General features: G+C 36.9%; 24 protein-coding genes, 4 long non-coding RNA genes, 3 other non-coding genes and 7 pseudogenes across 54 annotated transcripts; 18 read left to right on the top strand and 20 right to left on the bottom strand.

Moving 5' to 3' along the window:
- The first annotated feature begins 3,328 nt into the window (after nucleotides 1-3,328).
- On the top strand, nucleotides 3,329-10,436 carry LOC118271474 (carboxypeptidase B-like). Its single transcript, XM_035587570.2, has 5 exons — nucleotides 3,329-3,477; nucleotides 3,817-4,026; nucleotides 4,981-5,086; nucleotides 9,093-9,404; nucleotides 9,820-10,436. Exons 1-5 carry the CDS (start codon nucleotides 3,413-3,415, stop codon nucleotides 10,423-10,425), a joined length of 1,299 nt encoding a protein of 432 aa, XP_035443463.2. The 5' UTR covers nucleotides 3,329-3,412; the 3' UTR covers nucleotides 10,426-10,436.
- A 1,193-nt stretch (nucleotides 10,437-11,629) lies between these two features.
- LOC118271473 (carboxypeptidase B-like) lies at nucleotides 11,630-14,710 on the bottom strand. Its single transcript, XM_035587569.2, has 5 exons — nucleotides 14,544-14,710; nucleotides 13,749-13,958; nucleotides 13,030-13,135; nucleotides 12,538-12,849; nucleotides 11,630-12,412 (listed from the first exon to the last, which is right to left on the bottom strand). Exons 1-5 carry the CDS (start codon nucleotides 14,606-14,608, stop codon nucleotides 11,804-11,806), a joined length of 1,302 nt encoding a protein of 433 aa, XP_035443462.1. The 5' UTR covers nucleotides 14,609-14,710; the 3' UTR covers nucleotides 11,630-11,803.
- A 4,939-nt stretch (nucleotides 14,711-19,649) lies between these two features.
- Nucleotides 19,650-23,198, top strand: LOC118271477 (carboxypeptidase B-like). Its single transcript, XM_035587574.2, has 6 exons — nucleotides 19,650-19,818; nucleotides 20,231-20,440; nucleotides 20,594-20,687; nucleotides 20,997-21,119; nucleotides 21,311-21,496; nucleotides 22,525-23,198. Exons 1-6 carry the CDS (start codon nucleotides 19,751-19,753, stop codon nucleotides 23,125-23,127), a joined length of 1,284 nt encoding a protein of 427 aa, XP_035443467.2. The 5' UTR covers nucleotides 19,650-19,750; the 3' UTR covers nucleotides 23,128-23,198.
- A 3,587-nt stretch (nucleotides 23,199-26,785) lies between these two features.
- LOC118271482 (carboxypeptidase B-like) lies at nucleotides 26,786-30,707 on the top strand (annotated as a pseudogene).
- A 3,492-nt stretch (nucleotides 30,708-34,199) lies between these two features.
- Nucleotides 34,200-38,153, top strand: LOC118271478 (carboxypeptidase B-like). The gene is made up of 6 exons (XM_035587575.2): nucleotides 34,200-34,339; nucleotides 34,757-34,966; nucleotides 35,391-35,484; nucleotides 35,583-35,705; nucleotides 35,863-36,048; nucleotides 37,480-38,153. The coding sequence occupies exons 1-6, from the start codon at nucleotides 34,272-34,274 to the stop codon at nucleotides 38,080-38,082; spliced, it is 1,284 nt and encodes a 427-aa protein (XP_035443468.2). The 5' UTR covers nucleotides 34,200-34,271; the 3' UTR covers nucleotides 38,083-38,153.
- A 4,933-nt stretch (nucleotides 38,154-43,086) lies between these two features.
- On the bottom strand, nucleotides 43,087-51,417 carry LOC118271425 (carboxypeptidase B-like). Its single transcript, XM_035587517.2, has 5 exons — nucleotides 51,254-51,417; nucleotides 45,873-46,085; nucleotides 45,352-45,445; nucleotides 44,147-44,464; nucleotides 43,087-43,704 (listed from the first exon to the last, which is right to left on the bottom strand). Exons 1-5 carry the CDS (start codon nucleotides 51,325-51,327, stop codon nucleotides 43,087-43,089), a joined length of 1,317 nt encoding a protein of 438 aa, XP_035443410.2. The 5' UTR covers nucleotides 51,328-51,417.
- A 1,954-nt stretch (nucleotides 51,418-53,371) lies between these two features.
- On the bottom strand, nucleotides 53,372-61,883 carry LOC118271475 (carboxypeptidase B). Of its 8 annotated transcripts, none has more exons than XM_050695878.1 (8): nucleotides 61,724-61,883; nucleotides 61,179-61,388; nucleotides 60,625-60,727; nucleotides 60,087-60,209; nucleotides 57,968-58,156; nucleotides 56,668-56,935; nucleotides 55,003-55,272; nucleotides 53,372-53,532 (listed from the first exon to the last, which is right to left on the bottom strand). In XM_050695878.1, the coding sequence occupies exons 1-8, from the start codon at nucleotides 61,789-61,791 to the stop codon at nucleotides 53,468-53,470; spliced, it is 1,296 nt and encodes a 431-aa protein (XP_050551835.1). In that variant the 5' UTR covers nucleotides 61,792-61,883; the 3' UTR covers nucleotides 53,372-53,467. The 8 variants fall into 8 exon arrangements, with proteins under 8 accessions (XP_050551835.1, XP_050551836.1, XP_050551834.1 ...); XM_050695879.1 differs by having other exon boundaries at nucleotides 55,003-55,097; nucleotides 56,493-56,935; XM_050695877.1 differs by lacking the exon at nucleotides 56,668-56,935 and having other exon boundaries at nucleotides 55,003-55,540.
- A 20,326-nt stretch (nucleotides 61,884-82,209) lies between these two features.
- LOC118271424 (uncharacterized) lies at nucleotides 82,210-84,018 on the bottom strand (annotated as a pseudogene).
- Nucleotides 84,019-87,110: 3,092 nt separating this feature from the next.
- Nucleotides 87,111-88,966, bottom strand: LOC126911046 (uncharacterized). Of its 2 annotated transcripts, none has more exons than XR_007705601.1 (3): nucleotides 88,383-88,966; nucleotides 87,473-88,264; nucleotides 87,111-87,214 (listed from the first exon to the last, which is right to left on the bottom strand). It is a non-coding gene; the product is annotated as an uncharacterized LOC126911046 (long non-coding RNA). The 2 variants fall into 2 exon arrangements; XR_007705602.1 differs by lacking the exon at nucleotides 87,111-87,214 and having other exon boundaries at nucleotides 87,407-88,028; nucleotides 88,147-88,264; nucleotides 88,383-88,965.
- Nucleotides 88,967-92,083: 3,117 nt separating this feature from the next.
- LOC118271525 (U12 minor spliceosomal RNA) lies at nucleotides 92,084-92,231 on the bottom strand. Its single transcript, XR_004783312.2, has one exon. It is a non-coding gene; the product is annotated as a U12 minor spliceosomal RNA (small nuclear RNA).
- A 16,216-nt stretch (nucleotides 92,232-108,447) lies between these two features.
- Nucleotides 108,448-545,284, bottom strand: LOC126911047 (uncharacterized). 2 transcript variants are annotated; one of them, XR_007705604.1, is made up of 3 exons: nucleotides 545,166-545,284; nucleotides 369,738-369,892; nucleotides 108,448-108,472 (listed from the first exon to the last, which is right to left on the bottom strand). It is a non-coding gene; the product is annotated as an uncharacterized LOC126911047 (long non-coding RNA). The 2 variants fall into 2 exon arrangements; XR_007705603.1 differs by lacking the exon at nucleotides 108,448-108,472 and adding an exon at nucleotides 124,627-125,518.
- On the top strand, nucleotides 109,541-132,247 carry LOC118271479 (venom acid phosphatase Acph-1). Of its 3 annotated transcripts, none has more exons than XM_035587576.2 (8): nucleotides 109,541-109,704; nucleotides 122,536-122,649; nucleotides 124,506-124,616; nucleotides 126,479-126,736; nucleotides 128,693-128,875; nucleotides 129,489-129,609; nucleotides 129,843-130,057; nucleotides 130,596-132,247. In XM_035587576.2, exons 2-8 carry the CDS (start codon nucleotides 122,539-122,541, stop codon nucleotides 130,761-130,763), a joined length of 1,167 nt encoding a protein of 388 aa, XP_035443469.1. In that variant the 5' UTR covers nucleotides 109,541-109,704; nucleotides 122,536-122,538; the 3' UTR covers nucleotides 130,764-132,247. The 3 variants fall into 3 exon arrangements, with proteins under 3 accessions (XP_035443469.1, XP_050551839.1, XP_035443470.1); XM_035587577.2 differs by lacking the exon at nucleotides 109,541-109,704 and adding an exon at nucleotides 115,217-115,374; XM_050695882.1 differs by lacking the exon at nucleotides 124,506-124,616.
- LOC118271470 (uncharacterized) lies at nucleotides 144,297-429,743 on the top strand. The gene is made up of 5 exons (XM_035587561.2): nucleotides 144,297-144,975; nucleotides 311,463-311,500; nucleotides 337,353-337,398; nucleotides 423,614-425,056; nucleotides 425,604-429,743. Exons 4-5 carry the CDS (start codon nucleotides 423,622-423,624, stop codon nucleotides 426,671-426,673), a joined length of 2,505 nt encoding a protein of 834 aa, XP_035443454.1. The 5' UTR covers nucleotides 144,297-144,975; nucleotides 311,463-311,500; nucleotides 337,353-337,398; nucleotides 423,614-423,621; the 3' UTR covers nucleotides 426,674-429,743.
- On the top strand, nucleotides 441,903-509,181 carry LOC126911048 (uncharacterized). The gene is made up of 2 exons (XR_007705605.1): nucleotides 441,903-442,043; nucleotides 502,744-509,181. It is a non-coding gene; the product is annotated as an uncharacterized LOC126911048 (long non-coding RNA).
- LOC118271527 (U12 minor spliceosomal RNA) lies at nucleotides 453,818-453,965 on the top strand. The gene has a single exon (XR_004783313.2). It is a non-coding gene; the product is annotated as a U12 minor spliceosomal RNA (small nuclear RNA).
- On the bottom strand, nucleotides 454,932-455,079 carry LOC118271524 (U12 minor spliceosomal RNA). Its single transcript, XR_004783311.1, has one exon. It is a non-coding gene; the product is annotated as a U12 minor spliceosomal RNA (small nuclear RNA).
- LOC126911045 (transcription factor Adf-1-like) lies at nucleotides 473,998-476,184 on the bottom strand. The gene is made up of 2 exons (XM_050695885.1): nucleotides 475,742-476,184; nucleotides 473,998-475,037 (listed from the first exon to the last, which is right to left on the bottom strand). The coding sequence occupies exons 1-2, from the start codon at nucleotides 476,085-476,087 to the stop codon at nucleotides 474,469-474,471; spliced, it is 915 nt and encodes a 304-aa protein (XP_050551842.1). The 5' UTR covers nucleotides 476,088-476,184; the 3' UTR covers nucleotides 473,998-474,468.
- Nucleotides 479,307-509,181, top strand: LOC118270967 (calpain-D). 2 transcript variants are annotated; one of them, XM_035586817.2, is made up of 21 exons: nucleotides 479,307-479,669; nucleotides 482,111-482,242; nucleotides 482,494-482,552; nucleotides 482,634-483,900; nucleotides 484,979-485,128; nucleotides 486,804-486,940; nucleotides 487,464-487,590; nucleotides 488,331-488,452; nucleotides 489,066-489,171; nucleotides 490,779-490,918; nucleotides 491,899-492,011; nucleotides 492,620-492,800; nucleotides 493,708-493,907; nucleotides 495,041-495,137; nucleotides 495,894-496,075; nucleotides 496,324-496,586; nucleotides 497,060-497,224; nucleotides 497,693-497,804; nucleotides 498,263-498,535; nucleotides 499,729-499,871; nucleotides 500,748-509,181. In XM_035586817.2, the coding sequence occupies exons 1-21, from the start codon at nucleotides 479,431-479,433 to the stop codon at nucleotides 500,944-500,946; spliced, it is 4,407 nt and encodes a 1,468-aa protein (XP_035442710.2). In that variant the 5' UTR covers nucleotides 479,307-479,430; the 3' UTR covers nucleotides 500,947-509,181. The 2 variants fall into 2 exon arrangements, with proteins under 2 accessions (XP_035442710.2, XP_035442711.2); XM_035586818.2 differs by lacking the exon at nucleotides 479,307-479,669 and adding an exon at nucleotides 479,692-479,898.
- Nucleotides 512,773-518,878, top strand: LOC118271147 (prostatic acid phosphatase-like). Its single transcript, XM_035587093.2, has 7 exons — nucleotides 512,773-513,198; nucleotides 513,771-513,881; nucleotides 514,536-514,772; nucleotides 515,072-515,257; nucleotides 516,036-516,156; nucleotides 516,697-516,908; nucleotides 517,752-518,878. Exons 1-7 carry the CDS (start codon nucleotides 513,091-513,093, stop codon nucleotides 517,935-517,937), a joined length of 1,161 nt encoding a protein of 386 aa, XP_035442986.2. The 5' UTR covers nucleotides 512,773-513,090; the 3' UTR covers nucleotides 517,938-518,878.
- LOC118271357 (prostatic acid phosphatase) lies at nucleotides 520,030-535,210 on the bottom strand. 4 transcript variants are annotated; one of them, XM_050695884.1, is made up of 7 exons: nucleotides 535,012-535,192; nucleotides 534,507-534,617; nucleotides 533,733-533,969; nucleotides 522,316-522,498; nucleotides 521,810-521,930; nucleotides 521,148-521,359; nucleotides 520,030-520,412 (listed from the first exon to the last, which is right to left on the bottom strand). In XM_050695884.1, exons 1-7 carry the CDS (start codon nucleotides 535,111-535,113, stop codon nucleotides 520,227-520,229), a joined length of 1,152 nt encoding a protein of 383 aa, XP_050551841.1. In that variant the 5' UTR covers nucleotides 535,114-535,192; the 3' UTR covers nucleotides 520,030-520,226. The 4 variants fall into 4 exon arrangements, with proteins under 4 accessions (XP_050551841.1, XP_050551840.1, XP_035443324.2 ...); XM_050695883.1 differs by lacking the exons at nucleotides 533,733-533,969; nucleotides 534,507-534,617 and adding exons at nucleotides 523,514-523,750; nucleotides 524,453-524,563 and having other exon boundaries at nucleotides 535,012-535,189; XM_035587431.2 differs by lacking the exons at nucleotides 533,733-533,969; nucleotides 534,507-534,617; nucleotides 535,012-535,192 and adding exons at nucleotides 523,514-523,750; nucleotides 524,453-524,563; nucleotides 525,431-525,634.
- Nucleotides 545,285-558,541: 13,257 nt separating the features above from the next.
- LOC118271360 (histone acetyltransferase KAT6B) lies at nucleotides 558,542-597,700 on the top strand. 2 transcript variants are annotated; one of them, XM_035587435.2, is made up of 7 exons: nucleotides 558,542-560,237; nucleotides 579,888-579,955; nucleotides 580,879-580,965; nucleotides 584,709-584,867; nucleotides 585,887-586,051; nucleotides 594,438-594,539; nucleotides 594,980-597,700. In XM_035587435.2, the coding sequence occupies exons 1-7, from the start codon at nucleotides 558,638-558,640 to the stop codon at nucleotides 595,163-595,165; spliced, it is 2,367 nt and encodes a 788-aa protein (XP_035443328.2). In that variant the 5' UTR covers nucleotides 558,542-558,637; the 3' UTR covers nucleotides 595,166-597,700. The 2 variants fall into 2 exon arrangements, with proteins under 2 accessions (XP_035443328.2, XP_035443330.2); XM_035587437.2 differs by lacking the exon at nucleotides 580,879-580,965.
- A 23,497-nt stretch (nucleotides 597,701-621,197) lies between these two features.
- LOC118271371 (allatostatin-A) lies at nucleotides 621,198-694,806 on the top strand. Its single transcript, XM_035587450.2, has 4 exons — nucleotides 621,198-621,300; nucleotides 692,552-692,800; nucleotides 693,176-693,306; nucleotides 693,887-694,806. Exons 2-4 carry the CDS (start codon nucleotides 692,553-692,555, stop codon nucleotides 694,192-694,194), a joined length of 687 nt encoding a protein of 228 aa, XP_035443343.1. The 5' UTR covers nucleotides 621,198-621,300; nucleotide 692,552; the 3' UTR covers nucleotides 694,195-694,806.
- Nucleotides 694,807-720,806: 26,000 nt separating this feature from the next.
- On the bottom strand, nucleotides 720,807-786,386 carry LOC118271040 (dynein axonemal heavy chain 1). Of its 6 annotated transcripts, none has more exons than XM_050696083.1 (86): nucleotides 786,098-786,380; nucleotides 785,548-785,825; nucleotides 782,418-782,528; nucleotides 781,674-781,796; nucleotides 780,980-781,125; nucleotides 780,558-780,699; nucleotides 779,779-779,864; nucleotides 779,199-779,303; nucleotides 778,769-778,913; nucleotides 777,962-778,088; nucleotides 777,378-777,499; nucleotides 776,752-776,841; nucleotides 776,146-776,225; nucleotides 775,497-775,584; nucleotides 774,416-774,634; nucleotides 773,973-774,090; nucleotides 773,212-773,353; nucleotides 772,230-772,371; nucleotides 771,623-771,850; nucleotides 771,059-771,157; nucleotides 770,465-770,608; nucleotides 767,160-767,340; nucleotides 766,663-766,823; nucleotides 766,202-766,301; nucleotides 765,782-765,973; nucleotides 765,167-765,344; nucleotides 763,786-763,918; nucleotides 763,310-763,537; nucleotides 762,719-762,857; nucleotides 761,891-762,069; nucleotides 761,179-761,342; nucleotides 760,438-760,614; nucleotides 759,292-759,415; nucleotides 758,624-758,721; nucleotides 757,964-758,036; nucleotides 757,293-757,410; nucleotides 756,728-756,906; nucleotides 756,167-756,329; nucleotides 755,599-755,709; nucleotides 754,919-755,010; nucleotides 754,356-754,510; nucleotides 753,734-753,851; nucleotides 752,940-753,143; nucleotides 752,318-752,531; nucleotides 751,647-751,809; nucleotides 750,805-750,923; nucleotides 749,526-749,731; nucleotides 749,020-749,182; nucleotides 748,407-748,567; nucleotides 747,713-747,937; nucleotides 746,933-747,027; nucleotides 746,125-746,263; nucleotides 745,334-745,496; nucleotides 744,979-745,148; nucleotides 744,283-744,504; nucleotides 743,976-744,140; nucleotides 742,775-742,952; nucleotides 742,250-742,380; nucleotides 741,718-741,823; nucleotides 741,013-741,167; nucleotides 740,578-740,766; nucleotides 739,915-740,044; nucleotides 739,422-739,569; nucleotides 738,224-738,327; nucleotides 737,644-737,720; nucleotides 736,217-736,284; nucleotides 735,267-735,396; nucleotides 734,683-734,826; nucleotides 734,050-734,216; nucleotides 733,273-733,498; nucleotides 732,517-732,712; nucleotides 731,641-731,834; nucleotides 730,899-731,053; nucleotides 730,417-730,516; nucleotides 729,845-729,977; nucleotides 729,084-729,217; nucleotides 728,427-728,568; nucleotides 727,923-728,047; nucleotides 727,465-727,629; nucleotides 726,773-726,925; nucleotides 725,450-725,585; nucleotides 723,886-724,021; nucleotides 723,173-723,268; nucleotides 722,450-722,580; nucleotides 721,467-721,648; nucleotides 720,808-721,194 (listed from the first exon to the last, which is right to left on the bottom strand). In XM_050696083.1, exons 3-86 carry the CDS (start codon nucleotides 782,502-782,504, stop codon nucleotides 721,027-721,029), a joined length of 12,204 nt encoding a protein of 4,067 aa, XP_050552040.1. In that variant the 5' UTR covers nucleotides 782,505-782,528; nucleotides 785,548-785,825; nucleotides 786,098-786,380; the 3' UTR covers nucleotides 720,808-721,026. The 6 variants fall into 6 exon arrangements, 4 of the variants coding, with proteins under 4 accessions (XP_050552039.1, XP_050552040.1, XP_050552037.1 ...); XM_050696080.1 differs by having other exon boundaries at nucleotides 783,638-785,825; XM_050696081.1 differs by lacking the exon at nucleotides 786,098-786,380 and adding an exon at nucleotides 785,902-785,953 and having other exon boundaries at nucleotides 783,638-785,825.
- A 2,796-nt stretch (nucleotides 786,387-789,182) lies between these two features.
- Nucleotides 789,183-790,710, bottom strand: LOC126910999 (101 kDa malaria antigen-like). The gene is made up of 2 exons (XM_050695709.1): nucleotides 789,760-790,710; nucleotides 789,183-789,269 (listed from the first exon to the last, which is right to left on the bottom strand). Exons 1-2 carry the CDS (start codon nucleotides 790,708-790,710, stop codon nucleotides 789,183-789,185), a joined length of 1,038 nt encoding a protein of 345 aa, XP_050551666.1.
- A 2,504-nt stretch (nucleotides 790,711-793,214) lies between these two features.
- On the bottom strand, nucleotides 793,215-793,963 carry LOC126911079 (uncharacterized; annotated as a pseudogene).
- A 10,921-nt stretch (nucleotides 793,964-804,884) lies between these two features.
- On the bottom strand, nucleotides 804,885-808,486 carry LOC126911025 (uncharacterized). The gene is made up of 2 exons (XM_050695796.1): nucleotides 807,896-808,486; nucleotides 804,885-807,144 (listed from the first exon to the last, which is right to left on the bottom strand). The coding sequence occupies exons 1-2, from the start codon at nucleotides 808,130-808,132 to the stop codon at nucleotides 805,006-805,008; spliced, it is 2,376 nt and encodes a 791-aa protein (XP_050551753.1). The 5' UTR covers nucleotides 808,133-808,486; the 3' UTR covers nucleotides 804,885-805,005.
- A 4,654-nt stretch (nucleotides 808,487-813,140) lies between these two features.
- On the top strand, nucleotides 813,141-814,685 carry LOC126911000 (piggyBac transposable element-derived protein 4-like). Its single transcript, XM_050695710.1, has one exon. The coding sequence runs from the start codon at nucleotides 813,141-813,143 to the stop codon at nucleotides 814,683-814,685; it is 1,545 nt and encodes a 514-aa protein (XP_050551667.1).
- A 23,282-nt stretch (nucleotides 814,686-837,967) lies between these two features.
- On the bottom strand, nucleotides 837,968-839,334 carry LOC126911049 (uncharacterized). Its single transcript, XM_050695886.1, has one exon. The coding sequence runs from the start codon at nucleotides 839,332-839,334 to the stop codon at nucleotides 837,976-837,978; it is 1,359 nt and encodes a 452-aa protein (XP_050551843.1). The 3' UTR covers nucleotides 837,968-837,975.
- A 14,206-nt stretch (nucleotides 839,335-853,540) lies between these two features.
- On the bottom strand, nucleotides 853,541-867,277 carry LOC118281139 (uncharacterized). Its single transcript, XM_050695888.1, has 6 exons — nucleotides 867,141-867,277; nucleotides 866,547-866,706; nucleotides 855,037-855,089; nucleotides 854,654-854,746; nucleotides 854,473-854,562; nucleotides 853,541-853,927 (listed from the first exon to the last, which is right to left on the bottom strand). Exons 1-6 carry the CDS (start codon nucleotides 867,187-867,189, stop codon nucleotides 853,866-853,868), a joined length of 507 nt encoding a protein of 168 aa, XP_050551845.1. The 5' UTR covers nucleotides 867,190-867,277; the 3' UTR covers nucleotides 853,541-853,865.
- A 20,120-nt stretch (nucleotides 867,278-887,397) lies between these two features.
- LOC126911050 (uncharacterized) lies at nucleotides 887,398-893,809 on the top strand. The gene is made up of 2 exons (XM_050695890.1): nucleotides 887,398-889,731; nucleotides 889,825-893,809. Exons 1-2 carry the CDS (start codon nucleotides 887,528-887,530, stop codon nucleotides 890,027-890,029), a joined length of 2,409 nt encoding a protein of 802 aa, XP_050551847.1. The 5' UTR covers nucleotides 887,398-887,527; the 3' UTR covers nucleotides 890,030-893,809.
- A 145-nt stretch (nucleotides 893,810-893,954) lies between these two features.
- LOC118271054 (E3 SUMO-protein ligase ZBED1) lies at nucleotides 893,955-900,330 on the bottom strand. Of its 2 annotated transcripts, XM_050695894.1 has the most exons (4): nucleotides 899,047-900,330; nucleotides 895,129-898,574; nucleotides 894,931-895,051; nucleotides 893,955-894,845 (listed from the first exon to the last, which is right to left on the bottom strand). In XM_050695894.1, the coding sequence occupies exons 2-4, from the start codon at nucleotides 896,410-896,412 to the stop codon at nucleotides 894,514-894,516; spliced, it is 1,737 nt and encodes a 578-aa protein (XP_050551851.1). In that variant the 5' UTR covers nucleotides 896,413-898,574; nucleotides 899,047-900,330; the 3' UTR covers nucleotides 893,955-894,513. The 2 variants fall into 2 exon arrangements, with proteins under 2 accessions (XP_050551851.1, XP_035442823.2); XM_035586930.2 differs by having other exon boundaries at nucleotides 895,129-900,329.
- A 16,256-nt stretch (nucleotides 900,331-916,586) lies between these two features.
- Nucleotides 916,587-918,074, top strand: LOC118274663 (uncharacterized). The gene is made up of 3 exons (XR_007705606.1): nucleotides 916,587-917,174; nucleotides 917,255-917,857; nucleotides 917,931-918,074. It is a non-coding gene; the product is annotated as an uncharacterized LOC118274663 (long non-coding RNA).
- A 10,124-nt stretch (nucleotides 918,075-928,198) lies between these two features.
- On the top strand, nucleotides 928,199-931,069 carry LOC118270982 (uncharacterized; annotated as a pseudogene).
- A 164-nt stretch (nucleotides 931,070-931,233) lies between these two features.
- Nucleotides 931,234-936,669, bottom strand: LOC118271266 (uncharacterized; annotated as a pseudogene).
- Nucleotides 936,670-942,702: 6,033 nt separating this feature from the next.
- LOC126911051 (sialidase-like) lies at nucleotides 942,703-945,813 on the bottom strand. The gene is made up of 2 exons (XM_050695895.1): nucleotides 945,490-945,813; nucleotides 942,703-945,279 (listed from the first exon to the last, which is right to left on the bottom strand). The coding sequence occupies exon 2, from the start codon at nucleotides 944,654-944,656 to the stop codon at nucleotides 942,959-942,961; it is 1,698 nt and encodes a 565-aa protein (XP_050551852.1). The 5' UTR covers nucleotides 944,657-945,279; nucleotides 945,490-945,813; the 3' UTR covers nucleotides 942,703-942,958.
- A 10,942-nt stretch (nucleotides 945,814-956,755) lies between these two features.
- Nucleotides 956,756-959,635, top strand: LOC126911001 (piggyBac transposable element-derived protein 3-like; annotated as a pseudogene).
- An 11,257-nt stretch (nucleotides 959,636-970,892) lies between these two features.
- On the bottom strand, nucleotides 970,893-973,215 carry LOC126911002 (putative nuclease HARBI1; annotated as a pseudogene).
- Nucleotides 972,621-978,685, top strand: LOC118264449 (zinc finger BED domain-containing protein 4). 2 transcript variants are annotated; one of them, XM_050695893.1, is made up of 3 exons: nucleotides 972,621-976,027; nucleotides 976,111-976,374; nucleotides 976,977-978,685. In XM_050695893.1, exons 2-3 carry the CDS (start codon nucleotides 976,155-976,157, stop codon nucleotides 978,683-978,685), a joined length of 1,929 nt encoding a protein of 642 aa, XP_050551850.1. In that variant the 5' UTR covers nucleotides 972,621-976,027; nucleotides 976,111-976,154. The 2 variants fall into 2 exon arrangements, with proteins under 2 accessions (XP_050551850.1, XP_050551848.1); XM_050695891.1 differs by having other exon boundaries at nucleotides 972,621-976,374.
- Nucleotides 978,686-994,371: the final 15,686 nt, after the last annotated feature.

Raw genomic sequence — 994,371 nt, forward strand, 5'->3', positions numbered from 1 at the left:
GGTTTGGCATAAAGCGCTTCTTTCGAAGCTTTCTTCCTATGGTCTTCCCGAGAAATTGTGCGAATGGGTCTACTGCTTCCTTGCAGACAGAAGCATTAAGGTCGTTGTCGACGGGGAATGCTCCGACTCTCTGTCTGTAAACGCAGGTGCCCTCAAGGCTGCGTGCTATCACCTACCTTGTTCCTCCTCCATATCAATGATATGTTGCAAATCAGCAGCATTCATTGTTATGCGGATGACAGTACAGGTGATGCCTATTATACCGGCCGCGCTAACATTTCTCGGGAAAACGTCATCGAGAACCGAAACAGACTTGTGTCTGAAATCGAGACTTCTTTGCGGAGAATCTCAGATTGGGGTGAACTTAATTTGTTCCAGTTTAACCCTACTAAGACACAGGTCGGCGTGTTTAGCCCGGTATTAGAATTGGGATACTTGGCATCAACATTTCGAGCGACGTCCATATCCGTGGCCATCTAGAGGATAAGGCTAAATTATCCTCGAAAAAGCTTGGTGCGCTCAACAGATCAAGGCAGTATTTCACTCCAGCCCATCGCCTGCTTCTATATAAGGCGCAGGTTCGGCCCCATATGGAATACTAGTCTCATCTGTGGGCGGGGGCACCCCAGTACCAGGTTCATCCTCTGGACCGCGTTCAGCGGCGTGCGAATCGGATTGTTGTGTGGCAGGAAATTTAAAACCGACTTGACACTTTGGCAATGCGTAGAGATGTAGCTTCGTTGTACATTATATCGCCTATGTTTGCCTGATTCATGACTGTTCTCGCCGAAAAGTTCTCTATTATGAATGTATGTAATGTGTAGTATACATTAAATTAAAATACCTAAATAAGGGGGCGGCAAAATTGTCTTCCGCCCCGGGCGGCCGACACTCACGCTACGCCACTGACCAGAGGTACTCCGTGCTATATGCCCTGCTCAGGATGCAGGTTAGTCAAACCGGCACCGCACCTATAACTCCTCTGGTGTCGCACCTGCACTTGTAACTCCTGGGTGTCCATGGGCGGCGATCGCTTATCATCAGGTGACCCGTCTGCTCATTTGCCCACTATTCCATAAAAAACAAAAAAGAAAACGGGTGTACGTGGTGAATTGTAGCTATGACTGTCTTTTAATCTATTCCTCCATAGAAAAACAACTTTAAAAAATTTAATAACAACTAACAAAAACAACAACAACTAACGATATTATTGAAAATTTATTTGCAATTCATTGTAACGTAATTTCGCACAACCATAGCGAAGGATTATTGCCACGTGCTTGACACTTAATGATTTTATTACACGTTCATTATTTGATAACAACTTTTTAATCTAATTAAGCCTCATTTGTAATGGATTAAAATATTTTTTCTATAATTAATAAGCAACGTAATAGAGAGCACGTACTGCACGCCTGAGGGCACTTATTTTGATAAAACATTTGTCCATATGTGAGTCAGTATAAGCAGCCATTTTAAAAAACTGAGAACCTATGGTACAGAATTTTTAGAATAGATGCCAAGTGCAGCTTTGGACGTCCATTCAGTAGGTGGACAACCGACCAGTGTCTTACCACACCAATCGATCGATAGTCGATCGATGCCATCGATCGACATCGGTCGACGATGATCGATTGGTGTAGTAGCTTTAATAAAATTGATCGACACATACCGTCGTCTAACCAATCGATCGATTACCGGTCGATGGCATCGGTCGATCGATTGATTGATGTGGTAGATACTATCAATCGAAGTCGACTAATTCATTCTGCCATCGATCGATGGCATCGATCGATGCTCGATCGATTGGTGTGGTAACACCCTAACTGAGGTTATAGCTGGATACAGGTCGCTTCCAACCAGTCGATCTGAAAGTCATTGGAAGAAGCCGTTTTTGGTAGGACCACTTGTAGTTCAGAAAACTAAGGCTGTTAAATACTTAGCCGGGCAAATCTCTATGGTGGTTCTAACCTACAGGCTCAAAAAGGCAAAAATCGGAGGGCCTTCGCTTCGTTCACCAGTGGATGACTTGTAGCCGATATGATGATGATAAAAAGGTGCAGTTCAAAGTCAAATCATTTATCGATAGGTATAATTAATGAGAGTTAATTACCAAAATGTTTGTATGCGCATTACTACTGAACGACTGGTTAATTATTATTAATCGATTTTTGCTGTAACAAAGCGTCTGATTGAATCTTAGGTAAATTGTTGTAGATTTTGATGACCGAGCAAAAGGTAGGGACATCAGAGGAAAGAATGGATAAAAGCAGCTGAACATGAGCGTTGTATAAATGATATTTATTTCTGTAAATATGTTATAAAATAACACTTTTACACGTCAATATTTCAAATAGCTAGATGAGGCCGGCATTTCCTATCTGACTACTCTGAGAAGAAATGCCGAAACAAACTCAGAGGTCATACATAGTCTCTTTTAAAGTCCAGACAATGAAATAGAGGATAATGTGAGAAAGATATATTACCTAGGCTGGGCCACAGCATTTAGATTTTTACCCTCCTTCTGATGACAAATAGATCTGATATTTGGTGCACACACTTAATCTTAATTTCATACAATATTACAATATTTTTCCACTGCTACCACCGTTCTAGATATCAAACGGCTTGATTGGTTGAATAGAGCTCATTAAAACGGTTTAATACATAAAAAAACAATGCTTTTTATGTAAGTGGTTTATTATTATCTTTTTATTTGTATTTTTATGACACTATATAAACTGTATTTCTACGATTTACAAGTCAATTGGCCTTTTGTGACGAGTGACGAATACGCCTTGGGTGAGACTAGTGTCAGACTAATACTGACTAAAAACCACGCCATTTCTACTCTTGCCTTCAGCCAGAGACCCGGTAACTCGTTAGATTGTCTGCGCACGCCAGATCAGGAATCAGGACCCATCAGTGGTGGTATGGCTCTTTAAGACGTGACGACGCGCGTTTCGCACGAGTCTGGTTCTGGTCGGGCGGTGAGCTACCCTTGCTCGCTCTCTTACAAAGAACTTCAATAAATAATGCTTTCAAGAAAAAGTGAAATGTATACAATATTAGTAGAATGTTTGAGTTATTATCATTTTCAAACTAAGATAGACTGAGTATGAACACCTATGTCATTAATTCTGTTTATACTTAAGTTTGTGCATAAAGTAATAAGCAAACTACATATTATTTCAAATTTAGTCTTATCGAACCATAACCTCGACAACACGGAACCCCAAAACCAGTGAAAACAAATCTCTAATCACCAATAGCGTATAATAAAAATTTAAAATACTAATTCTAGTTTATCTTAAGCCGTTCCGAATTCCGATAGGATCGTAGATAAGTAGGTGTTATCTTTAGAAAATTCTTATAAAACTAAGATATTTCTGAAATATGCCATTCATTCAAGATGAAACTGATTGTGTTGCTCGCTCTATTCGCTTTGGCTACAGCCAAACATGAGATGTACACAGGGTTAGTACTATCATTTTTTATGTAATTCATTCAATCATTTGTAAATTTAAATATTGATTGATCAATCATATTTCAATTTCGTTTTCAATTACATCAATCGTTGTGAATAAAATATTGTTTCTAATTATTTTACAAGTTATATTCGTTTTTTTTTTCTATCATGAATGACTATATTAAAGCCATCAGAAGACTCATCTGTTAGATTAGACACATAACATAACTAGTGTTTATATTTCATGAGTAACTCTGTATACCCCTCTTTGATATAATAAAATGGGTGACCGTATATTATACCACATTTTATGGTATAAATATTAAAATATTTATCTTATTTTACAGATGGAAATCGTACTTCGTCAAGTTGGTGGATGAGATCCAATCAAAACTCTTTGCATCTTTAGCTGACAAATACGAGTTGGATATCCTAAGTCATCCAATCATTGGTCGAGAAGGCCTACTCCTGGTGAAGCCAGAATATAATGATAACTTCATCCAAGACTTGATATCTATAGGAATTACTTTTAGAATACATTCAGAGGATGTAAAAAGGTAATATTTTTAGTTTTAATTTTGAAAACTGACTGCCTGGTTGGTCGAGTGGTCGCAAGTTTGACTGCCGGACAAGGGGTCTCGGGTTCGGTTCCCGGGTCGGACAAAGTATTGCTGGGTTTTTTTGGTTTTTCGGAATTGTGTCCAGTATATGGCAATAGGCTCACCCCCTATTACATGGGACTTATAACACAAATGGTGAAAAGTGGATGTACATTGTACAGTGGCATAATGTGCAGGTGCGTGACGTTACGGATACGGATTCAATTTTGAAAAATGATTTTACGTAGAGCCTAAAATCTCAGGACCAAAGTAATTTTTTAAGTAATTAAAATTATTAAAATCATATAGGTACTATTTTATTTTATCTTTAACTGTATAATGTAGTGGCTGTTAATATTGCTAATAATATATTAAGCTGTAAAATTATGCATGTTTTTTGTTACAAATAAATATTTTTTTTTTTTTTGGTAGTAACTAAATACAATGAATGTATAACGACAGTCTATAAGTCTGATACCAACCTAGCCTTTCAAAGGAACCCCTAAGTGACAGACATTCATTACACAATTAAATAAAAAATATTAGGTTCTACTTATTGAGGTTGTCTCGACTTTAAACAATTGTTGTAAGGCTATGCTACGTCGCTGTGGATGCCTTTGACTTCCACTAATCATATTCATTGGTACACGTAGTTTAGCACTGGTGGAAACAAACTCAGCTAAGCTATGTTTTTTATATGAAAAGATGTGTGCAATGGATGGCACATTCACATCGTTTTACAGCTTAGTTATTACATCTTCGTAAATAGCACATCTCTGGTGGAAAAGCACCATCATTCTTGAGTTAATAAACAATTTTGAATTAACCAATGCAGTCCAAACGTCATTAGGCGATATTTTATTACTTAAATTTAGTGCCATTTAAAATAATGAAATGTTCAATTACTTTCAGTGAACTGGACTATGACGATCTGATGATTGAGCAGCAGCACACAGATTTGAAGGCCAGGAATGTGGGACGTCAGCTTCCTTATGACAACTACCAAGAAATCGAAGCTGTAAGTATAGTCTTCGGCGCGTAATTTGGCAATTTTTGTAATTTAAATAATAAGAAAGTTCCGCCAATCGCACAGGGATTGATCCTCACAAGCATCGTGCGCAGACGCGGCGACGTTGCGCTGACTATTGAATGTCCGCGTCCGCGTATTTTTAGTTAATAAAGTAATTATTTGAAAAAAATTATAACAAAATCTTGCCAAGTTATCTGCCAACCTTTATAATATTTTCTTAAAAACATAATGACATACATAATAAAATTATCAATAATTAACCTACTTACAAAAAATCTGTTTCAACCTCGAAATCGGTTAGTAATAAAGTCGGTTAATATAATAAGATCTTCTTCTAAGTATATATATAAAAACATTTTTGTGTAAACTGCATCAAAATTGATTAAGCCAATCCCAAGATAATCGCGGACAAACATACATACATCCATCGTAACTAAGAACCGCCTTCTTTTGTTTTGAAGTTTTAAAACATAGTAAGTAATATTATTTAAAAAAATAAGTTTTTTCAAATCAAATATTGCAGCAATCTTTAAACCAATCTTTAAGCCAAGCAAAGAAGTTACAAAAAACCTCTTATGTAGATAGTTCAGGATTGGGTTCTTGCGGACGGCCTAGCGGGACTACCCGGGACCCGGGACTCGCCGTAGCTGCGGACAACGTAAAAGGTTGCCGAAGCTTCGACTCAAAGCAGGAGATGAAACGGGGTGGTTTTTTGTTAGTAAGAGTCTGACACTCCCTCCCGCCTCACCCAAGGCGGGAGAATTCATTGGATGATTTCCCACATTCAAAAAAAAACAGGGTCCCCGGAATTCTATCTAGAAACAGGAATAGGAACGGGGATGGTTTTTGTCCAGTAAGAGTCTGACACTCTCTCTAGGTAAGAGAAGTCGTTGGATAATTTGCCCCCTCAAAAAAGCATCGGGCTGATAATAATGATTTCGAGCTAGCTTCACTAACAGACAGAATTACGAACGATTCAATTTGACGTTTCAAAAATGTCTAATTTAGGATTAAGTGAAATCAATGCTTTGACTTTCGAAAATTCACAATGATAGCTCAAAGTCTACTTCATACGATGAACGCCATTGAGCCTTTAGGGAGCAGATAGTAAAGTTCCCTAAGAAAAGGAAGGATCCTCCGACCAGGCGAGGTGATCATGCCTGGCGGGCTTTCTGCCCGACTGTTGTTCGTTGGGATTTTCTATCCATGTTAATTCGCATGTAAACTTCATAATTATGTGCGATGCAGGATATTTGTGACGTCATCCGTTGATTTGCTCGTCGATAGTCTATGTGCGACTTCTCATCTGTCACTTGTCAGATGTCGCCACAAGCCTATCACAATATCGTGCTGTATTAAGATGAAATCTCCAAATCTCCACGTACTTTGATAAGATTAGACTTCAATGCTTATATTTATCAAAACCTAGCTTCTACCCGCGACTTTGCTCGCATGGAATTAAATTATTACTGCCATATGTCTTGTGGGGAAATCGGGATTAGTAATTAAATAAATTAGTTGCATATAATGTAGCTAGAAAAAAATAACCTTTTTATAAAATCTACACATAATATAAGAATGCACTGTCGACGCAGTGTTGTTTCTAAAAATTATTTTTTTAAAAAGAGTAACGATGGAGTTTCTTGCTCGTTCTTCTCCATTCGAAGCAACACTTAGGAACGAGCGCCTAGCTTCACTGACGGACAGACTGACGGACAATTCCATTTGACGTTTCAAAAGTGCCTAATTTAGGATTAATTGAAATAAATGCTTTGACTTTGACTTTGTGTTTGACTAACCGGTTGCTGTGCAACATGTCGCGAGTTCGATTCCCGCGCCGGCCAATAAGTAATAATGACATGTTCTGAATAGCTGTGCTGATTGTACATTGCCGGGGTTTTTGAGTTTTTGGGTTTTAGAACTAATGACAAACAAACATACAGATAGACACAAATGTTCTCTATATACTAGTTTAAACTGCGTATGGCAACGGTATCAGTAGTAACTGATATATTTAGAGATTACAACTGGCGTTTTTTTTTCTTAACCTTGTAGGAAACGAATGTCCTAACATTTTGACATTTTAATCTTACCATGTCTATTAGAAAATAAACAAGGTCAGTAAATCATAAGAAGCCTTTATTGCATTAAGGTAGCATACAAACACATATAGTAAGTAAGAATCAACCGTTACATTTTGACTTTACAATACCAAAATACCAACAAATCAGTTCCGTTAACTTTAATTTTAGATTACAATAAAATACAGTAAAATATTTAGAAAAATAATCCAAACGTCAGTAAATAATGTTTTACAACATTATTTCTGACTACCTGTATACCAGTGTTGCTTGGGCGACAGCGCGTGGTCAAGTGAACGTCCTCAGTGGTGTGTCAAAATGGCCGCCATGGCGCTCCCCACCTAACATCTGATGACTTTTCTTTTTAAGTGCGTCATACCCGGAAGCATCAAAATAAGTGCGACAACATGCCGTTCTCTAAAAACAATGCAAGAAACAGTCTCACACTTCATTGTTGGTGAAAAATAATTTGATTTTTATCAAATTGCAAATGAAGATCACATCATAAATGAACGACTAACAGCAAAACACAATAACACCTCTGGTGTTTCTTTTTAAGGGGGAAAATCATCCAGTGACTTCTCCCACTTTGGGCGAGGCGAAAGGGAGTGTCAGACTCTTACTGACTAAAAACCACCCCGTTCCTACTCCTGCTTTTCGAGCCTGAGACTCGGCAACTCGCTAGGTAGTCCGCAGCTCTGGATCAGGCATCAGCCCTACTGGGCCCCGTCTACGTATAGTCAGTACGGTGTGAACGAGATGTTATGGAAAACTGATAAATTACTGACTCGTTGGTCGAGTGGTTGCACTTGCGACTGCCGAACAAGGGGTCTCGGTTCGATTCCCGGGTCGGGCAAAGCATTACTGGGCTTTTTTCGGTTTCGAAAATTTCTCGGTAGTAGCACGTAGTCTGGAAACGTGCTCGGTATATGGCAATAGGCTCACCCCCTATTACATCGGACTTATAACACAAATGGTGAAAAGTGGGTGTACATTGCATAGCGGCATTACGTGCCGTAATGTGCAATCTGCCTACCCCTTCGGGGATAAATGGCGTGACGTTGTGTGTGTGTTGATAAATTACGTAACGCGCGCACAGTCAGCAGCGGACAATATCTACGTTTCGTATGAACGATGCATGCCCTATTTCTTCTGTACCCTAAGGACGGAACCGCGACTATTATAAAACCGTAGCGTGAGAAACGATAAATGACAAAGATGCAATAATAAACAGCTAGTTGCACAGTTGCTAATCTGTGTCAAGGGTGGTCCACGTCATGTCTGATAATCTATCTATACTAACATTATAAAGCTGAAGAGTTTCTTTGTTTGTTTAAACGCGCTAATCTCCGGAACTACTGGTCCGATTTCGATTATTCTTTTTGTGTTGGATAGTGCATTTATCGAGGAAGGCTATACGCTATAAATCATCACGCTATGACCAATAGGAGTCAAGTAGAGCGGGTGAAACCGCGCGGAAGTAGCTATTTATAATCCTGGCAATTAATAACACTTCCAGTAGTCACTAAGTGCGTAATGAAAGAGAAAAAAATAACAACTAATTTTGACCTCTTTTGTGATTTAAGGCCACGTTGTCCACGACACGTTGTTTGACGAATGCATGAAAACCTATACATAACAATGCATGCATGTTATTGACAAATTCACGCATCTACAATTGACAAGTGTGGGAGAGAGAATGCCTAATATAAATACGCATTCGTGATAATCATGACGCGTCAAATATAGGTCAATAATTATTGGCCTATATAATTATATATTTTTTTTATTATTATTGTTATTTTGGCCTATTATAATAGGCCTAAAAAATTTTGGTAGTTACAATCAAGTCCGTGATCTTTATACATTTAACTTGAAATAACAGTTACATAAATTTTCTTGTCCATTTTCAGATCGACGATTACCTGGACAGCATTGGCAGACAATATCCTGACGTGGCTACTGTTGTGAACGCTGCTGAGTCCTTCGAAGGCCGTCCCATCAAGTACGTGAAGATCTCCAATACAAACTTCGAAGATGAGAGCAAACCCGTCATCTTCATTGATGGAGGCATTCACGCCAGGGAATGGATCGCTCCCCCTACAGTTACCTGGGCTATACATAAACTGGTTGAGGATCTGACCGAAAGCGACCTGTTGGATAACTTCGACTGGATCCTCCTGCCTGTGGTCAACCCTGATGGATACAAATTCACTTTCAACGGTGTAAGTATATTTTATTATTTTTCGTCACTATTTTCATCAGAAAATTTACTCGTACAATCCAATCTATCTCTATCTCTCAATATAAAAATAAGTCGGATTTTCCTTCCTGACGCTGTAACTCCAGAAAGGACGAACCGATTTTCACGGTTTTGCATCGTTGCAAAGGTCTCAGGCTCCGTGAGGTTTATAGCAAAGAAAATTCAGAAACATTCAAGAGAAAAGCAGGAAAACAGGGAAAATCATTGGAGGCGAAAAGGAGTTCGCTGGGTTTGTTAGTATTTTATAAAAGCTGAGATCTGTAGATAATAATAAAACAATACAATATATGTAGCAAGTGTGTTTAGAGGGCTAACGAGCGCGAGCGCTTAATGAACGTCAACAAACTTATTAAAAAAACCCATTTGTCTAATTTCAGAACCGATTCTGGCGTAAAACTCGTTCCACTGATCAGAATCCTCTCAGTACCGTTTGCCCAGGGGTTGACGTCAACCGAAACTTCGACTTTTACTGGAACAGTGTCGGTACCAGCAACTCTCCATGCTCCGACATTTATGCTGGATCCAGAGCCTTCTCTGAGGTTGAAACCAGGGTAGTAAGGGATATTTTACACGAGCACCTGCACCGAATCGCCCTTTACATCACCATGCACAGTTTTGGCAGCATGATCTTGTATCCTTGGGGACATGATGGTTCCTTATCCTCCAACGCTCTTGGGCTTCACACCGTCGGCGTGGCGATAGCAACTACCATCGACCAACTCTCCTTACCTAATTTCGCGAAGTACGTAGTTGGTAACTCTGCGCTGGTCCTCAATTACCTTGCGTCAGGAGGAGCTGAAGATTACGCTCATTCGATTGGAGTGCCCTTGGCTTACACCATGGAATTGCCTGGATTTACCAACACCATGCAGGGGTTCAATCTGGACCCTAGATACATTCAGCAGGTATGCAACGAGACATGGGAAGGTATTGTAGTCGGAGCTAGAAGAGCTGGTGATCTGTTCAAAAATAAAAGACTGTAAATTATTTATTACTCTTGTGGTTTTATTTTAGTTCGACAAACTGTATCAATAATTAATCTTTCAAACTTTTACTTTTGTGGTAACAAGTCAGACATTTTATTTCAATCCGTTTAGAATCAGAGATACATTAGGTACGCGTTATAAATATTTATATAACACAGTGCCATCTTTTGTCATTTTCATGAATTACAACTAATTTAGTTTATATCGATTGAAATATGCAGTTTGCTGCGTATCTCGCTAGATGGCGTTATATCAAAAAATTAAGTGTGACGTTCTTATAAATATATTATACTAGCTACTTCCGCGCGGTTTCACCCGCTCTGGTCGGTTCCTATTAATCGTAGCGTGATGTTTTATAGCCTATAACTTCCTCGATAAATGTGCTGTACAACACAAAAATAATTATTCAAATCGGACCAGTAGTTCCGGAGATTAGCGCTTTCAAACAAACAAACAAACAAACAAACTCTTTAGCTTTATAATATTAGTATAGATTGTATAGTAAGTCATTTAGTTGTATTGTGATAGTAATTTAGTTCTACAACTAGCATAAAATAGCATTACTAGCCAATTTTCGTCACTTCTGTTTTTCAAGGCCTAATAGTGTAGATTTTTTATTTTACATTATTAGAGAAATACAACAATTTATTGTATTGTACATTTTGGTAAATTAGTAGTTTATCGGTAAATTAGTCACACTAGTCACGATCTTTTAATTATCTTACGGAAAATACTTTCGGCAATATATTGATCAAAAATGTTGTGTGTCGTCACTTTTATGTAGGTACGTTTTATACTTAAAAATGACGTATCTAGCTCGCACGCCTAAACTTTAATTCGTTTTATCTAATTGTTGTTTTCTAATATATCAAAATAAAAAAGTGCCATATCTAAAGAATATGTTTTCATTGTCTAACTCCGTTAGTTTTAAGAATTTTTATACCCGTAATGAATCCGTCAAAGTTAAATTATACATATTTTATTTATTTTCACTCATGATCGTCTCACTGTAGGGTACAGGCCTCCCTACCTTCCTTCCACTCCTCCCTGTATAGAGCTTCCTGCGGCTCATCCTTATTACAGGTATCAAGTTCGTCCCGCCATCTCCTTCTGGGCCTGCCGCGACGTCTGTTGACGTTGCGTGGGGTCCACTCAGTTGTGAATAGTATTTTAAATAGGTAAGTAAAAAATACAACTATCATATAAATAAAAATGTATATTCATTTATTTTACATCAGATTTGCACAGTGTACAGGATTGAAAAAGATGACAGTGTTAACATTTTGCATTATTAGATCTGAATAAAAACTATGCAAACTTCTCTGAATAATAAAATGAACCTGTAGCATTAGTATACTTAAACTGGAACTATATTTCAAACTTGAGCCTTTTTGTTGGCAACAAACAACTCTCCAGCTCTTCTCACACCTACAGTAATACCAGCCCAGGTCTCTTGGACGACCTGTTCAATGTAGCGAGGGTCCAAGTGGAAGCCTTCGAAGCCCCAACCAAAACCAGGCAGCTCATAAGTATAGGACAGAGGCACACCAATGTAATGAGCATAATCTTCTGAAGAGCCAGAAATGCCATACCCAAGAACAAGATTAGAGTTTCCAACCACGTATCTTGGGAAGTGAGAAAGAGCTTTGTCATGGATAGCATTCGCCATGCTGATGCCAACAGTGTGGAGTCCAAGAGCGTTATTGGACAAGGAACCATCATGACCCCAAGGGTACAGGATCATGCTACCGTAACTGTGAATGGTGAGGTACATAGCAGTGCGAGCCAAATGTTCGTGAAGAATATCTCTGACTACTCTAGTTTCCGGTTCTGAGAAGGCTTCAGTGCCAGGGAAGGTTTCAGTGCAAGGACTCAAGGATGCACCAACGGTGTTCCAGTGGAAATCGTAATTGCGGTTACCATCAGTTCCAACACAGAATGGAAGTCTAGGGTGCGGGGAACGAGTCTTACGCCACATTCGGTCCTAAAATCAGAAAATTATATATTTAATGACTTGCAATGGTTTTATTGTAGAGTTGCTTTGATAATATTATCATTAACTGAGATAAAACTAAAGACAATGCAAGCGATAGATTTGGTTATACTTACGTCGGTGAAAGTGTACACATAGCCATCAGGGTTGACCACAGGCAGGAGGATCCAGTCGAAGTTATCCAAAAGGTCACTCTCTGTAAGATCTTCTACCAGTTTGTGAATGGCGTAGGTGACGGTAGGAGGAGAGATCCATTCCCTGGCGTGAATGCCTCCATCAATGAAGATGACGGGTTTGCTCTCATCTTCGAAGTTTGTATTGGAGATCTTCACGTACTTGATGGGACGGCCTTCGAAGGACTTGCCACCAGTCACGACAGTAGCAACGTCAGGGTACTCAGCACCAATGTAGTCTAGGTAGGCGTCAATCTACAAAATAGGAATTTACTTAAAGTAACACAAATTTTCTCTATTAAAACTATTGAGACAGTGGGTTAAATTTCGCCACTAAAATAATTCTCATGTATTTTTCTACTAACTGGTTTAAAAATAAATATTATTCTGCATAAAAGTTATACTCTGCAGTTACGAATGTTTCGGAAAACCTACCACTTCGAGTTCTTGGTAATTGTCGTAAGGAAACTGACGACCTCCATTCCTGGCTGCTGAGGAGCTTTTTTGCATCTCAATAAGATAGTCGTCCAAGTCGAGTTGCCTGAAATAATAAATATTGTCCACGATTAATAGGTAATAGTATCTACAACAAAATACGTTTCTTTAACATACTTACCCTGAGTCCCCAACAACCCTTAAATTCCTAACCCTCAAAAAGCTGGCAACGCACTTGTAACGCCTCTGGTGTTTCAAGTGTCCATGGACTGCGGCGATTGCTTACCATCAGGTGATCCGTCTGCTTGTTTATACCATAAAAAATACTTTTACAGTAAAGTAAATTGGTATAATAAATTTTGGCACGTTTATAAGTAATGTTTCTATTTGGAACATAAGGCACTTTACTATGTATGCTATCCAAACCATAAAATGCTCAGTATTGCTTAACTTGGGTGTTGCTTAAGTATTCGGGTGGGTTCATATCTGACGGAACATGCGACGCATAATATTGGTCGCGTAACGCCAGAACAGACAAATGTATAGAAAAACAATTGACCGTTCACACTCAACAGATGATACGTTAGTGCGATCGATGATACGCTCGACGCGACGTATTAAACGTCAGAATTCAGATATGAATCCACCCTAACACCTTATAATAAAAAATCAAATACATATAACTAAAGCAGTAAAACGAAATATTACACGGATCTTACTTTTTCACATCATCAGCATGAATTTTGTAAGAGATGCCAGCAGCTTCGATTTCCTTGATGAAACCAGCTTGGTGTTGAGGCTTCACCAGGACTACACCTTCGCGGTTCACGAGTGGGTGAGACAAGAAGTCCAGTTCATATTTCTCAATCAAAGGTCTCAGGACCTCAGACTGTTCTGTGGTGGTGACTCCTACATAGTAGGATTTCCATCTGAAATGAAATCGTTTATTAGTTTAAGTATTATAATTATGTTTACGAAGAAAATTAAAAAAAATGATGCATAAGCTTGCCTATCACATATAATATAAGTCATATCGGTTTTTAACTGTCCCACAAAAGGATCTAGGAAATGTTGGTCGCCATAATATTGTTTCAACGCAGATCGGCTATCACAGATTTCAGGCTATTGAGGAAATTTTCGAAACTCATGAAATGGAAACGGTAATCAATGAAGATGGTGTTAAAAATGCAGTAGGAACTATCAAAGTGTGTCGCGGAATACTACTCATATAAATGAGCCTCTAGCATGGCTTGAAACTAGTCGAGATCCTCATCAAACAGTTGTGTTAGTAAGCAGATAACATAATAAATGATCAAAATGAATTTATTTTGATCACACAAGAACAAAAAAGTAAATGGTGTAATTACAGAAATGACTTGTAGCACCTATAATGGTAAAAACAACAATCTTATTGGTCAAAGTACAACTAGACTTCAAACCATAAAAAATATAGGTGAAGATGAATGAAATGATAGGAATGCCAATATATGAATGAATAGAAAAGAGACACTAACCCAATATACTTTTCATGCTTGGCATAAGCCAAGGCTAGTAGGGTCACCACTATGAGGAATTTCATTTTGACAATGCCCGTGTTCCAATTACTATCGAAATAAATATAATTGTGTAAAATGATAAAAAGCCTTATCCAACAGATAGATTAAGACATTAAGCACTGATAACAAAATAAGGGGTTGAGTAATACTTAATATGATTAATCGGTATTTTTGTTTGCGTCCAATGATTCACATTAATTCATTCATGGAAGAAGGTAACTTATATATGACTGTCTGTTTGATTGTAACCCTTTTTTTAAATTATAAAAAATATAATTGTATTATTCATCATCTTCATCATTATCATATCAGCTACAAGACGTCTACTGCTGAATATAGGTCTCCCCCAATGACTTTCAGAGAGGCCGGTTGGAACCGACCTACATCCAGCGGCTCCCTGCGACCGTAATTAGATCGTCTGTCTACCTTGTCGATGGACGTCCTACGCTGCGCTTGCCAGTACGGGACCTCCACTCGACCACCATTCTGCCCCAGCAGCCAACGGTACTCCGCGTTGTATATTATCATTGTAAAAGTAAAATACCTGCTCAAGCAAGACAAATGGCAAAATATGTAAAAAAGTGAATGTATAAGATTATGACACAGGATAGGATTGTGACAGTCCCTTTGGCTTCCTCAAATGTAAGGCTACATTAGAACGTTCCTCATTGATTTCAAAATCAAGAGAGATTTATAAGTAAACATTTTTTAATCATTGATAAGATTTTTATTTCGACAATAGGGATAACGGACGGTATATGAAAATCAAAAATCTACTTAGACCGTCAGATAGGTAATGAAAAAATAATTGACACGTATTTATTTATTTTTCATATAAGATAACAATAAACAAGATAACACTTAAATAAAACGAATCAAAATTTAGGAGTGCGAGCAAATACGTCATTTCTGCGTATAAAATGTACCTAGAAGACTAAGTGACTTTACGCGATATTTTAAATCCATCTTCAAAAGTAAGTTTCCGTAAGAAAATAAAAAAAATTAAGGGGCATTGCCAAGCAAACAAACCCGTGGACAACAACTGGTACTATAGGTAAAGTTAATTACTGTACCTAAGTCTAATGAATAACGATTATACTATCAAGAATTAGCAGTATCGCCGCCTTAGTCATAATCAATGATTATATTAATTTCTGTTAATCCTTTTAATTTGTTCATTTTGATATTTTCAGTTAGCCGTTAGTCGTAGGCACGCGACTGTTATTTACTTTTTGATCGTCATTGACTTAAGAATCGTTTCCTGGCTTTCTTTACTTGCCTTATTAAAAATAGTCTGATTACGGATCTCACAAAGCATTGTAGTTCCTTTGGTTTTACGACTCTTCATTCTTGTTCAAATAAAACAAAAGTCAAGCTCCATGATACGCACACTGCGAGGACCGCCCGGAGGATACGGTCGCGGTGTGCCCTGCGTGGGCTGAGCACCGCCGTGTCCTCAGGGATGTGGTCGGCGACTATGACCTCTAGCGTCCGGCATTGGTACAAGCTATGGTGCGGAGCGAGGGGGACTGGGTGGGACGCCGTCTCCTCCTTCTGCGAAGCAGTCATGCTAGCTAAGGAGGAGGCGGAGCGCGTGAGAGAATAAACCTCCGCACGCCCCAGCCGTCGCGAGAGACACTTCGGGCGTCGGGGATCGCGGGACGATCTCCGGCCACCGTAAGTGCGGGCCTGCGGATGGCGAGCAAGGGTAGCTCACCGCCCGAACAGAACCAGACCTCCGCGCGCGCCTCAAAGAGCCATCAGACCACCACAGATGGGCCCCAGTAGGACTGATGCCTGATCCGGAGCTGCGGACTACCGCGGGTTTACCGGGGCTCCGGTTCAAAAAGCAGGAGTAGGAACGGGGTGGTTTTTAGTCAGTAAGAGTCTGACACTCCCTCTCGCCTCGCACAAGGCGGGAAAAGTCATTAGTTTTTTTTCCCCTGAAAAAAAAACATAGCATAGCTCCCATGGTTAGCAGCTCAGGTTTACTAGAGAACGCTGCTTTTTGGTTTCCGTCAACTAAGGTAATCTCAATGTCGGCTATGAAACAAATTCATGATTTTGAAATAAAATGCTTTCTGTTTTTTAAAATAAATGTAATATTGATATGATAACAATTTACAAAAAAAAAAAAACTCAGACCAGACAGATATGTCCTAATTAAATAAGCGACTTGGTATTACATGGATCTCGCAAAAAATTTACAGTAGAAAAACTGAGGTTCGAGACTTGGTCTTTTTACAGTTTTTATGATGGTTACACATTTGACTGCACAGTTGGTGCGGTGACTGAGCAACTGGCAGCCGCGCAACGGGTAGCGGGTTCGATTCCCGCACGGAGCAACTCTTTCTGTGATCCACAAATTGTTGTTTCGGGTCTGGGTGTCATGTGCATGTGAAATTGTATGTTTGTAAACGCACCCACGACACAGGAGAAAATCATAGAGTGGGGCAACATTTTAAAAAAAAACCCGAACAATTAAAACGATAATGACTAAATAACGTTGACACGTGACAATTAATCATCCATTACAAACGAGTTTGTTATCGGATTACAAACATTATAACAAATCGGAAAATCTCATTATCATTACTAGATACTTGATAAATAATCCACTGAGATAGCGGCAGATGTCGCTTCTGACGTTTATGGTCGACTACCGTTCTCACTTTTACTTGTCCTAAAATATGGATCATTCGTGCTAGTGAAATATTATTTGGAAATAAAAATAGAATTATAAAAAAGGACATAGACAAACAGTAAAGGGAAACATCGTGTAGAAACCCGGGCTTACAGTTTCTAATTATAAGTTTGAAATTGTCAACCCGCATTGAGCAAACATGGTGATTAATGCTCAAACCTTCTCCGTACGAGAAGAGTCCTTTGGTCATACCCTGCTGAAAATTGACTCGGGTGTGGCGACACCTGACAAGGGACAGATGTCAAGTCCGACATAGACCATCGACGACCAAATCAACGGATGACGTCATAAATATCCTGCATCGCACATGTGAAGTTTACTTGTGAATAAACATGGATAGAAAATCCATACAAACAACAGTTGGCAGAAAGCACGCCAGGCAAGATCACCTGATCGTGCGGTCCATGGCCCTCTACGGAGCCCCTGTGTGGGCGCCGAACCTGATGCGGCGGCCAGCCCGGGCGCTGCTCACGTCCCAGAGGGTCATGGCCATTCGAGTGATCCGCGGATATCGCACGATCTCCGGAGAGGCGGCTAACCTCCTTGCCGGACTCCCGCCGTGGGATTTGGAGGCGAAGGTGCTCGCGCGCGTCTTTAGTTTGCGCGCCGACGCGCGTCGCCGGGGCGAAACTCCACTGCCGCGCCAGATTAGTGCGTGGCGGGACGAGCTCCGGCGCGATCTCATGGCGGAATGGCAACAGCGACTGTCGCAACCGAGGGCTGGGCTCGCTGTCATTGCAGCGGTAAGTCCCCTCTTTGAGGAGTGGCTAGAGAGGCGCCACGGCGTCCTCACCTACCGCCTGACGCAGGTGCTTATCGGACATGGAAGCTTCGGTAGGTTCCTGTTTCTGATTGGGCGGGAGGAAACGCCCGGGTGTCATCACTGCGAAGACCGCCCGGAGGACACGGTGGAACATACGCTTGCGGTCTGCCCTGCGTGGGCTGAGCACCGCCGTGTCCTCAGGGATGTGGTCGGCGACGGCACCCTCTCGCGTCCGGCACTGATACAAGCCATGGTGCGGAGCGAGGGGGACTGGGATGCCGTCTCCTCCTTCTGCGAAGCAGTCATGCTAGCTAAGGAGGAGGCGGGGCGCGTGAGAGAACGAACCTCTTCACGCCCCAGCCGTCGCGAGAGACACTCCGGGCGTCGGGGATCGCGCGACGATCTCCGGCCACCGTAAGTGCGGGTCTGCGGATGACGAGCAAGGGTAGCTCGCCGCCCGACCAGAACCAGACCCGTGCGTGCGGCGCGTCGCGTTCTGCGCGCGCCTCAAAGAGCCATCAGACCACCACAGATGGGGCCCAGTAGGGCTGATGCCTAATCCGGAGCTGCGGACAACCTAGCGGGTTTACCGGGGCTCCGGCTCGACGGGCAGGAGTAGGAACGGGGTGGTTTTTAGTCAGTAAGAGTCTGACACTCCCTCTCGCCTCGCCCAAGGCGGGAGAAGTCATTGGATGATTTTCCACCCTAAAAAAAAAAAAAAAAAAAAAGGCATGATCACCTCGCCTGGTCGGAGGATCCTCCTTTTCTTAGGGAACTTTACTCTCTGTTCCATAAACGGGCAATGTATTTTACACCCAAGCAGTTCATCTAAAAAAACTCAAAGAAGTAAAAGACTCTCTTTACGTTTATTTTACCATTTTTTATATTAAACGTTGCCTCTCTTTGAGTTGGGAAAATCATCCAATGACTCTCCAGCCTTGGGTGAGGTGACAGAGTGTCAGACTCTTACTGACTTAATACCACCCTATTTTTTTATGGAGCATTAAGCTAGCAGACGTATCACCTGATGGTAAGCAATCGCCGCCGCCCAATGGACACTTGAAACACCAGAGGCGTTACAAGTGCGTTGCCGGCCTTTTGCCCCCAAAAGGCAAGATAATTTAAATGAAGTTGGGGAATCGGGGATTGAGAAGATTGGGAAGGTAGGAATTGGGCATCCGGTAACCTCACTCACACAACGAAACACAACGCAGGCGTTGTTTCACATCGATTTTCGGTAAGGCCGTGGCATCACTCCAGTCAAGCCGGCCCATTCGTGCCTAAGCATGGCTCTCCCACACTTAAAATTGCTTCCATTGCTTCTCCCATTTTGGGCCAGAGCAACCTAACACTAGTAGTTTCTCCAGTTCCAAGTTCACATACACATGACACCCAGACCAGAAACAACAATTTATGGATCACACAAAGAGTTGGCGCCAGTCGCATAGTCTATTGTATCCTAATCATTATCTTTTAATAACATGATACATCCACTGATACAAAACATTTCCCAATTACTAGATTGTGTTTCAAAATACATCATTAAAGGCCACTCTTATCTTAAAAATTGTTGATTACAAACTAATGCTTAAGTATCTCTTATCCGTTAAATTATCGGATCTTGTAGACAATAAAATGAAGTGATCTGTGTTTTCCAAAAGTAATTGTTGATTGTTTGGCAAAGAGGCCAGAGTCAAAATGAAGTACTTACTAGTGGTGGTCTGTTTGTTTTACGGCGTCTTAGCCAAACATGAACTCTATGAGGGGTATGTATACTTAACATAATATTTTACTGATCTTTTTTTACTATGTTGGTCGAGTACTAGTAATGAATTCTTGTTCAAAATTTTCTTTAACGTAGTTTAAAAATGTGGCAATTTTGAAAACGGCCTCGATTTCTTCTTATCTTTCATCCTTTCTTTTAAAAACGTTGCCCTGCACTGTAAGTTTCTCCTGTAACGTGGATGCGTTTACAAATCTTACAAGTTCACATGTACATGACACCCAGAGCGGGTATCGAACTCGCTACACGTTGCGCGGCAGCTGGTTGCCAAGCCACCGCGCCAACCGTGCAGTCTGTAAGATTCTACAACATTCACTGCTGCTTACCCCCATAAAAGAACAAACATAATAACTTTTATACTCTATAAATGATTAAACACGTTTTCTTTTTCACAGGCATGCTGTTTACGAGATCGATGTCCAATCTGTAGAACAAACGAAACTGGTCCATGACTTTGAAAATGATTTACATCTGGATATCTGGTCTCACGCTGTGCCTGGTCATCCAGGAAAGGTCCTCGTCCCTAAAGACAAGAGAGACATTTTCGAAAACTTCCTAGTGGAAAACCGTGTGCAATTCAAAATCGAAACAGAAAATGTTAAAGAGTAAGTGCAAACTACAACTATAATTTTTGAAAAAGGTGATCCTAGACAAAATGCAGACATGTCATTCCAAAACATAGATCCCCATAGAAATAACAAAGATAAAAATCCGTGCGATGCTCCGAAACATATTGTAATTACTGCTGAATCTTTTAGGCAATTGGACAAAGAAGATGAACTACTAGCAGCTGCTGCAGCGAGAAGCAATAGTTCACGCATTGGCTTTGAAAGAATCCACACTTACGAAGAGGTAAGTCAAATTGAAAATAACAAATATAATATTTAACGTTTCTTATCATTTAACTCAAAAAATCGCGGTTTACTCACAAATATTAATGGAGAAAAGGTCTAATAGTTTCGAGTCATAGAGGGACTATTCATCATGAGCAGGATCCGCAGACACCACGTCAGTAGGCTGCGCACGCTGCTCATGATAAAAACTCTCTCTGTGACTCGAAACTAGTATAGCTTTTAGTATCGCAATAGTTATTAAAAATATTTTCCTACCATTTACCTCATCATAAAGAGTTATGTTTCTAAAACTAACCAATTTTCGCAGGTTGATGCCTATTTAGACGAATTGGCAAGAGATTACCCAAATGTTGTCTCCGTGGTCCTCGGAGGAAGAAGTGTTGAAGGTAGACCCATCAGGTATCTCAAGATTTCCACCACTAACTTCCAGGTACGCATACATTATCTTACAGAAAAAAATATCTAGCTTTAATAAGTTTAAGTACATTGCGATCGTTTGTTCCGTCTGTATTAAAGTAATTGATTTAAATCTATACATTTCTTGAAAGTCAAAATGGAGGAGTTAGTAGCTCCCTCTATTAAAGAATGACCGAGATTTTACAAGCTCTTTCTCCATTTTAGGACACCAGTAAACCAGTTGTGATGATGCAGTCACTTCTCCACAGTCGAGAATGGGTGACCCTGCCAGCAACTCTTTACGCCATCAGAAAACTGGTTGTAGATGTCACAGAATCCGATCTTGTCCAGAACATTGACTGGATTATTCTGCCTGTTGCCAATCCTGATGGATACGTCTTTACACTCACCGTAAGTAGTCCAAGTAATACATAATAAGTCATTATAATCCTTTTAAAATCTCCAAAATTACGTGACATTGGGTTTATATATTTTGGAAATACCCACTAGTTTTACTTGAGTGAGTAGCCTGAAAAGCGTAATCCGGAACATTATAATTAAGGAAGTACCATTCGGAAATATACTCGTATTTAATAAGTCCTTTATCAGTATCTACATTTACTATACGAGTAAATTCTTTGTCATCATAATCAACAAAGTAAGCTGCAGCAAGCAAGTCATTAACATCCGTTGACGAAGTTCCTAATGAATTAGTATTAAAATTATCAACTGTTTTTTTTTGCCTTAGCATTTCTTTTCAAAATGGGTTAAATGGTGGTTGGTAATGGTAGAACGAGTTTGCTTTACGTTTAACAAGATCGAAATGAGAGCGCGTCTGGCACTCTTATTGGATGATTCATGATGGCTCTCTCTCGTTTCGTTTACTAAGGGAAATTCAGATTGAGACCGTGATCAAAAATTATCCTGCTAGAACAAAAAAATGATAATAATACACTTTAAAAATTCTCAGTAAAACTTTGTCTATCGGCATTTCGAATGGATTTTCTATCGTTTATTAAACCATTAATTATAAACATAATCCTCTTAAAATCTTTAAAGATACGTGACATATTGGAAATACCCACGTATTTTCCTTAATCACCTACTGGTCATTAAGCACCTACTTACATTTGTTCCAAGATAATATTTGATATTCAACTAAGTCATTATTTTCAAACCTAATTACTTCTTGTTTTTATTATTCTTCGTAATACTACCTATTGTTGTAATCACTAGATAATGTCTTTTGACCAATCATTGTAATTTCTACTGATTTAGATGTTACATTATCCTACGTAATAATATTATTGATACAAAAGAGGGTGGTGAACTTTTAAGGATTATCACTCTCCTTCCAATTTTCGCTTCATTGTGAACAGTTAAAAACTGAGTATAAGTCGTTAGATCCTCAATAAAACATTGTTTTCTCTCTTCCACAGGATCGCTACTGGAGGAAGAACCGTGCTACTCGCTACATGATTGCCAACCGTTGTCCTGGCGTGGACCTCAACAGGAACTTCGGCCATGGTTGGGGCACAGCGTCCAGTGCCAATCCATGCCAGGATACCTTCCATGGAGGATCAGCTTTCTCTGAACCAGAATCTGCCGCCATTCGGGACATTATTCTTGAACACAGCAGTCGTATGGCCATGTATCTCGACATTCACAGCTTCGGAAGTATGATTCTTTATGGCTACGGGGATGGTGTGCTACCACCCCATGCCTTGCACCTGAATTTTGTCGGCGTCCAAATGGCCCAAGCCATCGACAGAGTCAAGTGGCCTTCCAACAAGAATTACATTGTGGGAAACATTCTCCACGTTCTCTATGCCGCTTCTGGTGGTGCTAGCGACTACGCAATGAGTGTCGCCGCTCCTTACTCTTACACCTATGAGTTACCAGCATACAGGAACAGTGTATGGATGGATGGTTTCTTGGTAGAACCAGCTTTTATCGAACAGGCTGGGTTTGAGACATGGGAAGGTATCAAGGTGGGCGCGAGGGCTGCGGCTGCTGCGTTCAGGAATGGCAAGGCTGTGTAAAAATATAGTTTTATAACCGACGACTGATATTATGATATTTATTTATAGATAAAATAAAATATAAAAAATTATTTGGTGTTTCACTTTATTACCAGTTTTTTCCACCCACTTTTACCCAGTTTTACTTTCAATAAAGAACATAATTACTTGCTTGGAAGAATGCGTCACAATGTTTTAATTCTATCGACATCGCGCTTCTTCCCGTCACTACCCGCGACCGTTCCAACGAATGGTAATGTGGTTTGATCCCGGCGTTCAAACTTTTCAATGAATTTAGAACAGTGCTGCATCGTGCAACAGAAGATTTAAATATTAAAAATAAAAAAATCTACTACTTCGATTGGTTGATGTATCAATTATACATATAATAATTGTAATGGGTAGATAAGTTGAAATGAATTCTGAGAATGTTTAATTAAAAAACGAGTGTTTAAGTAATAATAGTCAAGTGAGTAGCCAAGCCAAAGTTACCGAAATCCTTCTGTCATATTATATGACTAAGACCAAAATTTGATCAAAATTTGGATTTTCAAATTTTGGTCATATCAATCCACACTTTGCAAGAGTATGGAACGTGTACTTAACAAGAGGCTCCTGGCATACCTTGAAGGTAACGACCTCCTCAGCGACCAGCAGTATGGGTTTCGCCGCAATCGATCCACTGGGGACCTTCTTGTGTATGCCAATCACATTTGGAGCGAGGCGGTCGAGAAGCACGGTGAGGCATTAGCGGTCTCACTCGATATATCGAAGGCCTTTGACAGGGTTTGGCACGACAGCCTTATCGGCAAGCTTCCTGCATATGGATTTCCCGCTGATCTGTGCAGATGGATTGCAGATTTCCTGAGGGATCGGTCAATCCGACTAGTCATCGATAGCTCCTCGTCTGATCAATTTGGCAGAACGCCGGAGTCCCTCAGGGGTCAGTACTTTCAGCAACGCTCTTTTTGCTGCACACCAACGACCTGCTTAAGGCCGGTATCTTTGGGTATGCAGATGACAGCACAGTTGTTGAAAGGCATGTGTCCGATTCGCGGACTAGCGGAACACAGATCTGGTCTCTAAGAGCATCCATGGTCGAACGATTGAACTCGTCCTTGAAGGCGGTCTCCGATTGGGGTGACGCCAACTTGGTCAAGTTCAACGCTACCAAATCCCAGGCGTGTCTATTTCTACTGGCTCCTACTTTCCGAAATGTGTCCGTTCCAATATCGGGATCATCTTGACCTTCTGGGCGTAACATTATCGCCTATACTTATCTTTGGCCTTTATTTAGAGTCGAAGGCGCATCTGGCTGGTAGGAAGTTGGATATCCCATGGAGGGTGAGACGGTACTTCACACCGAAACAACTGCTGAGCCTGTACCAAGCTAGCGCAGGTTCGGTCATGTATGGAGTACTGTTCTCACCTTTGGGACGGCTCGGCTGAATACCAGTTGGATGCGCTCGAACACATCGAAAGGCGTGTCAAGAAACTCATCAATGATGATGCGCTTGTGGAAACCCGGCTTCAAAGCCTCGAACACAGGCGCAAAGTTGCAAGCCTTTCCGTTTTTTACCGGATACATTTCGGAGAGTGTGCGGGGGAATTGCACAACTTGATTCCCCCTAGTCCTTTCCATCATCGAACCACACGACAATCGGCGAAGCGCCACCGCTTCATGGTAGATAAAGAGACCCACTCGCACGAAGCGCTTCGCTTCAAGCTTCCTTGTGTGAACTGCTAGGGAGTGTAATTTTTTGCCAGAGTCTGCGTTTTCTGATGGGTATAACCCTATCACTTACCATCAGGCGAGATAACGGCCAAACGTCGACCTATCAAATGTAAAAAATAATAATCACAAAACAAGCTTCTTATCGGATTACAAACATTATAACAAATCGGAAAATCTCATTATCATTACTAGATACTTGATAATTAATCCACTGAGATAGCGGCAGATGTCGCTTCTGACGTTTATGGTCGACTACCGTTCTCACTTTTACTTGTCCTAAAATATGGATCATTCCTGTTGGTGAAATATGTTTTTGAAGAAAACATTGTGAGGAAACCTGGGCTTACAGTTTCTAACCCAACCAACATAGAGCCAACCCGCATAGAGCAAGCGTGGTGATTAATGCTCAAAGCTTCTCTGTGTGAGAAGAAGCCTGTGGTCAGCTGTGGCCATTTAAAGACTGTTGATGATGATGGTGATGATGACGTAGATAAAAATATAAAAAGAATCAAAAATATTTATATGTTAATAAATGAAAGTAAGAAACGATAAACCCGAAGCTTCCTAGGGATCCGGAGCTGCGGACTACCAAGCGCGTTTACCGGGGCTCCGGCTCGAAAAGCAGGAGAAGGAACGGGGTGGTTTTTAGTCAGTAAGAGTCTGACATTCCCTCTCGCCTCGCCCAAGGCGGGAGAAATCATTGGATGATTTTTCCCAAAAAAAGGGCCATAAACAACTGCAAGACATACATACAAACCACGTGCCTGTATCCTGCGGGGGTAGGCAGAGACAATGGAACGAAATAATCAGAAAATAATAATGCAAAAAATACGGTTGTACAGGAATTTCCACAGAAGATAATGTGGCGACACATGACTAGTGACAGATGACAGAAGTCGCACACTATGACGAGCAAATCAACGAATAACGTCATAAAAATCTTATATTTTATCATACATGTGAAGTTTACATGAATACTAGCGGACCCGACAGACGTTGTCCTGTCTACACGTCTTTAATTTGAAAATTTGTCGGAACCAATATTCCAAAATCAACAACTACTAATAAATTAAAAATTAATTAAAAAAATATTGTCCAGCGGACAAAATTGTGAATCTAAACCATTCTCAGATCCCCTTGAACACATACAAAAAATTTCATCAAAATCGGTCCAGTCGTTTAAGAAAAGTTCAGTGACATACACACTTATAGGAGAATTATATATATAAAGAACAGAAGAATTATATATATAAAGATAAGCATGAATAAAAAACAAAAGTATGGGCAGAAAACCTGCCAGGCATAATCACCTCACCTAGTCGGAGGATTCTCCTTTTCTTAGTGAACCTTACTCACTGTTCCTAAAATAGGAAAACTAGCTCGTTGACGATATATCACTACTAAATGTTTAACGTCTTTTCCAAATTCTTTTTCTTTTTCGCCAGCTTTTCGCCACTAACTCGTTTGTTGGCTTACCAACATGACTTATCATAGTATTAATAATATGACCTACGAAGATGACTTTGAGCAACCAATTCACCCCGGTCCTTCTCCTACTTTGAGCCGGAGCCCCTAACATTAGGATTTTCTCCTGTCTCGTGGATGCGTTTACAATACAAGCTCACATACACCCAGACCCGAAACAACCATTTGTGCTTCACACAGAGAGTTGCTTCGATCGAGCTGACTACAAGTTACGCGGCAGCCCACCCACGGCGCTAACCATGTAGTCTATTGTATCCTGATCATTATCTTTTATAATGACATGATACATTCACTGATACTAAATATGTATTTCCCAGTTCCTAGATTATATTTTAAATAAATCATTAAATGCCACTCTTATCACAATAACAAAAATTGATGATTAGGAACTAACGCGTAAGTATCTCTTATCCCCTAGATTATCGGATCTTCTTGGCCATAAAATGAAGTGATCTGTGTTTTCCAAAAGTAATTGTTGATTGTTTGGCAAAGAGGCCAGAGTCAAAATGAAGTACTTACTAGTGGTGGTCTGTTTGTTTTACGGTGTCTTAGCCAAACATGAACTCTATGAGGGGTATGTATACTTAACATAATATTTTACTATGTTGGTCGAGTCTAGTAATGACTTCTTGATGTTCAAAATTTTTTTTTATGTTGTAAAAAAATATTTTAATAATAACTATCGTGAGACATGCTAAAAGAATCACGTTTTACTCACGAACGTCGATGGAGAAAAGCTCTACTAGTTTCGAGTCACAGAAGGACTCTTCATCATGAGCAGCGTGCTCAGACGCGATGACGTCTGCATTCTCCATTAATGTACTTGGGGAAACCGTGATTCTTTTAGTTAATTTAGTTAAAAATTATGGCAATTTTGACAATGGTTTTATTCTATAAGATTCACTGCTAACCCCATAAAAGAACAGACGTAATAATTTTGAACTCTATTCATAATTAAACACGTTTTCTTTTTCACAGGCATGCTGTTTACGAGATCGATGTCCAATCTGTAGAACAAACGAAACTGGTCCATGACTTTGAAAATGATTTACATCTGGACATCTGGTCTCATGCTGTGCCTGGTCATCCAGGAAAGGTCCTCGTCCCTAAAGACAAGAAAGACATTTTCGAAAACTTCCTTGTGCAAAACCGTGTGCAAATTCAAAATCGAAACAGAGAATGTTAAAGAGTAAGTGCAAACTACATTTTTTTTTAAATATTCTCCTACACATGTAACAGAAAAATATAGATCCCCATAGCAATAACAAAGATAAAAACCCGTTCGATAATCCAAAATTTATTTTATGGCCTTTAAACGAGCTGCCGGATCACCTGATGGTAAGCAATTGCCACCGCCCATGGACACCCGAAACATCAGAAGCGTGAAAGTGCGTTGCCCGCCTTTAGGGGGTTAGAAATTTAAGGATTGTTGGGGAATCGGGAATTTCGAAGGAGGGTAATTGGGCCATCAGTAACTTCACTCACGCAACGAAACACAACGCAATCGTTGTTTCACGTCGGTTTACTGTGAAGCCATTTACTGAACACGAATGGAACGGCCCATTCGTGCCGAAGTTTAGATCTCCCACACTTAAAACATATTGTAATTACTGCTTAATCTTTTAGGCAATTGGACAAAGAAGATGAACTTCTAGCAGCTGCTGCAGCGAGAAGCAACAGTTCTCGCATTGGCTTTGAAAGAATCCACACTTACGAAGAGGTAAGTCTAAGTGAAGATAACAAATATAATGTTAATTTTTTCTTTCCATTTACCTCATCATAAAGAGTTAATTTACTAAAACCAGCTATTTTTCTCAGGTTGACGCCTATTTAGACGAATTGGCAAGAGATTACCCAAATGTTGTCTCCGTGGGCCTCGGAGGAAGAAGTTTTGAAGGTAGACCCATCAGGTATCTCAAGATTTCCACCACAAACTTCCAGGTACATTATCTTTTAAGGAAAATTATCTAATTTCAATAGTTTAGGTACATTGCTCAAATTTGTCCCATGTGTCAAAATAAAGGAAGCGCTATCAGTTAATAAAAAAGAAACAGTTAAAATAATGAGGAAGATTTTACAAGCTATTTTTCCATTTTAGGATACCAATAAACCAGTTGTGATGTTGCAATCTCTGCTACACAGCCGAGAATGGGTGACCCTGCCTGCAACTCTTTACGCTATCCAGAAGTTGGTTGTAGATGTCACAGAATCCGACCTTGTCCAGAACATTGACTGGATCATTCTGCCTGTGGCCAATCCTGATGGATACGTCTACACTCAAATTGTAAGTAACCTTAAAGAAATAAGAAGTTCTACAGGTGAAATTTATGTCTAGATTTAGAAAAAACTTATCAATAATATGTTAGATTTTGGACACTTTAAATATTGTGACTTCAAAATCCGTCTGATCTGAGTTCTAACAGATAGCCGGATGGCTATAGGATTATTGGACAATGTGTAATAAGAAATAGGTAGAAATTATCTGATTCTCATCACCAACGGCCTTAGCCAGGACACACCCATACCGAGCAGTTATCTATCATCACCAAATTACATAATTATTACTGAAACAGAAAAATCCGGAACATTGTAATTAAGGAAGTACAGTAACTCGTATTTAATAAGTCCTTTATCAGTATCTACACTTAATATACGAGTAAATTCATTGTCATTATAATCAACAACGTAAGCTGAAGCAAGCAAGTCGTTATCATTGGTTAACGAAATTCTTAATGAATTTGTATTAAAAATATCAACAGTTTTTTGTCTGAGCATCACTGTTTAGGTTCTAAAATGATGGGTACAGTTTTGAACATATACGAAACAAGAATGCGTTCAGCGAACCAACCAATCAGAGCGTCAGGCGCACTCTTGTTTCGATCTCGTCAAACGTAAGAAACTCGTACTAAGGGTACTATATATAGATAGGTTATTTAACAAAGTTTTTGCAAATTCAGACCGAGACAGTGATCAAAAACTATCTTGCTAGATCAAAAAATTAAGGAATGTTGAACACAGGACCTATGATAAGGCATTCACTTTCATAATTCTCTGTCGATTTTTATCTATCGAAATTTTATCTATCGAAATCAGCATTAAAATGGGTTTTCTATCGTTTATTAAATCCTAGGTCATTAACCATAATCTTCTTAAAATCTTTAAAGATACGAGACATATTGGAAATACCCGCGGGTTTTCCTTAATCACATAAAGGTCATTAAGCAACTACTTACGTTTGTTTCAAGATAATAATATATTTGATATTCAACTAAGACATAATCCTCACAATTAATTACTTCTTCTTTTATTATTCTCCATCATCAATGATTTTAATTTCTACTGATTTAGATATTTCATTATCCTACACAATAATATTATTGATACTAAAGAGTGTAGTGAACTTTTGAGAATTACTCGCCTTCCAATTTTCGCTTCATTATGAACAGCTAATAAAATAAATTTATCAAAAAACCGACCGTGAAAAATCTAAAAAGTAACAAAATAAAGTTCGGTTCAGCAACATAAAAAGTAATTAACAATCGGGATTTTGACCTTGGTGGTTGGATGGACGGATTGGATGAATTGCTTGGTAGGATAGTTTAGAAGAAACGAGGTAATCAAGAACATTACACTCATACCTTCAGTCTGGTAAAAAATTGGAGGAATTTCGTTAGGCCCTCAATATAACATTTTTCCCTCTCTTCCACAGGATCGCTACTGGCGGAAGAACCGTTCTACTACCAACATGATTGGAGGCCATTGTCCTGGCGTGGACCTCAACAGGAACTTCGACTATGTCTGGGGCACAGCGTCCAGTCCCTATATTTGTGAGGAAGACTTCCATGGAGGATCAGCTTTCTCTGAACCAGAATCTGCTGTCATTCGGGACATTATTCTTGAACACAGCAGTCGTATGGCCATGTATCTCGACATTCACAGCTTCGGAAGTATGATTCTTTATGGCTACGGGGATGGTGTGCTACCACCCCATGCCTTGCACCTGAATTTTGTCGGCGTCCAAATGGCCCAAGCCATCGACAGAGTCAAGTGGCCTTCCAACAAGAATTACATTGTTGGAAACATTCTCCACGTTCTCTATGCCGCTTCTGGTGGTGCCAGCGACTACGCAATGAGTGTCGCCGCTCCTTACTCTTACACCTATGAGTTACCAGCATACAGGAACAGTGTATGGATGGATGGTTTCTTGGTAGAACCAGCTTTTATCGAACAGGCTGGGTTTGAGACATGGGAAGGTATCAAGGTGGGCGCGAGGGCTGCGGCTGCTGCGTTCAGGAATGGCAAGGCTGTGTAAAAATAATTTTATAACCGACGACTGATATTATGATATTTATTTATAGATAAAATAAAATATAAAAAATTATTTGGTGTTTCACTTTATTACCAGTTTTTTCCACCCACTTTTACCCAGTTTTACTTTCAATAAAGAACATAATTACTTGCTTGGAAGAATGCGTCACAATGTTTTAATTCTATCGACATCGCGCTTCTTCCCGTCACTACCCGCGACCGTTCCAACGAATGGTAATGTGGTTTGATCCCGGCGTTCAAACTTTTCAATGAATTTAGAACAGTGCTGCATCGTGCAACAGAAGATTTAAATATTAAAAATAAAAAAATCTACTACTTCGATTGGTTGATGTATCAATTATACATATAATAATTGTAATGGGTTAGTTGAAATAATTCTGAGAATGTTTAATTAAAAAACGAGTGTTTAAGTAATAATAGTCAAGTGAGTAGCCAAGCCAAAGTTACCGAAATCCTTCTGTCATATTATATGACTAAGACCAAAATTTGATCAAAATTTGGATTTTCAAATTTTGGTCATATCAATCCACACTTTGCAAGAGTATGGAACGTGTACTTAACAAGAGGCTCCTGGCATACCTTGAAGGTAACGACCTCCTCAGCGATCGGCAGTATGGGTTTCGCCGCAATCGATCCACTGGGGACCTTCTTGCGTATGCCAATCACATTTGGAGCGAGGCGGTCGAGAAGCACGGTGAGGCATTAGCGGTCTCACTCGATATATCGAAGGCCTTTGACAGGGTTTGGCACGACAGCCTTATCGGCAAGCTTCCTGCATATGGACTTCCCGCTGATCTGTGCAGATGGATTGCAGACTTCCTGAGGGATCGGTCAATTCGAGTAGTCATCGATGGCTGCTCGTCTGACCAATTTGGTATCAACGCCGGAGTCCCTCAGGGGTCAGTACTTTCAGCAACGCTCTTTTTGCTGCACACCAACGACCTGCTTAAGGCCGGTATCTTTGGGTATGCAGATGACAGCACAGTTGTTGAAAGGCATGTGTCCGATTCGCGGACTAGCGGAACACAGATCTGGTCTCTTAGAGAATCCATGGTCGAACGATTGAACTCGTCCTTGAAGGCGGTCTCCGATTGGGGTGACGCCAACTTGGTCAAGTTCAACGCTACCAAATCCCAGGCGTGTCTATTTCTACTGGCTCCTACTTTCCGAAATGTGTCCGTTCCAATATCGGGATCATCTTGACCTTCTGGGCGTAACATTATCGCCTATACTTATCTTTGGCCTTTATTTAGAGTCGAAGGCGCATCTGGCTGGTAGGAAGTTGGATATCCCATGGAGGGTGAGACGGTACTTCACACCGAAACAACTGCTGAGCCTGTACCAAGCTAGCGCAGGTTCGGTCATGTATGGAGTACTGTTCTCACCTTTGGGACGGCTCGGCTGAATACCAGTTGGATGCGCTCGAACACATCGAAAGGCGTGTCAAGAAACTCATCAATGATGATGCGCTTGTGGAAACCCGGCTTCAAAGCCTCGAACACAGGCACAAAGTTGCAAGCCTTTCCGTTTTTTACCAGATACATTCCAGAGAGTATGCGGGGGAATTGCACAACTTGATTCCCCCTAGTCCTTTCCATCATCGAACCACACGACAATAGGCGAAGCGCCACCACCTCATGGTAGATGAAGAGACCCACTCGCACGAAGCGCTTCGCTTCAAGCTTCCTTGTGTGAACTGCTAGGGAGTGTAATTTTTTGCCAGAGTCTGCGTTTTCTGATGGGTATAACCCTATCACTTACCATCAGGCGAGATAACGGCCAAACGTCGACCTATCAAATGTAAAAAATAATAATCACAAAACAAGCTTCTTATCGGATTACAAACATTATAACAAATCGGAAAATCTCATTATCATTACTAGATACTTGATAATTAATCCACTGAGATAGCGGCAGATGTCGCTTCTGACGTTTATGGTCGACTACCGTTCTCACTTTTACTTGTCCTAAAATATGGATCATTCCTGTTGGTGAAATATGTTTTTGGAAATAAAGACAGAATTATAACAGAAGAAAATAGAAACAGGAAACGAACTGAAGAAAACATTGTGAGGAAACCTGGGCTTACAGTTTCTAACCCAACCAACATAGAGCCAACCCGCATAGAGGAAGCGTGGTGATTAATGCTCAAACCTTCTCTGTGTGAGAAGAAGCCTGTGGTCAGCTGTGGCCATTTAAAGACTGTTGATGATGATGGTGATGATGACGTAGATAAAAATATAAAAAGAATCAAAAATATTTATATGTTAATAAATGAAAGTAAGAAACGATAAACCCGAAGCTTCCTAGAATCCGGAGCTGCGGACTACCTAGCGCGTTTACCGGGGCTCCGGCTCGAAAAGCAGGAGAAGGAACGGGGTGGTTTTTAGTCAGTAAGAGTCTGACACTCCCTCTCGCCTCGCCCAAGGCGGGAGAAATCATTGGATGATTTTTCCCCTTAAAAAAAAGGACCATAAACAACTGCAAGACATACATACAAACCACGTGCCTGTATCCTGCGGGGGTAGGCAGAGACAATGGAACGAAATAATCAGAAAATAATAATGCAAAAAATACGGTTGTACAGGAATTTCCACAGAAGATAATGTGGCGACACATGACAAGTGACAGATGACAGAAGTCGCACACAGACTATGACGAGCAAATCAACGAATAACGTCATAAAAATCTTATATTTTATCATACATGTGAAGTTTACATGAATACTAGCGGACCCGACAGACGTTGTCCTGTCTACACGTCTTTAATTTGAAAATTTGTCGGAACCAATGTAAAATATTCCAGTCGTTTAAGAAAAGTTCAGTGACATACACACTTATAGGAGAATTATATATATAAAGAACAGAAGAATTATATATATAAAGATAAGCATGAATAAAAAACAAAAGTATGGGCAGAAAACCTGCCAGGCATAATCACCTCACCTAGTCGGAGGATTCTCCTTTTCTTAGTGAACCTTACTCACTGTTCCTAAAATAGGAAAACTAGCTCGTTGACGATATATCACTACTAAATGTTTAACGTCTTTTCCAAATACTTTTTCTTTTTCGCCACTAACTCGTTTGTTGGCTTACCAACATGACTTATCATAATATTCATAATATGACCTACGAAGATGACTTTGAGCAACCAATTCACTCCGCTCCTTCTCCTACTTTGAGCCGGAGCCCCCTAACATTAGGATTTTCTCCTGTCTTGTGGATGCGTTTACAAACATACAAGCTCACATACACCCAGACCCGAAACAACCATTTGTGCTTCACACAGAGAGTTGCTTCGATCGAGCTGACTACAAGTTACGCGGCAGCCCACCCACGGCGCTAACCATGTAGTCTATTGTATCCTGATCATTATCTTTTATAATGACATGATACATTCACTGATACTAAATAATATGTATTTCCCAGTTCCTAGATTATATTTTAAATAAATCATTAAATGCCACTCTTATCACAATAACAAAAATTGATGATTAGGAACTAACGCGTAAGTATCTCTTATCCCCTAGATTATCGGATCTTCTTGGCCATAAAATGAGGGGTCTGTGTTTTCCAAAAGTAATTGTTGATTGTTTGGCAAAGAGGCCAGAGTCAAAATGAAGTACTTACTAGTGGTGGTCTGTTTGTTTTACGGTGTCTTAGCCAAACATGAACTCTATGAGGGGTATGTATACTTAACATAATATTTTACTGATCTTTTTTTACTATGTTGTTCGAGTCTAGTAAAGACTTCTTGGTGTTCAAAATTTTCTTTTATGTTGTAAAAAAATATTTTAATAATAACTATCGTGAGACATGCTAAAAGAATCACGTTTTACTCACGAACGTCGATGGAGAAAAGCTCTACTAGTTTCGAGTCACAGAAGGACTCTTCATCATGAGCAGCGTGCTCAGACGCGATGACGTCTGCATTCTCCATTAATGTACTTGGGGAAACCGTGATTCTTTTAGTTAATTTAGTTAAAAATTATGGCAATTTTGACAATGGTTTTATTCTATAAGATTCACTGCCACCCCATAAAAGAACAGACGTAATAATTTTGAACTCTATTCATAATTAAACACGTTTTGTTTTTCACAGGCATGCTGTTTACGAGATCGATGTCCAATCTGTAGAACAAACGAAACTGGTCCATGACTTTGAAAATGATTTACATCTGGATATCTGGTCTCACGCTGTGCCTGGTCATCCAGGAAAGGTCCTCGTCCCTAAAGCCAAGAGAGACATTTTCGAAAACTTCCTAGTGCAAAACAGTGTACAATACAAAGTCGAAACAGAGAATGTTAAAGAGTAAGTGCAAACTACATTTTTTTTTAAATATTCTCCTACACATGTAACAGAAAAATATAGATCCCCATAGCAATAACAAAGATAAAAACCCGTTCGATAATCCAAAATTTATTTTATGGCCTTTAAACGAGCTGCCGGATCACCTGATGGTAAGCAATCGCCGCCGCCCATGGATACCCGAAACACCAGAAGCGTGATAAGTGCGTTGCCAGCCTTTTGGGGTTAGAAATTAAGGATTGTTAGGGAATCGGAGGGTAATTGGGCCATCAGTAACTTCACTCACGCAACGAAACACAACGCAATCGTTGTTTCACGTCGGTTTACTGTGAAGCCATTTACTGAACACGAATGGAACGGCCCATTCGTGCCGAAGTTTAGATCTCCCACACTTAAAACATATTGTAATTACTGCTTAATCTTTTAGGCAATTGGACAAAGAAGATGAACTTCTAGCAGCTGCTGCAGCGAGAAGCAACAGTTCTCGCATTGGCTTTGAAAGAATCCACACTTACGAAGAGGTAAGTCTAAGTGAAGATAACAAATATAATGTTAATTTTTTCTTTCCATTTACCTCATCATAAAGAGTTAATTTACTAAAACCAGCTATTTTTCTCAGGTTGACGCCTATTTAGACGAATTGGCAAGAGATTACCCAAATGTTGTCTCCGTGGGCCTCGGAGGAAGAAGTTTTGAAGGTAGACCCATCAGGTATCTCAAGATTTCCACCACAAACTTCCAGGTACATTATCTTTTAAGGAAAATTATCTAATTTCAATAGTTTAGGTACATTGCTCAAATTTGTCCCATGTGTCAAAATAAAGGAAGCGCTATCAGTTAATAAAAAAGAAACAGTTAAAATAATGAGGAAGATTTTACAAGCTATTTTTCCATTTTAGGATACCAATAAACCAGTTGTGATGTTGCAATCTCTGCTACACAGCCGAGAATGGGTGACCCTGCCTGCAACTCTTTACGCTATCCAGAAGTTGGTTGTAGATGTCACAGAATCCGACCTTGTCCAGAACATTGACTGGATCATTCTGCCTGTGGCCAATCCTGATGGATACGTCTACACTCAAATTGTAAGTAACCTTAAAGAAATAAGAAGTTCTACAGGTGAAATTTATGTCTAGATTTAGAAAAAACTTATCAATAATATGTTAGATTTTGGACACTTTAAATATTGTGACTTCAAAATCCGTCTGATCTGAGTTCTAACAGATAGCCGGATGGCTATAGGATTATTGGACAATGTGTAATAAGAAATAGGTAGAAATTATCTGATTCTCATCACCAACGGCCTTAGCCAGGACACACCCATACCGAGCAGTTATCTATCATCACCAAATTACATAATTATTACTGAAACAGAAAAATCCGGAACATTGTAATTAAGGAAGTACAGTAACTCGTATTTAATAAGTCCTTTATCAGTATCTACACTTAATATACGAGTAAATTCATTGTCATTATAATCAACAACGTAAGCTGCAGCAAGCAAGTCGTTATCATTGGTTAACGAAATTCTTAATGAATTTGTATTAAAAATATCAACAGTTTTTTGTCTGAGCATCACTGTTTAGGTTCTAAAATGATGGGTACAGTTTTGAACATATACGAAACAAGAATGCGTTCAGCGCTCTGATTGGCCGACGCGAATGAACCAACCAATCAGAGCGTCAGACGCACTCTTGTTTCGATCTCATCAAACGTAAAGCAAACTCGTACTAAGGGTACTATATATAGATAGGTTATTTAACAAAGTTTTTGCAAATTCAGACCGAGACAGTGATCAAAAACTATCTTGCTAGATCAAAAAATTAAGGAATGTTGAACACAGGACCTATGATAAGGCATTCACTTTCATAATTCTCTGTAAAATTTTGTCTATCGAAAACGGCATTAAAATGGGTTCTCTATCGTTTATTAAATCCTAGGTTATTAACCATAATCTTCTTAAAATCTTTAAAGATACGAGACATATTGGAAATACCCGCGGGTTTTCCTTAATCACATAAAGGTCATTAAGCAACTACTTACGTTTGTTTCAAGATAATAATATATTTGATATTCAACTAAGACATAATCCTCACAATTAATTACTTCTTCTTTTATTATTCTCCATCATCAATGATTTTAATTTCTACTGATTTAGATATTTCATTATCCTACACAATAATATTATTGATACTAAAGAGTGTAGTGAACTTTTGAAAATTACTCGCCTTCCAATTTTCGCTTCATTATGAACAGCTAATAAAAGAAATTTATCATAAAACCGACTGTGAAAAATCTAAAAAGTAACAAAATAAAGTTCGGTTCAGCAACATAGAAAGTAATTAACAATCGGGATTTTGACCTTGGTGGTTGGATGGACGGATTGGATGAATTGCTTAGTAGGACAGTTGAGAAACGAGGTAATCAAGAACATTACACTCATACCTTCAGTCTGGTAAAAAATTGGAGGAATTTCGTTAGGCCCTCAATATAACATTTTTCCCTCTCTTCCACAGGATCGCTACTGGCGGAAGAACCGTTCTACTACCAACATGATTGGAGGCCATTGTCCTGGCGTGGACCTCAACAGGAACTTCGACTATGTCTGGGGCACAGCGTCCAGTCCCTATATTTGTGAGGAAGACTTCCATGGAGGATCAGCTTTCTCTGAACCAGAATCTGCCGCCATTCGGGACATTATTCTTGAACACAGCAGTCGTATGGCCATGTATCTCGACATTCACAGCTTCGGAAGTATGATTCTTTATGGCTACGGGGATGGTGTGCTACCACCTCATGCCTTGCACCTGAATTTAGTCGCTGTCCAAATGGCACAAGCCATCGACAGAGTCAAGTGGCCCTCCAACAAGAATTACATTGTTGGAAACATACGTCACGTACTTTATGCCGCTTCTGGTTGTGCTAGCGACTACGCAATGAGTGTCGCCGCTCCTTACTCTTATACCTACGAGTTACCAGCATACAGGAACAGTATTTGGTTCGATGGTTTCCTGGTAGATCCAGAATTTATCGAACAGGCTGGGTTTGAGACATGGGAAGGTATCAAGGTGGGCGCTAGGGCTGCGGCTGCTGCGTTCAGGAATGGCAAGGCTGTGTAAAAATATAGTTTTATAACCGACGACTGATATTATGATATTTATTTATAGCTGAAATAAAATATTAAAATTTATTTGGTGTTTCACTTGATTACCAGTTTTTTCCACCCACTTTTACCCAGTTTTACTCTCAATAAAGAACATAATTACTTGCTTGGAAGAATGCGTCACAATGTTTTAATTCTATCGACATCGCGCTTCTTCCCGTCACTACCCGCGACCGTTTCAACGAATGGTAATGTGGTTTGATCCCGGCGTTCAAACTTTTCAATGAATTTAGAACAGTGCTGCATCGTGCAACAGAAGATTTCAATATATTTACATTTTCTAATTGTACTCGATTCTACTACTCCGAATGGTTAATGTATCAATTACAATAATATAATAATTGTAATGGATGGATAAGTCAAAATGAAATTTTGAGAATGTTTCATTAAAAAAAGAGTGATTAAGTATTACTTAATCATTCAATCTTAAAAGCCAAGCCAAAGTTACTAAAATCATAGGATTTTTGTATAAGGATACCTCTGTAATCTACTGAGCAAAGTTTCTGAAATGAAACTTTTGATAAGTATAACCAAAATTTGCTAAAGGAGATTTGTTCTAAAAATATTACTGTACCATACGTCTTAGCAATATTATAATAATAATATAATCCTCCTGAATTTACTTACTCTACAATTTACTCTAATAGAGTGAACCTAAGTGCAATTGTCACATTTGAAAAGTCACTATTTGTCGGTGTTGGAAAATTTTTAGTAGTAGCAGGTCGTGTCCGGTGCATAGCAATAAGTGTAATTCTATTCCGTTATCAGTGCAATCGGGCATATCAGTCGCAGTATCTATGCGCTCGTCTCCATCAACTGATACAAGAGATTACCAAATTACACGATAATTTTACAAAATAATTAATTTTGCATTCTTATCATAATAACATAAGTTAATGATTATCTTATCCACACTAATATCGGATCATGTTTTGCATAAAATGCATTGATTCCTGTTTTGCTAAAGTATTTGTGGATTCGGTGGCGAAGGAGTCACATTTATAATGAAGTATTTACTGCTGGTCTGTTTGTTTTACGGTGTCTTAGCCAAATCAATATCAAACTAGGCATAAGGATAGATTAAGTCAACCATTTTTTAGATTGTCAAAAATAAGTAAGCCATTTATGGGATTCTGTGTTAAATGTTATAATAAAGTTCCCATGGAAATACAGAATCTGAATGAATCAAAATTTAAACTTTGTATTAAAAAAACGTTATGTAGACAAGCATACTACAAAGTAAATGATTACATAGAAGATAAAAATGCTTGGAGGCAAGCTGGTCCGGCTCCACAGGATAACGAAAAAATTTTGTAATATAACCATGTTATTTCGATGTGTTCTGTGCTTTATACAATTATTGTAAATGTGAGAGCCCTGTAATTAACTAAAATCAAATTAGACTAGTAGAATGCATTTATGTCAGCTTGGAGTTGTCATGCTCACTCAAAGGTCTCATTGGCGGTGACACGGGCATTGGATCGCTCGATTCCCTGCAACATGGTTGAGTTGGGCGGTGCTGGTGTACGTGTCATGTTCGTGAACGGGCGCTGTCAACTGGGACTGGTCAGCTCCGGACTGCATTAATTTTTATTGTCCTCTAGGTTATTTTCTTTTTCTGTCGCTTTGACTGTATATTAGTTTTACATTGTTTTCACATAATTGAAGCAATCGAAACAATGTAACCAAGAATTGTATTGTGAATCTGATTGAAAAAGAGTAACCTATGGAGTTTCTTGCTCGTTCTTCTCCATAGGAATCTACACTTTGGAACGAGCAAATAGCTTCACTAGAGGACTGACCGACAGACAGACGTAATTAATATTATTATATTTGCTTTGACGTTCAAAAGTGCCTTCCTGGTCTATTTGAAATAAATGATTTTGACTTTTGACTTTTGAAAACATGAACTCTATGAGGGGTATGTACACTTAACATAATATTCCGCTTGATAGAATTTATGGCTCAAATTTTCAATATGAAGATTTTTTCTGAATATAATTTAAATTGTGGCGTCATTAACAATAACCTTTGATTGTTATTGCGAAAAACTGCTTACAAAATAAGTTTCTTCCTCAGAAATTTTCTGGCTACCTCAGGAAAGAACATACGTGTAAATAAATAAATGCATTCTCTTTTTCACAGGCATGCTGTTTACGAGATCGATGTCCAATCTGTAGAACAAACGAAACTGGTCCATGACTTTGAAAATGATTTACATCTGGACATCTGGTCTCATGCTGTGCCTGGTCATCCAGGAAAGGTCCTCGTCCCTAAAGACAAGAAAGACATTTTCGAAAACTTCCTAGTGGAAAACCGTGTGCAATACAAAGTCGAAACTGAGAATATTAAAGAAGTGCAAATTACAACAATAATTTGAGAATATTATAAATTAAAACAGTAATATCATTCCAAATCCATGTCAAATCTATTAGGCAATTGGACAAAGAAGATGAACTTCTAGCAGCTGCTGCAGCGAGAAGCAATAGTTCACGCATTGGCTTTGAAAGAATCCACACTTACGAAGAGGTAAGTGAAAATGATATATACTTCTCTTCAATAGTTTAAATTTTAATGGTGTAGGCCGGTAAACGAGCTGACGGGTCACATGATAGTAAGTAATCGCCGTCGCCCATGGGCACCCGAAACACCAGAACCGTTAAATGTGCGCAAGCGTTGTTTCACGTCGGTTTTCTGTGAGGCCGTGGTATGGCCCATTCATGCCGTAGCATGGCTATCTGCCACAATAGATGTATAGAAAGCTAGTCATGTAATAATGACTGATACCGGCAAATTGGGGGAAAAGACATATAGCACCGACTCCAAATCACTTGAGATAAGTTCAGAAACCACCCCTTTAAATATGACACGGATAAAATTCTAGTAATGATCTATACTTGCAATGCGAGACATGGGAAGGTATCAAGGTAGGCGTTAGGGCCGCGGCTGCTGCGTTCAGGTATGGGAAGGCTGTGTAAGAACATAATTTGAGGACTGATTATATTAAATCTTTATTTTTAGATATGTTAAATAAAATATTAAACTTATTGCGTTTTCCTTTTATTTTTGTTACCATTTTCGCGATTCGCGTCCGCGCACGCGGTTTCTGCTACAAACGATGCTTTACAGAGGACGCGGGGTACCTAGGCTTGGGCCATGGTCCTCACAGATCAGCCATTTATTCATAAAATATTAAACAAATTATATCCTTAAAAATAAAAGTAAAACAGAAATGTACAATATGAAATATAATATCTATTTTGCACCAGTTATGTTATGGCCTATTGCCATTTGTAGGGCCCGATTCCAGATCCCGTGACATTACTGAACATTTTCCAGAAACCAAAAAAAAATACCTAAATTATCTATTTAGGATTTGTCAATTCCAAACTTCGTAATATAGATAATAATATGGCGTCTGTGAATTTTAATGTGAAGATCCTGAAGTCATTAATAGAGCAATTTCTTCGAATGAAACTATTGATATTATGATTTTTTTATATAACGTCACGCCTTTAATCACGTAATGCCAATGTACACCCACATTTCACAATTTATGTTGTAAGTCCCATGTAATAGGGGGTGAGCCTATTGCCATATACCGGGCACATTTCCAGACTCCGTGCTACCACTGAGAAATTGCCGAAAAACCGAAAAAAGCCCAGTAATGCTTCGCCCGACCCGGGAATCGTACCCGAGACCCCTTATCCGGGAGTCGCACTTGCAAACAGTCGGCCAACGAGGCAGTCTATAATTTATGTCATGTTATTTATACGCTAATCGAACGAAAATCCTAATCTCATAAACCTACTTCAATCTGTCAATTTTATCCATTGGATTTTCGATTTTATCTTAATACAATAAAGTTGAAAGTGTAATTAATAACTTTCAAAAAAAAGGGTAGCTGTACTATATATACCAACGAGCTTAGCCATAGCCATCATTGTTTTTTTTTTCATTCAGTCATGTTATGAATCCTTTGTAATAGCCGTACATCGGATACTTTTCCTAACACTGATGTTCGTAATCGAGTCCTGTTTCATCGACCATTCAGGTAGTAATTACAGTCCTGAGCTGCGGACTACCTAGCGGGTCTACCGGGGCTCCGGTTTAAAAGCTGGAGTAGGCACGGGGTGGTATAGTCAGTAAGAGTCTGACACTCCCTCTCGCCTCACTCAAGGCGTAGTCAGTGAATGATTCTCTCCCCCCCCCCCCCAATAAAAGGCATTCATTGTAGTCGTGATTATCGTTCAAATACCTTCGTTATTTTATCAGTAAAAATATTAAGTTAATCTTCAGCAAGGGACCTTAGATATCAAGGACTGTATTAAGATGAAAAATGAACGGATTTTTAATTTCAAGTATTCGTAGACTTCGGGACGCGTCGAGAATTTAATAAGTCTAGGAGGAACGGAATTGATTTTTTCAGTAATCCGTTCAAATATACGGTTATACGTTGCTTCAGATTTTATTTTCTTTTACACACATTAACTTGTTTAATTTTCAAGTCTGAAGGAATATGTAAACTGGTTATATAATGTATGACCCAATAGCTATGTATAAGTATGATGAGCACATTACTTTTCGTCCGATTTAATTCTGGGCTACATTCTGAACGTTTTTGTAGAACCGAAATATTTAATAGAGTAGGTGACAAAATATAATCTTTATAATAAACATCGTGGGATATTCTAAATTAATTAAAAATATCTGTTTACTCACGTAAATATTTGGAGAAAAAGCTCTACTAGTTTTGAGTCGCAGAGGGACTCTTTGTCATGAGCAGCGTGCGCAAATACGACGACGTCGCTCAGCTTACTAGCTTTTTCTCCAAATATTTACAAGAATGAACCGTGATTGTTAGTAGTTTTTTTTTAAAGCATAATCTACTCTGTGGACAAGGCCAACTCTACTCTACTCTACTCTTGATTCAATCCTTCCATAATATCTTAACTGGCCTTCAAATTAATAGGACTAGATTAAAAAAGGAGCACACGGGTAAAACAAACAAGGAATAATTTGCAGTATTTATTCTGATCATTTCTTCGGCAGCAACTTTGGTAGCTTTCCAAACATCATTTACTATAGCACTTACATCTTCCTCAGGTATAATCACTCCATTGCCACGTTGTACTATGTCAAAATTATAAGTATATAAAACTGCTTTACTTCTTATATAATCAGTGCTGGTACCAGAAATTCTATCAAATACATTTGATCCTATATCTAATTTGTAGTCCTCATTGATGGCTCTTACCATATCTAGACCTAAAAGATAATGCTGTCTAAACATTCCACTTGCAGCTCTTTCGTAGTACCAAGGAACTGAAATATAACCTCCATTGTTTTGTAAGGACATATACAGCTTGACTCTAGGTGCATTATTGTTAATAATGTCTCGAATCATTCTGCTTTCGATTTCTGAGAATGGTTCCACTCCAGCGTATAAATGGCTGCACGGACTAGAGCTGGTGTCAAAATTCTGCCAGTCAAAGTCAAAATTGCGATTGATATTGACACCGGGGCAAACGTGTCCCATGTTACTGTTAGTGCTCCGAGATTTTTGCCAGAGCCGAATCTGAAAAAGTAATTATATAATTTTATCACCATTATCTCTCAAAATAGTTCGTTGTCACAAGCTTAATTAATAAGATACGTGGTATCATCTCCTCGTCGATCGAATGACTGCAAGCGTGACTGTGCCGCTGCACAACTCGCATTAAATGTGAGCTAGAGATCTGTCAAAAATGACTGATGACAGTTCGTCGGTGCGGTGGCTGAGCAACCGGCTGCCGCGCAACGTGTACCGGGTTCGATTCCCGCACAGGGCGTATCTTTGTGTGATCCACTATTTGTTGTTTCGGGTCTGGGTGTCAAGTGTATATGAACTTGTATGTTTGTAAATTCACCCACGACACAAGAGAAAATCATAGTGTGGAACAACGTTTTATAAAAAAAAAGAAAAACTATATTGAAAGTCATATTACATACTTAAAAAAAAACAAGGTAAAAATACTCACATTGGTATGAGTATACTCATATCCGTCTGGGTTCAAAACAGGAATTACGATCCACTCAAGATACTCCAATAATCTTTGTTCCTTCAAAAGATTTTCCACAATATTCAATGCAGCTGGAATCGTAACCCAATCTCGTGGATTTGTGGCAGCTTCGATTACAATTATGGGCTTTTCTGGAGTATTATTTTCTTTGGTACCACGACTTATCCTCAAATAGACCAGAGGTCTGTTCTGGGCTGTGACTCCATATTCTACCAGTTCCACCTTGGTTAAAGAGTCAGCTGATTGCTCGTGTAGTTTGCGAAGATAGGCCAGGATCTGAAAAGTTTAGTTTAGAATATATTTAAAGTGTGGGAGAGCCATGCTTCGGCACGAATGGGCCGGCTCGACCGGAGCGATACCACGGCCTCACAGAAAACCGACGTGAAACAACGCTTGTTTCGTTGTGTGAGTGAGGTTACCGGAGGTCCAATTCCCCTTAAATTCCAAACTCCCAAAAAGCCGGCAACGCACTTGTAACGCCTCTGGTGTTTCAAGTGTCCATGGGCGGCGGCGATTGCTTACCATCAGATAATACGTCTGCTCGATTACCGGCGTGTTTCATAAAAAAAAATATATATATACATAACATCTTCGAAAGGCTGTCATAACTTATTATGAATGAGCATTGTAACAAGTTTTTGTACTGCAAGGACATACATTCGCTTATAAACCGTATATTATAATAAGGACAGTAAGAATGCTTTCCCACCAGAAATGTGTTATGCTACGTTGCTGTGGATGCGTTTGGCTTCCACCAATCATATTCAATGGTACACATAGCACTGGCGCACTGGTGGAAACAGACTCAGCTGAGCTATGTTTTTTATGTGGAAAGATGCGTGCTATGGATGCGTGCTATAGATGTGTACTATGGATGGCTTCCCTACTATTGATACATCACATACTCGAGCTGGGCATCTTCCTCACACTTTCCTTTGGTAGAAAACCCCCTAAGGCACTTGTTTCATTTATTTATTATCATTAATTGTTACTATGTTATCTTCTCTGATATTGCGGGTGTCCATAAGCAAAATAGATTGCTTATCATCAGGTGATGCATCCATCTGTGCATAATTTGCCTACCTATCCCACAAAAAGAATCATTTTGAAGCTCAGAACAACCGCAAAATTAATATTTTCTTTATTTTTGTTTTGTTACTCACATCATCGTATCTGTGGTATCTATTGACATCAAAATAATGCTCGTCATCCACACTCCTTGGTAACCTCGCCCTGTTCTCCCCTTTAGTTAAGTACCTGTAAGTACATGATGTAACATCAGCATTATCAACAAACATATCAGTTACGCTGCTCCTAAATAAGAGTCCCGATGTGACTTAAAACCAGTAGAGCTTTCCTAAACTAGTTTACAAGATTATGCCTTCTTTGTTGTGATTGTGCCACCACTCTTATAACCCTTTTGACTGCACAGATGGTGCGGTGGCTGGGCAACTGGCTGCCGCGAAACGAGTAGCAGGTTCGATTCCCGCACGGAGTGTCATGTGCATTTTGCTTGGGTCTGGATGTCATGTGCATGTGAACTTGTATGTAAATGCACCCACGACACAGGAAAAAATCTTAATCCTAATATGGGGCATAACTATAATCGACTAATCAGAGTGACGCATGATACATTAATAAATATTATTGTTTTAACAAAAAAATATACTTGTATCTCACTCACTCATAAACATCTTCAATATACACATCCCTGTTTACCCCCAGCTCTTGCAGTTTTTCTTCGAACCAGACATAATGAGAAGGTGGCACCATAACCTTGCCCACGACGCCATAATTGTAATTAGGGGCTGTCCAAAAGTCTATTAGATCACTCTTCAAAATCTTTAAATTTTTCTGCTGTTCTAATGTTTCCAATTGTATGTTATACACTTTGTAGCTGAAAACAAAAGAACACGTATTAATCTTATATATAAAATTCTCGTGTCACAAAGTTAGTCTCCAAACTCCTCCGAAACGGCTCGACCGATTCCTCTGAAATTTGGTAAGCATATTGAGTAGGTCTGAGAATCGGCTAACATCTATTTTTCACACCCCTAAATAATAAGGGTGGTCCACCCCTCAAATTTTTTTTTTCATTTTTTCGACAAAATTTTTTTTATTTATTTTTTTATGATACGATATTCAAAAATACATACAACCCTAAGTTTTTGCCCTTCTATCACCAACCCCTATTTTTTATTAATCATTTTAGTAATTTAATTAATTTTTAAAATTTTCCGCGCTTTTACTCTGGATACTCATTGGCCAGACTATATCGGTGTAACTACCCAGTGAACAACGCGGAGTGGGGATGAGACCGAAGCCGGTCTCCTGTTTCTCTCACTCCCTCCACAGTTGTCGGCCATCATTAATGTTTATGTGTGTTTATGCATCAAACTTAGTAGTGACGTTTACTGTCAGTGTATCTCTCATTATTAATTATAAATAATACTAATAATAACTCTCTTAAATTAATTATACAATTAATTAATTAATAGTAAATTAATAATATAAGATACGATAATAATATCTGTTATTATTAATTATAACCTAAAAATATTCAACACGTGTCAGGGGTCCCTACCAACAACGACTTTTGTGTTGTTGTAAGTATATTTATTTTTATACTCAAATGTTGTTAATAACAATATAATTACGATGTTTTTCATTCTTAATCCTTTGTCTCGCTAAAACTCGAGAACGGCTGGACCGATTTGGCAAATTTTGGTCTTGAATTATTTGTAGAAGTCCAGGGAAGGTTTAAAAGGTGAGAAAATATCAAATAATTGACGGAAAAACCCTAAAAAACTGCCCTTTCCTTTATCCCATACAAACGTTTTCTAACTAATACGTAGAGTCAATTTGAGCTATATTGCTATTGGATAAAGTTCATTGTTGGATAAATACTATTGGATACTAAAAAACAAATGCTATTGAATAAGTATGCGTTGGAGACTTGGAGCACAGAATCCCTACTAATATTATAAATGCGAAAGTAACTCTGTCTGTCTGTAATTACGCTTTCAGGCCTAAACCAGTGAACCGATTTTGATGGAATTTAGTACTGAGATACTTGATACTTGATCCTTGATACTTTTTATTGCAAAAAAATAGCGGAGAATGGGTAAAAATAAGGGATAAACGGTCATATGGAAATTCGTCATTTTAAAAGCTGTAACAGTAAAGCTTTGTATTTAGATACTTAATGAAGAACGAAAGAACATGGTCTACTTTTTATTGCAAAAAAATAGGGGAGAGTGGGTAAAAATAGGGGATGAATGGTCATATGGAAATTCGTCATTTTTAAAGCTGTAACAGTGAAATTTTGTATTTAGACACTTAATGAGGAGCGAAAGAACAATGGCTACTTTTAAAAAAAAGGGTAGAAGGCGTAGTATGTTTGATAGAGGAGATTAATGTTTGCTTGAAAATTCGTCATTTTCGTTAATACGTTGCCTGTGGCTTCACTCGCGTTCGATTCTTATTTAAATACACATATACTTATTTAAATCGCCAATATCCCTACTACAAAATGTTATGAATGCGAAAGTAATCCTGTTTGTGTTGAGGTTACGCTTGCACGAATGTTTTTTTTTTTGGAATATAACAACGAATCAATGTATTTTTTTATTGATAGGCAATATATAGGAAATTAAAGGATAATAATATAGATAACCTTGGCTACTTTTCATCATGATTATAAAATGATGAATCGGCGGTCGTGGTTTCTTTGGAATACATATCTTTAAAAACGCGAAAGCGGTACGAAGTTCGCTGGGTCAGCTAGTCTTATATATAAAATTCTCGTGTCACAAAGTTAGTCTCCAAACTCCTCCGAAACGGCTCGACCGATTCCTCTGAAATTTGGTAAGCATATTGAGTAGGTCTGAGAATCGGCTAACATCTATTTTTCACACCCCTAAATAATAAGGGTGGTCCACCCCTCAAATTTTTTTTTCATTTTTTCGACAACATTTTTTTTATTTATTTTTTTATGATACGATATTCAAAAATACATACAACCCTAAGTTTTTGCCCTTCTATCACCAACCCCTATTTTTTATTAATCATTTTAGTAATTTAATTAATTTTTAAAATTTTCCGCGCTTTTACTCTGGATACTCATTGGCCAGACTATATCGGTGTAACTACCCAGTGAACAACGCGGAGTGGGGATGAGACCGAAGCCGGTCTCCTGTTTCTCTCACTCCCTCCACAGTTGTCGGCCATCATTAATGTTTATGTGTGTTTATGCATCAAACTTAGTAGTGACGTTTACTGTCAGTGTATCTCTCATTATTAATTATAAATAATACTAATAATAACTCTCTTAAATTAATTATACAATTAATTAATTAATAGTAAATTAATAATATAAGATAAGATAATAATATCTGTTATTATTAATTATAACCTAAAAATATTCAACACGTGTCAGGGGTCCCTACCAACAACGACTTTTGTGTTGTTGTAAGTATATTTATTTTTATACTCAAATTGTTGTTAATAACAATATAATTACGATGTTTTTCATTCTTAATCCTTTGTCTCGCTAAAACTCGAGAACGGCTGGACCGATTTGGCAAATTTTGGTCTTGAATTATTTGTAGAAGTCCAGGGAAGGTTTAAAAGGTGAGAAAATATCAAATAATTGACGGAAAAACCCTAAAAACTGCCCTTTCCTTTATCCCATACAAACGTTTTCTAACTAATACGTAGAGTCAATTTGAGCTATATTGCTATTGGATAAAGTTCATTGTTGGATAAATACTATTGGATACTAAAAAACAAATGCTATTGAATAAGTATGCGTTGGAGACTTGGAGCACAGAATCCCTACTAATATTATAAATGCGAAAGTAACTCTGTCTGTCTGTAATTACGCTTTCAGGCCTAAACCAGTGAATCGATTTTGATGGAATTTAGTACTGAGATACTTGATACTTGATCCTTGATACTTTTTATTGCAAAAAAATAGCGGAGAATGGGTAAAAATAAGGGATAAACGGTCATATGGAAATTCGTCATTTTAAAAGCTGTAACAGTAAAGCTTTGTATTTAGATACTTAATGAAGAACGAAAGAACATGGTCTACTTTTTATTGCAAAAAAATAGGGGAGAGTGGGTAAAAATAGGGGATGAATGGTCATATGGAAATTCGTCATTTTTAAAGCTGTAACAGTGAAATTTTGTATTTAGACACTTAATGAGGAGCGAAAGAACAATGGCTACTTTTAAAAAAAAGGGTAGAAGGCGTAGTATGTTTGATAGAGGAGATTAATGTTTGCTTGAAAATTCGTCATTTTCGTTAATACGTTGCCTGTGGCTTCACTCGCGTTCGATTCTTATTTAAATACACATATACTTATTTAAATCGCCAATATCCCTACTACCATACTAATGTTATGAATGCGAAAGTAACCCTGTTTGTGTTGAGGTTACGCTTGCACGAATGTTTTTTTTTTGGAATATAACAACGAAACAATGTATTTTTTTATTGATAGGCAATATATAGGAAATTAAAGGATAATAATATAGATAACCTTGGCTACTTTTCATCATGATTATAAAATGATGAATCGGCGGTCGTGGTTTCTTTGGAATACATATCTTTAAAAACGCGAAAGCGGTACGAAGTTCGCTGGGTCAGCTAGTAATATAATAGAATTATGGAATGTCTCCTTTTTACCTTTTCTATTGTATGAGTCATACGCGGAGTAATAGTGAAGAGGTTTAAGGATTCCACTTCTCAACAAATTAAATGTACTATGTAGTCAGCGCGCCCTAAGTACGTTGTCAGCTAGCAGTAGCAACAAATCAAAACATAGCTTAGTCGGAACCATGTTATGCGTAATTTGACCTCTAGTCTATACATATAATAAATCTGTAGAAGAGTCAATTCTGTACATTGAAAATATTGAAAAAATAAATAGCAGGGGGTGTTACTGGATCGATACCAAACCCAAATATGTGATTAAAAAAATTTTTGTCTATCTGTCTGTCTGTATGTTCAGGCATCACGTTTTATTCTACAGAACGCGAGCTCAACAGCAGTAGCTCAATAGAGGGATCTCCTTAATTATTATGGGCCTCGCCGTATTTGGGTCCAATCAATAGATATTTATAAGATGTCATTGTCAGAGTTACTACTCTGACAATGCCGCCCGCCCGTTGCCATTTGAGCTTGCACATTTTAGGAATTGATTATTTTACGAATTCGGTAGCATAAAACGATTTCGAATGGCGAATTATGGAGCGAGGTATCTCTCTAGAAGACAGAAGTCAGTGACCACGTCTCAATATGTGTAATATGTATCGACACTGAAGGGCCTACATTCTTTTTAATATAGCCTGCAGTTAGGTGGAGCGACGATAATTATCCACTAAATGACTGACAGTAGTATAAAGCTTTTTGTATAGGATTGAGAGCAAACGAGCAAATTGATCACCTGATCACCCATAGACGTTCGCATCATCAAAGGAATCACAACTGCTTTGCTAGCCTTTAAAAAACAATAATTTCTTTTCTCTAAAGACTTAAAGTTCGTACCTGTTCTGTACATACGTATGTCACCACCTCTATTCTTTCCGCGGGTGTCGTGAGAGTCGACTAAAGGACTATATAATTACATAGTACTACAACACTTACACTACAACTAACACACGCTCACTAACTGAACAAATCTCATCCCTTTAAAATCCGATCACCAACACGCTTGTTAAATGTGGGTATAATGGAAATATCCTCTTATGTCCAGCAGTGAACCCTCATTGGGCAAACAAAATGATATATCTCAGTTACTGAGGTTTAATATTCACTTTCTGTCTCAGTTATAGAGGTAACTATGATGATAAATTGAAAGAACGAATCCCAGGTAAAGAGGATTGTTTTTCCCACTAATCACCACTAATAGAGGTAATTCAATGCCATTGTGTTGGGACTTTAGTATGAGTTCCAGTTGTGGAGGTTTCTCACTTATCCAGGTCCCACTTAACCAAGTTTCACTGTATATTCACTCCATATTTCCGTTATAAGAGGCAGAAAGTTTCAATAACTTAACTCACCCTCTATAGTCTTCATTTATTGCAGTAACAAAAAAACAAAACATGCAAGAAAAATAAACGAGATGTAATAACATTTTAATTAATTATGCGCAAATATGTAATTTAACGAATGAATAGGAAAGATTAATTAATTTTAATTAGTATTTGAATCGGCATATTTTATCTTATCTGAATAATCCTGTACAAAGAATATTATCTCGACGAAATAGGCACCTTTGGTCAAGATTATGGAAATTAGAATGTTGATCATGCAAGCTCTTGATAAGTAGATGATATCAATATCTTACCGCCGTACTCAGAGTCATTTTATGGTTACTTAACCCTGTCCTTAGCAATTGTGTTTAATACAAAATGTTTACTAAGGAATAGTTTAAGTAATCATTAAATGTTTCTGAGTGTGGCAGTTAATGTCCTTACAGAAAAGTGACGTAGAATAATGTGTTTCGTTGTGTAAATGAGGTAGCACAAGCCCATATCGAACCCCTCCTCCTTCCCCACTCTTTCTTGCCTTATTCCAATCCCAAATCTCAGTAAAAAGTATAAGTCGGTAAACGAGCAGACGGATCACCTGATGGTAAGCGCTCACCGCCACCCATGGACACCCGAAACACGGGGGGCGTTACAAGTGCGTTGCCGGCTTTTTGGTTAAGAATTTAAGGGTTGTTGGAAAATCGGGGAAATGGGTCGTCAGTAACGTGACTCACACAACGAAACACAAAGCAAGCGTTGTTTCACGTCGGTTTCCTGTGAGGCCGTGGTATCACTCCGATCAAGTCGGCCCATTCGTGCCGAAGCATGGCTCTCCCACACTTATTCGGCCGAGTGGTTGCAAGTGCTACTGCCAAGCAAGGGGTCTTAGGTTCAATTGCTGGGTGGGACAAAGTATTGCTGGGCTTTTTTCGGATTTTCGAACATTTTTCAGTACTATCACGGAGCTTGGAAACGTGCCCGATATAATAATATGACAATAGGCTCAACCCCTATTACATGAGAGTTTTTTTTTTTTTTTTTTTTTTTTTTACATTTAATGGGTCGACGTTTGGCCGCTATCTCACCTGATGGTAAGTGATGATGCGGCCTACGGTGGAGCATGTCTGCCCATAAGCAACCTATTCACTCGGGCCTTGAAGACACCCAAGTTATACCCATCAGGAAACACAGACTCCGGCAAGGAGTTCCACTCCCTAGCAGTTCGCACAAGGAAGCTTGAAACACAAATGGTGAAAAGTAGGTGTACATTGTATAGCGGCATTGTATGCCGTAATGAGAACCGCTGCTTATCCTTTCAGGTAAGCAGATATTGTGTATGTGTACGTGCATAATATGGAATACTTATAAAAAATAAAATTAGTCTTACCTCATATCGGAAGTTATAGGGTGTTAAAAGGTTTTATGTTTATACTTAGTAGTTCAGCTCTTGGCCACTAACCCGGCAGGTTGCCGCTGAGCTAGCGGCTCGTTGTCGTTCAGCTAAATTGATGAGTCTGTACCGCGCCTGTACTTACAATCTATCACAGCTAATGCATTTCTGTAATGTACACGGCTTTTGTTCTCCTTTGTTTTACTAATATCCAATGAGTGCTATCTTGCAAAATAAAACAGAATTGATTTTTTATAACTGGCGAAACACGCGAACTTTGTTTCGCCTTGGAAAATTTTCTTTGCATCTTTGATTTTTTTCTAACAATAACAAATCTAACAAACAAAGAGCCTGCCGGCTTCTATTTCTTCCTGAGAAATACAACTACAACCTGGGTCTTTTCAAGGTCAGAGTGAATAAGTATGTATTTTCTAAGTCTGTGTGCTCCATCTTCGGCCACATCTTCGCTTCGCCGTTCTGGCAGTAAGCGGGTTGGTGGTCAAACACAGACTTATCAACGCTAAAAAAGGTATAGCTGTTCTTCATATGTAATATATTCAAAGATTCATTTAAATATTATAGACATGTATGTACTTTTATTAAAAGGTAATACTTATTTTTTACCAATTGAAGTTCGTTCAATGAGGGGGATATTATTGCCATACATCGTGGGCGATTCCAGAAAGATCTGTCACTCCACATAGTGTGCAGTGTGAGATTCGCACCTCATCCATAGCAAAGTAATAAAAGGCAATAAATAATCTTATCAGTCAGTATTTATAATAAAATAACAAATGAATACAAAGCTGATAAAATGAACAACACATGAATGATAACTGATGAACAAAAACTTATTAAGATAAAGATTGCTTGCTCTTTGTGAAATTGTCACGGATAAATCTAGCGCCCGTCTTGATACCTTCCCAGGTTTCAAAACCAGCTTGTTCGATAAACGCAGGGTCCACGAAGAAACCGAATCCTCCAATACCAAATCTATGTCCAGGCAGTTCATAAGCATAGGAGTATGGTACACCAATAGATTGGGCATAGTCACTAGCAGTACCTGAATCATCGTAGAGAACCAAGGCAGAGTTACCAACAATATAGTTGGGATTCCAGCTCATTTTAACAGCGTCAATGGACTCTGCCATCCTCACTCCTAGTAAATGGATCATGAGGCCATTTGGAGGTAGAACACCATTTCCATATGCATATAAGATCATGCTTCCAAAACTGTGGATGTCCAAGAACAGTCCGATTCTGTCGATGTATTGGTCGAAAATGGATTTGATTGCAGAAGCTTCTGGTTCAGAGAAGGGCCCTCTTCCGTGGTAGTTGTCGAGGCAAGGGATGCTGCTGGAAGCGGTGGACCAGTTGATGTCGAAGTTCCTGTTCAGATCCACGCCCATGCAGCCCACACCAAGGTTGGTGTTGCGGTTCTTGCGCCATAGACGGGACTGTGAGCAAAAATGTTTTAAATTATTATCAAACCTTTTAGTTCTGGAGGATTAAGGAGGGAATAAACTTTTTGAACGAAACGAACACTATTTTCTAAATATTTGTCACTAAATTGTCACTAGGTGTTGTGATATTCACAACACCTAGTGACAATTTACTCCTGAACTATGGACTTCCTACGAAGGGTTAGCCATAACATCCACCCTGGGCTCGTGGATTAGTAGCCACAGTTTAAAGATTCTACCCTTTCAGACAGTTTTGCTCTAGGAAATATTTAATGTGCATATTTTTGGGGAATCAAACTGAATGAGCTTTTAATCGTGAAAATCATGGAAAGACTCCTCCCACCCTGGGTGAGACCAGAGGGAGTATCAGACTCTTACTGACAAAAACTACCTCGTTTCAACTTCTGCTTCAAGCAAGAGCCCCGGTAATTTCTTGGACTTTCGCGCAGAACCGGGCATCGGTTCTAGTGAGCTAAGTCCATGGTGGGTCGCTTTTAGAAGCGTGCGCAAATTGTGCCGCACAATTTGTTTAGGATACATTTTAGGCTGTCTTAGTGCATACTTTTAGCTTTTTGTAAAATTGATTACATATATCACACTTGCATGATGCATATTATTGTATTACCCGGACTCTAGTCATAAGTATTGAAAATAACTTGATTAGTATCCCATTGCTTATGAATTTACTTTCTTAACTTCTTGACTATTCAATAAAACATCGTGTCTTACTTAGATTTGCACTGAGGCAAATCACAGGCTAATAAATCTTAATGAAATAAAAGACAATCAATCATCTTATCATTTAGCATTTTTAATAAAGGAATATAATCAAAAACAAATATTGACAATACTTCTGATGAAGTTATTCGTTTAAAGATTGCTCTTTTTGATGTTGTCACGGATGAATCTGGCGCCTGTCTTGATACCTTCCCAAGTTTCAAAACCAGCTTGTTCGATAAACGCAGGGTCCACGAAGAAACCGAATCCTCCGATACCAAATCTATGTCCAGGGAGTTCATAGGTGTAGGAGTATGGTACACCAACAGACTGGGCATAATCACCAGCACTGCCTGAAGCGTCATATAGTACCAGGGCCACGTTACCGACAACGTAGTTGGGATTCCAGCTCATTTTAACAGCATCGATGGATTCTGCCATCCTCACTCCTAGTAAATGGATCATGAGGCCATTTGGAGGTAGAATTCCGTTTCCATATCCATATAAGATCATGCTTCCAAAACTGTGGATGTCCAAGAATAATCCGATTCTGTCGACGTATTGGTCGAAGACAGATTTGATGATAGAAGTTTCTGGTTCAGAGAAGGGACCTCTCCCATGGTAGGTGTCGAGGCAAGGAACATTGCTGGATGCTTCTGACCAGTTGATGTCGAAGTTCCTGTTCAGGTCCACGCCCATGCAGCCCACACCAAGGTTGGTGTTGCGGTTCTTGCGCCATAGACGGAACTGCGAGCAAAAATATTTGAAGTTAACATCATGAAATTTTCATCCTCCAAGGAGGCGGTTATAATCGTAACGAATGTCACATCCACTCTTTTCCAATCGTACTATCACATCACATTATCAACAGCCTGTGAAGGTTTAGTTTTTAACTCTGAACCTCTTCTATATACGAAGGGTTTTTTTGAGCGAAGGACAATCATCTATTCTTTTATGCAGCACCAGATGAAGCGAAACTAAGTCTCCGACATTTACTGACTAAAAACTACCCCTTTCGATTTTCTTCTTCGAGACAGAGCCACGCCAACTCCTTGCATTGTTCCAGAGTTCCAGTCGGTCATTGGCCCTAGTGGGCCCCATCTGTTGAGGTCTGACGGCTCTGTTAGGAGTTCGACACGCGACTCACCACCTACGAAGAGTTTTCCTTAATATCCACACCCAGCAAGTGGTGGACAGTTTAAATTTTAGCTTTACCAAAGAATTTTGCTCATGGACATTTTAACTGTGCATATGTTAGTGCATCAAACTGAATCAGATTGTTCGGTGGTGTATCAAAATTTTATGAATATTTCGGTCTTTTAAACTGCATAATTTTGACACTTTCATGGTGCATTTAATCCAAGCTCTAGCCATATGTGTAGAAAATTAGGTACTTGTGTAGTAACTCATTTTAAAATGTGCCTTACAAATGAAATTTACATTAAATAAAACACAATTTTCTCATCAATCAGCATTTTTAATAAAAGGAAAGCAATTAAAGCATATTATTTACAATACATGATTTGTATGGAACAAATATTAATTAATTTAATGATTGCTCTTTTTGATGTTGTCACGGATGAATCTAGCGCCCGTCTTGATACCTTCCCAAGTTTCAAAACCAGCTTGTTCGATAAACGCAGGGTCCACGAAAAAACCGAATCCTCCGATACCAAATCTATGTCCAGGCAGTTCATAGGTGTAGGAGTATGGGACACCAACAGACTGGGCATAATCACTAGCAGTACCAGAAGCGTCATACAGAACCATAGCAGTGTTACCAACAATATAGTTGGGATTCCAGCTCATTTTAACAGCGTCAATAGACTCTGCCATCCTCACTCCTAGTAAATGGATCATGAGGCCATTTGGAGGGAGAACTCCGTTTCCATATCCATATAAAATCATGCTTCCAAAACTGTGGATGTCCAAAAACAATCCGATTCTGTCGATGTATTGGTCAAAAACGGATTTGATGGCAGAAGCTTCTGGTTCAGAGAAGGGACCTCTTCCGTGGTAATTGTCAAGGCAAGGAACATTGCTGGACGCTTCTGACCAGTTGATGTCGAAGTTCCTGTTCAGGTCCACGCCCATGCAGCCCACACCAAGGTTGGTGTTGCGATTCTTACGCCAAAGACGGAACTGCGAGCAAAAACATGTGAAAGAAACATCACACTTTTTAATCCTCCGAAGAGACGGTGTTAAAAGTAGTGAATGAAATACTAACACCTACTCCTGATAAAAAAAATGTGATTTTCCTGTTGCAATATCCTCATGCGAGGCAGGGTTTGAAAATAAAATGTCAAAGTAAAATGTTATAGTTTTATCAGAGAACACGACGAACGGTTATTTAATTTATGGGACAAGCCCTCTACTACCTTCCAAAATTTACTTATGCAACTACAACCATGAAAACACTACAGAAACCCGGTGACCCAAAGACATAAATAACTGTCTTGGATCCCGCAACGAAATAAATCAAAGGTTATTACTAGATGAGAAGAAAACTCCCATAGGAAGACATATAATAAACATTTACTGTACTGTCGCAAAACCATCACATCACATCACATTAAAAACATAACGAGAACTGTCATTACTCCAATATTCCAAAAATAATCCATCCAATATTGAAATTATGTTCCTATTTAGCCAACCAACATTTTGGCAGTATGGCCGTCGCGGTTTTTTAATTGGCCCATAATTTAATACTTGGACGCGTGAGAATCATGCATCACTTTATTTTGCAAATATAATTTGCGACCAATATTCCGAAATTATTACAGCAACAAAACTGAAATCGAAAAATTTTACATTAAGTATTGGTTTTTTTTTAATTAAACAAGCAACCTGTTCTGGCTTCGTTCGGATGCTACTTCTTGACTTTCCTGGTGAATTTTTCACTTTTATCTAATACTAGCTGTCCCGGCAAACTTCGTACAGCCTCAAACATGTCCTTCTCACCTTTAGACTTTTCCTGAACTTCCACAAATAATTCAAGATAGTTTTAGTGAGAGTAACGAACAGCAATTGATTTTTATTAGAAATAAGCCTTGTCCTGACTCCTTATCCAAAAATTGCAACACACTTTTGGCAACTCTAGTGCTGTGGGTCCATGGGCAGCGCCGATTGACACGACAGCTTGCTTATCCGAGAATTTAAAGTGCCCCTTACCTCTCCGTGACTGTGAACATATCCATCAGGATTGGCGATGGGAAGGATGATCCAGTCGATATCCTGGATGAGATCCTGCTCGGTGACGTCAATCACCAGCTTGTGGATGGCGTACAGAGTGGCTGGCAGGGTGATCCATTCGCGAGCGTGAAGGAGGGACTCCATAAACACTATTGGTTTCGTTGAGGTCTGCAAAAAACAAAAAAGCCATTGACGTAATGAAAGAAATCAGTGACTTTATTGTCATGAAATGAGCTGAAGAGTTGGTTTTCTTGGATGTACCAACTGAACTCTTAATTGGTCCATTTAGGGAGGAAGGCGATAAAACTTAAATTTTGTTGTTTTCAAGGTTATTTTCTTTTTCTATCGCTTTGACTGAATATTAGTTTTACATTGTTTCAATTGCTTCAACTATTTGAGAACAATGTAAACCAAGAATTGTATTGTGAATCAGATTGGAAAAGAGTAACCTATGGAGTTTCTTCAGTTTCCTCTCCACAGGAATCTACACTTTGTTAATTGTTATTAATATTATTATATTTGCCTTGACGTTCAAAAGTGCCATCCTGGTCTATTTGAAATAAATCATTTTGACTTTGACTTGACATCATACTATAACCAGTCGGTGTAGTAAAAGCACGAAAATAGTTATTTACTGGTTGTAAAAAATTTAAAACACACGACAGTCTCCTGTTCAAGGCGCATGATCTTTTCATACTCTTTCAAATGTCCTTCAACATATTTAAAAAATATTCCGCAAAAACAAGTACTAAATAACAATATAATCTTAATATAAACCTAATCAACTCTTTAAAGATTATTTAGAGCTCAACTCATTATTATAATTATTTATCTATTTCAAACGTATTATGACGATTTTAATTAATCTTTCGCTATCTCACACGTATTTTTAATAAGAATTTGCACGTGTTTAGATTTTCTTTGTTTGTGTGTTGAAATTAGCATGTGATATTGACAATGACATTCGATAAATTACAGATATCCCGAAGATTCACTAGCATTTAAGCCATTGGTCTAAAAGAGCCATCACTAGAGATGTGCTATGCTGTAGATGCGTTTGGCTTCCACCAATCATATTCATTACATTCATTACACATAGCTTAACACTGGTGGAATCGGACACAGCTATGCTATGTTTTTTTCTATGGAAATATGCGTGGTATGGATGCGTGCTATGGATGTGTGCTATGAATGGCTTTCCTACTATCGATACATCGCATACTCGAGCTTCGCATCTTCCTCGCACTGCTACTTTGCGGCGGTACATCTTCATAGCATATCTTACTCGCACAGCTACATAGCTTAGTATCAGTGGAAACAGTCATATAGATTCATGGCTTAGCTTTACATCTTCGTAGCATAGCTACATAGCACGTCTCTGACATCTCTCTCACATCTCTGGTAGGTAAAGGTCCGTATTTCACCCTTCAAACTGTTATCACAGAAATTTATCTTTCCAACATTTCAATAATCTTTATTATGATCTACTATGGTCGCTATAGCAACCAATAAAAAACTTCACTACATAGTAGAAGAAAAGAAATAAATTCACTTTCACTGTCCCTATGTCCCTTTGTATGCTTAAAAATTACCTAACTGATTTTGATACGGTTTTTTAATAGATAGAGTGATTCAAGAGGAAGGTTATATGTTTAATATATCACCATTACATCCATGCAAAGTTGGGGCTGGTCGCTAGTAAAACTATATTTACAGGGTGTAGGGAAATTATACAGGGTGTACCTGGAAGTATAGATCAAATCGAATAGGGGTATAGAGGAAGTTATTCCTAACGTTTTTATCTCGGAATGGTGGTCAAAAGTTGTGACTAATTATCGTTTTGTAGTGATTTCCTAAAGAATCGATCACAACCAAACAACTAGTAGGGGCATCAATATACTTTTTATTTAAATACAAAAACCTTAAACTAAAAACCAAAAAATAACTATCAATGTACTGCCTGTGTCCGGTACATAGAAATAAAAAATACCTCTTCTAAGGCCAGGTTTCCACTGCGTAAAGGAAACCCTAACCATTATCCTAAAATCGATTTGAAATTATGATTACCTATTTGAGATGAGTGATAATAGCAACTTACTTCGAAATCTCCACTGGAAACCTTGATGTACTTGATGTCTCTGCCTTCAAAACTCTTGCCAGCATTCACCAGGGTCACAGTCTCTGGGTAGGCTGCAGCCAGCATCTCCAGAAAGGTGTCCACCTGGAATTGGAAAGGATTTGGTAAATAGTGAATGAAGTGTAGTTCTTGAACCAATAGAAGTAGATAACCAACAACTTTCAGTATAGGGTAGATGTAAATTTTTTTTTATTTTAATGTCCGTCTTGTAGATTATTTTAAAACATTAGACACGTATTTTTTACTTTCTTACGGAAACAAATACTTTCGATGGTATATTGATTTGAAATATCGCGTGACGTCACTTCTAGGTACGTTTTATAGGTAGAAATTGCGTAGCTAGCTCCCTCTTATACTTTGATTCGTTTTATCTAAGTATTGTCTTTTTTACGAGAAAATAAAAAATACATATCTAATTATTTTTTCATTATTATCTAACTGACTCATTATATTTTTAATTTTCACATCCGTCATCATCCCTATAAAATAGTTCACAAACCTGGTGATAAGTGTAAATCTGATCAAATGGTAAGGAATCCAATCTTGAGCCATTGTTCTTTCTTGCAGCTTCCGAAAGCAGCTGGTCTTCTAAGTCCAAGATACTAAAATAAATACAAACATTTATAACACAAAGATACTATAAAAGTACATTAAATATAACACCAGCTTTCTATCATTTATGTTAAGTCCCGTGTATAATGAAAAGTCTTTTGCCAATAAGCATACATAATACATCTATATATGTATACATGTATATCTTGAGATCTCATACTGGCACTTGTGTTACCAATCACATCACAAATAAACAGGCTTACGGCATAAGTGACAACCACTGACCAAAGACCTCTTGTCACACGCAGAGAGTTTAATTTAATTTCTATTTATAAGTTTAAAATCGCCAAACTGCATTGAGCAAGCGTGGTGACTGGTGATTAATGCTCAAACCTCCGTAAAAGAATATGCCTTTGACCAGCAGTGGCCACTTATAGGCTGATGATGTATATAATAATGAATCCCAGCAGATAAAGATGACGATGATGTATAAGCACTTACTCCTTGATATTGTCGGATTCAATTTGAAACTCTACGCCTGCAGCTTTGAGTTCATTTTGGAACAGCGATTTCTTGTCTTTTGGTACGAGGACCTGGCCATCATGCCCGGGTATGGCATGAGACCAGACATCCAGGTCTAGAGCCTTGCTGAGGTAGTTGACTAGTTCTACCTGGTCTGTGGTCTTCACAGATACTTTGTAGAGACCGTAGCTGAAAAAAGAAAAAGAAAAATTCTTGTTTATAACAGTAATACTACTTTTTTCTCTCAATGGATAGCCCCAGGTACTAATATCAAATATACCTACCCATATTTCACCAGTTATCTATATATTCTATACTTAATATATGTATAATTACCCTTCCCAATCTTCCCGATCCCCGATCCCCCAGCAACCCTTCAATTCCTAACCCCCAAAAGGCACTTCTAGTAACGTTTCTAGTGTTTCAAGTGTCCAAGGGCGGCAGCGATTGCTTACCATCAGGTGATCCGTCAGCTCGTTTACCGGCTTATACCATAAAAAAAAGTATATTAAAATTAACCTTACCCATCATAAACCTCGTGTTTGGCTAAAGCCAACCCGATGATAAGGAATAAACAGCCAACTCTCAACATATTGTCACCACAAACTGAACGAAATATTATAAAAAACAAATCAATACCGTTTACCCAATAATCGGTATCAATAATTTAATCAATTCGATAAATCATTACGAAAGTCGATAAGAATACGTTAATTCATTAAAATCCGAGATATGTTATTTAATTCGATGATAGTACTGTTATCTTCTAAACTATTAAATTATCTACACACCATGATTTCACATTTTTTTCGAAACAGTATACCGCCTGTTTTATTATCACCTGCCAATTTTTTTTTCTGAGAGTTACCTAGGTATCATTCAAACATAATAATGGCTCCTCTGGTGTTGCGGGTGTCCATGGGCGGCGCTAATCGCATACCATCAGGTGACTCGTTTGCTCATTTGTCATCTATTACATAAAATAAAAAAGGTAATTTAAAAAACTAAAAAACCCGACTGCGTTTCTTTATAACATGAAAATGAAAAAAACCCTAAAACAAGAATACAAGAAAAATTTAAGCAGTCGGGACCCATTCTAGAAAGCCGTATGTGCCCTCACTAAGTCTTCATAATATTTAGAATGGGTCCCGACTGCTTAAATTTTTCTTGTATTCTTGTTTTAGGATTTTTTTCATTTTCATGTTATAAAGAAACGCAGTCGGGTTTTTTTAAATTACCTTTTTTTTTTTTATTTTCATTTAGTTTTATTATTTTTATATTTTGATATATCCAGTGTCACTCTCACAGTAAATACGAATCAAACGACCCCTATCAAGCTGAAATCCATCGAGTCGTTCAGGCAGGCTAGAGAGTGAGCAATATTCGAATTTGGCGCCAAAAATCCGCCATTTTTTTTCTTTTGATATATCTAGTGTCACTCTCACAGTAAATACGAATCAAACCACACCTCTCAAGCCAAAATCCATTGAGTCGTTTAGCCTAGAGAGTGAGCAATATTCGAATTTGGCGCCAAAAATCCGCCATTTTGTTTTTTTAAACATTTTGATATATCCAGTGTCACTCTCACAGTAAATACGAATCTAACGACACCTCTCAAGTCAAAATCCATCAAGCCGTTTAGGCTGCAGAGCGTGCCAAACAATTATACATACATACATACTCTCGAAAAACATAACCCTCCTTCTGGCGCAGTCGGGTAAAAAAGATTCCATTTCTAAATAAAAAAAACTAAAAAAAACCGACATCACTAGAGAAAATCGGTTAAGAAAACATTAAAAGAATTAATTTCGGAGGTCGGTGTTAAATAATAAGAAACAAACCATAATGAGAAAAATCGATGTTCGAAATAAAAATTACCTTTTAATGATTAAATACTTATAATGATGAAATAAAACCTTTTAATGATTTTTTACCTTCTTTCTTCAGTAAAGTCGATTATTCTATTTTATAAAACGTTATTTTATTTTAAAAATGTTAATGTGTGAATGATACCTAGCTCTCAAAAAAATATTGAAAAGTGTTAAAAAAAGCAGGCTGTATTATCTACACAGCATGGTATCAGGATTTTTCTTCAGAAGCAGTAGATATGTGTATTTGTAATACCATCAATTTTTGGCAGTTGCGTTGTGAGTTTCATTTAAGAAAGCATGATCTTTAAAAATCTCAGTGAGACATTCACCCATACCTACAATCAAACAGCTGAACTTTCAAAGTCAAAGCCAAATCATTTATTCCAATTAAACCATAAATACTGAGGTACTTTTGAAAAATAAGCAAAGAAAGAAATAAACAATATAAGTGCTCCACCGTAGGCCGCATCATCACTTACCATCAGGTGAGATAGCGGCCAAACGTCGACCCATTAAATGTAAAAAAAAAAAAAGTTTTTAAACTGACATGGTCACTAACACTATTATTAGAACTTGAGACGGGATATTTACCATGTTTATTTTAATCATATACACAACAACAAATAAACATGGTAAATATCCCGTCTCAAGTTCTAATAAAAATAAACAATAGTTTGTCAGTCTGTCCGTCAGTGAAGCTAAGTGCTAAGCTTTAGCCAGTTCTTCAGGCCGCTAGTTAAACAGCCAAATAAGCCAGTTTGCTATGATAGTCATAAAATGAAAAACGTTCCGTGGCAGCAAGTATATGACATAATATAAAAGTTATAAAATAACTTGGTTTTACATAGTGTTTGTAAGAACGACAAAGTTATATTTGCGTCTTTTGAAAATGTATTATTTCTTAAAAACTAATAATGATATCTCGTTCAACTTTCGGACGGACATGACAAATCTATAAGGGTTCTTTTTTATGCCATTTGGCTACGGAACTCTAAAAACCCGAAATCTTTATACCTATTAAAATGTTTATCGGGAACGTGCGCAAATTTATAAATTATTAATTTTAATCTTAAAAGATAAACATCGAAAAGTTATTTATTACAGAAGAGAACTTGTTATTAGCTTATTAGGTTTTTCTTATATTATTTAGAAATTCCAATGACGGTCGTGAATAAAGTATATCGTAAGACATACTAAATTAACTGACTGCACGGTTGGCGTGGTGGCTAGGCAAAAAGGCTGACGCGCAACGTGTAGCGGGTTCGATTCCCGCACGGAGCAACTCTTTGTGTGATCCACAAATTGCTGTTTCGGGTTTGGGTGTCATGTGCATGTCAAATTGTACGTCTGTAAACGCACCCACGACACTGGAGGAAACCCTAGTGTGGGGCAACGTTTAAAAAAAAGAAGGTTTACTCACGAACATTAATGAAAAACTATATTAAAATAAACTACTAGATCTTTTCTTTATTAATTTAGGTGAGTAAACCGTGATTTTTAGATAATAATAATATTTTTAGTAAAGACAGTAGTGGCAATAGTCAGAGCCGCTGGATGCCGGTAGCTTCAAACCACCCGTTGTCATTGGGGAAAACTTATTCACCCAAGGATGCCCCTAACTGTTCCAAACTACCAGACCGACTGAACGGGAGAAGTCACTGGATGATTTTCCTTCTCAAAAAAGAGGTATTGGCCCTCCGGTAAACACACTCAAATGACGAGAAACTGCAAGCGTCATTTTATGCCTATGTTATGTGATACCGTGACTTCACCGTGTTCACATCTTTGAAATGTGGTCGATGGGGCTAAACATAACACTTGCATTATTTAAATACATAAAGTCACGCCTTTTATCACCGATGAGGTAGGCAGAGATGCAAATTACGTCACCGTACATGTAAAGTACACCAACTTTTCTTTCTTTCACCATTGGTGTTATAAGTCCGACGTAATAGTGGGTGAGCCATATACCCGGCACAATTTTAGACCCGTGATACTACTGAGAAATTTTCGAAAAGCTGAAATAAAGCCCAGCAATACTGGCAGTCGCATTTGCGACCACTCGACCAACTAGGCAGTCTATTTAAATATATATTTTTCAAATAATGCTTACTCATACTGCAGTACAATTTATTTGCAGGATCATTATTACGAATGAAACTAATATTTGCCTTCAAGCCGTTATAATACACATAATGGATAAAAACCACTTATTATCGTGTAGCCATACAAACTTATTCAGTTTTAAAATTGCATTTTAATAAAACATAACATGCTTTATGTGAAGTCAAATTGAAGTCATTTATTTAAATGAATAATAATAAGGCACTTTTAAAAAAGTATTAAAATTTATTGTAAGTAGCTTTTTGCTTTGACTTACTAGCTTATACCTAAGGGCGCTTTTCCATCAGTGATGTGCTATGCTGCTGTGGATGCATTTGGCTTCCACCAAACATATAAACATATTCATTGGTACACATAGCTTAGCTTAGCATAGGGTAGTTCGCCGAGCGACCAGAATTATACCCACACAGATGCCCTGATCCGGAGCTGTGGATTACCTAGCAGGTTTACCAGGGATACGGCTCGAAAAACAAAAGTAACATCAGGGTGGTTTTTAGGCAGTACAAGTCTAAAACTCCCTCTTGCCTCGCCCAAGGTGGAAAAAGTCATTGGATGATTTTCCCCCCTCAAAAAAGTACGCTCTCTAGTTTAAACCCGTCTGCCTCTGCCTAAGATGTGTACAAAACACTAAACTAGTGTATAGTAACAAAATTACCTCACATTAGCGAAATGATGCGTGTAACCGATTTTGTAGAGTTGGAAGCCTCGTACGAAGTACGGGTTAATGGTTCACTAATGTCCTTACACCAGGGGCCTTAGTCTGATATTACAATTGTGTCAGAATGGTCGGTCACTGGGCAGTGCAAGAGGGACGGAGCTATGTAGGTTGTATAGCTCCGTCCCTAGGATCCCAGGTCATAGTCGAATAATAACTAGATATTTAGGGCCATTTGGAGTTCAAGACCCTTAGGGTGCCTTATGACTTATCTTACTTTCGTACTAATATTATAAATGCGAAAGTTTGTGTGTTAATGTGTATGTTTGTTACTCAATCACGTCAAAACCGCTGAAGGGATCGGGAGGAAATTTGGAACAGGGATAGATTACAGTCTGGAATAACACATTTTTTTTGTGGGTGGAAAATCATCCAATGACTTCTCCCACCTTGGGCGAGGCGAGAGGGAGTGTCAGACTCTTACTGACTAAAAACCACCCCGTTCCTTCTCCTGCTTTTCGAGCCGGAGCCCCGGTAAACCCGCTAGGTAGTCCGCAACTCCGGTGGAATAACACATAACGTTAGGTTTAAGGATTTATCAGCGTTCTTGCTTAATACTGGTCGGTATTGATTTCAAACTTATAATTAGAAATTATTTAGGTTTCCTCATTATGTTTTCCTTCACCGTTTATCAGTGGTGTCTAAATAATCTTAGAAAGTACATATAACTCGGAAGAAGTCACATTGGACGTTGACGTTGGTAGGTTTCAAACACGCACCCTCGAGCATGAGAAGCGGGTGTCTCAAACCTCCGGACCACCATGAGGACAATAATAAATCATATATGTGGTACCTTAATGATGATAATTAAAATATTAACTGCCCAATCTCTGTCAAAGGTTACTTTAATTAGGTCTTACGACACCTACAGGACAACTACAGGGTATATACATGTCCGGAGCTGCGGACTACCTAGCTGGTTTACCGGGGCTCCGGCTCGAAAAGCAGGAGTAGGAACGGGGTGGTTTTTAGTCAGTAAGAGTCTGACACTCCCTCTCGCTTTGCCCAAGGCGGGAGAAGTCATTGGATGATTTTCCCCCCTCAAAAAAAAAGGGTATATAAATGTGTGTGTTCCATTCTGCTGTCACCACACGGCAAATTTAAGGCGTAATGTTATGGAAAGGTGAACAGGTCAACCCATTACGCCAAGTTGCGAAGTTTGAAAGAAAACAATACGTTGTCGGTATTCTGAGAGAGCGACTCTCACACCGTAGCTGTAAATTAGTTGCTAATTTATTATTTACTAATTTCTGTCAACGGTCTTCGCCCGACAACTACGTTCCAGTTGGGATAAAAAGTAGCCTATCGAAACCCAGGAGTAGGAACTTATACCATCTCTGTATACCATTAAGTTTCAAAAAAAATCAAAATCCCTCACAGTAATTTCACCGTGATTGACGGTCAACAAAATCTAAACAATCCAAACAAGACAAACCTTACATTTAAATTAGTGTAAATTATTTACCATATATTATGTTCTTATTTTCCTGAGAAAAGTCATTTTGAGTATTTAATTGTAATTATTTTTTCATACAAGCACTTTTGAAGCGTCAAAATGGAATATGTGTATAAGAGTTTTTAGACTTGCGAAGAATGAAAATGGAATATTGATAAGTAAGTAAGTAATACCAGTAAACAATAATGTCATTCAAATACTACCGTACCGTACTAGTTGGATGAATTATTAATAAAGATTTGACATAATTTGTTAACTGCCAGTGCCAAACTTACATACATCCATTTTCTATTAACCCATTCGACTAGTGTTTAAATGTCATTGATTTGTAATAGATTCGAACTCCTTGCTAAACACAGTCAATACTCAACAACTTAACAGCTAGGCAACTTGTACTTCTAATAAACTTGCAAAGCGCCTGCAAGAAATAACAAAGCAAGCGATACCACAGACGCGTTCATTGCACTATAAATTAACAAAGGCGCGATCAGTGGCGCGCAGTACCTCTCGTTCGACTAATATCAACGGCTTAAACGACACAATCGCGTGCATGCTCCTCGATATAGGTTCCTTGCGAATATGAAGCTTAGACTTCCATATACTTTATATAGAATCTGCTTAAGCATATAACATATTGGCAAACCTTTGCAATGCAGGTTTCAGATAGCTTTTCTTACAATACCATACTACTATATGGCAGTACAGTTTTAATTTATAATAGATAATAAAAATATTTAGGTGTGGGAGAATGGGCCGGTTCCACCGGAGTGATACCACGGCCTCAAAGAAAACTGACGTGGAACAACGCTTGCGTTGCGTTTCGTTGTGATTCCTCCGATTCTCCAAAAACCCTTTAAATTCCTAACCCCCAAAAGGCCGGCAACGCACTTGTAACGCCTCTGGTGTTTCAAGTGTCCATGGGCGGCGGCGATTGCTTACCATCAGGTGATCCGTCGGCTCGTTTACCGGTTCATTCCATTAAAAAAATATTACTTAAGGGGGTGATCGTTATCATCATCGTCAACGTGTCCTAAATATCCTTGATGCTCGATCTAAACATTAGTTTATGAACAAGCAAGAAAATTACCGCCGTGAAAAATACAAAATATTTCTATAAAATCACAAAGGAGGTGAACATCGGTGTAAGGCCATTAAGGCGCGAAGTTCAAAGACATATTCATATTAAAATTTATGACTCAACTTTAAATAGTTACGGGCAGGGATGCAATATAAGTTACATTGTTCCACTTACCAAGTTGTTCGTTAATGGTTGCCTGTATTACGCTGTAAATATTACGTGCAAGAAATATGGCGTCGAAGGCGGCCATTTTTTTTTTGTTTGCCGCCAAAACTTTGACGTTTGTGTTCGAAAGACGTTTAGTTTGAACGCGGATAAGATTACTCTTTATTATCTTAAGAGTTATAGTAGTTGTTTTCACAAACCACCAAACCAGTAAACCATTTCTTAACTAAAAATTATTTACTGCCGCACTCAGAGACTATTCCTTAGTAACTATTTTATCCGAAAACAATTGCTAACGATTTGTTTAAGTAGCCATTAAATGACTCTGAGTACGGCGGTTAGTATAACGTAGTAGTATCTAAACTAACCCCTTACCTACTTGTACTGTTAGGTGACACTTATAGCACAGCTGCCTGACTGCCTCGTTGGCCGAGTGGTTGCAAGTGCGACTGCCGGGCAAGGGGTCTCGGGTTCGATTCCCGGGTCGGGCGAAGTATTACTGGGCTTTTTTCGGTTTTTCGAAAATTTCTCAATGGTAGCACGGAGTCTGGAAATGTGCCCGGTATATGGCAATAGGCTCACCACCTATTACATGGGACTTACAACATAAATTGTGAAAAGTGGGTGTACACAGTGGCATTACGTGCCACTCGTACCGCCACTAACATTTTTTTCTCCCTTTTAAACCTTCCCTGGACTTCCACAAATAAGTCAAGTGCTAAATCGGCCTACCTGTCCTCGAGTTTAAGCGAGACTAACGCACAGCAATTATTTTTTATATATTACACGAACCTCCTTCTATTGAAGTCTATCTGAATCATTGTTGTGGTTTTAAATTGTATGAACTAAGAATGTTTCTTGTTAGTACCGAAAATTAAGCACCTAATTAACTAGCTCTACCACCTCAAACGAATCATAGAATTCTAGCTGCTAAAACTTTCTTCAAGAGATAAGTCTGTACTCGCTATGGCTATCACTAGAGTAAGCTATTAGGTATATGCTGAATTTTATGATTGAATGAATTTTAACAATTTTCTCACTTACGTGCCAGGTAAAATGCCAGAGCGGTGGATATCAGTAGGTCGCGTGTCCACCGGCCTTACGTTCGACGAGCGAGAGACCCTATGTACGAAACTGGAACCCAAGTGGACGTCTTCTAGACAGACACCAGCACCATCTAACTTGGATTTCAGTAAAAATAAACCTGACTTCTGGATCTTACCTGATCTTACCTGCACCTCTGCCTACCCCTTCGGGGATTAAAGGCGTGACGATATGTATGTATGTATGTATGTTATAGCACAGCTTATAGTGTGTCTGCGGACAGACCCACATACCCGCATACCCACATACCACCACAGATGGGTCCCGGTGCTTGATGGCGACCCGGAGCTACGGACAACCTAGCGGGTTACCCGGGTTCGGGCTCTAAGATAAAGAGCAGGAACGGAGTGGTTTTTAGTCAGTAAGAGTCTGACACGTCCGCTCGCCTCAATATAGGGGGCGGGAGCAGTAATTGGACAATATTCCCCCCTAAAAAAAGGTGTCACTTATAGGTTCTCACCCATCTTAGCTTAGGAGTTCCCTAAAATCTAAGAGAGACTGGTAAACTGGACAATTTTAAGATTAAAAAAACTTAGGTTGATATTTTTATTGTTTACCTTTAGAGAAAACATTTACTGTACCCCCAAATTCTCCAAGGTTTCTGAAATAAGCAAAATAAAATCCAATTTCATTTATTTCAAGTTAAACCTACCTTTATTTCAAGACTAGAGTGGAGAAGGTAAACTCGTAAACATTTCAGAACACAAATGGAATCTCGCCATACATATTTTAAAAAGTCCGAAAACTACTCGCTGTGTGACTATGAATAGTATTACAGTTTAGAATTCAGCTCTTAAAGAAATTCTTGTATCTTCACTAATGTTGCGGGCCAATACGTAAGCGACAGCGATTTTGGAACCAAAATACAGTATCTTACTCCCGAATTCTGAAATGCTACTCAATTTTAGTTGTACTTAAACATCGTGCTATCTCTGTCATTTTGTAAAGAATTGATACGGACTGAACTAGTTTTGAGAGCGTCTTAAAATTGAGTAGCTTTTGAGTATTCGGACATTAGTGAAGCAAGGGCGATATTAAAATAAATGTATTATAATTTCCAAGTAAAATGACAAATTTGGTGTCTTATACATATAATTAAATGTTATGTTTGTCCGTCAATTACGTTGAAAAATTTGGTATACAGACTGACTTGAGAAACGATAAATAAAATACTTTTTATCCCACGAAAACGCGGGTGAAACCGCTGGCAGAAGCTAGTTTAATATAATTGACACCACCACCCCAACTCACGACTGTCGTGAGAGTGGACTGAGGACAGACAGACACGTTGGAATGGTCGCCAGTAACGGTCTATAACAAATTGTCGGTTCGGCTTTGGATGTCATGTGTATGTGAAACTGGTTATTTGTAAACGCACCCACGACACGGTACAAAAGCCTAGTGTAGGATAAAACAGCAAAAAAAAACAATTGACCACATTCCGTCTTTTCTAAAAGTCTAATAAGATATATAACATAACTCACAATACTTCACCAAAGCAAAACCAATCTTACAACAACCTCACAGAGCACAAATCGCATCATTCAAATCCATACTATAAGGCAAGAAATGGTAAATGAAACGCCTACATACCTATCTTTCAGAAATACCTTAAAAGCCTCAATTTGTCTCGGAAAGCCTTCACGCGAAATGTCGTAAGAGTCGTCAAAAGCGAATGTATGACATAAATCGCTTTAAACTTATGACTTGTTACCCTTATAACTCAAGTCAGCGACAGGAAGTGAGTGTAGGAAAAATGGCTGCGTTTCCGGGCCCATAATGGCGGCATGCTCGCTACTCCGGCCGGCTGGGAATTGGTAATACCCTTGTTTTACCTACGCTCCACGCTATACTCGGATTGGGAATCGAAATAGGAAACTTTGAAACCTTTTTATTGGTATTGTTTTTAACCAACTTCAAAAAAAGGAGGTTCTCAGTTTGAACGGTATGTATGTATGTATAGATGACTGATTGCACGTATGTATGTATAGGTGTCTGGGCAACTGATGCCCGCGCAATGTGTAGCGGGTTCGATTCCCGCACGGAGCAACTCTTTATGAGATGAAAAAATATATCTTTGTTGAACCCGTTTCCACCAGTACTAAGCTATGTGTACCAATGAATATGATTGGAAGCCAAATGCATCCAAAGCAACGTAGCATAGCACATCTCTGTGGGAAATGCACACTTCTTCGTGTTTTAACAGCGACTCAATTTGCGTACCTTACGACACAAACATCAAAGAGTTGGGGAGAATGGAAGCGGCACTCCTCACTCATTGTGGTGAGTGCGTCATTGCGTCACGCCTTTGACACAGCCGGTCAAGATATGCAACCCGCAATGACAAACAAGTCATTATTACATTGCCACTGTGTTTTCTAGGTTTTAGTTCTTTTGTACTTCTCGTTGACTGCCTCGTTGGCCGCGTGGTTGCAAGTGCGACTGCCGGGCAAAAAGTCTCGGGTTCGATTCCCAGGTCGGGCGAAGTAATACTGGAGATTTTCGGTTTTTCGAAAAAAATCTCGGAATATGGTAATAGGCTCACCACCTATTACATGGAACTTACAACTTAAATTATGAAACGTGGGTGTAAATAATGTACACCTCTGCTTACCCCTTCAGGGATTAAAAGCGTAACAATATAAAAAAAAGTTCTTTTGTATATTGCTGCTATACTACTACAAATGTTACGATATCCTGGATCGACGTTTGGATGGGGAAGGTTTATAAATAAAATATAATAACTATCGTGAGACATACTAAATTAACTACAAATAACGGTTTAATCGCGTAAATACACTGAGAAAAGCCCTAGTAGTTTTGAGTCACATAATCGGAATCTTTCTCATGAGCAGCGTACGCAAACGGCAAAAAAAAAGTATTGTTCACGGTATCGTCACGCCTTTTATCCCCGAAGGGTTAAGGCAGAGGTTCACATTACGACAAGTAAGTAATGCCACTGCACAATGTACACCCACTTTTCACCATTTGTGTTATAAGTCCCATGTAATAGGAGGTGAGCCTTGCCGCTTGCCATATACTGGGCACAATTCCAGACTCCATGCTACTATCCAGAGCTGCGCTAGGTTGTCGGGTTTACCGGGGCTCCGGCTCGAAAAACAGGAGAAGGGACGGGGTGGTTTTTAGTCAGTAAGAGTCTGACACTCCCTCTCGCCTCGCCCAAGGCGGGAGAAGTCATTGGATGATTTTCCCCCCTCAAAAAAAAAAGACTCCATGCTACTGAACACCAGCCACCGAAAAATGCCCAGTAATTTATTTATTTAACAATAAGCACACCAACAACACAGTCACCTACATATTCAATTAACATAACCAACAAAATAATGGCATTTCAGTAACCATGCAAATAACAGGTATTTTTTTTTTTTTTGAGGGGGAAAATCATCCATTGACTTCTCCCGCCTTGGGCGAGGCGAGAGGGAGTGTCAGACTCTTACTGACTAAAAACCACCCCGTTCCTTCTCCTGCTTTTCGATCCGGAGCCCCGGTAAACCCGCTAGGTAGTCCGCAGCTCCGGACCAGAAATAACAGGTATGCATAACATTTAACACATGGAAGTCAGAGACTAAATACGTAAAAAACTTAGTCCGACCCCTTGTCTTGTCTACTTCTCTTGTCTACTCGTCCAATAAGACAGTCAAGTTATTATTCACTTTTATTCAAATGTAATAAAAGCCATATTCATAATAATATAATTACAGTTAAGTACACAACTAATTACCGTCGGTTTCTGAGATCATGTGTGAAACACTTGACAAACCCGTGCATGTAGCCTACGGCCTGTGTTTAGACTTCTCGCGCAGCAATCTATTGCAAGGTAAACGATGGATTAACAAGGATATGCCTTATACAACATACTTTTTTTTATGACCTGATGGTAAGCAATCGCCGCCGCCCATGGACACTTGAAACACCAGAAGCGTTACAAGTGCGTTGCCGGCCTTTTGGGGGTTAGGAATTTAAGGGTTGTTGGGGAATCAGGGATTGTGAAGATTGGGAAGGGGAGTATTGGGCCTACTACTTGACTAGCTTACCTATTCCAGTAATTTCTTACACACGGAAAGATAATTCCCGTAATTTCTGGCTCTGTGAGAATTTAAGCAAATCCATTCTTAGGGTGTCTCTATACTCCACAGTTTTGACTGACTGACTGACATCAGAAGTCGAAACTATCCAATAGTTTCAGACAGTGGAACGTGCGTTCCATTACTGACTCTGATAAACAAACACTCCATATAAAAAATACTCCATATAGAAATTTTGCCAAAAACGATATTCATAGTGATTTTAGAAAATCATTTTATCTGCTACCATCAACTTATTTAAGGTATTCACGCGTCAGTCACATCCTAATTTATTTATTTTTTTAAAGACGGAAAATCATTGAATACCTTCTCCCGCCTTGGGTGAGGCGAGAGGGAGTGTCAGACTCTTACTGACTAAAAACCACCCCGTTCCTTCTCCTACTTTTCAAGCCGTTGTCCCGGTAACCTGTTACATTATGCTTACTTAAGCCCTACAATATAATGTGTGGATCTTAGAATAAAAGCCCCTAAAATAAAAGATAAAAAAATACCCAAACACAATACAACAGTTTAAGGATCACAAAAATAACTGTTCTATGCGAGAATCCGCATTTTGCATAGAAAATATAATCTACAATATACTCGTAATAGGCTAGTTTCCTACTAGTCAAATTCAATACATTTTTCGAAACGTCAAAAACGATATTTTCTATGAACTTTGTATGAAATACTCATTATGACGTCATCAGATTTTTACGTCAAATAGCACAGACTTATTTCTAGAAATTTTGCTAGAAAAATTCGAAAATTAAGTAGTTCATCAAATTTGTGAATGAGAGTGTGATTATTTCTTAATATTTTATTGTATTGAAAAGTTGTAATCATTTATTTTTGACCGAGGATACTACAAAATTATTTAAACACAAACTAATCGTATCCATTCTATTACCATCGACGCCAGCATCGCATGTAATTTATCAAAGTCAGGGCACAACGTCGTAGCGTTAATTACCCCGTGTCGGATCACTCATCGGCATCGATGTGTCGATGTGTCGATGTGTCGATACGGCCGCCATCTTTAAAACAGGCTACAAGATAAATGAAATGAAATGAATGTATTAAAAAGACATTTTATTTCCCGAAAGGCTTAGGTGTGTTGTTACCTGTTAAAAAATCAAACCTCCTTTTAAAAAAAAGCTTTGCTTGACTAGGAAGTGTGAGATTCTTACTTTATATCAACGACCTATAAGTGTCCACTGTTAACCAAAGGCCTCTTCACGCACAGAGAATGTTTGAGCGTTAATCACCACGCTTGCTCAATGTGAGTTGGCCATTTCAGACTTTTAAATTAGAAATTGTAAGCCTAGTTTTCCTTACGATGTTTTCATTCAACGTTTGTCAGTGGTGTCTAAATAATCTTAAAAAGTACATGTATCTCAGAATAAGCCGGAATTAAAATCGAACCACTCATCCAATCACACAAAGACTTAATATACTTACATTAGATTCTTTTTAAATTGTTAATTTAGACTAAAAAAAAAAAAAAAAATTCCGCATCTTTGGTTTTTGTTACTGGTACAATTTATTTTCTTACCTGGAGAGGGGCGCTGATAACTGCGACACAGTTTAATACTATTGCGGTTATCATCGTTTCAGCTTGTTTGTATTTGTATGTTTTTCTTGTTCCAAATAAAGAATTTTTTAATTTTTTTTTTTTTTTAATTATTTTAGTTAACAAACAATCAATGTTTCTTTATGATGTTATAATAATTAATGGGAAAATTAGAAGAAATATCTTTATAAAAAAGAGACACGGAAAGTAGACATACAGACACTAAGCATTAACTAGTTATACTACATCAATCTGTCAAATATCTTTAATGAACCTTCAACTATAATGACAGAAGAATAAAGTTGAGAATAAATTGCACAAATAAGGGCAACTTGAAGTGCTGCTGTCTGAACAAGCCTTAGTAATCTTAGAACACAGTACATTAACTCTTTGAAAGAAAAATCACAATATTTACTCTTCGAATCGCGTTTTCCATTAAGTATTATTATCACCCTTTTATAAATATGATACCCAATGTACTGTAAATTAATACAGTTTTGTTTTTTTTATAGTATGAGCCGGTAAACGAGCTTACAGATAACCTGATAGTAAGCAATCACAGACGCTAATAAACACTTGAAACACCAGAGGCGTTACAAGTGCGTTGTCGGCCTTTTGGGGGTTAGGAATGTAAGTGTTGTTGGGGAATCGGGGATCGAGAAGATTGGAAAGGTAATTGGGCCTCCGGCAACCTCACTCACACAGCAAAACATAACGCAAGCGTTGTTTCACGTCGGTTTTCTGTGAGGACGTGTGTCGTGTGAGTCAGCCCGAACCAGTGGGGTAGATTCGTGCCGAAGCATGGCTCTCCCACACTTTGAAACATCTAATAAATTTTACATTTTTCTTAAAGTTAATAGAGCAAGGTGTCTGAGTATCGATTTCCTGATCCAGTCTCATTGTACTTGCTTCATGGTTGTGAGTGATTTTTTGTTTTATAATTATAAAATCCCACCATGGGTAAGACGCGAGTGAGGGTCAGACTCTTACTGACTAACTCCCGTTCCTACTCCTACTTTACGAGTACTACTTTTTAGAGGGGAAAATCATCCAATCCTGCTTTTAAAAAAAAAACAATAAACCGGCTAGGTAGTGCGCAGCTCCGGATCAGGCATCAACCCTGGTTATAAGTGATACAGCAGCGATAAGCACAGAAAAATGCCAATGCGTGCAGTCTGATATAGGTAATAGGGATGATGACTGGGTCAAAAATAAATTATTACAACTTTTCAATACAATAAAATATTCAAAAATAATCACACTCTCATTCATACATTTGATGAACTACTTAATTTTCGATTTTTTCTAGCTAATTTTCTAGAAATAAGTTCGCTATTTGACGTAAAAATCTGATGACGTCATAATAGAGTATTTCATACACAGTTCACAGAAAATATATATAATATTGACGTTTCGAAAAAAGTATTGAATTTGACTAGTAGGAAACTATAGCCTATTGCCATATGATCATTTCACATTGATCACGGCCTAAGTCCTAGTTGAAACCTTTCCTCTACTCTCCAATTAAAATATTCTTATCTTATTTAGCTAAAATGTATTGTGTATTTGTTCCGCGATGGAAATAAACCACAAAAGCTTGGTTTGCTGTTCCCTCAGATTAGGGAGGTCGCTTGCAATTGGCAGCTCTCATTAATTTGATGGATCGAAGGCGGCGTCTTGTTTACGCGCCAAATTTACTTTGTCTTTTAAAGATGGCGTCGCGAGCGGTTTTGGTCTCAGTGAACTTACAAATTTGTTTTTCTGGGTTTATTGTTTTTTTAAAGAGAGTGATTGATATCGTGAGATTGGTGGATGAGCGGTTATAAGCGTTAGTAATGGTGTTGTGAATTTGAATCCTGGATTGGAAAGTTCTTTTTAAGTTTTTTTTTTTTATGGTATAAAAACCGATAAACGAGCGAATGTTATTGGAGGAGGAGGATTGTAAGCATCCGTCGCAGCCTATCGATACCCGACCGAGTTTGTTTGTTTGAACGCACTAATCGCAGGAACTATTGGTCCAATTTGAATCATTATTTTGTGTTGGATAGTCCATTTAGTGAGAAAAGTTTTAGGCTACAAAACTTGAAAAATGCACGGAAGTAACTAGTGGTTACATAAAATCAACCTCTTTCTTTTTTTTTCATTGAATCCGTTGAAAGTGATGTTCAGATTTTAATAAACACTGATCTTCGATGACGAAGCATTTTTGTAGTTTGTACAAAATGAAACTCGACAAATTGTTTTGTCCAAGTTTATTTCGGGTAAATGATGATGGAACTGCTATTCATTTATCTTGTCTCGTTGGAGTGCTATTATATAATAAAGAGGAACAATTGTTCGATTACCGAACTAAGTAATGTATTGTTAACAGTTTTTGTTTTTGAAAATTGTCGGCAGAAATCTGTAGTAATTTTTTGATTTGATTTTTTGTGGGTGGAAAATCATCCAATGACTTCTCTCGCCAGGGCGAGGCGAGAAGGAGTGTCAGACTCTTACTGACTAAAAACCACCCCGTTCCTACAGGAGTAGAGATTAGTTAGAGTTTACCGGGGCTGTGGAGCCGGAGCCCCGGTAAATCCGCTAGGTAGACCGCAGAAAGACTTTTAGAAAAGATTGTGTGATATTTTTTAGGTACAAAACTTTTTCTTGTTTAATCTTTGTATATATAACTTTAAAAGAGTTTGCAGCATGCCGAGCATGACCGATTGTCTGTTGTCATTTATGACTGATTATGGTAGTAATGGGGGCCCGGAGACGCCCGCTTCTCATGCATAAGAGTGCGAAATTGAAACAGCAAAGTACCAATAAAAAATGAAGGAAAACATCAGGAGGAAACCAGGACTTACAATTTCTAATTACAAGTTTGAAACCGCCAACCCGTATTGAGCAAACGTGGTGATTAATGCTCAAACCTTTGGTCAGCAGTGGCCACTTATAAGTGATGATTATGATGTTGTCTGTTTCCAAAAGTCGATTTCTGCATAGATACTGTAACTGCAAACGTCGAAACAATAATAATTAATTATTCAGTTAAACAGTGAAACGAAGCTAGCTACATCAATAAATCGTTGTCACTTCAGTCTGTCATGTAAATGAACAGCTTGCACTCAAAATGGCGACGGTCATCAGAATTATACGCTGTGCAGGGGACACGTTTGCGGGTGAACAACGACTGCGTTTCTACGGCTCAAGCCACAATGTGCGGGCGGTTGGGTATTTATATAGAGCTGGTGTTAATTTATTCTTATTAAGACAAAAAGAGTCAGTTACAAGAATATATTTTACACTTAACATATTATAAAACTAAAGGGCGCCGAAGCTAACCAGATTAACGCGTTTTAATGACTACATGTATACATGCATAGAAAGTCAAAGTCAAAGTCGAAGTCAAAGTATTTATTTGTGAAACATAGGGTACATTGGAGGTTGTGGGTAGGCTGCTATACATGAAGAGATCCTGCTATGTTTTGCTTTGGAAAGCGTACAAAATTTTATAATCTATACTTATAATAAATCTGTAGAGAGGTCAATTCTGTACATGAAATATATTTCCAAAATAACTATCAGCGGGTGATTAGTGATCGATACTGACGCCAAAAATGCAATCAGAAAAATTTTTGTCTGTCTGTCTGTCTGTCTGTCTGTCTGTCTGTATGTTCTTTATAGACATAAAAACCACTCGACAGATTTCAACGAAACTTGGTACAATTGTTCTTCATACTCCTGGGCAGGTTATAGTATACTTTTCATCACGCTACGATCAATAGGAGCAGAGCAGTGAAGGGAAATGTTGGGAAAACCGGAGAACTTACTCCATTTTTTAAGCGTCGGTCGCGTGTGCAGGCTTTATGGTTAAAGATACACAGAAATAATGTACCACGGAATGTTCTCCTTAAAATTGTTTACAAAATATTCCACGACAGCAAATGTCTATCTCTTATGGTTGACTCACAATAACACGTATAACTCCCGATAGCTTAGCAGTTCGGAGCTTTCTGATTATATTTGTCTACCTATTCTTACGTTTATAACACTCATTCATTCCTAATTAAAAAATGTTTACATTATTACCTATTTAATTTAATAAAAAAAGAATCATAGAAATCGGTACAGAAACACCAAAGATATACATGAATTACACTTAGTTTATATTAAGTAGTTAAAGGCGTAAGTACTTATATTAATTATAGGTATAGGTATTATTAATTATAGTAGTTATAGGTATGTAGTTTTATCTATACATATAATAAATCTGAAGAAGGGTCAATTCTGTACGTTGAAAATATTGAAAAAATTAATAGCAACTGGAGGAGGAGGCGGGGCGCGTAAGAGAACAAACCTCCTCACGCCCCAGCCGTCGCGAGAGACACTCCGGGCGTCGGGGATCGCGCGACGATCTCCGGCCACCGTAAGTGCGGGCCTGCGGACGGTGAGCAAGGGTAGCTCGCCGCCCGACCAGAACCAGACCCGTGCGTGCGGCGCGTTGCGTTCCGCGCGCGCCTCAAAGAGCCATCAGACCATCACAGATGGGGCCCGGTACGGCTGATGCCTGATCCGGAGCTGCGGACTACCTAGCGGGTTTACCGGGGCTCCGGCTCGAAAAGCAGAAGTAGGAACGGGGTAAAAAATGGAGAAATAAAACATCCACGCGAAGACCGATATCCACGCGAAGACCGACATCCACGCGGACGGAGTCGCGGGCGGAAGCTAGTATGTAATAAAAAAATATGGAAAATGTGTATGTAACCGTATATACCCTTTATACGAAGCTATGTAAACAGCGCCGTATACTCATACTACTAGAGACGTTACCCGTGCGTTTTGGCTGAAGAGGTTGGGCAGTTGGTCCTTTAATGGAGGTTACTTGGTACACCGGTTTTCTATGAGGCCGTGATATGACTTCAGTCGAGATGGATCATTTTATCAAGAGGAGGCCAGCAAGTATAACAGCTCACACATAGGACCCACTAGTTTTAAGTCAAATTTCCGTGGTGCTTGGCGACTGGGCTTTTCCCAGTTGTGGAGTCTCTTTGTGCCTTAAGGCTTAAGTGATTCTGTCTCCTGCATTAAATTCACCGAGGGAAGTGGAAACTATAGTTTTCTTTTCTTCTCCTCTAATAATATCTTCTGATTTATTTCGCTGCGGGATCCAAGACAGTCATTCATGTCCCTGGGACGCGCCGGACTTCAATGTTCCGGTGTTTTCATGGTTGTATCTACTGTAGATCCTGGCTTACAGGAGTTGCAGCGGTACGGGAGGTTGTGGCGGGCTTGTCCCAATAAAAAAAGAGGAGGCCAGAGGAAGCCAGATAATCCTTAAGGGTGAAAGAAAAAACAAAAGAGATCTATGTACATAATTTTGAACAGTCGACAGCTGGAGTATGGACCTCTACTAAAGAGGGGTTTACCATAATCTCTACGCTTGGCAGGCGTGTTGGATATCGCAATCTAAAATCATCAGACTTATCAGAGAAATCTGCTGAATAAGAGACTATGACCTCTGAGATGGTTTTGGCATTTCTTCTCAGAGTAGTCGGATAGGAAATGCCGACCTCATCTAGTTATTTCAAAGATTGACGTGTAAATGTATTACGTATATTATAACCAACTTGCAAAAACAAAATTATCTGGATCGGGCGAAGTATTACTGGGCTTTTTTCGTTTCGAAAATTTCTCAGTGATATCACGGAGTCTGGAAATATGCCCGGTATATGGCAATAGGCTCACCACCTATTACATGGGACAACATAAATTGTGAAATGTGGGTGTACGTTGGCAATATATGACATAATGTGCACCTCTGCCTACCCCTTAGGGGATTAAAGGCGTGACGTAATAATTAAAAAAAAACATTTAACTGGCTACTAACGTATGCGGGAGAAGAAAGGGTGATGCCAAATGTGTTCTACTCTGGCTTCAAGAGTAAAGAGTACCATCAGCTCCATATAAACCCACGTTACCAGCACAGAAACACATGAAACACGGGGTTCGCAATTACCTTCCGATACTGATTTGTTATCCCGCACCGGTGATTGAGCACATTCAGCTTATCTTCCCGCTATAGCTCTTGTGGGGTAGGCAGGGTTTCAGGTTAGGTAGAACATATACGACACAAAAACAAACGGGTTACCATGAGAAATGGTGTTAAATAAAAAAAGTATACGTTTGAAAGTGTGATATTTATTTATATTTTAGTACATAATATACATGTTTAGTTATGATTAAAATACTAATACAATAAAATATATGAAAAATCGTTTCATTTCTGCATAAAGTAAAAAGATAACATTTTAACTGACAGACAGACTGACGGACAATTCAATTTAACGTTTCAAAAGTGCCTAATTTAGGATTAATTGAAATAAAATGCTTTGACTTTAAACTCTTTGCAATTGTTCGACAGATTTTAGATATACGTACTTAACTACCTATTAATTCAATAATACATAGTATTTTGTAAAAAAGACAATACATATTTAATTTGTTTCATAAAAATAATATTATATAAATATAATTTAGTATGTCTCAAAGATAGTTATTATAAAAATATACAGACCTCTAGCCTGGAATAACACATTAACTACTTTTTACACCGAAAACGCAAGCAAAGCAAGTCAGTTATAAACTTAATGCCCGAATACTCAAACGCTACTCAATTTTAAGACGTTCTCAAAACTAGTTCTGTCCCTATCAATTCTTTATAAAATGACAGAGATAGCACAATATTTAAGTACAACTTAAAATTGAGTAGCATTTTGTATTTGGGCGATAGTCGACATAACTTTAAGTGGACATTTGTTAATTTTGAATTAGTTCAAAAGTGTTCCTTGTCGGTGTCATCATAGTTTTAGTCGTTGAAGACTCACTGGACTGGTTTTCTCATAAATACATGTTTTATGGAACTGTGCTATCGCCTTCTTGTCTGGATAAAAAACTTCAGTATCACTACAAACAAAAGGCTTAAGGCACCCTCTGGGTTGGCTTTCACCGAAAATTGTGCATATTTTCTTAAGATACCAACTGTCATCGACTCCAAAAACGGTGCTCCTTGGTCTTATTTCCACTATGGGTGTGGTGTCCACGCCTAGTTGGGAGAATTTTGCTGCTGCGAAGCTGGCCATCGATCCACCTGATGCTACACACTGTTTGAACTTTTTCGGGTCTATTCCAGTGTCACATAGACAGTATTCGCTAGGTTTTCCTGTGGATCATTTATTTTCTTGAAATAGATAATTATATTACATAAGTATAAAAAAGAACAGTTATACACGGTGTAACAAAAAGGGGGTATACATATCAAGTGCACGGTTTCTAGACAACATAACAAACGATACAGGAAGGGTTTTTAAACTCATGTTTTCATGGAACGAAGTTATGAATTTTTCCAATACATAAAATTCCAGAAACCGAACATCAAAATTAGGTAGATACAGGTACTAGGCGATCAGATTTACAGAAGAAATGTTTCGTAATTAGCGAGTGACCCCTGTAGTGTTGTGATACGTTTGTATGATGATTTAAAATCAAGAACCATGCGACACCAAGTATTTGGTGCCAATTTTTTTAAACGTATTTTAAGCTGAAACTTTGTGTAGAGATTCTATTCAAGCTGTATTCTTCAGTGCTTCTTGATGTATATGAGTATTTTTACCGACTTCACAAAAAGGAGGAGGTACTATGTTCGGCTGTTTGTATGTTTTTTTTTTTGTATGTTTGTTCATCGAATACTCCGTCAATTGTCGACGGATTTTCAAAATTCTTTTTTTGTTCGAAAGTAGATAGTTCTGAGGTGGTCCCAAGTTAGGATCTGATGATGGGATCTTAGAAAAATTGAGGGAACTCCTCAAATATTATAGGGAACTATATAGTGATCTAGAATTGAAGCATTTACAGTCAAAAAGTAACCTTTGAAGAGGTGGAACTGATGAAGAAGACCAGAAATGGCCAATGGAACTTCATACTCACATAGAAATCACAATAAAGTTAATTAAGTGACTGTGACAATACAAATAAATAAAGTAGTTATTGAGATAGAAAATTTTAAATTCGGAAGTCGGTGTAACAAACAAATAATACCGAGAAACACCGACTTCCGAAATTAAAGTAAGTAAGTTAAAGTGAGTAAAAATCTAATGTTTTACGTGTGGGAGGGCTATGCTTCGGCCGGCTCGACCGGAGTGATACCACGGCCTCACAGAAAACCGACATGAAACAACGTTTGCGTTGTGTGAGTGAAGTTACCGGAGGCCCAATTACCCGACGTCACCGGCCTTTTGCAAGAGGCGTTTGGGCCACCCAATCCCAAAAAACGGTAAAGATAAGTACCTAATATAATTATATACAATTGAATTAAATTAATAATTATGATATATACCTTCAGCCTCACACTTCAAATACTGCGCCTGAAGGAAAGTATTGGCCTTCAATTCTTTCAGAACACACATTTGAGGCACGCTGTATCTTCCACTGCCGACCATATAATAATCAACATATATCTCGCCCCCTATATTATCTATAATCCATGGAAATGTATGTCTGAAAAACCTCTGGTCTTTATACTATACATCCCCATATATAGAAATGGCATAAGAAGAGTTAGAAAATTTTAATACAGTTGCTAATATGAAGATGTAGTTTATAAACGACATTTTGTTTGTTTTTTTTTAAATCCTTTGACATTGGAATGGTTCAGGTTTTTATGTATTCGGTAAAGTAATTACCTATGTGTTTGTTGGTATTTAAGAATGCTTTTTGCAATATTCTAAGTATTTTGTAGATATTTACTTATGTTGCTGAAAGAATATATGATTCGAATTTTATACAAATGCTAGTAAAAATACTAAACATATAATACAACTATAGAAGTATTCATTGTGTACATTTTATATATTTAAAAAAATAAATAGACTGAAACCGAACCCAAAAATGAGATTAAAATAAATTGTCTGTCTGTCTGAATGTTCCCGTATCACGCAAAAACTACAGTTCCGATTACGATGAAACTTGGTATAATTATACTTTTAATATCTTGAATAAAAATAGGTAAAAAAACTTTTTAAGTTAAACGGTTTTATGTGAAACATACATTGCAATGTTTAAGATAAATGTACTAAAAACCAAAAAATAATAAAATAGATACAGTCGTGGGAATTATAAATATATGCATAGACTAGACTAAAATAAAACCGTGGGGCACGTCAATTGTCTACAATCGTTGATTAAAATGTTTGTTTTGTAATGTTACACTATAATTAGGCAGTTGTTCAACCGACAACGATGGACGTGTGATAAGTAGGGCTAGAATTTGGAAACAAGTTGGCAAGCTCGATTATAAGCGAGTTTTAGGGCTTCATAGTGTTGAGCGAGTAGTACTTTTATCGTATGTTTTGTCGATTAAAGACAAACTACGAGCAGTGAAACGATTCCTCGCCAGCCAGCAGTGTGAATGTCCAACAATAAACTAGTTGAAACATCTCTTTTATTTACATGGAGTGTATAACTATTGGAATATCCATGAGCAAGAAAATAGTAAGTAAGTAATTTCCTCACCGTCTGCCAACTGCCTAACGACGAATTAAAAGATTCTTCTATCGCACATTAAGTCGATAATTTGTAGACAATTGACGTGCCCCACGGTTTTATTTTAGTCTAGTCTATGCATATATTTATAATTCCCACGACTGTATCTATTTTATTATTTTTTGGTTTTTAGTACATTTATCTTAAACATTGCAATGTATGTTTCACATAAAACCGTTTAACTTAAAAAGTTTTTTTACCTATTTTTATTTTCTAGTTTTTAGTTTTTATTTCGCATTCTGTTTAATTCATTTAGTGCTTCATTATTGCAAGGTTTCTTGCCCGTTAGTTTATTGCAGTCCAACTCCTCTATACATAGTCCCTGCAAAGATCTTACTCTACTAAGAGCCACGTAGGCTTGACCTTCTTCAAACAGTTTCGCACCTAAGTGTATTACTGCGTGATCCACAGTGCTGCCCTGCATTTTATGTATTGTAGAAGCCCGTGATAGTATTAAAGGCAACATTCTTCTCAAGATGCGCCTGAGTCTTGAGGGGAAAACGACATATCATTTTTATCCACCCTAATGCCATACAGTTCTCGGCACGTTTTAACCTTTCACCTTAACTAGGGTGGTGTACCGCTAACGACGTATCATTTTTAGCCACCCTAACGCCACACAGTCCTCAACACGATACAAAATCTTGACTTGGGTGGTGGATTCAGGCTGGATTAATCAGATAAGTAGGTACCTAAATTACAGATTCAATTTCTAAATTTAAATCTTATTATTATACGCCATTTCGTGGCTTTTTTGAGGGGGAAAATCATCCAATGACTTCTTCCGCCTTGGGTAAGGCGAGAGGGAGTGTCAGACTCTTACTGACTAAAAACCACCCCGTTCCTTCTCCTGCTTTTCGACCCGGAGCCCCGGTAAACCCGCTAGGTAGTCCGCAGCTCCGGATCAGGCATCAGCCCTACTGGGCCCCATCTGTGGTGGTCTGATGGCTCTTTGAGGCGCGCGCGGAACGCGACGCGCCGCACGCACGGGTCTGGTTCTGTTCGGGCGGCGAGCTACCCTTGCTCGTCGTCCGCAGACCCGCACTTACGGCGGCCGGAGATCGTCACGCGATCCCCGACGCCCAGAGTGTCTCTCGCGACGGCTGGGGCGTGAGGAGGTTTGTTCTCTCACGCGCCCCGCCTCCTCCTTAGCTAGCATGACTGCTTCGCAGAAGGAGGAGACGGCATCCCAGTCCCTCTCGCTCCGCACCATGGCCTGAACCAGTGCCGGGCGCGAGAGGTCGCCGTCGCCGACCACATCCCTGAGGACTTGGCGGTGCTCAGCCCACGCAGGGCACACCGCCACCGTATGTTCTACCGTGTCCTCCGGGCGGTCCTCACAGTGATGACACCCGGGCGTTTCCTCCCGCCCAATAAGGAACAGGAACCTACCGAAACTCCCATGTCCGGTAAGCACCTGCGTCAGGCGGTAGGTGAGGACGCCGTGGCGCCTCTCTAGCCACTCCTCAAAGAGGGGACTTACCGCTGCAATGACAGCGAGCCCAACCTTCGGTTGCGACAGTCGTTGCTGCCAATCCGCCATGAGATCGCGCCGGAGCTCGTCCCGCAACGCACTGATTTGGCGTGGCAGTGGAGTTTCGCCCCTGCGACACGCGTCGGCGCGCAAACTGAAGACGCGCGCCAGCCAGGTTCACCGCCTCTCCGGAGATCGTGCGACATCCTCGGATCACCCGGATGGCCATGACCCTCTGAGAAGTGAGCAGCGCCCGAGCTGGTCGCCGCATCAGGTTCGGCGCCCACACAGGGGCGCCGTAGAGGGCCATGGACCGCACGATCCCCGCGTACAACCTCCGGCAGGAGGCATTTGGCCCCCCGAGATTTGGCAGGAGCCGCTTAAGCGCAGCCCCCGTCCGTTCCAACTTAGGAGCCAAACGTCGGAAGTGTTCCACGAAGTTCCATCGACTGTCGAGGACGAGTCCTAGATACTTCATCGTAGTCTCGACGCCGATGGAAACCCCTCCCGCCGTTATTTGGGACCCACCCGGAGGTGGCGCGTTCCCGCGGCCATGAAAGCACATACGCCATTTAGTGGCTGCGCCCATCTTAAATATCGAGGTTGTATAGTGCACTGTATTCTTCTTGTCAAGCCCTTTTATTTGATACCCATATTGTTGGGATTGATAAAAAAAAATTATCAGACATTTGGTAGCGGCGGCCATCTTAGATTTCAATTTTGCATAGTAAATTGTATTCTACTTGTTGAGACCTTTCATTTGATACCCATATTGATGGGATTGATAAAACCTACGTTATCCGCCATTTTGTAGCGGCCGCCATCTTAGATTTAATTGTATTTTTGTTATAGTATATTGTATTCTAGCGGCGGCTTGTTGAGCTTGTTGAGACCTTTCATTTGATACCCATATTGATGGGATTGATAAAACCTACGTTATCCGCCATTTTGTAGCGGCCGCCATCTTAGATTTAAATTTTTTATAGTATATTGTATTCTGCTTGTTGATCCCTTTCATTTGATACCCATATTGATGGGATTAATAAAACCTAAATTATCCGCCATTTTGTAGCGGCGGCCATCTTAGATTTCAATTTTGCATAGTAAATTGTATTCTACTTGTTGAGACCTTTCATTTGATACCCATATTGATGGGATTGATAAAACCTACGTTATCCGCCATTTTGTAGCGGCCGCCATCTTAGATTTAATTTTTTTATAGTATATTGTATTCTGCTTGTTGAGCCCTTTCATTTGATACCCATATTGATGGGATTAATAAAACCTAAATTATCCGCCATTTTGTAGCGGCGGCCATCTTGAATTTATAATGATAATGAATAAATATAATTGTATTGTCACCAAAATCCAAAGTGTACACAAAATTTCAGATTAATCGGTTGACAGGAAGAGGGTGAAATTTGAATTACTAAATTTGACCCAAGAAAGAATAAAACAAACGGGTTGAGCTAAATAAAACCGTTTAAAAAAAATATCAGCCATTTGGTAGCGGCGGCCATCTTAGATTTCAATTTTGCATAGTAAATTGTATTCTACTTGTTGAGACCTTTCATTTGATACCCATATTGATGGGATTGATAAAACCTACGTTATCCGCCATTTTGTAGCGGCCGCCATCTTAGATTTAATTTTTTTATAGTATATTGTATTCTGCTTGTTGATCCCTTTCATTTGATACCCATATTGATGGGATTAATAAAACCTAAATTATCCGCCATTTTGTAGCGGCGGCCATCTTAGATTTCAATTTTGCATAGTAAATTGTATTCTACTTGTTGAGACCTTTCATTTGATACCCATATTGATGGGATTGATAAAACCTACGTTATCCGCCATTTTGTAGCGGCCGCCATCATAGATTTAAATTTTTTATAGTATATTGTATTCTGCTTGGTGATCCCTTTCATTTGATACCCATATTGATGGGATTAATAAAACCTAAATTATCCGCCATTTTGTAGCGGCGGCCATCTTAGATTTCAATTTTGCATAGTAAATTGTATTCTACTTGTTGAGACCTTTCATTTGATACCCATATTGATGGGATTGATAAAACCTACGTTATCCGCCATTTTGTAGCGGCCGCCATCTTAGATTTAATTTTTTTATAGTATATTGTATTCTGCTTGTTGAGCCCTTTCATTTGATACCCATATTGATGGGATTAATAAAACCTAAATTATCCGCCATTTTGTAGCGGCGGCCATCTTGAATTTATAATGATAATGAATAAATATAATTGTATTGTCACCAAAATCCAAAGTGTACACAAAATTTCAGATTAATCGGTTGACAGGAAGAGGGTGAAATTTGAATTACTAAATTTGACCCAAGAAAGAATAAAACAAACGGGGTGAGCTAAATAAAACCGTTTAATAAAAAAGTGTTGGATTTGACTGAGTAGTTGTAAACTGCATATTGTAATAAATAGCAGAATCAACGGATTAAAAAACATTTGGGACTTATCGTTTTTGTTTCAAACTCGGTTATTTTTAGAATCGAATAAAAAAATGCAAAATTAGTGTGGCGCATTCAACGATTAACTACGTTCGGTAACGTAGTGATGTACTTAAAATAATAGATATCGATAATGTCGATAAAATATAGGAAAGATTAAAAAATAGCATGCATGATTGGTCAATTTAGTCAAAATGTATTTGGTTCGATACCTTATTCAGCCTAAGTTTAGTTTATAAATATAATTTATTTTGTTACATGGGACTTATAACACAAATGATGAAAAGTACATTGTATAGCGGTATTACGTGTTGTAACGTGCACCTCTGCCTGCCCCTTCGGGGATATAATGCGTGACGCTGTTAAAAATATCATTATTGCGCGATGCGATTATATTTTAAAACTACATACATACATATCGTCACGCCTTTAATCCCTGAAGGGGTAGGCAGAGGTGCAAATTATGGCACGTAATGCCACTGTGTACACCCACTTTTCACAATTTATATTGTAAGTCCCATGTAATAGGGGGTAAGCCTATTGCCATATACCGGGCACATTTCCAGACTCCGTGCTACCACTGAGAAATTTTCGAAAAACCGAAAATAGCCCAGTAATACTTCGCCCGACCCGGGAATCGAACCCGAGACCCCTTGCCCGGCAGTCGCACTTGCAACCACTCGGTCAACGAGGCAGTCTTTTATATTAGCAGCAGTATTTTAAAACTGAGCTAGATAAAGCCAGCATTCCTCATCTGACTACACTAAAACAAACTCAGAGGCCTCAGTCTCTTCAAAGTTCACGAACACCTAGCTTCACTGACGGACAAACTGACAGACTATTATTTATTTCTTTATTTGTTGAAGTTTAAAAATTATCTATTTATAGTTTAATTAGAATAAATAATTTGACTTTGACTTCACAAGGGGGTTTGTAAACAAATACGAAATGGTATCGATAAAAAACAGCTGTGGACATCACTATTTTTGCGTGAAAGAGCGTTTGGCATTTGACCCAATCCCAATGAGAACAATAATTTACATGCACCCCCTCCCCCTTCCAAGGGGTGGTGTGCACTGTGCATCCCACCACTTTTCACCCACTTTTTACCAGTTTACCTTTCACATTTTTTACAGCTGAAATTACTTCATTACCTAATTTAAAATACTAATACGCACTGTCTCGGTAGTCGGCTTTGTTCGGTTCTCGGTTTGGATATTTTTATATTTAATATTGTTAGTATATAGGTATAGGTGCAATTATTGTAATAGGTTTAAGTGTGGGAGAGCCATGCTTCGACACGAATGTGCCGGCTCGACCGGAGTGATACCTCGGCCTTACCGAAAACCGACGTGAAAAAACGACGTGAGGTTAAGTACTGGAGGCCCAATTCCCCCTTTCCCAATCATCATAATCCACCAACAATCCTTAAATTCCTAAACCCCAAAAGGCCGGCAAAGCACTTGTAACGCCTCTGGTATTTCGGCTGTCCATAAACGGCGGCGATTGCTTACCGGTGGTCAGATGATCCATCTACTCGTTTACCTACTTATAAAAAAAATGAGCAATCAAAAATCTTCCCTTAATAAGTAATACCTATAACTACTGCAATATGGCTTTCGGTAATTAATTAGGTAGATTTAATTATTATTCAATAATTAACAAGATACATAATTAATTATTGCATAATTATATTGAGCCTTAACAAGTACACACTAACGACATCTGTTGCCTATTTACAACATTAATGTTATTTAATAACTACATGACAAGTTCTACAAGCGTAGCGCTCATAAATCAAGTCCTTTACAAAATTACAGTTACCTACTACTACTAACGCCATCTAGTCGATAAGTACAGTACTATAGTTGTTAACTAGTATCAAGAGATGGCGTTCGCTGTAACAGTAATTTGTACCATTATTAGGATTTTATTTGCAGCAGGTGGGGGGTTTTCGGAAAGCCGTGAAACACTATAATCTGAAATTATCGAGTTTGTGTAGTAAAGTTGTGCATTACAGGTCAGTCACGCACGAAAGTTTGGCTATAATTTTTGCTGTGCTGCGTTTACTATCATATTGTACTTGACTACCATAATAACGTTTCACGGGTGTTACATACTCATTAAATATCTTTTCACAATTTTGATTATTTAATATCTACGTAATAAATTCAATAACTGCTTATATTTATGCATACTGTGACAGTTTTTTATCTCTTAATATTACTACTATACCAACTAGATAAGTAAGTAAACTTATCAGAAAAAAAAAATCCATCAATATTGTAACACTTCTAATATTTTGATTTATTTTACGTAATCAATCATCTCATCTACTGTACGTTTACATTTTATATGTGTTTATTTGCATTTGCAAAATGTGTTTATTTATAATATACGAACTATCCTTACCAAATTTCCTTTATGTCAATCCAGTAACTCAGTCAAGCGCACTCTCCTGATACAACGCGCCACCGTCCTTGTACAAGCCCATAATTTCCCTTCACGTCTATCTCTTTCATTTAATTCAACTCGAAATTACAAATAGCTTCTTAGGGCGTTCCCAAACGATTACATTTGAAACTTAAGGCTATTTCAAACAATTTATGACGGGCCTGACTTTCGAAACTCGATTTAGGGAAGTTCTCAAAATAATCGGACAGATTTGTCGGCAGTTTTAATGTGGGGTCAACGGATTGGGGTTTGGTGGTAGTGGTCGCGTATTGTTCTCTTTACCGACTTCAAAAAAGGAGGGGGTACTTAGTTCGGGCATTTGTTTTTACTCAATCAACGGCCTATGACAGTCCGGCCTCATCTAGTTATTTAAGAGATTGACGTGTAAAAGAATTACATTGTAACCTATTAGCAAAAAAAAAATATCATTTATCATTACTTGACTATCTCTCCTATACACGTTAAAGAGGTTTGCAGTAAAAAAATAATAGCAACAAAACACACATTGCAATTATTGCTATAATAACTTTGAACGGCGCTCGAATGTAAACTATTTATAGAAACAAAACTTAACTTATCACGCTTAATACGTCATAATTATATAAGTCTTACCACTATCAAGTTGACCTTATTTTTAACCACAGTCTAGATTTAATAATATAGGTATTCCAGATTTTATAGAAAATTGTTAACTGTTAATGAACACATGGTATTTTTCATGTATAATACGGCGAGATCGCTTCACCGAGACCGCGCACAAAGTAGGTGAGCAGTCCGCGGGACGACCTGTGCCTTTCAAAAATAGTTTCGCCCTAACAGGACATTGCCAAGAGTCACCAAGGCCCAATAATTTCCTTACTCAATAGATTGAGGCACGACGACTGAGCGCGCTCGCTCGGTATTTATACTCCGGGCGGAACGAAACCATAGCGCGATTCAGGAAAACTACGGAATTGATCAACGCCATCTATCGAGCTATGGGACAACATTTTGTGTGTCTGTAGAACAGTTGTTGTACACCTTAATTTTATGTTTGTAGGCTTTTGCAAAACGCCAATTACAATTGTAAATAAATAAATAAATGTAATCCATTTGGTACTGTGACTGAATTTTGTGAAGTGCTCGAAGATTTGTTTATTTGTTAACAATTCATTGTATTGTTAAGTTTAGTTTAGTTATTACTGTAATTAATAATTTAATTAAAGAATAAATTTATTTAATATAAATACTAATTGTAATTTCTAATATAATATAGGTATAAGTAGATAATTGTTTACCAAATACCAAAATTTGAATTTAATACCATGATGTTATTTTATTTATAAAGAATTAATATTTCTACACCGACAACGGTAATGTGAAACTATTAATATTATATTAAGATCTTGATTTATACCATAGTCAAAGTCAAAGTCAAAGTCAAAGTCAAAATCATTTATTTCAAATAGACCAGGAAGGCACTTTTGAACGTCAAAGCAAATATAATAATATTAATAACGTCTGTCTGTCGGTCAGTCCTCTAGTGAAGCTATTTGCTCGTTCCAAAGTGTAGATTCCTATGGAGAAGAACGAGCAAGAAACTCCATAGGTTACTCTTTTTCAATCAGATTTACAATACAATTTTTGGTTACATTGTTTCGATTACTTCAGCTATGTGAGAACAATGTAAAACTAATATACAGTCAAAGCGACAGAAAAAGAAAATAACCTAGAGGACAATAAAAATTAATGCAGTCCGGAGCTGACCAGTCCCAGTTGACAGCGCCCGTTCACGAACATGACACGTACACCAGCACCGCCCAACTCAACCATGTTGCAGGGAATCGAGCGATCCAATGCCCGTGCCACCGCCAATGAGACTTTTGAGTGAGCATGACAACTCCAAGCTGACATAAATGCATTCTACTAGTCTAATTTGATTTCAGTTAATTACAGGGCTCTCACATTTACAATAATTGTATAAAGTACAGAACACATCGAAATAACATGGTTATATTACTACATTTTTTCGTTATCCTGTGGAGCCGGACCAGCTTGCCTCCAAGCATTTTTATCTTCTATATAATCATTTACTTTATAGTATGCTTGTCTACATAACGTTTTTTTAATACATAGTTTAAATTTTGATTCATTCAGATTCTGTATTTCCATTGGAACTTTATTATAACATTTAACACAGAATCCCATAAATGACTTACTTATTTTTGACAATCTAAAAAATGGTTGACTTAATCTATCCTTATGTCTAGTTTGATAGTTGTGTCTGTCAGATACTTTCGCAAACAAATGTAGGTTTTTTCTAACATACATAATATTTTCACAAATAAATTGACATGGAACGGTCATAATATTGATCTCCTTAAACTTATCTCTAAGAGATTCCCGACGACCTAGGTTGTAAATAGCTCTGACGGCGCGCTTTTGTAGGATAAAGATAGACTCAACATCAGCAGCTTGTCCCCACAGCAAAATGCCATACGACATGATGCTATGGAAGTAACTGAAATACACTAGTCTTGCCGTGCCTATGTCGGTTAGCTGTCTGATCTTCCAGACAGCGTAAGCTGCAGAGCTCAATCGTCCCGCTAGCGATGTAATGTGGGGACCCCATTGCAATTTGTCATCTACAGTGATTCCTAGGAAAGTAGTCTCTTTTACAAATTCTAATTTCTGACTATTTAATAATACATCGCATTGGTTAGTCTTAACATTTGGCAAAACAAATCTAATACATTTTGTCTTTTTGTCATTTAATACTAAGTTATTTGATGTAAACCAATTTTGAACCACCATATACTCAGAAATAAATGACTTTTCTATTCTGTTCTATTCTATTCAATTCAACAAAGAGTAACGATGTTCACAATGTATTCTAACACGCATGACACATTAAAGAATCTACTCCTGAATGATAACTTGCCGTCGGGCAGTGGTGGGCGGTGAGTTGTGACTGGGGTATCATGTATGTTGTATGTTCTAGTCATACTATGTGTGACAGAGACATGCAGTAGACTACTATGTAGTATAAGTTTAAGTCCATACTTTGACACGCCTTTGTTAATTTACCAAAGAATTTATTTTGTTTAAGTTTGTTATAAATAGGCATGTTTCCTACTAGTCAAATTCAATACTTTTTTCGAAACGTCAAAAACGATATTTTCTATGAACTTTGTAAACTATGAAATACTCTATTATGACGTCATAAGTTTTTGACGTCAAATAGCGGACTTATTTCGAAAATTAAGTACGGTAGTTCGTCAAATTTATGAATGAGAGTGTGATTATTTTTGAATATTTTATTGTATTGAAAAGTTGTAATAATTTATTTTTGACCCAGTCATCATCCCTATTGTAGTTAAGTGTGTTAAGTTTGTGTGCAAAATAAAATAAAACGAGCGATTCTCGCCATCAAATTGAAAAGTTTGGCAAGCTAAACTGTAATATAAAAACTGTTTTAAAAGTGGTGTTGAATAAAAAAATGCCATTAAACACAAAATAACATGAGACATTGATAACATTGAAGTGCCTCACAGAACAACGCTTGCGTTGTGTTTCGTTGTGTGAGTGAGGTTACCGGAGGCCCAATTCCCCCCTTCCCAATCTTCCCAATCCCCGATTCCCCAACAACCCTTAAATTCCTAACCCCCAAAAGGCAACGCACTTGTAACGCCTCTGGTGTTTCAAGTGTCCATGGGCGGCGGCGATTGCTTACCATCAGGTGATACGTCTGCAAGTTTGCCGGCGTGTTCCAAAAAAAATAGACATAAAAGTAAGTCCACCATCGCTGACACCTCGCCCACTGCCCCACTTGTAGTCGTTCATACAATTTCGTTGTAAGACAAACGTTTTACAGAATGGTGGCTGCCCCTGAACTTTAATTGTTTTCACTGTAATTAAAGCATTAAGTATCTTTGTGAAACTCTGACTGAAACTTTGAAAAATTTTCGTCGGTCATTAAAATTATTATTATGATTAGATTTCTTTCTTTTAACTGTTTGTTTATATACTTTGTTCTGATATACATTTAATTTTATTCTGTCTCCTCCTTCTACGGATGTCGTACGACTACACATTTAACAAACAACAAACACACAAATGGTGAAAAGTGGGTGTACATTGTACATCGGCAATACCTACGTGCCGAAAAAGGTGTGACGTTGCACAATATTTTTTAGGGTTTTAGATGTCTTTTTTTTCCAATAACAAGTTAGTATGATAGCCTAGCGAGACATACATACGTTTCGATAGGCAATCGTATGTTGCTATCTATTTCTCTGAGATATATTTTCCTTCAATACTGCCGGTATTACGTTAGCTCCATTCCTTGAAGATGTTTAGGGATGAACATTTAAATTTTCAATTTATCGATGTCTAGTATAATGTAAGACCATCATTTCAATGTTAATACATATGTCTAATAAGGGCTGTACACATTTCCTCTTTGTAAAATTAATAACTGCTAGAATGGAAGTACAATAATTTTATCATACAAAATGTATATACAACGCCATCTATCGAGTTCCTGGTTAAACTTTAAGCGGTACTGTACTAAAAGTACCGTACATGAAGAAAGGTGGACGTTTTCATTTCACAGTTTTTATGTATGAATTTAAAAACTTTGATATTTTAAAGTTAATCTTAGTAAAAAATAATTAATAAAATAAATTAACGAGGATTTACAGCCTCGCTGCATAAATTAGCAGTAAAGTTATGTAAGTAAACAGAGTATCTAACCTAATCTATTTAACATGTCTCACGCTTGTCATGATAAAAAAACACAAAAAATATAATTACTATCCATAAAAATCTTTAAACCAAAAAAAGTATAAGTAATTTTTATGCAAATCCCGTTACATAAGAGAAACTAGAACCACATTGTTGACATTTCATATTTACAAGTCTATTTATAAAACAAAATCGATAAGAAGATATAAAATGTCATAATTTATTGTTTTCTGCTGTGTGACAGACGAAATTAATAAAAACACGTTTAGGTAACCTTGTCTAGTCCTCTACAAATCCTACTAATATTATAAATATGCGAAAGTTTGTATGCATGTTTGTTACACTATTACGCAAAAACGGTTTAAGGGATCGGGATGAAATTTTGAACGGGGGTAAGTTATGGTCTAAAATAACACATAGGCTACTTATTATCCCACGACTCTACCTACCTACCTCTTCGGCTATCAAAACGTGTGACAGTACGTATAACTAAATTCGTTTCTTTACTTTAACATTAGTTTAAATAATCGTATAAAAGTGTGGGAGAGCCATGCTTCGGCACGAATGGGCCGGCTCGACCGGAGTGATACCACGGCCTCACAGAAAACCGACGTGAAACAACGCCTGCGTAGTGTTTCGTTATGTGAATGAGGTTACCGGAGGCCCAATCCCCCTCTTCCCAAACTTCCCAATCCGGAATTCCCGAACCCTTAAATTCCTAACCCTCAAAAAGTCGGCAACACACTTGTAACGCCTCTGGTGTTTCAAGTGTCCATGGGCGGCGGCGATTGCTTCCCATCAGGTCGATCCATAAAAAAAAAATATATCGATAGTCAACAACACAACGTTCCCATCCCTAGACTCCTTTGTAAGGCAATCTCCCTATTTACGGGCGTGCAGCGGTGCAGGCTCTATTAAATCGACGCTAGAGCGGTGTCACCTGAATTAATATCGATTATAGAACAGCACTATCGTTTTATCGTACCAAGAGACTCGTTAGTTTGTTTAATATAGTTTATGAAGATATTTTCATAAGCTTTAGGTTATTTTGATTTTCATACAAAGGTATATTGTATCGTTATTATATGGATCTTGCTATTAAGATTATAATGTGAGCATGTTTATTCCCAAAAGGATTGATTCCACTTTGAATTTGCACATAAAAAACATCACTATAATCCCGATCACGGTGGCCAGTCTGTTTAAATAGATTAGCCTACTACGCAAGAGATAATAAAGTGTGAGTCTATGGGACGGCAAACAAACACTTTACGTGCTTTCTGAGCCACGGGAGTGAAATACTGCCGAACTTTTTGCCTCCTGTCGGTCTAATAATGGTAATTTTATTCCGAAAATGCCATTATCACTTTTTGGCCACGTGCGACACATTGCACGGCAGCCGGTGACCCAGCCACTGCGCCAACTGTGCAGTCAGAAATTTCACTACTTATGTCATGAGTCCCATTTCCTCCCAAGGGGGGGAGAGTGATACACCTGGCAAAATCTTTCATAATTATTTTCGAAAAACCGCTTAAGTATATATGCTAATACCATTTTTTGACTTAACAGAGACGCCTCATTCTAAAAAGAAAACAGTTTAAAAAAAAAACATACAAGAAAACCAAGCTAGCAGTGGATATTAGAAAGATATCTTTTTAATTTTTACTTTTTCCGAAACGCAGGCAATTTCAGCTTTAATAGCAAGCTCGGTTAATTTTCAATATGGAAAACAATGGGTAGCAATGTAGACTAACAATAAGGAACAAGTAACTATCTTCTTTTGTTTTCCAAGATATTAAAATGCTCTTTTCTTGTAAATCTGGAGCATGTATTATCTAGAATTAGGTAGATCGGGGCACTGGGATTGTTAGTATTTTCAAAGATTGATATTATGGTGGTTTATGACGCTCGCTTCTCATGCATGAGTGTTCGAAACCTATATATACAATGTGATAGGGGTGAGACTTCTAACTCGTTAAGGCTGAGTACTACATCTAATTTTATCGACAAAAGTCGGGGGTCGAAGGGGTCGAATCCCCTCCCCCTAAAAGTTATGGCTATTTTAATATATTTTTTACTTTTTTGATATCAAAGGTTGTATCCGTCGTTGAAACAAAAAAAAAAAACGACAAACGGTAGCTAATAACCTTGGCTAACTAATTCATTACTTTTTTCATATGTTTGATTGACATTATGGTATTCGGGGTATATCACTAAATCTATTGAAGTCGTACCTTCGGGATAGGCAACTTAAAGTACAAGTAAATAAAATAAACTCACCGGGTGCTAGCATGTCTATGGGCGTACCGCAGGGTTCAATACTAGGCCCATTCCTATTTTTGGCATATATAAACGACTTGCCCCATTTATTTCAGAATGAACCTCAGATGGTATTATTTGCTGATGACACATCATTAGTTTTTAAAATAAATAGACGAAAAAATAATTATGACGACGTAAATAATGCTCTAATGAAGGTTCAAAATTGGTTTACATCAAATAACCTAGTATTAAATGATAAAAAGACAAAATGTATTAGATTTGTTTTGCCAAATGTTAAGACTAACCAATGCGATGTATTATTAAATAGTCAGAAATTAGAATTTGTAAAAGAGACTACTTTCCTAGGAATCACTGTAGATGACAAATTGCAATGGGGTCCTCACATTACATCGCTAGCGGGACGATTGAGCTCTGCAGCTTATGCTGTCTGGAAGATCAGACAGCTAACTGACATAGACACGGCAAGACTAGTATATTTCAGTTACTTCCATAGCATCATGTCGTATGGTATTTTGCTGTGGGGACAGGCTGCTGATGTTGAGTCTATCTTTATCCTACAAAAGCGAGCCGTCAGAGCTATTTACAACCTAGGTCGTCGCGAATCTCTCAGAGAAAAGTTTAAGGAGATCAATATTATGACCGTTCCATGTCAATTTATTTATGAAAATCTTATGTATGTTAGAAAAAACCTACATTTGTTTGCGAAAGTATCTGACAGACACAACTATCAAACTAGGCATAAGGATAGATTAAGTCAACCATTTTTTAGATTGTCAAAAATAAGTAAGTCATTTATGGGATTCTGTGTTAAATGTTATAATAAAGTTCCAATGGAAATACAGAATCTGAATGAATCAAAATTTAAACTTTGTATTAAAAAAACGTTATGTAGACAAGCATACTACAAAGTAAATGATTACATAGAAGATAAAAATGCTTGGAAGCAAGCTGGTCCGGCTCCACAGGATAACGAAAAATTTCTGTAATATAACCATGTTATTTCGATGTGTTCTCTACTTTATACAATCATTGTAAATGTGAGAGCCCTGTAATCAACTAAAATCAAATTAGACTAGTAGAATGCATTTATGTCAGCTTGGAGTTGTCATGCTCACTCAAAAGTCTCATTGGCGGTGGCACGGGCATTGGATCGCTCGATTCCCTGCAACATGGTTGAGTTGGGCGGTGCTGGTGTACGTGTCATGTTCGTGAACGGGCGCTGTCAACTGGGACTGGTCAGCTCCGGACTGCATTAATTTTTATTGTCCTCTAGGTTATTTTCTTTTTCTATCGCTTCGACTGTATATTAGTTTTACATTGTTCTCACATAGTTGAAGTAATCGAAACAATGTAACCAAGAATTGTATTGTAAATCTGATTGAAAAAGAGTAACCTATGGAGTTTCTTGCTCGTTCTTCTCCATAGGAATCTACACTTTGGAACGAGCAAATAGCTTCACTAGAGGACTGACCGACAGACAGACGTTATTAATATTATTATATTTGCTTTGACGTTCAAAAGTGCCTTCCTGGTCTATTTGAAATAAATGATTTTGACTTTGACTTTGACTTTGACTTTGACTTTGACTTTGATAATGTTTTGGTGAGAAAAAAAATCATTTGTGAATTATTTTTACCGAATAAATCACTATTTTTCAATATTTTAAACCGTCCATAATATTTTTTTATGTAGTACTTAGCCTTAACTGGTTAGAAGTCCCGCCCCTATCACATTGTATAACGGTAAAGTACCAATGTGAGTTTATCGAGTTGTATGTAGTTCCTAAGATTATTTGGATACCACTGACTAACCCTTTAAAGGTTACAAGGATCTAGATGAGATAGAAAGATTTGGTTTTCGGATTTGTGTGTGACATAAGATGCCTAAAATAAAAATTGTGATTAAATTTTTTAACACTTTTTTTTTATTGGTGGTAAGAATATTCCCTCTACCTGTTTGAGAGTAATGAAATTGTAGTATGATTTTTCAGCAAACTAAAAAAACAACATAAATCTCACATAATAACTTTATTTCAATCACACAATTGAATACCAATAAGAAAATAGAAACAAAAATAAAAGAAAATTAAACTTGTTTGTGAAAATTCGAAAAGCATGGTGTTATACATAAGGGTACTCCACATTCGCTACACTTGATCTTAGATCGCTTATCTTTTGCCTTAGTGCTGCAATATCGGCATCTTTGATACGACGGTATATCATTTGGCATGTGATCACCAACGTTGGAAAAGCGGATTTCCGGTGCAACGATGTGAATTGCCTTTTGATAATTTTCAGATACAGCAACTTTTTTTTTACGACGTAGTTGACGCCTTCAGCACGACGTTTTCGGGAAGAAAAACAACCAATAAGTCCTCTGGCTAGAGCGATACGATACTCTAGGTTGGACAATTTGGTTGCATTCGCATTCTTTCCCTGGACTAAAAAAGAATTTGTGATGCAGGCATTAAAAATAAAATAAAATATGCGAAGCCACCACCGTTTGCTCCTTCGCCCCACTGAGTATGTCCCTTTGATGTGATCAAAGTGATCTACTCCACCCATTCTTTTTGTATACTCTTTCACTACTGCAGGACACCTTACATCTGTCTTGGAACCGTCTCTTCCTTTCCTGGGTAGAGATGTTTCATTGTCCTTGGGATGGAAAGCATTGGTCATAAATAAAACTTCTTTTGTATCTTGCCAGATTACAAAAGCCACGTTCTCCTTCACTCTCCATTTGTACTGCCCTTTTGTTAGTTCTAGTTTTCTTTTACTTTTCACAAGTTTCGGTAAGTCTGCTCTTTGCCTGCGTACAGTACCGCTCGCAGAAATACCATTTACATGTAGATAATTCATGATATCATAACTGCAAAAAAAAATATCAAACGTAACATGCACTGCCGCCATTCCTTTCAATTTTTCTGTTAACTTCTTGACCACTTTTCCTCCTAAATTGTCTTCTACTCTGTCACCATCTCTTCCGGTGTATATATCAAATTCGTACAGATAACCAGTTATACTATCACAGCGGCACCACACCTTGAAACCCCTTTTTATTGGCTTCATAGGCATGTATTGCTTCAATGTAGACCTTCCTTTGAAAAGAATCATTGATTCATCTATTGACTGGGAGGAAGAGTTGTGCGCATTTTCTTGAAAAGAGGTGTTTATAAGCGTCAATAACGGGCGAATTTTGAATAGCTTATCATACTCGGGGCTAATTCTGGCAGGTTGTTTAGAATTATCATTTAGATGCAAACAACGTAAAATTTGCTTGAATCTTCGGAATGTCATGGTGGAAGCTATTTCGTCAACTCTAAATTCGGGATCCGATGACCAATACAATTCGAAAGTAGGTAAAATATTGTATCCCATAATAATCAATATACCTAGGAAAGCCTTCAATTCCTTTATGTCTAGTATGGTCCAGCCTATTACGTTGTTTTGACATGCATATCTGTTAGTCTCTGTGATAATTAATTCAAAAACTTCTTGAGTAAAAAATTTTTCAAAATATCGGATAGGCCTGGCATTAGATGGTAACACGCGTGTCGGAGTCATTGGAACACTATCAAAGGACTCAAGCTGTGGCCTAATATCAGTCCACGAGGTTTTTTTCCACGCTTCTTCATCTCTGTCAGAATCGCTTGCTTCTGACTCTGCTTCTGATACTGGTGGCGTATTATCTTCGGATGAATCGCTGTCTTTATCTCCAACCCCACTTCCTAGCCTCGTTCTAGCTCCACGTCCCATTCTAGTTCCAGCTTCTCGTCCTGTTCCAAATCTACGTCCCGTTCCGGATCCACGTTCCATCCTAGCTCCTCGTCCTCTACCTTTTACAGGCAACTTACGTGAAATAGGAGGCTCAGCAGGCAGTAGTACAGCTGGTTGCGGCACATGTAACGGCACTGCAGACGTAGACGCAACAGCTTCTATCACAGTAGGTGGAGGTATTACAAGTAAAGGCTCACCGCATGGGACCTCCGCATCAGATGATGTTGATAGTTGAGGCGATAACGATGCTCGAATTGTTGCAGTAGATCGAAGGTCTGGTTCTTCTAAATCCCCTAAAATTCGCTGTAACTTAGTGACATTGTACGGAACGTCATCCTCTTCTGATTCTTCGCCGTCTTCAGACTCTTCCGGTTCTGACAAACCGAACATACCGTTCAACTCCTTCTCGATATCGTCATCTCTAAGTATTTTCATTTTCACTCAATCTGCAAATAAAAAAACAAAAGCCATGCAAAAACCACACCAAGCCCCGAGAAAAAGCCGCAAGCAATAAAAACAGGTACCGTAAACATAATAAAGGAATATTTTCTCTAACCTTACGTATTAGTAGAAAGCGGATACTTCACGGTTAGAGGGAATATTCTTCCCACCAAAAAAATCGACATATATGAAAATTCGTGGCAGATACATAAAAAATACGTCTTATATCTATGAAAAAACATTTAAAAGCACAACGTCTTGAAGAACTTACCTTTTTTCACCACTCTATTGCAAAGATATGTACCGATTTCTCTCGAAGTACAAAAAACCGCTAGTTTTCAAATTCACCTCAAGAACTTTGAAAAAAATTGAATCTGTCAATGTCAAATAAAATCAGAAGCAAATGTCATAATGTTACGTTAATGTTGTCGGGTCGAAAAATAAAATTGCAAATAGAAATTTTGTTCCTTTTTTATTGGTTTTTATTGGTGGGAAAAATATTCCCTCTAACTGCAAAAGGGCTAACGGTAAAGGAAAACTTCGTGAGAAATCCTCGAAAGCAGGAGTAGGAACGGGATGATTTGAGTGTTATACTCATACTGACTAATCGAAACCTACCAACGGTAAAGTATCAATGTAACTTTTTCGAGTTGTATATAGTTCCTAAGATTATTTGGACATCACTGATAAACGGTGAAGGAAAACTTCGTGAGAAATCCTCGAAAGCAGGGGAAAAGTTCGAAAAGCAGGAGTAGGAACGGGGTGGTTTTTAGTCAGTAAGAGTCTGACACTCCCTCATGTTTCGCCCTAAGCGAGAGAAGTCTTTGGATGGTTTTCCCCCTTAAAATAGCCCAATCGTGCCAAAATACGTATGAATTAGACGACTAGTTGGATACGACCCTATTATTATGATATTATCAAATTATATTTCACATATTTTATAAGAACAAATATTTGGTACAGTTACACGATAAACTTGCAATCGTTGTGTAGTCAGTTCGGTTCTCCGGCAGAATCTTTAAACATTTTGCTTCGCTTATTTGTTGAACCTGTTCGCGAAGTTCCATTTTGTAAGGAAGCAAGCACGGTAATAAGCGGAGCGGGTACATATCATTTGACAGTTAAAATGAATAAGTAATTTAAAATCTCTGGATCGACCTACTGTCAAAACTCCATCTCAATCTGAAGATTGGTTGCAACATGAAATTACAAGTTTTGTAGTATTACCCAGTCCTAAGCAATTGTTTTCGATACAAAATCGTTACTATGGAATAGTTTAAATAATCATTAAATGTCTCTGAGTGCGGCAATTAATCAAGTTTATCAGAATTATCATGAGTAGAAATACGTCTAATGCTAATCATAAGCTACAAGAAGATATTTATCGTAATTTCGTAGTCTTTAGTACTTAGTAGTCAGCTAAGTTAGTCAGTTTCACAGTTAAGTCACCCGAATTTTAATAAGTGCCGCCACCTGTCCTTCGATTTGGTACAGATTCAGAGTTAGGACATATTTAAAACCGTTTTTTTTTTGAGTGGGGAAAATCATTCAATGACTTCTTCCACTTTGGGTGAGGCGAGAGAGAGAGAGTGTCAGACTCTTAATAACTAAAAAACTACACCTTTCCTACTCCTGCTTTGAGCCGGAGCCCCGGCATCCCGCTTAGCAGTCCACACCTCTTTCAGCTTTTTTTTTACATTTAATGGGTCAACGTTTGGCCGCTATCTCACCTGATGGTAAGTGATGATGCGGCCTACAGTGGAGCACGTCTGCCCATAAGCAACCTATTCACTCGGGCCTTGAAGACACCCAAGTTATACCCATCAGGAAACACAGACTCCGGCAAGGAGTTCCACTCCCTAGCAGTTCGCACAAGGAAGCTTGAAGCGAAGCGCTTCGTGCGAGTGGGTACCTATGTTCACATATTGGTTATTTAAAAAAAAAAACGCTACCGCTTATTGCTAAACCCGTAACCTGACCCGTTTGTTTTCCAATTTGTTGTAATACTGTAAGCGAGTTACAGAAAGTTTTAAGTAAATATTTAGAGGAACAGCTTCCCGCCGTGTATATTCGTACAATCTTGTTTTGAGAATCTTGTAAATTTTATTTAGATAGGTACCAGAATTATTTATAATAAATATTTTTGCTATTGACTGCACTATTTTTGTACCTACATTGAATGACGAGAGTTATTGATATCAAATATTCCCTGTGCAAGTTGATACCGCGACACGTTGCATCAATGCAATAGTGCAATCTGACCTAAGTTTGAATCGAACCAAAGATCCATTACCTATCTGATTGTCACTATTTATCACATCATCGTCATCATCAGCCTATTCTCGTCCACTTGATATTTTTTATTTTATTTAAAAAACGTTGCCCCACACTAGAATTTTCTCCTGTGTCGTGGGTGCGTTTACAAACATACAAGTTCACATACACATGACACCCAGACCCGAAACAACAATTTGTGGATCACACAAAGAGTTGCTCTGAGCGGGAATCGAGCTACCCGTTGCGCGGCAGCCAGTTGCCCAGCCACCGCACCAACCGTGAAGTCATTTTTGTCACACTTATACTAAATTGGAAAGAGAAACGGTCAACAAAAATAAGAAGAAAAACCCTCAAGATAGACACAATACCAGCAACTCACTCTACAGCTTATAGCAGTATCCTACACCACATTGCCTTTCAACGTACCCCGGCTTATGAAAAACCTCTCGATGTGACACGGTGTGAGCACAGCAGTGGCTCACTAGCAAATGTGCTCGATGGCTTCCCTCAACGCGGAGTGATGATGTTTAGATACGGTATTTTTATGAAATAGGACGCAAACGAGCTGTTCGATGCCCGGTTGTGATCTGGGAGCCTACTCCGGTTCTCGAATCCGAAGGTTCCTTTTATTTTCGGCCGTAGGTTTTATTGATTTACTAATGAAATTACTTAAAATAACGTTTTAGTTTTAATTTCATATCAAAATCTATTTATAAATACATCTTCATTTCATTCGTTCATTTTTGTTCACGAAGGTCGCAATAAATAGAAATTGTAGTATGCAATCTGCGAAGTTTCGAACGAAACTTCGTTTTTAGTTGAATTAGAGTAGACCCCTGGTTAGTTCGCAATCGTTATGGGCAACTACTATATTTGCATGTCGTTGTACACGGCAAACCTATCTCAAACGTTTTCAACATGTGTTATGTGTGTTTAAAAATGTGTTTGAGCAAATAAATATGATTTGATTTGATCAGGAAGTGATCAGCGCCACCCATGTACTACACGAGAGGTGTACCAAAGCGTGATGATGCTAAATGTAATGATGATATTTTTTATCACACAGTAAAATGTGTCAATGCCGTCTGGTGCCATCAGGAAGAGACTTTAGTCTACTTGCAATGGCGGTGTCGGCAGTCACATAAGGGACCGAGACCGGGCAGCAACGCTCTCTAATAAAGCTGATTCTTGTGAACTGCGATCTCCAAACCAAATCTATTAGTATTAAAACAAACCTTCAAAAGACGCTTGGCTTTTTGGGAAAAAGACCAGGAAGTGTGGGGTTTTTAGCTCACTAAAACCTCCGCGGTAACCAGCAATTGTAACTGCAAGATGTATTGGGTCCTCTTAGTAGACCTCAAACCCTGGAACTCCCCAAGCCACCTGCTAAGCTCAATATGGCAAATCCCTGTAGTGTAAAGGAAATGGTCTCTCATCAGCTGTTGAAGAAAGCTGTCAAAAACCTTTCAAACCTTTCAAAACCTTGTCAAAAACCTTCTAACATGTTCGACGAAATATTCTAACATGGCTTATCCAACAATTTCGCACATCCACGTCTCGCTCATACTAGTACGCAGTGAAATTATTCGTCTGTGAATATCGAGATAGTGAGCCGAATAGTACTCGCATCGATGTATCGATACCGAATATCCAACCAATCGATGCTTAGCTTTCGATACACATCGATTTTAATTAACTATGTGCCAGAGTTTTTGTACAGAAAGCGTTTTTTTTTGTGATTTTGTTTTATTTAGCTGCTGTGTCATGTTTGAATACGTTAATCGAGTTAGGTCTGTATTTACTAGGTGGTAGAATCGATTCTCGCCTCAAGTAGACAGAGTAGAGCTCCAAGTAGACAGAGTAGAGTATTATATAACTTCTCGGGTGGGTCCCTAGCAACTTTTTTAATAATAAACAGGCATAAGGTACTTGATACTAGAAGTGTTTTTTTTATGGAATAGGAGGCAAACGAGCAAACGAGTCACCTGATAGGTAAGTGATCAGCGCTTACTATTCTATGATTATGATTCTACTATCAGCGTGATACTAGAATCGTAGTTTCCAGCCATTAGAGTTATACCATAATCCCCACATTTAACAGACTGGGAGATTGGGGATTGTAATTAGGTCACTTAAAATTTGAAGCATGCTGGTCGCAATTTTAAGACGAGACTAGGAACCCCTTAAAAATTCTTGTTTAATTTTTTTCTGATAAGTTTTTCCAATGAGTGATTTCAATAAATATTTGAGAACAATGCATTGCATTGCCCCTGCATTGTTCTTACGTCCCTGACATTGCAACACACAACACAGATGGTAGAACTTACTTAGTTAATAAAAATTAAAAAAATCTGTATTTGGAACAAGAAAAACATACAAATACAAACAAGTTGAAACGATGATAACCGCAATAGTATTAAACTGTGTCGCAGTTATCAGCGCCCCTCTCCAGGTAAGAAAATAAATTGTAATATACTGAGGTACCCTTTGCTCTAACATGGTCCTCACATATACATACTGTCTGTCTGAAAGAGTGCATCTATCCTTTTTTTTGGGACACGCCGGTAAAAGAACAGACGTATCACCTGATGGTAAGCAAGCCGCCGCCCATGGACACTTGAAACACCAGAAACGTTGCGCGCTTTTAGGGGTTAGGAATTTAAGGATTGTTGGGGAATTGGGCCTCCCGTAACCTCACTCACACAACGAAACACAATGCAAGCGCTGTTTCACGTCGGTTTTCGGTGAGGCCGTGGTATCACCCCGGTTAAGCCGGCACATTCGTGCTGAAGCATGGCTCACCCACACTTAGCATGATTCTATACAAAAAATAAGAATCATTGTATTATATTGAATGTATTATATTATAATGAAAGTGAGTTTGAGGGTTAGAAGAAAAAATAAATAATCTTAACGGCATGTACATTACTAGAGTAATTGTTGGTTCGATCTCTTCTGCTATCCTCATATGGTGTACGGGGCAGCGTGCAGCGGGTTCGATTCCCGCACGGAGCAACTCTTTGTGTGATCCACAAATTGTTGTTTCGAGTCTGGGTATCATGTGTATGTGAACTTGTATGTTTGTAAACGCACCCACAACACAGGAGAAAATCCTAGTGTCGTTGGAGCAACGTTTAAAAAAAGAAATATTTTCCCAACCCAGGAATAAAACTCTTCAACCACTCGATCTATATAACCAGTTGTCGTAATATAATGAAAAGTATATCTGAAAACAGAGAAAATAAATCTGTAATTTATGTTATTTGTATAGGACAGTGCTTTGCTCGGGTCTGTGTTCCTAAGGTCCCGAATAAACAGTAAAAACAAATGTTCCATCGCGACCCTAACTTCAATAGAATGTGAGACCAATGATAAAACGTAAGAAATTTTTGTTTTTGGTCTCCAGCCTCTGGCTAAATAAAGGGTCTCAGATTCTAGACAAAACAAGAGATAAACATTTTAAAATAAAATGTAGTGTCGCAGACTGATCATTGAGGGGAAATATCGAGAAGGAACTTTCTTTTTCGGGAAATGTCATCCAATGACTTAAAATCACGTAACTAGCCCAGTTTTTTTTTATGAAACATACCGCCGGTAATCGAGCAGACGTATTACCTGATGGTAAGCAATCGCCGCCGCCCATGGACACTTGAAACACCAGAGGCTTTACAAGTGCGTTACCTTTTTGGGAGTTAGGGATTTAAGGGTTGTTGTTCGGGAATAGGAATGGGGAAGATTGGGAAGGGGGGAATTGGGCCTCCGGTAACCTCACTCACACAACGAAACACAACGCAAGCGATGTTTCACGTCGGTTTTCTGTGAGGCCGTGGTATCACTCCGGTCGAGCCGGCCCATTCGTGCCGAAGCATGGCTCTCCCACACTTAAGTTGTTGTGAAAACACCAGTAATTATTATTTGAAATAATCTCCACATTTGGCTGACGATCTGGAGATTCATATTATATTGATATTCCTTCCTAGACATAATACCAGAGTCATAATAATCAACACAATGTGTATACGTGTAATTCTTTACCTCTTTTTTTTGAGCCTTGGGCGACGAGTGTCAAACTTTTACTGACTAAAAACCACCCTGTTCCTACTCCTGCTTGTCAAGCCGGAGCCGCGGTAAACTCACTAGGTACTCAGCAGTTCTGGTAGGTAGTCCGCAGCTCCGGTAGGTAGTCCGCAGCTCCGGTAGGTAGGCATCCGATTATCAGATAGATGACCTGATGACCTGATACAAAAGGAATTACAAATCGATGCGATGTATCGATAGTAGGGAAGCCATGAAGCCCTCCATAACACACATATATAGCACGCATCCATAGCACTCATCTTTCCATATAAAAAAAAACAAAGCTGAGCTGAATCCGTATCCACGAGTGCTAAGCTATGAATATGATTGGTGGATAGACAGCAACGTAGCATAGCACATCTCCGGTGGAAAAGCACCCTCAATGGATTTTCGAAAATATAATTTCTTCTCCATATGGGATGTAGTTGTAGTCCAAAGTATTTATACACTTTTTTTTTTATACCTATTATAGTAGCTGCCTTTTTTATAATTTTTTTGAAGCCTTTTATTATAGAAAAAAAATAGGTACATGTTAGGTAATGTAACGTAATGGCTTAATTAACAAAATCGTAAACTGAAAATACTCATGTAATAATGGCAGTTAAACCGCGCAATCTTATCATTGGATTGTCTCAAGTAACGCTATTATACTTAAACATGCGCGTGCGCAGCCTTCAGTGTTGAAACGTTCCGCGCCACGATAGGACAGCGTCGAGTTTGTGTATTTTGTTTTTTTTTTTCGTAAATAATTTACCGGACACATTTTAACTGTAAGTTTACTTTTTTTTATTTTGTTTTTTTTTTTAATATAGTTGGTTTTTTTCTTATTTTGTGATGGGTTGTTTGTTAATTTACGTTTATTGGTTGATAAATAATAATTTAATCGTTTTGAAAACTTAATTGTAAAAATGTTGAACTAATTACTTAAAAGCAATCCATTTTCAAGTGCCAACGTCCTTACGGACACAATTACGTACAATAAAACGGGGTGAATATTATAATTCGAGGGGTGAATAAAAACATAAGAGGAGTGAATAAATATTGGGAAATTGTTCTTACATCTTCCTTTATCATCAATAGATACAGGAAAGAGGTGATATTTCCTGTATCTATTCGCCCCTTGAATTCTATTCACCCCGTTTTATGGTATTGAAATTTTGTTATAATCATCAAATATTTTATAGACGATTCTATAGTAGTTTATAACTCACTTCAAAATATGATTTGCTATTCGTACATGCATTAATAAATAATATGCATATTGCATATACGTACGCAATATTAGTTATTGTTTATTCACACGCAAAGCCAAATTTTATTAGAATACGATTTTATGAAAAACTAAGTTATCGTCTGCGGCTTCATCCTTGTAAAATTTGGAAGATTTTAGATCTCGATACATACATACATATATATCCTCACGCCCGTCTCCAATAGGGGTAGGCAGAGACAATGGAACGCCAATTGCTACGATTCTTACATACCTCTTTCGCTTCATCAACAGTCATCGGTCTTTTCATGCATGCTCGTCTTTTAAGGATACCTTTAATTAGGCTTTTCTTTAATATAACGCCAATCTGTCAAGCGCTATATGTCAGTCTATAGCTAGATCTAGATTTAGATATTGTAAAAAATAATGTGATAAAAATATCTTTAAAATCATATTTTATAATACTCGTAAGTCCAGTAGTTACGGCAATTTAAAAGGACAAAAGAACAAATATTTCCTTTTAGTACATCGTTTTTTAAATCATGTTCATTTAAAATCTTAAAACATAGATATCCTAGGTAGAAATAAGACTAATAAAAATAAACACAAATACCTAGGTATGTAAATTACTGCTATTATATATTCGTGGACTATAATTTTCCGTTAATTATACATGCTAACATAGATAAAATAACCTTGACTGAATGCAATATAAAATCATAGATAATAATAGGTTTAGAACATTATCATCACGCCTTTAATGCCTGAAGGGGTAAGAAGAGTTGCACGTAGTGTTTGCATATACCTACTATAAGTATGTTACTAAGTGTAAACGCCAAAGTTAATGTTATTTTTTTATTATTGGTCCTTTTTATGATGTCGGGGGTATACCTGGGGATAAAAGAATAAAAAAAAAACGAGAACTAGACTAAAAATTTAACAAACGTCGTCGTTGTCGTCAGCATGTCAAACTATCCTATTCTATATAAAAATCTTCAAAACATTTTCGACTTTATTACAAAAACATAAAGTTCGAAATGTATTTACGTACTAGTGTAGTTTGATCTGCTAACATTTACAAGAATAATGCATAATTTGAACGGTTGAAGTTTTGTGTTCAATTCAAGAACTGAATTCTAAATCGAATGCTTAAGTGTTACGCTTGAAACAACCAGTTCAATAAATTAGTCACAAATATTTAAAATCCAAATATGTATAACATTTCAATAGCATGAATATTCATACACATTATATTTAAAAAAAAAATACTTAAAAAGTTCAGTGACCTAACTGTGCGGTATACCCAAGTGACATGCCAATCGTGAGGATTACAGTAAAATAAATAAATAATTAAATTGGTATCTCCAACCCGCTTTCCAAGCGTGGAGATTATCCGGTGCTGCGGACTACTTACCGGGGCTCCGGCTCAAAAAGCAAGAGTAGGAACGGGGTGGTTTTTAGTCAGCAAGAGTCTGACACTCCCTCTAGCCTCGCCTTAGAATAAAAGTATTGAAATATTTATCATCATATATAAAAATCAATTGCTGTTCGTTAGTCTCGCTAAAACTCAAGAACGGCTGGACCGATTTGGCTGAAATTGTGATCTTGAATTATTAAAAGAAGGTTTAATAGGTGAGCAAAAAGGTTTAAGGCGTTACGAGGTTTGCTGGGTCATCTATCTAGTATATAATAAAAACAACATTCATTAGATAATTACAACAGAGTCATAAATTCCTGCTAATGATAACTATAACTGCTATATTTTATTGATAGTTAATGATACGTAATTAACATAATTAACGATATAACTTAACTGGTTTAACTGGTTTATTAACTAACACGTGTTAACTTCAAAGTACATAAGATATATGTAGGTACCTTATGTTATATTACGAGTATGTACGTTAATTCTTCTGAGTCATAAATAGCCTATACGTGGCTATTGCTGACCAAAGGACTCTTTCTCAAATGGAGAAGGCTTGAGCATTAATTACCACCTTTGCTCAATGCAGGTTGGCGATTTCAAACTTGTAATTACAAATTATAAGTCTCGAGTTTATTCGAGCCGGCCAATCAGAACGTATTGTTTTATTAGATACTCCCTGAAAAGTAATTTATGATTTATCTAATGATGATAGAGTTTTATAGCTGAATGCAGGTCACTTCTAACTGGCCTATCTGGAAGGCATTGCAACCTATGTCCAGCATTGGACGTCTTGTGATAGTATTTTAAAAATTGTTTCAATAATATCAGAGGGCATACAAGTTTATTTTACGTTTAACGAGAGTGCGTCTGACGTTCTGATTGGTTGATTCATTCGCACCGACCAATCAGAGCGCCGAACGCGCTCCCGTTACATTTTCGAACAACGTAAAGCAAACTTCTACTAAGGGTACAGAACTACACAAAACATTTTTTTCCCTCTTGATGACGTCAGTAACAAATTGCAATACGTAATGCTAATTTTCAGACATCAAATGTGCCAAACCCATTCTGGGTCATGAGGAGAAAGTAGTTTAAGCAACATTGGGAACTCCATATCATGTTTACATTAAATAGTTATCTAGGTTTTCCTTCCTTTGGGTTTTGCAATTACTAAATTCTGAGTAACACTGGCTTTTGATATTCATTCCTGTATATGTATAGGGTAATAAGTTTTCCGTCTGGTATTTCAGCATCACCAGTGTGGTTAAAGGGAAATGTTTAACCTATCTATAACATTGCATGCACTCTCCAAAATGTGCTTTTCCACCAGAGATGTGTTATGCTACGTTGCTGTGGATGCGTTTGGCTTCCACCAATATTAATTGGTAGACATAGTTTAGCACTGGTAGAAACGGATTCAGCTAAGCTATATTGCTATATGGAAAGATGCGTGCTATGGATGGTTTCCATACTATCGATACATCGCATACTCGAGCTGCACATCTTATTCGCACAACTACATATCTTGTATCAGTAGAAGCGGTCACATAGTTTCTCAGCCTAGCTATTTCATCTTCGTCACATCTTTACATATATAATTCTTCTGTAAGTGTGTATGTCACTGAACTTCTCTTAAACGAGTGGACCGATTTTGATGAAATTTTTTGTGTGTGTTCAAGGGGATCTGAGAATGGTTTAGATTCACAATTTTGTCCGCTGGACAATGTTTTTAAATTAATTTTTAATTTATTAGTCGTTGTTGATTTTGGAGTGTTTTACATTGGATCCGACAAATTTTCAAATTAAAGACGTGTAGACAGGACAACGTCTGTCGGGTTCGCTAGTAGCTATATAATACCTGTTCATCATTGTTATTTTTCCAACGAAAAAAATAAGTACGTGCTTGTGTTTGAACATTTTGTACGAAAGATGAGCATTCAGGTTTCCGAATCTGCGACCGAATCCGAATCGGTACGTTTGTGGATCACCCACTTTTTACCAATCCCAGCATTACTACTCCTACCCTATACAATAGTCGTATGACACTCTTTATTACGGGTCATGACTTGATACAAAAAAGTGATATAGTTACATTACTATTTATAGAATAAAGAACACCTCTGCTTACCCATTAGTAGGTAAAAAGGTCGCATCTGTTATCAGTCACCCGCATACAAGGCTTAAAGTTATGAGAGATTTTTTCAAAAATAGCTTGGCGTATATTTTAAACTTGCATTCATAATACATAGTCAACATTACCTAGGCTATTAGTTAAGTACCGTGAGATTACGTCAGAGTAATATATATCACTACATCACTCCTCTCGCGGGTATCCTAAGAACCAACCAAGGAACTACACATTTGACAGAGACTGAGCAGTAGCACAGTATATGATTAAACAATATCGATACTGAACTTGGCTGAAAAACTTTAAATTTTTTAGGAGATTTGTATAGAAACCAGGGGCCTTAGTCTGCTATTACAATTGTGCTCATGCATGAGGGTGCGGGTACGAAACCTACAAACGGCAAGTACCGATGTGACTTTTTCTGAGTTATCTAATATATAAAATTCTCGTGTCACAGTTTTCGTTGCCATACTCCTCCGAAACGGCTTGACCGATTTTGATGAATTTTTTTGTGCTCATCCGGTATCTATGAGAATCGGCCAACATCTATTTTATCCCCCTAAATGTTAGGGGTAGTACAACCCTAAATTGTTTAATTTTCCGCGGACGAAGTCGCGGGCAGAAGCTAGTATTATATACTTTTTACCTCTCCAACCTTAGAGTTTAATTTGTCAAACATTTCACAAAACATACGTAATTGCTTGTAATCTCAGTTGATTGCACTTTTTATCGATCTTTTTGCGAACACTTCGGTTCTTTCCAATGCAAAAAGGTCATTGCTTAACCGCTCTTTAAGATATACTAAATATCTTTAATCAAATCTTAACTTTATACTAAGCGTCTAAGATCGAAAATCGATTAATGCGTGGGGTAGTTTGATGTGCTGGTTGTGAGTTAATTTCTACGAGTAGATATTTACAAATAATCTTTGCTTGATTCCCAGGGTAGGTAAAGAATTACACTTATACATATTGTGTTGATTACCATGGTATTATGTCTAGTGAATAGGAATCCGGAGCTGTGGTCTACCTAGCGGGTTTACCGGGGCTCCAGCTCGAAGGAGAGGAGTAGGAACGGGGTGGTTTTTAGTCAGTAATAGTCTGACACTCCTGCCTCCCGCCTCCCGCCTCGCCCAAGGCTGGACAAGTCATTGGATGATTTAAAAAACGTGTGTAAGAATATCAAAATAATAATATGTATCTCCAGATTGTCAACCAAGAGTGGAGATTATTAAAAAATATATATTAATGGTATTTTAACAACAACAGTGTTATGTGTGTAAATAAGGTAAATAAACTAACAGTATTACAATACCTAATACCAGTAAATACGATAACCTCGTAAAATAAAAGAAGACGGTAAAATAAATTGGCAAACTTAAAATTTTATGACGAAATCGTCATCATAGATCGTAAAATTCAAGTCCATCACGATTTATCGGTATTCATTATTACTTTTTCATTAAAAATACCGGTTTTTTGTGAACAAAATTAATGAAATTATTTAAAAAGATTTTAAAACTGTGGTCAAATCTTTTGAACACACTTTGAGTATGGTTGTTTGTAAGGCTTTCTACCAGTGACATACTTAGTGATACTTAATCCTTTTAATGACTGTCGTGGTGGCCCGGAGGTTTAAGACACCCGCTTGTGCGGAGTGCGGGCTCGAAACCTACGGTAGGTACCAATTTTTTTTTTTTTTGAGGTGGGTATATCATCCATTTACCTCTCCCGCCTTGGGCGAGGCGAGAGGGAGTGCCAGACTCTTACTGACTAAACATCACCCCGTTTCTACTCCTGCTTTTCGAGCCGGAGCATCGTAAGGAAACCTTCAAAAGGCGCCTAGATTTTTGGGGAAAAAAATAGGGAGTGTAGGATTCTTACCGCACTACAACCTCCCCGGTGGCCACCCTCTGCACCTAAAGGAGGCACCGGGCCCTCTCAGTAGACCAACCACGGATGGTATGGTGCAACGCCTCTCGCCCAAGGTGGGAGAAGTAATGGATGATTTATCCCCTCTCAAAAAAAACTGTGGGTCTTAATCTTTTGTAGACTGTACCTCACCTAATTGAGGGTTGTATTACAAGCGATAGGCATAATATAATATGTCGTATCGAATTCGATACGTGACATAGTAACATATAAACACATAGGGATAAGAATGTACGAAAATATATTTATAACACTACTGATAAAATTACGGGTTATGTAAATAAGGCCTTTATTTCTCTATCTTAAAGACTGAATTCTGAAGAAATTTAGTGAAAATAGAATTCATAGCATAACGCAATTTTTATTTTCGTTTAATTATAACTTGAATTTATTTAAATATGCCATTTCTATCTAGTAATCTCCTTCATTATTCTAATTTACTGGCATTAACTAAAAACACGGTTTACTCACGTACATTAATGGAGAAAAGCTCTACTAGTCACAGAGGGACTCTTCATCATGAGCAGCGTGCTCAGACGCGGCGATGTCGCGCAGCTTACTCCCTCTACTACTTTCCCTCTATGGCTCGAAACTAGTAGAGCCTTTCTCTATTGATATACATGAGCAAATCATGATTTTCTGACATGCCAATAATTGTCATTTTAATTAGAAAAATCCAAAATAGCATTGATTTACAGATAGTTAAGGTCACAAAAGGCCAATTGTCGTGTATTCAGTAGAATTTTACCATCTGTCTTAGTTTTTTTTACTCTTGCATATGCTATGATTATAATAATAATACTGTACTCTTAAAAAACCGTCAGCAATAAATCTCTTATGATACCTTGGCTTGTACAGTAACTGAGACGCGTGGCAATGAGAAAGTTACCATGTTCCGTACAAAAGAACATCCTTTGAACTTAAAGATTAGTGCACATTGACACAGTAAAGTAAGAGATATTACTCAATTTCAACTGTAAAATAATTTGATGAACAAGAATTTACTTAATATCTTATCATTGCCTTTTTTTATGAAACCAGCATTTTTTTTATAATTGAGCAGACGTATTACCTGATGGTAAGCAATCGCCGCCGCCCATGGACACTTGAAACACCAGAGGCGTTACAAGTGCGTTGCCGGCTTTTTGGGAGTTAGGAATTTAAGGGTTGTTGTTCGGGAATCGGGGATGGGGGAATTGGGCCTCCGGTAACCTCACTCACACAACGAAACACAACGCAAGCGTTGTTTCACGTCGGTTTTCTGTGAGGCCGTGGTATCACTCCGGTCGAGCCGGCCCATTCGTGCCGAAGCATGGCTCTCCCACACTTAATTTATACCCTTAGTATGAGTTTGTTTAACGAGATCGAAACGAGAGTGCGTTAGGCGCTCTGATTGGTTGGTTCATTCGTGCCGGCCAATCAAAGCATCGAACATGCGCTCGTTTCGATTTCGTTAAACGTAAAGCGAACTCGTACTAAGGGCATTGATCCAGGATCTTATAGTCATAATTATGATCATAAATAAATTATGAAAACAATTAAATTTAAATTAATACATGTGTAGAGATTATATATGTTTATAATAAATTGTCTTATAACTCCGTAATTTGGTTGAAAATTTCGCAATATTGTCAAACATGTTAGAATTACCTACATCCAAAACATTTCGAATGCGATAACTGGTTACAATAATAAAAACTACCAATGTGCACAGGTCGTAAGCACAAGATTTGCAATATAAGTAAGAAGACGAAACGATGAATGTCAGAGTGTACATACAAGTATTTTAATCGAATATTCGTTTCAAGGTCCTTTGGATAATTTATTACCTACATTGTTGCTTAGGTCACGCAAAGTAATATTCAGTTTTCCTGTCGAATATTCTCAGAAAAAACATTAAGTTAAGTTGACCTGATTTCAGCAGTATAATGCAACCTTTGTCAGGTCATCTGTCTTATGTTAAGTGCATGTGGTCACCAACCAAAGTCCGTGATAGTACTTATTTTTTCTCTCTGCAACCAGAACTGATTTATTTATTAATAAAAAACATATATAATTTAACAGCTCAAGCTTATACAATAATAAATTAGTTAAATTGGTATTAAACTTTTCAACATTATGTAGCTACCTATTTAGAAAAGAAACTATATTTTTTATTACTTAAAACTAACTATTCAGATGGGCCGGTCATATTTGTCGAAGAACCGATGTCTGTTTGGGAAGATGTGTTCTAGAGTGGCCACCACGTTTAGGCAAGCGTAATGTAGGGCGCCCTCCAGCTAGGTGGAGAGACGATATCCACAAATTGGCTGGTAGTGGTTGGATGCGTAGAGCTGAAGATCAAGCTCAGTGGCGTGCCATTGGAGAGGCCTATGTCTGACGAGAATAGCCTAATGATGAACCGGTACTAGTAAATAGGTCACTTTCCAGTTTCCCAGAACTAGATTAGTATCTTTAAGCCTTGGCATATGAAATAAGTCATTACACAAAGTAAAGAAAGACAACCAATGAGTCCCGTTTCCACCAATGCTAAGCTATTATGTGTTTTAATGAATATAATCGGTGGAAGCCAAGTGCATCCACAGCAACGTAGCATAGGACATCTCTGATTGAAAATCACAACATTGGTCTTGACCAATTTTTGCTGAACTTATCTTTCAAGAAAGGGTCACACACTATCATTCAAGAGTCATACATTTCGACGGCACGTGCTAAGTTATCAATAAAATTATTTTTGTTTGAACGATAAAGTGCGCGTTCAAAACAATCTAAAGTTCAATTTAATGAGATGCTTCCTAGACTGCGCATGAGTGGATCGCATGATTGATCTTGAAACGTCAATGTTTATGTGTGTGTGTGTGTGTGGCTATGGTTGAGGTAATATGCGTATGTGTGTGTGGTTATGGTTGAGGTAAAAGAAGGTTTTTCCTTAATACATATGTTCGAATGTAAAGGCTGCATAGTAATTTGGTACTAGCTGATGTCTACCGCTGTCGTTCGCGTGGTTTACGAACTTTGGCAGTTATAAAAGTAGCCTAAGTTATTTCTTAGTATACCTGCCAATAAAATTGCCGTCAAAATTGATCCCAGTATTTCAAAGATTAGCCAGAACAAACAGAGAAGCAGACAAAATTTGCAAAATATCCTATCACCCAAATCAGCTCATACCCTGTCTGTATACCAAATTTCATCAAAATCCGTTCAATAGTTTCAGCGTGAGTGACGGACAAACATGCAAACCAACAGACTTTTACATTTATAATATTAGTGTGATTATAAAAACGATAGTTTTTTGCAGGACATAAGTCCCAACTTAAGTTGCTTAAATATAAGCTTTGACTTACATTAACATAAGTCGAATGTCAATGACCTTGTATATTGATTTTTTTTCTATTAGTAAAGATATACTATTCATTTGGTTAGTAAAACTGTGTAGATTATTATGTTTATTTTTTCTTCTACGTATTACGAACGTAGGGAAAAACATAGAAGATAAATGTTCATAATGTTTAAAAGAAACGTAACCAGTCACCTTGGTGGCAATGACTTTTTAATGAAACAAACATGTTCAAAATATTTATGTTTTTACATTTTAGATTTATATGACAATCGTGCAAATATTAAACAAACATAATATCACTTTGTTTATTCCAAAGTGGGTAAGCAGATGTGTCCGTGACTGTACTTATTACATACTTTTCACGTCTGGTATATTTCTAATTAGAAATATTGTACCAAAACCCATACCAGACTCCGAGCTAACATTGGAAAAAAATGGATTAACTGAATAATAACTCAGGAGGTACCTTTTCAACCCATTAATTAAACGTAATTTTTTTAAAAGAGGAAATACATTCATTGCTTTCTCCCGCCTTGAGTGAGGTGTGAGAGTGTGTCATACTCTTGCTAACTAAAAACCACCCTGTTCCTTCTCCTGGTTCGAACCTGAGCCCCGGCAAACCACTAGGTCGTCCACAGCTACGGCCATTAATTGAACCTAAGAGCTATACAATCACTAGCAAAATGCCCGAGTGTTGGGTATGACTTCTAAGCCAGATGTATGACAATAGGCTTACCCCCAATTTCAGAGAACTCACAACATAGTCCCCAATCACCAACATCGCTTACCATCAGGTGTTCCGTTTGCTCGTTTGCCGGCTTATAAATAGGGCTTCTTCATCTTCAAAATTTTCTACTTCTTCGGTAATAGAAAGATCAAAAACAATCTTATCCTATGTCTTATTGGGGAGCTTAGGACGATCTCCGGCCACCGTAAGTGCGGGTTTGCGGACGATCAGCAAGGGTAGCTTGCCGTTCAACCAGAACCACACTTCAGACCCCCCATCAGACTACCACAAATGGGGCCTAGTAGGGTTGATCAGGAACTGTGGACTACCTAACAGGTTTACCGGGGCTCCGGCTCGAAAAGCAGGGCTAGAAACGGGTTGGTTATTAGTCAGTAAGGCCAGCCGTACACGGACGGCTTCAAGCAGTTCTAACCGACTGCTTGAAGCCGCAACTGCGCGACGAACTATAGCCATTCATTCGCAGCCGTACACACGACTGCTCGAGCAGTCGCGAACGTTTCAAGCCGTCGCGGCTTCAAGCAGTCGGTTATAACTGCTTGAAGCCGTCCGTGTACGGCTGGCCTAAGAGTCTGACACTCCCTCTCGCCTCACCCAATGCGGGAGAAGTGATTGGATGATTATCCCCCCTCAAAATAGAAGCCTATGTCCTAGTCTACAAGTTCCGAACTATGATGACTACTTATATCATTTCCCTTCACTTGTGTCACCGATAACTCTGACATTCAGACTTCGATAAACTCTAAAAAGGTCTCGCTATTAATAATAATGTCCTATTAGTAAATAATTATTGTAATATCGTGTTTAGGTGATAAATAATAATAGCTGCCCTTAGATTACGGGGAAACTAGTTTTACAGCGTAAAATATAACGCATGTTTCTTATCATAGAATAAGGTGCGAGTGTTAATTGTGAATTCTACCATTTTAAACTTTGTTTTTGTTTTAAATGAATTGTATTATACCATTTCAAGGTTTATTTTTAAAAATGTCTATAGTCAGCTCCGAACTATGATCCGCTAGCAGTAGTAACTGCTGTTAGTAAGTATCTGACACTTCCTTACGACTTACTCAGGGCTGGAGGAATTATTTGATCGTTTACTCGCCACAATAACTAATGCCTTATTCTTATTGGAATTACTTTAAAGTAGTTTTGTCTTCTATGAATCATTAACAATATCATTAGGACTTAAAACGGGATATTTACCATGTTTATTAATTTCTATGAGTTTTTGATATTTCTAAACTGTTGCAAGCGCCATAATCACGGATGGACTGAGAGAATGGTAGATATCCCGTTTCAAGTTCTAATGATATTCTATGAATCAGCACAGCAATACTGTCACGGACTGTTGACGAGGTCAAATCCAGCCGAAGGGCGCTCTACACTACTGAATTACCGCACTCAAAGACATATAATGATTACTTAAACTATTCCTTAGTAACGATTTCATATCGAAAACAATTTCTTAGGACTGGGTGGAGTAGACATTAAATAAAGAGTAATTTTACGTCAGTTAGACTACTTAAAGACCCAATTGTAATTAAATAAAATATTCGCTAAAACAACCATAATACAGACACATCTCTGCCAATCATTCGGAAGAAAAAACAGTATGATAATGTTATGTAAACAAATAAAAAAAATTGTGATGTAAAACCCACTAATCGTTTGTCGGTTACATCGGCACGTGTACCCATCTGTAGGCCACGTGGTCACTCGAAACTGTTAGATAAAGATATCTTACAATTAAATAAAAATAAAGTTAATTTAAAGAAATAGGTATTCGTACTAACTTGACTTAGATTTGGTCACTGGTAATCAAAGTTGATAAGCTGGATTCAAATCGTGTTTTGACGAAACGTTTCGCTTATTTCCGCGAAAGATAATAACTGTGAAGTAATAAGACGACAAAACACTTCACAAACTAATTTTTGAGGTCAGCACTGTTCACCTCAAAGGCTCTTAAGTAGTCGTAATATACCACAGATGGGGCCCAGCAGGGCTGATGCCTGATCCGGAGCTGCGGACTACCTAGCGGGTTTACCAGGGCTCCGGCTCGAAAAGCAGGAGAAGGAACGGGGTGGTTTTTAGTCAGTAAGAGTTTGACACTCCCTCTGGCCTCACCCAGGGCGGGAGAAGTCACTGTATGATGTTCCCTCCACAAAAAAAAGTAGTCGTAATATCTATACTTAAAAATATCAATTGCTGTTCGTTAGTCTCGCTAAAACTCGAGTTCGGCTGGACCGATTTGGCTAATTTTGGTCTTGAATTATTAACAGAAGGTTTAAAAGGTGAGAACAAAATGTTAGAGGTGTTACGAATTTTGCCGGGTCAGCTAGTTAATCATAATAATATTCTGTTATTTACAAGAGTGGTAGAGATTTTGATTAGATGCCCCTTGATTTACACAACCTACTGTTTTTTAACTGATGAGGAACTCGACTAGTTTCAAGCTATGCTAGAGGCTCATATTCATTAGCAGTCGTATGTAGCTTACTAGCTTCATTGACTATGAGTTCTCTTTAATTTATTTTGTCTTCTCCGACATCTTTAATTTATTTTGTCTGGACTTTAAAAGAGACTATGACCTCTGAGTTTGTTTCGGCATTTCTTCTCAGAGTAGTCGGATAGGAAATGCCGGCCTCATCTAGTTATTTAAGAGATTGACGTGTAATTAAAAGTGTTATTTTATAACCTATTTGCAAAATAAATATCATTTATCATTTATCTCGATGGCAATAACAAAATCCCCATACATTAGAGTTCCTAAAACTAAAGGTCTTCTAAAAACTAAACCATGTCTCTATGTTTGTTCCAGAAAATGCTCCGGTACCTGATTCTGTCGTACTTGGTTGCGCTGTCCAGCGTTTCATGCGGAAACTCTCTCACAAACGAAGTCATTGACGACCAGGAACTAGTGTTCGCTTTGGTTGTAAGTAACATCTGTTATCAGTGTAGTCCCATCATCAGGAACATCACCATCTTCATCAGTAAACAAATGTATACTGTTATACTAAGGCCTTAAGCCTTTTGAGTGTGGGAGAGCCATGCTTCGGCACGAATGGGCCGGCTCGACCGTAGTGATACCACGGCCTCACAGAAAACCGACGTGAAATAACGCTTGTGTTGTGTTTAGTTGTGTGAATGAGGTTACCGGAGACCCAATTGCCCCTTCCCAATCTTCCCAATCCCCGATTCCCCAACAACCCTTAAATGCCTAACCTCTTAAAGGCCAGCAACGCACTTGTAATGCCTGTGGTGTTTTCACGCCACAACAATTCTACTTCAAACCAGTTTAATATCACTTCTTTGGGACAAACATACAACCGATAATGTAGATACGACAAATCAAAAACTTTAAACAATAACCTTATTAATGAAAGACGTCAGTATTACAATTAAATTTTAATCTTTTTAACAAGAGATTAATACTTAGAAGTACAATAACAAGTATAATGAAACACTATGACCCTTTGAGATAAAATATCAAAGATTAACTGCATAGAAGGAAAATCTAACAATACATATATAATTGTTTCAATCCACATGTTTTCATTGTATTGAGAATATCTTTCCTTTTGTTTATAATCATATTCACTTGATGATATACGAAGTTATCAAAAGGTTTTTTTATCGAGACAGTTGGCAAATATTGAGTGGAGAAAACTGAGTTTAGATCACCAGTTCATACATTTAAAACAGTGTTTTCATGTGGCACGACTTCTCTGCTATTGTAGATGGTTATGATCCCTTACCGTCAGTGAATTATCCTTTAACTTATTTTATTCTCCTATGTTCTAAGTTTTTATTTTAATTTTATTTTTTGAGGGAGGGGGATTTCATCCAATTCCTTCACCCGCCATGGGTGAGGCGAGAGGTAGCGTCAGGCTCTTATACTGACTAGAAACCACCCCGTATCTACTCTTGGTTTTCGAGTCGGAGCCTCTGTAAACCAGCTAAGTCCGAGATTCTCCTATGTTGGTGACACTTTTATTTACAACCATCGAACGTAACCCGGAACATTGTAATGGGACATTGAGATGTGCTTTTGTTTATCCAATTGAGTATTTTCCTTATTTTATCTCCAAGACTTGAAGGAAACTCAAGAAGGAAATCTGTTTATGAGGAAAACCTCGACAAGACGCTTAACCTGCTACTTATCTGTCTCTAATTTTTGACGAGTATTGTCCAACACTCACAGACTATATTTGAATGAATATTTGCATAAGACGTAAAGAATTAATGAGTTAACATAAAAATGGAGTGCTCTGCAAATATAGACCTTATTTACTTAAAGTTTCTTATCTGTGACAAGACAATGTACATACATTTTTTTATGATAATTGTGACAGTACTAGTGTGTACTCTTTAGTCATAAAACACCAGCCGATAATATACTATACTATGCTGATAGTTGTCCAAAGCACCCGTTAAACATATAGATATATATATATTGGTAAAGCCCCCTCTTGCATATGTCTCCCATAGTCCAGCAGTGGACTCCTACAGGCTATGAATGATGACCAATGACCGTACTGATGATGGTTGGATTACTCTAATGATCGATGTCCATCTCAACTTGCAAAGTCGCTTGCCGAGCACGGGGTCTCGGGTTCGAATCCCGGGTCCGACAAGTATTAGGCGCTTTCGGTTTTTCTAAAATAACGCAGTTGCCGCAGTGCCGTAATGTGCACCTCTGCCTACCAGTTCAGACATAAAAGGCGAGAAGCTCCTAGATACTTCAACAGTTATTTTAATCAAAAGAATCACCAATTATTTTATTTTCAGGTAAACAGACATGGCGAGCGGTCACCTGACGCTGACGAACTGTCTCTCTCCGACCAGCAAGAGCTGATCCTCAATCTCACATACATTGAAGGACCAGAGGGCTTAACTAATGTAAGTCATTACTTCTACTCATCCCACAAGACCCTTTTTTTTTGAGGGGGGAAAATCATCCAATGACTTCTCCCGCCTTGGGCGAGGCGGGAGGGAGTGTCAGACACATACTGACTAAAAACCACCCCGTTCCTGCTGTTTAAGCCGGAGCCCCGGTAAACCCGCTTGGTAGTCCGCAGCTCCGAATCTCTTAAGACCTTAATGGATGCATAGAGCTGTTAATTTATAGCAATACTTCGTTTTAGCCAGTTATGTTATACTAGCTACTTCCGCGCGGTTTCACCCGCTCTGCTTGGCTCCTATTGGTCGTAGCGTGATGTTTTATAGCCTATAGCCTTCCTAGATAAATGCACTATTCAACATAAAAATAATTATTCAAATCGGACCAGTAGTTCTGGAGATTAGCGCGTTCAAACAAACAAACAAACAAAATCTTCAGCTTTATAATATTAGTATAGATGTATAGTCACAAGTATGACTGCCAAGTGTGGGAGAGCCATGCCTCTTCACGAATGGGTCAGCTACCACGGCCTCACAGAAAACTGACGTGAAACAACGCTTACATTGTGTTAGAAAGGTTACCGGAGGCCCAATTACCGCCCAATAAAAGTAAGGACCTTTTGGTTTGATATTTGTGAAAATGTGCTAGATATAAGGCTATAGACTCACCTCTCAAAACAAGAAACGCATAACATAACTAGGGACCATTGACGTCACATTCTAATCGTGTGTATTTTAATCAGCAAAAATTAAATTGGACGCGCAAATCAAAGATGTGATAAAAACCCATGATATGCGTTGTTAAGATACATAATGTTCATACGTATAAAATAATTTAAGAATATGTTTTACCTAAACAGTTTTTTTTATGATACATGCCGGTAATCGAGCAGACGTATTACCTGATGGTAAGCAATCGCCGCCGCCCATGGACCCTTGAAACACCAAAGGCTTTACAAGTGCGTTACCGGCTTTTTGGGAGTTAGGGATTTAAGGGTTGTTGTTTTTAATTTTTGGGTTGGAGATGGGGAAGATTGGGAAGGGGGGAATTGGGCCTCCGGTAACCTCACTCACACAACGAAACACAACGCAAGCGTTGTTTCACGTCGGTTTTCTGTGAGGCCGTGGTATCACTCCGGTCGAGCCGGCCCATTCGTGCCGAAGCATGGCTCTCCCACACAATAGTTTGACGTAACTATTGTAGAAAATCACGCTTTTAGCTCATGTAACAGTGATGTTACAGTTCTTATGCAATTAGTAAATAATGATAGGGAAGATGACGATAATGACAGCCTCGTTGGTCGAGTGACTACAAGTATCACTGGTAAGCATAGTAGTGGAGGGTAAACTTTTCTTGGTTTAGCAAAATAAATGTTATTTATTTTGCTAATAGGTTACAATGTAACTCTTTTACACGTCAATTTCTTAAATAAATAGATGAGGCCGGCATTTCTTATCGGAGAAGAAATGCCGAAACAAACTCAGAGGTCATAGTCTCTTTTAAAGTCCAGACATAATCAATTAAAGATGATGGAGAACCGTGCAATTTGATTCTGTAGTGGTAATAATAGGTTTTTAAAGCGCAGCAATATAATAGGTTTTTGAAGCGCAGCAATTCATAGCAATATTGGCCAAGACCTGTAGCACTTAAACTTAAGAAAAATGAATTAAACAGATGCCAATTTGAGACACAACTAATCCAGAATCCAGGTTATCTTTTTCAAATGACTGTTTACATTTTTTTTTTTTTGCCCAAGCACGTCACTGCCTCCTATACCGCTGTAACTCCTGTAAGCCAGGATCTTCAGTAGATACAAATATTACATAAATAATGACCAAACTCTTCCCTAATCTTTTTCCAGGTGGGAAAACGTAGAGCCTATCAGATAGGGAAGTTCTACCGCCAAAGGTATGGCTCTCAAGGCCACAAGCTGATCTCAAACATCTACCGTCATGATGACATAGCCATCAGAAGTACTGAGAAGGAACGGACGAAGATGACTATCCAAGTGGCCATGGCCGCTGCCTACCCTCCGGAACCTGAGCAGCAATGGGATGAAGGTCTCGGGAAGGTGTGGCAGCCCGTGCCATATTCTGCTGTGCCAATAGCTGAAGACTATGTAAGTATTGCCATGTCAATCTCCATCTTCCCAAAAGGTCAGGAACGCTCTTAGACCAACGGAGTCGCCGTTGTTCAAGCATCCATGGGCGGCGCCGATTACTTACCATCAGGTGTTTCTGTCTCAAAAACCTTAGTATTAATACTGTCAATGTCGTAATGTGGAGGTTTTTTTTATTTCTATATAATATTTTAGTTCTCCACAGACTCTTGGTCCTTGTCCTTGTCATGCATTTTTTCTACAATAAATCTAATTGGTCCGGAGGTTTAAAACGCCCGCCTCTAATGCTCGAAGTACCAAATTACCTATGTGACTTTTTCTTCTAAAAATATTTAGACTCCACCAGTAAAGTTTCATGCAATATGTTAAAGTGAAATCCAGTTATGACATCCTCTTTGTAACTTGAAAACTTCACATTGACACGTAATTAAACAATTGAATAATAATAAAGTTTATTATATTGGCAATTATTATGTAATTATGAACTTGAACTGCTTTATAATAACAACTGCGATAGACATAAGTTTATCTTTGTTGTTATATAAAACTAATGACGTTATATACTTTTAGTAGTACCTATAACTAATATTTCTTGTGGTCATTCTTTTTTTTATTAGATTTACGCATTTTATTCCACATTTAGGTATTACTGCCGCAATCAGAGACATTTAATTACTACTTAAACTGTTCCTTAGTAACGATTTTGTTTCGAAAACAATTGCTGAGAACTTGCTGAGCCATTAAATTACTCTGAGTGTGACAGAAAGTAGGTAGAGGAGAAGATTTTTAAATTAAATATTGACACTGATAGAGGGCGTACCGATATTGAAGGGAATTTTATTGGTAGGAGATTTACCAAGGAGTACCTTAGGCAATTTTTATTTGTCACAAATTCCGTAATCCACGGGAACTAGCTAGTAAAGTCTGAGAGAGCCATGCTTCGGCACGAATGGGCCGGCTCGACCGGAGTGATACAACGGCCTCACAGAAGACCGACGTGAAACTACGCTTGCGTTATGTTTCGTTGTGTGAGTTAGTTATTACCGGAGCCCCAATTACCTCCTGCCCAATCCCCGATTCCCCAACGACCATTAAGTTCCTAACCTCCAAAAGGCCGGCAACGCACTTATTAGGCCTCTAGTGTTTCAAGTGTCCTTGGGCGGCGGCAATAGCTAACTATCAGGTGATCCGTCTGCTCGTTTACCGGCTTATTCCATAAAAAGGAACAAAGTAAAAACTAACGAATACCTGGTTCTAGGAACAATGTTAAATTAAATTCCGCATTAACTTTGTGAGCTAACTGCGACCTCTGTGGTTCCTATAAATCTTTGTTAAACTAATTGGATTTAAGGTTTTCTATTGTAGTACTAAAAGAAAAGAAAACTTCTAACGGGTATAAATAGATTGGATACCTACGTTTTGTAAAAGAAATGGTTTTCTTGAAATTGTTCTATAGTTTAGAACAATTTCAAGAAAACTGACTTTGACTGCCTCGTTGGTCGAGTGGTCGCAAGTGCGACTGCCGAACAAGGGGTCTCGGGTTCGATTCCCGAGACGGGCAAAGTATTACTGGGCTTTTTCGGATTTTCGAAAATTTCTCGGTAGTAGCACGGAGTCTGGAATTGTGTCCTGTATATGGCAATAGGCTCACCCCTATTACATGGGACTTTAACACAAAAATGGTGAAAAGTGGGTGTACATTGTATAGCGGCATTACGTGCCGTAATGTGCACCTCTGCCTACCCCTTCGGGGATAAAAGGCGTGAAGTTGTGTGTGTGTGTGTTCTATAGTTTACTAGCGACCCGCTGCAGCTTCGCATGGGTGCAAGGGTGATATATTATGCATGTATTATACATAAAAACCTTCCTCTTCCAAGCTTGCGTCTTCAACCACCGGGCCAACACATCTTGGCAAATATGACGATGAAAATAATGACTGATTTATTTTTCTTCCAGCTCCGCTACTACTCAAACTGCAAGCGCTTCAAGACTCTGATGGCGGAGGCCCAAGCTAACTCCATGTCTGACGAGTTCCTCCCCTTCCTGGACCTCATCCCTCTCATCAAGAACAAGACTGGAGAGGACTTCACCGGCAGACCTATTTGGTTTGAGACCCTTTATGACCTGTTTAGGAGTACTGTAAGTATTTTTTTTATTTATACATTTTAAATTATAACTAACTGATTAAAACTGCCTCGTTGCCAGTTATAGCACGGAGCCTGTATTGTCCCCAGTATATGGCATAGGCTCAGGCCCTATTACATAGAACTTATAAGACAAATGTTGAAAGTGGATAGCGTAATGTGCACCTCTGCCTACTCCTTCGGGGATAAAAGGCGTACGTTGCTTGATTTAAATTAATAGAAGAAACTTGGTCATAGATATTTGTACACCATATAGAAAAAAATACTGAATTTACATTAACATAAGGACCGACTTATAACTATAAATGATGCCTACTAAGGTGCTATTATTTCATACTATTACTACCTTTTCGAGTTATCCGCATGGCGCCACTGGCGTTTTAGGTCATGCCAATCTCAGTTGTATTGGTGGGCAGACTACTTCAAACCAAATGTCAAGTTCAGTTTTAGAAACGCAATACTTAGATACAGAATTACACATACGAGTATATCCGTACGAATATGAAATGCGTATTTACCCAGCTGCATAAACAATGAACCGTGTTGCTAACAATATAAGTGCCAAATTCTATTATTTTGCGAAAATTGATACGAGGGTCTTCTTTCAGATTGGGCTGGGTCTTCACCTCCCTGAGTGGGCAAAGCCTATCCTGGGCAGGTTGGGTGAAGCTGGCAGACTTGCCTACAGGCTGTACTTCAGGACAGATGAGATGAAGAAGATTGGCGGTGGTAAGTTGTTCAGTTACTTCTCTTATTTTTCTATATAAAAAAAAGCGTTGCCCCACACTAGGATTTTCTCCTGTGTCGTGGTTGCGTTTACAAACATACAATTTCACATACACATGACACCCAGACCCGAAACAACATTGCTCCGTGCGGGGATCGAACCCGTTACACATTACACGGTAGTCAGTTGCCCACCATATACCATATTTAATTACCAATCTCTTTTCCTTCCCCAGGTGTCTTACTAGACAAATTCGTGACAGCAGGCAACGACTTCATAGCAGGAAAGCAGGTGTCCCAGAGGTTACGGCTCTTCTCTGCCCATGACTTCAATATCGGAGCCTTGATGGAAGTCGCCAAGGTGGAGAATGACCACAGCATCCCTGAGTACGGAGCTGTGTTCGCCCTGGAGCTCTACAGGTCTAGGAGTACAGGAGCTTACAGTGTTCTGGTGAGATATCTTTTTTTTAATTTTATACTTTACTAGCCTTTGCCCACGACTCGCTCGCGTATTATTATTGATGGATTCTATCAAAATCCTTTCTTAAAGGGTGCTGCATGCCAAATTTCAGCCCGATCCGTCCAGTCGGAGGGTTGTGTGTTGATAGATCACTATATCAGTCAGTCAATCAATTAGTCAGTCAATGGGCTGGCTCGACCGGAGTGATACCACGGTCTCAGAGAAAATTAACCGACGTCAAACAACGCTTGCGTTGTGTTTCGTTATGTGAGTGAGGTTACCGAAGGCCCAATTACCCCCCTTCCCAATCTTCCTAATACCTGATCCTTCAACCACCCTAAAATTATTAACCCCCAAAAGGCCGGTAACGCACTTGTAACGCCTCTATTGTTTCGGGTGCCCAGGACGGCGATTGCTTTCCATCAGGTAATCCGTCAGCTCGTTTACCGACATACAACATAAAAAATATCCTTAAGTATCCAATCGCTAAATTACCGATCATAACCAGATTTTCCTTCTTTCTTTCCAGCCGATGTACCTTCCAAAGGCAGGCGAGAGCTCTGCCCAGTACCTCAGGATCAAAGGCTGTGGCAATTCTAGTCATTGCAACTTCAACACTTTCAGGGAACTCACCAAGGAGTTCCTACTGCCTGAAAAGGAGTTTTACACAAAATGTGACATCAAAACTGAATTATAAATAGTTCTAAGTTCGAAGTATTAAAATTTATTTATACGTAAAATTAAATATACTTACCGTATGGGGAAACCTCTTATGACTTATGTGTGTGAATCGAGTAAGAGACCCCGCAGATTTACAATTTCAAGTTGGCCGACTAAATCGCAGAGTATACGAATAGGTATAGTGGCATATGCTATCCCGCACATCTTGTCCAACTAAATCGTCCAACTAATTAATTGGACACCGATCGTATCACAATCAATTAGTTAATTAATTAATTATTAATTAAGCGATTAGAGCGTTTTTTTCCGCATTTTCACGCACACGCACCACGCTAGCAATACTGTCACTGACTAAATCGAATAAGTCAGCGGCTGGTAACCAATAAAATAAAGTCGGTTGATTTAATCATAAAAGTACACAATTTAGTCGTTCGATAGTTGGCCAACTTACAATTGTATGTCTGCGGGGTCTCTTACAAGTGACAGTGGTAGCTGTGTCAGCAAAAAACTAACTAGAAAGTACACCGAATTGTCTGCTCTTAAACATCCACCCGCATATACTCCAGTTCATCCATGATCATGGCGCTTGCAACAGTGCCGAAATATCGGAAACTCATAGACAGAAATAAACATGGTAAATATCCCGTCTTAAGTTCTTATGTTATCTTATGACTTAATTTAAACTTCATATTTGTTATCATCTTGGCTGACGATATACGAAAAATTTGCGAAATAGGCCCAGTAGGTAAGCCAATAAGTGCATTTTTCTCTTTGAACTAATTTGAACACTCTTTACAAATACGGCATTGCAACAGCCGCGCCACATGTCCGTAACATTTCTAGACAACCTACAACATTACAGCTCTTCTGTGATCAAGAAACATGGAGCTGTTCATACAGAATTTAAAACTTGATAACTTTAATTACCTATTTACCTATATTGTTTGAAAATTTCAATTAATTAATTTTCAGTTTTCATTGAAATATTTAGTTGTATTATGCTTCTGTAGACTAGTAATACTTGTAGTTTCATTTAAGTCATATGAGTGATCTCCATACTGTATTAAAAAAGAAAGAAAATTACCGAAATAAAATAAAATTGTTTTACATATTAGGTATAACGAGTCAGTCTTTTCGGTAGAGTTGTAAGTCGCATCAAGTTTTTGATTCGTTTGGTTGAGCAAAGTATTATTGCTTAATACAATTCTGTCTGCCCTGTCCTATTTATTTCAATGAAGCGTCATGTTTCATTTTTGTAAGACATCTTAAGATTAAGGCACTCTACCGACATTACTTCAAACTTCTAAGTAACTTCACAAGCTACAAGTAAATCGTTTTGTTACCAAGAGATGGCGCTGTTTTCAAATGTTTAACTTGAGACAAAATATTAGTTTTTGCAAAAGCGCCACTGTAGCATAGCGTGAAGTTAAAACCAATTGTCTGTGATATTAATGAATGTACTCGAAATATTTGTACAAATAAACAGTTTTAGTATAAGTCTTTTGTACTGTTTTATTTATTAACCCGAATAAATTCGAATTGTTTTGATCCTAAGTTGTTGACTTATTCCGGGGCTCCGGCTCACAGCAGGAAAAGGAACACAAAGATAGGATACAAAAAGGAGAAGGGACAGGGTGGTTTTTAGTCAGCAAGAGTCTGACACTCCCCCTCGCTTCACCCAAGGCGGGAGAATTCATTGGATGATATCCCCACTCAAAAATAAAAAAGAAAAGTTATTGACATGTGATTTTTTCAACTGAACTACTTACAAAAATCGTAATAATACTGATGAGATGAAACTTCACATAGGTATTGCTTAATTCTAAATTACTTTAGTCGCTTAATGGCCTACCTGCACTTAGTAGTTTGAGTGTGAGTGATGCGTGGGTTGCGGGCCAAAACTTCTTAGCATTAACTTAAAAACACGGCTTAGGTACTAAATCTAAATAATACTTAAATTGTATAAAATAAAATAGAAGTGAGTTTCACAATTCACATTAATAAGGTAAATTACTATGACTAATGTTGATTTTAATGTCCGTCTGGTATATTATTTGAAAAAGTTACGCCCGAATACTGAAATGCTACTCAATTTTAAGTTATACTTAAATATCGTGCTATCTCTGTCATTTTATAAAGAATTGATAGGGACAGAACTAGTTTTGAGAGCGTCTTAATATTGAGTAGCGTTTGAGTATTCGGACATTAGACACGTATTTTTTATTTTCTTACAGAAACAAGTATGTACTTTCGACTATAATTTGAAATATCGCGTGACTTAACTTTTATGTACGTTTTATAGTCAAAAGTGACGTAAACTTTGATTCGTTTTATCCAACTACTGTTTTCTTATACCTACGACAAAATAACAAAATACATGTCCAATATTTTTTCATTACCTAACTGACGGACTAAATATATTTTTAATTTTCATACCCCGTCATCATCCCCTTATTGTCTTATAGTTTAGGCTAAGCTCCTATCACATGAAACAAATAGTATTTCAGCACAAATAGCTCAAAGAATAATAAAACAAAAGACTCTTAGGATGCTTTTCCTCCACAGATGTGCTATGCTACATTGCTGTGGATGTGATTGGCATTCACCAATCATATAACATATTCATTGGTACACATAGCTTACCTAGCACAGGTAGAAACGGACTCAGCAAAGCTATGTTTTTTATACGGAAAGATGCGTACTATGGATGTGTGCTATGGTTGGCTTCCCTACTATCGATACATCGCATACTCGAGCTGTGCATGTTCTTGCCACAGCGACATTGCGGCGGCGCATGTTCATAGCAGATCTTCTCACACAGCTGAGTAGCTTATATCGGTATTGGTGAAAACGGTAACATAGTGTGGCGACACATTGACAAGTGACAAGTGACAGATAACAGAAGTCGCACATAGACTATCGACGAGCAAATCAATGGATGACGTCAAATATCCTGCATCGCACATATGAAGTTTGCATGCGAATTAACACGGATAGAAAATCCCAACGAACAACAGTTGGGCAGAAAGCCCGCCAGGCTGATCACCTCGCCTGGTCGGAGGATCCTCCTTTGCTTAGGGAACTTTACTCTCTGTTCCCTAAAATAGTTTCACAGCTTAGGTAATAGCTAAGCTGTAGCAGTGCGACAATTGCCGCGTCGTGTGTCGCGTAATGCTGCTCATGAATATGAGCCTCTAGCATGGCTTGAAACTAGTCGAGTTCCTCGTCAAAACATTACGTGAGCAAGCCGATAACATAATAATTAATAGCTAAGCTGTGAAACTATGTTACCGTTATCTTCGTAGCATGGCTACAAATCACATATCTGGTGGAAAACCAGCTTATTCAGTTCAGAATCCAGTTTCAGTTAGAAACAGAACTGAAAAATATTTTCGCACTACAACTTAATCCTCGCGAGTAAGCAGCTTAAAAGCACCTTCTCAGCTTCACAAAGCTTTGAGAAATTTTAATTTTCAGGCATTAAAACGCTCTGTGCTAAAGCCTGAAAGCTTTTGTTTACAGATTCACCTCGCTTGTCTCTGAAACTGTAATATTAATACCTGAGTTCGTAGGTACTGTTTTAATCACAACTATATGAAGCTATTAGCTTCTGCTTCATCCGCGTTGCCGTGGGATAAAAAGTATCCTATCACCCACGTCAGCTCGAATCTGTATGCCAAATTTTATCAAAATCCGTTCAGTAATTTCAGCGTAATTGACGGACAAACTTTCAAACAACTTAATTTGACTTGAGTGTGGCTGAAAATTTAACTATAACTACATACACCTCTTTTTGAGGGGTGACAATCATGCAATGACTTCTCCTACCTTGGGTGAAGCGAGAGGGAGTGTCAGACTTCTCCTGACTAAAAACCACCCCGTTAAAAACCCCCCTTCTCCTGCTGTTCGTGCCGGAACCCCGGTAACCTGTTACATTGTGCGCAAATCCGGATCGGGCATCGGCCCTACTGAGCCCTATCTGTGGTGGTCTGATGACCTTTTGAACATTGAGGCGCGCGCCGTACGCAGACCCGCACTTACGTTGGTCGGAATTTTGTATCAATCTAAACTAACACAGTAAACCGGAATCTAATGTAGGTACCAATTAATTAATTATTCAAAATTGTTATAAATACCTTTGCATGTGTAGGGAAACGAGGAAAAGAGTTATTATCAAAACGTTACGTGGGATGAGACAGATTTTTGAAATAAAACACATTTGAGCTTTAAATTGCGTTCATATCTATTAAATAACAAAGCGGTGACGAGGGTAGCCACATCATATTTTGTTACAAACCCTCGGATGGAATGCTTTGGAATTAGGAGTCTGGCCATCTCACGTCTCATTGTGACTGACTTATGTCCGTGTTGTTTGTGGAAACTGTGTACGACTGCCGACTAAGCGATGTTAGGTTTGAAACCATTTCCATAGTATTATTACTAGATATTGTATTATTAGATTAGATTAGATTTCAGCCATGATCGTCCCACCGCAGGGCAAAAAATATTAAAATTATTTAATTTCCTAATAAAAAAAATCACAAACAAAATTTGTCTTGTCGGCGCGTTGGCTGGACAACTGGCTGCCGCGTAACGTGTAGCGGGTAAGATTTCCACACGGAGCAACTCTTTGTGTGATCCACAAATTGTTGTTTCTGGTCTGGATATGATATCCAGATCCAGACAAATTTTGTATGTTTGTAAACGCACCCACGACACAGGAGAAAATCCTAGTGTGGAAGCAACTGTTTATTTAAAAAAAATGTATTTGGTGGTTAAAAATAATACCACTCACTAATAGATTCAATTTTCAATTTAGCTAATTCTTTTAACTATCTAATTAAAACACCGACCAAATTGAGAACCTCCTCCTTTTTAGGAAGTCGGTTAAACCAGGATATTATAAATATTATAATACGCCTTCCGTTTAACGAGAAAGACAGAATCGGTTAAGCTCAAAGAATCTTGTGATTGATCCTTAGGGCTTTTTAAGGTAGAGGTCATATTAGATTAAATTTGTTTTGAGATGCGTATCGAGTTGCGGACTACCAAGCGGGTTTACCAGGGTTCCGGCTCGAACAGCAGGAGTAGGAATAGAGTGGTTTTAGTCAGTAAGAGTCTGACACTAACTCTCGCCTCGCCCAAGGTTGGAGAAGTCATAGGATGATTTTTCCCAACTTAAAAAAAGCCTGTTTTCCATTTTCCCAGGCTCACAGTTAACCAGTAATAAACTTGTCATTTTAAGAACCTTACATCTTATGTCATACGGTATATTCCATAACATCAATGCTCAGTGCCGGCGTAAGGGCCACTGATACCCCGGGCAAAAATATTGTGGCGCCCACTTGAGGGAAGCAATATCAAGTGTAAGTTATTACGGATCCCATCGGCGGCGGCATCGGCGCCCCCCAGAATTTGTCGCCCTGGGCAAGCGGCCCATCAGCCCCCCCCCCCCCCCCTAACGCCGGCACTGTCAATGCGCATCAACTGTAAGCGTGCGGTTCCCGAGTTGACAATGCGCATACAGCATTTTTGCAAGCCGAACCGTTTATGTGTGCGATGACCCTTAGATTGATAAGTTATTGAACGCAACGAACGTAACTGCTATTAACAATCAATTGATTGAAATTACATTGAGTCTTTCGGTTTTCTATTATCTGTATTCCTCCTCAGGGATGTGTGCGACCTCTCGCGCCCGGCATTGGTACAAGCCATGGTGCGGAGCGAGGGGGAATGGGATGCCGTCTCCTCCTTCTGCGAAGCAGTCATGCTAGCTAAGGAGGAGGCGGGGCGCGTGAGAGAACAAACCTCCTCACGCCCCAGCCGTCGCGAGAGACACTCCGGGCGTCGGGGATCGCGAGACGATCTCCGGCCACCGTAAGTGCGGGCCTGCGGACGGCGAGCAAGGGTAGCTCGCCGCCCGAACAGAACCAGACCCGTGCGTGCGGCGCCGCGCGCCTCAAAGAGCCATCAGACCACCACAGATGAGGCCCAGTAGGGCTGATGCCTGATCCGGAGCTGCGGACTACCTAGCGGGTTTACCGGGGCTCCGGTTCGAATAGCAGGAGTAGGAACGGGGTGGTTTTTAGTCAGTAAGAGTCTGACACTCCCTCTCGCCTCGCCCAAGGCGAGAAAAGTCATTGGATGATTTTCCCAACTCAAAAAAAAAAAAATCTGTATTCCAGGTACGAGTAATAGTAAAGTGGACTTATTACTTGCAGTAGTATACTCATTCAATACAATATCATAGTACCTACAAAGTAGTTTGGTTTCATAAGAAATTACATCTACATTTCTCCAGTTACCAAATGCACTTTATAAATCGCTTCCGCTCCGCCTAACCTAATAAAACCCCACCTTTACACCGTCCCAGGGGCCGAATTCGCCCCTAATTTACGTTAATGTTACGGGAAATGTAAATTTTTCGCATAATTTATGCTTTTGTCTTAGTTAACGTTTAGAAAAATAACGTCATAATTAAGTAGATAGATACCTTAATTGCCTTGGTACATGTTCGCTCTTTGTATTCTTATTTCCTTTTTGTTGGCATATCTCTTAGTAATACCACAGGTAATACCTAATTTCTTATTTCGTTTCGAAGTTGGTTTTACAAGAAAAGTCTTGAGAATAAGTCTCACACACACATGAACAGCTTTTAGTTGGCCATTGCTGACCAAAAGCCTCTTCTGGTGCAGAAACGGTTTGAGCATTTTTTATCACGTTTGCTTAATGCGGATTGATTGCGTCTTGAGAATTGAGGAGAGAATAAGACTGTCTTTTTGATAAAGGATGAATTAAACCCTGTGCCCTATTAAGGCAAGAACTTATCTTGGTTATTTCCTTCAAATATTTCACGAATGTGTATTCCTTTTTAAAACTTATTGTAGGTAAGTTTACCAAAACATTACCAAGGTCAAGTTACATAAAATATCAATATTTGTTGGAATTTAGAATCAAAACAAAGGTGTATTTAAGGTCTTAAATCATATTGTTTCGTTATAACTCATCACCCAAGCAACCGAAGTATCTCGAAAGGAGTCAAGCGCCTAATATAATAAGCCTCTCAATTTTATGTCGATGACCGTAATATTGCTATTCAGATTCGCTCAGGCGTTAACGTTTATTATGTATTGTTGAGAGTATAATCTAAATTGATTTGGTTTCCATAACAATAAGGTTGTATAAGCAGGTATTTGTATATTGTTTATTTGTCTAACTTCTTGTTTAAGGGGTTAATCACGCAACGTACGCTTAAATAATCTAAGTTTAGATTTAGAACTATAGATATAGTCTTTCATTGGTACGTACTACGTAACTACTTCTTGAGGTCAATCAGGTCAATGGTTATTAACAGAAATGATAATAATAATATAATCGTATGTAAGAGTAAGCCGTTTGACAAACGTGGGGATGGGGGATGGGGGTCTAATCACACCTAGCGGTTTTACCGGGGCTCCGGCTCGAAAAGCAGGAGTAGGAATGGAATGGTTTTTAGTCTGACACTCCCTCTCACCTAACATAAGGTGGGAGAAGTTATTGGATGATTTCCCCCCCCCCCCTCAAAAAACAAATCACCAGTATTATCTCAAACGAAGACATCCATCAAAGGAGACTGGAAAGCATTTATAAATTACTTTAGGTACACATTTGATCTTATAATAGTCATTAAAATTACAAGCAGGTTCTAATTAAGCAAAAATATAGGTAAGTAAAAAACTTTATTCACCGAACGAATTCTACTTTAAATCTTTCGGAGCCGACCGATATACATAAATCACTTTTCTCGTTCTCAAAATGGCGGAAACGGGCTAGTCCGTACGAGACGCGAATTCAAACTCTTGTTTTACATTTCGTCGCTGTTTTTAGAGTTCTGCGGAAATGTAAGTAATCCTTAGAGATTGGAAAGCTTTTTAAATAAGTTGGTGAAGTGTCTCAGAGGCGTTAGTATGTGGGTACCTTATAGTAGTTTTTAAACTGTAGTTTCTGCTTACCCCCATAGAATAAAAGAAAATACTTCTATGGCGTCAGTTTTAAAAAAATATATTAAAAATAAAACAATAAAAATATCATTTTAGATTAAAAAATTAAGCCAAAAATCATCATCAAAACATTTAACTAAACTGTTTTCAAAGAACTAGCAACAAAACAAAAATACGGAACTCTTTGCTAAGATCAACAATGCAGGCGCTGCGCGTGTATTTCGTGGCGATCTCATCAATTTCTAGGATGACTCGAGAATGAAAGGGAAATATATAATAAATCAGTTTTATTGTCCGTAAGTTCGGAGTCATGAGTCGGAATACATTACGACATGTTCTTAGGACTGACCGAATTCCACTGATTTGTAGGCAAATTGCTGTAGGATGTTATTTGGGGAATTGTAGCTTTCGATATTATTTTAGTTACAATTTCTTGCAATCAAATAAACGAAACAAAAAATCAACAATTACTTCGTTAAAACTATGATACTGATAAGTGTTTGATGTTCTTAAGACTAGTGATGTGCAAGCTTGGCGCGTAATTAACCGTAAATGCGAATAAAATCGTTTGACATTATTTTATGCAAAATTTTTAGATATCAGTTTAATGCAGAGATAGTTGGTATCTACTGTGAAAGGATAAGAAAAAAATCCAATATCTCCAGTAACGTGGATGTAGGCATCAATTTAAAAAAAGAAAATTTTAAAAACCTAACAAACTATAGCTTGCTGTAGAATATATTATGTTCAGCTAAAGCTCCAAAGATGGTAGTCACTCACAAGATTAAAAAAAAAGAAAAGAAAAACAAACCGACTTTTAACATTTCACTTTTGTTTTCGGCCATATTGAATTTTCCAGGTAGTGAGCCTATGTTAATAAGATACGTGACTTTCATCGTCTGTACCTAATATGTGAAGCACTTTTGTTAGAATTTGTAAAAAATGAAATTTTGTTTGTGCCCAGTATTAATATTACTTTGTTAGTATCATATTTCAAAACGGTAATAAAATTGTACCTAACAGTGAAACAGTGAATTTATTTTTACTAATGGCTACAAAAGAGTACTTTTATAGGTCTATATTTAATAATATCTAGCTGAGGCCGGCATTAATTCCTGAGAAGAAATGCCTAAACAAACTCAGTTCTTGTATCTTGTCTATATGTTACGGTAAGAATGAATAATTGAAAATTATTAATAATTATCTACTATTATTAATAATTACCGAAACTCGAGGTAAAAGTGATAAATTAATCACATTTGTCGCTTATTATTAATAATTTTACCCTAGTAGTGATAAATGTAATAAGTGGCCAAGATGTTATTTTTATTTCAATTTAAAAGGCAATATATTGTACTTGCACAGCAAATATTTGTTGAATTCTATGATAATACTTTTAAATTTTTAATTTGATGCATTTATTTAATTTGATGATTAATTTGTGCTACAGAAGATTTACAGGCAAACCAAATATGATTATTGATGATTGCTTTTAGGACTCGTGTTGATTTTGTTAATGAAACAATTATTGTTTAATTTTATTTTTGTTACAATTTTATGTACCACGATAGACTTTTTTGCATAAGTTTGATGGTAGATTATATTTTTAAAAGAATTTTATTGTTAATTTTGTGACAAATGTGCCCTTTTTGGTGAGGCGAGAGGGAGTGTCAGACTCTTACTGACTAAAAACCACCCCGTTCCTACTCCTGCTTTTCGAGCCGGAGCCCCGGTAAACCAGCTCCGGATCAGGCATCAGCCTTACTGGGCCCCATCTGTGGTGGTCTGATGGCTCTTTGAGGCGCGCGCAGAACTCGACGCGCCGCACGCACGGGTCTGGTTCTGGTCGGGCGGCGAGCTAACTACTCACCGTCCGCAGACCCGCACTTACGCGCAGAATATATGAATTAGTTGTCCTTTCGGTTTAAAGCAAGTACAAGTAACCTTGTTTGTGTGATCTCTAATTAATATAATCGTAAGACGGTGTTTAAAATTATAAATAAACACATGCTGGTCAAAAAACATAGGGTTTATATTATTTTATTACTTTCACCAATATGTGTCGTGAATTATTAATAATCACTACTAAAAGTAATAAATTTCGATCGATTATTCACATTTACTAAAACGTGTGGTTATTATTAATAATCTTGTAAAATTATTAATAATTTTCAATTAATCAGATTTACCGTAACATATACATTTAACAGCGGTGATGGTGGAAGACAAGCTTTTATCACCTCACCACCCGTAGTCTTCCCATGGGTGTTATAAGAGCTAACTAACGAACTACACATTTGACAAAAACTAGTGAACTGTTTTCTCAGATGAACCATAATCAAGCAGAGTACACATTGCATTGCTTGATGTATCAGAAGTGGTGAAGAAGCCTTTTAAACCTCCGGGCCTCCACAACATCCTTTGACTGCCGACAGAAAACTGCTTTCCATTATCGTAGGTCACCAGTGACTTACGTGGCAATTGATGTATTAAGCCTAACCTAAGTAATATATTCAGGATCTCCCCCCAGGTAACATATCACGGACGAAAATCTAGATCCGAATAATATCGTGTAGTGAGAAATTCGGCTAATTAGTTATAGGCAATCTTACCGAGCCAGCTATTTGCGTTCGTAAGCTCAAAATCAAACAGGGTTGACTAATTAGGGGTTGGGAATGTGTGACATTTGATATGAAGGAGCCCTTACTATAACTAGGTAGTGGTTCTCCTCGTAAATGCCATTTGATATAGGTTCTTAAGGGGTATAGGTATAATGCCTACGTACGGAATTAGCATTCATAGTTTATTTTAAGTTTAATGTTTCTTAACATTGCAGAACGTTGTATAACCATATTTCTTTTGTATAACCACAATAAATTCTGATAAGCATTGCTATAAAACTTGTTATTTCAAAAGTAACACACAATGAATTTAAATTTCTGCTAGCATCTAATGTGGTAGCGAAGCCATAAACGTTTCAAAATTCATGACATACCGCAAAACGAAAAAAAAACAATTTAAATAAAAAAAATATTATCAATTGGCATCCTCGACACGAATACTTGGTACAATGAAATATCTCGTAGATAGTTCAAAAGTTAAGGAATCTGAAATGAGTCAACATAACTTGGCTAAGTTAGAAAAAATGCGGACGTTCCATTGTATATTACTAACTGTCATTTGTATGACTAGAAACTTCTAGTTCATTATATACCAAAGTTTGTCTCAAGACCTAAAAAAAGGAATAAGTTATAAACTGTAGGGATTTAAAATTAGTATAAAGAATGGCATAAGACAATAGGCGAGGCGTCACCGTTTCATGGTAGATATCCCACCCACTCGCACGAAGCGCTTCGCTTCAAGCTTCCGTGTGCGAACTGCTAGGGAGTGGAACTCCTTGCCGGAGTCTGTGTTTCCTGATGGGTATAACCTGGGTGTCTTCAAAGCCCTAGTCGTCATCTCCATCAAATATATATTATATAGGACTTCACCTATGTGAGAATTCTGGTGTACGTATTAGGTAATTCTAATCATAATCACATACCTAATAAAATACAATTACCTCATAAATCACTTAACGGACACAATATACATCTGAAGTAGCCCATAGCATTAATGGGACGAATTAATTACTGGTAATTGCAATTACCAGTGTCGTGGGTCTAAGTGTTTGATTGCTAGCATATCAAAGTCGGAACTACAAATGTATTGCATTTCAGAGCTGCATTAATTATACGAGTCAGCATTCCTTGAATGCCATTGTACATTCTATAGACATTGTAGTGAATAGCATATGATGAATAAGTTCCGGGGTTCATATACGTACTTATATGCTAAGGTATTGTTATTGTGTGTATGTTTTAGTTCTTAGGTAATACTTCTTTTGGTTGAGTTATGTTATTCTGCCCTTCTTCTATCTATTTATTCCTTTTTTGAGTTCGAGTTATATTTGCAAAAGGTGGGAGTAAATGTTGGAAGACGAGATCAGGCATGTCGCGGGAATAATTTGGGATAGAGTGGGAGGCCACTCTATTTCTACTCTTATTTCTATGGAGAAAGGCGAGAATGGAGAAGATTGGAAGAGATCATTGCCAACCGGCAAAATGACACACAGAAGTAGAGGGAAGACGCACTGATAGCCTAAGATATATTCTGTCATGTCCGAATAAAAAGGCTATAAATAAATAAAATATATATTTTCAACCTTAGCAATAAAGGCGATTCCTATATTATTTAAGTCGCTTACTTGATAATAGAAACACTACCTCTACGTTTTATTCCTAAGCAAATCTTTTACAAAAATCAAAGCTATAATTGCTCAATTTCGTCACACTAGCCTGTAGCCCGTGGTTAGGTCAATGTTCACGGTTTTAAATAATAACAGAACAGTTAAAGTTCAGTGAAACTCTGCAATAGTGCAATTTGATTCGCATTTTTTTAATAGGCACACAGCGGTATTCTGTGCTTTCATTGTTAGGCAAGTTTAAGAGCCTGTCTTTGATGTCTAGACATGTTTAATAGTTTTAACCTGAGTTTAGGTAAGCCTTAAATAATAAATGACAGATTTGAACAGAAGAGATGGAATGGATAATCTGGTTTACGCAAGATTTCAGAGGTTTATCTCGGAAATGTGACTTATATAGCAGTGAATATTTATATTGAAATATTTCTGTTAAAAATAAAGCTTTTTGTTCCATTCGTTAGTAAATATCTCGGTATTAAAATAAAATAAGTTGGCTAAAAAAACAGCATGAACACGTAGTGTGTTCGTTTAGAATCATATTTTTTTGACTAGGTACTAAAGCTTTAGTACGTAAATATCTAGCTAAACATTGTAATAAATGCAACAAGAATGAAATCTATGTAAAAAAATCGTTCGCAATTTGCGTTCCATAGTTTCTACCCATCGCCATGGGAGACAGGCGTGATGGGTGAGGTTATGTATGTATATTGTAAGAAATATGTGTCAAAATCATATTCCAATAATAATAGATGACACAATATAATATCTAATCTATCGAGTTATTTTTAGATTAGCCAACAGTTACTTAGCATGTCACTAAACTTTGATAAATAAGTACATGTATATAGACACGTACTCATATAAAAGTAAACGTAAATACTGCCTATTTGCTTCCTTTAACTGCCTTTAAGTAACTTGATGTTTATTTATATTGATAATGATAATTTGCTAGTTAATGATTTATGTTATCGCTAGGTAGTTTATGGCTTATTGTATCAAAAACTGCTGTTTTACCACATACTTTCCTAGGTATATTTAATGTTAAAAGTCTAACGTTTACAGAGCACATGGCGTTTTTATTACCTACTACTTAAACTTAAGTATACTATATTGAATCATCTGTTTTTAGAAACACTTTAATTTAAATAAAATAAGTATGAAATAAATGTATCAGCTGCCGTTCGACTCCATTATTGTACAAAAGATCACTGTACATTTTTTACAAAACTTAAATTCTCGGCAAAAAACCGGTTACGCAGGTAAGTGTCCCCTCCCTAGCAGACCGAATGAAGTGAATAACACTTTCTGTGCGCCCTGTGCAAGGCGAATCACGCGAACTTCAAACCTATCGCCAAGCGCAGCGGCCTGCGGGCCCGAAGTAGTTTTGTTCGTGACTCTATACAAAAACAAACCGTTTATTGACGTACAAAACTGAGTTTTAACACGCACTCTCTCAGTAATTTAACAACAAAACCCAAAACAAATGTACTCACTGTGAATTGTAACGTTACAACAACTCGCCAAGCAAAGTTTTTCGACTTTTGTTTATAGTAATCGCGGCGGCAACCTGGCCGAGTTGGAAAGAGCAACAGTTTGTCAGTCGTTTACATGCGCGTCGCCTCCTTCGATTTTGTTAGGTTATACTTCTATGCCAGTCGTGCAGTTAAAGACAGCGTGTTACGTCGCGTCGCTGCCGCGCGCGTTGTTATCGTCGAAAACTTTTTATCTTGTGTTAAAAATCGTCGATAAATAATGCAAAATCGATCCGAATAACGAATTTTAATCGAAAAAAGTGGTGTTTGAAGTGTTTGAGTGATTTATTGTGGTAGTTTTAGAGTTATAAAGAGTGCATTCTTCGGTGATTCATCTCGTGACAAGAAATTGTGTACCTACTGTGTCGTGTTGTGGATGTATTGGTAAAATTATGTGTGGCCACTACGAGTCAACTTAGTTTTTGTTCTTTGAAAAGATATGAAAAGGAATTACATTTGCGGACGATAAAAAAAGGCAAGTCTCTTTTGTAATTTAGACGCGGTTATGAATACCTAAACAGAATAAGTAATCTTTTGTTCTACATTTTATTGTTTGCCGCTAGAAATACCTAAATATGGACTAGTTATTTATTTAGTTGTTTAGACATTACGTTTCTTATAGATAAGAGCGATAAACCGGCTTTGTTTATTAAAATGTTTGTCAGGATGGTACCAAAAGTATTTAACTTAGCTACATAATAAATACGTTAAAAATAATTAGAATTACTTGCGTACTTAATAAAAATTCCAATAATCATTGTACCTATACAGTGTAAAAAATAGCTACCTACCTGGTATAACAAAAAAAAAAACAACGAAGGTAATTAATAATTGATCCATAAAAGTTGTTATTAAAATATTTAATATGAATCAGAAACTATCTTTACTTTTCATTTCATGTGATAATATAATTTTGTTCTACTTCACCTACTTTTAACATCAAATAATAATTCTAACATCAATATTAATTTCAATAATAAATGAATCCAAACGATTTCGACCAACACATGGCGGTTTGAATTTAAAAAATACAATTTTATTTCTTTCGAACCGGTTTTTTGAACAATCTGTAGACAGGCAGGCACAATAACCTTGTTGCCTTTGCTTGATTCATACGATTTACAAATGGCGCCGTTTGACCGGCAGCTGATGAGCGTGATGACTAAACCAAAGATATATTAGTTATTTTCGTTACAAATAGTCATTATTTTATGTATTTAATAAATGTTATTTTCGTTACAAATAGTCATTATTTTATGTATTTAATAAATGTCTTAAGTACTATTTTAACCAGACTAACTAGTTAGTCCAGTAAAATTATGTAGGTAAATTAAACAAATATCCAATTAATAATATCAGTTTGCTAAATTAAAAAAGAAATTTATTTTATAGTTATTGTGTTTTGTTTTTTTCTCCCGTTTTGAATTATCGTGCACGCACTACCCATTCCCAGTTCATTTTAAAATACCTAATCCTTTTTGAAATATCGAAAACTCATCGACATAAATAAACATGGTAAATAAATATCCCGTCTTAAGTCTGGAAGAAATCATCGTATGTGATAATACCGTCCATTGTACTCAAATTACTATTACAATGTAATTTTATGTATGTATTTGTGCAATAAAGTATAAAATAAATAAAAACCTTACATAGTGGGTTATTATGAGTTAGATAACTCATAATTTCTAACATAACTAGGTAGTTATTTCAAAACGTTATTCAGAGGGTACGTTACGACTAGGTAAAATGCTAGGGGTTACCTACCTAAACCTACGAAAGATATCGAAAAGAACCGAGGTATCTTATCTACCTAGGTTGAATATTATTGACTACTTTTATTTTATACTAGCTAGTTACTTCCGCGCGGTTTCACCCGCTCTACTCGGTTTCTATTAATCGTAGCGTGATGTTTTAGCCTATAACCTTCCTCAATAAATGCGCTATCGAACACAAAAAGAATTATTCAAATCGGACCAGTAGTCCCGGAGATTAGCGCGCTCAAACAAACAAACAAACTCTTCAGCTTTATAATATTAGTATATATAGTTATTTTATATTTCTTTAACAGGGTGAAGAGGTGATTATCCTCTGCTGATATTTACCTGTTCTAAGTGGAACATTGACATCGTTTGGCTTCCACTTAGTGCCTTACCTACTACACGGGTTTTGTGTCATTTTTATCACCCTTTTTATAACCTAGTCCTACCCCTATGGCCTAGTAACTAGAATAATAGTATAGCCTATTTAACTAATCTTAGCCTAGAATAAAGCTATGTTAGCTGACCAAAGTAGACCTTAAATACTCGTAGCGTAGATACTAGATATAATAGGTAGCAAAATGAAATTGATCTAAAAATTCAATTAGACAAAATAAGTGTCCACTTTTTGAAAGTGTGCTAAAATATTTTTTTAACTACCTATTAAGTAGGTACCTATTTGATTGTTCAAAGATTTTTACACTGTACAGTCAAGATTTTTTTTATTACCTATGATAGGTATTAAGGTAAAATGCCCTCTTACTTACAAGGCAATTAGGTCATTGAACTAAGTATCAATTTTCGCTACGTGCGTGAATTCCTACAGTTCTATAGTTTTTGTTTCCGAGAATAAGTAGGTGCCTTTTATATTTGTGTACTATAATACCTAAGTAGTGTATTTATACATACATACATACATACAAACTTCACAATACACAGGTATAGAGGCTTGAATATGAGGTTTTTAGTCTTTTTAGTTAGATAGGACATCAACCGCCGTATTCAGTCATTCAATGGTTACTCAACCTAGTCCTTAGCAGTTGTTTTCGGAACAAAATCATTAACATTAAAGATAAGTACCTAACTAATCATGAATTTTCTCTGAGTACGGTAGTAAAAAACTTAAGAAATTGTTAAATACAAAAACACTTACTTGATATTAATTGCAATAACTATGTATCTAATAGCTTCTGCCCGCGACTTCGCCCGCGGAAAAAAACTTGTTTTAAAATAAGATTACACTCGGCGCTATTGTAGCTTCCTATCTTACGGAACCCTATTTTTTTCCAAAATAAAATATAGTCTATGTTACTCGTGGATAATGTAGCTTTCGAATGGTAAAAGAATTTTTAAAATCGGTCCAGTAGTTTTTGAGCCTATTCATTACAACCAAACAAACAAAGCTTTCCTCTTTATAATATTAGTGTAGAAGTGTAGATTGAGTTCTGTTCGTTATTCATTATAACTAGTTAGAAATCCTCGTAAATAAATAATTAATGGGTAGGCTAGCTTCCCTCATCTCCCAATTTAACTCTTTTAAGCACTATTGGTACTATTCACTCACAATAAATAACCCTAACGAAAGGCCGGCAACGCACCTGTGACTCATCTGGTGTTGCGGGTGTCCATGGGCGGCGCTGATCGCTTACTATCAGGTGACTCGTTTGCTCGTTTGCCACCTATTCCATAAAAAAACCCTATATGCACACAAAATATCTAGTTACACATCAAACTGTTTTATTAAACCCATTCTACACACAATTGTGGTCTACTTAGACTCAAGTATAAATTCTAAGCAATGCTTCCTTCTAATAATCTAACGTCTAGCTGAATACCTAGGTTTACAGCATTACCTCGGTACTTGCGTTGCTTGGCAGCCCGCAGTACCGCATATCTAGATTCTAGGTCTTAGCTTAGAGTTTATGAACTATGTGGCACAGTGGGAAGCGTTCTCTAGTACTTACGTGGTTGTTGTGTTTGAAATATTCTGTTTCTAACTACAAAGAGGTTTAATATATAAGTACATAAGGTTTAATATATATAAGGTTTAACAAAAGGGGGTATACATATCAAGTGCACGGTTTCTAGATAACATAACAAACGATAGGGGAAGGGATTTTTAAACTCATGTTTTCATGGTCAATATGAATTTTTCCAATAGATAAACTTCGAGAAACCGAACATCAAAATTAGGTAGATACTGGTACTAGGCGATCAGATTAACAGAAGAAATGTTTCGTAATTTTAGCGAATGACCCCTGTAGTGTTGTGACACGTTTGTATGATTTATAAAATCAAGAACCATGCGACACCAAGTATTTGGTGGTAATTTTTTTTAAAACGTATTTTGAGCTGAAGCTTTGTGTAGAGATTCTATTCAACCTGTATTCTTCAGTGCTTCTTGATGTATATGGGTATTTTGTTACACATTGTATAAGTACATAGTAAAAAAAACATACCGGCTGAATTGAGAACCTCCTCCTTTTTGGGAAGTCGGTTAAAAAGCCATTTAGTTAACTAGTAAAATAATATATACGTGATGCAAAGTCTAGTCCTAATTAAAATAAATCCCCACCATTATTTGGTTTAAAATCGCTTACAAATCCGATCACTTCAGCAAGTGTTGTTTGGTGATCAATAGTCATGCCTTTTCCGTGTGCTATGGTTTATGTATGGTGTTAAACGGGTTACAATTCAGAATGTCAAAGGCAGTCTTGTGTAATTATATTATTTACTTTAGAAACTTCATATAGTTCATTAATAAGTTACCTAAACTCTTCTAGTTAATTGAATAAAGAAGGTCAGGTCAGGTAATAAATAATACCTAGGCGATAGTCCTTTCGATATTGCGGTAAGTATTTCAAATTACTCCATATACCTAGGTATCTAGTGCGTATTACTTACCTTACATGCCTTAAATTTACCTTACCTAACTTCCTTTGTCCCTTGGCGATAGGCAGAAACCGCGGACTCCTAATAGATGGCGGCCTAATACATTAGACAAAGATATTGTACCTACGTACATTGTAATAGCATTAGATATTCTAATATGGTAACAAAGTGAGGTCACTTCTACAAGATCGTAATGATTCAGAGCTCCAGGCTCCAGAGATACAACATTCTAAGGGGGGAAATCATCCAATGACTTCTCTTGGGTGAGGCGAGAGGGAATGTCAGTCTCTTATTGACTAAAAACCACCCCGTTCCTACTCCTGCTTTTCGAGCCGGAGCCTCGGTAAACCCGCTAGGTAGTCCTCAGCTCTGTATCAGGCATCAGCCCTACGGGTCCCATCTGTAGTCATCTGTATATCGAATCGTCTGAAAAACACGCATTCTTAAAACCATGGAATAGAAAATAAGGTAAAACCCATTTAAAATAAACGAAGTTAGTTAACTAGTGGCTAGATAACTGAGCACAAAAATTAATTTGCAAGAACGTGGGTAAAATGGTTAGTAGTTACCTAAAATCAATATTTTTATCAATATTTTTATCTAGTCTGATAGTTATTTAATTTCATTGAAATTTTGTTTGTTAATTAGAACTGTTAGTGATAATAATACCTAACTATTATACACGGTGTAACAAAAAGGGGGTATACATATCAAGTGTACGGTTTCTAGACAACATAACAAACGATACGGTAATGGTTTTTTAAAGTCTTCATGGAACGAGTTTTCATGGAACGAAGTTATGAATTTTTCCAATACATAAAATTCTACAAACCGAACATCAAAATGAGGTAGATACAGGTAACTACTAGGCGATCAGATTTACACAAGAAATGTTTCGTAATTAGCGAGTGACCCCTGTAGTGTTGTGACACGTTTGTATGATGATTTAAAATCAAGAACCATGCGACACCAAGTATTTGGTACCAATTTTATTTTAAGCTAAACGTATTTTCAGCTGAAACTTTTTGTAGAGATTCTATTCAACCTGTTTCCTTCAGTGCTTCTTGATGTATATGGGTATTTTGTTACACGCTATACTTATATAATGTAACTAGTTATTTAAGCTAAATTAATGCGGCTACTGACTAATTTATTGTGTTGCTGCTATGATGAGAGGCAATAAATATCACCGTGCATAATCGGGTCATTTACCCACTGATGCTCGTGTAAAAACTATCGCCATTTTTTTGGCTTCATTACATTACTCTTGTTATAATAGGTAGCTGCTTAAAAAAGGGGTAGTTACTTATTAGACGCTTAGATTTTGCTAGTGGCGTTGAAAATGCCATTGTAATAACAGGGGACCGGCTATTGCCTAAACTGCCATACTTTATTCTATTCTATTATTATATTACAGAATAGAATAAAGTATTATTCCAGACTATGCCATTCCGGAGCTGCGGAATACCTAGTGGGTTTACCGGGGCTCCAGCTAGAAAAGCAGGAGTAGGAACGGGATGGTTTATAGTCAGCAAGAGTCTGACACTCCCTCTCGCCTCGCCCAAGGCGAGAGAAGTCATTGGAAAATTTTCCCACCTCAAAAAAAATATGCCATTACTGAAAAATTCAAGTAGTTAAGATAACTATCTCAATGTCATCATTAGGCTTTCCTTCTTTCTTGTCAAATGTAAAATAAGCTAACTTGGTATTTATAACTTTTTAAGGAGCAGGCTGAACGATATACGTATCTATCTGCTAGTAGATAATTCCTATCAGGGACATGTTTAAGTTTAAGACACGCTTTCTATGAAACACACGTTAAAATTACCACAGATCGTAAGTAGAACTATCTTCCCAGCCTCAACATCTCTCGTGCTCAAATCGCCACCTTTATAATGAAGTAGCTTCTGCCAGCGGCTTCACGTAGAATAAAAAGGATCCTATGTATTATTCCAAACCATAATCTACCCTTGTTCCAAATTTCATCTCACAAACTTTCGCATTTAAAATAACTATTAGTAATTTTCTAACCTACCAATAAAGATAATTAATCATACGCACAGTGTTTTTTTTTATTTATCACGAGTATAATATAGGTATTATATTCATTTCATTTAGGTAGGCCTAAATATGAGAAGAGACCCGTACAGATATAGTTAGGTCTATACAATGGCCTATATACAGGGTGTAAGCGGAACGCTCCCAAACGTCGCAAATAGGTGATGGTAAAAAACGTGTATTATTTAAAAAAAATAAAGAATTCAATGTTTATTTTAAGTAATAATAGTTGTAATCTAATGCTGAATTTTAATATAGCATGAATAATACAAACACAAAAACGATTAAAATTATAAAAACATAAACAAATTGTGGCGTTTTTCGGGAGCGTTCCGCTTACACCTGTATACTACATGGCTATCCCTGTGTCGATGTTGTACTCGTAACTACATAACATAAAGCCATAGCACGTACAATCTAGTCAGAGTGAGTGCTCTTGAAACTGTCGATTAAGCCACCTATCTTAAAGAAAATTAGATTTTTTCCGCACAATGCGATCCAGACAACTGTGTACAATCGGCAGGAAAGTTAGAAGTCCAAGTTTGTTACGAGAATAAAATGTTTTAAGTTTTTAAATAACTAGGTAGCATTAACTAACAATTAAATATCTATGGATTCCATACTATGAAGTATTGAATGTGAGTATACAGTAGGAATGATGTTATACAGGAGGTTTAAGACACCCGCTTCTCTTGCATGAGAGTGCGAGTTCGAAACCTACCAACGGCAAGAACCAATGTGACTTTTTCCGAGTTATATATACTTTCTGAGATTATTTAGACACCACTGACAAACGGTGAAGGAAAACATTTTGTGGAAACCTGGACTAGTTATAAGTTTAAAATTGCTAACCCGTATTGAGTAAGCGTGGCGATTAATGGTCAAACCTCCTCCGCGTGAGAAGAGGCCTTTGGTAAGTAATGGCCACTTATAGGCTGTTGATGTGTCAATGTGATACAGTAGGTAACATAGTAAATCAATCGTAAACAAAGTTGTATGACACAACACTTTCACATTTAATTGTGTATTCAGTAAAAAACCAGCAACACTTTGCCAAATTGAATCGATCCTGAATTAAAACCTTGTTGACAGTCGGATCGGGGGCAATCGCGTCAAGTAAGTATCTCATGTCAACATAATAATTATAAATTTCAATTAAAACACAGTGCTTCTGTTTTCCAAACATCACAGCAACAATAGACGTATGTTTTAATAACATTACCAAACTCCTTATTCCATTAGTTTGTAATTAAATCGTCCATTAAAATAACTTGCGCAGACACTTTGTGAAAATTCTCAATTTTCATGCAAAGTTAAAACTCGCATTTGTTTCAATTAGAATAGTCTGACTAGTTAGTCCCAAATACCTACTTTAGACTTGTCATGGCGGGCGAACGGTCAGTCTGTCTGTTAGTTATTTGTTTTACAAAGTGGAATAATTAATGTGATAGTAGTTAGTTAAAGCAAGGGCGATTGTCACTGCCGAGCATGGGATCTTAGGTTTGAGAAGGTACGAATAAAGAATTGAATCTTCCTAAATGAAGTAAAGGCGTCTATAATTTATATAATACAATAGCGATAGCGATAGCGACATAGTTATTATAACTAAGACATACATATTTTTATATCTTTGATACCTCTGGTGCGGGTGTCCATACGCGGCACTGATCGTTTACCAGGTGGTCCATCTGCTCGTTTGCCTCCATTTCCATTAAAAAAAAAATGAAGTGTGTATCCCTTAGCTGAACATTAAGCTTGAAGGTTATGGTTAAGTGACTTTTATTCAGCAGGAAACATAGGTATTTCTTCTGTTAACGATGAAGTAGGTAAACTACATACCTATCTACCTCCTTTAAGATATTGAGTGGACCTTCTGTCATTTTTATTTGTCATGTAAGGATGCTACCATTCTCTTTTCATTTTCCCTAGTTAGAAAACATTTGCTATACCCATACACCTCTTTATTTACTTGGTATGTACAATGGTGGTCACATACGCCTGACCACCACTAAGTTAATGTTTGCTTGCACCTGATGAGATCTGCTTTATAGCCCCGCCCCATGACCTGGAACTGACAAATGATAGTTGTGATGGAGGACGGTGCTGCCACCGGCGCAGGTAGCTGAACTACTTCAAACACACCATTGACTAAGGGACCACGGGTCACTAAGCTGCGACGTTATCACTTTTCTATTTGATGAGACATTTTGCTGGGTTCAAGCAATAAAATATTTAAATGGTCATGCGGATCTGTCCTCTACTGTACCTACCTGCGTAATCATGTCTTCATTTCGGAATTTTCGTATTGAATTTGATTGTAAAGACCGGAAAATATTTTAAGAAAAACGTAAGTATGACTAATTAGGGAAATTATTACAAGGTTTTTGAAATATTATGAATAGGTTATATTTAATCACGATATTTTAAGCAATAAATGGAGTTCTTTGAAGATATACAGGTAGTAACTAATGTTGGTGACTCAAAAATTATATAAAAAAAATATTAAAATAAAGTAAAGATAGGTAGTTACGTTTACTCGTTGATTACTTCGATGTATCTAATTACTAAAACGGTAATGCTTACGTTTTTTTTCCCTAAAAATTCACTTCTATCTCTCATGAGAAATAACTCATTTCTCATTAATAAGTATGAAGTACGTAATACTGAATCATATTCCGAAAATTGTAGATTAGCAAGTTAAATACCTAGTTCATGTAAGTTTAATATACGAGAGATGACGTACTTCCACCCACTTCTAAACTTTAATTCGTTTTTTCTAAGTATTGTGTTCTTATATGACAAAAAAAAAAATAGGTGTCTAATATTTTTCATTACCTAACTAACGGACTAAACAGATTTTAATTTTCATACCCCGTCATCATCCCTATTATGAAATTTACGCCAACATAAAACATCAATTTCTAGACACATTTTACACAATAATAACATCAACAGCAAAAAACCAAAAAAAAAAAAAATACACTATTCAGCCACACAATGATTTCGCACAATTTCAGCTGATCTCAGAACCGCAAAAAGGCGTGAAAACGGGGAAGGAAGGAAAAACAAACCGTATACTTAGGGTAATGGGAGATCTTTCTTCATGCCTCACTTAGTTACCCTACACCGTATTACATGGACCCACTATACATGTGTACCAAATAACTAGATCACTATACACGTATAAGTACCAAATACTACTAACTTTTTTTTTTTTTTGAGGGGGGAAAATCATTCAGTGACTTCTCCCGCCTTGGGCGAGGCGAGAGGGAGTGTCAGACTCTTACTGACTAAAAACCACCCCGTTCCTTCTCCTGCTTTTCGAGCCGGAGCCCCGGTAAACCCGCTATGTAGTCCACAGCTCCGAAAAATACTACTAACTAGATACATGCAATACCGATAGTATTTTTACACACCCTTTATTTCTCAGCACTGCATTGGCATACTCACTCTACAACTACACTTTGGAACGAGCACCTAGCTTCACTGACAGACAGACTGACGTACAATTCAATTTAACGTTTCAAAAGTGCCTAATTTAGGATCAATTGAAATAATTGCTTTGACTTTGAATTTGACACTCATTTACCTACTAGCTTCTTTCTGCCAGTGGACACTCCCGCGTTCCTGTAGAATAAATGTATGGATCAATTTGGCTAATTTTGGTCTTGAATTATTTGTGGAAGTCCAGGGAAGGTTTCAAAAAAGAGAACATAATGTTCGAGGCGGTACCTAGTTAGTTTGCCTAGTTTTAAATAAATACCTGTATGTAAATAAATAAAGTTTGTATTTCTTATGATTTATGTAAATAAATAATTCAAAATGTTAAACTAAATAAATAATTAGATAAGTAAGTTCTTTGAAACTATGTTTGAGTTTAAATTCAATTTATGTGTAAGTATTTATTTATTAATTCATCTTCGTTGTTATTAAGATTGAAATAAAATCAACTATTATTACATTCCTAAATTAAACTAAGAAAGGTTTATAATAGACAAAATAACTATGTTGTAAAAGGCATCCGTTATCAGTTTCCAGTATAAAATCCCTAAAGCCTTCTCCTAAGTCTAAAAAATTCTATGCTTAAAACTGCATCAAAATCGGTTCAGCCAAAAGCGAGGTAATCGCGCACAAACGGAAACATGGGTGTCTTCAAAGCCCGAGTGAATAGGTTGCTTATGGGCAGACGTGCTCCACCGTAGGTCGCATCATTACTTACCATCAGGTGAGATGGGCGTTAGCAACACCTCTGTATACCCATTTATAGGAAATCAAACCATAATATTTTACTAGTTACGCAATACTAATAATGGAATTTAACATTGCATCACAAAAAGCCTTCATTTTTTTATACATTAGTTACTAACTAATAAAAAAGACCGTCTGTCGTTTGTAATAAAGTTGATATTTCAACCGCAAACTGCCAGTAAGTGTAAAAAAGATTTTGTTTATCAGTGTTTTGTGTTATCAACAAAATCAATAGCCATTTAGATGCCATTAGTCAGTTTCTCTCACTAGTCATTAGTTTAAATACTTAACTATGTAGTTATAAAAATAGTACCTAATTAATAGATGGATGTGAACATCAATAATTTTAATGTTTCATATTAATTTAGGGCTTTGTTAAGAGGGGGGAAAATTATCCAATTGTTTTTCCCAAGCTGGGCGAGGCGAGAGGAAGTGTCAGACTCTTACTGACTAAAAATCACCTCGTTCCTACTCCTGCTTTTCGAGCCGGAGCTATCCTTGCTCGCCGTCCGCAGACCCGCACTTACGGTGGCCGGAGATCGTCCCGCGATTTCCGACGATTAATTTAAGGCTAGTTATTTCACTTTGTTTCTGTTAGTCACTCCTTATTATTAGTATTATTTTACTTATTCACCTATTTGGCGAGATAACTCGACTAGTTTCAAGCCACCGTAAGGGCTCATATTCGTGAGCAGCATTCCGCGACGTTCGCCGCGTCCTGTATATGTAATAGGGCTGACGGTTATAGGTATATTTTTTTTACAATAGTTATTAGAAAACTCGATCCGCGAATGAGAATTCGAGACGTGTCGCTCAACAGTTACGCTTGCAATAACTATCTCCACTTACTTACTGATTCCTTTGAATAACTAATAACCGTGTAATAAGTTCCAAAGAGATCAAAGAAGCAATAACTCGATTAACACGACTTAGTATTACAACCATAAATCGATACTCGTACTCTTACACATCAAGCTAAACAAAACCAGTATAAACTGACCGTCGAATGTGAGAAAAGATTATAGAAAGCGATACCATTATACACTGGTTAAATACAGTATAGCTCAATGTGAGACGCGTCACCCATTCTAGTTTACAACTGTGTTAAAAACTATTTAGTCAACCATAGTTGAGCGACTACATTACTTGTCGTACTAAAATAACTCCCCTAACTAGACTGACTAATAAGGCGTGTACAATGTCCAACTGATTATTTAGTACGATCCGTCAACGATGACTATTTAAGGAACAGCCCTAGACCTTGTTAAGCGCATGTAAAGTTAACCGAAACTGTGAATTTTCTTCAGGCCATTCTGAACTTTAATTTTCGGAAGTTAAGGTTGAAAATCTATTGCTTCTGGGTATAGCTTGATGTGCCTACCTTAGTTTAGTTAAAGGTATATTTTTTCGCTGACTTGAAGGGTGCTTTTTTGTTAATTAGTTAAGGTGTGTGTTTCTTTTGTCTTGTTAGTGTAAGAATAGATTTTAGGTAGGTGACGGTTTTCTAAATATAAACGTAAATATATTTACCTACTATAGTAGGTTAGTTAGTTAGTTATCTAGTTAGGTTTTTAAATACATACCTACTTATTGAGTAATGATTTTTATTTATAAAAACTGCTGAACAAATCTGAAACAGTTTTTTATGCGACCAAATTTCAGCTAAAAAGGCGTCGAACAAAAAATAAGAATCTTGCAAGTCAGTCTATAAACCTCGACGTAATCGGTGTACATAGGAAAAAATATATATCGACCGAATTGAGAACCTCTTTTTAGGAAGTCGGTTAAATAGGTCGTTTTAGTGACGATATAATGAAAAGAAATGAATTTATTTATTTTGTAAATAGGCTACAAAAAACACTTTTACTCGTCAAAAATTATTATAGGTACATATTAAAATCTAGATGAGATGCCGAAGACTACTCGGAGAAGAAATACCGAAACAAACTCAGAGTGATTTCAAATAGTTACTAATTATAGACTATAGTAATTTAAAAATTAAAAGACGAACTGTCTGACGAAGCAAAGCTAGGCTGGGAAACAAACCGGCGACTAACTAAACTAAACTAAACTAACTAATTCATTAATATGGGCTTATCAACCAGCACCAAAGATAGTTAAATCAATCACTTCACCGCAATTTTAATTAACCGTATCAAAAACAAAAATAAAACATTTTAATCCAATATTTTTCCTCTCAAACTCGTAGTTATTCGCAGTATAATCACGCCACTTAATTTTATGGTTACCGCCTGTTTCCTGTTAAACTAGTACCAAATAATCAAGAATGACTTTATGACTCAAAGTGTGATTGAATTGTTTAATAGTATGAATGATAAGTAGGTCTTATACCTTAGTTTAGGCGTCTGTGAATGAAATAGAATATAAGTGAATCATTGGTTTGAGCGGTTGTTTGGGCGTAAGCCCAGTTTTTGATCAAGATATTCGGTTCGACTTAGGATATGACGTCAATTGGTCTAGCTTTAGTTTGGTGCCTTTTTTATGTCGGGGGGAAAACTTCAAAAGGCGTTTAGCTTTTTGGGGATAAAAGACTAATAAGATAAGGAGTGTGGGATTTTTAACTCACTAACGAAGATAGGGAGTGTGGGATTTTTAACTCACTAACGAAGATAGGGAGTGTGGGATTTTTACCTCACTAAAACCATCCCGGTTGCCACCTTCAGGACCTGTAAGGGGCACCGGGTCCTCTAATAGACCTGCTCCGGAGCCCCCACGGTGCCTGCCTGTTACGGCACATCCCTAAGGTGATTTTGGGAAAAATTTTAGGAAACTGTTATTAACCCGTCGTGTGCCCGAAATGTGGATCCACGCGAGACAATGCGTTTTCTATGGTGTCTTATACATGTATAACGGCATACAAGAAGTTAATCTAAATTAATAACACCTACAACATACCAATAGCCAAGATGCCTAAGCATCTACGCTTATTACGCGGGGGTATTTAATTTCAAAATTCTAAGTGTGAGTCAGTCAGTAAGTTAGTCCTTAGTCATACCTGATCAGCTGCTGCCAAATTACCTTAAACTCCGGCATTTTTTTCAGTACCTGTTTAAAATTAAGTGCAGAAACATACCTAGGTAGATATTGTTGAAAAAAGGCTGGAAAAAACAACACAATCCAGATGCTCACAGTTTTACCAAGCATAGAAAGGATATTTAGACTGTCGAGTTAAAAAAACTAGTAAACAAAACGGCTAACTGTTTACAAATACAATTCACACATGGTCTACCGCCCGGGTCCTGAACTACCTGTATTGTATAGTCGACTAGTCAATACAAAATATTTGCTGTGTGGTAGTCGTAGTCGAAATGAAAATGTTTTAGAATCTGGTGGATACCTAAATAGTTAAAAGAATAAATGTAAATGTAAATAGAGACCGGGCAGCAGCGCTTTCTGAGAAACCTGAACCTTTTTATAGTATGATCTCAAACCCGTTTACCAATCGTGGAAATTATTGGTAACTCTCCCATGCAGATAAGTTTATTAGTCCGTAATCCATCTGTGGGCGGTCCCATACTGACATGAGTACTAACACTATCATTAGAACTTGAGACGGGAAACTTGGTAAATATTAAAATATCCCGTCTCAAGTTCTAAGGATAGTGTCCAATACTGTCAAAGAAGAATACTTGCGGTACCTAATTTACCAATTTTATAAACAATTATGTATTGTATGCTACCTACTGCTGTCACACAATTGCATCAAATAACAATCTAAACAACAGCTCACTACAGTTTCTATTATTCAATCTCGTGTGACATGGCGCATGCCCCTTTGTAACACAAATTAATTATGAAACTTTAATTAATTTAGCCGACATTTTAAAATCTATTTAATAGACTTTAAATGTGACCTAACCTTGTCATTTCTTATGCTAATTTAGAGGGCATTAGCCTTTGTATTAGATGTTAAATGAGGTCGTATTTTTTATTGGTTCTCACTTTTTTTTATTGAAAATTAACCAGTTGAAGGACATGGTTAGTAGTGTTGAGTGAGTAGAATTGTATTTTTATTGATTTTTTTAACTTAGATAGTTATAAAACTTTTTCAACTAAGTTAACTACCTGAAATAGTTATTTGACTTTATTAACTACTTACGTACAAAGACAGAGTGGCTCGTTGGTCGAGTGGTCGCAAGTGCGACTGCCGGACTAGACGTCTCGGGTTCGATTCTCGGGTCAGGCAAAGTATAACTGCTTATTTCGTTTTTTTTTATTCACGGAGCCTGGAATTGTGCCCAGTGTATGGAAATAGGCTCACCCCTTACTACGTGGGACTTGTAACACAAATGGTGAAAAGTCGGTGTACATTGTATAGCGATTATGTGCCGTAATGAGCACCTCTGTCTACCCCTTCGGAGATAAAAGGCGTGACGTTGCCGCAGAATCTTGTACATTTTTAGTTAACTACTTAAAAGAAGCCTAGGATTAGTTAGTTGCGTTGGTTGTGATAAACAAACTAACTAAACCAGGACTCAAATCATGCCATAAATCTTTACTTTTGATGTTCTAGGCTTAGTCTTTAAGTGCCCCTTAATGGGTCTTGTTGTACACATTTCAACCTTTTGGTAGGTTTTCTTCTCTCCCTTTAAAGTATACGTGGTCCATAGCTGAACAAAGAGTTGTTTCTTTAGACCTTTCTATAGAGACAGTTTGTCAATCTGTGTGGGATTAAATGAGGGTGCGCCATACACGCCATAATCCTTGTAGTTTGCAAATCCCGATCGATGGACATTGATATTGTGAAATTTCGTACTAATGAATTGCAACACTAGCGCTCGTTGCATCCGTATTACGTAGATAAAGAATGAATTAATAATTGGGCCTCCGGTAACCCCACTCTCACAACGCAAATTGTTTCACGTCGGTTTTCTGTGAAGGTGTTGTATCACTCCAGTCGAGCCGGCCCATTCATGCCAAAGCATAGCTCCCACATTTACTCGTAAATTAGTTCTTAATGAAATAGGACATGTTGCCAATTGGCTGTTCATAAATAAAGGAATGTTCTGGAGCGCCCCACATCTTGGTACAGCCTCCTCGGAGTTATTGTCGTGCCAAATTGGCACTGAATCTAATTCGCTTGCAGTTCAGTTATGGGTGTATTTTGCTTAAATATCATATTTAGACTTGCTTGTAGACAGTTCTATAGTCTTAGAGAATTCGATTACTCTGTTAAATTACTAAATTTTGCAATATTATATATCGTTATTAGGCTTAACTATATCATCCTTTCCATCATGTCAAAAAACAAGATGTCCTCTGCTAAACATAGGCTTCCTCCAATGACTAACAGGTCGGTAAATGGGAACTTTCAATAATCCTACTTAACTCGACTTTTAAAATCTGATTAAAAAATGTTTGACTCTTAGGTTGCTTTTCTACCAGATATGGTTATACTATGTTGCTGTAAATGTGTTTGGCTTCCACCAATCATATTCATTGGTACACATAACTTAGCACTGATGAAAACGGAATCAATTAAGCTATGTTTTTTATATAAAAAGATGCGTGCTATGGATGACTTCTCTAAAATCGATGTTACTCGAGCTGCGAATCTTCCTCGCACAGCCTACCTACTTTGAAACAAAATTCTTACACCATAATAAGGTTTAATAAGCTCACGGTAAAATTCCCGGTTAACCCGGAATACAGGCTCAATAACCAGTTAAGTAAATAAGTTACTGCAATATAAACCAGTAGCAAATTCCCCTCAGGCACCCCCGTGAGGTTCCATGGGGGTAACACACGTACAAAGTGTGTGTATGATGGAAAATCAACATTCAGAACGCGCCTTTCGATTTCAAACTTAATTAATATGTATTAAGGTTTGCTTTTGATGGGTTCCCGTTAAAAATACAAATCATGTTGCTTGTGATTGTGTGTGATGTTTATTTTTTTGGTCGCGTTTCACGAAACTTGTTCCATGATCGATTTTTGTGTAATGTAGTTATGAAAATTGATTTTCATATATTTAGATAGACCTAGTTAACTCGGTATGTTCGTCATCTTTGCAAGATAAGATCGAATCAACATAATAATATTGATTGATGACTACCCAGTCATAGTAGTAGAGGAGCACATTACGGCACATACCTAATGCCACAGTACAATGTACACACCCACATTTCACCATTTGTTTTATAAGTCTCATGTAATAGGGGGTGAACCTATTGCCATAAACCTGGCACAATTCCAAGGTTCGTGCTGCTAGTTACTGAACATTTTTCGAAAAGCCGAAAAAAGCCCAGCAATACTTTTCCCGACAAGGGAATCGAACCCGAGACCCCATGCCCGAGAACAAGCTACCTAACTACAAAAAACTTTTAAAACCTTTTTAAACTAAATCCAAGTTATATTAAACCAAAATTCAGCTCGAAAATACCAAAACAGCCAACACAAAGTGCTTTGTGGCCATATTTCCTACTAAATATTTATTATATTCTTAGGATTTTAGAGCATAAAATGGCTTTTAGTTTTCGTCTAGATTTGCAGGTATACTAGTGTTTATTTCCTTACTAGTTAATACGTATGTGGAAAGCTTTGCAAATGGAGTTTTATCTTTATTACGTAATGCCTAGTTAGATATAAACAGTAGTTTAAATACAACTAGATCTGGTGGGTTAGTAAATAAATGAGTAATTTTGGGGTTTCTTGTTTAACTATCCGTCTTCATAGGAATCTACACTCCTCTTGTGTTCAGGTGTCCATGTGCGGCGCTGATCGCTTACCATCAGCTAATCCGTCTGCTCGTTTGCCTCCAAAAGCCCTGGACCCTGATTCTGATCGGTCAGTAGAAGCCAAAGGTTCCCCACCTTTTCCTGGCTAATAACCGTTTTTATATCATTCTTTTGAGGTTAGGGACCACTACTGTCTACCACTACTTAGATTATCTCATCTCATCTATCTCATCTATATATATAAAAATCAATTGCTATTCGTTAGTCTCGCTAAAACTCGAAAATGGCTAGGCGGATTTGGCTAATTATGGTCTTGAATTATTTGTGGAAGTCAAGGGAAGGTTTAAAAGGTGAGAGAAAAATGTTTGAAGCGAAACGAAGTTTGCCGGGTCAGCTAGTTGACTTATAAAATCTAATTAACTATTAGAATCAGTGACTTCTCTCAGTGGTCTGATTTGATATTTAATTTGAGCTTTTAGCCGTAGTATTTATTGGACGGAGGTGTAGTCTTGTATACATATTTTATTAATTTTGCGGACCATTTTTTGTCTTCAGCGTCAAAGTCAATTAGATCATAAAGACACTTGAAGTTTTTAAACACCTTTAGGATAGGCAGAAACCACAAAGCACCAACTAAAGAATTGCATACGTCTTTACCTTCCATCACATTCTTACATCTGGTCATGCAAGCACGCCTATTAAAGACACTCCACACCAGACTTAAATGCAAAAATACTCCATAATAACCATATTTAAACCTCATGAACACACAAACTAAATTAGCTTCAGCTTCTAATCAATACACGTTATTAGGAGTTTAATATTCCGTAATTGCACATAGTTAGATGGAGCCGCTAGCTAACTATGATAGGTAATTAATTGGACGAGCTCATCTCATCGTCATTTCATTTAGTAAACATTCGATATTGAAGTATATTAACATGTGTTTCGCAGTAGGCTTATGATAGTGAATAAAGGCTTTATAAGTATGTTTACAAAGGATCATTATAGTTAATCATCATATCAGCCAAAAGACGTATAACTCTCAATCTTCCTAATCTTCTATTTCTCATAAACCCTTGAAATCCTAACCCCCAAAAGACCCGCAACGCACTGGTAACGCCTCTGGTGTTTCGTTCTCAGTGTCCATGGGCGGCGGCGATTGCTTATCATCAGGTAATCCGTCTGCTCATTTACCGGCTTGTTTCACCCCCTATTACATGGGACTTATAACACAAATGGTGAAAAGTGGGTGTAAGATTGTATAGCGGCATTACGTGCCGTAATGTGCAACTCTGTCTACCCCTTCGGGGATAATAGGCGTGACGTTACGTTACGTTATTATTATTTTTATATGTGTGTATTTAGTTATGACGCATTGTGACCGGTGCTGAATAAATATTGTTTTTTCTTTCTTTCATGTTTTAATTATTGTTCCCAAGGTTAGTCGGTTGTATGCACTATCACAGTTGAACAATGACTGCAATAAACAGGTATTGCAGTCATTGTACAGGTAACTGCTGATAAGGATTAGTAAATATCATATTTTGCTGCGATTTCTTAGTATCTGATTAATGTTTTATTGTTTGTTGTGACACATAGTAGTTACTATACATAAATGCATAATAAATCTAAGAACTCCAAGGTGAAAAGGTAGTTATTATAAAAAAAAATAGGGTTTTTAATAAACCAAGTTACAAACATACAATTTCACACAAACATGACACCTAGACCCAGAACAGCAATAGTTATGTGGATCACACAAAGAGCAGACGAGATACAAAGAGTTGCTCTGTACGGAAATCGAACCCGCATCAACAGTGCAGTCAAAATGTAATGGTTTAACTATATCAATCACGTATGTATTGTTTTTAAAGATTATATTACTTAAGTTGTATTGGTTCATCTTTCTACAGTAATATAGGACCTTAAAACACACAGACAAAATCTTCGTATATAAACAGAAGCGACATAATTACCCTTAATTCATACTCCGTACCCTCAAATCTCCGAAATATCAATCCCATTCTCTCATTTCGCTAACAATTTACATTTTTATTAACATTACTTCCTCCTTCACCTGAATCATTCGCTGACGTGTTTATCATAATGAATAATTATGATAATATACTTTGAGGAAACTTCTTTATTTGTTTAAAATTCTCTAAATTTACATTTTTAAATACTACACAAACTTAGGAAACTTATTATTATCCTTTATAGCAGGTGTGGCCAACAGGTCGATCGCAATCGACCGGTCGATCCCGAGAGCATTTTTGACCGATCGCGGACCAGAAATTAAGAATAAACTTCAAAATTTTTAGTAGTAAAGTATGTGTACACAAAAATATTTTGTAAAAGGTCGATCGCGAGGAACTTTTAGAAAAAAAGTCGATCGCAAGTACATAAGTTGGCTGCCCCTGCTTTATAGGATATCTGCATCAAAAATCTGTTAATTTTGAGTCATGAAAATTCTATTTAGTACTATCGCTATCTACGTACTTATATGAAAACCGGGGTTAACTATGTTATGGTAAAAATAACTATTCGATTTTAAAAAACCGCATTAAAATTCGGGTAGCAGTTTGCGAGTTCTTCGCGGACAGACAGACGCGAGTGAGGTTTCAAATAAGTATCAAATAGTACCTAAGTAACTAGTTATTTCAAGATTCAATACGGTTTAACTCCACACTAGTTACCTAGTTGTACAAAAAAAAATATTTGAACATTATTAACTTGTTACATAAAATTTTTGCACCGCTCTGCCTACCTCTTCGGAGAAAATAAGGCGTAATATTGTAGTTAGACTAAGTAAACATTACAAGTAGCTTAAGTACCTACCTATTATTGAAATAGCATGTTGAAATAAGGGCTCCGGTTCTGTTTGCAATGAACAGCGTCCATGATGTTTAAGTAATCCGATATTTTTGCTTGTAATTGTAAACTTGTGTTAAACTAGTTTGTGCACGCGGATTTGGCTTGTCCCTAGTTAGGAATTAATTTATTGTTTTGCTCCAATGTGCTATGGATCGCCAGCGTTTTGTAAATTCTTCTTTGCTTGTAAACAAGTTCTAAAAGAAATGCATTTATTTTTTTTATTGCACTTCGACATATAATATCATTTTCAGATCGGTTCATTAGAATCACTTCTTACTCATAATTTTTTATGGTATATGCCAATAACGATCACCTAATGGTTAGCATGAAAAAGTGCGGTGGCCTTTTGGGTGTTAGCAATTTAAGGGTTGTTAAGAATAGAATCGGGGATTGGGAAGGGGGTAATTGGTGGTAAATTTCATCACCATCATACCGGTTACAAGATTCATTCGTCCATTGCCGAACATAAGCCTCTCCAAAACTCCCAATGACTTTTACCTTCATATGATGTCTTTAGTTATTTTTAACAATTTGAATCTGATACGCCATGGCTTTCCATCAAATTCAAAGCTGGTATCTTACCTCAAAAGTGTAACACTTAACATTACTGTGTACATTAGGTGCGAAAACGTAACAGACAAACAGACAGACTGACAGATGTGTGTGAATAAGTTCCGATAACTAAGGATTGTGAAACTATGCCTTCGTTAGCACACTGCTACTGTTTCTGCTTACTCACAAATGGGTTATGTAATGACTTGTGTACTATGTGATGGAAACTTCATTATCGTTTGTTTTTTTTTTTAAACACGTGGGTTTATTTTGTGTTTGGTAATCGATAGTTTTTTTTAATGTAAGTTTGGAAGACTGATTGGAAATTCGTGCTGATTTTTGTTATTTTAAAACTGTTAATTTTTTATAAGCAATCGGATTAGAGCATTGATTGTATTTAAACTAATAAGATAATATTCTAAGGTTAAGGTTTTTCGAAGAATGCCGTCAAATATATGTAAAGGTCGTCGTACTGAAAAACTACTTATAGTTATTTATTATTTATACAAGTCTACAAATGTTTGAATACTTATGACAACGTGCAATTCAGGGATATCCACCGTTTATTAACTACTATACGAGTATACGTCTATCATAAAAAAAAAACATCACTCAAATAAGTCGTTTACAAAAAAAAACACGTCACGAACAAACGGCTTGATTAGCCCTGGAAAAAAAATGTCAAGTGTTGACATGACATGACGCCAGTAGGTCTATCGTATTTCACAGTCTTAAAAACTTCAAGGGCTCTTCCCATGACGTGCTCAAGTACCACCAGCACCATCCCCCTTAGGTACCCCTTTCTGGCCAAAAAAACTTGACTTAATTTCGAATTCAGCTGGTGAAATTTACATCTTAAGGACCCAAGTTTTTGAATTGACTTCTCGCTAAAGTAACCCTGAAAGATTGCGTCTCAGCTCATGAATCTTGAATTCTAACTTTCTTTTATTCGGTGCCGTTGAAAAAGATTGGAATTAAATCAAATGAAGTGTAAGTAATATTTGCAAAAAGCCGAAAATTTCGTGCCTATTTTTTAGTTAAGTGAAACGAGATTTTTTTTTCTGACTTTATGAGTAAAAATATCGATTAAAATTGGGTTGAATGATGAGGTGGTATGTGAATTAAAAATCTATTTAGTCTGACGGACGGACGGATCGTCAGTTGGGTAGTGAAAAAATACTAGACACGTATTTTTTTATTTTGTTATAACTAGTTATAATAAACAATACTTGGATAAATCGAATCAAAGTTTAGGAATAAGAGCAAATACGTTATTTCTATCACGTCACGCGATATTTCAAATCGATATATCTTCGAAAGTATTGTTGCCGCAAGAATTCAGAAACGGACATTAGACAAAAAAAATTGTCTCCTACCCGATTTAAAGTAGCATTTAGTAGTTATGTATGTCGTCGAAAGAATTAAATCGCTTTATTTTTATGCTGAAATCTATTTATTACTGTTTTTAACCCATTCTAGGCTGACGAATAATTATTCTCACATAACTACGTGTAAAACTTTTACAAATAAAACAACATTATTTTTTACCATTAGGTGTGTACAGTTGATATATTAGGTCACTTACTAGATTTTCGAGACATTTTATAAAAAGTTCTCTAGTCTACAGTTAATGTGATATATTTTAGTTTCAATGGATCATAGTTAGTTATATTGTTATTTAAAGCTATTAAGAGTAAATTATGTTGTTAGGTGAGCTAAATAAACCTAAATGAGCTAAATGACCAGACATGCATACACACGTAATTTTGTTAAATAGACTAATATATTCTAAACAACTATTTTAGATTTTCTACTAACTATGACTGTTTTTTATTCAGAACTAGTTAGCTTTTGTTTGCAGCTTTGTCTGCGTCTCTATCAGATAAAAATCGATCTTAATGTAAAGATTTTGGATTCAAATTGGTAATTCATTTCGGATTAATCATGAAGATCCACTACACCAATGCGAGCAAATGTCAAGAGTTTCGCACTAAAAGCATAACCGACAGACAGACTGATAGGGTTCTGTGATACAGAGAAAGCGGCTTTGCCTGAGGCTTGGGAGACGAAGGTTTCGGCAAGACCTGGTCGAACCGATATGGAGAGAAATATATGCCTAGGCCATTTGGGGTGCCCTAAGTTTATAAACCTATTTCTATTACATCTGTGTACAGTAGAAGATAAGGCTGTGACAACAGTTATGTGAAAACAGTTATTAAATTTAGGTCACACATGATCTAGGTACGTTATAAAATATTAATTTCTATTGTATTGATTTATCTACATTACTTACTCGTCTAAAATTCAAGGTTATAATATTGTTTGCAGCTATTTATTTTGATTGTCACAAAGCGAGTATTTTACGACTGAAGTTGTCAAAAAGGGTAACGCCATTGACAACACCATTTCCCGCTCAATTTTGACAGTTCAATTAATAATGTTGCCAATACGCAAAAAGTTTTATAATACTGCTACTTTATAATCGATGTAACACATGATTATGATATAAGTGGATACAGAAAATATTTGATATCATTTTCTTTAATCAATTTCTTTATTAAAAAAAGTGTGTGTTTTATAAACACACACTTTTTTTAATAAATGCTTTCCTTCTGTTGTCGCCCCTTCGAAAATTTATTTTTATGGGCAATGTACAACAATAATAGTCTTACTCTTAGTCCTTTTTTGACTAGGTACCATTTATTTATGAGATTGGGATAGACTTGAAATAGAGAAAAAATATGTTAAAAAGATAAAATAAAAATGTAAACTCGTAGTTGACAGCTAGTTATACAAAGATTTTATGTCCCGTTGTATAATTCATCTGATTATACTGAGTTTCTCAAGTAGTATTAAGCGTAAAGGGATCATATAGCCGGAGATGCAAACTACGTAGCAGGTTACCGGGACTCCGGCTCGAAAAGCAGGTGTAGGACCGAGGTGGTATTTCTTCAGTAAGATTCTGACACTCTCTTTAAGTCTCGCGGTAGAAGTAATTGGCCGATATTTCCTCCTCAAAAAAAAAAACAAGTGTGACATACATTTACAATTTTTTTCGAATATAAAGACAGAGCCTATGTACTTTATTAATCACTTAGGTAACAAAATATGTCTACTTACAACCCTAAAATGGTAACGTAAGTACAGTCAATAACAAAAGCAGCTGAACCAAACTCGTAGCTTTGCAGTGTGACACTTGAAGTCTTGAACCAGGTAATAATATTAAAGTGGTGCATCCAGATTCTAGACTATTACTAGGCAGGCTTTGACAACACAACACGACACCTGGTGTGAAGTTTGAGAAGTTCCTGAGATCCTTACTTTGTCAGGCATTTTGGTTGCATAGTCGTATTAAACTGGATTACCTAGGTTTTGGTTTCGTTTTTATTTATTTTACTGTTTATTTGGGCATTTATTTCTGACAGGAATGCCGAGTAACCTTCAAAATACGTTATAAACAATTGACACGTATTTTTTTTTATTTTCTTACGGAAACAAATACTTTCTTCGCTACATTGATTTGAAATGAAGTGACGATCTAGCTTCGTTTATAAGTAGAAATGACGTAGCTACCTCCCACTTTGATGCACTGTTTTCTTATGGTTAGGACAAAAAAAAATACCGTGTCTAATATTTTTTCCATTAACTACTTAGGTAGTTACGGACGTACTGAATAGTTTTTAATTTTTAAACCCCGTCATCATCCATTATAGATAAACAGAAGTAACTATTTCTATAACATAAAAGTAAATATTAATTAATTGATTATATAAATGTATATTATTGGTACGGGAAGATAATTTGTCATTATGCTCATTGTTTAACGTTTACTATTGTTTTGTTTGAAGGAACTCACGATCCGGACACACGACCATTCGTGATTATTAATTTAATATTTATTTATAATTCGTATAATACATGCATAACCTTACGCCCGTCTCCCATGGGGGTAGGCAGAGACAATGGAATGCCCATTGCTAAGAATCTTACATACCTCTTTCGCTTCATCAACAGTCATCAGTCTTTTCATGCATGCTGGTCATTTACTATTCGTATTTACTAATAATATATTTTATTAATCTTTGAACCTAGTTTAAGATTCGCATGATGATACCAAAAATCGTATTTAATTTCGTAATACGGTCAAGAACAAGAAAGAAAAAAATATTTTAAATTCTAAATAACACATTATTTCTATTTTATTAATTAAAATTGTATTCGGGTTACAAACTTAAAATTCACATCGTATGTCATTAATGAACATTAAAATAAATTATATAAAATATTATACTCTGTAATAAATTTTTGGATTACCAAAAAATAAATATTATAAAACATACCTAATTAATAAACAAATGTTATAAACTCAGTTATACCAAATTAGCAAAGAACAAAGTATAAAATTAAAATGAATGACATAAAATTATGAATGTTGCCAACTGAATAAATTTAACTTGAAGTTTTAGTTTTCTGAACAAACAGTTTAATAGTAGGCCTCAAAACGGGTCTGGCTTGAAAACACGTTGTTTTATTATTAATGGGAAAAGCAAAGTTTTTGGTAAATATAGTTAAATAATAAACTGTCATGGCGTCCGAGCGAATATATTGTCTTTATGTAATAACCTTCGGAGTTGGACAGTGTGGCTGTTTATTTTCATTTCCTCGTAAATATTATTAATGGTTTATAGAAAGGATATTTTGTTAGGTTTAAATACAAAATAGTATGACCAGCATGTATATAAATAGCGATGACTGTTGATGAAGCGAAAGAGTCATGTAAGATGCCTTGGCGTTCCATAGTCTTTGCATACCATGGGAGACAGGCTGAGGGTATTTTTTTTTTTTGTAACGTTTATGTTTAAAGCTCTTAGAGCATAAAGGCTTGACGAGGTAACGATACTAGTTTCATGCTAAGCTGAGGGCCCATAGGGCGACTGCAATGCATATAGTTAGCTGTGGCAATTTTTGTGACTGCAAACACTAGTTTGCTTGTGCCTCTAGCGTTAAAGTCCCTCATTGCTAAATGTTCCAATACCAATACCAATTACTCCAGGAGACTACTAACTTTGAAATACTGACGTGGATTGCGTTTTCCTTTTTAATTTTTAAGATAATAGGTAATACAGTACTTCCAAATGGGTAAATATAGTCATTATTTTAAGGAATTTATAACCAAAAACTCCAAATCCAGGCACCAATCCGAGAATAAACATTGGAGATTAAAATAAACTGCTCAAATATTCTCAGGGTCTAATTAGTAAAGGACCTTTGCCAAGGGACTGGTCAAATAAGGTGAAAACACTAAAAAATGGACGTATTTTTGTAATGGGATGTTTATTTTTTGCTTTGTGTTAATGCTTTAGAAATACAAATGAAACATATTATCAGCACGTGAGTTGTACCCTTAATAAAATATACATTGTGACTTATTTTCGGCTGTAGGTAGAGCTGTATTATCCCTAAGGTTAAACCAGCCATGTTTTTTTCAAAACATTGCCCCACACTAGGATTTTCTCCTGTGTCGTGGGTGCGTTTACAAACATACAAGTTCACATACACATGACACCCAGACCCGAAACAACAATTTTTAGATCACACCAAATCAAATCACTTTAATGAATAATAACGTGGTCTACGCATAAAATAGGTATACGGATCATTATAAAATGAATTTAAGAACAATTTTATTAGAAGAAATGTAAATACACATTCATCTAACCCCCCTGTGAAAACACGTTACTTTATTCAATACCAAACCTAATTGTTTTAAAAGCATGGGTAATTTAAAAACCAATTTCTCTCATTCTGTTCGTACAGAGGAACAAAATATATGTGTTACTAGGCCATGCAGAAGGGTGTGTAACAATATATCAGGCTGTGTCAACATTTTACGATCTTATGAGGTAATAAAAACATACGGATGAACGTAAAAAAAGAAATACTCCTGTTACGAAGAATAAGAACAAAGTTTTGATATAAACATACATGCATTCATACATGTTTGTTTTATGTAAAAGGCTGATGATCAGTCGAGTCTGGTTCTGACTTAGAGCCGACTGTCGATTTCTAACTGCCGTACTGAGTACACTCAGAGATATTTAATGATTACTAGTAACTACTAAACTTTAGTAAGTAACGATTTTGTTTTGATAGCAATTGCTAAGGATTGGGTTAAGTGACGATTAATTGATTCTGAGTAAGTGGTATTTAATGATTCTGGTGGGCGGTATGTGATAGTCGGGAAACAAATCAAATTAAGCGTTTTTTTTTTATTTGTAGAACATAGGTAACTATAAAAAGGTGTAAATAGTTGTACAAATCCGTATTTACTAATAAAACTTTTCAAATAAAACTAACAAAACCTTTTTTACCCGATTGTAGGAAAGGTATGGTTTTAAAATCTAATATAACATCTAGAAAATATGTAACTAATTCGATTCGATACATGTAAAATACAGCAGCATTCAGATGACATTCAGTCTTATTTAGAAGAAAATACCGAGAGAAAGATCTAGAACACACGTTCAACATTCACATGAAAACATCAAAATAATTTCACTAACACCTGTCTAACCAAAAGTATGACGTCACAACTTTGTCAATCAGAAACCTTCCACTGTAACCCTACCCGTCTCACTCAAACAGGGAACGTGTGAGAGAGAAAGACAAGGAAATTACAACTGTCATACAAGTTTTCATATTTAACTTGTGAATGTTCTAAATGGTATAAGTATAACGTTATTTAGTCTAACTGTATACACACATGAAGCTATGCAAAACCAGTATAAGGTGACCCTCGAATATGCTGAAAGATCATACAAAACGAGACCATGATAAACTGGTTATCTATACCTTGTGTACCTTAACAACTTTTGCTAAAGTATTCCTGTTAAGAGTATTTTAATTATATGGCACCTTATTTGCTCTTAGTTATTTCTTTAATTTGTGTGCTGAAAGTCGATGTGAAGTGCGTCTTATACCGCGGAGAAAAATATCTTCATAGTTACTGCTATTTAATGAGTATCTCTCACATGCACACTTTTTTTTAAAACGTTGCCCCCCATTTGTATTTTCTCCTGTGTCGTTTACAAACATACAATTTCACATGCACATGACACCCAGACCCGAAACAACAATCTGTGGATCACACAAAGTGTTGTTCCGTGCGGGAATCGAATCCGCGACACGTTGCACGGCAGCCACTTGCCCAGCCACCGCGCCAACCGTGCAGTCAAACACTTGTTAGGTGAACCAGCATATTTGTCACACCGGCAAGTCCGAGCCACCGACTAGACTATTCTTAAGATAACTAACTCAATTCCACAATAAATCAATAGTGTTATTCACTCACAATTTTTATTTGCGATTCGCAATCTTATCGCAGTTGTTCAGTCGTGTATAAAAATGATAAGTTATTTCAGTTGTTCTGAGAAACGAAATATCTAACTCTTTGGAAAGTATCAGTAATCAATATCAAGAAGCCATTTTGGAGTCCCGTGAAAGACTCTATTAAGGTAAGCGTCCGCAGACCCGCATCGTACGCATCGCACGCATTCCGTATGACGTCATCGGTACGCATCGCATGTAGACATTGCCGATGATGCGGCCCGTACGATGCGGATCAGTGGACGCAGTTGTATGAGTTTCTATACAAGACAAACTAAAATCCGTTGCGTGCGATGCGTACGATGCGGGCTTGTGGGCGCTTACCTTAAATCGCATAGAACTTGTAACTTAGGTAGTAAATAAACTAGTGTAAAGTGGATGATACTTTCAGTAAGTATGTCAACCTCTGCCTACTTGAACTGGAATGATAACAAAAGACGTAACTAAGTACAAATAGCTAAAACAATACATTTTTGACACTATTACAAGATCTTAAAGTTGAAAATTCAACAAAAATATTCCTTTCGGATTAGGAGGCAAACGAGCAGACATATCACCTGATGGTAAGCGATCAGCACCACCAATGGACTCTCGCGACACCAAAATTAAATCTTGATGTTTTGCCTCCATAACCCATATTATAAAGCTGAAGAGTTTGTTTGATTGTTTGTTTGAACGCGCTAATCTCCGGAACTACTGGTCCGATTTGAATAATTCTCGAAGAAGGCTATAGGCTATAAAACTCCACGCTATGACCAATAGGAGCCGAGCAGAGCGGGTGAAACCGCGCGGAAGTAGCTAGTAGTAGTAGTAGTTATTATAAAGCTGAAGAGTTTGTTGTTTGTTTGTTTGTTTGAACACGCTAATCTCCGGAAGTACTGGTCCGATTTGAATAATTCTTTTTGTGTTGAATAGTGCATTTATCGAGGAAGGCTATAGGCTATAAAACATCACGCTATGACCAATAGGAGCCAAGCAGAGCGGGTGAAACCGCGCGGAAGTAGCTAGTTCACAATAAACTTTACTGTGCCATTTTCGAAGTATGTTACAAAATTTCTTTATCAATATTGATAAAAAAGACAAGCCCACATTGATGCCCCACTTCTCTATAAGCCACAAGATATAACTCAGTAACAGATAATCGTAACACACCCAAAATTTTCATTACATATTAAACCTTGACCCGTATAAAACAGAGCTCATTATTAAACATTCAAGTACATTATTGGTGCGTTAAGGTCCCTTTTAATTGGCAGTTTAGTCCCTTAAAACTGCTTGGTATCATCGACAATTGCCTTTAAATGTACCTTGTTAATTATTGTCGAGGATATTATACTAACACTATTATTTCCCCTCGACTTCATCTTTATTATTATAATTCTTCTGTAAGTGTGTATGTCACTGAACTTCTCTTAAACGACTGGACCGATTTTGATGAAATTTTTTGTGTTTTGAATAATAATTTTCATCAAAATGGACCAGAATGTTTTAGCTTATTAAAAAAAAGTTTAAAATTTTCAAATTAAAGACGTGTACTGTACACATATAAAAATGTGAGATTTTTTCCTGTTCTTGAAGAAATTTATTTAACCTCTTGTCTTTCGGTATAATTATGAGACACATTAGAAAACACATAGTGTCTCGCGTAGATCTGCGTTCCGACATACAATTGATTAATATAAATCAGTACTGTTCCAAAAAGTACTTTAGTTTAAAAAGAAGTCGCTACGCTATCAAAAGAAGACTTGTCTACACGGCCTTAGTCGTGTCGTGCCGTGCTTTTCCATCAGAGATGTGCTTCGAAGAAGTAATAGCTAAGCTGTGAAACTAACTAACTATATGAAAGTTTCCACTGATACTAAGTTTTGTATCTGTGCGAGTAAAAGTGAGTATGTGATGTACAGATAGTAGGGAAGCCATCCATAGCACGCATCTTTCCATTTAAAAACTATACCTTAGCTGACTCCGTTTATCCGGAGCTGCGGACTACCTAGCGGGTTTACCGGGGCTCCGGCTCGAAAAGCAGGAGAATGAACGGGGTGGTTTTTAGTCAGTAAGAGTCTGACACTCCCTCTCGCCTCGCCCAAGGCGAGAAAAGTCATTGGGTGATTTTCCCCCCTCAAAAAAAAAGCTGACTCCGTTTCCACCAGTGCGAAATTATTTGTACCATTGAATATGATTGGTGGATGCACTGGATGCCAAACGCTTCCACAGCAATGTCACGTAGCACATCTCTGATAGAAAAGCATCCTAAAACTGATTTAACAACGAATAAAGACGAATAAATAAACCCTTACGCTTTCATAAAATTCACATGAGAAAAAAAATCTCACTACAATACCTCATTTGGACTTAAAAAGTTCAATTCACTGCACAGACAAGACTATTGTCACTTTATCTCAATTCATAAAGTTCAATATGAGAAATGCTTATGCGATTCGTTGCTTCGTCTAATGCATAATGCATTATTCAAGTATGGGTGTGACAATGCACGATGAACTATGAATCTCAAAGATTTTGGCTGTGCACCAATAAGATGGCTTATATCTATAATAATGGTTACAGTTGAAATGTACAGTTTTAACTGAATTTTATCAGAACAGAACTGCACAGTTAAATCGTAAGGTGAGTAGCGTGCATACGTAAGAATTGCTTTATATCGAGAATGTTGAACATGGAATCTTAAAATAATACCCAGTACATAGGAAGGTACTGGGTTTTACATGCTAACTATGACATGAGATTTTGTCGTTACATTAGACTCAACAAATCTAGCGAAAAGTGGGTGTTATGTACCTATAATGTGTGCAGTTCTTTCACCTCTGCCACGTTTTAGTATAAAAAAACTTGATAATGTAAATTATTTAGACCAATTATCCGCAGACACGGAACCAAACAAGTTTTATATAATAATACAAAAGAAAATCTTCGTAGTTATATACAATCAACTACATTTACCAAACCAGTCAACAGATAACTCATTATGAACCAAAAGGATCATGTTTTAATAATTAATTGATAGCGAAAACATCGAGGAAGAAAAAAGCAAGCACCTACCTAAATTGTATTGAAAACTGATAAGAAATCACTTCTACGTAGGTTGAAAACATCTTCATAAGACTCTCATAATTACCAAATTGCCCACAAAAATGAATACATAATAAATACGAAAAAAAACCTTTTGGAAAGAACAAAGTTAATGAAAACACCAAATGATTTAGGAATATCCAAATAGGCAATCGGGTGTAAATTTTGAGGGTATTTGGGAACGTTTTAGGCCGGCTCATGTTGGCTCCAACACTCGCCCCAACGTTGGCACCAATGCCATTTTCTAGATTCATACCTTGGACGAACGGAGCGCGCCTTAAAGAGCCATCAGACCACGCCAGCCAACCAGCCAGCTACATTTTAGTCAGTAAGAGTCTGACACTCTGTTGCCTCGCCCAAAGCGGGAGAAGTCATTGGATGATTTTCCTCAAAAAAACACCTTGGACGAATAGCGTTGGGGCCAATATTGGGGCCAACGTGTGGAGCCGACTTTAGGAATCACGGATTTACGCTCCAAAACTTTCATAATTAATATTCATTTCATACACGTGCCTTTTATGTGTATAGTGTCGTTAAGTGAATAGCCAGACAAACGTTTTTAATACTAAATTGATTTATCGGTTCTTTTGCAGAAATATCGTATTTAAACTTACTTAAAGCGTCGAAAAAATAATGCTCATCGGAGTCGCGATTTTGCGAGGTAGGGTTGCCGAAAAGACTGGCAGCATTGCCATGTTGAATGGCAATGCTTAACCTTTGACCAAGGTAGTATCTACCTAACTGCACATATATTACTATTCTTATAGTGTTTGTATTAAGAAAAAATAATAAAATAAAACATCAATTATTAATTTTGTTAGGTTATGTTTGTATGCGCTTAACTACAAAACGACTGCACCAAAATTCATAAAACGTTTTTATTATTTTCAAGACAAGCTTTACACCAACGAAACATTAACCAAATTTCACATCGAAAGTCGAGATAAGACATTGTTACTTGGTAGTCAGTTACAGATATCAATCATTTCATAGAACCTGCATTAGATAACGGACCGTATAGATGCTCAGACATCTTAGTACTACGTCAAAGGACTGATTATGCTGCCATAAAGGCGGTTGTTGTTAGTCTACGAACCGTACACCATTATGGTACATACCAAACTATACAACCAGTATAAATTGACCCTCAAACATGTGGAACGATCATACAAAGCGAGACCATTATAAACTGGGGTTATAGGTTGATGTGTAACCCTGTATAGTTATAGGTATCCTGCCCCATCCATCAACTCGTTGGCTCACGTTCTGAGACCATTGACCATTCGATTATTTAACCAAAACCTGTTCTTTTGAATTTGATACAGGTTTGCACACGTGTATTGCGATGTATGTGAAGTATACTGATTGATAGACGCATAGACGAAAATACTGGTCGTAATAAGATGAAACTTTGCATAAAGAAAAGAATAAAAAAAGTAGATTTTTGGGAGCGCTATCGCGAATAAAAGTTAGAGTGTGAAAATTACTCTTATTAATTAACTGCTAAGGAGTGTAATTCTTTGCTGGAGTCTGTTTCCTGATGGGTATAACCTGGGTGTCTTTAAAGCCTGAGTGAATAGGTTGCTCATGGGCAGTGCTCCATCGTAGGCCGCATCATCACTTGCGAGGCGAGATAGGGGCCAAACGTCGACCGATCAAGAATATATAAAACAAGCGCGAGTCGGACTCGCCCATGAAGGGTTCCGTAGCAGCAAGTAGATGACATAATATAAAAGTTGTAAAATAACTTGGTTTTACATAGTTTTTGTATGAACGACAAAGTTATATTTGCGGTTTTTGAAAATGTTTTATTTCTTAAAAACTAATAATGGTATCTGGTTCAAACCAATTTTCGTTGTTAGTTTCTATTGAAATCTACAGCATATATTTTTTTTAGTTTTCTCACTCTCTTATTTTAAAAGTTAGAGGGGGGGGGACACTAATTTTTCCACTTTGGAAGCGTCTAACTTTCAAACGATTGATTTTGACGAAAAATGGTTTTAGGAGACACCCATCACGGATATGTTAGCTGAAAAAAAATTTTTTTTGAATCAGTTCCATGTATGGAGTGCCCCCTTTAATTTTTAAATTTATTAATTTTTATTCAAAATTCGAATAGCGGTTATCGAAATACATCAACCTACAGAGTTTCAACTATGTAGGCCCAACAGTTTCGGAAATAAATGGCTGTATACGGACGGACGGACGGACAGACAGACATGACGAATCTATAAGGGTTCCGTTTTTTGCCATTTGGCTACGGAACCCTAAAAAAATACAAGTTGTTTTCTCATTCTTATACAAAACCGGCGTGAAATATCTTCAGTAAACCTCATTAATCAAACGAGATTATGCAAAGCATGTTTTGATACCGACGGTTTACGAGGTAAAAATAAATTTCAAGACTGTATCGAGGATTATACCCTGATAATTATAGACAGACAGACATGTTAGATGAATCAAGAAAATTTCCTTGACATCCCAAAGGTCAGGGCTTCAAAGGAATTTGTGCCTAGAGGGCTTAGGAATAGGTTACATTGTTCGTAAGCTGCGGTTTTAACGGTAAAGCTAAAGGATTAAATAGTAAATGAAAGCATTGTTTGTTCGACTAATCTCTCAATTGAATTTTATTTGAATATCGAATACGCGGTGCTGATTCGCAAACCGTTCTGTAGCCAAAATGGACTTCTCTCATTTCAAGGTGAGAGGGAGTGTCAAAATAAATTCTAGGGCCATCAGCCCTACTGGGTCCCATCTGTGGTGGTCTGATCGCAACTGGACCTAAGTCACTTTTTTATGGGTGGAAAATAATCCAATGACTTCTCTCATTGTCAAGGCGAGAGGGAGTGTCAGACTCTTACTGACTAAAAACCACCCCGTTCCTACTCCTGCTTTCCGAGTCCCGGTAACCCGCTAGGTAGTCCGCAGCACCGGATTAAGCATCAGCCCTACTGAGCCCCAAGAGGGGGCTCTCGTTAAAATAACAATTTGTTCTTAATAGTTTAGAGAAGAGTTAATAAAGTTTCCTAAGAAAAGGAGGCTCCTCCTACGGAGAGGTGATCGTGGCTGGTGTTCGTTGGAATTATCTATCCGTGTTTATTCGCATCTAAACATCATATGGATTTATATCGTCACCCGTTGATTTGTTCCTCGATCGTCTATGTGCGACTACTGTCACCTGCCATTTGTCATGGGTCATCACAATAGGGTGTGCTCTGTGATGAGCATTTTCTCACTTTCAAGAACGCCAAGCATTGATAGCTAATATGCTAAATGCCCTAAGCACTTTCAAAGAGGAATTCAATCTAAGCCCCCCTCGCTTATGATAACCAGTGGATAGTTTTCTATGATGAATTAAATTAAAAACTGATATTTTTGAGCTCTAAAATACAATAGTGACTTCACTAAAATCTTCAATCACTTCAAAAATAACTTGAAGCTTAAAGCGAAGTGCATTAAGTTGTACCTTTCATTTTGACGTGCGCCCGCGCTCCGCGCTCAATAGAGAAAGTTATTACTTCGAGGTTATTGGGCCATTGTCCGTCTTATTTATTTGTTTGTTGTTATTTTTGATGAGCAATTGTTTGTTTTATTCAGGTAAAAGATTAAAAGGAGTTCTGCCCTTTAAATCAAATCAAATCACTTTAATGTATCCATAGTGTACATAGTGGTCTACAATTTTAATACAGTAATATGTCCCAACTAACTAACTCCTTGTTTCATTTTCTCTAGTAAAATGTTGGTATATTTATCTTGGAACATTTGTAAAAATCTTTATAATATCTTTATAGTTAGTTATTTCTGAATATATTTTTCAGGAGTCTATCTAGCCAGACAGACAGATTACTGAAAAAGAGACTTTGAACCACGAAAAGGATATTAAGATTTTCTATAACATTATAGAATACTGCTACTAGAATACAGGAGATAGATTATTGACACAAGCACCATATAAAATGTTTAACAATTCAATGTCTAGTTAGTAATCACATATAGATTTGATGATTATTGAGATTAGTGTTTGGATAACTAATAGCCATTTACAAATAACAAAGTATTTCATCTATACTTAGGTACTAATATTATAAAGCTGAAAAGTTTGTTTGTTTTAACACGCTAATCTCCGGAACTACTGGTCCGATTTGAATAATTCTTTTTGTGTTGTATAGTGCATTTATCGAGGAAGGCTATAGGCTATAAAACATCACGCTATGATCAATAGGAGCTAAGCAGAGCGGGTGAAACCGCGCGGAAGTAGCTAGTATAAGATAAGATTCTAAAACATCAATGATTATAATATAGGTATTTATAGAAATGACATCGTTTTAAACTTGTATAGGCACACTACTGTGTATCAATGGACTGTTACATTGTCATGCTTCCATTTGTCATATCTTAAGATAGGATCATTATTTTGGTGATAATATAATGATAAGTGTATAAAGGTACAATACACAGTACAAATTCAGATATAACTGCTTTAATTCTATTTTATGACTAGATACTTAATTTTTTTGCGATTCACACATTGTTGTATATGAGAAATTTCCGTTAATACAAGTAAGGTAGCTAGTAAGGTTGTAAGTACTCATAAGCAAGATAAAATCCTGGTATGAGGTAACGTCATGGTTTTTGTCGATATATAGTTCCATAATCAGTTCCCTTAGTACGTGTTTTTTACTTCAAACTTCTTGAAACGAGAGTGCGTTCGGCGCTCTGATTGGCCGGCTCGAATGAACCAACCAATCAGAGCGCCGAACGCGCTCTCGTTTCGATTACGTTAAACGTAAAGCAAACTCGTACTAATGGTTCACTAATCTGTTGTAACACGGTATGACAGAACATTGTAAATATAATTTGTAAAAGTGCTTATCCTGAAAGTCACTGACTGTCTACCCCTTCGAAAAAATTCCGGCAGACATTTCATGAACAAAATGATTAATTTAACTAAAACTAGGTACTCAACACTTCTTATCCGCTTAAGTACTTAAAAGATTATAGTTTCAAAGAGTGAAACAACAGTTTCTTCAAAATACTTAAGTTAAGCACTAGGATTTACTTGAGAACTGAATTAAAACCTGGATGTTTGCACTCGTGTTTAACTTACTCAGACTTAATTAATTGTGCTTCGTCGAGAGATTTTATGTATTTTTGTTTGAAGTTTGATCGGAGTGGGGGGAGAGGATTATTCTAAGTGTGTAAAGAACTTTAAGTATATTTGTGTTTTCGTACTCAGGCTCATTAAATGGTTAGGAGTACTTAAACCAGTCCTTAGCAATTGTATTCCGAATAAAAGTATTTTACCACAATAAAAGTATTATGCTACGTTGCTGTGTTACTCATGTTCATTGTTACACCTAGTGCTATGGGTGGAAACGGAATTAGCTAAGCTGTGTTTTCTATATGGAAAGATGCATAATATGGATGGCTTTCCTATTATTGATACATGGTATACTCGAGCTGCGCATCTTTCTAACACAGCTACATAGCTGAGTATTAGTGGAAACGGTCAGTTTCACAGCTTAGCTATTTTACATCTTAGAAAGATAGCTACATACCACATCTCTGGTAAAAAACCTCTAGTCTAAACTAGTATGTTTTTCTGTTTGAAGCTATTAGGCCTTTAATACAGCATCGCTGTTCACAAACTGTATTCCCTATTTTTTTTATTTAACAAAGTGATTGTTCAATTACTGATTTTGTTTTCCTTGTTTTGTTTCAGGTAAGAATCGATCTCCAATAAAAAAAATAACAAATATCTACCTACTATAGAAAAAATACCCTGGTAAGGTAACTCAATGAATACTCATTGCAAACAATATATAAAAAAAAAATCAATTCCACAAACCCTTTATCAAAGTCAGAAAAGGACAAAGCATATTCTCTGTCTACCTATCTGTGTGATAAGAGATAATGTGATAAGTGATAAGCCTGTGTTCTGAGGGAGTGGCGTTATCGGTTGCAAAATGGACTGGCTGGTCGCATTGCCGCAATGTTGGTAGATCTGACTCACGATTCAGTACCGTCTGCATGAATCAAATTGTTTATGTGAAATAATAATAAGTTGGAAGAGCCATAGCCAAGAAATTGTCAGTCAAATCTTATAAGGAGGTGCACCCGTCGCTATTTATTGGACTAATTCTAGGCTCAGTTCAAAATCGAATTCGAAATGGACAAGCACATAATATTAATTGTGGGATTTAAGTGTGGGAGAGCCATGCTCCGGCACGAATGGGCCGGCTCGACCGGAGTGATACCACGGCCTTACAGAAACCAACGTGAAACAACGCTTGCGTTGTGTTTCGTTATGTGATCATTCAAATGTTACCGGAGACCCAAATTCCTGACCTCTTGTAACGCCTCTGGTGTTTGATGGGGGGCGGCGATTTCTTAAGATCAGGGGATCTGTCTACTTGTTTACCGGCTTACACCATAATAAAATTATCAATAGGTTTTTAGTTTATGATCTAATCGTAAATTGGTCTTTTTATTTATTTTATTGCCATTCTGCCTGCTCACTTTTGATCTAATTCCGATGCATCAAAATTGACATTGTGGAATAAGAAAATTCAAGATATCTATACATTGTCAATACACTCTATAATCGATTATTTATTATTGATTGATATTATTCATAAAATACAAAAACTATGAATACAAAATACATAATTTTAATAATTTAATAATAGCGAATGAGTTTCGTTGCTATCTGTACTCATGAGGTATGGTCTGAACTACCGGTCATTGACCCCGTCTAACTTATATACAATGTACACACATACATACAAACGTAGGTAAATGTATAGATTAGATTTTCAAAGGGATTATCATTATTACATATACATAACTTTACGCCTGTCTCCCATGGGGGTAGGCAGAGACAATGGACCGCCAATTGCTACGAATCTTACATACCTCTTTCGCTTCATGAACAGTCATCAGTCTTTTCATGCATGCTCGTTGGATTTTTCACGCATACACATATATTCTAAGTTAATGTATATTAAGGAAGATGTCTGCTTTGAATAATGTTAAAACCATCATAGCAGTTGTTCTCTCAAGGGGTAGACAGATGTGCTTGTATTGTATTTCATCTACCCTCTTTTTATGGTTATGTTACCTATACAAATATGACCCATAATATTAGGGCGAGCCCATTGCCACATGCTGGACATGAACTCAAATTTCGTACTTCTTAACAATTTTTTTTATGGTATAAGCCGGTAAACGTTAATCATCTGATGGTAAGCAATAGCCATCAGACCATCAAGGATGCGTAAAGCTGATGCCGACCCGGAGCTGCCTCGCGGATTACCAGGGCTCCGTCTCGAAAAACAGGAGTAGGAACGGGGTGGTTTTTAATCAGTAAGAGTGACATTCCACAAGGCAGGAGAAGTCATAGGATGATTGCCCCCGCTCCCCCCAAATAAAAGTATATTATTTGTTTGTCACATCAAAGCTGCGAAACAGACATCAGACAGATCAGTCCAATTTGAATACGACAGTCTTTTGTAGTAAGTACCTATAGTAATAGCTTTGTTACCCGGATACTATTATTGTTAAAGCGAAAATAAATGGCGGATGCACAAAAAAATGGCGCCTCGCTTCTTTTTGTATTTTGTTTGTTAGTAATTGCGAGTTTTGTTAACGTTGTACTTAATGTGTTAGTATATTATTGTTATTGTTGCATGTTGAGTGCGAGGTGTGGGGATCGGATTCGGATAAAATATATTTTTTATGGTATAGGGGCCAATGAGCAGACGGATGGCCCTGTGTCACCCTTGGACAACTTCAACAGTATAGGATAAAAATGTAAAAGGCTAATATTTTTATGGTATAGGGGCAAATGAGCAGACGGATCTTGTGCTAAGTCAGTGTCATCCTTGGACATCTGCAACAGTATTGCCAACCTTTTAAAAAGGAGTTAATGTAACACTTTTATACGTCAATCGTTAAAATAACGAGATGAGGCCAGCATTTGCTATCTTACTGCTCTAAGAAGAAATGCCGAAACAAAGACTTGACAAATCAAATAAACAATAATGTGAGAGAACCGTGCAGGTTGATTCTGTAGTGGTCTTTAGAGGAAAGAACCACAAGAGTTTGAGCGGATTGTCCAGATGGCAGCTCGCTTGTGTGAGTTTACAATCAGCTACAAACTATTTAGAAACCAGTGTACAATGTCCTTTTACATGAAAATGTAAAACAATCTCTAAATTTCATGATAACAAACTGGTGAAAAGATCAGACCCGTCTTAAAGGACAGTGCTTTTTGTGACCTTTGAATATATTTTTACACGTGGCTACTTTATCAAAACACTGTATTTCCTATAAAACACTGGTTTCAGCTTAAACTTCAATACAATTACGTTGAATAAGGTACTAACTTAAACTCAAAAAGACAAAGTCAATCAAAAATTTCAATTACTTTTTTTTATTTTCTTCATAACTTTAAATATTTGTAGTCTCCTGTCTGTGCCAAATAAACGTATTTTCTTTTCTTTCTTTCTTTCTGGCACATTTGAAAATCTAAATATTAAAAATGTCAGTCTGTCGGTCAATCGTCTAGTAAAGTTATTTGCTCGTATCAAAGTGCTTACTAGTCTTAACTACTTAAATACATAAACGACCTGACAAATGAACTTAATTTGAACTGAAATTTTAACCTTATGCTCGATATAGGAACGATAATCTTATCTTATGTTAACTTAACTACGCAAAATCTTATACCAGGGATCTAATAAGGGACCGTAATTCCAAAAAAAAGTGCCTTAAAATTAATCATTTTGATGCTATTTCGTTATAAAACAGTAATTTGAAATGTTTAACCAGATTAATCTAGTAATTGAATTGCCACCACAAAAAGTTTATTTGACCACAATTAAACCAATTTTACTGAGAGAACCTTTCGCAAACCAATTTAGGGTTAGCACAACATATTTAGCAATTCCAAAAATCTTTATCATTAGCCGAATTTAGTTACACTTTAATTGTACGCTTACACGTCCTTATTTCGCTTAATCACCACTAGACAATCACCAAAAATATCCATAACTGTTTATTGGTGATAACAGTTACTGCTATGGCCGTTTCTAGAAATCGGTGAACCATTACAGACCCTTCGCTGCCCTTTATCGGATTAGGGACCTCAAGGAAAAACGTAAAGGGCCTATTAGAACAATTTCCCAGTACGTGTGAGTATCCGTAACTTGCCCAATTATGTGTTATATGTTTCATCTATTACTGCTCAAGTTGTAAACTGAGTGGTTGTTTGACGAGAGTTGTGTTGGTCTGGAAATTAGAACTTTAGGATTTAGGTTATTAGGTCAGAATTTGAATGATTTTTGTAACTGAAAATTGATATTAGAATGATTTGTATGTAACTATACTTTAATTATTGTTACGTTTATATACTTCTGACGAATCTCCCCCATGAAGTACTTAAACCATTCCTTAATAACGATTTTATTCCGAAAACAATTGCCTCAGACTGGGTTAAGTAACCATTAAATGACTGAGTACGGCGATAAGAAGATTAAAAACGTTCATAAGTAAAATTCACAAAGGAAAGCAGATCTCCAAATATAGGTACTTCTTATTAAGCGTAATCTATTCTGATGGTTTAAAATAATAATAAAATACAGAGGCAAAGTGCTAACGATAAAAATCCTCATAAATTGCTTTCGCAATTTTCATGGTTTACTTAAGATTAAGGCGTGAGCCTGAGTGGTTACTTATTACCTTCTATTTTGTGGTTCAAGCAAAATATCTTACAGTTCTCTCTATAGGACTTTTACTTGGTATTTTCTAAAGTTGATAAATCCGATTGGTTTATCCGGACTTGGTTTGGCAATACTAGTTACGGCCAAAATTATCTGTGTCAATTTATTCTTTTTCGCCAGAGATGTGTTATGCCAAGTTGCTGCGGATGCGTTTAGATTCCACTAATCTTATTCATTGGTACACATAGTTTAGCAATGGTGGAAACGGACTCAGCTAAATTATGTTTTTTATATGGAAAGATGCGTGCTATGGATGCGTTCATAGCACGCATCGATTGCGATACATCGCATACTTGAGCATCAATACATCTCCCTCGCACAGCTACAAAGCTTAGTATTAGGTACTGGAAACGGTCATATAGTTTCAAAGCTTAGCTATTACATCTTCGCCACATTGCTACAGAACACATCTCTGGTGGAAAACCACATGGCACCTTAAAACTCCTTCTAATAATGAGGTGTTATAAATTCCATTGTAAGCTTCCAAGGCACAACTTCCTTCTGTTCATATGGTTACCATCAAAATCTCGCACGGGTTTACAGAATCGTGTATCGTTCAACTTTGCCAAGTTAACTTTAACCATTGAACATTATAACTAATACGTTGTACTGTTAAACTTTAAAATTAAACATGGTATAAGAAAATATACAGCCGTGCACATCAATGTATACTGTTTGTAATATTTCTTCATTGGAAATTCTACTTTAATACTGGATGTTAAGGTTGAAATTGCCTTGAAGATGTTTTGTAATTTTGGTATATTTTCACGTGCTTCTTGTTTACTGTTATGTATACTTTCAAGGTTGAATGTTGTTAAAAGTCATGGGTATTTGCTATTTCAGGCTTTATTCGTTGGTAAATTCTAGCTTTTGTACTAATTTAAAGATAAAGGAAAACATTTTGGATGTCATGTTTGATGAAATAGTTATTTTCATTCTGTTGTGACTTATGTATCACTGCACGGTTGTCGCGATGGCTGAGCAAATCTTTAGTGATCCACAAATTGTTTTTCGCGTCTGGGTGTCTTTTGTGTAATTGTATGTTTGTAAACACATCTACGACGCAGGATAAAACCCTAGTGTGGGAGAAAAAAGAAATGAGGTATATTTCTGAAAGACTTATGTGACACTATACTAGTTTTGCATTAAAGCATCATATAAATTATTTACCTACAGATTTAACTTATTTTTTTTCACTAACACAGAATCAACTGGCGTAAAGTGGAAGATTACCACTAGATATGTGTATGTAGAAATTATTAGTGATAGCTATTTTGAAAACTTGTTATCCAAATCATGAACCAAACCCGCTACACGTTTAGTCCCGCTACGCCATTTTACGCCAAGACGATAAAAACGCTACAATAATTAAATTCCAGTTTATTTTACTCTTGCATAACTAAAGTGCATTAAGGCTGAAAATTAAGTGGATAAACACAGGGGCTACAGTTCAACTTAAAGTGGTATTTCATAAAATATGAAACAGGAAAATAGACTGTATTGTTTCAAGAAGAGTAATTTGATGGAAAGGTACGGTAGTAGTTTAAGCAGAATATTATTGTGGAGAACTTTTCTTTTCAGTTCTTGAAGTTTTTCCTCGACTGTTATGATTGTACTTATTTTTATTGCTAAATTGAATGTTTTATTCTTATAGCGTACGAAATAAATGAAATGTAACAAGCCAAATTAATCAAAATAAAGTTACTTTTTTCTCCTTTTGAAATGGCAATCGAGTCTTGTCAAATTTGTTGATTATACTGCTCGTGTCGGATGATTAAAAATAGTATCCTTTATTGAGATCTACTTGAAATACTTGAGGTGTTCTAGCTACTAATAGCGCCTTGGCCCTTATTCTTGCGGTATAAATAGTAGCTTATGTGTTAATTCAGATCATACTCTACCCCAGTTCCAAATTTCATCCCGATCCCTACAGTCGTTTTGACATGTTTGAGTTACAAAAAACATACACACAAACTCACAAACATTCGCATTCATAATATTAGTAAGAAATTTAAACTGAAATAAATCTTAACTATGTGTTATTATTACTGACAAATCTTAAACTTCACAGCCATTTGCGACCTTACAACGACACAGAACACATATTTTTAAATGAATGACACAGACTTAGCAAAAATTTATATGTCTACGCCAAAAATAGCCCCTTAAAGTATGTGATATTAAAAAAATACCCATATAAATATCCCTCAACAAGAATTAAGATATAAAAAATTCAAAAAAGGTTTTTTTCAAAACCCGACTGGGTTCAAAAGATTAGCGTGTCCTTTTCACTCGTTCTTTTGCTAAAGTATATAAGTATTAGTATTCATTAGGACTAAGCTGAAATGTGACAAAGGATTTAACTATTGTGACGCTTATTAGGTTTAGGGCTTGAGGCAGTCCTTTCATGTAAAACTAGATTTCGTCTACGTAGAATACTGAGTTACTGACCTCTGACAAATTTTGGCATTTTGATTCTTTTCTAAAATATTATATTTTTTCTAAAATACAAGTGGCCTACGTTACTCTTCAATAGATCAGCTACCTGCCAATAAAAGTCCTGTCAAAATCGGTTCAGCTATTACAGAGATGAGCTGAAACAGACAAACAGACAAATAGACAAATATTTTTAAATAACTATGTGGTTTGTGTAAACGTGGGTGTACATTCTATAGCCGCATTATGTGTCGTAATGAGCACCTCTGCCTACCCCTTCGAGGATAAACGGCTTGACGTTGCTTTGTTGCTGTGTGTGAATGTACCTATCGTATGTATATTCCTATGCATGTAGTAAAAAGCGGTTATTTCAATATTATGATCTACAACTACTGTTTTTACCAGAAAGTAGTTTCTACAAGTTTCGCGATAGCCTAGTCAAATGGCAGGATAATACTTGGCTAGTCATAGCTGAGGACATTCCTATGCTAATACGATGGTGATGCTTACTTCGCTGTCCAGTTTCCACATTAAGGAAGTTTGAGTGTTAATAGGTAGTAATAAAAAGTAAGGAGGTGAATATGATCGTCGTTTTGTTTAGCGAGAGATATTTAAGACAGAGGTGCATTAACATACTAGATGTCTATTATTAGAGGAGAAGAAAAATAAACTACAATAACTATAATACTTTCTTTCGATCAGTTGTCTTACTGTCTCATACTTCATTCATTGGCCTTTACGTGAAACAACACTTGCGTTGTGTGAGTGAGGTTACCAGAGGCCCAATTATCCCCCTTCCCAATCCCCGATTCTCCAACAACCCTGAAATTCCTAACCCCCAAAAGACCGGCAACGCACTTGCAACGCCTCTTGTGTTTCGGGTGTCCATGGGCGGCGGCGATTGCTTACCATCAGGTGATTCATCTGCTCGTTTACCGGCTTATAGTTACCATAAAAATGTGGCTTTTTGACATTTAAAGAAAAAATATTTCTTTTAAACAATCGTTGTAACAGTATGTAACCATTCATACCCAGTCTCGCCATTTATCAAACCAAAATACCATTTACAATGTAGTTAAAATATATCTAAGTCACAAATTTCCCCCAACATATTCCGCTTAAAACCGCTTTCAAGTACACCACATATAAATTACACAAAATGTCTCGTAACAAGATCTTAAACTCTAGGTAACCTAGGTTAAATAGTTTAAAATTACCAACACGCGGTGAGCAAACTTCAAATACTTTTGCCATCAAAAGAGCATTTGCGGTGCAGTGACTGAAATTCAGGATAGAATGTAAGGCACACAATTTTCTGACGTCCCAACTTGCAAGAGGTTTCTTAAACCTTTTCCGTGGACGGATTTAAAATGTATTCAACTAGTATGTTTGCAGTTTGGAAGGAAAAGTGATATTTGGGATAAAAGTATACCTACTACTACTACTACCTAATACCCTGGACCAAATGTCCAAAAGGCTGACAGTGGAAAGTCATAGTCAAAGCATTTATCTATATATTAATACATGATGCAAAAACTTTGGAATCCTTTGTACGAAAATTCCACGGACGTAGGAGCTTAAAATTTGGTACACTTATAATTTATGTGTAGGAGAAGTGCAAACAAAAAAAAATATATATATTTTTCAAAAATAATGCTTATAAAGTACATTAAATCAATAAATAAAACATTACACTCACTACCATGCATAGTATCGTATTTGACAAAACGTCAAAATTGACAGACATTGCGATGATATTCTCACGTCTCATATGAAAAGAGGTTTCTCATTGAAGGAGGTTTGGTTATTCATGATGCGCCGGAATATATTAATTTGAATTTTACAAAACTAATAGCAATTCGTTAAATAAAAATTATCCTTGAACGTATGTTAAGTGGTATTGTAAATTAAATCGTATATGGTCGAATTTCGACCACTAGGCGACCACTATTTTTAATTAAACCTTAATTAGGCACTTTTGAAACGTCAAATTGTCCGTCAGAGAAGCTTCGTTCGTTCCAAAGCGAAGTTTCGAATCTAGAAGCACGAGCAAGAAACTCCATCGTTCCAAAACAATACCAATCTCTCTGGACTTGTAAATACTAACTACTAGTCTTATGAAGGGCGTCACCGATTGCTTATCATCAGGTGACATGTAATTTTTTTTGCCGCCTAATTCCATAAAAACATACACACGTCCTCACAAACTTTCGCATTTATAAATACCAGTAAGATGCAAGTTACTTCCATGGACTTAAGTTCACTAATAGCAAACTCAAGAAATATGTAATGGATCAAAAGAGCACCACAAGTACTTTGCATGCAAATGTTAGTACGATTTTTACTCTAAAGCACACACAGCGAATGGTACCGAAGAAAACTCCATGTAATAACTATTAGGAACCTCCCTGAAGTTAGCATTTCCTCTAATTGGCTCGACTTTAAAGTCAATTAAAATAAACTTGATGTTTTTGTACAATTCCCTGATCACGGAATTAAACAGCTCTTGTTTCTAAGTAAACGGAGTAATTACTTGCCGTTTTAAGTTAAAAGGTCAGTAGGTTTGGGAGTTTACTTTATGTTGCCGAAGCTGATCTAAGTGATAAAGGTATTATAATTCAAGTTGGACAAATTTGCTTAACGGCTTGTTCAGAACAGCGGTTGCTGTCTAAATAGTCGTTGCGGAAATATCTGTTGATCCTTGTTGATCTTTTGAGGGAATAATGTTTAATTCCAAATAGATTGTCAAGTCAGCGGACTTAGTACGAGTTCGTTTTACGTTTAACGAGATCGAACCGAGTCTGTGTTCGGCGCTTTGATTGGCGGGAGCGAAAAAACCAACTCGTACTAAGGTTACTGATTGGCCGGCGCGAAATTTAAGTCGTTGGACGTAAAGCAAACTCGTTCTAAGGGTACATGTATTATTTTTAGGTCTTTAAGTCAAAGTAACAAACGAATGAATTAATCTGATACCACTACCTCACAGAAAACCGACGCGAAACAACGGTGTGTTTGCTATGGGAGGTTTTCGGAGGCCCAGTGCCCATTAAAATGTCGGTAGTGCTCTTCCATATCGTATCTCCCTATCGTTACAGGTGTCAGATGATCCGTCTGCTCTCATTTGCTTTCCTGCCCCATAACAAGGAAAGAGAACACGGCGTATTTTGGTGTCATCAGCAACTGTCCTCAGCGGTTGATGTACTTAATTTTCCTTTTAAACTAACATGGTCACTAACACTAACATTAGAACTTAAGACGGGATATTTACCATGTTGATGGCGCTTGCAACAGTGGCGAAATATCGGAAACTCATAGACATAAATAAACATGGCAAATATCCCGTCTTAAGTTCTGTTGTTAGTCTTTGTTTTCCTGTTTCCTAATTACAATGACTAAGAAATAACTAAAAACATTGCCATACTAAGAAAGAACTACAAAGATAGAGAAAAAAATGTGGTAAATAAACTCAATCAGTAATCAGCGTTATCAATTTGTGTGGCGAAACAAGGAATGTATAGCTATCTCGCTTTATTGTATGCGGGATGATAATGACAGAATGTGATTTAAGAGGTACGCATTGCGCTGCCCGCTTTCTATGAGGCTTACTTGTAATTAGGCGGAACTAGGGCCTTTTGGCACGGAGTATGGAGATAAGGAGTGTAAGTTATTTATTGTGTGCGAAAAAAGTCTTTGTGGAAATGTGCTAAACACGGCATCAGTGCCGAACGGAAGACAAAATCGACCCATATTTGATGGACTAATCCCGTAAAAAATAAAAACTACTATTGAATTTTAAACCTCTTCTTTGTATGAAGTCGGTTATTCATTTTATGCCAGGGTTTCTCGTCAAGTACGTAGATATATTTTTAAATAGCGTATTTAGTTGTAATAAAAGTTAATAAAAAAGTTAACAATACACTTGGGAACAAAGAAACGAAGCCTTACGAAAAGACGTTTTTTTTTAAATGGCAATTTACTGTAGTAAAAGTAATTAAAGTAAGGCAGTAGCTAAGAACAGTTGACTATTTTAGTTTCAACGCCATCTATGTAATTTGTGCACACACTTATTCAGTTTAGTTCCCATATTCATTGACACTCTGCAATGTCCATACTCCTTGATAAATCTCAGCCGCAAATAGGACAACAAAAAATATAGAACAATAATCAGTAGCACTGCGGCGAAGTTCTTTCAAACCCAGGTGTTTATTAGAGAGGCCGCAGATTTGATTCCCAGCGGGTGTCATTGTAATTTGTAATCTTATTAGTACAAAGCTCTTGTGAATAACGGGGTAGATTGTTAAATAGATACTGTATTTCTTTTTGTTTGTTTGTTTGTATTTAAGATTCAAAGTCTTCACCTTGAATCCGTACCTTTAGTACGAAAGGAGAGCGCGTTCGGCGTTCTGATTGGTTGGTTTATTCGAGCCGGCCAATCAAAACACCGAACGCGCTCTCGTTTCGATTACTTTAAACGAAAAGCAAACTGATACTAAGAGTACTGATTTGAAAGGTTTCTTGTATTGTTTCTCTTGTATTTGTGGCGTATTTTGACTGAATTTCAAATTATCAACTAGGGCCAACTTAAACTTTTCAGCGTTGAGCCCGAACTCGTTATGGATAAAACATTTTCCATTCAACGGGCATTCAGAATTCGTTAAAGAAAAATAAGTCTATTATATATGTTATAAGCCGGTAAACGAGCAGATGAATCACCTGGTGGTAAGCAATCGCCGCCGCCCATGGTCACCTGAAACACCAGAGGCTTTACAAGTGTGTTGCTCGCATTATGGGGGTTAGGAATTTGGAATCCGGTAACCTCTCTCACACAACAAAACACAACGCAAGCGTTTCTTCACGGCGGTTTTCTGAGAGGCCGTGGTATCACTCCGGTCTAACAGTTTTCGCTTCGTGTCGAAGCATGGCAATCCTCTGATACTGTATCTCACTCAACAACCGAACCAGACATCATTTTGCGTTATTGTGTTATATGAAACCAAACCACCCAGTACTGCTCTCAAAATAATCAAGTATTCAAACATTAAAACTATTTTATAACCAATTCACAGAATTTCACCTATAAAATTACAATCTGTATGAAAAAAAGTGTTATATCGTGACAACTAAGAAACATGGCGACGGTTATTACCTACAAACTGGCGACATATTGAATAAGTAAGTACTAAACATAAATATAAGCTGGGGAGCCTGTCCCTTGGCGATCGTCACACTCTTTCGAACATATCGCTTTGTACTTTGGATGAAAACGTTTCATATAACATAAGTAAGTGACTGAATTTTTTGTTGTAGTTTAGAAATATGTACGTTTTACTATTTTATGTATAACTAGCGACCTGCCCTAGCTTCGTATGTGTGCAATGGTGACATATTATGCATGTAAACCTAATATAAACATTCCTATTGAATCACTCTATCTATTAAAAAAACCGCATCAAAATCGGTTACGTGGTTTTAAAGATCTAAGCATACAAAGGGACATAGTTACAGAGAAAGCGACATTGTTATACACTATGTAGTGAAGCAAGAAATTATCAGTTGGATTACCTGATAAATAATAAGTATCGATCCTAACAATGCAATGTAGTTACGATGGAACTGGCGTGATATATTGTTAAAAGTTCCTAAATAATAAAGATTCAATAAAACTATGCAATGTTTTATCATCGTCATCAACAGCGTGTGATCGTCCGCTGGTGGATTATGAGCTTCATATTCGTAAGAGTAGTTTCCCTAGAAGACGGACGACAGTTTAAAGCCATTATTTGCTAAATATGTAGTCCATTAGTCGACCATCACGACACACGCGGAAAGAGTAGAAGAAGCTGACTGAACGTGTATTCAACACTGTTGTAACCACACAGCAAATGGAAATTGATCAAAGTCAAAGTCAAGATCATTTATTTCAATTAGACTTGGAAGTCTAGTCAAAACAAAATATTCGTCGGTCAATCCTCTAGTGAAGCTATTTGCTCGTTCCAAAGTGTAACGTTCCAAGAAACTCCATAGGTTACTCTTTTCCAATCAGGTTCACAATACAATTCTTAGTTACATTGTTCCGTCGGTTCAATTATGTGAGAACAATGACTTTAACTTGAGGAACCGTGCCATCCAATAAAATGTACAAATTACTTCGAAACCTTTCCTCTCGTCCTTACTAAACCATCAGATAAAATGACTGCAATAAAACTACGCAGGTCTCAATTGAATGTTATGGAGATAGGTCAGTGACCACAGTTAGGCAGTACTACAGCACGATTGTACTATGAATAACAATGCGGCTGATTGTTGGAGGAACCAACCGTAACTGAACGATGTGTCGTTTATTGGGAGACGCTATTGGTTCAAATTTCAGAAGGTCTGTTTCGAATCTTTCGTATTTAGCATAATCGCTGATATGTTGTAAGTTTGTTATTCGTTGAACTGGTCAATTTTCTCATTTCATGACATGATACATAATGAACTAAGAATTTCCCATCCCATACATACCCTATTTTTTTTAAGGCGGAAAATCATCCAATAACTTCTCTCGCCTTGGGCGAGGCGAGAGTGAGTGTCAGACTCTTACTGATTAAAAACCACCCCGTTCCTACTCCTGCTTTTCGAGCCGGAGCCCCCGTAACCCGCTAGGTAGTCCGCAGCTATATCATACCTACAACTATGTAGTTTGATATTAGAGAGTGTTATCACTCTTTAAAAGCTCATCATCAGTTCTTTTAGTGGCCCTCTGGTATTGATGAGCGGCACTGATCACTTACCAGATGAACTACTTGCTCCATTAATTTGTTTTTACCCGACTGCGCCAGAAGGAGGGTTAAAACCCAATCTAGAAAACAAGCCGTATGTGCCCTCACTAAGTCTTAATATCAATAGATTGGGTCCCGACTGCTTCAATTTTACGATGACTTTCTTGTTTTAGGGATTTTTCATTTTCATATTATGAAGAAACGCAGTCGGGTTTTTTAGTTTTTTAAATTACCTTATTTTATTTATCACACCTTACCGTTACATTGAATCCTCAATTGCAATAAATCTTCTATCATTTACCTGTCTTCTGCCCCTCCACTTAGGCATCCACTTAATTCTAAACTACATCTGATAGTTAGTATTATGTAAGCATAAAGTATAAACATCATTGTCTTACCGGCAAGTCAGTAAGTGGTTGTGGTTAATGGTGCATTAAACTAAACTGTAGCAATAACTGACGCTCTATGATTTAGTTATAAAGTCTTTAGTTATGTGAATTGTGGTATTTAGGATTGTTTTGTTTTGTCTAGCGCCACTGTCTGGTAGATTGCGGTTCTGGGTTAGGCAAACTGAGTCTTCTGGAGCTCGTATTCGTTTATATCTTTATATATATCATTCTTCTGTACGTGTGTATGTCACTGAACTTCTCTTAAACTACTGGACCGATTTTGATGAAATTTTTTTTATGTGTTGAAGGGGATCTGAGAATGGTTTAGATTCACAATTTTGTCCGCTGGAAAATGTTTTTTTAATTTATTAGTAGTTGTTGATTTTGGAATGTTTTACGTTGTGTTCGACAAATTTTCAAATTAAAGATGTGTAGACAGGACAACGTCTGTCGGGTCCGCTAGTCTAAAATGTGTTAGCTTTTGAAAATTGTATTCATTTATTCATGCGTTCTGCACCAGTCGAACATGATAATATCAATGGCAGCTAAAAGAATCACCATTAGTTAGTTTTCGTTCAATGCTGGACAAGAGTCCAACGGTGCTTTTCCACCAGTGATGTGCTATGTGACAGTTTCCACTCAGCTCAGCTCCAGCTTGAATGCGATAAGATGCGAAGCTCGAGTGTGCTATGTATCGATAGTAGGGAAGCCTTCCATAGCACGCATTCATGGCACGCAAATGTAGCACGCATCTTTCCATTAAAAAAAAACATAGCTTTTCTGAGTCCGTTTCCACCAGTGCTAAGCTAATTGGACCAATGAATATGATTGGTGGAAGCGAAACGCATCCATAGCAACGTAGCATAGCACATCTCTGGTGGCAAAACATACTAATATGTCAGTAGTCACTGAGCGTAATCAAACCATGGCCAGCCACATCTATACTAATATTATAAAGCTGAAGAGTTTGTTTGTTTGTTTGTTTGTTTGAACGCGCTAATCTCAGGAACTACTGGTCTGATTTGAATAATTCTTTTTGTGTTGGATAGCGCATTTATCGAGGATGGTTATAGGCTATAAATCATAACGCCACGATCAATAGGAACCGAGCAGTGCGGGTGAAACCGCGCGGAAGTAGCTAGTTATAGATATCGTTACTCCACCTTCCTTGGTTCACAAAAAGCCTACAAAAGCAGCCTCAATGTTTTTCGAAGTAAGTGTATAACCTCTCACGTTCCACGGGCAGTAACGCCTTCTGTGATAAAAGGCGTGATACGATACCATCATTACACTAACAATTCCCGACTACAACAGAAATAGCCAAGCCCATATTACACAACACAAAACCCCACTATATTCTCACTAGCTCATAACATAACGCTACATTATTTCCCGAAAAAACGTTAAACAACCGCATCCAAGTGTCGCACCGTGGTGTCGCATATTTTTATGAACATAAACAGACAAAAGATATTAAACCTGCCAACTGAGTTATTGGCCCAATATCTGTGCAACAATGGTCGCCAACAATGACCCATGACCACAATAGGTAATAAATAGATGGGCCAGAAAAATGCTGAGTCCCCAAATTGTAGGGTTTTGTATCCTTTTATTGTGGCCCCAAACAATTATGTTATGTTTTGGAAGATGCAGCCAATTTCTCTGGTGTTTCTTCTTTTAATATTGCTGGTAAAATTGTTTTTTTTTCTTTATTAATTTTCATTTTTTTTATGGTGTCTTGGTATCTATTTATTGTTTCCTTGATATGCCATTGAATATAATAAATGGGTCAATTGAAGTAATGGTTTTGTGAATTTCCATAGATGATTCGGGACCCCTTCCTTTGAAATTACGCAACATTAAATAAGAGAGATGATGATTAACTGGCATAATAAGTTCAATCAATTATTATAGTCAGAGTATCTAGAATGCTATTCCAAGCTCTAACTATTTAGGAGCTGCGGACTACCTAGCGGGTTTACCAGGGCTCCGGCTTGAATAGACAGCAGTATGAACGGGTGGTTTTTAGTCAGTAAGAGTTAGACAATCCCACTCGCCTCGCCCAAGGCGGGAGAAGGCATAAGATGATTTTCCCCCTCAAAAAAAGCCTTAAATATCCGTATCCGTATCTGATCTAAACAAACAAACAAACAAAGAAAATATAATAAGACTAAATATAACGTTTTCTTTGTCCAATCCTAGTGATAAATCTTCACGTCAAACGCGTCTAGTCTCAATATATCAAGTGGAGATGAATCCTCATAGAATTGCTCATAGTTTCTTCAGCATTATGCATGCATGAGGCAGCGAGGCTGTTTGCTTAGTCTCGTGTGCTTGGGAATGCACTATCGATGCACTGCTAGCAAGCAGTGTTGATTTTGAGTTCTTCTCTTTGCCTAGAGAAGATAGATTCATCAATTCTGACATAGTTACTAGTCTTTTGAATTTGAAAACTTTTGTGGTTTGCTAATGTTAAAGTTTTATTTGCGGTTTTCTTGATCGAATTGGCAAGAGGAAGATATCTTGTGTTCGTTTTCAGTATGAAGTTGTTATTTATACTTTACTACCGACCCGCCCCAAATTTGCATAGGTGCAAAGGTGATATACTTATAAAACTTCCTCTTGAATCACTTTTTCTATTAAAATAAAAACCGCATCATAATCCGGTGCGTAGTTTTAAAGATTAAGCGTACAAGGGGACATAGGGACAGAGGAAGCGACTTTGTTTCATACTCTGTAGTGATTTAGTAACAAAATAATAATTGTACGAGAATACTGTCGCCACCTCTTATAGTATGAAAACTTGTCTGTATTGTCTCTGGTATAAAAGTAAAAGTTCTGTTGTTCTCGTGAATTACAAACTGCGTTTTAATAGAAGTATAATAAAATTGGACATTAAATTATTATTTCTCTAATAGGACACGATTTGGAATTATGTCCATTGTATGGTAATAAGGAATGCCTTAACTATTTTACGATAACTGGTAAAAATTTAAAACATAGGCTTCGCATTTGGGGAATAAAAAGGTTTTCGAGCAGCCAGCTAATCTTAAAATCACGAAAAATATATTGCTTTTATCTTCAGATTTTTTCCAATGTTTTATTATTTAAACCACTATGTTACTCCGAAACAGATTAAATAATCAGGAAAATAGGTTCGACCATTCCTGAATTATAAATACTGTATCTAAACAACCTTTGTTTTTTAGATCTAGGCTTTTACTTGTAAATAATACTGATGATTTTTTTTCTTTTTTTCAGGTAAACAAACACTCATTATTTATGCTGTAATAACGTACTAAGGTATGACGTAATTGGTAAGTTTATTTTTTTATACATTAACATGGCTATTAGTGTGGACTTAAAATATTTGGGATATTTTGTTAGGTACCTACTAAAATTGACCTCGTTGATCTAATGGAAATTACGATTGTTGAAACGAGCGGTCTTGGATCACATGCCTAAGTCGATTGAGGAACTATTGATATTTGTACTTACTTTAAATCTTCAACAATTCTCAGTAACTACCAACATTAACATTATTAACTCCTTCTCATTCTTTTACAAAGATATAATACCTTATATCATACATCAACAGACTATAAGTGGTCACTGCTGACCAAAGGCCTTTTCTCACACAGAAAAGGTTTGAGCATTAATCAACACGCTAGCTCAATGCGGGTTGGCGATATCAAATTTAAGCCCAGGTTTCCTCGCGATGGTTTCCTTCACCGTTTCAGTCAGTGGTGTCTAAATAATCTTAGAAAGTACATATAACTAGGAAAAAGTCGTATTGGTACTTGCCGTTGGTAGGTTTCGAACACCGTACGTACTCAGTCATTTAATGGTTACTTAACCCAGTCCTTCGCAATAGCTTTCAATACAAAATCGTAACTAAGGAATAGTTTAAGTAATCATTAAATGTCTCTGACTGCGGCAGTTAAATCTTCGAGCCACCACGACGATCATAATAAGTTACCGAAACATAATAACAAAACTAAACATCTTAATACATTTTCTAATATGTGTAGGTGCTAGATTTATCTCGAATACTTTGGGGCAAGGAATATGATAATCTAAAACATTTTGCAAAGTGAGTTACTTGTACATTAGACTTTCATATCGTGCACAAAATATCAGATTTTATCAACGACACGAATTTTGCTTTTGTAAATCGTTGTTCTTAGACTTGGGTAGCGGTTTATTTCAGAACTTAGATTAAAGTATTTTTCTATGCTTGTTTTTAACCAAAAGAGAGTAAATAGAGATGATTAATTGCAAGGTTTAATTTTTCACCGGTTGGTAGATTAGTTTATTTTTGTTTTGAAGAATTTTTAATGATACTATCTTCTGCCGACGACTTCGCCTTCGGTGAATAAATAGGTAATTCTAGTTTTTCCCATTCTCATGGGAATTTAGAGAAATCCGCTCTTAGTTATCCTCCTACACTCCATGCCAAGTTTCAGCTTCTTAGATTCAGAAGTTTTGGCTGCGCGTTGTCAGTTAGTTAGTCATTCACTCAGGACGGACTAACGGAAGAGTTCTATATACAACGTGTAACAAAATACCCATATACATCAAGAAGCCCTGATGAATACAGGTTGAATAGAATCTCTAGACAAAGTTAATTAGTTAGTACCAAATACTTGGTATCGCATAGTTCTTGATTTCAAATCATACAAACGTGTCACAACACTACAGGGATCACTCGCTAATATTACGAAATATTTCTTCTGTCAATCTGATCGCCTAGTACCTGTCTACCTAATTTTGATTCGCGGGGCGGCACGATCGGAAAAATTCATAACTTGGTACCACGAAAACATGACTTTAAAAAACCCTTCTCGTATCGTTTGTAATGTTGTCTAGAAACCGTGCACTTGATGTGTATGCCGTTTTTGTTACACGTTGTATACAGATTATTGAACAAATTTCTCAAATAGCAATATAAAGTTCTGGTAATTCTGACAATACTATAACCAGCTATGAATAAATTAAATTAATATGCTTACACATATTCATTACAAAATTACTGACCTTTGTTTTCGCTTGGAATGTCCAAACTGAATGATAATAGGCTCGTTCCTAATACATATGCTCCTCATTTATAGAATACAATGTTCTTGCCCACAGCTTTGCCTGCATGAATTAGTCTATGTACTTTTCCATTCCCCTAACTATACCGTTTGACGTTAAAAACAGCAGAAATGAAAACACAACCAACAAAATCAACTTCTACCGCAGTTTATTACTGTTCAGCATATTAAAATATGCTATCAAACTAAATTCACAAAATACGTGTAACAAACTTATATTTCAAATGCGAAATAAGCTAAAACAAGTTAAAGCTGCTTCATTCGGGATTTCAGCAGTGAAAATACTTTCAGGGAATACTATTAACACGAAACTACTGTTTCAAAAATGTAAATTACACTGAATGACACGCAAACAAACGAACAAGTTGTTTTAAAGCTACACTGATTCAATCTAAACTTTGGGTGCACTAAAATGGATGTATGTTTGTATGTATGTACGCATGTCTGCCAAACGGCTGCACCAAACTCGATATTAATTGATTTTGTCGTGTTTGTTATTTTCAAGACGTACCTATGTATGTACTATAGGTGTGACAAAAGATACTGAGGTTCTTTCCAGTCAATAAGAGTCCGATTGTAGTCTTCCATAGAAGCGTACGTCCCTTGAAACAAAGGAAAATACTTTTGATGAGAATACATATTTTACCCTGCGACTAAAAAAAAAATCTATTTTTTAATATTTTTTAAAAAATTTATAGAATTTATAATAATTATTTTCTCAGATCGCGTTCTCAAAAAGCGGTTCTCCTGTTATAATTTCCTAGAAACAGCGCAGGTTCAATCTATAAAAGATTTTATTTTCATAGAAAATAAAAATTCATGGAATTATTCACACAATAGCAGCTCCGAATGCTTTTGTATAGAATATTGAATAGAATATTCTAGGACCTTATTATTAAATAAAAAAAAAAACATTGACTGCCTCGTTAAACGAGTGGTTGCAAGTGCGACTGCCGGGCAAGGGGTCTCGGGTTCGATTACCGAGTCGGGCGAAGTATTACTGGGCTTTTTTCGGTTTTTCGAAAAATTTCGCAGTGGTAGCACGGAGTCTGGAAATGTGCCGGGTATATGGCAATAGGCTCACCACCTATTACGTGGGACTTACAACATAAATCGTGAAAAGTGGGTGTACATTACACAGTAGTACAGTGGCATTACGTGCCATAATGTGCACCTCTGCCTACCCCTTCGGGGATTAAAGGCGTGACGATATGTATGTATGTATGTAAAAAAAAACATCGTAAAAAAATTACTTGACTGTCAAGCCACCTTTATCCAAGTACCAAGTGGATATAATCTCGTTACAAAAAAAATAAAAAAAATATAGCTTATAAGCTAAGCTTCTGCCCAATGTAATCTGAAAAAACGTGTTTCCACGATGTCCCTTTTACGTTTTTTTAGCGGTACGTAAGAAAATTAGGAAAACGTTTTCACGGAATTAAAGAGGTATTTGTCAGTCCTTTTGTTCGCTTTTGTTTTTTGAATGAAACAATAGCGTAGATGTGCAATTATTAGACTCGGCACATGAATTCACTTGTACCCTTTTTAAACAGTGCGTGTTTTTGTAGATCTCATATATTTTCGACGTGAAAAAAAAGCTCTGAAAAGACTTGTTCTAAATAAAACGATTTGTTATATATATAACCCATTAGAAAATCTATGTCAACGACATCTTCACTACCGAACGACCCTTTCGTTTGAAAGCCCCTAAAATAATAAGACGAAAAGAAAATGAAGTATGAAACAAAATCAACTGACAAAGCGAACTATAAAGCGGCACTCGAGTTTTTTTCCAACTACCCTCAATCTACGATAAAACACGTTTTCTTCTCCGTGACTCGCGGCGATGCTCTAAAAGATTGTTAAGGAGGAACCCTATCATGTTGATGGGAGTCTCCGGGAAAAATATCGCGAAAAGATTCCTTACTAAGATAGAAAATTAATTAAGATTTGTCTTCGGTTAAGTAAAATGTAAAATTGAAAATGCTGGGGACTATAATTATGATTCACCGTTATTCGGAACGTTTCTAATTCTGAGACAAAGGGAAGGGACACCTGAAATTAAGTTCTGCGCCGTTTTTAAGACAAACAACTTGGAAGTCATTAGCGAAAAATGTAATAGGAATAGCAATCAAGATTCTGAACTGGTAAACGGTCTGGGAACTCTTGATGAGTATTTAAGAGGATTTTTAAACGAAATTGTCTTTGCCGAATGACCTTTCAGCGCCTCCAATATTTTATGGTGCGAAAATCGAGATGGAAGAGAATGCCTATACTATAAATCTCCTTATCAAGAAATACAGCAGTGTTGTGACTTGTTAAACAGCGCAGTTAATATGATCCCTAATCCTAAAAGCCAAAACCATTACATGTAAAGACTATTAAACCCACGTGTCTCGTTTATAGGTCACAAGGAAATAAGTTGTAAGTAGGTTGCCGAAGTGGCATTTATGTTCCTAATTTTATGTGCCGAAGAAAGGCACGTCACATTACCGGTCAAGGCTAATAGCCCTGCGAAGTCTAACTTACTTGGTTCCTTGAACTTTGCTGGATTTCGGGTAAGTAGTAAAAGGTGATGTATAGAGGTTGGGAGTCGTATATCTAACTTAGATTTGCTTTCGTTACTGAAGAGCTATTTGTTGTCTGATCTCCTCGAATGGACTCTCCTGTCTTCCACATAGATTTAGTGAAGTTTGGTTGTAAAAGTTATTTAGGATGATACGTTTACTGCCGAAGGGATATAAGCGTATTCAGTATGCGATAAGAAAATCAGATAAAATTGAGGAGGTATTGCTGTCTGTTTAGTCTCTACGTTCCAAATGACCTGTGATTTGATCCTAAATACTTTTACAAAGTCACACTTGTAACCTCAATTAAAATTTTCTCAACGTGGACTTTTGAAATCGATTTTTACTTACCGAAACTACACCGATAACTTCCAAGATATTATTACCTCAACTAATAATGTAATTACTGGGATGGCAATATTTGCCAAGTCTCTAATTAGATTGGTATCGATTTAGCAGCTGTTACGATATCAAAGTACACTTTAGGAGTTCACTGCCTCCATTTTGTGATCTTAAACACCACATTATAGTCGACACGATGGCACCCTCAGTCCGTTGAAAATATAAATATGAAGTGGAAATTACCAAGTTCGCAAAATGTTTCTGTCTGCGATCTTTGATAGTTACTTACTTCAATATTTTTGTATTTTTAGAGGATTCTCTCTTGTCGTGTATTTATTGAAGGTCGTGTCTCGCATAAAATTGTCCTCGCTCACTTCGCTCGCTTCCATTCCGCCATGCTGTGTCCTCCATTTTGTTCCTTGCTTTCATAAAATTATTTTTTACTTGACAAAGCATATAATAGAGCCTTCTGTTCCAACATTTATTCATGCTATCATAACCAGTCGATAGCTACCTGGATCTATGTCATATTTTATGGTAAGGGCAACATTATTGCTTCAGCAAAGATATTAACTTCAGCTGCCACCCCTTATCAAATTAAGCCATCAAATATTAACGGATGTAAATTACAATGCCCTATACATGGCGATCTGTTTAGCCTTAGTTAACCCACAACATCCACCCTTTCCCTGCTCATAAATCGAGCAGATCATTCACAATTCACACGTCCAAAATTTAAACCTGCACACGAACACGTCTTTCGAAGTTTCTCGGTCAAATTGGGGATCCTGAAACCTCCTAGTTCGGCTATCAAATGTAACTGTGACTTTACGGCTTACGGTCCAGATCATCGGAATGGCGGCCATGTTTATTTTATTCCTGTGGCCTTAAAACAGGTGCGAAATTGTTCTCGTTTTCTGGAGATCTTGTCAGTGGATCCTAGTTTGAATAGCCAGCTTTAGGTTAGTGTAATTGAGTTTGGTCTTCCGAACTACTAGAGATTTTACGGGGGAACTCAATTAAACATTTTACGTGACTTGGTTTTATTTCCTTTTTTCTTATTTGTTCAAACAAGCGCGTGTAATATGCAGAGTAGGGTGTTATTACTAATTCAGTTCGTGGAACCTTCGAAAAAATACCTGCTCTCACACTCGCTCGGAATCTTAGTAGAAAATGCGATATGATTTTTTAGCTACAAAATTCATTCTACAAGCCGGGGGCTTAGAAATATGTCCGGGCAATAAACTCACCCTCGGTTTAACTGGACTTAATACGTCTTCGGCGAAATGGGTAAAATCTTGTGGGAATACTGGCGTGATGATAAAATAATATTATATGAGAGTATAAGGTTTACAATTATTATTGTTGTGACCTATAAACACAAGCTGGAGTGTACGCACGATACAAGAGAAAATAAAAATAAAATTCCCACACACTAGGTAGGGAGGACATTTTATCTTGAAAAATAATATTAGCCATTGTCCTGTGGGCTTATAAGGATACATTGTGATACATGTATTTTTGTTATAACTGTGAGACTTTAAGAAATAAAACTTCACGTCTATTATCCTTCGGAAGTAAGCACAGATGAACCTTTAATACTTACATATAGTTTATCAGCCTTGTTGGCCGAGTGGTTGCAAGTGCGACTGCCGGACAAAGGGTCTCGGGTCGGGCGAAGTACCAATTGCTGATAGTATTTTAGATTTTTTGAAAATTTCCCAGTAGTAGCACGGAATCTGGAAGTATGCCCGGTATATGGCAATACGCTACCTTCTACATGGCATTTACAACATAAATTGTGAAAAGTGGGTCTACGTTATAGTGGCATTATGTGCAATAATGTACACCTCTGCCTACCCCTTCGGGGATAGCTTATCATAATTTTTGGTTCCATTTGGGACCTAAATCTGAATTTTTAATACAAATTTTGACTGTACCCCGAGTCCCCCGAAAATCGGAGACAAGCTCGGTAGCCATTCATTCATTTCCCAATGCCATAATCAACGAGCCGATCAATTAATTTACCTCATCAATAAAACGTGTTCCGGCCAGGTGGTCCGATCGAACTTTACTGGCTTATATAACAGCAGGTGTAAAAGCAAGCAAAGGTTCGTCATGACGTAACACGTCAGTGGCACCTGTTTTATCCGTATTTGTTAGGGCTAGCCTTAAATAGTTATTTTGTTTGGGAAACACAAGCTCCCCTATTTATTTTACTGTTTAATTTGATTTGCCGGCATACAGGCAGACGTATCACCTCATAAGCAGCTAGCGAGATACCCCAGCTTCGTAACGGTGCAATGGTAATATATTATGGATGTATTATACATAACCTACCTCTTGAATCACTCTATCTATTAAAAAACCCGCCTCAAAATCCTTTGCGTAGTTTTAAAGATTTAAGCAAACAAAGGGAAATAGGGACAGAGAAAGCGACGTTATTTTATACTTACTATGTAGTGATTTGCGCTGTCCATAGACACCCGAAACACCAGAGGAGTTACAAGTACGTTACCGTCCTTGTGTTAGGTTTATCTCTATCATATAGTATTGTACACCCATCATGTTTAAGTCCCGTTTAGCCATCCCAAAACTGACTATTCACAATTTTACTTGTCAATAAAACGTTCTATATAGGTACGACAAAAGCACTAGTTGAGTCTGTGAATAGAAACATCAAAGGAAACATGGACTTGACATGTACACAATATGTCGAATATCATTGTCAATTATGTTTCTATTCTATACAAAAAATATCTATGCTTCTATATAATAAATATTTATTACGTTCTTCGGCGTCAAAACGTCAACTGTTGATTCCATACATTGATGTTAACTATTTACTTCTAACTGTCTGTTTCTTATTGTAACATAAGATATACTAAATTAATAAAATTGTTATGTTATCAGCTTACTCACGTAACTGCTTGATGAGGAACTTGACTAGTCTTAAGCCATGCTAGAAGCTCATATTCATGAGCAGCATTCCGCGCTGTTACATATATGAACATGAGCCTCTAGGATGGCTTAAATTAGTCGAGTTCCTCATCAAACAGTTACGTGAGTAAGCCGGTAACATAATAATTAATTTTATGTTTCTTTAAATGACCATCAGATTTACCGTCACCAGCTCATCTGACTCTGATCCGGAGCTGCGGACTACCTAGCGGGTTTACCGGAGCTCCGGGTCGAAAAGCAGGAGAAGGAACGGGGTGGTTTTTAGTCAGTAAGAGTCTGACACTCCCTCTCGCCTTGCCCAAGGCGGGAGAAGACATTGGATGATTATCACCCTCAAAAAAAAAAAAAGCTCATCTGACTACAGGTGTACAGTTTATCATGACACCAGGTGTAAAACCGATAAGTTCTTGATGATGTAACATGTCAACACTACCTGTTCTTACATTATTTTTTTAGGGCTTGGATCTCTAACCAAATATTTAGTTTAAGAAACACCGGCTTCTGGTTCCCCATTTCTCCATGGTTTTTGGATCTGTTTATACTCACTCAGGGTGTTAGTTTGATTGTTTGTTTGTTTGTTGGTTTCGTCCTGTTATGGTTTTGCGTATTTTGTATGTGAGAAATGTGGAGCTGCTCTGTTGTTGCATAAATACTTACTGCTAACTTTGATTCACTTCGTTCTGGAGTCGGTCTAAGGTTTGTGAATTAATGGTATACTTATTTATTATTAGAACATCTTTTAAGCGTTATACGAGTACAAGATGGTAATATCAGTTAAAATTATACTAAATTTATCCGGAGCTGCGGACTACCTAGCGGGTTCACCGGGACTCCGGCTCGAAAAGCAGGAGTAGGAATGGAGTGGTTTTTAGTCAGTAAGAGTCTGTCACCCACTCTTGCCACGCCCAAGGGAGAAGTCATTGGATGATTTTCCCCCTAAAAAATGATACTAAATTTACATAGGTAGTTAGCAACAAAACTAACTACAAAATAAATATCACAATTCCATTTTCATGACCCTCGAGACAACAAACAAACATTTCAACATAATCTACATCTGAAAAAAAAACCTCTTCGGATATTAAAATGAAAAAAAAAATACACATTTTTAATTCTGATAATCAAAATGGCCGCCACACGTATCAATGCAAGTTCACTGAAGTGAATGATGTGAAACGTAGTCAACTTACATCAACGCACATGCTTACGTGATTGGAAGGATGAAATTTCACATATGAGTTGCGAATGATTGGGTACTGTCTACTGTATTATGCCGGTTCGATTACCTTTGCTTCTTTTGTTACTGGTAAAAGTTGGAAAGTGAATTTTTTTGTAAGTACCTATGCAGTTGTTTGACCTTTTCTTGCCCTTGGTGGATGATGGGCATGACTCCGCGATGTGCCATAGGGATGATGACAGGGTATGAAAATTAAAAATCTAATTAGTCCGTCAGTTAGGTAATAAAAAAATATTAGACACGTATTTTTTTATTTTGTCATATAAGATAACAATACTTAGATAAAACGAATCAAAGTTTAGGAGTGGGAGCTAACTACGTCACTATAGAGTATAAAACGTACTCTAAAGTGACGTCACGCGATATTTAAAATGGATATATCTTCGAAAGTATTTGTTTCCGTAAGAAAATAAAAAATACGTGTCTAATATTTTTAAATAATCTACAAGACGGACATTAAAATAAAAATTAGTCATCTACCCTATTGTAATAAGTTCGGGACCCACCTATAACTCAAAATCTATTTTATCTACCCGTAAGTTTATTTAAAAAAAAATACTTCCTCATTGAGTGCACACAAGTGCGTGCTAAGTGCCAAGTGTTGGTCCGATTCCCGGGTCAGGCAAAGTATTACTAGGCTTTTTTCGGTTTTCCCTTTTTTAAGGGGGGATAATCATTCAACGACTTCTTCCGGCTTGGGTGTGTGCGAGAGATTCTTAATGATTAAAAACCACCCCATTCCTACACCTACTTTAAGCCGGAGCCCCGGTAAACCCGCTAGGTAGTTCGCAGCAAGCATAAACCCTGTGACAAGATTGTGTGGTCAGACTTATCTAATATAGCATGAGGGGAAGTTTGCTCCATCCCCGACTTGTAAGCACTTTGTGATATACCTAATACAGTTTAGCAGTATGAAACATGTTATTATAGAAGCAACAACGGCACTTCGTTTAATAAATAATCGGAGTCAAACGACGCTAGCTTAAAAGATCAGAAACACTTTGTTTTAAATGTCGTCCCACACTAGGATTTTCTACTGTATCAAGTGTGTTTATAAAAATCCATGTTCACATACACATGACACCCGAACAATAATTTGTAGTAAAAAAAAAATATTGTTTAATATGGTGCTTGCCCAGCCCCCGCGTTCAGTAAGAGTCTGCCACTTCCTTTTACCCCTCTAAGAAAAAAGCCACCGCGTCAACCGTGTTGTCAAGACGTTCAGACTTAGAATTTTAAAATCTTCTTACAGACAGTTTCAATAACCTATCTAGGATAGGATTTCAATAACTTACTAGAGATAGTATTTTGACATAAGCTCCATACAAAATGTGTCAAAATTCTATCTCTAGTAGGCAAATCTACAGATAGATAGGTTATTGAAACTGGCCGTTAGAAACCAAGACCCTAAGAATTTAACGGAAAATTTCCAGCTCAGAACTGTTATATTCTGTAGGTATTTTAGAAATCGGCTTATAGAACTCTTGAACTTGAACTTTAAATGAACATGAATTTGGAAATCCGTTTTACGTAAATCTTCCAAAATTTCCAGTAAAACAATTAATTAGTAACAAGTTTGTACTTTATGATAAGTAAATTATTTACTGTGTAATTTGCATTAGTTAATGTTACTTCAGTCTAACTAATCTTAACCAAAAATGTAGTAAAATAGAGGAGAACGGTAGAAATCTATTAAAATTAACAAATACTTTAATGTAAGATTTCTGCAGTTCACTAAGAGCGAACAGTTATCAAATAATACCATTTACAGCAAAGTTTTAGTCTTAAATATTAATGTAAATACGAATTATATAGACAGATGTACAGAAGAACAACTTTGTCATGTCAAAAACAATCAGGAATACTGGTGATTAAGTTTTAAAGGTCGTTGTGAAAAGTGTGGGAGAGCCATGCTTCGGCACGAATGAGCCGGCTGAAACGGAGTGATACCACGGACTCACAGAAAACCGACAATATGTACCTGTTTGGACTTAAAAGTTATTTTCGATTTATTAATCGAAACATTATTAGCTATTGTTAATATTAACTATTGTTAATAATGTTTCGGAAAGCCATTTTTAGGGTTCCGTAGCCAAATGGCAAAAACGAAACCCTTATAGATTCGTCATGTCTGTCTGTCCGTCTGTCCGTCCGTCCGTCCGTCCGTCCGTATGTCACAGCCATTTATTTCCGAAACTATTGGGCCTACATAGTTGAAACTTTGTAGGATGATGTATTTTAACCGCTATTTGAATTTTGAATAAAAAATAATAAATTTAAAAATTTTACATGCTATTGATTCAAAAAAATTTTTTTTCAGCTAACATATCCATGGGTGTCTATGGATAGGTCTTTAAAAAAAACATTAAGGTTCCTAATACAATCTTGTTTTAAAGACCTTTTTCCCTCTGTGACTTCAAACTAGTAGAGCTTTTCTCAATTAATGTACGTGAGTAAACCTTGATTTTTTAGTTAAACCTTCTGTAGTTCAACTGTCAGCGATAAATATTTAAACGGTGCCAACATCTTAAATATTAGTGTTCTCATTATGTAGCTCTTAGCAGAGCCTCTTTGTTATCATAAAGCTGATTGTAATAAGTGCCTGCCTAAATACCCTCTGTTTAAAGTATTCCAAACTAGTTTCTAGGTTAATTGCCACCGTTTCTGCTAATTAGACTAACGATTATGTTAATGGCTCGTGTTAATCTGGCATTATTTGTGTTGTTGTCCATTTAATGGGCGAAATTTAATCGATAATCGATCGCTACTTAAATCGATTTTTGGCATTAGTTGTGTGTGGAGTTACTGTTCTAACTACTAATCCCTTGAAAACTGGGCACGCCACGTGTAACGAAACCTTGAATATGTTTCGCAGAAAAGCTTAAATATTATGTGATATTATGTGATAGTATTTATCTATTCAAGTTATAGTATCCATAGAAAACCTTTTAGTATTGGTTTTTTTCATATGTTATATTGATTCGTTTGACTGATTTCATCAACATTATTTTAGTGCTATAAATGTTAAATCGATACTGATGTAGATATGTTGGATTGAGTTCAGTATATTCATTTTGAACTTCAGTTCTTTTTTATACTTGATTGGTCGATCGAGTACGGATGGCGTACTACGATTTTGTTTTACCATTAACGTGATCCAACCAATCAGTACCCTTAGTACGAGTTTGTTTTACGTTGAACGAAAACGAAACGATAGCGCGTTTGGTACTTTGATTGGGTGGGCCGATTGACCCAACCAGTAAGAGCGCCGAACGTGCTATCATATCGATTTCGTTAAGCGTAAAACAGACTCGTACTAAGCTCTCAGAGCGCCGAACCACAGCATGTTAAGTACGCCGAACGTGGTAACGTGTGGTAACGCTTTGATCTGGCTTACCATAAAGCCAAATTGTAGGCTTCTTGCACAGTGCATTACATCTTCGATTCCTACCGAATAACATTTATTTATAATAATCAACTAATTAAGTACCTAGTCCGGATCGAAATGTGATGTGTTTGAGATTTGTCTTAATAACGGCATTCACGACACATTCATAAATTCCAGTGTAGATAAAATGAAGGAAAAAAAAAGGAATCTTGAAGCTTGAACTAAAGTTTTTATATTATGTATGTAATCCCGGCCACGGGAACGTAAAATCTCAATGAAAAGCAATAACTTTTTTAAGGGAGAAGTGGCAGTCTAGAATTTAATTTCGCATTTAAAAAGTGCTAAAAGAGAACTAACTAGGAGTTTTACATCTGATAGTTAAAAAAACGTTATGATGTTGTAAAATCAAGTGATTGTTGGATCTAAAAGTGAGTGGGTTGATATTTCTTTGTTTTTACTTACCATTCTTTTTATATTATTAGTCAAATAGTTCCAATTATAGTACATTACGGCACGTAATATATGCCACTATACAATGTACACTCACTTTTAACAATATGTGTTATCAGTTCCATGTATGGGTGAGTAATTATTCTTTTAGTAAAATAAATGTCAAAATCATCTCTTAAACATATTTTATAACTTTTCACAAATAAACTAATTAGCTGTACCTATAATTAATTAATTATTCTATCTTTATTCTATCGTTTATACTTAATTAATTAATTAGCTGTATATTAGTATAGATTATTAAGTATAAATTAGGTACCCAGCCCACCATTTTTCTTTCAAAGTGTAATGATTGTTTCGTCGTAAATACAAACAAACACATCACAGAAAGCTCATTAAAGATTGATGTTAAACGCCTTCGCACCCTCAAACCCACGATCAGGAACCAAGCAAACAAAAGAATTTAATAATTCCTCTTTATTAGATAGAGAAATAAAACAGCTCATAATTTTTTATCATCGATTTATTTATAGTATCGTATAAACGGTCGTATTTCATCCCACTCACTCCTCCATAATATTTTATCTTTAGTATGAACAACTTAATTGCTTCACACGGCTAACTTTCTTGGCCTTGCTTCAAAAGCCAACTTATTCAAGGAACTTCGTCAATTCCATACGTATCACCCAATTTTCTCGAAAGATTCTATCTCGGCACACCATTGTTCGTAAAACAAAGACCCTTAAAATATGGTGTCTAATATTTTATGGAACCAAAGTTTTCCCTTAAGAACTAAGTAATTAAGTGTGAGTTATAAATTAATTTCCAATAACGTGAGTCTGGTACTCGTATATTCTTTTGTTTGAGTTTCTGGGCGATTTTGATTGGAATCTGAGTGTGTGTGTTTATCATTGTTACTTGATGTATGCATCGATATGAGTTTCCCCAATAAAGTTTGGTAAAGTGAAATATTTTAAGATAGTTCGCCATCTTATAACTATGTGACGAAATTCTTTATTGGTTACTAAATTATATGTTCAGAGTGTTATATCGATAGGGATGATGACGGGGTATGAAAATTAAGAATCTATCTAGTCCATTAGTTAGGTAATGAAAAAATATTAGATTATTTGGTCATATAAGATAACAATACTTAGATAAAACGAATCAAAGTTTAGAAGTGAGACCAAACACGTCATTTCTATCTATAAAATGTACCTAGAAGTGACGCGACGCGATATTTTAAATATATCATATAAAAATTACGTGTCTAAAAAATTAATTAAAAATTCGTCCTTCCTCTACTATTTCCACTACTTTTCTTCGTTATAAGACTCCAATCAATAATCCAAAAAGTTCACTCACCCAGCCCATACGTAAAATTTTTCCACAAAATTAGTTTCAAACGCGTCTAGCGTCTCATCTATTAGCAACGTGATGAAATATACATTATAACTTGAAGCCAGGGCTTGTAATGATGAAAGTTCTGTTATTTGTGGAATAACTTGTGCAACACCTGGCCGGACACTAACAGTTGGGCTAAAATTGCGAATTTTGGATGAACGAAATGAAAATGGCTGCCGAAAACGGCAAGGTAGCGTTGGAAGCTGTTTGCTCTAACCGTGTCATAATGTCAGGTGCAATATTTCCTCCCGAGTTCACAACTATGTTGTATTCTGTGCTCTGCAACTGCAGTTGTTGCACTATACTGTACGCGTTTAAATTTCAAAGTTGCTTGACGTTGACTGAATGGTTTTAATTTTAAAAGGGACAGAGTATACAGTTAATGCAGTGTCTCTTGTAGAAGTGTGAAGAAAGATAACTTATTGTTTTTATTATCAGCCTATGGGTTAAGAGCCTTTACATGGAGCATTTGGTATAAACTTCACGTTTAGTAGGCTTGTTGGAGATGGCGGTTTTAAAAGGTTTAGGTTTATTTAAAAAGACTGCTGTCCGATCTCAGCCAAATATATGTACTGTGAAGACAGATGTGCCTGATAATTTTAATATTGTTGCTTGAACCCAGCAAAAACATTAAGCGGTAAACGTTAACTTTGCGGTGGTCAGGCGTTTGTGATCACCGTTGTACCTAGTCCTCGACACTCGCGCGAATAGTAGGGGCGGTATTTGTAGTATGCTGTCACCATACAAAATTTCAAGTAAAAATGACTAAAGGGGGACTTCTAGTTCTTATTGACAGTGGAATACATAGATAAGAAATGATGTCAAATTATTATGGCAACACATAAAACCTCACCTATTTGTCGTGTGACCTGTTATTAGGCTATTGTAAAAGTTGTCACTTTATAAAGGTTTATTAAGCTAAATACTAGGTATCATTTTAACATGAACATACCGTTTATGAAATTATAGTAATAATACCGTCTAGCATTGTATAATGACAAGCTGAAGAAACAAATAGCTCTAAAAACCACAAATAACACAATAATATGAATACAAAATTACAAGAACTCAAAGTCAAACCTTGAAACCCTTTGATTGATCAACAGTAATCTTCTTAACAAATATCCTTGAAAACTTCCAACTAAACCGGTAGACTGGCAATTATTTTATTTACACAAAACTCCGTAAACAACAAAAGCTGCTTAGTATAAGAAAAGGATTTATTTAACTGACTCCTTGAGCAAGTTTCAAGTGATCTCCAGAAACGGCTTATTCTCAGCATTTACTGGAAATGCCAGAAATTCCACTTGGAACTCCCAAAAGTGCCCTAAAAGTAATCTGGATTATAGCTCTTTTACAATTTTAAAGCCTCCTAGGTCTTATTTGTGGTCGTTAAGTCTAGCTCGAGGGTTATTTTGTTGTTTTTGTGATTAGCTTTCATAAAATCTTGTCTACTCCGAATGCCTGACGCCGTTTTGGAGAAGGCAATTCGGCTTCTCAACATTTTCAAGGACACCACATGGAAATGAACGGGTGTTTTTTATTTATAAGTTAGCCTAACATTCGTTCTACAGTTCCTCTAAAAATGCTTTGAAGGAATTTTATTATATCGGGTGACTATGGTAATTAGTGAAGGATATTTAAACACGTGATTGTACTCATGATAACAAACAACTTTCCCAAATAAACGTTTTTTGTATACTCCTCAGTTTTTTTTGATAATCACAATAACAAAACAACAAATATTTGCGTGCACGAGTGCATTTGCATGATCAGCTGTTAGTAGCGTTACTTCTATGTACCTATAATACGGCATTATTACTACCTGTATATTTATAAGATTTTAAACTTCGCGTTTTTTTTTTTACTTACACAGTAGACCTAAATATATTTTGAGTATTTCTAGACTCTTAATTTACTACTTAAATGAATGATTCGCTTAATATTTCGATCAGTTATACGAGTAATCGTAGTCTATAAGTATTTTAAGTTCATCACTCTTTTACAAAATTGGACAAAGCATGGCTCAACAGCGGAAGAAAGAATGTAATGGAGATCGTTAACATCCTTATTGAATTCCGCAAATTGAGGATCAATTAAAGGGAGCCAGGGGCTGGTGGACTCAATGACCTTTGTCTACCAATCCTCCATTAAATGGGTAACTTAATACTGGACCCTCATGATCAGTCCTTCAACGTTTATGGGTTTTAATACGGTCCAACAAAACCCATGGTTTCAGCACATACTTGGCGGGAATTTGGGGTTTTTTGACGGTAAAAATTTATATTTATTTATGCAACACTTTAGTTCTGTGTTCAAAACAAAGGCGAGCTTATATGTAATAAGTACTGCCAAAAATATTGCTCTTAAAGGCTCAGGGAAATTTTCTAGGCTATTTCATTCATTATTAGATTACCTAAAAATAAAACGTATTCTAGACAGAAATCTCGATCTTTCTTCGATATCTTTTTAGCAAATAGCTTTAATGAACTCATAATTTTACTTATGAACAGAAACCTAATTACCTACTAAAAAGTATTTCTATATCCAATCCTCATCTTCCCTACGTAACTAATAATATAGTTTCAAGGTAAGATGTTTGATCAGCATATATCATTGTGCTAATGCAATGTAGGGGGCGCCACGTGAGATAATTGTGGTTTATGAGGCCGCGCTCCGTTAATGGCGGGATGACAGCGCTCCATGTTAATTACATCGATTCATATCTTGTATATCAAGCCTTCAATATTACTGCCTAGGTCTATCTTAGTCATGTACTGAAGGTCGTAATTGAATTAGCTTAGGTATTTGATTATAAGAATTAGTTAAGTTTGATGTAATATCAGAGCAATTGTATTTTTTATAGTGTTGGAAGAACACTTTGATTTTTTGATAGTTTTCGCTCCCATTTTTATGGTATAAGCCAGTAAATGTGCAGACGAATCACCTGGTGTGAGGCGTTACAAGTGCGTTGCCAGCCTTTTGGGGTTTAGAAATTTGAGGGTTATTGGGAAGATTGGGGAAGTGGGGTAATTGGGCCTCCGGTAACTTCACTAACACAACGCAAGTGTTGTTTCACTTCTGTGAGGCCGTGGTATCACACCGCCGAGCCGGCCCATTCGTGGCGAAGCATGGCTCTCACACACCTTTTATTACATAAGTTTAAATATGAAGAGGATATATAGAATATGTGGAGGGAGAACATACCGTCAGAAACTTTGAAAAATCAGTGCATCATACGTGTTACTACTGATTTATTTTTAAATTTCTAACTTTTTTGTCCATCCTTAAAAAACGCACACTATTGCGACCACTCTATCATCGAGGACACTATCATAGTAATTCATTAATTTTATGGACATTTAATAACCATTATGCAGAATGGACCATTTTCTAACCACGAGAGAATTCTTGAATAGTTTCAAAAGACGAAGTATTTTATGTCTTGTCCTACATTGTTTTATAGATATATTTCTCCACCAATATAACATATACGCATTTTCCACGTGTAGTACATATATGTCCCATGTAATGGACAAGGATACTAGCGAGAATTCCCTGATGGAAACGTCCAATAATACTTTGACCTGAAAAATTGTGTCCAATACGTTGGTCAGCAATCACTCCCCATAACATGAACTAGGGGAGTTCTGGCGAGGAAATACCTTAAGAAAAACCGATTTTTTTAAGCAATAATCTTCCTAATTGAAAACCTCATATCATGGTATGTAACGTTTACAAATCTTAAACGGCTGATACGATTTTAATCAATTTTTGTACAGATTTTTTTAAGGAGGGAAAATCCAATGACTTCTCCCGTCCTGGGCGAGGCGAGAGGGAGTATCAGACTCTTACTGACTAAAAACCACCCCGTCCCTACTCCCGTTTTTCGAGCTGGAGCCCCGGTAAACCTGCTAGGTAGTCCGCATCTCCGGATCAGGCATTTGCCCTACTGGGCCCCATTTGTGGTCTGATGAGTCTGATGACTCTTTAAAGAGATACAACTTAACAAATGACAATAGATAAATATAACCGTATTAAAAATCTTGATATTTTTATTTGATTTATTTCTTAGGATAAGGTTTCTGTAAACGTTTACAATTGTCCCCATCTTTACCCACAGGATACCATACTGGTTAATTCTAGTCACATATTCCACATAACTTTGATAAAAAACGTCGTCTAAGTATAGTTTGGAAACATTTCTGCACCTTTTTCTATGCAATTGACGTCGGAATGGAAAGAAAATGATCAATTCATAAATATGTATGGAGACAACATCCCGTGGGAAGATAGCAATTTCACATTCATATATCATCCATCTATTCAATGCGGATGAAAAGATGAATATTATTATGATTATCTGTGTGACATTATTTTTATTGGTCGTCACGCCTTCTATCTCCGAAGGGGTAGGCAGAGGTGCACATTATAGCACTGTACTATGTAACTTTTCACAATTTATACTGTAAGTTCCATATTTCCCATTTCCAGACTCAGTGTTACTAATGAGAATTTTTCGAAAAACCGAAAAGAACTCCAACAATACTTTGGCTGACTCTCTTTGATTCGGGATAAATTATAAGTAAATTATAAGTAGGGTTTTAGTTCCGGTAGACTATGTTAATCTTCGATAGTAAAGTGTTTAAATACAGTCACCATAGCGATTGTGTATGTGTGTAAAGTGATACAATGATACATATGATGATGACACGTATAAAATATCCCGTAATGTTGCTGTTACATAAATATTTGACTAGCTTTTCCATACCTTTCGGAGATTAAAATGAGTGAACTTATGTTTTTTATACTCTATTAATTTAATTTTCAAACAACAAATAACCGTTACTTTCATTATTTTTTACAAGTAGCCTTTCCTCCAGTACTTATTAATTCGGCCTTTCATCAAAAGCGTTCACATTGTTTCCAAATAATTTGCTACCACGAGAAATGTCTGGATTTTAAGTGACCTTGGAAATTTTGGCATTCTTTCTGGGACCACGTTTTGATGTGAAAAAAGGGGCCAAGGTCCTTTGAACATGATTTTGTAAAATTTATACATATGGACTTATAGGAAGTAGCAATATTACTATGTTAGTCATACTGATATTTACGGTGAAAAATTGGTGTTAAATTTAAATAATAACTACTAGCATTTACTAGAGGCTTTACCCGTGTTTACGTGGGATAAAAAATAGCCTATATGTTATTTTAGAATTTTAGACCATAAACTGTCCCTTTAACCGTTGTAACATTACTGAGTAACAAACAAACAGAAAAACTTACAAACTTTCTCATTTATAATATTAGTAAGAAGAAGGTGGTTCAGATATATTAAATATCTGAACCACCGTATTACCTATTGATATAGTTAATAGTCTCTGGGTTATTTATTGAAAGGTATGATGTTACAAAATGTGAGTTTCACGAAAAGGGGGATATACATATTTGCTTATTATGTTTTAAAATGGACTCTATATGACAAACCTAGGAAGACTTAAGCATTGTTCTGAAAAAAGTGTAACCATTTCATATAATATGTTCCTTTGTCATCGATGAGTAAAATGCTTATCTCACCTAACAACCCGTTTAAACATGAACTCTATTAAAAAATAAACAAGATTAAATTTCAAAAGAACAACCCAATAATCGAGAGCAGTGCCCATCCAGTCGTATAACTAAAACTGCCAAGTTCAAAACGTTCCGTGGTTATTTTTCACTATGCAGAACAACTGCTTTGAACTGACTTGCAGACAGTGGTTCCACCGGTTTCCTGACTACTTAACCGAAAGGACTTAAGAACATTTTCGTCAATCGAAATCAAACTTTAAAACCCCCTGTAATAGGGTTGAAATTCCTATTTTTGATCTCACATTGTTGTTCATAGTTAAGATTGAATGTTGTTCACGGGATTTTAGTGTTTAGTTAGCCTGGTTTAGAGTTGGTTTTACAATGAAATGTTTAGAGCAAGATGCTGATAGGTAGCCTAAGGCGGTTAGCCTGGTACTATTCTGAGCAAAAACTACGTTCTATGGATAAACCGCTTGCAAATTGAGCTTTTGATTTTCTAAGTTTATTATTATATTATGTTGATTGTTACCTAATATTCGTAATATAATTCAGATAGTATTATTATAGAGATAAAACTTCATGTTTCAATTTGTTTTTTGCAAGACTCTGGCAAACATTTTGAGTGTAAACACATGAAAGGAGTCACTGTAGGTCTATTATTTTTGTATAAGAAAGCTTTATGAGCAAATTCGGTGTCTGGTTCGACTTCTAGGCTCGGGTTCGATTTCCAGGTCGGACAAAGCAATACTGGGATTTTTTAGATTTTTCGAAAATTGTCAGTAGTAGCACGGAGTCTGGAAATGTGCCCAGTATATGGCAATAGGCTGACCACCTATTACACAGCATAAATTGTGAAAATGGGCGTAGGTATATCGTACGGTGCCATAATGTGCACCTCTGCACACCCCTTCGGGGATTGTTTAATTTTTAAAAAAGAAGTATAATTATGTGCGCCTTTGCCTATCACTTCAAGGATAAGTAATTTAAACAGACCCAAAACGTAATCCCTCATAGGCCTCCTTCAAAATCAGATAGATACTTGAACATTAAACCTTGCCCCATACAGTTTACAATAACCATCTGTTGAATCCAACCGTCCAATAATCCCAATTAATCTAGAATCTAGATAATAGTTCGTTACAAGGTAATTATCAATTGACCTGAATTAAGCACTAACTACCATCTTGCATAATATCGACGTCGTTACCTATTGTCTGTTAGCATTCATTAATGAATGAGTGAAGATAATAATATAACCGTTATATCTATACTAATATTATAAAGCTGAAGAGTTTGTTTGTTTGATTGTTTGTTTGAACGCGCTGATCTCCGGAACTACTGGTCCGATTTGAATAATTATTTTTGTGTTGAATAGTGCATTTATCGAGGAAGGCTATATGCTATAAAACATCACGGTATGACCAATAGCAGCCAAGCAGAGCGGGTGAAACCGCGCGGAAGTAGCTAGTAATTCATATTCTGACTACATAATAAAACGTCGGCTTATTGCAAGAAATCTTCAAAGCCCGAGGGAATAGGTTGCTTATGGGCAGACGTGCTCCATTGTAGGCTGCATCATCACTTACCATCAGGCGAGATAGCGGCCAAACGTCGGCCCATCAAATGTAAAAAAAAACATTGACTGCAAAAAAACACTTAATACGTTTTAATGTATAGTGAACTTATTTTGACACATTCTGCAAAATGTAAAAACAAATTTCATCAAGTAGTTATATTTAGAACTAGCAAACCCGGGGAACTCTGTTTCGCCACCAATGATTTTCCCTGTTTTCCTGCTTTTCTCTTAAAGCAGAACTTAAGCTCATAGGCTGGGCAACTGGCTGCCGTGCAACGTGTCGCGGGTTCGATTCCCGCACGGAATAACTCTTTGTGTGATCCACAGATTGTTGTTCCGGGTCTGGGCGTACTGTGTATGTGAACTTGTATGTTTGTAAACGCACCCACGACACAGGAGAAAATCCTAATGTGGGGCAACATTATTAAAAAAAAAAAGACTTATCCTGCCTATGAAAACCACCCGGTTTCTACTGCTGCTGCTCTTCAGGTCTTCCACGACTCTATATTCTTCTCTGCATCACCCAAAAATCTAACTGATAGATTATTGCTGCGATGTTATTATATGTCCACCTATTGTACTATTGCATATTCAATGATAATATAATTAGTGAACAATGACTACTTCACTAAAAATGTACGCTTCTGCTTATACCTCCGAGGGATAACTATCGTTTAAGGTACGCGGCTTGAATTATCTATGCAAGTTAGGTACCGTTCTACATAGTTAGCCTAGTTTTTATCTAATTACCTTAAGAGTACTTATTGATGAATCTAGGTTAATGATCCGATGATGTCATTGAAGCCATCGTTACTTACTTTTGAATGGTTAGGGGAGTCGGTTCATTGGGATCGTAAATTAACAATACGCTTGTTATTCTATTTAGGGGAGACAGATGTGTACATGTAATACTCACTTCCCACCTACTAACTGCCCCACTCAGGGACATTGAATGATTACTTAAACTATTCTTTAGTAACGATTTTGTTCCGAAAACAATTGTTAAAGACGGGGTTAAGTAACAACTAAATGACGCTGAGTACGGCGGTAGGATCTGTTAAAAATGTCTATCCTGTACTTAGAATTCAACTTAATATCTCATACTCAACAGTCATAATTGCTATCAGCGAAATAGATTAGTTTTTGAATGTCTAATAAGTACTACTCGAAGCTTCAAAGAGCCAAGTCACCAGAGATGGGACCCAGAAGAGCTGATGCCCGATCCGGAGCTGCGGACAACGTAACAGGTTACCGGGGCTCCAGCTTGAAGCAGGATAAGGAACGATGTGGTTTTTAATCAGTAAGAGTCTGACACTCCCAAGACGGGAAAAGGAATTGGATGATTTTCCCCCCTCGAAAAAAGGTACTCTATTCGAATACCTCTTCAAGATACTTTGTCGAGTTGCTTGTCAATAGAAAAATGGTTAATATTCTACCACTTTTATCTTGAAATAACAAGCATGATACTGTACACACTCCCTTTGTTCTCTCGATCCCAAGTTTTAGCTTGTTATACTTATTTACGGAGTAAACCTTAAAACCAATGTGGGCTAATGATCTTTTGACGTACATCCAATACAAAGGTCTCAGGCCCAGATAACGGGATTTATAAATAGGATCCATTGTTTTCCTTTCGGACGCTTCCCCATCATTATTTATGGGATAATCAGATCGGAAAACAAGCGAAAAATACCGACTTTGGAAAATAATAATGGCGGATTTTTGCGTACAGATACAAATTTAACAAGATGACCTTTTCGGGTTCTGTTGTTTAATGTTGTTTTCTTGTTACCGGGGCCTTTGAGACTGTTTGTTTTAATGGTAACACACACTGGGATGGTTTCCTGTATCGTCGCTACCTTTTTTCGTCATCTTACTGTCGTGTAAGTTCCTTTACAAACTCATTCTCATATATATTGTGTTTGACCCGGAACAAAAATGTTTTTTCAAAATAATTCCTATTGACTAATATATCGGTTTTTGATCAAACTAGGCAAGTAACGGATTATCGTTACGTAGAGGACTAAGGGGGAGGGCTTTGTTCAACAGTGGAAGTTTACCGGCTGACGACGATGTTTATGATCAAACTAGTAGTAGGTACAACGTAGTTATGTTTCGACTCCCAATTACAATAACCACCGATCTTTATGTGATCCACAAATGATTCTTCCGGGTTTTATGTGCCTGTATATTAATGGAAATAAGGTTGAAAATCTATCAGAAAAACAATATGTAGCCACTACTATGTCGCCAAGAAGACATAGCCTATGTTGGTTAACACATCGAGCTATACAAAACCAGTTTATCATGGTCTTGCTTTCTATGATCGTTCCGCACAATCGACGGTCAGCTTATACTGGTTGTGTGTAGTTTGATAATGTAACCGGTACCCTTAGTATGAGTTTGATTTACGTTTAAAGTAATCGAAACGAGAGCGCGTTCGGTTCTCTGATTGGTTGGTTTAATCGAGCCGGCCAATCAGAGCGCCGAACGCGCTCTCATTTCGATTAACTTAAGCGTAAAGCAATCTCATACTAAGGGTACGGGTGTACAGACTGTAAAGTTCTAGATAGCGAGTCGGTTTACGTTTGAACACTAATCTACATCTACATGCCCTCTGCCCTTAACTTGACTTCACTCCGAGGAATGCGATAACTGACTTTACGCTCTACTTTAATTAAATAAACATATAACTGTAGTACTTATTAATACTTACTTGTTCCATCTAAAGGTATAATTATAATATGTTCCAGGAATTTTCCATTACGCCATCATTTATTTAATATTGCTTTATGTTTAAGAGTAACTCGTAAAATCTTCAATCAAATATTCATTTATTTAGACTTTTGAAGTACATATAACGAGGAATGGAAGGAGGGTAGGGAGGTCTTTGCCCTTTTTTGGGACGACCACGGCAAAAAAAGTACACATAATGAAATATGGCACATAAAGGTAGATACATAGTTCATGTATATAATGTTCTTTAAGTGAAGACTTCCCAGTCTTCACTTAATTGACAGATTGATGTACATATTATCCTGACTGCGAAACCATTGTCATAAGAGTTTCTTCAAAGTAATAAATGACTGATGAGGATACCCAGAAATCGATTCATTCGTATTTCCATTGACTCACAATCATACTGACGACGAGATGAGATTTTCTTCGTCGACTTTCCTGTCTGATGTCCTCTGGGAATAATAAATCTCTCTAGATTGATCGTCTGATGCATTGGACATGTTGACCCAGCGACAAATTATGAGAGCACTACGAATACAACACAGAAAATAATAACAACAGCAAAAGAAAAGCTGAAATCAAATAAACAACAGCTTTAACACCAGAAATAAAACACAACGATATTAAAAAAACTGTTTCAGTATTATTCTCCTCCATTTACACTATGAAATCTGAGATCGCTTTAATTAAACTAGCATTTTATTCTGTTAGAATATTATGGCAACACAAATAATATTGTTATGTTGGCTAATTGATTTTAAGTTTTTTTGTTAGGGTTGACAACACTGTCTCTCTGATACATTCCTGTCATGTGCGAATACCATTCTGAATAAAACAAAGTTATAAAACAGTTAAAACGGTTTCATTCATTATTAGTTTTGTACAGGTTATGGGCCCAGAAAGCGCATACCTGTTTAAAAGTAAAGTCAGTGAGTAAAAGTAAAATCGAGCGTAGTTATTTCACATCGGCGAAAAGTGAGGTTAGGTCTGAACGCGCCATTAAAATTTTCGTCGAGAAGGATATTATTACTTGCTCTAGCAAGGAAGGACAGCACGATGGATATCACAAATAATGTAATGAAACTGGAAGGAGCTCGAAATTGGAATATATGGAAGTTTCAAATGACCGTACTTATGAGGGGTCAAGGATGGTTGGACATTGTAGAGGGACGGACTGTGAAACCGGAGGACGCCACAGAACGAACTATTTGGGAGTCGAAGGATGCGAAAGCTCAAACACTTCTAGTGACAAGAATGTCCGAAGATGTTATGATACATCTTGTCACATGTACAACTTCTTCTGAAATGTGGAAGAAGCTCCTTAGTGTCTACGAACAAAAGTCAGAGACCAGCATACATATCATCCAGCAGCGATTTTTCCAGTATAAGTACGAAAAAGGAGTGGAAATGTCTGTATTTTTGTCTAAGATACAAGAAATACAAAACCAGCTAAAACAGTTGGGTGAAGAAATTTCTGATAAGTTCGCTATAACTAAAGTGTTAATGAGTTTACCGGACGAGTATAAACACTTTGTGTCGGCCTGGGAGTCAGCACCAGAAGACAAACAGACATTTGATAATTTAGTGACCAGGCTGCTCATCGAAGAGGAGAGATTGAAAGAAAAGACAGAAGAAAAAGATAGTACACCGTCATCGTCGGCGTTTGTAGCTAGAAGGAACATTAAGTGTTTTAAGTGCGGCAAATCCGGACATTATCAAACAGAGTGCAGAAGTAATAAAGACAGTGAGAAAAAGGTGAACGATAATAAGTGTTTTTACTGTGGCAAAATCGGACATTACAAAGCACAGTGCCGGTTCAGAATGTCAAAGGACAATAAGAAAATAAGTAATGCGTTTATTGTATCGGACTCAGTGCATAAACAATACGTAGAATCACAGTGGCTAGTTGACTCGGGAGCCAGTGAGCATATGTGCCGCAATCGTTCGTTGTTTTCATCATTTCAAAGTGTATCGCAAAAATCCGTCATAGTTGGCAACGGTGCGACCATTAGTGTGTTAGGATGTGGACAGATGGCGGTGCAAGTCAATAACGGAAGTGATTGGATAAACACAACTATAGACAATGTGTTGTATGTTCCGGAACTAAAAACAAATCTTTTCTCTGTGAACCGCGCTGCTGATCGGGGATATGTCATAATGACAGATGACAGCACATGCAAGTTTCTCAAAAATGGTGTTGTTTGTGCAATTGGAAAAAGACTTGAGAACTCATATTATTTAGACTTTCGTTACAAATGTGATGTTGCAAGTGTTGCAAGGGTAGCTACCAATGATTTGAACGAGTGGCATGAAAAGTTGGCACATCAAAACTTTGATTATGTGAAGAAAGTGTTGAAACAAAATAACATTGAAATAAAACAATCTTCAGTTCCTCAATGTGAAAGTTGCTTAAAAGGAAAGATTCACCGGCTACCATTTAAGAAAAGTGACAGTGTAACCACCAGGACGTGTGAAGTAATACATGGGGACACATGTGGACCCATGGAAGTAGAATCAATTGGTGGTTCGAGATATTATGTTGTTTTGAAGGACGACTATTCTAACTTCAGGACTGTCTATTTTGTCAAAGCAAAACATGAAATTAAACACTGTCTGGAGGATTTTTTGAACAAAGCAGAGAATACAACCGGGAATAAGGTGAAGACTTTTAGGACCGACAACGGATTGGAATTTATAAATAAAGAAGTGATGGAAATGTGTTCAAAGAGAGGGATAATACATGAAACTACTGTTACTTATACACCGGAACAAAACGGGAAGGCTGAACGTGAAAACAGAACTCTTGTCGAGGCAGCAAGAACAATGTTACATGCTAAGAATTTGCCTAAGAAACTGTGGGCTGAAGCAGTCAACACAGCTGCTTTTGTGTTAAACAGGACAGGAAAAGGCAAAGATGGAAAATCTCCATATGAAATATGGACGAACAAAAAGTATGATATTCATCAACTGAAGGCTTTTGGTTCCCCCGTGTTTGTACACATACCAAAGGAAAGGCGGAGAAAGTGGGACTCAAAAGGGGAGAAAGGATTAATGATTGGCTATGGTGAACATGTGAAGGGCTACAGAGTATATTTTCCAGAGAGAAACTGTATAGATACAAAAAGAGATGTGGTATTCTTAAACCAAGATGTATGTAAAGAGAATGAATCAACAGTTATGTTGGGCTTGAATGACCTACTTATTCAAGATGAACATCAGGAAACAAAGAAGGTGAGTGAGATCACCGAAGACAAAGAAACTCAAAGTAATAGTGATACTCTTACTACGCTTGAAGACGTGTCTACTGGAGAGAGTGAGTCATATAGTGAATATGAACCCTGCGATGATGAATTATCTGAGGTGGAGGAAACAACAGTTCAGAATGAAAGAAGGAAGAGAGTGAGGAAACAGACATCGTTCTATCAGTGCCACAATGTTGTAAGTAAAATGAGTGAACCAACTACATACAAAGAAGCTATGGGAAGGAAGGACGCAAGTAAGTGGAAAGAGGCAATTAAGAAAGAATTACAAACACTAAATGATAATAATACTTGGACATTCTGTGAAGCACCTGTAAGTGAAAATATTATTAGTACCAAATGGGTTTTTAAGCTCAAGGGAAATAGTAAAGACCAGTACAAAGCTAGACTAGTGGCTAGGGGTTTTGAGCAGGCTAGTGACTTTGATTTAGGAGAAATATATGCGCCTGTTGCAAAGTTATCTACTTTTCGAGTCTTTGTTGCAATAGCTACTCATTTAAATTTACCAATTTATCAAATGGACGTTACTGGGGCATTCTTATATGGGGATATAGATAGAGAGGTTTATATTAAATTGCCAGAAGGGGCTTATTCTGGAGAGAAAAATATTGTAAAACTAAATAAGGCATTGTATGGTCTGAAAAATTCACCTAAGTGTTGGAACAATAAATTCAACTCTGTGATTAGTAGAGAAGGCTTCATTAAGTCTAATAATGATTCATGTTTATTCAAAAAGTGCAATGGTATAGATAAAATGTATGTACTACTGTATGTTGACGATATTTTGTTTTTTGGTACTAATAAGAGACATATAGAAGAATTTAAGAATGTGTTGAATAACGAATTTGAAATGAAAGACATGGGTTTAATATCAAATTTTCTAGGCATAAATGTAAAGCAAAATTTAGAAACAGGTACTACTGAATTGGATCAAATAAGCTATTTAGAAAGTGTGTTAAGAAAATTTAATATGGAAAACTGTAAGGATATGTCGACTCCTATGGAGATAAATTTTAACACTAAAATACTTACAAATGAAACTGTTCATAAAGATAAAAATATTGAGAAGTTGTGCAGGCAGATAATAGGTAGCTTGATGTATGCAGCATCAGGCACAAGACCCGATCTTTGTTATCCAATTTCTTTGCTGAGTAGATATCAATCAATCGCAAGTAATGAGTTACTTAGTGCATTAAAGAGAGTGTTGAGATATACCAAACATACATTAAATTACAAACTAGTTTTTAAGTGTAAAGATATTAATTTACAAGGTTATTGTGATGCCGATTGGGCAGGTGATGTATTGGACAGAAAGTCCACTTCAGGTTATATGTTCAAACTATCAGATTGCTTGATTCTGTGGTGCTCTAAAAAGCAAGCCTCAGTTAGTCTGTCTTCCACAGAATCTGAATATGTATCATTGAGTATGGCCGCTAGTGATGTATCTTGGCTTATAAATTTGTTAACTGATTTTAGTTATGAAAATGTTTGCCCTGTTAATATATTTTGTGATAACCAGTCAGCAATAATAAATGCTAATTCTGATACTATAAAAAGACTGAAACATATAGACATTCGCTACCATTTTGTTAAAGATCTAGTGAAAGATAATAAGATATGTATTAAGTATATTAAGACTAATGAACAACCTGCTGATATGTTAACTAAGATTTTAAGTAAGGAATTAATTGTAAAACATTTGAGCAAATGTGGTGTAACTTTGAGTATAAATTAATGCTAATCTGTTATTTAGATAAAGTCTTTTATTATATATATATATTTGTGTTGAGAAGGGGTGTTAGAATATTATGGCAACACAAATAATATTGTTATGTTGGCTAATTGATTTTAAGTTTTTTTGTTAGGGTTGACAACACTGTCTCTCTGATACATTCCTGTCATGTGCGAATACCATTCTGAATAAAACAAAGTTATAAAACAGTTAAAACGGTTTCATTCATTATTAGTTTTGTACATATTCTTTATTCTTTGCATATTTATAACGAAGCCGCACTCCAAGCAATAACTGCAGACAATTTTTTAGCAAGCTTTTAAAACTTCGTAACCTTTGGAAGACTTGGGAACAAGGATTAATGGAGGAACACTGAATATTGCAGGAGCTACCTCCCGTTCCCACGTCGTAACTCCAGCCCAGAATATTTGAGATATCACCGAATTAATCTAGACATGCCAAATTACGGTCAGACAGACATAAAAGGAAAGCCTGGACGTCAAATTACAACCGCAAAAGGAACGTTGAATTTATATTAGCTGCAAGACGCAAGAGATAATTTGTCAGATATGAAACCATATGAACAACACAAAGCCTCAATATGTTCTTAAATTGCCCAAAATGTCCGAGAATTTTTCATGTCCATCCCTCTGTTAAATGAAATTGCTCGCTCAGTAGTTGAAACAAAGTCTAAAATGGGACATAAAGCGTTTTCTTTTCATGAAACAAATATTTAAGGAATTTCATTGTGCAAGCGGTAGAATGGCTGGTAATAAAAAGTTGTACTTCCACGGACGAATTACATGTGGAGTGAAAATTTTCTCATATTTCATTTTCCTATATTATGCACTGCTCTAATGTGGGCTGTTAAAGTTTTTAATAAGCGGACTGCGTGAAACTAGATAGTGGTAGTTTGAGCTCGGGGCTTTTAGCACATTGCTCACTAACCATGGCTTTAGTAAGAAACTTTCGAACCTGAATCCCTGGAGGAGTACTCAACTACTCAGTATAACAATAGGACAAATACCAAGCACTCTCTATAGATATTCTCCCCTAACATGGTTAAGGAAATTCTTTTGCTCCATCCTACTTTTAAGAAAAATGTTCATGAATTTCGCGATGCTAAGATGTTTACAACTTGCTGCCTTGCCAACTTCCGGCTGTATTTCGTATGTGCCCTACTTTTAGAGCCCCCGCGATATAGTCCTTGGGCTCATATACCTAGATAGAGTTTTACTTTATGTCGATTGCTGTTCTAAAAGACTGGCTTTCGTAATGGACCCTTTTTTTGAGGGAGAAAAATCATCTAATGACTTCTTCTACTTTGAGTGTCAGACTCTTACTGACTAAAAACCACCCCGTTCCTACTCCTAGTTTTCGAACCGAAGCCCCGGTAAATGGACAGCCTTTACAGATTTCGTTCTCACCAAGGATCCATTACTAAAACTAACAACCTGACAAAAATCTTGTTTTTGTAAGTTACGTAAGGTATATTTTTCCATCGAATAAGAATAAGCCAGAATCTAAAAATACCTTTGAAGAAATTCATACGAAACAACGACCTATAAATCTCTTATATCTATAACACGAACTCAGCACTCAGCAGATAATATTTCACTCACCCACCCACCAGGAAAACACCAACAACTATATTTTAAACCATCGATCAAAACCTATCAAGCAAGCAAGCAAGCACACGATCAATTTTCTACAATTTTTGAGCTCTAGTACAACGCAGGAACAAAAACCGTTTGACAAATCGCGATACCCTTTTTAAATGTTAACAGAGGATTGTCACAGATTTTCCCCTCAATCTATTTTAGTCACGTTCGTGTTCCAAAGTGTGCTGCTAGTCATCTATCATATTATTTGACGGATATAACCTAACCTCGAATTCTCCCAAAGCCGATGTTCCCTAGAAATTTATACCGTGTATAACAATGAGGCCTTAGGAATCTTTTATAGGATTTCCCTTCCATTTTAGCAAGATGTGTAGTTGTATTTTGTGGTGGAAGGCCGGTTTATGGGTCTTAGAAGTTTAAGCTTGGGCTTAGGGTTCTCTTTAAATGATTATTGTTGTAGTTAGGCTTGTTCTATAGTGTTTAGTTTTCTGTTAATGTATTTGCGTTTAAAGTGGGATGTTTGTGAACTATATTTTTTAATGAATAACGAGATTTAGCTTTTGATATCCTAATTACATGGGGTGTTTGGACTTCGATGTTAGATTAAAATTAAACTACCAAAAAAGAAAATTTGAGCGACTTCTCTTATCACATTAAGAAAACAATTTTTTATCGCTTTACTCCAATACATTTAATAACTGGTCACAGTTAAGATGACAAATACGACATGTTTAGATTTGTTTGGGCGACTCATAAATATGAAAGGACCGTTTTCATGGGACGATACGTCTCACATAGCGCATCGGTCGCCCCTCAAAACTACGGCTGAGTAATTTGTATTACCCTCATGCTCCCTCCCAATATCTTGTGTCAATCTTGAATTCGTGATATTTAGGTCAAATCTCTGAGATTGAGATGTGATCTGCATTTATATTTTTTTATTGTATTTATTTTTAGAGTTTAGAAACGTTTTGTCATGATTGCTTATAGTAATAGTTGTTTCATTAGTGGCCCGTGATAGTTCACTGGTGGAGTTAGCGTTTCTGCACACGATGCCGTCACCGCGCTGCCACCTCGCTGTCGCCGCGCCGTCGCCGCGCCGCCCCTCCGTCACCGCTGGAAGAAGCTAACAAAATATTAATAAAATTATATTTTTAATCTTAATAATCCAAAATATACCGTTTCTATAGCTATTTAATGTTGAAAATGCAAGGTGCTTGAACTAGGATTTCTCGTGTTTCAGGCTAGAGTAGGTAAAATTAACCAAATCTGTAATAAAGAATATTATTATGTATGGTTGAGTAAAATTTAAAGTAGGTAGGTAGACTTTTTTATGGAATAAGCCGGTAAACGAGCAGACGGATCACCTGATGGTAAGCAATCGCTACCGCCGATGGACACTTAAAACACTAGAGGCGTTACAAGTACGTTGCCGGCCTTTTAGGGGTTAGAAATTTAAGGGTTCTTGGGGAATCCGGGATAGGAGTTGGAGTTGGAGTGGAGTAATTGGGCCTTCGGTAACCTCACTCACACAACGCAAACGTTGTTTCACGCCGGTTTTCTGTGAGGCCGTGGTATCACTCCGGTCGAGTCGGTCCGGGCGAGATATAGAGAATTTAGGAATATAGGTATTGGTCGTGAATATTGGTCACGGTGGCCCGGAGGCTTAAGATCTTTAGATACTAGGAGAGATAGAACAGAATATTTAATTCTTAAAACTGAGAAGTAAAACCAATAGAACTATGTTCATTAATATAAATCTACATACAATAATTAAATCACGGTGAACTAAGCTATATTTAAAGTAATTACCATGTGTTTCAGAATTATGTAGTATAAATACAAAATCTTGGTAAATAATAATAAAACATTAAACACACGTGTAAGCATTAACTTAAGCCTTAATAAAGAATATTATTACGATATACGATCTTATGTTTCCGAAAACTCATATAAAGCTTAAAATAAGTCAGTGCTACGATATTGTACATTTTCATAAATATTTTATTATATGTACATAGATTACCAGTGGACATGCAGGATAGCATCTGCAAGCTTTGAGATTAAAACTTATATATATAATTTAAAACACACACAAATATGTTATAACTACTTTTATTACTAACTTATATCAGATTTATTCGCTTCCGTGTTAGAAAGCAGCTTATGCTTGTGGTATTTCGAATTAAAATCTATGTGTGCCTTTCATTCAAATCTGTTCAGCTGTTCTGAAGTGATTGACTAACATACATTAAATTAAAGGTATATCATGGATAGCGCTGTATGCAACACTCAAAGACATTTCACCACTACTATTGTCTTTACTAGATATTTACAATTACCAAACCTTAGAAAAATTCTGCTCATTCATATGAGCCCCTAACGTGGCTTGAAACTAGTCGAATTACCTCGTCAAGCATTAACGTGAGTTACCCGTTTGTTTCACAACATGTATACTTATTACGAAGTCATAGATATTAATAAATAAAACGAGTGTATATATCACATCAAACAAACAAACAAACAAACAAACATAACATACAAAAACATCTGAAGCAAATGATTTCAATTCCACATGTTCGCGACCGAATCCACTTTGTCAGTGTAGGTCAACGTGGAAATGCACTTTTCATATAATATCATGTAAGTTTTCCATCTATGTCTGTCCAATCCCATTTGGTGCCACCTTAGCGATATCGACGTCGACTTGCCGGTATCCGATGTCACATTTTATGTACATTCGAGTATATAAAAGGTTTCTATGTATGTATACAGGGTGTAAGCGGAACGCTCCCGAAAAACGCCACAAATTGTTTATGTTTTTATAATTTTAATCGTTTTTGTGTTTGTATTATTCATGCTATATTAAAATTCAGCATTAGATTACAACTATTATTACTTAAAATAAACATTGAATTCTTTATTTTTTTTTTAAATAATACACGTTTTTTACCATCACCTGTTTGCGACGTTTGGGAGCGTTCCGCTTACACCCTGTATGTGTGGAAGTAGTTCCGAGGCTTGGCTTATGTTTGTTGAGTGAGCATAAGTGCAACTACTTATTGGGTGAAACGGTTTTGGTTTGGTTTTCAGGTATTGGGTTGTTAGTTTCTGACCATGGGGGTAGGTAACAAATTTTAGTATTTACGTCTGTCTGGTAGTATATTTTAAAACATTAGACATGTATGTTTTATTTTCTTACGGAAACAAATACCTACTTTCAACGAAATATCCTTCGGACTATGTAGCGGGTCACCTGGGCTCCGGCTTGAAAGCAGGTAATACGAACGGGGTGGTTTTTAGTCAGTAAGAGTCTGACACTAACTTTACTCATCCAAGGTGGGAGAAGTACCTAACTGGATGATGATCCCCCCCCCCCCAAAAAAAACGCCGTCTTAATAATTTATCTGTAGGTAAAAGACTACGCAGACACAACGTCTAGTATACGAGTATCTAACAATTAAATTTTAACACGTTTTTCGTCTGCTTCATAAAGATGAACGATGAGCTTAACTGAATTATTTCTACACTAGTACACAAAACATTTTCATCTCTTTTAGCCAGTGAAGCATAAAGTTGAAAGCACTTCTCAAACGTTAAGCGTCGACTTCAAACTGCACGTTAGACGTCAACCACGTCACCTGGAGTTGATAAGACGTCAGCTGCAACTGAAAGCTGCAATCGATTTTGAGATTAAACTTAACCTTACTTTGAACTTCACAACGTCCAATTTGCCTTGCATTAATATTAAACGAGTAATTTTCTTCTCGAACTTTTTAATATGAGTCGTATTGACGCGTAAGTTTGAGGATAGGAGAATATTTTCGATCTTCCTTTTATTATTACAAAGTTTTTCGTCTCAATTATTACAATGTTTTTAACTTGAAATGTTTTATTAAAGCCCTCTCGAGAGTTTGAAGTTAATTTAAAATTTACATATCGTAATATATCGGTTAAACCCCTCTCGAGCACGTCTCTAGACTCGGTATTACTTTTGCGAATTTTCATATTGAAAAAGTCCAATATTTGGTCCGACCTGAAGATCGAAACTCAGTCTCGCATTCAGTAATAACGTGGTACATTGAAAATTGAAGCTAGCCGTTAAATTAGAAATAAGGCTTTTGCTATTTCTATTAAATATTTAAGACTGATCATAATACTGAAGAATCTTAAATGTAAAATGTAGGTAGGTAATTTTAATATTCACCACTTCGCTTTTACCGTCATAATATTATATTATGAAAGTAATCAAAGAAATAACGAAGAAGAAAATTCTACTAAAATAATAACAAGTAATAATCAGTATTCAAAACCGCTACCGAACACAAATTCCATATTCAAATTTAAATTCAAACGTATTCTGGAATATATTCCAAGTCCAACATACGTTGCACGTTGCACCCAACGTCTGGACTGGAAACCAGACCGTTTGTGTTTACCCAGGCGATATTAATTGCTGCTTATTCCTATGCGCATACATTCAGTGCCGGATTTACCACCTAGCAAGGGTAGCATTCAGTATCCGTCCCGGGCATATGGGGCCCCCGTGTAACTTTATTTATTCATCTTTGCTTGAAAGTATTTTCTTGAGTGAAACTTGTAGGCCTTTTTATGAGGATAGAAAATAATTGCCGGCCCGTAAGAATCATTTGATTATAATCAAATTGTCAGACTCTTATTGACTAGTTTTTTTTTTGTATAGGTATGTCGTATATGTAGGCGAAGTCTTTTTGCCTTTATGGACTGCACGCCACTCTAAATACCACCCCCTTCCAATACTAATGCCCGCCTTATGCAAGGGCCGTGATACAATATCGCTAGCTTCATTGTAAAAAAACAAACGGGGTGAGCTAAATAAAACCGTTTAAAAACTAGAAGGACATAGAATTAAACAAAGTTAGGAATTAGTTTCCCCACAGTCCTGTTCAGTTTAGTCCATATTTCTAGGGACACAATCATGGCCCCGCGTTTGGCTAGTCCGGCACTGTACAACACATTGTGTGGTTCACACTTGAAGTGGTCGCATTATGATGCACAACACACTCCAGTATTTGTTTGTCTAATCTGTGATAACGACGCTTAGTTGATGAAGTTTCATGTTGTATCATAACATCAAAGCATGTTGGTAGACTAGTACAAAGTCTGGAGTTGCTTATGATATGGATCAATAGCATAAATGGCTAAAAGTGTATAATTGTGTGTAAAAAATGTGCTTACTACTTATCCTATCTTAATTTATATTCTGTATATTAATTTTCAGTCCAATTCAACGACAATTTGTACGTTTGGTGTTAACCTATTTCCTACAGGAAATTATTTTGCTTAAAATAACGTCAAAATGGATTTTTGTGTTAAAAATATTTGATAACATTTATTCAGATATAGATAATATTTATTCGTATATAGTCCAGTCAAATAAGGTTAAATTAGGTAAGAATCTCGGAATGCGAGATACCCAGCTGTAATTTTGTATATACTTGTATATTGACCCCCTAAACCTTGTCTCAAAACCTACCCACTTTGGAAGCGTCTATCTTTCAAACGATTGATTTTGACGAAAAATGGTTTTAGGAACCATGATGTATTTTTTTATGCCCTATCCATAGACAACCATCACGGAGAGATTGACGAAAAAAATTTTTTTTGAAGAAATGCAGTGACCACGCTCTCTCCGCCCTTTGTCTCTCGAAAACGGTTCTCCGTATAAAAAAAAATTTAGACAAAAGTTGTAGAGAATTTTGTTATCTCCAATATTGCTATTGAATACAACTACCAAAAACCCATAGGAAATGAGATATTTCGAAGAAACCGCAAAAAAAACGATTTTGGGCCCTTTGACCCTGAATTTTAAGGGTTGCTTACACCCTACCATATGTAGGTTTTGAGACAAGTTTTAGGGGGTCAATATACAAGTATATACAAAATTACAGCTGGGTATCTCGAATTCCGAGGTGAATTCCTAAATTGACTGGACTAATAATAACTATTGTGTGTCAAACCAAATTACATTGATAAACTGTGTGTGACTCAAAACTAGTAGAGCTTTTCTTCATTAATGTACGTGTGTACAACGTAATTTTTATTCTGTTTATACAATAACAAACACATTATGTAAACCATTATTAAACAAAATAACGATCGCTCTATAAGCAGTATTATGGAACGTTATAAAGAGTTATTAAATAATATCACTAGTTCTGTGTTTATACACGTAAATGATATGAACTATAAAATTAATAGCTGTTGGAAACACATCATAATAAAACAACATGGCGTATAAAATCTTTAATATTTCACTCATAAAATGTTTTATTTCGAAAGCATCCATCTATGCATAAACAACAACGTTGGGTATTCCTTAGTGCGGGTCTGCGGACGGCGAGCTAGGGTAGCTCGCCGCCCGAACAGAACCTGACCCGTGAGTACGGCGGGTCTCGTTCCGCGCGCGCCTCTAGGAGCCATCAGACCACCATATATGGGGCCCAGTAGGGCTGATGCCTGATCCGGAGTTGCGGACTACCTAACGGGTTTACCGAGGCTTCGGCTCGACAAGCAGGAGTAAGAACAGGATGGTTTATTTATTCAGTAAGAGGATGACACTCTCTCTTACTCCTTCGCCCTGGTCGGGAGAAGTCGTTGGATGATTTTCCCCCCTTAAAAAAAATGTATGGCTTAAGAGAGGGGTCGCAGTGACCTGGAAGTTTAAGATCAGCAGGTATTTAGTGAAATAGAACAGAATATTTAATTCTAAAAACTGAGAAGTAAAACCAATATGATTTCCATACACATATTCTCTGAGACAAAATAATGGTCCTTTAGGAAACAATACGACGTACGCCAGGGACATGAAGTATGCAACGTTATAGCATTCCTAACTATATTTTCTTAGAAAACGTCTCGAAACTGCTGCTTTGAAGAATTTCCTTTGGTGTACTTTGGTGTATAACTTTATACTTTTACTATTGTTGAAGGTACCAATTATTACAGTATTTGTATGTTATTCCTCTACAAGTCGTTGTTCAAGTTGGAAATGCTAATGAGTCTGATCTTCGGTTCAAGAAAAGCAATTAGTAATTTCAATTGACAAAATGTTACAAGTTACGAATCATGACATATGTTTGGCAATATGGCTGTACCCTTAAATTCTTAGAATTCTGTATTTTATAAAGTGTTGTTCCTTGTCAGATATTACGAAGCAGCCACTACGTTAAGTATGAAGTTTATTTTTTATGGTATAAGCCGATAAACGAGCCGGCGGATATCCTGTTGGTAAGCAATCGCCGCCGCCCATGGACACCCAAAACACCAGAAGCGTTAAAACCGGCCTTTTGGGAGTTAGGAATTTAAGGGTTCTTGGGGAATCGGGGATTGGAAAGGGGGTAATTAGACGAATAACCATATGTATGTACCCACTAAAAAAGTAGCAATAAAAATGGTGGTCACCGCACCGCACCATCTATTCTGGGGATGAGAGCTGCCCGAAAATGATGACGTAATCAAACAGCGGCTTAGGCGAATACGACAAATGATTTATTGAAGAGATGACATGTTTATATATTATAATATGTTAAATACTCAGCCACGAAAGTCACCACCTCGAAGGTCCTAGAATTCCTAATCCTAATCAGCAATTCTCGGTAGTCCAGTTGATTTATTCAAAGAGGTCTGTGTCCTAAGAGGTTTCATTTGAAGTCTAAGTGGGTACCTTGTTCTAGGTATATATGCAGTTAGACATGTGTTACTTGTAGACATGTTTGGGGAAGGTATAGATAGGTTCTTGGAGTGGGATGCTGATGGATTGGCTTGAAGTGTGGGCTAATATAGAATTGCAGTCGGTTGCTGATCAGTTGGGACCTTTAAGGTTAGGTGATTGAAATGTGGGAGAGCCATGCTTTGGCACGAATGGGTCAACTTGATCGGAGTAATACTCACAAAATACCGACGTGAAATATCACGTTGTGTGAGTGAAGTTACCGGAGGCCCATCCGCAACATACGTGTAACGCCTCTAGTGTTTCGGGTGTCCATGGGCGTTGGCGATTGCTTTCCATCAGGTCATCCGTCTGCTCATTTACCGGATACCGGACCATAAAAAGGTGGTTATGGACAAATCCAACCTAAAAACCAACGACCGTTAGATTAAAAAGAAAAAATTAAACAATACAGTGGAATTAAAGAAGTTATTATAGAAAATACAGTAAATCGACTCAGATTTATTATTTGTTTATTTTTACCTCTATGTTTGGTCCCATTAGTAAACAAGCTGGTACCGATACCGATACACAGCAGAATAGAAATTGTACAAATACATTCCAAACTTCAATATTGCCAATTTGACAAGCAAAGTTCTGGAATTTTCCAGAAAATAGAAATAAAGACACTGAAGCAAGCTCCATTATTTTGCTTGAATGTAGGAGATATTTTACTTTTTACACCAGATGCGACTGAATAAGGAAACCACTGGAACAGTGAGGCAGTAATTAAAATTCAAAATGTCGAAGGTTTACTAAAAATTTTTTTTTACTAATTTGATTATTATTTTGTAGGTACATTGATTTGGACGTAACCTTTAACCGACTTCAAATAAAGGAGGTGCTCAGTTTGACCTGTATGTATAAAATTAAGCTTTAAAAGAATACCTCATTGGTCGAATGGTCATTGCGATTTTCAAGTCTTGGGATTGTTTTCACAAGAAAGAAACAATAGCATTTATTTATAGGCATTTACAACAGAGATAAAATATATATTTTTACGTTGAATATTTTCACCATATTTTGGTTTGCCCCTGTGTCATCGGTGCGTTTACAAACATTCAAGTTCACATATAACTGACATCCAGACCAGAAACAACAATTTGTGGATCACACAAAGAGTTGAAATCACTACACGTTGCACGGCAGCCAGTTGCCCAGCCACTGCGCCAACCGTGCTGTAAAGTATTCAATTCTTGAGTACTTTTATTTGGCAATGAGGACATTGGTTTATAAGATGAATTTATAAACATTGATGTAGCTTTCTTCGTAATGCTCTTTCCTCGACCGATTATCATATTAACTCCTTAGCTACTGAGTAAAATAAATCTTCGTTGGATTTTCCACATTTTCATTAAGAATGTTTAATTTTTCTTTCAGAGAGTTATGTCTAATTTTCCTCTTCCATAAATTAAAGGTACCCTTTTTCATAATAAATAATGACTAACCTTCATTATATGTATAAAGTTACAAGAGGAAAAAAATAACATAATTATTTATTTTTGCTCATCCAAATTATTCTAGACTAGTTGTGGATTTCATAAATTCAGAGGTTTGTTGATTTTCGAGATATAATACAGTTGAGAGAGTACATCGACTTTCGTTAATTGGGACTCTCAACCCTCTTTACCTTTGGCTCTCACTATCGTTAAACTAAGACGAGCAATATAAAGTAATAAAGAAAAAAAAAGAAAGATCTAAATCATTTATTTGATACAACACCAGGCACAAACAACGCGAAATAAAATAAGAAAAACAAGAACAGTAAAAGAAAGCGGGGCATATACAAAAAAAAAGTAAACAAATCTACTACAAACAAATCTACCATGACTATTAATTACAACAACGAAGTTATTATAAAGATCAAAACAATGACAATTTTAATTATACAAATCTGATGTATCCACAAAATACAGTAAGAAGATAACTGAAAACCTCTTACTCATCGTAAAAAGTCTCTTTTATAATAAAAAGCCAAGCAACTAAAAGACCTGTCAAACATAAACCTAAAAACAAACTAAAAAACCTTGTAAATAGTTAGGTCTGCCTCAGGGCTCGCAGATGGGGATCTCACAAAAGCGTCTGACAACGGCAGGATGCGCAAAGCGATCTGCCGTTTCTCCTAACGCAATTGGCGTGGTGCCAGAAGATGATTGCGATTGTCCGATTTAAATCTGATTGCGAACTTGAGATAATCTTTAGCGAGTGGTGTTTTGAAGGCACGTTTATATGTATTTACTAGCTACTTCCGCGCGGTTTCACCCGCTCTGCTTGGCTCCGATTGGCCATAGCGTGATATTTTATAGCCTACAGCCTTCCTCGATAAATGCACTATCCAACACAAAAATAATTATTTAAATCGGACCAGTAGTTCCGAAGATTAGCGCGTTCAAACAAACAAACTCTTCAGCTTTATAATATTGTAGTATAGATGATCTTGATGTAAAATTGATTTGGACTGTCTGGTGGTAAGCATTTGTTATCTAGATGAATACGATACCTAAGTTACAGAAAGTATTATTCATTTTATCATTAGAACTTGAGATGGAATTTTTACCATGTTTATTAATTTCAAGACGTGATCAAGACGTCATCCTTCCCAAAAAGCAACGCACTTGTAAAGCTTCTGGTGTTTCAAGTGTCCATTGGCGGCGGCGATTGCTTACCATCAGGTAATACGTCTGCTCGATTACCGGCATGTCCCATAAAAAAAAAAAAAAATTCATTTTATCATTAGAACTTGAAACGGGATTTTTACCATGTTTATTAATTTCAAGACGTGATCATGGCCCTTGCAACAGTGCCGAAATATCGGAATCTCATAGGTATTGTTAGTGACCATGTCAATTTTTGGAGTATAACCAGAACTGGTAACTATATGTCGTTATTAAAAAGGTAGGCTTACTATAGAATCTGTACTTGCATTTTCGGTGTATCACAAGTCGAAATATAAAATGACGTCTGCCATTAAAATTTTGCATCTAAACAAACCACTCCACTAAAAGAACCATACCCACCCTATTTTTAACCTCCAATAAAAATCATCGACGAGCAAACCCCTTTCTAACTTCACAACAACAATCGCGTTCTCAACAAACACTAGCAATTAGCGACCCATTTCCTACTTGAAACCAGTACAAGTATCATGAAGGAGGGGATCCAATCAATTATGCACGATGACACATGATCAAGGACCCACTGCCTCCCCTAACGATGAGGCTTCAGCTTCCAACCCTAGCCTACAAAAAATATCGCTGATCATGTAAACAGCCCCTTGTAAACTTTCCTGTTTTGCTTTTCCTAAAAGAATTTGTTGCAACGTTTAAGTTTGGACGGCCTTTAAAAAAAGTTCGCTTGAGTACCCTGTTTTTAGGAGTCCGTAATTATAGAAGAGGTGATCAAAATATTTATCTGAGAGTTTTTTAACCTTTTTATTTGTTCCTTCAAGAATTTCTTCGGCATAGAACAAATCTGCTCATGGTTTGGGACTGATTGCAGACAAGAAAAAAAAAAACTGTTTCTGCGTTCGTTTAATTACATCTGTTCATCTTATTGACTTCCTTTCATGTCTATCTGTAAAAAAATGCTATTTTAATTTGAAATATTCAAGTACGATGTGTTTGCAAGAATTTATTTGTATGTGGATTTCTATTAGAATTATCATTCTGGTATCACATCTACCATCTATTGTAAGATACCTACATACATTAACAAAATATTAAATATACAAATATTTGTATATTTATTTGTAGCATGCCGCTAACAAGTCTAGTCTGATCGTCATTAACATCGTCCCCTCACTGTCGTCATCTTGTCGTGTTGTCATTGTCATCGAGAGTCTGGAAAAGTGTTAATGGTGATTTCAATTCCAACAGCTCTTAGTCATAACACAGAGTCGAGAACGGTGTTCGCTGTATGACAATTGTTTTGGTATCTATTACGTGGTACTTGTTACACAAGTGATGAAGAATAGGTGCTCACATCCATCTGTAAGATATTTTAAGAACTATCAAGTTACTAGTAAAATGACACAATAGCTATTTGACAGTTGGCGCAACTGGCTGCCGCGCAACGTGTAGCGGGTTCGATTGACGGAGCAACTCTTTGTATACCATATATCGTTGTTCCGGGTCTGGGTGTGATGTGTACGTTTGTAAACGCACCCACAACATGGTGGTGGCAACGTTTTTATTTTTAAATGAAATCCATCGTGTTACTAGTAATAGGACACAATAGCTCTGATAAGTATCCCACTGTCAGTTAATTAATAAAGAATGTAAAAGATATAATTTTTAATTTGTAAAAACATATATTATTAACATAGAGATTCAGCGACCCCACAGTCAAACTATTAAAACGGTTTTGTGGGGCTTAGTATATTGTAATGTAATTATATGGAAATTGAATAAATAAATAAATAATAATATATTTTTTTCTAATACGGAACTTGTCTACAATTCCTCATTCCACTTCACAGTGTTTACATATGCTGTAACTTTTAATTTTGTTTACAAAGACGATGGTCGAGGCTAAATGGAAGCGCTTTTCAAAAGTCAACAGTATTCAGAAGACAAATAGTTTAATTAGGAAACGAAGTTCGTAATATATTTTCTGTCACGAATTATAAAAAGGGCCTAAGGCTTCGTCTTAATGAACTTTTACTTAATTAAAGTTAAAATTCATTGATGAATTATATGCAAAACAGTGTTTAATATTTATGAAATTTATGAAAAAAAAAAAACGGAATTTAATCAAAATGAAAGCCTTAGGGAAAGTCCACTCCACTGTCCATGGAGGTTAATCTAGAAAGTTACTGAAGCTTTTCAACTTCAAATATCTTTCAGAATCGATACAAAGTTGAAAACTTAGTACTTTACCCGACCTAAGAATTGAACCCCGAAACTAATTACTTTGTCCACAATAGCAGTTTGCGCTTACAATAACTATTGTTACTTCAAAAACAAACTTTCACTTCAGACGCAAAAAGAACAAGCATTGCTTTCTTGAACCTAATTTTAAACATAGCATTTCTATTTTTAGCTCTAACTTAGATTTATTACGTACGGTGTACGGTACGGCGCCTAAAATGTGTTGTAAAAGTGTACATATTATTTAGACACGCATGATTCATAACGCTGTTTTGACATGGTATATTTTAAGAAGCCGTAGACGCTCTTGAAGTCTTTTTATAGGCAAATACAGTTGTATGGCGAGACCCAAGGTCGGATAAAAGATTAGTGATGTTTCAATATCGAGATTCTATAATAAAATTGTCTATTGTTGTGTCTGATTTTCATTCACAATGGTACTTCTGCAAATCCGATTCGATCGAAGAGAGATTTGGTCCAAAACTAATTTATTTTACATGCTTTTTGTGGTACTAGGAAAATAGTTTAAAGATTAACAGGAAATTGGTCATCATCAGCGTCATATCAGCCGTGAGACGTCTATTGGTAAACATAGGCCTTTTTTATGAATTACGCCGGTAAACGAGCATACGTATTACCTGATGGTAAGCAATCGCCGCCGCCTATGGAAACTTGAAACACCAGAGTCGTTACAAGTGCGTTGCCGGCCTTTTGGGGGTTAGGAATTTAAGGGTTGTTGTTCGGGAATCGGGGCTTGGGAAGATTGGGAAGGGGGGAATTGGGCATCCGGTAACCTCACTCAACGAAACACAACGCAAGCGTTGTTTCACGTCCATTCGTGCCGAAGCATGGCCCACACTTAAGAGCTCCTCCAATGACTTCTAGAGTGAATAGGCTCTTAAGAAACTAGTGCGCCTCACCATCAACGATTACATCACTACTTACCATCAGGTGGGATTGTAGTCAAGCATTAGATTTTGTCGAATAAAAAAAAAAAAAAACTTGGCGCGGTGGCTGAACAATTGGCTACCGTGAAGTGTTGGATTCCCGCACGGAGGAAATTTTCGTGTTTTTTTTGTTTCGAGTCTAGGTGTCTAGCTAGTGTAATTGCATTGCATGTGAAATTGTTGTCTAATGTTAGTAAACGCACCCATAGATACAAGGAGAAAATCCTAGTATGGAGCAACGTTTAAAAAAAAACACTTCCACATCAGATGCTTGGAAGCGTTCTACAGCTCAAACACAATTGCAATTTTGATATCATCATCATCCTGCTTACTCCAATCTTCGAACAAGAGATGTCATAGTCCACAATCGGTGCTTCCAACGGATAAACCAACAGCTTCACCCATAACCCGACGGTTATATGACGAAGATATTTTAACAGAAACCATTTAAAATTCAGTTAACGGCCGGGGAACGTGACCGTACATACAAAAACTTTGTGATATTATTACTTGAGACTCGGCATAACTATAGCATAGTTCACGGTTTGAACCAGTTTTTTGAAGTATAAAATTAAAGTTGAGGGTGTAAATTTAATTAAGAATGCATTATTTTATTCTATTCTTACTCATGCGGTGCAATCTTCTTAATGTTATAGGAAGAGACTTTTGCTATACACTAGCGAAAGTCTAGAAGACGTTTTTAAAGGTGGAAAATCGTCCAATGACTTCTCTCGCCTTGGGCGAGGCGAGAGGGAGTGTCAGACTCTTACTGACTAAAAACCACCCCGTTCCTACTCCTGCTTTTCGAGCTTGAGCCCCGGTAAACCCGCTAGGTAGTCCGCAGCTCTGGATCAAGCATCAGACCATTACTCATGCGGTATGCAGTCTCATGCAAAAGGAAAATACTTTGTCTATACACTGGCGAAACTCTAGGAGGCTAATATTTAACTTATTACAACATCAACAGCCTGTGACGGGCCACTTGCACTGAAGGACTATAGGGCCTCCTCTACATGCGAGGGTTTGCCATTCTCTCTGCGCTTGGCAGGTGGGTTGGGAATTGTATTTTAAACTATGATATATGGTAGTTCTCGTAGATAGGTTAAAAGTGTGTTCCCTTAGTCGGCTGTTGTGACAATGACACCCACGGAAGAGTAGATGAAATGACACTCGTATCTATCCAACATATAGCTAAATATTGTCGAAATATAAAACACAATTTTGTACTAAGATGCATTTATCTTGTACAAATTAGTGATAAGTAGATCGTAAGCTAGTAATAAGTAACCAAACTTTGTTTTTCCTGCACTGGGCGATATGGTCGCCAAGCGACAAAGCCCTTTAAATAAATAAAAAAAAAGGTGCATTTAAGTAACTACAACAGTTTGAACCATAACAGCACATTACTGCATCAATCAACGATCACAAACCCTTACTAAATAAAATCAATCGTTTATAACTCTAAACTGACTATCTACATTTAACTTTAGATTCCTTAACACCACACACCTCAAATTCCAAAACACCATATAAACCACAGTACTCTCAATAAAAACAAACCTTAACACAATAGACTGAAGGGTTATAATTGAACTAACTAGAAGAGCACCAGGTGCATTGACCATCTGTCGTGAAATTGATAGGCCTGGCCAAGTATTTGGTGGCACGGTACTCAGCAGCAAGTTAACATACACCATTCTGGCAAATATCTTTATCCAATTCTCAACTTTAGTGTTTTGGTATAAAGTCGAAAATCCTATGGAATGATTGACAGGTTGGTGTAGGTTGAAATGCTGGCGACGGCACGAGAGCTCGTCAAACATTGGCTGGGGTAACGAGGGGTATCATAGGGTAACATTGAAGCCTGACTACTAGCGTTGGATAAAATCAATTGAGTTGGTTTAACAAACAATTGTGTCTTCTCATTGCCAAGAATAAAAAATTGCTGCATCATATTCGTAAGCATATTTAACCGACTTCCAAAAGAAGGAGGTTCTCATTTTCTGACAAGAGACCAAGCAATGTGTTATTTACCTTATGAAATAAATCGTTACAAAGCGACTGAAGGTCAGTGATCAGTTAAATAATCGATCTTAATTTAAAATCTCTGGATTAATTTGATTATCTAAACCTCCGATTGTGGAATGAACTCCCTGCTGATGTTTTCACAGTAGGCTACAATATGGGGTACTTCAAATAGGAAGTAAATTTCTTATGACTTTGTCTCCCAACAAAAATCTGTTGAAGGCAAATTCTCCTCTAGCGCCAGTAATTTTTGCTTCCCATGGTGTTTAATGCGTTAAGGCTTGACAAAGCGCATGTAATGCCCTAAACGTTGCACGCGTTCATAGGCCACGATAACCACTTACCATCAGGTGGGCCGTGAGTATATAAGCCACCGTCACCGCCATCGAAGATTGTGAATTGGATATCGTAATAATTTCACCCATAAATATCGGTAGAAAGCACGAAAGCATGTAAACACAAAATACATCAGCCAAAACCCTCAAGCCATAACATCACCGAACCTTTACAAATAAACAAACAACCAAGAACATGATTAAACAAATCAAAACATGTTTTACCAACTATCAGCACAGTAATTATCTCCCATAACCTCATTCCTTAACAAACGTTGAGTGAGGAATAGGATGGTTCCTTAGTCACACAAATCCGTTTCCACCCGACCCGGATACCGATTGTTTAAACTACCGGATCCGATTTACCGAAATCTTGAGCTGCTTTTGTTTCGCATCATGATTTATGATTCATCTCGTTTGTTTACAATATGAGTTTGTAAATTATTATTTTTGCTCGCGGCTTCACTTGTCCCTTAACGATTATTAATTAAGTTTCATTTTTTGTTGTAAAAAAATATGTGTTCAAACACAGAATTCATCAAAATCAGTTGAACTGTATAAGGGGTGAACACAACAAACCATTTATTCAGATTTATAAACTACTAGCTACTTGCACGCGGATTCACTCGCTCTTCAGTTTTTATTGGTCATAACGTAATGTGTTATAGCCTAATAGCCTTTCTTGATAAATGCCCTAATCAACACAAAAAATATTATTCAAATCGGACCAGTAGTTCTGGAGATTAGCGCGTTCGAACAAACAAACTCTTTAGATTAATATAGATACAGATAGAAATAGATTTATGAAATAGTAAAGTAATACCCTACTTAAAAGTATAATATTGTGGAAAAAGCAACTTAAATATATATTTTAATGGATACATTTATAAACATACCAACATTTTTTTATATTAGTGAGTTTAAATTAAAAGTGTCTGGCAGTATTTAGGTCAGTTTTGTTTGTAATAAAAATAATATTAATCTTCCTCTTCCTTTTGCCATTTTAAGTAGGTTAGGGGCCAGCACTCAAATTCTGGGGATTATGGGGCCAGGTTTAGATAGTGAATATTTTATGAAAGGGGTACATAGAAACACAGGATTAAGTGGTTTTAGAAAAATACACTTAATTATTAGGTATGACCAGTTTACCTCCTTGCCTTGAATAAAAATGTTGAACTGTTAGGATATTTTTCCACCAGAGATGTGCTATGCTACGTTACTTTAGATTCGTTTGGCTTCAGATTTCTTTATAAGCAAGTTGAAAAAGAAAACATCCCTAAGAAACCTGGACTAACAATTTCCAATTATAAGTTTGAAATCGCTAACCTGGCTTGTGCAAGCGTGGTGATTAATGCTCAAGTCTTCTCTGTGCGAGAAGACGCCTTTGGTCAGCAGTAGCCACTTTATAGGCTGTTGATGATGATGTAGGCTTGATATTATTATAATACAACTAGCATCTGCCAGCGGCTTCGCCTTTGTTTTCGTGGCATAAAAGAATCTTATAGCCCAAGTCAGCTCATACCCTGTCTGTATACCAAATTTCATCAAAATCCGTTCAGTAGTTTCAGCGTGATTGACGGACAAATATCGAAACAAAGAAACTTTCACATTTATAATATTAGTATAGATATAAAAGCGTGACAATAATGTATTGGAAACATATCCTCATTATCTCAAAAGTAATTACTCTGAAACTGTAATTAAAAGCGATTTTCATTCATTTCGTATTGAAATTTCAATCTATATAGTAGTATGCCTTTGAATTTAGCTATTGATTTGATACTCTACACACTGTTAGGTAATATTTTAGTGGAATACATAAATATCATTTATACTTATATTTTCTGAAGGGGTAGGTAGAGAAGCAGAGGTTTATTAGATGTACTTAAACGTAACGTAAACTTTGTTCTAGTTAGTTATGTAAAGAGTGTCACGTATGAGGGGATGATTTTATTCCAAACTGATTATAATTTTGTCATTTCCTATATAGTTAATTTTGAATAATAATACTTTGCACAATCGAAGAATCAAACTCAAAAACGTCATGCACCATATCCTAAGTTACGTTGAATAATTTTTCATCATCATCATCATTATATCAGCCACAAGACATCACTTGATAAAGACTATTTTTAGAAACTTCAAAAACATATTTTCAAAACCAAGTTTATACACAATACACAACGTCATGCCTTTTATCCCCGAAAGGGTAGGCAGAGGTGCACATACACATTACGGCACGTAATGCCGCTATACAATGTACACCCACTTTTCACCATATGTGTTAAAAGTCCCATATAATAGGGGATGAGCCTATTGTCATATCCTGGACACAATTCCAGATTCCGTGCTACTACCGAGAAATTTTCGAAAACCCGAAAAAAGCCCAATAATACTTTGCCCGACCCGGGAATCGAACCCGAGACCCCTTGTTCGGCAGTCGCACTTGCGACCACTCTACCAACGAGGCAGTCTTTTTTTTCTTTTTTTCCGGTTTTATACTTCTAAAGATAAACAAATAAATAAATTATGAAGCTTTATGACTATAGAAAATTAGCGCAATTCACCGTCCCCGACCATTACTTCTCTTTATTTAATTTAGTGCTTTCATTACTAAAGATTCTCTCGAGAAGAGTCTCTTGATTTCCCTAAAGGGGTGAAACTTAGTAGTAAATAGTTTAAACTGACATTACGAGTCTTATTGTTAGAAATTAAAGGGGTAGACAGATGTATCTTATGACAACTTTAAATAGAAACTTAGAACACATAAAAATACGCATTTATAGGATATCAATTTAATTATTATGTTATCGGCTTACTCACGTGACTGTTTAATGAGGAACTCGACTAGTTTCAACCCATACTAGAGGCTTAAATTCATGAGCAGCATTCTGCAGCAATTTAGTATGTCCCACGGAAGCTATAATAAAATGAAATCCATTTGTCTCGTTCGTAGTAATTTTTATTTTTTTAGCTTTGATAAGACTGCGTTTGACCACCAACCCGCTTACTTCCAATTTCCAAAACAGATCAGTGTTTCTCTACATTCTTGTTTAAAACTACTGTTTTGGCTCTCTATGATCAGTAATTTTGACTATACTTTGTTTGTCAGTCACTAACCAACTATAATGATACATTTCCATGAACTAGATGTTAATGAAATGTAATATTGTTTGTTTCAGGTAACAACACAATTAAATTATACTGCGCAGTAACGGAAGGAGTTTTTGCCAGATGATGTCTCGCTTGTGTCCTTAAAACTAATTACGAGGTAATGATTTGTTTGTCGGTGCCTTTAACTAATGATGTGTGTTGTAACTATTGTCTCCCTAGCTTTATTTAAAATCATAAATCAAGCATAAATTGCCTTGTACGTATTTCTATTTTATCGAACGCTCCAGTATCTCGCGTCTCGCGGTAGCCGTGGTTTAAGACGTCTGTTTCTCATGTACCAATGTAGGCAGACACCACTGAAAATGAAATCTGGACTTATTATATTAAATTTTAAGACAGTTTAAAATCGCCAACCCGCAGTGACCAAGCCTGGTGATTCATGCTCAAACATCCGTGCGAGAAGAGCCATTTGGTCAGCAGTGGCCACATAAAGACTGTTGATGTATGCGATGTATAATACACGATGTATATACGTAACTAAGCTTTAACATACAACCTTCGTTTTCAATAACAACGTTATGCAACGGGAACACACCACTTACCTAGTTAAACGTTGTTAGAGGAAAACTTGAGCCGTAACTAATGAGCAGTCTTGCTTATTTCTTACTTGAAAACAACTTAAGACTATCCTTATGTCGGCATTACGCCAGGAAACTGTCTTATCTTACTTTTAAAGATTTTATGCTTCGTGTTCCATATTTGTTAATAATGTAACTAGGGAATGCAGTTTAGATCTCACGGGATCTCGAACGTTTATATTGAGATTAATCTCTTTAAAAAAAATAGACGAGATGTCGCGAGGTTAATGAGATTGCTTTACTAAAGGATTTTTGTTGATATTAGAAAATAAGGCTAGTTAATTCTTTTAATACTCGTAGTAACTTTAATTTTATTAAAACTTTCGTAAGACATACTAAATTAATTATTATGTTATCGGCTTACTCACGAGGCTCTAGCATGGCTTGAAACTAATCGAGTTCCTCGTCAAACATTTACGTGAGTAAATCGATAACATAATAATTGATCATAGTAACTCGTACAAATCATGTCACTGGATTTTTATTCCTTGTCATCATATACCATACCAAAATATATACGACATTGATAGAGTTTTTTAAAGCAAATATACATTACACCTACATAAGGCTATCAACTACCACCCACTCACTAAGTATATTGTGAAACATCCAATGAATGTATGTCTTGTCATTTATTTCATTTCTAAGAATTCGTTTTATTTCAATGGTTCGAGTAGATTATATAAAATATGTCCTTTGGCTTGAAATATGAAAGAGAAAGAAAGAAAGAAAAAAAAAGAAAATTTCTTCTTCTTCAGCACCGAAATTCACGAAATATATACACAAATTAAATAAATACAGTAGAAACATGAACACAACAAACATATCTATACTAATATAATATTATAAAGCTGAAGAGTTTGTTTGTTTGTTTGAACGCGATAATCTCCGGAACTACTGGTCCGATTTGAATAATTATTTTTGTGTTGGATAGCGCATTTATCGAAGAGGGTTATAGGCTATAAAACATCACGCTACGATTAATAGGAACCGAGTAGAGCGGGTGAAACCGCGCGGAGGTAGCTAGTCACATATAAAATATATATTACACTTATCCCTTCGGAAAATAAAAGGTTTAATACTTTCCTGTGCATAGTATTTAGGGTTATTCTAAAGAGGTCAATATTTATTAATGTTTTTCTAGGACACCTATTTATTTATACAATGAACCACATTTCTACATAAAAGACTTAAAGGACATTTTAGTCCCCACAGATCGTTTAGAGGACAAACGTCTAGCATATAATAATACAATTTACCTAACATAAAAGGAGACAACAGAACATGGGTCATTACTACCCCCTTATAACGTGTGATGTCAACCCTTATGATGCTCCTTGAAACATAGTTTCTCTTTCTGTGAGGTATATAGTGCCGTCAGAATGTAGCCTAAAATACTTTGTAACGCCTGAAGGGTTATTGGGGCGAATAAAAAGGTTATTTTTATGTCTTTGGTCTAGTTTTTTTGGATGAACGGTATCTTGAACTTTGTTTGTACGTCTGTGATGTTAAATAATTGAGCTTGCTCTTGACAGAAAATTGTATTGTTCAGTTTCTGTGTAACTATAACGCCCTTTTTACCCATTAAAAAGGGCGTAGCACACCACAACCTCTCTAAACGCCTGCAACTCCTGTAAGCAAGGATCTACAGTAGATACAACCATGGAAACACTGGGACACTGAAGTCCAGCGCGTCTCAGGGACATGAATGACTGTCTTGGATCTTGTAACGAAATAAATCAGAGGATATTATTAGAAGAGAAGAATAAGAACCTGCCTCGATGGCCGAGTGGTTGCAAGTACGACTACCGGGCACCGACTACCGGCGGTCTCGGGTTCGATTCCCGGGTCGGGCGAAGTATTACTAGGTTTTCTTCTAGTAGGAAAATTTCTCAATAGTAGATTTCACATTTCTAGACTCCGTGGTCTGGAAATGTGTCCGGTATATGGCAATAGGCTCACCACCTAATACATGCGACTTACAACATTAATTGTGAAATGTTGGTGTACATTGGCATTATGTGCCATAATGTGCACCTCGGCCTACCCCTTCAGGGATTAAAGGCGTGACGTTATATAATAATAAAAAAAGAATAAGAACCAAACAGTCATTATAATGACTATTTTAGGTGATTGTATGATATCGGCAGCAATTATAGATCTAGCGTGTTCTCTAAAGCTTGGAAGTATTACACATCTTTTTTTCAACTCCGGGAACAATGTATTCTGTTTTCTTATTTTGTACCTCGTATGTATGTATTTATATTATATTAAGTTAAACTTGTATTGTACTTAGCCCCTGTTTGTTTGTTTACCGTTATGATTGATATTTGTGTTGTAATATTACTTTCTTTACTTGATCAATATTTGCTACGTACAATAACATACTAGGCTACGCTTTCTACAATAATACAAGTATGTAGATTATAAACCCAATCGGTAGAGGAAAATCCCGATCAACCAACGCATATTCCAGAACCTTCGATACAAACTAAAGCAATCGCACTAAACCCACAAAAAAAGTTAACTACATTATATAATATTATAATAAAAGTAATACATTATACAAATCACAAACATGGACCGTAGGAAAACTCAATTAAATGAGAACATACCGCCACAATAACAACTCTCTACAAAGGAACAAATTTTGTAAAATCTCCATTCTGAATAGATCAAAGAGGGAACGAATCAATCGGTATTGAAATCCCGCTATCAATAAAATACACATAATAATGTGCCGTGGACCCTCCCGCGTAGGGATTCTATCGCACAAAAGAACTATAAAGGGCCTTCTGTATGTGTCTGGAGGGAACTTGAGGGTTTCGTTTATAAGCGGCAGCGATTACTGGGGATGCTATATTGTTCTAAAAATAATTTTATTATAACTTTCGTGAGACATACTAAATTAATTACATACGACGCGGCGATTGTCGCGGAATGCTGCTCATGAATATGAGCGTCTAGCATGGCTTGAAACTAGTCGAGTTCCTCGTCAAAACAATACGTGAGTAAGCCGATAACATAATAATTGTTCTAAAAATATTGGGAATTGTTATTTGGATAGTAAAGATGTGAAATATGATTACGGAGAAAGGAGCCATTTTCTTCTCTCGCCTTGGGCGAGGTGCCTTTTATCCACGAAGGGGTAGGCTTAAGCACATTACAGCATGTACACCCACTTTTCACCATTTGTGTGATAAGTCATTACTATTGTAATATACTGGACACAATTGTAGCTCTCCGTACTACTAAGAAATTTTTCGTAAAACCTAAAAAACCCCCAGTAATACTTTGCCTGACTCGGGAATCGAACCCGAGACCCTCTATCCGGCAGTCGCACATGCGACCACTCAACTAACGAGGCAGTCTACTTTCAATTTATGGTATGCTTATAAGTTGAAATAACCACATAAAGTCAAATCCGGTAAAAACTCAGCACTAACCCAGTTGGAAGGAAGCCAAAGAGAAATATGGTGGAATGGAGCAACAGCTTTGTTCTACACGTAATATTTATTAAATTTAATCTAAGGGGATAAAACGGGAACATTTATTCTGAACAATTTCTGCATTACCTCTCCGTTAGTACTAACTAAATAAATTACTTAGTAGATAATGCGTTTTAAGCTTAAAATAACTTGTATGCTTAGCTTAACACCATTCGCTGTTGGAGGCTCGTTTTAATCCTGTTTGGTAATATAATAGAAGATTCCAGGCTTTAATTATTTTCATAACAGTCTTAACGACAGTATAAGTGATCGTTTTAATTGAATAGATGTGGGTACTTACTCATATTTACCGCAGATATTATGTCCATGAAAAGTTAAGCATTAGGTGTCTTACTGCCGTACTCAGAGACATTTAATGATAACTTAAACTATTCTTTAGTAACGATTTCATTCCGAAAACAATTGCTAAAGACTGGGTTAAGTAACCATTAAATGACTCTGAATACGGCGGTTAGTAATTTAGTTATTATGATTATCTTTAAACCATTCATCGAGAACCATCGACGATTCTTCTGGAGTAAAAATCTTCCATTAATAGTTTCTAGATTTACAATGAGTGACGCTTCCACGGCTACTAATCAACAAATTCAATGCCTCATATCACACTAACATATGGGAAAGTTTGTTTTTTTATGTTTGTCCGTCAATATCTCTGAAACTACTGAACGGATTTTGATAAAATTTGGTATACAGATAGGGTATGAGCTGACTTGAGTGATAGGATTATCCCAAGGAAACGCGAATGAAGCCGCTGATAGAAGTTTGTAATATAAAAAAATAACCAAAAATCGCTCTCTCTCGTCTTTCATCTATGTCCCTAATCTATTGGGAACCATTTACTCGACGCCGAGCGAATGCAATGATTATTACGTGCGATGGGACTGATGAAAGACTTGCTCCGAACATAAGAATGCTAATGTTTTCAAGGAAAGTGCGTATAGTACCGATATTGCCACCTAATATTTTGATGGGATCCGAATCCTTGGGATCTTCCCTATTTTTCCGAGCAATGGAGGTGAGTAAACGTTTTATGGTGCTAATATCGAAGGAATAAAGGATATTTGTTCCGCTACTCTGAATTGTGTACATTGTGTAAGGGTTGGGACACAAAATGGAGATATGAGATTGGTCTCTAATTATGTTTTTTTTTTTTTTATGAAACAAGCCGGTAAAGGGTTGGGACACAAAATGGAGATATGAGATTGGTCTCTAATTATGTTTTTATTTTTGGTAAGCTCTCCCACACTTACTTACTTACTTAATGTTTTTATGGTAAACTATTCATAACATAGAATAACAAAACTATTGATGAATGTATCAATGTATGTATACAGATACGATTCAAACAGATTCAGGTATATTTTCAATGTTTTGAATTAAAATTCATTTCATAACTGCGGAATTTACTATTTCAAACTATGAAGTATGAAATGAAAAAGAAAACAAATCCGATTTGTAATTTGCCTTTACAAACTATACAGCTTTTGTAATTATAAAAGTTCAATCCGAAATAGTTCCTATTGATATATAAGCGTAAATGTAAACGTTGATATAAAGAGGTATGCTAAAATCGAACTATTTGGTGTTCCATTGTCTTCCCATACCAATGGGATACAGGCGTGATGATACGTGTCTACTAAAATGCTACCCAATTTAAAGTTGTACTTAAATATCGTGCTATCTCTGTCGGTTTATAAAGAATTGGTAGTGACAGAACTAGTCTTGGGAGCATCTTAAAATTGAGTGGCGTTTGAGTATTTGGATATCGTTTATTTATTTATTTATTCTTATAGCACTCCAACGACTCATTCACAATTTTTTTTTAAACACTGTAACAGATCTTAGTCACTTACAAGTGTGCACAGCACTTACATGTTCAAGTTTATAAGTAAAATTATGATAGCTACAAAAAAGGTGTAAGGCAAAGACAAAAAAAAATAGTAGATTATCTATACACACTAAACCAGATGTTCATATTGATAAAAACTATTTAACATCATAGATTACTGATTAACCTCTATTAATGAATCAAAAGGACCGCCATCTCAGAAACGGAACATTCTCGAATGCTTATTCACTTTCCTTTGTTGCCAGCACATCAAGTTACCCTATACTGTCAAAAGTTTTTTAGTAATTTCAACTATAATACCTGTAGATAAAGTTGAAAATTGAATAAACAGAGATATTTATTTTACGTTGCTATTTGTATATTCTTTACTTACAAAGGGTTTGTATTCAATTGCACATGTACCCCAGGGATATATTACACAGTAAAGAAGAAATACAAAACGGATTACACAGTTTATTAAAAAGGGGGTCTTCTAGACTCTTCTATGGGGTTGAAATAACCGGGCTGTGTTCTGAATGTACAACTGAACACACTATTATGCAGAACGAGGTTTTCCACTTAACGGTAGTTGAAGAAAACCATTTTACTGCTATCATCATTTCGTTTTCTTTAATCGAAGTACGGTAAGTGGATTTCTTTTACAACTTCCTTAGTAAAAAATGTGGAAAGCTTCTATTATTATGATAGCTTCGATAGTCGAGTTTAATACTACATTCAGATAGAATATAATTATTATGAGCTGTTTCGTTTTCAGAATTTTCTGTAGTAGCACTGTGTCTAGTAAAACCCTCATCCTCTTCCTAAATGGGGCTTTTTTTGAGGAGGGAATGTCATCCAATGACTTCGACTGCGAGAGGCAGTGTCACACTCTTACTGACAAAATCCGACACCATTCCTACACCTGCTTTTGAGCCGTATCCCCGTTAAACCCACTAGGTAGTATGATAATCTTGGCTACTTCTTTAGTCTAGTTCAATTCCAAATTCAAGAAAATTAATTAATCAGAATTGACTATAATATCACAGATTCTGACAATATATCCATCCATATTATAAGTAAGTAGTAAACCGCCGTATAATCTTCTAAACATTTTATCGTTCAATTGTGCAAAGTACGGTGTTAAGTCTTTCTTGCAATGCATCTTAAAGACAGCGTGACAATTAAGAGGAGACTTAGAATTGAGTTACCCTAATTTGTAAGGGGTTAACGTTTTACTCCAATTTGTTACGCCTTTCAAAGAACATTTGTAGTTCCTTGTTCCAACCGAAAGGATCAAGCATTTATACGATTTCTGTTTTTGGTTTCATCAAGTCTTTGAATGCCATCAGTTGGTTTATGTTTACATAGAAATGGCTCTTGTTCATAGTAACCAATAGTTCCCCAAATTCCTTTTAGTACCACTTTCTAAATTCTTCCACCTTTTAACACATTTAGATCAAACATCACACATTTTGCGGTGATACCTTTCATCTAAAAACGACATTCACAGTCTATTCTGGAAAACCTTTTCAAATAAGCTCGTCCCAAACCTTTTTAAACTCAAACAAGGATGCTTTAACTGATTAACGTCACTTTAGGGTCAAGATAGGACCCTAATTACTGACCATGGACATCTGGGATGATTAAAAATTAAAAAACAAAAACTTTTCACGTCCAAAACTCGGTTTTAATTAGAAAAGTTGAACGTACGACGGAGTATTTTGGGTGTTACGTTTAAAAAAGAAGGTTCTTTTTTGTAAACCACCACGGAATTAACTGTCAAGCCATTTTGCGAGACAGTCGGACCGTTTTTGTTTCACGGTATTAACTAATAAAGGTGTCAATCGTACTTGGTGCTGGACATATTTATTGGTTTTTGTAAACAGTCGGCTCAAGGGAAGGTGTGAATGGGATAATGTAACAGTGTGAACATTCTAACTGATATTGCAAACGTCACTGGCCCGGTTTTTACGGATTTTGGTAAAGAAAGTCTTCTAGAAGCTATTCATCACAATAAGTATTTTTATGACATTTATCGTTCTCTCTCTTATGAAAATGGCTTCATATCAGCTCCCTATCAGGTAATAACTACAATCACTTACGTGATAAGGAGAACAGACCCCAAACTCTTGCATCTGCATATAATGGATCGTTTTCCAACAAATAAAAAATATTTTACCTCTCATAACTCTATTTCATTCCCCTACACTTTATCGACATTCGAGAATATCTCCAACACAGGGGATGGCACCCCAACTTTGCTTAGGACTTGACTTATTGTGCGAGACCCCTAAGTTCCCCACTTGGGGTACAAAACGTAGGGTAGATTCAAATTTATCGTCGATGCGTATGTATTTATGTGGCACTTAAGGTTTGCTTTTGTGGAGGAAAAAGTTGTAACGATGACATAGTGATGACGAATGCCGGTATGAAAGAGGAAATATTGCAACTGTGTTGGATTTCAAGGTATGTGGAAGTACAGTGAGACATGAAGTTTGCGTTCTTTGAAATGGTCAAGTAGCTTTGCAAAATTGAAGATGATGATTTAATTTAAATACTTGAAGTGAATGGAAGTACTTAAATGATAATTTGAATTGACTGCTCCATTGCGGTTGGTGCCATTCAGAAATTGTTATTCTTCTTCTAGTAAACTCTTGATTGGTTTGTGTAATTGGTGTTTGTCATGACACCAGATGAGTGTATACCAGTCACTCACAACAGAGAAATAAAAAAGATAACCAATCAACTTTGCCACACTCAAAAATCTCTAATGACATTTACACTGACGAGGCACAATAATTTAGATAAAATGAAGTGTAAAAATATGTTCCCATAAATTCCTTATCGAGACAACCCTTACACCAGAAATGTGTTATGTGTATATACGGCGACACATTAAGCTATACAAAACCAGTATAAACTGACCGTCGAAGGTGCAGAAAGATCATATAAAGCGAGACCATGACAAACTGGTTTGTGTATCTAGATTTGAAGCCGTACAATTTTGATGTATGTGTGCTTATCGCGTATGTAGGAATGTTCATGGCGGCCCTTATGGCCTGGGGCTGAAAGGGGGAGTGTTCCTAGGAGGATATGGTGAAATTATGCACTGAATTTGCATTGCAAGGTACAGCCATACGGCACACACAAAGTAATTAACGAGAACTTTTTAATTTTGTGTTGTATACTTGTATAGGCATCATAATTTTAGGGAGATTCGTGATTCGTAGTGAGTGTGTGTGTAGCCATACCATGTCTGTATCGTTCCGATTTTTTCATACCGCAACTTCAGCCTGACGGTGCGGTTGCGGTACGGTCTAATCTACTTATACCTAATACTGTTTCCTCCTCAATTCCTGACCTTGATAGAACCACCATAACAAGCCCGTCATGGAACATTATTATTAAAATCTTCACAGCTTTCAACCCGTCTGAATTACAAAATAAGATTACGTGCGGATCCCACCTAATCCCTTACACAAGCAACTTTTGCCTACAACCCTACTTTGGCAACTTTCAGAAAATAGGTGTCTTAGGAAATGCCTGTTCATCAAAATATATTTTCTGAGCCTCTCTTCAAACTAAAAGTAATTTTGACTTGATGACTTTTGTTTGGTGGAAAGCCTTGAAACAGAATGAATCGTGTCTTCGACTAATCCTTAAGATGTTTTCTCTCTCCCCTTTTCGATGATTACACCCAAAACTGTGGCTTAATTTTGAAAAGACTTGTTCCCAAAATTTCTCCCAAAAAGTACTGTTAAGATGTCGGTATTTACAACTTAAAATACAGTGTTTTGATTAAGTTTCTTTACTGTTAATCTATTATAACAACATCGTAAGTCGAGTTCGCTGAGTTGGAAATAATCTTTTGTAAACTTTAGAGATTCTGCTCCGGGTATCGGAGATTTGCAAAATGATTATTGGGCTGTAAATTATCAGAGTTCAGTTTTAATTGGACCACATATTTATTGGAATAAAATACAACTTGAACATTTTGTACTTGTTAAAACGAATGAAGATGAAATCAGTCGAATGAAATTTTAATGACATCGATTATGAACAGAAAATTGTCCAGCAAACCGAATATGGACCTAATAACACAATACAATACAAACAATATTAATATTAAAGACACACATCACGACATATGAAACAATTACACACGACAACGTAGTAAAATCACGAATAGAAACACAATATGAATATGAAAAATTGTATTAATATACTTGTTACACTGGACACGTTTTACCTGGGACGACCATCCAATCAAGACCTTTAGCTATTCTTCTGACAGCTTTAAAATAACTGGACAAGGTTCTTAGTCCCATTGTCGAGGGATCATTTATGAATGGACGATGTTTAAAGTCACGAAGTATAAGTATCAGATCATATCTGGGAGGATTTATTGACGTAAAGTACCGTTGTGCTGTGAGATGAAGCTAGACTATGCTTTGAACTTTGTTGCAGCGTTTTAGCCAGACGAAAATTACTGGCAAAGATTTAAAGGCATTTTGCTCTATATTCCAAAGTGACTAGGAAACAGCTTTTGGCTTAGCTCTTGTGTGTGCAAGCGTGAATTTGTTTGACGATATACTACTACTACTATAACTACGTGCTACTATAACTGCACAACTTGATTCCTCCTAGTCCTTTCCATCATCGAACCACAAGACAATCGGCGAGGCGTCACCGTTTCATGGTGGATATCCCACCCACTCGCACGAAACGCTTCGCTTCAAGCTTCCTTGTGCGAACTGTTAGGGAGTGGAACTCCTTGCCGGAGTCTGTGTTTCCTGATGGGTACAACCTGGGTGTCTTCAAAGCCCGAGTGAATAGGTTGCTTATGGGCAGACGTGCTCCACCGTAGGCCGCATCATCACTTACCATCAGGCGAGATAGCGGCCAAACGTCGGCCCATTTAATATATATATAAAAAAAAAACGATATAACAATTTTGGGATCTCGTGGATTTAGAAATGGGACATACTCGTATATATGTAAACTCACTCTCTTGTCTCATGAGAGTTGTTCCATAGTGTTACTACGTTCTTTATTTATGTCGTTTCTTCTTTGTTCATAGATTTTACACGTGTCTGTTTTGTATGTTCGTACTTGACCCTTTTCTTGGAGGTCTCAAGTGAGACAATAAGCGAAATTGTATAGATATGTGTTACGGTATCATACTTCAAAAATATTGTTTCGTTGGTCAATGATTGTTGAAATAAGGGTTTTGGGTTCAACGACTGTGTCATTACGATTTATACTTCGCCTTGTAAAGATTCTATAAACTTTTACATAATCTTCAATTTATCAACTTTCATAAATAACTTTTCACATACAAGGAAGGATTACTGAAAACAGCAATTTCACAAACAAATTGGTTTCGTTACCAAATGTGACATGTCAAAAATTACTTACCAAACCATCCACATGAGTGTCCGCCCATGTCGGATAGGTTAAAACCTTTTCCTAATTAATTCCAACGCGGGTCATTTTATAACGACCTCCCACCATAAGTTTGGACCGCCAAGATCATAAAAACCCGTTAATTGTGTTCCCTGGGAAATCTGTGGGAGAATTATAGATGTGAATTTTAGATGATTTTGTTATGTATGCTTTGGGTTATGTATGTGCTGGTTATGGGGTATTTGGTTTAACGATGATGATGATAAAATATCTAATAATGAAACAACGACGAATAGTGACAATGAGACAAAAAAAAAGCTTAAGTTCGATTTATTTTCCGGAGCTGCGGACTACCTAGCGGGTTACCTGGGCTCCCTTGAAGAGCAGGAAAAGGAACGGTGTGGTTTTTAGTTAGTAAATAAGAGTCTGATACTCCCTCTTGCTTCACTCAAGGCGGGAAAGCCATTGACATGATGATATTCACCCCGCAAAAAAAAAAATCTGTCTATCTGTATTCAAAACAAAAAATCGAAACTTCATTACGACTATCGATAGCATAAATATCGTTCGAAAACATCCTCCCTCAGTCCCGAAAATAATTTTAAGACTATAATGCAAATGTAAAAACTGGAACGCAGAATGTAAATGGAATATTGTCCGCCCACTTTCCAACTGTGCCATATTTCCCTCGGTTTAATAAAACTGTGGGTCCGTCCCCCGATAATAATTGGTTAGACTATAAATTGCTACCTTCATAAGTATTTGCGGTGTTGGAAACTCCATTGTTACTTTCGGTTATTATTTTTTCTTCTTCATTATTAAGTGTATCGATAATGAGAATTTCGCCGGACATAATGGCAAGGGAATTAATATTATTGTCTGGGTAATCTTTGAGCCTTTTGTTAAGTGTAATTTTATTTTAGCCTGCTGTCTTGAAATTGAATGGATTTTTTATTTTTCCAATAGCGCTCTTTCGAAATTTTCTTTAAAGCTAGAAGTATTGAAGAATTGATTAAGTTTTTCTCTTTTCCAGTCTAGGAGATTAAGTTTTTAAGTGCCTTTTTATGAATAATATATTAAGTGTTTGGCCATGTGATGCCATTTTTATGATATCTGCAGTAAATACTGCAGTATAGCCAAAACGTATAAAAAGGGGTGCAGTTTTTTAGAACAAAGGTTTTTATGATATAAAGAGGAATCTATAATAAGAAAATGGCACAAAACGTTCCTTTTGGGTCTCCAAAGGGGTAGAAAAAAGTCCTTATCTACGATGTAACACCCACTTTTCACCAGTTATATTATTATTCCCATGCCAGGTTTCCCACCAGATCCTAAGGTCGGACTACTGAATGGGTTACCGGGGTTCCGGCTCAAAGTAGGATTAGTTTAGTAGTAGTTAGTAAGAGTCTGTCAGCCTTTTTCGCCTCACCTAAGGCGGGAGAAGAAATGGTTTCCCATCAGGGCATGGGCATCGAACTTAACACCATGCTCCGTTATGGTTAACTGAGACTTTAGAGAAGTACGTATAATAATACGTCAATTTTAATTAAATACTGTAACAATTCTAGTAAATTTGAAGATTCTGGAAACTGGCTTTTGAAGTCGGAGTTGTTTCAAGTGTAATGAACTTTGGGTATTCATTTAATCTGTATTACTGTTTCAAACAACTTCCCTATAATCTTAGTATTTCTCGTATTAAGTTGTTTTCAAGTAATTTTGAGTAATGATGCCTCTTAGGTCCAGCAGTTACAAAGACTCGCTTCACCTTCTACTTATTATCATTGGTGAAAAGTGGGTGTTGCATTGTGTATCTTTGGCTAACATCACATCACAGTTTATATTTATGGATGATCCTCGTGGATTATATAATATATTGTACTAGTTTCTGCCAGCGGCTTCGTTCGCGTTCAAATAAGATAGAAAGGATTTTTTCATCCAAGTCTGCTCAAACCTGCTGTACCTATACCAAATATCTTCAAAATCCGTTCAGTAGTTTTAGCGTGATTGCCGGGCAAACATCTAAACAAATAAACTTTCACATCTATAATATTAGTGTGATTACTAATATAAATAGGTTTTCTTTCTTCTTTCTCTCATAACTTCGGTCTTCCTACCACAAACCTGTGAATAAAGCACACGAACAAAGTCCAAATCCTCTTTTTTTCAAAAACACATTTGTGTGTTAATCTTCTGTTTTAGAAACATCAGAGGGACTTCGTTAGACCGGCCTCTAGTCCCCAATACCGGGAGGAAATTAGGCTCAATTAGGAACAGCCCCAACAGCTGCTCCAAATACAGTTGTTAGCTTAGGATTGAGAGAAACACCTTTTATTCTTCATTGAGAGTAATTGGGGAGATTTTTCCGGGTATTTTTGGAGGAAGACTAAAGCTTCCTCATTGGGTGTGTCGCAAGGGTAATTGTTAAAGCAAACGGTAATTCACGATTAATGATTCCAGTTATTACTAAAAGTCGACCGCAAATTATACTTCACTCGCTTTTTGCCAGCAGCTACGCCCGCGTTCTTGCAGGATAAAAGGAATCTTATCACTCAAGTCCGCTCATACCCTGTCTTTATACCAAATTTCATCAAAACATACAAACAAACAGCTAATCACGTCCTTGAGACTTCAGTGTTTCGGTGTCTTCATGGTTATATCCATCAGCAGATCTTAGCTTACAGGAGTTGCACTAATTGTGGGAGATTATGGCGGGATTGTGGTTATGACCTGGGCAATAGAGTCCTCCCCCTTTCTCATGCACAGTAATCAAACTGTCACACCAAACATTTCTTTATTACATTTCAAGTAACACCATAAACATTAACAATTGTACCTTCACTAACAAAAACACTCGTCTTTTTGTCCCAAACACACATGTAGTGTATACGACTAGGAAATAAACGAGCTTTGTTTTAGTCGATAATTAAAAAGTAATTAAGTAAATAGAAGCACAGTGATCTAGTGGTGTGAAATTAATAGTCTATTAGATGGGCTTTTTGTGTAATTGAGTTCTTGTGGTCAGTAGTGATGTGCTTTGGTGTATCGATACTTTGTTTCCTGTATCGATTTGGTGTCGATAGTTTTTTAGCAGAGATTTCAATCTTTGGGCTGTGGGAGGAAAACTGAAGTTTGTACCTAAAGTGGTTATACATGGAGTATAGTAGAGAACATTTTATTAATAAAAAAGTTTTGTAGTCTCTCAAAGGTTTTCCTATTTCCAAGGAGCCCTAGTAACTATCATATTTAGTAGTTACTAGGGCTTTTCCTTTTTGTTGGGGTTTCATTCTTGTTTCATATACAGATAGGTATATAGAATTTTCCAGTGCTAGACTGCATCTAGAATTGCACGTATCTAACAATAAGTTCCCATTACAAACGACTCCTAACTAGTGAAAACTAGGCGTTATATTTAATTACTTTGTAGTGAATTTACTGAAAAGTGTAATACATGTGATGTTTTTATCATCAATAGCCCTTTTTGTTTTATAAATTCTAACCCATAAATCAAGGTAAAATATATATAAAATAAAATTAGTTTTAATAGATTTTCAACACTATTTTCTATAACTATAAAGTTCAAAATCCATTACACAGTTTTTAGGGTAACTTGATGTGCCTGAATTCAAGTTGGCGCTTAGTCATAGCAAGTTAATTTATTTATTGGGTTTACAGCCATTACAGACTGGTCTAGCGAGCTACGGCTTGTAGGAGTGGTTAATGTGAATGGGAGAATAAATTGCCTCGTTGTTTAGTATTAAATCATAGTACCTATTGGCCAAGGTTTGTTTGTACAAAATGTATTGATTTGTATCACCAATATTCTAGAGATAGCTATGTGTTGTAGAAAACTTACAGCATATACATCAACAGCCCGGAGGCCGTGACAGTCCACTTACTCACAGTAAAAATGTCAAAATCTATTTTTATTAACGTGCCTTAACATTATTTTCAATATAGCTATGCTAGTTGCAAACATATTAATATCAATGCCAGTACAAAAAAAAAAACTATTTAATTGTATTTAGCAATAAGCTCCCATTACATTGGACTCCTAAATTGCGTTACTAGGCGTTACACTTCATTACCTTCTTCCCAATCATTGCAATCCCCGTTACCCCAGCAACCCTTAAATTTCTAACCCCCAACTATTTAATCCCTATTTAATTCCCAAAAAAATATCGATATTAACAAATGATAATCCGGCCACATCACTACACGCTTTAGTTGAACACACAAAGGTACGTTTCCACGGAACCTAAGGGTAATCCGTAGCCACAAGCAAATCACAAAAGACAGGATGACCTCTAGTCAAATAATTTCTGGCTTCATCCATCCAGGTGAACCATTTGAAGTTAGTACAATGGCCAGAGGAATAGTCATTTAGTTTCTTTGTAGATTTTCATACAATGATATTGGGTACTTATTTTATTTGATGTGTTTCTTTGTAGGTATGTTGGCTATTGTATTTTGCGTTTTGAGTCGTTTGTAGTAAAAGATGATTTGTGTAAGTTAAGTTTAGTGTTATATCTTTGATTGTTTATCTGAAGCTGTGGAGTGTTTGTTGGAGTCTTAGGTCTTAGGTTCGATTGTTTTGTGGACGTGTTTGTAGCGCGTAATGTCGGTTTTGAATCATTAGTGCATAATTTTTGTTTTGAGAGGAGTTTGTCATGCAATGACCTTTCCCGGTTTGGGCGAGGCTAGAGGGAGTGTCAGACTCTTAGTGACTAAAACCACCCTGTTTATACTCCTGCTTATTGAATCGGAGTCTCGGTAACCCGTTAGGTAGGTAGTCCGCAGCTCCGGATTAGCGCATAACTTAAAACCAGATTTGATGAAGGCGATTCGATACACAGATGTGTAGTCGAACTTATCAAAGATGACAACCATTGATCAACATGACTGACCCCTGAAGGGGTAGGCAGAGGTGCACATTACGGCACTTAATGCTAATATACACTAACTAAAAGAAACAAAACCAATAATCCTATTCTGAAACCATCTCTATCCCCCCATCGCCGGCTTGTCGTAAAGACACCCACTCAAATTCGCCTTCCATCTGTATTACGTATTTACGTCGCTCCAGTACTTATAAAGTAAATTGAATGTTTATACCCGTCTCGTAACTCAAATGCCTCGTTACAACACAATTTTTTTTTTTCACATCAATATCTTCAGACTACTGTAGGATAAATATTTCTTTTTGAAATTACTTTTATAGCTACTTAACTACGAATTAGGTAGAGAAATTAAAATACCATATTCCATGTATCATATTAATATTCATTATAAATGTGAAAAGTTATTTCGTTTGGATGTTTGTTCGTCAATCATGCTGAAACTTATAAGTGGCCGCCGCTGTCCAAAGGCCTCTTCTCACTTAGAGAAGGTTAGAGCATTGGTCAGCACGGTTGCTCCCTGCGGGTTGACGATATCAAACTTATAATTTAGAAATTATAAGCCCAGATTTCCTCACGATATTTTCAGTCATCGTTTGTCAGTGGTGTCTAAATAGTCTTAGAAAGTGCATATAACTTGGAAAAAGTCATATTGCTTTCCGTTAGTAGGTTAGATGAGAAGCATTATTCACTTAACTTAGCCTTACTATATAAACAAAACATGATAAAGCACTGAAACAATTACCTATCTTAAAAAGTACATTACATTGGTACTTGCCGTTGTAGGTTTCAAACCCGCACTCTCATACATGAGAAGCAGATGCCTTGAACGTCTTAGATAGACACACATACAGTATAAACACGAAATAAACACCAGTCTCCATTATTGAACGCAACACATTGAAATATGTGCTAACTAGCTATGAATTGTGTCAGTTTTCCGGGATGTGCAGCACCGCTCCAATTAGTGCCAATCATACACCTCCACATACCATCATTTTGTATGGAAATACCAGCACAACTGCTGATACTCTGACGTACCTTAATAGGTGTTACAATTTTTATGTGTCACGTCTGACACGCTTTGCGAGAGTCGCTGATTGGCGATATTTCTGATACACTTATATTTTTGACTGACTGCCTCGTTGGTCGAGTGGGCGCAAGTGTGACTGTTAGACAAGGGTCTCGGGTTCGATTCCAGGGTCGGGCAAAGTAGTACTGGGCTTTTTTCGGTAGTAACATAAAGTCTGGAATTGTGCCCAGTATATAGCAATAGGCTCACCCCCTAATACATGGGACTTATAACACAAATGGTGAAAAGTGGGTGTACATAGTATAGCGGTATTACATACCGTAATGTGCACCTCTGCCTTCCCCTTCAGTGATAAAAGGTGTGACGTTACAAAAACTTACTGTTTTCTGTGTCTAAATCTTTACACAATAATAATAGCGAGCATTACTAGATGTACTACATCTAAAACCAATTTTTCTTTGGAAAGAACAAGAATAAGAACAAAAACTCCTGTGTTCAGCGTTGGACGCCTTTTGTCTGATCTGTGCCTGTATGAGTTTGCTTTACGTTTAATGTAATCGAAACCCAATCGTAATCGGGTAATCGGCTCGAATAAACCAACCACTTTTTATCTAACGGGAATGTGGTTAGTTAACAATAAATAACAGGAAAGTTAACAATAAATACTTATTAACTAGTCTCCACCAACGTTAGGTAACACTCAATTGAGTAGACAAGAAAACTATTAGTTACTACAATGGAAAAACCCATATACGAGTAAATACTAGGTACTATTGCTCATTCTCTCGCTTACTCATTACTCAAACCATTCATAATTCCACTGTCCATATCAGTCTACAGCTTAAACAAACACGAGTTTGTTTATTTAAACGCGTTAATCTCTGAAAGTGCTTGTCCTATTTGAGTAATTCTCTTTGCATCTGATAGTCCCATACTTAAGACTGTTTATAACCTAAGTTTACCTTAAGATTAGACTACTTGGTTGCAATCGTTGAAAGAGCTGACGCATAATAAGACATCTATTTATTTCGTGTTTGTGTTATTTGAGTGCACAAATCTCTAGAAATACTGGTCCGATTTTGATTTATCATTAGATCTTAAATCGGGATATTAACCATGTTTATTCGTTTTTATGAGTTTCGATATTTCGGCACTGTTGCAAGCGCCATGATCACGGATGAACTGGAGTATATGCGGGTGGATGTTTATGAGCAGACAAATCGGTGTACCCTCATTCTATTTCGTTTTTTTCCCGATTTAAGTTATAATGATATTACTAATGACTATGTCAGTTTAAAAAACTTATACCGATATATTAATTGTTATTTTACAAGAACATTATATTATATCTTACTTTGACTTGGTGACCAAACTCTCGGGCGATTCTGAAGGGATTTGCGAGTAACTGTAAGTTATACAACGATGCTGTCTCAGTACTTAACTGACCATACACAGCTGTTCGAAGCGAGTTCAAAGTTAACCGACTTATGTTGAGAAGTAAGGGACGTGAGTAGACTTAGTGATCTTGGTTTAAAACTAACTGACATAATACAAGTTTCAGTTAAGTTTAAAGATTTAGGAATTGCTGTTGTTGTGCAGTTTACTGGCTTGTACGTATGGCCTTTGTTTCATATTTGATACCGTACCGATAAAGTTTTTGATTTAGAAAATCCTTGTAACACATTAAATATGGTAGATGACTAATTTTTACTTTATTGTCTATCTTCTAGATTATTTTAAAACATTAGACACGTTTTTTTTTTTATTTTCTTATGGAAACAAATGCTTTCGAGGATATATCGATTTGAAATGTCGCGGGATGTCACTTCTAGGTAATTTTATTAAAGTATTACAGAAATGACGTATTTGCTCCCACTCCTAAACTTTGATTCGTTTTATCTAAATATTGTTATCTTAAATGACAAAATAAATAATATACGTGTCTAATATTTTTTCATTACCTAACTGACGGACTAAATAGATTTTTCATTTTCATACCCCACCATCATCCTTATTGGGTCTAATTTAACGCTATAAACATCACCCACTGTTACAAAAGAAACTGATTAAAACTCCCATTTACCTCTTGACGAAAAAATAAAAAGCCATGACGTTATTTTTAGCACAAAATAAAACAATAACGTATAATATAGGTAAATGGAAAATTTATGGAAATGACAGCAATTTTTAGAAACGCCATAATCCCCATTGGTATTCACGAGTTGACGACAAAAAATGGAACGTAGGTACCGTAACAGAAAGATTATGCTGTCAAGGGATGCATAGCGGGTTCATTGCTAAGTTGTCACCCCATAGCGCTACTTACATAGCTCCTTGCCTTTGCATAATTTAACTTGCTAAGATACGGTTGTTATCGTGTAGACTTGCGTTTATTTTGTCGGTTATGCGACAGATTTGTAGAGCCATGCTTCGGCACGAATGGGCCGGCTCGACCGGAGTGATACCACGGCCTCACAGAAAACCGACGTGAAACAACGCTTGCGTTGTGTTTCGTTGTGTGAGTGAGGTTACCGGAGGTCCAATTCCCCCCTTCCCAATCTTCCCCATCCCCATTCCCGAATAACAACCCTTAAATTCCTAACTCCCAAAAAGCCGGTAACGCACTTGTAAAGCCTCTGGTGTTTCAAGTTTCCATGGGCGACGGCGATTGCTTAACATCAGGTAATACGTCTGGTAGATTACCGGCATGTCTCACAAAAAAAAAAGATTATGGGATATGATAAATATACAGAAGTAAGTATTTGTATGTCATTGTGTACTGTGTGGACGACATCGTTTAATTGACCAATGCACTTGACTGCATGTTTGGCGCGATGGCTGCCGCACAACGTGTAGCGGGTTCAAATACCGCACGGAGCAACTCCTTGTGTGATCCACAAATTGTTGTTTCGGGTCTAGGTGTGATGTGTATGTGAACTTGTATGTTTGTAAACGCACCCAAGATACAGGAGAAAATCCTAGTGGGAATTTGTGAATTATAAATTGGTTGCGAATTAGAATTGTGCTGAGTATGTGTACTTTTTGTTTAGAAGAAAACAAAAGAGGTTTTTAGGTCGATATCGTATTTGTGCCTCTACTTACGGCTTTGGGGAAAAACGGGTGCACTATAAGTGCTAAAGCAGACATTTGATTACCTCTTTTTTTAATAAAAAATAAATTATTTCATGATTGCCATGTGACTACGTTACATTATACAAAGTAACAACAGAACTCCATTTAAGCATAAATATTAAATTGATCAACGCAAAATAAATACATAATATGAATTAATTTATTGATTCAATTCTCATTCTGAGAAAATAATGCGAGCACTTTACCTTTAAAGTACATTCTGACAATTTTATTATCTGAAATTTTGACTTTATCGCGAAATAATGTTTGAAATTCAGCCTGATATTGATATTTCAGCTAATTGCACTCGTAAAACTGTAAGTCATGTGTGAAATATTAATTGTATTTTCATAGTATTTTATAGTATATAGTATTAACAGAAAAGTATTTGTATAGGTGTGTCTTACCTTTAATATTTTACACTAGTTTAGCTAGGAATAAAGGTTGTTGCAATCGATCATTGGGAAGGGGGTAATTGGGCCTTCAGTAACCTCACTCGCACAAAGAAACAAAACGCAAACGTTGTGTCACGTCGGTATTTTTTGAGGCCGTGGTATCACTCCATCATTTATACCAATACCCCTAGCTTTACAGTCATTATTTTAACCATTACCAATAGGCTATATTTATTTATTTACACTTCTGTATACATACCTATAATATATGATGGCATTCTTTAACAGTCTTGTTTGATTGATACCAATACGAAGCTTCAAACTCATTACCAATAAGGCTATATTTACGTAGGTCGTTACCACATAAGTATTAGGTATCTATACACCATATTATCCATTACTCAGCAGCCCAACAAACAATACTCTCTACCCATATTACGCACAGAATAACAAAATAATATTGTAATATTTTACCACAGTTATTAATGTGGTTAAACTCGTTGACCGCACAACTTGTTATGAAATTGGTGTTATAAAGTGTAACGGACCTTGTGACATATAATGTAATAAATACGTGATAGTGTGGCTTTAATATAATACATAGTACATTGTAATATAATGCTAACATCAGTATATAATGGATATATTATCGAAATATGTTAATTGATACTCGTTGTGTTGTGTGGTTTCTGAATTACGCAGCGTTTTTGCGCTTTGTATTAATTGTTTGTTATGTACTAAATATTTTATGTACAGTGTAAATACAATACAATATAAAGTTACAAATCAAAGGTATTTGTATCGTAAAACTCGTACTCCAATATTATTTATTAATCTAAATTTTTAGATCTCTGTGTCTGTTTTTAATATTGACATAACCGTGTTTTGCTACATGCATATGAATATACATACGATTTGTCAGTCTGTCTGTTCTGGCTAATATCTGAAATGGCTGGACCGGTTTTTAGGAGTTACTTTTGGCTACCTTTATTCGTCACTAATTCTGTAATCCACGTGAGTGAAGCCGTAGACATTAGCTAGTTATTTAATAATATTTATATGGGCGTTGTTAAACCAGAAAATCTATACTATACTAATATTATAAAGCTGAAGAGTTTGTTTGTTTGAACGCGCTAATTTCCGGAACTACTGGTCCGATTTGAGTTCATTTATCGAGGAAGGCTATAGGCTATAAAACATCACGCTATGACCAATAAGAGCCGAGCAGAGCGGGTGAAACCGCGCGGAAGTAGCTAGTTGACTATAAAACATTTACTTCATAAGCCGAAGAAATATTCATAGACCAATAACTAGAACTCTCAGGCTCATGCTTGCACTTAAATATAGAAAGTCGCACTAAAAATACACGCTTCAAAATAGTCGCAAGTCTGCCCTGACAGTGAACTCATCAACGCTTACTCGCTGCAAGCTGCAAGTCACCCCCTTAAGGAATTCCAATTCAACACGTACCTACCCTAACTGTAAGAGCTTCTTATCATTCTGATTACTATTTATTACGCTGTCAACTGGGTGAACGAGGTAATTTCTGGAATGGATTATTGTGTCATTTATTTTTTTAAAGGAGAGTAGGATTTTTAAAGTTTGTTCGATTGGCACGCCTCGCAGTTGTCCGGTGTCCGCATTACGTGTGACTATCTCTAGTTAAGTCAATCAATATCTCTTTTAATACTTTAAAACCTGTCTGTAAATATCTGGAGACTCGATTTACTCGAATACAATATTCGATGATTTTGTATTAGGTACTAACTGTCGTTAAACTAAAAATAATCTAAATACATCGTCGACATTAATCGTCGATATGTCATTATCATCATCATTCTCATCATATTCCCACAGACGTCCACTGCTGAACAAAAAAAAACTAGTACCGTTTCATCATTGTCATAGTTCTAATTAGTCTTTTAGGCTCATTGTAAGTAAACAGATATTCTTCACGAGTAAACAAATAATCGTTAACCTTACTTACATTGTTATAATAAAACAAGATTTGTCTCCAAAAACAACTATTACACGCTCACATCGACACACAATTCCATCTACACAAGAATTCATTTACAAAACCGCTCCCTTTCCTACAATATATATATATATATATATATATCATTGAAATGAGGCTTCCACCCTTGTATTCATAGCTCAAAAGGTTATCTTTCATATTCAAGGATTCTTTCGAAGAAACAATTTGACCTTCTTCATAGACCCCATATTTATCATGGCTCTCATGCAGGTATTCTCAGTGTTACAATCTTGGCTTCGTAACAACCCATGGTACGGAAACCACTTATCATCCACCCACGAGCCGAGCCGTCCTTACCCATAAACCATATCATAGCCTACCATAAATTCTCTAGAAAAATGCTCCAATGTTACCGTTTTTGGATTATCTATTTTGCTGTCGAAATTCGCGAGTGTAGAAAGTGGAAAGTTTTAAGGTGTTGTCTTAAAATAGTAAATGGAGCTTTTAGTTCTACTTTTATATCATAAATTCGAAGATATTCTTCTTATTACAACTTATTAACGTATCATATTACTACAGTAACCATACAATAATGATTATTTATTTTAGGTATTTATTTAGTACACTAATGTCAACTTTATAGTTTTTACACACATTTCAATAGGGACGAAACTTCTCTGAATGCGAATCTATCGCTTGTCATCAGGTGATCCGTCATCTCTTTTGCCCTTTACCCCATAAAAATATACCAAAATCCAATGGAAAAGAAATCAAAATCAATCAATCCTTCTTTTTTTTTTTTTTTTTTTTTTTTTTTTTTTTCTGAGGGGGAAAATCATCTAATGACTTCTCTCGCCTTGGGGGAGAGGGAGTGTCAGACTCTTACTGACTAAAAACCACCCCGTTCCTTCTCCTGCTTTTCGAACCGGAGCCCCGGTAAACCCGCTAGGTAGTCCGCAGCTCCGGGTCAGGCATCAGCCCTATTGGGCCCCATCTGTGGTGGTCTGATGGCTCTTTGAGGCGCGCGCGGAACGCGACGCGCCGCACGCACGGGTATCAATCAATCCCTGGATACACAACCACAACTAACAAATGAATCTCCAGAAAGGTGTAATGTCCATAATAACAAACATAAATAAATAGGGATGTAGTCGCACTATAAATATTATCGATATTCGATTCATCGTCGTTCGAGTTCTCCCTGTGGAGCTATACAGTTCAGGCTATCGACTTTTATTGGACACATTTCGAAACCCAGCCTCGTGTGTGTACTAGTTTTAGGGTTCTGTTGCTCAAAATTTTGGTACATTTGTTGGAATTGTTGTCTAACCATCTGTTTAATCGTCAAAAATGTAAATATCATACTAGAAAAGTCATTATAAATTGGTTAATTGTGTTTTATACAGTACAGTACATATACTACTAGCTACTTCCGCGCGGTTTCACCCGCTCTGCTCGGTTCCTATTGATCGTAGTGAGATGTTTTATAGCCTATAACCTTCCTCGATAAATGCGCTATCCAACACAAAAATAATTATTCAAATCGGACCAGTAGTTCCTGAGATTAGCGCGTTCAAACAAACAAACAAACAAACAAACTCTTCAGCTTTATAATATTATAATAGAGTATAGATTAAGGACATTACTACATGCTAAAACAACTTTTACCATGATTTTTATAAATTACAGTGTTGAATTTATAACTATACATATAAAAATTAACAACAGATGTATGATAGTAGATTTGACGAAAGAAATGTACGAGGTGGATATGAATGGGGTCGTCGGTAGAGGGTGCCCTACAGTCTAGACGTACATATAGAGATATGTTAAAAAAGGGCCTAACTAATAATTATTAACTATTAATAAAAATAGTATATTTAACCGGCGTAAGTACATAATTATGTCAGATTCGTAGTAATTGGCGTTCCATTGTCTCTGCCTACCCCCATGGGTGACAGGCGTGGCGTTATGTGTGTATGTATGTAAAAATATTAAGTTTTTTTATACTTACTACACTACGGGACCCTCAATAGGCGACGCTGACTAGCTCACTTAGTCGCGTCAGATTCGTTTTGTCCAGATAGATTTTTGTACATAGATCAAGCCAATCACACTTCTTGCCTAATGCCTTTTGGACTGGATTTTTCAAAGGTCTATTAGTCCTGTCGCGCAGAAAATAGTTCAGCATTCTAACTGAATCTGTTCACAGCTGGCTGAACAGGGTACAGCTCTATTTTCAACAGAATTTTATACGTGGACAAAATATTTGGAAAATTGCTGAGTTCGGAGTTGAGCTTGCCATATGACAATGCAGGCGTAGCTTAGGTATATACCTATATAGGTACGAGATTATTACTGGACTTTTAAAATCGTGCTTTATAATAATTATCTTGTATGCCCATTGATGAAAGACATAATATTTTTTAATAAGAAGGTAATTATATGAAATGCCATATACATATGTAGATCCTAAAATGGTGGTTATGTACCAAACTAAGATTTCTGTACTCCCCGTCAAGCATGTGGGTTCCCTTTTAGCATATTTTTTCCTTAGTAAAAACGTTTTCTGGCTAAAGATGATGACATAAAACCCTATTGCACCCGTTACAGTAATAAATAAATGTTTAACTCGCTTCCACAATAACTACAACAACATCCATTATAAAATATGTAACACTTAACACCAATATACAATCCAACATCCATGTTGGTTTGTAGGCATGTGACTAACGGCCCAGACGGACGATTAATTCGAAGAACATATCCGACTTGAGTTACTGTTATACTCGCTTCTGTGTCCCAACACTAGTCGGACGAGCACAGAGGAGTGAACAAATGGAATGCTTAAACTTCGCTGTAGTGTCGGAATGAAGCAGTTTTAGAGGTGTCGTGTGTGCGTGTTTGCATGTGTGTAGCTATGTTTGTTGTGTCCGGAATTGTATGGAGTGTTGTTTAATTTTAGCAACTGTTTCGGTTTCCACTTTTCACTAAATACTCGATATGTTCAATGCAAAGAACTTAGTATTGCAATAGATTCAGTATATGTAATACTTAGATTATTAAGAAAAGACTGACTGTTGATGAAGCGAAAGAGGTATGTAAGATTCGTAGCAATTGGCGAAACATTGTCTCTGCTTACCCCCATGGGAGACAGGCGTGAAGTTATGTATGTATTATTAAGTAAAACTGTTCTTTTGATCGGCCATTTGTGTTATGGAAAACTAGTTATAGTTCGTGAAATCTATCAATTTTGTTTATACCACGACGGTGGCAAGAAAGTACAAGGACCACCTGATGGTAAGTGATTACCGTGGCAAATGAACGCTTACGCACACAACACAAATGATTAAATAACATGAAATAATCAAGATAAAACCGAAAACCTTAATACGCTTTCTTAACACATTGAACGCCGTGGCGGTCACCTGTGACCGACGTTAACGGAGGATTTGCCTTCAACAGTTTTCTATTAGCAGTCAAAGCCTCACAATTTTCGTCTTTCTTTTCCTATCTTTAACAAACAATTTTATCCGTCTTTTCATGCCCTGGTAAATATAATAAAGCTAGTCTTTCATTTGATATCTAATCCCAAACACGTGTTAAAGTGCTCTTGTTATATATTTAGCTCAAGTTACTGAGATGTGGCAGGAATGAGGTCTAGACGGCGCTCGGTGCTCGGTGGCTTGAAATATTTTTGTTTGTCCTCCAGTTTCTTAATCACTAGCGTTTTAATTAATGAATATAGCGTCCCAGCAGGTATTTTTAGTAGGTTTTTGAAGTACTTTGTGACGTCGTAACGTGTTATGTTATCTGCATATTTGTTAGAAAATTACATCTTTTATTAAATTAAATCTTTTTTTTATCGGATAGGCAAACTGAGACTTAACCACCAATATAAGACACAATAGAAAACACGAGCCTGGCGCATACGAAGAGTTCGAGGGAATACTTTTGTTCAGCAGTGGACGTCTCCCTACTGCTGCTGATGATGAAGTTGGCAAACGGGTAGTCTGATCATATCAGAAGAGAGAGATCTGATCAGAAGTCAGTAGAAGTCGTAGAAGTCAATTATCCAAATAAATATAATTATATTTAGTGCCATCAATTGACACCCGCAACTTCTCATAGGTGCTGCCTACAAGTGCGTTGCCGACTTGAGAATCGGCCTCCTCACACAGCGAAACATAATTGCAAGCATTTTTTACGCCATAACAATCTTCCATGGCTTTGTCTCCAAATGGAGATCCTTGAAAAAGAGACTCTTAATAGCTAATGGGCTCCTTTTCTCTATATGTGACCTTCAGTTGAAGATTTCTATAGAAAGGACTTGTGAATAGAGGTTTCTGCGTCATTGGTTTTGAAAACGGATGGGGAAAAGTTAAGTACGTGAAGGGTTATAATGGTGTAGTAGGAAGGTGGCACTATTTTTTTATTTATTTTTTTTGAGGGGGAAAGTCATCCAATGACTTCTCTCGCCTTAGGTGAGGCGAGAGGGAGTGTCAGACTCTTGCTGACTAAAAACCATCCCGTTCCTACTCCTGCTTTTCGAACCGGAGCTCCGGTAAACCCGCTAGGTAGTCTGTCTAGAATGGTGTAGTAGCTAAGATGATATTATAATGGTGTAGTAGCTAAGATGGCATGTCCACTATGCAAGTATACGTCAAATGAAATGATTGAAAATGAATAATAGGCTAACATTTTAAGCCAAATGACATGAGATCAGCATTTCTTGCTGACAATTTTTTTAATGTACCTAGGTATTTCTTTACGATTCGGTCAATGGTTACTTTTTCTATGGAAAATAGACATTTTGTTAATCTTTTGATTTAGGTGTTACACTTACGTCATTATATTATGACGATACCAGACTATGTTACGTATTACGCATTTTCATCTCAAATCATTCTATTTCATATACCAAATTTCATGTTAATCTCGACTAAAACATATTAAACGAAATTCCCAGTGGAGCCTTTATTTCTAATTGCCCAAGATTTCAGGCAAAATTTTACTAGAAAACAGACTATTTGGAAACCAACTTCGTAAGCTCAAAGTCAGTTAGGACTAATTAATAACGTTTCACGAATAAATAACAATTGTTCACTGAAAGTGGGTACTAAATATCTAAATATTAAATCTCTTGAAATTTCCATAATCATTATTATGTTCTTTTTTTTATGAGAGTAATCGAGCAGACGTATTACCTGATGGTAAGCAATCGCCGCCGCCCATGGACACTTGAAACACCAGAGGCTTTACAAGTGCGTTACCGGCTTTTTGGGAGTTAGGAATTTAAGGGTTGTTGTTCGGGAATGGGGATGGGGAAGATTGGGAAGGGGGGAATTGGGCCTCCGGTAACCTCACTCACACAACGAAACACAACGAACGCAAGCGTTGTTTCTCGCCGGTTTTCAGTGCGGCCGTGGTATAACTCCGGTCGAGCCGACCCATTCGTGCCGAAGCATGGCTCTCCCACACTTAAACCTGTTTGAGCGGAAATTTTCGCCATTATTTGGTAGTTCCTTAGCTTTATAATTTCTTTATTATATACCTATTTATGTATCGAAGATTTTCTGATTTTAAACGTGAACATGGAGTTATAAACTCGCTTATTCTCGTGATGTTTGCCGAAAGCCGAAAGTTTTGTAACAAAACTTAATGATTCTGCATAAGTTTGGAAAGCCAAATAGAGGTAGTGTAGTATTTCAATACCGTATTTTATTATTAACCACATCCGCAGGAGAAATTCAAGGTAGGGGAAAGGTTTTTATCTCGCAAAACAAAATATGGAAAGCCAAACGAACAAAACTTAACAAATCGTTAGGAATAAGTTTACCATCTACTACCAAGTAACTTAAAACCTACAGAAGAGGTGTGAACTGCTTATTCTTAGACCAAATAAGTTATTTGGTCTGGTTATTTGAAATAACCAGCAATTTCTTTCTTAAACATAGCTTTTTACAACTAATATAAAGTCACACTCAGATCCACTTTACCTTCCACCTATTTCTTCCATCACATTCTCGTAAATTTGCCCCCAAAATCTAACAATACACATAAATATTCCCAAATTTAATTATGCATCACAAGTCCTTACATTTCAAAGGCTATTTGTTTCAGGAATTTGTCGTTTTCGCTTACAAGGGTGTTAAACACTATGGGAAATGGTGATTGAGGAGTATGGCTCAATTTGAGGCTTGAGTTATGGGGGTGTAACTCCATAATGTCTATGTTTGTTTGTGGCATTTGTAAGGGAAGTTGTTGCATTTTGTGTATTATGTATACTTGTATGTATTATTGTATATTGTATACAGTCTGTTTGACATTGTTATCAGGTTAAAAATTCTAACATCACTTTTATTTTTTTGTCCGCATCGTCATGCCTTTTATCCCCGACGGGGTAGGCAGATGTGTACATTACTGCTGTAACGCCCACTGTACAATGTAGACCCAGTTTTTATAGTTTGTGTTATAAAAAGTTTCATGTAAAAGGGGGTGAACCTATTGTCATATACTGGACACAATTCTAGACTCCGTGCTAACTGAGACTCTTTAACTTATGTACTATGAGGTACCCAGAAACTACAGAGTATTAACTATTAAACCTAACTTAGTTATTTACATAGAAATAATTGTTTACTTACAGATATGTTAACAGTTGCAATTAGTTTCACTGTACCAGTACCTATCTAATATTATGCGAAGGTTGTTTATCGTCATCATCAGCCCCCCCCAACCTATTGTTGGTGTCTATAGGGACCTCCCATTTATGTGGGACGTTTGCTAATGATCTGATGAGTACAAATAGTGATGGAGATCAATTCATATCTACCACACTGTTTTGATACTGGTGAATTGGTAATCTATGACATCAAATTAAAAATTTAATTTAGCAAGTCTTGAAGTAGACGTAAATTATTCAATTTGTTATACGTTATTCTGAATGTAACATTTTCATGAAAGAAATAAAATAGCTAAAAGTGTTTGTATTATAGTCTCTGTAATATACGAACCGAAATATCATATAAGAATATAGTCGAATCAATTATCTACTGCTGCCTACAGATAATGTTTAGTGTTAAGTACATAACAGCTAAGCTTAAGATTTGTTTCCTTTCCCTGGGCTTTTATGGGTAAAATAAAAAAAAATGGTGTACCAGTTATACAATAACGCCTTATTAAACAAAAACCCTGCCTTAATGAAAAAAAAGAAAACACCACAATTCACCAAACCAAACTTCCCATTCTTATGCGCATGCACTTATAGATCTAAAAATAAGTACGGCAGCTGAATCACCGCTATACAAACTAAACTATACCACTCTAATATACAGTATGTACATTATACGCGCCTGTTAATGAGCTACATCCTGTGCATAGTGAATCATGATCACAAATAGATATTAAAACATGACCACTACAAACAGATGGGAGATGAAATTTTTGTTTACGATTTTTATTTTTTGATATGAGCAGTTGTTTAAAGATTTTTATTGTTTAGGTTGAGAGTTGTGTGCAGTTTACTTAAGACAAGAGAATACTTACCAGACGGATGAAGATTGAATACTGAATTTAATGTTATGAATGGAAAAAATCCTAGCGGCAACCATGCGATTGTGTGTCGTAAGAGCCAAGCCTAAGGGACTGGTCATTTATAGGTAATCAACGATACCGAGCTGCAGTACTTTAACACCTGAAACCTTTCATTTTTCCATTGTTTCATCAGGTGTAGTTTATTATACAAACCTTGTGGAATTTGGTTTAGGCGTTTTTGCCATACCTATATTATTGGAAGCAAGTATAATAAACATCTCACACATAGGACACATTTAGTTTTAATTCAAGTTTCCGTAGTGCTTGACGACTGGGCTTTTCCCAGTTGTGCAGTCTCTTCTGTACCTTTAGGCTTAAGTCATTCGGTCTTTTATATGAAATTTACCGAGAGAAGTGGAAACTATCGTTTTCTTTTTCTTCTCCTCTAATGATATCTTCTGATTTAGTTCGTTGCGGGATCCAAGACAGTCATTCATGTCCCTGAGACGCGCCGGACTTCAGTGTTCCGGTGTTTTCATGGTTGTATCTACTGTAGATCCTGGCTTACAGGAGTTGCAGCGGCATGGGAGGTTGTGACGGGCTTTTCCCAAAATAAATGAGGTACAATAATAATAGAATATATGTATAATGCGATGTAAGAGTCCATTAAAACATTGTTGTGTACAAAAACAAGCGTAAATAGTGTCGGATGGCTGTCATTGCGCGCAATTTGTGGTCAATTGGGGAACGGGGTCATTGTGACGCGTACGAATTGGTTACATCGTTACAGGCTATTATATCATCACGCTGTTGTTTTAATGTGCGTAGGCAGTTTTCCGTAGTTGTAGTTAGGGAGGCTTGGTTTGGTTGCGGACGGACTTTGCCAATTGCCGTTTTGGCGGTGAAAAATGTCTGTGTGTAGATTAAATTCAAGTATCATTAAATATGTATATTGTATAAAGTTTATGATAATATTGTTATTTTAGCTAAATCTACAGACAGACTAAGAGGTTATAAGATTAATTGTTATGTTATCGGCTTTCTCACGTATCTGTTTGACGAGGAACTCGACTAGTTTCAAGCCATGCTAGAGGCTCATAATCATGAGCAGTATTCCGCAACACACGACGCGAAACTAGTCAAGTTCCTTGTCAAACAGTTACGTGAGTAAGTGGATAACATAATAATTAATTTAGTATGTGCCACGAAAGTTATAATAATAAAAAGATTACAAGATATTGGTGTAGTTACTTGTCACAATAATTTATTTTAAAATTCTTATTATAAACTATGAAAAGCATTTTAAGATTGCGTTTAGTGTTTAGTATTAGTCAAATGCATTGCTTATATCTAAATAGAATATTAGATACTATGCGGATATCAAAGCTGAGAGCTTAGCTATATCCACATTATATCCATGTATGTTTGTAACGCTAATTCTCTGCTAATATGTGCAATGCATATAATGTAATCTATGTTTCACCATCTTCTTACTAATAAATGCGAAAGTTTATGAATGTTTGTTGTATGTTTGTCAAAACGGCTGAAGGGATCGGGATGAAATTTGAAACAGAGGTAGATTATAGTCTGGAATAACACAGGCTGCTTGCTTTTATCCCATAGGTGAGAAGCCACTTGCGAAATTTTATGTATACATATAGATTAATTCACCATTTAAATTCTAAGAACTTCATTCAATTACTTTTGATAATTAATTCGAAGCTATTGTTTCAGGTAATATAAATACAAGTTTACGACTTAGCGGTAATAACTCCCACCTCTGTATTGTTTATGGTAAGTTCCTCACACCTTTTTCTAGGAAGCAGTTGGTTACTCGGTAAATAATATTATGTAAAGATACTAACTTTGGGTATTCGTAGCTTTGAATTTCGTGTTTTATGGAATATGTATATGTATACAGTATCCTTTTACGGCCACCAGAGGTAGAATTTTGACACATTTTGTATGGAGCTTATGTCAAAATACTATCTCTGGTAAGCAAATCTACCGATAGATAAAATAATGTATCAGAGATATTGTAAAAAACATTTTTTGAAAAGAGTAACGACGGAGTTTCTTGCTCGTTCTTCTCCATTCGAAGCAACACTTTGGAACGAGCGCCTAGCTTCACTGACAGACAGACTGACGGACAATTCAATTTGACGTTTCAAAAGTGCCTAATTTAGGATTAATTGAAATAAATGCTTTGACTTTGACTTTGAATAGGTTATTGGAATTGGCCGTTAATCGACTTGGAACAATTAGTGGACCACACAAAGAGTTGTTCCGTACGGGAATAGAATCGGCGACACGTTACATCCAGTTGTCCAGTAACCGTATCAACCGTGCAGTCCAAATCATGAATCCGAAATTATTGAGAGATATATTGATAATAAATAAAAACGATGTGCCAGGGCTGAAAATCAGCGCCGCGACTCGAGCTATCGCGCTCGGGTCACGGCATTTTAGCTGAGTACTGGCCTTTTTGTGTCCTGTATACTTTTATTTTATTTTTGATCAATTATTTTACGTTAATTATTTTTATTACGATGTAAACAAACTGTTTTTCTTTCTTTCTTTCTAGACATATTATTCTAAGTTCTCAACAGAAACTACCAATAAAAACTAACGGAGTTTGGACCGGTTATTAGCTCACATAATAATAAGTTACCTTGTCACATAAACTAATAGATATTAGTACCTACAATGTTTCTTTTGTTCCATTAATGGCGGCCATCTTGACAACATGTCAGTACTTATAATGGCTGTTATTGTTGTCTTCTATGTGTTCTACTCGTACCATGGTTTATGTCAATCAACCATCAATCCTTGGATACCGAGTTAGGTATGGTTTTGTGAAACAACAACTTATAGTAAAGAAGAAGATAGAGGATAGTATATTAACTAAAAATCACGGTTTACTCACGTACATTAATGGAAAAAAGTTCTACTAGTTTCGAGTCACAGAGGGACTCTTCATCATGAGCAAGAGCGCAGACGCGGCGATGTGGCACAGCTTTCTTAGTATGTCTCACGATAGTTATTATAAAAATGGATAGTATATTTAATACTAGCATGATACCGGGACTCTGTCTCGAAAAGCAGGAGTAGGAACGGGTTGGTTTTTAGTCAGTAAGAGTCTGACACTCCCTCTCGGCTCGTCCAAGGCGGGAGAAGTAACTAGATGAACCAAGGCTTTCCTCGCGCAAAAATATATAAATAACAAAGCGTGGTATATTAATCTCGAGTGCATTATTCAGAAAATAATTAATTAACGCCATTTTTAATCGGCTTCCTAAAAAGGAAATAACCTTCTATTTAAAGAACTTTATGCCTCAAGTTCATAGGGAAAACCGCTAATAAATATCTATACTAATATTATAAAGCTGAAGAGTTTGTTTGTTTGTTTGTTTGAACGCGCTAATCTCCAGAACTACTGGTCCGATTTGGATAATTCTTTTTGTGCTGGATAGTGCATTTATCGAGGAAGGCTATAGGCTATAAAACATCACGCTATGACCAATAGGAGCCAAGCAGAGCGGGTGAAACCGCGAGGAAGTAGCTAGTTTATTATAATGCGTATTTAGTAGAGTTTTGTCGCCTTTTTATACTCAGCAAACAAAACTATAGAAGTAACGGGGTCACTTCAACCACAATACCATAGTTAGTCTTATCTTTCCTAAATATAATATTCTTTCTAGCATCCCATAAAATACACCCCCAAACAATCACCAAACACGCAATTCTAAACTTTATCACCAAACACTAAAGTTGCTTTTACACGCAAAATTAATTTGAAATCGATATTCATATTAATAAGCGGTCTTATTGTTAGGCGATTGTGGGTTTTATGGTGTTAGTAATAGGGCGTGTTTTGGTGATGGTGTAGTTTGATGTGCGGTCTTTGAGGCAGGATGTGATGACTAAGCATAAAGTCGGATTAGGGGATACGAATCAAAAGAAGTAATTGGACAATTGTGATTTCTCTTTTGTTAAGTTAGAAAATAGTTATTTTAATTCTTCGGGTATGAGATTAATCAATTGTTTGTCAACTAAGTTTTTTGTCACAAGATTTTTTTTGAGGATGATTCACATTAAAGGATGGTAGCAAATCCTGATCTGAATGTTTTGTTTTTCGATCTTTACAATCAAAACTCAAATAAAGGATGACGCTAGAGTTGCTATAAAATCTGGTCCCACCTTCCAATAGCTATGTGTATTACATTGTTATATTAGATAGTATCCACACTACGTGTATAAAGCACAAATGCAAATATGACGTAAAATAGCATTATTTGGCTACTGATAAAACTACCATGTTTAACAAAGAATGACTCTGAACGGACGGAGATTTGGAACTTGGCGCCATAGTAACTTTTATTCAGCTCAAAGTTGAATATCTAATGATGTCACATAGCTGTTGAAAGTGGGACCAGATTTAATAGCAACTCTGGCGTAATCCTTTATATAAGTTTTGATTGTAAAGATTCAACAAAAACCCATTTTTACTGATTATTTGGTTTGTTATGAGCACCTTAATCTAAAAAATCTAACTCAACAAAATAGTCACCAATTTCCTCAAACATCGAATCCAGGAAATCGAACCTAATGCATCGTTTTACCGAATACAAAACGGAATCCCCCAATCATTCACATCATGATTGTTGTAATCTCCCCCTCTGTCGATATTACAGGGGATATGTTAACCAGGTATACACCAGACAATGGGGATAAACATATTTATCATCGGTGTCGTTATCATGACTTTCATTTTGATAACACGCAAGGGCTTTGGAAAGATAGGGTGCATTTGGTCAAATATTAAGCTTGATATTTACTTTAATGGTTTAATTGTGTTTTTGTAAAATAAGGTTAGGTTAGGTTCCGTGTATTTAATTACATATTTAGTTAGTCATAGCTAAAGAGATGACTATCTGTATATACTCGTATAAAACTCTTCCGTTAATGAGTGACTTTGTGACTGACCAACTAACTGACTGACAGACAACGCACAGTCATAAGTACTGGACCTTGGAAGCTGAAACAGATACTGCCATACTTCTGAAACATCACAATAAATGGTCATTTAATCTGTCCGTCAAGAAATTAGGTGCACACTAATTTCATGTTTAACAACCACCTTAATTATATTTTTAGCAACAACCTACCTACTCAATTCTCCCCACCTTAATAAAAACGCCACTATCAAATTAAATAAGAATCCTTATAAACTCCAAATTAAATTTCACTACAACTTTTGTCCAATACACTCGATTGGAGACCTAAGTAACATAGAATAAGGTGTTACATTCCTCCCATTTAATTTTAAGCTTAGTTCTATAGGTTATAGAGTCCAAATTGAAGTTTCTCAAGGAACAGTGACAGACGGACGAAGGAAGAAGTCTTATAATTGCTTTGAAAGTTGAGGAATTATTGAGTGAACGAACAATTGTACTGCGGGCCCAATATGGCGGCTGAGTTACTAAATAAATTGGCTAAGATTTTGAAGGAAGGCAATTTGATAGAAGTATCGTTCTTCAAAATGTAATTCGCCAGCTGTCGAAGGTCCTATTTACTCTTATCAGGATGGAAATCAATTTATCCTATTTAATCTTTTTCTAATGGAAATCATCGTACGTATATAATTAATATTTATTCGCGAACTAATACGATGCAACCAGACGAGTGGTGGGCAAAACTCATTACTGAGTGAACATACATACATCGCGGTAGGCCCAAAAAGAGATGGCGGGCGAACTCGACATCTATGACAAGGATTGGTCGAAAAAGCTTTAAATAGAGAGGAGTGGAAGGAAAATAGGGAGGCCTTTGCCCTGCAGTGGGACGATTATGGTTGAAAGCTAAATCTAAATCTAATAAAATGCAATGATCCAAACTCCTCTGTACTGTATTGATAATCGTGATCCAAAAACAGTATAAATAATTTACATTCTGATATTAGACACTTAATGTTACCAAGCTTGAGTATCGAACCATTGTCATCATATAACAGTTAGTTGAAATTCAATAAAAGTTTCAAAATCTTCAAATCCTGGACTCAAAGTCGTCTGAGTTTGCCGTGAAACCGTTCAAGACGTCAATCACAAAACTTCAACATACGTTTCGATCCTTTACCCTTATAAACAACAAAAACCATAGAGTATCCTACAAGACATGATTTGTAAATAAATATAGCGTGTCCCTAACTACTACCCTTTAGGCTAGACGGCAGCGTGCGTTTCTCCAATTTATCTTCACCCCTCTACCAATGGGGGGTGAATGCAAATTACCAACGACGCGACGTGTCCCGTCTATATAAATAAAACTTGGCTAGTGGCTGCTCTATCGTAGTTTTGTTTCTTTGATTGTTTATTGTAGATATGTGGTAGTGAATAACGGTAATACAATATGGTTACAATAAAAAATAGTCTCCTTAATCTTTATGAGGGAAATAATGTTCTTTTGTGGAGATAAAAAGGTAAGATTCATTACTCCACTGATTGCCTCGTTGGTCGAGTAGTCGCAAGTGTGACAAGGGGTCTCGGGTTCGATTCCCGGATCGGGTATATTACTACTGGGCTTTTTTCGGTTTTTCAAAAAACTCTCAGTAGGAGCATGGATTCTGGAATTGTGCCCAATATATGGCAATAGGCTCAGAACGAACATTTCACATAGGAATAGTTATTATTGACCAAAACACACCCTTTAGGTAAAAAATCCCAAAAAACAAAAGCCAAATAACACCTGTATACCGCACACACATAGCTATCAGAGGTTTAAACAAAAATAACATTTATCATGTCAGAAATAATTTGACAAAGGGCTTAACTAAAACAAATTCCCGTCGGTATTAAATGTATAACATTACGTTATTTGACCTGGCCCTCGTTTTGTATTATTTTGTATATATTTTAGACATTTTGATGAAATATAGTATGAATACGTAACTAAAAATATCTACAATAGATTTTTAGTAAACCTAAAAATCTAGTAAACCTGTAATTCTGCTTATACAAAACTAAAAATCTATTGTATTGTTAGTGTAGCATGGATTTCCGCAAAGTAGGCATTACTTTGCAGTGCTTTGATTCTATTTTATATAGTATGAATAATATAATAATTATACATAATTCCTTTTATTTCCCGAAGGGTTAGGTAGAGAGAGATGCACTTAGTAAAATGTAAAACCCATTTTTCACCACTTATTTTATGTATTTTCAGCCTCCCTACTTTCCTTCCCCTCCTCTGTGTGTAAAGCTTTTTGCGGCCAATAGGTACTTGCCATAGATGTCGAGTTCGTCCCGCCATCTCCTTTTAGACCCACCGCAGCATCTATTGACGTTGAGCGAGCTCTACTCAGTAAATAGTGAGTTTTACCCACCGCAGATATGACCAGCCCAGATCCACTTCAAGCTTGCTTTTAACACCAGTTATGTGAAAAAATATGCTCAGTACTGGGCTCAATTCCAGACGCTAGCTGTCTAATAATTTTATTATTCTCTAAAATTGATTTCTCATCATATTTTGTCCAACTCGAGAATCGAACCCGAGACTTTTTGTGGTTATTTAACCAACAATTACTTAAATTGTAGGTATTAATATAACATTTAAAAAAGTATTTATTTCAACTACTACTTTAGCTACTAACATAAATTCCTCAATACAAAAATGTCTTCCTTTACCAAGAAAACACAAAAAAAAACACACACAAATACATGGCCTGATAAACATATCGGCAACAGCCACGACTTATGTGGTGGAGTGGCGGGGAGGGGGAATGTAATCTGACACTGATCCCATATTACGGCCTCGCGGAGCCGAGTGAACGGCTACTGAACCATGCAGTAATTTTGTTTGTCAGTCATTTCTGGAGGAGCGATGATTAAATACTCGTTACATGGCAGATTAGGTGGTGAAAATGTTGTAGTACATATTAAAAGAGTGGTTGAAAGGAAGATTATTGAGCAATGGGTATGGGGTTGTGGGGATCGCGCGACAATAAAAGCGTGTAGTATGGTGTTACATTTTTATAAGATTTTATAACAAAAGTAAATGATAAAAATTAAAACTCAACTTAGAACTGAATTTAATATCTATACTAATATTATCTATACTAATATTATAAAGCTGAAGAGTTTGTTTGATTGTTTGATTGTTTATTTGTTTGTTTGAACACGTTAATGTCTGAAACTACTGGTCCGATTTGAAAAATATTTTTGTGTTGGATATTCCATTTATCGAGGAAGATTATAGGCTATAAAACATCACGCTATAACTATTAGGAGCGAAGAAATAAAGGAAAGTGTGGACAAAACGGGGGAAATTATTAATTCTTGAGGGCTTCCGTTGCGTGCGCTGCGAAAATGGTTCAAGATACGAAAATTATATGTATGAAAGAATTATTCCTCTTAAAATGATCTAAACAAAAGTTCGCGACAGTATATGTCTATCTTTTAGGATTAACTTACTAGAATCGTTTTTATGGTAATCAAACAGGGTCGAAATTAATGCATTATTTGTTAAGAGTAATATAACGAAAAAATATTAATCTTTATCGAAATAAATGTGTTGTTCATTAAGAGTATTTAATTGTGAACAAAATTGTCTTTGACATCACTAAACTTCAATAAACATCTTAGAAGATATTACAATTTTAAAATAACTCCGATATAAAATTCGCCCGCGCCGCATGATGTGCGAAACACGACGCTGCCAGGAGGAGAGGCATTGTTTGCGAACGACGCGGAGCCTGGTGTAACTATACTCAAAAAAATTAGTCTTACTAACGAAGTAAAACATTTTTTGATTATTGACCATCGAAAGCCTTTGTTTACAGCGTAGAATGGCAAAAAAGCGGTTTACCACACGCCCACATTTTATTGTGGCTGTCTAACAAAGTACAACCAGATTCTACGTATAGTGCAATAATATCAGTTGAAACATTTGACAAACAAAAAAATTCTTCAATTTATTGTCATAAAAATATGATAGGGTATTATGGTCCTTAAGGATTTCATAACCTTGCGTCACCATGTATGAAAGAAAACATTTGTTCTAGAAAGTACTCTTTCTTTTTTGGGGGGGGGGAAATCATCCATTGGCTACTCCTGCCTTGGGTGAAGCGAGAAGGAGTGTAAAAATCACCCCGTTCTTATTTGAGCCGGGGTAATCTTTTACGTTGCCTGCAGCGCCGGATCGGGCATCAGCCCTATTGAGTCCCATCTGTAGTAGGCCTGGCTCTTTGAGGCGCGCACAGAAGCGACGCACGGTACGCACGGGTCTGGTTTTGATCGGGCGACGAGCTATCTTACTCGCCGTCCGCAGACCCGCGCTTACGGTGGCCGGGGATCGTCACGCGATTAGGCCCGGAGTGTCTTCTGCGGCGGCTGGGAATGAGGATCGTTCCCTAACGCGCTCCGCCTCCTCCTTAGCTAGGATAACTGCTTCGCAGAAGGGGAACGGCGTCCCTATCCCCCTCGCTCCGCACCTTGGCCTTAGAGCCGGACGTGGGAGGTTACCGTCGCCATTCACATCCCTAAGGACATGGCGATGCTCAGCACATGCAATGCACACCGCCACTGTATGCCGCCCGGAAGATATGGTGGACCATATCTTCCGGGCGGTCCTCGCAATGACGACACCCAGACGAAACGCCCGGGTGTTTCCTCCCGCCGAATTCGAAACATACCAACCGAAACTTCCGTGTCCGGTAAGTACCTGCGTCAGGCGGTAGGTGAGGACGCCGTGACGCCTCTCAAGCCACTCTTCAAAGAGGGGACTTACCACTGCTATAACGCGTATGTTTATTTAACAGTACCCTAGGAATTTTATTTCTGAAACACAAACCGGGGTGGCGTTTACCCAACCTATAGGTGCAGGTTCCTGGAAAACAGTGGAAACACATATAGTATAGAAATGAGTGTGGATTGTTCCTTATAATCATATCCAGTGTTATCACGAATTTTCAATGCACAAATTAACCGTGGGTAACAGCTATAATTTATGAAGCTGAGATAGTTGTTTGCAAAAATAAATATAATGCCTAAAATAACTATTCCACGCGAACGAAGTCGCGGGCACAGCTAGTCTTACATAAGTATTACCCTACGTTTTTATAATTATAATTTTGCCGAAAATTATGAAAGTAAAAAAATCAGTCTGTAGGTAAGGTTCTAAAGTAGAACAAAGGCTTTAAATTTAAAACAGAAAGAGAATAAAATGTTAAACACAACTTTATATTGTTCTACAATGAATTTACTTTTTAAAGAACAGTTTAAAAAGCATACTTCTTATTGTTTGGAGCTGACAAAATTTGTCAACTAGATGTAACAAAGAGACTACTAAAGCCAAAAAAGTAGAAAAGTTCTAGAATGTAAGCAATGTCTTGGCAGTGCTGCACAGGCTTCGGACTGCCTAGCTGGTTACCGGGGCTCTGGCTCGAAAAGCAGGAGTAGGAACCGGGTGGTTTTTAGTCAGTAAGAGTCTGACACTCCCTCTCGCCTCGCCCAAGGCAGGAGAAATCATTGGATTTTCTCCCCTCAAAAAAAAAAAGACAGGACATCCATCCATTAGATGGAAAACCCTAATAATAATAAAGGTCACAGGTAAAGACTACAAGACGACTTAAAATATCCAGTTCCACTGGTCATTTTTACAATATGTAAGATTTATTTCTTTGTTACGATTTTATCTAGCAGTATTTACATACAATGGGTATATGAGTGAGTAAATAATTGCATAGGTACATACTGTTAATATTTAAAAGCGATAGGACACGTTCTGTTAAGAAATAAGTTCAATGTATGACTATCTCATGAACTGCTCACGTTTTTATGTGTTATGTCGTTAATACATACATAGTATGTGTTTGCTAATTGGTATAATCATAGTTTTAATTAATAACGAGGATAATATGTAATCATATATATTGAAATTGGGCTCAACTTCTTACTGTTTTTTTTATGGTATAAGTCGGTAAACGAGCAGACGGATCGCCTGATGGTAAGCAATCGCTGCCCGCCCTTGGACATCCGAAACACCAGAGGCGTTACAATTTCGTTGCCGGCCTTTTGGTAGTTCGGAATTTAAGGGTTGTTGAGGAATCGGGTATTGGTAAGGGGGTAATTGGGCCTCCGGTAACCTTATTCACACAACAAAACACAACGCAACCGTTGTTTCACGTCTGTGCTCTGTCTTTGTTGACTTTGAGTTTCGCTGCTCAACTACTGAGCAATCCTTCTTTATTCGCTAGTTTATCATAATTACGACGCTGATAGTGAAAAATTGCAAAGTAGTACTATAATATTACTCCTCATTTTTCGTTAGCCTAGTCACAGTCTTAGGACTTAGACTTATACAAAAACCACAGAACAAACAATAAACAGTCATACAACAAAATATTCAAGCCACAATTCGTTCTGCTCTAGCCACATGCAAATACCTATTAACATACCACTTCTAAATACCATAATGATGGCAGCTACAAGTACCTCACTCATTGACGACTGCTAACTAAATTATTCATGTTACGCCATTTCTGTTTGTCTGTTTGTCTTGTTTATTAATAGTCGGAAGTGCTACTTGAGTATCGTAGTAGTCATTCAAGTCTTTAAAGTGTTTTCATAGACTAAATTGTCTGGTCGCATAGTTGAATGGTGAAATTAGAGTTACTGATTAGTTTACTTGTCCCCAAAGTTATTTTATTTTTCTATCTGTTTGACTGAATATAAGTGTACATTGTTCTCACATAGTCAATCGAAACAATTTAACCAAGAACTGTAGTGTGAACCTGATTGAAAAAGAGTAATATATGGAGTTTCTTGTCCGTTCTTCTACATAGGAATGATTTTGTAATGTTTTGAAAACGATTGCTAAGGACTGGGTTAAGTAACCATTAAATGACTCTGAGTACGATGATAAAATCTGTTTTCTAATTAATGATAGAAAAGCATAACTCCTTAAGCCTTCACGGCAGTTATACAAACAAAATTATCGTTGTTAAAAGAAGGTCCAAAAACAAGACAAATCTTTTAGCAAAACATCGTCTTTCAATAGAAATAACATACAATTTTAAAGACTGGTAGCCTTGTGACAAATGTTCTGGTAATTTGAGACAGTACCGTAAATAATTCTTTTCTTTCTACCCTTTGTTACTAAGTATTAGTCACGCTGTTATCTTGTGTACTCATTCATAATTTGTTTAAAGAATTGTTCTTCTTAAACCTACATCTATCCTTAGTTTATAAAGCTGAAGAATTTTACTGTTTGTTTGGAAATCTTTTATCTTTGGAACTAGTATTTATCTTTGGAACTGCTGATCCGAATTGAATAATTCTTTTAGTATTCGATAGTCGATTTATCAAAGAAAACTGTAAGCTATAAAACATCACGCTGCGACCAATAGGAGCTGAACAGGGCGGGTGAAACCGTGCGAGAGTAGCGAGTGTGTATAAGTAAATAAAGTTACTAAGTCCAAGAACAGCAATCCATCCACTGTGTTACTGCAAACACATAAAGCAGCGACTCATATATATCATAATAGGTATACATACCATAGGCATACCCTCACCTAAAGACTTCTTATATCGGCCGGTTGGTAGCGGCCCGTATCCTCACTGTGATCTTTATCAGGTCATCTGTTAAGCTTAATAGACGTCTGCAACACGAGCGATGTGGCTTACTCGGTTCTGACCATGTAAAAATCATTTTACTTCTCATGGCAAGGGATTTCAAACTACGTCTCGTGTGGTGACCTTAGCATATAATTTAATGCACACTTCCACAGCCCTAATGAAATTTCAACAAATACAATTTCATCGTATCACGCATTTCATTCTCGACGAGGTAGGCAGATTACGCAGGTGCACATTACGGTACGTAATACTGATACAATGTACATCCACTTTTCACCATTTAAAACTTGAAGCCTTCTCTTCAGAATCTTCCTCGCGCAGTTACATCTTCTTAGTATCAGTGGAAACGGTCACATAGTTACACATCTTAGCTATTACATCTTCGTAGCACATCTTTGGTGAAAAAGTAAGTACCCTTAGTGCTGTAACAAAAACTGACGCATGACAATTAATTACTGACGGTAGCAGAAGCGTTAACAAAAAATAACACATCGTGTTAGGCCTTGTATGTAGGTACGGGAACCAGCACATCAACCTACCCCAATCGGCCAAACCTCTTCAAAAGACTTTCGACTTTATCCACAAGAAGATAAAGTTGTAGATAGGATAAGGATTGACGAGAGTAAGTTGACCTGCTAATACATATAATCGGTCTACTTTGTGAAAGTTCGCCGACCCATCTAGGTTAACAATATAATTTGGTACATAATATTTTACAAAGTCGGCCATTGTGCCCTTCCTTTGTTTCCAGTAGCTCGTTCAACCACAACTCCACAAGCCGCTTGTTTTAAACTGTAGAAGACAAATGAGTGAACATGAGAAATGTGGATGAAGACACAGGATTTCACGGTCGAAGAAACCTTGAATACACAGCTCCATAAAGATTTCGACTGGTATTTCTGATGATAGTTCGTTCTTTATCGTGGTCTGTAGAATTTTTATAGTATTTTAATGACGAACACTGTGTTATCTCAAATACTTACTATGGAGTATTGCATAAGTATCGAGATTTAGGTACAGTGCCACATTTAAGTGTAGGAGAGCCATGCTTCGGCACGAATGGGTCGGCTCGACCGGAGTAATACCACGGCCTTACAGAAAACCGACGCTTTTTGTGAGTGAGGTAACCGGAGTTTAAATTACCCCGCTTCCCAAACTCTGATTCCCCAACAACCTTTAAGTTCCTAACCGGCAACGCATTTGTAACGCCCCTGGTGTTTCGGATGTCCATGAGCGGCGGCGATTGCTTATCATAGTTTCCATCAGGTGATCTCTCTGCTCGTTTACCGGCTTAGACTAGAGTTACTAGGCTAAAAAATATCAAGTAATTGTAGAAATACAATCCGAAAGAGATGTAAATGTGTTAAAAAAAGCAACTATTGTCCTTTGTTTACTTACATACAGTAAAACAGACGAAAACTAGAAACCGCTAAAGCAAACATTCTACAGATAGTACAGATATGTACATCACATATGTTGTTCCAGAATCTCCCAAAGCTTTATATTCCATGTTTTTCTTTCATTCCAATATGGAGGCAAAAAGTTGTAGCAAAATGTAGCAACAAGTCCCACCAACTTTCCTATCGCCTTTTACAAAGATAAACAGTGGGAAATGTATTTCCGAAATTTTCCGAAAACGACAGATGCTTTCGTTTCCAAGTCGGTCAACATTCGACTCGGAGTTGTTTGATTTAATAATCTTTCTGTCCCACCCCAAGTTTGGGGCTCAAACAAATCTCGATTATGAACCACTGTGTTGTAATGTTAGGTAAACAAGTTGGTTTTGTCATTGGATCTTCTTGTTAAGATATTTGGTACCCTTTTTTGTAATTGCTTTTATTACAGACTAGCTTCTGCAAACGGTTTCGTCTGTGATCCTATGGGATAGGAAGTATCCTATCACCCAAGTAATCTGATGCCCTTTCTGTATACCAAATTTCTTCAAAATCCGTTCAGTAGTTTTAGCGTGATTGACGAACAAACATCTAGAAGTACTCATACTTCAGTGGCTGATGGCGGTTGTAGGACATACCAGTTTTTTTCAAACGGTGGAATATCATCAAATGCCCCCTGCTTTTGGCGAGACGAGAGGGAGTGACTCTTACTCACTAAAAATGCCTGCTGAAAAATGTCTATAACCATTTAAATATTAGTTAGTTCTTAGTATTGTAGAAACGATACTAAAATCAGATAAAAGTGAAGTATTTAGTATCCATCCATTTAACTTTAAGACTTTATACGGGTAGACCGAAACTTAAAGTCTGGACTAAATCTACTTTAGTTATCTTACGATCTTTAACTAGATTCTAGACATTCAATAGAACCTGTAGCAATAGACTGACAATCATATATTATCTTTACAAGTATTGACTTTGATCTTAGAATATAGAAACGTGATAGTGGAAATTATTTCTTTTAAGTATTTAACTTAAGAACCTTTGGTATCCTACGGCTGCCTTTTCAAGTAGCATGTAATAATAGGAGGATTTGTCGCCTACATTATTACATGCTACTTATGTTGACATGAAAGGTGGATGTTACCTTTATTATTTGCCCTTTTCCTACTTCTAGGAATATAAGGTATGATGAAATTTCTCGTATTTTAACCGACTTCAAAAAGAAATTGGTTCTCTGTTAGACCTGTATGTATCTTCACGATTGACGGAACCGATTATGATGTGGCTTTCAAAAGAGTTTTTTATACGTAGAAGCAGGTTTTTGTATATTAACCGACTTCAAAAAGAGTTGAAGTTGTATTTTTTTAAAAGTAGTTTACGGGAAATTACTTGTAAGATAATAATTTGTTTTCAAGGTCAACAAAACCAATCCCTATCCTAATCTCTTCAATCTATCTACATAAACGAATTAGATAAACAAAAACAAGGTGTCCAAAGGTCCAATAGCAATAGAAACGCGGTGAGACGGATCCCGTCCTAATTTCTAATAATGTCCTGATTTCATTCCGTCCCCAGTCTAGCCATTGCTATAAATCCGATGTCCTTTAGACCGTCTAGTCCTAATTCAAGGACACCCATTACATTACGTCACTCGTGTCTTGCGCCCTTAATGTTATTTATGTCTTATATTACTAAAACCAATGTTTGTCAGAAACCCCGAATAGGAATGATGACGGGGTATGAAAATTAGAACTGTATTTAGACCGTCAGTTAGGTAATGAAAATTAGACACGTATTTTTTTTGTCATAAACTAATCAAACGTTTAGGAGTGGGGGCTAATAAGTCATTTCTATGTATAATAGTTACCTAGAAGTGACGTCATGCGATATTTTAATCAAAATATCTTTGAAAGTATTTGTATACGTAAGAAAATAAAAAATACGCGTCTAATGTTTTAAAATAATCTATAAGACGGACATTCAAATAAAAATTAGTACAGTGAAACTTGGTTAAGACCTGGATAAGTGAGAAACCTCCACAACTGGACCTCATACTGAGGTCCCTACCCATTGGCACTGAATTACCTCTATTAGTGGGACAAACAACCCTCTATATCTGGGATTCGTTCTTTCGATTTATCATCTTAGTTACCTCTATAACTGAGACAGCAAGTGAATTTTAATGCATAAACCTCAGTAACTGAGACAACATCGTTTTGTTTGTTGATTTACTTATTCTTATTCATTTATAATGTGCACATAACACATTGTTTTATTTAAGAATCACACCTCTTTATGTGAAATAACTCGTATATTCACCTCCATTAATGGAACCCTCTGTAAATGAGACAAATGTTTATTTATACCTGGTTATCTGAGACACTGGGTTAGTGGAATACCTCTATAAGTGATACCAATTTGAAGGTCCCTTGATGGTCTCACTTAACGAGGTTTCACTGTAATTTATCCTATAATAGTTTTGTTTATTGGAGCTCCGGTAATCTCACTCACACAACGGAACATAACGCAAGCGTTGTTTCACGCCGGTTTTCTGTGAGGCCGTGGTATAACTCCGGTCGAGCCGGCCCATTCGTACCGAAGCATAACTCCCACACTTAGCCAACAATTCTACATTAAAATACTATTGGTCTGAAAACAACAATCGGAATTGTATCAAAATATGTATTATGAACAGACACGAGAATTGTACACAATACTAGGTTTTGGTGACAGCCGGCTTCCGAATGAAAAGCAAATAAAATGGAACAAAGCAATCCCTGGGCTGTCCAGGGTTTTATATGAAATTCAAACACAACTCCGCATTTATTCCCGGGACGAATGGCTACGATTATTACGCTCGAAATTATGAGCAACCATTTTTATTGCGACTATTTGATAGTAATTTTGGTTGAAAGTTTTTTCTTGTGGTCCAGAAATGATATTGTTTGTGTTACTTATAAATAAAATTGAGATTGTTTTTCTGAGAAGTGATAGCGATGCTGTGGGTCTATTGTTTTGTTATTGATGTTTTTAATGACATCAAAATATTTGTGCGAATAGAAATAAAGCTCATCTATAATATATCCAAGGCCAATGAAGATAAGTATAAACTGGAGACTTAAGAATTAGAAGTCAATAATGGTGGAAACTATCGTTGTCTTTTTCTTCTCATCTAATATTTTCAGATTTACTTCGTTGCGGGATCCAAGACAGTCATTCATGTCCTTGGAACATACCGGTCTTAAAGTTCCGGTGTTTTCATGGTTGTATCTACTGTAGATCCTGCAGCCGCAGTGGTAAGCGAGGGTACGGCGGGCTTGTTCCATAAAAAAAATGGTCAAAAATTAAATGTAGGAGTGAAACAGGCATTAGCCAAATATAACAGCCCAAAAAACAGGTCCAAAATAAAAAAAAAACACAAAACTCAATCATTACGAAACAATATTGTCTTCAGATAAACAAAACGGTTGTTTCAATAAAAAAACAGTAACAAATAGCGTTTAAACAAGCAATCAATACAAGGGCAAATCACTTGGCTTGGCTCGCGTGTCGGCTGCAATCAACGATGCCATTAATACCCTTGATTTTTTAATTCTACGTACCGATCGATGTGAATTGTTGATGGGGACTTGTTGTCTAGGTCTTCGGCGAATTGAGGCCATTAATTTTATGATAATCGGGTTGTAGGTAGTAGACAGAGTATAGGAATATAGAAAGGAAACATCAATTTGTTCGTGCAGTACTTCTGTGTGATTGTTGTACCTAATAGTAGCATTCTACTTATCCTGCTAGTATTATAAATGCGAAAGTTTGTATGTTTGTTTGTTTCTTACGTCTTCACGTCAAAACGGCTGAAGCGATCGAGATGAAATTTGAAACAGAGGTTGATTATAGTCTGAAATGACACATAGGCCATTTTTTATTAAATGGGAAAGGAAACGAATGTGATTGAAGCCGCTGGCAGTAGCTATTAAGCAATGTTTAGTTATAATAAAGTGTTCTATTAATATAACAAAAGACGAGTGCGTGTTAAATATTTTTTAATTCTTCTACTATGTGGAAATTGAAAAAGTACTTCCCCCTTCTTCCTCAAAAATACACTATAATTCTCGGTGAAAATACTCCAATTTGTCCAGTAGTTTTTGAGTTCATCGCGGTACAGACAAGCGGGATATGAAAATCACTTCGTTAAACTGTCACAACCAATATCCGTACGTTAAAATGGCCCTAATCTCTAGAAAACTTGGCACTGTTAGACATGTTTTACAAATAACTACAAATCTATACTGACAGCTAATTCTGACGGACTTCAGTTCCATGCCAACTTCACTAACATGGTCCATTTATGTGATTAAATCGGAAAGGGAACATACTAATGTAACACTTATTATCGTGTAATAAGAGTGGTTATTGTGATTTAGTGTGTTAATTGTGTGAACAGAGAACAGAAGGTGTTTGAAAAGTTCCATATGATTTGAAGAAGGAATAAAATTGGAGTTTAAATATATGTAGGTACTAAAGACCCTCAATAAATTAATTTGATCAAAAATATTAGGCATAAAATCACACTTGATTTTTTTCTTTTGTGTAAATGAAAACCACTTCTCGTAATAGGTTGTCTGACCCAGAAGCTCTTACATAATCGATAAAACATAGTATATCCTATTACTCTTATGAATATTATAAATGCGAAAGTTGGTATGTTTGTTTGTTACTCCTTCACGTCAAAACGGCTGAAGGAATCGAGATGAAATTTATAACAAGGGTCGATAATCATCTGGAATATCCATTTTATACTACAAGAATGATGGCGAAACTGCTGGCAGAATCTAGTTCCCTTCAGATCCATACACCACTGACAACTGAGCTGTAATCAATAAAATTCTTGTCATCTGCGATCTTCAACTCGTTACCAAGTGTAGAAATTATGACAAATCCTTCATAGAGGAACATAGGTCATCCAAAATGAACAATAAAACAGAATATACATTAATTTTCGCAACATTTCCAATTGGATTCCTGGTGTAAGTCACGTGCAGCCACGACCGTGTCGCCATCAAATATATATTGTGTAGGAATTGAAATTTTAGTGGACATACGTGGCTACAGGCAGGTCGAACCTGGGACAATTCATGAAATTGTTGCTAAGAATTATATTAAAGCAACAGACTTTAAAGTAAAAGTAGGTTTTCAGTTTGAGCTGTATGTATGTATGTTTATGAAGGATTATCTTGCGTTTGGCTGAATCGACTTTGATGCTGTTTTCAGCATAGTATTTTTCGGACTTAATAGAAGGTTCAGACTGTTTTAGGAATATTACCCGACTTAAAAAAAAATTGAGGTTCGCACTTAAAGTTTTGAAGACAGTTCCCATTTTTTTATAAAAGTTTTATTTAAGAATCAGGTTTATTAGACCACATTGCTGCCCCGTCTTTGTTAAAGATACAGTTCCTTAGTCATCTCTTATGATACCAGCAGCAAGAGAAGTGGTTGTACAAAATGTATTCTACTCTACATGACAATATTATGAATAGCAATTACATTAACCAAGTTTTTACATTATTCATGTTTAAACCACACCACAGAACGAGCCATACATTGTACACACAACACAAGAAGCTAACCAAAACCAGTATAAACAGACCTTTAAAAGTCCAAAACAATCATACAAAGCCAGACCAAGATATACTGGTTTCTTATAGCATGATATTTGTGGGGTTTACCCACAAGACGTGCAAGTTTTTCGAAACAAAATAATACACAAGTTTATTTTCTGATCAGCTGTGCAGTACCCAAGTATCTTGGCCAGTTAAACTCTTCGAACTGCTGCTGAATACTAAGTGGTCCTTCGTGATATAGGATCTAGATCTAGGGTTTTTAATCAGGTCATCTGTTATTGATTTTGTGAGTAATGAGGTATATGTCATTTGGTAGGTTTGTAGTGGCAATTAATTAATGGAATATTTGTTTAGTATAGATTTAGATAATATTAATGTAATTAGTTGGTTATTTTGATTAAATTGTTGGACTAATGTAATGGCTTTATACCTGATTAGTCCCGACTCGGAACTGCGGACTACCTAGCGGGTTCACCGGGGCTCCGGTTCGAAAAGCAGAAGTAGGAACGGGATGGTTTTTAGTCAGTAAGAGTCTGACACTCCCTCTGCTTGTTTACCGGCTTATAACATAAAAAAATATGTTGTTTCATGTTAGCCTTGTCAAAGTCTATTAAACCTAAATTTGGCACTTATAAAACGTCAAACTGAATTGCCCGTCATTCTGTCTGTAAGTGAAGCTACGTGCTTGAAAAATCAAAGTCAAAAAAAAATCTTAACAAAAAATTTCCTTCCCTTTGCGAAATCAACGAGCCACTCACATCTGCAAAAGGCCGGAGTTTCGAAACTCCCTTAATATGTGAAGCTTCCCATCCCAGCTCAATGATGGGACCGCAGACTTTTAACGAAGTATGCAAATCAACTTAAGTCAATAGACCGTAAAGATTCTTCTGCAAAGGACGGTATAAATGAACAAATTGTTTCGTGAAACCTCCTCAGTCGTTAGTAAAACTTTCCTAAGGTGATTTAAGGACTGAAGAAGGGCACATCACCCGACCTTAAAGATGGAAAGATTTTAAAGTAGTTTAAAAATTTATGTCTGCGTCTAAACGATTTATTGCTTAATTTTCAAATTGACTTAGGTATAACCTGTTCTGAAGTTTCACTCACTTAGTTCTTACGCTTTGAAAGTAAAGAGTGAGTTAGTTGTATTGATTTGGGGAAAATCCCAGTGGTACTTTTGAGCTATGATGTTAGTCAAAATGGTCGAGAGTAAATTTTGTTTTATTTATATTTGTATGTTCTTCTTTTTGAGGAGTATACATTTATATCCGATCACATAATTGAATGGTTTAATAATATTTAGGATATTATCGAAAAAACATAGTCTCATTTTTTTCTCGTTAAATACTATATTATACTACTATTTACTATTTATTTAGTAACAAAAATTAGTACTCAGTTACTCCAAAAACGTAAATATAAAGTACTTGGTTATTAATTAAGTTAAAACAATTTTGAAAACCTTTGTGTTTTTACCTCCGAAACTTGTCTAAACAATTTCGTATAGTTTTATTTCAAAGAAAATAATTGTTTAGTACTTAAAATATTTAAAAAGAGCTTAGTTACTAAACAAGTTTTGATAGACGCCTCGCTATTGTTTTTCTTTGCTAAGATCATAATGGTAAAGTAATCGAGTTAAAAAATAATTATGAAAATATTTTCGAAACAAAATATTGACAAAGTAAAATTTCCATAGACAATTTTTCGTTTAAAAGAACATTGCTTTGTTTTGGATGAGAAAAGGAATTTCTATAGGCATGATAACATCATTGTACTCGTAACATAATTGTTGAGGTTTTTTAAGGGGGGGGGGGGGTATGATTCAATGACTTCTCATGGTCGTCGTCTCTCTTCGTGGTTGAGGCAAAAGGGACTGTCAAACTCTTGTCTAAGTCAAACTGATTAAAATCCACCCCCATTCCTCCACTCCTGCTCTTGAAACCGGTGGCCCATCTGGTCTTCCGCACCCCAAAATCATCATCAGCGCTTCTGGACCCTGTCTGTCGTGGTCTGCTGGCTCTTTAAAACGCGCGGAATGGGACGTGCCGTACACTCGGGTTTTCCAACCACCTAAAAACTGTTTTGTATCTCACTACAAAACAGATCTACACAAGACACCATAACAACCTAATTCCCAAGAAAAATAGCATTTACTTCAAATTCTACAACTAAGAAGCATTTGTAGAATATATACCAACTATATAAATCCAGTATAAACTGACCGTTGAACACGTGGAAAGGTTACACAAAGCGAGGCCATGATAAACTGGTTTCAGTACAGCTCTATATATCGTAGCAAGATTTAGTTCGCAGGTGTTACTCAGGGTATGTTTTATTAGGATGAGTCCTAACTAACGAATGCCCTAGCTCCGGCCATCTTGCTTCAATTTAAATCTAATTTTCTGAGCTCCTCTACGCAGGTAAATGACTATCTTTATGTATGTTTGTAGACAAATTATGTTAAATTGGTTAAAATATGAGGAATAGTATGAAATATGATAAGTGGTTTCATGTCTATGTTATAACTTAAGTGAGACATGCTAAATTAATTATTGTTTTTCGGCTTACTCAAGAGTAGCAGCGTGACGGTCGCCTTGTGCTGGAATGCTACTCATGAATATGAGTCTCTAGCATGGCTTGAACTTAGTCGAGTTTTTCGTCATATAATTACATGTGTAAGCTGAAATACATAATCATTAATTTCAAGTGACTCCTGTGAATAAAGAGTACATATATAACCTTCGCGCTTGGTTGGCCGTTTTGGACTTGGCAATTTAAAGGTTCAGGTTTCCAACGAGAACGCTGGTCCAATTTCTGTTAATGTGTAGTCCCTTAGTTGGCTCTTACTATACCCTCGAGAAGTTTTTTTGAGGGGGAAAGACATCCAATGACGTCTCCCGCCTTGGCGAGGCGAGAGGGAGTTTCTTACTGTCTAAAAACCATTCCGTTTCTACTTCTGCTTTTTGAGCCGGAGCCCCGGTAACCCGCTAAGCAGTCCGCAGCTCCGGGTCATCCTCGACAAGAGCTTGATTGGAGATAAATGTATTATTTCTCTTATAGATTTCTCATAGATTCTTTCTTAGTAAAACATCAATTTTTAACTAGGCATCCAATAATAATTTCTAAGTAGAATTTTACCGCGTCCAATATCTTCCGCTAATACATTTTAGGGCTTTTCAATTTTCATCAACGCTACCCGAATATCAATTGTCTGAGACAGTTTTAGTGATGCAAATGAAATTCAACCTTAAGGGTGATGAAGGGGCTTTACGGCCCAAAAATAGATGTAGAGTTGTTAATAAGGTAGCAATTTATTTAACTACTTCTAATTCCAGGCCGAACTTTTAGTACCGAGTCCAAGATCTATTCGCTATGTAAGAAATTAACTTCAGATCTAATAGGGTAGCAGATGGTTGAGGTTTTGGGTTTTGTGAAACTGGTTCTTTTGGAGTAGGAGATAAGGTTTGGAGTGGAGTGTAGGAGGTAGTATTAAGGATGCACCCCAAAATGAGGGTAACGGTTCAAGTTCCCGATTGAGGTAATTGAGGAACTTGATGTGAGGAAGAAGCTCCCGTTTATTAGAATGTGTTAGTTTTATTTGAGAGGGTCTTCTTAGGAAGTATGCAAGAGTTGGTGTTAATGAAAATGTTTAAATCTTGAACTACATTGCTTTTTACTAGCATTTAGTTTTCTTAACTGTCGACACGGTAGAATGGACTATATCGTGTAAGATTCAAGTTTCATTTTCATTTGAGTTTGTTACAAAGTCTAAATACACTTCTTTTTTTCTACTTAAAGTAATTTTGTATAGATATTTTCATAACCTGAACGGTACTCTCATTTAAATACTTCATCTATTACTGTCCATTTGCGTAGGACGATGTAAAACAGTGGTCCGCCCACATTTTCTTCAGTTATTACAGTTATTAATTTCGTTATTACATGCGGTTACAGTTGGCCCAAAACCTAATTGAATTGATCAATAATACTATGACATTTTGAATTTTGGACGATAACTGTCCTTGTTAGATGACTATTATTACATGGGATTCGATTCTTGTATACAGGGTGTGAACTGAACACGAAAAATGTATTTTTTTTTTGTTTTTATCTTTTTAACCGTTTTTGTTTTCGTGTTATTCATTCAACATCAGCCTTAAGCAGTTGATTACAACTTTACCTTTAATTTACATGAAATAAACTTTAAATTCCTTAATTTTTTTAAAATAAATAGATTTTTTCCATCATCTGTTTGCGGCGATTGAGAGCTGAAACTGTAGTAGTAAAAATTTGCAGTAGTATCATTGATAATGTGTCGATAATAATTACATAGGACCTCTGCCTATCCTATCATCTAATTACATAAGACTCATATTAGCTCACCTTTTGTGTACAAATAATGTTTTGACATAAACTTCAACCTCACACAAACTTAGACAATAAACAACACGACTAATTTTCACAAACGATTCAAATGAAAGCCAAAACTATGAATAGGAGTTAATTCTACTGTAAAAGCTGGAGCTCTGCTTACCCTCAAAGGGAACTAACGTCGTGAAGTTTGTAATGAAATGGTAGAGCTTGAAATTAGAGTGCATCTGCTTTCGACGTTAATCCTTTTGGAAGTTCATTGTCCCTTGAATTTGTGCGCACTAGGCGATGTAAACGCTTCGGGTTCGCTGACAAAATAATTATTATCTTGCTAGTATTATAAATATTAATGTTTGTGTATTTGTGTGTATGTTTGTTAGTCAATCACTTCAAAACGGTTGAAGGGGCGGGGCGAAATTGGAAATAGGGATAAATTATGATTTATAACACATAAGCTACTTTCTATACTACGAAAACGTGAGCAAAATCGCTGGTGAAAGATAGTTATTACTGTAGGTAGATATAGTAAAAGTATTTTTGATTAGAAGGCTAGTTAGACTGATGGGTTTGCAGAATTTGTCGTAAGTAATATGACCTATTTTTCTATACAAACTTTGGTCATACATTAGTAGTGAGTTTTCAAAACCCAAGACCTGCAATCTCTTTGATCGAACCAATGAATGAACGAAAAATCAACAATTTCTTTACCCACACATCTGTACAACGAAATCTTTAAAAGAACTTCAACTCTAAACATAAGAAAATAAAATTGAATATCAATTGAAGCTTCTTTATATTATAATACTTATCGCAAAACTTACGTAGTGTGTTTACACAAAAATGGTTCTTATTTGACAAAGAGAGCCATAGTTTTGTCAAAACGTTTGTTTAAACATCGTGACAATTTTTATCTCCATTGTCCTTTCAAAGGATTTAGTTCTGGAAACTTCCATTTTTGCCCAATTACACTACTTTCCAGCAAAAATGAATTCTATTTCAAATGAAACATGAAAGGTTTTTGCTTGTAAGTCTTTGTTGTCTTTGAATTTCGATTTGTTTTCAGACTTGTAGTGTAGTATTGTAAAAAAATATATCGCAATTTGGACAGAGATTGTGATCAAATGAAATGTCAGGATTTTTCCTAATAACTAGTAATTATAGGGAGTTAGGTTTTTAAGATTATTTCTTGGTAAAACTGGATTAAATCCTTGATTTAATCCACGCAATTTTTAACAATGACATTTTTAATATTCTTTTTGGATTTTGTTCTGCTTGGATTTAAGGTAAGCGTCCACAGGCCCGCATCTTACGCATTGCACGCAACGGATTTTAGTTTGTCTTGTATAGAATTTCATACAATTGCGTCCACTGATCCGCATCGTACGAACCGCATCATCAGCAATGCCTACATGCGATGCGTACTGATGACGTCACACGGAATGCGTACGATGCGGGTTTGTGGACGCTTACCTTAAAGCTCTACTTGACACAAAGTCACGAATCAAACAAACAATTGGATTTGACTTGCATATTCCACTTAAATGATGTTACATTATGTATCAAAACAATACATAGCCTACACTGTAACTAATGCAGACCTTAGACATTGGTCAAAGGGTTCCATCTAAAATCAATCAATATGTTAGACTGCTCCGTAATAGGATTAGCAATATCGTGACCTGGCATTCCGTGTAGCTTCTACCAAGACATGTCTCTCTCTATACTGGTCCCCCTATGTGGTTAGATTGACTGATTTATGGCCAAGGGTGCTTGTAACTGTATTGTTGGTTGACGCAGTTGTTGCTTACATCACAATTAATTTTGGAAGTCGAGTTTCTTGTGGGACAGATGCGTCTTATGGTGCATGTTGATACGGTTTACTATGTATCTATACATATATCTAGAGATATATAGAAATCAATTGCTGTTCGTTAGTCTCACTGAAACTCGAGAACGGCTCGACCGATTTGGCAAATTTTAGTCTTGTATTATTTATGGAAGTCCAGAGAAAGGATAAAAGGTGAGAAAAAACTGAAAACTATACAATAAATACGGCGACCCACTTCAGTATTTTCCTACACCGATGTTTTAAACCAAAAATGTATTTAGATTTTTTCGTCTGTCTGTCTGTATTATTGCGTATTACATGAAAACTACTGATCCGATTCGATTTGTTTTTGTCTTTTTTTCAACTTTACTTCTCCTCCTACCACTTTAACTGGACTTTAGAGGGGGTCAGATTTTAGTAGGTACAGCCAACACATCATACAAAAGACTTCGCGGGTATAGCTAGTATAAAATAGTAGTAGTAGTAGTAATAAGTAAGGTTTAGAAATAAAAAAAGTATATTTGTTAATTAGATCTACAATTAACACTAATTCTAGTTTTCAGGCTATAGGATTTAGGATTGCTAGATTAATTAGCGTGAGTGATTTAGGAATTCTCAGTAGTACTAAGTGTTTAAACAAAGAACTTCTCTAGTATTAGACTTTAGTCCTACTAACTAGTACCAATTCTATTGTACTTTCAGTTTATTCTTGTTGTATAATCACTGTCGTCAGATATTATAAATTAATTAATGTGCTTTATTAATTAAGTGTGTGATTCCGATTGTGGTTCGAAGTTGATCGAACACCCTCAAACAGTTAGGTACATTACCTCTTAGCTTTTTTCTTACTTAAAATGTGGTAAAACTGTTACCTTGTACAATAATGATCGTGAGACATAATAAATTAACTAAAAATCATGGTTTACTCACGTAAATTCGCCATGGCTGCGCACGCTGTTCATGATGAAGAGTCCTTCTGTGACTCGAAACTAGTAGAGCTTTTCTTCATTAATTTACGTAAGTAAACCGTGATTTTTAGTTAAAAAATGTTACCATGACATTTTTATTAACAAATTAATTCGCAATTCACACAACAAGCTATAGCTATTCCGTCCCAATAAACACGCTATGATAACTTTCACACCACATCGGATCTCCACTAAACCGGAGCACCTGTTACACCACAATCACCAATTACCATAGTATTCCTATGTTAATCGCCGTCGCCATTATATTAATTATTCATAGCTTACTGGACACTGGACATTGTCCTCTGTGATCGACGGACAGGATTGGGAAAACTTAATTATGTCCCTTTATGAGAGAGCTCGTAAAAATGGGTTAGATAGGTTAGATTATTGGCGTTTCGGGTTAAGTTATACAATTTGGGGATCTTTATTCCCTTGGTAGAAGAGGTTTTTGGGGTTAATTTTGATTTTGAAGAGGTTCTTTTTGGTTTTTGTAATTAAATGGTAAAAATTGCATTTTTTTTTTCGATTCAAGTATTTGTAGTAGTATATTATATGTAGTAGATTTTTGAGAGGGTAACTGTACTTGAACGAAAACGAAATGTGAGCGCGTTCGACGCTCTGAATGGTTGGTTCATTTGCGTCGGCCAATCAGAGCACGCAGTCTTGTTTCGTTTTCGTTCAACATAAAGTAAACTCTTACTAAGGGTACTGGTTCCTGCGTGACGATACCGTGTCTCGCTGGTTAGATTTCCTTACAAAACAATTTTTTGAGTGCATTTGTGTGTATGTAGATTTATCTGTTTGTAAATACACCCACAAGAGAAAATTCCAATGCGGGAGAAAATAAAAATATTTATCTCTGAATCAATTATATTTTAATTTTATTTTATTATTAAAACACCGCTCTTCATTGAATATCTTCTGTATTTTTAATTCCATTTCGATATTTTACTAACTAACTAACTACTATGATCAAATTAATAAATATTCAAGTAAAAGCAATTTCGTTTACAATACATAGTTAATTATTTTTTCTTCGAAACTGTTTTATATGAAAGTATTTTTTAAGTAAATAATCAATTTAATTAAAGGGAGCACTTGTATTTAAAATTCTTTAAAACTTACTAACAACTCGTGACTGGCCTCTGCTGAACTTTTTTATATAGGGTTTGCCACAATGTTCACGCTGGTAAACTTGTTGGAGATCGCATTTTAAGGGTCACTTAAACGGCACGGCTACGACACGGCATTGCTTTGGAAACAATTAATTTCAAAAATGCTGTAAGCATGCTGTCAGCACGTAGACTTTTCGCTTACTTGTCTTTTCATGCATACTCGCTATCGCCAATTTAGTCTCTACATGTCCGTCTAGAGCGCCCTCTACCGACGACCCCATTCATTGTGCCTTGTATAGTGTGCCACATATGCCACTAGTTTGGCCTATTAAAAAGGTTTTTAACTTAAGGTATTTAACTTTCATTCATTTGCTTACCTAGATATTTATGAATACATCCCAAAAAAATGCAACCATTTTCCAAAATTATAAGTACCGCAAATTATCTCGCATTTTACATAACCACAACCCTCTTTAATTACGTCTTAAATATTTATTTATCGTCCCTTTTCCACCCCCAGTTATTTAAACAAATTGTTTGGCATTTGAGGGTTGTAAGAAAAATTACCAACTTTCTCCTGATGTATTCAGATTAAATTACTGTCATTTCAAACGTACAAGGAAATGGTTTTTAAAGGAATTAATTGTTATAGGAAATAATCAGTCGCTTTTATAATTATAACACTGAAATATCCAGGAAAATAAGGTACGTAGCTTTTTTTAAAAGGCCAGAGACGCACTTCTCTAGTTTTTCGGGTGTTCATCGGCAGCACTGTTCGTTTACCATCGACGTTCATATGTTCCATTAACTGGGGCCACGGGTGCATAGAGTAAGCACCTCTAAGTGCCCACCCAGTGGCTTCAGGCAAGACGGCTGTACAGTGATCACGTGCTGCCGTGCAACTTCCACAGCGAGGCTCAAGAGAGACGAACGTCTTCCTAAGGCGTCGCACCATGGGGGCTCCGGGACAGGTCTATTGGAGGACCGTGGTGGTTTTAGTGAAGTAAATCCCACATTCCCTAGTCTTTGTCTCCAGAAAGCTAGGCGCCGTTGATGATTTCTCCCGTCATCATAAAAATACTACAAAGTGTTATTCTTGCATTGTGTTCAAAACCAAGGGTTTCAATCCTTAAATAAAAGCGGAACTAGACGTTGTACCAACCTGTACATGTACATATATACTACACTAGCTGTGCCCGCGACTTCGTCCGCGTGGAATAGTTATTTTAGGCATTATATTTATTTTTACAAACAACTTTCTCAGCTTCATAAATTATAGCTGTTACCCACGGTTAATTTGTGCATTGAAAATTCGTGATAGCACTGGATTATGATTATAAGGAACAATCCACACTCATTTCTATACTATATGTGTTTCCACTGTTTTCCGGAAACCTGCGCCTATAGGTTGGGTAACCGCCACCCCGGTTTGTGTTTCAAAAATAAAATTCCTAGGGTACTTTTTATATGGGCTCGCTACATACGCGTTATGACGCAGGTACTTACCGGACACGAAAGTTTCGGTTGGTACCTGTTTCGAATTCGGCGGGAGGAAACACCTGGGCGTTTCGTCTGAGTGTCGTCATTGCGAGGACCGCCCGGAAGATATGGTGGAGCATACAGTGGCGGTGTGCATTGCATGTGCTGAGCATCGCCATGTCCTTAGGTATGTGAATGGCGACGGTAACCTCTCACGTCCGGCTCTAGTTCAGGCCAAGGTGCGGAGCGAGGGGGAAAGGGACGCCGTCTCCCCCTTCTGCGAAGTAGTCATCCTAGCTAAGGAGGAGGCGGAGCGCGTGAGGGAACGATCCTCATCACGCCCCAGCCGCCGCAGAAGACACTCCGGGCGTCGAGAATCGCGTGACGATCCCCGGCCACCGTAAGCGCGGGTCTGCGGACGGCGAGTAAGAGTAGCTCGTCGCCCGATCAAAACCAGACCCGTGCGTACCTTGCGTCGCGCCTCAAAGAGCCAGGCCACTACAGATGGGACCCAATAGTCTAACAGACAACGTAAAAGATTACCGGGGCCCCGGCTCAAATCAGAACGGGGTGATTTTTACACTCCTTCTCGCTTCACCCAAGGCAGGAGTAGCCAACGGATGATTTTCCCCCTCAAAAAAAAAAGAAAAGTTTCTGGAACAAATGTTTTCTTTCATACATGGTGACGCAAGGTTATGAAATCCTTAAGGACCACATTTTTATACCCTATTATATTTTTATGACAATAAATTGAAGAATTGGATTTTTTTGTTTATCACATGTTTCAGCCGATATTATTGCACTATACGTAGAATCTGGTTGTACTTTGTTAGACAGCCACAATAAAATTTGGGCGTGTGGTAAACCGCTTTTTTGCCATTTTACGCTGTAAACAAACGCTTTCGGTGGTCAATGATCAAAAAATGTTTTACTTCGTTAGTAAGACTATAATTTTTTTTAGTATAGTTACATCCCCCTCCGCGTCGCTCGCAAAAATGCCTCTCCTCCTGGCAGCGTCATGTTTCGCACATCATGCGGCGCGGGTGAATTTTATATCGGAGTTATTTTAAAATTGTAATATCTTCTAAGATGTTTATTGAAGTGTAGTGATATGTCAAAGACAATTTTGTTCACAATTAAATACTCTTAATGAACAACACATTTATTACGATAAAAATTAATATTTTTTCGTTAATACAACTCTTAACAAATAATGCATTAATTTCGACCCAGTTTGATTACCATAAAAACGATTCTAGTAAGTTAATCCTAAAAGATAGACATATACTGTCGCGGACTTTTTTTTAGATCTTTTTAATAGGAATAATTCTTTCATACATATAATTTTCGTATCTTGAACCATTTTCGCAGCGCACGCAACGGAAGCCCTCAAGAATTAATAATTTCTCCCGTTTTGTCCACATTTTCCTTTATTACTTCGCTCCTAATAGTTATAGCGTGATGTTTTATAGCCTATAGCCTTCCTCGATAAATGGACTATCCAACACAAAAAGAATTATTCAAATCGGACCAGTAGTTCCGGAGATTAGCGCGTTCAAACAAACAAACAAACAAACAAACAATCAAACAATCAAACAAACTCTTCAGCTTTATAATATTAGTATAGATAATAAACTTTAATGTTATAACGTACTTAGCAAAACATATGACAGCGTACGTACGAGCAGCGAGCACTCTGAAAACTTTGCATCAGATTATCGTCAAGAAAATTGCAAGTTAATTTTGTATGTTATAAGTACGTAACATAACAGTTACGTCGCAGCTTCCTTGTTATTATGAAACATATAAAAACTTTAACATAGCGCGTAGAAATATCGAATATTAAAGTTCTTGAATGGATCGTAGAATGTCCACCCACACGTGTAGGTACGGATGACCAGGGGGGGAAGACGCCCCTCTCTTGAATGCAGTTCCGATCGATCGAAATTGATGTTGCGAAATTTCGTACTCTTGAGTGCATCCGTTTCGCGTGTCGTAAGTCATTAGGGGATGCCTTTGTTTAGCAGTAGATATCGTATGGTTGATATGATGATTACGATGATTAAAAAAACGGTTAACTTCATAGTCCCATGTTTAAAAATTACATTCTTACCGAATATGTTCTTCTAAAATTACCTATTATAATCTTATGTTCACACGGAAGGCACTTATCTTCCTTACTCGTCCATAAATTGAGTCTACTAAGTATTTTTATGCAAGAATACTGTCGTAACTTTACGAAGGGACGCCGTCGCCATGGTAACGTAATTCCCGAATAATCCCCTTTATTTTAGCTTTCATCCCCTCGCCTTACTGCTGCGTATTATCCGTCAGCCCTTGTCAGGGGTGCCTGTCACACCGTGGCGAGTAATCGACTACGAAATTTTATGACAAAAATTGTTATTCTTGAGTTGAGTTGAAATTGTGGAGGTATTTTAGATGTTTAGTTTGGTAAACGTGCTACATAAGAGCATTACTATACCAAGAAAATTATGATGATAATGTGGTGATTAATGCTCAAACCTTCTCCATGTGAGAAGAGGCCTTTGGTCAGCAGTGGACACTTATAGGCTGTTGATGATGATGATGATGATACCAAGACGAACCTAAATAAACGTTGACGTTTCAAAAGTACCTAAGTATATGGTTTAATTGGAATAAATGATAATGACTCTGACTAACTAAATACCGGTATGTATTAAATGGAGCCATCGGTAGAGGACGCCCTAGACGGACTTATAGCGACCAGATTAGGATACAATATTAAAGAGGGGCCAAATTAAAAGTACCTTTAACCGACGAGCATGCATGAAAAGACTGATGACTGTTGATGAAGCGAGAGTATGTAAGAGTCGTAGCAATTGGCGGTCTATTGTCTCTGCCTACCCCTATGGGAGACAGGCGTGAAGTTATGTATGTAGTATGATGAGTAGTACATTAAAATGATATAATTATTTATTTGTTTATTACACATGTTCAATGTACATTTTGTGGTACAAATATGGTAATCAAACAAATAAAACCAATTAACTTGAAAAGTATTCGGTTAATAAATATTAGTTCAACACATTTAACGCTCAGTGCACCGATAAGTGCTCATTAAAAGTGTCATAATGACACTGATAGTGACCATTTCGATAATTAATTTACCAAACAATGTTACTGATAAGCGGGTGTAAAAATTAATTACGAAATTACTTCGGTTTCGTAATTACCGTGATAGGATAACCTTTAGCTTTTTCTAAATTTGTTGAAGAAACGGTTATTTACGATTTATTCTTTTTTGTTTCAGTTTTCCCGTTTTGGTGATTCCTATGGAGATGAATAGGTAAGGAGAATCTTATTACTTATGCTGTTTTTACTAAGGACATCAAACAGCAGTATATTAATACTTTGAAAAAAATCTGTTGAAGGCAAATCCTTCGCTAACGCTGGTCATTATTGCCCCCCATGGCGGTTCATGTGTTAACACATAATAATAGAATTAACATATACACTACTCACAACGTTGTCACATGCATTGCAGATTACGATGTATAGGCATAGCAATAACATTGCTTTTTTTCTTGTACTTCTTAAAATACTGAATAAGGTCTTAAATTAGAAATTTCATTTCACTTCTTGTATAAGGGTTCTATACATAAAAGTTTCTTAACTTAATCTTCACACTTGGTAAACGTTTTGGATATTGCAGTTTGAAAGGTTCAAAATTTAGCGCTCTGTAAGTCGACTCTTGCAATACCCGCGTTAAGAGTAGAGTTAGTGACAGATGTATTCTACTACGCTGGTACCACATGTCTTACAACTTCAATTAATTAATAATTTACATGTATAATAAGAAATATTTTATTCAATATAAACAACTTCGGTGTAAACGCAACCCCATCTATAAGTCCGACACAAGAATTCGTCTATAGAAATGCCCCTTATATTACCGTCAAACGCACCCTTCCTACACACTGCATTTCGTACCGACCCCCCAACAAAATGCAGTTTAGCGTGATGATAATTTCGATCCGATATTTCGGTATTATTACGGCGTATAGTTTGGGAAGGAACAGCTGTTGTTGTAGGTAAACTTCGAATGTTTTGTAAAGGTTTAAAAGTAAATAATTGTGGGGGTTTTGTATAAATACTGACTGGCTGACTGTCATTGGGTTACCAGTTTTGAACATTATTAGAGGTACATAGGTTTTACATTACATTGAAATATACACTAGACACAGGGAAAAAGTATTGTTTGTTTTGTTTTTTTTTTATGGTATAAGCCGGTAAACGAGCAGACGGATCACCTGATGGTAAGCCATCGCCGCCGCTCATGGACACCCAAAACACAAGTGGTGTAAAAAGTGCGGTGGTGGCCTTTTGGGGGATAGGAATTTAAGGGTTGTTAGGGAATCGGGTATTGGTAAGATTGGGAAGGGGGGTAATTGGGCCTCCGGTAACCTTAATCACACAACGAAACATATTGCAAGCGTTATATCACGTCGGTTTTCTGTGAGGTCGTGGTATTATTCCGGTCGAGCTGGCCGATTCATGCCGAAACATGGTTCTCCCACACCTTTGATGTGTAAAGTATTACTGAGTTTTGCGATTAACAATATCGCATACGTATTTTGAACATAGCGATATTATTAGATACATGTAACATTTCTTTTATTTTAAATATACTCTAGGACAATACCACGCTTAAAAAGTGCGCACATGACGATAATTGAAAAAATACTTTTGATTCTGACAGCATTCCTTTTATTTTCACGGGAAAACGGGATTAAAAACAGGATTTTAATTTCCTTTTGTAGTTTCTGGTTTTAAACGAATTTTAATTATATTAACAACATGAGACTGTAATTTTAACCGCGGGATCGTATAAATCAATACATCGTGTGTAATTACAATTTATTGTTTGGTAGCCCAGCCGAGTGATAAATTAGTTTTAATTTAATATTGGCTTTCAATTGCCCGTGGAATCACAATGTTATTCTCTTGTTTGATGTTTTGTAACTTCACGCTTGCCATTTGTTTGAGGTGTAAACTGATACGACACATTTAGGTATACTTAGAGGAAGGGTGCTTTTCCACCAGAGATGTGCTACGCTACGTTGCTATGGATGTGTTTAGCTTCCATCATATATTCATTGGTACACATAGCTTAGCACTGGTGAAAACGTCAGCTAAGTTTTTTTTTTTGAGGGGGCAAAATCATCCAATGTCTTTTCCTGCCTTGGGCGAGGCGAAAGGGAGTGTCAGAGTCTTACTGACTAATAACCACCCCGTTGCTACTCCTGCTTTTCGAACCGGAGCCCCGGTAAACAAACAAATATTTACACTATAATCTGCAACTAAAACTATTTACCATTGGCAGCTGAAACACGATATAATACGTGCAAACTGGAAACCTACTTAAAAAGTTACAATTTACCTTTACAGGCGGTTGTTAGTCAAGCGAATTATAACTAAAACCTGAACATGTTTTGGGAACTAGTTAACTACCAGTTGTGTAGTGTAGTAGTGATAAAATGTACGATATTTTTAAGACGAGTTCAAAAGATGAATATATTTAATGGTAGTTGTTTTAAAATCATAACACACTTAATACTTAACACATCGCACTTAAGTGTGGGAGAGCCATGCTTCGGCACAAATGGGTCGGCTCGACCAGAGTGATACCACGGCCTCTACATTATCACATTTTGACAAGACGTAATCAATTACTTTTAGAAATGCCGATATCTTTATGTCGTTCGTGATTTTTTGTTTATTTAAGAGAGATTTGTAAGTAAACATGGTGGTCTGATTTTCTCTCGAGGGTCGAAAAAATTGACTATGCATTAGGCATTAAAACAATATACAAAACTCCCCTTTTTGAGGGGGGAAAATCATCCAATGACTTCTCCCGCCTTGGGTGAGGTGGGAGAGAGTGTTAGACTCGTACTAACTAAAACCACTCAATTCCTATACCTGCCTTTTGAGCCGGAGCCCCGGTACACCCGCTAGGTAGTCGGCAGCTCCGTATACAAAACTCCCTTGGAATGACAACTAGCGATGATCTTGCCACTCCTAGCATAACTCAACTAAAACCATTAAAAACTATTTAAATACTCCATCAACTTAACTAATACACTTCTTCCTAATTACTATGGAATTATCTGTACAATACATTGACATTCGGTTATTTTCGGACGAACGTGTTCTAAGCTTGCTTAGAGTCAAATACCTCTGGTGTATAAATAGATGAAACCAGGGTCGGTAACTTGTGTTACCTGTCCGTAATTATTGGTACAGTACATTGTATGTATGTGTTATTACTTATGTATGTATGTATATAACATGTAATTTAGGAAGAATAGTTCTATATGCTTGGACTAAAAAAGCTAGTAGTCTTTCATATGTTTTGTAATTTAATCGTGAAAGCAGACAGATTTTATTTGCATTTGTACGGAAGCGAGGATTAAACTCTTTCAAACTTTGTGACGGAGATCAACATAGGTCTTTTTTATTTTTGTATCCACATTAATACTTACTTAAAAGCTCAATTGTCAAATAAGAAATCGATCATAATCCGGAGCTGCGGACAACGTAACAGGTTACCGGGGCTCCGGTTCTAAGCACGAGAAGGACTGAGAGTCAGTAAGAGTCTGACACTTCCTCTTGCCTCACCCAAGGCGGGAGAAGTCATTGGACGATTTTCCCCCCTCAAAAAAAAATCTATCATAATGATATGGGCTTATAGATACACAAAACTGCAATGCGACGTTGCACCGCAAAAACCTGCGAGATCACAATACGCATCGCAAGAACCTACGAACTGATTAGCATCGCCCACTTCTGCGATTTTACGTAAAACTCGATAACGCTATGTTTAGTTCGCTTTGAGACAAGATATACCTTATTCTAAATATTTTACAATGTATTTGACAAGTATTGGAAATAAATAAACACATATTTCATATTACTAATCTCTAAACACTGACACATTATGAGCACTTATATTATCAAAGTAAACGAAACTAATACAGCTATGAGGCAAGGGCTATCAGAACTCAAATAGTATGTAACAACGCTAGCAATTATTGTACTGAGTCAATATTTGTTTAACTAGGAATAACTATCTGTTATCTACATGATCCTTATTGGTTTAAGCTACGTGTGCAAAATTAATAGGGATGATGACCGGGTATGAAAATTAAAAATCTGTATAGTCCTTCAGTCAGGTAATTAATAAACATTAGACATACATATATATTTTTTATTATGTCAAAAAATAAAACAATATTTGAATAAAACGAATTAAATTTTAGGACTGGGAGCAAACACGTCATTTCTACACATAAAATGTACCTAGAAGCGACGTCACGCGATATTACAAATCATTATAACGTCAAAGTATTTGTCTCCATAAGAAAATAAAAAATACGTGTCTTGTGTTTTAAAATAATCTACAATATTAAAAACTACTCATCTACCCTATTGGCACATACTGTATTGTAAATACTCAGTCTTATAGTTTAAAGAAGTGTTCTATCCTTGTTCAGTTTACCACTACTTTAACAATCAGAAGATCCATAAGACATTATTAACCCTAAACACTACAGACAAATATAGACACATAAACAAACAAAAATATATACGAACGAGACATCAAGACAATAAATATTCAGATCACGTGCCTAGACTATTTTCACGTCTCAGAAATTCTAGATAGGGTACAAGCAAGGCTCAAAATGAGGCTGACAGAAGATAAATCTTAGACAATTTGCTCTGAATTTTAATACGACTATCGAAATAATGGCGCAAGAAATATTTCGTCTCGAAGGTATCTGGTATTATCGTTATTTTTTAAATCAGACTGCCAAAATAAAACTGTTGATTATAAATCCTCAGCTAATGTCGCTCTGAATTTTAACTTTTTACTTATTATTTGTTGAGAGGAAATGTGTGTTTATCATTATCATACCTTAAACATAGAGCTGCGGACTATCTAGCTGGCTACGGCGCCTCCGGCTCAAAAGGCAAGAGTTGGAACGGGGTGCTTTTTAATACCCTCAAAAAGAAATAACCCGTTGTCTGTCGGAACGCAGATCTACGCGAGAAACAATGTGTTTTCTATTGTGTCTTATATACCGACAGACAAGAGATTAAACCTTACAAATTACTACTGAATTACCTATGAAACACTATTGGTTTCTTGTTAATTTGAAAATACCAATAGCAACTCACTCCAGAATCGAACTTGAAATTCGTATTCAGCAGTCTACGTCCAGTCGGACAAAGAACCAATCATTTACATTTACATTTTTTCATTTGCATGGATGAATAGAGAAAAAGGTATAAAAGTGAGTCCATTGTTAGTATTCATTTATTCAATAGGTAATAAGATTTTTATAGTTCACAATTTCTCCTAGAATTTGATTAGGGAGGTAAGTATCTGGGTAATAAGGTTTGGACAGGTCTGATTTAAGTGAAAGTTCTTTTTCGTGCCGATTGTTCTATGTTAAAAACTGTTATAGGCAGAAAGAATTTTGTTTGGGTTTGCCATAATACTGCCTTTTTCAAAAATTAGAATGTGCTATGATAATTTTCTCGGCTGTATGGAACCCGGGATCCATAGATTTTTATTTTACATTTGATTGGTCGAAATTTGGCCACTATCTCGCCTGTTGGTAAGTGATGATACGGCCTACGATAGAGCACGTCTGCCCATAAGCAACCTATTTACTCGGGCTTTGAAGATACCCAGGTTATATACCCATCAAAATCAAAAAATATCAATAATTAATGACTTAATTTGATTTATATTGCATGTGTCATTTGATATACCTACTTTTTAAATGGCATGTAAAAGTGCTAAACTTATGTTGTTGTGCCCGACAGGGTCCACATTGTGTCCTAGAAAAGTTTACCATCCAGTTAAGCCTCACATGTGGAAAACAATTGAGTATTGAGTATGATCAACGAACACAACGTTGTAAACTGCATAAAGCATGCAACTGTGATGAATTGTTTTTATCAGCTGCATATGCAGGTACAAAAGAATACGAAAAAACAGTATTTGATAAAAGGCTGGAAACTGAAAAACTTAGCTCACAACAGGAGTTTATTTGAGTAAACGTAGATATTGCCAATATAATCCCCACTCGACATTTGAAGCATTCACTTTATGAAAATATTGCTTTTCAATAAAATCTATGAGTTTCAGTCACAAAGGAATAAATTGTATGTTTTTATAAAACAAAATCTGTCAAGAGACTTCATGTTGAGATACGTTAGTTTTGTGTCACAAAGGCGACGATAGACGTAGGTATACATAATGTGTACACAAGTGAGTATAATCTTATTGTATAACTAGCTTCCGCCCGCGACTCCAACCGCGCGGATGTCGGTCTCGCGTGGAAGTTTTATTTCTCCATTTTGAGTAACTCTGACAATGACATCTTATAAATATCTATTGATTAAACCCAAATACGGCGAGGCCCATAATAATTAAGGAGATCCCTCTATTGAGCTACTGCTGTTGAGCTCGCGTTCTGTAGAATAAAACTGAAAAATAAAGATTTTTTTCTACGTATTTTTCAAGGATAAAAAGTATCCTATTTTATGCCCAGGATAATAAGGTATAATTATACCAAGTTTCATCGAAATCGAACCGTTAGTTTTCACGTGATGCCTGAACATACAGACACACAGACAGACAGACAAAAAATTTTTAATCACATATTTGGGTTTGGTATCGATCCAGTAACACCCCCTGCTATTTATTTTCAATATTTTCAATGTACAGAATTGACCCTTCTACAGATTTATTATATGTATAGATTTATTTAAAAATAATGTTTTGTTTTTTTTTTGGACAAGCTCGCCATAACCTCCCAACCGCAGCTCCTGTATCCACCTACCATCTACAGTAGATAAAACCATGAATACACCGGACTGATGAATTTATTTAAAAAAATATATAAGTACTTATTGTCGCAAATGGAAGTAAACATCACACACAGTTACTTGTGCTTTCTCGATGGTTTATTATTCGAAAGCAAACTTGAATTTTGATTCCCAGGTTAGGCAAAGAATTATTAGAATTCTGAGAACACACAACATAACGTCACGCCTTTTTACCTGCAAAGGGGTAGGCAGAGGTGCACATTACGGCACTTTTTTTTTTTTTTTTTTTTTTTTTTTTTCAAATCATCCAATGACTTCTCCCGCCTTGGGTGAGGCGGGAGGGAGTGTCAGACTCTTACTGACTAAAAACCACCCCGTTCCTTCTCCTGCTTTGAGCCGGAGCCCCGGTAACCTTTTACGTTGTCCGCAGCTCCGGATCGAGCATCAACCCTACTGGGCCCCAACTGTGGTGGTCTGGCTCTTTGAGGCGCGCGGAACGCGACGCGCCGTACGCACGGGTCTGGTTCTGTTCGGGCGGCGAGCTACCCTTACTCGTCGTCCGCAGACCCGCACTTACGGTGGCCGGAGATCGTCACGCGATCCCCGACGCTCGGAGTGTCTTCTGCGGCGGCTGGGGCGTGAGGAGGATCGTTCCCTCACGCGCTCCGCCTCCTCCTTAGCTAGCATGACTGCTTCGCAGAAGGAGGAGACGGCGTCCCATTCCCCCTCGCTCCGCACCATGGCCTGAACCAGGGCCGGACGCGAGAGGTCACCGTCGCCGATCACATCCCTAAGGACACGGCGATGCTCAGCCCATGCAGGGCACACCGCTACTGTATGTTCCACCGTGTCCTCCGGGTGATCCTCGCAATGACGACACCCGGGCGTTTCCTCCCGCCGAATCCGAAACAGGTACCTACCGAAACTTCCGTGTCCGGTAAGCACCTGCGTCAGGCGGTAGGTGAGGACGCCATGACGCCTCTCTAGCCACTCCTCAAAGAGGGGACTTACCGCTGCAATAACAGCGAGCCCAACATTACGGCACGTAATGCCGTTATGCAATATACACCCACTCTTATGTAATAGTTGGGCCTATTGCCATTTACTGGGCACAATTCCAGACTCCGTGCTACTACTGAGAAATTTTCGAAAAACCGAAAAAAGCCTAGTAATACTTTGCACAACCCGGTAATCGAACCCGAGACATCATGTCCTTGAGTTTTGAGAACACAGTATCTGGAAAATGTCCCAAATATTAAACAGCCTCCCTATAAATGAACAAATTAAACATTGCGCGTTTCTAACTTGTCTTGGATCTGAACTATTATTCACACAAAACCCGTTTAGTCCACGTGCGAGAGAACAAAACGTTAGTAAACCTGTTGTTTATCGACTGGCCGATCGGAATGAATCACTATCCGTATACTCCTCGCTTGATCGTGAGATATCAGGGCAACGACCCTACACTCTATTATGGAGATTGAAAGACGTATTCGCTATTATAGAGAAACATTATTAAGTATGGTATCTTTTATATTAAAAGTGCGTTTTGGAAGTCAATGAAAATGTGTACAAGCTTGGCTATGTCCCATTTAAGTCGTACTATGAATGTTCTGTCATCACTATTACTTTAAGTCAAAAGAAGTGCCCCAAGTCAGTTCATACCCTGTCTATACATCAAATGTAATCAAAATCCGTCCACTAGTTTCAAGGTTTCATGTTAGACGTTCAAACTAACAAATTTTCATATTTATAAATAATATTAGTATGAACTTACGATCTGTGCCGCTGGAATTGGAAAATTGAAGAATTGGTGTAGAAATGTGTTCAACTTTGCTGACGCATTCCGACTCACAGAATGATTTTTCTTTGAAAAAGCTACCAACATAGAAGGTATACTAAATACATGTTATTTATCTAGTCCCCGTGACCTTCAGATGTCTCCAAACATAGTACAAAGACTTCGATTATTCCCGATGTCCACCACTTGTCTGGCCACCACTGGGGGACAGCGAGACAACTTTAAAACATTATTCTCGTTGTCCACCACTGGGGGACAGCGTCACAACTTTGTCATTTTTTCCATTCGTCACCACTGGTGGACAGCGACACGGATTTTTTAACATTCCCTATGGCCACCGTTGGGGACAATGGCACAACTCTTTTGATCCGATTCCCACTGGCCATCAATTTAAATTATTTTATCTAGAGACCATTTGGTTTTATGCTGAAGTTACTTTTATCCAATTCTAAAGCTTACGTAATAATAATGACATAATATTTCTTTCCTTGTATAATATAGTTAATTTAATTAATTATAGGTATAATTCATTGAATATAATTTTATTTTCTTGCTAATGCTTATTATTATTATCTATTGATACTATTCACTTCATCAAGAAATTAAATTCAAAAAAAAAAAAATTAAAAAAAAAAACAAAATAAATAAATAATAAATAAATAAAATAAATTAATTCAATTAAATTTTAATTAAATTTAATTTAATTAAATTAATTAATTCATTGAAATTAAATTTTATTTTCTTACTAATGCTTATTATTATTATCTATTGATACTATTCATCATTCATCAAGAAATTAAATTAAATTAAATTAAAAAAAAAAAAATAAATAAAAAAAAACAAAATAAATAAATAATAAATAAATAATTAAATAAAATAAATTAATTCAATTAAATTTTAATTAAATTAAATTTAATTAAATTAATTAATTCATTGAAATTAAATTTTATTTTCTTACTAATGCTTATTATGTATTATTATCTATTGATACTATTCACTTCATCAAGATATTAACAAAAAGTATTGCTATGAGGGAAAGTACAGACGCCAGCACATCAAAAAAAAAAAACAAAAAAAAGCATGCGTCATTGTAACTACGTCATTAGTGCACTCGTCGCTCCCATAACCAGCCATGTCCGATTTAAATACTAGTGGTTGCAGTTCATCAGGAAAAGTGCATTTAACATATATAAATAGAAAGGGCGGGACAATTTTATTACACGGAGGATATGAATATATAATAAAACGAAAACATAAAAGTGGTTTAATAATCTGGGAGTGTACTAACAGGAAGAAGAACAAATGTAAAGGACTTATCAAAATCAAGGTAAGTCCTAATAATAATACAATAGTAGGTATATCACACCTTATTTAGTACTCATTTTGGAATTGTTTATTGTTTTATAAGTAGGCATGTTCAAAATTTTAAATTCGATGACATCGTTATTAAGGCCGCCATTTTGTTTACTCGTAGGGCCCCCATTTTGTTTACCAATCCCAATATGACGGTAATGTGAGATAAATGTGAATAAAAAACAACTTTTTGTCTATGGTGATGATTTGATATGTCTTTTTTGTAAAAAAAATAAAAATTTTTGTTGACCTAGGATACCAATATAATTGAAGAAAAGCCACATCTATGCCAACCTGATTTTGCAAGAAATTTTGTAGAAGAAAAAATACAGCAATGTAAAGATAAATTGGTTTCTCCTCAATTTCCACCAGTGCCAGAAACCTTCAACGCTATGGTGAGTGAATTCAAAGCCATACCAAGTTTGATTCAAAACATACCGTCATTTCAAAGCATTAAGTCAAGTTTATACAGACATAGAAATACAATCGCTGGAATAAAAAGGCTTAAATGCAAAAATGTGGAAGAATTCCAAGTTCCAGAAGATTATAAGGACTTTCTTTTAGCAGACTATTTATATAACTGCAACCGAATTGTAGTGTTTTGTATTGAAGAAGCCAAAAATGTAATCTGTGAGATTGATCATTTCTTATGTGATGGTACCTTTAAAAGCTGCACAGAGCCATTCACTCAACTTTACTCGATACATGGAGACTTCAGAAGTACTGAAAATAGTACTAACATAATTCCGCTAATTTATGCATACATGAGTCGCCGTGATGAGGAATCCTATACAATTCTTTTCAATTTAATCAAAAGTCAAGTTCCTGGATGGCAACCTTTAAAGTTTTCAATTGATTTTGAGAAAGCTGCTATGAAGGCCATAAAAGCGACATTTCCGTTAGCTATACTTAAAGGATGTCACACACACTTTAAAAAAGCAATATGGAACAAGGGCCGTGATTTGAAACTTACAACATCTGCTGACATATTCAAATTTCGAGAGGTAGCATTGACTACAGTACTTCCATTACTGCCCGAGACAGAAATAAGAAACGGTTGGCTCTATATAACGCACAGGGATACTACGGATCCTGATATTTTAAAGTTCAGGAAATACGTTGAAGTACAATGGCTAAAAGATGATTTTATACCAGTTTGGTGCGTTTTTGGGGAAAGGCATCGCACGACAAACGCTGTCGAAGGGTGGCACCACAAACTAAATTCAGCGATGAGCAAGAAAAACCCAAACATAATGCACGCTTTAAGCGTTCTTCGAGAAGATGCATGTTTTTTCTTTGTGAAAAAAATGCAAATAAGTCAAAAAAAAGAACCGTCCAACAAACGAAAAAAAAAGTATGTTTACAGTGATCAGTTTATTCATGAAACCCAATTGGAACTTGTAAACGGCCAAATATCTGTAGGCCAATTTTTAGAAATTATGAGAAACTAATAAGTATAGTAACCTAACCAAATAAGGCCTATGCCCCAATAAAGCCTATTTTGAAAATTTCCCTCTTCCCGATTTCAAATGGTCGCCAAAGTTTGTAGAAGTGTGCATGCACATTACTTAACTAATTTGAGCACAGCAAGCAACCCGTGCCGCGATTATGTTGGAACCTACAGACGAAAATAATCACGACGTGGAGCGCACTTTAGTTTTTATAAAATTCGAGTAGCGTAAACTGTTAGTATTTTTATATTTATCAGTATACGACGTGCCGTGTTTTGTCTGTATGACAATTATACATTTAGCCATCTCCTCACATTAGTGAAATAGCTATAATATCGGTGTATTTCATATAATAGTTGTTTTGTTTACCTATGTGCCATGTCCTAATAAAGCCTACAAAAAAAACGTGTAGGCCTTATTACGGCATAGTTGTTTTTCAGTAATTTCATAGAAAACGGATCACCAGCTTCTGTCAAAAAGAAAGCCAATGGATTTTGCAAAAGATGGAAAACGCTGTTAAAATGGTAGAAAGGGGTAAACGGGGTGAATAGATACAGAAAAGGGGTGAATGGATATCGGGAAATTCTTCATAGTATCTATTTACCCTTCGAATTTTATGCACCCTGTTTTACCCGGTAGGCTGCTGCAGCCAGATATAATTTCCAAAGAAGTACGCACCATCTAAAGAGTGGTTCGACTACTCAAAAGCTAGGTCGGTCGCTAAATTGGCTACAGAACAAGAAGTTATTCTCATTCGTTTGACTGATGCTGGGGTACCGATGACTTCAAAGATGTTACTTGGGTATTACATGATGAGAAACTCGTCAAGTCTGATGTATAATGACCAAAATTAATTAATAAGGTTTCATTACATTTATTATACGCATTGAGAAAGTTTTATTATAATTAAGAAGTTGAATACTTACTAGTTTTTATTGAGGCCTTATTAAGACATAGGGTTCCCAATAAGGCCAAAGTGACACTTTAGTTATTTGTGTTTACAAAACTGTAATTTTTGTTTCTAAAGCTATTTTGATTCCATTATTACAAAGTTTAATAAATAAATATAAGATTTTGAAATAATCAGCGCATTGTCATTTTAAACCTACGACCTAGGCGGTAATAAAAATAAGGTAGGCCTTATTTGGTTAGTTTACCTTACTTATTGTATTTTGTTTAACTATGTGGTGTTTAAGACTTTTGGCTCATATTCATGAGCAGCATTACGCGACATACGACGCGGCGATTGTCGCACTGCTACTGAGTGAATGTGAGCCTCTAGCATGGCTTGAAACTAGTCGAGTTCCTCGTCAAAACATTACGTGAGTAAGCCGATAACATAATAATTAATCAAAGCTATATTATATAATACTAAGTAGTAGGATCATTTTTTAATACTTGAGTGAAACATTTAATAAAAATTGATTCAAGAATATGACTATTATTTACCTACCATATAATTTATAAATATTTAAATTAGTCTTACCCTTAGCCCTGCTAAAAATCAAATCCGTAAGTATATTAAGCTATCCCTTACCGGTCTTTAGATTAAACAATTTAAATTGATGACCAGTGGGAATCGGATCAAAAGAGTTGTGCCATTGTCCCCAACGGTGGCCATAGGGAATGTTAAAAAATCCGTGTCGCTGTCCACCAGTGGTGACGAATGGAAAAAATGACAAAGTTGTGACGCTGTCCCCCAGTGGTGGACAACGAGAATAATGTTTTAAAGTTGTCTCGCTGTCCCCCAGTGGTGGCCAGACAAGTGGTGGACATCGGGAATAATCGCAAAGACTTACAAAATAACGAATGCCTAAAATAGAAATAAAGTGAGTTATTTGTAGACACACTTTTCAAGGGGGTATTATTACACGGTTCCCGCCCATTACAAATACATTTTATATGAATAGGTTTCTTTTATTGAAAAAAAAATTGTAGGGGTTTGTAGGAATCTTATTAATAGTATAGTGTTTGTACCGTATACATCTGATTCTGGGAAGGGGTAAGTTGTTTTATTCTGAAATATGTTTCACACATTGAACGCCGTGGCGGTCAACGGTGACCGACGTTAGCGGAGGATTTGCCTTCAACAGTTTCGGGTGTGTGTTCTTGAGTGGTGTTGATCAGTTTTTTTCTTGAAGAGGGAAAAATATTCAGTGACTTTTCAGGCGAGAGGGAGTGTCAAACTCTTACTGACTCAAAATTACACCTGCTTTTCGAGCTGGAGCCCCGGTAGCTCGCTAGGCACTCCGTTGCTCCGGGTCGGCATCAGTCCTACTGGGTCTGTACTGTCTGTCTCCTGTCTATTTGTTTACCCACAACACACACTGTATGAGATCTTTGACCATACACTACTACATTTCTTGACTCTGTAATATTCTCAAAAGACCACATAAATAAATACGTATCTGGAAATTGATCCCTGAACTCCGACAGCATTCATTTTCCATCACTAAACTGTATAACAATGACCAAAAAGAATATGCAGTCCATAATAAAAAGATACTTTATGAGCTTCCACTCGAGTCATGAATGCATAAGTTTCGGTTGAATGCGCGGAAAACTTCACGAATAACAGTTGAAAGTTCCTCCGTATATTATGGTGGGGGGGGGGGGGGAGGTACTTCACATTCGCCACTACTCCTATAGTACTCTTTGTTTTTTTTTTCATTATAATATCTAACTACACAATTTTGGTCCTTTGAGGTTCTTTGTGTTATGTCGTGGTGGCTTAAGACGCCCGCTTCACAAGCATGAGGGTGTGGGTTCGTAAAAATGAAATCGATTAATTTTAATGTGTAACAAAACTAGAAGGTCAGTCTGTTGTTTTATAATCTAAGAACTCTCCAATTTTAGGATACCTACATGCTTTACCAAAACGTTTTTGATAACTGAATTGAACTTTATCTTTAGCTCTTTAACAACCATTCACCGTCAGTAATTTTTCGATCATCTTTACTTCTATTATACACAAATACTATAAATAATTTCATCATTAAAACTATTTTCACCGCGTTATAAATAGTTTCGCTTACTATTGATCCTTGGAAATTCGTCCAAAAGGACCAGTATAAACTAAAGATTCTTATCAACGCAACCGCCTACCCGCATTACGAAAATCCAAATTTTAATAGAATCTTGCGATATCTACGGGATAAACCACGGAGTTTGTGAGGCTAGATAAGGCATGCTCGATATATTGCTTATTGTGTTGACTCAGTGGAAGAGAAATGTGTTCTAGTCCTAGACTGTGATATGAGAGCGCAACTCTCTTATAGTTTCTGCCTATTTTTGAACAGTTACTGATTTAAGAATAAAAAAAAATTTTTAGTCGTTAACATAACATTGGTTTAAGAGGTTGATTTTTCCTTTTAAGTGTGAAAACACTTGTGCCAGAAGAAGCCGCTCTTTTTGTTTTGTTTTTTTTTTTTTTTTTTGAGTGAGAAAATCATCCCATTTCTTCTCTGTGAGAGGGAGTGTCAGACTCTTACTGACTAAAAATCACCCCGTTCCTACTTCTGCTTTTCGAACCGGAGCTCCCTTAACTTAATTATATCTTAGTATATGTATATTTAACTAAATACATTTATAATATTTAAGTGAGTCACCAGTTTAGTATGGTTCGATCTGACAGTCTACACGCACTAATTCTAAAAAACTAATCTTAGTGACATCCAGCATCACTTTACATCTGTGTCACCCACAGCCTACAATACACGCCCCTCATCAAGCAATCCAATTAATGCATGTCGAAATATAAATCTGATAATATTTTGCCAGAAATCCAGAATCAAAAGTTCTGGATTCTGGATCACATCTTTACGAACTTGTAATGACTTAAGTTATAAAACTTATACTTGTATTTGAAATAGAAAAACTTTTCAATATGTAAAGTGTTTATTTATTCAATAAATGGGATTTGTATGCAATTTGCGGAGTGGTGTTTGGAGTTCTAAAGTTTTAAATGTTTGTGTATGTAGTTTCGAGCCTGATTTGTGAATGTTTATAAGTTATATGTGGTCTATAACTTCTGCATACTGATTAATGGTTTTTGCAAGTTCACAATCATAGTATTTACTGAATCCGAGGTGCGTTTAATTTTTAAGATCATCTTCTAATGGGTTTGAAACATAAATTGCATTGCTAGAATGGGCCATGCTTCAGCACGAATGGGCTGGTTAGAAAACCGACGTGAAACAACGCTTGCGTTGTGTTACGTTGTGTGAGTGAGGTTACCGGAAGCCCAATTACCCCAGTTCCTAATCTTCCCAATCCCCAATTCCCCAATTTCGAGTTTTCATGGGCGACATTCGAGTGTTCATGGGCGGCGGCGATTGCTAACCATTAGGTGATCCATCCATCGTTTAGCGGCTTATACCATAAAAGAAGTAAAAAGTATGATAAATAAACTATTACGACAAGTCATATAAAGAAAACCAATCAAAACCCCGTCAAAATCAAATCAACATCACCAAAAACCAACATACGTCAAAATAATCCGTTCACATCGCAATAATCCCTAAACCAAACCAAACCGTTCCCCTTACGATTTATAACTGAAGATTAATCACCAATAACTTCCCCGATCCATCGAAGGTAACTTGCCAACTCCGTACGTGTCCCAACTTGTGTTTTATGACGTCACAACACAAATCTCATAATCTCACGTCGACTCGATAAAACGGTGTTCCTTCAGATATTGGGATCATAGTAAGAGTTTGTTGATTTTGTTGCTATGGCAACGTGTGTTGGTTTGTTCAGTTCTAGATTGGTATGGTATTGGTAAAAAAAACCTCATCGGTTTTTTTTTAAGCTTTCGCTTTGATCTGCGTGGTCAAGCTTCATCAAGTTAATAAAATAGAGAAACATGTACCTATGTAGTTACCTGACTCGAGATATATCCCTGATGGACGGTGGACTTCGACTGCTAAAGAATTTGCCTTAATTTTCTCCCTCTTAAGGGGGAAAAAACATCAAATAACTTCTCCTGTCTTGGGCGTGGCGAGAGGGAGTGACAGACTCTTACTGACTAAAAACCACCCTGTTCCTACTCCTGCTCTTCAAGTCAGAGCTGGTTAACCCGCAGTCAGTCCACAGCTCCGGGTCGGGCATTCGTCTTACCGGGTCCTATCTGTGACGAACTTGGATATCACTGTTTATAAGGCTCTGGTTTATCAAAGTAAGCTGCTGCTCAGTCTCTGTCTAATGTGTCCTTGACTACAGCAAAAGTGGTAAAATTCATATGTTTTCTCTGTCAACATATCACAACACGTGGCAATCAAATGTTTATAATAAACATAAGATAGTTTGTATATTAACACGTACCCTAAAACATCCCAAACCTTAACCTCGAACTTAGTTCTTAGGCTTCCAAATATCATCCATCTTAACTAAGTAACATTATAACTAGCAGAAACTTCCTCAAACCGTGTCCCCATCAATAACAACCTGCCTTAATTCAATAAAACAAAAACCTTCCTTACAATATTGGTTAATTTATTACCATAGCAACTAAAAACATCAAAGAATTTTCGAGGCAGCACTTAAGAAAAATTTTGTTCTAGGAAAAAGAATTTAACATTATCGGATCAAGGTTGAGTTGAAGTCAAAATTGTTGGAAAATATTTCATCACTTCAAAGTACTTAAAGTTTAGTACGCCAAAATCATTTATTCAAATTAGAAGAATAAGGAAATTCTGTTACTCTTTCTTCTAGAGTTTTGTTTGAGATTGAATCCGACTTGATTGCGATAGGGTTCGTAGCTAAATTTAAACCAGTATCTGATTTCTTTTGAAATGCCAAATATTTTCGTTTATATTTTAAACGGGGCTCGAAATTCTAACTTCACAGTTCTTGGTAGTTCTCAGTAAAGAAACATTAATTTTGCTTTAAATTTGTTGACCAAAAATTGGAAAATGGATCAAAGGACCAAATTAAAATTTTACCATCAGGTTTTTGAAATTATTTGATGATAAATAAATGATAAATGATATTTATTTTGCGAATAGGTTATAAAATAACACTTTTACAAGTCAATCTCTTAAATAACTAGATAAGGCCGGCATTTCCTATCGGACTACTCTGAGAAGAAATGCCGAAACAAACTCAGAGGTCATAGTCTCTTTTAAAGTCCAGACAAAATCAATTAGAGATGTCGGACAACCGTGCAAGTTTATTCTGTAGTGGTCTTTTGAGGAAAGAACCACAGCAGTTTGAGCGGACCTGTTCAGATGGCAGCACGCATGTGTCAATTTACAATTAGCTCAGCTGACGGCTATTGCTGAATGATCCGACGAACAATACAACCAAAAGAAAATATGATGGGGATACGGATTAAAATGTTTTATATAATATAGTAGAATGCTTTTATATAACTGATTCTATGAGAAATAGATATGACGAAAATTGAAAGAAAAGTAAAAATATTCCATTCAAAACCACTAACGTCAACGGTATGAACACATCCATTGCTGGACAAAGGACCATGTATCCTTCGCTAGGCAAATGAGTCGGGGCTTGCAGATAGGATACCAAAAAAAAAAAGTTACAGTTGCCCATTGATCCTCAGTGTCTTATCTCTAAAAGTCTGTCACCATGGCAACCAAAATAACACAGAAACATAGTACAATGTAGCCTACAACATAGGGTAAGTAATTAGTTGTCCAAACTCGTTCATGAGCTGTCGAAAACAATAGGCTACCATAAAATATAGTTGAACAGTGCCGCCATTATGTTTGGGAACAAAAGTTACGTGAGTGATTATCATCAAACGTTACTTAATATCACACCTGTTCTTAGAAATGGGGTAAGCATAGGTTTAGCAGTAACTAACTGTATAAAAATATTAAAAAGTTATTTATTTAACTGAAGTTTTCTATTGATCTAGCTTCTGCTGAAAAAGGCTTATTTGTTATTACAGACTATAATCTAACCCTGTTCCAAATATTATCACGATTCCTTCAGCCGTTTTGACGTGATTGAGTAATCAACATGCAAACTTTTGCACTTATAACATTAGTAGGTTACAATACATTATATAGGCACCTTCTATCAACACTTTCGAGGACAACAGGCGTGTTTTCTTGATTATACGAATGACGAGATCAATAATCATCAAATCAATGACTATATATACTTCTTCACCCGTTATGAGTGACACAGAAAGTAAATAAACCATGATATTGAAAACTTGAAGCTTAATATAAGGAATGGCAATTTACTTAATTTGATATCTTAATATCAAGTTTTCTATTTACCTTTGCTTTACTTCCGAACAATATATCAAATTTGATTATGCCTCAAACGAAGCGGATGTGTGTACAGGCAAATATCAAAATCATGTTTATTTTCATCCAAAATTAATTTCACTTTGACGCGCTCAAGACTTTGTAATCCACCGTCGTAAATAAATAATGCTGTGAATTAATTTATCGCTACTTTTAGCATCTGTTTTCTAATTAAAATTGTCGTCTGTATTACTTTCATTCGTTTATTAATTTTCATATCGTGACTGTCCTTCGACAAGTGATCGAAGTAATTTTAACGACAAAATGCCTCTACAGAAGTGTCCTTTAATTATGAGTTAAGTAATAACCCAATTTAACATTTAACATTAAGTACCGATAAACTCGATGAATCAAAAACAATACATTTGTGACAAGAAACCATTTTAATTGCCAGACAAAACTATCGCCAACTGCCCTAACTTTAAAAGTCAAGCAATCAAACAGTGTGTTTTCTTAACAACTCAACTACAAGACAAACTTGCAAAGAACATTCTAGAACAAGTTTACACGAAGTCATTACTTGGACTCCAAGTCTGTAGTCCTGTGCTGCCGTGCCAAGCCAATAAAACTTAGTGTCAGGAGGAAAATCAAATAAGAAGAGACACTTTGGGAGAACACAATAAATAAAATAATAATGAAATAACGACGTTCTGAGTCTTCCTAAGTGCAATATCTTCAGTTCCTTTGAGGACAATGAAGCTACAATTTTATTTGTCGTGATATTTTACGAGCAACTAGCTTTGTTTTAGTGATGAAAGCCCTTAGGGAATGATTTTGGCTGAGCCAACTGAGACATGGGCGTGTTTTTGGAGATTATAGAACTGCTTTATAGAATTTAATGTTATTGGTATGATTGCTTTTGTAACTGATTGCTATTGTTACTTTAATGGTCGTTAGTTTTATTAGTGCTTGGAAAATGTTCTTGTCTTTTATTGTACATAGAGTAACATCGAGGTTTACTTGTAGAGTAGTGGCACGGAGACTCGAAGGACCACAAGTAACATAACTAATAAACATCGCCGTTTTTAGTTTTTCCAAATGTCTTTCCTCGTAAACTTTATCCGTGTACCTGATGTAAGCTAAACCATTAAAGATAAAAGCGTAAAAGACATTAATAACCCATTACTTAGCACTTAATGCAAACGTAACAAGCAGAGCGCCCAGCTAAAAGTTTTCCAAGTGACATTTCTGTTTATCCGCACCGCCTACCGGGATCCGCGAAATGCTTAAACTTCCAACGAAATACTCAGAGATGACCCAAAAGTTATTTTTACTATGCCCATAAAACCTTTGGCCATAAATTGATATCGTTCTTCCTCAAACTTTTACCGCAAAACCTCTTTTCTTGGGCCTGATACTCTTCAAACCTCATTTTTATAGCAAACTACCTAATTTCTTGGAATCACCTTCTCAAGGGTAGAAGACTTTCTAACTACTTTATTTATTCGTTTGTTTATTTTGTGTTCATGATTAATTGGTGAAGCAATGAGAGGCGAGGTATGAAGCTGTATAAACAATGTTGTGATTTACCGCCAGTTAATAACCGAAGTATATTTTTGCCAGAAAATTGTTGAATAGTTCGTTTTCAACATCGACCTCCGAAATGGTGGTAAAGCACATAATATATATATATATCTTTATTAATATTCTTGGTAAACTATATCAGACCATATTATTCAATTTCTACGTACTTTATCTGAAAACAAATGCTCTCATGTTCAGCACTTCTATTTACAAGAAGAGACAAAGACTAAATTTGTCTTAGTACATTGCTGAAACGGCGTAAACATTCGATCCCCTTATATTAATAACCGACAAACAAACGAGTAATCAATTATATCCGATGTTTGATTGTTTTCTGCTCCGCAAATAAATTGGAGGTTAATTCATTCGACATTTGTAGCAAATTATTAGCAAGGTTGTTTCTAGACGGAGTGTAATAGATTCAATGAATAGACGCCATTGTTTTAAGATGGATGCTGTTTTATTATACTGCAGTGTCTGTGTTCGACGTGGTGGCCCGGAGGTTTAATGCTTGAAGGCGCGGGTCAACCCTACCGACGGCAAGTACCAATGTGATTTTTTCCGACTCATATGTACTTTCTAAGATTTTTTAAACACAACTGACGGTAAAGGAAAATATCGTAAGGAAACCTGGACTTATCGCCAACCCGCATTAAGCAAGCGTGGTGACTAATGCTCAAACCTTCTTCGAGAAGAGGCCTTTGGTTAGCAGTGGCCAAGTATAGGCTGTCTATTTTAAAGAATACAAATCATGGTACAATAAAATCACATTGGACATTAGAGAGGTTAAAATAAAACTACAACACTGTTTCATCCTTACCTCGTTGTGATTGAACATTTTTTTTTGTGCGAGAACAATACTTCGACAGTCGGTACGAATGAAACGGTCAACCGGAGTGATTACACGGCTGCCCTGAAAACACGTCGAGTAACAACGCTTGCATGGTATTTCACCGTGTGAGTGAGGTTTACCGGAGGCTTATTCTAAGGTGGAAGTCATCTATGTATATGCCATAAAAAAGTTTGTGACATTTCAGCCAAAATCAAGTAAAGAAAAAAGAAAAGATTAGTATCATCTAAAACCTTACCAAGAAATAGAATTTTAACGTGGTGAGTGGTGATGAGAAAACATTGATAAAACCCTCAAAAAGGTTTCAAAATAGGTACTTTACGAAAATGTCGTCTTGAGATATATTCAATAAAGAGTAAAGGCAGGCGATACAGGACCGATCTACCCTTGTAACCATAAACGTGGCACTTGGGTACAACAAATGTTAAATTCATTTTGCACATACCCCCAAACACAGCCTCTTAGGTAAAATAACAAGGTGAATGACCTTGAATAACAAGCTCTTTGATTTTTTTTTCTATTAGCAATGCAAATTGATTTTGGTCCTTAGGCATTTATGGTCCTTTGAATTTTGTTCCTTTTAGCTTTTTTTATCAATTCGTATTGGGATGGTTTTCTAAGGATCTGGTCGTCACTGATTGGTTTGCTTGTGTTTTTTACTAGTTTTTTTTATTCAATATTACTTAGAAAATATCTTTATAGCTCAAAATGTAATGTTAATTTAGGTATAGATGAATAAATAGGAGGTTAATATCTAATAAAATAATCTGATAGCTGATGACCAATGTGATCGTAGAAAATCAAACAGAACCAATGTTTATTTCGACCCTTATATTTTATTTCTAATCTTGCAACCTAATACCTAACTAATCTAACTCAATCCCATTTTTAAATAAAAAAAAAATAAAATAAAAAATCAGCGATTCATGTAAAACTTATCAATTAATCTGTTACACATTTCATTCTTTTCTGCTTACATTCTAACGATTTAATCAACTACCTAAGTGACTTTTCAATCTAAACAATTAATTTCTTTGTCTATTTGACTATCAAAGTTATATCAAAGCCTTAGGTAAATCAGTAATAATAATAAAACAATGTCTATTCCTATCATTTTGATCTTTGTTTAGTAAAATAGTTTTAACAGTAGATTTACTCATTGACTAGTTAAATCAAAGTTATTCTCTCAATGAGAATAAACTTTGATTTAATCAAAGTGTTTCAATTTGACCTGTACTTCTTGTAATTGTTCGTTCATCGTGAACAATTTAATTCCGAAAACCCTTTATTTAATAGTCGAGGTGTTCTATTCTGGGACTGTAATGTAATTATTGCTACTAGCTTTTGTGAAGAAAATTCGATTTTGTTCTTGTTTGTGAAGTGGGTGGAAGTTTTTCTATTGAATTTTAAATTACAGGCTTTATTAGCGGAAAGTAATTATTATGTATTTTTTTGGAATAGGACGCTATTGAGCGGACGTATTTGTTATGTGTTGCTACAGAGCCTTGTATGTGTATCATTATGTAAATGAGGTGATCGAAGGCCCAATTACCCCCCTTCATAATCTTCCCAATCCGCGATTCCCCAACAACCCTTAAATTTCTAACTCTCAAAAGGCCGGCAACGCACTTGTAACGCTTCTGGTGTTTCGGGTGTCCATGGGCTGCGGAAATTACTTACCATCAGATGATCCGTCTGGTTGTTTACCGGCCGTTTAAAAAAAATACTAAAAATCCAATTTGTGACAGTCATGTAGGACGGATCGAAGAACACACGTCTCACCTGATGATAAGAGTATCACCGCTGTCTATAGACACATCTAGTACCAAAGTTGAAACCAAAGCGTTGCTAACCTTTACACTAATCACATTAAGATCAACTAGAAAAAACGCCAGAGCTGACTCGTCTCCTGACACAATAAAAATGACGACAGCGATTACCGTACCTTTACTACAGTCCTAAAAGTCTCGTGAAAAGATAAAAAAAACACTAAGTAATGCTAGAAAAAAAGACATCTTTCAGCACTTTCTACTCTCAAAGCATTATTCTCGCCCTATTATTGGAACATTTATTCTCAAAAGAAGTGCTACTACCCTCGTTAGTCTACCTTTGTCCACCAATTATCTTTCATCCATTTCTCTATTATTCCGATCAATTTCATGTTCCACCTGTATTGGCTTTCGTTGGCAGTAAGGTTCAGTTTGCTTTGGCACGTTCATGGTGATAGTAAATGATATTACAATACAGTTTTGATATATTTCTGATCGCTGATGAGCAATGCAATCTGTATATATGGGATTGATTTTAGCGGTCTGAATATCATGTGATAGAACATGCTGCCATTCAAATGTTGTAGAAATGGAAACCATTTCAATGATTGATATTTGTTTTAGTGTCTAACATTTTGCTTAATATAAATTAGCTACCTTCTGTCAGCGGATTCGCCTGCATCCTAGGTGAGAAAAAGTATCCTATCACCCAAGTCAACTATACGCTATCTGCATACCAATTTTCTTCAAAATCCATTCAGTAGTTTCAGTGTGATTGACGGACAAACATCTGAACAAACCGACTTTCACATTTATAATATCAGTGTGATTTTACCTGTCGATTCTTCAGCGTGTCTTAAATCTAACGCCTGATGTACCTAATACCCAATTTCACTGTTCACAGACCTTTGAGAACTTCAATTTACTGTTCAATGAATTAGACAGCGATGCCTGTTTGCATCAACCTCTCCTAAATTTTAAAGAACCTATATGCTAAGATAGGTGACATTTAACGATATTTTGGTTTTCACCGACCTATAAGTTACACGTACATCGGAACACGGAAATCGTCCTATGACTTTTACCGCCTTGGGCGAGGCGAGACGGAATGTCAGACTCTTAAACTAAGAACCTCCTCGTTCCTACTCCTGCTTTTCGAGCCAGAGCCCCGGTAGACCTGTTAGGTAGTCCACAGTTCCGGATCAGTAGGTTCCCCATCTGTGGTGATCTGGTGGCTCGAGCTCAAGTTTTTTGGCGGCGAGCTACCCTTGGTCGAAGCCTGACCGCCGGTTTATAGGTGTTGGTGAAAAGGCCAAAAGTCTTGAAGAAATTTGCTTTACCTACAAGACTGCTCTTACAAAATCTACTCAAGGTCAACTAACTGTATCATTTATCGATTACCATAAAATGTTTAGAGGTTTAACGGTCATGCAACAACCCTGGACATACCATACATCAACAAGAAGGGATAATGTTGACCCGACTCCGCAGTTCAGGATAATGATGTAATCTGTTTCGAAAACTGTACATAAAACGTTGTGGGGATCGATTTCCAATAGGTATGAGTCTGTGGTGTGCAATTGTTGTGGTTAATTTCAAGGTCGATGAAGGGATTTTTGTGGGGAAACACGTTGACTGCACTCTCTTAGTATTTTCCATATGTCGTGATGGAAACTATCGTTTTCTTTTTATTCTCCTCTAATAACATCTTCTGATTTGTTTTGTTGCGGGATCCAAGACAGTCATTCATTTCCCTGGGACGCGCCGGACTTCAGTGTTCCGGTGTTTTCATGTTTGTATCTACTGTAGATCCTGGCTTACAGGAGTTGCAGCGGTATGGGAGGTTGTGGTGGGCTTGTCCCATTAAAAAAATGTCGTGATAGCGTTTACAAACTTATAAATCACAAATGTTCATATGAACATGAAATAGTGTTTCACAAAAATTGTGTTTTTTTTTACTGGAGTTTAACTTGCGATGTCAGTACCCTTAGTACGAGTTTGTTTTACGTTTAAAGTAATCGAAACAAAAGCGCGTTCGGCACTTTGATTGGTTGTTTTATTCGAGCCGGCCAATTAGAGCGCCGAACGCGGTAAACGTAAAGCAAACTCGTACTAAGGGTACAGTATAAGAAGAATGATTGACATTTTGCCTTAACTGCCCCATTTTGCCCCTAATCTATCCTAGATTTGTAAGCATCATAAGTTTTTTAAGATCATAGTGTAGACAAATCATATATTAATTGTGTTACCTCGAAAGCACAACAAAAAGAAGCCTTAGGCAGGAGCTCCATTTCACTCCATAATCCTCTTGCTACAACATATATCATGAATAATTCCAGAACGCATCCTAACATAATATGGACTCACAAGCACACGATCGCTCAGTCATGCCAACGCATTAATTAGATAGTTATTCAATAGTCTGATTAGATTACATCTGTCCGACCTTATTGCAGAAAGTTTTGACCACTCTGTACATTGACTATTGACTACTTATTCAAATTAATCCATTTCGATTTATCTGGTGACGAGATGGAAGTAAAAAGTTCAAGGTTTTTTCCGCTCCCACAGGACCTTTCTACGAGTGGTCCTGTAAGCTCCCAAGGCACCAAGGCACATATATTTCATATTTCAGCTTTCTATAAATAGTATGTAGTTTTGGCTGTACGTTTTATATCGATATTCAGTTTGAACCAAAGGAATATGGACGATTGGAAATTAAAAAACCTTTTTAAATGTAGTGTACACAATATATTTATGAAGTTGCAGGCGATAATGAGTACGGTAACAAATATGATAACGTAAATAGAGCTCCAAATATACAAACAAGTCGACAAACAAAAGCCAAACTGATAGTTCCCGAAGTCAGCAACAAACTATCTTATAACCGAACACTATCTGAAGTTTCAGAAGAGATTTATGTGTGTAAACTGTGAAAATTATTATTTATAACTCATTTAAAGTTGTTATGCTTCATTACTAGGTCATATCAAGTTGTTATTCATTTTAATGTTTGTCAAAACCATTTTGTACAGTGACCTGATCACGTCAGCATCACTCGGATGCAACCTGTATAAAAGCAGCTCTCAACTTTTTTTTTCACCACAATTCATAAAATATGTTTAAATTACAATATTGTCTTGGCTTTTTTATAGTAAATGAGCAGACGGATCCGATCCGCCGCCCGTCCGATACTTCTGTGGGTGCTTTTAATTATTGATAATTAAATACATTGTATTAAAAGTATTTCTTTCTTCATTTCAGATGTGAAAGAAACTCGTGACAGTATCTACTCACCATAATTACTAAGGTAAGAATCTTAAATTGATTTATTGACTACGCTACTTAAAGTATAGATAGCACACCAAATTATCCTAGTCTATCGAAAATCCATTCCCGTTTGGATTTTAATACAATGTAATAAAACTGAAATTCCATTAAAGATATACTATAGAAACACTATGCTGTGCTAGCATCTGTTAAACAATCGATAAATACGCACTACGCCACCTAAAGTATAAATTCACATCAATAAAACTCAATAAAATACACGAAAACGATCATAACACATTCCTTTGAAAAATATGTGACAATTTGACTTACGATCCCTACCTTCCATTACTTAAACAGGGATGGATAACATTTTTACAGTTCTAAAAGTGTCGCGTACTGTCGTAGAGTCGTACATCTAATGTTTTTTATCCCTGACAAGTAAAGTCTGATTACTTTGAGTGGCGTAGTCTACTTTTTTTAATCCATTAGTCTGTATTGCATTTAGTATCTACGTAGTACTACGTACCTAGTCTTAATTCCTACGTTTTAGTCACAATGGTAGACTACGCTAAGCCTGGATTTAGAAAATTCACGCTTTACTTGGCGTATTCTAATCTTTAGAAAGCGTTTTTTGATGGATGGATGGTGTTATTCGAGTCAATGAATTTTCATGTATAATTGTGTTGACGTAGAGGCTAAGTTTCTTTGTTTTTCTGTTATTATTGGTAAAAGAGCCTAAGAAATGTGATGGGAAGCCGTAGAAGAGAGGTATCATTACATTGACCTTGGCTTTGGCTATTCGTTTTATTAATCCCTACATCACAATATCTATGTATGTGACGATTTCTACATTTGCTTTTTTAATTTTATTATAACTTTCGTGAGACATACTAAATTAATTATTATTTTATCGGCTTACTCACGTAACTGTTTGACGAGGAACTCGACTAGTTTCAAGCCATGCTAGAGGCTTCGCATCTTTTCTTAATTCTGTCCTTAGTATATATACATCACAGAGACCGGGCAGCAGCGTTCGCTTATAAGCCTGAACTATTTTAACCAGTGATCTCAAACGAAGCGTGGAAATTAGCACACCGGCCCGTAGCCCAATATATAGCAATGGACGAGCTGTTATTGATGAACAATGTATACTTTAAGTATCTTTTGGATCTATACAAAATATACTTAGCAAAAACTGACAGGAACAAATCATTACTTGAACAAGTCATAACTTGATCCAGTCACAGTTGAGCTATATTTCGTCACGCCTTTTATCCCCGAAGGGGTAGGCAGAGGTGCACATTACGGCACGTAATATCGCTATACAATGTACACCCACTTTTTTACAACTTATGTTATAAGTCGTATTCGTATTGTAATATGCCTGAGCCTATTGCCATGTACTGGACACAATGCCAGATTCTGAGCTACTAACCACTGAGGAATCGTTCTAAAAACTTAAAAAATCCCGGTAAAACTTTGCACGACACGTGAATCGAACCCGAGACCCCTTATTCGGCAGTCGCACCAACGTTGATCACAGTTGAGTCAGTCCACAAACTATCATAACTTCACTACGTTCATTAATACAAGATAGTCCCCACCAATTACCCTTCAAAGACCAACCAAAACTCGGTCAGCTTAAACTGACCAATCGACAAACTTAGACAGAAAATGATAATCAAATTGCATAATCTAGGAAGCGACAAAACTATAGCAGCTGGACTCAAACACTAGAGTCTGAAGTATTGATTTCAGCTTCTCAGGGATTAAATTGGGACGGTTAGCCATTATACATTATTCATGAAATACAGAGTATCTATCTTTAAGCTAAACGGACGAGTATTAGGCTTCATTAAATACGAACATCGTAAGCTGAAATGTCCTTTATTTGGGCCTTCGACGATATGGTCTTTGACGTGATATTAAAGCCTTTTAGAAGGGGTCTGTCTACATATTAATTGTAATTAGAAACAGAGACTTTCACATTGAGAATATAATTGATTCAATGTTTAAAGCCTTAAAATTAGAAGAAAATATTCTAAAATGTTATTCAGGCGCATTGGTAAATTATTATATTTGCCCTAATAATCTTATTTATTACCTACTAGTTTCTGCCAGAAGCTTCGCCCGCGTTCCTGTGAGATAAAAAGTAACCTAACACTCAAGTTGTCGATTGCACGGTAGGTACGGTGACTAGGCAACTGGCTGCCGTACAACGGGTAGCGGGTTTCATTCCCGCACGGAGCAACGCTTTGTGTGATTCATAAATTGTTGTTTTGGGTCTGGATGTCATTTGTATGTTTGTAAACACACTCACGACACAGGAGACAATCCAAGCGAGGGGCAACGTTTTCTAAAAAATAATACAAGTCAACTCATACCCTGTCTTCATATTTCATCAAAATCCGTTCAGTAGTTTCAGCGTGATTGACGGACACACATTCAAACAAAGAAACAATAACATTTATAATATTAAATGTGATTTACACGTAAAAAATGAATTTATTCCATCACTATTACATATTTATATTTTATTTAGAAGAACTAAAAAGATCGCAGTCCTATTCATATAGCAGAAAAGATACATAAAAACATACGTAATACATTTTCAGCTGTATTGTAAAAGAGATACGGTTTACATTACAAAGACTATGTATTGTAAGAGTACTAACAATACAATTTTCTAAGATAACATGTCCCTTTGTGTGTGAGATATACCAAATTAAGTAATTGAAATCATTTTCAGTTGAAAAATCTTTTGTACAAATAAATAGTAGATATTATTACGTGTTTTTTTTTTTCACAAAGACTAACACTGTTTGGTCTGGAATTGTGACATACTCTTGTTATTATATTAACATGGCACTCATTAACATATCTGATGAAAAGTGGGTGTTATCCTACTAATATTATAAATGCCAAACGTTTGTATCGTTTTTTGTTTGTTTGTTACTTCTTCACGTCAAAACGGCTGAAGGGATCGAGATGAAATTTGTAACAGGGTTAGATTATGGTCTGGAATAATACATAGGCTACTTTTTAACAAACGGGAACTCGGTCGAAGCCGCTGGCATAAGTTAGTAATTGATAAACGAAAGTTTGATATTCAATATGTGAACTTCTGTCATCGTATCGTGTAGCGGGTTCGATTCTAGAACCGAGCAACTCTTTGTGTGATCCACAAATTGCTGTTCCGGGTCTACGTATCATATGTATGTGAACTTGTATGTTTGTAAACGCACCCACGACACAGGATAAAAGCCTAGTGTAAGGCAACGTTATTTTTTTTTAAAGATGGGTGAAATATTACGTTGACGTCATTGTTCGTTCCTTATAATAAATTCTTATAGAGCCCAAGGTCGCTCCGAAAAAAACATTGCTCCAATATTGATTGGCTGCCTGATTGATAGACGATTCGAAGCCCAGTCTATGCTCTAAGCTTTATTGTAATCGTTTTACATAAATTACATCAAGGCTAGGCAAAAACCTTGTTCCTAGACAGTGATCCCAATTAATCTTTTGAAGATCTTAGTTTTTACCGACTTCACAAAAAGGAGGAGGTACTATGTTCGGCTGTTTGGATTTTTTTTTTAATTTATGTTTGTTCATCGAATACTCCGTCAATTGTCGACCGATTTTCAAAATCCTTTTTTTGTTCGAAAGTAGATAGTTCTGAGGTGGTCCCATTGTCACCAAGTTAGGATCTGATGATGGGATCTTAGAGAAATCGAGGGAACTCCTCAAATATTATAGGGAATTATATAGTGATTTTGGTACATTTATCTAGAATTGAAGCATTTACAGTCAAAAAGTAACCTTTGAAGAGGTGGAACTGATGAAGAAGACCAGAAATGGCCAATGGAACTTCATACTCACATAGAAATCACAATAAAGTTAATAAGTGATTGTGACAATACAAATAAATAAAGTAGTTATTGAGATAGAGAATTTTAACCGACTTTTTTAGTTGCGATATTGAGTATCGCAACTGATTTTATGCTACGAGGCTGCCATTATCATTAACAATGTCTGTGTAGTTTTTTGCGAGGGGTTTGCCGTAATCTTCACTTTAAGCAGGTGGGTTAAAGATTTCAGTCCTTGGCCCTTAACCTAGCTAGGCTTCGCCTATTTTTTACCGGGCACCCATGCAGCCCCCCTGCACACCGAGTTATCACGGCGGCGAAAACAATCGCGTCACCATGGTGTCCGTAAGCTACCAAAGTAAATACCATAGAGAAACCAAAGTCTCAAGACCTCTAAGTACTGGCGTCCGAGCTGATCGCGCCGACAGATTGCTCAACCAAGCGGACACCAGGTAACTAACTCTATAGAGCTGTATACATTTTGTTGGTAGCGGCGACTGGTTGCGCCACCATGGTGTCCTTGCCCTAAAGGTTCAGGTTTATCAGAGAGCGCTGCCGTCAGGTCTAAGTCAATCATTTAGTCTTTCAATTAGTTCTTGTGGTACCTGCGTGAAGATACATCAAATCCCTAACCTCTAAAACGCATTAGTAATTTCTGTAGTTAGTATCCAGTTAGTTAGTAACAACTGAAAAATGTATTACCTATATTATTATCTGTTGTCACTATACTAGAAAGAAAGATCTAATATCCAGTTACGTAGTTACATTACCCTAGTTTTAGACACTCTTTGACCTTTAGTTTTTGTGCTATATTCCTTTTATCGTGATAACTGTCAGCAAAAAACGCTTTGGTACAAATGTTTATCTTAACGGTTGAATATTTTATGTCGCGCTACTCAAAAAGACTTACGTTTTTCTTTGAAATATAATAAAAATTACTTTTTTAACATAACAATATATTGTTGTTTTAAGGATTTCAAGTCTTGTTTCGTTGCTTCGTTTCGATTTTCTAAATTCCCGTTTTGTGAGTAGGAGAAACTTTAATGAGTATGGGAGTCCTATTAAAATAAAGCCATACATGCCAATCAGAAGGGTCAATAGTAATAATAAAAAAAATATAGAAAAGGAAGTTCTGAGTAATTTTTTGTGTTCACATACAAAATGGATTTATCCAGTGATTTCTCCCGCCTTGGATGAGGTGAGAGTTTCTGGTTTTTACCACCCTACTCCTGCTTTGAACCGGAGCGGAGGCCGGAGGATCTGTGAAGTTATCTGCAGCTTCTGAATCTCTGAGTCCTGATAACTCTATTTTTAAGTTAAGTCATAATTTATTTAAATAAAATATCCCTAAAAATTCTTGAATAAACAAAAACAAGTACAAGACTTTCTTGAATAAAATCTTCAAACTACCTTCTTAGGTCTTAAAAACAGACTCTTCGCTTTACATAAACTTATTTTTAACCTCCAAGGTCACCATTTAATGCGTAAAACTTGCAAAACTTAAGTCACTAGGTTTCTTGTTGTGGCTTAGCAAAAATACTGTCTAGCTAGGCTAGCCTAGATTATTTTTAATTAGGTATTTTAAAGGACAAAAGCACTAACTAACGCTATTTACATAAAAACTGGAATATTCTGGTTTTAAGCCTTTTGTTTTGAGTTTTAAAGTAAACGAGACAAAGTTTTTATTTACATAAAGTTGTCGTCTAAAATCTTTGTTAGGATAGAAATAAGAAAATTGCCGTGTTTTCGGTTGAGAAGGTAACTCAACTAGTTTCAAGCCATGCTGGGGGTTCATAGCGTTGCGTCAGTTCAACACTCGCCTGACGAAAGTTGCATAATATATTGTTTCACATAATCCATCCATTGCATTGTTTACATTTATACTGTATAAACTGAAATAGTACCTTTAAATGTTGAATTAACACAAATAAACTAACTGTAATGGACTATCTACTTATTAAGAATAAGTAACACCAAAAACAAACGCAATCTCCTAAAAAAAAACTCACAAATGCATTTGTTTGCAACACAATAACAAAAACGTTGATTTTAACACAATTTCAACACATGCACCGCCCTTTACTTTGCACACATGTGCAACATCTGTTTACCCGAAACTGTCTCAAAGCTAAGAATGGGCGAGTCCATGACACTGGGCAAGTCCACATTTAGAATGCAGTTAGTAAAACACTCTGATTAATTAGTCTTAGGGCTTGTCCTGACGAATGTGTTGTGGTTTTTAGGACTAAGGCATAAGGAGTGGGCTTTTTAAGGTGGAATATTACTTTTACACTTATAGATTACAAAAAGACTAGAAAAAACTAAACTACACATTTGGCGCAGTCTGGGCAACAGAGATTTGACTGTAGTACGGAACAGGGAACCTTAAAGAGTCATCAGATCGCCACAGTTGGGGCCCGGTAGGGCTGATGCCCGATACGGAACGGCGGGAATCCTGACTGTTTGCCGGGACTTCGGCTCGAAGAGAAGTAGGGGCGATGTGGTTTTTACTCAGTAAGAACCTGACACTCCCTCTCACTTCACTAAAGTAGGGAGAAGTAAAGTTATTTGGATGATTTTCACCCTTTAAAAAAAGGAGTCACAAATTGTTAATGTGGGTGTCAAGTTTATGTCAACTTCTGTGTTTCACGACACGGGAAGAAATCACAATATAAGTTTTTTTAAAGGCAAAAAAGATCGTTATAATGATTTCCTCATAACTTATACGAAAGTCAAGTTATTTTTAATATTATAACAAACCTAAATGTATTTCTAAAAATATATCTCGTAGCAGTATTAAAAGCGATTCTAGGAAGCAGCCCGCACAAGTTCAAAAATATAACATAAGTTACGTTTCCAAGAACACTTAACACATATAAAATGTGATAGGGGTGGGACTTCTAACCCGTTAAGGCTGAGTACTACATCTAATTTTATCGACAAAAAAAATAATATGGGGGGTTGAACCCCTAATTGAAAATATTGAAAAATAGTGATTTTTTCGGTACAAATAATTCACAAATGATTTTTTTTTCTCACCAAAACATTATCAAACATATAAAAAAAGTAATGAATTAGTTAGCCAAGGTTATTAGCCACCGTTTGTCGTTTTTTTTTTGTTTCTACGACGCATACAACCTTTGATATCAAAAAAAGTAAAAAAAATATTAAAATAGCCATAATTTTTAGGGGGAGGGGATTCGACCTCTTCGACCCCCGACTTTTGTTGTTAAAATTAGATGTAGAACTCAGCCTTAACGGGTTAGAAGTCTCACCCCTATCACATTGTATTATTTTTTGTCAAAACATTTCTATGAAACCAGATGATTTTACTAGTCTTTTCACAGTTCTTATCTAAGCGAACAAAAATAGCTATAAAAAATATTCTAGTTTTTCCTCACTTTTTTATGGCATAAGTCGGTAAACAAGCAGACGGATCACCTGATGGTAAGCAATCGCCGTCGCCCATGGACACTTGAAACACCAGAGGCGTTACAAGTGCGTTGCCGGGCTTTTAGGGGTTAGGAATTTAAGGGTTGTTGGGGAATCGGGGATTGGGAACATTGGGAAGGGGGTAGGTAATTGGGCCTCCGGTAACCTCGCTCACACAACGAAACACAACGCAAGCGTTGTTTCACATAGGTTTTCTGTGAAACTGTGGTATCACTCCGATCGAGCCGGCCCATTCTTGCCGAAGCATGGCTCTCCCACACTTTATGCTTGCCACGTTGAATGATTAGCCTCAAGCTCAATAGCTGAGCCGTTTAGGTTTCGACGTAAGACAATTAATGTTTAGGGAACAGAGAGTTAAGTGACTTATTCGTCAACTCGGCCGCAATAAACTCGTCCGCGAGGTCGAGTCGGGAAATTTAAACATTAATTATTTTTTTATTGTGCATCTCGGCCGTAGGAACATTCACTATGCGGTCGAGTCGACCCTGCTAATTCTTGTATTCGTCAACTCGACCGACATTGAAAATATGAGGCATGATTGTACAGTGATTAACAAAAGCGTTTCGTTTTTAATTATTTTTTTCTTCTTCTATGGGAATATTATATAATATATAATAACTTAAAATAAGAATTCAGGACAGATAAAAATATGTTTTTAAATCAGGCATTGCTCAGTTGATTATTAGGTTTATTTCATTCCATAGATAAAAATTCCAAGTTGCGAGAGAGAGACAAAACTATTCTAACTAATCAGGATACATGTAAGATTAATTTAAATGCTACATTTTACAAAACTAAAGGGTGATTGTAATGAAACATCTTCAATGTTTGAGTTAGCACAGCACGCATTTTAATCGGCCTAACAAAATAAATCTTTCCATGATATGCCTTAAACATTTTCTACTCAAATGTACATTTTGTACTCGGTCGAGATGACGAATAATAAAAAATCACAAAAATTAACCGGGTCGACTCGACCGCATAGTGAATGTTCCTACGGTCGAGATGCACAATGAAATAATAGGTAGATTTAAATCTTCCCAACTCGACCACGCGGTCGAGTTTATTGCGGCCGAGTTGACGAATAAGTCAGTTAAGTTACCTAAGAAAAGCAGGGTCCTCCGACCTCATACATACTCAAAAATAATACTGGCAACTCGCTTCTCGCTTACACCTTACTACACTCCCCATTGTTTACCTACATCTCAGTTTAGCCGAGACGCGGAGACTTATCTCCGCAATGAATTATCCACACAAATATATCTTGCTATGGACAGCTATTACTAACATCGATTACTTACACTACCATTGTTATTGGACATGTCGCTGACTTTTTCTTACTGATTGATTGGTTATAATGTGCAACTGTCCTGCTTGAGGTTGGGGGTTCTATCTTGGAATAGGATTCCAGAGAAATTATTTATATAGGAGTTTTCCTAATCTCCAATACTCAAATCCTTAACCTTAAAATGCCGACAACGCATTTGTAATTCCTCTAGTGATGCGGGTGTTCGTTTCGTTTGGTCGATATCGATCGATATATCGCATACTCGAGTTGCGCATCTTCCTCACACAGCTACATAGCTTAATATCAGTGGAAATGATCACATAGTTTCACAGCTTAGCTATTACATCTTCATAGCATAGCTACATAAGTACATAGCACATGTATGGTGGCAAAGAGCCCTGAAACACCTCTCTTTTTACATCGAAAGTTATTGAAACGGTTTTAATAAAAAGTACGTTTTGGAATACTCGAATGTCTGACATGACATTATGACAAAACGTATTGAGTAATACATACACGTATTTGGATCTAAGTATGTTTATATTCTTGGAAAATACTCCCAGGTGTCCTACTGTGACTCGATTACTTCGTTATGTTACCCAATTGACGAGACACAAACATTTCTTTGTAACTAATTTTGATGTAAATAAATACTCAGAATGCTATATAAGTACGGTACATTTTTAAAGATACATAACTCAACAAAATTGTTTCTTATTGCAAAATGTGTATAAGACTGTGTTATTTTAGAACAATCATTTACATTACTATAAATTAAGTCTTTGGTAAAATAAAAGACTGACCACTCCTAGTAATTTTGAAACGTTTTCTTTTCAAGAAAAAAACATACTCCGTTTTAAAAGGCCGGCAATGCACCTGTGACTCCTCTGGAGTTGCAGGTGTCCACGGGTGGCGCTGACCGCTTACCATCAGATGACCCGTCTGATGACTCTATTCCATTGCCTCCTATTCCACAAAAAAAGCCTAACAACAAAAAATATACCAAACCCGGGCAACCAGAAATCTAAAGAAATACCCAAATTATTTTTAATCTATTATATCACAAAAGCCAAGAAAGGACAGGACGTCTATTCCACAGTAAACCCGTCCATGGAATATCCATGGTTTCTCCACCATGGGGTAAATATTATCCCATGACAGTGATGAATCTCCCATACGAACGAAACAACTGCCATCCCTCCTAAGAACTCCACTCTGAAGTAATTTTGATTTATTTTTGCTTGTAACACTAATATATGATTGTTTCGCTGTCTATTTAATGTTTATGATGTTGTATGTATGGATTTATGTTGTTATGTATGTAAGGAAGTGCTTAGAAATATATATAAGTATGTTTATACTAAAATATCCACTTTGGTTCATCATTGTATTCAGATCGATATACAATGCTGTTTTGAAAATACGTTCGACCATTGAACGGAAATAAATCAATCAAATAAATGTTTGTCTTTCAAAAACTCTGAAATAGCTGTACAGATAAGAATAAATTCGAGTCCATCCCACATTTTAAACGAAATATAAACCATTCTCAACATTTTTCAACAATCCACCGTCCAAGCCCAACTTACGTACCAAATTCCCAGCGTACAATTTTATTTTGTCAACGCATTTCCATTTTACTAACAAACGAGCTAAATTTATGCCCCAACTCCTGAACACGCGGCAGGTACTTTAGCCTACTAAAACAGTGACCAAACTCCACAACACACTTGAAATTTTAAACCTAATTCAGTGTTACTGGCCACTCCAAAAGGCCAGTTGGTATACTGTGATTGTTTACACTGTGGCGTTAATATTTTATGCCTCCGTAGGATGGAACGGGCTAAGTTTACTTAATGTGTTTTTCGGAATTACCTGCATACATATTCGGTACTTCTACTTGCCCTACTTACTAGCTTTTCATGTTATTTCTCTCGTAGATTTTACATTTTAGTTTGGAGAATTTCAAAGTGTCATATGGTTTTTTTTTCTAACAAAGGAATCTTTTCCGTGGTGTATTGAGGTATTCCTATATTCTGCAATATAGGATCATCTCCATTGGCATCTATCATATTACATAGATTATAAATAAGAGTGGGTACTTCTGTTAAGTCAGTAGACAATCACATTACTAATACCTGTATGATTTTACGTGATGTAATATATTCACATATCGGATTCTCATCAGTCAGAGTGACAAAGAGGAGTCCTTCTGCCAATCATAAATCAACCCACTTATAAAACAAAAACAAAACTATTTCTATCCTTTACTTACCCCATCTAATAGAAAAGGACATCTAAAGAGAACAATACTAAATAACTATTACAATTCGAATGCAAGGCCGGTGGTGTATAGAATCACAGAATCGTAAATACAAACAAACTAGCTTTAGTTTGTAAACTCCAGCCTTTATTTGCTACTTCACAGTTTGGTTCTGATAGAAAAACTTTTTATTTTTCTCTCACCGAAACAAATAAGCCACTTATTGTTTACGATCTAGTGGATTATTTGGGGATCTTTTTACTACTAAAGATTTCTGATCATGCCTGTCTAAAGTGTGCCACTAATACAGTAGATAAAATAATAGTGATGATGACGGGGTATGAAAATTAAAAATCTATTTAGTCCGTCAGTTAGGTAAAGAAAATGTGATTTTTTATTTTATCAAATAAGATAACAATACTTGGAAAATTCTACGATAAAATTTCAAATTCTCCATAGAAATACAGTCTGGAATTTTACCCGGTCTTCTACAATGGACTCCTCCAATAACTGGAAAACGTGGCTGTCTCTCATAAGCTATCACCTTTTCCCATTCATTTAGCGACTGCACGGTTGGCGCGGTGGCTGGGCAACTGGCTGCCATGCAACGGGTAGCGGGTTCGATTCCCGCACGGAGCAACTCTTTGTGTGATCCACAAATTGTTGTTTCGGGTCTGGATGTCATGTGTATGTGAAATTGTATGTTTGTAAACGCACCCACGACACAGGAGAAAATCCTAATGTGGGGCAACGTTTATTTAAAAAAAAGAAACCAGGAAAGCAGGATGTTTCAATACATTTGGGTTTTTACAACGAATTCCTAGCTCTCTTTGATATTGCTTCTTCCATTTTCCAACAAGGTTGTAATGAAATAGGCGTTTCTGTCCTTTAGTCTGTGCCCATGGGACTTTATAGAAGATATCGGAAAGTGACAAATTACTGGGGAAAGACATAAATAATAGGATTTGTGCCGCCTTGACGGTACATGAAAATTGTGTATTGATTCCCTTGGAAATTATTCAGCGATAGGTTCCTTTTGTATAGTTGTATTTTGTATGTTCGTGAGTTAACTTCTTTGTATGGTACACAAAGGGAAATGTTTTTAAATGTATCTTCCATACAAGGATATACCCGTGTCGTGTGTGCGTTTACAAACATACAAATTCACATACATATCATACTTAAACATACAACAATTTTTACATCACAAAAAGAGTTTTTATGTGAGAAAGACACTGCGCCAGCTTCCCAGCCATTACACCAAACTTATAGTCCCAATTTGTATCATATTATTGTAGAGTATTTAGAAAATATTAGAAATGGTTAAGTCTTCATGAACAGAACCAAAATGTAAAAGCCATCGCACACATAAACGGTACGTCTCCGGCACGGCGTTCTTTTTGCTTTGGGAACAAAATAAAAAGGCTGTAAGCGAGCTGCCAGAATTAGTTCCTCGTGGACTGCGTGCTTAAGCTCTATTGTATCGACATAAGATTTAATGTTCAAATTTAAATGACAAGTTAATACGTGGATGCCTTTAAATGTGATATATCCTTATCACTCAACCATTAACTGAATCAAGATCTATTCGTATTTACTTTATGTATATCATGTGTATACTTCCACACGATCAATATTATAATAGTTTCGTAACCAAGGATATCCGCAAGCCTACGAATGTGTATCGTGCTGGGAAGCGAACACGCATACATGATTAGTTATGTTAGCATCTGCTCAAATATTCCGTCGGAATATCGAATATTCCTTTTGTTTATAAGTTTATTATCACAGGGTATTTGGCAACGGAGGTCGGAAGATCCATTTCTAGCAATACTTTGTTTTGAAGCATCATCGTTACTATTGTGATCAGCCATAAGACGGCCACTGTTGAACGTGTATACCTTAATCGTCTGCGTCAAAAATCAATGATTTTTTTGTATGAAATAGGGGGCAAACGAGCAGACGAATGGTAAAAGAGTACCTGATAGTAAGCAATCAGCGCCGCCCATAGACACCCGCGACACCAAAGGTGCAGGTGCATGTATTTTGATTTCAAATGAGAGTAGATTTTAGGGAACCCTCTTCATGACCATTCACCAATATCGTTCTTGTTTTTGGGGAAAGCTCTTCGAAAATTCTTGTGCAATTACAATTTCCCTCATGATCCGCGAAGGTGACCGTTTTCAATCAGGCGACCCCCAACGATGACCGATTTTAGTAAGGTAAGTGCTAGACTGATAGAAAATCTTAATCTGAAAACAGTAACCCTTCTGTGTGTGCCTTTATAAGCAATGTGTAAATTACAGTCAATATTCGGCCTCATAAAGCAGTGTAGCGTATATGTAATCAGAAACATAATATTATTTACTCGTCTTTGATGAATATTCCCTTAGTTTCTGTATTATTTCTGTACTTTCTAGTTTATTTTGTATCTAACTAATGTTTCACGGTTTCTTCACATAACTATTTGATGAGGTATCTCGAATAGTTTTAAGCCACGCTAGGGGCTCATAATGAGAATTGTATATTTTTTGAGTCGTTATGTTTGGAATTCTCTAACAAAAAATTATAAAAGTAATTTCAAACAACCATATTCAATGAAAATATCAAAAACTAAAAATTACAAATAATTCGCAACTACCCACAAAGTTTTGGAATCACATATATTTTTAACCGACTTCAAAAAAAAGGAGGAGGTTCTCAATTCGACCGTATATATGCTTTTTTTTGACTTTCAAAGTTAAAACCTAATACTTTTTCGATGGCAGCTTTATAAACATACAGAGGCGCACGTCACCTGAAATCCGTAGCGAAACACCTTTTACAGTAGATTTAAAACCATTGGCGCCCAACTCTCAAATTGGGACTCAAAAATATTTTTACTTTTTGACTACCCACATATATTTTTTTTAACATGAACATGTCCATTCGTTTTTCTTTTCATAGGTCAGTCCGGATATAGCAATGTATGTATATTATGGTATGTTTTCTAAAATAAACCTTGAATACATTATATAAAAAGCCTTTTTCATTTTACACGACACGTTAATAAGCTTAAATATGAAAAATAATATAAGGAAATCTGGTCTTTATTAACACATAATTTTAGAATCTCTAATCCGTTGTCAGCAAGTGTGGCAATAATATAATCAATGCACGTTTCCTTCCTATGTGGAATAATTACAGACCTACACAAATTCCTAGGATGTTTGATATAGTGAGAAGATTACGTTGACAAAATTGTCCTAAAAATATTTCCTTGGACAAAAAATTGGACCTTAATAATTTACAATAAAAATGAGTGTTTGTTCTTATATCTTTAAAAAGAGTAACGAATGGAGTTTCTTGCTCGTTCTTCTCTATTCGAAGCTACACTTTGGAATATCTGGTTTACTGACGGACAGACTGACAGATTATTGTTCATTTCTTTCTTTGTTGACGTTTCAATAGTACCTAAGTATTTATGATTTAATTGGGATAAATTATTACACTTTGATTTTGACTTTATAGATTTTAAAAATAACGTTATTTTTTATACTAATGTATGATACACATGTCAGCTTGGTTCATGTAGGGACATGTCGGACTGGCCAAAAGTAATTTATATTCACCCTCATATGCATATCTCTGTTTTTCCCTTTGCTATCTTTATTTATGAACGCACAACGCTCTTATCGCGGATTCAGTTGTTATTCCTGAAGTGGGTAGTCAAAATATTATGTTTTAATTGTTGTGAGTAGTTGTGAAAACGGGTGCCTGTGTCGAATATATTTTGGGAACATTTTTGTACTAAACTGTGAAATATAGGTTAGGTATTTTTATAGGACTTTATTAATAACGGAATAACGATGATGACGGGGTACAAAAATAAAATAAAGTATTTAGTCTGTCAGTTAGATAAAGGAAAAGTATTAGACACGTATTTTTCTTGTATAAATAGCCGTTACCCGCGACTTCGTCTGCATAGAACAATGACTGCTATGTTGGCCGAATGCTTGCAAGTGCGTCTGCCGAGCAAGGGTTCTCGTGTTCGGTTCCCGTATTGGGCAAAGTATTGCTGGACTTTTATCGGTTTTTCGAAAACTTCTCAATAGTAGCATGGAGTATGGAATTTGTGCCCGGTATATCGACAATAGGCTTACCCTCTATTACATGAGACGTGTAACACAAATTGTGAAAAGTGGGTGTAATTTGTACAGTGACATTACGTGTCATAATTTGCGCCTCTGCCTACCCCTTCGGGGATAAAAGGCGTGACGATACAACAACTAAAATCTAGATTGAATGTTACTATAATCGTATTCTGATGAAACAATACAACTATTTGTATAATTATTTCTCTGAATCTCCTATTACTATACATAATAATATTACAAGCACCATGTTCAATTGTTTTCCTAGAATAATGGAACAAAACAAATAATACCAAATGTTCTTTTATTCAAGTTCTTGGTATTTTCATATTCAAATGTTATATTTTACTTTGTTATATTTTGATACCAATTGGTATGCAAGTTTGACTTATTATTTTATGTAAATGCTGTATTCTTGTAAGAACGAATTCTTTAAAAAAATATCTATATTTCTTTAAAATAATAAGTGTATTGAAATTATTACAGACATGATAATAATATACTATTTAAAAATTATCTCTTTAATTTGAGACGATCTCCGGCCACCGTAAGTGCGGGCCTGAAAGAAAACTGTTACATACAATTTTTTATATTACTTTAAAATACTATTACTTAACCTTCTGTCTAGCCTGCGTAGTGACAAGTAAATGATAAACGATAAACACTCCTTAATTATAATGTACGATATTAACAATGGCGTCTCTTTAAAGGCGTTCTCCCATTTTTCAGCGACATTACCTTAACTTTTAGTTAACAAAGGCTTTTTGTATTCCATAATTTTTCTTTCACGACAAACTTACTTAAGACGTTTCGTAGATTTTATGTTTTTTTTTCACATTAATTTCATGTTTTTCTGCTAGTTTAATGTTTTTTTTACAGAATGCGGCCATTTTGCGAGTTTCCGAGTTTCCATTCATTTACTATTAACCTCTGTGTTAAGATTAATTTGTTATATTTAAATTTGTAGTCCGACTTATTCGTGGTACTAAGTAAAGTTAAGAAGAAACGGTCACATAGTTTCACAGCATAGCTGCTTAGCTGCATCTTGCTGCGGACTGCTTAGCGGGTTACAGGGGCTCCGGCTCGAAAAGCAGGAGTAGGAACGGGTGGTTTTTAGTCAGTACGAGTTTGACACAACCTATCGCCTCTCCCAAGGCGAGAAAAATCATTGGATTATTTCCACCCTCAAAAAAAAGCTATTACATCTTCGTAGCATACTAAATCTCTGGTGGAAAAGCACTCTCAAACATGTATAAGTACAGCATTTCAAAAATTATCCCGAAGAGATTTAATTTTTTTCTTTATCTAATAAAAATAAAAAGTGTTCCTTATTAATACGTTTCGGAATTACTTCTTTAATCCGAGCACACTTCCTGGCCATTTTTATTTAATTAATTTTTCTCTCAGATTTTGCCTCGGATTAGCCTCTTTGCTTTAAAATTATTCGATTGCCGTCTCCCACAAATTTTATTTCACGGTTCTCAATGGCTACTCGTATTTTCTTATAAGAGAATTTTTCATGAACAAAAAATTGTAGATACCTACTATCTTCTAATTGTATGATTTGTAATATTTCATTTTTATTCGTTTTCAGGGATATTTTTGTGTATAAATGATCTTCATTTACTGATTCGTTGGTCCTATAGTTGCAAGTGCTAACGAGCAAGAGGTCTCAGGTCCAATATCTGTGTTAGGGAAAGTGTTAATGGTTTTTTCGAAAATTTCTCAGTTACTTGTACACATTTATGTGACAACTAGCTATATCCGCGCGGTTTCACCCGCTCTGCTCCTATTAGCATTTGAAGCCTTCCTCGATAAATGCACTATCCAACACAAAATAATTATTGAAATCACTTCTGAAGTTCCGGTTATTGACGCGTTCAAACAAACAAACGATATTATATTTATATGGAACTCGTAACATGTACATAGAAAATAATTACATTGTTAATTTGCTCCTCTGCTTACCCCTTCGGGAATTAAAAGACGTTTTCCAAAAACGGTTATCTCCACGATTACCTATTCAAAACTTGTTGTTATTTTGTATACGCTAATATTTTACCAACGAAACTTATTTATTAACACCCGTTTGAATTTAAAATTACTTTCCAAACTTGCCAAGTTAAATATTTTCACTCAAGCTTCCTTGTACAGCCGCCAGTGCAACCGACTATCATCCTTATCCCTTAGCAATATGGTCGAAAATGAGATTGGGGAAAATGGTGTACATTGATATGCTGTTGTCTGTACCAGCTTCCACCTGCTATGAAGAACAACAGATAGTTATTATCTTCAGGAACAAGTTTTACTGAGATAAATAATGTAGATTCAGTTTTGTAAGTTTGTATAATATCTATCGTATCGTAATATTCATCTATTGTCCAACACAAACAGTGAATGAAAATGCGCAGCTTACCCACATTGAACTCTTCGAGGAAGCTCGACTACTTTCAGACTACATCGAGGCTCATAATCATGGCTAGTTTGCTAGACACGCACCAAATTACTACGAAGGCCAATCATTATACTTAGCAATGTTTTTGATTAAATAGAGCAGCTATAATTAGCTTAATTACAGAAAAAAAACCGGATAAAAACTATGAATGAAAGGGTTTCCCAAGCCGAGAGTCGAATCTAAGCCAATTACATGTAAATGTGTCGGCATGCGACATCCGGCGGTCCTTTATTTGACATGTAACGTTTACGCGTCACAATTTGACGCTGTGCGCTATTTGCGTTCATATCATACCGTCATCGTTCACGCTTTTGTGGTTTGGTCAAAGTGCATAGGAATTACGGCTCTAATATATGTTTTGGGAAGGTCGGAAATCCTATAAACTAGTTTTTATAGTTAATGCTAGAAATTGGAGTTCTTTTCAAGGTCTGTTATAATGTTTAGTCATTATTATCTAGGTCTGTTTACGTTCAAACAAGACTTAGTTAACGGTCAAATTTAATTTCATTTTTATTAAAAAAATCAAAATTGTTCATATGAAAAAATCTAAGGGTTCTGAAAATAGTGTACCACTGATAAATGTATGTATTACAAATCTTAACCTCGTAAACCAACCAATTCGCAACAATTTCACAATCCGCTTAGTTCAGTACCTTGTAGCATACTATCGTTACCCACCCGTTTTTTTATGTCCACCACGAAAAAAACAGCTAACGTATCGACAAACTGCGCCTATTAGGTTGCTTTTCCAGAGATGTGCTATGTAGCTATGACTTTTTTTAAGGGGAGAAAATCATCCAATCACTTCTCCCGCCTTGAGCGAGGCAAGAGGAAGTGTCAGACTCTTACTGACTAAAAACCACCCCGTTCGTTCTCCTGCTTTTCGAGCCGGAACCCCGGTAAACCCGCTAGGTAGTCCGCAGCTCCGAATAGGACTCTTAGGAGTTGGGATCGGTCTACGGATTCTGTTGGTAATAGATCTTATATGTGGGTAGACATTTCCCCCCTCAAAAAGGGCAATAAAATTTCAGATCAGCTAATCAGAATCACAAAAAATCTCAACTATACTTTGACCGATGTGAAATCCTGAGAGGCCCTTTGCAGTCCCGTTCTACCACACAGTAAGCAGTAATAATATCTCAGGCATTAAAATTAAAAATAAAGACACTCCGTCGACGTAAGACAAGCTGGCTCCTTTATTACTCTTTCCCATAAAAAATAAACTTAAATGACTTTACAGGAAGGAACACCAATAAAACACTATAAAAAAGTTTTACACAGATGTACAAAATGAAGTAGTGACTTGATGTGGCATTTAATATTGTTGGTATGTGTACAAGATTATTGATATCACCGTGACCATTACTTTACGCTTATAGAATAATATACTACACTATAATAGTTTTAAATTATCTAAAAATCTATTTAGATATCTATCTACAAAACTGACTTTGACTTTGATTGCAGTTTTAAATTCCCGCACGGAGCAACTCTATCCACAAATTGTTGTTTCGGGTCTCATGCATGTGAACTTGTATGTTTGTATCTAATGTGGGGCAACGTTTTATTTAAAAAAAAAAAAAAAGTTTATAATAGTTTCAAATTTTTGTCGTCGTAGTATCGTCATGCCTTTTATCTCCGAAGGGATAGGCAGAGGTGCAGATTATGGCACGTAATACCACTGTACAATGCACACCCACTTTTTTACAATTTATTTTGTGTTCCCATGTGCACAATTCCAGACTCCGAGCCACTACTGAGAAATTTTCGAAAACGCGAAAAAGCCCCTATCCAATCGCATAGTAAATCGCAATCTATACTAATACTATATAAAAAGAAAGGTTTGTATGTGTGTTTGTAACTTGGCTAAAAAAGAACTACTGGACGGATTTTAATAATCAATAATGATGTCTTAACTTACTTTCATTGAAGCATTCTTTAATCTTACAATGTGTAAGATTCATATCATTTGTAAAATAAATGAAAATAACACTTTAATGACGTAAAATAAAACAACCTTATTCTCACAGTGTATGCAAAGTATGACGTCACAAAACAATCCAGTGACGTCAATAAGTCTTGTGTTAAAAAGATAGATCGATAAGATGTAATGTGAAAAGTTGTTATTGAATTTACGACCTTGTTACATTTGGTGGAGACAGGGCGAATTTCGTGATTTATTGATAACATTTATGGGTCTTTACAGTTTAGTTTTACTTGTCCAGAATATAACAAAAAACTGTATTTTAGCTAGCTGAAAAGAAATAGTAATTGGATGAAAATATCAGTAGTTAGACAGTTTATGAACAAGAAAATGCCCGAAGTCATTTATTTGTTTAATATATCTTAGGCCCAATCGGCAAGTAACTCAAAAATTACTCAGTAGCTGGAATTTCAGTAGTGTACATGACTACTATGACATACTGAGATATAAAATACAATATTGGAGTTTCTTGATCGTTCTTCTCCATTTGAAGCTACACTTTGGAACGAGCACCTAGCTTCACTAACGGACAATTTAATTTGACATTTCAAAAGTGCCTAATTAAGGATTAATTGAAATAAATGCTTTGACTTAGACTTTGCAATAGGCCCTCGTTCTGTTACACAATAGCTGATACATGCCTATCCCTTTAGAATTAACAGGCGTGATCTTATCCTGTATATTCCATTGCCATTAATTTTAAATTAACCGTAGGATAACGCTAAGAAACAACGCAAGGGGGCAGAAAGGAAGAGCGAGTTCAATTCTATTTTTAGAAATTAATTAAAACCAGAAACACTTCCAGTTAATGCCAGGTCAATGTATGCTTTTTGTACGGACGACCGCACAACAAACTACCCCAAAACATTCCAGTTTCTCCAACCTTATTTCAACTATATTACAAGACAATAGAGTTACAATTCCATTAACGGTTTCAAGTAGACGGTCATTGCCATGTCCGTTTTGAAATCTGTTGCATTGATATCTGGTTGGGATAATGTGTTTTATAGTTCTAGCTAAGTGGTTCTGTAAATATATTATCAAACGTCTCGGTATAAATATCGGATTATCGATAGGTCAGTGGTCAAGTTTAACAGAAGAGAGGTAACTGTTTGACTGAGGATGGAAGTAGAATCATTTAAGTGTTGGAGAGCCATGCTTCGTCACGAATTGACCGGCTCGATCGGAGTGATACCACAGCCTCACAGAAAACCGACGTGAAATAACGCTTGCGTTGTGTGGGTAAGGTTACCGGGAGCCAAATTATCCCTCTTCCTAATCTGCCTAATCCCCGAGTTCTCAAAAACTCTTAAATTCCTAACCCTCAAAAGGCCGACAACGCACATATAACGCCTCTGATGTTCTGGGTGTCTTTGCGCGGCGGCGATTGCTTACCATCAGATGATCCGTCTACTGGGGATAAAACGATGTTACCTACTTTGTGTTATCCTGACTCACACGTCGAAACACGACGTAAGCGTTGCTTCACGCTGCTTTTCTGTGAGGCTGTGGTATCAGTTTAAAGCTACGTAGTATCAAAATTGGGTCTTGAATATTGCCCAAACTTGGATACGAACCACACGTCCTAAAGTTAACAATCACTGTTCATCCGCGTTCAAAATTCGGTAGTTTGTATACAATAGAGATTGTGCTATTTCAGCCCTACCTCCATAGTGGTTTATGGCGCAATAAAAATACTTTAATAGATATCGCGCATGTTCACTACGGCCGTGGAATTTGATGGCCTGTTATGTTATGATAATATTGTGAACATCCAGTTTCCAGGTTGCTGTAGGTGATACAGAAGCTTTTTTTCACGTTGAGTTGGATTAGGCAACTGTATAGTAGAAAAACATACCATATTGTCATAGAACTAGCTTCTGCCAGCGGGTTTGCCCGCGTTCCCGTGCGGTAAAATGTATCATATCACCCAAATCAGCTCATACGCTGTTTGTATACCAAAACTTCATCAAAATCCGTTCAGTAGTTTCAGCTTGATTGACGGTCAAACAACTTTCTCATTTATAATATATTAGTGTTAATTTTATTTTATTATATTTACTTAATGGATAACTATTATTAATATATTCTTTATACAGAAATCAAATATACCTAAACATTCAAATTCAAATTCTTTTATTTCTGAAAATAAACCTAATATAAAGAGCGAGAAATCCTTATTCTATGTTTACAAATATGCTTATAACTGAAGTGTTTTAACAAAATAAACTGTTGTAATAAAAAAAACGTTATAACTATAGGTTATGCCCTATACTAGTGTTCCGTACCCTCTGAACTAGTGGAGACTGTATCTCTGTAGGTAGCTGTTCATCGGTGCTAATAATATCCTAAGTTATAGATATGTGGAGATTGTATACAATAATAACAGTTATATCATATTGTACTTAGGCATGCAAGAGACTGAGAGCTAGTCGTACTTACATTAAAGTTTCCATAAAATTACATTCCAGGGTATCGAGAAGGGATTCGGTGGACTCATAGTTAAGGGTAATAAGGTAATCAAAATGGTTTGCTTACCTTTTATTTTGGTTAAATTTGGGAGATTTGGAATTGTTCTTGTTAGTCTATTGTAAAGAAAGGGTCCAAAAAACGTGATAAACCTTTGTGGGCTGTGAAAATTCTGTCTTTTCGCCTTTTATGCGTGATAGACGCTGTTTGGGAGACATTTTTGTGTTGGTCTGGGATGGTTTGTAAAATAAATATTTGTCTAATGGTGAGGGTCCTCGACGATCTATATAACTCTGTTGTGGGAAATAGAAATGGTTTGAAGTATATAACTTTGAGCACAGCACGAAGAAGCGTGGTCTTAAAACACCCGCCCGTAAATGCAATACGCAATAATAGATCCACATGAATTTATCATATAAGTACCTGCTTATCAATCATGCCAGCCACTGTCATTCAATTCCCTCAAATCAGTATTTGCCAACTAATTACCAAACAGGCCTAATCACACGGGCAAACAGTCCACAACACGCAGCACCAAACTATTTATCTCCCCTAAAATAACTTTATGTAAATCAAAATCATGAATGATCATACGGAATTAGCCGACAACTCCCGAAGTTGACCGAACGCTTGTAAAATCGGTAACCCGTTGGTCGCGCGCGGGGGTAAATATGACCACTGTCAACAAACCGGGCACAACTGATTGATTACAACGGCCCACGTAATTAAGGTCGTCGTTTGTCGAACGGACGGCCAGAAATTGGCCCATCCGGAGCGTTTGAGTCGAATAAACGAGAGTTTATTGCAACTTTTGTGAACACCCGAGTTACAATTGTCCTTTGAAGGTAGTTTCGATTGTTTATCGTGCTTTACTTTTTAGTTACTATGTGTGTGTATGTGAGGGACACATTGTGGATCTGCGGTATCAAGTTCAAACGTGATTTATTTAGTTTGTGATTTTATTGTTTTATAGACAATGATGTTTGGGTGTTGCGTTCGTTTTGGATTGATTGTTGTTAAGGTAATGTTGTAATTTTTTTGATACTTTTTAATGTTAATCAGACTGTGTCATTAATACAATAAGCTCCAATTACATGGGAATTTTACCATAAATGGTGAAAAATGGGTGTACATTGTAATGTGCACCTCTGCCTTACCCCTTCTGGCATAAAAGGCATGAAGTTACTGTGTCAGTCGTCTCACATGCAATTCCCTTCTCTAAATTTCGATAGATGGGAATCCACATGTCTCCTATCTTTTCGTGAACTTATAAGGCATGATAAACAGACATCAAAATCTGACATTCATTTGTCCACGGTAATACCCTATGTTCCATGTCCTTAACGCTTTTCATTTCTTAATCTATTTATTGTAACTTAATTATTCATACGGTAACGGCCGCCAAGCGTTAATAAACTTTCTTTTGTGAAATTAAAAATTCATAAGTGCAATTATGTTCGTACAAAAGGAGCGTTGTGAAGTTTTTTAGGAGCCATTTTAATTTTCCATTTTTCATAGGAGCAAGTTTTCTTTGTAGTAAAGAATATGATTCTTTTGAAAACGCTATAATTTCTTGTATTTTTTTAAAGAGATTGCCTCATTTTGATTTGTTGTTGTTTAATTTTCGGAGACGAATAATATCTACCTGATAGGTATGTAGAAGAGTACCAGGTATAGGTACAACTACTTCTTCACCTTTTAAGAATTGTTTTTTTCACAATGGACATTTAGCATGTTATTTTTGAAATACCTTAAAATTGGCATTTACGTTTCACCCAGCTGAGTGATTCTTTAATAAAAATTACAAAAAGTTAACGGCGTCCTTACCTTCAACCAAAGGCTAACAATTCTGCCGATTGAAACACAAAATTTGGTTTCAATATTAACCTGTGACCCTGTTCTCAACCAATCCAATAAAAATAGGGATGATAATAAGATACTACGTTGCTTAATAATGTTAAATAAAAGTTAAAGCTTTTTGAAGAAACAGCTTCAGAATTTTCACGTAACGATTTAAGATTTAAACATTTGTTCTAAGCAGCCGCCAAAAATAATAGCCAGTTATATCTATCACGTATTACAAGCAAATATCGAACGTAGTCCAAATATCGAGAGTACTAAATTCTCCAGCCAATCTTTTCCTTTCTATTCCCTGTTCAATTGGTCCGTGTTGACACTGCGTATTTGCCCATAAACCCTTGGTTATGTGACCGTTTGATTTTCCAGGCGTCTTTCTAGAATTTTCTCGGCGTATTTTCCTTCAATGAATCAATGAATCGTTGTCTGACCGTATTTAAGTACTTTTGTCTAAGTTTTTGGTGTAAAGAGGCTATTTTTCGGTCATGTTTTTGTAGTATGAATGGAGTTATACGAGACGTATAAAAGGTTTTAAGTCTTTGACTGCCAATAGAAAACTGTTGAAGGCAAATCCTCCGCTTACGTCGGTCACCGGTGACCGCCACGGCGTTTAATGTGTTAATAGTAAAATCGAATATAGATTTCATTTATGATTTTTATGGCCTATTGAGTTTCATGAATATGAAAATAAACGAAGATGAATTAATATTTTATAAAAATTGCTAAACTATTTTCAACGAGAAATCGAATTACATTCAGCCATTACTATGCATAAAACACCAACAAAAATATTTAGTATCCCGACTTAAATTACATAAAAACGCCAAATCCTTTCACCAACAAATTGGAAGCCAACACAATACAATAATAAATGAAACAAGTAAAATAGCACAATTTTTGTCTGAATGAGCAATTAAGTTAAGCTTTCAACCCGGTGCAGCATTGCACCGGTCTGAATAGCCACTAATTGAGACCACTGACCTAAACTGACACCAGTAACTTCTGGTATTTTGAGATTTTACTCAGCGTCACGTGGACGCACTTAATTTGATATTACAGCTGGTTTAGTTACTACTAATTTTAGTGACATTGGCTACTGGACTAGCTATGGTTGGGAATGCTAAGTTAAGATAATTTTAGTACTACAGATCCCTATCTGTAGTAGGGCTGATGCTGATCCGGAACTGCGAACTGACTAGGCCGGTCACCGTGGCTCCGGTTCGAAAAGCAGGAGTATCTGACAGTTCCACTCGCCTCACCTAAGGCGGGAGAAGACATTGCATGTTTTCCCCCTCAAAAAAGTTAATTTTATTGTGGCTAAGCTAGGATTTTGGTGTCATACTGCTATACGTGATATGATACTGTAAAAGAAAGCATGATATAACTTTAATACCAATAAATACATCAGAAATTATGTAGGTTTTATTTTAATGACAATAAGCTATAAAATGCCAAACAATCCTTGACCTTTTTTTACCCTTTCTAGGACTAAAACTATGTTTCAAGTGAGTATTAGACTTCTTCTATGAAAGAACTTGTGGAACTTCATACATTACACAGTTTCTCAATGTCTAGCCAAGTTTACTAACAATTGAATATCAGTGTTGAGCTCTATTCGTTATGGTACATGCTAACTAAAACCTATTTGGCAGACTTTGTTGGCAAACGTCGTCTTTTTCCTACTATTCAGTTCAATAACCTTTTACTATTATTACAATGAAAAAAGAGATCAAAGGAGGTTTTGTGTTTGACTTCGTGATTGGGCAAGGTATGTTCAGTTTTACGATTTTTATAGTGATAACACATGGTGTAGATACATATTTTACGTACATACTAAGTCTGTTATATAGGAATCATAGTGTCTATTGGTAAAAACTATGATTGATACAGCATGATATATCAGAGTTGAAATACTACCATGTTTTGATTAAATAAAAATTCTTTTTGTATCATGTAACACATCATCATAACACACCACGTTACACATGTCCGTATTATTTCGTCACTCAACTTGATGGATTGAAAACTAAAGTGTACAACAATTATGATCCTTCATCGCAGCAAAATAAAAGTGAATATACAATACCATGTGACAGGCCACTGCCAGACTATCATATATTCCGGAGCTGCGGACAACGTAAAAGGTTATCGGGGCTCCGGCTCAAAGCAGGAGAAGAAACGGAATGGTTTTTATTCAATAAGAGTCTCACACTCCGTCCCGTCTCACCCAAGGCGGGAGAAGGCATTGTATGACTTTCCCTCCTCAAAAAAAAACCTATCATATGTAAAGAATAATAGCCCACAATACATATATCCTTGCTTACCATAATTTTCCTATATACAACGAATTGGAATCAGCAGTTTAAAAGGTTCAGGTTTATCAAAAAACCACTACTACCCGGTCTCTGTCACGTGTTGACAAATATATTCTATCTACCCTGTCCCCACCACATGCCTCAAAAACTAAAGAGAATATACACATATACAGGGTGTCCCTGAAGTCGACGTCCAACAGGCACCAAATGATCGGCAAGGTTCCAAATGTTATCAGAAAAATATAAAAAAATTCTAAGTCCTACAGTTTTTAAATTACAGTGACTTATGTGTTATCCACGAAAAAGTACACCCTGTGCCAGTCTTTTGACTCTTGTTGCTACAAATCTTTATTTTTTCGTCTGCAGTCTTCCTTACATTATCCTGAATAGTGCTCCAGTAATATGGAATCATAAATTCTTAGCCAACTGCTTTAGATTGGAAAACATTGTTAGTTTTAGAGGAACCAAATACTCTGAATAAAATTTTCACCTTACTTTAAGTGACTGTACTGAATAAATAATGTATGGCGCTAGTAGTGGCAAATTTCACCAAAGTTGGCGCATTTAATAAGGATTATAAAATGGTATAGCACTTTGCACATTATTTCTTAAATTCGACACAAAAAAAAGATTTTTCAACGAAACTCCGTTTCGATGAATTTATTTGAACTTACTAATATTTCTTCTAGTGTACTCAAATCATACGTTACAACCTCGAATGCACTAGACAACACTTTGCACGCGATTTGTTATCATCATGTTGAAAATCAGCGAGGATCTCTTGTCAAACAACATTGTCTGTCTACTCATGATTTTGCTTGCAGCTTTCGTCGGCAATATTACTAGACTTACTAGAGGAACTGATGTTGTGTATCATGTTTCACTAAATAATATTGAATAATTGCAATATGATGTTCATAGTGCATCAAACACATTATCAAATGTGTAGTAAAATCAAAAGGAACGGACGCGGCAGATTCATGTACACAGCATATCGACGCGGTAGTGGTATGGTGTACATGAGCCCTTACGTACAATAACTCGTCATTTTCAAATCAAAAAAAAAAAAAAGAAATGGGTGAATCCTCCGATTAAGTTACGTGTTCATGCCTTGTGATCAAATGCGGGATGAAGCATCAAATATTCTTTAGTTTTTCGAGAAAGAGTTATTTGCACCGTTACAAGGAATTGCAGGTAAAGCAAAAAATAATTTAAAAAATAAATAATCAACATGGCGCAAAAAAGCTAGTGCTCAGCTAAAATGCCGAAGCCCGGGTACGATGGCTCGAGATGCACAACACCAGTTCGTCTAGCGATAATATTGCCGACGAATGCTGCAAGCGAAATCACGGGTAAACAGACAATGTTGTTTGACAAGAGATCCTCGCTGATTTTCAACATGATGATAACAAATAGCGTGCAAAGTGCTGTCTAGTGCATACGAGGTTGTAACGTATGATTTGAGTACACTAGAAGAATTTTTAGCAAGTTCAAATAAATTCATCGAAACGGAGTTTCGTTGAAAAATCTTTTTTTGTGTCGAATTTAAGAAATAATTTGCAAAGTGCTATACCATTTTATAATCCTTATTAAATGCGCCAACTTTGGTGAAATTTGCCACTACTAGTGCCATACATAATTTATTCAGTACAGTCACTTAAAGTAAGGTGAAAATTTTATTCAGAGTATTTGGTTCCTCTAAAACTAACAATGTTTTCCAATCTAAAGCAGTTGGCTAAGAATTTATGATTCCATATTACTGGAGCACTATTCAGGATAATGTAAGGAAGACTGCAGACGAAAAAATAAAGATTTGTAGCAACAAGAGTCAAAAGACTGGCACAGGGTGTACTTTTTCGTGGATAACACATAAGTCACTGTAATTTAAAAACTGTAGGACTTAGAATTTTTTTTATATTTTTTTGATAACATTTGGAACCTTGCCGATCATCTGGTGCCTGTTGGACGTCGACTTCAGGGACACCCTGTATGTATATATTATGTCGTTAAATATACTGATTCCCATCTGTACCTAGTTTCAATCCCATCAATACAACATTTTCCTCAGGCCATACATTTTGCTGATCTCACCTCCTTTGATATAAGAGAGCACTCGCTCCTGACACTGCTGAGGCAGACTTCGGAAATCGAACTAGAGATTAAGAGGCGTGATATTGTATTCGAGATTTTGTTACGAATACATCTGAAATGCAATTCAGCCTACGGATAACTTCAATACTCGGTTTAGGTTATCCGTTATTGAATTTTGCGAGATTGAATTCTGTTGTCATTCATACTGAAATTTCGCTCCTCTGTTATGAGAAGAATACATACATACATAACCTCACGTCTGTCTCCCATGGGGGTAGGCAGAGACAATGGAACGCCAATTGCCACGGTTCTTACACACTTTTTTCGCTTCATCATCAGTCTTTTCATGCATGCTCGTCGGTTAAAGGTACTTTTAATTTGGACCTATTTTAATATATCGCCAATCTGGTCGCTATATGTCCGTCTGGGGCGCCCTCTACCGACGGTCCCATTCATATTCGCTTTGTATATTTCTTTCGTAAATCTGCTTTCATCCATCCTTTCTACATTGAGAAGAATACATAAAATATTATACTTGAAAAACTACAATGAATCGTTATAAAATATTTACAAAGTAATCAGGTTACGACAATCTGTCATCAATCAGCTGTACCCCCGTCGCCGGCGTAGGGTTAAGCTTTATTTGATTGATCAATTTCTTGTAACCCTACGGACTTTCACGATAAATAAAGTGGGTATCGTTACATTAAGTGTTCGTTCGTGGTGTATTGGATTTTTTTTTTGGGGTATTTGTTTTTTATGATATAATAATAAGACAGTAAACGAGCAGACGGATCACCTGATGGTAAGCAATCGTCGCCGCCCATGGACACTTGAAACAGTGTGATGGGGCATTTTAAACCCAGTCCCTTGTGTATAGTTATGAAGCTTTTAAAAGATAGGTTCGATTCTTAGAAGACAAAAATAGTTATTTATGAAGCTTTGTCTTTTTACTCAAATTAGTGGTAGGTATGTATAATAATTAAATAAACGTTAAGATGTTTTTTTAGACAATAATTTTGTATGATAACTTATATAATTGTTGGTGTGTGTTTAGTGCTGTAGCGGAGACTATTTTTAAAATAGAAATAGATGATATTTTAAACAACATGTTCGTAATCTTACGCTCAAATACTGAAACGCTACTCAATTTTAAGTACCTAAATATCATGCTATCTCTGTCATTTACAAAGAATTTATAGTGACAGAACTATTCTTGACCACGTTTTAAAATTGAGTGACGTTTGAGTATTTGACTATTAATTTCACGCGATAATAAAGACGAGAATGAGGATAAAATAGAATGATTTAGTTAACCAACAAAATTTAATCCCAAGCAAACCCGTGATCAAAAGCCATTAGTTCAATATATAAGCTTTTCAGCAATTTCAGTGTTTACGTGGCAACCTAAATTTATATATTGTTAGGCGTCCATGTGGGTAGGTAGTAATAAAAGTTAATTTATAGTCTATTGACTGTGTATGGGCTGTATGGGCTGTATGGGCTGTATGGGCTGCCAGTAACGGTATGGAGCTGAAACTGAAAATTTACGAATATTTTTATGATACATTTTTAGTGACCTTTTGCCATGTAATGGTCTTACGCACGAGTACTTATAAATATTACTTTTGTTTCCGATTCTGGAGTTATAAATCAAGTTTGGTGTGTATTTTTTTTTATTTCAAACAGAAAAAAATCAATATATTAACTAACACATTATTTACAACTTAAAAATACCAAAAAAAGGAATAAAAACTAACTTAAAAATAAAATAAAGGCGTTAGGCGTGGTTAGGCGTCGAAGTATTTTAAAAGGAAATTCCCACGTTCTTTGATAATGTTAGTATGATATCATTTATGGAAGATTCCTAGTCGCCAGTAAGCAAATATTAAAATTTACTCGATCTCGCATTTTTTTTAATGGGGTCTTCCGCTTTGAGTGAGGCGAGAGGGAGTATCAGACTCTTACTGACTAAACCACTCCGTTCCTAGTTCTGCCCTTCGAGCCGGATCCCCGGTAAACCTGCTAGGTAGTCCGCAGCTCCGGAACATCATCATCAGCGATCTTGTAACTTCTTGTATGAACCCCTATCATAGCTTGAAACTAGTCGACTTCCTCGCAAAACAGTTACGTACTCAGAGACATTTAATTATTAGATACTTAAACTACACTTTAGTAACGATTTTGTTCAGAAAACAATTGCTAAAGACTGGGTTAAGTAATCATCAAATGATTCTAAGTGCGGCAATAAGCCGATAACGTAATAATTAATAAATTAACAAAAGATATCACACAATATTACCAGGTATATTATCACTATTCTAACGTATTCCCTCACTAAAATTTCACAACTGAATCGACCACACATAGTAGCAATAAAGACTTACAGACATACAGACATACAGACGAACAGACAAACAGGCAGACAGGCAGACAGCGCTACTTCATACATACATAAAACAGGATAACGTCTTAACATAAGTTTTTTACGATGCTAATGTTATCTTCGTATTAAGTGGGTATCATAAAGTCTGCGTCGTAATGTTACCGCAGGTGGCTCAGTAATGTAATACGTCTCTCTTATTATAATATCTCTTACTAATATCTTAGGTAAATGCCGAAGTTTGTGTGTTTATGTGTCTATGTGTATGTTTGTTACTCAATCACGTCAAAACAGTTGAAGGGATCGGGATGAAATTTGGTGCAGGGGTAGATTATATTGTGGACATATAGGCTTTATCCCATGGGCGAAAGCTCTGGCAAAAGTTAGAATTAGAAAGAGAAGAAGATAGTGGTAGCAAGAGTTTTGGAAAAGAGCGTATTCCTTTAAAAAGCCAGTAACGCAATTGTAATGCTTCTGTTTAGGAAGTCCAAAGGCGGCAGCGATTGCTTACCATCAGGTGATCCGTCTGCTCATTTACCGGCTTATACCATAAAAACCCTTCGAGAAGAGTAGGGTTTTTCATACGTAGTGATTATTATAAACCTTTTTAACTATAGGACGTCAATGTCTAGTCCAGCAGTGGAGTGTCACAGGCGGGTGACGTCGATATCAAGAGAGTGGAGATACCATTATGACTATGACTAGTAATATAACTTCATACCTATATAAAGACTGCAAACATACCTAAGCTAAATGTGTTTTATGAGTATAAGGCTGCTTTTCCACCAGAGATGCTATGCTACGTTGCTGTTGATGCGTTTGGCTTCCACCAATCATGCTCATTGGTACACATAGTTTAGCACTGGTGGAAACGGACTCAGATAAGATATGTTTTTTTTTTATGGATAGATGCGTGCTATGGAGAGTAGGGAAGCCACCCATAGCACTCGTGTATCGATATACATCGCATACTCGAGCTGCGCATCTTCCTCGCACAGCTACTTTGCGGCGGCGCATCTTCATAGCACATCTTTCTCGCACTATTACATAGCTTAGTATCAGTGGAAACGGTCACATAGTTTCACAGCTTCGCTATTATATAAAGCATAGCTACATAGCACATCTGTGGTGGAAAAGCACCCTAACACCTAATACCTAAGGCGTTTTACGATGTCTCAATAAAATAACCATTTAGATGAAGATCAATTCGCGGCTATCTCGGGGTAATAAATTGATAGAAATACTTCTATATATCTTTATACATAAGATACAGACAATATAGTATATAACTTTGTAGATATATGATGCCTACGTGATCTATATATTGACTGACTGCCTCGTTGGTCGAGTGGTCGCAAGTAGAGTCGGGTAGTAGTCTCAGTAGTAGCACGGAGTCTGGTATTGTGCCCAGTATATGGCAAATGACTTATAACACTAATGGTGAAAATTGGGTGTACATTGTATAGCGGCATTACGTGCCGTAATGTGCACCTCTGACTACTCCTTCGGGGATAAAAGGTGTGACGATTTTATCGATTTGATAAATCAAAAAAAAAAAAAATTTTTTTTTTACAATTGGACAAATTATTTGGACTACCTCGCTGGTCGACGGTTCACAACTGTAACTTTCAAACTTTATCTATAGATAAAATAAAACATTATGAGTTTTTACTTTTTCAAAATTCTCTGCATAACATCTGGCATTGCTAGATAGATATTGGAGTGGTCTCGGGAAGAATTGACTGAAGGAACCGCTACCGAGAAATGAGTATACCGTCTTTTTTTATGAGACATGCCGTTAATCTAGCAGACGTATTACCTGATGGTAAGCAATCGCCGCCACCCATGGACACTTGAAACACCAGAGGCTTTACAAGTGCGTTACCGGCTTTTTGGGAGTTAGGAATTTAAGGGTTGTTGTTCGGGAATGGGGATGGGGAAGATTGGGAAGGGGGGAATTGGGCCTCCGGTAACCTCACTCACACAACGCAAGCGTTGTTTCACGTCGGTTTTCTGTGAGGCCGTGGTATCACTCCGGTCGAGCCGGCCCATTCGTGGCGAAGCATGGCTCTCCCACACTTAGAGCTGTTACTTCTGACTACCCCTCTAGGAAATCACAAGCGAAATCGAAATAATTACAAGTTTATTTCAATAGATACGTCCTCTTCGTAGAATGAAAGTGATCGATGAGGCATAGCGTGAAATTAACCAAGTAGCTGTAACGATTCACTTTCTAACTGCAGTCGGTAAAAGGAGGTATATGCACTCTCACTTCAATTATAGTATTGTCTAGACCTAACTTTTGATACTTTTTGTCTATTTAAGATAGCCCGTTGTTGGTCGTTAGGTCGATAAAATCGCTACACTGTCTAGTCAAATATCTGGGTGATATCCAGGTTCTATTTGTGAATCCAACAATGACAGCATCTATGCGTTTTTGTTGACATTTTTAATCAGACCTGTACCACTAGTCTTCCCGCGGGTATTGTACCCCGAGACCCGACTAATTGCGATTTCAATAACCGATCACAATCCAAAATCTTCATATTAAGATCGATATTTAACATTCGTTTTAAAGAGTCAAAGATGTTAGATTAAGACCAGTCATTGAAATTAGCAGTAAGAGACTACACATTTGATAAATCTGAACCTATTAATATATTAAACAGCGATCTACAACCCGCTTAGTAAGCGTGGTCATAGCGTTTAGCAAGCCATGAAGGCCAGCAATGGTCTGTCACGGCCTGATGACGATAATAATAGTAATAACTACATAGTATAAAACAAAGTCGCTTTTTCTGTCTCTATGCCCTTTTGTATGCTTAAATATTTAAAACTACGCAACGAATTTTGATGCGGGAACGGTTTTTAATAGATAGAGTGAAGAGGAAGGTTTATATGCACAATACATGCATAATGTATTACCATTGCACCCATGCGAAGCTGGGGCGGGTCGCTAGTCATAGCATAAAGTGTAAATGTTATTTTTGTATGGAGTATAGTTAATCTATTTCTTACCTATTTAAACAAGTGAATGGCGTGATATTACGACATCAACTACTTCTAATAACGAGTAGATAATAATATTTATTGGCGACGAAAAAACTACTTAAACAGTCCCGTCTACACTTTCTCTTGTATATGTGAAGTGCAATAAATAAATTATAAATAAAGTAATTCAACTTTCTAAGATGTTGTTATTATGCTATTTTTTATTTATATTGTATTTCTACTTTCATTATTATGCTACCGGCTTACTCACGTAACTGTGTGGCAAGGAACTCGACTAGTTTCAAGCCATGCTAGAAGCTCTTATTCATGAGCAGTATTCCGCCACACACGACGCGGCGATTGTCGCGCTGCTACTTAGTAGCTCTCTCTTGAGCCTCTAGCATATCAGTCAAGTTCCTCGTCAAACAGTTACGTGAGTAAGCCGATAACATAATAATTAACTTAGTATGTCTCACGAAAGTTTTAATCCAATTATATCTACTTTAATATATGTCTGTTCTTCTGTATTAACTAATCGTCATTTCTCTTTCTATTTTCAGGTAAATATAATTATCTCATCTTTGGAAGTTTACATCTCAAAATAACAAGGTAAACAGTATGGATATAAACCGTTAAATAAGACTTTACATTAGTAAATTAATTCATATGCGAAGACGAACCAGATTAATTTTGTCATAACTTTGAATAGAATATATGCTTTCATATGTATGCTATCATATGTTGCTATTTAGACATATAATGTCGTTATGTAATATACGAATATTATCTAATCCACATCATTAACTATTTCATCTATTCTTCATTCTTATAGAAAATATCTAACTTTTAATGGTCGGCAAAACGCATGTAACACCCCAAGTGTTGCAAGCGTTCATAGGCCACGGTAACCACTTACCATCAGGTGGGCCGTGTGCTTTCTTGCCACCGTCATCTTCTTATATATAAAAATGAATCGCTAAAATCGTTGGTAAGCGCATAACTCGAGAACGCGTGGACCAATTTGGCCAATTCTTTTTTTGTAATATTCGTCGAAGTTCAAGGATGGTTTTTACGGCGAGAAAATATCAAATAATTGACGGAAAAGCCCTAAAAACAGCCCTTTTCTTTATCCCATACAAACGTTTTCTAACTAATACGTAGAGTCAATTTGAGCTTTATTGCTATTGGATAAAGTTCATATTGCTATTGGATATTAAAAAACAAATGCTATTGGATAAGTGTGCGTTGGAGACTTGGAGCACAGAATCCCTACTAATATTATAAATGCGAAAGTAACTCTGTCCGTCTGTAAATACACTTTCACGCCAATTGGTACTGAGATAGAATAGCCCTTACTTGATACTTTTTATTGCAAAAAAATAGCGGAGAATGGGTAAAAATAAGGGATAAATGGTCATATGGAAATTCGTCATTTTAAAAGCTGTAACAGTAAAACTTTGTATTTAAATACTTAATGAGGAACGAAAGAACATGGTCTACTTTTTATTGCAAAAAAATAGGGGAGAATAGGTAAACATAGGGGATAAATGGTCATATGGAAATTCGTCATTTTTAAAGCTGTAACAGTGAATTTTTGTATTTGGACCCTTAATTAGGAGTGAAAGAACATAGGCTACTTTTTAATAAAAAGGGTAGAAGGCGGTGAATGTTTGATAGAGGAGATTAATGTTTGCTTGAAAATTCGTCATTTTCGTTAATACGTTGCCTGTGGCTTCACTCGCGTTCGATTCTTATTTAAATACAAATATACTTATTTAAATCGCCAATATCCCTACTACCACTGTTTGTGTTGAGGTTACGCTTGCACGAATGTTTTTTTTTTTGGAATATAACAACGAAACAATGTATTTTTTTATTGATAGGCAATATATAGGAAATTAAAGGATAATAATATAGATAACCTTGGCTACTTTTCATCATGATTATAAAATGATGAATCGGCGGTCGTGGTTTCTTTGGAATACATATCTTTAAAAATGCTAATAGTAACATATTCTCAAGTAATTCACATTTTAGATGACATACGGCAGCATTTTGACCACTAACACCACTACGCGGACGAAGTCGCGGGCAAAAGCTAGATTCGATAAATTTTCATTTGTACATGTCAAATATTTGTTGTTTCTAAATTCAAATTCTGTAAATAATGATTGACATTTATGCATAAACTATGAAAAGGGTGAATAAGCAATTGTCTGTATTTTTTTAATCTATTGAAAATGTTGAAAAGTGCATTAAGCATTAATAGAAATTCCTCAAATATTAATTATGCGTGCGTTCAGAAATAGTGACAAATTATCAACAGTTACGCGTGTGTTCAGAAATTTATTTTGTGTAAATTAAAATTTCTATTCACGTTTTCTAACAAACGATGCTCTTTTAATATAGTCTATTGGTGTGAATGACATTGACATTCGTATTGCGCGTTTTTTAAAATATGCAAAATTAAATGTATATTTTTCAATATTTCTGAGAGATTATCTTAATATTTCTTCGAGTTTTAAAGACTAAGAAGATTTTTATTTGCTAATAAGTGTTTGTTAATCAAGGTAAATTCACATCTTCATATAGATTTTTAGTAACTTTTGGTGACTACACAATACTACAATTTGGTATACACGATTATGCAGAAAATGTATGAGAGCTTTTTATTTTCAGTTGGAATTTCGTTTTTAACAATGCTACCAACCAGACGTACAAGCTTAGGCCGCAGAACTCGAAATACGGCAAGTCAAAGAAATATAAGAGCAAATCAAACTGATGAGCATAGCGAAGCGCGAAATGAACTTGAACTGAATCGATATCAAGATAGAAATGTTGTGTTTAACCCACAAAGCTGCATTCAGTTATAATGTGGCAATTGATTACAGTTCAGAGCAAATTGTTGCTATTGGACCAATGAACATTGTGTGTCCACATTGGGATTGAAATGGGCCTCTGGATTGTGTTGCGCCAGCGGCCAAGTCAAATTGACGCCATTGGTACCGCCACCAGAGCCACTACATTCATTGGTTTATTTTTTGACTCATATCCAGCAGTACAATAATTGCTTTCAAATGACATCATTTGGAGCAACAAAAGTTATACGAGACAATTTTTTGCCTACTTTTAGCAAGTAAGTATAATGGCAAACGTTTTTTTTTTAGTTTTAAAACCATGTAGCTGGTGCAAAATATGTCGAGTCAGTGATGTGTTTATTTTGTAAACAATAAATCAAATACATAATAATAGTCTATAATCCGAAGACTTAATCAGCAACATTTATAACATGTTGTATTTTATAGTGGCATGAGCAAGATGTTCTTGGTAAAGCCTACTACCTAGAGCTGCCGTGGAAGGCTGTTTAATGTCGAGGTTAAAAGTAGTTTTAATTTGAAATGATGTAAAGTATTGTGGCAGTATTTTGCGAGACACATGGTGGTACAATTTGCTATACAATTGCCTGTATACATATTTATATTCTTGCAGATTCAGGGATTCAAATATATCATCAAACAGGTTCCTTATTGCCAGTGCCTGTTGAAGACTATACATTTTTGCAAATATATTTTATGGACAATTCATCAAGAGAAGTCGATCAGTGTTGCGCACACAACAACTCAGTAAAGAGATCCATTGTGATGAACAACTTCAAACATTTTTCCTTCAACACAATGAATTAGTTGCATTAGACCGATGCATTAGACATTCACAAATGCATTAGACCGCATGCCATCAGATAATCACAAAATTGTCATCAGAGCCGATAAGGCGCCTGCAGGACAGTGAAATGATTGAATCCTATGAAATAAATACTATCATCTTATATATAAAAATGAATCGCTAAAAGTGTTGGTAAGCGCATAACTCGAGAACGCCTGGACCAATTTGGCCAATTCTTTTTTTGTTATATTCGTCGAAGTTCAAGGATGGTTTTTACGGCGAGAAAATATCAAATAATTGACGGAAAAGCCCTAAAAACAGCCCTTTTCTTTATCCCATACAAACGTTTTCTAACTAATACGTAGAGTCAATTTGAGCTTTATTGCTATTGGATAAAGTTCATATTGGATAAATGCTATTGGATACTAAAAAACAAAATATGCTATTGGATAAGTGTGCGTTGGAGCACAGAATCTCTACTAATATTATGAATGCGAAAGTAACTCTGTCTGTCTGTAATTACGCTTTCACGCCTAAACCAGTGAACCGATTTTGATGAAATTTGGTACTGAGATAGAATAGACCTTACTTGATACTTTTTATTGCAAAAAAATAGCGGAGAATAGGTAAACATAGGGGATAAATGGTCATATGGAAATTCGTCATTTTTAAAGCTGTAACAGTGAATTTTTGTATTTGGACCCTTAATTAGGAGTGAAAGAACATAGGCTACTTTTTAATAAAAAGGGTAGAAGGCGTAGAATGCTTGATAGAGGAGATTAATGTTTGCTTGAAAATTCGTCATTTTCGTTAATACGTTGCCTGTGGCTTCACTCGCGTTCGATTCTTATTTAAATACACATAATATACTTATTTAAATCGCCAATATCCCTACTACAAAATGTTATGAATGCGAAAGTAATCCTGTTTGTGTTGAGGTTACGCTTGCACGAATGTTTTTTTTTTTGGAATATAACAACGAAACAATGTATTTTTTTATTGATAGGCAATATATAGGAAATTAAAGGATAATAATATAGATAACCTTGGCTACTTTTCATCATGATTATAAAATGATGAATCGGCGGTCGTGGTTTCTTTGGAATACATATCTTTAAAAATGCTAACAGTAACATATTCTCAAGTAATTCACATTTTAGATGACATACGGCAGCATTTTGACCACTAACACCACTACGCAGACGAAGTCGCGGGTAAAAGCTAGATTCGATAAATTTTCATTTGTACATGTCAAATATTTGTTGTTTCTAAATTCAAATTCTGTAAATAATGATTGACATTTATGCATAAACTATGAAAAGGGTGAATAAACAATTGTCTGTATTTTTTTTAATCTATTGAAAATGTTGATAGTGCATTAAGCATTAATAATTCCTCAAATATTAATTATGCGTGCGTTCAGAAATAATGACAAATTATTATCAACACGCGTGTGTTCAGAAATTTATTTTGTGTAAATTACAGTTTCTATTCACGTTTCGAACAAACGATGCTCTTTCAATATAGTCTATTGGTGTGAATGACATTGACATTCGTATTGCGCGTTTTTTAAAATATGCAAAATTAAATGTATAATTTTCAATATTTCTGAGAGATTATCTTAATATTTCTTCGAATTTTAAAGACTAAGAAGATTTTTATTTGCTAATAAGTGTTTGTTAATCAAGGTAAGTTCACATCTTCATTATTGATTTTTAGTAACTTTTGGTGACTACACAATACTACAATTTGGTATACAGAAAATGTATGAGAGCTTTTTATTTTCAGTTGGAATTTCGTTTTTAACAATGCTACCACCCAGACGTACAAGCTTAGGCCGCAGAACTCGAAATACGGCAAGTCAAAGAAATATAAGAGCAAATCAAACTGATGAGCATCGCGAAGCGCGAAATGAACTTAAACTGAATCGATATCAAGATAGAAATGTTGTGTTTAATCCCCACAAAGCTGCATTCAGTTATAATGTGGCAATTGATTACAGTTCAGAGCAAATTGTTGCTATTGGACTAATGAACATTGTGTGTCCACATTGGGATTGAAATTAAAAAATGAAACCTCTGGATTGTGTTGCGCCAGCGGCCAAGTCAAATTGACGCCATTGGTACCGCCACCAGAGCCACTACATTCATTGGTTCATTTTTTGACTCATATCCAGCAGTACAATAATTGCTTTCAAATGACATCATTTGGGGCAACAAAAGTTATACGAGACAATTTTTTGCCTACTTTTAGCAAGTAAGTATAATGGCAAACGTTTTTTTTTTTTAGTTTTAAAACCATGTAGCTGGTGCAAAATATGTCGAGTCAGTGATGTGTTTATTTTGTAAACAATAAATCAAATACATAATAATAGTCTATAATCCGAAGACTTAATCAGCAACATTTATAACATGTTGTATTTTATAGTGGCATGAGCAAGATGTTCTTGGTAAAGCCTGCTACCTAAAGCTGCCGTGGAAGGCTGTTTAATGTCGAGGTTAAAAGTAGTTTTAATTTGAAATGATGTAAAGTATTGTGGCAGTATTTTGCGAGCCACATGGTGGTACAATTTGCTATACAATTGCCTGTATACATATTTATATTCTTGCAGATTCAGGGATTCAAATATATCATCAAACAGGTTCCTTATTGCCAGTGCCTGTTGAAGACTATACATTTTTGCAAATATATTTTATGGACAATTCAGCAAGAGAAGTCGATCAGCGTTGCGCACACAACAACTCAGTAAAGAGATCCATTGTGATAAACAAGTTCAAACATTTTTCCTTCAACACAATGAATTAGTTGCATTAGACCGATGCATTAGACATTCACAAATGCATTAGACCGCATGCCATCAGATAATCACAAAATTGTCATCAGAGCCGATAAGGCGCCTGCAGGACAGTGAAATGATTGAATCCTATGAAATAAACACTATTATGAAAATATATTTTGTTTTTTTTTTTAAATTAGTAAAGTCCTTTTCAGGTATAGTGAGATCAGGAAATGATGGTTTTATTTTTATATGGAGGATATTTATAGATTCCAATTCAAATTGAATAGGGACTCATACATAACTCAGCTATACAAAATAAAGTAGAGCATCATTGCTACGCGAAAGCGGTACGAAGTTCGCTGGGTCAGCTAGTTGTATATATAAAAACCTTTTTTTTTGAGGGGGGAAAATCATTCAATTACTTCTCCCGCCTTGGATGAGGCGAGAGGGATTGTCAGACTCTTACTGACTAAAACCACCCTGTTCCCACTCCTGCTCTTCGAGCCGGAATCCCGGTAACCCACTATGTAGTCTGCAGCTCCGTGTTGTAATATCCAACCTTGAGGCCTGGCAGAGATCCCTCTAAGCGATAATGTCACCTATTGTACAACATAATATGTATATGCCTAAATCTTATATATAAAAATGAATCGCTAAAATCGTTGGTAAGCGCATAACTCGAGAACGCGTGGACCAATTTGGCCAATTCTTTTTTTGTAATATTCGTCGAAGTTCAAGGATGGTTTTTACGGCGAGAAAATATCAAATAATTGACGGAAAAGCCCTAAAAACAGCCCTTTTCTTTATCCCATACAAACGTTTTCTAACTAATACGTAGAGTCAATTTGAGCTTTATTGCTATTGGATAAAGTTCATATTGCTATTGGATATTAAAAAACAAATGCTATTGGATAAGTGTGCGTTGGAGACTTGGAGCACAGAATCCCTACTAATATTATAAATGCGAAAGTAACTCTGTCCGTCTGTAAATACACTTTCACGCCAATTGGTACTGAGATAGAATAGCCCTTACTTGATACTTTTTATTGCAAAAAAATAGCGGAGAATGGGTAAAAATAAGGGATAAATGGTCATATGGAAATTCGTCATTTTAAAAGCTGTAACAGTAAAACTTTGTATTTAAATACTTAATGAGGAACGAAAGAACATGGGCTACTTTTTATTGCAAAAATATAGGGGAGAGTGGGTAAAAATAGGGAATTAATGGTCATATGGAAATTCGTCATGTTTAAAACTGTAACAGTAAAATTTTGTATTTAGACACTTAATGAGGAGCGAATGAACATAGGCTACTTTTTAATAAAAAGGGTAGAAGGCGTAGAATGTTTGATAGAGGAGATTAACGTTTGCTTGAAAATTCGTCATTTTCGTTAATACGTTGCCTGTGGCTTCACTCCCGTTCGATTCTTATTTAAATACACATATACTTATTTATTGTTTGTGTTGAGGTTACGCTTGCACGAATGTTTTTTTTTTGGAATATAACAACGAAACAGAAACAAGGTATTTTTTTATTGATAGGCAATATATAGGAAATTAAAGGATAATAATATAGATAACCTTGGCTACTTTTCATCATGATTATAAAATGATGAATCGGCGGTCGTGGTTTCTTTGGAATACATATCTTTAAAAATGCTAATAGTAACATATTCTCAAGTAATTCACATTTTAGATGACATACGGCAGCATTTTGACCACTAACACCACTACGCGGACGAAGTCGCGGGCAAAAGCTAGATTCGATAAATTTTCATTTGTACATGTCAAATATTTGTTGTTTCTAAATTCAAATTCTGTAAATAATGATTGACATTTATGCATAAACTATGAAAAGGGTGAATAAACAATTGTCTGTATTTTTTTAATCTATTGAAAATGTTGAAAAGTGCATTAAGCATTAATAGAAATTCCTCAAATATTAATTATGCGTGCGTTCAGAAATAATGACAAATTATCAACAGTTACGCGTGTGTTCAGAAATTTATTTTGTGTAAATTAAAGTTTCTATTCACGTTTTCTAACAAACGATGCTCTTTTAATATAGTCTATTGGTGTGAATGACATTGACATTCGTATTGCGCGTTTTTTAAAATATGCAAAATTAAATGTATATTTTTCAATATTTCTGAGAGATTATCTTAATATTTCTTCGAGTTTTAAAGACTAAGAAGATTTTTATTTGCTAATAAGTGTTTGTTAATCAAGGTAAATTCACATCTTCATATAGATTTTTAGTAACTTTTGGTGACTACACAATACTACAATTTGGTATACACGATTATGCAGAAAATGTATGAGAGCTTTTTATTTTCAGTTGGAATTTCGTTTTTAACAATGCTACCAACCAGACGTACAAGCTTAGGCCGCAGAACTCGAAATACGGCAAGTCAAAGAAATATAAGAGCAAATCAAACTGATGAGCATAGCGAAGCGCGAAATGAACTTGAACTGAATCGATATCAAGATAGAAATGTTGTGTTTAACCCACAAAGCTGCATTCAGTTATAATGTGGCAATTGATTACAGTTCAGAGCAAATTGTTGCTATTGGACCAATGAACATTGTGTGTCCACATTGGGATTGAAATGGGCCTCTGGATTGTGTTGCGCCAGCGGCCAAGTCAAATTGACGCCATTGGTACCGCCACCAGAGCCACTACATTCATTGGTTTATTTTTTGACTCATATCCAGCAGTACAATAATTGCTTTCAAATGACATCATTTGGAGCAACAAAAGTTATACGAGACAATTTTTTGCCTACTTTTAGCAAGTAAGTATAATGGGAAACGTTTTTTTTTTTAGTTTTAAAACCATGTAGCTGGTGCAAAATATGTCGAGTCAGTGATGTGTTTATTTTGTAAACAATAAATCAAATACATAATAATAGTCTATAATCCGAAGACTTAATCAGCAACATTTATAACATGTTGTATTTTATAGTGGCATGAGCAAGATGTTCTTGGTAAAGCCTACTACCTAAAGCTGCCGTGGAAGGCTGTTTAATGTCGAGGTTAAAAGTAGTTTTAATTTGAAATGATGTAAAGTATTGTGGCAGTATTTTGCGACACACATGGTGGTACAATTTGCTATACAATTGCCTGTATACATATTTATATTCTTGCAGATTCAGGGATTCAAATATATCATCAAACAGGTTCCTTATTGCCAGTGCCTGTTGAAGACTATACATTTTTGCAAATATATTTTATGGACAATTCATCAAGAGAAGTCGATCAGTGTTGCGCACACAACAACTCAGTAAAGAGATCCATTGTGATGAACAACTTCAAACATTTTTCCTTCAACACAATGAATTAGTTGCATTAGACCGATGCATTAGACATTCACAAATGCATTAGACCGCATGCCATCAGATAATCACAAAATTGTCATCAGAGCCGATAAGGCGCCTGCAGGACAGTGAAATGATTGAATCCTATGAAATAAATACTATCATCTTATATATAAAAATGAATCGCTAAAAGTGTTGGTAAGCGCATAACTCAAGAACGCCTGGACCAATTTGGCTATTCGTTGAAGTTCAAGGATGGTTTTTACGGCGAGAAAATATCAAATAATTGACGGAAAAGCCCTAAAAACAGCCCTTTTCTTTATCCCATACAAACGTTTTCTAACTAATACGTAGAGTCAATTTGAGCTTTATTGCTATTGGATAAAGTTCATATTGGATAAATGCTATTGGATACTAAAAAACAAAATATGCTATTGGATAAGTGTGCGTTGGAGCACAGAATCTCTACTAATATTATGAATGCGAAAGTAACTCTGTCTGTCTGTAATTACGCTTTCACGCCTAAACCAGTGAACCGATTTTGATGAAATTTGGTTCTGAGATAGAATAGACCTTACTTGATACTTTTTATTGCAAAAAAATAGCGGAGAATAGGTAAACATAGGGGATAAATGGTCATATGGAAATTCGTCATTTTTAAAGCTGTAACAGTGAATTTTTGTATTTGGACCCTTAATTAGGAGTGAAAGAACATAGGCTACTTTTTAATAAAAAGGGTAGAAGGCGTAGAATGCTTGATAGAGGAGATTAATGTTTGCTTGAAAATTCGTCATTTTCGTTAATACGTTGCCTGTGGCTTCACTCGCGTTCGATTCTTATTTAAATACACATAATATACTTATTTAAATCGCCAATATCCCTACTACAAAATGTTATGAATGCGAAAGTAATCCTGTTTGTGTTGAGGTTACGCTTGCACGAATGTTTTTTTTTTTTGGAATATAACAACGAAACAATGTATTTTTTTATTGATAGGCAATATATAGGAAATTAAAGGATAATAATATAGATAACCTTGGCTACTTTTCATCATGATTATAAAATGATGAATCGGCGGTCGTGGTTTCTTTGGAATACATATCTTTAAAAATGCTAACAGTAACATATTCTCAAGTAATTCACATTTTAGATGACATACGGCAGCATTTTGACCACTAACACCACTACGCAGACGAAGTCGCGGGTAAAAGCTAGATTCGATAAATTTTCATTTGTACATGTCAAATATTTGTTGTTTCTAAATTCAAATTCTGTAAATAATGATTGACATTTATGCATAAACTATGAAAAGGGTGAATAAACAATTGTCTGTATTTTTTTTAATCTATTGAAAATGTTGATAGTGCATTAAGCATTAATAATTCCTCAAATATTAATTATGCGTGCGTTCAGAAATAATGACAAATTATTATCAACACGCGTGTGTTCAGAAATTTATTTTGTGTAAATTACAGTTTCTATTCACGTTTCGAACAAACGATGCTCTTTCAATATAGTCTATTGGTGTGAATGACATTGACATTCGTATTGCGCGTTTTTTAAAATATGCAAAATTAAATGTATAATTTTCAATATTTCTGAGAGATTATCTTAATATTTCTTCGAATTTTAAAGACTAAGAAGATTTTTATTTGCTAATAAGTGTTTGTTAATCAAGGTAAGTTCACATCTTCATTATTGATTTTTAGTAACTTTTGGTGACTACACAATACTACAATTTGGTATACAGAAAATGTATGAGAGCTTTTTATTTTCAGTTGGAATTTCGTTTTTAACAATGCTACCACCCAGACGTACAAGCTTAGGCCGCAGAACTCGAAATACGGCAAGTCAAAGAAATATAAGAGCAAATCAAACTGATGAGCATCGCGAAGCGCGAAATGAACTTAAACTGAATCGATATCAAGATAGAAATGTTGTGTTTAATCCCCACAAAGCTGCATTCAGTTATAATGTGGCAATTGATTACAGTTCAGAGCAAATTGTTGCTATTGGACTAATGAACATTGTGTGTCCACATTGGGATTGAAATTAAAAAATGAAACCTCTGGATTGTGTTGCGCCAGCGGCCAAGTCAAATTGACGCCATTGGTACCGCCACCAGAGCCACTACATTCATTGGTTCATTTTTTGACTCATATCCAGCAGTACAATAATTGCTTTCAAATGACATCATTTGGGGCAACAAAAGTTATACGAGACAATTTTTTGCCTACTTTTAGCAAGTAAGTATAATGGCAAACGTTTTTTTTTTTAGTTTTAAAACCATGTAGCTGGTGCAAAATATGTCGAGTCAGTGATGTGTTTATTTTGTAAACAATAAATCAAATACATAATAATAGTCTATAATCCGAAGACTTAATCAGCAACATTTATAACATGTTGTATTTTATAGTGGCATGAGCAAGATGTTCTTGGTAAAGCCTGCTACCTAAAGCTGCCGTGGAAGGCTGTTTAATGTCGAGGTTAAAAGTAGTTTTAATTTGAAATGATGTAAAGTATTGTGGCAGTATTTTGCGAGCCACATGGTGGTACAATTTGCTATACAATTGCCTGTATACATATTTATATTCTTGCAGATTCAGGGATTCAAATATATCATCAAACAGGTTCCTTATTGCCAGTGCCTGTTGAAGACTATACATTTTTGCAAATATATTTTATGGACAATTCAGCAAGAGAAGTCGATCAGCGTTGCGCACACAACAACTCAGTAAAGAGATCCATTGTGATAAACAAGTTCAAACATTTTTCCTTCAACACAATGAATTAGTTGCATTAGACCGATGCATTAGACATTCACAAATGCATTAGACCGCATGCCATCAGATAATCACAAAATTGTCATCAGAGCCGATAAGGCGCCTGCAGGACAGTGAAATGATTGAATCCTATGAAATAAACACTATTATGAAAATATATTTTGTTTTTTTTTTTTAAATTAGTAAAGTCCTTTTCAGGTATAGTGAGATCAGGAAATGATGGTTTTATTTTTATATGGAGGATATTTATAGATTCCAATTCAAATTGAATAGGGACTCATACATAACTCAGCTATACAAAATAAAGTAGAGCATCATTGCTACGCGAAAGCGGTACGAAGTTCGCTGGGTCAGCTAGTATTACATAAAATTTTGTATAAATGGTGTACTGTAAAGAATTACCTATCAATCTATACCGGATTTTGCACGGCAGGTGTGCTGAGGCTACGGTAACCACTTACCTTCGGTAACGGACCGTCTGGTCTGTAAGCTTTATTGCTACCGAACGATGGGATTGTAGGATAAAGTCCAGACTGAGCAATCCAACCTGGGAAATGTAGTTTTGTATCGTGTGTGCTGTTAAATGTATTTGGGTCTTAATGTGAAAAAGGGAAGGGAAAAATGTCGTCATACCTTTCATCCCCTAAGAGGTAGGCAGAAGTGCAGGTTAATTCTATGTATTTTGGTATTATCCATAAGTAAAATGAAACAGAATTGTACATTATGATTAGTTAAACCGAAATAACGTTTAGTAGTTATTGGTTAGTTCATTCGCACCAGCCAATCAGAGCGCCGAATGCGCTCTCTTTTCGTTTTTTTGTTCAAAATAAAACAAATTCGTACTAAACCCTCTGTCCTTCATTTCAAATGTTTATCATGATAACTTTATTAGCTTATAATTTGACCAAAGGTCTCCAATACCGAAATACAACAACAGACATGAATATGTTATACCAAGTAAAAGCAATTATAATCGTGATTGTTCTAATTACTTGAATCGTTCAAACAATCACGAACGTTTTGTATGTAGTCATTTTCTATAATTATATTATGGCTGCTATAAAATAGGGCTCTCTCTCTCTCTCTCTCTCTCTCTCTAATTGTGGTTGACACGCATATCATGTTCACGAAACGTAAGCCATGGAAAAATACAGTATGAAGATCACTCATATGATTTAAATGAAACTACAAGTAGTACTCGTCCACAGAAGCATAATACTAGTAAATATTTCAATTAAAACCGAAGATTAAAAACTGAAAATTTCAAACAATATAAATACCGTAATTAAATTAATCAAGTATTAAATTGTGTGGGATCAGCTTCATGTTTCTTGACCATAGAAGATCTGTAATGTTGCAAGTTGTCTAGGAATCTTAAAGACATGTGGCGCAGTTGTTATAATGCCGTATTTGTAAAAAGTGTTCAAATTAGCTCAAGGTTCGGTTTTCTTCAAATGACATCGTAGGAAATCGCACGTCTTTTAATCTCTTAAGAGGCATAAAGGCACACATATTCAATGTGACGCAAGAAGTAAGAACCAATTCAAGACATTATCATACTCAATACACCAGCACATCAACCTACCCTAATCTGACAGATATCTCCAGTGGATTTTCAACCATACCGTCAAACAAATAACGTTGAAATTGCTATCCATATGTAGTAATAAATCAGTCCGTCAGTTGTAGATAACTACTGACTTTCTCAGGTTATTATACTGACTGACGTATTTATCATGGACGATGGAATTCCCCAATAATTCCTTAATTCCCTGTTGTTATTGTTTTAACTTCAAACTGTTATTAAGTGGTCTTGATTTTTTCTGGAAGGGTAGATTAATAATATATGTTAGACTAGCTTCTACCAGCGGCTTCGCCCACGGTCCAGTGAGATAAAAACTGTCTATGTGTTATTCCACACTATACTCTACTCCTGTTCCAAATTTTATCTGATACCTTCAACCATTTTGATATGATTAAGTAATGAGTAACAAGCATACCTACTTACATACAAACTTTCTTGCCATGTGACGCTTGGTAGGGGATTAGATATCGCAGTTTTAAAAGTTCATGGTTACCTTTTTTTTTTGATGGTGGAAAATCATCCAATGACTTCTCCCACCTTGGGCGAGGCGAGAGGGAGTGTCAGACTCTTACTGACTAAAAACCACCGGTAACCCGCTAGGGGCCCAGCAGGGCTGATGCTTGATCCGGAGCTGCGGACTACCTAGCGGGTTTACCGGGGCTCCGGCTCGAAAAGTAGGAGAAGGAACGGGGTGGTTTTTAGTCAGTAAAAGTCAGACACCCCTCTCGCCTCACCAAGGCGGGAGGTCTATCGATGATTATTATGGCCCCTTCAAAAAAATGCAAGGTAGTGTGGCCAAACACCTGGCACATTGCGAATTAAAAAAGAACTTATTATTATACATCAGGAATTATTAAAATTTTAGACTCCGCTGAATCAGAATCCGTAATCCGATCCAAACTCAAAATTAAATACTAATGTATCCTTCTCGTAATCACATTACACAACTAGATACTTGGTACTATTTTGTGCATATCTTAAAATGCACGAATATTCCACTACATTTGCGCTTACATTGAGACCACCACTATAAGGCATGGACACACAGGACTCTCAATATTAGCCTAGTACACAATGGGTGCACATCCACCTATATAAAACCAGTTTATCATGGTCCCTCTTTATACGGTCTTTCTACACATTCGACGGTCAGATTATACTGGTTGTGTTAACTTGATGTGCTGTACATCAAAAGCCTGGAAACCAAAGCCTAAACTCGTTGAGACGTAAAATACACAGAGTGATAAACAGAGAACTTACTTTGTGAGCTAAGTACAATCAAAACATCAAGTTTAATGGAATTTGTACTGTATTGTATTGTGATAGAGTTGCAAATCTAATGTAGTCTGGTATGTTGGTTTGCTGGTGGCTATTTTCACACCATTGTGCTTTGTGCAGTAAACAAGTGTAACGTGTACCGGGTTCGATTCCCGCTCGGAGCAACTTGTGTGATCCTCAAATTGTTGTTCCGGGTCTGGGTGTCATGTGTATGTGAAATTGTATGTTTGTAAAGGCAACCACGACACAGGAGAAAATCCTAGTGTAGAAAAGTTAAGTTGCAACATTTTTACCTCACAGTAGGATAATGTGAGGCACGTTTTTCATAAAAAACAAAATGCATTAAATGTACTATCAACCCTGTAGCTTACTACTCGGCAGCCCTACTAACAACTCCTGAACCAAAAGCAAATCCATCTTAACATTAAAAAAAAAACAAAATATCTAGAAACTAGAATCTTTTACACATTACACCACACTAGAGAGGACCATGTAACCAATCTATTTACTTATTAACAAAAGAAAATTGCCTTTTTCTTTTTCGAAAAACCTAGAGTGGCTAGTGTCTTAATTGACCTAGTACTTAGATGTATGTCCTAGTCTAGGTAGGAAAACCACTCTTATTGTTTGGACTTAAAGTTTATTTTTAATTGAATTTGTGTAGATTGATTGAAACTTTGTTTAGAGTGTGTTTGATTTTAGTCTCTATTGCATTTGAAATAAGATTTTTAGTGGAGTGGAGTTAATTGTTTAAGTATTATTGTGTGTGTAAGCTAAGCTCTTTCCTACATCTACTCCAGTAACAGACCACATTAAAGGTATAGAACTTGGGACCGCGATTTCTTTAAAAATGTTTTACGGCTACAATAAAACCAGTTTTTTGAAAATTGTTTTAACTAAAATAACGCTTTTCTCACCTTAATACTAGAGATTTGAATTTCTCAGAATTTTAATATATGTACTGAAAAAAGCTCTACTAATTTCGAATTACAGAGGGACTCTTCCTCGTGAGCAGCGTGTGACATCGCTCGCTAATTTACTATGTCTCACGATAGTTATTATAAAAAATATGTAACTATTAATCATTATAAACATGTCCTCTGTGTATGACAGCAACAGTGAATGCATATACTAAAGTACTTTTATATCTTTGAGAAAAAAATATCATCATCATCATCATATCAGCCATAAACGTCCACTACTGAACATAGACCTCCCCCAATGACTTCTAGATAGTCCAGTTAGAAGCGACCTGTGTTCAGCCACTCCCTTTTTTTTTAGGGGGGAAAATCATCCACTGACTTCTCCCGCCTTGGGTGAGGCGGGAGGGAGTGTCAGACTCTTACTGACTAAAAACCACCCCGTTCCTACTCCTGCTTTTCGAACCGGAGCTCCGGTAAACCCGCTAGGTAGTCCGCAGCTCCGGATCAGGCATAAGCCCTACTGGGCCCCATCTGTGGTGGTCTGGCTCTTTGAGGCGCGCGCGGAACGCGACGCGCCGTACGCACGGGTCTGGTTCTGTTCGGGCGGCGAGCTACCCTTGCTCGTCGTCCGCAGACCCGCACTTACGGTGGCCGGAGATCGTCACGCGATTCAGCGACCTTAATCAGGTCTGTCTACGAAAAAAGCATAATATTATGTAACTTCAAGATGAAAACATCTTATGAACTTCAACGACCTACTTTTGTGCCAAGACTGCGTAATTTACAAAGGCCAGAAGTTGGATGGGTGGCTTATTGTTAATAACAAGTTGGGGACAGCATCTGGCGACCGCCATACTTGACATTAAGGTACAAATTATTCTTAAAAATAAAAGAAATTTCACCTCTCTGTACAGCCGTGTACAAAAGTGTTCAAAGATTAAAATTGAGGGTTTCTCAGATTCAAGTTTTTAAACTGCCATGGTCACTATTAATATCATTAGAACTTAAAACGGGATATTTACTATGTTTATTAACAGTGCCGAAATATCGGATCTCACAAAAACTAATAAACATGGTAAATATTCCGTTTTAAGTTCTAATTATGTTTCTCAGATTTTTCTTCAGTAACTACCTACACAAAAATGGATTAATTGAAAATACCAATCTTTATGTTTAGTTCTTTATTCAATGACCATTGCAAAATGTGTGCGTCGAAATCTACTGCAAAATTTAATTTAAGAGGTTATTGAACCCAGGCGTGTATAAGTCGTCATACATAACGAATCAGAATACCTAATATTTTTATTAATTTTCATTTAAAATTAAAAACAAAATGTTTTAGATATCTTTATCATATAAAAAATAAAAACGAAACTAAGTAATAATATATTAATTTGAAACTAAAGTAATTGAAAAAAATATTTACTTTCATTTTAGTCTTTACATCAAATACTAGACTTTGATTAGGTATTTACTACAATTAAATATGTTTTCTTAAAAATACTTTAAATAATTACTGATTCTCGTACGTGTTTATTTTATCTTTGTTTGACGTCGCATAGAAGAGTTTTCTTTTTGTAATCTGGAGATAGTTTATTTATTTATTAAGGGTTACCAACATAAATACAGCAATATTGCACAATAAACATAAAAGTTACATACAAATTACCTTAGGCTTATCTGTATTTACAATTATGGGTAACCACAGCATGCGTATTAAGAGAATAATATACATATAGTTAAGAGAATGCCTTACTCTCTTAACTATCTGCTCTATCTTTTCGGATCACCTGATGGTAAACGATCGCAACACCAGAAGAATCGCACGTGTGTTGCTAACCTGTTAACACATTGAACGCCGTGGTGGTTACCGGTGACCGACGTTAGCGGAGGATTTGCCAGTTTTCTATTGGAAGTCACACACTTAAAAAGTATGACTACGCTGATGAAACCATGAGTAACAACCAGTTGTACATTAATATAGGTATTATGTAATGTGATGTATGTGCCTATTTTGTCAATTTGAACGCTAGTTCAAATACATTCTTCTGGTATCATTATACTAAACGATACTGTTTGATATCCACAACCAATAACAAACCTTTTATAAATAAATAAAATCGTAACCTAATAAAACAATATAAAGGACGAGTGGCAACAATATTGAATTGTTCAACGTACGAACGTACCTTGCATGTTATTCTTTATCCAGTGAATAAGAGAAACATATTATATATGATATTATATTATATTAGTTCGGTTCCATTAGGTAATGTTATCATTGGAGTCCCCAGAAATTCGGTCGCGGGTCGTCTATTAAATATATTTGTGGTAGAATATTGATATGTTGTGACATCATCCTTTCTTGTTTAGTTTTTTTATTGGTATTCTATTGTTGTTAGGGTAATATTTTTATCCGAAACTGCGGACTATCTAGCGGGCTTACCGGAGCTCCAGCTCGAAAAGCAGGAGTAGGAACGGGATGGTTTTGTAGTAAGAGTCTGACACTTCCCTTCGAATCGCCCAAGGCGGGAGAATCATTGGATGATTTTCCCTCCTTAAAAAAGGGGTAATATATTTGTGAGGTTTTGGGTTCTTAGTCATAGTATAATATCTGATATTTGGCTTAGTGCTGCAGTGTATGAAAATAGGTTAAGCTCCTCTTAATTAATTGGCTGCATTTGCTCTACTTGTAAAATACTGACATTCAGCTAATAAAATTGTTATGTTATACTATCTACTAAGTATAAAATGCACCTATTAGTGATTTTAGGAATCAAAAAGCATGATTTTATTATGTAATCCTTATTTGACACTTAGCAAATACAATTTTTAATAGGTCAAACAAACTTAGACACTTACATAATTTATGACATTCAGCCAAATCCTATCAGAACTCAGTGTTAACCTCAGCCTAGTTGGGTAAGAGCCAGCAGAAAGAATAATACTTAATGTGAAAGTTCCACGAAATTGCAAGTAACTTTTTAAAATTGGTTCTTCTTAATGCAATTGCTATTTGAAATGTACTTTGCAAGACTGAAATATGTTCACATAGTCCAAGTTAAAGGCACTTTAATGTACATACCGATACACGTCAAATTGCTCAAAACCAGTATAAACTGACCGTCGAATGTGCGGAAAGACCATACAATGCGAGACCATGATAAACTGGTTTTGTGTAGCTCAAGGTGTATACTAGTAGTGCTTGTAATAAATTCTGTAAGTACGTCGATATTTCGCTGAATTTCATCCAAAATTGAATTCTCGAATGGCTATAACTCCCAAACTAACCTATAAATGTATTGCAACTTTTATCTCTACGTATCTACGTCACAAGACCTTTAAAATAGACTTTTATTACTTGTATTTTACTATAAAATTCAATTACGTAACAAGTAGCTCGCGAATCATGTTTTTTAATTCAATTTTATACGAAAATAACAAATCTAGACTGAAGAAATAAACAGTTTAAAAAATTGGAAGATGAAAACAAATATTCACGACCTCTGAAATTCGGTTGGAAATGAAAAACAAGCTTTCGCATCTAACATTTAGGGTTGAAATTGGTCTGGGGGGGATTCTTTTAATAAAACCGCACACCCTACCAAGTAAGCCTTCACTCATTTTGTATTAGTATCATCAAATTGATGAATGAACTTTGTTCGTGACTGTACCGTTGAGCCGGATTACACCAGGTGTTTCCGCTCAGGTGTCGGTCTCTTCGACTTGATTGTATTAGATATATTATGTGTTTGTATGTCTGTACGTGTTGAATGAGCCGTCATCGCATTACTCATACATTTTTACATGAGTAATGTTCCTCTGAATTGATGCCCGTTATGATCTACTTTTGATTATGAATGAAAGGGTGAATGAGGTTATGTACACACGACTGCACATGAAGCTATGAATAACCAGTATAACCTGACCGCCGATTGTATGGAAAGATCATACAAACCGAGATCATAATAAACTGGTTTTTTTATAGGTTAATATGTAACCATGTATGCTAACTATTCTAATTATAGTTTTAAAGTGGTTCACTGTACTCTGTTTGGTGTTTTGTAATCGACTTATTACACAACGTTAACACATAAACAATAACAGTCGATAATTTCAAACTTCCTTCAGTAAGTACGTACTGAATGACAGACAGAAAACAAACATAAAAGTTAACAAGAAATAAGTAATTTTAACCTATGTTCACATAGCGAATTAAAACTACATAGATTTTACAACACATACGACATTACGTTCACATATGTATATTCGAAATGCGCGCTTGACGCTTATCTTGTGGGGCCTAATAGGGCTGATGCCTGATCCGGAGCTGCGGACTACCTAGCGGGTTTACCGGGTCTCCGGCTCGAAAAGCAGGAGAAGGAACGGGGTGGTTTTTAGTCAGTAAGAGTCTGACACTCCCACGCCTCCCCCAGGGCGGGAGAAGTCATTGGATGATATTCCCCTCTCAATAAAAAACACTTATCATGTGAACATAGGCTTAGAATGAAAGAGATTCTATACGAACGAAGTAACGCAAGATTTGTATACATATACATAAAATCACAAGCAAAACTTGGTAACAACATATTATTATTATAAATTCTCTATATACCCCGAACAACAATACTCGTTTTGTCGTACGGACCTTGGTGACCATAGTATTATCTCTAAAGGCTATGTCCTAAATCCGGCGTTATCTAAAGCATTATGTTTGGACCCCATCCAAGTGATAAGAGGCCATTTTACAGGGCCTTTAGAACATGTGTCTGTACAAAGTACGTATATGTTTTATGTAAGCTTAATTCCTAAATAAAAAAGTAAAGCAAAATATCCTCAATTTAAGTTGCTAATAAGTAACTTATCTTTATTCCTTTTTAAAAGGCCGGTAACGCGTCTGTGACTCCAATCGAGTTACGGGTGTATTTGAGTGATACTGATCGCTTACCATCAGGTGACCCGTTTGCTCGTTTGCCACCTATTCCATAAAAAAACTACAGTTTTTGGTTCAATTTCTAAGTTATGATGTGTATGTATATTTGAGCTCGATTTTAGACTAATATGTTAAATACTTAATTTAGATTTTCTTAATAGTTTGAGCCTATTACTAATAGATTAACCTATATTCAACATTTTTGCCATCTAACAACTTCTACGTCCAAATCACAAGACAAGACCAAATATAAATTACCTTAAAAGGAACCAAAACACCTCATAAATGGTAAGGAAGAATCAGTTTGACCTTTCCCAGATTCCCCACCACCTTTATAGACCAAAAAAGGTGATATACTATGAATATATTTAATGGGATCCAGACAAAGGTCAGGCTTCAACCAACTTCCATTTATAATCATCTATCAAAGATCCTTTTACACCTACAGAGAGATAAGGACCTTATTTTCTGGGCCACAATGATTGCTTTTGCGGATTACGAAGATTTACGTTTCTTTCTTTTGTTTTTTTTTTTTTTTCAGTCAGCTAAATCCTAATGGTAGATAATAGTCAATCAACCGTATCTGTAATTATAATTCATAACTTATTTTTTATTTTTGCTCTTCAGAAAATGTAATTTGTTATCGATAAAAAAAAGGAAAGTGTTGTGGTAAGTTTACTAATTGCAAACCATAGACATTTTATAGTGTTATATTGGCCAATAGCTATGTGTCTCTGATCAAATTGCATTCATTAGTTGTGTCATACAAGTGACACTCTCTGTATTCTATTCTAAATTCAACCTCAAAATCATGACTAATCTTGTAATAGAACATAGGCAAAAATCATCAAATAGGTACCCTAAACACGAAGACTATCGCTTGTTGAAATAGAGTTAACAAAACGCTTTATGCTACATTCTACTCGCCTAAAAAGCAATAAACACCACATGACACACACACAACAATATAATATGTATCTTATTTTGAAACAGGACATGGCATACACAAACACTACAATATCTTCAATCATCCTTTAAAACAGGCACATGTCATCTAAACAAAGCCAAGCCTTTACCAACAAAACTCCACCATTGCTAGCCAAAAACCCCATCAAAATCTGCCATCAGCCCACAGCATTCACCTTCACAAATCAGCCGAAGTTATCAGCACATCCAAGGTGCTAATATGTAAATGCGAGGCTCTAAATCCCGGGATTGCCGGGATCCCGGGAACGGGGCGGCAAGCAAACAGAATAACATATAGTTAAGGATCAAACTCGATCCCGGGATCACACATCTGCTGTTCCTCTGTTGGTTTATTAAAGCGGTCGAATCTTTTGACTGTATTTTGGTTAAAAATTTATAGTCGTGTTCATGGCTTGTATTCCCCAAAGGTAGGCAGGGAAGCGAAACGGTTTTAGTTTAAGGAAATGTATGAAACTTTGCCTCACACTAGGATTCTATCCTGTGTCGTGAGTGCTTTTACAAACATACAAGTTTACATACTGGGTACATACATGTATGACACCCAGACCCGAAACAACAATTTGTGGATCACACAAAGAGTTGTTCCGCGCGGGAATCGAACCCGCTACACGTTACGCGGCAACCGAGCAGTCAAACTTATTTCCGTTTTTTTAACTAGGCAGTGGTCGACTTTGATATTTAAATATCCTTGTTTGTAAACTGTGATAAACTCAAATAATGTTAAAACTTTAACTTTATCGTAAATACTACTTCGTAAATAGACCTCAAAATTCCGCAATCATCAGTTATCCTCAATTCAACTTAAAACTGCTTACAAAACCCAATAAACTCAAACATGAAATTATTTCGTTTGCAAACAAAAATAACCCTTAACAACTTAATCATACGATACGAAATTTGAAACATAGCAACGTTTTCAATTTCCAAAATTATCCGTTAATTCATCATAAATTTTGGCAACAAAAGCAACTTCTATGCGAAAAATGCGAACACTACAGATTTTTATTCAGATACGCACTTAAGAGTAGTATTATCATAGTATTCAACCTTTTGCGGTTCTTTCCTCAAAAGAACACTACAGAATCAACTTGCACGGTTCTATCACATCTTTATTTAATTCGTCTGGACTTTAAAAGCGAATAGTGGCTTTTAAAGATCTCTGATTTTGTTTCGGCATTTCTTCTCAGAGTAGTCCGATAGGAAATGCCGGCCTCATCCAGTTATTTAAGAGATTTGACGTGCAAAAGAGTTACATTGTAACCTATTTGCAAAAATAAATATCATTTATCATTTTTAATCCCCGAAGAACTATGCAGTACTGTGATACATACATCGTTACGCTAAAGATAGACGAGGGGACGAATGTCCCACGACATGTATCGGCGACATGTCGCCATATACATATGTCAGGCGTCGCGCCATTTCACTCGATGAGATGTACCTGTGTTGCGCGATGTTGACCAAAGTCCAGCAATGTCGCGCTGCCTCACCTAACGTCGTCGCTGGCGACACGTGTCGCATGACATTTTGTACCCTAGTGTATTAGGGCTTAAGACTCTCTTGAAATTACGGAAAACCTAAAAGGTTACCGGGGCTCCGGCTCAAAGCAGGAGTAGGAACGGGGTGGTTTTTAGTCAGTAAGAGTCTGACACTCCCTCTCGCCTCGCCCAAGATGGGAGAAGTCATTGAATGATTTTCCCCCCTCAAAAAAAAAGACACACTTTTTACTAGTTATGTTTTGAATCCCATGTAATAGAGAAACAGCCTATTGCCATACATACACTAGACATTAGGGAACAGTGAGTAAAGTTCCCAAAGATAAGAAGGATCCTCCGACCAGGCGAGATGATCATGCCTGGCGTGCTTTCTGCCCAACTGTTGTTCGTTAGGATATTCTATCCATGTTTATTCGCATGTAAACTTCATTAGAGCAATGTCGGATTTATGACGTATTCTGTTGATCTGTTCATCGATTGTTTATGTGCGACTACTGTCATCTGTCACTATACATACACATATATCGCCATAACACTATACTATAACTGAGAAATTATTCAAAACACCGAATAATCCATTATTTATTACTCAGCAACCCTCGTTAGAGGTCACAGTTACTAGACTAAAGGCAGCTAAAAACGTTCGTAAATAACCCAGAATATTTTAATTTGGCCAACGTATTCAATTTGTGTTCGGCAGCGCCTCTACAGATGGTTTTGAAGGCATATAATCAATCAATATCAAACGAAATCGCAGAATCATTATGAAAACAGTTTATTATGGGGATAATATTAGCAGGATAAAGGATACCGTTCTTTTTGAATTATGCAAATAGTCTGTATCATGTAGAGAAAAAGTATTTTTTTCTATGAAGCATAATTTGTGATTTTGCTTAACTATATGTATGTCGAAAGACACAAACCTAAATTATGTCAATTACTTTAATTTTTACTGACTTGATAAAAAGGAGGAGGTTCTATGTTTGTTTGTTATTTTTTTTATTATACCATTGTTTTTGAACTGTCTTCAAAAGGGAGACAAAACAAAAGCTTTGGCTTCTTTTGCGGAGGGACAATCATCAAATGACTCCTTGCCTTGGGCGAGGCGAGAGGTAGTATCAGACTCTTACTGACTAAAAACCACCCCGTACCTACTCCTGGTTGCCCCGGCAACCCGTTAAGTATTCCGCGGCTAATTTATGACTTAGTCACTGGGCCAACGAGCCGTATTGTATTCAAATTCAAAATTCTCACTAAAACCTCTCAGTCATATCCCATTCTAAACTTAAGCATAACATCACGCTTCGTCAATTCAAGTTATAATACAACTGATCACTGCCGAAGTCCTTCACTATAAATGGGCATCATGAACCCACAAGACGTATTAGGTAATGTTATGTTAGACTAGACACAATCTAGGTCACTTAACTCTTTATATAGCGACCTCTGTGTCACATGAGATGCACTAATTACGTCATAGGACAATGACCTTAAACATAAGTTAAAAAGAGTGTTGATGGGATGGGAAATGTGTCTATTTTACTAGTATATTTTGTACATCATAGCAAATCAACAGACTATAAATGGCCAATGCTGACCAAAGAACTCTCTTCCTACGGAGAAGGTTTGAGCATTAATCACCACGCTTGCTCAACGCGGGTTGGCAATGTTACACTTATCATAATAAATTATAAGTACAGGTTTCCCAATGATGTTTTCATTCACCATTTATCCGTGGTGTCTAAATAAATCATAGAAATTGCACGTAACGCGGAAAAAGTCACATTGGTATTTGCCGTTGGTAGGCTTCGAAGTTCTAAACATGGACCAACACGACATTACATTGTTTCTTGTACATATATTTATTAGACAAGTGCATAAGAATGGTGCAGATGATGAAGAAAGCGCATTTAGAAGCCAGTTACCAAGAGACGGGTAGCAGCATTCTGTTAAGTTTTGGTCAAGTGTACTGTAATTCCGAAATCACCTACGGTAAAATGGGGTGAATAGAAACTCAGGGGGTGAAAAGATTTTTTTTTTTATTACGATTACTTATTAGTTTGTTTTCATGTTTTTGGTTTTAATAGAGCATTTTTGGTTTTAATAATGATTTAATAAAAAATATTAAAATGGTGTAAACAGTTCTAAATTACGTGAAAACACAACAAAATGTTGTTCCTATTCACCCCGTTTTACCCAAACATTGGAATTTGCCAAATCATCTCTTTAGAGAGAGACTTTTGTTTAGCAACAGACAAGATTACCTACAAAATATCTAGAAGAATTATTTATGAGTATATTTTCTCTGGTGTGGAAAATTTCACTAAAGAAGAAGCGTAGAAACAATGTAGGAGAAACCCTACAAATAATAAATTCGTCAGAATATTTCATACAATACAACATACATTTGTTATAGTCAATACTAACCGTTACACACGTCTTTAGCCGTACCATTACTAAAACTTAAGCCTCTAATAATTCTTATAATGTAAAAACCGCATTCAATTCGATGCAGTAGCATTTGTTCCGCGTGCCATTACAAACAATTAAAAAAATGACAAACGCAGTTACGTAGACACTAGACACCACAATCTTACTTATCCTACTAATATGATAAATGCAAAAAATTGTGTGTGTATATTTGTTACACAAACACGTCAAAACAGCTGAAAGGTTCGGGGTGAGATTCGTAACAAGCTATCTATCAGGTAATCTACTTTGGAATAAGACATAGGTTACTTTACAGCCCAGGGGAAATCGCGCGAATCCGCGCGTAGATGCTAGTTAGTTTATACATGTGTGACATACAGACTATACAAACAATGTATTTATTTATATATGTATGTAGAGAATAGCTTTAGATATTATACAGCTATAGATAATTTGTTGAGTAAATTCTCGCGGATTCATTATTCAAGGGAATCTTCAGATGGATAGCGATTCTTTTTGTTCAGAGTATTTTATTGTCTACGCCACGGTACACGTGTTGAGGGGACTAGATTTTAATATTATTTGAAGATATTTTTATAATAATTATCGTTATACTTACAAAATTAACTAATAATCACGGTTTATTCACATATTAATGGAGAGAAGAGTCCCTCTGTGATTCGAAATTGGTAGAGCTTTTCGCTATTAATTTACATGAGTAAATCGTGATTTTTAGTAAATTATTTGAAGATTTTAATATAATTTGGTAGAGACGTTTTTTTTAGTTATAATAACTATTATAGTCCGATATTTCACCCGTATAGATTTAGCCGTTTCTGACTACTTTCATAAATTAAATACGCGTAATTTCATTTTACATATCATAATTTTTGAACCATGTAGGTATGAAAATACAAAAATTAAACAATAATTTTCCAGCCTATATTCTTGAATAATGAATCCGCGAGAATTTACTCAACAAATTATCTATAGCTGTATAATATTGCCGTTCACAAAATTATACAAACAAATAAGTAAATAAACTAATTACACACACATTACAACATCATTATATAAATTATTAATAACAGCATATTAAACATTTATATCAGTTTACAGTATACAGTATTTATATCAGTTTACAGTAGATGTTGATAGTAAATAGTGGCAAATGAATTATGACCTCGGTTAAAATGGCGCAGTGTTAAATAATGACCCAAACATTGTTTCTGCTCGAATGTATTGTATATACTAAAACCCCAAAAACCGCAGAAATGGGGTCTGAATACCTACTATATTGTTTACTGAAATATTTTCGGTTAATAAAATAATGTAATAACTATCGTGAGACATTTTATACTCAAGTGCTTTAGAAGGTTGCGTACCGTACGTCCGCGTCTGCAACTCGAAACTAGTAGAGCTTTTCTCCATTAATGCATGTGAGTAAACCGTGTTTTAAGTTAATAAAATAATTTAAATTGTAGACATCACGAGACGTCTGAAATGTATCCGATGATTGAATTTTTAACTTCTTTACAATACATTAGAAACTACATTATAACGTATTTAATCGGAGAAAAGTATTAAATAAACACTGTTTACATACGAATATAACAAACAATAGCATACATTCGTAACATTTATGTTATTATACATTAGCCTCTGTCCTATGCCAATAAACATAAGCTCCTATTCTTCTACTCGCGTACCGTATCACGACGATTTTTCCACAAAATTGGACGAGAGTAGGCGCCGTTACTGCAAACGCTTTCGTTAAGACATTCCACTGAGACACAGACATACCTGCGGATCTGATTATACAGATATTTATTACTTTATTATACTTGCTATCTCAGATTAATCTAATTTAGTTATTGATTTAAAGATTTTTACTACAATGGTACCACGGCCTAATAGAAAAAAGGTGTGATTTGTTCCCGATTATATTTTGTTTCGCCAATGTGTGAGGTCACTGGCGATCCAATCCAGGTGTGTTACAAGTCCATTGTTGGCTATTTATGGCCAGCAGTGGACTTGTAACACATCTGGTTGTGTCCGTGGACGGCATCTAATGCTTATTCCATTTAAGATACATTGTAAAGTATTATGGTTATAACACAAATGGTGAAATAAGTGGGTGTACATTGTACAGTGGCATTACTACCGTAATGTGCAGGTGCACCTCTGCCTACCCCTTCGGAGATAAAAGGCGTGACAATACGTATATAAAGAATCAATTTAACTTAAAACCGATTCTTTCTGTGATTCCCAAATAAAATTGTTGTTCCGTACCTTGATAATGTGTATGTGAAATTATTATTTATGAAATCATCTACGACACAGGAAAAATGAAAGAAAGTATGAAGGAAAAATATACATAAATGCACATATTATACATAAAATACTTCATAAATTAAACCGATTTCAGTCCCCTCACAGCCCATGAGAATTCCTTGAAATATAATTTTCTACCAATATATTAGAAAAAGGAAAACGCATGGCATTCCCAGAGGGGGTGGGCAGAAATAGCTTCCCTGTTTCTATCATAATTATGCTACATAATAGAATTTTCTTTGAATAAAATGTGTATGTGGCTTTTTTAAACAGATTTATTTAGCTTGACCCGTTTGTTTGTTTGTTTTTTTGGGTCAAATTTCATAATTGGCATTTAACCCCCTTCCTCACGTCCGATCGATCTGATAAGTGGTACTCACTCTTGATGATAATCTATATACTAATATATAAAGCTGAGAATTTGGTTTCTTTTAAGGGTTATTGGGAAATTGGGATCGGAAAGGGGGGTAATTGGGCCTTCGGTAACCTCACCCACACAACGAAATACAACGCAAGCGTTGTTTCACGTCGGTTTTCTGTGAGGCCGTGGTATCAATCCGATCGAGCCGGAGCCATGACTCTCCCACAATTAAATTAGATTATTACTCTCAACAAATGAATATTTATTGTTCAGCTATGACACTAACTACTGTCAGCTATTCCTGAATTCAAATAGTAAATACATGTTATATTCACGATGCGATGCGAATATCTGCGATGCGCATCGCAGATCTAAATCGCATCGCAGAAATTCGCATCGCAAGTTCCTGCCCTTAAACAACAAAACAAAACACTAGATACATGAAATTGAATAACACAAAAACACAAACGTTTTATCAATTTCACAAAACATATCTATCGTAGCTACAACAAAAATCCATGTGAAAAAACTAGAACCTTCGGTTACACTGAAACCTTTTACCCACGTGAGTAGTTTTGAAACTGAAAACCACTTAAAGCTTACAAAAATAGCCGCTGAAACTTCGCTGAACATCACGTATAGCCGTTTGTATTTCATAACACTATGTTCCTGAAGCGTGCCCAGGCAATGTTTGGGTTACAGATTATAGAGTGCATGGAGTAATCACGTTGGCAGGCTGACGTGCATTTACTAATGAATAATTGATGCGGCGTAAATTTTTGATCATACCACCCATAATAAACAACCGTTTATTGTGTATGATCAAAAATTTTAAGTTACTGAGGTATTTACATGATGGAGCTGTCATATTATCATCGGTTCTCTAATAATGTTATAATGCCATTGATTATCTGATAATTTTGTTAACCAATTCCGATTCCCATAGTTTTTTTTTATGTAAGTATGTACACTGATTACGTCGATGTTTATGGACCGATTTGCGTGATTCTTTTTATGATCCGTTGTTATGTCGAAACGCAGATCTATGCGAAACCATGTATTTTCTTTTGTGTCTCATATACTGACAGATAAAAAATTAAAATGGCAAGATGTTCAGTAAATTATAATACAAATTGATCAATAAACCTACAGATTTACATATCATTTAAAAAAATGATAAAATGGGTTAAAAAGCATCTTACATAGCTCTCTATTCATTCCCTACTCTGTGTTGTCATAGAGAATATGTAAAAACAAATGTTATGTCAGCGCTTTGTTCTATCTCAAGTGGTACGAATACCGGTATATTTCCAATTATTGTTCTGATACCTGACACAAATACAGTATCTATATCCACTTGCACGGTTACTGAATAAAAAGTAATAAAAACAAAACACTCAATGCTAGAACAAATAATAGGAATTGAAACTTTTGTGGATTTGTTTTTGTTTAGTATTCATATTTAGATTTTGTAGTGGGAATGATTTGATTTATTAAAGTTTTTGTTATTAGTTTACAAACTGCCGTTGAGCTTTTTTGAGGGACTTCTCCCGCTTTGGTGATTCGAGAGGGAGTGCCAGACTTTTACTGGCAAAAACCACCCCTTTCCTACTCCTGCTTTTCGACCCCGGCAACTTTTTTTATTATCAATGACTTCTCTCGCCTTGGGCGAGGAGAGAGGGAGTTTCCAACTCTTACGTAGGAACGGGGTGGTTTTTAAACCACGTTCCTACTCCTGCTTTTCGAACCGGAGCCCCGGTAAATCCGCTAGGTAGTCCGCAGCTCTGGATGACCCCGGTAACTTGCTAGCCACAGCAAGAAATAAAATGTCTTTCCTTTTCTTTTTAACTCTTCGTAAAGTATTTGCTTCTCCACGTCGTGATTAAACCACAATATTATGACAACTCCTTCCTTCGCATCGCATTATTTATCCGAACGTTTGAAGGCGAAATCCTTTCCGTGAACTGACGAGAAACGCAGTCATGTGCGTGTTACATGAGGTTCGTGACAGCTGCCAAAACAGGAGCTATTCCAGACGTGTTTATGTGGTTTACTTACTCCATATCTAGCTACAAGGAGCCAGTATAAACTGACTGTTAAATATACCGAAAGGTTATACAAAGCGAGACCAAGATACATTGGTTTTGTATACCTTGATGTGCAGCGTATGTAATGTAGACTAAACCAGTGTAAACTGACCGTTGATAGTGCGGAGAGGTCATACAAAGCGAGTTCATGATACACTGGTTTCTTTTAGCTAGATCTGTAGCCATGTTTATTGTAGGTAGGGCTTTGTTGTGTGAATTTAATGGCTTGCCTTCTAGGAGACGAATGGCTTGTGTATATTTCTGGTTCATATACATGGTTGTGGGTGTTGGAACGGTTATGTAATTAAATATGATACGAACTTTTAAATTCGTTTTCTTAAGAAGTCTCTTTTTCAAAAATTCTTAGTCATTTTACGAAATTATATGACACAATAGTCTTAGCTGGTTTTATATGCAACAAAAGAAAGATAAGATTTATCTCAGGTAGCCATCACATAGCTATCGACATTACTGTATGTAATGTCATGTATTTATTGGTTATTGAGTAAAAGATACTAAGAACAATCTTCAGTTGGTGGTTAATGCTCAAACCTTCTCTGTGTGAGAAGAGACCTTTTATCAGCAGCACTTATAGGCTGTTGATGAAGTAACCTGAATCTGCCGCAGCTAGCAACTCATTTCCAGAGAAGACTGACAAGAATCTACATTTAGAACCATTTTTGACGACAGATTACAAAACGCTATACAAACAAAAAGTCTTATTTAAACAAACTCAACATGTAAAGTACTAAAACGTTCCAGCAGGTAAAAATATGTGCTCATATTAACATAAAACATATTAAAGTGTAGCCAGATAAATAGCTGCAGGGTTTATGCTGTTCAGCAATTACTCCTCGCTGACGTAATTATGGAGGCAGTGGTCGTGTGGAAGGATTACCATCATGAGTTACTCTGGAGATTTGTTCTTATTTAAGTAAATTGGAGACAAATTGCTGAGGGGATTCGTGTGTGGTTTGAGTTAGAAGAGGGAGCGGGCTAGTGTTTTATAATTGCCAAATTATTTGATTGTTGAGGTTGCTTTTCCAACAGAGATGTGCTATGTAGCTATGCTACGAAGATGTAATAGCTTAGCTGTGAAACTATGTGACCGTTTCCACTGATACTAAGCTATGTAGCTGTGCGAGGAAGATGCGGAACTCGAGTTTGCGATGTTCTGATAGTAGGGAAGCCAGCCATAGTATGCATCTTTCCACATACAAAAAAAAAAGTTAGTTGAGTCCATTTTCACTAATGCTAAGCTATGTGTACCAATGAATATGATTGGTGGAAGCCAAACGCATCCACAGCAACGTAGCATAGCACATCTCTGGCAGAAAAACATCCGTATTGTAACCGGTTTATTTGATAGTTTAAGGTTCCTAGTACGCCTTTGAGAGACTACCATTTATACTGTAGCTGTACCTTAATTAATATCGTTTCTACTTCAAATCAAATCAAATCAGCTTTATTGTGGACCATAGACTTATAAATGTTTCACTGAAAAACCATGACAAACTAACAAATAAAACCACTAGTTTAATAAATAGTAAACAATCTATAAATATAAGTTTTTAAACTGACATGGTCACTAACACTATTATTAGAACTTATTACGGGATATTTACCATGTTTATTTAATTTGGCGAGTTTCCGATATTTCGGCACTGTTGCAAGCGCCATTATCACGGATTAACTGGAGTAAATGCGGGTGGGTGTTCACGAGCAGACAAATCGGTCTACCCGCTTTCTCGTTCGTTTCTTGCTGACATCACTAACACCACTGCCATTGTCACTTGTAACTCGGTTTAACTCTCGACACACAAAACTAAAGTGGACTGTAGCTGTGGCAAATCATATATCGGTCAGACTAAGCGTACTGTGGCTTGTAGAATTTCTGAGCATATCAGAGCGGTGAAAAACAACGACGCACAAAAATCCGCTATAGCTCAACACATCTTGGAGGCTGGATCAAACCACTGGATTGAGTTACATAACCCGCAAGTTATCTCGACAGAACGCCACTATATACCTAGACTGGTAAGAGAAGCGATTGAGATAACCAAGTACAAAAACTTCAACCGGGAGGATGGGTTTCAACTGTCGAGGGCTTGGAATCCAGTGGTCCAACTGTGTAAAACCCGAAAAAGTGCCAAGAAAGAAAAAAGTTCGCGAGCGGACACAGTGAGTTTTGTGTGTCGAGAGTTAAACCGAGTTACAAGTGACAATGGTAGTGGTGTTAGTGATGTCAGCAAGAAACGAACGAGAAAGCGGGTAGACCGATTTGTCTGCTCGTGAACACCCACCCGCATTTACTCCAGTTAATCCGTGATAATGGCGCTTGCAACAGTGCCGAAATATCGGAAACTCGCCAAATTAAATAAACATGGTAAATATCCCGTAATAAGTTCTAATAATAGAATCTATAAATACTCGTATAAAACTCAAAGCGGCGCGGATTGAAACTTTCAGCGGGTTTCAATAAATGGAGATACAGTTTGCAAAGGGATTTCAAACTTTAAATTAATATGTTAATGTTTTCAATAACTAGTTTGTTTGTACGTATATTTATGTGTATATTATTTAAGTGCACATAGAAATGTAGTTTTAAGGTATAAGAGGAATGTAGGTTTTAGGTTAGTGTCGGTTTAGAAAATGGTTTTCTATTTTCAGTTAATTAATGGAAATCTATCTGTAAAATGATTTTTGTTATATCTTGAACACATTCTACTTATTGTTACATCTTCAAACAGCCTGTAACTTGCTCCAAACTCCAGAAATTAAGAGACTTTCTCCATCATAATTATCCACATGTGGAATTATGTATTTATTAACAAAATTATCAGTAGCTCCGCATAATACACAATTTCAGACTTCATGCTATTACTAATAATACTTTGTTCGACTAGGAAATCGAACCACTACATACTATTACCGTTAGTATTTTTACCGACTCCGAAATCGAACCCAAACATCATTGCTTGGCATTCAAACTTATGACCGAATGCAACGAAGCAATCAACACAGAATGCTATCTAATGCCGTCACTATCTATTCTCCTTTTATTCATTTAAACTTTTGTGATCTATGCAGTGAACCTGGTATCTAGATTTATGTCATAACATTTTCTTATACAAGAACACAAATTGTGATAGTATATAGTATATGATACCTATTCTTATGATATTATTGTCATTTGTGATGTTAGATCATAATAATACATGGTATTAAGTAATTCTTTTAATGTTCCATATTTAGTATTTGGGAGTAGATTATATTTGGAAATAGTTTAGTTATGATTAATAATTATTTTGTTACTATGGACATTGTTGATAATATCATAAAGTAAGATTAAACATTATACTTAGATAGTTTGCGTTCAACACTGGGTCAAGCAAAGTGTAACTAAGGTTAACTTTCTATTCACGTTGCGTCAATTGACGAATGCATGCATGCGTCAAAAATGATAAACGGATTTTGCCGCTTCTAAGCAAAATACAGCAAAAAGCATTTGTCATTTGTAGGCCGTATTGTTTGTGAAGGATGCATGCATTCGTCAAATAACGCAACGTGGACAGTTAGTTACCCTTATACCTATATATCTTGACACTCTCAAACTGTATAACTGCGGTACCTAAATAGAAAATTACGAAGAGGTTACATATCTTTTGACTTTTTGACTGCCTCGTTGGTCGAGTGGTCGCAAGTGCGACTGCCGAACTAGGGGTCTCGGGTTCGATTCCCGGGTCGGGCAAAGTATTACTGGGCTTTTTTCGGATTTTCGAAAATTTCTCGGTAGTAGCACGGAGTCTGAAATTGTGTCCAGGATATGGCAATAGGCTCACCCCCTATTACATGGGACTTTAACACAAAAATGGTGAAAAGTGGGTGTACATTGTATAGCGGCATTACGTGCCGTAATGTGCACCTCTGCCTACCCCTTCGGGGATAAAAGGTGTGAAGTTGTGTGTGTGTGTGTTACATATCTACTTAATAGGTCGTATCCTGGCCAAGCTTGTGAATGTATCAGCTAGGTTATATCGCCCATTACAGAAGACACGCACTGTAACCACACCTCTACTTACCTATGTAAATAGACAAAGCAATTCTGACCTTTATCATATTCTGTGTGAACAGATTATGATAAAGGCCAGACAAGCGTCGTAGGCGTAGACATAGCATAGACGCCGCGTTTACGCTCAATAATTATTAATATTATGTAACATAAATTTTCTTATTTAATTACGTACATACATTACCACCTTATAATATATTAAAGTACCCCTTTTGACCGGTAAAAATCATTCAATGTCTTCTCTTGTCGAGGATGAGACGAGAGGGAGTGTCACACTCATACTGACTAAAAACCACTCAGTTCCTATTCCTGCTCTTCGAGCCCTGGTAACCCGCTAGGTAGTCTGCAGCATATTAAAGTAGCTGCATTCTTTTTTTTTTTTTTTCAGGGGGGAAAATCATCCAATGACTTCTCTCGCTAGGGCAAAGCGAGAGGGAGTGTCAGACTCTTACTGACTAAAAACCACCCCGTTCCTACTCCTGCTTGTCGAGCCGGAGCCCCGGTAAACCCGCTAGGTAGTCCGCAGAGCTAGAATCGTCTCCTAAGTCTTGGGTGCGTTTACAATCATACAATAACACGTCTAGTTTAGACCAGGAACCATTTTTTAGATTACACATCACAGTTGTTTCTTGTATCAATTTCGCAGTTGGAAATAGTGTAATTGAGTTTTCAGATTATCAAATACACGAGTAGATAGATATTCACTAGTCAATGGCACTTCTGTTTACACCTAGGAGGAACAACAGGTGTGATTTTCTAGTACAAATATTTTCCATAACTCACAATACTACTTATCCCACTCTAAGAATCACGTACTTAGTCATTAACGGCTCGTGGCCGGTGTCAGGCACCCCCCAATTAATGGCCACCGTCCCCCCCTGACGACTTTCCGATATCCGCTATTAGGCACTTGCGTACGCATCCGATATTAGGCGCCCGAAAACATGATCATTTACTTGTAAATGTTTTAATAATGTTGCAAGAATGGTAAAATGGTAGGTTTTTCATTAAGACATGAAAATTCATTGATAACTTAATTCTACATATTGTTGTTTGTGACTTACTTACGGCGCATTCAAGTCAATTTTGACACATTTTGTATGGAGCTTATGTCAAAATTCTACCTCTGGTAGGCAAATCTACCGATAGGTAGTTGATTGGAATGAATTATATTAATGTGATAACACCTACGTACCATTCGCCAGTTATGTTATGTGTTACATAATCCCATGCAATAGTTTTTAATGAAAACTACATTTGTTACTGAGAAAAAATGCCTTCGAAATATTTACTCTCTCTTCAGTACCTCTTTCCATTCAAGTAACAATTATGACCATTTCATAAACATGACCGTCTTTTCACGAGTCCAAGAGTTCCAAGTTAATAAATACAGTCATTCAGTGTAACGTTTCAGTATTTTCTTTCAGGCAGTTGTGCTGCAGTGTCATTAGGCAGACGCCCAAATATTTAGCTCCTTACTTTTTATTGTAGCTTTATATCGGATATGCTCTCAAAACTGTGGCGCCTCTTATTACTTTTACATTAGGTAAGATGTAGGTGGTAGTATTTTTAAAACAATTCTGGCAAAAGATGAAAGAATTTTTAAAGAAAATGTTTTGAAGTTAAGGAGAAAACTAGTATTTTTTTTAAGGAAGAAAATCCTTCAATAACTTTTCCCGCCCTAGGTGAGGCCAGAAAGAGTGTCAGACCCTTACTGACTAAAAACCACCCCGTTCCTACTCCTGCTTTTCTAGCCAGAGCCCCGGTAAACCTGCTAGGTAGTCCGCAGCTCCGGATCAGGCGTCAGCCCTACTGGGCCCCTGAGAAAACTAGTATGGAAGTGATATTTGACCCATACATTTTTATGTCAATGAAAACTTTCTCACCACACATTTGTAAACTAAATCCATTACCTTCGTACTTCAAGCAAAAAATGTCCGTTTCAATAAAGAAATTCGGGCTAATAATAAAACTAATTGCAAGAAATATTTTTACGAACACATAACATTGTTTTATGGCCGTTGGAGGCCTTCATGCTACGAACGTTGTGGTAGACAATAAGCCCATATCCTGAGTCTTGCAAGGACCATGTAATTGGAAGTCCAAGTTACAAGCGGTTAGACCGTCAAATCGCTTCAAAATAATCTTGAACTTTTTGAGCCATGTGGTGTCACATCAACAGCCTATAGGTGGCCACTACTGACCAAATGCCTCTTCTCACACAGAGAAGGTGAGCATTACTCACCACGCTTGCTCAATGCGGGTTGGCGATAAATTTTAAACTTATAATTAGCAATTACAAGCCCAGATTTCCTGACGATCTTTTCCTTCACCGTTTGTCAGTGTATCGAATAATCTTAGAAAGTACATGTAACTCGGAAAAAGTAGCATTAGTACTTGTCGTAGCCGCGACCTTACACATGAGGGACGGGCGTCAGAGACCTCTAGGCCACTACGTCTCCCATTTACGAGAACCAGTAGCCCTTTCTGATAAACCTGAACCTTTTAAACTACGATCTTAAACCTGGCAAGCGCGGGGATCCTGACAAACCTTATGTAGAAGAGGTCCATAGTTCAGCAGTGACTGTTGATGATGATGATGATAAACTTCGAAGTGATGCGATTAGCTTTGCATGAGTTAAACCAAATACCAATTAATATTTTACGTTCAATAAAATCGCTGTACCCTTTAAACTTGAACCCGATATTGTTAGCAAACAATAATACGTAGGCGATCATGTTGAAAATAACAATGTAAGGATGTTCTTCTGTGTTCCTATACAGTCGAACACCTTACGTATTACGAACAGAACAGGGATATAAAGACAACATAAAATCTGTTCATTTAAAATGGTTGAGAAATTCGCCATTAAATATTGATGGATTTTTCGATTTTTAAAATAGTAGTTCGTTCAAGAATTGATACCAAAGTGGAAACAAATCTAGGTAATTATAAATTTGAAAAAGCATATAAAACAACAAAAATATAATCACAAACTGACTGCTAGACAAACCATAAAATAGGCAACGCAATCCTCCCACTACTAACACAACACAATATCTATAAGAACTAAAACCCTCAATTCTCAGCTCCCAATATATTTCCCCCATCCAGTTCAGATACTCGGATAAAAATCAAACATATATTTTATTAGAACATTTTTCCGTTTTCCCTACCGCCTTCGTCGTAACCAGAGCGTTTGATCGACAAGGAAACGCCCAAACCCTTCAATCGACTCAATAGAGCGAGTGATTCCGCGTTAAAATATCTATGTGTATCTATTTCGGGGGTAGATCCCGTAATCTTGTGTTGACGGGTTGCAAGCACACGTATTTGGGGACGTAGGAGCTACTGTTTATTCTCTTACCACCGGAATGAGAGTCATTTTTTTTTATTTTTATACTTTGCCCCACATTAGGATTTTCTCCTGTGTCGTAGGTGCGTTTACAAACATACAATTTCACATGCACATGACACCCAGACCCGAAACAACAATTTGTGGATCACACAAAGAGTTACTCCGTGCGGGAATCGAAACCGCTACCCGTTGCACGGCAGCCAGTTGCCCAGCCACCGCGCCAACCGTGCAGTCTAGTCGATTTAATAGTTGCTTAACTCAGTACTTAGCAATTGATTTCGGAACAAAGTCGTTACTCAGGAATAGTTTAAGTTATCATTAAATGTCTCTGTGTACAGTGCTATGGGGGCTTTAGATCCACCATAATTTTCGACATCGCTGTATACCCTCTTTGTTCGTTTAGTCTACATATATATGTATACCAAGAACTATTTCTTGGTCCCATTGTGATTAAAATACCAAGCACACTGGGTCAATGTTGTTATGGACAATTTCCTTATAGCACCGTAATACTTCTGCCCAATGTCTGGGTTGGATTTCAAGGTCATAATTGATTGGTGAAGACAATAAGATATTTTTGGGAGACTAAGAAAGATCTTTGCAGTTATAAGCCTTAATGTAGATAGATTTAAAATGTCACAACACCAAGATAAAGGTAGTAAAATTCAAACCTAATTTCCCGAAAGGAATAACATAGCTTTTTCTAAGACTGTGCTAATATATAACCAAAGTACAAAGTACACTAAAAACAACAAAGAACATCTCCAAAAAAAGCGAAGGTCACGGGGACGATTTACATTTGGATAACAAATGGAAATCCACGAAAAAATACAATTGTTTATAATGCAGTATAGCTACCAGCCACTTCCTGTAGATAAGGGTCCTTTATTTTATGGTAATAGCCTTGGGGGACTCCCAAAACAAACTACGATAATAGGGTGATAATTTTGTAGGGGGGACGAAATATGTACACTATAGAACTTTACCTGACCGTTATGGGGTTGTTCTTTTGACTAGTTAGCCTAACAGAACCAACAAATTGCTAATAAATATATATTTATACCTCGTTAGCTGTATCAAGTTGTCAAACGCTTTACTCAATTCCCGAATGCTTGCTGGTTAGTATTGTTTTTGACTGATTTTCTCTGTATATTGTTATGATTAGACTGTTCTATTTAATCGCCTCTGTGGCTTTTTGGGCATCCTCCTTTTTGATTCCTAATTACCACTTTAGTTAATCTTTCATCTGCATGAAGAGTCCATTGCAATTAGATATGGTATCTTCAAATTGGTACCTTAGGGTCATTTATAATTATAGATTATAAACTGTCTCCATCTTAAGTTTAATTCTCCCATAATGGATAAGAATCACACTTAACTCCGATGTAATTTCCTTTTACTATCAAACATACCTCACAATTTGATTCAACGTACACATTGAGCTCGAATTGGAATGCACTAGTGCGTTGAAACGCACAATATAGATAAAGCTACCGATGCCGTCCATCGCGGCGGATTAACTCTGACATATGTTGATGGTTGGGAAATTGAAGCCATTCGGATGGCAGATCGATTTCACCAAACCTATGTTATAGTTACATGTTTAACAGACATTGGGCAGTAACATTTCTCTACCCGAGGGTCGAAAGAGTTGAGTAAGGGATTAGGTACATATTGGACAAAGACAAGACAACAGCGCTTTTTAATAAATGTTTACCTTTTAAAGACTGCCTCGTTGGTCGAGTGGTCGCAAGTGCGACTGCCGAACAAGGGGTCTCGGGTTCGATAGAAAGTTTTACTGGGCTTTTTTCGGATTTTCGAAAATTTCTCGGTAGTAGCACGGAGTCTGGAATTGTGTCCAGGATATGGCAATAGTTTTGCACAACCCAACGGTTTACCGGTTCGAAGAGCAGTAGTAGGAGCGGAGTGGTTTTTAGTAATTAAGAGTCTGACACTCCCTTTTGCCTCACTCAAGGCGGAAGAAGTCATTGGATGATTTTTCTCCCTTGAAAAAAGAAGAGGTCTACATTTCTTTTTATTATTTTTACAGAGACTTTCCACGAATTTTATTTTAGTTTTTTCTATTTAGTATATTTAGAATTATCTAAATCCAGTCTATCTATATGAAGATTATTTTTTCAATGTCTGGCTCTACTCTTTAAAAAACATTTTAAGCGAAAATATTAATATTATCACAACATATGGTTGAAAAGAATGAATGAATGAAACATATTTACTAAAAAAAACATGACTAAAATCAACAAAATCACGATTCAGAGGATATTTTTCGTTGTCAGACAGAATATGAAAATGCAGCTGAAAAAACACCAAATAGATTTGTCCAAATAACCCTTTGGCTGCAAACTCAATCATTTCAGTACATGACTGACCGAATACTGTTATTAATATCGGTTTAAATAAAAAAAGAGGGAGGGGTCAATACCCTCCCCCTCTCTGACCAAAGGGGATCAAAATGTGTGTACTATTACGTTGTTGGGCGATATCCAATGAATTTGTAGAATGATTAATAGATGGCGGCCATAATTTGAATGTCGTTTTTGACAAAGAAATAAATATATCTAATTAGAAATTATAAGCCCAGATTTCCTCGTGATGTTCTCCTACATCAATCCTAGTCAGTGGTGTCTAAATAAACTTGGAATCACATTGGTACTTGCCGTGGGTAGGTTTCGAACTGGCATCCTTAAGCATGAGAAGCGGACGTTTTAAACCTCCGATAGCCATACACTAGACTTTATACCTGACCGCCGTCAATCCTTTAATGGTTACTTAACAATTGTTTTCAGAACCAAATCGATACTAAGCATTAGTTTAAGTAACCATTAAATATCTCTGAGTACGGCAGTGACTCATATTTTTTATAATATTCACGAGTATTCCCTACTCATCGCTTGTTTGTAGCAACTTCCCATTATTTTACTTCAATATCCTTATAAAACCCAAAACATGATCTACAATGTAATATTTGGTTACTCAAAAGCCCCTTTCCTTTGTACGTTGGTCAAAAAACAATCCAGTAACGGAAGTTGCAGGAAATTGAAGCCTTCCACTGTACACAGATGTGGCTGAAAAAACGCATTTTTTTATGAAAAATTTGAATACAACGCTACGCATACGAAATAACAGAAGACGGGAAGGAAAAACATTTCATTTCGTTACGGTACATGAATGGTGCTGGTGTACCTTTGTGCCTTGTTCCTATTGAAGTGATTGGCTCGGTGTTATTTGCTGGGAGTATCTATACTAACACTAGCTACTTCCGCGCGGTTTCACCCGCTCTGCTTAGCTCCTATTGGTCATAGCGTGTTTCATCATATCATGTTTTATAGCCTATAGCCTTTCTCGATAAATGCACTATTCAACACAAAAAGAATTATTCAAATCGGATCAGTAGTTCCGGAGATTAACGCGTTCAAACAAATAAACTGTTCAGCTTTATAATCTAATATATACTTCGAGTACTAGATAGTGTTATTAGAGAAACACCTTTCTCTCTCCGATTTCAATTATTCTTTTTTTTTTGGGTAGTGCATTTATCGAGGAATGCTATAGGCTGTAAAATATCACGCTACAACCAATAGGAGCCAAGCAGAGCGGGTGAAACCGCGCGGAAGTAGCTAGAAAGGCATATTACACCGCGACACCTTGGTGGCGCAACTGGTAGCCGCTACCAACAAAATGTGTACAGCTCTTTAGAAAGTAGCGTGTGTGATACCTTGCCCTTATAAGTAGAGTAAGTTAGTTGTATAAGAGGCACTTATTTAAAGGTTATCATAAGAACAACACGTCTCCTCATTTTTACTTTACTCCTGAGTTACTCAACTGATGTTCAGTTGGTTGAGTAACCAATCTGGCGCCGCGACCAATCGCCGGAATCAATCTATAAGTTTATCATCACTTTATGAGTAGATAGGAAACAATTAGTTTATAACAATACGTATATTATAATTTCATATTTATTTAAGCTGAATGTTACTAATGCTCGAATACTCAAAAGCTACTCAATTTTAAGACGCTCTCAAATGTAGTTCTGTCACTATCAATTCTTTATAAAATGACAGTGATAGCACGGTATTTAAGTACAACTTAAAATTGAGTAGCGTTTGAGTATTCGGGCGTAAGATAATTATGGACATGGTCTGAAATAAATGATGATTATTATATTTAGATTTTATAATATTATCTGAGCGTGGGCAGTAAACAAAAGGGTCATATTTAAACTCAATTTTGGAGATACCTACATAAGATTGTGTTTCTAATTGCACAACTTAATTCCTCACAAACAAATTAAAACTTGAAACAAGAGTCTCCCATCCATCTTCGCAAACGAAACTCACAAAGATTACAGTCGACCACACGATGCGGTGCCTCGATTTAGAGATTATTTGAATTCACTGCGAGTACATGTAAGAAGAGTCTTAATCGGATGCCTGTCAGATACTCCTGACAGTCGAGAGTCGAGTATGTCACCACAATGTGCTGACATAAGGGGGGTAGAATAACGATCCTATGTTGAGCACCGCTGTGTACAGTCACCGCCAAAATATGTGGCTGTTTAAATTACATTGTATTTGTTGTTTTATGAAATAAATATGCAATGAGCTGTGCGGCGTTAGGCATAGGAATAATACACTTACACTTGCACTGTTGTGACTTTGAGTCATTTATTAATATAGCATCCATTTTTTTCGTTTTTGAAAAACGCTAGAATTTGCTTAATTGTTACGTCCTTTTTTGGGTAAGGAAAATCAGCCAATGTCTTCTCCCGCCGTGGGTGAGGCGAGAGGGAGTGTCAGAATCTTACTGACCAAAAACCACCCCGTTCCTTCTCCCGTTTTAAGCCGGTGCCCCGGTAACCTGTTACGTTGTCCGCAGCTCCGGATACGTCATCCGCAGCTGCGGACAATTCTAGCGTCCGACTACATTTTCTTCGGCGTTTTTAGGCGCAATTAAAATCACACTAACATAATTATACAAATCAGACATCGTTAAATCAAAAATCGTTTAAAATACCACAATAGTTATTAATTACAAAAACCAAATAAAGTTCAACAAAAAAAGTACAATTATAATAATGAACAATGACTGCAACAATATTTCAGCATACGACTGTACTAGCGAGTACAATCGACAAAGCGACCGCGCAGCTAGGTGAAGAACAATGCACGTCGATAGTACTTCTTGCATGGAATCGACTTTGTTTTGTTCAGTGAACAGTGAGAGACAAGAGTCTTACCGATAATAACTAGTAAAGAGAAAAACTGATACTATTGTTAGCAGTAGCATCAATTCCAAGTGAGTACTTGTTGAATACGTTCTAGTTATTATTTGAAGTGTTATATGCCAGTTCGTTTCCATTTCTTATACTATTAAGAAGTTCAAATGTATCGTTACCAAGTTCCTATCATGGTTTGTAGAAGTCATCATTAGTTGAAATTCTTCTATTGCTGAACTTTTAAGTGTGGGAGAGCCATGCTTCGGCACAGAAAACCGACGTGAAACAACGCTTACGTTGTGTTTAGTTGGATAAGTGAGGTTAACGGAGAACCAATTACTCTTCTTCGCAATCCCCAATTCCCCAACAACCCTTAAATTTCTAACCTCCAAAAGGTCGGCAACGTACTTGTAACGCATCCGGTGTTTCGGGTGTCCAAGACCGGCGGCAATTGCTTACCATCAGGTGATCCGTCTGCTTGATTACCGGCTTATACCATTAAAAACATTATTATCAGGCTATACAGTTAGATCACCAAAAATTGCAAATATGTTAATCACCAAAAAGTATGCATAAGGAACACTCCACCCACTATTAAGTCTACATAATCATCACCATACATAACGTTGTTCTCAATAATAAACAATGTACTTAATACGAGAAAACACGTTATTGCAAACCGCCCATATTGTAACTCGATAAAATTATATCATTTACAATATCGAAGAGTCTTAATGAGTGTTCGGCCATAACATTTAATGGTAAGATACACAGGCCACTAGATCGGAAACTGTTAATGTTTCAATGCTCCATTAGCCTTTATATTAAACAAGCATAGTGCAGTTACGAGAAAAGGTTAAACTTATCGGTCCAATACAAGTTATTTTTATGGTGGTGTGTGTAATGGTAGATTTAGAACTCATTTTAGCGAAGCATGCTTTTAATGGTTTTCATTGCACAGCTTAAGTGACAACGGACTAAATACTTTTAAGAGGAGGTAAACGAGCTGACGGATCACTTGATGGTAAGCAATCGCTGCCGCCCTGGATGGTTATCTGAAACACCAGAGGCGTTACAAGTGCATTGCCGACCTTTTGGGAGTTAGGAATTTAACACATTAGACGCCACTCCACTAGTGTCAGACAACGTTGTCCGACATTAGTGGAGGAATAGCCTTTAACAGTTTTTTCTTGGTAGTGAAAGGTTTAAGGGTTATTAAGGAATAGGAGATTAGAATAGGAGACCGGTAACTTCACTCACACAACACAAGCGTTGTTTCACGTCGGTTCTCGGTGAGGCCGTGGCATCACTCCGGTCGAGCCGGCCCATTCGTGCCGAAGCATGACTCTCCCACACTTAAAATATTTAGTATTATTTAATACTTATTTTACACACTTAGTCCGATGTTATACTTCTGAGGCACAACATACAATGTTATCGTTAACGAGTCTGTATAAGATCTCAACGGTTTTAACAATTTAAGTACTAAGATAACTGGTGCTCTTAGATAGCAGGTTCGATTACAGTTCGATGTTTTGAAACGTTCCTGTTAATATTATCTTAATAGGTTTAATTGGTTTAATAAGAGATGTAGATTAAATATGTTTTGTATTTTGGTGGTGTTGTAACGTAATATTATGTTCGTCTTATATTATATGGTGCTAATATTAATATGTAGTTAAAATAGGTTTAATTTTAGCTACTCGTGTGTATTTTCTTTAAAAATGATTTGGCGGTTGATACGGTGGCTGTTCAACCGGCTGCCGCGCAACGTGTAGCGGGTTCGATTCCCACACGGAGCAATTCTTTGTGTAATTCATAAATTGTTGTTTCGCGTCTGGGTGTGATGTGTATGTGAACTTTTATGTTTGTAAACGCAGCCACGACACAGGAGAAAATCCTAGTGCGAACGTTCGAATACTTTATAATTATTTATCAGTTCTTTAACCTATTTTTTATTCTCCACAGTCGTTATTACAATTCCTGTAATATTAACAATCTGATACTCCACTTGGGGGAAGGACGTATCCCAGTAAGATGCTGGTAGGGGTCTTGACCGTACTTCCGGGATTGCTCTGATAGCCGTGGGATGCCCCCCCTTCCTCAAGCAGCTCAACGGATGTTGCTTCCCTTGTCGCTACATGCTAGCGGCCGTTTCCGGGGCCCACTATTGAGTTTGCGAGTCACCCCCTGCCTGTTTATCCGTATTTTTCAATATTGGTCAGGGGCAGGGGCCATAGTCCCCATAGTTAACCGGTTAACTATTCCACAGCCACCCACACCCATATCCCTATCATTTCCTTTTACCATATCTCGCAATAGTCCTGCATCAACCGGGGATTGTCCTTTGGTGTACTTCCATAGTGCATACAGGGATAATCGCCGGCTGATGTCCCATTACATTTAGATCAAAATTGTTCAACGGGCCTCTGCGAGTTGGCTTCGGCCCCTCGTACGCCTTCCAAAGGTCCGGGACCCTGTGGTCCCGAGATTATGTAAAGAACAATCTGATACTATTTATAACTTCAACTAAATACTACTTACCTAAAATCAAAATAATTGATTCTTCAGTTCCATTCCCGAATAAAACCTGGCACTCTGCCCATCCCCATTTGTTGAAAAAGTGAAAGCAAGCGATGTCTGACAACAGAATATAGTTACAAGCCACATGTCCGCTCAGATATATAATGCTGATATGAAAAAAAAAAATAGCACTGACGGCTCTTAGTAGGACGACTATCAGTTTGAATTTGACCAGGACATGTTCAATATACATGAGAATTAGCTTCTGCATGCTTTGCTTGCTTTCCTGTATGAAAAAAGTAACCTATGTTAACCGGAGTGATACCACGGCCTCACGGAAAACCGACGTGAAACAACGCTTGCGTTGTGTTTCGTTGTGTGAGTGAGGTTACCGGAGGCCCAATTTCCCCCTTCCCAATCTTCCCAACCCCCGATTCCCGAACAACAACCCTTAAATTCCTAACCCTCCAAAAAGCCGGCAACGCACTTGTAACGCCTCTGGTGTTTCAAGTGTCCATGGGTGGCGGCGATTGCTTACCATCAGGTAATACGTCTGCTCGATTACCGGCATGACTCATAAAAAAAAAAAAATGTGTTATACCAGACCACAATCCACACTTGTTAAACAAGCCGATCATTTATAATATTAGTAAATGATAAATGATATTTATTTCTGTAAATAGATTATAAAATAACACTTTTACACGTCAATATTTTAAATATCTAGATGAGGCCGGCATTTCCTATCCGACTACTCTGAGAAGAAATGCCGAAACAAACTCAGAGGTCATAGTCTCTTTTAAAGTCCAGACAAAATCAATTAGAGATGTCGGAGAACCGTGCAAGTTTATTCTGTAGTGGTCTTTTGAGGTAAGATAGAAAGGTCTCTTCCACTTTGACCATGGCCTTGCTTCGGCACGAATGGGCCGGCTCGACCGGAGTGATACCACGGCCTCACAGAAAAGCGGTGTGAAGTAACGCTTGCGTAGTGTTTCGTTGTGTGAGTGTGTCCCTTCCCAATCCCCGATTCGATCCCCTACGACCCTTAAATTCCTAACCCCCGGCAACACACTTATAACGCCTCTGATGTTCCGGGTGTCCATGGGCGGCGGCGATAGCTTACCATCAGGTGATCCGTCTGCTCATATACCGGAATATACCATAAAAAGTGACTTTTCAAATCAATATCCACAATTTCATAGTCTAAACTCTTTAATGGTAACCCTACTAATGGGTCCTTGTTTTCTTTCCAAAATGCCGATCGCAATGTCGTTCAGTCAGCAGGACGGCCTCTCTAAGTTTACTTACTACGTCACAGATCACGCTACATGCTTCGGTGTCACATTATGTTCTAAAGGGTCTAGTTGCCATCGTCTTTTGTTTTCTGCAAATGTCTATTTTCAACCGTTTTATTAGCTTTGCAAGTTCAAAACTTATCAATGTAAGCGCCATACTCAGAGTCATTTAATGGTGAATTTTAAATAGTCTGGGTTATCCTTATCGATCCTTCGATACAAAATCGTTACTAAGGAATTGGCAGTTAGACTAACTTTATGATGAAGTATGGTACAAGTTTAACAACCTATGTCTCGTCTTTTTTTATAATAAAAGTACATAAGTGGCTGTGAGATAAACAAAAGTCTGTAGGTAATAGTTAGAAGAATCAACTAAATCATTAAAATACATTTTAAAAAAGCACATGTAAGATGTCCCTTAGTGGTTTCTGCCTACAAAGACGTGTGTCTACGAACATATGTAGGTATTAATATTAGACATACCCAATTAGACTGAACAAGCTATTGACTGCGCCGACCGTATGAATTTATGACATTACGACACAGTTGTACACACGACTGCACATCAAACTACCCCAAACTAGTATAAACTGACCGTCCAACGTACGAAAAGACCATACAAAGCGAGACTATGATAAACTGGTTTTGTATAGCTCAATGTGTAAATGCAACTGCATATTCTCAGAAGACCACTAAGCCAATTAATTCAGCTTAATAGTCCTTTACGGTGTACACCAATTAATAATTCTGTTAATAGCTATGTGGTATATAAGGCAAGACTATGTATTGTACGGAGGTTAACACCATCTCTGTTATAACAACATTAATTCTTAGTAATTAGCACTGAGTCTGAATCTTGGCCCAGGTAAGGTCTTAAGTTGTGACTATAAGCTGAAGATGGACTGTATAGCGTCATCTTAAAATGTTTCGGAGACCTATCTGTAATCCTCGAGCCGTCTGCAAAGAGATTATGCCAAGACAACTCTTTTATTCTAATAAGATAGAGATAGAAAGAAGAATAACGCCACGACCTCATAGAAAACCGTCGTAAAACAACGCTTGCGTTGTGCGATTGAATTGAGAGGCCCAATCCAATTACCCACCTCCCCAACCTTCCCAATCCCCGATTCCCTTTTAAATTCCTGAACTCCAAAAGGAAACGGCAACGCACTTGTAACCCCTCTGGCGTATCTGGTGTCCATAGACGGCGCCGGTTGTTTACCATCAAGTGATCCGTTTGCTCGTTTGTCGGCCTATACCATAAAAAAAATGCTCAGCAGTGGACGTCTCCTGTTTTATTAAAATGTATGGCAAGAAACTCATCCCAATAATGTGAAAACCATCCCCAATAATAGGAATATATTAATACAACTATTATAATAAAAATATGCTATAAGTTCTGCAAGCTCTTTTGGAAAATAAAGGACGTAAAATTTCTATATCAAAATAAGACCAATTCACCTCACAATAAACTCATATTTTATCTACCACGATCTTATTAATACAAGTCTTTATGCTATAAAGTTCAATAAGTTAGGAATATATGAATATACGGGCACAAAGAGCTCAAGTGTGGTAACCCTACAATGCACAGTGCCGTCAATGAGGGCCTGTTGTACCGGGGTTACGCTTTTATTGACCCATACCAGTTATTTACGGGTTAGGTATTCAGGTTAGTGTTATGTGGATAAGACTGAGTAGATCTTTAGTGTTTTTTTTAAAGCGTAGAGGAAATTGTTTTTGACATTTAGTTTGTGATTTTGTCACGAATGTGTGGGCAGGGATGCCCATGATTAATTATATTTATACTATAGTAGAATGGTAAAAATAAGCATTAATTATTATGTTATCGGTTTACTCACGTAACTGTTTGACGAGGAACTCGACTAGTTTCAAGCCATGCTAGTAGTAGTAGTTAGTAGAGTATTAGCGCGACAATCGCCGCGTCGCATGTCGCGGAATGCTGCTCATGAATATAAGCCTCTAGCATGGCTTGAAACTAATCGAGTTCCTCGTCAAACAGTTACATGAGTAAGCCGATTACATAATAATTAATTTAGTATGTCTCACGAAAGTTATAATAAAATTAAAAATAAACATATTTACGATTTTTTTTTTTTTACATTTAGTGGGTCGACGTTTATATAAACTACTCGTAAACATACTTATTGGCCATGTTGGCAATATTAAAAGAAAACTGCATAATTCAGCATTTTTCCTTACCAACTCTGCGGCTAACATAACAAAAAAACTTTGCAGTGAGGTCCATATACAATTTGTTCATAACCCATGACCCGTGTCTCGTCAGTATAACAAATCAACTGGAATTTCCCTGTGACTCACATAGCAATGTCTTGTACGTCTTATCCACGCAATTCTCCCGTCTGCTAGCTCCCCCTATTAAACAAGTGCATGTTAAATGAATCAATTTTAACTCGTTAGTGTTCAGCGCATGCCATGGTATCATGGCACCCATTGAACGTATTAAAAGTACTCAATTGTATAGTGTTTTGTAATGATTTTGTCTGGAAGTTTATATCGTCTATGGAGTATTATTTATGTTTGATTTTTAATTGTTAGGTTTTGTGTCTTTAGCTAATATTATAGGATAAGTGATTTCATTGTATTAAGGATAATAAGTTATTATTTTGAACATAAAATTAGGAAATCGATATTTTCCATACTTAATCTAAATATTGGCCACTGATCAGCCACTTGAGAATAATATGGTTAAAAAATGTCAAATGTTAAAATTATTTATTTCAAATAGACTAGGAAGGGGTTTTTAAACGTTAAAGCAAATATAATAATATTAAAAATGTCAGTCTGTTGGTCAGTCCTCTAGAAGTGCTCTGAAGCTATTTCTGTATAATACTAGTTCGAATAAATAAACCTTAATTAAAAAACTTCTGTCGTCTTTATCTTTTCTTACTTAAAAACGTTGTTTAGTGTCTGGTCATACCTTCTTTTCCTTTTAACTAAATGTACCTAAACCTAGACCTAGGTTTAATAAACAAACTCTGCGTTGACTGCAAGTCAATGTATTTCCTTTTAATATAACGAAAATATCACCTAAAAACAGCTATTAGAAACTCTTCACTTCAAGTCAAGGAAGCTTTTTCTTTAGAAATTCATTAGCGTTGGCTTACGTATCTTCACGCATATAAATTGCAAGTGATCGTCGCAGAACTGGGGGGAATAAGAAAGAGACGTCAGTTCACGGTACTAAGAACATTCAGGAGCATTATGCCATGTTGTTTTATTTGGTTCAAGTTGTGAATGGAGAGCGATTTAGATTAATAGGTTATTGCCTAAGAAAACAAATGTGAAATGTAATGAGAAAAATAAATAACGTCACACCTGAGGTAGGCAGAGGTGCACAATACGGCCCGTTATGCCACTATACAATGTACACCCACTTTTCACCATTTGTGTCCCATGTAATAGGTGGGGTGAACCTATTGCCATATACTGGACACAATTCCAGACTCCATGCTACTACTGACAAATTTTCGAAAATCAGGAAAAAGCTCACTATGGCTTAGCCCGACCCGGGAATCGAACCTGAAACCTCTTGTCATACCACTCGACCAACGGATGTAGTCATGTAGACTTAAAGTATACAGTTATAGTACAGTAATGTATCCTACCGCCATAATTGTCTCAATAGTCATTTCAATTTCAAACACTCTTTGTCTTATTTATGAAAGTAGACATTTTATATTGACAATTGTACACCACATAATGACGGCACTGTATTTACTAAGAGGGACAAGGTATTTTCCTCCACAAATAACCTTGTACGTTTTAGGTAAAGCTATAATATTGTGTCTGTGTTATTGGGCTATAATAACCTATATTTTTTGCTAATTTACTGACATTTAATATTAAATACAAGCACATAACTAGGATTGTGACTTAAAAACTATTAATACATCTTAGAGACAGACAAAACAGAAAAAACCTAAAACTCTCTCGAGTTTATTAAAAATCACAACTCACCCCCGTAAATCAATGGAGAAAAGCTCTACTAGTTTCGAGTCACAGAGGGACTCATCATCATGAGCAGCGTGCGCAGACGTGGCGACGTCGCATCATCCTGGTTTTTAGTTAATTTAGTTTTTAGTATGTCTCACGATATTATAAAAACTCTCTTGAGCTTGTACCATGCACCGCACCCCATAAAGAAACATAAGGTACAGATCACACTGCGGAACGCACTTACGTCGAAATTGCTCGCACTTTATACGCACCCTTACTCTCGCTGGGAGTAATTACCGCGACTTGAAATTGTCACACTAACGAGAAATGCCAGATATAAATCTCACAAAGACTCGTTTAGTCATAAATCTTTGCATTTAGACCAAATATTACGTTTTATTTTATAAAATTTGCGAGTCCATTTTGTTTCAGTGTCCTTTCCTGTCCTGTTTCAAATTATTTGTCATTTATAAAGTACTGCAGTATTTAGAAAATGTTTGATTGGTCTATTTTACTATGGTTGAAATGGTCATGTGATTTTGTGGTCTTAGATTCCATGGCCAGGTTAGGCAAAATATTTACATGACTGATTATGAAACGATCAATACATTTAGCTTTCTCGTCTACTAATATTGAATAAGACATCTGTAATCTATTTTTCTAATTGTGGTAAATGAAAAAGGGACAAAATAAGATTCTTTAAAAAACTAAATGTGTTCCTAGGAATATTGCTGTAGTATGAATTATGATGTTGGTGACATGACATTAATTATACAAGTTACTATGGATAGCGATGAATGGTCGTATTTTTTGTTACACTAAAAACCTCAGCTTCCCTGGAGATTAATCTTGACAATGACTTTAACACGCGCTCTGTTAGTATAATACGAGAAAAATTTTTCACACATCCATAGAAGTAATAACAGTTTTATTTCATAAAAAGGTCATATTTCATCATTCGAATTTTCAACGATAAAAATCTAAGCTTTATTTTCATTTTAAGCCCCAATAAAGCTTCATCAAAAGAATTTGTTAAACTATAACGCACCAAATCAAGCGTCGCGGATCATAACAGCTGGTACGAACCTATTTAATAATTCACGAGGCTCTAATCTAAACCCGACGGGTACAGCGGTCGTCGCGAAATTATTGAGTTTGTAAACCCCCTGATACATAAAACGATGGTAACTGCATTCTTAATGCGAACATTAAAGCCACGATGCGTGCTCCTTCCATTCAGTTTATTACCACCAACATTAATATGTTCCTCTCTTTGTTACAGATTCCAAAATGGCGAAGCAAGTTTGGTTGATCCTGAGCCTCTTTCTTGCCACCGCATTCGCTGACTTCACCACAAACTGCCCACAAGAGTGCAAATGTGTTTGGGCAAGCGGCAACAAACAAGCCGACTGCTCACACTCCCGTCTCAACGACATACCCAGAAACCTAAGCGCAGAGATACAAAACCTCGACCTCACAGGCAACGAACTTTACGAAATCACAAGACATGCATTCCATGATGTAGGACTCATTAACTTGAAGAAACTCATCCTCAGAGAATGTAAACTTTTGACTATACAGAGAAACGGTCTGAGCGGACTTGCCATCATGATAGAACTAGATCTGTCCAAGAATGATCTAAAAACTTTACACGCCGACACCTTCAAAGAAACAGCTAAAATAAGATGGATCCTACTGAACGACAACCAAATAGAGAAATTAGAAGACGGGCTCTTCAATAACTTGCCATTCCTACAGAAAGTGGAACTGAGTAACAATAAAATACTACAAATAGGAATGAAGACGTTCATGAATGTGCCCAAATTAAACATTCTCCGACTCGACGGGAACAAATTGGAGTATCTGAAGATTGATACACTGAGCGCACTGACATCGCTTTCCAATTTAGATGTTCACGATAATCCTTGGCGTTGTGACTGTTACTTACAGCCCTTTAGAAACTGGGTAATTAGTAAGAACTTCTACACTTCCCCCATTTCTTGTGTAGAGCCACCGAAAGTGCATGGCAAGCTTTGGAAAGAGCTCGATTCCAGTGACTTTGCTTGCAAACCCAGCATTGTATACCCTTCCGTCAGCACAACACTACGAACATCAGATACCAACGTCACACTATCCTGTCAGGTCAACGGCAACCCGCTACCAGAAGTCAACTGGGTGTTGAATGCGCAAATCATAGACGGTGCTTACCGATACCAAGGCGAACTCAAATACTACATTACTGAGAGAAATCTCGACAACTCTAAATGGGTTAACTTAACTATAGTTGATTTAGGAAGCACAGACAATGGAGATTACCTTTGCGTTGCGAAAAACGCTGGTGGAGTTGAAGAGCGAAGTCTGACCCTGGCAGTGACTCAAAGTTTCCCTGAGAGTGGAGTGGTTCCTCAGGGTATGGACAACAATATGCTGCCAGTGCTCATTGGCGTGTCATGTACTGCAGCTATCGTGCTGATAATCCTGGTGATACTCTGCTACTGCTGCTGCTTCAGACGGCGAGGGTCAGACAAGAAGAAAGCAGAAAATTCTAACGGTGAAGCATTAATCGAGGGGTCTGTCATACCCGAGATGGAGAAGAGCCTCATCACTGCTGTCAATCCAGTGACGAAGCCTCCAAGAAGATACGATGTACCACCATCGATCACCAGCGGCGCGACGGAAATGTCTGAACTGAACAAAACATTGCTGGACAATGATTCTGTGTTTGGTAAGTGAATATTTATTTCTTTTACGCGAAAAGCCATCGCATCCACACCTAAACCTTTCTATAACATCTGAATGTATTTTTATCTAATTAAACTGAAACCTTTAATATAACTAATTAAACTATGTATTTCCCATAACAAACTTCAGAATATCAGTTAGTAATGAGCAATGTGACAGTAATATGTTCTCCAATATATCAATATCCAAAAATGTTTAACGGCTTCCGAAATTATTTCTAATAACATATCCACTGATAACTACATATCCAATAAGTTTCCAAAAGCTCTGTCAATATATCTGATAATTTGGGAACATACTGTTTACACTCACTAATGCTGTTATCAGTAACGTTTTATCTATATCCGTGGGTATGGAGACTATCGACCCCTTTATCAGTTGAATGTTAAAGGTTACTGCCTCCTAAAGTTTGCACAGCTTGATATAGCAAATACTGGCACCAGACTTAGGATAAAAGTCAAGAATATAATTTCTAAAGATGATGTTCACGGTAGATTTTTGTGATACTAATAGAGTTTTGTTTGTTTCAGCTCACAATGATGATGAAAAACGCTCGCTCGACTTCGACCCACCATCGAAACGATCTCAGGATGCACTCAATGTGGAATACGGCCGTACTGATGGTCGAGCCTACCCGCCTGATCTACTCTCCTTCCCTCCCAGAGCTGCTCAAATATCACCAGCGGCTAGCAACGCTTCCACCGTACCAGACACCACAAGGCTGCCTCCACAACTCAACCCGATCAGTCCCATACACTCGCCAATATATGGCATGACCAATCAAAACTTATTCAGGACTTTGCCCTACTCTCGTTCTCAGTCGCCATTCACAGCGCCCATTACACCTCCTGTTGTCACACCTAGGCAGGGATACGTCACGATCCCAAGGAGACCCAGAGTACCCAGCTGGTCTAGTACAGCAAGCACACAAATCCTGCCCAGCTCTGAAGCACAAGAACCGCTATATGATAATCTAGGGCTAAGGACCACGGCAGATGGCAGCTCTGTGCTATCTTTAAACAAAACTGGTTTAGAACCCCAATTCTCACCAATGAGGAACAGACCCTTGCCAGCTACTCCGATAGCCTACCCTAACCAGCATCCAGTATACTACGCTCCCATTGAAGAACAAGAGCCATCACCCTCGCCAGTACCTCCACAAGTGAATCGAAACAGCATCAGCTCTCAGTTGTCGCATCAACTTTCTACTCCAGGGCCTCAGGAACCAGTGAACCCAAGAATGAGTTGGACTGCTAAGAACACCTCCACTCCACAACCTGAGCCTAGGAAAGTATTATTCAGTGACAAAAGCGATGCACAGTCCCAAGTGTCAGACAGCAGTACACTAAGCCGAAGAGGAAAGCCTGAGACTGGATCTCTAAGAAGAATTCCAAGAGTAGATAGTAAGGAGGAGCCTAGTTCTCCATCAAAGGACGAGAGCAAGAAAAATGAGAGTGTAATGAACCAATCAGGGACTCTGGGCAGGAGTGGTAAGATACCACCACGACCACCGCCGAAGCCGAAGAAAAAGCCGAGTACTGAAGTGAACCCCAACGAGCCGCTGTTCGAGGACGAGGGAGAGGATGGTACGGAAGTGTAATAGTTTAGACTAAAGGTTTACCAAAGTGCCAATGAGCTTTTAGTGAGAGGAGAGACCTACGTCACGATATCAGTGAAAAGACGTGTTATTACGATTAATTTTCCGCGGTGCTCCTGTAAATAAACATTTGTGCTAGATTTTTTACTTGTCGCGTAAAATTTATGGACCATTTTAATATTATAATCATTGTAACGCAATTGGACGTCGCGTTCACTGTTGGTTTAAGTATTTATTGTTTGTGGTACTCTTTGATTAAGACATGAATGGTAACTAATGGCTTTTATGTAGCGACGATTGTTTCATCAATATCCAAGACTGATTACTCTAAATTGACACGCTTTTGTGGTATATGAACTGTTTCAAGTGGACGTGTTTGTGTTATCATTTATTCAACTGAGTCTGGGTGTCATTTTTAGCTTTGTTTCACGTCGCTTTGTTCATTCCGTACGACATTCCCGTATTTTATTCAAATGCGGAAGCGAAGGAAAGATTAAGGAGTTGAAATGTTCATACCTTTCCGTACAAGCTAAATTTGAGCATTCTTTGCTCATATCATTCCAAAATTGTATTCCCATCATCTGCTTGGCACCGTTCATATATGCGAGTTTTATTTGACATTCCTTAAAGCATTCTTTCATGGCATCTGCACATTGATTATGGATTCTCACATACATATATATGGAAGACTGAAGCAAATAGTTCGCTTTTCCTCTATTGATCAAGTCAATAGTTTGATATAAGCGGTTTGTTTGTTTGGTTCTATGTTTCGTCCTTGTATATTGCACGTTTATAAATATCTTCATTTATTCCGGAGTACGTTTAAGTATTTTCTCTGTTGTTTTGTTTTAGTACGGTATCTTCTTGTTTCATATGATGGTCCTATTTCACTATAAAAATTTAAGCTAAAATCCGATACGGTATTTTTCACTTCACCTATATTTTCATAGTTTTGCTTTTACAAAATTAATCTACAAATAGGATACAACTATCCAAAAAACTGTTTTAAATTAAAACATTCTAGCTACTATAGAAGATTTTTGAAACTGGACCGTCAGTTAACACTTTATAACAAAAATAGGGTCACAAAATATTTTTGTTTTTAGTTTTGGAACCAAGTTTATAAATCGTGCAACATACATCAACGTACATCGGTCGTTCTGCACTAAAATATTTAACTTTGTACATTCTAAGTTAACAACATTTTAGTTTTTAGTCCGAGGCTGTTTTCGCTAACATTTTTAAATGTAAACGTTACTCTGAAATATAGAAAACTGCCGTACTCAGAGACATTTAAGTATAACTACCTTAAACTATACCTTAGTAACGATTTTGTTCCGAAAACAATTGCTAATGAGCTGAGTTAAGTAACCATTAAATGACTCTGAATACGGTGGTAAGACTTTTCAAATAAATCAGGTTAATGATGTAGTTTTCAATTTCGAATAATTAGGTATTAATGAAATTCCACGGTAGACCAAAGCAGGCAACAAGATTTACGTCAATTATATGATTTTAATGTCTCGATATCTTGATTTTAACCTAAGAACATGTACTAGGCAACATGAAATCTGACAACATAATTAATCACCCCGAGAGTCAGAACATTGAATGGCTTCTAATGGTTTCAAAGCCTAATATAATTTGGATTTGTACTTCAACGAATATGTGACTGTACTATTTTATATTTTAACGGTAGATTTTTCACAAAGAAAGAGTCGCAACTTACCAATTTTTTAATTTTTGTATTATTTTATTAATCAACGTAGAGTTTGTGTCTTAACGAACAAAAGTTCATTTGAAAATAAAAGAAATCATTGATATATTGATTTTAATTCAATTATTTTTGGCATTGATTCTCTACGTATTTTAGCCAATTCTATACAATCAAACATTTTTTATCTTTTTACCGATTAATTGCGAAAAATAGTTCCTAAAGTTTTTTAAACCATGTGTTAGATTATTTTAGGTATAAACGTATCATGTTATAGTTTAAGGTTCGCTTAACTTACTGGTGCATATTTTTGTATACAATTTTATGTGTCTATTTATTTTATTTTTTTAATTGTATATTTTACTTTTGTCTCTTCTTTTAAAAATTGCTTGGGATTGGATTATAAATGTAATTTTCTTTCATTGAATACTATAAAGGTTTTACAACGTATCTTTATTACGTACAGTTTAAAAAAGAAATGATTTTGCTATTTTCTGGATTATGCTATGATGACTATCTCCAAATTCTAATAGGTATATCACTATCAACAGTGGTCACTGCTGACCAAAGGCGTCTTCTCGCACGGAGAAGATTTGAGCATTAATCACCACGCTAGCTCAATGTGGGTTGCCGATTTCAAACTTATAATTAAAAATTATAAGCTCAAGTTTCCTCACGATGTTTTCCTTCACCGTTTGTCAGTGGTGTCTAAAGAATATTAGAAAGTACATATAACTCGGAAAAAGTCACATTGGTACTTGCCGTTGGTAGGCTTCGAAGCCCTCATGTATGAGAAGTGGGCTTGTGGGTCTGTCTTAAACCACGGCTACCACGACACTAAATTCTAATTAACTTGTCAAAATGGTTGATTATTCCAAGTATTTTTCATAGAAGAGACAATTTATTAATTAAGTTTTAAAAGTACATGACAAAGTTGTATTCTACATGAAATGTTGTATTCTTTAGCGGTTTATATGAAATGTGTGCTATAGTAAAATGTACTGTATAAAACTTTTTAATGTATTTTCAATTCATAAGCTGTATAAATAGAGTACATTTTGGCTCGAAATCGAATAAATGTAATAGAAAAATTAATGTATACATAACTACGGCCTTTGTACAAATCAAATGTTTTAATGTTTTTTTTTTTGAAGTAAATGCCTTGTAAACGTGACTCTTTGTTTTTTCACCGTCGAAATCCGCGTTGCTTTGATTTCATATAATATGATTTTATTTGTAAATTGTACCCATGTGGGTACAATATTTTTACAATGTTTACTGTAGACATCCAGTTTTTATAGTTTTAAGTCCAATGTAAATAGATACATTATTAAAAGTGATTAAAAGCTATATTTCATACGAGTTTTGTTTTATTTTTAACCGATTTAAAAAAAATGTAGATTTTCAGTCTGATCTGTACGTATGTTTCTACCTATCATATACTTATTTATACGTAACGCATATAACAAATGCCTGTTTAGCAAAAGCCTGTATATTGACCGATAATAATGAAAATAATAAGATCAAACAAAGTACAGTCGAGGACTGATCTGCCTGATCATTAAAAAAAATATTGCAACATAAAGCCATAGGTATCTATCTCATAAATGTCTCATCTAATAAAAAAGCGAAAACGTCGCAGCTTAGTGACGTAACATGCTTAGTCCGTTAGTCAGTGGTGCGTCTGATGTCCGTCCGTCCGCCTACCTCCCGCTTCATTCGTCAATTCAAGGTCATGGGGCGCGGCTATAAAGCATATCTCATCAGGTGCAAGCAAACATTTAACTTAGTGGTGGTCAGGCGCACATGACAACCTTTGTACCTACCTATTGTCTAACCAATATAATGAATTCATGGCACTATTATCACAATTCCTTGAAACAGGGAAGAAATATTAAACAACTAACTAAATACTTAAACCAGTTTTGTTTTAAATAATCGGAGAGCTGGACCAAGTTTAACACTGGCAGACTGACTCGAGACGGAAATCCAATTACAAAGCGAGGAACAAAACGTAAATTAATGAGAGCGAAGTACGATCTTGAACTATGTAGTATAGAGAACTTTGAGAGTAATGAAACTATGTATTTTAACTAAAGCATCATTATTAATGTGTATTGTGTAGATACATATATGTATGTGAACACAATACGTCATTTTCTGTTCTATCTACACACAGTCGTGAATGGTTCCGTGCGGGAATTGAGCTGCTTTTCCACCAGACATGTGCTAAGCGAAAAAGGTATGTATGAATCGTAGCAATCAGCGACCCATTGTCTCTGCATACCCCCATGGGAGACTGGCGTGAGGTTACGTATGTAGGTATGTATGCCAGAAAACTCCCCAAGTACCAACAGATAGATAGAACATTAAGACTGAAGAACATTGACTTTTACTCCTTGTCCTGTCGTAAAATCGCCACCAATCTTCTATACTTATAATAAATCTGTAGAGAGGTCAATTCTGTACATGAAATATATTTCCAAAATAACTATCAGCGGGTGATTAGTGATCGATACTGACGCCAAAAATGCAATCAGAAAAATATTTGTCTGTCTGTCTGTCTGTCTGTCTGTCTGTCTGTCTGTCTGTCTGTCTGTCTGTCTGTCTGTCTGTCTGTATGTTCTTTATAGAAATAAAAACTACTCGACAGATTTCAACGAAACTTGGTACAATTGTTCTTCATACTCCTGGGCAGGTTATAGTATACTTTTCATCACGCTACGACCAATAGGAGCAGAGCAGTGAAGGGAAATGTTGGGAAAACAGGAGAACTTACTCCATTTTTTAAGCTTCCGTCGCGTGTGCAGCCTTAATGGTTAAAGCTACACAGAAATAATGTATGACGGAAATGTTCCCCTTAAAATTGTTTAAAAAATATTCCACGACAGCAAATGTCTATCTCTTATGGTTGACTCACAATAACACGTATAACTCCCGATAGCTTAGCAGTTCGGAGCTTTCTGATTATATTTGTCTACTCTTACGTTTATAACACATTCATTAATTCATTAATTCATTCATATTAGAATAAATCTGTAGAAGGGTCAATTCTGTACATTGAAAATATTGAAAGAATAAATAGCAGGGGTGTTACACCGGTGCGTGCGGCGCGTCGCGTTCCGCGCGCGCCTCAAAGAGCCATCAGACCACCACAGATGGGGCCCAACAGGGCTGATGCCTGATCCGGAGCTGCGGACTACCTAGCGGGTTTACCGGGGCTCCGGCTCGAAAAGCAGGAGAAGGAACGGGGTGGTTTTTAGTCAGTAAGAGTCTGACACTCCCTCTCGCCTCGCCCAAGGTGGGGGAAGTCATTGGATGATGAAAAAAAAAACTGGATCGATACCAAACCCAAATATGTGACTTTTTTTGGCTGTCTGTCTGTATGTTCAGGCATCACGTGAAAACCAACAGTTCGATTTCGATGAAACTTGGTATAATTATACCTTATAGGCATAAAATAGGATACTTTTTATTAAAAAAAAACGTTATTTTTCAGTTTTATTCTACAGTAGCAGTAGTTCAATAGAGGGATCTCCTTAATTATTATGGGCCTCGCCGTATTTGGGTCCAATAGATATTTATAAGATGTCATTGTCAGAGTTACTCAAAATAAAACTTCCACGCGAAAACCGACATCCGCGCGGACGGAGTCGCAGGCGGAAGCTAGTAAATAAATAAAAATAAACGCAACGTCACGCCTTATATCCCCGAAGGGGCAGAGGTGCACATTATGGCAAGTAATACCGCTATACAATGTACACCCACTTTTCACTATTTGTGTTATAAGTCCCATGTAATAGGGGGTGAGCCGGCAGTAGGCTCTATTTACTGGGAATAAATAAAAATATCCGCAAATAAAACTTCTGACTCAAAGCATAACAATCAACAGTTCACCTTTTTAGTGCCTTACTGACCTCTAAAGTATTTTTGGAAGGAAAAAACAAAAATATACACGAGTGAAGCCTCAAAAAACTTTCGGATCCCTTTGTTATTTTACTTATTTTATTAGTCAACGTTTCACGGTAAAATATAAAAGTTTCTTTAGTTGTTTTATTAGCTGTGGCTGATCGTGCACAATGGGCCTGTCTGTGTATGAAAAAGGAGGTTATAATCTGTGGCGTACAAAATGGCTGCGCTGATTTTTACGCGGTTATTTTTTTTGTGAACGTGTAGAATATTTATTTTTCTTGGCGGTTTTTTGAGCTGTACAGACCGAATCGTGCGTTTTAGTAAGCGGTTGTTGTACAAAACATTGGTTTTGATTTTAAAAATCCCTGTGTAAGTAGGTAAACTGTATATTTGTCTCCTGTTAAATAATAGTTATTACCATTATTAATTGGAACACTTACATGTGGCCAATTGGTTTGATGACTTGGTATGGAAATTAAGTATTATTAATCCGTCAGTTAGGTAAAAAAAATATTAGACACGTATTTTTTTCTTTCGTCATATAAGATAACAATACTTAGATAAAACGAATCAATGTTTAGGAATGGGAGCAAATACATACATCATGTCTACGCACAACATGTACACAAAAGTGACGTCACGCGGTATTTTAAATTATATCATCGAAAGTATTTATTTCTGTAAGAAAATAAAAAATAAAGTGTCTAATATTTTAAAATAATCTACAAAACGGACATTAAAATAAAAATTAGTCATCTACCCTATTATCAAAGATCATTAACCCTTACCTACCTATGTATATTACAATGACACTGAAATCTATAGTAGAAACAAAACAATAAACAAACCAATCAGAATATTTCACAAAATTAATTAATCTTGCAAATCAGAACAGTCATTATAACAAATTAATGATTTTCATGATTATTATCAATGCTAGCGAAGTGCTTGATTCAATAGTAACGAACAAATAGACAACAAATAGAGCGAATTGTTTATGATTAATGATACTACTAGGTAAATTACGAAATGGAATTTATAAGAGAAGTTATATAACATCACGCCTGGCATTATTTGAAGGGGTAGGTAGTCAATGGATGTAACACCCAATCTTATCTTTAGTAAAGAGACGGAGATGAGCTTATTGTTATTTGTAATGAGAATTTTAGATAAACCAAAAAACCTAGTATTACTCAGTCCTTGGTAAGAGAAGTTATTATACAAATATACATGTATTATACATATAAACCTTACTCTTGAATCACTCTATCTATTAAAAAACCGCATCAAAATCCGTTGCGTAGTTTTAAAGATTTAAGCATACAAAGGGACATAGTGACAGAGAAAGCGACTTTGTTTTATACTATGTAGTGATAATTTGAGAGAGGACTAAAATTACCGACATAGCTCAAAGGATTAGCAAGCTGAAATGGCAGTGGGCCGGTCACATTTGTTGAAGAACCGATGACCGTTGGGGTAAACGTATTCTAGAGTGGAGACCGCGTCTAGGCAAGCGTAGTGTAGGGCGCCCTCCAGCTAGGTGGAGAGACGATATCCACAAATTGGCTGGTAGTGGTTGGATGCGTAGAGCTGAAGATCGAGCTCAGTGGCGTGCCATTGGAGAGGCCTATGTCCAGCAGTGGACGAGAACAGGCTGATGATGATAATTTGTATGCTGTTCATGGCAAGACATACTTACTTGACTGGTGAATATAAATGTAACATCTTTTGTAAGCTATGATATACTAATAAAATGAATATTTGAATTTCAATTTGATTTTCATTATTACACGTGTCTCCAAGATGTTTCCAATTAAATTTATAAGACTCTTCCGGATGGAATCGGATCTCGTTACAAAAGAATTTATTTCTAATTTCGGAACAAATACAATACGGAATGTGGGAATCGATCAAGGAATACGGAGCTCATTACTCCCATCTACAACTTTTAAACTCACGGGAAATCACTTTTATATGCCGATAGGTCAATAGGTTTTTAATAAAACATAGGTAATTAAAATTTAAATGGGATTTTTTTAAGGTTGGGATATAATCCATTGACTTCTCCCGCCTTGGGTGAGGCGAGAGGGGGTCTCAGACTGTTACTGACTAAAAGCCACCCTGATCCTACGATCATGATCACGGTTTTTCGAAAATTTCTCAGTATTAGCACGGAGTCTGAAAATGTGCCCGGTATATGGCAATAGGCTCACCACCTATTACATGGGACTTACAACATAAATTGTGAAATGTGGGTGTACAATAGCATTATGTGACATAATGTGCACCTCTGCCTACCCCTTCGGGGATGAAAGGCGTCACGATATAAAAAAAATGTTGGACAGATTTTAACGACACAGCGACACAGAATACTCCTACATCTACATGAATGGGGGTGAACCGATAAAAATTTCAACCCCTCCACTCAACGGGGTGAAATAAAGGTAACGGTGTATTGCAGGGGGCCAAACTGAAATATTGTTTGCTGTGATTAAGTATGAATGAGAATTGAGAGCCAGCCTGCATTGATGAGGAACTTTTGTCCCGAGATTTAACTTGAACTGAATCACAGGATTAAATTCAAAATTAATAACGTAAGATAGTTACCTATTTTTTAAAAGCGTTACGATAGAGTTTCTCTCTCACTCTTCTCCAAGCGAAACTACACTTTGGAACTAGCACTAGTCCGTCAGAGACGGACAGACTGTTTCACGAACGAATAGACAGTCCGTCAGTAAAACGTCCTAGTTAAAACTAGTGCAGGATAATTAAATTTTTACTTAAAAGTGACACTGGGAAGTAATGAGCATTAATCACCATACTTTCTTAAGGTGGAGTGGAGAGAGATTTATATCGTAACTCGTCAACTCAAAATCAGTTCAGCCGAACGCGAGATAATCGCGCACAAACATACATACATACAGATCAGACTGAGAACCTAATTTTTATTGAAGTCGGTTAAATAGTAATGATGTTACGTCAGGTAAAAAAACCTTTAAAATATCACAATACATCAGTTACAGTTCATTTCACACTGTACTTTAAAATAAAATTCGAAATGGCTGCCGTCCACGCTCATACAAAAGGAATCTGAAATTAAATCTCTCAACAATTTTACTACTACTCCATTTAATATTGTGTCGGAATGCTATACGGGGTAAATATTTTATGTTTACCTTTAAAATTTAATATATGGGAAACTTAATTGTATTTTTAACCGAAACGATTTTCAGACAACCACCATTTTTTTTTTTTTTGGAGCATGGAATATCATTCCGTTACTTCTCACGCCTCGGGCGAGACGAGAGGGAGTGTGACTCTTACTGACTAAAAACCACCCCGTTCCTACTCCTGCTTTTCAAGCCAGAGCCCCGGTAAACGGTTTAAAAGACGGGCACCTTGTATGAAGAAATTGATTAATGTAGATGCACTTTACGAAAGACTGCCACTGATCGTGATCTATGGCGGTCCACTGTCTCTGCCTCTGCTTATCCCTCTCGTCATGCTAGGTATCTGCATTTAAATCAGACATGAGAATTCCATCCAGAGACCTTATTACGAGTTTGTTTTTTTAACGAGATTCAAACGTTACCGTTTCGGCGTTCTGATTGGCCTGCTCCAATGAACCAACCAATCAGAAAGCTAAACGGTAAAGTTTCGAACTCGTTAAGCGTAAAACAAACTCGTACTAAGCGTTCTGATTGGTAGATTTGAAAGTAAGCCTATTAAGATGTGTGTGATGAAATTCTAAGCTCATTACCACTTACTTCTATTGACAATTTTTCTTAGAAATGTACCATTTTGGCCAACCTTGATCTTACTATTGATACAAATTTGGGTATTCTTCGAAACGTAATCGATATGACTTATTGAAGTATAAATAAGTAGTAACTACCTACTTTCCTTTTTCATTACTTACTAGCGGTTTTATCCACTCTGCTCGGCTCCTACTTATAGTAGCGTGATGTTTTATTAAGGTCTATAAAACACAAAAATATATTTTTTTAATCGGACCAGTAGTGCCGGAGATCAGAGGATTCCGTCGAACAAACTAAGAAACTCTTCAACTTTATATATAAATCGGTGAGTGGGTGAGATTACTAGAGGCCCAATTACCCCCCTCCTTAAACTTCCCCATCTCTGATTTCCCAACCACCCTTAAATTCCTAACCCACAAAAGGCCGGCAACGCACTTGAAACGCCTGCGGTGTTTCGGGTGTCCATGGGCGGCGGCGATTACCATTCCAGCCATCAGGTGATCCATCTGCTCGTTTACCGGATTATACCATAAAAAATGTAATAAGTATAAGCATGTATAAGATTTATGTCAATCTGATCCTTAAAAATAACAATAAATAATCGAGGTTTCATATAAAAAAAAATCCTAAGAACCTATCAATACATACATGCCGGCAACGCACCTGTTACTCCTCTGGTGTTGCGGGTGTCCATGGGCGGCGCTGATTGCTTACCATCAGGTGACTTGTTAGCTCGTTTACCACCTATTCCATAAAAAAACCTATCAATACAATAACAATGTACCTAGTTTATAGCTAAAAATCAGTACGTAAGTAACTTGCCTTCCAATCGTGGGAAGATTTACCCTTGGTCTGGTGTGAGCTAATGGACGCTGCCTCGAGATCCCAGATGATCCTGCCTAGTTAAAATGGCGGCGCAAGCACTGAAAAATCGACTCTATCGACGTTAGAAAAAGAATCTAATTTATATCCCTATCCTTGGTATATTTATTTATAGGGATAATTTGGAGTAGATAGCTGTTAGTTAATTGGATAGATTAATTATTTATTAAGCTGTTAAAAGTTAAGCTTAGTTTTTTTATCCGATTTTTCATAGTTATAAAGAAAGTCGGTATTTTTGATACATGTATGTTATTTTTGGCTGCACAGTTGGCACGGGTGTTGCGGGTTCAATTCCCGGACGGAGCAACTCTTTGTGTGGTCCAGAATTTGTTGTTTCGGCCCTGGGTGTCATGTGTTTATGTGAAATTATGTTTTGTAAACGCACCCAGGACACAAGAGATAACCCTAGTGTGGTGAAAAGGTTTTTTATTTTATTTTAAATTTACAACACAATCACATCCATAGCTTACATTACAAAAACATAGTACGTATATATTAAAATGTATATGTTTTTCCAGAGTTGAACATTTCTATTAGTTGTAGCGGTAAAAGGATTAGCAGAAATCCATGTTATTGTGACTGTTACACAATTAAAATTGAATGGTATTTCAGTCTAAGCCTTTTAAAGTTCGCTTCGCTCGTACTGTTAGCAAAACTGATATATTTGATTTTAAGTTATTTTTTTTTATATATATTTTTTAAAAAATGTTGCCCCACATTAGGATTTTCTCCTGTGTCGCGGGTGCGTTTTACAAACATACAAGTTCACATGCACATGACACCCAGACCCGAAACAACAATTCGTGGATCACACAAAGAGTTGCTCCGTGCGGGAATCGAACCCGCTACCCGTTGCGCGGCAGCCAGTTGCCCAGCCACCGCACCAACCGTGCAGTCGAATCGAATTAATTACGAAGTTGATATATTTTTTTATTTAATACTAGCTGGCCTGGCAAACTTTGTACTGTATCAAACATTTTTTCTCGCTTTTCAATCTTTACCTGGATTTCCCACAAATAATTGAAGTCTTATATTAGTGAAATCGGTCCAACCGTTCTCGAGTTTTTAGCGAGACAAACCAACAGCAATCGATTTTTATATATTAAGATTAGCTTCTGCCAGCGGCTTCATCAGCATTGCTGTGTGATAAAAAAACAAAATACCCTGTCTGTATACCAAATTTCATCAAAATCCGTTCAGTAGTTTCTGAGTGATTGACGGACAAACATCTAAACATTCAAACTAGCAAACTTTCACAGTTTAGTGTAAAGTACTTCTATAACCACGATTTGGCAGTTCTTTTTAAAGTTCCATGTAACAACAGTTACTATAGTCTACCTTAAAATGTCCACTACCAAAGGTATCCCTTTTATGGGGGCATTTTATCGTAATCCCCACGTTTGACAGGCGGTTTGGGGATTGGAATTATGTCATCGAAGTGTTAGAGGATGGTTTTCCTACATGGGACTTATAACACAAATGGTGAAAAGTGGGTGTACATTGTACAACGGCATTACGTGTCGTAATGTGCACCTCTGCCTACCCCTTTGGGGACCTTTGTTACTTTCTCTTAAATTTTAATGACAACGAATGACTATACAAACAAACATACATATACATATATGTATTATATAGGTACGGTTTTGTTATTATTACGTTTGTAGTCTGTCACTTCCTGTGAGCCCTGAATAAATATTTTCTTTTTTCTTCCGCTGAACTGTTGGTTTCAGGAAAATATAAAGTAAATGTTACGTTGACAATAAGCAAGTATGTACATACATTTTCCAGTGTGGGAGAGCCATATTTAAGTGGTCGACCGGAGTGATACCACGGCCTCACAGAAAACCGACGTGAAACAACGGTTGCGTTGTGTTTCGTTGTGTAAGTGAGGTTACCGGAGACCCTATTACTTCCCAATCCCAGATTTTCAAACAACCCTTAAATTCCTACCCCCCGAAAGACCAGTAACGCACTTGTAACGCCTCTGGTGTTTCGGATGTCCATGGGCGGCGGCGATTGCTTACCATCAAATGATACGTCTGCTCGTTTAGCGGCTTATGAATTAAAAAGATATATTATTTTTTATGCCAAATTCATTGTGAATTAACACACATTTGTTACATATAATAATATATTTCTGCTTAATAAGTCCCTCGGAATATTATCAAAATACCTATCTTTTGTAAGGAGACAGAGCAAATATATCCTGTTTTCTTAGAAATCAACATAAAATGAGCCGTAACATGTCATATCGCCCGATTTTATTGCCCTCGTAAAATACCAGTCGTGATGATAAAATATTTAGGTGATACACTCGCTGTGGCACCAGGTTTCACTTGAAGATTAACTTTTAGAAAACAGAGAGTTCCCTAAAAACTATACTTTTTTACTTTTGCTGGGACCCTGTTGGGCACCAATTGTTACCTACCAAACGTTTACCACCTAAGCCTACATTGTGGAATGCAATCAAGAATTCGACTGCACGGTTGGTGCGGTGGCTGGGTTCAACTGGCTGCCAGCGCAACGGTGATCATGCAATCTCTGAAAATAGAAGTCCGCACGGAGCAACTCTTTGTGACGGATCCACAAATTGTATCGGGAAAGGTTATAAAGGGTCTAAAGGCAACAGTGACCCATGTGTATGTGAAACCGCGCTGGAGTCGGTATGTATAAATGTAAAAACGCACTTTATCGACACAGGAAAAAATACAGTAATATGTGTGTATTTTAGTATTATACAACGTTTAAAAAAGGGGTATATATCAATTGCACGGTATCTAGACAATATTGAAAGAGAGGTTCCTCAGACCAGGCGAGGTGATCATGCAATCTCTGAAAATAGAAGTCCGACGAATCATTATTTGTGACGGATAGACAATTTATCGGGAAAGGTTATCGTAATATTAACGAGTGACCCCTGTAGTGTTGTGACACGTTTGTATGATTTGAAATCAAGAACTATGCGATATCAAGTATTTGGTACAATTTTTTTTAAACGTATTTTAAGCTGAAACTTTGTGTAGAGGTTCTATTCAACCTGTATTCATCAGGGCTTCTTGATGTATATGGGTATTTTGTTACACGTTGTATATACGTATTTATGTAACATAACAAAGAGCTAATTTCGAATGCAAACAAACCATTTGCAATTGATTGACATTCATGAGGTGACTGCCGGTCCTCCAAGGAGGTCGTGAAGGTTTCTAAACGTCCTCATATCCCATGGGGCGCTAAGAGAAATGTTCTACCTTATCTGACATGGAGTATGTTGACAATGGAATGGTAACATGGTTTTTGGTGAGTTGAAAAATGGAACGTGTAGGATTTCAGTTAACATTTTTGATGAAGTATCGCGTTTAACCTCCGTACTCTGAGTCATTAAATGATTACTTAACCCATTGGCTATTGTTTTCGGAACAAAATCGTTACTAAGGAATAGTTTAAGTAATCATTAAATGTCTCTGAGTACAGCAGTAAGAGTCGGTGGCTCGAACTTGTTCGTCCGTGAGGCAAATATGCAGATGTTTTACCCAACAAGTTTGCAAATGACACATACTCATTAAATAGCAGTATAAAGATATTTTTCTCTGAGGTGGAAAGCGAGACCGGGAAATATGATAGATTGAGTTCACATCATAGTGTGGAGCAAAGTAAAATATTAAACAAAAAAAAAACAGTTTCTTTTGAAAAGTTGTTTGTAATCATGACAATCACATATTCAAATATCGGTCACTAGCGACAATAAGGATTTGAACAATGATGATAAATGGTATTTATTTTTGCAAATAGGTTACAATGTTACTCTTTTACACGTCAATCTCTTAAATAACTAGATGAGGCCGGCATTTCCTATCGGACTACTCTGAGAAAAAACACCGAAACAAACTCAGAGGTCTTTAAGTCCAGTTAAAATGAATCCTCCATTGACTACCTCATCCATGTTTCTGTGACAATCGACCATGCACCAGGGAGTAGCGGAGGATTTTAAAACGCCCTATTTATTACTGGCACACACCTTCGAGGTGGGAAATTGAATTTTATGTTGCAAAAGAAGCTATGGAATTATTTCTCAAATTACTTTGACGTTATATGCCGATGACGATTTGTTATCCTTCTATCTTAGTTATAGTATCAACACATGACGTCCCATATTTTAATGCCAAAAGGAGAAGGCAGAGGTGTAAAAATAATGTAACACTAATTTTAATAAATTTTATATTATCTGAATACACAAATACTAATGACTTTGACTCATGGTAGGTGCGGTCGCTGGGCAACCGAATGTCGCGCAACGTGTAATGGGTTAGATTCCCGCACGTAACAACTCACTCACTTATGTGTTCCACAAATTGTTGATTCGGGTCTGAGTGTCATGTGTATGTGAACTTGTATGTTTGTAAACGCACCAACGACACAGGAGAAACCCCTAGCGTAAAGGGCAACATTTTCTGAATAAAAAAAAACCTACAAGATCAAAATAACCTTGTTTAGCACGTAAGAAGAAATCTTAACAAAAATAGTAATACATATAGCATATACTATATAGACGCCTAGAGCTTGTACTATCAGACGCGTCACGACATATAAAACGTTATATGCGTCATCATAACGTTTTCATAGGTTCAGGAATGACTTACGGAAATTATTTTTGCTAGCGTTTTTGATAGTAAGCGTAAAGAAACTGTTTTATCCATAGTAATATTAAAGCATGATGAAAGAATTTTCCACGAAACTTGAGTCTATATTCAGAGTCGAATAGTTTTTGGTTATGGTAAAATTAATACCATCTAAAAAGTATTGATATCTGTACAAAGTCGTGCTAAGTCAAACGTTGCTTAAGGTACGCGTCCACAGGCCCGCATCGTACGCATCGCACGCTACGGATTTTAATTTGTCTTGTATGGAAACTCATACAACTGCATCCACTAAAACGCAACGTACGGACCGCTTGTCGACAATGCATTTTTTTTTTTTTTGAGGGGGCAAAATCATCCAATGACTTCTCCCGCCTTGGGCGAGGCGAGAGGGAGTGTCAGACTCTTACTGACTAAAAACCACCCCGTTCCTTCTCCTGCTTTTCGAGCCGGAGCCCCGGTAAACCCGCTAGGTAGTCCGCAGCTCCGGGTCGACAATGCATGCGATGCGTACCGATGACATCGTACGGAATTCGAACGATGCGTGTGATACGTATGAGACGCACCACGACACTTCAATGTCCGACCGCACTGGTCAGCTGCTACACGACAAGTGATCAACACGCTGCTCAGCCGATAAATCTTTGACTCCGTCGAACGCCGAGAGAGGCGCTAGTGTTCCCATTCTACCCTCGATTGCGTCATATATTTGACATTGACATCAAATAACTGAAAACAAAAAATAAATGATTAGGTTTTGAAACAAGGCCTTATTTACTCTCGATGTAATACTCGTATATTTGAGTAAAACTTTCCCCGTCTTTAAGTAAACATAATACCCATTTATATTTCTTACAACACAATCGTTCAAACACGTACATAGGTGAATAAATAAAAACTAAAAGCTTTCCGACCTTTTCACAAATTAGTTCCTACTTTGGAAACTATGAAATTAAAAGCTAATTATGGGAAAAGTTATGGCTGAGAGAGTTTGGCCGGAAAATTATTTTTGTTTTTTCTTTGTTCGAAAGTTGGATTATTTGAATTGTTTGTAAGCTTCGGCGTTTATTGTTTTAAATCGTAGCCGTTTTAGTTTCTCGAGTTACGAACTGCCTAGCGGGTTACCGGGGCTCCGGTTCGAAAAGCAGGAGTAGGTACGGGGTGGTTTTTAGTCAGTAAGAGTCTGACACCCCCTTTGCCTCGCCTAATGCGGTTGAGGTAACCTTATTTAAGAAATGGATTTTGCGAAAGCCATTTGTGTATGTTTTACAAAGTAACACTCATTGGAGTTGAGGTAACCTTATTTAAGAAATGGATTATATAATAAAATATTATAAATGTGTTTCCTACTCAACCACGTCACACGGCTGAAGGGATCGGTATGATATTTGGAATAGGGATAGATTATGGTCTGGAATAATACATAGACTATTTTAGCGGGCAGAAGCTTGTGGATTATAAACCGCACCGTAAGGTGTCTAATACTCTTATATACCTTTAATGGTAACTTGAAGGTAATCTACATAATAAACCTTGTATATTATTCTACAAAAGTAATCAGGGATATTACCAATTACCCAACAACAAGCACAAACACATCATTAGGTATTAATGTAGAATTCACCGAAAAAAATATTCTAGAAAACAATCTCCACAGACTCCTAGAACGTTGGGAGATAAATCAGTCGAGATCAACATCTCGTTTGATACATATTTTAACACTACAAAGTGAGAGTTCTACTTTACATATATTCTTCATTCAGCTGTGAACTTGTATGTAAAGTAAATAAACTACAGTCAAAGGATAGTATATAATGTATTCAAGACTGTGTTAAATATTTATTTTTTGTCTTTAGTCCAGAAAGACTTCGGAGAAAAGAATTTTGAATTTGATTTTGTAGAGGATTTATTATTTTTTATAATAACTATTGTAAGACATATTAACACAACTAAAAATCACGCTCTATTTACGTACCGTACATTAATGGAGAAAACGTCTACTAGTTTCGAGTCACATCATAAACAGCGTGCGCAGAAGCAGCGATGTAGAGTAGGCTACACGACACTCGATGCGATGTTCGTGGGTGAATAAACCGTGATTTTTGGTAAAATTTAAGATTTATTCCTTTTTTTTAATGGGAACCGCCTTCAATTTTCTTCACCAACTCCATTCTTTTTTTCCTTTTCCTCGGTCTGAAAAATACTACTCTGAAAACCATGTCAAAATCAGCCAAACGCAAGATAATCGCGTACAAACATACACACATACAAGTCAAACTGAGAACCTTAATTTTTTTTAAATCGGTTAATAAAATAGACAATCACAAATGCCTCACTCAGAAACAAATCTTACAATTTCGTTCCAATCAAGTTTATTTCTCTCGTTGTTTGTTTCGGTGACCCTGAAGTCTAAATCAGCAAAACAATTGAGTAAATAGCTTGGCCGAGGTCTAATGCTGGGTGTATTTCTCAAGGGAGCAGAGGTGCATCGCTATCGAACAATGTGCTAGTGCTGTAGCACAGTCGATGGTTTTATAGTATCGATATCGATAATTTAAACAGTTTTAATGGAATTGTGTTATACAGAGTCATGGATAATATAAACGAAATAATAAGGTAATGAGGCCTAAATATAGAGATTACAATAACTAAAAAAAAATGACTGTAATTCAAAATTAAGTATACTTGCTCATGTGCACAAGGAATTCATCACAAGGCCAACAATACGAAACATAAAACTTAAAAATAATAGGGAACCATCTTCAAAAAGTTTAAATGCGAAATTCCATTTTTTTGCATAAAACCTCCTCATTCCAAAAAATAATGTGCTGAAAACCGTATCAAAATCAGTTCACCCAAATGCGAGATAATGGCACACTGACATACATATAAGTATATACTTACAGGTCAAACTGAGAACCTACCTTTTTTGAAGTCGGTTAATTAAAACGGAAATTCTCGATATCGATAACAGTACTCATACACATCACTATGATCCCCTCGTCTGCACTGCGACGATTTCTTTTCAAGCAGTCAGGTAATAGCCTAATGTTTATAGGAACAAAGGAAATGTCTAGATTCTAGAATGATTTTAGATTTGTCTCGTAAAAATTCAATTGTTGAAGAAAATTGGTACGTTACTGTATTTGTAATTTTACTTAAACTTGTAATGTTAATGTTGGATAATTGATCTCATCTAGTTATATCTCACTTTTCTTTATTGTTAATTGTATTAAGTTTAATTGTTTTTTAATTTTGTTATTGTAATTTTTAGTAGTATATTTCAAAAAGTCATTCATATTTCTCTTAGTTTTAAGTTATCACTTAATATTAAATGCTGGTTAACCTATAATTGGCGACTGTATAAGTCCAAAACAAATATGTATTTACTACACTTAATATTTTTTATACAGAAGCTGTTGGTGAACCTTTATTAATAAATAATAATAAAATAATAAATACGTTACCTAGATCTCGTTTATACAATGTAAAAGTCAAAGTCAAAGCATTTATTTCAATTAATTCTTAATTAGGCACTTTTGAAACGTCAAATTGAATTGTCTGTCAGTCTATCTGTCAGTGAAGCTAGGTTTACACATAGCTCAGCATTGGCGGAAACGGACTCAACTAAGTTATGTTTTTTTTATATGGAAAGATGAATGTTATGGATGGTTTCCTTACTATAGATACATCGCATACTGGAGCTGCGATAGCTTAGTATCGGTAGAAATGGTCACATAGTATCACAGCTTTTTTTTAAGAACGGTAAATCATCCAGTGCCTTGGGTGAGGCGAAAGGGAGTGTCAGACTATTAATAACTAAAAACCACTCCTGCTTTTCGAGCCGGAGTCCCGGTAAACCCGCTAGATAGACCCGTCGCGTTCCGCGCACGCCTCAAAGAGCCATCAGACCATCACAGATGGGGCCCAGTACGGCTGATGCTTAATCCGGAGCTGCGGACTACCTAGCGGGTTTACCGGGGCTCCGGCTCGACAAGCAGGAGTAGGAACGGGGTGGTTTTTTAGTCAGTAAGAGTCTGACACTCCCTCTCGCCTTGCCCTGGCGACAGAAGTAATTGGATAATTTTCACCCCTGAAACAAAATAAACCCACTAGATAGTCCGCAGCTCCGGACATAATTTTACAGCTTAGCACTTAAATCTTTGTAGTTTTACTACATAGCAAACTGTATATAGCAAACTTCTGGTGGAAAAGCACCCTAAAACCTTTAAATACACCTATCAAGGAACATCTATATTTAGTAAAATCAAACCATACAATCAGTATCGGCCACCCTTTACACCGCTCACATAGAATTATTTATCAAACGACAAGAATTGATTCCCTTTGTTCCTAGACATTATAGACTCGACAATTCTGTTAAAGTACTAATACTAACGTCAACAGGTCTATAATTTTCTAGATTATTTGTTCAGGACGTACTGAAATAGTACTAACAATTTAGTTTGTCGAGTTTTGTCGAGAAAGGGGTTGGAGGGGCATTTTTATAGTGTGTTAAAGAAATGGTTGGTGAAATATCCTGAGACATTATTAATTAGTGATCAACCAAACAAAGTCACGCCTTTTATCCCCGAAGGGGTAGGCAGATGTGCTCATTACGACACGTAATGCCGCTATACAATGTACTTTCTGTACTTTTCATCATTTGTGTTATAAGTCCCATGTAACAGGGGGTGAGCCTATGACCATATACTGGACACAATTCTAGACTCCGTGCTGCCACTGAGAAATTTTCGAAAAACCGTAAAACACCCAGTAATAGGTACTTCGCTCGACCCGGAAATCGAACCCGGATTAATTAATGATTTAATTTGTTCTTAGACGTTGCATTAGGTCAAATTCTGTAATTATAGTATAACAACGGTACTAAGACACATTAAATGAAAACTTAAACTATTCCTTAGTAATGATTTTGTTCTGAAAACTATTGCTAAGGACTGGGTTAAGTAACCATTAAATGACTCTGAGTACGGCGGTAAGGTGATTTTAAATAAATAAATAAGATCTTGAATAAGAATAATAATTAGGCTTTGTCACGTCACTGTTCGACGAGGTAACTCGACTAATTTCAAGCCAACCTGGGGGCCTACAATCATGAAGAGAATACGTTATAACCATAGGGGTGAATGAATAAGTACGTATAGTATTTTTTGTTACAGATTTTAAAATAATCGTCAACAGCTTGCAAATTATTCAGTACGGACAAATGTGTATATAACAAGCTATCCCAATATATCTTTATTCAATCAAACCTCAACCTTATTGCATATCAGAAATAGAGTTGATAATCCATATAGTCGATTATCGTTGGTTGAGCTGCGGTTTACAGTAACTTACTTAATTTTTTAAACTCAGTGTACCGTGTGGCGAGTAATACTGCCCTGTGGGCTCAATTTGCATACATACTTAATTATTTTACACATCGATTCTAAAGTACATACAGGTTTTTTAATAGTGTAATATGGATAGTAAATACATACATACATACATAACCTCACGTCTGTCTCCGATTTGGGGGTAGGCAGAGACAATAGAACACTATATGATGTGGAGAGTAAATCTACATTAATATTGGTATAGAAAGTGTTGATCGAGTGCTGTGGGCACTGTGTGACTGTCCAGCAGAGGATCTTACTCAGGGTTCGATTCCCATGTCGGGCAAAGGGCTGTTAACGGTTGCTATGTTTCGGCTTTTCTAAAATACTATAGAAGTAAGTAGAATGGTGTCTCTACAGATATTTCTGCTCATTACCTCGACTCATGATTTTAGTATATATATAAGACTTTATCTTTTATGGCTTTAAATAAACTCGTGTGTTGCTTCTGAAAATGAAGTTTTATTTTGTTATTTACTTAATAAAGAAAACATCTTAATTATGTACATACTATAATAAAATCCTCACCTGAAAATGAAGAAACGACATTTAAGTTTATTTTTCACCTATTTAAATCGTTTATCACAAAATATATTCAATTACAGTTTTCATAACATAACATGACAATTGACAACTTCCATCACATTCAAAATCAAACATAAACCAAAACTATGACTTTTACTATAAATTAAAAAGTATTGAATTAAAGAAATATATTTTCTTTACATATATTTTAATCTAACTATACCCCAATTACTATAGATAAGTACCAACACAACCAGCCTCTCTAGACACATACATCATCAAAAGATTATACACGAAAGATTCATGTATTTAATAAATCTCCACGTCCATTAAAAAGCTATAAAAATATGAAACGTTTTTACGAAAATTTAATGGTATGAACAGCCAATTAAAATTTATGTCCGTTTAAAAACATATAAATTGAGAAGTTTTATAAAATTAAGAGAAAACAGACTCTTACGCATTCGTTATTTTTTAATATAAATTGGTAACTGACATCTGCTTTTGTGCATGGTAGAGCATTGCCAAGTTTATCATAATGTGAATAAAATTGCTGCCTCGTTGGTCGAGTGGTCGCAAGTGCGACTGCCGAACATGAGGTCTCGGGTTCGATTCCCGGGTCGGGCGAAGTATTACTGGGCATTTTTCGGTTTTTCAAAAATTTCTCAGTGGCAGCACGGAGTCTGGAAATGTGCTCGGTATATGGCAATAGGCTCACCACCTATTACATGGGACTTACAACATAAATTGTGAAAAGTGGGTGTACATTTTAAAGTGGCATTACATGCCATAATGTGCGCCTCTGCCTACCCCTTCGGGGGTTAAAGGCGTGATATGTTATGTATGTACATATGTATGTATGAATAAAATTGGATAAATGTGTCTTAGGAGATTTGGTATAACGAAAAAAAATTGTGTCAATAATCACAATTAATTTTTTACTTGTACTGCAGATCACCTGATGGCAAGGCTCATGGCCACCCGGAACACCAGTGGCGTTACGTTGCCGGCCTTTGGGGGTTAGGAATTTAAGGGTTGTTGGGAAATTGAGAAGATTGGGAAGGGAATTTTCGAACAACGCAAGCGTTTTTCTGTGCGGCCGTGGTATCACTCCAGTCGAGCCGGCCCAGCAGTGCCAAAGCATGGCTCTCCCACACTTAATATTATAAATGTGAAAGTTTGTGTTTGTCACGCTGAAACTACTGAATGGATTTCAATTTATTTAACAGATAACAGTTTCAAACAGACAATATGTCATTACAGCATTAGATAAACGTCACACGATAATGATTAATTGGCTAACGAGTTGTAAATATTTAATTTTGTCGGCCATAAATCTGTGACGGGTGACATAATAACTTATAATGAGATGTAATGCGTTGCTTTGACACACGGGCGCGACGGATGGGCAGCATTTTCAACACCCTTACTAATATTAAGTATAAATGACACAGGGGCGCTTCCTCATCGTCGAGCCTTTTTTATGGAATAGGTGGCAATCGAGCAAACGAATCACCGATCAGTAAGCGATCAGCGCAGTCCATGGACACCCGCAACACCAGAGGAGTCACGGGTACGTTGCCGTAGCCTTTTAAAATGGAGTATGCTCTTGGTTCGAAACTAGTGGAGTTTTTTTAATATATTTATGTGAATAAACCGTTGTTTTTAGTTAATTTAGTATGTCTCACGATAGTTATTATAATTATAAGTAGTAATAAAATTTAGTAATAAGTAGTAGTTAAAAATATTTATTATAAACTTCGGTTTACGGCTTGGTGGTCATGAATAATCCTAATTCCAACTGGAAAGACATAACACATATTTGTATGCACTTGCAAGAATTCTGTAACACCAATTATGGAGTTTCTTGCTTCTTTTTCCCTACGATTAAGTATATCTACATTTATTAGAACGAACGCCTAACTTCACTGACTGATAGCCTGACGGACAAATCTATTTTTAAACGTTTCAAAAGTATCTACATGTGGTTTTGTTGAAATAAATGCTATAAAGAAGCTTTTTTTACCCGACTGCGCCAGAAGGAGGGTTATATTTTTCGAGAGTATGTATGTTTGTATAATTGTTTGGCACGCTCTGCAGCCTAGGGTTTTGTCATCTAATATGTATATAAAATTCTCGTGTCACAGTTTTCGTTGCCATACTCCTCCGAAACGGCTTGACCGATTTTGATGAAATTTTTGTGCTTATCCGGTATCTATGAGAATCGGCCAACATCTATTTTTCATCCCCCTAAATGTTAGGGGTAGTACAACCCTACTTTTTTTAATTTTCCGCGGACGAAGTCGCGAGCAGAAGCTATATTCATATAATATAAATAAACGCACTTTTTTTTTTACGAAAATTGGTTTCAACCACGCATCCGCGTTCGGCGGCCATTTTACCCGTATGTCAGCTGTCACAATACACGCGTTAATAAGGACTTGGGGTATAAATCACATTTGTCGCATAATTAAATATTAAATCACGTTTATTCACACGGTAAATCAAAATTATACTTTTTTATTTTATCCGTCTATCTGTATTCATGAGGGTTGCTATATTAAAAATCTCGGGCGATTCAAATGTTTTTGGTGATTAGTTACATAATTGTAGGGCTGGATTGTACGTCTGTGTTATCGTTGAATAAGTGTCACGGTAATAATTTAATTGTGATATTGTTTTTACTAATTAGACTGCGTCTTTGGTCAAATGGCCGTGAATATGACTGCTTACCTAAGGATCTTGGTTTCGATTCACGGATTACTTAAGTAAAGTATTGATGAACCATCAGACCCCCACAGATTGGGCCCAGTAGGGCTGATAGGACTGAGCCTCGGTATCGTCGAACATACTATGACTTCTCCCGCCTTGGACGAAGCGAGAGGAAGTGTTAAACTCTTACTGACTAAAACCCACACCGTGACTTCTCCTGCTTTTCGAGCCGGAGCCCCGGTAAACCCTAGGTAGTGCACAGCTCCGTGTACTTTTAATCTCCCTACACTTACAAAACGAATACTTAAGTAAAAATAGTTTTAAAATAAAATAACTCTTTCAAAACAAAACTGGAAGATATCTGTCAGTTACCAATTACTTAAAGGTAATGCAACAGTCTGCTTTATATGCAGTTAACAGGTTCTAATTAGTGGGTTAAATTTAACCAAGAAATGAGTTTGTTGGTTTCAATCTTTAGTGCTACTTAGTTACGCTTTCCGTAAGAGGGGCGATAGTTAAATAAATAGTAAAATGTAGTTAACAGCATATCAAAGTACCCGATTTAGTTAATGTTTTCATAGGATTTTCGACTTTATTGTAGAAACAATAAAACTGATAATGCATTAATGTAATTGAATGAATGTAATCCTTCTTAGTCAGTCAGGGTGTCCTTTAAACGATTTTTGAATTTATTGCCAAAGTAATAGAGTTTTTATTTGTGTAACAATATTACTAGTTTGGGATAGCTTCTCGTGCTGGTGTCTGCTGTGTTAAGTGTTCGAGGATTTTATTGTCGCTTTAAACGTGTTTCATTTAATTATGTTCTAATTGTTGAGTTGTGATACGCAGAGACGCCCATATACTTACCATGTGATTATAACCAAGTGAAGTGCAAACGATTGTTTTCTTTTTCTTCTCCTCTAATAATATCTTCTGATTTATTTCGTTGCGTGATCCAAGACTATTCATATTCCTGTGTTCCGGTATGTTTATGGTTGTATCTACTATAGATCCTGGCGTACATGGCTTACATTTAAAATACAGTTCACTTACACATGACACCCAGACCCGAAACAATTATTTGTGGATCACACAGTCTCCTGTGCGAGAATAAATCCAGCATTCGATACAGCCAGTTGCCTAGCCACTGCACCAATCGTGCAGTCAATTACTGATTTTATTCCCTTTTTTTTCATGTAATTTCGATAACAATAATAGGTATAAGTCTATGTGAGTATTCCAACTCTGTATTGAACATAAAGTAATCATGAAACTTGCTTAAAGTTTTGGCAAAAACAAAATGTTCCTGAATTCTATATTAGTTACGTTGTTTCATGAGTAGCCTATTTGGATTGTTTACAGTATTTCCAGCTTTTTACGTATATTGGAAGAAGTACTTATGTATGTAATATATGTCTTTTTGTAAGATGCTCAGAGTAAGGTACCTAGATATTGATTTAAGAGGCTAAAGTCAAAACAAATATCCATGACAAGTTTTTAAATCAACATTGATTCGTGTATAATACCTGCAAAAGTATATTAACTGCGAGAACTATTAGTAGACTGCCTCGTTGGTCGAGTGGTCACAAGTGCGACTACCGGGCAAGGAGTCTCGGGTTCGATTCCCAGGTCCGGCAAAGTATGACTGGGCTTTATCGAAAACTTCTCAGTAGTAACACAAAACCTGTAATATACTATGCTGCAATTTTCTACCCATGTTTATTCGCATGTAAACTTCATATGAGCGATATATGATTTATGACGTCAACCGTTGATTTGCTTGTCGATCGTCTATATGTGCGACTTCTGTCATCTGTCTCTTGTCAAGTCATATGTCGCCACAATATCAATCGATTATAAAATTATATAGAAAATCTAAAATAACCTGATAGTTATAAGCAACAAATATTACTGGCTACTTAAGAAGTCCTGACACTGACACTTAATATTATAAGACAGTAATCCCAACTAATCTCCGCTTAACCTGATGGTAGCTACGTACTGGCATCCCTTTAAACCTCGAACCTATTGATTTTTACTTAACTGTTAACAATAACTTAAACAGTTTCTTTCAAAACCTTTTAAGGCAATTAATTTTAATATTATAATGTTTTTTTAAAAATCTCAATAAGGGCTACTATAATATTTCACCGGGACCCCGGCTCACATAATTAAACTAACGAAACAATGTAACTAAGAAATTTATAGTGAACTTGATTGAAAAAGAGTAACCTATGTAGTTTCTTACTCGTTCTTCTTCATAGGAATCTACAGTTTGGATCGAGCAAATAGCTTCACTAGACCAGGCTTACTTTTGGATCAACGAAACAACTTACTAACTAACTCCCCAAAATAAATTTGACTGTTGAAGAAAATATGGTTTTTCTTTGAATAAAAGGTGACACATACTTAAAGTGTGCTTGATTCTTGTCACCAATGGATTCAATGTAAGGAGTAATTGTGTACATTTTTAACCTCAATTCTGACTTAATATCAAGTATTTAGTTTTTATCATGACCAGGTGTGAAAACTCACTCTCACATAAGCTACCATTACGTAAATCTTGTCGTGAACCCTCTGCTGTAGCATGGCGAAACCCTAGGGGTTCGCGTACCCAACTTTAAAAAAACCCTGCAATAGAGGAACTGACAGACAGACTGACACTTTCAAATGTGCCTTCGTGGTCTAATTGAATGACAATTTGGACTCAAAACCTACCTCTGTATTCCCTTTATAGACTAGTCATGATAGCAAGTTTAAATATAACCCCGAAGTTCTGTGTTGCCTAACTTTAATAATAGATGTGGTTAAGTGATAGCGTCCAGGAAGTGAACTATAGTTGGCCGTGGCCGGAGCCCCATGGCCAATGTTTATCAAAGGAGTCCTGCTCTGGGATCCTATAGTTATAATGACAAACTTGGACTTCTGTAACTTGTCCATTCAAAGTCATTAGACAAAAGGATTGTTGATTTTTTTTATAGACTAACTGCCATACTCACACTCATTTAATGATTTCTTAAACTATTCCTTAGTAACGATATTGTTCCGAAAACAATTACTAAAGACTGGGTTAAGTAACGATGAAATTATTCTGAGTGCGGCGGTAAGTTGTTAAGAAGGTTCGATATTGTTTTTAAAAAAAGAAGGATTTGATCCTGTGTCGTGGGTGCGTTTACAAACATACACATGACACCCAGACCCGAAACAACAATTATTTGTTGATCACATAAATAATTGCTCCATGTGGGAATGCCCAGCCACCACACCGATTCAATTATTATTGGAATAAGCTAAACATGTTTTTATCATTGCCATTGTATGGTGATAACAGAATAAAATGTATTATTAACCTCACTTTTTGTAGTGTAGAGTAAAGTAATTAAAGTGTAACCATTTTTTTTTAAATATTTTATCGTATTGAATACTCGACACTGTTGATAAAAATACCCAATTTCATTACGCGCTATTTTTAATCAACCTATCAAACAAATGATAGTACTAGAGTTGTCTCATAGCTCGATAGATGGCGTTGATCAATTCCGTAGTTTTCCTGAATCGCGCTATGGTTTCGTTCCGCCCGGAGTATAAATACCGAGCGAGCGCGCTCAGTCGTCGTGCCTCAATCTATTGAGTAAGGAAATTATTGGGCCTTGGTGACTCTTGGCAATGTCCTGTTAGGGCGAAACTATTTTTGAAAGGCACAGGTCGTCCCGCGGACTGCTCACCTACTTTGTGCGCGGTCTCGGTGAAGCGATCTCGCCGTATTATACATGAAAATAAATGTTTAAAAAAATACCACGCAATGCGCTGACACTGCAGAACTATATTCTGTGAATATTAAACATAAATAATACTGAATCTAGATGTGTATAGAAATTAGGTCACACTACTGATAATAAAAAATAAAATATAAATCTATTATTACGCAGTTTTCATTTAAAGTTATGTAATTCGAGCGCCTGCTGCAGTAATTATAGCATTTTTGCAGCAATGTGTGTTTTGTTGCTATTTTACATCATACGTTTTTCATTATTTTTAGTCGTTCTGACTAACCTATATAATATTTAGGTATTTCTAAATAGCCTTGTTTCATAGTAATAAATATTTTTTTATTTACACGTTATTAGCTTCTACCCGCGGCTTCACCCACTTTTCTATGGGATGTAAAGTATCTTTATATCCTGTCTGTGTACCAAATTTTATCAAATTAAGTTAAGTGGTTTCAACGTTTCCGACAAACATCCTAACTTTCACATTTTGTAATATTATTAGTGTGATGTGATTAGAATAGAGACCTATTTTTTATAATGAATGTTTACTCTAGTTTATATTTAGTCACTGGAGACATGAACTGGACTGCAGTTGTGATATGTATAAATATTTTCCATAGTCACAGACGACATTTTTTTTTACATTTAATGTGTCGACGTTTGGCCGCTATCTCACCTGATGTACTTAGAGTAAGTGATGATGCGCCTACGGTGGAGCACGTCTGCCCATAAGCAACCTATTCACTCGGGCCTTGCAGACACCCAGGTTATACCCATCAGGAAACACAGACTCCGGCAAGGAGTCCCACTTCCTAGCAGTTTACACAAGGAAGCTTGAAGCGAAGCGCTTCGAGCGAGTGGGTGGGATATCTACCATGAAGCGGTGACGCCTCGCCGATTGTCTTAGACGACATTTCTCTCACGTGGTATTTTTTCCCATATTTTTTTATGTATAATACGGCGAGATCGCTTCACCGAGACCGCGCACAAAGTAGGTGAGCAGTCCGCGGGACGACCTGTGCCTTTCAAAAATAGTTTCGCCCTAACAGGACATTGCCAAGAGTCACCAAGGCCCAATAATTTCCTTACTCAATAGATTGAGGCACGACGACTGGGCGCGCTCGCTCGGTACTTATACTGCGGGCGGAACGAAACCATAGCGCGATTCAGGAAAACTACGGAATTGATCAACGCCATCTATCGAGCTATGGGACAACTCTGACATTTTCTGTTGTACTGTTTTGTTACTTGAATTCCGAAATTAATTCCAAATTCTATTGCGAACTTAATGTGCAATTTTTGACATTTGTCAATTCTGTTATTTTTTTTTTTTGATAAAATTCTTTGCTCTAACCTAATGCCAATCTAGTATAGAAACAGGGCATGCATTATAATCAGTACAAATATTCCATTCCTAAGGCATTCCGTTAGGGCATAAATGTATCCTTATTGGCTAAACAATGGTGTCCCGTTACTTCCCTCGCTGTAGTTAAAGGTTAAACACAGTGTAATTATATGCAGTATGTCTAATAAAATGACTGATTAAAAGATTAATGTTATATTATATGTATATTTTTATAATAACTAATCTTGAGACATACTAAATTAACTAAAAATTACGATAAAGATCTCTGTTTAATACGTGTAAACCGTGATTTTTAGTTATTTTTTATAAATGTAATAGTTTTTTGTGGTATTTTTTTATTCCAATTAAGTTACAAATTACTGTTTGACGTCCTAATAGGAAATATAGTTACCGTATAATAAAAATCCTTACATGAATAATAATTAGCCATAATCACCACGCTCGACAGGCAATATCGCTCATTAAAAAGTTTATCATGATTAAGTAATCATAAATCACCACACTTAGTAAATGGCGAAACACTTGGCGATGGTGATATACCTGTTTAAAGGGTTCAGATTTATCAGAAACCGCAACAGCCTGGTCTCTGTCAAGTGTCGCATGTCGTCTCGTACGCGGCTTCAGAGCCGTGTCCTGTGTACCCACGGCAAGAGTAGCGGTGGTAACAAATGCATTATACTTTGTCTTGTATACTTACCACTGTCTTAAGAATTTGTAATTTAACCACTATAATACATATATATCGGACGATATAAATCGACCAGATTAGCGATATATTAAGAAAGGGCCAAATTACAAGTACTCTCAACCTATTAGCGGTTGATAATGTGTAACGGGTATGTTAGATTCGTAACAATTGACGTCCCATTATCTCTGCCTACTCCCATGGGAGACAGCTGTCAGGTTATGTATGTTGGTACATACATACATATCGTCACGCCTTTAATCCCCGAAGGGGTAGGCAGAGGTGCACATTATGGCACATAATACCACTGTACAATGTACACTTACTTTTCACAATTTATGTTGTTAGTCCCATGTAATAGGTGGTGAACCTATTGCCATATACAGAGCACAATTAAAGACTCCTTGCCACAACTGAGAAATTTTCGAAAAACCGAAAAATGCCTAGCAATACTTGTATGTCGGTATGTATCTTAATAATTACTATTATAAAATGAATTTCATTAAAGTCATTGGACATCTGCAAAACATTCTACTCTATGTGTTTAGTTTATAATTCTAGGCTGGACCCGCTAGGACTTAGTTTAGGCCGGTAATACGTGCGTGCCTAACTGAATCCTAAGTCGTACGCCTTAGAATTTATTTTATGGTTGTCTGGCGCCGACTTGGCCAACAATGGTAGACATAGGTACTTGACCGATTAAATTATAATAATCAGAGTAGTGTTAGGTTATTGTTTAGTGTATTTAGATTATTAGAGAACTAGTTTTTGGCTGTGGCTTCGCATGTGTTAATATAAAAAAAATCCTTAGTATAGCTATTTTATTCTAGCTTCTGCCAGCAGCTTCCCGCGTTCCCGTGGGATTATAAGTGCTATCGCTCTAGTCATCTCCTATCCTGTCAGTATACTACATCAAAATTCGTTTAGAAGTTTCATTGTACCGCCTCTGGTGTTGCGGGTGTCCATTGGCGGCGGCGATTGCTTACCATCAGGTGATACGTCTGCTCGTTTACGAGCTTATATTATAAAAATAAAAATAATCAGAAGTTAAATTCATAGTCAATGCTGGACATAGACTAATATGCACACTACTGATCTTGATCTTTTCATATGAAACCACTGTCAGTCACTTTGCAGTTATAATAAAATTATTCCATCCATATAAAACGTTGCGCCACACTAGGATTTTCTCCTGTGTCGTGGGTGTGTTTACAATCATATAAGTGCACATACACATGACACCCAGACCCGGAACAAGAATTTGACGGTCACAGAGTATTGCTCCGTGAAGGAATTGAAACCGCTACACGTTGCACGGGCACAGCAGCTAGCCAGCCACCGCTCCAACCGTGCAATCGTCGTCGTATGTCCTATGTTATTATATCATGAGACCAACAAGTTGTGTTATTTTATGTAATCAATTTCCTACTTAACATTAGATTACACACACACACACACAATCGCAATGACATAATAGTATTAGTACGAGTTTGCTTTACTTTTGCTTGAATTTGAACCAACCAATCAAAGTACCGAACGCGCTCTCGTTTCGATCTCATTAAATGTAAAACAAACTCGTAATAAGCCCTCTAGTAAACAGTGAATCTACATTTACCTCACATTACGCAATCACTGTACAGTGTACAGTTTTTTACAACCCTTAGCAAAATTTTAGGTAACATTTTAACCCCACAAGTTAATTCTAATGGTGAAATGAGTTGCATACCTTAATCTAAATATTATGACAGACATCCAGGGCTCGCCACTCGGCACGCAGGTAGCAGTGTCGTGTGAACGTGTAATTTGGAGTAATTTCCAACAAAATTCAACACTCACTTACCTACACAATTAAATAAATTCATGGTGTTGTGTTATTTGGGGCTTTAAAAGCGACGTGTGTGAATTATAGTATCAGTAGTTTTTTAAAGTTAAATGTTAAAATGTTTTAATTGGTCTAAAAAAGGGGTTGAATAAGATAAAAGTGCCTTAAAATTTAGTGTTATCAAAGTGTATTTCTGTCTGTCCTTTAGTAACTAGCTACTCCTTCGAAATTGTAGATTCTTATAACTATAAGAACGAGTAAAAACCCCAATGTATTATTTTTTTATTATCATTAGAATCACGTTTTTAATTTCTCGCAAGGACAAATATTGTGTTTCGGCTCACTCGTGTAGTTTTTTGACGAGAAACTCGACAAGTCAAAGTCAAAGTCAAAGCATTTATTTCAAATGACGAGAAACTCGACAAGTTTCAAGCCATTCTAGAGGCTCACATTCATGTGCAACATTCCGCTATACGACACGGCGACTGTCGCGCTGTTAATGTAGCAGTTGCAGTGAATAAGCCGAAACACATAATAATTAATTTAGTATGTCTCACGAAAGTTATAGGTAAATTATGAACATACGTTATTTTTGTTGAAATTGTCTTGTATTAAAAAAAAGCATTAAACATAGAACTAAAGAACATCAAAATATCTCCACACAAATCGCTATTTTCCTAGCTCTAAATAAGGGTTGTAGAGCAGACTAGCCGACCACGGTTAATTAGCCGAGGGAGCCCCCGCCGACCACAGCGCCCTGCAATTTGCACAGGACCGAAATGATGATATACACGTACATGGGAAAACCAGAGCAAAAATAACTGTAACAAAGAGGGTTTAACACCTTTTTGTTGGGTTAAACTGACTTAGGAGTAGCTACTAAGTGTTTATGCGTATGATTTTAATGTTATAATATACTGTTAATAAAAAACATAACAGTGATTTGTTTTAAGTTTTATGTTCATGTATGTTCCGAAATTACAATCCCCGTTTCCCCAACAACCATTAAATTCCTAACCCCCAAAAGGCCGGCAAAGAATTTGTAAAGCCTGTGATGTTTCGGGTGTCTATGGCTTGCGGCGATTGCTTATTATCAGGTGATCCATATGCTCGTTTACAGGCTTATACCATAAAAAAATACAATCTATTACCGAATTTAATCTAAGTCGGATTATATTCCTAAGGCAAACAGCAATGTTTCAGCGTGGCCGTCATTCAGTTGAAGATAATGATAAGTAGTCTCAGTTTTTGATTAAAAACCTTTGTTTAAGTCGTTATTCGACTTGAGCATATACATATATACAGAAATAGATTACCTACTTCTTTTTAACTTCAATTACATTCATACATCAAAGTATAATCGACTGTTATCCTCAGAAATTACAGAATGATCATATCAGTGCAAGAGGGACGGAGCTATGTAGGTTGTATAACTCCGTCCCTCTCGCACTGCTCAGTGATCGACCATTCTGACACAATTGTAATAGCAGACTAAGGCCCCAGTATCTATGCCAAGGTTTATCAAGATCCGTTGAGCCGTTTTGGCGTTATCTAGTAGCACACTAACACACATCTAAATACTAATTTTAAAATATTAATCTTGTAAGCACTTTACTCGAAACGACACGACACCGACAAGATCACATATTTGACATAAAAAATATCTCAAAAATTTAGTACGAACGTAAAAATTTACGATATTAATATACATCGGGCTTTAGAACGGGTTTTGAGGTAAGTAAAAGTAAAATTTTACCCCCCACATGTTGTAAATTCTTTCAATTTCACATGATTTTATTGGTAATACGCGGGATATTGGCAAATATCGCGTAAATAAGTTTATTTTTGTCATGAAAATATGTATTTTACAGGTTATTTCATTCTAAAGGATTTTTATGGATGCTTTGTGGTTCGTCAGTAATAATAATAAGTATTATATGGTACTTTACTGTGGTTATAGCATACAATACCCGCGGGAAGAGTAACGGTGGTAGGCATAGCCCAAACTGTAGCTTCTATGAAATGATCTCCAATCCCCAAATCCCTAACTCCAAGATCGGCAATGCACATGTAACTCCTCTGGTGTTGCGGGTGTCTATGGGCGGCGAAGCTTACCATTAGGTGATCCGTCTGTCGATATCATCATCATCATCATCATCACTAAAGAACTGACCGACAGACAGACATTATTAATATTATTATATTTGCTTTGATGTTCAAAAGTGCCGTCCTGGTCTATTTGAAATAAAAATATCTGATTCTTAAGGCTAGAAAATCCATCTGCCTCCTGTTTTTTTTTAAGCGGTAATCATCCAATGACTTCTCTCGCTTCAGGCGAGGTGAGAGGGAGAGTCAGTCTCTTACTGACTAAACTCCACCCCGTTCCTACTCCTGCTTTTCAAGCCGGATCCCCGGTTAACCCACTAGTTAGGTCACAGCTCCGGATATCTGCCTCCGTGTGACAACAAGAGACAAATGGCCAGTAACACTGAACTGAAAATTAACTAGATGCCAAGTACCACAGTAATTAGTTTAACAGTAAACAATTAGTTCTACTGTGTCGTCTACGTGCGCAGAATTTGAACATCCCACCGGACAGTTAACGTCTAGCTTTTATTTTATTATAACTTTCGTGAGACATACTAAATTAATTATTATGTTATCGGCTTACTCACGTACTGTTTTGACGAGGAACTCGACTAGTTTCAAGCCATGCTAGAGGCTCATATTCATGAGCAGCATTCCGCGACACACGACGCGGCGATTGTAAGTAGCAGCGCGACAATCGCCGCGTCGTACGGCGTACACTGAGTAAGCCGATAACATAATAATTAACGTCTAGCTTTGTTTTGTTGGGGCCAGTTTTATTTTTGTCATCATAATGGGATGAGGAGCTGGATAAACAAGGTGTTGATCTGTACTATGTATGCTTCTTGTTCTTAGAGAGAGTAGCAGTTTCGACTGCCTCGTTGGCCGAGTGGTTGCAAGTGGTCCGGGCAAGGGGTCTCGGGTTCAATTCCCGGGTCGGGCGAAGTACCACTGGGGTTTTTTTCTTGTTTTCGAAAATTTCTCAGTGGTAGCACGGAGTCTGGAATAGGCTTACCACCTATTACCTACACGGGACTTACAAAATTGTGAAATGTGGGTGTACATTGGCATTATGTGCCATAATGTGCACCTCTGCCTAACCCTTCGGGGATTAAAGACGTGACGTTATAAAAAAAACTCTTCATCGTTAGTCCGACGGTGGACATTACATATTATTAAGTACAAACATTTATTTTCCAGTTCTGTAATGAACATAAGTTCCACACATCGAATCAATTCACATTACTCGACAATTTATTTACTTTATTCCTACATACATACATAGAAGATCTTCCGCATACTATTTCTATCGCGGAAGGGTAGAGAAAATAAAGTTATTTTTACGCCCAACTGCACAGAGTTGTTTGAATTGAATTCGGTTAGTGTAAATGATCTGTGTGTTTAATGCACCGATGGTGATGCTATTTATAGGTTGTGTTTGGGACATAGATTAAGTGGAGTGTAGATGCGGTTCAATTGTGTTTTTAGGTACAATAATCAATGTTAATGGTATTTAACTTGGTGTTATTAAACATTTTACTAATGTCGGTGTAAGATTTAAGTGTGGGAGAACCATGCTTTGGCACGAATGGGCTGGCTCGACCGGAGTGATACCATCAATACCATATGTTTTGTTGTGTGAGTGAGGTTACCGGAGTCCTAATTTTCCCTATCCCCGATTCCTCAACAGCCTTAAATGTCTTACCTGCAAAAAGCCGGTAACGAACTTGTAAAGCTTCCGGTGTTTTGGGTGTCCATCGGCGGCGGCGATTGCTTACCATCAGGTGATCCGTCTCCTCATTTACCGACCTATTTCATAAAAAAAAACTCACTCTAATGTTGCAAGTGTGTATGCGATGCCGATTGCTTACCATCAAGTGATCCGTATATCGCATTTCCTATAAAAATTGTAATGAAGTACGACTCAACGAACAGTACCAAACGTATATCGCATCTTCAACATAAATAAATACTCTTTGCCGTACATTTGATCGCGCCGCACTCAAAGTAGGGACGAGTAATAAAACAGGCGATGCTTTGATCATTACGGAACCGAATTGTGGTGGGCTTGCTAGTGTACCAGCCCCTTTCTTGATGTGGTCGTGAAGTTTTATAGAGAAACATGATTAAAGGATATTTTGAACGACATTCTGTTGTTTTAATTCAGTGTCTTGGACTTAAAATGAATTTAAAAGTCAAATCTTTTGAAGAATCTAGGCGCCTCTGGCTGCTTCGTAGTAATGAATGTTTTTTTATTTATTTATTTATTTATTTTTAAGTTTTATTTATTTATTTATGTTATAATGTTGTTCTGGACTGTTATTATGTTTATAATGTTGTTCTGGACTGTGCCGTTGGTAGAGTGGCAGCAATTGTGACTGTCAAGCTATAGTCACAAAGGACAAGTGTTCGAATCCTAGGTTATTGTTGGTCGTCAAAGCATCCTTAAAATTAAGAATTTTATAAGTCTAACAGCCTCACTCAGAGACATTTAATGATTTCTTAAACTATTAATTAGTAACGATTTTATATCGAAAATAATTGCTATAAGGATTGGGTTAAGTAACCAAAATACATTAAATGTATGATTGGGACCAATTAAGTCTAGTCTTAATAGATAGATAGCCTTCCTACAATAGGGTAAAAATTAGCTAGCTTTTAAATTTAGCTTTAAATAAAATTGTGTTAGTTTTGTTCATTTTGCCAAGTTATTAAAGTCTGAATGACCTAAATGGATATTTAATTAATATCACGAAATCCTTTTATCGTGTGGTGAAAAGGCAAACCTATTTCGTGATAATTTAAATTTTCAGTACCTGGGAAGACTGGTTACTTTTATTTTAGTACCTAGGTAGACTGGCTTTTTTTAAGGGGAGGAAATCATCCAACTACTTCTCCCGCCATGGGCGAGGCGAGAGGGAGTGTCAGGCAGGCGGAGCCCCGGTAAAGGGGGGCTAGGTAGTCTGCAGCTCCAGATCAGGCATCAGCTCTACTGGGCCCCATCTGTGGAGGCATACTAGCTACTTTTATTTTCAGTACCTAGCTAGACTGGCTACTTTTAGCAATGACCCTCGACTACACTATTGCATTTTAAATGTAATTTTGTTTCATTGCACAATTTCCATAAATAGACCCCATTTTTATTCTCTGAGGGGACATAGCAGTACATATTTTATTAAATTTAATGTTATAAAGCCCCTTTAACTGGTGTCGGGGTAAATGTGGTCAGCGGTAGCAGTATGCTTTGCTACATTTATGTTGAAAGTTTTGTCATCGACATATTTTTTGCAAATTGCAACATCTGCATAATAAAAACGCAAAGATATATTATTATTTAAACAGGCACTTTTGTTTTCTAGCCTAAGACGTCCTGATCCCGAGCTGCGGACTACCTAGCCGGTTACCGGGGCTCCGGCTCGAAAAGCAGGAGTAGGAACGGGGTGGTTTTTAGTCAGTAAGATTTTGACAGTTTGACAGTCTCGTGTCTCGCCCAAGGCAGGAGTCATAGAATGATATTTCTAAAAAAAAAAACTATCACTTAGGTGCTGGTTGACTAAACATTGTTTTTAATGAATGTGGTGAAAACCTAGTTTTAAGAACTAAATATAAGGTTCAGGAATCGAGCAACTTAATCGCCGACCACGGCAACATAAAGTGGCCCGTCTACCGACGTGTATAGGCGAACAATTTATAAACATCACGCCATAAACAGGGCGTTCTCTCGGAGCGCGACTGTTGAGAGCTTGATTTGCATTTGACAAATTTTTCACCGTCCCCAACCATTGAATTAATGATTCCCGACGAATAATGGAGCAGGAAATATACATTTTTGTAACTTTTTCACCGGTCCCGTTGTCAGCGATTAGCGAGTTGGTTTAAAAGCGGTTTAAGTTTGTTTGTGGTTATTACGCCAATTTCATTTGCACATCGTGTATATTAAATGTGATACAGATCTATTGACGTCGATACGGACGATTTTTTTGATGCATTGTAAGTATGTAGTGTTCTACATATATAATTTTTAGTTTTTAAGTTTTTGACCAAATCCCGATTCCCCAACAATCTTCAAATTCCTAACCTCCAAAAGCGCGACAATACACTTGTAACGCCTCTGGTGTCTCAAGTATCCATGGGCGGAGGTGATACGTCTGCTAGTTTACGTGTGTTCCATAAAAAAAGACAAAATGCATGAATTGTCAAATTTTTACTATATCTACTTGTAATTTTTTTTTTTTTGTTTTGGCGTGTGAAATAAATTTTCTTTCTTTCTTTCTACCATTGTGACCTCAGCCTTATATGAGTAACAAATTAATGGCGGTATTTGTGTTCGTTAACAATATTTTATGTTTATTTTTCTTTTATACAATATCGAAAGGGGAATTTGTTTGTTTTACTCGAGTTACAGTGCCGAGAATACATATTGGCTTAATTCGGTTATTATTTTTAAATTGATATTTAAAGAGCTTTTATAAGAGAGTGTAATTTGTATTAAGTGTACAATATATTTATTATAATTTAAATATAATTTGTTATATGGAAAATTCTGAGATTTCATGATAATATACATACGTAATTAATTTCACTGTTAATGCATGCATGTACTTAATTGCGCGGCACCACGGGGCTTACTCTTAAATCCAATTCCGATCGATCGACATTAATATTGTGAAATTTCGTACTCTTGAGTTGCAACACTAGCGCCCATTGCATCCGCATTACGTGGATATTGAATGAAAGTTTAGCTTTATAATCCGTAATTTGTATGCTATTTTAACAGCTACAAGCAGACGGATCACCTGATGGTAAGCGATCAGCGCCGCCTATGGACACCCGTAACACCAGAGGAGTCACGGGTGCGTTGCCGGCCTATTAAAAAGTTAGATACTTTATAACTTACGAGTATGTAAGAAACTTGCTCAAATAATCATTTCCCCTGTTTTTTTCAATAAACGAATAGATACGTCAAATATCATAACTCCACCAAATCCACTGGATTCGATTCCGAAATGAAAAGACCTACGTAAAGATTTATTGCCGCCCAAATGGGACTCGCTATTTCATAACCCCTATTCCTTCGGTTATAAGGTTCATTTTATTGCGGAGAATGTCATACAAAGTTAGCGAATGTTTAACTCGATCTATCAAATGTTGACTTGGATAAATCTACGACACCGTATGGTACTAATCTGTGTCCCACGTTGGGCGCCAGTAACGCCAGTTTTTTTCACGAGTTTTCTGATTCGGCGCGCGGATTCTGCTATTGCATACGAATCACTTTAAAAGCTATTGTAATGGTAATTCCGGGAATACGGGATTGAATATTATATGCGGAATATAATTTATGAGGGTAGGTAAGGTATCAATGTACGATGGTACTAATTCTGAAAATTGTATATGGAATTCGCTGTTTTATTAAAAATGTTTGAGCTTTAACGTTTCGGTCATGATTCATGTGAAATTAATTATACTCTGTCGATGAGTTAATGAATTTCAGGAATAGCTAACAGATATATTCATTAAACCTAAATAATTCAACAATAAGTATGCTGCTGAATGCAGGTCGCATCCCAACCGGTCTATCTGGAAGTCATTGGGGGAGGCCTATGATCAGCAGTGGACGCTTTATGGCTGATATGATGATGATAATGATGAGTAACAAACATACACACAAACACATACTATTAGTAAGATAGTAGACAATTTATAATTACTATATACTAAAGACAATTTACAGTTTACATTTCTACTAGTCCATCGACTTCAAAGTCATCATCAAATGAAGTTCAAGAGAAACTGGACAACCCAGGAGACTGACCAAACCCCAAAAACTTAGCTTTAAACATCAAATTGTAAATGCACATGTCTATCCGAAGTTGTGCAACAAAGTTTAAGTTACACAAGAGCCATAGCTTGGGGCTAAGTTACGGTGTAACTTGTAACTTGTAACAACTTGTTTAAGTCTCCAACTTTATGTGTCCAGGTGTAACTTAAGTTTGTTGGTCTGCTAAGGATACTTAAAGTCGTGTTTGAACGACACTGCGTGGTTTCTGAGGTCTCTGTCACATTGAGGGTAGTTAGAGAAAATGTGTTTGCTAGTTTTTTTTTTTTGTAAGTGCCCTGTGGTTTTTTGGGTGGATTTGTTACGTTGCTGTGTTTCACTTTGGATTTGGCAATAGGGATGATGACGGGGTATGAAAATTAAGTTATGTAGCAAGAGCCAAGTGTGGGAGAGCCATGCTTCGGCATGAATGGGCCGGCTCGACCGGAGTAATACCGCGGCCTCACAGACAACCGACGTGAAATAACGCTTGCATTTTATTTCATTGTGTGAGTGAGGCTACCGGAGGCTCTCCTCGCAGATCTTCCCAATTTCCAATTCCCCAACAACCTTTAAATTCCTAACTCAATAAATGTCTCTGGTGATCCGTCAGCTCGTTTACCGACTTATACTACAAAAAAATAGAAATAAAGTTTTTAGATATTTTGTAAAAAAATAATAATAGTGATAACAACAGGTGATATAGCGGTATTGTTCTGACATTTACGTGTTAAATGTACCAAAACAATAACTAACTATGCTTACAAAAACTAATTATCCCAATACAAAACAAATCACCTCACACGCCACACCTCCAGCAATTTAAGGGGATTACATTGGACGTTTACGATGCAATAAATTTGTGCATCCCCTTGCATTTCCCCCCACCCCCCTGCATTATCTACCCCCCTGCATCATCCCCCCTTGTGGAGTACATTACCTGCATTTCCCTAGTGCCTCTGCCACCCCTATTGCCAATTTTATTTATTATTTTAGCAGACTTTTATTGAGGGGCACAAATAGCCAGCTGGTGTGCACGCCTAAATATCAACCTATGCAAACCAGTGTAAACTGACCGTCGAATGTGCGATAATATCATACAAAGCAAGACCATGATAAACTGGTTTTGTATAGCTTGATGTTTATGGTGCATATTCATATCCATCGGCCGATTATTATATATTTTCAACTTTAAATCTAGGTGGGAAGGTTGGAAATTCTTTGATCAAATGTAGCTATAAGGGTAGCTTAACGTGCTGTGTGTGCGTTGTGATATTTAAAATTTAAGAGACTGCAAAGTGCTTTTGCGTTTCGTCAACTGTTGGTACTTGTAGTTGTTAACGGAATGTTTTTTTTAAACTACATCTACACTCATATATAGGGCTAAAGAGTTTGTTTGTTTGAACACGCTGATCTTTGGCAATTCTGGTTCGATTTGAAAAAATATTTCTGTGCTGTATAGTCAATTTATTGAGGACGGCTATAAGCTATAAAACATCTCGCTATGACTAGTAGAAGATAAGCAGAGTAGGTGAAACTACGCGGGAGTAGCACCCAATAGAGTAACAAAAAAAAAACCTTATTGCTTAAGTCTTTGACTGCCAGTGTCAATAGAAAACTGTTGAAGGCAAATCCTCCGCTAACGTCGGTCACCGGTGACCACCACGGCGTCCAATGTGTTAAAAAAATTAAAGACATTATTTGTTCGTATTTTTTTTTACAAAGTAACTCATACTAAGATTATAATCGCGTTATTTGCTAATGTGCATTTAACACCATTGGAAGTGATAACAGATAAACAAACAAATCGTAAAAGATGTCTATATCTGTATTATAGTATAGTTTTAGTTATTTTTTTAATAAGATGAAACAATTTGTTGTTTTGTATTGAATCGGTGCCCCGGCTTTGTGTAAACGGTGTTTGTGCAATCCGAAGTTTAAACGTTGGGTTACATGGTGGCAGAAAAACTTTAGTATTATATTTTATAATAATGTTTTAAGATACTATTTTAAACCCGAAGCTGCTGAATACTTTGCGGATTATCGAGGCTCCGGCTTAAAAAGCAGGAGTAGGAACGGGATGGTTTTTAGTCAGTAAGAGTCTGATACACCCTCTCGCCTCACCCAAGGCGGGGGAAGACATTGGATGATTTTGCCCCCTTAAAAAAGAGGCTATTTAAAATCAAATTCTATTACGTTTATGTAAATACTTTCATACTGCATTATAAATATACCATAACTAATCGGACCAGTAGTTCCGGAGATTAGCGCGTTCAAGCAAACAAACTAACTCTTCAGCTTTATAATATTAGTATAGATAACAACTTAATCTACAAACCTATGGCATCTCCATTCCAATCGATGTAGATGCAATGTGCTTGGACGATCCAATCATCGTTGAGACGCAATGACTCGTAGCGGGCACTATGTCTGCCTACCCTAGTCCTAGGTGTGCTATTATTGCTATGTGGGGATTAGATTAATAGCTTATAAGTGTGAGAGAGCAATGCTTCGGCAAGAATCGGCCGGCTCGAAAGAAGTGAAACCACAGCCTCACAGAAAACCGACGTGAAACAACGCTTGCGTCGTGTTTCGTTGTGTGAGTGAGGTTACCAGAGGCCTAATCTTCCCAATCCCCGATTTCCCAACGACCCTTATATTCCTTAACCCCATAAGCCCGGCAACGCACTTTTAAGGCCTCTGGCGTTTCGGGTATCCTTGGGGGCCGGCGATTGCTTACCATCAGGTGATCTGTCTGGTCGTTTACCGGCTTATACTACAAAAAAACCCGGAATCGACATATACGCCACTGTATTATTTGTATTTATTGCAATAAAGGCCTATGTGGTCCCAGCAGAGCAACGAAAACGCAAAAGTTGGAAGACACATGAAGCAAATATAAAGAGGAGATGTCATAATTGGATTTATGAAGATAGTAAACTTTCTTATGTAGAGCAAGCCCATAATTTAACAGTGCAGTGGTCTGTCGCAAACTATTGATGGTGATGATTTTGAACTTGACTGCCTCGTTGGCCGAGTGGTTGTAAGTGCGACTGCCGGGCAAGGGGTTTCAGGTTCAATAAATTTCTCAGTGGTAGCATGTAGTCTGAATAGAACGTTGCCCCACACTAGGATTTCGAAAATTTCGAAACAACCATTTGTGGATCAGTGCTCCGTGCGGGAAGCATGGAGTGCCCAGCCACCGCGCCAACCGAGCAGTCGGAAATGTGCCCGGTATATGGCAATAGGCTCACTACCTATTACATGGGACTTACAACATAAATTTGTAAACATTGGCATTACGTTTAATGTGCACCTCTAAACCCTTCGGGGATTAAAGGCGTGACGTTATAAAAAACAAATGATTTTCAACTTGATGGTAGAAAATGTTCGCATTTATAATATTAGAGAAGTACCGTACAAAATCTAGTTACACGTAAATATCCACCTAATAAAATATCCCACCTCTACCGGGAAAGGGCGAACTCAAATCAAATCGAACCGTTTGTAATGAAATCGTCTTTTTCTCGTAAATTCCCTCAAATACAAAGGGCGGTGTGTAATGCCGGCCACTGATACATCATGTCCCTCATCCTCTTTTAATGATCTACCCCATACATTCAACTTTCCACCCTACCATATTCTGTTAGAGTTTGAAATTCTACATCACAGAGACATTTGTTTGGATTTCATAGAATTAAGGAGCCGTGTTCTCTTGTAAGAGTTGATAGATGATAGCCTGAGATAACGGTGCCGTGTAGAAAGATCGCCTTAGGAGGAAGACAGCTACGTAGATTTACTCTTAACTCTTGTCCGCGGTTTTTTGTCGTGTCCGACATGAACAATAAAAACCCCTAGGGTTTTTATTGGTTAAAAAGCCTATGTGCGGATCTATATTATGATATGACTCTTAGCTCATAGACACAACCATTTTAACGCCTTCAATAAAGGTTTTCAGTTTGAGCTGTATGTATTTATGTATGTATGTTTGTACGCGATTTTGATGCGGTTTTCAGCCTACTATTTAGTAGAAGGTTTTAAGTTTGTTTTCCGACTTCAAACAATGGAGGTTTACGCTTTAACTATTGAGGGTAGTCCCCTTTTTTTTAGTTTTTCGTCAATAAGGTTTTGAGTCCTATGACCGAGTAGGTACAATTCTAAACTACATATTTACTAAACAAACATTTTCAAAAAACCAAGAACCTCTTACAATACTTTGATCAACCCATGAATCAGACACTGCTGGCGGAATTAATCCGAAATCAACCCTTACTCGGCAATCATATTTGTGACATTGTAACCACTCAATCATCAGACTCATAAATATACTTTGTTGTCAAAAATATTAGTTTTCTCTAAATCCAACGTCATATGAACCAATCTCTAGATCTATAGTAAAAGGAAAATTGTCGACCACAGGTCGTAGCAATTCGCCGGAGCGTTTTACTTCGAAATCGAGAACATTGCTATTACCTACACCCCCCCCCCTACCTTCCATTGGTGGGTGCTTTGATTTTCTCAAGTTTTCTTTCCTTCTTTCTTTTCCAAAGTTAATTTTCTACTCCATCGCTTGGTTATTTTTATATAGTTTTCGTTTTGTCGCCATAGTATTTTTTAAACGTTGCCCCATGAGTGTAAATTATATATTTTCTGCTGTTTTTTTACATTGCTTACTAACAAAAAAACATGTTTTTTATGGAATACGGGTCAAATTAGCAGACGGGTCACCTGATGGTAAGCGAACAGCGCCGCCTATGCAACGCCAGAGGAGTCACAGGTGCGTTGCCGGCCTTTTTTGACTTTGACTCTGGAAAAGCAGTCCCGAAACCCGTCTGCTATTATCCGTTATTCAGTACGCTGAATGAATACGCAATCCGTGTAATTTATGCCAGTATATTTTTTGCATTATAATTAAGGTAAGTAGAGATTTTGATTTTAAATCTCCGGTCATGGTTTTAAATTATCCTGGACGGCTAGAAAATAACTAGTACCTATCTTTGTTCATTGCGTTTTGCTAGCAAAGTATTTAGCATTAGCTTTCGTAGAAAATGTCTCTTCATGATGCTATAGAAACACGTGCACTGATTTTTAACAAATAATCCTTGAAAAAAAAACATTGTCCCACACAAGGATTTGTTCCAACATCGTGTTTGTTTGCAAACACATGAATCACTCGTCCCGGAACAAACTATGTGTAGATCGTACCAATATTTGATCCGTTCGGGAATCGAATACACGACATATTGCTCAGAAGCCAAACAACGGATAAATTCGCGAGAATTCCTTATACGTACACCCGGTGTTCGTTGAATTTGGGGGAAGCCTTAGTAACTTAAAGTGATATGTTTAAGTAAGTACTTAGGTAGCTAGTTGGTACCTATTGTAATATCCTCTTTGTACAGTGAGTGAATGAGTGATCTTGCTAATATTATCAATGCAAAAGTTTGTGAGTTTATGTGTTTGTGTATTTGTATTCGTGTTTGTTACTCAATCAATAATAATAATATTAGAGAAGAAAAATAAAACAATAGTTTCCACTTCCCTCGGTGAATTTAATGCAGGAGACAGAATGACTTATGCCTAGAGGCATAAAAGAGGCTGCACAACTGGGAGAAGCCCAGTCACCAAGTACCACGGAAATTTGACTTGAAACGAAGTGTCCTATAAATGTGCATTTTTAGTTATCTTTCAACAGTAGGTACATAACACGACAACCAATAAAACACACATCAAATACAATTACGATAAACACGAAACGCCTTCAAAGTATTATATCACAATAGCCAAGCAAATCCGCTAAAATCCTAACAAAAACATGCTTTATACTAATACAGGGTGGTTACAATGGCTGACCCAACCATTGTGGCCAAAGGGTATCAGGCCACCGTGGGATGACGATGCAAATATCTTACAAGATTATTGTACCCTTGCCAATCTTCAGCAAAGTTATTTTGGTTATATCAATTTGTCTTATGTAAAGGCTTTTATGGGGTGTTGATGTAGATAGGTAAATATGCATCAGATTTTAGAAAATTTGTGTAATATGTTATTTTTTTCGCGATGGATTAAGAAGGGATTGCTTTATGTCTTACGATACCCACGGGTAAAATTTGTGGTGGTGATTTTATTCTACTCTGCTGTCACTATACTGGCTTCTGTATATCTGCATTATAACATAGCTTGCTAGAGTTTATAGTCACGTCACAGTAAATAAACGATGCAGTAATTTAAAAAAAGAGTTCTTTAAGGAAATCGTTAAGTATCTTTTTTTAAGGGGAAAAAACATACAAGGACTTCTCCTGCATTGGGTGAGGCGATAGGGAGTGTCAGACTCTCGCTGAAAACCACCCCGTTCCTACTACTGCTTTTCTATGTCCTGATAACCCGTTAGACAGTCCGCAACACCGGAAAGTTAAATATCTAGTGTGGCATTTTTCATGAAAATGTTAAAGTATTATTGCATAGAATAATTCAGCCTACGCCGTAAACCTTAATCCTTTTACGTTATGTACAAAAAATATGTTTGAGCGATGCATCTCCTAACACAAAACTGTCACCATCTGATAAAGATGGATTATTTTAACGGGTAAAATGGCTACCGAATCCTAAACGAATGAAATTCAACCTCAACACCACGTTTTTATGGTTTAGTTTAGGTTGAGTGGATTTTCCACGACAATAAATCCACAGGTGCTTTTCATGCCTCATGCAAGGCTCAGATAGATTAGTTTTTCATATAAAAAATATGTTCAAACCGCTCTCGTATGAATAAGATTGATTAAGTCACCTTTGTTCGCTTTTAGGAAAATTGTGGGGTCTAAGGGAAGGGTTGAAATTGATGCAAGTCGCTTCCTAGTAAGTGCTGCTCGATGTAACTGCTGTTTCTCATGTTGTCCCTGTTATTAAACGTATGTTTTCGGTTTGAGTGTCAGGCAATAAGAGATGGCACTGAAAGCTATTGTGATTTTGGTAAATTATGTTCCAATTTTGTGCTTGGTTTGGTAGTTGATTTGATACACTCGACTAATGACTTTTAAAGGTAATAAATATTACCTCATTGAGGGTGTATTTTTATAATCTTTGCTTTGCACAGCAAAACTGTGGAAGAAGACTGTCGTTGGCAGTATTTCCAAATCGATACGACCTTCAAACCTTCAGAAAAAAAAACGTATTATTTTTAAAAGGCTGACCACCCTGTCCATGTGTGGCGCTGATCGCTCCTATCCCATAAAAAATATCATGAATCATTTATTACACTATTGGCCTTTAACAATTTAATCTTTTAAGAAATAATATTTTCACTTCTCCTAACCTACCACTTATAAAAACCAAACAAACAGCTATCATCTATTAAAACTCATAAATATTTCAATTGCACACATGCAATAATTCCACTCTCAAATGCACCTGTTATCTTATTTACGTCCGAAATCACCCATAAACAATAATTATGACCCTTCAACGTGCAATCAAGAGCAAGCGTCCCAAACATGGCGGCCAAATCAAGTGAGCATAACTGTCACAGACAATACACGAATGATTTTGACAGTTGCATGACATAATTTAAAGTTACATTGCGGGGCATGTACGGAATAGCCTCTTGCATCCACTCAGTAATGGTACTATGGACTCGCAATTATTGGCTTAAATTCCCATTAAGCTGCGATCACATTAATATCAAGCGGTTATGCTTGTGTTTCGTATATTGTTGTAATTATTGTGATTTAAACTTGCAGTCGATGTGTACCAGGCTTTGTGGTAGTTAAATTAATTGCTGTGTAAATGTTTTTTGTTTTGAGTTTTGTTTTGTTTGACATAATTGTGTGGTTATGTTAGTTATAGTACCCTAAGCTGCGGGCTACCTAGCGGGTTTACTGGGACTCCGGCTTGAAGAGCAGGAGTAGGAACGGGGTGGTTTTTAGTCAGTAAGAGTCTGACACTTCCTGTCACCTCGTCCAAGGCAGGAAAAGTCATTGGATAATATTCTCCTTTCGAAAAGAAATGTTAATTGCCGTGATGTTTATTTAAACATGTCTCAATAATTTTGTGATGCATCACTTCGTTAGTAGGTTGGTTCCTTTTTAGCTGTTTGTGCCATCATTTATAATACTTTTGGTGTTGTAAATGCACTGAGGCTACGGTCACAGAATACTTACGGTGCTCGCTTATGATCAGAGATGCAATAGGCTTTGTTGCCATGCTACCAATAGTAATAAAAAGATAAATTGCTACTTAGGTAGTTATTTTTATTCTTAAAAGTACGTATAACAAAATTCTAATAACAATATTGTAACAAAACATAAACAAACTTTAGGTATATCTTCTTCATTCCTTTTTTCATTTATTATGGTAGAAGTCGGTAGACGATCAGACGGATCAAATTTACAATGGTAAGCAATCGCCGCCGCCCATGGACACTTGAAACACCAGAGACGTTACAAGTGGGTTGCCGGCATTTTGGGGGTTAGGAATTTAAGGGTTTTAGGGAATCGGGGATTGGGGAGATTGGGAAGCGAGGTAATTGGGCCTCCGTTAACCTCATTTACACAACGCAGGTGTTGTTTTACGTCGGTTTTCTGTGATGCGCCGTGGTATCACTCCGGTCGAGTCGGCCCATTCGCGCCGAAGCATGGTGCTCCCACACTTATAATCTTCATTCTTTGATCAGGGATCTTTGATTATGAATTTATTGATGGCTGTAGTTGTATTAACCACGTTATAAAGACTTGGCTTTTTGCAAGATATTTAAAATTCCTACCTTAGCGAAATGTTTTTGGTCATCATCAAGTTTGCGTAACATTGGGACAATCATTTGTGAAAAGTTTATATCCTCGTCGTATTCACTCGTATTGGTCTCTGTATTTAATACATTTGGCATACTTTGTACATCTTCTATGTCCCTTTGGCTTTTTGAAACCTCTTTATAGGTTAATGTGGAACTTTGCAATGGTTGCTCATCAGCTTCATCGTCGCTTTGCATTTTAGAACTTCTGGAAGCCTTTTTAAATGAGGTCCGATTGCTATTTGTTTCCGATAAGTCTTTTGAGTGTCTTTTGTTAATGTTTTGGGTTTCTGATGATTCGATACCAGGATTGTCCTGTGAGGAGGATTCTGTATTGGTGCTAGTCTCCTTCTTCCGTAGAGATGGTACCAAAAACATCATGGAATCGAAATGGACGTATTTTCTCTTCTTGATAACGCCATGGCCTGATTTGCGGCGTTGCATACTTAGTTCGTTGGCGAAACTATCGCGCATATTCTTCCATCTCTTTTGAACTTTGTGACCTGTAACAAGAGTAAAATTTCTTATACCTACTCATAGTATGGGTTGTTTGTCATGCATCTTGATAGTGGAAATAATTTCTTAATGTTTTTAATAAAAAGAGATGTGAACCAAATTTACTTAGGGTGCGTATCCGCCTGAGATGAGCTATGCTGCTATGCTACGTAGATGTAATGTAGTTGATAAGTGAGATGAGTTTGTGACGTATCGATAGTAGTGAAGCCATCCATAGCACACATCCTTTCATATAAAAGCAACGTAGCATAGCACGTCTCTGGCAGAAAAACACCATTAAGTATGTATATTGGTTGGGGAATACGGTTTAAAAGCCAAAAGAAAATTGGATAAACTAAACAAAATGTTTGTATGAAAGAACACATTAATTGCCTCGGTTCCATAAAACATGGTATACGATTGTTAGAATAAAGCCAGAAAATACTCGATTATAAAATTAAAGTGATCAAACAATACGATTCGCGTTGCGCTCGAGTTGGCCACGCGCAAAACCACAGTCAATACGATACTATAAAACACTAGGTGAAGCGCGTGCTGCGCATGTGCGGGGTCGAGGGGGGGGGGGTGCCGGGTGGGGGAACGTGACGCGGTCTGCCGCGCGGCGCGAGGTTACCTCTAACCAGTGTCGCACTATCAAATGCACAGCAAATGCAGTTATTTTAGTTATAAGGATCCATTTTTTTAAACTTACCCTTTTGTATTTTCTCAGCCTTCGACAATGTCCCCCAATTACTAAACACGTGTTGGTAAACTTCCTCCCAAAGCGTGTCTTTCGTCTTCCTATCATGTCTCAGTGTAGTGTCGTATAAAGCCGGCCTTTTCTGCACTTCCATGATGATTTTTTGTGACAAATTCTCGTATTCTACGTATGAAACGGACTCTGATTCCGTAGACGACATTATTTCAATAAATATACGTTTTAAATGGTCTAGCAACACGACTGTCTCTCTCGACAGTCGATCGAATACTGAACTAAAACCGTTCGGGGCGGGGGAAAACCGCAGCTGCGGTCGCCTGCGTTCGTATTCTCGTTTCATAATGTCAGACGGTTGAAAACAGTTGCGGTTTGTGGTGACCGCACACTCACGCAAGCCAAACGTGTCGAACGGCTCGAGGGAAACGAATTTTGGTTCAGAATTTATTTTGTGATTTAGTTTTTTGTTATATTCCGAACTTACTCGTATCTCATTAGCCATAATATTTTAAATGAAATCGGATAACGTCATTAGTTACCTATTCATTTCATTTACTCGACCAAGACGTTCCCATTCTATCTGTTACATGATTCACATTATAACATGAGTGTAAATGAAATAGAAACGGTTTTTTCGGTAGGGTTGATTGTTTTAACGTGATCAGTTCTTTCGGCACAGATTTTTATGGGAGAAGGCAGCAAATAGGCCGACGCAAACGTTAATTTTCACGCCGGTATTCTGTGGGACTTACCGCTTCATACCGAAGTATCTCTCTTACATTTGGAAAATGGTGCAACCTCTTGTTGACTTCGGCGCTTTATTCGGCGCGTTTAGCTTAAAAATGTTTAGTGTGCGTTAATCTTTAGTAGTGCGACGGCGCGGCGTAGGCCTGAGGTCGTTGGCCGGGCGGTTTCAACCGCGAAGTACGTACCTACGGGGTTTTATAATTTTTTTATTTAGAAATAAATAAAATCAAAATTGTGCATTTTACTCAGAGTTTGGCAATGACCCCCATTTCGAAACCATAATAGATTTTGAGTCTCTTCTTGAACTAAGTATTAAGATTTATAAAATCGTTTTATTATAAACAATGCAGTTTTTTAAGAGATAGGACCTTTTGATACTTTACTTTTCGTAACTCCTCGTAAATAGATAATTATAAACTTTATCTTCGAGTAACATAAAGTTTATTTTTAAAAATAACGTTAATAAATTCGAATTCGCTCTGATTGGTTGTTTTATCTGAGCCAACCAATCAGAGCGCCGAACGCGCTCTCGTTTTAATTACTTACCTACTTTAAAACGATAAACAAACTCATAGATTTCAAATCTACATTCGAATGCACGCATAGACGAGGAGACTGCATCGATTTAATTAGGACATCTTAAAATTAAAGTACATTTGAATTTGGAACGTTAGGTAAATGGGTCGTTTATTTGGACGTTTGCAATGAAATTCCGTTCAATTGTCCGGCTTTAGGGTGTGGGCTCAGTGACAGCGAGTTACAAAACCTAGAAAATTAACGAAAAAATATGTAAGCACCTTATTCACTGTTCTTGTAAGTCTAAACCATATATTATTAAGTATACTATACTGAGTTATTTCTTATTATTTGTATGTTTATCGCTGTTACTAAGACCATACCCTCAATCCGGTAATGTATGTACGCTTAGCTTATACGGTGTCTGAGCTTAGTCGGAGTGATGCGAGTCCGGTCATCCGGCTCACTGGCCGGTTACCCGGTTAGATTCGAATTGATGTTCAATCACATTTATGCTCCAGTATTAAGGAAGTAATGTGTTTAGTATTCAGATCGTAATGGATGCGATTTGAGAATTACTCGTAATTAAGTCTTTAGTTTATACTTATAGGTACCTCTGATACCTGGGTGCCTATTATAATTCAACGAAAAACGAAGTTTCGTCCGAAACTTCGCAAATTTCGTACTACAATTTCATATCTTATTGCGAACCTTTGTGAACAAAAATGAACGAATGAATTGAAGATAAATACTTAAATAGGTTTTGATTTGAAATTAAAAATAAAACGTTAGTTATTTTAAGTAATTTCATTAGTAAATCAATAAAACCTACGGTCGAAAATTAAGCGAAACTTCGGTTTCGAGAACCGGAGTAGGCCCCCTGATCCGGAGCTGCAGACTACCTAGCGGGTTTACCGGGGCTCCGGCTAGAATAGCAGGAGTAGGAACGGGGTGGTTTTTAGTCAGTAAGAATCTGACACTCTCTCTCGCCTCGTCCAAGGCGAGAGAAGACGTAGGATGATTCCCCTCCCCTACTTAAAATTACATACATACATACATACATACATACTCTCGAAAAACATAACCCTCCTTCTGGCGCAGTCGGGTAAATATAAGAAAGCGGTCCCATACTACAAAAATGTTATCATTTGACACAATCTATTGACACCGTTTCGAGAATTTACGACGACCGTAGAAATAATTTTACCTAGGTACCTACATCATTTTTCACAAAACAATTCTAGTAATTACTCACTTAGTTAAAATAAACTTTAAACTAAACATAAATCATGTATATAGGTATAAGTTACTAAGTTAGAAAACAATTCACTGCAAATCTACACAATCACAATTCACACGAAAAACATTAGGGCTGCCCCGAGAACTTATTGCAAAAACCGTAAAACGCAAATGTGCACACCCCTTAATAGTACTTTATGAAATCCGTTATCACATCCGCATTGGAGGAATAACGATAATTCAAAATTTATCAGCGAACGGTATTCCGCCGTGTTTTTAAACTTATTGCCAGTGAATTGGTATGAACGGCAATAACACGCAATTTTGGCCTTTTAATCATTCCGTGATTCATGATTGATAGTGTACACACCGACTTTCGTTAATTCAAATATGTATATTATTATAAGTATGGCTTTATTGTTATGTTTTTTATGAGCTTTTGGTTGTATTTAATGTTAATTATTTATTGTTATAAAATAAAGGCTTTGTTTATTTTTGTGATTGTGTTATTGCTTAATTCGTTTCTGGGATATATTTCCTGGAACATTTATTTTCCAATTTGATATTAACTTTAATTTTAACTCCTTTAAATTTATTTTATGGAATTGCATTTCAACATGGAATTTACACTGAATGATCTTGGGTAATTTTTTATCTATGTAAAGATTCTTCTGACAAAAGGCCATTAAAGTTAATAAAATTGATAAAAACCCTTTTAACAGTATTGATAAACGTACCTACCAAATCCAATAAAAATTTGCTATAGCATAATTTTATTTACTGTGATTTCATAAACTAGTTACTACCGTTTTTATTATAACAGCGCCATCCATTAGCAAATTGTAGAATCACATCCTTAAAATACCTGTTATGGTGCAAATGCTTATCAATAGATGTCACTTTATGGCAAAATAACTTGGATAAATATGTTACTGTCTGTGATTTAAAATGCGCAATATTTTTTAAATAATTATTTAAAATTAAACTGAAAACCTGTATTAAAAAGAAATAAAAAAACCGATAAAACCGTAAACAATTTTGTGAGATGTCGCGTCGCGTACCTATATAAAAAAAAGTTATACACAAACAACATGGTGGATCAGCTGTTTTCGTTTTTCTCAAATCTGAATTTGTTTTCATAAAACGAAGCCTTGTTATGGTCTCATAGCCATGTGTGAATTAAAATGGGTTCAATCGCATCGGTGCTGCAATGGCATTGTCAGACGTGCGGCCAGATCAATCCTACAGAAAGTGTAAAGTGTTTAAAATGTGGTACAAAGCGGGTATCGAGTCATGACAGTGGAATATCTAAAGAAAATTGTAGAGATTCGTCGCCGGAATATACATCTCGTACTGGAAAAAGCGAAGGAACTACACCTGGATCAGAAGCGATCGTCATACCAACTGAACATAGCTTTAACAGGTGTGTTTTTTTTCTTGTAATTACGATCGTCGCCGAGTTTCTGTCAGCAAATTATCGATTTTTCGTGACCCGTATTTTAGGTTATATTTCTATTGTATTTCATTGTTGTGCGCAGTAGAAGGCAGTTCATTAACTAAATTAGATGTTAACGTGCAGTTTTTGGTGTATTTGTGTCAGCAATTGTGTTAAAAATGTGATTATATGTGTTGATTATTCATCATGTACCTAGGTACGTATTGTGGGCAGTTTCGATTAATTCATTGTTCATTTCCTTATAATCGTAACTCGAGTAGTATTTTTACGTATTCTGTAACTGATTTAGTGTCAAAATATAATCGTATAACGTTGACGTTTGTGAGAGCAAGTGAAAAAATCGGCGAACAAAAAAAAATTTTTTTCGAAGTCTCGAACTGTTTTTTACCTGTAACACAAATAGTATTACATATTCAGTCCTATTATTAGACTTAGAAAATCAAGTGCTCACACTTATATTCACAGTGCTAACTGTTAAATTAAATAATTATTCTATTAAGAACTATAGCACATAATACCTACTAGTAAGAAAGTGTCTAAAACACAGAATTCCTTCAAGAAATCTTGTAAGTAATTTAACTATACATTCATTTTTATTTTACCATGACAGATCTCATAAGAATGTAATAACTAAGATAACATTACCTTTTATACCTAAGAACAAAGGATTGACAAAGAAATAATAATTTATTAATTATATGCTGGTTGCTTTCATTACTATGCATCACACTTATGAGTAGTTAATATACCTAAATATAAAAAAATGCATATTATGTCAAAAATATTTATAATTAACTAGCTACTTCCGCGCGGTTTCACCCGCTCTGCTTGGCTCCTATTGGTCATAGCGTGATGTTTTATAGCCTATAGCCTTCCTCGATAAATGCACTATGCAACACAAAAAGAATTATTCAAATCCAAACTGTTGTTCCAGAGATTAGCGCGTTCAAAAAACAAATTATTCAGCTTTATAATATTAGTATAGATATAAAAATAATTTTGTTGCAGCAACAATTTGACTGTATAACAAAACAAAACAATGTGTTAATGTGCACAACAACATAAATGTGTTTATCTATTCTAATACTAATATACTAATACATATATAAAGCTCATGCTTCGTTTGTTTGTTTAAGTCTTTGACTGCCAATAGAAAACTGTTGAAGGTCCTCCGCTAACGTCGGTCACTGATGACCACCATGGCATTCAATGTGTTAAACGCACTAGTCTCCATAACTACTGGTCTGATTTTAATTATTATTTTTATATTGGACAATGCATTTATTGAGGAAGGCTATAGACTATCTAAAATATTGGGTGAAACAGCTAGTTAAGTTTTATATCTTCAAATCATATCAATTGATGGTCATATCATTTTATTGGAGATGTATGTCAGAATCATGCCTTTTAGCGGTCCTTGTCTCTGCTTATTATACCAATGTGCAATAGACAAGTAGTTACTTCAATTGTACAACTTACTTTGAGCTTAATTTATCCGCTCAGGACCAATATTTATATCTGCTAGTGCCAGACACGGGATCAACATGTTGTGTAAAATGTGTGAATAAATGTTACACAGCGCACTTTACTAGGAAATGGTTAGTTTATTTGTAAAACGATCTGAGCATTGAAAGGAAATTCCTATTAGTCACTATGGACGAGTTAAAATTGTGTTCCAATTCCCGTATGTTAGCTGACATTCTATATGTATTATTATTCATTTTTGTATGTAGTGCAGTTATAAATATATATTACTAGCGACCCGCCCCAGCTTCGCATGGGTGCAATGGTGATATATTATACCTGTATTATACATAAAAATCATGAGTTACTCTATCTATTGCATCAAAATCCGTTGCGTAGTTTTAAAGATTTAAGCGTTCATAGGGACATACAACATGACAGAAAAAGCGACTTTGTTTTATACTATGTAGTGATTCTTACTAGATCCAATCCAAACCCGTGACCGGAGCTGCGGACTACCTAGCAGGTTGACCGGGGCTCTGGCATGACAAGCAAGAGTAGGAACAGGGTGGTTTTTAGCCAGTAAGAGTCTGACACCCCCTCTCTCCTCGCCCAGAGTGAGAGAAGTCATTGGATGATTTTCCCCCTTACAAAAAAGGGTAGCTAGATCAGGACTGGAGAAGTCCTTAATCTTTGGAACTATTCAACGACAACTAGTCACATTATCTTAGCAACTCCACTTCACTGGAAGACACTGATTATTTTTTTCTGGATTTTCATAATAAAGTGGTAACTGGGTAACTATAATAATGTGGTAGGTAGGTACTGTGGCTAAGTGGTTGGTACAACTGACAGTGATTGACTTATTATAGTGGCCTAGTACCATAGTGCTAGCATTGACATGACATGATGATGATGGTATAATATTTTCCTTGTGTTTGTAGCGGATGGTCGTGCGTGGGCTCGGCACCGGAGGCGTCGCGCGCGTGGCGGTGCGCGTGCGGCCTGCGCAACGTGTCCGCCGCGTGGCGCTGCGCCGCCTGCGACGCGCTCGCGCCACACGCGCCTGTCTACAGGTACTATTTTTATTAACAAACTTTTCCAGGCTATTGGTTTTCGATGAAAACGTACAATACAAAGTACAAAGAAAAAAATATTTTGGGCGATAGACTGGTATGGTATGGTAGAACTTTGTCCTAGGATACAATTTCAAAGTCATATCTGACTGATCTATAATTATTCCATCTAATAGCATGTGTGATTAAATGTTACTGTAGATCAACTATAAATGTTTAATTAAATGACACTTGTGAATTTCCTATTACAGGCTCTCTGATGATGAGGATCAAGCTTCAGGGATGACGGACAAAGAAAAGTCTGCTCAAGGTATGTTCTATCATTTGGAAAACTGAAGTTTCTATTAGTTAATATGAACAATGCTTTTGAACATGCCTTATTTCCTTGCAGACAACACTATGATAAGGTCCAACACCCTGGCTGTCCCATCGTCATATAAGCCTACAACGAGCTACTCCGACGGTCGCCGACTGAACCTCGACTTGCAGTCACTCCGCCTGTCCCCCACTCAACTGACGGACCACGCGCACGGCGTCACCAGGTCCCTGTCTCACGGGTCCGTCATCAACTCACAACAAAAGTGGTGGAAAGTCGACGAGAGTGGCAGAGGGACCATCAATAGACCCACGAGTTTGATGGTCTCCGAAAGATACGGTCAGTGCAATCCTAGAGAGTCGTTCCTCAGAAGCCTGCACACGGTGACGCGAAGACCCAAGAAATGTAATGAGAGCAAGTCCAATTGGGAACTCAATTACGTGAAAGAGTACCAAAGGGAACAGAGTCGGGGACTGCATTTGAAGAAGTGGTCGTGCAGTAAGTGTACTCTAGAAAATTCGGGAATCAGGACGCACTGTGAAGCCTGTCTCTCGCCTAGAGTGTCTCCCTTAGCGCGGATTCCTAATGCTAGGGGACTCAGTGTGACGACTCTAGGTAGACACGAGACTGCGGCGGGGAAAGATGGCGCGACGTCGCTCCCTACGTCGGGAGGCGTCATGATCACCGTCCCCGACTGGCCCACGGGGAGCACGACGCTAGGAGCTTCCTTCAGAAGATCGATAAGCGCACAAAATTCACCAGAAATCCGCCCAACGTACCGACGGTCTTTCTCGGAGCAGACAAACGCGGAAAGACCAGTTGGTAAGGTGATATCGAGTCGGAGGAGTCTGAACGACTACCAGAAGTCGTTGGCTAGTTACTGTGGAAGTCTACCGAAGACTGATATTCGGAAGGATCAGAAGATTGAGGAGAACAGTGCAGAGTTGATTGATAAGGAGTGCAGTTGGGATACGAATGCTGAAGGGGTGATATACGCACTGCCAAACAAGGGGAAGTATAAGGATTTGAACCTGCAGTTGCAGGTGAACAATAACGGGACGCGGTACTCTTATGTTTCGGTTCAGGACACGAAGACAGTGATGAGTAACTCTCAGAACGAAGCATTGTACTCGAATGATATAAATGACGGTGACTATGCTCGTATAGACGAGTTGCTGGGTGCCGAGAACTGCATATCTCCTGTGAATGACGTGGCCTCCAATATACGGACGTCGCACATAGGGCAGAGAGAGCCCAAGGTGTATAATATGCTGCCGTCGGTGGGGAAGGTGTCCCATAACCCTCGGGAGCCGAACAAAGTGCCTTCGACACAACAACCCAAGTAAGTTACTCTTTTGTATATTTGTCTTAAGATCTGTAACCCTTAGTATGAGTTTGCTTTACGTTTAAAGTAATCGAAATGAGAGCGCGTTCGGCGCTCTAATTGGTTGGTTTATTCGAGCCGGCCAATCAGAGCGCCAAACGCGTATACGTACTGAGTGACAGTCTTTATTATTTGAAAACTCTATTGAACTCAACGATTTATTTTAATAACTGTATCTAATTTGACGAACGTGTGACGCTTCTATTGAATTTAAATAATCCTTCTACCCTTTAGTGCAGTCACGATTCATTTCACTATATTGAAATTGCGTCCGGATGAGCTTATTATGGTGTTTTTTATGGGTCAAGGTAATTTGTGTTTGTGTACCAGCACATAGGTTGCTTGTGGACATAGGTTGCTAACCTGTTTGTACCGTAAATCAGATTAGTACCTATTAGTATTTTTTACCAATGATTTCATTTTATTTTAGACATATTTTCGTCTATTAGTTTAACTGGCCTGCTTTAATTAGTTGATTGGTCGCAAATGTAACTGCAAAGCAAGGAGTCCCAGATTTGATTACTGGGTCTGGCAAAATTTTGTTAAGGTACTTTCAACTTTAAAAAAAATCTGCATGCATGCATTCAGTAACAACACAGTCTGGAATTGTGAATGTTGTTTATCAATAGGTTCACCTTCCATTAGTTATATGGGACTCATAGCATAACTACCATAGGTACCCTTTCAAAGAACAAAAGATGTCAATTTATTTAATATTTTTGATAATAACCAACAATTGGGTACTATCCTCGGTCAAAAATAAATTATTACAACTTTTCAATACAATAAAATATTAAAAAATAATCACACTCTCATTCATAAATTTGATGAACTATTTAATTTTCGATTTTTTCTAACTAAATTTCTAGAAATAAGTCTGCTATTTGACGTCAAAAACTTATGACGTCATAACGCACTATTTCATACAAAGTTCATAGAAAATATCGTTTTTGACGTTTCGAAAAAAGTATTGAATTTGACTAGTAGGAAAGTAGCCAATTCTTCCACTATACAATCCATTGCTGGCTATCCACAGTCGCGAGAGCCGCATGTGGCAGTGCAACGAGTGTTGGTTCGCGTACAACGCGTGGTGGGCGCGTTGCTGTGACGTGTGTCGCAGTGGCCGGCCCCCGCACGCACCCGTCACTCTAGCCTCCAGGGATGTACTTGATGGGCCGCATAATAAGTGAGTACTCTTTAGTTTAGCTTTTGATTTTGCACTCAGATGGCGCCACTGTGGTATATGGGCCACTGCTACTCGGTTCCTATTAATTGATGATGGCCTACAACCTTCCTCGATAAATGCGCTATCCAACACATTTAAATCGGACCAGTAGTTCCTGAGATTAGCGCGTTCAAACAAACAAACAAACAAACTCTTCAGCTTTATAATATTAGTATAGATTGGTCCTATATTAGTCAAATCTGTATATGGCGATAGTACCTCCCTTATGTCTCGTCTATGTAGCTGCAGCAAATATTCTATTGGTTAAAAGGCCTGAAGCGATACTAGCGCCTCTACTGGTGCTAAGTAATTAAGATTTGCTTTTTAATATTCATGTGTAAATATCAGATGATTTTGTAGCCTTTCCAGTTTACTGAATGAGTGTCTTTATTGATACCCGATTTAATGATGACTGCACGGTTGGCGCGTTGGCTGGGCAACCGGCTGCCGCGTAACGTGTAGCGGGTTCGATTCCCGTATGCAGCAACTCTTTGTATTATCCACAAATAGTTGTTTCGGGTCTGGGTGTCATGTGTATGTAAACTTGTATGTTTGTAAACGAACCCACGACACAAAAAATACAAAAAAAAAAAGTGTTAAATCCGTATATGGCAATAGTGAATGCGTAGTAAATAAACAGCTTCCTATGTAGTTGTTACAAATAATGTATCGGTATAAAGGTCTCAAGCTATACATGCGCTTCTACTTGTGCTAAAACCTTCCTCGTTATTTTGTCTATCGGCTAAAAGGGGCTTTTAAGTAATTCAGATATTTCTTTAAGTACATAGCTAAAATTCTTTTTAATGTTAATGTAACACACTATCTTACCTAACACTGCAGGATTTTTAATTTATTTTAGTTCATTATCTCTTTTTTTTTTCTTTCACTTTTGTTTAATTTCTGTATAATGAAATTGCTTTGCTGTGGAGGAGCGGTGCTTCCCAACACAAGCATCTATTTGCTTAAAGGGAAGCTCCAAACACTATATTTCTTATGTAAACCTGATAAAGCAATAAATATTTTGTATTTTTGTAATGTTCATACCAGATGATGTTGTAGCGTGTCCAGTCTACTGAATTAATGATACCCAATTTAATGATGTTTGTAATTAAATTAGAACTGTCTCGGTGGCCTAGTGGTTGCAAGTGCGACTGCTGGGCAAGGGGTCTCAGGTTCGATTCCCGGGTCGGGCGAAGTATTATTGGGCTTTTTCGGTTTTTGGAAAATTTCTCAGTAGTAGCACGGAGTCTGGAAATGTGCCCGGTATATGGCAATAGGCTCACCACCTATTACATGGGACTTACAACATAAATTGTGAAAAGTGGGTGTGCATTGTACAGTGGCATTACGTGTCATAATGTGCACCTTCAAGCTTCCTAATGCGAACGGCTAGGGAGTGGAACTCCTTGCCGGAGTCTGTGTTTCCTGATGGGTACAACTTGGGTGTCTTCAAAGCCCGAGTGAATAGGTTGCTTATGGGCAGACGTGCTCCATCGTAGGCCGCATCATCACTTACCATCAGGCGAGATAGCGGCCAAAAAAAAAACCTCTGCCTACTCCTTCGGGGATTAAAGGCGTGACGATATGTATGTATGTATGTATGTATGTGTAATTAAATTATACTTTGTTCCCACAGCTCTCGTGCAACCAATCAGAGCTCGGAAGCGAGCGGCAGTAGCAAGGTGGAGATGTCTAGGGAGCCGAAGAAGCTGACAGTGCCTATAGCCTCGTTGGACCATGATTTGAACAGTGACGAGCTGTTGTTCGCTGTCGGTAAGTTATTTTGTTTCACACACACTTATAAACTTTAAGAAATTTTTATTGTAACTTTCGTGAGACATACTAAATTAATTATTATGTTATCGGCTTACTCACGTACTGTTTTGACGAGGAACTCGACTAGTTTCAAGCCATGCTAGAGGCTCATATTCTGCTGTATGGAATGCTGCTCATGAATATGAGCCTCTAGCATGGCTTGAAACTAGTCGAGTTCCTCGTCAAAACAGTACGTGAGTAAGCCGATAACATAATAATTAATATAAGAAAATTGTCCAACAAATCTTCTTAAATTTTACTCATCTTCTCACTCAGAAGTGAGAAGACTGTTAATGTGTTAATGCGTTTGTAACTCCTCTGGCGTGACAGGTATTCATGGCCTTATTGCTTACCATCAGGTATTTTTTTTTCTACAGCAGAGTATCTACAGAGTGTATTTTTACAGCAGTAAGACAGTCATAGGCCACAGCCATAGATTTATTATGAGTAAGATTAAGTGATTATGTTTATTTCGTCTCAGATTCGACTCCCGCGCCGCCCCCTCCAGTGGTGACATGGTCGTGTACGCGATGTACGCTAGTGAACGAGTCCACGGCCGCCGCCTGCGCAGCCTGCGCGGGCTCTAGGCCGCAGCCACATAACTTTTGGTGAGTTATTTCTGGGTATAAAGTACCAGCGACACGAGAAACGTTTTCTACTTTATTGTGGACATTTAGCTGATGTTTGCTAATTTTGTGCTTTCTACTGTGTAAAGGGCTAAAACTATAATGACAAAAGTCTAGATTAAGTTGCTCTTTACATTTTGTTCTACTACTGAGTATTCTTGACCTCAGAATCAGAATCTTGACTGCACGGTTGGTGCGGTGGCTGGGCAACTGGCTGCCGCGCAATGGGTAGCGGGTTCGATTCCCGCACGGAGCAACTCTTTGTGTGATCCATAAATTGTTGTTTCGGGTCTGGGTGTCATGTGCATGTGAACTTATATGTTTGTAAACGCACCCACGACACAGGAGAAAATACTAATGTGGGGCAACGTTTTTAAAAAATAAAAAAAAAATAAAAAAATAAGAAGCATTGGTAGTCGTGTACTGCCAAAATCATGATAGTGACAATCTTCAAACCATTAGGGATGTTATGTATCGTTATAATCCGGAGCTGCGGACTAGGGTTTACCGGGGCTCCGGCTTGAAAAGTAGGATTAGGAACGGGGTGGTTTATAGTCAGTAAGAGTGACACTCCCTCACGCCTTGGGATAAAACATTGGATGATTTCCTCCACCTTAAAAATATACTATAATTTTATCTCACACTTTACCAATTATTTAATAAGTAGCAACTGTGCATTTAAAATAAAAATAAATAAAAACTATTTTTTTTTTTCGTTCCAGGTCGTGTAGTTCGTGTACCCTGCAGAACCCGTTATCAGCGAACCTCTGTCTCGCATGCAAGACGCCGCCCGTGCCCAAACACGGGCTCACAGTACCGACCAATGACTCCAACCAAGGTGCCTGTAAGTAAACAATCTTTGTTATTACCCTTTTTATGGTAAAAGTCGGTAAACGAGCAGATGGATCACCTGATGGTAAGCAATCGTCGCCGCCCATAGACATTCGAAATACAAGAGGCGTTACTAGTGTGATTTTTTATGTAACATGCCGGTAATCGAGCAGATGTATTACCTGATGGTAAGCAATCGCCGCCGCCCATGGACACTTGAAACACCAGAGGCTTTACAAGTGCGTTACCGGCTTTTTGGGAGTTAGGAATTTAAGGGTTGTTGTTCGGGAATGGGGATGGGGAAGATTGGGAAGGGGGGTTTGGGCCTTCGGTAACCTCACTCACACAACGCAAGCGATGTTTCACGTCACGTCTTACCAGCCTTTTCGGGGTTAGGAATTTAAGGCTTGTTGGGGAATCGGAATTAGGAAGATTAGGACGGGGGATAATTGGTAACCTCATTCACAGATCGAAACGACACGCAGGCGTTGTTTCACGTTGGTTTTAGTGAGGCCGTGAAATCACCTGTGTGGAGTGAACCCTACTCAACTGCCAGTTCTTAAAACAAAATTGTTGCAAACTGTATTGATTGCATATAATCTAGTATGCTATCTTGTTTTATCCAGCGGGCCGCAGTCCGTCTCCCCGCCGCGGCCGCAACACTCCAGCGTTGCCTCGTCGCGGCTCCAGACACAAGACACCGCCGCCTGAACCCAAATATGTCAACCTCAGGTAAGAATATTATTATTATGTTTTACTTATAAACTAGAGTTATCGTTCAACCTATAACAATTGGGTACTATCCTCGGTCAAAAATAAATGATTACAACTTTTCAATACAATAAAATATTAAAAAATAATCACACTCTCATTCATAAATTTGATGAACTATTTAATTTTCGATTTTTTCTAGCTAAATTTCTAGAAATAAGTCTGCTATTTGACGTCAAAAACTTATGACGTCATAATGCACTATTTCATACAAAGTTCATAGAAAATATCGTTTTTGACGTTTCGAAAAAAGTATTGAATTTGACTAGTAGGAAAGTAGCCTATTATAATGAGGAAACTTTCGAGACTCTAGGGTTAATTACTATGGGTGAGTATACCGGGCCGTAAATGAAATTACGTGGTTTGGTTATGACCGTATATTCACGACTGGTGTCTTATTGACGGGGCGCAGCCGTCGCTATCCCACTCATAAATCATAATACGTCAGTACATACTACGTCACGCGATCATATTTCCTGTCATACGATATGTCTGTACAGAGACTCTAATTTAAATGAAACTTTTAGCCAATCATCATTATAATAGCTGGACTATGAACCTCTTCATGATACATATGAGGGTTTTCCAAAATATCCACTCTTGACAAATGGGTTGATTCCCGGTCAAAAAGTGATAGTGGCATTTTTTTAGTAAATTGACCATTATTAACCTGGTGCCAGGATGTACGGCAGTGTTTCACCCCCGTGCCTTGGAAAGCACGTGAACTTGGTGGTGGTGTCTGTCTGCCGTCCCATCGTTCAGATAGTGAGGGAGAGTAATAAGAGAGAGAGTAATAAGAGTTGTAAGTGTACATATGTGGGCACTATGTTTGAAACAACCCGCTATTTTATTTTATTTTCTTTACAAATTGGTTTTATTGTCCCATAGTTTTGACGTCGTATTGTCGTTACATTGTTCCTACATATATATACAATAGGTAATTGATCAAATAATGTATCAGAGATATTGTAAAAAACATTTTTTTTAGAAGAGTAACGATGGAGTTTCTTGCTCGTTCTTCTCCATTCGAAGCAACACTTTGGAACGAGCGCCTAGCTTCACTAACAGACAGACTGACGGACAATTCAATTTGACGTTTCAAAAGTGCCTTATTTAGGATTAATTGAAAAAAAAAGAGTGCACAAGACGAACTTGCCAGTGTGATCGAAATCGATCGGGAGATTTATCACTGCATAGTATAAAACAAAGTCACTTTATTTTTAAATAGAGTGTTTCAAGAGGAAAGTTTATGTGTATAATACATGCATAATATATCACCATTGCGCCCATGCGAAGCTGGAGCGCGTCGCTAGTCTATACTAATATAATATTATAAAGCTGAAGAGTTTGTTTGTTTGATTGTTTGTTTGAACGCGCTAATCTCCAGAACTACTGGTCCGATTTGAATAATTCTTTTTGTGTTGAATAGTGCATTTATCGAGGAAGGCTATAGGCTATAAAACATCACGCTATGACCAATAGGAGCCAAGCAGGGCGGGTGAAACCGCGCGGAAGCAGCTAGTATCATATAAACATAGGTAGTGTACAAAATAATGCGTCCCCCGTAGAGCGGAGCCGTCGGAGTGGCCGTGCTCGGAGTGCACGTACGTGAACAGCGTGTGCGCGGCGTGCTGCGACATGTGCCAGGCCCCGCGGGCCAAACTACTGCCGCCCGCAGACCAACGCGCGCTCGACGACGACGACTCGCGTAAGTTTTTTTATTTAAAGTTGATAACTGACATTTTTTTTTTTTTTTTTGAGGGGGGAAAATCATCCAATGACTTTTCTCGCCTCGGGCGAGGCGAGAGGGAGTGTCAGACTCTTACTGACTAAAAACCACCCCGTTCCTTCTCCTGCTTTTCGAGCCGGAGCCCCGGTAACCCGCTAGGTAGTCCGCAGCTCCGGATCAGGCATCAGCCCTGTTGGGCCCCATCTGATAACTGGCATAATGTCGTGTTATCTTGTTGTAATATATTATGTTCCTCTTGAATAAATTCTTAAATATGAGAGAAACCAGCTGCCGAGACCATGTAAAGAGTTTTGGTTACCGCTTGTGTCGCATCCTTGCCGCTCATAACGTATTGCTGCGACAGAGATTGCTCTTCCTTATTTAGTGTGTGATATATTTTTTTTTATTTTGTAGTCCGTCTCTACGTGGTAATGCTACTAAAAGGGTTAACTTGGCTTTTAAACAAATGTCAATTGGTATTTTTATATTAGCAATGTGCTAAGTGCAACAGGTACATACAACTCCATTCTTTTATCTTTTGTTTAAAACTTTGCATCCCAAATGAATTTTCTTCTATGCCGTGGGTTCATGTACAAATAACATCCAGACCACAAAGAGTTGCTCCGCGGATCCTCACAATATCAAATCCGCTACCGAATGCACGGCAGCCAAAATATATAATAGGTCATATTTAAAATAATGTTATGATTTTATTGTAACTTTCGTGAGACATACTAAATTAATTATTATGTTATCGGCTTACTCACGTAATGTTTTGACGAGGAACTCGACTAGTTTCAAGCCATGCAAGAGGCTCATATTCATGAGCAGCATTTCGCGACACACGACGCGGCGATTGTCGCGAAATAGTATAGTCGAGTTCCTCGTCAAAACATTACGTGAGTAAGCCGATAACATAATAATTAAAATAATGTTACTTATTTTATATTCCTTCACAGCGGAAGGTTCAGACGGGGAGAGACAGGAGAGTACTCCAATGGAAATACTACGCCTTAGCGAGGAGAGCCACGCGTGGACACAGTGGCAGGAAGTACTGGCGCAATGTGCCTCGGTGAGGAATATAACTACTCGAGTTTTTTAACAGTTAGGAACAAGAAGCTAATACGAAGTGATGTCATAACTGGATTTCCCTTTTACATAGTGCGTGACACTGTAGGGGCAGCGCCGGACGTTACAAAACACGTCCCTCTTTATTTTTCAACATACATACTACAAACATGTTGCCGATTGTCCACATTTTAATGTGCTACTTTCTGAGCGCTTATAAACTATCTACACTATTTTACTTACTGGCAGGGCCCATTTGTTTTGTCACAGTGCACAATCATATTATGGCATCTCCTTTTTGTGCTTGCCTCCTGATTTACTCCTTTTTTTATCAATAAGCTTACAATACACATTTAGACTTAGACCTTAAATAACGGAATTATGTGTCAAATATTATTCAATATATGGTCTAGTCAGTCTTGAATTGACATCCTGTACATAAGAGAATTTGTAATAATAATATCCACGCTTGGCAGGTGAATTGGATATCACAGTTGAAAACGTTTAGGTGTATCATAGTATAACTGCCCGGTCTTTATCAAACGTGTAGTTCCCTAGTCAGGTTTAACACACCCGCGGGAAGAGTGACGCTGTATTGTTTCTAATTTCCAGACAGGGGAGCCATACGTGGACTCGTCGTTCCCAGCGTCGGCCCGGTCCTTGTACTACAGTGGAGGGGCGGAGGCCGGGGCTGCGGCCCGGTGGCTGCGCCCCCATCAGATACACGTCGAGGCTGACCACAGGCTGCCCTGGGTCGTGTTTAGAGACCCTAGGCCTTCCGATATATCGCAAGGTTAGTTAAAATGTGTTTTTTTATTTCTTATGAATTTTTAGGGACTTTTATAAGGCACAGCGTATGTCAGTTCCATCGTACCCTAATAGTAGTTATACACCAAACCAACGGAATCAATTGAGGCGAGAAAAGTCATTGGATGATTTTCCCCCTCAAAAAAAAAAAAAAGACAAAATCAAGGCCATGAAGCTGAACAACTTTCTTGCATCATCGCTACCCGGCTTACTTACAGTAGACCACACAAATGCTCAAACTGTCAGAATATAATTTACTAAAAATAAAATGACTAGCAAAAGTCTCACACGGTCTTGAGGACCGTGTGACTAACAATTTTAAAAGGAAATATAAAAATATAAAAGGAAAAAATATATAATTTTAGTTATTGCTTTTCGGCTTACACAAGTAACTTTCACGAGGAACTGATTCATAAACAACATTTTGAAACTCTCTGCTCCTTAATATGAGCCACCAGAATGGCTTGAAACCAGTCGAGTTCCTCATTAAACAGTTAGTTGAGTAAGTCGAAAAATATAATAATGAATTGAATATCTCTCATAAAGGTCCGATACCTAAATGAATCTCGTATTACATCATAATGTAATTAAAATTTCGTAAAACTATTATATCGACCAGAATCCATGGGGAAAATGTATACACAAATTTTTGTAAGATCATAATCTTTTAAGAGTATCAAGAGACAACGACATTATTATTGAAAATGATTAAAAACGTTTTCTTGTCATCCAGTAAAACGTTAACTGCCACACTTGGAGTCATTTAATGCTTACTTAAACTATTCCTTAGTAATAGTAACGATTTTGTATGGAAAACAATTGCTAAGGACTGGGTTAAGTAGCCAATAAATGAGTCTGAGTGCGCGAGTAAGTATACCCTGCTATGTCCCCAGGCGTGCTGGGCAACTGCTGGCTGCTGTCTGCGCTGGCGGTGCTGGCGGAGCGGTCGGGGCTGGTCCGCGGCGTCGTGGTGCGCGGGGAGCCGGCCGTGGGCGCCTACCAGCTGCGGCTCTGCAAGGACGGCCGCTGGCTCACCGTCACCGTCGACGACTTACTGCCCGCCAACAAGAAGGGACATCTCGTCTACTCACAGGTCCATTCATGCTAACTAAACTATATCTATATTCTATACTGATATATCAAGGACGGCCGCTGGCTCACCGTCACCGTCGACGACTTACTGCCCGCCAACAAGAAGGGACATCTCGTCTACTCACAGGTCCATTCAAATAGAATACAATAGAATAGAATAGAATATTTTATTTGCAAACAATGTAGGTACAGATTATTAGGTGGTATACAAATTTTAAGTCCCTTATACATTTTACCTGAATTGGCATGCAAATTTACATTTTAAAAAGAATTTAATAATACCTACTTATCATCTAAGAATTCTTGAACTGAATAATAACAATTTCGTATTTCAAAGCAAACTTATTCTTTTTTTTTATGAAACAGAAAGCTCTGCATAGAGACGAGTGGAAGGAGGGTAGGGAGGCCTTTGCCCTGCAGTGGGACGACCATGGCTGAAAATATAATAAATAAATATTTTTTTTATGAAACAAGCCGGTAATCGAGCAGACGTATTACCTGATTGTAAGCAATCGCCGCCGCCCATGGACACTTGAAACACCAGAGGCGTTACAAGTGCGTTGCCGGCTTTTTGCGAGTTAGGAATTTAAGGGTTGTTGTTCGGGAATCGGGGATGGGGAAGATTGGGAAGGGGGGAATTGGGCCTCCGGTAACCTCACTCACACAACGAAACACAACGCAAGCGTTGTTTCACGTCGGTAAAATCTATATCTATACTTACTGATATATAAAGTTGAAAAGGGTTTTTGTTTGAACGCACTAATCTCCGGAACTACTACTCCGATTTGAATAATTCTTTTTATGTTGGATAGATGGATATTTATTTAGGAAGGCTATAGGCTATTAAATATTACGCTATGACTAATAAGAGCTGAGCAGCGCGGGTCAAACCGCGAGAATGTAGGCTATGTTATAATAAAGTTAAAATATTATGGAGGTTAGGGACTCATTAGCTCCGACAGTACAAAGGCTGACGCTCTTACAATCTTACAAAATCTTACAATCTTATGAACAAACTTGTTTACTCCTTTAAAAGGCCTTAAGCACACTTGCACTTCTTATGTTATAGATGTTAATTGGTGGCACTGATTTATATTTTGAAAAATATTAACTATGCAATAATTTTGTTTTCAGGCGAAAAGAAAACAGCTATGGGTGCCGTTAATAGAGAAAGCGGTTGCTAAACTACACGGGTGCTATGAGGCACTGGTGTCGGGGCGAGCTATTGAAGGTATCAGTAACGTTCATTAATTTCAATTGAAACAGTTGTGGTCAATAGAAAAGAATTCTGTAAACAATAGGGATGATGACAGGGTATGAAAATTAAAAATCTAATTAGTCCGTCAGTTAGGTAATAAAAAAATATTAGACACGTATTTTTTTATTTTGTCATATAAGATAACAATACTTAGATAAAACGAATCAAAGTTTAGGAGTGGGAGCTAACTACGTCACTATAGAGTATAAAACGTACTCTAAAGTGACGTCACGCGATATTTAAAATGGATATATCTTCGAAAGTATTTGTTTCCGTAAGAAAATAAAAAATACGTGTCTAATATTTTAAAATAATCTACAAGACGGACATTAAAATAAAAATTAGTCATCTACCCTATTAAATGCCACAGCTAGTTATTTTTAAGAATGTGTTTTAGTATCTTAAATGCGTTTTCGCTCAGGATTTCGTCGGTCAATTCTTATATACATTTTTTTTTTGTAAATGGTGCGCCACACTAGGCTTTTCTCCTGTATCGTGTGTGCGTTTAGTTCACATAACACCTAGACCCGAAACAACAATTTGTGGATTACACAAAGAGTTGCTCCGAGCGGGAATCGAACCCGCTGCACTCGCCAACCGTACAGTCATAGAAGTCAAATTTTATTTACTTAGTCTTATTTTTTTCGTCGCACCGTTTACTTCTCCTATGAAGCACGCCAGAAACTAATATTTATATATTTTCTAACATTCTTATCTTGCACATTGTAGGTTTATGCACTTTAACGGGTGCTCCATGCGAGTCAGTGTCGCTGCAGGCGGGGGGCGCGGGCGGCGCGGGGGGCGGAGCACCCCTGGAACAACTCGACAGGGACCTCGTCTGGGCACAGCTGCTGTCCTCCAGGCAGGCCTGCTTTCTGATGGGCGCCAGCTGCGGCGGAGGGAATATGAAGGTAACTTGAGACTTTGAGTATGTAGTGTTTAAGGTGCAAAATTGTTTGAAGGTAATGTAAATGTTGGGTGTGCTTTTGCGCAAGTTGCGCAAAATTGGTTTTTAAATAGTATTTGTCGATTTTGTATTCATTTATTGTTGTGTTTGCTAAGACATTTTGGATATTACTTATGGATAAAAACAAATATTTTTATAAGTATATTTTCTTACAACTGTACATGTCTACTTACCCACTAATCACCTTTCTAGGTCGACGAAGAAGAATACCAGCGTCTAGGCCTTCGCCCCCGCCACGCGTACTCCGTCCTGGACGTGGCTGAGTTACCGGACGCGGGCGGCGGGCCCCCCACGCGCCTGCTGCGCCTGCGCAACCCGTGGGGCCACTACACGTGGCGCGGGGCCTGGGCCGCGGGCTGCGCGCGCTGGACCCCGGCCGCCAGGGCCGCACTCACGCAACACCATCACGACAAGGATCAAGGAGTCTTCTGGATCAGCTTCGATGATGTGCTCAAGTTAGTTGTGGTTTTGTTCTTATTATCGGAAGGTATTTGGTTCTGTGTAAATGTGATGTGTGTAGAATTATATGCTATATTATAGCAAGGTCGCCAGTCAATGATAAATTTTAGTTATGTCTGTATCAATAGAAGAAATATTTATAAAGAAATAACAATATTACGACTACGAAGCAAAATACAGACAATAATAAAACGTTCCCTTTTTGAAAATATTAATACGAAATACAAAGATAAGAATAAAAATTTAGGAGTAGGAGCAAATACGCCATTTTTACGTATAAAACGTACCGTAGATAATATGACATCATGCGATATTTCATAATTATTTTCGAAAGTATTTGTTTCCGTAAGAAATAAAAAAATATGTGTCAAATGTTTTAAAATAATCTATGTGCAAGACGGACATTCAAACAAAAATTAACTAAACTATTGATACTAAACTTAAACTATTTTTTTTTCTCCTTTCACAGGTACTTCGACTGCATAGACATTTGTAAAGTCCGCGTAGGATGGCACGAAGTCCGCCTGGCGGGTATACTGCCCCCGATGTCCTCGACCCGGCATCTAACCTGTCTACTTCTCACTGCCAGTCAACCCACCGAAGTAGACTTCACTCTCTTTCAAGAAGGACAGAGGTAATTTTTTTAATTATATATTTTGCGCATTAAAATGATATTTTGCGCAAGTATTGCGCATCTACATACCATGCGTAAAACTTGAGCGAAGTATTAAAATGTATTAATTGTATCTCTTAACTGCTGCACTCAGAGGCATTTCATGATTATTTAAACTTTTTCTTAGTAACGATTTTGTATCGAAAACAATGGCTGAAGACTGGGTTAAGTAAACATTAAATGACTCTGAGTACGGTGATAATGAATTATTATTTATTGTAGATGAAGTATTTATACATCGAATAAACGATTAGGTTCACTTCATACTATTATAAAATTGTACATTGTATTTCAGAAAAGGTACTTTACCCTTACCTACATTTAATTTATTGAAGAATTTTTGACATAATCATTTGTGCAAGAATAGCCTCTGCGTAAACTGTGACATTAGTTAGTTAATGATTAATTTGAAAATATATTTGTTTGCAGGAATTCAGAAAAAAGCCAGCGATCACAGTTGGATCTATGTGTCGTTGTGTTTCGAACGAAGTCGGGGCCTAATGCGCAAGTCGGGAAACTGGTTGCGCATAGTAAAAGACAAGTAAGTTATAACACTATTTTTTAAACTTTGATTTTTGCAACATACGCCATATTGGCTCACTCCTTCATAAAGAATGCAAAGTTCGTGACATATTTATGTTCTACCTATTTCTACTGTAAAATCATGCCGAAGACACTTCTAATTTCCCTCAAAAACTATGTAATCTCATTGAAAAACGTTGCCCTACATTAGGATTTTCTTCTGTGTCGTGGGTGCGTTTACAAACATACAATTTCACACACATATGACACCCAGATTCGAAACAACAATTTATGGATCACACAAAGAGTGTTCCCGTGCGGGAAACGAACCAGCTACTCTTTGCACGTTTGTCCAGCCACCGCGCCAACCATGCAGTCAAATATTTTATTAACATCTCACTAAACAGTGTTCAATGTTTTTTTTTTTTTTTTGTTTACATTAAATGGGCCGACGTTTGGCCGCTATCTCGCGTTCAGGTCCGAGGGTTCGTGGGCTGCCACAAGATGTTGGAGAAGGGGTTCTACCTGGTGGTGTGCCTGGCCTTCAACCACTGGCACACGGGGCTGGAGGCGGCGGGGCGCGGCGCCTGGCCCCGCCACGTGCTGGCCGCGCACTCCAGCAAGCCGCTGGCCGTGGCGCGGCCCGCGCTGCACCCGCATCTACTCGCCGACGCCATCATCGGCCTCACGCTGGCGCGCGGCCAGCGGCACGAGGGCCGCCAGGGCATGACTGCCTACTATCTTACTAAGGTACGGCTTTAAACAACTTTGGAGATTCATAGTTTCCAGTTGTTCGCTATACCATCTTGCAGAACAGTCAGTAGAGCTAAGTCTCCGTTACCGCGCACTATGCAACTTTTAAACCGATTCCTGTATTCAAAGCCAGAGTGTGACGTGTTTTCGAGTGAAAGAAGACTATTTTTATCTGAATGTTTGAAGTTTTGCGAAAGAGATGGATGAATGAATATTTAATAATTAATATTTATATTAATTTTCTGAATTTTATATTTTTAAATTTTTGTAAGGTGTTGAATAGTGTTATTGGCTTGTACCGTTCTATTCAAATAAATAAATAAATAAATAAATAAATAAATAGTTTTTTAAAGTTCATACATTAAGTAATGAATGAGCCTCAAACCATAACTAAACAATTAAATCGTAACTTTAGTATTATTGTTGATTGCTTCATTACATTTTTCCGTGTGATGTGCTCGGTGACAATTAAGACCGATTAAAATGTTAGTAGCGCTCTCTAAACTGATCAACTTAAGTGAACTTAAGTGTGGGTGGGAGAGCCATGCTTCGGCACGAATGGGCCGGCTCGACCGGAGTAATACCACGGCCTCACAGAAAACCGACGTGAAACAACGCTTGCGTTGTGTTTCGTTGTGTGAGTGAGGTTACCGGAGGCCCAATTCCCCCCTTCCCAATCTTCCCCATCCCCATTCCCGAACAACAACCCTTAAATTCCTAACTCCCAAAAAGCCGGTAACGCACTTGTAAAGCCTCTGGTGTTTCAAGTGTCCATGGGCGGCGGCGATTGCTTACCATCAGGTAATACGTCTGCTCGATTACCGGCAAGTCCCATAAAAAAAAAAAAAAAAAAAATCATTGCGATCTCCAACCCGCTTGCCAAACGTAGAGATTATGACTAACTGTTAGTAAATAGGAACGCAACCATATAAGTATTTTGTGTCTGTGGCGCTGTCTACAGGTAATGTCATTGTCATGTTAACTTACTTTGTTTTGAAATAAACTTCCATTTAATAAAGTTAAATACGTTTTAATTAGTTACCACAACAACGATTCATATTCGTTTACTAACCTCCTTATTAGAGGAAGCCGTTTCGTGATAAATTGTCACGGTCTGTTGGTGATGTTTCTCAATTACATAGGATCCATTCACACAAAGAAATGTGTAAGTTTGACAATTTGTGTTCCAGGGTTGGGCCGGACTAGTAGTAATGGTAGAGAACAGACACACAGACAAGTGGATCCACGTGAAGTGCGACTGCCAGGAGAGTTACAACGTGGTGTCGACCCGGGGCGAACTGAAGACTATCGACTCCGTACCGCCACTGCATAGGTGAGGACCACTTATTTATGTACTTGTTTTTTTTATACTGGCAAGCAAACCACGGTCCACCTGATGGTAAGTAGTTACCGTAGCCTATAAACGCTCTGATCGTACGGTGCTGCGGACTACCTAGCGGGTTTACCGGGGCTCCGGGTCGAAAAGCAGGAGAAGGAACGGGGTGGTTTTTAGTCAGTAAGAGTCTGACACTCCCTCTCACCTTGCCCAAGGGCGGAGAAGTCATTGGATGATTTTCCCCCCTCAAGCCAAAAAAAGCCTATAAACGCTTGCAACACAACTTGTAAAACAAGGTCTTATATTTCGCTTACTCCAAAGCCTGCGATATACGTTAAGACTGATAGTAACCTACGTGTGAATCTTGTAACCCCTCTGGTGTTGTATGGATTCCCCATGACTGGTGCTGATCACTTACCACCAGGTGATATCTATTCGTTTGCTACGGGGTAAATTTCCGATAAAAATCATAAAAAAATTAATCGTGTTTAGTTACTCGTCCGAAACAGACAGTCTTAAATGTTTTGCAAGATGACATTTAGCTGCAAGGACTGGTGGGTCTCACAAATCGTCTATAATAGGCTACTTTCCTACTAGTCAAATGCAATACTTTTTTCGAAACGTCAAAAACGATATTTTCTATGAACTTTGTATGAAATAGTGCATTATGACGTCATAAGTTTTTGACGTCAAATAGCAGACTTATTTCTAGAAATTTAGCTAGAAAAAATCGAAAATTAAATAGTTCATCAAATTTATGAATGAGAGTGTGATTATTTTTTAATATTTTATTGTATTGAAAAGTTGTAATAATTTATTTTTGACCGAGGATATTACCCAATTAAAAATAACTATGCAATATCTCCTTTACAGACAAGTAATAATAGTGCTAACCCAGCTAGAAGGTAGCGGGGGCTTCAGTATAGCGCACCGGCTGACGCACCGCCTGGCGGCGGGGGCCCGGCTGCAGGACTGGGCCCCGCACAACGCGCACAGCGACGACGAGCCCCGACACCGGCCCCCGCTCGCGCGCAGACTCTACGGACTTCACGCACCCCGACTTATCACATAGACATTACTAGGAAGCAACAACTTTGTTACAGGTTTCTTCTTTTTTTTTTAATTGTCTTGTGTTGTGAGGGTTAAGTAGTTTTGGGATGGTTTTCAATAGGTCTATTTCAATATATTTTTAACATATTGAATGCCGTGGTGGTCACCGGTGACCGACGTTAGCGGAGGATTTGCCTTCAACAGTTTTCTATTGGCAGTCAAAGACTAAATGATAATTTTGCTAATAAATATTATCATTAGAACTTAAAATGGGATATTTACCATGTTTATTATGAAAACTTAATAAACATGGTAAATAAATATCCCGTTTTAAGTTCTAATGATATTACTAGTGACTATATCAGTTTAAAAGCTATAAATATTGTATGTAATGTCATATTTTGAGATGTATCAAATCATCTTTGCTTGTCTGTTAATTCATGTAATAGCTAACTTCAAAAATTTCTCATTCATTTATTAAAATTGTATTATTGTATGTATTGAAAAGTCGAATTAATTTATTTTTGACTGAGAAAACATCCGAAGTCACCCAATAGAGTGTTTGCTAGTCAATTCAAGTTAATGGATCAACTTATGACAGCTTTAGTGATTGGACGGGGACCTCAAGCTTCTCATTAGTACCATCTACTGAACATACCAACCCTCATTCTTATTTTAACCAACACTTGGTATGTTTGCACAAACATTGGTGTAAATAGAACTGTTATACTAAATTAAACCTTGCGGGTGTTAGGTATAAGGTTCACATTACATTAATGCCATCAATGTTTATGCAAATTAGCAAAGGTTGGTAGTCGTATTATTTGGAAAATCAATTTTTTGGTACAATTTTCTTGTATTCTTTTTTCATATAGGTTGTTATAATTCTAAGTTTAAACGTTTTAAATGACAAAAGTATGAAAAGATTTGATGCAGTGAGACGGTTACGATGTTGAAGCACAATTATAATCCTTATACTGTTAGACGTAAGGTTCAAACTGAATTAACGTTGTTGACAATGTTGAATATTGGAACATTTGTCTGTACCACATGTAATGAGTTTGGTGGGTGACACTACTTTTATTAAATATCATTAACATGTAGATTTATTTAGTAGATATTCGGTATAAAAAATCTTTATGGAACAGTGAGTAAAGTGCCCTAAGAAAAGGAGGATACTCCGACCTGACGAGGTGGCCGCGCCTGGCGGGATTTCTGCCCAACTGTCGTATGTTGTATTTAAATTATGTTTTGTAACAAAATAATTTGATATTAAAATCAACGACGTTTTCCGTTTAAAGAAAAGAAAAAGAAAAAATAAAAAGATTTTAATGTCGTAGGTACACCCGCCTTTGGGTTTTTTTACGATGTTGAAAATCATCCAATGTCTTCTCCCGCCTTGGGCGAGATGAGAGGGAGTGTCAGACTCTTACTGACTAAAAACCACTACTCCTGCTTTTCGAGGCAGAGCCCTTGTAGCCCGCTAGGCAGTCAGCAGCTCCAGATCAGCCCTAGTGGGCCGCATCTAATTGTTGTCTGATGGCCCGTCGAGGCGCGTGCAGAGCGTCTAGTTCTGGTCGGGCGGCGAGCTACCTTTACTCGCCATCCGCACACCAGCACTTACGGTGGCCAGACACCGTCGCTCCATCCCCGACGCTCGCAGTGTCACCCCCTTTGGTTTTTTTTTTTGAGGGGGAAAATCATCCAATGACTTCTCCCACCTTGGGCGAGGCGAGAGGGGGTGTCAGACTCTTACTGACTAAAAACCACCCCGTTCCTTCTCCTGCTTTTCGAGACGGAGCCCCGGTAAACCCGCTAGGTAGTCCGCAGCTCCGGATCAGGCATCAGCCCTACTTGGGGCCCACCCCCTTTGGGTTAGGCTTATAAAATATGAAAGTAGTTTTTTTATCATTACATGTGGTACATTAAAACGTTCACAGGTAACGCATAGGTTAGTTACTAGGCCTGTAACGCTAAACACGTAAACATAGATTAATATTTTTTCTACTACACTTAATGTACTCATAGATTACACTTCCGGCCGAGAATAAGTACTCATTATTTTTTATTCAGCCGGTATATTTCGCGTGGTACGGCGCACCGATAATTTTGACTTACAATGTAATGGTGAAAAATGTTAATTTCGCAAAAATAAAAAAATAATCCGATGATTTTTTTTCGGTATTTTTGTAATAACTATCGTGAGACATACTAAATTAATTAAAAATCATGGTGGTAAATTAATGGAGAAAAGTTCTGCTAGTTACTCATAATGAAGAGTCCACCTGTGACTCGAAACTAGTAGCTTTTCTGGTAAATTTTTTCAGTGTTCATGGATATTTTTTTTGCGAAATTAACATTTTTAACCGACTTGACAGTTAGGGGATATCACGTAGTTGTAAGGCGTTATCATTATTGTATAGATTCTTGTAATATATAACCGATGAACTTTTTTCTAAATTAGACCCCTTGTACGGACCAGCACATCAAGCTACACCTTCAATAGATTCTCGATCTTATAACAAGGGTATAAGGTCGATAATCTATTTGGCAAGATTGGTGTATTTTGATATGCCTGTGTCTATGTAGTTCTTGTATATAAGTAGCGTGACGTCACATTTTCTCGAATGCGAATCTCACAGCCCATAGATATTGCGATTTGCGACTGATTTTAGATTTGTACTACGTTTTACTTTTAATAATGGTTCATATTTTTTTAAATATAATAGTGATTCAACTCTTTGATATGAAGTGTGTTAATACAGTGCATTATAATTTAGATCATAGCTGTGTTATTCATGAAATAATTATAAACCTTTATAGCAGTGTCTAGTCTTTTTGATGAAGATCTGATTATGAGTTCTTGATTGGAACTTTGGATCTAGACAAGTAATGAATTAGCAGTAAATCACAGCGTGCCTCATTTTTGGCGATAAACCTTGGTAATAACTATAGTGAGAAATAACTAAAAATCACGGTACTCACGTATATTAATGGACAAAGGCTCTACTAGTTTTGAGTCACTATGACGTCATGATAATTAAGAGTCCCTCTGTGACTCGAAACTAGTGGAGCTTCTCTCTATTAATTTACGTGAGTAAACCGTGATTTTTAGTTAATAAATCTTGGTTCTTAAAGCTAAAGTGCTTCTATACGGACAATATTTTTCTGCAATAACATTAATAAGCAGATCAAGGCACTTTTCAAAGGTCAACATAGACACCCGAAACACGAGAGGCGTTACAAGAGCGTTGCCGACATTTTGGGGGTTAAGAATTTGAAAGGTTGTTGGGGAATCGGGGATTGGGAAGATTTGGGAGGGGGCAATTGGGCCTCCGATAACAATACGAACGTTGTTTTACGTCGGTTTTCTGTGAGGCCGTCGAACCGGCCCATTAGTGCCAAAGCATGGCTCTTGCATACTTACAGCAGTGTTGCAAAAAATATGGACTGTTTAGAAGAACCTTTAGAAATATAATAAAATCAATTCATAAAACGTTCTCTAGTTGCAATAGGTTTATGATTTCTTTATGACGACTACAGTTCGGCCATAAATTACGTGTGGTGTTTTTTTAATCTATCCCCCTCTCACCCCTCGTCCATCCTTCAATCTCACGTAATTTATGGACGTCCCCCTTACTATTTGACGGTTATAAGTTATACTTGAAGGCTTGTATATTTAACGTAGAAAAACTTTAGTGGATGCATATGAAATTTGTCTTTATTAGATTTATTAATTTAATTAGATTGTAATTAACTAAATTACGTTTAATTTTGCTGTGGGACGAACGATTGCATTCCATCGCAGTGATTTTTTAAATTAAATTTGTTTTTTTTTTTTGTTATAGGGGATCGCACTTAGTAAATTATACAATGTCGAAAATGTTTATGCTTCGATTTTCTTTAATATTTCTAAGCATATTGGTATTTGTTTTGTGGTCAATTGTCATGAAGTAAATTAATCAACAGCAAATGTAATATTGGTTTCACCAATCCTTTACTTTAGCGGAAAATTTTTGAAAAGTAAAAATTAATGACCCATTGAAGGTAAGAAATGTTCTAGAGTGCTATCCCCTAAATATATCGTATTCAAAAGTTATAAGACAAACATTTGACAAATATTTTTCACGGCAAACATTGGATCAAATCCACACGTTTTTGTTTCGTACACTGTGTGTCAGAAAAAAGGTAACTTTCGCTAAGCGTCCCTTACTGTGTAAAGTAGAAAAGAAATGCAATTTTTTACTTATAAAAAACATGAAGAAAATCGTGTACATATATATTATAAGTTATAATATAATATATAAATCGCTTAACTGAATAGTTGTAGGTTTAATCATATTAATATCTTAAAAAATGTGCTATTTTTTGCACTGAAATGTAATAAAAGACATTTTAGTTTTTTTTTTTATTTATAAATGCACTTAATTCCATGTAATACTCATTTTTTTTAATTATTGTTGATATTTTTATTATTTTTTTAATGTAAACACTCGTTGGTTGAGTCGCCTGCAGCTGTGGAGTCGGGGAAAATAGTATTATTGAGATTTTTCTCAGTAGTATGGAGTTTGAAATTATGTTACTCCATTTGTAACATAACTGGCGAAGTATATACTTTAAGTATATTACAATTCTCTCTGTTATGTTATGTTATTTAGAATTTAAATAACTAGTGATGCTGTATCTTGCCATTACTTTGCTTTACAATGATATTTTTTAAGTTTATTTTTTAATAGGAAATATAATTATGTATTATTTTTAATTAACTTTTGTTTAAAGGCCCGGTTCAGTGCTGCTGATTAGGTTACAATTAGTTATCATTCACACAGAAATGGTTTAATGCCTTTCATCTATACTAATATCGATTTATTATACTATATGTCGTGGTGGCCTGGTAGTTTTAGACACCCGCTTCTTAGCATGAGGTTGCGGGTTCTATACCTACCAACGGTAAGTACCAATGTGACTTTATCCGAGTTATATGTACTTTCTAACATTATTTAGACACCACTGACAAACGGTGAAGGAAAACATCGTGAGGAAACCTAGGCTTATAATTTCTAATAATGAGTTTGAAATCGCCAAACCGCATTGAGTAAGCGCGGTGATTAATGCTCAAACCTTCTCCTAGTGAGTAGAGGCCTTTGGTCAGCAGTGGCCACTTATAGGCTGATGATGTGATGTGAAATTAATAAGAACTTAATCATTAGTACAGGAACTGGGTATTAAGTGGCCTATAATACAATGTCGTGCAATAAAAATGATACAAACGTGGACTCACCGGTATTTTAAACATAGTGACGATATTTTTACACTTTGTGGCACAAATAAATGCACATACATACCCGTGGGTGCTGTTTGTAGTTAGTAGTTGACTAAATAATCGGTAAATTCGGTTTTTTTTCAATATTTGAAGCTTACCTCTAGTGCCATTATCATTTGTCTAGTTTTTTGATAATTGGGTCCGATTTGATATTATAAAGTATTCCTAACACCACATATTTTAAAATAATAATTATATTCATTATTTTTTTGTCTGTTCGCGTGAAACTCTAAAACTACTGAACAGATTTTCATGTAATTTTCATAACTCAGTAGTATGATTGTTTAGAAAGGTCTTATTGTTTAATTTTATTTTTTAATACGTGAAGTTTATGTGTCACGTGGGAAATCGATAAATTATTGATAAATACATACAAAATAATAAGTCAAAACATATACAATTTTAAGGCGGCAATATTAGTATAAGATGCTAATTATAACAATCAACTTCTAACTAAAAACAATCACGCTATTATATAAAGTAGTATAAGTAGTTAGGTTACGGATTGCATAGTGTTTTGATAAATATTAATAATTATTAATAATACCGTGCGTCACAGTTTCTATAGATTCACGGCTGTATATTTTTACACTTGTGCATCGTAAATAATAATACATAATAATTGTAATAATACATATTTATATGACAAACACTAGCAACGCCATCTAGCGGTGTGATGTGGCAACTTTGTGGAGATCAAAGCAAATTGTATTATACTGTATGGTTATAAAGTTCAATTTTGCAATACGCAGATACAGACTACTTGCTTTTCCGTGGTGTTCGAATCATTATTGATTGTTAAGTAAAAATGTGTTCTATAAACACGAAGTTAAAGATCATAATTCAATACATGGACATATTTAAATTAGCTTCACGTTCTTTGCTATTAAAATTTCAACTTTAAGACCCTAAAGTTAAAGTACAATTTGCCTTGAATATGTGACATCATATCGTTATATGCGTTGTAACAAAAGCTCATAATATAACTGATAGTTGTAAAGTTAATCATCTTCCATAGGTTTCGTATAACAATTTTGTATAACAATTTAAAGGAAATTTTTAGTTTTTGTTTAATAATCTTTGTATATTAGTGCCATAATCGTATTACAAGGGACATTTTTATTCATATATATTAAAATATAGTATGTTTTTGGTAAATAATGCCGTTTTTGAAGTAAAGATAGATGATGTATCTACTTCAGGGTGCTTTTCCACCAAAGATGTGCTATGCTACATTGCTGTGGATGCGTTTGGCTTCCACCAATCATATTCATTGGTACACATAGCACTAGTAGAAACGGACTAAGTTCAGCTATGTTTTTTATATGGAAAGATGCGTGCTATGGATGGCTTTCCTACTATCGAAACATCGCATACTCAAGCTGCGCATCTCACAAAACTACATAGTTTAGTATCAGTGGAAACAGTCACCTAGTTTCACAGCTTAGCTATTATATCTTCATAGCATAGCTATGTAGCACATCTCTGCTGGAAAAAACACCCTTATGCAGTGATAAAAAAAATACACAATCTAAAATAATACATATTTTATAGTAGTTCTTTAAAATAAAAAAAATACACCAGTAAAACGGTGTTTAAATCAACTTTGCAATCGAGCTAATGACTAACAATCCTATTAATTTTGTTTAAAAATTAATTATTTACTACAAGTAATTGAAATGATATGTATATGAATAAAAATGTCTCCAAACCTAAAACAAGTGAGAAAATTAGACTTAATTTTTGTCTTAATTACCGAACAGAAGTAAAGACAGTGTCCTTAGTACGAGTTTTCTATACGTTTAAAGTAATCGAAACGAGACCGGCGCGAATTAATCGACCAATCAGAGGCCTTAGTATGAGTTCGTTTTACGTTTTACGCTCTGATTGGTTGGTTCATTCACACCGGCCAATCAGCGCCGCACGCACTCTCGTTTCAGTTACTTTATATGTAAACTCGTACTGAGGTTACAGATTTGTAAACGTGTGCTATTTATTTATATTATATTTTTCTCTTTGTAAAATACAAACACAAAGATTTTGTTACACCATTTACAACGGCTGAACAGATTTACATGAAATTGGAATAACTGAATGAAATTGGACAAGTTCTCGAGATTAATGCATGATGTAAGTATAATTTGTCCGTACGTTTTGTATTTTTGTTACATCATGAATGTTTTGGGTATGATTCTCGTTTCTAACAATGTTAGGTACTGTCTCGAAATATGCTAGACTAGTTGTTCCCCGCGTATAAAAATGACTTCGGGCAGAATTTGGGTTTTTGAATTAATGTCCGTCTGGTAGATTATTTTAAAGCATACACACGTTTTGTTTTCTTATACGAAAAAAAAAATACGTGTCTAATATTTTTTCATTACCTGACGGACTAAACAGATTTTTTTAATGTTCATACCCCATCATCATCCCTATGTTATTTACTGTCTCGAAATTCACAATAGTATTATGTAATCGGGAATCGTACCCATTATCTCTTACTCTCACCTTATTACCAAAAATCATTATGACATTTTAAGCTGGAAATCTCGACAGAAAACGGTCACTAAGTAAGACATTTCTTTAATGGATTTTTTACTTTAACATAAAAAGGATTAGGTTCAAAATATATTAAAGAAATTCACATACTACCGACCTTTTTTTAACCCGTCGATTTTCAACTTTATTCAGAGAAGGATAAGGTTGAAAATGTATTAAAGATTCACGATTCTTACCCCCCTTTTAATATTATGTTTAATTCTCAAGGTGTGACGATCAGATTACAGTTGTATGTAAGATTTTGATAAAACAATTTTTATTTGTAACTATACTTGTTTTTATTAGCATAAAGACGCTTATTTTTCATATTAGACTTATGTGGATGCATGTTACAACTATTTATAATAAGGTTAAGTAAATAAAATTATTTAAATTTGATTTGTTTTGTTTTATTATTAAACTATAACCTTACTATTCGAAGGTGTTCATTAGTTGTCACATCAAAATTAAATAGGTCATAGATTACCTTCCTACTAACAAACTTATTTTTTACGGGGACAATATCATCCAATGACTTCTCCCGTCTTGGGCGTCTGACTCTTACTGACTAAAAACCACCCCGTTCCAACTCCTGTGTTTGCAGCTCCGGATCAGGTATCAGCCCTACTGGGCCCCATAATATATGATGGCTTGATGAATCTTTGAGTCGCGCGCGGGCGAGGTGTTTCTGTTTCAAGTAGGGCGGCGAGCCATCCACGTCTTAAAACTTAGTTGAAAAATGGGTATATGATGTGTACTCGTAATATATTTGTATGCGATCTCGCGCTGTTGATACGCAACGTTTCCCGGGTTCGATTCCCGACAAGGAACCAGTACCATGATCAAGTGATTGTGATCAACTAGGCGTGCTTCTTGGTATTGGTGCAATATTTGGGTATTTATAAATACATAAATGAAATTGAGTAAAATCCTAGTGTCCTCTTTGATGAAGTCGGTCAAAAAAGGTTTCATTTAGTCTAGATATACCGACATTTATGTCCTTCCTAGACAAAGGAACGGCTCATTTAACTAAATGTACCTAAGTACACTAACTATCCTAAGTAAAATATCTATGTAGGTACTATACACGATTACATATAGAACTATAAAAAACCATTTTATCATGGTCTCGTTTTGTATGAACTTTCCACACTTTTGAGGGTCAGGTTATACTGGTTCTTCATAGCTTAGTCATATACTCGGTAAGAATGTGGTATAAGCATGCGACGATGGTTGGTTGACGGAAGTGGGGACACGGAGTGAGCCATCAAAGGATCATTTCCGGGGCTCTTTTTCGTTTTACTCTTGGTAACATGGATCTAGAGAAAATTGTTGGGTCTTTACCTACTTTGAGATTAGTAACTAAGGTAGTTTTTATAGATATTTTAACACGAAGTGAATAGAACTTACATTATGAAAGGTGACTGCCTCGTTGGTCGAGTGGTCGCAAGTGCGACTGCCGGAAAAGGGGTATCGGGTTCGATTGGTGGGCTTTTTTCGGATTTTTCGAAAATTTCTCAGTAGTAGCACGGAGTCTGGAATTGTGCATATACTGGATATGGCAATAGGTTCAATCCTATTACATGGGACTTATAACACAATTAGTGAAAAGTGGGTATAGATTGTATAGGGGCATTACGTGCCGTAATGTGCACCTCTGCATACCCCTTCGGGGATAAAAAGCGTAACGTTGTATTATAATATATGAAAGGTAATGGAAGGCAGCACCCACTTTTTACCTGCAATAGTGTTTAAATACCTCGTTGTAGCGTTTATTTCCTCTCAGGATCCCTAATTGGCTACTTTCCTACTAGTCAAATTCAATACTTTTTTCGAAACGTCAAAAACGATATTTTCTATGAACTTTGTATGAAATAGTGCATTATGACGTCATAAGTTTTTGACGTCAAATAGCAGACTTATTTCTAGAAATTTAGCTAGAAAAAATCGAAAATTAAATAGTTCATCAAATTTATGAATGAGAGTGTGATTATTTTTTAATATTTTATTGTATTGAAAAGTTGTAATAATTTATTTTTGACCGAGGATAGTACCCAATTGTTAAAGCAAATTATAAAAAGAACTATATAACATTAGGAAAAGCAATAACGAATTTTAATTTGGAGCGCACATAAATAATAGTACCTACTTTCTTTCTTTAATCCTCCGAGCCACTTCCAGCATTAGATACACAGATCCTGACCTTCCTCCGTCTAACGGCGGCGGCCTCATTACGGAGGCACAAAGATTTCATTTCACTTAGGAAATTGTAAGTTTTTCTAGTGCAAGCTCTTTCATGACGTTACGTAGGTATCTACGTACTCAAGGATTTTTAGGTGTACTTATATAGATTATAAAATATTATGCGTGTTTGTTTGTGAAGGCAGTTTCTTATCTATTGAGTTACCACTTCGAACATTGTGCAGTTTTTTTTTAATGGAACGTCACGCCTTCTGTCGCCGAAGGGGTAGGCAGAGGTGCTCATAACGGCACGTAATGTCGTTATGCAATGTACAATCATTTTTCACAATTTGTGTTATAAGTCCTATGTAATAGGGGATAGCCTATTGCCATATACTAGGCACAGTTTCAGACTCCGTGATACTACTGAGAAATTATTGAAAAATCAAAAACAGTGCAGGAATACTTTGTTCGACACGGGAATCGAACTCGAGACCTTGTCCGGCAGTCGCACTTGCGATCACTCGATCAAGGAGGCAGTCCAGTTTTTTTTTTGAGGGGAAAAAACATCTAATTACCTACTTATCCCCCCTTGGGCGAGGCGAGAGGGAGTGTCAGACTCTAGACTAAAAACCACCCCGATCCTACTCCTGCTTTTTGAGCCTGTGAATAGAATACCTTAGAATATTTTCTTGATGTAAAAATATTCTAACATGCGTACGTCGACCTTTAGATAAAGTACCAACCACTTAACATTTCCACTACGGTACACGTTTACACATACTAAAACTAAATCAATTTATTATACATCTCAAATAATTCACAACACATTTCAGTTGTCAGCTATCTTTAAGGTGAAAGCATATTTAACAAGCACGGCTCCGGCTCTGCACCGGCACGGCTTGTGCCTACCGCTAGCAGTCAGCGTGCTTACGGTGTGTCGCCCGCGAGGTGCAAGCTTGCAGTACCTAAGTATTATTTTCTGTACAAAAGCAAAAACTGTAAAGGTATAAGGATTATCTTTGATGCAGTCGTTTAAGAATCGTTCAACCTATGGATTAGGTGCATTTAAGGTTCGCTTTCCAATGGCGAAATTACCCTCTCGTATGTATATAAGACAACAATAGAAAACACATTGTGTCTCGCGTAGATCTGCGTTCCGAGGGGTTAATTAATATCCGATCCATATTTCATCCAAACCAACACAGTAGTTTTTGCAAATTGCCCATTAAAATACATCTCAGACAAACAGACAGATAGATATATAGATATGATTGTATGTGTATATGTTTGTCACGTGTTACGATCCCAAGCGACCAAGTTTTCATTCAGTCTGTTGAACGTAATAAATCTGATATATGAAAGTGGTTCTTTGATTTGTCTGAGAATTATAAAAGAGTGTTTTACGTACCTAGCTATTTCTGGGATTTTATTCGATTTGAGATACGTGTCTGACTGACTGTATTATTTTAATATCATCAAGTCTAGGCGTGAAGTTTCTAGGTACCGAGATGCATAAAATAAATCATTACTTATGTTTTAAACAAAACTATTATGTTGGTAACAGTAAAAGATAATTTCTTCTTCTTATCTAATAATTCTTACAGAAATAGGACAAGTAGACACACTGTATGGCATCCCTCTTAAAAGGAACTTTTTGGACCGATCATTAACTTACATTCACACAAAAATAATAAAATAAAATAAAATAAAACTGTAACGGTAGTTTGAACATTGAGACAAAAATGTATTCAACAAACTAACTCGTATGGTAAAAATAAAAACAAACGTACCCACAATTTATCTTACAAAAATACTCCTACACTCATTCAAAACAAGTTCACACTGTAATTAAAATCCATATAACATAGCTTTGATTAAGTAATAAAAAATTTAGTTATTATTGCAATGAAGTGATCAATATATGTAACATCTTAAAGTGTTTATTCCCGACTACATATTAACTAGTGTCTACCAGCTTTAATAATAAATATACCAACGTAACAGTACAATCACGAAGATACCACATCTCTTTTGATCAATATTCTTCCTTACCATTTTTTTCGTATTTTTGCTGTATATGTTTTATTTTTGAGTAGTGTAATTGGTGTTTTTACTGTAATAATTATGTTTGTTTACACTTCCCTGTTGTTCTTCGTGTTATTTTGTCTGAGAGGGCTCAGGTACAATGCTGATTCTGTCGTAGACGGCACTGAACTCCTTATGTCTTTTTTGGTAAGTACAATGTTTATTTGTTTTATGCATTAACACATTTGGATATGATTATAAGTTCTTTTTTAACGGTTAAAGTAGGGAGTTATAGTATTTTCTGGGTGTTTCTTCAAAACAACTTTAACTTTTATTTAACAAATCATTATTCTCTCAATTTTTTAAGCATCGTGGTCGTGGTAGCTTATTATCATCCATATTTTTATTGGATTGGTTGAGAGCAGTCCGTGACACTGCTCTCAATTTATTGAAACCAAATTTGGTGTTTCAGTCGATAGAATTCATAACTTTTATCATTAGAACTTTAGACGGGATATTTACCATGTTTATTTACTTATGTTTATGAGTTTTCGATACTTCGACACAAAAACATGTTAAATATCTTGTCTCAAGTTTTAATGATAATGCTTAAAAAAACATGTTAAATATCTTGTCTCAAGTTTTAATGATAATGTTAGTGACCATGTCAATTTAAAAGCTTACATAACTTTTGGTCAAGGATAATGACACCTCTGCCTACCCCTTCGGGGATAAAAGGCGTGACGTCTTCTGACTGATGATGAATATAATAATTGCAGGTTCATCGACATGGTGAGAGAACTCCGGTACAATCATCTCTGACACTCAGCAATCATGTCGATGAGCTTAGAAAGGCCTCCGCCAAATATGGATTTGGACAGCTAACTAACGTAAGTTAAAATACATAGATTTGCAACCAAATCGCTGTTGCCTGAACAAAGCAATTTTTGTGTTGTTAGCTGAACGACTTTTATAATCGTAGAAGTTATATGGAAGATGGGGCTCAGTAGGGCTGATGTCTGACCGTGGCTGGGGCTCCGGAGTAGGTCTATTAAGAGGACCCGGTGCCCCTTACAGGTGTTGAGGGTGGCCACCGGGGTGGTTTTAGTGAGGTTAAATCCCACACTCCCTAAATTCTTATATCCCCAAAAAGCTAGGCGGCTTTTAAAGGTTTCCCCCCGTCATAAAAAAAAGGGCTGATGCCTGAACCGGAGCTGCGGACTACCTAGCGGGTTTACCGGCGCTCCGACTCGAAAAGCAAGAGTAGGATTGGGTGGATTTTAGTCAGTAAAAGTCTGACATTCCCTCTCGCCTCGCCTAAAGCAGAGAAGTCATTGGATTTACAACCACTTAAAAAACCCAATCGAGGGTGTACCTACGACATTAAAATCTTTTTTACAACCCCATATTAGGTCCATGCATGATTATATGGACCTAGACGTTAGCCAATTTATAAAATGAACTGGACTGTGTGTAAAGTCATTTATTTATTCATTTATCTTTAACACGTAGCTTAACTATACCACAAAAAATCCTTATTCCAGCTTGGCAAACGCCGTTCCTACCAGCTGGGCCAGTTCATCAGACGTCGCTACGACAAGCTCCTGTCCCCGACCTTCAACAGATCAGAGATCTACGTCCGCTCCACTGACTTCATCAGGGCCAAGATGACAGTACTGACTGCGCTGGCTGCTGTGTACCCTGCTACTGCAGACAACTGGAGCACTGACATCAACTGGACACCAGTTCCTTACACCACCGTGCCTGCTAAATATGACTTTGTGAGTTTAAATGAGCATTCTGGTTTGTTTGTTTATTGATGCGCCACTAAGATAGATCTTCAGCTCTCTTCAAACCAGCCACCAACCTTGCAGATTGACATGACCCATAAACACAGTCATGCCACCTAGCAGCACTCTAGACTAAGTTTGTCGGCTGCAAAGACTGATAGATTTTGTTCTTAAATTAATTTTTTTAGGTCATTTAGAAGCACTAGGCTTCTAAATTTCTTTGATACTGGGCATAAAATCGTGTCATGTAGCTACGCATAATAACTTTAAAAGATACTTTTCTTTTGCAGAACCTGGCAATAATAAACTGCCCGAAGTTCAAAGAGTCCTTCTTTAGATCTAAGATAACATCAACAGTTCCCGAGTTGGACCTTTACGCAGACACATTGGCACATTGGTCCCATATAGTGGGCAACAACATCTCATCGCAACCCCTGATTATACCATACGCTCTATACGACCTGTATGCTTGTCAGGTAATTGTAATGTTATTAATTACATTATAGAAGAAGACAGCCTGTGGAGGCCAAATGGAAGTCACTCCATGATAACTATCAAAATTCTTTCGACTCTGCCTAAGCATTAGTACTAATTTTGGAATTATTTCCAATCTTCCCAATCCCCGATTCCCCAACAACCCTTAAAATCCTAACCCCCAAAAGGCCGGCAAAACACCTGCAACGCCTCTGGTGTTTCTGGTGTCCATGGGCGACGGTGATTGCTTACCATTAGGTGATCCGTCTGCTCGTTTGCCGGCTCATACCTTAACAAAATACTATTATTAGTATCAAATTACCTATTGATGAAATAAATGAGACTTAAACAAAAAAAGAAAGATCCTGTAATACATTGCTAGTCAATCTAGACTAGCTAAACAACCGATAAATTGGTAAAAATTTTCAACACACGGTAGCCATGATTGATTCTATGATACAACTAGCTTCTGCCAGCAGTTTCGGCTGCGTTCCCGTGGGATAAAAGTATCCTATCATCCAAGTCAGCTCATTCCCTGTCTTTATACCAAAGGAGGATGCCAGAGTTTCTATGATATCTGGTCCCACTTGAAATAGCTATGTATTTGGATAGGTAATTTTGAGCTGAATAAAAGTTACTATGGCGCCAAGTTCCAAATCTTAGTCCGTTTACCTGAGTAAGATAGTCATCGGATGATTTTCCACCCTTAAAAAAAGTGTGATTGTTATCTGGTTTAAGTCCTGCATTATACTTATACAAATTGTTCTTTCTTTTTCACAGATTAGTTTGGGAGTTCCCTTAGAAGACGAAATCGCAGAAATTTACCCTGAGATAGAACAGATAGCCGCCATAGCTATTAAAGCTATGTTCTACACGGATTCAATGAGAGCGCTGTCTGCTGGTAAGAAAACCTAGTAGCCCGATCATTGCTCAAATGCTCGTGCACATTACTAAATAGACGTCTCTAAATTTCTAACTTTCTAATCATCGAACCTGATATTCTCTACAAGTTTGCTTTATGTTGAGCGAAAACGAAACGAGAGCACGTTTGGCGTTTTGATTGGCCAGTTCGAATGAATCAACCAATCAAAGCGCCGAACACACCCTAGTTTCGTTTTCCTTTAACCTAAAGCAAACTCGTACTAAGGATATTGAACAAGTGCTTCACCGTGATTGACAAGTAAAGTTTATCCTGAGATAGAACAGACTGCCGTGTTGGTCTGCCTCGATTGGTCGCAAGTGAGACTACCGGGCAAGGGGCGATTTCCGGGTCGGGCACACTATTGCTGGGTTTCTCTTTGGTTTTTCGGTATGGTGAAAGGTGGGTGTTCATTGTATAGTGGCATTACATGTCTTAACTGCACCTACCCTTTCAGAGGTAAAAGTGTGACGACACTTTTTTGTTAACTTTAATATCATTAAACCTGATGCTTTTTACCAGGTGTACTCCTGAACGAGTTCTTCACAGTGGCTGACAAAGTTATTGCTGGAGTGGACGTGCAGAAAGTCCACATATACTCCGCTCATGATGTGAACGTGTTTGCCTTGGAGGCGGCTACTAAGGTGGCCAACCCTCAAGGGGTACCCAAATACGCGTCAGCATACGCTTTGGAGTTGAGGAAAGTGGTGGATACTGGAGAATATGTGGTCGTGGTAAGAATATCTTAATTACGGTTTACTATATAGGTATTCTGACTGCACGGTTGGTGCGGTGGCTGGGCAACTGGCTGCCGCGCAACGGGTAGCGGGTTCGATTCCCGCACGGAGCAACTCTTTGTGTGATCCACAAATTGTTGTTTCGGGTCTGGGTGTCATGTGTATGTGAACTTGTATGTTTGTAAGCGCACCCACGACACAGGAGAAAATCCTAGTGTGGGGCAACGTTTTTTAAAAAAAAAAAAAAAAATCATATAGGCCGGTTGGAAGCGACCTGCATCCAGTGGCTCCCTGGAATTCATTGGGGCATGCATATGTTCAGCAGTGGACGTCTTATAGCTGATATGATGATGATGATAGTCTATGAGTTTGTGCACATAATATCCCTCCTTCTCACGTCGAGTTCCTCTAAAGATCGTGGTCTTCAATGTGATAACGATATGGACATATTTTCATCTGTTCTTATCGTTGGTTGTCTTGATGCAACTCATACAATTATAGTTTGCTTTTTAAACTTAGATCATACCTATGTTAGCTTTGAGCGGCATCTCTTGACATTTTATAAGACTGCGCGGTTGGTGCGGTGACTGGGTAACTGCCGCGCAACGTGTAGCGGGTTCGATTCCCGTACGAAGTTCTTTGTGTGATCCACGAATTGTGGTTTTTTTAGTCTGGGTATAATGTATATGTGAACTTGTATGTTTGTAAACGAAAACGCGACACAGTAGTAAGTCCTATATTAGGGCAAGGTTTAAAAAATATATCGTAATTTTATTGAGTGCTACTTCCAATTAATTGTGAAAGAAACCACTGCCTTCATGACTGCATCATCTCTTACAGCCGGTATACCTGAACACGCCTAAAGAAGAAGTGATCACCTACCTGGAGATCGAAGATTGCGGCCAGCTCTGTGCCTACGACAGCTTCCGAAGCACCACTTCTAGATACAATTTGAAGGAGAGTGAATGGAGAGCTGAATGTGGCTTCTCCGATGACTTGGATGTTGATTCTTTTGCAATTGACTAAAGTACAGTCTCCACTAGGCAACAATAAGGATGATATATTTTTTTAATGTCCGTCTTATAATTTAGAACATTAGATACGTATTTTCCTAATTAAGAACTTTCGACGATACCTTGATTGGTTTGAAATATTGTGTGACGTCACGATTTTATATTGAGCAGTGACATAATAAATCCGACACTAAACTGAAATAAATGTAAGTATTTCTCTACATGAAGAAATAAAAATGTATCTAACCGCCGTATTCAGAGTCACTTAATGACTACTTAACCCAGTCCTTAGCAATTGTTTTCCGAACAAAATTGTCACTAACTACCACACTCAGAGACATTTAATGATTACTTAAACTATTCCTTAGTAACAATTTTGTATCGAAAACAATTGCTTAGGATTAGTTTAAGTAACCATTAAATGACTGAGTACGACGGTAAAGAATAGTTAAGGTCATCATTACATGTCTTTGAGTATGGCAGTAATATGTTCTTCTTTATTTAACTGACGGACTAAATAGGTTTTTAATTTACATATCTAACTACATAATTGACGGGCAACACGTGACATTCAACATGTTCAGGAATGTTGCATAGCATCGCGCGACGTTGCCTTCGAGCGCGCAACATAACGCAGCATGTTGCTTGTTGCGGTACAACATTTGTATAAGCATCATCGGAGGCCCAATACCCCCTTCCCAATCTTCTCAATCCCAAATTCTCCAACAATCCTTAAATTCCTAACCCCCAAAAGGCCGGCTACGCACTTGTAACGCCTCTGGTGTTTCAAGTGTCTATGGGCGGCGGCGATTGCTTACCATCAGGTGATACGTCTGCTCGTTTACGGCATGTTCCATAAAAAAAATGTTGCCTAGTGGACGCAGGACTTTTATTTTAATGAAATGATTTAATGAATTCTGTAATGAGACTGAAATAAAATTGACGATATTTTAATATTTTTTTTTTGTGCTTGATTGCCCATAATTATTAGTTTTTTTTTTTATTCAAATATCAACCTTTACAAAAATGAGCATAAGGTACGGTAACAGTAAAAAGATTTTCTAAACAATTTGTGTCTAAGATTAAACTAAATGTAAAATATTATTAAAGGTGCAATTAATCATGGTTCGAAATCGCAATATTTAGTAAAATAAACATAACACGACGCTTTTATTTTAGCGAAGACAAAATAGAAGTCACATCACACATCAACAGCCTATAAGTGGTCATTACTGACCAAAGGCCTCGTCTCGCATGGAGAAGGTTTGAGCATTAATCACCACGCTTACTCAATGCAGGTTAGCGATTTCAAACTTATAATTAGAAATTATAAGCGCAGGTTTCCTCACGGTGTCCATCACCGTTTATCAATGGTGTCACTTGGTACCTACCTTATTTTTTACCTTGTCACTTGGCAAGTTGTCAAATTCGTGCCCCAGTTACATAAAAAAAAAAAACAAATGAATGGCCCTAATTCGTTTAGCATGGAAGAGTCATAGTTGATAACATTCACTAGAAATACTTGTATTAAACTATTCTAAGAAAATATTACCTGCCCCGCCATAATTTCCTAAGGGAGGTCCTTTATAAATTACGATAAATTATATTGAAAAATTCTATGAAAACAGATGTGTCTTCCTAAACTATCAATTTTCAACTTTACTGGTTTTGTAATACGGTAGAAAATGGATAAACAGTTAGATGGGTAGATTCATGTGCATGTGTCTGGATACCTTTGATACGGTCTAAGCCTCGGAGCAATTGGCGTTCCATTGTGTCGGCCAACCCCCATGGGAGACAGGCGTGAGGTTATGTAGGTATTTAAGCTACCACTGCAAGTCTTGTAAGCTTGTGTCTACATTACAAGATCTTGCAATGACACATCTCTCAATATCAGAAGAGGACCGATGCAATGCAATTAAGCCCTCAGCATCAGATTGGAGGACAAACAGTGCATCATTTATTATAATATGGATAATTTGGTTTTAGAGATAGTACGTGCTAGTACTAGGAATGAGGAATGAGATTAAAATATACAAAGAACTAAGAAGCCATCGTATACCCTTCAAAACAAAATAGTAAGGTGGAAAAGAAAAAAACAGGAATAATAAAAATTGCAATAATTTTATTACAAAAAAAATGGTATTAAAATGTTACGATACAATTAAGCCTTTCGTGAGAGTAAGCCGATAACACAATAATTAATTTAGTATGTCTCACGAAAGTTACAACAAAATTACAATTAAGTTTTTTTAATTATTTCAGTCTTTTAGCGCAAGTCGATCGATCAGTTTCATCATGTTTAGTCAACTGCTGAGGTATCAAAGACCATGTCGTCAGAGAAGCCACATGCCGTCCTCCATTCGTCTTCATCCATGACGATGTCAGAGGTGACGCTGCGGAAGCTCTCGTAGGCACATCTCTGACCGCAGTCCTCGATGTCAAGGTATGTGATCACATCTTCGCTGGGAGTAGCCAGGTACGTTGGCTGAAAGTGATGATACGGATAAAGGTAAAGCAGTAGATAGCTCGCTAACCTTCGTAATATTTGGTTTATTCAAATACTGGGAGAGTAGTACAGAGGAATTTTAAATAGCATCTTCCACCATTTTTATTGAGGGGGCAAATCATCTAATGTATTCTCTCGCTTTGGGCGTGATTAGAGGGAATGTCAGTCTCTTACTGATTAAAAACCACCCCGTTATTACTCCTCTTCTTCGAACCGGAGCTTCGGTAACCCGTTAGGCAGTCCGCAACTCCGGAGGAGAGTATATTATAAAACATTTATGTGAGTCTTTAAGGCTAGTCAAAAGCCCAAAGTATTTGCCAAGAGGTCTAAAAAATATTTTTTTTTTTGTTTTTAAAAAAACGTTGCTCCACACTAGGATTTTCTCCTGTGTCGTGGGTGCGTTTACAAACATACAAGTTCACATACACATGACACCCAGACCCGAAACAACAATTTGTGGATCACATAAAGAGTTGCTCCGTGCGGGAATCGAACCCGCTACCCGTTGCACGGCAGCCAGTTGCCCAGCTACCGCACCAACCGTGCAGTCAAATAATGAAGTGTCAAACTTAGTGAGCTGCTTACCTCCTAATCTTTCTTTCTCTCAAAGAAAATTTGGTTTACCAAATGATCAGCTAGAACAGGTACGAAGCAAGTACGAGTAGACAAATAATGTTAATCTATGTTATAGTTATCTCATTTTGTTTCACTTACCACGACAATATAATCTCCAGTATCCACCACTTTCCTCAACTCCAAAGCGTATGCTGACGCGTATTTGGGTACCCCTTGAGGGTTGGCCACCTTAGTAGCTGCCTCCAAGGCAAACACGTTCACATCATGAGCGGAGTATATGTGGACTTTCTGTACATCTTCTCCAGCAATGAGCTGATCAGCTACAGTGAAGAACTGTTTCAGGAGTACACCTGGTACAAAAACATCAGATTAAATGATTAGGAGAATGTTCAGATATTTTAAAGTTAGCAATTAGACCATTTAGCATTGTGGCGACTTATGACAAGGGACAGATGACAGAAGTCGCACATCGACTATCAACGAGCAAATCAACGGATGACGTTATAAAAATCCTACATTACACGTGTGAAGTTTACATTCGAATAAACACGGATAGAAAATCCCAACGAACAACAGTTGGGCAGAGAGCCTGCCAGGCATGGTCACCTCGCTTGGTCGGAGGATCCTCCTTTTCGTAGGGAACTTTACTCACTGTTTTCTAAAGCACATAGTATACTTTGATTTTCTCTTTTTAAATTGAGTACGAGCTCTTGACTTCGAAAATCTTTGGAGAATTCACAGCAGCTATAGTGGAATTTGATCTATTTCTCCCAAGTTCTAAGTGAAGTTTACTCTCTTACCTCCAGTCAGAGCTCTCACTTCTTCAGGGTCGTACAAAGCTTTGATGGCTATACCGGCAATCTTCCCTATTTCAGGGTAAATAGCAGCGATGTCATCATCCAGGGGGATTCCTAAACTGATCTGTGAAAAGAAAATAACACATAATACTATTAACTATAATATATTGTATCATTGCTTTGAAACTAAACAAACTGCTAAATTAAATTTACTTTATCAAGTACCGTAAATAATAATTTTACCCGTATTGTGCAATAGATGGCCTTATCCCTTTTATAGTAATCTCTTTCATCTTCAATTTAACCCGTAAAACCCGTAAATCAATAAAATTATGTTATCTCATTAGTCTAACTCCCAAAAGGCCAGCAACGCACTTGTAACGACTCTGGTGTGATTGCTTACCATCAGGTGATCCATCCGCTCATTTACGCTTGTATGCAATTAAAAACAACAGGTTTCCTCACGATGTTTTCAAAAAATCTTATAATGCAATAATGAAATGAATTACCTGACTGACGTACAAGTCGTTCAAAGAGTAGGCGGTCATTAGTGGTTCCGTGGATATGTTGTATCCTAGTATACTGGACCATTCGGCCAGGACATTGGCGTACTGATCCATTTCAGGTACTGCTGCTGGTGAACCGGAGTAGAGAACTGCTGAGAATTCCGGACAGTTTAACGAAGCCAAGTTCTGAAAACAATATAATACTTTGATGTATGTTCGACTGCACGGTTGGTGCGGTGGCTGGGCAACTGGTTGCCGTGCGTATCACGACATTGATTCCTGCACGAAGCAAGTTTTTATGTGATCCAGAAATTGTTGTTCTGGGTCGGAGTGTCATGTGTATGTGGACTTGTATGTTTGTACGCATTCACGATACAGGAGAAAATTTTACTGTGGGGCAAAGTCTATTTAAAAAAAAGTGATAAGAAGTAGGGACAAAGACGGTCTTATCATCCAAAGTAATATCTACTAGGTAAAAGAAATTAATCATATTATGGTCATATAAAGGTTAAAACGATATAAGTTAAGCCTTTGATTGCTGCCAGAAAATTGTTGAAGACAAATCCTCAGCTAAATCTGATGTCATCGGAAATTTTAAAATATACAAGTATTTTTATTATTCCACTTATTTATTTATTATACTTGTTTATTACATTTTTAAATATTAAATTAAAAAGAAAAAATACATTTAAAAATATAAAAAGCAGTAGCCCACCAGTAACGGGATAAATCCAAGCTACCGGTGGTCAGGGCTCAAGAGAGAGGAATTTCCGGACAATACGCGCCGTGTCCAGAAGTACTGCCTTCTGCATCAGGCTCTTGATCCAACCGTCTAACGTTAGCCTACTCAGGTGTTGGTTGAGGCTTTTGGCTATAAGGCCATTGGCAGATACGACTATCGGCACAATGATTGCTGAATCTACATCCCACATGTCGACAACCTCATGAGCTTGTATTGTTATAATCATTAGAACTTAAAACGGGATATTTACCATGTTTATTAATTTCTGTAAGTTTCAGTTCATCCGTGATCATGACGCTTATAATTCATAATTCTTTATTGCAAACAGTGCCGAAATATCGGAAACTAAATAAACATGGGAAATATCCGATTTTAAGTTCTTATGATATTGTTAGTGACTATGTCAGATTAAAAAAATATATTGATGAAATAGATTATTAAATCCAATGATTCACTCACAAAGTCATATTTAGCAGGTACGGTAGTATAGGGGATCGGAGTCCAGTTGATGTCTTCGCTCCAATTGTCCTCTGGAGCAGGGTAGACAGCTGCCAACGCAGTCAGCACTGTCATCTTAGCCCTGGTGGAGTCAGTGGAGCGAATGTAGATCTCTGATCTGTTGAAGGTCGGGGACAGGAGCTCATCATATCGCCGTCTGATGAACTGGCCCAGCTGGTAGGCACGGCGTTTGCCGACCTAGTTTAAAGAGGGTTTTATTGTGGTTTTATAGATAGATACGCAGTAGTAGGAACTTCAAAAAATTGGTGTCAAAATGTGGTACTAATGAATGGAATTTTTGTATGAAAGGCCTATTTTTGAGGAGTGTAAATCATCCAGTGACTTCTCCCGCCTTGGAGGGAGTGAAAGGGAGTGTAAGACTGTTACTGACTAAAAACCACTCCATTCCTTTTCCTGCTTTGAGCCGAAGCCCCGGTAACCTGTTACGTTGTCCGCAGCTCCGGGTAGTTAGAAATATCTAGCTACTTATATGATTCAGAATCAACGGTCAATCAAGAAAACATTAAAATGTACTTGAGCTGTCCTTTTTGTCAGAAGATATCATTGGACAAGTTTCCATTTCCTTGCAACGTCACGCCTTTTGTCCCGTGTAGGGACAGAAAGGTGTAGGCACAGGTGCATATTACGGCCCGTAATGTCAATTACTAAGAAAACAAATAGTAAGCGTTTAATGCCTGTAACTGCCGCACTCAGAGATATTTAATAATTACTTAAACTGTTAACGATTTTGTATCAAAAACAATTGCTAAGGACTGGCTTAAGTAACCATTAAATGTCTCTGAGTATAGCAGTTAGACACCATACCAGGGAGAATAGCTATCTGTGACTATTCCTATTTGGTCGGCACCACAGCAATGTATGTAGATGTATAGTACGTACGTCAGTTAGTTGTCCATATCCATATTTGGCTGAGGCTTCCTCTAGTTCTTCAGCGTGGGTGCTGAGAGCTAGGAACGATTCGATTGGAGTCCTGTCGCCATGCCGGTGGATCTATAATAGATATTCAACGAAATTAAGATAATTATGTAGGCAAGCCGGGTAGAGCTTTATCTTAGTCATAAATCATGGAATTATTATTCTATTATATGAGTAATTTGTTTCACGTTACTTTATCATAGTATCATATATGTATCTCTCTCACGTGTTGCTATATCTTTATTTATTTAGGATTACCAACTAATATACATAAACAGATAATCTTACAAATATGGGAAAGAACTGTTATTGTATGCTCTTAAATTAAAGGTAGGCTCAACATTATGTTTAGACTGTTCAAGTAAAAATTATACTTAATTAAGGAGTTAAACATTAAAAGCAATTTAAAGAAATAAGTAATGAAATTAATTACAAACATAATAAACTAAAATTGGGCAAACTATAAACGACTGCACGGTTGGTGCGGTGGCTGGGCAACTGGCTGCCGCGCAACGGGTAGCGGGTTCGATTCCCGCATAAACTAAAATTGGGCAAACTATAAATGGCTTTTTAAAGTACACGTAATACTTTAATTTCTTTTTATCCTTTTCATTAATAAATATGTTAATCTGCTTTTTTGCTTTCATTTATTCTATAATGGAAAATGATTTCAAAATAAAACTGTCTCAATTAGTATAATGATTAAGTTGTTTTTCAAAATGTATGTACGTGCTAATCTTCGGAACTACTGGTTTAAATTGAATTATTATTTTTGTGTTGGATAGCACATTTATCGAGGAAAATTTTGGTAATAAATCATTGCGCTACGATCAATAGGAGCCGAGCAGAACAAGTGAAACGGGAATAGCAAAAACACAAATAAGACTGAAAATTAAAGACAATACAAATTGTTATTGTATTAACAAAAGATATGATACTTACAAGGAAGGTCAGTAGAAGCTCAGTACCGTCCACCACTGAGTCAGCACTGTGGCAGAGGCCACTGAGTGATATGAGCAGCACGCTGAGTATTGCGGAGTTCATGCTGTGATAGCCTGTGATAGCTGAGCTATTGCAATACACAAGCTGTATGCTGCTATATACCGGCTAATGACAACACGCGAATATATATACGAATTCACATTTATTGATCATTTTGTTTATCGACGACTAAAGCTAAGATAGCATAAATGCGATATTGGATTAAAAAAATGTCGGAGAACACGTGAATCACGAGTACCTACCTTTATCTTTTATTATCTTTTGACTAATATTAGTAATTATTGGAGAATGTTTGTATGTTTATCGATGTTGGTAGGTGTGGTTGTGATAATGGTACACCAATAGGGTATTATACTAAAATTTTAATGTTCACTTTCGACGATACATATTTTTTTAAAGGCCGGCAACGCACCTGTGACTCTTCTGGCGTTCCGGGTGTCCATGGGCGGCGCTGATCGCTTACCGTCAGGTGACTTGGCTGCTCGTTTGCCCCTATTCCATTCCAAAAAAGAACATTCCTTTGAAAATTAAATATCGTGTGACGTCAATATTTACTACATTTTATAAGGTAACGATGTAATGAACTTTTATTCCTCCAAAAACTACGTTTTATTTGAGTACTGTAACTATATCAAAATAAAAAAGTGTCTAATATATTTGAATTATTGAACTGACGGTAGTATTTATATTTTTAATTTTCATACCCTGCCTTACTACTAACAAATTTCTATCAACGCAGTGGTTGGATTCAGACGGCTAAAGATCGAGTAGTCTGTGGTATGCTTTGGAGAGCTATAAGTCCAGCAGTGGACAAAAACGGGCTAGTGGTTACGATGATGACGATGGTTTTCATTAGTGACCTTAAATATGTTTGTTTGCCCCTTATTTCATAAAAAATACTCATCTAATAAATCATATCAATATGATGATTTTTCTGAGGGGGAAAATTATCCAATGACTTCTCCAGTTTTGGGTGAGGCGAGAGGGAGTGTCAGACTCTTACTGTCTAAAAACCACCCCGTTCCTGCTCTTGCCTGTTGAGCCGGAGCCCCGGTAAACCCGCTAGGCAGTCCGCAGCTCCGGATTAGGCATCCACCGTACTGGGCCCCATATGTGGTGGTCTGATGGCTCTTTGAGGCGCGCGCAGAACGCGACGCGCCGCACGCACGGGTCTGGTTCTGTTCGGGCGGCGAGCTACCCTTGCTCGTCGTCCGCAGACCCGCACTTACGGTGGCCGGAGATCGTATATTATGTAGCTTACTTATTTAAGTAATAAGAGATTACAAGTTGTGTTTGTCATGGTTTTATAAACCGCCAGACATGTATCACGCCCCCATCAGCTTTCAGATAAAAACTATAATTCTTGCATGTCATTGTACTTACATACAAAAATATTATTGCTAATCCTAGTCTCATTCAAATTATTTGTAACTTTATAAATATACCTACATTTATATTTACGTAAGCAGGGGAGAAATAAACTGCACGGTTGGCGCGGTGGCTAGGCAATCGACTGCCACACAACGTGTAGCGGTTTCGATACCCGCACATTCATAACTCTCTATGTGATCTAAAAATTCTTTTTTCGGGTCTAGGTGTCATGTGTATGTGAACTTGTATGGTTGTAAACGCACCCAAGATACAGGAGAAAATTCTAGTGTGGGGAAACGTATAACATTTTTTTAAATATTTTTATGTCTAAAAATTAAACAATTGCTTCAAGGGTCTAATTTTATTGGAACAGCAGTGGTACAATCATAGTAAAACTAAAGTTTCAAGAAAAGAGCATACTCCTTTAAAAAAAAGGCCGGCAACGCACCTGTGACTCCTCTGGTGTTGCGGGTGTCCATGGGCGGCGCTGATCGCTTACCATCAGGTGACTCGTTTGCTCGTTTGCCTCCTATTCCATAAAAAAAGGTTTTAGTTTAGATTAGAAAAGCACTACATGTTGTCTTAGATCAACAAATACTAGGGCTATCAGTTTTAACATAGAACTATTAAAAGTTATTTTGCTTTAAGTATGAAGTGAAGGAAAGTTATCCCATCTCTCGCCTTGACTTGATACAAATAAAAAAAGTATAATTAAGTAAAGATAGCCTAACACCATACATACTACCTCTTATTAATGTTTTATTAAATGGATCAAATTGACATTGATTTCGAAAGTCGGTGTTTCTCATTATTGTTTGTTTCTTATTTAACATCGACCTCGGAAATAAAAGTTAATTTGACTATTTTAGTGTTCTTTTTAACAACCGATTTTCTTCAGTAAAGTCGGTTATTTTTTTTTTTTGTAAAAAGATTTTATTTTTATTTAAAAATAGAATGTTTTAATGACAACTCTCAGAAAAAAATTGGCTAGTTAGAAAAATCAGGCTGTACAATTTCAGAATTATAAATTGAATCAAAGGCCCCGTTCTTTACAGTCGCTATGAAAATGATTAGATCAATGAGGTTATAAAACCCATAATTATCAAAATCTATTACAGTTATTAATATAAAATATTGTGTTGTCACTATGATTATGCATTTCTACAGCCGATATCACAGATACCAGTCATTATAAAATGCTAGAAATATTCTGTTGAAGTTTCTTTAACTTTATTAGTTTAAGTATATGTATAGGACGTAAACCACTGATAGTATAAGTTAAAAAGGTTTTAGGTGGGTTATAAGCGCTTGAAAAATGAAAGTTGTGTTTTATGGTATAAGCCAGTAAACGAGCAGACGGATCACCTGATGGTAAGCAATCGCCGCCACCCATGGACAACCTGAACGCCAGAGGTATTAGATATAAGTGCGATGCCGGCCTTTTGGGGGTTAGGAATTAGAGGGTTGTTGGGGAATCTGCCACCCACGAGCCTGCGGACTACCTAGCAGGTTTACTGGGGCATCACCTCCGGCGGGAGAAGACATTGGATGATTTTGCCCCTAAAAAAGTTAATAATATGACTATGATTTTGCCTCTCAATAAAAAGCTGCTGCTGCACTAATTATAGTGACACATTAAATTTACCAATTAGACACTGATGTTCATACAGTGACATTAATTTTATACACTGAGTGTATTTCTTTTTTTATGGAATAAGTGGCAAACGAGCAAACAAGTCACCTGATGGTAAGCGATCAGCGCCGCCCATGGACACCTGCAACACCAGAGGAGTTACAGGTGCGTTGTCGGCCTTTTAAAAAGGAGTATACTCTTTTCTTGAAGGTTTGAAGGTATAGTGTCATTGTCTATTTCCTATCTGTATCTTTAAGTTTCTATCTGTGATATATTATAGGTTTCCGAAATTGCGGTGTATACCAACGCCCACTTCGACCACAGAACGCGTAGATTATTATGAAATTATACAGTAATGCACATTAGTAAATTTCCGTATGTGGTTCCCGTTACCCGCGGGCGGTGATATGAGGTTTCTGTGACAACGAGCGGGGTAATTGTAGAAATACGTGGTTTGTATTCGCCTGAGGCGTCTACTGATGGTTGTCGAGCGATTCTAGATAGATTTTGGAGCTAAAATTGGTTTGACAGTTCATGTGACCGAAAGGCTGGCTATTTCATTGGTTAAAGGTTAAGCATTGCCATTCAACGTGGCAATGCTAACCGTTACTAGTTAGTTGATGCAATGCAACATTTATCAAAATAAATTTGCGCCGTGTTGAGTGTTGAAGAACGGAAAAACTGTAATGGACATGTATAAAGTCACGAGTAAAAGCTAGTATCGTATATAGGATGTCCAGTAAAACCTACGACATATTACTTGGGCTGATGATAGCTTAGTTATACATTATTTAGTGAAAAATTACGTTTTTTTTTCTTCTTTTGCATCGAAGTATTTATGGATCCTCTTCTTGGTCAATCTTTTTAGGTATATTAAAAACAAGAATATTATTAAGAAAACAATATTTTTTTTCATTTTCAAACCAATTTTATTTAATAGTTATTGAATGTCATGAGACAACCTGTACAAATTACTAAAAATCTCAATAAAAACAAAATTGTCACTACCTCTATTAAAAAAACTATTAATATAAAATGATTACCCACGCCTTTGAATACATTGTTGTTCCCCGTAAAATACGTAATGTCTTATTAGGTGACTACGAGTACCCAGCTATATACTCAGCACCTGTATAAGTACCCTATAAACTAGTGTGATAGGTAAGTTTATACAAATTATGTTATGTTCTGGAACTCTACTAGTAAGTAGAACTATGAAGCAAGTACAAAGAGGAGATTGACAGTCGCTCTGAAAATAACTAGATCAATGAGAATATAAAACCCATAATTATCAAAACACACTACAGTTATAAATATAAAATACTAGCGGCCCACCCCCAATTGTGATATATTATGCATACAAAACTTCCTCTCGAATCACTTTATCTATTAAAATAAATCACATTAAAATCCGTTGCGCACTTTTAAAGATTATGCATACAAAAAGAGATGGGGACAGAGAAAACGATTTTGTTTTATACTATGTAGTGATAGTGAGTAAGCAGTGAGAGTAAGCAGAACCATGAGGCAAGTACAAAGAGGAGATGCCATAATGTGATTGTGCACTGTGACCCATAAAATGGGCCAGCTTAATGATAATAGAAGTAAAAAGATGTAGATAGGTTACAAGCGCTCTGAAAGTGCCACATTTAAATATAGATACACATAACGAAACACCACGCAAGAGTTATTTCATGTTAGTTTTCTGTGAGGCCGTGGTATAAATAACAAATATACACACAAACACAAATCGCAATTATAATATTATAGTAAGATGTTTTCCAGAAATTACCAAACTATTTCAAGTAGAAATGTTTGTATCATATCAATTAGTATGAATCGGTTATGAAATCAATTAAGCTAAGTAAATTGTTGCCTATTAATTTAGAGGATCGCCTATTAATTCCATCTAAATGCTTACTTTTCGTAACTGAACTGTTATAACTGTTATTTCGTATTAGATAAGTTCATTATTCTATGAGAACTGTAGTTATTCGTTCAAGAGTCAAGGTTTAAGAATAGGTGTTTAGTTTACTTCTCGGCTCGTGTAGAATTAAATTTTATTTTAGTATCATTGCTATTATTATTATGTTAGGGCCAATTTCCTAGTACAGGCTATAAATTCAGGCTGTTTAAAAGGATCTAGGTTACGAAATGTGTATTAAAGTGTTCAAAGAATATGTATTAGAAAGGGTATAGGATTAAGCAGTTAGTATAGCGAGGAGAGAGTGAGTGTTAAACTCTAACTGACCAAAAACCACCCCGTTCCTACTCTTGCTCCGGATCAGGCATCAGTCCTACTGGGCGTGCGGAACGCGACACGCGGGACGCACGAGTCTGGTTCTGGTCGGGCGACGAGCTACCCCCCAATTTAGGACTAGGAACATCATGGCTAATTTCTAATTTCGTAGGATATTTGTTGTTTTACCACATCCCAATAAGAATACGTCGAGTTACAAGTTACCCTGTATAAGTTTCACCATAAGTTGTCGTTAATGTCAATCCATTAATTGACTTTTCTATTTTATTTATTCGTTTGACTAGTGTTTAAATGTCATTTACCTAATTAGCCTTGTGTTAGCTGCCAATTAAAAGTAAATTTCTTAAGTTTCATCTTGTTAAGATATAACATTATGTTTACAAAGCTACGTACAGTAATTGCTTATTAATTTTCGAAATATGGAATTTTAATGTTCAAAATAAAAGAAAGGATTATTAAAAAATGTGTATATTCATTATAAAACAATGTGTATAATTATTATAAAAAAATGTGTATAATTATTATAAAAATATGTGTATATTTATCTCCTTTTTACAATAGCCGTTAAATCATTATGTCATGGTTCATCTTGCTTAATCAACTGATGAGGTGTCAATTTCCATGTCAGGAGAGAAGCCACACTCAGTCCTCCACAGGGTCTCCTCCAGGTTGTAGATGGAGGTGAGGCCGCGGAAGCTCTCGTAGGCACATCTCTGGCCGCTCTCCTCGATCTCCAAGTATTTGATCACGTCCTCACTGGGAGTGTTGACGTAGACTGGCTGAAAGGGAGAAAAATATGCTTGTGAGTCCTAGTTGGCTGGTGATGGTAGGTCGAAGATAGGTCTCTTCAATATAATCACACTATTTCTGTTCTATACTCTTAGTACGAGTTTGCTTTACGTTGAACGAAAAGGAAACGACAGCGCGTTCGGCGTTCTGATTGACCATTGTGAATGAACCAACCAATCAGAACGGCGAACGCGCTGTCGTTTCGATCTCATTAAACGTAAGGTAAACTCGTACTAAGGGTACTGTTTGAGTGCCTAACAGTGACATGGAAAAGGTCTGGTGATAATAAAACATTATTGTATACCTCTCTATCATGTATTCTTAAGTTTTTGACTGCCAACAGAAAACTGTTGAAGGCAAATCCTCCGCTAACGTCGGTCACCGGTGGACACCACGGCGTTCAATGTGTAAGTAAACTTTTTCCACTTACCACGACAATATAGTCTCCAGTATCCACCACCTTCCTTAACTCCAGGGCATAAGCAGAGGCGTATTTAGGAACTCCTTGCTTTTCTGCGACTCTAGTGACGGTTTCAAAAGCGAACACGTTCAGGTCGTGAGCGGAGTATATCTGAACTCTTTGCACGTCTTTTCCAGCAATGACCTGATCAGCTACGGTGAAGAACTGGTTCAGCAGTGGTCCTGGTGAGAAATATCAGTGTGATGACATAATTATTTTTCTAAAACTGACTGATATACAATTAAACAATTTAAGACGTGTTTACTGTTACAGATTTTACTGATAGAGACGTTTAAATGAAGGCTATTAAATCTTTACTACAACTTTTTTTTTCAACGTCACGACTTTTATCACTTCTTTGTTGGTCGAGTGGTCGCAAGTGCGACTGCCGGACGACGATTCTCCGGTTCGATTCCCGGGTTGGACATTGGACAAAGTATTACTGGGCTTTTTTCAGTTTTTTGATAATTTCTCAGTAGTTGCACGGCGTCTGGAATAGTATCCTGTATATGGCAATAGTGTCACCCCCGATTAAATGAGACTAGCACAAATGGTGAAAAGTGGGTGTACATAGCATAGCGGCATTAAGTGCCGTAATGTGCACCTCTGCCTACCCCTTCGGGAATGTAAGGCGTGACTTTACTACAACTTACCAGCAGATAAAACTCTGGAGGTATATGAGCTGTACAGAGCATCCAAAGCGATGCCAGCAATTACTGCGATCTCAGGGTAGATGGCTGCAAGGTCATCGTCCAGAGGTATACCCAAACTCATCTGTAAAAGATTATGGATTATTAAATATAAGACCAAGGTTTGGACATTTGGCCAAACATTTTGTAAGTGTTGGATTCACTAATTTGGGTTTGGTTGTATAATGCCCAACATTTGTGAGTCCATTTATAAAATGTGGCAAAGAAGACTTGAGAGTATTTACCTGGGCTGTATAGACATCGTTCAAACTGTAGGTGTATATGGGGTACTGAGTAAGATTGAGTCCTACAATTTCAGACCACTGGTCCAGAACATCTTGGTACGGCGCCAAAGCAGGGATTGATGAGGCAGTAAGAGTGTAAGCAGAGTACACCTTTGTGAGCAATTCTGGGCAATTTACTGTAGCAAGGTTCTGGAAATAAAAAAGTTTTGTGTTAATTCTAAATCTCAACAAAGCATCTAAGGGCTACCATACACGGACTGCTTAAAGCAATCAGGATTGACTGATTCAAGCTGCGACTGCATAGTGAACGCGCAGTTAACATAACAGCTCAAGTTACCAATGGCAGCTTCGAGCTGTTGACTCTAACTGCAAGAGCGTTTCGTACATGTGAATCAGTGGCAATTGCTCGAGCAGTCCTTGTATTACGGCTTTCATTTCGTATCAATGTTAAAAGAAGAAGAAAAGGACAGAGAAAGAATAACGACTCCGTAATAAAAGGAGATTCTCTTTATAGAATAAACTCAATGTCTAACTTATCAAAAAGGGTGTATTGCATTAAATTAAGGAGGATACCAGAATTTCTATGAAATCTGGTCCCACCTTCCAATAGCTATGCGTGTTACATCATTGGATAGGTAATTTTGAGCTGAATTAAAAACTAAAAAAAACTAAAAAATTACTATGGCGTCAAGTTTCAAATCTGAGTCATATGTCACATAGCTTTGTGTAGAAGGTGGGACCAGGATTTGCATTCTCCTTTGTCATTGTTTTCTAGAAATACTATTGACTACTTACAAAGTCATATTTAGCAGGCACGGTGGTGTAGGGGATCGGAATCCAGTTGATGTCATTGCTCCAATTATCTTGAGGAGCAGGGTAGACGGCAGCCAGTGCGGTCAGCACTGTCATCTTGGCTCTGGTGGAGTCAGTGGAGCGGACGTAGATCTCTGATCTGTTGAAGGTCGGGGACAGGAGCTCGTCATAGCGACGTCTGATGAACTGGCCCAGCTCATAGGAACGGCGTTTGCCAAGCTGGAAAAAAAATAAAAGTAAAATAGATGAAAACCGTGTTCATCAGTGTCTTTAAAATAGTGTTACTTGTTGCTTTCTTGACATTTTGCTCTAAAATCTATAGGATCATTGTGAGATTACTAGTTTGTATCGTGGGTGCGTTTACAAACATACAAGTTCACATGCACATAACACACAGGCTCGAAAAAACTATTTGTGGATCACGCAAAGAGTTACTCCGTTCGGGAATCGAACCCGATACACGTTGCACGGCAGCTAGTTGCCCTGCCACCATGCAGTCAAATTGAAGACTTTAAATAAAACATACTAATGACATTTCTAGATTAATCCGGTTATGGAACCTCGCCTATCTTGATTTCTATGGAAACCTTCAAGAGGCTTTGGACGTATCGCCCTAGCCATTTCCAAAGGGGTTTACATTCTACAATGTTTTCAAATTTTAATGTAGCACCCACTTTTCACCAGTCATATTGAGTCCCATGTAACGGGGAGAATTAATTTAAGATTTCATTTTAATTGTATTCTATTGGTACTTACATCAGTCAGTTGTCCATATCCATATTTAGCTGAGGCTTCAATAAGTTCATCAGCGCGGTTAGTGAGGGAGAGAGATGATTCAATAGGAGTCCTGTCGCCATGTCTGTGTACCTAGAGAGATGTGGAAAATTATTAGGAGTAGGTCTATAAGTTTTGGCTCTTTTTTCTCTCTCGTTTTTGGTAACTATGGAGACCAGATTGGCGATATATTTAAGAAGGGCCAAATTAAAAGTACGCTTACGACGACGTGCTTGTATGAAAAGACTGATGATTTTTGATGAAGCGAAAAAGGTATGTAAGATTCTTAGCAATTGGCGTTCCATTGTCTCTGCCTACCCCCATGAGAGACGGGCGTGAGGTTAGGTATGTATGTATGTTTTTAATACATCACACTGAATTTAAGATTTTATTTGATTTTGAATTTAAATTATTGTTTTGTTATGGTTAATAGACTTTAACCAAAAACTGCTTTCTAACTATGAATCTAAATAAGTTCAGTACTTACAAGGAAGGTCAGTAGAAGCTCAGTACCGTCCACCACAGAGTCAGCACTGTAGCAGAGGCCACTGAGTGATATGAGCAGCACGCTGAGTATTGCGGAGTTCATGCTGTGATAGCCTGTGATAGCTGAGCTATTGCAATACACAAGCTGTATGCTGCTATATACCGGCTAATGACAACACGCGAATATATATACGTTTTTTTTTGTTGATCATGTTTGAATGAGTCTTATTGATAAAAAATAATGTTAGATAATTCTATACTATAGTGCTACGAATGACACGTGAATCACACGGTGTACCTGCACCATGTTATCCATTTATCAGATTTTTTTTTATGAAAATCACTATGTAATCTTTTGCTATATAAAGTAATAGCAGTTTAAAAATAGTTTGTATGTTTGTATATAAAAAATTTAGTGGCGTAATAGCTGAATTTTTGTCTGCGGTGCAATATAATTATTTCCTCATCCATTTTTGCAATTTACCTACAATTTTTTATCATCGACTAGCAAACCAGATGAACTCTGTTTCGCTCCAAATGATTTTCCCAGTTTTTCTGCTTTTAAATTGATTTTTTCCTGAATTTTATAAACTGTACTATCTTAGCTATAAACTTCACGGAGCCCGAGGCCCTTCCAATGAATGCCAAACTGTGGAAATCGGTTCGTGCGTTCTGGAGTCATAGCGTCAGGAAGGAAAACCCGACTTATTTTTATATTATAGAAGATATTTTGCATACACAGGTGTAGTTGGGGGTACGGAAAATTACATATACTAATTAATGCATGTAAAGCTGAGAGTAAAAACTAGTATTCTATAAATGAGGAGCAAATGTATTAGGAACGAGCCTATTATCGTTCACTTTGAACATTTCAAGCTAAAACAGCGTTCAGTAATTTTTGTGTGGTCTCCAAATAGTTGTTTCGATTTTGGACGTTATAATTATATATGTTAAAGTAAGTTTTTAAATACAACCACGACATAGAAGATTGAATGGAGTTTCTTGCTCGTTCTTCTCCGTTCAAAGCTACACTTTGGAATTAGCACCTGGTTTCACTGAAGGACAGACTATTACTTATTTATTTATTTGTTGATATTTCAAAAGTACCTATTTATGGTTTAATTGGAATAAATGATTTGACTTTGAATTTGATCCTACCTCTGCCTCTGACTAACCTTTTACAAAAATAAATTTATAGCATAATATTTGAAGTATGTATGAGTAATAGATAAGACACTCATTTTTATCGAATACTAGTTACTTTAAGGCGGTTTCACCCACTCTGCTTGGCTTCTATTGGTCATAACGTGACGTTTTATAGCCTATAGCCTTCCTTGATAAAGTGACTATCCAACACAAACATTATTTTTCAAAACGAAGCAGTAGTTCGCAACCCAACAACCCTTAAATTCCTAACTTCAAAAGGCCGGGAACGCACTTGTAATGCTTATGGTGTTTCGAATGTTCATAGGCTGCGGCGATTGCTTACCATCAGGTGATCTGTTTGCTCGTTTACCGGTTTATACTACAAAAAAAGTTCTAGAATTTAGCATGTTTAAACAAACAAACTTTTCAGTTTTATATAATAGTATAGATTATGCAAAGTGAATAGAAAAAAAGCAAAAGTCAGGATGATATTACAAAAGAGAGAAACTGTGTTTGCGAAAATATATTTCTTGTGGTTCCGTACTGGTAAAGAAACCAAATTGCATAAATACTATATTTAAATAAATCGGTTAAATATACATAGATTTTTTATTCATTCATCATACGGCCGTTTTATACGAAGCCCTAAGCCACTCTTATACGTATTTTTTTTGAGAGTGGATATTCATCCAATGACTTCTCCCGCCTTGGGCAAAATGAAGTGTGAAATTCTTACTGACTAAAAACCACCCCGTTCCAACTCCTGCTTTTCGAGCCGGAGCCCCGGTAAACCCGCTAGGTAGTCCGCAGCTCTTAACGTGATACTTAACTACATTTTACCCAAGCTATAAGTGTAAAAGTAAGGGGTTACTTTAGATTCTCCCTGACATACTTACTTAAGTTTAAGAAACTTCTAGTTAAGGTTAAGGGATGATTGGTTTGGGTTGATTATTTATATATATATTTTTTTTAATGATACCACCTCTAACTTCGTCGTTAATTTAACTTATTTGATTTGTATTGCATATGTCATTGGATATACCTACTTTTTAAATGTCATGTAAAACTGTGTTCTCTCATAAACTTATATTGTTGTGCCCGACAGGGTCGTGTCCTAGTTAAATCAACCTCGTAACTGCCGCACTCAGAATCATTTAATGATTACTTAACCCAATCGTTAGCAATTGTTTTTGGAACAAAAGCATTGCTGAGAAATAGTTTAGGTAATCATGAAATGTCTCTGATTACAGCAGTAAGTCTTACATGTAGAATGCAATGAGGAATTGAGTATTGAGTATTCATGAAAATGGTCAGAAGAGTCATTTCACTGGGCGTTGGTAAGACATGAATAAGATTGAATATCGCCTATACTCAATGAAGGTACTGATAAAATCTTAGATAACATATTTGTACTATGAGTTCGTTTTGCCACAGACTTATGATAACGGTTACATCACAGATAGTGTATGATGTTTAGGTTTCGTCTGATGACTAAAATTTGAGTGTAGATAGACCTAAGAAAAATTTTCTTACTTTTACACAGAATCAATAAAGTTCGGACCAAATATTTTATTTTTCTTTAACATTCATCTTTTTAAATTGTAACTATCTCAATCTCATACACAAGAAAGATACTTAATACACAAGATTTCAAATTGTGCAAAATTATTTCAGTAGTTTAGAGATTTATTCATGGATATGCATAGATTTTTTACGTATAATTTAATTTCTCTATTTCATGGGACTCACAGCGTATCTAACTGGTGAAAAATGGGTGTTGCAGAAAACATTGCAATATACACATTGACTTTTGCACACATCTACCTAATAAGGGAAACGATAACTCGTCATATTGTGACGTAGATATTCGATTTATCGGTAAACGCCCACGGATCACTATCTTAAGTGTTTTAAGATATAAATTATAATCTTTATTATTAATATAATCCATGTTTTATTGGGTTTATTAGTTAATAATGGGTAAAGCATGCTTTGCGGTTCCCACGCATACCTCATGAGGTGGCCACGCGGTTTCAGATTGGCTGTAACGCTGATTCGACTATGTATATCTTTAGCAATATTTCTGCTTTAAGGGATTTTATTTTATTACATATGGATATTATATTCTACATATAGATAGGACTAGCTACTTCCGCGCGGTTTCACCCGCTCTGCTTGGCTCCTATTGGTCATAGCGTGATGTTTTATAGCCTATAGCCTTCCTCGATAAATGCACTATTCAACACAAAAATAATGATTCAAATCAGACTAGTAGTTCTAGAGATTAGCGCGTTCAAACAAACAATCAAACAAACAAACTCTTCAGCTTTATAATATTAATATAAAATATAATATATAAAGATATAGATAGGATTAATAAAATATGTGAGTAATGTGTTTGTTTGTTTTAACAGCTGGGCTATCTTTGATTGAGTTTGATATAAAGATATTTTTGGGGGAGCAAAATCATCCAATGACTTCTCCCGCCTTGGGCGAGGCGAGAGGGAGTGTCAGACTCTTACTGACTAAAAACCACCCTGTTCCTACTCCTGCTTTTTGAGCCGGAGCCCCGGTAACCAGCTAGGGTTACAGAACGCAGTGGAATAATTTAGGCTACATTTTTGTTGTAACAAAATGATATGTTTAGCGCAGTGGTTGACCAACCGGCTACTGCGCAAGGGGTCGCGGATTTAGTTCTTATAAAGTGCAATTCTTTGTGTGGCCTAGAAATTGTTTTTCCAGGTATGGGTGTGATTGTGTTTGTATGTCGTTTGGTGATTATTAAGAGCCGTATTGTTGTTATCCAGATTTAATTATTAGTTTTTAAACTGACATGGTCACTAACACTATCATTAGAACTTGAAACTGCAACAGTGCCAAAATATCCGAAACTCATAGAAATTAATAAACATGGTAAATATCCTGTTTTAAGTTCTAATCATATTCATTTTCAGTATTTAAAAGGCAAGCGTAATCGCGGGCAACAGATAGTTTTATCACACTATTGGCAGGCTTTTAATGTTCCATTTTTTTGTATTGGATTATAATATGTACTCCAAAATATAATACCCATAATATAAAATGTGGAACTACGTGTAAAAACATCAATATATTTTACGTATAATGATACCTCATTAGACCTATTTGACTAGAATGGATTAAACTTCCATTATATATTCATGGTGATGATTTATAGTTTATTTTACCATATACCTACTTACATACCTAGTGGAAGGTACCTATCACTGTTTAATTATGCTATTTATATATGTGTGTGATACAGGTTTGATGTTGTGTAGGTCTGTATATAATTTACTAGCTACTTCCGCGCGGTTTCACCCGCTTTGCTTGGCTCTTATTGGTCATAGCGTGATATTTTATAGAATTATTCAAATCGGACCAGAAGTTCCGGAGATTAGCGCGTTCAAACAAACAAACAAATTCTTCAGCTTTATAATATTAAGTATAGATGTTAAAGAGCCATGCTGGTTCGACCGGAGTGACACCACGACCTTACAGAAAACCGACGTGAAACAACGCTTGTATTGTAGTTCGTAGTATGAGTGCTAATTTAGGAGACCAGATCCCTTTCCCAAGAGGCCGGTTCATCATCATCATCAGCCGAGAGACGTCCACTGTTGAACAAAGGCCTCCATGTACAACGACAAGCCGCCACCTGCATCCACTGGCGAGAGACGAGAGAGGGCCGGTTACACACTTATAACTTTTTTAGTGTTGCGTATGGTCCATGGGTGGCGCCGATTACTTACCATCAGGTGATTAATATGACCATGTACCAACTTAGGTATTCCTTAAAAAAAACTTACACAAGGCACCCCAAAACCATCTCTTTACTCACAGTTATTTAGCGTGAGAGATTACCAAAATTAACCTCTCATTTTTACTTCTCTCTTATAGGCTGATGAATCACCTATCTTACCTTAGAGATTCCTTAAAATCGGTCAAGAGTGTCTAAAATGTATAAGTTATTTTGATTTTGAACCAACCAACGTGGTTATAAGAAGGAATACAAGCCGGGTAGCGGCCGGGTAGTGTGCACTGGCGTATTTTCTTTCCTCTCGTTTGTAATAGTAGCTGGACTATCACGACCACCATTCAGTTTGTCTTCGAGACTGGGCTGTAGAATACTGAAAGGAACCAAGATGTTATGTAATTATTGATTTTTATGCCTTTTTATGACTTGGTTCACGAAGTTGTCAACATGTGGAATGTGGATTCGGCTATCATTGTACAGATAATAGGCCGGTGGATGGGTTAGAACTCAATAGCTTCGACAACCACCGTAGGAGACTGGCGTTGGGCGGATGGATCATAGGCTTGAAGACAGAAGACTGTACTCCTGAAAACGGCTCGTATTTTCAGGAGCCCTAACCATCGATTGCTCGATTTATTTCAATTAATCCTAAATTAGGCACTTTTGAAACGTCAAATTGAATTGTCCGTCAGTCTGCCTGTAAGTGAAGTTAGGCTCGTTCCAAAGTGTAGCAGTAGTGTCTAAGTGTATTTTGGGAGTAGTATTTAAAAATGAAATTGTAGAGGGTGTTCAAATAAATGTTTAGAATTAAACTAAAATTGATTGGAGGCGTCGGTTTATCTAGTGGGTATGTGTCCACCACACCCATTTCCCCCAATATAACCCTTTACGGCTCTGTCATCCGTCCGGCCGTATATTATCATATCATAATCTAAATAAATTACAACTATATTTGTTCATTGTAATCTTAATACTGCTTATCGATAATGCTGCTTATTAAATTGTTTAGTGAAATGTCGTAAATCGTGATAAAGATCATCTTTTTTTGCAATGATTGAGGTTATATAAAGAAATTTCGTTGTATGTGTAAGTTTTTTATGAGGTGACTGCTAAGGAACAGGCTGAGGGGTTAAGATGAGATTTTTTATGGGATAGGCCATAAACGAGTGTATGGATCTTCATGGTAGGCAATCAGTGCCATCCATGGATAGCTATGGGTATTATTGGGTATATCCACACCAGAGGAGTTACAAGTCTATTGCCTGCCTTATAGGATTCAGAGATTTAAGGATCCGGGATGTGGGAATTGTAAATATGGGGAAGGGAATTGGGCCTCCAGTAGTAATCTCACTCACACGCCGAAACATAAGCGTTGTTTCACGTCATTTTTATGTGAGGCCATGGTATCACTCCGGCCAAGCCCGGCCATTCGCTTAAAAGCGTGGCTCTCCCACGTCTAATTTAGCTGAATATATAAAGTCCACTTCGTTGACTAAAGGCTTTTTACAGGGGAAATATCATCCAATTACTCCTGCCACCGCGCCGTGGGTGAGGCAAGAGGGAGTGTGAGACTCTTACTGACTAAAAACCACCCCGTTCCTACTCCTGCTCTTAGAGCCGGAGCCCCGGTAACCCGTAAGGTAGTCCGCAGCTCCGGGGTAGTCCGCAGCTCCGGGTTAGTCCGCAGCTCCGGGGTAGTCCGCAGCTCCGGGGTAGTCCGCAGCTCCGGGGTAGTCCGCAGCTCCGGGGTAGTCCGCAGCTCCGGGGTAGTCCGCAGCTCCGGGGTAGTCCGCAGCTCCGGGGTAGTCCGCAGCTCCGGGGTAGTCCGCAGCTCCGGGGTAGTCCGCAGCTCCGGGGTAGTCCGCAGCTCCGGGTTAGTCCGCAGCTCCGGGGTAGTCCGCAGCTCCGGGGTAGTCCGCAGCTCCGGGGTAGTCCGCAGCTCCGGGGTAGTCCGCAGCTCCGGGGTAGTCCGCAGCTCTGGGGTAGTCCGCAGCTCCGGGGTAGTAGTCCGTAGCTCTGGATAACTAAAGGGTTAGTATAACACTAAGCAATCATGAACTAAGTAATAACATTTTTGTTTTAATAGAAATACAATTAGGTACTAATTATTGTAACACAATAAGTATCAATGTTTATATTAACATTCATCCAATGTCGTATTATTTAAACCATTACTAGTGACCTAATTATTTAGTCTATTTTACTACAAGCCATTGTAAAGAAATGATAATATTTTTGACGTAGATAACCATAGAGTTGTAGAAAGTTTACAAGGTATACAAGGTAACAATCGTTCATGTTGTCATACATAGTTCTTAAATAATGGGTCTTATTATAGTACGACTAAATATTTTACTAGGCGAACAAGTGGGTTTTGTTTTATAACCTATCAGGATTGTTTTGATTATATTTTTACAGTAGGTATAGGGTAGGTAACTATTTTTTGTTTTAATGTCCGTCTTGTACAGTATTTTGAAACATTAGGCAAGTATTTTTTATTTTCTTACGGAAATATTCACTTTAGAAGATATATTGATTTGAAATATCGCGTGACGTCACTTCTATGTACGTGTAAACCGTAGAAATGACGTATTTGCTCCCATTCCTAAACTTTGATTCGTTTTATCTAAGTATTAGTATAATATCTTATATAAGAAAATAAAAAAGTACTTGCCCAATATTTTTTAATTACCTAACTAACGGACTAAATAGATTTATTAAAATTAAATAGATAGAATTAGTCATCATCAGTATTGTCATAGAATTCGTCACGAGGTTACATTGATAATATAATTAATGCAATCAACTATACGACAACAATGAACTTACCATCAGGTGAGATAGCGGCCAAACGTCGACCCATTAAATGTAAAAAAAAATGATTAACATAGTATTGCAAAAACAACCAAGTTTATTCATTGTGCAGTGTGCGGATTAATAAACAAGTATTCCCAAATATGGCGATGTAGGTCTGTTAGATTTCAATAAGAGTACCTACCTTTATGTTTCTGGCCTAGGAATAAGGTGTATAAGTATACAAACTTACATGACTGTGAACACATCCACGGTATAGGAGAAAATCATAGTGTGTTCACTTAAAAAAAAAGTTAAAAGCCGGTAAACGAGCAGACGGATCACCTGATGGTAAGCAATCGCCGCCGCACATGGACACCCGAAACCGGAGGTTTTACAAGTGCGTTGCCGGTCTTTTTGGGGTTAGAAATTAAGGGCTGTTGTGGCGTTTCTGGTGTTTCGGGTGTCCATGGGTGGCGGCGATTGCTTACCATCAGGTCTGTCAGTTTGCCGGCTTGTGCCATAAAAATTGTGTACCTTTTCCTCAGGGAACAAATGGATATTAAGTACCTTTATAATATTTATTGAAAACCGTTTGAAATGAGAACAGTTTCGTTCTAATGTTGCCAGTTTACTGTGTTTGACGTGAAGGTTATTGGGGTTGCAAGGTGAAAAATTATTAGATAAAGCCAGCCTTGGAACTGTGCCAAAGGTTGAATTATTTTCAATGTTAAAATTTCTTTGTTGTTTTTGAAAATGAGTTGATTATAGTTATTATTTGTTAAGTTTGTTACATACTGTTTCTGGAGAAAATGTAGGGCAGGGGTATTTAATAAAATATTTGGCACCAACAATGTGTTGACCTATGTCCGCCTATATTTTTCCTTCAATTTAGAAGTCCTTAAGTTTAACGAATTACAGTTATTATTGAAAATTCAGGCGCAGCTATTGAACGATGAATATCTGTGCCTATTAATTTAAATTGAATGATTTTTCAATATTGAATTTTTTTTTTTTAGATACTAGCAACAATGCCATGTCTATATAAATATTAATCTACTAAAAAACCCAAAACCTATAAACAAGTATTTTTATTCATACAAAAAAGATTTTGCTACAATCAACCAGAATCAGACCAGTTTGTTAGAACCAACTATGGCAAAAAGAACTTGACTTTTGAAGGAGCATAACTTTACAATAAAAACCGTCATGTATAAGAAAACTATACTCTTTTAGTGCATTCAAAACCCAACTTAGCCAATATATCGCAAATCAACCACTTATGGGGAAATTACTGCATTGGATGGGTGAATTTGTTTGTTTTAAATTACGTAGTCTGTACCTGATTTATGATAACGTTAATTTTCCTAAATAAGTGTTGTTCTCAAGTAAGTGACTGTATGTTTTTATTGAGAATAAAGTTTCTTTAAACCTAAACCTATGTTTATAATAAAAAGCAATTCCTGGTTGCTCTTTCCATAAAACCATCCTTTCAGCCCATCGGTCCAGCATCAGATATCTACGCCTTGTAACACAAAACCTCACTGCAAGCTCACAGATACACTACCGTTTTATGAAGCTATTTGAATATAACGTACTGTTCTTTCTGTAGGGTACTTTGAAATAATAGTACCTACATTATTTTGAACGTAGTCTTGCTGTTTTCAGTCAAATTTTGGTTTTAGGGCTTAGAAATAAGGGTGAAAATAAATATACAAAGAAGTCGGTTAAAAAGTGGTTCGTTAGCCAAGTTGTTTTGAGTTGTGGCGACACATTAAAAGTGGCAGATGACAGAAGTCGCATAGACGATCGACGAGCAAATCAACGAATGACGTCATAAATCCAACATATTTATGAAGTTTTGATGCGAATAAACATGGATAAAAAATCCCAACGAACAACAGTTGGGCAGAAAGCTGGTCAGACACGATCACCTCGCCTGGTCGGAGGATCTTTTCTTAGGGAACTTCACTTTTTGTACCCTAAAAATTGAGACCAAGAACTTTGACTGCACGGTTGGTGCGGTGGCTGGGCAACTGGCTGCCGCGCAACGGGTAGCGGGCTCGATTCCCGCACGGAGCAACTCTTTGTGTGATCCACAAATTGTTGTTTCGGGTCTGGGTGTCATTGTGCATGTGAACTTGTATGTTTGTAAACGCACCCACGACACAGGAGAAAATCCTAATGTGGGGCAACGTTTTTTTTTAAAAAAAAAGAAATATACAATAAGAAGTATACAAGTTTTTTTTTTTATGGGACATGCCGGTAATCGAGCTGACGTATTACCTGATGGTAAGCAATCGCCGCCGCCCATGGACACTTGAAACACCAGAGGCTTTACAAGTGCGTTACCGGCTTTATGGGAGTTAGGAATTTAAGGGTTGTTGTTCGGGAATGGGGATGGGGAAGATTGGGAAGGGGGGAATTGGGCCTCCGGTAACCTCACTCACACAACGAAACACAACGCAAGCGTTGTTTCACGTCGGTTTTCTGTGAGGCCGTGGTATTACTCCGGTCGAGCCGGCCCATTCGTGCCGAAGCATGGCTCTCCCACACTTTTGTTTACGAAGGCACAGTATACTAGGTATTACTGTCAGACTGACACTGTTGAAAACTACTATATTCATTCTACTATATGCCCAGTCTACATAATATGTATAGCACGAGTTAGGACTAACAAATTCATATAACTAATTTCCTGATAAAAGAGTAATATTTTCACGCAAGTGCGACTGCTGGACAAGGGATTTCGGGTTTGATTCCGGGGTCGGGCAAAGTATTACTGGGTTTATATCGATTTTTCAAAAATTTCTCAGTAGCAGCACGGAGTCCGGAATTGCCCAGTATATAGCAATAGGTTTACCCCCTATGACATGGGACTTATAACACAAATGGTGAAAATTTGGTGTACAATATAATAGCGGTAATGTGCAGCTCTGCCTACCCCTTCGAGGATAAAAGGCACTTCTGATGTTCTAATCGTCCTTTCAGGGAATACCAAGTGTGATATATTTATACTTTTCTATTAAGTTTTATCATTTATATTTATCATTGTTTATGGTGGACATAAAGCACTTGAATTAACGGCAAATTACTGTACTATAATATTTTATCAGGAAGAAATAGTTGTAAAGATATAAATATGCTTTGGACGTATCTAGGCACATAATATATATTATGTATTCTTAATTAATTTTTGACCATGTCATCATAGGTAGGATGACAGGGTACTTGACAAGGTATGAAAATTAAAAATGTATTAGTTCGTCAGTTAAATAATGAAAAAATATTAGACACGTACTTTTCTATTTTATTTTGTCGTATAAGGTTACCATACTTGGATAAAATGGAGTTAAAGGAGATTGTCCAAATCTGGCTATTTTTGAACAGGCTGCTCAACAAAAATGTAATTTACCAATAATTTTATTTATATTTTAGTAAATGTCTGACGCTAATAACTTTGTATCAATTTGTACTTTTAAAAAATCGATTTTTATTGGTATTTGTTATGATAAGACCAAGTATTTGTAGTAGTTGGCTTTGAATTTGACTTTAGTGCTGCCAATCTGCTGTCAATCTGTTGTGTTTTTCGTCAAAATGACAGATATTATTCGCTTTGTTCTTTTGCATTGTGAGTGTTGAAACTCCAATTTATTGCGTGGGAAAATACAAAGTAGACACATTAGTAGGAAAACATATTTTGTATATATATTATATGAAAATAACACTAAAGGCAGGACAGCCATAAAACATTATTGCTGCAACTGCATGGTTGGTCATAGAACAGTAGGTTGATGTGCACATATAATAACTATTATTTGGTTTTTAAGCTGGGCAAGGTACCAGAAAATTATTAATCCACCTGCCGAGTTCCTTGACCATATTTTAATTACATATGAATCGGATTAATAATGCAATTTAATAGAAAAAAAAATGTTTTATTTCATGCATAATCAGTTTCAATAAAATTTAAAAAAATATCTAAATATAAATCTTGATACAAAACTAAGTTTGTATCTTCATTCTTACTGATATGAACTAATAAATCAAACATATATTATTAGCTGAAGTGCTTGTTCAAAAATAGCCAAAGTCCCATACAAGTTGGTCAATCCCCTTTAGGAATGGGAGGATGTTATGTCACGTTACCCTATAAAATGTCGTAAATCGTAACGTCTCTCGATATTTGAAATCAATATATCATAGAAAGTAGTTTAAGTAATTTTGTTAAAAAAGTACGTGTATTTTTTATTATTAGACGTTGCCCCACACTAATATCTTCTCCTGTGTCGAGGGTGCGTTAACAAACATACATGTTCACATACACATCAACAACTTGTGGATCACACAAAGTGTTGTTCCGTGCGGAAATCGAATCCGCTACACGTTGCGCGGGAGCTCGTCACCCAGCCACTGCGCCAATCGTGCATTAATTATTTCAAATATTGAATATCCAATGGTGTGACTCTAGCTAATTCCCAATTGGACGAAGAACGAGCGGTTCATACTACGGCCATTTTGAGAGCAAAAATACGATATAGTGTACCATTCCGAAATTTAAATACACGATGTGGTACCTAAGTATGTTATTATTAAAAGAGCTAAAGAGATACCTTTCACTTTTCATTTCAGTTATGTGGCCAGCCTTTATGTAATAGCGCATTACCATCTGTTGGTGACATAAAGGAGAATGCTCAAAAAACGCAGAATCGATCAAAATCATTCATGAATAATATAATAGACTATAAGTAGGAGGTTGGTTTTTGCTAAAACCATAACCGAATGGGTCAGAAGCTTGCAGAATTATTACAATTTTATATAGCAGTATATGTCACTAACTGACTTATTGTTATTCTTTATATTTATTTAAAATTCTCTAAATTTACATTTTTAAATACTACACATACAAAATAAAATAATATTTAAAAATATAAAAATAGGAGCCGACCAGTAGCGGGAGCATGGTCCAAGCCACCGGTGGTTAGGGCTCCAGAGACAGAAACCTCCTCACAATACGTGCCGTTTCGAGGAGTACTGCCTTCTGCATCAGGCCCTTGATCCATCCGCCCAACCCCAGCCTCCTAACGTGGTTGTCGAGGCTGTTGGGTATTAATCCGTTGGCCGACACGACTATCGGCACAACGATAGCCGAATCCACATTCCACATGTCGATAACCTCGTGAGCCATCACTAACTGACTTATTGTTAATTTATTATGTTTTTTAGTTTACTGACATAATTATTTGACGAGGAACTCGATTAGTTTCAAGCCATGCTAGAGGAGCAGAGCATTCTTGAGCAATATTCCGCAACACACGATGAATAATAATAAAAAAAAATGTTTCACGAAAGTTATAATACTCGTATAAACATAACTTAATGTTGTGTTCTCTGTGTTCGTTAGTATCTAATGAAAGAGATGAAGAATACAGATATTGAAACATTTACAAGAATTACAAGTAACCCAGATTTTCCAAATTTAAAACTTAACCTTAAAATGTTGTACTAGTTGTAAGCAATACTTATTGTAAAAGGTACGTATCATTTCAGATAAAAATCAATAAATAAATTAGAAAAAAAAAGTTTTTTCTTATAATTCCTTTTTTATCGATAATAGTTGATGAAATAAGCATTTTTAAATTAACAATATCACGCTGTTATTTTGTACAAAAAAAGAGTATTAAACTGACTGTTAAATCCGCAGAAAATCCTAACAAAGCAAGATCATGATTAAAACTGGTAGTTTTTATTTAAATGATTTACGAGGAGATTCGATTCAGCCAATTACATTGATTTGATGCCTGGTCTGTCTATCTGGTAGTTCTTTCGACACCTGCGAAACGAGCTAGGGTTGAACTAATTAAGGTTGAACAGCCAAATTATGACCCAAGGGTCTGATCTAAATCTTATAGTCAGCAGTAACAGAAAGCAAGTTACAAACTACTTTTCCGTAGAATACAAAACTAACAGTACGTATAATAAAAAGTTCAATGTAGCTAAACGAAATTAATCTTTAATACCCAATTAATTAAGATAAAAATAGATAAACCTCCTTATTCCGAACAGGTGAATAGCTCCTTCAAACGCTACGGTCCGTCTAAACTGTCTAAGAAATTGATTATCTTCGATAATTCGTACCATATTAATATTATCAACGCATTCTCGACCATCAGTAAAACAGAATATAGTTCACAATCCATTGTCAAAGTTATAATTTTCAGAATAATGTTGCTATTTGATTTCGAACTTTAGTGTCTTATGAATAGAATGGAAAGTTGTGTAATATAATGTTTAGTAAGACTGTTTTGTCGCCAATTTCCCCTCAATGTAGAGTAATTTGATTTATTTCATGCTGCTTAAGATTTCAGTGTTGGTATTATTATTAGCTATTTATAAAGACATCATCACAGACTAAGCTGTAATATATATTATAGTATAGCTAACCTGGCATCACGAGAGAAAAAATATTACTTGGACCAGGGGGCTTTGTCATAGGGTCTTAAGGATCAAAATATAAAATGTGAACATTTTTCACATGTGAATATTTTGGAATTTATTTGAGATAAATTATATTATTTGTTATCTACATTTAGTTACGCCTATTATGGTTACAAATATGGTACATAGCTACTTCCGCGCGGTTTCACCCGCTCTGCTTGGCTCCTATTGGTTATAGCGTGATGTTTTATAGCCTATAGCCTTCCTCGATAAATGCACTATTCAACACAAAAAGAATTATTCAAATCGGACCAGTAGTTCTGGAGATTAGCGCGTTCAAACAAACAAACAAACAAATAAACAAACAAACTCTTCAACTTTATAATATTATAGTATAGATAACAAATAATTACATTATCTCCATCCAATCTATAATATATAATTAAATTTCTAAACATGTATTCATATTTCATATTCTGGGTGACGTGGTAGCCCGGAGGTGTGACGCCCGTCTACGACGCCCTCCTCATGCATGAGAGTGCGGTTTCGAAACCTATCAACGGCAAGTACCAATGTGACTTTTTCCGACTTACATGTACTTTCTAAGATTATTTAGACACCACTAACAAACGGCGAAAGAAAATATCGTGAGAAAACCAAGGCTAATAATTTCTAATTATAAGTTTGAAATTGCCAACCCGCATTGAGTAAGCGTGGTGATTAATGCTCAAATCTGCGAGAAGAGGCCTTTGGTCAGCAGTGGCCACGTATAGACTGTTGATTCAAGTCGTTGTGACCGTGATATCGGATTAATAGTACTTAAACCCAAGCGGTCACCATGACCGACGTTAGGTGGATGTGTTACTGGAATACACGTTAGGTGGCTAAGGGTTAACTATCTTCTTCCTATATATAAAAATCAAATGCTGTTCGTTTTTCTCACTAAAACTTGAGAATGTCTAAACCGATTTAGCTAATTTTGGTCTTGAACCATTCGTGGAAGTCCAGGGAAGGTTTAAAAGGAAAGAAAAAAAAATGTTTAAGGCGGTACCAAGTTTGCCGAGCTAGCTAGTACGACTAGTTACAAGCCATGCTAGAGGCTAAACGACGCAGCGTAGGTTCAGGAACCTATTATACTGTCATACATATTTATACAACGTGTAACAAAAAGGGGGTATACATATCAATTGCACGGTTTCTAGATAAAATAACAAACGATACGGGAAGGGTTTTTTAAACTCATGTTTTCATGGTACCAAGTTATGAATTTTTCAAATCGCGCCGCCGCGTGATTCAAAATTAGGTAGACAGGTACTAGGCGATCAGATTGACAGAAGAAATATTTCGTAATATTAGCGAGTGGTCCCTGTAGTGTTGTGACATGTTTGTATGATTAGAAATCAAGAACCAATCAAGTATTTTGGTACAATTTTTTTTAAACGTACATATTTTAAGCTGAATCTTCGTGTAGAGATTCTATTCAAGCTGTATTCATCAGCGCTTCTTGATGTATATGGGTATTTTGTTACACGCTGTATAGTTAAAACTATATGATTAACTAGTATTTAACATAATATGTTATATATTCTAGACGTACTATAATATATATTACAGCTAAGTCTGTTACACGTTGTATAGTCATAAATATTTATATAGTTAAAACTATATATTTAACATAATATGTTATATATTCTAGACGTACTATAATATATATTACAGCTAAGTCTGTGACTGCCGTTAGTATGAGCGACATCATTACTTCTATCAACAAAAGCAAGCTAACTATTTGTCAAAATATTACGTAAGAAAGTACACAATAGACTCATTTGATCGCCCATTATAATATGTTCGAATGACCGTAATAAGCTCTTTAGTGATGTATTTCGAAAAGGCAACAAGACTTTGCTCAATACGGAAATGAACCCGGAATCTTGGTAATCAGTAATCACGCTTGCTCGCGATTACAAGTTGCAAGTTCATTGACCTTCGATAAAATGGCAGGTAATTTATAAATAAAGTAGTTTGACTTATAATGTTCTAATTACCGCCCTCCTCTCCAATTTTCTCAATCTCCGTATATCAATCCTGATGGTCCTAACCCCAAAAGACTAGGAACACACTTGTAATGTCTCTGATGTTTCGGGTGTCCGTCGGTGGCGCCGATTGGTTAACAGCAGGTAATCCGTCAGTTGTTCCAATAATTTCATAAAAATAATACATTTTGCAGAAGGAGTAAGCAGAGAAGACATCTTTTTTAAGTATTTAAATATATAATATTAATAGCTTTTTTGAGATAAGGGGACAAACGAGTCGACAGGTCACCTGATGGTAAGCAATCGACACGGCACACGGATACCTGCAAGTACCTACAAAACCACTGCAGTACGTGTGGTGAGTTCGATTCCCGCACGGAGCAACTCTTTGTGTGATCCACAAATTTTTTCTTCGGCTTTGGATGTCATGTGAATGTGAACTTGTATGTTTGTAATCGCACCCACGACACAGGAGAAAATCCTAGTGTACTAGGCAACGTAAAAAAAGTATCTAACTAAGAAATCGTTCAAAAAACTCCAAAAAAACTATGCCCGATCCGGTAATCAAACCACAAACCCCTTGCTTTACAGTCGACCTGCAACCACTTGATCCACGAAATTTCAAAATCATAGTTCATCGTTTATAAATATGATCTTTCTAGAACGGTGTAGAAATAATTTACCTTCGATTTATCCACAGTCGTGTTTGACTAATTTCATTATTTGATAGTTGACATCATTGCACCGTGAATGCAGTAGTGTAGTAAGCAGAAACCGAATCACCGTACAAAATGAATTTATGTACTGCGATACTGTGTTTGCTTTGTTTAATTTGTTCTAGTTATTTCGTTCTAGGGTTTAGTTTTGAAACTTATTGTAATAAGGTTAAATGAGGTTAGGCAAAAACTAAGTATTGGTTTCATATTTCTCCGGTCGAGATGGTATCACATCGCATTGATGATAATTTATTATTCATCATCAACTTCGTATGGGCTTTAGTAGACTATGAAGCTCCTTTCCATAAGAGATCTTTAATATATGTATATCCATATGAGATCTTTAATATATGTATATCCATATGAGATCTTATATCCTATATTCTTGGTCTCTATTTTCTCATTTTTTGATGTGGGAAAATCATCCAATGTCTTCTCCCACCTAGGGCGAGGCCAGAGGGAGTGTCAGACTCTTACTGGCTAAAAATCTCCCAGTTCCTACTCCTGCTTTTCGAGTCGGAGCACCGGTGACCCGCTATGCAGTCCGCAGCTGCAGGAGCAGGAGTAGGAACTGGTTGGTTTTTAGTTAGTGAGAGTCTGACACTCAATCTCACCTTGCCTATGACAGGAGAAATAATTAGATGATTTCTCCCTCAAAAACAAAACGGTGTTAATATAATATGGAAGCTTTACCCAAATATTTTAAAATAGAAAATTGTTTTAAATAGTTGAAAACTTTTGTTTTTGTTTCAATGTAAATGTCAGCGGTAATTTAGAACTCTGGAACGGTCAGTAATATTGGAATCGATATCTAATAATAACTGTTTAACACCTACGCGTAGCCAAAACTTTTTCAGATTCAATAGTAATAGTAACAAAAACCATTCATAGCGTTTCACGATTACTTGATGCTTTGTAGTTTACTACGAGTGTTTTGTCCCAACGTATTTCACACCACTAGTTAAACTCAAAACTTAACTGGTGGTACCCGGAGCTGCGGACTTCCTAGCTGGTTACCAGTGCTCCGGGTCGAAAAGCAGGAGTAGGAACGGGGTGGTTTCTAGTCAGTAAGATGCTGACACTCTCTTACGCCTTACCCAAGGCACTATTAAGGTCATTGGATGATATTCCCCTTCAAAAAAGACCTTAATAGGCAGTTTACTGTTGAATTATAGGCCTCCTTTTTACCCGACTGCCAAGGAAGGGTTATGTTTTTCGCGCGTATCTTGTATGTATGAGCATAATATTCTTTATTACCTCATTTCTTCGAAACGGCTTGATGGATTTCGACAATCATGGCATCGCTGGATTCGTCTTAATTACCCAAGTGTTCTTAGATATGTGACGTAATTTTAAAGACGTGTTTGCCATAATCTTCACGCTTGTCAAAGAGGGTAATCGCAATTTAAAAGTTTCGCGTTGACCAGAGAATGGTGTTGTCAAATAAGTAATCCCAAAGGAGTAGGAACTGGATGGCTTTTAGTCAGTAAGAGTCTGATACTCCCTCTCGCCACACCCAAGGTCGGAGGAGTTATTGGACGAAGATGCCCCGTCAAAAAAAAGAGAGCTATGTAAAAAGTAATGAGCCTGTGCCATACAATACAATGCTGTAATTGTCATGCTTGGCTGATTAAATATTGCAGTTTCGAAGGTTTCCACTATCATTGCCGACCACTATCATTAGATTAGTATCCAAATATTTTTTATTTTCTACTTTTTTATGTCCGTCTAGTAGATTATTATAAAACATTTTTTGAGGGGGGGAAATCATCCTATGGATTCTCCCGCCTTGGGTGAGGCGGGAGGGAGTGTCAGACTCTTACTTACTAAAAACCACCCCGTTCCTTCTCCTGCTTTGAGCCGGAGCCCCGGTAACCGTTATCCGCAGCTCATTTTAAAACATTACACACGTACAATTAAATACTTTCGAAGATAGATTGATCTTAAATATCGTGTGACATCACGATTTATCTGTTTATGGTTTAATTGGAATAAATGATTTGACTTTGACTTTGACTTACCCACCTACCGTTGATCTATTAATCATCGAGGTTCAATAACCGGAAATATAATGCAATTATTACTAACTAGCTTTCCGCCAGCGGAATCCCACGCTTTTTTTTAAATGGCACGATTTTTTTGTTAGTCATTAAAAGTTCATATACCAATTTTCAGATTTCTATTTGAAAATTTCAAAAAGGTTCCATACAAACTCTCACCCCTTTTTTTAGGAAATAGGTAAATTAGAAAGAGACAAAAAGTATGCCTATGTCACTCTCTAACCCTCCAATTAATTTCACACAAAAAATCATGTTAACTAGGTTCGTTGTGATTTGAAGAAAGCACAAACAAACATCATCAGCCTATAAGTGGCCACTGCTGACCAAAGGCCTCTTCCCACATGGAGAAGATTTGAGCATTAATCACCAAACTTGCTCAATGCTGGTTGGTGATTTTAAACTTATGATTAGAAATTATGAGCCCAGGTTTCCTCTCAATGTTTTCCTTCACCGTTTGTCACTGGTGTTTAAATAATCTTAGAAAGTACATATAACTTTCAAAAAAGACACATTGGTACTTGCCTAAACCAATGGAGGTTTCGAATCCGCACTCTCATGCCAAAGAAATAGGCGTCTTAAACGTTCGGGCCACCACGACATCAACAAACAAACACACTTTCCCATTTACAATATTAGTAAGGATTATTTACGCAAGACGCAGCCAAGGTAACTGATAATTAAACCTTCAGATATCTGCGATAACCGCGGGGTTAATTAAAAAACTCCGTAACTTCTAAAAAAATGAGTATTTGCATAACGATTCATAGTGTTTTTGTGGATCGATAATATTTAAATTAACTTTTGGTGGAACGAAAGAGATTTAAAACTTAGTCTTGATTTTTAGACGTGTCTATTTTCAAGTGATTTTCGACTTTAATACTGAATGATAGTGTTGTAAATTGATTACAAATTAGTGTAGGTTAACATGCTGGTCCTATGACCGTAATTGTCAATGGTGTTGTAGAATATTTTTCTGATAGTACATTTTTGTTTTAAGACAGACCACCAGAAATGTGCTATGCTAACGTTGCTGTCGAATGAGTTTGGCTTCTACAAATCATATTTAGAGGTTAGTTAATTATACTCCATTCGCCACGAAATATACCCGAAATAAATATGGCAGTAACGGATTATTTACGCAAGACGCAGCCAAGGTAACTGATATTTAAACCTTCAGATATCTGATAATTTGCGGGGTTAAGTAAAAACTGTAACTCCTTAAAATGAGTATTTATAACGATTCATAGTGTTTTTGTGGATCGATAATATTTAAATTAACTTTTGGTGGAACGAAAGAGATTTAAAACTTAGTCTTGATTTTTAGACGTGTCTATTTTCAAGTGATTTTCGACTTTAATACTGAATGATAGTGTTGTAAATTGATTACAAATTAGTGTAGGTTAACATGCTGGGGTATGAAGTAATTGAAATATTTGCAGAATATTTTTCTGATAGTTTTTTGTTTTAAGATTGAGGGTGCTTTACCACCAGAAATGTGCTATGCTACGTTGCTGTGGATGCGTTTGGCTTCTACAAATCATATTTATTGGTACACATAACTTAGCACTGGTGGAAATGGACTCAGCTAAGCTATGTTTTCTATATGGAAAGATGCGTGCTATGGATGGCTTCCCTACTATCGATACATCGCATATTCGAGCTTCGCATCTTCCTGGCACAGCTTCATAGCTTAGTATCAGTAAAAACGGTCACATAGTTTCACAGCTTAACTACTACATAGCACATCTCTGGTGGAAAAGCCCTGAATCTGGAATTATGACAAAGTTGCGAATATACTTAATCACTTTTACTTATTTATCTAATGTAATGACGCTTCATAAACTCGTGTTTTTCATATAGGACAGAATATACGATTATGTATGTCACTGTCTTGCATCTGGTCATACAATCACACAGATAAAATTACTTAGCATCTGGCGGTTTGTTCGTTTACAATGTTCATGCCATTTCCATTTGGCAGGCAGTTTGGAGATCACCGCTCCCCCCTTTATCTCTTTTGACACCAGAAAGAGACAATTCTTTACTTCCATTATCACACACCAAGATATTTGAGTAAAAAAACATCTCAATTTGATTACATATAAAACGTGACAATTAAGAATAACAGTTCAAGTAGGTAGGGTAAGTGAACCATAATTGATTTGCAGAAAACTGATTCAATTACAGTTCTATGTACACAATGGACTGGCAGACGACAGAGTCAGTCACCCTAGTTTTTGCTAGTGGCGCAAGGGTTACAGGAGTAGACCGTCACACGAGTTTCGTCAGTCAGCCTTGAAGGAGCAGACGGGCGGGCGACGGGCGGCCGCCGGGCGGGCGACGGGCGGGCGACGGCCGACACGCTGCGGTTTGAACGCTGAGTTGTAAAACGCTCATATTATACAATGTGATAGGGGTGGGACTTCTAACCCGTTAAGGCTGAGTATTACATCTAATTTTATCGACAAAAAAACCTAATTGAAAATATTGAAAAATAGTGATTTTTTCGGCAAAAGTATTTCAAAATGATTTTTTTTCTCACCAAAACATTATCATACATATAAAACAAGTAATGAATTAGTTAGCCAAGGTTATTAGCTACCGTTTGTCGTTTTTTTTTGTTTCTACGACGCTTACAACCTTTGATATCAAAAAAAGTAAAAAAAATATTAAACTAGCCATAATTTTTAGGGGGAGGGGATTCGATCCCTTCGACCCCCGACTTTTGTCGATAAAATTAGATGTAGTACTCAGCCTTAACGGGTTAGAAGTCTCACCCCTATCACATTGTATAGAAGTTTCTGTTTTAAACTTAGACTTTTTTATAGTTTATTTTTTTTTTGTTTATTGGAAGAACATTTTTGATAGAGGTTTGTAGTCATGTATAATGGAAACAGTAGTTTTTATTTTCTCGATTGACTTAGACACAAACCGGCCAAATAATAGATATGTATTGTATTCAGTTGTTAAATTGTGTCAGATTTTAAAACTATCTATTTATTTAACTCCTCTTCATGCACATAAATTTGTACACAAGGCGGGCTTAATGCCGCAGGCTGTTTATTTAATACTGTTTTGTTTTTGACAGAACATTTCATATATTAACCGGGAATTTTCCTCGCAATCCTATAGTAACGACAAAAAAGATTGCGTGAAGTTTAATTTGGTTTTAAACCTGTTATGTAGTTAATCTTTATTTGTTTGACAATAATAAAAGGTTTACTTTAGTTGTTCGGTTTATTACATGTACTTAGATTAAATGTTGAATGTGTTCAATAATAAACGCAGCGTTTAAAACGCTCGTCTGTGTAACATCGGTCTGATAATTCAAGATTTCACGGCACGGTCTTCGGTTTAGGTGTCGATGTCACTAACGTGGATGAGACATGCAATAATAATTTTACAGTTTTTTTACTTATTTGTAGTTTATGGTTCAGAGATTGCAAGTGAGGCTGCTGAGTATGAGGTTTGGAATTCAATTTCGGAATCGATGATATTTTTAAGTTCTTTTACAAAGCATGATTATTATATCGACGGTTGAAAGACTAATTGATCTAAGCTATTTTTTTTGCGATATAAAGTTATACATATACATGTTAGAAATCGTTGTCGTTCTACGTGGAGGACTAAGGGCTCCCCCTGAGATGCCTTTGTTCAGTAGTGGACATCTCTCGGTTGATGATGATGATGATGATGTTAGAAATCAGCGATTTTTTTTCTCCATCATCCGAATGATGTATATCACTCAATATTGCAAAAAAGTACCTTAGATCAGTAGCCTTTCAACTGTCCATATATTACTGTTACTTTTTGTTAATGCAATTAGGTTAATGTATTTAGTTTTGATGAATATAACACACATCTCATTCTTATTTCATTACCTTCAAGCTATTAAAAAAAAAGCTACATCAGCAAAACTGATTTTAATTTAAAAACCCAATGAAATGAAAACCAACAGCGAATATCCGCAAACATTGGAATCCAAACACAAATATTTGCACAATGCGGAAATCGAATCCGCGACACGAAACGTAGCTTATTAATATAACAGATTAAATGTTACACGATCTCAACCATTGTGTTTATGGTATTTTGTTGTAATTGGATTTCCGGATTTTTGGGGTTCTGTGCTATCCCGATCATCAGAAATTCATCTCAGGGCATCAGATTCAAATACAATTAAATTATAAAAAATCGAGATAAGTAGGTGCGTAATCGATGTTGCTGTTTCATGTTTCTTTAGTTTTATTTGTCAAGATGTACATATTTTAATTAAATTAACAATAAAAGTCGTTAATGTATTCAATAATATCTGTCAATATATATCTGGAAATAAAACCCACTAATATTATTGTAGCCAAATACTATAACAACTATTAAACAAAAACCCAAAACTACGATAGAAGCAAATGACGTCATAATTTATTGCTAAAGAATTTCATTCAGTAACTCGCGCAGTTGGACTGCGCTCGACTTGTAAACCGACGCTAACTGATCCATACAATTCTCAACTGGCCATAGTTATCGGTAGCGAAGAGAATCGTTTGTCAAACAATATAAATAATAGTAGTTTAAACTGACACAAACAGTTGATCGCGCGCAGCCGCCGGACAATCACTCCGGTGTAGTGATCTAATTGAGTTATGCTTCAATAATCACGATAACAATGATAGCGACACAGCTAATTCTAATTTCTTTTGTTATTACCACCAATGCACTAAGCATAGGGACTGTGAGTGAACAAAATGTGACAAAACGTGAAGCGAACCTAGGTGACCTGTTCCCGGATTGGGTACCTTTCAAGAACAAACATGGTGAGGAACTTGGAGAATTCGTTCAGGTTGCTCGTAAACCTAAGAAGAGGTTAGCACCACCTGTTAACTTCGTGCTTAGAGCAGTAGCTGAATCTGAAGGCGATGACTACTTTGAAAAAGGCCAAGGTGAGAGCGATAATGATGACTACTACGAAAAGAAAGATTGGTCTGACATCAATAGGTCAGCGCCATCCCAAGAACCAAGTAAACCTAATGCCTTAAACCACACTGAAATTTCCGAAATAGACGGTGTTGTTAACATAATAACCCAAAAAGCACCAAATACTGTCGTAGAAGCCCTTCAGAAAGCAAAACAGAAAGGTACCTCAGAGTTAAGCGAGAAAGAAGAAAATCAAGCTTTTGAAATAAGGGAGAGTGCTGAAGAAAGCAAAATTCCCAGTAGCAGAAAGAAAGCAAGAAATTATGAAGACGATCTTGACTACGAAGAAGGCAATACGGAAAAACGGAAATTAATTGAGCCGATAGAAGAAGACCAAAATGAAAATGAAGCCAAAAAAGCAATTTTGGATACTGTTGACGAGTTGAAATTACGCCATGCTAAGGAACAAGTGGCAATAGCAGAAAAGGCTAAAGAAGAAGAAATTTACAAAGAAGAACTTGAAAGGCAAAAGATTCAAGCGCAGCTTTCTCCGGTAGAAAATGATAAATATGATGATAAGCCGAAATCGAAAAAGAAGTATCCAGACTACGACGAATACGACGAGAAATATGTGTCACTTGATGAAAAATACAAGGTGAGCCCCGAAAGAACAAAACCAACGACCACACGAGTGCCGAAACGAACGAGCAAACTAAAGGAGAAGAAAGAAAAGAAGATAGAATCTGGCAAACTGTCTGTGTTCAAGAACCCTCAACTGTACATAGTGTATGACGATGACAGCGAGGAAACAACCACTGTAAAGGCAAAAGCACGTCAATCAAATACTGCAAAACCAAAACAAAATAAACCAGAAAAATTCTCAGCTAAATATTCAGCAACGCCTGGTGTACCAGATTTAGTAGAAGGTAATGAAAGGATTTCGCTAGTACCAGAAGAGAAGGAAGGCAAAGAAGGAGAACCAACGCTGTTCTTCCCTAAAAGGAGAAAGAACAAGAAGCGCAAGAAGCCCGCAGCTGATTTAACTGACTCTACTTCTACTGCAACAACTGGTAAGGCGATTAAACAAGAGAAGAATAAGACTACTACAAAAGCCCCAGTAACTGAAGTTACATCTAAGGAAACGACAGCTTCTGACAATACAAGTACTGAAGTCACAGGATCCGACACCACTGGTTCAGATTCCATAATAGTTGATACCACGGTTCAGACTGGGCCGTCAGGAACTGATGCTGTGTCTACGAACAGTGATGCGGTCACTGATGCTGTACCAGCTTCCACTCATCACCATAAAGAGCCGGAGAAGAAAGAAGAGAATTATCATCGGGAGAAGGGTAAGTGATTTGATTTAATCTTGTAGATATGAGAAGATGATTTATGGGCTTGATCTTATCTGCATAATAATTAATATTTGAAGATCACGTTCAAGGAAAAGCGTTAATATTTCATATCTGGTTTGAATAACTCATCTGTCTATCTGAGAATATGCTAACCAAATATATACTTTATACACATGGGAATAGATAGGTTTTTTTAAAGGGTATTAAACTAAATGACAGTTTTGTCAGATTATAATTGAATAAGTAAATTCATTAGATGAAAAATGGAGCTAGTTCAACATAAAACCGTATAATGTGTAAGGTGAGTACTGAAACAGTAACAAAATACATTCCAATTTTGGTTATTAGTTTTTAAAACTAATGACTGTGTAGATTATTTTCGTTATTGATTAAAGCATTAAGAAAAAAAAGAGCCGAAAGAAAAATATGTCGGTCACCAGGGTCCGACTTGGCGATTAACGTGTTAAAACTAACACCTAAAGTTTACAATATTCACCGAGCAACTCTAATATTCTGGTCAATTTTAAGCATAAAACGTCTCAAGCTCACTTGCGCAAAAACTCTGAAATCCAAGCTACCAATTGCTGGAACTAAAGCAACCAAACAACGCCAAAATAAATAAATAGAAATGAAGTAACAACAGACTGAATTCGATACTTAAGCTTAAATTACTAATGAAGAAGATATTTGAATTTTATTTTAACGGTATTTCACTTGGTAAGGATAACAACGTTACCTTTCTTGGAAATTATTAAAGTTTCCAAGATTATACCTTAGTATTTATAATTCTAAAATGGATACTTAGGTCGAACAATATCTACTTCTCACTTATTTCGTTAATGAATAATACTTTAATTGAGTTACTAATTTAGAGTCGACTAGACTAATTTCTTTGATCATAGATTACTATTCTGAATGAATAGGTAATTATCTTTTGTTTCTATTTTCTCTTTATTCGAAGGGAACATTAATTTCACTTTTTTTAGAGGGGTGAAATTAATCTAATGTCTTTACCTGCCTTGGGAGAAGCGGGAGGGAGTGTCAGACTCTTACTGCCTAAAAACCACCTCGTTCCTAACCTTAGTTTTGGAGCCGGGGCTCCGGTAACCATATCCATATACCGACTCCACATTTCCTACGTTTCCATTCTAATTTAACATATAACTTAATTCAATTCTTTCTATGTAACTTATGATAAGTAATCATTATTGGCAGTCGCTAGGTGTCAGAGAAAGGAGGTTAAAATAAAAAAAGAACACATACAATCCATATTCAGAAAAATGTAATTATTCATCATCTGGCTAAGATCAGTTTTCAGCTATTTTAAATACTTATTGCGTAACAAAGGCTTTTTTACACACTGTAACATCAGTACACTAAAAAAATGGAATATAAAAAACCGAATTTTATAGCCGACTCATGAATTTTTTTATCAAAAAATTTTAAACGACCTATACGAAAAGTTTTAAATTAACCTATAAAATAATATGACTTTGCAATTCGCATAGTGGGCGAACATGAAACGTCTCTGGATAAAACTTGCGTAAAAATTTACGCTTCTCCTAGACATATTGGACCTTTCATCCAATTTGCATTTGCGGAAATTGTAATACAAAAAAATATGAGTACATTTCACCTTCTCAAAAGTTGTACCATAGGAATGAGCAATTCCTTTCACCCCCAAAATACTTTCGTCGCGCAAAGAGCGTGCTCTCAGCAAAATTGAACTCTAACGTCTTAGAATAGAGGTTTAATACAGAAATTTGTAGTTTTATATAAAATTGCTGTATAGTAGAATAAGAAAGAATCTCCTAATTTCTTCGACAAGGTTTTCGTTTCACAGCTATGTTACACCACAATTTTTGATAGTTATCCGACTTTTGTTTGGAAAAAAAAACAAGAAATTTTTCGTAAATAATGAGAAGTTTTTCCTTAAAGTAATGAATCTGCTTCCCACGTAATAGGATGGGCCTTATTGATTACTTATTGTAACTGATTGACATTTATATTATATCTTGACGTCGATACGACGGTTCACATGTGTATTTTTATTTTAGTAATTGGGTATTAGAAACAAACAAGGAACATGTTGTTTTTTATTCGAAGTTTCTGTTTTAGACATTTTTGTGACGTCATAGATACGAAAGTTATTATGTTTGGGTATTTTTTTAAAACCTTTCATATCTCCGCCATGTTTTTTATAGTAAATGAGCAGACGGGGCAACTGATGGTAAGCAATCGCCGTCGCCCAAGGACACCCAAAATACCAGAGGCGTCAGAAGTACGTTGCCGGCCCTTTGGGGGTTAGGTTATTTAAGGGTTGTTGGGGAATCGGGGATTGGAGGATTAGGAATGGAGGTAATTGGGCCTCCGGTTGTCTCATGCACACAACGAAACACAACGCAAATGTTGTTTCACATCGGTTTTCTGTGAGGTCGTAGTATTATTCCGGCCGGCCTATTAGTGCCGAAGCATGGCTCTCCCAAACTTAATTTTTTAAATCAACCTCTCAATATTCTAAATCCTGAGTTTCATAAACCTCTTCCCCGTTGATTTAGTGACCGCAAAAGTGGTTACTGACCGTCGCAGATCGAGTTTGAGACTCAAGCGTTCAAGCGAAATATTAGGTGTTTCAATTTCAAAGTTTGGGATATTATATAGTAGAGTATAGCTTAGACTGGGGACTAGTAAATGGATCGTTGGATTCATGTTATCTTAGTGTAATTGAACTATAACATGGGCTTATTATTGTAACTAGTCGAGGTTGTAGTTTACTTAAACGTCTTATTAGTTTGAAGTAGTAGTTAGTCTTCCTTGAGATTTCAATGTTTCTAAGCAATGTAATAACTTTAAATTTGTTCGGTCATTTTCAAAATTCTGGTTACTTTTTTAGACTTTTACAATTTTACTACGATTACACTAGGAATTTTTCGTGCCACAAGAGCGTACAGAGATATAATATAATTTCACACACTCATGTATAAAAATCAGTACAGTTAAGAGCGACCAGTACCACCTAGTACCTACAAACTGGTTCTTTAAGTGTAGGAACATTACGTAGGTCCAGAAACAAATCCGGCAGTAACTCTTCAGTGTACCCTTGAAATAACAGTCTCTGCACGTTCATTAGTAGGTTAATTATTCAATATACACTTAAAGGAAATTCCAACATTTTTGGTTTTTTCGTACTGACTAATGTTCCTTTTTGTTTTGGCTTAATTTATAATATATGTGAATTGGAATAGTTTGACCCATATTGAAAGCGGGTTGCTTATTTTTGAATTACGTTACTATGGGGCATTAAGATATAGTTACTTTTTTCCATCACTTCCATCACTGCCAATATTATTTCTACTACATAACTTTATATTTATGCACTTACTTAATTATAAGTGTCTTTATAAAAATAAATACTAAAATTGGTTATAGTAAAAGATACTTGTTTGGAAAGTCATAAAAACTTTGGGGAATACTGCAAATAAATCTTCAAAGTAAAATAATTTTTACACGAAAAATATACAAAATTCATCAGCCATAGTCCAAATCTACCTACTGTTTAATTCTAGCTAAACATTGCATTAAAACTATTACCATGCAATCTAGTAACATTGACCCAAGATTTCAAATGTTTGTATTGACAACACAACTAATTATTTATTTTCCAAACAAAAATCTGAAGCTAAAACAAATTGATTAAAGCATTTTAATAAAGAACACTTTTTGTCCAATCAGCTAAGCATTTCACGCACTGTGCAAGTAATATTCGTTGCCCACTGGACCGTTATATTGCATCTATGGATAAAATAAAGTTACCTGAAACATTTATTTTATAAATAAGTGAAGGATTTTGATAACATAAAACCCGCTAGATGAGATGAGCAGAAATGTCCTCAAAGAAATAAACACTTTAATACAATTATGTAATCAATCCCACAGCATTAAAGGACGAGCCCATACATTCATACAACAAAATAATATTTTTTACAAATTTGTCTGTGTCTGTCTGTTGGTCTGTTTGTTTTAGCTAATCTCTGAAATAGCTGGACCGATTTTGATGTTGTGGGCAGGTAGTTGATATGCTAAGGACTAACTAAAGCCTCGTCCCCACTAGGAACAATTGTCGAGCAACATGTCTTCAGGGACACATGTCGCTCGACAATTATTCCTAGGGAGACGAGGTTTTAGGCAACTTTTATTAGTCACAAAGTCCGTAATCCACGCAAACCAAGCCGCGGGCATCAGCTAGTTTATTGATATTTAGTTGTAATGAATTTATGAAGCGTAGATGCAATATTTAGCCTTGGTCTTGATTTTTTAACTTATAAACTAGATCACAGTGTTAACGCAGCAAAAACTATATCAATAATAATTTGACAAGCGACAATAGTCCATACACCCACGTAATAGAGACATAATTTTATCAATGGAACGTGAGCTATGTACGTTTTTCAGGTCAACCTGAATAAATGACCAGTAGGTCACCTACCTACAAATTGTTACGTGAACATTTCAGTCTGTAATACTGAAACGAAAATTCCATTACAATAAACACAATTTCAGTGTGACCAGTTGTACAATCTTCATTGAATTATAATTTAATTTTGTAATCTGGCAACATTATAATATTGCGGTGCCTTGATTAGCATATTTTTGTTGAAACACTAGTTAGTTATGAAAAGTATTATTGTGTAGTAGAAAAGTAAAATAAAAATGATATTGGTTACGTCTTTGGTTGAGTGGTCACAATTTTACTGCTGAGCAATAGGTCGCGGGTTTTGTTCTCAAGTCGGAAAAATTAATGTCAGTTTTTTTGATGTTTTTTATTCAAATTCTTCCTTGCTTTCCTTAATGAGAAAATCCATTCGAAGCTACACTTTGCAATGAGCACCTAGCTGCATTGACAGACATACTGACGGATAATTCAATTTGACGTTATGAAAGTACCTAATTTAGGATTAGTGGAAATAAATACATTGAATTTGACTTTAGTATGCTTATTTTCATAATCACATTTCTTAGATATAGCGCGGATTCTTGAAGTGTGCCCGGTGAGTGATAATAAGCTATTATTCTATTTTATGGTACTCATAACATTATTGTGTATGTCACTTTATATATACGTGTAATAGTGCTCTTTTGTAGCCTATTTGTAAAAAATAAATTTATTGTTTCATAATATTCACCTCCTTCTAACCTTTTGTGGGTTAAAAGGAATTGACATCATGTGAAAATTAATAACTAAAATAAAATTAAGTGCGTTTCTTGTTCAACTTTCTGCCTCACACAGCAAAGCTGTGGAATGAGCTATCATCAGCGGTATTTCCAAAGCGATACGACCTTCAAACTCTTAAGAAAAGAGCGTATTTCTTTTTAAAAGTTCGGCAACGCACCTGTGACTCCTCTGGTGTTGACATGGGCGGCGCTAATCGCTTACCATCAGGTGACCCGTATACTTGTTTGCCCCCTATTCTTTAAGAAAAACATTACAATAAAACATGCATTACTTTTGTTCCATTTTGAATAGTATATAATGGATGTTGAACAATGAAACTAGTTTGTAAATCTTATAAAATTACCCAAACAAAACGTTTCATGCTGCATTCTACATAAAGACGTTATTTCTCCATTCATTCTATTTTCTTTTATCATACTTAACACCAATTTCACACCGTTTCAAACTTTAAAACACACAATTTAAGATCTGAAATCGTAACCAGTCGTTTTGTTTTTATTTTTTAAACCATTGTATTGCTATTGTAAACCATTTTAAACCTTAAAAATATTACATTTAAGATCGGAAATCGCAATCACTCGTTATGTATTTTGTTTTATTTATATACTATTGTTAGCGAATTAGCTTTGGTCATAGACAAATACATAAGGTCAAATTATGTAAGTAATATGGTGATCTAGTTTCTCAATTTTTAACAAGGTTTGGTAATTTCGTGTTCAGGTTCAATTTCCGGGTTATACAATTTCTTTTTTTACGTTTTCTATACTGTTATTGATCCAGTATTTATAGTTGCAAATGTGACTTCAATCTTAATGGACACCCGGAGCTGCGGACTACTTGAAACATAGCAGGGTTACCGGGGCTCCGGCTCGAAAAGCAGGAGTAGGAACGGGGTGGTTTTTAGTCAGTAAGACTCTGTCACTCTTTAGCCTTACCCAAGGCATTATCAAGGTCATTGGATGATTTCTCTCTTAAATAAAATCTTTAATGGATGGTTGAATTATAGGCCTTCTTTTTTTAAAGACGTGTTTGCCATAAACTTCACGCTTGTCAAAGAGGGTAATCGCAATTTAAAAGTTTCGCGTTGACCAGATAATGGTGTTGCCTGACCTCTGTCAAATAAGTAATCCCTCAACTATTACGACATCAACAGAGTAAGGCTGATGATAGAAGTACTCTATTACCCAGTCATCACACGGCTATTAAGTCTTTGACTGCCAATAGAAAACTGTTGAAGGCAAATCCACCGATAACGGTCACCGGTGACCACCACGGCGTTCAATGTGTTAACACACTTTTATTTTATTTTTATTGCAAATAAAATATTATTCTCTTATACCATGAATAATTAGCGACAATACTTGCTATTGATTAGTCGAAAAATAATAATAATAATAGGGTAGATGACTAATTTCTATTTTAATGTCCGGCTTGTAGATTATTTTAAAACATTAGACACGTATCTTTTATTTTCTTACGGAAACAAATACTTCCGAACATATATTGATTTGAAATATCGCGTGACGTCACTCCTAGGTATATTTTACACGTAGAAATGACGTACCTATTTGCTCCTATTCCTAAACTTTGATTCGTTTTATCAAAGTATTGTTATCTTATAAGACAAAATAAAAAAAATACGTGTCTAATATTTTTTCATAACCTAACTGACGGACTAATTAGATTTTTAATTTTCATATTTTCATCATCTTTATTCTTGACCTAATTCCGTCTTATTCGTTACTATTTACTCACTTATATTATCTTTTTATCCGACAAAAGACGCACACGGGTCACTGGTGCAAAACGTTTTATCCCACTGATGAGATGAGTTTATATCCAAGTAGTGTGGACCAATGACTAAACGCGAAACACATGCTACTTTTTAATATACAATATAGAATTCCGTCAAGGAAACAAAACAGTTAAAGAAAAACAAAAGAAAATGGCGACTGTTTATGGAACATTATTTAAAAATGTTTCAAATTATTAGTTAAAGTAAGTGTTAACGTTATGTTTAGTTAGTCCAGGGTATTTTCGGGAATTTACCGGATTTTCGAATTCTTTTTCGCTCTAATACAAACACTTATTTTCAAACTCAAATTCTAATCTCTAAGTCTACCTATTTGAGGTACTGAAATTTTTAAACAGCGAAAATTTGTCTTTACCCAACTCGAGAATTGAACGTAGGTAAGTCCCCTTGCTTAGTATACAACACTCAAAAACAAAACTCCTTAACAAAAAAATAGCAATTATCCTCAATTTAATGTCGCCACACACAGCAATCAGTGTTGCCAAACATTAATGATTACAATCCCCAATTGATTTTTATGCTAGCAACACAGAACGAAGTGAAACGAATTAGCTATTTATCTTGAAGTTTCGATAGAAACTACAATGTCCACATTTATTTTGATAACAAAACCGTAGTGGCTTAAGTTCAGTTGGTTGAAGTTAAGTCGTCGTCTCCTCAAGAAGAGAGGGGGGGGGCTTGCTACACCGTAAATCGGTCTTCTAGGAGCCGACCTAAGTCCTAGTCCCTCTAAAATAAGTGTAGACAGTGAAAGAAGAATTAGAATGCTGGGTCGAAACCTGGCAAGTACCATTGTGGTTTTTTTTTCAAATAACATGTACTATCTAAGATTAGTTCGACACCACTGACATATGTTGAAGGCACACATCACGAGGAAACCTGATCCTCATCATCATGATATCAGCCACCTGACTTCCACTGCTGAACATAGGGCTTCCAGATAGTCCGGTTAATTAAAAAAAAAACACACCAATCCCCCTTAAACAAACGTAGTGATTAAAACTCATTCCTTCGTCGTGTGAAAATTTCATCTACTTAGTCCGTCAGTTAGGTAATGAAAAAATATTAGACACGAATACACGATACTTTGATAAAACGAAGTAAATTTTAGAAGTGGGAGCAAATACGTCATTTCTACGTATTAAATATACCTAGAAGTGACAAGTCATGCTATATCTCATCTTCCAAAGTATTTGTTTTCCGTAACAAATAAAAAACACGCGTCTGATATTTTAAAATATTAGTCATCTACCCTATTCATGTTACAATTTTATTTTGCGCATAGACTACCGTAAATGTAAGTCTAGTTACTCAGACATATGATATTATTTGCGAAACAAAGTAGGTGATATAGTACTGAGAGCTTCCCCTTTCTATGTACTTTAGAAAGACGGTAAACAAACATGACGCCAGGTTTAGTTTCGAAGAAAAATTTGACGTTATTTGTAGAATGTAGATTTTTGTCTTACATACATATATAACCTCACGCCTGTCTCCCATGGAGGTAGGCAGAAACAATGGGACGCCAATTGCTATCAATCTTACATAGTAACTAATCGTATTAACTGTTTTCAAAAGATTTATGATCCTCGTGGTTAGTGAAATGTCAATATGTTGGTTAAAAGTTACTGCTGTACTCAGAGACAACATATTTTCGAAATAAATCGTTACTAAGGAATTTTGGAAGGCTGCCCAAAAAGCAGGGGTGATTTTTGGTCAATAAGAGTCTAACACAGGGAATCTCGTGTCAAGTCGTTGGCTGATTTTCCTCCTAAAAAAGTCTATAATAATAAGTCGACTTAATGTACTAGACATATGTATGAAGCTTAAATACGTAGAATTGCTCAGATTGTTAAAACCTTTTTAGTACTGCATAGGTGAACTGAGACTTATGTATGTGTGTGTAATTAATTTTGTAGAAAACAGGAGTACATAAAGATGTGTATAGTTTATGACTAATATTTTGTTAAAAATAGTTAAAGAACAAAGCATCATAAAGTTATTTAAAAAAAAAATCATTATGAAGTCAAATCGACAATCAAATTGCAAATCATTATAAAGTTATCTTTTAATCCCATTTATTTCGATTATTCTCGCCATTTAACTCGAGTTAAGGAAAAATAAAAAAAATGTCTAGAAAGTATCGAAGACTGAATAATTGCACGTCAGGTCATTAGCCGAATGAGTCATTTAGCACCCATATTTGTTTTGCTTGCGCAAGTCGTCACGGAGTATGCGCGCGCGCAACCACAACAGTTCCGTCTGATCGATGACAACACCAATTGATTTCATTGCCGCAAGATAAAATAAAATATAGGAAGAAATTATCTAGACCCAAAATGGTGCTAAACCACAATTATTAAGTACGTGTTTATTTGGACTTCGATTCCGGATACGAATATTTTAAATTGATGTAAATTGTGGAATTATTATCAAATATATATCAAAAAACGTTTTATTAAAGTCATGTTCACCAAATTTGGTAAAGTTGCAATTATCTTAATTACTTATTCATATAAAATGATATAGTTAAGTTAACAAAGACTTAACCACAGGTTGTCAAATAGGACCAAAAATTATAATGAAATTTTGTGAAAGTACTAAATTAAGTTTAATATTAAAAATTTGGTGTTACTTACTATTTATCTGCTTAAGGGTAGCCTAGCATAAAAATAATTATGTATTTTTGCGTACTGAACCTAAATCTGATGGAGTTTATTGCTGGTACTTCCCCATTCAAAGCTACACTTTGATACGAGCACCTTAGCTTCACTGACAGACAGACAAACGGACAAATCAATTTGACGTTTCAAATAACATGCTTTGACTTTAACCCTTGTTTTGAGTGGGGAATATCATTCAATGACGTCTCTTCACTTGGGCGAGGCGAGAGGGAGTGTCAGACTCTTACTGACTAAAAACCACCCCGTTCCTACTCCTGCTTTTCAAGTCGGAGATCCGGTAACCCGTTAGGCAGTCCGCAGCTTAACTTTGAACCTAGGTTGTAAAACCTTGATGTAAATCTACTACTCTATCGAAGTACTAAAGGTCAATGAACGAAAGTTGAAAAAAACATTTTGACATAATAAGGCACGTTTGGAACCAATCAGCCGTGATGGCTATCAGGAATCTTATTTGTTTGGTTGCCATGGTTACGGGATCAACATACTGCTATTTCTATAATCGGTTATATCTGTGGGTGGTAAATCAATTCAGCTGTAAAATATACTTATTTATGAATAGAGAAAGAACTACTTGCAACATATTAGACCCTTTAAATGTACTTAAGTTTTATGGAAAAATCGTATCAATGTAATATTTTTACTGTTTCGGTTGGCTGAGTAGCCACAAAGAGTAGCTACTGAGCGCACCGATATCTCGGATTCGATTATCTGTTCGGTAAAGTATTATTGGTAATTTTTTTAATTTCAAAAATTCTGTGTATTTATTTACAAAGAGTCTGAAATTGTACCTGTTGCCTATTGCTGCCGTCCAATGTTTAGCGGGTTCGATTCCCGCACGGAGCAACAATTTGTGTGATTCACAAATTGTTGTTTCGGGTGGCATGTGTATGAGAACTTGTATGTTTGTCGATTACAAACACACACACGACAGGACAAAAAGAGAGTGTGGGACAAAGTTTAAAAAAAAAAATGTTTCTTTCTACCTCTGTCAGTGCCGGCGATAGGGGGCGTGATGGGCCGATGGCCCAGGGCGACAAATTCTGGGGGGCGCCAAAAAAATTAAAAACTACTACTAACACTTGATATTGCTTCCCTCAAGTGGGCGCCACAATATTTTCGCCCGGGGTGTCAGTGGCCCTTACGCCGGCACTGACCTCTGTCTACCCCTTCAGCGATTAAAAGGCGTGATATTTACGTTATATCTATAGTACTTACGAATTAGAATTACAATAACAAAGATACTCGTCATATTTGAACAATTTCATTGTTTTCTATAAGGGAAGCTTTAAATTATTTCCAATATTAGATGTTGCTATTATTGAAGCTACGTAAGCATCGAACTTTGCGAGTATTCCGTCTACTCTCAATTTCCATTCAGTGTTTTAGTTACCCACTGAATAATATTAGATTTCGCTGATTATTTAGTTTTCAATATTATTTCGTAATTTTGTAATACGTATTGTAGTAGGTAGTAACAAACCTTTTTTTAGAATCGAATAAGCTATGAAGAGCAAATTTTAATATAAGGTGTTCTAAAATTATCTGCCACGGCCTAAATGGGAGGTAGTGTTGTGTTTAAAGATTACAATAGTAAATATAAATGATTGATTATGAGTTTGTGTGCATGTCTGTTACGGTAAAATGGGGCGAATAGAAACTCAGGGGATGAATAGAATTTTTTTTATTAGGATTATTAGTTTGTTTTCATGTTTTTGGTTTTAATAGAGCATTTTTGGTTTTAATAATGAATTAATAAAAAATATTAAAATGGTGTAAAGAGTTCTAAATTACGTGAAAACACAACAAAATGTTGTTCCTATTCACCCCTGATTTGTTTGTATTCACCCGGTACACAATAACGTTAAAACGGCTAAAGAAATTGGAACGAAATTTGGAACAAGGGTAGATTGTGTCTCAAATAACACGGGTATAATATTAAGGAAGGATTAACTATTTGTTTATTTTATTTTATTATTCACAGAAAAAGTAGGCTAAACTGCACTTAAAAAACAAATGTTGTATATCCATTTTTTATCAATTATGGTATGATACCATATAATAATAGAATAGGTGACCATATAGCCTTACCACTTCTAGTTTGGATACTTTCCAAACTTCAAGAAGTTACTATAATATAAACAAACCCGAATAGTTTGAACCTTTATCTAATTAGAGAATTGTACTTGTCTTAAATACCCAAAACATTCCATCTATGAGGAGAAAAAAATACATCAAAATTAATCATATATTATTCCGAACACTCATACTGTATCATCCGTAGAATAATAATTTCGATAAATTAATGGTAATTCCTACCAATATCAATTAAATAAGGATATTATGTAGTTACATAATAATTCTCTCACGTACTTTATTGCATTTAGTTTCGGTAGTACCTAATTATTTCTCAATGTCAGATTTTATCTTTTTGTAATGTTTAGAAGAGCCATGTTTTGGCACGAATGGGTCGGCTTAACCGGAGTGATACTACAAGCTCACTGAAAGCCTGCGTGATACAACGTTTGCGTTGTTTTTCATTTCACCGTGTAACTGAGGTAATCGAAATTCCAATGCCAGTCCCCCAAAAGGATTGCAACGCATCTTTTTATTATGGAATAGGGAGCAAACGAGCAGATCGGTCACATGATGGTAAGCGATCAGCGCCGCCCATGGAAACCCGCAACACCAGAGGCCTTTTAAAAAAAAGTACGCTCTTTTCTTAAAGGTCGTATGGCGTCTATGGCTTCTCTCGTGTAATTCCAAAATCGGCAATCATTTACCATCATGTCGTCTGTCTGTTTGTTCCCAGGCAGTAAAAAATTTACTCTTTTATCAAACAACTAGACTAATATAATGATGCATAAGAAGCCTTTGGTCAGCAGGGGCCACTTACAGGCTTTTGCTGTGTGTGATGTGATAGCAAGAAAATGTAAATGTCATAATAAAACAATTTGCTTTTAACATCAAAATGTAATAAGGAAAAACGTGTTTGAAAACAAATCATTGAGAAGGATTCCATTTCAAGATATCATTGTATGAAGCTTCTAATGTATCGAATTGTTCGACATTGTGTAAACTGAATGTATACGGATGAATAGTTCTTGACATAACATTATGGCTTTTGTTCGCTAACAGTGTGGGTAGAGAACGTGCCATTATATCTAAGTAAAAGCAAGTTTTTTGCCAATCATAGCTTTACAAATAGACGTCTTAAACTCTTTAGTTACTTTAATAGATACTAAACTTAATAAAACATTTGTGAAAGAGATTCTTAAATGTAATTTTTAGAAGCAATTATTTGCTTTGCAATAAAACTTCTTAGATACGCAATGATAGATTCTTTTCTTAACAAATGTTCTTAGTTCTGTTGGTTCCACATCAGCAGCTCATGACGATGAATAGGCATATAGGAAGTCCATAGTCCAGCACTATGCATATGCCATAATCTTTGCGCTAGTTCGATAATAATAAGTGATCGTAGTTTCAATTATGGAAAGTGGGTATACATTTTAAAGTGGTTTTATGTGCCAAAATGTGCCTACAAAAGGCTAGACGATATTTATTTTACATTCAACTTCACGCCTTTTATCCCCGAAGGGGTAGGCAGAGGTGCACATTACGGCGCATTATGCCGCTATACAATATACACCCTCTTTTCACCATTTGTGTGTTTTAAGTTCCATGTAATAGGGGGTGAGCCTATTGCCATATACTGGACACAATTCCATACTCCGTGCTACTATTGAGAAATTTTCAAAGCTCAGTAATACTTTGCCCAACCCGGGAATCGGACCCGAGACCCCTTGTTCGGCAGTCGCACTTGCGACCACTCGACCAACGATGCAGTCGGCTATTATTTTAGAAATGTGTATAATCTGCTCACCATCAACCCACATAGTTAACTGACGAAAAAACAACTATACTAACTCTTTTAAAATAAAATTACGTGTAAATGTACGAATACGAGTATTTGGTGAACTTTGCAACCTTTTCCTTTAACAGTCGACTGGCTCGTACTATCCCGTACTATACAAAACGGTTGTGCTCACCCCACCGTGACAAAGTACCGTGAACAATCCCATTGAAAACGAAAGTGTAGAAAGTGAAGCGATGATGGTTTAAAATTTTAAATCAATCTGTTTTAAACGAATTCTGTTATGGTGGTATACAGGTTGATTGTATTTTTTTTATTTTTTATTATCTCGGTTTTTTTTAGCCGCGATTACTGTACAAAGAATTCTAGCCCTACATGGAAATAATTTGGTGAAAAATAAATATACATCTATGTATATCTTTAGGGTAACTGTCCACGTCATTTGACAAACAGTGAAGGAAAATATTTTGAGGAAACCTGGCTTTATTATTTCTAATTACAAATTTTAAATCGCCAACCTACATTGAACAAGCGTGGTGTTTAATACTGAGAAGCAGTAACCACTTATAAGCTGTGTATGTATTGATGATGATGTAGTTATCTTTCTATTTACATGTGCCAGCACGTGACACAAACCTTGTTTAGTCTAACTAGTATGTGTAAAGTTAAACTATCGCTCTCATTTGTTCGCTCTGTAAATATACCGATACATTCATAGTTGTGTCTTCAATGAAATATAATGTCAATTGTTGTTAAGACTAGTTCATTAATATTATTATAAGCATACTTAATACTTTTACTCAAATATGTTGTGGTTCTTTTCTCAAAAGACCATTACAGGACTTGCACGGTTCTCTTACTCTTTGTTTGCCCGGACTTTAAAAGTGAATAATATGAGCTCTGAGTTTGCTTCGGTATTTCTTTTTCTGGGAAGAGAGTAGCCCTCAATAGGAAATGACGTAATGACTTACTAGCTTCTGCCTGCGACTTCGCCCGCGTACCGCGTATCTACCCCTGTTCCAAATTTAATCTCGATACTTTCAGCTGTTTTGACGTAAAGCAGTAAAAAATATACAAACTTTCGCATTTATGATAATAGTAGAATTTGCTGTAATCAATATCTTTTGTCATAGATGTCCTAAGGAATTTAGTGTCCACTCTAAGATGAACTTTGAATGTTTCATCAATCATAAAATATCATATCAAGTCTCATTAGTTTTGCACATATAATGTATCTGTCTGTTTTTGTCTTCCCCAAAAGCACGCTATTATTTCATGTTTCGATAAATATCTGTTTAAAATACTGACGCAGCGAATTTCTTGATTTATTGTTGATAGATTACGTTTTATTTTTCTTTGCACCATAAATTATGGATTTCATATACTTTTTGTAAGTAATTATTATGATTTCCTGGATTTGGGGTATTAAGTAGATAGATGTGCTTTGTATTATACTATCTATATATTTTTATGGGTAGCCAGAAGTTCAAAAAAATCTAAATCTAAAATGAACACTCACAACATGACACCAATTGTATAACTAAATTTATTTTACAGACTGAAGTACTCCTTGACCAATAGCATTAGTCTTGCTTAACATAAGTTTTGCTTTTTTTTTTTTTTTCTTTTTATTATCTTATATAACAGACAGACGGAATTGGAGATTTTACTTATATGTGATAAAACTTCCAAAAAATCCTTTTTAGGGGGGATATTTATCAAATGATGTCTCCCGCCTTGGGTGAGGCGAGAGGGAGTGTCAGACTCTTACTGACTAAAAACCACCCCGTTCCTACTCCTTCTTTTCAAGCTGGAGCCCCGGTAACTCGCTAGGTAGTCCGCAGCTCCAGATTCTAAAAAATGCTAGCTATTAATTTTGTACTTCGTTTAAAAAATCAAACCACCTATAGATATAACAGGCGTAGCGATGGCGTGCCATAAAGATGAGGCGTCATGGTGTTTGTGACGTCATCGTTATGGAATACTTATAATAAACGTATCGATCTCCATTTTAAAGTTACGTAATAATAGAATAATCGAATTATTCCTCACTGTATTATGGTTTAAATCAAATTAAATCACTTTAATGCGTCCACTGTGTACAGTGTGGTTTACAATTGTAATACAGTAATGCATACATAATTATGTTAGTTTATGGATAACTTTTTTTATATACTTTTATATACTTTATATACTTTTTTTATCCACAGCTTTGCTTCCAAGAATTCAACCTATGCCAGTCTCCACACTCCCTACTATAAGTTTTAAACAGATTTTTTGAGTAAATGCTATATACACTGCCTCATTGGCCAAGTGGTTGCAAGTGCGACTGCCGGGCAAGGGGTCTCGGGTTCGATTCCCGGGTCGGGCGAAGTATTATTGGGCTTTTTTCGGTTTTTCGAAAATTTCTCAGTAGTAGCACGGAGTCTGGAAATGTGCCCGGTATATGCCAATAGGTTCACCACCTATTACATGGGACGTACAACATAAATTGTGAAAAGTGGGTGTACACAGTGGCATTACGTGCCATAATTTGCACTTCTGCCTACCCCTTCGGGGATTAAAGGCGTGACGATGTGTGTGTGTGTGTGCTACATATACATATATAGATAACAAACAAACTTACTTCTAGTATTTTTCGCAAACAATAATAACATTTTTATAGTATCGTCACGCCTCTTGTCCCTGAATGGGTAAGCAGAGGTGCACAATATGGTACGTAATGCCACTGTACAATGTACCTACACTCACTTTTTACCTTTGTGTTCTAAGTCCCGCGTAATAGGGGGTGAGAACTTTTTTTATCCATGACTAGGTGACCCGGCAAACATCGTACCGCCTCAAACATTTTTTTCTCACCTTTTAAACCTTCCCCGGACTTCTACAAATAATTCAAGACCAAAATTTGCCAAATCGATCCAGCCGTTCCTAAGTTTTAGCGAGACTAACGAACAGCAATTGATTTTTATATATATTTATTTATATTTATTATTTATTTATTTATTTATATAGAAGATAGAAGATTACTTTTTAGCTTCTTAAATCAATTGTATTTGTATCTAATGCTAGGAGGGAATCTGTTACTTCGTATGCAAAAGGTACTACTAATCTAACACTAGTATTAATTTATTTATTCACAAATAAAAATGTATGTTGAATAAAATTAAATTCCACTTTTCACTATTTCAATTTGAGATAAAAGTTGGCAATTTGTTGGATGCTCTCCGCCTAATGCAGTAGAAAAGGAACAAAAGTATAAATGCGATAATGCAATCTCACTTAGATGTAATTAGGGTAAAATAAGTAGTGGTATATTATACTATCCATATAGCAAGCTAGTTCAATACATTTTTCACTACAACATACTCCACTAGTGTAATAAACCTTCAAATATACTACACATTAACCTACTAATACCCCAAAAGGGCGGCAACGCACTTATAACGCCTCTGGTGTTTCAAGTGTCCATGGGCGGCGGCGACTGCTTACCATCAGGTGATCCGTCGTTTATCGGCTTATTCCATAAAAAAAAACATTTGACAGAAACGGTGAAAAGTGGGTGCACATTGTACGTGCCAAATTATGCACCTATGCCTACCCCTTTAGGGATAAAAGGCCTGACTGGAAAATAATTGTTAACCAATATAAGTGAGCCTTCTGTGTTTCTCTTATATCGGTGAGGCGCCACAATACAATTGGATGGCGTCGAGGTGGCCCTGTCACCCGTCCGTTGTACGTTTAATTTATTTTTCACGTCATAAAGTTACTGAGATTCCAGAATAACCCCTTATCTGCACTTAGATTCTTATTTCCTGGGAGATTTTGTACGATTTTCACTTAGGATTTAAAATGAATAGCTTATTGTGATGGACGTAAAATGTTGTATCGTTAGTCAAGTGGCGCTGAGGAAAACGTGATATCTATTGTATGCGCTTTATTATTTGGTATTAATGGTCAAGTAATTGCAAATACGACTACTAAGGAATCTCCGGTTTTAACCGAATACCGAATTAGAAAAATCGTTATTGGACTTTTTAGGTTTTTTGAAAATTTTTTTCACTAATTGTCAAAGTCAAAACATTTATTTCTATTAATCTTTAATTATTGGGCTCTTTGGAAACGTCAAAAAACGTCCATCAGTCTGTCTGTTAGTGGAGCTAGGTGATCGTTCCAAAGTGTAGGTTCGAATGGTTGCTTGTAGTAGGTAGCGATGTCTTGAAGTAAGTAGGTGATTTTTAGTTTGTACCTTTTTAGAGAAATTCAAGTCAATCACGTCACGTACAGTCAAACTATTTAAAAAGCAAGCCCACTATTTTATTCATAATATTATCTGTACACCACAATATTAAAAAAAAAACAAACGACAAACTAGACACTTCTACATCAATTTATTAACTGCTAAAATATTCACATTGCGTCTCAACTATGACGTCACAAAACCCACTCTTTTCTAATTTACTTTTCTTTCACATCAGCCTGTGTCATACATATATGAAGAACTAAAGTGGATGTGACACACCTTTGACATAGTAAATACAATCTTATCTTTAACACAGTATAATATTCTTTTGAGTGACACCATGTAGTAATAAATATGTAGTTTTTTCTTAATGTTATTTTTTTTCTGGTAGTGTGTAGAAGTAGAATAGGTAAATAAGTGAACTATCAAACTGCAAAGATCTCTTCTCAATCAGAGAAGGAATCGACATTGATAACAACGTGCTCTCAATATTATAAAAAGTAAAGTAAAATAAAAATTTTAGTGTATATATAGACTGTTTTTTTTTTGAAAGGGGAATCATCCAGAACTTCTCCCGCCTTGGGCGAGGCGAGAGGGTTATTATATTGTTAACCCCGTTCTTTCTCCTGCTTTGAGCCGGAGCCCCGGTAACCTTTTACGTTGTCCGCAGCTCCGAATAGGTTCAAGTTTCCTGTATTCGTAATTCCTAAACTAGGAATATCAAGCTCCCCGTTTTTAGGTCCAATCAGAAATAGATTATTAGAATGTAAACTGATAAAACTAAACCAAAAAAAGGTACAATGTCATCATGAATATATTTTTCATAATTATGATATCATATAAAAAATACCTGTCCAATTAATAGGATTAGTTTAAAATGCTTAAATACTTAAATCCTATACGTTAAATGGATTATGCGTTTATTATTTTAATCCATTCAGTGTATTTAGTGGGTGGATTATTAAAACTACCGCATTGATCTATTTGCATGCACCGCTACGTGGCGAAAGAATGGTAGCTTGAGTTCCATGCAGGATAAGAAATGTTCTTTAAAACAACTACCTTTTTTATGGTACAAGCCCGCCACAACCTCCCGTACCACTGCAACTCCTGTAAGCCAGGATCTACAGTAGATACAACCATGAAACCACTAAAGTCCGGCGCGTCTCATGGACATGAATGGCTGTCTTGGATCCTGCAACGAAATAAATCAGAAGATCGAACGAATCTACGAAATGAATCAGAAAAATAAAGACAATTAGCTTATTTTCTGGTTTATTGCGTTGTGTGCTATTACATATAACTTACTATATGACTATAATAGCTTCTGCCAGCGGCTTCGTCCGCGTACCCGTGAGATAAAAAGTATCTTATGCGTCATTCCAGATCATAAGCTAGCTCTGTTCCAAATTAAATCCCTATCCCTTCAGCCGTTTTGACGTGATTGAGTAACAAACATACAAACGTACCCACAAACACATAAACTCACAATCATTCGCATTTATAATATAATAGTCAGAATAATCGCTAGCAGATCAACCTATCCCAAACTGACAAACATTTCATCGAATTTTGAACTTAATTATTATGATATAGAGTCAAAACTCCAATGAAAAAATAATTGTTGTTTTACCTGCCGTTGTAAATCATTATATGGCGAACCTGGATCGATCTAGACTTTTGACGGAACTTCAATATTTCAAAAATGTACATCCATCAAGAATCTACTAAATTGATGGTTTAGCTCCTGACTAGTCAATCTTATATGATCTATAATAATCAAAGCCTTTATGTCCACAGGTGGTGGTAGGGAACATCACTCTGAGCACGAAGAGGAACATAGCGAAGAGGGCAAGAAGGCCTATGAGGTAAGCACTTCAGTATTTCCAAATACGTATTGAAATAATAGGCCTTTAATACCTAGCGATGGTCAGTAAAATAGAGATTCGATATAATAGCTTGAGGTTGATAGATAGAAAAAAATATATATCTTGATAGCTTCAAAATGCCAGTACAGGAAAAAAGAATAGGGTAGTAGAAAGTGTATGAAAATTAAATAATCTAATTAGTCCGTCAGATAGATAATTAAAAAATATTAGACACGTATTTTTTATTTTGTCCTATAAGGTTACAATACTTAAGATTAAATGAAGTTAAGTTTAGGAGAGGAGGTCGTTACGTTACGTTACCCTAAAAATTGTAGTAAATCGTAACGTCCCACGATATTTCAAAGCAATGTATCATCGAAAGCATTCAATTTAGTTTTAAAATAATCTACCAGACGGCCATTAAAAAAAATTTTGGATGCTACACTATTTGTAATCATTTACAATAATAAATGTTACACATGACATAAAGTGAAATGCGTGGTTTCAAAAATTTACATCGCTACATAATAATAGCAAATATGGGAGATACATTCAAAAACACGATGGTACATCAGTTGTTTCTATGGTAATCCAAAGTTCTTACTTACTACCTGCCATAGCAACAACTGAAATACGATATAGAATAAATGAACTAAAAGAATATAATATCGGACCCACTTTATTCCCATTTCCACTATATTCATCACACATATCATAAAAAAGATTAGTTCGACAAGGCCGGCGACTCCTTTGGTGTTATGGGTATCCATGGGTGGTGCCAATCAATTACCATTAGTTGAATCATCTACCCGTTCGACTCATACTAATTGAAAAAGAAACCCAAATTTCTTCATCAAAGGCTTTACTAAAAACCAAACAAAGCTAATAGAAGTTTTTTCAAATAATTTTGAATTCGCACAAAGGTGAAGACTTGGGCTGAAAGGAAAAAGTCATTGAATTCTAATTGGATTGCGCAGAAGCCAAAGCCCTGGTACTATCTTTATATGGACGTAAGTTATGTGTTTAATGGTACCGTTCTAACTGATGCAAACAAGTGTTATATTGTTAACATGTGTTTTTTATGCCGGCGCCACACTTGCGCCCACTTGTTTGTTCACATTTTGTGGCACCTAGCTTCAGTAACAGACAGATTGACCGACATTTCTATTACGTTTCAAAAGTGCCTAATTTCGGATTAACTGAAATAAATGCTTTGACTTTGGCACGGATTTTTATGCTATTTCGTCTCTACAACGTTCACACAATGTGAACACATATGTGTACAAACAAGTGCGCACAAGTATGGTGCCAGCATTAAGAATAATGTGCGTCGTAATTAGATGTTTATGTTTAGTTGTACCTAGTTCTCTATTTTCTTAAATACTCTCTTAGTTTTTGCAATTTCTACTATTGCTTCTGAACCTTTTCTTATTAGGTCAAGCACTGAGTTTTGACGAGATTTTATTGAATGCTAGGTTTTTACATGAAGCGAAAACATACAACGCTAGGAATGTCTCCAGTATCGCGTTTTTGAAGTCATAGTTTCACATCGTACTAAGACCCTGATAAAGAATTTGTGGGTCACCTAACAAATAATTTGTTTTGTGCCGAAATTGAGTCATGTTCTATATATAAGACCTAAGGCTCAATGAACCAGTTCATTGATATGACTTTCACCCTTTATGAAAACAAATATCTATCTATAGTCTAGAATACCATATTTAGATTACGAAACGCATGACACACACTTTCGAATGCATTAAGAGGTATTGTTATCAAACAAGACCTTAATTTGTTATGAGTAGAGTCTATTGTCAATTAATGTTTTGATTTAGATCTAAAAATATGTTTTGAAAACACAGCTCGCACTGTAGGTATAATGATCTATACTAATTGTGTTCTTAGTTAATTGTTTTAAGCCCTAGCCGTTGAACGATCCAACCTTTAGCTTGTGTATACATTCGTCTTTTGGACTATCTACTCTATTGTCTAGTTGTTTAAACTATGAGTAATAGTCAAATGTAGCAGTGGGTTGAGCTAACTATGATTCGGTGTTTCGATGACGAAACCAATAATATACCAATCAGAATCTAGAATAGTGTTCATTATGTTTCCAATACTGAATTCAAATAATAGTTTTTACTGCCTATTTTTTGGGGCGAAATGTATTTAAGATAGGTTCACGCAATTATCTAAAGAAATAGCAATCAAGCAAAGTAGAACATAAAAATAATAATGCTTAGTAAGCAATAGCTCGACGGTGTCTGAAACAAAAACTATTAACTGTTTCAATAGAATTTAATGAACCAGTTTTTTACAAGCGCAGTTCAATCAACATTGTGTAGTTATGCAAATCGTCTCAAAACATAATTGCAACCAAAGTCAGCTCCCACGAAATGCAATGTATGGGCCATTTTAATAACAACAGTATTGACAAATCAAGTCTCCGTTCCGGTTTCGGTCATGGTGGCTGTTTTAGTTAGACTAACCCAACTTGCAGTATTAGAATGCACAAGTGTGTCCTTAGACACAGGTGCACTCTCTGTTCCATCATTCGCGTACTCAGAGTCATTAATGGTTACTTAACCCAATCCTCAGCAATTTTTTTTCCGAACTAATTTGTTACTAAGGAGCAGTTTAAGTTATCATTAAATGTCTCTGAGTACGGCTGTTAATCTGATACGACCAAACACCAATAGAGGTCAGGTCTTTAAGTGTTTTCGGAGTAAAACCCCGTCGAAATTCCTGACTCTGGGTTAATAATACTTATTTTAATCAGGAAAAGCCTTTATCAACTTAGTCAATCAGCTATTGCGCTATCCGTGCAGTCTTTGTTTCTGGTAGATATCTTGTACATGGGAGAGACATGTTTCGGCATGAATGGGCTAATTCGATCGGAGTGATACCACAGCCTCTCATTACACTGACGTGCAACAACCATGCGAGCACCATTTAAACGAGATTGCCAGAGTCCCAATCCTCCCTCATTAACCTCGACGCTGGCTGCTAGGATAACCGACCTGCATACAGTGCCTTTATATTATATGAAAGTATGATAAAATGCCTAAATCCTGTTAAAAGTCACAGTGAGTCACTGTCGTATTAAGATTATTCATATTACATGCAAAGATTACATTTTTTTTTTTACATTTTTCGAAAATAAAATTATACGTTTCAGCCAAAATAGTAATAAACCTTTAGAATTTTCTTTTGTCTGTCAAAAACAAATGAATGAGTGATTCTGAAAAGAAACGCTAACGGTGTCCGATTGTAGCTGTCAATTAAAAAATATTGTTAAGAAGAGAAAAGTCACAGTGATTAGAAATTTTTAAACAAATGTTTTTTTTTTTTTTACTAGTACTTAGATGAGTAGGACTAATTTTATTATCGTAAAAACTTTGGTAGTCTTATTTTTCTAAGGGACATAATTTACATATAAGGTATAAAACTCACTGTCAAATCGTGTTCATGTCCAGATACCATATTTAAAAAAAAATAACTTTAAATGCTAATATTCCATAACATTATTAACAATCGAATGATATAAGATAATATGTTTATATTTAAAACCAAAAAAATGACTTTAAAAGATTTCTCAATATTTTCTATTAATAGTAAAATCAGTCCAGCTGAAGTATTTCTCAGAAGAAACAAAGATACCTATTACCTACGTTTTTGAGAGTCCAGGCACTTTATAAGATCACATTACGAGAGGCTCATACAAGCTGATACTTGGAATGACTCCTTGATGATAAATTCAATGAAGATTGAGAGGATTTGTCCATTCGCTTCAAGTCATTTCTATGTCGCCAGCTTTATTTTGGATGATCTTAACAAATTATTGTTAATAAAGCATATTTAGTTGCATGAAAGTAGGCAAAAGACTTCAGATTCCAAAAAGCAAAATTGTATGGTTTTCCTGTAATAACACGGGGTCTCGATTTGCCTCGTGTATGGATATATACGGGTAAGTCCAAGTAATTAAGGAAAAGAAAGAAATAAGAAAAGTTTATTTGCACCGTTGTAAGATATTGCAGGCAAAACAAGATAATAATTAAAACAAAACCAACCCGATGCAAAAAGGCCAGTGCTCATATCAGTTAAAATACAAAGTTTGTTTTACGTTCAAATGTCAATGGTCCTTTAGGAAATATAAAATTTGATGACAATTATCAAAGTCAAGAAAAGTCTTATTTTCAAAGCCATAGTGCATGATTTAGGTAATAATAGTTAGTTAGGTGAGCAGAACTAAATGATGGGTGTCTGGTACCCATTATTTATTAATTTCATTGCTCAAATATATTTCAAAGTATTTTTCACATTCGTATTTCATTTGTGTCCTTTTCATTAATTCACAAGTAGTATTGTTGTTTTAAAAAAATGTCGCAACATGTGAATTAATATTGAATTGTCTAACTATATGTTTCTGCAAAAATCTATAGTATTTTTCACAATCTGTGTAGTTAATCAATCATGTTCTAATGTTCAATTTCAGTGAAATGATTATTCCTAGTAAATATTTAACAGTTCCCTTTGCTCTGAGAGAATGTAGTCTTGGATTCAATACCTGGGTCAAATGAAGTAATTTTTAAAAACAACTTATATAGATCCATAATTATATCAACTTCGTAACGTATCTGGCAAAAATATTTATCATATTTAATACAATTAAACAATAGTATCTGGCCACGACTTAGAATCTTATCTAAAAATCAAAACATTTCAAAATACTAATGCATTTTAATAATTGCAGGGTTTACATAAAGAGACCAAATCAGCGAAAGGATATCACGACAGAGAGAGCCACTCAGGAAAGTACGACGACCACGGAGGAATCAACAAACACCATGAGGAGGAATCAGGACACTACGGAGATCATCATCATGAGGAACATGGGAAAAAGCACGCGAAGGTCGGTATTTAGGATGCACCACGTCCATGAGGTGGGACACACGTGATTTTAAATATGGGGCAGGTCCACCATAGTCTGGCACGAATGAGCCTCACAGAAAACTGGTGTGAAACAACCAGAGTGGTGTCATTCTCCGTGTGAGTTAGGTTAGCGGAGGCTTATCTCCCCCCCCACTGACCTTCTCCAATCTCCCAAATCCCTAAACCCCAAAACAAGGCAGACATCGCTCTTAAAACTCAGCTATTGTAGTATTTATATCATACGATAGTCTAAAGTCTTGTATTGTTTAAAATCTTATTGTTTTTAAGCCTGTAACCTATAGTGTGAAGGCATGTGTCCCTATCTCTAATAACATTTGAATAATCTAATCACTTTTTTCTCGAAATAATATTTCCAGAGAATCTGCTTTAAGTCTGTATTTTTGGTGAAATGTAGGTAATATAATATATGTCTTAAACATTTTTTACTGTGAACATCATCTAAATATTTAGCAGTACAACACCGAGTTTCTTGATGGTAAGGAAACTCAAGTACGTAAGTAGGTACTTAGTAAAATGTTTAGTACTAAAAGTGACGTCACTGCTGTTCAGGCACAGACTTACTATAGAGGTGACAACGTCTCTTTTTTGCTTTCATAGTTATTTTTAAAATATTTTCTACCTACAACCCAGTTTTAAGTAAATGTTTGAAAATCTTGAACATGTATTAAAGAGTGAAAAGTTTTTAATACTTATTATAATTATTAATTTCAACATTTTCAAATCGTAATCAACTATTATCAATTGACATCTGTCATTCCGAATGGCGTTTAAATTAATTTCAAAAAATGTCCAGACACATCTTGTTATGTCAAAATTCTTTTAATCAATTTTTAAACTTTGTTAGGTTGATATTCCATTTATATGTATTTTATTTAAAATTATCTGCGTAAATGTTATCGTAATTCGTATTATCCTATCAATATCAAAATTACTAACCAACATATTTTTTTTTATTTTACTTCCATTTTACTACTTTAGTACGAGGAATCGGGGAAACATTCGAAAGGGCATAGCACCAAGGGTAGCCACGACATCCACAAGAAAGAAGAATACGAGAAAAAAGTGGAATTCTTCGAGGAGGAAGGTGACTCGGCCGAGGAGGAGAAACATGGCGGATTTAATGAAGAACATGGTCACTCGAAGGTAAGTCCTATTGCTATAGCTGCACAAGTTAATTTCATTTGTCACCTTACAGCCTCGGACACCCGGAGTTGCGAACTACACCGGCTCGAAAAGCAGGAGTAGGAACGGGGTGGTTTTTAGTCAGTAAGAGTCTGACACTCCCCCTCGCCTCGCCCTAGGCGGGAGAAGTCCTTGGACACTTTTCACCCCATAAAAAAGCAGCCTCGGACATCGATCGATGATAATTTACTAAAGTCATTAGATGATCAATTGAAGTACAGTGAACTATCGCGGTCTCCAATGATAAAAGAGATCACAATTCTGATACGGGTTTGATTTCTTAAAATATTCAGTACTTAATTCAGATTCCCTGGATTGGTACTATAATCACAATACAGCAATGGTTTAGGTTAAGGTATATAATCTAATAGAGAATATGTCACAACCATGAAAAGTCAGCAATACTGCATCGAAACAGTGGTTTTCCTTTAATTTTTTAATAGGTTCGTAACAATTTGTTATTAAATTCACAAATATTAAGCTCTCACGTGGGAAAACAGTATGTTTACGTTAAACCCGCTCTAAGTACAATCGCTGATTGTAGCGAGTGTCACGATAAGTTATTTTTTCGGAATTTAAATTTTGATCCCTTAGCTTATCGGAAATATACAAGTCCCAACATATTTTATATTGTGAGGAATTTTTATGGGGATATACCTATTTTAAGGAGAAAACGAGTGTATTGTTGTATGTAACAAAGTTAATCGTTCCGCTAAAATATGTGTTTTATAAATATTATAGAAGACTGTTTTATTCTTCAATTGTAGTGTCTGCCCAGCGTAGGTTCCATCCAGGTAAAGTATTCTTAGAATTTTAATTACTCCATTTTAAATTCTCAATTTGCCACCATCACGAATTACGTAAAAAACAAATCTGTTATCATTTATAAAACTATAATTTAATTTTCAATTTTCTTTATTGCCTCCATTTTTAAATAAAAAAAAAACTATGCTGAAAACTGCATTCGAATTGGTTCAACCAAACGCGAGATAACCGCGCACAAACATACATACATACATATAGACCAAACTGAGAACCTCCTATATATTAAGTCGGCAAATAAAACAGATAACATTTTAAACCCAAACGTTAACCTAAAAATATGTTGTACACCAAAAATTTTGCCGGTAGTACTTACTTACATGTTACTAACGCAAGCGAAATATTAATTTTAAGCTTTAATTAACAGATTATTAAGTGTATAATTACTTAATTAGGTTTCCTTGTTAACTTGTAAATTAGGGTGTGCTAATAGTTTCGGGATTACAAGGTTTCTTTTTGAAAGTGCACGAAGCAAGTTTATAGTGGGATTGACAAATTAATTTGATATTGATTAAAAGTTAATTTGAACGTTAACGGCCTAAATTAATAACCAAATTTGTTCAAAATCCTTGGGATTAAATCGATTTTTAGTTTTACTTTTATTGACTTTAAATAAAAATACATAACCTCACTAATCACCACAATTGCTTAATGTAGGTTGGCGATTTCAAACTTATAATTAGAAATTATAAGCCCAGGTTTCTTCACGTTATTTTTCTTCACTTTGTTTGTCAGTGGTATCTAAATAATATTAAAAAGTACATATATCTCGGAAAAAGTAATATTGGTACTTGCCGTTAGTAGGTTTCGAACCCTCATGCATGGGAAGCGGTCTTAAACCTCCAGTCCACTACTACATTAAAAAAGAAATACATGTGAATATTATGTTTAACATTACATTCATATCATTGTGTATTTTTGGCCTAGTTTACGCGAGTTTCACTTTTGAGAGCAACGTTAGGTTTGATTCTTCGATCGTGCAAAGCAGTATTCAGATTATTGGTATCCGATTTCATTACCTTTTCCCCCAACCCTCTGAAACATGATCAGGATTGTACCCTGTACCCTATTACTGGGTGCCCTTAGACTGGCGTAAGATTGTGTATCGATAATTTTGAACTGACTAACCATCGTACTTAGAGTCACTTAATGGTTACTAAGGCCAGTCCTCAGCAATTACGTAGTTTCCTTAGTCAATAATAAGTTCTGCTTCTGCCAACGGCTTCGCCCGTGCTTTCGTGGGATGAAAAGTATCCTATCACTCAAGTCCGTTTTGTAGTTTCAGCGTGGTTGACAGACAAACATTTAAACAAACAAACTTTTAGATTTGTAATATTAGTGTCATAATCGTGCATTCAACCGATATTTGTTAATTTCGGTTTTTTTATTAAATAAATAAGCGTCATATATGACGGCAAAATACTAATATGATGACGTCATACATTACAAAAAGAATTGTTTTAACATTTCGATCAAAGTAATACCTAATCAGACTAATACCTAATACCTAACGTATTTCCTTTTTCTCGAAATTTTAAGAATTTCGGTATTAATGAAGCTCACGGGCCTAAACCAAGTGAACTTCATGGTGGGATTCGTTTTCAACGGCATCTTCTTGCAAGAATTTCCGCACGATCCGACATGTGTTGAGAATTGCGGCTTTCTGCATGGTTATGTATATATTTTTGGGTAGGTCTATCAGATTGATTCCGTGGTGTAAATATTTAGGAATGACTCCTGTACTGGAGAGTACCAATGGCACAATATATACTTTGTTCATTCTCCAGATTCTTAATATTTCTTCTTTCAGCTCTGTATATTTGTGTATCTTCTCAGTTATAGTTTTTTGTAAGTTGTGGGTGTTCGGAATAGCTATATCGGCAATATATACTATTCTGTTAACTTTGTCTATAAGGGTAATATCCGGTCTATTGTTGTGCACGGTTTTATCTGTTAATATGGCTCTGTCGAAGTATAACTTGTGATTGGTACTCTCCAGCACAGGTTTTGGTATATATTGGTAGTAAGGCTTGGGAGGTTCGGTAAGAAGTTGATGTTTAGTGGCAAGATGTTGGTGGATGATGTGTGCAACTTGGTTGTGTCGGTGTGTATAGTCAGTCTGAGTGAGAGTTGGGCAAGCACTTGTGATATGCTGTATAGTTTCGGATTGTCTATGGCATTTCCTACATTTGTCGTTTTGTGTATTGGGGTCTTTTAGTATATATTTCCTGTAGTTTTTTGTGTTAATTACTTGGTCCTGGATTGCAATCATAAAGCCTTCTGTTTCGGGGAATAATGAGCCTAGTTTTAGCCATTTATTAGAAGCATCGAAATCTATGTGAGGTTGTTCTAGGTCGTGGATATGTCTACCATGTAATTCTTTAGCGCGCCATCTATCTAGTTTTATCTTTTGGTGATCTCCTATTGATTTAAACTGTATCTCTTTATTTTGTAAATTTAAAGGTGTAAAGTTTTTATCTGTATTAATTATTGCTTCATGAATTTTACTGCTGTTTGCCTTACCATAGAAGAAATTCCTTAGTGATTGCACTTGTTGCTCCCACAATAGCTGTAAATCGACTAGGCCTCTTCCACCATTTTGCCTCTTTACTGTCATTCTTTCGATCGCCGATTTCGGGTGTAAATAGTTATTTTTAGTTAATGTAGTTCGTATTTTTATTTCTAGTTTATTTATATCGGTTTTGGTCCATTTAATTATTCCAAAAGTATAAGTTAAAACTGGTATAGCGAATGTGTTTATGGCTTTGATTAAGTTTTTAGAGTATAATTGTTTTTTGCAAATCAAGTTAAGTCTTCGTGTAAATTCTGCTATTAATTTGTTTTTTATTTGAATATGATTTATAATGTTAGATTGTTGTATACCCAGGTATTTGTATGTGTCTGATGGCTCCATTTCTGTAAATGTATTAGATTCTATGGTTAATGAAGTTTTTATTTGCCCTCTCTGTATATGAATCGTTCGACATTTATCTAGTCCGAACTCCATTTTTATATCGTTACTAAATGTTGTTGTAATGTTAATTAGATTTTGTAGGTCGTTTTGTGTTTTAGCAAAAATTTTTATATCGTCCATGTATAATAAATGAGTTAGAGAAGTATTAGTAGTTAGTTTGTATCCAGAGTTTGTATTGTTCAGAAGATAGGAAAGTGGGTTTAAAGCAAGGCAGAACCATAAGGGGCTCAGGGAGTCACCTTGGAAAATACCATTTTGAATAGGTATTTCATCTGTTTTAATTGTTGTATTATTAGTTGATAGATAAAGGGTAGTTCTCCAGTCTGACATAGTATTTTGCAAAAATGTTATAATATTTGGGTGGATTTTATATATTTGTAGCACTTTTATTAGCCACGAATGAGGAACACTATCAAAAGCTTTTTTGTAGTCTATATAAGCAATATGTAAATTACGTTTATTAATTTGAGCCTGTTTTAGAACTGTAGCATCTATGGTAAGCTGCTCTTTGCACCCCTTATGATTCTGCCTGCATCCCTTTTGCTCTTCTGACAAGAGGTTGTGTGCTGTAATGTGTTTATTAATTCTAAGTGTAATACATGATGTAATTAATTTATAAATGGTTGGCAGACAGGTGATGGGTCGATATTGGGATGGATTTGAAGTATCATCACTTTTTGGTAACATGTATGTTATGCCTTTGGTAATGAACCTAGGTGGTTGTTGTTGTCCTGTGATGAGGTCGGTAATAAATCTGGCAAATATGCTATGTAGACAAATGAATTTTTTGTACCAAAAGTTACCTAACGTATTATTATTATCGAAACAAAATAAAGGATAATATTCATAAATAAATTGATTATTTCAGTAGTTTTAATTTTTCCGTCGTTTCAACACTTCTTACAAATCATACTGTATTATATTCTTTTACAAAACTGAATAAATCTTACTTTTCTTTATATTCTTTGGGTAGTGAGTGGGTTTACAAAGGGACCATCGCAAATACTCATAAACGGAAAAGGTATCAGCAGATTTCATGTGATATGTGATACCTACGCAATCCAAATATTTGATTGAATAAATAAGATCGTCCATATATATAATTCTTAGAAAATGTTGGTAAAGAAATGACGAATGCCTTGTTGGTCGAGTTGTTGATAGTCTGTATGCTGAGGTTCGATTCGTTGGTTAGGCTAAGTAATATGAGGTCTCTGGATGGTATTCGTGTCCAGTACAATAACATCTTTAGGCAGCTAATGGGTCTCGCGCCGCATTGTAGTGCGTCGGGTATGTTTACTGAAGCTAGGCTGGATACGTTTAATGCCATACAGAGAAAACGAATTGCTGGATTCATGTCGAGGGTTGGTTCGTGTAAGAACAATATTATAAAAGAATTCTCTGAAAGATTGTATGCAACGGCGATGTATAATAAATGGTCACAGATTGCAGCGTGAGAATATTGAAATTGTAGAAAGTAGTATTGTAAGTATTGAAATTGTATAGAGAGGCTTTAATTGTTTACTATTATTATTTTATATATGTAGTTTATTTTTTATGTGTATTTGTTTTGTTCCATTTATTTTTCTCTTGTAAAATATGGAGTGTAAATTCTGAAATAAAGATTTATTTATTAATTAATATATTAATGTGACCACGACTGCGACTTTTTCCGAGTAATATGTACTTTCTAAGATTATTTAGACACCACTGACACACGGTGAAGGAAAACATCGTGAAGAAACCTGGACTTAAAATTACTAATTATAAGTTTGAAATCAACAACCTGCATTGAGCAAGCGGTCTTTTTATGGAATAGGAGATGGACGGTTTGTTAATTAATGGTTTATTAATGCTCAAACCTTCTCCGTGTGAGAAGAGGCGTTTGGTCAGCAGTGGCCACTTATAGGCTGGCGATGTGTTGATGTGATGTGAAGTTATTAACTTTTAATATTTCGTCATTTACAAGGAATTTTGAAATTCAATGTTTTTCCCAACTCTGAAATCAATCCTGAAACCTTATGTTCAGTCGTGCTTGAAAAAAGTGATTTAATTTCATTATAATATTTGTAAACCTGTCCTTTTTGAAATCGACGTGTCATCACTTTAACTGGACCAGTTAATGTTTCAATAAAACCACTGGCCTGTGACTGAAATAATGTATTGACTAAATGGATCAGACCGATCGTGCCTGAATTGCAAAAATCTAGATTTCAAAATTCAGTCTAGACTTTACTAATTTCGATCTAGATCTAGGAACTTTTGGAATTTTCTTTTTTTTTCTTGTAAAAGTTCGTCGTGACATTTCAAGGTCGCGTATTGGGTTTGAGTGACCTGAATGTCCAAGGTTCGATGTTTCGGTTGATGAAAGTGAGAGCATAGAATTATTATAATTTATTCATCGGCTTTTTGTCACCTGGTTGATGCAACGTTTGACCTTTTACGAACAATTTGCATCGATCGTGAATAATTACTGGTCACGTTTCATTTATAGATTATTATCTTTGCTTACTGTTGCTTGATTTCTAGTGATTGCAAGTACCAGCCCTTCTATGTTAGTTTAAAAATATAGGTTAGGTTTTAATTATGTATTACACTAGTAACTCGACTAGATTTAAGCCAGACCTATGACTTGGACTACCTAGAAAAGCAGGAGTAGGAACGGGCTGGTTTTTAGTCATTAAGCATCTGACACTCCCTCTCGCCTCGCCCAAGGCGAGAGAAATCATTAGATGATTTTACCCCCTCCAAAAAAAAAAGACCTGGGACTTATAATACTAAATTACTTAGGCTTTACAATGTTACAAATGTTGAAATTGTTATTGATGATGACGATTTTAGTATTGTGCAATGCATTTGGCTTTAATTTATAAGTGTTAGTAAACTATAGCTATGCTATTAGTAACCTTGTGTCTATCCCTTACTAACTTTTGTCAGCGGCTTCGCCCGCGTACCCGTGGAATAAAAAGTATCCTATCACTCAAGTCAGCTCATTTACCCTGTAGTATACCAAATTTCATCAAAATCCGTTCAGTAGTTTCAACATGATTGACGGACAAACATCCAAACAACCAAACTTTCACATTTATAATATTAGTGTGGATTTTCTAGTTTTCTATTAACTTTTTAATAAACTTATCTCATAATATAAAAGCCTTTAACAACTTAACTTAATAAAACTTAACACTTAAACCATTAACGAGTAAGACAATGTTAACTTAGACCTAACTTAATTAACTTAAAACATAAACTGTGATTAGTTATATGAACAAAACATGGTTTTAATTACAGAGTAGTAAGGTTAACTGCATGTTGCAAGCTTAAGTTAAGCAAGGGAAGTTACTTACTTAATGTAATCTAACTTAACTGTAACTTACATTTCCTGCCTAGTTATTGTACTGGGAATTGTTAAATGTAGTTTATGGTCAAAGTGGGCAGAGAAGGCAGCCATTTTGGAAATGGGTAATTTGTGTATAAGCGTGTAAAGGTGGTTTTAAACAGCAGTGGAATCGTTTTTTTGTTTTGAGAGGAGATAATTTTCCGATGACTTCTTATGCCTTGGGCGAGGGGAGAGGGAGTTTCTTACTGACTAAAAACCACCCCGTTCCTACTTCTGTTTTTCAAGCCGTAGCCCCGGTAACTCGATAGACAGTCTGCAGCTCCGGGTAGTGGAATAGATATGGGCTGACTCATTATAAATTCTTTATTGATTGCTAAATAATATTAGTTTGATTTGAGAAACATATGTTTGCGCATGTTTAACCTTTTACGACGAACGTAGCTTCTCAGTTTATGGCCTGTAAAAGCTAGTATTTTGTAATCTGTGCTATAATTCTAAACTACCTAAGGGGTAGCGGGTTTACCGAGGCTCCAGCTCGAAAAGCAGGAGTAGGAACGGGGTGGTTTTTAGTCCACTCTGTCACCTAAACCTTTAAAGGTTTCAGACAAGTGTTTTGTAATACATATGTATGTAAATTGTAAATTTATTGAACAATAAAGGAAAAAAAAAAAAAGTCGGCATGAGTCTGACACTCCCTCTCGCCTCTCCTAAGGCGTGAGAATAAATTTGATGATTTTCCCAAAAAAAAAATGTCTTACTCCCTACGAGTTTAACATCAACATAGGACGATACATATGTATACTCGTATATGTATCGTTACATACGTCTTGTAACTGAAATAAACATATATTTAAATTACACACAATTTTTCCTGCATATTGTATCAAACAAACTCAATTAGGTAAAGTGCCCTTACCTATATCAGAAGTTATAAAAATATGAGACCTGTTGTGACATTCCTATTAGAAGAGAGACAAGTTATGAAACGTGTTTTAACTTGTCTTAACATCGCGGTACGGATTTGTTAAAGATTTCTAAAACATGTACTTCATGTATTGTATGAAACTTGATTGCGGTTAATTTAAGTTTTAAGGATGTCATTGCCCATTCTTCTATTTCTGGGTGACAGTTTTAGGATATAATCTGGTTCTATTCTTGATTGTTCTTAGTTTTGTTTATTATTTTGATTTTAATATATTTTTTTTATTTCTCAGGGCGGCCATTTCAAGAACGGCAACTACAATGCGGGCCACGAGGAGCACAAGAAGGGCGACTCCGGTCACTTCGCGAAAGGAGGTCATTTGCACGTGTCTAAGGTAAATTAATATTATAACATCTACATTAACCATCACCACATGTACTCAAGTGATCACAAATACAAATGCGAAATCTGTATAAGTAGAATAACTTTAATTTGTCTAGTGGTTCCTTAGTAATGGTAATTGACTCATTACTAATCACGATGTTCTAGGATATATATTGAGTCTAACTTGAAAATTAAGAACCGAAATAATCAAAACAATGCAAGTAGCGATATTATTCTCCTTTACTTCTATCAGGCCCTCACAATGAGTTCCTAAGGATTTACTTCTAAAGGAAATCAATGAAAGTCTATATGCCAAGCTTGTACTAAAATAAGTACCATTTCAGTAAGCCGACAAGTTAATAGACTCTCCAACGAGTTTAAACAAATTACCTTCAACTATAAGAAACAATAGTTGTATCGCATCCTAAAATAAACGCATTTCTGTTCCAGGGACACAAATCAGCGGCCGGTCACGATGGCCATTCGAAACAGAGCTCTGCCCACTTGGCGAAAAATGGTAAAGATGCGGGCAAAAAATGGATCTATCATCACGGTTATCCACCCAAAACCGCGAACCTGGTCCTAATTGACAGGAGAACGGACCAAATGTACCACGGACCACAGTATTACGGATAAACCAAGGTTGTTTAGAAGACTATCCGGCAGAAATTGGTAACCGATCTTAATACAAAAACACTACAGTCAATAATCAATGAATTGATCTAAGTTTGTGCGAAATTCAATACAATTAACATCAAAAATTCTTTTTAATCCAAAGATCGGTTATCCATTTCGGCCGTCAGCGGTCTCATCACTAGTTACTACTTTCAATTTCTGCCAAATATCACCTGCACAATGAGACGTGTATATCGATAAGTGTTATTTTATAAATATTTCAGCTGACTTCTAAATATTTTGTTTGATCGTTCGCCAATTATGATAATATGCATTAGAAAGACATTGTTATACCTTCATTCTTTTCGGTCTACTTTGTTGTTAGAGTGTATTGATTTTTAAATAGGCCAGCATCACACTAGGCCAGGATGGCCAGATGGATTTAAGAGTCGGTTCATATCTGATGTAAAATACGTCGAGCGTATCATCGGTTGCAATAACGTATCATCTGTTGAGTGTGAACGGTCAAGTGTTTTTTTTAATACATTTGTCTGTTCTGGCGTTACGCGACGCATGTCCCATCAGATATGGTCGGTTCAAAGGAGTTATAACTCCTTTCGAGTTTCGGGTGTCCATGAGCCGAGCCCATCGCTTAGTTACTCAAACCATCACGTGATGCGATTGCTTGTTTGTCTCCTATCCTATAAAAATAATCCAGTACAATGGTTTTTATATGTCCATGTTTGTTTATTCGTAGCCATTGTTTGATTGAGTCTGAGGTCAGCACTAATTGAGTCTTAATCACACTTGTTTGAATGATATCTTAAGTGGAAGAATGGCCACATTATACTTTTATTATGGGTTGTTAATAAAACTCGTGGCCGTGTTTTTTCTAACAATTAGGCCTTTTACCTATTTCTGTCTTCTTTCTGTTTTTTTTATGAGACTACTGATTGGTCTTTTATAGAAAAATTGAGATATTTTTTCTAGAAAAAAACAACAGGCATTTAAGAATTTTTGAAAAATAAAATTCGAATAAAATGGATGCAACTGGTTAGTCCGTGTACATGAGTGCAATTTTATGAAAATTTTCATTAAAATTTTCATATTTTTGTCTATTGGGGTACTTATTATAATCGACTTTAACTTTGGAACTTGTCTTTTAACCATCTTCTCAGAAGGAGAAGTTTGTATTGTCTCATTTTTGTTGTAGATTATTATTTTAACGTCTATTTGGTCTTTTAACAATAATACTATACAAAGACAAATCATAATCATCTCTGTACGTTGATCTTATTTATAGTTAAGCGATAGGTAATATTTAGTATTTGTTCGCTAATAATTTTGGCTAAAATAGGAATCCTATTTTCTATGTCTGTTTGCTTGTATCTAAGTTAAATTGCTCAACTTTGATAGGATCGTTTAGTTTCTACGCTCAAGTGATATTGCTCAATAAGATTTTTTAAATGTTTTGCTTTCCATTCTGATATATTTTTAAGCCTTTCTTTTTTCTTTCTTTTTTTCTTCTTTTCATTATTTTTACTAGCTTATAAAAGGTTTACTGTTGGACAAAAACTTCTTGAATGACACTATACGTATAAACAGAATCTCATATTTTAAAATATTGTATGAAAAGTTAAATATAGGTTCCCAGTCCATAGAATATGGCTTCGTAATCTAATCTAGACCCGACTAAAAAGCAAACCTAAGGATTTTAGAAGATTGAATATTATACTTTATTATTAGTGTCTTAAAGTGCAAATTGAGTGCATTCAGTTAGATGAAATTGATAACCCCATTTCATGCGATTTCTTGCTTTATTCAGTTGCTTGTAAAGTTTATTTTTAAATGTCAGTGGTGTAACGGGTTTTCATAATATGGTTTCTAGTAAAATATAATAAGAATTTATTTCACGTTCATCATATTTTCAACAGTCACAAATAAGACATAAGGTCTATTTTAGTCCAATAAACTTATGTTCAGGCCTTTTGCATAAAAAATTGGTAAAATTCTATCTTGTATAACCAAACTTTTTAGAGGCCAAATGGCTTAAAACTATGCCAGAGACTCTAGCGGGAAAAAAAATCTTGATTGTCCATGAATTTGAAACCATGTTTGTTCTAGCATTAAATTTTAGCCATAGATATTTTTGTATTTTTGTATGCTTTTTCATTGTAAGGTTTTTTTTACTTTTTTAACACTAAATAGCTTCTTAATGTGCCTAGTTGTTAAAATAGCCTTTTTAATAATAACTTTTGCTATTTTTGTTTATTTCATTTCATATGTTAGTCTTTTTCTTATCCGAACTATGCATTATTTTTGCTTTTCTACGTTATTTTTTTATTTTTATACGTCAGCTTACGATATGTGAAATTATAGGTTATTTTTTGTACTTGTTAATTATAAGTTATAATTAATTTATAATTTACACTTCTTATAAGTTAGTATAAGTGTCTCATAATTATTAACTACTATTTTGTAAATACTCCTACTGTGATTATTTTTATCGTAATTTTTTGTAAATATTTTTTTTCTAAATACAAGTGTATTTTTTCAGATTGTTTTTTATTTTCTCCAAATCTTATAAAAACCTTTGATGTTGATGATGATGATTCATCATTTTAATTAAAGCTACATGTTTTCATTTTTATTTCAAAGCCATTTTCTAAAGTCATATAAATCACAAAGATATCATATTTTTTTAAAATACAAGAATAATAGGTATGTTATTACTGTTCTGAAGCAAAATTATTTATTAAAAACGACTGGATATGGGTAGTTCTTCGAAATTTGATTATTCGACTGATTCATATGGCCAAAATTTAATTCCACTTTAAGATCTGTAACACGTGTTCATATGAAAATAGTTATACCAAATAACGTATATTCGAATGAGGGACTCGTTTTAAAAAAATAGTTTTCGAGATATCGACGTTTGAATATTTTCTGCCCAGATGAATCAGAAATTGTTACAGATGAATCTGTTGAACAATTGAAAATTGTATGTAAATGAGCTCTGTATTTATTTTAATTGTTAGCATACAATTTTCGAGTACTTTCGCACAGAGAAGTCACGAGCATTCATCATCACGCTTGCTCAGGGCGGATTAGCAATTTCAGACTCATATTAATTACATTCCTCAAAAAAAAGTTTTTAAATTGTAGCTATAACATTTATAGCTAAGTTAATTTAAAAATAAGACTAGTAAAAAAATGGACAACGCAACAAGAGCATTATTTTATAATTCATATGCGGTTTTGACCATACGAATCAGGCACAGATGAATCAGGATTTTGCTTACAATCATGCATAACTCATCGTATATACAGACTTCATTCTTATCATTTTTCTACACGAATGTATAACCAAAAAGCTTCACACGAAACATAGGTTGAAGTTTTAAAACTGTAAAGTAAATTTTATAAAATAGGCATTGTAATCAGGATGCCATGTAAACCAAACACAGATGAATCAGATATTTACCTTAGTAACACCTGGATCTAAGCCAACCAGCCGCATGTCCGCCTCCTAGCTTGTCCGTTGTACGCCTGGTTTCCCTCCGCACAGGAAGCCAGACTCTCATTATTAATACCCGACAAAGTATGGTCATTCGTAGCTTACGCCATATTAATCAGTATTATACGCCGGACACTTCTTATTTATTTATTTATAATCATACTAACATAGTTATAACGACTGCATATTTTTTTTGAAGAGGACAACTCATCTCCTTTCGATGTAATTATAATTTATATTGAAGTATCAAAGGGAAAATGCGAAATCGACTACTTTGTTCCGGAAAATGGCAAACGGACACGCCATATGAATCAGAAGAACAAGCTTTAAAAAAATGTATTTTGTACCTAGACTGCAATTATTAAAAAATATTGTTTGTCCTAGTAACTGATATAGCTAAACTATACTAAAAAAAATATTACATGCCGTTTTGTTAGTTGGTTTCAAAAATATTCCCAAAGACATCGAAAATTTTGTCTCTGAAGAACTACCCATATAGATTCATATTAATTTTGAGGTGCTCCTTATACTCATAGACTCAATAAACAGATTAAGATACGGCTCAGTCAAATTAAAATTTACCGGCCCTATTGAGAACCTCCTTCTTTTTGGGAAGTCGGTTAAAAAACAGAAATAAAAACAAAATCATAGTCAAAGTTAAATTTAAGAATAAAAGTGATAAATTGTAAAGGAATACGTATTGTTATAAAGTTTTTCTGCCACCTGATGGTAGACAGTGACAGATGGCCATTTTATTTTTTTTTTCCTTCAAACAAAAGGTTACAGGATGATGCGTTAAATATTTTGTTTTTTAAAGAAACAACAGGTAAAGTCGAGGCGCAATTCTTTAACACACTTTTCCTTGTTGAAGGGCAAACAGTTTAGATGCCGTGTAAAACTTTTTTTGTTGTTTTTAATCGTCATGTCTTTTATCCCCGAAGGGCAGATGGGCACATTGCGGCTTATAATGCTACTGTACAATATACACCCACTTTTCACAATTTGTGTTATAAGTCCCATGTAATAGGGGGTGAGCCTATTGCCATATACTGCTAGACTCCATGCTAACTGAGAAATTTACGAAAAGCCGAGAATCGAATCTAAAACTCCTTGTAAGTCTCACTTATGACCACTCGACCGACGAGGCAGTCGCCATGTCATTATGAGATTATAATCATAATCTCATAATCTCGACCAATGACGGCGAGAATGCGATCGAGATCACTTTGAAAGTTTGAATTGACAGTTACAGCTAGCAGCATGTTCAGCCATTCACCGTAGGAATACTTACTGCTGAAATACATTATTCAGGAAAATATTCATGAAATATTATGACTCTTTTCATGAATGATTGAAACGATGAACTAAATGAAGTCGGTATCATGAAACGTATAATGCAGTCGATATGTTCTTTTATTTCTCTGTGCATTTACAAAGCGCATATTATGGTAATTGGTAACGTATAGTGATGAAAACAATTCAAATATTTTTTTAAAGGCAGAAGTTTACTTAGTGGTTTTATAACGTAATACTATTTGATGTGTCGACGTTTGACCACTATTTCGCCTGGTGGTAAGCGATGGTACCTAAGCACATTTTTTTGAGGGGACCCAATGACTTCTCCCGACTTGGGCGAGGCAAGAGGGAGCGTCAGGCTCTTACTGACTAAAAACCACCCCGTTCCTACTCCTGCTTTTCGAGCCGGAGCCCCGGTAAACCCGCTAGGTATTCCGCAGCTCCGGGATGGTAAGCAATAGGTCTATATTCTGATTTTTATTTTAACACCCACTTTTCACCACTTATACTATGAGTTTCATATCCATGCATGAGGAACAAAACCAACCACCGTACTACTACTGGGATACATTAAAAAACATAAAACACTAACTTCCAACCCTGGAAAAAAAGTAATCTATTTTTGCAACTACACACAAAATACAGGAATAACGTCAAAAGCAAAACTTTATTAACTTTCGGTTTAGCAAACAAATGGCGCAGAATAAAAAATAAAGGGCTAGGAATAGCGAGTGTATTGGAAAGAGGTATAAATAGTGGCCCACTGTGCAGCACGGTGCGTAGGATTCATAATAGTGTTGGTAACAACAGCTCGCAGCGTGCGGAATGTTAATACTAACGTACGGTCGGTAAATGTATTTATTTCATGCTTTTTTTACGAATATTTAATACTTTTTTTTTTAAATAATACCTCTGTAAACTGGACTGAGAAGTCATGTCTAATAGCTTTAACGGAGTTGCGGACAACGTAACGTGTTACCGGGGCTCCGGCTCAAAGCAGGAGTAGGAACGGGGTGGTTTTTAGTCAGTAAGAGTCTGACAATCTCTAGCCTCACTCAAAGCGGGAAAAACAATTGAATGACTTTACTTTACCCCTAAAAAAAGGTCTAATTAAAACCAGTTAAGCAATTTCGTGCAAGTATTGTGGGCGATATTATTTAGTTTTCCAAAGACAGAATAGAGAATGCACTAATATATACACTTTAATGAGCCCTGCGTCCTAAAATCTAATAAATGGGAATAAAAAAGTCGATGCATATGTTTTGTATAAGCAAATTTGCAGAATTTCATTGTCAATTCCTTACATTGATTTTCCAATTCTCTTAGTTTCGTCTAGCGTTTATGTCATTTGGCTATTAGCACTGGTCTTGCTGTGATTGCTTGCCGTGATCAAAATGAAAGGCAAAAAACAATTATTGCACTATACAATAAGATATTATTTAGAATTCAGTACAGCCTAGTCAACGCCATCTTAGTTTTAAATACCAAAAGATAGAAAACAAAGAACACCTGACCTACTAAAACTAACTATCCCTAAACAACCTGACGCCAATCACTGTTATTGTAATTTAAAACCAAAGCACCTAAAAATAAAGTTTTAATTTCTAAATGTCACGCGGCCACAGCAGTGTCGCTTTCTTTCAAGCAGGATAAGAATACAATTACCAACTTTTAACTTTTAACGACTTGAGGAAAATCAATGGAGTCGAGTATAAAACTGCAATTAAGTGTATTGATGCTAAACTTTATAAAAGTTCACCTTATTTTACATTCATGAGCATGGATAGAATAATCTTTGCTTTGGTATTCAGATTACCATACTTTTTAAGTTCTTCGTTCAATGTAATGTTTGTTATAATACATTTTTTTCGATTAAACTACTGAAAGTATCAAGTCATCTTTCCTGAAACTTTGCTGGGCAAGATAGACAGAGCTTTGAAAGTCAAAAATGTATTTTTTTGTTGGGACAAGCCCGCCACAGCCTTCCGAAACTGCTGCAACTCCTGTAAGTCGGGCGTCCCAGGGACATGAATAATTGGATCCCACAATGAAATATATCAGAATATATTATTAGAGGAGGAAAAAAAGTTCCCACTTTTAAGCAGGTTTGAGAATTATAATACATACATATCATCACGCCTTTAATCTCCGAAGGCGTAGGCAGAGGTGCACATTATGACACGTAATGCCACTGTGTACACCCAGTTTTCACAATTTATGTTGTAAGTCCCATGTAATAGGTGGTGAGCCTATTGCCATATACCGGACACATTTCCAGACTCCGTGCTACTACTGAGAAATTTTCGAAAACCACTAGGCCACCGAGTCAGAATTATAATACAGTGATTGAGTGATTATATCAGTGTTTCATTGTGAGTGAGGTTACCGGAAGCCCAAACACCCTCCTTCCCAATCTTCTCAACCCCCGATTCCCCAACAACCCTTAATTCCTAATTCCCAAAAGGCCGGCAACGCACTTGTAGCGCCTTTGGTGTTTCGGGTGTTCATGTGCGGCGGCGATTACTTACCATCAGATAATCCGTCTGCCCGTTTACAGGCTTATACTATAAAAAAACACAAACAGATCAGTACTCTATCACCTCTACTTAATATAAATTAGTAATATAAACGTTTTATTACAATATTTTACACAGAATGTGTACTTTTGCTGACGCTAGTTACGACAAAACGCAACGCCAGCGCTGTCCAGTGTGTATGCGAGCATAAGTCCTGTATTGTTTCATGAGAGTCACACACAGCCTTCAAATATGACCCGCTAACACTAAGATTTATTAAACAACCTAATTTTATACTTTTTTTGTGATAAGTTGAGCCGCATGTGAAATGCGTCTGTTATATTTACCCCCCATTTAATTTTTTGCTTACGTTGCCCCACACTAGTATATCCTCCAATGTCGTGGCACGTTCACATCCACATGACACCCAGACCCTAAACTACAATTTGGGATCTCACTAATAGTTGATCCGTGCGGGAATCGAACATACTGCGCGGCAGCCAGTTGCCCAGCTACCGCGCTGACCGTGCAGTCATACTAGTTACATACGAATATATATACGTATATAGTAATGAGTTTATTCCAGTCTTTGTCTATTATTGAGAAATCAACGATAATCTGAAAAAAACACACTAATGCTCTGTGTAACTTGGAAATCGAACTGCCAGGGCCTACAAGACGGGCTCGCTGTCATTGCAGCGGTAAGTCCCCTCTTTGAGGAGTGGCTAGAGAGACGCCACGGCGTCCTCACCTACCGCCTGACGCAGGTGCTTACCGGACATGGAAGCTTCGGTAGGTTCCTGTTTCTGATTGGGCGGGAGGAAACGCCCGGGTGTCATCACTGCGAAGACCGCCCGGAGGACACGGTGGAACATACGCTTGCGGTCTGCCCTGCGTGGGCTGAGCACCGCCGTGTCCTCAGGGATGTGGTCGGCGACGGCGCCCTCTCGCGTCCGGCACTGATACAAGCCATGGTGCGGAGCGAGGGGGACTGGGATGCCGTCTCCTCCTTCTGCGAAGCAGTCATGCTAGCTAAGGAGGAGGCGGGGCGCGTGAGGGAACGAACTTCCTCACGCCCCAGCCGTCGCGAGAGACACTCCGGGCGTCGGGGATCGCGCGACGATCTCCGGCCACCGTAAGTGCGGGTCTGCGGACGGTGAGCAAGGGTAGCTCGCCGCCCGACCAGAACCAGACCCGTGCGTGCGGCGCGTCGCGTTCTGCGCGCGCCTCAAAGAGCCATCAGACCACCACAGATGGGGCCCAGTAGGGCTGATGCCTAATCCGGAGCTGCGGACTACCTAGCGGGTTTACCGGGGCTCCGGCTCGACGGGCAGGAATAGGAACGGGGTGGTTTTTAGTCAGTAAGAGTCTGACACTCCCTCTCGCCTCGCCCAAGGCGGGAGAAGTCATTGGATGATTTTCCACCCTAAAAAAAAAAAAAAAAAAAGGGTCTGCAAGACGGTCACAATCACAATAAAACGTGAATATAGGCCGCATCATCACTTACCATCAGGCGAGATAGCGGCCAAACGTCGGCCCATTTAACATAAAAAAAAAAATATTTAAATATACCGACGATTGAACCACCTCCTCCATCCTCTTTTGTTTTTCCTGACCTAAAAACGGAACCATTCTCAAGAGAATAACCAAAAAGCAACCGAACAAAGTCAAAAGAAGACATTAGTCCATGGAATCTAATGAAAACAGTTAAATGGATTAAAAAACAATTTAAACGAATTATCTGGAGAGTACTTAATCTAAAAGATATGAAAGGGCCAACTTGGCCTTTAGATGTTACGTAAATAAGAACGTTAAATAAAACATGTATAAAATACTAGCTTCAGCCTGCGGCTTCCCCCGCGTTCCCGTTTGATAAAAAGTAACCTATATGTACCGATATGTAGCCAAGTTATATATCCCTGTTCCAAAGAATAAGAATCACAATCCATACAAAATTACCCCACGTCCCATAAAAAAGTTACATATTAAACAAATATAATTACTGCCTCGGTGGCCTAGTGTTTGCAAGTGCGACTGCCGGGCAAGAGGTCTCGGGTTCGATTCCCGGGTTGGGCGAAGATATTTATTTTTAATTCGAAAATGAGTAGCACGGACTACTGTTATCGTTGGCAAGAGTGACCTTTCATGACCCGATAAATCGAGCAAGGAGTGTTCAATTTGGGTTGCCGATTCCTGGATCAGCGTCGGTGTGTATTGACCATGTAAAAACCGGCATACTTTATAACTATTTTTATTTTCCTTCATATGAAAAACTGGAAAATAGTTCACAGGAAACCTCTTCGTCCGAAATAAAAAATCTTTTTTCTTGGCACCGCCTTGGGCGAGGCGTATATTAGAGGACGTGGGGCAATTTTGATCCATTTCCTTTCATCCCGATCCTTTAGCCTGACGTGATTAAAAGCCAACTTACATTTTTACTCGACTGCCCTGTTCCTAGCCTAATCTTGCTTTTCGAGCCGGAGCCCTGGTAAACCCGCTAGGTAGTCCGCAGCTCCGGATCGGTCACTTACCATCAGGTGATCCCTTTACTCATTTAACCCTATCCCAGACCATTTAAATTTTAAAATAGTAGTTTCTTTCTACAAGCATTTTATATCATCTAAATAGAATAAGAAGTAGTTTACAAGTAAAACTGTTACCTTAGATTTCCCTGAGGTCTGTCAGCTATCTTTGACGACAGTGTGTATGTCACAAAGCTGGGTGAAGTGCCTCATTATTATGCCACGGTGCTCACAAAATCTGACGTAATGAATGCAGAATGCCACTATATAAACTATAGTCTAAAAATATTGACTGACTTGGTTCGTTGGATAAGAATATTAAAAGGTCAGCCACAATAGGGTAGATGAGTAATTTTTATTTTAACGACTGTCTTGTATGTAGATTATTTTAAAAAATTAGACATGTAGGTATTTTTTATTTTTTTACGGAAACAAATACTTCCGAACATATATTGATTTGAAATATCGTTTGACGTCACTTCTAGGTATATTTTATACGTAGAAATGACGCATTTGTTTCCATTCCTAAACTTTGATTCGCTTTATCTAAGTATTGTTATCTTATATGACCAAATAATCTAATATTTTTAACTAATGGACTATCGGCGCATTCCAATAACCTACCGATCGGTAGATTTGCCTACCAGCGGTAGAATTTTGACACATTTTGTATGGAGCTTATGTCAAAATTCTACCGATAGGCAAATCTACCGATCGGTAGGTTATTGGAATGCGCTTATATTTTTTCATTACGTAACTGATAGTCTAAATAGATTTTAAATTTATACCCTGTCTTCATCCCTATCGCTACTAGATTTAATTTTAGAACACATTATTTTTAGTATGCGACTTCCTACGTAAGTACGTGGGAATCTTGTTATTAATTTTCCATTTAGAAAGGGAAAAGTTTACAATTAACATAGAATGTTAAGCCTATTATCGCCTGAAATAAGTTGAACTACATATAACTAATGACTGAGAATTATTGTACATTAAGATGAAAGTAAGTTCAATATATTTTTTTTGCGCAAAAAGCTTTAAACAGAGAGGAGTGGAAGGAAGGTAGGGAGGCCTTTGCCCTGCAGTGGGACGATCATGGCTGAAATCTAAATCTAAATCTAAGTTCAATATAAGATTCTTCACCATACTTAATGTTTCCGCGGGTATCATCAGACGGGGGAGAAATGCTTTTTTAAAATCTGAAAAACTACTGACTTGATGTATTTATTTTAAGTATGCGCTCGACCGGAGTGAAACCACTGCCTCAGATTAGGCCCAAAAGGCCAGCAACGCACTTGTAACGCTTTTGTAACGCCTCTGCTTGGCACTCTGATGTTTAAGGTGTCCATGGGCGGTGGCGATTGCTTACCATCAGGTGATAGATCTGCTCTTCTTTTACATCTTATTACTTAACCAGTTATGTCACCAGTAACCGATGTTACAGGAGGGTTTGTGCTCAACAGTTCTCTATTGGCAGTCGAAGGCTTAAATAATAAACTCATAAAGGAAAAGAAAATAGAAATTGTAAGCCAACTACAAATAGTATTGATACTTGAGTAGTTTCAAACTATCACAGTACTTATTAATAACGTTGTATTGCAATAATACTCGTACTTGCTTCTACGAGTAACTTACTGATGTTATTGAATTTTATTTACACCACTTCTCAGTTTATATTGCTTCCCTTATATTGTTTGTGAAGGAATAGGGATGATGACAGGGTATGAAAATTAAAAATCTATTTAGTCCGTCAGTTAGGTTATGAAAAAATATTAGACACGTAGATACGTAGTATTTTGTTATATAAGATAACAATTCTTACATAAAACATGTCAAAGTTTAGGAGTGGGAGCTAACTACTATTGAGTATAAAACGTACTCAGTTTATATTTCTTCCCTTATATTGTTTGTGAAGGAATAGGGATGATGACGGGGTATGAAAATTAAAAATCTATTTAGTCCGTCAGTTAGGTAATGAAAAAATATTAGACACGTAGATACGTAGTATTTTGTTATATAAGATAACAATTCTTACATAAAACATGTCAAAGTTTAGGAGTGGGAGCTAACTACTATTGAGTATAAAACGTCACGCGATATTTCAAATGGATAAATCTTCGAAAGTATTTGAAGGGCACAGGAAAAGAAGGCGCTCATTAACATTCTCATTGTTTTGAGTAATCAAGTAATTAGACCTAAAATCTCAATTTTCTCATAAAAAGTACATAGAATATCATATTTAATCATGTACACAATGAACCCCACATATATTTCTCAATTGCTGATATTTTTTTTTACATTAACTTAGTTATTAAATTACACTTTAAGTTTTCATTGCCAAAGTCCCAAATGTAACTGGAAAGAAGGTGTTCATTGTCGCAATGAGCTCCTTTTTGTATATATTGAAATGGTTATCACAAAAAATGTTATTGATTTATAATAAGGTAAAATGAAACAAAGTATTAAAATTTACCATGACATTTTAATTATGGGGTAAATTTGTGTAATACAAAATGCTAGCAGGAGAACAAAACTTTTTTAAATGTTGAAGATCATTAAATTTTTGAATTGAACAAAATTGAGCGCGTTCTTTATTACAACCGGTGCAATGGTCGCGTTCTAACATTGTTTCATAGACAATGAGCGCCTTTATATTTGGTTTGAAATGAAATGAGCGCGTTTTATTCTAATGTTGGATATTTTTATATGGACTTAACGTGGAATCAGCCCCTTTTTCCATTTTTAAGATAACGTAGTTAGATTGGCCGTTTAAAAACAAGGTCATTGGTAAAGTTTAATACAAAATGGAAAAATTGTCGATGAGCTCCTTCTTTTCGTGTACCCTTCATTTGTTTCCGTAAAAAAAATGAAAAATACGTGTCTAATAATTTAAAATAATCTACAAGACAGACGTTAAAATAAAAATTTGTCATCTATCCTATTCTGACTTTTGTAGAAGTACGGTAAGTACAGCATCTTATTGTCTTTCATTTTATATCTCTTTGAAAAACATTACAATGTTTATTTAAGTAGGTATAGGTTTGTAATGAGCCCCCATTGAATGTTATTAACATTGGGTGTGGCTACACCACTGAGAAATTTTGTAAAAGTTTTTAATAGTCCTCTAATACAATGTTTTAACATTTGATAATTTTGCTGTAATTAAAAAATATTATCTGAAAAAGTTTTTTTTTTATGGAATAGAAACACACAGATCATCTGATGGTAAGCGATTAGGGCCGCCCATGGACACCTACTACAACAGAGGAGGAATAGGTGTGTTGCCGGCCTTTTAAAAAAATAATAAACACTGAACAGCAGCTTTAAAAAATCAAATGAACCCTAAATTCCTAACACCCAAAAGGCCAGCAACGCACTTGTAACGCCCCTAGTATCGGGTGTTCATGGGCGGCAGCGATTGCTTACCATCGGGAGATCCGTCTGCTCGTTATACAAAAATAATTTTAATTGCACAACTTGATTCCTCCTAGTCCTTTCCATCATCGAACCACAAGAGAATCGGCGAGGCGTCACCGTTTCATGGTGGATATCCCACCCACTCGCACGAAGCGCTTCGCTTCAAGCTTCCTTGTGCGAACTGCTAGGGAGTGGAACTCCTTGCCGGAGTCTGTGTTACCTGATGGGTATAACCTGGGTGTCTTCAAGGCCCGAGTGAATAGGTTGCTTATGGGCAGACGTGCTCCACCGTAGGCCGCATCATCACTCACACGAGGCGAGATAGCGGCCAAACGTCGACCCATTTAATATAAAAAAAAAACTTTAATTCAGATTAAAAATGAGACTGTGAATGGCAGATGGTAGTTGTTTCAAATAAAATTCTGATACTTAGCGCATCTTGTTGGGATGTATAGTCGATTGTAAGGGAAATGCCAAGAGAAATTAAATAATTCTGTAGAGGTCAAATTATGCAGAACTACGCCATTTCGCATTCATTCTTTCTTTCATGTAAATGCAGTATAATGATCATCCTTAATAGTTGAATGGCAATTAGGACGATGTAACCTTTCCCTTATTAGCTACATTGTAGCTAGGTATTTTATAGAATCATAATTTCAAAGTAAGTTTTTGTGCTATCATCATCTTTTATTAATTATGTATATCAAAACTTTTTCTTGAAAAATAAAGGGAACTGCCTTTAATTTTTCTTTACCGTCTCTATTCTTTTTAAGTCAGGTAATATCCCTAAATCTCTTTCTTATATGTATATCAAAACTTATTTTTGAAAAATAAAGGTAACTCTGCCTTTAATTTTATTTTACCGCCTCCACACTTTTTAAGTCAGGTATTATCTCTTAAACCTTTTCCTAAGTTAGAAAAAAAACCAAATACCAGCTGGATGCGCTCGAACACATTGAAAGGCGTGCCAAGAAGCTCATCAATGATGATGCGCTTGTGGAGGCCCGGATTCAAAGCTTTCATTAAATGTAAAAAAAAAGAAAAATACTGTGCTCAAAACCGTATCAAAATCGGTTCAACCAAACGTGAAATAATCTCGTACAAACATACATACAGCTTCTTATTTTTGAAGTCGGTTAAAAATCATCACGTTTTTTGTTTTTACGTACAAAAATGTAGTATCAGCCGCTTCTCCATGGTATTTAATGTGTTAATCGTTAAAGTCCTTCTAAATTAGTTAAACAGGTTAAGCTTCAACCTAGTTTAATAAATGAAGTCGGTTAAAAGGGAAGTAAACTTTCTATAATTACATCATGCCTTTCCTCTCGGGGCAAAAGGTGAAAACACCATGTTTCTATCGCACATTCAAAGAGATGCTTCTGTGCCAGACTCCTTTATATAACCTTTCCTCTAAGATATAAGTCTTAGATATAATAGAAATAGTTCTGTGATGCAACTCGTGGCAAACATCCACGTGGACAGTTCACGTGTAGAATATTGTTTAAAATAGAATCTATGAATTGGGTAGTTTTCAATATAATAAAATATCCCAAAATAATTGTACTTTCATTCCTTAATTTGATGATATACTTATATGTATCTTATTGAATTTAACTAGTATTTAAATATTATTTTGTATCATAAATAAATACTATGTGCTTTAGGCGGTAAACAATTGATTGGGAATTAAAAAAAAAATGGAGAACGCTGAAGAGTTAACGTGGCCCCACAACTAGAATTTTCTCCTGTGCTATGGGTGCGTTTACAAATATAAAAGTTCACATACACATGACACCCAGACCCGAAACAACAATTTATAGATCACACAAATACTGTTTCCGTGCGGGAACCGATCCCGCTACACGTTGTATGGCAGCCTGTTGTCCAGTCAAAAATAAAAACATAATACTCTAAACAAAAAACGCATTTTTGAACTTTCCAAAGGATCTCCGAAACCAGAAAAACCCATTAAGTATTTTGAAATAATACAATTTCATTTAAAGCCAAGCTAAAACCTTAACAAGAGCGTCTAGTACATTTACTTAATAAGTTTACAACCGAAATAAAGGGTGTTCTTTTAAACCAATTCCAAGCGTGTTTTTCTACACGGAAAATCATTTTCATGGTACACATTATGCCTACATGGCTAAAGTGAAAATATTTTTAAAGGATTTTGTGAAAAGCAGATTAATTGCAAAATAAATATGTGTTTTATGTATATGTTTTTAGAGTCTGGTTTTAAAGTGTTCTATTTTATTTTGAAAAAGAAACGACCTAGTGCCAACGCGTCGTAAATGTCACTGAGGTCCTGAAATTTGATTCTTGTAACTGGAAAGTAGTGTTTAAAATCTCTGTTATTTTTGTATATTCTGTGTTTTGGAAATAAATATATTTAATAGAACTAGAGTAAAGTGTTATTTGAATATAACATATTTTTTTTGTCAATTTTATTATTCTAAAATGATTACTATTAACTATTACTGAATTTGCGAAAAATCGAAAAAGCTTTGTACGAAATGGAAATCAAACCAGTTGCTCTGAGTTATGGGTATTTAAAAAAAAAAGCGAGATCTAGGATTATATTAATATCCAGTATATACAGTAATATAATTCCAGATCTCGGAATCGAGCCTCATGCCTTTAAATCAATCTACTAAAGAAGCAGTCCTAGACTTAAATACAATGTCCCAATAAAAAAAAACTTCTACAGTTAATTTATTATTAGTAGTACGAAACAAGTTTCATAGATCACTATCTAAAGCTGCGTAGGAGGCTACTTACACGCTGCCCTGCTATTGGTCGTAAATGTATGACGTCGATGAAAGGCGGGCCGGCTGAACCTACGCAACTTATATTGAAAGAACTTTATGACATATATGACCCACAAAAACATTTCATGTTAAATGTTGCCAAGACGAGACCATATAGCTCGCACTGTCAAAAAGTAATCAGATCCCGTGCAGAGCCAAGTTTCTAACCCTACATGCCCAGACCTAAATCGATAAGCCCTAATTTCACACTCAAGTTACGGGGAAATTCTACAGCCATAGCTCGTACTGCGTAGTTCGTAGCGCGTAGCAGAGTTTTTACGCTATAATCTCGTAGGCGTGCAAACCTTGGACGTAACTGGCGAGTTGGCCGCACGGAAAGAGTTTAGAAGATTGAATAGATTTTTAAGCTCAAGCCCATATGACGAATAGCAAAAAGTCCGTGCTAAAGTATAAGAGCTATGCAATTGAAACTTTAGAGGTTTATTAAGTCTACCACTGACATTATATCCTGAAAATTTTGTTTATCTGGTATAACCCAAACTCAAGTTATGAAGGTTCAAAAATACGACGAAGCGCTTCGAGAAAAGGTAGGTAGTGCCCTTGCGCTTGCGCTTCGCTTGGCTCGTCTTGGCGGGGGCACTACCGTGCCCCCAGATTTTTAATATCTTCACGCCTTTTATCCCCGAAGGGGTAGGCAGAGGTGCTCATTACGACACGTAATGCCGCTATACACCTACTTTTCACCATTTGTGTTTTAAGTCCCATGTAGTAGTGAGCCTATTGCCATATACCGGGCACATTTCCAGACTCCGTGCTACTACTGAGAAATTTTCGATAAACCGAAAAAAAGCCCACAAATATTTCGCCCGACCCGGGAATTGCGCCTTGCCCGGCAGTCGCATTTGCAACCACTCGGCCATCGAGGCAGTAAATGAAAATATAAATATACATATTATTATATGTCGAAAATTTACCTTTAGATATAAAGATATTTCCGGAGCTGCGGACTACCTAGCGGGTTTACCGGGGCTCCGGCTCGAAAAGCAGGTGTAGGAACGGGGGGGTTTTTAGTCAGTAAGAGCCTGACACCCCCTTCCGCCTCGCCCAAGGCGGGAGAAGTCATTGGATGATTTTTCCCCATAAAAAAAGCTGATATAAAAATATTATGATTTAGATTTAGAAAGTGCATTTTATAAGATTTCTGGGTTTAAAAAAATGTCAGTAGTTTAAATTTTGCGATCTTTAGATATAGAGTCACCCCAACTATAAAACAACTCTCAAAAGTGAGTTCTATTTCTGCCTACCCATTTAGCAAATAGAATGTGACACTAATACATTTAATTACAAAATTAAATTAAGCAAGATTTGATCTAAAAGCGAAGCCAATATGGCGGCGTCATTGCAAAACTGTGACGTCAGCGTTTCGTGACGTCATCGCGAGCCGACCCACGCGCCCTCTGTCTGATGTTATCTGTTCAATACCGAGACTTTGTACTAGAGAGTGAGAATGTACTCGAGTATTATGCTGGGTTCTGTATAGTTATTTTTGTTTTTATTTTTCACTATTTGGTATTTGTATGTTTTTTTTTTATTTATATAGTAATGCTACTGTACGATGTACACCCACTTTTAACCATGTATTTGTAATCAATTATATTACCGTATTGAGTTTTATGAGTGTTCGGCTTATGAGTGAGTTTGCTAAAATCTCATTCCTTTTTTTTTAGGGGGTAAATCAAACAATGGCTTCTCCCGCCTTTGGCGAGGCAAGAGGGAGTATCAGACTCTTACTGACTAAAATCCACCCCGTTCCTAATCCTTTTCAAACTGGTAACCCGCTAGGTAGTCCGCAGCTTTGGGTAAAATTGTCATTCATTAGTAGATGACTTGGCAATTGTGTTTAAGTCATTTTTTTTTTGTTATTGTTATTAAGGGCAAATTCTGAATTATATTTTTAACCTATATTAAAGAAAATCGTCCTCAAGTATAACAGAAATCACGTAAATACTTATGAAATGCTCCGAAATAGAAATTTCGGAGCATTTCATAAGTATTCAAGAAGAAGAAGAAGACGGACGGAAGGTGGTGTCAGAAGTTCCTTAATCTAATTAATGACTATTCATAGAAATGAATAGTCATTAATTAGATTAAGGAACTTCAAAACCTCAGAAGTTATGTTATGTAACACATAACATTATAAATAGGAAATTAACTATTTGTTTGGGACCAAGGACAGCATAAAATAAACCGGTTTTCACTTAACACGTTGAGGGTAGATAGTTATTTTTAGACTGTCGAATTACCAAGTAAAGAATGATATAATTAAATAGTATATAAAACGTTGAAAACTATGTTTAAATTTTTATACAAAAAAAATAAAACTATGTTTAGAAAAATCTAAAACAACATGCCCGGAATCAAACTCCGCGACCTAATGCTTTTAAAAATCATCATCATCTATCATCACCAACAGCCTATAAGTGATCAGTGCCGACCGCTTCTCATACATAGAAGGTTTGAGCATTAATCACCACGCTCGCTCAATGTAGGTTTCTTTACGCTGAGAAGTGGGTATCCTAAACCTCTAGACCACCAAGACATCTCTCAGCTCGCACAAATACTTTCTTGAAACTTTAAAACTTTATATCACAACTAAACACTTTATAATATCATAACTAAACGGTACTCATGTCGAACCCCATTCATATCGTTCGCATAAAGTTATGAACAATATCGGATGCCCTATAAATAAGGCACCAATGTATTTAAAAAGAAACGTATTTTGTAAGATTTCCCGCTATTGTATTCATTGGCTCCATCGACTACGCGCAGTGCTACGAATGCTACGCCGCCTACAACACCGCTACGAAGTGGCTACGACGTTTTATTATAAAGGTTGCAGTTTCTTTTATAGGTATTTTAATTAATAACTTCGAATTGTTTGCCAACATTTTTAATGTTGTTCTGATACGTTTCATAACATAAACATCACGGTTTCTATTTACCTAATAAAATACTTTGCCCAACCAGGGAATCAAACCCAATACCTTTTACTCGGTCAAAAAAGTAGGCAAACAACAGTTTCAAAGAAAAAAATCTCATAAGAGCGTTTTTTAACATTACATGCGGGACCCCAAAATAAGTATCTTATTTTAAGTATTTATACAAAGAAAGAGCTGATATCATTTCCTAGTTCGAGTGATGAGCTCTATGGAATTGTGATGTCGATGTTAAGTGTATCGATAAAACCACGTCACTATCTAGTACCTAAAACGAATGTGACTACCACATATTTTCAGAATCATGACAAAAAGAAATTAAAAAGATAAATGTATGAATACCACGAAATCATAGGTCACGGATTTTGGAACTGATATTGATTCCGGACAAAGTATTGCTGGGCTTTTTTTGCAGGGGGGGAAATCATCCAATGACTTCTCTCGCCTTGGGCAAGGTGAAAGAGAGTGTCAGTCTCTTACTAACTAAAAACCACCCCGTTCCTACCCGCTAGGTAGTCCGCAGCTCCGAAGTATTGGGCTTTGTTTGACTTTTCTAAAATTTTTCAGTAGTATCTCGGAGTTTGGAATTGTACCCAATATGCATATAGCTATAATTAATAGTCAAATATCACACTAATATTATAAATGTGAAAGTTTGTTTGTTTGGATGTTTGCCCGTCAATCACGCTGAAACTACTGAACAGATTTTGATGAAATTTGGTATACAGACTGGGTATAAGCTGTCTTGAGTGATAAGATACTTTTTATCCCACGGATACGCGGGCAAAGTCGCTGGCAGAAGCTGGTTAATTATGAGTTTATTAATTCGAGATTATAATAGTTTTAAAGAATATAATAGTTAGAGAATAGAAGTTTAATATTTCAAATGTTAAAATCGAAACAGCTTTTATGTCATGACAATTCGTGATAATTGCGTTGTACTTAGAACAGAATAAAAGGATGACTTCTATTGTCTAACCCCAAATACAATACTCAATAATTCCAAGAGATTTTTCTGAGAATTCAACCTAAAAAAAATCAACAATATTTTATTCCATCCAGCATCCAAACCTTAACTCTTAACTCACCAGCCGTAATGACAACTATTCAACTACCAACATAATCAAAGCAACCACTCAAAAAAATTGACTGCACGGTTGGTGCGGTGGCTGGGCAACTGGCTGCCGCGCAACGGGTAGCGGGTTCGATTCCCGCACGGAGCAACTCTTTGTGTGATCCACAAATTGTTGTTTCGGGTCTGAGTGTCATGTGCATGTGAATTGTACGTTTGTAAACGCACCCACGACACAGGAGAAAATCCTAATGTGGGGCAACGTTTTTTTTTTATAAATAACAAAAAAAAACTCAAAAAAATGCAAATAACACGAATCTCTTTATCCGAAGTCGGTTAACTAACCCCCTTATTTATTCCTTTAGACAAATAATCTTAAATTGGTCTAAAAATCTCCCGACGTTCCCTGGTTCGATCCGATGGGGACCTGGTGCGGTTTACTCCCGATTTCCCATGGGTCCCATGAGTTTAAGGGAACTATTCAAAGAGCATCACATTGAGATTTTTGTAATGACCCTAAGGTACTTAAATACAGTGTCGACTGACCCAAATTCCATGTAATAATGTACTTAGCTGACTATGGGTACTTTTGTATTTGTCTTTCGGATTGACCTATTTTTTTATAGAAATAGCGACCCTGTTTAATAGTAGAAGTCGGTTTTAAGGGACGATTTTGTTTGAAAGGGATTGTTTGAATTAATTTCAGTCATGTTGGCGTTGATTGTTTTTATCGAGTGATTAGTCTGCTTGTTTGACCTCTATCGTATATGAAACCTCTATTTAACATTTTAGCTCTTTACGGGTACAATTCCAAAACATTAAACGATTGATGTTTTGCATGATCTGGATTTCAAACAATGGTGACTATAGTCAAAGTCAAAGCGTTTATTGCAACCAAGTGTACAAATGATGGTCATAGAATTATTATAGTATTAAAGACTTAGTGGCCTTTTACAGACTTTGCAACATTTTAGATAAATACATTAATTGTTATTAACATTGGCAATTAAATAGTAGTTAGAAGGTGCAGTATTATTTTATTTAAAGGAAAAAATATATTTGTCAGCTTTAGGTCAAATCATAGAAAATCAATTTAATAGATACAAGTACCTACAGTCGAGTTTAGGATGTCAGTAATAGAATTGTATAAAGTCAAACTGATACAATGTTTTGTCAAGTAAGTAGACCATAGCATTTTGACTAATAAAATCCAGATACGAATTGAATCTCAAGATAAATTCATATAACCCAAATATATCTTCAAACTAGACTATAACAGAATCACTCGCATCTATCTCCCATTCCACCCCATCAATTTATAAGCTATTTGATTGGTGAACATCATGCAATCGCAATCTTTTATCAAGTTACTATAATACATATAACCACATGCTTAGATCGAAAAACGAGAGGAAAATATATGCGCAATATGATATTTTTCGATAACATATAAATCAACATACATGCATATATACAAAATGTATTGTATGTCTTGATACATTTGTGAACTATGACTATCAAGTTATGGGTCTCGGAATTCTTGAGTACTTACAGTAGTTTTCGGCGCTCTGATGGTTAGTTAATTTGGGCGGCCAATCAAAGCACCGAACGCGCTCTCGTTTCGATTTCGTTAAACGGAATGTAAACTCGTACTAAGAGTGCAGTTCTCAAAACGTTGATAATTTAGTCGATTAGTGAGTATTTAATGGCTTCTCCCGCCTCCCGCTCCCATTTTGGAAAAGAAGCGAGAGACAGAGAGTAGTGCGATCAACGCATAAGGGTTTATTACCAGACATCTTTCCAAACTTCTTTCTACAAGTAAGATTTTCATAAACAAAAAAGACTGAATAATTCTTTGCACGACTCAAAAATTAGACTCAATATTCTTGAAGAATCTTGTAAGAAGAATTTGTACCGTAGTTATTTACATGCGTACATATCAAACTCAACTTTGTTTCTTAAAGTCAGTTAAAAGTGTATGTTTTGTCATTTTTTTTAATCTTTAAATCTATGCACTTTAAGAAAAAAGATAATGAATTTACAAATTTTATGAAAGAGATAGCATGAAAATCTTGTCTTAAGATGAAAATAATCTTTTTTTCAAATAACTCGTTGAGTTTTTTTTTATCTTTTCACATCGCTGCGTTACCAGAGTGAGCGTGAACTCAAGATATTGTGTATATCAACATTCTTCCATGAACTCAAGTTACTGATGTGAAAAAGAAACATAATATAGGTGTACTTTTACAGTATGATTCAGATAAAACAAGGAAACCAATACATGTACATTTGTTCGTATAGATACATACACATTACTTCAGAGGAGGTAGAACTTACATTTAATATAATATATTGCTTATTATTGGAATGCTTTTCCACCGAGATGTGCTATGTAGCCATGCTACGAAGATGTAATAGCTAAACTGTGAAACTATGTGACCGTTTCCACCGATACTAAGCTGTACGATGTACGATGCTAAGCTGCACTATGCCATAGCACATTTCGATAGAAGAGAGAAGATGCGCAGCTTGAGTATGCGATGTTTCGATAATAGGGAAGCCATCCACAGCACGTATCCATAGCGCACATCTTTCCATATAAAATACATAGCTTAGTGAATCTATTTCTACCATTGCTGAGCTATGTGTATGAATGATTGTTTGCGCCGTAGGTGCTCTGGAGCAGGTATGTATATGCTTTTTGAAGGTTTTCCACATCAAAATTATCTATTTCTAACTACTGTACTCGGAGACGGTTAATGATTACTTAAACTATTCCTTAGTAACGATTTTGTTCCGAAAACAATTGTAGTTAATGATTGGGTAAAGTGACTATGAAACAATTCTGAGTACGGCAGTAAGTAAAGTACTAAAGTATATAAATATAAAACTGCATTTCTAGGAAGAAGCAATAACGCCTACATTTGAAAACTATTCAACCAACACACTTCCATAACAACGGATAACATCGCGTCTATAAAGTTTTACTTTTATTTCACAAACTCGGAATCATATTGTTTTCTTAGTTTCTTAGGGATCCGTAGGCTGTAGCACGGAACCTTCTTGTTACGACTGGACTGTCCTTATCATCAACATTATTGTGTGTGACCAATATGTAAAAGTAGAAACTATAAAATCAATTTGTTTTAAAAAGTTTTACCCATCGTTCGATAGATGGCGTTGGGATCGAAATACATCGCGATATGGTTTCGTTACATGAGTTTGAACCAGCAGATCAGGGGCCTTAGTCTGCTATTACAATTGTGTCAGAATGGTCAATCATTGATCAGTGCGAGAGGGACGGAGCTATGTAGGTTGTATAGCTCCGTCCCTCTCGCACTGATCTGAACACAATAGTCGTTTTATTTTGAACCCTATTAGTGTTCCCACTAGACCACTTATTGCTAAGCCCGGCAATAAACAATTATCGACAGGCTATAAGTAGCCACTGCTGAGCAAAGGCCCGGCACCCCGTATGCTCAATGCGGATTGGCAATTTTAAATTAGAAATTATAAACTTCTCTACGATTTCTTTTTTTTGCTTTTTAAAACATTGACCAACACTGAGATCTATTCGTATGTCGTGTGTGCGTTCACAAACATACACATATCACCCAGTTACAATTCTGGTTGGTGCGGTGGCTGGGCAACCCGGGCGACTGCTGTGTAACGAGTAGCGGGATCGATACCCGCAAGGAGCAACTGTCATGTGTATGTAAACTTGTATGTTTGTAAAAGCACCCAAGAAACAGGAGAAAACCCTAATACAGGGCAACGTTAAAAAAATAGGCATTGAGGAACTTGCTTAAATTTTAACTCGACAATTTTGTATTTCAAACAAAGTGCTTAAAAATATAAATAGTTATAGTACAAGCCCACCCTTTAACAACCAGCTATTTCCTTTGTTATACAGGACCCTTTGTATCAAACATCTCACTCTTAACTACATAGATTTAATACAGAAAAAGTTCAAAGAACAAGATTACTTGGAACTTGTTTGTAAATAAGTTTATGATAATTGTTTAATGACTAAGTTAGTTTAAATGGAACTTAATTGCATGGGCGGTATTATTATATACCTTTGTATTCTTTGTTAAGACGATATAAAGTCTTCAATTTCTCCCAAAGGGATTTTTTAAGAGGGAAGTTAATTCTATGACTTCTCTGCTAAAAACTACCCCGTTCCTACCTCTGCCCTTTTAGCCGGAGCCCCAATAAACCCACTAGGTATTCCGCAGCTCCGAATAGTTATAATTGTGACGACTCATTTATTGGCTCGATGGCTAGGCAACTGGCCGCAGCGCAACAAGTCACAGGATTGATTCCCGCACGGGAGAACTATTGTTTATCTTATAACTTTCGTGAGACATACTAAATTTATTATTATGTTTTTTGGCTTACTCACGTAAGTAATTAACGAGGAACTAGACTATTTATGAGTGCTGCGGACTACCTAGCGGGTTTACCGGGGTTCCGGCTCGAAAAGCAGGAGAAGGAACGGGGTGGTTTTTAGTCAGTAAGAGTCTGACACTCCCTCTCGCCTCGCCCAAGGCGAGAAAAGTCATTGGATGATTTTCCCCCCTCAGAAAAAAAAAAAGAATATTTATGAGTAGCATTCCGCGACACACGATACAACGACTGTCACGCTGCTATTCTAAGAACTCTTTGTAAGAACCACAAATTATTGTTCCAGGTCTGGGTGTGATATGCAAGTGAATATTTTATAAACCTACCCATGGGACAGGACCAAAATTTTAATACACTCCGACATCTTTATTTGATTTTGTCTGGACTTTAAAAGAGACTATGACCTCTGAGTTTGTTTCGGCATTTCTTCTCAGAGTAGTCGGATAGGAAATGCCGGCCTCATCTAGTTATTTAAGAGATTGACATGTAAAAGTGTTATTTCATAACCTATTTGCAAAATAAATATCATTTATCATTATCATTTAATACGAAACTACATTTTTTATAATATAAAGTACTATTTTTTTTCAAATTCAGAAATCAAACTTAACATATCTCTTGCCAAAAATATGGCAATAACTACACATCTCTAGTTTCCCTACCGAAAACATAAAGTTTATAATATTGCAGCCTGAAATTGTGGAACGTGTCTTCGCTGTAATACAGGAGAATTAATAGTACACTTCAGTGAAAATCCTAAAGCTTTACCATATGTACTGAAAACGTCCTGAAATTTTGTATAGAAATACCTTGTTTGAATGCACGGTTGACGCGATGGCTGGACAACCGGATAATACGCAACGTGTAGCGGGTTCGATTCCCAAGCAACTCTTTGCGTGATCCACAAATGTGAAAACGCACCCACGACACAGGATTCTTAAATCTACAATATGTGAAAAAGGGTCTGAAGTCAACTCTACTTACATCTTATTTTATTTTTGACATTCGACAAAAGAAACATAGCACTACTTACATTTTTTTATTAAATTCTGAACATAAATCATATCACTCGTATTGAACTAAATCACACTTTAAAACTATTTTAACTTCCGAGATATTTGATGATTACTTAAACTATTCCTTAGTAACGATTTTGTTCCGAAAACAATAGCTAAGGAAGTAACTATTAAATGACTGAAGTACGGCAGTAACGACCGATTTTTCTATTAACAGAAAACTTTTATATTCATACAATAAAATTGACATCTGAGATTCTTTTGCATGGAAAACCCATCAAAAATTCTCCGATAAAATTATCCGGCGTTAGAAAAATCGGCCCTTAATAATATTCAAATAGACATACATACCCACTATACAACGAATAATAAACAATTATTATTAAAAAACAAAAAGGAAAAACTATACAACAAAACATAGCACATACAGAAAAGCACTTTTCATAAGTGACCACTGCTTTCCTCTAGGTATAACATCTCCCGCCCGCCCAGTCACGATTGGCTCTCGGTTGCTTATAAAAGCCAGTGGCGAAAGTTCAGCGCACAGTTGTTTGCTGGCGGGCTTCAAGCACGCCGCATTAACATCGCGTGTGCCAAACCTTACGTGACTACGAACACATAAGGTAAGTTTAAAACTATTTAATATTTTTTTTATTTTTATGATTTTATGTGGTAGGAGTTTTTTTTTTGTTTGAGGGGAAATTAATAATAAATTTGTTGGGCAGTGTTATATTACGGAGTTTATATATTTTTATTTATTGGTATGACGATGTGATAATATACATTTTTTTTTATAAATAAAATAATTTTACGGAGAAGTATTACTTTTAAAAAGTACGTTGATTATATTTTTGTAATTCAATTTATTTAGATGCAGAAAACAATATTATATTTAAACGGAAGGGAATAACAATTTTTAGTGCGTCTTGTATTAAATTATATTGTGAAAAATCATATAAAAATAAATATTAAATCATTTTAAAATAAAGTACCTTACAATCGCTTACATTTTAAACATATTTTTCACTTTTTTATTGAGATCAAAAAAGGTTATTCGTTACTAATAATAACTATGACTAAATTATTTACAACTTAAAAATACCTAAAAAGAAAAATTTTTTGAAAATAAACATTTTAAAATAATCTAAAATATAACCATCAAAGTTACAGTTTTACCAAATTATTTGAAGCAAATACATTATACAATAACCATAATTATTTTTCAAATTTTTCTTAGCCTTACCATCGCCAAGAAATCTTCGTAACTTATTTAAATATAAAAGTGGCTGTCGAAATATGAATTAAGTATGTAGATTCAATTTACATTCACAAATACATAAAGTATGTGCAAAGATTATATTACTGAAAGTAAAGCTAACAAACCAGAGTTTGCGATACATTATTATAATATACAAAGATATACGGAAAATCGGATATGTAATTTTCTTATATTTATTTATCTGGTTCAAAGTCAAGGAAGACACTTTTGAACGTCAAAGTAAATATGTATAACAATATTAATAACGCCTGTCTGTCGGTCAGACCTCTAGTGAAGCTATTTGCTCGTCCCAAAGTGTAGATTTCTATGGAGAAGACCGAGCAAGAAACTCCATAGGTTACTCTTTTTCAATCAGATTCACAATACAATTCTTAGTTACATTGTTTCGATTGCTTCAACTATGTGAGAACAAAGTAACAAGAAGTTCACCAAAAAATATTAAACAGATACAATACACAGGTTAGATTTATGAATAACTTAAATACTAGTGCATCAATCTCTTATAGGTAAGCACAACATACATTATATCTCAAGTGGTATACAAATTAAACCGAAGGCAGGCATCCAATCATTAATGGCATTCAAAATTACTAGTAATAGTAATCGGAGACAAATTAAATATTTCCTTCTTTGTTATAAAGAAATACGAGATACATCGCGATACCTATCTTACGAAAAACGTATTTATGGATTTATACGAGTATATCCAATGTTACGACGAACTTATACATCATTTGAATTAAACATTTAATTAATTAAGCACTTATGGTCATGCAGACTAAACGTGTATAGAAAATTTTAGCTCAATCGAATGAGGATATTTGCCTTGAAATTTATTTGCTAAATTCCACTTCACACGCATACATACATAGCTACATACATGCATTGCAAGTTAAAAACTTGTAAAAGATATAGATATCAATATTCATATAATGTTCTATTATCATACTCATGTAAAAAAATACGAAGGATGTTTCGACAGTCGGGATTTCGATAAAATATTTATTTATGAATTACAATTTAATAATATTAATTAGTCAATACAGGATGTTATTTAGCTGGTGATCGTGATCGGACTGGCTATCTAATCTTTATATATATAATTCTTCTGTAAGTGTGTATGTCACTGAACTTCTCTTAAACGACTGGACCGATTTTGATGATTTTTTTTGTATGTGTTCAAGGGGATCTGAGAATGGTTTAGATTCACAATTTTTTTTTCGCTGGACAATGTTTTTTTAATTAATTTTTAATTTATTAGTAGTTGCTGATTTTGGAATGTTTTACATTAGATCCGACAAATTTTCAAATTAAAGACGTGTAGACAGGACAACGTCTGTCGGGTCCGCTAGTGTCATTATATAATTCAATTGAAAATTAAGTAAATGCAAAAGGCCTTAGCTATTACATTATCAAAATGGATCAAAATAGCGGGTTACGATGATTTAACTAGGTCTGAAAAAAAATATAACCAGTTTTTAAGAAAACAGCATATTACACATTTTTAAAACGCGTAAAATGTACATTTTTTAATTAAACCGACGTGAACCAACGCTTGCTTTTCCTTATCTATCCAATCCCTGATTTCCCCAAAAACCCTTAAATTCATAACCCCCAAAAAGCCGGCAACGCACTTGTAACACCTCTGGTGTTTCAGGTGGATTGCTTACCATCAGGTGATCCGTGTACTCGTTTACCGGCTTATACCATAAAAAATCATCCCATAATAGCATATAAAAAGATATTTTCTAAGCATTTCTACTAAAATTAAATAATCCCTATAATTGGCATTAATAAACTTGTCCATTCATAAATTGGGAACTTATATATTGAAATTATTAATATCTGATCGCTTATCAACACATTCTTGTAACTACAAATATAAAGATAATAATTTTAATATCACATTCCTTATATTTGTTCTTCATAAGTGTCCATATTAATAAAGTATGTTACTTTTCACCTATGTAAAATAGTACATATGTATGTCTATTTTTGTCGTACTACAACTTTTTTAGTCATCGTTAGGTACTATAAACTATTTTCTTATTATTATTACATCCCTGTGTTATTTTCTAATATTGTTACCTTGTTGGTCGAGTTCTTTGGTTCGATTCCCGCGACGCGCAAAGTGTTGCTAGGCTTGATTCAGTTTTTCGAAGCAGTAGTAGCATGAAGTCCGTAATATGACAATGGGCTCACCCCCTATTACATGGGAATTATAACACAAGTGTTGAAAAGAGGACGTACCTACAATTTTACCCTCAGTAATGTGCACCTCTGCCTACCGCTTCGAGAATAAAAGGCGTGACGATACTTTTTTTGACGATTGTTAAATAACAGAACAACAAACCGTGTGACATATTACAATACGTTAATTATCACCCAACTCATTCCACGGGTGTTTTAACGTACGGGGATACCGTGGTCCCAAATATAATATAATAATAAATTCGAGGTCCAGATAGATAACAGTTCATATTTTTTAACATATCCCATGTAATTAAGAGGCAAGCTTATGGCCAGCTGCGGACTGCCTAGCGGGTTACCGGGGCACCGGTTCGAAAAGCAGGAGTAGGAACCGTGAGGTTTTTAGTCAGTAAGAGTCTGACACTTACTCTTGCTTCGCCCAAGGAGTGAGAAGTCATTGGATGATCCCCCCCTCAAATATAAAATCTATTCCAATTCTATTTAAAAACACCTTTACAAGCTTCTACATTTTTTTTTTTTACAAAATGGCTGCCTTCTCTGCCCACACTGACCATAAACTACATTTAATAATTCCCAGTACAATAACTAGGTAGGAAATGTAAGTTACAGTTAACCCTAAATTACATTAGTTAGAGAAAAAACCGGATAGCAATCGCCGCCGCCCATGGACACCCGATGCACCAGAGGGGTTACAAGTGCGTTGCTGGATTTTTGCGGGTTAGGAATTGGGAAGGGGGTTATTGCCAGAATCCAGTTATTAATGTCACAATTGCTGTTAAAAATGGCGTAACTCTATATAGTCGGCAAAGCACTCGTAATACTCATGATGTTGCAAGTGTCCACTTATGATCACAGGTCTTGGAAACTTTGTTGCTAATAATAGTAATTTTAAGCAGCTTTAAATCTATTAAAACCCACCTACGCCATTTACTTCAAGCAATCGATCGAATTAAAATAGCAACTCAATGTTTTAGTGAATTTTATTTAAAGTACCGTAACATTTCAGTTAAACCGCAAATATTGTTACTGAAACCTATCGGGATGGGTTTTCGAATACGGTGTTTTTAAACGAGCAATACTTTTCTGTAACATTTGGTTGCATTATTGATCTTAACTAATTGATGAGTCATATCGGCTATACTAAAAATGTTTAAAATATAAAAAAAATAGAATAATGAAAATTAGCTGGGGTATAACTGCGATTTAGCTGTTAAAGTGAGTTATATTTTTTGTTTCCCTGGTTTTAGTCTCTGTTGTGAGTACATCTTTAGTTCTATGATCGCAAATGAAACCGTACCCTTATGCACACCCGGAGCTGCGGACAACCTAGCGGGTTTACCGGGGCTCCGGCTCGAAAAGCAGGAGAAGGAACGGGGTGGTTTTTAGTCAGTAAAAGTCTGACACTCCCTCTCGCCTCGCCCAAGGCGAAAAAAGTCATTGGATGATTTTCCCCCCTCAAAAAAAAAACCCTTATGCACATGAGAAGCTTCATGGAAGCCTTGAACCTCTGGGCCGCCATGAAATTTTTATACACTTCGAGCATATTGGACTACACAGTTCACATAAAACTAATTAATGTTACGTCCTTTACGTTTACCGCTGTTTTGGTTGTTACACGTGTAAGGCTTTAGCCTTATACAATGTGATAGGGGTGAGACTTCTAACCCGTTAAGGCTGAGTATTACATCAAATTTTATCGACAACAAAAATAATATGGGGGTTTGAAACCCCAATTGAAAATATTGAAAAATAGCGATTTTTTCGGTAAAAATAATTCAGAAATGATTTTTTTTTCTCACCAAAACATTATCAAACATATGAAATCAGTAATGAATTAGTTAGCCAAGGTTATTAGCTACCGTTTGTCGTTTTTTTTTTGTTTCTACGACGCATACAACCTTTAATATCACATAAAGTAAAAAAAATATTAAAATAGCCATAATTTTTCGGGGAGGGGGGAATCCCCCATATAATTTTTTTGTAGATACAATTAGATGTAGTACTCAGCCTTTACGGGTTAGAAGTCCCACTCCTATCACGTTGTATATTAAAGCGTATTTTCGAACACTCCACCTAACATATAAAACAAAAATAATAACATGCAACATAACGCCCCTTATCCCCAAAGGGGTATGCAGAGGTGCACATTACGGCACATAATGCCGCTATACAATATACACACATTTGATTTCACCATTTGTGTTATAAGTCGCATGTAATAGGGAGTGAGCCTATTGCCATTTACTGGGCACATTTCCAGCTTCCGTTCTACTACTCAGAATTTTTTTAGCCCAGAAATACTTTGCCCGACCCTGGAATCGAATCCTAGTCGCACTTGTAATCCCTCGACCAACGAGGCAATCTAAAATAATATCACTCACGAAAAAGTAATCTTATTCTATACACTGACAGTCAAATTTCAAACTTGAACGTATTTTTAATAAAAGTTACTAACTTATGTTTGTGAAATAATTTCCTATGTTGAAGAAATGGGAGCAACATAATTTATTCTGAGATTGCAAAGTTTTTACTCTCTTGGCTTGATAGTCGGGATAGCGACTCTTGATTACAGGGTCGAAACGATGATTTTACACCAGTGATGTGTTATGTAGCTGTGCTACGAAGATGTAGTAGCTAAGCTGTGAAACTATGTGATCATTTCCACCGATACTAAGATGTGCTATGAAGATGCGTCGCCGCAAAGTAGCTACACGAGTAGCAACTCGAGTATCAATATCACATATACATAGCACGCATCTTTCCACATAAAAAACATCGTATATCTGAGTCCATTTCCACCAGTGCTAAGCTATGAATCAGAAACTTTTAAACTGCGATCTCTAGTTCACTGACCAGTCGTGGAGATTATGACAAGCCCACTTATGTGTAGAAGACATGAGACATGAGTCTTCTACACATAAGTGGGTTTAAAGAAGCTTTTTACAACAATGATGACTTAAAAACTACATTAAAAATACTTTTAAGTATATATAGTTAAAGAAACATATAAGTAACATAGTACGTCTCTTTAGTAGTTTTTGATCCCAAGGGCGTAAGTTTATATGAGTAATGTGTATAAAATATTATATTATGCTATTCTCTTAAAGTCTTTAAATAAATAATTAGGAACACTAAAAGGATGATATGAGATACAATATTGCTTTTAGTATAGCAGACTAAGTCATTACAGTTACATAATTTTATATAATAGTACGGTAATTAAAATGGTGTAAAACAACTTAGGAGAAAATTAAGATATAATTTAGAATAATAAAGTTTATTAACTATTATGTTTTTCGGCTAATACACGTACGTGACAGTCGCCGCGTCGTGAGTTGTGAAATGCTGCTCATGAATATGAGCCTCTAGCATGGCTTGACCTGTGCACTACCTGGCAGGTTAACAAGTCTCCGGCTCGAAAAGTAAGAGTAGGAACGGGGTGGTTTTTAGTCAGTAAGAGTCTAAAACTCCCTCTCGTCTCAACCAAGGCGAAAGAAGTAATTGGATGATTTTCCCCCCTCAAAATAAAAGCATGGCTTGAAACTAATCGAGTTCGTCGTCAAATAATTACGCGAGTAAGCCGATCATAATGATAAATTTAGTATGTCCCACGAAAGTTTTAATAAAGTTTATTTTACATATTTACCAATTTTTCTCACTCATTTGTGAATGTCAACATTTTTCTTTACTCTCCCAGTTTATTAAAACAATCGCATCAAAATCCGTTGCGTAGTTCCAAAGATCAGAGCTCTCAAGCTTTTCATTTTCTGTGTCTATATTACACAGAAAATGAAAAGCGACTTTGTTTTATACTAAATAGTGATGAAATTTGGATTTCTATGTATTATAAATAGAAATACCACTTTACTTACAAAAGGTAGTAAGCGACCGGTATGTGGGACGGGATTTTCCTTTATTTTATTATTGTTCCTTTGGTGTTTCTATTTATAGATTAGAATTTATATTTAAGGCGTTACTCCTGTATAGAACTAAGTCCTCAATATGTATAAATAGATATTGAGTTTCTATAAAGAAATGTTTCCATCAAACTTGTTGTATAACTTTAAATTAGGTGATCTTTAACTTGATCTGTTTTGTAAGTTTCAAATATTTGATCTTTAACGTAACTTATAATTATATTGGCATGATATTTATTAGAGGAGGACCAAGGGGGAGGCCTTTGTTCAGCAGTGGACGTCTCTCGGCTGATGATGATGATGATGATGATGATGATATTTTTTACCGTAGGAGAAAGTAGGACGCCCTAGCACAATTTAAGCATGAGTGAGGTTATCGGAGGTTCAATTACCCCCCTTTCCAATCTTCCCAATACCTGATTCCCCAACAAACCCTTAAATTCCTAACCTCCAAAAGACTGGCAAAGCACTTGTAACGCTTCTGGTGTTTCGGTTATCCATGGGCGGCAACGATTGCTTACCATCAGGTGATCGGTCTACTCGTTTACCAACTTATACCATAAAAATATATAAGAAGACCACTACTTACCCTCTCAGAGCAAAAAAGTATAGAACAAACTATGACCTTAATAGATATGCAAACTAAGATAAAATGTCTGACCATTTTAATGAGGAATGTCAACAACAAATAATTAAAATCACACTTATATTATAAATGTCAAAGTTTGTTTGTTTGGATGTTTGTCCGTCAGTCACACTGAAACTACTGAACGGATTTTGATGAAGTTTGTTATACAGAGAGGGTATGAGCTGACTTGGGTGATAGAATACTTTTTATCCTACGGGAATGCAGGCGAAGCCGCTTGCAGAAGCTAGTATCAAAGAAAGCTAATTATTATTTTAATTAAAGTCATTGTTGAACATTTCTGAGTTTCTCGCTCTTCATAAATAGTTATTTCAAAGTAATTCATTCATATAACTGTAGTAGGTATAAGAAAGTTCATAGAATTATTGAATCACGGTAGAGTATTGAAAACAAGTTATTCTGAAACTTCCTTACGTCTTGTCGTCTGAAATAAAACAATTTAAAGACTTTTTGTTTTAAACCCGATATTATAGCTTACTAACTTTTGACAGACAAAAAATGTAAAAAATATTATTTTCATGTATGGATGTCATGGTAGTCCCGAGCGGGGTCGAAACCAAGTATCGAAACCTTGTGACTGTTTCCGAGTTATATGTACTTTCTAAGATAATTTAGACACCACTGACAAACGGTGAAGGAAAACATCGTGAGGAAATCTGGGCTTATAATTTCTAATTATAAGTTTGAAATTGCCAACCCGCATTGAGCAAGCGTGGTAATTAATGCTCAAACCTTCTCCATGTGAGGAGAGGCTTTGGTCAGCAATAGCCACTTATAGGCTGATGATGATGATGAATGGTACTTTATATTCATAAGCATTTAGTAAAATATACATGTATATTATATTAATGTTACAAACACACGTTTTAAGTGTGGGAGAGCCATGCTTCGGCACGAATGGGCCAGCTCGACCGGAGTCATACCACGGCCTCACAGAAAACCGACGTGAAACATCGCTTGCGTTGTGTTTCGTTATGTGAGTGAGGTTACCGGAGGCCCAATTCCCCCCTTCCCAATCTTCCCCATCCCCATTCCCGAACAACAACCCTTAAATTCCTCACCCCCAAAAAAGCCAGTAACGCACTTGTAAAGTCTCTGGTGTTTCAAGTGTCCATGGGCGGCGGCGATTGCTTACCATCAGGTAATACGTCTGCTCGATTACCGGCATGTTTCATAAAAAAAAACACACACTCCAATTTTAGTAATTAGTCTAAATCTAAATGTATCCTTGACTACTTTACTATACATCTTTTATCCAGTACCTAGTCAAAAAGAATAAGCTAACCAATAAATAAATATACAATACTTTTCCTGCATTACAAAGGCATCAGAAAACTTATCTTGAATATGCCAGTTATAGTTTATTTCTAGAAATATTGAACATATTCAAGAGAAAAATGGAGCCTTCAACCAGACATTGGCTTACAAAGGATTCAATAATATAACTGAAAAGCTATTTTCTTACACATATAAATTCACGCCTTTAAATCCCTGAAGGGGTAGGCAGAGCACATACATAATTTCAAGACTGTCTTATTTGTAGTGTAATCGTAAGTGCAACTGACAAGTATGAGGTCTCGAATTTGATTACCGGGTCATGCAAAATGTTATTGGGATAGTTAGTAACTTAGTTTCTCAGTGATATGGATTTTAGGATAGAGCTCGGTTAATAAACCCCTGTTAAATGGAACTTATAACATAAAAAGTCATGAAGAAATCAAACAAGGGATCAAACTCCAAAAACAAGTAAAATCTTTAATCAATCCATTTACTGTTCCACTGAAACAAATGAAATAAATAGCAAAAACAATATCTAAAACATTTTTGCCTCCAACTGTACGTTTGCCGTTCCTTGAAAGTAGATACGTAACAACCAGCCTAACTCTTTGAATGGCTCTCCACAGGAATCGATGGAATTCTATCCGATTTTCAACGACTACAAGTACTCTGTTAGTCATCATATAAAATCAGATTTTCTTGTTGGTAGAGTAAAAGTTTTTTTTTTTAGTTTTAACTACTTTTAAGTGAAGGGAAACTAAACGTTAACATCATTTAGGCATTTCAAGTAGATCAGGAATTTTAAACATTAAACAAAAAAATATACAAGGTGTCGTTATGAAGCCGAGAAATATAGGAGGTAACTCGGCTATTGATTCTCAGTCCAAATCAATAAAAAAAAGGACGCCTATCACATTTCGAACGTTATGTAACTAGCTTAAAACGCGGCATTACACACAAAACTCAAACACTAGGTAGGTATTTGATATTATTACCAATTCCCTAAAAACCTTTTTTAAAAATTCTAAAATACTGACAAATTTAAATAATTTATTATAGCCGTGTTTACCTATTGACCAGAAACCTTATTTTAAATCGAACATTTATGACTACTGTGACATGCTCCCGAGTTTTGTTGTGATTTCAAAACTACAACCTGTATATAAAATGTCAGTCTGTCTGTCAGTCCTCTAGTGAAACTATTTGCTCGTTCCAAAGTGTAGATTCCTATTGAGAAGAACGAGCAAGAAACTCCATAGGTTACACTTTTTCAATCAGATTCGCGACAAATCGATGTTACATTGTTTCGTTGGTTCAATTGTGTGAAAACAATGTAACACCAATATCCAGTTAAAAAGTGATTTATTTCAATTATTTACCTGATTGATCAAAGCGTCATTGGAACCTTTAAATTTTAAAGATTAAAGTAAGTAGCATGGTGTCTCGTAATTTCTCCGACGTATGGACAATCACACTATTACATAGTCGTTTTTTGAGTAGGAAAAGTAATAAATTGACTTCTCCCGCCTTGGGTGAGGCGAGAGAGTGTCAGACTCGTACTGAATAAACATTCCATTCTATTCCTACTTCAATTCCTAGTAACTTGCAAGGCTCGCAACAATTATACGGTACTTACTTAAAACATAATTTTGGTAGAAAGTGACTGTTTCATTGAAAATGTGCGTCTCTGTCTACCCATTCGAGAATTTAAAGGCGTATTATGTATGCATGTATGTCCGTATAAAATTTTGAGTGACAATTTGAAGGATTCTGTCCAATTTATGACGACGTTGGCCTTCCATTTTATGAACTACTTTACCTGTGGGAAATAGGTACGTACTATACGCACTATAAACTATACAATTTTGTTCTACCAAATTGTGTGTTATGTGTGTTTTATAAGGAATTTAAAAACTAAGGTATATGGTAGCTGTAAGAAAAATATACATCAGAGACTCAAATCTTTCCGTGGGTATCATAAAACACTACTAACAGACTACACATTTGCCAGAATTTGGACTTGTAGTCACATTTTCGACCTGATTGCCAAACAGAGATTATGTAGAGGTGATCCAGATAGATTCTGACAGACCTGTACGTGCTGCGCGCCTCATAGAACCATCAGAACCACAGATGACGTCCACTGTAGGGCTGATGCATAAGTCAGCCCCTCTTTGAGGAGTGGCCAGAGAGGTGTCACGGCGTCCTCACCTACCGCCTGACGCAGGTGCTTACCGGACACGGAAGTTTCGGTAGGTACCTGTTTCGGATTCGACGGGCGTTTCCTCCCGCCGAATCCGAAACAGGTACCTAGGTGTCGGCATTGCGAGGACCACCCGGAGGACACGGTAGAGCATACAGTAGCGGTGTGCCCTGCATGGGCTGAGCACCACCGTGTCCTTAGGGATGTGATCGGCGACGGTGACCTCTCGCGTCCGGCATTGGTTCAAGCCATGGTGCGGAGCGGGGGAGACTGTGATCTCCTTCTCCTGCGAAGCACTCATGTTAGCTAAGGAGGAGGCGGAGCGCGTGAGGGAACGATCCTCCTCACGCCCCAGCCGCCGCAGAAGACACTCCGGGCGTCGGGGATCGCGTGACGACCTCCGGCCACCGTAAGTGCGGGTCTTTGAACGGCGAGCAAGGGTAGCTCGCCGTCCGACCACAACCAGACCCGTGCGTACGGAGAGAGCACTCAAAGAGCCCGACCACCACAGATTCTCAAAAGGGCTGCTGCCCGATCCGTAGCTGCGGACAACGTAAAAGGTTACCGGGGCTCCGGCTCAAAGCAGGAGAAGGAACGGGGTGGTTTTTAGTCAGTGAGAGTCTGACACTCCCTCCCACCTCACCCAGGGCGGGAGAAGTCATTGGATGATTTTCCCCCATAAAAAAAAAAAAAGGCCTGATGCATAACCCGGAGCTGCGGACTACCTGACGGGTTACCGGAGCTCCGGCGTGAAGAGCAGGTGTAGGAAGGATGTGGTTATTAGACAATAAGAGTCTGACACTCCCTCTCACCTCACCCTAGACGCGAGAAGGCATCGGATATTTTTTCCACTGTCATTAAAAAGGTTAGTCTCTGACTTCAGACCAAATAACGTATAATAGTTACTAAACAACTAGTTTACTACACCTAATGACCTTATACCTTAGGGAAAAGATATCCTCCCGTATATTACCAAAAGTCGTAATAAAAAATACTGAAAAAAACCCACATTTCGTTTTCCCATTATTATTAACTTTTGTGTCGTAATGCTTATCGTTGACTTCATACAAACTCATTGTGTGTTATCTTATCGGTTTCCCGATACAACACACAACTGATTGATGAATCTGATCAGCTCATTATGTGCCACAGGATAGATATTTGATTGGTCAACAAATTGCAGTTTCCAATGAATTTACACGATGAAAATTACACTAATATTATACATGTGAAAGTTTGGATATTTGTTCGACAATAACGCTGAAATTATGAAATTTGGTAAACAGACAGTGGTATACATTTTAATTCACACACGGGCGAAGCCGCAGACAGAAGCTAGTATATATGTAAGTCGAAGCACTTTTTCATTTCTTACTAAACATTCAATACATTACTTTCAAATCACTTTTTGATATACTAGCTGTTGCCGCGCGGTATGACTCGCTCCGATCGGCTCCTATTGACCTAATTAACGGAGGCTATAGTCTCTCTCCATAAATGTACTGTCCAACATAAAAATAATTATTCAAATCGGGCCTGTAGTTTCGGAGAATAGCGCGCTAAAAAAATAAACTCTTCAGCTATATTATATATTAGTGTCGATAAGAATTTATATCCGAAACCACAATTATACGACGGATAAAGTGAATAAAAATAACAAGTGATCGTTATAGTATGTACCAAATTATTTTAAGTATTCTCATAGTAGTCCAGTCATTTGGTAGATAAAAAGGGCCACAGACACACAAACAATGGTTTGTACACGTGGTGGTGCAGATGAATAATACTTTGCGGCGCTCGTACGCCAAAAACTATTGATTTTATGAAAAAGTTATCAATACATAAATTGTAGGAAATTTGTTCTAGTTTAATTTTGTAGATAAATATTTTTTCGTAAAATGCGTCGGAACGAAGATATTAATAAAATACCGCTTTAGGCGCAATTTTTTCAATATGGCGGGGCGAGCGGCGGGTGTACGAGGGGGCAAAGTTGAAATTCGAAAAGAGCATACCCAAATCTATAAATTCACCAATTTTCAAAACTCCCGGATAAATTTCCAGGCAAAACTACCAAATGACTGGACTATAGGTGATGAGGTCTTAAATATGTTCACCGATTAAGATGTGTTTTGACTGTTTATAACAAGTCAAAGTAAAAATTAATTATTTCAAATAGACCAGTATCAAAAGTGCCATCACTTTTCAACTTCAAAGCAAACATAATAATATTAATAACGTCTGTCTATCGGTCAGTCCTCTTGTTCTCCTATTTGCTCGTTCCAAATTGTAGATTCCTATGGAGAAGAACGAGCAAGAAACTCCATTCTTCTCAACTCAAGTCCTTTGATGATTGCAATTTCATACCACAAAAATCAACACGAAACCTGAAGTAAATCTATTATTCTCAGCCATGACAGTGCACACTGTCGCCAGTACAAGCCGTCATTCTAAAATCCTCCTCAATCAAAAGGCATTTACACACTACAGGCCTTTGTTGTAAGCAACGGGCTCATGTCGTGAACTCGGCTTTATACTGTCTCTATATTCGCTCTTCCCTTGTGTGTGTCTTATGCTTTATAGTAAAGTGTAAGACAAGAGTAACATTCTACAAAGATCCAACTAAGTTATGGTTTAGTTTCAACTAACTGTTACTGCTAGTGTGTGTTTGACTGTACGGTTGGCACAGAGGGTTAGTGAACGACTGCTGGCTTAAGTGTCGTGGGTTCGGTTAAAGCATAGGACAATTCTCCTTATTTATTTTTATTTTATTGTTAAATTTTTGGAGCAAAACAAATTGCCAGGTTATACCCATTGTTATTTTGTATTTTTTTTAAAACAAGTTGCCTCACATTAGGTTTTTCTCATGGATGCGTTTACAAACATACAATTTCACATACACATGACACCCAGACCCTGATCAACAATCTGTGGATCACACAAAGAGTTGTTCCGTGCGGGAATCGAACCTGCGACATGTTGCACGACATTCAGTTGTCCAGCCACCGTGTCTACTGTGCAGTCAAAATACACAATTAGATACTTGAGTATATATTTTTTTTGTTACGGGTCTAGTGTGATTTATATATGAATTTGTAAAAACTCACGCCACATGCAAAAATCTCAGTATAAAGAAAGGTTACCTTAAAAAAAATAAATAAAATATCTAGGAAACCATTACAGAAAGCCGGCACAAAAATATTTAATTTCAATAATCCAATTCTAACACGAAAAGTAAATACTGAAAATGAATATTGTTTTCATTGGCTTCAGTCGAATGTGTTGCCGGTTTCATTTCATGAAATAAATATTAATAAGGCCTTACAGTTACAGTACAATATTAAGGTACCTGCTCTTTTCTGTTTTTGTATGTGACATTTTACCTTTTGACATATTTATTTTTGTGTACAACCTTCTAATAATTGCGACTCGGGAACACACTGTTAGTGACCTTTTTTGATACTTTTATATAAGTGTTCAAATGTGCTCAAACTGAGTTAGATGAAGTTAGATTTTTGGTTACGCTTTTATGGAATAACGAGATTGACGTGAAATAACGCTTGCATTGTTTTTCGTCTCGTAAGTGAGGTTACCGGAAGCTCAATTACCCCTCTCCCCAATCTCTGGTTTGACTCCCAGATCGGGCAATACATATATTGTTGGTTTTTTTCGGTTATTCGAAAAAAAACTCAGTAGTAGCACGGAGTCTGGAATTGTGTCCAGTATGTGGCATTAGGCTCACCCCCTATCACATGGGACTTATAACATAAAGTGTGAAAAGTGAGTGTAAATCGTAGAGTGGTATTACGTGTTATAATATGTATCCTTGCTTTCCCTTCGGGGATAAAAAGCGTGAAAATATTATACGATATCACATTTTAATCCTTTTGAGAATTCAGCAGTCGATAAACTAAGGATAACTTTTACAATGGGCTGTAATCTAAATCAAATTCAGTAATAAATATAAGATTTGTCATTATTCATTTAATCACCGATCTAAGTTCCTTAATTTGCTTAGCAAAACTTGCTTACTTTACTCTTAATTTAACAAAGATTAAGTAAAGAAGATTAAAACTTCGTCTGTTTATCTGATAATAGAGATTAACAGTATTTTCTTAACTTGTTAATCAGTATAATCTGATTTGGTAAATATTTTCCATTATTAACAAAAAAACATAGACATTTTTGTGGTATTTAAGCAAGTAAACGGACAGACGGATCACTTAATGGCAAGCAATCGCCGCCGCCCATGGACCCCTGAAACATCAAGTGCGTTGCCGGCCTTTTGGGGATTAGGAATATAAGGGGTATTGTGGAATCGGGGATTGGGAAGATTGGAAAGTGGGGTAATTGGGCCTCCGGTAACCTCAGTCACACAACGAAACACAACGCAAGCGTTGCTTCACGTCAGTTTTCTGTGACGCCGTGGTGTCATTCCGGTCGAGCGTGCCAAAGATGGCTCTCCCACACTATTACATTGTATATGTACAGTTGTATACTCCTGCCTATCCTCTCGGGAAATAAGACGTGATTTTATAAATAGACAAGAACTGTAAGCAAACAACGACACATTGACATCTTATTCGAAATAGTCGTTAACGGCATTGTTTTTTTGTCACTCCAACGCGTAGAAGCGATAAAAATGCTTTTAAGATTATCTTACAGTAATTGAGTGTCGTTTGAGTATTTGGTACTAAGAAACACAAAAAAAAACCTCTTTAGATAAAAACTCGGGCACTTCGCTACGAGTAATCAGGTCGTAGTAACTGGCGTAGTCAGTGCTACGCCGTAGCTCGGAGCTCGTAGTCTGCTACGCTTTTGAAACAGATTTAAAGTAAATATTTTTTAATAGCTGATGTCTGAAGCTTCGCTCGCCTTGATTACGAACTTTGTGACTTCATTTTCTAAAATAAAAGTAGCCTAAGTTACTCCTTAGGGCATTAGTAATATTATTAGCTATTTCAGAGATTAGCCGGTACAAACAGACACACAAACAATCGGATAAAATAAAAATTGGTATATGTATCGTACGTATTAACATTCATATAGTAAAAAGCGGTTAAAACAGTAATTGACTGCGCGGTTGGCGCGGCGGCAGGGCAACTGACTGCCGTGCAACGTGTAGCGGGTTCGATTCCCGCACGGAGCAACTTTTTGTGTGATCCATAAACTGTTGTTTCCGGTCTGGGTGTCATGTGAATGTAAAATAGTTCATCACAGGAGAAAATCCTAGTGAATTTTTAGTAACTTTTTTTAAAATGTAATTTACATTCTGTCAATAACAATGTGAATATTAAATGCAGATTCAATAACAACATGATTAAACTGAAACGGCTGTCAATTACTTAATGTGTTATGTTTAATTCATAAGATTAATGATAATTACTTGCCAATTAACTGAGATTTAATTATTCAGTTGGTAACACCGAACTACCAAATACGTTCTGACAGTTAGACAAGTTCCTATATACAGGTTGTATTAATAGAATTTAACCGGGTCTAGTCAAAAGTTTAAAATACTATAAATAGACAAATATTTAAAATACTATATATAAAAAATATCTTTATAAATAAATAATTCGTAAGACTTGTACGAAAACCCCAACCTTCGCGTCTGCACACGCTGCTCATGACGAAGAGTCCCTCTGTGACTCGAAAATAGTAGAGCTTTTCTCCATTAATTTACGTGAGCAAGCCGTGATTTTTAGATTTCTAGACTCACAGATAGCTAGAAAGGCCGTGGAAATAATTATCATTAGCGTTTCTGCTCTAATCATTAAAGCAAAATAATAATAAAATCGTTATGTAACTCATTACCGGTGCAATAGATTTGTAACATCAATACCGTAACACAATAATTTTGCGTACTCAACATACTATTACTTCATATTTATAACACACACTGTATATAGAAATTACAAATTATCGACTCATGGTACGTTTCTCATAAAATAACATCACACTTGTTATTCTACGACGGGGTAGACAGAGAAATAGTTATGATACACCCACTTCTTGCCCGTCAGTCGAATTGTTATTCTAACTCTAAAACAGAATATAATAGATTTGTTACTAACCATAATCTTACTGTGAGTGTCATAAGTCCCGATTGTATAGAACCACATTTGACAGAGACCACAGTAACAGCAGTCTTTATGAACTTTAACCTTTTTAAAGTCATAACACATTTAACGAGCACCACTCCAACCCGGCAATAAACTTGTCATTTTAATTTGAACTTTAAAGCGTATGTTTTATGATATAATTCATAATGTCAACACAAAAATGCCGACAGCGGGTGATCAGCGCGCGGTCCTCTCGAGTTATAGTTGAGATGTGCTTACTGCTCGCCGACAGCTAACCGCCAGCCAGGCGAAAGCGAAACAACGTCACATTGTATTGTCAAAAAGCTTCTAACTCGTGGCCAACTCGATGTCTGCGAGCTTGCACCTAGCTGGCGACGTGCGGTAAACAAGCTGGCAGTTAGCAGTAACCACAATTTGAAACAACACCGTACCGGAGCCGAGCCGTAGCCGTGTTTGTTAAGTGTGTAGACCTTTAAACGATCGCTAACCGGTCGCCTAAGCTGCGGACTACCTACGAAAAGCAGGAGAAGGAACGGGGTGGTTTTTATTCAGTAAGAGTCTGACACTCTCTCTCGCCTCGCCCAAGGCGGGAGAAGTCATTAGATGATATTCCCCCTTCAAAAAAAAAAAAAAAAACTCATGGTCTGGTAGACTATCACGGGTTACTCACGATGACTAGCAGACAATGCATAAGGACTAGGCAGCTAACTATGCACTGTATCCATTCTGATATTACGGAGTGCTTTATTCTGTACCACTTGATAAGATATAATATAAAATTATGTTATTAGGTTGTTGTAGCATTTTATTCTTTTTTTAAGTAGCCGACTCTGATAATGTATTAGTACTTTTGGGAGTTCATTAACCTGATAAAAAGTCGGTTAAATATGAATCAGATTTGCGTAGTTTTGTTCTATTAGTTTAGTTGAAACCTGGATGACTGAAATTGGCAATTGCTTTGAAAGTCTAGTAGTAATATGTAGAGTTCCTGAAATATATAGAAGATGAATTGGTTGGCCAATGATCAATAAGATAAGTTATTTCAGATTAAATTTATTGAAATGTATGGTTTTTTTTTATGTGAAATTTTATATTTTGTCATATCTTTTCTTATTAGTTACATATCAAATATTTAGCAGTATATACTTATAAAGCAACATCTTAATAAACTTATTTTATTAACCTGCTTCTCCCAGCGGCTTCGACTGCGACACCTAGGTTAATAAGTATCCTACCACCTAGTCAGCTCAAATCCTTATAGCAAATTTAATCAAAATCCGTTTAGTAGTTTCAGCGTGATTAACGGACAAATATCCAAACAAACAAACATTCATATGTATAATATTACTGTGGTTGGCAGTTTCAACCTCCGGCGATTCCATTAGCTTTCACATGAAACTCTTTATAGCACCTACACTCTTTTTGAACCTTTCAAAATTAACTACAACGACACATATTTTCAGAATTTCAATTGTAGAAACATATTGTTACAGTTCAAAAGATAAATCTTTTTAAAAATACCCTTTGGGCGCGGAAGCTTTACAGGAATTCTTTTGTTGCTCTTCCTTGTGTACTGTATAAAACGGTTGATTTGTTTCTTAGACATACAAATGTTGCCTAGTAACCTATTTTAGTAAAGGTTACTCAGATACACCCACGGATGTGTTCAGGTGGTTGATTGATATCAAATTGCTTTTGAAAATGGTTTAGTATTCGAATGGCCACATAATGACTGTTTAAAGTACGCGTCCACAGGCCCGCATGGTATGCATCACACGCAAAGAATTTTGGTTGGTCTTGTATAGAAACTCATGCAACTGCGTCCACTCCTTTTTTATATATATTTAATGGGTCGACGTTTGGCCGCTATCTCGGTGATCGATGATGCGGCCTACGATGGAACACGTCTGCCCATAAGCAACCTATTCACTAGGGCTTTGAAGACACCCAGGTTATACCCATCAGGAAACACAGACTCCGGCAAGGAGTTCCACTCCCTAGCTGTTCGTGCGAGTGGGTGGGATATCTGACTTTTCTGTACCTTAAGGTAAACGTCCACAGACTCGTTTCATCTGTATCAAACGCATTAATTTTTCAGACTGCGTCCACTGCATTGACAGCAATCAGATTGCCGACGTGAATATCAGCAATCGGATTGCCGATACCACTTTCACTCGGTTTTAGGCATCGGCATTCCGTATGACGTCTTCGGTTCGCATCGCATGTAGGCATTGCCGACGCGGTCCGTACGATATAGGATCAGTGGACGCTATCGTATGAGTTCTTATACAAGACAAACTAAAATCCGTTGCGTGCTATGTGCCCGATGTGTACAATACGGGTCTGTAGCCGCTTATCTTAATGATGCACTTTCTAGATTTGGTGGTTTTTTTTAAACGTAGTTTTTTACATAAATAAGCAAAGCAAGTACGTTGTTGTTGAAAGTTATACGTAATATGTTTCATTTTTGTATGAATATATATGACTTTTGTATGTTTTAATATTTTTTGTTTGTTGAATATTAACGTATATGACTTTACAGGATATATTACACTCGATAGAAATGGAATGATATTTGAGAGTCCGGTGTGAAACTTAATTCTGTACAAAATTGAGACATATACTTGGATCAATAAGATACAATTTCCAATATCCAATACATCACCCATTTATAATGTTACATCATAATTTTTGGGACACAAATCCAACTTTTCGTAACAATTAAATGGACTACATTACTCCAAATTGGCGACCCTCGACTCTCGAAGGTTTTTCAAAAGATGAAAGGACACAATCCCGATATGAAATCGCCAATCATAATGAATACCAAAAATTTTCAATGAATATTTTATATTGTTGTACAAATTGCGTCAGATGGATGAGTAAAGTATTATTGTGTTTATGAATCGTCAATAAAAGAGTTGCCGTAGCATTTGCACTTTAGAAAGAGCAACCATCTTCACTTAATACGGACTGGTAGAGAAATTTATTTTTTTCAAAAATACTTAACCTGGTCTAATTCTATTTCGAAATTCTAAGTATCTAGTAAAACGTGGATGTTACTTATTATACCCACACAAATTACAGTACATATGTATTTGATAGATGTCGAAAAATGTCGTGGTGGCCTGAAGGTTTAAGACGTCAGATTCGCATGCATATAGGTGTGGTTTTGAAACCCACCAATATATATATATATTGGTATATTGGTAATATATATATATAAATACCAATATAACTTTTTCCGAGTAATATGTACTTTCTAAGATTATTTAGACACCACTGACAAACGGTGAAGGAAAACATCGTGAGTGGACGAGGGCATTTTAAATTCTAATTATAAGTTTGAAATCGTCTATCCACATTAAACAACCTTCTCCGTACGAGAAATGCGTGCCTTTGGCCAGCAGTGGCTACTTATAGGCTGTTTATGTGTTGGACAGAGACCGGGCAGCCATCTTTAATAAACCTGTACCTTTCATACTGTGAACACCAATTCTGCATTGTCACGTCATTTTTTTATTCCACTTTGTAGTCTCATTTCACGAAACCAGTAAGAGGGTATACATTCTGGTCTACACACAACGCTGCGACATTTTAATATACACGGGTGTAACAAAAAGGGGGTATACATATCAAGTGCACCGTGTCTAGATAACATAACAAATGATACGGGAAGAGTTTTATTAACTCATGTTTTCATGGAACGAAGTTTTTAAGATTTACAGAAGAAATGTTTCGTAATTAACGAGTGACCACCGTAGTGTTGTGACACGTTTGTATGATTTATAAAATCAAGAACTATGCAATACCAAGTATTTGGTACTAATTTTTTTTAAACGTATTTTAGCTGAAACTTTGTGTAGAGATTCTATTCAACCTGTATTCATCAGGGCTTCTTGATGTATATGGGTATTTTGTTACATGCTGTATAATGAAATAGTGTAACGCCACTTGTTAGTGACACAGTGAATATTTTAAAACTTTTAATAGGCAATTCTTATAATAGATACCTCTGAACTTATCTTAAACTTTTAGTTTTCGAAGATTATCTAAAAACATTTAAATGCGTAAGTTGAAAACTTTTTTAGTTCACCCAATCTTTATTTACTTTCTCTATCGCTCTTAATATTCTAGATTTTAAGTGACCTACAGACTGTATTTCTAGCTATTTTAAGTTTAATTTGCTACAATTACTTTGACTTACTTGAATGAGTGTACGTCAAGTGTGGGAGAGCAATGCTTCGGCACGAATGGGCCGGCTCGACGGGAGTGATACCACGGCCTCATACTCTTAGGCATGAATATGAAGCCACTAGCATGGCTTAAAACTACTCGAGTTCCTCGTCAAATAATTACCCAAGACTTTATACTAGGCAATCTTACTTAAAACAACGGGAACATCCACCCAGCCCTGATATAACTTTAACATATTAAACGTAAGTGAAAAACGTGAATATATTATCATGAATTTAATTTTACTCTTATTAAAATGGTTTAATAATACCTGTACCGAAGTTAGAAAAGTTAATAAACTTTGAACGTAAACCTGCTGTGTTGCTAACAAGCATTTTAGCATATTTTAATACTCGTAATAAATACATATTTAACGGAGCTATTTATGGAAAGAAATAAACGTTGTTTCAAAGTTTCTGAGCAAAAAGTATTTTATTTTTATGGAATAGGAGGCAAACGAGCAGATGGGTCACCTGATGGTAAGCGATCAGCGTTGCCCAGTGGGCGCATAGAGTGGGGAATCTAGGCGCCCACTCAATGACCTCAAGGAAGACGGCGGCACTGTGGTCACGTGTCGCCGTGCACTAAATTGCACAGAGAGGTATAAGGATGACACATAGGTCTCCATAGGGAAGTGCCATAACAGGCGTTGCACCACGGGGGCTCCGGGGTTGGTCTATTAAGAGGACCCGGTGCCTCCTTTAGGTGCAGATGGTGGCCACCGGGGAGGTTTTAGTGAGGTAAAAATCCCACACTCCCTAGTTTTTTCCCCAAAAAGCTAGGCGCCTTTTGAAGGTTTCCCCCGTCAACAAAAAAAAAAAGGGACACCCGCAACACCAGAGGACTCACAGGCGCGTTGCCAGCTTCTTAAAATACGCTCTTTTCTTGAAGGTTCTTCGTATTGGTTCGGAAATATCGCCGACGACAGCGCATTCCACAGTTTTGCTGTGCGTATTTCTTTATTACTATTAAGGCACGTCAATAGAATAAACACAAACACCAATATTAATAAAAAACAAAATGAAGACACAAGGTTTTGTGCTTATGCCAATTTAGTATTGGTTTGGATTCCTAAGTTCGATGTAGCAGGTAGTTAGAAAGTGAATAAAATTTTGCTAAAGATCTAGAATTTGGTAATCGGTCTGTCAGAGAATTTAAAATAAAAAATGTAGAATACTTTGCCCAGTAGCGCGTGTGAATCCCAGACTCAGCAAGCGTCGTCAGTGACTAACAACGTCTACGCTCGATTAAAAAGATAAATCTCTTTGAATTCCTTGACATATAAAAAAGCCAACTTAATCTAACAACACTATATCCATCAGGTAGACCGTAACCTTTGTTACTATAGATAGTAATACACCACTCTAAGGGTGCTTTTCTAATCATATTCATTGGTACACATAGTTTAGCACTAGTGGAAATGGGTTCAGCTAAGATAATATCTTATCTTAAAAACATTTTTTTTTTTATATGGTAAGATGCGTGCTATGTATGGTTTCCCTACTTTTGAATCATCACTTACTCGAGCTGCGCATCTTCCTAGTATAGCTACTTTGCAGCGGCACACCGCTACATAGCTTAACATCAGTGGGAACGATCAAATAGTTTCACAGTTTAGCTATTACATTCTCGCAGCATAGCTACATAGCACATATCTGATAGAAAAGCACCCTAATGCTAACGTGACCTAATAAATGAATACTAGAAATCTAAAAATTCTTCCCACGTTCCCTATATTTAGGCTTTTCGCGGAAAAACAAATATTATATTCTATTATATTTTCTATTTACGTAACATCACACGTCGCTGTCGCCTATTTTAGCGCGCATTGTGCGTTCTACGCACGTTTTTGCTTTTATATAGCGGTGCACAAGAGGTGTATGCGACATTTGCATATAACATTGGTTAGGACAGTTCGTAGTCAGACAATAGCTACCAATTGGGTCGGCGTAGTGCAGCGCTCTATACAAAATTTATCTAAAAATATTTTGCTTTGTTTCATTGTTTCGTGCGCTGATTCTGATTGGTGAATGTTAGAAACAAAAGTATTTTAAGTTTGTTAAAAAAAACATAGATATACATTAGTTAATTGGTTGTTAACGTGATTGCTGAAAAAGAAAATTTTAGTTCAATTCTCTAAATTTAGATAAATGTTAATTATTACTCTTAAAAACTCTTAACAATAACCGGCGGTTTGGAATCATTACTAAATTAGCTCGCTGCCTACCTCTAGTAAAGGTATTAATATATGTTTGCTGCTGTTAAATTATTTATGTAAATACGGATTCGATAGTGATAAGTGACCTATTTAAGTCACCTAAGTGTACCTCGATTGTCCAAAGTAATTTACCTCTCTATTTAAAGTCAAAGTCAAAGTAAAAATTATTTATTTCAAATAGACCGAGAAGGCACTTTTGAACGTCAAAGCAAATATTACAATATTAAAAAAAAACACAAAATGTCTGTCTGTCGGTCAGTCCTCTAGTGAAGTTATTTGCTCGTTCCAAAGTGTAGACTCATATCGAAAAATTTATATTAAAATGTATTGTGTTAAAAGATACAGGTATAACATGATAACTACATAAACATACATCTTCATATACACATGTACATATGAATAAACACGCCACATATCAACCTAAAGTCACGTAGCCACTCCATATCAATTCAGTTCACGAGAAAAAAACACTTAAAAACAAACTGAAACACGACAGTAAGAGAATCACGTCTGTAACTTGTAAAAAACGTAACTAAAGCCTCTACTCCCGCCTCCACTAAAAGCGTTATTTGTAACACTAATAACTTGTCGTAAGACGTTAGAAGTAACACTGACGTGACAGAAATAAAGTCACTTATTAGGCTGCTTTTTTACCAGAGATATGCTATGCTAAGTTGCTGTAGATGCGTTTGGCTTCCACCAATCATATTCATTGGTACACATAGCTCACTGGTGGAAATTGACTCTGCTAAGCTATGTTTTTTATATGGAAAGATTCGTGCTATGGATGTCTTCCCTACTATCGATGTATCATATATTCGAACTGCCCATCTTCCTCGCACAGCTACATAGCTCAATGTCAGTGAAAATGGTCACATAGTTTAATAGCTTAGTTATTACATCTTCGTAGCATAGCTTCATAGCACTTCTCTGGCGAAAAAACACACTTAGACAGATATTTGTGTTACTCAAACTTTTGACAACATTAACATTACATTTTATGACTCGTTGATGTTATGTGGTGACTTAATGTATCGTCGAGACCTTTATCCTCGGAAGTAGGCAGAGGATTACATCACAGTACGTAATGCCCCTGTACAATGTACACCCACTTTTCACCAATTATGATATAAGTCCCATGTAATAGGGGGTGAGCCTATTGCCATATACCTACTGGCCACAATTCCAGACTCCGCTACTATTGAGATTTTTTTGAAAAATCGAAAAATAAGCCCAGTAATCCTCTGCCCGACCACGCGACCGACGAGGCATGTAGCTTAGATATTACGTAATAAGTAAATATATCACATACATATTTAAACAAAGCATTCTCAAACGGTGTACGTCAACTTTAAATAATGACGAGAAACTTTGAAAAAAGCTCTAAGTACTAGTTACGCGCCGCGTTTGCTCCCGCTGCTCATGATGAAGAGTCCCTCTGTGACTCGAAACAAGACGAGCTTTTCTCCATTAATATACGTGAGTAAGAGATTCTTAATAAACTTAGTATTTAGGTATATTCTTTTCCTAAACACGCCAATACCGGTTGCCGGTAATTTTCTAAAAAATATAATATGCTTTTAAACATGTAACGATTACTAAAGTAAGAAATAATAAGCTAAAGATCTGTCAACTTCGACTCATCGAAAATGGAGGAAAACATAACATTGTGTTGCCAACAGCTAATAAAATAAAAATGTACTTTAGACCACTTAATTTGATCCCATAATTCGCCTCCTACCTTCTAAATACAATTTGCATACTCATAAAATAAAAACGTCAACAGATATTTTTGTCTGTATTAAATTAAAAAGTTGGAAAACAACATGGATGGTGACAATTTTCTGTTTGAAACTTGAGAAATTTGGAGTTTAAAAAGTATGATGGCCGCCTAATTTATTTAGACTTATTTTGGTAATGTCGTAAAGGTTAGACTGAGGTCATTTTTAGACTAAAAACTCACATTAGTTACTAGTATATTAGTTACCACATTAGTATACCAGAATAGGGTAGATGACTAATTTTGTTTAAAGTCCTTCTAGTAAATTATTTTAAAATATTAGACACGTATTTTTATTTTCTTACGGAAATAAATACTTCCGAAGATATATGATTTGAAATATCGTATGACATTACTTCTAGATACGTTTTATACGTAGAAATGACATATTTGCTCCCACTCCTAAACTTTGATTCGTTTTATCTAAGTATTGTTATCTTATATGACAAAATAAAAAAAAATACATGTGTAATATTCTTTCATTACCTAATTGACAGTCTAAATAGATTTTTAATTTATCATCCCTATTATTAACTTAAAGTCTAGGTAAAAAGACTACGACTGAGTTCTATATAAACTCCAAGTAATTTAATATAACAACTTACTATTATTTAAGGATAGGATCGCATGACTATGTATACGTAATATTGTATTATGCCAAACATTATAAAGGAAGGCCACTGACCAAGGAGGTAGTTTATTGCGGTAATCAGACAATGTTTAATGTAGTGTAAAACATTTTGCATTTAGTCCTACGACTACATTGTGTAGATGACAGCTTACATCACATCAATAGCCTACAACAAGGGGCCATTGCTGACCAAAGGCCTATTCTTGCACATAGAATGTTTGAGCATCAATCACCAAGCTGGCTTTTTTTTTGAGGGTGGAAAATCACCCAATTACTTCTCCCGCCTTAAGCGATGCGGACTGTTATTGACTAATGTCAGACTCTTAGTGACTAAAAATCACCCCGTTCCTTCTCCTGCTTTTCGAGCTGGAGCCCCGGTAAACCCGCTAGGTAGTCCGCAGCTCCGGATCAGGCATTAGCTCTAATGGGCCCCATCTGTGGATCACCACGCTGGCTGAATGCGGATTGGCGATTTCAAACCTATAATATTACAAGTTTAAGTCCAGCTTTCTTCACGATGTTTTCCTTCACCGTTTGTCAGTGGTGTCTAAATAGTGGTATTACACGGATCTCACAGGTTTTTACAGTAGAAAAACTGAGGTGCGAGACTTGGTCTAGTTTACAGGATGATTTTGATGGTATTGCCATATACCGGTCACATTTTCAGACTGCTACTACTGAAGGAAGAAAATCGTTACTAAGAAATAGTTTAAGTTATCATTCTCTGAGAACGATAGCAGTTAGATTTTAGTTAGAAAGTTAGTAACATAAAAAGTAAGTAACCACCAATTTTAAAACCCAAAATCCTACTCGAAATTTAAGATATTTTCCAAGTTACCTAACCTATCGCGAACCTCGATTATTTTACGTCCTAACTGTTACAAAGGGTAAAAGTAGGCTATGGCCACAAGTCCCTGTAACCAGTCTACCTTTACTTTAAATGTTTTGGGTTATAATTACAACAGTATTTTGTTACATTTACTTATCTTAACCACGGTTAAGATTATCTTTTAGTTTAAAGACTAACCTTACGTGGGTGAATTGAAATTCTAGATGAGAATAAGTGTTTAATAATGAATACTAAATTGTTTCGTCTGCCTCTTTTATCTTGTGATACTGTGCAGAAGTATCTTGAACGTGGATAAAGTGTTATTAAGCTTTTTGATTTTTGGAATTATAGCATATTCCAATGTATTTTAATATTTAATTTTTTAGGAGTACGCAGATTTGTCAATTTTTAATGTAACTCCCACCAGCTGTTACAAATCCTAGGCAATAGAACTAAAAACCTCTATAGTAATTTTTTTGAACTCGTCGGGTTTTTTTCCACCCGAGATTTGCTATGCTGCGTTGCGTTTGGCTTCCACTAATTATATTCATGGTACATATAGCACTGGTGGCAACGGACTCGTGCATGGATAGCTTTCCTACTATCAATAAATCGGATACCCGAGCTGTGCATCTTCCTGGCACAACTACATAGGCTATGTAACATAGCACATTTCTGCTTGAAAAGCATCTTTAAAATCATACTAATAACGCAACTGATAAAAAGTATGGTATGAATACATTAAGTAGAAAAAAGCCTTTCTGGTATTATTTTAAAAAAGTTAAATAAAAAGTACGTAATTTAAAAATTATCGGAACCAAAGTAACTCTATGTTGACTTTACAGAGTGTCGTAAGATGAATCCGCGCGCAACAGTTTGCAAAGCTAAGGCTGCGGTGCCAGGAAGTTCATTCAGTTTCCTGAACTCAGTTCCTTTACAGAAATTCCGATTTCCGACCCATTACCGATCGTACTAGGGTTTATTTTTAAAAATCAACCCTGCAATTAAATGCAAAAAGAAACGAAGACAGGATACCAAAGGAATTTCAAAGTGTCTTTTAAAGACTAATTGAAATTAAAGATTTGATATTGAATTGAAAATTTCACCTTTCTTTTGTGGTTTTTGTTGGTTGTGAAAGGATTTCTTTTTTTAATCTACTTGGTTAGATGATCAAAAGTATTATTAACTTTTTTTATAGTAACATTTAAATCAAAGAGTATGCTGCTAATAATCCCACGCGTTTCACCCGCTGCCCGGTTCTTTTTTATGGTATAAGCCGGTAAACGAGCAGTCAGATTACCTGATGGTAAGTAATCGCCGTCGCCCATGGACGCCCGTAACACCAGAGGCATTACAAGTGCGTTGCCGGTCTTTTGGGGTTAAGACTTTAAGGAAATTATTAAGGGTTGTTGGGGAAGTTAAGGATTGGGAAGATAAGGAATTGTACTTAATTGGGCTTCCAGTAACCTCACTCACACAACGCAAGCGTTGTTTCACGTCGGTTTTCTGTGAGGCCGTGGTATCACTCCGGTCGAGCCGGCCCATTCGTGACGAAGCATGACTCTTATTTGTTAGCGAGATGTTTTATAACCTATACATATGTATATGGTTTATAAAACAGAAGAAAAAATCAAATCGAACCTACTGGTTCTGAATTGATTTCGAGGTTCCTAGTATTAAGATCAAGTTTTGACATTACATTAGATAGATTTGCTCGAATCAATTGTAATTCACACAAGTTGGATGGAGATAGCTTATTAATTTCATCTTACATGGACGAAATTGTGACGTCATGTGACGTTTTGGCTTTTGACATATCTTTGGTCGAATTTAATTAAGATTTAGCCTCTGAAGAGGGTCCGCTATCTTTAATTGTTATAAGGTACTTGTATTAGGAACCAATGTCTGTTAATAGAGTTTATTACTAAAGTTTGATTACAATTCCGGAATCTGTGTTATAACAAAATATTTTGGAATAGATATTACTTTGTTACTCGAGTGGTCGCAAGCACGACTGCCGAGTGAGGGGTCTCAGGTTCAATTCCCAGGTTAGGCAATGTACATACTATAGGTTTTTTTTTTAAACGTTGCTCCACATTAGGATTTTCTCCTGTGTCGTGGGTGGTGGGTATGCACATACATACAATTTCACATGCAAATGGTTTAGATATTTATGTTAGCATGTTTTAAATTGTATCTCTTGATCGTTCTTTATTAAATTTACCTCATAATATTACTGGCAAATATATTATTACATCCATTTTTCACCTTTTGTGTTATAAGTCCCATGTAATAAGGCGTGAGCCTATTGCCATATACTGGGCACAATTCCAGACTCCGTGGACTGAAAAAAATCCAAATACCGAAAAAAGCCCAGTAATAATATGCCCGACCCGGGAATCGAACCCGAGACCCCTTGCCCGGCAGTCACACTTGCGACCACTCGACCAACGAGGCAGTCTATTCATTTGTTTATTCCATTATTATGTGAAACGTGGCATTATGTACAGAGAGTGCACACGTGTTGCAAAGCATGTCTTCCCACCTAATCTAAGATTATCCATGTTAATAGAAACTCAAGCCAGAGAACACAACTCCATTACAAACGATATTACACCTTAACACTGTTGCAAGAAGGTTTAATTTTCATAACACGAAGTCTTACTTTAAAATACCTCCACTCAAAAGTCAACTTGAACGAGCTAAAAATAGAACCGGTTTTCCTTTAAAAGCTGAAGTAATCTCATATTTTGTAAATTGAATGCGAGTGAGGGTGCTTTTCCACCAGAGATTTGTTGAGAGAGAGAGAGTTGCTGTGTATGCGTTTGGCTTCCACCAATCATATTTGTTAGTACAGATAGCTTAGCACTGGACTTAGCTAAGTTATGTTTTTTATATGGAAAGATTCATGCTATGGATGGCTTTCCTATTATCGATACATCACATACTCGAGCATCGGGAGAGCCATACTTCGGCACAAATGGGCTGTATACCCGTAGTGATACCACGGCCTCACAGAAAAGCGACGTGAAACAACGCTTACGTTGTGTTTCATTGATACATTTTCCTCGCACAACTTTTTTTTTGTTTTAAAAAAAACGTTGCCCCACATTAGGATTTTCTCCTGTGTCGTGGGTGCGTTTACAAACATACAAGTTCACATGCACATGACACCCAGACCCGAAACAACAATTTGTGGATCACACAAAGAGTTGCTCCGTGCGGGAATCGAACCCGCTACCCGTTGCGCGGCAGCCAGTTGCCCAGCCACCGCACCAACCGTGCAGTCAAACAACTATATAGCTTAGTATCAGTGGAAACGGTCACATAGTTTCACAACTTAGCTATAACATGTAGCTACATAGCACATCTCTGGTGGAAAAGCGCCCTCAAACCCTAAAATAGCCAAGTAACTTGAGACTCTGCTTCCGACAAATTTTAAGCTTCGAAGTAAAAGGATGTATGTGGACTGTGGGCCGTGACAAAAGGTCTATTACACCCTTAACCCGCTTCAACCCCGGGTATATTAACCCTTTATTTATACTGTGCCTTATTGTCCACCCACTTGGACCAAAGTCAAAGTATTTACTTTCGACCGATCCGTCCGATATTTTTTTTACTTGACCACCTTATTGTTTGACTTACAGTGTTAGGACCTAGCTTGATGACTGAGACTGAGATGTTGATCTAGACTATAATGTTTACTAAGTAAGTTTAAGTAGTTTTTTTTTCGCTTTCTATAGGTAGTATTAATATGGTGTTTAGTATAATGAGTTACTCTTCTTCTTACACAAAAATCAGGGACAAGGAAAATTTAATAATTTGCTATGCCCTATCTATCCTTTCTTACTGCACGGTTGGCGCAGTGACCGGGTGCTGTGCAACGTGTCGCGGGATTGATTCACGCGCCGACCAAAAAGTGATAATGGCATTTTCTGAATAAATTACCATTAATAGGTCGGAGTCTGAGAGTTCGGCGTTGTTTCACCCCTGTGCCACGAAAAGCACATAAAGCCGTTACCAAAGTTTTTAATTCAAAGTTATCTAAAACATAACAGCTATCCAGACATTGTGAAACAGTCCTTAAATAACTTAAATTGAAATCTATCATTAAAATCAAAACGTAAAACTTAGTACGAATTTGCAACCAGACTAGATACAAAGCTCAAAACTGACAATCTATGGAATGCAAAAAGGGATAACAAAATGTTCCTTGAAACTTTTCTTCTGAAACAAAGAAGTTCATCGCCCTTCGAATGGTATGCGGCTACCAGCAATCAGTTTCTTGTATTCTCCCGTCATCATCAAAAGCATATTTTCTTTCTTTACCAAAACTTGATCAAAGGTACAAATAATCTTGGTACCTTTGCACAGACAATGGTAACAATTTTGAACCTTATATCGAGAGCAATAGGAGATATTGTTGTGATCTCAAATTACTGATTCTTGATGAAATATGTATTGTGACTTTGGCTATAGGTTGTACAGTAAATACAACATCAACAATATTACATTTTATTCTAACTTTCGTCAGACATATTAAATTAATTCTTATGTTATCGGCTTAATCACGTCACTATTAATTGACGAGGAACTCGACTGGTGTTCAGCCATACTAGAGGCTCATATTCATGAGCAGCATTCTGCGACAATTACCGCGTAGTATGTCGCGGATCATCATTCACAACATTCTCATAGCTTCCGATAACGTTTTTAGACTGCTATTAGCCCTACAACTAAGTGATCGCTCAGTCAATAAGATAAAAGGTGTTGTAAATTTAAATAAAATACTTCAATAGATGAACGTATATATTATATTCCTCACTTAACACAGTTTCAGACAAATCTGTTTTTTCAATCTACGCCATATTTTTTTATACAAATTTAAAATTAGAACAGTGTTGCCAATATAAATGTACACAGATACTAACACGCCTCCTTACATTTATATTGGATAATGAAAACAATTACAAAAACAATTACTCATTTTAATTTACAACCTTTACTCCTTTAAATTTAACATTTCTCTTTTTCTTTCTCATTTTATTTTTCACTAAACTATTCATCTCTCGGTCCATGGCTGCCTTCCATTTCTCTGCGTCAGAGCTAGTAGTTGCCTCCTCAAACGATACCGGGGTCATTGCATCACAATAGTTCACTGTCATACAATAATAGCAAAACTCGTCATCAAATCGGACTGGCTGTCTCACATTTCTTTTTGGTCTTGTATCTTGATTTTCTTCTACATGTTCTCTTATTTCATTTCTAACTTTTTCTTCTTGCTTATTTTCACTTTGTTTATCTTCCCTTTGATTTTCTTTGTCAATATCTGTCTCATCAATATTAGGTATATCAACAGAGTTGTCTATTTCATTTAAAGGAACAATGTCTTCTGAAATTTTTAATTCACGTGGTTTCTCAAAATTATTTACTTCATTATCTATGAACACCACATCTCTTTTTATTTCTACTGTATTTTTCTGGGGAAAATATACCCTATACCCCTTGACATCCTCGCTGTATCCCACCATCAATCCTTTTTCACCTTTTTTATCCCACTTTACTCGTTTTTCTTTAGGAATATGCGTAACCACTGGAATACCAAACACTTTCAATGTGTTAATGTCAAATGTCTTATTTGTCCAAACTTCAAAGGGTGATTTTCCTTCTGTTTTACTCTTCCCAGTTCTATTAAGAACAAAAACAGCTGTATGTACTGCCTCAGCTTATAGTTGCTTGGACAAATTCTTCGCATGTCACATGGTTCGAGCAGCTTCCACCAACGTTCTGTTGTCCCTTTCCGCTTTGCCATTTTGCTCCGGGGTGTAAGGTACAGACCGTTGATGTGTTATCCCACGATCTGAGAATAGCTCCTTCACATCCTTATTTATGAACTCCAAACCATTGTCAGTTCTGAAAAACGTAACCTTGTTTCCTGTAATATTTTCCGCCTTGTTCAGGAAATCTTTAATACATTTTTTTGTTTCATTCTTGTTCTTGATGAAATAAACAAATCGAAAGTTTGAAAAATCATCTTTCATCAAAACAAAATACTTCGACCCGCCTAGCGAGGCCTCTTCCATGGGGCCGCACACGTCAGCGTGTATCAGCTCGCATGTCTTCGTGCTAGTATAGTCACTATTCGTGAAAGGTAAGCGGTGAATCTTACCTTGCAAACAATCTTCACATTTAGGAACTGATTGTTGTTTGACTTTTATGTTATTATTCTGCAACACTTTCTTTACGTGATCGAAGTTTTGGTGTGCAAATTTTTCATGCCACGTGTTTAAATCACTCGATTCTGTTTTAGCAACGTTTACCATATTGCAATTAAATCGTAACTTCATATAATAGCCATTTCCAATTCGATCTGCAATAGCGCACACGATACCATGTTTATAGAACTTACAATATTTTTCATCCGTCATCATGACATATCCGTTGTCAGTAGCTCTATTGACCGAGAATAAATTTATTTTCAAGTCTGGAACAAAAAGAACGTTACTTATGGTCGTGTCAACCCATTCATCGCCATTTTTTACTTTCACCGCCATCTGTCCGTAGCCTAATACACTTATTTGCACGCCATTACCGACCGTAACAGTTTTTTGTGAACAGTTTGTAAAATGCATAAATAATGACCGATCACAACACATATGTTCATCAGCACATGAGTCCACGAGCCACTCAGATTCTTGATACTTTTCATACTCTGTATTAGATACCACGAATGCATTACTTTTCTTCACATTGTTACGCTTGTTATTGTTCTTATTTTTCTTGAACCAACACTGTGATTGATAGTGACCGACTTTACTGCAATAAAAACATTTGTTATTATCACTCTCGTCACAGTTCTTTTTTACATTTGCACACTCGCTTTGGAAATGTCCTATTTTTCCACATTTAAAACATTTCCCTGGCTTCTTATTCTTCACCGCAAATGCAGATGATAATGATGATGCAGTTTCCTCACTTTTATCCTTTAATCTTTCTTCCTCCATTAACAGTCTCGCCACCAGATTATCCAAGGTTTGTTTATCATCAGAAGCAGACTCCCACGCCGATATAAAATGTTTGTATTCTTCAGGAAGCGACATCAGTATTTTTGTAATGATAAGTTTTTCCGATATTTCTTCACCCATCTGTCTCAGTTGACACTGTAATTCTTGGATTTTGGATAGAAAAACAGACATGTCATTAGCTTTGTCATATTTGTACTGGAAGAACTTTTGTTGTACAATGTGGATACTTGTTTCGGTTTTCTGTTCATACACACTTAATAGTTTTCTCCACATCTCCGCTGATGTCGAACAAGAAATTATATGTAGGATCACATCTTCAGTCATCCGCGTTACTATTAGGGTTTGCGCCTTGGCGTCCTTACTTTCCCAAATCGCTTGCTCTGCCTTATTTTCGGGTTTTAGACATCGACCCTCAACTATTTCCAGCCATCCTTGTCCGCGCAACAATACTTTCATCTGGAATTTCCACACGTTCCAATTCTTGGAACCCTCCAATTTTAACACGCTCACGTGTTGATTGTTTTCCATTTCTTCGTTATATACGCCCGCCGCCGTCTTGCACAACGTAATATCAACCCAACCTCAGCTTACCGGTTAGTCGAAGTGCAATAATTTTATTGTCAACTTTTATTTAATTCGTACCAAATTATGTGCCTGGGCCCATAACCTGTTGTAAATTTAAATAAAATACTTCAATAGATGAACGTATATATTATATTCCTCACTTAACACAGTTACAGACAAATCTGTTTTATCAATCTACCCATATTTTATACAAAGTTAAAATCAGAACAGTGTTGCCAATATAAATGTACACAGATACTAACAAAAGGAACCATTTTTTAAATGTATGTTTTTACCACTAGGATTTGCTCCTCTGTCGTCGGTGCGTTTAAAAATATACAAATGCACATACATATGGCACGCACACCTGAAACAACAATTTGTGCATCACACACAAAGAATTGCTACATGCGTTAATCGAACCCACTACAAGTTGCGCGGCAGCCGATTACCCATCTAACGCGCCAACCGTGGAGTAAATTTCATTAAAATTCGATATTTTTGTTGAGGGGTGGAAAATCATTCAATTAATTCTCTCGCCTTAAGTGCGACGCGATTGAGTGTCAGACTCTTACTGACTTTAAACCACCCCGTTTTTACTCCCGCTTCAAACTAAAACCTCGATAACCCGCTAGGCCAGTCGTCAATAAACAGTACAAAATAAAACAATAGGCGTCAAAAATTCAAAAATTCAATATCCAATCACGATTCGGAATCAAATAATCACATCTATACGAATCAAATATAATCAATCATTGGTATAATTTGAATCAAATTTCTATAGGCGTATGAAATTAAAACAATACGCGGTAGTACGGTGTCCATTGTTCAGCCGTTTTTATTTAAATAATCGAATATTATTGATGAATATTGTTCAAAGATAAAATTCAAATGAGGTATTGAATAACAGGAGTGTATAGTCTGTTGTTACTTGAAGGGTCACAATTCTATTTGTAGAGGTATTAGTATTTGTAGCTTGGGCTCGCTGTCATTGCAGCGATAAGTCCCCTCTTTGAGGAGTGGTTTGAGAGACGCCACGGCGTCCTCACCTACCGCCTGACGCAGGTGCTTACCGGACATGGAAGTTTCGGTAGGTTCCTGTTTCTGATTGGGCGGGAGGAAACGCCCGGGTGTCATCACTGCGAGGACCGTCCTGAGGACACAGTGGAACATACGGTGGTGCTGTGCCCTGCATGGGCTGAGCACCGCCGTGTCCTCAGGGATGTAGTCGGCGACGGCGACCTCTCGCGTCCGGCATTGGTACAAGCCATGGTGCGGAGCGAGGGGGACTGGGATGCCGTCTCCTCCTTCTGCGAAGCAGTCATGCTAGCTAAGGAGGAGGCGGGGCGCGTGAGAGAACGAACCTCCTCACGCCCCAGCCGTCGCGAGAGACACTCCGGGCGTCGGGGATCGCGCGACGATCTCCGGCCACCGTAAGTGTGGGCCTGCGGACGGCGAGCAAGGGTAGTTCGCCGCCCGACCAGAACCAGACCCGTGCGTGCGGCGCGTCGCGTTGCGCGCGCGCCTCAAAGAGCCATCAGACCACCACAGATGGGGCCCAGTAGGGCTGATGCAGGAAAAGGAACGGGGTGGTTTTTAGTCAGTAAGAGTCTGACACTCCCTCTCGCCTCAACCAAGGCGGGAGAAAGTCATTGGATGATTTTCCCCCCTCAAAAAAAAGAGGTATAAGTGTTTGTAGCTGTTTAGTTTTTTTTTAAACATAAGGACTGAAAGCTTACCCCTGCAAGGAGTTTCTCTTGTGTCGTGGGTGCGTTTACAAGTATACAATTTTACATACAATTTACATCCAGACCCGAAACAACAATAAGTGGATCACACAAAGAGTTGCCCCGTGCGGGAATCGAACCCGTTGTACGTTGCGCGCCCGATTGCCCAACCACCGCGTTAACAGTGCAGTGTTATTACGTCTCATTTGTAACTTCTAAATATAATATATGATATTTTAAAATGCAATATTTATAAATCAAATCAATGTACGAGTATTTATTCAATTGTCAACCATATTTCTTGTACTCAAAAAATAAACGAAATGAAGCAACGTTTCCGTTTAATTTAATGTCACAGTACGTGTTACAAGACATCAACAGTATCACAAGTAAAAATCCAATCTAAAGAAAGCCTGTTAAAAATACTATTAATACTCATTGTCCTCTTCAAAAAAAAATTGGCCCTCTCACTCCCATGACATTCCACACTATACTTTATTCTTTAAGTTGTAAAGTTCAAAATTGTAAAACAGTAACTTAAAGATCAACGATTATGGCACCGGCACTCAGGAGTGGAACGTTGTTCAGTTGGCTAGAGTGAGCTATTTTGCACTTTAATGCCCTAGAAATAAGTTTTTAATCGTCTATTTTCTGGTCTGTAGGACTTGTTATATTATAATTCACGCCTACGTCTGTTCTTAGCGTTTATTAGGCATTTTTATGTCAACACCCGTTTTAGGCACATTATTTTAAGCAATATAATAGCTTTTGTTCGCTGTTTTATCCTCGTACTAAGCTAATTACTTATCTCTCGTGAGTACTTAAGCTACAGCAAAAGGTATCATCACGCAAAGGGGTAGGCAGAGGTGCACATTATCTACGATACGTAATGCCACTGTATAATGTTACACCCACTTTTCAGAGCCTATTGCCATACACTGGGCACAATTCTAGATTCCGTGCTAGTGCTGCGAATTTTTCAAAGAAAGCCCAGTAACACTTTGCTCGACCTGAGTATCGAACCCGAGACCACTTGCAATTGTTGGACATATACACCATAACCGTTTAAGATTGAGAAAGTATCAGTATTTTTAAATTATAATTTATCACAATCATAATAATTAATATGTGTACACTACCATATCCCTGTGTTTGTATTTATTAACAAAACGTAATAAATATGACGTCATAATTTCAGTACAAATAAAACGTTTAAATACCAGGAAATATAAGCTCTTTCATATAACTTTATAAACTGAGTTTTAAGAGCACACACGTACCTACGCGAGTGTTTAGTTTAGGATAGAGTCATAAAAGATTGTAGTAAAATTTCCTTTAACGTCCTTTTTCAAGGACAAACAGCTATATTTGATAGGGAAATTTGAACCCTGTTGAGTAACAAAATAAGGAAATACATTAGCAGGATCAAATCAAGGACATCAAAGAGCCACCAGACGGAGCACACAGACGAGAGATGGGACCCAGTAGGGCTGATGCGGACCCGGAGCTGCAGACTGCCTATCGGGTTACCAGAGCTCCGGCTCTAGATGTCTGACAATCTCTCAATCGCCCAAGGCGAGAAAAAACATTGAATTATTTTCCCCCTTAAAAAAAAACATAAAATAAAAACATTTAATCCTTTGAACTTTCATATTTACGTGGACAGAAAAATCCGTAACGAAAATAACCCTGCATTGGAAGGATTTATTATTATTTACAAGGGGTGCCATTTAAACACAATACAGCCTTCATTTAATTTACCTCCTTATAAAGGAAATATAACACAGCATTGTTCTTTACCCAACAAATAATTGGCGGCTTCAAGTATTTACGATACCTCGGACTTTATACACAAAAGATGGACCTTTTAGTACTTAATTAAAAAAATAATTGTTGTGTTTTTGCACGAAATGAGGTGAATGACGTATTAAGTTGATATTTATATTACTGTTTAGTTAATTGAGATAATTATACTTTGTGTTTTAATGTGGCTTTTTATTTACTAAAGTAAGAAACATGCTTATGGCTCTCGTAATGGAGCTTGTATTAGCATAGGACGTCTACGACGCTAGTACTGAATCTACTCGTAAGTTAAACATCATCATATCATCCTTAAGACACACAAGCACTGCTGAACGCTGATAGACCAGTTGGAAGCGACCTGCATCCAGACTAAAACATTAATATTTCGTTACTAATATACACATATAATTATATAAAAATCAATTGCTGTTCGTAAGTCTCGCTAAATCTCGAGAACGGCTGGATAGCAAATAGGCCTTTAGCAAATTTTAGTCTTGATTTTATTTGTAAATTGTAGAAATCCAGGGCAGGTTTAAAAGGTTAGAAAATAATGTTTAAGGCGGTACAAAGTTTACTGGGCCAGTTAGCTTTGTATATAACATACAAATGAGTACTTGGCCATCATTCCATATGTAAATTACAAAACTCAATAATAACTTAACAACAACAACATATATTCGTTCATCAAATTAAGAACTTTGTATTTAAATATGGCTGACAAACTTTGTTATTGTCACTTGTAATCATTGCTGTGATTATCAACAGCTTAACATATATTATAGAAGATTTCCTGAAACTTATAACACCCCTCTTTTTGCGTCGGGGGTTAAAAACAAAGTCGCTTTCTCTGTCCCTTTGTATGCTTAAATCTTTAAAACTACGCAAAGGATTGTGATGCGGTTTTTTAATAGATAGAGTGATTTAAGAGGAAGGTTTATATATATAATACATGCGTAATATATCACCGTTGCGCCCATGCAAAGCTGGGGCAGGTCGCTAGTATATTATAAATTCGAAAGTATGTTTGTTTGTTGCCCCGTACTCAAAAGAGCTGAAGGGATCGAGATGAAATTTGGCACAGGGATAGATTACGGTCTTAATGAACACATAGGCTAGGCTACGCCCGTGTTCCCGTGGAGCACCACGGGGACACGGGCGTAGCCGCTGGCAGAAGCTTAGTCTTTTATAAGTCTATATATTCAGTTTTGATGAATGAAAAACAATAAACAAACAAACAGAATATTTTGGTCCCTTTATAGGTATTGTGACCACTACGTAAAACAGAATGGGCAAAACATTTTTTTACCTTTTAGTATTATTTTTTTAATATCCGCTGTTGAATGAACAAACAATGCGAACTGATATTTGATGTTTTATAATATTTCGATATTTATTTACAGTACCATGCATAGATATTTGAGGTACACATGAAGGTAAGAGTTATTGCATTTTGGAATGTATTTAATAACTATTTTGGTTCATTTTTCATTACCACAATGAGGTCACTATTTTGATTATTTAACTGACGGACTAAATATGATTACTTAAGTCCTTAGCAATTATTTTCGATACAAAATCGTTACTAAGGAATAGTTTAAGTAATCAATAAATGACTCTGAGTGCGGCATATAGAGCTATAATATCAATGAAATATCAAAGTAAATACATGAAGAGGCATCGTCGCCTTACTGTCGTGTCTATTGTCATAAAATCTCTCGTAAAATTCAATCAACCATTGCTAAATGGCGGTATATTAATAAATATGTAGATATTTGTAAACACGAGTGCTATAGAGCTGAGGGCTTAGCATGTGTTTATCACTTTTACGATTTAATTCCTTATGGAAACAAAACATCTGTGAATTGTTAGTTACTATTTCACACACATGGTGCTGCCATTAGTTTTCGGGCTAGATTTAATGTAGTGACTTTGAAAGTCTAACTTTGTCTAGATTCTAAAACCTCTTGTTTTGTATATGACGTAATAAAGCCTTAGTACGAATTTGCTTTACGTTTAACGAAAACGAAACGAGAGCGCGTTCTGCGCTCTGATTGGCGGGTTCCAGTGAACTAACCAATCACAGCGACGAACGCGCTTTTGTTTAACTTTTATATTTACTGACAAATGAAATGGAATTAAAGCATTGCATGATAAATCAAGTTATTTAATTACATTTTCGAAATAATCTTACTTACATAGTAATTTATAACGCCCAGTATTGAATGCCAAATTACAGACAGCATTAAAAAATAAACTGGAGAAGCATGCACCTCTAAACACATTTCTTCTCTTCACTTAATAACAAACATAATGTTACATAACAGTTCAAAATATTACCCGGATACACACATAAATACAGGACCTAGATTTCACCGTATTACCTGAAATCAAATTTCTACATCAAACATGCAAATATCGTCGAAATAAACAGGCCACGTACGAAACCAAATTATAGAAATTCCTAACCAATTTTACACAGTAGGTACATCGATTTTGCGCACGGTGCAATGCGTTTGACAGTTTTGTCCAACATTGTATGATTGGGAGCAATGTGCATTGTTCTACCGTCACATGGATATTATTTTATAGTTTGTTCACTAATCAACGCGTTTTTGGATACGCGCGACCCAATTATGCCAATTAAGCAATTTTCGAACTTATTTATTATGTATGAAGGTTTTGTTTTGTATGGATCCTAATAATTATAGCTGCATTATTTAGTTTACTTTGTCTAAAGTTATTTAAATGAGCACTAAGTGCGAGTATGTAGAAATATTCATTATCAAAACAAAATAAATAGTTTATTTGCTTTATCACATTCCCTTTTGATAACAAGAATTGTAAATACTTAATGAACAGACTTATAAAATGAGACGCACTTGTGAACTTCAAACCAATAATTTAATTATTTATTTATTTGTTTGTTTATAATAGTTTGGAAAAGTAATTTAAGTATTATATTACACAAGTGGTAGATAGACATTTGATAATTCTTCGACGTCTCACATAAAATAAAATAAAATTAAAGACTAAACTAGGTACGCTCAATTTGTGGATTTAACGCCTAGGTATTATTCAATAGAAAACCATTGGGTGCAAAGTTGTAGTACGAACGTAGCAATTGCTACGAGCTACGTCGTTCGTAGCAATCTGCTACGAATAATTGTTCTTAAGAAATAAGAAGATATAAAGCCTGAATTGTACATATTTAATGTTATATTTTTTTATGAAACATAAATGTTTTGTAAAATTTAATTTTACAAACTTAAAACATAAAGAGTCTTTTGACAATATTATCACCGATACCTGTTCTGCATTTTTCTTATAATATTATGTTTATTTATACAATTTATTCATACACTATCAATTTAGTTCATGTCGGGTTTATGGCAATTTGGACAACCCGGAAATCAATTTTGTTTACCAATATTCCATCAAATATTTAGACGAGCATTCATTGTCCTCATGGTATGAAAGGAGGAAAATATTTATCATTTATATCCGCCATCTTGGACGGTTCATATTGTTTTTGACAAGAACGTAATTTAATATTATAATTTGGTATCAAAACAGTAATTGTGTCTTTGGTAGAGTAGTTACAAGTTCAAATGCTGAACCGGTGATTTTATGCACGATCAAAGTGGATAAAAATATTCCTTTTTTATTTCACCATGTACCCGAAAATAAAATTTCCTCTACCAAATGTCAGTAACAGTAGAAAACCAAAATTATACAACAAGAAAATAAAAAAAACTACCATAAAAAATGAAGACTTATTTAACAGTTAATTTAAAAAATTGGAAACACGTATTTCATCACAATGATTTTTTAACTGACTTCAAAAGAATAAGATTTGTGTGCAATTATCTCGCGTTTAGCTGAACCAATTTTAATGGTGTTTTCGGCATACAATTAGGAAAATGTTTTAGGGATATTACCTGACTTAAAAAAAAGTGAGCAGGAGAAAAAAATTTAAGGCGGTTTTCCTAAAAGAAAACGTTAGAAATATCTTTTAACTATCTGCCGTAGTTAAACTAAAGTTAAACCAAAAGTAGGGAGACAGAGCTATAAAGCAATATACTCCCTCCTCCCACCTAAACCCACTAAACTTCCCGAACACAGCAGGCACAAGATTATGCGGCAACTAAAAGTACAGATTGAAAATCTCGATCCAGTGTAAACAGAGTATCGTTTGTCCTGCATCATGAAGTTTTATGTATAAACTTTCAATCTTCAATCTAAGTGTACTTTAAAAGTATAATGTGCGGCGTCTTAGAGGAATCTCCTAAGTTTCCTCGCTAAGATGGAGTTTGTTGTTGCAACTATAAATATGGTGGAAAATAATCACACGGGTTTACTTTGCTGCGCGAGTTAGTGCTAGCTAGCATGTTTATTTTTTAAAGTTGTTAACATTAAGTCGACGTCACGACTTTTATCCTCGAAGGGTAAGCAGAAAACCCACTTTTCACCAATTGTTTTATGAGCCCCATATAATAAGGGGTGAGCCTATTGCCATATACCGTGCTACTGCTGAGAAATTTTCGAAAGACCGAAAAAAGTCCAGTAATACTTTGTCCGATACGGGAATCGAACCCGAGACCCCTTACCTGGCACTGGCAGTCGCAATTGCGACCAGTCGAATAAAGAGTCAATAATTTTATTTTAACAGTGATACTAGTCGAATTGTTTTTCGTGGTGGCCCGGAGGTTTAAAACTTCTCGTGCGTTAGAGTTCGATTCCTAACAACGGCAAGTACATGTGTGACATTTTCTGAGTTATAATAAAATTATGTATTTTCTAAGATTATTTAGACACCACTGACAAATGGTGAAGGAAAACATCATTAGGAAACTTGGGCATATAATTTCTAATTATAAGCTTGAAATCGCCACCCCGCATTGAGCAAGCGTGGTGATTAATTCTCAAACCTTCGTACGAGAAGAGGCCTTTGGTCAGCAGTGGCCACTTATAAGCTGTTGATGGGTAGGCGGTTTAGGACACGGCTGTTCTTAAAACCGATTAAGGAACAGATACTGAACAGCAGTGCTCCCTGATAAATTTGAACCTTGTCCTTCATCGCGCCGACCGATCTTGATATATTAGATTCTGTAAATTACCTACTAGATAGCCTAGATACCCTAAAACACAAAGTAACCCTTACCCAACTTGATCAATTATTCAAATATATCCCTTTCACATAAAAACCAATAATTAATTTATCGTTTCAGTAGCTGAAAAACCAGCATTTTTTACGATATGTTCATTGAAATTCCGTTCTTTTATTCATAAAGAGTTCTACAGTCAAAAATATACATTTTGATATGAAATTCATAAGTCGTACCGACGTTATTGCTGTCCGGAGACGCACATTAATAAAGTTTTCAAAAAAAAAGGGCACACTAATAACGGCCCATACTAATATACAATTCATTCTAAAGAAGTTTGGTACTTTAATACTTAAAATTTTTTAAGCAATATAACTGAGTGTTTCATGCATTTGTTGAGAGACGATCTCATAAAATTTAACGATTCAATCTCGTTACGAATGTCAGCTATCGTTGCTGCAATATTGTAACGGAATGAAAACAGTTTTTGATGTTATGCTATGTGTTTTTGTCATCATCGTTATTTTGGTTATTTGGATCGTTATATTTTATAGCATACTCTTAAGGACATAAATGGGCCACCCTTTTAAGTTCTTGTTGATAGTAGTAAGACTTGAGTAAATGAGTAAATGCACAGTCTATTCCAGTCTCTTACTCGTTCTTCTCCATAGGAATCTACACTTCAGAACGAGCAAACAGCTTCACTAGAGGACTGACCGACAGAAAAACATTTTTAATATTATTATATTTGGTCTGACGATCAAAAATGCCTTCCTGGTCTATTTGTAATAAATAATTTTAACTTCGATTAAAAAGATGCCTTAGTTAAATAATAATATTACATAATTTCCACAACAAGTCGCTTGTCACATTCAATACAAATTTTTTATCAAGTCAAAATCAAAGCAAAAGCATTTATTGCAATTAATCCTTTGCCCTACAGTGGAACGATCATGACTGAAATCTAAATCAAAACTAATCCTAAATTAGGCACTATTGAAACGTGAAATTGAATTATCCGTCAGTCAGTCTATCTGTCAGTAAAGCTAGGTACTAGGTCCTAAAATAGTAACCACGAAAAATTTAATAAAAACACTCACACACTTATCAGGACCCAATATTACATATGCAAACTATAGCAAGTCCTTCAAATAATAAGAATAAAACCGGGAGAAATCTTCAAACATCTTGAAGAGAGATCCCTTCCTCGTCGATTGTCCATAGAAAATCTTTGAAAAACAATATCTTGGAACTTATATAACGTTTGTTCACGCCCGCACATAACATATACATTAATCATATTGTTTGCTATGGGTCCTGCGCAAACCTTGTAACGCAAAGTCGGCGACCACTCAACTAGAAACTCCTTATTGAAACCTTTTTTATTTTATTTTAATCTGACAAGAATATAGACATAAGAATTTAAAAATGGAGCTAGTGTTCTTTTTGACGCAACGTCACGCCTTTTCTCCCCGAAGGGGTAGGTAGGTGCACATTACGGCACGTAATGCCGTTATACAATATACACCCACTTTTCAATATTTGTGTTATAAGTGTAATGGGGGTGAGCCTATAGTCACTGAGCACAATTCAAGTCTACCCTGCTACTAATGTGAAAAACCGAAAAAGGCTCAGTAATAATACTTTGCCCGACGCGGAAATCGAACCCGAGACCTCTTGTCCGGCAGTCGCACTTGCAACGACTCGGCCAACGAGGCAGTCTCCTTATTGAGACCTATTTCTTTTGAATTGAATAAAAAACAATTTTAAAACGTTATTTCGTGATTAATGGTTTTATACAGTAACTAGTGATCCGCCCCAACTTCGCATGGGTGCAATGGTGATATATTATGCATGTATTATACATATGAACCTTCCTCTTGAATCATTCTATCTATTAAAAAACCGTTTCAAAATCCGTTGCGAAGTTTTAAAAGATTTAAGCATACAAAAGAACATAGGGACAGAGAAGGCTCATCCTCTATTCAATGGAACTTATAAAACTAACGGTGAAAAGTGGGTGTACATTGTACAGTGGCCTTATGTACCATTGCGTGCACCTCTGCCTACCTCTTCAGGGATAAAAGGCGTGACATTTAAAGGTTTCGTTGTGGTTTTTCATTCATGATCGTTAGTTGGAAGATGTCCACTGCAGAACAAATCCCTCCGCCTCATAATATAGCGTTGGGGCGATCATCATCATCACATCTATACTAATATCTATACTAATATCTATACTTCTATACTAATATAATATTATAAAGCATCATCATCACATCTATACTAATATCTATACTAATATATTTATTATATAAAGCTGAAGAGTTCGTTTGTTTGTTTGAACGCGCTAATCTCCAAAAGTACAGGTCCAATTTGAATAATTATTTTTGTGTTGGATAGTGTATTTATCGAGGAAGGTTATAGGCTATAAAACTTTACGCTACGACCAATAGGAGTCGAGCAGAGCGGGTGAAACCGCGAGGAAGTAGCTAGTCAGCCATAAGACGTCCACTGCTGAACATATGCCTCCCCCAATGACTTCCAGATAAGCCAGGACTATAACTATGACTCCGTTGGGGCTATAATAAACCCCATTCCATTTGCTATAATCCCCATGCTTGACAGGCGGTTCGGGGATTGCGTTTAGTACTTTGTCCTCAGAGAGTAGGTGGAGTTTAGATTCATTGATACTTAAATGCATGCTTAATTAATTAATTAGTGAGAATCTAAGTAATTAAGGAGATGTACCCTTAGTATGAGTTTGCTTTACGTTAAAAGTAATCGAAACGAGAGCACGCTCGGCGCCCTGATTGGTCAAGGAATGACACCCACGGAAAGAGAAGAGGTGGCATAAATCCATTCACCATACAGCTGTTTGATGACGTCATCACCCGGAGGTTTAAGACGCCCGCTTCTCATGCATGAGAGTATCAATGTGACTTTTTCCGAGTCATATGTACTTTCTAAGATTATTTAGACACCACTGAAATAGAAATAGAAATCATTTATTTGCAAAAAATGTAGGTACAGATATGATGTTATGTAGGTATGTATAATCCCGATACATTTTGCCTTACGGCGTGCAAAATTATTAACTTATGAATACAAACGGTGAAGGAAAATTTGAGGAAATCTGATTTTTTAATTAAAAGCTCGAAATCGCCAACCCGCGTTGAGCAAGCGTGGTGATTAATGCTCAAACCTTCTATGTATGAGAAGAGGTCTTTGATCAGCAGTGCGCACTTATTGACTGTTGATGTGATGATGTGAAATATATAAATGCATAGATAATTTCGTAATTTACGTAATATTAAAATTCTCTATTATATTAGCCAAATATATCAGTTTAACGTATCATACTATATGTTAGTTACTTTGATAAACATGAAATATCGAAATAAATCACTTTATAATAACACGTTATTTGTGAATAACGTCATAGTTATTCATATTCACGTTGAATTAATAACGGTTATTGAATAACCGTTGTTCTCATAAATTATGAGGGAGTCACTATTAGTTAGTTATTTATTGTAGGGCTGCATTGTTAGTGAATCAATATTGACAGATGACATTCCGGGCTGCAAAAGGTGTCAAGTTTAATACCCTGGTCGGGCAAAATATAAATTAATATTTTTTTTTATTTAAAAATCGTTATTCCACACTAAGTTTTTCTCCTGGGTTTAGCGACAACAAACATACGAGTTCATATTATATACATGACACCTATACCCGAAACAAAAATATCTAGATTACACAGAGTTGCTTCTTGCGGGAATCGAACCTGCTACACGTTATGCAGCAGCCGGTTGCCCAGCTACCGCAACCACCATGCAGCCCGTCTCAATTGCATAAAGTTTGTGATTTTTGTTACCATTCATAAACCCAGCCTCAAAACTAAAACAAACCTCTAATCTAAACCTAAATAATTTTTAACCCAACTCAAGAACCGACGACACAACCAATCATACACAAATTAACAAAAACTCTTAACAGAATTTAACAAGCGAACACCACATTAACATTCTTTCATTAATAATTTAAGTGCTTTTTGTTAATTACTGTCATTAATCCTAGTGTCTGTGGTCTTTATGATCCCCTTAGGCATTGACAGGGTTGGTCCTTGCGTCATTGTTAATACAGAGAGCCATTTGACTTCTTACTTGGTATATGTTCTTTCTCTTTGACAACCCTACTTGAGTGTAAGGAGTGGCATTCACTGTCTGACTAGCATTCAAGTACTTTTCGTATGATAATGTCGACGTCTGATATTTGAAAATGTGACTTGAAATCAATATTAATAGTTCGTGACAGTCCACTGCTGGACAGTAAGAGCGTTTGCCAAAATAGTAATTATGACGGGGTATAAAAATTAAAAATCTATTTAGTAAAATAGTTAGAGGCACAGTCACAAATGCGTTATTTCTACGTATAAAACTAACCTAGAAGTGACGTCACGCGATATTTCAAATCAATATATCTTTGGAAATATTTGTTTCGGTAAGAAAATAAAAAAATACTTGACTAATATTTTACAATAATGTACAAGACGGACATTAAAAATAAAAATTAGTCATCTTCCTATATTTTCTTACAGGAATGTTAGAGATTGCAATTTAAAAAGATACATATTTATTAGACCGCAGTACTGTCTCTATCAAACGTGTGTAGACCCGCAGTCGACTTTAACAACACCTGGGGGAAGGACGTTGAGGTCATTGACACGTTATCTGGACATTAAATTAAAATACTATTGCAAACTTTTTTTATTCCATAATGGCATTGGACTATCGTATTACATTAAGCACAACTTGATTCCCTCTAGTCCTTTCCATCATCGAACCACAAGATATTCGGCGAAGCGCCACCGCTTCTTGGTAGATATCCCACCCACTCGCACGAAGCGTTTCGCTTCATAGTTCCTTGTGCGAACTGCTAAGAAGTGGTGATTCTTTACTAGAATCTTGGTTTCCTGATGGGTATAACCTGGGTGTCCTCAAAGCACGAGTGAATAGGTAGCTTATAGGCAGACGTGCTCCATCGTAGGCCGCATCATCACTTACCGACCGTCGACCGACTAAATGTAAAAAAAACGCATTCATGATGACAAATGCTCAGTCCCTCTTCGTGTGAGGAGGTCTTTTCTCTATAGTCCGGTACGTTACAGGAACATGAATATGAATCTGTCCTAAAATCCCAGACTAGTTATTTTTTTCATGTTATGAACAGGAAAGACTGTGATCCGTCTGCTCGTTGACGACGGTGATCCGTCGTCACCTGATGGTAAGCAATCACTGCCGCCCATGGACACCCGAAACACCAGAGGCGTTATAAGTGCGTTGCCGGCCTTTTGGGGGTTAGGAATTTAAGGACTGTTGGAGAATCGGGGTTTGGGAAGATTTGGATGGGGTATAATGGGTCACACAACGAAACACAACGCAAGCGTTGTTTCACGTCGGTTTTCTGTAAGACCGTGGTATCACTCCAGTTGAGCTGGCACATTCGTCGCGAAGCATGGCACTCCCACACTCAGTCAACTCCCAGTTAGTCCAGCAGTGTAAACAAAGCTTTAAATTCTCAGAGAATTACGATGTCTCATGAGAAATCTTGTTAAGTTACCCTACCACTATAACACAAGTATTTTGTAGCTGTTAAAACGAATTTATTTACACTTAAATATGTTTACATTCTTACTCTAGTGTGTCTGTGAATATTTAAGATGGTTACGACTAATATATTACAACTCTCATTTTTACTTTTCAGTAAGGATTTTTAAGTCCAATTTTAAAAGTAACTCATTGCCAAAACCAATGTTTGTCTTGTCACAAGTAAAGTTTTGGGTATGGGATTGTAGGGCTAAGAGATATTAGAATTATTAGGTCTTTAAAAAAATCTCATAAATATTTTTTTTGAGGAGGAAAAATGATCCAATGACTTCTCCCACCTTGGGTGAGGCGAGAGGGAGTGCCAGACTCTTAATGACTAAAAAGCACCTCGTTCCTACTCCTGCTTTTCGAGCCGGAGACCCGGTAGCCCGCTAGGTAGTTCGCAGCTCCGGATCTCATAAAAGTTTTCTTTCGAAATAATTACTGTAGAGAAATATTATAGGAGACTCATAGCATGATTGGTAAACAGTGGGTGTTACATTTAATGAGAACATCTTTGCCTCATCATCATCACATCACATCATCAGCCTATAAGTTGCCCATTGCTGACCAAAAGCCTCTTCTCAGACGAAAAATATTTAAGCACTAATTACCATGCTTACTTAAGACTTGGCCTAATACTTTGCTTTTCTAAGTAGGTAATATTTTAATCAACATAGAAATAGCCTTTGCAGCCTCTGAATCGACGAAGCTCTTATACTTATTAAAACCTCAAATTTCGTACCTGAAATTTTACTATAAACTGAAAATAGCATCTAATATTATATTACCTAGGAGTTATTTTACCAAAATAGAATCAAGTAAAATGCTATTTATCTTCCAAATAAAATGAGATGTACATTTGATATTTGGTTTTCTGTATATGTGTTTTCCTTTGAGAGAAAATTGAAAACTTATGCATGAAACTGTAAGTAGAATTAGATCAAGGCTCCTTGTGGGTTCCAGTGAAGGGTTGAAATATTAAAGGAGAATATAAAATATGGGTAAAATACGGTAATGCATTTCTGATTCTATGTGACTTTGATAGAGTAAAATGGAAGAAGTAGTTTTGGTCGGTTATTTTCATACTTCCGTGTATTTGATTTCTGATAGATAATCCGCTTCTTTTGAATAATATATTCAAGTAAAAAAGTAACAAATTTTACTTATAAATTCGATGGCTTATTTCATTCCCGAGCCTCAAATAACACGCAAAGCCGATTTGAATTGGACCTGTCTACGGTTTTGTTACTAGTCTATTTGAGACCATAATATATAGTTATTGAATTTATAAGAAAAACATTATAACAAATTGTATACAATTAGTAAACCCGCTAGGTAATCCGCAGCTCCGGAAATTGGGATAACTTAGCGGTTTTCGAAAATTAAAGGAATAAAATGAAGTTTTGAATTACACCAACTACAACAACATCGCCAATATATGCATCTCTGTCTGAAACACAACGTCAAGCCTTTCATCCCCAAAAGTGTCTGCAGAGATGCACATTATGGCACGTAATGCCGCTACACAATGTACACCCACTTTTCACCATTTGTGTTTCAAGTCCCATGTAATAGAGGGTGAGCCTATTGCCATATACTGTCTTCTCATACATTGAGATATAAACCAAGTACTATAGCCAATAACAAACACAAGCCTAAATTTGTCAATTAATTAGTTACTCTTGACCTATAAACAGTGTTATCAGCTTAATGTAAATACATGTCTGCCTACCCCCAGGGAGTACAGGTTTCATAATAATGTTATTGTACCTAATGTTATTGTTGGTTATAATAACATACATTGTGTTATTATGTACACAAGATTCAGCCTAAATATATTCTAAACGTTTGATATTTTTATAATACACATGTTATGCACCTAGGTAATGCAATATTTACACATTATTTACAACTTAAAAATACCAAAAAAAGGGAATAAAAACTAACTTAAAACTAAAATAAAGGCGTTAGGCGTCGAAGTACTCGTCCGCATCGCTGTCACTGGGCATGGCAATTCTTCTGACCGAAGAAATAGTCAGCCTTCCTTATGTACACACAAGTAGTATTAATCACACCTAAACTATCAATTAACTAAAATTCACTTATCACTCAGAGTTATTTAATGATTACTTAACCCAGTCCTAAGCAATTGTTTTCGGTACAAAATTGTTTCTAAGGAAGACTTTAAGTAATTATTAGATGTCTCTGAGTGTGGCCGTTAGCGTGATGTAACTAACTTCTTACTTTCAATGTTAAATATCAGGATATGATGATGAAAACAAATGTTAAACGAAACCTATTTTAGCTTAAGAGTTTCTTAAAATTAAGGAGAGATTGGCATGTGTGCAAAACTGTTGAGTTCCTAGGTTACCCGAATTTCATGGGTTTCAATTGAAAAACAATCAAGTAAAGAATTAAAAATACAAAGTTAAAAATACAGTATAATAAAACTTGAAGCAATAAAACTCCATTAGGGTATTATTAAAAAGTGCATCATTTCTACCCAGCCTTATATTCGACTGTTAAAAAACTTGGCATTAAGTACTCAGACAAATTAAACTTGTGTACGTACTATCGACAAAATACTTTTATTACAGTTATAATAAAATGCATATATTATATACTGTATAAAGTAGTACAGAAATGTGTTTTTTTTTTCGTTTTAAGTGTATACTACAAAATATATCGTTGAATTAAATAAGTTTTAAACTACAACTACAACAATTTTTTATTTTCAAATTCATTTATCTTGTGAAATTAACAAATGAATAACTACGGATACGTCAAAAAGAACTTAAACGCCATAATTATATACATAAAAAAAACTAAGACTAAACTACTTACAACTTAGAAATGAAGACTTTATATGAGAATCATATTTTTTATGTTTCTAATATATATATACGTAATTAATTTTACTATACAAAATTCCACTCAAACACCGTTCAACAAGTACCCACTGGTAACAGAAAATAAATTCCCACCCGGACATGAATCTCTTATGTCAACTGTACTTACAGTCATATATTTATTGTTGTCATGTACGTATGTCCACGTAAGCATAATTTATTAAAAAGGTCATATTTCATCATCTTTATACACATAGGCCGGTTGAATATCCCTTTGGGAACAAAATAAACACGAATTGAGTTTTAAAATATTCTTCTTTTTGATCGATATGAGACAATTCAGTGGTAACAAGTGTCATTGACGTGTTCTACGAATTGCCATTTGACGAGTAGATCCAACCTTGAATCATGATAGGCAGATTTTTATAAGGATTGAATGACGCAACGTTGCCGCAATAGATACCGTAATTATAATGACGGGGTATGAAAATTTAAAATCTATTTAGTCCGTCAGTTAGGTTATGAAAAAATATTAGAAACGTATTTTTTTTTTTTATTTATCATATAAGATAACAATACTTAGTTAAAAAAAGGTAAAAAAAATAATATATCTTCGAATATGTTTGTTGCCGTAAGAAAATAAAAAATACGTGTCTAATGTTTTAGAATAATCTACGAGCCGGACTTTAGTCATTTGAATGTCGCTTATTATCATTTTTGGATTGTATAGACCTAAGTTAATCAATTATTCGGCAATTAAATACAAATGAGACTCTAACAAGGCCTCTCAAGAATCCGTAGGCAATTTTTTTCAAAGTATTGTAAAGTTTTTCGATTTTGGGTAATTTCGATTCGCAGATTAGCACTGTTAACGTATTTTTTTTTTATTGTAATGACCGAAATGTTGCCCGAATTGGATATTCTTTTTAGTACAAGGACAAGGTTTATATGAAAGAAAAAATCGACACATCGTATCGAGGCGAAGCTGGGGCGGGCAGCTAGAAGAGAATAAAATTAAAACAAACAAATCCCCCTCCCCTATAAGGGCACGTCTTAACACGTCACCACACACTAATCTCCTAAACATAGTAGCCATAGAAAGTGATTGGTCTGAGATAGAGTTATTTGCATGTTAATCACCAATCTACGACGTATCGCGATCTGGAGATGGGTAAATGGATCGAATGGAATTAATCTTATTTCGGACTTAAAATAAATTGTTTTTTACCCGACTGGACGAAGTGAGTGTTATGTGTTTTAAATGTTATTTTATTTATTTATGGAATATATGTATATATTTTTTAGACATGTTATGGGTTCGTAAAAGTACTCCACGGTAGAACCTGTGCGTTTATCAAGGAAATATACATATATACATACATATACAAAAATAGCTAGTGTAACGTCACGCCTTCTTATCCCCAAAGGGGTAGGCAGAGGTGCACATTACTACATGTAATGTCACTGTAAAATGTTACCCACTTTTCGCCACTTGAATTAGAGGTCCCATGGTGACCCTATTGCCATATACTGGGCACAATTCTAGACTCCGTGCTACCTCTGAGAAATTTTCGAAAAACCGAAATACACCCAGCAGTACCCGAGACCCCTTGCTCGGCAGTTGCACTCGATCAATGAGGAGCAGAAATAACTAGTAAACAATCAAATCCCATTATAGTAATAACACTAAAACAAATACACAAAAGATATTTAACTCAACTTAATCCCACAATGATTTCCGCGTTCGGTTTATTCGCTGATCAGCTGATCAAACATGGCGGTCCAAGATGGCGGCGATGGCGTGCCGCCGAGATATGGCACGGCCCTCTAATTACTAAGACATGACGCAGACGAGATCTTGTGTACAAACATACATATCACCACGCCTTTAATCCCCGAAAGGGTAGGCAGAGGTGTAGATCATGGCACGTAATGCCACTGTGTGTGTATACCCATTTTTCACAATTTATGTTGTAAGACCCATAGGTGGTGAGCCTATTGCCATATACCGGGCACATTTCCAGGCTCCGTGCTACTACTGAGAAATTTTCGAAAAACCGAAATACGGTGATCGGATCGGGCAAATGATACATGTCTGGACCCGCCTTAATGCCACCATAGGTGGTGAGCCTATTGCCATATACCCGTAGCGCTTCGCCCGACTCGGGAATCGAACCCGAGACCCCTTGCCCGGCAGTCGCACTTGCAACCACTCGGCCAACGACGCAGTCTTGTGTGTTTTTCTTTAATACGTACCTACGTAACGTCACGCCTTTTATCCCCGAAGGGGTAGGCAGAGGTGCACATCACGGCTAATGCCGCTATACAATGTACATCCACTTTTCACCATGTCTTTGTTTCATATACTTACTTAATAGTTTTTGTTAGATGCTCTTTCTATTTCACTTTCATTATGATTATGATTTTTAACATCCAATATACTACTACATAATGTTTACATCTTTACTAAAAAACTTAATAACTAAAAAATAAAAGCCAACTAAAATTATTTCGCCTCACCCAAGGCTGGAGAAGGCATTACATGATTTTGTAATCGGTGCAAATAAATTGATTTTCTTTCTTTCTTTCAATCCCCCCCCCCTTAAAACTATTTACTATTTGGTAAGTTAACACCAATTCGAAAACTATCTTCGGAAACGCTATAAACTTCATACTACAAAACCGAGCTTTTCCGGAAACTATACAAATCAATCCATATACACACACACATTCTAGGTTCGTTTTACACTTGTTTTTTTATCACCGTGTTATTTTTTGCTCTGGGCAGCTTTATTTTGTTTGTGATCGCCCTTTGTTGCTCGAAACTCTACTAATGCGATTCAAATAATGGTTCTGTGGTAAATATTTGAAACTAACTTGCTTGTTCCATTTTGTTGAACTTGTAAATGTGTAATAGAATGTCAAAATTTTGCTGATCGGACTTAAATCAGTAATGATGAATGTAGTGTTTGTTAGATTCAATAACTAGGTACTAAGGATGAATTGTGAATATATTACAGGTAGGATACATAGTGTATGGATAAAACTCATATGACTTAATTTGATCCACATATTTGTGTGTTCTATCGTGGCTGATAATATACGAAAGGTGAGCGAAATAGGCCCAGTAGTTAGACCAAAAAGTTTGAAAATATCAGTTTTTTTAAATTACGGTTTTTGTTGTAATATTTAGTTATAATCATATGAGTGAGTCTATACTATATACGTGCTATTTGCTTAATTCGCAAAAAAGCAGAAAATAAAAAGATCTAAAATATTGAATACATTGTAACAAGAATAACACGCATAAAAAAATACCGAAATCTGTTTTACAAAACAGTGGGGCGGAAAACTAGTAGGTACTGAATCGATCTTTATATTTGGTTACCTGCATACAAGCACAGCTTGATAAACTGTAGAATATTCCTCTTTTACAACACCAACTAATTATTTGATGGAATAGGAGTGATGACTACTTTTTTTATTTTAATGTCAGTCTTGTAGATTATTTTAAGTACACAGACGTATTTTTTATTTTCTTACAGAAACCAATACTTTCCAAGATATATTGATTTGACATATCGCGTGCCATCATTTTTAGGTACTAAGCATCCGAAAAATTCAGGAACAGAGCGAAATTAGAACGGAAAACTGGTACTGAATCGATATTTACCTGATACCTGATCTTACCTGCATACTAGCATAGCTTGATAAACTGTAGAATATTCCTCTTTTACAACACCAACTAATTATCTGATGGAATTATAATAAATTGCATCTCTTGGAGCGAGAAGCAGCCATTTTCCGATACACAAGCCGTTCACCTGCTCTCGACACCGCGAGATTACTGATAAGACATGTTTCGACTTGATATTTTGCGATAAAAAGAAAAATTGTGGACTTAACTTGTTTTAAACCCTGATTTTTAAGGATATTTTCAAGTTTTTTTGTGGTGAGATGCACCTTTGGAAATTAAGTTTAGTGTCAAAGTTTTGCGTCTACGTTTGCTTTTAAAAAAGGCTTATAACTAGTCGTCTTCCTCGTCAAACAGTTAGGTGAGTAAGTCAATAACATAATAATTAATTTCGTATGTCCCACAAAAGTTATAATAATATATTCTTAGTCCAGTCATTTGGTAGATAAAAAGGGGGTTACCTGGAAGGTTTTCCGGGAGTTTTGAAAATTGGTGAATTTATAGATTTGGGTATGCTCTTTTCGAATTTCAACTTTGCCACCTCGTACACCCGCCGCTCGCGCCGCCATATTGAAAAAATGGCGCCTAAAAACGGTTTTTTATTAATATCTCCAAACAATGTGTGTTGTACAAACAGGGGAGTTTCGGTAATTTCCTGTTTCTGATGTTATATGTGTTATGTTATATATTCCACCATGTCCTCTGGGCGGTCTTCGCAGTGATGACACCCGGGCGTTTTCTCCCGCCCAATCAAAAACAGGATCCTACCGAAACTCCTGTGTCCGGTAAGCACCTGCGTCAGGCGGTAGGTGAGGACGCCATGGCGCCTCTCTAGCCACTCCTCAAACAGGGGACTTACCTCTGCAATGACAGCGAGCCCAGCCCCCGGTTGCGACAGTCGTTGCTGCACAACACATATTGTTTGTACAAGTGGTGGTGCAGATGAATAATACTTTGCGGCGCTCGTACGCCAAAAACTATTGATTTTATGAAAAAGTTGTCAATACATAAATTGTAGGGATTTTTTTCTAGTTTAATTTTGTAGATTAATATTTTTTCTTAAAATGCGTCAGAACGGAGATATTAATAAAAAACCGTTTTTAGGCGCCATTTTTTCAATATGGCGGCGCGAGCGGCGGTTTTACGAGGTGGCAAAGTTGAAATTCGAAAAGAGCATACCCAAATCTATAAATTCACCAATTTTCAAAACTCCCGGAAAACTTTCCAGGTAAAACTACCAAATGACTGGACTATCTCTTCTCTGATAAAAAGTAGTCGAAAAATTCAAACAAACAAAATACAGTATCATGAAGTAGGTCAATTTAGCTAATAATATAACTTACCCTTTTACCAAATTCTGCCAAATACTGGGCAACCAGCGTTAATATTTGATTACATAACTTTTTTATTATTATCTGTTACCATAACAATGCCATCGTATAAGTTCACGTATCTTTTCTTTTATATGCGGTAGACAGAACTGTATAAAATATATGTATTGCCCTATAAGAAATGAAATTGAGCCAAATACCAAATGTCGGCCATAATTTTAAACTCCTCTTATTTCTAAATTATATTTCTAGATAAAAATCTCAATTATGATTTGGTATTTCTATAATTTATTAATTTGGTATATTGACATAACATTATACATATGTACTAGTAAGTTATACAATGAGTTCCTCGTAATGGCCACAGAACTTGAAGTCATACACCGAGGACATTTCCACTCTGTTGCTGTGGTAATTCTCAAACGACCCAAAAGTACTTTGCACAGCCCAGACATCGAACACCATAACCTCAGATCGACAATACATACCTCGTCGAAACGAAGTAGCCTGAACTAAAATCAAAATAAATCTGATGAGGATTATTAATTTTTCGACGCCTTAGTTTTTTAGCTACAGTTATTATGATTAATTAGTTTAAATGATTCTATAATATATATTATAATGAATGCATATTCTAATTATTATTTAGTGTTTTTTAATCATTTAATTAATGTTATAAATTAACCGATAGTCTAAACTAACACATTGTTTACAACTTAATAATACCAAAAAAAAGGAATAAAAACTAACTTAAAACTAAAATAAAGGCGTTTAAATGATTTATTTACTAATTAGTATTAGTATAGTTTGTGACATCATTAAATTAAATTCAAATCTGTAAATAAAAAAAATACAGTAGCTACTTCGTTGTAATTGCAACCAGCTTCAACTTTTGTCAAAGTAAATTTTAACCGAAAACTAGAATAAGTATTATGTTATACATATAAAACTAACAAAACATGAGTAGCATTTTCATTATGATGCACATTATTATGCAAACCGGCACATTCACTATTGTTGAGGTTGCACTAATTTAAAATTTCAATCCCACATTGTTGACAAAACACAACACGAAGTCAGACCATTCTATGTAGAGTTTCAAATTATTTTAAACTCCAGAGATTATGTTTCACCTTTTTAAATGTAGCTTTCTATTATTACTTAAAGTTTGTCCACTATATTCTGACAGTTGCAGAATTAATAATGTTCTATTGTTTGTGTTCTTGCTAATTTAATGTTTAATCTGTGCTTTGTTGTAGTAATATCATATCTTTTACTACTTATGTAAGATAAACATACTAATATTATAATGTGAAAGTTTGTTCTGTCTGTTAAACTATTGAACGGATTTTAATGAAATTTAGCATACAGACAGGGTATGAGGTGACTTGGGTGATAGGATACTTTTTATCCCAGGGCAACGCAGGCAATGCCACTGGCAGAAACTAGGTATATTATAAAGGTCTACCTATAATATTGTCAAACACCTAACCTCACTTCATTTAAGGATATAAAACCCCTTGCTTCCGAAAAAAGAATGACTACCCCAGCCTAATTTCTAGTTCTATATTTTATAAGTTACAAGCGACATAAATATCACAATAGGGAAAAGTCTATTGCCATATATTGGGTACAATTCCAGGCTTTGTGCGGAACCTAAAAAGTCCTAAGACCTGAAAATTAAATTTGTAATCTCTAGCTCGACACCACTCGTGACCACTCGACTATTATGTAACCTCATTTTTTTCCCGTTTTTCCTATTAAACACAAGTGACACACACACTCATGTCATAAGTCTGCCAAAAATATTTTTACGAAAATATTTTTTTTTATACAACACTGACCACGTTTTACGACGCCCACATAAAAATATACTAAAAACATTATAATATAATAATATGATTATACATAAACGGCTACCCTAGTAAAACCGTTTTGCATTTTAATTAAAAAATGCCAAACAGACAGTATAAGGGACCATTTTTATTGGCATAAGTACATTAGCAGTTTTACGGTTGACCATGACAGTCAATTTTCTATTAGCAGTTAACTTATAACTGGTAGTTAAACGTGTATTTAATGGAGATTATGTGATACTTGTGGTATTTACGTCCGCTTGAAGCGATTTAAAGCGCTTTTTGTAAGTTCTTGACACTAACTGCGACACTCAGTGACATTTAATGATTACTTAATCTATTCCTTAGTAACGATATAGTTTCGAAAACAATTGCTAAGGACTGGGTTAAGTTACCATTAAATGATTCTAAGTACGGCAGTAACAGACTAGAGGACTAAAGTCAAAGTCAAAGTCAAAGCATTTATTTCAATTAATCCTAAATAAGGCACTTTTGAAACGTCAAACTGAATTGTCTGTCAGTCTGTCTGTCAGTGAAGCTAGGCGCTCGTTCCAAAGTGTAGCTTCGAATGGAGAAGAACGAGCAAGAAACGCCATCGTTACTCTTTTTTAAAAAAAGTTTTTTACAATATCTCTGATACATTATTTGATCATTTACCTATTGTATATATATGTAGGAACAATGTAACGACAATACGACGTCAAAACTAACGGGACAATAAAACCAATTTGTAAAGAAAATAAAATAGCGGGTTATTTCAAACATAGTGCCCACATATGTACACTTACAATTTTGAAATAATGCTTCTATACAAATAAAAATAATATATAATTTAATCTTTCAAATAAAAAAATAACTGCTTGATGCCACAGGATCCCTAGACTGCATTGGGATAAATTAATACTTTAAGTTAACGTGTAAATAGTGATCGTATGAGCATTGTCTAGTGTGAGCGAGTGTCCAGTGGAGCCGGACCAACATGTTGCCACGCATTTTTATCTTCAATATAATCTGACAGTTTATAATATGCCTGTTTACACAGTTCACGCTTTATACAAGATTAAATTTTTTCTCGTTCAGATTCAGTATGGTAGTTGGTAGTTTATTATAAGATTTAACAACCAAACAACACCCATGAAGGATTTCTCCATTTTGGACAATCGGAATTGCGGTATAGCCAACTTATTTTTAATTCTCGTATTAAAATTGTGTCTGTCGCTTCTTTTTTCAAACAACTAACTAATGTTCGTTTTCAAAGTTAAAGGCATTATAACTTTCGTGAGACATAATAAATTAATTATTATGTTATCGACTTAATCACGTAATTGTTTGACGAGGAACTCGACTAGTTTCAAGCCATGCTAGAGGCTCATATTCATGATCAGCATTCCGCGACAATCGCCGCTTCGTGTGTCGCGGAATGCTGCATATAGGTAATAAATTAAGTACAAGTGAGGGGTTAGTTTATTTATTAAAACACAATTACAACATCATAACAGAATATTCCAAATATTTAGCACCTTCCTTACGCTAAGTCATTCTTAGTTAAGGGATAGATTAGGATAACCTTATGTTCAGCAATCACCACCGCCCATGAACGCCCTTATCACCAAGTTTACTTCAGCCGTTTTGACGTGAACACACACAAACTTTCGCATTTATAATATTAGTAGTAAGATGTAACATTAAAAAAATATCTTCATAGCTTAGATCAGGCCAAAATTGCCACGTGTTTTTGCATTTACCGACCTTTTTAAATAAGTTATTTTCTCTCAAGTAAGAGGCCAAACCAAGAGGTTGCTATAGTTCATAATGAATTCATGTTTAGTTCAGTTCACTTTACGTCTTGTGCCCTACACTTTAGTGTGGTTCGGACCCTAAATGGCAATAGAAAAGTACATACTTGGTTATTTTTGAACCCAGTAAAAACTGAAAGCGCTGAAAAATACATTTTAAGGGCGAACTATATTATTTTAAACTAATATGTAAGTTTTGAATTAACAAAAAAAACAAAATAACTCCCTTTTAATTACCATAGAAAAATATTACTTCGTTTTTGGGTTCTAAATTTTCAATACAATTTATATTAATTAGACACTGAAAAGAAGATCATCCGAAGATTATCCGTACATAATTTGGTTATGTGCACCTCAGCTTAATGTGCTATGTAGCTTTGCTACGAATATGTAATACCCACATAGCTAAGCTGTGAAACTATGTGACCGTTTCCACTGATACTAAACCTTACCTTGAGTGCGCAGCTTGAGTATGCGATATATTGATAGTAAGCCATCCAAAGCACGCATCCATCTTTCTATATAAAAAAACATAGCTAAGATGAATTTCCACCAGTGCTAAGCTTTGTGTACCAATTAATATAATTGGTGGAAGCAAAACGCAGCCACAACAACATAGCATAGCACAACTCTGGTGAAAAATCACCACTAAACACCACGATTACTTACTGCAGGTTGCTCCAACTCGCCACGTATATTTACCAGGGGCCTTAGTCTGCTATTACAATTGTGTCAGAATGGTCGATCACTGAACAGTGCAAGAGGGACGGAGCTATGTAGGTTGTATAGCTCCGTCTCTCTTACACTGCTCAGTGATCGACCATTCTCACACAATTGTAATAACAGACTAAGGCCCCAGATACTTTGACATTTGACTGCACGGTTGGTGCGGTGGCTGGGCAACTAGCTGCCTTGCAACGTGTTGCGGGTTCGATACCCGCACGGAGCAACTCTTTGTATGATCCACAAATTGTTCTTGTACTTGAACCTGTATGTTTGTAAACGCACCTACAATACAGGAGAAAATCGTAATGTGGGGTAACGTTTAAAAAAATCCAGCATTTAAAATCGAAAATAATAAGCAAACGAGCTCGTCAGACCGCTACACAACTACTACATACATTTCTCAAAGCCTAGAAATTCCCAGCATCTTTTGTGCAACTGTACGGTTGCTGCATCTCGATAACTTTTCAATAGTCTTACTGTACAATAGTCGAGCAAACAGTTAGTTACACCACAACACATTGTTTCTCAAACTTTCTTCATTTGAACGTAACGAATGTTGCTTTGAAATGGAACGGTCGAGCAGCCATGTTGGAATTCATAGGCAGGCGCTTGCACATAACTTTTCGATTTATTATTTGAAACTAGGACTTGGTTTGTGTCTTTCATCGTCTTTTGTTTATGTTTTTAAATGCCTATTCTTAGTTTTCAACGTGGTATCTGTAAGTAATTTTGTCATAGTTAGTTTAGCAGTTTATTGAAGGAGTCGTATTTACGTTACTAATATTTATTGATTTATTTAATACTTTTGCACATAATCTATACTGAGTTTGTTTGTTTGTTTGAACGCACTAATCTCCGGAACTACTGGTCCGAATTGAATAATTATTTTTGTGTTGGATAGTGCATTTCTCGAGGAAGGCTATAGGCTATAAAACATCACGCTATGACCAATAGGAGCCGAGCAGAGCGGGTGAAACCGCGTGGAAGTAGCTAGTATACTATAAGGCGGACTTAATGTCTAGGACATTCTCTCCCATTCTATCTTAGGGTGGTACAGAGATAGGTGCATAAGCCGTAATGCATTTTTGTAGGGGGAGAAAATCATCCAACGACTTCCCTCACCTTGGGCAACAAGGAGTGTCAGACTCTTACTGACTAAAAAGCACCCCGCACCTACTTCTGCTCTTTGAGCTGGAGCCCCGAAAAACCCGCTGGGTAGTCCGCAGCTCCGGTCCGAGAAGCCGTAATGCTAGGACTTTAAAGTATGATAACATGCTATACATATTTTATACATGAACAGATATACCTGTAGTAATATGTGTTTGTATATAATGGTTTGTCAAATAATTAATTTGTTTCATCAGTCACCCATCGGAAACCTGACCGTACCAAACATATAAATCTATCAAAAACAAACACCCTTTATCCATCACTGATGAAAAAGTGTTCTAACAATCATAAATATAAAATTTACGTCATTCTAAATTAAACTTTAGCTCGTATTCTATAGAATAGAAAATCAATCGGTCGATAAATCACATTTTTCATTTCAATAAAACTAAACGACAAGCCTGTAAGTGCTACGAACTTATTCAAGAATTTATGAAGGTATCAAGGTTTAGTGCCTACTGGATAAAAGTTAAATAGCTTTGAAAAATATAGATTTTATCTCGTTATACTATTGGTCGTAAGTATATATGGAGCAAATACAAAGAGGAGAAGACACAACTGGATTTCCCTTTAACAAAATACGGGACACTTTACGAGGAGCGCTGGACGTTAGAAACCTCTCCCCTCTCTACTTTCCATCTAGCAGTCCTACAAAAACGTTGCCAATTGTCCACATTTTTAATGTGCCACTTTCTAAGCGCTTCAAACCTATCTACACCTTTTTACTTATATTATTATTGGGTAGTGACGTCTTTTTTGTGTCACAGTGCACAATCACATTATGGCATCTCCTCTTTGTACTTGCTTCATCGTTGCAAGCGTGACAGCTAAGTTTAAGGCTTGATTCAATCTTAAGTACATGATCATAACTTGTGACCTGCTGATCAAATTGACAACTGATTATATTTGTTATGTTTTGTTTTTTATGCAACACGCCTATAAATCACTGATGGTAAGCAATCGCTGCCGCCCATGGACACTTGAAACACCAGAGGATACGAAACTCACTGAAACACTACTGTTAAACATAAGGAAACCATGCCGCGACTTCAAACAATTATAAGTTAGTTATAGTCAATCGAATTATTAAATAAACTCATTGACATTTTGTTCTAATCACCAAAATAGAAACTTAATGCCATACCTAAAAAAAGAGTGTAATGTTTAGCAGTCTTTAGCAATTGTTTTGGAAATAAAATCGTTAATAAGGAATAGTTTAAGTAATTTTATTGTAACTTTCGTGAGACATACTAAATTAATTATTATGTTATCGGCTTACTCACGTACTGTTTTGACGAGGCGACGCGGAATGCTGCTCATGAATATGAGCCTCTAGCATGGCTTGAAACTAGTCGAGTTCCTCGTCAAAACAGTAAGTAAGCCGATAACATAATAATTAGTTTAAGTAATCATCAAATGTCTATGAGTACGGCAGTTAATACGCCCACATTTCTACATCGATTTAGAAAAGTATCTGAATCCCAAACAAAAACATCGTAGTAATTTCAAACTACATTCTTAGCGTAGTCGCGGCAGTATTCCAATATACGACAAACTTCCCGGAATAGCCCTGTTTGTTTGCGAAACCATACGATTGAATTTTAAATGAGCCATGCATTCCTTTTCAAAAGACACCCGACTACAACCGCACTCTTTTCGCTAAGCGATAATCGACTTTATCGTCGTTTGGGATAAAGGTTAAAATACTTTTAGCTTTATATTTTTTAAGGGTATGGGGGGCTAACGATCAGCCGTTTTATCTGACGGTAAGTAATCGGCGACGCCCAAGTACTTGCAACACTAGAGGAGTTACGACTGCCTCGTTGGTCGAGTGGTCGCAAGTGCGACTTCCGGGCAAGGGATCTCGGGTTCAATTCCCGGGTCGGGCAAAGTATTGTTGGGCTTTTTACGGAACTTTCTCAGTAGTAGCAGAGTCTGGAGGTGTGCCCAGTATATGGCAATATGGCTTACCCCTATTATATTGAACTTATAACACAAATGGTGAAAAGTGGGCTTACATTGTATAGCGGTTTTACATACCGTAATGTGCACCGTTGCTTACCCTTTTTTTTTAATAAACGTTGCCCCACACTAGCATTTTCTCCTGTGTCGTGGGTGCGTTTACAAACATTCAAGTTCACATACACATGACACCCAGACCCACAACAACAATTTGTGGATCACACAAAGAGTTGCTCCGTGCGGGAATCGAACCCGCACCGCGCCAACCGTGCAGTCAAAAAATTTGGAATTTAAGTGTGGGAGAGCCATGCTTCGGCACGAATGGGCCGGCTCGACCGGAGTGATACCACGGCCTCGCAGAAAACCGACGTGAAACAACGCTTGCGTTGTGTTTCGTTGTGTGAGTGAGGTTACCGGAGGCCCAATTCCCCCTTCCCAATCTTCCCCATCCCCGATTCCCGAACAACAACCCTTAAATTCCTAACTCCCAAAAAGCCGGCAACGCACTTGTAACGCCTCTGGTGTTTCAAGTGTCCATGGGCGGCGGCGATTGCTTACCATCAGGTAATACGTCTGCTCGATTGCCGGCATGTTCCATAAAAAAAAAAAAAAAAAAAAAAAATTAGGAATAGAGTTTCCGTATAACCTCATTCACACACCGAAACAAAACGCAAGCGTTGGTTCACGCCGGTTTCCTAAAGACCGTGGTATCTCTCCTTGTGAACATCCTGCTTAAGACTGTCGGTATTTATAGGTACAGCGGTTTGTACCGACATTTTGTCAAAATTCTGTAATAAGTGCTAATCCCATCTGCTAAGCTTGTAACGGGCTTGGCTTAGGAGGCCCTACTAATTTCTCTTTTGATATAAAAGGAATGTTTTATGCCCATAATGAAGCAACTTTGTGAGCTTATTTTTGCGCGGATTTCAGCAATTTTTAGGCTTTAACCTTGTTCCTACTGAGTCATAATTCATAATGTTAAATTAGTGTTTATTGGCTTATTTTTAACGAACTATTTTGTAGATAGTTTTACTTGTACACGGTTTAAAAAGACTCTAACTTGGGTCTCGAATAACTTTAATTATTGTAGAAACATTAGATAATGCAGAATAGGTATAACGTCACAGCCCATTTAACGGTGACGTCATACGAATGTTTACATCAATCTTGCTTCAAGTATATAGTCTCGAGAAAATATGTCTTAATTTTAACAACAATTCATTTTTCCCAAGAAAATGTTGAAATTATTTTCAATTACTTTTTTTAAAGGGATAGCTTTCAATTTTTGAAAGCCTTTTTCAGGGCCCAAAGCCCTACTCCTGAGTTTGAAAAATACTATGCTGGAAACCGCATCAAAATCGGTTCAACCAAACGCGAGCATACAGGTCAAACTGAGAAAGTGAGAACCTCCTTTTTTGAAGTGCAACGTCACGCTTTTATCCCCGAAGGGATAGGCAGAGGTGCACATTACGGCTAACGCTGCTATACAATGTACACCCACTTTTCACCATTTATGGTATAAGTCCCATGTAAGAGGGGGTTAGCCTATTGAAGTCGGTTAAAAACCTCGATTCAATATTTTGGATTTTTCTTCGTAAATCATTTGTGTTGGATTAGGGTTATTAAGGACGTGTCCTAGTACAAATAAATACAGGTAAGCCTAATCCTAATATATAGTATATTGTATTGTCTGCCTACATAAAATAACTGCGTACCACCACTGACAGACTGAGTGGCGTAAAAATAATTGGTTCTGTTTAACACATTATATTGTTTTGTAGGTGTATTTCATATATTTAGCTTTTCCAAGAATTTTCTTATTTAACCTTTTTGGTTTTGAGGTTATTAGTTTACACGTTTTTACATAGACTGGGTTACTGTTTGAAGAAAAAAAATAAGATAATTGTAAGTTCTATAGGATGAGCCTATTGTCATATAATGGGCACAATTCCATACTCCACGCGACTGTTGAAGAGTACCTTAAAGAGCAGTTCAGCAAGTCATCAACAAAAAATATAAAAGTATATTTAATTTTGTGCAGTCATTCTCAAATTATGAATGAAAACATGTCATTTCATTTTTAATGCAGATGGAACGGAAGAGATGTACCAGAATCATATTACTTGGCAGTCCATTGTGTTTGCCTACCCGAATGAACAGCAGCCATATATAAGATGTTCTAAAATTATCTACCACGGCTTTAATGGGAAGTAGTGTTGTCTTTGAAGAATACATTAGTAAATATAAATTATAATATTATTATTGGTTATGAGTTTTTTTTTTCATACAAAAAAATCGATGTTTCAGTTTGTTATAAAAGAGCTATCACTTTCATTGTCTCTGCAACACATCGTGCGTATTTGTAAAACCACTTTTTGCAGAAAAGAGTTCATGTTTATTCAACTTCTTTATGTTCTCAAATTGAATTAACTGGACCAGGGTACGAAATTTCTTCACTATTGTAATCTTCAAACACAACCCTACCTCCCATTAAAGCCGTGGCAGACACTTTTAGAACACCTTATATATTGTTGGTTATACAGGTATATATGGTTATTTGTTTGTATGTATGTACACCTTCCAATTTTTTGTGGTTCTAATGAAGATAGATGGGTTTTCGTGTAAGGTCAGTCATTAAAGCATCAATACTCAAAGGTCAGGTGAGGTTCATTTATAAGTATTGTGTTTACCTTAAAGATTAAAGTTGTTTAACAAACAATTTGAACATAATTTTGTGTTTCGGGAATGACTCGTTTTAAATTACTGGTACAAATCAATACTTTGTGTGTTATACAATTTTTTGATATATTTTTTTATGGTAAGCAACCGGTTGGCGTTACAAGTGCGTTGCCGACCTTTAGACGGTTAGGAATTTAAGGGTTGTTTGGGAATTGGGGATTGGAAAAGTAATTGGGTCTCCGGTAATGTCACTTACATAATATGCGCTGTTTCACGTCGGTTTTCTATGAGGCCGTGGTATCACTCCGGTCGAACCGGTCCATTCGTGCCGAAGCATGACTCTCCCACACTTTGATAAAAAATAGCAATAATACTTTATGTATCATGTTATTTATTAATGTGATAGGAGGTTTTAAGTGAACGTAGCCTGTATTAGGGAACATTCTAAACCGAACTCTGTGCTATAATATCAAATCCAATTGTACTTCAGACGGCAATTCTTCTCATAGTAGTCCGTTAGGAAATGCCGACCTCATCTAGATTTTTTTTATAAATTTTGACGTGTAAAAGTGCTCTTTTGTAACCTATTTACAGAAAATAAATTCATTTCATTTCATTTCAGAACTGCAATTGTAAGATAATGATTTCTAACAATACCATGAGACATAATGTGTTTACAGATACATGCACAGCTTATACGTATACTTACATATACATACATATATCTCTCTAGACCAAGGTTCTGGTCTGTATAGTTCCATTCATAAACTTAATACATACTAATCGAGTTCCAAAGTCGTCAGTAAATTAATTGGAACTTAGTCATACTGGACAAAGGATACTAAGGCTGCAGACACGCCATAAGCGGAGCGGATATCTGTAAAAGCAGTTTTATAAAAGCGAAATCTACAATAATGTCTTGTATATCACAATAAACTGTGAAAACTATGACGTTTATCACCGAAGACTAGACCAACGTTATTTTTAACCGACTTTAAAAAAATAAGGAAGTTCTCAATTTGTCTGATACCGCATTCATTTTATTCTGATTTTACCTGGTCATTCAACAAAACACTTGTCCTCTGATGGATGGATGCGCAGATCCAAACCATTTCCACACAACATTTGCGTGTCATCCGTAAACTGTGAAGCAAAAAGACGAGGATGTTAGACCAGGTTATATGTAGGTAATTCCGCTCCGCCTATCATGAAACCTCACCCTTATTGTTCAGAAATGGTGAATATTCGGACCTTGTACAGTTCAGCATAAACTTGTGTAATTAGTTGTATTTGAATCATAAACCTTCCTTTAACCAAATCTTTTGGTCTATACATGTACATGACAGCAAAGCATTTATATTTTTTCGGTACACTAATACTGAAACGAAACACAACGCAAGCGTTGTTTCACGTCGACTATCTGTGAGGCCGTGGTATCATTCCGGTGGATACTGAGACGAAACACAACGCAAACGTTGTTTCACGTTTGTTTTCAGTTGAATCGTGGTATTACTCCGGTGAAGCCGGCCTATTCGTGCCGAAGCATGGCTTTCAAATAAAAAAATCCTTTCAAGTTATAAAAAGCATTATGTTATGTTCTGTTATTATTATTCATAAACACACGTTTGAAAAAAAGATGACGTTTCACATTTTAAATGTTTTTTCAGGACAGAAATCTCTTTGTAGCTAACGTTTTTTGATTTCAATTTACTTTATAAGGTCAACACTTAGTTATGAAGTGCTTTTCAGCTGAAACCTTCAGGTTTTAATTAAAAAATAATTATCGTACACATGTCCTTTGCTCGTGTGGGTTTGAATCCCTTTTTTGTTGCTGCAACAAGTTTACTTATAACGTTATCCCATTACGTTTAATGTGGCAAAGCAGTTTTTTTTATACTTTCATATACTTGTGATGTTTAATAAGTGAGATTTTTTGAAAAGATTTGAAATAATGTGGTATATTAAAGGATTATTGTGATGTGTTGACTGCCTCGTCGGTTTAATGGTCTCAAATGTGACTGCCGGGCAAGGGTTGTTGGGTTCGATTCCCGGGTCGGGTAAAGCATTTCGGGGCTTTCTTACGTGACGAAATGCGCACCTCCGCCATTCGAGGGAAAAAGGCGTGGCGATAAAAAAAATGTGATAAAGAGCGAATTGTTTTTTAAGAGTCTTAGGTTAGTATTTGTACACATTAACTACAACCACCATACTCAAAATCGTTTAATAGTTACATAATCTAGTCCTTAGCAATTGTTTTCAGAACAGAATCGTTACTAAAGTAGTCATGAAATGTCTCTGAATACGGCAGTTAGACTAGTAGATAATTTACTTAATCTACTCTATACTTAGAAACCTCTATAAATAAAATTAAAAGGGAGAAAGTGATCAGACGAGGAAGGAGGACACGGTCCCTCCTGTATAAGTGAGGGACGCATTTACTTGAATTATACAAGAAACATAGAGAACTCAGAAGGTTAATAATATACACTCGATATAATATTTTTTGTTTCTCTTCTTCAATCGAAGAAGTATATAGAGTAGATAAGACATAAGGACATTAAAACTAAAAAAATAACACTAGTTATTATAATACACACAGAACTAGACCGATGTTTTCTTCATTTAAACAAAAAAGAATTAAACTATTCAGTAGCTACCTAATAGAGTCTGGTTTTGCCCACGGTATATGAAAATAAGGTCACCATACGTATAAAAGGACTCAGCCAAGTTATGTTTTTTATATGGAAAGATGTGTGCTATGGATGTGTGCTATGGCTTCTCTACTATCGATACATCACACACTTAAGCTGCACATCTTCTTCGCCCAGCCACATAGCTTGGTATCAGTGGCAACGGTAACATCATTTGACAGTTTAGCTATTACATCTCACTTGTTTAAGTGGAAGAGCACTTCTCCCCACCATTCCGAGAATTAATATGAGAGATATTAAGTCACTAATCAACAGCAAATGTACGTGCTAAGTAAATACATTTTTTTGTAAGTAATAAGTTGAACTTCTAAAGACTGCCTCGTTAGTTGAATGGTCGCGACTGCCAGACAAGGGGTCTCAAGTTAAATTCACGGTTCGGGCAAAGCATTACTGGGCATTTTTTGGTTTTTATAAAATTTCACAGTAGTAGCACCAAGTCTGGAATTGTACCCAGTATATGGCAACAGGCTCACACCCTATTACATGGGACTTATAACATAAATGGTGAAAAGTGTGGGTACATTGTACAGCGGCATTACGTGCCGTAATGTGCACCTCGGTGTCCGCCTTCGGGGATCAAAAGGCGTGATGTTGTTGTGTAAGAAGTTTACCTTCTAAAGGTATTTGATACCATACACACATTACCGGCTTCCAATGTCCATAGATAACTGGTTTATACAGCTTCCTTATACTTTTGTAAGTTTAACCGAAACTTAGTCAGACTCGAGTTTATTTTCATTATCGGTAAAAGGAAGAAAGTTCTTTCGAATTCGGAAAAGAAAAGTAAGGCAGTTTGAAAGAATAATGTTTTTTTCTTTTTTGTATTGAGTATTTTATTTCAAAATTCTGAGTAGCGGATCGAAGGATTGTGGTACGGCAGAGATACTATAGACCTATAGTTAAGTAAGTAAGTAAGTAAGGCTTAAGTACCTGTACTTACGCCTAATTTTAATTTTGGTCATAAAACTAAAATTAAAAAACATAATTGTTGAAAATGATTTTGAACAAAACACTCTCTGACCTTACATATCATGTCGGAAATTGCGTACAATATATTCTATATTACATTAAACAGGTACAATTCTAGTAAGTCTACACTAAAATTAAATTCGAGTCAGCCTATCTTACTGGCAATAGACCACTGCTAACCCCGTAGTTGTAATTAACAAACATACCATAACATTACGCTCTTTATTTTCCGAAGGCGTATACTTAACACCCCATTTCCGAACGACCCTAATGAAGCAGTCAACATAATTAAGGGGAAATATTGTGTACCATACACATGTACCCCATATCCATTGATGAGAGGCATGGCAGGGCATAATAAGAGCATTTTCTTTGTAATAAAATAATTATTTATTCATCATTCTACTTAAAAATTGGTAAGATCGGGTTTCTTTGACCCTTTTGAGGAGCTTCTTTGACCAACGTAAAAGGTTTTCAAAGCAGGATAAGGAAGGAGCTAGCAGGAGAAGTCATTATGATTTTTAAGCTTTAACCCAAATTCTATAACCAATACGAATCTAGATCAAAGAGTATATTATTTGTTTTTTATAGGTCTAAAAATTTGGATCAAAGTTACCCCGATCTTACGGAACTATATTTAATTATAGTCAACCAAGTTATCCATTAATTGTTTCAGTTAAAACGACGAAAGTAATAACTTCTTTAAAAACATACATTTTAGTTATAACAGCTACTGACTTTACTGAACCATTCTTTATTTTCTTTTCTATGTAGCAAATTTTGCAAAAAGCTACAAGCATTTGTTACCCAACTCATCAACTTTTAATTGATGTCGAAATAGTGATATAATAAACTACATATAGTATAACTCTTAGTTTATTAAAAAAAAGTACAACAACCAATTAGCAAATGTCAAAAAATCTAATAAAAAAATCTATCTTGTTCCAGAATGCTGTACCCATCAATTCCAGTTTGCTTCCTCGTGATTGGAGTAGCACTCTGCGCTCCAGAGAGGATGCAGAACGAACCAGACCCTCACGACACTCCGGTGCATGAGGGCACTGAGCCACACAGTGACCACATTGCCCCTCTTGAGAAGAGATCCCCTCACTACGACTTTGGGTTGGGCAAGAGGGCTTACAGCTACGTGTCAGAATATAAACGACTACCTGTCTACAACTTTGGATTGGGCAAGAGGTATGTTATATTCTATTCTTATATTATATATACATCTTTAACTGATTTTGTCTGGACTTTAAAAGAGACTATGACCTCTGAGTTTGTTTCGGCATTTCTTCTCAGAGTATTCCGATAGGAAATGCCTCATCTAGTTATTTAAGAGATTGACGTGTAAAAGAGTTACATTGTAACCTATTTATTTTAGGGGAATTTACAATCATACCATCACATAATCCATATAGGATTGTGTATCTCCTATTACGTACTCTGACTCGAAACAACCATTGTGAATTCCACAAAATAATTGGTTCCCTCAATGAAATCAGATTCCGTGCTGAGAATCATGTTACAAACTACAAAAAAAAAATCAGCTCCATTTCTTTTTGTTCCCAGATCCAGGCCCTACTCCTTTGGCCTGGGCAAACGTTCAGTTGACGAGGACCAGTCCAGCGAGAGCCAGCCTCTGACCAGCGACCTGGACCAAGCTGCCTTAGCTGAATTCTTCGATCAGTATGATGATGCCGGTAAGCTAAAACAGCTTAAGACATTATCAGTTTTTTTAAGTAATTTAACGAAGTAACTCAACGTAGGGATTGCATCTAGCACCTTGTAATCCGTATTTGTAAAATGTTTTATCAGTTTTATAAGCATCAAGCCCTGGATCAAACAATGATCATATCATAACTTCTGATTTCGCTACAGTTATTAAAAAATCACGTTGTCATTGCAACGTTCATCAATATAATAACTGAACAGAAGATTTATTTAACGAAAGTAATATAAAGATTTTTCCGAAAACAATCCTACTCAATAAACCAACAAGAGAATTATTTAGTAACATTAATGTATCCGAAATAACATAAAAATTTACGTGAAAATTCTATAGACTCTTAGAAAACATGTTTCTTACTTTATAAAGGTTAATTACGTAAACGAATAATTTCATATAGAGCACTGAATTTTAATTAAATTAATAATTTATGATTGAGGTAAAAAAAATAAAGCATTATTGTAATTTGAGATTTGCCAGTCTCAGAAGATCTGGCTTATTTTAGTGGATTTTATTTAATAGTAAATTAAATAAATTCTCTATATTGCACACAGGTTACGAGAAGCGCGCTCGACCTTACAGCTTTGGCCTCGGCAAACGCTTCGCTGACGACGAAACTTCCGAAGAAAAGCGGGCAAGGGCATACGACTTTGGACTGGGCAAGCGGCTACCGATGTACAACTTTGGTTTGGGCAAGCGAGCGAGGAGCTACAACTTTGGCTTGGGCAAGCGATTGAGCAGCAAATTCAACTTTGGTTTAGGCAAAAGGGAGAGGGACATGCATCGCTTCAGTTTCGGTCTGGGCAAGCGATCGGCAGACGACGCCTCAGTCGAAGACAGCGACAATTATTTTGACGTTTAAATAATTTTGTTAATTTATGATTAAGAGATAACCCTATTGGAAACTTGGGTGGGACACGTTTTTTTAAAATACCTGTTTATTTATTCCTACCTTGAACATAGGCTGTTATTTTTAAAGGCATTATTTTTTTTTATATCAATACTACCTCAATCTTATTAAAGATTTTCATGTGAAAAATCCAGCCAATTTTCACATGGAAACCTGAATATATAATTTTGTTTTGTGTTTTGTTATTTTTCACATTTCCACGCAAGTTTCCATACCAAAACAGTTAATTAATAATTATAAGATTTTTGACTGCATAATTCACATAAATTAGGCATTTCGAATATTAAAAATGTATTAGAAAGCGTGATTTGAAATGAGAAATTCAATTTATGTTTTTTTTTATTTATAATTCAATATTTATTTTGTAATATTTATTTTATTGGTTATATGTATAAACCGTGTTTATTTTGTAAATTATTGTTATAAATGAAATGTAGTTATTTATGGATGAAAAATATTAAAGTCATTGTAAATCATAGTCAACGTGGAGTTACGATAGCGAAGTATGTTATAGAGTAAGCTTAAACTCGCATTTATGTTGTTGAATAAATAATGAAGCTGAAACAGTGTTTATTTTTCTGAGAAATACCTAACATAAAGAATAAAATCAGGCGTTACTTTGCGAAAATCCATGCTACACTAACAATACAATAGATTTTTACTCCGCTTATATCTATCTATCTAACCTAACAAAAAGTGAGCATAGTTACTTTTAAAGGTTGACTTTTAATAACACCGTCATTTTTCACTCAGTTTACTTCCTTGAAACTTAGTCAATAATTATTATTAATTGGTAGGGGAAAGTATAAATAACTTCAAATTATATTTCCATGAAACTTTTATTAATAAAATATAAATACAGACAATTTTCCTATTATATTACGACTATTACCGAGGACAATTTTAATAATAGCCTATCCAAAATTCATTGGCCAAATTTTTTATTCATAATTTTTTTAATTTTATTCATAAAATTGCTATTCCAATTTATTTTATAAAAACTATTTTATTTATGCAATGAAATAAATTGTATTATAAATAAATATAATTTATATTTGCATCGTAGCTCTACAGAATAGTTGTTAAAGTTAAATTAAGTGATTAAATATAAATGTAAGACTTCGTAACGTTGTTTTGAATATAACCGTAAATTATTATTATACAATTTAAAATCAAATTATACAAATAATAGAGAAATTGCATCTGCGCTTGTTTATTTATTTAACCCCTTTATAAACAATTTTAATAGTACAATAGTGGTAGTTATTAAAAAACACAAGCAATAATTTCTTCCGCCTTAGGAGGAGACGAGAGGGAGTGTCAGACTCTTACAGACTAAAAACTACCCCTTTAGGCAGTCCGCAGCTCCGGAAAGTGAACAGATCTGGATTCGATTTCTGGATTAAGTATAGTAGTACAATATAACATTACCTATAATACTTCCTGAAGAGGTAGATAAAGGTACACATGTACCTGGTAACACTAAGAATAGGTTTTACTAAATTATACTGAAGTCTATTTTCATTAAGACTATAAGGCCTTGAATTACTGAAAATTTCGAAATCCAGTCAATTTTTGTAATCTGCCCGATACAAATAGGCCTTTAGGTCCAAATGTTACCGCAATCCTAACCATAAAATCCAATAATAAATAAACATAGCAGTACACAACTGCCTATCCCTTATCGTTTACGATGGCTTTAGCCACAAGCGTGATACTAAAATATGTTACATCCTCGTCAACCACAAGTCGTGGAAGTCCACCGCTGTACCATGAAGCCTCCTCAAAATATGGATCTGCCATAATCACCACGCTTGGCAAGTAAATTGGAGATCGCAGTATAAAAGGATCATGATTGTCAGAGAGTGTTGTTGCTCAGATATCTTACCTAAAGTTTGTATGTTTGTGACTCAATCACGTCAAAATGGCTGAAGAGATCGAGATAAAATCTGGAACCCGGGCGGATTATAATCTCGAGTAACACATAGTTACTTTGAATGATTCTCATGAATCGACTCTTATATCACCCGTATAGCTACTATACTGCGAGGATGTAATAGGAGTAGATAAGCTGTGAAACTATGTGACCGTTTCCATTGACACTAAGCTATGCAGCTGTGCAAGTAAGATCTGCTATGAAAATGTGCCGCCATAAAGTAGCTGCACGAGGAAGATGCACAGCTCAAGTATGCGATGTATCGATAGTAGGGAAACCATCCATGGCACGCATCTTGCCATATCAAAACATATCTTAATTAAACAGTGCTAAGCTATGTGTACCAATGAATATGATTGGTGGAAGCTAAACGCATCCACAGCAACGCAGCATAACACATCTCTGGTGGAAAAGCACCTTGAAGGTGGTGACAAATACAGTCTACTTTGCCTATATCACATGGTTATGTAAACAAAATAATATAAACACAAAATCCAAAATGGCTGCCTCCATACTACGTGAGTACAGTAACTCTTTATCTAGTGTGAACAGACAACCGCACACAAATAATTTATATTAACATGCCGCGGTTATATTTTAAACCCCAGAACGCCAATTATAATGAGTATTTTAATTACCCTTTAACTAAATCGGGGTGCGACAGAGACGGTTTATGATCTTTATATGTAAATTAGGTTCAGTATGTCTCTAGAAAGGAAATATAACTCAGATATTATATGCTTTTAAGAAGGGTCCAAGAGAACCCTAATTATTTTATGATGTGACAATTTGTATGTTTATTTGTGAGCTTAAGACATACTTGTGGCGACCATATGCGAAGACAATTTGAGTTAATCTAGCTTATAGGAATAAATAATAAATACTCTAGCTTATCTTAAACTTAGCATACAGACATACTATCACGGGCTGTTGATATAAACCTGATAAAAATACTAGCAACAATAGGCGAGTCATTACTGTTGTCTATTCTTTACGGAATATTCAGCGTAATGATATAATTAATTACTGTTTTTCTTTACCGGTAAACAAGTAGACGTATCACTTGATGGTAAGCAATCGCCGCCACACATGGACACTTGAAACACCAGAGGCGTTACAAGTGCGTTGCCGGCTTTTTGGAGGGTTAGGAATTTAAGGGTTGTTGTTCGGGAATCGGGGATTGGGAAGATTGGGAAGGGGGGAATTGGGCCTCCGGTAACCTCACCCACACAACGAAACACAACGCAAGCGTTGTTTCACGTCGGTTTTCTGTGAGGTCGATTTATCACTCCGGTCAAGTCGGCCCATTCGTGCCGAAGCATGGCTCTCCCACACTTATTACTTATATATATGTTACAGTCAGAGTGATTAAATAGCAATTATTTATAATGACTGGTCATTATGAATAATTGTATATAAATACCAAATTCACTAGACAATGTAATAAATTAATCACTTTATCTGGACATTATTCATAATAGGAAGTCCAAGTTAGTCAAAGTAATAATACATGTGAAACTCAAAATATCACAAGACTCTTACTTGTAAGAATAACTTGTAAGAATAAAAATTAGTCTTTAAGATCAAAGACTAATTTGTTTTGGTATAAATTTGAGTCGCATAACGTTAGTAGGCCTTATGACTTATGTAGGAAATGGTGGTAGTGAACTTGTAGTGACCCATACATAATTCTGATCAAAGTAATTTGCTATAGTTTCTGTAACAATTAAATAATAATGTAATATGCTGTGCAACAAAAGTTAGTGACAGAAACGAATTATGTACCCAAAACTGACTCCATGTAGTCTTGTTTGTCCTACCCCTAGAGTGTAATTTAAAATTGCGTAGGCACGTAGGAGCGAGGCGGCCCTCGGGCTAAGGAGGAGGAGGCTGCTAGCGACCCACCGTGGTTGAGGCTGGCCAACAAGCTGAAGCTGCGGTGGTGAGCGAAAGCCGTCTGTGACGATTAGCGCGCGTGGGGCCGCCGGAGGCCCGCAGCGCCGGAGCCATGACAGAAACCCTGCCTGCTACATGCTGCATGTTTGCTTGCATGCTGCTCGTTTTATTACATTATCCAAGTCTTCGAAGATAGTATATAAAATTGCTAGTTAATGTGATTAATTTTGTGTCATTTATCACTTTATCTAAATTGAGTAGTCGTTATATATAATTGCTAGACAGTATATATAATATCAAGATTTATTACTTTGGCTGTAACATATATACGACACGTGACGCTGCGATTGTCGCACTGCTACTGCGCACCTGCGCTGCACCGCGTCGTGTGTCGCGAAATGCTGCTCATGAAAATGAGCCTCTAGCATGGCTTGAACTAGTCGATTTCCTCGTCAAATAGTTACGTGAGTAAGCCGATAACATAATAATTAATTTAGTATGTCACACGAAAATTATGATAAAATTAATGATAGGTATATTATGTAATGTAAGAATATTGAAGCACTTAAAACATTTTTTAGACCTGTAAAGTTAAATAATATTTAAATATCATGATCCAAATAATTCAGTGGACTAAATATCTAACTTACATTATAATTACAATTATAAAAATTATACATTAGAAGCATTTTAACTAAAAGCTTTCCGTAGACTTAAGGAATAAATATTTAAACGTAATGAGAGAGATAAGATTTAATTATTTATTAACAAAATTACAATAGCACTTAATTTAGGTACAGATAGTCTAAATACGTATTAAAGATTACAGCAGTTGTTAGAAGATCTCTCATAATAAACAGTGAGTCTGTTAATTATTATGTTATCGGCTTACGTAATTGTTTGACGAGGAACTCAACTAGTTCAGTTAGTTTAGTTAGCAGTAGCAGCGCGATAATCGCCGCGTCGTGTGTCGCGGAATGCTGCTCATCTATATGAGCCTCTAGGATGGCTTGAAACTAGTTGAGTTCCTCGTCAAACAGTTACGTGAGTAAGCCGATAACATAATAATAATTTAAGTATGTCTCACGAATGTTATAATAAAATTATAGGTGTGTCTGTTGGAAATTTGTAGAACTTCATACTTTTACTGAGAAATGTTCGATTAAACTGCAATTGGTGTATTCCGATATACATTATTATCAATTATTCTAGTGCTAATACTATCCAAGACACACTTCAAATATTTGACCATAGTTGATACAAATTACGACGATTTAACTGCATGGTTGCCGCGGTAGCAGGGTAATCAACTGCCGCGCAACGTGTAGCGTGATCGATTCCCGCACGGAGCAACTCTTTGTGTGATCCACAAATTGTTGTTTCGGGTCTAGATGTCATGTGTATGCGAAATTGTATGTTTATAAACGCAAAAAACAAGAGCAAAACATAGTGTGGGGCAACATTTATGTAAAAAAAAGAATTGCCAAAACACATATTTATTTAAATAAATGTCGCTATTCGTTACTACATAGGTATGTACTTTGAAACAGTATCTTAGACGCAACCGACATGACAGACCAAATTCATTTTTCACCTAGTTTATACTGGTTTTATTTATATATATTATGTAGTAAATAAAAATAACAAATGTGTTTTGCATTCGCTATGACAAACGATACACTATAGCTAGCACTAGCGTGGGATGTCTAATGGATTCAAACAATTTATGAGGTATTTCTGCCCTGAAACAAAAAGCGTGTAGGTGATATGCAAAGCAGTTTATTGTTGTAAATGGATAATTTGACATATGTATTATGTTTTAGTTTTGGACTAACAGCTTCGCAAAGTTTTCCTAGACACTTTGTAGATGGATGATGATCTGCCTCCTTTTTTTAGGGGGATCCAAATCATCCAGACTCTTACTGACTAAAAACCACCCTGATCCTTCTCCTGCTTTGAGTCGGAGCCCCGGTAACCTGTTACGTTGTCCGCAGCTCCGAATCGGGCATCAGCCCTACTGGGCCCCATCTGTGGTGGATGATCTGCCTCCCTAGATGATGTTAGTGTTTAGAGTTAATCGAACGAGTGAATACATTTTTTCTAAATACTAGTGAGATAAGCAAAAGTGCATAAAACACTTAATCATACACTTTTTGCCAATAGGGTAAATGACCAATTTTTATTTTAACGTCCGTCTTGTAGATTATTTTAAAACATTAGACACGTATTTTTTTTTTCTTTTGGAAACTTGAATTGAAACGTACCGTCACGTTACGTGAAGTCATTTCTAGTTACATATTAATACGTAGAAATGACGTATTTGCTCCCACTCCTAAACTTTGATTTGTTTTAACTAAGTATTGTTATTTTATACATGTTTAATATTTTTTCATTTCTTAACTGACAGACTAAATATATTTTAATTTTCGTACCCCGTCATCATCCTTATTTGGAAAAATAAGAGGAAAATGAATACCTAAAAACGTTTTGTCATTTACAAACATCCAGGAATTTTAATTTAACAAGAACTTGTAAGGTTCTACTGACATATGTACGTAAATAATACTTAATTTCATTTTTCTCTATACACAGCTTTACTAATACGATATAATATGTATATCTATGTAGCTGAAGTTTGTTTGTTTGTTCATTTGAAGGCACTTAACTTTGAAAATACTAGTTTGATTCTAAAATCCAATTTAAGCTAATTAGTTTTCTTAAATAAACGAGCAAATAGCTTCACTGATGACACATGACTGACCGACAGACAGACATTTTTCAGGTTATTATATTTATTTTGACGTTCAAAAGTGCCTTCCTGGTCTATTTTGGTTAAAATTTTGACTTTAAAAAGGATTTTTGGAATCGAACTAGCAGTTTTGAAGTTCAGCAAGTCTTCAAACAAACAAACTCCAAAATGGGTACTTTTTAAACTTCTGAGGAAAAATTGTATGAAAAAGCTAGTAAGGTACAACTTGAGTCAGATAACGTCACATTTTTCTTTTTATTTTTTTCTTTGTTAATATCACATGATTACATTTTGATTTTGACTTTGAAACCCTACACACGGGTTATTACAAGATCACTGAATTAAATATTACTGTAACGTGATTTTTTTTTCTACATTCATAACACCTTTTTGTGTTTCATCATACGAGTGAGGTTACACATTTAATAATACTGAAGAATTTGTTTGTTTGTTTGTGGTAATATCATCCAATAACTTCTCTCGCCTTGGGGAGGTGAGAGGGAGTGTCATACTCTTACTGACTAAAAACCACCCCGTTCTTACACCTGCTCATTGAAAGACTCTTACTGACTAAAAACCACCCTGATCCTTCTCCTGCTTTGAGCCGGAGCCCCGGTAAACCTGCTAGGTAGTCCGCAGCTCCGGAAAACATTACGCCACTACCAACAGAAGCCGAGGAGCTGGTGAAACCGCGCAAGAGTAGGAAATGACAATTTAAAAAGCACAACTCTAATAGTCCAATCTTTTAAAAAATAAGTTTAAATACGGCCTAATAATATATATTTTATTTATTAGGTAGGTATTGCATATTAAGGAATGCTATTTTTATTCGTGGAAAGAAAAACGGATGCTTTTACCGTCAGCGTCAGTACCAAGATAATGAAGCTTGGAGTGCGTCGGGATGATGGCAGCTATACAGGGTGTAACAAAATACCCATATACATCAAGAAGCCCTGATGAATACAGGTTGAATAGAATCTCTACACAAAGTTTCAGCTCAAAATACGTTTAAAAAAAATTGCACCAAATACTTGGTATCGCATAGTTCTTGATTTCAAATCATACAAACGTGTCACAACACTACAGGGATCACTCGCTAATATTACGAAACATTTCTTATGTCAATCTGATCGCCTAGTACCTGTCTAGCTAATTTTGAATCGTGCGCCGGCGCGATTTGATAAATTCATAACTTGGTACCATGAAAACATGAGTTTAAAAAACCCTTCCCGTATCGTTTGTTATGTTATCTAGAAACCATGCACTTGATATGTATACCCCCTTTTTGTTACACGTTGTATTTATATATGCTTTATTTTAAACCAGTACCCTTAGTATGAGTTTGCTTTACATTTAAAGTAATCGAAACGAGATCGCGTTTGGAGCTCTTATTGGTTGATTTATTCGAGCCGGCCAATCATAGCGTCGAACGCGCTCTCGTTTCGATTACTTTAAACGCAAAACAATGTCGTACCGAGGGTACAATATTGGAAAGACTACGTGAATAGGGATAATGACGGAGTATGAAAATTAAAAATCTATTTAGTCCGTCACTTAGTAATGAAAAAATTTTAGACACGTACTTTTTCTTATTTTATTATAGGTATATGAATCATCACGCCTTTTATCCCCGAAGGGGTGGGCAGAAGGTGCACATTACGGCACGTAATGAAAAATACACGTAAACAAATTATTATATAGTTCATCTTTAAGTTACATAATTTTAGTTTATTTTTTAACTAGGCATTGTTTAGAAATTTAATTTGACGTAGAACGTAGAATTTATATTTACTTAAAAATATAAACAATATATTTGGAAATAACAGCAACATTATCACTGACGCACAGTCGACGCGACATCGCCACAATAAAGTCAGGAAGAGACAGAATGACAGCTCAATGACGCTCGGTGAAGACATTTCACACCTACCCTCATTTGTTTCCCATTTTCTTGTTTCACATTTTTAAATTATTGTTTTGTATTTCAATGTCGATATATCCGACCTGAATATTACATCACTATATACATATAGTATATAGTGATGGACATAGGGACAGAGAAAGCCACTTTGTTTTTATACTATGTATAGTATTACTATGTATAGTATAAAACAAAGTGGCTTTCTCTGTCCCTATGTCCCTTTGTATGCTTAAATCTTTAAAACTACGCAACAGATTTTGATGCGGTTTTTTGTAATAGGTAGAGTGATTCAAGAGGAAGGTTTATATGAATAATACACGCATAATATATCACCATTGCACCCATGTGAAGCTGAGGCGGGTGGCTAGTATATTATAAATGCGAAAGATTGTGAATTTGTGTGTATGTTTATGGTTTACAATGAAAATTGGAGCAGGGGTGGATTATGGTCTGGAATAAGACATAGGACACTTTTTATCTCACGGTATATCCCGCAGGCCATTGAAAGAAGCCAGTAATCGCATAAATGATAATATTTTTCTTTTTCAAAATTAAACATTGTAAGTATGTATTTAGGAGTATATAAAAATAATATAAAACGCTTTGAAATTTCACATAACAAACACACTTTGCCCCAATTTGAAATCAAAGGACGATTTTCCTGAGCATTTGATCTTAGAAACACTTAAGAAATTACGTAAAATTAAAAGCAAAATCTACTAAAAGCAAGATTACAATTTTACACTTATTTAATTTATAATGAATTTCCATCTCGTGAACATTAGTAGTTCAGAGTACTAGACTCCTTGTTATTATTAGTACTAAGACCTAGATTCCCAAGGGGTTCCTAGTGTTTGTAGTTGAACAAACAAACGGATTAATTTGTATATTTAGTGCTTATACAAGTATTTATAGTTTACAAATAGTTTGAAGCTTAACAATCAATTTTAAAGTGAATACTCGTATATTTTATACAAATAAAAAAAGAAACGTAGAGAAAAAAAGATATTTATTTTTAATTCGAAAATGAGTTGACTACTTTATCGTTAGAGTGATTTCATGCACGATATCGAGCAAGGAGTGTTCAATTTGGGTTCGATTCCCGGATCATTCGGTGTGTGACCATGTAACCGGTTATAACTATTTTTATTTTTTTATGGGGGGAATCATCCAATGACTTCTCCTGCCTTGGGCGATGCGAGAGGGAGTGCCAGACTCTTACTGACTAAAAACCACCCTGTTCCTACTCCTGCTTTCCGAGCCGGAGCCCTGGTAGCCCGCTAGGCAGTCCACAGCTCCGGATCGGCATCAGCCCAACTTAACCCCATCTGTGATGGTCTGATGGCTCTTTGAAACCGGCAGAAGCTAAAATAACATAATTACTCGTATATGTCGAGTTACCTGATGGAATATCAATATTTTACGAACCTCAACTGCCAAGGTCAGTATATCCAAACTTCCTACTATGTTATAATCCCCGCGTATGTTAGCGAAATTACTAAAACTTTCAACTTTTACGAAATAATGATGGGGTCCACCTCTATTATGTATGTCTAATGAAAACTTTCGGTTGAATGGTGGTAGTCGGCTGAACTATTAATTGTAGGGAAGTATGTACAAAATGATATATAGTTTTGTTTTTGTATTATAACTTTTTATTGGTAGTTCACAAAACAGTCATAGTTCACATTAATCATCTTTGGTCCTTAAATTATCGTTACTAATAAACATTTATAGTAATAAATCAACAGAAAAAAAAACAAACAAAATTTAACTGAGATCAGTGATAATCCATTTTGTCCATATGCTACGGACAAAATGACATACTGCTAATGGACAAAATGACATATAGATAAAAGTGACGGAATTATTGGCATAATTCGCAAATGAAACGCTTACTTCTTTTGGGCACATCGGCGCAAGAAGCGTGAGCCCAATGCGAACATTGTAAGCACCGCAACCAGTCTCCTCCAGGCTAGGATCTTGAATAAAGGTCGTTGCAATAATACACGCGCAGTCATCTTCATCGTCTTGGGAGACATTGGGAAAATGTTCTCCTTCACTAAAAATCATTGTTTGAAGACAGTAGTCTTCAAACAATAATGCCATAATGTGCACCTCTACTTATCCCTTCGGGGATGAAAGGTGTGACGTTGCATGTATTTCACCATTTATGTAATTTATCCTATGGAATCCTATATCCTATGGAACCAATGCAAATTTCACAGTACATAAAATACAACTTCTTAATTTTTTTTTTAATTATTTTGCATAATTTCTTTGGCAGTTATGAGTATTTATACATAGTAATATAGTCCATTTTCGAACGCTGTGCAATTCCAGACCTATATTAAGTGTGAATTACAAATATCGAAAAGCCCATTTTTTTAAATCCTCTAAGGTAAGCGTCCACAGACCCGCATCGCACGCATCGTAGCTTTTATACAAGACAAACTAAAATCCGTAACATGCGATGCGGGATTGTGGACGCTTACCTTAAGTCGATAGTCAAGAGGTACTCCCAAAAAGGGAAAGAAACGTTGTAATCGAGTCGAAAGTACACAGTAAGTTAATGAGAATAATTAATCAGTAACAGGGAGGGAGATTGATCGGTTACCAAATCAAAGAAAAACATATAAGACAAACTCCTTGATACAGATTTAGGAAACTAATGGACGGGATCTCTTTCGTTGTATGTGTTTTGTTATTTGGTTGTTGCAATAGGGATGATGACGGGGTATTTTATTTTATTTTATTTTATTTATTTGGCTCACCAACAATTGAGTACACCGATACAAATTTAGCTGACAGTATAAGGGTATGAAAATTAAATATCTATTTAGTCCACCAATTAGGTAGTGAAAAACTATTAGATACTTTTTTTATTGTCATATAAGATTACAATACTTAGATAAAAAGAATCAAAGTGTAGGAGTGGGGGAAGATACGTAATTTCTACATATAAAAAGTACCTACAAGTGACGTCAAGCGATATTTCTAATCGTTATAAATCTTCGAAAGTATTTGTTTCCGTAAGAAAATAAAAAATATGAGTGAGATCTCACTCTCACTCTCACTCTCACTCGCACTCTTACACTCACACTCACTCTCACTCCCACTCCTACTTCCACTTCCACTCCCACTCCTCTCACACTATCAGCACATGTTTAAAATACATCTATTAAAAAATCGGATAGGAAAATAAAAAAAAATCTCTCAGTACCCAGTGTGTTGTGCCCCGAATATTAAAGTATAACTGTACCAAGTGTTATCATAATCAGATCGGTAGTTTTTGTGTGATGCGTGAATAAACAGATAGATATAAGTTTTAATTAAGATTAAGATATTAAGTTATAGTGTTTAAAAGTTTTGAAGCAGTGCTTGAAGTAAATTTTCAATTAGCCATAACTTCTTTTTCCCTTAACCGATTTTGACGAAACAAAGTTTTGACAATGCTCCTAATTATATGTAATCCAACCGTGAAAACAAAAAATCCGTTGCGTAGTGTCGAAGTTATAACGTACCAGACAGAAAGACAGACTGACAGACAGACAAAAATTCCGACAATTGATTTTTTGGTTTCTGTGACTCTTCTTTAGTTGCGCCTCCTATCAGTTTTGTGGAAAAATATTTAATGTACAGACATTGTTTTTTAATGTCTTATTATATGTATTAACTAAGCGAGTTTTATTTACTATTTTATTAGTTTACTCATGTTTCTATGTATATTGCAATTAAATGATAATATGTTTTCCCATTTTTCAATTAAAAACAGTTTTCTGACATAAAGTCTATATGAAATGTATCAAAATTTCAATCTACCAATAGTTAAGTTAACCAGTACAGCGCTGTCTAAACGTTTAGCTAATCTGTGGGAGTGAGAAACTAATAAATCAATTTCTCGTTCCCTAGCTAAGCTCGGTCAATTTCTTGGTTCAGTGGCTAAGCAATGCAAAGTAATAAGTACAACTTGGATATTTTATGTCGTTTACAAAGGCATAACCAAAGTTTTCAAAGGTGACAGCAGAATAAAATGTTCCTGGAGCTGCGGACTGCCTAGCGGGTTACCGGGGCTCCGGCTCGAAAAGCAAGAGTAGGAACGGGGTGGTTTTTAGTCAGTAAGAGTCTGATACTCTCTCTCGCCTCGCCCAAAGCGGGAGAAGTCATTGGAAAGTGTAAGGGTTCGCTGGGTATGTACACAGGAATAAAACAGCAGGTTGAATAGTAATGCACTTAACTGCTCGGCGGCTAGACAGTGACTGAGCGGCTAGCGACTCGCTAGCCGCACTCCCCACCACTGAGCATTCCCACCAGCCAGCGTGCTACATTTATTATCTGTAATACACTACATATCTACCTTTTACAAAATTTGAAAAATTGAAAATATTATTCTAGGATGCTCATCAGAATCACAATACTACAATATTAACACTTAACAATAACAAGGTACAAAATCAGCCAAAAATCAGTTATTCTCTTTCACTTAATTCTTCATCTTCATTATTATGGTTCTCTAAATATTTATTTGGGCATACTTCCCATTTACCTTCGACCTTCTTCAAGTGTACTATATTCCTACGAAGTCGTTTCCCATTTTCATCATTTACTACTTCAACGTCATTGCCTTTTTTATTGAGTACCGTATGTGGCGCATCATTAAATGTAGCTGTTAACTTATTCTCCTTCACGGTGTTTTTTACATATACTTTTTCTCCGACTTCAATGTTTGATTCAGTTGCTTGTCTTTTTCTGTCTGCATATTCTTTGCCCTTTGTTTTCATTTCCACATCTCTGTCCTTTGTTTCTAGATCTACTTCTGCAAATTCAATATCTAACACAGAAGGTAGCTTGTCTCTGAATTTACGCCTGAAAAAAAGTTCAGCAGGAGATTTACCGGTCACAGAATGAGGAGTGCTATTGTACATGGTCATATATTTAAGTAAATCTTCTTGCCAATTGGACCTTTGGCTTTGGCTTATTCGTAACCGTTTCAATATGTCCCTGTTTTGTCTTTCAACCTCCCCGTTTTGCTGTGGCCAATAAGGAATGCTATGGAACAACTGAATACCGAATTCTTTGCAAAAATCATCGAATTCTGTACTAATAAACTGTCGGCCGTTATCAGCAGTAATACTCACGGGTGTGCCTAATCGAGAAAATATCTCTTTCAGTATATTTATTGTGTGCATTGAGTCAATAGTTTTTGTAATTTTTACCTCTTTATAACGACTATAATAATCTATAACGACTAAAAGGTAATGTCCAGTCGGTAAGGGTCCGAGATAATCTATGGCTATATCAATCCAGGGTTGTATTGGAAGCTCACGTCTGCGCATGGGATTCGGGGGATTAGGAGCAGAAACTAGAGTACAGCCCTTACAAGATCTGACATAATGTTCTGCGTCTCTATCGATTTTGGGCCACCATACTTTGGATCGTAGTCGTGTTTTCATAGCTACGATGCCCGGATGACCTTCGTGAGCTGCATTTAAAACTTTCGACCTCAAAATAGACGGAATAACGATTTTATTCCCTCGCAAAAGTAAATTATCTTGAAAACAAAGCTCATGTTCGAAGATCTTGTAAGTGCTGACGCTTTGTTCCCAGTTATTATTATAGATTCCAATTCTAACTAATTTCAGTTCTGGATCCGCTTCACATGCTTGCGTCAGCTCACGCAAGGTGATTGCGGTAGGACGAGATTCATCAACAACTAGATTTAAATAGTTATCGTCATCGAAAGGTTCTGGAGACTGACTATTATCGACACACAATCGCGACAACGAATCCGCAATATTTTTCTTGCCCGGACTATAGACAATTTTAAAATTGTACGACTGTAGGCGGAGAACCCAACGTTCGATCCTCGCACATGGTTTAGAATCTGGCCCGAATATTACCTCCAAAGGCTTGTGGTCACTGATGAGTTCGAAACTATCCTTGCCAAACAAATACATATCAAAATGTTCTACTGCCCATACTAGAGCAAGAGCTTCTTTCTCAGTTTGACAATAACGTTTTTCGCGGTCTGAGAGGCTTTTGTTACCGAATGCAATTATTCGCGGCCCATTCTTACCATGCTGAACGAGTACAGCGCCTAACCCAACTGGACTAGCATCAGCGTATACTTGGGTGCGGTCTAGTGGATCATAGTATCCTAAGGTTTTAATTTGTGTCATAGCCCGTTTTAACCCTTCAAATGCGCGTGACTGTTTATCACCCCAATGAGAAGTAATATTAGTACCCTTGTTCAGTTTTAATCTTAAAAGTTCGCGTAAAGGTTCAGTCCATGTTGCTAAATTAGGGATCCATTTTCCTACATAATTTACCAGCCCTAAAAAGCTTTGTACCTCTTCAATGACACTAGGTACTCGAAAGGAGTCAATTGTTTTAATATACTTATCTAAAGGCTTTACTCCCTCACAAGACAGTTGATGCCCGAGGAATTCTATTTGTTTAACCCCGTAAACACACTTTTCATCATTTAAAGAGACATGATTATCTTTTAAAACCTGTAAAACTTGTTTTAACCTCGCCCCATGTTCACCCACATTGCTACCGTAGACGACAATGTCATCTATAAAATTAACCACCCCAGTACAAGGCAAAAGTACTCTTTCTAAGTTCTTCTGAAAAAATTCAGGAGCGCAGGAAATACCGAACATGAGTCGCTTGTATCTAAACAGTCCCTGGCTACAAATGAATGTTGTGATGTATCTACAATCCTCACTCAACTCTAATTGATGAAATGAATTTTTTAGATCCAGTTTAGAAAATATTTTGGCATTTCTGAACTTTGGTATTAGCTGTTCCATAGTGGGCAAAGGATGTTTTTCTCTAATAATGGCTTGATTTGCTCGCCTCATGTCTACACAGATGCGAACATCTCCGTTACTTTTTAGAACGGGTACAAGGGGAGAGATCCAATCAGAAGGCCCATTTACGGGTTCTATGATATCTAAATCAAGTAGCTCCTGAATTTTTTTATTAATTTTAGCCTCCAAGGGTATTGGAACTCTTCGACAAGGTTGAGAGACCGGTTTGACAGACATATCTATAGGGATATGGATTTGGACATCTTTAAATTTAGGAAACCTACCATCGATTGCATTAACACCTATTCCTAGTTTCAGAACTCCGAGTCTAGTAGCAGTATCTTTTCCAAGTAAATTCCTTGTGCCGTCCTTTACAACATAAAAAGTTGCTTTGATGCCAGGCAATCCGTTATTAACCATTATGGTAGAATCAAATGCGCCGAGAACTGTTAGAGGGTTTTGACTTCCATAGGCCTTGAATGTCTTGTTCGGGTTTTTTACTTGATTTTCAACTAGAATTTTTTTGCTTTTTAGAGTTTGCCAAGTTACGTCACTAACTATATTATATTTACTACCAGAGTCAATTAACATGTCAATTAAGACATTCCCAAGAACACATTTAATAGTGTCGTCACCTTCAATTTGAAAAATGTAATCAACTTCATCAGATTTACTTTTTAACTTTTTATCAGGAGGTATATACTGGTTTGACTTAGATGTATCATCATTTGATTTTCGTTTCTTTGCCCTAGTTCTGCACAGTTTTCGGAAATGTCCAATGAACCCGCACTTGAGACATTTTTTATCACGGGCTGGGCAAAACTTACTATCACTTGAATGAGTGCCACCACAACGGGAACAAGAATTAGAATTCGAACTCTTTTTACTCGTACGCGTCTCTACTCTATTTACTGACAGGTCTTTACTAGGTCCTGGCAAACCAAAGTTATTGAGTTGACGGTTTACTGTTTCCAAAGCGTTTGCCTCGAATATAATTTTGTCCAGTGTAACGTCATCACCGAGAGTCAGGATTGTTTTTCTTAATTTGGCTGACTCGCATTTTTCAGTGATTTGATCGATCATATGTTCATCAGGGGCAGTAAATTTGCATTTCGAACTTTGGTGTCGAAGCCTAACAAGAAACTTATCAAACTTCTCTCCGCTTTCTTGTTTAATGAGTCTAAACAAATGACGCTCATATACCCGACTTTGTTTGGGTGCAAAATACTCATTTAGTTTGTTGATGGCAACTGTAAAAATATCGTTGTCATCATCGGCAGTAGTTTCTAAATGTGCGCCAGGAATATTATAGTAAACTTCCTGCAGGGTTAAACCACCCATATGTAAGAGCACAGCTCTTTTTGCTTCTGGTGTGGTAACATTAGTAGCGATTAAGTACAACTCAAGCGCACGCTTCCACTTTTCCCACCGTAGTCCCACCGAAGCCGGGTCCCCATCACAGTCCAAGGACTCTAGTGGCGGTAGGTGTGACATATTTTTTTTTTTGGACTACCTGCAACAAAGGATTAATATCCTTTTATAGGTACCGTTCCGATTTTCATCGAACTACCTCTAGATCTCCATGAATCGGCATTTGTCGACATAATTATACATGTTGGTTTTACCAATCATATAATAGATCTTTTAGGTACCGTTTGGTTGCCCAAACTACCTCTGATAACCACGTTTATGTTGACAGAACAGAAATCAAAATTAAACATATTTAGGTGTATACTATATAACAGTAAATAAGCTAAAAGTTCTCAAAAAGTTTGTCTAATGAATAATAATTTATTGTAACAATAGCTACTTTGAATAACACTGACATTCAAATCATTAAACGGTTTTGTTCCACCAACAACTATCGTGGTATATTTTCATGCAAGGTACATTGGTAAGTCAATAACGACTATTTAGGTACCAATCGAGTAACAAAATCAGCCTTATCTTGAAACATTCGTTTTGTGATCCAAAAGACAAATTACGGAAATTCATTGTTATTATTATTGAACCGAAATTATAGTTCTTTAATTGTGTATATAATTAATGTAGTCAAAAGGTTAATCAGAATGCTGGTTTCAATAAAATAATAGCATACGAAAGCTAAATAACCCGATCAATTCAATTATTGTGGCATAACTAAAATTTTATTTAAGTAGGTGTTAACAACCACTGGGAAGACCAGACGCATCTAACCTAATATTATTTAATTATTAAGTATTACTCATATATTAAACCTCTTTTATGATTCCAAAAAGTAAATGAAGTAATTTAAAAATAATTGTTTAAAAATGGAACGTCGAGATTTTTTTAAAAAAGAAATGTCGGAAAATTGTTTATTATACAAATTTTTCGATGACTAAGAATAAATTTGTATTTGCTGAATAGTTTTAAATTTAATTTTATCTTGAACTGACATAGGTTATTTTATTTCAATTATGACGTATGAATTTTATGTAACAAGATTCAATAACAGTATAAAGTTCATATTCATTCCTAGTTATATAAAGCTACAAGGAATATCTCAACGAATAAAAACTGATTAGTCACTGATTTACCTCTTAATTCGATATTTTTGGAATTTTTGTACATACCTTACTGTTTTGTAATCCTGGCAGGGTCGCCACTTGTAAGGGTTCGCTGGGTATGTACACAGGAATAAAACAGCAGGTTGAATAGTAATGCACTTAACTGCTCGGCGGCTAGACAGTGACTGAGCGGCTAGCGACTCGCTAGCCGCACTCCCCACCACTGAGCGCTCCCACCAGCCAGCGTGCTACATTTATTATCTGTAATACACTACAGAAAGTTTTTCCCCTCAAAAAATAAAAGAGTAAAATGTTACACAGATTTCTTGTTGTGTGACTACCTTTACGTACTTCTGCCAGCGGTATCATCATAGTTTACAAAATGGCTACACATTTTTTATTATTTTATTTAACAGCCAAATATCACAAACTATTTGATAAACTTAAACCTTTTAAAACTACGATCTCCAACCCTTCCCAATCCCCGATTTCTCAATAACCCTTAAATTCCTTACCCCAAAAGGCCGGCAACGCACTTGTAACGCTTCTGATGTCTAGGGTCTCCGTGGGCGGCGGCGATTGCTTACCATCAGGTGATCCGTCTACATGTTTACCGGCTTATACGATAAAAAATGTCATTTTCTAACTTTTATATGATTCATTTTATCTTTCTAATAACATAGTGTGCACCTCTGCCTATCCCTTCAGGGATTAAAGGCATGACGATATAAAAAAAGATCTTTCTCATGAAACAGATACACGCGCCGCCTCTCAGCTCTCAGAATAAAAATTCAATTTGTAGATGCATTCTCGTTGTCACTATAAAAACAGTATTATGAACAAGAATGTCACTTAGATGGCATTGTGAGAGAGACAATAGTAAGTAATATGATATTATTATCATATTTCTTACTATTATAGTAAACTAGCTTCTGCCAGCGGCTTCGCCCGCGTTCCCGTGGGATAAAAAGTATCCTATCACCCAAGTCAACTCATATCCTGTCTGTATACCAAATTTGATCAAAATCCGTTCAGTAGTTTCAGCGTGATTGATGGACAAACATCCAAAAAAACAAACTTCATATAATAATAATAATATAGTCTAATGCTAAAGTTGGTAAGGATGTTTGTATGTTTGTCACCCTTTCACGTAAAAACTAAGCACTGAATGAATCTGAATATGGCACAGAGATAGATTATAGTCTAATTAACGCGTAGTTTACTTTTATTGCTGTTATAATTCCCAATTATTATTTGCCCAACTCGAAAATCGAACCTGAGCTCTTGCTCCGCAGTCCCACTCGTGGACCATTTGACCAACGAGACATTCGAGTAGAGTAAATCAACATATGTACATACATTTTATACGTATTGCATGTACTAAAGCCATATAAGCCTCTGTCTGCCCCCTTGGGAAATATAAAGCGTAAAGTTACCTGTACGTTTATGAAATATAAGACTTATTTTGAATTTAATTTAATTTATTGTGTAAAAAGGTAAGAAGACGTAAAAATGCACTTTTGTAAATGGAGTCCTACCACGCAGAGTCTGCTTACAAAACGATGACGTCACTGCAATTTTATCTATTTTTTTTAAAACGTTGCCCCACATTTGGATTTTCTCCTGTATCGTGGGTGCGTTTACAAACATACAATTTCACATACACATCACACCCAGGCCCGAAACAACAATTTGCGGATCACACAAAGAGTTGCTCCGGAATCAAACGCGCGACATGTTGCTCGTGCAGTCAGTTTATCTATTTTACTAAATGCATGCTTACATCTAGCTTTTTTTGAGGGGGAAATATCATCCAATGACTGCTCCCGCCTATGGTGAAGCGAGAAGGAGTGTCAGACTTGAGACTCTTATCGACTAAAAACCATTCTGTTCCTACTAGTACTTTCTAGCCCCGGTAACCCGCTAGTATTTTTTTCTAAACTTAAGTCTTCAACCTCTTATTTTTGAAGTCGATTAATATACTAAAACTTGCTCCTAAATGTAATAACAAAATACTTTTCTGAAAACCGCATTAAAATCAGTTTAGCCAATCGTAAATTAATCGCGTACATACATACAGGTCAAACAGAGAACCTCCTTCTTTTGTGAAGTCGGTTAAAAAAACTGGAAGTTTATATTTTCCCTCCTTCCATAATTAATTAGCATTTAATAATAAAAGTTAGGGCTGCAGAAGACGTACAATGAACCGCTGGCAATTAGGCGACGCCTTGAAAATCAAATGGAAAATAAAAAATGAAATAAAAAAAATATAAAGTACCGTCGAGTTCAATTGACGATGTTGAAAAACTTCACTTTTTAATTAGTTCGCTTTTTTTTCACTTATTTGGCTTTTGATGCGTGGGTGGGTTTCGTGAGAATTCTCAGCTTTGCTTCACATCTGGGTTTTCTTTCTCGCTATTTATAATGTACAGGACTTCGATTTAAATAAGTTTTACCTTTTGACTTTTTGAATTTTATTATAACTTTTGTGAGACAAACTAAATTAATTATTATGTTATCGGCTTACACAGGCAACTGTTTGACGAGGAACTCGACTAGGTTTGTAGCAGCGCGACAGTCACCGTGTCATGTGTCACGGAATGCTGCTCATAAATATGAGCCTCTAGCATGGTAAGAAACTACTTCCAGACCCCTCAAAAATAAGGTGTAACATGTGTATAGTATGTCACGGTATGAAAACAAAATTTCGTTAAAAGTGTCCCATCTTAGCTTAGAGGGTCCTTAAAATTTAGGATAGGATACTGAAAAAGTGCAATAAGAGTTTTACTTTTACGCAACGCAATGTCACGCCTTTTATTATTGCAGGGGTAGGTAGAAGTGCACATTACGGCACGTAATGCCACTGCACAATGTACACCCACTTTTCACCATTTGTGTTTTAAGTCCCATGAAATAGGGGGTGAGCCTATTGCCATATACTGGGCACAATTCCAAACTCCGTGCTAATACTGAGAAATTTTCGAAAATCCGAAAAGAGCACAGTTATACTTTGTCCGACCCGGGAATTGAACCCGAGACCCCTTGTCCAACATTCGCACTTGCGACCACTCGGCCGACAAGCAAGTCACTGGCCAGTTTTACTTTTATTTATTTATTTTTATTGTTAGCCGTGGTCTTGGTATACATTATTTATAAATACAACAACTTGTGGATCTCCCAAAATATTGTGACGCGTGGGAATAGAAACCGCAATCCGTTGCATAGCTCCCTGTTGGCTAATTAATGCAGTCGGTGCAGTCAAACACGAGTACCTACAAAGGAGCTTAAGGGTGATTTTCCACCAGAGATGTTCTAAGCTATGTTGCTGTGAAACGGAGTCAGCTATGTTTTTTTTATATAGAAAGTTGCCTGTTATGAATAGCTTTCCTACTATCGATATATCGCCTACTTGAGCTACGCATCTTCCTCGCCCAGCTACCTAGTTTAGTATCTGTGGAAACGGTCACATAGTTTCACAGCTTAGCTATTACATCTTCGTAGCATAGCTACATAGCACATTTCTGGTGGAAAAGCAGCTCTATACAGTCACAGTTAAACGATTAAATTGGATCTCGGACCCTCAGTAAACCGGGGGCGTTTCTGACACCGCTACAAGGCACCTTGTTACCCTAACCGCGAGGTTTCAAGTGACAAACTGTAGTTAGGCGGTAAAAGGATCCAGTACTTCGTTTACTGAACCGCTTTTGGATAGCAGGGGTGGAAAACTTTGATTTGTCAAAGTATTATCAGTTCTTTAAATTTTGAATGGCAAAAGGCTGACTCTCTATTACATCTTACCACATAACTTTTCAAAAGTGAATTTTTTCATTGTGTATATGCATTTATGCTATCCTCTATGAATGTATGTTATGCCGCATAATTCCATACTCCATACATTTACTTATCAATTAAGCAAGGTTTGAAAGCCTAATGGTGACCTCACGTCACATCACATCAGTCTATGAGTTAGTCTATCACTGCTGAGCAAAGGCCTCTTCTCACACGGAAAAGGATTGAGCATTAATCATCACGCTTGCTCAATGCGAGTTGGCAATTTCAAACTTATTATTAGAAATTATAAATTCAGGTTTCCTCACGATGTTTTCCTTTGGCGTTTGTCGGTGGTGTCTAAATAATTTTAGAAGATGACCTACAATTTACAAATTGGTCATCCCTGATTAAAAGCAAAAATTTAAAGATTTTCTTTTCAATAAAATTTTGGATTGAATGTTTTAACAGAACATGATTTGGGCGGGCTTCTGTAAAGGGTCTTTGAATGTAGGTGTAATCCCTTGTTCATTTATTTGTGGGTGAAATTGAAGAATTAAGTTTTTTTAATTTATTTTTCTCTTTTTCGTGATTAATGTGTGAATGTGTAATTGATTTAGATATACTTTTTTAACGTTTTTGGCCGGCAACGCACTTGTAACTGTTCTATTTTTTTCTATGAGCGACGCTAATCGCTTGCTATCAGGTGATCCATGTGGCCCAGTTGTTCCCCGATAATGGTAGACAGGAGTCAGCATATTATACAAAATCATCATCATATCAGCCACAAGACGACCACCATTGAACAAAGTCTCCTCCAATGACTTCCAGATAGTCCAGTTGGAAGCGACCTGTATTCGACCTGATTAAAGTCCCAGCGAGTTTTATCAAAATATGTTTCAGCTTATCCGAGAATCGAAACACCGAAACCCAGCAGTCGTGCTTGCAAGTCGATTAACGAGTCAGTAAAAAGATACATAACAGATTTTCTTAATCAAAAAATTTGAAACTTTTTTATTTCCGTCATTGAAATGTTAACAGCTTGCTCGCTTGTTTGGGCAGGGAGTCGATCCTGCATACTGAGTAAGTTTCATCACTTCAAAAGAGATTTACGAGGCAATGAACAAATTACATTTACATCCCTGCTTTTGAAACTCATAAAAATATGATTTTACTTCATTGAGTTTCATTTTGCATAATTCGAACATACCGAAGTTGCCATTTACCGTTTCTTTTTGAAATGTTAAAGTAGATATTTATCAATATTTTGTCAAAAATTGTGAGAATTCTAAAAACACTTAATATTCAACAGTATCAATATGAATCAGTAACAAATTCTCATTTGTACCTAAGGTTTTTCTTTTATAATAATTTTGAAGTGTATAAGTGCTCTTTTGTAACCTATTTATAAAAATAAACTCCTTATTTCATTGTTTTAGTGTTAGACGATTGACGTAACGTATCACGGGTCTTATACCCACACGGGAGAACTCTGTGTAATTCACAAATTGTTATTCAGGCGTAATGCGTAAAGTCGTATTTTTATAAACGTACCTACCCACCAAACACGAGGCTTCTTAGTGAAGGACCACGTTTTTACTTAAACAAGAGAGATAAATTAACACTAAGTGATATATAGAATTAAAATTAAAATCAAGTACAAAACTGCAAGTAGCAAAGTGGAAGAGACAGTTTAGTTCAAGCAGTTCAGACAGTTCAGGTTCAGCTAATTATATTAGTTCGCCGGACGCTCGCTGCAATTGCTGCTAATTTGCTATAATTGTTACATTTGTTACAACTCCACTTACACTTACTTATTTCCTACAGAAATTAGCTGCGTTTGTTCATTTTTTACCGGGTTGAGTAAAGTGTTATTGAGTTTTTGAGAACTTCAGTAACAATATGTAGGTAAATAATTATTATGTTTCTTTTTTCTTAAACGAAACGTTGCCATACATTAGGATTTTCTCCTGTGTCGTGGGTGCGTTTACAAACATACAAGTTCATATGCACATGACACCCAGACCCGAAACAACAATTTGTGGATCACACAAAGAGTTGCTCCGTGTGGGAATCGAACCCGCTACCCGTTACACGGCAGCCAGTTGCCCAGCCACTGCGCCAACCGTGCAGTCAAAGTCAAGTTATCGACTTACTTACGTAACTGTTTGACGAGGAACTCGACCAGTAGCAGCGCGACAATCGCCATGGCGTGTGTCGCAAAATATATACCTAGCAAACGAAGCAGGAGAGCACTAGTGTTTAAATTAAACTCAATATCATTTAACATAATTTATTAGAAAAACATTACAAATTACCAATAACAATTATGCTACAAATAACAATAACAAATATGTCTGACTACGATAACAACCGAGGGATGATCACCTGACAGTACATTAACAACATTTTGTTTCCCGAAGGGGTAAGTAGAAATATGATGGGGATGGAAGTGCTGTCGTGTAGGTCGATAGCGAAAAAACGCGGCAGATATCGGACCAAACAATTCCTCAGAACATAAGCCTATGGTATAAGCAAAGGTACAACAAATCGACATTTGCGGGAATCGAACCCGCGGCACATTGTGCAGAAACCAGTTCCTCAGCCTTGCTCAGAAATCAAAATATATCATCGTTTATGAAGAATTTTTACCCATAAAATGTATTATATAATATAATTCTAATAATCAACTCTGTCTGTCTGTCTGTCTGTCTGTTACGCGCAAAACGATTTTGATGAAATTTGGTAAGACAATCTTTAGACCCTGAGACAGAACATAGGCTACTTTTTATTTCGAAAAAAAGGGATGAAGGGGTTGAAATAGAGGTTGAAAGTTTGTATGGGATTTCTTAATTTTAAAAGATAAAACCATGAAACTTTATATTTAAGCACTTGATAAGAAATCATTAAACATTTGTTCTAGCATTTTTGAAATTTCGACCAGCTAAGGGGTGAAATAAGGGTTGAAAGTGGCAAGTTCGTCAAATATCACGTCATAAGAAACAAAAAATCGTTTGTAGCATTTTGAAATTTTTACCAGTTTGGGGGTGAAATAGGGGTTGAATTGGTAAGACCAGCGTAGGTCTCAAAGGATGAAAATAATTTTCACCAGCGGTCTTTGACCGTACCTTTGCAGATGATGGACACTTTTGTACGTCAAGTACCTCGGTATTACACGTGGGATGCAGGTAGAATGTTGGAAACGGTCAAGGATCTGCTGCTGGATTGGCCGGTTAAATCTGGGGATGCATTAGGAGTCTACACTGTCCACGTTAGCAACATTGAATCTGTTTGAGACTACTGCTACACCACGTGCGTGGGCCAACTTCGTTCAATGATCTCAAGAACTACAACGGTCAAACGTTTGTTACCTTCCGAGAAGCCCGGAAACTAGAGGATTGTTAGAGAATGACAATCATTGGGACTATTAGAAGAGGCTGCACAATGTTCTGAGAGCTGCCATTCTCATAGCGAGTCTTTCAAATCCTCGAAGTACCAAAATGATATGTCTGACGATATTTTGCACAGCATATAATGATTTAGTATATAACGAGGCGCTAACTAAGATTGAAGACCAAGTGATGGCATGGGAAGACATTATAGATTTTGGAATGAACCGTGCCGGAGAAGTCAGTGGTGATTTAATAAGAGAACTTCAATGTCTCTTCTTTACAGCAACAAATAGGCCGAGTCATTTATTAAATTGTTTAGAATCTATAATGGTTGGATTGTTTTTCTTATGCAACAGGAGGTCACTGGAAAAACTTTTTTATTAAATTTACTTTTAGCCCAAATTCGCAAAGACAAAGGAATACTGTTGCTGTAGCTTCCTCTGTGCAACTGCTAATCAGTACTTAAACTCCCATTAAATTTACATCAAGGAAATTCCAGTGTGTAACATCACAAAAAACAGCGATCGTGGCCGAATGCTATCAGCAATGCAAGTGGGATGCAGTCAACTGTCGCATAAAAAAGCGATCGAGGCGCTCAATCGGACTCTTAACAGAGGGCTTGCTGGTGATTTTCGACAGACACACCTGTCATTAATCACTCCGCGCAATTTTAAAAATAAACCTACATACGTTCAGATGGCAAGCGTCAAGCACGTTTTGTAAGCGCGCGCTTAACATTTGCCATCTGTACCCAATTATCGTATAGCTAAAGTGAAGTTTGCTTAACGAATCCAGGCAGCCTTCGCAATGACCATTAACAAAGCGCAAGGTTCAAAATTAAACTAGCATCAGAGAAAAACTGTTTTTCGCATGGCCAACTGTACGTGGCCTGCTTCGAGTGTCGAGTCCAAACAATCTACATTTTAAATGATAACAAAACAGCAAACGTTGTGTACGTTTTAAATTAGGTCATTTAAAAATATTTTTGTACGTGAGGCTACTGTAGAGTCTCTTAGACATAAGGATTGACAAAAACTAATTTCATCGGGAGAAGCCGCGGGCAGCTAGTCTATTATATATAAATAAGTCGGGTTTTCCTTCCTGACGCTATAACTCCAGAACGCACGAACCGATTTCCACGGTTATGCATTGTTGGAAAGGTCTCGGGCTCCGTGAGGTTTATAGCAAAGAAAATTAAAATTCAAGAGAAAAACAGAAAACAGGGAAAATCATTGGTGGCTAAACGGAGTTCGGGTTTGCTAGTATATAATTCTAATAATCAAGTGCGCAAAACAAAGCCACGCCCCTTTTGATCCAATGCTGTTGTGGTTTGTGCGTGGTCAGCTCGATGGTCATCACGTAGTTGGTGGGCTAGACTAATCATACGGAAATTGTATACCCATATGTAGTGCTCCTTGGGTCTGCTCTCTTCCAAAGGACATGTCACTCATAAGTTCCACCGCGCACGCCTCGAGGAAGAGACCGCGGACACAGCATCCGTCCTCCGGCTTCTATGGTTGCGAGGCTGCCATAATCTGGTAGTGCCTACGATCGGCGCTCTGATTGGCTGGTTCAAATTAACTAATCAGAGCGCCGAACGCGCTTTCATTTCAAATACTTTAAACGTAAAGCATACTCGTACTAAGTACGTACTACTTAGGGTAAGTTTATCAGAGAACCCAGACTCTGTCAATGTGACTATGTCTGTTAGTCAATTTACTCCCTAAACTCTTTTAGGTTTTACGAAAGGGGAAGATTATATGGATGGTAGCTCTGGTATCAATACAGGGCTAGACTTATCATACGAAATTGTATACCCATATGTAGTTCCTTGGGTCTGCTCTCTTCCAAGGACATGTCACTTAAGTTCCACCGCGCACCCTCGAGGAAGAGACCGCGGACACAGCATCCGTCCTCCGGCTTCTTGGTTGGAGGCTGTGGTAGTGCCTACCATTTCATCAGGTGACCAAAATTCCCCTACTCCTTAAAAATATAACATAAACCACATATATCTCCGTTTCTTCTACAGTAGTTCTACTGAATTTGGATCAAAAAATTAGATAGATCCAGACATTTTGAATCAAGAGCGGTTAAATTATTAAAGCCGTTTAATTATCTACACCTACTATGTATTTCATTTGTGTATACATTTTAAATTACCTCATATTTTACTGATATCCTTAGAAGATTGTCAACTTGGTCTATACTACAGAACATACCTCAAACGCGTAGGCGACGGTGTCGATGGCAATCACATGCTTTCTAGCGTAGTTCTGTAGGGCTCCCGTGAGGAAAGCCTGGGGGAAGTAGAAACCAGATATCCAGAACACCTTTGGAATGCCTTGCGCTGCCCATTCCTTCATGAATTGCACTCGAAGACACAGATCCTTTACCCAGGCAGCTGGAAGAGTAATGGAAGCATAATAAGCAATTCTTAATTCTTTCGTTTTATTTGTATGTTACAAAGTTGATTGAGAATTTTATTTTATTTTAAGTGCGAGATATTTTATGTTTTGATTTTGATTTACTGTAAAAGATTTAATTTTGAATGAATGTAATTTTAAAAAACACGGAGACGATTTGGTACTGTTACTATATAGAGGTCTATATTATTGTTGGATTATGAATAAATGAATTAATGATCGCAGCTAAAATTATTGAGCTATCAGATTCCATTTTCAATATCATCATCAAAACTACTGTTGGACATTGATACCCCAGAAGAATTTCAGATCGGTTGGAACAGGATCCAGCGAGTCCATACGATGTTTATCAGGTCATCAAATTGGAACCTTGTTGTTACGTGTGAGGAGTGAGCTTGCGATTCGCCGATACACCCAATCAACACCGTGCAAACCAATATAAACTGGCCGTTGAATGTACGGAAAGACAATCAAAAGCAAGACCAAGATAAACTGGTGAATATAGTTTGCTGTAAAACCGTGTGTTGAGGAAAGCGTCCACAGGCCCGCATCGTACGCATCGCACGCAACGGATTTTAGTTTGTCTTGTATAAAAACTCATACAACTGCATCCATTGATCCGCATCGTACGGACCGCATCATTAGCAATGCCTACATGCGATGCGTACTGACGTCATACGTAATACGTACGATGCGTACGATGCGAGACGCTATTGAAGCTTACCTTAAATGAGATTTATAACAAAGATTCGAAGATAGAATGAAAGCTTAAGACGTACCGAGGGGTTTCAACGAAGGATATGCTTTGGAGCTCCACATCAAAGGCACCACATTCTTGGCCAGACTTCCAGCCATATTCTCCAGCGCTTCTGACATCACCACCAAACCTTTCAAAGCTTTCAGGAGATCCCTGAACAAAAACACACGTAAGATTTACTAAATGTTACATTTTAGCCAAACTACTCCTCCTTTCTGTCGAATTCCTTTTTTAGATTTTCAAATGTATTGTTTTTATTAAGAAATAAAAATGTACATATTGGACAAAATTGGCCTGCTAACCACAGTACTTCGAAATCCCTTTCGAGGAATGACTAAATCTGTGGCCCTATTTAAAAATGGTATAAGTCCGATTTTGTTATAAATAAAGTTAACTGTACCAAAATGATCAGAAAAAAATGCTTCTTCGTTGAAACTGATTACGTATAAAACATCACATGTATTTTATGTAGTGGTTTATATGACACACGAGGTCAAACAGGAATTTGAAATGCATAAACCGTTTTGGGGTATATAGTAAAGTTGCATTTTTGGGCTTTTTTGAGGTGGGAAAATCACCCAATCACTCCCGCCTTGGGCGAGCCGAGAGGGAGTGTCAGACTCTTACTGACTAAAACCACCCCGTTCCTACTCTTGCTTTTCAAGCCGGAGCCCCGGTAACCCGCTGTATTTTTGGACATGGATTCTTTTTCACTAGCACCACAAAAATACTAAAACAAACTTACTGCAAAGAAGATCGTATGACGCCCAACAACTTGTTATAGCGATTAGCTTCCTGTATCAAAACAGTGTTCAAAGACTCTTTGTACGATACTGGATATCTGTCAAAACAAAAAATTTACCATTAACCTCAGTTAACTCGGGATTTAAACTGGTAAGCTCGTGCGGTTTTCACCAGAAATGTGCAACGCTACGTTGCTGTGGATGCGTTTGATATCTACCAATAATATTAATTGGTACACATAGCTTAGCACTGGTGGAAACGGACTCAGCTATATTTTTGTGTGCTATTGATGGCTTCCCTTCTATAGATACATGCATACTCGAGCTGTGCATCTTCCTCGTACAGCTGCATAGCTTAGTATCAGTGAAAACAGTCACATAGTACTACATCTTGCCTATTACATCTCCGTAGCATAACTGGATAACACATCTCTGGTGGAAATGCACCCTAACACAGTACGCAGTGGCAGACTCGTATTATCCTTAAGGCAAGTGCCTAGGGCGCCAGGTTACAGAGGGGCGCCGCAAGAGGCGCTGGCCCAAATGCGGCAAATGCCCATACTGTGATATAGGAATACTACTCATGAATATGAGACTCTAGCATGGCTTGAAACTAGTCGAGTTCATCGTCAAACAGTCACGTGAGTAAGCCAATAACACAATCATTAATAATTAACGAATTCAGAAATTTTATAAAGGTGGACAAAAGCCTTACGTCTTGGCGATACGCTCAGTATCAAGGATCTCGGGTAGAATTTTGATGATGTCCTTAGCAGCCTGCTCGATGATAGTCTCCACGGAGGCACCTCCTGCAGCCACCGCCTCCTTCGGCTGCAGGTCACGAAGCGTAGCTAACAACAAATTCGCATTTTTACACAATTTTTTTTTTTTGCCTCGTTGGCCGAGTGTTTTCATGAGTACTGTTCTCACCTTTGGGACGGCTCGGCTAAATGCCAGCTAGATGCGCTCGAACACATTGAAAGGCGTGCCAAGAAGCTCATCAACGATGATGCGCTTGTGGAGGTCGACAAAGCCTTGAACACAGCGCAAGGTCGCAAGCCTTTCCGGTTTTTCGGATACATTTCGGAGAGTGCGCGGAGTTGCACAACTTGATTACCCTAGTCCTTTTCATCATCGAACCACAAGACAATCGGCGAGGCGTCACCGCTTCATGGTAGATATCCCACCCACTCGCACGAAGCGCTTCGCTTCAAGCTTCCTTGTGCGAACTGCTGGAGTGGAACTCCTTGGCATCTGTGTTCCCTGATGGGTATAACCTGGGTGTCTTCAAGGCCCGAGTGAATAGGTTGCTTATGGGCAGACGTGCTCCACCGTAGGCCGCATCATCACTTACCATCAGGTGAGATAGCGGTCAAACGTCGACCCATTAAATGTAACTAAAAATCACGGTTTACTCACGCAAATTTACTGCGCGATAACTCTATGTATGTGATGGCTGCGCGACATCGCCGTTTCAGCGCACTACTCACGATGAAGAGTCCCTCTGTGTATTTTAATTTACGTGAGTTAACCGTGATTTTTTGTTATCTTTTATTTGTTGGCTTGTGGTGTACTTACTACTCTACCCGCGGATATCATCGACTAAGGGACTATGGATTCAATAGAGAACGGGCAACAACACTCTTTGATAAACCTTATTTAATGCAATCTCCGACCCGCCTGCCATGCGTGGAGAATGAAATCCATCTTTTTTTATAGAAGAGGTCCATTGTCCTGCAGTAGATTCTCATGGATGATTGTACGTAAGGTATACTTTACAGTACAAAGTACTTTACAATACATTTATTTCTATTTTTACAATAGCGCCATCTAGTTTCGATGAACAGAACTATTACGACGAACGGAGAACTACTCTGCAGCAAAAATTACGACCGTTGTTCTGTTAAGCCCAAGTTCACCGAGTGTTCTGTTCAAGTCAAGACAGACACTTAAATTAATATTATTAGTACAAATTTGCTCCGTACTACAGCGCCACTACAACCTTATTCCCGAAAGGGTGGGCAGAGGTGCACATTATGGCACGTATTGCCGCTATGCTATGTAAACCCACTTTTCACCATTTGTGTTATAAGTCGTATGTAATAGGGAGTGAGCCTATTGCCATTTACTGGGCACAATTTCAGACTCTGTGCTACTACTGAGAAATCTTCGAAAAATCGAAAAACACCCAGTAATTCTTGGCTCGACTTGAGAATCGAACCCGAGACCACTCGACCAACGAGGCAGTTAAGGAACTTGTCATGTTATATGGCACTTACTGATACACGATGTGGTTTCAGCGTTAGCGTAACTGATGTTAGCATTGGCGTGTAATCCAAACAGGGAGGGATCGTCGTTCAGCGGCAGAGTCCGGATATACTTCGTGTAGTCGTCTATGTTCGATGTAGCCGGTTGCTGGAGAAATGAAACCGTTATTATAATGACTTAACAATATTTTTTTAATGGAAAATATGTCAAAAATACTAAAAAGCTTTTTAAGTCTTTGCCACTATAAAACTGTTGAAGGCAAATCCTCCGCCAGCGTCGGTCACCGGTGACCGCCACGGCGTTCAATGTGTTAAACATTGACCATCAAAAATTTATAAGTCTTTGAAGTTGACTAAAAAATGAATAACACTTAATTTCATCGTCGAGTGTCGCGCCTGCTCATGAATATAAGCCTCTAGCATGACTTGAAACTAGTCGAGTTCCTCGTCAAACAGTTACGTGAGTAAGCCGATAACATAATAATTAATGATGAATTTAGTATTTAATACCGACTAAAACTATGATTTATTTAAGTACTTCTGAAGAATTTCTGGCATTAAAATATTGGCAAAGAGAAAATGTAGATGGCGTTAAACTCAATATCTGAATAGACATTTTCCCATTTAAACTCCTTCGGGAATAAAATGTAATAATGAAATACGATATGTTTTATTTACATTTGTATTATAACTTTCGCGAGATATAATATAATATTGTATATCACTACATAGTATAAAACAAAGTCGCTTTTCTGTCCCTATGTCCCATTGTATGCTTAAAACTACGCAACGGATCATCATTGCTCCCATGCGAACCTGGGGCGGGTCGCTTGTATATCTATATTATTATGCTTTCCGATTTACTCATGTTACTGTTTGACGAGGAACTCGACTAGTTACAAATCACGCTAGAGAGTCATTCGCCCCGATGTATGTCACGAAGTACCGCTCATGAATATGAGCCGTATAACGAATTCCTCGTTACACAGTGACGTGAGAAATCCAGAAAACAGAATCATAAAAAAATCTAACGTTCATTCATGTGCTGCTCTGATTGCTTACCATCAAGCGACCTGGCTTCCTGTTTGCCGTCCTATGCATCGACTACAGAGTTGGTGCAGTGGCTGGGCAACTGGCTGCCGAGCAACGTGTCGCGGGTTTGATTCCCGCATGGCAGAACAACTCTTTGTGTGATCCACAGATCGTTGTTCCGGGTCATGTGTATGTGAAATTGTATATTTGTACCTAAACGCACCCACGACTTAGGAGAAAATACGAAAGTCGGGCAAGATTTAAAAAAAAACGAATTATTTGTACCACATTTGTACTACTAACCTGTTTGTATGCCCCGGTCTCATCATAGACGTACCGGTCAGTAAGAACGGTTAGAGTATAGTAGTCTGCTAGCAAACACAATAGGCAACGGCGATCCCAATCATCGGTCACCCGACCGCCGTAGTTGATGTGACCAGCCGTATATGTCAACATCTGCAAGTATAAGCTACATCACCAACAAAACCTCAAGTGTTACCACACCATCATGCGATCGTCGATCGATTGGTTGGTCGACCAGTATCCGTCGATCGATTAAAGCTACCACACGATTAATTTCGACCGATGGCATCGATGGAGTATCGATCGATTGGTGTAGTAACACCTGAGCACCAAACTGAACGTCCACAGCTTTGCGGTGCACGCACAAAAATTGGCTCCACTCATTATCATCAACAACAGCCTATAAGTGGTTACTGCTGACAAAAGCCTTATTTCACACGGAGAAGGTTTAAGCATTAAAGGTTTAAGCACTTGCTCAATGTGGGTTGGCGATTTCAAACTTCATTCAAATATCAACTATTTTTTTTCGAAAATTTGTCTTTATCATCTGGAATAATGCCCAGTATACGGTTAACCTTGTGATAGATCACATGAAGCCCAAAAATAACCAATGAAAAGTGTGTTACCATTTACCAACACAGTAAAATTTGCACCTTTGAAAAAATTGTATGTATGTTCTTAAAGGCTCTTACCCTAAGAGGTACTTCGGAATATTCATTAAGGAACATGTGGAGCTGTGAGATGCAGATCCTGAGGTCTCCGTCGGTGAAGTCGTAAGGTATGTTGAAGCCGAGAGGTCCGAACTTACGACGCTCTATTACCACGCCGTGGAACAGACAGAGGGAGAACAGGAGCCACTACAAGGAAAGGAGAGGATTACAACTCAGAATTATAACCATTATATATTGTTGGAGAGCCATAATTCGGTAGGAATGGCTCGACTAACACTTCACTCTCTTCATATTAGTGTTTCATCCATGTGTCATGTTGCAAACAGCTTGAATGATGAAGCATTTTTGGTGTAATTAACTTATTTTCGACAAAATTGGACTTATTACATTATACCCTTTATCACTAGAGTCACTGGATTCTGTTATATTAAACGAATGTTGTGCTTTTTCTCAACTTATAATACTAATGTTTAAATTACCTTAAAATTAGGAACTTTAGGATCCTGTGAGTTGAAGTATTCAAGGAAATCAGGCACTTGATTCATGTAGGCCTTTAGCAAGTTCGCCTTTATGCCCCTAGGTGGCTCCACTGTCATTTTGTAACCTGAAAAGATAATATGATAAGTAATTGTATCTACGGGCTCCGTATTTAAGTTTATTGTTAGGATTTATTATTTTATGAATACTTATTTTATTTATTGAATGTTATGCCGATTAAGACTAATGAAAATAATATATCAAAACTGAATTTTTTTACTCGTTCCTTATTAACTTTAGTAAAAGACCGATAGACCTACACACTTACATTTTTCAGTAGTAACATTATACAAGTTCACATATACATGACACCCAGACTTCAAATAACAATTAATGTGGATCACACAAAGAGTTGCTCCGTGCAGGAATCGGACCCGCTACACGTTGCACGGCAGCCCAGTGACCACACCAACCGAGCAGACAAATTTGCAATGCTGAAATCTCACCATTCTGCAGTAAAGCAACTGGGAAGTGGGGCGATGGTGTAGAAGTAAGCCACAGGCGGAAATCTTTGTGAACCAGTTCAGGCTGGATGTGTTCCACGTGCAGCTCCAAAACAGGCATCCATGATGGGGACAGGTGGCAGTTCTGTAAGCAAAGAAATTATTTTTCAAAAATGCCAATAATTATTGACGTTTCATGGCAGCCCTAATCTCCCTATGGGCCAATTAAGGGACCTACACATTTAACAGAAATGGAAAACCGAGGTATCTCTGATAAACCAGAACCTTTTAAACTTTGAAACCACCTACCAAGTTTGGAGGTTGGGTTAGGCAAACCCTCTTATGTAAAAGAGGTCTATAGTCCAATCAGACCACCACAGATGGGGCCCAGTAGGGTTTACCGGGGCTCCGGCTCGAAATGCAGGAAAAAGAACGGGGTGGTTTTTAGTCAGTAAGAGTCTGACACTCCCTCTCGCCTCGCTCAAGACGGGAGACGTAACTGGATGATTTTCCCCCCTCATAGTCCAACAATAGACTCTCAAAGTAGCACATTGTCGTGTCTTTTAAAACGATAAAGTCATAATCCACTGCTGCACTGCTCAGTGATCGACCATTCTGACAAAATTGTAATAGCAGACTAAGGCTCCTGTTAGTTTGTACCTGGAAGAACACCCAGTTTCCGAAGTCGCAGCCGACCCTCATCATGTTTTCAGCCAGCGGCCCCTGACCCTGGCCCAAGGAGATGCTGTCAAAACGCTTGCCCATCTTCATCTTATCCGCGAACTTCAATAAATCTAGAATTTGAATGAGAGAAGGAAGAAATGTCACTTGAGCCATGCTTAAACATTGCAGTAAGTGAGGGAACAGAGAGCGCACCTATGTTTACGGACATATTCGTGCACTATAATACGTTGTCGTTACATTGTTCCTACATATTTATACAATAGGTAAATGATCAAATAATGTACCAGAGATATTATAAAAAACATATTTTAAAAAGAGTAACGATGGAGTTTCTTGCTCGTTCTTCTCCATTCGAAGCTACACTTTGGAACGAGCACTGACAGACAGACTGACGGACAATTCTATTTGACGTTTCAAAAGTCCCTTATTTAGGATTAATTGAAATAAATGCTTTGACTTTGACTTTGAATATCTCCTACGTAGTGGGCTAGTCTAGTTAGACAGACTGGTCACCGTGATCGAAATCGATCGGGAGATTTTACACGATTATGACTGATAGGTGGTGTTTATATCAGATACTATTCTGAACCCACTAGCTGTTCCTGATTGTAAAATGCACATATTAAATGTGGAACCCAATTAATCATGCCCTATACCAAATATTATAAAAATAAATATCCAGTACCAATGAGAAACCAACTCTATCACATCGTAATAAAGTTATTTTTCCCACTCACCAGCTGCAGGATCAGTTCCAGTAGATAACACGAAGATTATGGGTGCGAGAGGATCTGACTCTGCGTAGAGTGCCGCCAGGTCTGCTGGTTGGGGCTCCACGAACCTGGCTCCCAGACCTACCATCACATAGTCCTGAAACATAAGTAGCATAGGTACTCATCATCAGTCCGAAGACTACATAATACAGTCACTATGGAACTAATTTTTTTGCAAATGATTTATTTTCAAATAGAAAGGGAAGGCACTTTTGAACGTCAAGGCAAATATAATAGCAAAAAGAGTCTGTCTATGGGTCAGTCCTCTAGTGTACCCATTTAAGTCTTATCACACTTCTTAACCTTTCATATTATATAACAACAATAGAAAATACATTGTATCTCGCGTGGGCCGTGTTCCGGCATACAACGGGTTAATTTTCTTATTATAGATCACAATACGGCTGGTTTTTCAACCTCCTACAAAGTCTCTGACCTCTAACAACTGAACCCAGCTGGGTTCGAGATTACATTGAGGTAGATGGTAGCTACCAAACAAGGAGATTAGAAGGGCATCCAGCAGCGGATTTAATTACCTGGAACCCTGGTATAATCTTATCAGGCCGAAGACACTTGAGGATCAGAATTTTCTGGAACAGATCGTACTGAGTGTCCAACGGTTTTGGGTACGGCAACCTGTAATATTATAAACAAACATTTATTTCATGAGTAAGTTCTCGATAAAGTATTGAGAAAATTTCAAAAACCTAGGAATTTAAGTCGACATTCCCAGCCAAATGGAATTATAATTGTAACAGCCAAACTGTTACAAATATAATTCCAATTATTTATTTCACTTCAAATATTATGTTAAATTATTTGATGAGAAACAATAAAAATCGAATTAGTGTATTGAGCCAAATACTATTTACCTTTTATCCACTTGTAAATTCTATGGGATTAAGCGTAAATTTTGTCAGTATCATCCCCCATACATTGGCTGCACTGCCTCTGGCCTCACCCAGGGATTTTCCCCCTTAAAAAAAGACCCAGGTACTCAGAAACAAGAAATACCAACTTATGTGGAATATGGGAGTCGTAATAAGTTTTGAAGAACTTGGCATTGTTCGTGAAGTCCTGCACGATTGCTTTCATTGTGGGAACAGTGTTCAACTGCTGGATCTCCAACCACACCCTTGGAGATATCCACTTCGGATCCGGATTCGGTTCTTCCTAAAATAATAATCTCTATAACAATTTATTTTACAAAAATAATTATAGATAGGCTGTATAGGTAATTTGTTGTTCGTTTGTTAATCAATCAAGGGGATCGGGATGAAATTTTGGCGTGAAATAACGATTGCCTTGTGTGCTCTAAATCACACGGTTGTGTGAGTTACAGGAGGCCCAATGTGCCCCTCCACAAAAGCTCCACAAAGCATTCATAACTTCTTTGGCGTTGCCCCCATGAGCTGAGAGCCTTACCATCAGGTGATCCGTCAGTTCAGACTCCGGTAACGCAAAAAGTGCCCGTTTTGAGTTAATGGCATTTTCAAATCCTCGTATCGAGTACCTACACGGACATATAACTCACGTAACAATATCGTCCACCATTTTGAAAAAATGGCGCTTAATAGTTCGATTTTTGATATCTTTTCTTTTGTAGAAATATCAGTTTTTCTTTATTTCTCAAAAAACTGTTTTTTTGAGTTACCGGAGTCTTCATCTAGGGGTGCGATATATGGTTTTGAGCGATACCGCGCTCGAAAATCTAGTAACGTTATCGTTATGACTAAAAATTGATACAAGAGGTTACTTACGGCATCCAACTTGGCTCCATTGAGTAAGAAATTGAACTCCTCATATCGAATGACTCCCTTGTCGAGTAGTATACGCGCGCACAGTAGGAAGGCGAACAATAACTTGTGGCGCTCAAACAAACTGCGGCATACGTTTTGGTATAATATGAACGTAAAATGTACTATTATCACGTCTACACGCTCCACAATGTCCTCTGAAAAATAATTGGGACATAAGACCTTATGGGTCTCACATAAGGTCTTATTTCCAACTCATCAAATTTGGACATAAGACCTTATGGGTCTCACATAAGGTCTTATTTCCAAATCATCAAATTCGGACATAAGACCTTATGGGTCTCAAGTCGAGAATTATATTTTCATTAATATTGTGATTATCTCTTTTGTCTTCATTGTGGGAGAGAAATGCACGATGTTATTGTAGGCCGAATTACTGCCCTTCTCAATCTTCCCAAACCTGATTCCCCAACAACCCCAAACAGCAACGCATTTGTAACGCTTCTGGTGTTTCAAGTGTCCATGAGCGGCGACGATTGCTTACCATCAAGTGATCCGTCTGCTCGTATACCGGCTTAAGCCATGAAACTACTTTAATATCTGCATTACACATAGAAAGAAATCTCATATCACAGAAATATTTTAGAGTACGAGAAGAATAATTGAGGTTTTGCCTAAGGCAGTAATGGTCTTACTGCAAGCAGTAAGCTGCTTAAATAATAATAATCATTTTCGATATGAGCACCATCGTTGTGACATGACCAAGTTATCAACAAAATCTTAATAAAAATAACAGGGATTCAAATAGAAAAACACATAGTCCATTTCTTGATCAAATTTGTAACCAGTGTTACTAGACTTTGGTCCTAATTTCCTTACCATTAGGTTCAGTTTCCGCCATAGCCCTGACGAAAAGTTTGACGAACCATTCTAAAGAGTATTGGTACATAGGATCGACATTGGCCATGTCGGATAGACAGAAGAAGAGAATAGACCCGCGGTCTGCCACTGGTACATAGCCGCTGCGTGCTTCGTCTATCTCTAGCGTTGTACGCTCTATGTCTTCTACTTTTACCTATAAAAAAACAAAGGCAGCCTATAATACAGCCCGAGTCTTTTCAAGGTCAGATAATACAGCCCGGGTCTTTTCAAGGTCAGAGTAAATAGGTACTTTCTAAGTCTGTGTGCTCTATCTTTGGCCACATCTTCGCTTCGCCGTACTGGTAGTAAGCAGGTTGATGGCCAACCGCAGACTTATCAATATTAAAAAAAGGCAAACTGGGCTAAAATGATAATAATTCTATGCTTACAGCTAAAAGTTAGGCAAGGAATACCAATCATAACTGGACTGTTGCCAAAGGTCGGTCGTATAATGTAGTATCACCCTTAAGGTAAGCGTCAACAGGTCCGCATCGTACGCATTTCGTATGACGTCATCAGTACGCATCGCATGTAGGCATTGCCAATGATGCGGTCCTTACGATGCGGATCAATGGACACAGTTGTATGAGTTTCTATACTAGACAAACTGAAATCCGTTGCGTGTGATGCGTACGATGTGGGCCTGTGGACGCTTACTTTAAGATCGGGTATGGAGGATTGGGGGTTATTAATGACGCATTACAAAGTACTTACAAGAATCTCAGCACTCTTAATCTTAATGGCTTCCAGGGTCAAAATGAGCGGTACATCGTCCACGGGCGAGCCAATACTGTTAGAGAGACCGTACAAGATATCTGCTTGCATCTCCGCGAGTTGGGAAGCCATTTGTGCTCGAGACACGATCAGCTGACCGCGCAGTTCTTCAAGATCAGGTCGCTCTTGAGCCACCACGATCGATAGGAGCTGTTCTGCTAAACCACTGTAAAAAAAATGTGAATGTATTTTTACCCGACTGCGCCAGAAGGAGGGTTATGTTTTTCGAGAGTATGTATGTATGTATGTATGTATAATTGTTTGGCACGCTCTGCAGCCTTAACGGCTTGATGGATTTTGGCTTGAGAGGTATCGTTAGATTCGTATTTTTTTTTTTTTTTACATTTAATGGGTCGACGTTTGGCCGCTATCTCACCTGATGGTAAGTGATGATGCGGCCTACGGTGGAGCACGTCTGCCCATAAGCAACCTATTCACTCGGGCCTTGAAGACACCCAAGTTATACCCATCAGGAAACACAGACTCCTGCAAGGAGTTCCACTCCCTAGCAGTTCGCACAAGGAAGCTTGAAGCGAAGCGCTTCGTGCGAGTGGGTGGAATATCTACCATGAAGCGAACGGAATCGAATCGTACGGACCGCATCATCGGCAATGCCTACATGCGGTGCGTACCGATGACGTCATAAGGAATGCGTACCATGCGGGCGTGTGGATTTTACCTTTAAAATCCTATATCTGCATAGAAGAATAGTTTCACCTGGGTACCAGAGCGAAGTTCACGACCATAACTTTTACGGAGGTCTCCGGCTTATACTTGGGGTTCGGCAGCTTGGTAGTGATATACAGCTTGAAACCAGCCATAAACGGAATTAGGGAGTCACCTAATTTCAGCACCAATTGACCCGCTTGACGAAAATATTGACGCTGGGATAAAAACAAATATAGAACAGAATCAGGCGTTACTTTGTGGAAATCCATGCTACACTAAAAGATTTTTAGTTTTAGATGTATTTTTCAACATGCGGAGTGCAGCACCGCCCTCCCGCCCGCAATTAAATGCTCATGCAGCAGAGGTGCAACATAAAAACACACACATAACATGCAATATACCACTCGACATAATATGTTTCGCTCCTCCACGGAGCATCCTCGGGAGGTGTTGACTCGGCGGCTCCCGCAGCTCAAATTCGAGCTTCGAGCGAACATATATCGATATTTTTGATTCCATTTAATGCTTTTTTAATCATCTTTCTCCAGTGAAGTCAGTTATTTTTTTTATTTGTAAATTGAATATTAGAATGATAGCTAACTCTAAGAAAAAAAATTGACAGGCGATAAAAAAACACAGGCTGTATAAAGACGAAAATCAAAGAAAAAACAGTGATCTTACTTTGAGTACAGGATCTAAGGCCGGGTCTATATCTTCTCCTACATTCTCCAGTAGTATTGGTTTGCCGAACCTCAGTGCCGACTCGAAGTTCCTCAGTAAATCCCTGTCATTGGGTTTGCATACGACTAAACCTTCTAATTTACCCTGAAAAGTTTTTTTCAATAATGTATTTGGTATAAGGTCAATGGCAAAATCAGTCTTCATGTTACTTAAAAAATTAGATTGTTAAAATTAACATTTATATTCTATGGCAAGGGCTAAAGATTGAAGATTATATTAGTGTTCATAAGTTGGTAGGCCTGTGTGCGGGTGACACACCTGGCGCGTTATCAGCAAATCGCGACGCTTCCCGCCCTAAATTCCTTGTTATCTTAGAATAAGCAGTTTCATTGTTATATTTTCAATCATCTGATTATGTCATGCAATTTAGTAAGTAAGCATGATACATTAATAATACATGTACTATTTACATGTACATTTACTTTTAGTAATACTTTGCGTCGAAGGGTTGGCCTGGTGATCTGTGATACGGAATCGGTTGTCATTCAAGAAGAAAAAAAACTTAAATACTTGTATTACAGTACCATGGCTCGGATCCACTTATTGGCTTGCGTCTGAGGGTCTATAATGAGCGGCCAGCGGCGGGAGTTTGACATCAGCACCGCCGACTCCACGGACATCGGGTCACGAGGTAGGCCATACATCTGCCACGTCCTGCATAACCATCATCAGAAATATTTTTTATGGTAAGCAATCGCAGCCGCACATGGACACCCGAAACACCAGTGGCGTTACAAGTGCGGTGAATGCGGAAGATTGATAAGTGTGGGAGAGCCATGTTTCGGCACGAATGGGCCGGCTCGACCGGAGTGATACCACGGCCTCACCGAAAACCAACGTGAAACAACGCTTGCGTTGTGTTTTGTTGTGTGAGTGAGGTTACTGGAGGCCCAATTACCCCCCTTCTCAATCTTTCCAATCAAGGATTCCCCAACAACCCGTAAATTCCTAACACCCATAAGGCCGGCAACTTGTAACACCTTTGGTGCTTCAAGTGTCCATGGCTGGCGACGATTGCTTACCATCAGGTGATCCGTCCGCTCGTTTACCGGCTTATTCCATAAAACAAAAAATATAGGAATTGAACTTCCGGTAACCTCACTCAAAGAAATCCACAACTCAGTAGTTCTTATGTAGAAACTTGATGTGAAAGGCTTTGGGCATGGAACGCTAGGTGGGATATCCGCCATAAAACGTTGGTGATTTGCCCTTCGGCTGGGCCAGTCATGGCAGTGCCGTTAAGGGCCCCCCCTTATCGGGCGTGATGGGCCGATGGCCCAGGGCGATAAATTCTGGGGGGCGCCGATGCCGCCGCCGATGGGATCCGCAAAAAACGAACACTTGATATTGCTTCCCTCAAGTGGGCGCCACAATATTTTCGCCCGGGGTATCAGTGGCCCTTACACCGGCACTGAGTCATGGCACCCATGACTGGAGGTAATCATTGGTGAATATTGTATTAACTTAGACTTACCTGATCTGCACAGCATCTCCTAGCGTTTTAAGAGGCGTGGCGCCTGGCGTATGGGGGACTTTCACTGCCTGAAAGAATACAATAAGGATGATGACTGGGTCAAAAATAAATTATTACAACTTTTCAATACAATAAAATATTTTAAAAAATATCACACATTCATTAATAAATTTGATGATCTACTTAATTTTTTCGATTTTTTTCTAGCTACATTTCTAGAAATAAGTCTGCTATTTGAAGTCAAAAAGTTATGACGTCATTATAGAGTACTAGCTGTGCCCGCGACTTCGTCCGCGTGGAATAGTTATTTTAGGCATTATATTTATTTTTGCAAACAACTTTCTCAGCCACAATAAAATGTGGGCGTGTGGTAAACCGCTGTTTTGCCATTCTACGCTGTAAACAAACGCTTTCGATGGTCAATGATCAAAAAATGTTTTACTTCGTTAGTAAGACTATAATTTTTTTGAGTATAGTTACACCAGGATCCGCGTCGTTCGCAAACAATGCCTCTCCTCCTGGCAGCGCACGCAACGCATCGTGTTTCGCACATCATGCGGCGCGGGTGAATTTTATATCGGAGTTATTTTAAAATTGTAATATCTTCTAAGATGTTTATCGAAGTTTAGTGATGTCAAAGACAATTTTGTTCACAATTAAATACTCTTAATGAACAACACATTTATTTCGATAAAGATTAATATTTTTTCGTTAATACAACTCTTAACAAATAATGCATTAATTTCGACCCAGTTTGATTACCATAAAAACGACTCTAGTAAGTTAATCCTAAAAGATAGACATATACTGTCGGGGACTTTTTTTTAGATCATTTTAAGAGGAATAATTCTTTCATACATATAATTTTCGTATCTTGAACCATTTTCGCAGCGCACGCAACGGAAGCCCTCAAGAATTAATAATTTCCCCCGTTTTGTCCACATTTTCCTTTATTTCTTCGCTCCTAATAGTTATAGCGTGATGTTTTATAGCCTATAGCCTTCCTCGATAAATGGACTATCCAACACAAAAAGAATTATTCAAATCGGACCAGTAGTTCCGGAGATTAGCGCGTTCAAACAAACAAACAAACAAACAAACAAACAAACAAACAAACTCTTCAGCTTTATAATATTAGTATAGATTTCATACAAAGTTCATAGAAAATATCGTTTTTGACGTTTCGAAAAAAGTATTGAATTTGACTAGTAGGAAACATGCCTATTCAGGCATAATGCGTTTCAAAACTGTCAAACTATAATAGGGATATTAATGACTACTACAATACTTATTGCCGGACTCAGAGTCATTTAATGGTTACTTAACCCAATTCTTATCAATCGTTTTCGGAACAAAATTGTTACTAAGGAATAGTTTGTGTAACCATTAACTGTATCTGAGTACGGTAGTGCAACAACTTTAATTACTTCAATGTGGTTAATCCATTTGTCAAGAAGTGTCCTTCTGAATTCGTCTGTAAACGGCGTAATATATCCTACAGCACCTGTTAACAAAAACATCAGAAACATTACACAAACTTCAGACCTTTAATCTTTATGTACTCAATATAATATAGTGTGGGTATGCTATATCAACGTCCACAGACGTCGTGGCAGGCCCAAAAGGAAATGGCGGAACGAAGAAGGAGGAAGGAGGGTAGGAAGTCAAAGTCAATGTCAAAGCATTTATTTCAATTAATCCTAAATTAGGCACTTTTGAAACGTCAAATTGAATTGTCCGTCAGTCTGTCCGTCAGTGAAGCTAGGCGCTCGTTCCAAAGTGTTGCTTCGAATGGAGAAGAAGGAGCAAGAAACTCCATCGTAATTCTTTAAAACAAAAAAAAATTACAATATCGAAGGCCTTTACCCAGCATTGGGACAATCATGGCTGGAATAAAAAACCAAATCATATACTATATCAGGTACATTTCCAAAATTAAAAACTTTCCAAACCTAAGAACATTTTCTCGGTCCGAGAGTCGAATACCATCAATTTAAACAAACTTACATGCACTTAGCAATATGTCTCCTATCAAATTAACTTTGGCGATGTCCAAATCCTTAATAGTTTTGATCCATCTAACGCGTTCGCTTGACAAGCCGTTCAGTAACCTGTGAAATAAATAGCAATACAGTCGGCCCTCGTTAAATTCAAATTTCTAAAATTCAGACTCCTAAAAATTTTTGATTTATCGAATGACATAATATGTACTAAATTAATTATTATGTTATCGGCTTACTCACGTAACTGTTTGACTTTACTCAGTAGCAGCGCGACAATCGCCGCGTCGTGTGTCGCGGAATGCTGCTCATGAATATGAGCCTCTAGCATGGCTTGAAACTAGTCGAGTTCCTCGTCAAGCAGTTACGCAAGTAAGCCGATAACATAACGTTTGAACTTGTCTCACAATTTAGGTTACCTCTGCAATCTGTGAGATCTTTCAAATCAAATTACTTTAATGCATCCATAGTGTCTTTCGGTCCCTTTCTCTCTGCAACTTCGAATTATCGAGAGTTTGACGCCGATAAGTTCGAATTAACGAGTCATTTGGTTACGTAGCAATGACGTTTTGTTGGAATTACCGAGTGCACAAAAATGACTGAATGAACTAAATCAATTTAGTTCAAAATATATGAAGAATTTCTAGGGATCTTGGGATAACGTCGAATTACCGAAGGTTTAATTTATCGAAAGTCGACTGTATAAACTTTTTTATGGAATTGGGAGGCAAAGAAGCAGTCGGATCATCTGATAGTAGGCAAGCGGCGCCGCCCTTGGACAACCGCAATAGTAGAGTGCGCTGCCAGTCTTTTAGGGGTTTTGAAATTTGGAACTGACGGAAGATTGGGTTTCTTGTAAGCCAAACAATGCGTTATCATTTCGGTGAAATCGGCTCATTCGTATTTTATGGTATAAGCCGAAGCAGACTGATCACCTAATGGTGATCGCCGCCGCCCGTAGTCACCCAAAATACAAGAGGCGTTACAAGTGCGTTGCAGGCCTTTTGGGGGTTAGGAATTTAAGTGTTGTTGGGAAAACGTGGATTGGGAAAATTGAGAAGAGGGTTAATTGGGCCTCCAGAAACCTCTGTGAACCCAAGCGTTGTTTCACGGTGCGTTTTTCGTTCATGCCGAAGCATGGCTCTCCCTCGTGAGAAAATATGTATATAAGTTACTTACTCTGTTTAAAATAATTTCCATCTGACCTGTTAGCGCGGTCCATCCTTGCCAAACACTGGTTGATGTCTTCTTCCATCCGTTTCCTCTCCTCCTCTTTCTCAACGAGGTATGCGTTTAGCTTCGCGATGCCCTCCAGCAGCGCCTGCATTTTCGCTTTAGCAGCAGCCAGCATGGCTAAAAAAATGAATTCAATTTTAAGTTAATTTTTATGTTATCGGCTTATTCACGTAATGTTTTGACGAGGAACTCGACTAGTTTCAAGCCATGCTAGAGGCTCATATTCATGAGCAACATTCCGCGACACACGACGCGGCGATTGTCGCGCTGCTACTGGCGACTCGAGTTTCGCGCCCTCTGTCTGGAATCACGCGCACTATCCGGCGCGCGCGACGATATTGGCTCGTTAGACTCGTTCGTCGGCGGCTGCGTAGGTGTTGGGTTCGATTCTCGGTTTGTTTGAGTTTGTCAAATAGATATTAGACAGAAAACGACAAACTAATAATGATTCATGTCATATACCTTCAACTACCTGCAAGTCCCTAGTAGCCCTGGCCAGGGCTTCCTTCTTGGGAGCGACGCCTTTGTTGACGTGGTAGAATTTATACATAGCATGCACCCACATGCACAATGATTGACAGGCTTTGGACACCTAGAAGTAAGGAAAATCATACATTATTCTGAGACAGACGACCAGGGGCCTTAGTCTGCTATTACAATTGTGTCAGAATGGTCGATCACTGAGCAGTGACTATACAACCTACATAGCTCCGTCCCTCTCGCACTGCTCAGTGATCGACCATTCTGACACAATTGTAATAGTAGACTAAGGCCCCAGTAGCCGTATCTACACAGCCATCAATCTAGCAGATAAATCCGGTAGAACTTAATTTTTACGAACTATCTGCTAGTTACAGTTGGCAAGAACTAAATACTATTCTCATCTCATCGCAGATTAAAAGCTAAGTAAAAAAAATCCAAATAATGATCGTATACTGTACCCTAAGTATGAGTTTCTTTACGTTTGAGTAATCTAAACGAGAACGTGTTTGGCGCTCTGATTGGCCGGCTCGAATTAACCAACCTATCAAACGCGCTCTGGTTTTGATTACTTTAAACATAAAGCTAACTCGTATTTAGGTTACTAGTCTACTAAAAAGACCGAATAGACCAAGTAGACCAGACCTTCACAATCTTCGCAGGGTCGTAATCCGGGCTAGTGACGAAACGTTTCAGTTTTTTGATCATGTCTTCTGTAATTGTTTCCTTGTCGAACTTTATTAGGGATTCAAGGAAGGCCGTGGGGTCAGATAACATTAGTGAACCAGGTTTCCAATAGTTCAGGACCTTTTCGCCAAACGATGCGCCTGGCTCCTACAAAAGCATTCAATCATAATAAGGTTATTTTGTTTTCTGTGGAAAAAGTGTACTGTACCCTACCTTTGCTAATGCAAATCGAATCTGGGACTACTCTATCTCATCAGTCACACTTATGAGTTATGGCTAATGATAGTTCATCCTTATAATCCTTTGATTAGTCGGTCTAACTAGTAGTAACTAGACTTAATAACCTATATTGACTCTTATCGCTGACGACATAAGTATATTTTTCCTACATACCTTTATGGGTTTGATATCAAAGACCACACAAAGAGACTCGATGACCAGTACGACTCCAGCTGGTGGTTTCTTCATGGCCTTAACCTCCACCACATCGTTACGATTTAACTCTTGAAGCGCTTTCTCAGCTGCACGCAGCGCTGGCATCGCTTCCTCTGCAAGATGTAATAATATTATCTTGTTAGCAAAACGACGGAGTAGAAATTCATTTTCAACCACCCCACCTTTTTCCATTCGGTCTGACTACACATTTGATAGAGACTAGGCAGTAGCACTCTCTGACAAAACTAAATCATTTCTACCGCGATCTCTAGCTCGCCTGGCAAACGCAAATTATGGCGATCATCCTTATGTTGACGTGGATTTCTTGCGAACAGTTGATGAAAACGAGAGGGCTATTAAGACCCTGCCAGAGTCAGGGCTAAAATTCCAATTAGCATTAAGGCCCCGGAGCACAAGTTAGAACGGGGTGGTTTATAGGCAGTAAGAGTCTGGTACTCTCTCACGCTTCACCCAGGAGAGAGAGAGAGAGAGAGAGAGAGAGAGAGAGAGAGGTGATACTTAAGGACATTTTTTTCTCCAATTTACAAGTAACATCTAACACTACAGTACAACCAGTACCCATTAAAGATTAGTTTAAGTGTTCCCTCGCAGTAAGTAACTCCTAGTTAAGTAGAGGTCGGTGAAACTGGTCGCAAAACTAACCCAAGTCTCTCTGTGCATCTTCTGAAATGGCCGCGTTAATAGCAGCCAATTTTTCCGCCATCACAGTCTCCTTTTCAACTTTCTCGCGAGCTTCTTCAGCAATCGCCTAATATCAACAGTAGACAATTTATTATTCACCAATTTAATAACAACATATTTTATAAGATTTTTTTCTTTAAGCTTTGTGAAACTTTAAACGTTTGGAAACTGCTGAACCGTTATTTTTTATGCAACTCAGTAGAAACATTTTTTAACCGACTTCAAATAAAAAGAGTTTCTCAGTTTGACCTGTATGCGTTTGGCTAAACCGATTTAGATGTGGTTTTCAGCATAGTATATCTCTTAGACTTAGAAGATTTATGTATATAACCCCACTTAAAAAAAATGGGGACTCGAACTATATATTTTGAAAGCAGTTTTCATTTTTGATTTTAAGTTTTATTTAGACAATTAACTTTTATTTTGCAGAAGGAAAGATAGATAGGATAACACTTTTTCCTACAAATATTAAAGAAAAAACCATATTACTCACAGTATCCGTGGCGATCTGTTCGATGACCTGCCTGGTCTCCTCAGCCGCCTTCTCCATCAAGGGTTTCAGCTCCGCCAACTCTATCTGCAACTCCTTCACTTCTACTTCTGTCTGATTCAACTTGTTCAGCCCTAAATTGAATTAAACAGATCGATGAAGGCCGATGTTATATTGTACCCTCAAATGTATGGCACCAAATCGTCTACAATTTACTTTAATTCTACAATTCTATAGCAATCCAAAATGAAACATTATATTTGGGCATAGTGCTAACACCAGCAAAAAAATGGTTTTCCAGGTTGCTCTGTAAAAGTTTATCTTACTATTCTTATATGTTTGTTACTTAGTTATGTCAAAACAACTAAAGGGATCAGGATGGAATTTGCAACAGGGGTATGTTATGATCTGGAATCACAGGTTCGGCGCTCTGATTGGCTGGCGCGAATAAACCAACCAATCAGCACCGAACGCGCTCTCGTTCCGATCTTGTTAAACGTAAAGCAAACTCGTACTAAGTGTACTGACCAGTTTTCAGCGCACTAGACTCCTTGAGTATGGCCTTCTGTTGTTTACGGAACATTTCAGAGTAGGCGCCCAACATCTCCATGTAAGACATGGGCGTCACGTAGTTGATGCGGTTCAGCTGTTCCTTGAAGCGGTCGCTGGCTTCCACCACAGATTGGTGCACGAAGCAACATACTGACTGTGTGTAACATTGGAAAGTGTTAGTAAGTTAATTGGAGCTAGTTTAAAAATATTGTATTTACGTATGAATATAGCATGTGTCAAAAAAAATTTTTTTTAAAGGATTAACGATGTTGTTTCTTTTTCGTTCTTCTTCATTCGAAGCTACACTTTGGAACGAGCACTCAACTTCACTGGCAGATAAACAATTCAATATGACGTTTCAAAAGTGCCTAATTAGGATTATTTGAAATAAATGCTTTGATTTTGACTTCATAGATATGAAGTTTACCTTTATAGACTTTAACTTGACCCAGTCAAAAGTTTAGAATACAAAGATATAGTCCGGTCAAAATAGACATTGAAGGTTACATTAATTCGCACCTTCCTAAAAATTGGCATGATTGTTGGGAACCCTATTATACACAATTTGTCAATTATCCACATCAATCCGGAGTGTGGAAAAAAAATTATTCAAGGTCAAATGTTGCAAAAATCGGTTTTTTGAGTTTTTCAGCTAAACGGTAAGTTTTATAATAAAAATAGGTGAGACAAAAATGATTCATCATGCAATTATCTATAAAAATTGTTCCTACACATTTTTTCCTAAGAATCACCATTTCGAAGATACAGCGATGCAAAATGTTGAAAAAGTTGTATTCTTCATAATATGCATGTCAATTACCGTAATATACTTTACAGAGCGATAATATAAGTAAAAATATTTATTTTCGTAGCGTATACATACATATTATACAGTTATAAAAATATAAACTCGAAAAAGAACCAGTCCCTCATTTTAGCGAGCAAGCGATAACTACGTGTTCTTATTACGAAGGAATGCTTGAGACTAATACTATTCTATCTAGCAAGGCCCTTCAAAAAGGAGCAGGTATACGAACGTCGCCACGTGGACAATGGAATAGCAGACAGATGTTGCTCAAGGCCGTACCGTCATATAAAATGAGGGACTGGTTCTTTTTCGAGTTTATATTTTTATAACTGTGACCTCATGATCATGATGATCCCAAAATCCACTTACCACCATAGCTGTAAGTATTTCATTGGAAGCCTCTGTCAGTTCCCCCATACTCTCGAAGAAGTGAAACGCAACCGACTCGAGCGCAGACTTCGGCCATTCGCTGAACCAGTCAATAGTGCAACAGTTCACCAGAGACGGAAACTGACGGAGACGAGATCTGAATATCTGAAACAAAACTCAAAATAACACTGGTTTATCTCCACCTCGTAAAAGACCTCCAATGTTTCTCGTTTCGCTTCTGTTTTCCTACACTAACTTAAACTAAATAAACTTCAGCTTTATCCAACGAAAGGTTTTCTATTCTTACCTCGCCGATAGGACTCATGACTATAACAATATGCATGTTGCTCTTAACTCTTCTCTGATAGCAAGCAAACAGGTTGGTCTTGGTGGCTGTCAGGTTCATCTCCATCACAGCATGCCGCACTGCCTGGTATATCTTGTCTAAATCCTCCGGCTCGTATATATTTGGCACATCACCAGAACTCAGGATGTTATTTAGATCCTCGAGGAACGATTCCATTTTTATCTAGAACAGTAATGTCATTTAAGTGTGGGAGAGCCATGCTTCGGCACGAATGGGCCGGCTTGACTGGAGTCATACCACGGCCTCACAGAAAACCGACGTTATACAACGCCTGTGTTCTGTTTCGTTGTGAGAGTGAGGTTACTGGAGGCCCAATCCTCGATTCCCCAACAACCCTTAAATTCCTAACCCCCAAAAGGCTGGCAACGCACTTGTAACTATAAAAAAATGTTTATCTTGTTATTGATGAAGAGAGATATTATTGAACGAATGAGTGACTCACTCAACAACCTACCCCTCTTCCAAAGCCCGCAATGCACTGTAGCTCTTCTAGATTTGGGATATCCATAGGCATCACTACTATAACTTTACATGAGATGATCCTTTTGTTCGTTTGCCCTCTATTGCATAAAAGCCTTATTACGTGAGAGGCCCATCTTCTACAGGGAATGGAAGATAAAATTATACGAGTGTTACCTGTGCATCAGAGAATAAGAACACTATGCCTCTATTCTCAGCGCCTGCCTTCATCATGGTCATTCTGAGATCCTCGCGCCACTCCGAGATCCCGTAGGCTTTCGTGATCTCGATCTGAATGCAAGTCAACTCCGCCATACTGGCTGCCAACCGCGATAACGACTGGCGACCTGAACGACATTACAATATACTCGATTTCACTATCCACGTTTTTTTAAATCATCTTCATCAACAACCCTTGAGGGTCTATAAAACAGGGGTTTGCCTCTTTAATCCCCGCGTTTGGCTAGCAGTTTAAAGATACTTTTATCGTTACCACTAAGATTAGAACAACAATTAGCTCAGTCTAACTAACCTGATCCACCCATGCCCAAAAGCAACGCATTGGCCATGGGTTGTCTCATGATGCGTGCTATCCTGCAAAGATGGGCCACGGCATCTTCGAACAACACCAAGTCGAGGGGAGCCATCGTCGCTATATTGTACTCCTCGAGGTAATGCCCCAACACGTAATTCAACTGAAACGAAACAAGTGCTCATCGAACTATACAAAACCAGTTTACCATGGTCTCGCTTAGTATGATCTTTCCGAACATTAAACGTTTATTTTATACTGGTTTTGTATAGCTTGATGTAGAGTCGTGTGTACAAAAATATCAGCTTCTTATTAGAGACCATTTGTTTAACTAATAAACTCCAACTTATATTATAAAATTCTCACAAACAAATTACTCTCATGCGCCTCTGCCCACTGCTCGGGTCCTATTTATCGTAGTATCAATATTGCACGTGTGTTTATATTTTTGTTCGGCTGAACGCGCTAATATCCGAAACAACTGGTTCGAATTGAAAATTGTTTATGTAGAAAACATCTCCGGAGCTGCGGACTACCTAGTGGATTTACCGGGGCTCCAGCTCGAAAAGCAGAAGTAGGAACGGGGTGGTTTTTAGTCAGTAAGAATCTGACACTCCCTTTCGCCTCGTCCAAGGCAGGAGAAATCATTCAATGATTTTTTCACCGTTAAAAAAAGGGGTATAAAACATCACGACCATCAGAAACCGCGAGGAATAGCTAGCTCTAGAATAAAACGAGCGGAGCTGCTAACAGCGGAGCTAAAGGTAAATAAATACAATTATGGAACCCACCTCTTCTTTGTCGACAATCTCGACATACTTCCTATCATCAGCACCCAGGTCCATGAAATCCCCGAACAACATCATCCGATCAGCCAACAAGTCATCTGGTTCTTTATTAAATTCTGAACGTAACTTCTTATGCATTAAACTGAAATGGTAATGGCTAGTGACTGCACGGTTGGCGCGATAGCTGGGCAACTGGCTGCCGTGCAACGTGTAACGGGTTCGATTCCCGCACGGAGCAACTCTTTGTGTGATCCACAAATTGTTGTTTCGGGTCTGGGTGTCATGTGTGTGTGAACTTATATGTTTGTAAACGCACCCACGACACAGGAGAAAATGACAATGCGGAGCGTTTGCTATTAAAAAAAAAATTAGGCCAAAATGGGAGTGTCATAAATATGACCTATTTTGATCAGTCGTGTTATGACAAGAAGTGGTGTCGTTGGTCAAATAGTTACAAGCAGAGCTGCTGAGGTTTTGTTGGCATCTATCCGGTATCAAGTATTATATGATTTTTATTAAAATTGCAGTAATAGCTCAAAACCTAGATACGATACATAATAATGTATGATGAAAAACTGACCTATGTATATAGATCTCTAATATAACTGAGATCTCTAATATAGATAATGGAAGGTAGATCTAAGGAGGAGAATCCTCATAGACTATTAATGGAAGGTCTATGTCCAGAAGAACCGCGAAAAATGGAACATCGCATTGAACTCAAAATCCACTCGGATCGCTGAGCCAACAGAGTAACTAAGTATATTAATTTATCCGTTCATTTTCGAGTGAAATTAATGGTAAAACTTACTCAGTGAACCATCGACGGTCAGTGTCGTTCACCAATCGGTCCTGGTACACTCGCTGATGTTCATGGTACCACAATCTGATCACATCGTCCACATCCTGGTAATAACATAATAGATATAGACGGTTAAACGAACTAATCTGGAGCTGCGGACTACCTAGCGGGATTACCGGGGCTCCGGCTCGACGGGCAGGAGTAGGAACGGGGTGGTTTCAAAAAAAAAAAAAAGACGGTTAAACAGAAATAGGGTATAAGCGACAAAAAATTAAATATTTAGGAGAACCGTTTAAACTCGTCGGTCGTCGAAAGTTTTTTTTTTGCTAGAGTATAAACGCCAAAATGTCATCGTAGAGCCATGAGAGTAAGCGCATTCGAAAGAGCGGAAAATTTTACGTAGACTAGCATAATAAACTCATTTTTGACCAAATGTCGCTTATACGCTTATACCCTATTTACTTTTAACCGTCGATATAGATTCAATATAATATACAATAGACTGTCTCGTTGCTCGAGTGGTCGCAAGTGCGACTCGGACAAGGGGTTTCGAGCAAAGTATCACTGGGTTTTTTTCGGTTTTTGGAAAGTTTCTCAGTAGTGGCGTACGTACGTAGCGGGTGTACGTGGTAATGTGCAGCTCTGCCTACCTCTTCGGAGATAAAAGGCGTGAATGGAATATCAGCCCTCGCTCCAGTCCAGCAGAGTACTCTTGTGGGCTATTGATGTTGACGATGATGAAGTATATTATGTTAGATGAAGTGGTATAATAAGCAAAGCAATACTTACAGTCACAGATTTTGGGTCCATCATCAGAATCCCTTGGAATACTTTGCTAAGGTCTCGCAAGTTAAAGGTGTAGTGCGACTTTGTAGGGGTAGGTAGTAACTCTTCTACTAAAGCACTGAAAATGTCTAGAGAAGCCTTGAGGAACGGTCCCTCCTTTAGGTTGATCGCTTTCGTTGGGTCGAAATTTCGAGTCCAAGATTTAAGGATTGTGTCAAAAATTCCATACTGAAATAAAAAATGAAGTAGCTATATGAAATAAGAAAATGTTATTAGGGGGAAAGAAAATGGATTGTGATTGTGACGACATAGTAGAATATAGTAATAAGTGTGGGAGAGGCATGCTTCGGCACGAATGGGCCCACTCGACAGGAGCGATACCATGGCCTCACAAAAAACCGACGTGAAACAACGCTTGCCTTGTTTTTTCGTTGTATGAGTGAGATTACCGGAGGCCCAATTACCCCCTCCCCAATCCCCGATTCCTCAACAACCCCTAAATTTGTATCCCCAAAAGGCCGGCAACGCACTTGTAACGCCTCTGATGTTTCAAGTGTCCATGGGCGGCGACGATTGCTTACCATCAGGTGATCCGTCTGTTCGTTTGCCGGCTTATTCCATAAAAAAACTTATCACCTAACCCTACTCTTCCAATGGATGTAATTTCACGTGCTAATGATGATAATGATGATAATACCTTGCTGGAATATTCCATCTCTGTAAAGGAGATGTAGTGGAAGTGCCGCATGAGGCGCATGGTGACTGGGTTCCGGCCGCCGCCGGGCGGGCCCATCGCCGCCACGATACCCACGTCCACCAGCGTCATAAACTCACCGATGTTGTGTCTGTCGTACCAACCTGCATATACATTCATCATAGTGAACTTTATATGGAAAGGATTAGCAAGCTGAAATGGCAGATAATGACGTTTGTCAAAGAACCGATGATCATTGACGTATTCTTGAATGGAGACCGCGTATAGGCAAGCGTAGTGGCGCCCTCCAGCTAGACGAAATGACAATATCCGCGTGGCTGATAAGTGGCTGGCAATGGTTAGATGCATAGAGCTGAAGATCGAATTCAGTGACGTGCTATTAAAGACGCTATCCAGCAGTGGACGGAAACTGACCGAACATTTTAATTATACCTGTATAATACATGCGTTTTATATATAAGATTATAAGAATAACAAACAGGATTTGCGTTATATCTATTAGTCCCTTCACACGAGTTTTAATAACTTGGTAAATTTGGTTCTCAGATGAAAGGGTAATATCAAAATTCAATCTCAAATCTACCGACAAACTAACCTCCAAAGTCCATAAACTGTCTTAACAATTCAATGGGAGGTTGAGCCCCATACACTTCGAGTGCTGGCATGTTCAGGTCATCTATGAAGAACACCTGGCGTTTGGTAGGAGGCGGACCGAAGACACCACGTCGACGACGCTCCAACTTTCCATCTATCACGTCCTACCAAAAGATCAGCTCAAAATCATTTCTTCAGTAACAGGCTGACCCTGTGTTACATGGGACAAATAGCAAAACGGGTACCGGAGCTGCGGAATACCTAACCGGTTTACCGGGGCTCCAGTTAGAAAAGCAGGAGTGGGAACGGGGTGGTTTTGAGTCATTAAGAGTCCGACACTGCTTCTTGCCTCACTCAAGGCGAGAGAAGAAATCGTATGATTTTCAAAAAAAAGCGTAACTTGTGAGTAAATGTTACGATGAGGGTTGACAGTGAAGATTATGTTGAATAAAATGAAAAAGTGGACTAAACTACTGACTAAGAAGAAATCGAGCCTACTTAAATTACCTGAGTCTGATTAGCAGAAGTCCTGGCTGAGAATACAAGGAATTCGCAAATGAATTTCTTGTGCAATCCATGTGCCAGTTTCGTTGTGATGGAGACCGTCTTGCCAGTACCGGTGGGCCCCACACATATCACATGGTTGTAATTCACAATCTTATAGCCTAGTAGCGCTTGGCTTCGTACGTTGTCCAGCGTTGGGACTTCAATGTCTAGAAAAATACGTTGATTTTTCGTCATCTTTTTCCGAAAATCACAGTAATAGGCATGTTTCCTACTAGTCAAATTCAAACGATATTTTCTATGAACTTTGTATGAAATACTCTATTACGACGTCATAAGTTTATGACGTCAAATAGCAGCTTATTTCTAGAAAGGAGATGGCTAAATGACTGACCCAGGCATAATAACAAGAATACGAATTTCACGCTAACCCGTATCATTTAAATATTCACTTATGAATTATTTTGTGTTTAACTAATTCTTATAACTTGGTGAACAAAAATTAACAAAAATAAGTTTCATAATTGATTTTTTTCTATTGTGGTTTGACATGACAACACGGAAGTAAGTACTGCAAGCTATTATTAGCAGACATTAGTTTCCCCGAAAATCAATTCGAAATAATTAAACGAACATCAATTTTTAATAACGGTAATATAATGACTTTTTTCTGAAACCAAATAATTATAAATGTTTTGATCGACACAAAATATATATTTTGTATAAGATTGCACAATCTTACTATATATTTTGTGTCTGTTCTTGGTTACTTTGTGTTCATTATTCTAGTATAAGCAGAACTGTTTACCTATCTACCTCATATAGTATAAATAACTTTCGGCTTAGGTACCTCAAAACGCCTTGGAAAAGTTCAGAGCAATGTTATATTTTGAAGTTTTTGTAACGTTGTTTGACGTAGGAGCGCTACTTTATTTTCAGGATTGCGCAGATATGCCAAGTTTCTGGACCTTCTTAACTACAAAATATCAATCTTTAATTATGCGGCTTTATTTATTGCTAGGTACCATATTTATTCAATATTTATTTGTACGGGTTACGACGTCCATACTTTGGTTTAGCCATGTCCTTTAGCTAGAAAAGATCGAAAATTAAGCAGTTCATCAAATTTATGAATGAGACAGTGATTATTTTTGAATATTTTATTGTATTGAAAAGTTGTAATAATTTATTTTTGACCCAGTCATCATCCCTATTCCTTGCAATCGAATTTTAAAAGGCTCAACCATTTAAGTATACAATAAGACACGTTTGTATTACAAACCTGCGTACTGCCACTCGGAATCAACTACGTATGGTGCCATATTTGCCATCCAGTTGTACCAGTATGGGCTGGCTGGTTCTCCGTCTTCAGTCGGGTCTGTGAAACCCCCATCATGGAGCCTGGTATAAACGAATGAAACTTAACTTTTTCGTAGAACGACAACAAACAGAATTGTTTAATGAGATTATTTCATTGCTGGTCAAATGGACATCAATGTGACTGACTTTTTTATGGAATAAGCCCGCCACATCCTCCCAAACCGCTGCAACTCCTGTAAGCCAGAATCTACAGTAGATACAACCATGAAAACACCGGAACACTGAAGTTCGGTGCGTCCCAGTGTAATGAATGACTGTTTTGGATCCCGCAACGAAATAAATCAGAAGATATTATTAGAGAAGAAAAAGAAAACGATAGTTTCCACTTCCCTCAGTGAATTGAATGCAGGAGACAGAATGACTTAAGCCTAAAGACACAAAAGGCACTACACGACTGGGACAAGCCCAGTCGCCAAGCACTATGGGATTTTGACTTAAAACTAAGTGGGTCTAATGTGTAAACTGTTATAAACTGTTATCATTTTTTATTCCCGAGTCCAAATTCCTTGAATATTTTAATCGAATATTTTATTTGACGTTTCAAAAGTGCCTAATTTAGGATTAATTGAAATAAATGCTTTGACTTTGACTTTGACTTTGAATCTTACAACGCACGCGAAGTATTTGTCTGATCCACCAATAGATGAGTCTGGGTAGAGATAATATTTTTTGTAATCGTGTTCGTAAACGCACCTATGACAAATTTAATCATGAGACGCGAATGATATGATAATGCTCACTTACGTGTAATCATAAACTCTTCCTGCTTCCGGGAATAAAGGCTTGAATCCATTTTCGGTGGTGACTTTTCTTATGAATTCAGAGAATACACCGCGACTGTTCAGGTCACAGGTCGCTCCCACCGACCAAATGATGGACCAGACTACCCACAAGGGCGCCAAACGAGCTAAAAGAATTTATCTTTCTTAATGAATTTGTACATAAATGAATTTATCATCTTTAACAAGTGTGGGAGAGCCATGCTTCGGCATGAATGGGCCGGCTCGACCGTAGTGATACTACGGCCTCACCGAAAATCGACGTGAAACAACGCTTGCGTTGTGTTTCGTTGTGTGAGGTTACCGGAGGCCCGATGACCCCTTCCCAATATTCCCAATCCCCGATTCCCCAACAACCCTTAAATTCCTAACCCCCAAAATGCCGGAACGCTCTTGTAACGCCTCTGGTGTTTCAAGTGTCCATGGGCGGCGGTGATTGCTTACCATCAATATTGTGATGAAAAAAAGATGTCCACTGCTAAACAAAGACGGGTTTCTGGCGCACCTAGCGCTTCATCTACGTTCATCAATATCATACACAGTCGAGTAAGTAAAGGACGTTTTTTTTTATAATAAAATATATTCTCAATCAGCGAGATTATCTGATATTTATTATTTATTAATCTAAATACTCACGCATCAAAGAAAGGAAGTTGGGTGGTGGGGGTGGCCTATCGTCCTTTCCAGTCAGAGGCCTCAACTTGTAATCCAGCAGTTCGAGGAACTTGAGGACCAGGGCCGAGTCTATGGAGACCACGATCTCCGTCATCTCAGAACGCAGCAGTTCCAGTGCAGGGTACAAGTACGTTGTGATGAGAGGCACCAACAGCTTACGGATGGGATCTGCTATCTGTGAAAGAATTTTCTAATACAGTACCTCTACCATGAGTGTGAAGCAATAATATTTGTCGATAGTCGCTAGCGACGACGTACATTTTTTGTGTGGCTAATTTTACAGCGCCTCTACCGGTTACCTGTGGAATTAAAATTTGTGACTATCGACAAATCCTATTGCTTCAAACTCATGGTAGAGGTACAGTAGGGGAAAGCTGTAAGTCATTCGATTATAGTAATATGTTCGTATCTTTTTGTAGTTCCTGGATTAGATAAAGTATTTAAGAAAAATTTTCAAGGATTGTGCTCACACAACATGCAACGTAAAACATAATAGCGATATTGATATTGAACAACGAGGCAGTTGAAGAAAAAAAGACAAAGCACAAATTATGGTATTTAAAGTTAATTCAGTTCATCATACCGGAGGAAGATTGCTCTTAATCCAGGCGTTAACAAGAGGTGGTAGACCCACTACTTGTGTGTCCAGGTACACCATGCCGCATCGGGAGACAGTGGCGGGCGAGGCCACAGTCAGGTCAGCCACTTCGAAGATCATACGCTGACGCTCCGTCAGCTTCATTATCTCGCCGCTAGACAAACATAACTTCTTGTTGTCGTCTAATACCTAAAATGAAATACAAATTATATCAAAGTCAAGTTTCAGTAAAATCATAATTCACAAGAGAGAGATACTTTAACACATTCAACGCTGTGGTGGTCGCCGGTGACCGACGTTAGCGGAGGATTTGCCTTCAACAGTTTTCTATTGGCAGTCAAAGACATAACAAATGAGCCGAGCTGACGACAGTGATACCACGGCCTCGTTAACAACAGGCGTGAGACAACGCTTGCGCTGTGTTTGGCCGCAACTAATAAGGTTACCGCACAGGTACAATCCCAGCTCAAAATACCGGCAACGCACTTGTAACTCTGGTGTTGCAGGTGTCCATAGGGCGACGCTAATTGCTTACCACTGGGTGATTTGCTCAATTGCTGGTCAAGGGTTGATGTCACCGGAGCTGCGGACTACCTAGCGGGTTTACCGGGGCTCCGGCTTGAAAAGCAGGAGTAGAAACGAGGTGGTTTTTAATCAGTAAGGGTCTTACACTCCCTCTCACCTTGCTTAGGGCGAGAGAAGTAAATAGATGATTTTCCACCCTTTAAAAAAAAAGGGTTGTTGTCATATTATGTAAAAGTTAGGAAAGCAAGGGTTACCGTATTCATGTTCTCAATCCACACAGCGTCCACTGGACCATCGAAGATGTACCAGCGTTTATCCATATCTTCTACTGCGATACCTGCACGGACTAAACTCGAAAGAATCCCGTCCGTCCTAAATAAGGTTTAAGGTCCGAATTACATTAGCAAGGCAAAGGTGATATGGAAACGAGAAAATTTTATCTTTTGAATTGGTTTCACAGACTCCAAATATCAAATTTACAAAATGTATAAATATCACACTACTGAGGAAGAGGTCTCAGCCAGTCTCGGGTCGGGCCTACCTAATAGAATACATTGGAGGACCACGAATTGTGGCGATAGACTATAGACATATTATAATCAAGGAACATTACATATACTATAACTGATATCGATACCATAATTGGCAAACCAGCTAACTCCTTATGAGCAAATTTTTAAGGAGACACTGAAAACTCTATATTTTTAGTCCATACGAAGTTAACAAAACAAAAAAATTTAACGAAATGTGAAGTTGGCTGGTTTGCCAATTAAAGTATAGATATGTATTATATGTGTACTATTTAATAAGAATTTAAGCCTTTTCAACAAACAAATACATTATATAATGTTAAGTTGTTAATAAACATAGAGTTACCATTCATGGGTTTGCAAGTCGAACTCTCCGTACAACTGGCCCATGGTGATAGACTTGGGGTTGACAACGAAAGTATGCACGGGAGTGAAGGGAAACCCATCAGGAGCTAGCTTCCCCTTGATCGCAGTCAACGCGTCACGTAGGGTCTCATAACACTGACCAAAGAAAGAAATCCACGTTTAAAGAAAGACATTTTGTTTGTCACTCAATCGCGTCAGAAACAGAGGGTTTGAGGTAAGCGTCCACGGGCCCGCATCGTACGCATCGCACGCAACGGATTTTAGTTTGTCTTGTATAGAAACTCATACAACTGCGTCCACTGATCCGCATCGTACAGACCGCTTGTTGGTAATCGCAACATGCGATGCGTACCGATGACGTCATGCGGAATGCGTACGATGCGGGCCTGTGGACGCTTACCTGTATACGTCTTTGTTTGACGTTTAACGAGATCGAATTGTTACTGCATTCGGCGCTCTGATTAGCCGGCTTCAGTAAATCAACCAATCAGAAAGGCCGAATTACCTAATTCATTTATTATGATTATACTATTTTAAGCCTACCTTAGTTTTCCCAGCTCCCGCCGGCCCGACCAACATGAGGCCGTGCCTTACTACCGTCGTCTCGTACAGCTGAATCACTTTGAATATAAACGCTGCAACAACAATATATATTAACAGCTAGTCTAAAATAATATTTGTGTTTATTTTCATAAGCATCATATTGACAGCCCATGACAGTCCACTGCACTGCTGGACTATGAAACTCGTCGACAGGATTTGTGAAGGATTTGTCATTATTTCCACGTTCCAAGTGGGTTGGAGATGATCCGGAGCTGCGGACTACCTAGCGGGTTTACCGGGGCTCCAGCTCGAAAAGCGGTAGTAAGAACGGGGTGGTTTTATTCAGTAAGAGTCTGACACTCCCTCTCGCCTTGCCCAAGGCTTTGGATAAGTTTCCCCCCATAAAAAAAGCGGATTGGAAATCGCCATTTAATTTAAGTTATTAAATACGTTTCTCAGATCACATGGTCTCTATTAATCCATCCAATGGGCATCGCCACTGATGATCAAAAACTAATAATCGATACAGATCGATAAGTTTTTGACACGAGGAGTACCTGTATATATACAACTTATGTGAATAATCGATTATAATTCAAGGAACTTAGATTGAAATCGATTTTTAATTTCGGCAGTAAGCTTATATTAGCTTCGGTATTAAATTTTGTTATAATACTCACAATAAAGATCGTCATATCCTCGTTTGATGAGCATGTTCCTTATGGACGTTTCCATAATACCGTAGTCCACTACAGGCACCTCCACGCGTGGGAACAGATCCGATATTATACCTAAATAGGAAAATAATTACATTTATTATGTAGGTTCACTATATTTTTTCAATAATATAAGTAGTGGCACAAAATACATGGTTAGTGCTAATTACACAAATAATTGTTACGTGTCTACTCGAAAAAGCCGAGAGTTTTTTTATGGTAAAAGCCGGTAAACGAGCAGACGGGTCACCTGATGATAAGCAAGCGCCGCCGCCCATGGACACCTGAAACACTAGAGGCGTTACAATTGCGTTGCCGGCCTTTGGGGTTTAGGAATATAAGGGTCATTGGAGAATCGGGGATTGAGAAGATTGGGAAGGGGGGCTAATTGGGCCCCCGGTAACCTAATACACTTGCATAACCTGTGTCCCACCGGTGAGCAAAAGCCTCTTCTCACACGGAGAACAAATTTAATGATCATTAATAGCCAACCTTACCGATATATTAGATTAATTAATTAATATAAACTTACCGTTAAACAGAACCAAATCGTTAGCTAAGAACTTGGGTACATTCACATCTTTCAGTGCTCGAAGAACTATCTGCCTTTCATCACCGTCGGGCATCTGCCGTATCAGGTTGCCGGCGACCGTGATCACCGTCTTCACGGCTCGCATACCGAAATCATAATGGTCCTAATACAAGTTCCCATCATTAACTAATGACCCTTCATAGATTTTGATCAAGGTGACCAGTCTCTAACTAGACTCTCCTGTTACGCAGAAGATATTTTTTCTTTTTTTTTTTAATAAATGTTGGGTTTCCTAATTCCTTCCAAACACCACATTAGGATTTTCTCCTATGTCGTGGGTGCATTTACAAACATACAATTTCACATACACATGACACCCAAACCCGTTATAACAATTTGTGGATCACACAAAGAGTTGCTCCGTGCAGGAATCGAACCCACTACACGTTGCACGGCAAGCAGCAGAAAGATCAGATGCAGGAGACCAATGTCTATACCTACTTCCCAAGGCAAGGGGGTTAAACATCAGTAAAACATTTCTAATTAAATAAGTATATTTACCTGAGCGGAAAGTTGTTCAGAACTAAGTCTGAAAGTGGTGGTGATCTTTCCAGCGAGGATCTTGGCCTCAGAGAAACCGAAGGAGAAGAGAGAGATCTCGGCGATCAGGGCATAATCTGGTACCATCATCGCGATAGGTCGGAACAATGCCTTCAGGTTATCTGGTAACTCTGTACGACCTGTAAAATTTTAATTAGGAATCATCACTTCAACAGCTAGTGACAGATTGCTGGACTAAGGACCTCCTACGATTCAAAAGTAGTTTGGTACAGTCCTCACTAGGTCAAAGAAGCCAAACTCAAGCTATAATTAATCGCATCCTTTTCTTTTATTTATTTATTTTATTTTATTTTCAGCAATGGTCGTCCCACTTCAGGGCAAAGTCCTCCCTACCCTCCTTCCACTCTTCTCTTTGTAGAGCTAGAGAAGAGTAGAGAAGAGTGGAAGGGGCATAGGCATCGAGTTCATCCCGCCATCTCCTTCTGGGCCTGCCGCGACGAATATTGACGTATCTTTATCTTTATATATTTTTCTTTTGGTAAAGAAATTATTAGGAAACACGTACCAGCGTATCCAGGGTTCATAGTGATGAAGACAGCGCAGGAGGGTTTCAGAGGGAGGTCCACACCTTCAAACATGAACCTTTCCAGATGAGCGATCTGAGCTTTCTGTATAGTTGCCACCTGGACACCAACGAAGAATTTGTATCATTTTTTTATGCAATAAGCCGGCAAACGATCAGACAGATCGCCTGATGGTAAGCTATCGCCGCCGCCCATGGACACTTGAAACACCAGAGGCGTTACAAATGCATTGCCGGCCTTTTGGGGGTTATAAATTAATAGGTTGTTGAGGAATAGGGGAATGGGAGTAATTGAGCCTCCGGTAACCGCAATGCTTGCGTTGTGTTTCGTTGTGTGAGTGAACACAACGAAACACAACGCAAGCATTGTTTCACGTGTCTATGAGGCCGTTAGCATTATCATCACCATGATGCAGCTAATGACAGTGCCCTAGACAGCATACGAGGAGTACACCATATTCTCCACGTACGAAAGGTGGGTTGGAGATCATTGTTTAAAAAAAAACTCAGTAAGGGCATGGACTCCGAAGTTGTTTTCAGCTATATGCTTACCTCTTACTATATGCATAGAACAACTGACAAGAAGTAAACAATACATATTATATTATGTCTACCCCTTAATATAAGACGTGATGTTAGGCTACGTAACATACCTGTTGAGCCACAACTGAAAGTACTTCAATATCAATACGGTTGAACTCGTCGAAACACGCCCACGCACCGGACCTAAATACACAAAGACACATTATAATGGAAAATTAAGAAAATTCTATTAAGATATAAGCTGCCAGTATTTATGGTCTCTCTTTCTACTATTACTCACGTAACTGCTTGACGAGGAAACTCGTTCAGGTGCAGCATACCACAATACAAGTCGCGACAGATGCCGCGCAATGCTGTTCTTGAATATGAGTCCCTAAAGTGGCTTGAAACTAGTCGAGTTATATCGTCAACAAGTTACGCAAGTAAACCGTTCAACATCATAATTATGATACAATCTCTCACGAGAGTTAAATACGAAGATATTCTACTTCTTTTTATTTTTCAATAATACCCAAAATTCTGTTTTTTTTTCTAAACCGTTTTAAATGTAAGTGTGTATGTACATACCTATATTTAAAACCATTTGCTTCACGTTTGAAATATGTTTTTCCACATCAGAAAATAAATAGACAACAGATATCAGTACCTTTAGTACGAATTTGCTTTACGTTCAGCGAAACGCGTTCGGCGTTCTGATTGGTTGGTTCAATCGTGCCGGCCAATCAGAGCACCGAACGCGCTCTCGTTTAGTTTTCGGTGCGTTCACTTACGCAGCCAATCCTTTGAAGAATTTCCCCATGGCCATGAAATCGAGCTGATCTGAACAGTTGAATACCACGCATTGCACTGCCAAAGCTTTTGCCAAATCCTGAAAAGACAGTACATAAGCCAAAATCAAAAGCTACTGAAATCTTACTTAATATTATAAATGTCAAAATTAGACTGCTTTTCGTTGGTCGAGTGGTCGCAATTGCGACTGCCGGACAAGAGGTCTCGGGTTAGATTCCCGGGTCGGGCAAAGTATTACTAGGCTTTTTTCGGTTTTTCGAAAATTTCTCAGTGTTGGCACGGAGTCTGGATGTCACCCTCTATTACATGGGACTTATAACACAAATGGTGAAAACTGGCTGTACTTTGTTTAGCGACGTTACGTGCCGTAAAGTGCATGTCTGCCTACCCCTTTGGGGATAAAAAGGCGTGACGTTGTGTGTGTGTTGTCCAAAGTTTGTGTGTATGTTTTTTTTTTATTCGACAAAAACTAATGCTTGACTACAATCCCACCTGATGGTAAGTAGTGATGTAATCGATGTTTGTTACTCAATCACGTCAAACCGGCATGTCTGCCCATAAGTTACCTATTCACTAGAGTTTTAAAGACATCCAGGTTTTACCTTTGAAACACATCTCTTTTATTTGAGCATCAGGGGAGGTCGTTTACCTTAGTGGTCTCAGTCTTGCCAGTACCAGCAGGGCCAGCAGGAGCCCCTCCAAACTTGAGGTGCATCGCACACATCAGTGTCAAGTAGCATCGGTCAGTCAGCGGAGTGATCACCAGCCGCCCACTGAAATATAACCCATATATTTCTGTCTCATGATGAGCATGGGACATACTTATCTATATCGCTCACCTACTAATATATTGGCACATCTGCAAAAAATGCGAAATTAACTTTACTTATGGTTTACGTGTTTAAAAGTGTACATTAATCTATTTATTTCCATATTCATCGAGATAGGTCGTAAGTGTCATTATACCATTATTGTAGTTTCTAGGGGTGTTCCCTCAAGCACGCAAAACATCGGTTCATTGGTCAGTAAACTAAAAACTAAACAAGTCAGGTAAACTATGAAAAGCGTAAATGTGCCAATATATTACTAGGTATGCGATATATTACATACATCATCATCATCATCATCATAATCAGCCAATAGTTAAACGTTTACTGCTGAACAAAGGCCTCCCCCTTAGTCCTCCACGTAGAACGACAAGCCACCACCTGCATTCACTGGCTCCCCGCGACTCATACACACATGCTATAATTATCTATACTTATATTTATTTGTTTAATGATATTCATTATTCATTTATTTTTAGCCATGGTCGTCCCACTGCAGGGCAAAGGGACGACCATACCTTACCCTACCCTCCTTTCACTCCTCTCTGTTCAGAGCTTGTCGTATGTGTCAAGTTCGTCCTGCCATCTCCTTCTGGGCCTGCCGCAAATACTTATGTTTATCGTTGTTTTTTTTTTGTTTGTGTGTATGTTTTTTACTCAATCACGCCGAAACGGCTGAAGAGATCGGATTGAATTTTAGAACAGGGTTAAATTTTATAGACTGGAACAACATATTTAATCCCACGGAAATGCGGGCAAAGTCACGGGCAAAACCTAGTGTTACATAAATACAATCTATTCGAACTTTATAAGTTTTTAAACTGACATGGTCACTAACACTAGAATTGGAAACGGATAAACAGTTTATCCGTGATCATGGCGCTTGCAACAGTGCCTAAATATCGGAAACTCATAAAAATTTAAAAACATGGTAAATATCCCGTTTTAAGTTCCAATTCGAACTTTACCTGTTACCGAGATATTCATTATGGTAGTTCAACACGGAGTTGAGGGCTTTCACATTGCAGCTGTTCTGACTGAACTGGCGGTAGTATCTGCTCGTGTCTAGTCGCAGCTCGTCCTGGTAGATCTCCGGCTCCTCACCCGGCTCCAACGGGTACATTGGCTTCACTACCTGATAGTAACTGAAAAACAATACAAAGTACATGGAATCATTCATATGGATTTTTGGTACTATTTATGATAGGAGCAAAAGTTTACGGGCAGTCTAGATTGTAAATGATTAAATTATGTATGACAGTATTGACAGTCGTGAAATGAAATCAGTGGCGCCTTAGATCAACGTAAACATCATCGAAGAGATCAAATCGAAGATTCAATCGAAGAAATAAATAAGCACGGTGCAATTATTACACCTTTTTTTTGAGGGAGGAAAATCATCCAATTACTTCTCCCGCCTTGGGCAAAGCGAGAGGGAGTGTCAAACTCTTACTGACTAAAAACCACCCCGTTCCTACTCCTGCTTTTCGAGACGGAGCCCCGGTAAACCCGCTAGGTAGTCCGCAGTTCCAGATCAGGCAACAGCCCTACTGGGCCCCATCTGAATTATTACACCTAGGTTCTTTACTGCGTTTAAAAGTTGCAGAATAATTGTCATCATCATCAGCCTATAGAAGCCCACTGCTAAGTGGCAGAAGACTTGTAATTTGAAATTAATGCGATAATTATAGAATACTGAATCTTCTAACCGAAGCTGGCAGATCCACTGGAAGTCTGTGTTATACCGAACATTCTCCTCGACTAAGTTCTTAGTGACGTCACGCGCGTGCACCTCTACCACAATCAGAGCGCACAGCACCTCGCGTTGGAAGTATGTCAGCTCTCCCTTCACTAAGGCGCGGAGAGTGTCCAGCTAGGAATAAAGGAACGTAGGATATAATATTTTTGTATTACAACTATTGAGAGTCATTATTAATGCTGCTATAACGTCATATATCATATAAACGTCAATACACGTCACGGCAGGCCCAGAAGGAGATGGCTGAATGAACTTGATGCCTATGAAAAAGATTGGCCACAGAAAGCTCTACAAAGAAACGAGTGTAAGGAGGGTAAAGGCCTCCCGCCTTTGCCCTGCAGTGAGATGACCATGGCTAAAACTAATAAAATATAAAAATGTTGCTATGAGCTCCTATCGTGACTTGAAACTAGTCGAGTCATCTTGTCAAACTTGAGAATAACCCACTCTCATGCAAAAGATGAAATGCAATAATTTATAGAACTAGCATTTTTTACCCTTAGTCAATTTTATCCACTGCTGAACAAACTTTTAGTTACAATCAATAGGAAAACAATTTAAAAGTACACATGACGATGACATAGTTGTTTTATGTGATATTTTATTAAGGAACGACAAAAACTATTAATGACGTAGTAACAGATTCATTTTAAGCTTTTTACCATTTTCAGATTTTCTTCGAAGTAGAACTCCATTCTGTATTCTTCTATAGCGTTCTCGACACCAGCGGTCCAAGCGGTCTGCGAGCCAGCGATCACCACTTGACCAGGCCAGCGCAACACCCACTCCACACGAGGTATTTGCCACAACTCCTCCAAAGCCTCAATCAAGGTCAGGCGGACTGGCGTAAAATTGAAATGACTCATACAGCATTCATTAATTAGGTAACTATTAAGTTTACCGGCTTACATACGTAACTGTTTGATGAGGAACTCGACTGGTTTCAAGGTACACTAAGAGCTCATATTCATTAATCACGGGAGTAAGCCGGTAAACAAAATAGTTAATTTAGTATGTAACTTTTAACTTCTCAGGGTGTCCACGGGTGGAGCCGATTGCTTACCATCAGGTGATGAAACTACTGACAGAAGTGCACATAAGATCGTTTTCATCAATATTTTAATATTATAGCTGATATTCTGATATACGCGGAAACAAACTCACCAGAAAACAAAAAGCTTCTTAAAGATCGCGTGAAATAGAGGATAACTATAGAATCATAATCATGATAACTGAAGTCTTCCTAGTAAGTAGTTTATGAGGATAAACCGGTAATCGACCTGACAGAATACCTGATTGTAAGCAATCGGCGCCGCCCATGGACGCCCGAAACACCAAAGGCGTTTCAAATGTGTTACCGGCCCTTTGGAGGTTAGGAGTTTGAGGTTTGCTGGGGTTTCAGGGATTTGGTAGATAGGAGGGGGGGAATTGGGCCTCCGTTGTTCCCCACCAAAAACCTTTACCTTTTTCACAAAGGTCTCGAAACTCACTTGTATGCCTCATCGTGTCTTCAAGCAAAAGCAGCCACTGCTCTACGTTCGAAGTTGGTTTGAACTTGTACTTGAGTTCAACGACCTCTCCCTCACTGGAGTGCATTTCAGTGATCAAGAGGTCCGACTGGAAGGTAACCTGTGACATATTCTTACATTACTAGCTGAATATTTTGTTAGACAGTCGCTCATGCAACCACTTGATTTTGTGTACAGCACAGTACTAATAGCATTAGTATTACCCTATTCGCTTCATGGTATAACCTAAATAGTCTTGTAACGAACTCATAATAAAATAATTTACACATAACAAAACGTCTAGTGTACAGGTGTCTCTGAAGACGACGTTCAAATCGCACTTCACTATAATTTATATTTTTTACTTTTACTTACTTTTTTATATTTTTCTGATAACAGTTGTAACCTTGCAGACCATCTGCTGCTATTTGGACGTCGACTTCAGGGACACTCTGTATAAGATTGTTATAGGTAGCCCGCAACGAAACAAACATATCAAATTAAATACCCTCAACGTTTCCATTTCAATCAAAAATGATATCACAAACCGATTGAGCTGCATATCATGTTTACCTTGGCAATATTTTCGAAGCACTTCCTGAGATGAGGCTGTACAGCCCTTGGGTTGCGAGACTGGGAAAGTATCTCCAGCAGTTCATCATCACTGAGGAAGAAGAACCGTGGGAACCTCAACCGCTTCAGCTCCAGGTACTCATTGAGTCCTCGAGACACTACCGCCAGTAAGTGAATAGCTTCTTGCAAACTGTCCAGTAACCGACTGTCCGGACATATGATCATGATCTGGGAATATTTACTTTATCATAAAAATTACGATACTAAAATATGTTCAGTAATTTTAGAAAATTGAGAAATTTTCCAAAAAATGCCAGTAGTACTTTGCCCGAACCGGGAATAGAAAGCGAGACCCCTTTCCCGGCAGTCACACATGCTACCACTCGGCCAACGAGGCAGAAATTATTTGATATCAAAGAATTATTTATAGGTAAAGCTAAAGTTTTTGTCATATTGGCGACCAAACTTCACCAGACCTTAGGACATGCGGCGGCAGACGACATGACGCGTCTCCAGATCCTCTCCATAGTCCCGTACTTCTTGGTTTCCATGGGCAGTTGTCTAGCTATATCTTCCGAAGTAAAAATAGGCTCCAGATACATCCATTCTCTAAGGTAAGCCACAACAAGACAAAATAAATTAATTTCGTAAGAAAATTTAGGTCATATACATAGGTATAGAACTATAACCTACATAATTACACCTAGTTTGGGTGGCATTAACAGTTCACACATTAACAATAATGCTAGACGCATTATTGTTAATCTATGACTTATATTATATTTTTAAGGGTCGGTTCATATCTCGACACCAGCAATTTATACTACGCTAACTCGAAATTTGGAAAAACTTTTTTTATGCCAAGTTGCTTAAAATGTGTGTTTACATACGTCATAAAAAATTGAGAAGAAATATGCAAAAATGAGAAAGTTACAAATCTTATAAAACGCTAAGTAAAGGGACTTTTTGTAATCACTCGATTTATATTACGCCAACTATTATTAGCGGAGTGTGCGCGGGGATCACTTTGGTCAAAGTCCGTGCAACACTGTAATAACTCATAGTTAGCGTAGTTTAGTGCGTTCGTGTGTATACTTGTTCGTTTGTAAAATGAACGACTTAGCGACTTTTACATAGTAAATACTTATGCGTTAACGTATTAATTAGTTTATTAATGGTACGTTGACTATTCTTTTTGTAAGTAAGTACATGTTCTTTATAAAAATATTGAAATATGCATCAGATGATTGATCATGCACTACGACGTCCCGTACTACACTACGCTAACATAAGTTAGACGTGTATAAAATGTAATTTTTTTTTTGATGAATTACGTTTATATACGGCTAACTTGCGCTAAATCAAAAAATAAAAATAATTAAGGAAATATAAATATGAGATATTACAATGAATAAATTAACTATTAAGCATACCAAATTTCAAAAAAGTATCTTAATTAATGTAAAAGTTATCACGTTTTTCCCTTTAAACGCCTCTACTGTAAAGTACGCTTTTTGAGTTAGCGCAGTATAAATTGCTGGTGTCGATCTGCCGTAAAATACGTTGATCGTATCATCAGTTGAGTGTAAACGACCAATTGATTTCTAAACATTTGTCTGTTCTGGCATTACGCAACCGAAAATGTGCGACGTATGTTCCGTCCGACCCTAACGTACGAAAAACATCTTTGACCGCCTTGAGTGTCGTTTAACCTTCCGTCTGCCGGTATAAGAGACATCGCAGAAAACGCGTTCTGTCTCGAGTAAATCTACGTACCACGGGGTTACCCGTAATATACCCCACGAATTCAATAACTTACTCTAAAATCAAATCATAACTAAAATCTAAACAACTTACTTCTGGCATTCTATCCACTCGTCAACAACTCTCTGTGTCAAGCGAAGTTTATCGTCCCATTCCTGGATCCGTAGTTCGAACGCCGCTTTGAAAGGACTGAAACCTAACTGCTGAGTACCAAGGAGATGTTCGTCAAGCAATTGCAGAGTTTCATCTGCTATCTTCATTATATAAGTACCTACAACGAGAAGCAATTCTTTAGACTTTTTTGTAATGGACTGGAAGATGCTAGAACTTTCATGAGACTTACTAAATTAATTATAGTGTGTAGCGGAATGCTGCTTATGAATATTAGCCTCTATGGCTTGAAACTAGTCGAGTTTTTCGTCAAACAGTTATGTGAGTAATCCAATAACATAATAATTAAGGTATAAGATATATATCCGCTGGAAGTGGATGCGCTCGGAGCCGATCGGCTGAGCGAGCAAAAAAGAGCATGCAAGATCGCCAAGCGCCGCCAATCATTTTTAATGACAAAAACAGTGCATATAAAAAATATACAAATACGTAAAACTCTGTTTTCAACGTGATAAAAATTTGCTCTCTTCTTCGAACCGGTCTGTGTGATTGAAATTTAAAGTGGTTGAGAGAAAATAATGAACAACGTTATCTAACCAGTATTCTTATACGCGCTGACTTCCAACACCTTGTTGGCCCAATCGGCTTGCATTTTGTCCAGGGACTGCTCAATCACGTACTCTTTGCTGGCAAGTTCACCAATCTCCGCGATCAACTCCCCATGAGCGGCCACACCTTGCTTTATGCACATTTGGAAGGTTTGTTTTTCGTTCATGGTCACTGTTATACCTATAAACAATGAATTTTGGTTTTAATTAAATTTTTTATTAGTCACAAATCACATGTAGTCACGAGAGGAACCGCGGGCATCACTTAGTACGCATATTGATAAATAGGAAGTAGAACATCCCTGCTTGGTCAACAATTTGCAAAAATATTTTAAAGCAAGCAATTGGAAACAGACATGCGAACTGATCGGGGTTGAAGTTCATCAGTTATTTATATCAAAATGTTTACCAGCTTTCTCCATGAACTCGTTCCAATGCCTTTCCTTCATTCCAGGGTTTCTAACGGCTTGTATGATGGGTATTAGTGGTCTAAAGGCATCCATGTACTCCTGCAATAGAATACCGTAGTTGACAACTCAATACCTATATCGTCAAATCACTGAATGAAAGTGTTTTTTCAATACAATTCTATTTTTGGACATAGAATTGTATTATAAAATCAAAATAATTCATTTTTGTTCACCCAGTTGAACAGGTAAACAGACGAACGGTTTATCCGTTTACACTTACCGACATTTACCGATTACAGACACCCTCTGGATTGGAATGGGGAGTCAATGTTCAACATCTTGTGATTAAAATGAGGATGAGCGTATTTATTAGGTATTATCTGATCTATGTATCGAATCTCACTTACTCTAAATTAACAGGATATGACGTAGTGAGTGTGAAACATTAAATATTGCGTACCCTTATAGTGATGGCGACTTGCTGCACTTTGGGCATATCCTGGAAAACTCTCACGCACTTGACGATTGTCTTGTAGTATTCGTTCACCATCGGCTCTATCGTGTCTGCGTCTACGTACATTAATGGATTGTCCAACCATACCTCGCGAGCTTTCAAGAAATCTGCAAAATATCAATAGGATATTAGCATAGATGGAAATTTTTACCTATCTCCTTCCATACGATCTCGGATCTAATAGAAGACTATTAAGCTTTGGACATGTTCCGATGTATGACCTAAATTTTAATACCATGAACTTATAATCAGAAAAAAGTAAATATGTAACATATCATCATCATAGTTAGCCATTAAAAGTGCCCACTGCTGAGCAAAGGCCTCTTCTCACATGGTGAGGATTGAGCATTAATCGCCACGCTTGATCAAGGCGGATGGTAACATATTATACCAACCTTTATATGACTTTCAGAGTATTACGGAATAGTTACAAATAAGAGTACCTGACGCAGTAACCCACAGGTTCCTATAAGGTTCAAACTCCTTCACAAGTTTGTTAAGATCAGCAAATGGTACCACAGGTTGACCGAAGAGTTTCTGCCGCTGGTTGAGAATGCGACCCCAGTCTTGGGCATCCTTCATCGCTTTCCAAGCTTTCTTGATATCATTTGCTATCTCATGCACCTGGCAAATTTCACAAGAGTTGTAAACAAAAAATACTTAATAATTTAATAAATCGATTATTTCTCTATCAACGCATCAACTCAAAATAAACAGTTTTTTTAAATTTATTTATTTATAAGTCATGGAGGACTTACAGCTAAAAAAAAACAGGTAAAAATAACAATGAGCACAGGTATCGTTCAGCCAATTACATTTTCGGAGGCTGAGTCACCCTCGTCCGTCCCAAAAAAACGAACCCCTACACGTGGCCTCTGGGTGGTGCTAACCAGGTGACACTCTGGTGGTAGGCTTCGGCCGACGGCATTATGACCACCCACCGAGCAAAACCGTGTCGCCAAGCGGCCTAGCCGTGTTCCGCCACGATGCTCGGTGAAGCCGTATGAGAGGATGGGTCGAGATGTTTGCTCCACTATGGGTAGACCGGTCTGGCGCATGCTGGTGTAGCTTCATCGGGTGGCCAGTCGCAGAGGGTAGCGGGATCCGAGGCACGGTGCACCGCTGACCGACCGCAGATAGTTGGGGGCCCAATTAGCGTGCTAGCCACACGTGAAAGGCTGCCCCGCCATCTAGCGAAAAATCCCATGGATACGCCATCGTGCCGGTTGGCGACCGGACGCGAGGGCCCGATGGATATTCATGGGGGGGGCTCGGGCGTCCCCGCAGTCTCCAGGCTGGCCTCCCAATGATGTGGCTAACTGCGGTGCGCGTCTGGGGTCGCCTGTGTGGAGGAACATTTCACTGCCATCCTCTCAGCAACCTCATACTCCTAATATGAGAAATAGAGCAAGGAAAAGGGTACAACAGCGGCTGCACTCCCTCTCCCTCAAAGTGCACCTCTCAAATATTCGAGGCTTGCACTCAAATATCAATGCGGTCCATCACCACCTCGAGACCGAGAACCCCACGCTCTTGTTTCTCTCGGAGACCCAGATCAGATGTCCGTCGGACGTATCATACCTGAACTACCCAGGCTTTTCCCTGGAGCACAATTTCGTTCCCGTGCAGGCGTATGCCTATACGTCCAAGACGGCGTCTATTACCGGCGTCTCCGAAACTTTGAAGCCCCAGTTTTTCAACCTTGTGGATACTGGTGGACACAGGCATAGAGGATTTTCTCTATGCCTGTGTCTACCGGTCGCACAGCGGAGATTTGGAGACGACCAGATTAGCGCAGCACCTTGTGGAGACGGCGGATGCGGCTCGGCAGAGGTACCCTTCGGCCCAGTTGGTGTTACTGGGGGTCTTTAACGACCACCACCAGGAGTGGCTGTTCCCATACCAGTGCACTGACCATGCTGGGAGGGAAATGCGTAAGCTTGCGCTAACGCTTGGCCTGACCCAGCTGGTCCAAGAAGCCACAAGGGTGCCCGATGTCGACTCGCACACTGCCAACTGCTTAGACCTTCTGCTGACAACTGATCCAGACAGCTACTCGGTGTCAGTTTCTTCACCCTTGGGTAGCTCTGACCACTGTCTGGTAAAATCCGTATCCACGTACTCCCCGCCGGATCACACTGGGGACCTTCTTGCGTATGCCACCCACATTTGGAGCGAGGCCATCGAGAAGCACGGGGAGGCATTAGCGGTCTCACTCGATATATCTAAGGCCTTTGACAGGGTTTGGCACGACAGCCTTCCTGCATATGGACTTCCCGCTGATCTGTGCAGATGGATTGCAGACTTCCTGAGGGATCGGTCAATTCGAGTAGTCATTGATGGCTGCTCGTCTGACCATTTGGCATCAACGCTGGAGTCCTCAGGGGTCAGTACTTTCAGCAACGCTCTTTTTGCTGCACATCAACGACCTGCTTAAGCCCGGTTCTTTGGGTATGCAGATGACAGCACAGTTGTTGAAAGGTATGTGTCCGATGCGCGGACTAGCGGAACATAGATCCAGTCTCTAAGAGAATCCATGGTCGAACGGTTGAACTCGTCCTTGAAGGCGGTCTCCGATTGGGGTGACGCCAACTTGGTCAAGTTCAACGCTACCAAAACCCAGGCGTGTCTATTCTCTGCCAAACGGAGTCAATTTCCGCTGGCTCCGATTTTCCGAAATGTGTCCGTTCCGGTAGCGGATCATCTTGAGCTTCTGGGCGTAACTCTATCGCCAACGCTTAACTTCGGCTCTTATATAGAGTCGAATGCGCATCTGGCTGGTAGGAAGTTGGGTATCCTCTCGAAGGTGAGACGGTACTTCACACTGAAATAACTGCTGAGCCTGTACCAAGCGCAGGTTCGGTCATGTATGGAGTACTGTTCTCACCTTTGGGACGGCTCGGCTAAATACCAGCTGGATGCGCTCGAAAACATTGAAAGGCGTGTCAAGAAGCTTCAAAGCCTTGAACACAGGTGCAAGGTCGCAAGCCTTTCCGTTTTTTACCGGATACATTTCGGAGAGTGTGCGGGGGAATTGCACAACTTGATTCCCCCTAGTCCTTTTCATCATCGAACCACAAGACAATCGGCGAGGCGTCACCGCTTCATGGTAGATATCCCACCCACTCGCACGAAGCGCTTCGCTTCAAGCTTCCTTGTCGAACTGCTAGGGAGTGGAACTCCTTGCCGGAGTCTGTGTTTCCTGATGGGTATAACCTGGGTGTCTTCAAGGCCCGAGTGAATAGGTTGCTTATGGGCAGACGTACTCCACCGTAGGCGCATCATCACTTACCATCAGGTGAGATAGCGGCCAAACGTCGACCCATTAAATGTAAAAAAAAAGTCGCCACGTAAATAATTCCGAAAAAAAATAGTGTGTGAGTACTTTGTTAATTTAAAAAGATGTTATAAAGATATAGAAGACACAGAGCATGCAAACAATAGGATTGGAGCAAAGAGAAAAAAAAGAAATGAATTATTTTATTACTGGTTTAAGAACTTGAGGCTTAAAAGCACTTTTTAACCGAATTCACTTTTTTATGGAATAAGCCGGTAAACGAGCAGATGCATCACCTGATGGTAAGCAATCACCGCCGCCCATGGACACTTCAAACACCAGAGGCGTTCCAAATGCGATGCTGGCCTTTTGGGGGTTAGGAATTTAAGGGTTGTTGGGGCATCGAGGATTGGGAAGATTGGCAAGGGGGGTAATTGGGTCTCACGTATTAAAGTGACTCATTCAGCTTACCTTAGAGAAGTCGTTTTGCAGCGTGAGCGTCATACACTGCGCAGTGAACATGTCAATCTTATCGTATAGAGTTTGTTCATCCTGCTGGTGGAGTTTCCAGAACTTCTCCTGTTCCTCCTCTAGGAAGAGGATCGTTTCGTCCACCTTTGGCACAAAACATTCGAAAAATGATTAAGAAATTTTATTTCATGAAAGAACTAGCAAACCCTGCGAACTCCGTTTCACCACCATTGATTTTCCCTGTTTTCCTGCTATTCTCTTGAAATTTTTGCTATAAACCTCACACAGCCCGAGACCTTTCCAGCGTATGTAAAATTGTGGAAATCGGTTCGTGCGTTCTGGAGTTATAGCGTCAGGAAGAAAAACCCGGTTTTATATTATAGATAAAGAATAAGCATGGTAAGATTACATATTCCGTGTATTAAATTAAATCGCTTAAAACAATAAGGAAGCAAAAGAACGATGATAGCAGGAGTTATTGACTCCTATTATCTCTCCAGTCCATCGTGTATGAATGTGCGCGCGGAATGAATTAAACAGAGGGATGTTGGCGGCGCAGTGACGGCATCGTATTCAGAAACGCTCATTGAGTACCTGTTTAGTTATTTGTAGTGGCCACCCAACAGCTTCCCAAAGAGCCCTGAAGTCATCGTTTTCTAAAGGCATGTAGAAATGTTCTAGCACTTCATAATCCTGTTGTGATACAGCAAATAGGAAATAGAATAAATATATTAGTTACACCATTTTAATAGTTTACTTAAAAGACATTAAGGATATTGTCAACATATCTATAACTAGCGACCCGCCCCAGCTTCGTATGGGTACAATGGTGATATATTATGCATGTATTATACATATATAAACCGTCCTCTTGAATCATTCTATCTATTAAAAAAAACACATCAAAATGTATTGCGTAGTTTTAAAGATTTAAGCATACAAAGGGACATAGGGATAGAGAAAGCTACTTTGTTTTATACTATGTAGTGATATGTAGTTCGTTTTCATGATTTAAATCATCTTCAATTCGTGTTCAGTACTGACTTGACTTATCCTAATCTAATCTATTTAACCATCCACTATCGTTTGCCATTTTTAGGTACTTGTTCTACACGATCAAAAGAGAGTTTCTTTATTAGAAGGAATGTAAAATCTTACCGAGTGAACCTTCCTCATGATGTCATCCTGAGTCTTCAAAGCAAACGGTATAGACTCCATCCATTCCCTAATCTCAAACACGTGTTCAATAGTGTTTGGTTTCTCTCCCAACTTGCGCATGATGCTCTTGTACGCAGTGATGACGTCATCGACCACCAGTCGCACCTCTTCAGCCCACATCACCAGCAACGATCTTATTATATCCGAACGTTTGGTAACCAGCAGTTGCTACAATGATAACGCCTAAGTTTTAAGGGAGAAACGCAAATGTTTCACGTCGGTTTTCTGTGAGGCCGTGGCATCACTCGAGTCTTTCATGCGGCAACAAGGCTCCCCCACACTTATTTTTCTTTTTTACCCGAATGCAAAACCGTCATAACAATATAAATATACTTGGATGTATGAATACCATGTAGCCGTTGCGTAGACGCCTACCCGCCTGCCGAGCATAGAAAGTTTGGGCAACCCCCATGTATTGAGGAAACTCACAGTCCACCTGGACTATCACTGTTTGCAACTTTTACACCAAGAAGACAAACAATATACTTGACACTATACCCACGAATAATAATTTCATCTCAAAACGATTTGCTTAACTTTTAAGTACCTTTAAAGAATCGACGTTAATAGCAAAGGGCCCGATGTTTATGAACTGAGGCAGTCTCCATATCAGGTCTTGTTTCGCATCATAGTGTATTTGGACTTCATCTTTTGTCTCAGAAGCGGAATGTTTCTCCTCACGGAAGTTTCTACAATAATATTTGTATAAATATGTCATCTATGCAACATCCCATCCTCATAAATTATACGCATCGTCACTTACCACCAGGTGAGATCGTGGTCAAACGTTGTTTCAGATAAAAAAATTCTAACCCAGTCTGTCTCCGCTAGCTGCCCTACCTTAATGACCCGCTGAGCCGAAATTCAAACTCCACAAGGGATGCCCTCAACGATGCAGACATACAGTTTGTAGTTGCTTTAGCTATACTGGTGGGGGTGAGGGCTGAAGCTGAGGGCCACTGCATGCATCAGATTGGTTAGCTAATCACCAATCTTAGCGTGCTGAAGTGCTGAACTATGAGTGGTCTCATCCAAGCAATATAGCATAACAGCAACTTTTATAGACTGCCTCGTTGACCGAGTGGTCGCAAGTGCGTGTGCCGGGCAAGGGGTCTCGGGTTCGATTCTCGGGTCGGGCGAAGTATTACTGGGTTTTCTTTCGGTTTTTCGAAAATTTCTCAGTAGTAGCGCCGAGTCTGGAAATGTGCTCGGTATATGGCAATAGGCTCACCACCTATTACAAGGGACTTATAACATAAATTGTGAAAAGTGGGTGTACACAGTGGCATTACGTGCCATATTGTGAACCTCTGCCTACCCCTTTGGGGGTTAAAGGCGTGGCGATGCGAAGCAACTTTTATTTTGTTGGCAAAGTTTTTGTAGTATGGGACCGCTAGATGGAAAATAAAGAGGGGCGTGGTTGCCAATGTCTCGCGCTCCCCGTAAAGTGTCACGCATTGTGGTAAAGGGAAATTCATTTAATAACATCTTCTTTTTGTACTTGCTTCGTCACGATTATCAATACTCACTCCACGTATTCCTCAATGTTCAACATGTATATTTCTCTGTAACACTCATACTGTCTCATGTACGCTTTGAGAGGTATAATACATTTCCTGTACGCCTTCAACAATCTGTCTCGAGTTTCGTTTACGTTTGGTTCCATCAAACCTAAGAATAAACAATAAGTTGTTAAAAAAAACTATCAGTATCCTTAGTATGAGTTTGCTTTACGTTTAAAATAGTCGAAACGAGAGTGCGTTCGGCGCTCTGATTGACTGGCTCCAATAAACCAACCAATCAGAACACCGAACGCGCTCTCGTTCTTACGTTACTTTTCGCCTTACCGTTTTTTAACTTAAACTTGTTAAATAATCTTACTAATATTATAAATGCGAAAATTTGTGTGTTTGTTACCCAAAAACGTCAACGGCTGAAAGAATCGGGAGGAAATTTGGAACAGGGCTATGTTGTGGTCTGGAATAACACTACACTTTTCATCTAACGGAAACGCAGGCGTATACGCGGGCAGCAGCAAGCAATTAGTAATTTCTTTAGTTAGTAGTAGTCATTAATAAATTATTATGGTTATCGACACACGTAACTGTTTGACGAGGACTGGTGTCACACGACACGAATGCTGCTCATGCATATGAGCTTCTAGCATAGTTTTAAACTAGTCGAGTTCCTCATCAATCAGTTACGTGAGTAAGCCGAGTAACCATAAAAATTAATTTAGTATGTGTCACGAAACGTATAATATAGTTTACGTCATGTTCACGCCACTCACCAATAGATGTAAGATAAAGCTCCTTATCGAAGACCAATCCGGTCATGATCATAGGATGCACTTGTGCAATGAAATGGCAGCGGTACAACATCTCACGGAACAGCCTTTGAATTACAATCTGTGAAGAACTTTACTGGTAAACTAATGGCAAAAGCCGGTAAACGAGCAGATGGATCACCTGAAGCAATCACGGTCAATCACCGCCGCCCATAGACACTTGAAACACCAAAAGCGTTACAAGTGCGTTGCCGTCCTTTGTGAGTTTGAAATTTAAGGGTTGTTGGGGAATCGGAGATTTGTCAAATTATTTATTTCAAATAGACCGGGAAGGCGCTTTTGAAACTCTAAGCATAGACTAAAACATGTAAATATGCTATGAATGATTGTCTTCTGGAATTTCAAGGGATATCTTAAATAACTTAAATGCTACTAAAATGTCTTACCTCAAATTGAGCTGGATCGGTGGTATAATAAGGTCCGTCCACAGACATCATAAGGTGGAAGTAAAAGAGAGTAGTGGTGGGGGAGCGGAAGGGGGAGTTGATGAGGTCTTTAGAGTCCCATTCGTAATCATCATCACAGATATATGTGCACAGGCATGGAGTCTCCAACATATTCAGATACATGGCCATCGACTGCTCTATACAGTAGCGGAGAGCATACTGACAATGAACAAAGGTCATTATTTTCTGCTGTCTTTTTTTTAAGGGGGAAAAATCATCGGGTCAATCAATTTAAGGGTTGGGCGGATGGATCAAGGGCCTGATGCAGAAGGCACTACTCCTTGAAACGGCACGTATTGTGAGGAGGTTTCTGACTCTGGAGCCCTAACCACCGGTAGCTAGGACCATGCTTCCGCTACAGGCCGACCTATTTTTATATTTTTAAATATCATTCTATTTTGTATTTTATAAGTAGTATTTAAAAATGTAATTTTAGAGAATGTTTAATAAATATATGGAAAAAACAATCATGTTACTCTCAATAGTAGGAACTCAATTATTATTATTCTTAGGCTTAGGTTTTTGTTATTTTAAAATGCGAGCTTTTGTGTTGGTCGTAAGATGTTTTTTGCAATGAATAATTATGGTTTATACACCAACGTCGCGACCTGCCTTTGGATTTACGACGTCGAATTTAAACTATGTTTAGGTAATGCATTTAACACGTTATAAACCATTTAAAATTAACGACTATTTTTACGCCCTGAGTTAATATTAATTGTGGTCATTACATCATAACAAAACTACAAAAAAAAACTATTCGGTTTGTACATTGAAAATTTACCTTTTTTAAGAGGCTATGACCGAAAATTTCTAGGTCGTATTAACCATTTTTGGGCGAATTTCTACATTTCATATATACAGATCGATAGAGAAAAAAAAACTGAACAAAATGGTATATATAACACAATTTGGCCAAAATGGTTTATACGACATTTTTACCCAAAGGAATCGATATGTGGTGAGAATACAGTCTTACGGGTAACAAAGAATAAAATCTTCATGATTTCCACACACTTACCTGCATTCTAAACCGGACAAGTTGCATGAATCTTGAGAGCTTACTGACTCTATAGAACTCCCATTTCTTTTCGTATATATTGAACCATCTGTTCAAGAATATAAAGTATGTGTATATGTTTTGCCAGTAATTTCTAATTTGATTAACGTTGTCGGATCAAATTGTAACATGAACATAAAAAATATTTATTAATGTTAAACGGTTTTAATGAGGTCTTTCACACATCAACTTTGCACAAATTTCTACAAATCAAACCATTTCGTTTGATATATCCGTAATGGAGGTAATTGAGGACAAAATAAGATTATTGTATGGTCATCAAGATTAAGAGTATGTGTCAAATCTTAGATCGAACGAACATCAGTACCATTAGTATGAGTTTGTTTTACGTTTAAAATAATCGAAACGAGAGCGCGTTCGGCGCTCAAAGCAAACTCGTACTAAGGATACAGGAAGGGGGTAAACCAAAAGTCTTTTAATTGACGAAGAAAGTTAGATCGTTTCAAAGATTTTAGATCGAGAATCTTAAACTTTCAAAAATACTTAAACAGTGACTAACATTCTGATGATTAAACTCTTAATTTGGATCTAAATGAGACTTTGTTCATTACAGTTCATTATTCAAATTGGTTCATTATATTGACATTACCCTTTTCCGACATCCCGGAACGACATCCTTATAGCATGTGCGGTTTGATTCAGCCAGGAGATGTTGAGATATTTTAACATCTGTAAACAATGAAACATTTAGGAACAAATAAATAAGCCAATTTGCCTTCTTGTAATTCTGTTCACAAGGGGTTCCCGGATCAGGATTAGGTAAAAGTATTTGTCGAGAAAAACCTGAAATATTTAAGCTACGACTTCCAACAAACGAGTAAAGATTATAGCAAACGCCTCTTGAATAGAGGAGGTCCGAAGTACAACAGTGGACTGTTACATCAACAGCCTCTAAGTGGCCACTGCTAGCTGCAAAGAGGAGCAATAAACGCCACGCTTGCTCAATGCGGGTTGGCTATTATAATTTTTATAAGTAATAACCTCACGATGTTTTCCTTCGCCATTTATCAGTGGTCTAAAATCTTAGAATGTTAACAGGTTTCGAACCCGCAATCTCATGCATTAGCAGCGGGTGTCCTGTCCTGTCTGGACTGGACTATTACGAAGGGTGATATCGATTCAGAGAATTCTCAGATTCAGAGAATTCTCCAGAAAAATGCAAGAATGCAATATTCGGTGTCATCTATAGAGTTACCATTGATGTGCAGTGCTGTTGTGCCGCATCAAATTCTGCTAAACTCGCATTTCTTCCATAATTAGCTGTGAAGAATAACATCGATTCAACCTGTAACCAAATTATTTTTTTATTATCACATATTAAATTACCGGAGGCCCGATTAAACCCCTTCCCAATTCCCGATTCCCAACCCTTAAATTTCTAACTCCCAAACAGCCAGCAACACACTTGTAACGCCTCTAGTGTTTCGGGTGTTCATGTGCGGCGGCGATTGTTTACCATCAGACGATCCGTCTACCCGTTTACCGGCTTATACTATAAAAAAAAACCTTAGAATATTCACAAAACTACACGACGACGACACAATGCTGCCGCTGCCGCACCGGACAGACGGTTTGAAAACCATTCATTTAGTATCATTAAAACACGACAAAGTAACAATTCTATGTTCATCTTAAGTCCACCGTCTCCAGACCCATTCAGTACCTATCCCTACAGATCAAAGACCAAATAAAGCTATGTTATTTATTATCAAGGCCAAAGTAAAGTCATACTTGTGGTTAATGAAACGTTAACGTTTCAGTAAATATAGTTGACTGGAGTTTAAACCATTCGGATACTGACAGGTATTAAACTCCTCCTACCTTCAGACACTCATCGACGACCAGATGTATGCAAGACACGGACTCCGTCAGCACGTACAATGAATACCACTGGTTATACTTGACCCGACCGTGGAAATCCTCCATCACACACGGAAGCCTCCCTGTAATCATACATCAAACCCTTGACAGCCCGCTGCTGGACTATAAGCCTCCTCTATATAAGAGTGCTGGAGCCATAATCATCACGCCTAACAGGCGAGTTGAAGATCGCAGTTTAAAAGGATGAGATTGCTCAGTGAAGTGATCTCTGTTATTTTTTTTATTAAAATCCCTCATATGACAGCCCGCAGGAAAAGCACTCTAAGAGTCTAACGTCGATCGATGATAAAATTGATTATTCGTCATCGTCGATCGACTATCGATCGATTGGTGGTAACACCCTAACTTCTCGGGCATTACCCCCTGATATTGATATTAGGTAGTGACATGCTTTCTCTACTCTATCATCGTCACACGAGTGTCACATATCGGTACAAACACTGACTCAGTGCTATCAACATTTGTATTTCAATCGCAAATACAGCAATTGCAAAAGCAATATTGGAAAGTATCAAAAAGTTTACCAAATAATGGTACGGGAGGCACATAGTCTGGCGTCGGTGCATCTATGAAGTTGTACAGATCCCTGAATTTCTGTATAGTATAGACAATCTTCATCTTTCCTTCCATCTTGGTGTAGAGGAGTTCCACCTGAAATAGTGTCTTACTGATGAAGGAAGACACACTAGGCTCCGTTGTGTGAGGTTACGGAAGGCCCAATCTTCCCAATCCACGATTCCCCAACAACCCTTAAATTCTTAACCCCAGAAGGCCAGCAATGCACTTGAAACGCCTCTGGTGTCTCAAATGTCCATGGGCGGCGGTGATTGCTTACCATCAGGTGATACGTCTGCTCGTTTACCGGCTTATTGTATAAAAAAGACTAATGTTCGTTGATTCGCAAACAAATGGGTCTGCTTGTCCGGCGTGCTTCACAGAAAACTGCCGTAAAACAGAGCTTGCGTAGTATTTCACCGTGTGAAGCCCTATCCCGAATCCTCAATCCCTAAACTGCTGGCAACTTCTCTGGTGTTGCGAGTGGCTCGAGCAGCGCCAATTACTCCATCAGTCTTAGATAATCCGTTTATCGAGAAAGGATATAAAAGAAAGGCTATGGAGTTTCTTGCTCGTTCTTCTTTATTCGAAGCTATACTTTGGAACGAGCACCGATAGACAGAGTAACAGACAATTCAATTTGACACTCCAAAAGCCTAATTGAGGGTTAATTGAAAAAAATAGTTTGGCTTTGACTTTGAAAACATCACTTTACGATCAATAAAATAAGCAGCTCGTGATAAATATAATTATAATTAATACATAATTGATCTTACCTCACGTTTGAGATAATTCATATGTTCTTCGTCTAGTTCCTTCGCCTGCCGATGAATGTACACCATTTTTACTATTTGCGGTATATAGTGCCGCGGTATGCCAGGCAGTCCTTCGAGTAACAAGCAGTCAAGGTACAAGTAGAATCTACGAAAGGATATTATTTTTTTTTTTTAACTATTCAGACCCATTAACACAATATTAAATAGCGGAATTCTCACTTTAATACACTCCCGCCATCTATTAGATTATATTTTTAAATTTTGTATATGTATATCACACTTATGTTTATTATTTTATTCTTACTTTTGCTTCGCGTGTATTGTGTTTGCGCCTGGTGCTGTACCAAATAAATTATTTTTGATTTTATTTACTGCGAATCCACTTTTATCTTTCTCACTTACAATAGAAGTCAAGTTATTAAAGACTTACCTAAGATTATTTTCAACCTCCTTTCTAAGATCGACAGCGAATTTAACGCGTTGTGCAAACGTCTCCGGATCATCCGCTTTAAACATCAGGCGTACACGAGGAATCCTAATAAATAATTACAAACATCATCATCATCAACATCATCAGCCGATAAGTATCCACTGCTGAGCAAAAGCCTCTTCTCGCACAAAAAAAAAGTAATCACCACGCTTTTTTTGAGGGGTTTTTTTTTTGAGGGGGGTAAAATCCATTTAGTCCACTCTCGGACCCTCAGCCCCTTAAAAAAAGATTTTTATCATTGGTGTCAACTCGTCCCCTAAACATAGACCACACTCGGCCCCCGGGGGACGAGATGACATCAATTTTACACCATTTCTAACTCCTGTCTGTCTGTCTTAAAAATATAGTCTGTCTTAAAAATATAGTCTGTCTTAAAAATATAGTCTGTCTTAAAAATCTTAGTTTTAGTCCAACTGTATAATCAAACGTCCTGCTCGAGACCCGTTGCTTAATTGTCGCTTATTTGACCCTTATGTAAAAGATCAAGAGAGGTTTCAAAGTACACAATAATATTACTCACGTGTAGTGCCTCTTAGTGCCATCTAGTGCCATTACTTCCCATTTATCCACATTTTCAACGTATTTTAAAGCAGCCACATTTGTCCACTAGAAGCATTTATTTCAATTAATCCTAAATAAAGCACTTTTGAAACGTCAAATTTAATTGTCCGTCAGTCTGTCTGTCAGTGAAGCTAGGCGCAAATTCACCTTGTCAGCTGCAAAACTGTCGTACTTTCAGATAGGCTGATTGAAAGCGTCCTACTGTCAGTTATTTTCAGTACTCATTCATAATCCTTACCAAATTATTTATTATTAGTACTTAATATAATAAGACTTTTTTGAGGGGGGAATATTATCCATTGACTTCTCTCGCCTCGGGCGAGGCAAGAGTGAGTGTCAAACTCTTACTGACTAATACCACCCCGTTCCTACTTCTTCTGAACCGAGTCGGTGCCCCGATAACTTGCTAGGCAGTAAGCAGCTCCGGGTCGGCATGAGCCCTACTGGGCCCCATCTATGGTGGTCTGATGGCTCTTTGGGGCGAGGAAAATACGACATTTCTATGTAAGTATAAAAATGTACGTAGAAGTGACATCACGCGTAATATCAAATGGATATAAGTATCTTCGAAAGTATATGTTTAAATATTTGATGTTATAAGTAAATAAAAATTACGTGTCTAATATTTTAAAATAATCTACTAGACGGACATTAAAATATAAGTTAGTCATACCCTATTTAACAGTAGTTAAGAAAATAAGACATATTATAGGTAGCTATAATAACTAATACGCTTACCTCATACATATTATTGAGGGTCCGCATTAAGTCGGTATTCATTCTAGTCGATTTCGCATCAGCTTTGGGAATAAAGGCTAAACCAGGACAAGGATACTGTTCCCCTTCAATCATACCCAAAGACATCCATTCTTCAGGAATCCTGGATGACAACAATCATGATCAGCATCATTAGCCAATAAGTGTCCCTGTGTCCACTGCCAAGCGAAGGCTTCTCCTCTCACGGAGAAGGACTTGAGTTGACAATACTTATGAATGAGCATCCATCACCAATTCACCACACTTGCTTGACGCAAGGACGAAGGATTAACAATTTTAAACTTATAATAAGTCTGAACTTATTGAGTCTGGCTTATGATGTTTTGCCTCATCCGTAGGTTAAATCAAAGTTTTCTTTTTTTAAATTTGAACTAGTAACTCACCGGCAATCAAAATCCGTGTTGTCAAATATTTCCAAATCCAGCTTAGGAAATGAACTATAAAGACCATAATGTTGCATTTCATTAATCTTAAACTCTTCGACGGGTAACAACCAATAGGGTTGTATGCCTAACTCACGAAGCATTTTCTGTAATCAATCGTGATATTTCTTATTCAAAATAAGTTCATAGCGCGGGTGTCCAAAAAAATAACACAACTTAGTCTATAGTTGCGTCATGCAGACGCCCAAAGAGCGCGCGAGCGCGACCACTCCTCCCGACCCCCCGCCACCACGCGCGCTAGCGCAGGGAGTGCGAGCGGCGAGAGGGAGAGGGAGAGAGAGCGCCCCGACCACTGACACGTACGGACGTGTCGTGATATCCTCAGCAGCGGCTCTAAGTCGCGACGCCATTGTGTTCTAGAACTTTCGTTGATTCTAACCTGTGACTGTGTTGTCTTTTAAACTGGCTCAAATAGTGGCCTTTAAAAGTGTTTAATCACATAGACATAGACCTATGAAAGAATGACACAGATAAATAATATTCTGTTCGTACACAAAATGCACTGACGACAAGATAGTCATTACTATTAATGACTATTAATGATAGATTAAAACTCTTATCAATAGCCTGAAATCTAAAGTCAAAGAACATTAGACTTCCAAAATCTTAAAACTAGATACAGTAGGATACCTACCTTAACATTTGCTGCTAAAAATTTTCTCCTCAACCTTTCAATCTTGACCAATCGTGGAAGTTCTTTAGGCAATACAATGCTAAGAAATTGCAGTTTAGGTACAAATGTCTCAAATGGAAATTGCTGAAAAGACAATGTGACAGTGGGTAACTAACGAGACTTGTTTAATAAAAATTTACTACAAGGTAAGGATATTGTACGAAGTTGTACACGCACTCTCCATGTAAAAAATACGTGTATTTTATACATGTATGACTGGTAATTAGTGAAGGATATTTTAAACACGTGATTGTGCTCACGATTACAAACAACTTTTCCAAAACAAACTTTTTTGTATAGGTACTCATTGGTTTCTTATTTTATCACATTTACAAAATAAAGTAAAGTAAGTAAAGTTCCATCTTCCGATAATGTGGGCGTGGGGCGCCTCGCTACTAACAACTGATCACGCGAAAGACGCGCGCCGCGCGCGCGTTGGTTTTTGTTCTTTTGTTATTGTTACTTACAATAAGTTTTTTGGGAAAGTTATAATCATATAATCATGAATACAATCATGTGTTTAAATATCGTTCACTAATTACCAGTCACCCTTGAATCCACCTTCCCCTTGAATCCACTCGATGTAAGTATAAAAAAAAACCGCATCAAAACCTTTGCGTATTTTTAAAGGTCTAAATTTCAGCATAACCTATATGCTGAGATTTAGACCTTTAAAAATACGTACATAGCTTCATCACTACTAACAATGCTCTCATCTTCTCTATAAGTTGTCCAGCGTCCAGGCGGTAGGAGAAGTTTTGCTCTTTGCGGTTTCGGTAAAGAAACCAGCATAGGAGCTAGTCTATCCGTTTTAGCCTGAAAATTAAGCCTCGTGATTATTCATTAGGTTATAAGCCTAAAAGTAAAAATTTCGAGAAGGTACCTACTACCAAAAGTTACAAGTGCGTTGTCGACCTTTAGGGGATTAGGAATTTAAGGGTTGTTGGGGAATCGGGGATAAACACAACGCACGTTGAATAATATTAATATTTCACGCATCGGATACCCTTACTTTTCTGCTGAGCCGGCTAACAGTAACCTGTTCATAAGCTACATACATAGTCAGTTGTCAAACACACAAACAGATTAGATACCCACATAGGTATACAGTCATGTAACTCAGACAGCACACAAGCTACCCATCATTCTTACCAGATATGCTACTATCTGTCCTGAATTTTATGGTTACTGAGAAAGATAAGCTAATGCATCACTTCACGTAAACGCAGAGCTTATTCTGCTCATTTTTAAGGAGTTCCTGGATTATCTTCCACATTTATGGTCAGACTTTAAAAACAATTATATGGAACCACACTGCCATCGTACTCTTTCAAACACAAAAAGAATTTCTCAAATCGGACTATAACTGCCAGAGATATGCATTTGTCAAACACAAACAGATTAGGTACCTACACATGTAAATCAGACAGCACATCAAGCTACCCATCATTCTATACCAGATATGCTACTATCTGTCCTGAATTGTATGGTTACTAAGAAAAATAAGCTAATATACATCACTTAAACTCAAACGCAGCACATTCTGTTCATTTTTGAGGAGTTCCCTGGATTATCTTCCACATTTATGGTCAGACTTTAAAAAAAATATATGACCACACTGACATCGTACTCTTTCAAACACAAAAAGAATTTCTCAAATCGGTCTATAACTGCCGGAGATATCAATTAACATACATAAAAAAAAAAAAAAACGGTCGAATTGAGAACCTCCTCCTTTTTTTGAAGTCGGTTAACAAAAAAGAGCGTCACCCTTAATTGCCTGCTAGTATATTACGAAGTAAAAGTGTGTTGTATTGGCCATAGTTAATGAAATAAATCGGGTAATAGAAACCTCCCCGTTCTAACCCCCGCTGACCTACAGCGGTAACTCCTCACGTTCCTCCAGCCTGTGAGTAGCCACCTACCTGCAATATCAATTTCATTCGTTTCTTTGTACAAATATCCTTAGTAGGGTCATCTTTAGTCAAATCTGATACAAGTTCAGAGTAATACCCCCTTTGAGGGATAGCATCCCTCGATTTGTTATCATAAACCAAATCATGTTGCTCTATCTTCTTCCTTTTACAATACATTTTTATTTAAAATATATATTGAAAATGAAATTATTATTCACATTGACGTTACATAAGTACCTAATGTCAAACGTCAACACAATGGTTTCTTTAATCAATATGTAGGTACTGGCTGCAGCCTTTGTACTTAAAGGTACTAAAACCTACTCAATAAAACTCTTTAGTACTGTAGGTACCTCTTTTTATTAAGGGGGGAAATCATCCAAAGGCTTCTCCAGCCTTGGGCGGGCTAGAGGGAGTATCAGACTCTTACTGACTAAAAACCACTCCTGCCCTTCAAGCCTCCTGCCCCGGTAAACCCGGTAGATAATCCGCAGCTCCGGGTACTGGACTACTGGGATATAGTTAAGGTTTGGTTTAGGTGCCCATGTCTTCCCCTACACTTATTTCACTCTTTGGTGTTACTTTACTATGCAATGACACATTAATACCAAGGCATAATACATAAAAATACTTACTATTCATTTAAAAAAGGCCTTTTCTGTGGAAGAATATCATCGAGTGGGGGATAATGGCGGTATATCATTGGGCTTGACCCGCAAACACCAGAGGGAAGGAGCTATACAACCTACATAGGTCCGTCCCTCTTGCACTGCTCAATGATCGACCATTCTGACACAATTGTAATAGTTAGCAGACTAAGGCCCTAGTGGGTCTCGTCTGTGGTGGGCTCTTTGAAATGCGCTAGGGTCTAAACTCTTTATGCTAAAAGATTACATTCTTTCCCTCCTCAATAAAACAAGTTTTAATTACATTCACGGGTTGGATGCGTGACATTCGACGTACGCCGCGTCGCGATACACAATGATGTTATATAGATAGGTCTACATATTTAATTTACCAATTAAACATACTAACTGCCGCACTCAGAGACATTTAATAAATTAAACTTTAATTAATAATAATAACTTTAATTAAACGTTAATAAAACTTTTAGGTAAACAACTGGTAAGGAATGGGTTAAGTAACCGTTAAATGACTCTGAGTATGGTGGTTATGCATATAAAATTCTGTGGAATCAGCTTCATATTTCTTGGCCACCGAAGAGCTATAATGTTGTAAGTTGTCTAGGAATATAACGGGCATGCGGCGCGGCTGTTATAATGTCGTATTTGTAAAGTGTTCAAATTAGCTCAAAGAGAATAATGCACATTTTGGCTTAACTACTGGGCCTATTTCGCTTATTTCTCATCAGCCATGATGATAACAAATATGTGGTTTAAATTAATAAACTATATATTTAAACATGTTTAAGGGCATTTCTTAATTATTTGAATGAATCATGATCATGTTTCTCCTTCCTATATGTATTAGCAATCATTGTATGTTTAATTCTTGGTGGTTATGGTGTGTTTCATTGCTCTGGTGCCAGAAACACAATCATTATGTAAATTGTAACCATGCTTGCCCGACCCATTTATGTAATTATACAGCCACTGAGAAAGACACAGCAGGCTGTATAATTGATGGAGTGGAGTTTTCTTCAACATTTTTCTTTATTAATGACACAAACATTTCTGCAGACCTATCATAATTATTTGAATCCATATATTTATTTAAAATCTGCTAAAATTACATTTTTAAAAACTACTTATAACGAATATACAACATTAAATAGGAGCCGACTGGTAGCGGGGGTATGATCCACACTACCAATGGTTAGGGCTGTTATTCTCTTTATTTCCCTTTAGAGTTATTTGATTTGAATTATTAATATAGTTTTTATTTAATAAGGGACACACCTCCAGGTACAAATCGTCACAGTCATTTTACATCACTCTACGGCCCTCTTCAAGGCGAGCAGGATTGTTCTCTCTCTCTCTCTCTCTTTTTCTAGGATTCCTCAGTGTGCATCACTTTATTAGGGCCACCTATCTTTCCGCAAGGCTTCCAATTCTCCAACTTATAAATTATAATACCTAGTCTGCCAGCAATAACTGAACCAGCCAGCTAGTTCCGAGACCATTGGACCATCATCGCTTGTAATTCCTTTCGAGTTTTATTGTATGCAAATTACTCACTGAAAGCATACAATATTTGAAAAATGACTGAAAGAAACAAGCATGTTTTTTCATACCAAGTACCAAATTACCAACTAATAGATCGTGAGACTTGTCCAGCAGTTGCTCTACCACTACCACTATGATATATCAATTCTTTATTGTCTTTAGATGCAAACAAATTTTCTAGTCTTAATCAACTACACTATGATAGATGAACAAATTTTCCTCAAACTGAAGACACTGGCCATTGGTGCCTAGATCGAAAAAGTTGTTTTAACCCGATACGCACATAGCTTGTAGTTTATCTCCTGGTATAGTTTTAGTGTATAATGAATAATTTTCAACAAGAACATAGCACATTGGCAAATTATCTAGCGCATCTGTTGTTTTGTTTACAAACTTCGATTGAAAGTATTGACACTACGATGACGGATCAACGGATGACAATATGACATTTTGAAATGAGTAGCCAATAACATGGCATCGTTGGAGTCTCGACTATAATAGATAACGACAGAAATGGGTTGCTAAGTTCTCAGATTATTCACCCAATACCACTAGATCCCACAAAAACTAGAGAAAAAAAGCAAGAAAGCAAATATTAGGCCCTAACAGGATACAATCGGATTATCCCTATGATGATGAGCATTAATAAAAAAAAATCATAACCAACTGAATTTAGTCGATATGAATATCGAGACTACAGTTTAGCATTATAGTAAAAGCTAAAAAACCGGCCAAGTGCGAGTCGGACTCGCCCATGAAGGGTTCCGTAACTGCAAGTATATGACATAATATAAAAGTTATAAAATAACTTGGTTTTGTATAGTGTTTGTATGAACGACAAAGTTATATTTGCGGTTTTTGAAAATGTTTTATTTCTTAAAAACTAATAATGATATCTCGTTCAAACCAATTTTCGTTGGTAGTTTCTATTGAAGTCTACAGCATATATTTTTTTTAGATTTCTCACTCTCTTATTTTAAAAGTTAGAGGGGGGGGGACACTCATTTTTCCACTTTGGAAGCGCCTAACTTTCAAACGGTTGATTTTAACGACGAGACTGCCTCGTTGGCCGAGTGGTTGCAAGTGCGACTGCCGGGCAAGGGGTCTCGGGTTCGATTCCCGGGTCGGGCAAAGTATTACTGGGCTTTTTTCGGTTTTTCGAAATTTCTCAGTGGTAGCACGGAGTCTGGAAATGTGCCCGGTATATGGCAATAGGCTCACCACCTATTACATGGGACTTACAACATAAATTGTGAAAAGTGGGTGTACACAGTGGCATTACGTGCCATAATGTGCACCTCTGCCTACCCCTTCGGGGATTGAAGGCGTGAAGATATGTATGTATGTATGTATGATTTTAACGAAAAATGGTTATAGGAACCTTAATGTCTTTTTTAAAGACCTATCCATATACACCAATCACGGATATGTTAGCTGAAAAAAAATTTTTTTTGAATCAATTCCATGTGTGGGAAAATTAAAGGGGGACTCCCTTTAATTTTTAAATTTTAATTTTTAATTTTAATTCAAAATTCGAATAGCGGTTATCGAAATACATCATCCTACAAAGTTTCAACTATGTAGGCCCAATAGTTTCGGAAATAAATGGCTGTGACATACGGACGGACGGACGGACAGACGGACAGACAGACAGACAGACATGACGAATCTATAAGGGTTCCGTTTTTTGCCATTTGGCTACGGAACCCAAAAAACGTGACGCAGCACTGGCACAGCACACAGCTAGCACAGTGCAGAGTGTCGTGGTAGTAACGCGCCAGAACTCTAGTAACCTAGACAGCACCAATTAAATCCTAGATTCTGTACGTTTTAAAAGCATCACATAAATCAGTTTCATACATTTAGTTGATATAGTTAATGATACACTTGTATGTCGTGGCCTGTCGCGTCGGTCGCGAAATGCTTGCAGCCTATTGGGATTTTACTGCGATAAATAATTATACATTCTTTGTAATACAATTTTAACGACGAAAATAATAATAATTATATTAGCGTTCAACAAATGTTGCCATAGCTTTACACTTTACACAGATTGACCAAAGAGAAAATGGTACCATAGGGGGAGTCCTGACTTTAATGTCCCAGTTTAGTCTATGCTATTGTCTATCCTTAAAATCCTTTACTCTAGTCTTTGGTAATTTGGTCTATACTCTATACCGTTTGCTCTTTGTTGTAATGTAATGTAAATTGTTGTTCTTTTGCTCTTCCTCCTTGGTACCTCATATATCCATTAAAATATAGAAATAAAATTTTATAGATAATTGCAATGTAAACAGTTTATTAATAACTGGGTTCAAAGTGAAATTGGGTGTAAATAAACTACGTTGTTGTCAATCAGCATGTTGATTTTTTAGACGAGTGATTGGGAGTGATGCTTGTCCAAATCAAAATGTGTTAATGTGTTTGCTGTTTTATCGTTATCTGTTGTGTAGGATGTGGAGTGTCGATTTTCCGTATTTTGTATTTAGAAACGTGTACATTGTTCAAAGATGAATTCTTTGCGTAGAAGATTGTGTTAGGTAACATACAGCATTCGCGGGATTCTGTTTTTGGTTATTCGTGTTCTTGGTGTTGGCCATTGAGTTATAGTACGTAAGGTAAACGGCCCAGTAACCGTGAAGTTTTGAACTTTACTGACTTTGTAGGTATGCTATGCGAAAACTAGAAGACTTAAAAAAAAACAAATTAATTGACTAGAGAGATAATTTATACTAGTTTTATATTATATATTTTTTTTTTATTAGTGTAAATTTTATTTAACAATGACACAAAAATATAAAATAAAGGGCTAATTGTACCAGTACCCGGTAGATTTGTACTAGTAAACGTTTAATTGGACGTAGTTATGCAAAAACGTTTCAGTCCACAGTAAGTCGAATTTGAGATACAAGCATTTACGCGTTTCAATGGTATTCTTTTTTATTCTAACTAGTAAAGGTCAATACTAAAGGTTTTATTGTTGAGTTATATTGTGTTTAGATAATCATATGTTTAATTTTAGGCTATTCACTTTACAACAAGAAAAAAAAATATGATTGGTACTGGAACATTTTAACATAATTAATATTTACATGAACATAGCTTCAAATTAATTTTGCACAAACGTTCCAGGTACTTTTTTTCCATCTGTACCTTAATTTTATGATCAAAATTTAACATCATCATTTTACATCTAAATTTAATTTTTTAATAAATATTTAAAACCTGAACCACAAATAAAAGATTAATAATTACTTATGATATTTTTATTACAAAGTCACAATTTAAAAAACAGTATAAAATTTTGTGCTTGGGGAAGCTTACGTCTAGCAGTGGACTGTTATAGGCTGATGATGATGATAAAATCATCATACGTCATACTCATCATCCTCTTGCATTTCGAAATCTGGTTCACCACCAAATCCATCGACATCATCTATCATTCCCTCCATACTCTTTAGGTTTTTATAAAATTTATGACAATCCTCAGGTATGTACTGATACATGGATTGTAAATCTGCTAATTTGGCTGGAGCAATGGGTTTACCATCCGGCCACAACAAACAGAAATCGGACATGTTAATGTTTCGTGTTTCCCCTTTAACTTTTTTTTCAATTGTTAATTCCTTGTAATCTTCCTCCAATGATGGTTTCATAAAGATAGAAAATACTTTTTCTTTTTCAATTCTTATTTCTTTTGTCTTTATCCAGTTCACTTTGGTTTTGTCGGTGAATTTTTTTCTATTTGTTGTATTTTTTTCCAATTTTTCAGTGCTATAAAAATCAGCCTTATTCATTTTATAAACTTGTAAAGGTTTTCTTTTCTTACACTGTTTAATTATAGATATATATTCTTCGGCTGTATAAACGATGCGCTGGTATAAAAATATCATTTTCTTCTGCTGATGAACTAGATGATTCAATTCTCTTTCTTTTGTTACTTACAGTTTTTGTTATTTTCTTTTTATTTTTAACTTTCTCTCGTTCTTCAGATGTCTTCTTTTTTATTAGTTGTTTTTCTTGTCTTTCTTTCATTCTTTTGTTTTTCTCTTCTTCCTTCTGTTTCTTTTCATTTTCTTTCTTAATCATATATGCTCTCCAAGTCTCACCAGTGATTGCCGAAGGAAGACGTTCCTTACTACGCCTTTTTTTCATTTCTGGTTCTGGCCAAAATAAAGCACGCTTAAATGGCGATGGAATATTTTCATCCATTACATTTTGTGGCTTTGAAGGCATAGGCTTGGATATAGTGTTATTTAATTCAGAATTCTGAACTTTATTAGGAGTACTATATATTGCAGAGCAGGCAATGTCTTTTGATATTGTTTTCGTTGATTCGGTAACAGGTTCAATATTTTCCTCTATTATATTTTGGGAACTGGAAGACAAGGATTGTGCTATAGTGTCATTTGTTTCAGGAGTGAAAACTTTGTTTGGAGTAGTACGCATTGCTTGCTGGGCAATATCTTTGGAAACCGTTTTCGATAATTCTAGAACGGATTCAGGTCTTCCGATGTCCTCTTCTTGTAAATCTGGATTGCCATTATCAGAAGCATTCGTGTCTGTACAAACTTGTGACGTACTTGGTCCAAAGTACCTTCCCTGTAAATTTTTTGTAATTAATGGTTTGTCAGAGATGTGGTCAGAGACGTCCAATACATGTTCAGGTAAAGTAGAAATTGAATTGTCGGCCACGAATGCCTCAGGTGTTTGTGGTGGCAATGATTCGGATTCTGTTACATGTTCAGGCTCTGAAGAATGCGAGACTTGCTCCGTGATAGTTGCGGCAACTTTCTGGGGTAAATTTTCATTTAAATAGTCTTTAGTTTTAGCCCAGATGGTATATAACGACAGATCTTCATTTGGAAGCTGGTCCTCAACGTTAGCTCTGGGCATATAGTACAGCCTGGTGAATAACTTCAATTTTTCATTTGTGAACAAGCTTCTTATTTCTGATTCCAAGATATTCATAAACTGTTTTGTCGTGTCAATTTTTTTTTCTAATGCTGATGTGGAAACTGTAGCACGATTGTGTGAACTTATTTTGTTCATATCGACGTATTCTGGACCAAAGGGGAAAAGCCCACTTTTTCGAAATCCGTTTCTTATTGTATCAGTGGCAATGTTTCGCAAAGCTGCCTCAAAGTTTGGAGCAAAATGCTCTCTTTTCATTGTTTGTTTTGGATTATCGATTTTCCAACTTTTCACTTGATTCTGCCACGATACCTTTAAAGGCCTGAACACCGCAACATCCATTGGCTGAAGTAGATGTGTCGAGTTAGGATATAGAGAGATAACTTCAATCTCATTAGCTTTACAAAAATCTGATAAATGCAGGGTCATGTGTGATCTATGACCATCCAAGAATAATATGACTGGTTTAGGTATATTATTTTTTTCAATCCATGGATTGAATACATTAGTGATGTATTCATAAAAAGTTCTTGCACACATCGATGGTCCCAATTAAGAAAGTCGTATCTTCAAAATGACCACTTTTCAGTAGAGCAGTTTGAAATTTGTTTTCTTGCCCAAAAAGAAAGTAGAAATCGCAGAAACTTTAAACTTAGAATATATCTTAAATATATGTATCTTTATTTTATGCAATATATAAAATTAAATAAATACTTGTATTTTAAGAGAAAATGCACTTGCGACATTATTTATCTAAAAAAAATACTGAACGACTGTCGGTTATGACAGATTCGACATTTTTAATTAGGTTTCTATTAATAAACTTGGTTGGAAGTGGCACATGCGACGTTTTTTAATGTTAAATTGTGAATTAAAAATGTTGAATATGGGTTAGGAGGTTCGGTCAAAATAAGAAAAATAAATAAAAATCGAACATGTATTAATCAACAAACATAATGTTATACATATTTGTTTATGTGACATATAAAAACACCTAAAAATCAACCACTTACAACAATATTCGGTAGGTTCGTATAAAGATTACGCCTATTTAAAGCTTTACTTGGCTAAATATTAAATATTAAAAATATAAAAATTAAAACTATTAAAAAAAGAGTATTCTTACACATTAAAATAATGACCATTCCGTTAGAACTATAGATTAAAATTAGTCATGTGACATCTTTTAGATGTATCTAAAAACTAATAAAAATTGGTAAAAAAACTTTTTAAGTTAAACGGTTTTATGTGAAACATACATTGCAATGTTTAAGATAAATGTACTAAAAACCAAAAAATAATAAAATAGATACAGTCGTGGGAATTATAAATATATGCATAGACTAGACTAAAATAAAACCGTGGGGCACGTCAATCGTTGATTAAAATGTTTGTTTTGTAATGTTACACTATAATTAGGCAGTTGTTCAACCGACAACGATGGACGTGTGATAAGTAGGGCTAGAATTTGGAAACAAGTTGGCAAGCTCGATTATAAGCGAGTTTTAGGGCTTCATAGTGTTGAGCGAGTAGTACTTTTATCTTATGTTTTGTCGATTAAAGACAAACTACGAGCAGTGAAACGATTCCTCGCCAGCCAGCAGTGTGAATGTCCAACAATAAACTAGTTGAAACATCTCTTTTATTTACATGGAGTGTATAACTATTGGAATATCCATGAGCAAGAAAATAGTAAGTAAGTAATTTCCTCACCGTCTGCCAACTGCCCAACGACGAATTAAACGATTATTCTATCCCACATTAAGTCGATAATTTGTAGACAATTGACGTGCCCCACGGTTTTATTTTAGTCTAGTCTATGCATATGTTTATAATTCCCACGACTGTATCTATTTTAATTTTTTTTGGTTTTTAGTACATTTATCTTAAACATTGCAATGTATGTTTCACATAAAACCGTTTAACTTAAAAAGTTTTTTTACCAATTTTTATTTTCTAGTTTTTAGTTTTTATTTCGCATTCTGTTTAATTCATTTAGTGCTTCATTATTGCAAGGTTTCTTGCCCGTTAGTTTATTGCAGTCCAACTCCTCTATACATAGTCCCTTCAAAGATCTTACTCTACTAAGAGCCACGTAGGCTTGACCTTCTTCAAACAGTTTCTCACCTAAGTATACGACTGCGTGATCCACAGTGCTGCCCTGCATTTTATGTATTGTAGAAGCCCGTGATAGTATTAAAGGCAACATTCTTCTCAAGATGCGCCTGAGTCTTGAGGGGAAACCGCTAACGACATATCATTTTTATCCAATGCCATACAGTTCTCGGCACCACCGCTAACCGTATCATTTTTAGCCACCCTAACGCCACACAGTCCTCAACACGATTCTTGACTTGGGTGGTGGATTCAGGCTGGATTAATCAGATAAGTAGGTACCTAAATTACAGATTCAATTTCTAAATTTAAATCTTATTATTATCCATTTAGTGGCTTTTTTTTTTTGCATCCAATTCTCCCGCCTTGGGTAAGGCGAGAGGGAGTGTCAGACTCTTACTGACTAAAAACCACCCCGTTCCTTCTCCTGCTTTTCGACCCGGAGCCCCGGTAAACCCGCTAGGTAGTCCGCAGCTCCGAATCAGGCATCAGCCCTACTGGGCCCCATCTGTGGTGGACTGATGGCTCTTTGAGGCGCGCGCGGAACGCGACGAGCCGCACGCACGGGTCTGGTTCTGTTTGGGCGGCGAGCTACCCTTGCTCGTCGTCCGCAGGCCCGCACTTACGGCGGCCGGAGATCGTCACACGATCCCCGACGCCCAGGGTGTCTCTCGCGACGGCTGGGGCGTGAGGAGGTTTGTTCTCTCACGCGCCCCGCCTCCTCCTTAGCTAGCATGACTGCTTCGCAGAAGGAGGAGTCGGCATCCCAGTCCCTCTCGCTCCGCACCATGGCCTGTACCAGTGCCGGGCGCGAGAGGTCGCCGTCGCCGACCACATCCCTGAGGACTTGGCGGTGCTCAGCCCACGCAGGGCACACCGCCACCGTATGTTCTACCGTGTCCTCCGGGCGGTCCTCACAGTGATGACACCCGGGCGTTTCCTCCCGCCCAATAAGGAACAGGAACCTACCGAAACTCCCATGTCCGGTAAGCACCTGCGTCAGGCGGTAGGTGAGGACGCTGTGGCGCCTCTTAAGCCATCCTTCAAAGATGAAACTTACCGCTGCAATGACAGCGACCCGAGCCCTCGGTTGCGTCAGTCGTTGCTGCTATTCAGCCATGAGATCGCGCCGGAGCTCGTCCCGCCACGCACTGATTTGGCGCGGCAGTGGAGTTTCGCCCGGCGACACGCGTCGGCGCGCAAACTGAAGACGCGCGCCAGCACCTTCGCCTCCAAATCCCACGGCGGTAATCCGGCAAGGAGGTTCGCCGCCTCTCCGGAGATCGTGCGATATCCGCGGATCACCCGGATGGCCATGACCCTCTGAGAGGTGAGCAGCGCCCGAGCTGGTCGCCGCATCAGGTTCGGCGCCCACACAGGGGCGCCGTAGAGGGCCATGGACCGCACGATCCCCGCTTACAACCTCCGGCAGGAGGCATTTGGCCCCCGAGATTTGGCAGGAGCCGCTTGAGCGCAGCCCCCGTCCGTTCCAACTTAGGAGCCAAACGTCGGAAGTGTTCCACGAAGTTCCATCGACTGTCGAGGACGAGTCCTAGATACTTCATCGTCGTCTCGACGCCGATGGAAACTCCTCCCGCCGTTATTTGGGACCCACCCGGAGGTGGCGCGTTCCCGCGGCCATGAAAGCACATACGCCATTTAGTGGCTGCGCCCATCTTAAATATCGAGGTTGTATAGTGCACTGTATTCTTCTTGTCAAGCCCTTTTATTTGATACCCATATTGTTGGGATTGATAAAAAATTGTTATCAGCCATTTGGTAGCGGCGGCCATCTTAGATTTCAATTTTGCATAGTAAATTGTATTCTACTTGTTGAGACCTTTCATTTGATACCCATATTGATGGGATTAATAAAACCTAAATTATCCGCCATTTTGTAGCGGCCGCCATCTTAGATTTAATTTTTTTATAATATATTGTATTCCGCTTGTTGAGCCCTTTCATTTGATACCCATATTGATGGGATTGATAAAACCTACGTTATCCGCCATTTTGTAGCGGCCGTCATCTTAGATTTAATTTTTTTATAGTATATTGTATTCTGCTTGTTGAGACCTTTCATTTGATACCCATATTGATGGGATTAATAAAACCTAAATTATCCGCCATTTTGTAGCGGCGGCCATCTTAGATTTCAATTTTGCATAGTAAATTGTATTCTACTTGTTGAGACCTTTCATTTGATACCCATATTGATGGGATTGATAAAACCTACGTTATCCGCCATTTTGTAGCGGCCGCCATCTTAGATTTAATTTTTTTATAGTATATTGTATTCTGCTTGTTGAGCCCTTTCATTTGATACCCATATTGATGGGATTAATAAAACCTAAATTATCCGCCATTTTGTAGCGGCGGCCATCTTGATTTGAGGCCGTCAGCGCATAAGGGGCCTAAGCTTAACATAGTTAGTATGGAGATAATGAGGTTTGAAATGTTTTATGAATTTAAATTGAATATATAAGAATTATTATACTTGAATTTAGTTTACAGTTGTGTATTATTTATGTATTATGGTACATTCTTTGTGATGAAGTAGATTATTTTGAAAAACAATCACAAATATTGTTTTTTTTGTGGCATAGGCCATTTATGCATTTAGAGTAACTGTATATTTTCTCCTAAATCCAGAAGGTTAGGCCAAAAATAAAACGCAAATGTAACTGAAATCACATTTTTATTTCAAATTAACATTACTTAACACTTTTAATTAAACAGAGTATTACATGGAATTTATATTAGTCATCAATAGGTTCATCATTGAAAATAAAATCAACTGCAGTATTTGATGTTTTTAACTCATTGTAAAAACAATGATTTACAGGTGGTATAAAATTTAGTAACTCCATTAAATCTTTCTTTTTTTATCAATTATGACATGACCATCAGGATATAAAATTTCTAGGTTCTGGATAACATGTGAATTGCGTTTCTTCAGATCAACCTCATCAAAAAGTACATCATTGTTATTAGAGTACTTAAAAAAAAACTTGAATGGATGCATTTTGTGAAACTTAAGCCATTGAATTTTCAGCCATTCGACTTTTCTATTTTATTATTTGCTGACAGAAACTTTTCTGTTTGTTATGTTTCTTTCAAGTGACTGAGTAGAAATAAAAAGATCTTTAGTCATATTAATGATTTTGAATGGTCTTGTTTTTCGGGCAGCCAAAATCACTTGTTTCCAATCTTGAGGTACATAGATGTTTTTAAAAAAACGTTTCTGTTTTTCTACCAGACCGAAATCTTGATCGCAAGTCATATACGAATGGCCACTTACCAAGAATTTGTGGTCAATTTTTATTGTAGTGAACTCAGCATTGGAAACAATGTATTGGCATAGAACAGCCATTTTAATATTGCGGTTCTGGCCGCCACATTGATCTGAGTACATAATCAAATGTTCACACTTTACAATGTTTTTAAGGAAATACATTATGCAAGAACCTATTTCCTGGGGGCCACGAGAAGCTATGCTTTCATCCCACATAAACATATACACATCATTTGTTTTCATATTATGTATACCAAGACAGTATGTCCACAGTTGACGTTTATAATAGCATATTCCTGTACTTATAACTGGAGTTGGTAGAGTCTTCATTAAATCAAATGAAATTATACATACACTTTCATCATTATTATACATTTCTACATCCTTTTTTATACCCTCTCTTGCTGAACTTGCTTTGAGTAGATGCAACTTTTTTTCATTTTTTAATTTCAGTTCATCATTATTGTTGTCACAAACTTTTATTTTTATGTCTAATGAATCACAGTGCTTACAAGAGTCAGTAATAGGGGCATGAAAACTCAAGTTAAATTCTTCATTAAAAACTTTACTAAAAATGAACTTGGAGGCTGGGTTGCAAATTTTGGCTTTATAAAGTCCATATAAAATATTTATGTTTAAATCTGGTGCTAAAAATTTGCGGTTCATTGATTTATGCAATGAATAATGGGACTCATATGAAGGAATAGAGTTGATGAAACTTTTGATTTCATTAATCTTATCAATGGGTGTTTTATTGCTGGTACCGAATGACCTCGACGATCCAGAGGTGGAGTTGTCTCAGAACTTTTATTTTTAAGTAATCTACTAATGCGACCATCTGAAACACATAGTGTATCTTTAAAGAACTTTTTGCATACTAAAACTTCTAGTCCTTCAGAGTCACGTAAGTAGTAATGCCTTGTCATTTGTCTTCTTGAGTTTTCATTACTGGTGTACGTACGAGACTTTGAAACTACTTTGATAAGCGAAAACAAATAAGATGTTTGCAAGTTGAAATTCGCCAAAGCATAGAATTCTTTGAATATCTTAGTTTGTTGGTCACAATTTATTTTTAAGTGACATTTGTTTGGACACGAGCACAATCCTACCTTAGGTGTCTTAGCTGGTACAGTTACCCCCTTGTAGTTGAAATATTCCTCTCCTTTATTACGTTTTGATTTCTTCACATTCCTAGCCCAATTCTCAGTTTTTCTTATTCTCTTCTTTGGTTTCCCTGTGATTCTGTCTTCTTGTAATCTTGAACTTTGAAGTCCCTCTTGTAAAACATCTTCCAAATTGGTTAAAGAGCTAGCACTATTCTGATCAGCTTCTGACGGACAATATTCTGACCCTGAATCTTGGTAATCAGAACCAAAGAGCGCTGTAACAAAACTTTCATTGAAGTAAACATTTCCACACCAAAATAAACTGAGTAATTATTAATTTTCTAGGTACTTACATAGCATATTAGTTTCCACGTCTTCTGCGCTTTCCAAATCTTCCATAGTGAATAGTTTTATAGATTTTCAATACAATCCACAAGATAAGATGCCGATCTTTGTTCATACAAGTGTCTTAAAACTTTACGCGCGGTATACGGAAAAAAATTTGACATTTCGATGACAGCTGTCAACCTAACCCGCCAAAATAGGGGGTGTTGCCAGGATGCAAAAATGGCCTAAGCTGGTTAGGCCACTTTTACACTGTAACGTAGGCAAAAACAATGCATGCAAAAATAATGTTAACGACGCCATCTTCTAACTAAGGGTGAAACTAGAGATAGGCCGGTTTAACATTAAAATTTATCAAGTTTCGAATGAATTGCAATAGATAAGTACGATTATGAAAAATTGTGGGTTAGGCCACTTTTGAGCTGACGGCCTCAATTTATAATGATAATGAATAAACATAATTGTATTGTCACCAAAATCCAAAGTGTACACAAAATTTCAGATTAATCGGTTGACAGGAAGAGGGTGAAATTTGAATTACTAAATTTTACCCAAGAAAGAATAAAACAAACGGGGTGAGCTAAATAAAACCGTTTAAAAACTAAATGTGGCACTTCAATCTTTCCATCTATCATAAATATAGGATTAATCAGTCTTACAGTTTCATCTTGGTTAAGTGCTTAATAGTTTAGGTAACAAAATCACGTTTTATAATAATAACATAAACAAATCGTATCAGGCGGTACAAAAAACGAGTTGAGCGATATACTCAGAATCGCATGTTCCAAAGAGATCAGAGGTGGGTATATAGAAATTGGGAACGATCCAACCAAGATGTGACTGATGGGCGGCTGATAGAAAACAGAATATCCGACAAACTGGACCAACACCAGCCAGCCGAGCAAGCAGGTTTCCGACGCGGCCTCTCTACCACAGACCATTTACACACCCTCAACCAAATTATAGAAAAATATTGTGAATTTAAACTTCCATTATACATTGCGTTCATTGATTACTCCAAAGCTTTCGACAGTCTCACCCATTCCTCCATATTCACAGCCCTACAGAACCAAGATATTGACCTCACATATATTAACCTTTTAAAAAATATATATCACAAAAGCACCGCAGCCATTAAGCTACACAGGTTAGGCCAATCCTTTCCTATTCACAAGGGAGTCAAACAGGGTGACCCGCTATCTCCTAAACTCTTCACAGCAACTCTGGAAGAGGTATTTAAAAAGCTTGCGCCATGCTGGAGCACGAGAGGCGTGGTCGTCGGGGAGAAGAGGTTAACAAACCTTCGATTTGCCGACGACATAGTGCTCTTCTCCTCTTCAGCATCAGAGCTAGGCAGTATGATCAACGAACTCAGCAGAGCGAGCCTTGAGGTTGGACTTAAGATGAACATGTCGAAGACCAAGGTAATGACCAACAGCTCAAAACATAGGTTAGAAGTAGATGGAGTGGAAATTGCATACGTCCAGGAATACATCTACCTGGGCCAATTAGTCTCTTTCCAGGCGAGACAAGAAAAAGAGGTTGCTCGACGCACTGAGAACGCCTGGAAAAGCTATTGGTCCATGGGTGACATAATGAAAGGTAACCTTCCATTAACATTAAAAAGGAAGCTCATGGACGTGTGTATTCTGCCCATCCTAACCTATGGTGCACAGACCTGGTCTTTGACCAAATATCAGAAGTCCACACTCAAGGTTTGCCAGCGAGCTATGGAGCGCAGTATCTTAGGAGTCCGATTATCGGATAGAAATTGATCAGAAGGGCTGCTGAAGAGAGCGACCATGGGATTATGGACTACAACCTGAAAATGGCCATCAAACACAGAGACGCGGCAGTTGTGGGGGCGCTTTTGGGCGAGAAATGTTCCTAAGACTAAAAAAAAAAAAAATTATATAGCGGGAGGTAATGTGTATGCGGAAAACGTAAATAAGAATATAATTATATAATTGGTAACTCTTTGACTTCTGTAAGCTCTGTGGAAGTCAGCCCACCCGACAGGGGTTGAGGCGTCACGCTCACATAAATGTCCTACAGTCGGTGGCGCTGTGTGTTGGGTTGTTCCGTTCCCAACAAAATGGTTGACCGGACCAATTGCTGACACACACGTCATACTCGTGAACGAGTGCCTTCTGCTGGGGCAGGTCGGCTCTCCCAGCGCGCTGGTGGACTGACTTGGCAGAGCCGCCGGTAAATTTAATTTACTGAAAAAAACAAATATGTTAATCGTAAGTATTTTTGTAGTTATAATTTAATAGTTGTGGTTAATTTTAGGGTGTAAGGTAAATACCACATTGATAAGATTTATTGTAAAAAGAAAAACAAATTGTATGACAAGGGCACGGACCAAGAGTCCGTGGAGAACAAATGTAAATAAACATTATCGGATAGAATAAGGAACTCTACACTGCGCTCCAAAACTCAAATCGCTGACGTTGGTCAGAAAGCCGCAAGCTTGAAGTGGAACTGGGCTGGACATGTCCGACGAACAGTGGGCAAAACTCACCACTGAGTGGAGCCCACTCAACGTCAATAGACGTCGCGGCAGGCCCAGAAGGAGATGGCGGGATGAACTCGACGCCTATGAAAAGGATTGGCCACAGAAAGCTCTGCACAGAGACGAGTGAAAGGAGGGTAGGGAGGCCTTTGCCCTGCAGTGGGACGACCACGGCTGAAAATAAATAAATAAATAAACAGGGGTTTTCGGTATATTGACAGTTGCTTCGACATCAGCAGTAGTGGTAAAATGTTCACCAAAAGATGGTGGAGATAAATGCTGATCACTAACATCCATCACCCATCAAATCTTGCAGCTGAATTAGTTCATTTTCAAAGTTGGCTGGTATTGGAGAAGAAACTCGAACTAAAAATAAATTGAAATTATGTTAATAGGTAGGTAATTTTATTATAACTTTCGTGGGATTTCATGAATATGAGCCCCTAGCATGGCTTGAAACTAGTCGAGTTCCTCGTCACACCGTTACGTGAGTAAGCCGATAACATAATAATTAATAGGTAGGTACCTTAAAAGACCAAACACATTGTGCATTCCTAAAATATTGATACGTAATCGATGCTATAAATTTTTGAAAGATCATTAGAGATACATTCGTCAAAAAAACAAATCGTGTAGCCATTTGAAAAAGTCGGTAGTATCAAATAGAAACTACCATTTAATATTAGTTCCGTTTAAAAATGTCGTATGTGTTACAACCGACAAAACAACAGATTTAGCAAACATTTAATAATGTCGAATGTGACACTACCAACAAACAGACCTACTTAACATCCATCTAAGAAAGTAGGAAGTGGCACTTCCGACAATCATGTAATGTTCGAGTTCAGTTAAAAATGTCGGATCTACCATTACCTACATTTTTATAGGGTACGATGTTCATTTATTTAGAAAAGCATTGGTAATTGAAAATCGTAAATAACCCATTACTGCTTTGCATAAGAACTGTACATTATTTTAATATAAAAATAATTATTATACTACTTACCAGGTTCCACGTCGTATAATTCATATTTTTGTTTATCCCCAGGAATTGGGTTGTTTTTTTTTTTTTTTTTTTTTTTTTTTACATTTAATTGGTCGACGTTTGACCGCTATCTCACCTGATGGTAAGTGATGATGCGGCCTACGGTGGAGCACGTCTGCCCATAATATGCTGACTATTCTTATCTTCTTGTAATACAATAGCAAGTAAGCGCTTAGAACGATGCGACATTGCTGAGTAATATATAAATTTAAAAATAAAGCATGAACATAAACAAAGCAGTCAAAACAACGAGACGCGTGCGCTCCGCCCGCCAACAATGTGCGTAGTGGCAGAACCGCCGTTCCCCGCGCTCTTCCCCTCCCCGTGCGGTGCAAGCAAGAAGGCACGTAATGCCACATCGTACATTCTTAAACGGGCGCGCGATCATTATCGACAATTTTGATACTGAAAAAACTGTCAAAATAAATGAATTTTAATAAAATAATATATTCACATTTTAGAACTCATTACACCTAATTTAATGATGTAATAAAGTGAAAATCGATAAAATGTCACTATCGACTTTCTTAATTGGGACCATCGACATCCAGCCTGTATCTGACCTGCCTATGCACCAATCTTTTGGTACGCTATTAGCAATTACGGCAGGTAAACGCTCATAGGGGTATACTATCATTGGTGGAGCTAAAACTCCAGCAGCGTTCCCAGTAACCAACACAGTTAAATTTTCTTTCTCGTCTCCTGATGAAGTATAAACATTTTTTTCGCCTTTGCGCACTAGGACTCGTCCAGCTTTTGGTTGTAAATAAAATGCGCTTTCATCAGAATTGAAAATTCTTTCAGGGTCATTTATCACTTCAAGCAAGCCTTTATTTTCAAGGTAACTTTTTATTACATCAAACCAACGGAGTATGTCATCTTCTGTGACCTCTTCTCTCGCTTTGCTTAAATTCTGCGCTGTGCGTTCAGAGAGATCTGGATGCCTTTTTAAAAACAAAGAGTACCACTTTTTTCCTGGCCGATTGTTTGTGAACGGACAGGAATCTAATTTTTTCTCAGATATTATTTTCTGGACACTATCAAGCAATTGCTCTTTGGTTACAGGGAAATGTTTTTCAGCCATAAAGCATACCCACCTCACTAGTATATTTTCTTCCTCATGTGAAAGTACAGTAGCTGGACCAAGATTACAATCAACAGGGCTTTTTCCGGTGATTTTATTATGCAAAGTAATCCTTGGGACACCATATCTTGTAGCTGCAACAGATATTTTTTCTCCTTTTCTTACTTCTTCGATAGCCTTGGCCATTTGTTCTGTTGTGTAGTCTTTTCTTGGTGCCATTTCTAGGATAAAAATAAATTTATTTGTATTAACAATTACGTTGAACCTATTATCGACACCTAGTCATGGACAGAATGTTCATTATTGGATAGAATAATAATTTATTGCAGACTCCTAGAGAAACATGAAAATATAGTAGAACAGATGTATAATACATGAAAAACAATACAAATAAAGAAGTTCACTTTATGGACACTCTGTCCATGATTGGGTGTACGTGCGTGGATAATATCCAGTTATGGACACCGGAAAATTTTATGATTACAATACCAATGGCATTAAGGTTATAATATAAGAGTAATGTATTACTATTGATAAATCACTAAATAAAATGATTTTTAACAACGACAGTACATCTTACACAAAATAAAATGTTTAGTGAACTTACTTGCATTGCGATCCTTCTAATAAATTACGATTACCGACACCAAATGACACCGCAAAACTAACAATCGATATGGCCGCAATCAAAATGGCTGCCGGCTGTCAAAAACAGTTGTTATGACATTTAGAATATTGGCACTACTGATCAGTGTTGTTATTTGAAAAAAAATATTTCACATTAGCTTAATTTTGGAGGTAAATTCAAAAAATGTCCATGGCTGGTCCGCGTCCATGATAGGTGCCGTTACCTTACCTACTCTTACCTACCTTACCTAGTCTTAATGAGAAAAATATGCAAAAGTACCAGGAACCCATAAGAAACGAGAATTGTTATTACATACATTGAAGACGTTACGAAAAAGGGTTTCATATCATAATATTGTGTTCAACTGAACCCTAAATATCAATTCTATGCAAGTTATGTGTGTCCTAGTACAAAAAATTCCTAGTGGGTTCCGTTCTTGAATAATTTTTTAATGTACGTTTTTACTTGGAGGCGTTTAGAGAGATTGACAGAATTAAAAAAAAACTCAGCATATTAGCTTAGTCTTAATGAGAAAAACATGCAAAAATACTAGGAACCCATAAGAAACGAGAATTGTTATTACAATAATTGAAGACGCTACGAAAAAGGATTTCATATCGTAATATTTGAACCCTAACCATCAATTCAAAGCAAATTATGTGTCTCCTAGTACAAATCAACTCACAGGGGGTTCCGTTCTTCATTTTAATTAAATTACCGACAGAATTTACAGATAGATAGACATAGACAAAATTTCACGAAAACTCAGCAGCTTAGTTTAGTTAACATGCAAAAGTACTAGGAATCCATAAGAAACAAGAATTGTCATTACATAAATTGAAAAACGGTTGCGCACTCACAGATCCCTAATTTCATATTAAATACGATAAAATCTTGTTTCCCAGTCGCACGCGTTGCTTGAGTGTATTATGTGAGAGAGATGGAAATGTTGTCATCGTCTGTTGGCTACTCTCTTTGGATGTCTCTCTCTCTCTGTACATAGGAATTGTCATTGAGGATGGGGGACTCGCTCCGAAAGAAACCGATTTAAAGAAAATACGATTTATCGTTCTTGGTTCGATGTATTTCATAATAGTTAAAAGGACACTGTAAAAATCAAATATTATTTGTAACTACATTAGTTACTTGTAAACTATGACTAAGTTGTTAACTTTTTCAGGGCTAATAAGAGTCTAGTCAAATTCGACGTTTATTTCTAAAATACGTATTTGATTAAATTAATAGATAAAACACACATGTTGTATTTTAATTGGCTACTATTCAATGCATTTCTTTACAGTGGAATACATAGAAATATCATTCCTAATCTAATTTACATTACCGATTTAATAATAATGGGAACCGATTAAAAATAGATATCAACCTTTTTGGTTCGCGGGAAGAAGATCTCAGATCGCCAGCCCTAGTTGTCAGGGTTGACATAATATTGTCATCATGAACGTTTCAGTCATCTCAGTATTTCGGAAAAATATTAGAATTTTAGTTTTACGAAAAAATATTCTCAATTTCTTTAATGTGGAGTTGAATTATCTTTCGTTGGTATTGTAACAGTGTTTGTAAGAGAGAAAATTATTAACGTAGCATTCAGAAGGTGTTTGATATTGTTGTGATTGTGATTGAGATTTGTTTTACAAGCAAGCAAAAGTGTGTTGTGTATTCACTATCACGGTAGTCACATCGAACCACATCTTAAAAATGTAAGTTAAATAAATTTTTCATTTTAATATTTAGGCAAACAAAGCGTCTAATGTACCTACGTACGCATCGTCGCCGCGCGAATCAAAATTAATTAATTAATTAATCAAAATTTGGTAGGTAGGGGGCCGTTCAAGTATTACGTAAGCAGATTTATTGCAATTATTTACCCCCATCCCCCTTGTCAGCAAAAGTAAGCAAAGCTCTTACCCCCTCCCCCCATGCTTACGTAAACATTTGTCAATTAATGTATTGTTTTTTTAATTTTATAATGTTATAATTATAATTTGAAAAATAAGAAAATAGATTTAGGATAGAGATTATATTTTACTGAAACGGTATTCAACATAGAGTAAAGGACAAAAATATTATATCTTACTAACATAACAAACTTATTTTAAATTTTTGGTACATATATTAAATTCAAATTAACAGTCTTCAGTCCATGAAACCCGAATCCATGATTCTAAGTTTTCGATGACATTGGATTGCTTCGATTGCTGCTCAGTGTTGTGAGTCTGCTCGCTTTCATCCGATTTTGGAATGTCTACGTCATTCTCATCGAGCCATTCAACATCATGGTGCTCTAAATTTTGAATAATGCACATCAGTTCATTAGCACGACGAGCAGCGACTCTTACAGGTCTAACTTTCCTATCAGTGTGCGTGTTTACTTTCTTATGGATCTTTTCGATGTGACGATTTAGTGACTTGACGGAAGCATGATAAAGACCACACGTTTTGCATGTTCGACTTGATAGCCTCAATTGTACCGTCGGACAAAAATAATCGTATGGTATTTGCAGGAAATCTTTGAGTGAAGCACTTAAGCGTAGAGCTAAATTGACTGGAAGATTAAGAAATTGCCCTCCTTCATCTAAAACCAAGTCATCAACTGTTTGTTTTACTTTTACAGGTGGTGGAAGAAACCTGTTGTCTAGTAATCTAAATAGTCCACTTCTTGGACGACAGCATTCTGTATTTCTACATTTTACAATTTGGAGCAAGTATTGGCTTTCACGCACATGTTCTGAATACCATTTAATGTCTGGAAAATCAGGAAGATCTTGTTCACCTGCCCCAACATATTTTGCATTAACATTATAGCCATCAATTTCCATTGAACTCCATACTTCAGCTAATACTTTTCCTGCAAATTCGAAATTAGATCTTTCTAAATGTTCATCAATTGTAACGCCACGTTCATCCAAATGAGACCCAAAATGGTCATGAGGCAATATTAAACCAGCCAGTTCCCGACTAAGAGGAGCCATTCTGCGCTCTACTCTGTTATACGCACTTCTTCCGGGAGCATTGGTAGCTAAAAACAATGCATCGAGATCATGTCGCTTAAAGTGTTGTATAGCAAACCCTATGACTTTTTGATAACGCGGATTTTCATCTGGCCCTCCATCAACCGTCATGATTACCACTGGTTTTACTAGTCCATGGTCAGTTTTAGCTAATGGTCGAAACTCTTCAAGTTCGAGAAGCGTCTCGAAATCCTGAGCATGAGTATTAGCAGTAGATGAACTATGCTTTCCACTTCGAATAGCGATGTATGTTGGTCCAGAATATCCAACGGCTTGCGGTTGTCCTAGCATATTGGAAGTGATTTTGATACCAGCATAAACAGATGGTATTAATTTATGACGCTCAGCGATTACCCAATCGTGATCAGGCAATTTGATTCTATATTCCATGTGCATTAGAAGAGGTGCTTGCTTATTTGCCGCAGTTACGCCAATAGGGACTCGAGCTTTATCATCTTGAGATATGAAAAATACTTGATCTGGTCCTAGTATGGATGCTATGTTCTCTAAATAATGGATTGATGTTTCAGCGAACTTGCTATCTAAGTGGCTCTTGTGGTGATCAGTTTGAGCCCGAATGAGCTTAACAGGGACTGTCGATACATGTCTTCGTCCCTCTGCAGAATTAGATTTTCTGGGAATCAAACGAAGATATGTCCCACTGCGACTAATGTCAAATCCCATTTTACGTAATTCTTGTGTGAGTTCATCAAGAGTTTTTACGCTGCGAATTGATTCCGTTCGTCTTCTATCATCTGCTGCACTCCCAAATAAAGCTATATCCGCGATTGTTTTCAATAGTAAAGGTTGATTGCTTTCAAGATTAGGACGTCCCACTGAATCCCTCAGAGATAGTCTTTTTTTCATTTCTGGATTTTCATGACAAATATCTTCTAACTTTCTTTTCATACCATCCCTGTGTTTCTTCTGGGCAACTGCGTTTTGAACCTTCCTGTTTAAAGACTGTTTTGCTGTTTTTATTTCCTCGCGCAACTTAATGATCTGTTTATCAACTTCAGCACGGATTGACATAGTATCTCTGGCAGAATACAAAGCATTCAAATTTTTTTCGAGTAGAGCAATCTTATTTTTCATAGCTTCCTGAGAAGGTTTTGGTCTCTGTTTATCTGTATTTTTATTAATTTCGCATTGCTGTTGTGATTCATTACCGGTTTTTATTTTATCTTCTTCCTGTTTTTTAATATTTGAAGCTGGCTGTGTAATTTGTGTTTTTTCTGCAGGTTTACAGGTTGCCTAAAAATAAAAACTTTCTATGGGTTCTGCTAAAGATTCTCTTATTAAGCTACATAAATACAAAGTATGGCAATAAATATGGTAAATACAAAACCCTATGGCTTTAAATCTAATATCTTTAAACGAGCAAATCGTTCCGGTCACAAAATACAGGGTGTTATAGTCTATTCAAGTAGGTATTTAAAAGAATATAAACAATCTTGATATGTCTTTTTATTGAAATATGCAATTATAAAATCAGATATCTGTAAAGGTGCGTACAGACATCGCGAGGCTTGCGCCGCGAATGGTTCGTCTCGCATACATCAACCTGAGGCATGCTACGGCACATGTATACGTGCGAACCATTCGCGGCGCACGCCTCACGATGTTTGTACGCACCTTTATGTATTTACAGAAAAGCAATTTTTTAATATTGGTTGAGTTTTTAAATGAATCACAACAGATTTTACACAGTTTACAATTTTAAACCACATATTTCAATAAAAAGACATATAAAGATTGTTTACATTCTGTTAAATACCTATTTGAATAGAGTATAGTTTTCTGTAGGTATATAATATATATGTATAAAACTGACATCCTGTATTTTGTGACCAATTGACGGAATCAATTATAAGAAATAAATCTATATAATGAATATTACCTCTATACTTTAAGATAGGCCATAATATTTTCTAATTAGCAAAGAGAAACTTTTTGGCGATTTCTAATATTTCTAGTAGGTACCTAAAATGATTTCGTCACTCACCTTAGAAAAAAAATGTAGTAAATTGGATTTATTCTTAGTCGCTGCTTGCAATTCTTCTTCGATTCTCTTAGATACAATAATATCTAGTTCCTTGTCGGATTTTGCTTGTAATTTATAATTTCGCCACACTTCGTTAACTAACTTTTGTACATTTTGTACTTTCGTACTTGTATGAGATTTTTTAAAACTTTCAAACAATTTTTGGTATAACTTGGATTTGTCTATTTGAAATGACATCTTATTTAAACATTAAACTTTGGATAATGGAATGAATGGTAACACAAATGTTAACTTGCTTTACTATGCTTACAATACGTCTACTCGCTATAGCAGCCAAACGAAACAATACACTGATAGAGGAAATTTAGACAAGTGAACAGCGCGCGGTAATTCCCTTACTCGGTTCTAAAGCGAGTAGGGGAATTACCGCGCACTGTTCACTAAATGTATGTATTACTTGCGGGAATCCCCGAAAATGCTTTTCGTTTTCAAGCAAAGACAATGTGTGGGTTGCCATTCGTGTAAAAAAGAAAATAACTACCGATGACGTAATCATCATCTAGACTCCCCTACCCCCATGTCATCCAAAATAAGCAAAGCAAAGACCCCCCCGCCCCCCCATAGTGCTTACGTAATAATTGAACGGCCCCTAGGTACTAGGCGATCAGATTTACAGAAGAAATGTCTCGACCCCTGTTGTGACACGTTTGTATGATTTAAAATCAAGAATCATACGACATCAAGAATTTGGTACCAATTTTTTTTTAAACGAATTTTAGGCTGAAACTTTGTGTAGAGATTCTATTAAACCTGTATTCTTCTGTGCTTCTTGATGTATATGGGTATTTTGTTACACCCTGTATAAACAAGTATGTTTGCCATTTTCATGTTCTTATATAAAGTCGTTTACAATGCGGTCTAATAAATAAAAAATAAACAATATGCTGTGGATTTTCCCATTCCAAATTATCGCCTAAAATGTTGAACATCATGTTTTAGAACTTAGAAAGAAAAATACAATGTACAAATAAAATATGACATCTAGACACTTATTCTTTATTTCAGTAATACAAAAATATTGAGAATTGACAAAAAAGGTTTTATTCATCTGCTACATTTTGACTTTGGTAGTACAGTTTCATGCAGGGGGTAACACACAATGTTACTTTACAAATTTCGCATTCGTATTTTGACCGCTTATCCTGTTTTCTGGTGCTACAAAACCTGCATCGTTTGTACGTAGACAATGATAAAAAATGACTTCCTTTTTGCGCCAATCTTATTTCGTCTGGTACCCCAAAAACACCTCCTTTTTTGTTTTTGTATACCACCGGATTTTGTTTTATGTTTGAGATATGTGCCGATTTCAAACTTCTAGCTAAGCGTAATCTGAAATCACGGTGTATGTTGTTACGATTTGGATTTTTGTATTTGTATAAAATGTAGGCGTTTATAATGCCACTCTCAAACAAGAACCAAAATATCCGAAACCAGGATTTTTTTGACCTACGGTCAATAGAGTACGAGTTTCGATAGTGGTCAAAGTGGTCCACACCTCCCATACTCCTTGTATATTCTGCGATTGCAGAGGGACAATACATGTCTTTCTTTTGCCCGTTCTTTTGAGTTCTCTGGATCACTTCCACTTTGGTTGGGTTAACTGCAGTTGTAAGGACAAAATCTTCTTTAGTGTCATGCCATTTGATCACAGCACAAGGGTGACAGAAACGGTATGTGAATTCGCCCGGATCCAATTAATTTATTCTCTTTAGCCAGTTTTCGTTCTTCAGGTGTTTTAGGTTTTGGTGAACACAGCTCTTTAGGAAGGCCTTTGCGATTCATTCGCACTGTCCCTGTTGCTAAAATACCTCTATGATGAAGAGCTTCCATGAGAGCCAAGGAGGAGAAAAAGTTGTCGAAAACCAAATGTGTGTTTCGTGGTAAATTTCCTCCAAGTTTCATTACAACTCTGTAACCTAATCCTTCCTCATTGAGTGTTTGGTCTTTGCCTGTATAAATATCACACTGATATAGATAACCAGTTTTAGAATCACAACGACACCATGCCTTAAAACCTCTTTTGATGGGTTTGGCTGGCATGTACTGCTTCTTACTATCACGCCCTTTAAATTTAATCATACTTTCATCCACTGATTGAGATTCCGAGTTGGTGGCATTTTCTTGATAAGTCCTGTTGAGATAATCTAGTAATGGTCTTTTTGCAATTTGTCGTGGTCTTTGTGATCCCGGGGCAAGTGAGCTGTAATGTCGCAAACATGTAAATTTTCTAAAATTTTTTTGAATCTCTTGCAGGTCATTGTGCCACTAATCTCTATGTTATTATAAAAAGGATCTGCACTCCAATACAGCTCTATATCTGACTGAGGATTTGAATGCTTTTATTTCGTCTACGTGGGTGTCGCTCCAGAATTTACTTTGTTTCAACTTCGCGTATTTATTTGTGTATTCGACGATCATTTCAAAAATCTCATCAGGGAACAAGTTACTAAAATATTCAATGGGAAGACTTTGATAGCTATATGATTTAGTGGGTTCAATTTCCTTGCCGAAATTTAACTCGTCAAAATTTTCAACATCTGTAGTCCATGTTCTATCCCGTGCCTGCAATTCAGCATAAGTTAGAATATTAGCTGGTAAGCCAGAAGATGGTCCGGGCATTGTAATGCAAGGTGCCATTTCTTCGTTAACAGCAGGAGCAAGCATTTCAGGGTGAGTAGGTAAGTTAGGCAATGGTGCAAACATTGGAACACAAGGGGATATTTCTTCGTCAACTGCAGGAGCCAGCAATTCAGGGTGAGTAGGTAAGTCAGGCAATGGTGCAGACAATGGAACATAAGGTGCTATTTCTTCACGACAAATCACGTTTATCACTACCCACAAGTTATATTTCGGTAAAACAAAACCTAATTTCCTCATAATTTGTAGAGTGAATAAATAAAAAAGAAAACCCGCGGCAAAATGTTAGCACAAAATAAAGATTATAATTCACCAGGCAATGGGCATATAATTCCCACAATGTGCACCTCCTTCACAGGCTAAGGTTATATGGTTCCCCACATTTTTCATTTCGTTATATCATGATATTTTTCAAGTGCTTACGTATAATTTATGCACATATCACTAGAAAAACTCAAATTCTACAGCATTTAAAAAAATTGTACGACTTACCTTTCTCCGATCCGCCATTACGATTAAAATTCACCGCACTTTCCACAGAAACAACAGTTGAGCGGACGACCAAAGAAAAAAATGGCCGTAAAAGTGACTTTTGCGTTTCGATTCGCAAATTTTGTTATGTGACCATAGATAATATTTCTATTTTTGCGTTTTTGACAGATTGCGGTAAATAATTTATCAAAACCTAGGAAAAACATACTAAAATCGATGTGGGGGGACCTCAACCCATAGCCTGGTTAAGGGTTAACTTAACAAAAGCAAACTAAAATAATATATTTTCTTAATCTTAAATTAGATTTTTTTTTATTGTTAAATGGGCCGACGTTTGGCCGCTATCTCACCTGATGGTAAGTGATGATGGGGCCTACGATGGAGCACGTCTGCCCATAAGCAACCTATTCACTCGGGCTTTGAAGACACCCAGGTTATACCCATCAGGAAACACAGACTCCGGCAAGGAGTTCCACTCCCTAGCAGTTCGCACAAGGAAGCTTGAAGCGAAGCACTTCGTGCGTGTGGGTGGGATATCCACCATGAAGCGGTGATGCCTCGCCGATTGTCTTGTGGTTCGATGATGGAAAGGACTAGGAGGAATCAAGTTGTGCACACTCTCCGAAATGTATCCGGTAAAAAACGGAAAGGCTTGCGACCTTGCGCCTGTGTTCAAGACTTTGAAGCCGGGCCTCCACAAGCGTATCATCATTGATGAGCTTCTTGGCACGCCTTTCAATGTGTTCGAGCGCATCCAGCTGGTATTTAGCCGAGCCGTCCCAAGATAAAGTCTTTTAACAAAAGGGACAACAAATTTCTAAAACTAACAACAAAGTATAAGTATAGTAATTAAGTAACAAATCGCCTCTACTTTGCATGGCTTAAATCCCAAGAACCAGTCTTCACCAGGCACTCCATCTTTGAAAGGGGATTCAATCCGATTTACTTTAATATATGTACCAACTGCTTCTAGAATTTCTTTTCTAGTTAAACCAAATCCGTATTTTTCTAAAACGTGTAGATTATTTACTAGCGACTCTTCGACTTCACGTGATAAAATAGTAGCTCTACCTAATGTATTGGATTTACATCCTCTTCGCTCGTAAATACGATTAACTATGGTCGGCCTCGGAATTCCATAACGTACGGAAGCAGCATATGCAGTAAGGGTTCCGTTTTTGACCAACCGAATTGCTTCTTTTAGTTGCTCTGTAGAGTACGCAGCTTTGTTTGTTTTACGTATATAAATTCGAGGCATCTTTTAGTAACCTGAAAAAAGATAATATAACGTGAGTACAATAAAACCGATCTCCGATTGTTAAGCGTAATTTTTAGAATTTGCCAAAAAATACCTTCCTATTTTTGATCTATCAAAATAAATCAAAAAGGCATAATGTTTAACCGATCACCAAATTAAGAAAAAAAAATCTAAAATATTAAATGATCACCAAATTTGTTAACCAATTTTATACTAAAATGCAAGTCAATTTTAAGGTTTTATTAGTTTGTGTTGAATTATTAAGCAATTAACCCTTTGACGTAAAAGGGACACCACTGTCCCTTAAATATAATTTGTGTTTATTTCTGAACAAAGCATTATTCGGACCTAATTTAAACGCATTCTTTTTGTTTCCGAACGTATTTTGTTTTTTTTCTGTGGTTGGTAGCTCTGCGCGCCAAAAAAAACAAAAATGTCACATTACTTTTGAATAGTTTGCCGCGCTTCTGTGACTTTTTTCTGAAGTAATAAAAATAATTTTTTTCTGCATTCAGTGACTGTTTAGTGAATAATTTATAAGAATGGTAAGTATTAATTATGTTTGTATTAGTAGTTATCGTAATTAGTAACATTTTAGTTACTAAAATATGATATTATAAGTAGGGGACGCCATTGTCCCAATATGCGTAAAAGGCCAATTTTATTAATATTTTACCCTAACGTTTTATGCATGTTCTGTGATTGTACATACGGTCTAAGCACTCAATTTATTTGTTTTAGGCACGCAAAGGAAATAGGATTTTCCGTTTGACTGATTGCGAAGTCGAGGAATATCTTATGGCTGAAACTAGTGACACTGAAGATGCACTCACTTTAGATGACGAAGACCAGTCATTTTTATTAGAGGACATGCAAGCTGGAGTTTCTGAAGCTATAATTGAGCCACCTGGTTCATTAGGATCTACTCAAAATCCAGGCCTGTCTTCAGACTCATCATCGACTATCCCCTTTTATTCATCAGGTGATCCGATTCCCGAGTTCAAGTGGAAAAATAATATCTATCGCCCGTATATTTTTTCTGACACTGATTATGAATTTGGTAAGGTAAACATTTCTCAAGAAATACAGTCTTTGAAACCTATTGATATATTTGAGACAGTGACAAACATTAAATTATTGATTGAGGAATTAATAATACCAGAGTCTTTACGTTATGCTCATCAAAACGGTTCGGTGTTCACTACCGATATCCAAGAAATTACAGCATTTATTGGCATGAATTATGTCATGGGCTACCATGTATTACCCACAATACGAAGCTACTGGTCCACAGAACCTGACATGGGTGTGCCTTATATAGCTAGAGTAATGCCTTTATCACGATTTGAAGAAATTAGAAGAAACTTGCACTTCTGTGACAATGCATCCCAACCATCTCCGACATCGTCATTATTTGATAGAGCCTACAAAATAAGATTAGTAATGAACCATTTCAATTCAAGTTTCCAATCAGCAATGAATAACACAAAAACGCAAGCAATTGATGAACATATGGTAAAGTTCAAAGGTCACAATATCATGCGACAGTACATGCAAAATAAACCAATAAAAAGAGGATTTAAAATGTGGTGTCGTGCTGATTCGAGTACCGGATATTTATTCCAGTTCGATTTATATACTGGAAAAAAGAATGCAGGACCCGAAATAGGACTGGGAGAATCCGTTGTCCTTGATCTTACACAAGCTTTGGTGGGTCTTGGATGTGAAATATATTTCGACAATTTTTTTAACTCACCCATGTTGCAATATAAACTTGCTAAACAAAATTTAAAGGCATGTGGCACTGTTCGAACACAGCGTAAAAATAATCCTAAAAACTTGCCTTTAGATAAAGAGATGAAGAGAGGCGATATCTACGCTACTAGCTTCGAAGGAATTTCTTTTATCAAGTGGATGGATAATAAAGCTGTGCATCTCCTCACCAACTTTTTGTCACCGGTACCTACTCTAAAAGTCAAACGTAAACAAGCAGGATCAGCCCAATGTCTAGAGATCACATGTCCTGACATCGTCCATAAATATAACAAAAATATGGGTGGAGTAGATCTCATGGACCAAAAGAAGGTCACATACGAAGTGGATAGAAAATCCAAAATAAAATATTATCTGCGGCTTTTCTTTGATTTATTGGACATCGCCATGAACAATTCCTACATTGTTTACGAAAAACTGCATGCGCAACATCGCATAGAAGGGCATTTACTATCATCACTTGAATACCGACAAGTTGTGGCTAGGGCTATGATTGGCAATTTTTCTATCCGTAAACATGCCTTGCCATCCACTTCCATGACCAAAAAACGGATACAAAATATAGTATAGTATATAAAAACGGATACAAAATATAGTATAGTATATAAAAACGGATACAAAATGTAGTTCAAATAAATTCATCATTACTTGTGGCGATTTTAATGTTTTGTTAGAAAATTCTAGTTTAAGTACAAAAATTATAAGTTTATTTGCCTCATTTAACCTCACGAACCTGTTTCTGGAGCCCACTAGGATAACTCCTACTAGTGCCACTTGCCTAGATAATATTTATACTGACATTGTACCAACTAATAAACAAATAATATCATTGCTTGATTCAGATCATTGTGGACAATTAATTTCAATAACAAATAAAGTAAATAAAGTTTCGAAACCACATATTATTGTTAACCCAAAGACTGAAAGACGCATTGAAACTTTCAAATCTAAACTCACTGACAAAATACCTTTATTATTAAGGAATAAAAAATCTAATAACTTGTGTGATGAATTTTTTAACATTTACCATACCGAGTTTAAGTCCACCTTCACACCTAAAACCATACCAGCTCATGGCAATGCGTCTTTCAATCAATGGGCAACTACTGGCATCTATAAGAGTAGGAAACGCCTATATGAACTTTATAACGAGAGGACATATATTAATACAACTGAATTTAGTGAATATGTAAAGAAATATTCTAAATTATTTAAAAAAGTTTGCTCAATTGCAAAATCGTTATACTTGAGCTCTAAAATAAAAAACAGTGACAATGTAATTAAAGCGACCTGGAGTATTATTAACAGTGAAACAGGGAGGTCTAAAGAGAAGAGTAGTGAATTTAGTCTTATAATTGATAATAATGTAATTAAATCAGATGCAGAAGTTGCAGCTGCATTTGAAAACTTCTTTTCGGACGTTCCTGTATCCACTACTAAGTCTTTGAACTCATCTCCCACAGTTGCAGAATCTTTACTAAAAGAAAATGTTGCAACTTGCAATTTAGGCTTCTCTTTCGAACACATAGATTATACAGATATTGTCAAAACGTTCCATACCTTGAACAAGAAAAAGACTGCAGATCTGTGGGGTAATTCTGTGTACATTACCGGCTCTGTAATAGATATTGTAGCACCCGTATTAGCTCTAATCTTTAATAACTGTGTCGATCGTGGTGTGTTTCCTGATCTCATGAAGAATAGTAAAATAACTCCGTTATTTAAATCGGGTAGTACTTCTGACCCCACAAACTTTAGACCTATTTCAGTACTACCTACATTCAGTAAAATTTTTGAAAAAATTATTCTACATCAGTTGCAAAGATTCTTTAATAGAAATAAATTATTACATGGAAACCAGTTTGGTTTTACAAGGGGTCGTTCAACAACTGATGCCGGTGTTGAACTTCTTAATAACATTTATGATGCATGGGAGGACTCGGCCGACGCATTGGGTATTTTTTGTGACTTATCCAAGGCGTTCGATTGTGTCTCTCAAGAAACACTGATCAGGAAGCTATCCCATTATGGAATACGGGGCAGCTCTCTGGATCTTCTTATTTCATACTTGAGTGATAGGATTCAGAGAGTCGACATTAACGGAAAAGTTTCCTCCGGGTCTATTGTTAGGATGGGTGTTCCGCAGGGGTCAATTCTCGGCCCGTTTCTCTTTCTTATTTATATTAATGATTTACCTTACCTTGTGAAGGATAACCATGGGATAGTACTGTTTGCTGATGATACATCTTTATTGTTTAAACTCAAACGTGGACAATTAGTCAGTGATCATGTAAATAGTGCTCTCTCAAAAATAGTACGCTGGTTTAGTGCCAATAATTTATTACTTAATGAATCAAAAACTAAATGCATTAAATTCACAACACCAAATGTTAGACATGTGAAAACCAGCGTGCTAATCAAGGGCGAGGAGTTGGACCCTGTAGATTCAACTGTCTTTTTAGGTATAACTCTGGACGCTAAGCTACAGTGGGCTCCACACGTAGATAAGTTGTCGAAAAGGCTCAGCTCTGCAGCATATGCCGTTAAAAAAATTAGAAATTTAACCGATGTAAATACAGCGCGATTAGTATACTTTAGTTATTTTCATAGTATCATGTCATATGGTATCCTCCTGTGGGGAAATGCTGCTGACATTCAGTCTGTCTTTGTGCTGCAGAAAAGAGCCATTCGATCAATTTATAATCTTAGACCGAGGCACTCTCTTAGGGAACTATTTAAAGAAATTAATATATTGACGGTTCCTTCTCAATACATTTATGAAAATGTAGTGTATGCTCACAAAAACATTAATATATTCAAAAAGTATTGTGATATACATAATATAAACACTAGAAGTAAAAACAAATATATTGTTCCCACTACTAGACTTAAGAAAATAAGTGGTTCGTTCAGATGTCAATGCATACGCTTTTACAATAAAATTCCCAGCGATATTCAAAGTTTGAGCCTGAATAAATTTAAAAATGTTATTAAAGAAAAACTTATAAAGTAAAGCTTTTTATAAAATTAAAGACTACTTAGATGATAGTCAGGCTTGGGAGTGAGCCGCTATAATGTCCACACAGGTCATGTTGACATGTTTGTAACACAAGTTACATTTTTATACAATTTGACATGATATACATTAATATCATTCGATATTTCTTTTTTACATATTATTTTTAAAATTGTTAGTTTGAGGACCGTGCGAGAGTTTGCCTATTCATTTCACTTTCAGTTAATTATATTCTGACAGTGTGAGCATTTGTGTGGCCTACCCAAATGTTCTTTTGGTTGGTATTGTTCGTTGGATCATACAGCAACAGCCGTCAGCTGAGCTAATTGTAAACTGATACATGCGTGCTGCCATCTGAACAGGTCCGCTCAAACTGCTGTGGTTCTTTCCTCAAAAGACCACTACAGAATAAACTTGCACGGTTCTCCGACATCTCTAATTGATTTTGTCTGGACTTTAAAAGAGACTATGACCTCTGAGTTTGTTTCGGCATTTCTTCTCAGAGTAGTCGGATAGGAAATGCCGGCCTCATCTAGCTATTTGAAATATTGACGTGTAAAAGTGTTATTTTATAATCTATTTACAGAAATAAATATCATTTATCATTTATCATTTATCATAGGACACAAACAGTCTTTACCTTCACACGCAATGATGAAGGGGCCTTCGCGTAAACGATGCGTGCAATGTGCGAAGAGTGGAATTGAAAATCGTACCAGCAATATATGTGACATTTGTAATGTAAATCTGTGTTTCACAGCAACAAGAAATTGTTTTGCCGGATTCCATTCATAAAATGTTTAATTAAATTGTTATTCTTTTACTGAATTTTGTTTTTTATTATCAGAAAATCTTGATTTTGCTGTAATAGTTAGCACCTCAGAAAATTATAAATAATGCCCTTTGTCGCATATTGGGACACATTTGTCCCAAGTAATTTCCTAAAATCTATAATATATTTTTTAATTTTCATCCTGCACATACTTAAATTACCTTGTAAAAGACTAAATAACGTAGTCATAAATATAAAATCGTATGTGTACTTATTTTGTGCGTCAAAGGGTTAAAGCAATTAATAACAAATAAAATATAATTTAGACCAATGATATTCTAATAAACAGATATGTTATATACACTTACAAAACAACAGAAAAAAGTGTTCCGCGCAGAGCGGCAGCTCACATACACACTTTCATGCATTTTACATTTCACTACAAGTAAAAAGGATAGAAAAGGGATAGCTATATAAGAAAAAAAGTGACAGCTAGGTGTTGTCAATTTCGCGTGAATGTAAACAAACATTATTCGGGCCACCAATCACCGCACGTTGGCATCATAGACTAACAAATTTAACATGACAGAAGGTACAAACCGCCCGTACGCCGGGGTTTGTGCCTATACCAACTAATAAAGACTAATAGAGGTAGGTAAGTGAGAAATAAAACACGATTTAAAAAGAAAAAATATTTATTTTGTAAAGACAATCATACACCTTCGAAAAGATTCAATTTATTTCTTTTCTGTCTCTTAGAGAGTTTTTTTATTTCGGGATTATTTTTATGAGCGGAATGGAGGCGAACTGTTGTGTATTTATCAATTATAGTTTTAATTAAATGTATGCGATGATTAAAAATAGGTGCTTGGTGTTTGGAATGTTCCAAAAGTGAGTCAAATATGTTCGAATTCAAAAAAGTTTTTAAAATATTACATTTTAGTCTCTCAATATCATGATTATTAACAAAATGGGTACCATTTTCATTTAAATGAGATTTTATAACTGTTTCAGATTTTAAACATACTGAAAACACGTTTTCTGATGCATAGCATAAACCTCCCATGTCTCTGATTGTGACCAATTTGTGGAACCACAATTTTTCATTGGTATATAAAGCATCAACACAGATTTCACACTAAATCATTTTCGTTAATTTTCGTGCAATCCAACCAGAAAATAATATACTCTTTGAAAATTTTTACTCCTCTGACCATTTTCATCAAATAGTGCCATCTCTACTCGAATTGTGGTGTCTAAATCATTTGTTGAAGAAGTCGATCGCTACTCAGATGATTGCTGGATCATAAACCGATTAATTTCTTCTCGTAATTGTGTTTTGATTGATACACTTACAGTTGAAGAAGAACATCCTTCTGTAATTTGTGTAATGTGACTAGTGTCTATTGTAGTTATGACTGTTTGATCTGGTTGTTGTGTATCAAAATATGTAGAAATAATTTTGACAATAGTCAGTCTCACAGATTCGTCCGAAGCATTTTCAAAAGAAAAGTCGTACGTATTTTGATTTTTATAAAATTCACTCCCAACCAACTCCTCATAAAGATTTTGAGTGTTCTCAGATTGAACAGATTGTTTCGAAGCCTCTAACCTGTATATAGTTTTGTCTGCTTCTCACAATTTATGCTCCAGTTGTGTTATTTTTGTGAGAGCATGTTCATGAGTGTCACTACACTGCTGGAAGGTAGCGACCTGTTTAATTAACTCACTCAAAGAAAAAGAAGAAAAAAAGAAGAACATCAAAAAAATTGACCCACCTGCGTTTTTCACCATAAATCACGTTTTTTTGTAAACAAAACCAAACAAAATGTTTTAGTACTATAAAGGTTTTATTTACACGAATTTAGTATTAGAATTGATCAAAAAATTAAAGTCATTACATTTTAAATAAGCCATATTTTTTCGTTTTTTAATGTTTTGGACACAATTGTTGCATTTTAATATTGTGTATTTCCTCCTCTTGCGCGAATGACGGCCTGCATTCGCCGTTTTAATGACCTTATCAAAATTTTGATGGTCTCTTGGGGAATTCGGTTCCATTCTACACTATGTGCGGTTTCCATGTATTCTAAATTTAAAGCAACTGGATTACGGTCTCAAACTTTTTGTTTTAGGGTGTCCCATATGTGCTCTATAGGCTTGAGATCTGGGCTTCTTGCTGGCCATGACATAACTCGAATGCCGACCTCTTCAAGATAATTCGTTGTAATGTGCGCTACGTGTGGTCGGGCATTATCATGCATTAGTTCGAAATTCTCTCCAATATAGACAGAATATGACAACACATAGTATTCTAGGATCTCTGTGATGTAGCGTACAGCAGTTAAATCACCTCTTAGTATGAATACCAGCTCTGTGCGTCCAGTCAAAGATATTAGAGCCCCAAAAACATTAGAGCCCCCGCCGTAACTGACAGTTTCTCTTATATAACATTGCTTATAACGTTCACCTGAGCGTCGCATGACATTACGGCGTCCGTCAGAACCATATAAAGTCATTCGACTTTCATCACAAAAAAGAACTGACTCCCATTGCCGTATATTCCAGTTGATGTGATCACGCGCGCATTGAAGTCTGGCTTGTCGATGAGCTGTAGTCAATTGTGGTCCTGTTACTGGCTTGTGTGGTGTTAAATTCTGCTCACGAAGTCTCCTTCTTACCGTACTGTCACTTATAGCCACACCCCGTTCTTCACGTAAGCGCCGCTGAAGATCAACACCAGACAGATGTCGATTTCGAAGAGCTGATAACACTATAAACCGACCATCTCTTTGATTTGTCACTCTATGTCTCCCAGATCCAGATCTTATTCGATACTGTCCAGTCTCCAGAAATCTTTGGTAAACTCGCCGCACTGCAGAACGACTTAGATTTAGCCTCCTGACCACGTTGGCTTACAATAAATCCCTACGAAAGTCAGTTGATTAAAGAAAATAAAATAATGTATGAATTTATCTTCTTGTCGCTCGTAACTGCGTACACAAGTGGCACTGTATTCGTGTTGTTTACAGCACTTCCTAAGTCTCCATGAATACTATATAGTTGCACAATCGGCGAGGGGCAACTTTTAAAAGTTCCATCGCTATAATTATCATTAACTTCGGTCATCATCTTTTGCTTTTTTGGTGCAAAATGCTATTATACAATTGTCATACAATAATTTTATACAAAACCCATATTGTTCGGGACAATCGCGACAGAATTAAGTGTCCTTTCTGAATTTTTTTTTAAATCCAGCACTGCCTACACCGACGTCGTAAAATGTTTGTCGTGGTGCCATCATTTTTATTAGAACATTGCTAAAGAATGTGTACTAGATGTTTTGGAACTGAACTTAGCGCTGTGTCTTCTACATCAGTATTTAATTTTAACAATTTCAGTATGATTTCATGTCTATAATAATCATAGAAACTTTTCTTCATCGAAAAAATTTAAAAATGTTGTGCAGCGTGTACGAATTACACAACATTTGCTGGAACACGTGCACCCCTAACTTCTTGTACCACCGTATGGTCTTGTGTAACGGTCTGTATATTTACCAATGAATTCCCATTGCTTAACACCCAGACCCCAAAATAAATCAAATACTTTTCCTCTTCTTTCTTCCCTTATTTTTGACAACACAATACAACATTTCTATTTACAGTTTCCGCGTGGGGGCCGCATATTCTTTTGTTTTTATTCTTTACCATTCCGTGAAAAATGTGTTTAACCAATATTTAGCAATCATTTTCGTTTTGTATCGATCCAATTCTCTACCCAACCTACCAGTTGGCAACTACCTTTTCAGCGCTAGTTAAAGCCCCAACTTGCTTACGCCCCGTAGTAACAAACACCTTTTGGGGTCTCTGGACTGTTGACAAAGCTGACTCATCGACGTTGTACAGTCTATGCGGGGAAATGTTACTGCTCCTAATAACATCTTGGTAAGTGTTAAAAAATAGTGCTACTTGATCACTAAAATTGACGGAGGTCCCGACAGTTAGTTGATATTTGGTTGAAGATTATCAAGCTTTTGACCACAGGTTTATTTGCACATGCTTGTCGCATGAAAAGACTGAACACGGATGAGTCTACCACACGGAACAGTTAAGTACGTGCAAGGCACATTCTTGTCCACATGTTCGCTCCCGTTTCGCACACATGCACGCATTTTGTGTCGCAGGCCACGACGGCCAAACGTTAAACCTCTTCTCATTTCGTTAGTGACATCAATTATTTTTTGTCTCAAAACATCAATATTTTGTATTAGGTTCGGGTCACTATACACCAAACTTTGGCCTGGACTTCTAGCTCACCACGTTACAGGTGCGCCTTTCTCTATGAAGCCATAATGTATCGCTCACCGTGTGTTGAGTCAAAGTTTGAGCAATATCGAGGGTCACTGGGTTATAGGCATGCTGGAAGACGGAAGTGAAGATTTAATAATAAAAGGACGATTGAAATATTTACCCCCCCCAATTCCCGGTCCAAGAACTCAAATGTTTCCTGTAATTTTTTTTCTAAAGACGCCTTTTCAACGGATTCTTTTTTCTTCTTTACTTATTTTGCTTACGAGTAACATTTGAAATTTTAAAAAGTGTTAAAAAAGCAATAAAATTTTGTCGCATATATTTATAACACATAGTAACCGAATGCCCGAGCCACCTGCAAAAATGTTTACGTTGCAAAACGTATCGGACGCTTGATAACGCGGCCACTTCACGACGTTCTCGGATGTACTAACTTTGCAAGAAATGTCTGCGTCATTTGATGGTAATTCATTTTTGTCGTATAAATTAGGATCCGTTAACGATGACTGTCCATCTATTAAATAAGCAGGTTTAAGCCTATCTACTGAAAAATTCGTTTCTTTATCGCCAATTTTTATCACGAATGTTTTTCCTCTCCTGCCTATGACGCTATTTTGTATAAAAATTAAAAATCTGTCACGAAACATAATCTTGTGTTGCATTTCATGCAATACACGTCAGTTTTCTTTAGGCAGAATATGCAGCTAGGGATGAAACGATACCATTGAAGTATCGATACTTACTAGTATCGTAATGGACAATTTTGAGTGAAAACCGTAACAAGTATTGGTAATCTTTATTGAAAAGTACTAATAGTAGAAATAGTATTCTAACATAAAGTAATATGTTATTTCAAAATAATTTATGGAAATAAGTCCGTTTTTGTGGTGCTGCCCAAAAATATCAACTTTTCTAAATGTTTTCCAGTTAGGCGATTTCTTGATGCAGTTATCGTTGCACCAGCTTTGGAAAATAGTCTTTCGCAAGGTACTGAGGTACCTACAACGTTTAAATATACTGGGTGTAAGGGAAACGCTTCCGAAAACAAAAACAGGCGATAGTGCTGGTGATTACTGATACGAAGGCACCAAAAAAAACGCGAAAAAAAAACCAATTTTTTACACTTTTTTTTCGTTTTTTTTTAGGTCACTAGCCTTTGATACATACAAAGAAATAGAATCGCAATAAAAAAAACCATATTCAGTAATTATTTTTCAAAACGCAATGTAAATTAATTCAATCAGCTGTGAAGCCACGGGTCAACTAACTCGACCGCGCAATACTTTGTTGCACGTAGTAGGCACAGCGGTACAGACTATGTGTGCGTGGGCAAGCCCTACACTACTACATATGCAAACGTCAAGCGCCAAGCCGACGCGCCTAAAATAAAACAGAAGTGACAATAATGATTAAACATGCATTATGCCTACACTGCTAACATTTTGTTTTATTATTTTACGTAAGTTCGTTTTTTGTTTTTAAGCTTTTTTAACTTCACTATTCTGATTTATTACTTAATCATCATTCAATCATTTAATTATTATGTAATCATTAAATCATCTTTCTAAACAAACTACAAATCAAAACATTTTGCTTACCTTAAGTAACATACCAACATGCCGTATAAGTGACACTGAGATAGTTTTATCCCTAACGTCCAGTACCGTTAGGTAGCGATAGTAGGTATCAATTTAGTCCGTTTTGCTTCACTACTAAGAAGCCTTCACACGTTCATGCATTTAGTTTGATTCTTTATTAATTAATTTATTAAAGATAAAATAACTGAGAAACGACCACGAATAAAACAGTAGCAGACAAAGGAAGCAAGAGGAGTGTCTGCAATTTATTGATCTTTGAACAAGAAGATGGCGCCGACACCGCGCCGCCACCGGGTAGATCTTTTCGGGGAAGTTCGAGCAATGTTGCCACTTTTATTTGAATTTTTGTATTAAAATTTGCATTTGTTTCTTCTTTATTTCTTAAGTGTGCAAAAACTATTATGAATCAAGTAACTATTAAGATAGTTTTTCTCAAGTTCATCAGTAGTAGGTCATGGGGTAAAAATCAAGACCTCGCAACAAGGTATTTTTTGTTTTTTTATTTCGTCTAAGTATTATTTACATAAAAATAAACTGGCAACACTGTTGGTACTTGTGCAACCGTGCAACAGTTTTAAAGTCAGTATTTCCTTGCGAATTACGTAGACGCGCCTAATTTTGTTCCGGTTACGTTTTTAGAATAAAATTACAGTTTTGTTGTTATTGTTAGTTAATTGTTAAGTTTCTTTTTAGTTATTGTTAGTTATTGTTAAGTTTGTGTTCGTGTTGTTAATGTTGGATTATTTATTAGAGGTAGTGATTACTTTAGTTGAAAATAAAGAAAAGATTATTTTGGAGGAAAAAAAAAGTATAATAATTTTCAATAAAAAAAATTACAGAGTATAGTTGCCAACATAAAATATAAATAAAATAATTACCAGTGTAATGAAAAAGGTTGCGTTCACAATTCAACACCCCCTCTAGAATGCAAACCCATTTTCCTTACACAATACAAGTGTTTTTCATATGTAGTACCCTTTGTCAATATGTCAGCAACCATTTCACTACCCTTACAATACATAAAGTTTACAAGTTTATTATTAACATTGTCTCTTAAGAAGTGGTAACGGATATCTATATGTTTCGTTCTAGGTTTATAACAGTCATTCATAGCTAAACGAATTGCACTTTGGTTATCACAATAAATAGGGAGAGTACAGTCTTCTTTTAGGCCAAATTCTAGGTGGAGTTGTCGAAGCCATAGCGCCTCTTGTGCTGCGGACGCCATCGCCATGTACTCCGCCTCAGCTGTAGACAGGGCGACAGTGGGTTGCTTACAGGAGTTCCACGCTATCGCGCCATTCTGAAAAAGAAATATATAACCAGTGCAGGACCTTCTGTCCTCTGGACTGCTGGCCCAGTCCGAATCACAGTAGCCTCTCATCTCATTTGACTCATCTTTGGTAAATGTCAATTTCAAATCTTTTGTGCCTTGGATGTATCTCATAATTCTCTTGACACCAGTCCAATGCTGCTGACCAGGATCACTCACATATCGGCTGAGTTTATTGACTGAGAATCCAATATCTGGTCTTGTAGCTTGTGCTAAATACAATAAACATCCGATTGCTTGCCTGTATGGTATGTTCTCATTATGATCACTGTCATCTTTCTGAAATTTGGCATTTACTTCTATTGGAGTTTTCATTGGTTTTGATTCTGTCATGCCAAAACGATCCAATATTTCCAAGATGTAGTTTCTTTGATCAAGCATTATTTTTCCTTCTTTGCGATCTCTGTTTATATTTATGCCTATGAATTGTTTCGCTTCTCCAAGATCTTTCATATGAAATTCTTTCTTCAATTTTTCTTTAATATCAGACTTCAAGTTATTACTGTTTGTAAAAATAATAAGGTCATCAACCCATACAGCTACAAATATCATAGTAGATTGTTTGATGCAATAATAAATACAGGGATCTATTTTAGATCTAGTTAGGCCAATTTTCTGTAGTACACCATCCAACTTTAAATTCCATTGCCGGCTGGCCTGCTTCAAACCATAAATAGACTTTTGTAACAAACATACTTTTGTACCTTCTTCATATAACTCTGGTTGAGTCATGTAAATTTCATTCTCCAAGTCTCCTTGTAAGAAGGCTGTTATCGCATCCATTTGATCTATATCCAAGTTGTATCTTGCGGCCAATGCAATGAGGTATCTTACAGATGTGTATCTAACCACAGGTGAGTAAATCTCGTCGTAATCAACACCCTTCTTCTGTGTATAGCCCTTTACAACAAGTCTAGCTTTATGTCTCTTCACAGCTCCAGTTTCATCGGTTTTTGTCTTAAATATCCATTTGCAAGGAAGAGCTTTCTTTCCAGGTGGTAAGTCGGTAAGTATCCAAGTGTTGTTACTTATTAGTGACTGAAATTCTTCATCCATTGCATTTTTCCAATTTTCAGCATTATCAGAGGAAACGGCTTCCTTTACTGAATCTGGATCTCGGGGATTCTTAACAGGACAAAAATAACTGGGTTTAGTACCTTTATCTGTCTCTCCAGGCTTATTCCTTGATCTTAAGGTGATCGTGCTATGAGGTAAGTCTCGTGTTGATTTAGGTGGAAAGTACTCTTCATCATTATCTGTATCGGTTGCATATTCTTCAGAGCTCTCATTAATATCTGTTGTAGTTTCTGTATCAGGTGCTGCTGCTGCTGGTGGTAACATTGCTGACGGTGACGCTGTTGACGGTGTCGTTGCTGACGGTGACGTTGCTGACGGTGTCGTTGCTGACGGTGACATACCTGTAGAGTTGTTAATTTCACAAGGTAAGTATATATTATCATTCTTCTTAACATTCTCTAAAAATTCAACATCTCTACTTTTCGTTATTCTATTTGTTTCAGGTTCAGCAAGACGATAACCTTTGGTATTATCACAATAACCGACAAAGATCATTCTTTGTGATTTCGGGTCCCATTTCTTTCTCTTTTCCTTAGGAACTTGCATCATGACTTCGGAACCAAAGATTCTTATGTTAGATAAATTAGGCAGCCTACCTGTCCACAGTTCATAGGGAGTTCTTTTGTTTATAGATGCAGTAGGCGAGCGGTTGATGATGTACGCCGCAGTAGCGGTCGCCTCGGCCCAGTAAGGTTTAGGCAACTTTGCATCTAACAACATGCACTTTGCTCTCTCAACTAAAGTACGATTCATTCTTTCAGAAAGACCATTTTGTTGTGGCGAATAAGGTGTACTTGTTTGGTGTTTTATGCCATGTTGACTTAGATAATTCTCAAAAACTTTGTTACAATATTCGAGACCGTTATCTGTACGAATGATTTTAATTCTACTATTACATTCATTTTCTGCTTTCTTGTGAAAATCTTTAAATGCATTTAAAACATTGAGCTTGTCTTTCAAAAAATATATGGTGACTAACCGGGAGTAATCGTCCACAAAAGTAACAAAATATCTCATACCTCCAAGGGACTGCGTCTCCATCGGACCACATAAATCAGAATGTATCACCTCGAGTAGTGCTGTAGCTCTGGATCCCGTGTGGTTAAAGGGCAGTCTCGCTTGTTTTCCTTGTAGGCACGTAGTACAGGTTACTGGTACTTTTACTCTGTCTGTCAAGCTCACTCCTTCTGTGCATTCAGGTAACCGGTTCACATCTGTGAAATTTAAGTGTCCCATGCGCCGGTGCCACAGGACAACATCATTTGAAATATCAGAAATACTAAGGTTAGCATTTATTTCTCTCTTAACATTAAGAGTGTACAAGTTATTTTCTAATAATGCAGAACATAGAAATCTTCCATCGCTGGTAAGTATATCACAATCATTTTTGTTAAAGTTTACTTTGCAACCATTACTAACCATCGCACTGACAGAAAGTAAGTTTCCAGCGAGCTCAGGTATAAACAAAACATCTCTTACCTGTATTCTGTTCTCATTATTACCATGTAGCAATAGATTAATTTTTCCAATTCCTTTCACAGGCAGTGAGGTGTTATTGGCCACAGTGATGGTAGAAACGGGTGGACATTTGACATCATACATCCAGTCCCTGCGGTTGGTCATATGCATTGAAGCCCCGGAGTCCACATACCATTTATCACTTTCAGTTGCTACATTAGAAGCTGTAAATGCTGCTACAAAGCCTTTATCTTCATTTTTACTTGTACTTTTCTTCTGTGTCCGGCAATTTTTACTAACATGACCATACTTGTTGCAGTTGAAACATCTTGGACCTTTAGGTTTCACATAAGTCTGTTTTTCAAACTGTTTCTTCTTGGCTGAGTAAAAAGCAGTAGTATCGGAACTCTGAACTTCTTGTAGTAGTTTAGTTTTGATAATATCGGCACTGATTTTTACTCCTGAGCTCTCTATAGCCATAATCATTGGTTTGTACATCTCCGGCAAACCAGCTAACATCAGGGTGCCCAGCCATTCGTCATCCACAGTAAATCCTATGTTTCTTAATTTATGTGCCGATGTCATGATTTTGTTAACGTAATCCTCGACACTCTTGGAGGTTTCCAGTGTTGTAGTGATAAGATCTTTTAACAAAGCAACTTTCCGCGTCAATCCATTGTCGTCGAATGCTCGTTCCAGATTCAACCAAACTTCTTTTGCTGTTTTCGCGTCCTGTATGTGAACGTAATTGATAGCGTCCACTAACAAAATCAGTTTTGACTTGGCTTTTACATCTTTCCCGCTATCGACTTCCTTGTCGACTATGCATTGCCACAGATCCTCATGTTCTAAATATGCTTTTGTTGCAAACTTCCAATTAGCATAATTATCCCGTCCAACGAGTTTCTCGATATTAAATATCGTATTTGCAGACATTTTTCACAATTTTACTTGTACGTTAATTTTCGGTATGACACGTCACTTCGCCGGTAGAATTTACAATTTTCTCCAAACGGACTTTTCACGTAACTATTCCGAGTAATCACTTATTTCGCGTAGATTTATATTGAACCACGCTCTGCTACCATGTTGGATTATTTATTAGAGGTAGTGATTACTTTATATAGTTGAAATAAAGAAAAGATTATTTCGGAGGAAAAAAAAAAGTATAATAATTTTCAATAAAAAAAATAACAGAGTATAGTTGCCAACATAAAATATTAATAAAATAATTGCCAGTGCAATGAAAAAGGTTGCGTTCACAATTCAACAGTTAAGTTTGTGTTCGTGTTGTTTAACAATGCCACAACCGTACATGTACAGTGCTCGTGAATACGGCAACATGTTGATGTGTTTAGGCGAGGCCCGGGGTAATGCTTCCCTTGCATTAAGGATTTACCGGGAAAGACATCCAAACGTGCGGCATCCCTCTGATTCTCGTATAATAACGGCAGCATTCCAACGAGTTCTAGAAAATCGCCCGATTGCTCCCGCTGCGTCAGGTGGTGGGCGACTTGCTGATGTACAATCGGAGGAGCGTATTTTAGAGGTCGTCCGTCGAAATCCACGCCTAGGCACACGCAGCGCTGCTAAGTTGCTGCGACGGCGTAATGGATCAGTCGTCTCTCACTGGCTGGTGCATAAAGTGTTACGGCGTGAGAGAATGCGCCCGTACAAGGTACATAAAGTACATGCGTTGGTTCCCGGTGACCGTGAGCGTCGTCTTAATTATTGCCGCTGGCTAGTGGGCCATCAGCAACGGAGTAGGTTCATTGAGCATGTCATCTGGACGGACGAGGCGACATTCACAAGGAACGGTCTGTGGAATAGAAGGAACGCTCACGTGTGGTCACAGACGAACCCATACGCCTGCCAACAAACTGGGCACCAAACCCGATGGTCCGTCAACGTTTGGGCGGGAATTTATAACGGCCAAATACTGGGACCAGTGTTTTTGCCACAGCGACTCGATGGAGCACGTTATCTAGAACTGATCAACGTACATGTGGACAACTTTTTAGATTCGTTGTCGCTGGCAGAGTACCGAAATACATGGTTCCAGCACGATGGTGCCCCGCCGCACGTAGTGAGAAGTGTCCGTGAGCGTCTCTCGGTGATGTTGGAAGACCGGTGGATCGGCAGGCTAGGGCCACAAGCTTGGCCACCCCGTTCGCCCGATCTAACCCCCTTAGACTTTTTTTTGTGGGGATACGTTAAGGAAAGAGTGTTCGACCGCGAGTGTTCTAGTGCGGATGAAATGCGGCAAAGACTAATAGACGTATTCAATCAGTTACGTGAGCATTCTAATGAAGACCCAACTTTGATGCCCCGTCTTCATGCGGAAACATATCGCCGAGCCCGCCTCTGCATCGAGATGAATGGGGCACAATTCGAGCCCCACCTTGTTCGATCGCAAAGGATTTAGCTAGGTAAGTGTTTTACAGTAAACAATACGCTTCAACCTATACCTACGTATTGGATGAATAGGCGCGTGTTTCACCGTACCGCCCGCCGCGCCGCTGGATCGTGCGGGCGGTACGGTAGGTATGAAAATTGCGCGCGCGTGCGATGTCGTTTACCTTAAATTCTGTACGCTGTACATTGCGGTTTTGAAAAATACTAAATCACTAATACATTAACCATTTGGTGAATGGTTATTGTTATTAAACTGTGTTCGTATAATAAAGCAAAAGTCTTTTGGCTTCGAGAGCGTTTTCCTTACACCCAGTATACGTGCTTGTCTATACATATAAAGCTGGGAAGACCGGCTTTAAACCCTCCCATTCCTCCAATGGATTGGCTTTCAAAGCGCAGACTGGATTCGCTAAGTACGCTGCAGACTGCAGGGTCCTTCTTCCATGGTCGAAGGGAAATGTATATATTGTCGTGGTTTAATGGACTCAAAGGGCGGGGTGCATGCGGTTTCTTTACTTTGGCGGCTTCAGTCTGTTTTCTTTTAGCAGACCTGGGGGCCTGGACAAAATCCATGCGTTTTCTGCACAATCGTTTTCCGTTCCCGCTAAGGACTTTGCGTTAGCGTGTCGAAAATGGTAGACGCAGCGTTAACCGAAACACTCTATAATTAGACTATGGAATAGCGTATAGCAAATGTCACAGTGACTTCAGCAACAGTGTAAGAACAATAATATAATAAAACATATTGTAAAGAAAATAAAACCTTTTCAATTTTGCTAAGTTTCTGCAACTTGCAAGTTAGATTTTGTTATATTGCTATTACAAAATTACACACTAAGAAAGACCATTAAAGTCTGGACAAAAGATTACTCCGTGCTGCCCTGGCTTGAAGAAGCTCACTTTGATTACTAGCAGCACCAACACTATCAGACGCATTATCATGCTGAGCATCATCTACTTCCATAACAGATGGAGGAGGTAAATTAGCACCTAAAGCCATGTTTGTGTAACACACAACAGGCAAGTACAATTTTCCTAGCAACCATAGGATGGCAATGTAAGGTCCTGTGTCTTAATAAACACCTCCAACGTGACTTCAGCAATCCAAAACAGCGTTCTATACAGTCCCTTGCTTGTACATGTCGCTGAGTATATGTATCTTCAACAGAGCCAGGAACTGCATTTAATATAGGAGTCATCAGCCATGGCCGCTGTGGATATCCAGAATCACCTAAAAAATACATAAATAAATATTAGCACCATGTTATAATTATTTGCCACACAACAACTAATTATTTTTTTTTTTTTATATTTTTTGTGAATAAAATGTTTTCATTAACACAAAACAAACATATCTGCCCTATAATTAATATTTTAAACATTATTCCACATATTTTTAGTTTTTATGTACAGGTGTAAAAATTGTCTTCAAGATTGTTAGTTAACTAAGTTAATCTTGAAATAAAAATATACTATATTATTTATTAACATACCTAACAACCACACTTGTTCTTCATTTTGGTGCAACTCTCGCATAAATGTTTCCATTCTGCTAGATGCCCATATGAATGAGTCATGGGTGGCTCCTCCAAACTTTGAATTTACATTTATAATTTTTAAATTACTGTCGCATACCTGTAAATAAAGGAAAGATTCAAGAAACATATAAATACATTTCTGTAAGTACATACTATTTCAAGCATTAACAGTTATTATTACAAGCCACGAGCAAATGTAAACTTACCATTTGTACATTCAATGAATGATAACCTTTTCGATTAAAATATAAATGTTCATCTTCTGATGGCTTGACTATTGCTACGTGGGTGCAGTCTATGCATCCAACTATAACCGGGAGTCTAAACCGCCTCTGAAACCTATAGTTATGGAAAACATAATATATTATAGTAAACAATTGCTTTTTACAAACATATTTAGAACCTAGTGTGCATACATGGCTCAATGATGCATTTTCTAATACATGTTGGCCTTAATAATGTTTAGTGTGAAATACTAGTAGTGAAGTATATAAATATAGTTGACATAACTATCATAACTTACTCAAGTCTTATTTGGGCTTGTTGTTGTGGCGACCTCGGAAACACGATCCATTTATTCAGTATGGCTGGGTGGCTCAATGCATCAACAACTTGTCGTATGCACCTACTAGCAGTTCTTTGCACCAAATGCTGCGATAGTCCAACAATGCGTTGATATGAACCCGTAGCTAAAAAGCTGAGAGTACACAAAACCTGAAACATGATTTCATTGAGATATGATAAAGACACTTAATAATGTTATGTACCTAAGTAGGTAAGGTTTTTTTTTTCAAATCATCAAATCATCACAAAGACTCCGAAAAGTTTGTTTATCTAACCTAAAACTATGAACAAATTCCAAATCCGGTATATTTACAATTTCGTCCAGTTTACGACGATTTATTCTTGTTTGACGTCTTTGCAATGATGCTTCATTATTTGCTGACCAAAATAATCTTTAGGAATTTAAACTCACTTAACAAATATCACTGTTTCCTCCTTCTTACAGTTAGCGTCAGGGCCTCCTGCTAATAAAGCCTGGCATGGAAACGTCAAAATATCACTAGCGTTTGTCAAAAGTGCCACTTGTCTACCATTTTGATGAACATTTTTGGCCTTTACGTTTCACGCTCACTCCAACGTTCCTTTCCGCATGAGGAATAACTTGTGATAAAGGTGGTTAATGCTAACTGACAGTACAGAAGGTTCACATATTGTTGTTACTTTTGCGATAACATTTAAATCGGTTGCCTGATCGATATGTTTTCGTGCCCCGTCGTCAACAAGAAGCTTATGGTGACTTAAAAAATCTGCGCCTAATATTGGCTGCTTCACGTCGGCGATCACGAAATCAAATCGGTAAGACCAACGTAACTAAAGTTTAAAACTAATGACCTTTGATCATACGTTTTTATCTCCGATCCGTTGGCTGCGTAGAGTTTATATTCACTACACTGGTTAACACTACACTTCCTATTCACTGGGGATCCTATGTGCAAGGCCTTTGGGGTCAGCTCATATGTATTGTATAGTTTGATACCAAACTTGTGGCATTTGTTTTGATGTACTGGTGTATCATCAGCCGTCCTTTACTTAAAATCAGAGACTCGTCCATTGTGAGCTCTTTTTCTGGGTATACAGAACCGTTTCATGGTGTTATTAAAATATTCTATAAGCGGATCCACTTTATCATACATATGGCCACTAAGACGTTCATATTTGAAATACAGCATCCGTAAAATAATCATTAATCTGTTATAAGAACAACCCCTACTCCCCATCATCAGATTAGTACTAGTACTAAGGACCAGTATAACTTATGTTTTTTTTTGTCTATGTACAATGTCATTGGTATATCTACGAATTTTGGTTCAGGAATATTAACTGCTGAACTTTTCGATAACCTTATCGTGTTCTCCTATCGTTCAACAGAAATCCGCAAGCAGAAAATATTCGTTCGCAAGGCACGCTTGTCGCCATTGCATTTAACTTAGTAACTGCGAGATTATATAAGTTAGGATATACAATTCTTTGTTGTCTCCACCAGTCCAGTGGTGAGATATTGTCGTCCGGCATCACAATTTTGTCTTCTAAATATCTCTGCACTTCTATGACTGCTCGTGATTATGCAGTTCCTTTCGGTTGTATATTTTTCATTTTCTCTGTGTAATGACGCCAGAGAGAACGCTGTTGTGTAGCAAAAGACAAAAGATTTGTGTTTTCATCACTTTCATGTCGTGGCTGAGCATGGTCTTCTTTAGTAATTTGAGCGGTTACCAGATGTATCACGTGGTGCGTAACATAAAAGCTACTTCTGAAAACAAAACATAAAAATTCTGACACATACTCTGTTTGGCATAAATCATTGGCAATTTTTACACAAGGGTCGAGAATATTGCAAACATACTGGATTGCAACACCCGACACATGTGTACATAGTCATTCTGTGAAGTTTAGGCGAACAAATATTGCATGCCCTTCGTTTGCCTTGACAAGCTTCAGGACTTTAGACATCTTTTTCAACCATACCGTCACGTCAGCTTGAACTCGTTTTATCACTAGGGGTAAATTCATACAACACGTCTTTGCAAGCGGGGTAGCCCTAGTGAACGGGCTAATGACTTTAGAAAATCTCCTCTATCTGTACTTTTGGGCTGATGCATATTATATAATATATATAAGCATTCATGCCGCTCAAGCCCACTATGCGGTAGAATACTACCATTGGCCACCTTCGGCGACTGCTGGAATAAAAGGAGCATTTTTTCTGCTTCATCTACGCCTCCTTTTGTCATGTTGTAATATAGTATAATTTAAGGATTTTTAGTATCTTCGTCAACTACAGCATCGTGATGCATTGAGGACACAAGTATCACCGCTATATTCTTCTTAGGGACATATGAGCACATAGTATTTTGTTTTGTAAAACCAAACAAAGTGGACTGATCATCTCGATCTTTTTACGGCTGAAATCGGCTTGGTATTTCACGTTTGATTTTTTTTTCATTGTACCTATATAAGTAAGCTTACGTTTTGCCAACTCATCAATTAGTTCAATATAGGAGTACCAGTTGTCAGCAGTCACATTTCGATTACTTCCTTCAATAGGGAAGATGCAATATTTTTATTCATGTTTTCATTGTAAAGCATTCCATGTAGAGTAGACCACAAGTATATTAAAAATTAAAAAAAACACCCTAATTTATTGCAAAAAATGCGTTTTGAAACTGACAGTTTAAATTTTCGCGCGGAAACGGACCTATAGTTCCGATGACGCCATACCTGTTTGTCAATGTCTGTCACTGCTTACTGTTTGTTACCGTCGCTGGCTTTTTCAAAATTTCCTCTATTTTCAAGATATATTTTGATAAAACTAAAAATGGGCATCCCATCAACATCTGGTGATTACAACAACAGCACCAAAAAAAGCCGCATTGACTCATGTTTCGTGCCATTGTGTCAAATGTAGGTAAAATAAGTTTTTGAACTAATGTGTCTTGATTTAATTCGACCTCTCAATAGCCAGCAAGAATGAGTGAATATTGACAGTTCTCTTAGTAAGTTGCTGTCCACAGAGTACTTTGTATATCTATGGTATAGAGACCTATCTTCGGCCTTGGAAGTGGTAATGAGTAACTAGCGCCTCTGTTATCAATAGTAGGAACTAAGACCCGCTTCATCTACTTATAGCTAGCTATATGTATACGTACGTTTTAGATTTCAGATGATGCTATTCTAAGATATAAAAATTTATAAGTAAAACAAATATTATTTTTAATTTGAATGGATTTATTAAAAAAAACATCACAGAATTATACAAACGGTAGTAGTAAAATATAGCAAATAAATGTTTCTTTTTACATATACTCACACACTTGTCTTGTAAAAGTTTTATAGTTGTTCATCAAATTAGTAGTAAGCTTTATTAGTTAAATTTTTAGTTTTTAAATTGCCAGGTTATTTCTAGAAGTAAATGAAACGTAGATAATGACGGTTATTTAACATTTTAGAGATAACAGTAATCATAACCATAATACAATAATAATTTATTTTTACAAAATGATATAAGAAAGTAAGTCATATCTAATATCAAATAATATGATTATTGTTTTACATAGATCATACAGTGGGATAATATTTTTACTTTTGATTGAACAGTACTGCCATAGACATCTATTACTAAGAGTACTGCTGATGCTGCTAGTTGCGTTATCTAACACACTACAACTCATTTAGTATTTTATTATGAATTTTGAAATCCCTGCTTAGATTAGATTTTTTTTTTTTGTAGTAAACAATTAGTTTCATTTACACGTAAAATAATGTATTAATGTATTTTTTTTCTTTTAAAACATTTACTTCTGAACTTTTTAGCTTTTGATTGAAAATGATCACTTTCATCATCTATGTCTCGCCTCCCAGCTAATATTTTATTTATGCTTTTACAATAATTAAAAATAAAACATCGACTCACAATATTAATTAAATAATCAATGGTTTTGTTTTTGTGTTGTGAACATTTAATGAAATTAAAATCAATCAACACTAACATAGACGTTTTTATAATTTCTTTCAAATTCTTCTTTTGAAAACTTTCTTTTAAAATGTAATTAACTATGTCTTGCATATTTGAAATTGTTTTTATTAAATCATTGCTGGGAGTGCAAAGCCATCGTTTACCTGCGTATTCTCTTAATTTTATGTACTCGATTTCACAATCACTAGAGAAATCAACTTTACACCTATCACAATTTTTAAAAATGACAGATTTTACTTTTTTCAAAAAGTATCCGCTTACATATTGCAGTGGTGCTATTATTCTTGGATCATTTTGTTTTTCCTCAATGGGTGTAAAGTTGATTTCTAAAATACTCCCTAAATCGACGGTGCAGGTTGATGACGTGGCTTCACAGTTTTCATTGATGATGAGAGTATACAGCGAATCACAAAAATCTCCTTCACAATTTTTACCACGGGTGTGGACACTATTTAAATTATTTATTAGGAGAGTGGCGAAAGCTGATTCGAACTGGTCGCATGTCGGATTATTGTTGCGGCACCCATGGCTTCTGACCGCCCCAAAGAAATTTTCCACGGGGTCTTGATTAAGGTGCCGCAACCATACCGATGTTATTTCAAAATCATTTTGCAGTTTTTTAATAAGAACTGCAATTCCGTCTAGTGTCCACACCCAATTATCGATAGTTGGAACAGTTTCTACTCTGCCAGCGGAAGTTACAAATTTCATTGACCTAAAAACGTTTTTGCCTTCACTCCAAGTTTTATGATGTATTGAGTTCGGTGTTGCAGGTCCAAGTAAGGGCTTGGCATATTTATTTTTTTTATAACTTCCGTTGACAGAGTCAAATATTTTGTCCATGAAGAGCAGCAAATCCGCAGTCTCCTTGCACTCTGGTGGAATAATCCCCTTATCTGAAAAAAAAAAAAAAATGAATTGTATGAATTAACTGTGTAGCAAAAAACATCATGATTACCTACAGACCTACTAATTTATCTCTGAAATGGCATAATTTGGACTTACGCAGTCGCCATGTTGAAATGTCTCGATTATCAGTGTCTAGGGCACCCCCACTTAGTTCAGAGATAAGTTGGTCGGTCTGTATTATACCAATATTTTTGCCTGTTTGTCAATTTCGTCCAAAGTAGCTCATCTACTTCTAATCAAAACGAATATGTGGAAAGTTACTTGGTGGACGTCGCTACTTCTATACAAAAAAGAAATCGTGACGAAACCCATATGCTAAAATTCTGAGGCATGTATTGAGGCCTCTGTCCATTACAAGGCCTATCTATTCAGACAATAGGGCATTTAAAAAATAATAATCTTGCTTGCCGCCTTAAAAAGTTGTTGGGATTAATTTTTCTACACTTTACAGAGTAAAAGTAATATACAGAATACAGAGTAAAATAAAATACATAAATATTACCTGCAAGGTATCCCATATTAGACGCCACAGTACGACTGAAAATTTGTGCAGCATATTTCACTTTCATTTTGTTCATTTTTTCTGGGTTAATGTGATCGTCCGTTAATTTTGGAATTAATCGTATTCCCTTGTAACCAGGGTTGTTAAGAAAAGAAAACTTGGGCTGTATAGTATAATAATAGGTACTGGTATAGTTATGTACAACGGATTATAAAAATATATGAGAAAAATATGAGGAAAAGAAAACAAAAGAATAATTTTTATGCGCGCGACGCGTACATGTGATGCTTGTACAGCTGCTCGGGCGAAAGTGGCGAGTCGCGATCTTCCCTTTGATGCCGTCACTTTTTCCGTCGCCAGCCAGCAAACAAAAAGTATTTAAACGTAAGGTTTTATGTTCGTTCAGACGTTTCCGAACATCCTGCCCGGGTTGAAACATCGTCTTCAATAGGTAAAGGACATATGTTGTTGAAAGCCCTTGTGACGTTGCCCTTCTTGGTTTTGATTTCCGCCACCCTCGTGACGCCGTCAGCACCAGGAAACACCTTGACGATACGGCCTAATAGCCAATGTAGTGGTGGTTGCGTCTTCTCTTTGATCAGAACTAACTGATTCAGTTTAAGTTCACCTGTGGACGCATGCCATCTGGTTCTCTGCTGTAACATGACAACATATTCATGACTGAATCGGTTCCAAAAGTGTTGCCGTAGATGCTCAATTCTTTTGTAGCGGTCCAATCGACGGATGTTGACGGAGTGTACCTGCGGCTGAGAAACGGATATTAGCGATCGTCCAATTAAGAAATGTGAGGGAGTGAGAGCGGTAAGGTCGTCAGGAGACGAAGAAAGAGCAACAAGGGGACGGGAATTCAATATAGCCTCAATTTGGACTAAGTATGTGTTCATCTCTTCATATGTTAAATGAGAAGACTGAACAATGGTTTTCAAATGCCTTTTTGTAGACTTAACGGCGGCCTCTGTTATACCATTGAAGTGTGGACTATAAGGAGGAATAAAGCTAAACTTTATCCCTTCTTGAGCAAGATGGGTTTCTAAATTTGAATTAGATAAAAATTGTGCAAGCTCATTAAATACACCCACAAAGGCTGTGCCGTTATCAGAGAGGATACTGTATGGTTTACCCCGCCGAGCAACGAATCTCTTTAACGCGGCAAGATAGGCGTCTTTGGAGAGATCCGTCACAAGCTCCAGATGGACAGCCTTTACTGCCAAACAGACAAACACACAGATATAAGATTTAATGAGTCTGGTACCTCTGCCTTTACGGTCAGCTATCAGCATTGGTCCGGCGTAATCTACACTACAATTATAAAACGGAAATTCAAGCTGTGTCCTCGTGCGTGGTAGCTGACCCATGACTGGTTGCACCGTCTGAGACCTAAATCTAAAACATTTGACACATTCTCTGAATATACCTTTAGATAAGTTTCTGCCTCCTAAAGGCCAGTAAGTTTGACGAATGTGTGATAAAAGAAGTTGTGGTCCTGCATGCATAAGCTTAAAATGTTCACAACGAAATAATATTTTCGTAATGTGATGTTTACTATCTAGCAATATTGGATGTTTTGTGTCGTAGTTAGCATTGTCTAACCTACCGCCTACGCGAATGACACCTCGATCATCCAAGAATGGAGACAATGAAACAAGCCTATTTTTCTTCGATAATGGCTGTTTTGAACTAAGTGTTTTATATTCGTCAGGAAACATTTCCATTTGACTAATACGTAACATGACAGTAAATGCTTCATCTAATTCAACACAGGATAAATTACCACACAATCTACTGTTAGGATTTTTTAAATTAAAAATGAACCTAAGTATATAAGCGATTATACGTTTTAATTTGTTTATGTTAGATTTATTACTAATCAAACGACTAATAGCTGATTGAGTTGATTGACAGTTATCTACTAAATAAACTTTAAATTCAGGTATGTCGGAATTAGAACATGTATTTGGCATTTTAGGCCAACGATCTTCACCTAATTTTAAAAACTCTGGGCCCGACCACCACAATGTACAGGTGCCGATTTGATCGGCCCTCACAATTTGTTAAGAAAAGAAAACTTGGGCTGTTCATTTTTTCTGGGTTAATGTGATCGTCCGTTAATTTTGGAATTAATCGTATTCCCTTGTAACCAGGGTTCTCTTTAGCCAACATTTGTAAATGAGACCACTTTGCGGTTTTAGTCACGCCATCTATGGTATAATTTAAATTTTTTGTAATGAGGTTATTTCTCATACATTTAAGCAGGTGTGGGGGGTCATATAGAGGAACAATCTCTTGGTTATTTATTAGAATAATGTTTTCTTTTGCTGTTTCTCCTCTTCTTAAATAAACCCCCCTAGTCTCATTTATCAAAAGTTTAATGGCTTGTCTGTTATTTGTTCCCTGGTCACAGACTGTTGCCACTACAATTAACCCAGCTTCTTGCAACTCTGTGACAATGTCTTTAACTTGTTTCGCCAATTCCGGTCCTTTAGTTGCGCTTGCAGCAAAAGTATATGATACTGGCTGCTTGTAATTTTTTACTAGACCACGCACCATGAAAACTTGGGCGTGATCAGCAAACTCCGGTTTTCTATGCTGCCCATTATCCACAAACCCTGTAACTATGTCTTTTTTGTTATTAAAGCTTACATTAGCCTTTAACGAAATTTCGTCAAAAATAAGAAGGCACAATTTGTCTTCCAGTTTCATAGCCTCTGTTTTCTTCTTCAATTGGGAAAAAATGTTTTTGTTTAGTCCAGGCCGTAAATTGCTTTGTTGGATGAGCTTAACAAGGGTTTGTGGAGCAGGCAAAATAAAAATTTTGCGGAAAAATCTGTATCCCTTTGGACTTTGTTTTAAAATTGACAATGCCATAATTTTTTCCTGCAAGGTAAAACGTCTTCCTTTTTGTTTTTTTTTTATTTTCCCGCCATTGTATTTCCATTAAAATCTTTGCAGTGCTTGAGCAGTTTTCAAGAACATCGAGTGCGGCAGGATTCCTAATCAGTTTTTTAACCGCCTTTACTTCTGCTGTTGCTTTCCGTAATTTCTTTTTAATTTTGCAGATTTTTATTTTCGCAGTCATAATCTGCTTCTTAAGCTCTCGTTCTGCGTTTGTTAGATGACATTTTTTGGTATTTTTTCTAACAGTCTCATTTCGTCCTGTAAACAGAAAAAAACATAGTTAGCATAGTAAGCAAAGTTATAGGTTATCTAAACCTGCTCCTGATTGAGCACGACATCCACGATACGCTATTTCTCTAACCATGCAGCGGGGCTGGAGACACTTGATTACTTTGTTAAATAACCTTATGTAACTTAAACAATTTAAGTTAAACAGTGTTAAAATATAATGATGATGATTTCATAAAGGTGTATTGTTAGGGGAACTCAATGTATGTGCAAAGTTTCATAAGAATCGGTTCAGTAGAAGTAGTTGAAAAAGCATTCACAAGATTTGAAGCAGTCCTTAATAAATGAACACATAAATACAGGGTGCAGATTTGAAACCTTGACAGAACTCGGGAGCATGTCACGGAAGTAAAAAATGTTCAATTTAAAATAAGGTTTCTGGCCAATAGTTAAAAACACAGCTATAATAAATTATTTAAGTTTGGCCGTCTTTCAGAATAATTCGTCACCAATATTCAGAATCGCCCAACATGTCACGCACACAGCGTAACAAGACAGCGTCGAAGGTCAGTGGGCGGGGCCACGCGAGACGCCGCGCGAGTAGGCAGTTAGAAAGCGAAAAGAAAAATAATCTCCAACATTCATTCATTACTGATTTGATTGTTAACACATTTTCAATAATCTTAGAGTGCAGAAACAATCAATAAAAAAAGTAGTACTCGTATCTTCAAAGAAAACGTAGGTATCAGCTGATTCATAACACTACGTACCTAATGATTTACTTATTACGTTTTATTGCAATCCTGCTGGATACTAATAATTTAAAACTTAGTTATTTAAGGTCTGAATTATGAATACACATCGCTACGAATAGGTAGGTAGGGATCTAATCGAAACGCTCAGCTGTTTGCGAGCATAATCTTAGGTACCTAGTAACCATAGAGCAACGCGGACCTCGTACCGTACAATGTCCGCGTTGCTCTATGCTACTAACTAATATCAACAAACGCATTGTAGGTAGGTAAGTTCAGCCCAAAGTTTTATTCGTGTTTTAAATCGAATGATGTAAAATTTTGTTTCCTATTTGAATAAAATCGTTTATTAACCATTTAGTAAGTGACCATAGGTACGGTACTTATCAGTTGATTCATAATAGCTGATAAATTATGATTTATTAGTAAAATTTTATAAACATCCTGCTGAATACGTAAAACAAACAATTTCAAACTTAGAATCGTAAGATCTGGATAATAAACACACATAGGTAAGTACGTAGGTAGTCCAAGCGCTCAGCTGTTTGCGGGCGTGATGTTAGATAGTTTACTAACGTATTCTGTCTACCTAGATAGTTCTTCAATTCAAAGTTTTGGTAGATGGTATTAAAACTGTTAATATGAAATTACTTTTGGTATTAAATAGTTCATAAGTATGATCTAAATCTGAAAATGGTTTCATCCGCATAACCTACGTACTACGTACCTATCACCTACTTTATTGTTAATTTGTTATTGCCTAACTAATTTCTAACGATTAGTATACTACTTAGCTACTTATTATCCCTACACGTAGGTTCCTGCGGTACTTATCAGCTGTTTCATAGTAGGTACTAGTTAAGTAATGATTTACTTATTATTGTTAGTTTGTTATTGCCTAACTAATTTCTAACGATTAGTATACTACTTAGCTACTTATTATCCCTACACGTAGGTTCCTGCGGTACTTATCAGCTGTTTCATAGTAGGTACTAGTTAAGTAATGATTTACTTATTATTGTTAGTTTGTTATTGCCTAACTAATTTCTAACGATTAGTATACTACTTAGCTACTTATTATCCCTACACGTAGGTTCCTGCGGTACTTATCAGCTGTTTCATAGTAGGTACTAGTTAAGTAATGATTTACTTATTATTGTTAGTTTGTTATTGCCTAACTAATTTCTAACGATTAGTATACTACTTAGCTACTTATTATCCCTACACGTAGGTTCCTGCGGTACTTATCAGCTGTTTCATAGTAGGTACTAGTTAAGTAATGATTTACTTATTATTGTTAGTTTGTTATTGCCTAACTAATTTCTAACGATTAGTATACTACTTAGCTACTTATTATCCCTACACGTAGGTTCCTGCGGTACTTATCAGCTGTTTCATAGTAGGTACTAGTTAAGTAATGATTTACTTATTACGTCTTATTGCAATCCTGCTGAATATCGCTCAGCTGCTTGTTTTATTTTTGTGTGTTAGAACAATTTCTTTAAATTCATCGATGTTTTTAATGCATTCTTAATCCGATCTAAAATAAACAAGTTTCTGCTAGCGGTCTAGCTATTTAATCAGAATAGCGCAGTGGCGGGCAACAACCGATAACATAATGAGTCGCGGGTTCGATTCCAGCATGGAATAACTGTGTATAATTCACAAATTGTTGTATCGGGTCTGGGTGAGATGTAGTTATGTGAATTCAGTAGTTATGTAAAAATTGATATTTAGAGAGCCAAAACTACTAATGTAATTTGAAAGTTTGATGCATTACAGACCTTAATTTTTGCCTACATGTTCTAAAATTCGAAAACGAAAAGTTATTGACAATATTGGCATGTTTGTTAGTGTAATAACATTTCGTCAATTGTAATTTAGATTGATGTATTTAAAATTGTTATGAATGAATATTATCTAAATCAAAGCAGACTGGGTGCGTCGATTTGTTTGTAGGCAGGTGTAGATTTATTCTTACAAAGTTTTTGTTAGGTAGTAAGATTCGAAAGATAGTCTTAGAGTGGATTTATGTATTGAACTACATAAGCTCATTACATCTTACCTACTCTAATTAAGTAGGTATGTGATAGTTAGACGTATCTGTTCTTTACACATTCATAACAAAGTAGGCATTTACAACAAATAAATAAATGACGTACCTAAGTTAAGTGGAGATACTGTTCGAAGTTTCCACCTTCGCAATCTATGCAAAGTTGTGCACGACGTCGCTGGTTCTCCTTCAACTTACGCAACACTAACACATTTGTTCTCACTGTATCGAAGGCACTGATCACTTTCACGCGTAATTGGTCAACATCATCGATCTCGTCCGTGTACACCAATCTTTTGATGTCTCCCCACAAGTAAAAGTCCAGAGGTGTCAAGTCCGGCGACCGCGGAGGCCACGCCACAGGTCCACCACGGCCGATCCACTGGTTGCCAAATCTTTCTTGTAGGTACTCACGTACTTGTCGACCATAGTGTGGGGGAGCACCGTCCTGCTGATAGAACAGGTTGCGATGGAGTGCTAGAGGAATGTCATCCAACATATCCTCGACTACGTGTCGCAACAGTTCTAAATAGGTGACGCTATTAAGGTGCCCATTTATAAAATAAGGTCCAAGTACGTGGTTGCCTATTATGCCAGCCCACACATTGAGACCAAATCGTACTTGAAATGCATGCGGTTTTGTGACATGCGGGTTATGGTCGCGATGTGCCCACCAGTGTTCGTTGTGAACATTGTACACCCCGACTCGAGTGAACAAACACTCGTCTGTCCACAAAATGTTGGCCTCTTGATTATCGAGCAACCAGCGGCAGAATGCTACCCGTACGGCGTTGTCACTCGCGTGTAGGTCTTGCACCTTTTGAAAATGGAAGGGATGTTGTTCTTCCCGTTTCAATAGGCGCTACAGTCTTCAACTGTACATGATGTGCGCGTTTGCTGATGCAGCAAATGCGCCGGGTCACGTACCTTTATTTCACAACTATATTACCGTTTATTGAAAATAACTTTAGTGCAATTTTAGCAACGACAGAGTAAGGAGTCGCCAACTACAAACTTTGTATTATATTTACGTAATAAACTAACTTCAGTGATTTCTTCTCTTTGCACTCAACCAACTTCTCTGCAACCATCAACCATTCTACAATCAGCGTAACTAAGCAAAGTGTACCTAACCGTACATTTTATGGTCCTTCGAGCCGGATGTGTCTCTTAATACGGTAGCGAATCGGTGCAGCTGGCCTCTCAGAAGCGAGAATCCCCAGTTGTATTGAGAAGGCGCATATACTGTAGAGAGAGCACTAGAGCACAGAAACTGTGGACACGCTACACAGTCAACTTGTAACTGCTTGGGGCAACTGAAAACAACTCAGTGTTCTTCGTAGTTCAACAACTACCGGACAGTAAACTACGTGCTGAAACCGGTCAACCATCAACAACAACTTCAACTACTTAGCACTAGAAGCGTGAAGATGGACAAACTGGAGCTCCAGTCAACATGCTTCGACAACATCAAGACCTTGTGTGTCAACTATCGCAAGGATTCCTCAACTAGGAAAACGGTGGATTACCTGAACAAACGCTTATCTTCGCTAGAAAACCAATGGAAGGATTTCGATAGCAGACATGCTATGTTGGTGCTAGAACTAGAAGATAAGAAAATCAACTACTTCACCGACGATGTCTACAACAGAACGAAAGAGATGTATATAGCAACTAAGACGGACATAACTAACAGGTTAGTGGAATTGCAGGAACAAAAACAAAACGTTCAGTTTGACTTAACAGGCACTTCTGATGACCTAACTGTGGAGGAAGTAGATGACAAACTACAACTTTTACTGAACAAACAAGAATGTAATTTCAACGCCATACACCGTACCATAACTAAAAGTAACACGGCATCTATCTCAGAACAATGGGAATTAAATGACCATTTAAGTACTTTGAAAGCAAAGTGGGAACCCATCGATAAACTTCACTGGGAGATAGACTTTCTATTGAAAGGATCGAATGAACAATACTACAAGATGTTTGCGGACGTAGAACAGCAGTATGACGAACTCAAGACCAAATTAAATTCCAAGATTTGGTCAACAGCTCACTATCAGAAGTCAGCACCAAAGATCGAACTACCAGAATTCTCAGGTAACTATGTCCAATGGATTTCTTTCAAGGATCTGTTCTTAGAAACCATACATAAGAATCCAGTGATCAATAACGCGCAGAAAATGCAACACCTCAAAACCAAACTTCGGGGTGAAGCGGAACGCTTGGTGCAACATCTTACCATCAGCGCCGAGAACTACAACTCCTGCTGGGAAATATTGACTCAGCGTTACGATAATCGCCGCTTGCAATTTACTGCTTACATGAACACTATGTTGAACCTTCCTATCATACAACAACCAGATGCATTCAACATGAAAAAGATGCACGATGTCATCACAGAGTGTTTGAACGGCATCTCTAACATTGGCATCGATATATCTTCCTGGGATCCGATCATTGTGCACATCATGACTCAGAAACTGGACTCAAGAACCATGAGTGACTACATGAAGGAGCTGCAAGACCATAGGGAACTGCAGAATTTGCAAGATTTTCTGTACTTCATCGAAACCCAATTTATGGCTTATGAAACAATAAAGTCCGCCAAAAAGGGAAACTCAACAGGTCCAGAAAAACCCTCAACTTATAAATTTAACAAGCAAACCCCGGTGAAGAATACTAATTATCAATTTACTAGAACAAGCAATTTTCATGCGTCGTTCGGAAAGTGCCCACATTGCAAAGGAAGCCACGTGTTGATGAATTGCGATAAATTTCTTGATTTGGAAGTACCTAAACGGAATGACACCGTTTCAAAATTGCAACTCTGCAAGAACTGTTTATACAGTCACGGCAATCAAGAATGCAAATCAACGAAAACTTGCAGAGAATGTAATTTGAGACACCATACGTTATTGCACAATTCTGAACGAAAACTAACAACTTTACCTAAGAATAACAAAGGACAACATCCATCAACATCAACTCAACCACAAACATCCAACCACTTATCAAACAGCGATACGGAGGTTTTGTTAACCACAGTTCAATTGAACATACGGGCAAGTGACGGCACTTACGTCACACTGCGAGCCCTACTTGACCAAGGATCCCAAGTTAACCTGATCACAGAGAATGCCGCACAAATATTGCGACTTCCACGCAAAAAGATCAACGTGAGCGTCACAGGCCTTGGAACTGTGTCCGGAGATTGCAGAGGACAACTTCATCTGACCTGTAAATCCATCCACTCCAATTACACTTTCGAAGCTCAAGCCCTTATTATGAAGAAATTGACAAACAACTTACCAACAACAACTTTCGAGAAAACTGTATGGCCGCATCTAGAAAACTTGAAACTAGCAGATCCGGAATACAATGTCTCACGTCAAATCGATCTCATATTAGGGGCTGAAGTCTACTCAAACATCATCTTGGATGGTGTACTGAAAGGAAGCGATCAAGCTCCTGTTGCGCAACAAACGCACATAGGATGGATTCTCTGTGGCAAGATGAAGACTTTGAACTGTCACGTTACTGTGATCAACTTGGAAGAACTAACAAAATTTTGGGAAACTGAAGACATTCCCACCAGTCAGGATACATCCACGGACGACCACTGTGAACAATTTTATAAAGAAACCGTTGAACGTGCCGAAGATGGAAAATATATTGTGAAAATGCCGCTCACTCCCGATTATAAAAGTAAATTGGGTAGTTCAAAATCGATAGCCATATCACAATATTTACAGTTAGAAAAACGCTTAAACAAAAACACTAAACTGCAAGCTATGTATAAACAATTTATCAATGAATATGCGGATCTCGGTCATATGAAACCTGCGCCAAGGGTGTCATCGGAAACATACTATTTACCTCATCACGGTGTCCTTAGAGAAAATGCATTAACAACGAAACTGAGAGTTGTCTTCAACGCTTCGCAGAAGACTTCTAGCGGCTACAGCTTGAACAACTTAATGGAAAAAGGCGCAAACTTACAAAAGGACATTCAAAGCCTTATCCTTAAGTGGCGAACATATAGATATGCTTTTACCGCCGACATTGAGAAAATGTTCCGTTGTCTCTGGCTTTCCGAGGATCAACAACACTTGCAGAGGATTATTTGGCGAAACTCACCTGCTGAAGATCTGCAAGACTATCAACTATGCACAGTGACGTATGGTACCAAGGCTGCGCCATGGCTTGCTATGCGTACGCTACAACAACTTGCTAAGGACGACGGCGACAAATATCCTGAGGCTGCTCGAGCACTTACTACATCCTGTTATATGGATGACGTCATAGCTGGGCATAACAATATCCTGGAGGCACAATATTTGCAACAAACGCTGATTCAACTACTGAAAGGAGCAGGCATGAACTTGCGAAAGTGGACAGTCAATGACCCAATATTACTTGAGAACCTGAGTGAAGAGCAAATTTCGAGCAAGCAAACTTTCGATTTCAAAAACGACGAGCCTTCCAAAACATTGGGTCTCACTTGGAATCCGAACAGTGATACTTTTCATTTTAATTGGCCAGTGACATACCACAAGCGTCAAACAAAAAGATCTTTGCTCTCCGATATCTCGAAGTTTTATGATCCTCTGGGTTGGTTGTCACCTGTAACAGTAACAGCAAAACTACTGTTCCAAAAGGTCTGGATGAGCAAACTAGCGTGGGATGATGAAGTTCCCTGTGACATTGAAGCCGAATGGATGAAACTCAAGACAGACTTATCTAGTATCCAAAACATGTCACTAAACAGATGGATACGCGGTACGCAAAATCGAGTTGAACTACTTGGCTTTTGCGATGCAAGCGAGAAAGCTTTCGCCTGTGTTATTTACAGTCGAGTGTTGAACGAACACAACCTCCCTGTAATAACATTACTAACAGCCAAGACAAGGGTTGCACCCATGTCACAAAAACTTACACTACCTCGTCTTGAACTCTGTGCTGCGCAACTATTGGCAAATCTGATGGAGAAAACCAAGGAAGCATTTGTGGAGTATGATATCTCCGTACAAGCCTGGTCAGACTCGCAAGTTGTATTGGCATGGATTCAGGGTGACGCTACAAGATGGGAAGCATATGTAGTTAATCGAGTCACAAAGATCAAGCGCATAATTCCTGCAAACGAATGGCACTATGTAAAATCGGAACAGAACCCGGCAGACTGTGCTTCAAGGGGTCTTTTGCCAACTAAACTACTCAACTTCAACTTATGGTGGCAAGGACCTGACTTTTTGACTGAACAGCAAACCTCAGAAGACAGTCTCGGCGTATACACAACCACTATGGGAAGCACCAATTGCGCCAAAACAGCTATTTCAACGCATCAAAATGAACATTTAATAACTACATTATTGAATAAATGTAGTTCATTGACACGAATAATCCGAGTCATCGCGTGGATTCAACGCTTTATTACAAACTTGCGCAACAAGACGAAATCGGACACTGCGCACCTAACAACAAGCGAAATAAACGCAGCGACTAGAAGTATAGTCTTGCATGTGCAGCGAGTGGAGTTCAAATCTGAATACAAACAAATCATGCAAAGTAAAACTGTTTCCAGGAGTAGTTCCATTTATAAATTGAATCCATATTTAGATCCTACAGGAATTATTCGTGTCGGAGGCCGTCTGAAGAACTCTGACTTACCTCCAGAGATGAAGAATCCAATTATCATACCATATAAAGGACGCTTCACTCAACTTTTGATAGCACAAGCCCACACCAGTACGTTACACGGTGGACCTCGCCTAACGTTGACGTACATCAGGCAGCGATATTGGATTGTCAGTGGAAATCGAGCTGTGAAAGCGGAACTACAAAAATGCATACGTTGCCATCGCTTTAACAAAGCCGAAAACCATCAGGTGATGGGTGACTTACCTCACCACAGAATAACACCTTGTCGGCCTTTTACTCATACGGGAGTCGACTTTACAGGCCACGTTGACATCAAGCTTAACAAAGGCAGAGGTGTCCGAACAACAAAAGGCTACATTGCCATTTTTATTTGTATGGCTACGAAAGCCGTACATATTGAACTTGTCTCGGATCTTAGCACCGAAACCTTCCTTGCTGCGTTTCAAAGATTTTGCGCGAGACGTGGTACCCCTAAGCACATGTACTCAGACTGCGGTACCAATTTTATTGGTGCTGCAAAGGTGCTTAGGCAGGAATTTGAAAACTTCAAGCAACTAGTGTTGACATCGGACGTGATGAACAAGTTCGCCGACCTGGAAGTTGAATGGCATTTCAACGCACCAGCTTGGCCCAGTGCTGGTGGGCTGTGGGAAGCTGCTGTTAAGTCCATGAAGCACCATCTGCGGCGGGTGTTGGGAGAACAAAAATTGACCTACGAAGAGTTTACAACGCTCTTGGCTAAGATAGAAGGTTGCCTGAATTCGCGGCCACTTTGTCCTCTTACTGAAGACCCGGAGGAGTTTTACAACTGCCTGACTCCAGGTCATTTCCTCACAGGTAGCCCAACGATGTCATTGCCCTTGTCAGATTACAATAACGTAAACAACATCGACCTCCGTCGTAGATGGCAACTGACAGAGCACATGTTCCATCAATACTGGAAAAATTGGTCAAACGAATATCTTACAACATTGCAATCTCGAAGCAAGTGGAACAAACCGACGACAAACATCAAACAAGGCGACATTGTACTGGTGAAGGACAACAATCTTCCGCCAGCCAAGTGGGCTTTGGGACGAGTACTAGAGACTCATCCTGGAGCTGACGGCTATGTTCGCGTCACAACTATAAAAACACAGTCTGGAATCATCAAACGTCCTGTGGTGAAACTGTCACCCCTGCCACTGACAACAGAAATTGAACCAGAAACCGAACATGGTCATCAAACTGCACCTAAAACAACTTCTGAGAACAAAGGTCGGAAGAAAGGACAGAAATGTATCCCAACGTTATTAATTACAATGATATCGTTGTTTACATTTATGTCGGGATCATATTGCGCCATTGACGGCACGCGCCGAGCGCCGGGCGCTCACATAACAAACTTAGAAACTGAGCGGCCCGTCTATTATGATGAGATCGGCAGAATGCAGACAATGCAAGACGAGTGGATTCTCATTATGTATTACAATTTAACAAACTACTGGGAAGGAACTCGTCGCATTGAATCTTACTTTAACCATTTGAAAGATGTTTGCCAACAGACAAAGCTGTATCTTTGTGGAACAACCATAGAACAGCTAGAACATGAAATGGAGATTCTTAACTATTACAACTACATTCTGATAAACCCACATAAACACCTAAGCCAGAGGATGAAACGAGGCTTAGTCGATGGAGTAGGCTACTTGGCTAACAGTTTATTCGGAATACTGGACCAACGCTTTGCCGAAAAATACGAAAACGACATTCAGTCTCTCCAGAACAACGAAGACTATTTATTGGAATTAATAAAAAATCAGACAAGTATTGTAAAACTTGAGAATGACGTTTTGAAGAAAAGCGAAGAGAATATACAACGCCAGTTCAAGTTGATTGACAGCTTTGTGAACCAAACAAACCTGAACTTAGCCTCGATTGAGTCTGAGATACAAGTACTCTCGGCTACTTCATATATAAACTCTGCTGCATTCACAACATATCTCCTTATCAACAACTTAAGAACTTTTCAAGAAATGTTGTTCAACACTTTAACCAACATCTACCAAGGTCATCTGGATGTGCATTTGATTACTCCAGTTCACCTCATCGAGCATCTTAATGATATATCCGGAAGTCTTCCCAAAACTGTTTCATTGCCAGTTGAGAATTATAAGGACAAAATTAAGGAGTTTTACAAACTAATAAACGTGAAAGCTCGAGTGACAGACACATATTTTATCTTTGAAGCTCACATACCGCTCGTCTCCAATGCTGACTTCACAATATATAAAGCCATAGCCTTACCTATGAAGACAGCGAATACAACTACTTATGTCCGGATATCGTCAGACTACATTGCTGTAAATCTCAAAACGAATACCTTTATCTCTTTAACAGAAGACGATTTGAAGCAATGTTTGCAACAAAATGCAAACAGCTATTTGTGTAAAAGAAATGTGCCGTCCTACAATCTGCATAGTAACCACGCACCATGTGAAGCAAAATTGCTGTCGCAGCACAACATTGCGCCGTGTGACATCGAGCGCGCGAAATGTAAGGACGAGTGGATCCAGTTACACACATCGAACAGCTGGTTGGCAACTTGCTGCGATGTATGTGCATTACGTACGCTTTGCGATAGTGACGTCACATCGTACACAATAACAACTACAAGTATAGTCGCAATCACTGAAGACTGTGTGCTGCAGTCCAAGGATTTGACTATTTATGCTCACCGTCAATACAGCAGCTATATGAAGATGGATTATGAGCTACCTATCCCAACTCTACACACTTCGATAAACAAGGTTGTCAACTTAACCTACCGATATGTTGGACCACTCCAAGATACTTCAACAAGCACAGATGTGAAGAGAATCGCTGACAAGATTGACACTTTGAAAGAACAGGAGAATCAAAAACCAACAACAATTTCCAGTCATGATGTTCATCAATATGCTATCAGCTATTTACTGGTGGCATTTGCTCTGATAACTCTGTTTGTGGTGTTTGGGAGGAAGCGTTGCCGCCGGAGTAAAGCACAGCCACAAAATTTGCCAAATGGACAACATCATGACGACATTGAACTACAGATTATCCGGAAAACTCAGGTCAACTGTCAGAAGGAAAACGCTGCAACAGAATCAACGAGCCATCACCTTTCGTCGGAACCTCAACCTGGATCTTCTCGTGAAACATGCAGAACGGGAACACGAAACATGGCGTTTAACTTTGATTAATTTTTTGCTTTGTGATGGCTTCTCCTTCTCTCCTTTTTTTCTCTTATATATTAATTATCTTTTGGGGTGGCAAGATGTACAGTCTTCAACTGTACATGATGTGCGCGTTTGCTGATGCAGCAAATGCGCCGGGTCACGTACCTTTATTTCACAACTATATTACCGTTTATTGAAAATAACTTTAGTGCAATTTTAGCAACGACAGAGTAAGGAGTCGCCAACTACAAACTTTGTATTATATTTACGTAATAAACTAACTTCAGTGATTTCTTCTCTTTGCACTCAACCAACTTCTCTGCAACCATCAACCATTCTACAATCAGCGTAACTAAGCAAAGTGTACCTAACCGTACAGTGAGGGAGATATTGAAAGGAGAGTGAAAGCGGGAAATAGTGTCAATGGTGCTTTACACTCTGTAATGTCGAGTAAAATTATATCCAGCAAAGCTCGACTTGCGGTAATACAGCGTGTACTAGCACCTACACTTATGTATGGTAGAGAATCATGGGTGTGGCAGAAGAAGCATGAAAGCAGGATTAATGCGGTGGAAATGAGAGCCTTGAGAAGAATGTGTGGAGTAAAACTGAGTGATCGAGTGAAAAATAGTGTTGTTAGAGAAAAGTGTGGTTTGAAAGACGATGTAGTGACAAGGATTGAAAAGGGAATGTTACGATGGTTTGGACATGTAGAAAGGATGGATGAAAACAGATTTACGAAAGAAGTATACAAAGCAAATATGAGTGGGACCGTCGGTAGAGGGCGCCCCAGACGGACATATAGCGACCAGATTGGCGATATATTAAAAAAGGGCCAAATTAAAAGTACCTTTAACCGACGAGCATGCATGAAAAGACTGATGACTGTTGATGAAGCGAAAGAAGTGTGTAAGAACCGTGGCAATTGGCGTTCCATTGTCTCTGCCTACCCCCATGGGAGACAGGCGTGAGGTTATGTATGTATGTATGTTTTTATTTTACACCAGTAGGTAATGTTATTGAACAAAATAAACCTTACCTAACTTAAGAAATTTAAGTCCTAAGTAAGGTTTTAAAATATCTTAATGTTGTATTGTTAGGTGAACTCCATGCATTGCATGTGCAATGTTTCATAAGAATCAGTAAGAAGTTAACATAACATAAATATTTAATAGTTTCTGCACATCGGTTGCAATTACAGTGGCTGCCCATACGCCAGCGCAGGGAGCAAAGGGCGCTTACCACACATTTCTCCTTCCTCGATTCACCTTCTTCGCCTAGCTATCTATCCTCTCTCTTTCAATACACGTGCGCCAACCACAGCAAATATCTACGCTCTTCTAATAACCGTCTCCTTCAGTGTCCTACGCATCACACAAAACTTCTTCATTCTTCTTTTTTTATCCAATCTATCTTGCTGTGGAACGCGCTCCCCACCGATGTCAGGATGCTGTCTACTCGAGTAACGTTCAAGCGGAGAGTTCGGGAGCTTCTTCTGAAGAGGTTGTCAGAGTCTTCATCATGATCCTCACTATAAGTAGTATGTATATATTATATGTAAATAGTATATATAATGTTATTATGTAGGATTATTATTATAAATATATATTTGTGTAAGTAAGCATTTCTATTTTTCCATCTGAGCTTTTCCGTATTTACTTGCTCCATGCACCTACCACTGGTTTTTCATTGCACCACCTAAAGGTTTGGCTGGTAGAAAATGCCTAAGGCATTAAGCCCACCTATGTACACATTCATGTGCATGAAGAGTAAAATAAATAAATAAAATATACAGGGTCAAGCTAATAAAAACCAATTCATTAAAATTAATTAATAATTTGAAAAAGAGTAACCATGGAGTTTCTTGCCCGTTCTTCTCCATAGGAAACTACACTTTGGAAGGTGGCAACTAGCTTCTTGACAATTCAAAGGTGCCTGTAAATGGTCTAATTGAAATAAATGCTTTGACTTTGAATCGTGAATATTAAAATTACAGTTGCATAATGATGCATCATCAAAAGTCAAAACACTGCCATAACAATTAAGTAAAATTCTACAAGTAAAATAAATACCAACCTTTTTGCATGGCATGTCTTTCAAAGCTGTGTACATGCTTCGAAGATGATGCATACAATAAGTGTTCATGTTGATATTGTGATTCGATACCTAAAAGAAAACACACCACAGTATTTTAGCATTTTGAAATTAAATATTACACTTAAAACTTTTTACTGAAAATAAATTAAGAAATATATACCTGTCGACAACAATGGTTTTGTCGCATTGGTAACATCCTTCATTGGCTTTCTTTCAACATTTGTATATTTAGTGTGTGGTAATGATAACCAAGCTGAAAAAAAAAGTAAATTAAATTAACGGCGATGTAATCCGACTAGTACATAGACATAAAATACTGGGATGAGACAACGTTAACCATGCTTCAGCAACCGAGCGGTTAAGATATATGTTGCAGGTAAACAGAATTTAACATTTTACAAAATACCTGGCTGATTGATAGATTAAAGCTTTATTCACTAAAGTAGCATACAACAGAAATTACTTAATTACTTGATTGTCACCTAAGTTTCGAGTGCTCTGATCAGTTAAAAACATATCTAAGAATGACAACATTTTACAAACCTGGCATATTTAAGGTTGGCACTGCTATATTGCTGATTCTATTATTGCGACATCTAGGGTAAACTGTACAATGATTGGCACCTTAAGGTATTTTCGCCATGATTTTCGGATCTAAAATTAAACTATAGGTCAAAAATAAATTAATCCTACATAAAATGTTTCTATAGTATGAATATTATGAAATAAAAATGCATAAATTTATTTTTGTAACGTACTTTTTATTAAAATTTAAAAAACTTAGACGTTCCCCTAAAAGTACAGTCATTGGCACTATAGGTACAGTCATTATCATTTAAAATCAGTCATTGGCACTTAATATTTATTGACTTTATCGTTAATTATTTCTTAAACAAAATAAAAAAAAAACACTAAAAACGTAAAAAAAATAAAACTAAGAAACATCAGTCTTATTTAAAACAATTATAAACAACACTATAAATTCTTAATTTTTGGTATAAAAATTAATATTGCTTAAATCTAACATGAGGTAGGTATTTGTATTGCTTAAAGACTAAGCATCAGAATTATCATCTGAATTAGGATTATCATTTTTGTGTAAGAAATCTGACAATTCTATTTCATTCCTAAAAGTTTCCCTTCGTTGCAGAACTTTCTTCATAGGCAAAGGAAGCATAAAGTCTTTTATTTTAGTCACAGTATGGGGAAATGTGATGTTATCTAAATTACTGTGTTGTGCTGTATTATCATGACGATCTGGTTTGTTAAATTGTACTTGTGACTCGATTATGATCTTTGGAGCATGTGTAAAACTCTTACGATTTTCATCATCTTCTAATGATTCTTCATTTTGTTTAATAGTCTTAATTTTAGTGTTCCGTTTTGCAGTTTCCTTTTTATTAGATGCGCTGGTTTTATTTTTTGTCTTATTTTCTTCTCTGATACGTTTCCGTTCCTGTTTTTCGTTTTCTTTTTTTTCTTTTTCGTCTATTTTATTTTTTTCTATCTCTAGCCATTTATTACTAGTCAATACAAATACAGGCTTCTTTTCAGTTAACTTGTTACCTTTTCGTACAGGAGTCTTTGGCCATATTAAACTGCTCTTCAAATTTTCTTTTTCGGGAGTGAAATCTATTTTATTGTTGCTTACAGGAAGAGATGTTACATTTTGGCCAGATATGGTAGATTCATCGGAGCTTTTGGGAAAATCTAATTGTTGGTCAACATACGTATTTTCATTTGTGTATGATATATTTTCATGGTCTGCAGTAAGTTCGAACTCGCCAAAATTGTGTTGTGAGTCGGATAAATTAACATTCAAGTCTATATTGTTAATTTGCAATGAATTTGATTCGTCTCCCTTAATATTTTCAATGCCAGTTAAATCATCTGATAAATTTTTCATGAGTATGGGAAAGTCAGGGTCTTGACTGCAATTTTCAATAGAGTTTGATACAATATCAACATTTTTTAAGTTTCCTAAATCCTCCAAACTCTCATCTAAAATGACCGGAATATCATCTATTGGAACCCAGGAATCGTCAATTAGAAAAGATTTTTTCTGTATGTGTTCTATTTCTTGGTCAACTATATCAGCAGATTCGGTTTTCAAATAATTGTAAACTTTTACCAAAGCATTTTGAAACGGGTTCTTTATCACACAATCCGGGCGAAGATTTTTTAAAATTGATGGTCCTACTATTTCTTGAAACTTTTTTAATGTCATGGTATGTGTTTGATGTTCAGAATTTAATTGAAGATTAGTCGTACTGGTACAATTTTTCCCGAGACATTTTGAAAAGTCGATAGCATTTGGATTCCATGGACAGAGACCGCAGGATTTAAAACCATTGACAATGGAAGATGGTTTAATATAATTGTCTAAAGCTGCAGATAAAATGGGACCAAAATCAATTTTTGTCAAAGTTTTAGTCAAATTGTTGCGTCGCCAGTTCAAGACGCTTTTTTTCCAAGCATTTTTCATGGGCTTAAACGCCGAAACGTCTGCAGGCTGAAGTATCCGTGTGGCATTAGGATAAAGAGCTATTAAAATGATTCCCTTTTCTTTACATGACTCACTCAAATCATAATTCATATGGCTTTTATGCCCATCCACAAATAAAATAATAGGAAACTGAATTTTGTTTTCGACGAGGTATGGATATAATACGTTGTGGATGTACTGATAAAACAAATTTTTATTCATCCACCCGTTATCTGATAAACCTGTGGCGACACATTGACAAGTGACAAGTGACAGATGACAGAAGTCGCACATAGACTATCGACGAGCAAATCAACGGATGACGTCACAAATACCCTGCATCGCACATACGATGTTTACATGCGAATTAACATGGATAGAAAATCCCAACGAACAACAGTTGGGCAGAAAGCCCGCCAGGCTGATCACCTCGCCTGGTCGGAGGATCCTCCTTTTCTTAGGGAACTTTACTCTCTGTTCCCTAAAGTGGTGACCCCGACGTGATTGAAACCAACCTTCACGGAGCAGATCAGCACCGTCATCCTCATCGCCATCTCCGTCACCCATCACTTCTCCGCTGAGCGGTAATCAAGTCGCAGCCAATCAGCATCCTCGGCCTCATCAGGGACCACCACACGCTACATCCAAGATATGCAGCCTGGTTCTTCCCTACGGCCTCTTCAGCGTCTAGGCACAGCACTCTCTGCACACGGTCTGAGGACGTCTTCCTCCCGTCAACGCAGATGCCAGCCACTACGCACCTACCCTCGCAGCATCTATTCCCCGACTCACCGTGGGACACTGCGAGCTTCACTACTCCGACTCACTGGAGTATCACCCTGCACCGCTCACCCGACTCACTGGGTATTCAGCGGCACAGTTCCGACTCACTGGAACTAGGGAATTTCTACACTGGCTCTGGCACCGCTCATCTCAAGCATCGACAGCCGTCTCAACAGGATCGGCCTCCGGTCTTGGGGGAGTGATGTGGCGACACATTGACAAGTAACAAGTGACAGATGACAGAAGTGTCACATAGACTATCGACGAGCAAATCAACGGATGACGTCATAAAATATCCTGCATCGCACATACGATGTTTACATGCGAATTAACACGGATAGAAAATCCCAACGAACAACAGTTGGGCAGAAAGCCCGCCAGGCCGATCACCTCGCCTGGTCGGAGGATCCTCCTTTGCTTAGGGAACTTTACTCTCTGTTCCCTAAAACATGACTAACATTTAGATAAAGTTCGTGAAATATAGCTAAAATATGTATTATAGGTAGATATTATTATTTTTTTGATCATGCCTGGCGGGTGCTACATTGGTGACCCCGAACGAGCACGATGGCGGAGAACAAAGGGCACTCGACGCAAGATGGCGGCCTACCAGCAGCGGAAAGTTTTCGCGTCGGAGTACGCGTACCACCTTTCAACCCCGAGAAGCCTGGTCTATGGTTTCACCAGATGGAAGCCCAGTTCGTCCTGGCTAATATCAAGTCGGACGAAACTAAATTCTTCTACGTGATCGGCCACCTAGACCCACAATATGCAGACGACGTAGAGGATATTATCGCCCACCCTCCAGCGACCGACAAATATACGAAGCTCAAAAGCGAGCTCATCAAGAGACTTTCGGCGTCGCGGGAGAAGAAAGTCATGCAGCTTCTCAGGCACGAGGAGCTAGGCGACAGGAAGCCGTCGCAATTCTACCGGCACCTCCTCAACCTGGCTGGCCCAGGTGTTCCAGAGGAGTTCCTGAGGACCATCTGGACGAGCCGTCTACCCGCAAGTACTCAAGCCATTGTGGCGTCACAGTCGAAGAGGGATCTGGCTGAGCTGGCTGAGTTGGCGGACCGGATCCATGATGTCGTCGGCATCCAGGTGGGATCTACGGCAGCCATCACCACAGCTGCAACCTCTCCAGGCCATGCAGGTAACAGCGCGCAATCCGAGATTGCTGCGCTGACAAAGCAAGTGGCAATGTTGGCGGAACGAGTGGAACGATTGTCCCGGCCAAGGGGTAGATCCGGCAGTCGTACGCGTCAACGTTCCAGGTCAGGCAACAGATCGGCGTCCAGCTATAAAACGTCCCCGCTCTGCTGGTACCACAAAAACTTTGGGGAACGCGCAAGGAAATGTATAAAGCCGTGCGACTACCCTACTTCGGGAAATGTGCGGGGCAATCAGTGATGGCGGCCGATGATTGTCCAAGTGCGGGTCGCTTATTCGTCACCGATCAAAGGTCAAAGGTGCAGTTTTTGGTCGACACTGGCAGCGACCTCTGTGTCTACCCCCGATCGGCACTTTCTCGACGAGTACAGAAGACCAATTTCCAGTTATGTGCCGCTAACGGAACGCCGATACACACATACGGCTATATTAATGTATCACTCAATTTAGGCTTGCGCCGTGACTTTGTCTGGCGATTTATTGTTGCTGACGTAACAAAGGCGATAATAGGCGTGGATTTTTTATGTTTTTATAATTTAGCTGTCGATTGCAGGAACCAACGCCTCATCGACAACTATACAACGCTCTCCACCCCGGCTTCGTCTGCGCGTCGCTCTGATGACGTCTCGTCGGTTAAAGTAAGTCTTGGTGAGTCCGCATACACGCACATACTACGGGAATTTCCCGACGTCACTCGTCCATCAGGCATACACCGCACACCCAAACACCAGACAGTACATCACATCCGCACTACTCCTGGACCACCAGTAGCCTGTTCACCCCGCAGACTGGCCCCCGACAAACTGAAAATCGCCAGGGAGGAGTTTGACGCCATGATCAAGTGTGGCACTTGTCGTCCGTCAGAATCACCCTGGTCTTCACCTCTACATCTGGCTCCGAAGAAGAACGACGGTTGGCGCCCCTGCGGCGATTATAGGATGCTGAACGCACGGACCATCGCAGACCAGTACCCTATCCGACACATCCACGACTTCGCCCACAGCCTGTCTGGCTGTACCGTCTTTTCACAGATTGACCTGGTGAAAGCGTACAACCAGATTCCAGTCCATCCAGACAACATCCCGAAGACTGCGATCACCACGCCGTTCGGTCTTTTCGAATTTCCATACATGACGTTCGGACTTCGAAATGCCGCACAGACGTTTCAGCGCTTCGTGGATGAAATGCTCAGGGGGCTGGACTTCACGTACGCATACCTGGACGACTTCCTGGTCTTCTCTAAAGACCATAAGACCCACGAAGTCCACCTGCGTCAGCTTTTCACCAGGCTCAAGGAATACGGTATGGTCATCAACAGCTCAAAGTGTGCCTTTGGTGTTTCAGAGGTAAACTTTCTGGGATATCATATTTCAGCCCAGGGTACCAAGCCCCTGCCTTCAAAAGTCGAAGCCGTACAAAACTTTCCCGCTCCTAAGACCGTAAGAGAGCTACGGAGATTCCTTGGGATGCTCAATTTTTATCGTAGATTCATTCCCGAGGCAGCTACGCATCAAGCACCCCTGAACGCTCTCCTTACTGGCTCAGTAAAGGGTTCACACCCTGTACATTTTACAGCAGAGGAACATACAGCTTTTCAGAACTGCAAGAACAGCCTATGCCAAGCAGCATTACTGGCCCATCCTGATTGCAACGCAAAGATGGCGTTGGTCACGGATGCGTCAGACAAAGCCATCGGAGCAGTCCTGCAGCAGCTGAACGAGGGAGCATGGGAGCCACTCGCATTCTTCTCACGCAAGTTGACTCCAGCACAGGTAAAGTACTCTCCTTACGATCGAGAGTTGCTCGCCATTTACGAGAGTGTCAAGTACTTTAGACATATGTTAGAGGCTCGTCATTTCGTCATTTTCACTGACCACAAGCCTATCACATATGCCTACCACACTCGTAAAGAAAACAGTTCTCCCCGGCAATCACGTCACCTGGACTTTATTGCCCAGTTCACAACCGACATTCGACACATTTCAGGGAAGAATAATGTCGTGGCGGACACCCTTTCACGCGTGGAGGAGATTACTCAACCTGTGCACGCCGAGAGGATCGCCGCTGCTCAACTTGAGGACCCTGAACTGAAGCAACTCCTAGCTGGTGAGACTTCCTTACGCCTACAGCAAGTTAGGATCCCAGGTGCAACTTGCCAATTATATTGCGACGTCAGCACCTCAACGCCGAGACCTTTTGTGCCCAAGGAATTGCGCAGGTCAGTTTTTGCAAGCCTGCACTCCTTGAGTCACCCAGGTTCCAAGGCATCTGCAAGGCTGGTCGCAGACCGCTACGTTTGGCCTGGAGTTAGGAAGGACTGTCGCGAGTGGGTTCGTTCCTGCTTGGAATGTCAACGTGCGAAAATCACACGTCACGTCTCTGCTCCAATAGGCAACTTCAAACTACCTTCATCAAGGTTTGCCTTCATCCACATTGATCTCGTAGGTCCATTGCCACTGTGTCAAGGGTACCGATTTTGTCTCACCGCCGTCGATCGCTTTACGCGATGGCCTGAGGCAATACCGATAGCAGACATAACTGCTGAAACAGTGGCAAAGGCTCTACTGAGTGGGTGGATAGCCCGTTTCGGCTGCCCATCCGATATCGTAACCGATAGAGGTAGGCAGTTCGAATCAGAGCTCTTTAAATGTTTGTCTGGTATTGCTGGGTTCCGACACCGCAAAACCACAGCCTACCATCCAGCCTGTAACGGATTGGTGGAGAGATTCCACCGTCAACTCAAGGCTGCTATAACCTGCCACGCCAGTGTCAGTTGGGTGGAATCTCTTCCACTAGTCTTACTAGGCGTTCGCAGCGCTTATAAAGAAGACGCACAAGCCTCTGTCGCCGAACTAGTCTACGGTCAACCACTGCGCCTTCCAGGTGAATTTTTTGACCCGCAGACGGATGAGACTGTCGACACAGCAGACTATTTGTCCAGGCTCAGAAGTTTGGTTAGGCAACTGCGACCATCACCAGCTGCCAGGCACAACAAAAACAAGTTTTTTATATTTAAAAATTTACCTACCTCATCACACGTTTTCCTTAGGGACTGCACTGCTGGTGGTTTCAAACCGGCATACTCTGGCCCTCACAAGGTCATCGAGCGAGGGGACAAGGTCTACAAGATTGTGGTATACGGGAAAGAGGTTACAGTATCGATAGACCGCCTTAAGCCGGCCTTCATACTACGTGACCCAGACACACCATACACACCACCTACCACAATAACTCATCACAACAACAACACTCATCACGACACTACAAACACGGATAACCGGAACTTGCCCGACCCTGACGGTGGCGTCGTCAAAGCGACGCGGTCAGGCCGCCGTGTTAAATTTCCCGACTATTATCGCCCTTGACGGGCTCTGGAGGGGGGTGATGTAGTGACCCACTACATATTTTATGTTTGTAGCTTACATCATTAAAGTTATTTGAAATTATATAAATTAGTACAACAAATAAAATGTAACTCAAATATAAACAATATGTTAACATTATATAAAATCAATATTATTATTATATAGAATCAAAACTATGTACAATAAAATTGTCAAATTAAATATTTACATACAAGCAGACACGGACAAACTTTTCTTAGTTAATAGTTATCGGCGAGCGCCACAGCGCCAGTGCACGCGCACCCCGCGTGCTGTGGTGCGAGCGAGACCGCGCAGTCGCGCCGGAGCGCGCGATGTGCGAACGAGACAGCACGAGTGCACCGGACCACGCGCGGCCCGCGTGATGCGCACCGGGGCATGAGCAACCCGCGCGCCGCGCCGGACGACGACTCAGTCTGCTTGACGCCTCTGCCTAGACTACTAGCTAGCTTTGCCTTATATAACCTCGCCGCGCTTTAATAACACTAGGCAACACTCAAAATTTCCCGGGGAAAATTCATACCGTATTTTATTGATAATCATACACCTAATACCAGAAAAATAATAATATATTTCAGTCACGTATAGGAATGGAGATTTTAACATTTTTGTAAAAAATCACGTTTTTTATTAGTTTTGGAGGGTAGCTCTAAATTCTTCTTAGTAACGATCACAATAATATTTTGTAGTGTCAGTATACATTGATTTCTTTCGCCATGTCTCGCTTTTGTGTTAATTCTCCGGATTTATTTTGTTTTATTTTCACCGAAGAGTAAAAAAAAACCCATAACGCCGTTAAGTAATTACGAAGTGTTATCGTGCATATTTTGGTTTAGACGTTCGCAACCAAGATAAATATTGGGTGCCACACATGTGTTGCTTCTCATGCCACAAGAATTTGACAAACTGGTTTAATGGAAAACCAACAAAGATGCCTTTTGGTCAACCTATGATTTGGCGAGAACCTAAGGATCATGTAAGTGACTGTTATTTTTGTCTCACAGATGTCAAAGGATTTTCTAAGAAATCTAAGCACACAGTAAGGTACGCAGAGGTGTCTTCCGTAACAAAACCAATACCACATTCAGAAGATCTTCCAGTACCTAACCCACCAAGTCACGTTGAATCCTCAAGTAACACTTCTAGTTCTGATGATGAATGTGAAGACTTTCAAGTGGCAAGTACATCTAAAGCACCACATTTGATCAGCCAATCTGAGCTTGACGATCTTTTTAGAGACTTACCTAAGGAAAAATCTGAAATATATGGTTCAAGATTAAAGCAATGGATTTGTTCAAGTCACGGAAATTTTTTTGGGAAATAAACGATCGCCTCAATATGAAAGCCTTATAAACCAATTGTTACATGCTTATAAACAACTGGGGTGCAATATGTCATTAAAAATACACTTTCTTCATTCACACCTTAATTTTTTTAAAGAAAATCTAGGCGCAGTGAGTGATGAGCACGGTGAGCGCTTTCACCAAGAAATTGCCTCAATGGAAAAGCGTTATCAGGGAAAATGGACCACTGCAATGCTTGCAGACTACTGCTGGTTTTTAATTAGAGAGACACCAACCTCTTCTTATAACAGGCACGCCAAAAGAACAAAAACTAGTTTATTTTTCAAGTCTAAATAATATTTTACTTTAAAATAATAACAAAAAATTGTTAAAACTAAAAATAAATTTCTCTTAAAAGCTATACGTGACTGAGATGTTTTATTTACTGTTCTAAGTTCTCTATACCATGGCCTTTCCGAATCACACAATCAGATCTCTGGGAATTTTTTTTTTATTTTTTTTGTTGCCTAGTGTAATTATATGTATTTAATTCAGTGCTTTCTATCGCTTTATCTATTTGTTCTCGCCTGTATAATTCTTCACTCCTTCTAAAACTGTACTGGTAGTGTGTCGAACTCCTAAGTCTGTATAAGACAATAAACGTTATAATACCGCTACCGTGTGGGACTTTTACTGCTTATCCACTTCAATACCCGCAAGTCATCCTCCACTACCTACATTGGTGACCCCGACGTGATTGAAACCAACCTTCACGGAGCAGATCAGCACCGTCATCCTTATCGCCACCTCCCTCACCCATCACTTCTCCGCTGAGCGGTAATCAAGTCGCAGCCAACCAGCATCCTCGGCCTCATCAGGGACCACCACACGCTACATCGAAGATATGCAGCCTGGTTCTTCCCTACGGCCTCATCAGCGTCTAGGCACAGCACTCTGCACACGGTCTGAGGACGCCTTCCTCCCGTCAACGCAGACGCCAGCCACTACGCACCTACCCTCGCAGCATCAATTCCCCGACTCACCGTGGGACACTGCGAGCTTCACTACTCCGACTCACTGGAGTATCACCCTGCACCGCTCACCCGACTCACTGGGCATTCAGCGGCACAGTTCCGACTCACTGGAACTAGGGTCATTCTACACTGGCTCTGGCACCGCTCATCTCAAGCATCGACAACCGTCTCAACAGGATCGACCTCCGGTCTTGGGGGGGAGTGATGTGGCGACACATTGACAAGTGACAAATGACAGATGACAGAAGTCGCACATAGACTATCGACGAGCAAATCAACGGATGACGTCACAAATACCCTGCATCGCACATACGATGTTTACATGCGAATTAACATGGATAGAAAATCCCAACGAACAACAGTTGGGCAGAAAGCCCGCCAGGCTGATCACCTCGCCTGGTCGGAGGATCCTCCTTTTCTTAGGGAACTTTACTCTCTGTTCCCTAAAGCCCCAGTGCGATGGAACTGAGTTTCTGATGTCAGCACGCATTCTTTTAAGCGGGTATATCACCATGGGCGGAGTAGTTTTACCACTGGCAGAAAATGTAAACATAACAGTTAAACAAGATTTCGCCTGCGCGTGATCCACTTCGTAAACGTTTTTACATCCTTTTTCTGCCAATACCTTGGTGTTTTTTGGGCATAGCTGAAAATTTGTTTCGTCTCCATTATAAACACGAGAGGCGTCGCTTAATATGTCAAAATACCCATTATCTTTTAAATACCTTTCAATTTGTTGAAACCACTGTCTAATATTGGTTTCCGAGACATTAGCGCTAGCAGATGTGACAGCTTCAGCCGTCCTGTGTGTTAATTCAGGATGTCGTTTTAAAAAAAGACGATACCAGCCATCGCCAGGTTTGTTATTGACGAAGTTATTTGGTCTAGGGTTCCTCGATAAAAATTGTTCCACACTTAACAAAATGTCTTCTTTACGTTTAGGAAACCCTTTTCTACTGGAGGAAATAACCCATTCCACTAACGTTTTCTCTTCTTCTTCTGTAAGAATTGTAGTTGGTCCTGGCCTAGACTTAATAAATTTTGAACAAAGTCTAAATTGTAAGGTAGGACGTGGCACACCGAACTTTAACGCTGCAGTTTTTTTAGGCATTCCATTATTTACTGCCGCAATAGCTTTAATTATATCTTCTTCCGTGTATTTTTTTTGAATAATTACAGCCTTCCTTTACCTTTGGCATGGTGAATTATTCTGAAATCGTAAATCAACAGTGAATCATTCATTGGCATTAACTAAACGTTGGCATCCTATACGCGATTGTAATGATTGGCACCAGAAAGATTTCTTAGTGATTGGCCCCTATCTAGTACAGTGATTGGCAGTGCCAAAAATTAGAATGGAAGTGAGTTTATAAAAATATTAAATAATTTCACGTACACTTACTCAATCTGATTACTTTGATAACTTAACTTGAACTCAAAAATATTAGAACTGCAATTTAATGATTGGCATAGGTGTCAATAAATTATACAGTAGTGAAAACGAATATACTAGTCATTGGCACCTATTTATTTGAGGTTATAATAGAGAAAAAGTTAAATAAAGTTCATTAAACCAAAGTTTAACTCATATCTAATCGTATTTCATCACAACATAATACAATATCTAAATAAATTAACAAGTAAGAAGCGTTTATAGTTACCTTGTCTCATGTTAGATTAATCAAAAATATGTCGTCGACAAGCACCAACACGTGCTGCTGAGAAAAGACAGTTTTGCCAGTGTTACCAGGTAAAGTTTTCCAAAACCTACCGTTGAAATCAGATAATGTTGCCATATAAGAATGTAAAAATAAAATGGTAATAAGTTATTTACTAGTCCTGTTCTTAATATTCATTTTAAAAGAACAAAGTGCCAATGACTGATGAAGTGCCAACAATAGTACAGTTTACCCTATACTTTTCTTCAAAATGTGAGTGACACACACGGCGATACTTATAGATGCGCTCATTTTCAAGGCCCACAATATCACCTCCAATTTTATACAACCATGTATTGAAGCGTTGTCGGTCTCTTTCCATGTTCGGAAACCCATGAAGGACTTGGTGCATCCCTAAAATGAAAATGTAAAACTGTGATTGGGACAATTCTTTAACACTAGTTACCTATGTAGGTAGACAATAATAATAATATTTTTTATTTCAAGTAACTAAGACTTACAAAGGTTGTTACAAAAAACTTATGATAAATAATATATTATAATATAGACGATAGATCACTGTTGAGATCGTATTGTTATGTGTATTGCAGTGGTAAGATAGAACTTTTATTTTCTACCAAATACTTTTGCTATATTTTGATGTTTGATGATAACAATGTTTTTTTATATAGGTCGGAGTGCAGGGAGGGGCTCTAGGGTCTCCACGTAGTACTTATGTTGTAGGTACACTGTACACGGTTCCTTAGCAGGGAAGATGTTATCCCGACTTATAAGTAGATACCTAGGTACTAGAAAAGAATTGATTAGCTAAACTTCAATTGACATACCTCCGCTTTCTTTGCATCCAGGGACACAGCAGTGCTTATCTGATGACATATCGGTAGCTTCGAGTAGATAGATCGGCAATCACAAAAACTACGAGTCCTGTCTCAACGTTCACAAACAACACAGCACAGAGTCCTATCTCAACTTTCACAAAATCGGAGTATTCGATTTTCTGGTCACAGAGGAATTTACCGGAGGATCTATAATAGCTCAACTCAACGGCAAATCTTGGAAAAAACACAGAAAATCAACGAAATCGTAAACCGGCGTAAACGCAAGCGACGCTATCCGAAATACGACAGACATTTTTTTGGTGTTGCCAGTATTGATTTTACGAATATTACCGAATCTAAAAATCCTACTACTCGGAAAAATTAGCAAAGTAATATTTTGTTATTAATGTCGCATTTTATTTGGCAATGGAGATCCATTTGTTATTTGCTACTAACATTGTTCAAATTTAATTTCTCATTAATATAAAGAACAACAATTTTATTCGTCATAGTAGTTTTAAAAACTACTAATTTGGTAGCGCGAGCCGATCACATTTGCTGGTGTCATTTGTGTTTAGCGACATCTAGCGGAATCACTATACTGAATCAAGCTCACTACAGCCATCTGTTTTTTCTAGTGAACAACGGAGTATTATAATGCTATTACGTAAAAAATACCCCAGATCTTTAAATTTTCAAGGTATTTGCTGTACTTCGTAATTCTGCACCTTTATATCAGACTGATTTCCCGACCCGTAGTACTAAGATTGTGCCACCTGTTGCTGTCCGTACCTCGGCACACTTCTATTTCATATCTAGATACCATCTTGTCGTATGTGTTCTCCATAATATGACCTAGCCTGTTTAATTTAGTAAATATCTAAAGATACTTTTATTAAATCACTTTGTGTGAGCTGGGGAAAATCATTTAAGTTATGATTTTGCACATGTATTCTTGTGAATTCAGCCCTATGTCGGTTTACATTATTTCGAATTACATAATAGCCTAAATCATTTACTCTATTCATATTCTCATTGATTATTTGTAAAATATCCCCAGCATCAACACGATTTGTAATGGGAGGTATTGAATAGTGAGGCAGCCACCTCAAATTCTGTCATTAACCTCTCGTATGCCGGGCGACAATGCGTACCGAAGGCGCTGTTTGCCGCGGAAAATAGTACGCGCGCGGCAGTCCGTGTTAATATTTCAGAAATATATGTAAAGAAAACTATAGTTTCCTTTATTTGAATTTACGCGCGCATATAGCAACTCTTTGGTAGTTTAGAGTTTTTAAGAAAGAGTAAACTGTGACGGTCATGACGCACGCCTTTTGTTAATGTCAAATAAGAAAAATTTCTCTTTACAAAGAATAAGTTAATATCTAATTTTAAATAAAATAAGAAATCGACACCGGAATAATAACATTTAATGTCGTTTCTTTGATTTACAGGTATGTAAGTTAATGTTTGTTTGATTTGTTTCATGATTTGTTTCTTAGATTAACTGAAATAAAGCTTTGATTTACAGAGAAACTCAATGTGTTTAATTGACGGTGCCGTATATCAAGCCACTATAAAATAATATTATAAAACGACATTAACTGTCACAAAAATGGAGAAACTAAAATTTACTTTTCAAATTAAACCAACAGTGGACGGAAAGTCAAACTTCATTGCCATAACCTCAATTGCCACACTAGATGACAAAGTTTACCTGGTTCCTGAAGAGTATCAAGCAATATCACTTCATAAACATATTCAAGCCACGAAAACATATGTTACATTAAAAAGTACATTGAAAAAGAGATATCAAACTAGAAATGTTTGGATAAAAACAACAGAAGAAATTTTAAAAACATATGTCGATGAGGCTGGAAACATGATTTTTCAGGACCAATTTATAAAAAGAAAAGAAGATAGTAAACCGGTTAGAGAAAAATGTAATATCTGTGATAAATTGAATAAAGGAGCCCGCTACCACCCAGAAGATTCTTGTTGGTTCAAACCAAAATTGAATACGGAAAAAGATAAAAAACAGATAAAACTTATCAATAATTCAGAGTTGGAATGTGAATTGCAGTACGAAGACCAAAAAAACTAATAGTGCCGCCATTGATCAAGATAAAATTACTACTAAATAAAAATATTGAAGTATCAGGGATCTATGACTCTGGATCTAATGTGTCATTGATAAACTCAAAGATATTAAAGATAAAGCAAAACGAAGGCACTCTTTCAAATGATACTAATCTAAAAACGATTAATGGCGTCAAAAAAGCTATCGGAATAATTTCACTGGACATAGCCATCTTTGATATTGAGAAAAAATGAATGTTTTTGTGATAGATAACGAAAATTTTGATTATGACTTTTTAGTGGGACTAGATTGTATACAAGAATTTCATCTAGTTCAAGACGAAAATTTGAAAATTCATCAAAAATTACCTACACAAAACAAGGAAAAAGTTTCTAAGGAAACAAATACCGATATTGATTCTAAGGAATTAAAAATGGATAATATCATAAACTACAATGAAAGTTTTAAAACAGAAGACTTTAGAATTTGTATTAATCACTTGAGTTTTGAGGAACAGACAATAATTGATGACTTAATAACAGAAAACCAGTCAGTGTTTGCGACGGACAAATATGACATTGGAAAGGTAAAAGGTTATGAAGCACACATCGATCTACAAGTAGAAAAATATTGCAGTAAAAGACCATATCGTTGCACAGTGGAAGACAAGAAAGAAATCGAAAGCCAAATAGCAAAACTACTGGAAAAGAATATAATAGAAGAATCATATAGCCCATTTGCAGCGCCTGTTACATTGGCCTATAAAAGAGAAGAAAACAGAAAATCAAGACTGTGTATAGACTTCAGAGATTTAAATAAGATTGTTGTACCACAGTCACAGCCCTTCCCGCTCATCGAGGACTTAATAGTAAAAACAAGAAATTGTAAGTATTTTTCAACGCTGGACCTTAATTCTGCTTTTTGGTCCATACCACTGCGTGTCACAGATAGACAAAAAACTGCATTTGTGACACAAGAAGGTCATTACCAATGGACCTGTCTACCATTTGGATTGAAGACCGCTCCAGCCATATTCCAAAGGATAATGTGTAATATTATACGGAAGCATAATCTTGGAGAGTTCACAGTATGTTTCATTGATGACATTCTGTTGTTTTCGAAGTCATTCTCGGATCATATAAGATATCTGAAGCAGTTATTTCAAGCAATTCAAAGCGAAGGTATGAAACTAAAATTCTCTAAATGCACATTTGCAGCCGATTCAGTAAAATACTTGGGGCATGTAATCCAGAATAATTCAGTCAGACCTCTGAAAGATAATTTGATATCAATTAAAAATTTCCCGATTCCAAAAACTCCAAAAAATGTGAGACAATTTTTAGGAAAGATAAACTTTTACCATAAATATGTGCCAAATATTGCAATAAAATTAGAACCACTACATAATCTTTTGAGAAAAGGACAACCTTTCATCTGGACTGACAAATGTCAAGAGTCATTTGAAGAAATGAAACATATATTATGTTCCCAACCAATATTAACAACTTATGACCCAAACTTACCTATTCACATATACACAGATGCCAGCATATTAGGAGTAGGAGCAGTTCTGAAACAAAAACAAAAAAACAACGAAGAAAAACCTGTAGCCTACTTTTCAAAGAAATTAAATGAAGTGCAAAAAAGGAAGAAGGCTGTGTATCTGGAATGTCTGGCAATTAAAGAATGTGTTCAGTATTGGCAACACCTACTAATAGGCAGAAAATTCACAGTCTTTACAGATCACAAGCCACTGGAAAATATGAACATAAAATGTAGAACAGACGAAGAGCTAGGTGACTTAACTCATTATTTATCGCAATATGATTTCCAAATTAAATATTCTCCAGGAAGATATAATGTTGAAGCAGATTGCCTGAGCAGAAACCCGGTTCTCGAACCAGAAGAAAACTTAGAAGAACAGCTAAAAATAGTAAACATGATAACAATAGAAGATATTTTACAAGATCAAAATCAAAATGAATATATACAAAGCAAGAGAGATAAGTTATATACAAAAAACAATGTGTATTACAAGAAAGTAAGAGAAAAAGAAAAAATTATTATATCAGAGAAATTAAGCATAGAGCTCATGAAGAAAATACATTTAGATCTAAGCCATATCGGAATTAAACAAATGCAAAAAATGATAAGCACTGTGTATACAGCAGAGAACATGACGAAAAACATAAAAATAATTTGTGAAAGCTGCACAATATGCATAAAGAATAAATCAAGAGGAAAAAATAAATATGGATTAATGTCACAATTGGGGCCTGCCAAAAAACCATTTCAGATATGCTCCATCGATACCATTGGAGGCTTTGGAGGATCCCGGTCAACAAAGAGATATTTACACCTATTATCAGATCATTTTACAAGGTATGCATACATACTAACATCCAGTACACAAAATGCAAATGATTTTATCAAACTTATAAAAAGTTGTACAGAATGTGATGACATAGAATTGATACTCTCGGACCAATACCCAGGTATCAACTCAAGAGATTTCAAGAGTTTTTTAGATGAGAAGAATATACAAATCATATTTACAGCAGTAAACTCACCTTTCTCGAATGGTTTGAATGAGAGACTAAACCAAACGCTGGTCAACAAAATCAGATGTAAAATAAATGAACAAGATACAAGAATGGCATGGACGACTGTGGCACACAATTGTGTAAAGAAATACAACGAGACAGTGCACACAGTTACTGGATATGCTCCGAAATACTTACTTTATGGCACAGATGTCACTATTTTGCCAAATGAGCTAAAACAGGAAAGAACTAAACATGATTTAATCCAAGATAGGAGAAGAGCTCTAGAAAACTCAATCAAATCACATAATTATAACAAGACAATTTATGATAAGCATCGAAAATATATAGACTTCAACGTAGGAGACACGGTTTTTGTGGAAAACGGGAACAAACTCAACAGGAAAAAACTTGATGAACTGAAAATAGGACCCTACAAGATTATAGAAAAAATATCTACATCAATATACAAGATAAACACTGACCACAAGAGATCAGAGTCTAACTACTTCCACATATCGAAGCTCACACCGGCTCCTGCTATCTACGTGTGAAGAGTGTATGCCGGGAACATCAACCTCATTGTTTATATTCACTTTTACTCATTGTTTATCTCTTTTGGGGGGGAGATGTAAAGAAAACTATAGTTTCCTTTTGAATTTGAATTTACGCGCGCATATAGCAACTCTTTGGTAGTTTAGAGTTTTTAAGAAAGAGTAAACTGTGACGGTCATGACGCACGCCTTTTGTTAATGTCAAATAAGAAAAATTTCTCTTTACAAAGAATAAGTTAATATCTAATTTTAAATAAAATAAGAAATCGACACCGGAATAATAACATTTAATGTCGTTTCTTTGATTTACAGGTATGTAAGTTAATGTTTGTTTGATTTGTTTCATGATTTGTTTCTTAGATTAACTGAAATAAAGCTTTGATTTACAGAGAAACTCAATGTGTTTAATTGACGGTGCCGTATATCAAGCCACTATAAAATAATATTATATATATTTTAAAGTAACAACGTAACTTACATAGTTTTTTGTTATTATTCCATATAAATAGATACTTTAACTTAATTGTAGTTTACAAGAAAAAATTATGAGTTATTTATTATTTACGAGCTGTTTTTTTCGGCATGAAGAAAGTATCAAATAATAAAAAGTTACAATACCATTAAATCAATTTTATTTTTTCCTTTTCTAAAGCACATGAATGTAAATAAAGTGTGTGACACTTTATTTAGTATTAAATTTGTATTTACCAAATAATACCTTATTTGTATAATCTGTAAGTCTATGGTCTAGTTATTAGTTTAGTCTATGGTGCTGGCTGTCAAATTGTCTTTATGCCGCGTCATATAATAAAAGCGTTACAATAATAACTGTTTTAAATATTTCCTAAAACTTTATGTGAACTAGTAAAGCATTAGCTTTAAATGTTGTTTCTTTTTTCAGGTAAGTTTGTTATTGTTTAGTTATACTGATAGTTGTTTGTAATATAATACAATGTTTTATATAATAAATCTTTTTTCAGAGCAACGCAGTTCTAGTTGTTGTTTTACTGGTCACCACATATACTATCGAGAAACTTAAAACACATTATAAAACAACATTTCTACAGCTGATTCATAACAATAATGGAGAAATTACAATTCGAATTCATGGTCAAGGCCAGTGAAGATGTAAAAACAAATATTATATGTGTAACGACAATTACCGATTTGAATGGCCGTACTTTTATGTTCCCGGATAAATTACAACCTGTAAAACTACATGATGCAATAGTAAAGACCCAAATCTTTCAAAAAGTGAAGGCTACTTTACAAAAACGACATGACAAACGACACGTGTGGATATCTATGAGTCCGAAGACGAAGGCGCTTTATTGTGACGAAGATGGAAACAAACAGTTCATGGGATACCTTTTGGTTGTTTGTAATATTGTAAACAATGTTTTATATAATAAATCTTTTTTCAGAGCAAAGCAGTTCTAGTTGTTGTTTTACTGGTCACCACATATACTATCGAGAAACTCGCGAGCGGCGCGCGTGCATTTTAACAATCGTTGCAATCGTTTGAGTATTGAATTAAAATGCACGCGCGCCGCTCGCGAGCAGCTCGCGAACGGCTCGCGAGCTGTTGCGGCGCATTCGCCAGATGTGGACGCACCTTAAGCCGGGTCCAGACGAGTGTAACGTGTAATGTAACATTACGTGTAATTTAGCATCAACAGTGTGGACGGCACACGAACTCAAAGCGAATTGTGCACGCGAATATATTTCAAAAGCTGTTTCCACTCAGTTGCTACGAACATGCCGAATAGGAAGGTCGTGATAGCTGATGCGGCTTTTATTTTCATGTATTTACTAACTGAAGACCGCAAAAGTCGGAAGCGTCGATGGTGGAAAACTAATTTGTATAAAGAAGATGTTCTTTACTTGTGGAACTAAAATCTCAACATATAAGTGGTCAATATAAAAACTTTACCCGGATGTCGCCTACTGACTTTGAATATTTGTTAACAATCATTGCGCCTAAAATATCAAGACAAGACACTACAATGAGATCTGCAATTTCGCCGCAAGATAGACTGGCTGTAACACTAAGATTTTTGGCAACAGGAGATTCATTTACAAGCCTTCAATACACCTTCAGAATTTCAAAACAGTCAATATCTTGCATTGTACCAGAAGTTTGTGAAGCGATTATAAAAGCATTGAAAGAAAACATTAAGGTTAGTTTTACATATTTTTATTTATTTATTAAAATAACAAATTAAGCTATTGTATTAAGTAGGGTAAGCAAAATTAAATAGTAAACATAACTATAAAACATATGTTTATAGTGATGAGCTAGGTTCCGGACTTGGCCAAATGATGTATGATCATCTTGATCATAGTTATATAAACAATAGTTACCACAATATGAGTTATAACAAAATTATAAAACAAATAACTCATACTGACTTGGATGAAAAATCAGTTTTAGTTTTAATGGTAGGCAACAGTTTAGGTTTAACAAGGGGGATGTTGTGAATGGTGTGGACACCTTATTAAAATCAAATAGTGGGAAAATAATTGTGTGTGCTTTCCCATATTCAAATACACTTTCTTCTTCAAAGAATAAGTACATAGGTGTACTCAATAACATACTACACAAAATGACATGTCAAAATGACAGACTTTTATTTTTTGATACTAATAAATTTATTAGTAATTTTATATTTAACAAGAAAGGTATACACCTTTCAAAAAAATGTAGACAGAAAATTGCTATACTTATAGCAAATAATATTGACACTGTTATAACTAATATAACAGATAGTAGTTGTAGTGACAAATCTGTGCTGTCTAGAGTGTCTAACAGCACAGAGACACTAGGTTTAAACTAGATTATAAGACAACAGAAGGTACCTTTATAAATCATATGAATGATAAGGTAAATTCTGGCAGTATAAAACTATTTCAAAATAATTATACACAGGAGCAGCACAACCTTAAATTATTTTATATTAACATTCAAGGCTGTTCCTCAAAAATCTTAGAATTAGAGCTGTTTTTAGAAAAAACTAAGTTTGATTTAATTTGTCTATCAGAGCATTGGTTAAAGGAGGACCAACTAACATCTTTAAATCTAGAAAACTACAATGTAATTAGTAATTTCAGTAGAAAACAAATATTACATGGTGGGTCCCTAATATTAGTTAAAAATAGTATTAAATCTAAAGAAAGGAAAGACATTGTAGCACTGTCAGTTGAACACACCATTGAGTTGTCCTGTGTTGAGCTGGATAGACATGTTGTAGTTTGTGTTTATAGACCACCTAATTATCAGAATCTTCCTTTATTTGATTCTGTCATGGAGGATGTTTTAAGAAAGGTTTCTACTAGTCACAAGTCAATAATTGTTTGTGGCGATTTCAATATTAATTTATTAGAAAATAGTACAAGCAGTATGGAATTGTTAAATTTGTTTGGATCATTTAATTTAAAAAATGTTTTTTAGAACCAACTAGAATAACATCCTCGACCGCCACCTGCATTGATAATGTTTTTTGTAATTGTGATTACAAAGAAAAACATATTATAAATAGCTTGCCATCCGACCACTGTGGACTGATGGTTGCGTATAGCTCTTATTTACCTTTGCTGAAAACTCAAATAAGATTTAGACAAACTACATTTAGAAATTTGGAGAAATTAAACAATTCTTTAGCTAGTAAATTAAGTATAAAGACATTGGATATTAGTAATGTGAATAAGTTGTACAACGATTTCTTTGAATTATTAAACAAGGAATTTAACAATATTTTGCCACTCAAAAATAAAGATATTCATACCAAATTTGTATTTAGCGATTGGGCTACTGTAGGTATTCGAAAGAGTAGAAATAAACTTTTTGATCTTTATGGCATGAAACCATATAATAACGACCCCCATTTTCAACAATATGTAACATCGTACTCAAAGACGTTTAGATTAGTGTGCAAAGCCGCAAAACGTCTTTATATCAGCAATAAAATAAAATCAGCTGATGACAAAATAAAGACAACTTGGAAAATTATACAAAATGAGACTGGTAGGAAAAAAATACATAATTCAGAAATTAAATTAAGATCTGAAATTGGACAAATTTCTTCAAAATGTGATGTAGCACAGGAGTTTGAAAATTTTTTTACTAATATTCCTATTAAAATAACTAGAGATTTAAATTCTTCAGCTACACTCTCAGCTAGTTTGCTTAAAAATAATGTAAAATCATGTCAACATGACTTTATTTTTCAATATACGAATCCTCTAGAGATCGTAAAGGTCTTTAAAGAAATTAAAATAAAATCAACTGAAGATCTTTGGGGACTATCAGTGAAAGTCTGCAAAACAATTATTCAAACTATAGCGCCCTATCTGGCTATGATTTTTAATAAAAGTATAGATGACGGTGTTTTTCCTGACCTTATGAAATATAGCAAGGTTATCCCACTATTTAAAAGCGGCGAAACCACAGAACCTAATAATTATAGGCCTGTATCTATTTTGCCGGTCCTTAGCAAAGTGTTTGAAAAGTTGATACTGTCTCAGATGCTTCATCATTTTAATAAAAACTCCATCTTCCACCATCAGCAGTATGGTTTCACTAAAGGTCGTTGTACAACTGACGCCGGTGTTACTTTAATGAAAGAAATATTTGGTGCCTGGGAGGAAGCACAGGATGCCATAGGTGTTTTTTGTGACCTCTCAAAAGCATTTGATTGCGTTGACCACGAGACACTTTTGCTGAAATTAAATCATTACGGGATTAGAAACACTGCGCTCCGTCTATTGAAATCATATCTAGGAGATAGGCAGCTAAAAGTTCATATTAACGGTGTTAATTCACAAGGGTCTGAGATAAAAATGGGCGTTCCTCAAGGTTCAATATTGGGTCCTTTCCTCTTTTTAGTGTACATAAACGATTTGCCACTCATATTCGAAAATGAACCAAAAATGGTTCTGTTTGCAGATGATACATCACTGATTTTTAAAATAGGTCGACGTACGAATAATTTTGACGACGTGAACAGCTCCATTCTTCGAGTCTATGAGTGGTTTACTATTAATAACTTGGCGCTTAATGAGAAAAAAACCAAATGTATTAAATTTTGCTTGCCAAACGTACAAAATAACGAATGTTATGTTGCTTTGAACGGACAAAAGTTGGAATTTGTTAAGGAGACTGTATTTTTGGGTATCACATTAGATGACAGATTACAGTGGGGGCCCCATATAAAAGCACTTTCGGGGAGACTAAGCTCAGCTGCTTATGCAGTTAGACAGATTAGGCAGCTAACGGACGTAAGTACGGCAAGGCTTGTTTATTTTAGTTATTTTCACAGCATAATGTCTTACGGCATTTTGCTGTGGGGGCGAGCTGCGGATGTAGAATCAATTTTTATTTTGCAAAAGCGAGCTATTCGAGCAATATATAACTTGCCCCGTCGCGAATCTTTGAGAGAACTATTTAAAACTATAAACATTCTTACAGTGCCTTCTCAATTCATTTACGAAAATATTATGTACGTGAGAAAAAATCAACAACTGTTTGACAAAAGAAGCGACAGACACAATTTTAATACGAGAGGTAAAAATAAGTTAGCTATACCGCAATTCCGATTGTCCAAAGTGCAGAAATCCTTCATGGGATTTTGTGTTAAGTGTTACAATAAACTACCAACCACCATACTGAATCTGAACGAGAAAAAATTTAAATCTTGTATAAAGCGTGAACTGTGTAAACAGGCATATTATAAACTGTCAGATTATATTGAAGATAAAAATGTGTGGCAGCATGTTGGTCCGGCTCCACTGGACACTCGCTCACACTAGACAATGCTCTAATACGATCACTAGTTACTAATTTATTCCAATGTAGTCTAGGGATCCTGTGGCATCAAGCAGTTATTCATTTTTTTTTTATTTGAAAAATTAAATTAAAGACTATTTTTTATTTGTATAGAAGCATTATTTCAAAATTGTAAGTGTACATATGTGGGCACTATGTTTGAAACAACCCGCTTTTTTAATTTATATTCTTTACAAATTGGTTTTATTGTCCCATAGTTTTGACGTCGTATTGTAGTTACATTGTTCCTACATATATATACAATAGGTAAATGATCAAATAATGTATCAGAGATATTGTAAAAAACATTTTTTGAAAAGAGTAACGATGGAGTTTCTTGCTCGTTCTTCTCCATTCGAAGCAACACTTTGGAACGAGCGCCTAGCTTCACTGACAGACAGACTGACGGACAATTTAATTTGACGTTTCAAAAGTGCCTAATTTAGGATTAATTGAAATAAATGCTTTGACTTTGACTTTGACTTTGACTTTGACTTTAAAATTATTCCAAAATTAAAATTAGAAAGTTAAATCAAATTGTTGCGTTAGTAGGCGCGGAATATAATTATAAATTTCTGGACGTCGGGTGTCAAGGCCGCATTTCAGGTGGTGGAATTTTTAAGGATACTGAATTATATAAAAAACTATGTAGAAAATAATTCGTTAAGATTGCCTGCACCTGAAGCACTGCAAGGTAGAAACAAAGTAGTACCATATGTTTTTGTAGAAGACTCTGCCTTCCCTTTACAAAACAATATAATGAAACCCTATCCAGGAGAATACCCCAAGAGATCGCCGCGAAGAATTTTTAATTACCGGTTAAGCAGAGCTCGCAGGATTGTAGAAAATGTATTTGGTATCACAGCATCTGTGTTCAGAGTTCTACGAAAACCTATGCTCCTTCAGCCCAAAACCGTGGAGACTATAGTCATGGCTATTGCACACTTGCATAATTTTTTGAGAAACATGGATTCATCTAAAAACTTGTATGCACCCCCTGACTCACTTGACAGCGACCAAAACGGAAGATTATGTGAAGGTAGTTGGCGGAGAGATTCTGAAATGTTATCTTTACTTCCATTAAATAATGTACCTAGAAGAGCTGCCTCAACGGCAAAACAAATTAGGGATGAGTTTAATGACTATTTTATGAACGAGGGTACAGTTTCTTGGCAGATGGCATATTGTTAAGTTTTTTTATCAAGTCGAAGGAAACTAGTTCAATGCAGTTACCTCTGTGTTGCGTCGTTTCCTTGGATTATTTCGATCTCCTAAAAATGCCACGTAGAATTCGTGTTACATTACACGGTGGATTACATTACACGTTACACTCGTCTGGACCCGGCTTTACACATCATCCAGCGTTTCATGTGGAAAGCATTTCTAGTGTATGATAATCACGCCAGCATTTACCGATACACAAAAACACTCGACATTTTGAGCACTTTACATTGCTCTCTGTCCGCTTTTTATTTGCGAGAGCCAGGCATCGCACACAGCGTCCCCTTTTATAGCGAAGTCGACCTTTCGATATGCGATCATCAATTTCTTCGTGTTCTGGAAAGTGTTCAATTCCATCTAACCTTTCCCCTATTGAAAGTTGTATGGCAGGTCTGATACGGGTTGTAAGAATATGTCGCCGCGACAACGCTTTAGCAAAGGCATAACGATATTCTCGATGCGATATTGCGATATATTATGAAAGTGTTCAGAACACTAATATTTAGCAGTCTTCTGAAAACCTTAACGTACCACTTTAGGCCCCTTTTCCGTTCCAATAAGTACATAGACAGTTTCTGGTCTTTTGAGTCGACCCCACCCATGTACTTATTGTAACTATGGACCACAAGCGGTTTATTGCACGCTACACCTGCTCGCTGCCCTGGTGCCGTATCAGTATTATGATAAGTCGATATCATAGTCACTAATTTGACGTCCTTCCACGACAAGACAGTAATTTTGGAGCAATGTCTAGCGACTATTTCATCCTTTTTTATTCGTCGTTCAACTAGAGCTTTTATGTCAGGAGGAGTGTCTTTTCGCCGCCGATTTAGTGTACCAAGTACATCAGTACAACATTGCTCTTTTAAAAATCGAGTAAGAGTCACACTATTATAAAAATTATCCATAACAAGACAGTGTCCTTTATGAAAATACTCATTCATTAGCTGTATAACGATCTTACTCGATGCTCCTGTAAATCCATGTACTGCTTGGTTTTCTGAGTTTGTACCTTTCTTTCCGGAATAAATGGCCATTGTCAATAATATTTATTGACATTGTTGTATTCACAGCTCGTAGCTCTTGATGCCAAATCGTGCTGCTTTGGAACGGATACATTGTATCCAGTTTAACCTCCCTTTCCAAAGCAGCAGCGATTCATCAAGGCTTAAGTGCTGCTCAGGAACATACATCTCCTTAAATTTGCGGTTGCAATGGTCGAGAATAGGAGCTATTTTAGATGTTTTACGATCATTTCCATGTAAGTTTATATATAAATAATCGTTGTCTACGAAATGCAAAAATCGTAGTATGAGAAGGAAACTATTTTTTGACATAAGTTGGCGAAATTGGGGCATTTCTGACGTATCCGTAGTCCAGTATTCGTCTATTCGTCCTCTGTGACACAAGCCCATATAAATCATGGGGACTATGGCCCCTGCCCCTGACCAATATTGAAAAATACGGATAAACAGGCAGGGGGTGACTCACAAACTCAATAATGGGCCCCCGGAAACGGCCGCTAGCATGTAGCGACAAGGGAAGCAACATATGTTGAGCTGCTTGAGGAAGTAGGGGTATCCCACGGCTATCTGAGCAATCCCGGAAGTACGGTCAAGACCCCTACCAGCATCTTACTGGGATACATCCTTCCCCCAAGTGGAGCTGAAGGCAACTCCACTCTTGCGAATCTCCACTCAAACCAGCCGATTAAGGCAAGAGTGAGGTAGGAGAGGCCACTCCGGATAGTCACGAGTACTAACCGGAGTTAAAAAGTAGGGTCTCTCCCGGGAGTTAGGTCCGTGGGGTCGCCACTGCCCAACAGCTCGCCACAAGCTGCCTTGCGGACTTATTATTATTATCTCTAAACTGAAACCAAGCGTTACAAACGGCTAAGTCTATCATATGAGATATGAATCGAATGGTCTATTTTCTGGTTCGTGCACGAGCAGGGCATACTGAAAGCATCCTGTCCGCCATATCTACGCCACCCATATATTGATTGTAATGCTTGATGGCTTCTGGACGACTAACCATTTCGTATCTCTTATCACGCTTGGACCATCGTCTGCATTGATCTGAGGATAAATTGGCATAAAAGGTAGAAACTATTAGTACTGGCTTATTATCTAACCAGCGTGTGAGAGCAATTGTTCCATCAGCTCGAGTTAAGGTCTCTGATGTGCCTCTTTCTTTTTGAACTCGTTTTCAGGTGAAAATTGGCAGTTTCTGGGAATTCTGTTACGTTGTATTGTGCCCGTACAATGGAATCCTTTCTCAAGTAAAATTTCAGCCAATTTTACTGTTGTGAAATAGCGGTCAAAATAAATATGATGTCCAGACGCAAGTGTATCACAAAGTTTGAGAATGACCGATTCACCCAATGTAAATCCTTGAGCTCTCAGTTCGGAGAAGGTAGTGTCTCCTTGATAGACTACCATGTCGCAAACAAGTCCGTTTGGGTGTGCCAGTACAAAAACTTTGATGCCTACCGGGTTCGGTTTTCCGGGGCAATACTGTCGTATCCCACACTGACCACTAAATGGGATAATCATTTCGTCGATACTTATATTGTCCGCTCTTGGTTGACCATGACACCCACGCAGCACAGAATTAAAAAGTGGAGCAACTTTCCAAATCTTATTCGATTTTTCTTGTTCAGATACTTCATCATCAAAAACTATTTTCAAAGATGATCTAATAGTAAAAAAGCGACCTCGATTCATAGTATCTTTTATCACTTGAACGCCGTAGCGTTTTGACCAATACATTCTGATTTTCGGCAGATTTATACAACCCATTTATCAGTAACATGCCAATAAAAGATTTTAATTCTTTCAAACTCAATTTTAACTCCTTACCCTGTCGTAGTAAATAGGTTCTATTTGTCGCATCAACCATCTGCTGTAAAATTGTATCATTTATGTATTGTGTAAAAAAATCCTCATCAGTCCAAGTATCAGTCTCAATAAAAAAAAAAAAAAATATTTACTGGCAAGGATGATCCAACATTTTGCCTCATCCTGCCCCTTGTTCTCACAAAACCAAATCTCCGACCTCCGCGAGTTCTTGGTCTTCTGGTACTAGAACGACCTCTAGGTGCAACAGTCGAAGAAACCAAAGATACTTCTGATTCTGGACGTATTTCTTCATCTGAGTCAGATGTCGTTGAAGATCCAGAATTAGAGGAAATACTGTCGACATGATGATGTTCTGGTGGAATTTCTGAATCATCCTCGTCTGTCAGGTCAAGATCCGACTCGTTTAAAAGGTCGCAGATGTCGGAATCATGCAAACCTAGCAAAAAAAAACCGGCCAAGTGCGAGTCGGACTCGCAAATGAAGGGTTCCGTAACAGCAAGTAGATGACATATTATAAAAGTTATAAAATAACTTGGTTTTACATAGTGTTTGTATGAACGACAAAGTTATATTTGCGGTTTTTGAAAATGTTTTATTTCTTAAAAACTAATTATGATATCTCGTTCAAACCAATTTTCGTTGTTAGTTTCTATTGAAATCTACAGCATATATTTTTTTTAGTTTTCTCACTCTCTTATTTTAAAAGTTAGAGGGGGGGCACTCATTTTTCCACTTTGGAAGCGTCTAACTAGAGATACTTCGAAAGTTGAAAACTACCGGCCAATCGCTATTTTATCATGTCTTGCCAAGGTGTTTGAATCCATACTGCACAAACACATTAGCGCCCAGGTCCAACCTTATCTCTGCGACTCTCAGCACGGCTTCCGTTTCTATCGTTCTGTTGACACTAACCTTGTGACACTTGTGGATCTAATTTCGCAGCATTTGGACAAAGGAATACAAGTTGATGTTCTTTACTTTGACTTTCAAAAGGCCTTTGACCGTGTAGATAACGACATACTATTGCGGAAGCTATGTCTTATCGGATTTACACCGAAACTGCTTAAATTGTTTGCAAGCTATTTGCGTGACCGTCAACAATTTGTACGACATGGGTGTTTCGTTTCTCCCTTATACCACACCAGATCTGGTGTTAGTCAGGGTTCGATTCTAGGACCTTTACTCTTTGGGATAATGGTGAACGACCTCGAGTCTGCCCTTAAGCATACCAGGTGCTTGCTTTATGCGGACGACTTGAAATTGGTTTACGGGATACAAGAGGACCGCGATGCGCTGTCTATGCAACGTGATATCGATAGTCTCTTTCGGTGGAGTATTACAAACAAACTTCACTTCAATACCGCAAAATGTTCTGTCATGTCCTTCAGTCGTGCACACTGTCCCAAACATGTTGAATATAATTTGGGCGGTGAACCAATAGAACGGGTAAACACGGTGCGTGATTTGGGTGTACTTTTTGATGCAAGGCTTAACTTTCATGATCACATGAGGGCTCTCGCTGCTGACTCATACCGCAGACTCGGTTTTGTTATACGCAACATGCGAGACTTCAACAATCCTCTGGCGATTAAACTCATTTACATGGCACACGTTAGATCCAAGCTTGAATCATCAGCAATCATCTGGAACCCTCATGAAAGTACCTACGCCTTGCTTCTGGAGAGAGTTCAAAAAGCATTTCTAAGATTCTTTTACAAAAAACGATTTGGTTACTATCCCTATCTATATCCAACTAAATTCTTACTAGGCATGCTGAATTTCCAATCTCTAGAAGTAAGACGTAATTACAGCCTCCTTATATTTGCCTGTCAAGCTCTACGGGGTAATTCCGACTGCCCGGAAATAGTGGCGCGGGTGGTAAGACTGTCTGTCCCTGATGTGCCTAGGTACCAACTAAGGCCCCGCAATCACTGCTTACTGGCCGTACCCAGCGCCCGCACGGTATCTCATGCGCATTCGCCACTTGTTCGTGCTCTCACTCTGCTAAATGATCTTCTGGCATCATCACCCGAGTGTGATATATTTGCATCTAACTGGAAGACTGTTTGTAAACACTGCATGCAGTTGTGTGAGAGTATCCAGTAACTTTTTATTTTGAATTGTGTTTTAAAATTTTTTATTGTATAGTTTGGCCTTAACTGGTATATTTTAGTTTTTAAGTTATCTTTTTTTTCTCCTTTACTGTTTGTTCTTTTTGTATTCTTTTTATTTGTACTATTTGTATTTTATGGTTTTATTATTTTTTGCCGAATTTAATTTGGTATAATAATATGAAATGTATAACGCTTTGGTGTAATAACTGTAATGTTATACTATTTTACTTTAAATAAATAAATAAATAAATAAATAACTTTCAAACGGTTGATTTTGACGAAAAATGGTTTTAGGAACCTTAATGTCTTTTTTAAAGACCTATTTTAGACACTCATCACGGATATGTTAGCTGAATTTTTTTTTTTTTGATCAGTTCCATGTATGGAGTGCCCCCCTTTAATTTTTAAATTTATTGTTTTTTATTCAAAATTCGAATAGCGGTTATCGAAATACATCAACCTACAGAGTTTCAACTATGTAGGCCCAACAGTTTCGGAAATAAATGGCTGTGACATACGGACGGACGGACGGACGGACGGACAGACAGACATGACGAATCTATAAGGGTTCCGTTTTTTGCCATTTGGCTACGGAACCCTAAAAAACATAAGAATTTGCAGATTTTATGAGAAACATTTCTATGTCATACAGGTATTACACTGGGATTGTTACACCTACACTAGTAATCAGGATCTTGTGTAATACCAGTATGACATTAAAAATAAAATTTACACGTGGTGTTTTGCATGCATATGTTTCCAATTATTGATACATTTTGAACAAAAAGGCATCAAAACCAAGAAGTTACATGTATAGTAATATCACTTTTATTAGTACTTGCTTACAAAAATCAATATTACTTACCACGTGGATCTGGTCGCGACGACATGGCTCTCTCGTATGAGAAAAAAATATATCATGTTATACCTTATCTCTCTTCAGCAGAGCCACCAATTTAGAAGTTGATCATTTTATCCTAAAATGATGTACGTGAAACGAACATAATGTACGCATACCGTTATTACTGTACGTGCATTGGATAATGAGAAAATCGACATTGATTGTGGCTCTGCTAGAGAGCATACTCTCTAGCAGAGCCACACAGAACTTAAACTTAGGAAAGCCAAACGTTACTGTGTTTTGATAAAAACTATTGTACGAACAGTGTTTATTGCGTACGTGTTGAAAAAAATCATTATTATACAGCGGTTTTATTTATTTCACTTTTTTAAGTTTGCATAGAAAGCGCCTAGTTATTTTGTGTTAGCAATGTTATGTTATGCTATTATTTTTTGACACTTCATTCAAACTACAGTAAATTATGTCAGCAAAATATAAATAAAAACCGGCCAAGTGCGAGTTGGACTCGCGCGCGAAGGGTTCCGTACCAAGCTGTAGTTCCACGCTTGAGTAACAGATGGCGTTGTATTCAATTTCTTTCCGTACCTGGATAAAATATATCCTATGTTCACTGAGGATTGTGTAGCTTCCCAACAGTGAAAGAATTTTTACCTTTCCAATGTGCACATTACATTGTATTCAACCTATTTTCAATGGATTAGTTTCAAATGTATGTATTTAGTTTTTATTTGAAGAAGGTAGAATAAGAAAACATTTGAAGTTTTTCGATACGTCCACGATACGTACATACGATTTCATTTGCACCATTGTCGTTAGTGTACAATCGGAGTTTATTGTTTTATTCCATTAATAGTTAGATTTACTACTTACTTATTTACTCATTATTTAATTACAATGAACCGAGCGAAATGTGTGTCAGTGTGCCTAGAAGAGCAAAAAGCAGCATTTAAGGACTTCAAACACCTATTTACGGATGTGAAAAAAATCCCATCGAGTGAGGGCAGTGTTTTTAAGGACATAAGTAAGAATTTATCATTTCGTATGACACCAAAAGCCCTATACCTATCGGCAAAGAGACACTACATTTATTTTTTTGGTGATAAAAACCTTGAGGATAATGGAAGTTCCAGCAGCGCTAAATTTGTAAACGTTGTGAACGACGACGTAAGTTCTACTAGCGATAGCATTACCGATATCGTTGACGTGGAGTCTTTTAATGTAGACCGTGATTCGTGGCACAGCGTGAAGCCTATACTGGTAACTGGCAAAAGAAATGATTTCAATAAACCTGGAATCAAATATAAAAGAAAAAAGAGGATGCCTAAATCAAAGTGGAGTGGTATTTTTTGTGAATGGATTTGGCATTACACAACTAATCGTTGTGTGTGGAATTTTAAAAGTAGTGCTGTGACTGATGATTACCATATATGAAGTGTACAGGTACATGTAAAGAGTGCAATGGTAAAATTAATATCACAACCAAAGGAAATGGTGATAGCGTTATGTTAACATGCTCGTTTGAAAATGTCGATAAAAATATGAACCATACGTTAAAAAATAGGTTGTCTTCTTACAAAACGAAAGAACTATCTTCACAACTAGAAAACCAGTATCCCATAGTCGTGCGAAACAAAATGTTGAATTCCTCTATGCAAGATGACGAAACACGTGAACCACCTTTTATACCTTGCCTGAAATCATTGCAAAATTTAAGAAACAAACACGATGCTGTAAAGCGTTATCATAAAGAAGTTGTTTCTGCCTTATGGATTATGTCGTTTACAGAACCGTGGATGAATGTCATCAGAACTGTTTCTCTGCAACCCTTTTTCATACACTATTGGACTGAACTTCAGTTAAGTTTTTATGAAAAGGTTTCTAAGTGTTCATATACTGTACTAAGTACAGGGGCCGAAACAGGTCAGTAAAGTCAGTAAAAGTCAGTATTTTTGGACCTGGTCAGTAAAAGTCAGTATTTTTGAAAATCGGTCAGTATTGTCAGTATTTTTCGATTTGCCCAGTGATGACTGATGATATCTGAGGGCTGCTTTGCACTTTGCATGCTCTATATACACTGGGCACAAAATTTTTTGTTCCAAGTGTATGTGGATGATCTACGTAGTATATATTGCAGCTGACTTAAAAAAATACTTACTAATATTTTTTTTAAATCAGTATTTCTTTGTTCTAATTTTGTGTAATTTTTTAACTCATGCATGTTTGTTACAGCTTCATACTGGTGATTTGTTAATGTGTGTACCTTGCCTGTGTGTGTGCTTTAATTTATCACTAACAAAATAATAGACTCTATCTCTATACATATCAAAACAAGTAATTATGGGTAAGTGCAAATTTAATGAAGACTGGCTTAAAAAAAAAGATAAAAATGGACATATTGTGTGTGAGTGGGGAAAAAAAGAGGACAGTGATACAGGTTTTTTTTGTTTTGTGTGTCTTAAAAAGTTTTCGATTGCTTGGGGCTTTGAAGCTATCGAACAACACGCATCAACACAAAAACACAAGGAACAGTGTAAAGTAAAGTTGACAGCATCTCAATTGCATATGACAAGTTTGCGACCCAATGAAAAACCCATCGAAGAACAACCAAGTACTTCTAAACCTGAAAATAGCCAAAGAAGTTGTGTACAATTATATAGTGTCAAAGATGGGGCCACAAGAGCAGAAATTTTGTGGGCTATGAAAATGGTGGTCTCTGATTTTCCAATAGAGCCCTCATGCGATTCTATAAAGGAACTATTTTCAGCTATGTTTCCAAATTCACTACCATCAGATTTTTCTATGTCTACTACCAAAGCAAGATATTTAATTTGTGATGCTATAGCTCCATATTTTAGGCAAGAAATGATGAAGGACTACAAAGACTCCTATTTTTCGCTATGTTTCGATGAAACCTGCAATGCAGCATCAAAAAAGGAGCTTCAGGTGGCCATAAAATATTGGTCTCCGATTAAAGAAATGATAATAACGACACATTTAGAAACTTTCTTCATTGGTAAAGCTACCGCCGAGGATATTTATTCTAAGCTGAATGAAGCAATGGACAACGCTCAACTATCCCGCAAAAGGCTTCTGATGCTAGGCTGTGACGGGCCCAATGTGAATAAAGCGGTTACAAGATTGATGAACGATTCTTTAATTCTGTTGGGCAGACGGAAATTAGCTGATATAGGAACATGTAACATTCACACTGTACACAATGCCTTTCTTAAGGCTTTGATGGAGTTTGGTGAAAGCGTATCTGACTTTATATTTCAAATTCACAACTTTTTCGATGGTTGGCCTGCTCGCTGGGAAGAATATGAAATTATTCAAGACAAGTTAAATTTGCCAAACCATCGCTTCATTAAGCACGTTTCTTCACGTTGGCTCACTATGGGGCCTGCTGCTGAACGCGTTTTAGAGCAATGGCCTGCAATAATTGAGTATTTCACTAAACATCTACCTAAAAAACAGACTAATACATCCCAAAACTTTAAAAACATCTATAACTTCATCAATCAAAAGCTAGCAAAAGCAGAAATAATGTTTGTAGTGTCCAGTGTAAAGATGTTCGTGAAAGTCACTGGTTTCTTCCAGCGTGAAGAGCCATTGGTTCACATGATTCATGAAGAATTAAAGAAACTCGTGAGAACCATTTTTAATCGGTTTTGTGTAAAAAGCGCGCCTACGTCAGTTGAAGGTCTAAATGAAAAATATTACGTTCCTCTTCAAGATATTGTGCTAGAAGATTCAATCAGAGAATTATTGGAGACCGCTCAAGAACGTGATAGAGTAACATTTTTACACAAAGTAAAAAATCATTACGTCGCCGCTTGCAAACATCTGCTAACAAAAACGTCAATGGATTATTCTTTAATAAAATACTTGGCAATATTGAACCCTAAAAAACAAAATTCAGAAACGTGTCATAAAGACTTTTTAAAAATTGCAAACACTTTGCCGGTTGCGTTTGAAGAAACGGCACTAACAAACGAATGTCTTTTGTTGATGCAACATCAAAAAGGAAATCAAGAAGAACAAAGGATTGAAACTTACTGGGGCAATATTTTTAAAAGGACCTTTGATAACGGAGAAAAAATGTTCCCCAACCTGGAATACATTGTAAAGGCCGCATTAGCACTGTCGCATGGCAATGCAGATGTGGAAAGGGGCTTTTCATGTTCGGGTAGAATTTTAACACCAGAAAGGGCTAACATGTGTCAGAGGACCCTTGATGCGCATTTGACAGTTAAATCGGCACTAAAAAACATGTACGAAAACAAGATTCATTTAGTCCCTTTAACACCTGAATTGATGAAATTAGCCAGAACGGCATATATAAGATATAAAACATATTGTGAAGAACAGAAGCAAAAAGAAGAAATAAAGAAGCTCGAAAAGAAAAGAAATGAGGAACTTGATAGAGAAAAAAAAGAACTTAAGAGAAAGTACGAAGAAACTAAGACGATTATTGAAGAAGGTGAGACAACGCTAAAAAAAATAAGAGAAGAAGAAAAAATTAAGAGGGAGACAATTGACAGGTAGATATAGCACGCTTTGTGATTGTTTCTAATTGGTTTGTTTGTGTTTATTTCTATGCACGATTTCGCAATGTAATTAATTATTATTTCCAGATTAATTAAAAATGCAAATGCCATGTTGAAGGGCGGAATCAAAGAAAAAGACATGGTTTCCGTAAATATGGCAAAATCTCTGCTAGAAACTGTAGTAAAGGAGAGAAAAGAAGAAGAACAACAAATACAAGAGGAAGAAAAAATACAAAAAATCGTAGATAAGAAGAAAAAAACACTTATAACAAACTTCTTTAAGAAAACTTAATTTTAAATGTTATGTTTATTTTAATGGAACTTCTCTGTACTTTTTTCTTTCTCATAGTCATTTGATTTTAGTGTTCACTATATGTATAATTTTGCACGAATGCGCATGACTCACTTGTAATACAATAACAATTACTAACAATAAAAAAAGCTTTTTAACACAATAAAAAGGCGGTGCTGGTTGGCTATGGGGATGGTGGAGGCCAATAACTGAAAATAAGCTTTTTATTTCACACCATTCACCCGAAAAACGGTTTGGAAATGGTCAGTATTTGGTCAGTATTTTTGAATTTTTGGTCAGTAAAATCAGTATTTTCGACCATAGAACTTGTTTCGGCCCCTGTAAGTATTGACGCAACGGGTTCAATATTCAAGAAAATTTGTCCCCCTAATCCTACAAATGCTTACGAAAGTAAACACTTGTTTTTATACGTCGTGATGCTAAAGGTCGAAGGTAATTCCGTGCCACTTTGTCAAATGATTTCAGCCACGCAAACCATGGATAATATATTTCACTGGTTAAAGAAATGGATCGGTCATATGAAAGCACCGAACGAAGTCATTTGCGATGAGTCGGCTGCAATTTTAGGAGCTGTTGTGAACGCGTTCACAAGATTTAGCACAACCAGAGAATATTTATCACACTGCTTTAATGTTTTATGCCAAGGAGAACGCAGTCAAATTGCTTGCCTTTTGAGATTAGATACATCACACTTCTTGAAGTCTTTATATCGCCTACAATGTTTCAAGTTCGTTGATGTTCGTGTCAAGTCTTTTTATATTAAATATCTGTTAGGACTAAAAAGTTGTACGAATTTTGAGGTGGCAAAAACTATAATTGAAAATTTCATACATACCAAGTTCTTTTGCGATAGATCTTTTACTCTCGCCATCTGCAACCCTTTTACGTGCTGCTTCTATTATTTCTTGAGGACAAATCGATCGATTTGATGATCTTTTTCTTCTTGAGGACATCCTGCAAATTAAATTATATTTTAATTTAACAAACTATTGCCAATTATTAACCCTTAAAGGAGCGATTTTTTATTTTACACGAAAAAATATAACGTGTGTATTTGGGGCCATATATTAAGGGAAAAATAATAAAAAAAATATTTGAAAATTATTTATTTTTTAAATAAAAAAAAACAGTATGTTGCCAAATGGCTACAGTGCGCGTTCCGGCCTACCATAGCTTCATATAAAGTAAGATAACAAAAAAATAGGTTTGTTGTAAAATAGATCAATCAAAAGCCATGAAATTCACTAAAACAGTTCCTGGTTTTAGTGTGGCACAGAGCCACATTACACTTTGTGCACTCGACACGTGTAAAACCTTATTTTTTTTCTCACAGCGCTTTTCATGGTGGGCAATGCCATCGGTCCTAACATCTTTCGGTGGTACGTACGACATTTTTCCTCTCTTGGCCTTCAACTCCAATTCTCTTTCTAGACTGCCTTTCGATGGTCTCCCTCTCTTGTTCCCATCACCATTCACTTTATATTTACATAGACTTTCGGCTAACTCGGCTCTATACTCTCCAAGATTCATGTTCTTCGTATTTCCTCTTACTTCATTTACTTTCTTGTATAATATCCAGGAATTTATTACGCTCAAATCAATCATGTGGTAAAACAACCGCATATACCATTTTCTACTTTTTATTCTGATTCTATACCTCCCTAAAAAACTGTCAAAGTTTCAAAAAGTTTCAAATTCTAAGTTTCTTCTGTATAAAGTGAAAATGGAATACAGAAAGTGCTTTGTTCCAAGTTGCAGCAGTAATTGTAAAAATAGTCCAAACAAAATCTTCGTTCGCAATAGGGAAGACTTACGATAGAAGTGGTGTCGAAAAGCTGATGCGAAATATTACAAAGTTTATACTATGTATTGTCGCGAAGATCATTTTAATGTAAGTATCACAGAAGTAATATACTCCTCTGATATTGTCAGTCCCATTATTGTCCATATCATATGTTAAATTACGTTTTTAACATATGATATCACAGGTTTTATTGTTTACAGCCTATATTAAGGTTATTATTATTGACAGTTCTATTCAGACAGCTATTATTGACAGTTGTACTTTTTTAATGCAACCACACTATGGCACAGATACTATCGTTCTGTCCATATGATGACGTCACCCATATCAAAAAGTGGAAAATCTTAAAAAAATATTTTTGAAGTGGTTTCTGATCCTTTTATCAAAATATTCAAATTATTTTCTTTAAATGGACTATATTATCAAAAAATTCAATAAAAACACAAGGTATTTTTTTTAACAATGCCCATTGCTAAATTGTTTAGATGAAGTTACAAACTACAATCCAAAACAAAACAACGGCAAAAAAACTGGACAGACTTTGAAAGATTAGGGATTTTACAAACCTGTCAATAAATAATTGCCATTACAAAAAAAATATATTGATGGCAAAAATAATTCCTATAAATATAAAGATTCTATGCATATTTGCAATAATTATGTATTCTAAGGTATAACCTGTAATTGGTTAATTATATTTACTGTTATTTCTATTTTAAAATATTTATTTATCATTTCGAGCCTTCTGATATTTTATTAATGGCAACTTATAAAAACATGTCTTCTACGTTTCGTTTCATTATATTACGTTTCGTTACTAAAATCTTTTAATTGATATATTTGCTAAACCCCAGCTTCTAAAAATATTATTTTTACAGAAAAATGAATGGTTTAGTTGTCTCAATAAGTGGTACAAATTTTATCAGGGAACACCAAAAAAAGTATGCTGTACGAATTCTGCCATTCTCCTTTTTGAAGTTATAGTAAATAGTGTGTTATTCTTATTATTTGTAGTTATAATTATTTTAATTCTTTATTGATATAAAAATAAATTTTCACTTTTTTGTGATAAGTGTGTTTGTATCCTAGCATCATATTCAACCTGTGCATTACGTCTACGCTTTGGCATGGGTTCCGAAGAGTTGATTCGTTCAATGACACAATCTGTATGCTCCTGCTCTTTAGCCAATTCAATAATTGTTTTATAAATGTTCCATTTTTTATGGAGAAGCGTGTTCCATCGTTCATGGCACGATTCCAATGCATTTTGTGTCCTTGGAACAGAAAGTGTGCGATCGTAAACTGACCACATGGCTGGTGGAAATAATGCCTGATTTCTTTTTATTATGAAACCCGTGTTAGTTCTTTGCTGCGTGTGATGTGATCCAACATAATATTTCTTAAACCAGTGGGCAATTTCAGTTGCTTCTGTCGGCAATATTTTATTTTGGATGATTTCGAAGGCTTCGGATATCTCAGTGGGCTCAAGAAAAGCGAGGGCAACTAAGTGTCTGATTTTGTACGCAAATGTGAAATCTTCAGCATATCGCCTTGCGAGACCCTCTGACTGGACATGACGCCAAATACTTTGGGTCAAATGGAATAAGCATAGTCTGTGGGCGCAGTCTGGAAACTGTCGTTTGACTGCATTGATCACTCCTACTTCAAAATCAGTTAATATATTAGCTGGTGACAAATGGGTATTTAATGTATTGATCGCATATTTTTTCAAAATCTCCAAAAATATGAAATAACAGCTTTCAGTCTTATGTGACAGTAGTGCGTATACCATAGGTAGAAATTTATTTGTGCCTCCTGCAGTTCCCACTAAAACATGAATAGAAAAAAATTGACAGAACGGAGTTGGACAACTCGAAAATGTCCCGTCCATGATCCAGCATTGTGCATTATTCATACGCTTAACATTAGCTTTAGTACCAAAAATCGCAACACTTTCATTGTTACATGTATATTGAACAAGCAAAATTGCTTTCCATTACTTTTAGCGAGATATTGTGGTACATGAAAAGTCCTTTATTTCTAACACGCTGCACAATTATTCGGCAAGCTGATTTATTGGGCAATTGAGGCGCACTTGAGGTAGCTACGTTTGTCATTGTAATAGTCTGTTTGATTTTGAGCGCATGACATATTAATGTATTACATCGTAAAGTAAGAACAGTACACTAACCTGAAAAAAATGGGGTTTTTGGAGGTTAATAAAATAATAAACCAATGATTTTAATATATGTATTATTATCTGAAAAATATAGAAAAAATATTAAAAATAACTATAGATTATTTGAGTATTATTATTTGAAAAATATAGAAAAAAAAATTAAAAAAGCTAGGTTACTTGAGCATTATTATTTGAAAATATAGAAAAATAATTAAAAAAGAACTATAGATTACTTGAGTATTATTATTTGAATTGAGTATTATTAATTGAAAAATATAGAAAAAAAAAATTGAATTATAGATTACAATTTAAAAATAATATTTGGGCGACTTTGTTGCCACTAAGCCTGTTTCTTCGTTCGATAAGGACTTGGCCTGCTTTGGAAAAAGTACGTTCCGAAGGCACAGACGTAGCCACAATGCAAAGTCGTCTCAAAAATAATTTATAAAGCCATGGGTAAGCCTCTTTTTTTGAAAACCATCACTTAGCAGGATCTTGGGACCTTGGCAGTAAAGGTTCTTTGAGATATTTATCAACCTCGATAATACCCCCTGCAGTCGGATTGGTGTTTTTCATTATTATACCCACTTGTTGATCAAATTCATCCCATATGCTTCGTTTGCGCGTAGGGGATGGTGACGAACATGACGGCTCTGCAAGATCTGTGTGACCGCTATCAATTGCAATTCGCCCGGCCCTGGCTTTTAAATTAGTACACGCTCTTTCATACGCATATTTGTTCTCAAAGCCGTATTTTTTGAATCGAGGATCTAAAATTGTGCTCTCGGCAAAAATATTATTTTCCTCAATACCTGAAAGTTGAAAATATTTACACGGTAAGTTGTGGAGTTGTTAACATATTAATGTATTACTACACTATACAATTCAGTACTATACCTGAAAATCTTGAGGTGATTTCATTCAAAAACGTTTGAGCCATTCGCAAAACACAGTCTGGATGTGATGAGGACAAAAATTTGAGACAGTTCTTCTTTAGAGCGTTCGATATAAGTATAACCTGGAATAAAAAAGAAACACAATAGAAATAAGATATTACAACTAAAAATACAATAAATATTTACAATATTATTATACCTCTGAAATTGTTACATTTTTTTCGGAGCTCATCTCCTCAGTAACATCTTTGAACAGGCTAAGAATTTCTACTGCCGATTCTAGGACCTCAATGTCTTCGGCTGTCATGTTCTCCGTTTCCGGATAATCTATGGCAATTGTGGACATGACGCTGCTTTTTATCTTTATTATCCTTTCAAACATATCACACGTTGAATTCCAACGTGTGGAAACATCTTGTTTCAATTTTAACTGAGGTTCACCCAGTTTTTGCTGCATATTTCTCAGCCTCTCGGATGCAAGCGGACTTCTTTTAAAAACTTCTACTATATGTTTTATGTTCATTGTAATATTTTTTATTTCTTTTAATGAGGTCTGGACAATAAGATTAATTGTGTGGGCAAAACAAGCGACATGTTTCCAATTATTTAAGCGTATAGCTGCTTTGATATTAAATGCGTTATCGCTTGTGGCTGCCACAATCTTATCCGTTATTTCCCAAAGATCAGATATTCTTTTTAATTCCTTGGCTAGGTTTTCGGCTGTATGACTGTCTGAAAACTGGATGCATTCTAATAAAAAGGTTTTTAAATGAGCCTGGTGATTAAACAAATGCACTGTTACGGCTATATAACTGTCATTGGGACTGGAGGTCCACCCATCGGTAGTTAAGCAGACGTATTCTGCTTGATGTAATTCTGACTTAACAGATTCCTTTGTTGAGTTGTATAAATTGGTTAATAGCGCATTTGACAATGTCTTGCGACTTGGTAAGTTGTATGCCGGATTCAGTTCTTTTACGAAGTCTTTAAATTCAGGTGATTCGACTAGGTGAAATGATAAATAATTTTTGGTAAATACTTTAACGAGCAATTTATTAAGATGATCGTTCTTTTTTGATGAAAGTGGTTTACTAAAATATTGTGTCAATCTGGCGTTGTAGGGTTTGGCTTTAACTGTGGTTGTAGTGACTGACGAGACAGGTTTAATTGGCTGATGCGTCTCAGGTTCTAGTGTCGTCGCATCAGTGGCAGACGTGGATGTTGATGGGTGAACTTCTGCTGATGTAGATGATGCTGTATTTGTTAGTGGGCATTCACGAATAGCGATGAAAACATGCGGATGCTTGCTTTTTGTGTGCCTTATCAAATTATAAGCTCCACCACCTTTATATGAGAATTCTTTGTGGCAAAAATTGCATTTTGCTTTGTTATTTTTGAGATCCGTAAAAAACTGCCAAGCTTTGGACGATTTTCTGTCATCCGACATACTACGCATGCATAAAACAAAAAGAAAAAATATCATATAACACAATATTTATAAACATAAATTGGAGCATTTACCTGCTGCTTTTATAATTTTATTGTTGGGAATTTAACCTAACGTTAGGTCCGTATAACCACCATCACCTGCGCTGCTGGGCCTCGTCCGATAATCAACAGAATGTTGATCAACATTCTGTTGTTACAACAGTCTTTCTATGTATTATAAAGTAAGATCCCAGGGACCCCGACGTTACTCATTTTTGAAGTAACGAATTTTACGGTAGTAGACTAGACTCTTATATGTGTGTGCATTTGCATACTCGCTAGTTTGGCTAGGCTGTCCGTTCACAGGTAGCAGGTAGAAATGGTAGACAAAAACATTTTGTTAAATTCGAAGCATTGATTTTTATATATGCCACATAGAATATTATACAAATTAAATATTTCATATTGACAGACAGTTCCTGTGGGCGGTTATTCCTTCCAGACGCTTTAAACCTCATAAAACTAGTCTTCAACTTTGTATAATATGTTCTTCCCTACTAAAATTGTTACAAAAAATTACGACGAAAGTAGTGCCATTTTCTGGATAGATTACAAAATCTTTGAGGCAAGTTATGATAAGATGGCAGTATATATTTATGTCTATGTATTAAGTTTTTAAAATATTTAATAGAAACAAAAAATATACGTTTTTTTTTAATGTAAATAATCATATTTATAAACTTCAAATATAAATATAAAATATGAAGCAAACAATGACAATTGAGCTATGTTATGCAATAACATGTCAACCCTAAAAAACCTAAATCGGAGAAATCTCAGCTCAAAGAAATTAACAGCTACAAAAAATACTCATAAGCTATTCTGGTTTTATCCAAAACTTATTAAATAGGTCATCATGTGTTCTAGTGATTCAAACACAGCTTAATAGAGTGAGAGTTACAGGGAAAATTAAAATAAATGAAATAATGATGAATTGTTTATTGCGAAATTACAATCAAGATATTAAGATTTTTGAAATAAACATATAAGCCCAAATAGTTTATTGCAAAATTTTACCAGAGCATTTTTAAGTGCTAAAATGTTTTGCAAGTCCTTGACATATTATTGTTAATTAATAAAAATCATTAGGAAAATGGAGGATACGTTTTTCCAGCAGTGGGACAAGTAGAACAAGCTAACAAAAAATGCAGCAAACTTACGAACATAATTATAAATTTGAAAAAATCAACAAAATTGAGATCGATAAGAGATCACAGCGGTAAATAATCAAAAATAAGAGATCAGTCTTCTCCATCCTCTGATATCTGTTCAATATCTTCAACATGATATCCATCTATATCTTCATCAATAGAAACACCTGGAGTATGTTTTAAGAAATCATAAAATGGTTTAGCGTCTCTCGGTATCAGTTTCACAAATGAAAGCACATCAACCTTCGAATGACCCAAGAGACCAAAATTGGTCAAATACTTGTTTCCGGCTATCAACTGACAAGATCGTTGTGCATTTCTTTTTGCAATCACAACGGTATGTATTGTCGAATTCTTTTGGTAATACTTCTTTTCCTTTCGCATTGATATACTTTTCGTTTACATTGGCTCTTCGTTTTCGCTCTTTTCTAGGCTGGTCTTCTACTTTTCTTTTTCTTCCGCGCTTGGGTCTACCGATATTATTTCTCTCTAATTGCTGCGCATTCTCACGACTTGATTGTGGTTGTTCGATACAGTTTAAAATGTTCGATTGATTATCATTTTCAGTCAGTTGTGTTGCAGACATATCTATGCAATCTTGAACAACGTTATCAGTATTAGAAGTTGAAGCTACTACTTCTATTTCCGCGATAATTTCGTTTCCTTCGTCATCGTAATCATTAAACATACTAGAAAGGTTGTTAGGAACAATGTCTAAATCATCCAGATGTATTAACTGAGAAGTATCTATAGACTCTTCTATATTACTTCCATTTAAATCATTATAGCTTAAGTCACGCTCAAAATGTTTATAAGTTAACGAACGTGAAGCAGTATTATAACGTTTAAGATGTAAATCCTGTTTCAACTGTGCTAAAGTTGTAACGGCTCCATTGTTAGAAGATTCTTCTTCTTCAGATTCTTCTTTTTTATCGTTTTTATTACATAAATGCTCGTCACGAGCCATTGCGACAAGCTTCTGTGCTCTAGAGTTCATGTTATATACCTGAAAATAATTTATTATTGGCTTTAGTTTCGTAATATGAAAAGTATTATACGATGCATGGTTTTAGCACATACCTAAAACTTTTCATAGCAATTTCGCAATAACCTACTAAAAAATTAAATATTTTAATGTTTTTATAAATTACTATCATCTGCCTACAACGAGTTTAAATAAACATTCTTATATGTTATTGTAACCTTCCCTCATAATAATATTAGCTTCTCTTTGGATTAAATTATAGAATAATATAAAAAAGATAAATACACTAATCGTTTCGTTTAAACTACGAGTATTAAAGCAATAACCAGTTACAAATTACACAAATTTAAATTGTCAGCTTTTTCGTAATGATCGGGAAGTTATTTAATTTCATTCCAATTACATGGTTCTTTACGACGAGAAAAACCACTTCAGTGCGTTATTGACTGTATAGAAGAGGAGAAAACATTACAAACAAACACTGAAAACTTACCTTGTGACTTGTTGCAACAAGTAGGTACTTAAAAACTCTTGTAAAATGATGAAATTCACACAACCCACAGTTTCATGAATTTTACACAATACTACACTTACATTAAATTTCACTGAAAGGCGCCTTATTCAACGAAAACAAAATTTTAAAAGTAATTGTCACAGAAGAAAAGCGCGCGTGTTGTGACAGGTTTGTAATCGATTATTGCAAAATTGTTGAAGACTAGTTCCGCAAACTGCAGGAACATATTTTTGGTAGATGGCGTTTTTATAAATTTACTACATGCCTCAACATTTTTTGAAGGGTTCAGGAGACAGCCTACAAAAGCTAGATGGCGTTAACTTAAAATTCATATTTTTGTGGGTTAACAGGTTATTGCATAACATGGCTCAATTAAGACTTAATTAAATAGTAAGAGATTATAACATTTTTACAAAATTTCTTTATTTTTGTATTAATATAATGATATAATAAATCGTCATTTAACTCAATAATTTATTGTTGAAAACAAACCTTGTGTAGGCAAAAAAAATCTTTCTGGGGTTTAATAAAAATTGTAATTGTGTCTGTGAGAATATAGTCCCCTAGGCATCATATAGGTATATAGTTGAAGACTTTCAATATAACAAAAGTTCAGTTATTCTTTTATAAGGTAGGTCTGCAATATACAGGAACAGTCTGCCAATATAGTAATGAAATATACCATTTCAATAAAAATCAGTGCTTCGAATTTAATAAAAGTAACTTATGTTTTTGTCGAAACACACTCTAAACACATATTTATTCCATTACTTTTTTATTTATTTATTGTTAAAAGGTGAAAACACTTATAAACTAGTGTACAGTCCAACAAAACTATATACCTAGTTTATCTGTCGGATCAAAAAAGTAATATTTTAGGATGTATATGTTTGCATAGTAATATAATATATAGTAATATATAATATGTGTAGTGTATGTGTAATAAGTTTTATTCTAGAATGTACATGCATATGTATGTATCTTTAGAGTATGTTTATATACAATGTTTAAGTAGCTATGTAACGGGTACATTTATTAGTTAAGTAATTTACTAATTTATTTAGTAAATAAGAGTGTCTATACCGTAAAATAAGTTACTTCAAAAAAGTTCCTAACGTTTGGAGGCTCTGGGATATTATACTATTGTAATTGTTGTAAAATAAACAAAAGTATCAACTTAAACCAAACCAAAATATTAAGCGCCCACCAAAACCAAACTAATTAATAAACAACCATATTAAACAGTACCAACATTAAAAGTCATTCATTAAAAAAAAGAATAGATTCAAAACTTACATGAATTGATGAATATTTGTCACTTAGAATACTTCTTATTAGTTCTTATTAAAACAAAAACAATAAATTCACCAAAACCAAAAGCTTTGCACTGCTCAATGCAATTCTTAATTAAAAAGTTTAAATTTTAAAACGCTCTTTACAATTCGCGCGATTCGTACGGCATGTCGTTATCGCAGCGCAATAAGGCGGCCCATACGCAGTAAATTTCGATCGCAATCGAGATTCAAAATCAATACGAGTAAGTCATTCGATCGTTATATAATTATTTTTTTAATAAAATTTATGCAATTTAATAATAATCTAAGGTTAATATATAAATTAGAAAATTAATATTTACAAATAATTAAACAAATAAAGGTAGAAAAAATGTTGATCTTGATTAACCGTCTATGGGCCGCCTTACTTTAGTAATAGAGGGAATGAAAATATCTCTATAATAAATTTGTCTCTGGTCGCGGTCTTGTTCCTTCCTTTCTTTCAATTGGGTAGTTTCCTAGGTCAAAAATAAATTATTTTGATATTTCAATATAATAAAATATCCCAAAATAATCGTATTTTCATTCATTCATTTGACGATATACTTATTTATTTAATTTTTCTTGCTATTTTTTGCGTAATAAGTATGCTATTTGACGCAAAAAAATTATGACGTCATAATTTGCAATGTCATACAAAATTCATAGAAAAGTAACGTTTTTGTCATTTCGATAAAAGTATTGAATTTGACTAGTAGGATAATACCCTATTATCGGTACATTTTTGAATGTGTAGCATGAGGCTGATGAGGCTAGCTTCCCCTGTCTCTCTTAGGGTCTCAGCACACATATGGGATCGGAAAGGGATCGTCACCGTATCGCCTCGAGCCGTTCAGAATGGTTTGTATTAAACTCCCTACTGCAACGCACACTAATCGGAATAATAACGTAATCGCCTCGCCTCGGAACAGGCTCCGAACTTGAATTCCCGCGCTTACGGCTCATCGTCCCCGCGCTTACGTTTCTCCGTCCCCGCGCTTACGTCTCTCCGTACCGACTAACTATCGTGTTAGTCTAGTCGGTGTCGCCTAGCCGTAGCCGAGTTGACGTACAGGCGCTGCTGATACGCTTTCGTTACGTGCATACGGTAGGTTGACGCCTGGTTGACAGCGAGGCGAAAGGCGTTACGGTTACGATCCCTTTCCGATCCCATATGTGTGCTGAGACCTTTACTCTTACGAACGAACTTTCGAGTATCGGTACATGTTTGTATGTGTAGCATGAGGCTAGCTTCTCCTGTCTCTCTTACTCTTACGATGACTGACGAGGACGACTACCGCTACCGAAGTACCGAACGCGACATAAAATTTGAAGTAGTACATTTTGTAGTGCTGAGCCGCTCTTACATTTTGACGTCATGTACGGGACAAATGTACTGCCTCTTGTATGTCCTACTCAACACTACTGTATGGTTTTGTATAGACGGGGCTAGCATCCGGTTTTAAATAAATATTATGTTCATATGAATTAGTAGTTGTAAGCTTGTCACCCGGTAGGTGAAAGATATCATTGTACTTAGTACAAATTGCTTGTATAGTCCCATGCTCGGTAGGATGTAAGTGATCTAATTTTAATAATTCTAACAAAGTATTAGCTCTCTCTGCGTTTGACTTACATTTATTAAATTGACATATTTGGTAATCGTTTAATGAGTTTTTTTTTTGCTCAGAAAATATACTAATAATAGTTTTATACGATGAATATAATTCCTTAGCTTTTAATATTTTATCTTTAACCTTGTTTTTATATTGTAACCTTCTGGTTGGGCCTAACTTCCTCAAAGTAATTTGAATATCAGATAATTCTTTAATTTTTTTTCTAAATCTCTTTCCATATAATACGAAATTAAAATATACTTACATAAAAAATGTAGTACCTAGTAGTTTGATCCTTACGCGAATGGATTACGGCCGATATCTATTCCAAGTGACATTCCGAGTAGAATAAGTACTAGCATAGAACCTTTATATAACCCAGATAATTATAGTTTAGAATTAAGATATCGTTTGCAAGTAGCACATAGAGACGCACAAAATAATTTGTTAAAAAATAAGTAGGTGAGAAAATCTGTATATGATAAAAACATAAATCAAGTCAGATATAAGAAAGGTGATTTAATATTGTTAAAAAATGAAATGCTACACAATCTACCCAATCTTCCGGCTTTTCTTCAAATTCTAAGCGAAAAAAATCGGACGATGTCTCCGAACTACTAACGCAATTTAAAATAATAACCTGCAGGGAATGAAGGAACGGGCCGAGTTAAAACAGATTCTTACAGCATCCGATGATAAAGATGATTTGGATTATTTTTTTCTCTCCATATCGAAGACCTTGAAAAAACTTCCAAATTATTTACAACTTAAAGTGAAACGCACTGCAATGAATGCTTTATTGGAAGCCGAAGAATTAAATGAACAAAACTCGTGGACTGCCCCGCATTACGAATATTTCACAGCTCGTACAGAAACCTCCTCAGAACCTCCTCTACCACCTCCTTCACCTGGAACTGATAATCAGCAACCTTTATAGACCTACACCATTGTCATTTATGTTGTTTTTTAAAGTTATTCGATATTATTATTGTTTTAATAAAATGATCCAAATGCAGTGCGTTTCACTTTAAGTTGTAAATGAGACTCTGATTCGATTTTATAAATAAATGGTTATATATATAAATTGAATTGTTTACTTACTTTAGACATATTGCAAGCCTTTCTTCACTTGAAATCGATCTCCTGCAATTAGTGTCCTTCTTCTGTAAATATGGTTTAAGATGATAATAAAAAATAATAAAAATAAAAAATAAATAAAAAATAATAGAAAAGTTTTCTTGATACCCTATATGATGTTTCGAACATTTCATCATCACACGTCTGAAAATAAGTAGAAAATTCTCCATGCACAGAATGGTACTTGATATGTTGTCGAATCCAGAATCTATGTTTTCGCTTCATATCTAAAAAAGTCGCTACAGTCATTGCTACTTCATCTGACTCGTTATCTTCGTCTTCAAGTTGAGAAAGATATAAAATAATCCAGTGTCACGTTGACAGATTTGTTGATCGGACGTCACAAATATTTTATAATTTTCTCTAAATAAAATAAATATCTTATGTAGAATTGTTCTGTTAAATATTTAATAAAACTAAGTTTTTTTTTTTTATTGGAAACTCGTGCGGTAGGAGTGCGCCGGTTCATTCGGCCACTCGGTCCAGTACCTATAAGTACAATGGAAGATAATGATAGTACATCGGTTTGTGGTGAACGCGAATCAATAGTTTACAATCCATGCATACTTAATGGTGACGTAGAACAAATGGATAAAGAGTATGAAGACGTAGATGAAGTAGGCCTGGATGATTTGGCGAGAGCTGAAAAGAGACAGAGAGAGGATAGTATAGTAGTAGAGATGAAGATAGTTGGACTCAAATAAAAGGCAAGAAAAAGACACGTCGTGACAATATTAGTACACTGCACAAGGAGAAATATGAAGTGTATATATCACAAAAGGATCTTTTAAAAGACAATAATATCGCCAATGTCACCCAGGTCAAATATTTAAGCCCTTTTAAAATTAGACTGCAATTTGAAGATGAGTTAGCTATGAATAAGTTGTGCATCTGTGAAAAGCTAATAGAAAAAGGTTGGAGAATTCAAAAAGCTATGCAACTTTCATTAAGCTATGGATTAATTAAAAATGTTGACCTTGAGCTGTCTGATGAAGAAATACATCAATACATTTCATGCCCTGCTCCTGCTAAACTATTATCGGTCAGAAGATTAAACCGCCGCAATACCGTGGATGGCGGGTGGTGCCCCAGTGAATCTCTTCGACTTTGTTTTGAAGGTGACTTTTTACCGGCTTTCGTGAGTGTATGTGACATTAATATAAAAGTGTTGCCGTATGTTCATCAAGTCTCACAATGCTCTTTGTGTTGGAAATTTGGACATAGTAGGAAAATGTGTCAAACAAAGAAAATTGTGTGTCCGAAATGTGGGGGCCCTCATGAAAATTGCGAAACTCTAAAGTTTGTGTGTGTTAATTGTAAGGGAGACCATATTTCGCTGAGTAAAACCTGTCCTGTTTATAGGAAGGAGCGAAGGGTTAGGGAGATTATGTCTGAGTTTGGCTGTACTTACAGGAAAGCCCTGGAATGTTATATCTCCCCTAAAAGTCAAGGTACACTAGATACTGTTGTTCCAATGCAGCCACCCTTAGCCATGAACTCTCAGGACCTTTTCCTTCGCTCCGTCAAGAACCACTGCAAGTTAACCCAGAACCCACTTTTCGTTCTACGTATGCCGAAGTAGTTCAATCTAAGGTAACTGTTCACCCTTCAAAGGAGTTGTTTAGTTCACCTGTTAAATCCAGTCATAAATTAAAACAAAATAAAGCACAATCCTCGAAAGAGAAAAGGCGAGATGATAACGAAGACTGGATGTTTTGGAATTCTGAGCCAGACTACATTAGTCCAAATCCAGATTGTAATGAAGAGGATAAAAATAATCAGGGACCTTCTTTCAGTGAATTACTCTCTAGAATAAAAGAAATTATTTTTCTTAAGCAGTCTAATCTTACAACGAAAGTGAAATCTATTATACAATTGTGCTTAGAATGGTTAGTATTGGTAGTAGTTAACTTTATATCAGAGTGGCCGATGATCAAAGTATTGTGGAACTTGATGAATCTCCCGCGTGATGGCTAATAAGGTATTATTTAATGTTCTTCAGTGGAATGCCCAAAGCATTAGACCTAAGTTATTATCGTTTAGTGAAATGTTGATTCAGGAAAAAATTCATATTGCTGCGCTAAGTGAAACATGGCTCGAACCGGATAGTAATTTAATATCAGCGGTTACAATGTGTATCGGTCGGATCGAGATGATTCATACGGTGGAGTAGCTATTTTTTTACATAATAGTATCAAAGCACAACAAAAACCGGTTCGACTCAACAATGCAGATATCGAGATAATATGCGTTCAATTATTTAATTGTAAGCCCTTCGAGTACGTGATTGCTGTTTACTGTCCATCCAGGATTGTCACAAATCGTCATGATTGGGATAGTCTATTTTCTATGTGGTCTCATAATGCAATTATATTAGGCGACTTTAACGCGCACCATACTACTTGGTCTTATAAAAATGATCACAGAGGTAATCTCATTTATGACGCGTTAATGGACAGTAACTTTTTTGTGTTAAACGACGGAACTCATACACGTGTTCGTTTAGTTGATAACAATTGGCAGCAATCGGCCCCTGACTTATCATTGATTTCGAATGATATTGCATTGGGAGTTAATTGGAACGTTTTAAACGAAAATTTGGGTAGTGACCATTTAATAATTAAAATATCATCCCAGCTGTCATTTCACATTCCTCCAATATCTAAAAGAAATTTTCGTAAAGCTGATTGGTTAGCTTATAAAAATCATTTAGAAATAGAATTTGATAATTTTATTCTTCCAAGTGATCCACAAAAAGGCTATGATATATTTGTTAGGATCATCAATGACGCTGCGGACCTTTTTATCCCTTATTTTAAATTCAACCAAAATCCTACTTCTAAAATTATCTCCAAAGCGTACTGGACATCAGAAATTTCTCATGCTGTAGCACAACGTAGGCTTGCATTGTCTAAGTTCAGGCGTAATCCTACTGCACAGAACCTTGATATTCTTAAAAGTCGTATTCATACTGCTCAAAGACTTATAAGAATAGCTAAAAGATCACATTGGCAAGAATTTTGCACCTCGATTGATCACAATATTTCTGCTAGCGAAATGTGGCGTAAATTAAATTGGATCAAAGGTTATCGCTCGCCTAGACAATTCGTAGACATTACTGGTGCCTCTAATTTACTCAACTCTCTAACACCAGATTATGTGGTCCCACCACCTCCCTCACTACATCAAAGTAATTCCATAATAGAATGTGAAATCTCTATCCAGGAGCTAAATAAATGTATTAAAAATAAGGATACATCTCCTGGATGTGATGACATATCATATTCGATGATTAAATACTTACCAGACGCAGGTAAACAGGTATTACTTAAGTTATTTAATTTAATTTTACTTAATAGTTTTGTTCCTTCACAGTGGCTTGATATTGGTATCATACCTATCCCTGGTCTAAACCTGGTCGCGACCCTAATAGTGCATCAGGGTTGCGTCCTATTTCTCTTTTGTCATGTATATGCAAGACATTTCATTATATTTTATTACGACGCTTGGAGTGGTTTGTTGAAAAACAAAATATATTTTCTACAAACACGGTAGGCTTCCGTAGAGGTAGGTCATGTTTGGACGGTTTGAGTAATTTAATAACTTTCATTCAATCAGGTTTTTCTGCGGGGTATTTAACGATGGGTTGCTTTTTGGATATCGATAATGTTTACAATAATGTAAACCATATGGCCTTAATTGATATATTGAACAATCTTCGAGTAGGACCACTTATTTGCAATTATTTATGGAATTTCTTACATCAAAGAGTACTAAAAATTAAATCCGGGAATATATCGGGTGTCCCAAAATTAACGCAAGATTTGAATTTGCCGCCATTTGTGCAGTGAAGTGTTGGCAACCCTGAAAAAAAGCAATTTGACAGCTAACAGTATAGGGTTATTAAAAATGGAGCGTTACACGATAGAACAACGTGTCTTCATTATTAAAGAATATTTCAAAGACATTTCCAGGTCGTGTACTCTCTCGTTTTGGTGATCAAAATTGGCCTCCTAGATCGTGTGATTTAACACCATTAGACTTCTTTTTATGGGGTTATTTGAAATCACAAGTCTATGTCAACAAGCCCACAACCACCCGTGCATTAAAAGAGGAGATTCAACGCTGCATCAACGAAATTCAGCCACATTTATGCAGAATGGTCATGGAAAATTTCAACAAAAGAGTGCGCTTGTCTCGCAAAGCCGTGGAGGCCATTTGTCCGATGTGTTATTCCACACATAACCCTATCCTATGTACTTTACGAATCAATAAAAATATAACTATCAAAAGACTAAAAACGGCGTTTTTTATTTAATTCAAATCTTGCGTTAATTTTGGGACACCCTATATATATAAATAGATGTGCTGGTATGGGTGTGTCACAGGGAGATCCTTTATCGCCATTACTATTTAATATTTTAACATCAAATATCTGTAAACAAATTCAGAAAGATGATGTTTGCATAACACAGTACGCTGATGACTTTGCGATATATTTGCAATGCTCATCTATTAGTGAGGGTCAAAGTAAAATCCAGCTTGCAATTAATTTAATGGATAGGTTGCTGTCTCGATCTGGCTTGCAAATTTCCCCTTTAAAAAGCAAGATTTGTCTATTTTACAGAAGTTTTCGCAGGAAAGTTTTTAATGTACACATAAATGGCAATCAATTACAATTGGTGGACAATGTTCGTTACTTGGGTCTCTGGCTAGACAGGGGACTGCGATGGAATAAACACATTAATGAATTGTGTGAAAGAGTTACCAAGCTGATAAATATTTTTAAGATCTTGGTAGGTTCGGCATGGGGTATTCACCCTAAGCACCTAAGGCGCTTATATATAGCATTGATTCGTAGCCGTTTGGACTTTGGAAGCTTCTTATACGACAATAGTGTCAACACTCATCTATTAAAACTAGATAGATCGCAAAACATTTGTTTACGGTTGATATGTGGGTACATAAAAAGCACCCCAATACACGTGATGGAAGCAGACCTATTTTTGTCCCCTTTATTTGTTAGACGTCGTTTTTTAGCCGGGAAATTTTATTTGAAGACTAAGAGACACTAAGAGTTCTGAGTCCCCTTTAGTTAAGATGATCGACAATTTACATACTCAAAGTAACAATCGTTTCTGGAGAATTAAGAAAGTACCACTTCTAGTAAGTACACATGATGCCTTGAAGCGAGAACACATGTACACGAGTGGTAGTGTTGGTTTATTTTCTATGAATACTTGGGGCAGTAATATGGACTTATCTAACATTAAACCTAACTTAGAATATATAGACAAACCTAAAAATACATATAACTATAACTTAAGATCAATCTGTTGTAAGTCTTTAAGTTCATTATATTCAGAATACCATTGTGTATATACAGACGGTTCAATCAAGGATAATTGTTACGGTGCAGCATTATTTGACTCACAATTAGGTATAAGCTTTAAATTGTGCATTTCATCGAAACTGTCAATTATGCAATTAGAATTAATAGCGAATTAATAGGAAGCTTTATCGTATATTCATTCCTTAGATGGAGACCGTTTTGTTATCTTTTGTGATTCCAAGAGTGCTCTTTTACACCTCATCCATTCAAATTTATCTGTACGAGGGCTTCCACTGGCATATAGTATTTTAAGAGCTATTTTTGACCTTAGGGCCAAGGGCAAAAACATTGTGTTACAATGGATCCCTTCCCACATCGGATTGGAAGGTAACGAGGAAGCTGATCGGTTAGCTAATGAAGCGGGATCTGACGGTGAGCTTTATACTTGTGCCCCGTGGCATACTGAACTACTGCCTTTGGTAAGAGAAAGTTGCTACAAAGTATGGTCAGAATACTTCGACAAAAGGTCACTTACTAAAGGCATTTGGTACAAAACCATACAACCGACGCTTCCTCGTGCTCTCTGGTTCGGTGAGGGTGGGATGAACAGACAAGAAATTGTAACGGCTTTAAGACTCAGATCCGGACATATGCCGCTTAACAAATACGGATTTTTGATGCGCAAAATCGAGTCGCCCAACTGTGCTGTGTGTGGTGTGATAGAGGACGTGCATCATGTCTTGTACGAGTGTAGACGAATTGAGTCTCAAAGAAGTTATATTTTTGGTTTAGATAATTTTAATATTGGTTTTTTTAATAGTATTTTGGCATCTCCATTATCACCCGAGGCTAGATCTCTGTTTCATTTGACCATTTATTTTTTAAGTTTAAGGGCAAGCTAAACATGGTTTAGCTGCGGTCTATGTATATATTTTCTATCATATAATGGGGCTGTCATGTTCCGATTAGGAAAAAAGCCCTAATAAAAATTTAGATTAAAAAAAATAAAATAATTGCTTTTTTCTTTGACGACAACATGACGTTTGGTCTTTCTGAGAGATTGATTGTAACTAAGCTCAGAAATGCGCGATTCCAAAAGTATGCTCCGCTCCGCCTCACTCCACTCCGCTGACCATTTTTCACCGCTCTTCGCCGCTCCTCTCCGCCTAGCTCCGCGTCAGTGGAAACACTGACCACTTTTCACCGCACTTCACCGCTCCTTTACGCCCCGCTCCGCGTCAATGGAAACGCGGCCTTAACCTATCCTTGTCCAGACTTACTTGTGGCGCTGATGAAGTTCATCCATCACAACAATATCAAACTATGAGTCCTGGTTTATGTGTAGTTGTGGTTACGTGTATATATTGTATATATTTAATGTGTTAATAAATATTATATTTATGTCACAACAAGTTCAACTGTGTCAATTGAACAGTGTTATACACACTTTTTATTATTAAATTTTATTGCTTGTATCATAATTCTGCTCACTCTTGCTATTCCAATTTATTTAGACATTGGTAGAATAAGTCGACATAGACTCTAATTGCCATAAAAAAACTTCTTCGCGCGCAGAAGATTGAGCAAAGTTTCATCTGAACAATCGAGGTATTCATACTTTATTAACAAGAAAAAAATATTAATTTTGTAGGTAAGTACAGCAAGTATATGTTATCAATAAAATTTGGGATTGAAGTATTGACATTTATCGATGTAGCAGTTGAATATTTAGGTAGTTAACATAATATTTAGATATACTCTTATTATTTCAGTTCAAAAAGTACAACTGTGTTGACCAACTTGACGCATTCAATGGAAGATAATCAACCTCAACCATCAACATCAAAATCTTCTGTAAAAAATGTGAGAACGTCGATGACGGCGACATCATTAGTGTGAATAGTTTGGAAACAAATAAAATATTCTTTCGAATTTCGTCTAATAAAAGTAAATAAATAAAATAACTTAAATGGTAATTAATAAAACATTTTTAAAATTATTAAGAGAATAGAATTGATATAATAATTTTGTATAACCTAAAATAAAAATGAGATCGCTTTTTTCAGAAGGAGGTGTAAATTACATATGTAACAGTCATTAATTTTATCACCTATCATATTTATATTCATTACTAATTCATAATATTATTCAGTTTAAACACTAATCTATCAAATAGTAATATCCTTAAAACCCGATGATAGTATTTATCATAATTTTAAATCGACTCATAAATCGATTCAGTTTTCGAATGTTGCAACACTGTCTCGGCCCGCCATTCGCCATTTTTGTGATTCGAATTGTCAGACTGTGGAGAGACTCGCCGATATTTTTGTGCAGTAGAATAAAATAAACTACTTTGTGAAAGTTTATGTTTTAACTCAAGAACCCCATCCTTCTGAGCGTTTTTCACATATAATAGAATAATTCAATCTTCGATATTTTTTAAATGCAAGGATAGGCGAGCATTTCAATTAGTTGAAGGCGAAGGCTTTTTGCGTCTTATCTTTCATAATTATAATATTTGGAACCTACTTTTGAAGTTCCCAGTGCAAAATACTTAAAAAAAAGAACTACTGAAAAATATGAAGCTTGTATTGTTATTTCCAAGAATAGATTATCCAAAATAGACAATTTTTGTCTTACCTTAGACATTTGGACAGAAACAATGAATGAAGTAGGATTCCTGAGTGTAACAATATATTTTTTAGAAAATAATGAAATGTGTATGTATTACCTTTCAACTCGTGCATTATCAGAAAGACATACTGCTGATTACATATCGAGAACCCTTCTTGATATTATCAGGAATTTTGGTGAGATGTATGTCCCATACCTCTCACCAAAATTCGTGCAGCAGTAACAGATAATGCTAGTTCTATGCTGGCCGCCATAAGGATGTCTTTGAGTGAAAAAAAACTTCTACCTTGCTTTGCACATTCAATAAATATCGTAGTTGAAGAAGCACTAAAGTTACCCTGCGTTAAAACAGCTATAGTAAAAGTTCGAGAAATTGTTCATTGGATTAAAAATAGTGAATTTTTGAAAGAAAACAAAATAACAATATTACGGGAAAAAAGTGCTATTGAGGAAGAGATTGCTAATTTAAAAGAAACAGAACTTGGATAAATAAATATTTCACACTCTTTATTAATGACAATGATAAAAAACAACATTTCTATTGTAAAATTTGTAAGAAAAGTGAAAAATTCCAAAGCTAAGAAAATGATCTTCAGGTACCGTACCGTAGTTACACCAACAGTTGATGGAAGGGATATGTGCCTTTGTAAAGTACCTACATGCTAATGCAGCAGCTAAGATAAAGGCTCTTAAACAAAAAGAGTTATTAGTGCTTTAGATTGAAAGAAAAGTTTCAAAAGAAATTGATTTCACTGCAGTTATTGACGAGTTCAGTAAAAATTATCCTTATATAAAATTTTATGTTTCCGTGTCTTCAACACGGAAACATAAAATTTAATATAAGTTTAAGGTTCATGTTACCTACATAATATTATACTTACCACACCGGCAAAATTAGAGTAATACAAAAAAAGATCTTTTTATCTGAACTCGTGATTGGTCAAGTGGTTCACACACCCTTGTACAACACAATATTTTGAGATATTTTGACAATTTTGATTGTGACAATGATCGAGGAAGGTCACACATACCGTTCAATGAGTCAAACGTTGGGTGTATCAGTTTCTGTGATCCACCGTTGTGTCAAACGATACATACAGACAGGATCTTACGTACGAAGGCGGAGACAAGGCAGAAAGCGTGCAACCAGTCCCGTAGATGAACGTTTCATAAGGGTGCAAACGTTGACAAAACCGTCGCACACTGGGGCAGTATATATGACGGCCGTCCCAAAACTCAAATTATTAAATGAAGGTAGTTGGGTATGATTTTTATTATGTATGTAGGGTAGGTATTCCCACAACTGTTAGCAATATTGAGATTAATGAGAAGTTAGTCATTTACGAGATTGACATACGTACATAAGTGTAGTCTGTTATCAGTTTATTACAATTTCTATAATTTATTGAGCGCAATCAATATCGTTTCATATATTCTTTGTGATATTTACATTAAAACATTATTATGTCGAGTATAGATCAAGGTAAGTCGTATTTAAAATCTACTTTAATTTTTACAAACGTTGAATAATAATCGGAGATATGATAGTTTTAGCAAGCAGATAATAAGTAATACTTTACGCTCTAGTATTTCAAAAAGGCGCAAGAGGCTTTTGAAACTAAATTAACAGTAAGGTAGTCTGAACCATCTATTACATTAATCTAAACTCAAAAGTGAAAGCCCGTTGCGCTAAATCGAGATATTTTTTTTTTTTTTGTTTTTCGTGAATCTAAAGGCGCTTAATATTTTTTCCAGATTTATGTTTCAAATTAACAATAAAACGAAGAATTATGTTTGACGTATTTTACAACAGTAGTTATAAGCCATTTGATAGAAAATTTAAAGATTTGATTGATTATGTTGCAAATAAAACAAACTGTACATCAGAAAACCAGCATAATTTATCGAAAGCGTTACGTAATTTTAAAAATCAGTTAAAGTCTAAATGGCTCGGGCAAAATAGACACAAAGAAAAATTTTTGAATGCTGAGAAGTCGTGGCTTAACGATTATTGCAATTTTACTTTATACTCGGGCAATAAAGGTGGTAGGCCAACGCTAACATTTGAGGAGAGTAGTGAAAATACGAAGCGCAGGAAGACAGCACATTTGCGTTCAGAGGCAGGGCCTTATGAATTATCATATGCAGCTCAAATGCAGTTTAGAGCAACAGGTAAATCTACAGAAGCCAGTGTCATTGCACAAGTTGCCGGTAGCCCCCAGTATGCGATGGATTGCTTTAATATAGCTTCTACTGTGAAAGCAAAAAAAGTTTCGCCACGCGATGCTCTATCATTAATTATTGAAGCACAATTGTCGCGTAAACAATATGAAGTTATTAGAACGTATGTCAAGTAAGTTTTTCCAAGTTATAAGGAAGTACAGACTGAAAAAGTAAATTGCTATCCAAAAGACCTAAAAGTTACTGAGACTGATGCTGAAGTTCCTCTCCAATGCTTATTAGATCATACAGTTACTCGTTTACTGCAGACTCAAAAATCTGTTTTGGAGGCTGATTCTGAACATTCTTTTGATAAAATTTTATTGTATTCGAAATGGGGATTTGATGGCAGCTCTAGTCATACCCAATATAAACAGAAGTTTATGTCTGAAACATCTGATGATAAATATATGTTCTTAACATGTTTGGTTCCGTTACGACTCATAGGTGAAAAAAATGGAAAATCAATTCTATTATGGCAAAACCCGAGACCTTCATCGCCTAGATTCTGTAGACCCATAAGCCTTGAGTATAAAAAAGAGACTGAAGAATTAGTAAAGTCTAAAAAAGAACATATAAACAAACAAATCAAAGATTTAGTTCCTACAGAAGTTAATTTAGACGGTAAAAAATACTTGATTGAACACCATACTTTATTTACAATGGTAGATGGCAAGTTGTGTAACTGTCTATCGGATACAAAATCTACTATGCGCTGTTACCTATGTGATGCTACATCCAAGGAATTTAATGACTTTGATATGATTAAGAACAGACCTATCAAATCTGAATATGTATCTTTTGGCATATCAGTACTACATGCCTGGATCAGGTCGTTTGAATCGCTTTTACACTTAAGTTATAAATTACCCGTTCGTAATTGGCGTGTATCTAAAACTAATAAGGAGCTTATAGATGAAACAAAGAAGGATATTCAGACAAGATTCAAAAATAAGTTGTCTCTTATTGTAGACAAACCTAAACCTGGTTTTGGAAATTCGAATAATGGTAATGTGGCGCGTAAATTTTTCCAAAATTTCAAAGTTTCTTCAAGTATTACTAACATTGATGAAGAACTTATAAGACGTATTTATATGATATTGCAGACTATTTCCAGTGGTTTCCAAATTAGTATAGAGAAGTTTCAGCAATATTGTTTGGATACAGCTCAATTATATGTTGATCTTTACCCTTGGATGCCTATGACACCGACACTTCACAAACTATTGATCCACAGTGCTGAAATTGTTAACCATGCATTACTGCCTATAGGAATGCTGAGTGAGGAGGCTCAAGAAGCCCGTAATAAAGACTTTAAGTCCTATCGAGAAAATTTTGCAAGTAAAACATCAAGAACTGACAACCTTACCGATATAGTTAATCGTTTGTTCATTTCTTCCGATCCAATTATCAGTCTTAATCGAAGATTACCTAATTATGAAAAAAAAAACTTTGATTCTGATGTACTGAATATGCTGGAACAAGAATTATAAACAATACGATCACTCAAAAGTAGTTTTTATTATGTTTTGCGCGTGAACACTTATTTTCTGATAAAATTTGAGTTTTGGGTACGGCCGTCATATATACTGCCCCAGTGTGCGTGGTCAAACATTACGCTCTTCTTCTAAATGTTTCGGGTGTGCAGACCCGAAACATTTAGAAGAAGAGCGTGTAAGTGAACGAACAGTGAGAAGAAGGTTAAATGAATTTGGTTGAAAGTCGTACGTGCGAGCAAAAGCGCCCAAACTTGGTAGTCACCGAGTCGCAAGATTAGCGTTCGCTCGTCAGCACAAAGATTGATCCGATGAATGGGGTTGTGTTTTATTCTCTGACGGAAGCCGATTTTGTGTTAATTTCATCGATGGGAGGGTAAGGATGTGGAGGTATCGGGGAGAACGGTACCATCAAGCCAACAGCATTGGTCATTATTGAAGGCGGTTCTCTGACTGCACACAGGTACATTACCGAGATCCTGGATCCTACTTGTGCACGATAACGCACGGTCGCACACTGCTTGCGTGGTTCGCGATTATTTAAATGATATTGGAATTACCCAAATGGACTGACCAGCACGATCCCCGGACATGAACCCGATAGAGTATGTCTGGGACATGACTGGACGGAAAGTACGGGAGAGGACTCCACCTCCTAGGGATGTGGAGGAATTAAAATTAGCGTTAATTGAAGAGTAGGCCAATTTGCCCCAGGAAATGATAGACCTATTTAAGCCCTAATAAGAGCCCGCGGCGGCAATACGAGGTATTAAATCAGTAGAAAGCAGAATAAAACAAAGCAAAACGTCGAATTGCTTATTAAGAACGAGCTAACGAAACTGCAAGATAAAAAAATATATCGACTACAAAACCACGTAACGGATCAAAAAAAGAAGCTTGAGACTGAATTACTAAAAATGAAAGCCAGAAATGTCTTCGAGGATTTCAATCCTCGAAGCATCTTTGAAGATAACTTACAAAAATTGTGTAAATAATAAAGAAAGATACCTACCTGATAACGAAAATTGCAAATAATAATTTGGTGCTAAATAGTAAAGCACAGACGTCTGTTTCGAAACAAATTGGTTTACGGTGTAGAAAGAAAAAATCTGTTAAAAGCATAATATCAAAATTCAATCTTCTTCTTCCGGATCAACGCTATCATCGCTACATTAGCAGGTAACGCCCGTAGTCACATAGAAAACGTGGACACAAACACGGTTGAACGCTTCAACAGTGTTATTGCCAAATTGGTAAATAATAAATTATTCATTGAGACGGGGCTATCAAGGACGATGTTCAGTTTGTTGGTTTCATTTAACAGCGTATCTGCCGTTTCCTCCGTCCAAAGAGCCATTCTTGGAAGCAGTCCTGGTGGACAGGTGAAAAAAATCGAGAGCAGAAGATCTCTTTAACGAAAGCTGAATAGAGACCATCCCAATAAGTTTATGAAGGAAGACCCCTATGGAATCATGAGCATCGACGCATCAGGCAGCTTGGTGAAGCAAATAACGTAGGGATGGCGATCTGAGATCGATTAATCGAAGAATCGATTTTTCGAGCAGAAAATATCGATTTTTTAAATCGATATGAAGTACTGTGTCGATTCACTGAATCGATATATCACCCTTGAAAATCGACATTCGATTTTTTCTGTTTTGGTATAAACTATACAATTATTTGCATTTAGTTGAATGTGCCTGAATTATAAGAGTACTGCCGGTTAATGAGTTAACTACTCATAAACTCGCGAGATGGCTGTATGCTTACGGTCTTACTAATAAAAATATGTTAAACAACTGTTTAACGTCTAATTACTTATTCAATGAATAAGGCGTGAATAGCTAGATATACACTACTTTACTAATAAACAGTGTATAAGCCTTGAGTAACTATTTAATTGTTATAACACTAACCGCTGGTAACATTTTGAGAAGTGTTCCGAAACCATAAAACGTAAAAAACACCACATTTTCTATTTCTATTTTTCTTTCATATTTACATGATTTTATTTACCAGTGACTAGAAAATAAGAAATGAACTATTTCTGTTTATTACAAAATATTTTCAGTATACATACGTGTAGATATTTAAATTATATTATTTAACATTTTCCAATCAGTAAAATGTCATCTATAAAGAAGAACATGTTTTGAACGCGCTTTGAAACGTCAAATGTCATTTTTCGCAAGAAATGTAATAAGATAAATACAAACCCAGGTCGTGTTGTTTTTCGTATTTATATTTCTTATGCATTCATTTTATTATTGATAATAATGGGAAATGGAGTCGTTTGTATCGTAGCAAAGAAGAGGAAGCGTGCTACTAATTGGGATCCCTTGTGATTAGGTGTAAAGTAAGTATTATTTACCAAATTCTAGTCCAGTTAATTCTCAAAACTATATATTTTTTTAAATTACTACCTATTTGTTTCAGCATAAGGATGAGTAGATGATAAGAAATCAAGTACTCAATGAGAACTGTCGTAGACTGAAAATGAGGTAACAAAGAAACACATGCTAGAAGCCTATGAGTGGACGCGAGCTGAACAAGAGCTAAGAAATTTAAAATAACAAAATATTTGACTAGAAACTCAAATAAATAAAATACATTCTCAGTATAAACTTGTTCTTTTATTTTAAGGAAATGTTTGTTAAAACTGTGTTCTTATAAACAATTGTCTTGCAATTTGTCCAGTAATATCGTATGATGCCTGACTCTGTTGTTGATGAAATGGTGGCTGATTACCAGTTTCAGACATTTAAAGAATTTACAGTACAGCAAGAGGAAGTAAATGTTTGATTTTTGACTCTTGCCATGTATGTTGGTTGCATCGTCTTGTACTTCTTACTGCGCCCATACCCTGAGAGCTACACAAACTTGAAGCTCCACAAAGAAGCCGCCAGCCAACCTTCTTTGTTTGTTCTATGTCTTCTCGGATCAAGTCCACCACTTCTCTGACATATCTCTTAGTAAACCTGTATTTACCTTTACATTCATCTTCTTCGAAAAAAAGGCATCAAATACGTGTTTTATAAGGTTTTAGTAAACCTGTATTTACGTTTACATTCATCTTTTTCGAAAGAAAAGAAATCAATACGTGTTTTATAAGGTTTTGTCTTTCTTGGTCGTTCCTCATTGTCCAACTCAAGAATATTAAAATGGCGCAGATATTCGAAATAATCCATCATAACCACTAAATTAAAATATATTACGAGATAAACCACGACAATAAGTTATTTGTTGGTTATTCACACGCTAAACAAGCTTATTTGACTGAATAAGGATTGTGTAAAATGACATACACTTATACAACTGTTATAACGGGTGTATAAGATGACAACCCCTATACATTGATTATTAGTAATGAATATGCTATAACACGTGTATACAGCGTGTATACAGCTTGTATAAATGTTTATTAGTAAGACCGTTAGTATTTAGTATCCTTTACTCGCCTCTCTTTAATAAAAAAAGTTACGTTTGTAGTCTTTGACTTTATGTATCTATAATCTGTTATATAATAATCTGTGACGATTGAAAATTGATATTGCATTATTCATTTGTTGTTGTCGTTTAATGAATACTGTTATATAAGTATTTACATGATTGATTTTCAACAGATTTTCATGTAGTGTTTGTTGCGAAATAATAACTAATTGAGAGTAGGTAAGTAAATAAGTAAAGCGCTTCCTATTTTTTACTTTGACGCTATTATTTTCAGTTTGCTCTGTTAGTTGTAATTATCATTTAAATTTACTTTTACACAGGAATAATCAGCATTGAAATAACTAGGTAATAAGTAATATGTGGAATTCTTATTGATGGAAGTGTTTATACGTCATTCACGAGTACTTTATGTCCAATTATCTATTTAACCTCAAAGCATCAAATTATTCATCTTGCTTACAGAGAAAATAGTAAAGCTCCCATTATCTTTTTAAAAATAAACTATCGCTTTTACTCTAATTTTATTTCAATCAAGTAATCGCCAGGCCAATCAAAATATCGATTTTTAAAGCAATTCGTATCTTAATTAATCGATTCACATTTGGTGCTATTTTTATATAAAGGTTACTTTTTTATAAAATGTTAAACTATTCTTTCATATAAAATATTCTTTTAAATTCATTAAGAAATTATGCTAACTAATCCTAATAGGATTTTGAATATTACTTGAAACTAGTGACTAATTACTTAAAATATCATTGTTTATCAAGTTTAATTAATACATATAATAAATGAGGAATAGATGTATTTTTTCAGCATGTCGGGTAGAAGTGATTTATGGAATCATTTTATTAAAAAAGACTTTGGAGGCACATGCAAATATTGTCACCAGGACGTAAAAACTAAGGGAAACACAACAAACTTGCGCAATCATTTATTAAGACGTCATCCAACAATTCAGACCGTAAGTCTCAAAAAGAAGAGTGAAAGTGGTGGTGGTGGTAAATGTCGTAATGCATGAAATGATAATGGAAATGATGAAGTTAGTGAAACCATTTCTTATGTCACATTATTTGTTTTCCAATGTACTGAGTTCGAAAAAAATAAAAATCGATATTAAATAAATCGGAGTAACTATGTTTTTTTATTTTAGGTTTTTGATGACATGACTTTAGACATCGTTCCAGTTCCAGATTTGCAAAATGTTGATAATTCGGATGCTGAAAGCGTGGCTTCTTCTTCTACCAATGTATCAGTCTTAAAACAGCAAACATTGACATCTTGCTTTACAAATATAAAATCATTTGGAGGTAAGGCATGAATGTAAAATCTTTTGAATATTTTTTTTATGAAAGTGAGATGCATACAGAATCAATAATTAAGACTTTATTTTATTTACTTTTCAGATACTGATATTAAGCGTGGTCAAATAACCAATGCAATAGTCTTCATGATCGCAAAAGATGGGTTGCCTTTAAATACTGTGGAAAAAACAGGATTTCGATATTTAATGAAAGTAGTGGCACCACTTTATAAAGTTCCAGCCAGAAAAACAATGACCCACATGATTGACGATAAATATGACATTCTTTCGACACAACTGAAACTAAAAATTCAAGAACTAGAAGCACTATCTTTAACTGCAGATGTTTGGACTAACTCGCATAATAGTCAAAGCTACTTAGGCTTAACTGGTCATTGTATATATAAAAGTAAATTATTGAGCATAGTTTTTGGTGTAATGCTCTAACAGAACCACACAATGCTGACTACTTAGCACAAGTAATTATCAATATGATGAAAAAATGGGGCATCACAAGTAACAAAGTGGTAACGTTTATCACGGACAATGGCGCTAATATCGTTAAAGCTGTCACAAATGTTTACGGCAAAAATAAACACATGCCATGTTTTGCCCATACATTAAACCTAGTAGCATCAAAACCATTTGACAATAAGGATGGATTAGAAGAAGCCAAGAATTTACTAACAGCTGTCAAAGATATTACCACATATTTTAAACATAATACAAATGCTGCTGATTCTTTAAAGGAAGCTCAGGGTCATCAAATGAAGCCTTTGGGGCTTGTTCAGTCTGTGTACCAGATGGAATTCTGTTTTTTATCAATTGGAACGATTTGTTGAGTTATCCGAAATAATTGCGCCAATATTACTCAAGTATCCTAAAGCGCCAACAAAAAACACAAACAAACTTGCAAAATGAAATCATAGGTCTAATGCAATGTATTGTAATTTTTAATGATAACCAGAGTGCACACAAGTTGTTATATAATCCTGTATTTCACAATAGAACAAAGCACATAGACATAAGATTCCACTTTGGTAGAGAATGTATTAAAAATAATATAGTTAAAATTGAGTATCTTCAGACAGATCTAATGCCAGCTGACATACTCACAAAGTCTTTAATATCTGTAAAACATTATAAATTTCTAGAATTGTTGGGAGTTCGAGAAAAGTAAAAATTGTTATTTCATTTTGATATAGTGGGGGTATTGATTGTACAGGGTGGGCCATGAATTAGTTAACATTTGAAAAAATTGGTAAAAAAAAACCATTTAACATATTTTAAAAATCGTTTATTTACGAGAAAGCTAATTAGTTGTAATTTATTTTTTAAAAATTATTTCGTCTAAATGACCACCGTTTCGATTTTTGCACTCATCTAAGCGAGCCCTGAAGTTTTCAAATACTCTTCTGCAAAGAGACTGCGAGATCGCCGACATCTCTTCGATGATTTTTTCTTTAAGTTGACGCAGTGTATTCGGTTTATCAATGTAGACACGACTCTTTAAATAACCCCATAAAAAGAAGTCTGCTGGGGATAGATCTGGACTTCTGGGTGGCCATGGGATGTCACCACGTCTGGATATCAACTTTTCCGGAAACATGTCTTTGACCACCGGCAAGGACTCGTTCGATGTGTGACACGTGGCTCCATCTTGTTGAAACCACGTGTTACGATTATAGCCAGCAAATTCCGGTAGCATCGGTGCTAAGAACTCCCGTAACATTTTCACATACTCGGCAGAATTAACAGTAACTGAACGGCCTCGAGAATCTTCAAAAAAGTAAGGTTCGATGATTCCTTTTGCTGAAATTGCAGCCCATACAGTTACCTTAGGAGAGTGAAGTGGCCTCTCATGTTTAGCTTTAGGATTTTCGCTGCTCCAATACCTGCAATTCTGTTTGTTTACATGTCCATTTAGGTGGAAATGGGCTTCGTCAGAGAATAAGATGTTGTCAAAATTACTGAATCGAGTTAACATTGTTTCGGCATATGACTTACGCAAATTTAAATCATTAGGGTTTAGTTCTTGCACTAGCTGGATCTTATATGGATGTAATTTCAAATCTAATTTCAAAATACGGCGTAATGATGTGCGGGATAATCCTAATTCAGCCGAACGTTTGCGTGTCGATAAACCTGGATCACGTCGAACAGAAGCGGAAACTTGCTGCACGTTCTCTTCGCTCCGAGAAGTCCGCGGGCCGCCGCACAGTGGACCGAAATCAAAAAGTTTGGACTTAATGATTTTTTTTACATTTTCGTAATCTACGTACTAATGCAATGCTTTTATGTAAAGAAACTTTTTTCATTGACCCATTACTTTCAAAGTTATACCACTTTCAAAATTGTATGATTTTGTTCTATTGGTAATAATAGTAATTGTGTTCCAAAATTTAGTCACATTAAATTATGTTGTTATTTTGTGCAATAATATTGCACACAACTTCCGTGACATAATTTATTTGTGTCCAAACCGGTTTTCTTATCAATAGATGCGGAGTCATTAGTGAGGTGGACCAATCAAAGGCCATCAAATTATGCCCTACATCCGTGACGTCATTGGTTTTAGTCTAAACTTATCTTATCAGTAGATGCGGTGTGACGTGAACCAATCGCAGGCCATTAAATTATGAAAATTGGGAGGTAGTTGGAAATTACCCTACGCTCTCGGTATGAAACATCAAATGATGACGTTAGTTCGTTGTTACCCACCATTACATACGGACTACCTACTCCTTATTTTACTTTGTGAACCTGTGATTTACGTGAATTTTGTTAAAATGTTTCGTGATTTAACTAACCTTGATTTATTTGTTAAATTGAAAGTAGCTGGTAGTATTAAAGATAGTAACTTTTTATATAATACCATCAGGTCAAAACTATCTGATTTAAATGTTGATAATGATAAAAAGCTAAAGGATTTCTGTGCAAAGTACTGTTATAATATTAATAAAAAATGGGTAATCGCTAATCGTAAGGAGGAAGTGTTTAAAAGGAAATACAGTGAGTGGTTGGAGTCTGAAATAACTTGGCCAGATTTTATGAGAGCTTTTGTGGACAATGACGACGAGTCAGTGCCCAGTACATCTACACAGTTTGTGACTTCTTCTCCAGTGAAAGTATCTGTTGGTACATCAACTGAGGTAAGACCTAGAAAACCTTTTACTGAATTAGGCCCTAAACAAAAAAAAATGACGAGGTGATCATATTGCTGCAACTGTATCTTCAGATGAATTATCACATGTGCTTGTTTCCAAATTAATAGCAGACGGCAAACAAGGCATTGCTGAGATATTAGAACACTTGCTTAAGAATCCACAAGATGTGCAGAAAGTAAAAGATTGTCTTTTTGTAAAAAAAACAAAATCAGAATTTGCACCTGATGTAGCTTTAGGCTTGTTTTTGTCTCTTAAATTAACAAAATGGCAATATAAGACGCTGCGAAAAAGCACCCAAGAAATAACTAGTGTCAACATATTTCCCTCCTACTACGCACTGCAAAATGAAAAACTTAAATGCTATCCACCTAAAACTACTATTACAATCACAGATACAACGGCTAAAATAGAATTACAGGCTCTTTTGGATCTTACTATGCAAAGACTAGCTAAGTCAATCACAATTGATGAGGCATACAAAAAAATGACCCTAATTAGTAAATGGGGTTTTGACGGAGCTTCGAATCAAGCTAACTATAAACAAATAATGTCCATAGATAGCACTGAGGAAGGTGATTTTGATGACTCTAGCGTTTTTATGGGTAGTTTGCTACCTATTAAACTAGTTTCTGGTGATAAAATTGTGTGGGAAAATGATTCGCCTAATTCTGCATATTGGTGTCGTCCAATCTTTTTCAAATTTCTAAAAGAAAACCAATTTAGCATTTTACAAGAAGATAATGCAATCAAGGCAGAGATTGATAATTTAGGAGCGACAGTGATTGGAGAAATGGAAATCACACACAGTTTATTACAAACCATGATAGATGGTAAAGCAACAGCTGTTCTTTGTGAAACATCATCCCAAAGATGTGACATATGTAAAGCTAGTCCAAAGGAGATGAATGAATTCCCTTTAATTTTGACAAAAAATGTTGATGTCGACATATGGTCGAAATATGGACTATCGTCTTTACATATTTGGATAAGATTCATGGAATGCATTCTTCACATATCATATAGATTAGATTTGAAAACATGGTCTGTAAAGGGTGACAATAAGGCTATTATGCAGAACAGAAAGAAAAATATTCAGGACGCGTTTAAATCCCAAACGGGTCTATTAATTGACGTTGTGAAACAGGGTCATGGTACGACTAATGATGGAAATACCGCTAGGAGGTTTTTTGAGGATATAGAAATTACAGCCTCGATTACAGGAGTCAATCAGGATCTCATAAAACGATTTAAAACCATTCTAGAAACAATTTCTTCAGGTCACTCTATAGATACAAATAAGTTTAGAGATTATGCCGAAGCCACCATAAAATTGTACGTTGATTTATACCATTGGTATTACATGCCTGCAAGTGTACATAAAGTTCTTGCTCATGGAGCAGCTATCATAGAACATTTTGGTGTAGTACCGATCGGAAATTTATCCGAAGAAGCTGCTGAAGCTCGAAATAAAGACTTTAGGAGATATCGTGCACACCATTCACGAAAATTTTGTAGACAGGCCACCAATGAAGATATTTTAAATAATCTACTAATCAGCTCTGACCCACATATTTCAAAAGTACGTCCTAAGCTTTTCCGAAAACACAAAGCCCTATCAGAAGAGGCAACATCTTTATTGAATATGACTGGAACATTCAATGACGATAATGATCAGGAGAACTTGGACTTGAGTGTAGACTTGTCATTGCGTAATGAACCCGAATCTGACTCTTCTGAATATTAAATGATACCTTTAAAGTTAGCTGTAGTGGATTAGGCTTACTGGGGATACCACTGATAAAAAAAACGCGCCGCGTTCTTTACCTCCGGGGTGGTGTGGAATAGAGAATGAAAAATATACAAAGTAATAATTTTAAGTCAGACTACTGTGAATCCATAAGCGGTATCGGAAAACTTTGTTAGAAACTTAATCTCTGTTTTGATCGTAGGAATTCTGGCATAGGTACTTGACTTTTTTTATTAAGTATATGATTTTTTTTCTACTTCTTATACAATGAAATGATCCTTACACAACAGAGTTGAACAAACATTTTTTTAATTGCACTCATTCGTATGCACAACTCACGCTTGACTAAAAAAATGAATATGCCAAAAAATTAAAAATTAAATAAGAACTATATGTTTCCATAATTTTTTTCTGATATCTCCTTTGAATTCCGATTTCCAGGTGGAAATAAAATTCGTTTTTCAGGGTGGTCAACAGGTGTTGACCAACACAACAGGTGTTGTTGTATAACTCCAAAATCGCAAAATATCGCAGTACCGGATTAGATGCAAAAATAAGGGAATAAATCGTGCTATTTAAATATTTCAGTCGTGTTTGGAGAGTAGTGGAGAATTGCGAGTTATTAATGATTTTATGTTTTTCTTCATACAAAAATAACTTTAAAAATTCATAGCATTAAAAATAATAGGTAAAACTTAAATGTCGTAGAGCAATATTGTATTCTATTTGATAGAAGAATCCATTTCTGCAATTATTTTAAAAAAATAATTTCATCTTTTTTTCATGCCTAATGGTGCTCCCACACAGCGGTTATATAACGTTATACAACAATGTTACATTTGTGATTAAACAAATTATAACAGTGGTTTTAGAGTATGTTACATGCTGTTATAAATGTTACACAATGTTGTATAACGTTATATAACTGCTGTGTGGGAGCACCATAAGTCTTCTACGGTTAATTTTCGATCCACCGTGCGCCGGTTTGTTTCACATTTAGTGTAGATCCCGTCTCTTCGAACTTCTTCACCCATTTCTTTATTAAAGGAGCACTTGGACACTGACTTAAGTCGTGTAAACGATATTCAACGCGAAATAAGCGTCTCACAGTAATGAGCGAAAAGTTGTTTAAAGTTGTTAACTGTATCTATGCAATTGTCTATGAAAACAATACAAGTCAGTCTGTCTTTTCCAACGCACTCGGTTGTTTCATTTAAGAAAAGCGACAAAAGAAAAAATTCAACAAGAATTTAAAAACAGGACTGATAATTGATATGCCTAACACTGACACGGTGGAGCATACGGTGGCGGTGTGCCTTGTCAACGCCTCAAAAGAAGAGATTTTCGGGGAGAAACCTGAAACTAATGTTTTAAACAAACTAGTGTTTGCCCTCCCCACAGTCGGCTTAGTGCGAGCTTTTGACCCGGAAGCAGATCATCTATCAGATAAGGGCTTTAAGGTGTAAATTACTAGATTGGGTCTTTACACGCTCCCTCATATTGGGCCCACCCTCGATAGCAAACGGAATTAGGGGATCAGCTCGCACCGAGCTCTTCAAGCAATCCGTGTAGCAATTACGGGCTTCGCTGCATATCCAGTACGAGGCCAATACTATTCTTTCGGGCACTCTGCCTCTCTGAGTCCGAACAATCCACTCGTAAGAGGAGAAGTTGCTCATCTGCGTATGATGTTACCCAATCACAGAAGCGAAGACAAACATCACCCGTGCCCTCAACATCACAACACAACAGGATCGAGAGGTTGAAGAAGAAAATGGACAGCACGTTTTCACTCCTCTTAGAAAGGATTGGTATGCATCAACAGCAGCCAACCAGTCTAGCTCAGACTATTGAATTAGACTCGAATAAGGAGAACTATTGTTCTGACTCGGAGGAACATTCGGGTTCTGAGTCGGGTGGCTGCTCGTGGTAGGTTCCCAATATGGATGTTTTTCCGAATAGTCTAGAAATTAACTAAAAATTATAAAAAAAAATTTTTTTTTATGAGACAAGCCGGTAATCGAGCAGACGTGTTACCTGATGGTAAGCAATCGCCGCCGCCCATAGACACTTGAAACACCAGAGGCGTTACAAGTGCGTTGCCGGCTTTTTGGGAGTTAGGAATTTAAGGGTTGTTGTTCGGGAATCGGGGATGGGGAAGATTGGGAAGGGGGCAATTGGGCCTCCGGTAACCTCACTCACACAACGAAACACAACGCAAGCGTTGTTTCACGTCGGTTTTCTGTGAGGCACATACAGTAGTAGCAGGAAAATCTATGTCAACAGTTGAAGCAGAAATACATCAGTTGCAAAAAGACACCAATTTGGATGAAAGTATTAGCAATATAAAGATTTTTTCATTTTTGCCCCAGAAACGCCCAGATAAAGTTAATTACAAGATTGAGCTAATAAATAAAAAATAGAATTAAATTGTTAATTTTAAGTCCTAAGAAGCACTGGATAAAAAAATACGACTTTTTGTTGACCACCGGTCGGGGCTTTTGACAGAATAATGTTTCATTCATGCTTTTTTCATTTATCACGGTCTGGAATCATGTCTTTTGGCCGGTTTATTCACTCGTTGTGTTTTTACAAATTATTTTGAATAATGATAAACTAGTATTATAGTGTTGCTGTTATATTTGCATATTAATGATATTTTGATGAGCAAATGGCTGGATCTAGAAGAATTAGCCAGTTCCATTGATAGGCTGGATCTAGATGAACGCGGTGTTGGAAAATCTCTAGAAGGCGTAGGAGTTTGGATGCTCAGAAGTCGTTTAATTTTTATTTCGTGGCCTTTTAGCACACTCATTTTATTACGATAGTTTAGGTCTCTTTATATCAAAATTGAGTTAATTACGCAAATCGAAATTAGATTTCCGGCAATTTTTTTATACTAAAAACAGGTTTTACGTAAAGGTGAATTGTAGCTAGTGAGCTGGTCTGCCTCATCTATTCCTTTTTAGTAAAGTTAGTTGATCTATTAAGTTGTCGAAAAATACGCAGTTATTTTTTTACTTTTTAGTGCATATTAATCTGTTTTGGAATATTTATTTATTGAAGTCGGTTTTTTTGTAGAATACGTAAATGAATTTGCATAGTATAAAGTAAAATAATATAATAGTAGTAGTAGTAGTAGTAGTAGTAGAAAAGAACATTCGCGGGTTGGACTTGCTAGTGCAAGCACATATATTTAGTGTGACTTAGGTACAATTAAACTTGAAAGTTTAAATTCACTACAAAATCAAAAATTATTATTTTAATAAATACTTACGGTTGTCATAACCCTGAATAAATAAAACCAACTTGGCACCACCACCTGCCAGCACATCAACTAAACTTTATTTATTCGAAAGAAAGAAAGAAAGAAAGAAAAAATGTTTAATTTGCACCGGGCACGATGCACCAAGAACACACAATAAGAAAAAATAAAAAAAGAATAAAAATGACATAAAAAAAAAAATAACAAAAAAATAAAAAAAGAATCAAAATGACATAAAAAAAATAACAAAAAATAACATAAAAAAATTACAAAAAAATAACATAAAAGTAAAAACTAAAACATATAAAACAAAAAACAAGGTGGCAACGTGCCCAATCCAAAAGGGTTGCCACCTCAGTATGAGCTGGGCACCGAAGTACCCAGCACTGGTTTTCAGTTGGCACCCCTTGCAGTGACCCATATTCACAATATCACTGCACTTTCAACAATGTCAGAAATAGATGAGGTCCGTTCAACACAAAAATCCTTGGAGGAGAAGTTCGCGCCCTTGCAAGACTTGGTCACAAAGCAGATGGAAGCACTCCAGGCTCAGATCCAGGCAGCCGGCCCCAGCAAGGACACCATTGCCAAGGTGGCAGAAGAGTTCCGTACATTTAGGGAACTCATCTTCGGTGTGCTGAAGCTGAAGTCAGATGTCCGAATGCTCCAGACAAATTGATGAGCTTGCGACCAGGAGCCGTCGAAAGGCGCTGATCATCCAAGGCATACCTGTAAAAGAGGGGGAGAATATTAATGATTTGGTGCTCGAGCTTGTCAATGGAAGACTAGGCTGCAAACTCACCGCAACATCTGTAAGGGCTTCACACAGGCTGGGGCAAGCTAGTGCTGACCATCACCGGCCTATTCTTGTCAGATTTGCCAGTGTGGACATCAAATCTTCAGTGTGGCGGGCCAAAACTCGTCTAAAAGGAACCAAGATTGCCATCCGTGAATTCCTGACGAGAGAAAGGCAAGGCATCTTTGTGAAGGCGCGTCAGCACTTTGGTATGCGGTCGGTCTGGACTCAGGACGGCGTTATCGTCATCAAGGCCTCTGATGGGAGCAGGTGCAGGATCACTACAATGGGTGAGCTGAGTCCTCTGCTGGCTAAGTACCCAAGGACACAAGGCACGTCCTCATCCGGGGCCAGGCGGGACGCGGACGAGGCTGGCGGAACCCTGAAAGTGACACGCAGATAAGTACCAACTGCGAGTTGAATATTGAATCTCAATTCAAAGACTCCGATATTATAGTGTACTTACGTGAGTGTTTGTTCCGTCGCTTTGTTTTGATTATTATAAATTATTATTCCTTTTTTTAATCTCTTTGTTACCTATAGCCCAAGTATTGCTCAGTTACAGGTAGTTAAATTTTTATATTCACACATTTACATGATACCCGAGTACCGGCGTTAGGGTAGGGCGCGGTTGGGCGACCGCCCAGGGGCGCCGGATCAAAAGGGCGCCGCAGGCCGCGGCGCCCATTTTCGTCCGGCGCCTCTATCTGATTCTTTATAATTTTCCACAGGCACCCCCTTAATGTTCCCTCGCTCATTGAGCAAGGCCCACTAGGTCAAAAAAAGACAAGAACCGTGAGGGATTTTTTTTGTTTTCAAGTTGCCTCACTGTCAGCATGAATTGAAAGGAAACTCAACATGAAAAATATTATGGTAAAACAGAACAGCATATTATTTTATAGCATAACAATAATTCGAGTTTTTCCGTATTTAACTACACCTATCGATAATTTCCCATATTAAAGCAGAGGTTTACTATTAGAGTTATTTTTTTTTAATACATGGTAACAGTCATTTAACTTAACGACAAAAAATATTATATAGTTTCTTGTCTTTTTTCGCCGACCCAGCCTACTTACTTGTAATTTTCCCAAAATTTAGGTAAAAATTGTAAGTTGGCAGCACTAGAACGTTGTGTTCAATCGGTTTAATTTCTCGGGAATCCCCGACTTCCCAAACATACAGAAACAATGTGTTTTTCTATGGTCGGGGATTCCCCGGGATCTATCTGTTTTTAATTTTTGACGAAACAGAACACAATCATCTTCTTGCTTGACATAAGTGGACGCTCTTAAAATAATTATTCGATTGTTTTAAAACAAACAAACACAGTAATCAAACGTTTAACGCTACGTTACGATGCTCTTGTTCCAACTACAGAGTGACATTAGTTTTGCCTATTTAAAAAGTAGACAAATAAATAGTGTATAAGTAGGTGTTTAATTTTTGACGGATCACATCAATAAGTAAGTACAAATTTATTTTTACTATCTATACTACACACTCCCTAATACTTAAAGTATATAAGATGTTAAAATAACAGGTTAATTATTGAAATTGGCTCCAGGCTCTCTATCTTTGTAACACCCTAACAGGGTGTCACATAATTGTTTTATATAACTTTGTGTAATTGTTGTAAAACAATAGTAGTGAATTAATTGCAGAAGACAGAAGACTAGAAGTTGATAAGACACTGTTGCACACAATTGGAAAAATTGAAAAGAAACCTCGAATATACATTGGTGTTCCGAGCAGTTGTTACTACTTAATTGACATACTAAAAGCTGAATTAAATATTCCTAAACATCATATATTGCTATGTTTAAATAAGATACGTTTGGATGTTAAATTTAATCAGCTCACAGATGATTATGGAATGACTCCAGCAGGTTTAAGCAAGATATTTTTAAAAAATATACCTCTGATAGCTAGCTTTATGCGTCCTTTTATTGTGGAGCTAGACAGGGATATGATTAAAAGGACCTTACCTATGGCATTCAGGCACAAATATTATAATGTGAGTTGCATTATCGACTGCCTTGAAATTAAGATCCAAAAGCCATCTAAGGCAATAAACCAAGCTCTGACATGGTCTGAATATAAAAAAACAAATACCATAAAATATTTAATATCATGCACACCAAATGGATTGGTTAATTATATTTCTCCTGGATTTGGAGGCAGGACAACTGACACATGTGTAGTGGAATCATGTGCTTTTGTGAAATCATTAAAAAGTGGTATGGTTGTTACGGCAGACAGGGGCTTTAAGCATGTAGAGCAGTATCTCAAAAAATCAAATATTACATTAGTAAGGCCTCCAAGCGTTGAAACAGGAGTGAAAATGAGCAAAAGTCAAGCAAAGCTAACCAAACAGATAGCCAGCTTGAGAATACATGTAGAAAGAGTTATTCGGCGCTTACGTGAATTTTAATGCTTAATTTAAAACATGTAAAAATACTCGATGACATAGTAATCATAGCCTGTGCTTTAATTAATTTGCAAGATTCTTTAGTAAAATAAAACAAAATTTCAAAATTATTTCTTTTTTATTCAAAACATATATTATGTACATACATACACTTAGTCTAAGTCTACACTTTGATGAATAAAGTGTAAGATTATTTTATAAAATACTAGCGGACATACATACAAATACAAGAAATATATGTATTGTCGGTGATACTCATAGACTCACTCATAAATTTGAATCTTTCTGTTCAGTCTAAATTTGAATCACTGTTAGTTACGCAGTTTATGAGTATCATCATCTATATATAACTAATTTAAAATGTTACTTTTCTTTAAAATCCAAACATACTCACTCTACACTCTGATATAATAAAGGATATATATTAATTTTCCAAAAGTTTAATAACTTATTGATAAAATTCTCAACATATTGAGGATCAAATTCTATATTTATTATATCCACTTTTTTATTTTGACTAAAGTCTGGGTCAGCTATACAAAAGCAACAGTTTTTCTTTTGTGATAAATACATCTGAAGCTGCATTTGGGCATAATATTTTTCTGTAGCCAGTGCATTTTTTATATAATTTTTATATGTTATTTTACTTCGAAAATTCCGTCTGGTGAACCAGCAATCATTGGGTACTTAGAATTTAACAAGAGGCCACACTTACTAACTTTTTTTTTAATTTGCTCTCAACTGTTTTTCTTACTTCATTTTCTAGAACACGGCCACGTTTCATGGCCGGAGTATCAGGAATCTAGTATGAGGGAAATGAGTGTGCCGTCACTTGTTTTGCATCGGCTTACTTCAAATGCTCTGGAAGCAGTTATTCGACCGTATCTCAGTTCAAACCACAGAGCGCTATTAGACTGTTCTCTTGTTTCCTCTTCCACTTTCTTGATTAAAGATGCTGTTATTTCAATTTTCTTCAAAAAATCTTCAACGCATCTTTCTTTAAACTTATAAGTAAGTTGATGCATTGAGATAGCCCATGTTTCACTTTCACTATAAGTAGGTTGGTATTTTAAAAGTTGACAGTCCTCAACTTTTTTCTTTCTTGCCTCTTCTAAAAAAATATTAAAAGCAGATGGATTTGCTGATATGGGATTTCCTTTGGACAATTCCTTCGCTGTCATATATTTAATTGTAGTACCAACTTGAGACAGTTTGGATTTCTTCCAATAGCACTCCACAGAAGTGCATGATGGTTCCTCACTTCGACGATGAACCCACATAAGGAACGCTATAGCGTGCTTACAGCCACCCTGTGATGCTACACAGTCTTGACACTTCTTCTTCTTAAAGTGCCATCTCCTACCGGAGGTCGGCTATCATTAGGGCAATTTTAACTCTCGAAACAGCTGCGCGGAAAAGGGATCTGGTACTCATGTTGAACCATGTTCTAAGGTTTTTGAGCCAAGAGGTTCTTCTTCGGCCAGGTGGTCTTTTCCCTTGTATTTTCCCCTGAATTAGAAGTTGGAGCAGCTGGTATTTGTGGTTGCGCATTATGTGACCAAAGTACTGCAGTTTACGCCGCTTTATGGTGTTCAAAATCTCTGTTTTCTTATTTAGCAACCGTAACACCTTTACATTTGAGACTCTATCAGTCCACGATATTTTCAAAATTCTTCTGTATACCCACATTTCAAATGCTTCTAAGCGATCGCTCATTTTCTGAGTTAATGTCCATGACTCGACGCCGTACAAAAGAACTGAAAACACGTAGCATCGTGCCAATCGCACCCTTGTAGAGATCTTCAGCGAACGGTTGCATAGTAAATGACTCAGTTTCATGAACGCATCTCTAGCTTGCTCTATCCGGCACTTAATCTCTATGCTATGGTCACTCCGATCATTCACGACGCATCCTAAGTACTTATACGAGTGTACTCTTTCTACTACTTCGTTACGTACAACCAGGTCTGTTGTCGAAACAAAAGATGACTTTCCGACCATCATAACTTTTGTCTTCTTTAGATTTATGTTCAGACCGTAGCTCGCACTTACGCTATCGACACGCTGGAGCAACCTCTGCAAGTCATTGAAACTGGACGCTAGCAAAATGGTGTCATCGGCATATCTCAAATTATTTATTGGGTGTCCATTCACCATTATACCTTCGCCCATGTTATCTAGAGCCTCTGCAAATATTGCTTCAGCGTATATATTGAACAGCAATGGAGACAAGATGCAGCCCTGGCGTACACCACGCATAATGTTGATCTCTTCTGAAAGAGTATAATCGACTCGTACACGTGCTTTCTGCTGCCAATAAAGATTCTTGATAATTGTCAGATCTGTATTGTCAAGACCAATGTCACATAGAATTTTCATAAGCTTGTCGTGACGGACTCGGTCAAAAGCTTTTTCGTAGTCTATGAAACACACATACACAGACTGATTCATATCCCAGCAACGTTGTAAGAGCACCTGATATCCAAAAAGTGCATCCCGTGTTCCAAAACCATTTCTGAAACCGAATTGAGTATTTGAGATATTTTCTTCTATCTTCCGATAAATTCTATTATGGACAATCTTCAGAAAAATCTTCAGAACATGACTCATCAATGAAATAGTTCTATAGTCACTGCACTTTTTGGCGCTACTGGTTTTTGGGAGAGTAACAAAGGTAGATTGTAGCCAGTCTTGAGGTATAATACCAGTGCTGTATATAGCATTAAATAAGCGTACAACAATCGGTATGTTTTCATCCATAAGTAGCTTTAATATTTCGCTAGGAATGTCATCTGGACCAACTGCCTTTCCTGTTTTTGCGGTTTTTATTGCATTTATGACTTCGGCTTTGGTTATCTCAGGTCCACTTTTAACTGAGACATTCGGTTGGATCTGACTTCTTGTGTCACTAAACAGTTCCTTTACATACTTCTCCCAAGTTCTTAATTTTTCTTCAATCGACATTGTAACTTTTCCGCATTCGTCAATCAAAGTAAGTGATACATGAGACTTTTTGGTGCCTGTTAAATCCTTAATTTTTCTAAACATATTAAAATAATCATACTTTTGTTCAAATGTTTCTATTTCTTGACATTGATTATTTAACCACTCATCTTTAGCGTCTTGACATCTTACGATAATTTGTTTATGAACTGCTCTATACTCTTTCGGATCCACATTCTTCAACTCACGTCTTTTTGTCATTAGATCGAGTATATCATCAGTAATCCAATCCTTCTTCTTGACAACTTGTGTTGGTATCAAGATATCTGTAGAAGTACTGACAATAGCCGACTTAAAATTATCCCAGATTCTTGTTGGTTCTAAGGGTACATTTATCACCTGTTGTTGAAGCTCATTTATTTTGTTATTAAGTGCGGCGTGTAATTTAAGTCTCGTATCCTTGTTATGCAATTTCGCAACATCAATTTTAGGTCTCTTGTTTGGCGCAATCAGTTTTTTAAGTTTAATCGATAAAGTCACTACTACCGGATTATGATCGGAGTTTATATCGGCACCTGGATATGTTTTAGCAGACTTGACACAATTCTTAAAACGCTCGTTCACTAAAACAAAGTCGATTTGATTCCTCACGATGTTTTTAGCAGTATGAGCCGGAGAAGTCCAGGTGTATAGACGACGTGGTGGTAGCTTGAATAAAGTGTTTGCAATAATAAGTTTCTGTTCTTGACAAAATTGAACCAGCCGGTCTCCACGTTCATTGCGCTCTCCCAACCCAAATCTACCGACAACACCATGTACGATATCTTCGCCAATCTTAGCATTAAAATCACCCATGACTATGTTACACTCATGGGCCTTTAGTTTCAGAAGAACTGATGAAACATCTTCGTAGAAAGGGTCGATTAAGTGGTCGTGGTTTTTGGCTGCAGTGGGAGCATAAACTTGCACTATGTTTATGTTTACCGGTTTGGCTCTCAGTTGTAGAAGCATAACGCGATCTGAAACTGGATGGAAATTAATTACACTGGTTTTGAGATGTTTCTTAATCATAATAGCAACGCCATTGCTATGCCCCGTGTCGTTGTTTCCGCTATAGTAAGTAAGGGTTTCATCCAAGACATCTATTCCAGTGCCCTTTAATCTAGACTCGCTAATCCCTAGAATGTCGATGTCCAATCTCTTCATCTCTTTTATAATGTTTTTATATTTAACACACGTGTACATGCTTCTCACATTCCACGTAGCAATCTTTACGGCACACCCGGGGATTCTTCGCACCCTCTGACCATCTAAGGTCTGCCGGGGACTGAGGGCCGTTGTTTGTGTTGTATTTGCCATAATGATTGTCCTGAGAAAATGTTATGTGGTGGTTTTCCCTTTGCCTTCCACATCGCTGTTTGTCACAGGGGTGACAATGATGACCGCCGACTGTACCGATCCACTGGATCTCCACTCGACGACCTACTGTACCTGCAGCTGCTCAGGCACAGGGAGTGCTTATTTACTGGCGGCACAAACTCGCCATGTCACAGAAATATCATCGGATCTTTTGTAGCATTTTGTAGAGTATCCCCCCGAGAGATACCCACTACACCCTCCAAATCTGCCGCTGCATGGTCGGGGACTGTCGAAACAGCTAGTGGCAATATCTTACCACCGATCCATTATCCGCCACCTATGGACCCCGGTAGTAGCTCGCAGCTCAGCCCTACCCTACACTACGTCTTGACACTGGACAGACAGAATGACAGAATAATGTCATTTTCTTCATCAACCACCAATGTACATCCATATAATTTGGCATGAACTTTGTGTTCTGGACATATTTTGCACTTTAAAGTACAAAATTTGTTTTCTCGCTTAAGCTGCACATAGCTTACGGCGTCATCTCCGTAAGAAGCTCGTGATGACCTTAAATTAAATTATTTCACATTAATTTATCACTTGTTTACACCTCGTAATTGTAACCTCAAAATTAACAAAAAATTGGTCTACAAAATAAATTTACATAAGTAATAGATATGTTAGTTTATACTGAAACTGTATATTGCTTTAATTTAAGCTTAAATATTTTTACACTTGGGTATACTTACATCGAAGTTTTGACATTGCGAAATTCCGATGAGCAAAAGTCATTGTTTGACGCGAAAAATCGGCCAAGCATAATTGCGTCGATTCTAGGCAAGTTATTACTGTCTGCTTTAACAAAACCTGGTTCCATGATAACTATCAACTTGAGAATAATGCTAAAAACGAATAAAATGTGAAGTAGTCAACGCGTCCTTTTCAATGAAAACGTCAACAACAACCATGTTTGCCACGGCTTGACGTAACATTTTCTGATTGGCGTTTACTGTCACGTGACTAAATGCCTATTTTTTTCGATTTTCTTTTCTAAAAATATTATCAATCTTTAATTATTTTTCTAAATAGTTATATTTTTTGTAGCTATATATCATAAACATTAATTGTAAACGCTAATCCATCCGATTTATTCATAGTGGATACTAGCCTATTGAATCAGCCAATTTTCACATATTGCCGCTCAATCCAACTCACCACAATATCACAGGTGATGATTCCTGGCTTGATTTGATCCTTACCTCTGATCCTTCCCTTGTTTCCTGTCATGGTCAGCATGACGCGCCTGGTTTCTCTCACCATGACTTGATCTTCCTATCTTATATCCTAAAACCGCGCAGGGTGAAGCCCAGAGACCTGTACAGGCCTTGCTTTGCACGGGTGGATGAGGCAAAATTACATAATGATGCGTCATTGATTGACTGGGAACCTCTAATAGAGGCAACTGAAGTCGATGACAAAGTTAACATTTTTAACACAATGGTGACCAACCTATATGACCATCACGCTCCCATCAGGAAAGTGAGGATTAAGCGGCCACCTGCGCCGTGGATGACACCAGGGATCAGGATTGCGATGAGGCGCCGCACAATGGGAGATTGGAGGAAAAAAGTCCAAATTGGTTGGGTACATGAAATTCATTTTGAACTTTAAATACATGAAATTGACACCTAAACTAAGAAAATCCTAATGTGTTCTTTTCAGAAGTCTGTTTATAAAAACGGTTATCGGTTTTGATATCTTAATGAACAGAAAACTGTGCATTTTAGTTGAATTTTTGTCGTTCTTTTGGTAATTATTTATAGCTGCAATTACATTGCTTTGGAAAAACTTTTTTATGTAACATGTATATCACAGTATGTACTTTAGAAAATATGAATATGATTTAATGAAAGTCGTCATTTTCATTATATTATTAGCATTTTTAAAATATGGTAAATTTTCTTTAGAATTTTTGAAAACAAGACCTAAGGTCTTGCCATCCACTGCCTTCCAGTGAATCATATATTATATCATATATACTTCGAAGTCTAGTTATAACTCATTAGAAAAATTAGCTGCTAATAACTGCGAACTTATGAGTTAGACTAATTAGAACTAACTAGTCGATTTCCCAGTAAAAGGACCATTAAGCGTCAATAATTTTTAATGTGGGTAATTAGTTAATTTATGCATTCATAAGTATAAAAAGGGGTAAAATAATATTCCTAAAGTCATTTCCTATTGTCAATTCAAGGAAGTAACATCAATATCAATCATGTCTACGTTCAGCATTTCTTATAAGGAATTAGTTGAAATTTTACTTTTGAGCAATCGAGAAGTGCATAAATGTCTCGAAAATTTAAAAAGCAAGTACCCAAATCTTGTTGACGATGATTTGGAAAAAGTTTATCGCGAACTAAGTCAACATTTTATACCGGCATTTTCAAAAAAGTGGAAAAAATGTGCCAGAAACAAAACTTCATTTTTTGCGAAAAATGAAGAATGGCTAAAGCTATTGTTTAATTTGCCGGTGTCTACAGCAGTAGAAAGTTCTGAAGAGTGTGAACCTGGTCCTTCAAAACAACGCGAACTGGCCGTCCAGAAAAATCATTTGACGAGTGCTGTGATAGAGCCAAGCGCTATAAAGTTAAGAGTTTGTGTGAAAACAATGAACAACAGACTATTATAAACGCTGCCAAATGTTTAGAAGGAGAATTAAAACCTAAGAAGTTCTCACCAGAACAAGCATTAGCATTATTTTTGGATGCCTCATTGTCGAAGCATCAATATGAAATTATTAAAAAAGCGACGAAGGACTTGGGCTGCGACATTTTTCCTTGCTATGATATAGTTTCAAAAGCCAAGAAGATGTGCTTAGCAGAAGATATAGAGTGCACCGAATCTTACGCTGTTGTAGGCTTACAAAGTTTACTGGACCATACCGTGAAACGGATATTCATGACCAAAACGAAAGAAGAGTTGTCGGAAATGAATGATACCTGCACTTTAGATTCGAAATGGGGATGTGATGGCTCTTCCGGCCACAGTGAATATAAACAAGCTTTTGATGAAGAAGACATTTCTGATGAAAACTTGTTTTTGACATCATTGGTACCATTACGTCTTACTGATGCCAAAAATGATACTAATGTTCATTGGTTTAACAACAGTCCATCTTCTACGAGACTTTGCCGGCCAGTGCAGTTCCAGTTTACGAAAGAAACTCGTGAAATCATTAAAAATGAGATTTCAAGAATGGAGGGAGAAATTAAAAATCTTAACGAATCAATTGTGAATGTTGATGGGAAAATATATAAAGTGAAACACAATCTAATGTTCACTATGATTGATGGCAAAGTGGCTCAAACCGTTACTGATACGGCTTCAAATGCTGTGTGCTTCATTTGTAAAGCAAAGCCAACCGAAATGAACGACTTGAACCGTGTGAGGACCAAGGTAGTAGACGAGGCTGCGTTAAAAGTTGGCTTGTCTCCTCTTCACGCAAGAATCAAATTTATGGAATGTATTCTACACATCGCGTATAACAAATCATTCCAAATGTGGCGTGTAAATAAAAACACATCGCACTTACGTGATGAAGAAAAAAAAAGAATACAGGGGTTGTTTGCAAAAGTTGGCCTTAAAGTAGACTGTGTCAAACAAGGTTCCGGAACTACCAACGATGGCAACATGGCTCGTAGATTTTTTGCCGATGCAAGAAAAACATCGGAAATTACTGGGGTTGATTTCGATTTGATTTATCGATTTTCCATAATCTTACAAGTCATCAACTCCGGAGCTTGTATAGATGCTGTGAAATTTGGTGAATATTGCGAAGATACGGCCGAACGCTATTTAAGCTTGTATAGTTGGTATTATATGCCAAATACCATTCATAAAGTGTTGATACATGGCAGTAAAATTATATCAGCTGCAATGCTACCGATTGGTATGTTATCCGAAGAGGCACAAGAAGCGCGCAATAAAGATTATCGTCAGTACAGATTGCATCATGCGAGAAAATCGCACCTTCAAAATGATATGAACTTAACTCAAAAATCGAAGAAATCGAGTTACGGTCATAGAGGGTCACTAATAGGGCTGCACTTTTAGGTGAATAGTAAAGCGGCGTTTTAATGGTAGAATAAAGCTTACGATACTTCGGTCTCTTTCGCACTCCCTCCCTCTACCCGTGCCGTTTGGATCGGTAGCGACGCGTTTAGTGATGCATCGAAAGTGAAGTGAACGAGTCGTCGCAAGTTTATTAGTGAACTGACCTAAAACGTAATAAGTCGCTTGTGTACTGAACAAACGGGTAAGTAAACTTCTCAATCTTCAGTTTAATAGAGACTCTTTTTCATATTAGGTCTTTTTATTACCGATTTTGGTTTTGACTTCTAGGACTTATTGGTAATTGGGTCTCTTTAATACTTAAAACTGAGAACAGAATTGAGTCCCTTTTAAACTAAAACCAAGGACTTTTGTTAACGCCGCGCGGAACGCCAAAACGTATTGCACGAGAGGGGTGGAGGGCGCGCGGGCCGTGTCGGCTCGCCGCGCTCGCCACTCGCCGGCAACAACGGTCGAGCACGCAGTGTTTTTATATCATTCCTTCATTTTATAAGTTTGAACAAATTAAACAAGTTTTCAGCACTCAAATCTTTCATTGAAGAGCCAACAATGATCATATTTCTGCACATAAGTTGCAATTAAAGTGGTTGCCCATTCGCCAGCGCAGGGAGCAAAGGGCGCTAACCACTCTATTTTCCTTTCTTGATACTCCTTCTTCACCTAGTTATCTGTCCCCCTATTTCCAATACATCTGCGCAAACCACAATAAACAACCCCGTTCATCCCATAACTGTCTTCTCCAATGTCCCACTCATCGCACTGACTTTCTCCACTCTTCCTTTTTCGTGCAAGGCATTTTTCTGTGGAATGCGCTCCCCGGGATATCAGGATGGTGTCAAATCGTTTAACTTTTAAGAGGAAGATTCGCGAGCTTTTACTAAAGAGGTTGGCTGATTCATCACACTGACTATTCTCTGTATGTAGCATGTGTTATGTATGAGTATGTATATGTATATATCTATATATGAAAGCATAGATATATTATATTCTTATATATTATACTATATTTATATATTATACTATACTTTCTATATATATACTCTTTGATACGGACTTTGACAATGACAGCAAACATTATCTCCGTTTTTTATATTTTAAGAAATAATTAAATAATTTATGTTGATTCAGGGCAAGGAAAGCATGAACATTATATTGTTGATTCTCTTTTATGTTTTAGGTAAGAAACCATTTCTTTAGTTATGTTTTGTTGGAAAATAATTATTATATTTTACAAATAAAGCTCTTTTATGTTTTAGATGAATCACATATTTGTTTAATTGCTTAAAGAACCAATACAATATATATATATATTGTATATACAATATATATATTGTATATACAATATATATATATATATACAGGGTGACTTTGAATTCGACGCATTCCTCTCGGGAGGTGATAATACAACTAATTTCCTACAAAATTAGCCCTGAGGTCCTTGGGCGGAAAGTGGCTAGTTTCTGAGATATTCAACATTTTTGATTTTTGGTAAAAATATCCCGAATTGATTACAAAAACATCAATAAATAAAAAAATACTGGTTGGATTTTAGTTATTTTAGTTTTAATCAGTTGCCAATACATCAGTTATCATTTATAAATACTAATAATGGCAGAAATATCATTCGTTTTAAAATAGCAAGTAATTTCCTATGAAATTTTGTTTTGTTTCACTAATTTGGTCAATAGATAATTGGATTTATTTCGAAAAAAATATATGACACTAAGCGTACAAACTATTAGAAAAACTTTCTTGGTTTATTAGCTACCCAGAAACGTAAAATTATTTACAATATTCCCAAAAACTAATGAATTAATTGATGATAAGTAGAGTGTAAAGAGAAAAGCGCAATTTCAAAAACATCTTAATTTTCAAAATTTTGTTCAAAATGATCGTCCCTACGACGAATACATGCTCGAACACACTTCCTTATCCCTATGACGTTCACTCTTGGGCTGAATATGCGTTTTATCACGTCACTATGTTTTGGAGAAGAATTTCGATATTTGGCCAATTCCCTCTGCATGAACAAGGGACTTCATGTAAAAATCAACCGGCGTTAGGTTCTGGTCATTGTGCATGCCATGTAGTTGGACCGCCCTACTAATCCAATGCCTGAGAATCAATGTTCTCGACCATTGCCGCACAGTAGTTCGATAATGCACTTGACAATCGTCATGTGGAATAAATTCGTCAATCAAATTAATAAATTAATTCAATAAGTATAATAAGTTCATTCATCTTGTTTCTAAATTCAAATTTAAAACAATGACTCTAGCACATTCCTTAATTCTTTTTTATAATTCTCACCATTTAAATTGTTGGATGAAAAGTAGGGTCCAATCAAATAAAATTAATTGTGATACTCATGCAAACAATTGAATTAAAACCGCGATGCGCTAACGATGGTTTACTTTTTTCGGATTTTGTTGACTTTTTTGTGGCTAATAATGGATATGGTAATAGTTTATCCAGCACACTATCGAACTACTGTGGGGCAATGGTTGGATACCTTGGTTCCCAGGCGTTATATTGGCATGGGGGTCCAACTACATGGCAAGCGCGGTGTCCAGAATCTAACGCTGGTTGATTTTTACATGAAGTCCCTTGTTTATGCAGAGGGAATTGGCCAAATATCGAAATTCTTCTCCAAAACATAGTGACGAAATAAAACGCATATTCAGCCCAAGAGTGAACGTCATAGGGATGAGGAAGTGTGTTCGAGCATGTATTCGTCGTAGGGAAGATCATTTTGAATAAAATTTTGAAAATTAAGATGTTTTTGAAATTGCGCTTTTCTCTTTACACTCTACTTATCATCAATTAATTCATTTGTTTTTGGGAATATTGTAAATAATTTTACGTTTCTGGGTAACTAATAAACCAAGAAAGTTTTTCTAATAGTTTGTACGCTTAGTGTCATATATTTTTTTCGAAATAAATCCAATTATCTATTGACCAAATTAGTGAAACAAAACAAAATTTCATAAGAAATTACTTGCTATTTTAAAACGAATGATATTTCTGCCATTATTAGTATTTATAAATGATAACTGATGTATTGGCAACTGATTAAAACTAAAATAACTAAAATCCAACCAGTATTTTTTTATTTATTGATGTTTTTGTAATCAATTCGGGATATTTTTACCAAAACCAAAAATGTTGAATATCTCAGAAACTAGCCACTTTCCGCCCGAGGACCTCAGGGCTAATTTTGTAGGAAATTAGTTGTATTATCACCTCCCGAGAGGAATACGTCGAATTCAAAGTCACCCTGTATATTGTACTGGTATGTATTATTATGTATATGTCCGAAATACATCTTATTTTTTCCCATTTTAGATATCTATCATGTTCCATGCACCCGCCTGGTATGTTCTCTGCACCACCCAAGGGTCAGACAGGTAGAAAATGCCAACGGCATTATGTCCACCCATGTACATGTGCATAGCATAAAGCTTTTTAAATAAATAAATAAAATAGTAAAAAAACCTTTATTTTTTACAAAAAAAAAAACAAAAAAACTGCAAGGGCCTGTATTATTTAACATGAAAGCTCAAAAAACAGTTGCGAGGATTTTTGCCCGGCACAAAACAAAGTCGTGTATCACATTTCAGGCAGTAAACCGTAGTTTTTTTATTGCAGTACATACAACGACCTTCTTCCTTCACTGACGGAAAATGTGAAACTCCATCGTAGCGTGAACTGTCTGCCGCAGGCTCTTCTTCTAGTCTTTCCTGTTTAATTTTTCTTTCATACTCTTCTTCTGTAAATATGGGTTTCAGGTCATCTAGGAATTTTTTACTAAGCCAGTTATTATGTTTTCTTAAAAATATTTTTATATGTCTGTTTGTAGCCTTATATTTTGTTTCGCATTTATAAATAAATAAACTTAATAGTTGTTGTACCTGTAGTTTGTGCGATTGTAATGCTGTTGCGTATTCATCGCCCAGTAATGAGGTTAATATTTCAAGTCGGGTATCATTGTTTAAATTTTGCGGCCTTCCACCTCTAATTAATTTGCTTCGTGCAATCAAAGCATTATACAGGTCTAGTCTGGTCATGTTTTCTCTTAACACAAATACGGGGGATACTCGTGGAGAAGACGACATACTAGAACTTGGTTCCTCTTCTAACTTATTTGCGGATACCCCCGGAGAGGGAGCGGCATCGGCTGTGGCGCTATCCATAGATTCACATTTTACTATCATAATTGCGGATACCCCCGGAGAGAGAGGGGCATCGGCTGTGGCGCTATCCACAGCTTCACATTCTCCTAACATAATTGCGGATACCCCCGGAGAGGGAGGGGCACCGGCTGTGGCGCTATCCACAGCTTCACATTCTCCTAACATAATTGCGGATACCCCCGGAGAGGGAGGGGCATCGGCTGTGGCGCTATCCACAGCTTCACATTCTCCTAACATAATTGCGGATACCCCCGGAGAGTGAGGGGCCCCGGCTGTGGCGCTATCCACAGCTTCACATTCTCCTAACATAATTGCGGATACCCCCGGAGAGTGAGGGGCCCCGGCTGTGGCGCTATCCACAGCTTCACATTCTCCTATCATAATTGCGGATACCCCCGGAGAGTGAGGGGCCCCGGCTGTGGCGCTATCCACAGCTTCACATTCTCCTAACATAATTGCGGATACCCCCGGAGAGTGAGGGGCCCCGGCTGTGGCGCTATCCACAGCTTCACATTCTCCTATCATAATTGCGGATACCCCCGGAGAGTGAGGGGCCCCGGCTGTGGCGCTATCCACAGCTTCACATTCTCCTAACATAATTGCGGATACCCCCGGAGAGTGAGGGGCCCCGGCTGTGGCGCTATCCACAGCTTCACATTCTCCTAACATAATTGCGGATACCCCCGGAGAGTGAGGGGCCCCGGCTGTGGCGCTATCCACAGCTTCACATTCTCCTATCATAATTGCGGATACCCCCGGAGAGTGAGGGGCCCCGGCTGTGGCGCTATCCACAGCTTCACATTCTCCTAACATAATTGCGGATACCCCCGGAGAGTGAGGGGCCCCGGCTGTGGCGCTATCCACAGCTTCACATTCTCCTATCATAATTGCGGATACCCCCGGAGAGTGAGGGGCACCGGCTGTGGCGCTATCCACAGCTTCACATTCTCCTATCATAATTGCGGATACCCCCGGAGAAGGAGGGGCACCGGCTGTGGCGCTATCCACAGCTTCGCAGGTGGCAGCATGGGTCTGTAACGGCTCCATGACGCCTCACCCCCGCTCCTCCAGGCTACATGTATTGATACGGGGTTTCAGCAAATGCCTAACGAGGGTGGACCCCTTCCCGTACCACAAGTAGCCCTTCACAGGAAAGACCTATCTTAGAGTGTACTTGCTCAAAAGACAGGCGTGTTCCCAAGAAAGAAGTATCTTTTTTACTTGATCAAAGAACTACGAGAAAAAGTATCGTCGGCAACTTTTGGATCGGACGTGGCAGTGGTGTGGATTGTACTTCTGTACAAAGAAGAAAGTTAAGGAACATGTAAATTCATGTCACAAGCAACCTAATCCGAGCAGTAATAGTGTAGAGATGCACAATGTTCGTCCTTCACGCATCCTCACGCGACGATCAATCGGCAGATCGAAAAAATTCTCAGCGTTGTGCGCGAAAATGATGAAACCGATGTTGATTTTCAACAAAGCAAAGTGCCAACAACTGACCTGCAAGATGCTTATCCAGTTGTTAGTGTTGAAGAATGTCTTGCTAATCCGTGGTCCGAGGACAATATACATTAAATATATTTATGTACTAGTACAATACATGTTTTTCCTATGATTAAACTCTTCGTTTATTATTATTGTTATGGCAATAAAAAAAAACTTGCAACCTGGTGTAGACATTTTTATTATGGTCCTTAATTTCAGAATAAAATAAGATTATACAGGGTGACTTTGAATTCGACGTATTCCTCTCTGGAGGTGATAATACAACTATATTCCTACATAATTGGCCTGAAGTCCATGGTCCGAAAGAGGCTAGTTTCTGATATACTCTTCGTTTATTATTATTGTTATGGCAATAAAAAAAAACTTGCAACCTGGTGTAGACATTTTTATTATGGTCCTTAATTTCAGAATAAAATAAGATTATAGTTTACACCTGTATTTAAATTAAGATAATATTCAGAAAATTTTAAGATTCGTTGTAGGTACTAAAAATACACGTGATGTTGAGAAGGGGGAGGGGTGGTGGTCTTAAACCTCACTACGTATCACCAATGGGGGAGGGGGGGTTAAAAAATGCTAAAAAAAGATCACGTGATTAATGGACAACCCCTAAGAAGGAAGGCAAATTTTATAGAAAAAGAGTAACAGAAGACCATTATGTGATTCTATCAGAGCCAGGAAGTGACTATTTCGGGCATGTTGAATATCTCAGAAACTAGCCTCTTTCCGCCCAAGGACTTCAGGACTATTTTTGTAGGAAATTAGTTGTATTATCACCTCCCGAGAGGAATACGTCGAATTCAAAGTCACCCTGTGTTACGTGTGAATTGGGAACTGCTAAATGTATTGAAAGAACCATAATAAATGATTTGAGAACAAAATCGGTGGAATTGGATGAAATATTTGTTGTTAGTTGCGATGGTACAGTCGTGAATACAGGTTTCAAAGGAGGTGTTGTTCGTTTGATGGAAGAACTTAACAAACCATTACAATGGTTTGTCTGTCAGTTGCATTCGAATGAGTTACCATTGTGACATCTTTTATTGCACTTGGATGGAAAAACTACAGGGCCTAAATGCTTTTCAGGTCCTATCGGATCTGAATTACAAAAATGTGAATCAATGCCAATTGTTCAATTTACCAATTCAATTCATCCCTCTATATTGAAGTCACTAGAAATGAGTTGAGCACCGATCAAAAATATATTTACGATGTGATGACAGCTATCAGCACTGGCAACTTTTCTACCGATTTAGCTAATATTACACCTGGACCTCTTAACCATTCTAGATGGCTTACAACAGCAAATAGAATCTTAAGATTATATGCTACTAGAACAGACCCCGAAGAAAACTTAGTCATATTAGCCACGTTCGTAATGAGAGTTTATGGTCCAATGTGGTTCACAATAAAATGTAATCCCTCATGTACAAACGGAGCTAAGCATCTGTACCAAACAATTAGCCTATCTCGATATTTGAACGCGCCCTTGAAGGAAATCCTTGGTAAAGTAATCCAACGAAATGGATATTTTGGTCACCCAGAAAATATTCTTATTGCTATGCTTGGAGATGACAGACAAATCATACGAAAACTATCATATCAGCGAATTTTAAAAGCAAGAGCAAAAAATACTCTAGAGCTTCAAACATTTAAAGTGCCTGCTTTAAATTTCGATGCTAAAGATACCGACTTGATTATGTGGCAAGACTGTCAGATAACTGAACCACCCTTGACTTTCAATTTATCTGATGAAGCCTTTGTTATAAATATCAAAATATAGAACTACTAGCGCCATCTAGTGGTAAACATGTCAACTACACTTTACATTGTCTTTTGTTTCCTTGTTTTTAATAAATTCATTCGTTCGTCGTTAGCCAGTTGAAACACGTTGTTTTCTTATAGGTTATGGGCCTTCAATACACTCATAAATCGCTGTTTTTAGTAGTTTTTAACAAGAATTTTGGACATTTCCAAGTGTTAAAGATAGTTACTAAGTGCGATTAGTTAATAACAAGACGGTTTGTATAAACAAAAAGGATTTTTTTTTTAAAGTCAAACCGTCGTGTGGTGTGAACAATGACGTCTAATTACATCGTTAACGTGCCGAAATTGAGAGGACGAGAAAATTACAGTGAATGGTGCTCCGCTGCAGAGAACTTCCTAATATTAGAAGGCATGAAGCACTGTGTCGTACCTGTGTCGGATAAAATAGTGGATGCCGCAGATGATGAAAAAGCCAAAGCAAAGTTAATAATGACTATTGACCTGTCTTTATACGTTCATGTAAAGACAGTGCAATCATCGAAAGAATTATGGAATAAACTAAAACAATTATTCGCTGATAGTGGTTTTTCGCGGCGAATAAGTCTACTACGGAACTTAATATCAATTCGGCTGGAAAACTGCAGTTCGATGACATCTTATGTTACTCAAATCATAGAGACATCGCAGAAACTAAACGGAACTGGATTTGAGATTAATGATCAATGGACAGGATCGTTACTGTTGGCGGGTGTTGTGTAGGTAACGTATAGACAAGTGAAACTACTGACAGGTAAAAGCACACTGGTTTATTCGACGTAAGGCACAGTGCGGGAGCGCAGTCCACGCACACATACATATCTCAAGTTGACACACATATATAACATTCCCTCCCCTTATTTGACCAAAATAGTCTAAGTTTATACACTCATGCACATTTATATATAATAACATTTATGTAGTTCATATTCTAAGAATATGTATATCAGTTTAATATACCAAGTTACAGGAAGGGTTTGTAATCGACCCTGGGTATGTTCCTCAATAGTCGGTCAGGATTCCTCGAGACTGGTTCTGAGGCTGACCCTGTGTCGGTATCTGCAGACGGTGATGATTGCAGATTCACCACATCCGGTCCCTCCCCCGCGGGACTTTGTACCTGCGGGTTGCCATCTGACAGTTCGCTAACGCAATTATCGTCGAAGTCATAATGGGTTTGCGGCGATTGAGAAACATTTATATTATCTTTGCTGCCTTTATATAATATTATTTGGTTTTTATGTTTTTTAATGTCACACGACGACCTTATATCCTGAATGAGATACATTACTTTGCCCAGTCTCTTTTTAACAATACCTCTGCACCATTGGTATTTGACACTATTTATAAATTTTTTGTACATTATGTCATCCCCTTGTTTAAACACTTGTTTGTTTTTTCTTCTACATGATTCAATTTGCGAACACTGTTGATGAATTACATTATCGGTGGGGGTTGTGTGCGAGGGCGCCGGCGTTTTCGGATTGATTAAATCTAAGCGTGTCCTCAACTTGTGACCGAACACGAGCTCAGCCGGTGAGAACCCTGTGACCGAATGAACAGAATTCCTATAGTCAAAAAGATATTTTAATATTTTTAACTTGCAATCGCTTTTATTGTTCGAAGAGATAACACTGGACTTGATGCCTTTTTTTACGATTTTAACGAAAATTTCCGCTTGTCCATTACTTTCTGGATTGTAAGGTGGTGACGTCACATGGTCAATGCCATTCCTTGAACAAAAATTACTGAATTCAAACGATGTGAACGCGGTCCCATTGTCACTTACTATTGTATGTGGTAATCCATACTTGGACATAAAATCGTACAATTTCCCTATGACGGTTTTTGTATTTGTAGACGTTGTTACATCGTACAGCTCCACCCATTTTGTGTGCGCGTCTACAACTACTAAAAACATTTGATCATTTATAGGGCCTAGAAAGTCGATGTGTATCCTATAAAATGGTACTGGTGGGTACCGCCACGGAGCAATCGGCGCTCGCGGCGGGGACGGGCGCAACTGTTGACAGATGACACACGAATTGATCATAGCCTCCAGTGCCGCGTCAACCCCCGGGAACCAGAATCGTGATCTAGCCTCAGCTTTAGTTTTCACGATGCCCCACATATATAACAGCGGGTTTGCCAGAACGTTTTGCGCCAATGATAATGGCCATCGAACACTCAGGAATGTCGATAACGGCGGATGCCATCAAAACCAAATTACTGGATATGTCGTCACCGGAACATGAAGAGAGTGAAGTCAATGGTGCATTCGTAACTCGTTCCAAAGTGAATGGAAAGAAAAACACGAGTTTGTCTATGGCAAAAAATGTTGGCGCCACTGAATCTAACAAAGCAAACGTCTAGATGGCGGTTACATGTTATAAATGTAAACAAACCGGCCACTACCGAAATCAATGCCCATTAAATGCTAATAATCCAAAGAAAAACAATAAAAAACAATGTATTAACGTATTAATTAGTTTATTAATGGTACGAATTCTTTATAAAAATATTGAAATACCTGCGTTCAGTGCAGTGTTTTTGAGCGGTAATTTTAATAAATACGAGTGGTATATCGACTCTGGCGCAAGTGTTCATTTGACACCGAATGAAAGTTATATTGTGAATCCTAAATACGATCAACGAAAAGAAATTCTTGTTGCAAACAATGAAAAAGTACCAGTATTGTGTACGGGAAACGCCAGAATTACGACAAAAACCGAGGATTGCGAATATGATATCGTAGTAGAAGACATTCTTTGTGTACCAAGTTTGACAACGAATTTGTTATCCGTCAGCCAATTAATAAACAAGGGTAACAAAGTTGAGTTCTCCACAACCGGCTGCGTGGTTTATAATCGAGACAACTGTCAAAAGTGGTTTGTCAAAAGTGATTGTCAAAAGTGGTTTGACTACATGTCACAATATTAAAGATTTTCCGTGCCATACCCAAGCCGTAGAGCGCGAAGCTGCAAGTGTAGCTTGTGGAGAAAATAAACGAGATGATTTCATTAGGGCAAGGCTATTATCACGGCAGCAAATGCCTAATTTTGAAACAAAAAAAAACAATTTTATACCGAATAATCCACTTATTTCAGATTTTTTAAATTCTTTGATAATATATATTTTTATTAATTTTTCTTGTTAATAAAACATTAAAACAACTAATAAGGTACTAGGTAACTATTTAACGCATTACAATGTAGTTTGTTTTATAATAGACTAGAAATTTAGAAAAATACTATTTAGGGAACAGCGAGTAAAGTTCCCTAAGAAAAGGAGGATCCTCCGACCAGGCGAGGTGATCAGCCTGGCGGGCTTTCTGCCCAACTGTTGTTCGTTGGGATTTTCTATCCGTGTTAATTCGCATGTAAACTTCATATGTGTGATGCAGGATATTTATGACGTCATCCATTGATTTGCTCGTCGATAGTCTATGTGCGACTTCTGTCATCTGTCATCTGTCACTTGTCAGAGTGTCGCCACATCACTCCCCCCCAAGACCGGAGGTCGATCCTGTTGAGACGGCTGTCGATGCTTGAGATGAGCGGTGCCAGAGCCAGTGTAGAATGTCCCTTAGTTCCAGTGAGTCGGAACTGTGCCGCTGAATGCCCAGTGAGTCGGGTGACCGGTGCAGGGTGATACTCCAGTGAGTCGGAGTAGTGAAGTTCGCAGTGTCCCACAGTGAGTCGGGGAATAGATGCTGCGAGGGTAGGTGCGTAGTGGCTGGCGTCTGCGTTGACGGGAGGAAGGCGTCCTCAGACCGTGTGCAGAGAGTGCTGTGCCTAGACGCTGATGGGGCCGTAGGGAAGAACCAGGCTGCATATCTTCGATGTAGCGTGTGGTGGTCCCTGATGAGGCCGAGGATGCTGGTTGGCTGCGACTTGATTACCGCTCAGCGGAGAAGTGATGGGTGAGGGAGATGGCGATAAGGATGACGGTGCTGATCTGCTCCGTGAAGGTTGGTTTCAATCACGTTGGGGGTCACCACTTTAGGGAACAGCGAGTAAAGTTCCCTAAGAAAAGGAGGATCCTCCGACCAGGCGAGGTGATCAGCCTGGCGGGCTTTCTGCCCAACTGTTGTTCGTTGGGATTTTCTATCCGTGTTAATTCGCATGTAAACTTCATATGTGTGATGCAGGATATTTATGACGTCATCCATTGATTTGCTCGTCGATAGTCTATGTGCGACTTCTGTCATCTGTCATCTGTCACTTGTCAGAGTGTCGCCACACTATCATTAAAAATTAAATCAAAGTATTTAAACATTTTGTATTTATCTAATCTCCAATTGGGTTGGGGCACCTCAAAACATCAAGACAAGTAAACAATCTTTTGTACGCTGAATTTACTCATTAAAAGACAACTTTGTATCCCTATACCAATAAAAAAACCACCCTACTATTTATTTTTGAGGAATCGTATTCCTTTACCCCACCCTACAACTCTGCGAAAAATATTGGCGACGCATAAATGCAACGTGGGTTTTATGACAGAAGTGATGGAATTCATATCGTATCGTATTACGAAATAACAAACTTTGTAAAAAATTAGACAAAATCCAATGGAATATTGGATAAAAGAAGCTGGCGAAGTAGCGAAAAAAGTGGTGTTGACCCTATTTTGCAAAACAAACGAATTCCAAAACGTAAAAAACATTTCGTCGAAATGTGTGAAGAACACACAACACTCCAACCTGTTCAACTATTTTCTAAAGAAATAATGATGGTATTTGATCGAATCATATTAGAAATTAAAAAGAGATTTGATTGTGCTACCATGCTGAAGTTAAATTTTGCTTTTCTTAATAGTAATAACATTTTGAAAATGTCAAATGAAGAACTGCAAGAAAGAAAATACGAGCGAGATTTAATTCTGCCAGGAACTTCACGTTTTCAAAGAGCAAGCTCCGATTTTATTTGGTGATATAGAAAAGGCTAACAGTTTTTATCTCTTGCAACAGATCTATGCGCATGATTTGCAGGATGCTTTTCCTTATATTTGTATTGCTTTGCGAATTTACCCTACGCTACTACGTCCGCAAGCTGCGAGAGAAGTTTTAGCAAACTAAAACTGATTAAAAATTAATTGCGATCTTCTATGAGCTAGGAACGCTTATGGGGTCTTGCAATCTTAGCGATAGAAAATCGTATTGCACACGACTTAAATTATGACAAGCCTCTTATTTGCTGAACAAAAAGCTCAAAGAGTACAATTGTAATTTCTGTTCACAAATTTAGTATATAATAGATTTTTAATTTTATTATGCATATTTTTATTTTAAACCCTACCTTGTTAAATATATATCTTACGTTTAGGTATATTTACGCCCTGATGGCCGCTTTGCAGCAGTCGCAATCTGCAGCCTTCGAGCGTCTCTTGGAGAGAGTCGCCAGCCGCCCATCATCTTCTCTTCCCCTCGCCGGCAGCGCAACATTCAGGAAGCGTTCGTCGACGCGATCCCAAGTTACAAGTATTGAGCCGTTTCCGAAGAGACCCTCAGAGGGCTATCGATGCTACTTACAAAGAACACCGCGGAATGGTACCAGGGCTTGAAACGCGAGATCGAGTCGTGTGACGCCACCATCGATTTACTACAAAGTAACTGAAACTTGTAACAGAGTTGCGTTCAAGATTACCAATTAATTTGAAAATATTTGAGAAAATATCATTTTTTTCGGTGGAGGAAACTTTAAAAACAATCAAACCTTCCATAATTGATATTGCTGAAGAATTCCAAAAAGATGCATCTACAATAGATAGACTCATGTCTCAATGGAGAAACATAGTACACATGAAGTGGACATGCACAACTTCCACCTTAGAGTTCTGGAATGAAGTAATGGACTATAAAGATGCAGCTGGAAATAACCCCTTTGCAGATTTATCACAGTTGGCAATATCATTATTATCACTGCCACATTCCAACGCGGAAATTGAACGTGTTTTTAGTCAAATGAATATAGTCAAAACTAAGCTTCGCAACCGTTTGTCGGTTTTATACATTAGAACTTTAAATGCCATTTTATACATTAGAATCGGCCTAAAGAGGGCAGGGAAATGTTGCTATTCGTACACAGTTCCGGATGACGTTTTGCGCTCTATAGGCACCAAAGAAATATATAGTCTTGGCAATGAGGCTTCCACGTCTACATGCACAACGGCTGTGGATGAAGACCAGGATATAAATATTTTATTTGATAATTTACACGATTAAAACCTAACATATATTTGATAACAATATTGATTAAATAATATTTGAAGTTAAATGACGTTTTATTTGAGATCGAAAATTATTAGCATAATTTTTAGCTTAAATTATAAAGCCTTGGCATAATTTTAGCAAGTTTTCAACAGCCTATTAGCAAATTTCATGTTAGTCTTGTTGGCAACACTTGATTTGAGAAAGAGTACGGCTTTATCTGAGCTGGTTTATGCCACACAAGTGAAACTGAGAGCTGCAGGACAGGGCGCGGCTTCAAAGGTAATTAAGGATATTTTATCTTCTCCAACAAGGCCTACTAAATATTCAAAAGCCTTTAAACAATCACTTGAAGTAGTTATAATATATAATGTCCGGAGAGGATAGTGTGGCACTCATTGTGGATGGACCCGTCATCCGTAATGTCCCGTCATGCAAATTTATCCGTTCCAAAGCAGCACGATTTGGCATCAAGAGCTACGAGCTGTGCGAAGCTAGAACAGGATATTTATTGACAATGGCCATTTATTCCGGAAAGAAAAGTACAAACTCAGAAAACCAAGCAGTACATGGATTTACAGGAGCATCGAGTAAGATCGTTATACAGCTAATGAATGAGTATTTTCATAAAGGACACGGTCTTGTTATGGATAATTTTTATAATAGGGTGACTCTTACTCGATTTTTAAAATAGCAATGTGGTACTGATGTACTTGGTACACTAAATCGGCGGCGAAAAGACACTCCTCCTGACATAAAAGCTCTAGTTGAACGACGAATAAAAAAGGATGAAATAGTCGCTAGACATTGCTCCAAAATTACTGTCTTGTCGTGGAAGGACGTCAAATTAGTGACTATGATATCTTACTTACTTATCATGACTTATCATAATACTGATACGGCACCAGGGCAGCGAGCAGGTGTAGCGTGCTATAAACCGCTTGTGGTCCATAGTTACAATAAGTACATGGGTGGAGTCAACTTAAAAGACCAGAAACTGTCCATGTACTTATTGGAACGGAAAAGGGGCCTTAAGTGGTACGTTAAGGTTTTCAGAAGACTGCTAAATATTAGTGTTCTGAACACTTTTATAATATATCGCAAAAACTGCCAAAATCACTCGCGCAAACTGACACATCGAGAATATCGTTATGCCCTTGCCTATGCGATGTCGCGGCGACATATTCTTACAACCCGCAACAGACCTGCTGTTGGGAAGCGAACCCAACGAAACGCGCGGCCATCACGCACCGCCGGCGTGTACACGTCATGCGTCATCAGCTGGTGGGCAGCGGCGCGGCGAGCGAGCGACACGACCGGCTCCGGACCACCACTTGCTTCTTCGGACACAACCGCGACGGACCCCTCAACCACTCTTAAAATATTAATGTTTGTCCGGGACTTTTTGTACTTTATATAATTAACGGCATTTTAGACCAGTACACCTATTTTGATACAGTCCACTATTTTATTTTATTCCCCGTTTGAACATAATGGTCCTTCGAGCCGATTTTTTGGTACTTTCAGACTTTGAAGGTCAAATAGCTCAGGAAGGCATTGAGTTTAAATTTGTACCTGCCTATAGTCCTCACTTCAATGGCTTAGCTGAGGCAGCCGTTCGTTCTACTAAACATCACCTTAAACGGCTCCTGCAGACCACGCACCTTACTTATGAAGAAATGGCTACATGCCTCACTCAGATAGAAGCTATATTAAACTCCCGTCCTCTGACTCCTCAATCCTCAGAACCTCTTAATTTTTCCGCTCTGACACCTTCACACTTCCTTATTGGACGGCCACTTAATGCAATACCACATCCACAGGTATCTGGTGCCAATATTACTCGACTGGAGCGCTTCAAGAGAATAGAGCACATAAAGCAGCACTTCTGGCAACGATTCTCCCTCGAATATGTAGCTCTACTCCAGCAGAAGGTGAAGTGGCGATCGTCGAAGACAGAGCTTAAGATAGGCTCTCTTGTCCTGATAAAGGATAGAGCTCTTCCTGACGGCCTTAGGAAGAGTCGTCAAAGTCTACCCTGGCAGCGACGGCATCTCACGAGTCGCTGAGGTGAAAACCAGAAGGGGCACCATTAGGCGGACCCCTCAACCACTCTTAAAATATTAATGTTTGTCCGGGACTTTTTGTACTTTTATATAATTAACGGCATTTTAGATCAGTACACCTATTTTGATACAGTCCACTAATTTTTTTTTTATTCCCCGTCTGAACACCTGCCATGCAACTTTCAATAGGGGAAAGGTTAGATGGAATTGAACACTTTCCAGAACACGAAGAAATTGATGATCGCATATCGAAAGGCATCGCATACCTGGCTCTCGCAAATAAAAAGCGGACAGAGAGCAATGTAAAGTGCTCAAAATGTCGAGTGTATATTTACTTGGCCCTGGCCCGTGAATGTAGGTGAATACCACCCTAGAGCTGAGATGATGGGCAAATACCCAAAAATAATAATAATAAGGGTTATGAATGTCATTGTAATTCGCACAGTTGTAATTGTATATGTAACGTGTGTAACAAAGTTTTACATAAAGCTTGTTTTACAAAGTCGACAACTCTAGTCGACCCAGCTGTTGAGGTCAATGACCCCATTGTTATTTCTAAATTGTAATCATCCCGAGGTCATTAAAATCGTTCAGCCCCGCCGTCTGCGAGGCCGACCGCGTAAAGCGCGCTAGGTTTATGTACCAAGTCACTGTCGAGGGCGAGTAAGTGTCTAGGAGGAGGATGCAGCGCGCCTCCTAATTTATTATAAATTGTCTATGGCAAAGGCCAAAGAACAAATATAATTATAATACTCCTAAGTTGGTAGGCACACCTGGCGCGTATTCAGCCAATCACAGCGCTTCCCGCTCTTAAAACGAAGCGACGCCGTCTCAACGCGCCGCGTATGCCCCGCTCGCCCTACTCCCGCCAGAACGACGGAAATATTGTGACACGCATCATCTCTGTAATAACTTGTAAAACATAATTTTAAATTTTATTGAATAAAAGTTTAATTCAACTCTGCAACTACTTAAAACAATATATTCCTAATAAGCCCCACAAATGGTTCCTGGGGCAACCATATTTTTATTGTGCAGTATTTCTGGTTATGCTCATAAATTTGAAGTGTACGTTGGAGAAAATAATATTCATGAACCTTTATGACAGTAAAGAGACCCATATCTTCCCAGTGTTCCATTTTTGAAACGACAAATTTGATTTTTTTTTTATGTCAGAATTTGCGTTTTTGTTTTTTATTTTTTAATAGTGGTAACACTGAATTAATTGTCTGTCAAAATCGAGCGCCATAAAGTGAATAGCCCGCGTATTTTGACTGTCAATAAAAGTTTTAATTTGTTGTGAGTAATTTGTGCAAAAATGGCGTCCCGCAGTCGGTAAGTGAGAATTATTTATTTTACTAGTATTATTACGTATTTTCTTATGAATTTTATTTGAATTTAGTATTATTAATGCTAACAAACAGTAAAATGAATAAATATATTTAGAATTTAGTGTTCATGGCATGTTTTCTATAACCGTTCCATTTTTCAAGCAGTGGGAACATATGTAGTACACTGTTACTAATGACAAAATGTATGAATACATTAGGTTTATAATTGCATGTTTTTTGTTTTAGGCTGACCGTAAATGATAATATATCGTATTTAGAAGATGATAATGATGTGCTGGAGGCTGACGTATATATAACTCCCCCCGAAAACTTTGATAAGAGTGACGAAGATAGTGGCAATGAAGAATCGGCTGATATCAACTGCTTGTCTCGGCGCCAGTTATTGGCAGAAGCAGAACTTAGGGCGAAGGTTTTAGTAGAAAGACGAATAGAAGAAATAGAGCTGCAGCAAGAATCCCAAGAGAAAGAACCCATTCCAAGTACTTCACAAAACCCACCACCAGAAAAAAGAAGTAAACGTACAATTGCTAGGAAATTGCGAAATGTGGACATCCCTCAAAAAGAAGAAAAAGAGTGGACACCTCCCAGTTTCCTGGAAGATCTTTATAATCCATTAGAATTTTTTGAGTTGTTTTATGATGACGAGGTTATTAAGTTATTGCTCTCACAGACAGAACACAATGCAAATCAGAAGGGACACGTAAATTTCAAAGTTAGTTCTGATGAGATTAAGCGGTTTCTGGGTATTTTGTTATTATCTGGCTACAATGGAGTTGCTCGATACAGAATGTATTGGGAGCAAAGTATTGACTGTCATCATCCTGGTGTAGCAGCTTGTATGTCAAGAAACAGGTTTGATGAACTATTACGTTTTTTCCACGCATGCGATAACGCCAACCTTCAGCCAGGAGATAAATTTTGTAAGGTACGTCCTTTGTGGGATCTTCTCAATCGCAGATGGCTCAAATATTTTCCAGGCGACAGAAGTTTGAGTATCGACGAGTCCATGATCCCGTACTTTGGAAAACATCCTACTAAGCAACATATTCATGGTAAGCCTATTAGATTCGGCTACAAAGTATGGGCCATTTGTACTCGATTAGGTTACCTAATCTATGGAGAACCATATCAAGGAGCTAGCACCGGAAACACACATCCAGTTTTTGGAGTCGGCGTCATCCGGTTTTTGGATCTGTAGTTCTTGATCTAATAACGAAACTTCCACCTAATAATTACAGCTTTTACATGGACATCTTTTTCACCTCAATACCTCTGTTGACTGAAATAAAATCCTTAGGTCACGATGCTACTGGAACTATCCGCGGTAATAGAGTAGAGAATGCGCCTCTAAAGGATCCTAAAGATATGAAAAAGATGAAAAGAGGTTCATACAACCAAACCACAGATGTGTCGTCAGATATAAATTTAGTTAGATACAATGATAATAATATTGTAACAGTCGCGTCAACAGAATGTGGAGTACAATCAATAGGCAAAGTGAAACGATGGTGCGATAAACAGAAGAAAGAAGTTGACCAGCCACGTTGTTTCATAAATTATAATAAATACATGGGAGGTGTGGATCGATTAGATCAAAATGTAGGCTGTTATAGAATCGGCGTACGACTGAAGAGATGGTACTGGCAACTACTTCTGTTTCCTCTCAACGTGAGCATAAATAATGTTTACCAGCTGTACAGGTTGTCGCCGGCTGCTAAAGAGAAAGATGCTCACGACTTACTGTCTTTCACGAGATATGTGGTTCAGTCGTATTTTATGACAAAATCAGTGACGAATAGCACAGCATCTAATGGTGCGATAACAAAAACAAAATATGTTCCCAAATCTCCACTAGCTGTAATAAAACGTGTCCCTTCAAGCGTGCGATTAGATGGAAAAGACCACCATATAGCGGATAACGGAAAGCAGACGCGATGCGGTTATGCCATAAAAATACAACAAAAAAGTGTGGCAAATGTGCAGTTGCTTTACATGCTAAATGCTCAATGGTATTTCATTCAACCCCATAATAATTTTTAACATATACATATTTTTTTAATAAACTTGTCTAAACTATACTTATCCAACTTTTATTTGATCTCCTATAAGTCTATCTCTTCAAAGAAAATATTAGCAGATGTTCCCACTGTTCCATTATTGGAACGGTATTATAATTCAAAAGGTCAATGACCTATGTATATTTTTTTATTATATATATATGTTCATTTACCCAGTAACATAAACATAATCAAAAATTAGAAAAATCGGATTAGAAATAATAGCGCTGGGAAGATATGGGTTAAAAGATTTTGGCAAATTTACAGCTAAACGACAACAGTCAAATGCCCAAGAGAGGTGAAGAAGGGTATGATAAACTTTACATAATAAGACCTATGATCCAAATTTTGAATAGTGCTTTCCAAAGTGGTGGAGTGTGCTCATCACCGCAAAGCATAGATGAGTGCATGATTAAATTCAAAGGGCATACCACTAGGAGTGAGGCATATTTATCGTAACCGATAAAAGTAACAAATATCTACAAATAACTAATAACAACTGTTACTGCCAACATATTTTATCTGTTAATTTAATAACAGACCCTCAAATCCTGTTACCACGGCTATTACTATTATTCATTGTAACAGTCCTTACACAAACAGACTGTTAGTTGTTACCATAGGTTACTACGTACGGCTGTTACTTTGTTGTACATGCGTATTCAATCTCTCTTTTCCTCATTAATGAATGACCTTTGCGAAAAGAGACACACCTATTATTTATTTCGGAACATGTTTACTTCTCACTCTTACTAAAGCGATTAAACGACGCTAAAAAGAGAAGCACCTAGTATTTATTAGTCCTAAAATATAGTCGGTGGTCTTGCAAGAACAAATAGTAAGGAAAAAGTGACTTCTATATTTAGTTGCATTACCTGTCAAGTGTTAAAAGGCCTGACCAGTGACCATTTTAAAAAATACGTATAATTTATTTTATTTTCTCAATGGCAATTTCAGTTTTCAGTTTCAAAATAATTACAATTTAATATGGACATATTAATAATGGAGATTGTTTGTGAAATATACCCAACTATGAATAAGGAGCAAAGTTACCCATGGTCATGGGTAACTTTGCTCCTTATTCATAGTTTTATATATATTATGAAATACTTCATTACGTTGATTTAACTTTATAAATATGTATGTTAGTTAACATATTATTCTTTAAATTAATACATCTCAGTATATTTCAAAATTAATAGTGTAAACTATATTCATAATTTCCTTTTTTTGGAGCAAATATTGGAGCAAAGTAGGACCATTTTACGGTATTCTCTTAGTGATTTTGTTAATCAAAATAATTTAAATAGACGGCGCACAGATTTTCTATCAATAAATGTAAATATAGATAAAGTATCAAAACTAAATGTTCTGAACTTTACTATTTACGAACTTGGAACCAAAGACGTAAATTGTTACGTTTGGCATGAAGGTGAAGACGGAAGAGCAGTTAATGAAATAGGATCCTGCGTTTTAAGTTATTTAAGAAGCCTACAAGAAAATATTAAGGATGATTTTGAAGTTATATTTTATAGCGACAACTGTTGTGGACAACAAAAAACTGATACAGGCACGTTGAAGTCGTACAAAAATATTTAAATGCCACTCCAAGCCGTAGCACAGGCAAGGCGCCGTGTCAATTGTTGTTTGGCGTAACGATGAGACTGAAAGAAGATATAGATTTAAAAGAGTTACTAGAGCAAGAGTGGACTGCACAGTTTGAAGAGGAGCGCGAAAAGTTAAGGAGAGAAGCAAGAAAACCAATTGTGTCATTAGTAAACACCCTGAGACCTCATTTTTTGAGAAGAGAACAAAGAGAAGTATGATTACTGCTTAAAAAATATTCAAGGAAAACTCCGTCAGCTTTGTTGTACCCAAGCAAGCTTCATCTTCAAGCAGTATGTAGACTGCATTTGCAGGGAAGTAGAAAATGAGATTGTTAAAAATCCATCATCTGCTAGTATTGTTAAATTAGATAGATATCTCAACGAACCACTTATAAAAAGAACGGATGATCCACTAAACAGGTGGAATGAGAGTCGCCTTCTCTATCGCATTTGTACACATTAATGAAGCGCCGATTATGCGTGCAAGCAACTTCCGTGGCCTGTGAGAGGTTATTCTCGAAGGCGGGAATGACGATTTTGAACAGAAAAACTTCTTTAAAACCTAAAAAGGCCTCAGAAGTTTTGTTCTTGCATCAGAATTTGGAGTATTTTTTTCGGGACCCGATCACAATGGGAGTAGGTCATGAACGACCCGGGTCACGAAATAATTTGCTCCTTGTTGATAATACAAGAATACCAGATGGGTTCAATGATGCATTTTACAAAGCTTGCCCAATATTTGATGCTCTTAGGAACCGATGTTTGGAGTTACCACTTGGAAAGGAACTTTGTGTAGATGAGCAAATAATATATAATAAACAGTATTATACTGTAGTAAAACTAAACAAGAGATAACTTACATGGACCAGTTATCTTTCAGATGCATTATTGCACGGACTTATTTACGTCCGACGAAAACTAAGAGCCGTCCGTCATCTTCAGCAGCACTTGGGGGTCGGAACAATGATGGTCATAATCCTGAACGGATGGAAAACCCATTGCGATGTGTTATCTGTATTGTTGTTATGTTTTAAATTAAACGACTTTAAATAAGATGACTTGTATTTTACATTACATATTACAACTGTTAATTATTTATTATATTAGTAGGTGCGACTGCACTCGACAGACACAAGAACGACAGTGGTCGTTGACCTCGGACATTAGTGACGGGGTAACACAAACCAATGTTACTAAATAGTGATGTAACATTATCTGTCACCAAAGAATTCGCTGGCGTTGCGAAATATGAAAATTTGAAAACCTATGTGTTGAACGACCTTGTTTCAAACAATTTCACTCCTAAAGCGCCCATTGTACACGGCTGAGTACACCCCTAAAACTTGATATGTAAATATACAGCCTTGGTCAAAAGTATTGAGCACCTTACAAATTTCGCTCGATCACGGTAAGTATGGGAGAAAACTAAATCTACTGTTGAAGTATCTGTTTGTCGGCTATCTACAAAGATTTAAAAACAATGATTTATGCCGTAGCTAGGAATAAAACACCTGGGTGTAATAAAATGTGATTTTTACAATGTTTGTATTTATTTATCAGTTCGCTACCACCTCTCGTTTTGACAACATCCCGTGATCCAGGTGCGTTTTTGGTATTTTATCTCAAAGTTATAAGTATTATCGTTGTAATATGCCAAAACGAAACGAACTTTCTTCAGAAAAACGAGTGGAGGTACAGCTTCTGCATGAGCAAGGGAAATCACAAGTAGAGATTTCCAAAACTGTGAAATGTTCGCGCCGATCCTTGCAATTTGCTATTCAGCGATTCTATGCTATCCGATCACATCAAAATAGACCGAGAACCGGGCGCAAACGCATCACCACAGACCGTCAGGATCGTCAGTTACCGAGAGAGTCGTTAAAAAATAGGAAAAAATGATCTTCAGAGCTCGCTGCTGAGTTGTCAGAACAAAATATGGTATCAATTTCTGCTCGAACTACTTGTAGAAGACTTCAGGAAGCTGATCCGAAAGGTTGTGACGCTAGGAAGAAACCATGGCTCCCGACAAAAACAAAAAAAACTCGGTATAAATGGGCCTTACAACATCAAACTTTCACCATTGCAGAGTGGTCAAATGTTGTGTGGTCAGACGAATCTAACTTAGAGGTAAGTATCTATATTTAATGTCCTAATAAAATAATATAAAATGGTTTAAAATCCAAACGCATAGATGAAGTTCTTTTGTTTTCCGGAAGTCAATATTTTTCTCTTTATTGCAGATTTTTGGTACCCCTGTTGTGACCTCTGTACGTCGCCGGAGGGGCGAAGATTTTAAACCAGAGTGTGTGGTACCAACCGTATAACATGGTGGCGGTAGCATAATGGTCTGGGGTTGCATGACCGATTCTGGAGTTGGCGAATTGTTCGTGTGAGAGGGCCGCATGGACTCTTCTAAGTACATAAATTTACTAGAAACTGCGTTCCTGCCTTCATTCACGAAACTTTTCGGCGACAGGAACATGGATATTGGTAAATTCCAGCAGGATAACGCACCTTGCCACAAATCTGCCCGCACTATGGCATGATTCCGGGAAAATAACGTAGAGCTTCTTGACTGGCCTGCGTAGTCGCCAAATCTAAACCCCATAGAATATTTATGGGTTTTAGTAAAGCGCAGAGGTAGGCGCCACACAATTAACAACAGAGAAGATTTGAAACGCCACCTATGCCTAGAATAGAACGCGATTACTGCTAAAGACTGTAAAAATCTTATTAGCTCTATACCAAAAAAAAAATCTGCCGTAATTAAGGCAAAGGGTGGACTTACAAAATATTCATTTTCAATTAATAAATAGTAAAATAAACATATAAACAACATTTTGTTTTGTTTCTATTTGATATTTCGCTTAAAACTCAAAGATTTCATGGGTGCTCAATACTTTTGGCCAAGGCTGTATTTTTTTCATTTTATCTTCTTATATAGCATATTTTATCCCTTGTGGACTAATAAATAGAAAAACAATAGAAAAATATACTGCAGTTTCATTTTGGGCGTTAATGGGTTAACTAAGTTTAAGTAATTTACGAAAAAGTATCAGAAGACAAAGATTTTTTCGAAATGAGTACTGATCAAAAGTGGAGACATTTATTAGTAAACGCTTCTGACGAATTAAAAAAATATTTCAAAAATTATATCTTATCTACTTTCTGTTCCTGTTACAGAAAGAGTTTTGTCAGTAATGAATGCAAAGTAGCGGGAAGACAGAAACAGAGCCTCAATTAATTTAATAAAAAATGAGCTCCTTATTTATTTTAATTATAGTTTTGATTGTGGTGAAGCTTATGAAGCTTTTAAAAATGACTCTAAATTGATAAGTTGCGCGAGAAGCACTAAAAAATATGTCTTTAAAAAATAATAAAATAAAATACTGTTCATTTTCGTAAAATACTGTTTATTTTCCTTCTCAGACGTAAATATATTTTATTTCTTGTAAAAAAGTTGGTAACCCTATCCACCGCTGACGCCGCCACGGTCGCTACTAGTCTAGCTATAGCATACCACCGCTAATCACACTGCCCGCCACGCTTCTCGCCTCACCGTGCCCTGTACCGCCAAAGACTGGCCTTTAGAGTTCCTTTTCAAGCGCTAAAATTGCGGGAGCCTAACTTCAGACCCGCCTAGATCCGACGTCCGAATGGTAAGTAGATAATGTCTATCCAGTAGCGCCATTACATGGGTTTTTTTTTCAGGTGGTGGGGATACTCATGAATCTCTTAACATATCTGACGAAAATGAATCATGTCCGTCGAGAACTTCTACAGCTGCAACCCGATATCGAGAAAGTGCATCATTGAACGAAAATGAAGAACCCTTCTTTCCGGCAGTATCTGAGTATGCACCTAGTTTAAATCCAAGTAGGTCTTTAAAAGGTTTAAAAAACCAAAAGGTAGAAGGTTCTCAGGAACAGAAAAAGGAAAAGGCTTTAACTATTTACAAGCAAAGTCCAAAAGCTTATAGGCTCAAAAAATGCTTAGTGCAGTGGCAATTGTGCCAGGTATACATAATATTGTTATAGCAAATTTAAAAAATGCTGTTAAAAATTTTAATAATGAGAGCAAATTAATTAATTTGCTCTTTGATGAGGTTTCTTTGTCTCCAGGTCTGGAATACAACATAAAATTAGGTAAAATTATTGGCTTCGGAGACCTGGGGCCCACATGCAGGCAATCTCTGGCTAACCATGCCCTTGTACTCATGATTAAAAATATAAAAAGCAAATACAAACAACCCATTTGCTACACATTTTGTACAGGTTCAAAGAAAGCGCCAGACTTAAAAGATTTAATAAAACAATGCATATTGCAGCTCACAGAAATTGGCTTAAAGGTAGTAGCAACAGTATGTGACCAAGCTACTACCAACACAAGAGTCATAAAGATGCTGCAAGCAGAGACCAGAGAAAAATATTTAAGGGCCGGAGAGGAGTGATTACAAGTCTGGCGTTTTTGAAGTAGAATAAGCATTTAAAGCAGGTTCTTGCTAGTCATTTCAAGATTAAAGACTTGGGTGAATAAAGAAGTGTCTAGGTGTTAATGTTACTGTTGATAAATGTAAGAAAACAATAATATTAAGTCAGAGAGATTATATTGATCAGTTGTTGCATAAATTTAATATGACACAATGTAAACCCGTTTAGACTCCAATGGAAACTAAGTTAAATGTATCTAAGAATGAACATTGTGAAAGTACTTTTCCATATCAACAAATAATTGGATATCTTATGTATCTAGTGGTTTTAACTAGGCCAGATATTGCATATGCAGTTGGGTATTTAAGCCAATTTAATAATTGTTATTCTGATGAACATTGTGCATATGTATAAAGCGATTGTTGAGATATTTAAAATGTACCAGAGACTATGGTTTAAAGTATTCCGCTGATGGAAGCTCAGTAATTGAAGGGTTTGTTGACGCTGATTGGGGCGGAAATGTTATTGATAGGAGGTCATATATTGGAGTTTGTTTTTCTTTATCTGGCTGTGTTATATCATGGGAGACAAAGAAACAGAAAACTGTTGCTTTATCGAGTAGCGAAGCCGAATATATGGCGATTACTGAAGCGTGTAAAGAAGCAGTGTATTTACGAAATTTACAATATGAGATAACACAGAAATTGTACACTATTGATCTCTTTAATGATAATCAAAGTGTCCTTAAGTTAACTGCTCAATCCAATTTTCCACAAGAGAACCAAACACATTGATATTAAATATCATTTTTGTAGAGAATGTGTAGCAAACAATATTGTGAATGTCAGGTATTTATCAACTGCTGAAATGCCTGCAGATTTACTTATTCCGTTCCGTTAAACATTACATTAATTCTAGAAAGAAGGATGCCAAATTCTTTCAAAATGGTTGGATGAAGTGGGCAAAATGGGAACATTTGCTTATGCTTTTACATGTTGATACAGGGGATGATGAGATACGATTAGTTAACAAAATTACAGAAAGCCATGTAATCGACAGAAAGCCATGTAATTGACAGAAAGCCATGTAATTGACAGAAAGCCATGTAATTGACAGAAAGCCATGTAATCGACAGTAAAATTCCGAAAATGAAAGTAAAACATGCTGCACAGGTTTTTAGCCAGAGAATGCCTGCAGCACTCCGATTTTTACCTAGTAAGTAAACATCAACTAGTTCCTTAATTATAACATTATTAATCCAGCTGTTGCTGGATTGCCAATTGTGCAATTTATTCATTGTAAATTCTTTTGTTTCAGAACCTGAGATACTTCCTTTGGAATGCCAACAAACAGCTGATTTTTATTGATTTTGGATCAATTATTTGATTTCTTTAATGGTCATTCTTATCAAATTTCGACAAAAAAATATAAATTGTGTTTTAAAAATAATTCACCGCACATCCAACTATGGAATAATTTACTGCCTGTATTAGAATCAATCAAATTTCAATCAATTACGCATAATAATCAAGGTAATGTAGTTAAATTTGAATAGATTCCCTCAATCAAGAATTGTATTAATAATATTAAAACTTTTAAAGAAATGTGGGTTGATTTGAATACTAATCACAATGTAAATAGTTTATTAACAAGAAATTTCAATTTTTTTAGTAGTATTACAAGCAATGGAATTAGAAATACCAATCCATCATGTAATCAATTCATAAATGCCTATAAGACGTTGATTATTAACAATAAAATTTTAATTCACCATATTCCCTTAATGCAAATTGTGAAAAAGATAATAATTATTTATTTCAATCACTAATGCCCGGTTTCTGAAGATACCAGTTATACTGTCACTAACTATCGATTCAATAAAGTTATGGAAAAGATAAACCTCGGTTAACTATTCTTGCGTTTCTGAATGCGCGAAGAACCGTTCGATAACTATGAAACCGATAGCTAGTTCCTTATTACGCCACTAGATGGGTCTCATAAAAAAGTATCGACTAAAATTAATTATATGAATTAAATTAGTTGTAAATGATTATGAAATATTTATATTATTATTATATAATAATTGTTTTATTATTAGATACGTGGCCACAAATAGTTTTATTATTTTTGCATTATTAATAGGCATTATTTACAATAATTATAAATAAAGAACGACATAGCTGACAGTTCTTTAAAAAATAAATTGTCAAACTCATTGTTTCCGTACTTTCCGTTTACGATTGTATGTGTGGATTTTTTTATTATTCGCTGCAGTGTTTTCAAAAGAGCATAATAAGTATAGGGGAAAGTGTGTTTTAAGAGTGTGTTTGATCAGTAGGTAGCCGTAGGGGCGGATTTTTTAAGTAAATTATCTTTACAATGGACTCCGGGAAACGGAGCAAAAATTTTACTGAAAAAGAGAAGATGCTTCTTTTAGAAGTAGCTACAGACTTTGTGTCTGTAATAGATAATAAAAAGACAGATGGGACAACAGTAGAGGCCAAGAAACAAGCTTGGACGGCCCTGGCCAAAAAATATAATGCCGTGTCTGAAACAGGGCATAGAACTGAAAAGCAGTTACATGCTTTATATGACAACTTAAAGAAAAAAGCTAGAAAAAATATAAGCGATGATAAAGTAAGTTATATTTCATAGTTCATTAAATAAATAAATAATAAAAAAAATCATAGGTCGCTATTCCTCGGGGCAACCTATTAATTAATCTCTGTTATGTTACATATAGTTGGTACCTACGTGTTACAATAAATCTAAATAATATAATACATTTTAATTTCAGTCTGAGATGTACAAGACAGGAGGTGGAACATTTTGTCCGAAGACAACTGTGATTGATGAAAAAGTTGTGGCTTTATTAACTCCACAGTTCCAACCACTGCCAAACGAATTTGACTCATCAGCACCATATTATACCTTAGGTAAGTTCAGTGTTTCACTAATATACAAGTTCATCAAAGATTTCTTAAAGAAGAAACAATTTATGTTTTAACTGGATAGTTTTTACTCATGCTTTGGTCATGCTTATTGTGTTTTTTACTACTTTTCAATTAAAATGACATTTGCTTACATATAAAATTCAAATTCGTAATCCCAATTCTAATAATTAAAAGTTGATTTGATTAGGTATTACAAAAAATTCTATCCTCAATTTTTATATCAAGCTTGGGTTAAATTAAATAGTAATTCACATGTCACTACCTCGTTGGTCGAGTGGTCGCAAATGCGACTACCGAACAAGGGGTCTCGGGTTCGATTCCCGGGTCGGGCGAAGTATTACTGGGATTTTTCGGATTTTCGAAATTTCTCGGTAGTAGCACGGAGTCTGGAATTGTGTCCAGGATATGGCAATAGGCTCACCCCCTATTACATGGGACTTAAAACACAAATGGTGAAAAGTGGGTGTACATTGTATAGCGGCATTATGTGCCGTAATGTGCACCTCTGTCTACCCCTTCGGGGATAAAAGGCGTGACGTTGTGTGTGTGTAATTCACATGTCATAAATATGAGGTAATAAAATCATCACTACATAGTATAAAACAAAGTCGCTTTTTCTGTCATGTGTCATGTTGTATGTCCCTATGAACGCTTAAATCTTTAAAACTACGCAACGGATTTTGATGCGGTTTTTTTTAATAGATAGAGTAACTCATGAGGAAGGTTTTTATGTATAATATCATCCATTAAATAGTGGACAAATACTGTTATTTTTGAGGTTTCTAATGTGATGTCGCAAATAATTACATTTTTTCCGCTTACATTGCAAACGCAGGCTGAATCCTACGAGATTTATCAAAATATATGATATCGTTACAAAACTTACAAAATATATGAAGAGTATAGTTGCAGAGGAAAATAAAAAACAGAATACTGATAAGCCTTTCTCAGAGAGGATTTCTAAGGCAAAAAGCTTCCTTCATAATTCTCTGTTTGCAAACAACTTTTATAAGTTGTCGAAACATGCACAAAATTTTCTATTGATGCAGCTTAAAGCAGTAGATAAAAAGAAAAAGGGAGTTAGATTTACCACCGAGGAAAAAATTCTATGTCTTTCATTGATGAAAGAAAGTCCGAAGGGTTACAGATTTATACAAAAAATATTCAGGTTACCCACTAAAAGGACATTAAACCGATTAGCAGAGGACATTACATTGAAAACTGGAATTAATAAATATATATTTAAACTTCTCGAGCAAAAAACGAAGAAATGGAATATTACCAAGAAGTTATGTTCAGTCGTATTTGATGAGGTAGCATTAACACCTCATTTAACATATGTAGAGTCGCAAGATCAAATACAAGGTTTTAAAGATTTGGGATATGAAAGAGAATTGAAATATGCAGACTATGCTCTCGTTTTTATGGTTAGAGGAGTATGCTCAAACTGGCGTCAGCCTATTGGCTACTACACACACCGGCAAAATTAGGGGAACACAAAAAAAAGGTCTTTTTTTTCTGGAACTATTGAGTGATTTATCAAGTGGTTCATTTATTTATGATATTACCCTTGTACAACACAATATTTTAAGGTATTTTGTCAATTTTCAACAATTCAACAGAAAATATACGCTCTTAAGTGTTTGTTGAGCGTTAGCGCTTTTAAGTGTTTTTGATAAGGATTTTGTTGGAGTCATCAATAGTGACCCAAGCTTATTTTGTTGTTGTTATTCGAAGAGGTAACATTGTATTGCATACAAAATGAGTGATTTGCCAGCTACTGAAGTCGCTAGAGCTGTGACAATGATCGACGAAGGTCACACATACCGTTCAGTGAGTCGAATGTTGGGTGTATCAGTATCTGTGATCCACCGTTGTGTCCAACGATACAAACAGACAGGATCTTATGCACAGAGACGGGGACAAGGCAGAAAGCGTGCAACCAATGCCGTAGATGAACGTTTCATAAGGGTGCAAACGTTGAGAAACCGTCATCAAACAGCTGTGCAGACCCGAAACCTTTTAGAAGAAGTGCGTAATGTGCGTGTAAGTGAACGAACAGTGAGAAGAAGGTTAAACGAATTTGGTTTAAAGTCATACGTGCCAGCAAAGGCGCCTAAACTCGAGGCAAGTCATCGAGTTGCAAGATTAGCGTTCGCTCGTCAGTACCAAGATTGGTCCGATGAATGGGGTCGTGTTTTACTCTCTGAAGAAAGCCGATTTTGTGTTAATGTCATTGACGAGAGGGAGGAATTGAAATTGGCGTTAATTGAAGAGTGGGCCAATTTGCCCAAGGAAATAATAGACAGTGTCATTAGAAGCATAGGCAGACGTATTCAAGCCTGTCCAAGCAACAATCTCTGCGTGAATCAAAACACTACAATCTACGCATACGCACATACACAGCAAATTGATGGAAATTATGTAAACAAACTGTCTTGAAATTTCTTCTGTTTTTGCCAGTTTCTTGTGATCGCCGTTAAGGTCGCGTGTTTACATTTTATGATATATCGTATCTTTTACAAATTTAATATTGAAACTAATGATTTCTCTGATATTTGAGATAATTTTTGATGATAATCTGAAGAGTAGAATTTGAGGTTTTGGTGATTAATTGGTAAAATAGGTAGTGCTGATAAATGGATCGAATATTTTGTAAATTCTAAATTATCAGCACTGGTGATGATAAATGGAAAAAAGTACATAAATACTAATTTCATATTTTTTAATGTAAATTATGTTTATTATATGCAGAAGTGTTTGTGTGTAGAGTGCAATCGTTGTTTGCTAAATTACCTTACGCGGTGCCAATGTGTATGCAATTAGATCTTATTTACGGCCTTTTACATCGACGTGTGAAAAAGCGATTACCAAGAGATGATGTCAACGATATTGATATTAAGTATGTTAGAAAAGGTGAGGGCCATAGAAGATTCTATTGTCCAATTAAATCTTCGTACGTACGCCGCGAACACGATCGTTGCTTTTATTAATGGATTTCGTTGGATATTAATGGTTTTCGTTGCACAGGCATTCATCCCTTTAATAAAAATGTTTTCAGTGATTTAGATTTTATAGCTTCGGATATGACTAATGTTACAGAAAATTATCAATCACCGTCAGAATCATCGCTTGCAAACTCTCAACTGTAAAGGTATGATTCCGAACCACGCTGCACGCAGCACTGCTGCCGCAGCAGTGCTGCCGCGACACTAGTGGTCCCCATACAATTTCTATAAGTTTATATGAAGAGTACGCAGCATTGCCGAGCTGCCGCGACACTAGTGGTCCCCATACAATTTCTATAAGTTTATATGAGAGTACATTCCGAGCTAGGCAGCAATTGCTTAAAATTTGCTTAAAAAGTTACATCATTATTTAAATATCTAAACAATACTAGTATAAGTTGATGTAGTTATGTATTTAAGTTTGTAGGATTACCAAACTCATCCAGAAAAATATACCTCACTCTGGTGTTATCACCAAAAGTGATAACTGCAAAAAAATGGAAAATGATACGCGATTCCTATACAAGATTTAAAACAATAAGGCGGGTACTGGGTCAGCCGCAGCAAAAAACGCAAAAGACAAAAGGTACCAACAGTTGTCGTTCCTAGACAATATTTCCGAACACAGATCGGGGGGTACAAATATAATAACCTCACCTCCGAATGTCACTGATAATGAGGATAGTATTGATTTAGATCACTAAAGCTTTCTGCCCATTATCCCGTAGCATACCATGACCGTACTAGGACCGATTCAGACAAAAAACTATTCTTTGTATTGAGATGTATGAGACTATGCCCACTAGACCGTTCCGTCACCGGCCGACACCGTAGCGTGCCATGCACGGGCCGTCAACTATTCGTCGGAGGGAATATTTTGCCGGTGCGGACACGCTACGTGCATGGCACGCGACGTTGCCAGACCGCTGCGCGCAGGCGGCTAAACGGTGACTGAGCGGGGAGTATGACCGTTACAAACCCGTTTTAAACGCGTTGTAGCAGTGTTGCTCTGTTGCCAGTCCGTTCATTAGATGTGTAAAAATGGAGGACGAAAAATTAATAGAATGTGTACGTAAATATGAGTTTATATATAATTTACAACATCCGAAGTATATGGATAGTGTAAAAAAAGAAATGGCTTGGAAGGATATTTCGGAACAACTCAAACAACCAGGTATGTCAATTATTATTCAATTATCGATTTGAGTAAGTAATTTAATTACAAAGTAGATATCCAATCTAATTGCCCTTGAGCCGTTTGGAAAAAATCGGCAAATTTATTGCGTACTTCAAAAGCGGTAGAAACTGCAATTTAGTTTCCGTAAAGGATACAGTTTCGCCGCGTCTTATGAAATTATGCAATATGCAAGTGGTTAGTACAATTTTTTCGGCATATTCTGGTTTTAAATGCATACGTCTATTATAAATACGAAATTTTTGACTTAAAATTCCAAAAGCATTTTCTACAACACGTCGTGCACGGCAAAGGCGATAATTAAAATGGCGTTTCTTGCTATCGTTTATGGACTGTTGTGAGGGATAAGGTCTTAGAAGATTGTTTTTTAAGGGGAAAGCTTCATCTCCTAATATTACACACGGTGCACTGACATTAGTCCCCGGCAAACATCTATTAATGGGGATATTAAATTTATTTTCGAATATAGCTCTGCCCATTTTTGATTTTGACAAAATACCCCCATCACTATCTTTGCCGAAAGCACCAACGTTAACAGCTATGAAGTTATAATTAGCGTCAACTAAAGCCATAAGTACAATAGAAAATGTTTTTTTATAATTAAAATACAAAGAACCACTGTTTGGTGGTGCTAAAATAATAACATGCTTTCCATCTATAGAAGCTACACAATTAGGAAAATTCCATTTATTCCAAAATTCTTCTATATTTTTTTCCCATTGTTCGATGCCAGGCGTCGGGATACTTTCTCGCAGTACATTTTTTATTACAGCATCACAAACTTCTAACACAGCACGTCTCACAGTACTGATTCCCAAACGCTAACTAAAAGCAATGGTTGTAAATGAATCGCCTGTAGCTAAGTACCTGCAAACAAAATATCAATATTAATCGTGTGATTATTTTTTACAGCTGCAGCTTGCAAGTAAAGATGGCAAGGGCTAAGGGATGCATACAGACGAGCATTAAATAAGAAAAAAGGCAAAAGTGGACAAGCAGCGATAAACATTAAGAAATGGAAGTATGAAGATGAAATGGCTTTTGTTGCTTCACTCTTCACTATGGGTCGAGGGGTGGATTTGACTCCAAGAAAAAAGTCTGAGGTTAAAACCCTTCTAACGCACACAAATCATTTTCAGAGGAAGATAGCAGAACTGGCTGGTGTTTCTAAGTCTGCAGTAAATAAAATAAAAATAAATCTGGATCAAGATCAACCACTTTTCCAAAAAGAAAAGGCAAATGCGGAAGAAAATGGTTTACAACACCACGGTGCGATAGAAAAATCCGGGATATATGTTTGCAAAACAGGAAGAAAAGTGCTGGATTGTTAACCCAGATGGTACAGGAGTTTGGAATACAAGTTTCTAAGAGAACTGTACAGAGGAGGTTGGCAGAGGAAGGCCTGACCGGTCATCGTCCAGCTAAAAAACCGCGACTGACAGAGGCGATGAAGAAGAATCGACTTGCTTGGGCTCGTGAACACCGTCTGATGAGTGTTAAAGACGGGAGCAAGGTCAGTTTTAATGTTAATTTATATTATTTATTAATGTAATGTTATGTATTATCTAAAAACATTTTCATAAAAGTTATAAATATTATTTTTTTCAGGTGTGTTTCTCAGACGAATCAACATTTGAGATTCTAGCCGACTAAAGCAACTTTGTCAGGCGGCGCCCAGCCGATAAATTTCACCCTGACTGCATTTTGGAACGCGTTAAACACCCTGTTAAAATTATGGTATGGTCCGTCATAAGTTCTAAAGGGATTGGGCGTCTCTACATTGTCCAGGGAACCATTAGACGGGACCAAAACAAGCAGGTCTTAGAAACTAGCTTGTTGCCGCAATCCGGGAATGGTTCCCAGTGGGGGACGAATGTATGACTCAGCACCATGCCATAAAGCAAGGAGTGTGACAACATTTTCAGCAGACCACAATATACCAGTTTTACCTTGCCTTGACAATTCTCCAGACATAAACCCCATCGAAAACTTATGGGAAATTACTAAGGCGGAAATTGCCAAGGAAATGATAACCACCAAGGTAAAACTGATCGAAAAATTAATATTTTGGCACTACAACCCTAAAATAAAGGAAAGTGGCAAACAGTGCAAAGAAAGCATGCCAAGGCGGATCGAAGCACTCATTCAGACTAAAGGAAATGTGACAAAATATTCACAATATCTCATAACCATTTTTATAATACCTGCTAATATTTTTTAATTATCTAAAGATTATTATTTTTTGTTTCAACTACTTGCAAGATATGTGTCTAACCCAACTAGCAAAATCAGTACTTAAAACGATCTCAAGACTACTTTTATTTTCACTTATAAGAAACTTGTAGCATTCTACAAAGCTGGATTTGGGCGCAGTTATAAGATCAGTTATTTCTATATCTATCTTATAATCAACTTATAAAATGTTACTAAGCCCTATAATATACTTGACTAAGCGCAATAGCTTCTATAATGTTATGAGACTACACAATTACAAGTACAAACGCTCTTGTTAGTATCTGACATAAGTATCTTACTAAAGCAATCTTGTTTATATGGCACTAGTAATGTACTTAGTTATTAGTTATAAGTATATTTTAAGAGGTTATTTTTGTTGTTGCTTCGGGTCGTTGTGCCGGTTGTTCTGTAGTCATTTATTTTTAATAAAAACGTAACTATTATTTTGTGTTATTGTAAAATATAACTAATAATACATTTAAAATATAGGGTGTGAACCCGTGGGAAAGTCATATACGTAAATGTGTACCAAAATTTAGTTAATTTCACAATGCCCTCCGAAAAATAGCACATTAGTATATTATTGTAAATTAATTATTTCAACAATGTCATGAATATCCGCCATGTTTTAAAATTGCTCTTCGTTAAGTACTTTATAGAATCATTATAGGTAAATTAGTATTTGTAACAGTTTCTGTCCAGATAACTCTCCTCCATTTTAAAACAAATTAGGGTTCCCTTGAAGTCTGCCTGTTAATGATCGATTCTCCTTTTTTTAGGATTTAATTAACAAGATGGTCGTATTTCTGATACGACCATCTCTGATGTCGACTGTTTTTTGACAAAATCTTCTTTGATTTTACTTACAAATATAAGATGGCCTTGGACAAATACACATTTTGTGTTATCCGAAAGCTGCAATGGGTGTGGATTTCCAGTTTATATAAACAATATGTATAGACCTACTCATTTCGTTTGTAGTCAAGAAAACATAATAGTTTTATTGCATCAAATCTTTTTTTGGTTCCCGATTTGCTCCCAGTACAGTAAATATGACCATTACATCGAGGATGAATGCACAATTTGTTACTGATTTTGTATCCACATATTTTTTAAACACACCCATAAGTACTTAATTTTTTAATGTTAAAATAATTTTATCGGATAATATTTTTTTTGACATTTGTTTTTTTTATAGTCAGTGGTCTCTGCGTTATTTAAATCGTATTCTTCTTCCCAATTTTCAACTTCTTTACTTTCTGAGTAGTGGGAAAAGGGTGAAAAAATATTATTGATCGCGGAACCCTCAATTACTTCACCTGTGTTTGCACTTGACGCGCTTGATTTATATCCCGATCCTGTTGTTTACTAGTAAAGTGATTGATCTACTATCTTATAAACCTTTTTGATCTTATAGCTGTCTTTTTAAGTACTATTAGATTTAAAAGAGTCTCGAGCAAGACTATGATGGCACAAACTTGTAATCGTTTCAGCTAAGTATGTTATAATATCATTTTCTCTCACAAAATGCTACTATAGGATCAAAACAGGGATGTTGCGAACATTCGCATCTGCATCCGCAAATGCGGAACATCCGCATTGATTTGGACATCTGCATCTGCTTCCGCATCCGCATTAATCAATGCGAATGTTCATGCGGATGCGAATATTATACATGTAGCAACAATAAAGAAATTGGGCGGGGCCGGTGATTGACGCGTGCCGGTCGCACGTGACAATAACCAATGGGAGCGAAGAAATTGGTGACAAGATTCGACACGTTTGTTTGTTCTAGCTAGTGCATCATTTGTTTCTTGCAAGTGAATAAATATTACGTGTTTGTTTGCGCTGTGAAGTGAAAGTGAACTACTTATCGTATCATAAAGATAGATAGGTATTTTTTTTAATGTTGTTGTGATACAGTGTGTAAATAAGAAGAGTTTACAAGAAAACTTTATATTATTTAAGACTAATATCCATAAGATCACAAGGTAAATTCTATTATATTACGCCGGTAATACGTTTTATTGTAGGAAAAATTATCGTTTTATGACGAAATTCGTTATTTTTCCAGTGTGATTCCCATTATTGATAGTTTATCTAACTATTTAGTCAACAATGTCACCACCGACCAAAAGTAATGTATGGGATTATTTTGAACCAAATAAAGAAGACCAGGATAAAGCTGATTGTAAAATATGCAACAAAAGCTACTCTCGTAAGGGCCGCACCACATCGTCTTTGAAAAACCATCTTAAGTCGATGCACTCAGAAGAATTTTCTACATTTGAGAACATTAGTAAAGAAAAAAAATTACAACAGATGAAATTTGACGCAAGTAATTTTCATCATTTATAGTTTTAATTAATTAATATTTGCTTGAGGCATTGTTTGGTTAGTAAAATAAGCATAGTTTTAGTTTTGGTTTATTGGCTAAGTTTCCACTTAATATTATAGTTATTTGCTGTCATATAAAACGTCAGTTGTAAAAAGACTGATATATGTAATTCATTTATCTATTTAAAATACTTTTTTTTATCGAAATCGTTTCAATATAAAATAACTTGAACATAAATATATATTTTTTAATATGCTATTAAAATATGAATAATTCACACTTAACTCAAAAACTACTTGGCCGATCGCAAAAATTTTATCACCATTGAAAAGTGTAGCTTTTCTTCTTAGTGTAGCTTCACGCTATATTTAATGTTAATGCCAGAAAACATAAGGGATCCTTCCTTATTATAAATATTTATGAGGAATAAACTCCTTTTATTTTTATTTTTTGCAATATAAGTTGGACATTTGATTTTGAAAGTTATTTACAAAAATATATAGAAAGGTTTTCTGGTGTTTTAAAATGTCCTCACTTGTTAATTACTTTTAAGTAATTTTTTTTTTCTAACGAAAATTTTTATTCGTTTGTGTATTTTTTAGATAAAGTTACCACTCCTCTGCAAGAAGCAAAGAAACAACTTTCATTAGAGGAAGTGATTCTAAAAGAAAGGAAGTGGGACGTCAATAACTTAAATTCTAAAAAAATTGATAAACTCATTGGAGAAATGATTGCACTTCAAAATTTACCGTTTACTTTTGTTGAAGGGCTAGGTTTTCGTAGACTGATGCAACAATTAGCACCAAGATATAACTTTAGGGGACGCAATTTTTTTACAGATTTTGTATGCAAGGAATTATATAGCAAAGTGGCTCAAAAAGTTAAAGTATTAATCGAAAATTTTGATAACATGTCGTTTACGTCTGACATTTGGTCGGATCCTAGCTCAAACGCTTCTTTGCTTAGCCTGACTTGCCATGGAATTGCAGAAAACTTTGAAAGATCATCAATAATATTGAAATGTGAGACATTTGACGGCCGTCACACTGGTGAAATAATTGCTGAAAAATTCAGTAACATGCTTTCTGAATGGAATATTAAAAAAGAACAACTGCATTGCCTAATCAGAGATGAAGGGTCTAATATGAAACGAGCCGGGCGATTAGCAGCATTAAATGATATAGACTGTACTGTTCACAAGATACAACTAGCTATCCGTAGTTGTTTAGGTTCTCAAGAAAACATAAAAATACTAAAACAAAAATGTAAGAGAATTTCGACCCATTTTAATCACTCTACCATTGCACAGAAACAACTGCAATCAATTCAGGACAGACTGAATCAACCGCACCTGAAAGTGTTCCAAGATTGTGTAACGCGATGGAACAGTACATTCTACATGTTCGAGCGTTTTTCAAAGGTTAAGGATGCTCTGAGTCTTTACATGAATGATAATGAAATTGACCCTATTCTACCAGAAGAATGGAAAATGATTGAAAGTTTCATTCAATTACTGGGACCTTTTGAGGAAGCAACGCGGGAACTGAGCAGCTCTTGTGCTCTTATTTCATCTGTGATACCGATTATACAAATGCTTGAAAAAAAAGTTGATGACTATTTAACAAGATCGCAAGAAATTGATCCGATTCGTCAGGCTGTTACGACTTTGAAAAACGAACTTTCAACAAAGTTTTCTAGCTTGGGAGAAAGCAATTTATATACCATCGCTACCTACTTAGATCCTCGCTATAAGCACAAATTTTTCACACCGGTGACTGAAGAAAAGATTAAAGATGATATTTTAAAAATGATAAATACTGAGAATGACAATTTTGAATCTCTTAATACCAATGCCAAAAGGGCTAAAATAATTAAAATAACTGATTGCATGGAAAATGATACGGAACAACTAGGACCAGGGACTTCAGGTTACAACAAAAAGCCATGCTTACAAAATGACCTGGCTATGATGTTAGATTCGTCGAGTGAAGACGAGAGTCAAGATGAGCCAGAAAATGGTAGCATTGAAGCTGTATTCAAAAAAGAGTTACTTGCTTACCGTACTAAGAAAAGAATAAATGTGAATGAAAATCCTTTAAACTGGTGGAGTGTACATCGAGGGGAATTTAAGTTATTATCGCCGATAGTACGAAGATTTTTATCTGCTCCACCGGGCAGTGTTCCTAGCGAACAACTATTTAGTAGCGCGGGATTAATTTACGAACCTCTGCGTAACAGACTTGAATCAGAAAAGGCGGCAATACTACTCTTCATCAAGTATAATGCTCCTATTTTTAAATTCAATTACTGATATAAAAAACAGTAGGTGAAGTTTAAAAAAATTGTTACATTATACATTACTTATATTTAACATAAAAATAAGTACTTAATTTTGTTTGATTACAATAAAAATGTTAATAATTACGTTGTCATTGTTTTAATTCTTCATTAATAGACTTTATTTACATAATATCTTATACATCCGCATCCGCATCTGCATCCGCGGATGTGAGCCTGCTAAACTCCGCATCCGCATCTGCATCCGCGGATGTGAAAATATCGGCATCTGCAACATCCCTGGATCAAAATATTATTCAGGATTATTTAGTCTTACTTCAAACAATTATAGGAGACTTATTCCTTAAAGTGTCCTAAAAGATTATCTTATAGTTAACTAAAAGACTGAGTTATAAAGGCTATTACTCTTGAGTATATGTATGCTTGTGAAATGCTATTACTAGTAAAAATGTCCTATAAATGTTTTAGAGATCAGTCTTGTAGCGAACTGCAAGACCGAGATATAAAAACAAATGCACTTGACATAACATATGTTAAGGCTTGGCAAATGCTATTATAAGTTAAAAAGTCTACCGCAATGCCTTTACAAGAGCGTTATTAGTAGTGACAGACTTATAATATTTCCTTATAGGATTACTTTGCTTGTTGGGAATATTATTAATTATGTAGCGAGAATACTATCCGTCGCGTCGGTTCCGTGCTTCGCGCGCAAACGCGAGCCGCGGCGTTCCCACCGCTCCTCACGTCGCCAGTCGAGCAAGAGAAAATGAAACACAAAATTCTTCCCGAAAGCGATTGAAAAAAACTGAAATCCGTGCTGAGTATTTAGAAATAGAGAGAAAAAAAATTAAGTTAATGGAAGCTGACTAAGCAGGTGGTAAAGAAATACCGTAAAATGGGGCGAATAGGGTCTAGGGGGTTAATTGGGACAAACCTCAAGTTTTATTTGCGACATTAATCACACATTTATGTTACGTATTACATTTTGTGGTAGGATTTAAATTTGAAGCTTGCAATATTTTTTTTATAATCTGGCAACATTCAGCCATCCTGTCAAAAGTATTTAAAAAAAAAAAAACGTAGGGTAGGGTGGTGTAAGACTGCGCAGTCGATAAGACTGCGCATGCGTCATAGCTGGGAAGCAGAGTGAAGTTCGCAGCTAACTTCAGTGTTGTTTTGAAGTAACAAGGCATCTGATATAGCTCTCGGAATATAATTGTTTTTAAGTGAAAGTACGACACCCCAGGTGAGTTTGAAGTTTTTATTATACTTTGATCTTATTTTCTTTCAACTTGAACGTATTATATCTCAAAGATATTAAATACATCAAAAGTTATTACTTTTGTTTTGACAAGCGTACATGGTTGCGCGACAATGCCGGTGATATTAGTTCAGGTCATTCTGCATAGATGGCGATACTTGTATAATTATGATAAAATTGACGAACTTGTAAGACTGCGCAGGGCATGGCTTTGTAAGAGTGCGCGCGCAGTCTTACACAACCCATTAAGTTTTTCTTATTTGTTTTAATAATTGGCAACAGTTTGTTAAATTAAAATATAATTTAATTTGCAGGATGTCCTCAAGAAGAAAAAGAACATCAAATCGATCGATTTGTCCTCAAGAAATAATAGAAGCAGCACGTAAAAGGGTTGCAGATGGCGAGAGTAAAAGATCTATCGCAAAAGAACTTGGTATGGCTGAATCTACTTTACGATTACGTTTAAGTAAATCTCATTCAGTATCTAACCTTGGACGATACGATACTACATTCTCGAAAGAAGTCGAAAATGAGTTTTGTGCATATCTAAAGAAGTTAGATGATATGTTTTTTGGAATGACCGCTAAAGACCTAATGTCAAAAACTCGAATGCTACTATATTCGAGTATGCGGAAAAAAATAACATTCCTCATAGATTTAACCCTGAGACCAAAATGGCTGGCAAGGAATGGTTACGTGGCTTTCTAAAGAGACACTCGGACATTTCACTTCGACAACCAACTTCTACAAGCGTCGCTCGTGCCATGGGGTTGCCGTGCCTCAGTGTGAAAGATTTTTTATCAATCTCACCGTTTTAATGGACAAATACAACTTTCCTGCAAATAACATTTATAACATGGATGAAACGGGCATTTCTTCCGTGCCAAATAATCCACCAAAAGCCAAAATTTCCACTAAAGGTAAACGTGCGGTGAACAAGATCTCGAGCGGTGAAAGAGGCACTAACGTCACTGTGATATCGGCAATGAGCGCCACCGGGCACTTCGTTCCACCAGCGTTCATTTTTGGACGAAAACGAATGAAAGCTGAATTGCTTGATGGTTCGCCTCCCGGTTCCATAGCGATGGTATCTGATTCAAGCTTTATTAATGCCGATTTGTTTATACGATGGTTGTCGCACTTTAAAGACCATACAAAGCCGACAAAAGAAAACCCTGTATTATTAATCCTTGACAACCATGTATCACACACATCGATTAGAGCTATCGATTTTTACCGCGATAACAATATAATTGCGTTAACTTTGCCACCACACAGTAGCCATAAGCTACAACCACTAGACAGAGGATTTCATGTTGCTTTGAAGAGATACTACTCCAATGAGTGTGAGAAATGGCTTCGGAACAACCCTGGAAGAGTTATCACCGTTTTTCAGATGTGCAAGATCTTTACACCAGCCTTTCTTAAAGCAGCTACTCCAACATGTGCAACTGAAAGTTTTAAAACCACGGGAATATGGCCCTATAACCCAGATGTTTTCAGCAAAGCTGATTTTTTGGCTAGTTCTGTTACCGAAAGAGAAGAAGAGGCTGATTTCACTGCAGCTGAAGGGGCATGTACTCTGCCACAAGAAGTATCAATAGATAACGCTGTCTTACCTAACTCACTTGCTGGAGAAGTATGTGAACAGAATGTTTCGTCAAAAGAATCTAAAAGGGTTACACCTGGTGATGTTCAGGCTACCCCAAGTGCGGTGTTGCAGCAAAAAGAACACCAGCTCAATATTGCAGAAGCTCCACAAATACCGACGACGGTTGCTTCATGTTCTCAGCATGGGTTTGTAAAAATAGCTGATATTTCTCCTTTGCCAAAGTCTCAAGTTAAGCGTTCCATATCAAGAAAACATAAAAGATCTGAAGTTATTAGTAGTTCTCCTTACAAAAATGAAGTTCAGCGACAAATTGAAGAAAGAGTCAAGCCTGCCAAAAAAGCCAAAAATGTAAGTTTGAGGCAACTGCAACTACCAGTCATAATATAATTGTAAAATCTAAACCTGGCGTCAAATTCTTCAAAAATGGAAGAAAACGGACGGCCGTTCACTATCATGTGTACCAAAAGTTTGCTTCCCAAGGATGTTAAAGTTGCTCATGGATCAAATTAATATAAATTCGGAAAATAATATTAGAGCAGGATTTCGTAAGACTGGTAAGCATTATAGTGATACAAATAATTCATTTTACTATGTTTTCTTTAATATATTAAAGTACCTATCCTGAAATAAATTATAAGTATATGAATGTTCCTTTATTAGGTATCAGTCCATTAAATCCTAATGAAGTGTTGGCAAGATTACCGGAAGAGGCGCAGAATGATGAAGAGGCTAAAGAAGCTATAGACAAGTCAGTTTTAAATTTATTAAAAGAAATGCGATACGGAAGTATAAATATTAAGGAACCAAAGAATAAAAAAAAAATCGACGTTATTTCAGGTAAATAATTGATTCTTGATAAATCGACATTATACACATACACACACTCACACACACGATGACCTACATTTTATGTCCTTACAACAATATTTTGTTTAAATAGGTTTTCGAATTTCAGGTCGAAGTGTTTCACACGAAGACGTAGAAAGTTACGCTGATACAGATACTGAACCTGAAATAAAAAAGAAACGAATCCAAAAAATAAATAACACAAAAAGTGCTAAAGGTAAAGGTGTAGGAAAAAAAAACCAAGAAAATATGTCCTGAAAAAGAAAATAAATCGCCATCGCCAATAGCACATTGTTCAACGGCATTCGAAACAATCATAACTGAAACGAACAATTTGCCCGCATCTGATAATGATCAAGAACAGCGTAGTGATTGGCGTGATATAGAAGTTGAAAAACTACCCGTTGTGCTATCAGAAGATTTGAAATTGTATGAAGAAATAGTAATACCCTGGTGTGAACCTACAGATTTGAAAGGAACAAATGTGAAAGAAGAAATAAATCTGATAGAAATAGAAAATGAACACGCCAGTACAAGCACTACAAATGAACCGAATATTATTATTAATAGTAATACAAAAATAACTTCAGAACAATTAACAAAACTTTTTCCGAAAAATCCAACCAAGCAAACTTTAAAACCAGTAGCCATAAACCAAAAAATTAATGTTACTAAGAAAAAGAATTACTATAATGATAGTGACGAAATCTTAAAGATTCTAGAAAATGACTGAGTTTGAGCTATAACTTGTAATAAAATTGTTGTGTTGATTATTGAAAAAATATTTACGTATTTATTCAATAATTAATTATTAAACAAATATCTTTTGTTTATTTTATTATTAATTATTAAATAAATACATATCTACGTATTAATTAAAAAAGAATACTGTCTATTTTTAATATTTTTTAAGTTTGCCTGTTAGAAATTTTAATTAAGTTTGATTTGAGAGGACTTCATTTTATGTTTATTTGAAAGTAAAATTTATTTTCTGTTTTGTTTAATTTTAAGTAAAAAAGACGTTGATTTCATTAATAGATTTTTATTTTTCACTACATTTCTCACTTTATTTATATATGATTATTATTTTATAATTATAATTTATTAGATTTTATATTATGAGACTGACACTTTAAAAACTGGTAGGTATATGTCAAATACGTAACCTAAAAAGACACTACCTACCTATTCATTGTAGGTAGGTACCTGCCTATAGTGTGAAAGTGTCAGCCCTAGCGAAAAACTCTATTAACCCCTTAGGCGACCCGATTCACCCCAAGGCCTGGGTGAATAGGGACAAGTGAGTTTTTGTAACTTTTTATGATTGTTTTTTTTAATAAACCATTTTTGATGCATTATAAATGAAAATTTAAACTACCGGAACCATTATGATATCCGTTTTATTACTATATCTACGAAAATAACGATAAAAATCAATGTCGAACTTAAAAAGTGTCCCGATTCCCCCCATTTTACCGTAGACATTCCCAGGTCAGATGACTATCACTTTTTGATGAGTCTATTGCCAGAAATGGAGAAGCTTAACGTTGTACAGAAAATGAGACTGAGAAACAAATTCACTCAAGCTTTGATGGATGAAATTAGTCTCAATCAATATCCAGGCTATCAAGGCTATTACACTCAACCTCCGCCTTCTGACTACGGCACAAATAATTAAAAAATCATATTTTATCAAAAAGTTAAAAACTTAATTATTGACCAAATGACATGCCAAAAATATAATTATAATTAAAAACTAAATTTGTGATAAACAAAGTAATACTTTTATTTATCTACATATTTACCTGAAAGTTAGAAACAGCTGTTCCAGAGGTGAAACATTTTACTTGAAATTAACTTTAGCTTTCAAGTCTTCATGTATGGCCGAGTATATGTATATTCAAAAGATTCTATGCTTGCCCTCGTATATTAAAAAAAAATATCAGGATAGTTCCTATATTCATAATAAAGAGTGTGAAATTCGCCAAGTTCTCTCCTTTTCTGGTTAACTGGATGCGCTCTTATTCTTGACTGAATGATATCTTGAGCTAAGAACGTATTCGAGGCAACACCGTGCCACTGTTGATACCATTTTAATATATAGTTTAACCGTTCTCTAAATACGTCCACCGCTGACTAGGGACACGAAAAAAGTATCGATACTTTGTGGTATCGAGTATTTTACCTTTCGATACAGATACTTTTGTACTCGATACTTTGCATTCGATACTTTTACTCAATGAGTACTTTTCAACAAGTATCGTATCGAATAAATATCAGAAATTACCCACTTAAAACTTGCGACTTTACGGTTACGGCCATGCATGTTTATGGCAACGCCATCTAGTCCAATCGTTCTGAAGACTGAACCTTCTTACCTAAAACATTAAAATTCGTTCCTTCCGTTTATAGTTCAGTTCCAATCCTAACCTTTCATTCATTTCCTACACTAATCAATCATTCACACGTTCACCGTTTTTATATTGTTTATCGTCGCTTTATTAGTATACACCTGGTGTTATTTGTTAATTCTTCGAGCTCGTTTCGCGATTTGTTTTTCTGCTGCATTAATGCTTGTCATCAATAATTATTGTGCTTGACTATTATTAAAGTGTATAATATAAAACAACATCGACATTTGAGTCATTAGAAGAATGCCGCCTACTAAGAGTGAACTTTGGCAGTATTTTATCAAGCTTAACAGCAACGAAGTGAAATGCAAGATTTGTTTCAAAACCATAAAAACGTCAGGGAATACGTCAAACATGAATAAACATCTTAAGAAACACTCTAATGCGTTGAGGTATATTTAAATATAATTTTCTGCTTTTTTTTTAATATACTTAACCTAAAATGATTCTTAAATTTTATTGTTATTTACTATATTCAAATAAAATAAAATTACCCTGTCTGTTTGTGACTTCGAAATAAGGGCCTAACTTGGGCTTATATTGTTGTTACCATATCTAAAAGATACATTTTTAACCATTTATTTATTTAACGTCCACGCGAACGAAGTGGCTAGAATTAGCTAGTAATAAATAAATTTGAAGTTGTATACTAAATATATATATATATACCCGTTTTACATTGAAGAACTTTTTAGGAGCACGAAACTAATTCCGGTATTTTTTTTTAGTGGAAAAGGAGATGAAAAGATACAAACAACGATTAATAAAAAGCTAGACCCGCTGAATTCACCGCCACCGAGTCATGAACCACAACCATCGACAAGTACATCAAAAGCACCTGAATCGAATACATTTCTAGCTATTCCTTCATCATCTGATGTCAAGAAAATTCCAATCGATGTTATCGATGACAGTGAGCTTACAGAAACATATGCACCGCTTCCAAAAAGACAACTTTCTATTGTACAAACAATAGAACGTAAATATTCTTATTCCAATGGAGGAAAGGATCATTTGAAGCTATGCAAATGCTTGCTTTATTTTATTTGCGTTGATAAAAGACCGTTTGACATTGTGAAAGGGCGTGGATTTAAAAAAATGATGCATCAAGCTTGCCCGTCGTTTAAAATTCCAAGCGTGGATACTCTTAAAGCCCAATTTGATGCTTTATACAGTACCATGCATTTGAAAATTGAAAACATATTTGACAATATTTCGCACTTGGCATTAACCTGTGATATTTGGAGTGAGATGATGACTGTTACCAGTTATTTAGGGGTTACTGCTCATTATTTACATGATGACAGACTTGTATCGCGTTGCATTGCTACTGTTGCACTGGATCAACGGCATACTGGTGAATACATAGCTGACAAATTAAAAGAAATTTGTGCAGGTATGCACATCAGCCTGGAAAAAATAACTGCTGTAGTTACGGACAACGGCTCAAACATGACAGCAGGCATAGCTAATTTTCTAGAAAAAAATAAACACTTGCCTTGCTTTGCTCATACAATTAATCTTATCGCTGAATCTGCAATGTTAGTCAATGATTTCAGTTTATTAGTAAGCAAAGTACGAGACATCGTCAAATTTTTCAAGAGCAGTGTAATTCTCAGCGACTCTTTACGTCAAAAGCAAACTGGCTGTCAACCTCTCAAACTGATTTTAGATGTTAAAACTCGTTGGAATTCTGTCTATTATATGCTCCAGAGATACATAGAATTAGCGCCAATTGTTCATCAAATTTTAATGTTAAATACTAAAGCACCACCCACACCTTCAGCTGTAGAAATGCAGAATATAAAAACATTGATTTTAATATTGAAACCACTGGAATATGTAACGAAAGAGCTATCGGGTGAACAGTATGTGACCATAAGTAAAATAATACCGATGGTGAACTGCTTGAAGGCGCAGATTAATGATGTACATGTGGCTGAAGGTATAGGTGGTGATGATAATACCGATGATAAGGTAATAAATACAGTAAAAAACGAAATAATCAAACAGATAGAACGCAGATTCGGACATATTGAAGACAATCATTTGATTGCAATCTCATGTTTGTTGGATCCAAGATTCAAGAATATTCACTTTCAAGATGCTAGAGCTTGTGCAAAGGCTATTTCTTTACTAAGACGATTTATTACTACCACTCCCAGTTCCAGTATTATTAGCAGTGAACCTGACAGCGATTCTTCTGTTGAAACATCATACGACTTTTGGAGTCATCATAAGAAGTTAGCGCATACAAAAAAACAAAACAAAAATGATTGTTCTTCATCTTCATTCCAATCCAAAACAAAGGATGAAATAAGCTATTATTTGTCTGCGCAGGTTTCACCACTTTCCTTAGAACCTTTGAAGCAATGGGAAGATATGAAAGTTGTGTTTCCAAAATTATACAAGTTGGCACGAGAATATTTGTCAATTCCAGCGACGTCAGTGCCCTCAGAACGATTGTTTTCTAAAGCAGGAAGCACTATAACTAAAATCCGAAACCGCCTATCGCCAAAACGGCTCGATAAACTGTTATTTTTAAGTGATTGTACGGAGGAGGAATGGGAACTTTGATGTGTGCCTAAATTAACAGTTCTTTTTTCATACAGTTTAAAATGTATAAAGTTACAGTCGTCTTATTATTGTAATCTCTTTATTATTGTAATAAATTAGTGTGCCAAAACCTTTTATTTTTATTTACTGACTGATATTGATGTTCTGACGCGTTTCTGATCATTAGGCTCCAAGAAAAGTACTCGATACGTTGAAGTATCGATACTTTTGTTTCGATACATTTATGAGTACGATACTTTTCGTTCGATATTACTCATGAGTACAGTATCGATACTTTCTATTCGATACCGTGTCCCTACCGCTGACGCCGCCGTGGTCGCTACTAGTCTAGCTGTGGCATACCACCGCAAATCACGCCGCGCTGCGCCGCCCGCCTCACCGCACCCCGCACCGCCAGAAACTGCGACCAGGCCGTTAGCGATATCACATGCGCGCGCGACTGCGTCGCGCGGCGCTCTACCTTGTACTTAGATAGTTACAATTATTGTGTTTGAACTGTATTGCACCTTATCTGTGTGTTAATGTGATTGTCACTAACTTTATATAATAAACATTGTAAAGGGTGTCCCAACAAGAATGCAAGATTTTAATTTGGCGACATTTGAAGTGTCATTGTTTGACATTTGAACACGTGTTATTGTTTGTTAGTACAGGGTAGGAGGTTAGTAAAAATGGAGCGCTACACGATTGAAATGAGGCAGGTCAAGCGCAAACAGAAAATGGTGTTCGGTATCGTAAAATGATAACCAGTATTTTCGTGCCTCGAATTGAAGAAATGAATGTGGAGGGCATGTGGTTTCAACAAGATGGCGCCACATGTCATGGTGCAATTTCTGAGTATTTAGATGGATTGTCTGTGGCAGCAAACTCAAGAATATGGTTCCAGTTGGACGGAACTCTACACTCCGTACTCCTTACAAGAGAGCGGGTGAACATAATGTTTGGTGACCAATGTATTGGGCTCTTTGGTCCCCAAAGATGGCCGAGACGATCACCCGACCTGACACCCTTGGATTTTTTACGGGGTTTTATTAAAATTGAAGTGTACTCGAGGTTGTCAGAAAGCAAAGCTGAGGTTGTCAGAAAACGAAGCTGAGCTCCGAACAAGGATTGTCGACGCATTCAACAAATTAAAAGCAATGGTCTTGGATCCTGAACGAAACTTAATGCGCAGGGTTCGACACAATATCGTACGGCGATATAACTTATGTATTCAAATCCGTGGTGGACACATTGAACGTTTAAAAATTTAACTGGGCCATGGCTTAATTGTGGTGTGTGCAAAGAAAGCCATTAATCATCAAACAAAAAAAAGTGGAGAGAAATCGCATTCGCTTTGTTTGTTTGGAAATACCACATTTTTAATTTAAGGTTTTCGTTAAAATTTTTGGTTGTGTGATGGATGAGCGATCCCCATACTGTATACACGAAAATGAATGCTACAATATCGCAGAAAAACGTAGTGCCAAGTCATTACTAGCATCACGTCAAGCATATGTAGACACAGCCGCAGGATACGTAGAAGTCAAGCGAGAAGGAAACTCATACATCGTTAAATGCAGCTTAACACCCGAGCCTAAGGTTAAAGCTAAGTTCTATCAGGTTACGGCTGTAATTGATGAATCTGTTGAGAAGATTATCACAGTAGAATGCAACGACTGTGTAGCTTCTGCAGGAGGCTACAAACACGCCATACGATTTGCCATTTGGCTAATAAAACGGTCAGATGAACCATCAACTACATCAACTCAGTGTTATTGGAGTAAAGCTAAGTTCTATCAGGTTACGGCTGTAATTGATGAATCTGTTGAGAAGATTATCACAGTAGAATGCAACGACTGTGTAGCTTCTGCAGGAGGCTACAAACACGCCATACGATTTGCCATTTGGCTAATAAAACGGTCAGATGAACCATCAACTACATCAACTCAGTTTTATTGGAGTAACCCAAAACTTGCTGGAGATGTAAGTCACCGAAGTTCATCTCGGCAAAATCTCCAGATTTTGTGGACATGACTGTCAGAATTGCCACGTTTTCTGAAGAATGCAAGAAACTTAAAGTCAAACGTAAACAAGGCTATTATGCCAGTTTTATTCAAAACAGAAAATTATTAAAAGATGCACGAAGAGTAAAAAATATAGTTTAACCTTCGGCATACGAGGTGGGGTTATTTAAACCCCAACACTTTTAAATTGCGTTGATTGTATATTTAAACGCAACCAAATAACTTGATTTTCACAGTAGCTGGAGTTTAAATATTGCCGCGTCAAATCACAGCGTTGGATCAGTATTGCGATTTGCGCGCGCCGGCGTCGTGTGTGCACGCACGCAAAGTGGTTCCCGGCCGTTTTTAACCCCACGTCGTAAAAAAAGTTTGTGCCTACTTCTGTGTTTTTCGTTATTTACATTTACAATTAGTGCTTTTTTAGTACTTTTTTATTTTTATGTTTGTTCTTTATATAATCTCGGGACCACAGGGTCCCGGACCTTTGGAAGGCGTACGAGGGGCCGAAGCCAACTCGCAGAGGCCCGTTGAACAATTTTAATCTAAATGTAAGGGGGATCAGCCGGCGATTATCCCTGTATGCACTATGGAAGTACACCAAAGGACAATCCCCGGTTGATGCAGGACTATTGCGAGATATGGTAAAAGGAAATGATAGGGATATGGTTGTGGGTGGCTGTGGAATAGTTAACCGGTTAACTATGGGGACTATGGTGCCCCTGACCAATATTGAAAAATACGGATAAACAGGCAGGGGGTGACTCGCAAATTCAATAGTGGGCCCCTGGAAACGGCCGCTAGCATGTAGCGACAAGGGAAGCAACATCCGTTGAGCTGCTTGAGGAAGGGGAGGCATCCCACGGCTATCAGAGCAATCCCGGAAGTACGGTCAAGACCCCTACCAGCATCTTACTAGGATACGTCCTTCCCCCAAGTGGTTATTTTTATTATTATTATTGGTCAGCTGGTTAATATGTCTAACAACCTTCGGGATGATCTTATTGCGGCGGCTTTATTGGAAGAAAATGATACTTTGTCGGACGATGAAAACTTTCTTCCTAGCAGTGACGACGAAGCAGATCATATCAGCGAGGCTTCTGAAGTTCGAAGTGATATGAACGTGGAAGATGCTGAAAATAATCTTGAACCATATTTAGATGATACACCTCAACCATTTTATCTCGGAAAAGATGGAAGAACAAAGTGGTATAAATCACCACCGCGAATCAATGTTCGGACAAGGGCCGAAAACCTAATAACGCATTTGCCTGAGTGTAAAGATGCAGCTCGACATAAAAAAACTCACTTGGAATGTTTCGAGACCTTCTTCACTGACGAAATTATTGACAGGGTTTTGATATATACAAACCAGAAAATTAATGCATTTGGAGTCATTTTTGAGTCAGAAGAGGACACGAGCACAGACTGCGAAGGGAAAGAAGACACAGATAGTTGTGCCTTGACGAAAAATAATTAGATTGCAATGTAATAAATGTCGGAGACTACGTTTTAGCGAATGTTTCATCTGTGAATAGTAAAAGGTCATTATTATTTGTTGGAAAAGTTGTAGAAAAGGATAGTTATGGTTTGATTGTTACATTTCTGAAACGGAAAGGTAGCTTGTATAAATTTTTCTTTCCTGAGAAGGAAGATGTACATATATCATGTATATTCAAAGCTACCCAAGGACCGGGGCAGATTTGACTATTGCTACTAAAACTGATATTACGTCTTACACATACATTTTATTCTCCTTATAATGCTGTGATTATCTAGCTTAACGGCCGGGCTAAGCATTGTGATACAGTAAAGATGTTAAGAACAAGATATTTTTTAGAAATTATAATATATAACACAAATGTGCAAAAAAAATAAGTGGCACCGGGGTAACGTCTTTAAAATCTTAGCGGCAGTGAATGGGTTAATGTAATTTTAAAAAACATGTAGACAATTTGGTTCTCTAACTGTAAGTCTATATTGTTGTTGCAATATGAATAGATATATAGTTTTGTCGGACTATATACTAGATTATAAGTTCTCTAACATGTACCTTTTAACAAATAAATAAATGAATACCCTGTCAAAGCACATGTGTACCATTCACCACTACCGACAAGACTCTACTCTGACTATAACGACAAAGTAATTCCTAAGAATAATCACTGACCATTATTTTAGTACAAAAAAATTATGACCAAAATAAATTATTATATAATATATATGTTTTATTAATATTTATATTAACAGGAAAGTTAGATACAAGGACGAGTGTAAAGTGGGAAGAACATAGGAATGTTTTACTAGACTTGCCAACAATTTTTTTTTTATTTTATTCATAGTTGAGCGGGATGTCTTAAAAACATCAGTAACATTACAAACAAATAAAATATTTTAAAAGGAATAATCAAACATATACTTGGAAAAATAATCAACTTAATGATTGTAATTCCTTAGCTTCTTCAGTTGATAAACTTGAGTTAATATTTGTGTTTATTGTGTAGCGAGCAGGGTCATCGTATTCACCAATGTGCTAAATTTAAAAATATGAATGTACAAGATAGGCTTTAAGAAGCATCTAGATTAAAATTATGTTCAAACTGTCTGCGTGAAGTAATATAGTATATATATTGTACATATTAGGTTTGATAACTATTCATCAATCACAACATGAATCATCTGCCAACCATTTAGGACAAAAGTATAGACACATAACAAATACTAACAAAGAATCCCCGGCTAATGCGAGAATAACGGGAAATACTGTTTCAACGATCCACTTTTATTACAACTTTGTAATAATATACAATCTCCACACTTTTTCTTCATTTAGATTAACGAACAATTCATTTTATGAACACAAAACAACGACGACATAACCAACAAGATGATATTTAGGTATAATGCGAAAAATAAATATATATAAAAATAATTTAAACAGATAAATAACGATATTAAAATCTTTGATTATGACTACCAATAAATGAAAATCAACGGATTACATCGTTTTGAATATTAAATCAACGATTCAATGATAACACAAATTCGTCAAAGGCGACATGACGCTGACGGAATCACGGAACGGAACAGACAGAGACAAAGCAGTGTTGCCAACTTTATTTCTTAGGCGATCGTACAACATTATTAGATAGAACTAATCGTATTTTACCAAGAACTCTAGAAAAATAATTAATGCGGTTAACAATTCAATAAAATAACAAAAAAATATCAAAATATTTTTTACATTTTAAATAAATAAAATCTATTTAATGTATTTATTTAATTCAAAAGATCTATCTTTCAGAATTAATTCACTACATATGACGTGATATAACAATAAAAAAGGAATTAGTCTAGTCGAAATTATATCAGAATCAAAGCCCGCAACACTAGATGCAAGAGTCGAAGAATTTATTCTTTGGTACGTTCAATTTACCATCATCAAGTTGTTTTGATTTTTTGTTTTAATTGATTGATTGACGTGACTATATACTCATTCGCATTTTGCATTATAATGAGCATAATTTATTAAAATTAGTCTGTTTTTATCACATTATATTTATTGTAATATTCGAAGAGATTGTAGTCGTAGTAGTAGAGAATTTTGCGTACGGTAAGAATATAAGATCTTACATCATGTCAAAAACATAAAAGCATAAATATTAAATACTACTTAAATAGCACGGTTGGCAACACTGGCTTTGACTGTCAAAGCTATAGTCATAGACAGAAGAGGAGGGAACCAGAGAGTATCATAGAGAAAATGTAATAAAGTATTTTATACTTAATCGATAAAAATACAAATCGATTTTTATGCAAGGACATTGAAAAAAAGTTACCGTCACCGACATGTTTTTATGTATCAATCAATCCAATGGGGTTCGCAACTGTCAAAGTGGCGCTAGGGGACCGTACCATAACACTGCTATACAGTCATTTTGCGGAAGGCATACTTGAAGTCGATTTTGTATAAGACGAGTGTGCTGATAACGGGAAAAATACCAGAATGTTCAAATTGACTCCTGTTTTTTAGATAAAAGCTTCTAACATTTTCCATAAAATGCTTCAATAAATGGGCCAAAAGATGTATTTAAAATCTATTTTTATTGTTTATCTTTACAAAAATACACAAAAAATAATAGTTTGGGGTACCTTTAACTAGAATAAATAAATGAAGATCATGAAAAACTTATTTTTAAATTAAAAAAAAATTTTTTTTTTTTGTTTTGCTTTTGTAAACTAAACTTGCCACAAATAAAGCAAAAACTGTTAGGATCGTTTAAACAAGGTTTACGTGGAAAACCCATGTTTTTGAAACGAAAAATTCACTTTAACACAAAACAACCAATTTATAAGGCCTCAGCCTCGAATTTTGCGGGCAGCGGGGCGGCAGCGGCGGCGGCGCGGCAGCGGCAGGATCTTATGCGTATAATCAAATGGACCGGTTTTCGAACACAGCGGCGGCGGAGCGGCGCGGGAGCGGGCAACGAGCGGTGCACTCCAGTCAAGCGGTGACCGCCCGCGTTGCGCGTCTGCATTGTAGTATAGTGTTGTGTACCTACATTTTTTTTGTGACGTATCAAAATGTCCTCGGACGTGCAAGAGCAAATGATTTCGGCAATCTTTGAGAGGACACCCATACGGAACAGCAAAGATGTGAACCATAAAAATAGAAGAAAAATTAACCAATTATGGGAAGAAATAAAAAACGAACTGAATATTGAAGACTAAAGCAAAAACTGAAATCACTCTTGATAGTTTCAAGAATATAGTCAAAAGTTTCTACACTCATTCTAGTGTAGTCGTAGAATTTGTCGGGATTTTGTCTCTGTTCTTCATAATTTCGATAAAACTCGCCATTTATTTTCCTTGCCCTATAGTAGGTCTTCTTCTTTTGCCCACAGTAAATCGAGCGTTAGGAATAAATTTGAATCAAAAAGATTTCGTTCGCTAATAAAAACAAATATCTCGACAACACAACCACGAACA

Source organism: Spodoptera frugiperda, chromosome 9 (assembly GCF_023101765.2).
Source record: "Spodoptera frugiperda isolate SF20-4 chromosome 9, AGI-APGP_CSIRO_Sfru_2.0, whole genome shotgun sequence".
Lineage (NCBI taxonomy): Eukaryota > Metazoa > Arthropoda > Insecta > Lepidoptera > Noctuidae > Spodoptera > Spodoptera frugiperda.

Bases quoted from the DNA above. Each gene is read 5' to 3' on its own strand.
- LOC118271474 (XM_035587570.2), top strand. From the start codon at position 3,413: ATGAAACTGATTGTGTTGCTCGCTCTATTCGCTTTGGCTACAGCCAAA. The intron at 3,478-3,816 runs GTTAGTACTATC...CTTATTTTACAG, and splicing joins AAACATGAGATGTACACAGG to ATGGAAATCGTACTTCGTCA. The intron at 4,027-4,980 runs GTAATATTTTTA...AATTACTTTCAG, and splicing joins CATTCAGAGGATGTAAAAAG to TGAACTGGACTATGACGATC.
- LOC118271473 (XM_035587569.2), bottom strand. From the start codon at position 14,608: ATGAAATTCCTCATAGTGGTGACCCTACTAGCCTTGGCTTATGCCAAG. The intron at 13,136-13,748 runs GTAAGATCCGTG...TTATTATTTCAG, and splicing joins CATGCTGATGATGTGAAAAA to GCAACTCGACTTGGACGACT. The intron at 12,413-12,537 runs GTAAGTATAACC...TTCTGATTTTAG, and splicing joins ATGTGTACACTTTCACCGAC to GACCGAATGTGGCGTAAGAC.
- LOC118271477 (XM_035587574.2), top strand. From the start codon at position 19,751: ATGAAGTACTTACTAGTGGTGGTCTGTTTGTTTTACGGCGTCTTAGCC. The intron at 19,819-20,230 runs GTATGTATACTT...TCTTTTTCACAG, and splicing joins AAACATGAACTCTATGAGGG to GCATGCTGTTTACGAGATCG. The intron at 21,497-22,524 runs GTAAGTAGTCCA...TCTCTTCCACAG, and splicing joins GATACGTCTTTACACTCACC to GATCGCTACTGGAGGAAGAA.
- LOC118271478 (XM_035587575.2), top strand. From the start codon at position 34,272: ATGAAGTACTTACTAGTGGTGGTCTGTTTGTTTTACGGTGTCTTAGCC. The intron at 34,340-34,756 runs GTATGTATACTT...TGTTTTTCACAG, and splicing joins AAACATGAACTCTATGAGGG to GCATGCTGTTTACGAGATCG. The intron at 36,049-37,479 runs GTAAGTAACCTT...TCTCTTCCACAG, and splicing joins GATACGTCTACACTCAAATT to GATCGCTACTGGCGGAAGAA.
- LOC118271425 (XM_035587517.2), bottom strand. From the start codon at position 51,327: ATGTTATTACATCTCGTTTATTTTTCTTGCATGTTTTGTTTTTTTGTT. The intron at 44,465-45,351 runs GTGAGTAACAAA...TAAACTTTTCAG, and splicing joins GATACCACAGATACGATGAT to ATCCTGGCCTATCTTCGCAA. The intron at 43,705-44,146 runs GTGAGTATTTTT...TTACTTTTTCAG, and splicing joins ATGAGTATACTCATACCAAT to ATTCGGCTCTGGCAAAAATC.
- LOC118271475 (XM_035587571.2), bottom strand. From the start codon at position 61,791: ATGTTGAGAGTTGGCTGTTTATTCCTTATCATCGGGTTGGCTTTAGCC. The intron at 61,389-61,723 runs GTAAGGTTAATT...TTCTTTTTTCAG, and splicing joins AAACACGAGGTTTATGATGG to CTACGGTCTCTACAAAGTAT. The intron at 58,157-60,086 runs GTAAGTTGCTAT...TGTTTTTTGCAG, and splicing joins TTTCCAGTGGAGATTTCGAA to ACCTCAACGAAACCAATAGT.
- LOC118271479 (XM_035587576.2), top strand. From the start codon at position 122,539: ATGCTCCGGTACCTGATTCTGTCGTACTTGGTTGCGCTGTCCAGCGTT. The intron at 124,617-126,478 runs GTAAGTCATTAC...ATCTTTTTCCAG, and splicing joins GACCAGAGGGCTTAACTAAT to GTGGGAAAACGTAGAGCCTA. The intron at 130,058-130,595 runs GTGAGATATCTT...CTTTCTTTCCAG, and splicing joins CAGGAGCTTACAGTGTTCTG to CCGATGTACCTTCCAAAGGC.
- LOC118271470 (XM_035587561.2), top strand. From the start codon at position 423,622: ATGGCGAAGCAAGTTTGGTTGATCCTGAGCCTCTTTCTTGCCACCGCA. The intron at 425,057-425,603 runs GTAAGTGAATAT...TGTTTGTTTCAG, and splicing joins GGACAATGATTCTGTGTTTG to CTCACAATGATGATGAAAAA.
- LOC126911045 (XM_050695885.1), bottom strand. From the start codon at position 476,087: ATGAAACGAGAATACGAACGCAGGCGACCGCAGCTGCGGTTTTCCCCC. The intron at 475,038-475,741 runs GTAAGTTTAAAA...CTCTTGTTACAG, and splicing joins GGCTGAGAAAATACAAAAGG to GTCACAAAGTTCAAAAGAGA.
- LOC118270967 (XM_035586817.2), top strand. From the start codon at position 479,431: ATGGGTTCAATCGCATCGGTGCTGCAATGGCATTGTCAGACGTGCGGC. The intron at 479,670-482,110 runs GTGTGTTTTTTT...TTGTGTTTGTAG, and splicing joins ACTGAACATAGCTTTAACAG to CGGATGGTCGTGCGTGGGCT. The intron at 487,591-488,330 runs GTGAGTTATTTC...TTTTCGTTCCAG, and splicing joins CCGCAGCCACATAACTTTTG to GTCGTGTAGTTCGTGTACCC.
- LOC118271147 (XM_035587093.2), top strand. From the start codon at position 513,091: ATGTTTGTTTACACTTCCCTGTTGTTCTTCGTGTTATTTTGTCTGAGA. The intron at 513,882-514,535 runs GTAAGTTAAAAT...TCCTTATTCCAG, and splicing joins GATTTGGACAGCTAACTAAC to CTTGGCAAACGCCGTTCCTA. The intron at 516,909-517,751 runs GTAAGAATATCT...CATCTCTTACAG, and splicing joins CTGGAGAATATGTGGTCGTG to CCGGTATACCTGAACACGCC.
- LOC118271357 (XM_035587430.2), bottom strand. From the start codon at position 535,113: ATGAACTCCGCAATACTCAGCGTGCTGCTCATATCACTCAGTGGCCTC. The intron at 532,186-532,656 runs GTAAGTTGTAGT...ATTTCTCACCAG, and splicing joins CTCCAGAGTTTTATCTGCTG to GACCACTGCTGAACCAGTTC. The intron at 531,534-531,973 runs GTAAGTGGAAAA...TCTCCCTTTCAG, and splicing joins CTGGAGACTATATTGTCGTG to CCAGTCTACGTCAACACTCC.
- LOC118271360 (XM_035587435.2), top strand. From the start codon at position 558,638: ATGATAGCGACACAGCTAATTCTAATTTCTTTTGTTATTACCACCAAT. The intron at 580,966-584,708 runs GTAAGTTATGTG...TAATAATTGCAG, and splicing joins GGTACTATCTTTATATGGAC to GGTTTACATAAAGAGACCAA. The intron at 594,540-594,979 runs GTAAATTAATAT...TTTCTGTTCCAG, and splicing joins GTCATTTGCACGTGTCTAAG to GGACACAAATCAGCGGCCGG.
- LOC118271371 (XM_035587450.2), top strand. From the start codon at position 692,553: ATGCTGTACCCATCAATTCCAGTTTGCTTCCTCGTGATTGGAGTAGCA. The intron at 692,801-693,175 runs GTATGTTATATT...TTTTGTTCCCAG, and splicing joins AACTTTGGATTGGGCAAGAG to ATCCAGGCCCTACTCCTTTG. The intron at 693,307-693,886 runs GTAAGCTAAAAC...TATTGCACACAG, and splicing joins CGATCAGTATGATGATGCCG to GTTACGAGAAGCGCGCTCGA.
- LOC118271040 (XM_050696080.1), bottom strand. From the start codon at position 783,805: ATGTATTGTAAAAGGAAGAAGATAGAGCAACATGATTTGGTTTATGAT. The intron at 741,168-741,717 runs GTTAGTTTTGCG...TACATCTTGCAG, and splicing joins AGATGCACAGAGAGACTTGG to AGGAAGCGATGCCAGCGCTG. The intron at 740,767-741,012 runs GTATGTAGGAAA...ATGCTTTTGTAG, and splicing joins TTGATATCAAACCCATAAAG to GAGCCAGGCGCATCGTTTGG.
- LOC126910999 (XM_050695709.1), bottom strand. From the start codon at position 790,710: ATGCCCAGAGCTAACGTTGAGGACCAGCTTCCAAATGAAGATCTGTCG. The intron at 789,270-789,759 runs GTAAGTAACAAA...AAAAACCTAAAG, and splicing joins AAAAGAAAATAACAAAAACT to AGTATGGAGGGAATGATAGA.
- LOC126911025 (XM_050695796.1), bottom strand. From the start codon at position 808,132: ATGTCATTTCAAATAGACAAATCCAAGTTATACCAAAAATTGTTTGAA. The intron at 807,145-807,895 runs GTGAGTGACGAA...TTTTATTTTTAG, and splicing joins TACTACATTTTTTTTCTAAG to GCAACCTGTAAACCTGCAGA.
- LOC126911000 (XM_050695710.1), top strand. From the start codon at position 813,141: ATGGCTGAAACTAGTGACACTGAAGATGCACTCACTTTAGATGACGAA.
- LOC126911049 (XM_050695886.1), bottom strand. From the start codon at position 839,334: ATGTTACGTATTAGTCAAATGGAAATGTTTCCTGACGAATATAAAACA.
- LOC118281139 (XM_050695888.1), bottom strand. From the start codon at position 867,189: ATGTCATCAGATAAGCACTGCTGTGTCCCTGGATGCAAAGAAAGCGGA. The intron at 866,707-867,140 runs GTATGTCAATTG...TTTTCATTTTAG, and splicing joins TGGATGCAAAGAAAGCGGAG to GGATGCACCAAGTCCTTCAT. The intron at 854,563-854,653 runs GTATATATTTCT...GTTTTCTTTTAG, and splicing joins AAAACCATTGTTGTCGACAG to GTATCGAATCACAATATCAA.
- LOC126911050 (XM_050695890.1), top strand. From the start codon at position 887,528: ATGGGTAAGTGCAAATTTAATGAAGACTGGCTTAAAAAAAAAGATAAA. The intron at 889,732-889,824 runs GTAGATATAGCA...TATTATTTCCAG, and splicing joins AAGAGGGAGACAATTGACAG to ATTAATTAAAAATGCAAATG.
- LOC118271054 (XM_050695894.1), bottom strand. From the start codon at position 896,412: ATGATATTTTTTCTTTTTGTTTTATGCATGCGTAGTATGTCGGATGAC. The intron at 895,052-895,128 runs GTATAATAATAT...TTTTTATTCCAG, and splicing joins AAAATGTAACAATTTCAGAG to GTTATACTTATATCGAACGC. The intron at 894,846-894,930 runs GTATAGTACTGA...TTCAACTTTCAG, and splicing joins AATCACCTCAAGATTTTCAG to GTATTGAGGAAAATAATATT.
- LOC126911051 (XM_050695895.1), bottom strand. From the start codon at position 944,656: ATGGAGCCGTTACAGACCCATGCTGCCACCTGCGAAGCTGTGGATAGC.
- LOC118264449 (XM_050695891.1), top strand. From the start codon at position 976,155: ATGTCACCACCGACCAAAAGTAATGTATGGGATTATTTTGAACCAAAT. The intron at 976,375-976,976 runs GTAATTTTCATC...TGTATTTTTTAG, and splicing joins ACAGATGAAATTTGACGCAA to ATAAAGTTACCACTCCTCTG.